This window comes from Pan paniscus, chromosome 5 (genome assembly GCF_029289425.2).
Source record: "Pan paniscus chromosome 5, NHGRI_mPanPan1-v2.0_pri, whole genome shotgun sequence".
In the NCBI taxonomy this organism is placed as follows: domain Eukaryota; kingdom Metazoa; phylum Chordata; class Mammalia; order Primates; family Hominidae; genus Pan; species Pan paniscus.
In genome coordinates, this window is record NC_073254.2 from 52,278,179 (window position 1) to 53,197,242 (window position 919,064).

General features: G+C 40.5%; 3 protein-coding genes, 2 long non-coding RNA genes, 1 other non-coding gene and 1 pseudogene across 12 annotated transcripts; 4 read left to right on the forward strand and 3 right to left on the reverse strand.

The window, feature by feature from the left end:
* Positions 1 to 5,373: 5,373 nt before the first annotated feature.
* LOC129397956 (uncharacterized) lies at positions 5,374 to 12,061 on the reverse strand. The gene is made up of 3 exons (XR_008625612.2): positions 11,311 to 12,061; positions 8,414 to 9,728; positions 5,374 to 5,729 (listed from the first exon to the last, which is right to left on the reverse strand). It is a non-coding gene; the product is annotated as an uncharacterized LOC129397956 (long non-coding RNA).
* Positions 12,062 to 12,070: 9 nt separating this feature from the next.
* On the forward strand, positions 12,071 to 348,479 carry ZFAND3 (zinc finger AN1-type containing 3). 2 transcript variants are annotated; one of them, XM_034962030.3, is made up of 6 exons: positions 12,071 to 12,746; positions 123,031 to 123,071; positions 255,511 to 255,693; positions 276,332 to 276,397; positions 310,492 to 310,659; positions 346,083 to 348,479. In XM_034962030.3, exons 1-6 carry the CDS (start codon positions 12,676 to 12,678, stop codon positions 346,235 to 346,237), a joined length of 684 nt encoding a protein of 227 aa, XP_034817921.1. In that variant the 5' UTR covers positions 12,071 to 12,675; the 3' UTR covers positions 346,238 to 348,479. The 2 variants fall into 2 exon arrangements, with proteins under 2 accessions (XP_034817921.1, XP_034817923.1); XM_034962032.3 differs by lacking the exon at positions 276,332 to 276,397.
* Positions 348,480 to 362,510: 14,031 nt separating this feature from the next.
* BTBD9 (BTB domain containing 9) lies at positions 362,511 to 846,340 on the reverse strand. Of its 6 annotated transcripts, XM_055113567.2 has the most exons (13): positions 840,261 to 840,627; positions 815,010 to 815,209; positions 802,069 to 802,188; positions 800,074 to 800,285; positions 796,127 to 796,490; positions 794,688 to 794,952; positions 782,300 to 782,519; positions 779,680 to 779,799; positions 538,743 to 538,852; positions 478,641 to 478,830; positions 446,785 to 446,892; positions 386,537 to 386,615; positions 362,511 to 369,198 (listed from the first exon to the last, which is right to left on the reverse strand). In XM_055113567.2, exons 4-13 carry the CDS (start codon positions 800,256 to 800,258, stop codon positions 369,001 to 369,003), a joined length of 1,839 nt encoding a protein of 612 aa, XP_054969542.1. In that variant the 5' UTR covers positions 800,259 to 800,285; positions 802,069 to 802,188; positions 815,010 to 815,209; positions 840,261 to 840,627; the 3' UTR covers positions 362,511 to 369,000. The 6 variants fall into 6 exon arrangements, with proteins under 6 accessions (XP_054969542.1, XP_034817920.1, XP_054969543.1 ...); XM_034962029.3 differs by lacking the exons at positions 802,069 to 802,188; positions 840,261 to 840,627 and adding an exon at positions 840,783 to 846,340; XM_055113568.2 differs by lacking the exon at positions 802,069 to 802,188 and having other exon boundaries at positions 840,261 to 840,596.
* Positions 401,339 to 401,410, forward strand: LOC112440250 (small nucleolar RNA SNORD45). Its single transcript, XR_003028425.1, has one exon. It is a non-coding gene; the product is annotated as a small nucleolar RNA SNORD45 (small nucleolar RNA).
* Positions 789,415 to 790,698, forward strand: LOC103786145 (protein TFG-like; annotated as a pseudogene).
* Positions 841,319 to 858,172, forward strand: LOC134730499 (uncharacterized). The gene is made up of 2 exons (XR_010112279.1): positions 841,319 to 841,457; positions 855,398 to 858,172. It is a non-coding gene; the product is annotated as an uncharacterized LOC134730499 (long non-coding RNA).
* An 18,787-nt stretch (positions 858,173 to 876,959) lies between these two features.
* GLO1 (glyoxalase I) lies at positions 876,960 to 904,191 on the reverse strand. The gene is made up of 6 exons (XM_003818880.5): positions 903,980 to 904,191; positions 887,877 to 887,959; positions 885,364 to 885,504; positions 883,802 to 883,869; positions 883,006 to 883,095; positions 876,960 to 878,393 (listed from the first exon to the last, which is right to left on the reverse strand). The coding sequence occupies exons 1-6, from the start codon at positions 904,061 to 904,063 to the stop codon at positions 878,305 to 878,307; spliced, it is 555 nt and encodes a 184-aa protein (XP_003818928.1). The 5' UTR covers positions 904,064 to 904,191; the 3' UTR covers positions 876,960 to 878,304.
* Between the last annotated feature and the right edge of the window lie 14,873 nt (positions 904,192 to 919,064).

Genomic DNA, 919,064 nt, shown 5'->3' on the forward strand with positions numbered 1-919,064 from the left:
GCATAAAGAAGATAAAATTTCTTTTGAGTGGCACTTGTAAGATTTATATTAACTACAATAACCAAAGTGTATAAAGCACCTACTAAGTTACTCCATGTGGAAAGCATTTAAAAAACAGAAGCATTATTAATTATTAAGGACTTATTTGCTCAATGATCTCTGAGAAGGAAATTGAACGCAATAGTTTTGAATTCTCAATGTTCATGTTCCCCCCTGTATGTGCATGTGCATGCACATATATAAACACATCTAGCTTCACACCTGTGTACTCACACCTGTGTGTACACACTCCTCCTGTACATGTGTATACACGCACACCCTCCCACCAGCATGAGCAGTATGTGGATTTTTTCTTCCAGCAGCCCTTTCAAGAACATACACCAGACGGGATTGGGTCTGCTACATGACTGAGCAGCCCCCACATCAGAAAGTCATCATCATTGAATCCATCATGTGGTGCAGCCTTGGCAAGGGCACAGCTCCTCGTCCTGCCCAATGGGCCGTGGAGGAATGCCTCCTCCTCCAGAGCAGAGAGCAGATATGGGCAGGCAGTTGCCAGGCTGTTGAGCTGGGAGAACAGATGGCAGCTGCACAGCCTCCTTCTAGCCCAGTTTCCTGGCTGCCGGGGAAGGAGTTGCAGGCGGCAAGGATCCTGTGGAAACCGCCCTCCCTATAACAGGCCATCTTGCCCTCTATCCTCTTACTGGGCTTTGGAGGCCCCAATCCTGCCCTGGTTCACCACCTGTGTGGCTCACCAAGCTGTGCAACTTGGGGCAGGATGAATATCCTGAGTGCTTGTACTAGAACTCTAATTCTCTAATCTCAGTTATAACCTCAAGTCTGCTCCTTTACTCCTAATCAGAAGACAACTAGCCTTACCTGATTAATCATGACCTTAGGAAGAAACCCCTGGATAATTTTAGCAAATATCACATCTCTCAAATCTACACACACACATTGTCTCCAGGTATAGAAGACACTGTAGATGCCAGTCTGGTCCGTATCCCTCAGCCCTTACCACTTCAGTGATCCCACCAAATTCCAATGGCCCGTCTCTGCATGTCTTTGCCTGAGGGTTTTCTCTGAAACCAGAGAAGCCTGTTTTGCCTGCAAAGGCAGGCTGAAGTGCAATGATCTATGTCAACTATTGATGGAAGTGGGTATATAAAACTCAGTGTGCCACCTCACCCGACTCCTCAGATGGGATGGCTTTAATGTGAGGTTTTGCACAGTCCCCACAGCTGTAGTCACTCCCAATGATAACTGGCTCGATGATACACCCTTTATTGGCCACCTTGCCATCCCCAGCTGTGTTCTCTGTACCCCTCAATCCTTATCTCAGGCTCAGCTTCTGGGGAAACCCAAACAAACACACCAATCTTTTTTTTTTTTTTTTTTTTTTGAGACTGAGTCTCGCTCTGTTGCCCAGGCTGGAGTGCAGTGGTGCGATCTTGGCTCACCGCAAGCTCCGCCTCCCAGGTTCATGCCACTCTCCTGCCTCAGCCTGCCGAGTAGCTGGGACTATAGGCAACTGCCACCACGCCCGGCTAAGTTTTCTTAGTACAGATGGGGTTTCACTGTGTTAGCCAGGATGGTCTTGATCTCCTGACCTCGTGATCCGCCCACCTGGGCCCCCCAAAGTGCTAGGATTACAGGCGTGACGCCTGGCAATGAATACACCAGTCTTAACCTTTCGACTTCATCCTGTACATCTGAGCTTCTTTCCAGGTCATAAACCTTTCCTTGAGCCACTAATTCTGTCTGGCATTCCAAATGTCTACTCCTGACTCTCAAGCCCAACCTCCCCAACTCTGGCTCCTTCCCTAATTTCACCCTAATAATGAATTCTAACCGTTTTATCCTAAAACTCTCTTTTTCACAAACAGCCTTGGTTCTTCTCCTCGAGTCAGTTCTTGGAGTCCATCCCAGCCACACATGGTGCATTCACCCCTAGAAATGATCTGTACAAACAAGCAAGGGACTTGATAAAAAACTGCAGGCCAGTCTCTGGGATCTCAGAGTTACATGGCAGCCTGGCTGTGGCTTCTGGCTGCTTTTTTAAAACCTCTAGACAAGAACGGGGAAGGCTGGGGCACGTGTCCTGGATGGTTCACCCCAGGGAGCTCAGGGCTGGCATCAAGCCTGATGGGCTGGGCCAATTCATGAAATTCTTGGCCATTTATTGGTCTCTAAGCTGAGCCCGCCTGAGATGAGGTGGGATGGGGCAGGCTGAGGGGGCAAGATTTCTCTCAGCTGCCTGCTCCCCAATCCCTGCAATATCCTGTCTTTCCCCCTTTAATTTTCTCCTTTTCTTTTTTGCCTTTAAGCAACAAATAGAGGACTTAAAAAAGAGTGCCCGTGTAGGCAATTCAAACATTAGCCAAGGTTAATTCACATATTTCAACTGCATTTTAGATATCTTGAAAATCAAAATTCCGAAACCATCATTCTCAGCAAACTATTGCAAGGACAAAAAACCAAACACCTCATGTTCTCACTCATAGGTGGGAATTGAACAATGAGAACACATGGACACAGGAAGGGGAACATCACACACCGGGGACTATTCTGGGGTGGGGGGAGGAGGGAGGGATAGCATTAGGTGATATACCTAATGTAAATGACGAGTTAATGGGTGCAGCACACCAACATGGCACATGTATACATATGTAACAAACCTGCACGTTGTGCACATGTACCCTAAAAATTAAAGTATAATAATAATAATAATAATAAAGAAAATCAAAATTCCTAGATACAATTAAGAGACAAATGACAGAGAAATAATTTGCAGTGCATATGACAATGAGTTAATATTCTTAAAACCAACATTAATGGCTGGGCGCAGTGGCTCATGCCTGTAATCCCAGCACTTTGGGAGGCCGAGGTGGGCGGATCACTTGAGGTCAGGAGTTCAAGACCAGCCTGGCCAACATGGTGAAACCCGTCTCTACAAAAAGTAAAAAAGTTAGCCAGGTGTGCTGGCAGGCGCCTGTAATCCCAGCTACTGAGGAGGCTGAGGCAGGAGAATCGCTTGAACCCAGGAGGCGGAGGTTGCAGTGAGCCGAGATCGTGCCATTGCACTCCAGCCTGGGCGATAAGAGCAAAACTCTGTCTCAAAAAATAAAATAAAATAAAATAAAATAAAATAAAATAAAATAAAATAAAATAAAATAAAATAAAATAAACCAACATTAATATCTTAAGCTAAATAAGAAAAAAAAAGCTCCTGTAGAAAAACGGACAAAGGACATAAACAGATAATGCCATATAAAAGTAAATTCAAATTCAAATGGTATATTTATATACATTAAAAAACCCAGACCTCATTAATAACTCCCAAAATGCAAATTAAAACATCTATTATGTGCCATTTTTTTACCTTTGCATTGGCAATGATTAAAGAGAATGATGATATCTCCACGCTACAGAGGTATGGGGAAATCTGCTTTCTCATTCACTATTGGAGGGAGTGTAAATTGGTATGAGCTTTCTGGAGGGAAGTTTGGCCATATACAATGAACGTTAAGTGGCATTGAAATTCTTTTTTTTTTTTTTTTTTTGAGACGGAGTCTTGCTCTGTCACCCAGGCTGGAGTGCAGTGGTGCAATCTCGGCTCACTGCCACCTCCACCTCCCGAGTTCAAGCGATTCTCCTGCCTCAGCCTCCCGGATAGCTGGGACTATGGGAATGTGCCACCATTCTTGGCTAATTTTTTGTATTTTTGGTAGAGACAGAGTTTCACTGTGTTAGCCAGGATGGTCTCCATCTCCTGACCTCGTGATCCGCCCACCCCGGCCTCCCAAAGTGCTGGGATTACAGGCATGAGCCACTGCGCCCAACCAGCCTTCCATTTTTTTTTTGAGATGGAGTTTCGCTCTTGTTGCCCAGGCTGGAGTGCAATGACCTGATCTCACTTCACCACAACCTCCACCTCCTGTGTTCAAGCAATTCTCCTGTCTCAGCCTCCCAAGTAGCTGGGATTTACAGGCACTTGCCACCATGCCTAGCTAATTTTTACATTTTTAGTAGAGACAGGGTTTCACCATGTTGGCTAGGCTGATCTCGAACTCCTGACCTCAGATGATCTGCCCGTCTTGGCCTCCCAAAGTGCTGGGATTACAGGCATGAAACACTGTGCCCGGCCTGAAATTCTTTTCCTAAAAAATTTATCTAAGACATTAATAGGACAAATGGACAAAGATGTTCATTGTAAAATTGTTTATAAAAGTGGAAAGCTCACGCCTGTAATCCCAGCACTTTGGGAGGCTGAGGCGGGCGTATCACGAGGTAGGGAGATCGAGACTATCCTGGCTAACACGGTGAAACCTCGTCTGTATGAAAAATACAAAAAATTAGCTGGGCACGGTGGCGGGCGCCTGTAGTCCCAGCTACTCGGGAGGCTGAGGCAGGAGAATGGTGTGAACCCGTGAGGCGGAGCTTGCTGTGAGCCAAGATCGTGCCACTGCACTTCAGCCTGGGTGACAGAGCAAGACTCTGTCTCAAAAACAAAACAAAACAAAACAGTGTGTGGCATTCCCCTGTCCCCCAATTCTCTCTTGTTCTTGCTTTCACCATGTAAAGTACCTGATCTTGCTTCACTTTCTGCCATAAGTAAAAGCCCCTTGAGGTCTCCCCAGAAGCTGAGCAGATGCTGATGCTATGCTTCCTATGCAGGCTGCAGAACCATGAGCCAATTAAATATCTTTTCTTTTATGAATTACCTGGTCTCGGGCATTTCTTTATAGCAATGCAACAACGGCCTAATACAGTGCTCAGTAAGTGTCTTTTGAATGAATAAATGAAAGCAAATGAATCAATGAGAGAAATGAATCAAGAGGAGATTCTTTAAATAATTCACCCATACAATAGTCAGTAGCCATTAAAAAGAAACAAATAATAATAACAATAGCATGTGTTTATGGAGCTTTTTTTTTTTTTTTTTTTTTTTGAGACAGAGTCTCCCTCTGTGGCCCAGGCTGGAGTGCAGTGGTGCAATCTCAGCTCACTGCAACCTCCGCCTCCCAGGTTCAGGCGATTCTCCTGCTTCAGCCTCCCAAGTAGCTGGGATTACAGGTGTGTGCCACCATGCCTGGCTAATTTTTGTATTTTTAGTAGAGACAGGGTTTCACCACGTTGGCCAGGCTGGTCTAGAAATCCTGACCTCAAGTGATCTGCCTGCCTAGGCCTCCCAAAGTGCTGGGATTACAGGTGTGAGCCACCACGCCTGGCCTGAGCTTGTACTACACACTACATACTACGCTAAGATTTCCTCACAGATTATATACTTTAATCATCACAATAAACCTATGAAATAGGTAGATACTACTAGGGATGGTCAGGATTTTCTCATGGAACATAATGAAACTCAATTTAAATTGTGCAGGTAAAAGAAGGAATTTATTGGCCCATGTAACTGAAAAGTCCAGAGGGTAGCTCTGGCGTCAGACTTAGTCGGATTGAAGGACTTAGACAACGTCGTGATGATTTAGTCTCTCTCTCTCCAACTCTCTTCTTTCCCTTCTGTTGGCTCGATTCCCCAGGCAGCCTCACTACAGATGGTAGGTCCTTCAGCAGCTCCAGGCTTACATGGTCTTTGGGACACTTGATCTCAGAAGACAAAGCTCACAAGTCACCCTAGGGAGGGCCCTGCCTTTCCCTGAGCCAATCCCAATTCCTGTGTCCAGAAGGATAGGGCTCCCTGACGAAACCAGTGAGTGTGTGCACCCCTGAAGAGCAGGGAGAAGTAGGCAGATAAAAACCACAGCTCATTACAAATGCCTCCTTTACAGATGAGGAAACTAAGACACAGACCAGCTAAGTAACTTCCCTCAAGTCTCTGAGCTAGTAGGTGGCAGAGCCCACATTTGAACTTAGGCAGCCTGACTTTTGAACTTAGGCAGCCTGAGTTTGGAGCCCATGATTTTAGTGATAGTTAATGTTACGTGTCAACTTGACTGGGCTGCACAGTACCCAGATATTTGGTTAAATATTATTATGGGTGCATCTTTGAGGTTGAGATTAACATTTGCTACAGTCTGAATACTTGTGTCCCCCAACACACATAGTCCCCAGTTTATATGTTGAACTCCTAATCCCCATGGTGATGGCATTAGGAGGTACAGCCCTTTAGAAGATGATTAGATAATAAAGGCACAGTCCTCATGAATGGCATTAGTGTCCAAGGGAGCTCATTTGCCCCTTCTACCATATGAAGACATGGCAAGAAAGTACCATCTATGAACCAGAAAGTGGGCTCTCATCAGATCAAATCTGCCAGTGGCTTGATCTTGGACTTCCCAACCTCCAAAACTGTGAGGAATAAATTCTTGTTGTTCATAAGCTGCCCACTTTATGTTTTTTTTTTTTTTTTTGAGACGGAGTCTCGCTCTGTCGCCCAGGCTGGAGTGCAGTGGCGCAATCTTGGCTCACTGCAAGCTCCGCCTCCTGGGTTCACGCCATTCTCCTGCCTCAGCCTCCCGAGTAGCTGGGACCACAGGCGCCTGCCACCACGCTAGGCTAATTTTTTGTATTTTTAGTAGAGACGGGGTTTCACTGTGTTAGCCAGGATGGTCTTGATCTCCTGACCTCGTGATCTGCCCACCTCAGCCTCCCAAAGTGCTGGGATTACAGGCGTGAGCCACTGCACCCGGCCCTTATGGTATTTTGTTATAGCAGTTTGAATGAATTAAAACAAAATGGTAGACTGAGTAAAGTAGATTGCCCTCCCCAAGATGGGAAGGCCTTATCCACTCTATTGAAGGCCTGAACAGAAGAAAAGGCTAGGCAAGAAAGAATTTGCTGTCTGCCTGAAAGCCTTTGAGTTGGGACATCCATCTTCTCCTGCTTCCGAATCAGACTAGAACTTACACCATGGATTCTCCTGGTTCCCAGGCCTTCACACCGCAAATCTTGGGACTTCTCTGCCTCCATAATTGTGTAAACCAATTCCTTATAATAAATCTCATATATAATTTCCCATTGGTTCTGTTTCTTTAGAGAACCCTAACTAAAAGACTATACTGCAGAACTATATATGGAAGATGTACGTGACTTATTTCAAAGTTAAAAAAAAAATCAGCTAGAGTATACTATGTGTTACATGATTCCATTTATATGACCATACACAAATGAAAAGCCTAGACGGCTATATACCAACTGTTAGCAAAGGGTATCTCTAGAGGACGATGGTATTAGGGAGGACTTCTGCTTTCTCATTGTTTGAATTTCTTTTTCCCCACAAAGGTCAAGTATTTCTAGGAAAAACAATTATTTCCATTCTTGAAAATAAATTTAAAAGTCAGCAAAATCAAATTTCACACCAAGATGGGTGTGAGCAGCAGGGAAATCAGCAATTGCTTCATGAACGTGAGGAACATGGGACGTGAAATGGCAGCATTTTCTCCCCTCCTCCCTTTTTCCCTGTCGCACTCTTCATTTTATTTAATTCATTTTTAGTTTCCTGAGACAGGCTGGAGATGGTATGCTTGGTTGCCCTTCTTTTCCCTTGGCTCTGAGAGTTTATCCATGCCAACTGGACCATAAGTGACTAAAAGAATCAACCGCACATCAGAAAACTCAAGGGCCAGAAGGAACCTTAGAGAGGATCTCGTTCAATGCCTTTTGAAAAAAAATTTCTCATCCCCTTGGAAAACCAAATTCAAATGAAAGAGGAGAGCAAAACTCAGAATTCTTGCTCTCTGAGAACATAGCGTAAAAGCCACTCGTCTAATCTAACCATATTGTTTTGCAGAGGGGTCACTCGTCTAATCTAACCATATTGTTTTGCAGAGGGGTCTCAGGTCTTCCACTGTAGGCCAACTGTACCTCACATTCCTGAGTCTACATAGGTGACTTGGAGTGCATGTATTCTGGACTTTCAGAGGCTTAGTAGTCCCTGAATTAGGCAACAAGAAATGTGACTGGGCAGGGTCTCTGCCTCCTGCTCTGGTCACAGATGCCCCACTTTCTCTTTCCTGGCAGCCCAAGGCCTTGGATCCAACCTGGATTATTGAAATTGGCTCTCATTCTCTCCAGGGGTCCAGGATGTTATAGGGTTCTCTGCTCTCATTCGTCAGTCAGGGTCAAGGGACACAAGAAAAAGGAGCTAGGGAAAATAACTCAGTGGCAAGGCAAAGAGCCTTTGTTAAGCTCATAAAACTAGAGTTGGGAACTGAGATTAAATTTTACAGATAATATTAGGATTAGAATTAAATCTAGAGTTTGGATTGGACATTGGGGCTAATACTAGGTTAGGATGGATTATAATGATGACAGATTTTGAACTGAGAGTGAGTTTCAAGGGTAGGGATTAGAATTAGAGTGGAGGATCATCTGCTTTCTCTCAGGTCTCTACAAGTCCCTTCTTTTTGGTAAAGTCTTCCAGGGCTAAGTAGGTCTTTTGAATTCTTACCAAGAAGGCAGCCATTGTTTGCTCCTGACCTTGAATCATACCAGGCTCTTTTCTATACACCCTCAGTTCCTACTTCAAAAGCTCTGGCTGCTGAAGAATTAATATTATCCTTTACTAGACCCCACTGAGCACGTAGATGGCTCCTTTTGGGCCAATGGTGATTGCAAACTACTCCCAGGAGTCACATCACAGGTTCATCTGGAACATAATACACGACAGAAAATAGTCAAGACAATTACAACAAAAGCACTCTACCAATTACCCCCACACTTTGTTCCCCTAATTTGATGATGCCCTGAAATTTTATGTCCTCTCTGAGCTTTCAGTCAACTAAGTGGGCTTGTTATAGGAATTGGATCAAGGGCTCTATAGATAGAGACACTGGGAACTAAGAGTAAAGAGTTATCTGGCTAGGAACGTCATAAGCAGCAGCTAAATACTGTCTCATCTCATACAACTTCAGTGTGACAAAAAAGCTGGCAGCCTTGTGATGAACGAGGTCAGAAAAAAAAAAAAGCAGAGAGCTTCAATGTCTTCTAGGGAGGGTGGGTTGGTAACTAAGACATTCCCCCAGGATTGTCTAACTATGACTCCAATCCATTTGTGGGTCTCACATTGACTAACAAATTATTGTGCTTTTATTCATGCAACATTTATTGAACGCCTCCCAAATGCACCTTGAGTATTGTGTATATCACAGTAAACAAAACAGACATGATTTTTGGAGAAGAGACTCACAAATACATATTTAAACTATGATAGGTACTATAAAGAAAAAGAGTGCCATGTAAGATAATAATGGGGCCACCAAATTTTGATTGGGGCTTGGGTCAGGGATGACTTCTTTGAAGGAGTTCCATTTAAATTCAGGTCTGAATTTGTTTAAGTAGGAGTCAGTCTGTTGAAAATCCTTAACATGTCAATTGTTCTTTATGCTTTTGAAGTTCAGCTGCAATTTACTCGTTTATGGTCTGTGGTGGACATTTTTTGGAATCTTTGCCAAGTACATAACTTTGAGAACATAGCTTACAAAGATGGGGTTCTGGCAGCCATGTTTGCTTTACAAAACAAAGAGACCTGACTACATAACTGCCCTGATGGTCAAAGGTGATTGTACCAAGAGTACACAAGCGGACATAAATCGAACCAATCAGTTTCTTTCTCCTGGGGATTGGGATTCATAGATACTAATTAGTCTCTGTTTGTTCTTGAAGTGAGGCTGGGTAAACCTGGATTACGTTCCCAAAAAAGCAGTGAAAACAGCTCTGCCGAGATTATAAAGCAGCTTTGTAGAGAGCAGCAGAGATGGAAGAACCTGTAACCAGAGAGAAAAAGATATCGAAAAAAACCAAACACTTGGCTTCCTGTTGATGTATTAGGTACCTATTTCAGTCCTTCATGAGATCTTACCGCTCTCTGTGTCCTTGGGTTGTATAAGATTATCTCCTTGTGTTGTGTGTATACATATAAAGAGAAAAGGCAGCTGAAGCAGTCAGGAACAGGAGGACAAAGGAATGGAGATGTGGGAAAGCAAGGTGTATTTGAGGAATGGCAACTAGTGTCTGCTTCGCAGGGTGAATAGAGAAGAGTAGAAAATGAAGTCTGAGAGGAAGACTGGAACCAAATTATCTACATTATATGTAGGGACCTGCTGGTGAATGCTACATTTTATTAATCCTTTTAGTCTCCAGAGTGCTTAGCAAAGTCCTTGTGTATACTGGGCACTGAATAAATGTTTGTTGAATAACTGGCAAACAGGAAAGCAGTTTGGAAAATGACAATCACTTTTTATGTTGAATTCTCCTTTTAGTTGTCGAGTTTCCTTTTCTGTACATAAAAGAAAATCATCAAGATGCCAAGAGAGATAGTCCCACTTAATCTTTGTTAAACTCAAAGGCTGTTAAGTATCTCATGCATGTGGGAATTTTATGTCGGCTTAAATGAAGATTTAAGGGTAATATGAATCCAATGAGAGCAAGGTGTGCTGTATGGCTTTATCCTTTCTATGCATTTTTTTCTTTTCTTTCTTTCTTTTTTTGAGACAGAGTTTCGCTCTCGCTCTTGTTGCCCAGGCTGGAGTGCAATGGCATGATCTCGGCTCACTGCAACACCCGCCCTCCGGGTTCAAGCGATTCTCCTGCCTCAGCCTCCCGAGTAGCTGGGATTACACGCGTGCCACCATGCCCGGCTAAGTTTTTGTATTTTTTTTTAACTAGCGACGGGGTTTCCCCATGTTAGCCAAGCTGGTCTCGAACTCCTGACCTCAGGTGATCCACCCGTCTTGGCCTCCCAAAGTGCTGGGATTACAGACGTGAGCCACAGCGTCCGGCTTTTTCTATGCACTTTCTTACAGATATACTTATTGAAGGCTTTGGAAAATCCACCAAATTAAAACTAAACATTGTGCATAATAAATCAGCACTCACATTTTAGGGTGTTTTGGCTTTAAGTGCTTGATTTTTGCAATCATTAACTTCACCATCAACAGCATCTGTGGCATATTAAGCTAAATGCGATCCTTGCTCTTTAGAGGCCAAAATAAACATCAATGTTAACAAACCCACACAGTATGCACAAACAGAAATGTGATTTGGTATATAAAGAAATAAGATAGCAACATTTGGTAATCAAATTAATCTAGGTAATAGTCTCTCTGAGGCTCTGATATACCCGACAGGCAAGGAGGGTATACGGCAGCTATTCCTAAGAGCCAGGAAGTCTTCCTCAGCGATGGGTCTCCAAAAGGTCTGGAGGATGTTGCCTCCGTGTTGAATTAGTCATCAATAATCGATTTCTCTGTTCATGACTAACTGGAGATCAGAATGAGCTCAGGATCAAGGACTAGGATCGTTAAAGGACTCATTTTTTTAGTGTCTCAAACTTCTTTGGTCACTTACCAATTTCCATTACTGATTCAGCTACAGCTCCCCTTTCCCCTCCAAAAACCAAACGTGTCAGCTGTAGGAAGAAGTGCGGCTCTCCTAGCCTGGGCATAGGGACTCGCCTGGGCATAGATAATGTACTTGTGGCTCTGTGGTTGGGAGTGGAGACAAGGAACTCCCCAACACCGGTGGGGGAGAAGAGACAAGGAAGTTGCCCCAGACAAGGGGCTGGGGGAGGGGCATTTCCCAAAAGTTCCTGTCAAGAGACCAGTATACCGGGTGGAACTATAAGAGTTGTTTGGGTGTGGCGGGACCAGGAAGAGAGAGAGATGCCCAGGGAGTTGGCAAATTGGGGAGAAAGGCTCCCCGGAATCGCCCAGGAGCCAGAGCGGCAGCTCCAGGGACCTTGACTCCGACGTCCCGGGAAGCCAGAGCTCCACTTCCGCGTTTGGCATTGCTCCCCCAGGCCCCTCCTCGCACTCGACTACGGGTTCTACGGGCGCATGCGCCGCCACTCTGGGACCGGCCCAATTTACCCTACACAACTAATCTGCTCCTCCCCCTCCCGCTTGGAGCGCACCATTCGCGTTTAGGGGGAGGTACCGCGCCCCGGAGTACTCAGAAACCTGCTCCCCTTCTTCAGACAGGGGGAAGATAAGTTTGCTTCAGATTCTAAAAGTTCTAAGAATACGAAGGCCTCAGCCGCCCGTCGCCGGGCCACAGCCCGAGGCTCTCGCTTTCTCCCACAGCCCCGCATTCCGCCTTTGAGGCGCGGAACAAAGTGGCACGCCCGGATCCCAGCTGATCAGCGGCTGGGCTTTGGCGTTGGCTCCCCCGGGCGAGACCATTGTGACTCCTCGGGAGGGGCGCACGCCGGGGAGGGGGCGGAGCGGCCATTGTCCGGTCAGCGCAGCCTCAGGGGGAGGGGACGGTGTTACGGAGACAGCAGGGCCCGGGGCTTCAGAGCGGCCGCTGCGACTCCGGAGCCGGCGGGGGGCTCCGGTCCTTCCCTGCGCCACCGCACAGGACATCTTTCTGGCTGGGGAGCGGCGGTGAGAGCCGCCGAGGGCGTCTGTGTCCCTCCTCCCCCGCGGTCCTCGGTGCGTCCGCACGCCCCTCCTCCTCGGCTCCCTCCTCCTTCTCTCCGCGCCTCTCCGCCCCCCCCCCGTCTCCGCAGGCCGAGTGGTGCGGCCCGCCTCCAGCTGACCGGCCTGGAATCCCGGCTCCGAGCCCCGGACTCGCGCCAGCCCGTGCGCCCGCTCCCTCCCCCTCCCCCTGCCCCGAGCCCCCCGACGCCGCCGCCACCGCCTCCTCAGAGCGGGGCCCGGGCCCAGCCGCCGCCACCGCTGCCGCCGCCGAGCTCCGCCGCCGCCGAGCACCATGGGAGACGCTGGGAGCGAGCGCAGCAAAGCGCCCAGCCTGCCGCCTCGCTGTCCCTGCGGCTTCTGGGGGTAAGTGCCCGGCCGGGTGGGGGCGGGGGCCGGGGGTGCGGACGCCAGGGCCGCCTGGGCAGGCCTCGGGGCCCGGGAGGCCGGAACCTTGGAGGCTGGGCCCAGCCCGGGCCTACGGGGAGGGGGTGGGGGTCGCGTTCCGGGGAGGGGTGCCGGGTGGGGAGCTGGGGGTGGGCAGAGAAGGCCCTGCCGGGGGTGCGTTGCCACCCTTTGGGACTCGCCGGCCTGAAGCTCGGGCCCACGGGGGCCTCCTGGGCCACGGGTGAGGGGGGCAGGGCGGCGGGGAGGGATGAGGGGGCGGCGTTGACCGCTCCGGGAGGAGCAGGGGTGCCCCTTCCCTGGGCATGTGGAAGCCAGCCCTTCCTCCCTCCCGGGGTGTGAGTTGGTGCCCAGGCACTAGGAGGGTATTTCCTCTGACTTTTTCACCTCCCCTCCTTCCCGTCCTCCGGAGACTTGCATCATCACTTCCTAGATTATATCCCAGTGCCCCATTTGCTTTTAGGAAGCTATTCACACGTCACCCGTTTGTAAAAACCGAGTCCAGAACCAGGCTGGGGTAAAGTTACAAGATTGTTGAGGTCTCACCTTCATGTAAAACACGTTTCAGGAGATATGTAAAATTTCCTTGTCAAAAAGGAAGAAAAAAACCACACAAAACCTGAAGTCAGCCTGGATTGGGGAATATGAGATCCAGTTTCCTCAGTTGGCTCTCAAATTCTCCTCTTTCTCAATTTAAGTAAAAATGATAAAAATGTTCACAGTGGGTAGCATATATTGTTTGGCCATCATGTGTTAAGGCGAAAAAAATGTGAGGTGGGAAATCAGCTCCTCTCCCTCCCCCCATTACTGTTTAAATTCTCCTGGTAACACTTTAAGCTTCATGGATTGCCACCTAACAGGTGCCTCCATCATACCACATGACTGTAGTTCTGCAGTAAGAAAGCTGGAGACTTTGAAGGCTGGCTTTTGTGATTTGAGTCCCTTTTCTCTTTTATCGTTTTGTTTTAGTTTTATTTTTTGAGAGATTCCGTATATTTGGAGACATAGAGGCAGGAAGGAAGGTTGTTTCTGGTGAGGACATCTTGGGAAGAAGTATGGAAGTAGTTTTCCCTTTGCTATCTCCCATATTGTAGGAATGGTTAACAGAAATTAAGAGTAATTTTGGGAGTGCAGAGAAAGATTAGAAAGTGGATCTTAATGTAGACTTCTGTGGAAGTTGTCGTATCTCAAGGTTATGACAAAGAAGTGGATTTTCATTTTCTCATTTTTCTGCCTTTCTCAAAAATTTCCCTGTGGAAGGACATTAGTCAAAAATAAGTTGTGGCATATAAAAAGTCCTAAAAATGTGAAAATATTTCTAGTCTTCCCTTCATTTTGATTTGAAAATAATTGGTTTGCCTGTGAAGTGCTTTCATGGACTGTCTAATTCCCACAAGAATCTTGCGAGGTAGGAACCATTATCTCATTATTAGCTGGGGAAACTGAGGCTTTGGGTGGATAATTTGCCGCTTCACACAGGGAGTGTAGGGTGGAGCTGGTGAGCTCTTTAGAGTGCGTAGTACCATCATGTTTATGATATCAGTCTGCTGCCCTGGAAAAATCTTGTGTCACAAGCCTCAGATTGTAACTCATTGTAAGACATATGTCCTAAAGAAAGTCGCTGCCAGTGGCAGCTAATGCTCAGGATGTATCACGTCTCTTTCCTGGCAACACGTTTATGTCCTTCGGACTGTTACCATGAATGGAATCTTTATCGAAAGACTTATATCAAGGCTTAGAAACTAAGGAAATGGAATAGCCTTTTACCTTTATTTATTTATTTATTTATTTTTGAGTCGGAGCCCTGTTCTGTTGCCCAGGCTGGAGTGCAGTGGCGTGATCTCGACTTACTGCAGCCTGCACCTCCTGGGTTCAAGCAGTTCTCCTGCCTCAACCTCCCAAGTAGCTGAGACTGCAGGTGCACACCACTATGTCCGGCTAATTTTTGTATTTTTTAGGAGAGACGGGATTTTGCCATGTTGGCTAAGGTGGTCTCAAACTTCTGACCTCAGGTGATCTGCCTGCCTTGGACTCCCAAAGTGCTGGGATTACAGGCATGAGCCACTGCGCCCGGCCAGCCTTTTACCTTTAGCCGGTAGGGTTCTGATAATGCCAAGAGAGTTTGGTGGCAGCAGACAGGAAAAGTTACACTAATGTTGTGCTTGACCTATAAGCAACCAGGGCTTCTTTTTAGATACTTTCAGTCTGATACTTTTTATGAACTGCAGTTTACCTAGCAGGAGTAGTGACCACAAAACTAGTATTTTTATCGTGAAAAGTGTTCTTTTTGGTGCAATGTTTTAACCTTTCCTAAGGACGTCTGTAGACAATTGTGTAGTTTGTATTTTATACCAAAGCATAGCAACATTGCTGCCTTGTTTCCATCGTATCACAACTGACTTTGGACATGTTTCCCTTACTGTATGGGCCACATTTATATTTTGTTCACTGAGTAAACTTAGAATATATTTAACAGATATTTGAATGCCTGTGATATAATGGTGGGCAAGGAGGTGCTGGCCCCATACTCTGGGGCAGGGGGCGCAGGGAAGTAAACTGACAGTTGCAATACGTTGTACAGGTGCTCTAGGGGAGGGGCACCTACCCTAGCTGGGGTGGAGGTAGAGGAAAGTAGCCTGGAGAAAGTGACGCTTTAGCCTAGACCCACAGGAAGGGTAGAAGTAGAGTATGGAAACAAATATTCCTTTCAGGCAGTGGGACTAACATGGGTGAAGGCCGGGATGTGAGTGAGAGCACTACTCATTTGAGGAACAGGTTTGTTGGGTCTGTTCATAGATTGTGAAGGGGGATCACAATCTAGAGATAAGGGGGTCTGTTGGTAGATTGTGAAGGGTGATCACAATCTAGAGATAAGGCTGGGGAATTGAGAGGAATTGGTGATACAGGGCCCTCATAGCATTGTAATGCTGAGGACTTTGGACTTTTATCCTGAGTGCAGTGAGGAGCTACTCAAGAACTTTGATCAGGGAGTGATGTATATCTTTAATGTGAAAGACTATTGGTGGTTCTTGAGAATGGCTTGGGTGTGTGGGTATGATTCTGTGTGTCTGTATGAATGTGATATACGTGTTTCCGTGGAACGTTGCCAAGTCCAGATTTGCCCTGTGGTGGCGTGAATCAGTGTAATGCCTGGGGAGAATAGAGCGAAGTACATAGAAGTGAAAGCCATTCAGGAGGTATCTTTTGCCTTTTCCCTTCATGAAAATGAAGGTGAGTATGTTTTAAAAAATTTTATGCAGCTTTGCACTCCTTGGAAGCTCTAGGTCTAAAGTCAGCTAGCCAGGGCCCACACCCAGCCCTTTGCTGAGGAGCCTCTCAGCAGAATGTTTTGGCTCCGGCAGACTAACGGCAGTTCCTTTAGGATTGCTGCTCTTTCCAGTGACTTAGGCTGCAGGACTTGCTGCCCAGCATTGTCCAGTCAGGACACTAATCAGTGTGGCTCGGTTGAATAGGAGAGCTTTAACTGCATTCTCTTGTGAGAATGCAGTTAAAGAAGAATGCCAAGAGGAGTGTACAATTCAAATGCGTTAGTGCTTGTAACACGTGGTTCCAGTTCTCTCCCTCTTGGCTTGTATGGTATAATTGTGTACAGGTAATTAAGTTATTTTATAGAGGCCATCTCCACTGGGAAACTTTGCTGCCATGGAAATTGTTGAATATTAACCAGTTGATAATAAAGTTGCAAGTTGTTTGTATTATATATGTATTTTTTTGTATTTTTTTGGGGGGGGGTAGGAAGTTTTGCTCTCATTACTCAGGCTGGAGTGCAATGGCGCGAGCTTGGCTCACCGCAACCTCTGCCTCCTGGGTTCAAGTGATTCTCCTGCCCCAGCCTCCCGAGTAGCTGGGATTACAGGCACGTGCCACCACACCCAGCTAATTTTTTATTTTTAGTAGAGACGGGGGAGACTTTTCTCGAACTCCCGACCTCAGGTGATCCTCCCGCCTCGGCTTCCCAAAGTGCTGGGATTACCGGCGTGAGCCACCGCGCCTGGCCGGTATATATTAACATCATATTTTTAGGATTAAAACAAATTTTTCCTGGAGACATGGACTTAAAACTTTAAGTGAAATATGAACATTTTCTTGGCTCATTTTAGGCATTCAGTACTCAGGCAAAGAACGTATTTGTTGATAATTGTTGTATCTGAAATGAAATAATTAGTACACTTTCTTTAGATGAAATATACACATACACAAAAACACTTTTAAACTATACAGATATAAGTGGTATTAGTTGAAGCTGTATTTTAAATTATTTAGACATTTAAAAAGTGCTGAGGTGTGTAGATTCTTCACAAATGTGAAGACCTAGAATATTACAGAAAAGATAGGAAGAAAAATAAGTATAAGAATATAGTATGTGTATTATAGGATAATAGGGTAATTAGGATGGAAGATGGAATTGTTTTCTAATTCTATTTAAGTACAGAAACATAATTACTATTGATATTTTGCTTTTACAATTGGAGATAATCTCGTGATGACATATGGAAACCTTGGGAATTACTATTTTGTAAATAAGCTTAAAGCGTACTAGACATAAACGTTCAGTCTGGTATTTAGAGAATAATGGAATAGTTAAATATGGGGCTTATTAGGTAAATTATTCATTGTTTTGATTTTAAAAAAGAAGCTCTTCTAACAAGTCATGACAAAGCAAATATCATATGGGCTCATTTTCTTTAGGGACATAGATTTTGTTAGTATTTCATTTTTATAATCATTGCTGTTGAAGCATTTTGCCTACAAACTAAATTGGCTGGATAAAAGATGTACTTTAAGATAGGGATGGGTGGAGATAAGGATAGGGGTAATCTCCTAAAATAAATTCCATTTCTGAAATCGGTACTAATAGAAAGTTGATTGAAAACATAACATGATTTGTTTTATTCCACTTTATTTTTGGCAATCATAAGATACTGACTAGTTTAGAATCAATGTATATATTTTTTCCCTCTGAGCCCAGGCTTAGTGAATTGCTGTCGAACATCAACTTTGTTACTGTCACTGTGTAGATCATCTAGCTAGTGTGCTTGGCTCCTCATAGTGTGTGGACTTCACACTCATTTTGCCTCTTCAGTCTCAGTCTCCCAATTGTAACATGTTGCCACACTTTAACCAGCTTAACCTGGGCTTTCAAGATCATGTGAACACAGTATGAATTACTAATCAGTAGAATGTTCGTTCCATTGATGTCACTACTTATCCCTTGATTATAAAACCCCCTTAAACATTCTCTTAAAAAACAAAATGCTTGCTTGTGGAGTTTTACTTTGCATCTTTGAGTATTGTGTGCATCTGAAGATAAAACATGATTTAAATTAAGTATTCACTGTTGGTTCATTTATCTGCTTGCCCTATTTTCCTGATTACATTTGGGGGATTCAGAAAATAGGAAATTCGTCCCTTTGATGTGATGGAACACAGGGAAATAATTTTTTTTTTTAATTTAAAGAAACATAGTCTTCTTTCTATTGGTTTGAGGCAATAGTTTTTTAGAGTTAGGTCCAGTTTTGGCTCTTTTGGTTTTATCATCTTCTCTTCTCCATTTACCGTCTCCCACTATTCCAAAATAGAAGAGAATTCTAAACTTTAAATCATGCTGAAAAGTTTTGACTAAAAATCTCTTTATAATCCTTAATGGTATCAAAATTAACATTAGTTTTCACAAATTAACCTTTCCTTGCTCTAAAAATCAGAGAACTAAGAAGCCTTTGAAAAGAATAAAGTCCTTAAAAAGAAACCAAGAACAGTATATAAAAGATTATTTATTTAGAACAGAATACTTAGAGGGTGAGAACTAATATCATTTGGATTTTTTATTAGGTCATAGGGAGGTTCTGTCCATGCAAAGTGATGTAGTATTTTGAATTCCTGCAATAATCACAGATCAAAATTGAGGTTAAATATTGTTGTTTTCTTTTTCACCCAGGCCTGGGACTGGCAGGCTGCATGGCTTTGTGGCTGAGGCTGGAAGCAGAGCCTATCAAGGTCCCCTCTCTTGAAAAAAAAAAAAAAAAAAAAAAAAAAAATTCTTTTCTGTTTTTGAAGAAAGGTTAAGGTTGATATCTCAGCAAAGCTACTTGAAGGAAGTGATTGGTCTTAACCCAGCACTTGTAATGCAATACTTACAAAATCATCCAGATTCTGGGTTTTTGGATTTCGTGGGACTTTGTGTCAGAGTGGTTTTCAAAAGAGGGCCTTCATTCCAACTGTGTGGATGACACTGATGTTACTCAATTTTTCTAGGGTTTCTGAGGAACAGCGATCCTGCTCTGGGCTGGGTCCCTGTGTAACAAGATTACATTGCTGAGTGAGATATTTAAACATAAGACATTTCCTGTAAGTGTCATATGCAGAAAAGGAGGTTAAGGAACTTTATTTACAGTGTCTTGGCTGGATGCTGTGGCTGGCGGCTGTAAACCCAGCACTTTGTGAGGCCAAGGCGGGAGGATCACTTGAGGTCAGGAGTTTGAGACCAGCCTGAACAACATGGTGAAACTCCGTCTGTACCAAAAATAAAAAAATTAACTGAGGTGGTGGCATGCTCCTGTAGTCTCAGCTACTTGGGAGGCTGAGGCAGTAGATTCGCTTGAATCCAGGAGGCAGAGATTGTAGTGAGCTGAGATTGTGCCACTGTACTCCAGTCTGGGCAACAGAGTGAGACTCCATCTCAAAAAAAAAAAAAAGTGTCTAATAATCAGAATCTAAAACTGTATCCTAGAATGGCACTGCCCAGTATGGTGGCCATTAGCTGTAAGTAATAATTTAAATTCAGATTAAAGTTAAAAATGTAGTTTCTCAGTCACAGTAGCTACTTTTAAGTACTCACTAGCTCAGTAACTAGTGATTACCCTATTGAGGAACACAGATATACAACATTTTCATCCTTCAAGAAAGTTATGTTGGACAGTGCTGTTCTAGAATGTTGACTGATGGGCAGCCAGAATTTTCAAGCCTGTTTTCTTGTGGGCTCTCTAGATCCCTTTTTTTCTTACATTCTGAACATGAGGGACTTAGCTAATTTAGCTCTAAATTTCTTTCCAGCCCTAACATAGTTTATTTCCACTGGGAGAAGCAATGCTATTGTTAATCCAGATTACTGGGATGTGTTCCTTTGGTCAGGAATGGGAATTAACATTTCAGTAATGGGAATTATAATGTAGTCTGTAATTTGAACCTTTTTTGAAGTGTTACTTTTGAGTCAGACATTTTAGCTCTTTTAGCACTGTTAAACTGGCAACCTCAGCGGCTTGCACAGGGAGGTATTGGTCTAACAATCAGTTTCTTTTTGGTTCAAAGAATTTTTGAAGCTACTCACCTTTTTGAAAGATGATAGGTTGTAGATAGGCTCTAGTTAGCTTTTATGACTTTTGTGGAGGAAAAATATTTGTTTTCACAAATGTAAATCTCATGGCAGCTTTTTATATGTGATTAGGGATAAGTGCATTGGATTTTCTGGTAAATTCAGGTTACCATATATAGAGAAAGGTGGGGTATATTGGAATTTCCAGCAGTAATGGACAAAACCAAACTGATCTGTGATGCACCCAGGCTAATAGAAATAAGTGAATGAAAATGCATGTCATCCATGAGGCTGAGGGACAGAGCTGCAACAGTGCCGGGCACCTGAAGTTTTGGCTACAGCTATTAACTCAAGGAGGGATGATGTACTAGCTAACTACATCTGTTCATTTAGCTGTACCAGATGTCCCATATCGTAGGCAAGTTCGAGTTTATTAGGGCAGAAGAATGTCCTGGGAGAGGTCATTGATGCCACTTGCTACCGCTCTGGCCTTGGATGGAAGAGGAGGGCCAAGCCACACCAGAGCATTTTGTTTCCAGGTTGTGGATAAGCTCTAGTTAGCTTTATTGATACTTTAGTCATTACCTGGCAGAGTGAGGTTGGTGATGTACTTAGGACCTTTTTGGGAGTGTCTTTTCTCATTTATTTCTGCTGAAGTAGAGTGGTGTGGAGGAACAGCTGTTGATGTATCTGCTTCTTGGACTCTTACACACTGATAAGTTGAAGTGCAGTTGCATAAAATAATCACACTCACAGCCACACTTCCTGGAAGGAGAAACATTCTGACCATTCAAGAATATCACAAACACTCTTCCTGTAGTCAGCTTCTTTGTCCAGGCACTTGGTTTTATTCATTTATTTTTTACAAGAAAGTAAAAAAAAATTTCTGTGGCTTATGGTACCTAACTGGAAGAGTGGAGGCAGGAAGTTGAGGAACACAGAGTGGGTGGTGGGCTTTGCTGTCAATTCTGTGCTTTGAAAGCTTTTATCTATTTCAGATCATAATTTTCTAATGGCAGCCCTTTCTAGGATGCTTTCGGCAGAAAAATGTACTGGCAAAATCGTCTCCTGAAAAGATTTACGATGAGACACATAAAGTACATTGAGTAGTATAGTTATTCTTAAACTAGTCATAAGAGTATTAACTAGCAATAAATAATAAAAAATAAACCAGAGGTAGGAGAAGGTATGGTGATTTCAATGTGAGTTGCTTTTGGATTTATGATTTCTTGGTTTCTGTGCCTAAGGAGGCATGGATGGTATTATTTTCTTTTCTTTTTTTTTTTTTGAGACGGAGTCTCGCTGTGTCGCCCAGGCTGGAGTGCAGTGGCACCATCTTGGCTCACTGCAACCTCTGCCTCCCGGATTCAAGCCGATTTCTTCTGCCTCAGCCTCCCGAGTAGCTGGGACTACAGGTGCCCGCCACCACACCCGGCTAATTTTTTGTATTTTTAGTAGAGACGGGGTTTCACCGTGTTAGCCAGGATGGTCTCAATCTCCTTACCTCGTGATCCGCCCGCCTCGGCCTCCCAAAGTGCTGGGATTACAGGCGTAAGCCACTATGCCCAGCCTGGATGGTATTATTCTTTTTCTTCAGTTGCTGCTGAAATCTAAAAAAACCAGGTTTTTCAAGTCCTTATGTGTTCGTGTGTGAAACTTTGCTTGTACATACAAAATTTTTACATTGTTTAACTTTACTGCATGCAGTTTAGTTTGCCTTTTCCTTTTAATATAACTTAAAGGTATTCTCTTACCAAGTGGAGAACTGTTCTGTGGACTCATCAGCAGTGGGTTTGAGCCTGTAAAGAGCCACTGCACTCCAGCCTGGGTAACATAATGAGGCTTTGTTGCTTTAAAAAAAAAAAAAAGTGGAGGATGCCAGACTTGGTGGCTCATGCCTGTAATCCCAGCACTTTGGGTGGCTGAGGTGGGCAGATCACCTGAGGTCAGGAGTTCGAGACCAGCCTGGACAACATGGTAAAACCCCATCTCTACTGAAAATACAGAAATTAGCTGGGCTTAATGGCCTGCGCCTGTAATCCCAGCTACTCGGGAAGCTGAAGCAGGCGAATCACTTGAATCAGGAGGTGGAGGTTGCAGTGAGCCAAGATTGCACTACTGCACTGCAGCCTGGGCAATAGCGTGAGACTCCGGCTCGAAAAATGAAATGAAATAAAATAAAATAAATGGAGGAGTGTTTTTGTATATTGACCCACAAAAATACTTGCATGTAGAAACTTTTAATTTTTTTTATTGATTTGGGAGGACATGTTCATGTAGTCTCTGAGGCCTGAGTTCCCTGTTTCTGTGGATCAGTCACTGTTAACTAGCTCACCCTGTTCCCCCAACCTCACCCATGCTGTAGCACTTCCAATATGTGCTTAAAACTGTGCATTTTATTTGTAAGGCTGATGATCTTCTTCAGGGAATATTGAGCAGGATCTATTAAGGAACAGTTGCTTTGACTTAAATGAAAAAGTCTTTGCAACTGACAGATAAAATCTTGAGTGAAAATGTGTGGAGTACTGCACTCTTGTATAGTAGGATCTCTTTAGGGGATCTCAAAAATCCTGATCTGTGGAAGTGTATGTCCCTACAAACTGCATTTTCTTACCCTTGGTTTTAAACTTTCTAGGATTATATATTCTAATATGATAGTTGAAAGCCACCAAATTTACCTAAATAGTTTTCATTCTAAATAAATTAGATTTTTACATTGTGTGTGTTTTTGGTTGGAGTTAGGGACAGGAAGAGTAGACTGTTGGTTTTGTGTTTAAAGTTGCGGTGCAGAAAAGTCATTGGACAGAGATCTGTGTAATTTGGAGGTGAGTTGGAAGGGAAAGGACACAGAAGGTGGTCAAAGGGGAAGACTGGGGCAAGGGGGATGAGGATGGGGACACACAGAGGAAAGTAGAATGGTGGGATTATAATTGGGAATGAAGTTGTTTTGTGGCCACCATCGTTTAGTCAAACTGTGAGAGGTGGTCTCATCTGTAAGGCTAGAGTAATTAATGTGAAAAGGTGGTGGTTAGGGCTAATGAGATGTTCTGTCTTTTCTTGAAGTGTGGTATGTGAGTCCCCTGGGACCTTACAGGAAAGTGCTAATGATCACAGGATGACAGCTGAGATACAGATTCCAAACTAAAGTTTAGTGGAAATAGCAGCAGCTTTCAGCAAAATTGGTGTTCCATCATTTTAGAAACCCACGGGCTCTTCTGCTAAGACCATAGATACCTTCTTAGCCAGTTAAAGAAAAATGCTTCATGGTTTCTCTTTGCAGCAGGCCATGGAGACTCAACCTACCTTTCTTTTATTGGTATTGCCACAACCTGTTAATTCTATTCCTTGGGATTGATTTTTCTTCTCTCCTCTTTCCCCCATGCCTGGTGGGAAATTCAACAGTCTTGCCCATCGTCTGTTTAACTTGCTCTTCTTAGAAAAACAACTCACACAAGCCCTTCTTTTTTAAAAGATTTTACAGTGAGTACATATGGGGAAGTTACATTAGATCTTAAAGAATTTAACAGTAGTATTTCCTGGGGAATGGGACCTTTTCTTATTTGCTGAGAGGCTGACGAAGGGCCCCCTTTCTCATCTATCCCAAACTCCTCCAAAACTCCGAAGATGAAGGGCATACTGATCTCTTATCTCCAGAAAACCAGCTGAACCAAGTGGCTAGGCATGGGTTTTGGAATCAAAGATCTGGATTGGAATCAAAGACGTGAGTTTACCTCTGTGTCTCTTTATCTTTAAAAAAATAGTATCTTAGAGTTGGCTTTGAGATTTAATGAGCTCTGATGCCTCTCAAGCCCTTGCCACAGAGCCTGGTCATGGTAATTACATTTATTAAAGGCCAGCTTCCCAACTTGAAAGAAGGAGCACTGATGGCAGATTAGTAAATACAGAACTATCTTACCTCATATGGGCAATTTGCATTTATAGTGATCTCCAGACTGATGCCACCTTATTAATTGGTGAAGTTTCTGACCAGCTTTTGGCCCCTTTGGCCATTTTCCAGAGCCAGTCCTTTTTCCAGCAAGTGTTAAGCACTCTATTGTGTGTCTTGAGCTATGCTAGGCAAGAGATACCTTGGTCTGGCTTCTGCCCTGAGAAAGCTCACAGTCTAGAAGGGGAGATGGATCAATAAACTGACAAAACAGTGTTCGAGAAGTGCTCTGGGAGATCACTGAGTATTGTGAGAACTCTAATGGGCAGCTTACCTAGATGGGAACTGAGGGCGGCCAGGAGAGCTTCTCATGAGTTAGGTTTGAGCTAGATATGAAAGACGAGCAGAAGTTAACCACATGAAGATGGTAAGGAGGGGATTTCTGGGCAGAGGGAACAGCATGTACAGAGAGGCACAGAGGAATGGGAAAGTGTGCTGAATTAAGAGAGGTGCAAACACAACTCAATATGTTAGCTGCAGTGTATGGCAGGAGGCAAGACAAACCTGGGGAGATGAGCAGGGGCCAGTTATGAAGATACTTCATTGCTGCACTGTTGAACTTAAGGATCAGGAAGCAACTGGGAAGCATTTAAAGATTTTAAGCATGGATAACAGATGATATTTATAATATGTTTCAAAAAAGTTAATGTGGAGGATGCATTGGAGTGTATAGGCAGAGAGACCAGTTAGAGCAATTAAACCTTTTTGGACCATGGATCCCTTTGGCAATCTGGTGAAGTCTGTGGACCCCTTCTGAGAATAATGCATAAAACAAAACACTTGTAATTACAAAGGAAACCGGTTAGCCTATGGACCATGGGAGCCTGTGGACCCTAGATAAAGTAACCCTGGGAGAAGGCAGCAGTAGGGGGCTGAAAATAATTGTAGGCTGGCAGTGGGGAATGAAGAGGGGTCTTAAGTTTAAGAGCAGCGACAGATTGGATGGCGGGGAGTGGTGGTAAAGGAGAAGAGAGGCAGCAGGGTCTGACATGGACTGCAGGATGGAAGATGATGTCAGGTCACTTGCGGTGGGTGTAGAAGTTCTTTCACTTACAAACTCTAGATATGAAAGGTCATTTGTGAATTCATCTATTCCTAAATCCAAAGTGAAATTGGAGAAGCAACTAGTAGTGCCCTCTGTCAGTGGTATGCATTGTTTTGTACAGTAGGAAAAAGTTTATGCTTTGGAAGTTCTTAAGTTGAAGTGATTCAGTGAATTTGTACTAGAAGATGGTAATGGGTGGTGAGAGAGATGATTAGTTTTAGACAGGTTAAGTTTACTTTCTGGTGAATTATAGACAGCTTAAGACAGTTTCTTGCTTTGCTTTGCTTTTCTCTTCCCTTCCCTCCCCCTCTCCCCTCTCTCCTTGACAGGGTCTCGCTCTGTTGCCCAGGAGGCTAGAGTGCAGTGACAGGATCATAGTTCACTGTAGCCTCGAACTCCTGGGCTTAAGTGATCCTTCTGCCTGAGCCTCTGAAGTAGCTAGGACTACAGGTGCATGCCACCACACCTGCCAAATTTTAAAGTTTTTTTTTTTTTTTTTTTTGTAGAGATGGGGGTCTGTCTCTGTTTCTCAAGCTGGTTTTGAACCTCTGGCCTCAAGTGATCCTCCCGTCTTGGCCTCCCAAAACATTGGGACGGGCGTGATCACTACTGATGAGCACAGGAGTTTTGACCTGCTCCATTTCTAACCTGGGCCAGTTCACTCCTCCTTTGGTAACCTGATGGTCCTTTGTTCATGGCAGGTCACCATATTGATGCTGAATTTAGTGTGGACACCTGATCAGCATAATGCAGTACTGCCCAGAACTCCTGGGCTCAAGCAGTCCACCTCAGCCTCCCAAGTAGCTGTGACTACAGGCATGCTACCATTGTATCTTTTTTTATGTGAATTTTTTATTGAAATATAAATAATGAAAAATACATGAATCTTCAGTGTATAGCTAAATGAATTTTCACAAAGTGAATATGCCTGTGTAACCAGAAATAGCTAACAAGAAATAGCATTTCCGGCCCCCAAGAATCCCTCTTCCTGTCCTCTTCCAGTAACTGCTCCCTTCCTCTCTCAGGGGTAATCGCTATCCCAACTTGTACCATCACAGATTACTTACAATTTTTTTCTTCTTAGATGTTTTTCTACTTTTTAATTGAAGTATGACTTAGTTTACTGCAAACATTTCAAGTGTGTACTTTGGTAGATTAAAAAAAATAGACTTCATGGCCGGGCGCGGTGGCTCACACCTGTCATCCCAGTACTTTGGGAGGCCGAGGCCGGCAGATCACTTGAGGTCAGGAGTTAGAGACTAGCCTGGCCAACATAGTGAAACCTCGTCTCTACTAAAAAATACAAAAATTAGCTGGGCGTGGTGGCGAGCGTCTGTAGTCCCAGCTACCCGGGAGGCTGAGGCAGGAGAATCACTTGAACCTGGGAGGTGGAGGCTGCAGTGAGCCAAGATCGCGCCACTGCACTTCCAGCCTGGGCGACAGAGTGACACTCTGTCTCAAAAAAAAAAAAAAGACTTCATTTTTGAAAGGGAGTTTCAGGTTTACAACAAAATTTACTAGAAGGTAAAAAGAGAGAGTTCCCATATACCCTTTAACTGTCTACACACACAGCCTCCCCTACTATCGACATCTCACATTAGTGTGGAACATTTTATAGAATTGATGAACCTACAGTGACACATCATTATCACTCAAAGCCCATAGTTTGCAGTGGGATTCACTCTTGGTGGTGGTATATTCAGTGGATTTTGACAATGTGTAATGAATCCACCATTATAATGTCATATAGAATATTTCACTGCCGTAAAAACCCTCTCTGCTCTGCCTGTTCATCTCTCCCTTCTCTTCAACCTTTGGCAACAACTTTTCATTGTCTCCCTAATTTTGGCTTTTCCAAAATTTCATATTGTTGGAATCATACAGTATGTAGCCTTTTCAGATTGACTTCTTTTATATAGTAATAAGCATTTAAGTTCCTTCCATGTCTTTTCATGGCTTGCTAGCTCATTTTTAGTGCTGAATAATATTCCAGTGTCTGAATTATACTACAGTTTATCCACTTACCTACTGGAAGACATCTTGATTGCTTCCAAGTTTTGGCAATTATGAATAAGGCTGCTAGGAACATCTGTGTGCAGGTTTTTGTGTGGACATAAGTTTTCAACTCATTTGGTTACATACCAAGGAACACAACTGCTGGATCATATGATAAGAGTATGTTTAGTTTTGTAAGAAACTGCGAAACTCTAACAAATGATTGTGCCATTTTGCATTCCTATCAGCAGTGAATGAGAGTTCCTGTTGCTCCATATCCTTGTCAGCATTTGGTGGTGTTGAATGCTGACACTATATGATACATATGCATATATCATTATGCATATATAATGATATATGCTCATATTATATGCATATATCATTATGATATATGTGTGTATGCATGTATGTTTCAAAAAAAAAAACTAGATACTACCAGTTTTCAAAAATGATTATATCAGTTTACATTCATACCACCAGTATATGAGAGTTCTGGTTAGTCCACATTTTGTCAATACTTGCTGTTGATGGTCACTTTCATTTTGGATGTATAAAGTTATTGCATTTTTCTTTTAATTTATATTTCTCTGATGACTAACAAAATAGAGCATCTTTTTTCATTGGCCATTTGGCTAAACTTTGTTGTGAGGTGCCTGTTTAAGCATTTTGCTTAAGTTTCTATTAGGTCATCTGCTTTTTTCTCATTCATTTGTAAGAGGTTTTTGTTTTGTTGTTGGAGATAGAGTCTCACCACTCTCTCCCAGGCTGGGGTGCAGTGACAGAGTCATGGCTTATTGCAGCCTCAGCCTATGGGCTCAAGTGATCTTCCTGCCTCAGCCTCCCATGTAGCTGGGACCCCAGGTGTGTGCCACCACACTCAGCTAACTTAAGTTTTTTGTAGAGACAGGGTTTCACCATGTTGCCCAGGCTGGTCTTGAACTCCTGGGCTCCAGTGATCCTCCTGCCCCAGCCTCCCAAAGTGCTGGGATTACAGGCGTGAGCCACCATGCCTGGCCTGTAAGAGTTTTTTTTTTTTTTTTTTTAATGTATTCTGGGTGAGTCCTTTTTTAGATAGCATGTACATGTACTGTATGGTTTTGTATTATCTTAAATCCTTTTTTAAAAAAATTAGAAAATGAGTGTATTTGTGTGGTAAAAAATTTAAACACACAAATGGGTATATTATGAAAAGGATGTCTCCCTCCTAGTTTTAGTCCCTTAATGGGAGACCATAGCCTTAGTCCCACTTAGTCATGGTTATGTTCTTTTGAGTATGTTTCCTATGCATGTACTGCATTTGTTCTTTTTTTTTTTTAACACAAATAGCATACGACACACTATTCCGGAACCACCTCGGTTTTTTCAGTTAACGTATCTTGGAATTCTTTCCAAATGAGCATATACATTTCTAGCATCCTGTATAATAAATGGCAGAACAGTATTCCAGTTAGGTGCATGTACCAGATTTTATGTAATCAGTTTATCTAGTTCCTTCTTGATGAGTGTTATTATGCTACAAAAGTAGCATGAAATATGTTGAATTTTAGGGCTTATGGACAATCTAAGTGTGAAAATGCCTTAGGTGTCTGAATTAGGAGAGAGGATGAGCTAGGGCTTTATCATTTAGGGTGACATGAGTGTGTATTGTCATAGCTGAAGCCAAGGGAGCAGGTAGAGTCACATAAGAAGTATTGTTAGATCAGTGATTCTCTGTGGGATAGAAATGGAGTTGTCAGAATCACTTTGGGAGTCTTTTCTAAAAAACACATTACTCATGCTTTCCCTAGCCCCAGTTTAGTGGGTCCACGATAAGGTTTGGATAGTTCATCCTTGACCTTTTTTCTTTCATCTCTTGAAAAAGTGTCACTTTCCTTTTGAGACCCAGTGGTATAGAGTGAAAAGATAACTAAGGATGGAACCCTGAGGAACACAGGTAGAAAAAGATGAGTTTGGAAAGGAGTTGGATACACTGAGATAGGAGATAAATCAGGTGAGTATAAGGTTAGTGAAACCAAAGGAGGTGATATTTCAATGAAGAAATGGCAGTAGGGTCATGCTGCAAAGAATGGTCAAGTTAAGATGATAATTGAGACATCTCTGCTCCTTGAAGGTCCTAGAAGAACTTGAGTAATGCTTTTATCATGCTGCAAAGAATGGTCAAGTTAAGATGATAATTGAGACATCTCTGCTCCTTGAAGGTCCTAGAAGAACTTGAGTAATGCTTTTAAAGTCATGTTTGTGCCTCTCAGCAGTATTCTGGCCCAGCATGGTACCAGGGTATGTTTTGTGAAAAATTGTTGTAATTACATCCTATGTGTACCAGAAATGAACATCTTTCATTAATCATTCATGAATCTAACCATCATGAATTGAAACTTCTCTTGAATCTATATTTTCACTTCTATTAACACTTCCAATAATATATATGTTTTTAGGGTAGTTTTTAAAAAAACTCTTGAACTTCAACTTCTTAGTCTTCTAGGTTCTGGCAGACAAGATTGCGTTCACCTCATTTGTCTTGATATTTGACTTAATTTTATAGACCTAACCATCTCTCTCAGCTTTTGTTTTTCTAGGAAGAAGTCCCTTTTATTTAGTCTGGACTTTGATTCCTATAAATATTTAGATGTCTTTTCTGAAGTCTTTCCAATTGTATGTTATGTCTTTTTGAAGTGCATCTGTGTTGCTGAAAAGATACTAATACTCAGATTCCATGTCTCTCCCCCTCCCCCGTATAGGTTGGGATGTCATAGAAAGAAGGCGTTCATGTGGGAGATAATGAAATATATTTCTTAAGAAAAGCTCAGTATATATATAGGAAAAATTAGGTGAAGTATGAGGTAAGATGAGGGGACAGACTTCTTGGCTGATACTGGTTTATGCTATTTTATTCATGACATGTGCTGTATGTGTCAATATGACACAAGAAGAAAGGACATATTGGAATTATTAGAGGAGACAGTGTGAGGATTAAGGTCGAGTAGTATTTTTCAGATATTCTAAAAATCTTATTTTGCTGTGTGTGATTTTCTGTAAACATTCTTCAGTGTATTTTGCTATATGTAACTGCTCTGTTGTTATTTTAGGGAATTTTAAGCATTTCAGCATTGGAACTGTGTAATCAAAGACAATGGGTCCTTTTAATGTATAGATAGTCCTTTTTTTTTTTTGAGATAGAATTTCGCTCTTGTTGCCCAGGCTGGAGTGCAATGGTGCAATCTTGGCTCACTGCAACCTCTGCCTCCCAGGTTGAAGCGATTCTCCTGCGTCAGCCTCCCAAGCAGCTGGGATTACAGGCATGCGCCACCACACCCGGCTAACTTTTTTGTATTTTTAATAGAGACAGGGTTTCTCCATGTTGTCAGGCTGGTCTCGAACTCCCGACCTCAGTTGATCCGCCCACCTCAGCCTCCCAAAGTGCTGGGATTACAGGCGTGAGCCATCACGCCCGGCCGATAGGCTCTTATTAAAGAACAACATATATAGAGAACAGCGTGTATACCAATATGCTAAATATATACAAAAATACACTTTAAGTTTGTTTAAAATTATATTGATACAATTTAAATAGTGTCATAAATATTACGGCAACTTGATGTTACTTTATTTTAGAATATCCCTGGAGGCCTTCGAGGTTGAAGCTGTTTTGATTTCACACCCTTCTGTTTTAAAACATAGGGACTGACAGGGAGACCCAGGGCTGCAATCTGGGTGGTGCTGCATTTGTAGACAAGGACAACTTGCTGTATTTTAACCCAGAAACATTAGAAAGTTTGTTCTTGAACTTCTGGCTCAGATTTAGATGCATCTTTGAAGTGCTGATATTTGGCTTATCTGAAGCTTTGGGATTATCATTTTCTAGTTATGAAGGGAATGAAAGTGTTTATAACATTTTTGCAGGTGGAAGGTAAAGTTGTTTTGTTCCTCAAATTTTTTTTTGCTTAATTTAAAAAATATTGAGATATAATTCACATACCATAAATTTCATCCTTTTGGAGTGTATAACTGTGTGTGTTTTTTAGTCTCTTCACAAAGTTATGCAACCATCACTACTGTCTTAATTCCAGACAATTTCATCACTTTGTAATTCAAGACAATTTCATCACTTCATAAAGAAATCTCATATCCAATAGCAGTCACTTCTCCCCTCAGCTCCTGCTAACCATGAATCTACTTTCTGGTTCTATGGATTTGCCAGTTCTGGACATTTCACATAAGTGGAATCATACCATATATGACCTTTTGTGTCCGGCTTCTTTGACCTAGCATAACGTTTTCAAGGTTCTTCCATGTTGTAGTGTACTTCATGTCTTTTTGTGGCTGTATAATACTCCATGTGGATATATCACATTTTGTTTATCTGTTCATCAGCTGATGGATAATGAGTTGTTTCAGGTTTTTGGCTATTATGAATAATACTGCTGTGAACATTTGTTTACAAGTTTTTGTGTGAACACCTGTTTTCGCTTCTCTTATTTGAATACCTAGGAGGGGAATTTCGGGATGATATGGTAACTCTGTTTAACTTTTGAGTAAACTACCACCCTGTTTTCCAGAGCAACTACATTATTTTACATTCCCACCAGCAATGTATGAAGACTCCAGTTTCTTTACATCTTTGCCAATACTTGTCATTGCTGCTCTTTTTGATTATAGCCAACCCTGTGGCATCTCCATTGTGTTTTGATTTGCATTTCCTTAATGACTGATGATGTTGAGTATCATTAAATATGCCCATTGACCATTTGTGTATCTACTTTGGAACAATGTCTGTTTAAATATTTTGCATGTTTTAAAATTGAGTTGTATGCCTTTTTACTTGTAAGTTGTAAAATTTCTTTTTTTTTTTTTTGAGACAGAGTCTCACTCTGTCGCCCAGGCTGGAGTGCAGTGGCGCGATCTCAGCTCACTGCAACCTCCGCCTCCCAGGTTCAAGCGATTCTCCTGCCTCAGCTTCCCGGGTAGCTGGGACTACAGACGCATGCCACCATGCCTAGCTAATTTTTTGTATTTTTAGCAGAGACGGGGTTTCACCGTGTTAGCTGGGATGGTCTCGATCTCCTGACCTCAAGTGATCTGCCTGCCTTGGCCTCCCAAAATGCTGGGATAACAGGCGTGAGCCACCGCGCCCGGCCAGTTATTTTTTTATTTTTTATTTTTTGTAGTTGTTGTTTTGTTTTGTTTTTTGAGATGGAGTCTTGCTCTGTCGCCAGGCTGGAGTGCAGTGGCGCGATCTCAGCTCTCTGCAAGCTCTGCCTCCCGGGTTCAAGTGATTCTCCTGCCTCAGCCTCCCGAGTAGCTGGGACTACAGGCGTGTGCCACTACACCTGGGTAATTTTTGTATTTTTAGTAGAGACGGGGTGTCACCATGCTGTCCAGGATGACCTCGATCTCTTGACCTCGTGATCCACCCGCCTCCGCCTCCCAAAGTGCTGGGATTACAGGCTTGAGCCACCGCACCCGGCCATAAGTTGTAAAATTTATGTATTCTGGTTACTAGTTATTTATCAGATACAGGATTTGCAAATTTTTTTCCCATTTTGTAGGTGGTGGTTTCACGTTTTTTGGGGATGTGTCCTTTAGAGCACAAAAGTTTTAATTTTGATGAATTCTTATTTATCTTTTTGTTGTTTTTGCTTGTGCTTTTGGTATATCTGAGAAAACTTTACCTAATTCAAGGTCACAAATATTTACACTATGTTTTCTCTAATAGTTTTACAGTTTTAGCTCTTATTTTACATTTAAGTTGGTTACCTATTTTTTTTTTTTGAGATGGAGTTTCGCTCTTGTTGCCCAAGCTGGAGTGCAGTGGCGCGATCTCGGCTCAGTGCAACCTCTGCCTTCTGGGTTCAAGCGATTCTCCTGCCTCAGCCCCCAAAATAGCTGGGCCTACAGGGTCCCACCACCTTGCCTGGCTAATTTTTTGTATTTTTGGTAGAGATGGGGTTTCACCATGTTGCTCAGGCTGGTCTTGAACTCTTGAGCTCAAGCAATCCGCCTGCTTCAGGCTCCCAAAGTGCTGGAATTACAGACATGCGCCACCGCGCCTGGCCAATTTTATTTCATTAATCTATAATTTCTGTCTTTATGCCAATGTCACACTGTCTTGAGTACTTCCTTTGTAATAGGTTTTGAAACCAGGAATTGTGTGACTTCTACAATTTCATTCTTCTTTATCAAGCGTGTTTTGGCTGTTTTGGGTCCTTTGAAATTACATATGAATTTCATCAGCTTGTCAGCTTGTCAGCTTGATCAGCTTGTCAGCTTCTGCAAAGAAGCCAGCTTGGAGTTTGGTAGGGGTTGCATTGCATCTCCAGATGAATTTGGGGAATGTCTCCATATTAACAATATTTAGTCTTCCTATCCTTGAACATGGGATATATTTTCATTTATCTGTCTTCAGTTCTTTCAACAACATTTTGTAGTTTTCACTGTACAATGATCTGGTCTTTTGCTTTCCAAAACCAGAAACTCTCTTTTAAATTGAAGGTTTCCTAAGACTTTTGGGGAGGCAGTTCTGCTAAACAAACAGAAAAGAGACCATTTGGTTAGAAAAAACAGAGATAACAGGAAGATTAATTATTTTAATAATAAAACAAGGAGCCAATTTATTAAAATTTTTTAGAATATGCTTTGTAACCATAATGCTTGAATCTGTTATACATTTGTCTCAGACTGGAAGTTCCCCTTTGTGACTTCAAGATACTTGAGAAACAATCAGTAATCAGTTAATGGGTTGCTGGGTTATAGAAAAATCAACACAGAGGAAATTTAGAGATCTTGAGTAAATATTTCACTTTAGTTATGAAAGAGGGTAATGAATGAAAGAGGGTATTTTAAGAAGGGTTTCCGAATAAGTTTCAGTTCTTTGAGTAATAACTTTATGGAAAGAGAGACTATTTTTCTAGTATCTGATTTTCTCCTCCCCCATAACATTTTATCATGAGAAATCAAGAATTGTACATCCATTTATTTACTACCTAGATTCTGTAATATTTTGCTTTATTTGCTTTCTATCCTTCTATCCATCTATTAATCTTATTTTTTATTTTCCAAGTAAATTGTAGACTCAATACATTTACCCTTCTGTACTTCAGCATGCATATCATTAACTAGAGTTTAACATTTGTTTTTAAGTTTTTGTTTTGTTTTGTTTTGTTTTTGAGATGGAGCCTGGCTCTGTTGCCCAGGCTGGAGTGCGGTGGCGCGAACTTGGCTCACTGCAAGCTCTGCCTCCCGGGTTCACGCCATTCCCCTGCCTCAGCCTCCCGAGTAGCTGGGGCTACAGGGCCCACCACCACGCCCGGCTAATTTTTTTGTATTTTTATTAGAGATGGGGTTTCACTGTGTTAGCCAGGATGGTCTCGATCTCCTCACCTTGTGATCCACCAGCCTCAGCCCCCCAAAGCGCTGGGATTACAGGCGTGAGCCACCGTGCCCAGCCTGTTTTTAAGTTTTGAAGTACAATTTATATACAGTGAAAAATACATCTCTCAAGCATAGTATTCAGTGAGTTTTGACAAATGCATATACCTGTATGTCTTAGTTTGGGCTACTATAACAAAATACTTGGGTAATTTATAAACAGTGTAAATTTATTGCTCATAGTTCTGGAGGGCAAGGTCAAGGTACTGGCAGATTCAGTGTCCGATGAGGGCCCATTCCTTATAGGTGGCACCTTGTTGCTGTGTCCTTATGTGGTGGAAGGGTCTAAGGTGCTCCCTTCATCCTCTTTTATAAAGGTACTAATTCCATTGATGAGGGCGATGCCTTAATAACTTAGTTACCTCCCAGAAGCCCCACTTCTTTATACTATCACATTCGGTATTCGGTTCCAACAAATGAATTTTGGGGAGGACACCGACATTGAGACTGTGGTACTCTGTAACCCAAACCTTTACCAGGAGATATACTATGTAATGCTACTCTTGCTCCAGAAAGGTTCCTCATGTCCCTTCCTAGTCAGGCTGGTCCCTTCTGCTGTTTCTCGTACCCTATGAGGCAGCCATGGTCCTGATTTTTTTCCCCATCATAGATTAGTTTTGCCTGTTTTGAAAGTCGTATAAATGGAGTCATATGCTGTGTACATTATATACTCTTTGACACAGTGTAATGTTTTTGATATTTATCAGTGTTGTATGAATAAGTTTGTTCATCTTTGTTATTGCATACTTTAAATAGTATTATTTCATTGTATAACTATACAACCAGTTTCTCTATTCTCCTGTTTATATATACCCTAATTTGCTTTTTAAATAATAATAATAGTAATATAAAAATCACTTATCAGCAAACACCCTTACTTGACATCAAGAAAAGGACTAGAATAGATTGGAATTTACTTAGATAACTTTATATTCCATCCTTGCTCTTTTAGTTGCCTTAATTTTATTTTTAGAGTTTGGGAGATACCCTGGCCCTATGAGCATCCCAATGTTAAATAATCTCATTCATTATGTTGTGATTTCTGCTACAGGATTATCTTTTAAATCTTAATTTCTTTCTGGGTGTGGTGGCTCATGCCTGTAATCCCAGCACATTGGGAGGCCGAGGTGGGTGGGTCACTTGAGGTCTGGAGTTTGATACCAGCCTGGCCAACATAACAAAACCCCGTGTCTACTAAAAATACAAAAATTAGCCAGGCGTGGTGGTGTGTGCCTGTAATCCCAGCTGCTCAGGAGGTTGAGGCACGAGAATTGCTTGAACCCAGGAGGCGGAGGTTACAGTGAGCTGAGATTGTGCCACTGCACTCCAGCCTGAGCAACAGAGTGAAACTGTTTCACAAAAAAAAAAAAAAAAAAAAAAAATCTTAATTTCTTAAGCCCACTGTGCCTTGACTATTCAGGTGATTTTGTTTCTTTAAGTGTTCCTGGCTGAGTGTGGTAGCTCATGCCTGTAATCCCAGCACTTTGGGAGGCTGAGGCAGGTGGATCACGAGGTAAGGAGATTGAGACCATCCTGGCTAACACGGTGAAACCCCATCTCTACTAAAAAATACAAAAAAATTAGCTGGGTGTGGTGGCGGGCACCTGTAGTCCCAGCTACTTGGGAGGCTGAGGCGGGAGAATGGCTTGAACCCGGGAGGCGGAGCTTGCAGAGAACCGAGATCGCGCCACTGCACTCCAGCCTGGGTGACAGAGTGAGACTCCGTCTCAAAAAAAAAAAAAAAATGTGTTCCTGTCTTTGCTTGTTATACAGTTTTGTAAAATCCTATCTGTTTCTCTGAAGCTGAAATCAGATCTGAGAGCTAATAGGAGAATTTTGTTTTGAGAACTATGCGGTCCACATTATTCCTGTTTAGAGACCAGTGTTTGCTTAATGGCTTGGGCCTGTTTTTGCAATTACTCAGCATTTTCCTCACTAAAAAACCTTTAATATACTCAACAATCATTGGTAAATGAGACCTCTTTTTCTTTTCTTTTCTAGCTGAGACATTGCATATTCTTTTAACATTTCCAACACTGATAGTTTTCTGTCCTTGTGTATCCTTGTAGTTTCTAAAAAAAAAAAAAAAAGCTAATTTGAACATATTCTCAAAGTTAATAAATACTAACAAATGCTGAATACAATAAGATTATTTCTTTTCTATTGTTTTCTTTTTTGGGGGGGACAGAGTCTCACTTTGTTGCCCAGGCTGGAGTGCAATGGTGTGATCTTGGCTCACTGTCACCTCCACCCCTTGGGCTCAATTGATCCTCCCACCTCAGCTTCCTGAGCAGCTGGGACCACAAGACCACCACGCCTGGCTTTTTTTCTTTTTTTCTTTTCTTTTTTTTGTGAAGACAGGGTTTTGCCAGTTGCCCAGGCTGGTCTTGAACTCTTGGGCTCCAGTGATCTGCCCGCCTCGACCTCCTAAAGTGTTGGGATTATAGGCGTGAGCCACTGCACCTGGCCAAGATTGATTGATGCTTTGTCTGTGTGTCTTTCTCTGTCTTTCTGTCTTTCCTTGTCTTTCTTTCCTTCTCTGTCTTTCTTGTCTTTCTTTCTTGTCTTGCCCTGTCACCCAGGCTGGAGTGCAGTGGCGCGATCTTGGCTCACTGCAAGCTCCACCTCCCAGGTTCACGCCATTCTCCTGCCTCAGGCTCCCGAGTAGCTGGGACTACAGGCGCCTGCCACCACACCCGGCTAATTTTTTGTATTTTTAGTAGCGATGGGGTTTCACCATGTTAGCCAGGATGGTCTTGACCTCCTGACCTCATGATCTGCCCGCCTTGGCCTCCCAAAGGGCTGAGATTACAGGCGTGAGCCACTGCGCCCGGCCAGTTTTTTTCTTAAGTGAAACAGTGTTTAGGCTATTGGTGTGGTGAAAGGCCTGAAAACTGGAGCTGTGGTCTGCTGGCTGAGGTTCTGCTTACTTGTTGCTTCTGAACAAACCACTTTAACACTTAGGGTCTTAAAAAGCAATTATCGGCTGGGCGTGGTGGCTTACTCCTGTAATCCCAGCACTTTGGGAGGCCGACGTGGGCGGATCACGAAGTCAGGAGATCGAGACCATCCTGGCTAACACGGTGAAACTCCGTCTCTACTAAAAAAAAAAAAAAAAATACAAAAAATTAGCCAGGCGTTGTGGCGGGCGCCTATAGTCCCAGCTACTTGGGAGGCTGAGGCAAGAGAATGGCATGAACCCAGAAGGTGGAGCTTGCAGTGAGCCGAGATCGCGCTACTGCACTCCAGCCTGGGCGACAGAGCAAGACTCCATCTCAAAAAAAAAAAAAAAGCAATTATCATCTCTCACAGTTGATGGGCTCAGTTGGAGACTGGCATAGCATCACTTTTACCATATTCTGTGGTCAAAGCAGTTATGGAGCCTGCCCAGATTCAAGAGAAGGAGAACTGGACTCCATTTCTCAATGAGAGGAGTAGCACAGAGCTTGGGGCCATCTTTAATCTTCTACTGATGGTGTGACTGGCAAGTGGCAATCTTGGGAGGCAGACGTAACTGAATTACAGACAGCAGTCATTTTTAGGTGTTATAATGTGTTATATACACCCTCCTTATCACTCACATTTTTTTTGTTTGTTTTTTAATTTTCTTCTGGGTTAAAATTTACCATGCCTAGGCACAGCTCCAAAGTAAACCTGTTTCGTTGTCTTTGTTGGCAGAAGGGTAAACATAAATGAAATTTGGTTAGGGGAAAGGTTTTTAATGAGACAGATAAGAAAATAAACTGTAGAAAAATGTCAGATTTCCTAGCCCCTTTTCCTCAAAGGAAGCATGTATAGCTTAATCTTCCAAGAACTAACTTGTTTTATTGCTTTTTCGTACTGTGAGCTGTGGTAACTTGCAGCATTTAGGAAAATGGTTTTTGAAGCAGGTTGCATGTATCATCAGTAGAACAGCATATGCCAGTCTCTACTCCCTCAGAGACTTGCTAGGCTGGACTTGTCCCTTCCTTGTACTCAGTGTCCTTGGAACATACTCTCTTAGATAAAATGTTTGTAAAGTGCTTTGGGAAATAATGATGAAATGGGTTGAAACCAGCATTGTTCATAATTTTCCTAACTTCTGAGCTTAAAGTGAGCCTTAGCTTATCCTTCATGATGTTTACCTTTTAGAGGTCTAAAGACTAATGGTACAGTTTTTCTTTTCCTGGTTAGATTTTTAAAATGAAACATTATTTTTGGAATTTTAGAACTTGCACTGCCCTGCATCCTGGAATTTGTGAAGTGAAGTGTTCTCTCATCTCTACCTCAGCTCTTAGAATTGCTCTGTGACCCAGGCCCTGATTAAATACCTGTACAGCTTTTCCTGATCCCATAGGACACTCATGTTGGCTTTTGCCTGTTCCTGTTACAGCCCTGATTCATCATATGTATATGTCTGAGTTCATTTTAAGCTGTTTGAGGGTTGAGGCCATCTCAGTCATCTTTAGTTCCACCACAGTGCCTTACATTATGCTTTGCTTAAATGTATTCAATGAAATATACTTCTAGGTGCACAGTATTCCACTAAGAACCCAAGCCTTAGCAGAAACTAGCAAGTGCTATTAAAAAGTGTGGAAAATTGAGCCAGGTGCAGCTGTTTGGAAGGCTTAGGCAAGAGGATCCCTTGAGCACAGGAGTTTAAGTCCAACCTGGAGAACATAGCAAGACCCTTGTCCCTTTAAAATAAAAGGGAAAATTATAGTATTAAAGTTATGAAGAAAGCCATCGAGCACCTAATAATGGCAGCTGATATTTCTGTAGCACTATGTAGTATACAGACCCTTTCACATAAGTTGAATTGCACGCTTTGACTACTCTTGGACGTTGCAGATATTTACTCCTTAACAGTAAAGAGTCTGGAACTTGCCGAAGCTCACTCATCTAGAAAGAGGTGGAGCTGGAACTCAAATCTAGTTTGTTAGTATCTGAGGCAATCCTATAATTTATACTTGTGATTTTTTTTTTTTTTTTGAAATGGAATCTCGCTCTGTCACCCAGGCTGAAGTACAGTGGCGTGATCTCGGCTCACTGCAACCTCCGCCGCCCAGGTTCAAGCAATTCTCCTGCCTTAGCCTCCCGAGTAGCTGGGACTACAGGCGCATGCCACCATGCCTGGCTAATTTTTTGTAGTTTTAATAGAGATGGGGTTTCACCATGTTAGCCAGGATGGTCTTAATTTCCTGACCTCGTGATCTGCCTGCCTCAGCCTCCCAAAGTGCTGGGATTACAGGCTTGAGCCACTGTGCCTGGCGTATACTTGTGATTTTTATTCAGGTAGGTTTTGCATTTGAGGTTACAAAATAGATTGAAAGATGATAGTTGAATTATTGGCTTTACTAAAAGAATGTTTATTTCTGGTGATATATTAACCAGAGATTTAATTTGCACCAGTTTGATTTATATCACCCGTTGGCAATATACTACATGTGAAAGTTACTTTTTATGTTTTTTATATTTTGAGAATTATTTTAAAATATTAGCTCATGTAAGGTTATTTGCTCAAGTTAACAAGTGCCCCCAAAAACCTCATCAATCGGCCGGGTGTGGTTGCTCCCGCCTGTAATCCCAGCACTATGGGAGGCTGAGGGGGGCGGATCACGAGGTCAGGAGATCGAGACCATCCTGGCCAACATGGTGAATCCCTGTCTCTACTAAAAATACAAAAATTAGCTGGGTGTGGTGGCATGTGCCTGTAATCCCAGCTACTTGGGAGGCTGAGACATGAGAATCGCTTGAACCCAGGAGGTAGAGGTTGCAGTGAGCCGAGATCGCGCCACTGCACTCCAGCTTGGCGACAGAGCGAGACTCTGCAGAATATTAGACAATCAGAGTACTATTGATACACAGAAAGTGTTATGAGTGATTATTTTCTCTATTCTCCATAATATGATACATAATTGGTACCATTCTAGATACATAGGAAAGAAGTTAATCTGTTACATGTAAAGGATGCCTTGGGAATAGGTCAGTAAACTGCCTAGAGCCAGATCTGGCCAGTGAATTCGGAATTTTTTTATAAGAATGATGTTATGTTTTTAAAGCCTTGGAAAAGTATTTTTGTGTGAAAATTACATGAAATTCAATTCAGTATGTTCATAAATAAAGTTTTATTGGAACACGGTCATGCTCATTTACTTATCGTTGGTGGTTAATTTTGTGCTACAGTGACAGAATCGAGTAGTTGTGACAGAGATGTAGTGGCCTAAAAGCGTAAAATACTTACAGAAAGGTTTGTTAATTTTTCTGCCCTAGGGCATTAGTGCCTAATTCTGCCTTGTGGAACCTCAACTGAGAAAGGGCTAAGATTACCAGTGATGATCCCTTTTAGATTGCTGCAGTCTTCTTTATATTTAGTAGGAAAGTACAGATATCATTACTGTTTTGAGAACTTTATCCTTTCTTTACTCTTTGTCACTTGGCTTTGACAATTGCAACCTGGATTGGGCACTCAAGTTTTATTTTGTTCTAACATGCTGAGTTTGACTAGTCCATTGTATTTGGCACTTTGAAAAGTACTTTTTAAAAATAGCTTACATTGAGATTTGCTTTTGAGAAGCTACTAATTGGCAGTTCCAAACTGGACAGATTGAGGCCAGGTAAAGCCTGTAGGTGCCTGTCAGGCAGCGGTGAAGTTAAAAATCACCTGCTGTCAACACCAGGGAATTCTATAATCATTTTCATTTTTGAATAAATGGAGAATCATTAGATTCCTGGAGCTGCAGCACTGAATGGGGAAAATGGTTATTCTGCCTATGTGCACTATTTCCTTTGTCTCTATAGCCTCATCATAAGTTACTCTTTGCTAACCTCTTTCTGGCTTTGGTTAAAAATTATTTTTCTGGTAAGTTTTTAATTAGGAAATGCAGAAATAGAGCTGCTTGAGTTGTCATAACTTAAACTAGCCATGAAACTTACAAACTGGAGAGAGAGCTGTCTCGCTTAGAATGTAACTGAGTTTATTGTTGAAGTTATGTTTAAAAAGAAAAAACTTGGGAGGGTTGTGTTTGCGTCTTTATGTTTTTTTCTTCCTCAAAAAATTTTTTTAACAATGTTTGGTGTCTCGATGCTGGTAGTCTGGTATTATATGATGCTGAAGACAATTATAGACAGGCATAAGAGAATTGTTGAGAGAGCTGTCAGCTTCTCCTTTAAACTTCTATTTTGTATGGAACTTTTTAAACTTTGATCTAGTTTGACAAGTGAAGTTCTTTAAACATCATGTTTTTCTGTGGAAGGGGAATTTGAAATAAAAAATCAACTCTAAGATTTGACAGAAGTCTTAAGGCTTATAAGCCAATAGTGTCTTCTATTATTCTGGTAATTATGATAAACTGCTTTGCAAGTTGAGATGAATTAGTTTGGATTCTATATTCCTGCTGCTCATCAACGGGGGCTGCAGGGGGCCAGAAGGTTGGAGTGAAGATGGAGGAGAATGGGAGAGACGGGGGAGGACCATAGACACACTGCATTCTCAAGCGAGAGCTCCCCTTTTAGAGTTGCATTGTTCTATTCAATTTTTCTTTTTGACTTTTTCCCCTCTCCTCTTCTTTGGGCTATGGGGAGGTAAGTAATTTATAAACACCTGTCTTCCCCAGATGAATTGCGTCATATAATAGTTTGTGCTTGTGCCATTAGTATTTTTATTGCTTTTCTTCTTATTATTTTTGAGACGGAGTTTTGCTTTTATTGCCCAGGCTGGAGTGCAGTGGCGTGATCTTGGCTCACTGCAACCTCTGCCTCCTGGGTTCAAGTGATTCTCCTGCGTCAGCCTCCTGAGTAGCTGGGATTACAGACACCCACCACTATGCCTGGCTAATTTTTTGTATTTTTAGTAGAGACGGGGTTTCACCATATTGACCAGGCTGGTCTGGAACTCCTGACGTCAGGTGATCCACCTGCCTCAGCCTCCCAAAGTGCTGGGATTACAGGCGTGAGCCACGGCGCCTGGCCTTGATTTTTGTTTAAAACTTCACTCCTTTTAAAATGATATAGAGTTGTGATAATAGATGGAAAATGTCCTAAAGGGCAGCAGATGGACTTCCTAGAACTTGATTTAGGAGCCCTTTTGGGAAGGAATGTTACGGTCCTGAGTAAGGGATGAGTGAGGCTCTGTGGGTTCTGCCACCATCTCCCATCCTTTCCTTTAGTTTCACCTAAATGTGATTGCTTTCTCTGCTGTACTCCTTCCTCTGTGCTTCCTTCTGTCTATCCTTGCTGCTGCCACCATTGCTTGCTGCGGGTACCTATAAAATGGCTATGTGGTATCTCAACAGCAAGTTGAGCAGTGGACCATTAGTGAGAACATTCCATTCATCCTGGGCACAGCCCTAGTAGGTTTATTACTATAGTAGGAGGTCTGTCTTGTAGCCCTTGAGTATCTTATCTGAATTGGAAGCTAGAGAAGAATAAAACGTAGATGACTGAAACATAACCAGAAGCAGGATGGTTTTATTTCAGTTGAAACTCTTTAGAGCCAGTCAGGAGAGGCATTTTGGAAGAGATGAGGTTTTTCTATCTGAGGAAGGTTAGAATGGGATTAATAGACCTTTAAAAACTGGAATTGGGAGTGAGAATCAGTTAGTCAACAAATATTCTGCTGTTTACTTTGTGCCAGAAATGACTCTAGGCACTGGGCATACGGAGAATAAGTCACTGCCCTCATGTATCCGGCATGAGGATGACACGTCTAATGGGTAATAGTCATGTCAGTCAGTGACAGACCACAAATACGAAGGTGGTCCTATAAGATTATACTACTGTATTTCTACTGTACCATTGCTATGTTTAGATACACAAATACCACTGTGTCACAGTGGCCAACAGAATTCAGTACAGTAACGTGCTGGTTTGTAGCCTAGCAGTGATAGGCCATACCACATAGCCTAGGTGTGTAGTAGGATATATCATCAAGGTTTTTCTAAGTACACTGTATGGTGTTTGCACAACAATGAAATTACCTAATGACATGTTTTTCAGAACATATTCCCATTGTTAAGCGATGCATGACTGTAGTTAACGGAGTCAGCGATGGGTCTTGCTGTGTTGCCAAGGCTGGTCTCTGACTCCTGGCTTGAAAGCAGTCCTTCTGCCTCAGCCTCCTGAGTAGCTGGGATTACAGGTGTGAGCCACTGCACCTGGCCCTTTGACTCTTTTTACCCACTCTGTTTCCCACCCCATTAGTCACCAAATTGATTTTCTTGGTTTTATCTGTCTTGTCTCTCCCTCCTTGCCATCACTGTCACCCTAATTCAGTGAGCCTCTGCTTCCTGCTTGGCCTCTTGCCTCTTTTTTTTTTTTTTTTCTTTTTTGAGACAGTGTCTCGCACTGTCACCCAGGCTGGAGTGCAGCGGTGTGACAGGCACATGCCACCATGCCTGACTAATTTTATCATTTTTTTTTTTTCAGGTAGAGATGGGGTTTCACCTTGTTGTCCAGGCTGGTCTCGAACTCCTGACCTCAGGTGATTCACCTGCCTTGGCCTCCTTAAGTGCTGGGATTACAGGTGTGAGTCACCACGCCCAGCCATTGGCCTGTTGCCTCTTACTAGAGCTTCTTGTTGGATTCCAGTTTTTTCCCACTCTATTTTATTCATTTGTGGCCTTTGGAAAATAGATCTGTTCATTTCATTTACCCACCAAAAAAGGATAAGTTCTTACTCTTTGAAATAAAAATCAAACTCCTTAGTCTGCCTCCTGAAATAAAAATCAAATTCCTTAGTCTGCCTCCAAACTATCTTGTTTAGCCCAGTCTCCCACCCTTTCCCACATATACTGTATTTGAGCTACATAAAACTAATTGTTGTTCCCTACTTACAGTATTCTCTGAAGATCTCAAAGTGTTGTTGCACAGTTATGAATGGATTTCATAATGACCCTGAATCCTAAAACAGAATTATTTTTAAAATTTTTGTTCAAGAATGAAAGGCAGTATATGTATAGAAGTAAAGATTTCTGTCCAAGAGAGTTAAAATTGGAAAAAAATACCTTATATCTAAAGGGACAGATTTTCAGCCATTAGGAAAAATTGGCTACTTAGAGAAGATACTCAGGTGCACAGAAATTTGACCAGCTATTATAGTGTAAGTTGCACATTGCCTGTTTGAGCTCCCTCAGTAGCTCAATTTCTGTTGTTGTTTTTGTTAATTAAAGATTGATTCTTTAAAGGCACAGAAACAATAGCTGATACATTGCAGTAAAGTGTTCATCTTAGGCATATAAAAATAATTTTGATCTAACTTCTAAAGAATTGTTAGCCATTCTAATTATAATGTAGGAATATCACAGAGCCTACTGTGACCAGTGCTTTTGGGCTTAGTTTATATTCTAGCTGTAACAAAACCCAAACTAGGCTGTGCGACTGTAGCAAGTTATGTGACTTACCAGGAAATCAGTTTATTTATCTCATAAAGGGAGTTGGACTAGGTAAGTGGTTCTCCATGGGGGTGAGGAGGATGGATTTGTCTTCCAAGGGAGCATGTGACAATGTCTGGAGATATTTTTGCTTGTCACTACTTGGTGGGAAGTGGTGCTAATGGCATCTATTCAGTAGAGGCCAAGGATACTGCTAAACATCCTACAGTGTACAGGACATCCTCCACAACAAAGAATTACCTGGCAGTGACTCAGTTTTTTTGTCTATTCAAATCTAACCTGTACTTGTTTGCTTGAAGATTTTTCTTTTTCTGCCTGGCTCCATAAGTCTACCTAATCAAAACCATGCTTCTGTCCTACTTTATCACATTGTGGTGTCTCTATCACCTCATGCACATATCTTGCCGTTTCCAAACTCCATGCCTTCTTATTTCTTCTCTTTTTGGAATGTATTTCTGCCACCTCTTATATTTACAACTTCTCCAGACATAATTTTTGTGTTCCCTTAGCATTTTGTGTTAATTTAGACTAATCATAGTTCTTTAGTTTCACACATTCTTATGTGTATTTCCTTTTTCTTTTCTTTCTTTTTTTTTTAAAGACAGAGTCTTGTTCTGTCGCCCAGGCTGCAGTGCAGTGGCATGATCTCGGCTCACTGCAATCTCCACCTCCTGGGTTCAAGCAGTTCTCATGCCTCAGCCTCCCAAGAAGCTGAGATCACAGGCGTGAGCCACCATGCCCAGCCTTTATGTATATTTCTTAAATTTTAAGTTTCTCAAAGGGTGTCCATTCCCTGCTGCTAATATTTTCTTCACTAAAGATGTCTTTGTGAGAAGGTTTGGTACTTTTCAAAACCTGTTGGTCTTAGAAAGAAGAAGGTAAGAATTGTGAAAAGCTGATTGTGACTGGTGCCCTTGTAGGTCAATAATGTCTATTTTGATGTGGCCTGAATATTTCACTTCATTTTATATGGTCGGATGCTCCATGTTAGGATTAAGGGGTAATTAATAGTAATGTATGTGGAATTCAGTGTGAGTTGATTCATTCATCTGATTCTGTATTTAATATCTAAATGGGATCAGTGACACTGGTAGGATGGGTGAGAGAAGAAAATTGGCTAAAATTGCATCATGGAAGATCAGGCTTGGATGGGGTGCCATAGGTGGGCCTGAGGGGCCACATGAGATCCCAGGAGCACAAACTTAGAGGGGTGTTGAAAGATATCAAGACAAACTGTCTGCTTTAACATTTTGCCAACAGCCCTTCTGAGCCTCAAGAAAAAAAAAAAAAAAAAAAAAAAGGTGGACTCATTCTTGCTCTTTGGTGGCATGACCCTGGATTTCAGAATCTGGACCAGTAACTCTTACTACTAGAATTCAGTAATACTATAAATATTTTTGGGGGGTTAACTTAGGAACTGTAATCATACTCACAACATTGTTTTTAAGGGAAAATGAATTCTGAGTTCCAAACAGTTGAATTACAAATGGATTATATTCTAAAAGGGAACTGCTGATATATAAAATATAATATGGTTTTAGTAAATGCATTCTGTTTGCAAGCCTTTGCTCATGAGCAATGTAATAGGTACAGAAGTAGGAAGAAAATACTAAAACCCCTAAGAATCTAAACTATTTTATTAGGCACCTGAATAAATAAGTAGATTGTATAAGAATTCTTGATTACCAGTAAACTATTTGGGGGGGGAAAACACTAATCTTACAATGTCTATTGTATTTTCTGATTATAATAAGAATGTATTTTTAGTACAGAAAACTGAAACACATAAAAATAGGGCTTTTGCCTTTTTAAAAAAATTTTTTTTTATTTTTTAGATGAAGTTTCACTCTTGTTGCCCAGGCTGGAGTGCAATGGCGCTATCTCGGCTCATTGTAACCTCCGCCTCCTGGGTTCAAGCGATTCTCCTGCCTCAGCCTCCCGAGTAGCTGGGATTATAGGCATGCACCACCACACCTGGCTAATTTTGTATTTTTAGTAGAGATGGGGTTTTTCCATGTTGGTCAGGCCGGTCTCGAACTCCTGACCTCAGGTGATCCGCCTGCCTCAGCCTCCCAAAGTGCTGGGATTACAAGCATGAGCCACTGCGCCCGGCTTGCCTTTCTTTTTAGTGGACTAACCCACTCTAGGTCTACAAGGTAGGAGGAAAACAACAGATAAAACATTTTCATGAATGTCCCATCTTTAGGGGAGACATGAATTCAGGTGAAAAGCATATTATTGATTTAATTTCACATGTTTTGGACATTTAAAGACAAAGTTACAGAACTTTATAGCTCAAGTCCCTTTACTCTTTAGAGATTGTTGGAGGTGGTGGTGGATCCAGGTCCCCAGGTTATTATAATGTATTTTAAAGCCTAGAGAAATGTTACTAATGATTAAAACATTTATTGAGCATTTTCTGTTTGCCCGGCACTGTTCTAAGAGTGTTATGTGTATTAATTATTTCCTTTCTTCCTTAAGAACTCTATGAGACAGGTATTAGTAATATCTTTATTTTATAGATGAGGAAACAAGTACCTTATCTGAAATCAGGCAACCATGTTTTGATTCTAGAACTCTCTCTTAACTGTATTTTATTTTATTAATGAGACTACATAGGCTAAAATGCCCCCCCCGCTTTTTTTTTTTTTTAAGAAGTAGGCTGACCTGAAATTGAGTCACTTAATTATGGTTGTTTCATGCTTAACAGAAGCTCTGCAGTTATATATGTCTTTGGTCTGAAAAGCTAAAGCTAATAAGTTAGTAATGAGTACAGTCTAGGAAGCAAAATTATTACCAGTTGAAAGGTTACAGGAGAAAAATAGTAGGTGTTTTTTTTGTTTGTTTTTTTTTTTTTTTTTTTTGGTGAAGCATTTGGGATCTTGCTGGATTATGGTATGGTTGCTCACTAATTACCTCTTCTTTTTAATCTCTGGATGATCCCCTCTGATATCAACAAATCTTTGCTTTCTAAAAAGCAAGGTAGCGCTAAGGGAGTCATTTTGGATTTTGTGGCAGTTTAATTTTTTTTTTTTTTTGAGACAGAGTCTCACTCTGTTGCCCAGGCTGGAGTACAGTAGTGCCGTCTCGGCTCACGGCAGCCTCCTCCTCCCAGGTTCAGGCGATTCTCCTGCCTTAGCCTCCCGAGTAGCTGGGATTACAGGAGTGTGCCACCATGCCTGGCTAACTTTTTTTTTTTTTTTTTTAAGTAGAGATAGCGTTTCACCATGTTGGCCAGGCTAGTCTCGAACTCCTGACTTCAGGTGATCCACTTGCCTTGGCCTCCCAAAGTGCAGGGATTACAAGCATGAGCCACTGCACCTGGCAGCAATTGAAATTTGTGTCCATAATTTAGTTCAGGGCAACACCCCCCCCGCCCCATATTCTTTGACAGAGGTTTGAACCCCATATTCTTTGACAGAGGTTTGAACCTAATGAAAGAGGGAAGGAATTTAGTTTTGATGTTAGAGACTTTTTTCTTACCAGGGATACTTGAATCAATATGTTAAAATTTGAAGAGAGGAGTGAGTACTCTCTCTAGTATCTTTTCTTTTTGGGGGGCAGGTGGTGGGACTGCATTGATTTAACCATTGTGAAATCTAGGTTCCATTTTGAAAAAGAAGAGCATATGTAGACCTTCATGTACTTTGCATATACACAGTGTACTTCGTTGGTGCCTCAGTCTTTAAGGATTAACTAGGAAGAATTTTCTTTCTGCATAGAAACTTTATAAAATAATGACATTGTTAATAATTCAGGCATAATATTACATTATACCTTTCTTGAATGCTGACGTTGCATACAAGGGTGATCTGTAAACCTCCATCATTTCCTTGCTCTCGCTTTTAGACCTATTTCCTGACATAAAACCTTGGTGGTAGTTCTGGTTTTTTTTTTCTTCTTCTTCTTCTTTTTTTATTTTTGAGACAGGGTCTCACTGTGTCGCCCAGGCTGGCTGGCATGCAGTGGTGCTCAAGTGATCCTCCAGCCTGTGCCTCCTGAGTAGCTGGGACAACAAGCACAAGCCACCAGGTCTGGCTAATTTTTATATTTTTGGTAGAGACCCAGTTTTGCCATGTTGCCCGGCCGGTCTCAAACTCCTGAGCTCAAAGTGATCTGCCCCACTCGGCCTCCCAGATTGCTGGGATTACAGGCATGAGCCACTGTGCCTGGCTGGTTCTGTTTCTTCTCTAGTCTTACTTCTGTCAGGCTCACTTACCTGACTTCATGTAGAAGCATTCTTCCTGGATCCATGTTATTCTCTTTTCTGCTAACCTGATATTCTCTTTCTAGCAGTGCTAGTTACTTGTTTCTTTCAGTATTCAGCATATATAGCTTTTTGTGACTGCTTCAGATTACACTCAAAATTCCACCTGCACAATGAAGCAGATACCACCTACGGGCTTCCACCTTCCCTTATTTCCCCTTCCATTTAGTCAGGGGCACCCTCCACTCCACCTGTGTATGGTTTGTATTTACTTTAGGTTGTCTTTAAGTTCTAAACTCCTGAAGGCACAATTTGATTTTGTTCTCTTGATACTGTGCCTAATACCTTTGTATTTCATAAATAATAAAATATACATATTTCTTATTTTTTATATACAATAATTTTGTGAGGATGTATTTAATAATGCTAATTAACAAAGCAAATACTGTACCTAAAACAAAATGCATGGTTATAATTGTCCATTTGGTTTTTTATTTTTATTTTTTTTGAGAGTGAAAGTTTATTACAAATGAAAGATTTGACAAATTATTAATTAAAAAAGCTGACAACCCACATAAACATCGCAAAATCTAGGTGATTAATATTATTTATTGTTTAACTCTTGACAAACCTTTTTTTTTTGAGACAAGATCTCACTCTGTTACCCAGACTGGAGTGCAGTGCCGTGATCAAAGCTCACTGCAGCCTGACCTCTTGGGCTCAAGCAATCCTCCCACCTCAGCCTCCCCAATAGCTGGGACCACTGACAAACGCCACCATGTCTGGCCTTTTTACTTTTTGTAGAGATGGGGTTTCACCATGTATAGCTGTCCTTTTTATGTGTTTGTGCAACTATATTAGAAAATCCAGAATAATGGAATCATAAAAATAGCCCACCTTCAGATATGCTTTATAATAATCTGATTAGGATAAATATTATGTTTATCAACACAATTGCTTATTTGTTAAGAATGAAACACTGTGCTAAGGCTCTGCAGAAACATATAACATGATAAATACCTTGTATTGGGGAGACAAATGAAGTGAATACAAGTGAGTATGAAAAACATGGTACTGTGGAAACAATGGTAAGTAAACATACCAGGCAAACTGTGTGGGAATAAAAGTATCTATTTTTAAAGAAAAAAAAATTAGAGGCCCTGCAAATTTCAAATACTATTTAGCATGGGGCAGTTTTTTTGGATTTATAAATTGGATTGAATCTCAAAAATTCATTGAAATGATGTGTGATTTATGGAACAAACTAAACATATGGAGGGTTTGTAGAGTAAAGGAGTTTCATTTTCAGCAGTTGTAGAAGTCTTCCTGAGGAGGCGACTTGTCGAGCAGCTTGAGTTTATTATGGATTTTTACAGTAAGAGAAAATTGTAGGTAATAGCCTAATATGGTCTAATCTCAACTTTACCAGTCCCTGCCTCCGTAAGAGTATAATAGTTTATGTGATGGCTTGAATGCCAGATGACCAGGTCCAGTGTGTGTGAGGGTGTGGTGAGTGAACTTGTTGGTATGTCTAGAGAACTTGGTCAGTTGTATCAGATAGACCTTTTAGGGTTATGAGGAAGAGATGTTAACTTCAGGAATGGGCCTTTGAGTGTACAATAGTGTAGGATAGTGTCTGTTTATTAATTGTGCATTCACTCTGGGTCCTCTTCCTTCCTAGACTAGGAGTTAGAGTACTCTTGATGGAGAGAGCTTAGAATCACTCGGAAAACTGTGTAAACTCTAGTGACCTGCCCTCTCTGTGCCATAGTGTTTGTGAGAGGGTCTTTTTGGATAGTTTGCTAACATTCCTGTGTAGTTGCCCTTGTTGAGCCAAGTTTGACCCTAGGTGTCCAGTCAGTCTATGGCATCCTTTGCTGGGACACCAGTAGCTGGTTCAGCCTGGCACAACCGGAATATTAGGGTTGTCTTCACTGATAGACACTGGCAACTTTATGCTGGAAGAACTTCTGGGGACACTTTTCCTGGGGAGGGGATGGTAGATTGTAGGTGGTTTGTAGCAGGCACTAAGGACCTTCAAGACTTCACCAGAATGCCAACATGTGGTTGTAAGAAGGGTTATGCTTGACGTGCCGAAAGGTTAGAATAAGATTGAAAACTAGCATTGGAGTAGGCTGTGGAGTAATAGAGCTTTGAAATCCTTTTTGAGGCTTTACGTGCTTTCAAAGAGGATGGCTTCTGGCAGTGGAGAGTAGTTTTTTTCATAAAACATTTACTTTGCAAATATATAACAAAAGACTGTTTCCACCTATATGACTGAAAAATGGAGCATTGACTATAAAACACATCCTGTTATATTTTCCTGATTTGAACACAAAAGACATGTATTGCTCATCTAACACTGTGTATTTAATATTTCCTGCATATGAGTGAAACCTGTTAAACAAGGTGAAGAAAATCTATAAAAGGTTAAGATGTTTTTAAAAACAATTTTTGGGGCAGCGTTTTGAAGACCAGTGTGTTTACTCCTTGAGGATTTATTAATGTTTAATTGGCTCTTTCGTGTTTATAGTGCTCTGCTGCAAACACCTTTTTTGATTTTACCAGTAGCTGCACTGCCATTTCTTTATACTAGAAGAGCTAGAAGATTTGCTGCCAGGGCCAGCATTGTGCATGTCGTACTTTTATGCATGTATTATTATTTTTAAAAATCCTGTGTCTGTGGGAGCAGGTCAGCTACATTTCTGATACACATATGTTTTAGCCCTGGCTTCAACAAGGAGCAGCATGTTGGGATGTAAAGAACTTTGATTTTGGAGCCAGAAAGCCCAAGTTAGCATTTTGGCTCCACCACTTGTTAGCTTTGTTGCCTTGAATAAGACAACCTCTCTTTATTTCAATTCCATTACCTGCTTTACAGGATTGTTGAAAGGATCAAGTATGTTAATGTATATACTAGTACTTTTTAGCTGAACAGAGAAAAATTTATGTTTAGATTCTATCCATCTCATTGATTCTTTCTATTAAAGACAGATGATCCTGGCACACTTTTGCTTAAATTTTATTTCAGTGTTCTGTGTTTGGCAATTTGGACTTGGCCTGTAATATCTTCTGTTGCTGAACCCTTTCTTCTCTCCATTGCTCTTCCGTACCATTTGTAGCTATGATTGTCTGTAGTTGTCACCAGAGACTTTGTTGCTCCTTAAATAGTATATTGTATGTTACAAAATATGTAATTTCTACCTACCAATTTTCTGATCTTATGGTCTATTTTCATATCTTATGGTCATGAGCTAAAAATTAATGTTTGCTTATTGGGGAGGGGCATGATAGCAGCAGGCTGGAGACCTTCAGGTGAGGCTTTGATTTCAGTGATAGGTGAGGATTGAATTCATGAATGGCTTGCAAATATTGTGGGACTGGCCTTGTACCTCAATCAGTTTGTGTAACATTTTAGAATGTGGTAGCTTTTCTCCATTGTCATTTGAATTTTGATGAATAATGATTTATTTTTCTGTCTTTAAAAAGGGTTTTTTTTTTTTTCCCGAGATAGAGTCTAGCTCTGTTGCCCAGGCTGGAGTGGCTTTTTTTTTTTTTTTCCTTTCTTTTTTTGAGATAGACTCTTGCTCTTGTCACCCAGGCTGGAGTGCAGTGGCGTGATCTCGGCTCACTGCAACCACCACCTCCTTGGTTTGAGTGATTCTCCTGCCTCAGCCTCCTAAGTAGCTGGGATTACAGGAGGCTGCCACTATGCCCAGCTAATTTTTTTTTTTTTTTTTTTTTTGTATTTTTAGTAGACGTGGGGTTTCACCACGTTGGCCAGGCTGGTCTCGAACTCCTGACCTCAGGTGATCCACCCACCTCGGCCTCCCAAAGTGCTGGGATTACAGGCGTGAACCACCGTGCCAGGCCAAAAAGAGTTTTTTTTTTGGAATGTACCTGTAACCCAAAAGGACCTGAGGTAAGAAGTGGCAGTTTTATGGAGTACTTACATAGTAAAGAGGAATAATATTATAAAATATTATGGTTTTAAAATGCATGGGCTCCAGTAGTTTTTGTGGCTAATATTCAGAAGTTTGACTTAAAAAGAAATTCCAGAATTTCAAAAATTTGTTAGCCATAAGTATTTTGTGACTATGATGTTAATGAATTTGCACTCCCCCTGCTGGCTGACTTTTTAGGAAGACAGTGAGTTAGGAAAAGCAGAATCCTAATTCAGACCTGAGAATATCTGTCAAATTTTTTATTCTCTGTAGAAGTGGCTAAAGTTATAGGGGGTATCATTTTGAGTAAGAAATTGATTGCATTATGTCTTTCCTCATTTGGACTTGTTTGCAGTGATGTTTAGTGCCAAGGGGATATTCACTTAGTGTTTTTTGTTGTTGTTAAGTAGGTTTAGATTTTAGTTAACACTATATACCATATATTTACTCTTCTCTGTTTGTGACGGCCACATCAGGTACCTTTTTCACCCAGTTTTTTTTTTTCAAACAGAACAACTTGTAATTTCTGTGCCTTTATTTGATCATTTATTCATTTATGGGATGTGGCTTAGTTTCTGTAAAGCACTGATAGGTGTTGAGGTGGATGAGATATGGTACTCCATGAAGCCTTAAAGCTTCTCTGCTGGAAATCTGTACCATATGCCAGTGAAATGTTAAATAAAAATGAGAGCAATGTCTAGTTAAATAGCATAAGGCCGGGCGTGGTGGCTCATACTTGTAATCCTAGCACTTGGGCGTCCCAGGCGGGCGAATCACTTGGCAAGGAGTTCAAGACCAGCCTGGCCAACATGTGAAACCCTGTTTTTACTAAAAATAAAAAAATTAGCCAGGCATGGTGGCACACTCTTATAATCTAAGCTACTTGGGAGGCTGAGGCATGAGAATTGCTTGAGCCTGGGAGGTGGAGGTTGCAGTGAGCCAAGATCGTGCCACTGCACTCCTGCCTGGGCGACAGAGCTAGGCTGTGTCTCAAAAAATAAAAATGAAAAAAATAGCATGATGAAAGTAAACAGTGTGATTTCAAAGATGAGAAAGGCTATCATAGTGTTGTAGATAAAGTGGGTATCAAGAGTGACTAGAAAAGGACACTGAAGAAATGATGTGGTTTAGGTAGACAGGAGTGGGGAGGAAAAGGACAGGCATTCCAGGCTGAGGGGACAATATGATAAAAAAGACGAGTAGGAAATTAGTGTAATTTATTAAGGGTACAGTGAAAAAAGAACTGTTTCAGGGGCTTTACGTACTTACTTGATTTGATCCCAGCATTAATCTTCTGGTGTGGTATGAGTGTCTGCATTTCACAGGTGAAGAAAGTAAGACTTACAGGGGTTAAAACTATTATGAAATATTGTGAAAGAATTATGAAACTTCTAGGTTTTCATCCTCCATATATCTGGCTGCAAATAAGTCTGTGCTCCTCTAGCAATAACTTCAGAGAGAGTTGGTTAGTACCACAGAGCCTTATGTATTATGATGTGTGGTTTTCACACTCCAAAATTTACTTAGAAATACTTCTTTTTAAGCATTACATATGGATAACTGGAGCTTTATTCTAATATTTCACTGTTTTTAGAGCCTTGTAAGCTTATTGAACTATTTCAAGTAGAAATAGAAAATATGTTGTATGTGTTTTGCTGCTCTGCATCATAAGCATTTTCTTATAATCTTTCCCAGTGTTGTCACTGATGCAAATGGAATAATTGATTCATAACATTCTTTCTTATTAAGTTGGGCTATGACTTCAGAATTATTTTTTAAAAATGTGCTCAAAGAGGAAATAGCCTAAGAAAATTTTATTTTTTAAGTTATGTTTTGATTTCTGTTTACTTTTTTATATGTTTACTTTTTATTGAATTTTTTAATGTTAAAAAATTTAATTTTTAAGTTATATTTTGATTTTTGTTGTTTTTTAACCATATGTTTACTTTTTATTGAATTTATTAATATTGCAAAGTTCTTGCACTGCCAAACCATGCCTAAGAATTCAAAGAAAGAAATGGTACAGTAGACGGCCTCATTCACCCATCATACAGTATCTTAAAACTTGATTCATGTACCTTTTGATATTTTCATAGTCTTTTAAGAAGTTATAACGAGTTGGAATTTAAATCTGCTGCAGGGGCTGAGCACAGTGGCTCATGGCTATAATCCCAGCACCTTGGGAGGCTGAGGCTGGAGGATTGCTTGAGCCCAGGAGTTGAGACCTGGGCGACATAGTGAGACCCTATCTTTCCAAAAAAAAAAAAAAAAAAGAAAAAGCAGGCATGGTGGTGCTTGCCTATAGGCTCAGCTACTCAGGAGGTTGAGGTGGGCGGGCTCACTTGAGCTCACTCAGGAGGCTTGAGCTGGGGAGGTCAAGGCTGCAATGAGCTGTGATCGTGCCACAACACTCCAGCCTGAGTGACAGAGCGAGATCCTGTCTCCAAAAAAAAAAAAAAAAAAAAGTACCCTGGGCCTTCAGATGTCTAGCATAATATGGTATTACAGAACATCTCCACGTATTCATGTCAGTTCATTCCTCAATAACATAACCCCTAACAAAATTTTGCTGGGAAAAAAAATGGGTATTTTCCAGGGAAAATATTTGGGCCAGCTTCCAACTGATTATTTGTTAACGTTTTTTTTTTTTTTTCTCAGATGAAGCCTTGTCTAACTAAAAATCCCCTATTTCTTATTTAATCATCCAGCCTCCCCTTGGCTTGCTCAGCTACTCACCCAAATACATCAGAAGGTAGGCATCGAGTGATGGCAACACTATTGCTGTGGTTGGCAGGTCTTGTCAGGAGATACTGTAACCTTCCTAGGAGTCTGATTCCTGCGCTGACACTTTGATCAAGACTGAACTCCAATAGGAGAATGCTCCCACATCAGGATAAGTTTATTCACCTATTTGCTTTATTTACTCTTGCCAGAAGCAAGTCTGCAACTCCCTGCATTTGGCAAAGGGATTTATTAGAAGGAAACCGACATTCCACATCAAATGGTCACATACCACTTTGAAATATTTCTATTGAATCAGATACAAAACTAGGAAATTGCCAGACTGTCTCATTAGGTGGAAAGACACTTCTGTAATCCTGAGTAGGTTCCTCAAGTCCCTTTTAAGGACCAAAAACCGCAATTACTTTTGCACCAACCTACAGGTAGTTTAAACTGTAATTATTAAAAACAGAAGTGCTACATCACTTGTCTTTCACTCTGACTCTTCAAATGACAATAAAGACACACCAAAAGGTTGATAATAGAACTAGTGATTTCTTTGATTTTTAATGATGACCTGTTTTAGTGTTATTGCTTAACAGTTTTAGGTTTCACAGGTTTTTTTTTTTTCTTTTTCAGTTTAACCAAAATGATTTCTCAAACATATTTTCAAATGGGTAAGCAGTCATGGCTTTGATTATAGTATCCACTTAATTAGGACCAGGCAGTCAGTCATCTGTTCTGGGAGGCAAACCAGTCCAGGACAAGTAGCGTTTGGACAATATGCCAAATCCTGTCACATCACATTGTTGCTCTAAAATGGGTGGATGGATTGGGTTGATGGCATACGCTAAGCTCCATGAGGGCAGGGATTGTGGCTGGACTAAGTCTAGTGGCAATTAAATAGAGCTCAAATTAAATAGAGCTTTTGCTTTGAGGTCTGAATCCATCTCCATGATTTGTCACTAGACTAGTGACAAACAGTGGCTGGGATAGCATATGTTGTTTAGACAGCTTTTGCTTGTTCTAAAAGTTTGAATGTGAATTGGGGTTTGCAACTCAAAATTTGTGTTTAATATTTGCATCTTATGTTTAATGAACATAAAGTTTGTGTAGGCCATGTGAAAATCAGAGACTGTATATTTGGCTGAATTGCTCTGTAATACATATATTTTATTTGGGAGCTCTCTGTATTACCGAGGACCAGGATAGAGACTCTTACTGTTTCTGACCTGATCATTTAAGGGCAGGTTTTTGCCAGGTTATGAGATTGATGCATCATGCCTTGACCAGTTAAGATTAGTGACAATTTAAATTTTCTGCTTTTGATTTAAGTAAAAGTTCAAATTAAATAGAGCTTTTGCTTTGAGGGCTGAATCCATCTCCATAATTTCTTTCTACATGCACATGTGTAGACAATTTCCCTTTATCTGTTCTTACAGATAAACTTCTCCATAATTGCACACTTATCTGGGGATCTGAGATAAGCAAAATGATGGTTTCTTAATTAAATATGAGTACTGTGCAGTAGTAACCATAATTCTAAATGAGGATTATGGATTTTTCTGGAAGATTCTTTTTTCCTGTGGAACATGATGAGAAATGTTTAGGAGAGGGGACATAGCCATTTTTGTATGAAGACCAATTCAAGAAAAAAATATATGTATGTGTGTGGGTGTATATATGTGTATATATGTATATATGTGTATGTTCATATGTTTATGTATGTTTATATATGTGGTTATACACACACACACACACACACACGCACACATACACGCACACTCTCACTCTATATTTATTCTTTGGTATTCCTGGGGGATTGATTCCAGAACCTCCTGTAGATACCAAAATCCGAGGATGCTCAAGTCCCTGATGTAAATAGCTTAATATGGCTGGGCGTGGTGGCTCACATCTGTAATCCCAGCACTTTGGGAGGCCAAGGCGGGCAGATCACTTGAGGTCAGGAGTTTGAGACCAGCCTGGCCAATATGGTGAAACCATGTCTTTACTAAAAATACAAAATAGCTGGGCATGGTGGCGGGCACCTATAATCTCAGCTACTCAGGAGGCTGAGGCACGAGAATTGCTTGAACCTGGGAGGTGGAGGTTGCAGTGTGCTGATAGCGTGCCACTGCACTCCAGCCTGGGAGACTGGGTGACACTTCGTCTCAAAAAAAATAAAAAATAAAAACTTTAGTATTTCCATAAACTTGCGTACATCATCCTGTACACTTTAAATCATCTCTAGATTGCTTGTAATACCTCATACAATGTAAATGTTGTATAAATAGTTGTTGTATTGTTTTGTTTAGGGAATAATGACAAAAAAGATCTGTACACGCTCAGTACAGGTGCAATTTCTTTTTCCGAATATTTTCGATCTACAGTTGGTTGAATCCATGGATGCAGAACCCACATTAAACAGAGAGCTGACTGTATGTAAAATATGGCACACACAGATACACACGCACACACTTGTCTCTTGAAATTATGCCTTTTAAACTCAGATCAAACAGTATCTGTCATTGTACTTAAGCCTTATCTCTGAAGAATTTCCCTTTTTTGATGAAAAGTTAGAAACTACATATTTTACATGCATTGCAACATCTGTGACTGTGGGTTGGGGATGTTGTTTGAACAGTTTGGGTGGACTAAATAAATTGATTTCAGAGTTAAGTTGTAGACTCAGGACACGAAGGACAGTTGTGTTATAGCGTCACAGGTGCAGAGGAAGTCAGAGGCAAGGGAGTTGCCATTTGGAATGGAGAGCTGGGTTAAATAGGAGTAGGTCACAAAGAGTGTGGTCCGTAGGTAGGTTGCAAGTCGAACGGTAGGTGCAAAAGTGCAAAAACTTCTCTTTTCCAACTATGAAACTAGGAGTGGGGCTTTCACCCTTCAGTCTTCCTGCATCTTTAGCTGCTTTACTTAATTTCTGGTCTGTGTGCCCTAATGCCATATCTCTGGTGGCAACTCCTATCTTTTTGCCCCTCACCGCTGTAGAGATGGAGGTCTCACTATATTGTCCCGGCTGGTCTCAAATTCTTGGCCTTAAACTATCCTCCTGCCTCCTCCTTCGCCTCCCAAACTGCTAGATGTGAGCTGCCCCAGGCTCTGTAGTGGCAACTCCTACCTTAACCTGGAGATAGTAGGAGCTCTGTTTGTCCCAGGTGGATAGTAGGAGAGTTGATTGGAATTGTTCAGCTAAAGGGAAGCTTTTTTAAAAAAGTATGTTAGAATGGGATTAGGTGAGATTATCATTCTTTTATTTTCCAGTCTTTTTTGTTTCTTCCTGAAATTAGATTTGAGGGTGGTATTGTGAAGTTAGGTGGTTTGGTCTATATATAGTTTGCCCAATGTTGTTATATGATGTGGTATTTGAGAGAACTCTAAATTATCTTGATAACCCCCACTTCTTTTTTTCTTAGATGATTAATAAGAATAGAATTAAGTTAAAAGACAGCTTTTTAATTTTAAAGACATTATTAGACTGTCCAAACATGTCTGAATTCTTAGAATTAAAGGGAAGTTTGAAATTAAAATATTGGCTTATCCAGAAAGTAGTCATGATAAGGCTGTTTTGTTGACTGCTTGATTAAAAATTAGGTTACCCAGTGGTTTTCACAGGACACTCCCAAAGATTGTTGAAAAAGACATTTTGAGTGTAGAAGTATCTGAGATACTGGTGCACTGTACTTGCTAGTGTATTATCCAGTGACCTTTGAATTTTCTGTGTCACTTAAAGAAAAGAGGTTCTTATTTTTACTTCAATCACTGTAAATGTCAGTGAGAGATAGCTCTGTGGTCACTGACTTTCAACAGTGGTAAGGTCAGGTAAGAACTTCACAAAGCCTTTTAGGAATTTGTCTGTAAAGGGCACTGTGTTGTCATGAAACATATGGACTGCTTTACTAAGGACCTGGGATGCTCACACAGAAGGCAACTCCATTTGTGGAGAAGGCTTATTTTGTCTGAATTGTTTAATGTCTTGTCTCAGACAGATGATGACTCAAAGTCAAATGTTCACCTTTAGGGGACCCAAAAGGATACAAAAGAGAATGCATGGTAATGATTGGCCTATAGGCGGTTGAGTGGCAAAGCTAGTTTAAAGAAGAAAAATCCTTCCTATCTTTTTTTGTAGTTCTGTAAACATTATTTGAAGAAACTTGGATTTCCCTGTGTGCTTTAAAGTGAAGTGCATGTTGTGCAGTAAAGAAGCAGATCTAACCTCATTGTGGAACTTGCTTGCTGTGGTGGATCACAGAAGGAATGATGTGAAGGCAACATTTATATTTTCGTGCGTGAAAAATTCATTTGAATCACAGACAGAAACTCAGAAGTGGCCACGTCACTCTGGTTTCTCTGTTAAGGAGCTGTGGTCCTAAGCTTGCTGCTGACAGGTAGCGAATTAGAAATACATCTTCAAATTACCAGTTTTTCTGCTGCATCTGCTGCATTTTAGACTAGTAAAGGGAAGGAGCAGACCAATGATTATGCCCTTTCCTCTCTGTGGCACCCCTATTTAAGGAAAGGGGATTTGAGGTTGTTGTATGGGTCCTTAATGTGGGTTTAAAATTTTTTCATTCCACATTAGTGGTACTTGTCCAATTTTTTTTGATCAGCTAAAGAAATATAATAACTGTTTGCATATTTTACTGCCTATTCGCCATAGTTACCTAAACTAGTGGCATTGCTAGAAAATGTTGAGAATTGTCACAATAAGAACCAGTACTCAGTCTTTGATAAAGTTCCCAAAGTATGCTTTGTAGGAGGGACTAATTGTCCATTGTGACATGAACCTGAATATTAGAGATAGTGTACTATAGTGAAAAAGTACTTTGGGTGAAAGACTGGATTCTTGCCCTGGCTTTCTTACTTGAGTATATGATTTAATATTTTTGACCGAGAGTTGCTATTATACCAGTTGGGACAATAACTTCCTCCTTTTTTCTTTTTGTTTCACATTTAAACAGGGTGGTTGTTAAGACCAGTGAGAGATAAATAAGCTAATGTAAATGTTGACACCTGCTACCTAGATTACTGATACTTGAAAGTTAAGAATGATGTTAATTGTTAAATTTTTCTTAGATGTCTTTACTAGATTGAAATTTCCTTTAATTCTTAATTTGATGAGTTTTTCCTTCACAAATGTGTATTGACATGTGTCAAATGCTTTTATTGCATCTTTTGAAATGATGATATGGTTTTTCTTCTTTATTCTGTTAATGTGGCATTCCCTGCCCTGTAGGAGTGATAGTTGAATAGAAAGAAAAACAAAGAAGTGGTAATATTTGTTGTGATTGAGGGTTACAAAAGATGCAGTGGGAGTGTAGAGAGAGGAGTAATGAAATCAACCTGATAAAGTTAGGAAAACTTTCAGAGAAACTGGGCCAAGATGGAGCTTTGGCATTTGTGATAGAGGGAAGGAGGGGAGTGGTATATCTTGGGCAGAGGACATGGCCATTGTAGTGGGAATATGGGGTACATAGTGGAGGGTACTACCTAGAGATGTGACTGTAGCGCGGGGCTGGGGTTGTGAAAGGAGCATTACATGTGTGTTAAGGTTTCTGTCTTGTATGTGGTTATGGGAAGCCAAAAACCAAGCCAAAGAGTTTTGAGAAAGTGAGGAATGTGATGAGATTTTTGTGAAAGATCTCTCCTGCAGTGTTACGGTGTGGGTGTTGATGAGTTGTTTTAACAACCTTACATTCATGTGATAAACGTCACTTGGTCATGATGAATCATTTTTAAATATATTACTAGACTCCATTTGTTAGTGCAGTATTTTGTTAAAGATTTTTGCATACGTGCTCATGTTTTCTTTGTCACGATTGGATATGAGGTGTTATGCTTGCCTCAAAATCAGTTGTTAAATATTCGTCTATTTTTCTGGAAGTGTTCAATTGATGTTAGTTATTCCTTAAATATTTGAGAGAATTTGCCATTTGAACCTGTGGTTTGGTTTGTGTGAATATTCGCATTTGATAACAAATTCAGTTAGTAGAATTAGGGCTATTAGGATTTTTTAGTCTATAGTATGTCAATTTTGATAAGTTATATTTCTCATGGAATATGTCTATTTTGCCTAAGTTGTCAGATTTTTTTGGCATAAAGTTCATTGTATCGTTCATTTAATAATTTAATATATGTATGGTCTGTAGTGATTTTGTCTTTATTTATTTATTTTTTGAGATGGAGTCTCGCTCTATCATCCAGGCTGGAGTGCAGTGGCACGATCTTGGCTCACTGCTGCAACCTCCACCTCCCGAGTTCAAGTGATTCTCCTGCCTCAGCCTCCCGAGTAGCTGGGATTACAGGCGCACCACGCCCGGCTAGTTTCTGTATTTTTAGTAGAGATGGGGTTTCACCATGTTGGCCAGGCTGGTCTTGAACTCCTGACCTCAGGTGATCCACGTACCTGGGCCCCCAAAGTGCTGGGATTACAGGCGTGAGCCACCGTGCCTGGCCGTTATTTTGTCTTTCATTCATGATATTGGTTAATCTGTATTTATCAAGTTTGTTAATTTTTTTTTTTTTTTTTTTTTTTGTGATAGGGTCTTGCTGTCACCCAGGCTTAAGTGCAGTGATGTGGTCATAGCTCACTGTAACCTCCAACTCCTGGGCTCAGGCAATCCTCACACCTCACCTTCCTGAGTAGCTGGGACTACAGGCGCACACCATTGTGCCTGGCTATTAAAAAAATTTTTTTTTTGTAGAGTTGGGGGTCTCACTTTGTTGCCCAGGCTGGCCTCGAACTCCTGGCCTCTAGTGATTCTCCTCCCTTGCCTCACAAAGTGCTGGTATTATAGATGTGAGCTACTGCACCCAGTCTCGATTTTGTTAATCTTAAAAAAAAAAAATTAACTCTTGCCTTTGTTCATTTTCTCTATTGTTTTTGTTTGCCCTGATGTTTGCTTTTATTTTTCTTTCTTTCCTTCTATGTTGGGTTTAATTTGGTCTTTTTCTAGTGTCTTGAGCCAGAATCTTGGGAGATTTTATAACTTTCTTCTTTTCAGATATTGGCATTTAAAGCTATACATTTTTCTCTCAGTACTGCTTTAGTTGAATTCCACAAATTTCGGTACATTGTGTTTTTATTTTGATTAAATTCAAAGCATTTTCTAATTTCATTTGTGATTTTTTTCTTTGAAGTGTGTTGTTATTTAGAAGTGTGTTGTTAGCTGGGTGTGGTGGCGCACGCCTGTAGTCCCAGCTGTTTGTGAGCCTGATGTGGGAGGATTGCTTGAGCCTACAGTGAGCTGTGATTGTGCCATTGTACCCCAGCCTGGGCGACAGAGCGAGACTGTCTCAAAAAAAAAAAAAAAAAAAAAAAAAAAGGCGGGTACAGTGGTTCATGCCTGTAATCCCAGCACTTTGGGAGGCCGAGGCAGGTGGATCACCTAAGGTCAGAAGTTCGAGACCAGCCTGGCCAACGTGGTGAAACCCCGCCTCTACTAAAAATACAAAAATTAGCCAGGCATGGTGGCACGCGCCAATCCCAGCTACTTGGGAAGCTGAGGCAGGAGAATTGCTTGAACATGGGAGGTGGAGGTTGCAGTGAGCCAAGATCGCACCATTGCACTCCAGCCTTGGCGACAGAGCAAGACTCTGTCTCAGAAAAAAAAAAAAAAAAAAAAGAGCACTTAACATGACCTTCCACTGTCTTTTGGCCTTAGTTATTTTTTTAACTAAGAAATTAGTAATTCTTTTGTGAATGAATGAGACAGGGTCTTGTTCTATTGCTCAGGCTAGAGGGCAGTGGTGCAATTATAGCTCACTGCAGCCTCAAACTCCTGGGCTTCAGTGATCTGCTTCAGCCTCACAAATAGCTGGGATTACAGGTGTGCACCACCACTCCTCGCTATAAATCAGTAATTCTTATGATTGTTTTCTTATATGATTTGTCATTTTTCTCTGTTTTAGCAGTTTTGTCTTTTTCGTTGCTGACCATTTGACTATGATGTGCTTAAGTGTTTTTCCTTGTATTTTGTCCTGCTTATGTTTCATTGATGTCCTAGAACCTGTAAATTTCCATCTTGTAATCCATTTGGGAAAATTTTGGTCATTATTTCTCCAAATATTTTTCTCTGCCCCATTTTCTCTTAGTTCTGATTATAGAATTCCAATTATACCTATTACATGTAGGTTTAGACCTTTGATGTTGTAATACACAGTACTCTTCAGTTTTCTTATTTTTTCCCTCTGTGTTGTTCAGATTGAATAGTATCTATTCTAAGTTTACTGACTCTTCCTGTCATCTTTATTTTGTATCCAGTGAATGTTCTTATTTTGGTTATTGTAATTTTTGGTCCAGAATTTGTGTTCTTTTATGGTTTCTGTTTCTTTGCTGAAATTTCCTATTCATTTATTAAGAGACTATTTTACTCTTTAATCCTTGAGCATAGTTATAGTAGCTGCTTTAAAATTCTTGTCTACAAAGAAAGACTGGGGAACTGTCTCAGACTGGTGGAGACTGAGAATATGTAGCAACTAAATGCAATGTGGGATCTTGGATTGGATCCTGGGCCAGAATAAAGATATTGGTGGATTGATTGGCAGAATTTACATAAGGTTTATAAATTCCTTGATAGTATTGTATCAACATTAATTTCTTGGTTTCTATAGCCATATTAGGGTTATTTAAGATACTAACATTAGAGAAACCCAAGTGAAGGTAGCTTAAAAAAATCCTTCTCTAATTACACATTCAGGTTATCATAGTGTTGGTCTGCATAGATCACCTTTTCTCTTTGAGTATGGGTCATGTTTTCCTGTTTCTTTAAATGTCTAGTAATTTTGAAATGCATCCTAGACATTGTGGACAATTTATTATAGAAATACTGGTTTCTGTTGTATACCTCCAAATAATATTAATTTTTGTTTTAGCAGGCATTTCACTTGAATGGTCTCAAAATTGAAACCATCTTTCCCACCACCATCAGCAGCTAAATTCTTTATTCAGTTTTTAGTCTTACCTGGGCTGCTGTAGTCTATCCCATGCATGTATATTTCATGGATCAGCTGGAGATTTGGGCCAAGTTTATAGGTAGATTTGAACCTCTCCATTTCTGGCTTTCTCCTTTTCTTGATTTCCCCCTCCACTTTCCACCTGATAGAATCACTCTGAACTCTGTCATCTGGTTCTTCATCTCAGTAAGACAGTAGTTTCTATCTGGATTCTATTACCTAACGTGGCTTATGTAGGCCTTCCCTCAGGCAAAAAGCCATTTAGAAAAACAAAAGGAAACTTTCTCAATGCAATTCCCATTTTCCGGTGCAGACTCACAGTTTCTGCTTGGTTTTGATTGCTGTTCAGTGCCTTCAGGTAGTTACTTTTTATGTTTTGTCCAGAGTTTATGGTTTTTACCTATGGAACAGTGGGGCCAGTAGGAACATATTCACTTCCACTTCTAGTAATCTTAGGAAGTATCTCCTGGAAGTGGAACTTGTTTTTTGTTAACCTTTTTTTGTTGAAATATATCATACACACCCACAGTAGGGAAATAGAATATTACCAAAACCTCAGAAACCCCTTTCATTTCTCTTCATGTCCCTTCTCAGTCATTACCCCCACTTGCCTCTCCAGAGTACCACTCTCCTACTCTGGCACCATAGATTAATTTTGCTTGTTACTGAAATTTACGTAAATGATATCATTCATAGGTTTTGCTTTTTGTTTGGCTTTCATCTTTGTGTTTATGAGGTTATTCTATGTTGCATGTAATTTGTTCATTCTCATTGCTGGAAAGTATTTCATTGTGTGAATTTACTGTGATTAGTTTATCCCTTCTACTGTTGATGGGCATTTGGATTACTGGAGCTATTCCACAAAGTACTGCTTAAACATTCTTTTACATGTCTTTTGGTATACATGTGTATGCATTTCTGCAACCTTAGTACATGCTGCCAAACAGTTGGCTAATGTGGCAGAACTTAATCGTTTCATTGCATTAACAAACATTGAGTTTTTAGCTTTTAGAAAATTGGGGCCAGGTGTGGTGGCTCACGCCTGTAATCCCAGCACTTTGGGAGGCCGAGGTGGGTGGATCACGAGGTCAGGAGATCGAGACCATATTGGCTAACACAGTGAAACACCGTCTCTACTTAAAAACAAAAAAAACCCCCAAAAAATTAGCCAGGCGTGGTGGCGGGCGCCTGTAGTACCAGCTACTTGGGAGGCTGAGGCAGGAGAATGGTGTGAACCCGGGAGGCGAAGCTTGCGGTGAGCTGAGATCACGCCACTGCATTCAGCCTGGGTGACAGAGCAAGACTCCGTCTCAAAAAAAAAGAAAGAAAATTGGAACCTAAGGAGTTAATGCAGACACAATTAATCATTCTTTCTGTGTGCTACCCCCTAGGGTTTGGTCAATAAATCGGTATTTTTATAATAGAAGGTAAACACAGCCCTAATTCATACATAATCACTTGTTTGCTTGCTTGCTAGAGCCTGTCGAATTTTATTGGGATCATTTATGCGGTTGTGATTCTTGGATCTATCGTTGAGAGTTGTATGAGGTATTTTATATAGTTTTATCCGTCACATAAGTTCTTGCTGACATTAGTGGACTTAACAGATTGATGGTCCAGGGATATGTAAATTGTCTGTTGACCTAATTTTTAGAAGAAAAGCAGAATAGTGAAGGTCAGCTGGAAGATGGAAAATGATAACAAATTGATTTTCTTAGGGAGCATCTACAATATAAGGTGTGATGTTTTGTAACACAGTAGTTTTTCTCAGATTGGCACACTTTTCTGGAAAGTGCTATATTTTAGCCTTTGTGGGCCACAAGCTCTCTGTTGCTGCTACTCACCCCTACATTGTGAACACAAAAGCAGTTTGTCATAGGTAATACATAAACGAATAAGGAATAAATGTGACTGTGTCCCAGAAAAACTTTACACTGAAATTCGAATATCGTATAATTTTCACGTCTCAGAATAACATATTTTTTTTAACCACTTGAAAATGTGGAAACCATTTGTATTCATCTGCCAGGGCTACTGTAACAAAGTGTTGCAAACTAGATGTCTTAAGCAACAGAAATTTATTGTCTCATGATTCTTTCTGAAGGCTGTAAGTCTGAAATCAAGGTTTGTTGGCAGGGTTTGTTCCTCCTTAGGCAGTGAAGGAAGGATGTTTTCCAGGACCTTCTTCTTGGTTTGTAGATGGCCATCTTCTCCCTGTGTGTTCACATCATCTTTCCTCTGTATGTATCTGTCTCTGTGTACTTATTTCCCTTTTTGGCCGGACGCGGTGGCTCACACCTGTAATCCCAGCACTTTGGGAGGCCGAAGCAGGCGGATCACCTGAGGTCGGGAGTTCGAGAACAGCCTGATCAACACGGAGAAACCCCGTGTCTATTAAAACTACAAAATTAGCTGGGTGTGGTCGCGCATGCCTGTAATCCCAGCTACTCAGGAGGCTGAGGCAGGAGAATCACTTGAACCTGGGAGGTGAGGTTGCAGTGAGCCAAGATCGTGCCATTGCGCTCCAGCCTGGGCAACAAGAGTGAAACTCCGTCTCAAAAAAAAAAAAAAATTCCCTTTTTTACAAGGACACCAGTCATATTGGATTAGGGCCCACCCTAATGATCTCATTTTAACTTGATTGCCTCTGTAAGACCCTATGTCCAAATAAGGTCACATCTGAAGTATTGCAGGTTAGGTCTCCAGCATATCTTGTTTTTGTTGCCAGGGGTTTAGGGTAGGGGAGGGACACAATTCAACCCGTAACACCATTCTTTCTTTTTCCTTTTTGTAGAGATGAAGGTCTCGTTTTGTTGCCCAGGCTGGTCTCAAACTCTGGACTCAAGCAGTCCTCTCGCCTCAGCCTCCCAAAGTGCTGGTATTACAGGTGTGAGCTACTGTGCCTGGCTCTGTAACACCATTCTTAGCTGTGGGGCTGAAAAATATGGCTAAAGGGCTAGACTTTATCAGCTGGCTGCACTTTGTCAGCCCTTGGCTTATCTGATTGTAGGAGAGATGATACCTGTAAATCTTACAAAGGCCTGTGTAGATGTATCTTTGAATGAGATGGCTAATCTTGTGGACCTTTCAAATACACCAGAAGAACGATAATCATTTTCATTTTTGAATATGAAGGACAGCAGTTTATACTGATGTACCTGAGTATAGGATTATGTCTTCTCAGACATTTAGAATTCAGGTTCAAATACCATTTTTGTGTTATTTTTAATTTTAAAAATAATAGACTCATCCTGGCCCCCCAATTGGAGATATTTTTGGGAGTGGATTGGAGTTGCAATGTAATAAAAGAAGGCTTGGAAAGTGATTTGAAATAGTTGTCCAGCATTTTGTAGAGATGCTTTTAAGGATTTTATAAACGTTTGATGAAAGTGTTATTTTAGATGTTATTCAAAAAATAAACTTAATTTTAGTACATGATTACCAATAATGCATTAGTTGTTGCTGTTCTGTTAATTCATTTTTGTGAAGATCTTAAAAGTAAATGATTTTTTTTTTTGGCCTGCTCTACTTAAAGAGCATCCCAGAACTCTGAGGTGAACTGTTTAAAATAAAGATAAATCTGTTATCAGCAACTTATGTTCGTGAACAAGATTTTCTTCGTTGTCATCTATATATTAGTTCTTGTTTATATAATAGTTAATTTCTGTTTTTTTTTTTTTTTTTTTTTTTTTTTTTAAAATAGAGATGAAGTCTCATTGTGTTGTCAGGCTGGTCTTGCTATGTTGCCCAGGCTGGAGTGCAGTGGGGCAATCACAGTTCACTGCAGCCTTGACCTCTTTCACTCAAGTGATCCTCCCGCCTCAGCCTCACAGGTAGCTGGGACTTCAGGCATGCACCACCATGCCTGGTTAATTTTTGAATTTATTTTATTTTTTTATTGGTAAAGATGAAATCTTACTATGTTGCCCAGGCTGGTCTCAAACTTCTGGGCTCAAGTGATTTTCTCGCCTTGGCCTCCCAAAGTGTGGAGATTACAGGCCCAGCAGTAATTTGCTTTATAATATGTGAATGTTTTACATTTGAACTTAGGAGATATATTTACCCTAAAATCACTTTTTTTTCTATTTTATATTCATGTTCTTTGCAAGGTTTAATTTGAAAGAAAGTTTTACTGTTCGAAAATTTGGAAAATTGCTGATTCAGTATATGTAACAAATTGGAAAAGGTGAAGCAGGAAATAAAGGAAATTGGTTATTTTAAATTGAGTTAATATTCTGATGGGGAGGGCACAGCAGAAATGAAATCAGTTCAAATTTCTATTCCAAGTTTTGTTTTCATTTCTTTGACAAGTTTTAGAATCCCGTAGGCATTGATTTGTTTCTGCCTTCAGCTTCAGTAGATACAACTTAATTATTTCCTGTTAAGTAGAGTTACTGGTAGCTCCTGAAAAGGTGAGAGAACTTCTTACCTACGTGTTAGTGGTAAGTGAAGTCATCTCAGTCAGCATTATGGCAAAGCAGGTAAGTCTAAAAAGGCTTTAAAGTAAAGGTACTGCTTGACTGCCAATAAAATATAGAAGAAAATAGAGAAAAGAAAGAGCCCCTACTGTTGTAAAGGCTGTATATTTGGAATATGTTCTCATTGTAGGAGTTCTTGTATATATTCATGTAGTTGAAATGATCAGAGGTAATGAGATAGTTAATTTTATCTCTGGTCAGTCTTTCATATCAATTCGTACTCTAAGAATTTGTAAAGAATGACTGACATGGTGTGTGTCTTAGTCTGTTTGAAAGGCAAGGGACATTTTGGAGTGTGGTTGAAAGAGCAGTAAGCCTCTTTTGCATATATTGATAGGAAAATAATGTTTATAACCATGACCCTTTTGGCTTGGGACACTCATCTCATGATCTTTTTGCCTGTGAGATTAAAATACACATACATATACCTTGGCTAATTGAGGTTATTTTCGATGTTTAGTTGTTTTTATGCTATTAAATTCCTTTGCTTTGAAGATATTCTTTGTCCACTGTGGAGACTCTGGAAATGCATCAATTAGTTCTATGCCTGCAACAATCTTCCTTGAGTGACACACAGATCCTAGGTTTTAATTTTTGTGTATTTATGCAAGTACTTTATGTATATGAAAGGAGGGCTGGAGGGTTTTGTATAGGTCTTTAATTACACACACGTGCATGCGACATTTTTAAAATTTATTTCACCAGTGGGAATCAATAAAGTGGGTGATTTATTGTTTATCCTGATTATGGACAAATCATACCACTTCTTTCTTGGGAGCATTGCTTTGTTGGTATTTCTTCCACACTTGTGAGGGAAAAAAGTCCTTAGTGCAGCATTGTCATTTCTTATCCTGTACATATTTAATATGAACCTCAGATTATCATGGAAATTGATTGTTTCCTTGGTAGCTGGTTGTGGAGTGTTTTTGTTTTTGTTTTAATTTTTTCCATGTAAAGAATTGAAGGGTATCAGAGAAAAAAGCAGGAGTCCAGACGAGATAATAATGGTGGCTTGGATTACAGTAGTAATAGAGGAGATGGTGAGAAGTAGTCAGTTTGGGGCTATGTTTTTGCAAGCCTTGTGATAGACTGGATGTGAGGTGAAAGAAGAGGAGTCAGAGATAATGCCTAGGTTTCTAGTTTAGCACTGAGCAATCCAGTGGATGATGGTTTCACTTACTGAGGTGGGAGGATCTACTGCGTAAACATAATTTGTTAATAACTTTACATGCTTGATATTGCTTACTTGTGGCAGGGCTGGGATTCAAACCCAGGGAGGCTCACAACAAAGCTAGTGTTCCAAACACTACAAAGTACTATGTATTAATAGCTTCTTCTGGGAACTACTGATATTGAGAGGAGATGTGGAGAGAGAATGAAGTAAGAGCCAAACCAGACAAAGTCTTGGTCAAGCTAAGAAGTCCGAGTTTTATTTTAAGTGAAGCAGACGCTGGAGGGTTTTAAGCAGGGAATGACTTAATCAGACTTACACAATGCAAAAAGATCAATCTGGCTGCTTTCGTGGAGAACAGATTTTAGAAAGGAGGTAGGAACAACAGCTGTATCAGTCCAGGCAGGAGATGATGGTGGCTAGATGGTTGGTGACAGCAGTAGTTGGAGAGAAGTAGGCAGATTGGAAACAAATTTGCAATACAGTGAGAGTTGTGTGGGAACTCGTACAAATGTGGACAGCCTGTGACACTGGAGGGAAAGTATGATCCGATCCAATCCAATCCCTATTTGATTTATGGAGGTTCTCCACACAGTCATTAACTCAGCTTGAGTCACTCCAGGAGCTCACTGCCGTTACTATCCGTGGGACAGTGGGAGAGACAGATTGAGGGCAGATCACTGGAGTGATGAAGGGGGCTTGATGCAGCACTATGTGTGAGCCCTATCCTGAATGAGTTTGGACAGACAGAGGCAAGCCGAGGTCAGGCCTTGAACGCCCTGCTGAGTAGAGGGTTGTGTTGTAGGCTCCCCAGTGCTTGATGTAGCTCTGAGAGGTGAGGCAGGGCCTAGATCCCTCACGCTTGTCATAGCCCTGCCCCTGTGACCTGAACACCCCACAGCAGCACCCTGGGGCTGAGCAGCTGGGGAGTCCCACCACTGGCAGCTACAGCCTCCTCCTCTGCTGGCCGAGGCAGTTTGTCCTGCTGGATGTGTAGTTTCTTGAAACTAGGAGAAGTGAAACAACTTCAAGCTGTTAGATTTGGGAATTAGTTTAGTTTCTGGAAAGGATTTGTCCTAGCCTAGTCTGGTTGATCAGGTTTTTTAGTGGCAAGGAAGAGACACTTAGTAATCACAGGGATGGAATGAGAGGTAAACATTTTGTGTCATTTATTATATAGGCACCCAATCTCCGTGTTCCTGGTGAAGTTCTTAAGAAGCTAGGAAAGTGTCTGTTTCTCCAGGACAGGTCAGCTGCTCCAGATAACCTTTCCCAGCCCTGTGAGTTAATTCTAGAGCTGGATTGGATTGATTTTAGCATTCTTGTGCCAGGGTCAAATATCCTTCTTGGTCACAACTGGAGTCAGGAATCTCAGAGGAAGAGCCCCTTATCCCCAACCCATATGTAGTTGAGTATTAGCCTAAGTAAATTGATTTTTCTTCATCCAAACCCCTGTGACATGTGTAACTGTTGGTTTTATGTTCCTTACAAAGTATTACCTTGGAGAAATCACTGAAGAGTGGGATAGGGTGAGAGAATAGGTTGGTACCACCGTGCTCAGAACTATCTTTGTATGTGATGGGATGCTTTATATATCACTTCTTTGGTCCAGCAAGAACAGGTTTCTGCTTTACCTCTAATTCCAAATGCAGAAGTTTTTTTTTTTTTTTTTTGTGGGGGAGCGGGTGGTGGTGGTGCAGGGAGTAGGTAGGGGAAGATTGGTGTTAGAAATGGGGGGAATTGCATGGAACCATCTTTATTATTCTTGATACCCCACATGGACTTGCATACTTGGGTTAGTTATTTCTTGTGGCTGTGAAATGGAGTTTTCTCTCTGTGTAACTGACAAATATATAGGTATATCTGTGTACTAGAACCCAATTAAATGAATTAACTGTAATTAAAGGTACTTAAAAATGTGTGTTTCTTAAACTTTATTTTGCCTGTATTCGGTGAATATTTTAAAAGAGTATTCAAGTAACTGGGATGAATGAGCATGCTTTTTCTCAATCTGGATGATAGTAAATTCATTATTGGTAGAAGATATTATCCTGCCTGTTATAGAACTTTCAGAATGTGAGTTAGGGTATGAAATACTGAATAACACTTGAAACCAGATATATCTGGTACTTAATTCTTTTGAACTGAATACTGCATTATTTTCAGGATAGCATGAAGATGTTGGCTTGGAACTTTTGAAGGGGCTGCGTTATAGACTCTGCATGGAGACAAACCATTAGTACTAACCACCTGGCTGTATTCTAAGGCTTAAAAGCAAAATCTTTATGTGTGATGTTTTGTATATTTGGCTTAAAAAATTCACCAGCTTTTAGAGGTTGTGAGATATGGGTCATTTTTGTTCAGATAAGAGAGGTCAATAAAGCATTTACTAACATGAAATGTTTTTCTTTTCTCCTTTCTCAGTATTAAAAGAAAGGTGAATGGACAAAAAGCCAATAAAGGGCTTAATTTTAAAAATGTAGCAACAAAAACTCACACTCTGGCTGTCATGGTACTTGAAGCTTCATATTTCAAAACTGTATTAACAGCTTTAGAAATAAACTTTACAGTAGCTGCATGGTATTAACCAGTGCTTTTCTCCTTTGCTTTATCCTATTGTGTCAGCAGGGATGTTGCAGCAATTCTTTTTGATCTAAAAATTACTTTGTTCTGGAGCTGAAAAAGAAAAATGTTCTAATCTCCCACTAAAATTTTACCTGACGGTGAGGTCAGTCACACAATGGAATAACTTGCTAAGGGAGTTCAGTGAGAATCTTTCACTAGAGATGTCCTGAAGTTGACTAGAATGAGCCAGTTGGAATCTGAAGATCAAGTTGGAAAAGTCCTCCAGGATGAGATACCCCCTCTGAACCAAATTTTTAAAAAGGAGTTTAAAAGTGTGTATTACAAGGTTTGAGAAAACAGTGCCTATTTATTCAGAACTTAGTTTCAGGTCTGTTTTGTACTTTACAAAACATCTTTCCTGAAGGATATATTTGATAATGGAAAGTATTTTTTTTTTAAAGCTGTATAGTTCTGAATCACAAATTACTGTGCTATCATGTATATTCTGAAAAGTTCGTGATTAAATCACGTACTGTTGTGTGCTAGCACCTCATAAAAATACTCTTCAAGGGAAGGCTGATTATGATAGTCTTTATTTTTATTTATTTATGTTTTTTGTTTTTTTGAGTTGGAGTCTTGCTCTATTGCCCAGGCTGGAGTGCAGTGGTGCAATCTATACTTACTGCAGCCTCCACCCCCCGGGTTCAAGAGATTCTCCTGCCTCAGTCTCCCAAGTAGCTGGGACCACAGCTGCACGCCACGATGCCCAGCTAATTTTTTATTTAATCTTTTTGTATTTTTAGTAGAGATGGGGTTTCCGTATGTTGACCAGCCTGGTCTCGAACTCCTGGCCTCCAGTGATCTGCCCACCTTGGCCTCCCAAAGTGTTGGGATTACAGGCGTGAGCCACTGTGCCCAGCCTATGATAGTCTTTAAATTAAAGACCTAGTTGGGTGGCTGGCAAGATTGTCAGTCATTATTAATGCCAGAGATCTGGATTTGATGGTCTGTTCTGTCTTTCTGCTAAGGCCAGCAGGAGGTAGGATTGCTGCTGGAGGGGAAGCTGTTAGCTCTGGGGCAGGCTAAATCTTTAATCTCTCCACAGGTTCCTCTTTCACTAATTAGAAAAGAAAACAGCTGGGCTGCAGGAGCTTTGCTGTTTTCAGATCTCCTTAGCCAAAAAGTACGAGCTATATAGGGTTTTGAACATAACAATAGAGCACTAAAAATACGAATTTTTAGTCTTTGGGACCTTCATAGAGATTTTTGTTCCTTGCTCCTTAGGGTTTGAAAGAAAAGTTCAGTGTTGAGAGCTGGACTTCAGGGATAGGGGTAGGCAAGAGTAGAGTTGAATGCTGTTTGTATTTAGAATTTCAACAATTGTAGTTAAAAAAAAAAACATTCCTTTGGATGCTAGTATATGGTAAGAAGTACAATGAATTCAAAAACATTCCTGTATAATCACATGAAGACTATAGGTCAGTGGTGCAGAGCTCAGCATGTCGTCTGTGTCATGACAATTTTGTTCTTTTCACTTCTTAATAGCCAATTTAATTTTGCAGCAAAATGTGTCCAATGTTGAATTTTCCAGGTTCTCTAAAGTATGTCTCGTGCAAAGATAGCTCTGACATTAGGGTCCTTTTCAGTGGTCCAGTTGGGTGGCCATGTTGCTGGAGTGGGAGGGGAGTGGGATTTAACTTTAGGCCTTGTGTTAGCAAAAGTATTACTCTTTGTTTGTTTGCCATGTAGGCAGTCCAACCTCCCCTGAAATAGAAATGACTAGTAATGATTTGTTTCTTGTCAGTATGAGGTGGACCACACGAAGCCCCTCCCCCTAGGCTCTTCAGATTCTGTTTATTTTGGGGGCAGTAGTCAAATCAGAAGCATGATATAGCCGCCCCCCCAATTCTCTTCCTCCTTCCCTTTGCCCAAGGATAGGATACTTGTTAAGGTTAGGGCTCCCAGGCCTAGGGTCCCTTTGATGCTTGAAAGGATTGCATGGCAAGCTATGTTTTTCTGGATTAGTCCTAGGGTTTAGTCCCTGCTACACACACTGCTGCTATACTTCCCCCTTGGAGAAGGAAATGAATGTAATTCCCATATAATTGGGAAATGCCAACCTCACTGGTCTGTGCCCCTCCCAACCCCCGCCACCCCCATTTGTTTGGTTTGGAGTGTTTGTGCCCCCCACCCTTCCACCCTTTTGGATATTAGAGATGTGGGCCATGGCCAGACTAGGTTAGCCCACTACCTGGTCTGGGCTGCATACAAAGATAATGAACAGGGAGTAGCTGGCCACTTCTTTTGGCATTTCTTTACAGAAATCCTCTTTGTTTCTATGTCTGTTCACTGTGGGACTTTGGAATTTCTTTGTGTTTATCCCATAAACATTTTCTCTTGCTCAGGACATTCCAGTGGTTGCTTAATGTTTCTCTAGTACCATCCAGTGTATGGCTATATTTAAAACATGTAGCCTGGGTGCATTGTCTCATGCCTATAATCCTAGCACTTTGAGAGGCCAAGGCAGAAGAATCATTTGAGGCCAGGAGTTCAAGACCAGCCTGGGCAACATAGTGAGACCCCTTCTCTACAAAAAAATTTAAAAACAATTAGCTCGGTATAGAGTTGTGCACCTGTAGTCCTAGCCACTTGGGAGGCTACATTGGGAAGATCCCTTGAGCCCAGGAGTTTGAGGTTGCAGTGAACTATGATCACGTCACTGCGCTACAGCCTGGGTGACAGAGTGAGACTCTTTTTGTACAAAAACACAAACAAAACTAAAGCATCTTACAGTCCTAGTTAATAAAGTCAATAACGTGAGTCACACATAGTACAAGCAGTGTACAAAGCACATCCAGAGAGTAAGTTTAGCATCCTAAGATAGTTTTATCTTACTGTACCAGCAATATTGTCACAGTAAAGAGAATTAACATTGGATGGCCCCCACCCCCTACCCTTTGCTGTTGAACGTATAGAAAGTACCCAGACTACAAATGAGTTTTGTTTGCAGATATTTTAAATAATGAAGACTGTAGAAATCTACCCCATATTTAAATGATGTATACTTTTTCTTTTCTTTCTTTCTTTTTTCTTTTTTGAGACGGAGTCTTGCTCTGTTGCCCAGGCTGGAGTGCAGCGGCACAATCTTGGCTCACTGCAACCTCTGCCTCCTGGGTTCAAGCAATTCTCTGCCTCAGCCTCCTGAGTAGCTGGGATTACAGGTGCCCGCCACCATGCCTGGCTAATTTTTGTATTTTTGGTAGAGACAAGGTTTCACCATCTTGGTCAGGCTGGTCTTGAACTCCTGACCTCATGATCCACCTGTCTCGGCCTCCCAAAGTGCTGGGATTACAGGCGTGAGCCGCTGCGCCCGGCTTGATGGATACCTTTTCATTATCTATTTCCCTTTCTCCCGTCCACCTAACTAGTTCATAATGTATGTTCAGGAGATTCGCCAGGCCTGGGAACCTTTAGCCAGAGTTTCTCAAGGTTATAGTCATCCTTGGTGGAGAAAACTTGGATGACCAAGAGCTTTACAAGGGCCCTAGAGCTCCTGGGTAGGGAAAGATGTCTAGAGTTCTGATGTATGTGTAGCTCTTATAATAGAGATTGATTTTTAACTTGATCACATGGAAGTGGGAGATTAGAATGGTTTTGATATTGTTTGAGTCTAATCAGGGCTTTACAAGTGATTGAAAATGAAATATACCTTGATTCAGGAAAGTGAGAATTAAGAATTACATCAGGTGGCTGGATGCGGTGGCTCACGCCTGTAATCCCAGCACTTTGGGCGGCTGAGGTGGGTGGATCACCTGAGGTCGAGAGTTTGAGACCAGCCTGGCCAACACAGAGAAACCTTATCTTTACTAAAAAATACAAAATTAGCCAGGCGTGGTGGCGCATGCCTGTAATCCCAGCTACTTGGGAGGCTGAGGCAGGAGAACCACTTGAACCTGGGAGGCGGAGGTTGTGGTGAGCCGAGATCGCGCCATTGCACTCCAGCCTGGGCAAAAAGAGCGAAACTCTAGCTCAAAAAAAAAAAAAAAAGAATTACATCAGCTAAGTTTGCATGTCTTTTGAGAGATTGTTAGGCTGTAATTCCAGTGTGGCTTCAAGCTCCAGACCAAAATACCAATGAAATACTCTAGACCAAAAGACCAAATGAAAATCATTTGTCATTTATCTGCTACTCTAAATATCAAGTGGGAGGGCAAGATTACCAACAAGCACATTAGATTGTAGGGTCATTCCAGGTATGCAGTGATGTCACTCAGAACGCTTTTCTGAGAGATGTGAATGAAGAAGAAAAATTATCAGTGGATTCCTCAAGTTGCTGTTGCATAGAGAACATTTATCATATATCATACTTCAGTCACTCTAGCCCTTGCCAGATAGGACTAGTTTCCAAATCCACATGTAAATTTTGGGTTGGAATTTTGAATTCATCTATATTTTCCCTCCACCTTCAAATTCCATTTCTGATGGAAATGAGATGAGTAAATCTAACAAGGCTCTTGTAACAGACATCCACATGATTGTTTTCAGAAATCTAGTTTTCGAGCCTCTTTCTTCCAACAGTACCATCATTGCTCAGAATGTCTTGGGGGCCTCTTGAATCTGTACTCAGGGACTGAAGAGCATCTCTGGTGGCCAATCATCTTTTGGAGCTTGTATTTGTCTTTGGGTGGGAGAAATGATTAACATGTTTTTTAGAGACAAGATTGGGAAAAAAGGGGTGGGTAATTGTCAAGTTGAAGGATACTAAAGGTCTCTATTGAGGTGACTATAAAGAGCAATGAAAAGAATATTTCCAGAGATTTGGAGTCACAAGACTTGTGTGACCTTGGTTTCCTCATCCCTAGGAATACATTTATATGGTTTATAAATGAAGATCTGGGCTAGACGCGGTGGCTCACGTCTGTAATCCCAGCACTCTGGGGGGCTGAGGAGGGCAGATTAACTGAGGTCAGGAGTTAGAGACCAGCCTGGCCAACATGGTGAAACCCCGTTTCTTCTAAAAATACAAAAATTAGCCGGGTGTGGTGGAATACGCCTGTAATCCCAGCTACTTGAGAGACTGAGGCAGGAGAATTGCTTGAGCCTGGGAGGCGGAGGTTGCAGTGAGCTGAGATCGTGCCACTGCACTCTAGCCTGGCTGACAGAGCAAGACTCTGTCTCAAAATAAATAAATAAAAATAGATGTAGAGCTGAAGACAGTTCTGAAGAATTTCAACCTTATTTGAGTAATGGTGTTGATGTCCAAAATTATTTCCTTGAGGTTACTCCTTTAAAAGACAGCACTTAATTGGGCATAGAATTTGTTTGCTTGGGGAGAGGGGCAGAAAAAGTCAGTATACTTTGCCAACTCCTAGGCTCAAGTGATCCTCCTGCCTCAGCCTCCCAAAGTGCTGGGATTACAGGTGTGAGCCCAGCCAGAAGTCAGTATACTTCTGAGCGGAAGCAACTGAACAACTATTTTAAGTTCGAACAGGCCAGGTGCGGTGGCTTATGCCAGTAATCCCAGCACTTTGGGAAGCTGAGGTGGGTGGATCACTTGAGGTCAGGAGTTCGAGACCAGCCTGGCCAAAATGGTGAAACCCCATCTCTACTAAAAATACAAAAACCAGCCGGGCGTGGAGGCAGGTGCCTGTAGTCCCAGCTATTCAGGAGGCTGTGGCAGGAGAATTGCTTGAACCCAGGAGGTGGAGGTTGCAGTGAGCTGAGATTGCGCCACTGCACTCCAGCCTAGGCGACAGAGCGAGACTCTGTCTCAAAAAAAAAAAAAAAAAAAAAAAAGTTCAAAGAATATGCTGTTACTCAACCTTGATTACTACAACCAACCTTAATGACAAAGAAACCAATGGTAGGTTTAAATTCAGTAATGTGATCTTAGGTAAATCACTTGTGCATCTCTGGGCCTCAGTTTTCTGTCTGTACAATTAGGAATTTAGATTTGATTTGTTAGAACACAAGCCTTGTTGGTTTGAAAGGCTGAATCCTAAAATAGTACAAGTTGTTTGGGTCAGAAGTAGTGGTTTCTAATCACGGGAGATTTTCTGCAGTCATATCATGGAAAGGACCCTTGATTCCACATTGGTCTCTTCAGCACTGTTGCTCAGTAAAGCTATTAAGAAGGTGGTACAGAGGTACATGTGCATGAGTATCCATGCATATGCTACAAGTGAGAATTCCATGTTTTGGATTTTATAATTAAGAAGCTATTAGTTGTCTGGACGTGGTGGTTCACGCCTGTAATCCTGGTACTTTGGGAGGCCAAGGTGGGCGCATCACTTGAGGCCAGGGGTTCAAGACCAGGTTGGCCAACATGGCAAAACCCAGTCTCTACTAAAAAAACAAAAAACCCCAAAATTAGCCAGGTGTGGTGGCACATGCCTGTAATTCCAGCTACTCAGGAGGCTTAGGCACATGAATTGCTTGACCTTGGGAGGCAGAGGCTGCAGTGAGCTGACATCACATACACTTCACCCCAGCCTGGGTGACAGAGTGAGACCCTGTCTCAAAAAAAGAACCAAAAACTGTTAGTTGTATATCATTGTATATCATACTCCTATTCCTTAATCTGGTAATGTATTATCAATCTGAAAATTATCAAGCATAAAGAATGTTTTAATGAAGTAAGAAGTGTTGTGATATAATGAATAAAAGCCCGTTTGGCTTTCCTTTTAAATGTCATTCTAAGTATGAATTTTGCTCTTGGATTTGAAAGCAGTGAAATTACAGAGAAATGGAAGTAATTCTCTTGTAAAAACACATCAGAGTTACTTCTCAGTTTAAAAGAAATGCATTTATTGTTCTTGGCATATGTAAGAATTTGTATTAAATATGTAATAATCTTGACTTTCTTTTTAAAAATCAAAATCATGAGTACTTTGTACCAACTAAAGCATTTGTTTTATATCAAAATTATTAAAAGAAATATATTTTAAACAAGTTAGGTAACCTTAATGTATATTATGAGGAAAGTCATAATCAAATCAGAACTTACTATGTTGGAAATTAACTTGTGATAAAAAGAAAAAAATTCACCCTAAATTGTATTCCATGATGGGAAGAATCTTATCTAGGCTAAGGCTGATATAAGTATGAAATTGTATTTTAGTTTTGCTTCTATTTAGATTGGGGAACTTTGGTTTGGTGCTAGATGCAACTGTCGTAAATATACCATGTATGCATCTTCTCTGTTAAATGATTATTTTATGTAGTGTTAGGCATTTAGCCAACAAGAGTTAATCTAATTAAGCTGTGAAGATGTTTGTTAACTACCATATATGTAATTTCTGGACAAATTCTCTTAGCCATTGATTGTAGAAGGAGGAATATGGTTTATTCTTTGAGATATTAATGTATAGCCTTTTGGAAAACAAATGGCCTTGGCAAACACATTTACAGAGTCATGCTATCTCAAGTGCAGTTGGGCTTTTCATTGTGTTGAGATTTTTGACTTGTATGTTCTCATCTATCCGTCATTCTTGACTATACTAAGAAGGCATTCATAGACTCTTCTTACTGAGCATTTTCCTAATTTACTAAGTAGAAAAAACAAAACAAAACTGTAAGGTGGAACTGGAAGTTAAGGATTTTTTTTCTTAATTGTGTTACATCTTTCTGGTAAGTACCTACGTCTACAGCTATAAATTTTTTTACATGTATGTTTCAGCTTCCATATATTAGAGTATGGTTAAAATATTTGCAGTTTTGATTAGAAAAATAAATTTTAATGTATGAGTAAAAAGTTTCTCATTGTGCATCGTTTGAATGTCATTAAAACCAGACTTACAAGTTTGAATGTCACATAGCTCAGTCTCTGATACTGTAATAGATCAGCTTGACTTAGCTCTGAAGTAGTTTAATGAAGTCAGATAATTTTCTAAAGAGAATTAACATCTGAAATGTAGTTGCATAATTATGGCATTATCAATAGGAATACATAATGGTTCAATCATTTATGCTTTATTCTTTTAGAGCTTAATTTTTTCACGTAATTTGGATTGTATGTGCAATCCAAATTATGTGAAATTATATGTGCATTGGCTTGTATATCCCTTTTTTTTTTTCCACGGTGCTCTGGAATCCTTGGAAATATGATTAGACAGGAGACCGAAATCCCATTTTCCAGATCACATTAGTCTATATTTTTGTTTAATTTCCCTGGATATGTTTTACTATTTGCGGAAAGGTTACCCTTAAAATGGGTGAGGATATAAGAAGACTTGTATAGATCTCTTTCTCTTTGATGTTGCTGAGACCTTGGACTTTTTGGCTGCAAGAGACTTAATACCCAACTGAAAGTGGCCTAAAAAATGCTATTTCTACTATATGCTAATTGACCTTTTTAAACAAAATTCAATTAAGTGCAAACTTATATTTTGTAAATACAATAAAAATGCTGCAGCAATATAAAATTACTATGAAGTTTCTAAATGTTTGCTCTCTGTTCCTGTATTTATCCCACTGTGGATTGGAAGCAAACCTTTTTTGCAGACTAGCAGTAGTACGTGGACCATCTTTTGAGTAACACAAGCATAAACTACACAATTATTATTTCACTTAACAAGAAGTCTGGATTTGGTGGTTCCAGGTTGGGTTCAGCAGCTCTGCAATTTGCTTGTCTTTCTCCATTACGTAGTTAAAAAATGACTACAGCACCTCTGAGCATGCCCTCCTCAAATGAGGACATCCAAAGCTAGAGGAAGAAGGAGGAAAAAAAGGAAGCTTTCCTTCATCTCTATTTTCTATATTAATGGGGAATAAAACTTTCCCCAGTGATTCATCTGCCACTTTGCCAACTTCCGACTCCCAGAAAGCTTCCCTTTACATGTTATTTGCCAGATCTGGGTCACATAGCCACATCATCAAATACTATGCAGCCATAAAAAATGATGAGTTCATGTCCTTTGTAGGGACATGGATGAAACTGGAAACCATCATTCTCAGCAAACTATCGCAAGGACAAAAAACCAAACACCGCATATTCTCACTCATAGGTGGGAATTGAACAATGAGATCACATGGACACAGGAAGGGGAATATCACACTCTGGGGACTGTGGTGGAGAGGGGGGAGGGATAGCATTGGGAGATACACCTGTTAGATGACGAGTTAGTGGGTGCAGCGCACCAGCATGGCACATGTATACATATGTAACTAACCTGCACAATGTGCACATGTACCCTAAAACTTAAAGTATAAAAAAAAAACCAAAAAAAAAAAACAAAAGGAATAATGGATTGCTATACTGGCTTAGACCAATTTTGATTTCTCCCCTGGCACTGTGTCTAGGGCCACCAGAAGTAAATGGGGATTTTATTAGTGAGAAGGATGGAGTAATAGCTAGGTATGTTACCAAGTATTAACTGCCACACTGACAAGAGAGGTCAGAGTGTCTTAGACATTGAATTTAATAACTTGTTTCTTTGTGTTATAGTTAAGAAAGGCATACAAAGTTGATAGGAAAATGGTAAATGCATTAGCCTGTGAGACCCAGTGTGCTTGATACTGAACTATGACTCCTCTTGGTGAGTCCTGGAATGTGCCATGGGGCATTGCTGTACTTGGCTGCTAGCTGGAATATCTGATTTGAACCATAGTTTAATAACTGGCCAGGTAGTTTGAAACAATAGAACACTATTATTGTTATTGATATAATCTTTATTGTGTAATGTATATTATTAGGACTTTCAAATGTGTTTCATTTTTAGAAGCTACATAATACATATTTTAAGCAGCGATTTATTTCTGATTATTTTTGCAGTATGTTAGAAAAGTAAAATAATTTGACATGTTAAGACATGTTCCATCCATCTTCAGGGTACTTCTCATGACATTTCATTTGAGCAACTAGGCTTTGTATTTTGTTACTGCTTGCATTTAGCACTCAATTCTTACTTTTAGATAATAAGAAAAAACAGGTATTTTTAAAAAGGACATGTAGCTGCTAATAATAGCATGAGTCCTATGGTTCCTTCTCTGTTCATATCCTAGCTGACAAACATACAAGCATTGCTTTGCTGGAATATTCTGAAATTAACAGTTTTGAATAAGTTTATACATGTATGTTTATAAATCCTTTCCCAGTTAACATTTTTTAATTTTGTGTTTTTAAGTAAATAGCACTTCAGTTTGAGTCCCTATAGGTTGACTATTATCAAATTTGAGATGCTTACATGAGTGATCCCCGATTGCTGATATTTGGACATTTGGGTCTCAATAGAGAGATTGCAGGTTGAATGGAAAGACCATGAACCTGAGAGCCAGAAGCCCTCAGCTCTCTTGTTCTGACACTGTTAGTATCTGAATGGCTGCGAAGAAGCCCTTTATTTCTTTGAGATGTGGTTGACTTTTCTGTAACATGTGATCTGTATTGTTCTACCTCATTGGGTTGTGTAGATAGAGTTAATACTCTAAACAATTTCACAAATATATAGTGGATATTATTATTAATAGTAAGTTTTATGGAGTAAACATATTAAAAGGTACTCAAAGTGTCTGAAGTATGGCCAGACTAACACTATCACATTAGTTATAATTGTTGCTAATTCACAAAACCAGATTGCTTTATCAGTTTATTTCAAGATAAGCACACAGTTCTGGTATTGTAGAGTTCTTGATAATCTGAGATTTGAATATCAACATATAGAACAGCAGTAGTTATTCTAAATTCAATTTTTATTTTGAAACAATTTAAACTATCTTGACAATTCATCCTAGTTTTCAGTATGTTAAAAGTGACTCTAGCCAAATGGCAGAGCAGGCAGCTCCAAACACACTAATCTCTTTACAGAAACATCGGAAGATGAGCAGAAACTGTCAGAAACAACTTTATCGAAGCTCTCAAAATAGCCAAAGCGTTATAGTAACTAAATGTTTTCATCACCACACACACATAACAACCCTGTATGTTTTAGCTATCACTTCTCTATCCCCCAAACCCGGAGTCCTCATATCCACTTGCTGTCTAAAATTTCCTTCTTTGGGACATTTCATATAAATGGAATCATACAATACGTGGTCTTTTGTGACTGGCTTCTTTAACTTAGTATAATGTTTTCTAAGTTCATCTGTGTTGTAGCCTGCATCATATCAGTGCTGCTCTCCCTTTGATGACTGAGCATAATTCCATTATATGGTTGTTACCATTTTTTGTTTAGTCATTCATTAGTTGTTGGGCATTTTGGTTGTTTCAACGTAGAGCACCAAAATACATGAAGCAAAACTGACAGAAATGGATAATTTGACAAATAGTTGGAGATTTCAGGCCCCCCCCCCCCTTTAAAATACAAAAATTAGCCAGGTGTGGCAGTGCATGCCATGCCTGTAATCCTAGCTACTTGGGAGGCTGAGGCAGGAGAATCACTTGAACCTGGGAGATGGAGGTTGCAGTGAGCCGAGATCACACCACTGCTACACTCCAGCCTGGGCTAAATAAATAAATAAATAAATCATAGAACAACTAGACAGAAGATAAACAAGGAAATAGAAGACTTGCATAACACTGTTTAAGCAGCTAGAGCTAATACATTTATAGCACATTTCACTTAACAACAAAGTATACATTATTCTTTTTTGTTATTGTTGAGACTGAGTCTCGCTCTGTCGCTCAGGCTGGAGTGCAGTGGTGGATCTCGGCTCACTGCAACCTCTGCCTCCCAGATTCAAGCGATTCTCCTGTCTCAGCCTCCCAAGTAGTTGGGATTACAGGTGCATGCTGCCATACCCTGCTAATTTTTTGTATTTTAGTAGAGATGGGGTTTCACTGTGTTGCCCAGGTTAGTCTCGAACCCCTGAACTCAGGCAATCCACTCGCCTCGCCCTCCCAAAGTGCTGAGATTACAGGCGTGAGCCATTGTGCCCGGCCAAAGTATACATTATTCTTAAGGGCACATGGGACAGTCTCCAGTATAGACAATGTAGTAGGCCATAACATAAACCTCAATAAATTTAAAAGGATGGAAATAATACAAATCATTTTCTCTGACCATATGGGATGAAATTAGAAATCAATAGCAGAAAGAAATTTGGAAACTCAAATACGTGGAAATTACAACATACTCTTAAACGATTAGCTGGTCAAAGAAATCAGAAAATACTTTCAGATGAATTCAAATGAAGACATAGCATGTCAAAATGTATAGGATGAGCAGGGTGTGGTAGCACGTGCCTGTAGTCCCAGCTACTTGGGAAACTGAGGTGGAAGGATCCCTTGAGCCCAGGAATTTGAGGCCAGCCTGGGGAAGCAACATAGTGAGATGCTCTTAAACATTTTTTAAAAAATGTATTGGATGGAGCTTAAGTAGTGCTTACAGAGAAATTTACAGCTGTCAGTGCCTATGTTAAGAGGGAAGAAAGATCTCAAATCAATACCCTGTCTTCACTAGAAAAAGAAGAGCAAGTGAAATCTGAAGCAAACAGAAAGAAGAACAAAAATAAAGACTAGAGCAGAAATTAATAGAGAATAGAAAAATAACAGTAAATCAATGAAATCAAAAGCTGGTTCTTAGGAAAGAGCAACAAAATTGACAAACATTTATATAGATTGAACAAGATACAAAGCGAGACTCAATTAGCAGAATTAAAAAATGAAAGAGGAGACACTACTGTTGACCTTACAGAAATACAAAGGATTATAAAAGAATACTGTGAACAAATTGTACACCAGCAGATTAGATAACTTAGAGGAAATGCATCAGTTCTTAGACTCTGAACTTCTGAAACAGACTCAGAAAGTAGAAGAAAATTAGAATAGGCCTGTAACAAGTGCAGAGATTGATTCAGTAATTAAAAAGCTACCTCTTAAGAAAAACTTAGCTCTAGATGGAATTCTGAGGGATTCTACCAAACATTTAAAGAATTAATACCAGTTCACACACACACACGCACACACACATGCACGCACACACACACGTTTAGGAGGAAGCACTTCCCAACTCATGAGGCCATTAATACCCAAATACCAAGACCAAAAGTAAAGTATCATAATCACATTCCAATATCTCTTATGAATATGTATGCCAAAATCCTTAACAAAATGCTAGTAAACCAAATCAGAGATGCATAAAAAGAATTGTATCCCATGACTAAGTGAGATAATCTCAGGAGTATAAGGTTGGTTTAACATCTGAAAATCAATTAATGTAATACATCAACAGAATGAAAAACAAATTATATCATCATCTCAATAGAGGCAGAAAAAGCATTTTATGAAACAACACTTTTGATGAAAACATTCAACAAACTATGAATCGAATGGAACTTCCTCAATCTGATAAAAGGCTTCTAGCTATTACTTTTTAACTGTGTTATTTTAGTGGTTACTTTTATCTTTAACTTATGACAGTCTGCCTTCAAGTGATACTATACAATTTCAGGATCTTCTGTTTTTGTTTGTTTGTTTGTTTTTTTGGAGGCGGAGTCTTGCTCTGTTGCCCAGGCTGGAGTGCAGTGGTACAATATCGGCTCACTGCAACCTCTGCCTCCCAGGTTCTAGCGATTCTCCTGCCTGAGCCTCCTGAGTAGCTGGGATTACAGGCGCATGCCACAATGCCCGGCTGATTTTTGTATTTTTAGTAGAGACGTGGTTTTACCATGTTGGTCAGGCTGGTCTCGAACTCCTGAACTCAGGTGATCCACCTGCCTTGGCTTCCCAAAGTGCTGGGATTACACCGCGCCCGGCCCAGGACCTTTTGTTTCTATCTCTTCAACTTTGTGTTATTGTTGTCATGCACTTTCACTTCTCCATATGTTACAAAACCCGTACTACACTGTTACTAATTTTGCTTTACACATTTGTCTTAGGCTGGGTGCCGTGGCTGACACCTGTAATCCCAGCACTTTGGGAGGCCGAGGTGAGTGGATCCCTTGAGTCCAGGAGTTCAAGAGCAGCCTGGGCAACATGGTGAAACCTCATTTCTACAAAAATACAGAAAATTAGCTGGGCGTGGTGGCTGGTGCCTGTAGTTCCAGCTACTCAGGAGGCTGAAGTGGGAGGACTGCTTGAGCCCAGGAGGCGGAGGTTGCAGTGAGCTGAGATAGTACCACTGCATTCCAGCCTGGGCAACAGACTGTGCCTCAGGAAAATAAAGCAGTTGTCTTTTAAGGAGATATGAATAATTAGAAAAGTCTGTTTACTTGTGCTCATTTCTTTGTGTAGGTTCATATTTTCATTTGGTATAATTCTCCTGCTCCTTGAAATCCTTCCTTTCCTTTCCCTTTTTTTTTTTTAAGTCTGTTGCCCAGGTTGGAGTGCAGCCGTGTGATCATAGCTTATTGTAAACCTGGAACTCCTGGTCTCCAGTGATCTTCCCACCTCAACCTCCAGAGTAGCTAGGACTTAACCGGTGTGTGCCTTACTAATTTTTTTATGTTTAAATTTTTTGTAGAGACAGAATCTCTCTATGTTGTCCAGGCTGGTCTCAAACTCCTGGCCTTAAGCAGTCCTCCTGGCTTAGCCTCCCAAAATGCTGGGATTATAGGCAGGAGCCACCACACCCGGCTTTAATATTTCTTGTGGTGCAGATCTGCTCGTGAGGAATTCCTTTAGCTTTTATGTTTGGAAATGTCTTTGTTTCTTTGTTTTTGAAATATATTTTTGCTGAGGATAGAATTCTAAGTTGATAGATTTTTCTTTCAGTATCCTAAAGATGTTGCTCTACTGTCTTTTAGCATTAGATTTCTCATTTCTAATGAGAAATCTGTCACTGTCCTTATCTTCTTTCGTTTACATATAATGTGATTTTCCTGGCTGCTTTTAATAATTTGTCTTTATCACTGGTTTTAATTAAGCAGCTTTATTATGTGATGTGCGTTGGTGTAGTTTTCTTTGTATTTTTTGTGTTTAGTTTTGTAGAGATTTTTGGATCAAAGGGCTTATGTTTCCAATCAGTTTTTAAACATTTCTGCCATTATTTCTTCAAAAATTTTTTTGCCTCCCTTCTACCTCTTCATAGACTTCAGTTATACATATATTAAGCCTTTTAAAGTTTCCTCACTCATAGATCCTTTTTATTTTCTTCATTTTTTACTGTTTTGTTTTATTGTGACTATTTACTGCTAGGTCTTCAGGTTCCTTTTTTCTTCTGCATTGCTTAATCTGCTCTTAATTTCATCCAGTGTTTTTATCATCTCAATATAGTTTACATCTGTAAGAGTTCTATTACGTTCTTTTTCTCTTTTTTTCTTTGAGACGGAGTTTTGCTCTTGTTGCTCAGGCTGGAGTGCAGTGACGTGATCTCCGCTCACTTCAACTTCGGCCTTCTGGGTTCAAGCGATTCTCCTGCCTCAGAGGTTCTTTTTTTTTTTTTTTTAATCTTATATGTCTAGACTTAACTTTTTGAATTTTCTTTTTTTTTTTTGATTTAGTACAAAAAACATGAACATATGGAATACAGTTATATTTATTGGTTTAATGTCTTTGGTTACTGATTCTACCATCTGTTTCAATTCTGGATCACTTTTGATTGAGTTGATTTTTCTTGTCACTGTGGGTCATATTTTCCTGCTTCTTTGCATGCTAGTTAAAAGTTTAAATTGTATACCAGAGATTGTGAACTTTACCTTGTTTTCATAGATATTTTTGTATTCTTGTAATATTCCTGACTTTATTTTGGCATGCTGTTAAGTTTCTTGGGCAGAGTTCAGTCATTTCATGTCTTTCTAAGTTTTGTTAGGCTGTGGTGTACCAAATCAACATTTAATCTAGGGTTCATTTACTCCACTACTGAGGCAAAACCCTTTTGAGCACTCTACCCTGTGTCCTATGAATTGTGAGGTTTTCCATTCTTACTGATGGGAACACGCACTATTCTAGGCCCTGTGTAAGCTATGGCATTTGTTCCCTCTAGTTATTTTCAGAAGTCTTTGTCCTTCCTTACATTGAGTAGATTTACAGATGTCATCATAATGGTTATGGTTATACTGATTTTGTTTCTTATTTGAAACAGAAAGCTCAGCTTTTCACCGTTAGGTTTGATGTTCCATTTTGGCTTTATTTAAACCTTTTTTCTTTTTCTTTTACAGTATCCTTTTTTTCTGAAAGAAAGTTTCCTTCTGTTGCCTTTGATTTTTTTTGTTTTACAAAAAACCATGGATGAATATTAATTTTTATCCAGTTATTTTTCTCTGTCCATTGGATGCTCAAGTTTTTTTCTCCTTTATTTTGTTAATGTGGCCTATTACATAAATGTTTGAGTATTAAATCAGCCTTGGACTCCCATGAAAAAACCCAACTTTATTGTACCATGGTATTTTATTGCCCATTTTGGTTTGCTAAATTTTGTTTACATTCTTTGTATCTGTGTTCATGAATGAGGCTGGTGTCTTAATTTTTTTTCCTCTTTCTTTTCTTTCTTTCTTTCTCTCTTTCTCTTTTTCTTTCTCTCTCTCTTTCTTTCTTTTCTTTCTCTCTCTGTTTCTTTCTTTTCTTTCTCTCTCTGTTTCTTTCTTTTCTTTCTTTCTTGCCTTCCTGCCTTCCTTCTGTTTTGTGTGTGTGTGTGTGTGTGTGTGTGTGTGTGTTTTAAATACCTATAATGCCCTTATTGAGTTTTGGCATCAAGGTTATGCTGGTCTCATCAGGTGAGTGGATGAGTGCTCCTTCTCTTGCCCTGCTGTGTTTAAGATGGATTTATTTCTTAACTCTTTGTAGAAATTGCCAGTAAAGCCAACTGAGACTGAGATTTTCTTCATTTCTAATGAAGTTTTAAATTTTGGATTTATTTTCTTCTTCACTGTAGGATTGGTTAGATTTTGTTTATTCTTTTTGGTTTTGGTAAGTTTTTTTTCCCTAGAAGTTTAAAATTTATAATTTATTAACATGATATTGTTGATAATATCCTCTTTTTAAATTTAGATATGACTTACATATAATAACAAGTATGATGTTAAATTTACAATGTAATGAATTTTCATACATGTATATTTCTATCTATATATGTCTATATTTGTGTAATCAACAGCTAGAGCAAGGTAAAGAATATTTCCTTCATACCTGTAGGCTCCTTCTTGCCCTCTTCTACTTAAAGCCTTGTCTGTACGTAACTATTATTTTGATCTCTATCACTGTAGTTTTAGTTTTATCTATTTTAAACATCATGTAACTAGAATCATAGGCACTTCTTCATGTCTGGTGTGTTTTGCTCAACATTATGTCTGTAAGGTTCATCTTTGTTGTTGCTTATGGTAGTAATTCTCATCCCATTGTGTGAATACAGAACAGTTTATGGATTTATTCACTTGTGGGTAGACATTGGCTTATCTTCCGTCTTTGTTAGGTGTAATGCTGCTGTGAATGTTGCTTTATATGTCTCTTGGAAGAAATTCAGCTTCGTATTTCAAGAGTATATAGATGAGAGGGAATCAGTGAGTCATAGGTTATCAATGCTAAGCTTTTGCGGTAGTAGCTATACCAGTTTACTCTCCCAGCATCAGTGGATTAGTATTTCAGTGTTCTGCACCTTTGCCAGAATTTGGATATTTTCAGTCTTCTAGCCTCTGGTGGAGTTATATTGGTGTGGCATTTTTATTTTAATTTGCATTGTCTGATGTCTACTTATGTTGAACTGTTTTCCATTTTTTTATTGACCGCATAGATATCTGCATTTTTGAAGTGCCTGTTCAAGTCTTTTGTCCAACTTAAATTGGGAATCAACAGTCAGCAAGTAGTCAGAAAAGAATAGCAAAAACACACAAAATAAATAAATTGGGAGTCAGTCTTCTTATTGATTTATAGTTCTTTTTATATTTTACACACATACCCACACACACACCCCATATATGTGTATTGCAGCTATCTTCTCCCAATCTGTGGTTGACTTTTTTATTCCCTTAGTGTTATCTTTTGATGAACAGAAGTTCTCAATTTTAATGCAGTATTATCTATCATTGTTTTATGTGGTCAGGACTCTTTGTGTTTTAAGATATCTTTTCCTATTACAGAGTTAAAAAAGACCCTCTTGAGTTCATTCTTCTAGTTTTATTGTTTTATATTTCGCATTTGGGTCTACTGTACACATTTACATGTGATGTAAAGTAATGGTGAAAGTTCATTTTTTTTTCACACTGATATCAAGTTGACCCAGCTCCGTTTATTGAAAAGACCATTTTCCCTAGTGCTTGCTGTGGTAGTGTTAAGCCACATGCAGGTCTGTTTCTGGACTTTTAATTCTGTTCCATTGGTCTGTTTGCCTGTTTCTACATCAGTGACATGCTGTCTCTATTGCTGTAGCTTTCAGATAGGTTTTCATATCTGGTAGTGTAAGTCCTTCAAGTTTTTTATTATTCTTCATGATTGTCTTAGCTATTCCACAGCCTTTGAATTTTCATATAAATTTTAGAGTCAGACTGTCAATTTCAGTTAAAAAGAAATGCTGTGGTTTTGATTGAAATTCTATTGAATCTAAGCATAGTATATATATTTCCATTTATGTAAGTCTTTAATTTCCCTCAGAAGTGTTTTATAATTTTCAGTGTAGCAACCCTGTACATCTTTTAGATTTATTTCTTGGTATTTGATATCTTTTGATATAAGTACTATGATTTAAATTTCACTTTTTAACTTGTTTATTGTTTTAAATGAGGAAATAAAATTAATTTTTGTATGTTGACCTTATTCAGTGACCTTGCTAAATTCATTAGTTAATTCTAATATTTTACAGATTTCTTTCCATGATACCCAGTCATGTTATGTATGAATAATGACAGGTTTACATATTCATTTCTTATTTATTTATTTATTTATTTTGAGACGGAGTCTCACTCTGTTGCCCAGGCTGGAGTTTAGTGGCGCGATCTCGGCTCGCTGCAAGCTCTGCCTCCTGGGTTCACGCCATTCTCCTACCTCAGCCTCGCAAGTAGCCGGTACTACAGGCGCCCGCCACCACGCCTGGCTAATTTTGTTTTTGTATTTTTAGTAGAGACGGGGTTTCACTGTGTTAGTCAGGATGGTCTCGATCTCCTGACCTCGTGATCCACCCGCCTCGGCCTCGCAAAGTGCTGGGATTTACAGGCATGAGCCACCACGCCTGGCCATTCGTTTCTGATTTTTAAGATTCCTTTTTCTTTTGATGATGTTGGCACCACTAATCTTTTTGATTCTTATTTGACTTTCCTTGCTTAATTCCACTTGCTAGAATCTCTACTATAATGTTGAGTAGATGTGGTGATAGTGTACCTTCTTACTTTTTTCCTGCATCGGGGAAAAGCGTGCAATATTTCACCATTTAATGTGATATTAACCTATTATTGTTAGCCTTTAACAATAGTGGCTGAGTAGCCACTATTATTGTTAAAATGTGCCCAGCCTGTTCATTTTTGTGTTGTGACTTTTTCTGAGGTTTCATTAATGCTTTAATGATCCGAAGTTATTGTTCATTTGTCCAATTTAGATGTATATTTGTATTTAAATTGTAGATGTAAACTAATACTTGAAATAAGCACTGTTTAAATAGGATTGATCTAATTTTAGCCCTTATGTTTTAGACGTTAGAGATGCCCGTTATTATCTTTGCATATTTCAAATAAAATTTCTTTACAATTCTTTAATTGCCCTGTTTTGAAGAAATAATACAACTAATGCACATGGTAAAAATTTAAACAGTTCAAAATGGTTTACAGTGAAAAGTAAATATTTTTACTTCCGTTCACAGTTCCATTACCCCGAGGGCAACCTATGTAACCATGGTGTTTTTTGATGGGGAGTATCCTTCTACTTTGTACTGTGCTTAACCATTATACATTTAAACAGTATATGTTTGGGCATGTACTATACATACTATTCAGCTTCTTATGATGTGTTTTATTGATTGTTTTATAACAGTGTATGTAGAATTACGTCATTCTTTTGGGTAAGATTGTTTTATATCAGTATATGTAGAATTATATCATTCTTTTGGGTAGTGTCATATTATACTCAATAGATTCAGCATACTTTAGTCTCTTTTTATGGACATTTAGGTTATTACCAATCTTGTTTTAACTGTTTAACTGTGATTTAGTTATGTAACTATTTTAAACAATACTGCAGAAACCCTTGCAATACAAGTTTTTCTGTGTATGTGTGGGAATTTCTTCCCATATTATCTTAATGTTTTTATTTATAACTTCTTTTATACTGTGTTCTGAGAACATTACATAGCAAAGTACTCTTTCAGTACTCTTGAGAATTAGAAATTACTATTCAAAATTTTACTCTCTTGGAATAGGCTTGCAGAAGACATCTCTTTTTCAAGAGGAGAAACTCATCTTACAAATGGTGTTTGAGCAAACTTCCTTTTGTGTAGAAATTCAGTGTAAAATTTTAATATCAAATAATGGGCAATATTGAGTTGTTGCAATTTTCATTACTTTTAAACTGATTTAGTTTTTAGTTTTCTAAGTAGAGTGCACTAGTTCTGTAGATTTTTTCCCCTCTTTTTGGAAAAGCACTAGTATTTTGTAAAGAATACATTACTTGCTTGTTGTTAGTATTTGTAGTAACAGGGTTATTAACTCATTCAACAAATACTTGTCACAGGTCTGTTATGTTCCAGGTAGCGGAAATTCCATGCTATGGAAATATATCAGTAAAGAGTTCGTCATGGAGCTTTTATGGAGTTGCAGAATCGGGTGGGGCAAGAATAAAATAATTGATTTAATTGTAAATAATAAAAATATGTTGGCAGGCTAATTGGTGATCAATACTAGGAGAAAAATAAAGCATGCAGGCAGAATATGGAGTGCCGAGATTCAGAGTTTAAAATAGGATGTACCTTAGGGAAGGACCTACAAGAAACTGGTGGTTGCTTTTAATAGAGGGGAACTGAGTGTATGAAAGACAGGAGTGGGAATGAGACATACGTTTCACTAGTACTTTTTTGTGCCTACTGAATTTTTTTTAACATGCAATACGTTTATTGGAATAAATTCAATTTTATTGAAAGATAGGCTACTGTGGTGTTAGAGGTGAGGGAGCAAGGGAGCAAGCCGTCCAATTTTTGGCAATTCATTCTGGTGCTTTCACTGTGGCCAGGCCTTCTTACTCAGAAATGAGTAGTAAGTGGTTCTATAATCGTATATTCCTACCGATAGCATATTAAGGAAGGAAAAGGGCATCCTGAGAAAGCAAGGGAGATTTGAGTGGTAAATGGGTAAGAGATGAAAAGTTATCAAATCCAGAAAAACCTTTTACTGTTATTTTAAATCATGAACAAGGCTGTGTTGGCCAGGTGTGGTGGCTCCCGCTTGTAATCCCGACACTTGAACTGGAGTTCGAGACCAGCCTGGGCAACATGGTGAAAACCCTTCTCTTGAAAAATACAAAAATTAGCGAGACGTGGTGGCACACACCTGTAGTCCTAGTTACTCATCGGGAGGCTGAGGTAGGAGAAGGATTGCTTGAGCCCAGGAGATTGAGGCTGCAGTGAGCCGACATTGTGCCACTGCGCTCCAGCCTGGGTGACAGAGTGAGACCATGTTTCAATAACAACAAAAAAAGGATGTGTTTGTCTTTCTAATATGGAAATGAAATCATCAATTACTAACTTCCAGTATGTTTCAGTTAAGCCTTTTAGAGGGGCTTCAGCCTTTTGAATGAAAGCAGTGAGGTTGAGTGAAGGTTTGATACTCACTTCCATGTTCTGTTTGCTGCATCTGAACCACTAGCAGACTGACTTGAGGTTTCTCTCACAAAAGCTGAAGGGATTCACAGGTGCTTAGGTTAAGTACTGGAGAGACCTTCTTGCTGAGGCCTTTAACAAAATTGCAAAAGACAAAAGTAATTTAATTCCTTACTTGGATCTCTGATGCTGTATATAAAACCAATTGACATGTAACACTTGTAGCTATTGAGGGTTAATTTTAAATATTCTGTTAGTTTGTTGAGTGTCCTCTGGTAATTCTGTTTTTAAATTTAGCGTTTGTATTTGTATATTTGGAAAGTATAGATACTGCCTGCGAAGGGTAAAGGTGGGGTTAATTTGGAATCTGAATATAAAATATTTGTTATAAAATGAATATAATAGCATTATGGCCAGGTACAGTGGCTTACTCTTGTAATCCCAGGACATTGGGAGGCCAAGCCAGGAAGATTGCTTGAGCCCGGGAGTTCAAGACCAGCCGAGGCAACATGGTGAAACAAAAAATACAAAATTATTGTATTTTGTATTTTTAATACAAAAATTAGCTGGGCATAGTGGCACATCCCTGTAGTCCCAGGCACTCGGGGGGCTGAGGAAGGAGGATTGCTTGAGCCCAAGAGGTTGAGGCTGCGGCTGTGGTGAGCTGAGATGATACCACTGCACTCTAGCCTGCCATGCACTCCAGCCTGAGTGGCAGAGTGAGACCCTGTCTCAAAACACCACCACCACCACCAAACAAACGAAACAAATATAACGTTAGTAAAAATTATAAAAGAAAATGTTGTTCATATCTTTTCAGGTGTGTTAGACCCTTCTAGTTCTTGTCTGTTGCTTCCACATCTGTTTTCAATAGCTGTAATCATGAATTAGATCCCATTTCCTTTTTTAAAAAAGTAATTTTAATTGAATGTAGACTTTTTCTTTTCAGATAGAGATGCAGCAGCAAGCTTCTTTTACTTACTTTTTTTTTTTTTTTTAAGAGATGATGTCTCACTATATTGTCCAGGCTGGACTTGAATTCCTGGGCTCAGGTGATTCTCCTGCTTCAGCCTCCCAGGTAGCTGGGACTATATATAGGCATGAGCAACTGCACTGGCCATGTCCCATTTACTTAACATTTTACAAACATTACCCTATGTTGTTATTTAGTTTGGAAGTAGTTTCATAGATGATTTTAAATAGTAATAATTTCAGAGTAACATAAAGCTGGAAAATTGGCAAAGCATGTCAAGCTGTGTGCAGTAATTTAGGATGGATCCTTACACTTCTCTAAAAAGTATTCATTTTTAAAAGGTTGCTTTGATCACCAGTCTTGAAAGTTTCGAGAGTCTTTATTGGTACATGATGAGAATTTTTAAGCTTAGAAAACCAATTTTGTGTTAAAACTTCTTTATTTATTGGGTAGACTTGTATCAGAATTATAATTACCTGTATAATTGAAAAATCCTATAATTTAAGGTGTAAATATTTAAGCTTTCTAGTTAGAGTCACCAACAAAATATATAGGAATATTTAATTTCTTCTTTGACCCATGAAATATTCTGGCAAGCTTTCAGACTAGTAGAACAGTTTCCAGAGATTGAATAAAATTGTTTATCACTAATTTACTGGTCATCTAGATTACCACATTGGTTTTCTGGGAACTTCATCATTCAGGGGCTAATCATCCATTTTCTGAATTTTCTAAATTACTGTCAAAGCTTCTCCTATCTACTGTATCACCTTTCTTGCTACCAAGCTTTTACTTACAGCGCATATTCCGTTTAGTAGAGTAAGATGGAATAGCAAGAGTATGTAACATTGACCCTAGGTCAGTGGTCTGTGGTTCTTGGGTGGGAGAGATAAAGGAGGTTTAACAATTGAGAATTTCAAAGTCATCGATTGATTTTAATATCAGTGGCAGAGCACGCGCTCTAATAGCATGAATAATTTAATCATAACTAAGGTAGGACTGATGAAAATTTTAAACGTGCAATTCATAAAAATGTGCTTGCTTTTTAAAAATTGTTTTCCATAAATAAGTTGGAATCTATCCTCTGTACCTTGTAAGTTGCTAGCTGCTATTCTAAACAATAGTCCCTTTATGAGGTGAGAGGTTTTTGTTCTGTGGATATTCTCAAAGGGCAATATGACGAAATTCTGAAATAAAGGGACAGATTTTCTTTAAAAAGAAACAAACTACTTGGCCTGCTTGGAAAGGAATAAACAACTATAGCCTACAGTTTTTGCTTTTCTGGAATGCCAAATTTCAGCTCAGAGCAGATTCTTCAGCTGAGCAATAAACCTTTGAAAATTGCTTTATAATGGAAATGCTGACAGACCATTAACTATAGTGGTGCAAATGTGCTGCTCTGACATACATAAGGTTGTCCCAAGTTGCTAAATAGAATAAACCATGTTGGGCAGTGTACATCCTGTGGAAGCCTATGTGGGTGTATACAGTTTGTCATGTTATGCCACCTGATTATTTATGGGCGAAGTTCCATCATATCACCTTTGACATGCAGCAGAAGTACCGTTTTAGAAGGAAGGAGTGGTTTAGGCTCTGCTGATGCTGATAGCTCATTTTATATTTGCTATACTGGAAAAGGCCCAGGGTAAATTTAACATGATGCATTTAATCACCATTCCAATTACAGTGCCACTGAAGCAAATCAATGTTTTCTTACTACCAATTCTTTGGAACTTCCAGGTCATAAAGTATCATTATTAGGCATATTGGAAAGTCTCAGCCCAATGAAAATGTGGATTCTGGGATTTTCCAGTTGCTTTGAAATAGTGACAGAGGCTGCCTGGCTGTACATTTTCCCCATGTATAATGAAAACTGGAATTTAAAGGGATTGATACGACAAAGCAAGAATTATATAATGACCTAGGGAAGGATGAAGCAGAATGTTCACTTCTAAAAGCAAAATAAGGAAAATGATGAAGAGGAGTGATTATTTCCATAGTAGCCTGCTTAGTGACTCATGTCACTGCTAATAATAAGTATTGTGAGAATATGTCTTATTCTTGGCTATATTCACAGCGCCTAGAACAGTGCCTGGCACATAATGTGGATGTCAGTCAATGTTGGATTTACTTGTGCTTGTTTATTTAAAAACTATTTGGGGTTAGATTGTCAGGAACCCTGCTACATGTTGTGTAAGGCTTCTAGTGTGTACGTGTGTGTATTTCATATAATACATTTATGTGTATGAGCAGTTGGAATTGATCACTAAAAGATTTCTTAAAGGTAATATAAGTACAATTTGGTATGTTGAGTATCATGAATGAATCAATGCAAAGATTCAAGTATCTTTGGGTAGAATCATGTCCTTTGAAATGTCAGTGTACAGTAAAAAGGTCTGACATCATAACTAGATTATAAATCCTATACTCTTGTACTCCAAAGTCAGTATAGTTGGACTGGGCTTATATGTCCTGTTTGACAAAATATAAATTTTACTTTCCTGTGGCAATTCCCAAACTGGGCTGACCACTTGGACTTTTAAGAAAATGTAAGCACTCTTGGGCATTGACCCAACGATTTTCATTCACTGGATCCTGGGGTGGGGCCTAGGAATCTGTGTTTTTTAATAATTTCCTTTCTGTAGGTGTTTACATATAGTCAGTTTCTCTGCTACCCACCTTTCATGATTTACTTTGAAATTTGATGACAATCACCTTGGACCTTTTGGGTTCTCTGGAAATGGTAACCAGTAAGGTAATTAATAATTAATATCTTATACTGGTAGAGGGAAAGAAATGCTAACATGTGTCATACTAAAGATCTTTTAGGACTAGTGCTGACTTTCTGTTCATATATTTCACTGGAAAGCTATTGTCAGGACATTTTGCGGAGGGTGGTTTTTAAAATGTGGCATATTCATAGAGTTGTATTGCTGGAAGTTACCTTAGAAATCATTTAGCTTATTCCCTTTTATATTTGAGTTAATCTTAAAAATGTTAGGGTTAGGGTGTACCACTTATTAGTTAAGTTGCCTCATTTCTCTTAGCCATGGTTTCTTAAGCATAAGATGGGAATGATAATACCTACCTACCTTATAGTTTTTTTAAGGATTTAACTGAAATTCAAAAAAAGTTGCTAGTATACATCTTGTTTGTAGCAGTGTAGCAAGTGTTCAGTAAATGTTTAATATTTTGACATACCTGTAATATGATCTATGGTATACATAAAAGCCAAAAGAGGTAGAAAAAGTTACAGTAATTAAGTTCAAGTTAAAAATGTTGTACACCCACAGGCAGAGTTTTATTTTTAAATTATGGTATAACACTTACACAATACACCATTTTAAACCATTTTAACCATTTTTAAGTAAATCATTCAGTGGTGTTTAGTACAGTCAGTGTTATGCAGTCATCACTGTCTAGTTTGAGAACATTCTTATTACCCCAAAAGGAAACCTGTACCCATTGAGGAGCCACTTCCTATTCTTTTCTCTGTATCCGCTTGCAGCCACTAATCTATTTTTTGTCTTTATGGATTTGTTTATTCAGTCTCTTTCCTATGAGTGAAATAATAAAAAATGACTTTTCACTGTATAATGTTTTCAGGGCTTATCCGTGTTGTTGTGTGTATCTTACTGCATAACTTCCATTTTTTTTAAATGACCGAATAACATTCCATTGTATGGATATAACAGCCTTGTTTATCCAATAATCAGTTGATAGACATTTAGGTCCCTTCCACCTTTTGGCTGTGTGAGTGGAGCTGCCACGAACATGCATGTATAAGTTTTTGTTTGAACACCTGTTTTCACTTTTTGGGTATACACGTGGGTGTGGAATTGCTAGGTCTTGTGGTAATTCTATGTTTAACTTACTGAGGAAGTCCAAACTGTTTTCCACAGTGGCTGCACCATTTTACACTCCATTAGCAATGTATGAGGGTTCCAGTTTCTCCACATACTGGCCAACACTTACTTTCTGTTTTTTTTTTAATTAAATTTTATAGCCACCCTAGTGTATCTTATTGTGGTTTTGATTTGCATTTTGCTGATGGCTAATGACAGGCATCTTTACCTGTGATTTTTGACCATTCGTATATCTTCTTTGAAGAAATGGCTGTTCAGGTGCTTTGCCCACTGTTTAATTGGGTTGTCTTTTTGTTGTTGAAAGCAGTCTTTTGATTATGAAATTAATTTATGTATTCTTCTCTAGGGGGCTTATTTGGAAATATATACTTGGTAATATAAAAATTTATTTCGGAATATAAAATAAAGGACTGGACTTCATTACTTTTTAAGTAAACTTTATTGGATGCTTCCTTTTAATGTATTTTTTTTTGTAGAAATGAAATTGTTTTAATTTTATAGCTTAGCCTGATGCCTGATTCCATGCTTGCCTGACTCTCTGTCTGCACTAACAAATTATCAGATTTATTCCTTTCCAAAATATCATTGATTTTTTTTCAGATCATAGAATATTCCTCTCCCAACTTTTTTGTTGACAGCTTTACTGAGGTGTAATTTACATGCCATAAAATACACCCATTCTAACTGTATGTAGTTCAGTGATTTTTAGTCAACTTAACAGCATTGTACCACAGTTAACACAATGCAATATTATAACATTTCTATCATTCTGAAAAGTTTTCCTCAGACCTTTTGGAAGTCATTTTCTGCTCTGCCCCTTGGTGAACACTGATGCTTTCTGTTACTCTTGATTTGCCTTTTCTGAGTATTTCACATAAATGGAATCATAATGTATAGTCTTTTGTGACTAGCTTCTCTCGCTGAACGTGTTTTTGTGGTTCATCTGTGTTGTAGCATGTATCTGTAGTTCTTTTTTTAATTACTGAGTAGTATTTCATTCTGTGGATAATACCACATTGTGTTTATTCATTCACTAGTTGATGGGGATTTGGATCATTTCTAGTTTTTGACTATTATGCATAATGAACATTTAAGTACAAGTCTTTGTGAGGACATCCTCTTTCAACTTTTTATTTTGAAAAATTTAAACCTCACAGAAAGATTGAAGTAAGTAGTATAGCAAACACCTGTTTACTCTTCACCTAGATTCACTATTAACATTTGCCTGCTGTTCTTTGCCTTTTTCTATAAATATACCTTTTCCAGAACCATTTGTAGATATTATACTTTATCTCATGTATTTCAGCATGAATTTCCTAAGAATGAGAACATTCACATACATAACCACGATTTTATCACACTTAAGAAAATTAGCAGTAATCTCATGTCAGCTACTTTATAGTCCATATTGAAACTTGTCCCAAAAATGTCTTCTGTAGTTCCCACCCCGCGGTTTCTAATGTAACATCCCCAAATGATTTATGAATCGCAGTTGGTTTGATATTTCTCTTAGTCTGTCTTAATCTAGAATGGTTCCCCTTCTTTTTGTTTGTCCTGTCAGTGAGGTTTGGAAGAATACAAGCCTTCCACATTTTAGATCTGTCTCATTGTTTTTAATGATTTGTTTTAGGTTAAACATTTTGACACGGATTCTTAATTTTAAGGTGAAGTTGTGTACATTTTAGCACACCAGTGATAAAGTGAAAAAGTGAGTTATAGCACAAATCTAAAAATACCTTAAATGCTTTATTTTAATGTAAAACGTAAATGTACATTGCCATTAGTGTGAACATAATGTCAAGTTCTCCCCTTGTGTAGAAAAGTTTGATCACTTGCTTAGAGGTATTGAATGCCAGATTCTAAAGGAATGACTTTCTCTTTGTATTAAGTAATTTGTAGGATGAAACTTTGAAACCGTATGGGATCTTGTTTGTCAGTAACCTTTTAGCTGATTGTTTCAGGGTCCTTGAAATAATAATTACATTGGGAGAATGCTTTAAAAAATAATTTCATAAGTTGTGTATTAGTTGAAGACATTTGACATTGTCTCCTTAGGTTTCTGTACTTGGGTAAATATACCCCAGATGTCTCATTGACTTGTTACATTGTATTTTATGTTTAACTCTTTCAGAGAGAAATTTACTTATGAATTTGTTATGGTAGTAAGTGTGGAGATCGATTTTGTTTTAGAAGTTGCTTTTGATTTTACATTGATAACTCGATTGCACTTTAGCACTTAGCAAGATGATAGAGAAATTAATGGAATCCATTAAGAGGGAAGACTTTCTAAATAGATGTTCACCTGACAAAACTAGATTTTTTTTCTTTCTTTTTTTTTTTTTTCTTTTTTGAGACGGAGTCTTGCTCTGTCGCACAGGCTGGAGTGCAGTGGTACGATCTTAGCTCACTGCAACCTCCGCCTCCCAGGTTCAAGTGAGTCTTCTGCCTCAGCCTCCCTAGTAGCTGGGACTACAGATGTGCGCCACCATGCCCAGCTAATTTTTGTATTTTTAGTAGAGTCGGGGTTTTGCCATGTTGGCTAGGCTCCTCTTGAACTCCTTACCTCAGGTGATCCACCTGCCCTTGGCCTCTCAAAGTGCTGGGATTACAGGCAGGAGCCACTGTGCTCAGCCTAGGTTTATTTCTGAATGTTAAGAATTTTGTTCAGAATTCTTTTTTTTTTTTTTTGATGTTTTGCTAAAGCTTTTGGTGGAGTTTCCTGTTTTGTCCTCTGCATTTCTGAAATTGCTTGTACTATAGTTGTGCTGATTAATCATGGGTAGAATCTCAAAATGTTACATTCAAGCCTGTAAATACTTTCATTTCTTTTCCTGGGAAAAGAGAATACAGCATGTCAATAATATCAGTAATTAATGTGAAGCTCTTTGCTCTATCATTGATTTGTGACTGGCTTACACCAGAACATGGGAAATGTACAGCAGAAGTCTCTTATTCAAATTGATAAAACTGATAGGTAAGTAAAAAAATGTGTTAAAGCATGGAATCTTAAAAAGCAACTTGAATGTTTAGTTTAATTTAAAACATAAATTTACATGATTTGCGTTTTTAAATGTAGGTCTAAGACTTGTTCTTTGCATGTCGTCAACTGATTTGAGAGCCATACACTTGTTTCTGCATAAGCCACACAAATAATACATTGTCTGTGATAATTTAGCATAGTAGAATGTGGCCTCTGAGACCAGGCCTCCTGGGCTGCAACCCTTATTCTCTTTTCTTACTAGCATATGAACCAAGGCAAGTTACTTGACAGTTCCTTACCTCAGTTTCCCCATTTGTAAAATGCAGATAATACCAGTGAGTCAGTAATTGTCAAACACATACTAGTTTAAAATGATTAACTCATTTAATCCTGTTGGTAACTGGCATGTAAGTGCCTAAGTAATTGTTAATTAAGTAATGTCCAGTTTTGGTTTCATTAAGTGACATGAGAGTCTAAATACATTTGTGAAGCAATCTGAAGGTACTCTTTCTAGATTTAAAAAAAATATTTTAATTAAGACATTTTTAAATCTGGCAAATATAAATTGTGTATGTTTATGGTGTACAGCTTGGTGTTTTGATATATGTATACATTGTAATGGCTAAATCAAGCTAATTAACACCTCACACACCTATCATTTTTGGGGGGTGGGAACATTTAAAATCTACTCTTAGCAATTTTCAAGTATACAATAAATTGTTACTAAATATAATCACCATACAACTGATTTATTCCTCCTAACTGAAATTTTATGTCCTTTGATGAACATATCCCCAACCCCCCATTCTACTCTCTGCTTCTATGAGTTGGACTCTTTTACATTCTGCACATAAATGAGATCATGTGGTATTTGTCATTCGGTGTCTGGCTTATTTCACTTAACATGATGTCCTCCAGGTTCATCCAGGTTTTTACAAATGAAAGAATTTCCTTCTCTTTTAAGGCTTAATAGTATTCTGTTGTGTTTATATGTCACATTTTATCCATGCATCCATTAATGGGCACTTAGGTTGATTTCATGTCTTGGCTATTGTGAATAATGCTGCAGTGAACATGGGAGTGTAGATATCTCTTCAGCATCCTGATTCCATTCCTTTGGATATATACGCAGAAGTGGAATTGCTGGCTCAATTCCACTGGTAGTTCTATTTTTAATTTTAATATACTGTTTTCCATATTGGATGTACTAATTCCAATGAGTAGTATACAAGGGTTCCCTTTTTCCCCCACATCCTTGCCAACACTTGTTATCTCTTGTCTTTTTGGATCATGGCCATCTAACAGGAGTGAGGTGATAACTATTCCACTGCAGTTTTAATTTGCATTTCTCTGGTGATTATTAATGTTGAATACTTTTTTGTGTACCTGTTAGCTGTTTGTATGTCGTCTTTTGGGAAATGTCTATTCAGATCATTTGACCATTTAAAAAATTGGGTTGTCTGTTTTCTTGCTATTGAGTTGAGCTCCTTGTATATTTTAGATGTTAAAGAAGTATGGTCATCAGAAGTATGGTTTGCACATATTTTCTTTCATTCTGCAGGTTGTGTCTTTACTCTGTTGACTGTTTCCTTTTCTTTGTATAATCTTTCCAGATTTTTATGATTTTTATCCATCCCAGTCTTAATAAGTTGTCCTGACCATGCTTGGCAGTATGTCTTTTGATCTGTTCAAAGCAGTCAACATAGATTTTATAGAAATAATGCATCCTTTTTGCACTTACTGGTTTGGGTTGTAACTGATTATATTATCTACAGTAACAGAACAGGCATAATTATAAGGCAGATTTGGAAACAGAAACCACTGATTCTTGTTAGACATTCAGTTCAACAGGTGGGAGTGGAGATGAGCTTGTATATTGAAAAATAGCTCTGCTGCCTGAGATGGCATCTGGCAAGCTGTGGTTATGTCATCCTATTTTATGGGGGGCCTCACTAGCATAGGTTACTACAGTCAGTTGAGTAGAGTGTTGCCAAGAAAACTTAATGCTGCTTTCTTTGAAGATGAATATGATGCAGATTCACCATCTTAGAGTGCCTAATGTAGGTTGATTGCTATGGATCTGTCTTCTGCCAGTCTTTTATCTGTGTGTGTGTGTGTGTGTATGTGTGTGTGTGTGTGTGTGTGTGTGTGTGTGTGTGATGGTGTAGGTAGCATATGTTTGTGAGAGGTGGCAAGTTTTGTGGCTAAGAAGATAGACTGACCTAGGACTATCAACATCCTCTGAGAACAATTACCTGTGGCTCATCACCAGTCCCCAGCACTGAGGAGGGGGACCATGCACTCTGAGTTGAATTCTGTCAGTCGGATCCTGATCCCAGTGCTTTTTAATACTTCCACCAGAGTCTTAGATGGTAGCACACAGAGTATGCTCATTAAGATTGTGAAATGGCATCAAATTGAATAGGTGGCTCAATAGAAAACTTGATTAAATTTCAGAATACCTGATGGTTCAGGAAAGTTGGCGAATATACATATGGCATTTAGCTGGATCAGGGCAAGATAATTTTCTTTTTTTTTTTTTTTTTTTTTTTTTTTGAGACGGAGTCTCCCTCTGTCGGCGGGATCTCGGCTCACTGCAAGCTCCGCCTCCTGGGTTCACACCATTCTCCTGCCTCAGCCTCCCGAGTAGCTGGGACTACAGGCGCCCGCCACCACGCCTGGCTAATTTTTTGTATTTTTAGTAGAGGCGGGGTTTCACTGTGTTAGCCAGGATGGTCTCGATCTCCTGACCTCATGATCCGCCCGCCTCTGCCTCCCAAAGTGCTGGGATTACAGGCGTGAGCCACCGCGCCCGGCCAGATGAGATAATTTTCTTAAGGAAAGTAAATAGTTGTTGAAATTTGGTATGGGAGTAGAGTTTTTGTACTACACATGATAGTACAAAGTATCCCAAAGTGCTAAGAAAAACCAGTTAAATAAGGGTCATTGATAATGCTTTTGTAGTTGGTCCAAGTGTTGTGGGTTATTGTTAAGCTGATAATGCCTTTGCATTCAAAATCATTGATAAGAAGTCATATAATTGGAATGGTGCTTATGGAAATTACAGGGCTTCACTGTACTTAGTATTTCACAGTGTAAGCATATGATAGGGATATCAGAAAGAAATGTTCTGAGTGAGAAAACTGTTTGAAAAACTAGTAAATAGTCCTGTAGATGAATGTTGTAGTAGATACTTAGTTTAGAAATATTAAGAAATTTAGTAATTCTCTTAATAAATTATACAGGTATACCTTACAGATAATGCAGTTTTTGTTCCTGACCACCACAGTATAGCACAAGTTACACAAATTTTTTGGTTTCCGAGTACATATAAAAGTTATGTTTATACCATACTGCAATCTGTTAAGTGTATAATAGCATTATGTCTAAAAAAATACATACTTTAATTAAGATATATTTTTGCTTAAAAATCTGCTAACAATCATCCAAACCTTCAGTGAAGCACAACTTTTTGCTGGTGGAGGATTTTCCCTTGATCAAGGTGGTGGTTGCTGAAGGCTGGGTGGGGGCTTTGGCAGTTTCCTAAAATAAGACAACAATGAAGTTTGCTGCATCAATTGCCTCTTTTTTATGAAATATTTCTCTATAGAATGTAATGCTGTTTGATAGCATTTTACCCACAGTAGAACTTCTTTCAGAATTGGAATCAATCCTCTCGAACCCTGCTGCTGCTTTATCAGCTGAGTTTATGTAATATTCTAAATCCTTTGTTATTTCAACAGTGTTTACAACATCTTCAGGAGTAGATTTAACTCAAGAAACCATTTTCATTCATTACTCATTCATTTCAATTTTATTATGACATTGCAGTGATTGACATCTTCAGGCTCTACCTCTGATTCTAGTTCTCTTGCTGTTTCCACCACATCTGCAGTTATTTCCTCCACTGAAATCTGGAACCCCTCAAAGCCATCCATGAGAGTTGGAATCAACTTCCAAACTCCTGTGAATGTTGCTTTTTTGACCTCTTCCCATGAAGAGGTATCACAGATGTTCTTAAGGGCAACTAGAATGGTCAGTCCTTCCCAGAAAATATTCTATTATTTACTTTGCCCAGCTGTCTATGGCAGCTATATTCTTTTTTTTTGAGACAGAGTTTTGCTCTTGTTGCCCAGGCTGGAGTGCAATGGTGTGATCTTGACTCACTGCAACCTCTGCCTCCCGGGTTTAAGCGATTCTCCTGCCTCAGCCTCCTGAATAGCTGGGACTTACAGGCACAGGCCACCATGCCTGGCTAATTTTTTTTTATGTTATTTTTTCATTTTTAGTAGAGATGGGGTTTCGCCATGTTGGCCAGGCTGGTCTTGAACTCCTGACCTCAGGTGTTCTGCTCACCTCAGCCTCCCGAAGTGCTGGGATTACAGGTGTGAGTTACCGCACCTGGCTGGCAGCTATACTCTTATGAAATGTATTTCTTAATAAGACTTGAAAGCTGAAATGATTCCTTGATCCATGGGCTACAGAATGAATGTTGTGTTTGCAGGCATGAAAACAACATTCACTTCCTTGAACAACATCATCAGAACTCTTGGGTGACCAGGTGTGTTGTCAGTGAGCAGCAGTATTTTGAAAGGAATTTTTTTTTCTGAGCAGTAGTTCTTAACAGTGGGCTTAAAATATTCAGTAAACCATCCTGTAAACAGATGTGCTATCTTCCAGACCCTGTTGTTTCGTCCCTGGAGCATAGACAGAGTAGATTTAGCATAGTTGTTTTGTTTTGTTTTGTTTTTTGAAACAGGGTCTCATTCTGTCACCCAGGCTGGGGTGCTGGAGCGCAGTGGTGCAACCTCTGCCTCCTGTGTTCAAGCGATTTTCCTGTCTCAGCCACCTGAGTAGTGGGGATTACAGGTGTACACCACCACACCTGGCTGATTTTTGTATTTTTAGTAGAGATGGGGTTTTGCCATGTTGGCCAGGCTGGTCTCGAAATCCTGGCCTCAAGTGATCAGCCTGCCTTGGCCTCCCAAAGTGCTGGGATCACTGGGATCACAGGTGTGACCCATAATTATTTTCTTTCTTTCTTTCTTTTTCTTTTTCTTTTTTTTTTTAGTGGAGACGGGGTTTTGCTGTGTTAGCCAGGATGGTCTTGATCTCCTGACCTCGTGATCTGCCTGCCTCGGCCTCCCAAAGTGCTGGGATTACAGGTGTGAGCTACCGTGCCTGGCCAGGTGTGACCCATAATTCTTAAGGGCCCTAGGATTTTTGGAATAGTAGCTGATCACTGGCTTCAACTTAAAGTCACCAGCTGCCTTAGCCCTTAACAACAGAATCAGTTGGTTCTTTGAAACGTTGAAGCCCGGCATTGACTTATCCTTTCTAACTACGAAGTCCTCTGTAGTATCATTTTCTAGTATAAGACTGTTTCATCGACATTGAAAATCTGTTGTTTAGTGTAGCTACCTTCATTTTAGCTAGATCTTTTGGATAACTTGTTCCAGCTTGTACAACAGCACTTGCTGCTTCACCTTGCATTTTTGTTATGGAGATGGCTTCTTTTTTTTAAACTTCATGAACCAACCTCTGCTATCTTCAAACTTCTCTTATGCAGCTTCCTCACTTCTCTCAGCCTTTATAGAATTGAAGAGAGTTAGGCTCTTGTTCTGGATTAGGATTTGGTTTAAGGGAATATTGTGGCTGGTTTGATCTTCTGTCTTGATACTAAAACTTTCTGCATATTCGTATGTTCACTGAAGTAGGATTTTAAATTTCCCTTCAGAACTTTTTCTTTGCATTCACAACCTGGCTAACTGGCATAAGAGGCCTAGCTTTAGGCCTGTCTTGGCTTTCAACATGCCTTTCTCACTAAGCTTAATCATTTCTAGTTTTTGATTTGAAGTAAGAGACGTGTGACTCTTTTCAGTTGAATACTTAGAGGGCATTGTAGCATTGTTGACCTAATTTTAATATTGTCCCAAGAAAATAGGAGACAGATGGAGGAATGGCCAGTTGGCAGAGTGATCAGAACACACATAACATTTATTGATGAAGTTTGCTGCCTTGGGCTTATCCATTGCACTCTGGATGTGCTGACCCCTGCAATTTTCCACAAATGTGAGAAACTTGACTGCATAATTTATGGTAGTGGGAGGCTGCGTTTGCACTCTCCCCTGATGCTATGTGTTTTTAAAAAATTTTTTGTTTATTTATTTTTTCAGACGGGGCTTCACTCTTGTTGCCCAAGCTGGAGTACGGTAGCACGATCTCAGCTCACTGCCTCTGCCTCCCAGATTCAAGTGATTCTCCTGCCTCAGGCTCCCAAGTAGCTGGGATTTCAGGCATGCGCCACCACGCCCGGCTAATTTTTTATTTTTAGTAGAGACAGGGTTTCACCATGTTGGTCAGGCTGGTCTCAAACTCTTGACCTCAGGTGATCCGCCCGCCTCTGCCTCCTGAAGTGCTGGGATTACAGGCATGAGCCACTGTGCCCGGCTGCTGTGTTTTTTTTAACTTAAAAAAAAAAAAAAAAGTTTGCTGGCTTGTATGGGCATAGCTTATGGTGTCCCAAAACAATGACAATAGACATTAAAGACACTGATCACAGATCACCATTGTAGATATAATAATAATGAAAATGTTTGAAATATTGCAAACCTTATCAAAATGTGAAACAGATATGAAGTAAGCACGTGCTGTTGAAACAAAGACTTGCTCAATGCAGGGTTTCCATAAACCCTCAACTTGTAAAAAGTACAGTACCTCCAAAGTGTGGTTAACTGTAGTGCTATAAAACCAGGTATGCCAGCCGGGCACGGTGGCTCACGCCTGTAATCCCAGCACTTTGAGAGGCCAAGGCAGGCAGATCACGAGGTCAGGAGATCAAGACCATGCTGGCTAACATGGTGAAACCCTGTCTCTACTAAAAATAAAAAAAATTAGCTGGGCGTGGTGGCACGTGCCTGTAATCCCAGCTACTCAGGAGGCCGAGGCAGGAGAATTGCTTGAACCCTGGAGGCAGAGGTTGCAGTGAGCTGAGATTGCGCCACTGTACTCTAGCCTGGTGACAGAGCAAGACTCTGTCTCGAAAAAAGAAAAAAATAAGGTATGCCATGTATAATTACAGTGGTCTCCCTTTATCCATGTTTTCACATTTCGCAGTTTCTGGTACCTGCAGTCAACCATGTTGTGAAAGTATTAAATGGAAAGCTCCTGAAATAAACATAAGTTTTAAGTTGCACACCATTCTGAATAGCATCATGACATCTCATGCTGTTCTGCTCTATCCTGCCCTGGTGGTGAATCATCCCCTTCTCCAGTATAACCACACTATGTATGCACTACCTGCCTGTTAGTAGCTGTCCTGGTGATCAGGTAGACTGTCATGGTATCTGTCATGGTATCTCAGTGCTTGTGTTTAAGTAATCCTATTTTACTTAATAATGGCCCCAAAGCACAAACATAGTGATGCTGACATAGTGTTAAAATTGTTCTGTTAATTATTGTTGTTAATCTTTTACTGTGTCGGATTTATAAATTAGGAAATCTGTTTGTATAGGAAGAACACAGTATATGTAGAGTTCAGTACTATCCATGATTTCAGGCTTCTGCTGGGAGTCTTGAAATGTATCCCTCAAGGATAATGGGGGACTACTGTATATCATTGTGTGATCATAGATTTATAGAATGTTAGCGGTCATTGGTCTGAGTAGCTCACTTTATTTTAATGGGTGACAAAACCCAATTGCGACGTCCCACCTTCAAGCTAAGCCCTTTCTTCCCAAGTCATTGCTCTTAACACTACTCCTGTAGCAACTGTTTTTACCCTGAAGACAGAATTATAAAGTTTACAACAGTGGGAGGAAATATGTGTTGGACATTAGAAATTTATGATTACAAAGGCAATGAAATATGATACACAAATAGCAATAGAATCTCTGGTGATTGTAGAACAGGAATACTTTAAGTCTTTTTGAGGCAGAGATAGAAAAGATGTACTCTTGAGTTCCCTTCTGTTTTTTTGCTGGGGGTTATAACCAGATAATTTTCTCTTGCAAACTCTGGTCAATCTTGTATTTTGTGATGAATAATTAAAATAGGAAATGAATATTTTGAACTTTGAGCTTCACTTGTCAGTGAGCATTGGACTGGGAATAAGGAAAGCAGTTTATTTTCTGCTGTCACCTTTCAACCATTCCTTATCTAGTTTCGTCGTAGGTGTGGTATCCTGACTCTTTCACAAACTCCCTGAGAATGGCCTAGTAGATTGATGTAAGGTATAATATGTTTGGAATTTGAACAAATGAAAGATGTTGAAGTACAAATGACATTTAAAAAATATGTCAGTGACATTATGTATACATTAAAATTTTTCTTGTATGTGCATATTGCTAGATATTGCTTTCTCCTCCTCCATATTTTGTAGATGTTCTGTCAGTATTTTTATCTTACCTGAATGACATGAACAGAAATGTTGCATCGTGTAGAAGTCTTTTTTTGTTTTGTTTTGTTTTTGTTTTTGTTTTTGTTTTTTTGATATGGAGTCTCGCTCTGTTGCCCAGGCTGGAGTGCAGTGGTGCGATCTCGGCTCACTGCAAGCTCTGCCTCACGGGTTCACGTCATTCTCTTGCCTCAGCCTCGCAAGTAGCTGGGACTACAGGCACCCACCACCACGCCGGCTAATTTTTTGTATTTTTAGTAGAGACGGGGTTTCACCATATTAGCCAGGATGGTCTCGATCTCCTGACCTTGTGATCCACCTGCCTCAGCCTCCCAAAGTGCGGGGATTACAGGCGTGAGCCACCGCGCCTGGCCTGTGTAGATGTCTTTTCCTGGATATCCTCCAGCTTCTAGAAGTACCTTGTGCTTTTCTTTCTCAGCCATACAGCTTCCTTGCTAGCCTGTTTAACCTTGTAGTTTGAACCCTTGTAACTCTATCATCTCCCAGGTTTATGTCTCATTTTCTGACAAGGAAAGATCTAATAATAATACTTTAGGTTACTTTTCATCTTTCATTAAAATTATCATGCCTTTGATTTAATTTACCATAAATATGGATAAATCAAAGCCTCTCTCTGTAAGCCTGAATTATCTTAATGAGAGTGGATGAGTGGATGAAGCAAAAATATTTGCCACTTGGGTAGGACAGGTGAATATTTAATTATTTTGACACACTTTGGGAAAAAGTACTCTGAGCTCCATAAATGTTGTTGTTCCCCCAACCCCACCTATTTTCAAAAGCAACATTGTTAGCCAGAAGAAAAATAAGGCCAGATAATACCTTATTGTTATCTCTCTTAAATTTGTCATTCTCAGTTTAATTCTCAGATACTTGCTCTTGTACTAGATGGTTGGGAAGTTTTCTGTGTGTTTTCAAAACATGAAAAATGCCTTTTTTTTTTTTTTTGAGACGGAGTCTCGCTCTGTCGCCCAGGCTGGAGTGCAGTGGCGCAATCTTGGCTCACTGCAACCTCCGACTCTCTGGTTCAAGTGATTCTCCTGCCTCAGCCTCCCGAGTAGCTGGGATTACAGGCATGCGCTACCACGCCCAGCTAATTTTTGTATTTTTAGTAGAGACGGGGTTTCACCATGTTGGCCAGGGTGGTCTGAATCTCCTCATCTCGTGATCTGCCTTGGCCTCCCAAAGTGCTGGGATTACAGGCGTGAGCCACCGCGCCGGGCTGAGAGATCTTATATATATGTTCACCCATTTTGTCCTGATGGTAACTGCATATGCATATTTAAAGGTCATGGATTATATAAAATTATATGTAATTTGTATATGCTCCTAATATAAATTTTAAAATGTTACTTTTCCCACAGTTATGAACAGATTTAAATTCTCCATGTCTGCACAGACATCAGACTTCAATATTTACCAAATTATTATTTAATATTTACCAAGCCGTTTTAAAAGTTATTGACCATGGTTTTTCAGAGGATATCACATTCATTTTTTTTTTTTTAGCCTCCAAGTTGTTTGAGATAAAGCACTTTAAAATCTGTAAATGTTGCAGTCACTGGAAAATTTATCCCAAGCCACAAGAATTCATTCATGTAACATTAGGAGAGTTGTCATCATCTTGACGTCATTTATGATCTTCCTCACATTTCAAAGCTGTTACTGCATTGCTTTCTAGAAGATCTTCAGAGGCCTTCTTCAATGGCAGCTACTATTTGTAATCACTCTCCAGAAATAAGTATTAAATCTGTGTTTAAAACCGAATCCTCCCCTTTTTATAAAACTAGTTTGTTGTAGTAACCATGACAAAGTATCCAATATTGGAGTTGGCTTGACATCCTTCCATACCTCAGTGTCCCTGACTAGTGATGAGAACTTCACTGTCTCAGCCATTTCACAGACTAACTGGAGAGATGCCTCTGGGACTGTGACTCTACATTCCTCTTTTGAAATCCCAAACACCATTCCTTTCCCTGGGCATGACTGCATGCTTGGATTTCTCTTTCTCACTTCCAGGTTTTTTTTGAAGCTTTTTTTTTGGCCCTTGTTAGTATTTAGTATAAAATAATTGGTGTCTGCCTCAAAAGTAAGGATTTAATTGTAAAGCAATTCCTTCTTTCTGAAAGATAACTTTAGGGAAGAAAACCTTATCTTATGTTTGGGGATATATAGTGGGACAGTTGCAATCATTGTATATATTGGGTGTGTTAGAGTTGATAGCCTCATTAAGTTTCTCTTACGTGGAAAAATTATTTGGCATTTTAATTCACTTCATTGTGTTTTTTTTTCTCCTTTTCTACAGGGGCTTTCATTCATATATTTTAATTTTTCTTGTTCTTCTTTTGACTAGTTTATTGATGGCCATGCCTCATCTTGTCTGTAATTGTTAGATGGTGCTGGACTAAACTTTCAGTAATATATACAGGGCCACAGATGGTAATGGGACTAGTTTTACATCTATACACTATAACTTTTAGTGCAAGTACTTGAAACACACAAAAATCGAGGCATTTTGCTCTGCTGTCCTTGAATTTGGGCATAAAATGCTAAAACCACTGCTAATTACAGTAACCCACTTGGAATCTAAATTGTTACATTAAAATTAGTTTTTAAAGTGAGCAGGATCCATATTGCTACATTATAGAAACTAATACCCTTATTAACAGTTCCATCTTCTCCATTGTAATATTTCCTTAAAAAGAAAATTTGCAGACATGGTCTGAATGATTCAGAGTGATGTGTAACAGTTTGGACAGGCTGGTTGCACCCCTGGAAGCCTCCTTTGTCATTGCCAGCTAGGATGTCATCTGTTTGAACTGGTCTTTTTCGTGTTTGCCTAGGGTGAGTAGAGAGTGGTGATTTAGTAGAGCTGTTGGCTGCTTCCTGGCTGCTGTAGGAAGTTAGTTTTTCTGGCTATATGTGTATGAGGCGGGAAGCAGATTGTTAGTAGTGTTTAATATTCTAATTTTACCTCTGAGAAAACTGGGATGACTTTTAGAGTGTAGTAGGTATTGTGGTTTGTTTTTCCCTTCCTTTCCTTTACCACCCCACTCCTCGCCGCCTTCTCCTTCTCTTTGTCCTCTTACCCATCCCTCCCCTTTCCTCCTTTGTCTGGATTATTAGAAGAGGTTGAATTCGGAAATGTGACTAATTTTTACAGATTGTGTTTTTACAGACTAGTTTTTAGAAATGTGACAGTTTTTACAGATTGACTCCCTTCACTGAAGAAGGAACTTTCTTTGTAGTCTAGATTTTTTTAGTTTTATGATACATGTCTAGTGTAGAGAAGTTCAGGGACCATAGGACTGGAAGAGCTTGGTATACTTACGTGCTGGTACTGTTTTTTTAATACTTTTCTCTATTTTTCTTGTGCCCTAGGTTTTTCCTTCCAGTTGGGTTAAAAAAAAAAAAAGTTGTTGAGGAACATTGATATGGTGAAAGAGTTGTTTTTTATTTCCATATTTATATTAAAATAGTTTTTTGCATGTGTATGTTTCTCTGAGTGGGGAGAGATAGTAGTCTTGTGTATGTGTCAGGAAAATATTCTAAATAAGATGTTTCCAGAATTCCCAGAAATTAGCACTGTTACTAGAATTCCCCAAGATGAATTAGCATGAAGGCTAATTTGTCATTAAAACATTGATATCCTTCAAAATTGAAAAAAAAATTTTAGAAGAAACATTTACAACATAATCATTTCTGCCATCAAGTAAAAATTAAAAAGTACAACAGTATTGGCCAGGTGCAGTGGCTCATACCTGTAATCCCAGCACTTTGGGAGGCTGAGGCAGGTAGATTACTTGAGCTCACTAGTCAGAGACCTGCCTGGGCAACATGGCAAAACCCCATCTCTGCAAAAAAAAAAAAAAAAAAACCCACACAAAAATTAGCTGAGTGTGGTGGCATGTACCTGTAGTCCCAGTTACTTGGGAGGCTAAGGTGGGAGGATGGCTTGTGCCCAGGAGGCGGAGGTCACAGTGAGCCGAGATCACACCACTGCACTCCAGCCTGGGCAATAGAGCCAGGCCTTGTCTCATAAATGAAATATAAAATATAAAATAAAATAAAATAAAATAAAACGTTGTTGGCAAAGATGTATTCAAAATAGTATGTAGAACTTACCTGGAAGGTAATTTTGCAATATTTACCAAAATATACTTTTTCACCTAGTAAGGTCTCCTTCTCAGAATCAGTCTTAAAGCCATTCAAATACAGATTTATGATTAAAGATTTAAGTCCAAAAATGCTCATTATAGCAATATTTATAATAGGAAAAATTGGGGAAAAACAATTATACATCCAACAGTAGTAAGAGTGTGACTACATTATAGTATTAGTATGTAATGGATTGTCACAGAGCAACAAACATGTTTTTGAAGAATATTTAAGGCATGATAAATATTAAATGTAAATTGAAAAAATGATATCTGTAGGTTTTCATTATGCATTTCTTTATGAAATTTTTATATATACACAAAAGAAAATAGTCATGCATTGCTTCATGACAGGGACATATTCTGAGAAATGTGCTGTTAGTCGGTTTCATTGTGGAAACAATGTTGAACATCATAGAGTGTCCTTACACAAACCTAGGTGGTATAGCCTACTCCACACCTACACTATATGGTATAGCCTGTTGCTCCTAGGCTACAAACCTGTAGAACATGTTACTGTATTGAATACTGTAGGCAGTTGTATTTGTGTATCTAAACATAGAAAAGGTATGGTAAAAATGTGGCATGAAAGATAAAAAAGTGTACACCTGTCCCAGGCACTTACCATGAATGGAGCTTACAAGACTGGAAATTGCTCTGGGTGAGTCAGTGAATGAGTAGTGAGTGAATGTGAGGGTCCTAGGACATTATGTTACTGTGGATGTTATAAACACTGTACACTTAGGCTACACTAACTTTATTTTTAAAATTTTCTTTAATAATAAATTAGCTTTAGCTTACTATAGCTTTTTTACCTTATAAACTTTAAAAAATTTTAAACTGATGACTCTTTTGTAATCACACTTAGCTTAAAACACAAACACATTGTATAGTTACACAAAAATGTTTTCATTATATCCTTATTCTATAAGTTTTCTTTATTGATTGATTGACAGAGTCTCACTCTGTTGCCTAGGCTGGACTCAAAAGTCCTGGGCTTAAGTGATCCTTCCTTCTCAGCATCCTGAGTAGCTGGGACTACAGGTGCATGCCACCAGGCCTGGCACCTTTATTTAAAAAATATTTTATTTTTTGCTTTTAAAGCTTTTTTGTTAGGCCCCAGCACACAGACATGCACACAATTATCCTAGGCCTGCACAGAGTCAGGAGCATCACTGTCTTCTGCTTCCACATCTTTTCCCACTGGAAGGTCTTCAGGGGTAGTAATTGGTATGGAGCTGTCATCTCCATGATAACAATGCCTTCTTCTGGATACCTCCTGAAAGAGCTGTGTAAGGCTGCTTTACAGTTAACAACTACTTCTTCCTCTTCCTTTTTTAGTAAGTAGAAGAATTACAGTCTAAAATAATGATATAAAGTATAGTAAATACACAAACCAATCACATAGATGTTTATCATTTTTTATCAAGTATTATGTACTATACATAACTGTATGTGCTAGACTTTTATATGACTGACAGCACAGTTGGTTTGTTTACTGTGTTGCTCTAACACTACAGCTATGATGCCATTAGGTGATAGGAAGTTTTTGGCTGCATAATAATCTTATGGGACTTCTGTTGTGTATGTGAACTGTCATTGATGAAAGTATCATTATGCAGTGCATGACTATATGTAATGTGTATATATGGTATGAAGCATAATAAAATGAACACCTGTGAACATACCATACAACAACCAATACTGTAAATATAATAAATTCTGAATTATAGATATCTATCTAAAAAAAGTATTTCTTATTTTGGGGAATTATAAATGAGTTTTAGTTTTTACTTTTTTTTTCTACATTCTGTTCAAGGGGTATGTATTTTCAAAACCAGAGCATACTATTTTTTTTTTTTTTTTTTTTTTGAGACGGAGTCTCGCTCTGTCGCCCAGGCTGGAGTGCAGTGGCGCGATCTCGGCTCACTGCAAGCTCCGCCTCCTGGGTTCACGCCATTCTTCTGCCTCAGCCTCCCGAGTAGCTGGGACTACAGGCGCCCGCTACCACGCCCGGCTAATTTTTTGTATTTTTAGTAGAGACGGGGTTTCACCGTGTTAGCCAGGATGGTCTCGATCTCCTGACCTCGTGATCCACCCGCCTCGGCCTCCCAAAGTGCTGGGATTACAGGCGTGAGCCACCGCGCCCGGCCCAGAACATACTATTAAACATTATTAGAAAAAGAAAAAAATTTAAGCAGATTTCTCACTCCGTGTCATTAGAAAGAAACTTTTAAAAGTGTCTGCCACCTGTTATATTCTGAGTGACAGATCATGGCCAGATACATAGGATGATGTTATCTACCAGCCATAGGTAATGCATTGTGACAGAGCTCCAGAAAGATGACAGGCTGACAGCCACAGGAATTGTGGAGAACCTGTCTTCTAGCTGGTGTTTGACCTCTACAAAATACATTTCAAATATCTACTTAAGTGCTTTTTTTTTTTTTTTTTAAATGGTTCAGGCCTTCAAAAGAGATTTTATTTCTTCATTTAACGAGCATTTATTGGGTACCTGTTAAATACCAACCAAGAGTGACCAAAGGAGTCTTTGCTCTTATGGCACTTACATTCTAGTGGTGAAAGATAGCAGGCAAACAGGCATGTGGTGAGATATCAAAGAATGATGTGTTGTGAAAGAAGAAAACAGGAAGAGGAACTGATTTAAATTGGGTAGTCAGGCCACAGGAGTTGTAGCTCACACCTGTAATCCCAGCATTTTGGGAGGCTGAGGTGGGAGGATCACTTGAGCCCAGGAGTTTGAGATCAGCCTGGGCAACAAAGTAAGACACCATCTTTACAAAAAATAATGGACTGATGTGTGCCTAGAGTCTTATCTGCTTGGGAGGCTATAGTGGGAGGATGGCTTGAGCCTAGGCGGTCAAGGCTGCAGTGAGCTATGATTGGGCACTCTGGTCTGGGCAACAGAATGAGACCCAGTCTCAAAAAAGCAAAAAATAAAAAAAAAATTGGGTTGTCGAGGGAAGGCCAGTGAGGAGGTTTGAACTAGGATATGAGCAACAAGAAAGAGACAGCATTACAGTGATTTGGGGGTACAGGGAACAGCATGGGCATGAGCCCTACAGCACAGTTGGAGAACAGAGAAAAGGCAAGCGTGGTTGAAATGTGGTGAATGAGGGGGCAGAATGATAAGAGAGCAAGAGGGGAAGTAGGCATAGTCAGATCACAAGGAGACTTCCAGACTTTTTTTTTTAAAAAACTTTCTCCAGGTAAAAAGTTTGGATTTTATACTCAATAGGAAATTGTTGGATAGTGTTAAGCAAGAAAATAACACGCTCCAACTTGTTTTAAAAGATGACCATAGCTGCTATGTGGAAAAATCATTATATAGGGTCAAGAATGGCAACGAGAAGACCAATAAAAAGCTATTTACAGTGGCCTAGGTGAGAGTTAATGGTGGCCATCATAGAAGCATTAAGGAAGGAGAGGAATACATAGATTTGAGATCTATTTGTAAGTAGAACTAATGCATCTTGCTGAGTGTTGTATCTGTAAGACTACAGGAAGGACAGGAATCAAAAATGGTTTCTGCTGGACGCGGTGGCTCACGCCTGTAATCCCAGCACTTTGGGAGGTCGAGGTGGGCGGATCACCTGAGGTCAGGAGTTTGAGAGCAGCCTGGCCAACATGGCGAAAACCTGTCTCTACTAAAAAATAGAAAAATTAGCCAGGCGTGGTGGCGGGTGCCTGTAATCCCAGCTACCTGGGAGGCTGAGGCCGGAGAATCGCTTGAACCCAGGAGGCGGAGGTTGCAGTGAGCTGAGATCATGCTCCTGCACTCCAGCCTGGGCAACAGAGCTAGACTCCATCTCAAAAAAAAAAAAAAAGGTTTCTAGATTTTTGATGTGAGCAACTGGGAAGAAGGTGTTTCCCATTTATATGAGTGGAAAAGATGGGTCAGGCAAATTTGTGGGAAATACTGAGAATTCTAATTTGAAATACTAAGTTTGACTCAAACGTTGAGATGTCAAATAGGCAGTTAGATATGTGAGTTTGGAGCAAGGTAAAGAGATTTGGGATTGAAGGTAAACATTTGTGCATCTTCCGTGTATAGATACAGTATTTTAAAACCATGAAAGTGTGGGAGATCACTACCAAATGAAAAGTAGAGGTAATGAAGACTGAGTTTCTGGACCTCCAGTTAAGGGTCTTTGCAGGGGAGGAGCAGCAGCAAAGGTGGCTAAATGGGAGCAGTTGTGGTGGAAGAGGGTTGTTTGATCTGGGATTTGAGTGACATGAAGGTATGTGAAGAGTGTTCCGGAAAGAAGGATGGATCTAGCTGAATGCTACTGAGAGGGAATATGCTATGATCAGATACATAACCCTTGTATATTAGTTTTCTGAGGCTATTGTAACAAATTACCACAAAGTTGGTGACAGAATAATAGAAATTTATTTTCTCAAAGTTCTGGAGACTAGAAGTCCAAGATCTGGGAGGGCTTCCTTCCCTCCAAGGTGGCTCTGAGGGAGAATCCATTCTTCACCTCTTCCAGCTTCTGGGGGCTGCCCTAGCATTCCTGGGCTTGTAACCCTGTTACTCCAGCTTCTGCCTCCATCTTCATGTGGCTGTTTACTTTGGGTGTCTTTCTGAATTCCCTTTGCTACACCCTTGCAAAAATGTTCTTTGCCTCTCTCTCTTGTGATGTCATTTAGGGTTCACCTGGATAATCCAGGGTAATCTCATCTCAAAATCATTAATTAATTTGGAAAGGACCCTCCACCGCCTGAGTAAGGTAACTTCGGGATTAAGACTCGATATCTTTTGGTAGCCGTTATTCAACCTACTACCCCTTGGTTTTAGAAACGTGGTACCCATTGGAGAGCTCAATAAGAGTAGTTTCACTGCTCCAGTGAAACTTTACCTTTCATGCTTACTGTCAAAAAGAGAGCTCTGTTGTCTGTTCCAAGACCATGCAAGTTGATTACACTGCTTTTTGTTAGGTAGCGAGTAGTTGTATGCCTGTGATTAGCTTCAAGTTTCCCATGTTCAACATGAGAAAGGATCAAAGTTCCCGGAAGTCTCTGCCAGTTCTTTTGGATTCAGTGTTCTTGACCCATGTGATCCAAGCTGGCATTGTTTAGAATGACCATTATTTCGGTAGCCAAAGTCTGGTTTATTTTAGATTTAAAACATCTCTGTTTTGAGTAATAATATCAGTAGTTATATTATTTCTTTTATAACCTGATTGACAACCATGTTGCTGAAAAATTTCTATCCAGAATGTGGAATGGATGTCATTTAGGTAATACATAGGTATGGTAGGCATTTTAAATACATAAATTATCTGAAGAGAGATCAAGGGACTCTGAGAAAAAGGCCATTTTGCCATTTTTTTAAACCAGGTTTCTGAAACTCAGATGTTAAAACTGGCACACTGGTTGCCAAGTTATCCTCTGAAGGCTTTCCATGATTCCTGCTGGACAATTGGGAGTAGCAGAGGTTATATGAGTTATATCTGGCTTTTTGTGGCATTGCGTGGACAAGAGATAGTGACCGCATCAGAAGGGCGCCTGCTTCTCTGGCAGGGAATTCTGGCCCCTTCAGAGAAGTTGAGTGGAGATGAGAGGGGAGGGGACAATCCCAATATTCTAGCAATAGAGAATGTTCTGCAAACCACAGATGTGTGTATACTTCATCCATACTAGTCATCTCTTTAGGATGGAGAGGCGCCTCTAGTTCAAGTTCAGTTAGTTAAAACAGGCATGTAGGATTTTCTTCATTCTCACTTCTTCCTTGCGTTGGAACTGAAATGACTGGGAATCTTGGGTTGTTTTCCTATATGCCTGCAGGGTCAGGGAGAGCAGAAGTTGTGCTTCTTCTAGATGAGAAGCTTTACTTTCTCAGGGAACTGACTTGATTTCCATAGACATTCTCACAAACCACCAGAGTGCTGGTTCTGGACTGGTATATGCCCCTCAGCTTCTATATTGGGGCAGAGGCCGAAGTTTGGCATGATGAATAGAATACAGGTGTTGGAGTTAGACCAGATTAATTCACTTACTAGTTCTGTAATCTTTGGCAAGTTACATACCCTCTTGGGACCTCTGTTTTCTCAATGGTAAAATGGGGTTGAAGGTATCTGGTATTGTGCCTGCCACATTATAGGCATGTAATAAATGTTAGATGCTACCATTAACACATCTCTTTATCTTTTTACTCATCTTATTCACTTATTGATACTTAATTTTCCTCATTGCTGTTGTGTTTATATTAAGCAGGATTCTAAAGGAATATCTACTTGTTGACAGCATCTTTTTTGGGAAAGAAATAATGACCCCCTTTCCCCCATCTTGTGACAATTGCTGTTAGGTCTTCGGTTCCAGCACATGGGGCAAACAATCAGCATCAGAGAATACTTCCTGAGGGAGGCTTGCTTTAATTGTAAAACATAGTAAAGAGGGCAAAAGAAGGTTGGCTTATTCTATTTTTAGGGGCAGTTCTGGTCAAAGGCTCAAATCTTGGGAATGGAGTTGCTGAGGAATGAAGTTTTAAATAGGTCAGCTTGCCTAACGTAGAGCACTCCAGGAGGTCTTTGGAAGGAAGAGCTGTTAAGAATGAGTCTGCTTGGGAGAGGATCAGGAAGGGAAGCAGCGGTGAGATGAATGTAACAGAAAAGTCATTATTATTTATTATTATTATTTTTTGGAGACAGAGTCTTGCTCTGTTGCCCAGGCTGGAGTGCAGTGGTGTGATCTCAGCTCACTGCAACCTCCGCTTCCTGGGTTCAAGCGATTCTTGTGTCTCAGCCTCCCAAGTAGCTACAGACGTGTGCCACCTCTCCCAGCTAATTTTTTCTATTTTTAGTAGACATGGGGTTTTGTCATGTTGCCCAGGCTGGTCTTGAACTCCTGAGCTCAGGCATTCTGCCCACCCCTCAGCCTTCTGTAGTGTTAGGATAACAGGCGTGAGCCACCGTGCCTGGCCAGAAAAGTCATTATTGATTGCCCACCATGTAGTCCCTAGGGTGCTGTGCTGTCAGGTGCTGTGTTGTGAACAAAGGATGTTGGGTTGGCCTTTGGAGATAGCTTACACCCAAGGTCAGATATTTTTCTGTAGTTCCTAGCTTTGTGACCTAGAACAGTCTGCCCACCTATGTAATGGGGATGAGACTGTATGTCTTTGATTTCTAAGACCCCCTTCTAAGTTGAATAATGCCTTGGCAGAGGAAGGGGTAACATAGTGTTCCATTATTGGAACACTAAGCATGTGGGAATTATTTATATCCTGCTCAAGGTCATTGCCCTGGTCTCACTGCAAAAATTCAAAAAATTCCAACCTCTGGCATAAACAGGTTAAATTATTCATCGCTTGTAACCAATTCTAAGGTATTTCCTTGTTACAGAAATGCTAATGTGATTTTTTTTTAAGTGCGTTTTAAAAGCAAAACAATATGGTAATACCCATCTTAGTGATGTTGGGACGATTAATAAGATAATGTATGCGAAATGCCCATCCAAGTTAGTATTCAGTGAATTGTAGCTATTATTAATGGATGAAAGGACATGAAAAATAATTTGATTGGCGTATCTGAAGAAAGAATTTTAAACAAGAAGGTCATAATGTGACTAGGATCTGAAATAGGAAAGATCAAAGTTCAGCTAATGTTATAGAGATAAATGACTGTGTATATGAGGAGAAAGTTTTACCCATTTACGAAGTATTTGTGATAACTTCATATATTTTTCTGTATGAAAAGAGGGAATGTGGTAATCATGTGGTTTAAATTGACTCCCATACCATCTTCTGGGCATTTTATAATGTTTCTGAACTTGCTGCTATATAAGCTGCTAATATACGCAATAAATAAAAGCAAACATTGGCTAATTTACAGGTAAAAAATAAAAATAAAAACCAAGTGTTTATATTTTTGTTTTTTTTTTTTTTTAATTTTTATTTTGTTGAGGGGGGAGTGGTGGCTAGCTAGGGACTTGTTATTAATTTATCAGTTTATTAGTTCAGTTGCCTGACCAGAAAGTTCTTTGCCTACGTTTCTGACATCTTATGTTTTGATTAGAGTGATATGGAGTTTTTAGCTCTTCTTTCTTTCTTTTCTTTTTGTTTGCCCCAGGTCCAGCAAGACTATGAATCTCTGTTCCAAATGCTTTGCTGGTAAGTGCAGAAAAAGGGTTTTTTAATTTACTTTCATTTTTCTTTCTTTTTTCTTTTTTTTTTGGTTGTTTTTAAGACTAAATCATTTGACCCTAAAGGATTTATGCATGGGGTTTTGTTTTCTTAGCTTGTGTGAGAAAGCAGTTTCACCTTACCAAGGTGCTTCATATATTTGCCTAGGACGGTTGAAACAGTTTTCCTTGAATGAAATCCTATCTCCTATGTACTTGCACCAAACAAACTGTCCTTGGTTTACTGTTGTTGGTATACAGTAGAACTGTAAAAAATGCGTGTGTTTTAATAGGGTAGTAGATACTCATTGCTCATCTTGACTTGAATGATTATTGGTTAATGTTGCTCTATCAATGAGAATGTAACAGAATATTTTCATGTTGGAGTCAGGAAGAGAATCAAGCTGAGTTAGCCCATCATCAGATCCATCATAGAGGCTGCCATGGTGTCTCATGCCTATAATCCCAGCACTTTGGGAGGCAGAGACAGGAGGATTGCTTGAGGCCAGGAGTTTGAGACCAGCCTGGGCAACATAGTGAGACCCTGTCTCTATAAAAACAAAAAGCCTCCTGCAGATCCCTCATTCAAATCACCTCGGGTAAGTCACGTAATCTCTTTGGACCTTAGATTCATCATTATAAAATGAAGGACTTGGGCTTGACATGTGCCAAGGTCCTTTTCTAGCCCCAGAGGTAATTGGTTAACTTCTGGAATTATGACTCCTTCATGAAGTTGAAACTTTTAGGTCTTTTTATTTTTACTTTTTAAAAAACTTTCTATCTAGCGATCCTATATAAATAAGTCTTTGCTAATTAGGATATGTTTAACTTTCCTTCTTTATTCATTTTGTCAAAGGTAAACAAAGCTGCATACTAGCTAAAGTTCTAAGGACAGGTTTTAGTCAGTAATACACTTTTGCAATAGGGAAGAGAGTCCAGTATGAAATGAAGTCAATGTCGATTTGCAGAGATGACTGGGAGTTTTAAAGGGAGAATGGCAGGGGACTTGGCAGGGTGGATAAACGGAATCTGTAGACTCAAAGAAGTGAAGAATTTAAAAAGATTGGTAAAATATGGTGATTAGGCCAGCTGTGCCTGTTAGCTGACACTGTGACTGGGGAATAGATACCCTATTTTTCCTGATGGTTACATTTTTAAAGGAATGGCTTTCAGGTCCTTGAGAAAGACACTCCTGAGTTGTAGGAGTACAGCTCAAAGGGACAGAGGAAGGATTCACAGTTGTAAGCCCTTTTTAGTAAATGATCTAAGAGGATAGTTAGGGCCTATCTTCAGATGCTGGCTAGAACAAACAGTAGATTCTTTGGCAGCCTTGAGCTTTAAGAGGCAGACAATTTAAGAGAGGCTAGGGTCATCCTAGGGAGGTAACCTTGAGCTGTTAGAAATGTTAGTATTTAAAATTAGCTGGATGTGGTGGTGTGCACCTGTAGTCCCAGCTACTCGGGAGGCTGAGGCAGGAGAATTGCTTGAACCTGGGAGGCAGAGGTGCAGTGAGCTGAGATTGCGCCACTGCACTCCATCCTGGTGACAGAGTGAGACTCCGTCTCAAAAAAAAAAACAAAAAACAAACAAACAAAAAAAAGAAATGTTAGTGTGTGTAAGTCTTTTAATGTGAAAGGAGGGAGTGGACCAAATCATTTGTTTTGAGAGTCTGTAGTTTTTAAAGGTCCAGGTTGAGGCCTGGTCCAGAAGAGGGCTCAGAGGAGGCTGGCTAGATTTTTATTAAAGAGATTTTTTTTGTTGTTGTTAATTTTAATCTATTCATTATGCTATTTGGGCAAGGAAGTAATCATGGTGTAAGCTTTAGACCTTTACATTTGTGCCTAAACTAGGGGTTAGATGGGAAAGAATTGGGGAAGCTGACAGCTTTTATAGGTTCAAAATTTGGAATTTGTCAGATATTTAGGTTTTTAAAAGAAAAGAAATATTGGTGGGTTTTTATTCAGCTTTTAGCAGTATTTGTGCCATGTTAAAGGACTGTATTCGGGCCGGGCGCAGTGGCTCACGCCTATAATCCCAGCACTTTGGGAGGCCGAGGTGGGTGGATCACGAGGTCTGGACAGCGAGACCATCCTGGCCAACATGGCGAAACCCCATCTCTACTAAAAACACAAAAATTAGCTGGGTGTGGTGGCCCGTGCCTGTAATCCCAGCTACTCGGGAGGCTGAGGCGGGAGAATCGCTTGAACCTAGGAGGCGGAGTTTGCAGTGAGCCGAGATCACGCCACTGCACTCCAGCCAGAACGAGACTCTGTCTCAAAAAAAAAAAAATAAAAGGACTGTATTCTGCTGCTTACCTTATGTATCTACAATTACAGATATGAAGAAATGCTTCCTCACTGATGAAAGGTTAACTTTATAGTGAAGACGAAAGTAGCAGTGAGACAAAATGTATACAGGTTGAGAACCCCAAATCCCAAATCTGAAATGCTCCAAAGTGCAAATGTTCCAAAATCTGAGAAAAACAAATTCCAACACTTCTGGTCTCAAGCATTTTGAATTAGGGGTACTCAACCTGTATTAGATTATATATTTGTCCCCACATGGAGACCCCATTGTAATTTAGTAAAGTATGGCTTTGGGAGAAGGCCAGACACCTTTGAATAATAAGGTGGTTCACATCAAATACTCCTGAGGAACTATCTTGTGCCCCTAAATGAATACAAAGTTAAAAAAATTTAACTATGAAGCTAGAGTTCAGCCATGGGCTTTGTGTTTCTTTGGACTTGTTACAGTTTTACTTTCTGTGTTTATAATTATCTGTCTCGTGATCTGTGTCTATTTACATTTTATACAGCCTTGCCATTTTTGCTTTTATAAAAATATTAGGACATTTTCAAGTATCTAAAGAAAATATTCGCTTCTCTCTATATTTTTTACCTACACACTACTGCTTTCTCCAGTTGCATTTGCGTGGCATGACTAGTTAATATCCTGTCTGCTGAAACAGAACTTTGCGTGGCATGACTAGTTAATATCCTGTCTGCTGAAACAGAATTTTGCGTACCTTTAGAAATTCAAAAGAAAAGAGATCATTGAACTTTAAAAATACATTTTTGGATGTCATCTCAGTATGAACATAAGGAGAGTATAGTGAATGCAGTATTACAGAAGAGCCATGAGTTTTACAAGACAACATAAAGATTATTTTGGCCAAAGCCACTGTGATCTTAAAAGACTCTTTTTAAAGTATATTGTAAAATGTACAGTGTACTTTAAAAGATGGAAAAATCACTTTTTAAATAGTTATTGTTTGCCACTAGGTTAAACATTTTCTTTTCAAGATTCCTTTTCAAAATCTATGTGGTGACAAAATTAGTTTGTTATAACTTGTTTACATAAAATTGAATGAAATGGGAAAAACATCTTTAAAATCTTACCAAGAGAATACGTTGTAGGTTAGGAACTAGGGGTGTGTGTATTTACTTGGAGAACTGTTTTGCTGCTGGTGAAATATTCTGCTAAGTGGTGAGCACACACCTGCCCCAATAACCATCATTACTTAAGCTATTTCTCCTTTATAAAATATTCTTGGGATGTTTGAATTTAGAGGAAAAGAATAAGAAAGGAGAAATGAGTATATGCAGAGTGACAGTTGCTAAAAGCCATTGAAATGTTAGTTGCTGGTGAACTATATACCAAATTATAATGCTTCTGTGTATTGTTAGAACGAGAAATGTTTGTGTCAGACCTTTGCATGTATGTGGAAGAGGGCCCAACCTGGCTGGGCTGGGTTTGCTAAAGACTCGAAGCTCAACCAAAATTCCTCTCTTTGAAATGAGAGAGGTTTTTTTGTTTGTTTGTTTGTTTGTTTTTTAAACTTTTTGACAACTATCTTATCATTAACCCTGGTTTGGCCACTGTTACCTTTAAAGGCTAAAATCATTTAAGACTGTTTAAAGGATCTCTCTCTCTCATTTTTTTTTTTTTTTTTGAGACGGAGTTTTGCCCTTGTTGCCCAGGCTGGAGTGCAGTGGCGCGATCTCTGCTTACCGCAGCCTCCGCCTCCCGGGTTCAAGTGATTGTCCCGCCTCAGCCTCCCAAGTAGCTGGGATTACAGGCGTGCGCCACCACGCCTGGCTAATTTTTGTGTTTTTAGTAGAGACAGAGTTTCTCCATGTTGGTCACAGTGGCCTTGAACTCCTGAGCTCAGGTGATCCACCCCCCTTGGCCTCCCAAAGTGCTGGGATTACAGGTGTAAGCCACTGCGCCCGGCCCTTTTTTTTTTTTTTTTTTTTGAGACGGAATCTGGCTCTGTAGCCCAGGCTGGAGTGCAGTGGTGCCATCTCAGCTCACTGCAGCCTCTGCCTCCCGGGTTCAAGCGATTCCAAAGGACTTTTCTTCACAAAGACATTTAAGTATACTTCTTTCTCAGTCTTAAGAGAAAGGCCTTGACCTAGAAACCTTTATCATCCAATATTTTCTATGCCAGGATAACTACGACACTTACAGTTAAGTATTCTGGGGAAGCACCAGGAAGTGATTGACTCAAGTATTAGGATTTGAGGTAAAATGGACTTAAATTGCTCATCTACATTCTCTTTATCTGAGGTCATTTAGTCTATTAAAAAAAAAAAAAAAAAGTCCAGACCCGGTGGCTCACGCCTGTAATCCCAGGACTTTGGGAGGCCCCAGGTGGGTGGATGGATCATTTGAGGTCAGGAGTTCGAGACTAGCCTAACCAACATGGTGAAACCCTGTCTCTACTAAAAATACAAAAAAATTAGCTGAGTGTAGTGGTGCATGCCTGTAGTCCCAGCTACTCGGGAGGCTGAGGCAGGAGAATCACTTGAACCCGGTGGGTGGAGGTTGCAGTGAGATGAGATTGTGCCACTGCATTCCAGCCTGGGCAACAGAGTGAGACTCTTGTCTCAAAAAAAAAAAAAAAAAAAAAGCAAAAGTTAATCTTACCATACTATATTCTCTCCATTCCTGTAAGAATTCCTATTTGTTATTTTTCTACCTTCCCCGTCAATCCCCCTTTCACATATTCTGTATTTTCTTTTCTCAAATTACAATTCAGTACATTTGTTTGGAAATGTGGATCTATATCTCTGAAGTCTAAGACTATTGTGTAGGTAGAGAAGCCTGAAATTCCTGGAGTTTGCATAAGGATTCTCCCACCTTTTAGTTGATATATAATTCTTCCCAGTCAAAAGTGTTGATTATTTTTATATTATTGCTAAAGAAAGGTTTTGCTTAACAGCTTTGCATTTTGAAGTTGTGGAGACTTTCTAAACTATTGAAAAGGATGGTATGTAAGCACCCTGGGACACGAGTTATCAATTGATTTTGCCACAAATCTTTCCAATTATCAGAGCTGGTCTGAGGATCTCTTTTGGCCTAATTTTGGCTTTTCTTACCCCCTTGATAATATTCTACCTGTCATACTATCCTTTCATTAAATATTTTTATATAGTTTTATATATGATTTTACTTAAATAAGTAAATGAATATAAAAAGCGAGAAAATTTTATGACATAGTTATGGCAAATTAACATTTGGTTGAAATACTACCTCTTAATGCAGTTTTTCAAACTGGGTATTGTCACTCATTAGTGGGTAGACAATTTAATGGGTCATGATTAGTATTTAAAAAATTCTGAGTAGAATAGAAAATATCAGTGTATTGCACATAGTAAAGTTATTTTGTGAAACCTTTGTTTGACTTGCATTGAGTTGAAAATAATGTGTAATGGGTTATAATGTAAATATGTGTATATTACTATTATGATTTTAAGTTTGAAACCCAGTGAATTGCAGGAGTATGGCTTTGGAAAATCTTGGAATCTAATTTGCTTTGTAAAATAGGGAATATTTCATTTGTGTCTTCAGGCAAGAGGTTAATAGTTGATTTCTTGTGATCTTTGTCAGTTCTGAGCTGTTGAGTAGTTTAGAAGTGAAGCTTAAACTAGACCCGATAGCCTACTACAGTGTTAAAATACATATGAAAAGTCAAGCATAGAGTCTAATGAATATTCCTGCCTCTTACAAAGGTAGAAATGATACTGCCTATGGTATTTTTTTTTGTTTGAGTGCAAATCCAATTCATGAATTTGTGCATTTTAGTTGACCAGTGTGTAATATTTAGGAATAGTTAGTACCTAATTCATGATGACCTCTTGTTCTAGCATATTGAAGGCCAGCTATCATTAAAGCAGTGCTTTTCACAGAATGGTTTTGCTGACCTCCTAAATAGAAGTGTGGATGGCAGAAGCATCAAAGAGGATGATCACAAGTGGGGAAGGCAGAAATTTTAAAAGAACTGACTGAAGTAACTCCTCTACTAATGTGACACCATCTCTATCCCCCACAAACCCTTGGAAATACTAGTTTTGGGAGAAGAGAGGAGTATGGTGACTAGAAAGTAGCTATAACCTGTTGATCATTGTATACTTTATAAGGCAGTGAGTCAGAAGATATGTTTAAGAAATGGAAGGTTGTTGGAGTAGCTCTGATGACAGATGCTTATCATAAGGCAAACTTAATATATGTTCCACAGTGTTCAGAATACCACTTGGTTGGTGGACTTTTAAATGTGTGCATACTTAATTTTTAATAAACCGTAGACATGGTATCTTTAAACATACTGTTTCATTTAAGACTAACTTTTAAGAAATTTGCTATCACGTGGTTCACATATGATGTACAAGTGTATAGTTGCATGAGATAAAGCTGGAAGATGACATGAAAAATTTAATTGTGGTAGTCTCAGAGTAAGAGTAATTGGGGAGCTTTAAATTTTAATTTTGTCTGTGTTTTCAGATTTAAGTATTAATGTAATTGCACAAATTACAAATGTTTAAAAAGTGAAGTGAATTTATACAGTCTAGAAGTGGTTTGTTTCTTTCTGGAATGAGCAAAATAAAATTAGCTATCGCCTGCAGCATTGGGAATCTAAGTGTTGACATCTAAGGTGAGTGATATAACAATGCTGGGCGCAGGGTGAAATGGTAGATAAACCAAAATACTAACATTTTTCTTGAAAGTGACTTGAGTTTCATGATAGTTCCAGAAGAGGATAACAAATTCCCATTTCATACCAAGTAAATTAAAATATTTCCTTATGAACTTGCAACTTAGTGGTTGCAGTTACATACTAATCTCTTTCCTGCTTCCATTTCCTGTTAGAATACCAGAGTAAAAGTGGTCTGATTCTAGTCACTTTTGAAAAGCAAAGAGTTGTAGGTTACAGCTGAATTTTGAGGCTTTACAGTAAGAGGAACAGAGTGAGTCTGACAAATTTTAAGCTCATATATTTTCCTTTTAGAAATGTAGGAACTCTGCACAAATAATGTAGAAACAAATTACCAATTTCAATACAAAAAATTTTGCAGGATAGTGGAATTTGTAAGCTTGTCATACCTTGATTTTTTGAATTCACCTTTTCCCAAAAGAAAGCAACTGTTGGCCAGGCACAGTGGCTCATGCCTGTAATCCTAACACTTTGGGAGGCTGAGGCGGGCGGATCATGAGGTCAGGAGATCGAGACCAACCTGGCCAACATGGTGAAACCCCGTCTCTACTAAAAATACAAAAATTAGCTGGGCGTGGTGGCACATGCCTGTAATCCCAGCTACTTGGGAGGCTGAGGCAGAAGAATCGCTTGAACCAGGGAGTCGGAGGTTGCAGTGAGCCGAGATCACGCTGCTGTACTCCAGCCTAGCGACAGAGCGAGACTCCATCTCAAAAAAAAAAAAAAAAAAAAAAGCAAAAAAAGTAACTGCTGCTCTTAAGACGAAGTGTTTGAATAGAGTATTTCTGTTTTTGTAATCTTTTTGACTTGATTGCTTTTGTATACTCTTTGATTTCTTCTAAGCCAGACGCCCAAGAGGGATTTCTCAAGTGTAACACACACACACATTTTGGTCATGTGTTTGTTAAAAGGGGACAGCTCAACTTACCAGGCTCTTCTTAACCATTATGTGTCTGTTGGTAGGTATCTGTTGGATGGTTGGGTGTCTGACATTCAGAATATCCACAAACCCACCCAGAAGTAACAAATGTTAATGTTTTGCCTTTTTTCTTATCACACTAAAAAGGGCACTAAAATGTCACAGTTTTCTTTTACCCTAGTCATCATCTTCCCATCTCAGAGACAACTACTCTCCTTCTTATCCTTGTATTTACACTTTTTATTATGAATGGGCATTTATATAAATATTGTTATGATTCTGTTTTTAAAATGTTTAAATGGTATTTTGTACTAGTCTACAACCTGTATTCTTTTAAATAATGCTTTTAGAAACTAATCATGTTGACACGTTGCTCTTGTTCATTTTAACTATAATATTCCATTATAATTAATGTCTAGATTTACCTAGAACAATCTCCGTTTATGCATTTTGTGCCAGTGAAAATACTAATAGTACCTCTTTGTACCAAACTGGTACTATTGTAAATGTACCAATTTGTTTGATACATTAATTGGTCACCTTCATTATAATGTGCCCTAATTTATTTATCTAGTCCCCTGTAGAGGGACATTTGTTTTCAGTGGCCATTTTTATACCACAGTTGCAATCCTGTGTTTTCTCTCTCTCTCTTTTTCAGCACTTGCTTGACTATGTTAAAAGAATGTTTCTGTAGGAAACTCTGTTCTTTATGATGTAGCCTCCCTTACTCTGAAATGCAAGCAAGACTCGGGCAACAGTTCCTTAACGGATTAGCAGTGCTGGACTGTGGCAGCCTTTTCTAATCTCTTAGTCTATAGCAGTTTGATGTCTTACTAATAAGCATTCTTAAATTGTGTGGTTAATTATTATGCTAGTCAAGATACATGAAGCAGTGTGTTAAAGATGATGATGATGATGTTATGGAAATTATGTCAAAAATAATTGTTGCATTTCTAACGGGAAACAGTGCTCAGTGCTGTGAAATAGCTGAGAGGTGGCTTCTTTCAGGCCTCAAGTGGGAAAATTGTGACCATGTGTTAGAGTATGATAGGGAAAATGGAAGAAATTTAGTAGTTACTAGGTCTTTTAAGATAGTTTAGTCTGTCACTTGGCTTTATTTCTTCCCTCATGTTGGTCTAAAGCTGTAGTCTCTTTGTGGTAGACAGGATTATCCATTGTGGCATAGAGAGAAAATGTTAGAATTCCTACTTGTGTTTATTTTTGTCCTGTATACATAATCTCATTGGTATCTGTATTAGTTTCCTAGGGTTGCCACAACAAATTGCCATACACTTGGTGGTTTAAAACAACAGAAGTTTATTCTCTCACAGTTCTGGAGGCCAGAAGTCTAAAACCAAGGTAATGGCAGGGTTGGTTTCCTCTAGAACCTTTGAGGGAGAATTCATTCCACGCTGCTGCTTGTTTCTGGCTTGTCAATAGTTCTTGGCATTCCTTTGCTCATAGACATATCATTCTAGTCTCTGCTTCATCCACATGGCCTTCTCCCCTGTGAGTCTCTATCTTTCCCTCTTCTGTCTCCTCTAAGGACAATTGTCATTGGCTCAGTCTTATCCCGGATTATCTCATCTGGAAATCCTTAACTTAATTACATCTGCAGAAGCTTTTTTTACCAAAATTATCACATTCACAGATTCTGGGTGGACATATTTTGGGAGGTGGGGACAGGGACAGGGTGCATCATTCAATCCACTACGGGAATATGTAACTACTTTTAAAACAGAAATGGAAGAGATGTGCACTCAAATTTTATGCTGATGGTACACCTTTATCAAAGCTTGGAGACCTGTAGTTTAGAGAACTGTTTGGGTTGGATACAGTTGGCCTCTTTTCATTTAATTAGACGACCCTCTGTGACATGAAAAGTAGTATAAGAGTTAAGGCCAGGAACGGTGGCTCACACCTGTAATCCCAACACTTCGGGAGGCTTAGGCGGGCGGATCACGAGGTCAGGAGTTTGAGACCAGCCTGGCCAACATGGTGAAACCCCATCTCTACTAAAAATATAAAAATTAGCTGGGAGTGGTGGTGCACGCCTGTAATCCCAGCTACTCCGGAAACTGAGGCAGGAGAATCACTTAAACCTGGGAGGTGGAGGTTGCAGTGAGCTGAGATTGTGCCACTGCACTCCAGCCTGGGCGACAGAGCAAGGCTCTGTCTCGGGGTGGGGAGGCGGGCAGTGTGGGGAGTTAATTGGTAATATTCCCTATGTTTCATATCCTCAGTAGACTAATGCAGGCTACTGTATCAGAATGACCAGGCTTAGGTTTATGGGCTCCCTTTTAGACTTGTCAGGAATATGGATAACTTTCAGATAGACTCAGAAAAGCACGGGACTATTTTGTGCTTCAGAGGCTTTGGCTCCACCAAGTTTCAGATACTTAGCATAATTCTTGTTCTGGCTGTTGCCTTTGTGTGTGAATTAGAAGATTATGATGAGGTTGCTTTTTGACATTTTTCCTGGATATAATACCCACTTGTACTTAATTCTTAGTCCACAGTAGGGATGATGAGTAAAAAGATTGGACATTATTTTTGGGCCATTAATGTATGACTAAAATATCATCTTTCATGCTATAAAATTTTATACCCTTTAAAAGCCTCAGTGCTTAGCTGGTTCTTGCAGTGTAAAGTAGATCTAACTGTAGGTTAACAGTCTTAACTATTTTTTTTTAATTTATAAAGAAAAGAGGTTTGATTGGCTCACAGTTCTGCAGGCTGTACAGGAAGCATAGTACTGGCATCTGCTTCTGGGGAGGTCTCTGGAAGTTCCCAGTGATGGCAGAAGGCCAAGCAAGAAGTTGCATATCACATGGCAAAAGCAGGAGCAAGAAAGAGAGAGTGACAATTTTAACTATTATCAAAGGTTGTTTTACATTTCTTAATTTACTTTTAAACTAAATATTGGGGAGAGAGAAGAAAAAATACCTTAAGACTTCCGGCTTGAAGAAAAAGAAAAATGACACATAATCTTAAATGGAGAATGCTGAAAGACAGACATTTTAGTAGTGGAACAAGAATTAGTTTTTGTGAAAAAAGAGAGGAAAGGCATAGACAATTACATGGGTTTTTGTTTGTTTGTTTGTTTTTTGTTTTTAAAGGCAGTAAAATCCTGAAATGAAATAATTGCAATTGTAACTAAGATTGCTGCAGCCCTTTTATATTATGAAGTCCTTTAATACAATATTATCACATTTGATTCTTACAATGTTGGTGATTTTATAGCTCCATTTTACAGATAAGGAAACTGACTCAAATGGGTTAACTCATGTTCCCAAGATTAAATAAATTTTAAAGAACTGAGATTTGATCAATGGAAGTTTAGACTTGGATCTAATCTCCACTGTTTGATGTTATTAGGATGAAAGTAGTAGACTTAGATGGAATTGTACTGTGAAAACCAAAGCTAAATAGATTAGTCGGGATTGTACTGTGAGGATGTAACAGTAACATTGTTTTGCATTTGTGTGTAGGAGTATTCTCTTTTCTTCTGCTCTTTTAGTTCAGTTGTAGTTTGCCTCTAGATCCCCTCATAATCAGAGAAACAGTGCTGAAAGCTTCACAGAGTAGCTAATTTAGGAAAAGGTGTGCATATGTGGTGGGGGGAGTGTTTTTGTCTAACACATTTTCTGTTTTGGTGGTGAGATCTTCATTTCTTAACATCTTTCTTGTTCTTGTTCATATGACTTTTAGCTCATTAACCTTGCTCTCTGTGCTGCGTAGTGAAGCACCATTTCTATTTAGTCTCCTGTGTTTAGCTTCTCAGAAGAATTTTTTTGAAAATGTTTGGAAGCGTGATTTAATTGCAAGGCTGTTTGCACATTGTCAGTGTGAAAGCAAAGATGAATTTCGTATTTAGACTGTGCAACCTGCAGATTTCATTTGTTAAACCTTCCAGTTGGTACTCCCGTTCTCTCATACATGTGTGCATAATAGTATGGAAAAAAACTCCTGTTTTGTTGTATCCATATTTATCAGTTTGGTTGAGTTATGGAAAAGCCTGTCCTTTGCTTTGTGTATTTGCTCATTTGGAAACCTTGTATAGTTTATAGAGACACTAGTGATTTGTTCTCCGGCTTCCCTGTGGATTTTGTTCCATATTACAATCTAATTCCACCTCTCTGTCCCATACTCCTGAGCTGTTAATTTGTACATTTCGATGCAGTTTGTTTCATCCTGTGTTTTTGTAATCCAAACTGAATGTAATGAGCTGTGTGCTTTAGGGACCTGGCTTTGCCTTGCCAATTAGAACAAAGTGGTTACTGAGTACGAGTATGTTTTAAATAAAACATGGCACCTCTGAATGGTGCTGATACTCATTTGGGAATAAAAGAGATGGTTTTAACCCTTTGACTCACAAAGAAGAGCCATTACAAAAGATCATATATATATATATTTTTTTCTTTGAAAAGAAGGGTAAAGTTTACCTCCATAAAATGTGGTTTTACAAGTTTCTTAAGGTAACTAAATAAATTTAAAAGTTTGTCATTAAAAATGTACTTTTTTCCTTCATGATCATTTGAGACATGTTAGCAAAATTCTGTAAATTTATGAATATTGAACCAATGGCTGCTGCTGAATTTTGAATTTGTTCATGTTTAGGAAGGTGAGGGTATATGAAACCAATAGGTATGTCAGCCTCTTTTTATTTTTATAATATATCAAGCCAAGTTTTCAATTTAGTGGTGACACTCCTTCCCCCAGAGATACTTAAAAATTATGAAGGTGAATGTAAGCTTCTACAATGTTGTGGGAATATTATTTTCAGATAATTGAATTTTGAGCCATCAATGACTTAAGGCTATTTGGAAGTTTAGCTGCACTTTCACCAAACGTTTATAGCACAGATGTTTCTGAATAGACCTTCATAGGCTAATAGATTACTAATTCACGTCATAGAGAGACACTCATCAGTTACTTCTGTTATTGTATTTGCATCTACCCTAAAAATAGAGTTCTCTTTTTAGCTGATATAGCAGATAAACTGTAATTCATCATTGGAATAAGGAAAACATAAAACTTACTTTGAAGAAAAAGTGGGACTGTATCAAAAACTTTGAAATAAAGACATCCAAGGGAAAGCTAGACGTAGAAAGACTTGGTGACGGGTTTAGACAACATTATAGCATGTATTAACCTATGCAAACAAGAGAGAACAAAAGGAATGCATTTCTGTAGAACAGTTCAATTAAAAAGTATGTAGGAGTATCATGTTGAAAAAAAAGGTTTCTAGAAAAATGATGTCTGTACTAGAGGAGGCCAGTTAATTGGACTAAGTGAAACTAAACATAGGCATTTCTAACATTGTACTGGGAAAGTCTTGCAAGCCCTACTGCTGGTTTGAAGAGACGATCATTGTAACAGTATTACTAAATGCCCTGTACTTCAGATTTGAAGATTAACCTCCATATTGCTAGTACTTTAAATTGTTCAGTTTTCTGAGTAAAGATATTAAAGTTTAAATGTGCTTCCATCTTCTCCTCAACACTGTTTTAACCTGTAGCTAAACTCACAGTCCAGGAGATTGAATTTTGTTTAAAAATGTTTGATATCTGTAGAGAACACTGTATTTTCCAGCTTTGCATAAAGTGACAGTGTTTTCCTTAACTCGTATGTTTTAGGATCCAGTAGCTGTTAATTTCCATGCCTGAAGCACAAATTAATGTCAGGAAGTCTTTCTCAAAAATTATTTTCATGCAGGTCCCAGGCTTCCAATGGCAACTGAAAGCTGGGTTATTCATTTCTCCTGTACCTGTTACTCAGTGTGCATCATAAGTATTTGTAAACACTGGTTTTGCTTTTAGGAAGTCTAGAAGTGTGAATCCCATTAATCATGTGATATTAGGAAATTATGATCATAGAATATTTGAGTGGAAAGAATTTTAGAGCCCTTTTCTTACCAAAACCCTGGTACTCAGTCCAAATGTCTACTGAATTAATGAGTTTCAAAGTAAACTGAAGTGGTGAGGGTAAAGTGGCTTATTATTTCATCTTTTATTTGCATACTTCAACCTCAGTTTCCTTTCTCCTTCCAGTGTTATATGCTATATTAGTAATCTTGAAGATGAGACTAGAAATAAATCTATAACAAAGTTGCAACAACCCTTTAATTTGTAGATACTGCTTTAGGATTGTATGCCTTTTTCTGTTTACTATCTCTTAATTCAGGTGCTGATAGTCTTGCAGGTAAACATTCATTGTTCTGTAGAGTTGATACAGTTGTCAAATTTTTGTGTATTTGTGTGTATGTGGGTTTATGCACATGCATACAGTTATTTAGATGTGTTGATTATAATTTTTAATTAAAATTTTTATTTAAATATGACAGTTGGATTTTATATGAGATTTTATACCATATAGCAATTACAAGAAGAACTAAAACGTCCAAAAACACTATCTGCATCATTAGTACCTTAAAGAAATTTCCCCAAACTTGATGAAAATCTTTATTATAGATTTTTTAAAAACCCATGATAAAGTGTTTCATGTTCTAAGATACATACTCTGTGGAAATGGATCTTTTTTATAGTGTCCCTCTATCAAGTAGCCTGGGTTTATAAAATATCACAGAGACAAAATTCTTTTCTCAAAATCCCTACATGGCCCTACAAGAGGAGGAGCCTAAAAAAAGAAAAGAGAAAAAACTGTGTGTATGCTTCCCTTAGGCCAAAATTTGTCTTCATTGAATGGGAAAGGCAAAACTACTAAATCGGTTTTTCTTTTGTGATGACTGAGGTCTTGTGTTTTGACCTACAGCGTATATCACGTGGAGAAAGGTGCCTCTTATAACTTGGGTAGCAATTTGAGAACTTAAGTAATGACAATACTAGGTATTTAATATTTTTTCTTTTGGGCTGATACCAGTGGGCTGGGGGAGGTCCCTAAATGCCAGTGGGACATCAACTCTGATCAATGGTCAGGCTCTTGACAGTGTCTTCAGTAGGAATTCAAGGATGAGTTGGAAAATAGTGAAATGTACTAAGATTTATTGCAAAATGAAAAGCACATGCTCAAGAAAGGGGTGTGCGAGCATACTCCAGACAGGGTTTGGCTTCTATCTGTATGGGTTTCTTTAATCAAGGAGTGGAGTATTCATGAAGATTTCTGGAAAAAGGTGAAAATTTCTCAACTTTAGTGCCACCCATTTTTACACCAGTATGGATGCTCCCGGAACTGTCTTGGCATTGGTGGGTGTGATTTAGTATGTTAATGAGCATATAATGAGATCCTAGGTGAAACCTAGGTCAAATCCAGTGCCATGTTGGGTCCACTTCGTCTTAGCTAGCTTAACCCACACTCTGCTTTTCCGGGTCTTCTTGGCTCCTAGCTTATGTATGTATTTCAACAGTTTCCTTTTTGCTAGTCATGTGAAACTGCTGCCTGGAATTTTCTTTTCACCTTCGACCACCCTGTATTATTCCTGTCTCAGGGCTTGGGGGAAACTATATGGTATTCTGGAAAAATACCACGTGGAGGCAGATAATTTTGGACAATGGGAAATTTTGCATTGGAAGATCATTGACATAGTCTTTTTTTCAAGACAGAGTCTCGCTCTGTCTCCCAGGGTAGATTGCAGTGGTGCAGTCTTGGCTCACTGCAACCTCTGCCTCTCCGGTTCAAACAGTTCTCCTGCTTCAGCCTCCCTGCACCACCATGCCCAGCTAATTTTTGTATTTTTAGTAGAGATGAGGTTTTGCCATGTTGGCTAGTCTAGTCTCGAACTCCTGAACTCCAGTGATCCGCCTGCCTTGGCCTCCCGAAGTGTTAGGATTATAGGTGTGAGCCACGGCACCCGGCCGACATAGTCTTATTTTTGTTATCAGTGGTAATTTATTTTTGGACATACCATATGGTTTAATCTTTATAAAGCAAAAATGAATGTCTTGTCTAAAACACTGTTTTATATAGTTGTCATATAAAATACCTGACTTTGTTTTAGCAGACTTTTTCCTTTTTTGGTGTCAATACTCTGAGTTTATGAAAAACACAGCTCTTGCTTGAGTGCTTATCAGACACCTGGATACCTGAGGCACTGCTGGTTACCACTTCTTGTTAAAATTTGGTCAGTGATTCTAGTTGCATTATAAATTAAAATTCAGAGAAACAACCCCACCCTAACATCAGAGTGGTGTTTTTGGTATCTTAAAGGGTTGGTGTGGTTTGTTTAGTGGCTCCATTGAAAGGCTGCCTAGGACTTCTGTCTGAATTTTAGATGGACATAAATACAGGGTATTCATTGTGGAGGTTCAGAGTGAGAGAATAATGGGGAATGTAAAGCATACAAGTCTGTTTTTTAAAAACTGCAACCAAGGGAACCTTTTCAAAGTACACTGTAAAGGTCAAGTGTCTTGTATTTCCTACCTGATCTCTATGTGACTGAATGGAGGCTATTTCACTTCTGATTTATAAGATATTTACCATGACTCAAGGTTTTGTGAACATCTGACATTATTAGCGCTTTTGTCTTTTGCATGGCTCCACCCTTAAGAAGGAAAACACAGACCTAGTTTACATTTAGAGAAGCCCTTCCCTATAGGCCTTTGTTGCACAGCTCAAAAGAGCAACAACCTTAGAAAAGTAATTGGGTTTTTCAAAACACAAAATTACAATTTCCCCCCCCATTCCTTCATGCACACTGTAAAGTTACCAGTATACCCTTTCTCAATAGTTTAAAATTGTGACCTATTTTTTCCCCCCTTTTGGTGTCCTGATCAGGGTTGGGAGAGAGGGAAGCATTAATTTTTTTACTAATTTCCCTTGAATTCACCAGTGCCTTAATTTCTCACAGCATTATCAAATAATTGATGTTTATGCTGTTTTGGAAACTGGCTTTTAACAAGTGTTTTTGCTATAGTGTGAATGAACCTTGACAACATTATGCTAAGTGAAATAAGCCAGTCACAAAAAGAACAAATACTATTTATTCTGCTTACGTGACGTACCTACAGTAGTCATATTCATAGAGACAAATAGAATGGTGGTTTCCAGGGGCTAGAGGGTGGGGGAACTGGAGAGTTGTTTAATGGATAAAGAAAGTCAATTTGGGAAGATGAAAAAAAGCTCTGGAGATGGATGTTAGTGGCAGTAGTTGCACAACAACGTGAATGTACTTAATGCCACTGGAACTGTACGATTAAAAACGGTTAAGATGGTAAATTTTATGTTATGTGCACCTAACCCCAGTTAAAGATAATGATTAAAATAGTGTTTACTTTTGAGTACAGTTTTGTTCTTTACATTTGCCAAAATCTTTCTTTGTTCAAATTTCTTTTAAAAATCTGTTAACAGGAGGTTAAGTGTGAATATTTCATCTTGTTCTGTGACAGTAAACTAGTCATCTATAGTAGAGAGCAGAAAATAAAAATATTTCCAGAAATAAAACTGAGATTTAAAAACAATTTAATTTTTTTCCTTTTCATATTTATCTGTGTAGATGATGCCATAACAGGCATAATTTATATTATTTATATGATTAAATTAAAAAGTTGTAGTGGCTTAGATTTTGGACAAGCTACTTTACCTGAAATATTAGTTTCCTCATTTGTCAAATTGGGGGTTACTATACCTCCTTCCCTGGGAATAAAATTAGATGATATAGATGAAATCTCTTTAAAGGTATTTTATTAAAGTACTACATGTATGTAGTTTGAAAAGTCAAAATATTACATGTAACAAAATGCCCTGCCCTTTCTACTCCCAAGTTTCCCCACATGCAGTGATTAAGAGGAAACAATGACTCTGAATTCTGTCTGCTGTTTCTTCTAAATTTATACTTCTCCATATTTATGATTAATATACATACATTGCTGACTTTCTGATTTATCAGTTGTACACATTTTTTTTTTTTTACCTTGTTGTGATATATAAAGCCTTTGCTTTCTTATACCACCCTCTCCTATTCCCCCCAACATATTTATAGTGAAGTTTTGGTTAAATCTTCAGTATTTACTTTTTTATGGGTATATAAATATTATGACATTGGAGCATTTAGCTTAGTATTTCCTTTCTTTTTTTCTCTTCCTGGAGGATTTTCCAGAGATCTTTCTGTTACTTCTATTTTTATTCCATTGTGCTCAAGAAACATTTTGTATGACCCTCATTTATTTATTGAGACTTGTTTTATGACAAAATACGTCTTGGAAAATGTTTTGTTTGTATTTGAAAAGAATGTGCATTCTGCTGTTGTTGAGTAGTATGTTCTTCAAGTGTCAGTTAGGTCAGGTTGGTTGACAGTGTTCAAGTTTCCATGTCTGTTGATTTTTTGCTTACTTGTTCTGTCAGTAACTGAGAGAGGGATAGTGAAATATCTGAATACAATCATGGATTAAAGCAGTTTTTTCTTATATTTGTATCATATTTAGCTTTATGTGTTTTGAAGCTGTCTTACTAGGTACATAAATATTTAGCATTTTTACATCTTTATAAATTGATCCCTTCATCATTATGAAATGATCATTTTAATTGCAGATAATGTTATTTGTTGTGAAATTTACCTTGAGATTAATTTAGCCATGCTAGTTTTCTTTTGGTTAATGTTCACATGGCATAGTTTTTTTCTTTTTGTTTTCTTTCCAACTTTTGTTTTTAGGTTTAGGGGGCACATGGGCACATTTGTTACATGGGTAAATTATGTGTCATGGGGGTTTGGCGTACAGATTAGTCACCCAGGTGATAAGCATAGTACCCAATAAATAGTTTTTTGATCCTCACCCTCCTTCCATCCTCCACCCCTAAGTAGGCCTGCGTATCTATATTTGCCTTGTATCCATGTGTACTTAATGTTTAGCTTCCACTTATAAGTGAGAACATGTGGTATTTCGTTTTCTGTTCCTGTATGTGTTTGCTAAGGATGACTTCCAGCTCCATCCATGTTCCTGCAGAGGACATGATCTTGTTCTTTTTTATGGCTGCATAGTATTCTGTGGTGTTGTCTGTACCACATTTTCTTTATCCAGCCTATCATTCTTGGGCATTTAGGTTGATTCCATGTCTTTGCTATTGTGAATAGTGCTGCAGTGAACATATATGTGCATGTGTCTTTATAATAGAATGATGTACACTCCTTTGGGTATTTATATTCCTTTAGGTATACAAACTCAGTAATAGATTGCTGGGTCAAATTGTAGTTCTTTGAGAAATCTCCAAACTGCTTTCTTCAGTGGCGGTACTAATTTACTTTCCCACCAGCAGTGTATAAGCATTCTCTTTTCTCTGCACCCTCACCAGCATCTGCTGTTTTTTGACTTTTTAATAATGTTCTGACTGGTGTGAGATGATATCTCATTGTTGCTTTGATTTGCATTTCTCTAATGATTATTGACTTTGAGCATTTTTTCATGTTTGTTGGCCACATATTTGTCTTTTGAGAAGTGTCTGTTCATGTCCTTTGCCCATTTTTTAATGGGGTTATGTGGTTGTTGTTAATTTCAGTTCTTATTGTGTGGGGAAAACTCTGTGTTTTTCCTCTACTCTCACACCACAGCAGTCATTTATGCAAAGAAAACTCCTGTGACCAAATGTGTGTGTGGGGGTCTCTCCCCACCACCAAGCAGTGGACACCAGCCAGGTATCCTCCAATTCAATTCTGACACTATCTACTTGGAGGTGTAGTGCCAGATCCCACAGGTTGAGGTCTCCTTCCCCAAGACTGCTCCCTTCTTTCCCCACCAGTTGCAAGCCCAGGTTTCCGGAACTTCTGACACACACATCAAGTTGAGATTCCCACAACCCCCTCTTTGGGTTCGATTAATTTGTTAGGGCTGTTCACAGAACTCAGAGAAACACGTTTACTAAGAAGGATATTTTAAAGGATACCGATAAATAGCCAGATAAAGAGGTACATAGGGTGAGGTCTGGAAATGTCCCAAGCGCTGGAGCTTCTGACCCTGTGGAGATGGGGTGCACAACCCTCCCTGCACATGGAAGAGTTCTTCTTCACCTTCCTTTTGCCCTATACATGTTCAGCTATCTGGAAGCTTACTGAACCCTCTCTTCTTGGGTTTTTATGGAAGCTTCATGACATTATCATTTCTTCCCACAGGGTATAGGGTGGGACCCTCTCATGGGAGGGTATTAAGACCCACAATCAGAAAAGGTAGGGGAACATGAGACAGGAACTGTGGATTGTGGATGTTGGACCTTTGTTGGGTGCATAGTTGGCAAATATTTTCTCCCATTCTGTAGGTTGTCTGTTGATAATTTCTTTTGACGTGCAGAAGCTCTTTACTTAGGTTCCACTTGTTAGTTTTTGTTGCAATTGCTTTTACAGTCTGCATGAAATCTAGGTTTTCTTCTGGGTTTTCATAGTTTTAGGTTTTACATTTAAGTCTTTAATCCATCTTGAGTTGATTTTCGTATGTGGTAAAAGGAAGGAGTCCAGTTTCAATCTTCTAGCCAATTATTCCAGTACTGTTTGTTAAATTGGGAGTCCTTTTTCCATTGCTTGTTTTTGTTGACTTGGTTTTTTTTTTTTTATGAGTCAGAGTCTCGCTCTGTCGCCCAGCCTGGAGTGCAGCAGCGCAAACTTGGCTCACTGCAACCTCTGCCCCCCAGGTTCAAGAGATTCTCCTGCCTCAGCCTCCCGCGTAGCTGGGATTACAGGCGCCTGCCACCGTGCCTGGCTAATTTTTTTGTATTTTTGTGGAGATGGGGTTTCACCATCCTGGCCAGGCTGGTCTCAAACTCCTGACCTCAGGTGATCCACCCACCTCGGCCTCCCAAAGTGCTAGGATTACAAGGGTGAGCCACCGTGCCCTACCTGTTGACTTTGTTGATGGTTATAGTTGTATGGCTTTATTTTGGGTTCTCTAACCTGTTCCGTTGGTCTGTTTTGTACCAGTACTATGCTGTTCTGGTTACTATAGTCTGAAGGTGGGTAATGTGATGCCTCCAGCTTTGTTCTTTTTGCTTAGGATTGCTTTGGTTATTCTGGCTCTTTTTTGGTTCCATATGAATTTTAGTATTGTTTTCTTCTAATTCTATGAAAAATGTCTTTGTAGTTTGATGGGAATAGCATGAAATGTGTAAATTGCCTCGGGCTGTATGGCCATTTTAACAATATTGATTCTTCCTATCCGTGAGCATGGAATGTTTTCCACTTGTTTGTGTCATCTCTGATTTTTTTCAGCAGTGTTTTATAATTCTTGTTGTGGAGATCTTTCACCTCCCTGGTTAGCTGTATTCCTAGGTGTTTTATTTTTATTTTTTTGTGACTACTATAGAAATGGGATTGCAGTCTTGATTTGGCTCTCAGCTTGGATATTGTTGATGTATAGAAATGCTGCTGATATTTGTCTGTTGATTTTGTATCCTGGAACGTTGCCGAAGTTGTTTATCAGATCTAGGAGCTTTTGGATAGAGATTGTATTTTCAAGGTATAAAATCATATCATGGCTGGGTGCAGTTGCTCACGCCTGAAATCCCAACACTTTGGGAGGCCGAGACAGGCGAATCACGAGGTCAGGAGATTGAGGCCATCCTGGCTAACATGGTGAAACCCCGTCTCTACTAAAAATACAAAAAAAATTTAGCCAGGCATGGTGGTGGGTGCCTGTAATCCCTGCTACACAGGAGGCTGAGGCAGTGGGATCACTTGAACCCAGGAGGCTGAGGTTGCAGTGAGCCGAGATTGTGCCACTGCACTCCAGCCTGGGCGACAGAGGGAGACTCTGTCTAAAAAAAATAAAAATAAAGATTTAAAAAAACCATATATCATTTGCAGAAAGCGATAGTTTGACTTCTCTCTTCATATTTGGATGCCTTTTATTTTTTTTCTCTTGCCTGATTGCTCTGGCTAGGATCTCCAGTACTGTGTTGAATAAGAGTGCTGAGAGTGGGCATCCTTGTCTTAATTCTGATTCTCAAGGGAAATACTTCTAGTTTTTGCCTGTTTAGTATGATGTTTGCTGTGGGTTTGTCATAGATGGCTATTATTTTGAGGTATGTTCCTTCAGTGCTTAGTTTGTTGAAGGTTTTTAACACGAAGCGATGTTGACTTTTATCAAAAGCCTTTTGAGACTATTAAGATGCATTTATTGAGATGTTCACGTGGTTTTTCTTTTTAGTTCTGTTAATGTGATAAATCACACTTACTGATTTTTGTATGTTGAAACAACCTTGCATCCCAGGAATAAAGCCTGCTTGATCATAGTGGATTAGCTTTATGATATGCAGCTGGATTTGGTTTGCTAGTATCTCATTGAGGATTTTTGCATCTGTGTTCATCAGGGATATTGGTGTGAACTTTCATTTTTGTGTGTGTCTCAGCCAGGTTTTGGTATCAGAATGATGCTGACCTCATAGAATCTGTTAGGGAAGAGTCCCTCTTCCTCAGTTTTTTGCAATAGTTTCAGTATGATTGGTACCAGCTATCCCTTATTTGTCTGGTAGAATTCAGCTGTGAGTCTTCTGGTTCAGGGCTTTTGCTGGATTGGTAGGCTTTTTATTACAGATTCAATTTTGGAACTTGATATTGGTCTGCTTAGGATTTCAATTTCTTCCTGGTTCAATCTTGGGAGGTTTTATGTTTATAGGAATTTATCCATTTCTTCTAGATTTTCTAGAAGAAATGTGCATAGAAGTGTTCATAATAGTCTCTGAGAATTTTTTTTTTTAAATTTCTGTGAGGTCAGTCGTAATATCCTCTTGTCATCTATGATTGTGTTTATTTGGATATTCTCTCTTGCTGAGGTCCCATTTCTGCCACTTCTCTGTACAGCTCTTCCTGTCAGCTCAAATGTCTGTGGGGGTCCTGGGGTCTCCTGCAGCTAGGATTCTAGGTCCATAGTGAGAGTGGGCTACTTCTCACCAGTTTAACTCACCCCTTCCCCAGGAATGACTGTGGGTCAGGAACAAGTCCTGGTGCTCAGCAGCCCCATGCAGGGTTCCCAGCTTCCTTCTCCTCTATCCCAGAGTCTGTGTCCTCCCTCTTTCCACTCTCGGTGACTTTCTTCTGCAGATCTGCTTGGAGTGTGCTGGTCTTCTTGATGGTCTAGTCTCGGTGGGAAATATTCTTCCTGGCTATGTCTAGTTGCCCATCTTGGCTCTTCTCCCATTTATTTTTTCCGTAGTTTTTTTTCAATTCTTTTAACCTGTGGTGTTTTTATATTTAAAATGCTTTTCTTGTAGGAAGTAGGTAGTTGAGTCTTGCTTTGACGTGTACTACAAGTCTTTACCTTTTAGTTAAGGCATTAAGATAATTTTATTTAAATGTGGTTATTGGTATAATTAAGTTTAAATCTCTCATTTTGGTTTTAGTTTTCTATTTGTCCCATCTCTTCTTTTTTTCTTCTTTCCCTGCTGTCTTTTCAATTAGTTGAACATTTTTAATGATTCTAATGTATCTCCTTTGTTGACTTATATTAATGATTAGGCTAGGGTGTATCATATATATTTAACTTCTCACAATTTGTCAAGTGACATTCTATTACTTTATATGTGGTATAAACTTTATAATAATATACTTTCATTTCTTCCTTCCTGATCTTTACTGTTGTCATACGTTTTACTTTTGCATAATTATCTTTTTTTTTTTTTGGCCTTTTTTGAGACAAGGTCTTGCTCTCTTGCTGAGGCTGGAGTGCAGTGGTGTGATCATGGCTCACTGCAGCCTTGACCTCCTAGGCTGAAGCAATCATCTCATCTTAGCCTTCGAATAACTGGGACTCAGGCATGTGGCACCACACCTGGCTATTTTTTTTTATTTTTTGTAGAGACAGGGTCTCAGTATATTTCCCAGGCTGGTCTTGAACTGCTGGGCTCAACTTGGCCTCCTTCCTTGACCCCACAATGTCCTGGGATTACAGTCGTGAGTCATCACCCCTGGACTATAGTCAATTATCTTTTAAAGAGATTTAATTAAGAAGATATCATATGTACTTGTCTATTTAATAACCGTTTCTGCTGCTCTTGACAATATAGATCTAGATTTCTCTCTGGTATCATTTCCTTTTTGTCTGAAGAATTTCTTTTAACATTTCTTTTGGTAGGGGACTATTGGTGATAAATTCTTTCTTTTTTTGTAACTTTGAAAAAGGATTTCATCTTTGTTTTGAAGATATTTTCACTGGGTATAGAATTATAAATTGGCTTTTCTTCTTTAGTATTTTAAAGATACTGCTCCACTGTTTTGTCACTTGAATTGTTTGTGATGAGAAATTTGTTGGCTTTATTTTTGTTCCTCCATATTTAACATATCCTTTTTTTCTCTGGGTGCTTTTAAAATTTTCTCTTTATGGCTGGTTTTGAGTAATATGATTATGATGTGCCTGGTGTAATTTTCTCTTTCCTATGCTTGGAGTTCATTGAGATTTTTGGACCTGTGGGCTTTTACATTTCATTAAATAGAAAACCTTTTTTCTATTTTTTAAACACCTCCCTTCCCTCTCCCCATCACTTGAAGGGGATAACTGATAGTTATCCCACAGCTAACTGATGCTCTTATTTTTTTCTTGTTTCTCTGTGTTTCATTTTGGATAGTCGTTATAGCTTCATGTTCACTAATCATCTGCAATTTCTAATCTTCTGCTAGTCCCATCCAGTGTATTTTCAATCTCACATGCTACAGTTTCCATTTCTAGAAGGCCAGTTGGGTCTTTTATATTGTCCTTGTCTCCCATCTAGCTTTTTGCACACAGAATATAGTTATTCCGTATGTTTTAATGTTTGTATCTACCAATTATCTGTGCCAGTTCTGGGTTAGTTTTGATTGATTTTCCCCCTTCATTTTTGGTCATATTTTTATTACTGTATTTTGTCTCGTTGCATTGGATATTTTTGTATTCCTTAAAAACTTCCCATGCTTTATTCTGGGATACAGTTAAGTTACTTGGAAACAGTTTTATCTTTTGTGGTCTTGAATTTATTATTTGTTAGGCAGCCCTACAATTCACAGTCTAGGACTAATTATTCCATGCTTTTGAGGCAAGATGTCTCCTGTACTCAACAGTGTCCCATGAATTGAGAGTTTCAACCTTGCCTTGTGGGAACAGGCACATTCCCTGGCCTTGTGTGAGCACCAGGTATAGTTACCTCTAACCCTTTCAAATGGGTCTTAGCCTCAGGCTCTTTCCTCACACAGGTGCCCTTACCCAGTACTCAGCTAAATACTCCAAGGGAGCCCCTCTGTAGGTCTCCTGTGTTCTGTCTCTTCCAGTACTCTGTCCTGCAAATTCTAGCTGCTTTGTTCTCTGTGGACTCTCAGCTCTGCCTCTTCAACCAATTTTTGTGTGTGTGTGTGTGTGTGTGTCTCTAAGGGAATCACTGTCCTTATCTAGTGTATTGAAAACCGTTTGATACATTTTGGCAGTCTATTGGTTGTTTAAGACAGGAAGATAAACTTAGTCTCTCTCCATCTTAGCTAGAAGTGGAAGTCCTCCAGATCATCTTTATTAAAGTTAGTAGGAAAGCTAAAAGATATGTTGTTTAGTTCTGAAAAATAGAAAATCTCAAGGGAACCAAAGTTTGGTTGCTTTTTAAGGGACTTTCCGCTGTCCTGTCAGTTTACATTGGCCTTTAGTGATATATGTGCCATTCATTTCTGCTGTACAAGTCAGTAGTATTATATTTGAGCTTTTAAAGTGATGGAGCACCCCAGGATAGAAAGGCTCAGTGTTGGATCATAGGAAGAGAACGGTGGGTACAATTTTTTGGCTGCAAGTGCCAAAGTAGTAAGTTCTGCTATGACCCAGTAACTATTATAAACCACTTAGGCTCTGAAATAGGGAATTAAATGATGCCAGTGCTTTGGTGTACTCCAAGGAATCAGTGTAGCTTAATGAGTGAGAGCTTGAGCTCTGGAGGCAAATAGCCTCTTCCTGGCTCTGCCACTTTACCTCAGGGCAAATAACCAGTATAAAGTCCCAGATCAGCGCAGTAGTATGGGAATAGGAGCAAGGGTGAAATCTAAATTACATTGGGATAAAAGAATCCATGGGTTCTCGATGGGAATCATATGTAAGGAAAGAGGAAGAAATAAATGTGACTATAAGGTTTTCAGTCACTGAACAGAATAAGAAAATTGGTTGCCTGTGCTTGTGGGTGTGGGGAGGGTGGTTTAGAGTCGGGGTGGAGGGTTGTTGATGAACTGGGTTTTGGACGCAGCTTGAGATAATTTGGGAAGTGCATATGCTGTGTAGGGTACTCAGAATTTGGAACTCTGTGAAACATCTAAAATCAATTTTGAAAAATTGCCACGTTAAGATGAGGTCCTTGCACATAGCTAGTATTCATTAAATGTTTGAAAAACAAAATAATAGAGTTGAAGCTTACTGTGCTCAGGGCAATATTTCTAAAACTTGAGCATATACCTAGAGGGGCTGTTAAAACTCACATTGCTGGGCCACACTCTACAGAGTTTCTGATTTAGGAGGCATGAGGTGGGGCTGGAACCATTTGTGTGTCTTAAAAGTTCCCAGGTGCTGCAGTGGTCTGTGGATGACACTTTGAGAACCAGTGGCTTATGGAAGTAAATAGAACACAAAGGAATGCTCAGATCCTTGGAGGAGGAAGCAGAAAAGGAGATAAATGAAGTCACAGAGGTCACAACCATCAGTCATTAGAGTTAGATGACACTAGTGACATAGATTATAGAAAGGGGATATTTTAGGATTTCAACTTTGGGTAACAAATGGCATCAAGTGAGGTAGGGAGATTAAAATGAATGAGAAATGATTATTGGATTTAATGAATACTGTTATTTGTGATCTTGGAGAGCAGTGTTTATCTTTTTGGGGTCACGGAACTTTGAAAACTGATGAAAGCTGTGGATCCCTTCAGAAAAATGTGCAAGTGCTCGTAGTTTTGCATATATTTCTAAGGAGGTTCATGAATTTTATTGAGGCACTTACATCTGCTTTAGGATGGATGGTCTCATTAAGAGTGCTAAGTGTGGAAGCCAGATATGAAGAGAGGGAAAGCGTGGGAAGAAGGAAGTAATTGTGGATATGAACAGTCCTTCAGGATTGCAAAGCCTTTTGGGAGTGGACTGATAATTGTCCAGTTTCCTTACTTGGAGGTCTAAGCCTGTGACAGTCTTCACATCTCGCTGAGTTTCTAGGGATATTGTGAAAAAAAATGTACTCATTTATGAAAACTGAAATGACCCATGGCTTTCCTGACTTCCTGGTCACTTGTTTCTTTGCTGCTCTTCAGCTCTGGTGTGGTCAGAGTTACTGTGTTTGAAATGATTCAGTCTTTTAGTCTTTCTGTCATGTGTTAAGCAAGTTCCCCCCCTTTCTTCCTCTCTTTTCAGGAATAACGCAAATTATCTTTTTCTAGAAGAACTATTCTATAACTTGCCAATTCTAGTGGAAACATTTTACCATTTCTTATATCCTTAGTCTCATGCTCTGGATTTGGCATCAATTTTTTTTTTTTCATTGAATTCCAAGACTCTTTTTGTTGATTGTGTAACCTTGGACAAGTGACATAAATGTCTCGGAGTCTCAGTTTGCACTTGTTCTTGGTGGGGATGGTGATAACCTGCTTTACAGTAGGTTTGTAAGGATCAAAATAAATTAGTGAGGCACTTACTAAACTTTCAACATACATACATGTAAGTTGTTTCTTATTAGGTACAGTGTAATAAAATATATTGGTAAGCAATGCTAGGGTCATCTAGATTTGTTTTTTACTCAAGCAGAACATTTGGCTGTAGTATCTTGAAACTAGAAGCTGGTATGGAATAATTGTTGCACAGATTTAAAATGATGGATGGAATGAAAATAGAGTTGCCAGCTACTTTTTAGCCAAGAAATATGGTAGAACTCTACCCTTAGTTGTTTTCAAGAACACATGATCTACTCTAGGAAACTTGTCAGTACTTTTGTATGCTAGTTGCATACGGACCTAGGCCGAAATTATGAGGAAAAGCAGCAGGACCCTGGTAAGTATTCCTGGTGGGATAATTTATGCATATACCTTTGGAGAAAAACTCCAATATGCTGTGTATGTGACATATAGGGTGTTATGCTCTATGATTTGTTTGACTATATTTAATCCAAAAATCGTGTACACAAATCAAATAGAGGGACTGGACCAGATCAATGAGATCAATAACAAAGGTAAATTTGGATTTTTTTTTCTTGGAAAGAATTTATAATATGACTATGGACAGACAATTAGTCATAAAATTTTTAAAAATATTTGTCTTTATTCTTTAGTGGTGTCCATTCAGATCTGTAAATTTTCAGTACAAAAATATGATTTTAAAAATTGCTCATTTAGGCTGGGCATGATGGCTCACGCCTGTAATGCCAGCACTTTGGGAGACCAAGGTGGGCAGATCACCTGAGGTCAGGAGTTCGAGACCAGCCAGGCCAACATGGGGAAACCCCATCTCTACTAAAAATACAAAAATTAGCTGGGCGTGGTGGCGGGCGCCTGTAATCCCAGCTCCTTGGGAGGCTGAGGCAGGAGAATCGCTTGAATGGGAGGTGGAGGTTACAGTGAGCTGAGATTGTGCCACTGCACTTCAGCCTTAGTGACAGAACAAGACTCGGTCTCAAAAAAAAAAAAAAAAAATTCTCATTTAGGTAGATTCTGAACCATTTTATGTAAATGAGATTTTTAAAAAATAATGCTGTATTTCTGCCATCACTCTAATTAGCAATCCTGGAAGCAAAATATTTGACTTAAGATAATGAGCACTTGAATTGACTTATACTTAGGGAAAAAATGGAACTACATAGTCATAGCAATTAAGCTTGGGATGAGTATGTATACATCACCTTTTCTTCCACACTTAAGACTTCTAAAAAACCTTGCTTGGCTTTTCAGGACCGCCCCCCCCCCCCTTCCCCACCCCGCCGACGGACAAAATGTACCTTGTGTTTACATTGCTTGTATTTTACAATTGTAAATTTCCATAGGGATAGACGTGAATTCTGGTAAAATTTCTCCCCAAACCTTGCTTCATTTATTTTCCAAACTTTAAGATGACTGGCCCCCATTAATGTGTCTGTAAAGTTTGAACCTTAGTCAAAAGTACAAAAATGGTTAAAGGGCTTTGGGAACCAAATTCCTGCCATAGATTTTATCACCAACATCTTTCCTCTGGGTCATTACCCATTTGTTGGCTTCAGTGGAAGTATTGGTGAAGAATGAAAGAGCTAAGTCCTTGGGGTATAGAAGTGGAATAGTGAGTAAGCTGAGGTGTGGTATTCTCGGCAGCCCCCATTTCACCTTCTGAATTTGCTTAAATGCAAGACTTTGCTTTTGTGCTGGTTTTAACCAATGTGATGCAGCATAGCCTAACACAACACAGTGGTTTGTAAATCAGGCTCCAGTCTAGTTCTGTGACATTAATGTGCAACAACAGAACGTGTTTCAACATTATCAGTGCAGTTTCTCTCCACGGTAGTGATGGTTTCCTGCAGATGCACTTAGTCTGACTTCATCAAAATGGAAATGTTAACATTGGAATTACATAGATGGCCCCAAATCCAGAAATTCTGTCCACTATTGTTATGTAAATGAACAGTGTCAAGAATGGATTTTCACTTAATTTTTTTTAGAGCCTAAAGTATTAATAGCCTATTTTCTGTTGGTTGTGGTAGTATTCCATTTTTGTTGCTTTACTGAATGTCAGTTTGAATAATATGGATTCATATTATGTATAGAAATGGTAATGATTTCACATAAATTGTCAAATATGTAAATATTTGAATATACAAGAATTTGATGTAGACATTATTGGAACTTACTATAAAAGACCTTACACTTGTGATCCTTGCTTCATATGGACAAGCATTTTCTGGAGCTGTTTCCTGGTTGTATCTGTACTTTGAAAGTCTTTCCATTAACTTTCATCTTCTAGATCCAGAATTAAATTGAGACTAAATAGAGGCTAGTTCCTCAGGCTTACAATTTAAACTGTTTTCTTCTTGAGAACACTTATAACCTAACCTGGGCCCATGAAACTTGAGAAGGCGAATTCTATATGGAAATAAATTGTATTTGTTCAAAAGATTTTCTTGAATATCTGCTTTGTTTACTGCCTTACATTAAGCACTTTAGGGAGAAGTAAATATATACTACTTGCTCTCAAAATCCTTAAAGTCTAATTGGGGAGGGTAGGCATAAGCATTGAAATAGCAACACAGTATTTCAAGCAAGACCACTGAAATGTGTTCTGAAATCTTCAAGATACCGCAGTGTAGCATCTATCTGTCTTAGCTATAAAATGGGGATAATAATAGCCCTACTTATTTTTCTGAGGATTAATTGAGATCCTGTGTTAAATAAAATAGTAAAACCACACTGAGCTGGTCAGCTTTAGGCACACTGACCAGCCAACTCACTCATGCCTGCAAAGTTGTCCTGCAACACAGGTAATTCAGATTCATACTTAGCAAAATCATTTGTTATATGCAGTGAACCTTGAAACCTCAAATGTCAGATCCTTGAATGCCAAATGTTTAGTGTGACAAACATTTCAAGTCTATGTGGGCAGCAAACATTCATATACATATACACCCTTTACTCTGGACAGAAGGCAATGGGGAGTACCATCAGTGATGTTTGCCTGAGCCTGGCAACTTAATTCCTTTGTGGAACTGCTCACTTTCCATGAATTACATCCTCTTAGCACGTACACATTCTGCTGATGTTCAAACAACTACCTTAGAATCCTGTAGCTACCTTCGCATTTGTGTGCCTTCCATTTATAAATAAAGGGAATAAAGGGAAGTTTAGAAAATGTTGCTGTATTTACATGTTCATTCATTCTAGGTATAGAAACAGAAACTTCTCTCATCACAGTTTTTACTCATCTCCAAGTTAAATGACATTCATCTGTTCTGAGAGTTCTTCCCCACTCCTTTCCCTACCCCTTGGGAAAAAAAATTGACTGGTTTTGGTGGCTCACACCTGTAACCCCAGCACTTTGGGAAGCCGAGGCAAGAGGGTCACTTGAATCCAGGCATTTGAGACCAACCTGGGCAACATAATGAGACCCCACCTTTACCAAAAATTAAAAAAAAAAATCAGCTGGGTGTGGTGGGATGTACCTATAGTCAGGAGGCTGAGGTGAGGGTGTTGCTTGAGCCTGGGATATTGAGGCTGCAGTGTTCTGTGATTGCAGTACTACATGCAGCCTGGGTGATAGAGCGAGACCCTGTTTCAAAAAATAGTAAATAATCAGTGCTCTTAGGATCTCAGATTCCAGGACTTGGCTCTTGGATGGCATTTCTGGACCTGCCCTGGGCCACCAGACAGGAGCCCACTCCCTTGAAAAGTGAGTCACTGCCAGGTGGTAGTTGGGCAGTACTCCCTGTGGGCCTGAGGTATCAGTGGACACGAGGTGAGGCTCCTCTGCCTTTGGAAAGGGGAGGGAAGAGTAGGAAGGACTGTGTCTTGTGGTTTGGTTGCCAGCTCAGCCACAATACAATAGAACACCAGGTGGACATCTAAGGTTTTTGACTGTAGTCTCTGGCTCCAGGATAGCACCTCTGGCCCCTCCAGGATCCTGGGGGAGCTTGCTGCCCTGAAGGGAAGGACATAGGTCTGCCTGGCTTTGCTACCTGCTGATTGTAGAGCCCTAGGACACTGAGCGAACAGAGGTGACAGCCAGGGTGTGGTTACAGTGGGCCTTGGGTGAAACCCAGTGCTATGCTGGCTTCAGGTTTGACCCAGCAAAGTCCTAGAGCTGGTGGCCATAGGAGTACTTATGTCAGTCCATACCCATCTCTAAGTGGCTCAGAGCAGAGAGACAAAGAGATTCTTTTTGTTTGGGAGAAAGTACAGGAAGAAAACAAGAGCCTTTTTCTAGTAATCCAGAGAACTCTTGGATTTTGTCCAAGACCGTCAAGGTGGTACCTCTTAAGAGTCTGCAAGAAACACAGTCCTGCTGGGCTTGAGGTCCCCCCTAAAGCAGATACAGCTTAGATCACAACACCTAAGTCCTTTAGAATATCTGGAAGGCCTTTCCAAGAAGGATGGGTACAAACAAGCCCAGACTGCAAAGACTACAATAAATACCTAACTCTTCAATGCCCAGACACAGAGGGGTGTCTACAAGTATCAGGATGATTGAGGAAAACATGATCTTACCAAATCAACTAAATAAGGCACCCGGGACAAATCCTGAAGAAATAGAGATATCAGACCTTTCAGACAGAGAATTCAAAACATCTGTTTTGAGGAAACTCAAAGAAATTCAAGATAACACAGAAGGAATTCAGAATTCTATCAGATAAATTTGAAAGATTGAAATAACAAGAATTAGGCAGAAATTCTGAAGTTGAAAAATGAAATTGGTGTACTGAAGAATGCATCAGTCTTTTAACGGCAGAATTGACCAAACAGAAGAAAGAGTGAGCTTGAAGACATGCTGTTTGAAAATATGCAGTCAGGCAAAAGAAAAAGTAACAATGAAGCATGCCTACAGGATCTAGAGAATAGCTGTAAGAGGACAAATCTAAGAGTTATTGGGCTTAAAGGGGAGGTAGAGATAGAGATAGGCATAGAAAGTTTATTCAAATGGCAGGAAAGTTTACAAACCTAGAGAAAACTATCAATATCCAAGTACATGTGAGAGGTGAAGCCGGCTGGGCTTCTGGATCTGGTGGGGACTTGGAGAACTTTTCTGTCTAAAGGATTGTGAACACACCAATCAGCACTCTGTGTCTAGCTTAAGGTTTGTAAACGCACCAATCAGCACACTGTAAAAACGCACCAATCAGCGCTCTGTGTCTAGCTAAAGGTTTGTAAATGCAGCAATCAGCACTCTGTAAAAACGCACCAATCAACGCTCTGTGTCTAGCTAAAGGTTTGTAAATGCACCAATCAGAACTCTGTAAAATGGACCAATCAGCAGGATGTGGGCGGGGCCAAATAAGGGACTAAAAGCTGGCCACCTGAGCCAGCAAGGGCAACCCTCTCGGGTCCCCTTCCATGCTGTGGAAGCTTTGTTCTTTCGCTCTTCACAATAAATCTTGCAGCTGCTCACTCTTTGGGTCCGCACTGCCTTTAAGAGCTGTAACACTTACTGTGAATGTCTGCGGCTTCACTCCTGAAGTCAGCGAGACCACGAACCCACCGGGAGGAACAAACAACTCTGGACGCACCACCTTTAAGATCTACATGTAACGCTCACTGCGAAGGTCTGCGGCTTCACTCCTTAAGTCATGCAAGACCACAAACCCACCAGAAGGAAGAAACTCCGAGTACATCTGAACATCTGAAGGAACAAACTCTGGACACACCATCTTTATGAACTGTAACACTCGCTGCGAGGGTCCGCAGCTTCATTCTTTAAGTCAGCGAGACCAAGAACCCACTGGAAGGAACCAATTCCGGACACATGTAGCCTATGAACACCAAGTAGATTTAACCCAAAGAAGACTACTTAAAGGCATTTAATAATGAAGCTCCAAAGGTCAAGAAATGGAAAAATTCCTTGAAACAAATGATAATGGAAACACAACATACCCAAACCTGTGGGATATAGCGAAAGCAGTACTAGGAGGGAAGTTCATAGCTATTAGTGCCTACATAGAAAAGAATAAAAACTTCAGATAAATAACAATGCATCTTAACTAAAAAAGCAAGAGCAAACCAAACCCAAAATTAGTAGAAGAAAAAGTAAAGATCCAAGCAGAAATACATGAATTTGAGATGAGAAATAATACAAGAAATCAATGAAACAAACAGTTGGCTGTTTAAAAGTTAAACAAAAGAGACAAACCTTTAGCCAGACTAAGAAAAAAAAAAAGATCCAAATAAATAAAATTCGTTTCTAGTTCTTCAGCTTCCATCCTGCTTCACCAGCAACAGTAATACCTTCTCTTTATGATAGTTTCCAGTCTGCTTCTGAATGTAGAAGCCTTCTTTCCTCCTTTTCTTTCTTTGACTTTCTGCTGTTTTTCCTCTCAATCTAGAATTTAAAGATGTTCTATTGATCTAGGTGTCAAGCCCTCTTAAGATCTCTCTATTGGATATAGTACTCTCTCATACAGCAACAGAGTAAGTAAATAATGCAAGGTACATTATAGATAAATAGCTGTGCGTTTTCCTGTACTATTCCCAACATCTCAATTATGAGTCTGTTGTTTTACAAATCCTACTTTTCTGGAAGAATTGTCAACTGTTTTTGGCTTGGGCTAGTGTTCCATATATTATAATCCTTTCCATATTTTGTTCTGTTGTAATTCTATTTCTCCTTCTGTTTCATTCTTTTTTCCCCCCTCAGGTTTTCCTTGTCCTCCCTTCTCCTAACTCCTGCAAAATAAAACAAATCTTTGAGTGCAAATCTTTCCTCAAGACTTCTGGACTATTGCTGTCTTTTCAAAGATCAGGTAATAGAGTAAAAGAGATATGAACTTTGATGTCCTGCTCTGATGCCTAGCTGTTACAGGTGCATTTACCTAGGTTCTGTATCACATGACTACCCTACCATGCTACAGGACCAGAAGGGATGCTTGATTCATAAGGTAGCCAGTCTATAACTTCTGACCTGTGTGGCTCTTGGGGAAAATGTGAACTTCTGAGAGAGGCAGAGGGAGATTAAACTGGTGATGTGCAGGTGTATTGGGCTGGGCCATCTTTGGTTGTGCAGGTTGAAGAAGAAGAAGACCTTGGCAAAGAGAACAAAGCAGAACCACTCATAGTGTCAGTGACTGCACAGCCCCTTAGAGACAGCCAGCCATCTTTGATTTCTGACATTGATTCAATCCCTGCCTTTGGATCCCAATGAGACGTATGTATTCTTGTATGCAGTTTATCTTCACTTGAGCCTAGTTAAGTAGACTACTGTCTTATATACCGCAGAGCAAAGCCAAAATACCCATATTCAAAGAACACCAACTGGTCTATCATGCATTCCGGAATCCCTTCTTCCATCATTTCTCAGTAACTTTAGTTTTCTTTTATTACTTTATGTGGTTTTCAGGACTCTATGGCTTAGTGATTAAGGGCCTAAGTTCATATCATTTACTGTGGAACTTAGGCAAGTTGTACATCCTCTCTGAGCCGTAGTTTTCTCATCTGGGGAATGAGGGTAGTAATAGGACTTAGATCCCTGTGAGGATTTAGTGAGATACTGGGTGGACAGCATACAGTAGCGGGCATGTAGTAAGTGCCCAGTGAATATTAGCTTACTGTGTGTAAATGTAGGATATGAAAATTAGTGTGTTGCTTTTTAAACTATCTCTGGTAAAAGACCAGTTCTTTTCTTCCCTCAACCTATGACAATTCAGTATTTTTGTAAAGTACAATAAAAATAACTTGATTTTTAAAAGCACCAATTGTAAAGACATAAAAATGTCCTGATTTTTATTATTATATTCAGCAAACTTATTCTGTCAAGTTATTATAAAATTTTCTAAATTCTACCCTTAATTTCTCTACTTACTTTGTTTAGACCAGTAACTACTTATTGACCAGTTACTGGTCTATTTTTTTAGACCAGTAACAATTTGCAGACCGGCACTGATCTGTGGACTGTGAGTAGCACTGTCCTGGTGTATACAGACACAGTCTCATGGATGTCAGAATATATATGCGCACACATGTAAATGGGGAAAATACCCCAACCATTTCTATAAGGTTAATAGTGAGTAGCCGGGAGTTCATATATCCATTTCTTGACCCGGACAGTATACAAGGGACATCTGAGACCTCTGGAATTCCTTCCTTATATGATTGTTATTCCACTGCTTCCCAGGTGAGGGTTGTCATTCTTTTTTTTTTTTTCCTTTGAGTTGTGCTGTTCTTCCCTTCTTGTCCTTCACTTCATGAGGAAACTATACTCCCTGAAGGCCAGATAAATATATGTTGTCTTAGACAAATCAGCTGTGCTAAGTAGTTGAGAATAGGATACTGAATACTGCTGCCTTATGGACTGAAGTGAAGCAATCACTGGCAGTGTGGCCAGAAGAATAACTTTTTAAATTTGAGACAGGATCTCTGTAACACGGGCTGGAGTGCAATGGCATGATCATGGCTCACTTCAGCCTCGGCCTCCCTGGGTTCAGGTAACCTTCCCACCTCAGCCTCCTGAGTAGCTGGGACTATAGGCATGTGCTACCATGCCTGGTTAATGTTTATATTTTTTGTAGAGGTGGGGTTTTGCCATGTTACCCAGTTTGGTCTTGAACTCCTGGGCTCAAGGAATCCTCCTGCCTTGACCTCCCTAAGTGCTGGGATTGCAGGTATGAGCCACATTTCCTGGCCCAGAAGAATAACTTTAATGATCCTTTACACAACCGCAAACCAGACTGCATGGTTTGTAGACAAAGGGGGAATGAATCATAGAAGAGGTTGGCATTTGCATTTTCTTTCTATGCAAAGACAGTGACAGACCATGATACAGAATTGCAAACAGCACGTTCTAGAAATAGTAACTGTGATTGATGACTAAAAGTCTATACAAATGCTAGAATGTGACCAGGGTTGGGTATTCTCTTCCAAGTATTTTAGGGAAAACTAAGCATTACAGTACCAGATTTTATTTTCAGAGAAATTAGAATTTTCAGTTAAAAAGCACATACAAAGTGCCAGGCATTGTGCTAAGGTGCCTTATATCTCTCACTTAATTCTCACCACAGGTTGATCCTCATTATTCACTGAGCAGACAACGCTTAGAGAGATTCAGCAACTTGCCCGAGGCCTTGCGGTTCATAAGTGACTGAACCTGATTTTGAACCTAGGTTTGCCAGACTTATAGTTGAATTTTCTGGATTTTCTCATAAGTGGATTTTCTGGATTTACCTTAAAAAAAAAAATCACCATAACTTTGCTGGAACCATTTGAGAAGAAGTTGCCAGCTTGATGCTCTATCACTCCCAAATACTTTAGTGTTTATTTTCTACAAGAACACTTTTCTTTGTAACTAAAACAAAATGTCCAAAACCAGGAAATTTGTATTAATAGATTGTTACCATCTAATCCTCAGGTTTAATAATGTCTTTTATAGCACACGTCCCCATAATGCCCCTTTATTTCCTTCTGGAACAGTTCCCTAGTCTTTTCATGATTTTCATGAATTTGGCACTTTTGGAGATGACAAACCAGTTATAAGTTGTATTTTCCTTGATTTGATTTTATCTGTTATTTCCTCATGTGATGCAAGCTATGTACCTTTGCAGGAATATCATGTAAATTATGTTGTTCTCATTGTACTCTGTTGTTACAGGGCATACATTTTCAGTTTGATGACTGATGATGACCTCTCTAACTGCTTCATTAGGGTGATATCTGCTGGGCTTTAGTACTGTAAAGTTACTCTTCTTGTTTTTGTAATTAATAAATGTTTTGTGGGAAAGTATTTTAAAACTAGGTAAGTATCCATCTTTGTGACACTGTTTACTCATTTAATTTGTATCTACTTATACTCATGGTTTCCTATTTTATTCAGTGGATTATGATCTTCTGTACTGTTATTGGTTTTGATGCTCAAATTGTCCTAGATTTGGCCTGTAAGAGCCTCTTCAGGCATTCTGTGTCTATTTTGAGTAGTTTCAGTAGTTTCTTGCTTTCTGGCACAAAAAAGATATTCTAAGCTCACCTTGTACTTTCCGCATCCCAGCCCTAGATAATCAGTCATTTCTCCAAGGAGCCTCAGTTCTTTTTAAGGGAAAGAAGTATTTAGAAGCCAGGATCTGGGTAACCAGTGTGCTCATTACCATTGGGGTGTTGCTACTTCCAGATCCTCTCAATGGATACTTTTACATTTACCTATATTTTCTATGTTTATTTCTATGTTTAAATATATTGAAAATTGTGAATTAATACTGATAACTCCAGTTCCAACTCAATACCTCAGGATTCATTCTAGTTTTCTCACTTTCTTTTATAGTGTTCTCTTACAGCAAGAAACTTGGTTTCCATTATCCTTGATACACATGCTAAATGATTGGTCTTCTCTTGTATGTTGCCAACCTCCCATCTTTGACACTATTTTCTCCCCTTCATGGATGTCCTGTTTTTCCTTTTTAAGTGTTGACTCCACATTCCAGACACTTCCCCTTTTTTGATGTAGTCACCCTTTTCTCTCCATGTGGGCTCTCAAGTAAATTTACTTGATGATTTTATTTTACTAACATAATCCTCTTGTTTTGGTGTTTTTGCTGCCATACGTAAATTGTAACATTAAAGGTTCCCTAAAACAATTGCCCTGCTGGTAGGAGAGCACCAACTAGAATATCTAAATGGGAGTAATTGAACATTAGAACTGAAAAATAACATTTCCTGGGATCATCCTGGGTCAATAATTTGTATTCTGCAAGTGATCACAGGACTAGAATTGGTTTTTTGACAAGAAATTGGGATTTAATGGGCTATCTCTAGAAGTCTCATTAGAGATTTAAAAGAAAAACAAGTTTTACTATTCTGTAGAGGATGTAGAATGAGATACGTTCCTGGGGAGGCAAGAGGGCTAAGAATGGATGGGGAAAAAAAAGCGTTTTTATTGAAATTACTAATTGGGTGAGGCCTAACCATTGATAGGATATTATGCATTTAGTAAGCCAAACAAGATAGAGAGGTGGGTTAGCGAATACTAGATGCAGACCCCTCCTTGGAAGGGTGAAAAACCAGACCACCTGACAGAGGATCAGTAGGAAGCCTGAAGCTGGGTGTTAATATGGGGGTGTGGTATTGGTAATATTTGGTGTGTGCTGCTCCATGGGGAAAATAAGCAGTAAGGATGGCTAGCAGTTACTACGAGAGAGGCTTTAAATCTTTTCAGAGTGAGAACTGGGACAGGGAGTGAGCAGGGTTGGCACACTCATTCCCAAGACCACATACTTTCTCATGTTTTCTCATCAGGCCAAGCTGATCAAATTTATTCAAACCCTTCCCCCTTCCCCCTTCCGCCTTCCCCCTTCCCTTTCTCTATGTTGCTGGGGCTGGTTTTAAACTCCTGGTCTCAATTAAGTGATCCTTTCACCTCAGCCTCCCTGGTTGCTGGGATTACTGGCGCAAGCCACCATGCCCAGTTGACCCTGTGTTTTTGAAACACCCGAGTGTGTCCAGTAATCTGGGAACATTATGAAATCCTACCCCTAAAATTCTTAAAGATATATTTCAGTGCAGTTAAACTGCAGTCATGTGTCACTTAACAATGAGGATATGTTCTGAGTGAACTTCCTAGAGTGAACTTCCACAAACCTAGTTGGTGTAGCCTACTACACACCTAGGCTATATGGTATAGGCTATTGCTCCTAGTCTACAAACCTGTGCAGCATGTGACTGTACTGAATACTACAGGCATTTGAAACACAGTGTTAAGTGTTTGTGTGTCTAAACATAGAAAAGGTATAGTAAAAGTACAGCATTAAAAGTTTATGGTATCACTGTCGCATATGTGGTCCATCATTTACAGGAATGTTATGTGGCACATGACTGTTTATGCTATTTGGAGTATTTTTAAGCAAGAGAAAGGTATATAGGGGAATCAAATACAGATGCTTCTTGATTTAAAATTAGGTTACATCCTGGTAAATCCATCGTAAGTTGAAAATGCCGTAAGTCAAAAAGGTGGTTAATACACTTAAGCTGCCAAACATTATAGCTTAGGCTACAACCTACCTTATACATGCTTAGAGCACTGACAGCCTATAGTTGGGCAAAAATCATGTAACAGAAAGCCTATTTTATAATAAAGTGCTAAATATCTCATATTTTATTAAATAGTGTACCAAAGTGAAAAACAAAATGGCTGGATGAGTACTCAAAGTATGGTTTCTACTGAATGTGTATTGCTTTTGTACCATGGTAAAGTTGAAAAAGTATGTAACTCAAACCATTGAACATCGGGGAATGTCTGTATACAATAGTGGTCAGAGTAGTGAGTTACTCAGAAGAACTAAAATATTGTGTGTGGGGGGAGGGGACTTGCTTCAGTAGTTATTGAAATTTGCTTTAATTTTTTTTCTCTGTTCCCCTGTACTAGATTTGAGTATTTGGGAGATACTTACTCCCTAAAAATCTGAGGGAAACTGCTTCTTTGATGGGAACCTTGCTTAGTAGATTCTTGCTCAATGTTTATTTTTAGGAAACAATCAAATCCCCTTGTGGTTATTAAATTAATTTAGTATCAGACCGGGCGCCAGTGACCTCAGGAGTTTGAGACCAGCCTGGCCAACATGGTGAAAACCCCGTCTCTACAAAAATCCCAGCTACTTGGGAGGCTGAGCACAAGAATCGCTTGAACCCAGAAGGCAGAGGTTGTAGTGAGCTGAAATGGCACCATTGCACTCCAGTTTGGGTGACAGAGCAAAATAAATAAATGAATGAATAAATGAATAAATATAAAAATAATTTAGTATCATTAAAATCAGAGAATTTAGAAGGCTTGTTAGGATGTAAAGTCATACCCAGAAGAAAAACATGTATAGGTCAGGGATCAAAAATGTGTCAGATTTTTCATAACAAGAAAATGTGAATAGTTGGTAAGTCCGTAAATGGTATATGGCAGATCTTGAATTATGCTTGCAGTTTTCGAAAGGTTGAAATTAAGTAAAAATTAAAAGTCACAAAAGATTTTGCATGTCAAGATTCTAGCCTGTTTCTTCTGGTGTACTGAGAGGCCAGAGGAGCCCATTCTAGGGACTAAGTATTGACAGAATTTGGTTCTGTGGCAAGAATTACCTCGTGTCCTAGCACTAAGGACCAGTAGGTCAGAGCCCTTAACTCAGATTTCAGGACAAGAAACAGAAAGATTGGAATAGGATTGGAATGGAGTCTCCCCGTGATTTTAGAAAACACTTAGTATGGGGCCAGGCGCGGTGGCTCAACGCCTGTAATCCCAGCACTTTGGGAGGCCAAGGTGGGTGGATCATGAGGTCAGGAGATCGAGACCGTCCTGGCTAACATGGTGAAACCCCGTCTCTACTAAAAATATAAAAAAATTAGCTGGCCGTGGTGGCGGGCGCCTGTAGTCCCAGCTACTTGGGAGGCTGAGATAGGAGAATGGCGTGAACCGTGGAATCAGAGCCTGCGGTGAGCTGAGATCGCACCACTGCACTCCACCCTGGGCTACAGAGCGAGACTCCGTCTCAAAACAAACAAACAAACAAAACCCACTAAGTATGCATTGGTCTAGGACTACCATTTATGAATATCCTTAGTCTTTCTGTGATGATCCTTGTTGAAAATTTAGATTGATGATGTAGTTTGTGATGTCGATACAAGTGTATTTGTTCACAGAGATTTGAGCATATTCCTTTCAACCATCAGGAATAACTTTTAGTTTTTGTTTGATTGTAATTTTTTAGTCTCCATTCTCTGTAATGTGCTTTACGTTGAACAAAGTGCTTTTGTAGTTCTTGTTATTTTGAACCCATAATCTGAGACCTTTTTTTCTAAGCCGTCTCGTGCCCCAGCCCTTACTTACTGAGCCCTCTTATTGTATATACTGAACGCATTTTTAAATTGAAGAGATACTATTCTGTGTATCTTTGCAGGCGAATGAGTCCTAGGTTGGCCAGTGTCTCACTAGTTGAGATTAAATTTTTGCTTATACTTGTTGATTTGACTGCCTTCTGAATAGTATTAGGAACACATTGTAAATTTGTTGTTGATGGCTGGCTGAAGTTTTCCAGCACATTTCTTGAGGTTGCCAAGTTCTTCTACAATGACTGAATCTACTCTTCATTCATTCTAGTCAGCAGTCTCCACTTAATTCCAAGGTTTACTTAAGATTTTTTTCTGAAAAAGCAATGCTTGCTTTCCATATTTGCATATTTTTTCTCTGCCTTAATAGCAGAAACAGTGACTTCATCTTGCATTTGTATCAGATTCTTTCCATTGATACATCTTGTCCTTATTAGCTAGTTGTTTCCCAGCTGGGTGCAGTGGCTTATGCCTGTAATCCCAGCACTTTGGGAGGTCAAAGCGGGAGGATTGCTTGAGCCTAGGAATTCAAGACCAGTCTGGGCAAAATAGTGAGACCCCATCTGTAAAAAAAAAAAAAAAAAAAAAAAAAAAAATTAGCCCAGTATGGTGGTGTGTGCCTGTAGTCCCTCTACTTGAGAGGTTGAAGTGGGAGGATTGCTTGAGCCGTGATCTTGCCACTGCACTCCAGCCTGGGCGATAGAACAAGGCCCTGTCTCAAAAAAAATAAAATAAAATAAAATAAAAATCTTTGCTTTCAAAAAGGTTTTTGGTTGCATAGGAGGGAAAGAAAAAAATGGAATATCGAAATTAGTTGTGTATGCTGAGTTTTTCTACCACTTCCTTCCTTTGGGTTAAACAGCCTCTCTCCTATTTATTTTAACTTGTTTGCAATTTATTAGGCTTGGTAGGACCCAGCTGTTATACCTCACTCAGCACATTACCCATTTTGCTTTTTTAAAGTGACTGAGGCAGCAGCTGTTCTCCAGCTGCACACAGAAGGCCCACATAAAGCTGGGTTTAGCACATAAGCCCCACTCTAAGAGCATTAATTCACCAACCCAGTCTTTCTATTTTGTCAGCCACTCAAAGTTTATACTTGCCTCTGTGAGGCTTCAGAAATAATGGATAAATCTTCTGTTAATGAAAATACACCTCCAGATATAATATTCACACTAAGTGTGGTGTTAGAATAACAGATATGGCTCCTCAGTAGTTTTTGGACTCTTGTAGGTATATGGAATTGTGAGACTGTTCATTTTGAGGATCTGTAAAGAGTTAGGACTTACCAGGTATGATTTGAAACACTCAAGATTATCTCTTGGAGTCTCACACAATAGCTATTATTTTATTTGAATGAGACTATTGGCAGATTGATAGTTGGACCAGGTGCTATACTTTATGCCCTCTCTTCCCTTTGTAAGGTTTTCAGGCCTATTAATTTTTTTTTTTTTTTACACCATTGGGGTAAGATTTTATTTTGGCTGAAGGTACTTAAAATGGGTGGGTGAGTGATAGATAATATTTGTCTTCACTATTGGCTGTAAACTGGGATTAGAGTAGATTTATTTATTTATTTATTAAGCAGTCAACTAGAAACAAGTGCTGTGAAGTCAATAATATATGGCTTTAGTGAAGATTCCACTTAACTGAAAGTAGACCTGAATTATTCATGCAATTTGCCAACATTTATATCCATTAATAAAGTGGTAGTTTATTTTGAAAAAAACTTTGCACTTACTGAGTTTTTGTTGGCATTTCCCTCCCTCGAGTTCATTTGTCAAAGTCATCATGAATATACTGTTAGTATATTCATGGCTTTTGATTGTTTCACTGCTTTTTCTTAGTTTCTGAGTTGCTGATTTGGTAAAACTGTCATGATTTTCTTTGTCAGTTTTCAAATGTTGCAAAGGGGGCAGAACAATTTTGAGTCCCATAGATTATTGATGGTGCTTTGCAAGTAGTTAAATACACCCAAGGTAAAGGAAATTTTATGGGATTAAAAAAATTCTATGCTCCATTCTAGGTTGATAGTATTTGAAGCAAATTTCATTTCATTGGTGGGTGGCCTCAGTACCTAAACTTTAAAAAGCATGGATTCATAAAACTGTTACAACACCACTTATGAAAGTTTCTGAAGAACTAAAGAGTTGTTAAAAAGCTACCGTCTTTCTCTAAACTTGGTTACTGTGGAGTAGCACTGTCTGATGCAACTTTTTGTAATGATAGAAATGTTCTCTATCTGTGCTATCCAACATGGTAGCTACATGTGGTTATTGAACACTTCAGGTGTGGCTAGTGTGACTTAGGAACTGCATTTTCCATTTTATTTAATTGTAGTTAGTTAATTTAAATAGTCACATGTGTCTATTGCTTTCTGTATTAGATAGCACAGCTCTGAAGCATTACACTGAGTACTTAAGCTAAGCTAGTGTTTCTGAGAGAAAGTGATCCTTTGTGATTTTCCTGAAGCTGAAGAAGGCCTGTGTATGGCCTGGAGTCAGAAATTGTTGTGACTTTTCTTGATTTTTTCATGAAATAATTTAAGGACTGTCTTTTCTTTCAAATCTGGGAAAATTCTGAAATGTTCTTTCTCATCTACTTAGAAAGCATTTACTATCACCTTTGACGAGCAATACAGTGGCCAGTATATTGTGTTGTAGGTTTGATTAGTTCTCTATCTCAGAGAGACAGCTTTAGTGACCGAGAGTTTATTGCCTATCTGCAGGAAAATAATAAAGTTTTCCTGTACTCAAAATTGCCAGACTTGGAAGTAGAAATAGCAGCTTTTGCCTTTCTACAACAAATAATTATTCTTTTGGCTAATTCCCATACCTCCCACCTTTACCTTCATTATTTTCTCTGAAAAAGAAATCTGGGCTCATTGCAACCTCTGCCTCTCCCCTAGGTTCAAGCGATTCTCATGTCTCAGCCTCCCGAGTAGCTGGGATTGCAGGCGCCTGCCACGACACCTGGCTAATTTTTGTATTTTTTAGTAGAAACGGAGTTTGACCATGTTGGCCCAGCTGGTCTTGAACTTCTGACCTCAAGTGATCTGCCCTCCTCGGCCTCCCCAGACTGCTGGGATTACAGGCGTGAGCTACCGTGCCTGGCCTGAAATCATGCATTATATACTCTCTCTCTCTCTTTTTTTTTTTTTTTTGGAGACAGGGTCTAGCTGTGTTGTTCAGGCTGGAGGGCAGTAGCGTGATCACACCTCACTGCAGCCTCAACTTTCTAGATTCAGGCAATCCTCCCACCTCAGCCTCCTGAGTACTTGGAGCTACAGGCGTGCGCTCCAACACCTGGATAATTTTTGTAGAGATAGGGTCTTGCTGTGCTGCCCAGGCTGGTCTCAAACTCATGGGCTCAAGCGATTGTCCCACCTTGGTCTCCCAAAGTGCTGGAATTATAGGTGTGAGCCACCATGACCAACTATATATACTCTTGTTTGGTCTGGCTACTTTCACTCAGCATATTTTGAGATTCATCTATGTTGTTGTCTATATCAATAGTTCATTCTTTTCTTTTGCTAAGTAGTATTCCATTATGTGGGTAGTACTACAGACTGCCTAATCCATTTATTAGTTGATGGACGTTTGGTGGCTTTGAGCTCCTGAACTCATGTAGTCCTCCTACCTCAGCCTCCCAAGTAGGTAGGAATATAGGTGTGTGCCACTATGTCTGGCTATCACATAAATGTCTTTATATGGATGTATATTCCTTTGCTTCTGGGTAAATGCCTGCAAATGAAATGGCTGATCATATGATAGGTTGTATGTTTTAACTTTTTAAGAAACTGCCAAACTTTTCCAAAGTGGTTATATTGTTCAGCATTCCTACCAGCAGTGTATGGAAGTTTCAGTTCCTCCATATCCTCACCAACACTTAGTATGGTTAGTCTTTTTAATTTTAGACCTTCTAATAGGTGTGTCCTGATTCCTCATTATGGTTACAATTTGCATTTCTCTAATGACATTGAGCATCTTTTCATGAGCTTATTGCCATCCATGTATCTTCTTTGTTAAACTGTTGAAATTTTTTTGCCTATTTTTAAATTGGGTTTTTTTCTTTTGTTACTGATACTATTAATATTCTTTATTCTGGATACAAATCTTTTTCATATTTATGTTTGCAAAGATTTTTTCTTGCTCTTTGACTTGTCTTTTTTATAACAGTGAGTTTTGAAGAGAAGTTTTTCATTTCAATGAAGTTCAGTTTATCCATTTGTTCTTTATAGATTATGCTTTTAAATATTTTTTCTACATTTTCTTCAGGAAGTTTCATAGTTTCAGGGTTTATATTTATACTGATGATTTATGTAAATTTTAATATATGATATGGAGGTATACATCTGAGTTTATTATTTTCAAGCACCAGTAGTTGAAAAGGCTATCTTTCTTCACACTGCAGTGCCTTTGGGACTTTGTCAAAAGTCAGTTGTCCATATATGTGGGGGTTTTTTTTCTGGAGGTTATATTCTGTTGCATTGATCTGTTTGTCTGCTTTATGCCAATACCTCTTTTGATTACATAAACTTTATAATAATTATTGAAATCAGGTAGTGTTAATCCTTCAACTTTATTTTCAGAGTTGTTTTGGCTATTCTAGGCCCTTTTTATTTCAATATGAGTTTTAGCATCAGTTTGTCAGTTTCTCCCAAAAAACCTGCTGGATTTGTGGTTGGGATTGCTGTGAATGTGTAGATTAACGGGAAAATTTACATCTTAACAATGTTGAGTCTTTCAATCTATGATAGAAGTGATCTCTCTTTAGGCCTTCTTTAATTTCTCTCAGCAAAATTTCATATTTTTTGTTGTATAGGTCTTTCACATGTTTTGTCAGATTTATCTCTAAGAAGTTAATATTGTTGGTGCTACTTTAAAGGGTATTTAACCTTTGAAAATAGTATGTGATGGTTCATATATTGATTTTGTATCTGTAAACTTGGTAAACTTATTAGTTATAGTAACTTTATTATTTATTCATTGGGTTTTCTATAAAGATGTATTAGTCCATTTTCACACTGCTATAAAGATACTACCAGAGGCCAGGCGTGGTGGCTCATGCCTGTAGTCCCAGCACTTTGGGAGGCCGAGGTAGGTGGGTCAGTTGAGGTCAGGAGTTTGAGACCAGACTGGCCAACATGGTGAAACCCTGTCTCTACCAAAAAAAGACAAAAATTATCTGGGAATGGTGGCACACACCTATAGTCCCAGCTACTTGGGAGGCTGAGGTGGAAGAATCACTTGAGCCCCGGAAGTAGAGGTTGCAGTGAGCCGAGAATGCGCCACTGCACTCCAGCCTGTGTAACAGAGCGAGACACTGTCTCCAAAAAAAATAAAAATAAAAATAAAAAAAAAGATACTACCTGAGACTGGGTAATTTATAAACAAAACAGGTTTAATTGACTCACAGTTCTGCATGAACAGAGAGGCCTCAGGAAACTTACAATAATGGTGGAAGGCAAAGGAGAAGTGAGGCATGTCTGTCTTACATGGTGGCAGGTGAGAAAGAGGAAGGGCCACACTTTAACACCATGAGCTCTTGTGAGAGCTCCCTCACTATCATGAGAACAGCATGGGGGAAACCACCCCTATGATCCAGTCACCTTCCACCAGATCCCTTCCTGGTGGGGACACGTGGGGATTACAATTTTAGATGATATTTGGGTGGGGACACAGAGCCAAACCATATCACCAGACAATCATGATGTTTGTGAATGAAGACAGTTTTACTTCTTTCTCTCCACTTTAGATACCTTTTATGGCCATGTGTCTCTTAATTGTGAGGATGCATTCAGAGAAATGCATTGTTAGGCAATGTCATCATTGTGCTAACATCATAGAGTATACTGCACCAAATACTGTAGGCAGTTGTAACACAATGGTAAACATTTTAGTATCTAAACATAAGTAGAAAAGGTATAGTAGAAATATAATCTTATGGGACCCTCATTGTATATGTGGTCTGTCATCGACTGAAATGTTGTGTTACGTCGTATAACTGTATTTCTTTTCTCACATGATTGTACTGGTTAGACTCTTCAGTACTATTTATTTATGTATTTATTTATTTTTGAGACTGAGTCTCGCTCTATCGCCCAGGCTGGAGTGCAGTAGCACGATCTCAGCTGACTGCAACCTCTGCCTCCCGGGTTCAAGTGATTCTCGTGCGTTAGCCTCCCGAGTAGCTAGGATTACAGGTGCCCACCACTACGCCTGGGTAATTTTTGTATTTTTAGTAGAGACGGGGGTTTCACCATGTTGACCAGGCTGGTCTTGAACTCCTGACCTCAAGTGATCCGCATGCCTCAGCCTCCCAAAGTGCTGGGATTGCTTACGGACATGAGCCACTGCACCCAGCCTACAATGTTGAATAGAGGTGGTGGGAGCAAACATCCCTTTCTGTTGCTGATCTAAGAGGGCAAGCTTTCAGTCTTTCACCAGTAAGTATGAGATTAGCTATAGGTTTTTCACAGATGCTCTTGATTAGGTTAAGGAAGCCCCCTTTTATTTCTGGTTTGCTGAGTTTTTTTTTTTTTTTTTTCAAATGAAGAATGAATGTTGAATTTTGTAAAATGCTTTTTCTTTTTTCCTTCCTTCCTTCCTTCCTTCCTTCCTTCCTTCCTTCCTTCCTTCCTTCCTTCCTTCCTTCCTTCCTTCCTTTCCTTCTTCCTTCCTTTCTCTCCTCTCCTCTCCTCTTCCTTTCTTCCTTTCTTCCTTTCTTCCGTTCTTCCTTTCTTCCTTTCTTCCTTCTCACTCTGTCTCCCAGGCTGGAGTGCAGTGGCTTGATCTCAAGCTCACTGCAACTTCCGCAACTTCCGCCTCCTGAGTTCAAGTGATTCTCCTGCCTCAGCCTCCTCAGTAGCTGGGGTTACAGGTGCCCACCTCTATGGCTGGCTAATTTTCGTATTTTTAGTGGAGACAGGGTTTCACCATGTTGGTCAGGCCAGTCTTGAACTGAGACTGTGCCTGGCTGTAAAATGTTTTTTCTATGTCTGTTGAGATCATGTTGTTTTTCTCTTTTAATTCATTAATATAGTGAATTAATTACACTGGTTGGGTTTCAAATGTTAAAGCAGTCATACAATTTTGGGATAAATTCCATTTGGTTGTGATACATTCTATTTTTGGATAAAATTTTGCTTAGAATTTTTGCATCTACATTTCATCATGGATGTTGGTCTGTAGTTTTATCTTGTAATGTCTTTGTCTGGTTTTGTTATTAGAGTACTTCTGAACTCATAGAATGAGTTGGAAAGTATTCCCTTCCTCTTTAATTTTCTGTTAGGAGTTTGTTTAGAGTTGCTGTTGTTTCTTCTTTAAATGTTTGATGAGATTCATGAATGAAGCCATCTACACAGGGAGTTTTCTTTGTCAGAGAGTTTTAACTGCAAATGCAATTTCTTTGATAATGATACACGGTTATTCAGAATATCTATTTCTTCTTGAGTGAGCTTGTCTTTTAGTGCATTTGTCCATTTCCTCTAACTTGTATTTATGGCATAAAGTTGTTTATAACATTTCATCCATCTCAGCTCACTGCAACCTCTGCCTCCTGGGTTCAAGTGATTCTCGTGCCTCAGCCTCCTGAGTAGCAGGGATTACAGGCGCCGGCCACCACACTGGGCTAATTTTTGTATTTTTAGTAGAGATGGGGTTTTACCATGTTGGCCAGGCTGGCCAGCATTTTATGCTTTTAATATGCATAAAACTGTAGTGAAGACACCTCTCATTTCTGATACTGATAATTTGTGTCTTTTTTTTTTTCTCTAGTCAGTCTAGCTAGACATTTATCAACTTATTGATCATCTCAAAGACCCCTCTTTTGGGTTTCATGGCTTTTTTCTGTTTCATGAATTCTCACTTTAATCTTCATTTCTTTCCTTCTACTTTGAGTTTAATTTGTTCTTATTTTCTTTCTTAAGGTGGGAACTGAGTTTATTGATTTGAAATCTTTTCTAAAAAAGATTTAATGCTAAAATTTTTCACCTCGTTACTGCTTCAGTGGCAGCCTGCAAATTCTGCTGTGGTGGTGTTTTAATATCCATCTCTGCTAATTTCAACACCTCTGTCAGTTCTGAGTTGGTTGTGATTATTCTTTTCATGGTGGGTCATGTTTTCTTACAACTTTGTGTATTTGATTATCTGTGTTTGGGTGGCAGATACTGTGAGATTTACTTTGTTGGGTGCCAGGTATTTCTATAAATGTACAAATCTTGAGCTTTGTTCTAAGATGCAGTTAAGTTACTTGGAAGCAATTTTGTCTTTTGGAATAGTGCTTTTATGGTGTGTGTGTGTTTAAAAGTGGGTTTGGAGAGGTGCTCAATGTAGAGTTAATTGTTCTCTACTTCCAAGATAAAACCTTCTTGAGTACTCTATGCAGTGCTCCTGAATTATATGAGTTTTTCCAGTCTGACATTGGGCACAGGCACTATTCCTTGCCCTGTCTATGTGCGTCTCAAGCCCTGTCAAAACAATCCATTACGATGGTTCTTTGCCTGGCATCAGATAGTTTTTTCGTATGCATGTGCTGACCTGTACTTGGCTGAATAATCAGGATCCTCTCCTGATATATAACTCTTCCTTGTGTGTTTTTCTGTTCTGTGAACTCTAGCTGCTTTGTTCTCATCAGGCCTCTTAGCTTATTTCCTCAACTTACCACATCTGCTGAGTAGGACCAGCTATATAATTAGCAGGGCCCAGTGTAAAATGAAAATGTGAGCCTTTGTTAAAAAATTGTTTAGTTTCTTAAAATTCTAATTTTAATCAGATCATTAAACCAAGCACTGCACCCTTCGGAGCTGCAGCTGCACAGGTTACATGCCTACCAAGCCAGAGCTACTGCTGTACTCCACTTCATGTTCCCTTCTCTGTTCCATGGCCCAGTAATTCTCTTCAAGGCAATAAGCCAAGACAATTGTAGGGCTGGTCTCCTTTGTTTCCCATCTCTCAGAGGTCACTGTCTTTTTTTTTTTTTTTTTGCTAGATATCCAGAGTCATGAAAATTGTAATTTTTGTCTGTTTTTATTTGTTTTTGTTTCAGGCAGGAAGAGAAATCCAGTCCCTGTTAACCTGCCTTGCTTGGATGTAGTTGTTTTTAATGTACATTTTGTTTAAGGACCTTGTAGCTGCTTTTGTGTCAGACTAGGCAAAGATTTCCCTATTTGGCCTCTTGGCTTGGTGCCTTGTTTAGAGCTGTTTGGGTAAAATCTCTCTTGTATCATTTGCTGATCTGTTTTCCAATTTGTTTTCCTGGTAACCATCAACTCATTTTCTGAATTGTATCACTTGATTTGAAGCAAGTATTAGCTTCCTGCTTGAAACCACTCTACCCTTATTCTTCTTTCTGCTGCATTTAACTGCAAACTGCAATGGGTGAGGACAATTCTCTTCTTCCACCTCCTGCACAATACATCCCCTTGCAGTACAATTTGATCGGCATTTGTGCAGTAAGGTATTAACAGCTTTTCAGATATGTCCTGCCCTATTAGCAAGAATATACAGTGATACAAAAATGAATTTGTCAAGAGTTTTATGACTTCATGATCTATCGTACAATATTAATCCTGCTGCAGTGTTATTAAGTCATTTTTCATCTCCCCTCAAATTAATGTTGACGTTCTATTACTGGATTTGTTCTTGTCCCCAGATTAAAACATAAAGGAAAAAAGCCTTCCCTGCTACAATATTAAAATTAATTGTAGGGTAAGCAGTACCTAGCTTGGTGAAGTAGATTCCTGCTGGAAAATTTATAATGGGAATTTATTTCTCTGCTTTCTATTTGTTCTTGTGCACAAAAAAGCACAATTGGAATATACTTCTGAGGGCACCAGGAGAACATAGCAAGGAGCAGGGGGTACATTTAAAGTACTGAGTTTCCTAAAAGGGAAATGAGGAATCAGTGGTCTGAGCCTAAGGCAACCATACCTAGCTGGTAGTTCCAGCCTAGAGGCTGATAGGGATACTTGTGGTGATAGATGTATAGGTAGAACAATTTTGGCTGACTTAGGATGGTATTTTCTTCATAGGAATAGCGTGTTTCTTGTATTTCAAGACATTTGGGGCACTTAAACAAAAACTACAACATGGTGAGGTCAACAGTTATAAATCACAGTACGACCTTGTTCAGGACTCTGGAATGAGAAGACAGCTGTTATCTTTGTTTCAGATTTGGACTAAGTGATGCTGTTCTGTGAATATTCTCTTTTAAAAATAACTATTTTCACCCATATTGAAGCCAGGATCATCAGCTTCATGTCTGTGACCACTGTAATGAGATCTTAGGGTATTGTGATTTTTGGTCATGGTTAGGTAGGTGCTTTAGAATGCTCATTGTTACTGTAGGAGGATCATGGAATTCTCAGTAAGTTTTGTTATAAATTCTAAATTTAAAATTTGTAATATGTAAATATATATGTGTATGTTTTTGATGGGAAACACCAAAATATATAGTGTTTGACTCTGGGTGGTGGCTTGTGGGGAAATAATATTATTTTAAAAATTTTTCCTTGTAGAAGGTCAACATGAGTTGTGTAAACCGAAGAGTGTCTGAGATAAGTCTCAATTTAGGAAGTTTATTTTGCCAGGGTTAAGGATGCACCTGTTACAAAGCCTTGGAAGGTCCTAATGCCATGTGCCCAATGTGGTCAGGGCACACAAGCTTGGTTTTATATATTTTAAGGAGACATGAGACATCAGTCAGTATATGTAAGATTTACAGTGGTTCAGTCTGGACAACTCAAAGTGGGGAGAGGGCTTCTGGGTCATAAGCAGGTAAATGACAGTTTCATTCTTTTGAGTTTCTGATTAAGGTTTCACAGAATACGCCATTTACAAGGATAGTCATTTATGCCTTAGTCTGGCTTAGTGAAACAATAGGGCAAAGGAAGCAATCAGATGTGCGTTTGTCTCATGTGAGCAGAGGGACAACTTTGAGTTCTGTCTTCTGTCTGTCCTTTGTCCACAAGGAATTTCCTTGTGGGCAAATGGTGAGGGAGGTATGTAGCTTTTTTTTTTTTTTTTTTTTTTTTTTTATTATACTTTAAGTTTTAGGGTACATGTGCACATTGTGCAGGTTAGTTACATATGTATACATGTGCCATGCTGGTGCGCTGCACCCACTAACTCGTCATCTAGCATTAGGTATATCTCCCAATGCTATCCCTCCCCCCTCCCCCCTCCCCACCACAGTCCCCAGAGTATGATATTCCCCTTCCTGTGTCCATGTGATCTCATTGTTCAATTCCCACCTATGAGTGAGAATATGCGGTGTTTGGTTTTTTGTTCTTGCGATAGTTTACTGAGAATGATGGTTTCCAATTTCATCCATGTCCCTACAAAGGATATGAACTCATCATTTTTTATGGCTGCATAGTATTCCATGGTGTATATGTGCCACATTTTCTTAATCCAGTCTATCATTGTTGGACATTTGGGTTGGTTCCAAGTCTTTGCTATTGTGAATAATGCCGCAATAAACATACGTGTGCATGTGTCTTTATAGCAGCATGATTTATAGTCATTTGGGTATCACTATGAGATATCATCTCACACCAGTTAGAATGGCAATCATTAAAAAGTCAGGAAACAACAGGTGCTGGAGAAGATGTGGAGAAATAGGAACACTTTTACACTGTTGGTGGGACTGTAAACTAGTTCAACCATTGTAGAAGTCAGTGTGGCGATTCCTCAGGGATCTAGAACTAGAAATACCATTTGACCCAGCTTTTTTTTTTTTTTTTTATCTTTGTATGTATCTTATTTAGGGATAGAATAAGAGTCAGGTTTGCCATATGCAGTTCCCAGCTTGACTTTTTCCTTTGGCTTAGTGATTTTGGGGTCCCGAGATATATTTTCCTTTCACAGTTGTGCAATAAAAATGTAGCCAATTATATGTATTTTTATATTTGTAAATGACATAAGCAGTGGAGCAGCCTTCTAGAGGGTAAAGATGATGCAAATATAGTCATGTGTAACAATGTTTGCATCAAGGGCAGACCACATATGCAACAGTGGTCCCATAAAATTATAGAGGAACTGAAAAAACTCCTATTGCCTAGTGACGTGGTAGCCATCCTAACACAATACATTACACATGTGTTTATGATGATGCTTGTGTAAGTATATGTACTGTGCTGCCAGTTGTATAAAAGTATAGCCAGTACAATTATGTACACCACATAATGCTTGATAATGACAAGAAATGACTATGTTACTGGTTTATGTATTTATTATGCTATCTATCCTTAGAGTATGGTATTTATTTTTTTAAAAAGTTAACTGTAAAGTAGCCTCAGGCAACTCCTTCAGGAGGTATTCTGGAAGAAGGCAGTGTTGTCACTGGAGATGATAGCTCTATACCTGTTACTACCCCTGAAGACCTTCCAGTAGGAAAAAATCCTTGTGGAGGTGGAAGACAGTGATGCTGATGATCCTTACCCTGTGTTGACTTAGGCTAATGTATGTGTTTGTGTTGCAGTTTTTAACAAAAAGTTTAAAAAGTGAAACAAAAAATAAAAATGTTTTAAAATAGACAAAAGCATATAGAATAAGGATATAAAGAAAATATTTTTGTACAGCTGTACATTGTGTTTGTGTTATAAGCTAAATGTTAATACAAAAGAGTCCAAGGTTTTAAAAATTTAGAAGTTTTATAATATAAAAGTTACAGTGAGCTAAGTTTAGTTTATTATTGTAGAAGGAAAAAATATTTTAAACAATAAATTTGGTGTACCATGTGTACCATTTATAAACCCCACAGTAATGTGCTAGGCCTTCACATTTACTGACCATTCACTTACCCAGAGCACCTTCCAGTCCTGTAAGCTGCCTGCATGGTAAGTGTCCTATACAGGTGTACCAGTTTTTATCTTTTTTTTTTTTTTTTTTTTTTTTTTGAGATGGAGTTTTGCTCTTGTTGCCTGGGCTGGAGTGCAATGGTGTGACCTCAGCTCACTGCAACCACTGCCTCCCGGGTTCAAGCTATTCTCCTCCTGCCTCAGCCTCCCAGGTAGCTGGGATTACAGGCATGAACCACCACACCCGGCTAATTTTGTATTTTTAGTAGAGATGGAGTTCCTCCATGTTGGTCAGGCTGGTCTTGAACTCCCGACCTCAGGTGATCCACCCGCCTTGACCTCCCAAAGTGCTGGGATTACAGGCGTGAGCCACCCCCCACCCCTGGCCCCATTTTTTATCTTTTACATGGTGTTTTTACTCTGCCTTTTCTGTTTTCAGATATGTTTAGATTCACAAATACCTTTGTTTTATAATTGCCCACAGTATTCAGTACAGTAACATGCTTATACAGGTTTGTAGTCCAAGAGCTATAGGCTATACCATATAGCCTAAGTGTATAGTAGGCTATACCATCTAGGTTTGTGGAAGTTCACTCTATGATGTTCACGCAACAATGAAATTGCATTTTTCAAAAGATAACCCCATTGTTCAGCAACACGTGACTTACTTTGGGCAGTGCAATGAAAAAAGCTGAAGGATAATTATTTATTTCATGATTGCATCATCCTTCACTGTAGGTGATTCCATCATTTTTCTTTTTGGGTTATAGTCTTTTTGAAAGCATAGTTGGATATAATTGATGAGTAGTGGTAAACTATCTGGATGATGAAATGTTAACATGTTTCAAGATATAGGAAAAATAAGATTGCTAAACTTCCATAATGTGTCTTATATTTATAAAGTGAGTCTATTGGACCAATATGGTAATTGCAAGATAGAGCATGAAATTTCTTGCAGTGACTCAAAAGTATAAAGGTCATGAAATGCCAATTCTTACAATTAGTTAGAACTGCTGAGAAAGAAACTAAAACAAAAATTGAGTCAGATGAACTAAGTGTTAAGAGCTTTAAAGGTAAAACTGTCCAGGCTTCCCGTTGTACATATGAGAAGAGGGAGTATATTATCAGTGGCAGAGCCATGGGTTGGAATGGGGGCTCAGATGTGCAGTCTTAGCTTTCACATTCCCCCAGGTGGTACTAGAAAGCAAACTAAAAATTTGAACAACAGTCACTCCCTTGTGAGTTCCTCTATAGTTGATGGTAGGATGTGAAGATGGTACTTTCTGAAAACATTTAAATTGTATACGATTACGTAATTTGAACAAAGCAGTGTATCACTGCTAAAAGCTAGTTGGCAGAAACTTTTGTCTTAAAAGTGATTTATTTAAAACTTCTACTGAAGCCCAGTGGACTTCTACATCCCAGCATCCAGGTGTCCAGTACTCTCATCTATAAGAGTGAGCTACTCGTCTAGAGGCTAAGGCAAGTTTCAGCTAGATCCAGCTAAGCTGGTCTGAACTAGTGGAATGAGCCAGTTGTAGCTGTTGTCATTGCATCTCCCTTTTGAGACTATAGAAGCCTAGGACTTAGTCTGTTAATTATCAGAGAGGTCATTGCTGTAGGTGTTACATGTTCATGGGGCTACTGCAGCAGTTATACTTTTTTCAGCAGTCTCAAAAAGTTGAATGTGAAAAATGTCTGAAAAAATTAAAAAGGGATGTTTTATTTCTAATTGTTCAATGATATAAGACTTCCAGTACTTTAGTTTTACTTTCTCTCAGTCTTTAGTTTATTAAATAAAGATCTATAAACTAGGCAATGAGTGTTTATTGAGCATCAGGTATGTAAGGCACTAGAGGAATGTGATACTCAAGGGAACTCTTTTATAAAATAAAATTTCAGCTGGGTGTAGTGGCATGTGCCTGTAGTCACAGCTTCTTAGGAGGCTGAGATAGGAGGATCACTTGTGTCCAGGAGTTTGAGGCCAGCCTGGGCAACGTAGCAAAATAAAAATAAAATAAAACAAACATTTCTTTGTAATGAAATAACTCAGTTTAACAAATACTGATACATTAAGAACCTAGGCTCATGGCTGTAATCCAAGCACTTTGGGAGGCTGAGGTGGGCAGATAGCTTGAGCCCAGGGATTCGAGACCAGCCTGGGCAACATGGTGAAACCCTGTCTACACACACACATGCGCCTGGTGGCACGTGCTTGTGGTTCCACACACAGACACACACACCCACACATGCCTGGTGGCACGTGCTTGTGGTTCCAGCTACTCAGGAGACTGAGGTGGAAGGATTGCTTGAGCCCAGGAGGTTGAGGCTGCGGTGAACCAAGATTGTGTCACTGCTCTCCAGTGTGGTGACACAGTGAGACCCTGTCTCCAGAAAAAAATAATAATAAGTAAAGTTTAGGTTGGTGTTATTACTTAAGGTTCACAGTGCCACCAACATACAAAGCACATGTAGTTGAAAAGTAAACAGAGGAATAGATAAAGGAGAATTAAGTTAGAAGAGGTAGATGAGACAGGAGAGGCAGATGTTTGTCAAATTGTGAAGCTATGTGAAATTTGCTTTTTATTATTCTAGTCTCTTTTTATGCCTGAAATATTTTGTAATCTCAGATCTATCCATCCATCTAACAAGTCTTTATCAAGCACCTCCTGTGCTAAAAGCATTTTGTTGCTGTCCCAAGACTGAAACAGATAACCAGCTCTCTCAGGGACATTTGTATTTTAAAAGGAAAACACAAAAGTAGACATTGTCTGCAGATACTTCTGATTTGGCCTGCAGTGTTTTCAAAGTAGGGGAGATGTCACATCAATTCTGAGTTTGGGTTCTCTTTACAAAATATAATTTTTTTTTTCTTTTTACATTTCTTTGTGGCTCTGGTTGGCAGGAGTTGAGTAGATATTGCCCGTTAGACTGGCAGGTATCCTTGAGTTTGCCAGTCTAAACTACTGCCTGTTGTCCTGAGCCTGGCTTACTTTACTCACTTACATTACCTGCCTTATCCTTTAGACATTTGAGTTTGTGGTCTGTTAAGTGACTGAGCTCTCATGGGATTCACCAGCTGTTACCTAGGTGAGTATTTGAATGGATTTTTGGGGTGGTGGCAGTGGTTGCATGTTATTATAGGCACCAGAAATTATGTTCAGTAAGCCACTACCAGTACCTGCTGTGCAAAGAAACATCTTCCTTGGGGAGTGAAGAACTAACCACCAGTTTTCTTGTGACATTTGTTGGTTTTTTTATCCTTAGTTTAGTGGATAAAAATAAGCGTTTAAATTAGTGAAAACCCGATTACCTCCCAACCCCGTCTGTCCAGCTTTATGTTGACCTGGCTTTTAAAATCATTTATGTATTTATTTTCGCGTTTTCGCAGTTCATTTAGTCTTCTTTCTCTATTTAGGAAAGTTTAATCATTATAGCAAAGGATGAGTCTCTGAAGAAGGGAGGATTGTTATATTATTTAACTATCCATACTTAACCAGGAAGGAGCATATTTTCCCCTCATTAAGAAGCCTAAGTATTAAAAAGCAATTAATACTTTATTAAAACCACAGTTACACCAACCTAATAAGTGACAACTATGTCAGTGGAAAAAAAAAATCTAGAATGTTTACTAAATGTTCCAGGCACAGGGAATACAAAGATAAGTAAGACATGGACTCATTCAGATAGCCCACAACTTATCAGTGTCAAAATTTACATTTCCTGAATATAGGGCAATGATTTATCTCTGAGAATTAATAGCCTTGAAAATATTTAAGAATATTTAGGCTGGAGTGGGACTTTACTTTGAATCAGATTGTGTTACCTGCTGTAAAGTGTGAAATTTAATCCCAGTTCTAGAAAACATTATAAACTCAGAACAAAGGAGTGGAGTTAGAAGTGAGTGGCCAGTGGAACTCTCAGCATGAGAGAAATTCATTTTTGTGATCTGATGAGTCAGAGGTTGCGGGTGGTGATGTTCAGAGGAATACATTTCTAGATTTTGGAAAAAATGATTCAGTTTTGAATTTGCTCAAGAAGTCCTCCTAGTAACAATATCTAGCATTTCTTTCAATTGGTGAGTATTAACCAAAAATGTTTACAATCAAATAAGAAGTTAGTAGTAGGCATAGAATTCATTTTATAGAAACTTTAGACCCTGGAGTGAATTATTCTGATAAAGATGATGATACCTATAATTGTGTGTGTTAGTGGGACTATAAATCTGAATCTATAAATCTAAAAATGTAGTAGGCATCTCAGTGAAGTGATTGTATCCTTTCAAATGGTTGTTCCAACTCACCTGCAGAACCTTTGTAAACTTTAAATACCCTGGCCCTGCCCCAGACTTAGTGACTCTAAATCTTAACCCCTGTGTAAGCACTGCTGTTCTGCCACAGAATTTCTGAGATCATTTGCTAGCACTTTGTTGAATCAGGATGGAGAGAGGGGAGAGGAGCAGGAGCCAGATACTCAGGTTGGGGTGACATGCCAACTCTCCTCACTGGAAAGTGGCACAGATGTAGTGACCCTCGGTCATGGTTTGTTTGGTCTCAGCTGCCCTTTCTTTAGAAAGTTGCATTATTACTGTTGGACATGCCTTCAAAATGAAATATCCTCTTTAAAATAAGCTCTTTTGAATAGATTTAGTATTTTCCGGGAATAAATTCTGAGTTTCTCAGGCAAGTCCAGAACTAAACTAATTACTTGCATATTCTTACTCTTACAGAAGCATGCTTTAAAAACTACTGGTTAAAGTTATTGCAGTTAGAAGGAAATATTGTATGAATTAAATTTTTTAAAAAAGTTTTTAATGCTTCCTTAGAAGAAAATATTAATTTTGCCAATAAGTAGAAAAAACTGGAAGCAAAGTTCCTATAGTAACGTTATCTTTGCCTTTACACAGCTGCATTATTATTACCCCATTGGCCTGTGTGATTAATGCTTTTTCCTCACAACTGTGGAAGCACATGGGATTCTTTCTGTATCACTGCATATGAACTTCAATGCTGCTTTCCTAGTAAGCTGTGTAAATATGTGGTCTCAATATGTATCTCCAGTTTGACCTTTATGCTTTTACTCCTGCCAAACTTTGTCCTTGCTGTGGTATCTCACTACATCTATTGCAAACTTTTCCTCATCTGCCAGAAATGTCATTGCTCTAAAAATTTTTATTTTGTCTTTGTATCTCGCAATTCCTGACATTATGCATTATTTTCCCCCATGTAGTTCAAGCTGTTCATTTTCTCTCAGTAAAGCTTCTGTTTATAAGCTTACTGTTTTTTGTTGTTTTGCAAAATTAAAATATATTGCTTCCTAAATGCTTATTTGGCTCCCTGTCTTTGAAGCCAGCCTCATTCTGAGTTAAAACAAATATCTTACATTGATTTGTCTTCATAGTTCTTCTAGTTCCTCTTGTTCCTGTTGGTTATTTAAGGATGTGGCCTTAACTTAGATTCTTAGCTCCTCCTTTCCTCCCTCCTTCCAACATTATTGAATATTTGCTCTATGTTAGGGACTCTCTTGGTCTCCAGAAATAGAGCAGAGAGCAGCTTCCTGAGTGGTGTGCTTGTTCGCATGTTTTTTTAAGGGTCTAATTTTATTCATTCCACAAATATTTAGCTGAATTTTTTTTTTTTTTTTTTTTTTTTTGAGACAGAGTCTTGCTCTGTCACCCAGGCTGGAGTGCAGTGGTGCGGTCTCAGCTCACTGCAATTTCCACTCCCGGTTTCAAGCAATTCTCCTCCCTCAGCCTTCCCAGTAGTAGCTGGGATTACAGGCACCTGCCACCATGCCTGGCTAATTTTTTGTATTTTTAGTAGAGACAGGGTTTTGCCATATTGGCCAGGCGGGCCTCAAACTCCTGACCTAAGGTGACCTGCCTGCCTTGGCCTCCCACAGTGCTGGGATTATAGGCATGAGCCACCATGCCCAGCCTAGCTGAACATTTAAGGTATACCAGGTACTATCCTAGCATAGGGATATAGCAGAAAATAAAACTGGCAAAGTCTCTATCTTAAAATACCTTGGTTTGGGTGGCTAAAACAATAAATTTATTCCTCATAATACTACTGAAGGCTGGGAAGTCCAAGATTACATGCTGGCCATTGTTGGGTTCCTGGTGAAGACCCTCTCCTTGGTTTACAGACACCTTCTTGCTGTGTCCACATGGCAGAGAGAGAAAGAGATCAGCTCTCTTGTTTCTTTTTATAAGGGCACTGATCCCATTTGTAAGAACTCTACCTTCATGACCTAAATAGCCCCACAAGTCACCACTTTCTAATACCATACATTGAGGAATAGGCTTTAACATACGAATTTTGGGGGGACACAAACATTCAGTCCGTAGCAATAGATAAAGAGCAAGCCACATAAGTTATCTGGGGAAAGAGTGTTAGGCAGAGGTGACACCAATTGCAAGGGCCATGAAACTGGGAGTGTTCCAAGATGGGTTCAGGAACAGCCAAGAAGCCAGTGTTGGCTGGCACGGTAGTTTTTGTGATTTTAGTTTTTGTGATTTTATTTGCATTTAAATCTGGAATCCATCTGGATGTTAATGAAATGAAATGCTGTTTCTAGAAGAAGGTTGTTGAAGTAATACTCTAGAAAGTTAGGATGCAGAGCCAGAGGCACAGTGCTCACCTGATCTGGGACATGGAGCAGTTTTCTCGAAGAGTTTCAAGAAAAGATACCATAACGGAGACGAGCCTTGTCTCATGCTTCTTATATTTATCCTCTGGGAGGATTTCGTTGGCTGTTACTGGTATAGCCCAGGACAGTGGTTCTCTAACTTTAGGGCTGAATCAGCATCATCTGGAGGGCTTGTTAAACTATAGACTGTTAACTAAGTAAGTCCCACCTTCAGAATTTGACTCTCTAGGTCTGGGTAAGAGCTGGAGAATTTTCGTTTTTAGTAAGTTTTCAGGTGATGGTGATAGTCCTGGACAATACTTTGAGAATCACTGGCCTAGGGGTTCTGAGCTTAAGCTCTGGAATGAGAGTTTTGCATTCAAATTTCTGTTCTGGTATTTACTAGGCTATGATTTGGGGTACTTTTGTGTGTATATTCCCCCTCCCCTCAAGCCACACTTTGCTTTCTTTGAACCCAGGGTATGTACTTCCTAGAGCCACTGTGAAGACTAAAGAGAAATACTGTATTTGAAATAGCACATAATTGAAACCTGGCAAGTGCTCCTAATAAATATGAGTTGCTGGTTCTTTTACTGCGCTCTCTTTTTGATTAGAGTGTGTCTGACCCAGTGCTGCTCAATAAAAATATGTAACATAATTTTAAAACTTCTAGTAGCCATATAAGCAAAATCAAAACAAGGCAAAATAAACGAATAATTTTAACACAACATACATGAAATATTTTAAAATATAATCAGTATAAAAGTATTAAGGTTTTAAAATATTATTTTCTTTATACTAAATCACTTAATTTGGTGTGTCTTTTGTACTTAAGCACATTTCAGTTCAGACCAGTCACATTTTAAGTGCTTAATAGCCACATGTGGCCAATGACAGCTGTTTCACATGGTACCAGTTTAACCAGCACTCTTTCTCACCCTTTCCTCTTGGCCACCTCCATTACAGATTCTTAGTCTAATTAGTTATAGACGTGGAAGTAAGCTTGTTTTAGTTAATGCACAAAGAATGACCCCAGGCATGGCAGGCATCCTTGACAGGCTTTTCTGTCTCTTAAAAGTTCAGTCAGGGATAAGAGTTTGTATTCGTGGGAGTCAGTTTTCACTAAGGATGTCATGTCACTTATAACCCAATGTCCTTTGAAAGATCTCTTTTTTTAAGTTCTGTGGGTTTGAATATTTCCCACTGGAGGAGGGTCTCTGGAAACCTCAGGAGTCTAAGGAATAACTCCGCCTGATTCTTAAAAGCTAGTCACGTGTGCTAACATTGGTTTCCAGAACTCAGCGTCTTGACTCATTGGACAGGCATTTTCCCTCTGTGTGTCTGTGGAGACTGTTGTGAAGGAGGATCCCCTTAGGATTTGTGATTATTTTTATTTTATTAATTTAATTTAATTTTTTGCATTTTTAAAATTTATTTTATTATTTATTATTTACTTTATTTTCTTTGAGACCTAGTTTCACTCTGTCACCCAGACTGGGGTGCAGTGGTGCAATCTTGGCTCACTGCAACTTTTGCCCCCCAGGTTCAAGTGATTCTCCTGCCTCATCCTCCCGAGTAGCTGGGATTACAGGCGCCTGCCACTACACCTGGCTAATTTTTGTATTTTTAGTAGAAATGGGGTTTCACCATGTTGGCCAGGCTGGTTACGAACTGCTGACCTCAGGTGAGCCACCTGTCTTGGCCTCCCAAAGTGCTGGGGTTGTTGCAATTTTAATAAACAGGGAAATTTCACTTGCCCCTGTGTTTCTGCACAGTAGCATATTTCAAAGGCATGTGGTGTACTTTTGTCTTCAGTTAAGTATTCATTTAGCAAATATCCGAGTACCCACTGTGTGTCTGTCAGTTTTCTTATGCTTTTACAGACCCTATTTTGGAGTTTCATATTTTTCAGTGATTGTTTTTTAATCTTTTAGCTTTTATATTATAAGCTACTCAATGAAATCCTACCAGAAAGAGTTTTGGTTATTAAACTTTTGTATTTGTTCAGGATTCTTTTGACATTTAACCCATTTGAAAATAAATATATGAAATGTTAAGATTTTTTTGCCTATGGTGATAAATCATGTTTGGTAATACCTTTAAATTTATAAATGGACAATGTGATTTGCATTTTTTTGAAAATACTTTATTCTTGCTGACTGGCTTTTTAAAAAATTGATTGGGACTTTTCTTGCAACTTATGTAACAAGTTTGGGAACTGTGTTGTTTCTTAGACTAGGCTTTTAAATTCACTCACCCTTGAAGGGCTCTCTTTTGAATTTGTATTTCTAGGTAGTATTTCCTATGCTTACAAAAAAAGGAATTTTTTTGTCTTTGCTGCCCATCATGTATCAGCATTTAATTTATCTTTTGCTACTGAGAGAAAATGATGATTTGGGTGTGTTTGGCAATAGAAGCAAAACCTAGTATAGTGCAAATAGATGAAAAGAGTGGAGCTCCCACAATCATTCTTCTCCTCTATCAACTTTATTGTTTAAAAAGGTTCAAACCTACAGGAAAGTTAAAACACTGGAACAGTGAATTCCTATGTATCTTTCACTGAGACTGAGCCGTTACTCGCATTTTTCCACGTATGCTTTCCCTCTCTTCTTCTCCCTTTGTTTTTTTGCTGTCTTGTAGCTGGTTGCAAACATTGACGCTCCACCCTTAAATTCTTCAGCTTATTCTCCCCAAGAATAAGGATATTATTTTACATTGCCACAATATTAAGAAATATACCTAAGAAAAACATCAATAATTCCATAAAATTGAATATACAGCCCCATTCAAATCTCTTTAATTGCCCCTCAAATGTTTTTTATTGTAGTTTTAAAATTAATCCAAGATTAGGTTTAAGTGTTTTATTATGTCTCTCTTATTTTCATCTACGCTGGTTCCTTTGACAATTTTTGGTTTGTTTTTTTGTTTTTCCTGTCTTTTTTTTGAAGAGTCTAAGCCTTGATCAAAGTCTGTTTTATACAGTGTCCAACATTCTGCATTCATCTAATTGGTTTCCTCACAATTCACTTTAGCCTAAACATTTTTTTGGCAATAATACTTTATTAGTTGACATGCATTTGTTACTGCATCACATTCCATAACATCAGATTGTGCTTCTCTTGGTATTGCCATGTTTGATCATGTACTTAAGTTGATGACCACCAGATGATTTCATTGTACACATACATTTTTCCATCTGTAATTACTGTGTAATCTGGTGAGTCCAATCTCACGTTTGGATTAAAATTTTTATCGTTAAGAAGTGTCTTTTTAATCTAGAAAAAAAACAGGTTATTTAATAGCCTATGTCACATTTTGTTTTTGTCTCCTTTATGTGACATAATGAAACCATAGAGCTAAAAATACAACCTTTGCTGATTTCTGTTAGCCTTTAAAAAATGATTTTATTGTATTATTTATTTATTTATTTATTTATTTTGAGACTGAGTCTTGCTCTGTCACCCAGGCTGGAGCGCAGTGGCGTGATCTCAGCTCACTGCAACCTCCACCTCCTGGGTCGAAGCCATTCTCCTGCCTCACCCTCGCAAGTAGCTAAGATTACAGGCGCGTGCCACCATGCCTGGCTAATTTTTATATTTTCAGTAGAGATGGGGTTTCACCATGTTGGCCAGGCTGGTCTTGAACTCCTGACCTCAAGTGATCTGCCCACCTTGGCCTCCCAAAGTGTTGGGATTACAGGCGTGAACCACTGCACTTGGCCTGTTTTATTTTTAAAGAGACTGTTTTTCTCCAAATTATTGATAACATGAACTGCTTATTGTTACCAATAAAGTATGTGTGCACGTGTCATTTCCTTTAAAAACTCAGGAATTTAAAGTAAAAAAAAGTTTTCTGAAATATTTCATAGCTTGCCTTTATCTTACTCAGATCAAAATTGTCACGTGATAATGATTGGCTTAAGTATATTTACATTATACAACACAGTAGTATTTTTGTTTTGTTTATTTAGCATGTAACTCTAAGTTCTTTAGGCTCTTTGTGATATTTTCATTTTTTGCAAAGATACTAAAATCCTTGAAAGAGTGAATGTTACCAGTAAAGATAAATCGTTATCAAACTACCATTCCAACAGAGTATATCATAGGACCAGTAAAAGAATTGGATTTCTAACTTTTAAAAAAAACGATTTTTACATTTGCTTACTAGAATTATGTGTCTGTAGTTCAAAGAACAAGTTCATGGAGTGTGTGTCTGTGTGTGTGTGTGTGTGTGTGTTTTGGCTTCTGTTACAAAAAATATGATTACTTAACAATTATAATGTTATGATCCTGAAGATGATGGAGTCACTGTAGGAAAAATCCTTCAGTGTCTTCCATAGGACAGCAGCTTATTTCCCCTCCATAGTGGACCAAGGAACTGACAAAACACTCTTTTGTTTGGTTTTTATTTTTCTTAGAATGGCTTCTACTCACAATCAGGTTAGGCAGACCACCTGGTATCTGCCTGTGAATGGGGATATTTATGAGCAGTCTGAAGCAGTTCTTAAGTGTCCACTTCTTTGATAGAGAGAGACTGCTTATTCCAAGCTCAGACATTACTTTTCTCTCAGAAATTGCCTTTCAACACCCCCCTCATAGTAGATTGACTAATTATGAGCTGCAGTCTTAACATTTTTCATTGTTTTGACGTTGTATGCTTGGCAGGGTATAGGGTAGCTCTTTACTTCTTCAGGCTGTCTATATTTATCAAATACAATGTAGATGCCTTTATAATATTAAATATGTGATTTGTAACTCTTACTCTCCAATTTCTATCAATAAAGCACAGCTGCTTAGTTACAACTCTGGCTGGATTAAGCAGTTTGTTTTATTTTGTGGCTCACTAGAGTAATTTGAAACAACGAAGATTTACCAAGGATATAAGGCCAGATTTTTGCAGGTGCTGTTGTGTGTTTTGTAAACAAACATTCATCTTTAGTGGCTAGATATCAGGCAGGTCCCCCCAAATTTCTGGTGTACACTAGAGATCAGCCCAGATGTTTCTTATCCGGGGTGGGGGTAAAGAGAAGGTGACCCTAATGATCATGCTCAAGAGTGTTATGTTTGGCTGATCCAGTGGTTCTGACTGCCTTTGTTCCAGGCAGTGTGTAGCAGTTTAACAGCTCCTTTGAATGTGTTAGTGAATGAATGAGAGAGTAAAAGTTGGGGATAAAAGCAGAAAGGTGGTGGCATGATAATACTGGAGAACCTGCATGAGAATATTAATTATATGGGTGCAGTATGCCATGTCAAGGCAGCTGCTGACTCTTGACAGATCCTATTAACCCCATGTTTTTTTCTTCTTTTGAGGTGATCTTCTTAATAGAAATTTAATTTTAACCTCTTTCTTAAAATAAGGAAAACTAATCTTGGGTGTCAGTCACATTTATAATTGTAGGGGCAAGCATTTTAGAAGAACTTAACTGTTTTCAAGCACTAAATTCTCAACCTGTGTTGTCTTCAGCAACCCAAGGTATTAATATGTCTAAAGAGCCCGGTCTCTTGGTTTCTTGTGCACGTAGTTTTTGGGTTTCTATTAATGAAAGGTTCTGGAGGTTCTAGAATAAAACAGGTATACCCTTTTGGAAATTGCATTATTAACATGCAGTGATCATTATTTCTTCACCACGTTGTTGGAAAATTTAATTTTGCAGTGGGAATAAAAAATGTTTAAGAATTCAATTGATATTTATTAATTGTTGCCTATATATGTTAGGTACTGTGCCTGGGGAGGGGAAATACAAAGATGAGTAAAGCAGTGCCTCTTCCTTAAATGAAATTTTAGTTTTTAAAAAGCCTTTTAATGAGCACAAAAAGCCCTTTAATGAGCAAAACAAACACAGTTACTAAGTAAAATGAGTGCATGTGATTTTTTTTTAAAGGAAACTGTCAAATTATTCTAAATATAAAAATTTTAAACGAAATTTAAAACAGTGAGACTTGGCCGGGCACTGTGGCTCACACCTGTCATCCCAGCACTTTGGGAGGCCGAGGCAGTTGTATCACTTGAGGTCAGAAGTTTGAGACCAGCCTGGCCAACATGGTGAAACCCCATCTCTACTAAAAATACAAAAAAATTAGCCGGGCGTGGTGGTGGGTGCCCGTAATCCCAGCTACTCGGGAAGCTCAGGCAGGAGAATCGCTTGAACCTGGGAGGCGTAGGTTGCAGTGAGCCGAGATCACACCACTGTACTCCAGCCTGGGCTACAAGAGCGAAACTCCATTTCAAAAAAAAAAAAAAAGAGACTCTTATCTTTCTTATCTTGCAGAAGAAAAGGAATTTTAAGCGCAGATTTTCAATGGTTATAATTTTCCAACACCAGACAAATAATGAACACAAAATATATGCTGCTGTAAGATTATATTGATAGTCTCACAGTATTTCTCTTCAGCATTATTATCTGATCAACACATATATGAATGGAATAGTAAAACTTACATTTATCATACACTTGTTATGTACTTATTTCTTTTTTATTATCACAAAAGTATAAGTGTCCTCAATTTAAATGAGGATGCACAGAGATTAGTAACCATCCCACAGTTAACAGAACTAATAGTTTAGCAGAGCCTAGATTCAAGCCAAGCAGTCTGATCTTTTATCCAACATTTCCTGAGTTCAGTTATTCTTAGCTGCCCCTTAACCCCCTAATAGGTTTTTTTGTTTTGTTTTGTTTTGTTTTGTTTTCTGTTGAGTATGGTTTGGAAGAACCTGCAAAACTCTATCTAAAATAAAGGGATACATTAACTTTTCTTCAGACTAATATTGTAAGAGAAAAAATTTAAGGAAAAATTTGGTTAATTTAATTATCTAAATCATTTTCTGTATATTTTCCTTCAGGTTCTTTATATATATGCATATTTTTGCAGTGTATAAATATATTTGTAACCTTATATTCTACAATATGAGACATTTCCCATGTTTCTATTTTGTTTTCCAATTATTTTGAATTGTTGCATATTATACCATTGACCTAATTTATTCACATTTGCTCATCTTTTGGGATTGTTTTGGTTGTTTCAGTTTTTCATTATTATACATAACATAGTAATGAACATTTTCTGCATAGCATATTTTTCTTCTCTTGAATTATTTTTGTAGGATACATTTCCAGGAGAGTCACATGTACTCTTGAACTTCATATGTTAGTTTGTGCCTGGCAGTGCCTTTATTATGCTAATTAGGTAGGGAGAAGTAAATTTGCAGAATAAAATGTGTTATATTCCTTGTAAAGTCATTTTTGCATTATCCAGTCATTTTGCATATAAATAGTAGAAAGGGGTTTAGTTATTTATACTGTTCTCTTATTTCCATTGGAGAAAGTAAGAACTGGGGAGATACAGGCAATATTAAATTAGAAGTGCTTTAACATATCAGTCTTCTTCTTCGGCATAGTCTTTTAGTTCCTATATTTTCAGGAGTATGGCTGGTATATGATTCCAGGCCCTACAAAGAAAATGAGAATGGAGGAAAGAATAGCATTGTAATGATAGAAGAGGGTTAAGGAACACCTGTTGACTCTGATGATAAGAATTATGATGGATTTGTCATTCGTACAGAAAGCTAGGAACTTAGCTCAGATGCATGCATAGTGTGAGAGACAAGACTCAAATAAAAATACACAGGCAGTTCATATCACTAGAGAGCCCCAAACTAGTTTCTACTTGAGGTTAAGACAGCCACTGCAAGGAGGGAGGGATAGCTGTTGGGGTAAGCTTGGGAGCACTGTGAAGCACTTCTGTGGTCCCTTGTGCTCCTGGGTGAATTAACTGGAGGTGCTTTGCTTTCCTCATAAAGGGCCATGACCACTGTTTCATTCATCCTTTGAATCCTAGTGTATACAGTGCCTGACACATAGTAGGCCCTTAGTAAATGTTTATTCGATTTAGTAGAATTCATAGGTCGGTCAGCTTTGAAAAGAGTGGCTAGCACATGTGCAATTAAAATTGTGCTAGAGAAATAGAGGATTATTGGGCAGATGCACCAGTTTGGTGGGAAGAGACTTTGGTGACTTCAGTGGATAGGTAGCAGAATTGGAAGATTGTTCAGGAAGAAGGGATGGTGTTAACTGCTATATTGAAATTTCCTTTGAAAACTTAGGTTCACAGAAAAACCTGCATATGAATGTTTATCATGGCAGCTATATTATGATCTCCAGAAAATGGAAGTAACTAAAGATGTTCTTCAATAGGTGAATGGATAAACAAACTGTAGAATATTATTCAACTGTAAAAAGAAATAGGCTGTCAAACCACAAAAAGACATGGATGAATCTTAAATGCAAATTACAAAGTGGAACCTGATTCAAAAAGGCTGCATTCTATATAATTTCACTAGTATGACATGGAAGATGGAAAACTAAAGTGATAGTACAGAGATCAGTGGTTGCCATGAGTTCAGGAAGTGAGGAGGATTGAATAGGTGAAGCACGGGGGAATTTTTAGGGGGATGGAACTATTCTGTATGATCCAGTGGAATAGTGGCTACGTGACAGTTGTCAAAACATACAGAACTTTTGCAGCACAAAGAATGAATTTTAATGTGTGAAAATTAAAAAGAAAATGTTTAGGAGATCCCAGGATAGAATGCAGAATGTTTTAAAAACAGACTATTACAGATGTATGAAACATCTGTAATGAGGGGGGCGGGAGGGGGAGAGAAAAAAAATGCTGAACTAAGTAAATTTGGAAATAAGTGAATTCTGAAAGACTAAAGGCAAAAGAACCTGCACCTGAGTATTGTATTCTAGTTGATGAAGTTGTTTTTCATGGGTGTACAGGTTAACAGTTCTGATACTGTTATACATGTATACTGGAATTGAGCAAATAAATAAATGGATGGTGGAAGCCAGATTTCTCATTGTTGGGGTGGGTATTTACAGAAGAGTAAGGGGAAGAGGCTAGAATGGTCCATGTGGTAATGAATTAGAGAAGGATATATCAGTAATGTGGATACTTAATGTGGATACAGATGGTTACATATAGAAATATTTACAGAGATGAATGTGTACACAGATTGGTATACACATATATTTCCTTGCTCTGTCTGCTGAGAGGGCCTAGATGCAGCAAACAGTGATTATATGTAGCACCTAGATCCTGGTTTCTAATAACCATTCTCCAATAGAAGCAACCAGGGCTCTTGGAGAAGTGGTCAGTTCTAGGACTGGAGTAGGAAATATATAAATTGAGCTTTGAACATATTATAGTGCCAAAAAGTAAAGAAGTGCTTTAAAAAACCCCACAATGAAGGGGGCATGTCAGAGGGACACAGGAGCCAGCTGAAGAGCTCCCAGTGGCCCAAGCTGGAAGGAACTATTTGAACAACAAAATAAAATACTAACAAGTTGTAACCCGAAATATAAAATAAATATCCATGAGTCCATACTGCTATATAATTAGTGATAGATAACTAAAAGGGGGAGAAAGAGATAAATTTACCATGTAGCATTCCAAATAATTTATGTAGCTACTCTGCCATTAAGGAGCAAGGGGAGCCTGACTCTCTGTTCCTTAAGTGTGGGCTGTGCTGTGACTTCCAAGTGTGGAAAGGGAGGGAAAGTAACTTTAATGGAGAAACCTGACAAACACTGCCTCAGCCAGGTGATCAAGATTAACATCAGCAGTGATAATTCATATTGATTGCATATACCCTTGATATGGTGTGATGAGAATGGCCTCTGTGATCTTCCTCCAATCCCATTAATCCAGTTTAACCATGAGAAAAATCAGACAAACCCAGATTGATGAGCATTGTACAAAATACCTGACCAGTACTCTTGACAAATGTCAAGGTTATCAAAAACAAGTAATATCTGAGAAACTATCACAGCTAAGAGGAACATAAAGAGACATGACAACTAAATCTAATGTGGTGTCCTGGATGAGATCCTGGAATGGGAAAAGAACATCAGGTAAAAACTAAGGAAATCTGAGCAAGTGTGGACTTTAGTTAATAGGGTGTCAATATTGGCTCGTTAATTGTAACAAATATACCATACTAGTGTAAGATATTAATGATAGGAGAAATTGGCTCCTGAGTATATGGGAATTCTCTGTACTATCCTGGCAACCTTTTTATAAATCTAAAACTATTACTAAAAAATAAAGCTTTATAGATTCCATTGATTAGAAGGAAAAAATAAAGCTTTTTTAAAAAAGGAAAATACTTCTGGGTGGCACAAGTAGAATTGCTTTTACTTATCCCCCTATTGGAGTTTAAACAATTTTTTAAAAAATAAAAGCAAATTCAGATACCAAACAAACCAAAAAACTTACTGTGATGATCCTGAGAGGTTTTGAGATGATGTTGATCTCAGATTGATATTGATCATTTGGGAGACCCATAGCACCTTCCATTAATTAATTATAAATTCTTCTCATCTAATTCTGAAATGGAGAAACTGTATTTCCCATGCCCTCCAAACAAATTTGTGAAAGAGCGAAAATTTCATAGATCCTGACTATATTTATTAGTTCATTCTCATACTGCTAATAAAGACATACCCAAGACAGGGTAATTTATAAAGGAAAGAGGTTTAATGGACTCACATTTTGGCATGGCTGGGGAGGCCTCACAATCATGGCAGAAGACAAAGGAGAAGCAGAGACACATCTTACATGGTGGCAGGCAAGAGAGCTCGTGTAAGGGACCTCCCCTTTATGAAACCATCAGATCTCATGAGACTTAACTTATTTACTGTCAGGAGAACCGCCTGACAGGGGGGGAAAGACCTGCCCCCATGATTCAGTTACCTCCCACTTGTCCCTCCCATGACACGTAGGAATTATTCTCTAGTAAAACAATAAATTAGATCAAGGATGCTAAACTCTGTATTCACCTAATATATCAATATTTAGACTAAAAGAAAAGACTAAAAGACAAAAAGAAAAGATATCAGACCAACAGCCATAACTGAGTTCTCTTGTGTGCAACTAGGAGTAAATCCTAGAGACAAAGGAGTTGTCTTTACTTTTATTCCAAAATGAGATTTGGGTGGGGACACAACCAAACCATATCACTGACTGAGTCTTGCGCCTACCTTCTGCTTAATGCTTCTTTCTTTTTAGAAGTAGAAATATTCATGAATGAGAAAATTATAGGCACTGGACCTTCCTCTGATGCACTGAATAAAGCTTAGAGTTCGCTCTAATCACACTTGAAGGAGAATAGGTTGAAGAATGCAGGGTAATTTAGAAATGCAAGAATGCTTGTATATCCTTTTACTAAGGAGATTTTTAAAAAATCTTCAAAATAACTCTGACCACCCTTAGTGTAGAAAGTATTCTAACTCATTTTTATTCATTCTTTTAAATAAGTTACTTTCTCTTGACCTGGAGTAGGACAGTCCCAACTTCCAGTTGAATAATAATCCCCTAGAAACAATGCTTTGTTATTTCTGAAACTGGTTCACTGCTCTCCTCTTCACAGATCCATTACTACTAGTGTTTGACCTTCTGGAAGGCACAAGGTGCTCCTGAAATCATAGTTAGGACTGGGAACTGAAGGGCTGATGCAAATGTATCTTGTAAGACAGTCTGTGTTCTGTTACAAATGATCTCCATCCTGGTGTTCTTTCCTGCCCAATTCATTTATTTTTCCTAGGATCTTTGCACAGAGCAGAGCAACATAAACTCTATTACAGTCTTATCTTTTAGTGGGCTTTTGGCCAAAGGTTCAGAGCTCTAGAATTTAGAATTACTTTTTACTTCATAAAATCACAGGGTTGATGTTAGCACTTTTTTTTTCAGCCATTAATTCATCCCTTGGTCATATGTAAATAAACTAAATTTGTATGATGTAGTTGGTGGAGTGAGATGTCTGGTTTATTCAGCTTGGAAAACCTCTTTCAGAACATGGATAAACATGTATTTGTGCATTCCCATAGCTTCCGGCAAGCTCTGTAGAGAAGGTCAGAGGAATAAAAGTAAAGGCAACTCCTTTGTCCCTAGGAGTAAAAAGTAGTTGCACACAAGAGAATTGAGTTATGGCTGTTGGTCTGATATCTTTTCTTTTTGTCTTTTAGTCTTTTCTTTTAGTCTAAATATTGATATATTAGGTGAATACAGAGTTTAGCATCCTTGATCAAATTTATTGTATTACTAGAGAAGTACATTTTTACCAGTGAAAATACAGTCAAGTGTGAACATTTTAAATGCAGAAAGCCTGAGATTTTGTCCTATTCAATAAAACGGCTGAATTATAGAATACTCAAGAGATGTTGTTTTCCTTAAGAAGATATACTATAAATATTCATGCGTACTAAGCCTATATAAACATAAACTAGGCTTAGTTCAACAATAAATACTTGCAAGCTCAATGAAGACATAATGGATACAAAGATGATACCCTCAGGAAGCTTATAGTTTAGTTCTAAATTACACTACTGTATTTTCTTTCTTTCTTTTTTTTTTTTTAAAGAAAACAGTTTAACATCAAATGTTTCCCAGGTTTACTTTTTGCACAGTGCATACAGTTTTGGGAAAATATGTGGTTATAACACGATATTCTAGGCCAGTTATGTTGGCTCACACCTGTAATCACAGCGCTTTGAGAGGCTGAGGCGGGCGGATTGCTTGAACCCAGGAATCCGAGACAAGGCTAGGCAATATGGTGAAATCCCGTCTCTACGAAAAATCCAAAAATTAGCCTGGCTCGGTGGTGTGCCTGTAGTCCCAGCTACTCAAGAGGCTGAGGTGGGAGAATCACTTGAGCCCAGGAGGTGGAGGTTGCAATTGCCACTGCACTCCAGCCTGGGTGAAAGAGTGAGACCCTGTCTCAAAAAAACAACAACAATAAAAACAAAAGAAAACACCCCATGATAGTCCACAATTTGTTCGATGCTACTCTAGATCATCCTAAAGGAAAAAGCAATCAGTACGACACCAAGTCTTTAGAATTTCGAGGATTGGTTGATATTATCTCCCAGTAGATGAGAGAGCAGATCTTAATTTTTTTCTGTGAGCAGATTCGCTGGCTTCATCTGGGCCTTCCCTATGCTGAGTTCAATTATTGATATTTTCTTTTTAAAAAGCCACATACCTTGCTAACACGAGAAGAGGGCTGGGGGGAAAATGCCACACTTGGACAGAATGACTATAATTATCAAAACCAGAAGGCCATCAACGTTGCCTCCAATGATGGTAGGCAAAGAATGTTACTTCTCATCTTTCAGGAAGATGACAATGATCTTAGTTCGTTGGTTCTCTATATTCAGCCCCTCATATAGAGATTTGTTGAAAGGATCCACAGTTCAGTTACATATCTTGGTAACAGTTTAGAGTGACCCAACGAAATCTCTGCAGCCATGGTTACATTTTCTTTATGTGACGTGATGGCATAGCTCACTGAATGCCATTCTTCCACATGCTGAACTAAATTGATCTCATAAGTGTGCTTCTGACTTTGGATGCACAAAGTGTAGGCCTGAAATGAAAGCTATTCCTGGGATGCACTGAGCAAATAAACTGCCATAGTCATCTGCCCCCTCTCCTCTATACCACTGTATTTTAATTTAGTTTATAATAATTAAAACAGCTTGTACATTGTATTTTATTATAAATGCAATTAATGAAATTTGAGTAAATGAACCTTTAGTATTAAAAACCATCCATAATCTTTTTTTTTTTTTTTTTTTTTGAGATGGTGCCTCACTTTTGTCGCCCAGGCTGGAGTGCATCAGTGTGATCTCAGCTCACTGCAACCTCTGCCTCTTGGGCTCTAGCAATCCTCCCACCTCAGCCTCCCAAGTAGCTGGGACTACAGTCATGCACCACCACGCCCAGCTAATTTTTGTGTTTTTTTTTTTTTGTAGAGACGGGGTTTTGCCATGTTGACCAGGCTGGCCTTGAACTCCTGAGCTCAAGTGATCCACCTGCCTCAGCCTCCCAAAGTGCTGGGATTACAGGCGAGAGCTACAGTGCCTGGCTAGTCCAGAATCTTAACATTGCTATTTGTATATCTTTTTCCTTCTGCCTTCAGGGAACCCCTCAATCACTGCTTATTACTGTGAGTTTGCTCTAACCTGCTGCCATCACCTTCTGTCGTCTGAATGAAAAAACTAATTTTTTCTTGATGACTCTAATATTGTTTGAGGGGCAATTCTTCTTTTTCTCAGCTTTTCTCATTAATGTTGTTATCTTTTATATGAAACTGAAGGATGGCCAAATCCCATTATCCAGTTATCCTGGGTCAGCTTTCTAGGTTTTACAGTGGTCCCTTGGAGGATTTTAGGAGTCCTCTATTTTAAAAATTTGGTGACATGGGGTTTGGTGTAGAAGATGCAGAGAGGCCATGGGAAGGGATTCCAGTTTGTATCCCAGAACTTGGATATATTCAGGTTGAGATCTTGTGATTGTCAAAAACTCTTGTGTATTTTGAAGGTGATTTCTGATAGTACATATTTGGTAGAATCTTACCAAGGAGGCATTTGATTTCCAACACGTTTGCTCATAGCATTATATTGCTTGCCTTGGTGATACCGTCAGTGTTCCTCCTCTGCAGGATTTTTATTTCTTTTAAATTTTTCTTTTCTTTTTTCTTTCTTTCCTTTCCCTCTCCCTTTCCCTCTCCCCCTTCCCCTCTCCCCCTCTCCATCCCTCTTTAGGACAGCAGTGTCCTGATAAGAGTTAACACACTTGGAAGTGCTAAAGCTGTCTACACACACACACACACACACACACACACACACACACACACACGAATGAATAAGTAGGTCTTCAGATTGAACGGTATTAAATGTAACAATATTTTCATTTATACTTTGATCCTATATTTTCTAAATTTTCAATAATAGAATATGCAGAATATAAGCTTATAATCTTCAGACTTGAATTTTTAGCCCAATACATGATGTTATTGTAGAGTAGGAATGGTATGGAAAAATGAAATCGAGAGATAATTCTCAACCTTTATTCTTAATCATTTAAAGTCAGAATTTTTGTCTCTTCCATTAAATGTCTGGCTATAACACAGATCATCATCATGTGGCAAAGGTATGTCAGACTGAGAAAGAGAGTGGCAGTTCTTTTGCGGGGCTCAGTAATTAGAGCTTACCTAAAACCCAAAATGTTGAACTAGAAAATCACTGTGGTCTCTTCTGATTCTAAAAGTTGGTGATTTTCTTGACATCACAAATTCATGCAGTTGCGTGTGTGAATAGTGAGATGTTAAACCTGTAACAAGAAGAGATAGATCTTCTTCAGTGAGATAATCAGCTTCTGGGTGGCTGAGAAGTTTTTATATGAGTAAGATCAAAAATGAGAGTCTGCTCAGCAGATTTGCAGAGAGTCTCTGATAAATTTCTTTAGTGCCATTTCAAACCCCAGGAGCTCCACATATGATGGTTTTATATTGGGCTCTGTTATGGGCATATTCTGTATCTCTACTCTCACTCTACAGATCTGTCGAAGCATGTTTTGATAAAGAGTATAGAAGTCTCAAAGATGGGTTTTAATATCTTTACCAAAGGATGGCAGACATTGACAGATGGTTTCTAAGGATAATTCCTTGCAATCAAATCTTATTTATAGTGCCAGTATATAAAATGAGTATAGGTGTGCATTATTACATTATCAATAAAAAGTAACAGTTGATTGCCACTGTCAATGGCATCTGACTTTTCTAGATCAGAATCATGTAATGTGGTAGAAGGAGCTCTTAAGTAGGATTGACAAGCCTTTATCTATCCTTCCCTCTCTGTTTTGAGACAAACTTGGGCAAGTCATTTGAGATACCTGAGAGACTGTTTTTAGAATGAATCACTTTTCTTATAATGATGGATTTTTAAAAATCATTTTAATTTATTATACAGTTGTTACATTCTGCATGGTTAATAAAGGATGACTTGCCAAGAGAAATCTTAATTTCATCAGGTTTCTAGAACAGTTTTTAAAACAGTATTGAAAACATTACTATGTTTTTATACTTCTTCACTGTGTATGAGGAAAAGTTGACCACTTGAGTGTTGTTATCAATGTACACTAAACTAGATGTACAGTTCAGGGGACATCAGCAAATATATGGACATTTGGCAGATTTCTTGAGCCAATAATTCTGGTCCTTCTCTTTTAAAAGTTCTTAGTTAGGTAACCACAGATAATTGAACCAGAGAAGTCGTCTCATGGTGTGCTAAGTAAACACAGATGAAGATAGAGCCAGCTGACTTCAGCAACTCTTCTCTGCATGGTGTGTCTCTGAGACTTACATTGAAGATGTATAATATGGGTTACTTTTACTTCAGTTTCTTGTAGTTACAGCTTCTGCATGTATCATGCCCCAGAAAAAGGTAATCATCTTCCCATTATGACATGCAGTATACAATTTATAGTCTTTTTTGTGGGGAAGGAGTTGGGGAAGAAAGTGAGTTTAATGGACCTGAGGTAATGTTTAATAACAGGATATGTAAGTTAAATTGACCAGCTGTTGTATGTCTCTGTGTTTGCTGTGATAGAATTTGGGATAGTGAGAAATTTCACACTAATTTTATTCACACTAAACAATTCTAATTGTTTCTTTTTAATAAAAAAATGTGAAATTTGCCTAATTAAGAGGCTGTCCTTTTTAAATTAAATATAAATTTGGTGTTCTTCTGGAACTCTGCTGTTTCGAGTGCTTTTTGTCCTCATTCAGTATTATTAATGCAAGACAACCTGCTTGCATGCAGCTAAGCATGGCTTCTTTCTCTTATGTATAACACAGAGTGGGCAGGGTGTACAAAACTCATCTACATCCTTCTCAGAAAACTTCTGTGTAACACTGCCATGTGCTAAGCCTACGGAGGTGAGGAAGAGGGTTTTTTTTTTTTTTTTAATTGATGGTTTTGGCTCAAGCTTTGGAGGGAAGAAGAAATGGTGTGGATTCTGTGAAATCACAGGATGTCTAAGTTCCAAGGGCTTTAGGAATTGCCTCATATAGTGCATCTAAATATTGCACCCCTGCCCCTCTTCCAGTCCAGACTCATCCAAGAGGATCAGCACAATTCCATTAGTAAATGAAGTCACAACTTGGGGATTGATGGGGAGAATTAATAAAAAGGGCCACAAGTGGTTCCAAGTGCTCCTGCAGTCACACACACACATACTCTGTTTAGCATCCCGAGTTCTCAGAGAAGGAAGAGGTGTGGAGAAGTTATTTGAATTTGTTAGTTCTCAGATTTTTTTTATCAGGGTAAGCAGTTTTTAAAAATTAAAGAGTGAAGAGAAAGTGATGGACATACACTTGCCAACTTTTATTCATTTGGACATTTAAAAGGAAAATCATCACCATAGAGTTATAAATAAATTATAACAAATGTAACAATATAGCATATATTTAGCTTTATGAAAAACTGATATTGTCCTTCTCATTTAACTATAAAAATTTCATCACTGGCTGGATGCTTGGTGGCTCATGCCTGTAATCCTAACACTTTGGGAGGCTGAGGATTACATGCCTGTAATCCTAGCACTTTGGGAGGCCAAGGCAGGAGGATCGCTTGAGCTCAGGAGTTCAGGACCAGTAAAGCTCCATCTCTACAAAAAATACAAAAATTTGTCCGGCATGATGGTATATTCCTGTAATCCTAGCTCTTGGGAGGCTGAGGTGGGAGGATCACTTGAGCCTAGGAGGTCGAGGCCACAGTGAGCTATGATTGTGCCACTGCACTCCAGTCTGGGTGACAGAGTGAGACTCTGTTTCAATTTAAAAAAAAAGATCACTTAGTTCGTTGCGTAGGATTTAGGAATTGCTAATCAAGTAGTTATAATTAACTTGAAGAATAATTTAACAGTATACATTTTAAATTTAAAACTATGGTATTAGCTTATATCAGCTCTAAGTGAATTCTTGCCTGATGCAAGATGTGATTCCTGCACAGCCACAGAGGGGTATTTTTAAATAATTTAGGCTCAATAAACTAAAGAAGCTTTTGGAAAATTTGAACACAACTGAGAAAGCAACCCACATCAGTTTCCGTAGGTACTCACAAAGCTGGGTGGTGGTGTACATTGGTTATATTATTTACAAATACAATTTTTGTGAGACTGTGGAGGGGATAACTTGAAATCTTGAAGAATGATTTAGGGCCTTGTTACCCAAAGTCTGATCCAGGGACTAGCTACATTAATAGCACTTGGGAGCTGCAGGCCTCACCCCAGACCTGCTGGATCAGAACCTGCATTTTAACAAGATCCCCAGGTGATTCACATGCATAGCAGGTTTAAGATACTGATTTAGAGTACCTTTCTGAAAACAAGGGTTTCAATTAGGTAACTTTCACATAGCCTTTGCCTTATCTAATTAACAAGTGTTCCAAAACCAGGATTATTAGAATAAATAGGTTGTTTAGAATAGCAATTAAGACTAGCCTTAAAAAAAGGTAGTATAGAAAGGCCTTGAGACCTGCATTAATGATAATATAGCTTATAATTAGCTTATCAATTAAATATGCGTGGGTGTATCTAAAGAGCTTGAAAACTGTTTTTAAGGTTTTTCTTTTCTATCTTGATTTTATATTTAGGAAAACCCAGGTAAACTCACAAATAGAGGAACATTTTTTTAAGCAGGAAAATATGTAACAATTTTTGGACCAAATGCTTAAGAAGTGAGAATTTTGAAATGGAAACAAAAGTTGGAATCTGTCTTAGAAGTAATCTACTCCACCCCTTCTCTCCCAGCAGTTTGAGTGCTCTATTTAAAGCTAGAATTTTGAGCATGAGAACGCCACTGTGGACAACAGAGAGATTTTCTCTCTCTCTCACCTCTTCTCTTTCTCTCCTTCTATCTCCCCCTCCACCACCATCTCTCTCATCTTCTTCCCTTTGTCCCCACCCCATTGCTTTTTTCTTTCTGCTTTTCCTCTTCCCTATCCTTACGCAGGATTGTTTTACTGTTAGCCAGGTTAAGTTTAAGCTTCTTGAGGACTTTAGTACTGAAAGACAATGGCTCACTTTTAAGACCTAGTTGAAGGGTACAGATTTAGATTTGTTCAGTGTGCTGTGATCTGTAAAAAAAAAAAATCACAATGGGATTTCTACTAATGGATATGTAAATATATAATCATTCCTTTTATGCTTACATCCAGGGTTTAATTAATCCTTTGGTAATTAAGAATCCCTTCAAAGTTTGCTTGTGAGCATGTTGTTCCGACCAGCTATTAGCTCCTGTACTAAAATTGGTTGCCTTGCAGACCTGTGTTATCAGCAATAAGTACCTCAAAAGTCACTCAGGAGGAAAACCGAATGGAAGACCTGAGCAGAGGGAATCTTCATTGTATACCTTTTTGTGCCTTTTGAATTGAGCCCTTTGAGTATATTATTAATCAAATAAATAGTTAAATAAAATTTAAAGAGAAAACTTTCTAAACTTTTTCACTATGAGTGTGTGATCTCTGATGCCAGGTACTGTTTTGTGGAAGGGGAGAAAATACTAGGTTTCGGTAGCATCTTAACAAGTGATAAATGCTTTTGGCTTTATTTCTCACTGACTTCTTGTACTTTTGGTGGTGTATTTCTTCTTTCTACTGACCAGCAAGTAAGTTCCAAAATACTGCTGAATATCAGGTTAGAAGAGAGCCAGTGTTTATTTCCCACCCTGCAGTCTTCAGTGTAAATATCTGAAAATGGTTATATTGGGAGAGACAAAAAGATCTTCCAAATCTCTCTTATACATCTGTTAGTCTACAAGAGCTTGCCAAAACTGTATTCTGAACTTTTACAGGATCCTGCTATAACCCAGCATACGTAGCCACCATCCAGATTTTGTTTTAAAAGTAGGTGTGGTTTAATTTATATTGAAGGAGGTTTCCCAGGAATGGGCCAGATTAGGTCTCCTCCTTCATCTTAAACTCCAATAGAAATACAGAAACCTCTCTGCTTTGATCTGAATATGTTTTAAGAGACAATGTTATGACTGGTGGTTACCGTTGCATTTTAAGTTATAAACAGTATGTAGCCACTTGCCAGAATTAACAAATAGGTTAGAGTTACATTACATTCTTTTGAATCTGAAATTGATATTTTATCACTTGTTTTGGCCTTTTTGCTGAAATGAGAATTTGTGGACGGTGGGGGCGCAAGAGAAAAAAAATGTTGGTTCCATGTCTGTCAGGTAACTGGCAGAGTTAAATTCCTATGGCATATTTCTGGTCGCAAAAACATCACTAAATGTCTAAATAAAGACCAAAACACTTCTAACATTGAATATTGACATAAATGTGAACTGTACATATATTTAAGACAGAAACTAAGCACAAGATAATATTTACCCAGTTATTCCAGCTCAGGGTGCCAGGTGAGAACCAGCCCTGGACAGGGCACCATCCCATTGCAGGGCGCACTCACAGTCACTCATTCTGGAACCGTTTAGACTCATCAATGAACCTAGCATGCATAGCTTTGGGATGTGGGAAGAGTACGCAGAAAAAAAACAGGTGTGCATGGGGAGAAGGTGTGAACCATATAGACAGTGGCCTCAGTTGGGAGTTAATTTTTTTCCCCCCTTACCATCCTTCTAATGAAATGATGTTGAAGGAAACAATGTTATTTGAGGAGCCATTGTACAGGACTTTAACTGGGATTTTGAAAGTTTATATCTAATACTGTCATTTTGATTAGATTAATTCAGGTTTGGTGATATGTTGCTTGCTTTTGTCTTCAGCTGTTAAGTCTTTTCATGCCCTGGTCTATGACAAACATGGACCTGTTTTCTGTCACTATCATTTTGCTTTTTCGCCCCCAACCTTTTTTTTTTTTTTTTTTTTTTCCGAGACAGGATCTTGCTCTGTCACCCAGGCTGGAGTGCAATGGCGCAATCTCGGCTCACTGCAACCTCCGCCTCACGGGTTCAAGCAATTCTCTTGCCTCAGCCTCCCGAGTAGCTGGGATTACAGGCGCCTGCCACCATGCCTGGCTAATTTTTTGTATTTTTAGTAGAGATGGGGTTTCACCATGTTGGCCAGGTTGGTCTCGAACTCCTGACCTCAGGTGATCCACCCTCCTCGGCCTCCCAGAGTGCTGGGATTACAGGTTTGAGCCACTGCACCCGGCCCAACTTTTTTTTTTTTTTTTTTTTTTTAAAGAGATGAGGACTCACTGTGTTGCACAGCCTGGTCTTGAACTCTTGGGCCCAAGTGATCCTCGCACCTCAACGTCTCAAGTAGCTGGCACTTACAGGTGCATGCCAATGACTGGCTCATTTTGCTTTTTCTAAAAATTCATATTAATGGATGTATACAGTTGTGTCTGGCTTGTTTCAATTCGCATAATACGTTTGGGACTCATTCATGTTGTTTTCATGTAGTTTGTTCCTTTTCATTGCTTTCCATTGCATAAATTTACTACAGTTTGTTGAGCTGATGGATATTTGGGTTATTTCCAGTATTGGAGTATTTTAAGTTGCTGTAGACCTTTGAGTACAGGTCTTTGTATGAATGTATGCTTTTATTTTCTTGCATAAATACACACAGTAGAATTTTGGGGTTGTATGATAAAGTACAGCAGCTGTATGCTTAACTTTATAAGAAACTGCCAAACTGTTTTCCAGAGTGGCCGTACCGTTTTACATTCCCATCAGTAGTATATGAGAGTTCCAGTTGCTCCATATCCTTGCCAACACCTGGTGTTGTCAGTCTTTAAAAAATTTTGGTCATTCCACTGAGTGTGGAATGTAGTTTTAATTTGTATTTTTAATTTTAATTTGTAGTTTTAATTTGCATTTCCTTTTGGTTTGTGGATTTGTACTTTGTGGCATTTATGCTAAAAGTACCAAGGAGGAAGAAGGTTGTTTTTTTCTTCAGATTGTTATCATCTTGGTTTGTAACTTGTATGTTCTCAGAACATTATTTGATTCTCCACAATCAGTAGCACAATTAATTTTATATTAATTGGTTTTGTAGTTGTCCAGAACTCTATTACACTTAAAACATGATCAAATACTATAAATTATTATATCATTTATGATCACACCTGATCAATTAAGAGGATTCGGGGAAGGTAAAACTTTATGTAAATCTTTGGAAAATGGTTTTAACCTGTTTCTCAGCTAATTAAAGAATACGTAGCTATATTTCTTGTCATTCTTTTTTTGGAAACTATAATATGAAAGTTCAAAATATAAAAAAGATACTTAAAATTAGACATGTTATAGTACTTTGAAACAAATTCTGTAATAGTATTCAGAATTGAGATGTTTAGCACACACTGCGTCAGTTATGTTAAATGGTGGGGATGGGGTGTGGCAGGCAGTAGTGGAATGTAGAATGCTGCTGTATGCTGTGTAATGTAAGCATCTCCGTTCCTAGTGGAGAAGTTGCATCGTGTTCTCAAGAAGCACAGAGGGAGACATTTGGTAAAGTACCAAGTAGTTGAATGAAATACAGTACATAGCAGATAAATTTTGTATATACTAACAAATCAGTAGCTATATTTGATATCCTGGGTAGCCGTATTTGATATCCAAACTATTAACACTTCATTACCCTGAAGAGCTTCCTCCTTTCTTTTTGATAGTATTTTTTTTTTTTTTTTTGAGACGGAGTCGTGCACTGTCACCCAGGCTGGAGTGCAGTGGCACGATCTTGGCTCACTGCAACCTCCGCCTCCCGGGTTCAAGGGATTCTTCTGCCTCAGCTTCCCGAGTAGCTGGGACTACAGGTGCGTGCCACCACGCCTGGCTAATTTTTGTTTTTAGTAGAGACTGGGCTTCACCATATTGGTCAGGCTGATCTTGAACTCCTGACCTCGTGATCCAGCCACCTCGGCCTTCCAAAGTGCTGCAATTACAGGTGTGAGCCGCCATGCCTGGCTGATAGTAATTTTTAATCTTTATGTGATGAGGTGTGCAGGTCCAGAAATCGTAACATGAATGGCAGTTAAAGGCCTTTGAGAAAGTAGGGGAGGGTGATGGATGCATCAGCCTCGGCCACCCTCTAGTGGCTGCTCTGACCATATTGCAACTTCAATTGATCCTCTAAGTGTACATCAGGAGGGGGAATGGCTGAGGGGCTTGTTGTTTTTTACACAAAATTCTTTTTTGTATTATAAAGTAAAACATCTGGAGTAATCTAGAGGAATAACTTCAGTAAGGAGTTACCTTAAATATCAACATTGGTTATCTGGGTACTAGGATTATGGATGATTTTATTTTCATAATTATACTTGAGTGTATTTTCTAAATTTTACGTAGTCAACTTTTTGTTCTAAGTCAGAGAAACAGAAAGGAAGACTCACTGATCACCTCTGTGTGCCAGACACTGTTATATATATCATTCCTAATTCCTAATACACGAATTTGAGTTACATTGATTAGTATATACAAAATTTATGTCCTGTATTTTCAACTTCACTTGGGGCTTTAATGGAACACTATCATTCGCTAACATTTTTGTGGCACAGACTTCTTGCTGATGTTGTTTACCAGAATGTCCTTTGATTCTACTTCAGTCTTGCCTAGTAAAGTCATCTTTCTCCCTTAATGAATATCTCACCTTCTTTCGGGACCACTCACCAGTCTGTGAACCTTCAAAACAAATACATTCCATGTTCTTATTCATGTTGACATATGTTTGATATAGTACATACTGCCGTCTGTTGTAGTTATTTGTGTGTATTGCCTATTTCCTAGCTTTGCATCCTACAGCCCCAGAACAACACATAGAAAGCACACAGTATTTGCCTAAAACCATATATTGAAAGCTTCTACCTGCCTCAGTTTGTGATGTAATGGTATTTGACTTATTTTAATCAGTTGCTTGGCATTGTAGCACATTTTCCTAGAACCAGTATTTCAAATGGTGTGTAGGTGCCTAAGCCCTAAAATACTGGTTTTAAAACTTAGCCACACATTTAAAAACTGGAGAGTTAAAAAAAAAAAAAAACAACAAAAAACCTCCAATGTCCAGGTTACACCTCATACATGTGGAATCAAAGTATTTGGAATGGAAGCCAGGTATCAGTATTTAAAAAAAAGATACCCCATGTTATTTGGATGTTCAGCAAAAGTTAATGAACCACTACCCTATTTAATCTATACTGCATGGGTACTAAAGTTAAACTCCTGACATTTGAAGTTTTGCTTTTGGGGAAAATACTTTTCTCAAGCCAGATGCAAGAGGTTTTGATGGCATAAGACCTACAGATAACTAACAGGCTTATTTAAGCCCAGGTATTTATTGTTAAAGGAGGTATTTGTCCAACTTACTCTCAAATAGTTCCCAAAAAATGTTTGCAAGGGGAGAGAGAGAGAATGAGAATGGTAAAGCAAATGGGGGCAAAATGTAAACGGTTGCTGAATTCTATAAAGGCTGTATGGGATTGACTAATATTAGTCTTGCAACTTTTTTGTAAGTTTGTAAAACTTTTTAAAAGTTTTGTTAAAACGAGAGAGAGAATTTGTTAACACAGATAAATCACTAATTGGTGAAATAGTAGAGATTTTTGTTTGTAATTTTATTTTATTATTATTATTATTATTATTATTTTTGAGATGGAGTTTCACTCTTGTCGCCTAGGCTGGAGTGCAGTGGCGCGATCTTGGCTCACTGCAACCTCCACCCCCCTGGTTTAAGCGATTCTCCCGCCTCAGCCTCCCGAGTAGCTGGGATTACAGGCACCTGCCACCATGCCCAGCTAATTTTTGTATTTTTAGTAGAGACGGGGTTTTGTCATATGAGTCAGGCTGGTCTTGAACTCCTGACCTCAGGTGATCTGCCCGCCTCAGCCTCCCAAAGTGCTGGGATTACAGGCGTGAGCCACCATGGCCAGCCCTAGATTTTTGTTTTTAATTTTTAAAAATATTGGAGTGCACAGAGTACATCTGGCTTCAATCATCTGTTTTCATTCGTGTTGCTGTTTGACTGAAATCCTCTTTCTCCTGGCGGATGGGATTGGCGGGTGGTCCTATTTTCTAAAGGGAGGAGGCATTTCCTATTTAATCTTGAGGATACAGGGAAGATGGTATAGAGTTAAGCATCAACCCACTTCTCTGTCTCTTCTTTTTGCCTCTTCTTTCTGCTTCATTGGCACAAAATACTGTTTCCATTAAGATGCTTAAAAGTGATGCAGGTGCAATTCTGCAAATTTAGAAAATAATCATTCGTTGGAAGATACGTTAGATCGTTTAATTTTAACCTCCTGCTTTTTACCAATATGATGACTAAACCAAGACTGGTAGATGTAACCTTATACTTTATTTAAGGTCTACAAGGAGGAGGAGTATATATTTTACTGTTTCTCTTATTATCTAGAATTTAACATGGGATATTTACCTTTAGGGAAATCTTTTATATTATAACTCTGCCCTGGATGCTTAATTAGTTAACTGTGCTTTTGTAGTTTCTTTAAGGATTGTGGCTAGTAATTATGAAAATATACTAAATCTCATTACTAATCAGAGAAATGCAAATTAAAACAAAAATGAGGTAATTTCACACCATTTTATTGGCAAAAATTAAAATGGCACTGCCAAATGTTAATGAGGATGTGTGGGCTCTGCTATTGGTGGGTGTAAGAATTGAATACTGCCTTCATGAACAGTTTGGCAATATTTGATAAAGGAGGCATTCCTTTTGGCCTGACATTTCTAAGTCTGTATTCTGGAAATGCTTGTTCAAAGGAGTCAGGTACAAGAGTATTCATCATAGCAGTGTTTATGTTAATGGAAAACTTAGAAACAAGCCAACTCTCCAGCAGCAAGTGAATAGATTAATTGTGGTTTGTTCATACCCTAGAACACTATGCAGCTATTAGCAAGGAATACATCTCAAAAACATGGTTGAATTAAAAAACAAGTTTCTGAATGATGTGTATGTATGACACCATTATATAAAGTTGGGCAACTTGCAAAATCTTGCGTTTGTGGATACTTATTTGTAGAAATAGTATTAAAACATGCATTGGAATGCAAACCCTGAACCAAATTTAGGATAGCAATTACTTCTAGGAAACAGAGAAGGGTATAGGATTTGAGGAGTACACACAGATTTTCAACTTGACCTGTGGTGTTTTCTTTCGTATTAAAACTCTGAAGCAAATATAGTGAAATGTTAAGATTAGACAAAGCTAGCTAGTGGGTGCAGTTGTTGTGTTATTCTCTGTAACTTTCTGTATATTTATAAAATACATGATTAGATACATTGAGGGTAGTATGTTTATAATGGGCCATACATTCAGTCACCAGTGGTAACATAGAACAGCAGACTGTGTCTTGCAGATGAGACCTAAGGCAGTAGTTCCTTAGACAGTAGTTCAGAACTTAGGTTTTGGAGTCAAATATACCTGGATTAAATTACAGCTTATCCACTTGTTAGCCATCTGACTTTGGGCTTTAGTGTGCACATCTATGAAGTAACAATCAAACTTACCTCTTAGAGGTGGGTTGTGAGATTTTAAAAAAGTATGCTTCAAGTAATACCCACTCAATATATGATAGCTTCATTTAGCCTTTAACCACCTAGATTAAATAATTCTTGTTTCAAAGAACCATACTTCAGAGAACCATGGGACGATATGTTACAAATACAACATCGCTTCTTTTCTGTATGACTGGCATAATTAAAAGTTTCTAAAAGGCAAGTCCATGCCAGAACTTAAGAGAACACACTGGAGTTATATTCTGTAGTGAGTTCCACCTACAAACTTAATTATGAAAGATCGTTGAGGTTAACTTTGTTATTGTGCTTTCCTCTTGGATAACTTTGCTTTTTAAAAGGAAAAAGCTCCTTTAAAAATAGGTTCAGTTAAACTTACAATTTTGCAGCAACCTCAAATCCTCACTCTTAATGGATTTGTCCAGTGAAAATGGTAAACAAGAACACATACATGGTATGTAAAGGTAGATATCGGTACAACAAATGAAAGTATATTTTCCTGGACTGGAAAAATTCCTTTTTGCAAAGGTTATGTTTTTGGTGATCCTTTTCTTGATTTTCAGTGCAGAATTACTGTTAATATATTTTAATTGACCTTTGAGAGCTGTCTTAGGGATCTCTAGAAATATTATTAAATATATTCATAAGCCAGGCTCAGATATTCATAATCCATAGTGAGGAAAACTCTTCCTTACTATGTGTCAGAAAGAGAAGAAGGTAGATGACCTCTCTCCCCCAAATGTCTTGAACTTCCCTTTTCTAACCTGGCATTGCTTGCTTGCCTTCTGACCAAATTCATCACATTGGGAAGTGGAAGAATACATTGCTATCTGATGAGATTTCATTTTATAAGTTCTCCCCAGTGAAAGCATTATAGGCACTTCAGAGTTGTGGGTGTTTGGCAGGTGTCTACAGCCAAGGAGAGTGAGGGAAAAGTGTTTCAAGCCCAGCTGTGTGGTAGAAATGGAGCATCTTCATCCAGCATCTCCCAGTGAATTGATCATGTGTGGAAACACCAGTCCAAAAGGTAACTCACAGCTTATGGAGGGACCAGAAGCTTTGGAATAAAGCACAGGAGAAAGAACCCATGTGAGGAAGTTGGGCAGGAGCTGTTTGGCGTTACAGTTAGAAGCATTGCCTTTCCATTCCACGATGACTTCAACTGGTATTTGAAGCTAGTTATTAGTGTGCCCAGTGAGCCATGCATTTCTGAGGTATCTCAGTGTTTTTAAAATAAAGTCTGAAATCTTGATCTGCTTAGTTCCACCAAACCCTGTTCAAATTTTTTCTGAAGGCACTTTAGCAGAGCTTGTCTTTTCATTTTGTAAATACTAAACTGTAAACAATGTTCTTAAAGTGGTAAAGGGAATATACATTTTTAGAATTTCTATATTTGATACTTGAAAAGTTGGGATAGAGGAGAGACCTGGTGTTTGTGTCTCACTGGAGAGGGAAACTCCTGCTCCCATTAAAAAAAAAAAAAGAAGAATCATATATTTCTAGATGTATATTTCAGTCTTCCAGGAAACTCCCTTTACAGTTTACCTTCCTAGGCAATGATACAGACCTGTTTGTTTTATGGAAATGAGTGTTAACTATATTTTCTCAAACTACAGAAAATAATATTAATGTTATTCATGTCAGCATTCTTGATCTCTGGTTTTGGGTATTGTCCCCTCCCCCAAGTCTCTATCTCATTCTCAAAAGTATGCCTTTTCCTAGGTTCCCAGAAAACTACTTATAATTTGCCCTTCCCTCCTTTTTGCGGACTTTGAGGATCAGCTCCCTTTTGCAGTTGTTGGTGGACTAAAATGACATTATACTATCACAGTTGAGGTGCCAGTTATCTTAATATAATATGAGTTTAGCATGTTTATATGTGGCTTTTGGAATAAGATGGGTCAGGTAATATCGCCTGTAACCTGACTCCTATTTTTATAAAATGGTCATTAGCCTCATCATCCATAATCTTTATTATAAAAGGGGCCCACTGATACTACACATTCCTTTAGTATCTTCTCATATTAATAAATGAAGAACATTTTAGTTAGGTTTGCATTTTGAAATGAAATACAAAGAACCTAAAACTATTGTTTTGTAATATATCACAAGTGATTACAATAAAGCCATTATCAGGTAACGTTTTCCTCTTTACATTCTATTTTCAAAACATATAACGTTTTATTTTTTTAAACATAAAAACATACTAAGTTTTTGAAGGGGAAGTACACACATTCCACAGAATTTTTAAAAGGTATAAGGGTATACACTAAATCTCCCACCTGCTCCTGATCCCCATCCACACATTTATACTCATTTTGTTTTTCATATTTACACCTCTGCTGTGCCCTTTTCTTCCTACGCAGAATTTCTTGGAGGTCATTTCCTATCGGTACCAATGCTCATTCTTTTATTGTGGCTGTATAGTTTTACATTATACTGCCATTTATTGAACCAGTTCTCTGTTTTGGAGTATTTAGATTACCCCCTCCTAGGCTTTTACTAAAACAACTCTCCAGTTATTATTTGTGTATGTAGGGTACTTTGTACATGCAAGATTATATCTGTAAGATCAACTCTTTGATGTAGAATTGATGGGTCAAAGTGTATGTGCACTTTTCATTTTGATATTGCCAAATTGCCCTCTATAGAGGTTGAAATAATTTACACTCCCACTGGCAGTGTTTGAGAGTCCATTCTCCTGGCAGTAGAGAAGAAACTTTTTATTTTTGCCAATCTGATAGACTTTTTTTTTTGAGACGGAGTGTCACTCTGTCACTCAGGCTGAAGTGCAGTGGCGCCATCTGGGCTCACTGCATCCTCCACCTCCTGGGTTCAAGCAATTCTGTCTCAGCCTCCCAAGTAGCTGAGATTACAGGCACCTGCCACTACGCCCAGCTGATGTTTGTATTTTTAGTAGATACAGGGTTTCACCATCTTGGTCAGGCTGGTCTTGAACTCCTGACCTCGTGATCCACCCACCTCGGCCTCCCAAAGTGCCAGGATTACAGGCGTGAGGCACCACACCCGGCCTGATAGATTTGTTAAAATGATATCTTATTTTGCTTTAGTTTGTATATGTTGAGGTTGAACATTTTTAATACACTTAAAGAGTAATTCAGATTTCTGTGAATTTTGTGTTCATGCTCTTTGTCCATTTTTTCTATTAGACTTTGGGTCTTTTTTATTTGTGGGAGCCCTTTCACATTAAGAAAATGAGTCCTTTTTCTATACTGTGTGTTGCAAATATTTTCTCCAACAATTTGTCATTTGATCATGTATGGCATATGTTGAAATACAGAAAGTTTTTATTTTTACGCAGTCAAATATATTAGTCTTTACTTTTATGGCTTCTGGGGATTTTTTGGGTCATTTTGAAGGTTGTCCCTTAGAAAAATTTATGTTTTCTTTAAATGCTTCTTCGGTTTGCTTTTTATAGTTAACTAGGCTTATGTTTTTGATGAAAGACATCTTAAACATTAATATCAAAACACCATTTTGTGTTTGTTTTTTGAGATTGAGTCTCACTCTGTTGCCCAGGCTGTAGTACAGTGTGGCACGATCTCGGCTCACTGCAACCTCTGCCTCCTGGGTTCAAGTCATTTTCCTGCCTCGGCCTCCCAAGTAGCTGGGATTACCGGCACATGCCACCACACCCAGCTAATTTTTGTATTTTTAGTAGAGACAGGGTTTCAGTATGGTGGCCAGGCTGGTCTCAAACTCCTGGCCTCAAGTTATCTGCCCGCCTTCGTCTTCCAAAGTGCTGGGATTACAGGCGTGAGCCACCACACCCAGCCTCAAAACACTATTTTGGCCTTCTCATAATGCCTTTGCTGTTTAACTGCAGGATGGGCCTGCATGGCATAGACTGTAGATCCAGGCACATGGGCAAATCATAGCTTTGTTACCTAACTGCTGTGTGAGATAGACAGATTAATGTATCTAACTTTGTTTTCTCATATGTAAAATGAGAATAATTATACCTGCCTCCAGAGTAGTTACGAGAATTGGAAGATAATGTATATATTAATTATATTCTTAAAGCACAGTGTTATAATTTATAATCCAACACACATTAGTTTTCTTCCTTCATCTGACTTAAACATCATAGTGATTGGAAAGATAATTAAAAAATTTTTTTTAAGTAGAATCACTTGGTGGTTAAAAAAAGAAACATGTTTCAAATTATCTCAAAAAAATACTGTGCTTTAGTAATACTTTTGTATTAACAAACAAGTCTCCAACGTAACTCTATCCCTCTATTTATTGCATTATTTATAAATAAATGGTAGCATTTGCTTTCCAAAGAGGAGACAACTGCTGGCTTTTGTGTTAAAGCAAGACAACTATGTAATGGCATGTGGACAAAAAATATTTTTAAAATTCTTCCTCCTTAAAGGGAAGTTTAGGAAAATACATCTCCTTATTTTGCCTCTCTCCCCATTACACAGCCTGATATTGTCCAGATTGCTGTGGATCTTCTCACCAAATGAGTTTTGTATCTCTAAGTTAATTTTCTGCCAGAATCACTTCAGGCTGATGACTGTGGTGTTTGTGTATCCATTAAGCACACTGCCAGGATATGTCCACTACTTTCCACCTCTCGTATTAAACAGCTGTCAGCAGGTTTACAGAGCTACTCTCTTGCTCTGCATTAAGTGTAGGGAGCCAAAGGATGCTATGTAAAATGGTCTATAAAGGAGTTACATAGAGCTGGCTTAGAAATCACAGAAGATAAACAAATTCTGTCATCAGCTGGGTCAAATTTATTAGTGTTTTATACTTATATGAACAGAAAATATATGAAAGGAAATACATTTTAAAAATTCTGTTTCTTGGTTAACCTTTTCCTTTCTTCATTTAACAACCTCCAACTAGTAAAATTTAACAATTCAGAAAAAGCACATATTGGAGGAGTCTTGGGTAAGAAGCTCTCATTAAAGTTGTATATAGCACCCTGCTGAGCTTTACAATTGGTTTTGAAATGAAAATCTGTTAGATTAGAGCAAACATTATCCCAGCTGCCGCGATAAGTAATGTGGAGAAGATTAATGATTTGTCTATGAAAGCCAGTGAGCATTAAAGTCTGCTACTGTGCCCTTTTTAAAAGGTGCAGGTGAGAGAAGAGGTAGGAAAGAAGGGAGGACTATGCTATTCATAGTTACATGTTTATCTTCTTCATATGAGTTAGTGATTCCCTAGCTTTTTTTCCCTTGATAAAACCAAGGAAGCTTTAAATTTCAATGATACCCCCAGGACTAGAATTTTTCATTGACTAGGGAAAGTAAGGTGGAATCGGAGGAAAAAAACACTGCTCTTATGTAACATTGAAGGTTCTCCCTTCTTCCAATCAGCAACGAAATTTTCTTCCTCTTTTCATGGAATTAATTGTAGTACCATAATCTGTCTTCTTGTGGTAAATGTCTGAAGATATATGGGTGAAAATTAGTGATGGTAGAGTTAATACTTTTCCTCTTCACCCATTGCATGCATCATTGAAGGTAAAATAGAGCAGGGCTGCTGTTACATAACCTTAGATTTCCTGGCTTGGTAGGGCTGTCCAAGACAATTCCTGCTTTCCCCATTCAGCAAGTGCCCCTGTTTTCTGAGACCTTCAGTGTGAGGCAGGGGGAGTGGCACCAGCACCACTGTGTGAAAATAGTGCCCTGACAGAGAAAGAATGGCTTAGATGAGTATTTAGGAGACCATCAATACTTAAATATAGGTTTATATATCATAGCAGACTTACAGTTTTATTAGCACAAACCTAATCTTGTGATTTGGAAATCAAGTCTGGTATTGGGACCAAAGTTGATTTTTATTGTTGTCTTTTTGAATTTGGTATCCTGTAAACTCTTGCCATTCAAAATGTGCTCCTTATCACCTGAGAGCTTGTAAGAAATGCAGAATCTCAGGTCCTGCCCCATGCATTCCAAATACTAAATCAGAATCTGTATTTTAACAAGACCACAAGTTATTTGAATGCACATTAAAATTTGAGAAGCTCCGATATAAACCATGGCCTGCTTTTCTAAAATCAGCATCTATTATACTTTTCCTCTTTTCCAAAGTAGGCAAGAAGGCTTTAAAAATAAAAAAGGAAAGAAAATGCTTTTTGTTTCACCAACAGGAAGCCTGATCATGATTTTAATGTCATAGCAATGCCATGTTTTTTGATGCTGTTTGTGCATCTTCCTGGAGACACTGTTTTAAAATGCAGCTATTTCTTCTTAATCCTTGCAACAGAAATAAGTCAGCTCTTTGCTGGTCTTTTAATAACAACAGCCACCATTTATTAAGAGTTTGCTGTGTACCACACGCTATACAAAGTTTATACAGTGCTCTAATCCTTAAAATACCCTCCTCTTCCCACTCCATTTTTCAAATGAGGAAATAGGCCCAAATAATTTTAATGTGACTTGCTTAGGTCATGTAGCTCCTAAGTATTAATGGGGTACAGACTTGATTTTGTTTGAGTCTAAAGACTTTAGCCTTGCTTTTCTATCCCTTTACCATTTGGTCAGAATTTATCTAAGAGCAGATAGGTAAATTGTGTAATTTCTACTAACTTGTAATATGTACTTAACTTTAGGATTACCATTATTTTGATCCTGCAGGGCACAGCACAACTTGATTGGAACAGCCTTGGGCTGGAGTAAGGACTCTTAGTATAGTTCAGCCACTAGCTGTCTTGATGACTGTTTTGTTTTCTTTCCTTTTTCTCTTGTAAAGGCAAGGAATGGGTATGTGTGTTGGGAGTGGTTAGCTTTAAGGACAAAGAATGCATAGTCTTTGAAAATAAGTAAAATCAAAGTTGCTACTAGAATGTACTATTCTTTGTGAATTCATCAATTTGTAAAAATTACTGGGAGAAAAAGTGTTTGGTAATACCTTTCAATACACTCTAACCATGAAATCTATAAGGCTACAAGGAGCTTTCAGAAGAAAGCTAGCCAGACACTGAATCAAGGAGGTTTTAATCCTTCCGATAGGTTTTTATTCACAAAACCTCTCTAGAGAAGGAGCTATGCATGTGTGTGTAATATGTATTTTAAGGTAGACATTACCCCTTTTCATTGAAGACAGTTGATGTGATTGAAGTATTATTCCGAACAGCTTAGCATGAGACATTTAATAACATTTTAAGACATTTCAATAACAATATGGAAGTTTTATATTTTAAAAAGATTTGAGAGATCAAAAAATGATAAGTATATGAAGTAATGCATATGTTAATTAGCTTGATTTAGCCATTCCACAATGTGTATATATTTTGAAACAACATGTTGTGTATGACTATGTAATTTTTATTGGTCAACTTAAATAAGATTTGAAAGTTTTAGAATCTAGAATATCCTGCCTCTAAGCTACCTTTTTGGCATAGGCAAGGAAGAAACTTTTCATTTTGGCATGAGGAAAATATTCAAATGTAAGAGCAGTTTCATACACCTATAGACAAATGTCTTTTACTTGTCTGGAAAAATCCAGAACAATTCAAGAAGAAGAAATAGCTTTTACAAAAAATTGATGTATAATAATTTAAGTGGTATTTCCGCTTCCTTACTCAGTTTAGTCTCTGATACTTCCTATCACTGTCTAAATTACTCCATTATTAGGGGAAAAGGCCAATTTTTAAAAGCAGGTTGGGTGCAGTGGTATGTGTATGTAGTCCCAGCTACTCGGGAGGCTGAGGCAGGAGGCTTGGTTGAGCCCAGGAGGTCAAAGCTGTAGGGCACTAAGATTGAGCCTGTGAATAACCACTGCACACCAACCTGAACAAAACAGTGAGTTACTGTCTCTTTAAATCAAACAAATGAGACAAAACCAGGTTACTACTATTGACCAACTGTAGAAATCACTGGGTTCAGTATTCCTTTCTTTAAAAATGTATGATTCAACCCAGCAGTTCCAATACTAGTTATTGAAAATTCAAAACAGGTGTATAAAAAAGTACATATATGGCCAGGTGTGGGGGCTCACATCTGTAATCCCAGTACTTTGGGAGGCCGAGGCGGGCAGATCATGAGGTCAGGAGATCAAGACCATCCTGGCTAACATGGTGAAACTGTCTCTACTAAAAAATACAAAGAATTAGCCAGGCTTAGTGGCTGGGTGCCTATAGTCCCAGCTACTTGGGAGGCTGAGGCAGGAGAATGGCATGAACCCGGGAGGTGGAGCTTGCAGTGAGCTGAGATGTGCCACTGCACTCCAGGCTGGGCGACAGAGCGAGACTCTGTCTCAAAAAAAAAAAAAGTACCTAAACATGCATATTTGTTGCAGCACTATTCACAATAGCCAGTAGGTGGCAGGCAGCAGCCTATTTCTTCCATTGGATGAATGATTAAATAAATGGTGGTATATCCATACAGTGGAATATTACTCTGCCGTAAAAAGGTATGAAGTACAGATGATAGATGCTACAACATGGACAAACCTCAAAAACATTTATGTCAAGTAAAAGAAACCAGACACAAGAGGTCACATATTATATGATTCTATTTGTATGAAATATGCAGAATAGGTAAGTCTATAGAGGTAGACTCAGATTGGTGGTTACCAGGGGCAATAGGAGAGGGAATGGGGAGCAATTGCTTAATGAGTATGGGGATTCCTCTTGGGTTGATGAAAATGTTTTGGAACTAGAGAGAGGCAATGGTCAAAGTTGTAAATGCACTAAATGCCACTGAGTTATTCACTTTAAAATGGTTTATGTTCTGTGAATTTCACTAAAGTAGAAAATACATATGTATTGTTCGTTATTTCTCCTTTGGTTAAATCCTTTAATATATCTGGTATCCATTCACATGTCACATGATCATTCTGAGAGCTACTCTTCTCAGATTTCACATGTCTAGTAGATTTTAATATTGGATCCATTCATTACATTCCTTTGTTTTAGAAATATGTTTCCATTTTCTGACTCAGGGCTTAAGCTGCTGTAAAAATGGCAACATTAAAAATTCATTTTTCCTATAGGAATTCACAAGTCACATACTCTTATTAAGGGACATTACTCAGGAGAGACAAAGGTCTTTTTTTAGTCACATCAATACTTTTTCATAATTACTGGTGGTACTTTCACCTCTTAATTAGAAGTGGTGGTTTGTTTTTATCCCCCCTTTTTTAGGAGGCACAATATCCAAGTAATTTAAGTGGTATTTAAATGGTATGGAAGAAAAGATAATTTCTCTGAATTTTTATTTTTTTGAAACTTGTATTAACATCAGAGTCATTACTACAAAAAGTATACATGAAGATATTGAATCTTGTGAACTCCTTTTTTTTTGGTCTGTTTTGTTCTTAGTGAAATAGTTATGCTGAATTAGTGGTATTTATTACTATAAAACATTAGCCTTTAAACAGAAGACTAGTTTGGCAAATAGCTTGCTTACTCATCTTTTGGCCAGTCTCATCCATACAGGGAATATTATTCAGAGATATAAAAGAATGAAGCACTGATACATGCCACAACATAGATGAATTTTGAAAACTTTCATGCTGTGTAAAAGGAGCCAGTCACAAAAGACTGCATGTTGTATGATTTCACTTATATGAAATGTCCAAAATAGGCAGATCTACAGAGACAGAAAGTAGATTGTTTTGCCTAGAGCTGCCGGTGGGAGTTGTCTGGAAAGTCGGAAGGGAATGAGTGGTCCTTGCTAAAGGGTACAGGGTTTCTTTTTGGGGTGATGAAAACAATCTAAAATTGGTTGTGATGCTTGCACAACTCTGTGAATATACTCTGCTTAAAACTATTGAACTATTGAATTGTACACCTTAGGTGAGTTTTATAATATATAAATTGTATCTCAGTAAAGCTGTTACAAAAATAACCTATTACTTAAAATATAAATTATTGACAAATTCTTTATCAGATCCATTTCTAAACCAAGTTCTTCAGCAAACCTCTTAATGTCTCTGTCCCCTAAATACACTTACATCCAGTTTATACTGGATCATTTTATACTTGATATATTGTTTTATGACTTTTCTTCATAAATCCTGTTTCTCTAGTCCCAAGGTCCAGAACTACTCCTTCTTTTGCCGTCTGTTTTAGCACTGTGATCAGGAAAACACTAACTATATAAGGTCTCAGAGGATGATTACTTAGCCTTGACATTCTACATTACATTATGGATTCTGCTAGCATTTATTATTTGTATTACTTTAGGATTTTTTTTTTTTTTTTTTTTTTTTTGAGACAAGAGTCTCACTGTGTCACCCAGGCTGGAGTGAAGTGGCAGGATTTCAGCTCACTGCAACCTCTGCCTCCAGGTTCAAGTGATTCTCATGCCTCAGCCTCCCAAGTAGCTGGGTCTACAGGTGTGCACCCCCATGCCCCACTAATTTTTTGTATTTTTAGTGGAGATGGGGCTTCACCATGTTGCCCAGGCTGATCCTAAACTTCTGAGCTCAGGCAGCCCGCCCACTTTGGCCTCCCAAAGTGCTAGGATTACAGGCGTGAGCTACTACTCCCAGCCAATCCAATTTTAGGATCTTATGTGGTAGATATTATGGCTCTTTGCATTTTAATAACCAGAGAGAGAGAGAGAGAGAGAGAGAGAGAGTGTGTGTGTGTGTGTGTGTGTGTGTGTGTGTGTGTGTGTAATTTAATACTAGATATCTCCCTCAAGGTTTGGGACACTATTTGGGAAGCAAATTTAGTTTTATTTCCTGCCTGCACATTAGCTAATTTACTCTCTTACAGATGAAATTCCAGGTCTAAGTTTTTGAATCAATTAGTGTTTACTAAGTAAGGAATAGATTTACTGACTTTTTTTGGTGGGGGGAGGGCGGAACTAAGTAAATTCCTATTCCGTTCCCTAAATATTTTCCCCAGTCCACGAAGAGAGGTCTTCAAGAGCCTACAGGGCTCTAAGGACACAGGTTCTAGTGATGGATAGTGAACAATTAGCTCCAAGTGAAATGATGTTGTCTTGGGGTTACAAACATGTTTGTCTCTCAAAATGAGGAATAGTTACGAGAGTAGATTATAGTGATTTTCTTGCGTGACATCCTACCTCTTGCTTTTTAAAATATTTCTCCCAAATATGAATTTGGCAAGTGCCTTTTAAATGCCTTATTGTCAACAAATAGTCTCATTCAGTACATGTTCAGAAACCGCATGGTGGATTTATGGAATCTTTAAGGTCCTTCTCAAAAGAACCAAAGAGCTTTGACTAGCCTATCGAGATAACCTTTTTTCTAAGGTTACCTTTTCCTTTTGTAGGTATATTTTAGTCTGCAACTTGCCTTTCTAAAGGCATCTTTTTTATAATAGAGCATTTGTAATAGAATATATTGTTTAGCTGCCTTGGAATTAAGTCTATAAAATATCAATGAATGTACTAAGGCTTGAAAAACCCAGTGGTATGTGTGTGTAACTTATCTAGCTTTCAGAAGCTCAGAGAGAGTAGCAAGGAATCAAAGCAAAATTTTGAAGAAAAACTGTTCTTCATGGCTGGCTGCCTTGGTAGGTATAAAATATTAATATTTGTGCAAAAGGCTGATGCTCTCAGCAGAGGCTTTGAAACCAATCTGGATGTCTTAGGCAGATGGGAGGTATGGTTGGGTAAGTGGAAGACTGACTCAGCAGAATGTCTCAGGGAGCCTGCAACTACAGTTTGGGTAGGAACACAACTAATTTCATTTGAGCACAAGTGCTCCTGAAGCTCATGACTGCCCTGCTATGGAGCCTTTCTTTTGTTTCTCTGTAATTTGTACAGGGACCGAAAAGACATTGCTTTTTCTGAGGCTGGGCTTAAAGGCGGTTAGCCGGCATTCCCCAGGGCATTGTTTGCTCTTGTCAAGTTGTCTGCTCTGTTTAAGAGAGCACATTTGCTACAAGAATATTTGGAATTTGTCTTCAGTTTCTTATATCATGGATGGTTCATACGTCTCCCTTCAGCCAGTATCCTAGAATGACAATCAGTTCCAAGAACAGGCTAAAGCACTTCCTTCCTTTTCTCTGTTCTGTAGTTTGTGCCTCATATTGAAATTTAGTTTTAAGAGTACTCATGTTATGTGGCATACTTGTACAAGACAGTGATGTATATGAGTTAGAAAACAAGTCTCTAGCTTGCATTGTAAATTTTGAGTAGGGTTTATAGGACCTATATGTTAGTGTAGTAGATATATTATTAAGAGAATTTTAGATACACATTACACCAAATTTTCTGTGTTGTATTACAGTTTTTAGAAATACTCTATTCCCCTCACATTATCTTTTTTTTTTAAGTGTCTTATCACAACCTTGGTAAATTACAGATTTGAATGTATAGTGGTCTATATTCCATGCTTGCTTGTATTTATTGTCTAGTCAAGATGTCCTTGTTTTGAATTAATTTTTTCAGGCAACTGCTGATCTGCTTGATTAGATCCAGGGGTAGTGTCCCATTGCGACTAAAGTCTGCCTGACCTAGGGTACTATTGTAGTAAAGAATCCACTTAACTCTCCTTTGCAGTGTAGCAACAAAATAAGCTCAAAATTAATGTGCCAGTGAGTAAATTCAAGTTGTAGCTCTTTACCTTGGCTTGAAGTGATTCTGTGGGGTCTTGGTGTGGCTTCTGGTTATCATGGATACATTTCCTGTATTCTATGTAGAATTCTATTACAGAATATAGCTAGGTGACTTGGCTTTTTCCTTTCTTTGTGAAGCAAGGCATGGTGCAGAATAGTCCATTCCAAATCAAGCTCTATTTTTTGCTTGTAAGAAATTGTTTTAATGACTTCTGATTAAATGTGTTTTCAGTGAGGTTGACCTTGTCTCTCATTACAGAATCATGTCTTTCTCGACTGTCTTGATTGAACTTTACATAATAACCGGTGGAAGAAAAATAAGTTAGTAGAACCCAAATATTCAGTCTTGGGCATGCACAGCTATTTTAGTTTTATCTGAACTCTCTTACCTTGATAAAATGAAAGTTTGTAGAAAAGCCATTTAAAAGTCCATCAAGCTTCTTTACTCATCTTATTTAAATAGTACAGCTTATAAAACACTTTTGAAATGTCTCCATCAGGCCATATCTACAAACGAGTACGGGTGGGTGGCCCTTCTTTCTGACTGCTGATCTCAGGGTAACCAGAATAAATTGATTATACAAATTTTCAGCCTTTGGATTTCAGGAAGAATAGCTATTCTGATTTTCGTTTTATGTTTTGACTTTATTTCTACTAAATCAGTTTCTGTATTACTAAATACCAGCAAGCAAAGCATTTTTTAAAAGTTGGGTAATGAAATGTCTTCCTTGTGATTTCTTTTCTTTCTCTTAAGTATTCATTTGGATCTCTCTAACACCAGTGAAACAGCACAGCATTTATGGTTGTAATTGGCATAATCTCAGGCAATGACTAAAGTATGGACACATAGCCAAAACATATAAAGAATACCTACATATTAATTGAAGAGACATTCCCCCTCAAAAACCTTATAGATAAATAGGCAAAAATTTGGGTACTTTAAAAAGGAGAGATATTCATAAACACATGAAAAATATGTGTAACCTTTAGTCATCAGGGAAATACAAAGAAAATATGAAGCGTTGGTGAGGATGTGAAGTAACGGCAATCCTCATGCATTTCCAGTAATCGTATAAATTATCGTCATGTATTTTATCTTTGCATATGCTTTAAACACACAAAACATTGCTACTATGTTTGTTTTAAGCTTTTACTGATTAGAGCAAATACAAATAAGAAAAACATAAAGTTTATATTTGCCTTAAATTATTCTGTATTTAGTGCTTTTCATTTCTATGTGTAGATCCATGATTCTGTCTGGTATCAAATTTATTCTGCCTTGAAGAACTTTCTTTAGCATTTCTTGTTATGTAGTTCTGCTGGATATATATATATATATATATATATTTATATATATATATATATATATAGCCTGAGAAGGTCTTCTTTTCATGTCTAATGTATCTTTTATTTTTCATTCCTTTTCCTTTCCTTTCCTTCCTTTTTTTCCTTTAAAATTTTTTTTGTTTTGTTTTGTAGAGACAGGGTCTCTCTATGTTGCCCAGGCTGGTCTCACACTCCTGACCTCAAGTAATCCTCCCCACTTGGCTTCCCAAAGTGTTGGGATTACAGGCATGATCTACTGCACCTGGCTGTAAATATATGCATATATTTTTACCACAGTAAGCACTGTTTTTTTCTCATTATAATTCAGTTTGGGTATTTTCTATAGCTGTATCATCAAAACATACGAAATATACAGCAATTCACACCAGTACTTACTATGGTAAACCTCACCATATGGGACCACAGAGAATTGGGGAACAATCATAATATAGCTACCCAAAACTAAAGTATTCAGAGAAAAGGACACATTTCATTCCAAGAAGCAGTGATAAGACCAGCAACTGATTGTTCAACAGAAACAATGAACTCCAGAAGGCAGTAGGAAGACATCTTTAAAAGGGGAGAAAGAAAACAATTGTCAAGTTATAATGTAAGCACAAGGAAAATACCCTGCAGAAATAAAGGAAAGAAGACATTTTTATCCAAACAAAAACCAAGGGAGTCTATGACCTACAGGTCTGCATTGAAAGAAGTACAAAAAAAAAGAAAAAAACTTCATGGGGGTAAGGGGATGCCAGACAAAGTGGTAGAAGGAATGGAGAACAGAGGATGAAGTAAAATTGTTGTTTAAATGAATGTTGATTGTGAAAACTAACAATTCTAGTGTCTTCTGGAGTTGAAAATAGATGCAAAACCACAATGGATGGCAGTAACATAATGGAAAGAGGGCAATAAATGGTGCAAAAGCTTGCTAGGGTTCTAAGTTGTACCTGAGATGGGGTAAAAGTAATTTAAATAAGAATGTGATAGATCAAGGATACAACCAGTGGAAAGAGCCAACCTTTCTTAAGGTTACGTAGCCAAGATAGGACCCAGGTCTTTCTGTATCCAAGGTGCTGCTTTTTTCACTACGTAGTTTTTTGTTTCTTCTCCATTCTTGGTGCTACTACCTGTTTGTTTGCCTCTGTATTTGGGTCCCCTCTTTTTCAAAAATACTTAGTTACTCTGTAATCACATACCTGGATTTTGCTAGAAGTTTCTTTCACCTTCTGACTCATCTCCTCAATACTTAATAAAATTTCAGATTCATCTTCTATACTACTATTGTCATTAAGCCATTCTCCTGATCTTCAGCGGATCTATGTTTTATGCCTTAAACTTTTATCTGTGACCCGACTATGCTCAGCCATTTTCTTACTTTGCCCTTCTGGAAACAACAAACTCCCTTTAGCATGTTCAGTCCTGTCCTCAATTCATTATATACTTGCAAGCCTGTCTCAGTTATGGCATCTTTCTTTCGTGCTGGAGGAAAGTTCTCAGACTTTGGAGTCCAGCAGACTTGAGTACTTGTATCCTGACTCTATCACTTCCTAGCTTTGTGATTCTGAGCAAATTTCTTAACCTCTAGGAGCCTTAGCTTCTCTAATCGTAAATGAAGATATTAATAATTATAACCGCCTTAAAGTTTTGTTGGTTAATTGAGATAACACTTAATTGCCCAGTAGAGTACCCACGTAGCCATTTTAATACCTTTTAATGTATCTCCTTTGTTATGCATATGTAGACTCCAACTTACAGTTTCATATTCTGCCCCTCCCCACCACCACCACCACCCCCGCCCCCCGCTGTCCCAGGGTCTTGCTGTATCACCCAGGTCCTTGCAGTGGTGTCATCATAGCTCACTGCAGCCTCAATCTCCTGGACCCAAGTGATCTTCCCGCCTCAGCCTCCCAAGTAGCTGGGACTACAGGGGTATGGCACCATGCCCAGTTAATTTTTGGATTTTTAGTATAGATGAGGTCTGGGTCATGTTACCCAGGCTGGTCTCTAACTCCTGTGCTCAAGTGATCCTCCCTCCTCAACCTCCCAAAGTTCTGGAATTACAAGCGTGAGCCACCATGCCTGGCCTGTATGCTGCATTTTTTAATGTATTATGAGCATTTATCTATGTTACTATAAGAGTGCTAGTAATACTATTATAGATTACTGTAATATAATCAATATAATAGTTACAATACTTATATTTTATAGCAAAGATAATATTTGAAAATGTTCTTAATGGTATAATCCTAGGCTAAAAGGACGTATTATAATTTAACTATTTTATCATTGAATATGTCAGTTGTTTGAAAGTTTCACCAATAGAAATAATTTTGTGGAGAACATTTTTGTCAAGTCTTTGAGACAGTTAAGTTGTATCAGAAATGTCATTTGAACTCTGCTCAGTGGTCATGGAGCTGTGATAGGAAATGTCTTTAGTGTCAGAGCAGATTATAGGAAGACATGGACCTCATTACCCAAAAGAGAATAAAACTCTGAGCACCTACTTTACTTAAAATGTACTGAAGAACTGTTGGGAAAGGTAGAGGTCTAATTGTTTTCAAAGGGCATTTGATAAATATCTTCATCTCTTTATTAAAAGCTAGCATTAAGAGCAGCTGGGAGGAGTTGATTATCTAATAACTCTGGAGGGGAATGGTGATCAAGCAAAGCACAAGAGTCCCTGAACTTTATTTAGCTGAAGTTGTGCCTGCACAGTAGATGCCATGTCTTATCTTACCATGAACGTAGAAAACTTCTTTGCTTATAATTAGCATTTCATTGATTTGAGTGGTGTGTTTGAAATTGAATTATTATTATTTATTCAAATCTAGGAACTAAAATGTAAAGATAAGTTTTGGTTTTGTGTATATGAATGTACTATGCAGAGTCCATGTTGCTACTCTGTATAAGACCCAAGCCTTGATTGCCTTCCCGGAATGCTAATACAAAGGCTGTCATAGTTACTTTGTGGGCTAAAGCTGTATCCTTTAGGAAGGCAGTGAGAAACTTACTGAAAAAAAAATGGAAGCCTGCTAGCTGAAAAATTTAAACACATTAACCAAAATGGCTGCAAGTAAACTCTTATCCAAGAGCTAAATTCCTGAGAGCTGTTTGAAATAATTTATTTAGACCTGTAAGAAGATCAGAAAGGGGTTGGATTTAGTTTACTCTCTCTAGAAACTAAACATCATATAATATAGACTCTCATCTATAATGAGAAGGGATGTTGTATTCAGGAATAGGCTGGAAAATATTAATCCAGCTTTTCCAATCTTCATTATTTTTTTAAAAAAGGAAATTTTGCCTTTCTCTGTGTAAATCAAGTTGAAATGTTTCTCTAGCTAGAGTTGATGTCATTGCACCAGCCACTTGTTTGACCTAGTTAATAGAACTTATATTTATTGCAACCTTCTCCTCCTCACCTCATTTTAAGACAGGGGTTCACAAGGAATGGCCTGCAGGCTGCTTTAACCAGGTAATTAGAACAGCATGTGTGTGACAGCTAGTAGTTTAAAGCAGTAATTCAGCTGTGTCTAGATTATTCACCTTTCCATTTACTCATTTCTCTATTTGTACTGAATTTTACATGCCAATCCACAGTTTTCTATGTCAGTGCCTATAATTGACTGTCCTTGTTACATAATTAGCAACTGTGCCTTGAAATGAAACTCCTTCTATCTTTTGTTTTACTGGTAGCCAAGAAGCAGGTAGATTTTCATGTTCTCTCTGAAAGCTTTCAGGGATAGCTCAGTCAGTCAGTCAATCACAGGGTATCTCTATGACAACTCTTGTGACATTTATTTAATGGCACTTGGCAAAATAATTAAAATTAATAGCTTATTTAAACAAGCAGAGTTAAAGCTTTGTTTAAAAGGGTACTTACTGTTTCAAAATAAATTTTATTTTACAAATGACTTAAAATTCTAGAATTTAAAAAGACTTCTAATGAAAAAATATTTTCTAGCTTGTGCATTGATTTTCTAACCTTTTGTCCATTTAGGGATCTGAAAAAAAGTGGTAGTACAATGTTGGGCTTCTTAAACAGTGATTTCCTCAGCTTTTTAAGAAAAGCCTATTATGTTTTACATTCAGTTTCATCTTTTGTGTGAACTTAAATGTGCCAGATTGCATCTACAGTGTTTATTTAGTGGAGCAAACTAGTCTCTTCCTTTTCTCTTTGTGTGAAGCTTTTACCTTCTCCACCTCTACTCCAACCCATGCAAGAAATGGAGATGTTAAAATGCAAGAAAATAATGCAGAATAAGAAAGGATAAAGTCCATTGGGGTTGGCCTAATAGACTGTTGCTAAACCTGCTTTACTGAAAAGCCGCCTGATATATTATACTGGGATGTATCACCCTTTGATAGTTATTTTATTAGGAAAAAAGTTTTGCATTTCCAATTCAAGATATAAGGAGCATCTAAGAAAGAACTACTGCAAAGCCAGCAGAGGGAGCACATCATGTGTTTGCTGGCTTGTCTTGAAAAATATGCAGTATCTTTTGAAAGATTCTTGACCAATGTAACTAAAAATAAACAAGATCATTTTTTCCAGTGTGGCTTCAAAATTAATATTTTAAAAAGGGGAAGAAAAAAAGATTCTTTGTCAAAAGCTGATAATGGATCTTCTCCCCAAATAGGGACTTCTAGGCATTTTAAAAAGTTGATCTAGACAAAAGAGGAATTAAGTTGAGTCCTCAGCAGGAATTGTAGCTTGTTCATTGAATGGTATTTATTTTACCATAGGCCTTTTTGGTTAATACTTCAAATTTGACTTTTAATTTGATAAATACAATTGTTCTCATACCACTTCCCAAAAAGGGTTTTATTTTTATTTTTATTTTTTCTAAGTATGGAAGTAGCAGCACATAAGAAGGTTCCTATTACATGTATAGGATTGTTGATGGTTGTCTTGCATCTAATTTGTGCTGTTAAATAGTCACAGTTTACTGGAAATTTAAGTTTTTACACTTCCTGGGCCTAGTGTAAAGTTGATTTCCTGTTGAGCTTTCGGGGTTCATAAATATAGGCCTGCTTTTCTTTCTTGGTGGCTTCTTTGATGCATGGGATTATGGAAGTTTTATACATGCATTAAAGTTCTTTTTCCTTGGTGAACTATAGCTGAACTGTGTAACTCAAGAGCAGTAAGAAATACTTAAAAGTATTTTGCTTAAGAAAATATCTTCACATGTGACATCCCGACTCTTCTATTATGTTTCTTTACTTTGCAGTCTCATTTTCAAAATATATAATCATAGCCAAGGCATTTTTCTCTAAACTTCTTTTTAACAAAGGGTTCCCTCCTTATGCTGCTCTAATTTTGCTTATTCAGGACATGTCTCACGGTTTCTAAGCAACCAAGATAATACATATATAATAATTGTGTATTTTAGCTTTGAAAGTCTTAAAAATAATCCTCAAAAAGGGAGAGAGGGTGATTTGTTTTCTTAGGTACCCATGTTCTGAGTTATCAATATTGTTTATATTTAGACACTGACGAAATAGTAAACTTAGGTTGCTTAATTAGCATATGGGAGATCCTCATTAATGTAATTCTCTTATTGTACTTAATACAAATTCCTGCCTTTTCTTTTTCTGTAATATGAACTGTTTTGTAAGCAGTATTGAGTCATTCAAGAACTCAGCAAACACTACTAATCTAGGAAAGGTGCAGATTCTATCTCATATCCATGTTTTAATTTTCTAGAAATTGTTTAGGGTGGGAATTTCTAGAATGCTGGTGTGTGGAGCTTGGTTGACCTTCTAGGTGAAAAGGCCATTTAGTTAAAATTATTTAAAGCAAAACATTTAAAGTCTCTGGAAATTGTCCTAAGGGCATACAGCAAATGGAGAAATACTTTCAATAAAGTCTACTAAATCTCAGTAAGAACTGGAGACGTTGTGGCATTTGAGCCACAACCAGCTTCCATCCATTACCTCTCCCAGCTCCATGTTATGGAAAGTCTCCTCCAGGAGAGTGCAGCCAAGAATTCAGGGTCCCCTCTCTCCCAGACTCTTGAGTCTATTCTCCCTGGCTAAAGACAAGACAGAATAATATATTCCCTGAAATGTGATAGCAGTTTCCAAGCGCCACATATTTTCATTAGTAAAGGGTGAAAATCTAACTGGCTAAGGAAGCTTAAGCACTACCTTTGACCAGTAAGAAGTTTATGTGAACCCAGGGGTGACCCCTAAGAAGCCAGGCTGAAAGATAAAAACAAGGAAAAAAATCTGAGCAGGGACATCAGAAGCTGCATACTGCAGGGTAAATAGGCTTCACAGAATTATTCCAGCCAAGCCACTAAACAAACAACAAGCAACGCCAGAACAGGGATAGGATAGGAGAGGAGGATAGAGGGTACATAACCAGACTTGGTTGTATTATCTAAAATGTCCAGTTTTCAACAGAAATTCATGCAGAAAAACTAGAAAGTGTGACCATCTACTGGGGATAAAAACAGAAAACAGAAATTGCCTTTGAGGGGGCCCAGATGTTGGATTTAGACCAAGACTTCGAATTATAAATACATTTCAAAATTAATGTAATTATACGTAAATATAAAAGAGGTATGATTACAGACTCATCAAGTAGGGATTATCAATAAAGAGATTATACAAATAATACACATAGAAATAGAGACTTAAGAAACTAACTTGACAAGCATGTTTTTAACATGTAAATACTAAATATATGAGTATATATTTTTTATTAAAAATCTTTTTCTTCAAAAATTTTAACAGAAACAGGGTCTTAACTATGTTTTCCAGGCTGGTCTCAAACCCCTGGTCTGAAGCAATCCTCCTGCCTTGGCCTCCCAAAATGTTGGTATTACAGGCATGAGCCACCATAGCCAGTCTTAAATACATATTTTAAAAGGTAAACCACCTGAAGAGATATTCAGAAACTGTAAAATCAGAGTTTATCTTGTATATCAGTACTTTTTCATTTAGTTCTGCTTATTTTATGTAACACACCAAGTTGCTTCAGAGTTTGAAAAATGTTCTAAATAGGATCTAAACTCTAGTCATATATCCTGCCAACTCAACACATTCTTTGAGCTACTCAATCTTTTAGTGAATAGAGAATAGATATCCCTTGGCCATGTCTACCTTAGAACCTCTTAAAGGTTTGTAAGGTATAATGAATGGGTAAGCACACACAACATAACATAACAGGCCATCAGTGGGAAATATTTTTAGTGTTATTTGAGTGACCACCAATTCGTGGTGTAGCCTTCTTATTGTCTCCCTGATGTCTGATACAAGCTAGCAATCAGCAGTTCAGTAGAATAGAATTTCTGGAAAGGGTAGTTGAGTTGTAAATTCATGTCAGAGTTCTGGTTTTAAGAGAAGTATGACTGCTAATTTAACAAGCATTATAATCACCAATCCGTCACCATTTCAGAGGTAGATGCGTATGTAACTTCTTGATAAAAATTTTTCCATGACTCGGATTGAGTGTGAACTTGGGTGACTGAAAAGCATTTAATTGATTGAAAAGCATCAGCTAACAGGTAAAAGGTATACATGCTTTAATGTAGATAAAGCAAACAACTTATTCATGCCCAGAGTAGGAGACACAAGCAGCACTTCCATTGGGATGGGGCCACACAAAGGGTGCACATCCACGACTAACTCCTTGATTGGGCTGAAGACTTCTTGGGCCCTTTAAAAAGGCTCACCTTTGTCATTCTAATGAAGGGCGGGCGTGTAGGTTATGCGCTGTTCTGGAGACCAGCCAAGTGGATGCCTGTTCACCAAGTAGAAATAACTGATAACAATCCCATCATATTCCTGAATGTTTACTGCAAAGTTGTATGAATCAAAGATTAATTTTCCATGCTGCACATTTTTAATCCTTTCTTGCAGTGAGTGACTTTTCCTTCACATGATCTTGGTATGTATTATATATGAGGGGGTTATGTGGAAGAAGAACGTGAGCTAATTAGCCAAAGAACAGAGAGATTGAAGGGTAAAAGCATTAAGGAGCCACACTCAGCTCCTTCATGGCAGTCTGCGTGTAGGGCCTCCAGGGCTGCTCTGCAGCCCAGCAAGTCAGTCTTCAAGGATTAATCAGCTGGCCCGAGGCCTCTAGTCTTTCACATCTTCTCCTGTCCTTCTCTTAGCCATTGAGATATTGAATACCCTAAAAGTAGAAGTAGCTCTGTTAGAGAGCTTTGTTACCCTCTAGCATGTTGACGATACATTTTGCTTCCTCCTCTGTGGTAAAGGCAGAGATGATGGATGCAGTGCAGCCTTTTGATTGCAATTAAAAAGGAGATTCTGCTTAGCATGGTGGTCAATTAGCTCTTTATGAAAAGGATTCTGACCTTTTATTTCATACAGATATTTAAAAATATGTGAGCCTTAAATGAATCTTAGCAACTAAAACTGAAACAAATGTACCATTTTAATTGGGTTTGGAAATACTGTACAAGATAAATTGTTTATAAAATGAGATATTTTTAAATGGCAGGGTTCACCTTAGGCCCCCAGGAGGATATTCTGAGGCAGGGTCTCTAAAGACATTCATATAGGAGAATGAAAGTCGTTTCCCCCCCTTTGGTGCTTTATTTTATTTTTTTTTAAGAGAGAGAATAAAAAGTTTCTGGCATGAGATGGAAGATTCAGAATTGTCACCTCTACCTTTTCATGGTCAGTAGACTTTCATAGTCATTTGTCTTTACCAAATAACTTTAGTCTTCAGATGTTTACATGTCATTTTAGATGCAAAGATCTTTGAAAGCAAGGCATACCAAAAAGGAGCTGAATCTATATCATATAAGCTGCTTGGGGCAGCACTATCTCTCAGAAGCTGTTGGATCCCATCCTGAAACCTGATTCATTTGAAGCTCAAGCTAACTGGGATCTGGCTGTTTTGCTTTTGAGAAGTAAAACTACGGAGGTTGAAGTAAACAGGTTTGGTTTTAAGTATCAGATAGGTTGGAAATAAACCTAGATCACATTTCTCAATCTGGAATCACCATACTATACTGTTAGTGTTCCAAAATTTCTCAAGTTTGAGAAACCTTGGCCTAAAGGAGTTCGCCAGTTATCTCTTCTCTGTATTTCTTTGTGTTTTGTTAATAAAATTTTAAAAGGTATTGGGTCTTATTTCTACAAGGTATGTCTTATTCCTCTTAAAATCTGCTTCCTTACTAAAGGACAATCTTACAGGACCGTAAGTATTATTTGGAAAGAATGAGATGATCTGAGGGTGTATAGAATCTCAGTGTTTTGTCTCACATCAATGATTTTTAGCAACTTGAAGATTAAAATTGTTCATAGCCAGCTTTAAAACATACCTAAGGTCATAGAATGACCTAATTGGCCACTTTCTTCCTCTTTAACCTTTTCTATACACATTTGTGTTCTGGGTTGTAAAGGATTTATAATTTTCCCAAGGATTTGCCTCAGAAGGAGACACAAGAGGAGTATAATGTATTCATAAGGTAGAGTAGTAGTCAGAAGATAAAATGCATAAATTAGATGCATATGTGTCAGCATGGATATACATAAAAACTAGAATTGAGGAAAAGCTAGTTATAGTGTAAGACATGCAGTACAGTACCATTTATGTAAATTTTAAAAATCAGTACTCTGTAGTGCATGGAAAAGTATAAGTATGTGGTCTACAAGGAGACATTCCAAAGTCATGATATTGGTTGTGTTTACAGAGCAGAAAAGCACTAGGGAGGAGAACCGTAGCTTTATTAATAATACTTAAAAATTTTTATATGCATTCATATGCATAATGCAAATATGACTAATATTAAAATGAATTCTAAATGGTGGACCAAGTGGTTATTAGGCATGTTTTCTGTGCTTTGTTTTTATTATTTTTGAAAATACATGCTTACTGTGAAAGAAAGCCGACTATTGTTTAGAAAACAATATTATTCTTCCTCATTCTCCCACCTGAATATTATTACTCTTAAACTTATGCATCTCTTGAGACATTGGGGAGAGAAATGGATTAAAAACTAGAAAAAAAACACTGAAAAATTTTATTTTTGTACAGTCAGTATATAAAGCATAGTACTTTATAACCCTGCATTTTCTACTTTTTTTCGTTGTCTGTATGTAGATACCTGCCTCAGCTCTTAAAGGACCTTCTGGTTGTTAACACTTACGGAAAAGGTTGTAGTGACCATTCTTGCATACACATCTTTTAAAATTTTTTAAAATTCATTATATATTTTTCAAACTTTTAAATTGTGGTAAATTTCACTTAACATAAAAGTACTATCTTAACAATGCTTAACTATACAGCTCAGTATTTGTCTTTCTGTGACAGGCTTATTTCGCTTAATATTCTTAAAGTTCATTCATATTGTAGCATTGGACAGAATTTCCTTGTTTTTTAAGACTGCACAACATCCTGTTGTATGTATATACTACATTTTGTTTATACATTCATCTGTCAGTGGACACTTCAGTTGCTTCCATGTACATATCTTTTTAAAACTTTAGTTTTGATGTGAAGTACAGCATTTAAAAACATAAATCTTTTAATTTTGATACACTTTCAAACATACAGAAAAGCAGCAAAAACTAATACAAGATCTCCAGTATGTCCTTTATACAGATTCAGGAGTTGTTTATGTTTTGCCCCATTTATTTTATTCTGTATGTATGTTTGTATGTACACACACCCACGTGCATATTTTTCTGAACCATTTGAGCATAAGTTGAAGACATCAAGCCTTTTAATCCTTGAATATTTTCATGTATACTAAGAACAAGGACATTCTCTTAATTTAACCACAGTACAATTATCAAAATTAGGAAATCTAATATTGATACACTTCTGTTATCTGATCCACAGTCTATATTCAAATTTCATCACTTGTCTCAGTAATATCCTTTTTAAAGATAACTATTCCCTGCTGCCGCCTGTGCCCCTCCCCCTGCCATCAAGGTCTAATTCATTTCTGGCATTTAGTTATGTCTCCTTAGTCACCTTTAGTGTGTGACAGTCCCTTAGCCTGTTTTTGTTTTTCTTGACCTTTGATATTAGTAAGGGGTACGGGCCAGTTATTTTGTAGAATGTCCCTCAGTTTGTGTTTGATGTTTCCTCATGATTAGATTGAAATTACGCATTTTAGGGAGCAATATCACAAAAGTAATGTGTGTCTGTAGTGCATAGTATCAGGAAGCATGTGATTAAGGTAGTGTCCTCATGTCTCTCCACTATAAAATTCCTGCATTCCGTTACTAATTAGTAAGAAATTGTGGAAGATACTTTGAGACTATATAAATGTCCTTTTATTCATGGAAATTTCACTTACTAGTTTTTTTTAGCATCTATTGATGACTTTTGTTAACTGCATAATTTCTTCTGTGTTTATTAGTTTGCTTTCCACTGTAAGAGCTTTTTCTTCTCCCTCATTCTTAAATTATATCATTATAAACCCATGGATTTCTATTTTATTTAGTAAGCTATCCATTACTAATTTCTATTGTTATTACTATTATTGATGCTCAGATTGTCCCAGATTTGGCTCCTGGGCATCCCTTCAAACTGATTTCTGTTTTGTGATGTCACCACTGTTTTTTTATCTACTTTTTCTTCTTCTTCTTCTTCTTCTTCTTCTTCTTCTTCTTCTTCTTCTTCTTCTCCTCCTCCTCCTCCTCCTCCTCCTCCTCCTCCTCCTCCTCCTCCTCCTCCTCCTCCTCCACCTCCTCCTCCTCCTCCTCCTCCTCCTCCTCCACCTCCTCCTCCTTCTCCTCCTCCTCCTTTTTTTTTATGAGACAGAGTCTCGCTCTGGGCCACTGTCATCCAGGCTGGGATACAGTGACACAGTCTCGCCTCACCGCAGCCTCTGCCTCCCAGGTTGAAGTGATTCTTGTGCCTCAGCCTCCCAAGTAGCTGGGACTATAAGTGTGCACACCACACACGGCTTTTTTTTGGGGGGGAGGGGGAGAGACAGGGTTTCACCTTGTTGACCAGGCTGGTCTTGAACTCCTGGCTGCAGGTGACCTGACCTCAGCCTCCCAAAGTGCTAGGATTACAGGTGTGAGCCACTGCCTGGCCTAATATATATCTTTTGTACTTGTTTTGTTTTCCTTAAAATGATTTTCTTAAAATAGAATTTGCTGCATTAAAAAGGTTATACATTTAAAACAATGCATGGACTAAGTAAATCACACTTTTGGCCATTTTGAGGAGGAAAATAAAAGTATGCATGTCACATATAACTCCTTCTTGAGCTTGCTTTTTTTTTTTTTTTTTTTGAGATGGAGTTTCGCTCTTGTCACTCAGGCTGGAGTGCAGTGGCGCCATCTTGGCTCACTGCAACTCCAACTCCTGGGTTCAAGCAATTCTCCTGCTTCAGCCTCTTGAGTAGCTGGGATTATAGGCACCCACCACCATGCCTAGCTAATCTTTGTATTTTTAGTAGAGATGGGGTTTTGCCATGTTGGCCAGGCTGGTCTTGAACTCCTGAGCTCAAGTGATCCACCTGCCTCAGCCTCCCAAAGTGCTGGGATCGCAAACTTGGACCACTGCACCTGGTCGAGCTGCTTTTTAAGACCTCTCTTTTAAAGGAAATTTTGTCATTATTGGCTCTCACAAGAAACATACGCAAGAAAGGAAGGTAAGAAAAAGAAGAGTATCTTTTCAGTGCCATTCAGGACTAATAGTTCACAACTATCTGAATGGTTGAACTAGATTTATAGGGTGTATTTTCAAGAACAGATGGTTAACAAAATAGATCATTTATATTAAGTAATAAAAACCTACTTGAGAAAGTCATAGATTAGCATTCATGGTGGGAGACGTTTCCCTTTTCAAATCAGACATTTCTGTATGTTTCTCACTTGAGCTCCTGCCAAGGATGCCCAGGACAGGTTGATATCTTCCCTTCTGTACCTCACTTTGCTCGGATAAAAAAATAATGTATTAGATCATTGGTATTATAATCTTTTTGACTACAGCCTACATTAAGAAATATATTTTTTATTGTGATCTAATATACACATAAGTGTGCATAATAAATATATATTACAAAGTCAGAAGTTTTATAAGAGACAGTTTAACCTTACTGTGTGTAGTGCATGCTGATATTTCCTTTTCTGTTGTTTCTCTCGTCTCGTCTTGTCTTGTCTTGTTTTTTCCTTCTTCCTCCCTCCGTATCTCCCTTTTCCCTTTCTACTGCCACCCTGTGAGCCACCATGCCCAGCCCTCTATTCTGTTTATTTAAAATGTTGCTAATACCATTGACCTTGATTTTAGGTTAAAAAAAAAAAGAAATCGTAGTAGATTTTTGCCTCTCCTCTCTCCTCCCCCCTCCTCTCCTCCCCCTCTCCTCTGCTCCCCTTCCCTCTCCTCCCTTTCTCTTCTCTCCCCTTCTCTCCTATCCCCTCCCCGTCTCTTCTCTCCCCTCCCCCTTTTTCTTTTAGCTTTTCTTTTTCTTTTCTTCCTCCCTTCCTCCCTCCCTCTCTCCTTTTCTCCCCTCTCCCCTTTTCTCCCCTCTTCCTCCTTCCCCTCTTCCCCCTTCCCCTCTTCCCCTTCACCTCCCTCTCTTCCTTTCCCTCTCCCACTCTTCCCCTTTCAACATGGTCTTGCTCTGTCACCTAGATGGAGTGTAGTGGCATGATCTTGGGTCACCACTGCCTTGATCTCCAGGGTCCAAGGACTCCTCCTGCCTCAGTCTCCTGAGTAGCTAAGACTAAAGGTGCAGGCTCATGTCACCACACCCAGCTTGCTTGCTTGCTCGCTTGCTTATTTATTTATTTATTTATTTATTTATTTATTTATTTAGAGACGAAGTCTCACTGTTGCTCAGGCTGGTCTCAAACTCCTGGCCTCAGGTAATCCTCCCACCTTGACCTCCCAAAGTGCTGGAATTACAGGTGTGAGCCCCTACGCCTAGCCCAAGTAGATTATTTCTAAAAGCCCTTCATCTACAGAATTACATGAGTATATTCTGTGAAACTATTTTTAAATGACACAATAAAAAAAATTCTGGGACAAGGTCTGTCAGGGCCAACAGTCAAAAATAACAGCTTCTCTTGTATACGTAATTGTGGCCATCTCAACAAAAACTAATCCAATAAAAAAGCATTCCAAAGTCTTTAATCTGTTCTTCTGAATACAGTCACTACTAGTATAAGCTAATTTTGGTGTTTTTGTTTTCTCCTTTAAACTGACCCTTTTCACACTTTTCCTTACACCCATAGCAGTACACTAATTGCTGTCTTTGGTGCATTTATTTCTGGCCATGACTAGTTAATGGAGAAGATTTATTTAATTTAAAAAACATATTGCTGGATTTTAATTTGGTTGAAAGTAAGTCTAGTTAACACTCTTACTTTTTTTTTTAGATTGGCAGGGTAACGTTTTTAGTTTGTCTGAAATGAATGAAATTGGTCGTTTGGCCATCTTGCAGAAGAACTTGAGCGCCTGAGTGCTAGAGCCACAGTTCACTCTTGACTAGGCATCTTTAATGTCTCAGCAAGACCTTTGCTGCAGAGATGGTAATTTTCCTTGTCGCTCTTAGTTTTAGTTTTTCTTTCTAGGAAAAAAGATGAATGGAATCTAACTATCAAATTGATAAACAGTATTAAAAGAGAAATTGGGAATGTGCTGCAGCCTTTCTTGACATGCTAGTTTTTTCCCTTGAGTTTGCACTACAGTGTTTTTCACATACAGAGCTAAGCGAAATGGTAAATCACTTTCATGAAATGGGAGTTTTGGGGCTGTTTGTGCGGAAGATATTTTTGCGAAGATGCAAAAGTAATTACTGTTTCTTTTTTGAGCCAGTCTTTTTAGATTTGTATGATTTCTGCTGAGACAATTGAAGTATAAAGTGTTAAGGAAATTGTACTGCTTTTGTAATATTGTAGCTAGCCTCCAAAGCGTCTTCTGTTGATTTTTGTCTGTGGTTTTTCAGCTCCTCCTGTTTTTAGATCTGTTACTTAGACCTGGCATGTCTTACCTTAAAACCTGTTTAGTTATAGCTGTCATCTCCCCATGTGGAAATTCTTTTATTTATTTATTTATTTATTTATTTATTTATTTATTTATTTATTTATTGAGATGGAATCTCACTCTGTCGCCCAGACTGGAGTGTTAGTGGCGGGATCTTGGCTCACTGCAACCTCCGCCTCCTGGGTTTAAGCAGTCCTCCTGCTTCAGCCTCCCAAGTACCTGGGATTACAGGTGCATGCCACTATGCCCGGCTAATTTTTGTATTTTTAGTAGAGATGGAGGTTTTGCCATATTTGCCAGGCTGGTCTCAAACTCCTGACCTCAAGTGATCCACCCAGCTCGGCCTTCCAAAGTGGTGGGATTGCAGACTTGAGCCACTGTGCCCGGCCATTCCTATGTTGAAATTCTAATACATTAGTTGATATTTCTTATGCATGCATTCTTTGCCTTGAAAGATAAAATGAAATAAGAATCTAATCATAGTTCCTTATATAGGAATTCTAATGCAGTTCATGTAAAATTTTGTTCCTAATTTGATATACATTTTTTCTAGCAATTTTTCTTCCTTTTAATCAGTAGTCTTCACTTAAATATTGATACAGATATAAATATATATTATCTCAAATGTTTATGAAATCTCCCACATAAAATAAGATTATGGTATTTTATTTAACACTACCTCTTTCTAATAAGAGTAGTTTAGTAAAAAATATCATATATAGATTACAATAGTTTTCTTTTTAAATGATGATATCAGGACAAAGGGAAAATACAGATTGAGTAGTAAGACCAAGATGAGGAATTTGAACACAGAAATCCATATATAAACATCTATATAATCATTAAAGACAGTGCAGATTGAAATCTGAGCTTCCTAGGGATCAAAGCAAAAATGGAAATACTGTGTAAGCAGTTCAAAGATCATTGCGTTGTGAACTCTAAAGTGGTTAGCGAGAAGAGTAGCAAACAGTGTTCTCAGTAACAGCTCTTCAAAAAGTGTTTTTTACATGGCTTTTTCTTATACCATCCCTCATTATAGAAGCCAAGGGCGTTATATTTGAAAAGTAAGTACCGGTGATGATGACTGAACTATATCTCATTTTCCTTTTGCCCATTTGTCAGAATTAATGGTAAGCACCATCTCTCAGACTAATGCAAGATCTAAGCCTAATAAATTGCCTAAATGAGAAAAAAAATTATAAAGGATTTTTGATCTATAAGACTTCCTATTGAGCTGCATGGAATAAGAGTAAGAGATAATGGGAGTTGTTGTCTACATAGAACTTGATCGTTTAATTTGTTTAGTGCTATCTGAACGAATTTGCCTATATCACATGCTATTAAATATTTGAAAGATAATTTCAGAATGGATAACTTCTGCCTCTTCCGCTGTTCCATTCAAGACATAATTACCCATGCTTGCAAGTGAAGTAAAAAGCATATTCCCAAATGAAAAATATTTTTAAAATGTGTTAGTTATACCCAATTTCACTTGTCTTAAGTGAAATTTAGACAAACCAGATTGGATTAACTAGGTATGAGGCAGTTCATTCCTAAGAAGGGCTTTGTAATACTTTGTTTTCTCTGTTTGATAGGGAGCTATAAATAAAAAAATTTAATACATTGACTTAGTAACCGGTGTCCATTTGAGAATCAGGAATGAGCCTGACTCGTAATCAGTAAAAGATAAAACCAACATATCGTGGTCCTATTAATTTAAAACACAAAATTTTGAGTCAGGGTTAGATTATCTGATATTTTATAAAGAACAAGGATTATAGTTGCTTGGAAATACAGTTGTTTCAGACAAAACTTTATTTTCAGTAAGCCAGTATCTGCTTAATATGGTTTTATGGCATTCATACACTCAGATTTTTATTAACGGTATTACAGAATTTAGTACAGCCTGGTAGAAAGTTCAGTTGATATCCCCAGCCCACATTGTCTAGTAATCAGCAGCTGGGAAAATCAGAGTTAGAGCTAAAGTGTACTGATCTAGTATTATAATTAGTAATGGCTATATGTTTGAAATACGACTTCTGGCCAGGTGCGGTGGTTCACCCCTGTAATCCCAGCATTTTGGGAGGTATGCGGATCACTTGAGGTCAGGAGTTCAAGACCAGCCTGGCCAACATGGTGAAACCCCGTTTCTACTAAAAATATGAAAATTAGCTGAGTGGTGGTGCACACTTGTAATCCCAGCTACTCAGGAGGCTGAGGCAGGAGAATCACTTGAACACAGGCGGCGGAGGTTGCAGTGAGCCAAGATCACGCCACTGCACTCCAGCCTGGGCAACAGAGGGAGACTCTGTCTCAAAAAAAAAAAAAAAAAAAAGAAAGAAATATTACTTCTTTCAAACCCAATCTGACTTTTTCTTTGGCCCTTTTGGTCTGTGATCTGTGATGCTTTGCAGAATATAGTATCTTTATTCCTTTATCTGAGAGGGAAAATGTGCTTATATGCATATACAATATTGCATATAGTTTAATAAGATTACTCAAAATTACATGCAAAAGTTTTCTGTGCACACACATTATGAATCCCCGATTATTGTCCCCACATATTTGGTGCCCCTCCCAGTGTGAGGCTCATACTTCCCTGTCCTGATCATCAGGCTCAGCTACGTGACTTCTTTTACCCAATAAAATGTTAATGAAAAATTTATTTGGCTTTTATGACCAGAAACTTTAAGAGCTGTTAGGTGGTTCCATTTCTCTTTTCCCTTTGCAGTGATACCAGCAGTGTTCCATTAAGGGCCACTCCTTCATTCTGGGTTCCTGGAATGAAGATACATGGAGCAGAGCTGCTGTCTACCCTCAGTAGACCTATAATGTGATCAAAACAAATAAACCATTGTTATAAAGCCTGTAGATTATAGGGTCATTCGTTTTTGCAGGTAAATTAGCCTAAGCAGACTGATATTAAGAACCGTAGGTTAAGATCTGTTCCAGACCTAGGTTTTTGTTTTTTTTTTTTTTTTTTTTTTTACTTTTTGTGTGTGTTTATTTATTTATTTTTGCGACAGGGTCTCACTCTGTTGTCCAGGCTGGAGTGCAGTGGTACAGTCATGGCTCACTGCAGCCCTCCCTGGGCTCAGGTGATCCTCCTACCTCAGCCTCCTGAGTAGCTGGGACTACAGGCGCGCACCATTATGCCTGGCCAATTTTTGTATTTTATGTAGATACAGGGTTTCGCCATGTCCAGGATGGTCTTGAACTCCTGAGCTCAAGCTATCTGCCCACCTCCGCCCCTCAAAGTGCTAGGATTACAGGCATGAGCCAGCATGCCCGGCCCCAACATTTTTTTATTGGTCATTAAAAAATATATTCAGGCCGGGCGCAGTGGCTCACATCTGTAATCCCAGCACTTTGGGAGGCCGAGCCGGGCAGATCACGAGGTCAGGAGATCGAGACCATCCTGGCTAACATGGTGAAACCCCGTCTCTACTAAAAATACAAAAAAATTAGCCGGGTGTGGTGGCAGGCACCTATAGTCCGAGCTACTCGGGAGGCTGAGGCAGGAGAATGGCGTGAACCCAGGAGGTGGGGCTTGCAGTGAGCCAAGATCGCGCCACTGCACTCCAGCCTGGGTGACAGAGTGAGACTCCATCTCAAAAAAAAAAAAAAAAAAAATTCAATGCCTGTTTTATGAGGGGCAGCAGCATTATCTGCCATCCTCACAACAATCCTACACAGGTTTTAATGTTTTTGCAGTTGAGGAAACTGAAATAAAAGTAAGTAACTTTCTTATGGTCATGCAGTTTCTAAGTAGCTTAGGCAGGATTCAAACAGGTCTGTCTGATTCTTTGTGTATTATACCTCTAAACTTTCCTGTTTGTTCCTTGCGTTTATTTCACAACATCTGATCAATCATTTCTTTACTGATATGCAGAATCAATAATGCAGTTTTCAAAACTTTTATATAATAAGTGCATTTGTCTCTGTTTAAATCAAGGGTCTTACATTTTTGGCTTTCAAGGCACAGACATCTTGTATTTGGAGGTTTTTATTTTTTTTACATTTGAAATCACATGCCTTTAGGTGAGACTTACACTTGCCAGTTAGCCACAATGACTAGCACTCCCTGTTGTGTTAGGCCACCTAACTTCACACATTCATGATACCCACCTGGTCCCTGAAAACTTTCGTATTTGTATCCCCAGGATTGGCTTGTTAGTGTACATTGTTAATGAAGCCAAAGACTTCACTATAATTCATACCAGAGAAATTATTTTCATTGCATTAGTCTCAAGCTAGCAACTTTTTAAGAAGTCGGAAGAGGAATAGCAATCATAGTTAATTCAAGATTTACTATATGTCAGGCACCGTTCTAAGACTTCCACATGTATTATGTGATCTGCAAAATAACTTTATTAGGTAGATAGTATTATTATTCTCATTTGTAGGGAGAAAACTAGAGCAAGAGAAGTTAAGTAACTTGCCCAAGGTTACACAGCAATTAAGAAATAGAGCCAGGATTTGAACTCAGGCAGTCTGGTTACACACACCCTACTGGGACAGAGGATATGTAGGTTAGTTGTGCATGAGCTTTTCTCACTAGTGGAGAAAGCTTTTGTATCAGTAGTTGATAGCCTTTATATGGAGATAGATACCTTTTAGGAATTGTGAATTATATAAACATCATGTATTCTGATACCTTGGATTCACTGGATAAAAATTAGTCAGTTAGCCCTAATCTTGGGAAGATCATTGTCATCTTCTCTGAACATCCCCCTGATATGCTTTAATAGATGTAAGAAGAAAGTGTTAGTAAGCCCATCATTTCATCCTTCAAAAAAATATATCTTAGAAGTTTGAAGCACTACTTGGTCCTTTACTCTTTGGGAAAGAGATTGACTCTCCTCGCTCCCCCACCCCCTCCCCCTCCCCCTCACACCCACCCCGTCTTCATTCACCACTTTTGAGTAGGCAATTAATTTTTTTTTTTGTTTTTTTGTTTTTTTGTTTTTTTTTGGGAGACAGAGTCTCTCTCTGTCTCCCAGACTGTAGCACAGTGGTGCAATCTTGGCTTTCTGCAACTTCTGCATCCCAGGTTCAAGCAATTATCATGCGTCAGCCTCCTGAGTAGCTGGGATCACAGGTGCACGCCACCACGCCTGGCTGATTTTTGTATTTTTAGTAGAGATAGGGTTTCACCGTGTTGGCCAGGCTGGTCTTAAACTCCTGACCTCAGTTGATCCACCCACCTCGGCCTTCCAAAGTGCTGGGATTACAAGCGTGAGTCACCGTGCCTGGCCAAGAAGGCAGTTCATTCTTTGCTTCTTTTTCCCCTTCTAGAGATGGAGTTTTGAGATGTTACCTAGGCTGGCCTGGAACTCCTGGGCTCAAGCAATCCTCCTACCTCAGCCTTTCTAGTAGCCAAGTGATATGGTTTGGCTGTGTCCCCACCCAAATCTCATCTTGAATTGTAGTTCCCATAATCCCCACATCATGCTGGTGGGAGGTAATTGTATCATGGGGGCGGTTACCCCCATGCCGTTCTCGTGAAAGTGAGTGAGTTCCCATGAGATCTGATGGTTTTATAAGGAACTTTTCCCTGTTTGCTTGGCACTTCTCTCCTGCCACCTTGTGTAGAAGGACATGTTTGCTTCCCCTTCTGCCATGATTCTAAGTTTCCTGAGGCCTTCCCATCCATGTGAAACTGTGAGTCAATTAAACCTCTTTTCTTTATAAGTTACCCAGTCTTGGGTATTTCTTCATAGCAGCATGAGAACGGACTAATACCCTGGGACTATAGGCGTGCACCACTGTGCCCAGCTGACATTCTTAAAATATAACGTATTGTATTTCTTGAATTTAAGCTGAACATTTACAAGTTTTATCTTAAGGGAAAATGTGTCTCAAAAGTTAATATCACCACTCTAAGTTGAATTTACTGAAATAGATGCAGTGGTCAGCTTAGTAGCAGAGCTTAAATGAAGGAGACCTGAAGATTGGTGGTGTGTGACCCTGGTAGGAGATGATGAGGCTGAGAACTGAGTAGAAATACTCAGGGAGTATTGAGGGAGTATTTAGGGGTAGGAATAGCCCCTTAAGTCAGGAGCTGCCTTTGTGAATAGAGGGAAGCAAGAACGAATAGGACCAGATTGTAAGAGCATACATAGGTGGGCAAGAGCAGTCCCACCACCGCTCTACCCAGTCCCACCACCTACGCTTTTCCCAGTCCCACCACCATCCTCTCCCTCAAAAGAGAGGTGCAGTGGGAATTATTTTTTTTGTCTTTTCTCCTGTCACATCTGCATGGTAAAATGAAAGGCTAATAGCATTAGGACTGTGGATACAATTATAGAAATAATCAGTGATCTAAAAAGGGGGGTGCTAACCTGCTGTTTTTGCTAATTTATTCCCAAATACTTTTCTACTTTTCTATTCTGTTGTCATTGAAGTCTTTATGAGACATTTAAAGCCTTAGGTCTGGGGTAAAATATTGCAGCCTCCAGCCTCTCCAGCAGTTACGTTCATGCCACTTCTGTGCCATTGGAGTAATTCATGAATGACACTAAGGACTAATGGCTTGAGGGGAAGTCTTTAGATTATACCAAGGATCAACTGTAAACAAAGAGAAGTTTTTTGTTTTGTTTTTAGGCTCCAACTTGCCTATTTTATTTTGTCAGCTTTACCCAGTTTTTCCACAATATGCCAAACCCTATCTGTAATTTTGATGGCTGAACTGTATGTATATATGCGCACACAGCATAAAGTGCATATTTTGTTAGAACTAGATTAATGCCACAATATTCAGAAAACCTCCCTGTGTTTTCAAAAAATTGACATATTTTGTGGTTAGACTGAAATGAGGTAAATGTACATGTTATTGTAGTACTAATGGATTGTTAGATATTTGCTGTAATGTTAACAGTTAATTTATGCCCTGTAAATGAATATTGAATATGAAACACTGTTACAGGGAAAACTGTATAGTCTGCACAATAAATGCTGTATAGGAAACAAGCCTTACTCCAAATAATTTTTTTTGCTAGTTCACACCTCTGAGTAGTTGGCTCTATAGGTGTGAAGAATCTAGAGAATGTATAATTTCAGTGATAAACTAGATTATAAAGTAAGTTTAATTGCTGAAAAGAGTAAGCTTTGCCAGCTTCATATATTCTCTTGTTGCCTGTTTTTGCAAGACACATTTCAGGATATGCTTTTGGGAGCCAATCTAATGTTACCTGTATTTGCCTCACGTAAAAATCTTAAGCTTTGTGATTTAAATCTAAGCAAGCAGGAAGTGACTTGAGAGACCTTGTAAGTCCTGTTAGGACCAGTTATCCATGATGAATAATAAGGAAGAAATTTTTATATGTGTGGGGATAATTTATGAAATCCAAACATCTACTTATTGACAGGGTGCTTAATATTTCTCCTGTAGGTAGGAGCACTCTTGCTTCCTATAAATACATTTTGTAGCAATTTAAAATCCATTTTAAATTGTCTGTAAGAGAATTAATATTTTTCAACTTTGTGTGTTCATCAGTATCCAATACGCTAAATTCAGCAAATTTATATTATGTATTATGTGGCAGGCATTTTGCTAGGGGCTGAGGCACACTGTGAATAAGACATTCATTTATCCAACAAATATTTAATAAAATACCTTCTATGGGTAATCTTAAGGACTTCCCTTAGGAAGTAGTGCTTATATTAAGAGTTCAAATATGAGTAGGATTTACCAAGGTGAATATGAGGATAAAAAAATCTTCCACGTGTCATTATTAAAGCACTCCATGTTGACGGCCGGGCGTGGTGGCTCACGCCTGTAATCCCAGAGTGATTACAGGCACGAGGCTGAGGCAGGGAGATCATTTGAGATCAGGAGTTCGAGCCTGGCCAACATAGTGAAACCTTGTCTCTACTAAAAACACAAAACTTAGTCAGGTGTGGTGGTGCACGCCTGCAATCCCAGCTACTTGGGTGGCTAAAGCAGGAGAATTGCTTGAACCCGGGAGGCGGAGGTTGCAGTAAGCCAAGATCGTGCCACTGCACTCTAGCCTGGGCGACAGCGCAAGACTCCATTTCGAAAAAAAAAAAAAAAGAAAAAAAAATAGCACTTCATGTTGAGAAAGAGCATGGAGTGTCTGAAAAACCAAGAGCACTGGAGAATGGCTAAAGCAAGGAGAGGGAGAGGAGGAGCAGTGGCATCAAATGTGGCTGAAGAAATAGCTAGTAGCCGGTTCTAAGTTCTAAGCCATGGTTAGGATTCTGGATCTGGTTGTGAAGGCAATGAGAGACCATTGAAGGGTTTAGGCAGGGAGGTGATGTTATCAGAATTTGTTTTCTTACATTTTTTTTTTTTTTTTGCAATCATTGTGGTTGCTTTGTGGAGAGTAGATCAGACTGAGCCGAGAGAGGACACAAAGATTTCAATTAAGATGTTATCGAGTCTGGGCATGGTGTCTCATTCCTGTAATCCCAGCACTTTGGAAAGCCAAGGCAGGTAGATTGCTTGAGGCTGGAAGTTCGAGACCAGCTTGGCCATCATGGTGAAACCCTGTCTCTACTAAAAATACAAAAATTAGCCACACGTGGTGTTGCACACTGGTAGTTGCAGCTACTCGGGAGGCTGAGGCATGAGAATCGCTTGAACCGAAGAGGCTTGAACTCAGGATGCCAAGGTTGCAGTGAGCCGAGATTGCACCACTACACTCCAGCCTGGATGGCAGAGTGAGACTCTGTCTCAAAATAAAAAAGATGCTATCAAAGGAATCTTATAGATGATGATGGCTTAGACTACAGTGGTAATGGAGAAATAGATGGATTCAAGAGATATTTAGGAGTTGTAAATGACTAGAATGGTAATTTGGGGGATACAAAATTAAGAAGGGAGAATGTGAAGTTCAAGATAATTCCTGGCTTCTGACTATTCTCTAGGTGAATGTTGATATCATCTGATGAGATGGGAGGAAGGGCAGAAGACAAGGTCTGGTTTTTTTTTTTTGAGGTATTACTCAAATTGCAGATTCATGGACATAAATAGGGAACATAGGATAGGAGTCGTTTATCATCATTAGGATATATACATGTAGAGGTGTGTGTGTGTATATTGTATGTATATATTTTTAACTTATTTGAAACTTATTTGAAAGGACATAGGCCGAGCATGGTGGCTTACACCTGTAATCCTGGCACTTTGAGATACCAAGGTGGGAGGATCTCTTGAGCCCAGGAGTTTGAGACCAGCTTGGGCAACATAGTGAGACTCCATCTCTATCAAAAAAAAAAAAAAAAAAAAATTTAAGGTAGCTCGGTGTGGTGGTGTGCACCTATAGTCCCAGCTACTCAGGAGGCTGAGGTGGGAGCATCACTTGGGCCCAGGAAGTCGAGGCTGCAGTGAGCCATGTGTGTGCCACTGCACTCCAGCCTGGGTGACAGAGCGAGACCCTGTCTCAAATTAAAAAAAAAAAAAACAAGGAAGCACACAAAAACCGTGCAGTGTTGTTCAGTCTGTCTATTCTGAAATCAGTGAAGAGAGTCTGATTTTTTTAAATTAATAAAAATAATTTTTGAAAGAGAAAAAAATAATAAAAATAATTTTTTTTAAAAAAGAAGATAGTCTGATTTTTAAAGAGAAGGAATCGCCATGAGAGGTTGGGTGAGAATCTGATAGGGTAAAGGTGTTTTGCTTTTGCTTTTTAAAGAAGCTAGAAGATAATATTCATGAAAGGACACCTAAGTAAACTTAGCCACATTCAATAGCTCACAAGTCCACATAAGCTACAACATATGCATAAGGTGATAAGGTTTTCATAGTAACCAAGTCCATAAGTGCATTGGTTCTTGCTAACTCCTGTTTAAACAGTTTATTCTTGCTGAGGCTGTTAACCCAGATTAACATCCAACTACCAGAATTTTATTAAGATTTTAATCAGAAGGCTAGAAGTCTGGTTTATGAATTGGCTGGCTACTAATGGCTTTGTAGCTTTTTAAAATAAGATATTTAAGTTTTGCGGTTGAGATGGGGGTGGGGAACAATGCAGCTTTAGAAAACTAGAAATGTTTCTATGAACGGAAGCTGTAGCCTATTATGGACATAAATTGGGTGGAGAGGGGATGGTGAGCAGAACCCTGTTCTGTTAAAGGAGACCTTTATACAGTGCCTTGTATGAACCAAACTCTTGAGATATGGGAAATGAATTTTTATTTTTAAGTGGATTGAGAAACAAAAACCCCTGGCAACCTTTTCCATTTTTTAAAATTTGACTACTTGAAACATGAAGTATTTTATGGTGTGAAATACCAAATTAAAGCTTCTGGTGGGTGCATGGATTTGTAATCTGTGATTTATAGTCAGATGGGGTTTGGAGACTGAGAATGGAAATGTGGGAACCAGCAGTGTACCCTGTGCAGGCTGTGAGCTGTTAACATTTTGGGAAGCTGGGAAGTGGTTGCTTCAGTGGTGCATCCTGTAGTGGGAAGAGCACAAACATTAAGAGTCAAATAAAGCTGAATCTCAAACCCTAGCTCTAGCATTTGTTAAGGAGGGAGCAGGTTTGCCCAGTTTATTTTGAGGGCTAAATGAGAAAATGAATGCAAAGCCCCTGGCAGAGTGCTTGACTCATAGGAGGCACTTAATTCTTAGTTCCTCTTCTACTTCGAATTTAGTTTCCTATATACCCAACTTTAGTGTCTACAATAAAGATACAAGCCTTATTAGTGAGCCCAAGTAGTCCTAATGAGTAAGTTGGAACAAGTGCAGTTGAATTTCTCATCTCTACTTACTGATTATGAAATTAGAAATTCACAGGTATTAAGCACTTTATCTTTTAGAAATGCTGACCCACATGATGCTAAGAGTACCCTTAAAGACACACAAAACAGTTTATGAAAGGTTTAAAATAACAATTGATAAATACTTTTAAATGTAATCCAGTGATGGACTTTCTGCAGGAAAGCATTGGCCACTTATTTATCCAGTTAATGTTTATTGAGAACCATTTTTTGTCCTGGATCCTGAATAATGTAGGAGACTGACAAGTGAACGGATGATTCTTATATACCATAGTAAGTCTTGTGCTATGGGAAATCACAGAGTGCTGTGCCAAGAGAATTTGATAATACGTACCAAATGCTGTAAAAATGTACGTCCTCTCTTACCAGTTGATATACTTCTATGATATAACTTAAGGAAGCTCAATGAAATCTTGTTTATAATAGTGAAAAGTTGGTAAATGAAAACATGTAACACTAGTGGATTGGTTTAGTTCATGTATCTATAAATGAATGAGACCACGTACTCATTAGTGATCACCCATTTATATTTGACAAAGAAGAAACAGTCATGATACCTTGCTAAGAGGAAAAAAATAGGTTATGGAACAGGGTTAAAAAGAATTAATTTGTTTTCAATGAGAGAAAAAGTTTAGCAAAATTACCGAAATTCTTTCTAAATATTTTGAAGAAATCATTCTGAAAGACGTATTATTGTAATAATCTAGAAGTGGGATTGGGGGTCTAAGCATCTTGCCAAATCGGCATTGTACATCTGAAAGATAAACAATGGGGCATGTGCATATCAAAGGGAGTATTGCATAGTGGCTAGATAGGGTGTAGTTCTAGAGAGACTGCCCAGGTTAATGGGCTTGTGAAGCAGGACAGGACAAAGTGCTTTCACAGTGCTCCCAGTATTTTAAGTGCATTTTGTAGTAAGAAGATTGACGTGTGAAAAATCATTCTGAAAACAGTGGAGAAAACTATGCCAGTGAGTATGTGGGTAGCCAGTCCTGGGACTTCACTTTGCTAGCACCATTAGGTCACTTTATCTTCTGGAGACATTCCATTTCTGGGTACTAAAGGTTTCAAGCATATCTTTGTTGAGAAATTATTTTTCCCCTTAGATGATAATAAGGTAAGTTGCCAAGATTTGGGCTTCTGTTCACTCTTAACAGTATTCCCATTAAAGTGCAAACGTTTTTAAACTCAGTTTTTACAAGTAACAGTTTGCTTTGGAAAAGCTTTATTCACATAAACCTCTCTCAGGCTGACAACTTTATTCAAGGACAAGTTTAAGACCTTTGGATATACCATTAACTAACTTATAAAATTAGTTATTCCTAAGTTTTTTTCTCATTTAGAGAGGTGGGTAAGCTTGGAGACTTCTAGTTTTCTCATTTATATGAGAATTATAAAATATATCAAGGGAACAGACCTTCACTGTGTCTGAATCAGATGCAGTGGCTGTTTCTGGACCTTTCATCTGCACTGCTCTCCAGTGTAGAATGATGGGAGGCAGGCTCTGTGCCTCATATTTTGTTGTTTACTTCTTTACATGTAATATAAATCTGTTCCCCTTCATTTTCAGAGTAGACTTCTGAGAGTTTCTTTCTTTTTGGGAGTAATCAGAAGTTGGATGCTGGATGGTTCAGAAAGAAAGGCCTAAGAGAATAAGAACTGTGATGCAAATATCAGGGCCAAAATGAAGAGATAACTCTTACTTAGTGCCCCTTTCTTTAAGTTAGGAAAATAACTTTTCTTTTTAATTCTGTCATTTGTTAAGTACTCATGTGCTAGGTTCTTCATGTACATTATCTTATTTAATCCACATTTTCCTGAGAGGTATAAATAACCACCTCCCTTTGTTTTACAGAAGGCCTCAAAAGATTAAACAATTTGCTTTTATCTATATGCCCAGTAAATAGCCAGGTCAGGATTTGAATCCAGGTCGTCACTCTAAAGCTCTTTGTATTGCACAGACTTTGGCATGGAAGTTAGAAAATTCTAACTCAGTTTCTGGTGAGTTGTAGTAATTTTCTCAGCTCTTGCATTCTCTATCTGTAAAATGAGAGGATTGAGCTGAATTTTTAAAGCCATCACTGGTTGTAACATTCTGTGATTCCTGGATTCTTTTTCAGATTCAAATAGAGAATATGTAGAGCTTCTACTCCTGTCTTTGTGAGCAGCCAGTTGGGTTTGTATGTTAGCCTAATGATGTTATGACACCATCACCCTGTGCAGGTGTAGAAAAGGCATAGAAGAAGTATGGGTTAAAAGAAGGTACACTGTGTCAACTGCTGATTCCTAAAAGAAAACCTGAAGTTTTTGAACTGCCAATTCACAAAAGAGAACTTGAAAGTACCTGAGCATCAAAGTAGCATGGCAAGCATGGGCTGGAGAGTGTGTGGGTGGGACCTGGTATTCATAATTGTCTTTAGATACCAACATCCTTCACCTTCAAAGGCTTATTGTGCCTGAGTGAGTAAGTTTCTGTGTGTGCATCTGTCTCCAAGCATTGGGGATTATGCTAGATGGTACAGTGATGACTCAGTTTCAGTTCTTTCAGGATCATATAACATTTCCAATTAAATGGTAGACAGATGGTTATGGGAGGGACACAATGATTATTGACATAGGAGAGCTAATGAGATTACATGACATAAAAAAGAAGTATCATTATTGCAGTATTTTTATTCCATTGATATAGTACCTGTTTCTTGAAGGTGCTATACAAATAACACTGAGATAATAAGCCATTTTTAAATGTCAAAACATGGAAGAACAAGAAAGTGGCTAGGAGAAATAAATACACAGAAAAGAAGCAGTGGGGGCTTTAGAGCACTGATCACCTTAGCAGTTACTAACTGGCTACATTCATTGCACTCACTAGTGGTGCTGGAAATGGCTGGGGGCTTGACGTGGAGGTCTCTTTCTTGGGCCATCTTGGTGATCACAGTGCCACATCCTGTGGTTGTGATTGAAGACCATGGGCTTTGTTGTCAAATGGACCTGTCCTTGCTACTTATTAGCTGTTAACTTAGAAAAAATTACCTAAACTTTCTGAACCTCAATTTCTTTATCATTAAAATGATGTTATTTATACCTTCCTTGTTAGGGTTTTCCTGATGATTAACATAAATACGTTATACACATAAAACATTTAGTTCAGTGCCTGGCACATAATAAACGCATTATAAATGCTAGCTATTCTTACGCTGAGAATATGTCAAAAGGTAATGATTCTGATGAAGTTATAGAGTATGATAGCAACACTTCCCTCTGGTTCGAATGCTATGTCAAGTTGTAAGAATCTTGTACTTCTCTGAATTGATATAATAAACTATAATCTGTACTTGATAGAGTAGCATTAGATTTTTAAAATATATAGAGAATAAAGACAATAATCACACTCAGATACCTACCAACAGCTTAAGAAATAAAAAATTACAGAACAAGATAGAAGACCCGTTTTTCTCCTTATCCCTTGGCCTCAAAGAGATAATCACTATCCCAAATCTGGTATATTATTTCCTTGAATGTTTTTATCTTGTAATTATTATCATTCATGTATCCATAAACAATATGCGGTATTCTTAACATATTTTAAATTTTTATATAAGTATTATTATACCGTGCATATCTTTCTGTAGCTCACTTGCTTTTCTCTCTCAACATTCTTTTTGAGATTTTTCTATTATACTTGTAGCCTTATTCATTTAATCACTGTAGAGCATTTTAAGATGAATTTTCTGTTAATGGACATTACCTGTCTTTGGATATTTTTGTGTGCCTCTCACCATCATACCACCCTCCCTCAATCTGAGATTTAACTGCTATTCTGAATTATGCTAATATTCGGGGGCTTTGAAAAGGTTTAAGGCCACAGGCGCTGTGGCTCACACCTGTAATCCCAGCACTTTGGGAGACTGAGGCGGGCAGATCACCTGAGGCCAGAAGTTGGAGACCAGCCTGGCCAACATGATGAAACTCTGTCTCTACAAAAATACAAAAATTAGCTGGGTGTAGTGGTACATGTCTGTAATCCCAGCTACTCGGGGGCTGAGGCAGGAGAATTGCTTGAGCCTGGGAGACGGAGGTTGCAGTGAGCCGAGATCATGCCACTGCACTTCAGCCTGGCCAACAGAGTGAGACTCTGTCTCAAGAAAAAAAGAAAATAATTCATTCTCTAATTGTTGGATACTTGGTCTTTGTATGCTTATTAATTATTTTGTGTGAGCGTTACATTAAAATCGTCCCCTGTAGGAAATTTGTCAGTTTCTCATCAATATAACCATTTTTGCTTTAAGTACAGTTGGCCCTTGAACAACACGAGTTTGAACTTTGTATCCCTGCTTATATGAAGCTTTTCAACCAAACCCAGATTGAAAATACGGGATGCTAAACCTGTGTATATGGAGGACCAGTATTTAATATACGCTGGTTCAGTAGGGCTGACTGTGGAACCTGAGTATATGCGGGAGTTCTGAAACCAGTCCCCCGTGTATACTAAGGGACGACAGTATTTTGTGGCTTTGGAGAAGCCTCTTTTACTATTTTATAATGATCCTCTTCACCTCTAATAATACTTTTGACTTAAAGTCTACATATTCTGACAGTACTCTAGCCATAGTAGCTTTCTGTTCATCCCCTCCTCTCCTCTCCCGTTTTTCTTTTTCTTTCCTTTTCCTTTCTTGGTTCTTTTTTTTCCTCTTCTCCTCTCCCCCTCCCCTCCCTTTTCTCCTCTCTCTCCTTTCTCTATTCCTGTCCTGTCCTGTCCTGTCCTCCCTTCCCCTTGCCCTGCCCTTTCCCCTTCCCTTTCCCCCTCTTTCTTTCTTACTCCTGGACTCAAGAGATACTCCCAAGTAGCTGAGACTACAAGTGTGCACCACCACCCTCAGCTCATTTTTTAAAACTTTTAGAGATGAGGTCTTGCTGTGTTGCCCATGTTCGTCTCAAACTTCAGGCCTCAAGCAGTCCTCCCGCCTCAGTTTTCAAAAATGCTAAGATTATAGGCGTGAGCTACTGTGCCCTGCCTGTTCATTTATATTTATTTGCCAGGTACATTTTTTTTTATATACGATTGTGTTATACTTGGGAGATTGGCTACAGGACTCCCCTGCATATACCAAAATCTGTGCATACTCAGGTTCATCAGTCTGCACTGCAGAACCATCGTATATGGAAAGTAGGCTTTCCATATATGATTTTTGCATCCCGTGAATATTGTATTTTTGATCTGCATTTGGTTGAAAAAAATCCACATACAAGTGGACCCACACGGTTCAAACCCATGATGTTCAAGGATTAACTATACTTTAACATTTTGTTCATCCTCTCATATTTATGTTTTTAGTATGTCCCTTGTAAATTGAATACAACTGGACTTCATTTAGTCCAAATATTCTGTCTTTTAGCTGATAAGTTCAGTCTGTTTACATTTATTACCATTACTGACATATTTGTACTTATTTCTACCATCTTATTATGTGTTTTCTGTTTACTCTGCTGTTTTCTCTGCTGCCTTTTTCCTTATGACCTTTCCTTCTGAAAAGTTTGAAAAACTGTTCTTTATTCCCTTTTTCCTTCTGATTACCCTTAAATTTTTAACATGAGTCTTTGGCTTTGCACAGAATGTTAAAATCAGCATGTTTGCATTCTTCTGAATAATAAGGGACCTTGGAAAACTTTTAACTCTAGTACCTTCCACTAATCTTAAACGTTTTTGACCAGTGTTTTACTCCCATGGTTTTTTAGTCACCCAGATCAGTCTTTATTATTGCTGTTGTTGCATTTAATTTTTGTACCAACTTCCATTGTTTTCTAATCCTCAGAGACTGTGAACTCCTTAATTAAGCTCGTTTTCTATTTTTCTTCAGATTTTCAAAAGAAACAGCCAGACGATGATTCCGCTCCAAGTACAAGTAACAGCCAATCAGATTTGTTTTCCGAAGAGACCACCAGTGACAACAACAATACCTCGATAACCACGCCAACTCTTAGTCCCAGCCAGCAGCCGCTTCCGACAGAACTGAATGTAACTTCACCGAGTAAAGAGGAGTGTAAGTGTCTGGCTTCTGAGGGGTGGTAGAGAGAGCAGCTTAAGAACTTTAGACGAGCATCTTGGTAATGCCTGACCCCAGAAAAAACAGCACTTCTTTTAATTCAAGATAAGTGTCCACATACAAGGCCCAAGCTCAGCAAGTTAGAGAATAAGTTTCAGCCATTCCTGAAGAAATAGCCTTTTATACCGTCAAAGTACATGAAGTTTGAACCAGTCTAGAGAGCAGTGGCTCTCCCCTATGTCTGCACATTAGAATCCACTGGGGGTTTTTAAAACAATTTTAATCTTTAGCACCATTCCCTCATTCTCATTTAATTGATCTGGAAGGAGGCCCAGGGATCTGTTATTTTTAACTCCGCAGAGGATTTCTAATATGCAGCAAGGGACCAGTAAGGGATTCTAACCCTAAAACCCTAATTTAGGAGCCTTAGATTGAAGGTTTACCTCTGTCACTAACTGGGCCTTGACTGTTTCTAAGCATTTAACTGAGATAACACTATACTTCATAGAACATAGGATGTTTAAAGGAAGGAGGAGATGGTATTACTCTTCTGTAAGTCTTCAGTGTTGGAATGCTATTATGTAGGTTAGAAGTTCACTGTCTACTTAATTTCTTTTTTTTTTTTTAGATACTCACTCTGTTGCCCAGGCTGGAGTGCGGTTGTACCATCTCAGCTGACTGCAACCTCTACCTCCTGGGTTCAAGTGAGTCTCCTGCCTCAGCCTCCTGAGTAGCTGGCATTACAGGTGCCTGCCACCATGCCTGGCTAATTAGTAGAAACAGGATCTCACCATGTTGGCCAAGCTGGTCTCGAACTCCTGACCTCAAATGATCTAACCACCTTGGTCTCCCAAAGTACTGGGATTACAGGCATGAGCCACCATGCCCAGCCCATTGTCTGCTTAATTTTTATAATGTCATAATATACATCTCTTTCCCTCCATCCCCCATCCCTGGCGGTACGTGAGATATACATCTCTTTTAGGGCACAAATATAGTTGATAGTATTTGTTGAAAATTATAGGGATATTATGACATAGTAGTTTTTGCCTTTTAAAAGCTCTACTTGGCCAAGCCAGGAGGATTGCTTGAGGCCAGGAATTTGAGACCAGCCTAGACAACATGGTGAGACTCTTGTCTCTACCAAAAAAAAAAAAAAAAATTAGCCAGGTGTGGTGGTGTGTGTTTATGGTCCCAGCTACTTGGGAAGCTGAGGCAGGAGGATCTCTTGAGCCCAGGAGTTCAGGGTTACAGTGGACTGTGGTCTTACCATTACACTGCAGCCTTGTGAGACCTGGCCTTTTTTTTTCTTTGAAAGCTAAGTTGAAATTTAGTATTTCAAGTTTCATGAATATCTAGAAACACAGTAGGTTAGAATGTTCTGTGTTCTGTATACTAACTTTGGAAAGGTTAGCAGAAAACAAATATTTATCTAAATCTGTCATAAACTGCTATATTTGGTAATATCGAGAATATAAAATAAGCAAGGTCATAGTCTTTGTCCTCAAAGAATTTGAAGGGGAAATTACATATATTTGTTGTAGTTTATCAGTGGTTATCAACCAAGAGTGATCTCCCACCCCACAGCCCCAGAACATTTGATAATGTCTGGAGACCAGGAATGCTGCTAAATGTCCTGCATCACATAGGACAGTCCTCTGCAACAAAAAATCATTCAGCTCACGATACCAGTAATGATGAGCTTGACAAACCCTGATACATGTTTGCATACACCCATGTTGGTCCTTATGTATTAAAGACAGCAACTGTTGAAGGGCATTGACCTACTGAGGAAGTGGTGATAAAGATGGATAGAAGGTGGTGAAGAGACATACTAGACAGAGTAGAATGAGCTGTGGAAGGAAAGCTGCATGGAGTTTGTCAATGGCAAATGACTGTCTTAGGGCCATTTGTGGAAGAGAATGAAAGACAAGGCTGGAAGGGTAAGTTGTGGCCAAGACATAGAAGCTAAATGTCCAGCTAAGCTATTTGGACTTGAGACAGTAGCCATGTTTTTGAGCAGAGGAGGTGATATTATTACAGTTCTTTGGAGAAGTAGCCTTGGTTGTATTGAAAATGGAAAGGATTAAACAGGAATAACATTGCAAAGAAAGAATTTTTTTAATATTATAACTTATTGAATAGAGGCCAAGGTGTAGAAATCATATAAGAGGAGGAAAAAAATGGTGAAAATGGTAGTGGTCATGCTAAGGCAGTAGATTTTGTTTTGTTTTAAAAAATCTTTTCAAGATCATGTACTTACTGAGGAGTTGATGACAGCTGTGGCCTCTTGTCCTAGAAAAATATGCACCATCCATTTATACCCAATTTTGCATAAAATTTCTCTACAGCTTATTATGGCCCTTGGGTTAAGAACTCCTGGTCTAAGGAAAAAGTTGGTCAGGATCTCATCTGATGGAAACTGGATTGGATTCGTGCATACCAGGATCGGGCCACCACAAATCAATTCAAGCCACCAAAATGCATGTGAGGCTGAGATAACAGTAGCTACCATTTATTGAGCACTTTATATATGAGACATTATTCTACATGCATATTTTCTCATTGTTTTTCGTGATAACCCAATGAGGTAGATAGTGTCATTATACTCATTCCATAGATGAGGAATTAGACACAAAAAGATTAAGTAATTTGCCTGTGGTCACAAACGAGTAGATACCAGAACCAGGATTCAAATTTAGGCATTTGGCTTCAGAGTTCATACTTTTAATCAGTTAATTCACAATGTGAAATACAACTGTCATAGAGAATAATATTTGTGTGGGCAAGAAGAATGCTTTCTCTCCCTGTCATTAAGATATGTGGAAATCGACATCATAACCAAGAGTTACTTGCCAGTTTAGGCCACTGTAGGCTGCTATGGGCTTTTTTTTTTTTTTTTTTTTTTAAATATGAATACCTTCAGCCTGATTAAAGATGTCTAGTTGTACTAGCTTCATTTCCTTTCTCTCTCTTCTTGGTGACATCATTGCTTTGAACCATTGTATGTTTCTCTTAGACTTATACTCTCTGAAGCTAATCTCTTTCCTAATTCCTCAAGTTTCTACAGATCTAGGGAAATGAGATTTGCCAGTTGGAGATATGGTGATGACTTAAGTTTGTATTGTGTGCAACTGGGCAGGTTGAGTTGGAGCTCAGAGGAGTGAAGTCAAGATTGGCTTCATCCACATGGAGATGATAGTTTAAGCCATAGGTGTTAAGTGAGGTTGCCAAGGGTGAGAGCAAAGAAAAGCAGGGAGGGCTGGGCACATGGCTCATGCCTGTAATCCCAGCATTTTGGGAGGCCGATGCGAGCAGATCACAAGGTGAAGAGATCAAGACCATCCTGGCCAACCTGGTGAAACCCCGTCTCTACAAAAATACAAAAATTAGCCGAGCATGGTAGTGCGCACCTGTAGTCCCAGCTACTCGGGAGGCTGAGGCAGGGGAATCGCTTGAACCCGGGAGGTGAGGTTGCAGTGAGCCGAGATCACTCCACTGCACTCCAGCCTGGCGACAGAGTGGGACTCTGTCTCACAAAAAAAAAAAAAAAAAAGAAAGAAAGAAAAGAAAAGCAGTGAGGATAAACCTGTGAGTGAAACTTCTGCACTTAAGGAGCAAAAAGGATAGAGGAGGCAACTGAAGAAGTCAGGAGGAGAATGATAGTGGGCAAGGTCACAAAAGCCAAAGAACAAATTTCAGTTTAGATAATAATAATGTTAGCTCACATTTATGAAACATTTGCTATATTCTAGACATTCTTCAAAGTTCTTTAGATGCGGTAACATTTAATTTTCAATATAGCCTATTAGGGTAGGTGCTTTTATTATACGTGTTTTTACAGATGAGGACATTAAAACTTAGAGAGGTTCATTAACTTTCTGCCCTAAGTTATAGAGCTATTGCAAGGCAGTGAAGCCCATGCTCTTAACACATGAATTTGGATCTAGAGCCTGTGCTTTCAGTCACTATAAGATATTGTCACAATATTATGAAAATGCTACCGAGGCTGTAAACTGACAAAGAGGCACTTGGATTTGGTGATCATAAGAGGGATTACCTAAATAAACTATTTAATAAACTGTTTCAGTGGTTTGTATATTAATTTAGCAGTCTTTGCTGAGTGTCTGCTGTATGTTAGACACTAAGTTAAGTGCTGAGTATAGAAATGAGTAAGATTAGGTCTTTATAAATAAGGAGGTCACCTTTTTGACTACATATGTCTCTCCCTGGGAGTCTGGCTTGTTCTCCCAAACAGGTGCATAAGAATTTTGGGGTGGAAGGGGGGAAGTAGCTAGTAGTGGTTAACAGTCATGTCATTTGCAAAGCTTTTTCAGGTCAGCTTTGCTCCCTCACCTAGGTTGAAAGCAGCTGTGCTAGAGTGAGGAAGATGTGTGCCAGATTTGAGGGTTGAGAATATGGGGTAAGAAAAGTACCTTGAGTTTGTTAAGAGCTGTCAGGGTGGATGCTTTAAAAATCAATGGGAGATAAAGTGATTGCCTAGTAGCAGTGAAGACCCAAGTGAGACACTAGACAGCCTGATCCATCTACATCTTGCAAATTTTTTAAGCTGTGATCTACCAAGGTGACAAAGGACGGCGGAAGAGGCAGCAGGAGATTGCCTATGTTGATATTTTAGTATCCTCAAGGGACCAGAATTTCATCTGTGGGTTCCTTCTTAGCTTCGCCTGAAGAGATGTGGAGAAGTAAGATGTAGCAGTTGTTGGAAAATGAATTTGGGATGCCAAATCCAAGTACCGTGAAATTTGTAAACTATTTAGTAGTTATGGATCCATTGTTATTGCATAGAGCTAGAAGTGCTACATTTTGTTTGGGGCTTGTGGAAGGTTTTATTATTTTTTTTCCTAATATACAAGAAAACAGATGTTGCTTAAATCTACTTTCACCTTCTTACTATCAACATGAACTTGAACTATGAACATATCAACAGAAAGTGGTGAGAGTCTGGGTACATTTTCTTTTGAAAAGACTGCAGATAGAGCAATAACTATTGACAAAAGTATGTAAAACTTAGAAACAGGACTAATTTTTACCCAAAAGAATTTCTTAATATGCTTCCCTGCAGGTAAATGAAGCAGGTATCTAAAAGCTCTAAGTGATATTTCTGTATCTGAACATAAACATATGTCTCCCTGTCCCAAACTGTGTGTGTCTGCAGAAGAGTCCATGGAGCTTAGCCGTCGGAAGCCTTTTCCAAAAATATGTAAACAAAATTCAAATAGTGACTAAAGGACTTGTTACAGCATTTAAATGCGATAGTAATGGTAACGGCTCACAACAAGTATCCTTGCTAAGTACCAGGCACTGTTCCAAGTACCTTATATGCACAATCATCCCTCATTATACACAGGGGATTCGGCGCATACTCAAGTCTCACAGTCAGCCCTGTGGAACCCACTTAGTGAAAAGTTGGCCCTCCATATATGTGGGCAATACTTATTTTCCATCTGTATTTGGTTGAAAAAAAATGTGCATCTAAGTGGACCCACACAGTTCAAACTGCTCTTGTTCAAGGATCAACTGTATTAACTTACTTCATCTTCATAATTACCCTGTAAGGCAGGTACTTCTATTTTATCCATTTCACAGGTGTGAAGATGGAGGCACAGGATGATTATCTTGCCCAAGATCACAGAGCACTCTGGCTCCAAGGGCCTGGGTCTCTGCCACCACACCATAGCTGCCATTCTCTATCATGATTTACGATCTAAAGGACATTGCATGCAAATTAGGCTATACAGTGGAAGATGTGTTGGACAAACTCTTAAAAAGAATAAAACATTTCTTTCTGCTTTTGCTACTGCGTATTTACTGTTCTCCCAGTTTTTAGATTTTTTCTAAGGGAGATAAAGTGTGATTTGTAGTTATGTTTTTTGACCCAACTTTTGCAGAGAGAAAGGATAATGCCAGGTTGTAGTTAGAACGCTGGAATCAGTTGTTTTGTTGTTCTCAAGTACAGGCAGATGATTGCTCACAAGATGAGGAAATGCCCTCTTAGCTCTTTATACAAGTCAGCTTTTCTGTTGTTATGCTTTTAAAGGCCTGAGCATCCCTATTTATGACCTGTTTGGTAACATGATGTGCATGTCTACCTGAGTTTTTGGATTTTTCTTCCCAGTCCCACTAGCATATTGAATGGAAATGGAGGTGTTTGGGGGGTCATGGCTGGTCTGTCTCTTTCTAGGCAGGAGAGGAAGAGAACTGATACCTGCTGCTAGGGAGGATTAATGGCAAGAAATGGACTTGTTTTCAAATAGTCTGATATTCTAAACTAGCAGTTAGAGAGTACCTATCTCATACAAAACAGTCTTCTAAGCTCTGTGGAGGTACATACTAAGAATTAAACAGCAACCAGCTCTTACATAAAGCTATAGTTTACAACAGGGGTTGACAAGCTATAGCCTACAGGCCAAATCCAGCCTATCACCTGTTTTTATGCTGCCCACAAGCTAAGAATGATTTTTATTCTTTTAAACAACTGAAAAAAATCAAATAAATAATATTTTGTGAAATGTGGGAAATACATGAAATTCCAAATTCAGTGTTTATAAGTAAAGTTTGATTGGAACACAGCCCCACTCATTTGTTACTGTATTGTCTGTGGCTGCTTCTGTGCTACAATAGCAGAGTTGGGTAGTTGCTGTGGAGACCCAATGGCCTATTACAGAAAAAGTTTGCAAACCCCTGTTTTACAGAGTTCTTTGATACACATGTTCCTAGAATCATCTTGACAGTGTGCAGCATAGGGCAAATATTCTCCTTCCTATTCTATAGATGAAAAAGGGAGGTTTAGATAGTGACCCTCCTTAAGTCCCAAGAGAGGGCCACAACTGAACTCTGGGCCTTTTGCATCTATAATACGGGACTCTGGTTTTTTTTCCTGCTCTTGTCTACTGCATCCACCCAAGACATACTTTTGTTGTAGTAAAATAAAATATACAGAAAAAGTGAGAACCATATTAACTGGCATGTTAGTGAGGATTTTTAATGACTAAAGCTTCATTTCCAGGTGCTGACTGGATTTTCCTTTAATATGACACTGATTCCCAAAATAGAAATTTGAGAACGTACTCCACCTCTGGTTAAATTAATTTGGTTGAACACAGATTTCCATTGTTTCCTTGGAAACTGGTTTCTGGTGATATCGTAGCTCCCTCAGGGATATTTAAAAAATGGTAGTGCCTTTTAACAGATGTCCTTGCTAGACTGCCCCGGGTCTTTGAACATCCATTGGGCATCATTGGCTACATATCTTCATTTCTGTCTAACAAGCCTTAATCTGTTCCCTGGAAATTTAGTATCACTGCCACCAAGCGGCTAAACTTCTGATTTGTTTGTTTTTACCAATTAAATTTCTAATAATCTCTAAATGAAACCAGTGTTCCCTTTTTCAGACTATGCCTACTTCAGGAGGCCAGATATTGGGCAAAACAGGCTGGTTTCTTCTAGTAAAGCATTTAGAAAATATTGCCTATTAAAAAATATTTTATGACTTCCTGCTGGGCTGGTTTTAAGTGAAATATGGTGGGGAGATTTATTTACAGTTCTCTGTGTGTGTGTCTTTCTCTTTGCTTTTCTCTAATGAAGCTCAAAGCATCAGGCCGTTTATCAGAGATAATTATACAACAGATGGAGTTTTTCTGATATATAATAGTCTCAAAGTGGAAGATTCTTTCCCATAATGAAGAATGCCCAAACTTTAAATGTCTCTTTTGATTTTAATTTAACGGTGTTTTTTTCCCCAGTGCATTTATTTATTCATCCCAAAGCTGGTTCTGCAAAGCATGCTGCTTTTATTAGGGCTGTGTTCTGAAAAGATTGATACTTTGCAGTACAGTGTAATAATGTACAGTTATATGCTATATTGAAGTGAAGAGCCATAATTTATCAAAAATCAATGTGTGAGATCATTAAGTTAATCTCTGTCAAAATACAGGAGTTGAGCAGTTCAGCAGTGTTTTCTTATAGAAATTCTTTCTGTTCCATAATGTCAGTTGGATAGGAACTTGTTTAAGTACTGGTAGTATCATCTGACCTTCCATTTGTAGTCAAAATAAGAACCAAATTAAAGCAAAACCATGATTTTTAAGTTATTCATTTTCTGGCTTGCTTTTCTTTTTCAAAACTTTTAATCCTATTTTTAAGTATGCAAGTAAAACATGACTACATTCTCAATTTTTGAATTACAAAGACACAGGTTTAGATAGAATAGAACATGAAAATATTCTAACGTCACCATCATCAATCACCACCACCCAATTCCTACTTTTTACAGAAATAACCGCTGTTTATTCATTATGGGTTGTATTTTTTCTATGCAGCTGTGTACATGTTTACATACAAGATATTATCTTGGCTGGGTGCCGTGGCTTGCGCCTGTAATCCCAGCACTTTGGGAGGCTGAGGTGGGCAGATCACCAGGTCAGGAGTTCAAGACTAACCTGGTCGACATGGTGAAACCCCCACCTCTACTAAAAATACAAAAATTAGCCTGGCATGGTGTCAGGCCCCTGTAATTCCAGCTACTCGGGAGGCTGAGGCAGGAGAATCGCTTGAACCCGGGAGGCGAAGGTTGCAGTGAGCCAAGATCACTCTAGCCTGGGCAACAAGAATGAAACTTAGTCTAAAAAAAAAAAGATTTTATTTTTATATAAATGACAGCATACTGTATATATTGTTTTATAACTTGCTTTTTAACTTAATATATTTTAGAGCTCTTTCCAAGTCTACACATGGAGATCTGCCTTACTCCTGCATAATATTCTGTATTGCCCTTACTATCCTTTTCTCTACTCTCTTCTCTGGAGGTTGTTTTTAATATTTCACTATTATGAGCCATGTCAAGTAAACATTTTTGTATGTGGCTAATGGTGCATATGTTATTTTTCCATGATAAATACATAGAAGAGGAACTAACAAATCAGAGAATATGTATATTTAAAGTTTTGATTTGCATGGCAATATTACCTTCCAAAATGACTGTATGACTTTATATTCCTAAGAATGATGTTTGAGAGTGATTGTTTACCACAGCATTACCAATATTAGGTGGGTTTTTTCTTTGTTTCTTTTTCTTTTTTTTTAATAAGTTGGGCAAAAGAATAGCTCATTTTAACTTGTGTTTTCCAGACATCTCCTGATAGTGAGATTCAGCATTGTTTTATATGTTTATTAGCAATTTATAAGTCTCCAGTGATTTGCCTATCAGTGTTGTTCTTTGCTTATTTATTTTTTATTAGCTATTTTTTTCTTACTGATTTGTAGGAATTCTTTTATATATATATATGTAACAAATTCTGGATAAGTATTTGTTACATATATGTAAAAAAAGAATTCTAGATAAGTATTTGTTACATATATTGCCAGTTTCTTTTGGTATGTTACTTGGCTTTTAATTTTCATTTGAGTGCCTTGTATTCATTAGAATTTTTTAAACTTTAAGTCTGTTGGTCTTTTGTCTTCCAGTTTTCTGTCTTTCTTAGAAGGCTGTCTGAATCGTAGAGTTATAAAAATATTTTTCTATATACATTTAATACTTTCATGGTTTATCTTTTTCTATCGTTAGCTCTTGAGCCCATCTGGAATTTATTTTGTATTTAAGGCATAGAGATTTACCTTTATTTTTTTTTCCCAAGTGGATAACCAGTTATGCAAAAACCATTCATTGAATAGTCCTAGTTTAAAATGCTAATACTATTACATAAACATAGATCTGTTCCTAGGCTCTTTATTTTGTTTTATTGGTCAACCTGTATATTTCTGAAACTGGAATATACCTTTATAGTATGTATCAGTAGCTTCTGATTTGGATTATATTGAATATATAGATTTTTTTTTCAGAATAATTGACATTTTAATAAACTTTTGGGTCTTCTCATAAAGGAATATAGTTTGTCTTTATTTATTCAAACCTTCTTCTCTGTTCTTGGCAAGAGAATGTCATCTCTGCACAAGTTTAGAGACTAAGCACCAAATTAGCAGAGGCTTTATTTTATGCTACTTTGCTCTGTCCCAGAACACCTAGCACACTGCTGGCATAGTACTCAATAAATGGTTAGTGATTTAAATATTTAGGAAAAGTTTTGTTTTTAATTTTTCTTACTTTTAGAAACCTACTTTATGTGTTTTGATACATTAAAGAAGGGACTTCTCATTGCCTGTACCTGATTTTTGAATAGCTACTTAATTTTTTTAAAATAATTTTCTGTACCATACAGTAACCCCAAGACAAAGCAACTCAAAAAAAAGCAATGTCCCTACCAGATTTTGAAAATTTGGATGCTTTGTGGTGGTAACAATTCATCTCAGAGTTTTGGAATAATGAGAGTCATTTTCTGTTTCTCTCTCTCTCTCTCTCTCTCTCTCTGTCTCTGTCTCTGTCTTCTGTACAAATAGGCACTTGCCTGTTGTAAAATAACCATTTTTGCTCGTTGGTATTTATCACCTAAATTTCCCTCTTGAAGATTCCCACTTGCAAGAGAGAATACTAGCAAGCTTTTAATACTCATTTTCAAAAGTCCCTTAAGAAGTCTGCAGATCTGAAAGGTTAGTTTCCCAAAAGATTACCTCAGTCACTTGTGAGATTATACAGTTACTGATATTCAAACTAGATTTTCAAGCAACATCATCACTGTCCCCGCTGCCCCCAATATGGATTTCTTTAAATGTTCGTATTAAATTAAATGCTCTGTCCTTCTCTGTGAAAGTAAAGGTCATGTAAACAACCACACTTCACACAGCTTTAGCTCTTGCACTCGTCATATTTTTATTTTGTGTAGGTACAAGTAATATGTGACACTGTGCTGATTTTAAATTAAATCTAAGCTTTATTTATGACAAAAATGTTTGGCTGAAAAAAAAACATAATGGCATTTATGTGAATGTGTTGAAGCAGCCATTTTAAGCTTACATAAATATATTTTAATTGTGCTTGTGAACTTCTTTCTGAAAATTCAGAGCTGCCAATGCCAAAAAATGACTATGTAACTGTACATTTTGTATTCATGGCCTCTGTTACTTTATAAACCATCTCACTTTTTGATCCATCAAAAAGATGATTCTTTAGATTTAATAAAAACAATAAGATGTCACCTTAGTGAGGAATTTTTAAAATTCTGAAATATCAGTATAATCCCTTCACTACACAATTAAAATTGTGACATTTTCAACTATTAGTTGCAAAGAGAGATCCTATTATTAAGACCTGACAGTGTTCACTTCTGTCTGTAAAGCAAGACAGTTGGACTAAGGTAATTTCCGTTTAGTGTCACTCATCATATTCCAGCTGTGGTACAGCTAGCTATGGGAAAGTTTCAGCAAAGAGGCAGAAGAGAAGGGCACCGGTGTTCCAAGTTGTTTTTACAAGTCCACGCAACAGTACCTGTGGCCTGAATAGATGTCTTTTTTTCATTAGTCCTGAAGCCTCTTAGGAAGAACATGCACCAGTCATTTCCCTTTCTAAGGAAAGTGTTGCAACCTTTTTTCAGTAGCTGCTGCAGGCTGAGATTTATGAGAATAGTCTTGCTAGCTGAACTATGTTTGAAAAAAAAAAAAAAGCTCTTCCAGTACTGAGTGGTGTCTCCATTAATGTTATGAGAATCATGCTTGTGTTGATGGTAAAATGCAAATGATGCAAATCTAGAAATCGGAGTTGAGCCTTAGTTAAGCCTGTAAATAGTCAAAAGTGAAGCCTAAATTGGAGAGGTGACAGCCCCTAATTTTGTATTCGTATTAAATATGCTTTGTCACAAGAGAAAAACAAAACAGTGTCTAAAATTAGTACTGATTTTATTAGCCAGGTGATATTTCGACCTCTAACAAAATGGGGATTATTCTATTTTTATCCCCAAGAGGGTGATGATGTCTTAGAATGTCACTGTTAATCGCTGTTGGACTTTATCACATTTTGAAGTATCAGTGGTAAGCGTTTGTCAGCATCTTAACATATGGAAAGGTATAGGATTCTAGGTGAGAGATTACATCTGAAAAACTAAAATTGAACATATTTAACTGCTTACCCAGAATCCTTTGAGAGTTCCATGAAACATGTTTTTACTCTTCTTACATACGTAGCAGAAATGGAATGTCTTGGTATGAAATTTTGACTAGCTTATTCCACTATCCCTTACCTTTATTTACTTAAATATTCACATTTTGTTGAGACTGGGAAACCCTTTTACTGTTATTTACACTTAGTACATCAGTTGGTTTCTGCAAGACTAGAAATAAGTCAGTTGGCACGTAAGGAGTATGGGGAAATTGGATCTTATATTAACCTTTAGGTTCACTGGTTCTATACCAGTGGTTCTCAAATGTGGTCCAAAGATCCATAGAAGTCCCCAAGTCCCTCTTAGGGCATCCATGAGATCTTTCCTTTTCCAACTACATATTTATGTAATAGTGCGCTTTCTTCATATTCATATAAATAGATTAAATACAGATATAGACATGAAAATCCAAGTAGCTTCCTTTAAGCCAGGCCACTCTCATTATTTTTTAAGTTGCAGTTATTTTTCATAAAAGAGTAAGTTTTTATGTTGACGTCTAATTATTTTAATTTTAAATGAAAACATTTTTGTCAAGTTATAATTTCATATGGGATAAATATCAATGATGTAAGATACATAAAAAAAGTTTCTTAGTGTCCTTAGTAATTTTTAAGCTTTAAAAGTTCTCAAGACAGAAAATACTAGCATGAGGACTACCATGCTAGTAAAGAAGTTACAGAAGAAAAGCTTGGAGTTAGCAGAGGTTGGTTCATGAGGCTAAGAAAGGAAGCCATCTCCATAAAAGTGCAAGGTGAAGCAGCAGTTGCTGATGTAGAAGCTGTAGCAAGTTAACAAAAATACCTAGCTGAGATCGCTGATGAAAGTGACTACACTAAACAGCAGATTTTCAAAATAGCCAAAATAACCTTCTATTGGAAGAAGATGCCATCCAGGACTTACAGGAGGAAAAGTCAGTCCCTGGCTTCAAAGGACAGTATGACCCTCTTGTTAGGGGCTAATGTAGCTGGTGACTTTAAGTGGAAGCCAGTGCTTATTTACCCTTCTGAAAATCCTAGGGCACTTAAGAATTCTGCTACATCCGCTCTGCCTGTGTTCTGTAAATGGAACAACAAAGCCTGGATGACTGCACATCTGTTTATAGCATCATTCACTGAATATTTTAAGCCTACTGTATAGACCTACTGCTGAGAAAAAGATTCCTTTCAAAATATTATTGTTCATTGACAATACACCTTGTCACCCAAGAGCTCTGATGGAGAGGTACAAGGAAATTTATGTTTCCATGCCTGGTAACACAGCATTGATTCTGTAGTCCATGGATTAAGGAGTCATTTTGAGTTTTAAGTCATAATTATTTAAGAACTACATTTTACAAGGCTATAGCTGCCATAGATACTGATTCCTCTCATGGATCGGCCAAAGTAAATGGAAGATCATCTAGAAAGGACTCACCATTCTAGATGCCATTAAGACCATCTGTGATTCATGGGAGAAAGTCAAAATATCAACATTAACAGAGGTTTGGAAGAAGTTGATTCTAACCCTCATGGATGATTTTGAGGGGTTCAAGACTTGGGCAGGGGAAATAATTGCAGATGTGGTGGAAATCACAAGAGGAGTAGAATTAGAAGTGGAGCCTGATGAGGTGACTGAATTGCAATCTCATTATAAAACTTTAATGGATGAGGAGCTGCTTCATATGATTGAGCAAAGGAAAGTGGTTTCTTGAGATGGAATCTACTCCTGGTGAAGATACTGTGAACATTATTGAAATGGCAACAAAAAATCTAGAATATTACATAAACTTAGTTGATAAAACAGTAGCAGAGTTTGAGAGGATTGACTCCAATTTTAAAGAAGTCCTGTGGGTAAAATGCTGTCAAACAGCATTACTACAGAGAAATCTTTTGTGAAAGGAAGAGTCAGTTGATCTGGCAGAGTTGGGTTTTTTTGTTTGTTTGTTTGAGACAGAGCCTCGCTCTGTCGCCCAGCCTGGAGTGCAGTGGCGCAATCTCTGCTCACTACAACCTCCACCTCCCGGGTTCACGCCATTCTCCTGCCTCAGCCTCCCGACTAGCTGAGACTACAGGCGCCCGCCACCACACCCAACTAATTTTTTTGTATTTTTAGTAGAGATTGGGTTTCACCGTGTTAGCCAGGATGGTCTCAATCTCTTGACCTTGTGATCCGCCTCCCTCAGCCTCGCAAAGTGCTGGGATTACAGATGTGAGCCACCGCGCCCAGCCTCGTTTTCTTTTTTTAAGAAATTGCTGCACCTACCCCATTTTTCAGCAGCTACCACCCCCTGATCAGTTAGCAGCCATCAACATTGAAGTAAGATCCTTCACTAGCAAGAAGAGTATGAATCACTGAAGACTCAGATGATCATTAGCATTTTTTTTAGAAATAAAGTTTTATAAAATTAAGGTATGTACATTGTTTCTTGGACATCATGCTGTTGCACACTTAATAGACTCTACAACATAGTATAAATATAACTTTTATATTCATTGAGAAGCCAAAAAATTTGTGCAACTCGAACTTTATTGCCATATTTGCTTTATTACGGTGGTCTGGAACCAAACCCATAATATCTCTGAGGTATGCCTGTAATTGTTTAGGGGAGTTAAGGTGGAGTGGTAATACGATTTTGTTGAGAAAGACACCCTTATTAGCAAAATAGATAAGCTACCAATTGCAACTTTTGACCCACTTTGAAAATTCCCTTCTCGTAAATTACTAATTTAGATTTAAATAGTGTGAAAGATCATGTACTGAGTTAGGATTAGAACTTCTAACTCTGGGAGATTAACACTTAGATTCCTTAAAAAGTTTTGTAAATGGTTTAATTTGGAAGTTTCATTTGGAGAAATAAGAGGGCTATTATCTGTGTGTTGAAGAATTTCTGTAAACTTAGATTCCAACTCACTATATGTATCCTTGTTTTTAATTGATAGGGCTTTTCAAACTCAATTATATAGACAGCCTAGTTGTGTCCTTTCTGATTAAAACAATTCATGAATTCCAGGTTTAGGGTGAGGTTGGAGATTAGGGTTTTCTTTTCTGAAGAGATTACTTTTCTTGTGCATTCTACTGTGTACCTGATACACATTAAATACTGTCAATTCTTTGCTATTTTAAATCTCCATTTGTATATTGAAGGTAAAAGAAGGAATATTTAACTGCTCAAGAAATGTAGATTGTTTGAATTTTTTGAAGATAATTTTACATTCTCAACATGGACACATCAGGAAACAGTGCAGTTTGTTTCACTATCTCCATTGCATAGATTTTTTGAGGTTTATTTTGTCCTTTTTTTTTTTAAGAGGAAGCCTCATCAAGAAATTCTTGATAAGATATCCTGAATCTCTCTCTGCCCAGGGAGGCTTAGGAGGAAAAAAAAAAAAAGATATTCTGAATCTCTACAGAAGGGAGAGAATTGTAGCCCTTTAATTTGTTGTCCACAATTACCTTTAGAACTGTGAGCCTGGAAAAGTGAGATGCTGCAAAGGTAAACAATGTACAGATTATGATAGAGTGGAATTGACAAGCTGGTTAAAAACGGATGATGCATTTTTAATTAGCCTACAGTGCCTTTAGTTGATAAAATAATTAGATACTTTTATGTAAATGTCAAGTTAATTAAGTAAGAAAATTGAAGTGTTACAGATCTACAAAAGGAATGGCTATTTTTGCGTATTAATGTTTTACAGTTACTATGAAAGGACTGATAGTAGAATATTTGATTATTGTGCTTCTGGCAATGTTTAGCTGACCAATTCCGTGGTAGTCTATTTTTTTCTAATTGATGTGCTATTATTTGTGTTGAAGGTTTTTAGCACATGATTAACTGCAGCAAGTCAGGGCTAGTGGAACCAGAAGCCAAAAATAACCAGTCATCACAGCTATTTTAACAAAACTTTTCAGAGTAGATTGTTGATCTCTATTTCAAGATTAAGAAGAAATGGTATTTGTATTTACTCATTTGTATTTGGATTTTGAGTGCGTGAAAGGCTAAATGCAGCTATCCTCCAAACCACTGTTCTTGACTTCCTCCTTGAGTTGTAGTCTTCAACTAGCCGATGGGATTGACCACTACATGAGTAGGTAGCCCTGGGTTTTTTGACATGCTCAGTAACTCTATAGGAGACTGGAAAAATATAAGAATTCTGGTGCTTCACTTTGAAATGTGTGTGTTGATAGTTAATGGGGTATCTTTATTTAGTTCTGTTTTTGCAGGTTACAGTGAAGTGAGTATGCAGATTTGACCCATGTCTTCAACTTTATAGGGCTGCAGTCAGTACTCCTTCCCCGGGAAAATCTACCACCATATTGCAAATGCTGTAACAATTTCTACTTGTTGGGAATACAGCTGAAGAATATAGTTTCATGGCTTTTATGTGGAATTGCAAATGTGATCCATAGTGCTGCATTATGTATGACATCTTTAATACAAGAATAGAAACATCCCTAGAAGAAAAGGTAGAATATTCACTCTTCTCTAGTCACAAACCAGTTACCAGAGGCTTTATTCACATGCAAACTCCAAACTTTAAATTGTTGAAACTTGACGTTTTTTAAGGAAAAAGTTCTCTGAATGTAATATCAAATGCAAAATGTTAGTCTGTTAATAAATATCTCCGGATAATGAAGAAACTTGAAAAAATTCAGTTAATTTGCTTTAGCAAAAGAAAGCAAAAAGCATTTATGATGATTGGCTAAAAGTTATTTCAGGTTGGTTAATCTTGATATCATCTGGCTCAGAATCCCAAGAACCTGTCGTATTAAGCAAGGAACTTTGTAATTTTTTTAGACATTAATAAACCCAAACTCAGTTGCCACTGATACAGGCTAGAAGATAATGGTTTTAATTGTTCTGTGCTTAGAAATACATCTATTGTCCCAACCTCAGTCCCGGTCAACACACACACATACATACTACATTTATCTATAGAACCCACAATCATGAAGAGGCTTTCTCACCTTTTTCTTTAGTTACTACCTCTGTCTACCCTGTTGTTTGGGAAGAAGAAGAAAGGTGAAAAATGGGAGCCAAGTTTACAGTGAGTCATGGGGACTTATGCCAGCCACACTCTCAGGCATTAGAAAGTCCAGAAAGGAACTTTGACCCTTAATGTCAACTCTCAAAACTATTTTGTTTGCTGTAACCAAATGTTACCCATGTTATATATTTTGTTGTTGTTGTGGACAGAAACCTGAAAACATTTTCTGTGAGTGGCCCTTAATTTCCTGCATTGATTTTAACAGAGTTGATTTGGAACTACCTGTAATTGTGTGGATGACAGCGCAATTAGTGTAGAATATATGTGTGGTGCTGATATGTTCCTGTTCTGGGTTTTAAAGTGTTTCATAGGTTGTAGTTTGCCAGACCAAATTTAACTCTAAGCTCTCTGTTTATAACATTGCCCAATTATCAAAGCTGGGATATATTATTACTGCCAGTTACTCTTGCTGTCAATTTGTCTTGGCTCAACTATGGTTCCATTTGTACTTTACTGTAATATAGTGAATACATTGGATTAGGTTGTTAGTTTAACAAGCTCTCTGGAGAACACCTTCATGATGATGCATGTTGAGATATGCTAGGAAGCCTTAAAGTTTATTTGCAGAAACCTACAGAAATGTATTCACTAGAAATTTTTAAAAGAATAAACTCTCAACCTAAAGACAAGGTAAAGATTCTCTTATTTGATAATCCTCTAGAACATTTGTAAATATGGGTGTTAATTCATGAGTCTCAGCCAGATTTCTTTAGGGATTTTGATTTGACAGTTTCTCCTTTCTTATATAATTCTACTGGATGAATTATTTTATGTGCTTTAAAAAAAGCATTTTGTTAGTTAAGCTGTTACCCTTGTGCACTGTGCAGCTCATGGTGTTATGGGAACTTAGTGATCTTGACCAGATACCGAGTTAGGGGTAATCAGAAATTAGAAATGACTGGACTGTTAATATTTACATTGTGCTCAGCTGGTTTATAAAAGTACACTAACTTCCTCCTATGTCCACCCCAATCTCTTACATCAAAATTTCCAGGGTCAGGGCTTGGGAACTTGTATTTTAAAAAATGATCCCCAGGACTTTCTGGGTGTTGGGAATGTTCTCATATTTTAATCTATGGTCGTTACATAGTGTGTATGTGTTAAAATCCCTCAGGATGTACATTTAAGTTCTATACACATCATTCTAATATTGCATTCTCTCAAATGTTACACCCTAATTTTAAAAGTTCCTCCAAAAAAAAAAAAAAAAACACCACATGTTCTCACTCATAAATGGGAGTTGAACAATGAAAACACATGGACACAGAGAGGGGAACATCACACACCAGAGCCTGTTGGAGGGTGGGGGTCTAGGGGAGGGATAGCATTAGGAGAAATACCTAATGTAGATGACAGGTTGATGGGTGCAGCAAACCACCGTGGCACGTGTATACCTATGTAACAAACCTGCACATTCTGCACATGTATCCCAGAACTTAAAGTATAAAATATATATATATATTAAAATATATAATCTGTTACTCTTCTGATTAAATAGTTCGCAGTAGTCACTTAATGAACGTTATTAAGCATTCACTGTCTATGTAGCAATGACCCAACAGTAGATAACAGTGTGATTCTTGATCCTTGGGAACATAAAATCAAGTGGAAGAGAAAGTGATAATACGTAATATAAAGTTTTATGGTTTATGACATCTTTCTGTACAGATGATTCATCAAAAGTCGCTTATTGGCAGTTTTACTATTTCCATTTTTTTGTTTGTTTTGTTAAAGAAACCGAGGATCACTTATGCAAGATTACTCAGCAAGTAGGGAGTAGTTGTCAGACTTTAACTCAGTCTTCTAAAAAGCCTATACTTTTCCAGAAATAAGAAGGCTTCAGTTAACAAAAACAAAGAACCCTCACATGGAAGCAGAAGTTACAGCATTTTATGGAGCTATAGAAGCCAGTCCAGGAGGGTTTTTGAGGATGTTGAGGCTGTGTTAGCTTTGCATGTTTCTCATTGTCTCTTCTTGTTCCCTGTTTTCATGTCGCAGTTTACCATTTGAACCTCTGGAATTTTAGTCCATTACACTTTCTCTGGTGAATGTGGCATTTGTAGAAAAATGTTCAGTTGAAATTACTCTGCTCTCTGGTCTGCCTTTCAAAACTGCAATTTATTCTTGCCTCATTTTCAAATTCTTGCATTTCCAAGTAATACAAGCCAATGATGAATGTTCTCCTTCCTCATTACATATAGCCTTTATTACCTGTTTCATGTTCTTTGGCACTCGGCCACTTTCTATCTAGCTATTTATTGCTGTCATGTATTGTTCTGTATTTATGTACAGAAGTTTCTTCTTTTTTTTTTTTTTAAAGAAAGATTATGATCTCCATGACTGTGTGGTGACACATAGTAGGTATTTGCTAAGTGTTCTTTGAAGTCAACAGTGCACTTACTTGGTTTTTTCCTCTTTTAAAATTTCCCATCTGTGTCTTCTTACACTCACTAAGGGTTGTTGCTGTTATGGCCTTGTTATAGTAAAGAGTAAGCTAAGAGGGAGCTCCTTAGGTGGGCTCTCCAAGTCCTTAAACCCATGAATCTCGGCACTATACACTCTAGGAACAGGTCTCAGAGCTCTTTCATCTTTCCCTCCTTTTCAGTGAGTAACTTAAATGATATGAATTATTGTTGTAGGAGATACACAACTCTGCCAAGTAACCATCTTTTACTTCTGCTAGTCACAGTCACCTGGGGACCCTTTTTAAAATAAATGTGTAACATTTTGCCTATGTGTCCTATTCCTTTATGATCACCACTGCCTATCCCAGGGCATGTCATTGGGGAGTGTTGGGGTATGTATCAATATCAACCTCAGAATGTGTTGAAGGTCTTGATTTTGCAGAATGAAATTATTGATTTTCAAGCCTTCACTCACCCAACAACTATATCTCTTGCATACTCTTGAATTATGCTTATGCATCAGATCTCTGGGCCCACCAAGATTCCATAAAGGGCCTCTCGATATCATATTTCTTATAATGAAACTAGATATTCTTCCTTGGTCAGCAATGCTTTCTTTATATATGAGAATGATTCTTATTTCTTCTGACAAGCAGTTTATTGTTTCTTAAGGCCCCCTCCCCTTATTATGTAAGGCTAGTTTTTCAGTAAATTCCAAGGTAGAGTGACTGCTGAGAAACCAACCTAAGAGAGAGTACTCTTGCTCATCGTTCTGTGGAAGATTGCATCTCCCCAAACTTGTGGGTAATTTCCTCTCACCCAGATCTGAATTCTAATTAAATTTTTATTCTTTAACTTGTTAACATTATGTGAGACTCGGCTGTTTTTTTTTTTTTTTATGAAAAGCATGTTAGAATGTAGAAAGACTATGCATCTCTGTAGACTAAATTGCTGAACTAAAATTAGGTCCTTAGAATTAACCCACCACCACCACCACCACCGTCTTTCCTACTACTTCTCCTCGTTATATTTTCAGGTTGATCTTTTCCTTTTTAAAGTTTCTCTTTACTCAGAAAAGCAACTATATGGGCATGTAAAGGATGTGTCCTGACTGATGCACCTGCCTTTCTGTTTCTAGGTGGGCCATGCACAGACACAGCTCATGTCTCATTAATCACACCAACAAAAAGATCCTGTGGTACAGGTATGTATGTCATTCTTATGTGAATTCATCCTTATTTGAATTCTTCACAGAAGTTAGCAACTGGTTCTAACTTGGTGTGCTTCTCAGGGTACTCTGATTTCTTCCATCAGTTGTGAGGTGATATGTGCTTAGTATTCACGGCGGAGTGTCAGCAGAGGTCAGAATGATGTTTTTGGGGAGTCAGATTGACTGAGTAAATGCAGCTAGATCCAAGAAGGTGGACATCAAAATATACATAATTTCTAATATCTGAAGAACGTTATTAAGACACAACAGAAATGCAGATCATTGCCCAGTTTGTAGCATGTAACTAATCTGAGGGCCAAGATTGAAATTTTAATAGTTTTAATGTAGAAAATCAGTGTTTTAAATTGACTATTGTAGTATCCTAGTATTTTTGGATAATTATTTTCTGTCATTCGATTTAAAGCCGTGGATATACTGAAATTTCTCTTCTAGATGCATAGAATCCCAAAAACATCTTTGTGCATCTGTGACATTTTTATTAAATATGAAGTCATGAATCTTGTGGCTCTCTAAAGAGCAGTCAGAATGCCCATTGTTGCCTTCGCCTGTAGCTTAATTTATTTTAAGCGATATTTGCCTTTTCTAATAATGCTGTCTGCTATTTAAAATATCTCAAGGATTATATTTGGAAGAGTCAAAATAATTATATTGTTTTTCTAAAGGTCACAGAGTATTTTTCATAACTTAAAAAATCCTTGTAACTCCCCAGCAGAAGTAGCACAAACTGTTTCCATGTACAAACTTAACACTGCAACCTCAGCTCCTTTAAATGCTCATAATTTGATGCTAGGCCTCAGTCAGGCCCATGTTTGCACAGTTTCAAAGTAACATCCAGGCACTGAATTCTAAGGAACTCAGTTGTACTCTTCTCTTCCAAATGACCAGCTTTGAGGTAGGGTAGGGGGTGTGAGATAGTCTTGGCATTTTCTTATCCCTCTTGTGCCCAGTTCCCAAGCTCCACTAGGTAGAGTAGATTTCTTTTTTTTACTGAGGTAGAAAAGAGCTGTGCCTGAAGTGAGATAGACCATCCTGATTTTAGCCAGCGGGAAGTCAGAGAGCCAACTACCTGCCCACTCCAGCCAGAAGCTTGAAAACATTCAGTGTCCTTTGATTTGAGGTCCAGCACTTCAAATGCACAGTACTTTAGTCTTTTGTTTTTCCTTCCAATCTTGGCCCTCAGAGAAGGCTTTACTGTTAAGCACTACCACTATGTTCAGGTAGCAGTCAAGGAGTTGAACCTTGAACACACTGGGTCATCCTGAGAGGTTTGGGAAGGAGACTCATGTACTCAGATGCTGAAACAAGCAGGAAACTCTGGTGAATATCACTTACTTGTGTCCATCTTCTAGGTAGATCTGTTTCCTCCTCTCTGATCCTATACTATTTTGTGTATCTAAAACTAATAATGATATTTATTTTATGCTTACTACATTGCCAGGTATTATTTTGTATATTTTATATACATGGTAATGTAATTTTCAGAACAGTTCTGCAAGATAGTTATTATTTTTCCTCTTTTACAGATGAAAAAATGTAGGCACTCATAAACTTAAGTATATTTTCTGAGATAATATTGCTAGTAAGTGATGGAGCCAAGACTTGGACACGGATCTTTAAGACACTAAAGCCTGTGCTGTTTTCCCCTATATCATGCTACTGCTTTTCACATTTTATTGTAATTGTTTCTTCTCCTAACCAGACTGTGGAAAAGCAGACTGTTGAATGAAATATGGAAAAAATGAAACATATATTTGGAAATATAGCATACACTAAAGTAGTTTGAAAATGTGAGTTCTAAAATCACATCTGGTTTCAGATCTAAGTTTAGCCACTTACCAGTTGTGATTTTAAGTAAATAAGCTAACATCTCAAAATTTTGTTCTTCATCTGTAAAATGGGATGATAAATCTCTCAGGTTTGGTATAAGAAAAAAATAATATGCTCACCTAGTAGACCTTCAATTACTGGTAGTTTCCATCATCTTAATGAGGATTATATCTTTACAGTGAGCACCCATTAGATGGTGTTGATAAGTACATCAATGAGTATTTTAGGCAGAAAGAAGAGTAAAGTAGAAGCACTGGCATTCTTTGCTGTACTCAGTTTTATTAACTGATTTTATATTGATCACGTTCTTTGTTACATGTCAGTATTATAGTGGCAGTTGAAGGTGGTAATATTTTTAGATCTCCGTTAGTGAAATGACAGGCATTGAGCTCTCAGTCATACCTTTGTAGGCCTTCGTTTAGGTGAATACCTACCTCTTAACTAGAAAGAGATGGAGAATTTCTTGCTTGGAAGGAAATTAATGCAATGTCCAGGTCATCTCCTAAAAAGCCTGAAGGAAAATTGAGATTTCTCAGCAATGGACATTAAAGGTCATCAAGTTAAGCCAGCTGTACTTCTTTTCAAGAAGACTGTTCTGTGCCCTCTTAGGCTAGCCAGACTGCCTCAGCCTTAAATATTGGCCCTGACTCTAAAGGACAGAGCTTCCTGATTTTGAGAGGTAAATTTAAATGATTTATTTTGAGAACCACAGGTTGACTGTCTTTGTCTCCATCTTTCTCTGTGTCCTGCAGTCAGCAGGTTGCCCATGGTGGGGATTTCAATCATTTTTCTTCTGAACTACCAATTGTTATTGTTATTTTGCTGGAATGTTCCTTGTAGCCTTTATGTCTAGGTTCTTCAAGTTAGGATTCACATCTATGACATGTGCTGTACAGTGCTTCTACTGTGAGGTAGTCTCCCAGACAGAAACCACATGGGCCTTCAGGCATAGATGGTCAGTAAATAATTACTTTACAGTGGTGTCATTTCTTAGGAGACATAGAGTGAGACCTTAAGTGAGATCTTACCTACCTCCTCCCATCCAATCTATCCATACAAGGTTGGACCTAAAGCAGCCTTGAGCTTAATAATGATGTGTGTTAGAACAAGGATACTGAGATTAGACTAAGGTGGTTCTTTAAGTCAGCCGTCTCTGACAAAGGGCACACAATGTACTGTCTGAGGTGTGTGGAGAAAATAGCAAAAGCTCTTTATCTCAGCCTTAATTTATATTTTGCAAATTCACTTTATTATATGTGTGTGTGTTCATACATATACTTTTATTTATTTATTTATTTTTATTTTTTAATAAAGACAAGGTCTTATTATGTTGCCCAGACTGGTCTCAAACTCTTGAGCTCAGGCAGTCCTCTCGCCTTGACCTCCCACAGTGCTAGGATTACAGGCATGAGCAACCGTGCTCAGCCCATACATGCAGTTTATAAACAGCAAATACACACACAAATATATACATATTAAAGGTACATGGCCAGTTAGATAGGACTATGCAGTTTAAAAAGGTTAATGACTTCTTCAGTAAACAGATCATTTTCTTCTTAGTACTTTGAAAATTAGCTCTAAGGATTAGCATTAGACCCATTATTATGTGGTTTAGTAAGTGAAGACCTCAGTGATTGATTAATCAGTCACCATTTGCATTTCAAGCAATTACTGTTTTCATCAGGTGAAGGGTATTGTCATATTTTAGAGGTGGGCAGCAGTGTAGAGTGGTTGGTCTACAACTATCAAAATGAGAGAGGCAGCTCTTTTTTAAGAAATTGTTTTGTGATCACTGTGAGTCTACGAAGCAGATTGCAAAAAGTAGCTGTAGTAGCAAATGAAAGATCAGTTTGTCTTTGTGAGATAGATGGGAAAGACTTTTCTTTATATGATGGCTTTTAGCCAGACAGAATTATTAACAGTTAAACTCATTGTAATCTTTAGATTAAAAAAAAAATAAAAAAGCAACACGATGATCATTTTGGTATTTAAACAGAGAGAAATTAGATAGATGAAGGGTGTGTGGTCGTTCCCACTCCACCCCACCCCTACCATCTTTGTAGAGTTCTAGGATCTCCACAGTCAATGAAGAGTTGAAAAGTACTGCCAAGTCCTAGGTTGCTTTTGGTTAGAATATGTGAGTTAAAGCACATCATACCTTCAGATTACTAGACAGAGTTTACATTTCTTCAGAGCTCAGAATGTTTTCCACATGTTCCCTTGTTAATTCTCACAACATTCCTGCCAAGAACAAGTATTTTGTGAAGGAAAGAGATCACTTTCCTTGGCAACAAACTACAAGAAGATTCCCTTTTGTCCCTCATATTTTCTAACTGTCAAGTTATACCTTCAGCTAATAAAATACTGTAACCGGAGTTACAGTCATCTCCTTTAGATAATTTTATTTGGAAGGTATTTGGATATTTAGCTGGCTATCTTCATGACAGTATATTTTTATGTTTAAAGTGGGCACAGATTCAATGCAATCCCTATCAAAATACCAGTGACATTCTTCAGAGAAATAGAAAAAAATCCTAAAATTTATATGGAACAACAAAAGACCCAGAATAGACAAAGCTATCGTAAGCAAAAAGAACAAAACTGGAGGAATCACATTATGAGACTTCAATTTATACTACAGAGCTATACTAACCAGAACACCCTCAAACTGGCATAAAAAGATACGTAGACCAATGGAATGGAATAGAGAACCCAGAAACAAATCCACACACCTACAGTGAACTCATTTTTGACAAAGGTGCCAAGAACATATACTAGAGAAAAGAAAATATCTCCAATAAATGGTGCTGGGAAAACTGGATACTCATGTGCAGAAGTATGAAACTAGACCCCTGTCTCTCTCCACATACAAAAATAAAATCAAAGTGGATTAAAGACTTAAATCTGAAACCTCAAACTATGAAACTACTACAAGAAAAGATTGGGAGAAATATCCAGGACATTGGTCTGGGCAAAAATTTCTTGAGCATACCCCACAAGCACAGGCAACCAAAGCTAAAATGGACAAATGCGATCACATCAGGTTAAACAGCTTCTGCACAGCAAAGAATACAGCTAACAAAGTGAAGAGACAACCCAGAGAATGGGAGAAAATATTTGCAAACTACTCATCTGACAAGGGATTAATAACCAGAATATTTAAGGAGCTCCAACAACTAAATAGGACAAAATCTAATAATCGATCAAAAAAACAGACAGAAGATTTGAATAGACATTTCTCAAAAGAAGACCTATGAATGGCAAACAGACATATAAAAAGTTGCTCAACATCATTGATCGTCAGAGAACTACAAATCAAAACTACAATGAGATGTCATCTCACCCCAATTAAACTGGCTTATATTCAGAAGACAGGCAATAACAAGTATTGACAAGGATGTGGAGAAAAGGAATTCCTTGTACACTGTTGGTGGGAATGTAAATTATTACAACCACTATGGAGAACAGTTTGGAGGTTTCTCAAATAATTGGGCTCCCATATGATCCAGCCATTCCACTGCTGGGTACATAGCCAAAATAAGGAAATAAGTATATTGAAGTGGTATCTGCACTCCCATATATATTGCAGCACTATTCACAATAGCTAAGAATGTTTCCAGCATGAAATGTTTCCTTGCTGTTAGGTTACTGGAAGTTTATATGATATTTTAAAAATTGATTCAGAAGCTAAAGAGTGTTGGTATTAAATCAGAAGTGGCCCCATAAATCTTAGTAATACCTGCACTTATGTGTTTTATCTCCTGGTAGAGTCAATATTCATGGAAACAATATTCATTGGAAGCAACCTAAGTATCTACCAACGGATGAATGGATAAAGAAAATGTGGTACTTATACACAATGGAGTATTATTCAACCATAAGAAAGAATGAGATCCAGTCATTCTTTTTTTTATCTGTTCCATCATTTGCAACAACATGGATGGAACTGGAGGTCATTATGTTAATTGAAATAAGCCAGGCACAGAAAGACAAACGTTGTACTTTCTCTCTTATTTGTGGGATCTAAAAATCAAAGCCGTTGAACTCATGGACATAAAAAGTAGAAGGTTGGTTACCAGAGGCTGGGAAGGGTACTGAAGGGTTGGGGAAAGAGGCGGGGATGGTTGATGGGTACCAAAAAAATAGAATGAATAAGATTCACTATGTGATAGCACAACAGTGTGACTATAGTCAACAATAACTTACTTAAAGAGTGTAATTGTATTGCTTGTAACTCAAAGCGTAAATGCTTGAGGGGATGGATACACCTTTTCATTTTATAGTCCTTTTATTTCTGAAATTAAAATAAGAAAGAATTCATAGGCAAGTTTGCGGACTTGACAGTATTGTCAACAGACTTTTGCTCCGCTCTATCTATATTCACTTTTACTCTTCTTCCAGCACATATGTTGAGTAGATAATATTCTCTCTGATAGACTTGAAAAAGAATGGTTAAAACATGCTGTGTGTATGTTTAAAATGTGATTATAATTAGTAGAGCAGCAAATAAAATAACTATTTGTGAGGCCATAAGGGAGCTGTAGAAGTGTCTGAGATTAAAGCAGATGAGACTAAGAACTGTCCCATTAAATATCAAGGCAGTTTTTCCAGAAAATGTCATCTTTCTACCCTATAAGAAGCATGTTAATTCAATTTTACTTTATATCCCTCTCTCCCTCCCTCCCTATTTTCGGTCACCTGTTTTCCTTTCAGTGTGACAAACAGTGACATGAACTAGAATAGCTTTGTATTGTTCATTGTTCTCTTTTTTCCCCCAAAAAAGAGAACAGTTTTTCCCTTTTCTTGACTCACTTCTTTTTTTTTTGAGATAGAATCTTGCTTTGTCACCCAGGCTGGAGTACAGTGGTACAGTGGTGCGATCTTGGCACACTGCAACCTCTGTCTCCCGGGTTCAAGTTATTCTCCTGCCTCACCGCCACCCTCCAAGTAGCTGGGATTACAGGCACCTGCCACCACACCCGGCTAATTTTTGTATTTTTAGTAGAGACAGGGTTTCACCATGTTGGCCAGGCTGGTCTTGAACTCCTGACCTCAAGTGAACCACCTGCCTCGGCCTCCCAAAGTGCTGGGATGACAGGCATGAGCCACCACACCCAGCCTTGACTCACTTCTTTTGTACAGCCTGCTTATGATATTGTTTCTTCTTGCAAAGACGAGAAGAAAACCCCCTTCATCTGGAAGTTAAGAGAAGATTGATGTGCTGAACACTTTCACATCAGTGTTTGGAAGCCAGTTAAAGGGAAATGTTTCCTTGTTGTTAGGTTACCGAAAAGTTTATATGAGATTTTTAGAATTGATTCAGAAGCTAAAGGTGTTGGTATTAAATCAGAAGTGGCCCCGTAAATCTTGGTAATACCTACACTTGTGTGTTCTGTCTCCTGGTAGAGTCAATATTCATGGAAACATTTCAGCCAGTACATTTAATCCTAGAGAGTTGTGTCAGTGGCTATGAACTGTATTGTTCAATATTACACACTATAGTTGGCTCTTCCAAGGAGGACTTCACATCTTCCTCTGCTCTGTGAAGTTTTGTTTTTGTTTTTGAGAGGGAGTCTCGGTCTGTCACCCAGGCTGGAGTGCAATGGTGCGATCTCAGCTCACTGCAATCTCCATCTCCCGGGTTCAAGCAGTTCTCCTGCCTCAGCCTCCTGAGTAGCTGGGACTACAGGTGCGTGCCACCACACCTGGCTAATTTTGTATTTTTGGTAGTGATGGGGTTTCACCATGTTGGCCGAGCTGGTCTCAAACTCCTGACCTCAAGTAATCTGCCCACCTTGGCCTCCCAAAGTGCTGGGATTACAGGTGTGCTCTGTGGCATTTTAAAGGGAGGTAGCTTCGGGTGTGAGTTCAACTGTATAATTCACTTTTCAAATCTTTCTTGTTGGTCCTTCAGGTATAGCTCTTCCCTCAGGTCTGCAGTATCAGCATTTGAGGCAGAAAATTAGAAATTTGACCTACTTATGTAATATGCAAGTTCCCATCAGGAGAATATTAGGGAAGATATAAACCTTTCATTTTTTATTAGCGTTTAATGTAACCATTGAAGAAAGATCAAAACAGTAAATCTGTCATGGCAAGGAAAAAGTATTTAAATAAATGTTTTACCTTATGCACTCATCATCTTGGGTCCTGAAGGAGTTCATTTGATTCCTGGGGCAGGGGACAAAAGGAATATCAAATATTTGGCAAGATTGCAAAAATTTCTGTAATCAAAAAGGTGCCATCTGACCATGTTTTGCCACAGAAAGCAGTTCTCACCAAAGTTTATCATGGCATGTCATAGTGGCTGTTTGCTGACAGTGTGTGGGTTTTGGCCATTCAGTGGATGGCTGGGAAAGGGAAATAATCTACTAATTGCTTTCCCTTGGGTTTTTTGTTTCCCTGGAAGAACTTTAATCAGTCTGCTTCTATTGTCTATGTTGAAGAACAGAATGAAGGAGTGAGGTAAAATATACTAATAATTAGATGATTTGATACTCAATATGTAAATAATAGGTGGGTTTAAAGGCACCTCACACAATGTATAGATTTCAGATAAGATGAGGGAAAATTAACTGTTTTGTAATTGGAGCCCTAAATGAGAGTTAGGTCCCATTGCCACCTATGTTTGTGTTACAGCACAATGCATAATGTGTCAGTTTGCTATACTTAAAGTCAAAAACTTGTATCCAAGGCCTCGTTTGGGCTTTACTCAGGAGAAGCAGGGGCTCCTCTTCTGAGAAAAGGCTGAACATAAGTGAATAAGTGGAACATCAAGCCGGGATGCAGTCTCGTCAAGAGGAATTTTTGCACTTGAAAAATAAAAATGCACTCTAGTATAAAAAGGAAAGGGAAGCGTCATGTGGCTTGTTGCTCTTTTGGAGATGTGTGTGTGTAAGAAGTCCAGGCTTTGCTGTTGAGCTTTTCGTGATTCACATGCTTTGCACAAAGTCAGTTTGCATCAGTCCACAAATGCAGTTACAGCTGGTTTTTTTTTTTTAAATAGTCATTTATTTTATCATAGGTTGCATTCTTACCAAGGAGAAAGAGCCCTGAACTTTCATTAATTAGCTGTTCTGTTGCTCCACTGGGGCAAAATGCCTGAGCCAATACTATTTAAAAAGCATATCGGGAATTTAATTCCCCTCTCCTCCTTTGAAACTTGAGGATTTTTTTTTTTTTTTTTTTGGTGGGGGTGTATAGGTCTGGGGAGTGCCTTTCAGGTGCTGCTCCATAGCATGTGTGTGCCTGTTAGAAGGCAGCATGTTAGAAACGCAGCCTTCCCAAAGCAGTCTTACCAGAAGGAGTGGGATAGAACAGCCACAAAGCAGCATTATAAATCGTCTGAGCCTTGCAATGATACTGCCCATTAAGGAGCCTTTTTTTTTTTTTTTTTGCCCCACTCAGTTCCTGGCTCTACTAATAGAACAGCGCATCAAGCAAGGCTGTAAATAAAAGTTATTACCTAATAGGTGGGTGCCGAAGTGGAACGGACGGAGCTGAGGCATGGAGGCCTTATTACTGCTCATCAGCAATTATAAACAGGATAAAGTGTCTGGGACTTGCGCTGATGCAGCGAGGGCTAATAGAGGCTGGGGATGACACTGGGCAATGATAGGATGATGTATGCTGATGGGTTTTACTGCCTCATCTTGCTGCTAGCTTCCAAGACAAGTTGTATTCTCTGTTTTCCTGCTTGCTCATCTGTCTGAAGAGATGGTCCCATTGCCTCTCCCGCCAGCAGGTGGGCTGGCATTTATTCCTCATACCTGTGTCTGCTTCCAAGGCACCCCCCTCGAGAAGGATCTTCAGAAATATTTCATAATCATGGCTGATTAAAGTTGTAATCTTATTGTATAGTCTGCCATCATAGTTACAGATCACACCCTCAGAAGGAGTTGCTTATGTGGATTATAGGACCAGCTGAGACACTGTGGTTAGGCAGCCAGTCCAGCACTTTACTAAAAGACTGCTGTGACAGAGTCCTGTAGTAGATTCTGTAGGAACATGCAAAAGAAGTGATAAATGTGTATCTTGCCCCTGGGAGCTTACACCATAGAGAGAATAAGTACAGAAACAAGTACAACTAATTCCAGCTTTTGCGAGCAAGAGATGTAACTTATGTTTATTTCAAAAAGTGAAGAACAGGAAGATAGATTATGCCAATTATTAGGAGCAAATATAGTACTAATGTTGTATTTTTCTTTTCAAGAATTATCTTCCTCGTGAAATGCTTAGAATTCACTTTAGAGTCATGGGGAATGATCAAGGGATACTAGAATGTGGAGGGAAAGTCTAGGAGTAGGAAGGACTGTGTTTTCCAGTGAATGGAAAACTTCAAATGTGACTTGGCAATGCTTTTGAGTAGCACATGAGCACCTAGTACTTGGAAAAACTGAGATACAGCTCTGTTCAACTTCGAGTGCTCAACTTCACTAAATCACAGTAATGAGACCTTTGAGATAGGAGAAATCTGTAACGGAGCCACAGAAGAATACTTTTTGGAAAGGGCTTTCCGGTTTGATCCGGTTTCTGGTACTTCATGTATTTGTCATTTGTGCCTTTAAGTAAATACACATCTTTATGTGTAGTACCCTCAAAACTAACCTATCAGGAGACTTCCTACTGTTAGAGATATTGTAGTTTTTCTCTGATGCCTTAAGGTGTGCCTAGGTGTATCTCAGTTTTGAAGAAGCCTAATACATGATAATCCCAGTAGTATAAGCTACATAAACTAAGAATTAATGTTATAGGAGGATCCTTCAGTCTATAAAATGCCTTGCCATTGGGTTAATGTAAATAGGTTTTTCCTTTTGCATATAAAGTAATACTTGACTTGCCAAAAAAAACCAGTTCCTACTTATTTATTCAGGAATGTTCTGTGGGTAGTGGCCAGTGGAATAGAGAAAGAGAGATAAATCTGATTAAGATATGTTTGAAAAGAGTAATTGACAGGATTTGATGGCTGATTAGAGTTGGCTGAAGAAAGACTGCAAAGTATAAATCTGGAGAACTGAGGGAAGAAAGATGTAACTGACAGGGAAGGAGTAGGAAGAAAACTTGATTGAAACTATTTTCAGTTTCTGATGAGTTAAACTTAAATTATTATAGTCCTATAGAAAATTATAAATATGAGCCTGTTTTAGAAATTGCTAATTTAGAAACAATGATTAAAACTGTGCAAATGAATAAAGTAGAAGAATGGGGGGTAAGGACTGTGTTTCAGGGCAGGAAAGAGAAAGAGGAGCCAGTGAGTTAAGGAAGCTAAAGAAAGGAGAAAGCTTCCCACAGGATCATGAAAGATGCATGAGAAGAGGGATCAGGAAATGTGAGGACTAAGGAAAGCTATGGCCATGGCTAGCAGAAGATCACTGGAAAACCTGAACGAAGTTTGTGTAATGTGTGGGAAACGAAAGCCTGAAATCATTAAAGCGGGCCTTGATAACAAGGAAATAAAGGCAGCAGACAGAAATCATTCATTATGGAGTTAATTGAACCATTAAAAACTAGCAAATAGTGGTGGTTGGAGGGAGAGACAGGGTCAGGCATTTTTTGGTGTGGAGGTGGTTAAAATAGTGAACTATTTTGCCCCTACTAAAATACAAAGAAAAGGGATCCAGGAAGAGAAATAGAAAAGATTAGAGGAGAAATGGAAGAGGCATACAAGCAAGACTCAGCAGAGGCAGAAACCCAGAAGGGTTATTTCTAAGAGTGTAAGGAAGGACATACAGTCAGAGATTTTCTCAGTAAATGAGTAGATAGTTAGCTGAGACAAGATGAACTAGGGAGTTTCTCCTAGAAAAGGTGGTCGCCGTGTTCTGAATAAAGGAAAAAATAATACCATAAGTTGTAAGTAGCAGCAGAGAGCTGAGGGTATAAGGAAGGAACTATTGTGGACTGAGGAGGGAAGATAGCATCTACAAGTAGTAGCTAATTCAAGCTGTCATGAAGTAGTTTAAGTTTATAGTGGGCCAAAGTAACACTTTCCATGGGTACTGCATTTAATCCAGAAGAAAAAAAAAAGCAAAGGAGAACAAGTGGTGCTCTCTTTGTTTTTTAATAAGATTTCATTTTTATAAAAGTAACATGTGGTAGCACACCATATCACAGAATAGCTTAGAAAAGAAAGTAATAACTTGGATATGATCCTACTCCACAAAGCTGACCAGTGTTTCTCTCTTGACAGTTTTAGTACCTTTGTTCTGTAGGTTACCTTGTAATTATGAGAGGAAAATAATGCTTAAAGTCCTCCTTTTTGAGATGTCAACTGGCATGAAATAGGAAGATTTAGCTTATACTATTCCTCATCCCAGTGTTTGCTATTTTATTGTTGATTTTCATTCTTTCCTGATCCATCAACTTTCAGCATCATCTCTTAATGAGGATATTAATACATCTGATTGGAAATACTTATTCATCATATCTTTGGTCGGCTACACTTGTAATTTTTATATGTCATGGTTGTTAGTTAATACAGGTTGAGTATCCCTTTATCCAAACTGCTGGGGTCCAGAAGCGTTTCAGGTTTCAGATTTTTTAATATTTGCATTATACTTACTGGTTGATCATCCCAAATCTGAGAATCCCAAATCTGAAATACTCCAATGAGCATTTCCTTTGAGCACCATGTTCCAGAGCTCAAAATTTTGTAGCATTTTGGATTTCAGATTTGGGGATTAGGGATACTCAACCTGTATTTACAGTCAGGCTGTAACCAGAAGCAAATCCTCCATGTATGTTCATAGGTTGTTCCTAAAAAATTGAAAGCCCAATATATGACATTTACATTATTATGACTCTGTAAACGTTCCCTGTCAGGCCACCAACGTGATACATGCTAAGAATATATTTCTTTTTCTATGGGTCTAATGAAAACAGTTAATGGTGAACTATTTAGAAAGCAAGCTTTCATTTACTTTTCAGGGCTAGAATCTGTGAGCCATTGCATAAGAATCTCTGAGCCATGGAAAAAGAATGTTCCTACAGCAAAGCCAAATTGATCCTTTATTATATTCCATCAGTTGCTCAAAAATCATGCCACATCTTAGTTTGCCTTATATTTGCATTACAGCTTTTTAATACAGGTCCCCCCACCCCTGGCATTTATAATTGCCTTTCTTTTTTTTCTACAGTATTTGGTTTTACGTCACCACTTACTTCCTAACTCTGTATTTACACCTTTCACCTGAAACCTTTTTCCTAGCGCCTATCCATCTTTCCTCTCCAATCTGAACTAGATTCTGTAAGCCCGCGGTGACATCCTAGAATTTCCTTTCACTGCTCAAGCTTTTATTCTCTCATTTTTCCAAATACACCCCCAAGTTAGTGCCTAAAAGAAGCAGTGTTAGAGTTCCTGCATATCTGAAAATTTTTTTCTGCTTCCATTATGTTGGAAAATTTGAGTAACAATTCTCGGATGAAAGTCATTGCTTCAGCCAGACACGGTGGCTCATACCTGTAATTCCAGCACTTTGGGAGGTGGAGGTGGGTGGATTGCTTGAGCCCAGGAGTTGGAGACCAGCCTGGGCAACATGGTGAGGCTTTGTGTCTACAATCAATACAGAAAATTAGCCAGGCATAGTGGTGCGCACCTGTGGTCCCAGCTACTTGGGAAACTGAAGTATGAGGATCACCTGAGCCCAGGAGGTCGTGGCTACAGCGAGCCATGATTACACCACTGCACTCCAGCCTGGGCAACAGAGCTGAGATGCTGTTTCAAAAAAAAAAAGTAATTGCATTCTTGTCTTCTAGTATTCCATGTTACTACTAAGAAGTCAGATGCCACTGATTATCATTTTTATGAGTAATATACCTGGATTTTTTTCACTTTTAGAACTCATTAGGGTTTTGTTGTTGTTGTCTCCCCCAACCCCCCGAGACAGAGTCTTGCTCTGTCACTCAGGCTGGAGTGCAGTGGTGTGATCTTGGCTCACTGCAACCTCCGCCTCTCGGGTTTAAGCGATTCTCCTGCCTGAGCCTCCCAAGTAGCTGGGATTACAGGCACCTGCCACCACATCGGGCTAACTTTTGTATTTTTAGTAGAGGCGGGGTTTCACCATATTGGCCAGGCTGATCTCAAACTCCTGACCTTGTGATCCACCCGCCTCAGCCTCCCAAAGTGCTGGGATTACAGGCGTGAGCCACTGTGCCCAGCCAGGGTTGTGTTTTTATAAGCTTAGTGTTCTAAAATTTGTAGTGAAGTGTGTATTAGGCATCCCTTTTTTCCATTCAAGATGCGAATACTTGCTAGGTCCCTTAGATCTGAAGACTGATGCCCTTCTTCAGCGCTGGAACTCTTTTATTTTCCCCTATCAACTTTCTGGGGGTTTTTTTGTTTTGTTTTGTTTTTCTGGGATGCTTATAATTTAGATGTTGGAAGTGCTATTTTGATAATCTTTCTCTAATTCTTTTCTCAGAGTCTTCATTTCCTGTTTTCTGGATGATTCTGTTGACTTTGTCTTCTGACCCTTTTATTTCAACAATCATACTTTGAGCTCACTTTTGTTCTCTGAAGATTTTTTTCGTAATGTTCTTTCCTTATTTATGTATATAATAATTTCATGGTAATGTCTTCTAAGCATATTCATTAGCGGTTAGATTTGTCATTGTGCTCTTCTGTTTTCTGAATTACCAGTGATTACCTTGAGACCGGGTTTTCTGTTTATCTTGGTCTTCTTCATGCTCTAATTCTCCTCATTTACCTGGCAAAGCTTGGTTTTCTGTTGACTTTTAAGAAAGAGGCTGTGGATGAGTGGGGAAGATAGGACTGTTTTGGTTTTTGAGAATCTCACTCCATTCACCTAGTCTGGAGTGCAGTGGCGTGATCACCGCTCACTGCAGCCTTGACCTCCTGGGCTCAAACGATCCTCCTACCTCAGCCTCCTGAGTAGCTGGAACCACAGTCCTGCACCAGCACACCCGGTTAATTTTTCTTTTCTTTTTTTTTTTTTTTTTAAGAGACGGAGTCTCGCTTGTTGTCCAGGTTGGTCTTGAACTTTTGCTCTCAAGTGATCCTCCTACCTCTGCCTCCCGAAGTGCTAGAATTACAGGTGTGAGCCACCGCACCCAGCCTAGGACTGTTTTCTACTACATCTCTTTGTTATGTGAGAATTTTTACTGGGGGCTGTGTGTGGGAAGCAGTGAGTATAGGTATTAACTGGCAGAATTAGTGGTGAGGAGGTTGAGAACCTGCTGTTAGGCTTTCAAATTCAGGAGGAGAATTCGACTATAAGGGACCATAGAAACAGCTTTGCCTAGACAGATCATTCAGTTGCTTTGAAGAAGAGCTGTCTAGATTTTTGCCAGGTAAACGTGGGCTGGCTGCCATAAAGTTATTATGAAGGAAGTGAGATAATTTATCTAAAGCACCTCACCTAGCATGATGCCTAGTAAATGCTCAGTAGATAATAGAGATGTAGACAGATGGTACCTGACAATCTTGAATGAAATGAGACTGAAGAGAAACTTGAGGGAGTGTAGAGGAAAGTGAGAAAGAACTTAGAGATGGAATCAGAAGCTGATAATAAGCACCTGAGGCCAGTCAGATTGGAGAATGCAGACATGGAAAGGAAGTAGAAGTCAGTGGAGATAGGGAAGGAGGGAGAGCCATAGCAGCCCTTGTTTGAACAGGTGAGCGCTGTGAATGACAGGAAGCTCAGAAAGCCCCTTTGTCCTTTCTTAAGAAAATTGAGAATTATAATTGGGAAAATCAGACTTCCTTTTTTGTTGTATTGCTTTTTTCTAGCCTGGCCCCACCCCGCTTTTTGAGATAGGGTCTCGCTCTGTTGCCCAGGCTGGATACAGCAGTACCATCACAGCTCACTATAACTTTGACCTCTTGGGCTTGAGTGATTCTCCCACCTCAGCCTCCCGAGTAGCTTAGGACTACAAGCGTGTAGTTGTCTCACTGCAATCCCCGCCTCTTGGGTTCAAGCAATTCTTCTGCCTCAGCCTCTGGAGTAGCTGGAACTACAGGTGCGTGCCACCATGCCCGGCTAATTTTTGTATTTTTAGTAGAGACAGGGTTTTTTCACCATGTTGGCCAGGCTGGTCTCCAACTCCTGACCTCAGGTGATCCACCAGCCTTGGCCTCCCAAAGTTGTGGGATTACAGGCATGAGCCACAGTGCCTGGCCAGAAGTTTAACTTCTAAATGAATGTTGTAAGAAAATGAAAACAGTATTGCCCATCTTTTTTTTTTTTTGAGACAGAGTCTTGCTCTGTTGCCCAGGCTGGAGTGCAGTGGCACGATCTTGGCTCACTGCAACCTCTGCCTCCCAGGTTCAGGTGATTCTCCTGCCTCAGCCTCCCAAGTAGCTGGGATTACAGGTGTGTGCCACAATGCCTGGCTAATTTTTTTTATTTTTAGTAGAGACAGGGGTTTCACTGTGTTAGCCAGGATGGTCTCGATCTCCTGACATCGTGATCCGCCTGCCTTGGCCTCCCAAAGTGCTAGGATTACAGGCATGAGCCACCGAGCCCGGCCCATCTTAAACACAGTTAAAGTAAGTCCTCACTTAACATTGTTAATTGGTTCTTGGAAACTTTGTCTTCAATACATATATATATGTGGTTTTTGTTTTTTGTTTTTTTGTTTTTTGTTTTGGTTTTGGTTTTGGTAGAGATGGGGTTGCTCAGGCTAGTTTTAAACTCCTGGTCTAGGCCTTGGAAGTTAAATATTTCCGTATGTATTGGTGGAAAGTAATTCTTAACAGAGATTTCACAAGCTTGCCTTTTAGAAACATAAATATTCCTATTTCCTGAGGTCTCTAAGCTTTTATACTAACAACTGAGAACTCTTCTTTCTAGGGCACATCACAATTTAGGGGCCACAGAGGGTTAATAGTTTCTTGCGATTAAAATCTGGGTAAGAAAGACTGGCTGTTGCATCCAAACCAACAACATGAGAAGATACTTTAGCCAATAAATTCACTGGTTTATGATTAAAAATCAGGCAGTTTAACCTTGAAGGCATTTTTGTCATGGGGGACTTAATATTGTCATTAGTTATCTGAACAGCCAAGTGCCTCTGTGGGTTCAGTTAACCAGCCTCCCACTATATATGTATAATTATTTCTAGTGCATACACATACTCTGCCATAAAAGCTTATTTGGCCTTATGCACCCTGTCATTCTGAATTCTCTGTTTCATTACCAGTATCCACCCACAGAGTTTCAGAAAACCATTCCCAAATAGCAGAACCACAACTCAGAATTTTAAATAAACTACACCTCCATTAGCTCAATAGGACAGGGGAATTAGTTACATGCTATGCATTTCCCACACCCATCCACCCTTTCAAAACTTACTAAAAATGTATACATATATAAGCAAGAAAATAGGGCATTTAACTCAGATTGTGTTAATTTTTCTGTTACTTTAGCAAGGGGTAAAGAAAAAGACTATAGCAGACAATCTTTAAAATTTTTACCTTGAATATGGGTCCCAAGGTATATATGTATTTACTTGAAAAATGTACTGGGTGCTGCTGCTTTTTTTCTAGAGGAAGTCAAACAACTCTCTTCAAAGATAGTGTTATTACATTACAGCTTGAATTATATGTCCAAATATGCAGATGGCTTTTAAAAGAAAGCTGTATGCAGGGAGAGAACTCATGTAGTACCATTTTGAATGAGAGGTGTTAGCTGTAGCAGAATTTGTTTTCCAGCTTGGCATTAACTGATAGTTCCTGTAACTGACAAGATTCAACTCCACTTTTTCCTTGGCATCCTGTTGATAAACCTATTTCTTTTTTTCTTTTTTTTTTTAAGACGGAGTCTCACTCTGTCGCCAGTCGCCAGGCTGGAGTGTAGTGGCATGACCTCGGCTCACTGCAACCTCCGCCTCCCAGGTTCAAGTGATGCTTCTGCCTCAGCCTCCCAAGTAGCTGGGACTACAAGCACACACCACCACACCAAGCTCGTTTCTGTATTTTTAGTAGAGATGGAGTTTCACCATGTTGGCCAGGATGGTCTCGATCTCTTGACCTCGTGATCCGCCCGCCTCGACCTCCCAAAGTTTTGGGATTACAGGCGTGAGCCACCACGCCCAGCTGATAAACCTATTTCTAGAAGATTAAAATCATATCTTAAGGTCTTGGTCATCATCCTTCCTAGAATAGCCATTGCAGTAATTAATGCAATGAAAAATAGGTTCTTATTGGTGTTGGAGGAAGTAAGGACCAAGAGATGACAAGTGAAAGTCTGTGAGTAATCACTGAAGTGTACCTACAGGTAAGTTTTGACTTCACTGCAAACCCAGAGAAGCATGAGTTCTGACCCTACTGTTGATTACCAGCTACAAACATGTTGTCATGTACTTTCCCATCAGACCTAAGCAGTGTCAGCATTTCTGAGAAAGAATTCAGTAGGCACTCCAGCCACTTATCTCTAAGGATAGCTGCTCTGGAATATAGTTATGGATTTTTCTTTTTTTAACATAATTTCAGACTTCAGAAGTTATAAGAATATTTCCTAAAATTCTTAGGTACCCCCCTACCCAGCTTTTCCTAATGTTAACATTTTATCACATTGGCCTTATCTCTCGCCCTCTTTGTGTCTGTCTGTATACATGTATGCATGTGTATTATATCCATATCCCTGACCATTTGAGTAAATCGCAGACATGACACCCTTTTATACCAAAACTTCAGTGTGTAATTCTTAAAATCGGAATTATTTTACACAGCTACAGTACAATTGTCAAAATTGCAAACTTAACACTGATATAACATATAGTTGAGTTTTAGTATGGTGGATCACAATGTGGACATCTTGATAAATCTTTTAGTGAAGATGGTTGAATTGAGGTTACAATGTTAGATAGTTGCTCCTCTCATGTTTCAAATACATACTAAAGACAATTTTCATAATAATGATTTTATGCAGAATTCCTTGCTTCTGATTTTTCAGCAGCTCATTTTGCAAATGGAGTTCTCTTTTTTTATATATAAACCATTTTCTTAAAGCAGCTTTCTTTAGCTCTCTTAAACGTTGTACACACTTAGTAGTGCCTACATTAACACTGACACAACCCTGTATAAGGAACACCTAATATACTCATTCAGGGAGAAGAAAAGGTGTAAGGCTTTCTCTGGGCACTCTGTGTTATAATATACCAGAAGAAATCTAACTTTTGGTTCATTTAGCATCACATCACATGAGGTGCAGAAGTTATTTATTTATAAGCTTAAGGATTTGTCTTGGGAGCAGTGAGTCAAAAGACTAAAGTTCGAGGCGGGCAGATCACTTGAGGTCAGGAGTTCAAGACCAGCCTGGCCAACATGGTGAAACCCCATCTCTACTAAAAATACAAAAATTACCCGGGCATGGTGGTGGGCACCTGTAATCCCAGCCACTTGGGAGGCTGAGGCAGGAAAATTGTTTGAACCTGGGAGGTGGAGGTTGCGGTGAGCGGAGATCGTGCCACTGTACTCCAGCCTGGCAACAGAGCGAGACTCCCTCTCAAAAAAAAAAAAAAAAAGACTAAATTTTGGGTGGAAGAAACTAAATGATAGGTAGGGAGAGGAACTGAATTAAGCTGATGCTAAACTGGAAACAAAAATAGTTTAAAAACAAATCAGCTATTTAATTTTAGCATCTACTCAGTTATGCATTCAAGCTGATTTTTTTAAACAGCAAAATATAAACGTTCAAACATTTCCCCCTTACATTAAACCTGGAGCATATCCCACAGGCTGACAGTCTCTCACTGCTAGATTACCATCATTAGCAACTTGTCCTGTTACAGAAATCATCTTCCTCCTTTCTTCTTTCTTCTTCCTCCTCCTCTTCTTCCTCCTCTTTCTTCTCTTTCTCCTCCTCCTCCTTCATCTTCTTCTTCTTCATCTTCATCTTATTGAGTACCAGTAGAGTACTGAACATAGCTGATTCTGCCCCCACCCTGAAAGCTTGCATTATAAGTCAGACAGGCAAAACATTTGGAAGATGAGAAACACTCACGAGTAGGGTACTTAGGCTTCATAGGGGTGGGATAATTTACATGGGAATATCTGACTTTTTGTCTGTATGTGTGTTTTTGATAAAAATTCAGAAAATTTACTTGAATTAGTGTCTCATTCATCTTTACCCATTTCCCCACCTCACCCCTACACTCAGTGTTTCTCCATAAAGGAAATCTATTTTCAGTCTTTTTGGCAAAGGACCCAGGGCCAGATTAGGTTAACCCCTGGGCAAGTCATCTATACTTAGAGACCAAGGTGTTGGGGTACACCATTATTCGAAGACTTCTGGCCTGTCTCTTCCCTCCAGACCTGTCCAAATATAAGTCAACAGTAGGAGGAAGTGCCCACAGTTGCAGGTACTATCCAGCTGCCCAAAAGTTGTATAATTTTATAAGGCCGAATTTAAATGCCTCTAGGCTTCACGTAACTACAGAGTAGGCAGGAGACTTATTCTGTATTTCTAGAAAGTTTAACTTTTTTGTTTGTTTTTTTGAGGCAGAGTCTTGCTCTGTCCCCCAGGCTGGAATGCAGTGGCGCGATCTCAGCTCACTGCAACCTCCGCCTCCTGGGTTCAAGCAATTCTCCTGCCTCAGCCTCTGGAGTAGCTGGGACTACAGGCGCGTGCCACCATGTCCAACTAATTTTTGTATTTTTAGTAGAGATGGGGTTTCACCATGTTGGCCAGGCTGGTCTTGAACTCCTGACCTCAGGTGATCCACCTGCTGCGGCTTCCCAAAGTGCTGGGATTATAAGTGTGAGCCACCGCGCCTGGCTTGGAAGTTTAACTTCTAAATGAATGTTCTAAGACAATGAAAACAACATTGCCCATCTTAAACACAGTTACAGTAAGTCCTCACTTAATGTTGTTGATTGATTCTTTCAAACTGCGACTTTAAGGGGAACGACAACAGGTCCTCAGATAACATCATTTGGTTATGACGTTATGAGAAAAAAAGTTGGCTTTGTTATATGTTGTTTTCCTTAAAGTCACAGTTTCTAAGAGCCTGTCAGCAACATTGAGGACTTAACTGTATATGAAAATAAATCTGGGTGTGTGTGTGTGTGTATATATATATATACACAATATATATATACACAATATATATACACACATATATATAACACACGTATATATACACACACATATATACACGTGTATATATATACACACACATATATACACGTATATATATACACACACATATACACATATATACACGTGTATATATATACACACATATATATACACGTGTATATATATACACACATATATATACACACACACATACATACATACACACTTCACGGACTTCTCAAGTTTCTCTCTTTTGGCAGATGAAAAATCTTGGCTGATTTTGCTCTTCTGATAAATACTGCAAAAGATAGTAGAACTGAAGTTCTATCTAGTCTTAACACTGTACAAACACTGTACAAATCTTTGAATTCTTATGGTCATAGACTGACTTGGGGCCAAGGAACAGATTAAAATTAGGGGACTTGGGCGTGTGGACTTTGAGAAGTAGATTTTTCTGTTAGGTTTTTCAGTTTTGCTTTTCTGTCTGTTTTGTCTTACCTTAGTTCAATGCATTGTAATGTTGTTGAACTCCAAAATGCCCAAGCATGTTATAAAAAGGAAAGGTTATCTGTTGAGGTTCATTTGTCATTTACAATGAGAACTGAAAAATTTATGAGAAAAAAGTAATATAGTTGGGCAGGCAGGAGAGGTCTTGCTGATATGGAGAAGCTAAAACAAGGAAATGGTGCTAGGCTAAGTATCAGCCACAAAGGATGACTGCTGTATTGCTAGCCTGACAGGTTCCACTGACCAGACACCTCTTTGAGGAATTTAGCTCCTGGCAATGCCCTTTCAGTAATTAGTGCAGTGGAAATGGCACTTAACAAACAGGGATGGTGGCTGCAGTTTTTCAATGAACCCATCCTCATCTGTGCCTTTTTGGTAAAGAGACCTCACGTATGAGCTGTAGGACACTCTCGGGGTGGTTGAGAAGAGGAAGCTTTGACTTCTGCCTGTGAGACCCATATAAAGCTGAGAAGACATGTTTTGCCTTATCTGATAATTCAAAGCAATAAAATTTCAAATGAAAATACCTAGGTTTTCTTGTGCTAATGGGGAGAAGTTTTTTTTGTATCCTACAAGTAATCAGTAAAGAAACTTTTGTGGATGAAGTCTTTAAAAATAACATGCAAGTATCTAAATCCAAGATTAAGCCTAAGATATGACTGGTGGAATGATGTTGTACATCAGAAAAGAAGATAATGAATAAATTAAGTACTGTATGACTACAGTCCACAGAAATCCAGAGAGTTAGCAGGAGTGGAAAGAAAATCATGTGAGAAGTCTTATAAATCATATTCTAAGAGCAGAGAACAAGTAGAATTATTCAGCAGAGATACATCCTAGATAAATTAATAATCATATTTGGACAAGATAATTTTATGAAATAGAGGAGCTTGTTTTCATTCCTATATTTGCCCCAGGATCTGTCCCCTGCCCTCATCCCAGAGACAGCTGGGTCTTTGTATACGCAGAAAGTAGCAGAAACTTGTCTTCGTAATAAGGTACTCTTATGGGAAAGCAGAAGTAGCATCTTTAAGTGTAGCAACTGTTGGAGACAGGATATATAGTAGTTAAGAGCAAGGACTCTAGGCCAGGCTACTCTTCACTTATTAGTTGTGTGACTGTGGGCAGTTCACTTAACCAATGCCTCAGTTTCCTCATCTGTGAAATGCAGGTAGTAGCTACCTCATAGCCTTGTTGTAACACCAAAATGAGTTAATATATGTAAGAGCATTTAGTGCTGATAAAGAATATGTGCTTTGTGTTAGTGTTCATTATTGCAGTTATTAGGAAGCTTAACTTCAAGGAATCTCTTTTGTCATATCCACCTTCCATGATAAGTGGCCTTAAAAATAGGCTTGTACAAGTCCAGGCATGGTGGGTCATGCCTGTAATCCCAGCTACTCCAGAAGCTGAGGGGAGGATCGCTTGAGCCCAGGAGTTTGAGGCTGCCGTGACCTGTGATCATGCCACTGCACTCCAGCTCGGGTAACAGAGCAAGACCCAGTCTATTAAAAAATTTTTTTTTAAATAAGTTTGGACACATGGGTTGTGTACACACTGTATGGTTCCATGTATATGTTCACATATGTGACATTCTTGAAATGACAAAATTCTGGAAATGAAGAAGAAATTAGTTTTTCCGAGGTTGCCAGGGATCCGTGGGGAACAGGGAGGGAAGTGGACATGGGTATAAAAGGGCAATAAGAAGAATCCTTGTGGCGATGGGAATGTTGTATGTCTTGATGGTATCCATATCAGTATCTTGGTTGTGATGTTGTACTAGAGTTCTGTGAGATGTTACCCTTGGGGAAAACTGGATGAAGGGGGCATGGGATTTCTCTGTATTATTTCTTGTAACTACATGGGAACCTACAGTTACCTCAAAATAAAACATTTAATAATAAAAAGAAAATGGGCTCGGAACATTCCTAATAGAGAAAAATTGGCAGTGAAAGCCATGTGTATATCTGAACAGACAGACCAACATTAGGTAAATAAGGCAAATAAATACCACAGAAGGAAAACTGAGCTGACCATTGACATTTTAGTGAGATGTTCATGGGCCCCCAAGAAAAAAATTGAGCCCCGTGGGTTCAGATGGAGGGAGAAGACAGACAACAGCTTCATTTCCCTGAAAACTCATCAAACTGGTGTTCTCCAAGGGCCTTTGCTTCCCAGACTGTGAAATGTTCTATTTAGTGGATGGTTTTTGGTAAAGAGAAGAAGGTAGATGAGTAGCAACTTACATACAAATGACATTCTTTTTTTTTTTTTTTTTTTTTTTTGGAGACAGAATTTTGCTCTCACTGCCCAGTCTGGAGTGCAATGGTGCAATCTCAGGCTCACTGCAACTTCCACCTCCCAGGTTCAAGCGATTCTCCTGCCTCAGCCTCCCAGGTAGCTGGGATTATAGGCATGCACCACCACGCCCAGTTAACTTTGTATTTTTGGTAGAGATAGGGTCTCCATGTTGGCCAGGCTGGTCTCAAACTCCCAATCTCAGGTGATCTGCCCACCTTGGCTTCCCAAAGTGCTGGGATTACAGGTGTGAGCCACCACTCCCGGCCTACAAATGACATTCTTAACGGCAGGCCTATGAGAAAAGAATGTGGGGATGACAGGTATGAGCTAAAAATCATCTGTCTACATGCCTGGAAATATAGTAATTAAATCCAGGAGATACCTTGTCTGACTTTTCTCTCATCTACTTCTTAAGCACCCCATCCCCCAGAGTTTATCACTTTTACTTTGTGTGTTCATAACACTCCCCTCATACCACTAAGTATGGCGCTAGTTGTTTGTGTGTGTGTGTGTGTGTGTGTGTGTGTGTGTGTGTGTGTGTGTATGTGTATATCTTTCCTTCTGGATTGGGGCCACCTTGAGGGGACAGCTCACTACTGTACTTAGTTTTGATTTGTTACTTCAAAGCCCAATGTCTATTGCACAGTAGGCACTTATGAAATAATGAGATATTGACTGTTGTCATGGCCCTGGACAGAGTAGACATTAATCGAGAAGCCTATATAAATTAAACAGATCAAATAAACTGGGATTATTATTGCACTAAATGAAATTGTGGTTATTTTTACAAATGAACATTCCTGGGCTTTTCTTTATGTTTTTTAGTCTGGTGAATTTTTTCCTTAGGTTTAAAATAAGAATTTTAGAGAATTGAGTAATGCAGCTATGAAGAGATGTCTTACAGCAACTACTAACAGCAGTGTGGTGTCAGTCAGGAGGTAAAGGGCAATCAGAAAAAGACAAGGAGACCATTGGAAAGGAGATAATTGGAAGAATGACTTGTGTGGCCTGCTGGGTTCAATTTCAGTCACAGAGAATGCCATCAGACTAAAACAAATCATGATTGAAAGCACTAGTAGCAAGCTTATCTCTTAATGTTTGTGTAAGCATCTCCTCCTTGCCAAGACACACATGAGCCATATTCTGATGTCCAGTATGTGGAAGAGGTGAAGTGGAGGCACCTAAAGGAACAGCATTCTTCTCCCCCACTGCAAGGTGCAGTAGAAACTGGGTTGATTACACAGTAGCTTCCCTTCACCTTCTTTACTTGTGCCAGTCCTCCAGCCATGCCGTGTGGGCTTGTCAGGTGCCTGCTGGAAGTTTTACATTTCTGGTTCTGAATGTGTAACAGAGAAAGTATACAATTAAATATTCCCTTCCTGCCAGGCACAGTGGCTCACACCTGTAATCCCAGCACTTGGGGAGGCCGAGGTGGGCGGATTACCTCAGGCCAGGAGTTTGAGACCAGCCTGGGCAACATGGCAAAACTCTGTCTCTACTAAAAATACAAAAAATTAGCCAGGCGTGGTAGCTCACACCTGTAGTCCCAGCTACTCGAGAGGCTGAGGCAGGAAGATCACTTGAGCCCAAGGCTGCAGTGAGCCATGATTGTGCCACTGCACTCTAGCCTGAATGAATAAATAACCACCTCCTTAAAAGTTACAGGATACCATTGATTGCTTGATTGATTGATGAAGGAAAGAATAAATCCAGGTGGTGGTACATTCCACAGGAAAATTAAGAAGGACTGTTAAGAAAAAAAAAGCTCACGTTATTTGAATGAATGAACAAATAGTTTGAGGGACATACTGTTCTAAATTAAAAGAGATTTAGACATAAGAGCCAAATGTAACACATGAAACTTGATTGGACATGCCTTTAAGAACAATGAGGGTAATTTCACTATAGACTGAATATTAAATATTGTGTGACATTGGGGCATTCTTAATATTCTTAGGTATGATATTTTGGTCATGTAAGGAAATGCCCTTATTATTAGATATCTATGTATTCCAGGATGAAGTATTTTGATGTATGTAGCTTATTTTCAGATGGTTCTGGGAGAAAAAAAGTATAAATATGGAGGGGCGAGTGTATTAGGATTCTTCAGAGGGACAGAACCAATAGGATATATATATTTATAAAAAGGAGTTTATTAGGGAGAATTGGCTCACATGATTCCAAGGCGAAGTTCCATGATAAGCCTTGGGGAATAAGCTGGGGAATAGAGAAGCCAATAGTGGCTCAGTCCAAGTCCAAAAGTCCCCAAACAAAGGAAGCTGACAGTACACCCTTTAGCCTGCAGCCGAGCTCGAGTCCCTGGGAAGCCACTGGTGCACCTCCAGAGTCTAAAGGCCGAAGAATCTGGAGTCTGATGTCCAAGGGCAGGAGGAGCAGAAGCAAGCATCTGGCACAGAAAGAAGAAAGTGGACCAGAAGACCAGCAAACAGACTTATCCCACCTTCTTCCTCCTGCTGTGTTCTGGCCATCCTGGCATCTGATTGGATGGTGCCTACCCACATTGAGGGTGGATCTTCCTCTCCCATTCCACCAACTTAAACGTCAGTTTCCTCTGGCAGACACACCCAGACACATGCAGAAACAATACTTTATCAGCCATCTAGGCATCCCTTAGTCCAATCAAGTTGATACTTAGTATTAACCATTATAGTCGAGTTAAAGGAATGTGATAAAACATTAATTGTTGAATCTGAATGGAGTGTACACAGGCGCTTAGTGTATTCATTAAACTTTTCTATATGTTTGAAATTTTTAAATTTATTGAAATTTTTAAAATAAAAAGTTGGGTAAAGACTAAATGCATTTTTCCTATGGCTGGCAACAAACCAAGGGTGTCCTCTCTCAACACTCGTATTCAGCATCATACCAGAAGGACTAGCCAGCACAGGCAAGCAAAAAAAAAATGGAAGGCATACAGATTAGAAAGAAGAGTTAGAGGGAAAACCTTGCCCTCTAAAACTGTTGGACTTGCTGCCATGACTTTTTTTTTTTTTTTTTTTTTCTTGAGACAGAGTCTTGCTCTGTCGCCGAGGCTGGAGTGCAATGGCGCGATCTTGGCTCACTGCAACCTCCACCTCCTGCGTTCAAGCGATTCTCTTGCCTCAACCTCCTGAGTAGCCAGAACTACAGGTGTGCGCCACTACCAGCTGGTTTTTGTATTTTTAGTAGAGACAGGGTTTCACCATGTTGGTTGGCCAGGATGGTCTCAATCCCTTGACTTCGTGATCTGCCCGCCTCAGCCTCCCAAAGTGCTGGGATTACAGGCGTGAGTCACTGCGCCCAGCCTGCCATGACTTTCATTTAAGATTGTTCTATTTGATGGAGAACTGTTCCCCCATGGCCCATTAGCTTCTCCTGATTGATCTTTTGATGAATTCATAGTCACTTGTTTCTGGTATCATGGTGTACCGCCAAAATCAGCTTCCAAGTTCCTGTGCACCAGAAATGGGAAGGGAAGATGGGCTGTGAGGAAGTGAAAAACCTAATCTCAGTCTTTAAAACATACCTTTGGGGTTTTGGGTACTCATCTCCTGAAGGGCATATGATAATTTTATTATGACTCCTGACTTCTGTGTGTTCTGCGGCTCTTTAAACTGTCTTCTAGTCAAAAATGTCTCCACAGAAGCAGCTTCTGCGTTGCTATCCGGAGGACCAAAATCTGATTGGTAGATGATTAGGAGTTGGCCCCAAGAAGATTTCTGATGCCATATGTTTTTTGAGCATACTAAGGACAAAGACCTCAAAGCTCAGGTGCACTCCCAAGATGGTCAGCCTTCCTGATCAGCCATTCCAGATTTCCCAATCTTGTGTTCCCAGGAGGAGAGGGAGACTAATGCTTAGGAATTATACTGCCTGGCAGTTTGTGAACAACTGACTTTTTAAATGTTTATGATCTAGGACATGGCATCCTAGGAGTATTTCAAGCTAGATTCGTCTCCATATCAAATGAAGATGATGGCATTCTCCACAAAATTTTAATAATCAGCCTCTTGAACCTTGTTCTCTGTCCACACAATGGCTTTTCAACAGATGTGTTACTCCAAAATTATTTTAGGGTCATTGGGAACATTAAGAAAGGAAGGGAAAATTTCAGTCAAATGAGGTGGGAATTTTTTTTTAATGGGTAGCAAGGTGTTTTCTCTCTTAAAGTCTTTCATGGCACACAGAGTAAAATGTCAGGAGAAGATGAATCTAATCCCAGCATATACCCCGAAAGCAAAGCATGAGGAGAAACACAGAAAGTACCTGTAAAGCAGGTTTTTTTCAAGCCTCTTTTATCAGTTTTTCCAGTGAGAGTGTGGTATTTTTCGTGGACAAAGGTTTTACCAGCTAAAAGCTCCTTTTAAATGGTCGAAGGAGAAACAGCAGTGATGTGTGAGGGTTCGTTAATTATTGCTCTTACTGATGTTTGCACAGGCTGTTGGGATCATAAATGTCAATCTGTCAAGAGACTGATAGGTTCTAAAAAAACTGATTATCTCAAAAGCTGTCATAGAGCCTGAGATTAAACAGATTCATCTTTCGTAGAAGTAAGGGACAGTGTGGGTGAAGGGAATAGCAGAAGGCTTTCTTCTCTTTGTTGCCACATTGCTTCTCCCACTCTCCTATTCTGTATTGTGAGTGTTGGCTTGTACAGAGGCCTAAAAGCCTGTCTGCCTGAGATGTCAGGAAGCCACAGCCATGGTTAGTGCACGGGGTGTGTGCAGGCTGCCAGCTGCAGGGTGACAGGAGATTAAAAGAGATTGAGATTCAGCTTTGACAGGCATGACACAATTTATTTGGAAATTTTCAGGCGGGAACATGAGTAATAAAGACAAGAATGACAGTAAGGAACAAATGTGAATTTCTGCCAGAGACAAAACAGAATTTTAAAAGAAGTAGCTCTGTTTGTTGTCTCCAGTTAAGCTTTCCAGTTAAACTGTGTTCTTAAATTGAAAGTCTTAACACTACTTTCTGAGATTGGCTAGGAAAGTACAATTAGAAGAATTCCTCTCTTCAGAAGATTCCATGTCTTTAAAATTACTGTACAACCAGCCCACCATATCCATGGGTTCCACATCTGTGGATTCAACCAACCATAGACTGAAAATATTTGGGAAAAAATGGATGATTGTGTCGTACTGAACATGTAGTTTTTTTGTCATTATTCCCTAAATAATACAGTATAACAACTATTTACATAGTGTTTATATTGTATTAGGGATTATAAGTAATCTAGAGAAGATTAAAGTACAGTTGATGCTTGAACAACATGGGTTTCAACTGTGCAGGTCCACTATGCACAGATTTCCTTCTGCCTCTGCCATCCCAGAAACTGCAAGACCAGCCCCCCACTCCTCCTTCGTCTCCTCCTCAGCTAGTCAGCGTGAAGACAACAACGATGAAGACTTTGATGATCCACTTTCACTTAAGGAAGAGAAATTGTGTTTTCTCTTCCATATGGTTTTCTTAATTTTTTTTTCCTGTAGCTTACTTTATTGTAAAAATACAGTATGTAATACATAAAACATGCAAAATATGTGTTAATTGTCTGTGTGTTATCAGTGAGACTTCTGGTCAGCAGGAGGCTATTACTAGCTAAATTTTGAGGGAGTCAGAAGTTATATGAAAATTTTCAGCTGTAACAGGGGTCAGCACCCCAAACCCCATGTTGTTCAAGGGTCAGCTGTATACGGGAGGATGTATGTAGCTTATATGCAAATACTTTGCCATTTTATATAAGGGACTTGAGCATCTATGGAATTTGGTATCCTTGGGGGGTCCTGGAACCAATCTCCCTTGGATACCGAGAGACGGACTGTGCAGTACTTGTCTCTCTGTCGAAAATTAAGCAGCAGTTACTTTCAAACCAAGAAAGCTAAATAGGCAAAATCCTTCTTCTTAAGATTTTCCTTCCTTATTTAATCACATTATGATTCTTGATCAGACTTTCCTTTGACTAGATCTGATGTGATATCTTTCTCATTCTATTAAACATTGGCAGAGAAAGCAGGAGTCTGGTGAGTACCAAGAATTGTGAACCTGGAATGGGGGAGCGGCAGCTCTGTGTGGGTATATCTACTACACTAGATTATGTTCTCAAGTAAAAGCATACTGGAAAAAAAGAATCTGCTTTGTTGGCCCTTTATGAAGGACCTTAATTAGAAGTCACTGTTAACTCCTGGGGTGGGAATGGTTTCCAGCTTGGCACGGGAGTTCCTCCTGCTACTAATGAGCATGCTCCTTGCAAGGACTCGCTGCTTCTGACAGTTAAAGCTGCATGTAAGAGTTATTTCTTGTCACCTCTCTCTCCACATTTAACTGTTACTGCCCAAGTTCAGAGTATGCAAGTAGACTGTTAGGTGTTTTCAGGAAATTGGCAATGCTTCACGGTAACAGGGAATGATATTTGTGAGTAAAAGTAAATCATTACAGGTTAATTTATTCAAATATGGGTAGTAGATGGTTGCTTTAATGTCAACCATGTTTGGATTTTTTTTTTCCTGGTAGTCTTTTTCTAATTGACATAAAACTTACAAATGAATAGTTGAATTATTTAATTCATTATCATGTCGTTAGAACCCCTGCCCTGGACATCTGTTTCTCTTATTTAAGCAACTCGCCCTGTGGCACAAAGGTTTCATTAACTAATTAGCAGAGGAAATGTAAATTTCTTATGCAAGTGAGGATGATTCTATAGATTACTATTTATTTCATTAGCTTCTCATTAAAACACTAAGTTGACTTGTGAGAAAATGCCGGAGAATGGTTTGCTTCTCGAAGAAATTACACATACACAGTCACCTTCTTGGGCAGTAGCTTGTGGAGGATAGTGAGCAGTTTTGGAAGCTTATTTACCCTCGCTCTTGGTGGCAGGGAGCATTAGAGAGCATCTAACAGATCTTCATCTAGGGAAGGGTAAGTGGGCATATTCCAGAGCTTCAAAGGTGTGGATCTCTTGCTATCTGGAATAGTTCTTTGATTCTAAAACATAACACATTCTGTTAGACATTTCTTCTGCCTTGCTTTAGAATCATCTAGCATTGCTTCCTGGGGCCCAGACTTTCTGTACATGGATGCCTTTGGTCATAGACTTGTACGGATGCTGGGACATTGATTGTCAGAGGACCGAGTAGGGCTTAATGGTGTTCTTTTAGGATGATCAGTATATCATACCAGAAGCCGTGGCAGCATCAGAAACCTCCTTTAGGATTCATTGTTCCAGAATATTCCATGCCTACTGCCTACCAGAACAAATAACTCAGTGGTCTTTATATTAATGTGGAATAGATCAAGGAAAATCTCAGCATGGGATCATGTAGACATTCCTTAGTGTTGCTATTGAATGCCCATTGGTCAGATAAGATGGGGAATTAAGAGAAAAAGAGGTCAAGACTGCACAGGCCTCCTAACTTTGCAGGGCAGGGGTTGGGGGGTCCCATCAAAGTGGGTTGTTTGGTGATGACTAATGATTGTGATTATGTAAATATGAATTCTATTTCTCAGCCATAGGACTCATACATTTAAAAAATTTTTCTTCACATATCTAACTCCCTTACTTATTTGGACATAGTTACCTTATGGATAATATTGCCACACTGAAATTCTTTTTGTCTTTATTTTTTCTCCCGGCTTCATTGACACAGTGAAATTAAATTGTCTTCTCCTTGCAGGAAAGGTTTGTTTTAGAAATGGGTGCTTTGCAGATGGACAGCATGTTTGACAGTTTGGGATAGATTCATGTAGAAAGAGCTCTAAATGTGAACTCTGCATTTTCAGACACAGAGGTGTGAAAGAAAGGGGCTCAGGGTCTGAGCAGTTCTGTGTTAGATTAGAGGTGTGCTGGCATTGTGCCAAGGCCCTCCAGATTTTAATCATAGTAATAATGAAAAGGCCTCAGCTGCCTCCCCATCTTGTGCTGACACCTGCCTCCCAGTGGGAGTAATTTCCTATAAGGATGCTTTGAATTTAGGACTTTGTCTCAGAAAAAAATTTTTTGTTACAGTTTTTACTCTAGAATTTTCTTGTTACAAAAAAAAAATTCTAAATAGGGTTATTGATACAAATAGAGCCATTGCTGGTTTGTGTAAAAGGACCCTGCCTGCAGAGAGCAGTGTGGCTCATACAAGGTGAATTTCTTTCAGCTGACTGCTTTGTAATGATTTATATTTAAATTGTTGCTTGTTGCTCTTGTAGAAGAAGGGAGAGCGCCTGCCCTATCTGTAGCCACCTTACTCACCACACTGACTGGGCCTGGACAGCTTTGCTCAGCAGAGCTGGGAAATAGGCTGAACTTGCCTTCAATTGTTTTCATCAGAGTCCTTATTTAGTTGGTTTGTATTGGGGCAAAATGTCATGTAGGACTGGAAGAATTAAATGAGATGAAAAATGAAGTCTGTAGTTGCTAAGAATGGTGCAGGGCCTCCATATGCCAGTACAGCACATCAGGGCTGGGGGACTATGAGCGAACTACCAGCATCACCATCGGGGTCCACTGGACAATCTTGGGTGAAGTGCAGCATCTTCCTCACACACAGGGAGGCTAGGAAAGGGCATACAGACAGCCTTCACTAAAATACATCCTATAGGCTCTGGCTTCTCACTAGAGCCACTTTAAGTAGAACATTAGGACTGCCTAGGAGACAAATTCATTCATTCAAGAAATATTTATTGAGCCATAGGCATGGAGGGAACATCAGTGAACAAAGCAGGTGAAATTTCCTGCCCTCTTGGAGTTTGCTTTCTTTTAGGGCATAATGTTAAAGATAAGTGCTGTGGAGGAATAAAAGGGAAACAGACGAGGGGAAGTGCTAAGAATAGGGATTCAGTGATCTTGAAGTGATGATCAGGGAAGAAGCCTTCAATGAAAATGTGACTTTGCAAAATAAAATTTAAAAGAAAATGTGACGTTGGAGCAAAGATATAAAAGGGAATGATGCAGGGCCTCCATATGCCAGTACAGTGCAGCAGGGCTGGGGGACTGTGAGCAAACTACCATCATCACCATCAGGGGCCTGGGTGATAAAAGAGATAAGATCCCATGTAGATCTGGGTGAAGAGTGTTTCAGACAGAGGGAATAGAAGGTACAAAGTACCACAGGTAGGAGACAATAAGGAGGCTAGTGTAGATAAGCAAAGGAAGGAAAGCAGCAGGAGCTGAGCGTGGGGCAAGTCATGCAGGGTATTTGAGAGTCTAAGTATCTGGACTTTCACTCTGACAAGGGGAGCTATTAGAGGGTTTTGAGCAGGGAAGTAACATGATTCTAACTTGATTTTTAACAGAGTCACTTGTCTGCTATGTGGAGAATAGACTGTAGAGACAAGGGGATGAGCAGAGAGACCAGTGAAGAGGCTCTTGTAGTAGGCTTGATGAGTTGGTAATGGCTTAGACCAAGGTGGGGGTGACAGAGGGGTAAGAGGTGTGGCATCTGGATTATTTTGAGGAAGACTGTTTAGGAGACTCCCTTCTGGAAGTAATTTAGCACAAACAATTTGGAACTTGGTAAGAGGTACATCATGGGTATGCAAGCAGCTGTTTCAGGAATACAGAGCCCCAAAGAGCTGCCCAGTTTATTGAAGGCAAGAGTCGTTTACAGCCTTGTCTGTGATAAGAGCTTTGTTGCATCTTAATTACTTTTTTGAAGTTGTGCAAGACACAGTTTTCACAGAGTACACCCCCCTCCACCTGCCATTTTGGCTCCACCTCAAGGTGGGGTGCCTGGTGCTGCTGCTGCTGCACCACCCCATGGTGGAGTTCATAGGGCAGCTTGCATGTGCACCAGCAGAGGTACCCCTTCATTCTGAATCAAATTGAACTAATTGTCAGTATTAGAACCTGACTTTTGTGTCTTTAAGAGCAGAAACGTGAGTAATTTTACTATAAAAGATTACAGATCACTCATCAAACGCTGGCTTTGGGAATGGAATTGTGAAAGCATAGTGATACAGAGATACGTTAGACACAGTCCCATCTCTAAAGAATTACGGTCTACTTGAGGACAAGCAAATGCCCAAGAAAAGATATCTAACCAATACAGGCAGTAAGCATCTAGGTCCCAGCAAGGGAATACGAAGACAGGACCCCATTTCTAGCTGGAATGGTCTCCTCATAGAATCTCAGCTCTTTTTAAAAACAACAACATAGAACTGGTTTTTGTTGAGCCACCCACACCCTCCTCTCCAGCTCAGGCCTAGCTTGTTAGAAGTCAGCACTAAAGGTACACGTTTGTCATAGTTTGTGCAGTATAAACCAAGCAAGTCAGAACTGGCTCTCACCTGTCTGATTCCTGGACAAGGGCAGTAGCCTGGTCAGGAGAATGCCTGGAAATACATTAATCAACTGTGCTTGCCAGGCCAGGCACTAATCCTGATCCCCAAATATGTTGTTTTGGTCAGATTCACAGTCTGAGAATGAGGCTTCACCAGTAAAACGGCCACGACTACTTGAGAATACGGAACGGTCCGAGGAAACCAGTCGATCTAAACAGAAGAGTCGACGTCGGTGCTTCCAGTGCCAAACCAAACTGGAGCTGGTGCAGCAGGAATTGGGATCGTGTCGCTGCGGTAAGCATCTCCCCCAGTGGTGTGATGGAGACTATATCCTTAACACCTTGGCCCAGCTTTGGAAATTTAAGTGGCTGAAGTCTTTCATTCTTCTTCTGAGTACTGTAAGTTTGCTACAGTAGTGCGTGCGATATAGGTTTGGGGCTTGAGAAATCAGGAGCATAGTATGTTTGCCTCTAAACACCCTTTATTCTCACACATGCAAAAAAGACAAAAACATCCCCCTGTTCTTAATGCATATCTCCTTAGAGCTACATCTCACTGCTTAGTGCTTTCAACTTCCCCCCACCACTTACTACTCTGGTTTCTTCTCACGACTTCAGAAGTTTACCAAACAAGCAAAATTCTGGAGTATGTACCATAAAATTCAGATATTAAGTTAATTTTGAATGAGCTTCTTACTATTTATGATAAATGGAAGATTTTTGGAAGTTTTTTTTCTCCATATCCCTGTTAAATTAAGCTTTGATTAGAAAATTTCCTTTGAACCTTAGTTCATCTAGTCAGTTAATACCTTGAAATAGCCTTTTTTTTTTTTTTTTTTTCTGGGCTGAATCCATCCTCCTGCCTCTGCCTCACAAAGTGCTGGGATTACAGGCATGAGCCACCATATACCCAGTCTGAAATAGCTTTACAGTCACCTTTCCTTCTGTATTCTGTAGTGTAATACCTTTTAGAATTGCTGCACAGGGATGCCTACCCACAGTGGAATGAAACTTAAGTCAACCCTTTCTCTCTTCTTGACCACATGTATCATGACACATAGGAACGAAATTGTGTAGCAGCATTATTTTAGGCTGATTTACAGTTTCCTGTACTTGTTTTTATTTCCTGGTTTTAAAACCTAATATTATAAAATTGTTTGAGGACCAGTTCAGCTGTCATCAGGCTGACTTTGAGACCTGTCTGTAGCCTCTGAGATTCCTATTTCTTTCTTTCTGAGAAGTCAGCTTTAGAAGCCCCCTTTCACTTCTGGGACAGCCGAAGATATCCTACAAGTACTATTGCTGACAGTCAGGACTAAATAGTTCACTCAGCAGTTATAAAGTAATGGTCACTGGAAGTTTACTATCTTCTGAAGCGGCAGCCTTTGCTGCTACGGTTCCTCAATTATCTGCACTATTGGAAATGGGAAGGAAGAGAGAGGTTATTAGCTTTTCATAGAAACTACATTGGAACTCCTATTCCTGTTTTGACCAGATACCTGTTTGTTACACATTCTGGTGTATGTGGTACTCCACGAGATTAGAAGTGCATATTCAACTGCAGAAACCGGAACCAGCATGGGGAGTCTAAATGTTACCAGATAAGGTTTTTAGGGCATTTTGGTTATAGTGCTAAGCATTTTTGGGAAACCGTAAAGAGGGTTAGGATAGGTGGTGGGAATAGAGGCTGACAGCAGTTTTCAGATGTCCGTGTGTTCATGCACGCAGTATGGCCCAGGTAAGTTCAAAACCTTATTCTTAGGCTATTTCGATCAACCCTGCCAGGCAATTTTAAATTCTTGGTGATGTAGGGCAGGGACACTGTGGATGGCTGAGGAAACTCTGGGCTCTGCTGGCTAACCAGCTTCGCTCCACTCTGAAGAGGCTGTCTCATCTTTTGTGATCTGCAGATTCTTGCTTTGGTCTTCATGTGAACTCTCAGGGAATTTGAGCAGTTCAGTCTGTTACCAGTGTTGTGAGCCTACCTGGTCATTTTAGCTGTTGCTTTTGTAACGTAGGCTTTTGGTTGTTCCTCAGTTAGAATTGTGGGACTTTCCTGAACCTTCTGTTCTTGTTTCTTCCTTGAAAGTAACTGAATCCTGGGTATTACACAGGATTTGCCATAGCGGATCAAGCAATTGGTCTATCAAGTATGCTGTCTTGTCCCCGGCAGTGGCTAATGCTTCTTCTTCTTGTCAGGCAAACAGGAGATTTCACAATTTAGCACTGAGATCTAAAGATGTAACCAGGTCTCTCAGTTTACCCTTCAGCTTTGACGCAAACTACCTAATTTCCTAAGGTCTTAGCATCCACCTGAAAAAAAAGAAAAAAAAAAACAGTAATACATGTTAGATGACTTCACATTCACTCAAGTAAAGCCAACTTGTCTAATCTCTGGTAAATATAGATTACTCTGCCATGCTCTTAACCTTTGTGGGCAGGAGGCTGGATTGCTAAATGCATATTGGGTTTGCTTCAGTATGCATCCTTTTTAAATGTTCTAACATGTAGTCTCTTGGCTTGTGCCCAATTCCGAAAGTCTGCTTTTAGGGAGATTTGACTTTTTCTGTTGGAGAAGAAAGCCCTGAGCTTTCTGCAGTCTCAACAGGATGTAACTTTCCTAGAGTCAGCTGGGCATTCAGTTTGACCCACTGAGAGCGTTATACTTATGTGCCCAGAAAAATGACTGAGTCAACTGTCACCCTTCAAAAGATGAAGGGCAACAATGAGAACATGCCATAAAAAAGTCTGGGACTGTTTTTGACAAAGAGCTCTTGTGTTCCTCCTGCCTGCTTGGATCTCTCTAGGAAAGGGTGAGTTGTACTGTTATTTCCTTGAGGATGCATGGATGTTGGAGAGATGTTTAACTGCCCTGAAAGGTTTTAGAGGGGGGATAACACAGTAATTTACTACTGAAAGTGAAGACTCAGGAAGGTAGTTTGAGCTCAAACAGAACACTTCTTCCCTGCAGAAAATCTTTTTTTAAATATATATTCGCAATCTTTTCTTCCATTTGCCTTCCATTCTGTACAGGTTATTAACTGCTGACAAGAAATTCACATCTCATAAATAATGCTTAAGAGCCATTGCTATATAAATTGAATGTGTTATGAATTGTGATGGGCCTTTTTGTAGCATTCGATGCCTAGAGCAGGAAGAACAGAGGATGTCATTTTCATTAATTTCTAATGAGGTGCCAATTAAAGGCAGGGAAGACGCTCCAAAGGGAAGAATGGCCAAGCTCCCCTGAATCCTCCGCCCCAGGGCTGTCATCCAAACACTGCCAGTGAGGCCTTCTCTAAAAATTCCATTAAATTACAGTCTCATCGAGAGCACACACAGACACATTCAGCTTCCCTTTGATCTTCAAAAGAGCAATTTGTAAGGCGAGTTCTGAGCCTTCTTACATAGGGAACAGCTAGAGGTGATAGGAATTGTTAATTGCCAAGACACTTCATGGGCTTTCAATAAGGAGGAATTTTGAAGAGGAATTCTCCTCTGCCTCCCTGTGACTAGATAACCTTTAAATCAACAATACCAAAGTAACACCCTTTTCCTGTGAAATCTTTCAGGGTGCCAATTAGAAAAGGCATGTGGTTGCGAGGCTGGGATTATATCCTGCATCTTAGAGCATCTTCAATAGTTTAACTTCTCAAGATAGAAAACAGTTGCCTGAAAATGGATCTATTTGTTTCATTTTCTACTCAGTAGGCAAATTGATCAGGTCATTGTCATTGCAGGAGTCTTGTCTCCTGCATTGACACCTAGAGGATGTTCTTCTGCAATCTGGCCATCTTCATCAAATCTGGGCCACGTCACAGCCACAAGAATGCCGTCTTCTCTGAGCAGATCTTGATTGATACACGTAGCTTGGCTTCCTTTTTTTTTTTTGTGGAGACGGAGTCGCCCAGGCTGGAGTGCAGTGGCACGATCTCAGCTCACTGCAACCTCTGCCTCCCAGGTTCAAGCAATTCTCCTGCCTCAGCCTCCCTAGTAGCTGGGACTACAGGTGCACACCTCCACGCCTGGCTAATTTTTTGTATTTTAGTACAGACAGAGATTCATCATGTTGCCCAGGCTGGTCTTGAACTCCTGAGCTCAGGCAGTCCACCTGCCTCGGCCTCCCAAAGTGTTAGGATTACAGGCATGATCCACCACGCCCGGCCTTCTTGGCTTCTTAATCACTGTGCAACGCTTGCTAGAACTGCAGAACTAATTTTTAAATACCAGTTGAAGAGTGTAAGTTTTAACATATTTTCAATTGATGGTGCATTAACAAACTTAAGTGGATATGCTCCCTTTGGGAACAGTAGTGCTTTTATTAACCTCCTGAGTAATCTGACATCCTTTATTGTTTTCAAAATAAGTTTTCTCTTCACTTTAGAAACCTGAAGTGATGTGTTAGCTGGGGCCTCTGGAGTAGTTGATCATCTCCAAGTGCCTCAGTGGTCATTGCTGCCTTATCATTCACTGTCAAACCAAATTCATCAAGCATTTACTGAAATCTGAATATGCAGAAAGCATTTTCTTAGGTTTTGTGGGGAATATAGGAGCTAGAAATACAGAATCTAAGAGCTTACAGTCTAAATCTGTGGTTTCAAGCTTGAGTAGGGGCCTGGTGTGGTGGCTCATGCCTGTAATCCCAACACTTTAGGAGGCCAAGGTGGGGGAATCCCTTGAGGCCAGGAGTTCAAAACCAGCTTGTTGCCTGTCTCTATTTTTTGTAGAGATAGGCAACATAGTAAGACCCTGTCTCTATGAAAAATTATTGCCAGGCAAGATGGTGCAACCCTGTGGTCCCAGCTACTTGGGAGGCCAAGGTGGGAGGATGGCTTTCAGCCCAGGAGTTCGAGGCTGCAGTGAGTCTTGGTCACACCACTGCATTGCAGCATGGGCAACAGAGAAAGACCATGTCTCTTAAAAACTAAAAAACAAACAACAAAAAACAAGAACCAAAACTTGAGGGAGCATCACAATTTACCTGGAGGGCATGTTAAAAACAGATTGTTGGGACCCACACCCAGAGGTTCTGATTTGGTAGAACAAGTTCCCATGGAATGTTTTCACAGCCTTTCTGTTTTTTTATGATATTGACGTTTTTAAAGAATACAACCCTCTATCCCTCCCCTCACCTATTTTTTAGTAGAACACTCTTTATTTGGGGTTTTAATAGAACACTCCTTATTCTGATATTTCTTCATAATTAGATTCAGGCTACGAATTCTCACCCAGACTACTACATAAATAATCACGCATCCTTCTCAGGGTTTTATGGGAGGCACAGATGTCCATCAGCCCTCATTGTTGATGTTAATTTTGATATACCCACCTAGTCAGGGCATTCCCTGGTTTCTCCACTATGTAGTTACTATTTTTCCCCTTGCACCTATAAACCAATCTGTGGGAAAACACTTTAAGACCAAGTAAATGCTCTGCTCCTCGTGAAAAATTTTCCCTAGATTCATCATCCATTGATGATTCTTGCCTAAGCCAGTCTCTGCTAGGAGGGTTGCAAAATGATGATTTACTAACTCTAGCACTCCCTCAGCATTTACTATTTGGCACTCAGCATTCTTCTATAAGTGAAGCCACCTCCTCTCCCCCATTTATTTATCTGTTACTGGCATGGACTCATGGGCTCTTATCTTTTTTAATGGTTTATGATTTGTTATGGTACAGTTGTCCCCTGGTATCTGCGGGGAATCGGCTCCAGAGCCTCCCATGGATACCAAATTCAAGGATGCCTAAGTCCCTGATATAAAATGGTGTAGCATTGCACATAACCTACGTACATCCTCTCATATACTTTGTCATCTCTAGATTACCTAGAATACCTAATACAATGTAAATGCTATGTAAATTGTTACATGCTGTGTTGTTTAGGGAATAATGACAAAAAGAAAAAACCTGTGTCAGTGCAGACACAACCATCATAGGCCTAACTACATTTTTTATCTGTGGTCGTTGAGTGCGGAACCCATGGATATGGACAACCGACTGAACTTAATTATTTTGGTGCTCAAATTGTCCTGGATTTAGCCAGTGGAAGTTATTTTCTGCTGGCTCCTGTGCTCTTGTGGCATACTTCCCATCTTTCTTCAGTGGTGGGGGGAGGATTTGGGAGCATTCCCTTATTCTTTGGCGTAACAGCATGTGTCCCTAAATTTCCCCAGTCCTGGAATCAGCCACTTCTCCAAGGATCCCCAAAGTGATTTTAATGTGCACTCAAGTAGGTATTTGCTGGGCCCAAGAGGAAGGCAGACATACATAAAATAACTGGAACAGCCTACCATAAGCATTTATCAAGGTATAAGTATAAGGTATAAGCCTATGTTATAGTGATATGGAGAGGGAGAGATTAATTGCAACTCAAGATTCTGGACAGGCTTTTACAATTGGGGCTTTAAAGGAAGATTGGGACTCAGATATGGGAAATGAGGGGATGCTTGGGCAAAGCTGGTATTTAGGAGATGAACTCTGTTCAGCTGGATGAAGTCTTGGAGTCAAATGAGGACAGACTGTTAGAAAGGGAGGAAAAGGATTCCAGATTCCAGGCTGAGGAGTTTGGATGTTCGTTTATAGTGAGAAGCCATCAATAGTTTTGAATACAGTCAACATGATCTAATCTGACTTTTAGAAACATGAAACATGTTGGAAAGCCATGGAGGTTGTTGAATCTTTTCAAGGGAATGATCTAGAGAGAATGTGAACTGATTGAGTCAAAAGGAATATGCATGTGTCACAACTGTTGCTGCCATTGCAGGGGGCTACACAATGAACAAACAGTGATATCCGTAAGGTCTAGAGTGGGGCAAGGAGCTGCAGTGATTAGGACACATGTTGGGGACATGCATTACCAGGCTGATCCATTTCACCAGCATCAGAAATCAGCCCACGTGTCTGTGCCTTAATTTTAATTCTTATTCAAGTGTAAACCTGTCAGGAACATTTGGCATTCTGTCTTATGTCTCTAAAGGAAAGTGAGGCAGTATGTTCTTATAAAAAGCCTTATTCTGTTCACAGTGTTCTAGCCTAGATCCACCAGAAAACCCTGTTATGCAGAGAAACACCTGAGATCTTTTATTATGACCAAAACTGATTTGACTGGTGAAATGTTATCATTATTGCCATTGTGTGGAGAGTCCATGCTCTACCATGAGTTATAGGGAGAGAGTGTATCCATCTGGGTCACCAAAATGTGTCCGGAATTGGTGGGTTCTTGGTCTCACTGACTTCAAGAATGAAGCTGCGGACCCTTGCGGTGAGTGTTACGGTTCTTAAAGGTGATGTGTCCGGAGTTTGTTCCTTCTGATGTTCGGAGTTTCTTCCTTTTGGTGGGTTCTTGGTCTCGCTGGCTTCAGGAGTGAAGCTGCAGACCTTCGCGGTGAGTGTTACAGGTTATAAAGGCAGTGCAGACCCAAAGAGTGAGCAGCAGCAAGATTTATTGCAAAGAGCGAAAGAACAAAGCTTCCACAGTGTGGAAGGGGACGCGAGTAGGTTGCCACTACTGACACGGGCAGCCTGCTTTTATTCTCTTATCTGGCCCCCACCCACATCCTGCTGCTGGGTCCATTTTACAGAGCGCCAATTGTTTTGACAGGCTGCTGATTGGTGCGTTTACAATCCCTGAGCTAGACACAAAAGCTCTCCACATCCCCACTAGATTAGCTAGATACAGAGTGCTGATTGGTGTATTTACAAACCTTGAACTAGACACAGAGTGCTGACTGGTGTATTTGCAATCCCTTAGCTAGACATAAAGGTTCTCCAAGTCCCCACTAGACTCAGGAGCCCAGCTGGCTTCACCCAGTGGATACCGCATTGGAGCCGCAGGTGGAGCTGCCTGCCAGTCCCGCGCCGTGCGCCCACAATCCTCAGCCCTTGGGCAGTCGATGGGACCGGGCACCATGGAGCAGGTGGCGGCGCTCCTAGGGGAGGCTCAGGGCTGCGCAGGAGCCCACGGCGGGGGGCCAGGCAGGGAGGCTCAGGCATGGCGGGCTGCAGGTCCCGAGCCCTGCCCTGCCGGGAGGCAGCTAAAGCCCGGTGAGAAATCGAGCGCAGTGCCGGTGGGCCGCACTGCTGGGGGATCTGGTGCACCCTCTGCAGCTACTGGCCTGGGTGCTAAGCCCCTCACTGCCCCGGGCCGCTCCGAGTGTGGGGCCCGCCAAGCCCATGCCCATCTGGAACTCTAGCTGGCCCACAAGCGCCGCGCGCAGCCCAGGTTCCCGCCCGCGCCTTTCCCTCCACACCTCCCTGCAAGCTGAGGGAGCTGGCTCTGGCCTCAACCAGCCCAGAGAGGGGCCCCCACAGCGCAGTGGCGGGCTGAAGGGCTCCCTGAGCATGGCCAGAGCGGACGCTGAGGCCGAGGAGGCGCCAAGAGTGAGCGAGGGCTGCGAGGGCTGCCAGCATGCTGTCACCTCTCAAGAGCATGGTTAAGCAAAAGACCCTGGCCTTTAGGAACTCCTGTTTATATGCTGAGTCTGGGTGATGAAAGACTAAAGCTTCTCCAGTACTCCTAAGACAGCAACAATTGGGATGTATGTTACCTGTGACTCAAGAGAAGAAGGTGTCCCATCCATCCCCCCAAAAGGAAAAAAAGTTCCACAACCTTTTGATGGGAGTTATTATATATGTGAGAGCTAAGGGTAACTAGAAATCTTGAGGCAAATTCTGAGAAAATTTTCTTCCTTTGCTATACTCCTCCCTTCACTCTCACTGTACTTTTTACCTAAACATAAGTATGCTATCTGTATTCCCCATTTAATCTTTGATGTGTAAGTGTTCCAGTCTAAAACCAGATAGATGAGTCCCTCTGCTGCTCCTCTGTAAATTGCAACTTGAGATGTTAGAGCAAAACAAATGAAACCTTTTACTGAACACGAACTCCATGTATTTAGCCCATTAGTGCAGGACTGTCCCAGAGACCCAGCCTACCCTATGTTCTTTGACAGGGCTGTAGAGAGATGTCAGAAACATGAAGAGCTCCCTCTCCCTAAGCAAAGGAGCATCAAAGACTGAGCTCTTCTTACAAGACCGAATGTGCAGGGCACATCCGCTGCAGCCTGTGTCACATCCCCACCCATCCCATACTGACAGGTATGGCAGAAGACCCTTATCCCATGGCATGAGATAAATTTCCATCTTTTTAGCATACTTGCAGCTACTTCTATAGTCTAATATTAGTGGCAGTAACAGCACAATAATAGTGTTACCAAAAGGTATTTGGATAGGTTATCCTGCTTAGAATACCTTTTTTTATGGGGAGAAAAATTATTATAAAAGGAAGTGAATTATTAGTGTCTTTTATTTTAGTTCCAGTAGTAAATAGTTTTAGTTAATTCTTTGTTTAGTAAAGTTTTTAAAACAGCTTTTTGAGAAATAATTTACGTACCATAAAATTTGCCCATTTTATGGTTGAATGAGTTTTATTACTTTTTTATTTCTTTAATCTTGTTTCAGACCTTGATTTTTTAGTTCTTATTACATTATTTATTTCTTTTTAAAATCTTTATTCAGAAGTTGAATGAGTTTTAGTAGATTTGTGTAAGTTGTACAGCCATCACCAAATTCAGTTGTACAATACTTCCATCATCCCAAAAAGTTCCCTCATGCCCCTTTTCAGTCGATCCATATTCTCTCCCACCCTAGCCCCAGCCAACCACTTTAAAGTCTGCTTTCTGTTGCTATAGTTTCACCTTTTCTACAATTTTAATATCAGTGGATTCATACCTACATAGTATGTTGTTTTTGAAATTCATCCATACTATATATCAGTAGTTCATTCCTCTTTAATGCTGAGTATTATTTCATTGTATGGATATACCACATGTGTTTATCCATTTGCCAGTCAACATACACTTGGGTTATTGCCAGTTTGGGGCCATTATGAATAGAGCTGCATTTATGCAGAAGTCTTGTGTGGACATGTGTTTTAATTTCTCTTGGGTATATACATAGGCATGGAGTTGCCAGGTTAAATGGTTAAGTGTGTCCTTAACATTGTAAAAAACTTCCAAGATCTTTTCCAAGCTTATATCATTTTATATTCCCATTAGCAATGCATTAGGGTTCCAGTTTCTTCCTGTTCTCGCCAACATTTAATATTGTCAGTCTTTTTAACTTTAGGTATTCTAGTGGCTGTGTAGTAGTATCTCATTATGGTATATTAATTTGTATTTCCCTAATGACCAATGATGTTGAACATATTTTTTATATGTTCTTTGGTCACTCATATATCTTCTTTTATGAAGAGTCTGTTCACACTTTAAAATTTTAACCATGTTTACAAAAAGATTCACAAAATTGCCATCTTAATATTGTAACTCATCAATATGATATGTCTCTCTATTTAGGTGTTTCTCAGCCACATTTTATATTTTCAATGCATAGCTTGTTAAATTTATTCCTAAATATTTTAGTTTGTGATGATACTGTGAGTGGAATTTAAAAGTTTTATTTTTAGATTGTTTTTTTTGCTACCACTTAGAAATATATCATTTTATATCACTTTTTAAATACTGCAGCCTTGCTAAATTTAACTTGTTAGCTCTCGATTCCTTAGGATTTTCTACATCCATGATCATGTCATCTGCAAATACAGTTTTACTCCTTTCCAATCTATATGCCTTTTATTTCTTTTTCTTGCCTTATTGCACCTCCAGCATAATGTTGAATAGAAGCAGAGTCATCCTTGCCTTTTCCTTGATCTTAGGTAGAAAACATTGCATTTCATCACTAAGTATGATTCAGCTATAGATTTTTCATAGCTGCCCCCCACAGGTTGTAGTTGATTAATACATTCTAGGAAAACATGGGAAATGTTCAAATATGTTCACCAAAAACAGATGATTATTTAACCCATGGTAGGCTACCACGTAGCCTGTAATTGGTCAACAAAGCTGTGTTCTAAAGAGTTTTGCCATCCCATAGACTCATTTCTGTTTGCAGATGAAGCATATTCCCTGTGTTGATAGTCATATGTCATGCGTGTGTCTAGCTAGAGTGGTGAAAGCCTGCAACCTGAGCTTAGCCCTCTTATTTTTAAACCAGTATCATAAGAGACACCCAGATAGCTGTCCTGGACTATACTCACTTGAGGTGATGAAAGCAAGCCACAGTGAGAGATGTTTAGAAATGCTTTGTTTGAATTAAAGGCATGAAAATTTGTGTGTAGATAATAGAATCACGTACCACCAGAATTAGAAGGAGCCTTAGTAATCATTTAGTCTCATCTCTTTTTTTTTTTAAATAAATGAGAAAACCAAGATCGAAAAGGTGGTCCCTCACCTCAGATCACACCTGTGTGCTAAATAGTGGTATTCTATGTAGCCCCTGAACTAAACTTCAAGGCCTGATGAAGAGTTTCTGCCCAGGGACCCCTCATGGCAGTGCCTGCTCCTCCCTTCCTTCAGCTTAGGTTTCAGCCACACTCACTGTACCTCCCTGTCACTTCTTCCTGCCCTGTAGTCTCTATTGAACCCAGACTATCTCTTCTGAAGTACCCACATATCTTGGTCTTTCTTCCAAATTCACCAGACTCTCTTAACTTCTTGTTAGTTCAGCCTCTAAAACCTTGCCCAGGACTTGGGACCCTGTGTGGAGCCTTTGCAGCAGAACCACCAAATAAGGCCAGTTATGGCAAACACACGCACACACATAGTAGTTAGTATTTAGTCAAAATAATCGGATTTTTAAAAATGTTTTCTTTCAGATTAATAATAAATTACTCACAAAGTTTTACCAAAGATATGTCCTTTCCAAAGCCTTTAATGTGTAGTTAAAACTAATTTATGTTAAGCACATTGTATGCAAATACCTGCTACTAGGTACTCTTAGTCACCCTAATAGATTCTTCCTGTGATTCCCCTCTTTTAAAATTTTTATTTCCATAGGCTATTGGGGAACAGATGTTGTTTGTTTACATGAGTAAATTCTTTAGTGGTAATTTGTGAGATTCTGGTGCACCCATCACCCAAGAAGTATACACTGCATCTTATTTGTAGTGTTTTATCCCTCACCCCCTTCCCACCCTTTCCCCTTGAGTCTCCAAAGGCATTGTGTCATTCCTATCCCTTTGCATCCTCATAGCTTAGCTCCCTCTTAGGAGTGAGAACATACAATGTTTGGTTTTCCATTCCTGAGTTACTTCACTTAGAATAATAGTCTCCAGTGTCATCCAGGTTGCTGCAAATGCCATTAATTCATTCCTTTTATGGCTGAGTATTATTCCATCATGTATATATGTATATATACACACCACAGTTTCTTTATGCACTCATTGATTGATGGGCATTTGGGTTGGTTCTACGTTTTTGCAATTGCAAATTATGCTACTATAAACATCCATGTGCAAGTATCTTTTTTGTATAGTGACTTCTTTTCCTCTGGGTAGATACCCAGTAGTGGGATTGCCGGATCAATGGTAGTTTTACTTTTAGTTTTTTAAGGAACCTCCACACTGTTTTCCATAGTAGTTGTACCACCAGCAGTGTAAAAGTGTTCCCTGTTTACTGCATGCACAGCAACATCTATTATGTTTTGATTTTTTGATTATGATCATTCTTGCAGGAGTAAGGTAGTATTGCATTGTGGTTTTGATTTGCCCTTCCCTAATCATTAATGATGTTGAGCATTTTTTCATATGTTTGTTTGCCATTTGTATATCTTCTTTTGAGAATTTTCTATTCATGTTCTTAGCCCACTTTTTGATGGGATTTTTTTCTTGTTGATTTGTTTGAGTTCATTGTAGATTCTGGATATTAGTCCTTTGTCAGATGTATAGATTATAAAGATTTTCTCCCACTCTGTGGGTTGTCTGTTTACTATGGTGACTGTTCCTTTTGCTGTGCAAAAGCTCTTTAGTTTAATTAAGTCCCAGCAGTTTATTTTTGTTTTTATTGCATTTGCTTTTCGGTTATTGGTCATGAAATCCTTGCCTAAGCCAATGTCTAGAAGGGTTTTTCCAGTGTTATCTTTTAGAATTTTTAGTTTTAGGTCTTAGATTTAAGTCTTTAACCCATCTTGAGTTGATTTTTGTATAAGGTGAGAGATGGGGATCCAGTTTCATTCTCCTACATGTGGCTAGCCAATTATCCTAGCACCGTTTGTTGAAAAGGGTGTCCTTTCACCACTTTATGTTTTTGTTTTGTCAGAGGTCAGTTGACTCTTAAGTATTCGGGTTTATTTGTAGGTTCTCTGTTGTTTTCCATTGGTCTGTGTGCCTTTTGTTATGCCATTACTATGCCGTTTTGGTGACTACGGCCTTATAGTTTAGTTTGAAGTCAGATAATGTGATGCCTCCAGATTTGTTCTTTTTATTTAGACTTGCTTTGGATATGCGGGCTTTTTTTTTTTTCCATGTGAATTTTAGGATTGTTTTTTCTAGTTCTGTGAAGAATGTTGGTGGTACTTTGATGAGAATTGCACTGAATTTGTAGATTGCTTTTGGCAGTATGGTCATTTTCACAATATTGATTCTACCTATCCATGAGCATGGGATGTGTTTCCATTTGTTTATGTTGTCTATGATTTCTTTCCGCAATGTTTGTAGTTTTCCTTGTAGAGGTCTTTCATCTCCTTGGTTAGGTATATTCCTAAGTTTTCATTTTGATGGTTTTTTTTTGTTTGTTTTGTTTTTGCACCTATTGTAAAAGGGGTTGAGTTCTTTATTTGAGAGCTACTGATTTGTGTACATTAATTTTGTATCCAGAAACTTGCCGATTTATTTAATCAGTTCTAAGAGCTTTCTAGAGGAGTCTTTAGAGTTTTCTAGGTGAACGATCATATCATCCATCAGCAAACAGTGAGTTTGACTTCCTCCTTAATGATTTGGATGCCCTTTATTTCTTTCTCTTGTCTGATTGCTCTGGCTAGGACTGCCAGTACTATGTTGAAGAGGAGTGGTGACAGTGGGCATCCTTGTCTAGTTCCAGTTCTCAGAGGGAATGCTTTCAACTTTTCCCCATTCAGTATTTTGTTGGCTGCGGGCTTGTCATAGATGGCTTTTATTATATTGAGGTATATTCCTTGTATGCTGATTTTGGTAAGAGTTTTAATCATAAAGTGATGCTGGATTTTGTTGAATGCTTTTTCTGCATCTACTGAGACGATCATGTGATTTTTGTTTTCAATTATGTTTGTGTGGTATATCCCATTTATTGACTTGAGTATGTTAAATCATCCCTGCATCCTTGGTATGAAACCCATTTGATCATGGTGGATTATCTTTTTGATATGTTGTTGGATTTGGTTAGCTAGTATTTTGTTAAGGATTTTAGCATCTATGTTCATCAGGGATATTGGTCTGTAGTTTTCTTTTTTGGTTATGTTCTTTCCTGGTTTTGGTATTAGGGTGATACTGGCTTCATAGAATGATTTGGGGAGGGTTTCCTCTTTATCTTGTGGAATAGTGTCAATAGGATTAATACCAACTCTTCTTTGAATGTCTGGTAGAATTCTGCTGTGAATCCGTCTGGTCTTGGACTTTTTTTGTTGATATATTTTTAATTAGCATTTCAGTCTTACTGCTTGTTATTGGTCTGTTCAGGGTATCTAATTCTTCCTGATGTAAGCTAGGAGGGTTGTATCTTTCCAGGAATTTATCCATCTCGTCTAGGTTTTTCTAGTTTATGTGCATAATGGTGTTCATAGTAGCCTTGATTGATCCTCTGTATTTCTGTGTTGTCAGTTGTAATCTCTCCCGTTTCATTTCTTATTTAGCTTATTTGGATTTTCTCTCTTCTTAGTTAATCTTGTTAATGGCCTATGAATTTTATTTATCTTTTCAAAAAAAAACAGCTTTTTGTTTCATTTATCTTTTGTGATTTTTTTTGTTTCATTTAGTTTTACTCTGATATTGGTTCTTTTCTTCTTCTGGGTTTGTGATTCCCCTCTTAAGGAGTACTTCTAAGAAGTGTGGGCCTCAGCCCAGCGCTTTAGAGTCCTTCTTTAGAAGGTAAAAATGCAGTTCTTTAAGTAATTTTAATGTACCCCCAAGTTAGACCATACTGCCTGTACATTTTATAGACTCATTTGTTCATAGGAAACACCAAGATAATTTAGAAACAAAGAGAATTACTGGAAATTGCAAATGAGTAGTACCCACATCAATGAGGTTTCATATTGGTTCCAGTCACTTCCATTCTCTCTCACTTAGAGATTTATACCTTTTGGGTGTGTAACACATACCTTCCTCCCACGGTTGTCCCCTTCCTTGCCAGACTCAAAAAATCTCAGCAGGCAGGAGTACATGATGCTCTGTAACTTCCCACAGCCCCTGTTAGAGTATGTGGCCTGTAGTGGCTGCCCAGTCAGTGGTGACTAGTAATGTACAAGAAAAAATTGAAAGTCCAAGACATGTGGTGTCCTCATGAGCCTGCTGCTTATGATTAGGGGAAAGCCCTTTTGGAACAGTGTTTGAAAGCAGGCCCAACCACAGCTGAGTGGGAATATTTCTGGGCCAGTAGCCATGTAAATTCTTGAGGTCCAGGGTACATGTGCAGCCTCAGGATTTCCCAGTGGAGTATTTGGCTAAACGAAAAAGATCCAGATAGAGTGTTTTCCCCCCACCAATTTTTATTGGTAGAGGAAGAAAATAATTCAGACTAGACATATATGCTGTCAGATAGGGTAGTGTCCTTGCTTGCTTGAATTAAAATTATTTGGTATGCTTATGAGTTTAATTAAATAACTCAACTTTGGGGAAGGGTGTACTTGCACAAATAAAACCTGTGTTTGTATTAGTACTTGGACATGAATAAGATGGGTTCTGTGGGCTGGGTGCGGTGGCTCACACCTGTAATCCCAACACTTTGAGAGCCAAGGTGGGAGGATCGCTTGAAGCCAGGAGTTCAAGACCAGCCTGGACAATGTAGCAAAAACCCGTCTCTACAAAAAAATAAAATAAGCCTAGTGTGGTGGCATATGCCATAGTCCTAACTACTCAGAGGCTGAGGGAGAGGAATTGCTTGAGCCTAGGAATTTGAGGCTGCATTGAGCTGTGATCATGTCCCTGCACTCCAGCCAGGGTAACAGAGTGAGACCCTGTCTCATAGAAAACAAAATACATGGGTTCTTCGGAGGTCACAGACCTACTGTGTGTAACCGCACTAGTCTCTGATTCCTGCCTAACAAACTTGCGATTCCTTGACATATAATCCAAGTAATTAAGGTATCTTAGAAGCCATCCATCTGGTGCCAGTCCAGACCCCTAAACTGACGCTGCATAAACCCCATCAGCAGTTTCCTGGCAGGTAGTCCCACTGTGTACATCTGCATGGAGGGAGTGTGGCATCTCCTGCATGGAGGATGTATGGCATCTCCTGTTGCTGGGCAACTTAGATTGACTAGGTGCTTCCTCTACCCAGCTTAAACTGGCCTCCCTCTAGAACACATACTCATTCCCCCTCACTCTGCCCTCCGGAGCAATCTGTCACAAATCCTCTTCTTCAAGCCTGTTCACAGATTTGAGCACTGCGATGTAAGCTTTCCAGCAGCCCAGCTCCCGCAGTAACAAATTCATTCTCAGAGACCACAGAACTGATATTGGAGCATGAAGGACAGGGTCAGAAACAGGACTGGACTCAGTGTTTGTCTCCACAGTTTTTCTCAGCTGAGGCCCTCACAAAACCTGGTGTCTTTTTTAGCAAAACCCTTCATCTGGTGATCTCCCCCTGAGACAGCTCAACAGTCTTCTCTTCTGTGGAGTCCATGGTTGGCCTCTGTTTATGATATATGTCTCAGAGCATATTGAAATTGTCTGTTTACATGTCTGTCCTTTCTCCAGACCATGAGCACTTAACGATATTCTTCTGCAGTTCTCGGCTCTTACTGCAGTGCCTGGCATGCGGTGACACATTAATAGACACTTGAATACACTGTGAGATCCCTGCGTCTTGCAGTTGTGATCATCTGGGTGAAGGAAAAAGAGGAATAGCTTTATTGAACAGCTAGTATATCCTGGGTACCTGTACTTGAGTTATATCATTTGACTCTTAAGAGCATTGTTGGACAAGGCTGGGCGCGGTGGCTCACGCTTGTAATCCCAGCACTTTGGGAGGACGAGGCGGGCGGATCATGAGGTCAAGAGATCAAGACCGTCCTGGCTAACATGGTGAAACCCTGTCTCTACTAAAAATACAAAAAAATTAGCCGGGCGTGGTGGCGGGCGCCTGTAGTCCCAGCTACTCGGGAGGCTGAGGCAAAAGAATGGCGTGAACCCGGGAGGCAGAGCTTGCAGTGAGCCGAGATCACGCCACTGCACTCCAGCCTGGGTGACAGAGCAAGACTCTGTCTCAAAAAAAAAAAAAAAAAAAAAAAAGAGCATCATTGGACAAATGGTACCTCCTTTTTTACACAGTTGAAACTGAAACTTTGAAGCTTAGAAATATGAAGGTAGCACCTGGGATTTGAGCCCAGGTCTGTTGAGCTCCCAGAACCCCACCACTTTTTCATATCCCCAAGCTGGCCCATGGGGTCTCCAAAACAGTGAGGAGAGGACTACAGCAGTAACTGTCCATATTTTCAACCATACAGAATTTAGTCCATTCCTTAACCACTTCCCCGTTTCAGAGATGCTTTTTATTGAATGGTAAAAATGTATGTACCTGACTGTGAGAACCACTTAAGATGGGGTAATGAGTCATCCAGTGCACTGTGTTTTGTTGTGTCCCGAATGCCACATCTAGATAAGATGCTTCTGGAAAACCGGGTTCACAGCATGGTCACCTTTTGGTCTCCCGCTGTACCTGGGTAATATGAGACACAGTGGCATTTAATTCTGTTGACATGCACATTCCGTTCTCCTGAGTGCTAATTCATATCCTCATATTCCTTGAAAAGTTACCTCCTCCAAGATCCCTTATTGCAGTTGACTTCCCCTTGGTGCTCCCGATTTATTACACATCGGTGAATTATATTGATTTTATTTGCAGTTGATTTCTTGCTTTGCTCTTTGTGACCTTCAGCTATTTTTCTCTGCATGTGTCTCCAGCTATCTTAAAAGGCAGGAACTAGTGACTTCTTTTTTTCCCTTCTCCTCCACTCAGCCCCTAGAATAGAGCTCTGTAAACAGTGCACAGGTGACCAATAAATACTTTTGACTCCTTGAGCTTGATAGCTTCTTTCCCTTGCTGGACTGACAGCCTAACACTGGAGCCTGAATCCTTTATTTATTAGATGAGATTTCTATAGCACCTTTACTCTGAGAAGATCAATATCAATGAAGTTTGTTTCTGCTTCTGGAAAGTGCTTTTTACCTAAGCAGACCAAAGTCCTGATAAGACCACATGACAGCCCTTACTCCTCAGCTGCTGGGGCCTGGAGACGCAGACTAAGAAAAGCCTCACCACTTCACGTTTTGCTGTCTTGTTGCCAGCCACGAGCCTGAATAAGATTCTGTGCCAGCATAAACTCTAATGTTGGTGGATACTGTAGTCAGTGTTACAAAAAGAGAATTTGCATTTGGAGAGCATTGCCATCTTTTGGAAGGCAGACATGGAGAAGACTGCCTTAGAGGTCAGTATATCTGCCAATAACCAGATCCCTGTGAATGGAGCTTTCATGGGTTGTTGGCTTTCACCTAGTGCCTGATGTCAGGGGGCACTAGAACTGTTCAGTCTCTCGAAGTCATGTTGCTTAGCGAGCTAAGGTTACTGGGACAGGACTCATGAGGGGCGTGACAGGTGATACATTCCCAGAGACTCAAAAGGAACAAGCCCTGGATAAGTTGGGAATAAGCGCTGAGAGGTGACACTCTTAACTATTGGGAAAAGGGGCTAGCACACTTCAGATCTGGATAGTTGAGACTGACCATGAAATACTACAGCAAAGTTCAGAGGCAAAAAAACTGAAAAAGGTGGATGTGTTAGCCCTATAGTTCATTGGAGAAGTGCCTAAAATAATTGGATTAACTGGCTTCTCTAAGAAATTTCTCACCTTTCTACATCTCCGTGTTTTGTGCAGGCATCCCCATCCATAATTCAGGGTTAGACAGAGCTCAGTTAAGAAATGAACACGTGAGGCCGGGCGTGGTGGCTCACGCCTGTAATCCCAGCACTTTGGGAGGCCAAGGCGGGTGGATCACCTGAGGTCAGGAGTTCGAGACAAGCCTGACCAATATGGTGAAACCCTGTCTCTACTAAAAATACAAAAATTAGCCAGGTGTGGTGGCGTGCGCCTGTAATCCCAGCTACTCAGGAGGCTGAGGCAGGAGAATCGCTGGAATCTGGGAGTTGGAGGTTGCAGTGAGCCGAGATCGCGCCACTGCATTCCAGCCTGGGCAACAGAGCAAGACTCCATCTCAATTAAAAAAACAAAAACAAAAAACAAAAAAAACACGTTTCCGGTGAGCTGTGTAGACAGATGAGAGGTACACACATAAGAGCTGCTTGGTGTGGACACTTACTAGCATCACCAAGTTTGGCCTGCCCTTGAGCCTGCAGTCCAGAAGGCTCCCTTCTCTGTGGAGCAGGTATTAAGGCAGTCATAGCTGTGGATTTCCTTTTCCTTTTCCTTTTTTGAGAAACAAAAATGGTCACAAGTAAAAAGAAATCCATGTGTTGGAGAGAAAAGAGACACAGTAGAGAAGGACTAGAAATGTCTGGAAATGGAGGCGGGGCAAAAATGGAGGTGTGATGGTGGGTGTGGGAAGTCCACTGGCATTGACCTGAGAGAGGTGTTTGGACACAGCTGCCAGTGCCTGAGGATGCCACTGCTTATTTCCTCCTGAGATATGAAGGATGTTCCCTTTCTCTGTTGTTGCCTGTGGAAATGAGAGGCAGAGCCACCTGTACTGTCTAGTGTATTGCTATACCCCAGTACAGTGCCTGTGACACAGTCCAAGGAAGATTACAGGGAATGTCCCATGAAGCTTTGGATACTTCCTTGTTCATGATCACAGGCCACACCAACTGGTGCACATGCTAAAATGTACAGTGCCTGGGTGGGTGACCGGAAGACAGATGACTCTGGCCCGTGGGGAGTACTGCCTGACTGCTGTCTTCCATAGAAGACAGATCTTTGCATGATCCAAGGCAGGCCTGCTTCATTTACTCTGATGGCTCCTCCAGAAAAGTACTTTGGGACGGCAAGGGAGCTAGGGATGAGTGTGTTCCATGCCGATACTAGATTTCTTTGTTAGTATTAAATACTTGCTTTTGCTCTAGGCCACAGGGTGGGAGGTGGCAGGCAGTGGCTACCACAGGTGAAGATGGGTCCTGTGGGTCCAGGAGACAGGCTGGCAGCCACCTGTCTGTGCCTTGAGGACTGTAAGGGTCATAAGGACACATGCTGTGCACAGCAGGCCACTGTTCTCCACACACCCAGTGCTGTTCTTTCTTGGACCATGGCAGCTGTGAGTCAGCGCACCGTGTAGTTTGTGCATCCTTGTGATGAATGCGCAGGATGACATTTGTTTCCCTGAGCTCTGCACCATATGTTCTAGATTCACCCAGGAAGTGGGGGTTCCAGATTTACAAACTAAAGGGCTAGGTTTATGTTAATACTCTTGCATCAATTAAATTGCTCTTCCCTCAAATCCAGGATTAATTTTCCATGGAATCTGGAGTAACTGACCAAAATACCAGGGTGGAATAGGAAATGGATGTCAGTGGGAATTGTGTGGTTACATTCAATTCTGTGTTGTCTGTACTCCGCTTGTTTGTAATTATGAGCAACAGCAAAGCTTCAGTTCCAGGAGAGTATCCAGTGCTATCTTAGACACTTCTGGGTTACCTCTAAGAGTGAGCTCAGCAAGTGTAGGCTCCTATGAATAACGGCAATAGAAAGGCACTGTTAGGAAAGTAAACATGCTACTGCAAAAAACAGGATACACCACAAGCCAGACAGCAGTAGTTTTTCAGTTGTGCCCAGTGCACTTGTGTTCACCCAGGTAACTGGATGAACTGTGTGGTGATGGTGTTCTCCTGTGAGGGGGAGGGGCACAGTTACTAGCATTAAATATTGCTAGAAATATTTTTCTATTTTTCTATCTTGTTGCTAGAAGTAATATTTTTCTATTTTTAATGAGTCAAATGCTGACTCTATTTATTTATTCATTCTGTTCATCTTTATTGAGTTGTAGAGGAAGAGCAAGGAGTAAAACTGACAAAAGTCCCTGACCTCTTGGTGCTTTTATTCTTTAGGGGAGAGATGCAGTAAGCAAGGGAACAGATAAACAAGGTAATTTCTGATGGGAGCAGGAGATATGATGTAATAAAACGACAGTGTGATAAGGGAAAGGGGGAGCTGCAAATAGGGAAGGGGGAGGCCAGCACCTGGGAGGACATGAAAGCTGAGCTGAACATAAAAGCTGGGAGAGCCAGCCATTCAGAGAGTTGGGAGAGCAGTGCCCTAGACAGAACAAAGGCCCTGGAGGGAGGAACAAACTTGGTGTATCTGAGGAAGAGAAAGCTGGCCAGCCCGGCCAGAGCACAGTGCGTTGCGGGAGGAGAGTGGAGACGCAGCAGGGATCAGTTGGGGGCTTGCATGTCTTTGCAAAGAATCTGATTATTGTAAACATAGTGAGAAGGCATTGAATGGTTTTAAGCAAAGGAGTGATCTGACTTAAATTTTAAAAATATTCCCCTGGAGAGCCAGGCACGGTAACTCACAGCTGTAATCTTAGCACTGGGGACACGGAGGTGGGAGTATCAGTTGAGCTCAGGAGTTGGAGACCAACCTGGGCAACATAGTGAGACCTTGTCTCTATTAAAGAAAGAAAAAAAAAAGAAAAATATATTTCTCTGGGAGAGAAACACATGCTTGTGTATGCACAGATGCATGGACTCTCAAGAATACATAAAAATAGACAGTGGTGGTGGTTGCTGGGCTTCTGGAGAGGGTAGCAGAATGAGATGGGAGACTTTCTGCTAAATATCATTTTATACAATTTGAATTTTTATTATATTCATGTATTATCTTTAAATAGGCAAAGTAAGAATAAACAAATACAAAACAAGTACATCTCAGGTCAATTTTTTTTTTTTAAATCCAGAAGTTCCCTCCAACTGCTGGGAGGGGGACGGCTTGGAGGGCAGCAAAGGCAGAAGCAGGCAACACGCCTGAGCTCTAGCAGCCTGGTGGAGCCATCGGCCTCACCGCATTCCAGCCCTGCTGGCTGCCTTTCTCTTCCATCAGTATGCCGAGCTTATTCCTGCCACAGGACGTTTGCATGAGAAGAGGTGCAGAGCCGATTCAGGACATCATTTAGATCTAACTAGACCTCTAATAAAGTCAGTGTGAGGAGTAAGGAAAAGAGAGGAATCAAGAATTGAGCCCACAGTTTGACTTGAACAGCAGCTGGGTGGATATATTGCCACTCACACTGAGGCAGAGAAGATGAGATAAACTAACAGAGGTCAAGAAGATGAAGAGTTGTTTCAAACATGGTACAGTTGAGATTCCTAGCATTATTCTAGTCAGACGTGTTTGTCAGGTAGGCCATTGGATATCGGGATTTGGATTTGAGGGGAATTCATAGATGGAAATATAAGTTCAAGAGGCATCAGCATGGATACCCTATTTGGATCTGGATGAAATTACCTAAAGGAGAAAATGCAGGAGGACGTGATGCTGGGTGATTTTAGAGGAGAAACCATGAAGGATTCCAAGGAGCAGCAGTCGGTCAGGTGGGAAGAAAGGAGTGTGACATCACAGAAAATGAAAAATAAAAGTATTTTAAGAAACAGAAAAGTGGACAAATGCTGTAGAGGTTGAGGTGAGGATATTGGATTTCGCCCCTTGAATACCTGATTGGCCTTTGCTTGCTCCCTAGGGTTCAGAGAACACAGTCTTTCTATACCTAACCTATCATTCATTTACCTGACCAAAATATTTTGAGTGAACCAAGCAGTATTTTAGGGATAGAGGATATGTGATAAATTACAGAAGCATGGTGCTTGATTTTATGAAATCTAGCCAAGGAGACAAATTAAATGAACAAATTCCACAAATGATGCTGAATTAAAATTGTGACTAGTGATTGAAGGAAAAGTTCAAGATGCCTTGAAAGCATCCAACTGGGCCCTAACCTAGTCTGAGGGTCCAGGAAGATCTTCCTGAGGAAGTCATTGAAGCTAAGGCCTGAGTAAGCAAGAATTTCCTTTGGAAGTCAGTGTGTCTGGGACATAGAATGCAAGGGAGTAAATGGCACAAGGGGAAGCGGCAGCCAGGGTTGAGATCGTGCTTCAGTGGGGAAATTTTTATTGTAATCAGTGGAGCACGGTAATCACAGACAGGGCTGGATCTCATCATCTCATCATGTTGGCTGCCCTGAGGAAGGTGGCTTTGATGTGGGGCGACCACCTAAAGGAAGCTGTTGCAGTAGCCTTGGAAAAAAGTTACTGGTCTCTTTGACTAGGTGGTGGCTTATGACGCTGGCTGCTCTGAGGAAGGTGGATTTGATATGGGGCGACCACCTAAAGGAGGCTATTGCAGTAGCCCTGGAAAAAAAGATTCTGGCGGCTTTGACTAGGTGGTGGCAGTAGAGATGGCAAGAAGTGAATGGATTTGATTTTTGGAAATCGTATCCACAAGACTAGGTAATTGAATGTGAAGAGTAAGTAAGGTATCAGTGATGACTCCAGGTTTGTGTCATGAGCCACTGGCTGCATGGTGGCCCTATTCTCTTAGAATGGGAGACATTGAAGAAGAAGCAGATTTGTGAGGAAGTAGCAAGTGTCCTATGTTAGACATCTCAAGTCTGAAATACCTGAGATGCCAAGTAGATAATTGAATACACAGATATGGAGCTCCAAAGAGAGGTCTGGGGCAGAGAGATAAATTTCAGAATTGTTAGCATACATAGTTAGAATTTTAACCTTGAAGAAGAGTGTGAAGAGTGTAGGATTAAGACAAAAAGAAGGTCCAGCACTGAATAATGCTAATATTTCAAGGATAGCAGATGAAGAGCTATCAGAGAAAGAGAAGGAAAACAAGGTAAGCAGATGTCACAGAGCCCACAGGAGTAGTCAGCTTTCTAGAGGTTCTAAGTGATAATTGAAAAGGGTCATTAGATTTAGTGATTTTCAGGCTCCATTCATAGGGTGTTTTGTTTTGTTTTGAGACAGGGTCTTGGTCTTTTGCCCAGGCTAGAGTGCAGTGGCTCGATAATGGCTCACTGCAGCCTTGACCTCCTGGTTGCAAGTGATCCTCCTGCCTCAGCCCCACAAAATGCTGGGCTTACAGACATGAGCCACCATGCCCAGCTGTTAATCGGGTGTTTTTTATACCCAAATTGTAACCATTAGGTGAAGTCGTCATATCTGAGCCCCCTCTCCTACACCCCCAAGTGAAATGGAACTGGGCTATGTGGTTATTAATACCTTCCACACAGGAGATTTGTAGAGTCCTTTAGTGGGCTATCCATTCAGTAGGGCTTTCACTATAGTGTGTAGTCTGACTTCAGATTTGAACTCATGTCTGCAGAAAATATTTTTCTATACTGAATAAGCCTCTTCCCCTTCAAGGCAGGTGTTTTTAAATAAACTAACTTTAAACATGGAGAATCAAGAAGCCAGCTTCTCTGCCTGCCCCCACCCCCACCACACAGTCTTATAACAGTGGACAGCAGACATTGTGGGACTTCTGACCTTGCAGTTCAGATTTTGTGGAAACGAGGCAAAAGCATGCTTGTACTTTTAAGCTCCTCGGAATGACCTTTTTGAGTTATCGTGGTGAAAACAAGAAGCCCTTAGAGAAACTTCATTCTTAAAACAAGCACATAAAACAAGTGCATGTGATGCTGGCACAGTTTGGGTGAAAACATAGATTGTTTGCAGAATGTCTACAGCCCATTCCTTTCTCCTGCTCTTCCTTTCACTACAGCGCCCAGCCTGACAGTCTTGGGGAAATAGACATGAGGCTTTTCAACAAACAATCAGTACGTGACCAAACTTGGCAACACATGCTCTGCCTCTGTTTGTGACAGAGGCTTGCAGAATACTCAGCTGTACCTGTAGAGGAGCTCCTCTCTGATGTCCTTGGAAAGTTTCCGTGTCCCTTTCATGGTGTCCCTAACCACTGAGTACTTTCCAGGCTGCACTGTATAGTCTTTGTATATTTAATTCAGATTTCTCTGAAATTTGCGTATCTTCAGAAATTTTTACTGAGCTTGTCACTTAGCATGCATTTATAGTCTGTAAAGACAGGCTTGTGGAGGGGGAGAGAGGAAACTTGTACATCATATGTTCAGAGGAAGATTTCCACATTCGTTCTCTTTTGTCGGCAGTGACTTCTCAAAGGAGAATGGAACCAGAATCTAGATGGGGAGGTAAAAGCAAGTGGGGCAGAAAAAATGTTGTGTGAATGGAGGAGGAAGGAACAGACATGATGGGGGAAGGGGGTCAGAGTCATAATGCCAAGCACGTCAGCTGCACCATGTAGGGCAAAATGGCAAAAGGGATGACCCCACCCTGAAGAATCATCCCAGGACCAACCAGCCTTCCTTGAGCACATGCCGGGTGCTTCACAGGCACGGTTTTCATTTATGCCCGTAACAGCCCCATCTTAGAGCAGACACAGCGGAGGTTCTTCAAGGTTAAATGGCCTGAGCCACATAACTGTCAAAACAGGGCAGCAGGAACCTGAATTCAGTACTTGGGTCTAAAGCGCACACTCCATGCTGTATTATCCTGAAAGAGAATGTGTAGTTCAGCTGTTAAGGGACTTGCTGTGGAAGCAGGGTTGAAACTAAGTTACAGGTCTCTCCCCACCCCAGTTTCTCATCTTCTTACTCCCTGTGATCCCAGTGTGTTGATTGAAAGGTCAGTTGGGAAAGATGGGGAAAATGTTCCTTTCTTTTCCAGGTGTTTCTCTGGAGAGAGATGTGTGGCATTTATAGTCTGATGCCCCCTGACCACATTGCCACTCGGACATTCTGTGACTTGGATGAACTGACTCTTGCCTGCAAAGGTGCCTTCAGGGAGGCTAAACAGGCCACAGCTCCCTGGTGAGCCATGTGTCAGGAGCCTGGCAACTGAGTTACCCCCATGGGCCCAGGCTGTGTCCTCAGCAGCTCCTGGATGGAATGCGTGCAGCCCCTTTTGTCATCTCTACTTTAACTTTGGAGCGGGTTTTGTAGGAGACTGCTCTGTTTGAGAAGATAATCTTATAAAGGATTGGGAAATGCTGAAAGAGAAAGCCAAACAAATCAGGAGCCTACTGAAAGGAGGATAAGGTCGTTCCCAAAACAGAAGTTTCTTACCAGCACAGCACTCTTCCCCTGAGAGCCGTGTAGAGGCTGGAGGAGGTGGAGGGGCCCGCCAGCAGTGCAGGTGCCTCCTTAGGGGTTTTTGGACCCTAAAGACTGCCCCAGGTACCAAGTGGTTAATGCTATCTGCTTTCAGCTACTGAAATGAAATGATGTTTGAAAGAGCAAGTCATTTCATTATTCTTGTGGCAAAAACTGCCTTGAGCCATTTTCTCTTAGTTTTTAAATATATGTTCATCTCCAGATAAAACAGCCTAGCATATGAGCCTGCAGCCAGCCCCCGTCTCCTTGTGGGCTGGGCATTGAAGGGCTTGCTTGGAGGAGAGTTCTCATAAGTCACAATATCTTTCATGGTGTGGGCCTCCTAACCTTACCCTACCCGCTGGGTTGCAAAAATAGGTTTTCCTATATGGAGGCAAAAGAGTAAGCGATGGAAGGTTTGTTCTCTGGCTGTCAGGTAAAGTGAGGGCTGCTTGAGCTGGGTGATAGAAGGAGACATTACTGGGACGAAGCCGACATTCTCCACAGAGGAGAGGAAAGAGGTAATTAGAGCTTTTGCAAGAATGGGGCTGTCTGGAGAAACAATAATAAAGGACATCAACAGTGGTGAATTTTTTTATACTTTTAAAATGGCGTGTGTACAAACTGCATGGGGTGCTTCGTTAAGCTGGACTGTGGCACAGTTTTCTTGCCTGCACTGCTGACGGCTCTCTGAGAGCGATGTGACGGCACATGCCAAGGGAGGGCTCTCGATCACCGCTGACTGCACACAGCTGCCTTATGAGTTCTTTGCACAAGGCTTTTGTATCTTTGCCTCTATCATACTGCTTTTGGTTCTAACATTTAGCTGGCATGTAACTGATATTTTAATTTATTTGGGGGAAAGCAGATGATTGCTTCTGTTTTAAAGCTGTCTCGATATGATTTAGTGTTTCTTATGAAATTGTTGAGGAAGAGCGTGGGCTTTTCTAAATTGCAAGTTTTCCTTCTCTTTGAAAAGCAGACAGACTGATGCCCAGCTTGTTGATTCACTGTGGCTTTGGTTCCAGCACCCTGGGCAGCTGACTTCTGTCCATCCAGTGGTTCTCTTCTCAGCCCAGCAGAGCACTATGTCAGCCAACTCAGCAAGCTGGGATCCAGTTCTGTTTATTGGAGTCTAATGATTTTCCCCCTACCATGCAAAGCCAGGGATGGAGGAGAATGCAAAGCAGATGCCTTCCATTCCCAAAACACCTGCAGCTGCTTTGCCTGTACCCTGGCCTGATGAAATAAAATGCATTTAGATCCTTTAATATAATACATTTCTGTGCTACAAATTCTGCCTTGGGCATTGGGTCACCGGATGTGGTATAATCCAGGGATTGCTGCTCGTGGGAGTATAAATGGCTAATGCTTTACAACAAGCTTCCTTGTAACCACCTGCTGTTCCCAACGTGTACTTACATATGAGCTATGAGGTCAGTGAGCTGTCCTAAGCTTTAAACAATTATTACCTTGCTAGAAAAATGTGATATATATATATATTTTTTTTTTTAATAAGGTTGCTTGATCATTTAAGGAAGATGGGTCGGGGATATTTGTCATTTATTTTTGAAATAGACACTTTAGATGCCAAGTGGTTCATGAGTTGATGTACCACTTGAGATTAATGAGTTGAGATTTGGAGGGTCAACTCAGGATGCTTTGGGAGGACTTGGATAGCTTCTGTCTGCTGGAGCTCATGTGCATCCACAGGAATAGTCTCTGATTTACCAAAGAACCAGATCTACCTGCCTGGGCCTCATCGCTGTGCTGCACCCAGCACAGGCTAGGGGGTGGTGAGCAGGTGCCTCTGCGCAGACAGCAGCGTGCTGCCACCTCGGGCTGCACACCAGCAGAGGCAGAGCGTGTTACAGTACCACATCCCCAAGGCTCATCAGTATTTTTAGGTCCTCCTTCAACTTTTGACAATTTAAAATTTAAATGAGCAAGAAGTGTAAAACATTTGCAAATGAGGTAAAAACACCTGAGCAGCTGGAGCTGCAGCCCTCCCTGGGCTGTGGCTTTAATAAAACAGCCACTTGAGGGAGCTTCCAAGTGAGGGATCTGCAAGAAAGCAAATGTTTAATTTATTATAGTCCAAAAGTATCCAGAGCTGTCCAGTTTTGCCAACTTGAAATAATTCTTTTTACTTCAAGATAAAGCCAATATTTAACATTTCTATCTGGCACCGATTGAATCAAAATGTCAGGGGCTCAACTTTTGTGACTTTCAGCATCACCTTCTTTGTCTCCCTCAGGAAATTCTGTGTAAAAGGGCAGTTCAACACCTGCCCAATTCTTAGGGATTGGAGGGAAATGCTGGCCTGTAGGGTCCAAGGGCCTCAGCCAAGGGTGGAGGCCTCACCTCAGGCAGGATGTAAGGTGGGCTCCTTCCCTCTGCCCTCCAGCTCCTGCTCCACCCACCTCTCCAGACCCCTTACAGTAGCCATTCCCTGTGGCCACTGGGGGAAGGGAACCAGCGGACGCTACTTGACTTGGTTCAGCTGCCCTCTGTGCCTAGCCTGCCAGCATTGTCGAGAGGTAAAGAACACAGAACACACACCCAGCCCGACCTTCTAGGTTGAGTTACACCTTGGAGTGTTCCTTTTGGGCAGTGATTGATGTTGATTTTTGTATATAAGTGAGTGAGATGTTGTTACAATTTTCACAGCACTTAGAACAAGGTGTTAGATGTTGTGGCACCTTTGCCTAATTATGGCATTTGTGCAGATTGTTCTCAGTCATGTAGGTTTAGTCTCAAAACATCCACTCCTCCTCCCTGTGTAGACAGAGGTAAGCTGTGGCTGTGGATGAGAGCATCTGAATGAATTGTATCCATTTCAGATGTTAGCTTTAAAAGCTATAGGGTCATGTTAGAAGTTTGGTTCCCGCCAAATGAGTAATTTTAGAGATCTGCACGTCAGATCTTTATGGGTCTTGGAAAAATGCTCCTCCTCAGTTCAGTTTTCTGCCGGGAATGTGTTTCTAAGGCCCTGTAGGTATTGGGCATCTTCAGGTTTATGTGGCACATGGGTCATTAGGGCCATAGGCCCCATTTCTGCATCAGGAGGGCTGAGTCCAGATGTTCTGGTTTAATATTTATGAGTGGCTTCCATTGAAATACCTGTCCTCCCGAGAGAAGTGCCCCTACCCCCCGCCTCTCTATTCCGGGTGAGTGAGCTGAAAACTGCCTCCTGCTTTTCTCATTCACATGGGATTCTTTCGGAACAGAGTTTTAGATAGGTCTTGAATTGTGTTTTTGCCTTTTGCCATAATCTTGTGTCTTTGGTAGCGACAGTCAGGGAAGTGATTGCTCTACCCCCATCACTGTGCCAAGCCACAGGCTTGGGCGGGGCCCTGGGATGACAGCCTTCGGTGGTTCAGCCACTGTGGCTGTCTGGACAGGCATCCTCTTCTTCCATTCCTGTTCCATGTGCCCCCTCGCGATGCTGTCTGCTCACTTGAAGGAGATCTTCTCAGATGGAGGGTGTAGCTGGTGGAGACCCTGGGGAAACCTTCCCCCCAGATCACAGGGGGTGACTGGTACTACCTGCTGTGGTTGGGCCTCCTCACTAGTCCTGCTCTCTCTCTTCCCATGCCCAGGGCAGCCTGTCAGAAACCAGGATGGTAGCAGGCAGAGAGAGGCCTCAGTCCAGAGGGCCATGGAAAGTGGAGTCATGGAGCACAGTGCCTGCAGAGCTGCTGTTTTTCCCTCCCTTTGAAATCGAGGGCTCATCCTAAATTGCTCTTCAGTGCCAGCAAGCAAAGGGACGCCCACACAAGTTCTTCAGCATTTTGTACAGATTTACTGAACGCAACTCAGGCATCCTTAAGGAAGCTCTGCAGCTTCCTCCTGGACCAGTATTTCATGAAAATCCAGTAATCTTGCGCTCTAAGGAGCAGGGTAGCCAGTCATGTGACTTGGCAGGGGAAAGGGCTAAGGTTAAACCACATTTAGCAGGCAGATTACATCTTCAGCCACTTTGCCATGACTCTTCCTCTCTCTTTTTGGGGGGTGAGCATCCTTTTAACCATATTCCCCTATCCCTTATCCTCCTTTATCCCTTCAAAGCACCAAATGATATATAGCTGTAGTAAGCAAAAATCTGTTGAAATGTTTTTAAAATTACATGCTGCTGAACGATAGGGCCATAAGGAAAGTGTAGATATGGGAATGTATGTATGTGAATGAGTCAGTGAATTTGATTTTTTTTATTTGTACAAATGTATGGGGTACATGAGAAATTCTGTTACATGTATATAATGCATGTGATCAGGTCAGGGTTAGGGTGTCTGTCACCCGAGTGCAGTACATTTTTGCTAAGTATAGTCATCCTACTCCACTATCTAACATTGAATTTATTCCTTCTAGCTTACTATGTGTTTATACCCTTTAATCCACTTCTCCTCATCCTCCTCCCTCTCCACATTCACCCTCTCAGTCTCTCTCTTTTCACTCTCTACCTCCATGTGTTTAAATTATTTAGCTCCTGAATATAAGTGAGAACATGGGATATTTGCCTTTGTGTGCCTGGTGTATTTCACTTAAGATAATGACCTCCAGCTCCATCCATGTTGCTGCAACTGACATGATTTCATTCTTTTTGACTGAAGAGTATTCCTTTGTGTATATATACTACATTTTATTTATCCATTCATCCCTTGATGGACACTGAGGTTGATTTCATATCTTTGCTTTTGTGAATAGTGCCACAATAAACATGCGAATGCAGGCATCCCTTTGATATATTGACTTTTTTTCCTTTGGGTAGATACCCTGTGGTGGGATTGCTGGATCAAATGATAATACTTAGTTTTTTGAGAAATTTCCATAGCGGTTTCTATAGTGGCTTTCCTAGTTGACATTCCCACCAACAGTGGGAGTCCTTTTCTCTGCATCCTCCCCAGGATCTGTTATTTTTTTGTCTTTTTAACAATAGCCATACTGACTGGGGTAAGATATCTCATTGTGGTTTTGATTTGTATTTCTCTGATGATTAATGATGTTGAGTATTTTTTATACACCTATTGACTGTACATCTTCTTTTGATAATTGTCTATTCATGTCCTTTGCCAGTTTTTAATAGGATTTTTTTTTTCCTGTTAAGTACCTTATGTACTCTGGATATAGTCCCCTGTCAGATGAGTTGACTTGCAGATATTTTTTCCCATTTGGCAGGTTTTCTCTTTACCTGTTTGATTATTTCCTTTGCTGTGCAGAAGCTTTTAATTTAGTTAAGTCTCATTTGTCTATTTTTGTTTTTGTTGCCTGTGCTTTTGAGGTCTTAGTCATAAATTCTTTGCCTAGATCAATGTCCATAAGAGTTTTCCCTAGGTTTTCTTGTAGTATTCTTACAGTTTCAGGTCTTGAGTTGAAGTCTTGAGTCCATTTTGAGTTGATTTTTGTGTGTGGTGAAAGATAGGGGTCCAGTCTCACTCTTCTGCATGTAGCAGGCCAATTCTCTGAGCACCATTTATTGAAGAGGATTTCCTCTTCCCAGTGTAAGTTCTCATTGGCTTTGTCAAAGATCAGCCAGCTGTGAATATATGGCTTTATTTGAATTTGATTTTAATATATAACTTTTTAAAATCTGGGGAAAAAAGAATTACATGCTACCCTGGGTAATAATACCAGAGCTGCTGTCGTAGTTCAGCAGGTCAGTTCTGTGTCCTCAGTGTGTTCATCCCTTCTGGATGCCACCGTCCTTGGCCCTCTCTGGAAAGGCCCTTGTTGGTTTCTAAGAAATGAGGTAGAGGAAGTGTTAAGGCTGGCCTAGCTAACATGACTATAAATCCTCTGTGTTTTAAAACTGCTCATCATTGAAATTATGGAAAATAATCTTCTGTAGCAGCCTGGACTCATCTCTCTCCTTACCCAGCTTGGATCCCAGAATTCAATCAGAGAGCGACCCAAGGTTCATGACACTTGTAGTGGTTTCTGGAAACAGATCTGTGAGTACCAAGAAAAGAGGATAAAGATTCATCCCATCCACCAGTCATTCCCATGCACCTCTACCCGCCATGCCCTGTATCCAGGACAACCCCCTTCTGACACCAAAATGCATTTCACCATTGGCTGCTGTCAGTAGATAATATCTGCTCAGCATTTGGGACAAGTTCCAGACATAACTTCCTCTTAGTGAATGATCCTGACAGGAGAAAGAATTGATGCCATCTAATAACCTCAGTGCAGCTACTTGGGAAGTTAGCCCTCCAGAGTTTCCCCCAAAGTTTTCTCCAGTGAATTACAGTGCCATATATTCTCATTGCTACCAGCGCTGCTCCCAAAATCTATCTGCTGTTTAATAGTTTTTACCTTTCAAAAATGCAAGCTGGCTGGGCGTGGATTTTTGAAAGCATTCCTCCTGCCTTGGCCTCTCAAAGTGCTGGGATTAGAGGGTGCCTTCTAATCCCAGCAATCCAGCACTTGGAAAGGTCGAGGCGGGAGGAATGCTTGAAGCCAGGAGTGTGAGACCAGCCTGGGGCAACATAGTGAGACCTTGTCTCTACAAAAATAAAGTATAAAAAAACAGCTAGGTGTGGTGATGTGTGCTTGTAGTTGCGCTACTGGGGAGGCTGAAGCAGGAAGACCTCTTGAGCCCAGAAGGTTGAGGCTGCAGTGAGCTAGGATCGCACCACAGCGCTCCAGCCTGGTGACAGAGCAAGACCCTGTCTCAAAAAAAAAAAAAAATCTAAGCCAAGTGTCAAGATGTGTCTAACAGGTACACAGAACCTGGGCAGAGAAATAAGGTGTTTTGGGCTGGTAGAGGGAATGTCAGGGTAGCTACTGTGATAGAGGGTAGAGGGAGTATCAGGTAGCTACTCCTTGGGCGGTAGAGGGAATATCAGGGTAGCTACTGTGGGTGCCACTCCCTGTTCCTTTTTCCAGAGTCCTGGGGCTCTCACATCCACCAAGCTGGCTGCTCACTAGCTGGCGGAAGGCAAGCTAAGCAAACATGGAGAAGGGGGGCCAGATGTAGCATTTCCCTTCCACCCCAGTCCATCTTTGACTAATGAGGTGTTAAGCTGAGCCAGGAGCCAAGTTAATTCCAGCAGTAATCCATTTCCTGCTGCTTTTATTCAGCCAGCACCATTCATCAGAAAGAGAGGAGAGCCCTTGGGACCTTCTGAATCATCCCAATATCTTGAAGAAAGGGAAGGGGCAGCAGGGGTCCACCCACCCCTTATTATAGATGCTGAAAGTACAGAAATATGTCAGGACTTGGTGACAAAAATGTCTATAGACACATCCTGATGCCATCCTGCTGGTGCCCCTACCCTAAGCCCTGACTGGCAGCAGGTTCTCCCTCACCAGGTAGGCTTTGCTACAAAAAGATGAATTTACTTGTTAGATGGAGGATGCATATTGAGGCCATCCATGCCTCTGCTGCAAAATCCTTTAGGAGAAAGACAACTGGTATCCAATATCTTCGAGTAATGAACTTATCAGTAAATGTAACACATGAGCTCATTAATCTTAACTTTGCTTTTGGACCAAGTGGGAGCTCGGCTTCTCGGGAGACAGAAATTGCATCTCTGTTCTTTTCCTTAAACCCAATCCCAATTTAGAGTCAAACATAATGCCCTGCTCTCCCTGGGAAGCAGTTAATAATGTTTCCTCACACAATGGATGGCCCAAGCTCAGCTGGGTCACTCCAGCCCCCTAGGCTGTGTACATGTCCCTTGCACACAGCCTGGGCTCAAGACTTCCTAGTAGGGTGTGAGTGCCAGCTACATCCTTGAGACTGGTTAGTGCCCAGCCATTGAGTACATCACACACTCTTCCCTCAGGCTGAGGAATATAGGTGAAGTTAATCTTAGAAGTTAAGGCTATTGAATCTTAACCTTAAATCTTAAGGCTGTTGAAACTGTTCATCCTGTGGCCACTTCGTCCTTGCTTGGGCTCTTGCTGTTCTTCTAAAAGCACAGCCTCTACATCTCTGAAAAGAAGTTGAGGATGTGAGGAGGGATGAGTCAGTTTGCAAGGGGCGGCTGCCTGTTCTTTATGGCCTGGATGAGGGCTTAAAAGAAAGAAGTCTGAAAAGAGATGCTGTTGGTTGGAAAACAAGTAAGGAGAGTGTTTGCTTGGGCAGGCTGCTGTGGGATGCCTGCTCCAGACAGGGAGAACAGGTTTAGGAATGGATCTAGATTTACCTGGAAGCTTGCTCCTGTGGACCTGATCCAGGCCCACGGGGCCTGGAGGTGTGGTGAGATAATGCTGATGGGATGAGAAGGTGGTGAGGAGCCAGCCAGCACTGGCAGGTGTCTTCCTAGCCCTGATCTTGTTCTCCCCAGCGTTTTGAAAGAGGCGGCCAGCAGACTCTGGGGACCTCAGACGTCTGTGCTCCACATGCGTATCGGCCGCTCTAGAGATTGCCTGGGAAGCTGGAGGGAATGGGAGACACCCCCGGTGCAGCTGCGCCCTGAGTTCTCTGAGCCTGGCTCCTGGCTCCCTGCAGCCCTCCCCTCCTTGTTCCTGACCCAGAGTGACTTTACCTGTACCGGCTCCCTGCTCAATAGGCCTCTTGATCTTTCATCACTGGTCTTTTTCTCTTATTTGCCAGACCAGTGTCTCCCTTGGATTTCTCTGCTTCAAAAAGAGCCTTGCAGCATCCTGCGCTTCTGGGAGGGAAAGACAGCTGGAGGCCTGAGTGTGGGCATCTCAACCTCTCTCACCTACCCAGTGGAGTGAAGGACAGCTGGGGGTCCGAGTGTGGGCATCTCAACCTCTCTCACCTACCCAGTGGAGTGAAGGACAGCTGGGGGTCCGAGTGTGGGCATCTCAACCTCTCTCACCTACCCAGTGGAGTGAAGGACAGCTGGGGGCCCGAGTGTGGGCATCTCAACCTCTCTCACCTACCCAGTGCAGTTAGAAGTGTCAGGTTCCTTGGAGATGGCGATTGGAGCCCAGCATTGCTGTCTCCTCTGTTTCTATCTAATACTTTTTCTAGCACTAGAAATAATCCACTTTTTTGAGAGCTCCCACTCATTTTTGGGTTGTGGTTTGATCACTCCCACCATCCTCTCAAGCCCCGGCTGTACAGGAGGTGGAATGTCATTTAAGACATAATCATTTCTCCTGCCTCCTAGAAATGGTGGGCATCCTGTGGTGGAAATCACAGTTTGCCCGAGCCAAGCAGAGAGCTGAGCTGACAGCCTGTGCTCTTCCGCCTGCATGGTGCTGGAGAGGAGCGCAGAGCCCACTCATTTGCAAGGACAGGGCTGTGTCTCACAGCCATCAACTTAGGGTTCTACCCTTCAAGGGTCCAGGCAGGGACAGGCTTGAGCAGCTGTGGAATGCGAAGTGCTGACCCTCTTGCTCCAGGGTGCAGGTGTTGGAGTGAGCTCTCTGCTGCATCAGGAATCCCTGCAGTGACTGTTGTCCACTCACTGGGATGCCCCTCCATCCTCTGGACAAAGGCAATTGTGAGGCTCTGCGCACTTGGAGGCCACCCTAACACACTCTTTCCTCTGCTTCTCCCGCTGCTGCAGGTTATGTGTTCTGTATGTTACATCGCCTCCCCGAGCAGCACGACTGCACATTCGACCACATGGGCCGTGGCCGGGAGGAAGCCATCATGAAAATGGTGAAGCTGGACCGGAAAGTGGGGCGCTCCTGCCAGCGCATCGGGGAGGGGTGCTCCTGAAGGCCAGGCATGGCCACCACATGACGCTGTTCTTAGTTCACTAATGTTAGCCTTATTTAGGACAAAGTCAGCCAGACACCTTGTACTGGGCACGCGTCAGACTGCAGCCAGTCCGTTTCCTTTCTTTAGCCAGCCATCCTGGTACTGTAGTTTAGGGGTTGATGGTGGTTGAAATTGATTTCTGGCTGGTTACTAAGGTGCCTGCTAGCCATTGTATAAAATTAAAACATGAAGAATATTTTTTTTTTGAGCATGGCTAGTGGATTTAAAACAACACATACCTGTCACTGCTGGAGTCAAACTTATAAAAAGCCTTAAGTGGAAAGTGTTCCAGACGGAGACTCTGAGTTAATAGAGGAGTAGAAGCTGGTGTTAAAGTTCCCACGACGCACATGGCTTTGCCAGAAACTCTGTTTAATGATCGGCCTTTCACCTCTTCACTTATCCTTAGTCCCAGTAGCCAGGATACCTGATGGCCACGTGTGCCTTGGCCACGGGAGGCTGCTGAGATTGGCCACGTGGCTGGGCTGGGTGGTGGCCTCACTCTCCCACAGAGCTGGAAATGGGGGGTGGGGGACAGATTCTTACGGAAATTTTTTTACCTGACTTGCTATGAAAAAACTCATCACACAAGAAGAGAAACAGTAACCTCACTTTGAAAATTAGCTCCACTCAAGACTAGTCCACGAACGAGACCCGCCTTTTCTACACAGGATCCAAGGTCACGAGAAGCAGCCAGAGTGCCCCGCCTCCGCCGGCTCTGGTCTGCCATTCGCCAGTGCAGGGATCTGGCACGGACCAGATGTGGCGAATGGCAGCACAGCGCGGTGGCTGGGTCTGCACACTGGCCTCTGCAGCCAGATTTCTATATTGGGAGTTTTTTAAAAAGACATTTCATAGCCAACAAGAATCAGTAGAAGTGCTGGGAGCAGCAGCTGGGGAAGCTGCCGCCCACGGGCTCTGCCCCTTCCAGCTGGAGCCGCCCGTGCCTCCAGGGGCCAAGAGGATGATGTCGTGGCCTCCATTCTCGTTTCTATGCAGCCCCATAGTCCAAGGACACCCAGTCCACATCTACCATATAGCAAGTTTAGTAAGGGAAGGCAGCATACGTCCCAGGGACAGTGGGTTTGGATCTGTCCAGAACAGCGGTTTGTGGCTGTGGCCCAGCTCCGAGAGTGATATTTGCTCTGGTAGGTGAGGGCCTGAGGGTACATTTCTCCACCTGTGCTCCCTCATGTTCACAGAGGATTTCAGCAGCTGCAACTGTGCACGCCAGGTGGGGAAGGGTGGGGGTGGGCCTGGTTGCCCCATGTTAGGAAATCACTAGCAGTCAGGTGGGGCTGGGGCTGGGTGGACAGGATCAGGATTCCCTTGAAAGCCCAGGCAGGGTGAGCAGTCCCAGTGGTCCTAGTGCCGCATCAGATCCAGGTGGGTGAGGGCAGGAGGCCCCTGCGGAGGCAGCGTGGATCTGCCCACACATAGGCTACTGGAATAGTTTAACCCAGCAACTTTCCTTTTTATAAAACAACAAATGGTTCAACTCTGTCTGCAAATTAACAGCTGAACACCTGCAACTGCAAATGTTTTTTGATCCGACGTACTGAAATAGGAAGTCATGCTCTTCCCACCCTCCACCCACCAGAGTGGAACCCGCTGCAAAATCCCCAGCCTTAATTCTTGCTTCAGGACCCAGACCGGTGTCTTGCTCTAGGGCAACCCAGGGCAGAGGGGCCAGGTCTGCCCAGCGTTTACCACTGCTGTCAAGCCACAGCCCTTGGCCACCATACGGGCCATCCTCAGTGAGGCAGCCCCCCATAGGCCTCCGCCAAGCTCTGGTCCCGAAGAGGCTGTGCGAGCCCTTCCCGGCCCTCCCCAGGCCCCCCCCCCCGCCCCCTCCTCTGCCTGCTGCGTGGAGGCAGCCATGGGAAGGAGCCCAGGGGAGCTGGCCTGGGGGAGCGAAGCCCATGTTCGCTTCCTGACTTAGAGCTGGGGGTGGGGGTGGGGGGTGGGGCTTGTTCCCCTGCAGTATCTGTTCTGTGAAGTTTGTTAAATGTAAGGAAAGCTTAAATTCTTGTATCTTTAAAAGAGAAAATCTTATTTAACCCTTTTGTGTTCTAGATTTACTTACACACATAGCCTAGAGCTCAGTTTTAGTTTTAACATTGTGAAAATATTAAAAGAATCTTGTAACTTTATTCTTTTTTCTCCTGCTGAAAAAAAAAATTAAACCAATCGTATGAAAGTTTGGTTTTCTTGTTTCACCCCTTCTCCTAAGTGCCCCCTGGGTTGCTGGGAAAACTGACCCATCTCCCTGGCCAGGGCTGGAAAGAGATGGGGGCCTGTGTGCAGAGACCGTCTGCAGTACTTGGAGGCACTCGTCCAGTTAGTGTCCAGGCTAAACAGCCGCTTCCTTGCTTTCTGTTGGGAGCCTCTGCCCTGGGAAGCTGCGGGACTGGCCTTGGGGTAAAGGTGGGTCTGCAGGGCCAAGCCTGTGCCAGCAGCCAGGAGGTTACACGCTGGGGGGGATCAGAAAACGAGCCCCAGCCCTGAGGGCCCCAGGCGTGGGTGGGGTGGGTGCTGGGTCCTGAGGGAAGGCAGCATGCCCTAGACCCGAACCCCACCCTAGGAAGGGCCTCCAGGATGGATGACAAAGGCTCCCAAAGGCTGGCTTGGAGGAGGTGTGCGCTGTGGCACTCTTTGGTGTATAGGATGAACTTAACTACATTTTTAAATGTTCAAAAAACATTTGGCAGGGCAGGGGCGAGGCACAGGAGTGGGACCTGTCCCCACTTCTTTTAGGACAGAGATATTGACCGCATAGTTGTCATGAGCGTGATGAAAATCCTCAGAGGAAATCAGAGGCCCAGTGGCGATGAACAAGCACGGGGGCAAAGGGCAAGAGAGGGCCTTGGTGGCCTGGGTGTGAGGCGGGCCTGCAGGGAGCAGTGGGCTGTGCTCTGCCCACTGGTCCACAGGAACTGGGTCTGCGTCAGCTCCTTCCTGATTGCTTCACAGAGGCTTTTATGCCAACAACAGTCCACAGCAAGAAGAGGGGATGGTGGGAAGACAAGCAGAAACCTTCCTGCTGGGTGGCGTGAGAAACAGGAAACCATGGGTGGGAGTGGGCCGTGGTCTTCAAGGGAGCCATCAGCAGCACATTCAGGGAGCTGTGAGCAGCCCCTCTAGCCCCAAGAAGGGGGTCTCCAAGAGAGAGGGCCCCAGATGGGCACAACAGTAACACAGATACCCAAGAGAAGTCTGCAGGAGTCTCAAAAACTGATTTCCTCAGCAGCCATTCTCGCAACTACATGGGGGAAGGCTGCAGTGAAGGAGGAGTGATCGGAGAAAGACATGGAGACTTGGGACCTGGGGCGGGCTCTGGGGGAACTCAGCACACAGCTCGAGGCCTGCGAGGTGGCCCCATATCTTGTCAGCACTGGGTCCTGTCAGAGGGCTTGGAGAAGGTCTAAGAATCAGAGATAGATAACAGACAATTAAGCAAGTAATAACAGTGTATTAATGCCTAAGCAGAAATACACAGGAAGAGGAGCTACAGACCCTGTGTGACTCAGCTGTGAATAATATTTACGTACAAATAATGTAAACACAAATACTAGTGAATATTGCTCTGGTAAAAATATATGCTGGATCTCAGTAGGAGACTGGGAGAGGGAAAGAATGTGCCTGTGTATTGGTGGCAGAGGATAAGAGAGCCAAGTTCTTGTTCTTAGCAGGAAATCAACAAAGGATGTCCAAAGCTGAAAACTTGAGAGTAGTATGTTATTTAGAAATATGGAGGTAAAAGAGGAGGAAAAAGCTTAGAAGTTAAAATTGGTTTTCTTTGGGGTAGGAGATAGGAATGCAGTAGGCCTTATATTTACGACTACAGTTAAACGTGTAACATTGATTGAAAAATTGAAATGCTTTAATAAGGGAATGATGGAAGCCCTTCCTGGGAACTGAGGGGCCAAGTCCTCAGAAACCTGCCTTACTGTTCTCTGAAAGTGGGTTTCAGGGAGTTCAGGTCTCTGAGATGCAACATAGAGTGTTGGTTTTGATCAGAGCTGCTTTGGAAGATGCAGGCAGCTGGCACATCACAACACAGCACATGTTTAAAAACCCTGAAGGCTGAGGGCGGTGGCTTGAGCTTATAATGCCAGCACTTTGGGAGGCCAAGGTGGGAAGATCCCTTGAGTCCAGGAGTTCGAGACCAGGCAACATGGTGAGACCTCATCTCTACGAAAAAAATTTTTTTTTTCTTTTCAAACCCTGCATGTGGCATGTGATGCAAAAAAAAAAAATTTTAATTGCTGCGGGGAGCGGGTGGTGGTACACGCCTGATAGTCCCAGCTACTCGGGAGGTGGAGGTGGGAGGATCGCTTGAGCCCAGAGTTGGAGGCTGCAGTGAGCTAGGATTGCACCACTGCACTCCAGCATGGGCAACAGCCTGAGAGCCCATATCTAAACATATATATGTTTTTTTTTTTTTTAATTTAAAAACCCTGGGAAAGGTGCCTGTGGCAACACCAAGCTTATTTGTTACCAAAAAAACTTTTCTTAATCAGCACACCTTGGGAAAAGTTGCCCTGGTTCATTGAGCACCTACTGTGCGCCAAACACCTGAAAAACTCTCCCTTGATCCTGTGTGATTCCACTTGGAGGTACCTAGAGTAGTCAAATTCACTCCCTTCAGGTCAGCCTGGAAGTTCCTATCTCCGGGCTTCTGTGGTATGCCATCCAGCAACCCAGATGTTTGGCTGGGCAGACAGATGGAATGTCACCTTTCCTTTGGCTTAAATGCTGTGCCCAAATTCACACAGAAACACAGAAGGGTGTTTCCTGCCCGTCACTGGAGAGCCTGGGATGGGAAAAGTGCCTGGAGCAGGAAGATGGCAACACCGAGTGCGTGCTGGGCCCAGGCCTGGCCCTCCCGCTGCACACCCTCTGGAGCGTCCCACAGGGTTAGGTGATTGAATTGTTGGCAGATGAGAGCACCCCAGACCCGGGACCTAATAAAAGGCCTTTTGAGTTTTCGACCTGGAAGGACCCCACACCTCAGGCTCCCCTCCTGGCCACCTCTTCCAGGCAGCTCTATCAATCCTAGCAGTGAGGAGTGCAGTTGAAGGGGCCTGGGGCACACATCACAGGGTTCGATGGGAGAACTTGCTGACAGGGAGCTGGAGTGTCTCTGGAGTCCTCAGGCTCACACCCACCAAACACCAGGAGGAGCTGAAGAGGAGGGAGTCCCAGACTAGGAGGAGAGGGATCTGCTGTGTATGACAAGGTGCCCAAGTTCGGGGTGGGGGTGGGGACCAAGACATAGACCCCAGAGGTAAAGCTCTGGGTCTGCACCGTGGGAGCCCCATTAGGGGCATCTTCCAGCCCACAGCCCTGGCTAGGGTGACCTTCATTCAACACCTGCTATATGCCAGGCAGCATCCCAGACACTGGGGATATGATGGTGACCCAAACTACAGCTATAGGGAACAAAATAAGGGCAGTGCAAAGAATATTAGAGGGGTGACAGGCATACACGATACGCAGGGGGAAGGGAGCAGGGGGAGAAGCATAGGGTCTGAGGGTCTTTGTCTGCGATGGGCATGGAGGGCCCTGCCTGCCGCTTGGGGGTTCGGTCAGGCTGCCACTGTGCGAGGAACAGCCTGCAGGGAGTGAGGGAGGACACAGACCAGAGGACCGGCTGGCTGGTCCGGGAGGCCAGCAGGAAGGCTCAGTGCTCCAAGGTGGCAGGGAGGTGGTGAGAAGAGCAAGATCCTGGACTGATTTTTGAGGATGGAGATAGCAGGAGTCGCCGATAGGCTGGGTGTGGGTGAGAGAAGAGAGGAACTATAGACAATTTCTAGTTTGGAGTGTGAGCCGCTGGAAAGATAGAGATGCCGTTAATGAACGACAGGCAGGAGCGTGAAGGGGGTGGGATGAGAGCAGATGGCTGAGGTGTAGACAAGACACCCAGCTAGAATGTGTGTGTGTGTGTGTGTGTGTGTGTGTGTGTGTGTGTGTGTGTGTGTGTGTGGCGGGGCTGGGGGGTTGGGGAGGTGGTGCCTGGATACACAGTTCCAGGGCTCAGTGGAGAGGTCCTGGGGGGTTGGGGAGGTGGTGCCCGGATACACAGTTCCAGGGCTCAGTGGAGAGGTCCTGGCTGGAGATGGGCATTTTTCCCCAATAATTTTTATGGTAGTAAAATATGCAGAACACGCAGTTTCCTGTCTGAACCATCTTTAAGTGTACAGTTTAGTATTATTCAATCTATTCATAATGTGGTGCAACCATCGCCACCGTCCATCTCCAGAACTGGAAGTGGAATCATACAGTACTCGTCTGTTTGTGTCTGGCCGATTTCACCCAGCACGATGTCCTCCGGGCTCATCCACGTGGTAGATATGTCTGTGTCCTTCTTAAGGTGGATGCTACTGCACCGTATGATGAAACACACGTGCTTGCCCACCCCTTTGTCAGTGGGCACTGGGGTTGCTTCCATGTTGTAGTTACTGTGAATGAGGCTGCTGTGGATGTCGGTGTACAAATGAGATACACAGTTTCGAGTCACCTGCATAGAGCTAGTATTTAAAGCCACAAGCTGGGCCAAGGACACCAAAGAAGGGAGTGTAAATGTAGAAGAGACGGATGGAGGCTGTGCCTGGGGATGCCATCCAGAGAGACGGAGGAACCTGCAGAGGAGACCTAGAAGGAGCTGCCAGCAAAGCAGGAAGAGACAGAAAGACGGGAGTCCCAGAAGCCAGGCGGGGAAAGGAGCATTTCGAGGAGCAGGGAGTGGCCACTTCTGTGAGCTGCTGCCCAGGCACCAACCGTCCCGGCGCTGGGGACCAATTCCTGGGGAGGGAGACTGGAAAGGTTGCCCAGCTGGACCTCTTCTTCAAGCAGTTTTGCTACAATGGAAGCAAATGGGCAGGAGAGTGGATGTGGGGGCGAGGGAGTTTATTTTTGAATAAGGAGAAGTTGCTGCATGTTTTTATGCTGTTGGAATGATCCCGTAGCGAGGGAGAAATTTGGGATCGATGCCCATGATGGGGTGTAGAGCGCAGGGTGGCAGATGTGGGCGCAGGGTGGCAGGTGTGGGCACAGGGCAGGCAAGCAGGGGTGGTATCCTTCTGCTCTGTGTTCTCACGGACATATGGAACAGGGTTGTGAGGAGTGAGTGAGGTTGGGTGAGGGGGTAGCAACAGTTTGGTGGGGCACTGGCATGGATTTACCGGGAGACAAAGCCTTAGCTTGAGGCCCCTCACTCGTGATTGGGCCTCGGCAATGTGTTTGCATGTTCCCAAGATTTTATAAAATTTGCAAAAGTGAGATACTTTAACTGCAGTTGGTTAAAACCATTCCCTCCTTCCATTCTAACTTCCCTTCCTTCACACTTCCTCTTCTGTTGGGTGATGTTGAGGCCACATGGTACTTTTGGGTTCTGGCTAAGGGTAAGCAGAGTTAGGGACACGATTCGTTTGAGGTTAGTGGGATATATTTGTGCGTTCACAGTCACTTCTGCATTTAGTAGGTCATTGCCAGTCATCCTGGGGTAGGGCTGGCTTCAAGAACATGCTTCTTGTCCACTGCCTGACACCTGGTGTCGTAACCAGAAGGAGCAAGGCCACGGTTGTACTGTGATAGGAACGTGTCCTACGGGACCTGGAACAGGGAGTACCGGTTGTGGAGAAGAGATGAGGCTTGATATATGTGGAGCCGGAAGTCTGTGGAAAATTCTTCCCACCAGCAGGTGTGTGAATATAAACCAGGAAGACTTGATTCTCATCAATACCTGCTCGATACAGACATTCGCTCTTGTCAGGAACACGCTCGACAGTGCCGCACAATCAGAAGCGCACCACACTCCTGTCAGAGCATTAAAGATGAGTTTAGGAATGCTGGGGGTGTTCTAGAATCTTACAGCTCAGATATGAAAGAAACTTGGTAACAGTTGCCCCACATTTGACGACAGTTCTAAAAATTTACATGACTATGCCAATAAGAGTTGTGAAGATGACAGAAACTTTTCTAAAGTATCAATAATTCAAAACAGAGATCGACCATGCTCAAGGAAAGATTGAGGAATCTTTCTATTCCTACATGATATTACAAGATCATTATCATGGGAAAGGGTGATGAAAGAGGACACAGCCAAGCAATGTAGGAACAAAATGTGACAGGTGTGTCACCACCAGTGAGGGTGAACTGCAGACATCTGGGTGTTTGTCGACTTTAAAACGTGTAATTTGTTGTGAATTCTTTTCCCATGTTGTACCTAATTTGGGAGTCAGAATTTTTACTCTTTTTCTTAAAGGGGGGCTCCCAAACTGTATAAACTTCCGGCCCTGCCTAACCTGGGGGAGGCTCAGAGTACCTGGGGTCTTTCGCTGTGTCCCAGGACCCTGAGAGGCAGCGCAGTTGGGTCAGCTGACAAGACTGTCCTGACGAAGGGGCAGCATGCTGATGTCTCTTCTGGTATAAGCTCCTTGTCTTGTGACGAGATGACACGTTGAGTGGCACTGGTCAGAGAGCGAATGAGAAATGTTGTGGAGATGTCGTGATTGTTAAACATGTTCTTTCCCTCAATTCTGGCGCTCCTCCCGTGGAAAAGCGGAGCCTCTCCCCTTGGACACGGGCAGGAGCGTGTGTGGTGGAGGTGACCTTCCCGTCCATGAGGCCACATCTGAAAGTCGCGTGAGAAGACCCATCTGGCGCTCTCAGGCGACATGAGCCTTAACACGGGCTGACGCGCAAGAAGTCTGGCTATTCACATCAGAAGGTTGGCGATAATCGAAGAGTGGAAAGTGCCAGCGAGGATGTGGAGAGGCTGGAACGCTTGCGTGTCGCTGGCGGGAATGTGAAACGGCACGGCCGCTGTGGTAGACCCTCTGCTGGCTTGTCAAAAACTCCAAAAGGAATTACCACGTGACCCAGCAATGCCACTGCTAGGCATACACTCGAGAGAGCTGAAAGCTGGGACTCACACAAGTCCTCCCATGTTCCAGGCAGCCCTGTTCATGACAACCCAAAGTAGAAACAACCCAAGTGTCCGTCAGGGGGCCGAAGGATACACAAAGCCTGATGCAGCCCCGCAGTTCAGCCATAAACGAAGGAAAGTGCTGACCCGAGCGGCAGCCCGGGTGAACCTCGGAAACATTCTGCAAAGTGAAAGGAGCCAGCCACGAAGGTGAACGTGTGGTTCCGTGTACATGCAACAGCAGGGTGGGGAGCGCGGCAGAGACAGACAGCAGGTGGGCTGGCACCAGGAGCTGGGGGAGGAGAGGATAAGAGCAACTGCCCAATGGGTGTGGGGATCCCTTCTGGGAAGTGGTGGTTGCACAACACCATGATGTGCCGAATGCCACCGAATTGTTCATTTTAAATGGTGAATTTTACGTTCTGTGAATTTCACCTCAATTAAAGAAAAAAAATATTGCTCCTTTGAAGCCTCCATGCTGAAGAGACCATGTGGCAAGACCAGACGGAGACAGTGGTGCCCAGGTGCCCAGCTGTGCACCAGCAGCACCCATGGCCAGTGAGCAAGGCTCCAGATGGCCCACCCCAACCTTTGGGCTGACCTGGTGGTGCCAAGCGGAGCAGATAGGAGCCGTCCCTGCCAAGCCCTGGCCAAACTACAGGTTCCCCAGCAAAATAAACGTTTAGGCCACCAAGTCCTGCAGGGATGGTTCTGCGATGTCAGAGGGCTTGCAGGGAGCTGTCGGCCCCACAGCAGTCATGGGTTGAGAGTGGGCTCAGTCAGCCAGGTTCCAGAGGGTGTTGCTGGGCCTCCCAGGTGGCTGTGCCAGGTGAGGATGGGACTAGAGAGCTGTGTGGGGACCAGATAGGGGAGAGGGCCCTCCTGGGGGGCCTGTCATGAGCAGGGACAAAGGGTGTGACATCAGCAGTCCTGGTAGACTCAAGGCAGGAAGTGCGGGTAGGGCAGTGGACGGCAGGAGGAGGGAGAGTTCTGGCACCTTCCATGAGGCCCTCAAAGGAAGACCTGCCCCTTCCAGGCCCCGCGGTTCCTCCTCCACTTGGTCAGCTCTGGCAGCAGGGGAGGGAGCCCCGGGCCTGGAGTCAGGATGCGGTTCTGGGCCAGATCAGCCTCTCCTAGGCTGGGAGAGCTCTAACGGGGCCCCGGCCTCTCGTTCCCTAGCTGGAGAATGTGGAAGGTTCCACAATCTCAGACCCTTGCCTGGTGGCTCTCAGCCATGACTGCCTTTAGAATCACTCGCGGAGTTTTTAAAGATTTCCGTGTCTGAATCCGCCCAAGACCAAAACCAAGTCAGTCTCTGGGGTGGCCGGTCAGGGGTGGTTCCTCACAAAGCTCTGCAGGCAATTCCAGGGTGCAGCCAGATCAAAGCCACCACCCTAATGCAGCCTTGCTGCTGCCCTGCCGCGCGAAGGCACGAAAGCCTGAATCTGGAACCTGTGACACCCTCATTCTCCAACTGGAGCGCCCCAGTGTGCAGACGGAGCGAGTCCTGGGTGGATTTTCTCAGAAATGGCTTCCCATTTTTTTCCCCCTTAAACTTGCAAGGCCCATGGAAGCTGGGCAATAGTGTGTGATGGAGGACATCGGACTTGGCCCCACATGATGTCATTGTCTTCCGTGGGTGCTAGGTGCTTTTCATAGGCCCCTGGGCACCTCCACCTCCAAGCAGGGCCCTGGGGCACACCTCCCTCCAGGCAGGGCCCTGGGGCACACCTCTGGCCTCCAGCATCTCTGAGGGGAAGCTCGGGTTTGCCAGGAGCAGCAGCCACTACCTTCTTGCATCCTTGTCTCTTAGTGATCTGCTGCCCCAAGAGGGCTGTGGTGACAGGTGGTCGTCAGGGCATCACCGGGAATGGCACAAATACAGCAGATGTCTTACCACGTCTGTGCCTCGCTCCCACTGGCCCAGTGGTCAGGAGTGGCCAGGCTGCCACTTCCCTCTTGCGTTTCTGTCCCCTCAACCCCTGCAGGCTCCTGAGCTGCCCCTGCCCACTTCAGGGCATCTGAGCAGTGCCCTTGGCCCTCGGTCACATCTGCAGTGTTGTCAATCGGGGTGGGCACTTGTGGTCCCATGGAAGGGCCTCCCGGCTCGGGCCTGTTGCCCTGTACCCAGCGCTGCTGCCCCTCAGACTTCCCTCGTATCTCCCCAACAGCTTCTGGAGGCCAGCAGGGTGCCCCAGGGCCCTGCCCACTCCCAAAGGACCAGGCCCCTAGAGGTGGAGGTGTTGGGGGGAAGGTGGCTCCAGATACTCTGAGGAGCCCACATTTCCAAAAGGGACCCAAAAAAGACAGGAGACACAGCCGGGAGGAATGCGCAGGAGTGGAGTAGACGGAGGCGCCTGACAGTGAAATGCAGTGTTAGGACTATGTTGTAATAAAAATGCAGGCAGAAAGGGCCACTGGTGTAGACCCAGAGAATGTTAACATCATCACAACGGCTGGCATCTCTCTCGCTCTCTTACACACACACACACACACACACACACACACACTCACCACCTCCCCCAACCCCTGCCCCAGGCTCATTTAACCCTCACAGTCCCAAAAGGTGCTACTGTTAGCTCCACTGGACAGATGAGAAAACCAAGGCTGCTGAGCAGGTGCGGGGAAGGAAGGAAGCCCCATGGCGTTCTTTGCCTTGGAGCAGATAGGGCCTGCCCTGGTGGAGGCGCGGCCACTCTGAATTGCTCGTGGGTCCGAGGACTGGGTTCAACATGGAAATTTCGTCCAGTCCAGCCTGCCCGGGGCTTTGGGTCATCCTCTGTTTCTTGGCTTCCACCATTTCCTGAGCTGCTGGCACCTTCTTGTTTTCCATTCTGGTTTTGTTTTTGTTGTTGTTGTTGTTGTTGTTTTTAAATGATTGGTCTTTTTGGTCATTGCTTATGATGGGGTGAAGGGGGTGTAACGTGCTTATCTTACCTTTTGCACACATTCCATTTTAGTCAAGACTGTCAACTTGCCCTCCAAACTGGCAGTCTGCCACCTGGAATTCAAAGTCCAAGATCTTTAAAATTAAACTAGGTGAAACAAGTAGAATGTTCTGGAATTTTTGAGGTCTCAGCTAGGTGAGGAGACAATGAAATGTGGAGCCACTTCAGAAGAGTCTGTCCTTCCACGTCCTGGGCCAGTGAATCCTGGTATGGAATACGCAGGGTGGCTACGGGGCGCTGGTGGGAAATCCCGTCAATGGAAGAAATGCTAAGACTCTAGAGGTGGGCAAAGGGTGTCTTTAGAGTCTGTCGTCAGTCCCTACCAAAATGAAAGACCATCAGAAAAGGAAAATGGGGTCCCAGACCCCACACAGGAGCTTATAATGAGCCTCAGGGACTGTCCCAAACTCCAAAAACTACGTGAGCACCTACCAGAGCCAGATGCTGCCCGTGGGCCTGGCCGGCCCTCAGCCTCCTCTTGCTTGAGCCCGCCCTGCCTTGGGCTGCATTGCCAGCTGTGGGGACAGCCTCGGAGCCCTCAGCCTCCCTCACTGTCCGCTTTTGCCTCCGCAGGCTCTAGCTGCTTGGCTGCCCAGGGCTCAACGTGGGACCAGCCCCTCTGCCTGGTCCCCTCCTCTAGGCTCTTGGTTCTAAACACCGGAGATGCCGGTGACCCCAACCCCTCCCTCTAGCCGGGACCTCACCCGTCCCCGGGCTCAGGGTCCTCGCCGCTGACTGCGCATCTAGTCCAGCTGTCCTCAGAAGCGCTGGGTGGGTTGTCAGAATCAGAACCAAGGAGAGCACTTAAGAATGCCGACCCCTGGGTCCACAGCAGCCCCCCAATCAGAGCCTGTAGGGGCGGGTGGTGTAGACATGTCACTTGGTCAAGTTCCCAGGTGATTCTTACCCACCACACAGTTTGAGAACTGTTCTAGTAGTCATCGAGCAAAACAGAAACACATTACAACCTGAGCCAAACCAAAATTATCAGGTCATCCTCACTCGTTCTGGAGCCCAAATAATAAAATCTTAATGATTTCCTACAAACTGGGACTCCCAGTGTTTTTGGTTTTTTGTTTTGTTTTGTTTTGAGACGGAGTCTCACTCTGTCGCTAGGCGGGAGTGCAGTGGCGCGCTCTCGGCTCACTGCAACCTCCGACTCCCTGGTTCAAGGGATTTTCCTGCCTCAGCCTCCCTAGTAGCTGGGATTTACAGGCACGCACCACCACGCCCAGCTAAATTTTTGTAATTTTAGTAGAGACGGGGTTTCACCATGTTGGCCAGGATGGTCTCGATCTCCTGACTTCGTGATCCGCCCGCCTCGGCCTCCCAAAGTGCTGGGATTACAGGCCTGAGCCACCGCACCCGGCCCCACTCCTGGTGTTAAAACGGTTTTACTCTGCTGACGTCTGAAGACAAGGCATGATCCTCTGGCTTGGGATAATGTGAGGAAGTTGCTGTTTTTCCATCACAGACTAGTGTGAACTTTAATTTGTGTCATTTTCTTTACTTGTTGGGGTTTGTGTTTGCGGTTTCTAAGTCTGGCTCCCTGACCTCCTCTCTCTCTGGTAAACCCAGCATGTCCAAAACTGACCACCTCCAAGCGGCTCCTCCGCAGCCTTGCAAGTCCGGAAACAGCAATCCCATCTGGGGGTCAGCCTTGCCTCTGCTTCTTCTCTCAGGCCGTGCGTGCAGCAATCCTGCGAGGGGGCCCCCCGGGATAGCAGAGCCCTCCACCTCCCCCCTCCGCACAGCAGAGCCCTCCACCTCCCCCTCTACCCGCACAGCAGAGCCCTCCACCTCCCCCCACCCGCACAGCAGAGCCCTCCACCTCCCTCCACCCGCACAGCAGAGCCCTCCACCTCCCCCCACCCGCACAGCAGAGCCCTCCACCTCCCCCAGCACAGCAGAACCCTCCACCTCCCCCAAGCACAGCAGAGCCCTCCACCTCCCCCACGCACAGCAGAGCCCTCCACCTCCCCCACGTACAGCAGAACCCTCCACCTCCCCGCTGCGCACAGCAGAGCCCTCCACCTCCCCCACCACCGGCACAGCAGAGCCCTCCACCTCCCTGCCGCCCTCACAGCAGAGCCCTCCACCTCCCCCACCACCGGCACAGCAGAGCCCTCCACCTCCCCGCCGCCCTCACAGCAGAGCCCTCCACCTCCCCCGCACTCCCATAGCAGAGCCCTCCACCTCCCACCTCTGCACAGCAGAGCCCTCCACCTCCCCCCTCCGCACAGCAGAGCCCTCCACCTCTCCCGCCCCCGCATAGCAGAGCCCTCCACCTCCCCACTGCGCACAGCAGAGCCCTCCACCTCCCCCCTACCCGCACAGCAGAGCCCTCCACCTCCCCCCCACCCGCACAGCAGAGCCCTCCACCTCCCCGCCTACCCGCACAGCAGAGCCCTCCACCTCTCCCGCCCCCGCATAGCAGAGCCCTCCACCTCCCCACTGCGCACAGCAGAGCCCTCCACCTCCCCCCCTACCCGCACAGCAGAGCCCTCCACCTCCCCCCCACCCGCACAGCAGAGCCCTCCACCTCCCCGCCTACCCGCACAGCAGAGCCCTCCAACTCCCCGCCTACCCGCACAGCAGAGCCCTCCACCTCCCAACCCTCCACACAGCAGAGCCTCCACCTCCCCGTGCACAGCAAAGCCCTCCACCGCCCCTGCTCACCCCCCACTGTCGCCTCAGTCCTGGGAAGGATCCTCAATCCTTCCCAGCCCCACCGGCCCGCAGTGCACTCTCCAGGCCGCGGCCTGGTGAGCCTGTCCCAGTGTGAAACCGACCAGGGCCTCCTGTGCTCAGAACTTTCCACTGGCTCCCACCTCAGAGACAAAGCCCGATTTTCCATAAGGATCCATGAAGCCTCCTCACCGCCTCACACCGGCCCGCCACCCCTCCCCCTCCTCCGCCACACCAGCCAGGAGGCATCGAGCCTTCTTCCCCTGGCCCCCTCCTCCTGGAAGTCTCCCCCAGAGGGCCACGACTCTTGTTCCCCACCCCTCAGGGCTTTACTCAGCTGTCACCTTCTCTGGAAGCCTCTCTGGGCCACGGACTTCAACATGCACGCCCAGCCAGGCGTCTTCTCCCTCTGCACATGGGCTGGGCCACATTCACACTGACGCTGGTGTCTGCTCCCTGGAAGGTGAGGGAGGGCAAGAGGGGCAGCCTCCCTGCTCCATGCCCAGCACTTGGGAGGCAGGCGGCATGGGGGGGTGGTGGGGGGGTACAGTGGCCTGGGCGGGGCGGTGGCAGGACAAAGCCCAGTGCTCTCTGGATTGGGTTTTGTCTTGTTCAATACTCACGTCAGCCAATTATTGGCAACAAGTTGTCAGTTCTGGAAGATCGAAGCTAGGTGGGTGTGCTCCCGAAAGGATGCCTGCATGGTTTGGAAATGGAGCACCTGACTTGGAGCCCCAGTGCTCGGCCAAAGCCACCAGGTGGAAGTTAACCAAAAACATGGAGAGTCCCTAGTGTAGGTTCCAAGAAAAAATTCCACTGAGAGGAGCAGACCCCTGCCTGGTTTCCACGTGACAACAGCTCAGGAGGAGGCCAAGGCTCCAGGTGGCTGGGGTCCCTCATGTTCAGCGCATGGAGCCTCGGGCCCCACATGCACCAGCGGAGTTGCTGGAGACTCAGGCCCAGTTGTGGGGTCACAGGAGAGGGCACTGGATCCCAGACGGCAGGGCCTGCAACACTGAGTTCACACACCCAGGACTCGAGATTGGGGCCAGGGAGAGCGGCAGCGCCTGCAAGGGGCCGCCTCCTGGCTCACTGGTTCCCTTCCCCGCGTCTCCCCTGGGAAGCAAGATAAATGGGGGAAGTTGCTACCAAATACTCACGGGCTCGTCAGGTAGAAGAAGCAAGACATGAGGAAGAAAGCAGCTGGGGCTAAGCTCAGAGGAGGAGAAATGACAAGGGAAGGGGACTGGGTTCAAGGTGGTGTTTCCTAACCCCCCAAAAATGGCATCGAATAGGCCATGGGGTGGGGTGGAGAGAGTGCCACAGGAGGTGGGAGGGAGCTGGACAGCCCCTCCACCCTGAGGGAAGGCCCTCAGAGCCGGTGACAGTGCTGGCCCGGATCCGCTGGATCTGCCCACGCCGCCGCCCTGGAGCAAGCCGGCCTCTCTGTGCCTGCTTTGCTCCAGGGCTGTCTGCCTCCCTCCACGAGGCAGAGGAAGCGAGCAGGGGCCTGGGCGGACACCCCTGAGTGCCTGGGCCTGCAGAGAGGGCCGGATGGCAGTGTCCATATGAGGGCACTGGGGCAGAGGGGCTGACCCTGGCCTGGGCCCCCTGCTTGTCCCTGGGCATCGAGAGGAGTTGCTGCAGAGAGTGACGACTCGAATACAGCACAAGTCACCACTTTATTTCTAAGAGAAAACCTGCATTTTCACACACATGGACTCAGGGGTTTCAAACACACGGTTTGTACATCTGCCCGCTTAGGTTGCTCTGCAAAATGAGGAAGAAGCCGCATCGTGCTCACAAATAATACACATTCCACATAGCAGCACAGCCTTTTGGGCATCTTTGGAGTTTTAGACGGAGCTTCTGGAGTCACAGAGCCATTCCCAACCAAGGCCTGGCATGGTCCCTGCCCTTGCATCAGAGTGGCCTGGGAGGTACACACATCTTTACAGGCCCAGAAACGCCAAAGGCTGGGAGGCTCTTGTTCTCTGGTGAATCCGGATTCAAGACAGGCTTCGCAAAAGCAGCTCTTGGGCCGAGCTCCAGGCCTAGCCCTGAGGACCCCTGGCCTCCTGGCGCCCCTCCAGAGGCTGCCTGGCTAGTCTCTCGCTTCTCCAGGCACTGGGGGGTGGGGAAGGGTGGCCTCAGGGACATAAGGACCAGGGAGCGTGTGATGGAGAGATTTCTAACTGTTCTTCTGAGGGGGTGCAGCCTCTCTGAAGGTCACTGTGGAGGGCGCACCAAGGCCTGGAGAGCCTTGGGGAGAGATCAGGCCCCACAGACCTGGAAGCTCTGCCCCAGTATCCCCCAGCCTGGGCGGCCGGGCTGTGCTCCCTGAGGACCTTACTGGCAGCACCCTGCCCTGCTGACCCTGGAAGCAGCTGATTGAGGGGCCTGGGAAGACCCCATGGCCTCCAGCAGGTCTCAGAATGACTCCTGTAGTGGCTAGGACTAGGGCACTGGCCGCACCCTCAGGCCCAGGTGGGAAGTGTGGGCTGGGGATAAACCCAGCAACTCAGGACTAGCAGCAGCCATCAGGGGCTGTGGTGCAGGAGCAGCCACCAGGGCAGCACCAGGAGGCAAAGGCCCTGAGGGAGATGAGCTGGTGCCATCCCCTCCCAATTCCGCTCAGATGGGCACCCTCGCCTTCCTGGGACATAAACCCCTGGGGCTCATGTGGTGGGGAGCAATTTGGCAGCAGACAGATGGACTAATATCAACGTCTCCAGTGACCCAGGGCCCAGTCCCTGCCCTGAAGGCTGCTCAGCCCCTCCAGCCCCCGTCCCGCCTCGCAACGCCTCCTCTGCGCCAGGGCCAGGGCCTCTCCCCCTAGTGGAGCGACTGTCCACTGGCTTTCAAAGGCGGCACTCCTCAGCTGTCACAGCCGCAGTGACAGCCTTGGGGAGGCTGAGGGGGCTCTGTCAACCAGGGGACACTAGTGGGGACAGGTGTGTAGCTCCTGGCTGCAGGGCCTCCTCCACCCCCCCCTCCCCCCCGCCCATTCAGGGCTATAAATACTCACGGACGCAAATGGTAAATGCTCCCAGACATTTATCATAAATTACAGGTGGATGATTGTGAGTCTTCAGGCCATGAGGCCTCTTGGGGACTATTTCAGTTCTTTAAAAAAAAGAAGACATGAAGCCGATGGGGCAGGAGGGCCGTTCAGCCTGGCTTCTGACTGGAAGCTCGCTGGGTGCAGCAGACTGGCCTGGGAGATGCCAGGGTGCTGGGTGGGTTGGAGGCTGGGCCAGGGAGCACCGTGACCAGTGGTGGTCACAGAGGACGTGAACGATGACGTGGGCCCAGGTCGGAAGCAGCCAGAGCCAGATGAAGGGCACCTGGCCCCTTCTGCGAGGTTGGAGCGTTATGCCAGGAACAGGTGTTCCCTGTACACTTTTTTAAGTGAGTAAAGAGAACAGTGATTTTCAAACAATGGTGTGTTGGGTGGGGCGGCTCTTCCATGCACCTGTCCCCTGCCTCTGCAGGAGCCCAGCAGAAAGTCCTAGCTGGAAGGCCGTGGGGCTTGGGGCCAGCACTGTGCAAAGGATGGGTGAGCACGCTGTCCCTCGGAGCGTCCTCAGTGGTGCAGCCAAGAGCCAGGAAGGGCACAGCCTCTTTCCTCCTCCCTGATGGAAGCCAGAGACCTACCACAAACAAAGACCTGCTGCCTCCACCCCTCCTCCCTCCGCCTCGCCTCTGCAACCGGTCTTTCCTCCAAGCAAACCTTTTCCGCCCCCTTCACCATTCACTCTGCAAATGACCAGGGCCTCCAAATCCCGTCCAGCCCCAGGTATGACTGGATCCATGTCAGCGAGAGAGATGATAGGGGCATTCCAGTTGTCCTGCATGCCATTTAAACCTTTCCCTTCCCTCTCTTCTGGAAACTCTGAGCAAACACCAGGCACTAGGACAACTTCTAATTTAATATTATAATAATAAAAGCCACGGTGGCACAGAACCATGAACTGCACTTTAAATTCCTAACTGAACTCCTGCCGGGGCTGTTATCAGGAAAAATATGCAGAATCAATGGCTGCAGCTGCCAAAACAAATGGAGTATGCCCACCTCTGCCACGGCATCGCTGCAGACCTGCCCTGCCCGGGCCGTGCCCGACCTGGGCATCGCTCGGAGGAGCTGGTCACCACATAGAAGGTAAGATTAAAATAATAACACCGACAAGCAAGCACTAATGAGGAAAAACTCCTGGAAGGAAGCAAATTTAATTTTCTTTTCCTCTTTGACACCTTTCTTCCCTGTCCAAAGGGAGGTTCTTAATTGAAGTCTGTGAGGGGAGCGCTCCATCTCTTTATCACCAAGTGGCCTCAGTACACAGAACGCTCGCTTTTTATTGTAGATTATACCTTCCTTTTCCCCCTTGGCTCTGGAAAGGATAAGTGATTACAATTTTGTTATCTTCTAAATTAAAAAGAAGGTGAAGTTGACTGGGCTGGAGCCATCTGCACAGGAGTTTGACAACTGGGGCGACAGCATAATACTGGGCAATTTTTTGCACAATTCAAAAGCTTTTTTTTCTCTTTTTTGCCAAGGAATCAGTTTAACAAACATCCTACTCTTGCTGAAAATAATTTCTTTTCCCAACTCTTCTAGGAATAAAACACTTTTAATGTATTTGTCAGGAATCGACACTTCATTTAATAGGATTTAAAAAGTGACAATTTAAAGAGCAATTGAGAAGAGTCCCACATCCATCATGGCTTGTGCTTCTAACTAAAATCAAAAGAATGAAAGCAGAAAAAGCACTGAGAAAATGGTAAAACGGGTGTCTGTGTGTGTGTGTGAGGGAGAGACGGTGGGGGCGCGGGGTGGTTCATAGCTGCTTCAAGTCCAAAGTGCTCACAACGGCTCCTGTGAGACTGCCCTGCTGGGTGCTGGCTGCACGGACACAGCTGCTGCCCGGCACACACCCTACCTGCCCTACACTCTCAGTCCACCCCAAATGACCCTCCCCAGAGCTGCCAGAAGGTGACTTTGAAGGCTTTTTTCCCCAAAAGCTCCAATGAAGTTGCCTTTCTACTCTCCAAAAATAATAATAATAATAATAATAATGATGAAAAGTGAAGGGTGGGGGTGCTGGCCACCTCCCATTTCTTTGCCTGGGTGGTGTTGACCACAGCACCCTTGTGTCCTTTCCGTTGGTTACTGAGGACCATTGCCCTCATGGGCCCAGGCCACAGGCACCCACCTGTCAGCCTCACCTGCCACCTCTCTTCATGTTGGCTTGTTGCCCCTGGGGCTGGCCTGGGCATGGGGGAGCTTATCTCCCCGACCAGAGGCTTGGCCATGTCTCCTTCACAACCCCCACTCCCCGCGGACTGAGCCTCCACTCTCTGCTGGGCTTAGGGCTCTGTGGTGCCCAGGAGCCCTCCCAGCCACGTGCCAGCCCATCCCATCATCAGCACTTGCTTTTAGCTTCAAGTGTTTAGGTCGCTTTGGTCCTGGTGGCCCAGGGGAGAAGTGCTCTGTAGGACCAGCCAGGCTCTGGGGAACTCCAGGCTGCCCGGGGACTTTCTGGTAGCCACTCACTTGTCCCTGTTCCCTGGAGATGAGGTCCTTGCCCTGGTGTGTGGTGTGACACACCTTGACTTGGCCTCCAGGCCCAGCTGGACACACGAAAAGAGTTCCTGCCTCAGTCAGAAGGCCCCTCAGGGAAGGGCAGTACCCCTCTAGCCTGGGAAAGGAGGTGAACCCGTGTCCTTCTGGAGTCCAGGGCAGGCTCCCAGCAAAGCGAGGGGAGGCGAGCTGGCAGCGCGGCTGTGAGGGAATGAGACTTTGCCATCAGTCCTCACCAATGACATCTACTGTTAGTGCCACCCCATCTTCCCCATACTTCTCTTTATCTGATGATAAGGGGCATCTTTAAAGTGCTGGAAGACAGGAGGGACAGAGATCTGGAAGGGCATGCCCCGAAGGAAAGAACCGCCACAGGCCAGGGAGCTGCAGATGTGGGTCTAGGGCCGAGGCTTTGCAGCGTATTCCTTTTCAGATGCGAGGCCGAGCTGCCAAGCTGCTATCTCGTTCCTGGAGCACAGGAGGGCTCTGCATGCTCTGTGGGCAGGGGACTGGAGGGTTGCAGATGCAGGGCCGGGCAGCTCCTCCAGCACCCCCACCAGCCCACCCTCTCTTCCCAAGGTCAGCAGCATGCTGCTTCAGGCCAAGGGCCTCTGGGCAGGCGATGCCCATGTTTAAAAAGAAGCACGTGAATGGCTCATTTCAAAATGTTTGAACTCTGCCCTTGATATGACTGTCTGGCTCCTTTGTCCCCATCTGGGTGGAAAACACACTGGGGAAGGAAGTGCTGAGTGTGCAGGAGCTCTCTGGCTAATTGGCAACCCGGGGCTGGGGGCTGACAGAGTCAGCAACCATGCTGGAGGGCCCCCCACTGTGAGCGGGCGCCCACCGTTCCTTACAGGAGCCTCCTCCCATTATGAAATGCCTGGCATCCCAGGGGTGTTCCACTCTCCCACACAACAGGGAAGTGGCAGAGATCAGAGCTGAGGGGATAGGAAGCAGCTCAGCCCTGCAGCTGGAGCTACCGGGGAGGATGGAGAGCTGCAGACCCCGGCTTCTCCTCAGGAACGTGTGCGCCCTGCCCCGGTGGCCCTCTGATGTCTGCCATCCTGTGTTCACACGGAAAGACAGTCTTCCAATTTAATCACGCAGTTTGATGCTACCCTACTATTTCCATATGGACAAATCACTCAAAATCAAGTTAAACTAGGAGGAAGCGGCTGACCCGTTGGCTCTTTCTAGAGCGCAGCTGATATGTCTTTGACACACCTGAAAGGAAACTCCCATGCCCTCACCCTCCTTTAATCAGGGTTGCAGGTTGGCGCTGAGGACCCAAGGACTGCAGTGCTGCTCACGTGCCATGCCGTCCTGGGGAGACTCCCAGGCTGATGCTGATGGCGACAGAGGCCGGAGCTCTGGGGATAGCAGAGGGGCAGGCAATGATGTGCGCAGTTACCCAGGGCAGGCAGCACTGGAATGGAAATCACTAAGTAGGAGACGGAGCCACATCAAGCCACCATCGTCAAATGAGGTCCTTTTGATGAGGATTAGGAGAAAAGCTTCTTGGAACTGCTATTTTTCAGTCCCCAGTTGAGTACTGTGGTGTGGGGGAAGCACGGAGTCCCAGTTCTGCGTTCCCGACGCTGATGGGCAGGTGGCTGCCTCTCCAATGCTTCGATAAACACAACTGGAGGGGCAGCTAAGCCACGGCAGTCCCCGGCAGGTTTGGCCACGCCAGAACTCGGTATATGTTTATCTACAAGGACTTCGGAACAGTGAATTAGCAGCGGGCATAGTAACTATTTCCTTGTCAGCCTCCCAAGCTTAAAGGCTGGATCCATGTCAGGAATGACAGGTGAGTAACTCAGCCACATGAGTGACTATTAACTCCAGTGTCCACAGGTTGATTTGCTTGTGTGCATTTGTGGCACTTCCTCTGTGGCCCAAGTGCCAGGATGAGCTGCATCCGTGTCTCATTTAGGAGACATGCATGATGGGTCTCTGTCCCCGCAAGCTGAACCGTTCAAAACCAAGGAAGGAAAATTATAGCATCAAAAGGGATTAAAACTAGTGATTTGCTGTTTGAGCATTTCAAATGGATCCGGAACACCTATGATTCACTGAATGGAGAATAACTAAAACAAATAAAAAATCATTTAGTTGCCAGGGCAATGTATTCCAGCAGAATGAACACTCTATGGAGGCCCATTCCTAAAGGGTGCCTCCAGGTAGCAAAGGCCCGATGGCTTTCTCCTCCGCCTGAGTGTTTGCGTGCCATTTTTGTATTCCAACACAGGCCTGTCTATGACTTCCTCCTGTTCCCTGCGCCTGGGCTAGATTAGAGAGGTAGGGTGTTAATGGTGGACTTGATGAAGATTGAAGACCCATTTTCTCCCCCTTGAGACCAGCCTGATTTGGATAAATTGAGAAGAACAAAGCAGCCCCTTTCTGTCCTTGGGAGAAAACCTGTTCGGTGTCTGCTTTTGCAGCTAGGTCGGCTCCTCCCTGGAAAGGGGCAGAGGTGGGGGCAGTCAACAGAGACCCCTGCTCAGGGAGGAGACCGTTTCCTGCCGCTGCCCGAGCCCACCAAGTCACACCAGGCCCGCTGCCTCCTTTATTGGTGCTGCCGGTTGGGGGAGCGTGAGTTGGAGCCTGGGCTGGAGGGTAGTGAGCTGCCACTAGGCGCCCGCAGCGCATGGGAGTCGAGCTGCTGACCGGCCAGGCTGGTGTCCCCTGTCCCCGATTCCTCACTATTTTCCTCCTTCTGGCTGCTCTGCTGCTCTGGACACTCAAAGTGGACACAGTGGAACACCTGGGAGAGAAAAGGAAAAGACCCCATGAGTGAAGAGTCAGCATGCGGCCCTGGAGTTGCCGCAAGTCGAGATACTGCCCTGCCCAGCTTTGGGGGCCACCACGAGGGAGTTAGAGGAGGTCCTTCCCACTGCGCACGCCTGCCCCGGCGCAGACACCTGATGGCAACTAGCATGCTGTAAACACATTTTGATCAGTCAAGATGAAAGGAAATGAGCCAGTGGCCCAAAAGTTAGAGACACCATGACACGGATTCCCATAAAATGTTCACACTGGATTACTCCGTTTTTGCCAACCTTTGTCTAATGGGCTCTTTTTTCTTTTTTAATTAATTTTTGTATTTGGCAGTTGGGTTAAAACTCAACAGGAGTTGACTGTGGTGGTGGTGGTTCGATTCTGTGAGGTTGTGGAAAGCAGGTCCACAGATAACGTCCACCGTCTGTGTGGCATCTGCGTGGGTTGTCTCTGGGTATTCTGGTTTTCTCCCGCGTCCCAAAGCTGTGCACTTGAGGTTCATTGGTGTGTCTGCAGGGTCCCAGTCTGAGTGCATGTGAATGTGTGTGAGCGTGCCCTGCAATGACATGGTGTCCTGTCCTGAGCTGGTTCCTGATGCATAGTTCTCCTGGCCCTGCAATGGTTGAGCACAGACCCTGCTAAGCAGCTGTGCTGGGGAGTGGACTTCAACCTCATGTGGCTCCAGCCAGTCTGGAACAAACGCCCCCAATGTGTAGAAGCCAGCCACCTGGCTGACAGTCACCCTCTGGGAGCTAAGAAGAGTTTGCATACCTGACAGCAGGTCAGCCTGGAAGCACCATGAACTCTGTGCCAACACTGTGCCAGCACTGTGCAGACAGGGCACAGCACCGAGCTCAGCGCCCCGCAAGCAAGGGTAAGCCATGGCCCTGACCTGGAGAGTAGACAACGTGCTTCAGGGGGTCCTGACATGCATGTGTGAGCTGTGGGGTGCAGGAGAGAAGGGCGGGGTGGGGGCTGTCGTTGCCACTGCACGAGCATGTGTGCACATACATACACACGCCCTTCTACCGTAGAATCAAGTTCACAGAGACAAATGTAGTATCAACTGCAGAATTATATTGAAAATATAAATTCCACACTTACCTCCCTGCATCACTGTTTTTTCCATATTCCCACTTCAATTCATTTATTGACCACTGTTTTAAATTTCACATTTTCTCATATGACGACTGAGACCGTGTCTTCCTGGTGTGTCCACTCTGTTTTGGGAGCTGCCATTTTCTCTTAGAGGGAGCTGATTTCTCTCCTTACAGGGCAGGGGCTCAGGCGCGGTCCTCGCCTCCTGCAGACCCCTCACTGCCTCACGGCTGAAGCTGTCCCCACTTAGCCTATGTGTCCCTCCTTTTCCTTTCTTTCCTTCCTTCCTTTTTTATAAAATCTCCTTCTGTGGGTCCATCTGCAGGGCTTACCAGTCAACAACCGGAGGGGCTAGGTCCTAGGGGAAGGCCTTATGTGGAGATCTGAACACTATTTGGGCCATCAGCTCTGCCCTGGGCTAGGCCAGGGGAATCTGAGAATCATCCTCTAGGTGACAGTCATTAATCCACTCCTCCATTAGCTTCACATTCTTGCAGCTCTTCAGTAACAACACCGCCCTGGGCATGTCGGCCACTCGTCGGTCACTTGCCTTATGAGTGTTCCTCCTTCCACACCCAGGGATAGGTGAGGTCAGGCTCTGCGGGGCCAGGACACGCCTTGAGAGTGCAGTCCCGGTCCTCAACACACCGCCCACTAAAGCTTCTCATAACCCAGCAAATACGCCTTCTCTTTTGCAGTATGACCCAGAGCCATATTCTGTTCCCACGCCCACACGCAGGACTTTTCAGGACAGGCTGCGTTTTACTGCTCCTTCCCCCTGCTGACACGGGAGCTCTTTATCCGGCCCCACCATGTTCTTTAATCGGTTATTTGTGTAATCCCTGCTCTCCCTGCTCCGTCAATATCTCCGGAGGCCGCTCCCCAGAGCCTCAGGCTGATACTAATCCTGGAATTGACTTACGTTTGTCCTACTCCTTATTACCTTTCCTCAAGCTTGCTCCTCTGGTATTGAATGGTTTTTCTCTCCTTTTGCTCTTGCAAGGTTCTCTACAGTCCTGTTAATTTCCAGGCCAGCTCTTCCCCCACCGGCCCCGCAAGCCTTCAGGGTGCCCCCTGCTCCGTGGCCCACCCCGCTGCCTGCCTCCTTCTACTGATCTGTCAGCTCCAATCTGACTCAGGGACCAAGGCTTAGTCGTCCTTCTACCTGCTCGGGTTCTTGCACAAGAATAAACAAATCAATAAAAACCCTGGATTGAGAGATAAAGTTAAAAAAGACCTCAGAGTGGCCTGGTGCTACGGCTTGCGCTTCACAGCCGGCCTCTCACTGGAGGAGGGATCAGGGCGGGTCTCTGCTCCGCACTGCGCTGGTAAGAGCCTGGGAAGAGATGCTGTCTGTGGTGAGCACGTGATAGACATTCCACGACCCGACCTGTCGGTGCCCTGGTTCTCATTGTTTCTTCTCATTTCCAGCTGCATTTATCTCTTGTCTAACTTGGGCAGTGTTAAGGGCACAACTGTGTTTAGCCCATTAGCCAATTTGTTTTCAGATAATAATGCAAATGGCTGTTACTCCCAACACACCTAACAAGACTGACAGCCAATCTCAACTGCTTCTGTGTTTTCCTATGGATATTTCTCCTAAAGAACTCCTAACTATCTCTCTCCCTGATGCCACAGAGCTCACGGCAGGCCCTGCCATCAAGTTAGGGGACCCTGGAAGCCCCTGGAAGCCCCTGGCCGTAACTGCCTGACTGAGCTCCCTGTGGCTCTGCAAGGAACTGGGGCCATCTCAGAGCTGCGTCCCAGTCTGTGGCCCCAGAATCCCAACTAAATGAAGTGCAGTCTCCCTGAGCATCTCCACCAAACCACGCAGGTGCTGCCAGATTCAAAGGCAATACACAGGCAGGAGTTAGTTACTGTATTAAATCACAAACTGTGTGGCGAAGATTCTAAGTGGAAAAGAGTGTTTTTACAAATGGATAGGCGGGTGAAGACACAGAACCTGCCATGGGTGGGAGTGGGCAAGCTACAGGTGACAGGTGGGGAGGGAACAGCCTCTGCACACCAACAGAGACAGGATGAACATCACATATGCAGCAGACACGGCCAGAGGATGACGCTGCACACGTGAGCAGGGTCAGGAGGTACACACGTACCACAAGCATGAAGCACCTCCTACGTGCCTGACTGGGCGAGGTCCCAGCTGCCCTCAGAGGGTGTACGGTCCAGTGAGGCCAGCAGACACATAAGCCAGGGAGAAGGAGCCCCAGGGCATAGAGGAGTGGGACCCAGCCAGGCAGGCAGTCAGGGAAGGCTTCCTGGGGGAGGAGACATCTGAGGTGAGTCTGGAAGGAAGAGGCAGCCAAGCTAGAGAGGATGGAGGAGTGGGGGACTTGGTGTGGAAGGAAAACAGGAAGAACTACAGGTTCTCAAGCCAAAGGGTGGCAACAGAGCAAGGAGGGCCTGGGAGCAGCAGGGTGTGGGGGGGAGGGGTGGGGCAGAGGCCACACCCAATGGGACAGGGCGAGGGCCTGGCCTTAAGCTGGGTAGGGATCCTGATACTCTTGGACAAAGGAGGCTATTTATTTATTTATTTATTTATGAGACAGAGTCTCGCTCTGTCGCCAGGCTGGGGTGCAGGGGGGCTATCTCAGCTCACTGCAACCTCCCCCTCCCAGGTTCAAGCGATTCTCCTGCCTCAGCCTCCTAAGTAGCTGAGACTACAGGCACGTGCCACCACACCCAGCTAATTTTTGTGTTTTTAGTAGAGATGGGGTTTCACCATGTTGGCCCGGATGGTCTCGATCTCTTGACCTCATGATCCGCCCACCTCGGCCTCCCAAAGAGCTGGGATTACAGGCGTGAGCTACCACGCCCAGCCTACGAGACTCTTTAAAAACTAATATTTCTTAAACTAAAAAAGTTATTTAAAAAGGAATATACATTTGTGGTGACAAATTCAAATAACAAGTATTTTAAAAATCTAGATGACAACAAACCTTTAAACCTTGGAATCCCCTGATTTAGCAATTTGGAATCAATAGGCAGGAGTCATTTTCAAATCAAGAAAGATCAGAATTTGGTAACAGACTGGATGAGACTGATAAAGGAAAGCGCCCACAATGACTGTCAGGGTTCCCTGGAAGGGACGGGGGCGGGCATACTGTGGTGCTACAGAAGGTGGCAGCAGCAGGTCCCAGGGCTCCAGTTACAGCAGCTCAGACCTGCACTCATGCCAAGGACTCTCACAGACCCTTTCCCTGCAATGATTTCACTGAGTGCAGACTCCAGCAGGTGCGCCCACAGCGCGGCTCCTGCCCTCAGGACCTCTCAGGCAGATGGGGGCAGAGGCACCTCTGTGCAGGGGCCTGTGTTCACTCTTCCGCAAATGGCGAGTAGCAGGCTGGGAATGAACCTCAGGGCTGTGCCTTCCTTAAGCCTGGACCTTTCCACTGTATCAACATACCTGCCTCACACAAACAATTCTACCAGCACGGGATCAGTAATATTTCATACATCAGAGGTGTGTGAGAAACTAATTTTGCCTGGAAGAGAGGTCAGGGCAGGCTACAGAGAGGAAGGTGTGCACAGGTGAGGCCTTGAGGGGTTGGGAGGCAGGGAGGGGAGCTGCTTTCCAGGCAAAGGGAACAAGGAGAAGATTTCCACATAAAGATCTGGGCCTTGGCACCTCACTCCTGGCAGCCTGTCTGTAATTCACTCTGGTCACCCCTCTGTGGAGCAGTGTGCCTGCCTCAGTCATCTCTGTTGATGATTTAAGCCTAGCAGCCTTCAGCCAAACGTGGCAACTGTGTAAGCCAATACCCAGCTAGCTCCTGGACCACTCAGATGCCCATCAACATGTACGAGGCTGGGGTTACTTCTCCTGGGACCCCAGAAATCCTCAGATTTGCATGCAATGCAAATGGGCATTCGGGGGGGCCTGTGGGTGGTCCCAATTCTGTTCTTGGGAGCGGGAGTGAAAAGCAAGCCTGTCGTGGGGAAACTGGCACCTTCACTGGTGGCCACGCTGCTGGGGCTGAGCGTGAAGCTGCCTCCGGCCCTTGGAGAGGAGTGTGAGGGAAGGGAGGCGGCAGTGCTTTTTATACACAGGAGCTGGAGGAGGGTGATGGCAGCTTGGAGGAAGTCATCACTGCCATGGTAGGGGGGAAATCTGGAAATACTGGGCATGTGGCCCTCCCCTTCCCACCGTAACCCCAAGCTCCTCAGCCCACTTTCCACCAGGCACCTTTGGGCCTCCCTCTAGGTGGAACAGCCAAGTCCTGAGTCTCTCTTTGCTCAGAAGCTCAAGTGATTCAATTTCTTTTCTCCAAACTTTCCCAAGACTGCAATACCTCTTGGAAAGGACGTGACCAAAAGTGGCTGAGACACACTGGGCAGAGCCGCACTACTCATTTATGCAAAACCATTACTCCGGCCGCCGCATCAGTCTCCCTTCCCCTTTTCAGCAATCATGTATCCCATTAGCCTGTTTGATTGCCGCTGCTCACAAAGGGGCGCCTTCGCTGAACCGTCTTCAATGGCCTCTGGATCTCTCCCCTGAGAGAAGCCGGCTAATTTGGAATGTGGTCGTGTGTATGAATCCGACACAGCCTCAGTCACAATCGGGTGTCCTTTTCTGTAGCTGCTGTTTATGATCACTTTGCCTTGCCTCTCTGGGAGCCATAATTCACCACATACTGGAGATAGCCTGGGTGTTCTTTTCTCCGTGAACCCTGGACAGGATGTACACAAATGTGCTAGCCCCTTCTTGGTGACCAGGCTAATTCCTCAGCTGCTTGGTGGCTGCTGCTTCTCATTAGAGGGATTCCCTAAGCACTATTTGCTTGACAAATTTTCAAGGTTTTTAAAAGCAGAAGCCTTTGCTAATTTTCCCAAGTTGGCCTAAGAGTCCACTGTGAACTGCAGCAGAAATTGGGGAAATTTAATAAATGTTGATCAATGACTCTGCCTTGCTTTCCTGGTTCCTCCTGAATAATTTCCACAGACTGCTTTCATGCCAACCAATACAAATAGGATTTCTGATCCAAGTTTTCAACTTACAAATACAAGTTAACAAATCTTTATAAAATAGATATCTACCTCTTGATGTCTGTCCATAAGTCAGATGCAAAGCCATGACTTCTAACTTACACTCCCCTAAAGATCCCCTATTTCCCTTTCACAGTGGCTGGTGTGGTGGCATCACACACCCACCCAGCGTTCAGTGACATAACAGATCCTGACGATGGTCACCATTAACATCTCTCTTATGCTCGCCTCAGAGCAGAAGGTAACAGTCCATCTACAGACTGCAGAGATGTTTCGTTCTTGTTCTTTAAAAATGAAGACGAGTGCCTCCAACAAAATATCCCTTTTGATAAACCTTGGTTTTTTATGTGCATCTGAACAGCCCAACATACTGTTTTCAGTTAGGGGCCGGGCATGGTGGCTCACACCTTATAATCACAGCACTTTGGGAGGCTGAGAAAGGCGGATCACTTGAGGTCAAGAGTTCGAGACCAGCCCGGCCGACATGTCAAAACCTTGTCTCTACTAAAAATACAAAAATTAGCCAGGTGTGGTGGCAGATGCCTGTAATCCCAGCTGCTCGGGAGGCTAAGACAGGAGAATTGCTTGAACGTGGGAGGCGGAAGTTGCAGTGAGCCAAGATCGCGCCACTGCACTCCAGCCGGGAGACAGAGCGAGACTCTGTCTCAAAAACAAACAAACAAACAAACACAACAAAAAACAAAACTAGGAATTACTTCATAGGGAGACATTTCCAAATTGCAAGCAACAAATTTTCAGTATTGCTTAGGGTGATAGGATACCCAAATATTTTTGCACTAAGTATGGAGGTAAGTTTCTGGGTGACAATGCTTATATACGGCAACAGCTTTTAAAAAAACTTTACAATATCATTTTCTCATATTCACATAGGCCAGGATATCCACAGATAATTGGAACTCTGATGCTTGGAAGGTTCTGGAAGAAGAGGCTTTCCAATCCCTATCACCCCAGGCAGCCCTGGAATTCCTGCCCTGTTTTTTATGTGTGTACACTCCAGAGTTCCAGGGAGAGAGTTACTTTCTTGTCTTAATGGATTCGGCTATAGAGTGGTAGAGGTATCTTTTAGTTATTTTTTTGAAAAACTAAGAAACAAAAAAAGGGAAGTGTTCTTGTTCGCAGGCTTCTGGGATGCCTGAATCTCCCCACCTGATAGATGTGGCCTCACCAGGGCCACCTTCCCACACCAGACAGGCACCAAGAGAGCCTGGCCATGGTCCTGCTCTCCCCACAGGGCTGGCCCATGTGTCTCCAGCTGCCTGGGTGGTTCTTCACTTTGTGTGACCAGGCTCCGCATGTACCTTCTGTCTCAAAGGGCTCCAGCTGCGTCGAGGCTTCCAGCATCACCCCTCACTGCTGGCACAGCAATGGGACACATCTGAGGGGACCCTCACAAGCTGCTGTCTCCATGCGTCTCACTGCTGGGAGGCTCCTGGGTACTCATCTGCCCAGGTCTGGGGTCACTTTCTCCCAGGCCAGTTGAGGATGGAGAATTATTGTTGCTCCAATATGACAGGTCTAAGGATTGTGCAGTGTCTGAAACAACCATATGTGCTCAATGTTGTCCTGCTTTTCCTCTTTTTTTCCAATAAAATCTTTCATAACAAACATTTAAATATAAAGAAGCCCACAAAAGGTCTTCTTTTTTTTTTTTCTGAGACAGAGTCTTGCTCTGTCGCCCAGGCTGGAGTGCAGTGGCACGATCTCGGCTCACTGCAAGCTCCGCCTCCCGGGTTCATGCCATTCTCCTGCCTCAGCCTCCTGAGTAGCTGGGACTACAGGCACCCACCACCACACCTGGCTAATTTTTTAATTCTTTTAGTAGAGATGGGGTTTCACCGTGTTAGCCAGGATGGTCTCAATCTGACCTCGTGATCTGCCCGCCTCGGCCTCCCAAAGTGCTGGGATTACAGGCGTGAGCCACCGCGCCCGGCCTAAAAGGTCTTCTTTTATAATTATGAAACAAACTAAATATTTTTCTGCCTTTTTTCCTGTCTCACTGGGAAGGAAGCTTTAAGATCTAGTTCACTCTCCTTATTTCAAAGGCAAGTGTACTGAGAGGCAGGGAGGTAAAATGACACTGGGGCCACACGGCTGGCTGGAGGGGAAGCTGGCACCAGTGCTGAGGCCCCCTCCTCCCTTCCTTCCACTCACTGCTCGCTCCCCTCAGTGCATCCTCTGCCTCCCTGCCTGCCCAGTGCTGGTTCGTGGAACCAGCTTCTAGAGCCTCCGCACCCCTTTCTTCTTAGCCTGGCTCTTCTGAGGCACCTGGCTTTGATCATTATCTGCAGGTATAATCCTTAAATCCAAGTTTTTGTTTGGATGGCTCAGCTTTCACTGCCTCTCCCCCAGCCTATATTTTTGTGCAACCGAATGCTTCCAGACTCTCTCATAACCATCAGAGCTCTGCCATTCTCCAAGGGCATGGCAGTCACAGCCTTGATGCCATCTTCAGTTATTCCTTCATCTGGCTTCAGGCTGTCACAAGTGATTCCTGAGAGCTCATTCCCTTTGGAATCCCACACCAACGCTCTGGCCCATGGTCTGATTTATGGAGGGGTTACTGTGTGCCAGGCACTGGGCTGGGTGCTGAGGACACAAAGATGCTACAACACAGTCTCTGCTCTCAAGAACTGCAGTGTGGTGGGGAGCCAGTCAGAACCTCCTGCTTTTGAAGTTTCCATGAATGTAATCCTAGTACACGTATTCTTTGGTGTCTGGCTTCTGTCCTTCAACACGCTGTTACATTCATCCACCTACAGTCCCTGCAGCCCGTTGTATGAGATGCTGTGCTTTGCTTACCCATCCTCTGTGGATGGACGCTCGTGGTGTCCCATTGGGTTCAGGATGAACAAGGCTGCGGTGACAGCATCCTCACTGTTGCCTCCTAAACTGGTACAATGCAGATTCACAGGTACCAGGCTGCCCGCTGGGCTTGACTATCCCGGCTGTCCCTGCACTGCCTCCTCTCTGGCCCCGTACCTCGCATGCGCCATACAGGGCCTCCGTGCTGCCATCTGAAACCTAAGTTTGTTTCCATTATTTCTATTCCCAAGCAGGTTTTCTTTGTGGGCATCCATTTCCAGTTGCTGGGACATGAAGCCCCTGGAGGGCCAGGTTCTCTCCCACACAGAAGTGGAGTCTGAAGGCTGGAACTGGTGCTCTCTGCAGACCAGGAGCTTTTGCAAGGAGAGGCCTGCCTCTCCATTTGCTCTCTCTGTGCTCTGCCACAGAGCACAGAGAGCGCCCACTGGGGGTTCTGGCCCTGGGGCCAGCATGTGACTGCTTTGAGGTGCTTCTGGGCTGAGACGATGGTCCTCTGGAGGATGCTGCCGGGGAAATGCTCAGGGGGCCAGAGAGAGTGGAATCAGACCTGGGGCAGGGGGACCTCGGAAATAATTATCACCATGCCAGGAAGGAGCACTTGTTTCACTTTTTCTTTAAGAGTCTGTTTCCCTGTTTTGTTTTTTTCCATTAGAGCCACATGTTGCTATGGGAACGAGGGTGGCATGGGAGCCCAGAGCCACTCACTGGTCTGACCAAAGCCAGTAAATAAATTCTGCCTCACTCCAGGCCCTGAGCCGAGTGGTCCTGGAGGGCAGCTCAAGCAGCCACTTGCAGACTTTCTGTCCTGCTGCTGTCGGCCCATGCAGATGCTCCTCTGACACGCTTATGGGCTGATCACTCTCCTTGGAATAAGGAGCGGCCAGCCTGCAGAGTGCTCTGCACCCTCCCACCCTCCCAGGTCCTCTAAGACATAAACTCATTCATGGCTCCCAAACTGCAAGGGCCAGGATCACTCGATCCGTTTTACAGATCAGGACTCACCCTCCTCCTTCAGGGGTGGCTGCTGTTTTCATTCACTGATGTCTCTACCATCAATCAGGTACAGCCATTTGAAATCTCACCCAGAGTTAAGGGGCTTTTTAATGGGGATTCATTTCTACCAGGTGGTGAAGCTGCCATCCCCTTAAGGAAGGGTCCTGCCTCAGTTTCTCCCCAAGATCTAGCACAAACTGGTGTACACAGCATGCTCAGAGCCACCTGCTTATTAATGCCTGACTCATAGAGTTCTGGGCCAGGGTGCAGCTGGGCTCATTTTGCACATTGCCATCTATTATGCCTTTGTGGGAGACGCAGTGGCCTCGATGTTACAGCCAGACTGCCTGGATTCACATTCTGATTCTGCCACTCAAGACTGGGGTGATCTCGTACAAATTAGTTAACATCTCTCAGCCTCGGTTGCCTCTAAACTTTTTACTGCCAAAACTGTATGCCATAAGGCACAGTTTTCCCATAGAAATACCATGTGGGACAAGAAACAGTGGTGCCTCCCCCTCACTGAGGAAACCCCAATTCTGGCTCAGATAAGATTTGTCCCCTTGCTTTCTTTTTCTTAGCAGTTTTACCACTTGTGTATGCACGAATGTTGTAGTAAAGCTTTGCCTGCTTTTGAAGTTTCCATGAATGTAATCCTAGTATACGTATTCTTTGGTGTCTCGCTTCTGTCCTTCAACATGCTGTTATGTTCATCCACCTACAGTCCCTGCAGCCCGTTGTATGAGATGCTGTGCTTTGCTTACCCATCCTCTGTGGATGGACGCTCATGGTGTCCCGTTGGGTACAGGATGAACAAGGCTGCGGTGACAGCATCCTCACTCCTGCCTCCTAAACTGGTACAAGAGCTTTGTTGGAGAATACACATAGGAGTGGAAGTGAATGCTCAGCCATAGGGTGAATGTGTGCATATGCTCCTTTAGGACAAAACACCAAACTCTTCTCCAGAGTGACAGGGTTAGTCCATCTGCCCACAGCACTGGAGGAGAACTGCCCACTGCTCCACAATTTTGCCAACACTTAGTATTGAGTTTCCTCATCTTTAAAATGAGGGTGAGAGTGGAACCTACTTCATATATGAGGATTAAATCATGTAATAAATATAAAGGGCTGGAAGATAACCTGGCACACAGTAAGCGCTCAGCAAATACTAGCTACTATTATTGTAATTAATAATAATGATTATTATTATAAGGGTCCTAAGCTAGGAGATGCTGAGATATCTGGTGCACATACTTTTCCATTTACAAATGTTTCTGGTTTAAGAAAATCCTCCATATGACTACAGAAACTCTGTATTGGAAAGCCACGGCCTCTTGATAATGAAAAGTTGGTTTACTACATCTTTTCCTTTATTGCTTTCTTTGATTGACTGACTGGGAGAGGGAGAGATGGGTGTACAGATGAGATCACTCACCCATTCATTCAGTTAACAGGTCCTCTATGCTTACACATGCCAGGCACCACGCTAGGTGCCAGGGATACAAAGATGAATATGACACAGCCTCTCTCCTCACTATATAAATTCAGTAAGTAAAATGGAACCTGAGAGCTGCCTAAAGCCTGTCAATACCATCCTCAGTTTCTGCTATTGACTTGGTAAAAGCTTTCATGTAGGTTCTTGTGAGCAGAAACCCTGTCTTTCTGAATACATTGCAGAGAATTTCCTTTTCCTACAGTCCTTTTTAACTCTCAAGACTGCTTGTGGGCCCCTGAGCTCCCAGCGTACTGAAAAAAATCACTCCAGAACTTTCAAACCCACATTTTTATAAAAGCCATAAAAAGAAACAGGCATAGCTTCTGTTTCTTGAACATCACTGCCTGATTTTCATGGGTGCACAGAATTGATCTTATTTACTCCCAGCTGGGTTTATTTAAGGATGTAGGTATGTGCCTTTGTTATTTACTCAGATAATTAATAACATATGAAATGGAAGGGTTTCTGGGAGACCCCGCACATAAGAACCAGTGTGGTTCTGAGCACAGTTTTGGGGGCTGAAACTAAAGACTCCCTCGATGTTTGTAACGTTGTTGACAAGGTCCAGTTTATTTTAGACGTGAGAAACTTAGAAGAGGAGCAGTGTCTGTCTCCCCAGTGGCTCAGAGTCGATTAGCATTGAAGGCAGGTGAACGACCACACAGGAATGACCATGAACTTGCTAAGCTGGCAGCTGAGACCACCATAAAGTGACTGAGGAAATGGTCAAGAAGGACCTCCTTGGCCACAGGCAGTGGGGACAATCAGATGCATGGAAACAATGGAAGCGGAGGGTGGATGTGCTGAAAGACACACCGACATCTGTCTGCCATCTAGTGCTGAGCATGGGAGGAAGACAAAGGAGTTGGGGGAAGCGTTTGAGGGTAAAGAAAAGACACACGTGAGCACCGGGCCGAGCACAGGGGAGCTTCCAGAGCCAGGCGAGCAGGGAGCAGAGGACCACAGAAGCACATACTGAGGGGGAGTGAAAGTGGAGTGCGCTGAGGAGTTCAGATAAATGATAAGGATGATGCTGAGTACACAAGGAACAGGGGTCACAGAAGGAAGTGGTGGAGTCTTTAAGAGGTAAGCATTGGGGGAATTTACTGACAGAAGTCGTAAACGTAGCTAAAAAATTAAATGAATTCGTTGCTGCGGTGCTCACAAAGGAAGAGGAGAGACAGATGCCAGCAGCAGACGTACACTTCCCAGAGGAGAGGGATGGAATGCCGCAGGAAATCAGAAGCGTGCCAGAGCAGGTGATCAAGAAATCTACACTCTCAGACTGCCGAGGCCGCTGTCGCCTGAGAGCTGGACAGATCGGAGGGAAGCGGGGAAAATTAGCATGCAGCAGATGGAGACTGAGCCTTTGGATGCAGGAAGACCTGGCCGACTGGAGCAAGACAGATACACACCTACAGCAGGCAAGAAATCCCAGTCCGCCTTAGCTCAGTCAGGCCAGCCTGGGGGGCCTGCTTCCACGCACTGCCTGCTGTCCGCCTTCTCCTATTCCAGCAGCTGCCGGGGGTGTTTGGAGTTCGGGGCAGTTTCCATGGTCCCTGTTGCAGAGCTATCAACCCACTGAGCTCCTGCCCCCAAGAATGACTTCAGGTCTCTCTAAACAGCCGGCTGCTCTGCTAGCTGCTACTTACACACTGTCCAGGCCACTTCCCAACTTTTGCCAAACTGCCCAGCCACCAGATCTTCTCTTGAATGCTCTTCCATAGGAGCCTCCATGCTGTGCTTCCCCACCAGTCCCTGCTCTGCCCGCCTCTCTCTTGATGGGGAAGCACCTGCAGAAGACAGGCCTACCTGGGCCATTCGGCAAAGCGTGTGTTCACGCAGATTTCCCTTTATTGTACACACACAGACAGACCTTTCCATGCCATAGACCAAATCCATCGATAGTTTTTGAAGCTAGCACAAAGTCTCTGCGTTCACAAACACTGAGTAGCTAAAGGGAAACAGAGTGTTTCTCTGGCTCTGACTAAAACGAAGGCCACTGTTACGGACTGATGCTTGTGTCCCTCCCAAATTCCTCTGTGGAAGCCCTAACCCCTAATGGAATGGGATTAGAAGTGGGGTCTTTGGGAAGTGATCAGGTTCAGCGGAGGTCATGAAGGTGGAACCCCCGTGATGGGATTGGTGTCCTTATAGGAAATGAGACTGAGCGCTCATGCCTGCGCCCTCTGTCACTGTCTCTTGCGAAGTGCACACACCAAAGAAGGCCGTCTGAGGACAGAACCCAGAAGACGGCCCTCACCAAGAACCAGAGTCTGCTGGCACCCTGACCTCAGACTTCCAGCCTCTGGGACTGTGAGAAATCAATATGTTACTTTAGCCAACAGAATAGCCAGCTGAGACAGCTGCTGATGTTACTTAGCAAACAAGCAGGGACAGACGGAGGAAACCCTGCATCCTCTGCCCTCCAGGCCACGCTCCATAGTGAGAGAGGTACCCTGACCCCTGTTTTTGATGGCACAGTTCTGGCTCCCATGGGACTGTGAATCAGGGTGGTGCTGCACTCTCATCTCCAGCCTCCTGTCCTATGCTGCGGCCCTCCCCAGCTCCACGAAGTGCTCTTGTCCATGCGGTCATATCCTCTAGAGCTGTCTCTCCCAGGAATCCTGCCTGACCCAAGTCACCCTCCTTCCCTGATGTGACCCCGTCCCTCACGCCTCTGAACTCTGCCATACTGGCTTACACACATTTCCATTGTTCTCTAAGATAGGTGTTATGACATTTTTCAAATAATGTCCCAGAACCCAGTATGCTGCAGTAAAGAACATTCTCTGAGGGTTTGCTGTATTCTTGATGCCCAATACAGTTCAGCTTTATTGTACATTTTTTGTTTTTTGAGTCAGGGTCTCACTCTGCTGCCCAGGGCTGGAGTGCAGTGGTATAATCATAGCTCACTGCAGCCTCGAACTCCTAGGCTCAAGCGATCCTCCTGCCTCAGCCTCCTGGGTAACTGGGACTATAGGTGCACACCACCGTGTCTGCTAATTGGTTTTCTTTCTTTCTTTTTCTTTTTCTTTTTTTTATTGAGATGGAGCCTTGTTCTGTTGCCGAGGCTGGAGTGCAGTGGCACAATCTTGGCTCACTGCAACCTCGGCCTCCTGGGTTTAAGCAATCGTCTTGCCTCAGCCTCCCATGTAGCTGGGATTACAGGCACATACCACCATGTCCAGCTAATTTTTGTATTTTTAGCACAGACGGGGTTTTACCATGTTAGCCAGGCTGGTCCCAAACTTCTGACCTCAAGTGATCCACCTGCCTTGGCCTTCCAAAGTGCTGGAATTACAGGTGTGAGCTACCAGGCCCAGCCTTTTTTCTTTTCTTTTTTTTTTTTTTTTAAGTAGAGACAAGGTCTCACTATGTTTCCCATGTTGGTCTTGAACTCCTGGGCTCAAGCGAACCTGTGGCCTCAGCCTCCCAAAGTGTTGGGATTACAGGCGTGAGCCAATGCACCTGGCTTATTGTGCCTTTTTTTGTTCTCTGAGAATGAGATCCTGTTCATTATTTATTTTATGACTTAAGATGATTCCTGGCCCAGTGTGGTGGCTCATGCCTGTAATCCTAGCACTCTGGGAGGCTGAGGCAGGTGGATCACCTGAGGTCAGGAGTTCGAGACCAGGCTGGCCAACGTGGTGAAACCTGTCTCTACAAAAAAAAATTACAAAAATTGGCTGGGCTTGGTGGCGGGCACCTATAATCCCAGCTAACTGGGAGGCTGAGGCAGAATAATCACTTGAACGCAGGGGGCAGAAGTTGCAGTGAGCTGAGATTGTGCCACTGCACTCCAGCCTGGGTGACAGAGTGAGACTCTGTCTAAAAAAAAAAAAAAACCAAAGATGTTTCCCAGTTGACAACACTACTTTGAGGCTTTTTTCCCCTGATCAATAACTGATTCAAAAAGACAACTGAGCAAGTTATTCACTAGCCAAATGGGATGGATCACAAGTTAACTAGTGACCTACTATCCAACCCATTTAAAATGGCTGGTCCAATCTCCACCAAAGTGGTTGGGGCCCCTTGTACAGAGATTTTTGGGAAACTCATCATCAAAGAGAGGTCTTACACTCCAACTTCCGAGCTCTGTAATGGGAAATCATTCTTCATCTAGAATAGCTTTGAAAAAAAAGTCCAAGATTCTTTTCTTCTTCCTTGGTCACTGAGGTAACAGGGTTGGGACCTAGGGCAGCCCTAGAAGAAGGCCCTGGGCAGACTTGCCTTGCTGCTTCTTAGCCTTTTCTGACTTGAGAATTCCTTCTGTTATAATACAAAATTTCAGGGTTCCATTTGGGAATTAAAAAAAAAACTGGTCTAAAATTTTTGGGGGGATGCAGTGTATAAAAAGCAAAAACTGCAAATGAAAAACAGTTAATTCGATTTCAATATGTTACTATGTAAAAATTTCAATTGTTTATGACCTGGTGTTTATAATTCTTGAATTTTTCTTTAGAAAACATCGGTTGGTTTACTTTTATAGTTTTCAGATTTGTTTTGAAATAAAGAGGCAAGAGGAAAAGTTCCAGGTTTCTGTTTACAAGTTCCTCTCTGCAAGAAACACATTGTAGACGTGGACCACTTTTATTCTAAATAAATAAAAAGCCAAAATGAATTTAAATTATCACAATATTTTCACGTTTAAAAATGCTTTTTGAAGTACCAGAAACACGTTGATGTGTTCTGGGGAAATTTTAATTCCATAAAGACAATGCATGAATCCCAAGCACAGGGCCCATTTGCTGGATGGAAACGAGAAGCCCTGTGTTCATAAAGCAGTAAAAAACCTTTCTGCTTTCATCTAGGGTCTCTCTCTCAAGCTGTCACGCTGGTTATTATTTGCTACTTAATGTTGTGCTCCCTCGGGCACAGGGACACCCCACCGCCACCGCCCTGCCGGCCAGTGTAGCCCCTCACAGGCACCCAGGGCACTATCCTGTGACTTGAGCTCAGGACTCACACCAGACTCGGGCTCCGCCCATCCCTGTGCCAGGGCCCCTGTTGGGAGTAGAGAGGGCAGTGATCATGGGTGAGATGAGGATGGGCAGGCCAAGCAGAACCCAGGCATCCTGGCTCAGGGAGCGGGTGGCTGAGAGCTCATGGCAGGAAGGTGGGAAGGGGCAGGAGGCAGGATTGCGTGTGGGCTGAGGCTCCAAGGTCCTGGTGTGTGTTCCGCTGTGCCGTGGAGCTTCATTTATAAAACACAATTCAAAGGTAAAAAGACCCTAAGCATTTCAAGATGGTGCCACAGAGCATTAAACCTCAAGCACTGGGTCCCATGCGACTGTCCTGGTGGCACACCATAGAGCCAATCCTGCATAAATCTGAGAAAGATCACGGAAAGGTAAAATTGCAGAAATGTTGCTACTTTTATGTTTCTCATCTACCTGTTGCATTTCGACCCATCATTTCCTATGCTGCCTCTCTTAAACCAGAGGTTCTTCGGAGGCACACGCTTGACACAGTGTGACTACAAAACAGCAAGGGAGCGATAAGGCAGCAGCACGGCCGCCTGCTAGACGCCATGCTCAGAGGGGCAAGAAACCTCATACAATTGCTGTCATTTGGGAGGGCTGAGGACTCAGAGACAAGGGATGGGGTGTTTGACCTCTCAAGCCCTCTGTGGTTGGCCGATTCCACAGAGAGCTGTAGGAATTAGCAAAGCAATAGGGGCTGGCTTTCATTTGCTAATGAAGAGATATCCAAAAATGATAATGATAACCCCACTGTGCAATTGCAGGACTTTCTCCACACCAAGCTGTCTGAATAGCAGGCCATTAGCAGGCAGAACAAACAATTCCACTTAACTCAGGATGTAGCATTTACCTGTACATCATGAAATCTCATGGCACCTCTCATGAAAAGAGACCCTTACCTCATTTGCTGTGTTGTGTGTCCCAACGATACGGATGAAGGAGGCAGGCTGCCTTTCAAAAGTTACTGACTGCCAGGACCTGTGAGAGGAAACAACCATTTGCCTGATTAGATGGTGCGGTTGACTCTCTGGTAGTGTGGCCGATGGAGTCATGTCCACTGAGGAGGGAGGGCTTCCCGTCCTCGGAGACCTGCACTATAGGAGGGGCAGGCAGCTGGGCTGCACCTAATGTATGGCTGAGAGAGGCAGGACATACACAGTGTCCCTATTCAGGAGCTTACAATCCCATCACAGAAGGCACTCCTCCCCATCTGTGAATGTCACTTAGGCTTCTTACAAAGCCCTCCATAAACAAGCACAAAGGGCAGACCAAGCTCATTACAACAAGGGGTGGGGGGAGGGATGGCACTGGGAGATATACCTAGTGTTAGGTGACAAGTTGATGGGTGCAGCACACCAGCATGGCACATGTATGCATATGTGACAGGCCTGCACGTTGTGCACATGTATCCTAGAACTTGGAGTATAGTAATAATAAAAAAAAAAGTGCGGACAAATAGATGTAATCACGGTGGCAGGAGTTCATAAATACATTTCCCCATCTATAAAATGGGGCCATGACAGGGCCTACTCCAGGGCTGTTGGCAGAATGACCTCAGTCATTCATCAGATGCGCAGCCAAGGGGGAGCAGTTACTCAGCACGGCAGGCTTCTGGGAGGAGGAGAGTTTTGAAGAGGGCAGGGATGCAGGAGGGCTGCAGAGTTCCAGCACTTGGGTTGGGGCAGTGGGGGTCCTGCACCACCCTCTGACCCCACCATGTGAGTGATGGCACATGGGGGTTGTGGCAAGTTCTCCACAGGCCTCTACCCCCTTCTTTCCTGCTTCCAAAACGCTGCCCCCGACACCGTCTATTCTTAAGACTGGCCTGACTCTGTCTGGGTGGTTTCAAAAGCATCCCCGATATTTTCAAGGCAATTCCTCATTGATCAGCATGGGCCAGGCCAGCTCATTTAAGACTCAGCAGAGCAGGCCCTGAACAGACCCTGAGAGGAGGAGTTCTGCTCTTGGCTGAACGCTCAGCAGCTCATCAGAATGCACTGGAGGAGTGCACGGCACCCACGACTGTAAACTCCAGTAATATTTTCTGTAATAAATGTGAGGAGTTCACAGTTGCTGCCATCCCTCCTCTGCTCTCACAGTGGAAATGCCAGCTGCTGGGAAGCTGTTTCCTGTAATTGTCTAATTACCAAGTAATGTTAGCAAAGAAAATATATATGTATTTGCAGTTTGTTTTTCCCCCTTTGGTTTCAGGTGTTCCATCTTCCCTCTCACTATGAACCTCCCACTGAGATTGATTCACTGCTGCCTGGACACCAGTCCCCTTAAGGTCATTAAAAAGTCATTACCATCTTGTGTGTAAAGTCTGTGCCCCTGAAACCAGTGTTCTGGAAACAAAGAAAAATCACTGTCTCCATAAAAATGCTCTTATTCACACATGAAGGTGACGCCATCTGACCATGCCCAGGGCTTGTGCTGGTGGCCTATTTTCTCGGTGGGCGACTGCTGTCCTCCCAGACCCCCAGCTCTCTTGGGGAGTTTGCTAGATGGGATGCAGCCCGTGGGCCGGCGGCAGGGGGGCCTGCAAGGCCCTGTGGGGTTTCCACAGGCCTAGCTGTCTCTTGCGAGCCAAGCAGTGGAACTGACCACACACTCACGTTCTTCCTCCAGCAGGTGAGGGGAAGTGAAGGGAGCAGCCCCTGGCCAAGGTTCACACTGTTTGGGACATCAGAGTCCCATCCCTGTCCCTAAAGGAAGCTAAGAGTACACTAAAGCTGGCCCACTGGCTGCTTCTCAGGCCACGCCTCCAGAAAGAGAAAAAGAAATAGGATGAGTGACAGTAGCTGGTGACAGCTATTAGGTTCAAGTCAGTTTCACAAAAAGGACTGGCTTGGGGAGGCGGCGGGAGTGGAAGAAACTGAGCAAAGATTTTGTTCTTTTCAGCCTTCTAGCTCGATGCCTGTCAAATATCAAAGTGATTCTGGACAGTTGGAAGCTCTTAGTCCTCAACAACATGCGTGTGGCTCTGAGAGTGAAGGCAGGCCCAGAATCACGGCCCTGTGGTCCCACGCACTTCTCCCTCCACGATGTAGAGGAGGTTTGAGGAGCCCAGGCAGTGAGGTCTCGCTGGGAGCCGTCCTGGGCAGAGCCGGCCTGAACCTGGGTCTCCCTCCCCTATCTCCCTTGCTGCTCCTCTTGCCTCCACTCTCCTCTCCCTACGTCAGGCTTAGGGCTCTGGGCTCTGGGCTCTGGGCTCTGGGCTCTGGCCCCACTGCCCTTGCTTCTGCATGGGGAGGCAGGAGAGGCAGGGGAGGCAGGGCTGGCAGGGCAGCAGTCTGAGCGGGAGGGAACTTTGAGGAGTAAGAAGATCAGAAGGTCTCAATTTAATACCAATCTTCCATTACACTGCATTAATGTCTAATCACAGTGGACTTCAGCCTGAGAGTTGAATATATGATTTCATTTTCAGCAGAGCCGGATAGCAATTCTAAACCAAAGTATCAGTAGTAAGGGAAGTTGGTTAGGACAAGGAAATGAGCATCTGTCTCCCCCCATCAGATTCCATTTCCCCTGAACTTTTTCAGAATAACTTGCCATGTTGCTTGAAGGGGAAATGACAAGGTGGCACCAGAGTGGTCACCACATTTGCAATCACTGTGAAACCTCAAAGGAGCTGCCTTGGCTGAGATTTCACAGAGCCAAAAAACCACCAGCATTGTTTAGTCAATGCAAAAGCTTGACTGCCATGTTTATTGGGCTTTATTGATAGCTGCATAAATATTCCAACTCACCAGGTACCCAGAATCTCTTCTCTAGTAGGCAAAACTTCCAGGAAAGACAACAGACTGCTAGAGGCATGGCAGCCCGCCCAGTTCAGAGCCAGGGCTGGGCGCTGAGAGGAAGGTGTTTGAACAGGAGCAGTGAATTGTTAAAAAATAAATATGGTCTTAATAAAAACAAAAAAGCTTAATAAGAACAAAAAAACCCACGAAGGATTGACGTCCCAACCCCATACTGGCTCTGACTGGATGAACCGTTACCCTTTCCGGAATGCTGACAGAAATAACACCGGTCACCTGCTCACAGAAACGCATCTAGAATGAGGTCCCAATTATGTCCAATTTAAATAGGTATCTATACACATAGGTATTATTTTTAAATTTTTAATTATTTTTTATTTAATAAAAATTTTAAACTTATTTACTTTTTAAATTATTTTTTGTTTATTCTTTCCCATGCACACATGTGCAGAACTATACACATATGTATTAAAACATAGATGTCTATAAGAATGTTTGCCAAAATGTTGGTCCAGATTTTAGCTTTGGATGGAAGAATTTCAAGAGCCATTTAGTTTACTTTGGTGCTTTTCTGTCCTGTTTAAACTTGGTAGAATGTCTAATACACATAAGCATTAAACAGAGTACCTATCTTGCCTATTGTCCAAGGATTTAATAATACAGATCACACGGCCTGGAGCCAGTGAGAATGCCAGCACTGTATTACTGTGCCAAGTATTCCAGTGGAGAGGTCATGGGTGACGGTCAAGACAGCAGGCTTTACTCCTGGTCTTTCAGGACTAGGGGCAATGTGGCACAGGGGTGGAGAGCATGGGCTCTGTACCCTGGCTGCCCGTGTTTGAATCTTTATTTTGTGCTTTTAACAGCTCTAGGACCTTAAGCAAGTTGCTTAGCCTCTCTAGGCTGCAGTCTCTTCACCTGTAAAATGGGAATAATAGGAATAACTACCTAAATTATTTTGGTAAAGATTAAATACATTAACAAATATAAAACATCTAGAAAAGTATTGGCATATATTAAATACTATAAAAATTAGTTGATAGTGTTATTACCACTATAATTACATTCAGCCAGTGAGATACAGTGTTCCTGGGCCTCATCTGTGAGCTGTCAAGTTTGACAGTATATGATTCAATGATTACCACAGAGGTTCTTGGGACACCCAAGGTGACTCCCATCAGCACCCATGTCTTGGAGGCAGACAAGCAGCTGGGCTTTGGAAGAATTAAATAAGTATGTTTTGAATACATTCTTGTGCATGGCACCTGCTGGGTGCTATGGAAGACACGTGCAAGATGTAGTGCCCCTTCCTTAAGAAGTGTGTAATCTCACCAGGGAGATGAGCTCTCCTTCCACAAACTCATTAGACAACAATGCAAACAGTACAGTGGTCCCAACTTATAAACAGGTGCTGTTCCAAAACTTGCCTTGTAGTTGGTTGTTTGATGCTTGGAAACAATTTTTCCATAGAAATAAAGCTATAAATTTTGAGAGGGTGCCCAGACCCACCCACAAAACTCAATTTAACCCATAATGAAGCTAAAAGACTAAGTATATGTGAAAGAGGAAAAAAAGAGATATTGTTGCCAGAGTAGTAATTAAGCAAGCCAGAAAAACAAGGGATTTAAAACAATCTTTCTAAAGCTGCTGCTTGAGGAATGAGGATTAAATTCTGTAATGCAAATGAAATCATGGGGATGTAGCTGGAACATGGTAGGCGGTCTTTTAATAAGGAAAGTTAAAATAACGGGCCAGGTTTGTCATCCTAAAAGACTTCCCCATCCACAGACCACTGCCTGGTTTACAAAGTGTCTTAGAGTCATGATCTATCTCATTTGGTTCCCAACACAATCTTTTGGGTAGGCAGCCAGGCAATCTGAATCCCATTTCAGAGGTGAGGAAACTGAGGCAAAGAGAAGAGAAGTAATCTGTGTCACATCCTAGAGCTGTCAGGATAGAGTCAGCAATAGAAGCCAGATTTAATGACTGTGAGCTTAGTTTCTTTCCACCAAAGGGCAAGATGAAGACCTTTCAAATAATTTAGAGGCCAAGGCACTGACTAGTCACTGTCCCCTGGGTTTTATTTTCCTGGCTCCCAGAATATTATTGACACCTCATTTACGTGTCTGTGTCATGACTCCGGGGCCAGAACCATATGGATCATACACACGAGTGGATCATAAGGTGGCCTCAGGTAAGTGACCATCTGCTAAAGTCTCCGTTTCCCGTGTGAAGTAGGGGTGATAACAGTACTCACCATTTGGGGTTGTGAGGACTCAAGGAGAAAACACAAAGAGCATGGCATGTGGTGAAAGCAAATTAACTGTTGGCTATTACTCTCACATCTTTACATTCACACATATGGCAAACTGGAAAGAAAAGAGGCTCAGCAGGTGCTCTATGAAAAGATCAGTATGGAAAAAGATCTAAAACAGAAGCCTTGCTCAAAAGCAAGTTAGAGGACAATATGTACAATATGGGATTACACACACTAAACTGTATGCATGACTCAGGAAAACATACAGGTCTGTAAAATAGTGTGAAATATTCTGGAAGGATAGATGCTAAATTCTTGACAGTGTTGGCTGAGGAGAGGGCGAGGACTGGGACTGCTGATGGGGAACAAAGGAGATTTCAGCATTAACTAGAATGTTTCATTTCTTTGATTAAAATAAAAAAGACTTGAAGTATATGCAAAAAATATTAAATAGGGTCAATTCTGGGGATAAGTATGTGAGCAAATGTTATATTATTTTTATTCTCATGGATTTTAAACAGTTCTTGAAATAAATAAAAAGAGACAGAAGAGGAGAAAGGGAGTAAAACAATGTCTGTGTTCAGGTGGGCAGGAATTTGCTGGAGATGGAATTAGCTAAACTACAAATATAAAAATGAGGGGGGGAAGTGGAGTTGGTCCTGCAGTAGCAGTGTGGATCCGGCAGGTGGTGCTGCTGGCTCCAGCCAGCTGTGTCACCATCAGAAAGAAGCAGAGGACAGGAGAGCCACCGGATGGGAGGAATGTACGGTCGCCATCAGCAAGGGAGGGTTTGCGTGAGTGGCTCCGGATGATAAGGACACTGCACAGGCCCATAAGTGACGAGAGAAAGGGTGACCGTAGTGCTCAGCAGAGAGCAGCTCTCTGTCCTGAGCCTTGTTTTGCCTTCTCTGAGGATTCAGGATCCTGTGGCAATGGTGAGGGTGCCTAGTCTTCTTGAATCTGGAAAACTATGTGACTCTACTGCACATACTATAAAGAGAAAGCACATATCAGAACTTTTCTGCAGCAGACCTGTTGAACATTGGGGAGACAGAGACAGGAAAGTATTTGGCTAGGGCCAGACTGGCAAGTAAACACAGCAAACTCAACACATGGCACAGAATGCATTCTTTCCACTAAAATGGCACTAAAGAAATATTTGTTTCCCATCAAATATATGTGTTATATATTAATTAATTAATACATGCAGACACATGCATGACCACAAAACAAAGAGGAAGAATGAGGAGGTGTGACTGTCTCTCTGCATCGGCACCTCAGAGAGGAAGGCACACAGAAAGCAAGTGGAATCACACCACAGAACCCTAGAAAGGCTCAGATCCTCAAGTCACCAGCTACCTTTGAAGGTGGAGGTGTGCAGGGGGCTGAACCAGGAAGACTGGTTGAAAGAAGGAAAAAGGAGCAGGTGCACTCCTCAAATCCCTTCCCCTCCTTCCTGCATAGTGGGGACAACCATCCCTTCACCTTGACAGGAGACACACATTTCCCTCTGGAGACCATGAACAGAGAAGATCTGAACTCCGGGGACCTAGGCACAGCAGAGGGTAGAATCCTGTAGCAGCTGAGAGCAAAGGAGTTACATGGAAGTCATATCCCGGATGGTGAGACCCCCCAGTTCCCTTCCCTCAGTTGGCTTTCAGGCCACCGTGATACAGTCTTAAACCCCAGGCAGGAGACTGGAGAGTCCCTTTCGGGAGCCGCTGACTGGCCCAAGAGGAAAGAGCTACAGATACTGAACGACCTTCCCTCTCTCTGTCCCTCTCTCCTTTCTTCCATAAATATTGATCAAGTCCTTACTATGGAATAAGCCCATTTTTAGACCCTGAGGATATAGCATACAACAAAGTTCCTGCCCTCCAAGAGCTTATGTTCTAATGGGAAGGAGACAGAAAAAAAAATTTATCAGCGTTAAAAAGGGGCTATGGAGAAACACAAAACAGTGTTAAGTAGACTTGGAGGAACACATTGCTTTAGTTAACATATTTAGGGAAGGTCTCTTGGGTAAGGTGACAAATGAGCTAACACCTACACAACTGGAGGACACGCTCATGCAGATCTGAAGGGGCATTCCAGTGAGAAGGCACAGAAAGCACCAGTGTGCTGGGCAGGGGTATCCTAGTGAAACATCTAATCCCTGCCTGATAACCCTCAGTGAAGCCCACAAACCCATCCATATACTAGAAGCTTCCAGCCAGCTTTCACAATGCCTAACATTTAAAGGGGAATGGGGGCAAGAAAAGCCTGGGCTGCTGCCCCTAAACTGTAGGCAGGGGTGACCATGGGCTACCATCCTCGAGGCTTGGGGTGGAGGCACAAACAAAGCTCTATTTTAGGGCCTGCCTCTACAGACTGCACACTGTCCTGGAGCCCAGCGAAGCTGGACCTGAGGTCAGGAGAAGCATGGCCTGCTGTCCTCAGGGCTTAGATGTGCACAGGCTATGCACTCAGGGCTGAGGGGCAACCAAGGTGCTGGCTACCACAGCAGGGGCTGAGGTATAAGCACCACGGGCATTTCCCACCTGCAGGCCTAGGCTACTGTCACTGAAGGTGGCACTGCCCTCTCCAGGGAAACAAATGAAAATGAAAACAAAATAGACCAAAACCTGTGGGACACTGCAAAAGCAGTACTCAGAGGGAAGTTTACAGGTTTAAGCCCCTATATCCAAAAGTAGAAAGGTTTCAAATAAACAGTATAACAATGTACCTCAAGAAACTAGAAAAGGAAGAACAAATCAAACTCCTAAATTAGCAGGAGGAAAGAAACAATAAAGATCAGAGCAGAATTAAATGAAATAGAGACTACATAAAAATACAAAGGATCAATGAAATGGAAAATTGGTTCTTAGAAAAGATAAACAAAATTGATAAACTGCTAGCTAGACTAACCAAGAAGAGAGAAGACCCAAATTAACAAAATTAGAAGTGAAAAAGGAAACATTACAACTGATGCCACCGAAATACAAAAGATCATCAGAGACTATTCTGAACAACTATATGCTAACAAACTAGAAAACCTAGAAGAAATGGATAAACTCCTGGAAACATGCAATCTATCAAGATTGAATCAGGAAGAAATAGAAAACCTGAACAGATCAATAATGAGTAGTGAAATGGAATCCATAACAAAAAGCCTCCCAACAAAGAAAAGCTCAGGACCTGATGGATTCACTGACAAATTCTACCAAACATATAAAGAGGAACTAATACCAATCCTCTTCAAACTATTCTAAAAAACTGGGTGGCACATGCCTATAATACCAGCTACCTGGGAGGCTGAGGGAGGAGAACTGCTTGAGTCTGGGAGTTTGCGATTGCAGTGAGCATTGATTGTGCCATGACATGCCAGCCTGGGCAACAGAGCAAGACCCTGTCTCTAAAAAAAATAAAGTTAAAAAAAAAAAAATCCCAAAACCAAAGAGGAGGGAATACTCCTTAACTCATTCTGCAAGACCAGCATTACCCTGACACCAAAACCTGACAAGAACAAAACAACAAAAGAAAACTACAGGCCAATATCCTCAATGAACACAGACACAAAACTTCTCAAAAAAATACTAGCAAACCAAATTTAACAGAGCATCAAAAAGATAATACACCATGATCAAGTGGGATCTAACCCAGGGATGCAAGGATGGTTTAACAGACACAAATCAATAAACGTGATACATTAGATCAACAAAATCGAGGACAAAAACCATATGATCATTTCAATAGACACAGAAAAAGCATTTAATAAAATTCAACATCCCTTCATAATAAGAAGTCTCAACAAACTAGCCATATAAGGATATACCTCAAAATAATAAAAGCCATCTGTGACAAACCCATAGCTAACATCGTACTGAATGGGGAAAAGTTGAAATTCTTTTCTGTAAGAACTGGAACAAGACATGGATGCCCACTCTCACCACTCGTATTCAACATAGTACTAGAAGTCATAGGCAGGGCAATCAAGCAAGAGAAAGAAATAAAAGGCATCCAAATTGGAAAAGAGGATGTCAAATTGTTCCTTTTTGCAGATGACATCTTATATTCAGAAAGACCAAAGGATTCCACCCAAAAACTCTTAAGGGTTGATAAGCAAATTCAGTAAAGCTGCAGGATACAAAACCATCATACAAAATTCAGTAGCATTTCTATACACCAATAATGAACTAGCTAAGAAAGAAGTCAAGAAGGCAATCCCATTTACAATAGCTGCCATGGAAAAAAATTCCTAGGAATAAATTTAACCAAGGAGGTGGAAAATCTCTACAACGAAAACCACAAAATACTGATGAAAGAAACTGAAGAGAATACAAACAAATGGAAACTCATCTTATGCTCATGGATTAGAATAATTAATACCATTAAAATGACTGTACTGCCCAAAACAATATACACATTCAATACAATCTCCATCAAAAATACCAAAAATCCAAAAATGTCGTTTTGTGTTTTTTTTTTTTTTTTTTTTTGAGATGGAATCTCGCTCTGTTGCCAGGCTGGAGTGCAGTGGCACGATCTCATTTCACTGCAACCTCCACCCCACAAGCTCAAGCGATTCTCCCGCCTCAGCCTCCCGAGTAGCTGGGACTATGAGTGTGCGGCACCACATCCAGCTAATTTTTTTGTATTTTTAGTAGAAATGGGGTTTCACCATGTTGGCCAGGATGGTCTCCATCTCTTGACCTAATGAACCGCCTCGGCCTCCCAAAGTGCTGGGATTACACACGTGAGCCACTGCACCCAGCCCAAAAATGTCATTTTTTACAGAAACAGAAAAAAAAAATCCTAAAATTCATGTAGAACCAAAAAAGAGCCAGTATAGCTAAAGCAATCCTAAGAAAAAAGAACAAAGCTAGAGGCTTTGCAGTCACTACCTGACTTCAAAATATAGTACAAGGCTATAGTAATCAAAACAGATGGTATGAGTATAAAAACAGCCCAACAGAGTATACTGGAACACCCAGAAATAAATCCACATATCTACAGCCAACTGATACTCAACAAAGGAACCAAGAACTTACACCAGGGAAAGGATACCCTCTTCAATAAATGGTGCTGGGAAAATTGGATATCCATATGCAAAGTGGACCCCTATCTCTCATCATATACAAAAATCAACTCAAGATTGATTAAGGACTTAAATGTAAGACCTGAAACTATAAAAATAATAGAAGAAAACATAGGGAAACCAGTTCAGGATATTGGTCTAGCCAAATGGGACTGTATTAAATTTAAAAATTTATGCACAGCAAAGTAAATAATCAATAGAGTGATAAGGTAATCTGTTGAATGGGAGAAAATACCCGCAAACTATTCATCTAACAAGGGACTAATATCCAGAATGTACAAATAAAAATTTCATTAAAAAATGGGCAAAGGACATGAATAGACACTTATCAAAAGAAGACATACAAATAGCCAAAGGGTATATGAAAAAATGCTCAACATCACTAAGCATTGGGAAAATGTAAACCAAACCCACAATGAGATATCATCTTACCTCAGTTAGAATGCTATTATTAAAAAGACAAAAATAATAGATGTTGGTAAGAATGAAGAGAAAAAGGAACTCTTATACACTGTTGGTGGGAATGTAAATTAGTACAGAAACCATGGAAAACAGTATAGAGATTTCTCAATAAACTACTACTATTTTTCAAGCTGAGAAATAAATTTTTAAAAATCTAAAAGTACAACTAGAGGAAATGGATAAATTTCTGGAAACATGCAATCTACCAAATGATCCAGCAATTTCACTTCTGGCTATCTATCCAAAAAAAAAGAAATCAGTATTTCAAAGGGATATCTGCACTCACATGTTAATGTGGCACTATTCACAACAGCAGAGAGATGGAATCAACCTAAGTGTCCATCAATGGACGTAAGGGTAAAGAAAATGTGGTACATTTACATAATGCAATACTGTTTGGCCATAAAAAAGAATGAAATCATGTCATTTGCAGCAACACGGATGAAACTGAAGGTCATTATGTTAAGTGATATCATTCAGGCCCAGAAAGACAAACCCCACATGTTTTCTCTCATATGTAGGAGCTAAAAAAACTTGATCATATGAAGATAGAGAACAGAATGATAGATGCCAAAGGGTGGGAAGGGTGTGAGGGTGGGAGGGGGAAATGAAGAAAGGGGGGTGAATAGGTAGGAATTTACAGTTAGTTAGAAGAAATAAGTTCTAATGTTCCATAGCAGACTAGGGTGACTATAGTTAGCAACAATGTATTGTATATTTCAAAGTAGCTAAAAGGACTTGAAATGCTACCAACACATAGAAATGATAAATACTCAAGATGATGAATACTCCAAATAACCTGACTTGGTCATTACACATTCTATGCATGTAAAAAGCATTCACATGTAGCCCATAAATATGTAAAACACTATGTATCAATAAAATTAAAAATTAAAAAAATATAACAGCAACTGTTGATGAAAATGTGAAGAAACTGGAACCCCTATACACTGCTTGTGGGAATGTTCAAAGGTGTGGCCACTTTGGAAAACAACCTGGCAGTTCCTCAGGTGGTTAAATAGAGAGGTGTGATATGATCCAAAAATTCTACTTCTAGATACATACCCAAGAAAAATGAAAACACATGTCCACACAAAAACTTGTTCATGAATCTTCACAGCTGCATTGTTCATAATAAAAAGTGGAAACAACCCAAATGTCCATCAACTGATGAATGGATAGATAAATGTAGTATATCCATACACTGGAATACTGTTCAGCAATAATAAGATTTTGATACATGCTATTAATATAATACGATGAAGCTGCTAAGTGAAAGAAGCCAATAACAAAGGATCATGTATTGTATGATTCCATTTATATGAAATGTATAGAATATACAGACAGAAAGTAGATTAGTGGTTGCCTAGGGCTGGGGAATTAACTGGGGGGATTGGGAGGTGATGGCTATTGGGTATGTGGTTTCTTTCTGGAGTAATGAAAATGTTCAAAAATTGATTGTGGTGATGGATGCAAACTCTGTGAATATACTAAAGCCATGGAATTGTACACTTTCAGTGGGTGAATTGTATGGCATATGAATTGTATCTCAGTAAAGCTGTTTAAAATGTTCAAAAAAAAGACTGTAACATGAAAGATGACCAACAGCAAATAGAGAAAAGTAATGACTCAGAGGACGTGGATACAGTTCAGTAAGCAGAATAAAGCTTCAGGAAAAAAAAACCCTAAATTATCCTCAGAAAGATAAAAGGAAGCATTATTACATCTTTGAAATAGGAATAAATAAAATGATATGAAAAAATAACATTTAGTGAACAAGAAAGCGCTCTTGTAAATTAAAACTATGAGCGACATAAATAATTCAACAAATGGGTTAGAAAGTTAAGTTGAGGAAATTTCCCAGAATGTCAAATCAAATGACAAAGATAAAAAATAGAAGAGAAAGTATAAGAGAATAGAAGAATCAAATGAGGAATTCCACCATCTAATTTAGATGTTCCAGTAAGAAATATGATGTTCCAGAGAAAATATGAGCTAGGAAAGTGCCAAAGTCACACAACAAATTTTCCCACATATGAAGGACATAAGATTCCAGGTTAAAGATCCTACTAAGTAGCCATTACAAGAAATGAGAAAAGATCCACACCAAAGTATATTATTAAGAAACTTTGGAAGATCTTAAAAGTTCTGGAGGGGGAAAAAGCAGGTCATCACAAAGACCTGGGAATCAGGTTCACATAAATTTTTCAAAAGCAACATTGGGGGTGAGAAGATAATAGATCACTTCCTTCCAAATGCTGAGGGAAAAATTAGTGACCATTCCCAGACAAAGTAAATGAAGTATGAGAACAGAATAAAGAAATTTTCATTCAGGCATAAAAAAAATTCACCTTCATCCTCTCTTTGTATTTATGCGAAGAAAAATAAAAATAATAAAATAAAAACTTCACCTCCAATGCATTCACAAGGAACTACCAGAAAATGTGTTCCACCAAAACAAAGGACCAACTTAAGATAAAGAAAGTTATGGGATACTACCGCTTGAGGCCAGGAGTTCAAGACCAGCCTGGCCAACATGGCAAAACCCCTTCTTTACTAAAAATACAAAAATTAGCCAGGCATGGTGGTGCGCACCTGTACTCCAAGCTACTCAGGAGGCTGAGGCATGAGAATTGCTTGAACCTAAGAGGCAGAGGTTGCAGTGAGCCAACACTGTGCCACTGCACTCCAGCCTGAGTGACAGAGCAGGAGTCTGTCTCAAAAAAAAAAAAAGAAAGAAAGAAAGAAAGAAAGAAAGAAAGAAAGAAAGAAAGAAAGTAAGTTATGGGATCCACAAAACAGAGAATGTGAAATGGAATAAAGGCAAGAGGAATTCCTAAGATAATGGGATGGGAGATCCCAGGATGAGAGCCGTAAAACAGGCCCACAGGACAACTAGTCCAGACTGCAGAGGGAAGGCGGGCAGCTCATGGGAACATCTCAAGGGAGAAAGAGAAACTAATTGACCAGATGTGTTAACCAGGTTACAAGAATTTGTGTTGCTCTGACAACACAAATTGTGTTGTGGGGGAAGAATCAGTGATAGTACACAGAAAATTAATGAATGATAGGTATACAGAAAACTAAGCAATTTTTTTTTTTTTTGGAGATGGAGTCTTGCTCTGTTGCCAGGCTAGAGTACAGTGGCACGATTTTGGCTCACTGCAACCTCGCCTCCCAGCTTGGGAGGCTTGAACCCGCCTCCCGGGTTCAAGCAATTCTCTGCCTCAGCCTCCCAAGTAGCTGGGATTACAGGCACCTGCCACCATGCCCAGCTAATTTTTGTATTTTTAGTAGAGATGGGGTTTCACCATCTTGGCCAGGCTGGTCTTGAACTCCTGACCTTGCGTGATCCACCTGCCTCAGCCTCCCAAAGTGCTGGGATTACAGGCATGAGACACTGCGCCTGGCCACTTTTTAACTCTAGGGAAAACAAATGATAAAAAAAAAGGTGATCATACTACACTACATGGCTTGGCTCTGAACGATAGTTACATAGTCATCCTAATGCCAACAAGAAATCTGATACAAAGAAAAACTGTGATTTAACTAAACAGGAGGATGAAGCAGACAGGTGCATGTGTGTACTTGCAAGGGCGGAGGGCAATGAAACTAAATCCTTATCTTTCAAAGTAGGAACACAATAGATAATTCCAGTAATGTAATTAGGAAATAGCAGAATAAGCATATAGTTTAGAATATGAAGATACAGACCAAAAAAAAAAAAAAGTCTAAAAGAGATGAATATGTTTGCCTCAAAATCTAAAAGTCTGACCATGTGTTATATTGGACAAGGTAGGGTGACACAGGCACTCTGACATATTGCCAGAGGAAGTACAAGTTGACATACCCTCAACTAGCAGAATGTTAAATGCACATACCCCTAGAGCCAGCAATTCCCTTATACTACTTTAACTTATGATGTGTTTGCAGCATAGGGAAGAAGAAGAATAGGGATTGCACTGCCGCATCATTTGAACAGCAAGAGAGCCACCTAAATGCTCATCTCTGGGGACTGGTTAAGTACATTATGGTAGATCCCTATCCTTATAATGAAGGACTATGAGCTGGGGGATGGGGGATGGGGAGAGGGAGGAAATGCAAGAGATCTCCAAGGTACAGAAAAATCTGTGTTAAAAGAAAATGGGGTCAATGATGTAATGGCATGTATTAGCTGAATCCAGAGTTGATATGAGTTCTAAAATTACACTGAAGCTGGGTGTGGCAGTTCATGCCTGTAATCCCAGCACTTTGGGAGACCAAGGCGGGAGGATTGCTGGAGCCCAGGAGTTCAAGAGATCAGCCTGGGGCATATAGTGAGACCCTGTCTCTACAAAAAGTAAAAAATTAGGTAGGTGTGGTGGCACATGCCTGTAGTCTCAACTACTTGGAAGGCTGAGGTGGGAGGATCACCTGAGCCTGGGGGATCAAGGCTGCAGTGAGCCGTGACTGCACTGCTGCATTCCAGCCTGGGCGACAGAGCGAGCCCTGTCTCAAAAATAAACAAACAAACAAACATTAAAAATAAAATAAAATTACACTGAGACCTTGAAGGAAAAAAAAAAGTAAATGGGGAGAATATATATACTTGTTTATGCATAAACTATCTCTGAAGGAAAAGGTAGGAGGGAAACATTTCAGTCTACAGTTTTAGATTTTTAAATAACATTAAATATATTTTTTGGAATATATAGTTTTTTTCAAAATTACTTTTCAAAAGAGGAAAAAGAAAAGCAGTTGCTTTCCGAGAATGGGACTTGGGGTAGGGAAGCAGCAGAGGACTGCTGCTTTTCGTTAAAAGTCTTGTGGTTTTACTTCACTCTCAAAACTGTCCATGTATAACTTTGATAATTTTTTTTTTTAATTACAATTAAAAAAAGCAGAGCCTAAGAAAGGGAGCAGAGCCTATGGCGACAAGGAGTGGAAAAGGTACATGGGAAGCATATGTATTTACAGCCTTTGGGAGCAGGGCTGGAAGGCAGGCATGAACCTTTGGAACAGATTCTCGAAAAGGGAAGAAATAATAAAAGCTGTCCCCTGTCAACTGAGCTTACGGCAGTGACGGCGGTGCCCTCTCCAAGTTGTGTGGCACTGAGACGTGACGGGTATTAAAGGCCTTGAGTGAGCATGGAGACTTGCCTGAAGATCCCTCTGACAGTTCTTTATGAGTGAGCCTCTTGAGCTGACCCCACAGCTGCCTGCCGTCCCTCCAAGCATGCTGCTCTTATTGTCTGGCGCATTGTAGTGATGGGCCAAGGACCACATTCATCTCTTTAATCATATCTAAAGATGATCTATGGACTGGGGATATGAGAGAGAGAGCATTTTCCAGAACACTGGGTGAGGTGGGAATTACTGTGTTTTAACAGCCCTTAAGCTGGGCCTGCATGTCTGTCCCCACTAGGTCCCCAAAGGCAGAGCTAGAGAGGGTGTCCTATGTGGCAGAGACTCAAAATCAGCCCGGATCCTGTTTATTCCCTTCTGAAGAGCTTCCTTGGCCCCAGATCTCTGATACCAGTCTAAAGTGGAGACTCAGTGTACAGGCCTCTGTCTAATCTGGCACCCCAGGAGTATGTTCTTTTGTTCTGCAGGATGCTTAACTGGATTTTATAGCTGTCTCGCTGCCCAGACTTACAGGGAATTCTGGGTTCGTTCCATTCACCCTGTTTGTCCATTCAACAACTATTTATTGAGACCCTCTATGTGTCAGGCTTAGGAAAAATGGGGCCAAGCTGGTCTAACCTGACTGCAGACCTGAGGCAGCAGAAAACCGCATTAGGAGCTAAGGGAATTAGTGATTGTTTTGGCCACATGCTGACTAGCCAAAGGCTCACTAAGATCAAAAGTCACACATGGGAGCCTCACAGACATACCTTGCTGGTTTCCTGAGTATTTTTTAAAAAGTTGAGTTAGCTGCCACTTAAACATTGGGAAATTTCACAGCAAAACAGAGATGCCTCCCTTCTCTTGAAAACCAGAAGATCTGGCATGCATGAGTCCTCTTCCCTGCCTGACAACAGCTGGAGATGAGGAGAGCTTTTGGTGGTCTCTCTTACTCCCTGCGCCTGCCCTGGCCTGCTTTGCTCCCTCACATCACCCATCTGGTCTAAGGAGGTGGCCGAGTGTCTACCCCAGCCTTAGATAGAGCTCGGTGTTAAAATGGACTCTTGTACAGTAATCTCACCAGGTTCAAAATTCTTTGCGGATTTAGCACCAGAACTGACATAAAAATCATGTTTCAGGATTAAGAAAAGTAAATCCTTATACTGTTTTGTTCTTGGCCTCGAGACAGGTACAGCTGAGGACATAAGAACTAACTACAGTCCTCACTTCCTGCTGCCTGCCTTCCCTTGGCTGTGGTTAGCAGAAGTCTGGTTATAGCTGGACCAGTGGGTCTTAACCTTGGCTGCACATCAGAAACACCCGTGGAGCTAAACTTTTGAACTCCCAGACCACAGCCCACACCAATTAACGCTCAAAACCTCTGGGGGGGTGGGCCCCGCTTGAGTCCTTTTTAAATTCCTCAGGTGATTTCAATGTATGGCCAAGGCGGGCCCCTTGCCCAGGTTGGGGATTGAGTGTTAGGAGCAGCTTGCTAGAATGGACATGTGGCATCTTCTGTCCCGACTACAGTCCGCTTCCACCTCCCTGCCTGACTTCCCTCCTGGGATTCCTTGATCTAGGTAGGTGAGCATTTGATGCTTTCTGGCAGAGGAGGAACTTCAGACTTCCGTCTGGTAAATGCACTTGCATCTACTGCTCTAACGTAAGCCAATCTTGAGTTTTACCTTCTGTGCTCATAGCATAATTTTCCCTTTTAGAGGGGTTGCCTCTCAAAGAGAGGGGCAGGACCCTCCTACCAGCTCCTCATATTCTAACGCTGTGGCAGCTACAGAAAGAGATGTGTCCCAGGGGCATCCGTGGCGGTTTGAATGACTACGTGGGGAGACAGGGGAGGGGGGTGTTTTAATGCTCGACGTCTCACTCAGTACCCCAGCCCCAACCTTGCTCCCACTCTGCCATACAGCCTCCTTGATTCCCCTAAGGGGATGCAGTAATTGATGATTAGCATTCCAAAGCTTGGCTTACATCCTGCTAGCCCGTCATATTTAATTACATTTTAACTATATTCGTCTTCGATAATAGCACGAACATAATTTAGATAATTATCTCTCTCTCTCTCTTATTCTCTGACTCTGTCTCACTTAGAGCTTCCTGCAACAAAAATCACTTTCTCGGCTCAAACACATAAACAGACTCTGGGGCCAAGTGCTTTTCTCTCTCCTGCAGCAGTAGCTGTACTAGAAACGCAATGATTTTGAGTATCATGCAGAAAAAAAGGAAATTCGTGTTTCTTCCTGTCTCTGTATTCATGTTTGTACACAAGTGGTGGTGGGAGAGTGCGTGTGTTTGTGTGTGTGTGTGTGTGTGTGTGTGTCTGCATCTGGGCAAGAGTTTTTGTGTAGTACAGAAACAGGAGACGCCTAGTCAATCAAATTAGTGTCTATGAAGCACCCTCTTGGTCTGGCATTTCTTTCTTAAAGGTTTAATGGTTTCGCTCCCAAATTTAAACTCTGTTGAAACAGTTCTAAATGTCTAGTAAGTCTTTTGAAGAGATGTGTTCTTTCCAATAGGGTTTCTGTCACACTTGGATCTTATAATTAATTACCTTTACCCTTGTCTATTATCCGCCTTCTCCAAGAGACCATCAGGTATGAGAGAGAAACTGGGACTCTTCAGGGACAGTGTGTCTTGAACACACTGCTACACATTACCAGGCGTCCCAGTCCCTCCTGAACATCAAGTGGATCACACACATCTGAGTTCCTCGGCCTAACAGCTCCCCTCCCCTTCCCCATTCTGGGCAAAAGGATCAGAGCCTTTGTTGGTTTTCCTAGAGAAGCTGGCCATTGTAGCTCTTTAGGTACAAAGATTTTTATGTTGCAAAGTTCAAGTCTCTGAGAAGATTCTGAACAAATAAGGAATAAGAAATGGGTTCATAAGGCCAGGCACGGTGGCTCACGCCTGTAATCCCAGCACTTTGGGAGGCCGAGGCGGGTGGATCATGAGGTCAGGAGATCGAGACCATCCTGGCTAACACGGTGAAACCCCATCTCTACTAAAAATACAAAAAATTAGCCGGGCATGGTGGTGGGCGCCTGCAGTCCCAGCTGCTCGGGAGGCTGAGGCAGGAGAATGGTGTGAACCTGGGAGGCAGAGCTTGCAGTGAGCCGAGATAGCACCACTGCACTCCAGCCTGGGCGAAAGAGCGAGACTCCGTCTCACAAAAAAAAAAAAAAAAAAAATTCACTCTAGGCTATGTGCAGTGGCTCACACCTATAATCCCAGCACTGTGGGAGGCCTAGGTAGATGGATCACTTGAAGCCAGGAGTTCAAGACCAGCCTGGCCAACATGGCGAAGGCCCATCTCTACTAAAAAATACAAAAATTAGGGGGGTGTGGTGGTGCATGCCTATAATCCTAGCTACTCAGGAGGCGGAGGCACGAGACTCGCTTGAACCCAGGAGGTGGAGGTTGCAGTGAGCTGAGATTAAGCCACTGCCCTCCAGCCTGGGCAACAGAGCAAGATTCCGTCTTAAAAAAAAAAAATCACTCTGGCTCAACCTTGTCTGATGTTGAACAGGAATATGGGGCTATATTTGTGTAGTTAACAAACTCTTGCTGTCACTTGTTTGAGGCCAAAATTCCTAGCTGTTCTTGGAAATAAACACTCAGACCAGATTTCAGGAGCTAGGCAGAGTGTCTAGACCAACATTTTGCCACCACTGTGTTGAGTCCACCAATTGACCCTTCTCGTGTGACTGACCCATGGCTGGGTGATGTGGGGAAGGGAAATCAGCAATTTGCTGATTCTGGCAACTGCGTAGTAACCTGTTGGCCCACCAGAAAAATTATTATAGAAACCATTTAACGTGGTCCCAGGAGAGGCTGTGGGGTCCTGTCCTTGGTGATGTTAAAGAGGGGCACAGGAGTGGCCCTCCCTTGGTGGCCAGGAGAATGTTAAAGCCTGGAACTCTTTCTGAGCAGGGGCTCTCCACCCATGGCGCAGGCTCTGGGCTAATCACTCCCGTTCCTCAGCGATGGCTGCTGGGTAGAGTGAGGTGGACGCAACACTGGGCAACACTGGTCTGTGCTGAGGGGCCTGCCTGGGGCTGTGGTTTCATGTGTGTGAAATTCCTATACAGAACAAGCTGGGCTACTCTGGGCCAGCCTGCGCTGGGGGACAGGAGGGTTGAGAGGGGGTGACACAGGACTATGGGGCATGACCCTGCACAGGCTTCACAAACTTTGATTTGCTCCCTGTTGCTCAGAAGGTTGTTCCTACTTTTGACCTCTCAGTACCTAGCTTAGAGGCTTGGGAATTTTGCTGAAATTTGCCTGAAAAATAACAAAAACCAGGGTGTAGGTCTCCACTAAATGGCAATGGCAGAGCCAGCCGCTCGGCCACACCCCTTGCCAGCAGGCATCTCTGGAGGCTGGTGAGGGGAGGGAGAAAATTCAGTCTGCTGTTCCCCAGAGGATTTACTGCCCCCAGAAAACACAATGCTAAACAAAGTGATTGATTTAATGACGTCAGCAGCTCCTTTCAGCCTGTGAGGAGGGCAGGTGAGCTCCTCCAAGGAGACGGCCTCCTTCTCCTGGCTCCGTGTGGCTGTCCAATACCACCCCCTTCTCCCCCAGCAGCGCATTCCCTCCCAGAAGCACCCTGGAAATGTGAGGACTAGGCATGGGCAGGAGCCAATTTTCAAATGTTAAGAATTTGGCAATTTCATTTCCTAATGTTTTAAATACCAAAGGGATTTAGAATACAATGAGGACTAACTGGCCCCTGAATTTCAGGTGTTTTTTTTTTTTAAGGCTGCTTTTGTGGAAATTAATGTCAAAAGCCCATGCAAAACAAAGCCCAGCCCTGACCTATGATCTCACACACAGCTAGGCAAGCGAGTGGCCTTCCAGAAGGATCACCAGATGGTCTCAGAATCAAACCTGATCAATTTCATACCTAAAAGTTACACTAAACCCCTGTGGGTATTTTAGATCTGACGACAAGCCAAATTCGTTCAGCACCTGACAGTGGGGAGATATTCAGTAAAAACTTTAAAAATAGACTCTCCCTCTCCAGCCATTAAGGGCCTGATATTTGCAGCTGAACAGACAAGAAGTTGGGAGCACTTGGGAGAGCTTAAAAAAATCTCTGGAGTAAAAAAAAAAATGTTTTCCTATGATGAAAACTATTGCCCTTAGCACAGAGCGGCCCAAGATTAGCCTAGAGCTATTTAACACACTGGAATCTCTGAATATGAGTTCTGTAACAAAAAGGTGACAAGTCTTTGAGGCAGGCCCCATAAAGGCCCTTTCCGGGATCTGCATTAACTGTCACATTCAACACAAAGCACTGCATTCAAGACAGTGAATGATCTGCAAGCCAATGTGAGGCAGTATGTGGCATGTAACAATCTTTCTTCTGGGACAGTTTCTGTCAATAAAAAAGTTGAATTAAAAAAAATAAAAAAAATCATGGCTGGGCGTGGTGGCTCACGCCTGTAATCCCAGCACTTTGGGAGGCTGAGGCGGGCGGATCATGAGGTGAGGAGATCGAGACCCTCCTGGCTAACATGGTGAAACCCCATCTCTACTAAAAATACAAAAAAAATTAGCCGGGTGTGGTGGCAGGCGCCTGTAGTCCCAGCTACAGGCTGAGACTGAGCTGGAGGCTGAGGCAGGAAAATGGCATGAACCCAGGAGGCGGAGCTTGCAGTGAGCTGAGATTGCGCCACTGCACTCCAGCCTGGGTGACAGAGCGAGACTCCATCTCAAATAAACAAACAAACAAACAAAAATAATAATAATTTCTCCCTCTTTTCAAACATTTTCTTGATTTAAAAAAAGTCACCATTAGCACTCTCTGGTGTTGATGACTTTTCGGGTCTGTCTGTGTTGGCCTAGATTTCTCTCAGGCTTATAAAAGGTGCATGTTCTCTCCAAGGCCCCTCGCTCCCCACTGGCTGGTTCCAAGTCACTCTCTGGCCCCTCCCTCAGATTCCTGCCATACACTGGCCTAGATGCAGGCAAGGATGGGCTTTCTCTGCAACCCTGCTTCTTCCTGCACATCTCAGCGCCCTCAGCCAGGCGCCATGTGGCATTATGCCAGTGCCAGAGTGTAGCAAGGACTGACCTAGCCCGCTGGCTCCCTGTGAGTTCACAAAGAAGGTGGACAATGAGACAGGACAGGTGACAAGGGCATATGTTAAGTACATACATGAAGTTAAATAATTTAAATCATTTGACACAAAAACCAGATGCCAAGACAGGCAGGGGGATCAGCTGGGCACTGAGAGAGGCTAAAGGTGTGACAGGGCAGGGAGAGTCTGCAGGTCACTTTAGTTGGCCAGAAGAGCGAAAACAGGGAGGAGGAGGCTGCAAGGGAGGTCGTGTGCTTTTTGTGAGGAATCCTAATTCCCCTCAAACCAGCAACCCCAGAGATTCCCAACCCATATTTTGCCAGCCTGGGCTTCCTGTGTGCCCAAGGTTTGATGCCATGTATTTCATTACACCTGCTTTGAATTTTGTTCATGCCATCAGGGCTAAGATATCAAGCAATGACTTCTTTACTACTTCATAGTAAACAAGCAGCCATAAGACACAAGAAAATATGGCTTCCTTTCAGACTGTGTTTCAGTCTACCCCTAGCTATTCACCGTACTAGTCCCCTGCCCTGAAGGTTTAGCAGAGTTGAAGGCAGATGCCAAAAAGTCAAAAATTGCATTCAACAAGGTTAAAAGTTATCCTTGGCACATGGAAATCTCTTGCAATAAAATAACATAAGGCACTTGCTGAAGCTACATCAGCTGATTTTTCTGTATTATTTCTTGAGGAGGAAGGTTGCTGGGTGAAGGGGATGGGTGAAAAAACTGACCAGTAACTCTTTCTGATTCTATTGTCAGGCTTTAAAATCAGATGGATCAGCTATTAATCTCAGAAAGCCAGCAGTGAACGTGTGCAATAAATTTGTCATCATTTTATGAATAAGCTCTCGGTCATGAGGGCTTACTGTCTGGCAATTCACCTTTTCCATGATATTTTCTATCACTTGTATTTTGGAGCAGCTTAGAAAGAATATTATTTGTGTTCCTGCAGATCTGAACATAAAAAGCCCTTAGAGTGATGGAGACGAACAGGCAAGCTTCAATGTCGGCCTCCGGGCTCGCTAAGCAAATAGTTTACCCACGCGCGAGTGAACAGCACCAGGGGACAGGAATCACTCTTCCCAGGCCAGGAGAGCACTCATCCCCTCAAGAGCTGCTAATGAAGGCCCTGTTAGCGCTGGATGACGTCGCACATACCCATTGGCTTTCTGTCAAAGATTGTCAAATAGAGCTGTTGGTAATCACAGCTGGCAAGTTATTTAGTCAATATTTTTGAAAAGTTCAACGGAGTGTGTGAAAGCATAAAGTAGATTTTCCTAAAGTTATCAGATGATTTACTCATCTCCCCACTTTGTGATGGCTCAGCTGCCATCAGAATCACACTGGTGTCCTGCTGGGCAGCCCTGGAGGGGTGTGGGGCAGGAGATGTAGAGACAGATGAAATTTCAGCTGTTTTATCATTCAGCTGTTTTTTCCCGTCAAGTCAGCAGAACTCTAGATCTGAAACTCCATACTGTGGAGCCTTCAGAGATTAACAATAACAACAAAAAAATCAGACCAATCCCTCCCCACCTGCACCCCCCACACCACTGCCACTAATCCTTCCATTGTTCCATTCCATCCCTTGCCTAAATACTGCCCCAGGGGGAAGGCCCTCAATATCAATTTTCGGGTTCTGAGGAGGACATCTCTATTTTCACCTATCACTTCTTGTGAAGAAGCACGGCTCTGTTCTATAATTAGAGATGACAAGTATTCTTTTGGGGCCATTTCTTCTGGATGTAACAAAACATCACAAAGGGGAAACACACTCAATTAAGAATGCAACTCTGACATTGTACAGTTTGTTGACTCAGAGCACGTGATTGGGCCTCTACTCTGAGTGATGGCTGTACCCTTGGGGTATCCATCTTTGTTTTTATGATTTTCATTTTCTTATCTTCAATTTTATAACCTTCATGAGAAAGAAAAACCATGATTCCCAACTTTGGGTCAAAATGCCCCAATTAGCAGACAGACCTGTGGACCAGCAGACTGGTACAGGATCTGTGGAGCACTCCTCACAGTCCTTGGCTAGGACTATGGTGGCCAAGCAAGTCTATCAAGCCTTCTGCAGAAATGGAAGCATTTGGGAAACACAGGTTCCCTCTTAAGATCTTAGACGTTAGAATTCCCAAGTCTGAGTCCCTGGAGAAGTGGATTTTCTGCAAGTATAATGGCAGGTTTATGTCCCATCTCCTAAACTCTATTATTTCCCTGTGGACCACAGTGGTTGGCAGCTGGTAAAAGCATCTGAAGGATTTGTCATGGTAGTGAAATTCTCACTGGTCCTCATAACAGAACCACTATACAATGAACTGTGTTACAGCTGTCACTAACACCTTCATAGTCAGTGAGGAATATAGCAACCACCTTCTGGACAACCCCAGTGATGCTCTAGTCCAGGGCTTCCCATTGGTGGGGGTAGGGGTGTGCATCCGCAAGTGATTCTGATGCATATTCTGATGCGCTATTCCAAGGTTCTCAAACATGAAGTTCAGCATCACCTGTTGGGGATGCTAAACACAGACTGTTGGTCCACCCTTGGGGTTTCAGATTCAGTAGGTAGGAGAGGTGGGGCCTGAGAAGTTGCATTTCTAATGTGTTCCCAGGTGATGCTGATGGCCTGGGAGCCACACTTTAAGAATCCCTGTTCTGGGCCAGGCGCAGTAGCTCATGCCTGTAATCCCAGCACTTTGGGAGGCCGAGGTGGGTGGATCATGAGGTCAGGAGATCAAGACCATCCTGGCCAACATGGTGAAACCCTTTCTCTACTAAGGATACAAAAAGAAAAAAATTAGCCAGGCCTGGTGGCGGGTGCCTGTAGTCCTAGCTACTCAGGAAGCTGAGGCAGGAGAATCGCTTGAACCTGGGAGGCAGAGGTTGCAGTGAGCCGAGATAGTGCCACTGCACTCCAGCCTGGGTGACAGAGCAAGACTCCATCTCAAAAAAAAAAAAGAATCCCCGTCCTACAACAAAGTGGTCAAGCCTATGCCCCATCAGGTAGAAGGTGGCAAAGTGGAAAAATCAAGGGAGGCTTTAAGAATAAGAAAGTAAGGAAGACTTAGGAAGATAATTTTAGTGACAGTGAGGATGAGGGACTGACATGGAGATACCGTGGGCAAGAAGGTTCCAAATGCAGTTCTCAAAAGTATTCCACAGGTATCCTGGTCAGGCGGAGAGGTTTGTGAATCCAGGATTACTAGGGTGGGAGAGGGGCTGTGATGGAACAGAATGTCTAACAGACTAGGAATCACAACATCTGGGTTTGGGCCCAGTTTGGTTTTTTTAAACATTATTATTTTCTTTTTTTTTTTTTAACTGAGAGAGACAGCCAACACGTGGGCCCAGGTTTTGCCCTTCACTGGCCGCATGGCCTTGGGCAAATCACTTGATCACTTGAGTCTCTGCTGTCACACCTGGAAAACCCTATGCTGCAGGGAGCTGCGCAAGTCAAACAAGGCAGAGGCTGGCAGAGGCTGCTGTAAACTATCCCTATGAAGGTAAGGCCTTACCCTGCTGCTGCTCCATTGTCCCCGAGGGATGTCCTACCTGTTGCGGGACCAACTGACCCTCCCTTACATGGTAAGTCTACCCTGGGCTCTGCCTTCAATCTACTCCTTAGGAAGGAGGAATATGGGAACTAGCTCAGCAGTCACATGAGCCTTGTTCTGGATCCCGTTCTGGTTGTGTAGTTGGGTCCTAGGAACTGGCTCTCACTGGTTCCTGATAATTCACCAGTATGTCATATCTCTGGTTCCAGTAATTATTCTATATTCAAGTCTATGCCTACCCCCAGGGGCAACAAATGTTTTCTGTAAAGAGCCAGACAGTAAATATTTTAGGTCACACAGATCTCTGTCACACATTCATTTTTAAAATGTAAAAACCATTCTTAGCTTTGTACTAAAGCAGATTGCGGACAACTTTGGCCCTAATTCCTGTTCTACCCAATCCTCCGAACTTCTGAAAGGCCTAAGTTCCTGTTGTAACCTTTCCAACCCTCTTTGTGCTGCAGTCTGTTTTCTGAACCTGCTACCACTTGCCTGGAACACTCCCTAAGTGCCAGATTCTATGCTGTGCTAATTTACCTGTTGTCCTGAACAACCCAACCCCTTGGACCTGCCAGATGTCCCCTGGGATTTCTTATCCTGACTTTCACTCATTTCTACTTTAGATCCCTTCCCAAATATTCTGTGCCATTCCAGTAGGTGTGGCCCATGTCCAGGCCCTGACTTTCCTGGTCTGGAATGTCTACCACTAGTTGCCTAGCCTCTAAATCCTGAAGTTGAATGTGTGTGTGGCACGGACAGAAGCTCACAAGAAGGACAGCCATACTGAGGCTATGATGGGGCAACTTCATGAAGGAAATGCTGGTCAGCTTGACTTAATTTTTTTTATTCTCAAATCCCAACTGATCAACTGACTGTATATTTCTCAGGCATAAAAATTTAATGACAATTTCTAGTTCTACATGGCATTTTATCTGATATGGGAAGAACAATCCATTTATGAGGGTGACTTTTACAAAGACCATCTCCAGTATACTTTTTTGGAGTACCCGCCCAGGCTGTGTACCAGGTTTGGTGATACTGACAGTTACTGATGACTGACTAGCTCTTTGTATAGGGTCTAGCAAGGAGCAATACAGCCCAAGTGCTGCCCAGTCTATTTCTTCAAAAGGAGGATGAGGAGAGGGACAGATAGTATTAAGTCATTACTATCACTTTCTTTTCTTTTTTTTTTTTTTTTTTTTTTTTTGAGACCGAGTCTTGCTCTGTTGCCAGGCTGGAGTGTAGTAGCACAAGCTTGGCTCACTGCCAGCTCCGCCTCCTGGGTTCAAATGATTCCCCCACCTCAGCCTCCTGAGTAGCTGGAACTACAGGTGTGCGCCACCACACCCAGCTAGTATTTTTTTTTTTTTTTTTTTGTATTTTAGTAGAGACAGGGTTTCAGCATGTTGGCCAGGATGGGCTCAATCTCTTGACCTCATGATCCACCCACCTCAGCCTCCCAAAGTGCTGGGATTACAGTTGTGAGCCACCATGCCCGGCCTCACTTTTTCTTTCTTAGACTAAATACTCTCTCTTTACTGAATCACCCACCTAGGTTCACTTCTCCACTTTCAACTTTCTGAGTCTCTGACTTAAAACTGTTCCATTACGTCATATCACCTAGATGCTGGGTTGTCATGCATCTTACCTGAGCTATTATGAAACAACACAATAGCAGAATTTGGTTATTCACTAAGAATAAATAAAGCCAGATGGTCTCAAGATGAGTGTGTGTTCTTACAGTAAAATGAACTCAGCAGTCACTAAAAAGATGAAAAAGCAGATACTGTTGGCTGGTTTTGCCATATAAGCCACCAATAAACATTTGTTATACTTTTCTGCAACATGATGACCTAAAATACATATACAATTATAAATCATTTCAAACACTAAGGAGGGCATTTGGCTATCTCTGCCATCTTTCCTCTCCAAAGAGCTGGATAATTAGACCCTCTTTGGAGGATACATTTTTAATATGGTATATCAGTAATATTTCATGTTATTTAATATGGTAATATGGTATATCAGAGTCATGTGTTGATGTGGCTTTCCGTGCTTAAAATACCTAACCAACCACGGAAGTAAATTTGTTAACTATCAAGATAATGAAAAAGTGCGTCTACCTCTTGGGCTGATGTGTTTTGCGTCTCTGGGCTGGTGGCAATGGAGGTGGGTACAGGGAACATGAGGCTGAGAACATGGCAGTGGGTGATGGTGTTGGGGGACATGCCCTAGATGGTGAGCGTGCCCTCTCAGGGCACGGCCCCACCTTCCTCAGCACCGTGGGTCTGCAATACTGATGTTCACTAGTCCCACTGCAAAGCAGGCTGTGTTCTCACAGCTCCAAACTGAATACAAAGGTTCTTTGAATGGGAGTTTACTCTTGGCTTTCTTTGAATAAGCTACTGATTCACTTTGGCAGTGAAAAAAGCTCCATCCCACCCCAAAGTAGCTTGTACTTGAAATACAGCTTCTAAGAAACAGGTATAACCCTATCAGTGTTTTCACTAGGACTTGAATCCTTTCTGCATGGTTTGAAAATATACATTTGTACTGGCCAACAGGGATCTTTTACTCAACTCTCATAAAGTTTTACAATGTATGATTCATTTTAGAAATGAGACTTGATAATGCAGATTTATCACAATGAGAAGGCTGCCTTTAAAATGTGATTTAATGATGCCTATACTTATTTGCTGACATCTTTATAAAACTGTTAGTGTGGAAATATATTTGTCTTTTCGAAAATAATTCTTCCTTTTACAAGTGTTGTGCAACACAAGAGCCGTACATTAAAAATGCAGCCGAAAGAATAGCAGTGGTTTAATTATGCGAAGACAATGTCACACCAAGCACCATCACTGCCTTCTTGAGATTCTTGGGACACTACCAGGCCTGGCAAATATATTCTCCTTTCCAGCTCCCTCCACCCATGCATGTGAGTCTAGGCTTGGGGCTGCTACTGTAACCAGAGGGTAGAGAAAGGCTTTCCAAGGTCATACAGATGCAAGAATGCAGTAAATAAATGGCCACTGATTACGATTTAGCACTGCTTTTCTTTCTACCTCAACCAGGGTTACGAGCAGATCTTGATGATTTAACCTTTCAGCCAATTAGAACAGAAGGTTTGATTGACAGCCAATGAATAAATAACATTTTAGTGCAGGAGACAGAATCATCCTCCCCTATTAATCAGTCCCTCTGCCCATGTGCAGGTAACACAATATTTATCTCGCCACTCTGTTACAGTCCCTTGGGGTATCATTTCATGGCCTACCAGTAAAAACTTCACATCTACAGCAACTGCCCCTCTATTACTGTCGATAACATCTAATTGATATGTCAAACCTCCAAGGAATGCAGTAAATCGAAACACTGCCTCCCAAAAGAAAATAAACAGGCAAAAAGGTAAATCAGCACCTGCCTTCCTGTAATCACCCAGCCACCTCCTGTCCAAAAGCCTCCCCCCAGGGAGCCACCACCACCATCTGCCCTTCAGTCTGAGACATCCCAGCATCTCAGATAAACGGACACATGGGCCAAGAGTACCACTAAATTCCTGCCCACAAAATGTCACAGTGATGCCTGAGGAGTGCCGCCCGTCAATGAACCATTGCATTGAAATAATTTTGACAGGGGAAACCCAGCTAGACTGTGAATGCCACAAGCATTATGTGGGGTATAGTTTGGAAAAGAACAGTAATAACAACCCAATAACAATATTACAGACTTCCCTCTGAAGAATAAGCAATGCTATAAGAGATATGATCTCAAAAGGCCGGGTGCGGTGGCTCACGCCTGTAATCCCAGCACTTTGGGAGGCCGAGGCAGGCGAATCACAAGGTCAGGAGTTCAAGACCAGCCTGGCCAATATGATGAAACCCCACCTCTACTAAAAATACAGGAATTAGCCAGGCCTGGTGGTGCATGCCTGTAGTCCCAGCTACTTGGGAGGCTGAGGCAGGAGAATCGCTTGAACCTGGGAGGCGGAGGTTGCAGTGAGCTGAGATTGCACCACTGCACTCCAGCCTGCTGACAGAGAGAGACTCTGTCTCAAAGAAAAAAAATAAAAACTAAAAAATAAAGAAAGATGATCTCATTTATCTTCCAAATATCCCTACAGGGTAGGGAGGAGCTGGAATAATTATTCATTGAAGTCCAGCCAAGGAAGAGACTGGTCTAAGTACTTATCATGAATTGGGTATGTTTGACACTGGAATATAAGATTTGTCTTAAATCACAGGGCTCTTAGCTACTCAAATATAAAAATCATATAGCTGAAGAGAGAAAGGACTAAATTAGCCTTAATAATTCATTCTTTTTTTTTTTTTTTTTTTTTTGAGACAGAGTCTTGCTCTGTCACCCAGGCTGGAATGCAGTGGCGCGATCTCAGCTTACTGCAAGCTCTGCCTCCCGCATTCACGCCATTCTCCTGCCTCAGCCTCCCGAGTAGCTGGGACTACAGGCGCCCGCCACCATGCCCATCTAATTTTTGTATTTTTAGTAGAGACGGGGTTTCACCGTGTTAGCCAGGATGGTCTCGATCTCCTGACCTCGTGATCCGCCCGCCTTGGCCTCCCAAAGTGCTAGGATTACAGGCATGAACCACTGCACCAGACCTTGATTTTAATAATAGACAACATGAGATGTATTATATATCATTGTGGGGGGAGGGCACCAGGGATGGTAAAGCTTCCAGTTGAAGAATATGTAACACTCATCTCTGTCTCTCAAAAACAAAAATACTCACATTTGTATTCTTACACATAAGGGTAAAAGGTAGCCAGGGCATGGGAACTATTTAGCAAAAATAAAAAATAAATGTAAAGATAGACCGACAAACAGACAAAACATATTTAGAGCTAAACATGTTATACACATGTAAGGAGGTTTGTAGCCACACATGTTCTTTCTGGAATCCTATTCCAGAAGTTCCAAACCTGAGTTTAGGGGAAGGTTTTATTTTATTTATTTTTTTTTTTTTTAAGATGGAGTTTTGTTCTTGTTGCCCATGCTGGAGTGCAATGGTGCAATCTTGGCTCACTGCAACCTCCACCTCCCGGGTTCAAGCAATTCTCCTGCCTCAGCCTCTCAAGCAGCTGGAATTACAGGTTCCTGCCACCACGCCTGGCTAATTTTTTGCATTTTTAGTAGAGACAAGGTTTCACCATGTTGGCCAGGCTGGTCTTGAACTCCTGACCTCAGGTGATCCACCTGCCTTGGCTTCCCAAAGTGCTAGGATTACAGGCATGAGCCACTACGCCCGGCCTAGAGGAAGATTTTAGATTATCACGACAAACAAGTGAACAGCATCTTAATAGTCAATCCCATGAAACTAGAGCATTAAATAATCACCCTTCTAAATATGGAAAGGTTTTCCTGTGCAGGAATTCTAAAGTTATTTTTATTTTTTTAGAGACAGGATCTCACTCTGTGTCCCAGGCTAGAGTACAGCAGAGCAATCATAGTTCACTGCAGCCTCAAACTCCTGGGCTCAAGCAATCCTCCCACCTCAGTATTCAAGTAGGTGGGACTACAGGCACGAGCCACCATGTCTGGGTAATTTTTATTTATTGTTTTTGTAGAGATGAGGTCTCCCTATGTTGTCCAGGCTGGATTCGAATTCCTGGCCTCGAGTGATCCTCCCACCTTGGCCATCCGAAGCGCTGGATTATAGGTGTGAACCACTGCACTCAGCCAGAGTTCTGAATTTAACATCAGTCCCCTTCCTCTCTGCTCAATTCTGCACCCATTCACAGCTCTGCCCTCACGCTGTCATACTCAGTTTTACCATTTCTGCCAAACATTTTCTTTCACTTCCTTTTTGGATTCTCCTTTTTTTTCTTTTTAAACGAAAAATTGGTTATATCCAGCCTTAACATCTTCCCTAAACTTTTCCAATTTCTCATCTTGCTTTAGAAATCCCTGTTCTAGGTTTACTTCTTTCTATAGTTTTTTTGGAGTGACTAGAAATTCCTTAAAATAATGAGGTATGGCCTGGCGCAGTGGCTCACATCTGTAATCCCAGAATTTTTGGAGGCCAAAGCAGGCTGACTGCTTGAGGCCAGGAGTTCAAGACCAGCCTGGGCAACATGGTAAAAACCCACTTCTACTAAAAATACAAAAATTAGCAAGGTGAGGTGGTAAGCACCTGTAGTCCCAGCTACTTTGGGGGCTGAGGTGGGAGGATCACTTGAGCCTGGGAGGCAAAGGTTGCAGTGAGCTGAGATTGTGCCACTGCACTCCAGCCTGGGTGACAGAGCAAGACTCTGTCTCGAAAGAAAAAAAAAAACTTATGAGGTATGGACAATTCAGTAATAAGATTTGAGTCTCACAGTCTGCACGACCTCTTTTTCTATGTTTTCATTCCTCTTGGATTTGTCTATTTTCCTGGCTCAGTTGGCAAGCGCCTGGCCTGAGCAAAATTCCTAATCTCAGATATGGCCATGAGCGTATTTCTGGATAAGGGCCATCTCATTATGATGAGAAAGGAAAGGACTGTCCAAATCCAATGCCACTGCTTCAGGGAAGAGGACCCTTGGGGTAAAACCAATGTTGGATGAAAAATACTTAAGAACCTCACACAAAGGCTTTTTAGAGATTACCATCCAAAATACACACAATGGAGAAGCTCTATCAACTGAAAGGTCTGAACAAGAGTAAGGAAACCATACATGAAGAGTAAAAAATACAAAAGAAAAAACTTGTGTAAGACCAAGATCTATAAGAGAGAGAATGATCCATTATTGAGTCAAAGATCAATATGTAGCTGGTTCAAGTACAAAGGTAACTTTTTTTCCACTTCTAATTTTCATAATTTACATATTTAATCAGAGCTATCCAAATATCACCCATTACAAACCCACGCTTAACGTGGAGCTTGTTTCAGAATATGTGTGTTAGGTAGTACTTACATTGTTTACAAGGCTTGGTCATTCAGAACAAAAATGTAATTTCAAGGTAATAAGTATGATGTTGCAGTTCTATAATCTAACTGGGTAGATTCATAAATGTGAGTCAGAAAGTCACACTTAGTTTAAGGTAACTAACTTCTGATGGAATTCTTGCTGGTAGATGGTGAATGTAGGTCTTAATGAGCTCTCCTATGAAAGGGGCACTTACCATGGACAGGAAGATATGAAAAAGCATGCTCGCTCTGTGGGTGCCCCTCAAGGCAGCCTTTGCATTTGTACCAAAATTCAAAGGACAGAAATGTTCAGTCAGAAGTTCTCTTACCTACCTCACTCCAGCTAGGGAACCAAGGCCATCTATCTCTTTTCCCACAATGCCATGGACAAATGGAATAGAAACAAATCAGCAAAGGTAGCTGCCACATCTTGCCCAATGATGTGTCCTAGAGGCTCTGAGATTCACTTGAATGAAGTCACCAGCAGTGAAATTCACAGTTAATGGGAAGATGCAAAATGTTCAGGAGACATTAGAAAGCTAGCCCCATAGACCCTGAAGGTGAAGACCAAAAGCTTCCCCAGCGGTAAGATATAGGAGAGAAGGGGCATTCTCTGGCCCTAAACTTACTAATGTCCTCCTGGGGAACCATTCCTTTAGTAACTATTAATAAAAAACTGTTAATATGTGCCAGGCATTTTATAGGTGCTAAGAATGTAGATATGAACAAAGCAGACATGGTCTCCACTTTTAAGGAACTTAAAGCCTAATGGAAAAACGTAAGTTATAAATAACTTAAAATTATAAATTGTGACAGGTGTTATGAAGGAAAAGAATACAGTGCTATGACGGAATAACAGGGGAGGCCAACTCTAGCTTGGCTGGAAAGGGTCACTTAACCAGCCAGGCAAGGGCAGGGGTACGAGGGACTACCTACGAGAGGAAAAAGAAGCATCAGGGGCAACCCAGGACTTCAAGGTGCTTACAATCTAGTCAGAGAGACCTAATGACATCTGACGTTTGTATAGAGTTTTACCACTTACAGATTACTTTCATTGCATCAATTTATTTAAGGCAGATATGACACACACATAGAGAAGACTAACAATACTGGTACTTGATGACTGAGCACGTTTCATTGGCAAGGCTTAACTATGAGGCCAAAGGCCAAAGGTGGATTAGCTTCTCTACTTTCCAGGGTTCCCAAATCCTAAGGCACACTAGTCTTTTTTGCTCCAAAGTACTTAGCTCTTCCTGTGCCTTGCTTATTTTCTTATAATAACACTTGCTCTCACCTGCCCTCTCTGTTTCTCTGCTCCATCCATAGGAATGTTAGTTAGGCTTGTTCAGGTTACTAGGATAGGTCACCTTAGGTTTCAAAGGGGGGTGGGAGTGTGAAACCACCTCTTTTGTGGAGAACTGATAAGATACTGATCCCCGCGCCTGCACAATTCAAAGCATGGCAACGTATGTATAAGCAACTGTCTGTGGCTACCCTTCTCAAGACAGAACAGGGAACCAGGCAGGACTCAGCAGCTCTTACAGTAACTGAACAGAGCACTACAGTGATGACAGAGTGGGGGCAGGGGTTCCTTGCTGCTGCTCCAACTCTGCAAAAGGAGTCAGGAAATGGGGCTTGGATGGCATGCAGCAGCCACCAAGATGGCAGAGGTTCACAGAGAATCTCTAGCTCTGTGACTGCAGATGAGACACAGGCTGAGATGAATCTGGCTGTTCTGCCCCAACTGCCCCCAAAACAACACACACAACTGAAGAGTAGGCAAGGAGAAAGGTTAAGAATCTAGGGGTGATGGCAAGATTTTTGACTCTGGAAAAAAAAGTATTAAAAACCCTCAAACCTGAGATTTGGGCATAAGAACACTTAAATCTCAAGGTGCTTGCTCAGGGGTGAGGACCCGTGTGTACACACACACACACACACACACACACACACACACACACACACTCTCACAGAGTTACCTCCACCGACATAAGAGGCTTCTAAAGTCATTTGTGGTACCATGGGGATCCAATTAACTATAGTCTCTCACAAACATTAAAACCCTAGTTAGACATGAAAACCACTGCTGCGGCCTATCAAAGGCAAGCCTACAGCTGACAGAGCAGCCTTGAATAAAACAAAGATCCAAAGACAGCAGGTTTACTCTGGAAGCAATCGACTTTATAACCACAATTTGACCCAGCATTTTACAGTGGCGACTAGCAGAGGCTGGGGCAATGTGAGGGTTACACTTAACAAGTATGTCCTGGAGAGGCTTGCTCACCCACTGTGTGCCTCAAGTCCCCTTAGTGCGAAGTCACTAGAGAGGGAAACCAAATGCTATACTGAAAGGAGATGCAGAACACTGTTTAGAGGCAGGTCATAAATTTTCTCTGGAGTTTTCTGAGGATTCTGGGATTCTGATTTGCTTCCAAATGAGACCACTTTTGGGGTTTGTACTTTGAAGTCCTGGCTGTCGGCATTAGTGCTGCCACCTCGTTTTGTTTTAGGGGCACATATTTAGTAGGCGGTTACATTCTTCTATACGCTGGTTTTGAATTCCTTGGATCTCTAATCCAAAGATGCTTGAAGGCCTAAACAATGAACCTCTCAAAAATAGGAGAATAAAGAGGCACACAATGAGGTCCGGCAAAGTGCTACAGAGCCCCAGACAAACATGTCAGTTACTGTCCCTGTCCCTTCCGCCTGATGAGGCTGGGAAGGAAGGTGATCAGAAGGTGGCTGGGACGGCAGGGCTGGCTGGCCACAGTGGCAGGCTGAGGAATAGGTTCAAGAGTGCTTCAGAGAGGCCATAAAGACTCCTGCAGAAGGTCACGGCTGCATATCTAGGAAGAAACAAGGGATCACTTTCCTTTATGTATGCAGCTCTGCTGCTGACAGAGCTCTGAGAGTATAATGGAGAAGGTGGCCTGGGACTGGCATTCTCTCCTTGCCAAGAACTCAGGGATCTTGTGCTCTGATTAGCAGCCAGACTAGAGAACAGTGAGTTCTGCGGCAATGGGCACTTCTGGAATGCTGTGTGGTCTTTTCTTCTGAAGAAATTCAAAAGTGAATCCTAACTTACATGACATTCTGGAAAATGAGAAACTATGGAGGTAGTAAAAAGATCAGTGGTTGCCAGAGGTTGGTACTGGAGAGTTGGGGAGTAGGGATGAGTAAGTGGAGCACACACTCTGTATGATACTATAACAATAGATGTCATTATACATTTGTCCAAACCCATAAAATGTATAACACCAGGAGTCAACCCTGGCCAGGCACAGTGGCTCAAACCTGTAATCCCAGCACTTTGGGAGGCAGAGGTGGGCGGACTGCTTGAGTCCAGAAGTTTGAGACCAGCCTGGGCAAAATGAGGAAACCTTGTCTTTACAAAACGTACAAAACTTAGCTGGGCATGGTGGCCATGCCTACAGTCCCAGTTACTCGGGAGGCAGAGGTAGGAGGACTGTTTGAGGCTACAGTGGGCTATGATAACACCACTGCACTCAGCCTGGTGACAGGGCAAGACCCTGTCCCCCCCCCCCAAAAAAAAAAAAAGAGAGAGAGTAAACCTATGGACTTTCGGTATTATGGACTTTGGGTACTATGATGTGTCAGTGTAGGTTCATCAAATGTAACAAATGTACCACTCTGGTGGAGGATGTTGATACTTGGGGAGGCTGTGCATGTAGAGGGGCAGAAGGGATACGGAAAATCTCTGTAACTTCCTCCCAACTTTTCTGTGAACCTAAAACAGCTCTTAAAAAAAAACAGTCTCTAGGCTGGGCACGGTGGCTCATGCCTGTAATCCCAGCACTTTGGGAGGCTGAGGTGGGTAGATCGTGAGGTCAGGAGATCGAGACCACCCTGGCTAACATGGTGAAACCCCGTCTCTACTAGAAATACAAAAATTAGCCAGGCGTGGTGGCATGCGCCTGTAGTCCCAGCTACTCAGGAGGCTGAGGCAGGAGAATCGCTTGAACCCAGGAGGTGGAGGTTGTAGTGAGCCGAGATCGTGCCACTGTACTCCAGCCCAGCGGCAGAGCGAGGCTCCGTCTCAAAAAACAAAAACAAAAACAAAAACAAAACAAAAACAGTCTCTAGGCTGGGCATGGTGGCTTACGCCTGTAATCCCAGCACTTTGGGAGGCTGAGGTGGGCGGATCACGAGGTCAGGAGTTCAAGACCAGCCTGGCCAACATAGTGAAACCCCGTCTCTACTAAAAATACAAAAAATTATCTGGGCATGATGATGGGTGCCTGTAATCCCAGCTACATGGGAGGCTGAGGCAGGAGAATCACTTGAACTTGGGAGGTGGAGGTTGCAGTGAGTGGAGATCACACCACTGCACTCCAGCCTGGTGACAGAGCAAGACTCTGTCAAAAAAAAAAAAAGTCTCTAAAAATCCTGAAAACATATTAATTAGGTACTTCATCTGATACACACAAAAAATAGTAACTGGCAAAGAGTAGACAGATGCTCATTACATGTGTGTTGAAGGTATGAAGTAAGATTTTGTTAAGTGCAAACCTCTGGGTTAACAGAATGTAGGTTCTCACAAGACAGCTCTTTAAATTATATTTAAAGATAATTATCATGACCCTACAGCCCCTTTGATGGTTTACCTGGATCTTGTTTTATCCCTAGTTCCTTTAATTGGTCCCCCCATGAAACAGTTTCCTGAACTCCCATCATCTACTTTTGCACAGGTGCCCAGGCGTGTCTTGACCAACACAGAGCACAATAGGAAGGTCATATGGATATATGAACACCTGGCAGACAGTGTAGACTAAGACTGCTCAAGGTTTGTAGCAGCCCCACCTAACTATTAGCTCTTATTGAATTTGTGGCCAATCAAAACCACAGTTCTTTTTCCCATAAACTTCTCTCAAGCTTGACTGCTCCCATCCTGTACTTGTAGAATTGATTTTCTGAACCTAAATGGAGAGCATCACATTTATCCCCATTAAATTCCATCCTGTTGGTTTGGTCTCACATTAGGGCCTGGAGAGATCATTTTGAATTTCATGTCTGTCATTTATCACATTAGTCATCCCTCCTAGCTTTGTCTCATCCAGAAACCCGAGAAGCATGCCTTTCAGGGCATTGATAAAAAGGGTGAAATGTTCAGGACCAAGGACAGAGTCAGAAACACTAACAAGACCTTTCTCTCCTCTCCCTCATCCCCACCCTGACCGCCAGTCCATTCTACCAGCAATACATTTTCCATAGCCAGCTGCTTCTCATCATCTCCACTGTAAGTGCCCTAGTTCAAGTCATCTCTCATCTGTGTTAGAGCAACAGCTTCCTTACTAATCTCACAGTTCCATATATACCCCCCTTCTGATTTGTTCTCCACACAGCAACCAGAATGAACTTTAAAAAGCAGACATAAGGAGCTGGGCGCGGTGGCTCATGCCTGTAATCCCAGCACTTTGGGAGGCCAAGGCAGACAGATCACCTGAGGTCAGGAGTTCAAGACCAGCCTGAACCAACATGGAGAAACCCTGTCTCTACTAAAAATACAAAATTAGCTGGGCATGGTGGCAGGTTCCTATAGTCCCAGCTACTCAGGATGCTGAGGCAGGAGAATTGCTTGAACCTGGGAGATGGAGGTTGTGGTGAGCCGAGATCGTGACATTGCACTCTAACCTGGGCAACAAGAGCAAAACTCCATCTCAAAAAAAAAAAAAAAAAAAGACATAAGTTCTTACTACTCCCTTGCCTAAAACCCTCCAATAACTCCCCCACCTTGTTCCTAGAATAAAATTCACACTACTTACCAAACCTAAAGGTCATATATGATCGGAGATCTACTGGCCTCATCCCATCTCATCCCAACCTCTGCTTCTTTCACCGGCTTGGGCAGCACAAGCCATCCTTCTGTTCTGCACACATACCATGTTAATTCCCTCTTCAGGGCCTTAACTATTCCTTAGATCCTCTTTTCCCAAGGCTTTGGAAGGCTGGCTTCTATCTATCACTTATTTCAGTTCAAATGTCACTTTCTCAGAAAGGCCTTTCTGGCCTAAAGTAGCTGCTTCTTGCCTACCACAGCCTAGTCACTCTCTAATTACATCTCCATTTCATTTTCTTCATGGCATTTATCAGTAGTTGAAACTTCCTTATTTATCTGTTATTTCCCCCTACTAGGATGTAAACTGATGAAAGTAGGGATCCTGTCTGCCTTGTTCAATGCCTAAGACTTCATAAGTGCTCAATTATTATTTGTTGAATGGTGAGAATTATAGAATTGGGAGAAATTCTCATAATGGTGAGAATTATAGAATTGGGAGAAATCAAATACATTTGCTATGACCTAACTTGCACTACTAAAAATGGCTCTTGGTTTCATTTTTATACCACCATTATTATCTACTTTGTTATCAATATTTTATGATGCCATCAAAGAATCAAATTGAATTACCAGCATTGAGTTAGGTCAGACAATAATTGATAGTAGAAATGCATTATGTGGGATAACACAGACATGCTACTTAAAAACCATGCACTATGAGAGACCTCCACATTGCTGGTGCAGAATTAACATCTCACCTGCAGCTGTGTGGCTACAGGATTAGACTGTTTTCATATGAAAAGTACCACTTAAGAGAGTTGCTGCTTAATCAGATAAAGTTCATGCCAATGTCTCTAACTCCTGCATTTATATATAATTTTGCCCAATATAACATTAAGGGCAAGGATAATTCTGATTTCAAAAATCTGAATTTTATTTACTTAGAATTCCATCACAATGCCAGTAGAAGACTCTATTTACAGTAGGAACTCATACTGTTGACCTAGTAGTCAACACATAAAGTGGGCCATAAAAGAGGCTAGAATGGCCCATCAAGAGCCTGGCAGCTCATCAACCCCAAGCCATCAGGCCCACTCACCTGAACCTGCACTGGCACCCAGCAGTGCTGTGGTCTAGCCGCATGGGAGAAAGACAGGACCAAATTTCCTACTATGACAGCAGGGCATTCTGGTCTGTGTTTTGCCCTTCTCTCACCCATAAAATGAAATCTTTCCATTTGAACACATAAATTAAAATGCATTTCAGATGTAATCCCTGATTCAGCCACATATTTGTGAAGAGAGAACCATGAGAAATAAGGAAGGGGTGGGCAGGTACAGGAAATAGGAGAGAAGGGAAAAGGGAATCTGTTTACCACACCTCTCTTCCTCCTTCTCAAAGGAATTGTAAGGAAAAAGCAGAGAAGAGTTATGTTTCTCTGCTATAGTTTCAGTTTAGCCCCATGAAAAGCATGTGGCCCTTTTGCCAGCCAAAAGCTGTAGGGGTTCTATAATCTGGAGTATTCATGGTCACAAAACAGGACAAAGTGAGGGCCTTCTGACTGCACAGAGCTGCCCTGCTCCCTGGCATGGACAGTCCTTCTTGTAAGGGTAGTTTCAGCCCTGGTCTGGAAATGTCCCATAGTCTCTGTTTTCTTTTTTTTTTTTTTTAGACGGAGTCTTGCTCTGTTGCCCAGGCTGGAGTGCAGTGGCGCAATCTCAGCTCACTGCAAGCTCTGCCTCCCGGGTTCACGCCATTCTCCTGCCTCAGCTTCCTGAGTAGCTGGGACTATAGGCGACTGCCACCACGCCCGGCTAATTTTTTGTATTTTTAGTAGAGATGGGGTTTCACTGTGTTAGCCAGGATGGTCTCGATCTCCTGACCTTGTGATCTGCCTGCCTCAGCAGAAAAGAGATTAAAAGATACAAGAGAGATGTAGTATAGCACAAAGATCTTCCCAAAAGATTTGTTATTGGACTTTCTAGCTACAGTTCACTTTTATTTATTTTATTTTATTATTTTTTTTTCACATAAACCTTTTGCAACTTTTTTTTTTTTTTTTTTTTTTTTTTGAAGATAAGGTCTCGCTATGTTACCCAGGCTGGTTTCAGACTCCTGGGCTCAAGCGATCTTCCCACCTCAGCCTCCCAAGTAGCTAAGATTACAGGCGTGCATCACTGTGCCTGGCTGAGGCCTTTTTAAATGAGTCTCTCTGGATCACGGATTAGTAACACATAAGAGGCCAGGCTTCCTCCTATAGCCCAGGCTAAACCTGGCTGATTCCAACAAGCCCTTCCCAGAGGATGCTGTGTTCACCCTGGGTAACCATCCCTTTCCAGAATCCACCCACTGAGGAGCTGGGCCAACTGGATTTTTAATTCAAATTTTAGGCAGGATGGTCATGCTTCCTTGGTGGGAGGCCTTTTCTTTCCAGATCTGTGGGAGGGCTCAAGTGTTTGATCTTCAGGATAGTGAGCAAGAATTTGATTTGGATTAGTTTAAATCTCATTTTCTGCCCTTCCCTAGTGATAACCTTTATCTAATTCACTATAAGATGGACAAAATCTGTGTTGTAATTCAAATTTTTAAAAAAGACAAGTTGTTCCCAAAATATAACTACTTACTCCTTCATTCCTAAATTCATTCACTATTTTTTAAAAAAAATAACGAAACCATTTTTAAGCTCCTACTACATGTCAGACTCTGTGCCAAGTTGTGGTGATTCAAAGATGAATAAGACATGGTCCCTGACCCTTGAAGAGATATCAGATAAACCCATAATATATCAGAGCAGTTCTTTGCGGCACATATTTAACTTCTGTGACCATAGCCTCCAAATTCTCTAACAGTGCGGTATTCTGGAAAGAGCACACACCCCTTATGCCCATTCTACTGCATCCAGCACACAAGGCTGGGCAGAAAGCAAGGTTCTCTGCAGCAGCCTACCCTGGAAGTTTCAACACAGCCACTGCACTATGACTGTGGCCTTATTTGGCCTGCCAGCGCCTTTCAGTGCTTACCTTTTGGCAGGTAGAGTTTAACAGGAAGCAATAGCCCTGCTACCAAATGACAGAAGAACACAATCTGAGGGTTGATGACCTTTGTATTAATTTAAACAACTCAACCTTTCTCAACCAGGACAGGCAGCCACCTCCACTTGTGAACCTGAATTCGGCTGCCACAATTTGCATGCATAATGTACTGAAAAGCCTTCTTTATAATGTTTACTTCTCTGTTTCTTCCAAATGAAATCACTGAAGGGCAAATTTGATTTTCAAATCAGTTTTAAAACATCTGCCTTCTAAAAAAGTAAGAGTAAAGAGATAAGGCTTTTAGATTACAGGCAAGGGCTAATTATTTTAACTGATACCACTGTGTCCATGCTAAAAATACAAATGTGGAGACATTTTTAATGCAAACCCAACATCTAATGGATGTTAATATTTCATTAGGAAAAGGATTCCAGTCACGAGGTATGTACCTTGTGATTTTAGAAGGAAAAGACTAACTTCCTGACCTTTCTTTAAATATAAACTCATCTGACCTTGTGCTTCAGCACCTCTATTTGTTGTTCTATATGACTCTATTTCTTTCAAATACATAACTATGTCTGTCACAGCCTTCATCTCCAGGAAGCTCAAGGTGTTTAATGTATTTCAGTTTGTTATTTTATTTTCTCACTTTCTGCAAAGAATATCTGAGGGTGCAGGCTTTGCTCTAAAGGTGGAGCTATCACCCTGCAGCTGCTTGGGCCCAGGTATGTGACAGTTAATGACAGTTTCAAAGGGCTAAGGAGGTGGGGAGAAGCAGTTACAAGGGTTGGCTCGACCCCACATGGAAGAGTTGAATGCTCACACATGTATTTTATATATACAGCATTCATGCATGTGGGTGTCTGTACATCTGTCAAGGCAACACACATTAGAAGAAACTTTAGAAGTAAATCCATTATATTTTATGTCTTACATAACTATTATACACTTTTACTGATAAAATAACAATAAACGGTATTATTTTAATAAAAACAGCCCTTGGAGCCCAGCACCAAGCCTTGTTTTAGGAATGGCATCTTACAGACGTGGAGACAGAGGCACAGAGAGAGTAAACGTCTTGCCCAAGGATGCTCGGCTAATCGGCGGCAGAACCATGGCTAAGAGCCAGGCCTCCTGATTTTCAGCCCAGGGATTTTTATTTTGCCTTTTTTACTTCACTCATGTACAGATAATGCTGCCATATTTCACACTTTTCTTGCTGGTGGCAAATACTAGTAAAGAGTCTAATAACACAATGCCTAGTATAAAGGCTAAGATTGAAATAATTTTACATTAAACAGAAACAATTCCAACACAGATTTTCACTTTCATACATGCACCCCTTATTCCAGCAATTACACTGTACTTCTCCCGGGGACAGGCTCTGAGCCCTCCACCAGTTAAGTTCTAGTACATAGTGGGTACACAGTAACTGCTAAACCACAGGAGGTTTGCCGCTCTTGTTCCACAGCGAGCCTGCACTTTACACTCTGACAATCACCAATCACCGTGGGCTCTTTAATTTTGTGGTCAGGCAGATTTTTGCCTGCCACAGTACTGAACTCATAGTAGGTACTTGACAAAAAGGGGTTGAATGAGTGAAGAAAGGTCTGCATACGTTTCCTGCAGGTAGATACTGCATTTTCTTATCAGTAAAATGGGAGTCTTGAGAGAAGGTAGTCAAGACTGGAGGGTCAGAGCAAGGACTAAAGGAAAGCCAAGGGCTGGTCACATTTCCCAGACTCAATCTTTTAGAACCAACCTTCAGGGCTGACATGCAAACAGAGCTACAAAGAGAGAAATGATTCTGAAACCTGAGCTAGTGAGGAGGGCTCAGGTTTTGCTGCAAACTCAATTTGGCTCCCAGTACCACTGGCTGAAGTTTAACAAATGAGATCACCATATTTCAAGGTTTAAGATAGGGAGGGGTCAGTGACAAAGATGAGCTTGACGTGCTCATCTTAGCAGCTCATGGCCCCAAATGTAGGGTGCACACCAAATGGAAAAGGTCACAGGAGACCAACAGAAATCAGGTAAAGGAATGACACAATAACACAGTAACAGAGATATCTGTAACTGACACTTCCTATTTTCATTGAAATGTCTGCTTTACTCAAAGGTTTTCACATGTGAGTATTCAGCTGACCCTTGGATCTTCCCTTTTTTGTGCCAGGGATCTCTCTGGCACTCTGTGAAGCATATGAATCCCTTCTCAGAATGTTTTCAAATGTATAAAATAGAACACACAAGAAACCAATGTTACTGAAGTACAGTTGTGTGCACAGACCCCTTGGGCATAGTGACAATGAAAGACCCCTGGCCCGAGGTAGAAAGGGTAGGCTTTATCAGCTGGGAAAACAGGGCTGCGTATGGGACAGGACATCAGAGTCGGGAAACTGAGACTCTGGATCTCTTTACAGCCAGAACTCTTATTTTTCAAGAAAACATAATTTAGATGTTCTTATGTAGGAAAGGAATGCCTCACTTAAGAAATAATAAAAGCAGCAACAGCTTTGACGCTACTTTTCCACACCCTCTTTTAGATGCGTTTCTCCTCTTCATCCCCTTTTCCAGATACAATGGAGACCAGGAACTAGCAACACTACTATAGATTTTAGGTCCTCTCTGAAACTACAATTCTCAGTTCTCCAGAGCTCCCATTTCCCACTTTACTTTTCATTTGTAGTAAAATTAACAAATCATATGACCTAGACATTTCTGGTCTGTGACATCATTTCAAACCATCCCCAAACCTGAAATCCAAATAGCCAACATCCTAACAGAGGCTAAAGAGCAAAGCACAAACCCAGTGAAGGGGAAACCACTTCTGTTTTGAAGGAAAGACTCATTTGGATTACGACAGTTAGCCAACACACGCAGGTCTGTAATGGGGGATATCTCCATATAAAATTCCTAAGTAAAAGGGTCACAAGAACTATAAATCCTAATTTAATTCAGCCAATCTAAGTAAATCCCAAAGAAACATGCTGGGCTAGAAATCAAATCCCAGTAAACAACTGGAAAATGTGGGCACAGTAATATGAGGACTCCAGAGATTTCTGCAGCAAATGGATTGTTCTAATGACATTTGATTAAAAATCTGCTTCCACCTGGGTCAGTGCATTTCATGTGCAGAGTGGATTCAGTTCTGCATGCAGAATAAAAATTTCAATGGAAGGCACAGTGGGAGGAAGAAAACAATAGCTCCCCAAACCCACAGTCATTGAATGGTGTGTCCAGGTTCAGATCTGGGAAACAAAGAACTGTGAGATGAGAGATGGCTGTGCCAAATGAACAGGATGCATTTTCCCTGAGCATCACTGCAAAAGGGGCCCAGGGGAAGCCTGATCTCAGGCCAAACACACACTTTTCCTACACCTCACTGCTCAGTAGCTGAACTCTGTAAAGGTGCAACTCATTTGCTTTTTAGTTTTGTCTTCATAAATTGCATACTTGTCTGTGATTTGGACAAATTTTTAAGCAGACACGGAAAGCAAACAATCATTCAACTTCAGTTTGCTTTGTAGGTGACACTTAGGAAGAGTCAGCGTATTGGAGAGTCTTTTTGAGGTGTATGTTGTTTTCAAATCAGACTACAGGCAAGTAGTCTATCTTTTCTTTTCTCCCTAACTCCACACAGAGCTCCACATAGAGAGGGGATCTATCATTCTGATCAACAAATCCAACTTTTTGTGCCAAAAGGGCAAAATAATTTCTTAAATGTAAGGTCAGTTCAAACAACTCCTGCATGTTAGTTGCCACCATTCACTAATATCCTGGTTTTAGCAAGTCAGATGCACCAAAGTACCAGGAAGGCCACCTGTGTGGAGATAAATCGCAGTCCCCAGTGATCATGGAAGTACCAGGGCTCCCATCAACATGATTCATAAAATCACATGGTATCACAAAATCAACAGCTTCTGGTCTTGCTTAAGCCATCTGATAGGAGTAAATGGTTACCAAGATGCCTACAGAAACCAATGAATGAATAGATAATGCCAGCTATATCTCAGAAAGAAGAAAAGATAATCTGATGAAAAAACAATCTTAATTCCTTACAAAAAAGTGCTGAATCTTATGGTATTTCAAGTGTCAAGAAAAAATAAACAGATGACTTTAAAGAGAGGTGGGGAGGGTTAAAATGTAAAGCATTTGTCTGTTTCCTTTTCAATGGTATTTTCCAATGTTTAAAAAAAAAAATCAGCCAGATATGGTAGCTCATGCTTCTACTCCCAGCACTTTGGGAGGCTGAGGCAAAAAGACTGCTTGAGGCCAGGAGTTCGAGACCAGCCTGGGCAATAAAGAGAGTCCCTGTCTCTATTTAAAAAAAATAGAAAAATTAGTTGGGCATGGTGGTGGCATGTGCCTATAGTCCCAGCTACCTGGGAGATGGAAGCAGGAGGATTGCCGGAGGCTAGGTTTGGAAGCCTAGGTGACAGAGCAGGACTTTGTCTCTTAAAAAGCAAAACAAAATCAGCAAGCACCTCATTCAATCTTTTTTAAACAAAAAATTTGAAGAAATTGATTCTGAGCCAAATATGAGTGACCAATGGCCTGTGATACAACCCTCAGGAGGTCCTAAGAACAAGTGCTCAAGGTGGTCATTTGGGGCACAGCCTAGTTTTATACATTTTAGGGAGACATGAGACGTCAATCAAATACATGTAAGATTTACATTGGTTCCACCTGGAAGGGTAGGGCAACTCAAGGACGGGTGCTTCCAGGTCATTAAAAATTTTCTGATTGGCAACTGGTTGAGAGTTATTATCAACAGAAAGGAATGTATGCTTTACAGTAAGCTGTTGCGGAGACCAAGGTTTTTTTTTTTTTAGACGGAGTCTCGCTCTGTCGCCCAGGCTGGAGTGCAGTGGCACGATCTCGGCTCACTGCAAGCTCCGCCTCCCGGGTTCACACCATTGTCCTGCCTCAGCCTCCCGAGTAGCTGGGACTACAGGTGCCCACCACCACGCCCAGCTAATTTTTTTGTATTTTTAGTAGAGACGGGGTTTCACCGTGTTATCCAGGATGGTCTCGATTTCCTGACCTGTTGATCCGCCCACCTCGGCCTCCCAAAGTGCCAGGATTACAGGCGTGAGCCACCGCGCCTGGCCAAGACCAAGGTTTTATCATGCAGGTGAAGCCTCCAAGTAGTAGGTTTCAGACAGAATAGACTGTAAATGTTTCTTATCAGACTTGAGATCTGTGTTGATGTTAATGCTGGTCTGCTTTCCCTGAATTCTAAAAGGGAAGAGGGTATAATGAGACATGTCCGACCCCCGCTTCCATCATGGCCTGAACAAGTTTTTCAGGCTAACTTTCTAATGCCCTTGGCTGAAAGAAGGGGTCCATTTGGATGGTTACTCCATTCAATCTTAATGGGGTGGGACTCGGGAGAAGAGTACAGAACATAAAAGGCCCTCTTCCTCTCTCAGGAAAGGACACCAAGTCATCTAGTGCAAGTTCACTTTACACTTCAGATATAATCTCTTGGCCAGGAGCGGTGGCTCATGCCCGTAATCCCTGTAATCCCAGCACTTTGGGAGGCCGAGGTGGACAGATCACGAGGTCAAGAGATCGAGACCATCCTGGCCAACATGGTGAAACCCTGTCTCTACTAAAAACACAAAAATTAGCTGGGCGTGGTGGCGCACGTCTGCAGTCCCAGCTACTCGGGAGGCTGAGGCAGGAGAACTGCTTGAACTTGGGACGTGGAGGCTGCAGTGAGCCAAGATCGTGCCACTGCATTGTAGCCTGGCGACAGAGCAAGACTCTGTCTCAAAAAAAAAAAAAAAAAAGATATAATCTCTTATAGGAAATTTAAAACAATAACCTGAGACATGGCAGTTTTCTCACCCAAGCTATTGGGCTAAGCTTCAAGATACCAAACCCTTGAGTAAAAAGCACAGCCAGGAGACAGCTAAAAGGAGCTTAAGAATGTATATAGTCATTTTATTATAAATGGCTACTCTGGAGCCAATATGTTTGACTTTGACTTTTTTAAGGCAAGATTAACCATGACACATTTTGGTCAAGCTTAGGAAACAACTTGCTAATAATCTATCTTGTGAAAAAAGATGCCTCTGGAAATTCATCATATTGGTGGAGGGAGAAAACACCTACATTTTGGCTGTCACTAAAAGCCAAACAGAAACTTCCTGTTTTCAAGGGTCAGTGGAAAATTACTGCTTATTATATAGTATTACATTTACAGAAACTGCAAGTGCTCATCACAAACTGAACGTCACACTTACCTTATCAGAAAGAGCAGCCTGGCACTGGCACAGGAGTACAACAAAACACGGTCAATTTACTAAGCCTCCCGATAGCCAAGGTTATTGTTGGCAATACAAAAGGTAACAAAGGAGTGGACTGGCTGAGCGTGCAGGCTGCTATCCTGCCATCTCTGGGAAGATCTGAGCTCAAGGCACACCTGAACTTCCCTCCAGCAGGCTGAAGAGAGAATGAGTGATTTTCTTGTATCCACCAAGGCCAGGCCCATTCCATCTAGGTAGTAAGTACTTCCAGATTTAGCATGCTGCCTACTCCCATAAATGTTATCCCTACTGAGTCACTCAGAGAAGATTTGGTCTAACTCCATGTGTCAGAATCCACAAATGCCTCTATTTGCATTGGGATCAAGGCCCCTCAGTCTCAGCTGGTCCTGAGCCAATTGGGAAGGCTTAATTAGTGAGCCCATGAGAGGAGGGAAGTGCCCAGCACAGAGCCTGACCTAAAGCAGTGGCTCAAAATATGTCCACTAAATTAATGCCTAGATAAATATCAGACTTTTGAGTTAACATAAGCCCATGCCCTACAGTTTAGGGTTCCTGGCAGGGAAATGATTCAATAGTATTTGAATGATAATTTTAATTAAGGAAATGGCAAAAGAAGAAAATACTGCCTGAAAATATCAGTGGTTCTATCCCCCAAAATGAAAAGCTTAGAAAATTGTGCCCTGTGTTCCCTTCTCATCTCCTCAGAAATTCATAAAGTTAATTAATATTAATGTAAGAACACCATATTAAAGCAATGTGAAGGTATAAATTTGAAAATCAGACTAGAAATTCAAAAATGAAGGCATTTGGAGTTGTAGATTCACAGTACGTGCCATGTCTAACTAAAAACTTGATTACTTCTTAATGTTATTGTGGCTCTGTCTTCACAGGGCAATTGGGGCTTTCAATTAGCCTACCGGATTCACCCTCAAACAGGCAGAGGCTGTGATAGGAGGGGCTCAGTGGTGCTCCGAGAACACCAACTCTGAAGTCCTGTTGGTTTAAATCTGTGACCCTGACACTAGATTAATGTAGATTTGGGTTTTGATCTTAATTAGGAAAAATGAATTCTGAAGACTCAGAAATGTGAAACAAACAAACAAGCTTCCAGGAGCCCCTCCTTCTCCCACCCTCAGCATACCCTAAAGAAAAGACTACACATTTCAAAGCTCCAGCATCAGAATTTCTATTAAGCTTATATGTCCACTGCTAAATCCTACAGAGAATTCAGTAACTCTCCAGAGAATCAGGAAGGAAAAAAGAACAATATAAATAAGTTCTCTCCTCTAATAGAGCAGTACCAACATATGCTATCTTCCTTTGCCTAAGAATCACCTCACAGCAGAAATTTACACTAAGGCTCTGAGAACCGGAGATGAGGAAGCAAGCAGTATTATCCAGTCTTCCTCATCTGAGGAAAACCACGAACTCTCTGGGACAAATTTAATGTGCAACATTGCCTCAAGGTAGAAGGCCGAACAAGATGACCACTCATCAGGTCAAGATTGCTAAGCCACATTACTAGGAATACAAACATTCTTTTGCTCCATTTAGGTTTATTACATGGGCTCCATACTGTTGTATAAATTTGGATAAAGAAGTGAAAAGTGTATGAGCAGAAAGCACTCGCAAACTCCCTCCAAAGCAGCTGGTAAATGTGTGCAATTCCAGATGATCACCACTCTGAAACTATACTTTAGAACTTTGTAAGAAATGTTTATTACTGATACTCAGTACATAATTTACAACACCACGGTGAAATTCACTTACATTTCATTTCAAGGGATGGTGAAAAGAAAATGTCAACTGTGGGGAAAATATGCTTTATAGAGCTTGGCTTAAAACAGAGGGGAAAAAACCACACATGCAAGTCTCTTTTCGTGGAAGGAAATAGTCTAATAAATGGCCTAATGAACAGTGTAATGATTTTTTTTAAGTAGGCAATAGGAAGGAAAAGGGAAGAAAAACAGGCTAATATACTCTACAACCTGAATAATGAACCCCTAGATAATCTAGATTTGACCACTGGTGTAGAAGCTATACTTTTAAAACCAATTTTAAAGTATGAATTATGATACAGCTAATAGGCTGGACAAATTAATATTCTGTGGAAGTAGTACTGACAGCAAGGTAGGGAATCATATAAAAATAAAGGTGGATTTCTTTGTATCCATAGTCTTCATCATACTTCTGGAAGGTGGATAGTTGACTTGTACCTTTATGTGATTTTAAAATCTGAAGTTCATAGCCTCCTTGGGTTGGGAAATCACCAGTCGTCCCAGCCACAACATGAGCCAGTAGCAGATGGGTAGGCTCAAAATGCATCTTTTCAGAAAAATTTCCCTAACTCCATCCCATACTCTGATAATGTTTATATACTTACAGTACTTACATATCTGATTTTTCATGTTTACTGTGGTCTTATAGGCCATGCAAAATTCTGGGAAAAAGGGACTTCATTTCCTTCTAGCTCCTTTAACTTCCAAATGTTCTGGGTAGAGAGGAGCCTCCCACTGGGGGTCCACAGGATCTGCTGGCAGCTCTAAATTTAGAACTCAGGCAATTCACATACTTAGCATCAAAATCTACTTTCCGCATGCCTCCCAATGTTTGGGTAAATTTATAATAAAAACTTCCTGCAATACAAAAGATAAGTCCCCTTTAAATATGCAGGTATGACTGGCTGACTCCTTATTGCTATTTTCTATTCTAAAATAAGCATCAGCTTTAGGTACTTCATAACCCCATAAACAAGTGTGAGTAACTGGTGTCTCCAAGTGTGGCCTAACGTATAGATGACTTCTATAGGGCAAGCCTGCTGATATCTCATCATTAACACAAGGATCTGCCTAGGGTCAGACTTGGCGCGCGTGCACGTACGTGTGTGTGTGTGTGTGTGTGTATTGTCTAAAATCTGCTATTTTCTTCATTTTTCATTTTTTGAAACCATTCCTTTTACAGGTACATGTTTCTTCATTGTTCAAGTTCTAAAACTCTTGACAAAATTAACACCAATGTTTGCCCTTTAAAAAAAAAAAAACAGAAAAGAACATGACTGGCTTTTTTCATTACTGTCAAATGCTGTGTAGAAAAACGGAATTAAGTATGAAAAGAGAAAAATAAAATCTTCATCGAGCATTTCAAAAGTGACAATTACACAACCAGAGCTCATTAATTGGCTCACGCTTCTAGAAGGAACAAGCAAACATACTCCTCCAACCTGGTAGGGCAGAAAAATCTGAGGACAACAGCCCTGTCTGTTATTACCAATATGGGATTTATGCGACAGTCAAGTGCTTCAATCTTCTTGGAAACTAACATGTCACCCAACTATGAACTATGTCTCATCATCATTAGTATCAATGAGGAAGACATTTCCTCCTTTATATCCTGCTTTCTTTCTGTTGCATCTTATTTGTGACATCAAGTTCTTTACACAAAACTCCAAATCACATGGTTAGCAGTGACCTCCTGGAACCAACCCAAAGTTTTTGTTAAGTGTGAGATTAAGAAACAAAGCAGGCGAAATACAAGTATCAAACCTTTCTCAACATTGTCACTAACAATGGCAAAGAAGATGTAAAAAAAAAAAAAAAATCACAGGCAAAGTAAATTGTCTCTAGGTTTAAATGTACCATTTTTCAATCTTGCTATACTTTGGAAGACTTTACTGAGGCTATAACTCTCCACCTTTAATTTATCCTGTTGTCCTCAGCCACTGCAGCACTTAGAAGAAGAAATATTTTCCTCTTTCTACCATTCCTAGGGAATAAATAGCAGATACAGAAACAGATCCCAGGACTAAGTGGCAGTGCATTCAGCAAGGGGACAGACAATGCTTCTCGGATATGAATACAATCATGCTGAAGACCAGGCAGCAGATGGGTGGACTCCACACAGGTCTTTCCAGGTGACAGGGAGACAGTCAAGGTGCTTCTCAGGGAAGGCACAGGGGAGAAGCTTCCCAACATTAGGTTGCTGCTCCAAGGAGGTGCTCCAACCTGCCAAGTAGGCCAGGGCCCTTGGAGAGTGCAAACTCAGATGGGAATGAACTTTGGGTGTCCCAGGGAAAGGCAGAAGAAAGTACTCTCAGAGAAGCGGGCTTTAAGGAGCCCATGGAGAGAAGCATAAGGAAAATGTAGCTGGAGTGTCCTTTCCAGGGAAACACAGCTTGTGCTTGGGCTAAATGGCAAGGTTCTGAAGAGCTGCTGGGATATTGCTATGTATAGCACTTAATTTTGTTGATTTACTGCTGGCAGTGAATAAACCATGTCACTCTGCCAGCATATGCTACTCAAATAATGGCAAGGACAAGCATCCATAAAACACTTATGGCTCTAGCAAAAAAAAAATTTTTTTTTTCAAGTAAAGTGTTTTTAGATTTTAAAAGAAATACATGTAAATTGGTCAGAAAAATGTTGAAAATTAGAAATAATTTCCATAATCCCTTATACAAAGTCAACCATTATGAATATTTTCGCATATTGCCTTTTGGTTTTCTTCTTCCGTAATTCTTTCTACTTATGATAACACTTCTATAATTTTGTACACTGCTTTTTAAAAATCTTAGGTATTTCCTTAAGTTATTAAAAAAACTCTTTGCAGCATCATTTTTAATAAACACCTAGATTGGGGGAAAAATTTACTCAGAAGGGAATTTAGATGGTAAATCTGGCAGGAAATAGAAAGCTTGTGATAAAATTAGAAGCTAAAAGCTAGAAAGACTAGGTAGTTCCATATTAGGACTACAGAATTCTCAAGTGGAAAAAGAAAATTTTCATTACCTAATTCTTTTTATCTAATCGTTTGTATTTGCCAAAATGTTTGCGAGGGGCACAGTTCTGGATAGATGATGGCTGAAGTCACTAATACTTTGGCAGACAGAATTACTATTCAATGGGACCATGACAAAGCAAAGAAATTGTTTAAAAAATGAATGCAAATGAGGACAATATGTGAGGGAGTATACTCTGACAGGAAACAAGACAGCTATATAACATGGCAGAGGCACAGCCAAGCACACGAAAGGTAAGGAAAATGACTTGGGGTCACTGGGGACTATCAACAGCTGACTACAAGTCAGCACAGGCAGTGGTGCTTTTGGGAATTCAGGTCCAAGATGGCTGACATTGGAGGCACAGTTCACTCTCCCTTCCGGGAAACCACTGACATGCCATCAAAGAAATGCAAAGAGAATACATTCAAAAAGGTTGCAAATTGGAGAGGACATTAGTAAATGAAAAATTTTGGTGAATTTTGAGAAAATGATATGCACATGAAATATTACTCATTTATAAATCGAGGAGAACTGGGCAGATTTCCATACCGAAGCAAACTGAGCAGGATGAATGACAAATGACCCACATCCAGCCATGTCACTGTGAAATTTGAGACTACCGAGGTGAAGAGAAGATCCTAAAGGCTTCTATAAAGAAAAATAAATTACTGCAAAGAAGATGAATCAGACTGACATCAGATTTCTCATCTGCAACATTAGATACTAGAGGGCAATAAATCCAAGCTGTCAGACTTCTGAAAAAACTGAATTCTATACCCAGTCAAACTATGATTCAGATATGCTGGGGTTCTGAAAATTTGTTTTCTATATCCCTTTTCTGAAAAAAATTACTTATAGATTTGTTCTCTGCAATGGCCATGAGTGATCTTTCTTTCTTTCTTTCTTTCTTTGAGACAGGCTCTTGTTCTGTCACCCAGGCTGGAGTGCAGTAGTGTGATCTTAGCTCACTGTAACCTCGAACTCCTGGCTTCAGCAATCCTCCCCGCTCAGCCTCCTAAGTAGCTGGAACTGCAGGTGTGTGCCATGATATCTGGCTAATTTTTTTTTCACATTTTGTTTATTTGGTAGAGACTGGGTCTCACTATGTTGCTGGGGCTGGTCTTGAACTCCTGGCCTCAAACAATCCTCCTGCCTCAGCCTCCCAAAGTGCCGGGATTATAGCAATCTTTTTAACTAAATGTTTAGGCTCAACAGACCCAAACAAGCCATAATTGGCTTCAGATTCACCTAGGAGACAGAATGGGAAACATAGCAAGCCCCCAGGACAGCACCAGGTATTTCTTCCCTTCGGGAGTCTTTGTAGCAGTCAACACAACTGTCTGGGAGCTATTCTTTTTGGCCTGCAGGTGACAGCTCAAATAAGAGCATTAAGAATCAAAAAAAAAAAAAAAAAAAGTATATAAGACTGAAGGAAAAAAAAAGAGTATATAAGACTCAACAACGGGTAAATGTGGAGGTGCTCTGGCTTAGAAGTCTCACATTCCAAATAGAAACTAATACTTCTTGTGACAGCTCCATAAGCACAGATCCCAGAATCACAAGGAATAAGCCCAATTACAAAAGTCTCTGCACTCAGGGAAGCACAAGGATCTATAGTTTCTGACCAGATATTTACAGTTCTCCCAGGCCAGATGCAATTTACCATTCAGGGGTAATTTTTTAAAATCATAAGCAATGTTGCTTATAACGCAGCAGACATTCCACTACCATCAGGTTTTCAGGGGAACAGGTCTAGAAAAGTAACAGGGGCCCAAGGTCAATATCTTAAGAAAAGGGAAAGTGTTTTTTTTTTTTAACTATTTACCCACATTCCACAAAAAGAAAATGAAATTGAGGAAACAGTGTTACTAATGATAGGAAAGAAGAAGAAATTTTAGGATTGCAGACATAAACAATCTGTTCAAAATCAACCAATGAACAAACAGTATGCTTTAGAAGCTTCTGCAACGGAAAAAACTAATCAGGAACTTCAAGAAAACAAAAAGCTGTCTAATAGGAAGCTACTTAACACGTGGAATAATTTTGAGCACTTGTAAGAAAATCTAATCTGTTTCATCAGAACAGTACAATTCTTCCAAGAGGGGAACAAGTTTACTGACATATTTCCCTAACTCTAGATCCAACCAATTACTAGATCTGTCATGAACCATGTTTATATAATCATTATATTTTAATGAGTTCTTAGTGTTTTTCCCTTTTCAGGATCAATTTATAGTTAACATACAGATGGTTTAACTATAAGTTATAGAACAAAAAATAACTATCACAATGTCAATATAGTAAAGCAGCTAACAGAAGATGAGAAGTAGAATGGGAAAAATGAGGGAAATGTAGTGGGTGGTAATTTCTTCATCAACGTAGTAAAGAGTCGAGAAATATTGTCTATAACTGATGGATTAAAAAACAGAGGTTTAGGCCGAGCGAGGTGGCTCACGCCTGTAATCCCAGCACTTTGGGAAGCCGAGGTGGGGGGATCACAAGGTCAGGAGTTCGAGACTAGCCTGACCAACGTGGGGAAACCCTGTTGGTGAAACCCCTCTACTCAAACTACAAAAATTAGCTGGGTGTAGTGGCGTGTGCCTGTAATCTCAGCTACTCAGGAGGCTGAGGCAGGAGAATCACTTGAACCGAGGAGGCACAGGTTGCAGTGAGCCAAGACCGCGCCATTGCACTCTAGCCTGGGCGACAGAGAGAGACTATGTCTCAGAAAAAAATAATAATAATAATAATAATAGAGGTTTAAGTATATTGTTTAATTTTAAAAGATAAATACTAACAGAACTAAAAAACATAACTAACAAAAATGAGGAGTGGTTAAATGAGCTAAATTTCTCATTTGTTTTATATCAAGGAGTTAGTAAAGTTGTTAAGTTAATAAAAGAGGTGTGATTTTTTTTTTTTTTTTTTTTTAAAGATGGGCTTGCGCTCTGTCGCCCAGGATGGAGTGCAGTGGCACAATCTTGGCTCACTGCAACCTCCGCCTCCCGGGTTCAAGCAATTCTCCTGCCTCAGCCTCCTGAGTAGCTGGGTTTACAGGCACGTGCCACCAGGCCCAGCTAATTTTTGTATTTTTAGTAGAGACGGGGCTTCATCATGTTAGCCAGGTTGGTCTCAAACTCCTGACCTCAGGTGATCCACCCATCTTAGCCTCCCAAAGTGCTGGGATTACAGGTGTGAGCCATTGCGGCCAGGCTGCTTTCGACCATTTTTTTAGTTTTTAAAACTTCTCGACTATAAAAATATTTCAGCCAGGCGCGGTGGCTCATGCCTGCACTTTGGGAAGCCGAGGTGAATGGATCACCTGTGGTCAAGAGTTCAAGACTAGCCTGGCCAACATGGTGAAACCCTATCTCTACTAAAAATACACAAAATTAGCCAGCCGTGGTAGCATATGCCTGTAATCTCAACTACTTGGGAGGCTGAGGCCAGAGAATCACTTGAACCCAGTAGGCAGAGGCTGCAGTGAGCCAAGATTACGCCACTGCACTCCAGCTTGGGTGACAGAGTGAGACTCTCTCTCAAAAAAAAAAAAAAAAAAAGTGAGAGCTTTTAAAATAAAGGGTACAGGTCAAAGGGTACAGGATTACATTGTATGAAGAAACAGGGGTAAAATGTCATTTTAAAAAATTAGTCACTATAAAAATGGAGTTATCTATAATAGAAAATGACTGCTTATCCTGAAAACAAACCAAGAGAAGCTCCAACTATAGCAGACTTAGGAGAACTATGAAGGAAAATATCCCACTCCTGGAGCAGAGAGACTAACAGAGACACTGGAGAATCTTATTTCCCAGGGATTTTTCAGAGGACAGCAAAAATCTATGTTTTGATTTCTTGACGAGGTAGAATGCTATCAAGAGGCGGAGCTATGATCTTTCAAAACTCCATATAATTTCTTTTATAACCGCACGCACTCTGTTTCAATAAAGAGCAGACTACAATTCTTGAAACTAATAGAGTCCTCTCTTGAGGTCTGCGCTGTAGCATATTAGTTAAAAAGAAAAACCTTTTGCCTTTTATCATTTACATATCTTCTATATTTCTTAAGACCTAACTTTAAAAAGGGAGGTACAGTACATTCAAGTTACGCCTATAAACATAAAATCATAACCTCTGGTTCCATTGATTCTTACAAGGTTAACAGGCATATTTGCCTTCTTATTACTACTTTTGTTCTTCTAATGTATTATTTATTTATTAATTTGTAAAACAATGCTATCGCATCTAAGTGCTATACAAAGTTAAAAACATATAAATTATTTAAATCCACCAATGAAAAAAAACTTAAAGAGAGAAAAAGATGTTGGTAATTTAATGCAAAGCTACTAGAAGAGGATCTAATGAGTGAACAAGACTTTGAAATCAAAAAAGTCCCCATTTAACTAAATACAAAATGAATATGACACGTACCTGGTCAACAGTTAGTCAATCAGCTCTTGTTAAAAACCCACACTGGGCCGGGCACTGTGGCTCATGCCTGTAATCCCAGCACTATGGGAGGCCAAGGTGGGCGAATCACCTGAGGTCAGGAGTTCAAGACTGGCCTGGCCAACGTGGTGAAACCCTGTCTCTACTAAAAATAGAAAATACAAAAATTAGCCTGGCGCAGTGGCACACACCTGTAATCCCAGCTACTCAGGAGTCTGAGGCAGAAGAATCACCTGAACCTGGTAGGCGGAGGTTCCAGTGAGCCGAGCTCATGCCACTGCACTCCAGCCTGAGCGACAGAGTGAGACTCTGTCTCAAACAACAACAACAACAACAACAACAACAAAACACCCACATTGTATAGCACCTTTGTGTTAGTCCGTTTTCATACCACTATAAAGAAATATCCAAGACTGAGTAACTTATAAACAAAGAGCTTTAATTGACTCACACTTCCATATGGCTAGAGAAGCCTCAGGAAACTTACAATCATGGCAGAAGGCGAAGGTTAGGCAAGCACCTTTTTCAGAAGGCAGCAGGAGAGAGAAGAGTGAAGAACTTCCAAACACTTCTAACACCATCAGATCCCATGAGAACTCACTCACTATCCCAAGGACAGCATGGGGGAAACTGCCCCCATGATCCAGTCACCTCCCTCAACACATGGGGATTACAGGTCCCTCCATCAACATGTGGGGATTATAATTCGAGATGAGATTTGGGTGGGGACACAGAGCCAAACCATGTCAACCTTTAACAGAGGGACATAAAAGAGAAGAGGAATCCAGTTTACAACAATAAATGACAAAAGAGACCTGTGGTGGGTAAGACAAGTACAAGATGACAAGCTTTGAGGAAGTACAAGGTCTGGTCTGGGAGCTGTGGACCCAATAAGCAAAGACTCTGGAAAGACAAATGCATAGTTGTTCATGGGCCGTGGAGGCCCTCGTATTGTATAAAAAGGGTTCCAGGAGCTTGGGATAAATTAACCACTTTGTTTCCCCCTTTTCATCATCTAGCTCGGTACAGTCCTCTTTAGCAGTTTTGAGTCCTAAGAGGCAATGTGGTATAGTGGCAAGAAGCTGGATTTAAATCTCAGCTCTGCTTCTGGAAGAAGAGGCTGAGATGGTAACAAGATCTGTGCTCCACTGGGAAGTGGCTACCCAACCAGGAACTGACTACATTTCCCAGCCATAGTAGCATCTAGTATGGCAATGTGACTAGTTCATCTCAGTGGCATGTGAGTGGAAGGCATGTATGCTACCCCTAGAGCAAGGCTTTTCAGAACTAGGTGTACCTTCTCTGTTCTTTCTCCTGCCAGCTAAATGTGGCTGATGCTGAGGAGGACCTAGATGGCAGAACAACAAGAAAGAAGCTGCCTGGGTTCCTGTCACTTCTGGGAAAATCACTTAACTAGGAACACACACACTGACTGTCCCATGACTGAGAAATAAACTGTTGTATTAAGCCACGGAAATACTGAAACTTATTTGTTACAGTAGCAAGAGTTAACCTAACCAATATATATATGCTGATAATTACTACAATAATAATGGTGATGGTGTCAGACATTGCATCAAACAAGCCATCATTAATACTGTTAAGAAATCTTGGCCCAGCCTAGACAACATGGTGAGGTGCTGTCTCTACAAAAAAAAAAAAAAAAAAAAAAATTAGCTGGGCACAGTGGCATGCAGCTATAGTCCCAGCTGCCTGGGAGACTGAGGTGGGAAGATCACTTGAGCCCAGGAATTTGAGGTTACAGTAAGCCTTGATTGCACCACTGCACTCCAGTCTGGGCAACAGAGTGAGACCCTGCCCCCACCCGAAGTAAGCACATGAAAAGATGCTCAACATCATTAGCCATGAGGGAAATGCACATGAAAACCATAATGATATGCTACTTCGTCCCTACTAGGATGGCTATGGTCAAAAAGATGGGCAATAGCAAGTGCTTGTGAGAATGTGGAGAAATTAGAAGGCTCAGCCATTGATGGTGGGAATGTAAAATGGTGCAGCTGCTGTGAAAAATTTTGGCAGTTCCTCAAAAAGTTAAACGCAGAGTTATCCGATGACCCAGCAATTCTACTCTCAGATATATACCCAAAGGAATTGAAAATATATGTTCACATAAAAACTTGTACAGGAATGTTCATAGCAGCATTATTCATGATAGCCAAGAAGTGGAAACAACTCAAATGTTTATCAACTGAAGAATGGATAAACAAATGTGGTATATGCACACAATGGAATACTATTCAGCCATAAAAAATGAAATTCAGATATATGCTACAACACGGATGAACCTTGAAAACACTATGCTAAGTGAAAGAAGCAAGGAACAAAAGGTCACATACTATATGATTCCATTTATATGAAATGTCCAGAGTATGCAAATCCATAAAGAAAAGACAGAAAGTAGATTATTGGATGCTGGGGCTGGGAGAGTTGGAGGGAAATGGGGAGTGACTGCTAATGGGGAAGATGTTTCTTTTTGGGGTGATGAAAATGTTCTGGAATATTAGAAAGCAGTGATGGTTGCACAATACTGTGACTATACTAAAAACCACTCAATTGTACACTGTAAAAGTGTAAATTTTATGGTATGTGAATTATATATCAATTTTAAAAAGAAAAATAAAAAGAGAAATGCATTTGCTCCACCTTGCCTCTTAGAGATTCTGGCTCTACACAAAGAGGCACTGATCTCTTTTCATGTACCATGATGCTAGGCTGCTCAGAACCCACAGACTCCTTCCTCCTATCTTCTGCTGCAAGCAGACAAGTCTAAACAGCCCCAGTGCCATATGCATTAAATGCCTCTGTTTGCATGTGGAGAAATAAGGTACAAGGCTTTCCTTAGTTTGAGTAACAGCATAGTTAACGAGATGAGATAAATAAATATTGACGCTAGCCCTGAGAATGCTATGAGTGTGGGGAATAGGATAGAGCCCCATAATAACTACTGAAGTATGTATTGCTTCAGCAAAGTTCTCTAAGGAAGAAAACAATCCTAAAAAATGTTCTCACTCATAGGTGGGAATTGAACAATGAGAACACTTGGACATACGGGGGGGAATATCACACACCGGGGCCTATTGTGGGGTTGAGGGGGTAGGAGAGGGATAGCATTAAGAGAAATACCTAATGTAAATGATGAGCTGATGGGTGCAGCAAACCAACATGGCACATGTATACCTATGTATCAAACCTGCACATTGTGCACGTGTACCCTAGAACTTAAAAGTATTAAAAAAAAATGTAGTGTGGGGTATGGTGGGCATGGCGGGGTCGGGGGTCTGAGAGAGGATTGCATAAGGAAAGTATCTTTTTTCGCTATTTAGGCACTCATGTCATTTTCAAAAGTGTGAGTCAAATTCACACCACAGAATAGAGAAACCCTGTTTGGTGACATCAAGTAAATTTCATATAAGTATTTAATAGTCAAAACTGAAGAGAAGATCACTGGAGTGTGTTTTCCACCTCCAAATAAGAATGTAATTTGGCGATTCTATGAATTTTCTTTTGAGCCTCCCAATCCACTGGGAAGACTGTCTTTTCAATAGGAATAAATTCCTGAAAAGACACAACTTACTTGCAGGAGACTTTAGTTCTGTCAGCAACCATGGTCCACTGTTGCTGGTTGGTAGAAACCTCAACGTAGTAGCTATAGCTTCGATCATCACAATCCCAAAGTAGTAACCTGAACAAAGGGAAAAACATAAGATTGCTGTAAATGTTTTAACTGGTTGTTTCTTTAGGTTGTGGGCATATCCCTCCCACCCACCTCCTTTGTTCACCACATTTCTAGGACTGGACAAAGAAGGTGAATCCCAAAAAAGTATGAAGAGAACAGGCAGAGTCAGTCTGCAGTGAGAGGCTTTTAATCTTTAGTTCTTTTCACAAGTCCCCCAATCCCAGGCAGGCTCTGCCCCACTGGTGGCAAAGTTCTTTATACTGGTTTAGTAGAGAGATGTCCCCAGATCACCTTTCCAGCTTCTTCTAGCTCTCCTCTCCAGTTGGCTCGGCTGACCACTGCTCATGGGAGAAACTGTAATTTCGAGCTGATTTTTATTTTTATTTTTAGAGACAAGGTGTTTCTCTGTCACCCTGGCTGGAGTGCAGTGGTGTGATCAGTGGAGTAATCAGTTGTGTAAACAGTGGAGGCTCACTGTAGCCTCCAACTCCTAGGCTCAAGTGATCCTCCCACCTCAGCCTCCTGAGTAGCTGGGACTATAGATGCACACTTCTTTTTTTTTTTTTTTTTGGTAGAGGCACAGTCTCACTATGTTGCCCAGGCAGGTCCTGAACTCCTGGCTTCAAGTATCCTCCTACCTTTGCCTCCCAAAGTGTTGAGATTATAGGTGCAAGCCACCGTGCCCAGCCTAATTGATTTTTTATTTTTATTTTTATTTTTAGAGCAAATTTTCACCCTGCTGCCCAGACTGGACTGCAGTGGTATGATCATAGCTCATTGCAGCCTCCAACTCCTGGGCTCAAGTGATCCTTCTACCTCAGCCTCCCAAGTAGTTACAGGCATGCACCACCATGACTGGCTATTTTTAAATTTTATGTAGAGTCAGTGTCTCGCTATGTTGCCCAGGCTGGTCTCAAACTTCTAGCCTCAAGTGATCCTCCCACCTCAGCCTCCCAAAGTGCCAGGATTACAGGTGTGAGCCGCTGTGCTGGTCTAATTGATATTTCTTATAGTATTTTCTAGTGGGTGATAACCCCATCACCTTTATTATCGTGTTTTAGCTTCCTTCTTATTCTCACCAGGATTTTTACATAGCTGTAGTAGGATTATCTGATTTGGAGATATAGGCAAATATACATTCATTTGCAAAACTTTCATTATTTAGAAATTGATTACCTTGGTCCTGTTCTTATCCCCCTTTTCTGCCCAGATAAGAACTTAAGCATTAACTGTGTAATTCCATTTACATGAAGCTCAAAGCAGACAATTTATCTGTTGGTGACAGGAATCAGAACAGTGGTTACTTCTGGGGGAGGTATCGACTAGGAAAGGGTAAAAGGGAACTTTCTAGAATCCTGGAAAAGTGCTATTTTTGATCTGAGTGGTAGTTACACGGGCATAAATGCATGTAAATAATCACTGAGCTATACATAAAAGATCTGTTCACTCTGTGTGTGTGTGTTATTCCTCCATTAAAAAAATATATATAAATGTATATATATATTTTGAGATGGAGTCTCACTCTGTCTCCTGGGCTGGAGTGCAATGGCGCGATCTCGGCTCACTGCAACCTCCGCCTCCCGGGTTCAAGTGATTCTCCTGCCTCACCCTCCCGAGTAGCTGGGATTACAGGTGCCCGCCACCATGCCCAGCTAATTTTTGTATTTTTAATAGAGATGGGGTATCACCAAGTTGGCCAGGCTGGTCTCAAACTCCTGACCTCAGGTGATCCACCTGCCTCAGCCTCCCAAAGTGTTGGGATTACAGGCGTGAGCCACTGCAGCCGGCCTAAAAATTAATTTTAAAAAAGAATCTGAGCATTGCAGTACAGGATTAGTATTTTGCTTCTGACAGTGCCACAGGGGAGACAGATATTGTTTTCTATTATTTCAACCTTAAAAGTCCTTCCCATACAAACTATGTGTTTTACTGCTTTATAGTTGGTCATATGTGTTTGCTTCTTCTACCAGCTGGCATAGATAGTGAACTCCTTGAAGGCAGTGTCTATGTCTTACTGATTTTTTCTATACCATTCACATAATGTCTCACATGGAGCTTAAACTCAGTCAGTGCTTGCTGAGCAAATCTATTCTTTGTAACTACAGCAATAATGGCCCGGCGCAGTGGCTCACGCCTGTAATCCCAGCACTTTGGGAGGCCAAGGCGGGTGGATCACGAGATCTGGAGACTGAGACCATCCTGGCTAACACAGTGAAACGCCGTCTCTACTAAAAATACAAAAAATTAGCCGGGCGTGGTGGTGGGCACCTGTAATCCCAGCTACTTGGGAGGCTGAGGCAGGAGAATCCCTTGAATCCAGGAGGCAGAGCTTGCAGTGAGCTGAGATCATACCACTGCACTCTGGCCCGGGCCACAGAGCGAGACTCTGTCTCAAAAAAACAAAAAACAAAAAAAAATCAATAATAATGATCATGATGGCCAACATTTCTTTAATGTTAACTGTGTATTAGGCCCTATGTTAAGTGCTCTGTACAATTTGTCTTATTAAAATCCTTCTAAATATCCTCTTAGCAAGCACTATTATTATGAAATTACAGACATTGAAAGTGTGAGGATTAAAGCATGTTAAGTAACTTGTCTAAACTCATACAGTAACTAAGTGATGGAAATGATACAAGGTTCTAACCTGGTACCTTCACCAAAAGCCCATTTCTGTAATCCCACTGCCAAATGTTTCCATTACTCTCAGTTTATATATCTGGTTCACAATTTACAACCTCTAACCTATCACTCTATAAAAGTAGTTTGTATTATTTTCCCTTAATCTTATGATTATAATAAGTGAAAATCCTTTGCACAAGTTCAGTTTAGTATCACATATAAAGCTATTACTGAGGACTAGGATTGCCTGTATTTTCCGTTTTCCTTTACCGTTACCTTTTTTTTTGTTGGGGGAGGTTGGGGGGACAGCTTCTCTCTCTGTTGCCCAGGCTGGAGTGCAGTGGTGCAATCATAGCTCACTGCAGCCTCAAACTCCTGGGCTAAAGCAATCCTCCTGCCTTAGCCTCCCAAGTAGCTGGGATTACAGGCACACATTACCACACCAAGCTAATTAAAAAACAAACAAAAAAAAGATTATTTTGTAGAGATAGGGTCTCACTGTGTTGGCCAGGTGGGGTCAAACTCCTGGCCCCAAGCTACCCTCTCGCCTGGCCTCCTAAAGGGCTCGCCTTCCCTTTCATTCCTTATTTTCTATTGTAATTCTGTTTGCTATCAATTACTAAACCCATGCTACCTAATATTTTTGAACTCATCTTTTAAGTAGAGAAAACTGTTAAATGGGTTTGGAAAGCATTAGTAGATGATACCTACTGATTCTCTTTAATACACCTGAGTGTTTAATCTCTCCAAGTACCCTGAATGAATCAGAAAGGATTCCACTCTGTTGTTCTTAAGTGGCCCAAAATTCTACTCTTAGATTACACTACTTTTCTTATAAGAACGTGAATCATTTCCTTCATTAGTCATTTCCTCAAATATTATCCTAGTCTGTAAGCACTTTTATGCAGTCAGCCTATGCTAATTTATATTTATTTTGAGTAACTTTTAAAAGTGTATTTTTTGCTCCTATGTTTGTCTGGTTCTCATTTTGATTATAAGCACTTTAGAAAGATGTTTGGTCTTTCTCTTTTTAAAAACTCTGCTTCAAACATGTAGGCTCTGTTCATGGCATATGTTCCATATATGTTCTGGATTGAAATCATTCGTAACTCTGACACAGTAGAGTAAAACTAGGGGAAAACTTCAAATCAATTAATCATTCTCTTCATTTAACAGTTCTGTTACCAGAACTGTTGTTGGAAGATAATGTTGAGGTTATTTTCCCCAATGGAATTTTAATTATTTATGGAGAGCTAGGTTTATCATATTCCCTATCCTTCTAGATAATCATAAGCTAGTGTTTCTACAGAGGACTGAAATGAAAATGGTCAGTCCGTTTTGGGATAGAACCTAACCACATCTCAAAACATTTCATGGAAAATGACAGCCTTGAAGAGGATATGGGATATGGAGAAGATAAAAAAAAGAAGGATAAATTATGAGTATCATATATGTTCTAGTAGATATTCTTGGAGTGATAACATATTTGAGGAAAATTTTAAGTTGTATATATCATGCTCTGTAAGTAGCTTATTCTATAAAAGTCCTCCAATTTGTTTCAAGGCAAATTATTATCTTAAAATGAAGGTAATCTGAAATTCCAGTAACTTTTAAAACATATACACACAGTGCATATGGTTTGTAACTTGCTACTTTTGCTTAATGGTCTATTATGAATATCTTTTTGTAACATCAAATATTCTTCTACATCATATGTACTGACTTCATAGTATTTCACTGTATGGATGTCTCATACTTTATTTAATCAATCTATTATTATCTGACAAGTAGTTAATATTTCACTGTTATGAAAATTCTTTTTTTTTTTCCTTTGGAAACAGGGTTTTGCTTTGTTGCCCAGGCTGCAGAATGCAGTGGCACAATCATAGCTCACTGCAGCCTCAATTTCCTGGACTCAAGTGATCCTCCTGCCTCAGCTTCCTGAGTAGCTAGGACTACAGGTGCACACCACCACGCCCAGCTGATATATATATTTTTTTAATTTTGTTGCCTAGGCTAGTCTCCAACTCCTGGCCTTAAGCAATCCCTCCACCTCAGCTTCTCAAAGTGTTGGGATTAAAAGCATGAGCCACTGAGTCCAGCGTATTATGAAAATTTTGTGATAGACATTCTTAAGCTAAATCTATGATTATTGTCTTTGAATGATTCTGTAAGTGAAACTCCTGGAACAGGGCATATAACATCTTGAGGCTTTGATGTATATCATAAAATAGCTGTATATTTCTATTCCCCCCAACCCCAAGCAAAAATCTATACCAATTTATATTAACACTACCAGCACTGCATAACAAATGCCTGTTTTTTGTGCATCATCACCAATATTATATATTATGTTTAAAAATACTGCTAATTTGATAGCTGAAATATCTTATTAATCTGCAATTTTTAACTTATTGAGCTTGAACATTTTACCCATTTTCTACTTATATGTATCTTTTGTTAATGACTTACAAAATGTCCTCTATATTTAAAGGATATTAATCCACTGCCTATCATAGTTTGCATGCTGAAGGTATTAATTTGTATTAGCCTAGTCTATCGATCTTTACCTCACTAATTTATTCTGGCCTAAATTCTTTTTTTCTGAACAGCAGCCAAGTGCTCATACTGGTTGAGACATCCTCTCTCTAGTCCTCTATTAAGAGTTCCCAGGGACTGGAGATGTGGGGTCATGGTGACTCCTGAGTGGAAAAGGGACACTGACGGATCTCAGATCATCGAGCCTAGGGCTCAGACTCAACCTACATGTTGAAGTTTTAAAGAGGACTTCTAACTCATGCCTAGGATGCACATTTGCTTGGAATTTAGGCTCAGCCAGGAATTAAACCCCTTTGTTGATTTGACTGAAAAAAGCAACTGCAGCTGAAGAATACTAAAGGAAAAACTGATTCAACCTCTGCTTTTCCATTGAGAGGAATTTTGCTCTACCAATTCCCTTCACTTCTTTGGCTGCCTGCAAAGTGTATTCTTATGTCTTTGTGCCTGCAACAACAGAGAGCTATCTCTGACTTGTAAACTAGCTGGGAATGTTTGCATGGTGAGCTCATCCAGGACAGACACTCTCTATGACCTTAACTGAAATGAGCTCCTTAAACATACACAGCACACTTCCACCCATAGATCAGAAGCCATTTTCAAAAGGGGCTGAATAAAGGAAGTTGCTGGCCAAGATTTATTGATGCAGATCAGGTCGGTGTTTAGCTGTTGCCACAAACCTCTCTAACTAATGAGCACAGCATGAAATGCCTGGTGATATTATATATGTTGTCTCCTCCATCTTCCCTTATTCTCATTGTGCAGTTTCCCTAAAAGCAGTGAAGTGCTGGGCTTTTTTTTTTTTTTTTAATTGATTAGCAGATGTGATTTTGCTTACATCTTCCATAAATGCTCTGGCTGGCTGCATACCATTGATTACCAGGGGTTCAGTTTACAGCAACTAATTGCTCTCCTTGCTGGTATTTTGATACAAAATTCAATAGCGAATATGTTTTCAAAACTCTTTTCTTTGTGGCTTGAGTCAGAAGTGACTCAAGGCAAACCCAGTGGACTGAGGTTTCCAGTCTTTAAAATAGTTGCTCTCTCATCAGTCTGTGAAGAAAGTTTCCAAATTGTAGCATTTTAATTGGAAAGTCTACATTATGCATGCGATGACAAACTATGTTGTGCTGAATGGCACTTTTTTCATCCTTTTCTTAAGGGATTAATACTGTGCCAGATTGTGAACAATGGCTGAAGTATAACAGTTGAGGTCAACAGCTTCTCCACTGAATTGGTGCCTTTTAGACCAGAAGCAAGGGCCTGTTTTGCCTGTTTCTAACTGTCCATCATTTGTGGGAAATTCCACTGGAAGGCCTGGGACCATAATGCCACTGTTGCTAAATTTTCTCATTTGGGTGAAAACCAACTAAAGGAAGATCAGCAACCAGGATATTAGTGACAGTGCAATAACTTATGATCAAATCCATTCCTAATCTTTCAGTTAAAGTCAAAGATACTCCTGATCTCAAAAATGTATACAGTATATTCTTTGGTAAAGATCCTTTAAGTTCTTCAGAAATAATTGTCTTCCATTCAACAATTCAAAAAATATTTACTGAATAACTACTCAGTAACATTAGGCAAGTCACTTTACTTATACTTTGGTTTCATCCTTTGTGACATTAAATGTCGAGATTTGATGGCTTCTCAGCACTCTTCCAGTTCTAACATTTAATATTCTGTTATAGCATATGCAGAGGTTTTTTTGGTATGTCTGTACGTTACACAGTAACTCCTGTCTTTGACAACTCTTTCCAGCGCAACCTCAAGGTGGACGTGGGAGATTCCTGAGCTCAGTTTATCCTCTGGACTTGGAAGCTGCCCAATCCATGCTGGGCTAATCAGATTTCCTTTCTCAAAAATTTAGAATTATGTGAGATTCCAGCTTAACGTGCCCTGTTCACTTAAAATGAGATGATGAAAATACAGGCATTCTGGGGTGAGTCTCTTTGATCACAGGCATACAGAAGCAAAGAAAGATATCTGCAGTGAGAAGCAGAGACCACAGGCTGTGCAGTCCAGGGAGGGCTACCTGGGGTCCCGACAGATTCCAATGTCTGGTTTCAAAACCTACTAGGGCCCTCCGAGTTTCTGCTCTAGTATTCCATGAGAAATCTTCTAATCACTTAAATAAAGTTACCATTTGCGGCTTAACCTATCTTTACTTGGTTTCTGTTACCTGGAACTAAAAGGGCCAAAGATAAGCTCCCGGTGGAGTGCACTGGACAGAAAAGGTACTCAATAAGAGTAGATGTTATGGCAGTGAGGATAGCAATGATACCGTGATGGCTACAGGACCAGAGAGACAACGAGGTAAAGAGCAGGGGTGGTGGGAAACCTCAATCTTTTCGTTCAATTATGAAAGAGGATTCTATGTAGAAACGGAGAGTGGTAAGACTGTGGTGTACGGTGGCAAGGCAAAACAGGCTTTGGAGTCGGCTCAGTGGCATCAGTGGAGCTGCAGGGAGAGAGCCTTGCAAAGATGGAACAATCAGTGTAGTTTATAACTCTCCTCAGCGGTGGCACTGGGGAAGCAGGGCCAACAGTGACAAGGAGGATACAGGCCAGGGTCAGAGAACGAAGGGCCAGGAAAAGTAATGACCACCTGTAGGCTTCTGAGGAGGTAAGTGGGATCAGAGATGGTAGACTAATGTTCAGAACAGAGAGAGACTGGAGGTCATGATGCAAAGAACAGATGCAGCAGCTGTAAAGGTGAGAGAGAGAGGTAAGGAGTTGTGGTGACAAAGGGAAACTTCAGCACTTTCACCTAATTCGGAAAAGTCCAGTTCCTGCTCCTCTGGATGAGAAGCAGAAAGACAAACAACACATTAGGGTCCCTATTCTAATCTCTGCTACTGAGGGGCAGGAGGGAGCCTGTAACAGCTTCCAGAAGGAATTAATACAGCTTCAGAGAAACAACTTTGCTGGTGAGAAAGAGGGACTTTCCCAAAGATGAGAGGGCTCCTTATTGTCAGCTGTCACAGGGTTCGATGATGTGGCTTCACCCTCAGGTGGGGAGCAAGGTCCAGCTGAGAAGAGCTGCTGGAGGACGCTGAGTCCAAAATGAGATTCTCAGCGGGAGCCTAGAGCCCAGTAACCATGTTTCCTTAAAAGTGTGTGAAGTAGACCAGGCGGCTGCCCTGCAGATTCCAGACATGAGAACCCCTGAGGTGTTGCCACTGCAGGGGCCTGCCTCTGAATGGGCCACGACCTTTCAGGGCAAAGGGAACACCAGTCTCCTAATAGCAGGAGGAGGGAAAAACTGGCTGCTCATCAGATGGAATGGATTCTGGGGAAATGCATTAGTCAAAGGACATCAGAGAGTCTACCTACTGTCTCATAATGTTTAATCTCTCATATCTGGGACGTGGAGGGTGATTTCTCTAAAAGGGGAAGAAACGATGGCACTGATTAACAACATTCTCTTGCAGGTAGCCAGAGAAAAGGCAAGCAGAAGCTCTCGGGTGTGTGGCATATGTAGTTTCTGTGTTTAGTCAACTGAAGTCCAGGATTACAAAAATGTGAGGAGGTGGCAAGTATACATTTTGGCTCCACTGTGTAGGCTGGCTCATTGAGAAAGGGGGATATTTAAGGAGGGATTTTCTTTCTCATGAAATCTTATATTTGATATAGTATAATATGTATTTATTTATTTAAAGCCCACACACCATGAGAAATATAGTATAATCTAGGTAAGTTATCTGAAAGTGGAAAAATATCAATGGAGAATATGCCTGGAGGATATAACTGTGGAAAGCTGGATGGGGCAAAACTTTCCAAAACTTGGAGACAATACAAAACTACCAATCTTTTTTTTTTTTTTAAGACAGGGTCTCAATCTGTTGCCCAGGCTGGAGTTCAGTGGCGCAATCTTGGCTTACTGCAACCTCTGCTCACTGCAACCTCCGCCTCCCGGGCTCAAGTGATCCTCCCACCTCAGCCTCCCAAGTAGCTGAGACTACAGGCACTCGCCACCATGCCTGGCTAATTTTTTGTATTTTTTTGTAGGGAAGGTGATTTGCCATGTTGCCCAGATAGGTCTCAAACTCCTGGGCTCAAGCGACCTGCCTGCCTCAGCCTCCCACAGTGCTGGGCTTACAGGCGTGAGCTACCACACCTGGCTAAAACAACCAACTTTTAAGAGCTAACTAAGACCATCTTTTCACTTCTTAGAAAGATTAAGTTTTTAATTTCAAGTTTTAGGTGATAACATAAAAGCTAACACCACATTACCAAATACATGGCTGCAGCTGCAATATTCATTAGATACTGAGTGTGGAATGAATGGTGAACAATTAATCATAGTCCCACCTCACATTCACACAGACCTCACTAGTTTCAAAATGTTTTTGCATACATTATCACATTTGGAAAAAAAAACAATTTATAATCAGCACATTTCCTGCTTTCAACGCAAATCTATTTTCCTAAGTTTCCTGGTTAATTTTCTTACACGGGCTAAACACTGCCCAAGCAATCTTTTACAGATTATTTAATCACTTGACAAACTCTTTTTTTTCTTTTAACAAATAAATTTTGCCCCAGGCTTATGATCTAGACTTCATACTACACAGTGCAATTTAATGAAAATTCTCGGCCAGGCACGGTGGCTCACACCTGTAATCCCAGCACTTTAGGAGGCTGAGGTGGGTGGATCACCTGAGGTCAGGAGTTCAAGACCAGCCTGGGCAACATGGGGAAACCCCATCTCTATTAAAAATACAAAAATTAGCCGGGCGTGGCAGCATGCACCTGTAATCCCAGCTACTCAGGAGGCTGAGGCAGGAGAATCACTTGGACCCGAGAGAAGGGGGTTGCAGGGAGCCGAGATTGTGCCATTGCATTCCAGCCTGGGCGACAAGAGCAAAACTCAGTCTCAATAAAGAAAGAAAGAAAGAAAGAAAAAATAAAGAAAAAGAAAAAAAGAAAATTATCTCATTTCATGCTTTCAATGTGGAAATATGATAAAAATTTGTCCAGGCCAAACAGCCCTTGAGAAGAAAAGCATTCTTATATTTTGGAAAGTGACTCTAATACAGCCCCTTCCTTAAGCAAAATGTTGGCATCAAAAATATTGGGAACCCCTCAAATGGTCTTATGATATTTTAAAAGGTGAAGTCACAATATGTTACAGACCTTTTGGGCAGTGACACACTAGGCAGGTATGCAGCTTTTACAGATCTTCCCCCGTGTTTAAATTTGGCATCACCAATTCCCCTCTCCAGCAAGGCCATCTGCCTTGATCCCAGCAGCTTCCTCCTCTTGATGAATATATACAATCAGTGAGATCAGCCTGATTTGGTTCACCAGCAGGATCAGAAAAGGATGTGTGAGAGGCAGAAATGCCGAGGTCCTGCCCAGACGATAGGGCTTAGCTCCCAGGCATCAGGTCCAGCTGGCTTTTAGCTTCATTTGCTAGGAAGGCTATTACGGGCTGTTGTGAGTGTAAAAGGCCAGAATCAGTTTCTTCTGTTAATAGCTGAAGGCAATATGCATTTGTGTGAGCTTTTCTGTTCTCTGTCCTCAATTCTATGAAATTATTAGGAGGGCGATAAGAACAGACAGACACATTAAATTGCTCAAAATGTACTAATCTACAGCTGAGTGTTAAGAATTCTTGGATTTTTACTTAACATTTATGACTCCTGTGAAACAAAAGGCCCCAGTGTGGGCCTTCATCCAACAGGTAGGGGAGTAGAGTCACCTTGGCTCCAGGTTCCCTGCATAACACCATCCAGTGGCCCCTCCCTTCAGCTTTTTGGACCAAGTCCATTCAGGAGAGCCCACTGGATCATGCTTCTACAGTGCAGGGACCATGCATGGCTAATGACCTTGGTATTTCCCAGCACAATGCCTTACACATCATAAGCTCTACTGAGTTAAACCGAAGGGGAGGGGCCGGGCACGGTGGCTCACGCCTGTAATCCCAGCACTTTGAGAGGCCAAGGTGGGTGGATTACAAGGTCAGGAGATCGAAACCATCTCTGCTTAACATGGTGAAACCCCGTCTCTACTAAAAATACAAAAAATTAGCTGGGCGAGGTGGCAGGCGCCCGTAGTCCCAGCTACTCGGGAGGCTGAGGGAGGAGAATGGTGTGAACCCAGGAAGCAGAGCTTGCAGTGAGCCGAGATCGCACCACTGCACTCCAGCCTGGGTGACAGAGCGAGACTCTGTCTCAAAAAACAAAACAAAACAAAACAAAAACCGAAGGAGAAATGAGGAGCAGAACAGGCGAATTATGATGGAAAGAGGTGAGGCAACTATAGATACATCACTCCTCTCAAAAAACCTGGGTCACTTATTCCTGTACAATATCTTCAGTGTTCTATAGAATGAATTATGTTTCAATGCAAAAACAACCTCCCCCAGCCAGTACTTCACCCCTAGCCCCAACACCATTTTGGAGAGTCTCACATAAGTGATAATTTACGAAAAATATCCATTCTGACTGCTATTTCATCCACTGAGCTTATTCTCCTGCCCATCCGCTGACCACATGCTAATAGGTGCCCACACTCACAGCCTACAATGCACCAAGAAGCAGCGCCAAAGAGAAATTTAATAAGTGCCATGGCTCCTCCCTGTTCCCTTGGGTCAAGTTTTCACAAGAATCTGTATCTGTGGGAGAACTCACAATTTAGCTACATGCAGATCTTTGTATTCTCTTGACCTGGTGATAAAGGGAAAGAACAGAAGGGCAAAACAGGTGGGAAGGCTCAACTCTGAATATTACAGTCAGGAGGATGTTCCAGCAGGGATGAACGACCGGCAAAACTCTTCCTGTTCAATCACGTAATCTCTCTATTTTTGTTCTTACCACATCTCTTCTCTGGTCTCTCTTAACACAACCAGTACTATTTTCCCACACCTCTTTCTCTTTCTTCTCAGACTGACCTTTTCACCCAAATCAGATCTGGGTTTCAACCTTTGCTCCAGCTTTTAAATCATCTTCTTTTCCCCACAGAGCACAATCTACAAAGTCTGGAGCTCTTGCTAGAAATGATTTTAAAACACTTGCCTATCCAATTCAGACCTCCTTCAGACTTACTACCAGCGTGAGCTGCGACTCGTTCCTCCTTCAGGTTCTCGCTTGGCGAAGTTACTACTGCCCCCCTCCCACTGCATTCCCAAATCTGTTTATTCCGGTGGGCCATGGACAATGAAATGCTGTCTCTCTATCTACTTGTCCTGGAATTTCCTCCCTGTTAGTCCCTCCTCTAATGGACTTCTTTCATGAAATAGTTAGTGAAGGCTCTCACATGAAAACAACTACCCTCTAAAACACAAAACAAAACCATAATAAGTTGCAAGTGCTATACAATTTAAACACTTAGAATAAGTACACTTTTCTGTTTGAAAGCTGAGGTGTCTGATAAATCATAATTCTCTATGTGGTACATGACTTACCATTAAAAAAGAGAACATTAATGAGAAAAATAATAGCAACATCTCCACCAGTATATAAAGGTGAAAATCCTAACTACCAACTATAAAGTCTTATAAACAAAAGATAATTAATCAATTTAATATGTAACTGTGTGATAAATCTTTTGAAGAATGGTGAGAAGCCAGAAAAAGAAAGCAATATTTTATGTATTTTTTTTTGTAACAGCTAGAGGAAAAAATGGCTCATTAAGTTTTTCAGTGCAATTCTTTTGATCACTGGCCACTCAGTATAGGTTTCTTGATCCAGGTCTTCAAAGCTGGGATCACAAGTTTTAATTCAAACGTTTTCAGCTGAACATTAATAACGCTGGCTTTCCTAACTGCTAAACAGCTGTAATTAAACCAAACTGGTGTGGGTCATAGGACCAAAGGCTAAATGGGCAGTTGCTTTTTTTTTTTTTTCCCTGCGATCACCTATACTGAACAGGAGGCCCAGGCAAAGGCTCTGCAAAGGGAGGGTCTGCAGTTCTCCCCACTGCTGCAGAAGATGTGAGGATGTTGTTTCTGTCTCATGAATACTCCCCAGAACTGCAGAGTAGCTTCCCTTCTTCCACATTTGTTTGGTTGAGGGAACATCAGACAGGAAAAGCATTCCCTCTTTGGAATGTATTCTGCAAGAATTGCCTTTCTAGAAATAACCCTCCCAGGTGCCGACATGAATATTCACCAGAGTGTACTGGGCACAGAGGCCAGTCTCCGTGCCATGTACACTAATCCTTCAAAATGTATTCCAGGCAAGCTACCAGGGTAAACTCCTGTACAGAAACCAGGCTTTCCGGTGATAGACACTGGATGACTGAGAGAAGGAAATCTGAGTGATGGAAGCAGAGATGAATAAATCACTCCTATCTAGCTAAGGCCCTGCTGCAGCTAGACCTTGCGACATTGACTCAAGCACAGCATGAGGCTTCATTAGAATATTGCACTCTGCAAATTAAACTGTTTCTTTTGTTCAGCCGGCTCACTCTTCCTCATCAAGAACAAACATTTATGTCCTCTATGCCTTATAATCCTTTTTGCTGGACCCCTTTTAACTTTCTTCTTATTTTGGCTGATAGGACCTACATGGGCATCCTGAGAACACAGTCCTCATGCCATGCAGCCATCCAATGCACATGCAAGCTTACCCCCCACCCCCCACTACCCCTCTGCATCACTGCCCTGACTCCCATTCAGGAAGGTAGAGACAAAAAAGATCAGGAATTTTCACAAGCCAGGAAAGAAATCATGCCAAAGGTGGGTGAGATCTCAGATTTCTCAGGATCCTCCCACTCTGGCACTGAATCCCCAAGAGCCAGCATTGATATTCCTGTGGTGGGGCAGAAGAGGACCCCAGCCTATCTGAGTCACACATGAGAGTGTTTGGGTGTCAGGGGCTGGGAAATATCCCTGAGGTAACCTCCAAGACGCTGGTGCTGGAACTGTGTACAAAGGATGCATATGAATAGCCTGGGGGAAATGAGGAGCTTGGAGGCTCCTAGCAGCCAAAGGGAAGAGGTAGCACGAGCAGGTAAAAGGAAAACAGTGAAGTTACTAGTTATTTCCTTAGCCTATTAGGACCACAAAGGGTTCCAATGACTCTCCTTGGGCCTTTGATGGACACAAGGCTACTGTCCACAATTCCTTGGAATGTGTAATGAATAGCAGTAGCTTCAGATGGGAGGCAGGAGTCCCAACTCTGACTCTGTCTTGCTTCACAACTGTATCCTCTCAGATTTATAATCTGGGAAGTGGGTGGTAGGGGGATAGGGGAAAGGAGGGAGATGGATTTTAATGTACGTGATTTCTGATTCCTTTTTCAAGTCTATTTTTCCCTTTTAATTACAAAGCGATATATGATAAATCTTTGGCACTTTTATAAAGTATCCATTATAAAGAGGCATTATACAACTTGCGAAGAAATATAAACCAATATTTAAAAAAATATTCTTTAGCAGCAGAATCTCTTTTACAAACAACATCTTGGCAGAATCTCAGTATCTAAAACAGATAAAAGTAGAAATGCTCTTCTGAGGTCAGAGTTGGGGAATGAAGCCTCATCCACCAGGACTTCCTGTTGGCCCCTCCCTTGTGGCAGCCCACAAGGCTCATTCAATAACAAAACACAGTAGGAAAAACCCAGTGGTCATGATATTATATATTGTCCCCAAACTAAATGCTGATTTTAATATTCCTATCTTTCAATAACAGGATTATTATTATTATTCACATTTTTTTGAAACCATGAGGGGCAAATGAACTTCCCTAACACTTCACTTTTACCTGTATGGGCCAGAAATGTTAGTGAGGAAAGGAACTGAATGGATTAGGCATTGGTAAGCCATGGCCTGTGGGTGCCTATTTTTGTAAATAAAGTTTTCTTGGAACACAGCCATGCCCCTCAGCAGGGTTGAATAGTTGCACCACAGAGACTGTATGGCCTGCAAAACCTAAAATATCTACTACTTGTCCCTTTATGGAAAAACTATACCAACCCCAGGCATAGACAGAAAACTAAAGCTGTTCTATTTGAGCAGTAAAGAGTTATGGCGCCAAGGTAAGAAATAAAGATACAGTTTAAACTAAGGCTGAGCTAGCCTAGAAATGTCTAAAGTCTCTTTCTTCTGTTGTTTCAAGAGATTTTAATGCAGCGAATTCTACATGGAGCTTTCAGATTGTGCTGTAGTCACAATCTCATTTTTGTTACTGTGACAACTGCAGTGGCAATTCTTGGCTTGCCTTTCACCCTAAATTTCTGGTATTTCTCCTAAAAGAACTACAAAGAAAATGCGGGGCGGGGGGCAGGGGGGAAGCGGAAGCAGCAGCAGCAGCAGCAGCAGCAGCAGCAGCAGCAGCAGCAGCTCCAATTAAAAATGAAAACCATTTCCATTCCCAAACCCTCGTTACTCCCTGAACTGATCAAGTGCCCAGGAGCTACATTCTCAAACTGATAGGATAGTCATTGACCACTACCCTCTAGATCCCTACTAAAGGGGATGGAAGTAGTAGGGTAGGGTGAAGAAATTGCAGAGACATTTAAAGTCAATAAACAATATGTCAAAAAAATAAAGTTTTATAGTCTTTGATAAGGCAGTTAATATGACAGTAGTAAAATAATAATATATCAGTTATAGAGGAAGATGACACTATAGACTAAAACACACCAATTAAGTACACAGTGCTGAGTTGTTTGTTGGTGACCAGGAGAAAATGGATTTGTAGAGATCTATCCTGTTGCCAGCTCTGTCTACTGTAATTATAAAAAGCATTTTACAAGATAGCTGGCCAGGGCAGTCTATGACCACAGAACAATAAAAACCTTATAGTACTTGGCATTTTAACAGAACTACTCACTTAGACTCTTTAATGAAACCAATTTTAAATGGATGACTCTGTTAAACACGTTCTTCTCAAATAGATGCAACTAATCTCCATGAATTTTCTGCTTGTCTCTGAGTCTAATGTATACAGCTAAAATCTCACTACAGTGAACACATCGTGACAAAGTCATTTTCCTATTTTACTAGTAGGGCTATTATCAACAAGATATTATTTATCTGGTTACCACCAATTCTCAAACAATTCTTTATAGATGATGGTTTATCTATTTCTAACAGGGTTCCTATGAACCTTCTAATAAAAACAGTACTTGATCATATGCTCTTTATTATCTTTTAACCTCAGAGAGGAGATGAATACAGAAAGGTCAGATATCAGGAAAAGAAATGACAAGAGGTTTGCATTGGACATCAGAGGACAATTAAATGGTATATAACTGTCTAAAGGAATTAGAGCTATTGTTCTAGATCCCAACCAACCCTTCTCACAAGGTTCTTGAGGTAAGTACATGCCAAGGAAAGTTCCAGCAAATGAGAAGCAAAGGGATACTTTATTGTTGGTACTTGTACAATTTTTGGCTCAAAACCCTAATGCAAAGGGTATATAGGACATGGAGCACTCCCTGTTCCCAAGTTGCTTATGCCTGAACAGCTTCAAACCAAAGCAAGCCAGGAGGCCTTCTCTGTCCCTTTGTCAACATCCAAAGCTTATTCTTGGTTCTTACCACTATAATGTAAGGAAGAATCAACCCAGTACACTTTGTAGTACAGTAATGTCCTTTTATCCATGTGGGGTACATTCCAAGACCCCCAGTGGATGACTGAATCCACAGATAGTATACAACCCTATATTTTGTATACTATATTGTTTTGATTTGATAACTGAGATGGCTACTAAGTGACTCCTGGACTACGGTCCAGCTGCACATGTCAGACAAGGGGATGCTTCACATTCCAGGGAGGATGGAGCAGGCCAGTGTGAAATCTCATTACACAGTCATGCAATTCAAAAGTAGAGATAATGACATGCAATTTAAAACTTTTCCATTGTTTACTTCTGGAATTTTCCATTTAATATCATGCACCACAGTTGACTACAGGCAACTAAAACCACAGAAAGCAAAACCACAGATAAAAGGGGATGACCATACCAGAGAATCAGAGTAAATATAGGGAGATCACTGCCCCCCATTGCCTAGCACTGAGCTTCCCCTGAGCTGAGTTAGAAATTGGTTTCATTAAATATTCTTACTCTTACTGCCCAAGGAAATAAAAAATAAGGGTATCCAAGGAGAGAAAAGGATGGATCTGCTTACCACTTTGTTGTAAAGAACAGAATAAAGGAGAAGAGTCAGGACAGAAGGAGGAGAGCGAATTACAAAGCAGGAAGGCAGGGCCTCCTTCTAGGTTGTAGTGGTCCTGGCTCATGCCACTTAGGGCCCAGTGGGAGACCAAAGACACAAGTGATTCCACTAAACTATTCTGAGCCTGCTCTGAGTGCTGCAAACAGACTAATCTGATCATCATCTTCTTGTCCACAATTTCAGGAAGGAGTGAAGATGGATATAGGGGAAGGCATGAAGAAATGATCGAAGGAAGAGGTCCTTCACGTCCCTTGTAAGTTGGATTCCTAGGTATTTTATTCTCTTTGAAGCAATTGTGAATGGGAGTTCACTCATGAGTTGGCTCTCTGTTTGTCTGTTATTGGTGTATAAGAATGCTTGTGATTTTTGTACATTGATTTTGTATCCTAAGACTTTGCTGAAGTTGCTTATCAGCTTAAGGAGATTTTGGGCTGAGACAATGGGATTTTCTAGATATACAATCACATCATCTGCAAACAGGGACAATTTGACTTCCTCTTTTCCTAATTGAATACCCTTTATTTCCTTATCCTGCCTAATTGCCCTGGCCAGAACTTCCAACACTATGTTGAATAGGAGTGGTGAGAGAGGGCATCCCTGTCTTGTGCCAGTTTTCAAAGGGAATGCTTCCAGTTTTTGCCCATTCAGTATGATATTGGCTGTGGGTTTGTCATAGATAGCTCTTATTATTTTGAGATGCGTCCCATCGATACCTAATTTATTGAGAGTTTTTAGCATGAAGGGTTGTTGAATTTTGTCAAAGGCCTTTTCTGCATCTATTGAGATAATCATGTGGTTTTTGTCTTTGGTTCTGTTTATATGCTGGATTACATTTACTGATTTGCGTATGTTGAACCAGCCTTGCATCCCAGGGATGAAGCCCACTTGATCATGGTGGATAAGCTTTTTGATGTGCTGCTGGATTCGGTTTGCCAGTATTTTATTGAAGATTTTTGCATCAATGTTCATCAAGGATATTGGTCTAAAATTCTCTTTTTTGGTTGTGTCTCTGCCAGGCTTTGGTATCAGGATGATCCTGGCCTCATAAAATGAGTTAGGGAGGATTCCCTCTTTTTCTATTGATTTATAGATTCAATGCCATCTCCATCAAGCTACCAATGACTTTCTTCACAGAATTGGAAAAAACTATTTTAAAGTTCATATGGAACCAAAAAAGAGCCCACATCGCCAAGTCAATCCTAAGCCAAAAGAACAAAGCCAGAAGCATCATGCTACCTGACTTCAAACTATACTACAAGGCTACAGTAACCAAAACAGCATGGTACTGTTTAGATCAATGGAACAGAACAGAGATAACACCTCATATATAATGCCACATATCTACAACTATCTGATCTTTAACAAACCTGACAAAAACAAGCAATGGGGAAAGGATTCCCTATTTAATAAATGGTGCTGGGAAAACTGGCTAGCCATATGTAGAAAGCTGAAACTGGATCCCTTCCTTACACCTTATACAAAAATTAATTCAAGATGGATTAAAGACTTAAACGTTAGACCTAAAACCATAAAAACCCTAGAAGAAAACTTAGGCAATACCATTCAGGACATAGGCATGGTCAAGGACTTCATGTCTAAAACACCAAAAGAAATGGCAACAAAAGCCAAAATTGACAAATGGGATCTAATTAAACTAAAGAGCTTCTGCACAGCAAAAGAAACTACCAACAGAGTGAACAGGCAACCTACAAAATGGGAGAAAATTTTTGCAACCTACTCATCTGACAAAGGGCTAATATCCAGAATCTACAATGAACTCAAACAAATTTACAAGAAAAAAACAAACAACCCCATCAAAAAGTGGGCAAAGGATATGAACAGACACTTCTCAAAAGAAGATATTTATGCAGCCAAAAAACACATGAAAAAATGCTCACCATCACTGGCCATCAGAGAAATGCAAATCAAAACCACAATGAGATACCATCTCACACCAGTTAGAATGGCGATCATTAAAAAGTCAGGAAACAACAGGTGCTGGAGAGGATGTGGAGAAATAGGAACACTTTTACACTGTTGGTGGGACTGTAAACTAGTTCAACCATTGTGGAAGTCAGTGTGGTGATTCCTCAGAGATCTAGAACTAGAAATACCATTTGACCCAGCCATCCCATTACTGGGTATATACCCAAAGGACTATTAAATCATGCTGCTATAAAGACACATGCACACATATGTTTATTGCGGCACTATTCACCATAGCAAAGACTTGGAACCAACTCAAATGTCCAACAATGATAGACTGGATTAAGAAAATGTGGCACATATACACCATGGAATACTATGCAGCCATAAAAAATGATGAGTTCATGTCCTTTGTAGGGACATGGATGAAACTGGAAATCATCATTCTCAGCAAACTATCGCAAGGACAAAAAACCAAACACCGCATGTTCTCACTCATAGGTGGGAATTGAACAATGAGAACACATGGACACAGGAAGGGGAACATCACACTCTGGGGACTGTTGTGGGGTGGGGGGAGGGGGGAGGGATAGCATTAGGAGATATACCTAATGATAAATGACGAGTTAATGGGTGCAGTACGCCGACATGGCACATGTATACATATGTAACAAACCTGCACATTGTGCACATGTACCCTAAAACTTAAAGTATAATAATAATAAAATAAAAAATAAAAAAAAAGAAATGGTCAAAGGAAAAGCAGACTGTATTTGTACTTCTTCTCCCAAGATTTAAAATTGTCATATTGCTATAATTACCCTCCCACAGACTGTACTTCTTGTTTCAAATGTCCCCAAAGTCAGGAATACTCATTATAATCCTAACAAAAAAACCAACCATGTTAACCAAGAAGTTAGAAAAGCAAAAGACTGGAGGTAGTATGACGGTCATTGCCTGTATCTTCTTTGAAAGTAAGAGGTCTTTTTTTAAAAAAAATCTATCACTTCATTCCAAGGCAAACAGACTTGACTTTTTCAACTCCAGATCTTAAAGACTGAAACTACTATTTATAGTGGGACTTTTGATATAATTAATCTGTCACTACAAAATAATGTAGGTATGCCGTAAAATTTCTGATCTTGGAATGTTGTATGTATACAAGAAGAGCCAACTCTGTTTTGGTTGATCAAATACATCTGGTTAACAGACTCCATGTAAACTGACTATTTAGGTAAGAGTTTGGATATGGTAAACTATAGTTAACTAAAGTAAAACGAAACCAAATAAAATTTATTCTGATTTTGATCAATCAGGAGGTACTGGTAATCTTGCCCTGCCTCCCAAATTTCATCGTGGCATGAATTATCACTATGCTGGCAAAGCACAGGAGACCAGTTACAGAAAGCCTGTATATTAAGTGTTTGCAACAGAAACTTGAAGTTTTTTCCAAGAAGTAAGTGTCATGAATATGAAACCATACATATATAATCAATGAAGCCTCTCATTTTGGGTCAGAATTGTGCAATAAACAGACATAGGCTTTTATTTACAGAACTTTTTTCTTTTTTTTGAGATGGAGTCTCACTCTGTCACCCAGGCTGGAGTGCAGGGGCGCGATCTCTGCCTCCTGTGCTCAAGCGATTCTCTTGCCTTGGCCTCCTGAGTAGCTGGGATTACAGGCGCCCACCACCACGCCTGGCTAATTTTTGTATTTTTAGTAGAGACAATGTTTCATCATGTTGGCCAGGCTGGTCTTGAACTCCTTACCTCAGGTGATCCGCCTGCCTTGGCCTTCCAAAGTGCTGGGATTACAGGCGTAAGCCACCATGCCCAGCCAGCTACAGAACATTTTTGAAGCTGAGAATAAGAGAAAATATTATTATCATAGTACTGTTTTAGATACATCCAGAAGCTGTGGACTCTAAGGGAAGCTTTTAAAAATATAAGGGAAAAAGCCCCCACTGAATTATATACTTTAAATGGGTGAATTATATGGCATGTGAATTATATTTCAATAGAGTAGTTTTAAAAAATAAACAGAACACATGAAATATGGAGATCTGTTAAAATTCCAAAGCACATGTGAAATGTCAAGCAGGAGGTAGTGTTCTGTGGCAGAGCTGTTGGCTAGATAAGCCAACCCCCTTACCATGACCCTCAGTTTCTTAGCCAACCTTGCTAGGGCTGACCGTATGACATAGTTCTACCTAATAATTCTAAGTGAAAGTTGGCTGGGTAGGGCTTCAAATAAAGCTTTGGATTTTCCTAATAAAAGAGGAATAAACTTGGCTGGTAGGCTTTTATCCTTGTATCCCTTTGTCCTTCTTTTTCCTGCCTAAACACAGACATGGTAGCTATCTTGTTTCTCTGGGGCAAAATACACATGGAAAAGACCAAGAAAATTGTAGAGATCACTGAATTGCAGAACCAATATGGGCAGCCATGCCCCTGTGGACTTTTTGTTATGTGACACAAAAACAAACAAACAAAACAAAAAATAAAACTGAAAAAAAAAGTCTTTCTTAATGAGATTATTTGTTATTTACAGCCAAATGCAAGCTCCTTTGGAGCAAATGACCTCTAGTAAAACAAATGTAAAGTCTCAGTTGCAACATATAATGGCAGTTTCTATAATTTATGACCACAGAAATCAAGGGTGGATTGAACCATAAGATGTGATGGCTCCTTTCATTTTCTTTGTAAGGCTATAGGAGGTTCTGCAGGATCATGAAACAAATTAGAATCTTTGGAGCTGGAGTTTTACCATGGGTTGTGTTGTCCTACTCCTGATGGAGAGAAAGGGATGAAACTCAAACTAGGCTTTCATTTCTTCATCTTGTAAATGAAAACAGTGAGAGCAGCTAAAGCTCCAGAACCACTGTAAGACATGGTGACTAAAAGAACCATTAGCCATTTCTAAAAATTAAACTGTACAGAAGGTCTAAACACTCTTGGCTGGTGTTTGGTTACAGTAAAAGAATAATGTGGCAAGGCAGGTAATATCATAACCATTGAGGGATATGGTTTCAGGCATAATAAGGTAAAAGGAAGAAAGAAGATCCTGACCATTAAGTCTTAAGGGCAGCAAGGAAAGAAAATCCAGGGAGAAGTAAAAGCATACTCTGCATTTATCTATGTAACCAATCCCCCTTACACTGAATCTGATACATTGCTGAAAGAGGCAATGCAGCGGGCAAATAATGATTCCTCAGCTAGAGCTAAGACCCTGAGTGTCCAGGAAAGTTGCTGAAAGGAGTCCTTGATGGGCACCAACCAGCCTGTCATCATAATCATCCTTCCTAGAAGAAGAATGCAGAAATGGAGGTGGACAGAGAGGAGAGGCAAGAAGAGGAGATGAAAGAGTTTTTCTTGGTCTCAGTGCTTCTGCTTGTTCTTAAGTAGATATACAAGCATGTTTTGGTCAAGTGCCTCTGTGGTTACCAATGTACAAAGGGCTAAGCTTTTTAAAAAGAGAGATACACTGACATCAGGTGCTATCGAGATGTACCAAAAGTATCTGAACAAAGTGACAAAGTTGGGCTCCTGGGAAAAGAGTCTCTGATTTAAGGGTACTTGGGGGAAAGAATAAGAAGATTTTCAAAGGTAGATCACTGCTTTGAATTAATTCAAGAATTAGCCTTAAATGACTGTGACCATCAGTTTTTTCAGAATAGCTTTATTCTGAAAAATACTCAAAAGCTATATTAAAGCAATTTGACGTATTAAATGTGTACAAATTTCAATTTGCTTGAAGTCCTATGCTTCTGTTAGCCCTCATGAGAATAGCTGCATTTCTGTGACCCCGTGTGGCCTATCCTGGGGCAGCAGCATGTAAAACATCTGCCACAGAAGGAGGAGGCTGATGCTTTCCACTCATTTCGTTTTCCAAGGTGAACAATTCTGGTTTTTAAAATGATTGCTATAATCACTACCAGTGAAGTATTTGTTTTAAAGAGTTCTTAACAATTCTAGATAATTACTAAACACACACGTGTGCATGAAAAAATGGGTCAGATGGGGCCGAAATCCTCTGTAAAAATGTCTTCTTGATGGGTTAAAATCTTGGAAAGCTAAAAGGATTCTTTTCATATATCCAGCTATATCTTATGATGACTACTTGCCAAGTTCTCCAATCACTCAACAGAGGTAAATGGTTGACATGTGAGGTAAATCACACACATGAACACACAAACATATTTTTTTTTTTTGGCATTTAACTTTTCCTGCTTTTCCAAAGAACATCTGAATTCTAGTGCCCCTCCTGTATTTTTAACACACAACTTAGTTGCCATAGCAATACTTTCTGGTCTTGAAATACCTCTAGGATGAAACTGGCTGAGGCATATTTACCATGCCCCCAAACTATCCTGCTATCTGTTTCCAGGATCCAGGATTTCTGGCCCTCTATGCATTCACACAGTTCAGACTTCAGCACCTACTGGGAACCATAGATAAAATTATTTGCTGTATGATTTTTCTGGGAACCAGAGCTCTGAGGTCTGAGGGTGATAAAAGAAGACTTTAGAGTGATGCAGATAGGCTCAGAGAGAAACAACACTTAGTAATAAATCATGGATCAGTGAGACAAGGAAGAATTCCTTGGTTCAGGGCTGTGACAGATGACATTCAGCATGACTGATATGAAGCAAATTTTGTAAAATATCTTTCCAATTTTGACTAGAATTATAGGCAATCTTAATCCAAGCCAGAAGAGTCATATATTTATATGTTTGCTGTATTCTTCAGGCTATAAAAAGGAAATTTCTAGCTCTCTAGGTTGCAAAGAAGGCTGTCTTAATGTAAATAGATGTACTGCTTGCCTGTGCAGCACTCAGACAGAATGAAATGGAAGCGGCATGGAACAAGTGAGGCAAGCATTTTTACCTGTGCTAATGTCATCACCTGTGCTAATGTCAGAGCCTAACTCCAGAGCTCAATCTCAGTCATTTGCTGGAGATGCTGGATCTTTAGCAGTCACATACACTTAGATAAGACACACTGAGCAAATATGATGTCCAATTTAGTTGATAGAACTCCCTTTAGTTGCACTAGCATCTATGTTGTCAGTTTAGTCAATGAGTGTTTATTGAGTACTCACAGCACAGAGAAGCATACTATGCATTTGGAAACTGCTGCAAAGACTCAAGCTCATCACAACATTAAAAAATCACTATCTTCAATTTGAGATTATCTGTGGTCCTACTAGAGATTGAGTGCAGCACAGATGTAGAAAATCTCAAATAATTACAAAACATTATTTGAGTCATTAGCCCCAATTCCTCTACCCACCCTTATTGACTAAGCCTTCATTTGGCTATTAAGTAGGAAAAAAATGGCATTTTTTACAGTTCCTCTCCTTTTTCTTTTCTGTGCTTATCCTTCTGGAGGGAAGTGGATGAGCAACAGTTAGGCAGGGTGGTAAGCAGCAGGAAGAAGAAAAAATAGCAGTCTAAAGGAGGTCACGGTAATTTACAAACTGAATAGATAATCTAGAGTTGGTTGTAGCCACACAATAGTGAAAGGACAATTGAACTCGGCATGGGCTTGACAGTTCACAGAGAAAGAAAAATATACCAGATGAATAAGGACCACAGTGGCATATGTAATTCTTTTATTATTATTATTTTTTTAGGATCAACTTGCTATTACTTCTTTTTATCTACTTAATAACTACAAGACATAAACTGATTTGTGGTTCAGACAGTCTGTGCCAGATTAACTTTTTAAAGTGGTAGAATTGTTTTTTCCTTCTGCAAAACAAAAAGAGCTTCACTCCACAGACTAAAGAGATTATGAATACCCATCAAGAACCTATTTTGGGCTAGACATCTTTTGTCCTAACATATTGCATTTATATAATATTTTCCAACTGAAGAACTCAAAATGTTTTTGTGTCATTAACTTCTTAATACTCACAACACCCACAGAGACAATGGGTTTAGTTAGCTGCATCTGTCTACACAGTCTTATCTTTTGACACCCTATTTACTTACTATTATTTGTTATTTAAAATATTTTGGGTATTTCACTTACACTATTGCACATATCAATTGCAAAAACATCGTTCAAACCAATGTAAAAATTGTTAATTTAACTGACTATCTTATAATTAGGGTTTCAACAAAGTGCTGTCATTTATTAGCTGGAAAAGACTGGATGATAGGTATACTTAATGCATAGCATATTTGAGTTCTCATACTAGCCTGAAAACACTAAAAAGGATATCACAATTAGCAAGTAGAAAGATAATAAGTCTTAAACTAAGGCAACAGAGGGACTATAAACTAAGACATTAGGTGGATTTGGTTAGTTATTATGACTCTACTCTGGTCTTTTTATGTGGTCAAGCCTCTGAAGACTTCCCGTTATTTAAATTTTAATGTTTTTAAAATGGCATGAAAATGATATAATTACTACTCAATTATCCACTTTTAAGGCACATTTCAGGTAATTTCTCTCTCTTTTCTTGAAAATAAAATGCGTAACTTTTGCTGTGCTTGTAAACCTAGCAACACCAAGGACAAACTCCTTTATTTCCCAGTTATGCTACCTTGGGAATGAGAAAGAAATGCAAGAGACGAAAGAGCTTCCTGTTAAATGGTAAGTTAGGACACCTCCTGCTGTTTCTTTTCTAGGAGCGGACTGGATCAAGGAAGGTCAGGAGCAGACAAGGTGGTTTCTAAAGGCATGAGGGCCTCCCCATCCCTGCCCCTCCTCTGCTCTGATGGCGCTGAAGAAACACTGAAACAGGGGTGGTGGTGGCGGGGTGGGATGGAAACATCTCAGGCTGTTACCTCTCAAAGCTATCTCTCAGCTGGCCATGCTATCCCCTCCCTCCTGCTCCAGCCACACTGGCCTCCTAGCTGCTCCTGTGGCCTGCCAGGCAAGCTCCACTCCAGGGCTTGGCACTGCCCGTGATGCTCATCCCCAGAGGACTTACTGTCCCCATCCTTTGGGATCTGCTCACACTTCACCCTTCTCAGTGAGGCCTTCCTGACCACCCAATCTAAAACTGGACTGTGTCTCCAACCCGGTTTTTCCTCCTGATTCCCCCATGGCACTTCTAAATATCAGCCATCTAAAAAACAGCATTTGTTTATTATCTCCCCTCAACCCCACTAGAATGTCAGTTCCATGAGAGCACCAATGTTTATTTTGTTTATTCAATGCCATATCCCCAGTGCCTACAATAGTGCCTAGCACATAGTAAGAGGATTAGTAAATTTTGTTGAATGAATCAACGAAAATGCGGGTATAGAGAGAGGCTCAGAGATCATGTTTGGAGTCTACCCTTTCTATTATACCACAGGATATTGGTATCTGACTCACTAAGAGGATTAGACAGCCACTGACCATGCTTACTTAGGCCCAAACATTTTTCATCAAGAAAGAAGGCTCTACTTGCCTACCCAACTACAGAGTAAACTCTCAGAAAAGGAAGAAATGGCTTCTGTGGATGAAAACAGCCAAACAAAAGAAATCCTTATTCACAAAGCAATTATGTTCTTCACTTAGCAATAGCAAATGCAGTGACCAAGATAATTCATGTTTGGCCAGGTGCAGGGGCTCACACCTGTAATCCCAGCACTTTGGGAGGCTAAGTCAGTAGGATCACTTGAGCCCAGGAGTTCGAGACCAGCCTAGGCAACAAAGCAAGACCCTGTCTCTACAAAAAATTTTATAAACTAGTCAGGTGTGGTGGTGCATGCCTGTGGTCCCAGCTGCTCAAGAGGCTGAAGTGGGAGGATTGCTTGAGCCCAAGAGGTCAAGGCTGCAGTAAGCCATGATCACACCATCATGTTTGAGACCTTTGCCTCTGTAGTCACCAAATATAAAGGAATCTGAATATTTAAAACCAATATACCATTGATTGGGCCCTACCACAGCCAGGGTAAGAGAGGGTTTCCAGGATTTCCAGATCTCCTCCCTCCTAGATGGGGAAACTGTTAAGTCACTGGGCTCTGTAATACTCTCCCTCTGGTGTTGATGCAGAATCACTGGCTTTCTTCAGATACAATGCCTAGGAAAGCAAGTCAGCCATCACAAGCAATAGAAGCTGTGGGTCAAATGTCACTGACTAATCAACCTGTCATTGGTCAATTACTCATCCCCATGAAGGGGTACCACTCATCTAGTTTCCTGTCAATAAATGTCTATCTGGCCACATCAACTGTCGCTAACTGAAGCCTGCCAAGATCTCCAGCATTGTCACAAGCATTGGTGGCTAAGCAATCTCTCTCCTTTTCCTCTTAATAATGTCACAGAAGAGGCAAATGCAGTTCCTGACAACATAATGTTAGTTTCACAGAGACGTGTCTCTTTGAAGGCTCAGCCAGTTATACAGAGCTTCAATTGCATGGATTTTTTTTTTTTTACTGGGAAAAAAAAGCGGGCTTAAGGAAGTTGGAGGCTTCATACTGTGCTGAGATACACAATTCTGCCTTTGGTGTGTTCATGCTCATCATCCCCGCTCTGAGTCAGGAAAAGAAAAATTGTTTGGGAGAACCACTTTCATTCCACATTTTAAAAAAACCCAAATGGGCACTGTTCTCTCTTGTCTTAAGCCCCAGTGACAGCCTTTTCTGGAGTCAGATTCAACATCTCTGATTCTTTGGGTAGAGCTAGAGGCCAAGGTGGCCTTGCCACATGAAGAGCCTGTTTGTTTGTCTGAGTTGTTACCCTGATAATAACCTCATGTAGTCCACACTAGATTTAAGATTCTAGGTTTCCTGTTGTACCCCCTCCCCCCAGTTTCCCCTTCTTTTTTGATAGACTACCTCATCAGTACATTGAATCTTTCAAGGGAAGCGTATTCTGAGTTGCCACAGGCTTTTATGTATCAGGTATGGCTGGGAGGAGGCAGCAAGTGAACATTTATAATACAAATGCTCTGACAGAAATTGTATACAAAATTTATGGGATTACTGAAGAGGGATCTATCAATAAGTTCAGGAGATAATGGACGGTTAGAGAAGCATTCCCAAAGGAGTGGAGCCTAAAAGGGGGAATAAAAAAAGAGCCAGGTAAAAAAGGAGGTAATGAGAAGGTAGTGAGAGATGCAAACAATGATATCAGCATGATCAAAGAATTGGAGGCAGGAGGGTAAGAGAGGGTGGAACCCATGTGCAATGCTCTTATCGCTGGATAGGCTGTGACAGAGTCCAGAGTAGCACAGGGTTGGGTAGGGTGGGGAGGGGTGCACACGCAGGACACGAGGTTGTATAGACAGAGGTAAGTCAGATAGTTCTTAAATGCCTTAGTCTGAACTGTCTCCTGAAGGGAACTACTAATCATGATTCCTCTGGGAGAAGGGTGTGGCCATATCAGATGTGTGGGAGGGACGGTTGTGGGTGGGGAACTGGGGGGCCCAATGGAGGTCTGGAAGATTGGGTAGAAAAGTGAAACAACTATTGTGCAACTATGGTAATGCAGTGGGACACAGAAGAGGGGAAGGATTTGTGAGATGTTTAGGCTGTACTGACAGAACTTTATGGCTGACTGGATGAGAGAGGAAGGTGAAGGAGAGGAAGGAAATCAGGGAGATTCCCAAGTTTTTGGCTCAAGTAATGGACAAATGGATGGTGGCACTGAATGAGATGGGGAATCATGACATGACGTGACTTGAACAGGGAGGGAAGGATAATGGAATTCCATTTTAGGCATCTTGGTTTGAGATGCGCATAGAATACTGTTAGATGGTGGCGGTGGTGGGGAGGGAGGTGTGGGGTACCAGGTAAGCAAATGGAAAACGGAGAACATTAAAAGAGAGTGGGCAGAGCTACTAAACTTCCCGTTTGCTTCAATCTTCATTGGCAAGGAGACTGGTCTTCAAATTAGAAATGTCAGAACAAACATAATAAAGAGAAAATTGAAGTCCCAAATAGGTGAAGTGAAAGAGAGTATCTAGTCAATTTAAATGATTTCAAGTCTCCTGACTCAGATGAGTTACACCCCAAGCCTACTGAAAGAAATTGCAGATGTAATCTCAGAGACACGACTGGTAATCTTCAAGAAATTGTGGAGGCTATCAGGGGTGCCAGAAGACAAAAGAAAGACAACTGTTTTCCAGATTTTTAAAGTAAAAAGGGATAGATTGTAATGGAAAATATAGAGGTTTCACATCATCTTTAACAAAAATTCTAGAATAGCTTACTAAATAGATGGTTTACAAGTACTTTAGTTAATGCATACAGATGACAGAAAGGAAGGTGGGGTATTATTTGCTATTCGACAGAAGTTTGTTTGTACAGGTAGCTGATGTGGCTTGTCTCTTTCCCTCCCTAAGCACAAAGTAAGCTGGTCTGGCCTGGGGTACAAACTCGAGGCTTCTCTATCTGTGATTTGTTGCCTATGGTACTCAGCCTGTAATGTGGCCCTTTATAAAAAAGGGTCAACAATTTAAATGAAGAATCCACAGTCTGAATTCTCCAAGAAACCCAGCATCAACTCCTTAGGGTGCCCTGGGGAACCAGCAAGCAGCATCAACTTCTATGGTTATTAGCCTAAACATCAATAAACCTTTGCTTATTAGAATATTAGTACCTTATTTTTTGTGCTATTTCTTTCTTTATACATACTGATTTTCAAATGAGAACGGGAAACAACAAAGCAAATGTGGTGGAACATTATGGGGGAAAGGCAGTCATGTCTTGCCAATACCTTTACTCCAGGCAGGCTAAGATATACATATACATATACATATACATATACATATACATATACATATACATATACATATACATATACACACACATACATATATATATATAAACATTATATGTTTTCATTAGCCCTTCAGAGACCTTCTTAGAACATTAGATAATAAAAAGAAGAGAAGAGAAAAAGCAGCTTACTTAAGACCCAGATGGCAATCTTCAACTAAAAGTATAGTCATGCACTGCATAATGAGATGTTTTAGTCAAGGACGAACTGCATTTATGATTGTCTCATAAGATATAATGAAGCTGAAAAATGCTTATCGCCTAGTGACATCGTAATGTTGCAGCACTATTACTTTATTAAAAAAATGTAGTGTTGGCTGGGCGCCATGGCTCATGCCTGTAATCCCAGCACTTTGGGAGGCCGAGGCGGGCTGATCATTTGAGGTCAGGAGTTCAAGACCAGCCTGGCCAACATGATGAAACCCCGTCTCTACTAAAAATACAAAAATTAGCCAGCCATGGTGACAGGTGCCTATAATCCCAGCTACTTGGGAGGCTGAGGCAAGAGAATGGCTTGAACCTGGGAGGCAGAGGTTGCGGTGAGCCAAGATCGCACCATTGCATTCCAGCCTGGGTGACAATAGTGAGGCTCCATCTCAAAAAAAAAAAAAAAAAAGAAATATATATATATATATATATACACACACACACACACACACACACACACATATATAGTAGCCTAAATGTACAATGTTTAAAAGTCTACAGTACAGTAATGTCCTAGGCCTTCACATTCACCCATCACTCACTCACTGACTCACCCAGAGCAACTTCTTGTCCTGCAAGCTCCATTCATGGTAAGTGCCCTACACAGGTGTACCATTTTTTATGTTCTTCTTTTTTTTTTTTAATTGAGATGAGACCTTGTAATGTTGCCCAAGCTGGTCTCGAACTCCTGAGCTTTCAAGCGATCCGCCCACCTCCGCCTCCCAAAGTGCTGAGATTACAGGCATGAGGCACCGTGCCCAGGCACCATTTTTTATCTTGCATATTATATTTTTCTTGTACATTTTCTATGTTTAGACATGTTCAGATACACAAATACTTACCACTGTGTTATAATTGCCTACAGTCTTCAGTATAGTAACATGCTGTACAGGTTTGTAGCCTAGGAGCAACAGAACATACCATCTAGCCTAGGTGTGTGGTAGGCTATATACCATCTAGGTTTGTGTAAGGACACTCTATGTTTCCACAATGACAAAATTGGCTGACAGTGCATTTCTTACAGTGTGTCTCTGCCATTAAGCAATGAATGACTGTATATCCTCTGAGGGATATCACCAGTCTCATGTTTAAAAATTATATAATCCTATAAATCAAGCAAGGTTAAAGTTCCCTTCTTAAAACAAAAAGGAACAACAAAAAGCCCAGGCGCAAAGATCACTAAGATTATTCAGAACCAGATCTCGAATTCAGATCTGTTTGGTTCATATGTAATTTATTAAAGTTGAAAATGATTTTTCATTCTATATAACCTATCTTGACATTATCCTATAAGTCTCTAACCAATACAAATTGAGACTTGAAAAGGACATAAGCCACCCAGGGAGAAGCCTCTTGTCTAGTTCCTCCATGAGTCTAACTTCAGTGTACTGCCCCAGTGGAAAATTCAAACAAGCACGCTATATCTCGTTGTTGTCCCTTCCTTCGGCTCCCACTCCTTTCTTGATATTTAGAGCAAAGAACAGTAGAATTTCTTCACTGAAGTTATTAGGATTATCATTTTACCAAAATACAATCTATATGTATATCTTCCATTTTAAAACTTATGAATGAGGAGGAATCTTCTTACCGTATTGACCCAATCATGTACGGCTGTGCCAACTGAACCACAATCGCACCACTTCCTAGCTGGTGACATGTGTAGCCAGAATCCCAGTCATAATTCTTAGTGTCCCCATTCAGCAAGGCATTTCGGCTCCGACTGACTCCTTCAATCACGCTGGCACAATCAGCAATTGTTGCAACATTCTCCATGGGAACTGTGAATCCAAAAACAAGATTTGGCATCAGGATAAGAGAAGCCAAATATATCTCTATAGTGTGCTCAGAACAAAATTAATTAATTGCTATCTCAAATCAATGATAAAAGAAAAATTAGAACATCTGGATTATCTTCAGATATGAATACATTTTCCATGCCAAATAGCTTTTTAAAAAAATGTTAAGCCCAGTGGGCATGGTGGCTCACACCTGTAATCTCAGCACTTTGGGAGGCTGAGGTGGGCAGATCACTTGAGGTCAGGAGTTTGAGACCAGCCAACATGGTGAAACCCCATCTCTACTAAAATATAAAAAATCAGCCAGGCATGGTGGCGTGTGCCTGTAGTCCCAGCTACTCGGGAGGCCAAGGCAGGAGAATTGCTTGAACCCGGGAGGCAGAGGATGCAGTAAGCCAAGATCGCATCACTGCGCTCCAGCCTGGGTGACAGAGCGAGACTCGTCTCCAAAAAGAGAAAAAAAGAAAAAGCAAGGCATAGAAAAACACAGGCTATGTATTCACTGATACAAAGTTTTCAACAAAGTCAAAACTAAAACATACTTTGTTTAGAGCTATATACATAAAACTAAAAAGGGAATCTAGGAAATTAATACAGAAAATTAAAAATAGCAACCAGGCACGGTGGCTCACACCTGTAACCCCAGCACTTTGGGAGGCTGAGGAGGGCAGATAGCTTGAGCTCAGGAGTTCAAGACCAGCCAGGATAATGTGGTGAAACCCCATTTCTACCCAAAATACAAAAAATTAGCCAGGTGTGGTAGCACACATCTGTGGTCCCAGCGACTCGGCCTACTGAGGTGGGAGGATTGCTTGGGCCTGGGAAGCAATGGTTGCAGTGAGCCGAGGTCATGCCACTGTCCTCCAGCCTTAATAACACAGTGAGACTCCCTCTCAAAAAAATTTTTTTTAATTGATTTTATGTCTAATAAATACTGCTCTTGTTCTATATCTTAAGCTAGCTGGTAGGTACATAGGTATTTGTTTTATTAGTAGTCTCTAAGCTGCAGATATTTTCTATTATTCTGAATAATATATATTATTCTGAAAGTCTGTTTAAAGAAACATGTTAAATTCAGAATTTTGAAACTCACATAATAGGAAAGTGATCCAAGACCTGGTACCAAACCCATTTCAGAATATACAGTTGCCCTCAGCCATGATTAATTTCTTTTTTTTGTCTACTATTCTGTGCATTGCAACATATATGCTCTTCCCATTGTTCATGAACTGCTGCATCTTAAAAACCCAGCTGTTCTGATTTTGAGTCTCTCTATATAACTCAAGTCTATATCAACCTGCTCATTTATAAAAGTCAAGAACTTCCACAAAATGATGGATGCTCACTATGATGTAAGTTCTCTAAACACTGAGAAGAGAATAAAAGGTAAGGGCCTTTTAAGTCCCCTGGGACCTTTTCTGCGCGTTTAAAACAAAAACCTTTAATTTTCTTCAGACATTTAAGTTATTTAACCAAAACCTACTTACATTCAAGGTTTGTAGCTTACATCAGATAATTTAAAATAGATTGGAAAAGAAAAAAGTAATTTTACATATATCTTCTATGCAACTCATTTATTTTCCAAAGTTGGACATGTTTGTACTTAAGCCCTCATCTCGTATGCCTTCACTAATTGCTTTGCTCTCTGTAGCTGAGTAAAGCCACCCACAGAGAAGAAAGGAAGGGAGAAGAGGGAGAGAGGATGAATTTTTCTGGTGATGAATTCCTTGATTATGAAGCTTAATTCCAAAGCAACAAGCAAAAACACCGGTGAAATTACCTGTAAGGACAGTTTCCTGGCAGAGAAGGAGCTCAGAGAGAAGCTCCCTGTGACTTTGGAAAGAAACAGAAGTGGAGTATATTTAGAAGGTAAGTTATGGTACTTCCATCTCCTGGAAAAAGGGCAGTATTCTTTGATTTGGAAGAGAGAATGAAAGGAAGTGGTATAAGATGTACAGTAAATTGAGCTGAGACATAACACTGTAGACAGGTTATGCTGCAGCAACTGACAGGCCCCTACTCTCTCAGTGGCTTAACATAGCACACATTTATTTTTTCAGTCACCCTATGTATTCAGTGACGATCAGCCAGGAGGCTCTGCTCATTGTATCACTCAGGGATCCCAGTGACAGAGGCTTCATACTGACATGTGCTTCCCCAATCACAGCCGCAGTGGGAAGAGAGTAAGCTGGGCACAGGCTCTTAAAACTCTTCCCCAAAAGTAATGCATGTCACTTTGTACATATTTCATTGTCTAAGACAAGTCACACGGTCTTATCTAACTTCAGAGGGGACTAGAAAGCACAACCCTGCTGTGTGCTTGGGAAAAGCTCCAGGGAGAAAAAATGGGGTATTTGGTGAACAACATTTAATGTCTACTACAAACATTAAGCCTGGATGAAAGAGCATTTAACAGACAGGTACATCTGGTCATCTGTTTCAAGTATTTAAAGTATTTCAATGTATGAATATTCTAAGATTTATATATCTATTCTCTTGCTGAAGGACATTTAGATTGTTACCAATGTTTTCTTTGCCATTACAAACAAAGATGTCTTCTTGTATTCCCAGGTAAGAGTTTCTTAAAGGAATACTTAAGATTTCTATGTATGTGGAAGTGGAATTACACTCATGGCTATGAGTTAACTTCAACTTCCCTAGACATTGCTAAATTTTTCACCAAAGTGGTTGTAAAACTTTATACTCTCTCCTTGAAGAGGTCCTTCAAATCCCTTGTAAGTTGGATTCCTAGGTATTTTATTCTCTTTGTAGCAATTGTGAATGGGAGTTCACTCATGATTTGGCTCTCTGTTTATCTGTTATTGGTGTATAGAAATGCTTGTGATTTTTGCACATTGATTTTGTAATCTGAGACTTTGCTGAAGTTGCTTATCAGCTTAAGGAGATTTTGGGTTGAGACGATGGGATTATCTAAATATACAATCATGTCATCTGCAAACAGAGACAATTTGACTTCCTCTCTTCCTATTTGAATATCCTTTATGTCTTTCTCTTGCCTGATTGCCCTGGCCAGAACTTCCAATACTATGTTGAATAGGAGTGGTGAGAGGGCATCCTTGTCTTGTGCTGGTTTTCACAGGGAATGCTTCCAGCTTTTGCCCATTCAGTATGATATTGGCTGTGGTTTTGTCATAAATAGCTCTTATTATTTTGAGATACGTTCCATCAATACCTAGTTTACTGAGAGTTTTTAGCATGAAGGGGTGTTGAATTTTATCGAAGGCCTTTTCTGCGTCTATTGAAATAATCATGTGGTTTTTGTCACTGGTTCTGTTTATGTGATGGATTATGTTTATTGATTTGCGTATGTTGAACCAGCCTTGCATCCCAGGGATGAAGCTGACTTGCTTGTGGTGGATAAGCTTTTTGATGTGTTGCTGGATTCGGTTTGCCAGTATTTTACTGAGGATTTTTGCATAGATGTTCATCAGGGATATTGGCCTGCAATTTTCTTTTTTCTTTCTTTTTTTTTTTTTTTTTTTTTTGAGACGAAGTTTTGCTCTTGTTGCCCAGGCCGGAGTGCAGTAGCGAAATCTCAGCTCACTGCAGCCTCCGTCTGCCCAGCTCAAGCAATTCTCCTGCCTCAGCCTCCCAAGTAGCTGGGATTACAGGCGGCTGCCACCACGCCTGGCTAATTTTTTTGTATTTTTAGTAGACACAGGGTTTCACCTTGTTGGTCAGGTTGGTCTTGAACTCCTGACCTCAGGTGATCCACCGGCCTCAGCCTCCCAAAGTGCTGGGATTACAGGCATGAGCCACCACGCCCGGCTGAAATTTTCTTTTTTTTGTTGTTGTGTCTCTGCCAGGTTTTGGTATCAGGATGATGCTGGCCTCATAAAATGAGTTACAGAGGAGTCCTTCTTTTTCTATTGTTTGGAATAGTTTCAGAAGGAATGGTACCAGCTCCTCTTTGTACCTCTGGTAGAATTTGGCTGTGAATCCTTTTGGTCCTGGGCTTTTTTTTGGTTGGTAGGCTATTAATTACTGCCTCAATTTCAGAATTTGTTATTGGTCTATTCAGGGATTCGACTTCTTCCTGCTTTAGTCTTGGGAGGGTGTATGTGTCCAGGAATTTATCCATTTCTCCTAGGTTTTCTACTTTATTTGCTTAGAGTGCTTATAGTATTCTCTGATGGTAGTTTGTATTTCTGTGGGATCAGTGGTGATATCCCCTTTATCATTTTTTTATTGTGTCTATTTGATTCTTCTCTCTTTTCTTCTTTATTAGTCTGGCTAGTGGTCTATCTATTTTGTCAATCTTTTCAAAAAACCAGCTCCTGGATGCATTGATTTTTTGAAGAGTTTTTCATGTCTCTATCTCCTTCAGTTCTGCTCTCATCTTAGTTATTTCTTGTCTTCTGCGAGTTTTTGAATTTGTTTGCTCTTGCTTCTCTAGTTCTTTTAATTGTGATGTTAGGGTGTCGATTTTAGGCCTTTCCTGCTTTCTCCTGTGGGCAAGTGCTATAAATTTCCATCTGAACACTGCTTTAGCTGTGTCCCAGAGATTCTGGTATGTTGTGTCTTTGTTCTCATTGGTTTCAAAGAAATTATTTATTTCTGCCTTAATTATATTATTTACCCAGTAGTCATTCAGGAGCAGTTGTTCAGTTTCCATGTAGTTGAGCGGTTTTGAGTGAGTTTCTCCACTGCTCAAGGAAATAAGAGAGGACACAAACAAATGGAAAAACATTCCATTTGTTTTTCATGGACAGGAAAAATCAGTATCGTGAAAATGGCCATACTGCCCAAAGTAACTTATAGATTCAATGCTATCCCCATCAAGCTCCATTGAATTTCTTCATAGAATTAGAAAAAACTACTTTAAATTTCACATGGAACCAAAAAAGAGCTTGTATAGCCAAGACAATCCTAAGAAAAAAGAACACAGCTGGAGGCATTATCCTACCTGACTTCAAACTACACTACAAAGCTACAGTAACCAAAACAGCATGGTACTGGTACCAAACAGATATATGGACCAATGGAACAGAACAGAGGCCTCAGAAATAATGCCACATATCTACAACCATCTGATCTTTGACAAACCTGACAAAAACAAGCAACGGGGAAAGGATTCCCTATTTAATAAATGTGCTGGGAAAACTCGCTAGCCACATGCAGAAAACTGAAACTGAACCCCTTCCTTACACTTTATACAAAAATTAACTCAAGATGGATTAAAGTCTTAAATATAAGACCTAAAACTATAAAAACCCTAGAAGAAAACGTAGGCAGTACCATTCAGGACATAGGCATGGGCAAAGACTTCATGACTAAAACACGAAAAACAATGGCAACAAAAGCCAAAATTGACAAATGGGATCTAATTAAACTAAAGAGCTTCTGCACAGCAAAAGAAACCACCATCAGAGTGAACAGGCAACCTACAGAATGGGAGAAAATTTTTGCAATCTATCCATCTGACAAAGGGCTAATATCCAGAATCTACAATGAACTCAAACAAATTTACAAGAAAAAAACAAACAACCCCATCAAAAAGCATGCAAAGGATATGAACAGACACTTCTCAAAAGAAGACATTTATGCCAACAAACGTATGAAAAAAAGCTCAACATCACTGGCCATTACAGAAATGCAAATCAAAACCACAACGAGATACCATCTCATGCCAGTTAGAATGGCGATCATTAAAAAGTCAGGAAACAACAGATGCTGGAGAGGATGTGGAGAAATAGGAACACTTTTACACTGTTGGTGGGACTGTAAACTAGTTCAACCATTGTGGAAGTCAATGTGGCGATTCCTCAAGGATCTAGAACTAGAAATACTATTTGACCCAGCCATCTCATTACTGGGTATATACCCAAAGGATTATAAATCATGCTGCTATAAAGAGACATGCACACATATGTTCACAATAGCAAAGACTTGGAACCAACCCAAATGCCCATCAATGATAGACTGGATAAAGAAAATGTGGCACATATACACCGTGGAATACTATGCAGCCATAAAAAGGATGAGTTCATGTCCTTTGCAGGGACATGGATGGAGCTGGAAATCATCATTCTCAGCAAACTAACACAGGAACAGAAAACCAAACCCCACATGTTCTCACTCATAAGTGGGAGTTGAACAATGAGAACACATGGACACAGGGAGGGGAACATCACACACAGGGGCCTGTCAGGGGGTGGGGATCTAGGAGAGGGATAGCATTACGAGAAATATCTAATGTAGATGATGGGTTGATGGGTGCAGCAAACCACCATGGCATGTGTATACCTATGTAACAAACCTGCACATTCTGCACATGTATCCCAGAACTTAAAGTATAATAAAAAAATAAGAAAATAAAATTTTGTGCCAAAAAAAAAAACCTTTATACTCTCAACTAATTGCTCCACATCCTCACCAACTCCTGGTAATGTCAGACAGGTAAGTGTGAAATGGGATCTCAATGTGATTTTAGCTTTTAACTTTTTTGTTGGGTGAAGTTGAACATTTTTTTTTTCTCTTTTTTTCCCTCTGGAATCATTCTCAATTTCTCTTCTGTAAACTATTTTTATCTTTTGCCTATTTTTCTATTATCTTTCTAATTGATTTTCAGGATGCCAAGCTTTTGTAGGTCAATTTATTGAGTTGAAATATTTAATCTTTTTCTTTATGACTTATGCTTTTCCCTTTTCAAAAAAATTCTATTATTGTTGTTGTTGTTGAGACATGGTCTCATTCTGTCATCCAGGCTGGAGTGCAGTGGTACGATCATGGTTCACTACAGCCTTGGACTCCCAGGCTCAAGCAATCCTCCTGCCTCAGCCTCTCGAGTAGCTGGAACCATAGGCAGGTGCCACCATGCCTGGCTAATTTTTTAAATTTTTTATAGAGACAAGGTCCCATTTTGTTGCCCAGGCTGGTCTTGAACTCCTGGGCTCAAGCAATCCTCCTGCTTCAGCCTCCCAAAGTGCTGGGGTTATAGGCATGAGCCACCACGCCTGGCAAACTTTTCCTTTCTTGTTTATAAGTTCTTTCCTACACCAAATTCATAAAGATATTTTCCTAATTTTCTCCTAAAATTTCTCAATTTTTTCTTTTTATGTTTGTTTCTTTAATCTATTCAGAATTTATTTTTAGTATGCTGTGAGATGAGGATTTTCATCTTTTATTTATAAATATGACTAATTTCCCCAATAGTATTTAGTGAACAGCCCATCCTTTCCCCCACTAATTTATGTTACTTTAGTCACATATGAAGTTTTTGTATATATTTGCATCTCCGTTTAAGATCTGTATTCTGAGGCTGGAAATGGTGGCTCATGCCTGTAATAATCCCAGCTCTTTGGGAGGCGGAGGCAGGCGGAGCACTTGAGGCCAGGAGTTTGAGACCAGCTTGGCCAACATGATGAAACCCCATCTCTACTAAAAATACAAAAATTAGCTGGGTGTGATGGTGCATGCCTGTAATCCCAGCCATTGGGAGGCTGAGGCAGGAGAATCGCTTGAACTTGGGAAGTTAAGGTTGCAGTGGGCCGAGATCATGCCACTCCACTACAGCCTAGGCAACAAAGCGAGACACTGTCTCAAAAAAACAGAAATAAAAACAAAAAAAGATCTGTATTCTGTTTCACTGGTTGATTTGACTAGCCTTGTGCCTTTACCATGCTGTCTTAATTACCATAATTTTAAAGTAATTGTAAATCTTAGTTAGCTCCTCTTCTCCCCCTCCTTTTCCTTTTCTTTTTTCTTTTACATTGTCATATATTCTTGGCCCTTTCAGGAAAATTTTTTATTTTAAGTTTTCAAACATACTGGCATACAATATTTCACAGTATAGCTCTTTCTCATTCAAAGTATTATTTATTATACCTTGCCTTTCTTTTTTGCCCAGTTCTATACAGGTTTATCTATTTTATTAGTGCTCTTAAAGAACCAACGTTGGGTTTTGTTGATTCTTTTCCTTATTTCCTGTTTTACTAAATTCCTGTCTTCTCTTTATTATTTTCTTCCTCCTGCTCCTTTGGATTTATTCTATTTTTTTCCTAACTACTTGAAATGAATGTTTAACTCACTAATCTTTTTCTTTTCTAAAAAATGTATTTAAAGCTAATATAGTATTTTACTTCTAACTCCTGTTTCACCTTTACAATTTTTTGATATTTAGTGTTTTGAAGAGTACCAGTCAGGTATTGTGTAGAATGTCCCTCAATTTGGGTTTGTCTGATATACAGTATTTTAAAAGTTAATCATTTCTAAATATTTTATAATTTCCTTTATCATTTTTCCTTTGACCCACGAATTATTCAGAAGTACGTTTTCAACTTTCTAAACATCGTTTTTCAAGTTGTCTTTCTGTTACTGATTTTTAATTAAATTGCAATGTGGAAAAAAAACTGTGGTGTGTCCGATGTGACTTCGTAAAATCTTAGATTTACTTTGTGGTCTAGTACATGGCTAATTCTTATGAATGTCTTATGTGTGCCTCAAAAGAATGTATATTCTCTAATTTGGGGGATGTACGGTTCTATATATATTTATTAGATCAAAATTGCCAATTGTATTATTCGAATATTTATATGCTTACTAATTACTGGGAGATGTTTGTTAAAATCTCCTGCGGTCAGGCGCGGTGGCTCACGCCTGTAATCCCAGCACTTTGGGAGGCTGAGGTGGGCGGATCACAAGGTCGGGAGTTCCAGAGCAGCCTGGCTAATGTGGTGAAACCCCGTCTCTACTATAAATACAAAAATTAGCTGGGCATGGTGGCGCGCACCTGTAATCCCAGCTACTCAGGAGACTGAGGCAGGATAATCGTTTGAACACGGGAGGTGGAGGTTGCAATGAGCTGAGATTGCGCCACTGCACCCCAGCCTGGGCGACAGAGTGAGACTGTCTTGAAGAAAAAAAAAATCTCCTGTTATGACTATGACTATAGATTTGTCAGTTTTTCCTACAATTCTGTTGATTTTTGCTTTATGTATTTTGAGACCACATCATCATGTACATCATCTTAGAAATTATATCTTCCTGGTAGATTGAACCTTTCATCATTATGTATTACTGTTCGTTATTCTTAACAATGTTTTTGCCCTAAAGTCTATGTTGTCTGATGTCAAGTAACTATAACACCTTTACATTGTCTACTATTTCCTTAGTATCATGTCACTTTCTATTTTTCTGGTCTCTTGTAAATAATATAATAGATTTTTAAAAGATTCAGTGTCCTTAACTGGCAGTGCGTATTTTAACTGGCAGATTTACATGACTCCCATTAATTGTTATTACTAATTTATTTGAACTCGCTTTTATTTTCTATTTACATGTTTTTTCTTTGCTGTTTCTCTTACCTTTCTGCCCATTCTGCTCCAGTTTTCTTTCTTTTTTTTTTTTTTTTTTTCTGAGATGGAGTCTCGCTCTGTCACCCAGGCTGCAGTGCAGTGGTGCTATCTCGGCTCACTGCAAGCTCCACCTCCTGGGTTCATGCCATTCTCCTGCCTCAGCCTCCCAAGTAGCTCGGAATACAGGTGCCTGCTACCACACCCGGCTAATTTTTTTATTTTATATATTTTTTATTTTTAGTAGAGATGGGGTTTCACCATGTTAGCCAGGATGGTCTCGACCTCCTGACATCGTGATCTGCCCGCCTTGGCCTCCCAAAGTGCTGGCATTACAGGTGTGAGCCACCACACCTGGCCTCTGCTCCAGTTTTCTAAGAATGGATAGATTATTTCATTTCCCCCACCAGCTATCCCAACTGATTTGGTTTGGAGGTTATATATACATTAAATTTTTATCCTTTTATGTCTCTTAAATTTTAGGCAAGCATACCAGATTTAATAATCTCTAAAATTAATAATTATATATTCCTTCTCCTGACCAATATAAAAGACCTTAACACATTTTTGCAATTAAAAATAGTTTTGACACATAATATTTGTACATACTTATGGAGTACATGTGATATTTTATTACATGCATAGAATGTACAATGATCAAGTCAGAGTATCCCTCGCCTCAAGTATTTGTTGTTTCTATGTACTGAGAACATCTCATGTCCTCTCTTTAAGCTATTCTAAAATACACAATACATTGTTATTAACTGTAGTCCCCTACTCTACCGTCAAACATTAGAACTTATTCCTTCTATCTAACTGTATATTTGTACCCTTTAACCAGTCTCCCTTTATCCCTTCACCCTCCCAACCCCAAACACACACAAAACCTTCCCAGCCTCTGATGCCTATTTTTTTACTCTCTACCTCCATGAGATCAACTTTTTAAGCTCCCAATTATGAGTAACAACATATGATATCTGTCTATCTGTGCCTGGCTTATTTCACTTAACATAATGACCTCCAGTTCCATCCATGTTGCTGCAAATGAAAGTATTTCATTCTTTTTTTTTTTATATACTTTAAGTTTTAGGGTACATGTGCACAACGTGCAGGTTTGTTACATATGTATACATGTGCCATGCTGGTGTGCTGCACCCATTAACTCGTCATTTAGCATTAGGTATATCTCCTAATGCTATCCCTCTCCCCATCCCCCACCCCACAACAATCCCCAGTGTGTGATGTTCCCCTTCCTGTGTCCATGTGATCTCATTGTTCAGTTCCCACCTATGAGTGAGAACATGCAGTGTTTGGTTTTTTGTCCTTGCGATAGTTTGCTGAGAATGATGGTTTCCAGCTTCATCCATGTCCCCACAAAGGACATGAACTCATCATTTTTTATGGCTGCATAGTATTCCATGGTGTGTATGTGCCATATTTTCTTAATCCAGTCTATCATTGTTGGACATTTGGGTTGGTTCCAAGTCTTTGCTATGGTGAATAGTGCCGCAATAAACATACGTGTGCACGTGTCTTTATAGCAGCATGATTTATAATCCTTTGGGTATATACCAAGTAATGGGATTGCTGGGTCAAATGGTATTTCTAGTTCTAGATCTCTGAGGAATCGCCACACTGACTTCCACAATGGTTGAACTAGTTTACAGTCCCACCAACAGTGTAAAAGTGTTCCTATTTCTCCACATTCTCTCCAGCACCTGTTGTTTCCTGACTTTTTAATGATCGCCATTCTAACTGGTGTGAGATGGTACCTCATTGTGGTTTTGATTTGCATTTCTCTGATGGCCAGTGATGATGAACATTTTTTCATGTGTTTTTTGGCTGCATAAATATCTTCTTTTGAGAAGTGTCTGTTCATATCCTTTGCCCACTTTTTGATGGGGTTGTTTGTTTTTTTCTTGTAAATTTGTTGGAGTTCATTGTAGATTCTGGATATTAGTCCTTTGTCAGATGAGTAGGTTGCAAAAATTTTCTCCCATTCTGTAGGTTGCCTGTTCACTCTGATGGTAGTTTCTTTTGCTGTGCAGAAGCTCTTTAGTTCAATTAGATCCCATTTGTCAATTTTGGCTTTTGTTGCCATTGCTGTTGGTGTTTTAGACATGAAGTCCTTGACCATGCCTATGTCCTGAACGGTATTGCCTAGGTTTTCTTCTAGGGTTTTTATGATTTTAGGTCTAACGTGTAAGTCTTTAATCCATCTTGAATTAATTTTTGTATAAGGTGTAAGGAAGGGATCTAGTTTCAGCTTTCTACATATGGCTAGCCAGTTTTCCCAGCACCATTTATTAAATAGGGAATCCTTTCCCCATTGCTTGTCTTTGTCAGGTTTGTCAAAGATCAGATAGTTGTAGATATGCAGCATTATTTCTGAGGGCTCTGTTGTGTTCCATTGGTCTATATCTCTGTTTTGGTACCAGTACCTTGCTGTTTTGGTTACTGTAGCCTTGTAGTATAGTTTGAAGTCAGATAGCGTGATGCCTCCAGCTTTGTTCTTTAGGCTTAGGATTGACTTGGCAATGCGGGCTTTTTTTTGGTTCCATATGAACTTTAAAGTAGTTTTTTTCCAATTCTGTGAAGAAAGTCATTGGAAGCTTGATGGGGATGGCAATGAATCTATAAATTACCTTGGGCAGTGTGACCATTTTCACGATATTGATTCTTCCTACCCATGAGCATGGAATGTTCTTCCATTTGTTTGTATCCTCTTTTATTTCATTGAGCAGTGGTTTGCAGTTCTCCTTGAAGAGATCCTTCACATCCCTTGTAAGTTGGATTCCTAGGTATTTTATTCTCTTTGAAGCAATTGTGAATGGGAGTTCACTCATGATTTGGCTCTCTGTTTGTCTGTTACTGGTGTATAAGAATGTTTGTGATTTTTGCACATTGATTTTGTATCCTGAGACTTTGCTGAAGTTGCTTATCAGCTTAAGGAGATTTTGGGCTGAGACAGTGGGGTTTTCTAGATATACAATCATGTCATCTGCAAACAGGGACAATTTGACTTCCTCCTTTCCTAATTGAATGCCCTTTATTTCCTTCTCCTGACTGATTGCCCTGGCCAGAACTTCCAACACTATGTTGAATAGGAGTGGTGAGAGAGGGCACCCCTGTCTTGTGCCAGTTTTCAAAGGGAATGCTTCCAGTTTTTGTCCATTCAGTATGATATTGGCTGTGGGTTTGTCATAGATAGCTCTTATTATTTTGAGATACATCCCATCAATACCTAATTTATTGAGAGTTTTTAGCATGAAGTGTTGTTGAATTTTGTCAAAGGACTTTTCTGCATCTACTGACATAATCATGTAGTTTTTGTCTTTGGTTCTGTTTATATGCTGGATTACGTTTATTGATTTTCGTATGTTGAACCAGCCTTGCATCCCAGGGATGAAGCCCACTTCATCATGGTAGATAAGCTTTTTGATGTGTTGCTGGATTCGGTTTGCCAGTATTTTGTTGAGGATTTTTGCATCAATGTTCATCAAGGATATTGGTCTAAAATTCTCGTTTTTTGTTGTGTCTCTGCCAGGCTTTGGTATCAGGATGATGCTGGCCTCATAAAATGAGTTAGGGAGGATTCCCTCTTTTTCTGTTGATTGGAGTAGTTTCAGAAGGAATGGTACTAGCTCCTCCTTGTACCTCTGGTAGAATTTGGCTGTGAATCCATCTGGTCCTGGACTTTTTTTGGTTGGTAAGCTATTAATTATTGCCTCAATTTCAGAGCCTGTTATTGGTCTATTCAGAGATTCAACTTCTTCCTGGTTTAGTCTTGGGAGACTGTATGTGTCCAGAATTTATCCATTTCTTCTAGGTTTTCTAGTTTATTTGCGTAGAGGTGTTTATAGTATTCTCTCATTGTAGTTTGTATTTCTGTGGGATCGGTGGTGATATCCCCTTTGTCATTTTTTATTGCGTCTATTTGATTCTTCTCTCTTTTCTTCTATATTAGTCTTGCTAGCAGTCTATCAATTTTGTTGAGCTTTTCAGAAAACCAGCTCCTGGATTCATTTATTTTTTGAAGGGTATTTTGTGTCTCTATTTCCTTCAGTTCTGCTCTGATCTTAGTTATTTCTTGCCTTCTGCTAGCTTTTGAATGTGTTTGCTCTTGCTTCTCTAGTTCTTTTAATTGTGATGTTAGGGTGTCAATTTTAGATCTTTCCTGCTTTCTCTTGTGGGCATTTAGTGCTATAAATTTCCCTCTACACACTGCTTTGAATGTGTCCCAGAGAGTCTGGTATGTTGTCTCTTTGTTCTCGTTGGTTTCAAAGAACATCTTTATTTCTGCCTTCATTTTGTTATCTACCCAGTAGTCATTCAGGAGCAGGTTGTTCAGTCTCCATGTAGTTGAGTGGTTTTTAGCGAGTTTCTTAATCCTGAGTTCTAGTTTGATTGCACTGTGGTCTGAGAGACAGTTTGTTATAATTTCTGTTCTTTTACATTTGCTGAGGAGTGCTTTACTTCCAACTATGTGGTCAATTTTGGAACAGGTGTGGTGTGGTGCTGAAAAGAATGTATATTCTGTTGATTTGGGGTGGAGAGTTCTATAGATGTCTATTAGGTCTGCTTGGTGCAGAGCTGAGTTCAATTCCTGGATATCCTTGTTAACATTCTGTCTTGTTGATCTGTCTAATGTTGACAGTGGGGTGTTGAAGTCTCCCATTATTAATGTGTGGGAGTCTAAGTCTCTTTGTAGGTCACTCAGGACTTGCTTTATGAATCTGGGTGCTCCTGTATTGGGTGCATATATATTTAGGATAGTTAGTTCTTCTTGTTGAATTGATCCCTTTACCATTATGTAATGGCCTTCTTTGTCTCTTGATCTTTGTTGGTTTAAAGTCTGTTTTATCCGAGACTAGGATTGCAACCCCTGCCTTTTTTTGTTTTGCATTTGCTTGGTAGATATTCCTCCATCCCTTTATTTTGAGCCTATGTGTGTCTCTGCATGTGAGATGGGTTTCCTGAATACAGCACACTGATGGGTCTTGACTCTTTATCCAATTTGCCAGTCTGTGCCTTTTAATTGGAGCATTTAGCCCATTTACATTTAAGGTTAGTATTGTTATGTGTGAATTTGATCCTGTCTTTATGATGTTAGCAGGTTATTTTGCTCATTAGTTGATGCAGTTTCTTCCTAGCCTTGATGGTCTTTACAATTTGGCACGTTTTTGCAGTGGCTGGTAACTGTTGTTCCTTTCCATGTTTAGTGCTTCCTTCAGGAGCTCTTTTAGGGCAGGCCTGGTGGTGACAAAATCTCTTAGCATTTGCTTGTCTGTAAAGTATTTTATTTCTCCTTCACTTATGAAGCTTAGTTTGGCTGGATATGAAATTCTGGGTTGAAAATTATTTTCTTTAAGCACATTGAATATTGGCTCCCATTCTCTTCTGGCTTGTAGAGTTTCTGCCAAGAGATCAGCTGTCAGTCTGATGGGCTTCCCTTTGTGGGTAACCTGACCTTTCTCTCTGGCTGCCCTTAACATTTTTTCCTTCATTTCAATTTTGGTGAATCTGACAATTATGTGTCTTGGAGTTGCTCTTCTCGAGGAGTATCTTTGTGGCATTCTCTGTATTTCCTGAATTTGAATGTTGGCCTGCCTTGCTAGATTGGGGAAGTTCTCCTGGATAATATCCTGCAGTGTGTTTTCCAACTTGGTTCCATTCTCCCCATCACTTTCAGGTACAACAATTAGACGTAGATTTGGTCTTTTCACATAGTCTCATATTTCTTAGAGGCTTTGTTCATTTCTTTTTATTCTTTTTTCTTTAAACTTCTCTTCACGCTTCATTTCATTCATTTCATCTTCCATCGCAGACACCCTTTCTTCCAGTTGATCGCATCGGTTACTGAGGCTTGTGCATTCGTCACGTAGTTCTCATGCCGTGGTTTTCAGCTCCATCGGGTCCTTTAAGGACTTCTCTGCATTGGTTATTCTAGTTATCCATTCGTCTAATTTTTTTTCAAAGTTTTTAACTTCTTTGCCATTGGTTCGAACTTCCTCCTTTAGCTCAGAGTAGTTTGATCTTCTGAAGCCTTCCTCTCTCAACTCGTCAAAGTCATTCTCCGTCCAGCTTTGTTCCGTTGCTGGTGAGGAGCTGTGTTCCTTTGGAGGAGGAGAGGCACTCTGATTTTTAGAGTTTCTGGTTTTTCTGCTCTGTTTTTTCTCCATCTTCGTGGTTTTATCTACCTTTGGTCTTTGATATGGTGACGTACAGATGAGTTTTTGGTGTGGATGTCCTTTCTGTTTATTAGTTTTCCTTCTAACAGTCAGGACCCTCAGCTGCAGGTCTGTTGGAGCTTACTGGAGGTCCACTCCAGACCCTGTTTGCCTGGGTATCAGCAGCAGTGGCTGCAGAACAGCGGATATTGGTAAATCGCAAATGCTGCTGCCTGATCGTTCCTCTGGAAGTTTTGTCTCAGAGGAGTACCCCGCCATGTGAGGTGTCAGTCTGCCCCTACTGGGGAGTGCCTCCCAGTTAGGCTACTCGGGAATCAGGGACCCACTTGAGGAGGCAGTCTGCCTCAAGCTGCATGCTGGGAGAACCACTACTCTCTTCAAAGCTGTCAGACAGGGACATTTAAGTCTGCAGAGGTTATTGCTGTCTTTTGTTTGTCTGTGCCCTGCCCCTAGAGGTGGAGCCTACAGAGGCAGGCAGGCCTCCTTGAGCTGTGGTGGGCTCCACCCAGTTTGAGCTTCCCGGCTGCTTTGTTTACCTACTCAAGCCTGAGCAATAGTGGGTGCCCCTCCCCCAGCCTTGCTGCCGCCTTGCAGTTTGATCTCAGACTGCTGTGCTAGCAATGAGTGAGGCTCCGTAGGACCCTCCTAGCCATGTGCGGGATATAATCTCCTGGTGTGCCGTTTGTTAAGCCCATTGGAAAAGCGCAGTATTAGGGTGGGAGTGATCCGATTTTCCAGGTGTTGTCTGTCACCCCTTTCTTTGACTAGGAAAGGGAATTCCCTGACCCCTTGCACTTCCCGGGTGAGGCGATGCCTCGCCCTGCTTCGGCTCATGCACAGTGCGCTGCACCCACTGTCCTGCTCCCACTGTCTGGCACTCCCCAGTGAGATGAACCCGGTACCTCAGTTGGAAATGCAGAAATCACCCGTCTTCTGCATTGCTCACACTGGGAGCTGTAGACTGGAGCTGTTCCTATTCGGCCATCTTGGCTCCACCCGATTTCATTCTTTATTATGACCAAATAGTATTCCATTGTGTATATAAGCAACATTTTAATTCATTCTTCTATTGATGGGCACTTAGGTTGATTCCATATTATTGCTATAATTTAATTGAGCTATAGAACACCCTGCTGTTCTCTGCTGGAGAACTGCTTAATGTGGGAGAAAACACTTCCCCTACACACATTTTGGTGACTGCAAGTGTGTAGTGTTAACTATTTAAGAAAAGAGAAAATGTTTGTTGTTTTTCTAATACATGTATCAACAAGTGTCAATCTCACAAAGAAAACTAGTTAAGAAGAACAAGTGACAGAAAAATACACAGAAGACAATTCCATTTATATTGTTTAGTGACACATACATATGTGATGAATTAGAAAGGAAAGCTAGGGAATAGTAGACACTAAAATTCAGATTAGTGGTTACCTCTAGGTAGGAAGAGAGTGGGGATACAACTCAGGAGGAACACACAAAGGGCTTCAAAGGTTTCATAATGTGCAGTTTCTTTTCTTTTTAAACTGACACATAATAGTACATATTTATGGGGTAAAGTATGATGTTTCGATATGTGTATACACTGTGTAAAAATCAAATCAGCATCTTCAGGATATATCGTCTCATACATTTAACATTTCTTTGTAGTGAAACATTCACAATCCTCTCTTCTAGTTATCTTGAAATATACAGTACAACACTGTTAACCACAGTCAACCTACTGTGCAACAGAACACCAGAACTTATTCCTCCTCTCTAACTGTAACTCTGTACCAGCTGACCAGTTTCTCCTTACCTCCCAACTCTTCTCAGCCTCTGGTAACCACTACTCTACTCTCATAGCTATGAGATCAACTTTACACTTCACATATGAATGAATCATGCAGTGTTTGTCTTCCTGTGCCTGGCTTTCTTATTTAATTATCTCCAGGTTCTTCCATGTTGCTGCAAATGACAGCATTTCATTCTTTTAATGGCTGAATAATATTCCATTGTGTATATATATATATATATATATCACATTCTCTTTATACATTCATACATTGATGGACACTTAGGTTGATTTTATGTCTTGGCTATTGTGAATTATGCTGTAATAAACATGGGAGTGAAGATATCTCTGTCATAGATTTCATTTCCTTTAGATATATACCCAGTAGTGGGATTGCTGAGTCATATGGTAGTTTATTTTTAGTTTTCTGAGGAACTTCCATACTGTTTTCCACAATGGCTGTACTAATTTACATTACCACCAACAGTGTATAAGAGTTCCCCCTTTCTCCACATCCGTGCCTGCATTTGTTATTTTTTATCTTTTTGATACCATCCATTCTAACTCAGGTGAAGTAATATATCCCTGTGGTTTTTATTTGCATTTCCCTGATTAGTGATGCTGAGTATTTTTTCACATACCCATTGGCCATTTGTATGTCTTCTTTTGAGAACTATCTATTCAGATCTTTTGCCCATTTTCCATTGGATTGTTTATTTATTTTGCCGTTGAGTTTACTTCCTTACATATTCTGAATATTAACCCCTTATCAGATGCATACTTTGCAAATAGATTCTCCCATTCTGCAAACTGTCTATTCACTCTGTTGACTGTTGCCTTTGCCGTGCAGAAGCTTTTTAGTTTGGGGTAATCCCATTTATCTATATTTGCTATTGCTGCCTATGCTTTTGGGGTCTTATCCAAAAAATTCTTGCTCAGACAAAGTCATGAAGCATTTCCCCCATGTTTTCTTCTAGTAGTTTTATTGTTTCAGGTCTTACTTTTAAGTCTTTAATTCATTTTGAGTTTATTTTTGTATAGGTAACATTCTATTTCTTAGGCTGCGTGATGAATATGCGACTGTTCCTGCTCACCAAACTTTATATATATTGTATTTATGTTCTTTTGCACATATGGAATATTGGTTTTTTAAAAGTTTCACACATCTTAAAACTGTTTTTATGAAAACCAGAAAGATGGTAAGCCTCTGAAAGTATAAAACCTTTTATGATTATGTTGAATGCTGATATCCTCTGTAGACAGCTTGGTCTCACCAGTTGTCTCTGTTTACTCTGTGTTAGTCTGTCAGTTTCCACCTACGCTATGCCTTACTGCTTCACAATTTTATCCCTAGGTAATCTAATTCAATTAGAGCATCAACATCACAGACTATCACAAAATCATTACTGATATGCTTTCAAACTCTTTGGGGAAAAAAGGCTGGGATCAGCACTCAGAATTCCTTTTCTACAGACACATTTATAAACGGATTTGTTAAACAGATTATTTCTGTCTCCAACATATTTTCTAAGTTGCTAATATCTAGCAACTTTAGTTGCTAGATATATATATATATATATACACGTGTATATATATACGTGTATATATATGTGTATATACACGTGTATATATATATATATATGTGCTGGTGAATAGCATACTATTGTTTCTACTTTGATCTCGACATAATTATTCATTAATGTTTATTAGTCAAAGTATGGATCTACAAAACGAGCCAAACAGAGACACAACCAGACACACTCCACACACTCACATGTATGTATATATATCAGTGATATATATGCATATGGATACGTGTATATCAGTGAAATCTACCCCAAGTCCTAAATTTCCTTTCAAGAAACAGCTTTTACTAGAAATCAACTAGCAATTTGATAATCAACTCTACTATCTAATTCATAAGGCAAAACATCAAAAGAAGGCTGGGTGTGGTGGCTTACACCTGTAATCCCAGCACTTTGGGAGGCCTAGGTGGGCGGATCACGAGGTCAAGAGGTCAAGACCAGCCTGGCCAACATAGTGAAACCCCGTTTCTACTAAAAATACAAAAATTAGCCGGGCATGGTGGCGGTCACCTGTAATCCCAGCTACTCGGGAGGCTGAGGCATGAGACTCGCTTGAATCCAGGAGGCAGAAGTTGCAATGGGCTGAGACCATGCCAATACACTCCAGCCTGGGCAACAAAGCAAGGCTCCGTCTCAAAAAACAAACAAACAAACAAAAAACCAACATCAAAAGAATACTATCTCTCTTAATTCTTTTTTTGTTTGTTTGTTTATAAAGACAGGGTATCTACGTGGCCCAGACTCCTGGGCTCAAGCAATCCTTCCACCTTGGCCTCTCAAAGTGCTAGGACTACAGGCATGAACTACCATGCCTGGACTTCTCTTAATTCTGATTCCTACTTTTTGCTAATAAGTCAAATTAACAGTATAATAACCAAATGATGCTGACACCTGGAAAGAAGAAGAAAAGGACCTAAGGCACAAGCCCAGTGGATTTACCTTCTGTAAATCACCAAGATGAGACAATCATTCTAGCACTGTCCCACTTAATAGCCAAATCAGTACTTCAATCTGATCTAAACTGACAGCCAGAGATTCAGAATGTGAGTTTCATAAGGGCAGGAACTTTTTTTTTTTTTCTGCAGCTGTATTCCCACCGCCAAGAAACAATGCCTAGCACATGGTAGGCGCTCAATAAATATTTGCTGAGTAAATGAATCAAAGATAGAAAACGATGCCTATGTAAGGTTGTGGCGCTTAACCTTGCTTAACATAGTTCCTTACAGAAAGCTAGGAAAATCTAAAAGTTACTGAATAAAGCAGAAAAAAATTGCTTTATCAGTGGAAGTTTTCTTAGAAAAGTAAAATATGATCAATCTCTGGGTCTTGACCTAAACATTAAAAAGAAAATAAATATGCCCATGGTAGAAGAGTTGCTATCTAAGCACTACCCACACCTTCTGTTCTCTCAACTTCTCCCCTAAAAGTCTGCCCCACATGTAGAAAGTTTGGTCACTCATGGTAGACTAAAATATTGTTTGATGGAGAAAACATTTTGAGGGGCAAAAGTGAGAAGAAGAATGCAGATAACAATGTAGCTTTTAAAGACTATAAAAGGTTATTGTTTTTGTTTGTTTTGTTTGTTTTTGAGATACAGTCTCACTCTGTTGCCCAGGCTGGAGTGCAGTGGCACCGTCTCAACTCACTACAACCTCCAACTCCCAGTTTCAAGCAATTCTCCTGCTCAGCCTCCCGAGTAGCTGGGACTACAGATGCACGCCACCACACCGGACTAATTTTTTTTTGTTTTTAGTAGAGATGGGGTTTCACCATGTTGGCCAGGCTGGTCTCGAACTTGTGACCTTAAGTGATCCACCTGCCTCAGCCTCCCAAAGTGCTAAGATTACAGGTATGAGCCACCATGCCTGACCCTTAAAGACTATAAAAGGTCTTTTATGCCCGAGGGGGAGAAATGTCTGCTTTAGTCACACTTACAGTAGTTGTGACAGAAGATGTTTGTATCAAATGTCACCACTGGTTTACTAATATACATACGCCACATCCTCCATTTCAGCAGGGAATAATTGTGTTATGAATTTTTCTTTCTAGAAACACAAACCTCAGCCTACCTAGTTGGACTGCCTTAAACAATTACTCAATGGTTTGAATAAGTTCTGTGGTCTTTCTTACTGGGAAAAATTAGAGAGCGATTCTATATCTGAATGCAGCACACAGAAGGTTCCACACTGTTTTTCTTCCCAGAGGAACTGGGCCACTCCCCATTTTGAATGTTCATTATCGTCTTTCATATGCGTCTGATAAATTTATTAAAAACACCATCTGGATGGGACTGAGCTTTCTGCTCTATTTCTAGTCTTCCAGTTTCCTCCCTTGTCCCACTGGAATTTCTGTCCCAATTTGTGTCACTTTGTTTACAAAACCATGCTGCCAAAACCCAGTGTCTTGCATCTGTCTCTTTCTGGTGTTCCTTTGCCATCCCTCACCTACATCCCTATTACAACAGCCTATGCTAGGAGCAAAAGGCAAAGGTGAACCGCCTGGACAGAAATTACTTTTCCCCCTCTGTGCACATAGCAATTCTGCTCAGACAAATTTAATTTGCTGCTTCTGAATGCAAAAGTTGCATGTTAACAAAGTGTATACATTCTGCAAAGTGTATGAATATTGGAATGACTCAGACTGCAGGGAACTGCAGAAAAAGTGATCTGAAAACAATTTTACTGCTCTCTGTTCTTACAAAGCACCAGGGGTGGCCAACAACTTGCCTCTAAATTTAATTCAGGAGTAATAAATTTTTTAAAAGGCAGTATTACTTCAGTAGGACATGACCTGAGGGCCACCTGTACCAGCTATATTTAAAGATAAGACTGACATGTTATTTAACTGTCTCCAGAGATCACTTCTGAGAGGTGGAGGAAAAAGACCCACTTGAAGCAGATTTTGTAAAAGGAAATAACACTTAGCAGTTACAGAGGACTGTCATCTTCAAACACTGTGCTCTGCTGGGCTTTATTCAATGTTTCCCTGGCTGTTTTCATTACAAAATTGTTTTCTAACAGCACAGTGGTTCATGCAGCAAGCAAATGGTTAATAATCTCTGAGTAGATCATTCTCTATTGCCAAGATTTTCATAGAGATACAAAGCATTTCCTGTTTAAGAAGATAACTATTAGCTTGAGGTCCTACCTAGATGTCTTCCCACAGACCTATCACTTCTTTTTTTAAAGGAGTAAACACACCAGTGGCCTAGCCCCAGGCCTACACAGGAATTTGTTGCTGATCAGGCAAGCTTCTAACCCAACTGTAATCCAACCTTCTGTCAAATTATTCAAGAGGAAAAAATATCCACAGCTGTTCTGTCTTAACAGCTGTAAAAGAACAATAGCTAATTAGAGAACAAGCCCATCTTTCTTGGAAACTATCAAAAAGCTGTAAAAATGTATTGTACAACACAGGCACTTAGTTATATTAATGCCTAGTTTTATCTATCAGGTTAAGAAAATCACTTTTCAATCATATATTACATCACCAAAGAAAAACCATGGGTTATATATAGCATACAATTTTTAAGCTTTTCCTTTCCCAAAGTTTCCCCCAGCTGCTGCTGTGAGAAGGCTGCTTCTGAACACACTTCCAGAGAATTCAGTCCTGACCACCTCTCCATACCTGTGGGTGAAGCCCATGGGTGGAAAACAGGCTATGCCTTTTGAAAACTGGAGCCCCTTTCCCCTAATCGATTTTTCCTTCTTTCTTTGCTATTTTGTCTGTTTAATTAGCATTAATCCAGTATTCTGATCTTTCCTGTTCTAGCTCCAATTTTTACATTACCAAGGTTGCCCAAATCACATCTTATCTTAAGATTATAAGGGCTCCGAAAATCATGCTGAGTCCATTTTAGCCAGTGATAAGAAGAGGTTAAAACTGCCCTAAACTTCAGATGTGTTCCCCTCCACCTTTTGCCCCTCAAACACATGCAAATTTTATGAAGCTATAGCTCTAAACACTTCAGAGGAAGTGGCCTGCTTTCTAGAAGATAAGAAATCAGAGATGGTTATCCCCAGGGACAGAAGTGAGGTGATGTGGCAACAGTAGATCTCAAACATACAAGTTCACCAGGATCAGTGAACTTTCTCTTTCTCCTCACACTGGGGCCTTTGAATGAAAGCACTTTCCAAAAATAACTGTATGGTTTACTCTCTTATGTGTAGTTTGACAATCCTGTAGTTTAAATGCTAGAGGTTTTAGCTGAGAAAATCAATTCAAAGGCCTTAAAGAATCAAGCATCAGATGTTAGCAGTAATAACCACTGCAGTATATCAAAGAGGGATTCACTCTGAAGGTGAGGCCTTGAAATTGAGGACAGAGGCATTTCCAGGTATAAAGAAAAAGGATACCCCAAACATCCAATTCTGTGTTTGAACTAATAGGCAATATCTCTATTTTTTTCTTTCCTCTGGACATAACTTGTCAGGGAAGAGACTTTACATCTGCACTGTAAACATAACATGTGATTTATACAAACATAGCAAAAGGAATAACCAACATACAAATAGTCACTTAAACTGGTTTTGCAAGTTTGCAAAATGATTTCTCAAAAAATTAAGAAGTTTTAATATAAAGGGCATCTTTTTCTGTGAGCAGTATCATAAGTTTCACATGAATTTATTTTTCCTTCTTCCCTAAAAGATGTTCAAATTGTTGCAGGATTGCTACTTAAAATCAACAGAGTTTTGTTTTGTTTCTGTTTTTTTGAGGCAGGGTCTCACTCTGTTGCCCAGGCTGGAGTGCAGTGGCATGATCACGGCTCACTGCAGCCTCGACCTCTCACAGGATGAGGTGATCCTCCCACCTCAGCCTCTGGAGTAGCTGGGACTACAGGTATGTGCCACCAAGCCTGGCTTATTTATTTATTTATTTATTTATTTATTTATTGTATTTTTTGTAGAGATGGGATTTTGCTATATTGCCCAGGCTGGTCTCAAACTCCTGAGCTCAAGCATTTCTCTTGCCTCAGCTCCCCAAAGTGCTGGGATTACAGGCCTGAGCCACTGCGCCTGGGCCAACAGAGTTATTTTTGTACCACACTACAAGTTTAAAGGGTCGTCAGGTCCTTTAAGTTCGTGACTCAAATCAGAGATGTCACCACAGCTTGGGGAGTATTTCTCATTCACATTGAACAGAGAACAGAAGACATGCAAAAGGTTGTTAAAAAATCCCACAAAAAGGCCAGGTGCAGTGGCTCATGCCTGTAATCCCAGCACTTTGGGAGGCTGAAGCGGGTGGATCACCTGAGGTCACACGTTCGAGACCAGCCTGGCCAACATGGTGAAACCCTGTCTCTACTAAAAATACAAAAATTAGCTGGGCGTGGTGGTGGGCGCCTATAATCCCAGCTACTTGGAAGGCTGAGGCAGGAGAATTGCTTAACCCAGGAGGCAGAGGTTGCAGTGAGCTGAGATCATACCATTGCACTCTGGCCTTGGTGACGGAGTGAGATTCCATCTCCCAAAAAAACAAACAAACAAACAAACAAAAAACACAAAAAAGTGGTGGTTTATTTAATTTTTTTTTTTTTTTTTTTGAGATGGAATCTCTCTCTGTTGCCAGGCTGATGTGATCTCGGCTCACTGCAACCTCCAACTCCCTGGTTCAAGCGATTCTCCTGCCTCAGCCTCCCGAGTAGCTGGGACTACAGGCACGCGCCACCACGCCCAGCTAACTTTTGTATTTTTAGTAGAGACAGGGTTTCACCATGTTGGCCAGGATGGTCTCAATCTCCTGACCTCGTGATCTGCCCTCCTTGGCCTCCCAAAGTGCTGGGATTACAGGTGTGAACCACTGCGCCCAGCCTATTTGATACTTTTTTTTAACGATCCTTTAATAAAGAATAAAGTAGCAGCCTTTCTTTTTTTTTTTTTTAAGCTAGAGGCTGTATCTGGTTCAAACATTAATATTTCTTTAAAATGCATCAATAACTATAAAATTTGATTTTTTCTAAAAGTAGTACTAACAGTGAGGTGTTTAAACATTAAATGGAGCTGGGTATGTTACAGAGAAAATGTCCCCATCAGATCTGTGGCAAGTATGCTCCTACAATCCCACTTTGGCAGAATCTTCCTGCCAGAGCCTTTGGAGGCAGAGAGAAAAAGGTGAGACATAACACCAAATCTCTTGTGCCTTAACCCTCACAAACCATCCTGGATTGAGTGAGAGGTGTGAGAAGGAAAGAATCTCCGCAGATCTCATGAAAATAAGACTGGAATGTAGAAGAAACATACCAGGGGGAAAAGTGAGTACGAACTTCTGAATACTGCATTCAGTATTGAGACTCCTTAATCAAACCACAAAGGGTGCCTGAGGGAACAACTTGTCCCACTGGGCACTCTCAGTTCTACCCTGAGGCACCACTCCAGGTCTGTGGGTAAATTGGGCAAATCCCTGAGTGTGAAGGACGCCTCCTGAGCTGTGAACTTGGAGACCTGGGGCAGCTTGGCTTCAAAGGCAGCCAAAATCTTCCAAGTCACCTGGAATGACCCTAATCAGACTTCTGAAGTAGTTATCAGAAAAAGAAAAAAAAATCTGGGCAAAATATAATTTATACTATGTTCTGGGGGCCAAAATTTATCTAGATTGAGGAAACAAAATCATGCCATGTTTTTCAGTAGACTTAACTGAATGTGTGATGAAAAAAGTACAATAAAAGGTAATTTTAAAAGAGCCTTTTACTATTGTTTTAAATTCTTTTAATGACCTACATTCAGTGCTTTTGGAAATGAAAAAATGGGCACAGTCTTTTTTTTATTTTTTAATTTTTGTGGGTACATAGTAAGCATATATATATTTACGGGGTATATGAAATATTTTGGTACAGGGTATCCATCACCTCAAGCATTTATTCTTTGTGTTACAAACAATCCAATTATACTCTTCTAGCTTTGTTTGTTTTTTGAGACAAAGTCTCGCTCTGTCACCCAGGCTGGAGTGCAGTGGCATGATCTTGACTCACTGCAACCTCCCCCCGGGTTCAAGCGATTCTCCTGCCTCAGCCTCCTGAGTAGCTGAGTTTACAGGCAGGCACCACCTCGCCTGGCTAATTTTTTTTGTAATTTTAGTAGAGACGGGGTTTCACCATGTTGGCCAGGCTGGTCTTGAACTCCTGACCTCAGGTGATCCGCCTGCCTCGGCCTCCCAAAGTGCTGGGATTACAGGCGTGGGCCACTGCACCCGGCCCTTCTAGTTATTTTTAAATGTACAATTAAATTATTATTGACTATAGTCACCTTGCTGTGCTATGAAACGCTAGATCTTATTCATCCTTTCTATTTTTTTTTTTTTTTTTTTTTGTATCTATTAACCATCCCCACTTGCCCCCTACCCACCCACTACCTTTCACAGTCTCTGGTAAGAATCATTCTACTCTCTATCTCCATGAGTTCAATTGTTTTCATTTTTAGCTCCCACAAGTAAGTGAGAGCCTGGCTTATTTCACTTAACATAAAGACCTCTAGTTCCATCCATGTTGTTGCAAATGACAGGATATAATTCCTTTTTATGGCTGAATAGTGCTCCATTGTGTGTATGTACCACATTTTCTTTATCCATTCATCTATTGATGGAGACAACGTTGCTTCCAAATCTTGGCTATTGTGAACAGTGCTGCAATAAACATGGGAGTGCAGATATCGTTTCAATATACTGATTTCCTTTCTTTTGGGTACATATCTAAAAGTGGGATTGCTGTATCATATGGTAGCTCTATTTTTAGTTTTTTGAGGAACCTCCAAACTGTTCTCCATAGTGGTTGTACTAATTTATATTCCCGCCAACAGTGTACAAGGGTTCCCTTTTCCCCACATCTTTGTCAACATTTGTTATTGTCTGTCTTTTGGATAAAAGCTATTTTAACTGGGGTGACATGATATCCCATTGTAGTTTTGGTGTGCATTTTTCTGAAGATCAATAATTTAGAGTACCTGAGCACCTTTTCTTTTTTATTTTTATTTTTTTGAGACTGAGTCTTACTCTGTCGCCCAGGCTGGAGTGCGGTGGCGCGATCTCGACTCACTGGAACCTCCACCTCCTGGGTCCACGCCATTCTCCTGCATCAGCCTCCTGAGTAGCTGGGACTACACGTGCGCACCACCATGCCCAGCTAATTTTTTATTTTTAGTAGAGACGTGGTTTCACTATGTTGGTCAGGCTGGTCTCAAACTCCTGACCTCAGGTGATCCACCCGCCTCGGCCTCCCAAAGTGCTGGGATTACAGGAGTGAGCCACCATGCCCGGCCAACCTGAGCACCTTTTCGTATGCCTGTTTTCCATTTCTATGTCTTCTCTTGAGAAATGTCTATTCAGATCTTTTGCTCATTTTTAATCGGATTATTTGATTGTTTTCCCTATAGAGTTGTTTGAGTTCCTTATATATTCTGGTTATTAATCCCTTGTCAGATAAGTACTTTGCAAATATTTTCTCCCATTCCTGTGGAATATTTCTTTGCTAATTGTTTCTTTTGTTGTGCAGAAGCTTTTTAACTTGATGTGATCCCATCATCCATTTCTGCTTTGGTTGCCTGTGCTTGTGGGTTATTACTCAAGAAACCTTTACCCATTCCAATGGCCTGGAGAGTTCTTTCAATGTTTTCTTTTACTAGCTTTGTAGTTTGAGAGAGTAAATTTATGTATTTGATCATTTTGATTTGATATTTGTATATGGAGAGGGAGATAGAGGGGTCTGGTTTCATTCTTCCACATATGGATATCCAGTTTTCCCAGCATCACTTATTGAAGACTACCTTTTCTCCAGTATATATTCTTGGCACCTTTGTCGAAAATGAGTTCACTGTAGTTGTGTGGATTTATTTCTGGGTTCTCTATTCTGTTCTATTGGTCTATGTGTCTGTTTTTACGCCAGTACCATCCTGTTTTGGTTACCACAGTTCTGTAGTATAATTTGAAGTCAGGTAATGTGATTCTTTCAGTTTTGTTCTTTTTGTTCAGGACATCTTTGGCTATTCCAGGTCTTTTGTGGTTCCATATAAATTTTAGGATAGTCTTTCTATTTCTGTGAAGAATGTCATTGGTATTTTGATAGGGATTGAATTGAATGTGTAGACTGCTTTGGATAGTATGGACATTTTAACAATATTGATTCTTTCAATCCATGGACATGAAATATCTTTACATTTTTTTGTGTCTTCTTTAATTTCTTTCACCATTGTTTTATAGTTTTCATTGTAGAAATCTTTCATTTCTCTGATTAATTCCTAAATATTTAATTTTATTTGTAGCTATTGTAAATAAGATTACTTTCTTGATTTCTTTTTCAGATTGTTTGCCATAAGCATATAAAAATGCTACTGGTGATTTTCTATCTTACAACTTTACTGAATTGATCAGTTCTAATAATTTTTTGGTGGAGTCTTTAGGTTTTTTCAAATATAGGATCATATCTTCAAACAAGGGTAATTTGACTTCTTCATTTCCAAACTGGATGCTCTTTATTTCTTTCTCTTCTCTGACTGCTCTGGCTAGGACTTCCACTACTATGTTGAAAGTCCTAAGTGGTGAAAGTGGGCATCCTTGTCATGTTCCCGATCTTAGAGGAAATGATTTCAGTTTTTCCCCATCAGTATGATACTAGCTGTGGGTCTGTTTTATATGGCTTTTATTATGTTGAGGTATGTTCCTTCTATACCCAGTTTCTTGAACTTTATCATAAAGGGATGTAGAATTTTATCAAATGCTTTTTCATCATCAATTGAAATAATTATATGGTGTTTGTCCTTTATTATTGATATGATATATCATGTTGATTGATTTGCATATGTTGAACCATTCTTGCATCCTTGGGATAAATTCCACTTGGTCATGATGAATTATCTTTTTTTTTTTTTTTTTTTTGAGATGGAGTCTCACTCCGTCGTCCAGGCTGGAGTGCAGTGGCGTCATCTTGGCTCACTGCAACCTCCGCCTCCAGGGTTCAAGTGATTCTCCTGCCTCAGCCTCCTGAGTAGCTGGGACTACGGGTGCATACCCCCACATCTGGCTAATTTTTGTATTTTTAGTAGAGATGGGGTTTCACCAGGCTGGTCGCAAATTCCTGACCTCAGGTGATCCACCTGCCTTGGCCTCCCAAAGTGCTGGGATTATAGGTGTGAGCCACTGTGCCTGGTGAATGAACTTTTAATGTGATGTTGCTAGTATTTTGTATTTAAAATATTTATGTATTTCAAATACAAAATACTAGCAACATCACATTTGTTGTTTGTTAGTATTCTGTTGAGGATGTTTACATCAGAGGTATTGACCTGTAATTTTATTTTATTTTACTTTATTTATTTATTTTTGAGCTGGAGTCTCGCTCTGTCGCCCAGGCTGGAGCGCAGTGGGGTGATCTCGGCTCACTGCAAGCTCCGCCTCCCGGGTTCACGCCATTCTCCTGCCTCAGACTCCGGAGTAGCTGGGACTACAGGCGCCTGCCACCACACCCGGCTAATTTTTTGTATTTTTAGTAGAGACGGGGTTTCACCATGTTAGCCAGGATGAATTTTATTTTTTTTTAATGTGTCTTTGTCTGGTTTTGATAACAGAATAACACTGCCCTTGTAGAATGAGTTTGGAAGTATTCTCTCCACCTTTATTTTTCAGAATAATATGAGTAGAATTAGTATTAGTTCTTCTTTAAGTATTTGGTAAAACTCAGCAGTGAAGCACTTGGGTCCTGGGCTTTTCTTTATTTCTTTCTCTTTCTTTTCTTTCTTTGGGAGACTTTTTATTACGGCTTCAATCTCGTTACTTGTTATTGGTCTGTTCGGGTTTTGGATTTCTTCATGGTTCAGTCTTGGTAAGTTGTTAAGTTAGAAATTTACCCATTTCTTCTAGGTTTTCCAATTTATTGGCATATATTTGCTTATAGCAGCCTCTAATGATCCTTTAAATTTCTGCAGTACTGGTTGTAATGTCTTCGTATTCATCTCTGATTAATTAATTTATTTTTGAGACAAAGTCTTGCTCTGTCGCCCAGGCTGGAGTGCAGTGGTGGGATCTCAGCTCACTGCAAGCTCCGCCTCCCGGGTTCAGGCCATTCTCCTGCCTCAGCCTCCCTAGTATCTGGGACTACAGGCGCCCGCCACCACATCTGGCTAATTTTTTGTATTTTTAGTAGAGACGGGGTTTCACCATGTTAGCCAGGATGGTCTCGATCTCCTGACCTCATGATCCACCTGCCTCGGCTTCCCAAAGTGCTGGGATTACAGGCGTGAGCCACCATGCCTGGCCTCTGATTTTCTTTCTTGGCATCCTCTGTTTTTCTAAGTTAGACTGGCTAAAGGTTTGTCGATTTTATTTTTCAAAAAAGCAACTTTTTGTTCCATTGATCTTTTGTATTATTTTCTTCATTTCAATTTCATTTACTTCTGCTCTGATCTTTATTCTCTCTTTTCTTCTACTAACTTTAGATTTGGTTTGCTCTTGCTTTTCTAGTTCTTTAAGATAAATCATTAGGTTGTTTATTTGAAGTTTTTCTTCTTTTTTTGATGCAGGCACTTACAGCTATAAACTTCTCTTTTAGTACCACTTTCGCTGTATCCCACAGTTTTGGTTTTTTTTTTAAAATCCCACAGGTTTTGGTATGTTGTGTTTCCATTATCATTTGTTTCAAAAATATTTTCAATTTCCTTCTTAATCTCTTCCTTGACCCACTGGTCATTCAGAGGCATACTGTTTAATTTGCATGTGTTTGGATAGTTTCCAAAATTCCTCTTCTTACTGATTTCTAGTTTTATTCCATTGTGGTCAGAGAAGATATCTGATATTATTTCAGTTTTTTTGAATGTTTTGAGACTTGTTTTGCGGCCTAAGATATGGTCTGTCCTTTAGAATAAACCATGTGTTGAGCAGAAGAATGTGTATTCTGCAGCTGTTGGATGAAATGTTCTGTAAATATCTATTAGGTCCAGTTGGTCTATAGCACAGAGTAAGTCTGATGTTTCTTTATTGATTTTCTGTCTAAATGATCGGTCCAATGCTGAAAGTGGGGTGCTGAAGTCTCTAGCTATCATTGTATTAGAGTCTCTCTCTTTAGCTCTAATAATATTTGCTTTATATATCAGGGTGCTCCAGTGTTGGGTGCATATATATTTATAATTGTCATATCCTCTTATTGAGTTGACCCCTTTATCACTATATATGATCTTATTTGTCTCTTTTTATAGATTTTGTCTTGAAATCTATTTTGTCTGATAAAAGTATAGCTACTCCTGTTCTTTTTTGGTTTCCACTGGCATGGAATGTCTTTTTGTATCACTTTAGTTTCAGTCTATGTGTTTCTTTATATGTGAAGTGTGTTATGTGTAGACAACAGATTGTTGGGTCTTGTTTGTTTATCCATTCACCCACTCTATGCCCTTTGGAGAGTTTAGTCCATTTATATTCAGTGTTATTGCTGATGAGTAATGACTTACTCCTGCCATTTTATTATTTGTTTCCTGGTTGTTCTGTGGTCTTCTCTTGCTTTCTGTCATCTTTTTAGTGAAGGTGATTTTTTCTGGTGCTATGTTTTAATTTCTTGCTCTTTATTTTTTGTATCTATTGTATGTTTTTAGATTTGAGGTTACCATGAGACTTGCAAGTAATATGACCCATTATTTTAAACTGTTAACAACACTGATTACATAAACAAACAAGAAAAAAGAAAACTAATAAAAATTCTATAATTTAACTTCATCTCCCCACTTTTTAACTTTCTGTGGTTTCTATTTATATATTATTGTACTATATATGTCTTCAAAAGTTGTTGTAGTTATTATTTTAATCAGTTCCTCTTTTCATCTTTCTACTTAAGATATGAGTGGTTTATATACTACAATCTCAGTCTTCAAATGTTCTTTTTCTGTGTACTTATTATTACCAGTGAATTTTGTACCTTCAGATGACTTCTTATTGCTCATTAACAACCTTTCCTTTCGGACCAAAGAACTCCCTTTGGCATTTCTTGTAGGACAGGTCTAGTGTTGATGAAATCCCTCGCCTTTTGTTTGTCTGGCAAAGTATTTATTTCTCCTTCATGTTTAAAGGATATTTTTTCTGGATATACTATTCTAGGGTAAAAGGTTTTCCTTTAGCACTTAGTTTTTTATTTTTTTTGAGATGGAGTCTTGCTCTGTCCGCCAGGCTGATGTGCAATGGTGTGATCTTGGCTCACTGCAACCTCCACCTCCTGGATTCAAGTGATTCTCCTGCCTCAGCCTCCCAAGTAGCTGGCATTACAGATGTGCAGCACCATGCTCGGTCCATTTTTGGTATTTTTAGTAGAGACAGCGTTTCACTATGTTGGCCAGGCTGGTCTCGAACTCCTGACCTCGTGATCCACCAGCCTCGGCCTCCCAAAGTGCTGGATTACAGGCATGAGCCACCGTGCCTGACCTTCCTTCAGCACTTTAAATATGTCATGCCACTCTCTTCTGGCCTGTAGGTTTGCACTGAAAGGTCTGCTGCCAGACATACTGAGCTCCACTGTATGTTATTTGTTTCTTTTCTCTTGCTGCTTTTAGGATCCTTTTTTTTTTATCCCTAACCTTTGGGAATTTGACTATTAAATGCCTTGAGGCAATTTTCTTTGGGTTAAATCTGCTTAGTGTTCTAAACCTTCTTGTACTTGAATATTGATATTTTTCTCTGAGTTTGGGAAGTTCTCTATTATCTCTTTGAACTGACTTTTTACCCCTATCTCTACCTCCTCTCTAAGGCCAATAACTCTTAGGTTTGCCCTTCTGAGGCTATTTTCTAGATCTTGAAAGCATTCTTTATTCTTTTTTATCCTGTTCTGTTTTGTCTTCTCTGACTGTGTAATTTCAAACAGCCTGTCTTCAAGCTCAGGCTTTTCTTTTTTCTGCTTGATCAGTTCTGCTAGTAAGAGACTCCAATGCATTCTTCAGTATGTCCATTGCATTTTTCAATCCAGAATTTCTGCTTGATGCTTTTTAATTATTTTCTTTGTTAAATGTATCTGATAGGATTCTGAATTCCTTCTCTGTGTTATCTTGAATTTGAGTTTCCTCAAAATAGCTTTTTTTTTTTTTTTGAGACAGAGTCTCGCTGTGTTGCCCAGGCTGGAGTGCAATGGCGCAATCTCGGCTCACTGCAACTTCCACCTCCTGGGTTCAAGCGATTCTCCTGCCTCACCTGGCTAATTTTTGTATTTTTAGTAGAGACAAGGTTTCACCATGTTGGCCAGGCTGGTCTTGAACTTCTGACCTTGGGTGATCCACCCGCCTCAGCCTCCTAAAGTGCTGGGATTACAGGCGTGAGCCACTGTGCCCAGCCAAAACAGCTATTTTGAATTCTCTCTTTGAAAGGTCAAATATCTCCATCTCTGCAGGATTGGCCCCTGGTGCCTTATTTAATTCGTTTGGTGAGGTTGTTTTCCTGAATGGTGTTGATACTTGTAGATATTTGTCAATGTCTGGGCATTGAAGAGTTAGGTATTTCTTGTAGTCTTTGTAGTCTGGACTTGTTTGTACCCATCATTCTTGAGAAGGTTTTCCAGGAATTCTAAGGGACTTGGGTGTTTGATCTAAGTTTTTGGTCACTGCAGCCATATCTACACTAGGGACACCCAAGCTCAGTAATGCTGTAGTTCTTATAGACTCATAGAGGTACTGCCTTGGTGGTTGTGGATAAGATCCAGAAGAATTCTCTGGATTGCCAGACAGAGACTCTTGTTCTTTTCCCTTACTTTCTCTCAAACAAATATAGTCTCTCTCTCCCTCTCTGCTTTGTGCTGGGGGAAGAGTGACACAAACACCGCTGTGGCCACCACTATTGGGGCTCTGCTAGGTCAGACCTGAGGCCAACACAGCACTGGGTCTTGCCCAAGGACCACTGTAACCACTACCTAGCTACCACCTATGTTTGTTCAAGGCCCTAGGGCTCTACAATCAGCAGGTAGTGAAGCCAGCCAGTCTTGTGTCCTTACCTTCAGGGCAGTGAGTTCCCCCAGGCCCCATGCAGGTCCAGAGATGCTGTGTAGCAGCCAGAGCCTGGAATCAGAAACCTTAGAAATCTACCTGGTGCTCTATTCCACTGTGACTACGCTGGCAGTGAAACCACAGACAAAGTGCTTCCCACCCCTTGCCCCAGGCAGAGGGGTCTCTCTCCATGTCCATTACCACCACAAGCCCATAGGGAGTACTGCCAGGGTACCACTGATGTTCACTTCAGGCCCAAGGGCTCTTCAGTTAGTTTGTGGTGTATGCTGCCAGGCCTGGCACTCACCCTTAATGGCAGTAGGTTCCCCTCTGGACCAGAGTAGGTCCAGAAATGTTGTCTGAGAGCCAAGACCTGGAATTGAGGACCTAAAGAGCCCACTTGGTGCTCTTCCTCACTGTGGCTAAGCTGGTACCTAAGCTGCAAGATGTTGCTCTACCTATAAAATAAAGATAATAATCCCTTTATTATTCCGTCTCCTTTTCTCAAGCAGTAGGAGTCTCTCCTCATATCCACCACAGCTGGGAATATGCTGGGCCACACCCAAAGCCAGCATGTCTTAGAGTCTCACCCAAGGCTCACAGTGTGTACTACTTGGTTACCACTGCTGATTATTCAGAGCCCAAGGGCACTTTAGTCAGCAAGTGATGAATCCTGCCAGGACTGGGTCCTTCCCGTCAGGGCAGCAGGTTCCCTTCTGGCCCAGGGCGTGACTAGAAATGTCATCTGGGAGCTAGGGCCTGGAATGGAGGCCTCATGACTCTGCCCAGTGTCCTATTCTACTGTGGATGAGCTGGTATTCAAGGTGCAAAACAAAGTCCTCTTTACTCTTCCCTCTCCTCTCCTCAAGCAGAAGAAAAGGGTCACTTTCTTTGCTGTGAGCTGTGCTGCCTGGGGTTGGGAGAAGGATGGTGCAAGCATTCCCTTAGCTGCCCTGGTTGGTGTCTCACTAGGTTGCATACTCCCCAAGTCACTGGCTCTTAGCCCAGCACAGCACTAGGGCTTGCCTAGGAGTTACAGTCCTTGTGGCCTAGACAGGCTTTCAAGTTTATTTAGAATCCCAGAGCACTTTACCTTGTGACGGTGAGGCATGCCGAAACTCAAGTTCTGACTGCTGGGATGGGAGATCTCCCTCTGGCAAGGGCTTGTCTAAATGCTCCCTCCATGGGCATTGGCTGTGTTCTGCCCAGTGTTGGCAGCACTGAGTTCCAATGCAAAGCCCCACAATCGCAGCACTCTCCCCCTCCCCCAAATGCACAGATTCTCTCTCCATGCCATGTGGCTACTGGGGGAGAGATGGCATCAGCAATTCAAGACTGTCATTCCTATCCTTTTCAGTGCCTCTTTCAGTGATAGTGAGTTAACCAGGTACTGTGACCACTCACCTGATTTTTCATTCTTACTAAGGTGCTTTTTTGGTAGACACTTGTCAAATTTGGTGTTCCTGGGGGGAGGAGGACCAGTGGAGGCTTCTATTTGGCCATCTTACTCTGCCTCCTTCTCAATACAAGTATTTTTAAATGACACTTTACTATAAATATTTTCATATCTGCCTTTTAAGGAATATCTTATTTCTGCATTTTAACTCTCTTTCCATCATATCTACATATTAATTATGTGGGAGGAAAACAGCTGCTCTTCCCTTCCCAGCTTCTGCTTGAAAGTCCACTGCACAAGGCAATGGACTAGAAAGCAGGCATTCAGAGAACTAACCTCACTTCTGTAAACAGCTTCCTAGGCAACGTCAAGGAAGCCATTTAACCATTCTGTGACTGTTTCCCTACCTATAAAGATAATAATCCCTTCTTCTCCCTGCCTTTTTATGAATATTGACAGAATAAGTTAGACAATGTTTACAAAAGAATTTTGAGAGTTTCAGAGAAGCATAAGACCTAGGCTTGGCACTTCCCCAGACACAGAAAGCCAGATTTTTCCCCATGTGGAATGGGTAGGTGGGACCACCATTTCATAAATCTGGGTATTACACAAGATGGGGGACAAGCCACCTTTAAGGATAAGAGGCAAAGGAAGAACCAATAACAATTCTACTGACCTGCAAAAAACTATTAGCACCTGCTAGTGTAATATGCAGCTGGCAGTTTCAGAATAACCGAGAAAGCAGTTCCTTCTGATCGATATTTGCTGGGGACAGCAATTTCTGACCTACTGAATCAGATCAAGATCATCTGAGTCATTTGACCAAAGTAGCCTCTCTGTGCTAACAGTACAGTGGCTAGGGGAGGTCTCTTTTCATTAAACAAAGGGGTCTTCCCACAGTCTGCCTTTTACAATCGTCACTGCTTTAAGGTTTCAAGAGCTATCACAAAGGAATAAGCAAATCACAACATATTAAACGAATCACAGACAGAAATAGGCTTATAATTTATCAGTGAGACACACAGTGACATTGCCATGTGGCTGCTCCATTCTTCTTGGGGAAAGGCAGGAGGGAGAAGCGGGAGAGAGGAGAGAAAGAAGGAAAGGTACCCTACAGTATTTAGATGGTCTTCAAATGTTCATAATTTCCTTAGGGTGTGCTCGTTGCCAAGTTGACAGATGTTGCAGGAAAAACCTGTACTATTCTGAAGAAAGGCTAACCTTTCAAGAGAGGAAGAGGGGGAGGGAAGCAGCGCATCCATTCGGTGAAGGGATGACATTAAACTGGACAGCAAACCACCCTTAACATGCTGGATCTTTGAAAGGCTGTGTGATAACACTGCCAAAGAAAACTGTTCTGGAAGAAATCTCATTTCACTATGGTTTTCCTTGCCATAAGTTTAAATTTGTTTTTAACACTAAATATTAGAACTCCTTAGACAAGAAAATGATGATTATTACTTTTCATACCACCATGACTCCAAGTGATAAGTTGCACAACACTCCTCTAAGGGAAGCCATGGGTATGCCATATTACACTTTCTCCTGTTTGCCTACTTTCTTTTTCATTCATTCTTTCTTGTTTTATACACACACACACACAAAACTACACACCACACATATTTACATATATATATATAAAGAGAAACAGTTTTTTTCAAAGCAGTCACTGTCAATTCTTTCATCCCAGTCTTCCCACTGGGTGCAAACTTACACTGCTCTTCTGCTTGCTTGGTCCTTGACATTTCCTAAAAAGAGCCTTCTAACAAAGGATTGCGAATGCTGAGTATTAGTACATGAGGCAAAATGGTAGTTTTGCAAAGCCCTGGCCCTTTCCCACCAAACGAGAAGGAAGAAAGCACATTAAGGCTTCCTTGTTTAGGATCCTCAGCTGTAAGTCAGTCAGTGCAGCAAAATCAGCATTCTGGCTGATAAGGAAGGAGAAGAGACAGCCAAGCTATATCCCTTCTCACTGTACATTGCCTTGGTCCTCTTCCTGGGGAGGATTGCATCTCCAAGATACTCTTCCATTATTTCCAACTCTAAACCTCCTGCTTAAAAATCCACATGCTCTTGCTCACTAATGTGACTATTAGTCATTTTTTCCTGTGCCCTAGTTATACCTAATGTTTTTGTCAGCTGTGACTTACCTAATGCATTCTTGAGGAAGGCAGATTAACTAACCTACCCCTTTAAAGATTAACAGCAACGTGCCATAAGGAAAATTATACCTCCAGCATGAAAATCTGCAATTGGGGAACCATTTTACAGGATCACATTCATTTATATCAATTATCTTGTTTATCAAAGACAATGAAACACCAACTGGTAGTAAAAAGGTACAGAGGGTACAGTGAGGAATAATTAGGTCTTACCCACCCAGAGGCCAATAGCCATTTACCACTCCATTTTGGGGAGTGACGTTTACAGCGTCTGTTTTATAACTCACTTCACATTAACTCTGAAATGTCAAAAGCAGGCAGTTAATTGTTTATTATACAAAATGTCACAAATGTAAAGCACTGAGATATAAAATTATTATAACTGATTTACTACAAGAAATCCTGCCTTTTAGCTTTTATAGCTTGTTTGTCAGTCTCTGGATCTCAGCTTAACTACCATAATGTAGCCTGTGTGTGCCAGACAGTTACTGTCTGATAAATAATCTTTTCTTCACGTACTATATCCTTGAGACAATTGAAAAATAAAAATAACATGATATGAAAATTACTAATATGGTTTAAAGTAATATGTGCTCAGAAGAATGGGAGATGTCTGAATAGTAACGTCATGTGTTCTGATTTCATTCTAGCTGAGACTGAGATTCAGAGAATCATGACACAAAGCTTATCGAAGTAGTTTAACAAGATTGGGTGTGCACTGCCCAAGTTCTCCAAAGCTGCTACAGGTCTACAATAACATTATGTATCTACTCTAAAATCTTTGGGTCATGAAATTACACAGCAGCATGATAATTTTTTCCCATCACCTGCCAAATTTACAGAAACCAAATCCCCTCCCTCTGCTACCCACTATTTCAATTTTGCAATTTTGCCAAACCTACCCTTTCTGGCAATCCCCTTGTCTTTAGGCTCAAAGAACTCAGTTTTCCTCTAGAGCCATAAAAATCAAACAGATGGGAAGAAAAAGGGTGCAGAGTGACAGAAGGGATAAAGTAGGAGTAAAACAAAACAGTGTGTCTCCATGGGGAAGGAAAGAAGAGCCAAGGAAGCCAGCTGGGTAGGGGTGAGTGTGAGGTCAGGAATGCTCCTTAATATTCTATTAGATACAACTTATACATCATATGTTTTGTGGCAAAAATTTAGTAAAACAAATAAATGACAATAGATACCAGTGGACTACTGAACTTCTGTTTACAGTTGTCAATTTCCATATGAGAGAAAACACACCATTTTGTACTTACAGTAGGTTAACTCTCCCTCCTAGTATTGCTGAGGTCTTAGATATATGTTAATTTGCTTGGCTAATTCACACAACCGGTGAAGGCCTGGTAAGAATCTCACAAGCATGTGATTCACCAAATCACAAAATTAATAGTTAAAAATTACTCTGTAAAGGCCAGGTGTGGTGGCTCACACCTGTAATTCCAGCACTTTAGGAGGCCAAGGTGGGAGGCTGCTGGAGCCCAGGAGTTCAAGACCAGCCTGAGCAACATAAGCAGACTCTGTCTCTACACTTTTATTTTTCTTAAAATTACCCAGGTGTGGTAGCATGTGCCTGTAGTCCCAGCTACTCAGAAGGCTGAGGTGGGAGGATTGCTTGAGCCCAGGAGGTGGAGGCCGCAGTGAGCTTTGATCATGCCACTGAACTCCAGCCCAGGTGACAGCCTGTCTCGCGGTGCGGGGAAGGGAAGAAAGAACTTTGTGGAACACTTAGTTCAAAAAACGGATAATTTACATCTTGTTATACATTGGTCCAGAAAACAGAAAAAGAGGGAAAGCTGTTCAAGCCATTTTAATATAGCTTTGTTTATAAAAACAGCTTAGAGATAGGCCAAGAAAATAAATTTATAGACCCATTTTATTTAAAGAAACAGATGCAAAAATTCTAAAATACGTATTAGCCAACCAAAGCCAATAATTACTTACAGAAAACGTCATGTCTAGGCAGCAAGTGTCCTAGGAATGCAAGTATGGGTCATCATTAGAACATCTATCATTTCAGTGGATTAAAGAAAAAATGCTCACTGATTTGAGCAAAAGAGTGTTCTATTAGATTATTCTGACTGAAGTGTGGAGAAGGATGAGAAGGACTAGAGAAGCTGCAGGGCCTGCTGAGCAGACAGACTATGGCAACAGGGAGAAGAGGTGAAGGTAGCTTGTACTAGGGTAACAGCAGTAGTGGTGGTGAGAAACTGACCGGGAATCACAGCAGTGATATACTACTTTATGGCCTTCATAATGGCAAAGGGTACGTGGGAGGAAAAGGGCTCTTTTGTACTCCTGGCCCTGGGAGTATGAACTGGCAGGAAGACAATCTGGAAGTATGAAGCAAAATTAAATATGTGCATACTTTAGTACTCAGGCATCTCACTTTTGGATAAAGGTTCCAGAGAAACTAACACACAGGTGCAAAGGAGACAGACACAAGGAAATTCATTGCAGTCCTGTTTTTGAGAACAGGAAGCTGAAGACAACCTAGGTTTCCATCACCAGGGGAATCAATGAATGAAACATGAGAAAAATAATGGCACCTACCTTGTGAGACTGTTGCAAGGGTTAAATGACTTTATGTAAATTGCTTAGAACAGTGATGACATACGGTAAGGACTATATAAATTTGCTAATAATATATTTGTAATTATTATGATGGAACATTAAGTAACATTAAGACACATGATGTATAAATCTTAATACTGGGTGAGAAAGTATAAAAAAGAATAAGATCTATAACATAAAAACATTTCTGAAAATTAAAACACATATACAAAATTGCCCAATATTATAGATTTTACAAGAATAGGAGTATATTAAGGAAATAAACATACTAGAGATGGTATCATAAAGAGAAGGGAACAGAAGCAGGATTCAAAGAAGAAAAAATATGAATAAAAGAGAAGGTATTGCATGGACCACTAAGGATGGCATATACGATTAACACAGTTCTCTATACCTAATGGATACCTGTTTAAAAACAACAAAGAGGCTGGGTGCGGTGGCTCACGCCTGTAATCCCAGCACTTTGGGAGGCCGAGGCGGGCAGATCATGAGGTCAGGAGATTGAGACCATCCTGGCTAACACGGTGAAACCCCGTCTCCACTAAAAATACAAAAAATTAGCTGAGCATGGTGGTGGGCGCCTGTAGTCTCAGCTACTCGGGAGGCTGAGGCAGGAGAATGGCATGAACCCGGGAGGTGGAGCTTGCAGTGAGCCAAGATCGTGCCACTGCACTCCAGCCTGGGCAACAGAGCAAGACTCCGTCTCAAAAACAAAAAAACAAAACAAAACAAACAAACAAAAAGAGCCCCAGCTCATTAGGTTAGTTTTTTTCATTTTAGAAATCTAAGGCTCTGAAAGATTGTCTTATTTATTACATAGTAAATCAGCAGCAGAGTGGAAACCAGGATTTGGGTTGATCTTCTGGTCCTCAGAATGCAACACATCATTCCACTTATTCATTCATTCAACACTTACTGAGTATCAGGGTTCCAAACACTGGGAATACAGCAGTGAACAAAACAGACAGGCTCTTCTATTATCAAACCATGTAAATAAATGTATAGTTACAAATGAAACTAAGTGCTCTGAAAGAAAAAAACTCCACATCTATAAGCATCATACTAAGAAACTTTACCAAGACTAGGGGTAGGGGGGGTCAGGGAAGCCTTTTCTGAAGAAGTGACATTAATCTGAAATTTAAAGGTATAACAGAAGGTCACCTTAAATAAAAGGGGTGGGGTTTGACAAAGTGAGAGGAAGGATAAGGAGAGGGTGAGGGGCATTCCAGAGCGAACAGCAAGTGCAAAGACACTGTAGTCAGAGAATGAATGGTGTATTTTTGAAATGGAAAGGCCTGTGTGGCTGGAATACAGAAAGTTAGATGAGAATTGGTACAAGATGAAGCAAATATGCAGGCATCATACCATGCAGGGCCTTGAGCGCCATGGTGAAGATTTTGAGCTTTCTCCTGAGAGCAACAGAAAGTCTCTGAGTGATTTTGCGTAAGAGAGCATCGTGATAAGACAACACTGGGGGGAGCATGGAGAACAGCAAAAAAAGACTAGGGAGGACATGAGACCAGTAAGTAGACAGAAATGACAACGGTGAGGAGAGGTGGTGGTGGCTTGCGCTAGGGTGGGAGTAGCAGTAGTGACAAGAAGGAACAGATTTGTCATTTGGAATATAGTATCAATATAAAAGTTTTCTATAATTAGAAAATCTCTCTGATCATGTATATTTTACTTGTGTTTCCACAGCTTACTGAGGTTTTACTGAGATGTGCTTCCAACTTTTTATAACAGGCATCTACTGAACATTAATTCATCAAAGAATCACTGCAAAAAAAAAAAAAAAACAGCTGGTGTTGCGGGTAGGGGTATCCTCCTCCCCTACTTTCCCCACAGCCGTGGGGCCTGCCTGTACTACTGACAGTTCTGAATTGAGAACTCAATCAACTCATGTTTGATATTTTACAGAGTCATTTCCTGAAGATTCCAATTCAAACATTCTAGCACCTTCTGCACTTTTACACCTCACTTGAGTCCCTCACTTTTACATTCGGCTTTATTACCACTTTAGTTGGTTTCATCACAGCTTCATGGAAAACAACTTCACCAAGGACCATTTCCTGTCATTACAGGGGCAGAATTGAAGTAATCCCCTGCTTGAGCACTAGGTAGTTTTTATGATAATTTTACCACAGGTAATGTTGTGATTTTTAAGTATATTTCCCTCTTGTAGCACTGTACCAAATCCTGTCTTAAAAAAAAATAAGTATCTAATGCAGCTATAAAAGAAACATACCCATCTTCACAATATTAATGAGCCAATAAATTTAAAGAGATTGCTGTGGCCCAGACTGGCTCACCCACCAGGCTTCCACTCCTATACAATCATTTCTTTTTATGCAAAACGGTGACAAGCCCAAGCCCTGTTATATCGGATTATGAAGCAGGAAGGGGCCAGCAGGTTTAGAGGCCCCTTCCCAAAACTGTATACAGCAGTCTGCCCCCACAGCCTCCAAATACTAAAGGTTTCTTTTGGTTCACGAAGCACAGCCCCACATCGCTATTTTAATAAGTAATACTGTAATGCCCCAAAGACTGCCAAAATCTTTTCTTCCAGTGCCCTCTCCCATTTTAAACATCTTTCCTGAGACATAACTGACATAATAAACTGCACATATTTTAAGTGTACAATGTGAGTCCTGATATATGTAGACACTCGTGAAACCATCAGCACAATCCAGATAACAAAGCTTTCCATCATCCCCTGCCCATTTGTAATTCTTCCCCCAAGCTTCAGAGATCTGTAGATCTGCTTTTGTTGTCACAGATTAGTTTGCATTACTTAGAATTGTACATAAATAGAATCACACAGTACATATTTTTTTCATTTGGTATCTATCATCTAGATTCTCAACTCTTGGTTTATTCAGTAGAATCATCAGGTGTATCACTACATTTCATGAAGAAATTACCCTGTCTCACCCAGAAATAGGACTTTTCTTAGTTTAGTGGCTATATTTGGGAGCGCATGGAGTGCTGAGGCGCACCAGAAGGCACTGCTGCTGGCCCTGCACATCCTGCCTTGTCCCTCACTTAAAGTAGGCAATGTGGAAATAACTTTTTTAAAATTAACTTTTTTCTGATTTTAAAAGTAACACATATTCACTGAAAATATGTAATACTTTCATTCATAGAAAATATATAAATACATGAAAATGTAATAAAAACCCAATAATCTCAGGTAATCCCATCATCTAGAAAACGTGTGAACATTTAGATGTTCTTCCTTACATTTTTACGCACTATTATGGACTGAACTGTGTCCTCCCAGAATTCATATACTGAAGCTTCACCCCTAATTTAGAATGTTACTGTATCAGGAGACAGGGGCTTTAAAGAGGAAATTAAGGGTAGAGCACTAATCCAATATGACTGATGTCCTTATAAGAAGAGGAAGAAACACCACAGGCCACTCAGACAGAGGAAGGGCTACGTGAGGGTATAGCGAGAAGGTGGCCATTTACATGCCAAGGAGAGAGACCTTAGAAGAAACCAAACCTGGCAATACCTTGATCTTGATCTTGGACTTTCAGCCTCCAGAACTGTGAAAAAAATATATTTCGGCCATTTAAGGCACCGTGTGTGTGTGTGTGTGTGTGTGTGCACGTGTGTGTGTCTGTTTTATGGCTGTCCTAGCAAATTCATACATGCAATTAAAAATACATATATTTAGGGCCGGGCGCGGTGGCTCACGCCTGTAATCTCAGCACTTTGGGAGGCCGATGTGGGTGGATCCCGAGGTCACGAGATCGAGACCATCCTGGCTAACACAGTGAAACCCCGTCTCCGTTAAAAAATTAGCCAGGCGTGGTGGCGGGTGCCCAGAGTCCCAGCTACTTGGGAGCCTGAGGCAGGCGAATGGCGTGAACCCGGGAGGTGGAGTTTGCAGTGAGCCAAGATCATGCCACTGCACTCCAGCCTGGGTGACAGAGCAAGACTTCATCTCAAAAAAAAAAAAAAAGAAAGAAAGAATATATGTGTATGTGTATGTGTGTGTGTGTGTGTGTGTGTGTGTGTGTGTAATTTAAAAATACTGGCATCGATCTGGCTATAAAGATGGCATCCTATTTCTATTTTATATTCTATTATGGTTATTTCCCTATATTATGAAATGTATGAATATTCAGAAATTTTGATGTGCGAGTGTGCCATAATTTATTTTGTTATGCCATATTATTAGACATTCATAATCTTCCTCTTTTGCGGTTATTATAAATAACACTGTGCTGAACATTTATGTAGAAGAAATGCTGTTCCTGAATATTCCTTTAGGATGAATTATTAAAGGTCAAAGTAGTAGATAAAGGAGTATTTTAAAGACTTTTTTTTCCTTTTTTTTTGAGACAGAATCTGGCTCTGTCACCCAGGCTGGAGTGCAGTTGCATGATCTCGGCTCACCGCAACCTCCGCCTCCTGGTTTCAAAAAACTCTCCCACCTAAGCCTCCGGAGTAGCTGGGATTACAGGGGCGTGCCACCACACCCAGCTAATTTTTGTGTTTTTGGTAGAGGCGGAATTTTGCCATGTTGGCCAGGCCGGTCTCAAACTCCTGACCTCAAGTGATGTGCCCGATTTGGCCTCCCAAAGTGCTGGGATTACAGGGCTGAGCCACGGCGCCCTGCCTAAAGACTCTTAATAGATATTGCCAAGTTGTCTTCTATAAAACATGTACTGGCTGGGCGCAGTGGCTTACGTATGTAATCTTAACACTTTGGGAAGCTGAGGCAGGCGGATCACTTGAGGTCAGGAGTTCGAGAACAGCCTGGCCAACAGGCAAAACTCCCTCTACTAAAAATACAAAAAACTAGCGGGGCGTGATGGCGGGCGCCTGCCTGTAATCCCAGTTACTTGGGAGGCTGAAGCGGGAGAATTGCTTAAACCTGGGAGGCTGAGGTTTCAGTGAGCTGAGATAGCGCTATCGCACTCCAGCCTGGGCAACAAGAGCAAAACTCCATCTCAAAAAAAAGAAGATACTTAGTATTACTGAGACTGGTAAGAAATAGGCAGTCTCATATGCTGCCAAGACGTGGATGGTACATGTTTCCTTTTTCTCTTTTCTTTTTTTTTTTTTTTGTTTTTTTTGAGACAGAGTTTGGCTCTGTCACCCAGGCTGGAGTGCAGTGGCGTGATATTGGCTCACTGCAACCTGCGCCTCCCGGGTTCAAGCAATTCTCCTGCCTCAGCCTCCTGAATAGCTGGCATTACAGGCGTGCCACCACATCTGGCTAATTTTTGCATTTTTAGTAGAGATGGAGTCTTGCCATGTTGGCCAGGATGGTCTCGAACTCCTGACCTCAGGTGATCCACCCATATTGGCCTCCCAAAGTGCTGTGATTACAGGTGTGAGCCACTGCGCCTGGTCAGTATTTTCATTTAAACTACCTTTGCCAACAGGATTTTAAAAATGAAACTTGAGCCAGGCACAGTAGGGTGCACCTATAGTCCCAGATACTTGGGAGGCTGAGGTGAGAGTATCACTTAAGCCTAGGAGTTTGAGGACAGCCTGGGCCACATAGCAAGACCTCGTCTCACAAAAAATAAAATACCGTCAAATTATTAGAGACGCCATCTCTAAAAAAAAATTTTTTTTAATGAAACTTGACAAGCCGATTTTCAAGTTCATTGGAAAAGAAAATTGGAAAGAATAGCCTAGAAAACTTAGAATAACTATGAGTGTAGATTTGCAGCACTAGAGAGCAAAATAGATGACGAAGATGCTGTGATTTAAATGATACGATGCAGAAGCTAGAGCAGATATACAAATCTATGATATATCTATTTTAAGTCAATGAAACAAAGAATAAAATAAGCAAGAAAGAATTTCAAGACAATTGGCCACAAATTTTAGAAATAAAAGTTAAACCTCTACCTCAGACCAAACACAAAAGAAATGTTAAATGGAGTAAAGAGCTAAATGCTTACACACACCCCAACAATAACAAAAAAACAACAAATCACTGACAACTACTGCAGAAGAACATGTTTTTATATTTTGAACTGGGGAGGGAGTTTCTAAGCAAATCATAAAATCAGATGACAAAAAAAATGACTGATAGGAATAACTCAAAATTGAAAATATCTATGCAAAAAGGCAACATACACAAAGTTAAAAGGTAACTAACAGGGTGAGAGAAGATATTTGCAATGTATACAAAAGGCAAGGAATAAATATCCATAATCCACAAATTAATAATAAGAAAGAAGCAACAGGCCAGGCGTGGTGGCTTATACCTGTAATCCCAGCACTTCGGGAGACCGAGGTAGGAGGATTGCTTGAGGCCAGGTGTTTGAGACAGCCTGGCCAACATGGTGAAACCCTATCTCTATTAAAATTACAAAAATTAGCTGGGAGTGGTGGCGCATGCCTGTAAGCCCAGCTACTCAGGAGGCTGAGGCATAAGAATCACTTGAACCCAGGAGTGGAAGTTGCAGTGAGCTGAGATCACACCACTGCACTCCATCCAGCCTGGGCAACAGAGACAGACTCCCTCTCAAAAAGAAAAAAAGAGGAGGGGCCAAGAAATATTTAAAAATACTCAGTTTTAGTAATAACTAGGCTAATGCAAGTTGAAACACAAAAACATTTTATTTTGGCCAGGTGTAGTGGCTCACACCTGGAATCCCAGCACTTTGGGAGGTCAAGTTGGGAGGATGGCTTGAGCCTAGGAGTTCAAGACCAGCCTGAGCAAACATAATGGGACCCCTGTCTCAACAACAATAACAAAAATAGCTGGGTGGGTGGTGCATGCCTGTGGTCCCAGCTACTTGGGAGGCTGAGGCAGGAGGATCATTTGAGCCCAGGAGGTCAAGGCTGCAGTGAGCTGTGATTGCATCACTGCACTCTAGCCTGGGTGACAGAGACCCTCTCTTGGAAAAAAAAGCAAAAAAAGAAATATTTTACTTATGTGCTTCTGTATTGTTTGATTTTTGATGAGACATGACTTTGTCTTATTTATATACATATAAAACATTTTTAATGAAAAATATTTGCCCATTCAACAAGCCAAAAAATGGTATTTTGTTTCGATAAGCACTTAATTATTAGCGAGGCAAAACGCTTTCAAGTTTATGGACTATTACATTTTTCTTTCTTTTTAAATAACTGCTGTTTATATATACATTTTCTGTAAGGGAATCATCTTTTTTTTGTACTTATTTTGTCATGTATGTTGCAATTGTTTTTTCCCAGTTTGTCAAACACCTTTGAATTCTGTTTATGGTTTCTGCCTTTGCTTTTGTGCTGAGGAAGTTGTTCCTCACCTTGAGATAAGATAAATACGTATTAATACAGTTTCCTACAGCTCTTTTGGAGTCACACTGTAAAATCTACCTCTTTAACAAGAAAATGCTTTTGTATCTAGCATGAGGAAAAAATTTCATGTAACTGTTTGCAACTGTTAACTGTCTCATTTGCTGTGTTATCCTTCGGTTCTTAACTGATGTGAGATGTCACCTTTATCTCACATTACATTCTTACACATACTGGGATCTAATTCAGAGTTTGGATGATTGCTTTATTTATCTACCAGTTTGTTCTTGCATTAATGCCACATTACTATGCAGCACTAATTTTAACACCTGCTGGGAATAGACTCCTCATTCATTTTTTATTTTTTATTTTTTTCAGGCTTTTTTAAGGGGATGGGGAGAAGGAAAAGATATTTCTACTTATTTATTCTCTTGGAAAATATTTTAAAATAACTGAGCAAAATATTAAAAAAACACACACATAACTGGGATTTTGAGTAGTAGTACTGTATTAAATTTATACATTAAAATGGGAAGAACCAACATCTTTGCAATATTAAATTTTCCTACCCAGGAATATTTCTTTCCATTGTTCAGTGCTCTTTAAAAATTTATAGTTTCTTTACATTAAAGCCTGTGGATTTAGTAACTTTATTCCAAGGTAGGCATTTGTTGTTTGTGGGAGAAACAATTTAAAAACTCCAGCAGATCTCCTTGTCATGCTCACTTCACAGCAACAGAATTTGTGAGTGCACATCATCCTACTGCCTCCCACCATTGTTCTAGACCGTTATCCCATCTCTAATGGCATGAGGTAGGTCAGGGGTGGATGGTTCTTGGTAATATGGCTAGTGATGGAGTAGAAAGAAGGCAAAGGCATTCCAAGAAGCACCAATGACCAATCTCAGATGCAGATGCTGGCCATGTAAAGATGTTCCTGCTTCTATCATATCCTTTTTCACTTTTGTTATTACCCTGTATTAGCCAAATACACATGCTGAAAATAACGATGTAAAAAGAAAGGGCAAGATAGGGCCACCCATAGGTCCCTTCCCTTAAGTCTTTCCTTATTCATCAAAAAGTCAAAGGCAGAGAGTATCAGTAAAATGTGCAAGTATTACGAAGTGAAATAAAAACAGTTAAGTTAGTTTTGTGCAGTATTTCCACTCTTCTGGTAAAAACTTAGATACAGGTATGATATGGTTTCAATCTGTTTCCCCACCCAAATCTCATGTCAAATCATAACTCCCAGTGTTGGAGGCGGGGCCTGGTGGGAGGTGACTGAATCATGGGGGCAGACCTCCCCTTTGCTGTTTTCATGATACAGTTCTCACAAGATCTGGTTGTTTGAAAGTGTGTAGCACCTCTTCCTTCACTCTTTCTCTCTCTCTCCTGCTGGCCATGTAAATAAGTGCCTGTTTTCCCTTCGCCTTTTGCCATGACTGTAAGTTTCGTGAAGCCTCTGCAGAAGCAGAAGCCTGTACAGCCCACAAAACCATGAGCCAATTAAACCTCCTTTCTTTATAAATTACCCAGTCTCAGTTATGTCTTCATAGCAGTGTGAAAGTGGACTAACACAGAAAACGTGTACCAGAGAAGTGTGCCATTGCTACAACGATACCTGAAAATGTGGAAGCAACTTTGGAACTGGGTAGTGGGTAGAATTGGAACAGCTTGGAGGGCTCAGAAGAAGACAGGAAGATGAGGGAAGGCTTAGAAGTTCTTATACTTGTTAAATTGTTGTGACCAAAATGCTGATAGTGATGTGACAGTGAAGTCCAGGCTGAGGGGGTCTCAGATGCAGATGAGGAACTTATTGGGAACTGGAGTAAAGGTCACTTTTGCTATGCTTTAACAAAGAGACTGGCAGCACTGTGCCCCCTGCTCTAGGGATGTGTTGAACTTCAAATTTGAGAGAGATGAGTTAGGGTATCTGGAGGAAGACATTTCTAAACAACAATGCATTCAAGATATGTCCCGGCTGCTTCTAAAAGCATATGCTCATATGCATGAACACAGAGATTATCTGAAACTAGAACTTATATTTAACAGCTGGGCATGGTGGCTCATGCCTGTAATCCCAGCACTTTGGGAGGCCAAGGTGGGAGGATCACTTGTGGTCAGAAGTTCGAGACAGGCCTGGCCAACATGGTGAAACTGTCTCTACTAAAAATACAAAAATTAGCCAGGCATGGTGGTGCACACCTGTAATCTCAGCTACTCGGGAGGCTGAGGCAAGAGAATCACTTGAACCCAGGAGGCAGAGGTTGTAGTGAGCGGAGGTTGTAGTGGTTGCACCATTGCACTCCAGCCTGGGTGACAGAGCGAGACTCCATCTCAAAAATAAAATAAAATAAAATAAAATAAAATAAAATAAAATAAAATAAAACAAAACAAAACAAAACAAAACAAAAACAAGCTGTACGCATTTACATTTACCTTGACACACACATCCATACTACTATATGTATTTATCCTTATAATAATAAGGGAATACATAAGTAGAGCCCAAATATTCAATCCTGTAAAATAAAGTAAATCCTATAAAACAAGAGTGGTAAAAATTTTTTTCCAGGCAATCTTTATTCTTAAAAAAAAATGGAAAGGATAATAAGATACATATTGATATGGTTTGGCTTTGTGTCCCTACCCAAATCTTATCTTGAATTGTAATCCCCACGTGTTGAGGGAGGGACCTGGTGGGAGGTGACTGGATCATGAGGGTGGAATTTCCCCATGCTGTTCTCATTATAGGGAGTGAGTTCTGATATCTGATGGTTTAAAAGTGTGGCACTTCCTTGCTCTCTCCCTCTCTCTCCTGCTGCCATGTAAGGTGTGCCTTGTTTCTCCTTTGCCTTCTGCCATGAATGCAAGTTTCCTGAGGCCTCTTCCCAGCCATGCACAACTGTGAATCAATTAAACCTTTTTTCTTTACAAATTTTCTAGTCCCAAGTAGTTCTTTTATTTTATTTTAATTTAAAATTTTTTTTTTTTGAGACAGAGTCTCACTCTGTTGGCCAGACTGGAGTGCAGTAGTGCAATCTGAGCTCACTGCAACCTCCGCCTCCTGGGTTCAAAGGATTCTCATGGCTCAGCCTCCTGAGTAGCTGGAGCTACAGGCGTGCACAACCAAACCTGGTTAATTTTTGTATTTTTAGTAGAGACAGGGTTTTGCCATGTTGGCCAGGCTGGTCTTGAACTCCTGGCCTCAAGCAATCCGCCTGCTTTAGCTTCCCAAACTGCTGAGATTACAGGCGTGAGCCACTGTGCCGGGCCTCCAGGTAGTTCTTTTTTTTTTAGTTTTTTTGAGAGGGAGTCTTGCTCTGTTGCCAAGGCTGGAGTGCAGCAGCATGATCTCGACTCACTGCAACCTCTGCCTCTCAGGTTCAAGTGATTCTCCTGCCTCAGCCTCCCGAGTAGCTGAGACTACAGGCATGCGCCACCATGCCCAGCTAATTTATTTATTTTTTTGAGATGGAGTCTCACTCTGTTGCCCAGGCTGGAGTGCAGTGGCGCAATCTTGGCTCACTGCAACCTTTGCTTTCCGGATTCAAGCGATTCTCCTGCCTTACCCTCCCGAGTAGCTGGGATTACAGGTGCCCGCCACCACGCCTGGCTAATTTTTGTATTTTTTTGTAGAGATAGGTTTTCACCATGTTGGCCAGGCTGGTCTCAAACTACTGACCTCAGGTGATCCACCAAACCTCAGCCTCCCAAACTGCTGTGATTACAGGCGTGAGCCACCGCACCCGGCCTCCAGGTAGTTCTCTATAGCAGTGTGAAAATGGACTAATACACATATGTACACACTGACCACATACTAAGCTGAAAACCCTAGAAGGAAAAAGTGAAAGGCTACAGCTCACTGTAACTTCTACTCCAATTCCTCCATCAGGTGCAAGGTGGTCCACTAGAAGGGGCTCTGCCTGTGGAGTGGGTCGGAAATAAGCTTTTGCACACACTGACCATTTTGTGTGATTCTCTCCTGAGCTTCCCCACTCTTCCCTTCCTTAAGGACTGACTGTATTATTCCATTCTCATGCTGCTATGAAGAAATACCCGAGACTGAGTAATTTAGTAAAGAAAAGAGGTTTAATTGACTCACAGTTCTGCATGGCTGGGAAGGCCTCGGGAAACTTATAACCATGGCAGAAGGGGAAGGAGAAGAAAGGCACCTTCTTCACATGGCAGAAGGAGGGAGAAGTGCTGAAAAAAGGGGGAAAGTCCCCTTATAAAACCATTAGCTCTTGTGAGAACTCACTCACTATCACAAGAACAGCATGGGGGTAACTGCCCCCATGATTCAATTACCTCCCACCGGGTCCCTCCCACAACATGTGGGATTATGGGAACTACAATTCAAGATGAGATTTGGGTGGGGACACCGCCAAACCATATCCCTGACCCAATTTATACCCTCCACTAGGAGGTCTTCCTGATACCAGTACCCCAGCTCTGGTTAGTGCCCCCTATTCAGCGTTCCTACAGCATCTGCTGAAACCTCCCGATACATGACTTATTTTACTGAGTTGTCACCTTCTGTTTAAGTGTCTTTCTTCTCTATTAGCTCTTAAGATCCTTCAAGGCAGAAACTACACCCATGTGTCTTTCTCTCCCCTGTGTCTAAGATACACTCAGCAGCCTCTTAATAAATGTCTGCTTAATGCCAAGAAATTTACAGTAGCTAAAGAAGTTAAGCTTTATTGACAAGTAGAACCAGCCTTAATATCTGGTTAGAGAAATAGGACTTGGAAAAGCACAGCCTCCTGGTCTAGACTAGTTCAGACTCACTAGTGCCATTGTAGGAAACTATCTGCATTAAGGCCTTTAAGGCCCCTCTGCCAAGCCAGGAAGTTTGCTTCTTTGCCACATTCTAACACCTTCATCTGCTACTGAACTTCCTCACACCCAAATCTCTGTTTCTGCTCCAGAGGACATTCACTTTACTAAACACAGTTGTGAAGCACAGAAGTTGTGTTATATGTCTAGGTCACTGGATGCCAAAAACCCTTAACAGCCCAGATTTCCAACTCTGTTTACTTTCCCAAAAATTTTACAGCATTCTAAACGTACTGTTACAATCTCAAAATAGTTTTAAATGACAGTAGTAACCATAGACAACCTATTTCTATTTACTATCTTCAGCTCCTCTGAGGGAAACGGTATTATTGCTATGTAAATTAGCACTTCTGTAATGCTCCTTAATATTTACTGAATTTTCCAAGGCCTAGCTCAAAATACCATTCTTCATGAAGCCTTATCTTACTAGGCAAGAGATACGTTCAGTTCCTTTGCAGCCCAAATCAATACTTAACCTTTCTCCACACCTGTTTATGCCTTTGTCTGTTGTTCTCCACTCCACTTATTTCCATACCTTGCCAATGTGACTGTCCGGCTGCTTTGAATCAGATGGTAAGTTTCCTGTTGGAAGGAGCCCCCTTTACAGTGCCTGTCTTCCGGTCTTTGTGCCAGGAATCTCTTTGCTTTCAGCTCTATTCCTTCCCTTGTCCTACACTGGATCTCAGAGGCTAAACCTTTGAAAACTACGGTTTCCCAGACTCCCCTTGCCAGCCTGTTTTTTTGTTCTGCCAACAGAAGAGACTGGTGGGAGACTGAAATATAGGAGGAAGGAAAAAGACATGTTCTTGTCTATTTGTTTCCGGTGGTACTGAAGGTAGCAGCAGGTGAATATGGACTCCGGTGTTTCTGTTCAGATAGCACAGTTCCAGTGGTGGCAGCAGTAGTAAGTGTACCAACAGCTTCAGCAACAGAGTTCTTGTGCTTCTGCTGCTGATTTTGGTTGCCCTAGATCCAATCCCAGTAGTCCCCCCTTATCTGCAGGGGATATGTTCCAAGATGCCTAGTGGATGTCTGAAACTTCATGTAGTACCAAACTCAATATACACTATGTTTTTCACTACACAGTAACAGGCAGCTAGCATATACAGCATGGATACACTGGACAAACAGATGATTCACATCCCTGGTGGAGCAGAGTGGGATGGCACAAGATTTCATCATGCTACCAGGAATGGCATGCAGTTTAAAACTTATGAATTGTTTATATCTGGGATTTTCCATTTAATATTTTTGGACCACGGTTGACTACAGGTAAATGAAACCACAGAAAGCAAAACCACAGATAAGGGGGTCTACTGTACAGAACAAAAAGTTACCAGTCTTCCTGGATCCATGCTGGTAAGACACAAAAGTAACACTTTAACGGCCTAAAGCTGATAATAGAATCTTATTCCTATTCTTTGAAAGGGTTAAAGAAACCATAATTTTGAACCTAGAGCTCTATGCCCTAGTTATTATCTCTTAAGCAGAGAGGTAGAACCAGGGACAAGGATGAGAGGGACATATGAGAACTTCTATTTTCCAGGAGAACCAGGAGACCTTAGGAAGCACAACCCGACTTCTGTAATGCTGAATGCCACACTCTAATCTCAGTGTAAAGTGTTTACTGCTCCCCCAAGTCTTACTAAAAGCATATTCTCTATTCATCTAGAAGACTCATAAGAAGAGAAGAGCCATTTAAAAAAGAAAAAAGGGAATGCAAATGGCCCTTAAACATATGAAAAGATGCTGAATTTCTCTCCTAAGAGAAATGCAGTTAAAATTGCACCGAGATACCATTTCTCACCTATCGAACTGGCAAAAGTCCAGAAGTTTGACAACATGCTCCGCTGGCAAGGCTGTGGGGAAACAGTCTTTATCATACAATACCAGGGAGAATTTAAAAATGTTATAATCCCTATGAAAGTGAATTTGGCAATATCCAGGAAAATTCTATGTGCATTTACTCTTTGATCATACAATCCCTTCTCTAGAAATCTATCCCAAAGATATATTGGCAAAAATAGGAAAAGACTTATACACAAGGCAATAGCACTATTTGTAGTAGCAGAAGATTGAAAACAACCCAAACGGTTCATCAATAGAAAACTGTTTATTTAACATCCGTTAAATAAACGATGGTATATCTATACTAATGAGGACCATGCAGCTATAAAAAGAAACAAATAATATCTTTCTCTATAGCTAGCTCCAAAATAAGTGTTGTACAGAAAAGCAAGGTGAAACCAAGTGTGGTGGTATGTGCCTACGGTCCTATTTGCTACCCAAGAGGATGCCTAGAGCCCAGGAGTTCTACAACAGCCTGGGCAATAGAGCAAGACCCTGTCTCAAAAAAAAAAAAAGAAAAAGAAAATAAAAGAAAAAGAAGCACAGTAAGGTAAAAAATATATAATATGTATGGTATATAGTGTGCTACCAATTATTTAAAGACGTTGGGAGGATACAAAATATAAATTCAGAAATAAATATATTTTCCCACTTTTAAATGGAAGGATAACAACAATAACAAACTAAAGGAGGAAAAAAAAGAGATTACTTACAGAGGTAGAGAGGGCAGGAATAGAAGCTTCATTTCTCTGAATATAGCTCTTTTGCAGATTTGATTTTAGAACAATATAAGTATTTCACATAGTTAGGAAACAAAAGTTTTTTAAAGGCAATCCCTAAATATTGAAAGCAAAATGGAACAGATGAACCTAATTGTATACTGAAATAGTGGCATAACTACACAGAGAATCATTGCAAGTGACTTTAAAACATAGTCATTTTACTGTATATTTCTAGAGATAGAAGGACCTAAAAATCAGTAACAAAAATCTTAAAACTCATTTCAGTAATCATATGGTTCATAGCTGTTATGTATGTATTGGGGATAGAGCAAATGAATATTGTACTGTATCACTGATAACCAAGATTTTACCTATGAGGAAAAAGAGATGAAAGAAAGATCAAAAGCTTAAACAAAAATCTTGTAGTACTGAATTTGAATTAGAAGTGTCAGCATATACTCATGATATATTTCATCTGCTAAATATATGTCATATAAATAATTAAGTGTATGTGCACGTATTTCCTAGTTCTGTCTACTGAAGGTCTAGAAATAGCAGCAAACACAGTAGCAAAGATCATCTACAGTATCTACACTGAGGTTTCCAAATGTCATTTTCCTCTATACGGTACCAAGCCTTCAGGAAGGAATGGCTGATTCTAGATCAAGGGCAGGAAATGTACAAAATAAACCTAGTACATCTTGTTATGCCAGAAAGCACGGAACTATCAAGGACTACTAAGGTCTTATCAAAAGGACTCAAAAACCAATTTGAAGAGACTAAAGATACAATGATTTGAATATCATTACTAATAACTGCAAGTGATTAAAAGATTTCAATCGTGTTTATTCCCCAAAACTCAAAATGTTATGTACTTACCTCCCCCTAACAAATCCCACAAACAAACCTTTGTCACCCTTGAAGAATGCTAGGGAACCACCTCTTTATTTTGAAAACTGGTGAAGAATGTAACATTTATCCTTCTTTTCCTGAGCGAATTGTATCTCAGGGTTACTAAATGAGCGTTGAGGAAAATTTTCTCTTTCTAGGGACTAAATGAAGAAGGAATGACGTATTTGGAAAATAACCATTTGCAATCCAAAATTACAAAATAATGAATCCAGGAAATAATCATCAATGGATGTGAACATCCAAAACAGAGAGACAACTAGAGGTTTTCTCTGCTTCTGGATAGATACACACAACACTACCTATGGAGCATTATTACCAAAAAATAATAGTTGAATCTGATTAAGGCTCTATCTAACTACAAGTTACAAGAAATGCAATAGATAAACATGCTAAATGTTACCACGGAAATTCAATGGCCAAAATCCAGACTGGTAGACACTCTATACGAGAAAAGCCTAGTTTCTTAACAAATAAATAATTAGAGAAAAACAGACAAAGATAGACAGATAAATAGAAGAGAACATATAGATTTAAAGAGATTAAAGAATCACAACAGCTATTTGCCTAATATGGACCTTAACTGAGTTCTGATTTACTCAACCTATAAAAACACATTCTCACTCCAGACTTTGAAACAATTAGGGAAACTGGAACACTGACTGCATATTTAATGCTCTTAAGGAATTACTGTTCAGTTTTAGGGTAGTATGATGGTATTGTGTTTATGGCTACAATAAGGAGGCCTTACTTTTAGATGTGTATAATAAAGTATTTATAGGTGAAATGATAAAATGTCCAAGATTAATTTCAAAATAATCTGATAGGAACAAAGTAGATCACATACAGATAAAACTACGTTAGCTGTGAATTGATAATTTTTTAAAGCTGGGTGATAGGTACTATTCTCTCTACTTGGATAACTAGTAGGGCATTAAAAAGTGAATTTAAACACAAGATTAAAAGGAAGATTTGGAAATCATTACAAAAAGCAGAAGAACTTGGCAAATACTATGCAAGTATCACCAAAGTGGAGTGCTAAGGCAAAGTAAATACATTCTTTGGGAGGTTGAACATTTATGAAATAGCAGTCACATCTCTTCTAATTACTTCTTCCATGTCTCACTGGTAAGACAAGTTAGGGTTTCTTACAAATGCCTCCTAACACAGAGGAGACAGTCATCACAGGCTGACTCTCCCAGGAAAGAATACATTCTAGCAAGATCCAGAGGCAGCCACCAAATGAGAAGAGGCTGTAGTGGCAGCAGCAAAGGTGGAAGAAAGGCCCAGCTCTGGGCAATGTGGTTGAGCGAGGGCCTCTTCTCGTGGCTATATGAACCCGAGGACTACAAAGTCTCCCACGAGTCTGTGCAAGTGAAGCTGCATGAGGCATGACACACAGTCATAAAAATGGGAAAGAACCCCTTTGGTGGGAAAAGAAGACTAAAATCTCATATAGTGGGTGTGCTTAATTTTACTTAGGTTATTTCCTGTCATCATTATATATTTTAAATGATAACATTAGAATCTGACTTTTTAAAATGATAAATATTATAAAAGTGATTTTTAAGGCCTAGAGAATAACTAAAGGAGCCTGCACTATGAAAAGAAGACCAGGAACTATGAAAGAAAAATGTTCTGAATCTAGAAACATAAAGGTAGGATTTGAGGGCCGGGCATGGTGGCTCACGACTATAATCCCAGCAGTTTGGGAGGCTGGGGCAGGTGGATCACCTGAGGTCAGGAGTTTGAGACCAGCCTGACCAACATGGCGAAACCCTGTCTCAACTAAAAATACAAAAATTAGCCAGGCGTTGTGGCCCACACCTGTAGTCCCAGCTACTTTGGAGGCTGAGACAGGAGAATTGCTTGAACCCAGGAGGTGGAGGTTGCAGTGAGGCAAGATTGTGCCACTGCACTCCAGCCTGGACAACAGAGCGAGACTCTGTCTCAAAAAAAAAAAAAAAAAAAGTAGGATTTGATACTCTAATTACTTACGATGACATTATCTTAGTTTTACCTTTTTCCCCCCAAGAAATCATGGAGTTCATATCAGTGATTCTCAGGAGGGGAGTGCATATTTCACAGGATATAAGAAAGTGTAAGAAGTAAGCATCTGCAATTTAAAAATAACTCCAGGTGATTTTGACATACCTGTACCCTCGTAGAGGACCTGTCGAGGACCAGTAGGGTGACTGGCCAAGGCCTGTGTGCTGCTAAAATGCACCTGAGATTATCAACATGGAAAGCTGGAGATTACTGTTTTAAACACCTCTGTAAGGTAAGCAGAGCTGCAATGTCAGACAGAGGATAACGAAATCCCCCTGAACTTCCTCACCACCCACACCACTGCCAAGGATGAGCAGCTCTGAGCTGTGAGGATGGTCCAAGGAGGGTCAGAGGGGGTTCCACTGCAGGCAATCTTCTGGCAAGCACATGTACATATCTGCCTACCTGCACCACTGCTCCCACTTGGCTGAGGGACAATAACAGGCAGATGATTACAGTGCTCTTTGCAGTCAAACTTGTGAGCATCATGGAAGAGTGCTTGAAGAGTGTTTAACCAGACACCAAAAACACTTCTTGTTTCTCTGTAATTTTCTTTCATCACCAACATATCTGAGACTGTTACAGCTTCTGATGATGCTGACTAGTTCAATTTGGACAAAACATGCATGCCAACAACAGCACCCCTCATTACAACTAATCCTGAGTCTCATGCCAGATAGGCTTATTTCTTTCATAATTACAGTGTCCACAAACCTGTTCTTCCTAAGAGGGGGCTGATTGATGTAGATGGTACCTTCCATGCAGCATGTTCAAAATGCAGTGCACTGAGCTGAAATGAGTAGCCAAATGCTACACATCTTGTAAATAAGAAGGGTCTTGGTTTCTAAGATCCTTCTCACTGAGGGCTCTCCTAACTACACAGTCAGATATACAGTGAGGCCTACAGTCTATGGAAGAGCCTGGACAACAGGTGAAAAAGAATGCCCTCCCCACAACCCTCCATCACCACAATTCTGTACAGCCTATAGAATTAAAAAACAATAATATCAGGTAATGCTTCAAACTTGTTAACTTTCAAATTACTTAAAAGTCACACAAATTATTAATATTTATATTTAATATTAAAATTATGTTCATAACAAAATTAAAACCAAGGCAGCTATTTCAGTTGAGCTCTAAACACTCTCTATATTGGAAAATTTTCCACTCCTGCTACTTTATTAATATTATTCTCCCAAATCTCTATAAGTAAAGGATTAGGTTTTAGACACAGCAGGTGTTAGGAAAATTTAGGCTATGACCATTCAAAGAGTTAATAAACATTTGCAAGTTACACTCATCTTTCCCATTATAGTTATTCCCATGCTTTTAGGTCAGTATGGACATGTGTGCCAACGTGAACAAAACTTGGGAAAGAGAGGAGACATGAGTCCCTTTGTAAAGCTACAGAATTCTATCTTAGACCACAAGGCAGGGACATCTTATCCCCGCACCAGAACATATGAAGTCCCTTCTCAAAGCAAACTGCAATAAAGGGACAGAATCAAGGAGCTAATTGATCTAAGCATGATCTTTGCAGCAGGTGAGTGAAAACCTATGGGCATGGGGGAAAAAAAGCAGAATAAACAGTCTGGATGGGCAAAGCCACTCATGGTATCTAGAATGTCAAGACCTGGGATGGACTGTGCACAACGCCCAGACTACCCATTACTGAAAATAAAAACAAAACAAGACAGAAAACAACAAAGCAAACAATTACACTAAAATTTAAAATCCTCTTTCCAAATATCAGTCAGGCAGTATTTCCCACCAAATAACTTGACTTTTGCAATGACAATTCAAAAGTGACAATTCAGTCACTTTGGTCTTATTTAAATTATATGGAGGCACTTTTGTGAGTTGAACTTTCTTGAGGCTACTTCGGGCAAATATGAATTCATATATCCATGAAAAGAAGATACCTCCACAGCTAAGCATACCACTCATATCCAATCAAAGGCCAAAATACCTGCACAGCCATGGAAAGTCTGAACATCCAATCAATATCATACAGACTTCTCTTCAAACTCACCTATCATTAAATCCCTTGGTGTGAGGGGCTTCACCTGACTATTACAAACATTCCCTACATAGCAAATCTGAATGAATTACTAAAATATTTTCAATTCTTTAGCACTAGTACAACATTTACATTCATTCTTTTAAGTTCATTGGAATTACTATATTGAATACTTCTAAAAAATGTAAGCCATTCCCTATGCCACCTAGCAATAAGGCATTTAAATCAACCAGAGTCCTTAGAACTGATTAAGATAAGTTAAGAGAGTAACAAAGTATTTGAAGATAAAATATCCAAATATATATACAAAAATGTAATGGTAATACTTACCTATCAGCCCCTTCTCAAGAGTGAAGGTTTTGTTTGTAAACATACATTCAAAAGCCACAATGTGAAAAATCTTGTTCACTGTGTTGTGAGTCCCAACAATTCGAATATACCTGACGGTAAAAAGAAAAGAAAATGTGTTGAAAATGAGCTCCCACCACAACCAATCCAAGGATAACAGAGTAAGACACGTCACTTAAACATATAGTGCACCAGGATATAGACCAAAGGAGACTCTGAGCTTGACTTCAGACCCTATATCTGCTCCTTATGGGTAGCTCCAATTGAACCTAGAAGAATTATAGCAAAATAAGGGACATGTCATTTTGCAGAGAATTAAGTAGAACTTAGATTTGATTTACCCAGAAAACCAAACCAGGTACTGTTCAGTTCAACCCTTGAATGTCTGTCAGGTACATGACCATAAGACATTTATACCGGAGAATAACAAATAGCTTCTGCTCTTGCCTTGTGGTTAGGAATGTGCTGGAGCACATGTGCACAAGCAAATGCTTTCCAGCTCAATGGAAGATTTCATCCACTGCAGATGAACACATGAAATCAATATTGCTTTCTTGTTTAAAAGAAAAAATCCAGAAACTACTGAAAACTACTCACAGTTTCTTTTATTTTACTACTGCTCCTAAATCTTTGTTAGGAAGTTAACCTTATATACTTACGCCAGCCCCCCACTTGACTGCTGGGAAGTCTCCTGACCACAGGAAGCGATCTGTAGAGATGGCCCAGCCTGCTCTGCAGCCTCCCTCCTGGCCACGTGAATCTGGCACCTGCACACAGTGCAGAGTTTCACTGGGCAGCCCTTGAGCATCTTGGCCTGTTCATCCTCTTTAACTCCCTGGAGACTTCATCTCCGACAAACAAGCATTAACCTTGGAGTAACTTGCTCTCTTCACTCTCCAAAGGGACCTGACAGTTCACAGGTTAATGAACAAACTCATTCTTCTGAGTGTCACACAATTCCATGAGGGATGTGCCACACACCGTCTTACTGGAATTCAAAGTAAGAACCAGGAAAAATAACTAGATTAACTGATAATGCCTCCCAGATTATGAACTATGCACTCTGAAGGATGGGGTATATTAAATGAACAGATTTCAATTAGGGTATGACAGACTGGACAAGGTTTTAGTAATCTCCTCCCCTCTGCTGTGTAAAACAACCTTCAATTTAGACGATATAATTTTACTTCTGAGTTAACTGCTATTCACTAATTTGGTAATTTCCTTACATTTCTCATCAGTCCAAGTTAACTGTATAATGTAAATGCTGATTTAGAAAATTCACATTAAGGAAACTATATTTGGGGTTTTTATATCATGGGCTATTTTCCCTCCTGATTCTTCAAGCTTGACTCTCACGGCATTCCCTGTGCACCTCATTTAGCCATCTGCTCCTTGACATAAGCTGATCACTCACCTTTATAACCAATATTAATGCTATGTCCTGAACTGACTGTCCAGTGTGCTCACACCTACTGCAAGGAGACACCACTCTTCCCGTGCTGAGAATCAGGGCAACTGCTACATGTACCAGAGCCCACTGGTTAAGCAGGAATTTGGCCCTAATCTGTTCCTTCGAGCCCTCAAGGCAGACAGAAGGTATTTATTTTACTGGGTTTGGGTGGGTGGGTAGGTTCATTCAACATAAGTTCTTACTGGTCTGGGTAGTAAAGATTATATTGTCCTTCACTTTGGCAGTGACAATCTCCCTGGTGCTTTCTGGAAGGGAAGGGGTGTATTAATTCTGGCACCTTGGCCTGAATCTAATTTTGTCCATTTCCTTAAACCCACAGGAACTCAACCAGCATAGCATTTTCAACTACATATGGCTGTGTCAGCCTGAGTGCTGCTGTCTGCAACCTTGGAGGGAATGGAGGGAATGTGGTTTAGTGGAATTTGATCAGATCATTTCGCTATTCTCTAGCTCAAGTCTCTACCAAAGGAGAGACAGCTCTCCAACTGTGCACAGAAGAGCCAGGAGGTGACTAGCAGGGCCTTTTCCCAATGGCGGTTCTTAAGGTTAATATATACCAGGCTGACCTAAGGGATGCAATAACCTTCCTTCCCTCCTGTTCTTTCTTTTTAAAACACTATATGGAATCAGGTTTTCCAAGTTTAGATAACTAATTCCCCAAATTTTACCCAGTGCAAACATTAGAAATGCGAGAAAATGGGCAACCCTCCCCTCCTTTGCCCTGCAGTTATAAGCAACTGAGAATAAAAAGTTATACTGGAATACATTTTATACCCTTATGATAGTATTTGTGATCACAAACAAAATAATATATATGGTGGGAAAAGCATTGAGAGATGCCTCCAGATAAAAAGTTCTGTGTAAATGAAGATAATGTTATCTCTGCTGCATAATCCTGAAGTCAAATTAGCAATTCACCATTATATATCACACCTTTTGATCAGCCTGTTATATGTAATGCTCATAACAAGTTTAATTATTCTAGTTCTACAATGCTTTCTAAGTCTCTAGAAAAAAATTGTAGCATAATTTGCAAAAATGGCATAAAGTCCCTACTCAAATACACATTTTAAAAAATGTGACATCAAAAGAAAGAAGCCAAGCTCCTTTTTCTCAAGCAAAAAGTTGTAAATATCCTGGACCTTCCCCATATAAAGATCTAGCCTAGAAATGGCAAAAGGCTTCAATTAATGGCCCAACATCAATGACTGGTAGGAGCAGCCTGAAGCTCTACATTAAGAATTCAGGGCCAGGCGTGGTGGCCCTGTAATCCCAGCACATTGGGAGGCCTGGGTGGGTGGATCACTTGAGGTCAGGAGTTCAAGACCATCCTGGCTAACACGGTGAAACCCCATCTCTACTAAAAATACAAAAATTAGCCAGGCTTGGTGGCACGTGCCTGTAATCCCAGCTACTTGGGTGGCTGAGGCAGGAGAATCGCTTGAAACTGGGAGGCAGAGGTTGCAGTGAGCTGAGATCGCGCCACTGTGCTCCAGCCTGGGTGACAGAGTGAGATTCTGTCTCAAAACAAACCACAACAAAAAAGGCCCTGTCCAGCACAGGAGTAGTGCCCTGCTCCATGAGCAATGACTGAAAGGGGGAGGAGGCAGCACAGGTACCATCCTTGACAATGAGCATATTTCCTTAACAGGGCTCACGGTGGAGCATCCCAAGATAAAAGAATTTATTACTACCCAAGTTATTGAAAAATCCAAGGGATAGGAATGGGAGAGTCCTCTCTCTTTTTGCTTTTTCTGAAAAACAAAACAAAACTTGGTTCTCGGTCATAACACCAAAACGGGAGAAGTAGGTATCACATTTTCTCTGTCACAAGAAATCCTGAATATAGGTAAAGTTTAAGATTTATTTCTTTGCCTTTTCAGCACAAGTCAGACTCTGATTTAACCAGATAATAAGGGCAATGGCAGCTAGTGACTTCATCAGTGTGTAGAGAGGAGAACTGCTGAAAAATAGAACAGATATCCTTTGTTCTTGCTGAGGTCCTCAACAGCAGCTCAGACAGTTGGAAGATAATTAAAACTTAAACAGTGCAGAGGAAGGCAAATATGCAACAGATTGGCCATTTCTGATGAGGATGAAGGCTGTCCACGTGAGCCATAGTGTAACAGTCTGTTTCCAATATTCCCCTCCCTTCCCTATGTTAGCTGTCTTCAAGTAGCTGACAAAGACTGGATACTGAACATAGTTCAGTACACAATGTTTCAATACAGAAATTTTCTAGGAGCTATAAGATTACGGGTGAATGAGATTCTGTCTTCTTTAAAAAAATAAAACTGAAACCCTCCAAGGACAGCACTCTAAAACTGAAAGGCACTACAGAGTTTTGACACAATGTGGCTTTTAGCATCCAACAGAATCAGGTTTGTTGCCCAGCTCCATCAATTGTGTCACTTAAGGGAAAAAAATAAAATATACATATATTTTTTGAGACAGGGTCTCATTCTGTTGCCCAGACTGAAGTGCAGTGGCACGATCATGCCTCACTGCAGCCTCGACTTCTGGGCTTAAGTGATTCTCCCACCTCAGCCTCCCAAGTAGCTGGGACTACAGGCATGCACCACCATGCCTAGCGAATTTTTTTGTAGAGATGTTGCCCACATTGGTCTCAAACTTCTGGGCTGAAACGATCCACCTGCCTCAGCCTTCCAAAGTGCTGTGATTACAGGTGTGAGCCACCGCACCTGACCCCCAAATTTTTTTTTAAAACTTAGTTTCCTCCTCTATAAAATGAGGTCAATAACACGAACTTTACAGGGTATTTAAATGAGACAAGTATTGAAAATATCGAATGCAGTGCTTGGCAGAGTAGGATACCATTAAACAGAAATTCAAAGAGTAGATTATAGGATGCAGAATTTCTTGGTTAGGACTTTGAGAATGCTGGTTGTCTTGGAGAGTACAGTAGTTAGTCCCCCCTTATCTGTGGTTTTGCTTTCTATAGTTTCAGTTATCTGCAGTACAGTATAATATTTGGAGACAGTGAGAGGGAGAGAGACTGCATTCCCATAACTTTTCACAGTATATTGTTATAATTGTTCTATTTTATTATTATTGTTGTTAATCTCTCACTGTGCTTAATTTATAAATTAAACTTTACCATCGGTATGCATGCATAGGAAAACATACAGTATATATAAGGTTCAGTACCATGCATAGTTTCAGGCATCCACTGAAGGTCTTAAAATTTATCCCGAGGATAAGGAGGGGATTACTGTATTACTGACTTTAGATGTTAAAATGGTGCATCTATGAGAGGCAGGCCAAGGAGAAGACTTCAGGAACACAGGGAGGGGCTTGTCCTTCCACTTAGGACACCACAGTATGGGGTCTATGGGCCATAGAAAGCAAGTGACATTCAGAATGTAGATTTCCTGGCTCTGTGGCGCTTCTCGCTTTAATCCTCTCGCCTTTAAAAAATGTTCTTGACCTGTCTTAGCTAAGCATGAGGAAGCAAGGGAACAATCTTTTGCCCATATTTGGATTTAAAGTTTAAAGTATCTTCTCCCTTCCTCCAACCCAGGATCCCTTCTTGGCAGAGAATGTGAAATCCAGGGAGACTGCTCAGGGCCACGTGGTCCAGCTAACCATACCCAGTGACGTGGTTCTTTTTTTGTAAGCCCTGGAAGTTAGGAATTTGAATTTGTTAAGAAAAATGCATTTCTTTACAGAGAGACAGCATAGTACTATGACCTAAAGAAATTTTGCTTTGGAGATTTCACAGCATTCTCTGCCTGTTCTGGGAAGGTACGAGTTCCTTTTCTTAATCCAGCTTTAAGTCATTGCTTATGAGGATGCTACTAGATTTAATTTCTAAGGCACATACAGTACATCTTTAACATACTAAAGAAAATATAGAAAAACAGCAACTTCTGCATTCCAACTTTAAACCCATGGTATTCCGCAGTCTTCAGTTCTAGTGGAGCACAAGCCTACCTGTGGTTACAGTTAATCCTTAACCTTTGCCTTAGTTATGTGATCACCTAACTTCTGTACTGAGCACATTTTATTACAACATAAAATTGAATTTGGTAAGAAATATTTAAATGAGCTCTCAAGGGATTAACTAAAGCTAAAATCCATCTGAATTCCATTCTTTGGTAAACAAATATTTATTCTCAAATTGAACTTTATATTCTTAGGTTAAACAAAGAATCTTGAAAACTAGAGTTAGCCTGAGATTGGTACAAAAGAAGGGAACCTTAACATTTTGGTTCTTCCTTCAGTAACCATAGACGACTCTGCGGAGAACACTGTTCTTTGCTGTGGCCAGAGGCAGGCACCTAACAAGAACTTAAGCTACAGCATTCACTAGAGATTTGAGATCACCCAAGGTTTAGATGCACCATTTCCAAGATTCCTATTTGACCTTTTCCTTTAAGGAGATACTAAGAATATACACAAATAATTCTCTAACCCAAGAAGCAGGTAATGCCTGTGGGTTTCCCCAGTGTAAAATTTTCTTCTAGTTCTGTGTATAATGTTAGAGCTCTTATAATCAAGCCACTGACTGGAGGGGGTGTGACTTCAGGTCTTGTTGCTAAGGCAGCAAGTGGAAAACAAGTTTACTGCCAGAATGACAAAAAGCTTCTAGAAAAGCATGTTGCAAAAAAAGATTTGTTACTCTTAGAAAACCTTCCCTCTGGCTGGTCTGTGGAGCTATAGATTCTCTTGTACTGACTTCAGCAAAGGGGCCAAGCAGCATTTGCTTGTTTGGGAGAGGAAGGATTATTGAAAGGTTAAACACTACACACAGGGCTAAGCAGAGGCTACTGTCTCAGAGAGCAGCCTGATGCTGCTATCTGACCATTTGCCCTGCAAAGGGAGCTATCATGTCCTGGCACCTCCACTATTCAACCTGAAGAGCAAACAAAACAGAAAGTCTTGTTTTTTAGAGAAAACTCATACTATATAGAATCAATTATATGGAAGGGATGAGATGGGTAGAAATAATTACTAATACACAAAGCCATTCCAATACTAAAGACAAATATTTGTTTTTTTGTTTTTTTTTTGAGATGGAGTCTCACTCTGTAGCCAGTGCAGTGGCGTGATCTCAGCTCACTGCAAGCTCCGCCTCCTGGGTTCACACCATTTTCCTGCCTCAGCCTCCCGAGTAGCTGGGACTACAGGCACCCGCCACCACGCCCAGCTAATTTTTTGATTTTTAGTAGAGACGGAGTTTCACCATGTTAGCCAGTATGGTCTCGATCTCCTGACTTCGTGATCTGCCCGCCTCGGCCTCCCAAAGTGCTGGGATTACAGGCATGAGCCACCGCCCCAGCCGTAATTGTTTTTTATTTGGGGGAAAAGTGAATTTTGAACGGTAGGCTTTTCCTGTTCACCAAATATGCACAATCTAAAACCTGCCATGATGTGCCTGCCATGATGTGCCTTCAGTGTATGAAATTATATTTTGAATTAATATTACAAAAATGATTATAATATTTACATAAATCATATAAAAATGACATAAGATCTAAAATGTATTTAATTTATGTACTTTTTTGCCTGCAAATATACCATACGATAGCCTTTAAGGTATACTGGGTAAATCTGCTAGTACCAAGATTTAATAAAAATCTACTAGGGGTCAGGCACTGTAGCTCATGTCTGTCATCCTAGCACTTTAGGAGGCCAAGGTGGGAGGATCACTTGAGCCTAGGAGTTCAAGACCAGCCTGGGCAACAGAGGGGAACCCTGTTTCTACTAAAAATTTAGAAACTAGCCAGGCACGGTGGTGCACGCCTGTAGTTCCAGCTACTTGGGAGACTGAGGTGGGAGGATCAATTAAGCCCAGGAGGTTGAGGCTGTAGTGAGCCATGATCATACTACTGCACTCCAGCCTGGGTGACAAAGTGAAACTCTGTCTGAAAAGAAAAAAAGAAAAAAGTCTACTAAATAATGCTAAGCCCCATGAGGAATCGGCCAGAAGCCTTGATCAGACATAAGCCTTGATCTGGACAAGTTTATAATACAGTTTGGAAAGCAAGACGAAAACATATCAAACTATATGACTTGACAGAACTGAATCAAAAGAAAGGCCTAGGTTCTAGTCAGAGCTTCATAATGCATTAGATAATACAAATGGGGTAAGCTCCTTAATTTTTCTCAATCCCAGGCTCCACATGTGTAGTAGTGGTAGAGAGAAGGCCATAAGAGCTTATTACCTATTCACGTATGGTAGCTTAATCTTGAAACACTGAATTTAGCAACATGAATATTAAAAGTCCTCCCAGGAACTACTCTTGCTTCAAAGACCAAAATAAAACAAACATAGCTAAAGGAGAATTAATTCTCTTCCTACCTGCTCTTCCCAACTCATGATCACTGATTCATCCAACAAATATTAACTGAGCACTTACTATGTGGTAGCTATTGCTACTGGGTGCTGGGATATGGGACTGAATAATACAGATAAAATCCCTCCCTCACAGATTTTATATTTAAAGTTGAAATAAACAACAAATTAAAAAATCAAATAATTATCCAATGATTGATAGGTGATCTATTTAGCACTGAACTTTATAGACAAAGTTGCTAAATTAGAAGGATAAACAGACATAAAACTTCTACCTTCTGGAATAAAAGAAGAGTCAAACAGGAAAGTACAACTAGCTCTGTCTAAGAACATGGCTATAATGTAAATGAGTCTGAGGTGTAGACATAGTACACCTATTATAGCTATTTAGCAGGATACAGGCAAAAATCTAATTAAATAGGCTTCTTAGCATCTGGAAAGAGGAACTGATTTGAATTTCAAGCAATGTCTTGCTTATTTCATGGTTTAGTTTTCTTTTTATTCTTTCCACTTTTTTCAGATTGTAATTTTCAAGGGATTATAGAGAGAGAAAATGAGATGTGGAGTATATAAAATGAAAAATGAATAAGGGAGAGGGGAAGAAGAGAGACGGGGGAGAAAAAAGGGAGGGGGATAGAGAAAGAGAGGAGCAAGGGAGAAAGAGAAAAACGAATATGAACAAACCAACCCCTTCTCCGTCTCTGTTATGTGCTAATGTGAACAAATTCCCATATGGGAATAATTTTAACCAATTTCATTACTCAATAAAACATCTGAAACCAAGAAGAAGTATACTTTAAGAAATAGAACTAATTTACCAAAAGTTCAACATTTGCATTTTTTCACTACTTTTCCCCTAGCCCAAGATGCTGGGGGTGGGGGAGAGAATTTCACTAGTTTTATCTTCAAAATGTGTGCATTATCTTTTCCAGTTTATCCAATAAGCTATGCATTTCCACGAATGTAGACAAATGAGTCTAATGGAATTATGAACTAGAAAAAAAGCAGAACAAATTTAAATTTGTTAGTTTCCCTATGAATCTATAAGAACTCATTTGGCAACTATGACCTGTAACATGCCTGCTACTTAATGTCAGGGCAAGGAAAGTTTCTCCTTTTTTTAACCTAAGACTAGGGTGGGCATATGCCATTAATTGTAACTTAAAAGTTTAAGGTTTGGAAGAATCTGTTTTTCTCCTTTTTTTTTTCTTTTAGAGAGTTAAATAGAGGAGGAAGAGAGGCAAAAGAAGGAAAAAGAATTAGTCTCTCCCCAAAGAAAAATCTAAGAATACTTCTAAGAATGTAAACATTATATACCCTGAGAAATCAGAACAGGAATTGCCCAAGATGGCTTAAAAAACAGAAGTGAAAACTAAGCATCAAAACGAAGAGAGTGATAAAGAGAGCACAGGGAGTGAGGAAATCACAAATCCTTACTCTAGACTCCTGAGAAACTAGCACTGGAATTAAAATAAAAGCTAATCACTTCTGCATATTGTACAAACAGCATCTGCAGGCATTATTTCTTTTCATGGAAAACCCATACTCCGTACACTCATACAACCAGTTGTGTTATATGTTCATATATATAATATATCTAATGAATATATCTAATGTATACAGTATTGTTATATATGATAATACTATAGGTTCAGCTTCAGGCTAGAGATTTCAAAGCTCGACAGAACATATGGTCCTTGAAGCCTCTGTATTCTCTACAAGCTATGTAAAGAAACCTGTGTTCCAGGCAATTGCTTCTTAGAGAACTACTTGAAATGTATTTATAGAAAACAAGCCCAATGCACTGAAGTCCCACCTATGCCACATACTATCCCTAGACTGCTTCAATTTTCACAGAAAATTTCAAGGACCCTCCTTTTCCCCTTGTGAAATTCTGAACCTCTACTTAGTGAAAGGATCATTAAAGAAAAAAATCCAAAGATTTACTTAGCATGCAATTTGAGCATCAATAAACTTATGCATAAAGCTACCAAAAAGAATAAGAATAGTCAAAGTAAATAAAAATAATACTGCAGAAAACTTGAGGAAAATGCTCACCACAGCACAGAAATGCAAACAATAACAGGAGAGAAAGAGAGAGACAGAGAGAAAGAGAGAGAGAGAGAGAGGAGACACACACAAGTATTTTTGTGTTAAGTGCCAAAACTAGTATAGATATGTATAATACACTATCCCAGGGACTGTTAAAGCTGGAAGTGCATGACCAATTTCACTGTGGAAGCCTATACTCCAGTTTCCAAATAGCATGAAGGATTACTAATTTCAGCACTACTGGTATAAGAGATTTTGCTGCTGAAATCTGTCAATGTGTTAGAACTTTAATGCAAGCAAAACAGAAACCAAAATAGCAAGACGCTCCAAGTGGCACTATTTGGTGGTCTACAGAGTCTGCTTATAGTAGGGGCTGAGCAGACATGGGATTCAAACCTAACAGTCTACCCAATCATTTAAAAAGACATTTCCCCAGATGTACACTTTATGTGTTAGGAGTCCTATGCACTGTTGAAGTTCAATTTTGAAGCCTGTCTGGTGGATTAGCAAGCAGGTTGGGAGGGGGAGTAGTTTGGCAAGACTGTTTTTTTCCCCTCCCCAAAGCTTCTTGAGAGTTCTACCATTCATGACCTAGACTCTGCTGGTACAGCATTAGTGCTAAGCCAGTGATCAGAAAGAAAATGTCAATCCTCACACTTGTTTCAGAAATTCAGAAAAAGAAAAACTTAATGAGTGGAATGAACAGAAAGTAAACTGTGTACTTTGTAAGAAAGGATGTTTTTTAATATGCAAGAAGATTCTATCATATTACTAATAGTCGCTGCTACTGCTGTGCTGCTTGGCCTCTTCATTAAAACAAAACAAAGCTGGATTCACTATGAAGCAAGGTATCATCCTGGGATCTACCTTCACCATCACTGTAGGGATTCTTTCATCTCTCTCCTGTGTTAAACAGCCTGCACGCTGTATCTCACACTTTCTTCTTTCTTGGTCTCTTCTCTCATTTTGGTGGAGTACATTTACAAACAGTTTCCTGAGATATGGTTTCAAGGAGATAAAATTTTTAAGACGTGGTCTGAACATTATCCTTAGTCCACCTTCGTATATGATTGGTTGTTTGGCTGGGTACAGAATCTCAAGTTGGAAATAGATTTCCTTCAGTACTCTGAATGTATTGTTTTACTGCCTGTGAACCTTCTAGTTTTGCTTTTGAGAAGCCACTATGATACCAGATCAGGTTATTTTCTTCCTTTTGTCTTTTTTTTAAAAAAACCATGTCCTGCTCTGGGAGCATGTAGATTTTCTCTACATCCCTTATATTCTGAAATTTCATGACAATGATGACGTGACTTGCTGTGGGTCTATTTTCTTCCAGTGGGCTGAGCACTCAGAAGGCCCTTGCAATTTTGAAACCCATGTTTTCAATTTTAGCAAATTTTCTTGAATTACTGTTATTAATTTATTCCCCTGGATTTTTTCTAATTTTTCTTTATGAAACTCTTAGTTTTCAATATTGGACTTCCTCATCTTGACCTGCATTTTTATATTTTCTCTATTTGCCATATTTTTGTCATCTTGTTCTACTTTCTGGGAGAGTTCCTCAACTTTAGCAGCTATGATGCCTCCTGAGTTTTCCATTTTTGCTTTAATATTTTAAATTTCCAAGTGTACTTCTTATTCTCTAAATGCTCCTTTCTTTTTGGTCTAGGGTTGCCATATGTACCTCAATCTCTTTAAAGATAGCAACATTTTTTTTAAAGTTTCCATATCCTTATACAGGTTCCCTCTATTTGGTGTTTTTGTTTCAGATTAGTTTCCTCACATGTCTGGAGGGAAACTAGAAATGCAATAAAGATTCTAAGAATATAGTGAGGCTCATAGACTTTTAGCTTCATGTTAGGATTACCTAAATGGGTTCACTGTTAGGAAAACCCTACTTTTAGATTCTTTAGCTCTTCCCTCTCAAGATGATCAGATTATCCTAGGAAGATGTTTCTAACCCTTGCATGGAAGACATGGGCCTGACTACCAGAGTTCTAGAAGCTAAGTGGTGAAACAGGATAGAAGAATGTGTTTGTGGATGGGGGTGCTGGGGAGGGTGGTTATGTGTGTTGGAGGTGTTACTGAGTTACTGAGAGGTAGGGTCTCAACAAATGATCACTGAATCCTCCTATGGTATGACCTTTCTCAATTGTGCACGTTGTCTCTCCTGTTTTAGAGACACTCTGTTTTATCCACCTCAGAGAATAAATTTCCAATTTTCCATCAGGATGAGGGAGAAACAGTCAGAGTTCTAGAAATAGGGGAGAGGATCTAGAGCTCTTGATTGTTTCATAAACATGTAGTTAACCAATCTTCCTCACAGTAGCCCTTCCCTACCCACTTCATTCATCACAGTTTCAGAGGTACCTGGTGCCTTTAATTCCTAAGCCTTTGAGAATTCAATAGCTTAGGATTCAGTGTTTTGGGGGCCTGTTAAGTCATTTACCACTTGTTCATCTGCTTTACATCTTTCTCTTCCACATCTTTGCCTCCTCTTCCCATTTTCTTTATCCTTGTGGGTTTACACCTAAAAGAAAATCTCTTTACTGTTATTTTAGTGGAGTTTTGTTCAGAAGGGAGTGAGAATTGATGTGTTCTGAAGGGAGTAAGAATCTGCCATCATAACCTGAAACCTTAACTATTTTTCACAAGAACAAAATGGATTATTCAGGCTCTCTGCTCCACTCTCCCCATCCCTTTGGTTATTCCTGTAAAAACAAAAATTTGAGCAGAGGTCTTTGCTGGACTTACTGAGTCTGAGATCTTGGCCTTTCCAGGCTGCTATCACTTGGGTACAACCACCGAGACTGTCTGGTACTAGGACAACAATACAGGAGACGATAACCATTTCTCTTCATTTCCTTTCCCATCTTCAGCCTGAGGGCTACAACTCTTTATTCCTTCTTGTCTTAAAATAAAATTTCACCTTGTTGCTGCTCCTCCATCCCCCTCCTTATCCCATGCCTTCTACCAGGTCTTCAAATGGCTATCTTAGATTACTTAGCTATTTTATCTTCTGAACTTGTTTTTTCACTAAATTCCAAACAAGGATATGTCCAGACATTCCCATAAATTATCACCATTCTGCAGAAAGATTCAAATCATTGAGTAATTTTGTTAGCCGGTCTCTCTCTCTCTCTCTAAAAGAAAGAGGGGGTGTGTTAATTCCTACTGAGTAAAAATAAAATAACTCAGCTCATCCTCACACTGAAACAGCTGCACAGACAGCACTGGCTGCTCTGTTTATCTTGATAACTGTGGAAAAACACCATCTCCTCCCCTTCCCGCTCTCTCCAGAACAATCACTATATTCCACATGCAGATGGGGTGATTTAGATCCTCTCAAGCAGAGACAGGCTTGTCTGGTGTTCTTCCTGCACATCCACACTGCACCCTTCCTTTGCTTCTGTTGGCACAGCCCAGTTGCTTCAGATAACAGCTGCTTCAGGAAGACCTGATAGATTCAGCTGTGGATCCCCTGTAGGCTTCCTGATGCCCCAGCTCAGCCAGCTGCATCTAAGCAGAGCTATGGGAATAGAGTGCCAAAGTAGGAGAAAGTACATACTGTACATCCTCTTTAATCCATGGAGTTACTGCCGCAGCAGCAGAACGGGAGGGGAAGGAAAAACAAATACCTCATAGGTATGGGGAGCAGGGTGGCCAAGGATTCTAACTCAGAGGAGTAGTGAGCAAAATGCAGGTGAGTAGGAAGAAAGCTTTCAACAAGGGTCCATTCCATTTTACTGCTTACTCCAGGGAGGCCAAAGAAATCCTCTGTTTTTTGTTTGTTTGTTTGTTTGCTTTCCTGAGTCATTCAATGAGTCAGACAGGATTTAAAGACAATAATAAATGATTTCAATGGATTGTGACCTTTTTGTTAAGCTAAGGAAAGTTAAGTTAAACATGCAGGATGGCCAACTATCCAGGTTTGCCTGGAACTGTCCTGGTTTTAGCACTAAACATCTCCTATCCTAGGAAACCACTCAGTCTCAGGCAAACCAGGATAGTTGCTCCTCCTACGCCACCAACAGCCATTTCCCATTCCAGGATCTATGTGAAACTGGGCAGCATTCAAATTCTACACAGCACCTTCCTTTTCTTCCAGGGCCGCTCCTGCCACACAAACTCTCCTCAACCCTAACACTCTTCAGTCTAACAGACGAGAGCATGAAAAGGCCATTCTGTGCTTGACTCTCAGCAGAAAGGCAACTGTGTCATTCTGAGTTCTCCCAGCTTGTCTTCTGGAGTCCCTGTCAGAAGCACAAGCCATCTAGCCCAATAGAACTGAATCAAAATGATGATGGCAGAAATGTCTTACTGCCTAGAGAAACAGTGCATCCCTCAATAACTTTAAAATGCTGAACTCTGAAAAGGAAGCCAAAGAAAACTCAGTTACACAGGGGTTGATAATTCAGTATGTGCGTTACTCAGGCTCTCCCTTCCCTCTGGCCCCAGTCATCAGGCCATTTTACTGCTCATTAGCAGGGAAAAGGAGGAAGGAAAGGTGGGGGAAAGTTGAACCAGCCAATTTTTCTATTTATGAGCAGGTTTCCTAGGAAAGGTGTTCAAACTATCGGCTCAAGAGGTTCTTTGGTGGGGATACAAGGTTAAGCTTTGGGGGTTGTGGCACGATTTGTTGATTTTCATCACTTGATCTCTCCTAATTCTCAAACAGAATGAACTGTTGGACCTCTGTTTTCATTGAAAGGCTAGCAAAATTACAAATGTTAGACAAAAAAAAAAAAAAACGTACTAGTTAAACTATACAAGATCCTATCTTTTTAAAAAGTCATTTGACAAACACTAGAAAGAACTGGTAATGCTAACAATTTACAAGATAAATATAATTGGATAATTATATACTGTGCTTTAACGTTTTTACAGCTTAAATTAAAGAAGTCCCCCAATCCAGATTAAGTGTGAAATACTAATTTGGGAAAGATACCAGAAAGAGCAATTTGGTTTTGGTTTATTCACTTAACTTCTCAATTTCCTCATCTGTAAAGGGGAAAATAACAGTACCTAACTTTGTGGGATTAAATAATACATATGTTAAGTGGTAAGCACTTTACCAAGAACATACTAAGTGCTCAATAAATGGTACCTAGCATATAGTAGGTACTCAAAAATGTTAAATAAATATATCATAATTTATTTAGCATTTTTATTGCACAACTACTATATGCTGAGCACTTTTAGGCACTAGATATGAAAAAATATATGAACAAGTCAATCTCTAAAAAAGGTCCCCTCTTTTAATGCAGACAGGAAATTACAATACATATTAGTACATTCTGTTACATAAATTCCACACAAATAGCATGATAGCACATAGGAATGGTACATAATCCAGACACAGACAACCACGAAAGGCTTCCCAGATGTGACTGCTAAGTATTGAAAGATGAGTGGGGGTTGTGGGGGATGCCAGGAAAAAATGTATGGGGAAGGAAAATGCAGGCAGAAGAGTAACATGTGCAAAATCTAGGAATATGACCCTAGGACCCTAGGAAGACAGGGGAGCACAGTAGGACTGGAGTCTACACTCAACTGGGATGGAGAAGTAAAGGCGGAACACAGGGTGTGGCTGTGAGGAGAACAACAGGATGGAACAACAAGATAACGGCTAGAGGGAGACTGTAGAGTCAAAAGAGGGATTTGTTTTGTTTATTAGTAGGTAAAATTGATTTTAGCAAGTTTAAATGCTGCAAAGGGAAAGAGCCAAGAGCAAAGAGATGAAGGTTGCTGCTTCCAATCAGTGTAAGGGAGGACCAGGATCTGACCTAATGGCATCCCTTTCCAGTTTTAATGAGGGTCTCCTTGGGTGCCTCTGTGAATCTGTTCAAGCGTTGAGGGGTCTGGATCAGTGTTTCTTGACCCTGGTTGTGTATCAGAATCACCTGGGGGACTTTGGAAATATATGGATGCTACCCTTAGAGACTGTCATTTAACTGAAATGGGGCAGAGAGTCTAATATGTAGCTAGGGGGTGGGGACTATATTAATCTGAATCATAATAAATACCCATAGTCAGACATAAATAAAAACACGTATTTCAGTTGAGAGCAGTGGCTCATGACTGTAATCCCAGCACTTTGGGAGGCTGAAGCGGGAGGACTGCTTGAGGCCGGGAGTTTAAGACCAGCCTGGGTAACATAGCAAGACCCTGTCTTTACAAAAACAGGAATTTCAAAATTAGCTAGGTGTGGTGGCACATGGCTGTAGTCCTAGCTACTGGAGGGATGGGAGGATCACTTGAGCCCAAGAGTTGGAGGCTGCAGAGAGCTGTGATCATGCCACAGCGCTCCAGCCTGGGTAACAGAACGAGACCCTGTCTCTTAAAAAACAAACAACAGCTGGGCATAGTGGCTCATGCCTGTAATCCCAGCACTTTGGGAGGCTGAGGCAGGTAGATCACCTGAGGTCAGGAGTTCGAGACCAGCCTGGCCAATATGGAGACACCCCGTTTCTACTAAAAATACAAAATCAGGCAGGCGTGGTGGTGCAGGCCTGTAATCCCAGCTACCCAAGAGGCTGAGGCAAGAGAATTGCTTGAACCCAGGAGGCAGAATTTGCAGTGAGCCAAGATTGTGCCATTGCACTCCAGCCTGGGCAACAAGAGTGAAACTCTGTCTCAAAGAAAAACAAAAAACAACACCACAGGAAAAAAAAAAAAAAAAACTCCACAAGTATTTCAAAAGCAAAGATGAATTACTTTGAGGTTAAAGGTCCTTTGGATTAACAGACTGCTGGTCTACTTTTTCAATGTAGAGGACCCAACACACCTCCACTTGCTTTTCTGGCTCTATTACTAGCTACTTCTATCATATGCTCTATGTTTGAATCATGGGTAATTCCCCAAAAGTACTTCAGATGTCTTGGCTTACTCACATGGATTCTGTTCCTAGGTATGCCTTTCTCTCCTTACTCCCATAGTGAACTATAACTTTCGCCCAGCTCAAATGTCGCATATTATATGTAATTTCTCTTGAGTACTGATTCATCCCAAGAAGCATTAATTTCTCCCTCATCAGTGCTCATATAACTTCTATTATGGTGTGTCTCACGTTGTATCAAAGTTAAGTGTCTACTTTTCAGCTTCTTCTAGTGGACCTGATCTTTCTGAAAGCAGAGACCATTCCTTGTTCATTTTCCTTTTCAAAGTACCCATACAGTGTCCACTACAGTACACGGAATGCACTAACATGTTTACTAAATGAATGAATCGATGTGGGTAAACAAATGGTAATCATTGTAAGAACTGAAGAATAATTTTAAAAGATTGCTAGGATTCACCACAGCAAAAAATATTTATGTGAAATTATTTCTTAGAAGAATATAAATTACTCCCAAAGAACAAATAATTTTCCCAGTGGTATAGACTATGAAACGTGATGCTTAAGGCTTGGTACATATAAATCTCAATTAGACAGTGTTTCTTTCTTCAAAAATCCTTTTTATGAGGTAGCCATATACTGGTGGGATAACATTACGATGTACAGTGGCAGCAGGATTTGGTGAGTATAGCAGAAGAAATGAAAACCACCAGTAAGGTTTCTAAGTGACAACTGTCAGCAGGCTGGAGAACTGCTTGTAAATACAACAGAATTAAATACCCATGATATGATGGCAGAGTTGCTCAAACATAATCACCAAAGAGATAAAAATTCCTCTCTAGCAGGATAATATTATTGCAATCTGGCTTTCACTCATGGGAATCTCAGTAATAGGAGAGAGTGGCCTGGAAATGACAGAACCACATGACAGAAGAAAACGGGAAAAAAAGAAGCTGAAAATAAAAATTATCCCAATTGTTGCTAAGAGAAGGTGTATATTGCCTGCTTTCATGGAATTCATCAGCATCAACTTTTTATTTTATTTATTTTATTTTATTTTTAGAGACAGGATCTTGCTCTGTTGCCCAGGCTGGAGTACAGTGGTGTGATCATAGCTCAGCGCCACCTCCAACTCCTGGGCTCAACGATTCCACCTGTTTCAGCCTCCAGCATAGCTGGGACTACAGGTATGCACCACTGCACTGGCCAACATCAACTTTTTACAACGTTTCTCTAGGCTGGGAGCAATGGTTCATGCCTGTAATCCTTTGGGGAGGCCAAGGCAGGAGGACTGCTTGAGGCCAGGAGTTCAAGAACAGCCCGGGCAACATAGTGAGACCCCTGTCTCTACAAAAACAAAAACAAACTAACAAAAACCTAAAAAATTAGTTGAGCATGGTGGTGCACACCTGTAGCCTCAGATACTCTGGAGGCTGGGGCAGAAGGATGGCTTGAGCCTAGGAGCTGGAGGCTGCAGTGAGCTATGATTGATTGCACCACTGCACTATAGCTTGGGTGACAGAGACCCTGTCTCAAGAAAAAGTTACTCTAACTCTGAAGAGCTTGCATGTAATACACTCCAATTCTATTGGCAGGATTGTATTTATCGTAACTACTTTGGGAAAAATAGAAAGGGAAGAGATAAAAATATTTATGTAATCAGAGAAGTACAAAGAGAAGAAAATAAAATGTTTTGAGAGGCATATTACTGGGAGTAATGGGAAGAAATTAAGAAAATGGTGAAATTAGGTTACATATCAGAATTCTCTCAGCATGATTTTTCCTGTGGTATGAAAGCATCTCCTGGAATAATAATGCTAATTTTAAATGCCCTCTTAATAAAATGTTCAGATTGCTACAGCCTATTAGACAGCAATTTAAACCTTGTGGGCTCCACTTCTCCTGTCTTAGGTCTGCTGCAGTATGGCTGTCACAGAGAATGAGGCCTTAAGAATCCTGGTCACTTGGGGGTTACACTAGCCAGGTAAAAGATGGAAGGCCCATCATTCAAGTCACTTAAAATTGGACACAACATTAGAGAAAATGCAATGGAGCTGAGTGGGATGAACTAGAGAACCTAATGTAGCATTAAAAAAAAATCACATTCATTGGTGCCAAGGGACATTTGGAGGACACTGTGTTTAAATTTGGGGCTCATTTTATAGGAATGAGTGTCAACTGTCCTTGATCTTGCAGCTGACTCTACACACAGGAACTCCCTTGTTAAAATATTAAGAAAAGCGCTGTCATGCTGACAGGGAATAGTTTAAATCCCTAGCTCCCAAAATGATTTCCATTGCTTCCTCCTTTGGTTCAGTGATGATGATGTCATCATGCATCTGCAGTTTGTTATTTTTATATGAACACAAAAACAGACAGAAAATACATTAAAGTGATATGTAATTTTCTATGCAAATGCTTTCAGACTAACAAGAGTTGTGTTTTATGATTAAGTGGAAATTGGTTATTTGCTTTAAATATTTATGATAAAGTATTTAGAATTAACACTTAAGCAATTCAATCCAGGAGATTTAAAAAACTGCAATATTCCTTGTCTGACCTTGGCAGCTAAGGTGATATAGCCCATGTTACCTTAGCTGTGGAGGGACTTTATATAATAAATCACAACAAATAGTAGTCAAAATGGTTTTCTGAGTAGTTCTGCTACCAAACCCAGGTAACCTAAAGCAAATCCTTTAATCTTACTTTTTAGTGTGTCTAACAGGATAAAATGGGAAATACTAACATATCATACACTGGAAAAAAACTAAACCAACTAGACTGACGAATAAGACAAGGCCCTGTAGATCTTGAGAAAGAGAGATCTTCTCTGTTCTGAGACTTCTGGAGATCCTCAAAATCATTCAGCCAGGTATTAGTTTTGTGTAAATGAATCACATCCTAGGACATGGGAGTCCTATGATAGCAGATGTTCCAAAGTGCTTGGGGGAGACTGTGAGTAATCCAGTCTCCAAAGGTATTTTTAGGACTAGGCTAAATAGTAACACTTTTAACATTGAGGCAATGTTGAATGGTTTGTAATAATATATTATAATATTTATGACAAGTTTTTAAAAAGTAATTAACATTTATTAAATACTTAGTCTATGCCAGGCACTACGCTAAGCACCTTACCTCTTTTCACTCATTAAATTCTCTTAACTTATGAGGTAGGCATTATTACTATCCACATTCTGCAGATGAGTAAAGTGGGGCATAACCAGAGTGTTTAACTAACTCATTCAAGCTCACAAGCTGGGAAGTGATGAGCTATGCTTTGGGCCTGGCTGAACAGCAAGGCTGTATTTCAGAACATTATAACTGAAGTAAAAATAACCGGAAGAAAAAAATCTAACATTGCTGGTACCATCCATACCAGCAACAGTAACAGGCTACTCAAGATACTGAAGATACAGGCTGGATGTGGTGGCTCACACCTGTAATCTCAACACTTTGGGAGGCCAAGGAGGGAGGACTGCTTGAGTCCAGGAGTTCAAGGACCAGCTTAGGCAACACAGGGAGACAAAATTTTTGTTTCTACCAAAAATTTTAAAAATAAGAAAATTTGCAGGGCATGGTGGCACACGCCTATAATCCCAGCTTCTCAGAAGACTGAGGTGGGAGGATTGCTTGAGTCCAGGAGGTTGAGGTTGCGGTGAACCAAGCTCATGACACTCTACCTTCAGCCTGGGCAACAGAGCAAGATCCTGAGTCAAAAAAAAAAAAAAGATACTAAAGGTACAATCTCTCAAGGCCAAATGCTACTGATAAGTAACATTTCTGCATGGTCCACAATAAATAATTTGAAAATAATTATGGAAAAATAATTTCTGTATTTAAAAACTGGAAGGAGAGACTGCTCACCAAGTAGACAACTGCTGGTTTTCAAAAACAAGGTTCAGAAGAAAGAACAGAAAACAGAGATTTTCATTTCCATGTTAACTGGATACTTCTCACTCAAAAGGATGAAATTATATTGAACTCTGGTTCTCATCTTTGCTTCCTAAAGGTATCTAGTTCTCCAGTGCTTCAGGGTGAGAAAGACCAGCTTTACTAACTCAGAATTAAAAGAAGAGTATGACCTGCTTCATAAGTATATAGGTTTGATTTATCCAAATGTAAAGAACTTACAAGTTAAATATTTTTAAAAATCCACTGAATCTGATTTTCACTTGTCTAGATAAGAGGGTTACAATTTTAATTTGCAAAATAAGTACCCCCTTCCTTGCTTCCATCATAGCCTAAGTGTCCCCTTAGAATGACATACACAGGCATTGCTCTGCCTCTAGCTTCCTTTCAAGGAAAATCTTTTCTTGTCTATAGATTAATTCTGACAGCTATCTGGAGTCACCAAGAAACCACTCCATTTCCCCAGCACTGTGGGTCCCCGTCAGCTGACACAAGAAGCAGGTTTCGAAAAGGAAAGCTGTCCCCTAAGCATGTCATACAAAGCATGTATATACTGTATACTTTATAACAGGGCAGAACCCAAGAGTAAAATGAGGCCTGGCCTTTCCTTAACAAAAGAGAATTGTTGGTTTATGAATTAAGGCCAAAAGACACATATTTAAAACGAAATATTTTGGAAGCTGCTAAACATTGAAATGCTCCTAAACAGTATCAAGTACACAACTGTGATTGGTCCCATGAAGGAAGTGGAAAAGAATGATGAATGTAATGGTGATCGATCTTATAGGGACTTTTTGGAAGAATAAGAAAGGGAAGCCTTTCAGCTTTATGGCCATTCACTAGGAATAGAAAGAAGAATGATCTTTTCTTCACGTGATATATGCTCAGTTTCTTCTAGCATCCCTGTATTGTTGCTATTGCAATTTCTCTGCATCGGTCTTTGGTTAGGTAAGGTAAGCACACAAAGTGTGCTCTCAATGTCCTGACTATAGAGACCTGATGAAGGCTCCAGTTTTAGTAATAAGAAGACTTCACGGTGAATACAGATTCAAAGGGCCGAGTTGTTTTTCTTCAAGTGCACAAAGCAGACACCCTATGAAAACCCTCGCCCAAAAATGTGAACACTTTAGAACAAGAATTAATACAGATAAACGATTTCTGACTTAATGAACCACAGTGGCCAGAAACCTGCTGATCCTGCTTTCCCCTTCCAAAACTTGCTGCTCTCAGCTCTGGCCCTGAGGGTGGCCTATAATTTACATTAAAATAAAATATTGGAAAGATTAGTAAAATTTGGTTAATTTGTCCATCTTTTTTCATAAGCAACACATAAAAGAATTAAGATTAGAAATATACATAATACATTACACAGTTGAGTGGTAGCCTCTTGCTACTTTATAGTGACTTAGATTTTCTTGAGAAGGAGGACTCAGAGCATGATTTCTGACAGGTACACCATAGCAGCTGCATGCCTCTGAAAAGAACTGCTGTTTCAACTTTTAGGGGAAGAGAAGCTTCTCAAGGACTGGACTGAGTCCTCTTTGAACTCTGTAAAATGACTAATATTTAGATCTGGTGTCTTGTTTGCAGTGAGGGCTCAATAACTATTCAGTGGAGGAAATTATTAGCTATAGAAGAAGAGACAGAGAAAAAACCCTGGAGAGTACAATCCTCGGAAGTTTCAAGCCCTCTCAGACCACAAATGGTGCTTTCTTTATCAATGGGCAGATAGGGTAACTAAACATATCTATTGTGCAAGACTGATTTTAAAATGTGCTCCTACCTGTAGATATTTATAAAAGCAATTATGTATATCATCTTGCAAGAGTGTTGCACCAGAAATGGCAAAAAAAAAAAAAAAACCATCCCTGCCTGAAAAGCTCCATGTTTTCCCCTTATTCTGTGTATCCATAGTAAACTCAATTCACTGTAATAAACTTTTCAGAGAGTATATGTGTGTAGTGGTGGTGGTAGTGATGGTGATGCGATAATAGAAAGGAGGAAAGGTGTGGTATAGCAATAGTGCCGTCAGCAATAAAAACTACAGATTCTTTTTTGTTCTTAGCTTTTAGACACTAACAGTAAAACAGAAGAGAACCCAGTGCACCTCTTACTCCACACCAATGTTTTGCACCTCTTTCTTTATTATTACTGCCTTAAGGAAGCTTTTAAGACATTTTTAATCCCTCCCCACTTTGAAATTTTAATACCACAGATATACTGTATATCTGCTTATGTACCACATGTATATCTGCACTTTATACATAAAAAAGAGGGAGACTTTTTTTCCCCCAAAACCAATTTCCATCCCTTTGGGGGAATACATTGCCCCTTTTGATGCATGCGCTATACTAGAGCTCCTTTACCCTTTTTTTTGCGGGGGGAATGGAGTCTTGCTCTGTTGCCCAGGCTAGAGTGCAGTGGCGTGATCTCAGCTCACTGCAACTTTTACCTCACGGGTTCAAGCGATTCTCCTGCCTCAGCCTCCTGAGTAGCTGGGATTACAGGTGCCTGCCACTGTGCCTGGCTAATTTTTGTATTATTAATAGAGATGGGGTTTCACCACGTTGGCCGGGGTGGTCTCAAACTCCTGACCTCATGATCCGCCCGCCTCAGCCTCCCAAAGTGCTAGGATTACAGGTGTGAGCCACCATGCCCGGCCTTTACCTTTTTTTGACTCATGTATTCCTTTGAGAATCTGACAGAAGTTATGAACCCCCTTCTTGCCCCCTGTCCAAAATATGTACAAAATTTTATACACAATCAGAGCATTCACTGGATCCCCTGGAGCCTACCCATGGCCCTCAGGCTAAGGGTCCCTGCTCTGCATGCTCTCCTTAGGTGACTGCACACATTTTCACACCTCTAACTTCAGGGTATTCTTCAATCACAATTCACAGCTCGATCACTAACCTCTGTTTCCGGCTCAGATGTGTAGGCTGAAGACATAGCCATTTAGATGTCCCATAGACACTTCAATTTCAATTGTCCAATTCTGAATTCATCGTCTTCTACTCAAACCTGCTTCCGGATTCCAGTTTAATTCATGCCGCCATACCTTCCTAGTTTCTCAGGGAGAATTCTGAGTTATCTTTGATTCCTTTCTCCTCACTTCATAGCCAATCAACAAGTCCTTCCCACTGTCTTAACTTAATATTTCTCAAATCTGTGCCTCTTTTTCAGCACTCTGCCCTAGTTCAGGGCTTATCATCTCCCACCCGAAACACTCAAATGATACCTCTGCCTCTACTCTTGCCATCCTCCATCAAATCCATTCTTCAAACTTCTCCCTAAGGAAGCTTCTGAGAATACAAAATCTGATCATTTCTGCTTAAAATACTTCAATGACCAAGCCCCTGAAGAAACACAAATATACAAATGGGCTTCCAGGTAAAATTGCCTTCCTAGATTCCTAATAGAATCTCTGAATCACCTGCCCCTCAAGTCTTCTTTTCATGCCATCCCCCTCCCTACCTGATGCTCTCCTAATATCCATCTGAGGACAGTTCACTCTAGACGTTGTGCAGCTTCACATTCCCACCACTTCCTCTGCCTAAAACAACTTCAGCACCTTTTCTTCCCTTCCGCACCTTGTGAAGTGATTGCTCTCGTGAACAAAACTTCTCTGAAAAGTAATTTCAAGGAAAGATGTTTGTAATACTCACAGAAGAAGAGAGATAGGTAAGGAGGGGAAGAGAGAAGGAATACAAGAAATATCTTGGGCAAAATTGGAGCTTTAGCTCTGCTGCCCTTCTGGTGCCGGGCTACCTGTTCTCTTGGCCAGGGCTCTTCAGGTACCTGACTAAGCTGGGCCAATCAGGTTCTATTTCCAGGGGTTTGGAATTAGCAATTAGGATTCTAGCTAGTTGGTTGGTGTTTCTTGAATTGGGAAGTAATATAAATCTGAAATGAAGGCAACTATCATTGGCTATGTATTCTCACTGAAGAAGAGGATGTCTGTGGATAAAACAGTAATGACAGAGAGGAGACTACACAGCCCTGGAAGGACAACAAAAATAACAACAGCTCGTGAGCACTTTCCAGTCCCTATTCTGGTCTCTAATAAGGCCTGACCATCTTTCCTTCCTTGGTTCCACCAACAATCTCTGTATCCTGATTGTAAATTCCAGTTTGTTTTGGCCAGTCTGAGCAGATTTCTGCTCCTTGTGATATAAGGGACTTGATTATGTCAGCATTAGTAAAGAAGTGATATCCAGTATGGAATCCCGATCACCTTCTTTTGTTTCATAGCCAGTATTACTCACTCAACCTGCCTCTTTGAATATATTATTTTTGTGTAAATGGTAGGGCAATCATATTAAAAGTCATAAATGTACCTCATTTAAATAAACTATCCAAGCTTCAATGCTCCAAAAAACATAAAACAGAATTGAAAACAAATGAATCTTTGCTTTGGGCTTTAAGGCTTATGAATTAAATGAGCTATTAATCAGACTTGGAAAGATACTGGCTTCTTTCCCATGGTCGTTACTATAGAATTATTTTAAAGAATCAATAGAACTCCTACATGACTTTCTAGTACTTTCACTCTCCAGTTTACTCCAGAACTTATTGCTAATTACTGTAGGTCTAAGAGAATCCACACACAAGTGACAAAAGACATAAATTATTTACACAGCTATTCATCTGCAATGGACATCCCATCAGATTCAACCTTGTAAGTGTCATAGGACCAGTTATTTTTAAATCAGATTGTATTTTATAGGAAATAATAAAGATGCTATAGCAGCACAATAAATTCACACTAACAGCAGATCTGCATTTCATTGCAACAAATGTCTCTACTCTATTAAGCAAGTACTGAAATTTGCCCTTAACATGTCACGGAGTCATGGGTTTCCCTGGAGATGTCTGCAAACCTGCAGCTATCTGAGGGTGAGGGCCTGGTGTGGGACATTTTTTAAAACTTTTTTTCCACATTTCCCAGTTTCCACATGGGAAATGAGACTGTCTTAGAACTCAAAGAACTTGCTCTCACCTAAAAGGACCTTGCTCCTGGCATGTGTTTTTCTCATCTGAGAATTTTTTTCTTCTCTGCTGTGATCCATTTTGTCTCTGCAACAGAACCATGTTTATCATCCAGGACTTATCACATTGCTCTTGCTGACTGACTGAGTGGTCAGCAAAAAAACAAGTTGATGAGTCTGGGATGTGAGTACTTGGCAGCCCCCCATTGCTTTAATGGGTCTCAGCAGTATTAGTTTACTGAAAGACGATCCAGTCTGCCTGGGACAATTTACCACTCTGTGTATTGTGCACAGATGAGACCTTTTATTTTGTTAGAGTTTAACTTTGGCCCTCTCTCCAAAAGACAGAGAAATTTAAACTCTGAAAGTGTTCCAACAATCAGGCAGCAATAAATAAAATCAGCCCCGTGTGATTGTGATGGATGCTAAGAACACTTAGGATTACCAGACGATCACTGGCTGGGAGGACTAGGGTAGACCGTGAGCCTTCCTTCCCAGGATCTCATCCAGCACATGACAGACAGGCCCATTCTGCCCAGTGGTGTTTGTGAGACACAGCCCTGTGCAGAGGCACAGGGTGAACGAGATGGATGACTTCTCAAGGTCACTGCCGTCGCCATGATTCATTAATGTCGGCCAGGCTGCTGCTCTGAGCTGTGTTTTCCTAAAGCAATAGACTCTGCTGTCCACCTTCTGTAAATAATAAATCTCTCAGCTTCCCAATCTTTCTGTAATCTGCACACCAGCACACTGAAAATAATGTAAACAAGGTCAGCTCACAAAATAAGGCATGGACCCATAGTGAGTCCAATAAGCATGGTGTGACTGTTTTTCGTTAATGTCCCCAAACCATTTATATCAATATCTAACCTATAATTACAATTGGGGACATTAATAAAATTTTTAAATTCTTGTACCTTTTATGGCCTCGGTGTCAATTTCTAATTTTTATAAAACTGAAGGGAAGATTTGTACATACTAGTTTTAGACAAACCAAATAAAACAGTGGAAGGCAATTTTACCCACAGAGTAACAACTATAACAAATCGCACCTCAGTGTAAAAGAAGTAGGTTCAATTAGATGGCCTCCTCCCACCACTCCTCCCAGGTCCCATGGGAATCACAAAATGCACATAATTCACCATCTCCTGGGCCATCGGTGCCACATGTGCCAACAATGAAACAAATGTCTTTGGGCCTTGAATGAGAGAATTTTTAGATGCACCTCAGCTCACTCATAAACCAAAATCTAAAGTGATTAAAATTTAAGTATCACCCCAATTCCTGGAAGATAATATCTTTATACAAACTGCTAGTTTATTCTCTTGCCATGTGGAGTCACACTCATTATTAAAAGACGTTAAGCCTCATCGCAGTATGATGAGGAACACTAATTTGTCACATCCTCAGGCTACTTCTGCAGCTGTGAGTTGGGGTTTTAGTGGGTTGGTATGGACTGACATAACACATTTTCTAAAAATCAAACAGTGCTACAGCAACTAGAAGAAAATCCCGCTCCACCAATCTACACATCCTTCAAGAAAAAAATAACACTTTTAAGTATGAAGCAGAGCAGGATAAAACTCTTTTCATCCATATTTGCAGGAACAACAAATTAATACTTTTCTGTGTTTACTTTCCCTTTTTAGGGGCTACGTTCTTGTCGTTTTCAGCACTGAGACCGTGGCCTACCCATCTGGTGCTAGAAGGTCCTAGAATGGCTGTTCAGACCTCCTGACTTTTCCCTCTGTACCCTCCATTCAGACGACATAAGCCTCTCTCCAGTCTTCCTTCCAACAATTTTCCCAAATCTGACACGATTTCTACCTCTGACACATCCAAATGCCTTCCATTCCAACCATAAGGATCTTATATGTGCCATGAACATGTATAGCAAAGGTCTGTCAAATTCTACACAAACTCTTGGCTGGACTTATTTTTGTCCCTGTTTGCTTCTCCATGTTTTTCTCCCTGATGCTAGGTTTCTCTGTATGTCCTGCAAGCATGCATTTCCTTTTTTATGGGGGAGGAAGAGAGTGAGGTCCTTTTATTAGTTTTTCTGCAGTTTGAGGGCTGCTGGCTGTGTGTGTGGTGACCAGCAGCAAGCACTCAGAGACCACTATTTGACAAGGACCATGGTCCTTGGTAGATACATATTCACAAGAGATCAAAAGAGTAAAATGTGTCATTTGCTCTTTCCAGTGATTCCCTGAACAGCACCGAAAATAATCTAGGATTCAAAATAATCCCTGATGAAGCTGATTAGTAGACAGACTGTACATTTCAAGTAGTATTATAAATAATTAGTCATAGACTATTCATGCCAGTCTGTTGCTTTTGGGACATATTATTCTGTGCACGATCTATTTTTCTCTATTGAACCTCATTTTAAGTGAACTGAATATAAGGATTATGGTTAAATCATCTCTGTATTTCCCACGTTCTTAGTATATTACTTAAAGCCCCATTATATATTGAAAGAAACTTACTGTGACAGTTTCCTTTGTAATAAAACCATAAAATATGCACTTCAGAAGGCATTCTGCTATACCTAGTGTTGGGAGGTGCATATAAACTTGTTTTCTGAAGACAAGGTCTCACTCTGTCACCCAGGCTGGAGTGTAGTAGCATGATCACAGCTCACTGCAGCCTCGACCTGCCAGGCTCAAGCGATCCTCCCAGCTCAGCTTCCAGAGGAGCTGGCACTACAGGTGTGCACCACCACATCCAGCTTTTTTATTTTTTGTAGAGACAGGGTCTCACTATGTTGCCCTGGCTGGTCTCAAACTCCTTGCCTCAAGCGAACCTCCTGCCTCAGCCTCCCAAAGTGCCAAGATTATAGGTGTGAGCCACCACCTCACCCAGCAAAACTTGTTAACATTGGTTTAAAATTCAAGTTTAAAAGTTTATATCATTAAAAATCAAAACTGAAAAAGGATATACAGATATTAAGGCAAGCAACATTTTACTCTGCTTCCATGCCTAGCATCTTTCTGAAAAATTAGCTTTTTAAATATCTACACTCAGCTGGGTGCAGTGGCTCAGGTCTATAATCCCAGCACTTTGGGAGGCCAAGGCAGGCAGATCACTTGAGGTCAGGAGTTCAAGACCAGCCTGGCCAGCATGGTGAAACCCATCTCTACTAAAAATACAAAAATTAGCCAGGCGTGGTGGCACACGCTTGTAATCCCAGTTACTTGGGAGGCTGAGGCAGGAGAATCGTTTGAAACTGGGAGGTAAAGGTCGCAGTGAGCCGAGACTGTGCCACCGTACTCCAGCCTGGGCGACAGAGCGAGGCCTTGTGTCGAAAAAAAAAAAAAAGTATATATATATATATATATATAAAATCTGTACTCGAACTATATAAGAGTAAGGAGAGACAGCACCAAAAAGTTATATTCTGTAAACTTCAGAGGTAGATTTATTAATATTCAGAAATTTCTAAAGAATCACATTGTTATTTTTAAATCAAATATTTTAACTGATTGTATCCTAATAAAACAACTGTCTCCCTGACACTTCAGCCTCCCACAGTTCTGGGATTAAGGGTGTGAGCCACTGCCCCCAGTTGAGACATCTCTTTTTTAGCATAATCAATAAAATGAACAAACCATTTAATGAAGTGTTTTCAATTTAAAACAAATTATTTGGGGAAAAAAAGTTCTGCATACATCCAGACATTACCCACCCCCCCCCCCCAGCTCTTGCACACACACAACAGACACCTTCAGAGACAACTAACCCTGCATAGAAATCAGCACAAAATCAATACCTTTTATGTGGCCCTGAAAGCACTGATAGACCTATGGATACCCCTACTGCGTCTTAGAGAAGTATCATTGGCTTTTTTCCCCTGACTGTAGTGGCAAGGAATTGGAGTCAGAGTTGGCAGCGACATTTTAGTGATCTTTGGAACACAATGTCCAAAAACAGAAGGCAGTCACTAGGCGTAGCTGAGATGTGATAGCCATCACTCTGGAGATTTGAGGGAGGAAAAAGAAGCTTGCAGTTGTCTTTCACATGTTTCTGCCTTTAAGGCAGGAGTATATACTGAATCATTCTCAATATTCCTTCCATCTATGGAATTCGAAGTCCCTTGATAAAACCAGCGTTGAAGAAGTCAGGAGGCAAGATGTGCCAGGACTAGATAAGTGCCAGGAAAGTTAATGCAAGAAATGCTATTGAGTTGTCCACATGATCTTTTCCTCAGAATGTAAAGTACTGATAATCAATGTAATAATAAAACACAGACTTGGTCAAAATCATGCTCAAGGTTTATTTGGACAACTAAATTGCTTGTATCTTGCTTTTTATTAGCATCAAATATTTTTTTCTTCTGTCCCTGCCCCCAGCGTCAAATATTTACCAAGCAATCATAAAATGCATGCTATCGTGTGAGGGGCTTGGCATTAAGAAGTTTTAGTGTGAGTTAGAAAGTCTGCACCCTGAAGATGCTTACAGTTTTTAGGACCAAATTCTAGTCATTGCATCCATTAACTACAGAGGATGAAAAGTCAGCAAGTATTAAAGTCAGACAGCTGAGTCTGGGAACATCTTCCACATTTTTGTCTATCACTTGCTAACCATAGTATGAAGGGTTACCAGATATTTGAACTCTGACAACAATATCAGATCTTTTCTTGTTCAGAGGAATTTAACTATCTGAATTATTGAATAGATTTCTTCAAAGAAGACAAGGTCTGTGGAAAAGGGCAAGTTGGAAAATCCAGCTATGGTTTGGTTGTGAAGGATAAACACACAAACACTGCATACTGTGCAACATTAATTCTTTTAAAACAGAAGTAGTATGTTTTGGTCATCAGTTTATTACTAAAATAAAAATGTAAATTTGGACTTAACTAAAACTTTCCCAAAGCAATTAATCTTGAGTCTACAAACGAAAGAAAGAAAGAAAGAAAGAAAGAAAGAAAGAAAGAAAGAAAGAAAGAAAGAAAGAAAGAAGGAAAGAAAGAAAGAAAGAAAGAAAGAAAGAAAAAACGTGTAGGCATAACTATGACAAGAAAATAAAACTAAGTCTGCTGTCTTATATGTCATGTTCAATATAACCAGAAAGCATACCCAAAATTTAGGAGCAAAAAGCTAACTCCGAATTATCCCTTGCTGCTTAATGAGTACAGGAAGCCACAAAAGAAAAATTGCCCATGTGGCATTTTTTCCCCCACAAAAGACAGATGTTATACAAAGTAAAGAAAATTTAGTGTAAAAATGTGTGTGAAGAAAGGCTCACAGGGAATGATTTAAGCTCAAATATTGTAAGGGTTCAACACAGACAAGTGGACTAAGGGCCAACTAAATATGGACCTGCTCGCTACAAATAATGCTGAAGAGTAATCCACGGATGAAAATTAATTTTAGGGGTAATATATATTAATGTGGTAGGAAGCAGGGAATTGAGAAAAAAATAAAATAAAATTAAAAGAAGGAAAATTTATCCTAAATGCTAGAACTTTCTCACAATCTATGTGATCTCAATACCACCTAAGGAGGTTAATGTATAAAATACACACATCTCAAGTGATAAAGGCTGGTATGCAGATAAACATTCAAGTTAAACAAAATGAAAACTGTAATAAAATTATTCTAAATCCAGAAACAAAAGCTGTGTTAACTTTCTGATAAAAGAGAAATCATTATATAAATCATTAACCCCTAAAAAACCTCCTAACACCCTGCAATGCACATCAAATTTTATTGCAATTATGTACAAAGAAAACTGGAGACAAGCTGATGTATTCTGCTATCATTCATTTTAGCTAGTCTATATACTCTGGGTACTCAAGAACTCTGTGTGCTTATTATGTTATATTTGTCCTTCTTGGAGTGGTTATACTTGTAAAAAGCTATCCAGTACCTTGAACAGACTGGATAATTAGAATTACGATGACTGCCATTTGAATATACTATGTCATAATTTCCTCTAAGTGCATTATCCTACTTGATGATATACTTGCCCTCTCCCTGGCCGGTTATTAAAGACTGCTTTCCAAGGCAGACATAGGTTCCTTGAGCAAAGTTAGGCTTATCTAAACCAATTGCTTTAGTTGACAGATGAGGTCTCCAGTATTTCATCAGGTTCACTTACCTGAACCTACTGTATTTCATTTATAACCATCTTATTCTGTTCAGAAAGTACATGTTTCTCATTCAAAGTGTTACCAGTCGATTTTGATTTCTAGATAAATAAAAAGTAAACATTTTACATAATGCTTTCATACTCCTTTGTAGAAGCTGAAGTTTATTATATAACTATATACTGCTACCTAATACATTCTTTTTGGAAGAAACCATGTTGGTCACAGCAAGGAAGCTACTCTGGGGCTAGGACTAGTGTTTCCATTGGAAACAATTACTCACAACAGAATGAAATCTTCTCTATTCAGGGATGAAAGGACAGACATTATTCATTATGGTACCTTTTAAGAATATCAGAAACCAATGATAGTATGCAACTGTTACAGCTGAGGCCAAAGCAATCTATTACCCAAATAAAAGGAACAAGATATAATGTCTACTTTGGTATTTCTCAATTTACTGTGCGTTTCACTCTTGGGTTCTTACAAACTAAGAACATGCACAGGTGCACACAGGCATGCACACACACACGGACACCCACACATACCTCAATCAGACCTACCCAGAACTATCCCTCACTCACTTTATTAACTCTGGACTCTCTTTGGAATTCCCAGTTGCAATATTTGAGAAGGTTATTTTTTAACCATCTATCAAAGAAGATAGATGTTCCTATCTTCTTTTTCATAATCATATTTACCCAAAACATTAATTTTCCACATAGTATTTTTTTCTTGTTAATAGAATTACTACTTTTTCTAATATAGGAATTGTTATATAATCAATAGGGTGGTATAAGAAATCAATGTCCCAACTTCTTCCTTAAAAAGAAATCTTTAGATTCCTTCTTGAAAAAGATATTTTTAAAGATACAGGTGCTGCAGAATTTTGCTCCTTAGTTCAGCTAAAATCCTGCTCTACTCACCCTTCAATATGTCTGCGTTGTCTAAATTTTCCTGGTCATGGGATTCTTCCCCTGGCAAACAGTGTGAACTTCCGAACTTCCCATGGCTCCGCCCCATCCTCCCAATGGAGTGCACAGGCTAGTCGGAGACTGTCGGGGAACCCTCCCCCTTATCTGCCTCCTGCATCTATCATTGACAGGATTTCCTTATACAGCAGTATAGCTAACTTATGTGCAGAGAAACCCCTCCTCATGAAGAACATCTAAAAATCATAGGCAAAACTTTTCTTTTCTTTTTTTTTTTTGAGATGGAGTCTTGCTGTGTCGCCCAGGCTGGAGTGCAGTGGTGTGATCTTGGCTCACTGCAACCTCCACCTCCTAGGTTTAAACAACTCTCCTGCCTCAGCCTCCTTAGTAGCTGGGATTGCAGGCACATACCACCATACCCGGCTAATTTTCGTATTTTTAGTAGAGACGGGGTTTCACCATGTTGGCCAGGCTGGTCCTGACCTCAGACGATCTGCCCACTCGGCCTCCCGAAGTGCTGGGATTACAGGCATGAGCCACCACACCTGGCCCTAAACAAAACACTTAAACTTAAATTCTCTTAAAAGTATGGTTAAGTTGGCAGTAAAGGCCAGGTGCGGTGGCTCATGCCTGTAATCCCAGCACTTTGGGAGGCCAAGTCAGGTAGATCGCTTGAGGTCAGGAGTTCTAGATCAGCCTGACCAACATAGTGAAACCCCATCTCTACTAAAAATACGAAAATTAGCTGGGCGTGGTGGTGGGTACCTGTAATCTCAGCTACTCGGGAGGCTGAGGCAGAAGAATCACTTGAACCCAGGAGGCGGAGGTTGCAGTAAGCCAATATGGCACCACTGCACTCCAGCCTGGGCGACAAAGCAAGACTCCATCTCAAAAAAAAAAAAGAAAAAAAAGGGGAGGCAAGAATCGTTGGAAAGGAACCATTCCCCAGGGATGAGTAAGACTTAGAGCTGGTGTTTGCTCTGATGTAGGGTGACCATATAATTTATCGCCCAAACCCGGACATTTTTGAGTATGAATAACTAGGCTACAGCAAATTAATAATTTTCCAGGCATACCAAGATATATGATCACTCTACCCTGAGGTCATCTGCTGATCCCCGGTAGCAGTTTGGATTTTAACAGGCCACATGTAGGCTTGGGGAAAGGAGATAAAGCTTGGGGTCTGAACAGGGAGAGATGCTGAAGCAGAGGCTCCTGAACAAAGTCCAGACTCCCAAAAGGTAACATTTTTAGTGGCTGACTTTCAAAAAAGAAAGAAATCTATCTTGCAAAAGGAGATAGGGTTGAAATACAGGTGAGAATACAGGGTGATAGGGCTGAAATACAGGTAAGAATGGGGTGAAAGCTTAGAGGGCAGCCAGTTCAGACTGAAGCAATTTAATTCAAAAGACTTGAATATTGAAGGCTCTCATCACCACTGTAATCTCTGTAATCTGACAAATCTTCTAGGGGGTTTGCTCTACTAAAATAAGGGATTAATCCAAGAAATGGAAGAGAAGAAATCAAAGAAGTATGAAATTCAATTTGGGAGACAGGCAAAGAGAATTCCAAGGATAGCAACAAAGGAGAGGCTCAGATTGACAGCTGTGCATAAGGCTGAGAAAGCAAGAAGGTAAAGAAGGTTCTAGAAAGGATATCTCTTAAGAAAAAAAAGGAAACAGAGTGCTGGGAGAAAACTGTATTTAGATGCTACTAGAAGGTGTAAAAAAGATTATCAATAAGTATTAAAAACTAACTTCAGGAAAAACAAACAAGAAGGGAAACAATCATACCACATATGCTCAGATATTAATTATATTTGCATGACCACAGTGAAAATTACTTTTACTACAAACTGTAACATAACTACATTGGGAGGATAGGGAAGGAATGCACGGGAGACGGCAGTGTAAAAGAGCCAAACAGTCATCTATTGTCATAATAGGAAATTAATAGAAAGTGACTACAATTGATTAATCAAAAGAAAGATGTCCCACATAGGAAATATAGGTATGTATAAATGCCCAAAGAAAGAGCTAAAAGAGTGGTAAGTCATTGCCTTTGGAGATGCAGACTGGAGTAAATGAAGAAAGGTGAGTGTGGGAATTGCTGTATTTGTTATATACTATATGCTCTTTAGTACTATTTGACTTTTTAAACTATATGCCTGTATTACTTTAATAAAAATAAAAAAATTGTAAACATATATGAATGAAATTATTTTCAAGAATATGGGTGAAATAAAGATAGAACTTTCATAATTTCAAAATAAGGAATTTCCAGACAAAGAAAAATAAAAGAATTCATCATCAACAGATTCTTACTAAAGGAAATTCTGAAAGATATACTTCAGGAAGAAGAAAAATGATCCCAGAAGGAAAATCTGAGATGCAAGAAGGAATGGTGAGCCAAGAATAGGAAATATTTATGGATAATGCTAAACACACATTGACTAGATAAAACAATAATATTGTCCGACTTGTGGGTTAAAAATCAAATAAAATTCTAGGAAAGAACAGCATATAGGTCAGATCAAGGGTGACGGGAAATAACTCTCTTCTAACATCCTTATTGAGTCTAGAAGAGGGTAGGCTGGGTGAGGTGGCTCATGCCTATAATCCCAGCATTTTGGGAGGCTGAGGCAGGAGGTATACTTGAGGCCAAGAGTTTGAGATCAGTCTGGGAAACACAGCAAGACCCTGTCTCTAAAAAGGAAAAGGAAAGAGTTTTTTTAAAATACAGCTGGGAGTGGTAATGTGCGCCTGTAGTCCCAGCTATTCAGAAGACTGAGGTGGGAGGATCCCTTAAGCATAGGAGCTCTAGGCTGCAGTGAGCTATGATCATGACACTGCACTTCAGCCTGGGCAACAGAGCGAGACCCTGTCTCTACAAAGGAAAAGGAAAAAGGGTAAAGAAATGGTTTAACTTTAGAATAGCAAATTAAAAATGCATGTTAAAATTTCTGAAATCTAGTATAACCACTAAAATAGGATGTATAACTTCCAGTATAGTAAGAGGGGGTCAGAAACCAGAATGAAGAAAAGCAACAATACAAAAGTAAACATAAAAGGAGGAAAGAATAAAAGAAGTAAAATTTAAAAAAATTCAACAAATAGCAAAAAATGATATGGGAGAAATAGATCAAATGTATTAGGAATCATAATTAATGTACATGGACTAAATTCTATAGTTTAAAAGACAGATAACCAAACTGAAGAAAAGTAAAATCCTATGACACGCTGTTTACAAGAAACAATAAAATATAAGGGCAAAGGAAGCCTGAAACTAAAGGTATGGGAAAAGACATAACAAGTGTAGATGCAAAAGTTACAATAATGTCAGAAAAAACAGACATTAAAGTAAAAAGCATTACTCAAGAAAGAGGGTAACTTTATACTGATAAAAGGTTCATTTAATTATAAATATATAACAATTCTAAGTGCATATGCAGCTAATATAGTTTCAAAATATACTAAGCAAAAAGTAACAAACTGAGAAACTGACAAATCCACTATCCATGGCAGATTTTAACTGCTTTCTCTCAGCAACTGATAGATCAACCAGACAAAAAGTCAGAAAAAATATAGAATATTTGAGCAACACAATTAAAATAACATGAACATAAAGAGAATAATGTTCTCAATAACTGAAAAATACACATTCTTTTCAAGTACACAAAGGATTTTATTTTTAAAGGCTACGTTCTAGGTAAGCGTCAACAAATTTTAAAGGATCAGTATCACACAGATCACTTTCTCTAATCACAATCAATCAACTGGAAAACAATAACAACTCTACATACACACATACATACACACCTTAACAATAACACCAAAAACACACGTACGACTGCAATCTAAATACATTTCCAAAGAATCCACGGGTCAAAGAAAAAATAAGTAATGGAAATTAGAAAATACTTAGATAATATAAGAATAATAATGAAAATAACAATTAATGAAAATAACAATTACTAAAACTTGTGGGATGACATCACTAAAAATAGTGTAGTAAGAGACTCCAGGGTTCCATCTCTTAATGAAAATCAACTAAAGTACTGGCAAAAACTGTCAGAATCAACTTTTGCAGAATTATGGAACCTAATTAAAACCCTTCAACAATTAGGGGAAGGCTTGGTGAAGAAGGAAGCTGCTGCAGTAAGAGAGCACTGTGGTGTTTTAAATTGCCCACCTACTATCTCCCACAACACCTTAGATTTGTGGTGGCTGTGAGGACAGCAGCCCACGCTGCTGGTGAAGGTGTCCAGTGCCAGAGGGAACAATAAGAACCTTAATCTCAACTAATTGTGGTTGTGGATTTTGACCTACCTGGTAGCTCCCTTAAGGACCAGCTCAAGAGTTTGCCTTTGTTCTGCCAGCCTCAGATCCTTCCCAGGAGTGAGGTGGCTTCCCAAGTAGCTTTTACAGAACACACTTAAAGGCACAATTATTGGTCACAGCAGCCTGGGGAGGTTGCAGTGAGCTGAGATTGTGCCATTGCACTCCAGCCTGGACAACACAGCCAGACCTTGTCTCCAAAAAAAAAAAAAGAAAAAGAAAAAAAAAACAACGGCAGTAGAAAAAGGAAATAATAATGATCAGAGCAAAAAATAATGAAACAAGAAACAATGACACAATACAGATAATTTTAAATCCAAAGAAGGTTCTTTGAAAAGGGTGACAAAATTTAAGAAAGATGGATCGATAAAAGAGAGAAAGGACAAACAATTTTAGGCATGAGGAAAACAAAATACTTAAGATGCTAAAGAGATTAAAAAGATAAGAAATTATAAATAACTTTAAGTCAATAAATTCGAAACCTTAGTTGAAATGGACAGATTTCTAGGAAAATCTGAATTATCAAAACCAACTCAATAACAAATAGAAAACCAGTGTGGTGCTATAAACATTAAGATATTTAATCAACAGTTAATAGTCTTCCCACAAGGCCCAGAAAGTTTTATAGGTGAATTCTACCAAACATTCAAGAAACAGACAATTTTAATATATACAAATTCCTCCAGAGAAAGAAAAAGAATACTCTTCAACGCATTTTATGAGGCTGATATAACCTGAAAACAAAATTAGACAAGCACAAGAAAATTCTAGTTGACCTCATAAACACAAATGCAAAATCCTAGAAAAATTTCAGCCAAACAAATTCAATGATATATAAATAATCATCATGACCAAATTAGGTTTATTCCAGGAGTGCTAGGCATATTCAACATTAGAAAATCTTACAATATAATTCACACATTAACTTTAAATGAGAAAAACCCTGTGATTGTCACAATATTTCCAGTAAAAACATTTGATAAATCCAATCACTATTTAAAAATTTAACAAACACTCAGCAAACCAGGAATATAAGGCAATTTTCTTAACTTGTTAAAAGGCATCTATCAAAATCCTATAACAAATGTCTTTCTCAGTCGTAAAATGATAGAAGCATTCCCTTTAAAATTAACAAATAAACTTCAGAAGGATGATCACCATTGCTCCTTCTATTCAACTGCATTTCTATACATTCTGTAGTAAGCAAGCAGAATACATTGAATTAAAAGACACTGTACAAAATGGCAACAAAAATAGATGTTACATCTAGAAATAAACCTAACAAAAGATGTAGCAGATATGGAGAAAGTTATAAAATTTTGTTGAATGACGGTAAAGAAGACCAAAGTAAATGGAGGAACACACCATGTTCACGTATACAAGGATCGAACCTTATAAAGTTGCCAAAAGAACTGGTAACGTTCCATCTGTTACACTAAATGGTGAGTAATGGGTCTTCATTTTATTGAAACTCATTGCTATAGATTGAATGTTTGTGTCCACCCCTCCTCCAAATTCATATGTCGACATCTTAACCCCTTGAAGCTGATGGTATTTAGGAACTGGGGAGGTGATTTTGGATAGAATTTTGCCCAAGTCCAGGGATGACTGAGTGGGCTGTGGCAGACAGTGCCTTTTGTATTGGATAGCTGACAAGCTGCATGGGAATACGCACTCCTCCTCAGTCATACATTATCTTCCTTTGGCAGGCTGGCAGCATAGGGCTCGGCGGGAAAACCTTAAGCCTCACTTTAATAATGGTAGCACATAAGGCACAGTGATTCTGACTCAGTTGCAAGCTGAGTGCAAAATTGGAGTATATTCTACCCTTAAATCTCACCTTTAAAAATTTCCTTTTTCTTTTAAGCTTGCAATTGATTCTTTCTGTAAAGTATCTTGTGATACTGTGAATTAGGCTATATAAATATAAAACACACTGCATTATATAAAGTTTTACTGCTTCTCTGCTATAACATCAAATATGCTTGATTCTCTAGGCCTAATTTGTGTATCTTTAGACTCACTGAGTAGGTTTTACCTGATGAAGAATTCAATAAAATGGTATTAAAAGAGACAAAGATTGCTATCAGATATAAATCCCTTTTTATCTTTCCTCTGAGCTTAGGCCTTTGGCAAATGGTTCTTTTGGATATGCAAAATGTATCCCACCAACAAAAGCCTGCTTAGTTCATACAGAAGTTAGACTAGTCAGCACTTATAAACTGCAATAACCCATCACTGTGAAATATATATTAGAAGGTCTTCACAACTAGTATTTCCTAAGAGTCACATAATAAGGAAAACCACAGTGCTTTCAGGCCTCAGAAGACTAGAAAACAATTTGATTGGGGTAATATGTGATAACTCCTAAATAACCTAACATTTCACAAGAAGACAATGCTTAAATATGGTGGCCTAGAAAAACATTCCCAGGGTAAAACGCCTCTAGGGTGCACAGGGAATTTTGTCTCATCCTGTATGCCATAAACTGACAAAAATATACTTGCTCTGTATCAGAAATGTTCAGGATTCTTTTAGCATAAATAACAACATGGGGAAAGCAAGTTCTGTCCAGTGTTAGTGTAGGAATATAATCAAGTTCAGCTTTAACTGTAGCTATCTGTCATTTGGCTTCAGCCTCAGCCTTTGAAGGGGCGCTGAGAGCCTAAGGTCTGCTTCAGTGTCAATTCTGGTATCCCTGAATGTATTCAGGATCAGTGACCATGTGGTCACATAGGTTCCTAAGATATCTAACTAGCATAATAACTACAGAAATATGAACAAGGTATGCCATTTGGATCTAGGGTTAATATCCATTTATTTCACTTACTTTTGTAAGCATACTAGATACAACTTGGTGTGAAAATCTTATGTACTTTTTTTTTTTTTCTTTTGAGACAAAGTCTTGCTCTGTCGCCCAGGCTGGGGTGCAGTGGCTCAATCTCAGCTCACTGCAACCTCCGCCTCTGGCTCAAGCAATTCTCCCACCTCAGCCTCCCAAGTAGCTGGGATTACAGGTGCCTGGCACCACACCTGGCTAATTTTTGTATTTTTAGTAGAGATGGGGTTTCACCATGTTAGCCAGCCTGGTCTCGAACTTCTGACCTCATGTGATCCACCTGCCTCAGCCTCCGAAAGTGCTAGGATTATAGGCGTGAGCCACCACACCCGGCCCTTTATGTACTTTTGATATTAAAATCTTAACAGTCAGCTGAAGTCTGAATGTATATTTATTATTGTCAGAGTAAAATGTTACAATAACCATGGTGACTATATAAAAATTATTAACTTTTGTACAAAGTTAATTATTAAACCTAGAGTGCTCAAATAAATGGGGAGACAGGTTAATAGAACAAATATTAGGAAATAGTAGATTGGCTAGATATCTTTAAGAAGAACATTATATGTTTTTTGAATCAACATGCCTACAAAAAATTTTTAAAAACAGGCAAACTATTAGAGATTAAATAATATCATACTTTTTTTTTTTTTTTTTTTTTTTTTTTTTTTGGAGACAGAGTCTCACTCTGTCACCCAGGCTGGAGTGCAGTGGTGCAATCTCAGATCACTGCAACCTCCACCTCTCGAGTCCAAGCAATTCTCATGCCTTAGCCTCCTGAGTAGCTGGGACTACAGGTGCATGCCACCATGCCTAATTTTTGTATTTTTAGTACAGATGAGGTTTCGCTATGTTGGCCAGGCTGGTCTCAAAAAACTCCTGGCCTCAAGTGATCCACCCAACTCGGCCTCCCAAAGTGCTGAGATTGCAGGCGTGAGCCACCACGCCCAACAATAATATCCTACTTCTAATCTTTATAATATTATTCGGTGAGAATATTGCTATTTGTAACCCTAAACGAAAATCCTTTATTTAATTTTTGTTATTTCATTCCACTTAGGCTACAAGTTTCAAGAAACAATTCTGTTTCAGAAATCTTCATGTCAGAATAAATTTAAGGTAGGATATCAATTTTGCCACCTCAAAATTTCATAAGGAAAAACTCCAAAGTAATATATAACAGCATCCATGATAAATTATCTTCAATTTAAACGGAATAAATATAAGAAGAATGAAGAAAATAACATAAGATTAAAGAAATGTGAGATGCTCCAAAATATAATATATTGCTCCTCCCAAAGACTTCAGTTGAAAGTGAATGTCTACTGTCACAAATGTGCAATATAGCGCTCACAGGCTCATTTAGCAGGTGCTGAGTGCTCAGAATTCTGGTTCCTGCAATACAAGGTCAAATTTTAAAATTCTGATCAATATAAATGTAGTAAAATTATAGTGATATTTATATTTGGGATACATTTTCCAGTTTACTCTTTTTTTTTTTTTTTTTTGGAGTGGGGGGCCAGGGTCTTGTTCTGTCACCCAGGCTGAAGTGCAGTAGTATGATCTTGGTGTTCTGCAACCTCTGCCTCCCAGGCTCAAGCAATCCTCCCACCTCCACCTCCCAAGTAGCTGGGACTACAGGTGTATGCACAACATCCAGCCAATTTTTATACACTTTTGTAAAGACAGGGTTTCACCATGCTGCCCAGGCTGGTCTTGAACTCCTGAGTTCAATCCATCTGCCCACCTTGGGCTCCCAAAGTGCTGGGATTACAGGCATCAGCCAACGCGTCTGGCCCAATTCACTCTTGTTACCCAATAGTCCCCTCTGTGTTGGTAGTATTACTGGTCCCAATTCCCCATTTGGCCAAAATGTTTATTTGATGCATCTCTAAAGTGACATTCTATATTGTGTAGTAAGAAAGGATGCTTGCAGGTAGAACAAGGAAGCACTTAAGAATTTACTCTTGGACATTCACCTTCCTAGAAACTTCAAATTAAACAATCAAATCATGTTTCTTTTTCAACTATGTTTCTGAATATAAATCTGTACATATTTGTTTGTTACAGGGAGAGACTATAGTAAGTCTAGAATAATAAGACAAAAGTTGGCCGGGCACAGTGGCTCACACCTGTAATCCCAACACTTTGGGAGGCTGAGGCGGGCGGATCACCTGAGGTCAGGAGTTTGGGACCAGCCTGGCCAACATGGTGAAATCCCGTCTCTACTAAAAATACAAAAATTAGCCGGGTGTAGTGGCGCATGCCTGTAATCCCAGCTACTCGGGAGGCTGGGGCAGGAGAATTGCTTGAGCCTGGGAGGCAGAGGTTGCGGTGAGCTGAGATCACGCCACTGCACTCCAGCCTGGGCAACAAGAGCAAAACTCCACCTCAAAAAAACCCAAAACAACAACAACAACAATAATAATAAATAAATAAGACCAAAGCCATATGAAGGCATCATGTATCTAATATGCATGATTCAGCAGTTGGTATCTAGTCAGTATGACAGACACTGTGAGTAATGGCCACAAAATATAACATATGGATCTGCAAGAAACCTTCTAAAAGTATATCATTCATTTTGTTCCATTCATGCCCAGAGGAGAAATCTGCCAATAGATAAATTCGTGGGAAAAGGACTTGCCCAGAAGCCAAATACATCCATGCAGAATCATAAAGGAGAAGAGCTAATTCACAGGGTGTCAGACATTTGTGGCAAAGAGGCCTGAAAACCAAGAGAGAAAAATAACGGCCCGCTTCATTAGCATTCTATGTTCTCAGAACTAGGTAGCATCAATTTGAAATGCATGTACTCACTTCACACTGATAGGATATACCAATTCTACCTACCCTTTCTAATCACAGTCCCTGGGACTGTAGTCTAGAGTGAAATGTAATCTCCAAGTGAAAAATAAAAAATGATGGAATAAGTAATTTCCTCACTCAAGTGAAATCTGGTTTTATGATGCTCTTGCTCAAGAGACATCTGTTAGCACATCTGGATTTAAATGTTCAGATATGCACTTTGTTCCAAGAAAATGCTTCTGGTGCAACTGCCCCTGACAAAAAAAAAAGTCTACTTTATTACAACAGCTTTGAGGTTCACAGTTTAACTGGTTGGAGCCAGACCATGTTGTTGGTAACTATGGCCCCTCTCCTATTTGACTTGTACAGTAACAGCAGCATTAGCTCTCTAACATTAGGGGCTGTTTTGTTCTGTTTTTAAAAGAAAGTTTGGTATAACTTAGTGCCTGTATTAGCTGTTAGGATTACAGTCTACTTAGACTTTTATAATGATTTGTTTTCAGCTTTATGTGTTCCACTGAAGAGAAGGGAACTAAAATGCTTTGGAATAGGGAGCTATTTGTGTATTTTCTGCACATGGTATATTAGATTTTCCTATCTCCTCACTGTATTACCAGAGTTCATATTGACTGAAAGAAAATATATCAACTGAATTTAGTGTGTTTATAGATTCAATATGGCCATTTTCAAATGAACTGTGTTGAAAATGACAGTGTCCATCAATCCTTTGGCCAGTAGTTTTTTGTATATGTATAAAAACACCTATTCTGTTTCTAAACTTTAACCTTGAAATACTAATACCAATAACCTGAGGGTCATTTAAACTGAAAACTAAAGTTAAACTTTCAGGACTTCTGAAATATTAAAGTGTCATTACAAAAGCTACATTTAAAAAGTGGTTAACAAATTGTGCTTTATGATCCACTGTCTTACCCTTTCTCAAGAAAGAAATCTGAGTATTGTTATACCACAGGTTTTATACTAGCAAGAGAGCATTTTAAACAAAGGGGGAAAATGACAACAGGACAATAATAATTTATTTTTAGCTCTATGTAATGTACCAAACTCTCTACTAGATCTTCTAACTGTGGCAGGAAATTTGTGATAATTTATAGTATAGTGATTAATTAATAGAGGTGAGGATTTAACAAAGAATCTTTTAAATTTATTTTCACCACATTTTAAAGACATATATTATATCTATGGCCAAATTTCTTTCTACTTACCCTTGCTGGGAAAGTTTCATTTCCTTTAACTCAATACATAAAATCTGCACCTTTGTCTGTCAGAGAAATATGCTCAGATGTGTTCTGTTTCATGGCTTGATACACCATAATAAATTGTTAATGATACATTACTGCATCAAAAAAACAGGCAAATGCAATACTTTCTTCTTTGTACATTCCAAAAAGACCCAGGAAATTTCAAAATACTCTCTCTTTAACCCTTCAGCCTCAAAGATACCACCAGTAAACACGTATGAAGCACCCGCACTACACATACAGCCCCATGCTGGATGGCGTTGGGCGTTCACTTTCATTCACAACTGACTATGCTTTACAGTCACTTCATGGTATACAAATATTTTTACACAAATGTGCTGTAATTTTTTTACCACCTTTTTTCAAGAATGAATTACTCAAATGCATAGATATCCAAATTGATTATTGTCAGCTGACATGACACAGAAATGGCACAAAGGATCAAGAAGACTAGCTTACGTGAAAAAAGAAAATATTGAATAAAAAAATCAGCTGTCTTAATTTGGTATGAAATTGCTTTAAAATCCTGGGAACTGTGAATATTAAACTATACCAGTATTGTACATTTTACAGGTTATATTTTCTGTCTGGCTTCTGGTGTCTTAAGCTTTATGTTGGTGATTTATGATTTATATTGTCAGTCAAAGCTCTTAATAAAAATACAGCTTTATGTTATGCAGCTGGGAATAGAATTTTTTCCTTTCTCTCTCCGTAGAGTCCCACATACATATTGAATATATTCTAGTGGTAATTATAAAATACGAGGTTATAGGGCCATCACTGATTGTCATCATATGCCACTCAAACTTCTTCCTGATGGTACAATGAAGTGACTGAAAATACCTCTCTGCTGGTGCCGTCACATATCTCAGAGTGCGCTGCGCTACAACACAGAAGGCTTTCATTCTCCTCGGGATGTAGAGATACTTCCAAAGATTTTCTTTCTTTTTTTTTTGAGACTTCCTCAGCCCCCTGAGTAGCTGGGATCACAGGCACCTGCCACCATGTCCAGCTAATTTTTGTATTTGTAGTAGAGATGGGGTTTCACCATGTTGGCCAGGCTGGTCTCGAACTCCTGACCTCAGGTGATCCATCTGCCTCTGCCTCCCAAAGTGCCGGGATTACAGGCCACCCAAAGATTTTCACAGTACCAGTACATTAGGCTCTTTGGACTTGGCAAACCTAGCTTACCTACAAAGGCTTGTTTCACACAGACTAATCTCTATCATGTAGTCAAAGAGAACAGTTTCCAAAGTGGGTTGTGTACACTCCAGGGGTTTGTAAGATTCTGATTCATTGGTTATAAAAAGAAAATACTAGAATCTATCTTACCATTACTTCTATTGTATACTTTTAAAATGCGTATATTTTTGTATGTTTTATAATGTACATATTAGTTCAGGAGTACATGTATATAATTTGTAAATGAATAAATATGTCAGTGGACCCCACTCAAAAATCTTCTTTGTAATAGTTTTAGTAAGATATAATTTATATACTATACAATTCACCAACTTAAGTATACAATTCAGTGGTTTATAGTATAGTTACAGAGTTGGACAACCATCACCACAATTTAGAACATTTTAATTACCTCAGAAAGACCTGTATCCTTTAGCTGTCACCTCCTCATTCTTTCAGACCTAAGCAACCATTAATCTATGTTCTGTCCCTATAGATTACCTATTCTAGAGATTTCATATAAATGAAATCATATAATGTGTGATATTTTGTAACTGCCTTCTTTCACTTGGCATAATCCTTTCAAGGTTTATCCACATTATAGCATGTATCAGTACTTCACTCATTTTAATGGCTAAATAATATTCCATTGTATGGATATACCACATTTTATTTATCTATTCATCAATTGGTGGACATTTGGATTGTTTCCATTTTTGGTTATTATTATGACTAGTGTTGCTGTAAACATTCATGTTGAGTTTTTATGTGGATATGTGTTTTCATTTCTCGAGTACACACCTAGAGGTGGAACTGCTGGGTCAAGTGATAACTCTATATTTAACATTTTGAGGAACTGTCAGATTATTTCCAAAGTAGCTGTACCATTTTTACATTCTCACCTGCAGTTTATGAGGATTCTAAATTTCTCCATATCCTTGCCAACAAGGATCAGACTATTTGATTCTAACCATCCTCCTGGGTTGAAGTGGTATCTCACAAGCTTTGATTTGCATTTTCCTCATGACTAATGATGCTGATCACTTCTTCATGTGTATTTTTTTTTTTAATGGAGTCTCACTCTGTCGCCCAGGCTGGAGTGCAGTGGCCTGATATCAGCTCACTGCAACCTCTGCCTCCTGGGCTCAAGTGATTCTCCTGCCTCAGCCTCCCAAGTAGCTGGGATTATAGGCGCATGCCACCATGCCCAGCTAATTTTTGTATTTTTAGTAGAGATGAGGTTTCACCATGTTGGCCAGGCTGGTCTCGAACTCCTGACCTCAAGTGATCCACACCTTGGCCTCCCAAAGTGCTGGGATTATAGGCATGAGCTACCTCGCCTAGCCCATGTGTAAATTTTTTTACTAATGGGTACATGATCCAAAAAAGTTGTGAGACCCCTGGCATAAAGTTCTCTAGCAATTTCAGGAGCAGTTATCCAATATAAACCCCAGAGAGCATTCTAAAGAAACAATAACAGCTAATGTTCAAGATACTAAAATCTTCATTAACAACAAAAATGAACATTAATAGGTGAAATCAGGACAAAAAGCATGGGAAATCAAAGATCAACCAGACACGGATGCCTAGACAGTACCCCCAAATTCAGGACATTACACAACTCTAAGGAACATGCACAGTATCACCTACATTGTCACCACTGCTTAAACTGATACATGGCTCCAATCTCATTACAAAGAGGTAGATGGTGATGCTTTAGTCACTTCTTTAATACAATCGTAAGCAATTTAAAGAACTGTACTTTTTTGCAAAAATTATATCCACTCTACATTTTGGTGTTATAGAACAACAGTGACAGTCAACATCTTTACTTAGCAAAATTCCTTTTGGAAATTGCACTGGTCTGTGAAATCCAAAAGTCTGGGAACTCCTGCTTTAGTACATACCTTCCACTCTAGAAAAGACCTTAGGTCTCCCTAATTTACTCTATCATTCCTGCTTTTATATGCTTATACTTATTGTCTCCCTAATCCTGGAATATCAAAGCTTCAAATCTTACCCATTTTTAAAGACTTCACGTCTTATTCATTCATTCAGTCAGTTTACTCAAATATTTACCGAATATCTAAGTGGAAGGCATCAGGCTGAGGGGAACAGAATTTGGGTGAGGAATGTGTGCCAAGATGATTAGCTCATGAACCTTACTCTCAAAGGTTTTACATACTACCCTCTTTATCAAGTCTTAAGTTTTAAATTTGGTTAACAATTTCCTAATCACATCATCTGTTAATAGAACGATGAGGGGCCACACTATTTTAAATCAGAGCTGCTCTGGAAAATCTAGCACATATAGGTCACAGTACCCATTACACGATACACAGTCTCTTGGAGAAGGCTTTTTGGATGAGTCACAGCTTTAAATAGGAAAGAAGGCAATAATGAAGGTCATACCTGAAGTCAGATCAGTGAAGCAGAGCTTCCTATCTTCTTACATCTAAGAACTAATGTCAACAAATCTTCTGATTATTTTACCAAGAAAGAAAATGCTGTAATGATTAATTCTCTTTTAACTAATCTTTTTGATACCTCAAATACCAGAGTGGTTGTTTCTGAATAAAAACTTGCTTGTTTTTCTTTTTCTTTTTTTTTTTATAGCCATTCTCTCTCTAATCCTTACCCTGCTGAATTTAATTGCCTTGGCAATGCCAAAACAATGTCTGATCCTAATAGGTCAGCATTGATCGCTCTAAACCAATTGGTTCCTTCATTAGCAAGAAAATGAAGTAAAGAGAAAAGGCAGGTGGCTCCCGAACAGGCAGCTGGGCTTTTGCTCCTCTTACAGTGCCTCTCTCTCATTAAATAGTAGCTGATCGATTGGCGACTTGCTCAAAATCCACAAAAACTATTCATCACTTTTGACACAGACCTGTTTTAACAGGCCACACAACTCAAGATTTGGATACCCCAAACAGTCTGTTTGTGGGGCCCATCACATTCTTCCCAGACAGATGTCTCTTTGGATCATATGGAGGAAAAAATGTAGACACATCATGCAATAGACCACTTTCTGGCAAGACACCAAACAAAGTCCAGAATGGCTAATCCCAGCTCTGAGTTTCCGGAGCAAAGTCTTCCAAGAGGAGAGTCCTCCTCCCAGAGTCTAGATTCTATGGCACAGACCAGCAAGAGGAAGCAAGGAGGGTTAAAAATATCAATCATCATCAGACAGAAAGAGAGAAAAACAGAGTCAAAGAAGAAAAGGGAATGCTTTAAAAAAAGAGAAAAAAAATCACAGGAAAAACAGACTGCGTTACCTTGGTTAGTTGGGAAATGATCCAAGAAAGAGAATAGACTAGGAGTTTTGTCAGATGGCTTAGGGAACTGCCTCTCTGCTAGAATGAGTGAGTCCCTCATTCCTGGGGCAACAATCACACAACCAGAGACACAGCAACTCCTTTTGAAGCTGGGGAATACAGCCTAAGAAAGGGGGTGCTACCCAATCTTGACTAAGCATCTACTATACCAAAGACCTTGTTAGGCAGTTTACATAAGCTATCCCACTGAACCTGATGATAGTCTTATGAAGGAGCTAATTTTATCCTCATTTGCCATACTAAAAAGAAAAAGTTTCAGAGATATAAAGTAACCTGTCCAACAACACGTAGCAAGAAAGAAATGGCAGTCAGAATCTGAATGTAGTTCTGATTAATTCCAAAGACCGTGCCCTTTTAATGAACCTCTAAGAGGGAAACTGAAAACAAAACAAAACACCAAAAAATATAGAGTTAATTTATAAAGCACAAAAATAAAGAAAAATATAACATAAGGCAATGATTTTTAAAATTTTATTTATTGTGCTCATCCTTAAGACAATGATTTTTTTTTTTTTTTTTTTTTTTGAGATGGAGTCTTGTTCTATCGCTCAGGCTAGAGTGCAGTGGCATGATCTTGGCTTACTGCAACCTCCACCTCTCAGGTTCAAACAATTCTCCTGCCTCAGGCTCCCGAGTAGCTGGGATTACAGGCGCGTGCCACCATGCACGGCTAATTTTTGTATTTTTTAGTAGAGACAGGGTTTCGCCATGTTGGCTAGGCTGGTCTTGAACTCCTGACCTCAGGTGATCCGTCCGCCTCAGCCTCCCAAAGTGCTGGGATTACAGGCGTGAGCCACTGTGACCAGCCAAGACAATGATTTTTAATGGGAATAAAAAGAATAAGAGGAACATGTAGCCATATTTAAGGCTATTGCTTTCATTCTGGAGGTTCTTGCAAATTGACTCTGAGTTCTGCATATTCTGAGGGGAGGAGGCAGGGCCAACATTGTCGACAAGTCTCCCTTTTGCTTGCTGCCTTTCCACAAAGCTAGCAGAGCCAGAAGAGAACTGGCCTTAGAAACAACCGAAACCACAATAGTAGGTCAATTTTCTCTTAAATTTCGAATCCACAAACAGAAAGAACTTATTCAACTTCTATGCCAGTAAGTAATTCCTTGGTCTAATTAAAAAAAAAAAAATCTACGAAAAACTTCTCACTTCCTATACTAGCCACAACACAGTTACTCAATAAAAAGCACTTAGCAATATGTTGAATTTATTCACCAATCATTCACAAAACACCTTTCATGGTCAAGGTACTTGCTAAAGCCTGAATGAACACTGCTAGGGCTGTTATACCCTCTCATTACAAATACAAATTATCTGAAATTGTATTACAATGTTGACTTACAGGGGAATGTCTGCAATATTTGACAATAAAAATAACCAAAAGGTGAATTTTTGACATAATCAGATTTACCACTTATGACAGACAGATGGAGATGTGGAGCATCTCAAAATCTTCATTCTATTAAGAAGAATTGGGAGAAAGAGAAGAAAGGAGAAAGGGATATTTAATAGGGGCCTATTATCTGTTTGGGCACTATGTAATATCCTGGGGATACAAAAACAAAAAGATGAGGGCACAGTTCTCTAGGAGTTCAGAGTCTAGTAGAAAAGACAAGATGTTTGGTCATTCATCCATCCATCCACTCACCCATCTATACCTTCCTTCATTTTTCCAACCAGCAACTATTTACTGAGAACCTATGATGTGTTGTCAAGTACTATGCTGGGTACTGAGGATATAACAATAAACCAGAAGGATGTAGTCCTTGCCCTCATGAACTTAAGAGTCTAGTGGGGAAGTCAGGCCAGGAAACAGGCAACTATAATAAAATGTAGTAAGTACTACGAAAGGAGAAGGACAGGGCATTCTAATGGCATAGAATAAGTAGGCCATTGGTGCTGATGGTGGTGATAGGGTGGGGGCTGTCCTGGTAAAAAGAATGCTTCTCACAGAAAGACATATCTGGATTGGAACTTGAGGGATAAAACGAAGTTAGAAAGACAAGCAAGGAGAAGAGAAACAGAAGGGAGAAGTTTTTTGTGGTAAGAAAGAACAATATGTAGCAATATCCAGAGACAAGTCAGGGCATGCCAGAGGGGCTAAAAAGAAATTTTACAGATGCATCATACAGTGGTAGCCAGCCTCCAAAATGGCACCCAATGGTTGTTTTCTGTTATTCATATCTTTATGTCGTTCCTTCTCATACTAATATCCTATTGGTTACAAAGGTCAGTCCCAAAATGACAATGTCTGACTTCCAAGTCTAGGGGAAAAAAAAAAAAAAAAACATGGCAGCTTCTGCTTTGCTTTCTCTTAGATCACTTTCTCTGGAGGATGGCAGCCACCATGCTGTAGGGACACTCGAGCAGCCCTCTATATAGGAAAATGTGGAAAATCTGCCAACGGCCAGTGTCAACTTGCCAACCATGCAAATGGGCCACCTTGAAAAATGAATTTCTCAATCCTATTCATAACTTTAGATGACTATAGCCTTGGCTGACATCTTGACTTTAATCCTATAAGAGACTGTGTTGTAGGTATGAGCTGACAGATGATATAACCAAAAAAGAGAGGGGAAAAAAAAAAGAAAAAAGAGACTGTGATGATCTGAATATTTATTTCCCACCCCCAAAGTTCATATGTTGAAATTCTAACCCCAATGGACAGAATTAGGAGGTGGGGGCTTTGGGGAGGTGACTAGGTCATGAGTGAGGAGCCCTCATGAATGAGATTAGTTCCCTTATAAAAGAGGCCAGAGAGCCAGGTGTGGTGGTTCACACCCATAATCCTAATACTTTGGGAGGTTGAGGTGGGAGGATTACTTGAGCCCCAAAGTTAGAGACCAGCCTGAACAACATAGTGGGACCCTGCCTCTACAAAAAAAATTTTTTTTTAATTAACAGGGCATGTTGGTTTGCACCTATAGTCCCAGCTACTCAGGAGGCTGAGGTGGGAGGATTGCTTAAACTTGGGAGGTTCAAGGCTGCAATGAGCCATGATCGTGCCAGCTTGTCTCAAAAAAAGAAAAAAAGGCCAGAGAAAGCTTCTTTGTCCCTTCTGTCATGTGAGGCCACTGCTAGAAAGCACCACCTATAAATGAGTAAATGGCCCTCACCAGATGCCAAAATTGTTGGCACCTTGATCTTGGACTTCTCAGCCTCCAGAACTGTGAGAAATAAATTTCTGTTGTTTATAAGCTACCCAGTTAATAGTATTTGTTAGTAACAGCCTGAAGAGACTAAGACAGCGACCTCAAGCCAGAACCACTCAGCTAAACTACTCTCAAATCCCTAATCCCTAGAAACTGTGAGATAATAAATGTTTACTGTTTTTTTTGTGTGTGTGTCTTTTTGAGACAGAGTCTCGGTCTGTCGCCCAGGCTGGAGTGCAGCAGTGTGATCTCGGCTCACTGCAACCTCTGCCTCCCGGGTTCAAGCGATTCTCCTGCCTCAGCCTCCCGAGTAGCTGGGATTACAGGCATGTGCCATCAAGCCCAGCTAATTTTTTGTATTTTTAGTAGAGATGGGGTTTCACCATGTTAGCCAGGATGGTCTCGATCTCCTGACCTCGTGATTCGCCCGCCTCGGCCTCCCAAAGTGTTGGGATTATAAGCGTGAGCCACCGCACCTGGCCTTGTTTTAAGTCACTACGTTTGGGGTGATCTGTTACACAGCAATATATAACTAATATACACAGCATTTAAGATGAGAGGAAGGTGACTGAGGTAAGAAGTTAAAAAGACAGGGCCAGATCAAGTAAAAATTTTAATGAAATGATATTAGCCTTTATCATGAAAACAATGGAAGTCACTGGAGGTTTTAAAAGAGGGAAATGACAGTCAGAGCTACATTTAGCAAGAATATCTGGCTACATTGTTCTTGTTTGGGAACTAAACAGAAGAAAGATAAAACCAAAACCAAAAAGCTTAGTTAGTGTACTGAATGTGAACCTACTATGTCTCTAAGATTCCCTCAACCTCCACCAACTTTCTCTTTAACATATACTGAGTCACCCTTCTACCTGTGAACTTGGATAAAATGTCATACTGCTTTCTGAACAGTTGCCAAGCAGTTGGAGGAAGTCAGTGGGAAACAAAAAATTAGGGTGAAGCCGTGTCTGAACAACCTGCTGTGTGTCTTGCCATGACCAGCAAGGTAAGGTGCTATATCCTACTTTTCCCTCCTTGATTTTCCTTTATCCTTTACCCTTGCCACTTTGGGCTGGAAGTCACTAAAAAAATGTCAGCACTTTAATTCTTGCCTCAGGCTCTATATCCTACAGCTGTTAATGCCTACTGCAGTAGTCACTGCCCACAGTTACCTATTTAGAGGTAGAAATGTGGTTAATCTAAATTAAGATGAGCTGTAAGTGTAAAATACACACTGGATTTTGAAGACTAGTATTTAAAAGAAAATTTTAAACACGCCGCTTTTTATGTTGATTACATGTTGAATTGATATTTTGAATATATTGTTTAAATAAAATACATTATTAATTTCACTTGATTCTTTTTTTCTTTTCTTTTTTTTTTTTTTTTTTTTTTTTGCGACAAGGTCTCACTCTGTCATCCAGCCTGGAGTGTAGTGGCGCAATCTCGGCTCACTGCAACCTCTGCCTCCTGGGTTCAAGTGATTCTCAGGTCTCAGCTTCCCAAGTAGCAGGGATTACAGGTGTGCACCACCCCACCCGGCTAATTTTTGTATTTTTAGTAGAGACGGGGTTTGGCCATGTTGGCCAGGCTGGTCTTGAACTCCCGGCTTCAAGTGATTCGTCTGCCTTGGCCTCCCAAAGTGCTGGGATTACAGGTGTGAGCCACTGCACCATCTCACTTGCTTCTTTTTATTTTTTTTAATGTAGCTACTAGAAAATTTAAAATAACATAATATTTCTATTGGACAGCACTGTTCTAGAGGACCTAGAATAAGACAGTACACAAGTTAAGCAAGAAAAGGGCAATTAGTTATTGCAATGGAGATGTAGAAAAGAAGACTGGAAAAGAATTTAAGGACAAACCATTGCCAGATAGAAATGACTGGCTGTGGAAGAGGGGAGGAATGAAAGATGACGCCCAGCTTTGTGGATGGGGCAACTCATTGAGATGAGAACTTCAAAAGAAGAACATGTTGGAAGGTAGGATTAATTACCTTGAGGCATTCTGTTGTGAATTTCAGGTGCCTGCGCATCACTCTAGTGAAGCTATGCAGTGGCCATATTTCAGCGTGCTATTCGCAAGCACAGGAGAGAGAACTAGGCAGGAGATGAAGACGTGTTATTAACAGATGCCATGTGAGCCCATGAAATTGCTAAGAAAGAGTGTGCAGAGTGAGAAAAGTGGAAGACACAAACAAACACATTATCATTCTAGATTGTGATAGGTGTTATACAGAAAATAAAGCAGAATCACAAGACAGTGATAGATAGGGCTGAGGGGTTAGTTAAGTTTGGGGATAAATGAGATGGGAGTAAGGAAGTATACTGGACAAACAAAGCATTCTTGTGGAGGAAACGTCAAGTGCAAATGCAGAGAGTTATAAATAGCCTGACAGGTTTACGGAAGGAGCAGGAGTGCGGTACTATTGGAATATATAATAGAGTAGAAGGAATGGAGCAGGAGAAACTGCATGGGCACAGAGTGGGCAGATCATGCAAGGCTCTGCATTTTAAGCTGTGGATCTTGGACTTTATGCCATAGGTGAAGAGGAGCCCTGAGAAGTTTTAGTAGAGGAGTGACATGACTTCATTTGATTTTTACAACTTTCATCAAGATACATGTTCCTAACTACAAGGAGCCCCACCTACTTGGTTCTGACATATCACTGGGTTCCATGAAGCACAATTTTAAAAACACTATATTAAATGACTTCTCTAGGCCTTTAAACCTAAACAGTCTATGGTTAAAAGATCAGTGAGAGAAATATAAAATTGTACTTGTGCCAGGTTCACAAGTCTCTCTTTCTTCTCTGTCCCAATCCTCCCCTCATTCACACTCAGATAACTGTGTGCATGGCAAGCCTGAATGTTAGGAATATGAGGCCATACCAAGGAATCAATGTCACATATTCAGACAAAATACATGGGAAGGAGGAAGTAAATACCCTCTTGAGGGCTGTCATTGAACCATCCAAACTTAAAAGAAACAATACAAGTCACAGCCTGATTATTCTGCAGTGGCCTCATCCAGGCCCTTTCGCCATCCTCTGTCTACCTGCTCACTGGCTCTTAATGATTCCATTGCCCACTCACCCTCCCTTCATAGGCACACAGGTCCAGAAAAGAAGGAAACCCCCAAAGAAGTTAGCTACGACAACAAAGGAGAAGAAAATTAGCTAATGGCTGAAATAGAGTTTAACATTATCTGTTTATTTCAACTTTACTTCATCAAAGCACTTACCATTTTTTCCCATTTATTTATTCTTATACCCATTTAAACATATAATTATTTAATTTAATTTAATTTGTGGCCAGAAGAAGTGACTTGTGGAGATATACACTCCCTGCCCTCAGTTCAGAGCCTTTTGCCATCACACTACTTTCATTCCATCATGGGTTTTCTAAGATGAAACGTTTCATAACACTAAGAGAGAGAAACATTTGTTTTTAGTAGGAAAAGGTTTGTTTTTAAAATAAATGGTGTTCAGGAATAGCTTTCACCAGTGTTCACAGTCCTTATGATATAATAGCAGGTCCTATGGTGAGAAAAATTTGCAAACACTTTGTAAAAACACTGAGAAATGACTGTGTCTCAACAGCCAAATGGGTTTCTGAACAAAAACTAAATTAAATCCATTATGAAAAGCTTTTCAATGGACTACATCTAAATCCCAGGGATTTCTTAATCTTTCTAGACTTTAATATAATGCAACTAATACTACCTAGATTTAGAATATTAGGATATCTGAAAGTAAATCTCTAAATCTTAAAATTGTCTACTAGATTAACTACAAATACTATACACATATAATCACATGAAAGGCAACAGTGCAAGTGAAAGAATGCTGGACTTGGGAGCATAAAGACTTGTTTCTGCTATGTTTTCTACTCATTGTATGAATTGCAGAAGCTTACTTAAACTTTGTGTCAATAAAATGCGTCAATAAAATGTCATTAAAATGAGGTTACCAGTAACTAATAAATAATTTAAATTCCCTATATAGGTTCACCAACCACCCTAGATGCGTTTGGTAATCTATGGCAGAGACTGTGAGTTGCCTATCCAAGAATCCATCTATTCTCTTTTTCCTAAGTAAAACAACCTAGATTTTTTTTTAAGCTGAACCCATATCTGCCTAGAATAAAGGCTGTATTTCCCAAAGTCCTTTGCAGCTAGGAGTAGCCATCTGACTATGTTCTGATCTTTTCTTTCTTTGTGGTTTTTGTTTTTTTTTTTTTTTTTTGAGACAGAATTTCGCTCTTGTTGCCCAGGCTGGAGTGCAACAGCGCAGTCTCAGCTCACCACAACCTCCGCCTCCAGGGTTCAAGCGATTCTCCAGCCACAGCCTGCAGAGTAGCTGGGATTATGGGCATGTGCCACCATGCCCAGCTAATTTTTTTTTTTTTTGTATTTTTAGTAGAGACGGGGTTTCTCCATGTTGGTCATGCTGGTCTTGAACTCCTGACCTCAGGTGATCCGCCCGCCTCGGCCTCCCAAAGTGCTGGGATTACAGGTGTGAGCCACAGTGCCTGGCCTTGTTCTGATCTTTCCACTATTTTTGGCTTTCCTGTCACTCTTCCTTTCCAAGGCATACCTCTGTACCTGTGTTCCTGACCCCATCGAGTCCTGTTTCCTTCACCAGTTCCTTCTTCCACCTGTCCCATCAGCTATTTCTTCTCTGTAGTATCTTTAATTGCTCTCTCGCTGCTAGCACTTCCTCTCAGCCCAGATCCTTAAGCAACACACCTGTTTTAAGTAATCAGCCCCTCTTATCTCCCCTTTCTTATCAAACTTCTACAGCCCATAGTTTATATACCCACGTTCCACTTTCTCATAGGCTTAGTGTCTCAATCTGTTCCTTTTCTCCTTTGCTCTACTGAAACTAATCTGAAAAATCACTCAATGTCCTCTAAGGGCCAAACCCCATGGCCTCTTTTCAGTCTTTACCCCATTTGACAGCCTTACAGGTATATAGCATGATTAACCACCCTTTCTCCCCAAAAGCCTTCTTCCCTCCGCCTTTTGTAACATCTTCCCTAGGTTCTTCTAATGCCTCTCTGACCAATCCTTCTCAGGTTCTTTTGCACCCTTATCCTTTTTCATTCACTCCAATCATCACTCCCTAGGATACCAGCCCAGATTCCCTCTTGTCTCAGCAAATACACAATCCAAGGTAGTTTAGTCTCTCTCAGAGCATCAACTACTTTTAAACGTTTATTTGGCTTTCTGATTACAAAAGTATTCATGCTCACTGTAACAACTTTAAAATAATTTTTTAAAAGAATTTACTTTGTGCCTGGTCTAGGTTAGGAATTCTCATGTGTACTATTTATTTAAGTTTCACCATAATCCTATGAGATAAACATCTCCTATTCCTTCTGCTACAGTGCTCCTTCCCCTTCTTTAAACCAGGCTAATTACTTCAGGCCAGGTCATGGCTCAAGAGTCTTTTCCTTCCCTGACCTTCTTTCCAGATTAGGACATCATATTACTCTCTGAGCACCCTGTTCTTTCCTTCCATAATATGTATCACAATTGGTATTTGATATGGTCTGGCTCTGTGTCCTCACCCAAATCTCATCTCGAATTGTAATCCCCACATGTCAAGGGAGGGACCTGGTGGGAGGTGACTGGGTCATGGGGACTGTTTCCCCATGCTGTTCTCATGATAGTGAGGGAGTTCTCACGAGAGATGATGGTTTAAGTGTGGCACTTCCTTGCTCTTTCTCTTCTTCTCTCTCCTGCCACCATGTAAAATGTGCCTTGCTTCCTCTTTGCCTTCTGCCATAATTGTAAGTTTCCTGAGGCCTCCCCAGCCGTGCAGAACTGCAAGTCAATGTTAAACCTCTTTCCTTTATAAATTATCCAGTCTCAGGTAGTATCTTTATATCAGTGTGAAAATGGACTAATACAGTATTTATACACCTTTTGTTTACCATGTTTGCCTCCAGGCTCGATAATGGCTCAAACAGTCTTGCTGAAGGATCCTTTGAAATTAAAATTTCCCAAAGGAGGAACAGAATCATTGTTGTATAAAAGTGAAATGATCAACCCTGGTAAAGAGACAAGAAGTAGAGACCTGGAGAATATTTCCATGTTGCTTAATCTATTGTCTAGGTTCCAGGATAGAGCTATTATGAATTATTCACAAAAAGGCAGTATGTATAGTCAAATGGTTAAGAAAACAGCCTTTGGAGTGAGTGACCTGGGTTCAAGTTCCAGCTCTGCCACTGATTTATCGTAGGACTATGGGCAAGGATTCTTCATTGTAAAATGAAGACAAAAGTTAGCATTAAATGAGAATAATTCATTGTAACATACATAGCAGCTTAATGCCTGACACCTAATAAGTGTTCAACAAATGTTAACTATACATACTCTACTCTTTAAAAGAATCCTAACGAAGACTACAAGTGGCTTTCTATATTGGTTCCAATATATTTGAAATTATAACCAGAAGATGTTCTTTAAAATTGCTAATATAATCAATATACAAAATCAATTGTATTTCTATAAATGAACAATGAAAAAATGAAAATAAAATTAAGAAAACAATTTCATTTACAATAGCATCAAAAAGAATAAAATATTTAGAAATATATTTAGCAAATATGCAAGACTAGTACATTGAAAACTATAAAGTATTGTTGAAAGAAATTAAAGAAATCCTAAATAAATGGAAAGACATTCTGTGTTCGTGGATTAAAAGATTTAATATGTTAAGGTGACGATACTTCTCAAAGCAATCCATAGATTCAATGCAATCCTTTTCAAAATCCCAACACACTTATTTGTAGAAAATTGACAACCTGATCCTAAAATTCATATGGAAAGAACCCAGAATAGCCAAAACAATCCCCCATCCCCAAAAGAGTTAGAAGAATCACATTTCCTGATTTTAAAACTTATGACAGACCACAGTAATCAAGATAGCGTAACACTGGCATAAGGGTAGACATATAAACCAACAGAATAAAATTGAGAGTACAGAAATAAACCCATACATCTATGGTCAACTGATTTTTGACAAGGCTGCCAAGACAATTCAAAGGGGAAAATGTGCCTGGGACAACTGGATGTCCAATACAAAAGAATGAATTTAGACTCTTACCTCACACCATATATAAAAAGTAACTAAAAATGGATCAAAGACCTAAACATAACAGCCAAAACTATAATACTTTTAGAAGAAAATAGAGGTGTATGTTATAACCTTAGATTAGGCAACAATTTCTTAGCAATGAAACCTAAATCAGCAAGACTTGGTGGCTCATGCCTATAATACCTGCACTTTGGAAGGCCAAGGAGGGAGGATTGCTTGAGCTCAGGAGTTCGAGACCAGAGTGGGCACCATAGTGAGACTCCATCTCCACTAAAATTAGAAAAAAAAATTAGCTGGACTTTGGTGGTGTGCACCTGTCATCCCAGCTACTCAGCTGGTTAAGGTGGGAGAATTGCTTAAGCCTGGGACACAGAGGCTGCAGTGAGCTATCATTGCACTCCAGCCTGGGTGATAGAGTGAAACCCTGTCCAAAGAGAGGAGAGGGGAGGGAAGGGGAGGGGAAGGGAGGGGAGAAGAAGGAAAGAAAAGAAAAGAAAAAAGAAAAGAAGAGAAGAGAAGAGAAGAAAAGGAAAACCTAAATCACAAGCAACCAAAGAAAAAATAAATTGGACTTCATCAAAATTTAAAACTTTTGTGCTTCAAAGGACATTATCAAGAAAGCAAAAAGACAACCCACAAAAGGAGAGACAATATTTCCCCACAAAATTAAATCATATATCTGATAGGGGTCTGGTATTATATACATATGTATATCTTAAAACTCAACAATTTTTAAAAATCCAATTAAACAATGGGCATATAAACAAAAACCAACTCAATTTAAAAAGCGACAAAGAATCTGGATAAGATGTTTTCCAAATAAAACCCTGTAAATCCCCAATAAGCATATGAAAAGACACTCAATGTTATTAGCCATCAGGTAAATGCAAATGAAAACCACAACTGATATACCCACAAGGATGGCTATAATCAAAAATGTCTGATAATGACAATGGGTGTTGATGAGGATGTTGAGAAATTAGAACCATTTCATACTGCTAGTGGGAATGTAAAATGGTACAGTTTCTATGGAAAACAGTCTGGCAGATCCTCAAAAAGTTAAAGACAGAATTTCCATATGACCCAGCAATTCTACTCCTAGTTATATACTCAAGGGATCTGAAAACATATGTCCATACAAGAACATGTATATAAATGTGTATAGCAGCATTATTCACAGCAGCCAAAAGACTAAAATGGCCCAAATATCCATCAACTGATGAATGGATAAGTAAAATACTGTATATTCATACAATGGAACATTATTCAGCCATAAATAGAAATGAAGTACTGATATATGCTATAACACAGATGAACCTTGAGAAAATTATATGAAGTAAAAGAAGCCAGACACAAAAGGCCACATATTGTATGATTCCATTTACATGAAATGTCCAGAATACACAAATCCATAAAGACATAAAGCAGATTAGTGGTGGCCAGGGGATGGGGAGAGAAGGGATTGGGAAGTGACTGCTTATGGATACAGAGTTTCTTTTTAGGGTGATAAAAAATGTTAGTGGTGATGGATGCACAACCTTCTGAATACACTAAAGACCACTTAATTGTACACCTTAAAATGGTGAATTTATGGCATATTAACTATATCTCAATTTTTAAAATTCCAAAATAAGCTGCTAATATAAATCCATTCCTTTAGCACACTAGCCCATTTTCTTTCCTCAGCAGACTTAGAGAACAAGTACTCTTCATTTACCATAGCATGATTTTGTGAGTCTTTAATATCTTCAAACAGTAGTAGACCCAGTTAGGTAACCTTACTTGATACAGAAGTAGAATAGACAAATTTGCATCTTATCTGGCACAGTTCCAAAACAGAGGATGCATTCATTACTGACAGCACAGCTAGGGCAATAGAAGAATCACACATTTGAAAAGTGAAAGCTTCCGCCCAGAGCAAGTCAATAAAAAAACAAAACCCCAAACTACTAACTCTTCATCCCTGAGCCTGCCTGGCATGCATGGGATCTCATTCTGCCAAAAACCAAATTCAAAACAAATATCAAGATTCTAGGGAGGGCAAAGTTCAAACAAGCAAAAGCATTTCTAGTTGTTACTGCAGATAAGGGATAAACTGATGTGTTTCATTCTGGGCTTGTTATTATCAAATTGACCCTGGCCAGCAGAGGATAAAATTAGGATGGTTTCACTCCAGGTAAAAAGGTAGAGCTCAGTTCCAGAGTGGCCCCCACTTGAAATACTTTCTACTTCAATTAATTCTGTCAGAAAAGAGGCAAATTCAGAAATCGCTTCAGGTTAGAGCCCTAGCCCTTTTCAGTGTTGTAAAATTCATACTGGCAAGAGGCTGAGGTAGGAAATATTACTGTCATCACTGAGGCTTTCAGTGCTTATTGTCAATCGTTATGAAACGATCTTGTCTGATTCATACCTCTAAACAATCAGAAGAAATCAAAGTAACAATGTAAGAGTTTCAGGAACAAATACAAAACTTGCCTGATGGTTGTAGCTTTGAGTTGTGCAATTCTAGGAACGTACCATGATCTCTGGCTTCTATCCAGAATGCTAAATAGACAATCTATCTGAGGAAGGGCCTGATCCCTCATACCTGGCCTGGGCAGGTCTGTGACTACATGTGTATCACTCGCTTTGAACCTGATACCCTATAAGACAAGGGAAGAAAATCTGGAAACTGGCAAAACAGTTAAAAAAAAAAATTGGACAGTCATTGTAGGGCTCCTGCCAACTTCTGGTTTCTTGCCATAGAGAGTAATGATTCCTGCCAGTCACTTAGAAAAAGAATAGCTTCTAGAAAAGCTAAATTGCTATGACCTGAAAGCAGCAACTCTGCATCAGCACATAAAAACTTACAGGAAGTTGGAAGTCTGAAAAATCAGATTCATATTCAGAAATTTAATCTCTCCTCCAATACTGAAGCTATAATGAAAAATAAGCTCCTGCAAAAACACATATTAATCATTTTATTGGTTCTGTTGTTAAAAAAAAAAAACAAACCATAACACCCAGCTAGTGTTACATTCTCAGTGCAAATGATATAAGGTTTTGTGATGGCAAAACCTTCAAATTATTTTATCCATATTTGTTCTATAACTTTTTAATACTAAATATTCCCAAATAAATAGAAGTCAATGCACTCAGGAAAGCAGCCATAAAGCCTATCTGAGTTTCCATACTGATCGCAGATCTTCTAGTGTTGGTCTAAATATTCTAGTGATAAACAATTCAGCACCTAGAATAATTCTCCATGTCAGCTGTGCACAACAGTTACAAATGAAATTTTGAAAACGTCTTTGGGGGAATAAAAGCTTTGTGAAGATGTTGGGGGAGGGGCAGTGAAATGTGGGTGCTTCAGAGATCAACAACAATGGACAGAATGTTAACGAGCTATGACGTCAGCAGAGACATGTATTGGTAAGCTACCATTCAAGTGGGCTCAACTTTAGGCCTCTCAACCCAAAACCTGAGCTTAGATCCAACACACATTCATAGGTCTTTAGGTAAAAGGCAAGGGAAGATAAGGAAAGAAATTCTTCACAACTCCGTAGGACAGGGACCTAGCACCTTCTTATAAATCGTTGGCTCCTACACAAATCTAACATTTTAGAGTCTCAGAAAAGAGTAACCATAAGGAGCATCAGCATAGGCCAAAGGCAAAATTCTTTGCCAAGCTCTAAGTGCTGTTGAGATTTTGATCTAAAGCCCGAGAATTGATTGTGTGTGTGTTTTTTTAATCTCCAAATTCTACTGACTATCAGCAAGTTGAAGCACGCCCCACATCACACTGTATAGGAATATACATACATTACCATTCCATTAAATTTCTTGTCAGAATTGGTACTTGGAAAAGACCTCTTAGATTAGGGAATACATTTTCATTTACAGTAAGGAGTTGGCATTCCCAATTCCCAGTGGTAGTACTAGAAGAATTGGAAAAATAATTTTCTGATACTCTTACTCTCAAAAACAATGTTAGAAGATTAAAAGACTAGTCCTGGATATGCAATCTTAATAAGAAGAATCACATTGGGGAAACTAAATTTCTACAGGTATCGTGTCATCTGAAATCAATAATCACCTTGGTGAGGAAGGTAGGACAAAGTACTTTCTTATTATGATATTTTAATGGGGATCACACTTTGCTGCCCAGGCTGGAGTGCAGTGCCTATTCACAGACACGACCACAGTGCCCTGCGGCCTCAAACTCCTGGGCTCTAGCAATCCTCCTGCCTCAGCCTCCTGAGTAGCTGGGACTATAAGCGAGTGCCACTATGCCTGGCTATGATTATCACCATGCTCAAGGAAGCTCAATGACCAGTCTGAGAAGGATTCACATGGTAAGTAGCAGAACCGGGACTGGAAGTGAAGTCAGAGTTCAAATTCCTTGTTCTGTTTCCACTACCTGGCTGTCTTTTGTAAGGAGAATGGGAGGCAGAAATGGGAGTGAACAAGAAGAAAGCAGAATAAAAATGTATGTTGCACCTGAGTATTTCTCAAATAGATTTTAATTTTATTTTCCTACAGGTTTGGAAAAGTATTTGATGACATTTTAACTGTTTAAACTTTTATTTTCCTTTTGAATCCAACTTGCAACACATCTGTTGATCACATATAAAATAAAATTGCCAGAGATTAAGCAATGAGTTGTTTTCAATAAATTCCAACTTTTGTTCCCAGTCCAATTCAAATGGCAACTTTCAGAATGAGGCCAAATTGAAAGATCATTTCAGAGCAATAAAAGAGGAAGTTCTTTCAGTAGGGAATCACTTTTGAGTTCTAGTTCTTTGCAATGTTATATTTAAGACCAATTACTTATCCAGTATGCCTGTGTACCAGCCTGGCTATGCCCGGATCAGGACGAGAAGCAGACCAGCCACAGTTCTTCCTGTGTGCAACCTGCAGCAGCCCCTTGCAGAGTCTACCTGGGGTTTTGAAGAATTCTAGTCATGCATTTAATAAAAGTCATTTTCCCAATGTGCTAGACTTCAGTTCTAACTTGGAAAAAGGGAGCTAAGTTGGGTAAAGTTAAATGTGGGGAAATATGCAAGACAAAATCAGCTAAGTGACTGCTTTCAACAAAAACCAAAAACTATTTCATTTTCCATGGGTATTTTCACAATGTTTTCCTATGTTCATATATATATATATATAAAGATATTGATATAAAGATGATCAATTGTAAATCCTGAAGTAGCAATGGAAATAATTATCAAAACTGGATTCAATTAGAAGACTAACAAAATCCATCATGCTTGCCTTTCCATCCAGATAAATTCAAGAATCCCTGCATTCAAGGTCCTCAATGGAACAACTCTGATGTATAATCAGATCAAAGGAAAGCTGTTTTTGCTTTCTTTTTGGAGATAATTTATTTTTCCTAAAAAAGGAATCCCAATGAAACAGCTGATACATAACCTAAAATTAGGCCACTTTACTTACTAACACTTGAGGGACATGATTTAAAATCATGGCACTGGCAAAGCGTGGTGGCTCATGCCTGTAATCTCAGCACTTTGAGAGGCCGAGGCAAGAGGATCACATGAGGCCAGGAGTTCGAGACCAGCCTGGGCAACACAGTGAGACCCCCATCTCAAAAGAAAATAGAAAAATTAGTTACGTGTAGTGGCATGCACCTGCAGTCCCAGTTTCTTGGGAGGCTGAGGCGGGAGGATCACTTGAGCCCAGGAGTTCAAGTCTGCAGTGAGCTATAATCGCGCCACTGCACTCCAGCAACAGAGCAAGACCCTGTCTCTAAACAAAACAAAACAAACAAAACCAAAAAAACAGTTCTCATATTCTCTTACTTCCTTTGCCTACTATCCTAATGCTTAAAGGTTAAATACATTGAAGAGAATCCAAAAAGAATCCAAAGCTTTGTGATCTGGATAGGGGATGAACCCACCAATGTTTGTTTTTCCTTTGCTCGGGTTGAAATAATTCCAAGACTGCCACATTGACACCTTAGCCTTACATCATGAGATATAGTTGTTAAGGTCACTATATTTGCATGTTGGCTTAACAAGAAAAATCCCTGAAAAACCACTGAACATACAAACTATAAATACTCCAAAGTAAACAGCTGCTGTGTAGAATCAACAAAAAAAGAATATATGCAAAGAGGGAACATCTTTTATTATTTCCTAAGTCTTACCAACAACAGGCTTCCAAATTAATTTTGTCTTTACCCCTCTTTGTCCGAAAAACTAAGGCTAAAAGCAGTAGCATTTCTACCATCCCTCCCTCACTCAGTCCATTCTCAGGAAACACAGAGCCCAAAGGAAGTATCCAAAGGAAAGTGATACGAAATTCTAATGCTTAGGTACTACTTCAGGTACCAGTGCTATAGAAAAAGACCAAAGAGAAATAATTGGTGGACAGGCGCAGTGACTCATGCCTGTCATCCCAGCAATTTGGGAGGCCAAGGCAGGCGGATCACTTGAGGCCAGGAGTTCGAGCCCAGCCAGGCCAACATGGTGAAACCCTGTCTTCACTAAAAATACAAAAATTAGCCAGGCACGGTGGCAGGTGCCTGTGATCCCAGGTACTTGGGAGGCGGAGGCAGGAGAATCGCTTGAACTAGGGAGGTGGAGGTTGCAGTGAGCTGACATCACATCACTGCACTCCAGCCTGGGTGACAGAGACAGACTCCATCTCAAAACAAAACAAAACCCAAGACAAATGATTGGTGGCCTACAACATAATGTGAATTAACTTAATTCCTTAAGCAAACTTAATCAGCATACTTTTCTGAGATATTCTATAAGGGCTTAATAAGTGTTCATTAGTTTTGAAATGGGAGAAAAGATGTAAGATAGAGTACCCTGTAGTTGTTTTTTAAATACTTATTTCTAATCTATATTTCTAAAATTCAGGAAAACAGATGTTCATAAACTCCTGTTTACTGATTAAGAATTTCTTGAAAAGGCTATCTCTAAAATATGTGATCTGGCTGAGCATGGTGGCTCACGCCTGTAATTCCAGCACTTTGGGAGGCCGAGGTGGGCAGATCACCAGGTCAGGAGATTGAGACCATCCTGGCTAACACAGCGAAACCCTGTCTCTACTAAAAACACAAAAAATTAGCCAGGTATGGTGGTCCGTGCCTGTAGTTCCAGCTACTCGGGAGGCTAAGGCAGGAGAATCTCTTGAACCCAGGAGGTAAAGGTTGCAGTGAGCCGAGATCATGCCACTGCACTCCAGCCTGGGCAACAGAGCAAGACTCTGTATCAAAATATAAATAAATAAATAATAATCAAATAAATAAAATATGTGAGCTTATGGGTGGTTGTACAAGTGTGTGATTTCCTGAGTATAAAACCAAAAACAAGGCATAATTCGAACTAATGTATCCAGTCAGTTATCTCCCTAGCATGAACCCAATTCTGTAATCATTTTCTAGAGCTAAACCGTTATATTTTCTGGGCTATAACACATCAATGAGTTTTTATTTAAAAAAAAGAAATCATTCCACTTGCTCAAAGAAATTAATGACTTAAAGAATATCAAGGGTTTTTATTTGAATATTTTTACATAGTTGATAAAATCCAAAACATCTATCTCATATATCTTAGAATTAGAAACAAAAATCTAGTTGTCCAGGCATGGTGGCTCACACCTATAATCCCAGCACTTTGGGAGGCTGAGGCGGGAGGATCACTTGAGTCTAGTAATCACTTGAGACAACCCTGGGCAACTGTGTGAGACCCCCACATCTACAAAAAGTTTAAAAATTAGCCAGGCATGGTAGCATGCACCTGTAGTCTCAGCTACCTGGGAGGCTGAGGGGAGGATCACTTGAGCCCAGGAGGCTGGGGCTGCAGTGAGCCGTGACCACACCACTGCACTCAAGCTTGGGTAACCAAGTGAGACCTTATCTCAAAACAAACAAACAAAAAAAAGGAATAAAAAATAATGTTAATGGAATAATCTCAAAAACTTAGCATTTTTTATTCTATGAAACTGAAGAACTGTGCTATGGAAGATTTTTTAAATGAACAGCTCTAAAATAACTTTCATTGATAAGAAAACATGAAAATATTACCTGATCATGTAACACCTATGAATTAAACATCTTCAGTGAGGAAGTTCCATAGAGAATGATACTGAATGACTAACTTAACAATGCAACAGTGTGCAATGTCATGTCACGAGGGCCGGGTACAGTGGCTCACGCCTATAATCCCAACACTTTGGGAGGCTGAGGTGGGAGGATCACTTGAGCCTGGGAGTTCAAGACCAGCCTGGGTAACATAGTGAGACCCTGTCTCTATAAAAAATAATTTAAAAAAACAAGAAAATATCATGTCATGAATTCACATATTATTCATGCAAGTGGTTCCCTGAATGTATCTCCAGTCCAACCTCTCTCTCTTGTGACCTCCTGTCCCACATTCTGATTGCTGACCAGATAGTTCTACTTGAATATCCTTACCAACTCTCCATACTCAACCTGGCCCAAACTGAGGGGCAACATGCATAAAAAAGAACATGGCATGAAAGTAGACTTGCACGCTGTGTTCTTGGAGAGGAAGACAAGATCAGAGGATGCCACTACTCTCTAATTCTAATTAATAAATGTTTATCTCAGTAAAAATACCATAACCCATTCCCCATCAAAATTAGATAAGTTGATTATAAGGCTAATTTAGAAGAGCAGTCATGCAAGAATAGCCAAGAAAACTCTGAAAAAGAAGAGCAGATATTAAAACATGTTATAAAGCCTCTATAAATAAAATAATGTAGTATTGGCACATGAATCGACTGCTCAGTGGTGTGGAGTAGAAAACCCAAGATATAGAGCCAAACTACATTTGAAATTGTATGTTTACTATTTAATAGAGGCAACAACGCAAATCAGGGATGGACTTTTTAATAAGTATTGTTGGGTTAACCAGATAGCCATACGGAAAAAGATAAAATCAGATACATTCTTTCTCAATGTGCTTTAGTTCCAAAGCAAACAAACAACAAAAAATCAGATCCATCTTCATACTGTACATGAGGATAAATTCCAAATGAATCAAAGACTTAAATATAAAAAATGAAAAAATATTAAGCATAAAAAAAATGCCGGGTGTAGTGACTCACACCAGTAATCCCAGCACTTTGGGAGGCCAAGGTGGGCAGATTGCTTGAGCTGAGGAGTTTGAGACCAGCCTGGGCAACATGGCAATACCCCGTCTCTATAAAAAACATTAAAAGTCAGCCAGACATGGTGGCGTGTACCTGTAATCCAAGCCACTCAGGAGGCTGAAGTGGGAAGATCGATAGAACCCGGGAGGCAGAGGTTACAATGAGCCAAGATTGTGTCATCTGGGCAACAGGGCAAGACTCTGCCTCTGCCTATATATATATATGTGTGTACACACATACACACACATATACACACACACATACATATATATGTACACACACATATATATAAAAAAAAATAATTTTAAAATGGGTCAATTCCTCTATATTCTGAAAGTAGAGAAACATTTCCTATGTGACTCATCATCCAGATGCAAAAAGGAAAAAGACTGGTCAATCTGACTACATAAAAAACAAAATTCTACATACTAAAAGCAAAAAAAAGCAACACAAAAGTACAAACAACAAACTGAGAAAAAATATCTGCAACTTCTATCACAGAGAGATTAATATTCCTAATATATAAAGAATTCCTAAAATAAAGAACTAAAGCCTGTGTTGAAAACTGGAAGACAGAACCGAGCGGAGTTCACAGAAAAGATCGGCAAGCATCCCCAAAACACACGAACATATGCTCAACTTCCTTCTCGATAACAGAAATGAAAAGCTCTCACCAACTAGATCTCTCAAAGTTTGAAAAACATACTCTGTTGGTAAGAGTGTAGGGAAACAGGCCCTCTCATACACTGTGGGTAGGAACTGGGGACATTTTGAGGGAGCAGCTGAAGTCTTACGACTATGTAACAGTCTACAAAGGAGCCAGCAGCCATTTGGACTACATTAAAAAAAAAGAAAAAGTCTGACCAGGGGCGGTGGCTCACACCTGTAATACCAGCACTTTGGGAGGCTAAGGTAGGCAGATCAAACGAGGTCAGGAGTTTGAGACCAGCCTAGTGAACAGGGTAAAACCCTGACTCTACTGAAAATACAAAAATTAGCCGGGTGTGATGGTGTGTGCCTATAATCCAAGCTATTCAGGAGGCTGAGGCCAGAGAATCACCTGAACCCAGGAGGTGGAGGTTGCAGTGAGCCAAGATCAGGCCACTGCACTCCAGCCTGGGTGACAAAGCTAGACTCCATCTCAAAAAAAAAAAAAAAACAGTTGGAACTTTTGTAAACTGCCTTAGAAATTCCCAGTCTAGCCCACTGTGTATAGTTGTATATGATGAGTAGTTGCACATGGACTATATAAAGTGGTACTTACTGGAACTGTTCAATGTGTGGCCCTGCTACCAACCGCCTAACCCTTAGGAAATCATTTCTTCCTACCAAACTCTTCTTTTGATTCAAATTAAGCTTAGTCCTTCCATCTCCATCCTTTCCTTCTCTCCTTCCTTCCTTCTTAACTATGCCCTTAGGGAGGACAATAACATCCCTCTTTTAAAAAGTATTCTTTCCCAAACTTAGACTCCTCTTCAGTAACGTGGCTTAAACTAGGAAAGACAAACTGAAATGTCCACGTGGGTGGCATGCGAGCTGGATGAGGACAGACTGGAGAACATATGCTTATACTCACTGCAGTGAGGCAGCGGGGGCTGTGGATCTGATGTTGAGAAAGTTTCCTATTTTTCAAGAGCAGCTGGTGATTTGGATATTTTTAAGAGAAATTTCCCAATTTTTAAGAGCTGGCATCCAATTTTTATTTCCTTACACTGTATAGTCCAAACAAAAATGCCACTGTTTAGACCTCTAGTTTGTAAGGCCTGTTTTACATCTTTTCTCAGCAGGCTTATTTTTTTAACCAATTAATCATCTAGATTGCTCTTCTCTAGACCAGCCAGTTACTCATCACTTTCAAAATACAGAGATCAAAAAGGGACATCATTTTCTAAGAATGTGATGCGACTGGTACATCTCTGTTTTACATGTCATTTTCCTGTACAAACATTCTAGGACCTCATGCTTTTTTTAAAGAGTAGTGTATCCCATCCTATGCTGGAACTTGCCCATGGTCACACAACTATTTTTTTTAAACAATATTCTAATTAGAAACCTATTACTTTGATGCCTGGTTCAGCCCTTCTGTCTCACTGACCTACTGTGTAACCTTCAAGTTCCCCAACCATAAAATGAGAATAATAATAATAATCCATAAAATGGTTGTAATAAGGTGTCTATTGATGGGGTTTTTGTGAAGACTGAATGATTTGTTATGTGTAAAGTGTTCTGCACAATGCCTGGCACCTAGATACACTTTCCAGACAAAGTGACAAGTGCTGTTATTGTAGCTATTATGCAGCTATATGCTCATTTAACATAGTTCAGATTACCCCCAAAAGTTTCACAGAAGTTTAGGTGTTACATTTATTACCTTATCTTTATGTTTGTGGACTATCACTAAAAGAGACTGAACTGACAAAATTCGCCATTTACAAAAACAAAATCATTGCTATTCAGTACATTGTGCTTGTGAAGGTGCTTATTTTAAGTGGATTGCTTGATAATATGTTGTAATATTCTCCCTGCTATCTGGAATAGGAAGACATCCATAACTACTGGGGTCATCCAGAAGGTATTCTCTCATTCTTAGAGCTGTCTTTTGTGTTCCATGGCATCTCATACATAATAGCTAATAGTGGCTCTCCCAATAAATTTTACTCATTCTCTGAATAATGAAGGATGTAAGTCACAAGGCCCTGATGATTTGAATTCATCATTTTTCCCCCAACCATATATTATTTTTTAAAAACAACCAACAGAAAGACCCTTTTCTCCCTCTGGCTACTGCCCTTTCTCCTTTTTTCTTTTTCCTTCACATCAATCTCCACTTTCTTTCTTCCCACTTATTCCTCAGCATGCTGCCTGCCATTGGTCTTCCACCCCCACTACTCCATGGGATCTGTTCAGATATTTTTCAGCCCTGCTGACTGCTATGCACTCTTAATGTGACTGACTACCCCATTCTTCTGTGATATCAGTCTTCCTTTTTTTCTTCCTGCCTCTCCTATGCTGTTCATCAGTATCCTTCTCCTTTATGCATGGCCCTCTCCCTTTATGCTGTCCCATAAACATGGGTGCTATTTAAGAGTTGTGCCTGGCTTTCTCCTTTTACTTTATATACCTGTCCTAGGCAACTCATGTATATCATGATTTTAGCTACTCTCCTAAAACTACTGACACCCAAATTAAGAATTACTAAGCTCCAGACCCACACTTTCAATTGCCTACTAGACACTTCCCCTAAAAGGTTCTACAGGTACTTTAAACCCTAAACATCTAAAATAAAAGTTATCATCTATCTCAATGTTCCCACTCTAAGTTGCTTTTTTTCCCTTTCTAACGTAGCAAATGGCATCATTATCAATATAGACCTAGCTACCTACAAAGGCATACCTTTCGTAGGTAGCATAATGACCCTCCCCAAACATGTCCATATCCTACTCCCCAGAATCTGTGAGTATATTAGACTATATGGCAAAGAGAATTAAAGTTGCAGATGGAATTAAAGTTGCTAATCAGCTGACTTTAAAATGGGGAGATTATTTACCCTGGATTATCTGGGTGGGAACAATGTAATCACAAAGGCCTTTAAAAGTGGAAGAGGAAGGCAGAGATTGCTAGCTTTGAAGAGGGAAGGGAGCCATGAGTCAAGGAACATGGGTAGCCTCTAGAGTCTGGAAAAGCAAAGAAAATGCTTTCTCCCTTAGAGCCTCTAGAAAGGAATGCAGCCCTGATAACATCTTGATTTTAGCCCAGTGAGACCCATTTTGGAATTCTGACTTCCAGAACTCCAGGATAATTATTTCGTGTTGTTTTAAGCCACGAAGTCTGTGGTAATTTGTTACAACAGCAATAGGAAACTAACACAGCACCCAAGGTAGAAGGTGGAGAGTTATCCTCTACTTCTATTCAATTACTCTCTAAGCATTGCAGCAGTTATTACCTAAATAACTTTCAAATCCAATTCCTCTTCTTCTTCATCCCCGTTATTGCAACGTGATAATATTTCATCTAGACTATCACAGCCTCCTACTGGTTTCTGTCTTGAGTTTGGCACTCTCATCTATCTCCATTCCTATCCACCGATCCTCCATTCTTGCTGGGCTGCCTAGGCTGCAGTCCTTAAAAAAAAAAAAAAAAAAATTCTGCCTCACTCATATTTCTTCAAATGGCTCCTCACTGACTTCGGGATCAAGTTCAAACACCCTAACAGAGCCTATGAAGTCCTAACAGAGCCAGAGAAGTTGGCCAGAACCAGAGAGATTGGCTAGACGTAGCATCAAAACATCGCTAAGGCACTATACATTGCTAGAAATGTAAAGAAAGAGAGGAAAATTACACTTAACAGAATTCCATAGTACCAAGTACTCTATGAGACTGGAGAAAAACACTTCTGATTAGCCACTGGGAGGTGGGTAGGGTAGGGTAGGGTGGAATGAAAGCCCCAAAGAGATTCTTCAGTGGCACTGATAGATGTTGAGTTGTAGATAGTTGGGATAACAGGCATGACCTACCCTGCCTACCCTAATCTCTTTATTTGTAAGGGCAGCTTCTAAGAGGTAGTGCTGTAGTCAGCCCTATGGAGGAGTCAGGTGTCCCCCTCTGTACTTTTTTTTTTTTTTTTTTGAGACGGAGTCTTGCTCTGTCACCCAGGCTGGAGTGCAGTGGCGTGATCTCGGCTCACTGCAAGCTCCGTCTCCCAGGTTCACGCCATTCTCCTGCCTCAGCCTCCCAAGTATCTGGGACTACAGGTGCCCGCCACCATGCCCAGCTAATTTTTTTTTTTTTTTTTTTTTTTAGTAGAGACAGGGCTTCACTGTGTTAGCCAGGATGGTCTCGATCTCCTGACCTCGTGATCTGCCTGCCTCAGCCTCCCAAAGTGCTGGGATTACAGGCATGAGCCACCACGCCCCGCTCCCTCTCTGTACTCTTACATTGCCTGGAGCCACTCTCTAATGTCACACTTACCTTATTCACATCTTTCAGTTTCCGCATTTAAATACAAAACATGGCTGAGGAGGCTCTGCAATTTGGGGCACAGTCACCAAAGGGCTCAGCCCTTGTCCTCCTCTCCAGCCCTCAGTACTATTGAACATTTCCAGAAAGGGTGCCAAATTACTGGTCTACCCTAGATCTGGAAGCTACATTGCTCTATGTGTGACATGCAGGTCCCATCCTTTGCCCAAGGACCTCGTGGTTTTGTTTTGTTTTTTTGTTTGTTTGTTTTGAGACTGAGTCTTGCCCTGTTGCCCAGGCTGGAGTGGAGTGGTGCAATCACAGCTCACTGTAACCTTGTCCTCCTGGGCTCAAACAAGGTGCTCTGCACCTCAGCCTCCCAAGTAGCTAGGACTACAGGCACATGCCACCACACCTGGCTAATTATTCTTTTTAAAATTTTTTGTGTGTGGAGACAGGGTCTCACTATGTTACACAGGCTGGTCTCAAACTTTTGGCCTCAAGGGATCCTTGGCCTCCCAAAGCACCAGGATTATAGGCATGAGCTACCCTGCCCACGCTGACCTCTTCTATTTGTAAGGGCAGCTCCTAAGAAGTAATGCTGTAGTTAGCCCTGTAGACAAGTCAGGTGTCTCCCTCTGTACTCTTACATTGCCTGGGACATGCTCTAATATTGCACTTATCTAATTCGCATGTAACAGTTAACTGTTTTTAAATCCATATCCTTGCCTAGAATGTAATCTCCTAAAGGGTAAGGCTTTGTCTTATTCACCTCTGTGCCCTAGCACTTAATAAAGTGTTGACACATAGGTCAGTGCAGTGGCTCACATCTGTAATCCTAGAACTTCGGGAGGCTGAGGCTAGTGGATCACTTGAGTCTGCGACTTTGATACTAGCCTGGGCAGCATAGCAAAACCACGTCTCTACAAAAAATACAAAAATAAGCTGGGCATGGTGGCACGTGCCTATAGTCCCAGCTACTTGGGGGCTGAGGTGGGAGGATCACTGGAGCCTGGGAGGTTGAGGCTGCAGTGAGCCCTGATTGCGCCACTGCATTCCAGCCTAGGTGACAGAGCAACACCCTGTCTCGAGGAGAGAGAGAGAGAGAGAGGAAAAAAAAAAAGTATTGACACATAACTGGTATTTTTCAAATAAATAAGTATATGAATATTAGTTTTAGTTGACTTTCATTTTCCCATGATATGAAGCAGTCTTTGTTTTGGATAGTCAATCATCACAGCTAACTTTTTCCCAAAGGGGAAGATTTTTTAAAAGGCACACCTTTTAAAAGTCATTCATTTATCAGCTTTCTACCATGGGAAAGAAAGCAGCTGAACAATGTACCCTAGAATTCTTGCCTCCTATAATTGAAGAATGCTTTTTTCTATTATCATTTATGTCTTGCTTATGGCCCATAAAAAGTCAGATTTAACCGCATTGGAAATTTAAGGGAAAAATATAAAGGATCTTGATGAAACAAAAGCATTGGTATGAGATGAGCCTTCCAAGAGAAATAAATTACACAAAATCACTCTTTCTGACTCTAAATACAGGAATAAATATGTTTAGGGTTGCACAACTACCATGTAAATGTGTTAAGGCTCAGATGCAGAAATTGGCCTAATTGTATGTAAGGCTATCCTTTCACAAATCAGACAGTCTGGACTTACCTACTGAAGTGTATGCTGGCCATTTCTCCTCTTTATCTCTACCACTTCCACTCTGCTCCTCCCCCGCCAAAGAGAAAAAAAGGATGCAGAGAGGAGAAGAGATTGTATGTGTGTACCAAGATGAGTGAGTGAGTGAGTTTGCTGGTTGCTGTAGGAGAACCTTAGGAAAATCTTCTAATAGAACCTGAAATTTCTCAGGTCCCTCTAAAGTGATGAGTTTTCTCCTTATGGCAGTATTGTTCAACCTGTTTTTAATTATGACCACCCTAAGGAGTTTTTCAAAACATTTTTTCCCCAACTGCTCCCTACCCCTCAAGAAATTTTAGTCCCACAGATACACTGTGTATCCGTTTGTGTACTATATGTATAACTGTATTTTATACATAAAAAGAATAAGTTCTTTTAGACTTCAGGAATGAATTTTTACTCCCTTGGGGCAATATCACCTTGGATGAGAATGCATGGACTAGAATAGCAACTGTGCACAGTGGCGCGTGCCTATAGTCCCAGCAGCTATTTGCGAGGCTAAGGCAGGAGGATTGCTTAAGCCCAGGAGTTTGAGTCCAGCCCGGACAAGTGAGACCCTGTCTCTAAAAATAAAAATAAATAAAAGGGGAATGCATGGACTAGAAGATACAACTATGATAACCACTGTTGTGAAGCAAGGTATGCTAAAGATCACTAAACCCATTCTTACAAAATAGCAAGACAGGCAGGCTAAAGATCAGTAAATAGCTGTGTGTTTGTATTTAAGGAAAATAAACAGATGAAATTACAGTATAGGATTTACCTTTATTTAGGATATCGCTATTAATAGTTTACTATATTAATGCATGTATTTTATAACCTTTCTAGGTGTTGAGCCTGTCTCTTTACTTAAGGTCTACTGAAATAATGGCTCAGAGGACATGGGCCACTATTATATTAAACCTGTTAGGTTGCTTTGTGAGGGAATGAAAATGTTCTAAAATTTACTGTGGCACTGTAAATCACTGAATTATATATTTTAAACAAGTGAGTTGTATGGTATATAAACGATATCTCAATAAAGCTGTTACAAAAAATAATGCTATTAAAAATATTTGTACATTTCATTTATGAGACCTGTCAATCTCTTACTTGACCTGAAACTTAAAATACATTGTGATTAAAAGAATCAGAATATGATCTATTTATAAAAGAAGGGAAAATGCTAATTTAGGAAGACTCTAAAATACTCGCTTAAAAATACTAAGGGAGCTGGGTGCGGTGGCTCATGCCTGTAATCCCAGCACTTTGGGAGGCCGAGGCGGGCGGATCACCTAAGGTCGCGATTTCAAGACCAGCCTGACCAACATGGGGAAACCCCATCTCTACTAAAAATACAAAATTAGCCGGTTGTGGCAGTGCATGCCTGTAATCCCAGCTACTCAGGAGGCTAAGGCGGGAGAATCACTTGAACTCGGGAGATAGAGGTTGCAGTAAGCCGAGATGGCGACACTGCACTCCACCCTGGGCAACAAGATTGAAACTCCATCTCAAACAAAACAAAAAAAATACTAAGGGAAACTATTTTAACATTTTTTATGGTATTCAAAGCAATCTTCCTTTCAACAAACTAAATGTGTAACAACAAGGGAATATAAATAAATGATACTAGACCTGAAATAGTCAAAACTGATTTATCCCAAGGTACTCATAAATCTACAAATTCTGAAAAAAACACTGACATCTCATTTCCTGACAAATAAGTAATAAAAAAAATCAATCTTTCTAAGCTTTTAATTATTCTGTAAGTAGAAGACTACAACAATTTATAATACTAATAATGCCAATTTTGCCACTAAAATGAACACTATTCTGCATCATTACTATGATGACTGATATCCAGGAACTTATCTAACTCTCTGAAGAGATTTTTCTTTAATGACTTTATAAGAGTTATTGTGCATATTAAGGACCAGTAGAAAACAACAGAGTGGCACTGAAACGCTTATACTGGGCAGGAAACTACACTCACAAGCTGAGAAATGTATTCAGCACACACGGGGTAATATCAGCAGTGACTCAAACTTGTGCATCAATAAAATCCCTGGGTCATGGACCTTTGAGAATGTTTCTCACTTGTTAAATCCATATCCAACAGTAGGATTTCTCAAAATAATGGAATATCATGCAGCCATTAAAATTGGTACCTGTGATGGCTACACAGAGAAGGTTAAAAAAAATAACATCCTAGGCTGGGCACAGTGGCTCACACCTGTAATCCCAGCACTTTGGGAAGCTGAGGCGGGGGGATCACAAGGTCAAGAAATAAAGACCATCCTGGCCAACATGGTGAAACTCTGTCTCTACTAAAAATACAAAAATTAGCTGGGTGTGGTGGCACACACCTGTAGTCTCAGCTACTCAGGAGGCCGAGGCAGGAGAATCACTTGAACCTGAGAGGCAGAGGTTTCAGTGAGCTGAGATGGCACCACTGCACTCTAGCTTGGCAACAGAGTGAGACTCCGTCTCAAATAATAATAATAATAACATCCTAGAATAACATAATAAAACAATTACATAAGAAAAAAGCACAAACTTTTAAAAAAACTATACATTTTATAATATATGCATTTTATAACTGTCAAATACAGTAAAGAAAGTTACAGTGATAGGATTGTCTAAAGCTTTTAAGATCCTTATTTTCTTTTATGATGTCTTAAAGGGTATTTAATAATAAAAATGTTTTAGAAAACAGTTATAGGGCTGGACACAGTGGCTCACGCCTGTAATCCCAACACTTTGGGAGGCCGAGGTGGATCACTTGAGGTCAGGGGTTCAAGACCAGCCTGGCCAACATGGCGAAACCCCATCTCCACTAAAAATAAAAAAAAAAATTAGCCAGGCATGATGATGGGTGCCTGTAATCCCAGCTATTAGGGAGGCTGAGACACGAGAATCACTTCAACCCAGGAAGCAGAGGTTGCAGTGAGCTAATATCGCACCACTGCACTCCAGCCTGGGAGACAGAGCAAGATTCCATCTCAAAAACACAAACAAACAAACAAAAAAGAAAACAGTAATAGGAGGCAAGATTATTTAGAAGACAAGATTATTTTATTCATTTGTTTTTAAACATGTGTTTTGGTTTCAAAATTTTTATCTACTAATAATTTAATAATTCTTAAGCCTGACTTCAGTCTTCCTTTGTACATATATGTCTAAGGCTGCTGACAGCCCATCTCAAAGGCAGGCTTCCGTATATTGGCCTCAGGATAAAAGCACATGGAGCAGCAGATTTTAGTGGTTCATAGTAATATAGCTAGTCATAATCATCCTCTATGTCTAACATTTCATCCATGACCAGATAAATGGACGAGAGGCCGACTCCACTGAATTTTGAGATGACAACAAACAGTAAGGCATTAGCAGACACTAGAAGTTCTGACCAAGGTTAAATTATCAATGAAATAATTAAGTTCATTAATGACAAGTACAGGGTACATCGGTAATGCAAAAGAAACAAAGAAAGAAAAGTAAATGGAGAGTATAAATATGAAATGCAGAAAACTTGGCAAAAAATATGCATGTCTGTGACTGAAAGTAATGATCAGTTACTCTTGGATTCCATTAAGTTCACTGATAACAGGTTCAGAATGAAGCATAAGGGATTTAGGATAACTAATTAAAAACAGTTTTTCAATTCATTAAACAAAAAGCCAGTGCCTTCAAATGCAATTGTAAACCTCCGTACAAAGTTAATTTTCTAAACCAGGGGTTTTCATCGGGGGTAGTATCATTCTGGGGAGCATTCTGGATTCTGCTGGAGCACTTCACCCTTCTTGTCTAATTATTTCATTTCTCCTTTATGGTACAGCTAGAACATAATATTGATTTATTCAAACACCCTTTCTGTGATAGAATCAATATATACAAAAATGGATAAAGTATAAAGGAATACCTTAGCAAGCTACTGTAAAATGAACTCCTACCCAGCATCTCAGAAGCCCTCATGTGCCCCTTCCTACAACCCATTCTTTTCCTTCATAGGTAACTTGGCTACTTTTAATCTTTATACTTTATACATTTTAGAATAAGCTGATTAAATTCCACTAAAAACAGTTGGGGTTATATTGATTTTTTAAAAAAAGTTTATGTGTGTGGGCAGGTTATATTTTCTATAAATTTTATTTCAGGACAGTAAGGAGCACTGGATAATATTTCTTTTAAAAAGGGAATATTGGTGCTGATAGGGATAAAAACCAATGTTCTAAATGAAATGAAGATGTAGAACAGGGATCTAACATTCTAAGACTATATCTTCTATGAAAAATAAAACTCAAGATAATCACTGAGAATATCTCCATTTAAAAAATTTTCTCAGAGGTCAGGATTTGCCTCCCTAATTATTTTACACAGGGTTTTCTAGGCACTGGTATATTTTGATGTTCTTTATCAAAATCCATTAACCCCTTTATAAATCTTCTTTTTGGCCAGATGCAGTGGCTCACACTTGTAATCTCAGCACTTTGGGAGGCTGAGACGGGAGGACTGCTTGAGGCCAGGAGGTCACGATCAGCCTGGTCAACATAGTGACCAGGTAAGTCAGATACATAGTGACACCTCATCTCTATTTAAATATTTTTTTTTAAATAGACTGGATGTGATGGCTGAGGCCTATAATCCCAGCACTTTGGGAGGCTGAGGTGGGCAGATCACATGTGGCCAGGAGTTCGAGATCAGCATGGCCAACATGGTAAAACCTCGTCTCTACTAAAAATACAAAAATTAGCCAGGCTTGGTGGTGCATGTCTGTAATCCCAGCTACTCAGGAGGCTGAGACACGAGAATCGCTTGAACCTGGGAGGTGGAGGCTGCAGTGAGTCAAGATCTCTCCAGTACACTCCAGCCTGGGCAACAGAGAGAGACTCTGTCCCCCCCCAAAAAATACATAAAATTAAAACCTTATTATTATTATTATTATTTTAAATAGTGTGAGATAGGGTTTTGTTCTGTTACCCAGGCTGGAGTACAGTGGCACGATCTCAGCTCACTGCCACTTCCGCCTCCCAGGCTTAAGTGATCCTCCCACCTAAGCCTCCCTCGAAACTGGGACTACAGGCATGTGCCACCACGCTCAGCTAATTTTTAAAGTTTTTGTAGAGATAAGGTCTCACTATATTGCCCAGGGTGGTCTCAAACTCATGGGCTCAAGCAATCCTCTGCCTCGGGCTCCCAAAGTGCTGGGATTACAGGTGTGAGCAACTGTACCTGACCAGCTCCTTTACAAGTTACCATAAAATGAACAAAGGACACAAATATTAATGCCAAACAGGTTATTATAAGTAAATCTTTCATTTTGGGAATTAGACCCAAAATAATTAACAAAACTTGAAATCCACCAGGTCAAAGCATAAAAGTTAGTACTGGGATTTTGTAGTTAAATCATATAGTAAAAAATGGTAAGGCAGATACAATGCATTAAAAGAATGTCTTCAGAATTAAAAATTCAATTCAGTCTTGGTGGTCTAAGATGAATAAGCGACTACATTTTTAAATAGTTCATGACAGGGCCCGTGCCATGTTCAGCTTTTTCACTTCCTGTCTACAGGACCACGGGCAAGTTACTTGACCTTTCAGAGGCTTGGTTTCCTTCTCCGCAAAATGAAAATAATCCTGGCATTCAACTTTTTGTGTGAATTATTGGAGATATGTATTCAAAGCATCTAGGCTAGGTACCCAGGAGAAACTAAATAAGTGATGGTTATTAGCATGAATTTTATACTCATTCATTGACTAATGAAAACTTGTGAATGACTGAATGAGTTTCAAGTGGATTATATTTCCAAGGCATCTGCATTGTAGGCTTTTACTTCTCATTGTAGAATAAAAGTCTCTGGTTCCTTTAAAGAAACTTCAGGTATCAGCAAGCAGATAGCATAAGTTCACTGAAAATTCATCACACAAGGTCATATAGTCCATTCAGTTTATAAGGAACAAATTTGGAAGCAACTGGGAAATTCTCTGTGATACAGAAAAAATATAATACCGCCCAACAACTGGCTCAATGACAATGCTCCAGCTCATTGTAAATGTTTAGTCAATTATGGGCCACAAACATTAGGTAGATCTCTCAACCTACTAGGTGTGAATCTGAATGAGTTATAAAAGTTATAAAAAGTCCATTTTTAAATTTGTTATTCTTTTTGAGATGGAGTCTCGCTCTGTCGCCCAGGCTGGAGTGCAGTGGCATGATCTCGACTCACTGCAACCGCTGCCTCCCGGGTTCAAGAGATTCTCCTGCCTCAGCTTCCCAAGCAGCTGGCATTACCAGTGCACACCACCACGCCGGGCTTATTTTTGTATTTTCAGTAGAGACAGGGTTTCACCATGTTGGTCAGACTGGTCTCGAACTCCTGACCTCAGGTGATCCACCCGCCTCAGCCTCCCAAAGGCCTGGGATTACAGGCATGTGCCACCACACCCAGCCTATTTATCTTATTTTATTTTTATTATTATTATTATTATTATTTGAGACAGAGTCTCACTTTGCTCCCCAGGTTGGAGTGCAGTGGCATGATATCGGCTTACTGCAACCTCCGCCACCCAGGTTCAAGCAATTCTCCTGCCTCAGCCTCCCGTAGCTGGGATTACAGGCACATGCCACCCAGCTAATTTTGTATTCTTAGTAGAGACAGGTCTTCACTATGTTGAACAGGCTGGTCATGGTGATCCACCTGCCTTGGCCTCCCAAAGTGCTCGGATTACAGGTGTGAGCCACCGTGCCCGGCCTTTTTTTTTTTTTTTTTTTGAGTGAGAGTCTTGCTCTGTCATCTAGGCTGGAGTGCAGTGGCGTGATCTCAGCAACCTCCGCCTCCCAAGTTCAAGTGATTCTCCTGCCTCAGCCTCCTGAGTAGCTGAGATTACAGGCGACTGCCACCACGCCTAGTTAACTTTTGTATTTTTAGTAGAGATAGGGTTTCACTATTTTGGCCAGGCTGGTCTCAAACTCCTGACCTCGTCATCTGCCTGCCTCGGCCTCCCAAAGTGCTGGGATCTCAGCTACTCAGGCGGCATAAGTCACCGAGCCCAGCCCTAGTTCTAACACTTATAACACTAGTGTGACAGTAAGCAGCACATTTAATTTCTACCAGTTTCAACATCTCATCTAAAAATGAGAGGAATTATGTGGGATTCATTTTAAGCTGTGAGATTCTACGTGTAAAGTACATACAGGGAGAGAGAATAGGAGAGGGAGTTCTAGTTTGTCCCTTGCAATCACATATTATTTAATGATAAACCCAGGCTGGACATGATAGCTTACACTTGTAATCCCAGCACTTTGGGAGGCTGAGGCGGGTCCTCCTCACTTGAGCACAGGAGTTTGAGATTAGTTTGGGCAACACAGTGAGACCCCATCACTACCAAAAACTAAAAAAAAAAAAAATTAGCAGGGCTTGGTGGTGTGTGCCTATAGTCTCAGCTACTCAGGAGGTGAAGGTGGGAGGATTGCTTCAGCCTGGGAGGTCAAGGCTGCAGTGAGCCATAATTAAGCCACTGCACTCCAACTTGGGTGACCAAGTGAGACCCTATCTCAAGAAACACATACACACACACACACACACACACACACACAAACAAAAGCAAGCCCAGACCAGAAGCTACAAAAGCAAGCCCAACCAGAAGCTACGTGTGATATAATTCTTGATGTCTTTACAAAAAGTAGGATCAGGATGGACCTCCAGGTGGAGAGGAGGGGCTGTCCAAAGCTGCTTCAAGCCTGTTCCCAGGGGATGCAGTAATTAATGAAGAATGTTTGATGTGGTATTGAGAAACAGGACTAGCTGGATTTCCTAGGCCGACTAAGAATCCCTAAGCCTAGCTGGGAAGGCCGCATCCACCTTTAAACACGGGGCTTGCAACTTAGCTCACACCCAACCAATCAGAGAGCTCACTAAAATGCTAATTAGGCAAAAACAGGAGGTAAAGAAATAGCCAATCATCTATTGCCTGACAGCACGGCGGGAGGGACAAGGATCGGGATATAAACCCAGGCATTCGAGCCGGCAACGGCAACCCCCTTTGGGTCCCCTCCCCTTCAAGGGGAGCTCTGTTTTCACTCTGTTTCACTCTATTAAATCTTGCAACTGCACTCTTCTGGCCCGTGTTTGTTAGGGCTCGAGCTGAGCTTTTGCTCGCCATCCACCACTGCTGTTTTGCCGCTGTCGCAGACCCACCGCTGACTTCCATTCTTCCGGATCCGGCAGGGTGTCCGCTGTGCTCCTGATCCAGCGAGGCGCCCATTGCCACTCCCGATTGGGCTAAAGGCTTGCCATTGCTCCTGCATGGCTAAGTGCCTGGGTTCATCCTAATCGAGCTGAACACTAGTCACTGGGTTCCACGGTTCTCTTCCGTGACCCACAGCTTCTAATAGAGCTATAACACTCACTGCATGGCCCAAGATTCCATTCCTTGGAATCCATGAAGCCAAGAACCCCAGGTCAGAGAACACGAGGCTTGCCACCATCTCGGAAGCAGCTTGCCACCATCTTGGAAGCTCTGTGAGCAAGGAACCCTGGTAACAGTATCATGTCTAGACAAAGAGAGAGACCATCCAGCCTCCAGTGTCCCCTGAAATGCCTCAGTGAAGCTTCAATTCCCCATCTCCCCAGATTCCCAGGTAGCGATTCTACGTTCTGTATCCTACATCCTAGGCCTGTAGGACCTCTCTGCCCTCCACAGCACCCTGATACCCATGTCCATTCTCCTGGACAAATAACCAAGAAACCACTGTACCTCTATCCCTTTATGGCAGTGCAGTTCAGCCATAGCTGAATATTAAAATCATCTGAGGAGCTTTAAAAAAAAAAAAGCTGATGCCATGCTGAGTATGGTGGCTCCCACCTATAATCTCAGCTATTCAGGAGGCTCAGGCAGGAGGATTGCTTGAGCCCAGGAGTTTGAGACCAGCCTGGGCAACACAGCAAGACCTCCGTTTCGAAAAAGAAAAAGAAAAAAGAAATACCGATAGCAGATGCACCCCAGACCAATTTCATTAGGTTCTCTGTGAGGTGAGCTCTAGGAACTGGGCTTTTGTAAAAGCTCCCCAAATGATTCCAGTGCACAGCTGGAGCTGAGAAAAGTACGCACCAGGGAGCTGGAGCAACCATATACTGCATGGGCTAGCCATGCACAGAAAAGATGCCTCCCTAGAAAGGAAAAGAGGAAATCCCTGCAGCTAGAAATGCTGGAGTTTTGTTTTTCTAACCTGTGTGTCAAAGTATTTGTGTGTGTGCTTATCAGTGAACCAAAAAGATTAAATTATAGTGGTCTCAAAAAACACCCCTGTCAACAATCAAGATAATTATAGGTAATGGAGAACTAACAAAAAGAAGAGAAAATCCACAAAGATCTGTTTCCACCGCATAAAATAAATATGAATTGCATTCTCTTAGGTCAACCATTCTCTACTTGACTAATTATAATGCAGCACAATAACGATGAGGTATGTTATTACCTGTACTGTGTTAACTAGAGTAAGTTTTATTTGATTGCAAGATTAAACTGTTCCTGTACGCTTAACCTTCATAGTTAGTTACTCCTGAACAGTGTAATGTTTGAGGGAACATTGCTCCTGGGCACTAGAAGTGTTAATGTTCAACATTTGCATAAGTCAAGGTACTTTTCTATATTTGCATAAAAAGAGGTAAGCAGGCCCCTTCAAAGGAATGAGGAACAAAGAGCAGCTACTCTGAGGGCTGGAAGTTCTAGGAAGGGAGCTTTTTGGGTGAGGGGGATAACAGTGGGGCAGAACAGGCACCAAAGATTAACGAGATATATCCCTGACATTTGAACATCAAAAGGTGCTTCATGAAGGACTTTTTAAAAGGGGACTGAGAAGTTTGAAGTGGTCACTCATGCTTCTTCAGGAGTTGGGCCCTTGAAAGGAAAAGCAGCATTGCAACAGAATAGCACCCTGGTTGAATTGACCACTCCCATCTTTAGGCCCCCAAAAACCTTTGTACACAACTCTATGTTAGCATGTTAGCACTTGCTCTATTAATGCCCCACCCCCACCCACTCCCAACTAAAACTATGTTCTCTGTTGCCCAGGCTGAAGTGAGTGGCATGACCGCGGCTCACTGCAGCCTCGAACTCCTGGGCTCGAGTGATCCGTATTAAAGCATTTTTTTGGCACACTCTATAAGGTCCTTGAAGACACAGGGTCCATGACTTGTTTCTCTTTGTTTTCTCATGCATTCCCAACACCAAGAACAGTGTTTGATACAAAGCTCTAAAAAATGAGTAAATGAATGAACCAATGAATGGTTCCCAAACAACTGTTAAATAATACAGCTTATTCAGGCATTGGAATGATTTTTCGTTTTTTCTTTTCTTTTTTTTTTTTTTTGAGATGGAGTCTCGCTCTGTTGCCCAGGCTGGAGTGCAGTGGCGCGATCTCGGCTCACTGCAAGCTCCGCCTCCCGGATTCACGCCATTCTCCTGCCTCAGCCTCCGAGTAGCTGGGACTACAGGCGCCCACCACGCCCGGCTAATTTTTTGTATGTTTAGTAGAGACGGGGTTTCACCGTGTTAGCCAGTATGGTCTTGATCTCCTGAACTCGTGATCTGCCTGCCTTGGCTTCCCAAAGTGCTGGGATTACAGGCGTGAGCCACTGTGCCCAGCCCCAGAATGATTTTTCATTTGACTCTGTCATCTACTGCATTAGTTCTTTCCACTTGCCTATTATATTTTCTTCTAGGTTTCTGGTCAGGAGAGAGCCAAGAGCAAAATCCAGTGATACCCCATTAGATACTTCATGGGCGTCACTGATTCAAGAACCAACAACTGGGCTGGGCATGGTGGCTCACGCCTGTAATCCCAGCACTTTGGGAGGCTGAGGCTGAAAGGAGCTGGGCACATTCCTCAGCCCCGGGCTCAAAACAAACAAGCCCAGTACAAACACATCCTATCCTCCCATCCCACCACATATCGCCATATATCTCTCAAACTTCCTGAGCCCAGTACAAACACCACCAGGAAAGTCTCCGATAAGGAGACAGCCGTTCAAAGTTTTACTGAAAGAGCGGGAACCAAAAGAATTCCTTTGTTCCCCTGTAACTTTCAGGCTATAAAAAGCAAACACTCGCATTGTTCAGGGCCCTCTTGTATGCTGTGGAATGGAAGGACCAGGTTCGAACTTGTAGTAAAGATCCTTGCCGCTTGGCTTTGACTCTGGACTCTGGTGGTCTTCTTTGGGGAACTAACGGTCTGGGCATAACATCTGGGGGCTCGTCCGGGATTCCCCAAGCCCACCAGACCCCTGGTCAACGGATCTGCTAGGATCGATCTACTGATAGGTGAGCTGGCTCGTCTCCGTTTGTCTGTCTGTGTCTGTTCTGAATCCGAATCTGTGACTCGCGAGATCTGAAACTGGAGCTGGCACAGTCCTGGCGGACGCGCTATACAACGGCCAGCGGAGACCGGTGGGAGATGTCCCCTGGCTCTCATCTGATCTATATTGCGATCTGAGCTGCCCCGGTTTGGCGGGCAGCAGCTGTCTCTGATCTGAGCTGCCCCGGTTTGGCGGGCAGCAGCTGTCTCTGATCTGAGCTGCCCCGGTTTGGTGGGCAGCAGCTGTCTCTGATCTGAGCTGCCCCGGTTTGGCGGGCAGCAGCCGTATCTGAGCTGCCCGGTTGGGCGGGCAGCAGCTGTCTCTGATCTGAGCTGCCCCGGTTTGGTAGGCAGCATCTGTCTCTGATCTGAGCTGCCCCGGTTTGGCAGGCAGCAGCTGTCTCTGATCTGAGCTGCCCCAGTTTGGCAGGCAGCAGCTGTCTCTAATCTGGGCTGCCCCAGCGCGACCGCGATCCAGGCAGCTAACTCCGACCCGGGCTTCCGGTGCACGCTTGCGATCTGAACTGCCCCGGTTTGGCGGGCAGCAGCTGTCTCTAATCTAGGCTGCCCCAGCGTGACCGCGATCCAGGCAGCTAACTCTGACCCAGGCTTCCGGTGCGCGCTTGCGTCTCTGATCTGAGCTGCCCCAGTTTGGCGGGCAGCAGCTGTCTCTAATCTAGGCTGCCCCAGCGCGACCGCGATCCAGGCAGCTAACTCTGACCCGGGCTTCTGGTGCGCACTTGCGATCTGAACTGCCCCAGTTTGGCGGGCAGCAGCTGTCTCTAATCTGGGCTGCCCCAGCGCGACCGCGATCCAGGCAGCTAACTCTGACCCGGGCTTCCGGTGCACGCTTGCGATCTGAACTGCCCCAGTTTGGCGGGCAGCAGCTGCCTCTGACCAGGGCTGCCAAAGTGCGCCTGCGATTAGATATCATTAATAAGTCAGATCAGATTTCCTTTACAAGGATTCAAACCCACATTCCTTTACAGGAAAAGACTACAAATTATTACAGGATAAGTAATACCCAGAGCACTCCTCTATCTCTCCTTACAAGTAATTTCAAAGAAGTTAAAGCAAGAGGCCATGATCTTGGTATAGAAATCAGGAAAGGAAAGCTAATTACTCTGTGTCGCTCCGAATGGCCTGCCTTTGATGTGAGGTGGCCGCCCGAAAGGACCTTCCGACTTGCTGTCATCACTAAGGTAAAGTCCAAGATTTTCCTACCTGGGCGTGCAGGCCACTTAGATCAAATCCCATATATCCTCATATGGCAGGACCTTGTTGAGAACCCACCTCCTTGGCTGTCCCCTTTCCAATTGGCCTCTGAACCCTGTAAGGCACTGGTTGCTCGACCACTAAAATCGAAGCAACCAACTGCCCCCCCCCATCCTGTTCTACCTGACAGCGAGGACCCACTGTTCACAGAACCCCCTCCGTACCCCTCCGGGCCCCAGGCCCCAGCCCCCCTGGCTGAGCTGCGGGAAGGAGCAGGCGGACAGGAGGCGGCCGGCACACACGGGCCCGCTGAAAGGGAAAGTAACTTTGAAGGGCCGGCGAGGAGGACGCGAAGGCGCACTTCACGGACTAGCCCCCCTCAGCCGCCTGACTCCACGGTGGCTTTACCCCTTCGGGAAATAAGACCCCCGGATGACACAGGAATCCCCAGGCTCCAGTACTGGCCATTCTCCACCAGTGATCTGTATAACTGGAAAACTCATAGTGCTCGGTTTTCAGACAACCCCAAAGATTTACTGGCTTTACTAGATAGTGTCATGTTCACCCACCAGCCCACTTGGGATGATTGTCAGCAGCTCCTCCGAATTTTGTTCACCATGGAAGAGCGAGAGAGAATACAGATAGAAGCTAGAAAGCTGGTCCCGAGGGACGACGGTCAACCGACTGCCAACCCCGACCTCATAAACGCAACCTTTCCTCTGACCAGGCCGGCGTAGGACTACAACACGGCAGAAGGTAAGGGACGGCTACACCTTTATCGCCAGACTCTAATGGCAGGTCTCCGGGCAGCTGCTCGCAAGCCCACTAATTTGGCTAAAGTATATTCTATTCTGCAAGGAAAGACAGAGAGCCCAGCTACCTACTTAGAAAGATTAATGGAAGCTTTTAGACAGTACACCCCCATAGATCCAGAGGCTCCAGGAAGTCAGGCAGCTATTGTAATGTCTTTCGTAAATCAGGCAGCCCCAGATATTAAGAGAAAACTCCAGAAATTAGAAGACTTGGAAGGAAAGCGGATTCAGGACCTCCTTCAGATAGCCCAGCAGGTTTACAATAACAGAGATACTCCAGAGGAAAAGCAATTTAAGGCCACTAAAAAAAAATGACCAAGGTCCTGGCAGCAGTGGTACAGAAAGAGCATCTACAGCCAGAGGTAACATATCTAAGGTACCTGCTTAAAGGAGGGCAGCGCTGGCTAACAGACGCCCGGAAACAAACTGTTCTGCAGATCCCCAGGCCACAATCCACCCGACAAGTGAGAGAATTCCTGGGGTCGGCAGGATTTTGCAGACTATGGATACCTAGGTTCGCAGAACTGGCTAAACCCTTGTATCAGGCAACACGGGGGCAACAGCCATTTAATTAGACAGATGAAGCCGAGTTGGCCTTCCAACAGATTAAAACCGCCCTACTCTCCGCGCCTGCACTAGGACTACCTGATGTTACCAAGCCCTTCCACTTATACGTGGATGAGAATAAAGGTGTCGCCAAGGCGGTAATAGCTCAGAACTTAGGCCCCTGGCGGAGGCCAGTTGCCTACCTGTCAAAGAAGTTAGACCCAGTAGCTGCTGGGTGGCCCCCTTGTCTCCGAATGATTGCGGCCACGGCTCTCATGGTGCAAGATGCTCATAAACTTGTCATGAGGCAAGAATTGCGGGTCGTTACTCCACATGCCATCGAAGGTGTACTCAAACAGCCACCTAATCGATGGATGAGTAACGCCCGGCTCACCCACTACAAAGGACTACTACTAAATCCTCTCAGGATAATTTTCCTGCCCCCAACAACCTTAAACCCTGCCTCGCTGCTGCCCAACCCGGACCTGGATGCCCCACTCCATGACTGCATCAAGATACTAGCTCAGGTGCACGGAGTTCGAGAAGACCTGCGGGACCGCCCACTTCCTGACGCCGACCTCGTCTGGTTCACTGATAGGAGCAGCTTCGTGCATCAAGGCCAGAGGTACGCTGGAGCGGCAGTAACTTCAGAGACTGAGGTAATCTAGGCGGAACCCCTGCCCCCAGGGACATCGGCCCAGAAGGCCGAACTGACAGCGCTCACCCAAGCTCTTACCTTAGGGGCGGGGAAAAAGCTGACAGTATATACAGACAGCCGATATGCTTTTGCAACGGCGCATATACATGAGGCCATTTACAGGGAAGGAGGGTTACTGACGGCTGAAGGAAAAGAGATAAAAAACAAGCAAGAGATCCTAGCCCTGCTAACAGCCCTATGGAGGCCAGAAAAATTAGCCATTGTACATTGCCCAGGGCATCAGAAACTAACTACTCCAACTGCTCAAGGCAACTTTCTGGCAGACCAAACTGCAAGGAATGTGGCGAAGGCTCCCAGCCGACTCCTTGCACTCCAGCTCCCTGACCCGGGCCCCCGGGACTTGCCATATTTCCCTGAATATTCAGAACAAGATCTCCAGTGGATTGACAAACTTCCCCTGAAACAAATCCAGAATAGGTGGTGGACTGATACTAATGACCAAACCATCCTACCAGAAAAATTAGGACAACAGGTGTTAGAACACATCCACCGAACCACCCACCTGGGGGCCCGGCGGATGATAGACCTGATCAGACGCTCCAAGCTCAAAATCAGACATATAGCTGAGATGGCCAGCAGTATCATGACAAGTTGCAAAGTCTGCCAGCTTAACAACGCATACCCCCAATCTCAAGCTGCAACAAGAACAAGGCTCAGGGGAACCAGGCCCGGTATCTACTGGGAAGTAGATTTTACTGAAATAAAGCCAGGAAAGTACGGGTACCGGTACTTACTTGTCTTTGTAGATACTTTTTCAAGGTGGACTGAAGCATTCCCAACCAAAAGAGAAACTGCTCAGGTCGTAGCAAAGAAAATTCTGGAAGATATCCTTCCCAGGTATGGCTTCCCCATCCAGATAAGGCCAGATAATAGGCCCGCTTTCGTCGCTAAGGTAAGTCAGGACTTGGCTTCCATCCTTAGGGCAAATTAGAAACTACATTGCGCTTACAGGCCCCAGAGTTCAGGACAGGTAGAAAGGATGAATCGGACCTTAAAAGAGACCTTAACTAAATTGACTATAGAGACTGGCGCTAATTAGGTAGTCCTTCTCCCCTATGCTCTGTTCCAGGCCCGTAATACCCCTTACAAACTAGGCCTTACCCCTTACGAAATCATGTATGGCAGACCTCCACCCCTGGTTCCTAGCTTAAAAGATGACCTGCTTAAGTCTGAAACAGAAAATGTCTCTGAATTCTTATTTTCCTTACAAGCCTTACAGAAAATTCACCAAGAAATCTGGCCCAAGCTGAAAGAGCTATATGAGACCAGTCCCCCACCGACACCCCATCCGTACCAGCCGGGAGACTAGGTCCTGGTTAAGCGACACCGACAAGAGACCCTAGAGCCCAGGTGGAAAGGACCACTGCAAGTACTCCTGACCACACCCACCGCCCTGAAGGTAGAAGGCATTGCGTCGTGGATCCACTACACCCACGTCAAGCCAGTGGACCCAACCTCCGACCTTCTGGGGCCAATCACGGCAGCGGCTGAGGCACCGGACACGTGGACTGTGGACAGAGCTAAGAACAACCCCTTAAAACTCACCCTGCGCCGGCAGCATAGCTCACTGCAAACATGCAGTTAAGTAGTCTAACTCTAACATTGGTCGCCCTAGTGGCCGCTGAGGAAAACATAAAGCCAGCTCCTAATCCCTTTGTCTGGAGATTCTGGCTTTATGAAAACCAAACCCACCCTGGGCAACCTCATAAGCCCAGGAAACTAGTGGCCAGTGCAGATTGCCCCTCCTCAGGGTGCAATAGCCCAATTTTACTAAATTTTACTAATTTCCCAGTAGCCAAACCAGTGGCACCAATAATATGCTTCAAGTATGATCAGACTGAATACAATTGTAAGCACTACTGGTGGCACCAAAGTGCCGGCTGCCCTTATAACTATTGTAACATCCATAAATACCAATGGTGGGGTGGAAAAGAACAGATAGATCCCAGATGGCCCTTCCATCGCAGACGAGATAGAGACCTTTCATATACATGGATAGGTAAAGACCCCTGGAACTCCCGCTGGACCACGCCTCAACACGGGGCTGTATACTACTCCTCCGCCTCCACATGGCCTAGCAGTCACCTCTATCTGTGGCGAGGTCTAGTGCAGGTACGGCCCCTGGTCCATGGAAATATCCAGCGACAAGAAAACCGCCTGACACAAGATTTACGTCCTTTTTCCTGGTTAAAATTATTGCAAGAAGGATTAGAACTTGCCAACCTTACAGGACTTCACAGCCTGTCTGGCTGCTTTCTGTGTGCCACTCTAAGGCGTCCACCGCTAACCGCTGTCCCCCTGCCATAAGGATCCTCCACCTCTGCCCAAGCTAACAACCACCGAAACCTCTCATATGCCCCTATCCCTAACGTGCCACTATACCTAAACCCCAGTCAAGAAAAGTTTCCCTACTGTTTCTCAGGAACTAATTCCAGCCTCTGCAACATCACTGCAATGCCCCCTAACATCACCTTAAGGGCTCCGTCAGGCATATTCTTCTGGTGTAATGGAACATTATCTAAAAACCTATCAAGCCCCTCTGTTACCAACCTACTGTGTCTTCCTGTCACATTAGTTCCCCGGTTAACTCTACTTACTGCCGGCGAGTTCCTAGGGTATACCGGTAACTGGACTAGTGCTGTTATTCACCCAGACCCTAGACCAAGACCTGCACGAGCCATATTTCTCCCCCTCATTGCAGGAATCTCCCTCACCGCATCCTTCATGGCGGCCGGACTGGCTGGGGGAGCCCTAGGTCACACCCTCATAGAAAGTAACAAGCTGTACCAACAATTTGCCGTTGCTATGGAGGAGTCAGCTGAGTCCCTTGCCTCCCTCCAGCGGCAGCTCACGTCCCTAGCACAGGTAACCTTGCAGAACCGGAAGGCCTTAGACCTACTCACTGCTGAAAAAGGAGGTACGTGTATGTTTCTAAAGGAAGACTGTTGTTTCTACATAAATGAATCAAGGCTCATGGAAGACCAGGTCCAACAGTTACGCAAGTTAAGCACAGAAGTAAGAACACGGCAGTTTGCTTCAGCTGCAGACCAATGGTAGAACTCATCTATGTTTTCTCTGTTAGCCCCCTTCCTTGGACCCCTGCTGAGTCTACTATTTCTGCTTACCGTAGGACCTTGTGTTGTTAACAGAATTTTGCGGTTCGTTAAAGAAAAGTTTGACACTGTACAACTCATGGTACTCAGAGCCCAATACCAACATGTAAACGCTGAAACAGAATCAGACTTATAAGACCCAAGATTGGCTCTAAAAATACCTGAAAAGAAGAGGGGGGAAATGAAAGGAGCCGGGCACATTCCTCAGCCCCGGGCTCAAAACAAACAAGCCCAGTACAAACACATCCTATCCTCCCATCCCACCACATATCGCCATATATCTCTCAAACTTCCTGAGCCCAGTACAAACACCACCAGGAAAGTCTCCGATAAGGAGACAGCCGTTCAAAGTTTTACTGAAAGAGCGGGAACCAAAAGAATTCCTTTGTTCCCCTGTAACTTTCAGGCTATAAAAAGCAAACACTCGCATTGTTCAGGGCCCTCTTGTATGCTGTGGAATGGAAGGACCAGGTTCGAACTTGTAGTAAAGATCCTTGCCGCTTGGCTTTGACTCTGGACTCTGGTGGTCTTCTTTGGGGAACTAACGGTCTGGGCATAACAAGGCAGACGGATCACTTGAGGTCAGGAGTTCAAGACCAGCCTGGCCAACATAGTGAGACCCTGTCTCTACTAAAAATACAAAAATTAGCTGGGCGTGGTGGCAGGCACCTGTAATCCCAGCTACTCGGGAGGCTGAGGCAGGAGAATCGCTTGAACCCAGGAGGCGGAGATTGCAGTGAGCCGAGATCGCGCCATCGCACTCCAGCCTGGGTGACAAGAGTGAGACTACATCTCAAAAAAAAAAAAAAAGAAAGAAAAACGGATTTGAATATAATTTTACCACCCTATTGAGCACCTTGCACACATACGTACTTAAATGTTAACCTATCCTTCCTCTTATTTGCAAAACGTCATAAGAAACTCCATCAAATACTTGGCTAAAATCAAGTTACGCTGCATCTACAGTGTTGCTCCAATTTTCCAACAATAAAACCCTAAAGGAAAATCTATTTCGGAATGACTTATTTTCAGAAAATTCAAGTTGGTTACTAGTGTTACGCATTTTTTCTCAAATGCTCAGAAACTATCAGGTTAATTGCTAGTTCTAGAATGACTGCCAGGGATAAAAGCCAAGCCTCTTTGCATAGAGAATTTCTCCTTTGGGGGGAAAAAACAATCACATGTAATATTAGGCTTCTTGCTAAAAATTATGCTGAATGAAAATTCCAAAATCAGATCTGAAAGTTCTCTGAGCTTCCTGGGATGTAATTCAGCAGAACCTAGAGATCAGAATTAATTTAAAGTGGAAGATACTCATTTAATCTCCCTTTGATTCTCTTACCTACCCTGGGCTCCCATATCTTCTCAAACATGTTTGTTTTTTCCTTTCCTGTTTGAAGACCAAACTCCTTACTGAAGAAAAGTAAAGTAAGGTAGGAGATTATAATTCTGTTTTGTCACTGATAGCAAATAACATCAGATGATTTTTCCTAGGTAGGGACTATCCTTTTCCTTACTTTTTTTCCTTATTATTCAGAATGTGGCTTTAAACTTTTTTATTTTATTTTTTTTTTTAGAAATAGGTTCTCACTCTGTTGCCCAGGCTGGAGTGCAGTGGCATGATCATAGCTCACTGAAGCTTCGAACTCCTGGGCTCAAGGGATCCTCTTGCCTCAGCCTCCCAACTAGCTGGGATCACAGGCTTGTGCCACACCACACCCAACTTATGTTTTATGGGTTTTGTTTAGAGACAGGGTCTCATTATGCTGCCCAGGCTCATCTTGAACTCCTGGCCTCAAGCAATCTTCCCACCTTGGCCTCACAAAGGGCTAGGCATGACCCACCGCAGCTGAAAAAAAAAATTTTTTTTTGAGACAGGGTCTTGCTCTGTTGCCCAGGCTGGGGTGCAGAGGCATGATCACAGCTCATTGCAGCCTTGAACTTCTGGGCTCAAATGATCCTCCTGCCTAGGCCTCTTGAGTAGCTGAGACTACCCTAAGTATTCCTGGCTAATTTTTGTTTTTTAAATTGTTGTAGAGACAGGGTCTCCCTATGTTGACCAGGCTGGTCTCGAACTCCTGGACTCAAGTGATCCTCCAGCCTCAGTCTTCCAAAGCGCTGGGATTACAGGCATGAGCTACTCCAATAGGATTTTCATTCCCATCACTCCACTGAAATGTTTCCTGACAAGGCTGCTATCAATTAATCCTGTGCCAACCCAATGGTCAGGTCTGTCCTGGTCTTACTCTTCTCAGCGTCATTTGATGTGGTTGACCTCTGTCTTTTAATGCTTTCTATACTTTGCTTTCACAATGCAGTACCCTTCAGGTTTCCCTTCTGTCCTTTGACAGCTCCTTCTCATTTCGTTGTTGACTCTACGCCTTTGTCTTGACCTCCAAAGGTGAAGGGCCCCATTCTTCAGTCTTTGTCTCTCTTCTTTTCTCTCCTCTCTCCATAGGAAATCTCACCCAGTCCCATGGTTTTCAATACCCATCTGTATGCTAATAACTCTCAAAGTTTATCTCCAGTCCTGATTTCTCTCCTGAGTTCCAGACTCATAAATCCTATTGCCTCTTCAATATCTCATGTGGACATACACTAATATTATGATTATGGGTAATAGTAATAATATTAACAGTAGCAGCAACAATAGCTAACATTTACTGAGAACGTAGTATGTGTCCAGTTGTGTTTTAAGTGCTTCAGGGCATTAATACATTTAATTTTCATGTAAACCATATAGCATACATACTATTACCAACCCAGTTTCACAGATGAGGAAATTGAAATAATTTGTTCAATATTCCACAAGTAATAAATGCCAGAACCATGCATTTAAAAATTAAGATAGCCTTCAAAAACCCTAGATTCCCATCCCTCAAACCTGCTCCTCCCCATTGTCTTATCTACCATCATTCACACCCTTGCTCAAACAAAAAAATTATCTCCTAATCTCTGTCTACTCTGTCAGCAAATTCTGAATATAACCTGACTCTGACCACAGGTCTTCAATTCTACTGCTGGCACCCAATGCACATCCCCTATCATTTCTCCTCTAGACTGATAAATGAATAGTGTACCTCCTTACTAGTTTCTCTGCTTTCTACTCTTGTCTGTCTATATCCCCATTGCAGCAAGAGTGAAACACTTTTTTAGTTTTTAAAAAGCTGTTTAAAATCTAATGGCATCCAATCTCATTTGGAATACAATTTAACCCTGCGACATGGCCTACAGGGGTCTTGCTATGGGTTGAATGTGTCCCTCAGAATTCATGTGTTGGAAATCTGGTACCTGGTCCTGGTATGGTGGTTTTGGGAGGTGAGGCCTTTAAGAGGTGATTAGATCTTTAAGAGGGACTAATGTTGCTCTTTCAGATGAATTCTGGTGGAAGTAAGTGAATTCTTCCTCTCACGGGACTGGATTAGCTACCTCAAGAGTAGGTTGTTTTGAGGGAAGGCTATCATGTTTTGTCTCTTTTGCACAAGCTTTCTTGCCCTTCTGCTTTTCACCATGTTATGATGTGGTAAAAAAGCCCTTGCCAGAAGCTGCCACCATGCCCTTGGATTTCCCAGCCTCCAGCGCTGTGAGCCAAATATAGTTCTGAAACTGCCTTTGCAAAGATCATGACAGTGAGAGAAATCTCGCATGGCTGACTTCATCTTGCCTCTAGCCTCACAGGCTGACTGTCCTCACTCATTCCTGAGCGTAAACCAAGCTAACCACGGGAGGAATTTGGAATTAAGTATGATAACAGTCCCTCTCTAAAACATCCCCTCCTCATTTGGGGCTGAGACAGCATTTGTAAGACTAATCAGAGGCCACAAGATTGGGATTATGGGAGGGTCCTGAATTCTGCTAAAATGTAGGCATAGTTTCCATAATCCCCTTACTGCTCAGAATCACGTGGACAGAGGTCATAAGATTTGTGAATTCTCCAACTGATCCTATAGATAACATCACTATTGTAGAACCTAAGATTGGTCTTCTGAGATGTTTTTCAGACTTTTGCATTCTGGCAACCCACTGACCTCATGACTAATGACTTATGATTCAACAGGTCCTGTGGCACCCACCCTCCCCACCTAGAGGCAGATTCAGTGTATGAGGACCATTTTCCACACTCCTAAGATTACATCCCCAATCAGCAGCATCCATTCCCTAGTCCTGTGTCCACCAAACTATCCTTGAAAAACCTTAACTTCTGCTTTGAGTGATACCTCCAGTTCTGTTGCATGGCCAGCTTCACATTAATAAAACTCTTTCTCTACTGCAATAGCACAGTCTCAGTGAATTGGTTTTCTCTGTGCAGCAGGTAGGAAGAACCCACTGGGTGATTATATTTCTTTTCTTTATAAATTACCCAGTCTCAGATATTCTGTTATAGCAACAGAAAACTGAATAAGATGGCCCTATATGATCAGGCTCTCAGCCACATCTTCAGCCTCACATACTACCACTTGCACTACCTCTTGCACAAACAGGCCTTCCTCTGTGCCTTGAGTATACCAAGTTCATTCCATCTTTGAGGATTCTGCAAAGTTCTCCCTTTGCTTGGAATGCTTCCCCTTGAGATTTTTACTTGCCTAATTCCTTCATGTCAGTTAAGATTCAGCTCAAACTTTACCTTCTATGATGTCCCAACTCAAAAGCTTCTCATCCCTCTACTGTCAGGCCTCTGAGCCCTAACTAAGCCATCATCCCCTGTGACCTGCACATATACATCCAGATGGCCTGAAGCAACTGAAGATCCACAAAAGAAGTGAAAATAGCCTTAACTGATGACATTCCACCATTGTGATTTGTTCCTGCCCCACCTTAACTGAGTGATTAACCTTGTGAAATTCCTTCTCCTGGCTCAGAACCTCCCCCACTGAGCACCTTGTGACCCCCGCCCCTGCCTGCAAGAGAAAAACCCCCTTTGACTGTAATTTTCCACTACCCACCCAAATCCTATAAAACAGCCCCACCCCTATCTCCCTTTGCTGACTCCTTTTTTGGACTCAGCCTGCCTGCACCCAGATGAAATAAACAGCCTTGTTGCTCACACAAAGCCTGTTGGTGGTCTCTTCACATGGACACATGTGACATCTACCATGTTTTATTTTCTTCTAGCATTCATTATATCTGAAATTGCCATGTTTATTTCACTGTTTATTTATTGTCTTCCCTTCCTCCACCATAATATGTAAGTTCCATAACAACAGAGACCATGTCTGTTAAGTTCACTGCTGTATACTCATGACTGGAACAGTGCCTGGCACTCAATCGCTATTTGCTGAAAGTGAGGACTAAGCTCTGATTTTTCTTATCCTGGCCAAATTCTTCTCTAAGGGGTCTGGGGAGTCATGCTCTACAAACCATATATTCTCAGCAGATGAGTTTTACTTAACACTATATATTCTGACTTACTTTCCATTCTGACTCTGGTATAGCATTATGTGACAAAGAAGAAAATCAAAATATTTTACCCCAAGTTTCTTTGCCATATTCTGAAATGGCCCTGCAAAAAAATTTTGTGGGGCAAAATTTGCATCTGTAAAGAATCTCTATTAACATAGCTAGATCTTTTTCTTCCAGTTTCTCCCAACCCTGAAGAGATTAACAGAGTCTAGCACCTTTTAAAGGTCTGAATAGAAAACATTCGTCATCTGTTGTCTCTAAGGTCAGCCACTATGAGACTTCAAAGGAACCTTGGTCTCCACAATCTTTTATCTTAACCTGAATATTTCCTTTCTATTGATCCCAGGTCTTTATACAAACTCAACCAGAAAACGTTTAAATGTACCTATAGCCTGAAACACCTCCCAGCCCCGCTTTGAGTTGTCCCACCTTTCTGGACCAAACCATTGTATTTCTTAAATGTATTTGATTGATGTCTCCTGCCTCCCTAAAATGTATAAAAAACCAAGCTGCACCTCAACCACCTTGGGCACATGTTGTCAGGGTCTCCTGAGGGCTGTGTCACGGGCCAAGGTCACTCATATTTGGCTCAGAATAAATCTCTTCAAATATTTTACATAGTTTGACTCTTTCTGTCAACAAAAGACTGAATTCAAATTCAAATAGCTTTCTCTTACACACTCTCCCTAGTAGTAGTCTATCATGCAGGAAATTTGTGATTATGCATTAAATTTTGTTTTAATTGTTTTATATAGACAGATATATGTATACTACAGTCCCGCAGTATCCACCGGAGATTGGTTTCAGGACCCCTGCAGATAACAAAATCTGCAGATGTTCAAGTCCCTTATATGAAATGGTGTATTTGGCCGGGCACAGTGGCTCACGTCTGTAATCCCAACACTTTGGGAGGCCGAGGCAGGTGGATCACCTGAGGTCGGGAGTTCGAGACCAGCCTGACCAACATGGAGAAACCCTGTCTCTACTAAAAATACAAAATTAGCCAGGCATGGTGGCGCATGCCTGTAATCCCAGCTACTCGGGAGGCTGAAGCAGGAGAATAGCTTGAACCTGGAAGGCGGAGGTTGCAGTGAGCTGAGATTGTACCACTGCACTCTAGCCTGGGCAACAGAGCAAGACTCTGTCTCGGCGGGTGGGGGGGAAGTTAATTGCTAATATTCCCTATGTTCCATATCCTCAGTAGACTAATGCAGGCTACTGTATCAGAATGACCAGGCTTAGGTTTATGGCGCAAGACCAGACTGGCCAATATGGTGAAACTCCATCTCTACTAAAAATACAAAAATTAGCCCGGTGTGGTGGCGGTGCCTGTAATCCCAGCTGCTCAGGAGGCTAAGGCAGAGAATCGCTTGAACCTGGGAGGCACAGGTTGCAGTGAAAAAAAGAAAAAGAAAAGCATGGTTAAAGTTTTGTTCTTAAAAAAAATCTAGAACACACTAGAAAAGAAAAAACAGCCAACTTTTGCACCAAAAAAACTCACAGACCTACCTTTCTTTCTTTCCTTCTTTCCTTCCTTCTTTCTTTTCTTTTCCCTCCTTTCCTTCCTTCCTTCCTTCCCTCCCTCCCTCCCCCTCCCTCCCTTCCTCCCTCCCTCCTTCCTTCCTTCCTTCCTTTCTCTCTCTCTCTTTTTCTTTCTCTCTGAGACTGAGTCTCACTCTATCGCCCAGGCCGGAGTGCAGTGGCGTGATCTTGGCTCACTGCAACCTCCACCTTCTGGGTTCAAGCAATTCTCCGGCCTCAGCCTCCCAAGTAGCTGGGATTACAGGTGCCCGCCACTGCGCCCGGCTAATTTTTGTATTTTTAGTAGAGATGGAGTTTCATCATGTTGGCCAGGCTGGTCTCAAACTCCTGACCTGAAGTGATCCGCCCACCTTGGCCTCCCAAAGTGCTGGGATTACAGGTATGAGCCACCTCACCCAGCCCAGAGAGTATACTGGTATAACCATAGGCCCAAGGGGACATTCAATATTAACATTCTAAGTACAAAGTTAACAATTTGGAGCAAAATCATGAAATGTCATAAATTCCTTAAGTATCCTGAAACTGAAAGTTATACAGAATCTGCCTAGTACTGATAAGTAGATAAATAGAAAGTACCATTTCAATAAACGTAAAAAATGAAGTTAAGAGGTAAAGATTCCTGCCCATAGTCAACATAAGCAGTAGAATGAGGAACACCCAAAAAGACACATTCCAATTTCCTGTCTTAAATCCAAATCTCCCACGCTACTTTCTATAAATACTTTATTGTCCAACACTGAGAAGAAGGGCTATAGAATCTTCTGTATGTGAAACTAATGAAGCAATAATATCTACCCCAATTCTATTTTTTTTTTTTTTTGAGACGGAGTTTCACTCTTGTTGCCCAGGCTGGAGGGCAACCGGCACGATCTCGGCTCACTGCAACCTCTGCCTCCCATGTTCAAGCAATTCTTCTGCCTCAGCCTCCTGAGTAGCTGGGATTACAGGCGTGCGAAACCACGCCCAGCTAATTTTTGTATTTTTAGTAGAGACGGAGTTTCACCCTGTTGGTCAGGCTGGTCTCAAATTCCTGACCTCAGGTGATCCGCCTGCCTTGGCCTCCCAGAATGCTGGGATTACAGGCATGAGCCACCACACCTGGCCCAAATTCTAATTTGAATATATGTTGACATCAACTTTCTCATTCAAGGGGTTTTTCATAAAAAGAAGGGAGCGGACAGGTTTGAATGCCTTGCTTGCGCTCCCAACTCCCTGGCTTTACCCTCAGTAAGAACAGCATCTCTGACTCATGGTTGTTGGCATTATTCAAGTCACAGAGTGAGTTTCTCTCAGTATCTGTAAACAGGAAGTGCTATAAATTACAAGTCTACAACGATGATGATAGTTGTAGTCATAGGAATATGTATATGTGCACCACTCTTCAATCACTCAGCTTTTTCCTGGCTTTCTGTGATATCTAAAGCAAGGCAGTTTTTCCCTTATCCTCCTAATGATGCACAATCAAACACAGTATCAAAAAGGGCTGGGTTGGTGATAATGCATATTAAGCATCTAATTAATACAAATTACAATAAACCTAAGGCTTAAGGACTATGAATACATAAATACAGAGTCAACTATGATCACGTGTGTATTTTTAAGATTGAAAGGTCAACGTGACACAAAGACAGGTGGACACCAAAGATGCTAATGACAAAGCTCCCCTGGATGTGTGCCACTGCCTCAGGGTAGCGAAGGGAGGGTCACGGCAGCTGGTAACTCCTGACAATAGAGAAGCGGGGTGGTCCTAGTGAGTATCTTACCCCTGTCCCCCATGGCTCTGGAGTTTATCAACTGCAGGATTTGCCAGCTCACAACAGTTTTCAGAGGAAGAAATATAGGACGATGCAAATACCTTATCTGGATTCATGTTCTTTTCCCATTACTATTAATTTTTACTTCTATTCACTGAAAAGAAGACATGTGAAAATAATATATGTCTTTTTCTGGGTTTATTGTTATTTCTTTGAAAAAGAAAGACATTTTGAGAAAGACTGTGAAAACTGTAATGCCCTTTCCACACGTTTTCTGATGTGTTTCATCTTTAATCTTATACCCCAGACGTATCTGTCTTACTTTGTAATGCTTGTAAAGATTCCAGGCTTTCTGCTTAGTACAGAGTTCACGTAGAGAAGAAGGTTTCATTAATGATAATTAAGGTTGAAGATTATACTGAAATGTTCAAGAGTAAACTAAAATACAATTTTTAAGCAGGGGACAGTGTTCAAATAGGATCTCTGTATTTAGGCTTTGAAAAATCCAGTGGTCAAGTCTTTTTTCTGGGTGGGGAATGGGAAAACAAAATGAAAAGGGGAAAGAAAGGAAAAGGAAAGTAACCTATGTTGAAAGGTGACATGTCAGAATCAGTCTCAGATTTTAAGAAATCTTTTCAAGGTCACACAGAGCTATGTAAGTATTGAAGATGGAATTCTAATTTAAACAAAGTCTACTGGTTCCAAAACCCAGGGATCTCCTGGGATACGAAGTGAGGATATTTTTACTCACATCAACAGCACTGACTGAAGCCTGAAAACATTTGTAGAAAGGATCTAGCTTGAAGAATACTACTACTTGATTCAGTAAGGCCAAACAGGAAAAAAAAAGGAAGGAAGAAAGGAGGAAAGGAGGAAAGGAGGGAGGGAGGGAGGGAGGGAGGGAGGGAGGGAGGGAGGGAGGGAGGGAGGGAGGGAGGGAGGAACGAACAGACTACTACTGGATTGCAGCTTATGGCAATTTAGTACATAAAAAACTGCTTTCACATACTTTGGATCCTCAGCATAAGCCTGGGCAGCAGAAAAACCGTTGAAGTGGAGAAATGGTACAAGGTGCAGAGTATAGCTGATAGTTTTTCAGAACTAAGATGGCAAGTAGATAATTATAATTCTGGCAGAGGCATGGGAGTGATGGGACAGTGCATGAGTTCAGTGGAGGAAGAAATAAAAAGTACCAATTAAAATATCTCCTGTTTCTACCAACAAGGCAACATTTTCAACACTACCAGGAAATAAACCTTTCCGTCATTTAGGTCTCAATTAAATGGACAGATTCCTTTCCTTTGGAAACTACAAGGAAGGGTGAAAGTTCATTCTTTCAATCTTACAAGTATATTTATTGAGCATTTACTATGTACCAGGTACAGTTCTAGGTGCTAGAGAGCTTCATTTTAGTGGGGAAAGATAGAGACAACAGATTAAAAAGACAAAATAAATTAGTAAAATATATTTGGTTATGTGGTGATCAACACTATGCAGAAAAACAAAACAGAAGGAAGATGGGTGTTTGGCCTTACTAAGGCCTTACTGAGAAAACGCAATAGAAGTGGAGGCCTGAAGGGAGTGAGGAAATAAGCCATGAAGATATCTGAAGAAAAAAGCTGCCAACAGAGGGGACAGCAAGTCCTGCAGCAAAAGTCTATCCCTTGTGTGTTCAAGAACAGCAAAGCGTGTCCTGGAGTGAAGAAAACAAGGAAGAGAGTATAGTAAGACAGTCCAAGAGAAGACAGGACACCTGATAATGTGGGGTCTTGTAGGCTCGTGTAGCAACTGACTTTTTTTTTTTTTTTTTTTTTTTTTTTGGTGAGATGGAGTTTTGCTTTTGTCACCCAGGCTGGAGTGCAATTGGACAATCTCAGCAGCTCACTGCAACCTCCACCTCCCAGGTTCAAATGATTCTCCTGCCTTAGCCTCCCAAGTAGCTGGGATTACAGGCGTGTACCACCATGCCCAGCTAATTTTTTTTTGTATTTTCAGTAGAGATGGTGTTTCACCATGCTGGTCAGGCTGCTGTCGAACTCCTGACCTCCAGTGATCTGCCTACCTCGGCCTCCCAAAGGGCTGAGATTACAGGCATGAGTCACCATGCCCAGCCTGTTTTTTTTTGTTTGTTTTTAACAGAGTCACACTCTGTTGCCCAGGCTGGAGTACAGTGGCACAATCTCTGCCCACTGCAACCTCTGCCTCCCGGGCTCAAGTGATTCTCCTGCCTCAGCCTCCCGAGTAGCTGGGATTACAGGCACCCACCACCATGGCCATCTAATTTTTGAATTTTTAGTAGAGATGGGGTTTCACCATGTTGGCCAGGCTGGTTTCAAACTCCTGACCTCAAATGATCTGCCCTCCTCAGCCTCCCAAAGTGCTGAGATTACAGGCGTGAGCCACCACACCTGGCCGCAACTGTGACTTTTAATTTGGGCTTCAATTTTAACAGCTCACTGCAGCCTCAAACTCCTGGGCTCAAGAAATCCTCCCTCCTCAACCTCCTGAGTAGCTGGGACTACAGGCATATGCTACTGTTCCACGTTCTGGAAATATTCTGAAGGTAAGAACTAAAAGGACTTGCTGGCAGACAACAAGAGGGATATGACAGAATGATGGCCTAAGCAAAACATTGGAATTACTATCTAGTAAACTCCTGAAGACTGCAGAAGATGGGGGATTGTAGAGGCTAGCTCAGGAGTATGGCTTTGTTTATGTTAAGTTTCAGATTCCTATTAAACATTCAAGTAAAAGTGTCAAGTAGGCCACTGAATTTATGAAGATGGGGTTCAAGGAAGTCCAAGCTGGATATATAGATTTGGGAGTGTTCAGCATAGATATAGTTTAAAGCCCTTGAGACTTGATTGAGGTCACCAAATTTGAGCATGCTTATGTATAGAAAAGAAAAGAGGGTCACAGATGAAGGCCAAGGCACTTCAGTTTTAGAGGCTGGAGGAGAAGGAGGAACCGGCAAAACGCACTAAGTAGAAACAGCCAGTGGGATAGGAGGAAACCAGAGAAGAGAGGTGTCCTGGAAGTCAAGTAAATGACATTTTTCAAGGAGCAGGGTGTTAACAACTGAATCCAGTGCTGCTGCTAAGTGAAGCAAGACAAGGACTCGGAAGAGACTACTGGGCTCAGCACTGTGGTAATAACTGGTGACCTTGACAACGGCAGTTTGAGGGTGTAAGATGAGGGAAGGCCTGTTTGGAATAGGTTTCAGAAAGAACACAACCATTTCTGGACAACTTTCTTTTTCAAACATTCTTAGATAAGCTTTTTAAATTCTTCCATCAAGTCCCTTACAATTGTAAAAAGCAAGCAACACTAATGTTAATTAAATGTTTAGTGTATATTATAGTAACATATTACCTTTAGGTATGTCAAATTTATGGCATAATAGACATATTTTAATGTGTTGAATGTCTACTTTATAATGCATTAGTGTCTTCTGTACCACATATACTAATTAAACATTTATGTATATTTTATAAAACTTTTAAAGCACAGATAATGAGCTATAGTAGATATAACACCGGTCAGGGAGCCAGGAGATCTGGGTTTTCTAATACAACATTGGCCAAATCTAGAATTTTTTCTGATATTGAGTACTAAGTTAGCAAAGTAATTTGCACTTATACTTTTCCTGTAGGAAAACATAATCCATTTTATCATATGCTTCCCAGAAACACCCGGTGGAGAAGTGGAGAAGCTGGGTGACTGCCTATGAAGGCAATAAAGAGAATCACAACCCCAAGGGTAAATTTCATAGAACTCAGAGCCAACACTAAGGTAAAACAGAAACCTTCTAAGGAGCACAGAAACACTGGATGACACAATTCCAGGCCCAAAGTGTTGTGGGGCTGCTGGCCAAGGTAGCCTGTGTCCCAAAAAGGGCCAGTTTAGAGGTCCTGCTTCTAGGTGAAGGGCTAAGAATGTGTTCTCTTGGGTGGTAGTAGATCCTTTGGAGGGACCTAGTCCCTCCCCATTTGTTTGCCAATTCCTACAAATCTGGGGGTGGGGAGGTGGTTGCAGGAGACTTTTGAATACAGAATCCTATATGAGATGCTATAGAGAGTTACAGAGAAGAAACTTATCACCTTAACCTAGCAGATGTTTTTGTTTTAGAGAGGGGGTCTCAGTCTGTCGCCCGGGCTGGACAACGCGAGCTAATCATGGCTCACGGCAGCCTTGAACATCTGAGATGTTTCCACCTCAGCTTCGGGAGTAGCTAGGACTACAGGCACCCGCTACCATGCCTGGCTAGTTAAAAAAAATTTTTTTTCATAGAAACAGATATCATTTTGTTGCTCAGGCTGGTCTTACACTCCTGGGCTCAAGTGATCCTCCCACCTTGGCCTCCAAAAGCACTAGTATTAAAGGCATGAGCCACCACATCCAGCCTCTGGGAGATATTAAGAAAGCAATAATAGCTGGCATTTATTGAGCTTTTACTGGGTGCCAGATACTATTCTAAGTGCTTTACATATATTACCTCATTATTCCTGACAACAATCTATGAAGTGGATGTTATCAACAGTCCAATTTTACATATGGCCCAAACAAAAGTTAAAGTCATACAGTTATACCTAAAGGTATACAACTAGAAAGTACAGAGCTGAGAGATAACCCAGTCTGGTTCTACAGCCCCTCTCTGATGCATGAAGCCTTCCTCCCAAAATTCCCAAGATGGTAAAAGTTCCTATTTTAAGGGACCAGGCAAAACTGCGGCAAGAGAGAATAGCTTCCCAGTACTAGATTGCACAGAAATACATCTAACAAAATCACAGTGCCTTCATAATGCTGATGTTGGTGAGACAGTTTTTGTTAGACTCCATTGCTGTTTTGTGGGGGCAACATTTTGTCTGTGAATTCCTATAATAACAGAGTCTGGGCCGGGTGCAGTGGCTCACACCTGTAATCCCAGCACTTTGGGAGGCCGAGGCGGGCAGGTCACGAGGTCAGGAGTTGAGACCAGCCTGGCCAACATAGTGAAACCCCGTCTCTACTAAAAATATAAAAATTAGCCGGGCATGGTGGTGCCTGCCTGTAGTCCCAGCTACTCGGGAGGCCGAGGCAAGAGAATTGCTTGAACCTGGGAGGTGGAGGTTTCAGTGAGCCAAGATCACGCCACTGCATTCCAGCTTGGGCAAGAGAGCGAGACTTCATCTCAAAAAAAAAGTCGTACTATATATATATTTAAAATAAAAACAGAAGTACTAAGTACATGGAGAGGAAGAATACACCCAAAGAAGTTAATATGATGACCCCAGAAGCTTCACCCAGTCCACACTGTTTAACAACAGATGTCCCTCCTGTGAAGAAGGAAAGTTGGAGGTCATATAGAACAGACTCATTTGTGCTCTTTTTTTTTTTTTTTTTTTTTTTTTTTTGAGATGGAGTTTCGCTTTTGTTGCCCAGGCTGCAGTGCAATGGTGCAATCTCGGCTTACCGCAACCTCTGCCTCCCAGGTTCAAGTGATTCTCCTGCCTCAGCCTCCTGAGTAGCTGGGATTACAGGCATGTGCCACCATACCCAGCTAAATTTGTATTTTTAGTAAATAGGGGTTTTTCCATGTTGGTCAGGCTGGTCTCGAACTCCCAACCTCAGGTGGTCTGCCTGCCTTGGCCTCCCAAAGTGCTGGGATTACATGTGTGAGCCACCGCGCTCGGCCCATTTGTGCTCTTAAACATAAAAGGATCAAGGATTTTTTTAAAAAAAATTGTAAGAAACTCAAGCTAGACAGAATCATCTTAATTTCTGCTATGTTTGTGAAGCAAGTATTGACTTGGCAGGCAAATGGATTGTGGTGGTATGACTTTGTAACACAATGGACCACATGAACAATTTAACAAACAAAACTAGAATTCTATACTAACTTTATCAGAGAAGAAAAATTCAGGCTGCTGTGAGGGGAATCAACAGAGACTGAAACCCTGACACTGACAGACAAATGTCCTCTGAAGCCAATATATAACACACTTAAGATTAGTTTAGGCTGGTCCTGCTTCTAGGTGAAGGGGTGAGAATATGTTTTCCCTGGCTCAGCTTCCCACACCTCAATGCCTACAGATGTGTTATCACCTAACTGTTCACTTGTTTCTGTCATGTGTTTTCATGTTCATTTCACAATGCATGCCCTGCCCCTGTCTCACTTTCCCCTTATTCTGGCATATCAGCTCATATTTCCCAATTTCCCACTATAAAGGGCATACAGTGCTACCACCTCCTCTCTCCTCCAAAATAGCTTCTCCACCATTCTCACTCATTATAGGGATTAGCAAGCAGTCAGCTGCTCAAGCCAGAAATCAGGAAGTTGGCCCTGAACACACTCTCTTTGTCTCTCTCTCTCTTTCTCTCGCTCACTCATTTCCACCTCTTACCCACATGCACACATCCAATTAATCGCCAAGTCCTAAACTGGCTTCCTTCTAAATCTCTCAAATCTATTTACATCTCCTGCCCCTGTTGCTACGACCTTAGCCTCCTAGCTAGCATCTCTTCTCTCATCAAAATTACTAAACAGTCTCCTTACTGGTCTCCCCATCCACTCTGAGCTCCCTCTAATCCACTCCACACCTCTGCCCAGGGGTATGATTCTTCAAAACGGAGCGGTTTTGAAAGATACAAATCTGCTTGTGTCATTCCCCTGCTTAAGTGGTTTCCTGCCTCTACAGGCTGCATCAGTGTGACCTAATCTGCTCTTGCCTTTGGTCACTGTGCTCTCTTCTTAACAGGCTTCTCCCAGTTCTTCACACTGGGTACCTGATCACTAAGTGCTGGACCTTCTTTGTCCATACCTTTTTGCCTTTCCTTATCTACCTCAGCTCTAATAGCAAAGAGCCAGGCTTAACCATCTAGAAGAGGTTAAATCCCCTGGCCATGTGTCTTCATTGGACGTTTTGTGCTTTTCTTCAATGACTGTCTACTTCATGGGAACAAATACTCTGAGAACAGGGATCAGTCATGTTTGTGTTATTCACTACAGTAAATTCCTGGAGTCAGCACAGTGCCTGGCGTGCTTGATAAGTATTTTGTGAATTTACTCCAGAATCATAAAAGAATCATATGGCTGCATGGAAATTTCCTGGTTACTTAGTCCAGCCCACTGCTGATACTTCAATTCCCCTCCTCTAGAGAACTGGAGTCTTTCTTATAGCATATAGAATAATTAGTTAACAAATATTAATAAGGAAAATGGTTGTTGTGAAAAAATGTAAAGTATCCTACGGCCTAGTGATTATGAGCTTGGACTCTGGAGCCAGACCACCCAAGTTAAAATCCTAGCTTTGCTACTTACTAATTATGTGATTTTGGGCTTCTTACTTAACCCCTCTGTACTTCAGACTCCACATCTATAAAATGGGGATAAAAAGGGTACCTTTTTCATAGGGCTGCTATGAGGATTATATAGACTGTTATGTTGGTGTTGGCTACTATTATTATTACTTGGTTTTATATTATGTGTATGCCACAATTTAAATGTTAAAACAGCTTTATGGAAATGGGCTGACTTGTCAAATACAGTGCTAAAAAGCTACTTGCCCCCATGGTAACTTTTCACTAACTAAAAGAAGATTTATTCATTTATTCATACATAATTAGAGTCATTATTTCTACTTACTGATATCTAGATCCAGTTCTCTTCCTTCTGGACACATGGAAGACTAAATTTCCTATTCCTCTTTGGCTGGCTGGGGCCATGTAAATTGTGAGTAGGAGTGGCAGGAGTCCCGTCTGAACTGGAATATTGAATTGCTAGAGTGAGACCCTCTAGAGCTCTTTTTCCCCTGACTCTGTGATCATGGCAGCATGTATTGAGTCTCTGTCAGCGTGGGTCCCTGAGTGACTACAATGAACAAAGACCCTACCAATTCTTACTGAATTTGTTGTATGAGTGAGAAATATGGCACTAAGATTTTTAGAGTGGTCTATAACTACAGTATAACCTAGCCTATTCTGACTGATATAGTAACATCTGCAGGCTATTACTTTCTTAATCAATCCATAGCAGAGAAAACCTGGATAGGATTCTTTGGTCTTAACTATTTTTCTGTTGACTATCCTCAGATTTGACCAGAGTTAATCTGAAGAGTTTAATAAAAGGCTGGAGAAAGTCAAAGTCTACCAGGAAGGGAAGTGACCAACCAACCAGCGGCTATCAAGTTAATGTAAGGTGTGTCAGTCTGAAAGAGAGTTAGTGTAATCCAGTGAAGTCTCCTCCAAGTCAGACTGTCTAGTATTATCATTTTATTATTCTGTAGTATTACACATTCAAAGAATATGGGAGATTCTATCTGTTTATGAAACACATTCCTAAAATAGACTTGTTAAAAAAATATTCTTTTTGGGTTATCTGTATCATCACAGTTTTTTCATTAAATACAGACATGAACTGAAAAAGAAAAATGTCTAAATGACTATATATTGAAAGAAAAAATGTCATCATCAGATCTTAAAAATGAGAATGTGGAATTTACAATTCCAGAAGACATTTGTATTGATACTGTTACCATACAATCTGGCAAGATGAGTATGGTGGGAAGGACAAAAGGCCACATGCTTATCTCTTGGCTAATATAAAGTTATTGAGAGGCTAAATATAGAATATCATGCCAAGTACTGCTGAAAAGGAAAAGAAATTAGAAAACTCATTTCTAGAAGCACATAATTTAGATGGTAGTTGAAAGAGTATATTAAATGTTTGTAATGCAATTTCTATCCCCCTTAGACAGAGGCCTTACTGGTCCTCTGAGGAAAGTTCTCACTGAACCCAAGGGTAAAAGATTAGAGCAAAACAAAAAGTGAGACACGTGAGTAGTGAGGGCTCCACTCACATGGCTCAGATAACTGCAGACTTGCCACTTTCTAGCAGAAGTATGTGGGCAGCTGAAGACACAGCACATTCAGTCAGTGTAAACCATCACAAGAGATTGACCACAGAAAGGTAGCCCCTTTAAATGCACCCTGTACTTCTGCCATGTAGCATAGGTAATCATAATTAAACAACTAGTTTTTTTTTTTTTAAGAGTGAGGTTAAGAGCAGAAGTTTAATAGGCAAAAGAAAGAGAATAGCTCTCTGATGCAGAGAGGGGTCCCAGAGAAATGGGTTGCCCTAATCAACTAGTTTTATAAGGATTTGTTGAGAGTCTGTCTCTACCAGTGGACTGTGAGGTAGCTGTTCACTTTTGTTTCTGTCACGTGTTTTCACATTCATTTCACAAGGCATGCCCTGCCCCTTTCTCCCTCTCCCCTTATTTTGGCATGTCCACTCGTATTTCCCATTGTTTCATGGAACGACCCTAGTCACACTGATACTTGGCATTTATTGAGTGGTAACTCTATGCCAGGCACTGATATAAATTTTTACATTTATGATTTCACCTAATCCTGGCAATAATTATGAGGCAGGGTCGAGCTTTAGCCATATTTTACAGACAGGGAAATTAAGGCTTAAACAAGTAGCTTACCTGAGGTCATATAGTTGAACTTGAACCCAGTTTGTTGGACGTCAAAGCCAATGCTCACTATACTACACTAAATAGCTAGGCAGAGTGGGATCAGTCTTTCTAGCACGTACTGCAAAGTCCTAAAGTGAAACCCTGCATACAAATCTAGACAAATTAAACCAGGGCAGGCAAAATTCCCGTACACATGGCTAATTAGAAAGTCTGAATGATCCTCAAAACTCCTTGGTTTAAAAAAATCAGTACTAATAATTCTTCAATGCAACATTCATATTTTTCTTCTTTAATGGCATTTCACAGCTCACCAAACAATTGTCATTGCTTAGATTTTTGCAAAGAGTACTTGACCACAGTATTTGTTGTTTAGCAAGTAAATGAAAATATATCGAGATCTGTAAATGTTGGCTAGTACTGAAAGAAAATGTTGCAGTAGAGTGAAGACTCAAAAAAATCCTGCTGGTTTGTCAGCATGGAAACATGCATGGCCCATCCATTAGAGATACAGAATTTGGGTCACTGTATATAGCAATTCGTTACAATTCAGCTGTCAATTTTGGGATCAGAAAAATGAGAAGAGGCTCAAGGGACTTTTCAATCACCTGACGTAACAAGCAACGAACAAAAGACATTGCAAATAATTCAGCAAAGTCAAAAAGAACCTTAAACATTAGTAATATTTGGAAACTGTGACTGAGTTCATGTAAAGCGCACTGACATCCTTATTCTAGAAGAAAAACACCAGCAGGAGAAGAAACAAGAGCTCTAACAGTCATCAACAATTTAGCATGTTGCTAAAGAGCAAGAAAGTGGAAAAATTCAAGGATGTTACAGTACAGACTCTGTGTCATCATACTGAACTTTGACACAAAAGAGCTAATTACTAGACATCTTTTCTCAGCAATTAAGATTACAAAGCAAGAAAAAATATAGAGCTGCCTGCCTCGGGAAGAAGAAAAAACCCTGTATCTCTTCCTTCTTTTTCCCTATTCACCAGCCTCTTTATTGGAAGAAGGCTGTACAATGTAGTTTATCATGTCAGAAAAACATCTCATCTTAACATGATTGATATTTAAGCTTTTCCAGGGTAAAGTTAAAGAAGCTGGTGGGATACAAAAAGTAAATTAAAGTTTTAGTCATAGGATGAGTGAAGACTGGAGAAAGGTACGTGGACATTTGGTCCTCATTCAACAGCTTTAAAACGGATCTCTGGACCTATATTCACATAACTCTCCAAAAGGCAATTTATGCTTTAAATTCAGCTTGTTCAGTTGCAGCTCTGGTTAACTCCAGAGCTCAAGCCTTGTTACAGTAATCAGGGTGTGTCAAGGGACATACGGGAGGAACCAAACGGATGGAAATGGCAAACTTTGCTTCATCCCCAGCCAAAGCCTCTCTTCCGCAACCAAAATTCTCCACAATAGTGTATCATTTTGTCCCACCTGAAAGTACCTTGAATGAGGGGAAAGCACAGATAACTTCTCTAACCTTACATATGCAAAATCCTTATCAAATGAGGAAAGGAAAGGTAAAAGAAAGAGAAGGAGAGGGGAGAAAGAATGCAATGTAAGAGGGAAGGTGACGGTGGGAGATAAATATTTTTGTAAGCCAAGGTATAGAGTAAAATTAAACATGGAAGGAAAAAGGACAAAGACAGTATTCTAGCTTATTATATTCCATTCTTAAATTTAGTAGCTGACAACTACCAAGCACACTAAAGGCCAGTTCCTATCCCGCTCTTTTTTTGCTTGCATATCATCCCTCTCTTTTTTTGAGACAGAGTCTCGCTTTGTCTCTGCACTCCAGGCTGGAGTACAGTGGTGCAATCTTAACTCACTGCAACCTGCACCTCTTGGGTTCATACAATTCTTGTGCTTCAGCCTCCTGAGTAGCTGGGATTACAGCCGTGTGCAACCATGCCTGGCTAATTTTTGTACTTTTAGTAGAGACGGGGTTTTGCCATGTTGGCCAGGTTGGTTTCCAACTCCTGGCCTCAAGTGATCCGCCTGCCTCGGCCTCCCAAAGTGCTGGGATTATAGGCATGAGCCACCGCACCCGGCCCCTCTTGCTGGCATATAATCTCTTAATAAAGGTTATTCCATTCAGCCCCTTGTCCCCAGAGTTCTATTATAGGATTTATGAGGACCATATGAGAAAATAATTGATATAACCACATGGCCCATCTGGGTACTATTCAATTACAACTCAGAGACCATGCAGTAATAGTGTTTAGTTCTGGGTGCTACACTTTACAAAGGTCATAAAAAAACTGGAATGCACTCAGAGGCAAGTGTTTAGGACAAAGAAAGAACTCAAAACCAAAACAAGAGAGGACCTGCATCTGTTCAGCTTACAGAAGAGAGGCCTTCCAACACTTGAAGGGCTCTCATAAAAGAAAAACCTGGTTACTGTTTTTCAAGGGGGAAGAGCTAAAATCACAGGTAGAAGAGGCAGAGAAATTTCAGCTCGATAAAAGGAAAAAGATTTCTAAGCAGCAAGTCTACTCAAAGAAAGAATAGGCTGCCTCAAAAGACAGATTCTCACCTGGAATAGACAAAGCAATCTTGAGCAAAAAGAACAAAGCTGGAGGCATCACACTACCTGACTTCAAAATATACTACAAAGCTACAGTAACCAAAACAGCACGGTACTGGCATAAAAATAGACACATAGACTAGTGAACAGAATAGAGACCCTAGAAATAAATCCACACATTTACAGCCAACAAATTTTTGACAAAAGTGGCAAGAATATACAATGGGGAAAGGGCAGTCTCTTAAAAAAAAATGATGCTGAGAAAACTAGATATCCACATGCAGAAGAATGAAATTAGACCCTTATTTCTCACCATATATAAAAATAAACTCAGCTGGATGCAGTGGCTTATGCCTGTAATCACAACACTTTGGGAGGCCAAGGTAGGAGGATTGCTTGAGCCCAGGAGTTTGAGACCAGTCTGGGCAACGTAGTGAGACCTCATCTCTATTTTTTTAAAAAAGAAAAAGATAAAAATCAACTCAAAATGGATTGAAGCCTTAGATGTAGAACCTGAAATGATAAAACTACTAGAAGAAAACAGAGGGGGAAAGCTCCATGACATTAGTCTGGGCAATGATTTCCTAGGTATGGCCTCAAAAGCATAGCCAACAAAGGTAAATAAATATAGACAAATGGGATTACATAAAACTAAAAAGCTCCTTCTGCACTCCTATGTTCATTCCAGCACTATTCATAACAGTCAAGATATGGAATCAACCTAAGTGTCCATCAACGAATGAATGGATTAAAAAATGTGATATAGATAGATACATAAATGGAATACTATTCAGCCATAAAAAGAAGGAAATCCTGTTATTTGGATAAGTCTGAAGAACATTAAGTTAAATGAAATAAGCCAGGCCAGAAAGACAAATACTGCAGGATCTCACTCATACGTGGAATCTAAAAAAGTTGATCAAATAGAAGTACAGAGTGAAATGGTGATTACCAGAGGCTGCGGTGTTTAGCAGGGAGGAGAAGATGGGGAAATGCTAGTCAAAGAATACATATTTACAGTTAGACAGAATAAGTTCAAGAGATCTACTGTACAGTACAGTGACTACAGCTAATGACGATTTATGGCATTCTTGAAAAACGCTGAGAGAGTGGATGTTATGTGTTCTCACTACAAAAATGATAACTATGTGAGGTAATGCATTAGTTAGCTAGATCTACTATTCCACTAAGTATAATACTTCAAAACATCATGTTGTACATGATAAACAATTTTATGGGTCAATTAAAAAGAAAGAAAAAAAAGAAGATGATGACAAAGTCCCAGTTCAGGCAACAGGGAGACAACTACTTAGCAGAGATGCTTAGAGAGAGATTTAAGTACTAACTGAATGTCCAGGATCAGGTTAGTGCTTCTCTAAGTGTTGTTCAAAGACAAACTGAATTAACCATCGACTTATAAAAAAATGTAAATTTAGCAAATAATAGAAGTTCAGAAAATAATGCAAGTTCCTGAATCACTCTCTGGGTTCCGTGACTCAGAAGGGGACAATGCTTGGGAATGTGCATTCTAACAAGGTCTCCAGGTGATTCTAATGTACACTCAAGGTTAATAACTAGACTAGTTGACCTTTGAAGCTTCATCTATCACTTATCCTCTAATATCACTGGGCTGTCCAAATAGTTTCCCTACTTTCATCACTTTGTTTGTTGCCTCTGTGAGAAACTTACCCTCACTCAGGTTTCACTAACCTCTTCTCTATTGAAAGTCTACCCATTCCTTCAAGATGAGCTAAAATGAGTAAGTGATTCTTTTCTGCTTTTCCAATCACATATGATCGCCGATTACTCTAAACCTCTGTACCACTACTTTGTACCACACCAACGGAACTTGTTACTGCACACTAGAGTTAATAATAGTCACCTATCACTATAAATACTTTGAGGGAAGGATCTCTGTCTCATTCCCCATTTTATTCTCATTGCCCAGACACATACTGTGTTATAAACATAACTTGACAAATATTTGCTCAATGAATAAATGTAGATATTTTGTGCTTACTAAAGTGCAAGTTCTTTGAAGACAAGTGCTCATCTCTATCACTGTAGTCCTAGCACAGTGCTTAGACAAGAAGGTCTGATAAACCTTGACTTAAACTAACTTATGAGTAACTGACATTTTCTTTCAGCGTTCTCAGGTAACAAGCAATTTTTACAAACAGTTGTCTCAGACAGTACCCATTGTTATCTCTTATAACTCCCACTCACCTTAAATACATATCTTAATACTGTTTGAAAATGGCAAACATTGTTGCAGAAGAGAGGCAAAAGAGTACACTCCTCTTTCTTCTATAGAACAAGGATGATGGTGACCACATATGAAGACGATGATAGTACCCAAGTGCCATGTTTACTACTGGTATTTGTTGCCAAGTCTTGATTCATCCTTGATAATTTCTGTTCCATCCACCTCTCTTTTTCATTCCCATCTGACACTGACTGTTCTATGAACTGCACTCTGAAAAGTAACCATCAAATTTCTAATAATCAAAACCAGTGGTCATTGATCCTTGGGTTTGCAAAGTTTTAGTTCATGTACCTGAAAAATACTGTCTGTAGTGTACTAGAGAAGACTCTGATATATTTTACAACGTGAGCATCTTAAGAACTACAAATTTTTTAAAGTCCTCATTCTTTGAAAACTTTAAAAAGTCCTCAGCCCTTCCAATGTAGAAGAGCTCTTTTACCTAACGCTTTTAATTGGAACTATTCTACCTGGTTCCATCCTCTACTCCCTGTTCCATTTCTCCATTTTATCCTCACAGATAACAATAACAGGAACAACACTTCTACTAATAATAACTATCATTAATTGATGTCACTAAACTATGTATTTTACAAACTGTGGTTAATTTTTATAAGACTATCATATTATTCTCCCCATTTTCAAATGAGGATTCATATGCCCCAAAAAGGTCAAGTAACTCAGTCCCCAAGAGTACACCACTACTAAGGGATTAATCTGGGATTCCAACCCATATCTATTTAGTTCCAAAGCCAATACGGTATACCACTATACTATGCTGTCTCTTAACAACATTAATAACTTCAATTACTATTGCAATCATTTTGAAACTTTGAAATTGCTAAGTTTAAAAAAAACCGTGTTTTAGTAAGATAAATCTAGTGATGATGTTCAGGATGGATCAGAAGGAAATTAACTGGAGGTTGGAAAAATCAATTAAAGATGTAATAATTTAGGCATGAGTCCATAATGGTCTACATTAGGATGCTGGCAATGAGAATGGAAAAAAAAAGATGAATATAAGAGAAATTATGAGAGATGAATGAAAAGAACTTGGCAACTGCTTAAACATATGAAGAGTAGAAAGGAATCAAAGCTGATTTAAATTGTAAGTCTATGTGACTAAGAAGCAAAAGGGGTGCCATGAAGTGAAATAGGTAAAACAAGGGGAGAAAAATGATAAATTTCTTGTTACTATTATTGAAAGTAAAACAATGATATGACTTAGATGTAGGAAGGTGATCACTTTGTAATACATCTATCTTTAAAATAAGAGTAAAAACACCATTATGCCTTTTCCTTAATGTGATACGGAAACTGAGGAAAAGGACATCAATTCACATAAAAACACAGATCTCTGACTGGAGTAAATACTCGTGTTTTCCTTGTATGCAATCCCTTTCTCTTCCTAACTTGTAAGAAGTGCAATGCCTGCAAATTCCAATACCATTCATTCAAAGGAAATAGCTAATAGGTCTCATCTGTTTAGCTAGAAAGCGTATAACAGATCCTTCATAAGAAGACCACAGACAATAGTTTGAGTGAAAATTTATGCAAAGTAACAGATTAGTAATAGTTTTATACCAGCAGGGCTTCATGTCTCATTATTTTATACAGACCACTAATAGAGTTTAGTATTAGAATTTGAAAAGGAACAGAAAATGGAAAGCTCTCCCCGTAGAATTTATTGTCATCTTTCAGCTATTATATGGGTTTCATTATGGATTTCTATTCCAAGGCGTTATTCTTTGTTTTATTTTCAAAATGTGGCTCATACTTTTAAAATGGCTTTCTGGGAAACCTCCACATTTGCATGAATTCAAATGAAACTCCGTTCTCTGTTGTCATCATTCTGTTCAGCAGCTTGTTACATATTTTATAGGGTTAGGAAGTGATTAACAGTGGACTCCTCTACAGCATTCCATAAAACAACAAAATCACCAGTAAGGCTCAGCAAAGTAAACATCAGAGTGGTTTTAAGTATTTGGTTTTATCACTTTTAAATGACAAGTTTTTTTTAAATGCTATGATATAGTTGAGGGTGTAGCTACAGCAACACCCCCCTGAGGACAGCCTGACAACTGGATAGATTCTGTGTAAAGAATGCCCCTTAGTTACTTAGCTCTTCAACATTCTCTTATGATATCAACTGGAACATCAAATGTCCCTCTGCCTATCATCCCAAATGGAGAGAGAAGATGATAAAGGGAATTAAAATGCTACAACTGCAATAACCGCTATATAAATAAATCAAGCTGCTTTTTGGAAGAAGACATTGGAAAAAGGGATGTTTCAAATAGCGGGCGAATGTTGAAGACACATTCCAAATCCAAACTTGTATATTCTATATATTTAAGAAATAGAACGATACACACCACACCAGGTCGTGCATCAGCAGGACAAAAGTGGCTCCTTTTTATTGAGGGAGATAATAGAAAAATAAATGCTAGGAAGTGTTTCAAAGGAGATCAAAAGGTGCAGTGATTAATGACTCTGATGTACTTCAAAATGAAAATTCTTCAAGCAAGTAGGTTTGGGTTTCAAGAAATTAACCTAACACTTGAACAATGGACTGTTACAAAATATAATGAAGTTAAGTACAAAACACTGTCTGATAAATGTTAACTCAATGTTCATGTCCTCTGGCGGACACAGCTATTTTATTGCATATAAGGACAAACTCTTAAAAAACGGGGGAAATATATTATTATACACCTTATTAGTTGAATTATTTTTGAGGTTAGAGAGTTTAAAGTTTACATATGGAATGTTGGATCATAAAGCACTGAAAATTGTCCCACTCTTAAGAAAATTCAAGTTTAAAGACATCTTTTCACAGTGGTTTTTAAGAAGCATCATTACCATAATTAAATATTGGGCCAATATTTAATTATCTTAAATATAATATAATTAAATATTATATGTGGTGGCTCATGCTTGTAATCCTAGCACTTAGGAGGCCGACACATGAGGCTCACTTGAGACCGAGAGTTCAAGACCAGCCTGGGCAACATAGTAAGACCCCATCTCCGCAAAAAATTTTAAAAACTAGCTGGGCATGGTGGTGTGTGCCTGTTGTCCTAGCTACTGGGAGGCTAAGGTGGGAGAATTGCTTGAGCCCAGGGGCTTGAGGCTGCAGTGAGCTATGAATGATCATGCCACTGTATTCCAGCCTAGAAGACAGAGCAAGACTCTGTCTCTTAAAAAAAAAAAAACAAAAAACACTAAATTTCAGAAATAATCAAGTTCATGATAAAATGAAACCTCACTCATTTAACAAAAGCTAATATAAATGAGGAGAATTAATACAACATTATCAGCTTAAAGAAAGTCATTGCCATCTGGACTGTGCAAGAGGAACCAACACTTCCTATAACCAGACACCTCTGTTCTGGAAAGAAGAATAAAACTGATTTTTGTTGGCCTTCCAGCACAACAAGCATTATAATGAAACAAACTAAATAAATATTTACTCAATACCTAAAGAGCACTGTCCATGATCTTTTTGCTTTCATTTTAAGTGTATTTTAAAATTTACAGATAGTAAAAGTCCCCCTTTTGGTGTACTATTCTATGAGTTTAAAAAATGCAGAGACTCATGTACTTACCACCACAACAATCACAAAACAGATCCATTACCCCAAAACTTGGGCTGCCTTTTTGTAGTGAAATTCTCACCTCACCCTTAACCCCGGCAAACACTGATCTGCTTTCCATTGCTATCATTTTGCCTTATTTTTTTCTTTTGAGACGGGGTCTTGCTTTGTTGCCCAAGCTGGTCTTGAACTCCTGTGCTCAGGTGATCTTCCTAACTCAGCTTCCGGAAGTCTTGGGATTACAGGCGTAAGCCACCGTGCCCAGCCTCATTTTGCCTTTTATAGAATGATATATAAATGGAATCATACAGTATGTAGCCTTTTGAATCTTGCTTTTTTCACTTAGCATAAAACATCTGAGATACATACATGCTGTTGTGTGCGTAAGCTGCTCATTCCTTTTTATTGTGAGTAGTACTCCATAATATGGATATACCACAGATTTTTCACCCATTTATGGACTGAAGGGGTATTTCAGTTACATCCAGTTTTTGTCAACTTTTTTGTTTGTTTTTTTGTTTCTGAGAAGGAGTTTTACTCTTGTTTCCCAGGCTGGAGTGCAATGGCGCGATCTCGGCTCACCGCAACCTCCACCTACTGGAGTAGCGGGGATTACAGGCATGCGCCACAACACCCGGCTAATTTTGTATTTTTAGTAGAGATGGGGTTTCTTCATGTTGGTCAGGCTGGTCTCTAACTCCTGACCTCAGGTGATCCACCTGCTTCGGCCTCCCAAAGTGCTGGGATTACAGGCATGAGCCACTGCACCTAGCCCTTTTTTCTTTCTTTTTTTTCTTTTGAGACAGAGTCTTGCTCTGTAGCCCAGGCTAGAGTGCAGTGGCGCCATCTTGACTCACTGCAGCCTCTGCCTCCAGGGATCAATCAAGTCATTCTCCTGCGTCAGCCTCCTGAGTAGCTGGGATTACCGGCATGTGCCACCACGCCCTGCTAATTTTTGTATCTTTAGTAGAGAGGAGGTTTCACCATGTTGGCCAGGCTGGTCTCAAACTCCTGACCTCAAGTGATCCACCTGCCTCAGCCTTCCTAAGTACTGGGATTACATGATTGAGCCACTGTGCCCGACTTGTTTTTGTAAACTATTAATAATGTTGTTGTAAACATTCTTATTCAGGTTTTTGTGTGAACGTACGATTTCACTTGTCTAAGGAGTGAAATGGTGGTATCATATGGAAGTTTATGTTTAACTTTGTAAGAACAACTATTTTTCCAAATTGGTTATACCATATTGCATTCTTACCAGCAGATTCCAGATGATCCCCATCCTGACAGGACTTGGTATTATCAGTTGTTTTGTTAATAAAGTCATTCTATTAGCTGGGTAATAGTTATCTTATTATGGTTTTTGTTATCTCAGTGTGATTTTAATCTGCATCACCCTAATGACTAATGATAATGGGCATCTTTTCATGTGTTTGGTTGCCATCTGGATATCTTTGTGCCTGTTCAAATATTTGCCCTCTTTTCTTAAAAAAAGTTGGGTTGTCTGTTTAGTTACTTTTAAGTTTCGAGAGTTCTTTATATATTTTGGGTATAAACCCTGCGTCAAATGTCTGGTTTGCAAATACTTCCCCCCCAAACTAGTCTTTTTTACTTATCTTCTCAAATATCAGCTAGTTAAAGAAATATATCATTCCCCTGCTCAAACAATTTGCCATACCCTTTCACTAAATTATCTGGCCTAGCATTATAAAAAGCACTTTGAAGGAAATAAATACAGTGACATGATAAAGATAGAGTTATCAGGAAAGAGTCTCTGAGGTGATATTTAAACTAAGGTCCAAATGATAAGAAGCCAGACAGAAGAATATCCAGCGAGAGAGAAGAGCAAAGCAAAAGCGCTAGGGTGGGAAAAATGTTGGCAAGTTCAAGGACAAGAAGGTAGAACATCCTGGCTGGAGCTCAGTCATGGGGGCAGAATGAGATAGGAGATGAGGACAAAGAAGCAGAGGCAGACAGCAAACCATTTAAGGTCACATAGGCCCTGGAGGGATTTGGAGGTGAGACACCAATGAAGAGTTTTATGCAGAGAGTAATTTGACCCTGCTTAACTTCAAGAAAATTTATCTGGCCGCCACATAAATACTTTACTGGAAGACCAAGCAACAAGACCAGTTAGAAGGCTCCCACAGTCTGGGCAAGAAATGGTGTTGGTGTCAACTACAGTGGTGTTAGTGCAGATTGCAGTAGATGGATTTAAGGTATATTTTAGAGTTAAAACCAATATGACTCTCCAAAGGACTGAAATGTGAAGAGTTAATTTTTTTTTTTTTTTAAGGCAGGATCAAGGATGAGTCCTAAGCTTGGGGACCAAAAAATAGGATGGATAATAGTGACATTTAGTGGGATGGAGAATAACTGATTGGAGGAGTGAAAAATCAAGACTTCCATTTGGGAAGCTTGAGATGCCTAAGAGATAGTACAATAGAGATTTTAAGACAATGGCTAGAACACAAGGGAGAGAGGCCTGGCCAGAGAGATTAAATTTGAGAGCTAGGAGCATATACATGTATAAGAAAGGAGAGTATAAGTAGAGAAAATAGGGAGTTCAGGATGAATCTCTTAAGCACTCTAACATCATACTGAAATTATCAGTTTACATGTCTCTCCCCCAACTGGTCTGTTAGTTCTTCGGATCCACAGATCATGTCTTTTTCATATCTGTAATTAACAAATCGTATTGCCTGATACTTAACAAGTGCTTACTAAGTGTTGCGGAACTCACACAGGCATGATATGTAAGGGAAGATGACATCATCATGTATGTGGTGTATAAGGATTGGTGACGACAAACAACCCTAAGGAGACTGTAGTCCCAGAGAGCAAGCTTTACGCGCCAGATTTTGCCATATCCATGATGGGCAACTAGTCTCTCAAGCAAAAAGGAGCCCTTCAAAACAGCAGATTATTGTTTCCTATAACACGATTGGAAAAAAACAAAACAGATTAAAATATTTGTTTGCAAGTAAAAGAAATCACTTTTCACCTAGAATTATTCTGAGGGTTCTCTTTTCTACTAATTTTAAATTCCTACCTGCAAAATGAGTTCTTTCATTAGAGTTTACAAGCTAATACGTCAGATAACCAGGGTAAATTGAGACTGAATATTTTCGATTTGATAATCTGAGTATGAACAACTCCTCATGTTCCTAAAAACGCAAAAGGACCCAGTAGTCCCTGCACTGCTGCCCTACATTCCTTCCACATTTGATTTGTCCTCCCAAAAGACTCAGGAAATAGCCTTCCCTAAAAGGCTTAGAAAATAGCCTAAACAAAAGCTCAGGATAATCCTATCATGATATAAGATTCCCCTCCTCAACAGTCTGGCTTTATTGGAAGGAAAAATGTAACATCATAACTCAGCAAAAACTAGAATAGACAGATCCCTAACAGGAAGAACTAACCAAAGATACCTGACATCGTTCTAGCAGTTTTCAAAATATACTGTGAGTTTTCACTGTAGCAACATATTTCTACACAAACACACACAAAATCTCACTTTGTGGTCAGAAGCAAGGTCATCTGGATTATTTGAAAAATGGCAAATGGCAAATTACCACTTATATGAATAATGGTAAATTGAAGAATATATTGATTCTGTTTTCCCCCTCCTTATAACAAATGAGAATACACAAAAAATTTAAGTATGACATAAAAAGGCCATTTTATGAGCATCTTTGCCAGTTGAATACTTTAATTATATGACATTAAATGTTCTATTAAAGGTATTATTTCAAAGATGTCAGGCAAAGTGGAATTCATGCTATATAAAAGTCTGACCATGCTTTTATTTTTTATTTATTTTTATTTTTTGGAGACAGAGTCTCACTCTGTTGCCCAGGCTGGAGTGCAATGGTGTGATCTCAGCTCACTGCAACCTCTGCCTCCTGGGTTCAAGCAATTCTCCTGCCGCAGCCTTTCAAGTAGCTGGGATTACAGGTGCGCACCACCACGCCTGGCTAATTTTTGTATTTTTAGTAGAGACAGGGTTTCACCATGTTGGCCAGGCTGGTCTTGAACTCCTGACCTCAGGTGATCCCCAGCCTCGGCCTCCCAAAGTGCTGGGATTACAGGCGTGAGCCATGTGCCTGGCTATGACCACCCTTTTATAACAAAGACATTTATCACTGAATATGCATGAGCTCTCCCACAATTCTCCAGCTAGCTTGCAGTTAGGTGAAGTCATGTTACTGGTTCTGGCCAATGGGTTGTGAGTTAAAGAACATATCACTTTCACGCTGAAAAATGTAAATGCTGGTGTATGAATCATCTACTCTGGCTTCCCATGCTGCCGTGCTGAAGGAAGCTACATGTTCCAGATAGTACAGCTATAAGAGGATAGAGCCTCCATTAGCCTAGGTCCCTGAGAGCCTACGAGGAACAGAAGCCTTGACCTATGGCAGATGTGTAATGTCAGCAAGAAATAGACTTTTGTTATGCTAAGTTACTGAGATTTTGTTTTTGTTGCTGTTATTACAATACAGCTTAGCCTATCCTTACCAATACACCTTCACAGTTAAACATTATGTTCATAATTTGCTCAAAAAACCCACTTCACACTGCACACAGGTACATTTAATTTGCAAGTATAATTATTTGCAAAGACCATTTATTTTAAAGTAGAAGTCAATATGTAGCCTTTGATTTTAAAAGAGCCATTTTATTTCTTACTGTGACCTCCAGAATTGATTTGTCTACCGTGGTTTTACAACATTATGAGAACAGAGTTTTTGCTTTGTATTATTTCATTTCTTTCATCATTTTAGAAGATCATCTCAAGCTAGCTTATGATATAAATTTCAATTAGGAAATCCTAGCAAAACAGTCTATTTAACAGAGAGGGAAGTCAATGCTAAAGAATTATTTCGGGGAGATAATCTGTTTGCTTATATTTTAACACCTAAGTTAACAGACTTCTCTGTTACAACACTAAACTTCCAAGGATCTGCATCTAAATCTTAGGCAGTAAGAAAATGTAAACATCACATTTCTGTAATACATGAGTTTCTCTGTACCGTATATTTAAGTTCTGTGTTTTCTTCCTTTCCAATTTAGCAATATCACAGCAATCATCAAACAGTTGGATCCGAGAAATGATAAAACCAGTCTGCCCCTTATGTCATTTCTACCCAGGAATATGACAACACATTCCTATTTGTTTTTTGGTTAGTAACAACATTAGTCTGAACATCATTATGCACACCGCAGTTGTGTATTTATTTCCCCTTTCAAGAGAAAAAAGAATTTACTGGTGTAATATAAGAACAATAGGACACCCCTACACTAATAGCTAGTGAATTTATAATAAACAAAAAGAAACGTTTCTTCACATACCATATAGACACTCAGCCAACCCATAGAATGTGTTACTAATCATTTCACAGTTAGGGTTTTTTTTGTTTTTGTTTTTGTTTTTTTGAGACGTAGTCTTGCGCTGTCACCGAGGCTGGAGTGCAGTGGCGTGATCTCGGCTCACTGCAGCCTCTGCCTCCTGGGTTCAAGCAATTCTCCTGCCTCAGCCTCCCAAGTAGCTGGGACTACAGGCACCTGCCATCACGCCCGGCTACCTTTTGTATTTTAGTAGAGACGGGGTTTCACCATGTTTCCCAGGCTGGTCCCCATCTCCTGACCTCAGGTGATCCGCCCACCTTGGCCTCCCAAAGTGCTGAGATTACAGGTGTGAGCCACCACGCCCGGCCCCACAGTCTGGGTTTTTTTAAAAGCTGGATAACTTAGTAATTAATGAAATATTTTATGTTTGTCACCTAACTATGAAAGTAATTAAATTTGGTTCTTCAGGAAATTACCTCCCTGGTTCTAACCAGGCGTTTCACGCTCACTCTGTTTACCCTCTTGGGGTAAAGGGAATGGCACAGTAAGTTTTATAGTTACAGACCTCACATTCCCTTCTTAGGGAGAGTGAAGTTTGCGTTTGCTTTTAACAACTTTATTGAGGATTAATGGAAACAAACTGCACATATTTGAGATGAACAATTTGTTAATTTTTGACCTGTAAAACCATCACCACAATCAAGATAATGAATATATCCATCACCCCAAAAGTTTCCTTGTGCTATTTTGTAATGGTTCACTCTCATATCTCTCCACTCCCTACCTCTGTTTCCAATCTGTAGTGCTTTCTGACATTATAGGTTATTTTGAGGTTTCTAAAATTTTATATAAATGAATCATACAGTATGTATTATTTTTTGTTTGGCTTACTTTGCTCAACATAATTATTTTGAAGTTCATCCATATTGTTGCATGAATCAATAGTTCATTCTTTATCATTTAGTATTTTATTGTACACAATAAATTAAAACACAATTTGTTTTATCTGTTGATGAACATTTTGGGTTGGTTCCAGTTTTGCATATTAAAAATGAAGCTGCTATGAACATTTACGTGTAAGTCTTTGTATGGGTATATGCTTTCTTTTCCTAGGGGTTAAATACCTAAGAGTGAAATGGCTGAATCATATGTAGGTATATGTTTAACTTTTTAGGAAACTGCCAAGCTGTTTTCCAATGCGGTTATACCATTTTAGATTCCCACCAACAGAGCAGCAGAGTGTTAGAGTTACAGTTCCTTCACATCCTCTCCAACATTTGGTATGGTCAGTTTTAAAAATTTTAGTCAAACTAGTAGGTATGTAGTGGTATCTTATTTTAGCCTTAATTTGCATTTCCCTAACATCTAATGGCATTGAATATCTTTTCATCTGTTTATTTGCCATTCATATATCCTTTTGGGTGAAGTATCAGTTCAAATGTTTTGCCTTTTTCCCCCTGAGGTGTTTTTGTTGTCGTTGTTGAATTGTAAGAATTCTTCATATGTTCTTTATTAGATATATGATTGCAAATATCTTCTCCCAGTTTGTAACTTATCTTTTCATATTCTTAAAAGTGTCTTTAGAGGAGCAAAAGGTTTTACATTTGAAGTCCAGTTTTTCAATTTTTTTCTTTTATGAATTGTTCTTTTGATGCTATATCTTAAATACGTTTGCCTAAAACAAGAGAAAACAAAGGTTTTCTCTTACATTTTCTTTTTCCTAAAGAAAGTTTATAATTTTAGGTATTACATTTAGATCGATAATCCAGTTGGGGTCAATTTTTGTCTATAATACAAGGAATGAATTTTAAGTTCATTTTTACATATGAATATCCATTTGTTGAAAAAATTTTCTTTTTTCCACTGAATTGCCTTTGCACCTTTGTTGAAAAGCAGTTGTCCATAATTATGCGGGTCTACCTCTAGGTTCTCTATTCTGTTCCATTATCTTTTATATGACTACTATACTGTTTTGAGTAAGGTAGGTTTATAATATATCTTAAAGTCAGGTAAACGTTAAGTCACTAGTTTGTTTTTTTCAAATCCGTTTTGACTAATGTGGCTTCTTTGCATTTCTACATGAATTTGAAAATAAGCTTGTCATTTTCTTCAACAATGCCTGCTGGGATTTTATTGGAATTGCACTGAATCTATGGATAAATACGGGGGAGAACCAAAAACTTTACAATATTGAGTCTTCTGACCCATACACAATCTCTCTCTCCATTTATTTCTCTAAGCTTTTTTGTTTTGTTTTGTTTTGAGACAGGGTCTCACTCTGTCGCCCAGGCTGGAGTGCAGTGGTGCCATCTCAGCTTACTGTAACCTCCACCTCCTGGACTCACACTATCCTCCCACCTCAGACTCCTGAGCAGTTGGGACTACAGGCACATGCCACCAAACCTGGCTAATTTTTGTATTTTTTGTAGAAACAGGTTGCCATGTTGCCCAGGCTGGTCTCAAACTCCTGGGCTCAAGTGATCTGCCTGCTGCAGCCTCCCAAAGTGCTGGGATTACAGGCATGAGCCGATGCGCCTGGCCTTGCACATCTTTTATCGGATTTTTCCCTTAAGTATTTCAAATCTTTTGATGCTATAATAAATGAGTTTTTAAAAATCAATTGTTGATTGTGGATAGCATACAGAAATACCATTGATTTTTGTACAGTGATTTGTATCCTGCCACTTGCTAAATTCACTTATTAGTTTTAGTAGCTTTTTTGTGGATTCCATTGGATTTTCTGCATAGACAATGATATTGTCTGAGAATTAAAAAGTTTCACTTCTTCCTTTCTAATTTGGATGCCTTTTACTTCTCTTCCTTGCCTCACTGCATTAGCTAGAACTTCCAGTACAACGCTAAATGGAAGACATGAAAGTGGATATCCCCAACATAGTCCTGACGTTAGGAGGAGAGAGTATGTAACTTTTGACATTAAGTTAGCTATTGAATTTCTAGAGATGCCCTTGATCGGTTTTAGGAAGTTTTCTTATGCTTCTAGTTTGCTGATATTTATTGGGAGTAGGTGTTGGATTTTACAAAATTCTGACTTTATTAAGAAGATCACATGATGTTTAGTTTGTGTTATAAGCTCAACTGTGTTCCTTCTACCCCTTAATTCATACGTCACAGTCTTAAACCTTGGTACCTAAGAAAGTGACTGTATTTGGAGACAGACTTTAAAAAGGTAACTAGAATGGGCATGGTGGCTCACGCCTATAATCCCAGCACTTTAGGAGGCCAAGGCAGGTAGGTCGCTTGAGTCCAGGAGTTTGAGACCAGCCTGGCCAACATGGCGAAATCCCATCTCTACAAAAAATACAAAAATTAGCCAGGCATGGTGGCATATTCCTGTGGTCCCAACTACTTGGGAGGCTGAGGCAGAAGGATCATCTGAGCCGGAGATGCAGGGGTTGCAGTAAGCTGAGATCCCACCACTGCACTCCAGCCTGGGGAACAAAGTGAGACCGTCTCAAAAAAAAGGGATATTGAGTTAAAATGAGTTCGTTAGGGTAGGCTCTAATCTGAGAAGTGTCCTTATAAGAAGTGATTATGACACAGTCACACACAGAGGAGTGACCATGTGTGGGTACAGGAGGAAGGCAGCCATTTGCAAGCCAAGGAGAGAGAACACAGAAGAGATCAAACTTGCCAATGCCTTGATTTTGGACTTCTAACTTTCAGACTCGTGAGAAAATAAATTTCTGTTGTTTCATCTATCTAATTTATGATATATTGTTATGGCAGCCCTGGCAAACTAATAGTTTTGTTAATTTACTAAGTGACATTGATTGACATTTGAGTGTTAAACCAGCCTTGCATTCATGAAAAAAAAAACCCCACTTGAAAGAGTTGTCCTTTTTATGGATTGTTGGGTTCAATTTGTTAAAATTTTTAAATTCTGTGTTCCATGAGGAATATTGTCTATAATTTTCTTTTCTTTTCTTTTCTTTTTTTTGAGACAGAGTCTCACTCTGTTGCCCAGGCTGGAGTCCAGTGGCACAATCTCGGCTCACTGCAACTTCCACTTCCTGGGCTCAAGCGATTCTCCTGCCTTAGCCTCCCAAGGAGCTAGGATTACAGGTGCCTGCCACCGCGCCTGGCTAAGTTTTGCATTTTTAGTAGAGATGGGGTTTCACCAAGTTGGCCAGGCTAGTCTTGAACTCCTGACCTCAGGTGATCTGCCTGCCTCAGTCTCCCAAAGTGGTGGGATAATAGGCTTGAGCCACTGCACCTGGCCTATAATTTTCTTTTTTTATAATATCTTTGTTTGGTTTTGGAAGTAGGGTAATGCTGGCCTCAGAGACTGAACTGGGAAATATTCCCTTCTGTTCAATTTTTCTAGAAGAGTTTATGTAGAATGGATATCATTTATTCCTTAAATGTTTAACAGAATTCATCAGTAAAGCCATCTGAGCCTGGTGTTTCTCTGTGGAAAATCTTTTAGCTTTAAATTCAATTTCTTGCCCATGTGGGGCGGCTCATGCCTATAATCCCAGAACTTTGGGAGGCCAAGGCTTTAATTCAGGAGTTCAAGACCAGCCTAGGCAACATAGTGAGACCTCATCTCTGCTAAAGTTAAAAAAAAAAATTAGCTGGGTATGGTGGTGTGTGCCTGTAGTCCCAGCTACTTGGAAGGCTGAGGCAGAGGAATCACTTGAGCCTGGGAGGTTGATGCTGCAGTGAGCCTTCATTGCGCTACTGCACTCCAGCCTGGGCAACAGATAGAGACTGTCGCAAAACAACAAAAAATCAATTTATTTAATATATATGGGTACTCAGGCCGGGTGTGGTGGCTCACGCCTGTAATCCCAGCACTTTGGGAGGCCGAGGCAGGCAGATCACGAGGTCAGGAAATCGAGACCATCCTGGCTAACAGGGTGAAACCCCGTCTCTACTAAAAATACAAAAAAAAAAAAAAATTAGCCGGGCGTGGTGGTGGGCGCCTGTAGTCCCAGCTACTCGGGAGGCTGAGGCAGGAGAATGGTATGAAACCAGGAGGCGGAGCTTGCAGTGAGCTGAGACTGGGAGGCAGGAGAATGGCTTGAATCTGGGAGGTGGAGCTTGCAGTGAGCCGAGACCACGCCACTGCACTCCAGTCTGGGCGACAGAGCTAGACTCCATCTCTAAATAAATAAATAAATAAATTTTATATATATATATATATATGTATTTCAGTTATTTATTTCTTCCTGAGTGACTTAGGTAATTTTTATCTTTTTCTTTCTTTTTTCCTTTTTTTTTTTTTTTTTTTGAGACAGAGTCTCACTCTGTTGTCCAGGCCAGAGTGCCGTGGTATGATCATGGCTCATTGCAGCTTCAACCTCCCAGGCTCAAGCAATCCTCTCATCGCAGCCTCCAGAGTAGCAGGGACTACAGATGCATGTCATCATGCCCAGCTAAGATGGGGGTCTCACTATGTTGTCCAGGCTAGTTTCAAGTTCCTGGTTTCAAGTGATCCTCCTGCCTCAGCCTCCCAAAGTGCTGGGATTACATGCATGTGAGCCACTGTGCCCAGCCAATAATTTTTATCTTTTAATAAATCTGTCCTTTACAACTAAGATGTCTAACTTATTAGCATAAAGTTGTTCATAGTACTCTTTATTAGTCTTTTAATATCTATGGAATCTGTACTGATGTCAGAATTTCTAAAGTTGACTGAAAATCTGAGCTCCATGCTTCCTTTTCCCTTTTTTTTTTTTTTTTTTTTTTTTTTTAGACTGAGTTTCACTCTTGTTACCCAGGCTGGAGCGCAATAGAGCTATCTTGGCTCACTGCAGCTCTGCCTCCCGGATTCAAGCAATTCTCCTGCATCAGCTTCCCGAGTAGCTGAGACTATAGGCATGTATCACTACGCCTGACTAATTTTGCATTTTTTTAGTAGAGACGGGGCTTCACCTTGTTGGCCAGGCTAGTCTCAAACTCCTGACCTCAGGTTACCTGCCCTCCTCGGCCTCCCAAATTGCTAGGGATTACAGGCATGGGCTACCGCACCCGGCCCCTTTTCCTTCTTAAAGAAGGCAAAGCAGGTTTTTTGTGAGTTTTTGTTGGTTTGTGGTCTTGAACTAAAACTTCCCAGGTTCAAGTTATTTTCGTGTCTCAGCCTCCTGAGTAGCTGGGGTTACACGTGCCCACCACCATGCCCGGCTGATTTTTGTATTTTTAGTGGAGAAAGGGTTCTGCAATGTTGGCCAGGCTGGTATCGAAGTCCTGACCTCAAGTGATCCACCTGTCTCAGCCTCCCGAAGTGCTGGGATTACAGGTGTGAGCCACCGTACCCTTCCTCAATCACATTTTTAAGACAACTATATATCTGGAACATCACTCATGCCTAGAGAAGCTCTATTATTGATAAAATAAAAATCCCAAAATTCAAGTGCAATTAACAGCAACCAGTCTATGCATAACCAAACATACATGGAGAATCCACTAAACTTCAGTCAATAAATCAGGGAACATTTACATTAGAATGTGCTAATGAGAGAGCTGATTAAACAAAAATACAAATGGCAGATTTTCCTATTTGTGGTCCTGAATTAAAACAAACAAACAAAAAAGAATTACAGAATTAAAAGGAATTATTAAGACCATTTCCTAAAACCACAGAGAAAGAATGCCATAGAAAAGGATCTCATTCTATTTTTGTCCCTTTTAGCTTGGTTTTCAGAAACCGTCAGACGCTTCTTTTCCTCAAAGTTTCTTCCCCTACACCTAAGAGAGGATGTCTGTCATTTTCGCCTGAACAAATACAAAACTATCTGTTTCTGAATTTGTGTTCTGTTAGAGTCTATGTATACAAATACCTTAGAAATAAAACCAATGTAAAAATCAGAAATTACCTCCCCCCATATTAGACCACAATACCAACTTATATATTATTCGGGTATACTAGAGATAGTTGAACTCAGGTCACAGAAAGTTAGAGTTATAAGAAACTGCTGAGCAATCTGTTCCATTCATATCCATTGCTTCAGCTTGTACAGCATCAACTGAGAAGGTGATCTACGCCATGCACCACCATTCCACATTTCCACCTGCCTCTGGGACAAAATCACTGATAGCTTGCAGACACTTCAGTTACAATGTGTCCAAGAGATTCATCAATTCATCAAAATGCTTTTTCCTCCTTCCTCTTGACTTCTCTATTTCTATTCTGGCTCCACAATTTTCCTAAATTACCCAAGCTTAAAAATTTCATCATGTTTGACTCCACTCCTACTTCTTCACTCTTTCCATCCTCCTCTGTAGATTCTATTTCCAAAATGTCATTCAAATCTGAACTTTCTTTCATCTTTCCAAGTTCAGTGCCTCGTTATCATAGCTTACTTTTTTTTCTTTAAACGGCTTTACTTAGGTATTACTGGCATATATAAACTGCACATATTTAAAGTGGCTCTACCTTTGTTTTTTATAGGTAATTCCAATAGAATTTCTGAATTCCAATTTCTCTGTACCCTCTATCCTTCATTCTAATCTATTTTACTCATGGCTTTCCAGTACATTTTTCTTAAACTCTTGGCCTCAATTTTCCCACCTTGGCTTCCCGAAGTGCTGAGATTACAGGTGTAAGCCACCATGCCCAGTCCCCCAGCACATCCTTCTAAAGCACAGTTCTGACTGGGTAATTTCCTAGTTTTCAGTCTTCAAGATCAACTATCATGTAAATTCAACCCCTGTTGCATGGCATATTCAAAGTTCTATTCTGACCCCAACCTATATATCAACCTTATTTCCTAACATTCCCTACATACCTCGCACACACCTTATATTGCAGCCAAACTGAAGCACTTGTCATTTCCTAAATATGTCCTTTCTCACTCCTGTAACTTTTTCCAGAAATACATTTCTCTGCCTCTTCTGTCTAAAGAAATCCCAGGCATCTTTCAAGGCCTAGTATAAATATTGTAAGGAAACCTTCCCTGCAAATATGGGCTTCCTTCCTCTAAACTCCTAGAGCATTTGTACTTCTATTACCTCACTTAATACACACTGCTTTATTATTTTGCATCTATCAAATTGTAAGCCCCTTGAAGGCAGAAATCATGTTTTATTCTCCTCTGTAACTCTCAAGTTTCCCTAGGATAGTCCTTTAAAATTCAACTCAAAAGAGATCAAATCATCTACTATATAGAGTATACCCAGAAAAGATACTCAAACATTTGGTGAATGAACCAATGAATGAATATCACAACCTTAGAATATAAAACTTTCTTAATAAAATAACATTTACAGACAGAAATACAGTTTCTATATCCCTCCTCAAAGGTTGCTTTACCTCTCTCTGAGCAAAGCTTCTCTCAGCCTCACTCCCCATCCAAAATATTTAACTTTGACTATGTAGGGAAAATCCCCAGAGGACAGATTTGGGACTCAGAGGATTATTAAAACATTTGGAAAAACCCATGAAAAGAATTTCAATCCTTACTAAGGAAATAAAATATCACTTGTCAGTCCTACTAATCTTGTTGGTATGTTTCTAAAAATCTAAAGTTGCATTAAAAAAAAAGGCCTATTTAGAAATGTGTGGATGGTCAACAAATAAATAATCTGAATGAGGCAAAAGCAGTGGATGGCCTACCTCACCATATTTCACTGACTTTCAATAGTGCTTTTATATCCCTCAGCTCCAAATAAAAGTGTCTAGGAACTTTCTTAACCATGCGTCCTGAGGAGTACAAAAAGGGGTATTAGGGCATTTAAGGAACCCACTCTCTTTTTTTTTTTTTTTTTTTTTTTTTTTGAGACAGTCTCGCTCTGTCGCCCAGGCTGGAGTGCAGTGGCATGATCTCGGCTCACTGCAACCTCCGCCTCCTGGGTTCCAGCAATTCTCCTGCCTCAGCCTCCAGCGTAGCTGGGACTACAGGCACATGCCACCACGCCTGGCTAATTTTTTTGTATTTTTAGTAGAGACGGGGTTTCACCGTGTTAGTCAGGATGGTCTCGATCTCCTGACCTCATGATCTGCCCGTCTCGGCCTCCAAAGTGCTGGGATTACAGGCGTGAGCCACCGCGCCCGGCAGGAACCCACTCTTAAAATACCCTGTATGATTCATGGCATCATAGCCTCCTTGTCACTTAAGAGACTTTGTTAGAGGACCGTTACACAGATACCAGGATTTTGTCGTCTGAGTAGTTTTAATTTGAATTGCGCAAATATCACTTAATTTTCACCTTGAAATATAGCACCTCTATTCCACAGCCACATCTTTTGTCCTTTCAATAAACTCTCACACTCACTTTCATTTATTATATGCCACATACTCTTTCAGACTTGAGATACTTGGAAGCCATACAAAATATCTTAATACTTAATTCAAAATTGAGCACGTACACAAGAATTTAGAATTACCTCAAAATTTTATCACTGTCAGAAAATACTGTAAAATACTTCCTTAGAAAACAAAAGACATCAAAATAACATCCTGGAGACCAGACTGATCCTCCTAACACCAACAAGTTCCAAAGAGAAAACAGAGAAAGAAAAGAGAAGGAAAATTTTAGTGAGTGGTAAATTTCAATTCCTTATTAAAGACATAAATATGTTTTGTTGCCAGTAATTTTTAAGGTCTCTGCAGACTGTGTGCTTTGCAGTTGTTAAACGGGCTTTGTTCTCTTTTCTACAAGAACAGAAAAAATAACCACGGGAGGACAGAAAATAACCAAGTGGAGAACCTAGCCATGAAATGCAGTCCAATCTTCACATTTATCATCCTGGCCAGTACAGGCCTGTGTATGCACTGGCCAAACTTAGATGGGAAGACAACCATGATCCTGGCCACAGAAGTGCATCTAGCCAAAAGATGTCTTGTTCTTGAAAATGGAAGCATAGGTTGAAGACGGACTGGATTATAACTCAGGGAATTGCACACAATGTCCTGTCTGGACATAAAGGTTGATTAGGGAGGGTTGGTTTTATTGTGAACTCAGAAAAAAGGACCTTTGTGGAAATCCTTCAGATACCATCCCATTTATCCTAGTGATCTACTGGTTAGCTTTCAGAAAATGCTTTAGCATTTTAATGTGAACATTTTTGAAGTTTCTAAGTCAAACAACCAACAAGAGAAGAACTGGCCTTCTCAACAAGAGAAGAGTGTGTACCTCTGCAGAGCAGCTGATGATAGCATGAGCCATCTAAAGCATGAGCAGCACTCTGCTGATAAAGCACCCTTCACACTTAGTCTGCCTTCAGAAGAGAGGAGCATTAGAAGCCCTCCTGCCTCAGTCCAACAGGCCAAGCAAAATGCCAGTGAGTATCAACTGGAAAGTGCCACCTCAGAAGCCTTTAAAATCACATTTAATTATACGATTCACTGCTGCTTCTTTAACATGCACTGAACGAAGTAGTAAATTAGAAAAGAGCAGTTTTCCAAGATTCATTTGCTACATTAAAATTCTTTGGGAGTTGTTTATAAAAAATCTCCATCGCAAGATGATGACTTTTGGAGCTCTAAGGAACATGTAAATAGAGGATGGTAAACTTACCATAGCATCACTATTTTAGGGGCAGAAACAATGGCCTTAATTTTCTGCAAATGTACTTTAAATAAGTTGTAAGGTATTCCATTTATAAAAATGGCTATCAAACCTTAACATACCCTTGAAAAGAGATAAAAGCTCAGCTCTGGGTGACCTAATTGGCAACTTACATCAGTCTATTTTTAAGGCACAATAATCATTTCAACTGGCTAACAAGTAGCAACTTTGGGTTTACTAGGTGGTACTCGGCAGTGATGCTTCCATCAAAGCAAGGAAGATGAGGTCAGTGCACAGTTTGCCTCACCCAAGGAATCCGACCCACTAGGACCTCAAGAACAAAACTAACTTGTATAACTAAGATTAACCCACAATCCACTTCTTTCCCTCATTTTTACTAATGAAAGGCAGGTTTAGAGCTCAGAATAAATATAGGTAACAAGTCTAAGTGACTTGTACTGACTAAAGGTTTTTCGTTGTTGTTGTTGTTTTAAGCAGGGATGAGTTCTCACTATGTTGCCCAGGCTGGTCTCAAACTCCTGGCCTCAAGAGATCCTCCATCTCAGCCTCCCAAAGTGCTGGGATTACAGGTATGAGCCACTGTGCCCACCTGTGACTGAAGTTTGCTCAAAATGATCCACAGAAGCTCTTCCAAAGCCCTACACCTTTCATCCCTGAATCATCTCCTCCAGCTCAAGGTCACCCAGAGAAAGAAACTAAAATGTCATTACTTGGAATTATGTCTCTTCATTACCAAAAAGAAGATCCAACTTATGTTATTTCTGGCCCATTTAATAAATATTTTTTGAAGGTAAAAACATGGTCATTGAAGCAATAATGATTGCCTCTTTTGAGCTGAATATATTTGCAATTTCAGGCCTCTATAAGCCAGTTAGAAATACAGGGAATACATGAAATAACAGAGCTTCTCTGAACATTCTGCAAGATTCCACTTTGCCTCTGTAGAAAATGTGGGTATTATATGTAGATTTTCTGCAAAGTGCTCTGAAAATTCCATAAATCCCATCCTGCAGGGATTTCACTTTTCTGTAGCCTTTCCACCACACTTGTATCCTATCCCCGCTAAATATATGCTGCAATACCAACATTTCCATAGACAAAGCACTGCACACTAATAAAACACAACACTGTTTACATACAGTGCAAATATATAACATATTTTTAGCATAGGTTAGGAGCAATATTTTTAGATGGATGGAGCCTGCAGTGCTATTAGTAACAAACTTCTACTGTAAATTAGTGGCCTAAATAGAAATTTATGTTCCATAAAACCCAGCATGAAACAATAAGTTAGAAATATTTAAATAACATTTTACAGAGTGTTAAGCAGCAAGTGCAACTGTGTCAGGCTGAGTTGGTTACTGAAAAGGAGAGTTGGGCACTGTCATAGAAAGGTCCCCAAGCAGCAAGATGATTCCTTGGTCTTTTATATAACTTAAAAAAAATTATATATGAAATCCAGATTTGCCATACTAGTATGTCAAAGGTAGCCTACATGTTGAAAACAAGTAAAAAATAACCAACCAGTCCAGGAATAAAATGTTGCAACTTCTACAGACAAAAGGCCAAATGGCACCTACGGGAGATGGGATTTTGGTTCCTACCTTCATTCGTTTTCTAAAAATATGCTAGGCCTGCAATGTGAAAAGATGAGCTTATATCTAGGTAGGCCTTTCTAAGATCTATAATCCTGCTCAAGTCATAATCAAGCCCACTCTTGCATTACTCACATTTCACAGAACAAAGAATATTTCTATGATTTCTTGGGGGAAAATCAGCTTCCAATTTAAATGTATCTTTGCTCTTCTGCAAAATACCAAGATTTTAAACACTGTATTCAAAATCTAATATTGTAAGCCTGATACTATGGTTGGATCCTGTGAAGTATGTGAAAACACCATGGAAGCTCCTTAAATTTGTAATTTAGATATTTTTCCAAAATAATGGAAGTGAGGATTGGCTGGGGAGGTAAGGAAGGAAGAAAAGGTCCAACTTCTGTTTCTCTTCCAAACAGAACAAGAAGTCTTCAGGGATTCAGTAATAGAGATGACAGAATGCCATGTCTTCAAGTGAAAATAAAATGATAGCTTTCTCTCTTCTGTTTATCCATCTGCAATTCAGTAGGACAAATGCAATACTCTTTTTAAAAAATGGGCTCTGGAACCTCAATAAAAAGAAGTGAGTTCTCTGATTCATAAATAATGTCCCCAAATAAGAAATAAACAATAGTTTTGGGTTATGGTTTTGTTTTATTAAGGCAGGAGATTGGTACTGGCATGCTGATTTTTTCCAATGGATTATCCAGTTTTCATCCTTAAATTCCACATGCCTAAAATTGGATTCATTTCTTTCCCAATCTGACTTATCTCTTTGCCTATTTCTGTCAGTGCTACTTTAATTCTACCAACCGTCTAAATTAAAGCCCTCATTCATCACTTCTGATTCCTACTCTGCTCTTATCGGTAGAACCAATATGGAAGCTCAGTAAGAGTACAAATCCTAAGTACACTGGGATGGTGTCTCTTATTCACCTTTCATTCATTCTTTCGCCCCTACCATATGACAAAGACAGTGATAGGTACTGGGTAAAAGTGAACAAAACAGTCACAATCCCTGCCTTCATGGAGCTTACAATCTAGTAGAGAAGACATACATTAAATAAAGATATAATAATAAATTGTGATAAGTGCTTGAAAGAAAAATACTTGGTATGGAGGAATTAATTAAGGGGTGCTGGTAGTCAAAAAGGCTTCTCTCTGGTAGTAAAAACTGAGCTGAGACTAAAGGGTAAGTATAACATATAAGTAAGCTAGGTGAAGACTAGGGGAAGAGTATTCTAGAAAGAAAGGCAATGTGTTGGGAAACCCTAAGATAGGAAAGAGCTTGGCACACTTTAGGAAAATGCACAAAAGGCCAATAAGGCTGGAGTATTTAATAAATGGGCAGTACAGTGGCCTTGTAGACCATATTAAGAAGTTGGATTTTATCTCATACTTCCATATAATGAGAAGCTTAATGGGTTATGTACATGATCTGATTTATGTCTTAAAAAGAACACTCTAACTGCTGAGTAGAAAATGGAGAGAAGAAAAGATGGAAACAGGAAAACTAGTTATGGGGCTACTGCAGTAGTTCTGGAAAGAGCTGAGGCTGGGCGTGGTAGCTCGTAACTGTAATTCCAGCACATTGGGAGTTGACGTGGGCGGATCAACCGAGGTCAAGAGCTTGAGACCAGCTCGGCTAATATGGTGAAATTCTGTCTCTACTAAAAATAGAAAAATTAGCCAGGCGAGGTGGTACATGCCTATAATCCCAGCTACTCAGGCGGCTGAGACAGGAGAATTGCTGGAACCTGGGAGGCAGAGGTTGCACGAAGCTGAGATGGCACCACTGCACTACAGCCTGGGCAAAAGAGTGAGACTCTGTCTCAAGAAAGAAAAAACAGAACGGAAAAGAAAAGAAGAGAAGAGAAAAGAAAAAGGAAAGAGCTGAGAGTGACCTGAACTAATCAAAGCCATCTTCATTCCCAGGGCCTAGCACAGCTCCTGGTTCATACAAATAAATGAATCAATACCAGCATCAGTTCTCAAAGCTCTTTTTTTAATAGTATTTCCACTTGTTCCAGCATAGAGATATCCTCCTGTCTCTTTCTTAAACATAATTACATTCATTTCCAGGGCCAAATTTTTAGTCCACATCATGATAAAAAAAAATTAGATGATCTCTAATGCCTATAATTTGAAGTTCAAACTCAACTGCCACATTCAACTCCATATGAAAGTAAAGTATACTTTTAAAAAAAATCTCAATCAGATAAATAAGCAAAAATTTATATACAAGAATATTCATCAGAGCGTTATTTACAACAGCAAAACAGAAACTATATGTGCTTCAATATAGGAAAAGTCAAATTATGGTACCTCTATATAATGAAACACTATACACCCCTCGAAAATGTTTTCAAGGAACATTTAATAATGTAGGGAAAAGTAAAACAATGTTAAATGAAATAAGCAGAATATAAAACATACATAATATGATCTGAAGTTCAATTTTAAAAAGAATACATACATATACACATGGCCAAAAAGAAGTAAAATGAAGTACTGAATTAGTGGTCTACGGACTATAAGATTATGGGTGATTTTTACCATCTCAATCTTTTTCTATTTTCCAAATTTTCTTCAATAGTAATACTTATATTCTCAGAAAATCTCCTAGTAACAGTTACATTTAAAAGGAAAAAACATCTTCAGCTGGATCCACATTGCTGTCTCCATCTTTGTTCAAATCTGTGGCTGTGTTTCCTACAGCCCAGCTTCCACCATTGCCTGAACATAGCATATTCCTGCTCTGCAGCTATGGGTCTGTGAGGCTTCCCTCAGCATCTCAAAGCCTGCTCTCAACATTTACTACGCAAAGCACTAATCTGACACAACATATGCTGCCTTTAGCTCTCATCTTCTCTGTCCAATTCACTGTTTTCTGGTTTTTTGTCCTTCCCCACAGCACCACGCACAGCATCATCCTATACAGGAATGTAATATTTGTTGACTGCCCAGAATGAACAAGTTATTCCAATATAAGGGCCACAATTCGGTTCTGAGAAGAACAGCATACCCATGATCTCTTGGGTCTCTGCTGTTTTTCAGCCAAAAGCTGCTGCCATACTTCCCCGTTTGAACCACGGACTGATAGGGCAGGGAAGAGACTGGAGAGGAGGTCAGCTCAACCCCTGAAATGAACACTGAGTTCTAAAGGTCCAGAGAGATTCTCTGAGAGTCTCAGAGAATCTGAGCCAGGCCTGGAAACACGATGGCTCTAGATTCAGTGGTCTTATTCCCAGTCTGTTCTATGGCAGCTCACTCCAAGAGCTCTTCTCCCTAACTCTTCAAAGAATGTAAACTGGCAAATTAAGTCTGGAAATCTCCATTCAATTTCCTGAATGTCCATTTGGCAGGCTGGAAAAAATTAATTTGGGGTTGCCATTGTGTTTTTCACTCTGTATAATTTAACCGTTAAATATCAAAGGTTCACTGAAGTAAATGAAAGTAGTTTTTAAGCTTAACGGTTAGACACTTTAAAAATTGTTTTCAAGGCAGCACAGCACAAAGGCCAGAATCATCGGATCACAAATTCCTCCCAGGGATATAAAATTAAAAGCATAATTCAGTGTACTTGTAAGGCTACATCTTCCCTTCTCACATCCTTGGAATAAATGAATGCAGACCTGAGTGAAGCCAGGGTGCATAACATGTGCTTATGAGCCAGCCTGAAAAGTACACATTTCACAACTCCAGGAAGACATATTAAAGTCACTGATGAATAATTATTCTGATAAAGCTCTAAGATCCTATGAGGTTAGGCTGTGATTTGAGTTGACAGCTTTGCTTATAAACATTGGTTCTAAAAAATACCAATTAATGATTCATTTGAATCCTGCTTTGCTCTGATACTGTCCAAATTCTGGCATTTCATGTCATGTCGTCGTCTTTTACCATATAAACTTCAGTTTTATCAAGGCAAAGACAGTAAAAAATACTTTCAAGTAAAAATAATACAAATAACAAAGGATCTATTTTACTGTTGTGAACTCTGACAATTTCCTCTTTGCATTAAAAAAGATAATAAGTGTCAAACCAGTTATTATAACACATGACAGCTTCAGAATAGAGACAGCGTATCCAGCTTTATATTATTCAGTATAGACACATGGGAAAAGAGCAAACAGTTTTTCTAACAGATTTCTCTGCCTCAATGCCAATATGGCAAATAATCATAGGAAAATGTTATTACTATACCTAATTTTCCCTTGGAGCTTTTAAATAGAAACTTTTGTTAACTGATTTTTAAAATATGCACAGGGAGTGAGGACAGCAACAACACTACATGGGGCCCTGCCAGTGACATTCAGGCTTCAGAGAGGTGACACCTGGGATGGGTGGGGTTCTGAAGATTAATAAGGGCTGAGGACCAGGGGATGCATGACAAGACAGATGTCTATCCTAAAAGGGAAGAGCTCCTGAAATGGCATGAATTCCACTGAGGGAGAAGTTGGGGAAATGAAATGAGAAAGCTTAATCTGCGCTTTCTTTCTCTAATTACTGGGGATGACAATCAAAATTAGAGGAGAGTAAAGTAATCCAGATGTACAAGGAACAGAAGCAAAATGAAGTAGTTAAAGACATTTTATTAGAGACTAAGAGCGATTCACTTCAACTAAGTGTTACCTAGTACCTACTATGTGCTAGCTGTAACATCGAAATACAATTGAATAGACAGGGCTTATTTTGTAAGAGCAAACTCTCATCTACAGGACATGCCAGGGGCAGAATCATGCTTACAATAAGATGCTCAGAAGCAAGACTGTCTTTTCCTTTATACCTAAAAAAGCTTGTTTAGCAAACAGAGTTATCTTTATCTGAAATGCTTCTAATCCTGTGCTTTGTATTTATATCCATACCTTTTAGATAAGACCTACTTTATTGCCAATTCTCACATTTTACTGAGCTAACGAGCAGTATCTATATTTGCTGATTTTATTTTCTGTCACCCTAGTGTTATCATAACTTAATGCTATCAGGGAATAGGAAAGAATCAATGCTGATTATAGTTAAGAAAGCGAGGATGAAAGCAATACGAACTGGGGGTATTTGAATTTGTAAAGCCTCTACAGGAGGTCTTCTTATCCTCTCATTTAAGAATCACTCACTTAACTCAAACTGAGCAACGATGCCACGAACACATCAAGTAAAGCCATCAGTGGCTCTGTGGTGAGGCAGCATGGTTTAGTGGAAAGAGAATTCACACAAGGTCTTTAGAGTCAGGTGAACCCGTTTTTGAAATCTGGCCCCATCACTTTTTAAAAACGGTGCAACCTCTCTGGGCTTCAATTTCTTCATCTGTAAGAATGAGAATACCCCTGCTGCCACAGGGATGTTATACAGGATTAGGTAAGACAAAAAGCATGTGTGAGTGCCTAAGAGGAAGTAGCATGTGGTCAATACATGCTGTTTCCTCTCTTTTCCCTCAACTGCTTCCTACCAGGAAGGGGGAGGGGGTCAGAAGTTTAAAAATTTTACCACCAGTCTCTGATTATGTGCGTATATATGTGAGGAGAAACATGTGCAAAGGAAGGTTATATATTTCTGAGTACTGGGCTCTCATGAGCTTTGCCACCTTTAAAATATTTTGGTTTTATTTTATTGATTTGACTATCATATTAGCTTACTCATATATATCATCTGACACATCCATTTACTGGTCTTTTAAGCATCTCTGGGCATGTGGATGCTTGAAAAATAGTTTATTAGTATGATTTGACTATCTCTATCTTGTCTCCTATTTTTTTTAGAGAATTACATGGCCGGCAGTGAGGATGGTGTCAAATCTCATCAGTCATCTACAACCACTTTCTCTGACCCTTTCTGCATCATTGAATTTGACTCCCTTTCTTCCCATACTCTCCTTAGAGGACCTAAGAGGAAATGTGCATGGGCAGACAAAACAGAAAACTAAAGGAGGGAAGATAAGTGGGTTCTTGGCTTCCGGAAGGATTCTGACCTACTTCACTTGCCTTCAAATTCTGTGTGAATTTATTTCAGAAGCTACAGGGAAGAGCTAAGAAATCCTGTTTTCCTTGGAGAAGGGAAGAAACAAATGCCAGATTAAAACTCAGAGGAAACTCTGGAAATTATAAGTGAGGCTGCTACTATATAATGACCAAGTCGCCTTGGTATGTCTTGTGAGCTAAAATTCCATTTCACTTTTATCATATATAAAACCAGGATTATAGCTCCAGGAGGAGCTACAATCTGTGTCCTCTTTGGTCTATCTGAACATCCCAAATAGTATCACAGTCTACCTGAAGAAGTGCTGCTGAAATAGACTGACAATGCTTCAATTATTTTGGCTGCAGGCAAAGACAAAATAAGTCTCAGGAGTTCTCCAAAAGCTCAAAAAGTTCTCTGTAAACTATGCTGTTATCAAATGGAAACTACAAGAACGCGACCAACACCACAGGAGGAGAGATTTCCCTGGGCTTTGCTCTGGCTATGAAAGAGTTTCCAAATATACAATGAAAAGTCAGTGGAACCTGACAGGGGCCCAATGTGGAGCACAGGGGTTCAGACACACAACCCCTCCAGCTCCTCTCCCGACGGCTTCCCACCCACTGAGCACTGGCCAAACCCTGGTTAAGCGAGCACTGACCTTCCTGTTTATCTGATAATCCACACAGTGTAGATGGGAAAAAATTGAAAGATAGAAAGGAGGAAGCATAAAAAAAATCATTTCCTCAATGTTAGTAAAAACATAAATTGGTTACATGACAAACATGAGGTGGTGATTATGTTAATGGTACAATGGCAAAGTTATTACAATCTTTGGAAGAAAAAAAAAATCCCATTTCTTCAAAACTTTCCAACATTTTAAAATCCAAGCCCAGGCTTGAATCACTGCTTTATGAGGTAACACTCCCTTTCTGACTGCATCTGTGTGACTGGGCCACCAAGTCCCACTGATGTAGTTGGTATTACTACTGCTCAATCAACACCTCTCAGAACAACAACTTTCACTTCAGAATCCAAGCCTCAAGTTATAGGGGGCACTAAAATCTTTTTTTATTTTTATTTTTAAAAGACAGGATCTGGCTGTGTCGCCCAGGCTGGAGTGCAGTGGCGTGATCTCGGCTCACTGCAACCTCCACCTCTCGGGCTCAAGCAATCCCGCTGCCTCAGCCTCCTGAGTAGCTGGGACTACAGGTGTGCACCATCATGCCCAGCTAACTTTTGTATTTTTGGTAGAGAAAGGGTTCCGTCATGTTGCCCAGGCTGGTCTGGAACTCCTGGGCTCAAGCGATCCTCCTGCCTCGGCCTCCCAAGGTGCGGAGATTACAGGCATGAGTCACTATGCCCAGATGAGCACTAAAATCTTTAAATAAACGCTCTTTTCTATAGACTGCTAAGAGAAATAGAAGGGAAAAAAGCAATACAATACTTAAGATTTACTGGAGAAGTACTACTGGGAATTGAAGGGAGAGTGTACTCTTTGGAAACAGATAAACGTAGCTCTGAAACCCTGCCTTGCTCCTTGCTAGCTGCATGATTCTGAGCAAGCTTCTTGATACTCAGCTTCCTCATCCATAAATACGGGGAGCAATGCACTTCCTTTGCAGGGCTCTTGTGGGCTGAGAGACAGCATGCATTCAACACTCAGAGTACCTCTCCTTTGCCGGTGCTCAATAAACAGTAGCTCATCTCTGCCATTCCTGGAGTTAAGGCAGAAGACCCACATTACAGCACTCTGCTTAGGAGCTCTTATGAAAGTGTAGGTCAGATTGGTGCAAGTCCTGTCAAATGGGCATTGGTGGGTCACACAATCTGCTTTTAGCCTCTCATTTAAATTAAGCATGGGCCAGAACATCAAACTCTTTTCAAGAAATCAGTGCTTTAACTGGGACCCTGAGACTACCTCCATGCAAAGTAGTATATAAGTAAAAAGCTCTAATTTTGCTTGTAGCTCAGCTATAGAACACGCCAAAACCCCCCACCAAACCCACTGTTCTAAGTAATGGAAGTGTACTCTGAGAACCATCTGAAAAGAAGCCTGACAACTTGCCTGTCTTATTCCCCACCTGACCTCAATCTTTCTTCCTCTGAGTGGATGATTCCAGTGCCAGTTTTAGATCCAGTGCCTACCCAAGATTTGGCGCTTCCCAAACAGACTGTAGTGTTGGTAGACAGCATATAGCCATCACACAGGCTGACACTAAGAGATAATGGGTATGAATGTGTGCTCTGTGCAAAATCCTCATGGGGAAGGAAGGCAACACCTGGGTACCTTTGGCAATGTAAAAATTCTCTTCTTTTAAAAATGCTCTTTAAACAAAGAGCTTCATATCTAGACTCAAAAATGCCTTTCCATCAGTATCAGCTTCTCCCAGGTAAAAGGAAGTGAAGACAGAAACAATGGAAATCCCATTGAGTAGGGAGAGGCAAAACAGAAAGGTTTATTCTAACATGAGAGGAGCCCATGATGATGTGAAAGGGAAAGAAGAGAGAAGAATGGCATATAACCTGGAAGATTCAAGTACATTCACAGATAGATACTTTCCCAAGGTGTGCAGGAATCTAGCCCTTCTTCAAGGAGACAACCATAGCATCATATAATTCAAATTAATTCCTTTCTGAATGAGAGCTGAGTAACAAAGACAAAACTTGGCAAGATGGCACAGCACAGTGAGTGCAAAATTGTATTCCCAGTTGATACTTGGTGAGATGTTAGGTTGTCAGCTTAATGTAAAATAAAATGAGGCCGCACATCGTAAAGTGTTTTGAAAAGTAAAAATCCAAGGGAGATATGAAGGCAGCATTTTAATGAGTCTAGAGAAAATGAACTCCAGGGTGAGCAGCTCTGCTCGCGACCTCTTTTCAGTTGGTATCCCATAGGCCTCTGGGAAGCGGGGCACATGAGGGAGGGGCCAGTGCCTGCCTCCACACTACCCCCTCTCCCCTAATGAGGCTGGCAGCACCATTTGCTAGCACCTGGCAGATGAGAGAGAAAGAAAACCTGGTGTGGAGACCCCCATCCATTAAAGGCAAGAGAGTGAAAAGTGGGAGAGAAAGCTCCCAAATTCAACAGCAGTGACCTAGGGTCATGCAGTGAGGACTTACAAAGGTATAAAAGCTTCTTTATTCAGGTGGTTCCTTTCAGCGCAACTTATTTCATGATGCTTAATGCAGGCAGTTAAAAGAACAGTTCAGTTGAATATAACTTACACTACGTCACACAAATCTGGAGTGCCCAAGGAACATTAATTTCAGGGAACACAATGAGATTATAACCAGCCTTTTTGCCAGGGGCAGCTTGTAACTCAGAAAGTCATGTTTCATTTAGGATGTGCTGTATAATGTTGAAGGGGAAAGTAACTATTTTGTTTTGTTGTGTTTCTTCCCAGTCCAAGAAGAAAGCATTTGGAGAAGTGCTACACATGCTCAACTGAACTTCCTGTCAAATTGTTCTCACTCGTTTTGGCACAAGTCTGCTTAAGCCATCTCTCATTAACATTTACTCTTGCCCGAAGCCCTCTATGCCCCCAACCCCTGCTAATCTTCCACAAGCAAGCTGATCACACTGGGATTTCCTTTTCCCAGACACGTTTGATTCTCACTTTCTCCTGAACCTAGAAATGTGCTTCCCACCAAAGCATGCCAGGCACTAATTCATCCCTACTGAAAGGGGCTGCTAAAAGCGCATCTTCTTCCAAATGGTAGTGAGGTGATCCTTTCTCTTTCTTTTTTTTTTTTTTTTTTTTTTTTTTTACTTTTAGCTACCCCTCAATTCTGGTGTTCAGTAACAATGTATTCCACTTAAAAGAGAGAAATCATATTAATTATTCTAAGATATAAACACTTAATTTTATTCATGCTCTTGAATTACTTTCCTTTCTACCGCATGTTTGTGTAGCTGTTATATGAGTCCTTTCTACTGATGTAGCTGTCATTCCTTCAACTCAGTTCTTGCCAAACACTGAGCTATGTCTGGAGATACAAAGATAACTACTCTTGTTGAAGAGATGCCAGTTTAGTGGGGGAGACAGACATGTAAACAGATCTGTATCTGAGATAGATGGCCTGGGTAGGAAAAGAATATATATAGCACAAATAACTCAGTGGACCTGCAAAAACAGAGCTTGAGGCCATGATATACCACAAAGACCCAGCAAGGCACAAGCACTGTCAACATGAAGGTAAGGCTTCCATTTTTGCCTCTTTCAATCTGGGTACATCTATTCTACATACTCTGCCTTTCCTCCTGTTACAGGAAAAGAAGGAACCTCAATTCTACCTAAAGTCAATCTTCTCCTTGAGCTAGAGATCCAGCCCCTCTCCCATAATGAGGTACACGGCCCCTACAAAGATCCACTCTCCTGCATTATCAAATCCTCCCTCCCTGTGGTATCATTCCAGTCCACACACACACATACCTTAACATCATCCTCCCTTGACCCTAGGTCCCCCTCCATCCTCTTCATCATTTCTCTGCTTCCCCTCCCAGTGATACTTTATCTTCTACATGTATTGCTACCCCTATTCCCTCAGCCTCTATTCCCTTCTCCCTTGACTCCACTGAAATGGCTTTTAAAGGACACCACTAAGCTCTATCTTGCTACAACCAGGAGTCGATTTTCTGTTACCTACTGCCCTCTCCCATCTCCCCTCCTCATACCGAAAGACTGACTTTTTAAGACTTCCATGAAAATGTTGTCCTTGTTTTCTTCCTGCCTCACTGGCAGCTCCTTCCCAGTCTCTTGTATTCACTTTTCCTTGCCCACCTGCTGTCTCGTCTTCCCTATAGTCCATTCTCACACTAGATCACACTAGAATTATCTTTCAAAAATCTCAACTACCATCACCTGGTTTAAACCCTTCTATGGTTTCCCAACATCCTTAGAATTCCACACTATCAAGTCCCTGTAGGACATGGCTCCTGTCTACCTGTCTGCCCTCATTGCTAAACATACCTTCCTCCCAACACCCTACAGACTATCTACCCACCAGATTTCAGAAACACATGGCCTTCTTTCTGTTCCTCAAAAACCCCAAGCTAGTTCCTACTTCACAGCCTTTACTCTTGCTGTTCACTAGCCTGGAACACTTCTCCCTTAGATTGCTGCATTGCCAAGCCAACTTCTTGTAATTCAAGTTTTGGCTCAACTCACTTCCTCAGAAAGGCCTTCCCTGACTGTTCTGCTCAAGTGCTCCTTCCCCAAACTCAACCACTGGCTAGCTTATTCCCCCATTCCAATTTTGTCAAACTATGACTAGTCAGTATCATATTTATTTCTTTACATCTCATTTTTCTCTCTCTCCTACTACAATGTAAACTGCATTAAGCAACAACTTAATCTCGTTTACTGCTATATGTCTACTTCCAGGCACAGTGTTTAGTATATTGTGGGTGCTCCGTAAACATTTTACTCAACGGATAAATGAAATGACAATGAAATCCTTGTTTAGAATCCCGTGTTCAGCTCTTTGCTCTTCAACTGTAGACATGCACAGAAGCATAAAGGTGAGACATAATAACTAGTGCACAGGGAAATCAGACCTATGAAACTAGAACTAGAATTACTAAGGAAGTGTTATATTTTTATTCTTCAGGGGTAATCATTAGTTGTTTTTTAAATGTCTAATGAGGATTAAATAAAAAGAAATGGATTAAAGGTTCAGCAGATGGGCGAAAGTTCTAGAGTAGATAAAATGTGGGTTAGATTTATAAAAACACTTCCTGGGACTGACTACTATTTGAGATTATAATCAGTTCCTGAAGAAGAATACTGGATATCTTTTTAAAACAAAAAGAGATAACAGTAATCCTTTATCAATTGAGTGCTTCCTTTGTACCAAGACCTCTGCTAAGTCTGTTTTACAAGCCTGATCTCCTTTGACATTTGTAGCAACCCTATGAGACAGGTACAGGGATAGCTGGGAGATGTCATGGGTTCAGTTTATGACCACATAATAAAGCAAGCCACACAAATCTTTTGGTTTCTCAGTGCATATAAAAATTACGTTTACACTGTATGGTAGCCTATTAAGTGTGCAACAGCATTATGTCTAAAAAAAGTACAGATTATTAATTAAAACATACTTTATTGCTAAAAAATGCTAACAATCATCTGAGTCTCAAGTGAGTCATAACCTTTTTGCTGGTGGAGGATCACGCCTCAATGTTGATAGCTGCTGACTGATCAGGGTGGTGGTTGCTGAAGGCTGGGGTGGCTGTGACAATTTCTTAAAGTAAGACAATGATGAAGTCTGCTGCATCTATTGACTCTTCTTTCATGAAAGATTTATCTGTAGCATACGATGCTGTTTGACAGCATTTTTACCAATAGTAGACCTTCTTTCAAAATTGAGGTCAATCCTCTCAAACCCTACTGCTGCTTTATCAACTAAGTTTGTGTGACAGCCTAAATCTTTTGTTCTAGAATCTACCATTTCAACAATATTCACTGCATCTTCACCAGAAGTAGATTCTATCTCAAGAATTCTATCTTCACTTTCTTTGCTAATCCATAAGAAGCAACTCCTCAACCATTAAAGTTTTTTCATGAGATTGCAGCAATCCAGTCATATCTTCAGACTACACTTACTGCTGTTAATATTTTGACCACCTCTCACGAATCACAAATATTCTTAATAGCCTCTAAATGGTGAATACTTTCCAGAAGGCTTTCAATTTGCTTTGCCCAGATCAGAGGAATCAAAAGAATTTGCCATCAAAGGAATCACTATCTATAGCTATAAGCTATAGCCTTACAAAATGTATTTCGTAAATAAGACTGGAAAGTTGACATGATTCCTTGATCCATGGGCTGCAGAATGGATGTTGTGTTAACAGGCATGAAAACAACATTCATCTCCTTGTACAGCTCCATCATAGCTCGTGGGTGACCAGGTACATGGTCAATGAGCAGGAATATTTTGAGAGGAGCTGTTTTGTCTCAGCAGTAGGTGTCAGCTGTGGGCTTAAGATATTCAGGAAACCATGCTGTAAACAGATGTGCAGTCATCCAGGCTTTGTTGTTCCATCTATAGAGCACAGGCAGAGTAGATTTAGCATAACTCTTAGGGCCCTAGGATTTTCAAAGTGATAAATGAGCACTGGCTTCACCTTAAAGTTACCAGCTACATTAGCCCCTAACAAGAGAATCAGAAATGCCCTTTGAAGCTTTAAAGCCAGGCAGTGACTTCTCCTCTCCAGCTATTAAAGTCCTGGGTGGCATCTTCTTCCAATAGGAGGCTATTTCATCTATCTTGAAAATCTGCTGCTTAGTGTAGCCACCTTCATCAATGATCTTAGCTAGGTCTTCTGGGTAACTTGCTGCAGCTTCTACACAAGCAGCTGCTGCTTCATCTTGCATTTTTATGTTATGGAGATGGCTTCTGTTCTTCATCTTATGAATCACCCTCTGCTAGCTCCAAGATGAATCAACCTCTGCTAGCTCTAAGCTTTTGTTTTGCACCTTCCGCACCTCTCTCAGCCTTCACAGAATTGAAGAGTTAGGGCCTTGCTCTGAATCAGGCTTTGGCTTTAGGGAATGTTGTGGCTGGTTTGGTCTTCTATCCATACCTACTCAAACTTTCTCCATATCAGCAATGGCTGCTTTGCTTTCTTATCATTCCTGTGTTCACTGGAGTGCTTGGACTTTCCTTCAAGAACTTTTCCTTTGCATTCACAACTTGGCAAACTGTCTTAAGAGGCTTAGCTTTCAGCCTATCTCAGCTTTCAACATGCCTTCTTCACTAAGCTTAATCATTTCTAGCTTTTGATTTAAAGTGAGAGAGATGTGGCTCTTCCTTTCACTTCAACACTTAAAGAGACTACTGTAGGGTTATTAACTGGCCTAATTTCAATATTGTGTCTCAGGGAATAGGGAGACTGGAGGAGAGGGGGAGATGGGGGAACAACCAGTCAGTGGAGCAGTCAGAATACACACATTTATCTATTAAATTCTGTCTTCTATGGGTGTGGTTTGTGATGTTCCAAAACAATTACAATAGTAACATCAAAAATCATCGATTACAGATCACTACAATAGATATAATAATAATGAAAAGTTTTGAAATATTGTGAGAATTACCAAAATGTGACATAGGCACACAAGTAAGCACATGCTGCTGGAAAAATAGGGCCAAAACACTTGTTGAACACGGAGTTGCCATAACCTTCAGTTGGTAAAAACAAAACAAAACACCACAGTATCTGCAAAGTGTAACAAAAAGGGGTATGCTTGTAGCACTATTCTCATTTTAACTTGAAATGGTCAGATAGTTGGTAAATGACCAAGCTGGGACTGAATTTGGTCCATTTAACTCTAAAATCTGTGCTTAACACTTATGTTTACAAGAGAGAGTTGAGATGGGCCCTGCTGAGAGCATGAGAGTTAAGTAATTGAATCTGTACCCAAATCTAGGATTCTAACATATTTTCAGGAACAGCACAAAGGACACAATATGAAGAGCAATTTAAAATAGTCCTGTGTAAGGTAGATTCCATCTTTGAGTGTAAGGTAGATTCCATCTTTGAGCTTTTGGTTATAAAGACATTTGAAGAACTAGACAAAATTATGTGCTTGTGGTTATCCATTATATAAATTATCTCCTGTCATTCTGAAGGATTATTTTATTTATAATCTGAAGACCTACCTTAGGAGGGGGTGGGCTGGGTGTGGTAGCTCATGCCTGTAATCCCAGCACTTTGGGAGACCGAGGAGGGCAGATCACTTGAATTCAGGAGTTCAAGACAAGCTTGGGCAATGTGGGGAAACCCCAGCTCTACAAAAAATACAAAAATTAGCTGGGCATGGTGGCACATGCCTGTAATCCCAGCGACTCTGAAGGCTGAGGTGGGAGGATCACCTGAGTCCAGGGAGGTCGAGGCTGCAGTGAGCTGAGATCACGCCACTGCATTCCAGCCTGGGTGACAGAGCGAGAGAGACAGAGAGAGAGTCAGCGAGAGAGAGAGAGAGAGAGAGAAGGAAGGAAAGAAAGAGGAAAGGAAAGGAAAGGAGGAAAAGAGAAGAAAGGAAAAGAAAAAAAAAAAGAAAGTTGGAGGGGAATCGAGTTTGCAAGTATCACCAGGTATGACTAAAACAATTTCTTGCTCCTTTAAGGTTTTGAACAGAGATCAGCAAACTATGGCCTGCGAGCCAAAAATAAATTTTATATTTTTAAAGTATTGTTTAGAAAAAGAATAATTTGTAACAGAGACTTTATGTTGCCCACAAGGCCTGAAATTTTTATTATCTGGTCCTTTACCAAAAACATTTGTTGACCTCTGCTCTAGATCTTAAAAATGGGTGCACAAAGTATGAAATAGGTGTAATAGAGAATAAAGTCCCTACTTAGAAAAAGCAATTCCCTAAAGGTTGTTTTTTTTGAGACAAGGGATCAAGCCATCCTCCCACTTTGGCCTCCCAAGTAGCTGGGACTACAGGTGCATGCCATCACCTCTGGCTAATTTTTAAATTTTTTGTAGAGACAGTGTCTTGCTGTGTTGCTGGTCTTAAACTCCTCGCTTCAAGCTATCCTCCCACTTCGGCCCCCCAAAGGTGTAAGCCACCATGCCCAGCCCCTACAGGTTTAAGTGTCCAAGGGATTTTTTTTTTTTTTAATATCAACAACAAAGATTCCCAGAGTCAGATTTTCAAATGGATCTAGCCTCCCAACTTAGCATCAATGAGATGATATTAGGGGACAAAAAAAGAAAAAGAAGATGCTGAGAAGCTTGGGGAAGAATCAGAATTATCCAGGTTTAGAGCTGCAAGGAACCGTATAGAAACTATGGACCAATGTTCTCTAGCTCCGTAAATGAAGAAACACCCAGGGACGAGGCAGTGACTTCAGGCTGCGATGTGTCGGCATAGCACAGTCCTGTCTCCGGGCTCCTAGGCCACGTCTATTCTCACTGTGCCATGAGGCCTTTACCTTATTACAGAGACATGCTCTGCAAACCAAGGTGTGGTGGACAGCTTTTTAAAAGGTCAGACGAAAACCAGCAGCTCTGCAAAGAACGTGTGATCTGAAGGTGAAGTCTCAACCCATTTTGTTAAGAAAAACTAATGTTTCTTTTTTTATAATGCTTTTTTGAATTTAAAAAGTGGTACACATTCATTATAGAATTTTCATTAAGAAAATTATTTTTCAATAAGGAAATGCAAAAAAAGAGAATAATTATTCATAATCTCTCCATCCAATAATAAAATATTTTCAACATTTTATTATTTTCTTGCAACTTTTTTTTTTTTTTGAGACAGAATCTCACTCTGTCATCATCCAGGCTGGAGTACAGTGGCATGATCGGGGCTCACTGCAGCCTCGACCTCCCAGGCTCACAGGATCCTCCTGCCTCAGCTTCCCAAGTAGCTGGGACTACAGGCATGTTTCACTATGCTTGGTTAATTTTTGTATGTTTTGTAGAGATAGGGTTTCACCATGTTGTCCAGGCTGGTCTTGAATTCCTGGGCTCAAGTGATCCACCTGCCTTGGCTTCCTGAAGTGATGGGATTATAGGCGTGAACAACTGTGCCTGGCCCTTACAGCTTTTTTAAAAATGCAGATACACATATGCCATTTGAAAAATTAGAATATTCCCAGAAGTTTGAGACCAGCCTGGGAAACATAGCAAGACCCCATCTCTACAAAAAAATTTAAAAATTAGTTGAGCATGGTGGCACATGCCTGTAGTCCCAGCAACTAGGGAAGCTCAGGTGGGAGGATCACTTGAGCCCAGGAGTTCAAAGTTGCAATAAGCTATGATTGTGCCACTGCACTCTAGCCTGGGTGACAAGAGTGAGAAGACCCTGTCTCAAAAATAAATAAATAAGTAAATAATTACAGTATTTTTTTCACTTAATGTCAGCATTTTTGTGTCATGTAAATTTTCCTAAAACCTTTTAACATTATACAATTCCATTGTGTGTATGTATAATAATTTCTGTAACTTCCAGGATGGACCAGCTTATAGAAAGAATGTTTTATCTCGCCCTCACCAACAGTTATTATGAGCATTATTCAAAATATTTTTCCATTTGATAAGCACGAAATGGTTTCTCTTTGTTTCACACTGACGTTGATCCTTTCTTCACATGGCATTTATTTATATGCCATCTTTTGTGAATTGTCTATTCCCAATGTCACACGTCCTATTCCCATTTTTCTTCTGAGGTATTCATCTTCTTTTTGATGATAAGAGCCAAACAGAAAAGATTTTAACCTTTTCTTCTATCACAAATATTGTATGTTTCCCACTTTTCCATTTGCCTTTTAATTTTGTCTTTTTAATTTGTTGTTGTTTTAATCTCGAAACGTAGCATTTCCAGCTAGTCAAATCCTCTGCATTTGTCCTTTGTAATGCCATATAAGGAATGATCTACCAAAGCTGGCTAATGACCTATTAGTTTCTAAAAAGCAGCCAGTGTAAGTCCCCCAAATCTGCACAGCCTGCAGAGGTTCCACTCAGTGGTGGCCAGATGGAAGGAATGTGGAGTAGAAATGCTACCAGATGGACTATGAGTCAGGAGGCCCAGATGCTTGTCCTGGGTTTGCTGCCTGCTTGCTACAAGTCCTTAGGCAAATCTCCCATTCTCTCTGGGTACCATAACCCTCTGTCAACAAAATGAAAGGTATGGACACTACACTCTCAAAAGACACATCCATTTCTTTTTTCTTTTTTTTGAGACAGAGTTTTGCTCTGTTGCCCAGGCTGGAGTGCAGTGGCGCAATCTCGGCTCACTGCAACCTCCGCCTCCCAGGTTCAAGAGATTCTCCTGCCTCAGTCTCCCGAGTAGCTGGGATTACAGGTGTGCACCACCAGGCCTGGCTAATTTTTGTATTTTTAGTAGAGACCAGGTTTCCCATGTTGGCCAGGCTGATCTCGAACTCCTGACCTCAGGCGATCCACCCGCCTCAGCCTCCCAAAGTGCTGGGATTACAGGTGTGAGTCACTGTGCCCGGCCGACACATCCAGTTCTAATGCTCATTCTTATTTGACATGTGAAAGAAGGGAAGTCAGTGCTAGATGTTCCAGGCTAGTCAGAATCCACAACCCCAGAGAGACCTGTCAGTGAGAAGAGGGAAGAAGGTGAGAGACGGTAAAAACGAATGTCTGACAGGAGAAAACTTGCAGCCCTTTTGACATGTGGCTTATAGAATTTATTTCAAGTAAATCAGCATGATCTGGAAAGTCAAAGGCAGCAGAGAACCAAAACTGAAAAAGGGCTTACTTCTAGTGCATAGATTTTTCCCAGAAAAGGCACCAGGTAATCTGACTGTGACTTCCTCTAAGCCAGTTGGGGGATTATAAATGTTGGATATGGGCATAAACGCCAGAATAAAAAGATCCAAAAGGGATGTGGATGACAAAAGTGGTACAAGTTTTGATGTAAAAGGGAAAAGCTGTTCATGAGGGTCATCATGTTGAGAGAGATCTCTTTGAGGGCTGGTATAGATCAGATCATAAAAACAAAAGGGACAAAAGACAACGAAACTCAAGCATAGGAGAAGAAATGGTCTCAAGACAGTTTGGCAGGTTTGTAGTACAGATGAAAGTGATGTCCTCTGTCCCGTGGAAATACCGCAAACACAATATCGTGAAATAATAATATGTGCTTTGAAGTATTAAGGTGCTGGCAAGAAAGGCAAGGTGTTAGTTACATAATAGTGGCATTGTGTTGTGGGTGCCACCAACAAAGCCCTGAGTCCAGGTGACACAGGGTCATGAGAAATCACATTAATGAGCTAAAGTCCTTACCTACCATTGCTAACTAACTAGTATTTTATTTATGTGTATTTAACAATTATTTTTTCTTGCATAAATTAAGTAATAACACCTGTTTTCTTCACTTTATTGCTACTTTAGTAGTTATTTATCCTTTCCATTTTATTTTAGCACTGATTAAGACATAAAATGTCTTTAGGAAATGTTATGTCCTAATTTATGGTTTAATTTAATCTTAGCAGTCAAACACTGATGACATTGCATCTCTTTAAAAAATTAGCCTATTATCACACACCAATAAATATATTCTTTAAAAAAAAATCTCATTCTCAAATGAGAAGAAACCACAAAGCAATGAGGCAATGAAGGAAGAAAAACAAATCCTGAGTCTTTCACCTGGCCCAACAGGGTGTATTAAGAGTAATTATGGAGTGTATTAAGAATCATTAAAGTAATATTTCCTTGGGTTTCTGTGATGAAGGATGGCTCATCTGTTCACTTCCAATACTTAATTTTTTCAAGCTTGCTGTCTTTCATGTAAATAAAAAGAAAAGAGTAACTTTCCTTTTCCAAAAAACACAGAAGGGCAAAAACTACACTACAAATAGCTTTTACCCTCAGGCTCAAAGTTCTCAATAAATTAAATCTCCATTATTGTTTACTCTGTTGTGGATACAACTGAAAAAAGATTAACCGGGTCCCACTTTAGAGATGAGAAAATGGGCCCACAGAAACAGCCTAAGTCAATCTATAATACACAAAGAAACAAAGGCCAGCCTTTCCATCCAAAGGCCTCTCCTGGGATCTCGGTTCACAGTCTCCATTCAGGGTTCAACAGCACCCCTTCAGGACTGCACCCTAAGTTTTTAAAGGAGGGAGATGTGCAGGAAGGAACACTGACCAGGAGCAGGTAACTGAAGCTCAGCCCTAGCTTTAGCCCATGCTATTTCTATGATCTTGGGAAAGTAATTTTCATCTTCCTATGGCCCCATTTCCTTCAATATAAAATGGAGATAATATTTACACCTACTGCCTCAGTGTTTATAAAGTTCAAATGGAGGAAAGGGCTCTTTTCAAAATACAGGCCACCTGTGTTATTTATGAATTTAAAATAGAAGAATAAAGCAACTAAAATAATGATTTTTAAACTTACATCATACTCTCATTCATGAATTTCATAAACTCATCTCCTAAAAGTGCTACATGGCATACATGTAAGAATAAACATAATTTTTTATTTCAATTATTTGTTTTAATCAACTAAGAGAACTATTTTGTGTGTATGTATAATATTGACATTTTATGGTAAGGAAAATTATAATGTGGCACAAATAGCATATCAATTCTTTTCTTAAAGTGTTGATAAACCAAAAAACTGTCAATATGCTAATAATAAAATTGCATTTTGCTCTAAATTAAATGTACACTTTCGATTTAAGATTTTATTCACAAAATAAACAGTACCACCGCATAAAAAAATTACATGATGATATAAAATACTATGTGAAGGAGTTGGCAAATTATGTTTATAGCTGTTCTTTAAACCTAGACAATTCTAATCTAGAATTCGATCTAAAAATGAGATACTTCTGCATTTTTAACCCTTAAAAAATTGTCCATTCAATACTACTCATTAAAGCAAAAAAGAAAAAAAATTTTCAACTTATACACAAAAATTCCATAAGGTTTAAAATAATAAGAAAGTGTGCTATAACCTACCGATTACTTTGAATAAAGGATATTTATCAACAATTACACTGGGTAAAAACGTTCCTTTCTCCGAAACCCTGGAGGAGCAATGTTTAATGAGAAAGAATTATTTATGCCTACAAACACAGAACTGTAATAGGTAGTTTTAATGTAACACATCACAGCAGTAGATGCAGGCGGCCAGAAACGTGTTACCTGGTTTTGACTTATACCCAATTTCCAAGACCAGACTAAGACTTTGTAAACAGCAGGGGCTTTTAGTTTTGTTTTTCCTTATTATTGATAGTGGATGGCAACAATATTTGTGCTGACGGGGTCTTTGGGAGGAATACTGAGGTTCTCCCTTTTCCTGAGGAAAATGAGGTCTCACTCATCTCCTATTTGCCAGGACTAGTGATCTCAGCACATGCTTTGGTCTTTTTTCTCTCTGTTTAAGTGCTGGTAGTAATTTAGTGATTTCAATCATTGCTACATTCATTTTGGAATAATAAAGTGATGTTAGGAGATTCCTGTCATTGCGAAGACAGGTTTTAGGAGGAAAAGGATCTATAGTTAGTCAGTTTTGCTACCAAGAGTAGCCGTTGGTACACTGAAATCAAATTAACTACAAAAACATCAGGGATACGTGTGGGGATGGAGCTGGCTGTGGGGAGATGAGCACTGAACCCAAACCAGTCTGGGCCAGAGGAAAACTCTACAGTCTCATCATGCAACAAAACAGGGAAATTGGTTTTAGCGTTTTTAACTTTAATTAGTCACATTAATTAATGCTAAAAACAATGTTAACAGTATATTATTTTCATCTAGTTAAATAAAGGATTACACACATTTGAGTAAATTACACAGCATTAAACATTTCAATAACTTGAAATGAAGCCATTACTGTCATTCAAACAAGTTTCCACAGCTAAAGGCTGAATGTTAAGTATGAACTGATTTGGCATTACAAGAATATAAATCCTTTATCTTTTTACTGAGAAGAAAAAATGAAGAGATTCGATGACTTCTGACTTGAAGAAGTGGTTTGCAGTAGCACAGCGCCCTCCAGTGGCCAAATTTCAAAATGCAGTTTCAAAGGACAAAGTTCAGCAGCAAATCTTTTCATGTTGAATGGTGTTAAGCTGGTAACATTAGCTCCTTTTTCTTTTCTCTTTTAATATAATTGTTTATCTCAGCACATATTTTCAATATCAAACCATTTTTCTATTGCCAAATTTCCCTCACCAAATTAAAATTCTTCTATTCAAATCTGATTTGTTTTCCCTCAGAAATATTCTGAAAAGTAAAAAAGAAATCAAAGCGAAACAAAACATACCTAATGTGGACACAGACAACTGCAATGACAGGGAATTCTCTATATGCCTCAGATAATGGTGAATGCCAGCACTAGAGTAGTAGTAATGAATTCTTAAGTGTTAAAATCCAAACTCCAGAGTAAGATTATACAAATTATGGAACTCTATTTTGCCTGATATACATCATGATGAGTACATATGGCGAGTTCAAAGTTGTAAGCATATCTTTTACTCATTTTTTCTATATGTGAACATTTCTGTTTTTAAATAACAGTATAAAAGATTTCACTGTATGCACATTCTTTCACTATTACAACTCCTATTAAAATGGATCCAAATATTTTTCTGTGGAAGTAGGAAAAGATAACCCTTTGGTTACCTTTGCAGATTACCAGAAAAGCTCCCTTAGGCCAATCTAAAATACTCCTATTCTTGAAAAGACATTGATTTCTCACATGAAAAGAGATCATAATTCCACTTTTAATAACTACTGCCATAGAGTAAACACTTATAATATTCTTGGTCTGCCAAATAAATACTGCAAGGCATCTGGGGGCATACAAGCCCCGGATCCTATACCAAATAGTTACTAGGTAGCATGAGGGAGTTTGCTATCAAAAGGATAATAATAACTAGCTATTTTTTCCCTTTTCTGCCTACCCAAAGAATAGAAAAGTTTAAGCATGTTTTAAAGAATCATACCTTTCACCGAAACTGACAAAGCAACTCTATATACTGTCAAGAACAATGGCTGTGGCCTTGCATCTTGTTTCCACCGCTACAGATCAAAACAGGCAAATAACATCTCTGTGTTTCGTTTCTTCATCTACGAAATGAAGATAATTGTTCCCATCTCATGGGAATGTGGTGAGGATTCATTGTAATGATGCAAATGAAATACTAAGTCTGACTGCCTGAAACTCACACAGGAGATCTTCAAAGAATGTTAGTTCTCTTCTCCATCTATTCTTCCCAACAAAAGAATGCAGAAGACCTATTTTCACCAGAAGGAGGACTGGAACCAGAGTTAGCAGGTATGGAGTCACATGGGTGAATCAATAAAACCCACTCAAAATTTCATCTATGAAAAACCTGTCCTTCTTTATTATACATTAGAAGACCCAAAGATGGTTCTGGAAGCAAACACACTGAATTCTGGAAAGGGGAGGAAAAGGAACAGAATTGGCATTTGTTATGTGCTTCATGTGCTACTGGTTGCACCCAGCTTTTCTATACATAATCGTATTACTTAAGGCACCACAGAACTCTATACAGCAGTTAGAACTGTGATGGAACCAGTGAGGCTGGCTTCCTCTTATCCAAGTATGACTGGAGGACAGGGCTCAAATGACCGTGCCGGTGCATCTGGGCGGGCGGGGGGGGGGGGGGGGGGCGGGGGTATGACAATGAAGAGGAGGTGCAATAACAGCCCCATGGGGATGATAACAGACAGAATATGCGCATGAATAAGAATGTCTTACTCATCCCATCTTAATTACTTTCTTCTGTCTCTTTCTTCATGTTTAAGTATTAAGAGCAGTGAGGTGGTGAGAAATGGTATGGGAGTCATATCAGAATCTTTTGGAGAGAAGAGATGGGCACATGTGTCATCTAAAAAAGCATTTTCAAAATTATAATAAAATACACAACATTTGCAAAGCAGGCTTTCTGCCCGTTGTGACCATGAAAACAAAGCAGCTGAAGAGGCCTGATGCGAAAGTGACCTCCTCTGTGCTCTGTCACTGGCAAGAACAGGAAAAACACTTGGGGCAAGCAAGCCAGCCCCACTTTCACACATGACTCACACGACTGAAGGAAAGAAAGGGCATCCTTCTCAGGCTGTCACTGCCTTCTTTTATTACAATTCTTACTTTTTATAATATTTTAAATAATATTAAAGGAGATGTAAGATTTCTAAGTTTATCAAAGAGACATGAGTTTTTAAATGTTGAGAAACACATTTTTCTAAAGATGCAAATCAGCCAGGCGCAGTGGTTCACACCTGTAACCATAGTACTTTGGGAGGCTGAGGTGAGAGGGCTGCTTGAGCCCAGGAGTTCAAGCCCAGCCTGAGTAACACAGGGAGACTCTGTCACTACAAAAAAAAAAATTAAATTAAATTAGCTGGGCATGGTGGCACACACATGTAGTCCCACTCACTCAGGAGGCTGGGGCAGGAGGATTGCTTGAGCCCAGGAGGTTGAGGCTGCAGCAGGACATGATCACACCACTGCACTGCACTGCAGCCTGGGTGACAGAGCAAGACCCTGTCTCTTAAAAAAAAAAAAAGAGAGAGAGAGAGAGATGGAAATCAGCTTCAGGAAAATGAGAGGGTAAAGGGAAAAAGGACTCAATGGACAATTTTTAAAATTCGGGCTTTTGGCTAATGGTCATTCCAATTAAAATGCAAATGAATGAGGCTTCTAGCTTTTGCCAGCTTGCCAAGTACCCTATGACTTACTAGTGGCAACAGCCATCATGCCTTCCCTTGCTACATTAGTGTCTAAAACAATGCCCTAAAAGCTTAAGAGAGCTGGTGGCAGACAGCAAAGTAGCCAGGGCCTAGCCACATGCTCTCACCAAGATCCACCCTGAAGGTGAAAACTTTCAAGCAGGGAAGCAAAGGTACCAGCATGTCCCCTTATCAACATGGGAAATACCTTTTTCTCAAAAGGCAAATGCCACAATACAGAACTACGACCATCTAGCAAGCAAATGACAGATGGGTCTAGACACATAAGGTAAAGGACAAAATTGGTTTTGGTGACTCTCTGAATATTCATGGAATCTATAAAAGTCCAATTCTTTTAGGATGCAGTCTGTTAGAAATGAATATGCAACTGTACCAAATAAAAACAGTGTATTTCTCAAAATGCACACAGGGAGGGGACTTTTCCCGCCTCCCATTGCTGTCACAGGCAGTTGCTGTATATGATCTAGTATTATCTGAACTGTATATCGATTTGTGATTTATATTCTCTAATGTAGGTCCCAAGAATACACTTTTTTTCCCCAAACTGTACTTCCTCTGGCATTTCACACATCACAAAAGATGCAACATTCAGTAAGATGTTTCCTAACCATAGCATTAGAACGGGCTAGCTCTTCAAAATGATCAGGTTTCCCGGACCCTACACATGGCAGCAGTATGCAAATTTACCAGTTCATTATATGGAAAGAAAGAGAACGAGAAAGGGAGTGAAGGGGAGGAAAGGAGAGAGCAGAAAAGATGAAAGGGAGGAAAAGAAAACTGAGAAGAATAAAGTATTCAGCAAGAAGGAACTGACGTCAAAAAGGATGACTACTTACAACTAGACCTATTCACAATAAAAACCATTGTATGGTAGAGGATTTCCAAACCTTGTTGCTACAAAACTCCAACTACTGAGCAACCATTACAGCAAGCAAAGGCTTCAGAGCTGGCTATTCTCTCAAGTCCCAGGCAGAACCGAAGGTATTATTTTAAGTCTTAATTAAGCAAGCTAGGCTACAGTCAAACTGCAAGCAACCCACTGAGGTAGCAACAGCTAGGTTTATAGAAAGAGGCATTTAATAAGAATAATGTGTGTTAGGCATGCTGAAAAATGGATTTCAGGCTGAGATGCCCCTTGGTCTCAATACTGTTATGTTTGAATCTTGTTGGCTTTATGGAAACAATAACTATAAAGTGTCTTTCACGTTAATAAGAATTTCCAGCACAACCAACATCCAAGTGATTCCCAACAAATTATCAGACACAGAAATCTGATCATTTAAAAAAGTGGTTTACTGTACAAATTTAGCTGCCTGAGGCACCTGTCTATAATATCTAAAACCAAATCCAACCTATCCCAGTTTTTCCACAACTAGGTTGTTCCAGGACTGGTGAGGTATCAAGGATGAGTCACAACACCAGAGCTGGACTCTGCCGTCCACACTCCATGTTCATGGGCAAGAGAATGCTAAGCATATTTCTTCACAGACTGTACTAAACAGTTCTACATCACATAAGCTAAATTTCTTTCATTATTTAGAGACACATATATTTCAAAATTTGTATGGTTCTATCTTTTTCTATCTAGTACTAAAAAAAAAAAAAAAAATACAAGGCAAGAAGTAACCCAGAAAAGGATGTAAGAGGAATACTAGCTTTTAAATGCCTTGGCTCAGAAGTGTCCTGTATCCCTTCCACTCATAGCTCGTTGGCCTGGGCAAGTCACAAAGCCCAAATCCAATAGCAACAAAGGCTGGGCAACATAAGGGGACACATGAAACCTGTGGTGAGCACCACTATTTCTACACACCATCCAATTTCAAAATTATTTGATTCTAAAACCCAAGAAGCCCCGGACCACTCCTCCTGTAAGTGTCACTATCCACACCAAGGATGTGTGTACCCTCTACTTTGGTAACCCCCCACGCCCCATCCCAGTTGATACTGAGGCAGACCTCAGTTCTGTGTTGATTTTCTCACAAAATTACATTCAAAACAAATGGAGCCCTAAAGATATAAATTCCACAGAACAAAGACCTGTACAATCAAGTTAAATCCCCACACATTTTTATCCACATCAATTATGTGTCATTTAAAAGAAAGAAGCCATAGTAATGAATGATCTAACATAACTGGAGTCTAAACAATGCCTGTCAGCAACTGCGAGAGGTTCATCTTTTATAGTTGGTCTTTTGCTGAGCCTATTTTCATCAGCTTTCTTATTTTCTCTTTAATTTTGCTAAGTGAACACTATTTTGACAAGAGGTTAAGCAATACACCAAAAAAAAAACAGAGAAAAAATATTAACAAATTAAGCACTTTTGTCTCATCCTCCTCAGCACACTGCCAAGTATTGCCCATTGTACACTGCAGTCGCAGAAAACACTGCTCACAAGGACCGCCCGCTCTGCATTCAGCACACAAATCACTCTGTGATCACATGCATTTCTCTTTATTTTTAAAATCTCCTCATTGTTGCCCATGGCACTTGAACACTATTATTACTAATCCAGCTACTCCTAATAATAGTATTTAAGTAACTTGTCATCTTGGGAACTTTATAGACAATAGCTAATTAATTGTCAAGCATTTAATGTAACAGGATTCTAATCTCCAACCTCTGAAGCAGCGTATTTATTTGTTATAATGGTAAAACTTCTGTTTAAATTGCTTATTTATGCAATATATATTCTCTATCGTCTCAATTCTAATTTTTATATCTGCTTTGTAAGTAAAATAAAGAATCCCATGCAGAAAGACACAGACAGTACACTTCACAAACAGTAATGAATCTCTTGTGACTTCTTTTATTCACACTACAATAGATTCTATATTACCATGCAGAGAAAAACAAAACAAAACACCATAGATTATTTCCCTCGTTTGCTCACAGTATTCTGATAGGAACAAGAACTTGAAGGTGCAGCATGCTGTCTTAGGACTGTGAGTAAATACGATATTCTGTTGACATCTTGTTCCTGCTTTCAAACAACCAGGTATGTTACATATGAACTGTCAGAGCGCTGAATAAGTTTTCCTGTCTAAATGTGCCCACATTCTTTTCAGAGACGTCATCTTAAGCTGAGCTCCGTATCTTAGTTGAATACTGCAGTTAACAATTTCTTAACTTGCAATAGTCATTTCAAATCAATATTTAAAAGGTATAATCATTACTACTTTTCTGCTAACCTTCCCCTCACACACACCATGCATACTTTCCATGTGGCAATGGAAATGGTCTGAATCCAGCAGAAATAGAAAGGTGTCAAAGAAAGAGAGATAGAATCTCTTTCTCAGGCCCTTAATGAGGTCTCCAGAGCCAAAGGCAAACCAATAACAAATTGTATTTTCCACATATTGGGGGATGGAGGGGGGAGGAAAAGGCAGCAGAGAGGTGGTAGTAGGGGGGACCTGGAGCTTGTCATCTGAAATTAATTGAACTTAGCCATGCCAAGAAAACACTGGTAATAAACCCTCCCCATCTAAATTAAGGGTTTTACACCATGAAAAAAAAAATAAAAATTTATGGCAGTAATTTCATCTGGGTTTTTCAAAGAGTGCTTGCTGATTTTCTTGTACTCAGTAGAAAAATCCCCAAGGAGCAATGCAGACTGCAATAAGGCAGACTTCTAAAAAGATACCATTTAATTTCTCACTCCTCCCTTTGCACTATTACCACACTTCCACTTTTCTCTAACTCAGTATTAACTCTCTCAACACAATTCTCTTCCATTAACTCTGAGCAACATCTTACAGGGCAGGTGAGAGTGCCTGATCTGCAAATGCCTATCCATTGCTCTTAGCAAGATAAGGACAAGTCAAGAAAACCAGAAGCCCCGGAAGCGCATGCATAAATTCTTTATGATACCTGGCCATCTTAATTGAAGGCATCAAAAGTCTTAAAGGCTTAAAAATAACCCCAAAACAAATCCATCACTCAATGTCTTTAATGCCAGTGACAAGAACAGATGAGTGAATTCAGTTCCCAACTTGTGGGTCATAGGCGGCATGGCAGGTACAGAGGCCAAGCACAGATATATCTGCAAAGGTTCTGCAGATCTCCATGGGTACAAAGCACTGGCTGAAGACCAAATGTTTAATGTATACAACATAGAGTATTCATTTTCTAATGAATTTTCTATCTAATGTCCATAGATATTGCTGTGATGAATAAAACAGAAATTTATTAAAACGAGAACAAAATTCACAGTTGCTTTTTGTTCACTTTCTCAATGGATGCTGTAAGTTAAAAAGTTAACTTACAGTTCTAAAATTTTTTTTAGGCCAAAATGAGCCTTCACATTGAAGAAGACAGAGAACACCTGACGCGAGTGTTAGTGCAGGTTGAGTATCCCTGATCCAAGCATCCAAGATCCTCCAGAATCTGACTTTTTTGAGTGCCAACATGATGAGCAAAGAAAATGCTCATTGGAGCATTTCAGATTTCAGGTTTTCGGATTAGGAATGCTCAACCAGTAAGTATAATACAAATATTCCAAAATCAAAAAAAGTTCAAAATCCTTAACACTTCTGGTCCCAAGCATTTCAGATAAGGGACACTCAACCTGTATCTTCAGTGCTTTCCACTTGGGCACATGGTAAACACTCAATACTTGTTGATCATAGATGTGAGTACATTTTTCTTGGCCCCTTTTTGCATCTAGTTTTTCTTTCACTGCAGTCCCTGCCAATTTACATCACCAATCCCATCCCTTGGTGTATAAGAGAGCAACAGTTCTCAAAATGTAGTCTGGGGACTCCTGGGAGTCCCTGAGACCCTTCTGGGAGGTCTGTGAGATCTTCTGAATTCAGAGAAGTTATTTACCTCCCATGTCTGTGCACTTGAGCTTTCCACAGGCTCCATCACCTGTTCTGTCACAACAGATTGAATGAGAAATGGAGAATCCAGCAGTCTTCTATTTATTATGCCAGACATTAAGGAGATTTGCAAGGCTACTCTCTCCATTAAATTAATTTTTAAGTAGTTATTTTTCATCAAAAATGATATCTATATTGACATGTAATGGGTTTACTGTTGTATTTTTAAGACAACAAATAAATATTGACATATCCTGCATAAACAAAAGCTCTTTGGGGTCCTCAACAATTTTTAAGAGAATAAAGGGCTCCTGGGAACAAAAGTTTGAGAACTACTGGTATAGAGATAGCAATCTGCAATATCCTGGTGTCAATGAGAAGCTGGTTTCTATCGTCAAGAACTCTGCTAATCCCTAGAGATGCTGATGCTGGACACCTGCCAGATGGGGATGTTGTAAAGGGGATTCAAATGTTGGCTTGGGTGGCTGGGCCAGCTGCTCACCATGGTCCGTTCTAACAGAAGATTCTATAATTCTGTCTGAGAGGGAACCTAAAGAAGTCTTTCAGAGCTTTGGCTACTGACATGGAATATGAATAACACTTAATTTACCTTCATTTTGCTACCCACGAAACAATATGAGTACATTTTTTTTCCATGGTGTATTCTCTTCATTTTGGTATAATATTTCCAACATTTTGGAAGCAAGGTGATTTTTAAATTTTGCTTGTTGGGTTTTTATTAAAAGAAAAGCTTTCTCTTCCATGTCCAGCCTCCTACCATGTTCAAATCACAAAGACCAGTACCATTTGCTCTGAAGGGAAAGAATGCTAAGGGAAGAGGACTCTGAGAATGTCCTATAGACCAAGGTCAATAACGAGGCAAACATTCTGCTGACAGAAATCCCCAAGGCAAATACACGAATACCAAACCTGCAGAGATGAGCAGGATATCTTCATCTTCTGCGCAGGTCTTACTCTTGCGTAACACAGAAATAGGATGGCTTATCGTTAATGAGCACACTGTGCCCACAGAAATGAATAAGTTGTTTAGAATATATGGCATCAGATTCATGAAGGGAAAGAGCTATTAGGAAAATAAAATGACCATACTTGTGCAATTTGATTCAATTCAATGAACGTTAACTGAGTGCCTGGTACATTCCAGCCATTATTCTAGGTGATCATGAAGAGAGGATAAATAAGCTTTACTGTCCAAGAACTCACACTCTGAAAGGGAAAACAGGTAAATCACTGTAACGCAATGTGATAAGTGATATAAAAGTAGGTGCGCCACACTATGGAAACAGATGAGAAAGCAATTAATTCAGTTTGGTGGAAATAGGGGAAAACTGACATTCTACGTGTAATGAAAAGGGAGGGAAGTGAGTTTATGCCTAACTCACTCTCCAATCTCAGCTGAGCCCTCACTATCTCCTCATGCTCTTTCTATGTGTCACTTCTATTATTCCATTCTCCACAGCAGCTACATCACACCTCCTCCATTCCTCTCATGTCTCCCACCCAATCCCCCATCGCCCTACTCTCAGCAGCTGTTCCCACTGCCTTCTGCAGAAATGAAAGAGGAGGGGCAGCCTCTAGCCAACAACCCACAAACAGGGCTGCTGCCCTCCCCTTTCTCTCCAGGAGAAGGCCCAGACTAATCTCTCCACCAAGACTTTACAGCCCATCTACCTGTTCTCCCTTCTCAGGTAGCTCTGCTCTTCAACCTCTCCCTCTCCAACCTCTCTCTCTCCTGATTTCTTATCACTAGCAGTTAAACATGCTTCCCCAACAGCCCTCTCAAGTTACTATTTTTTTCTCTTAATGCCCCATAAATCCCAGAGCCAGGAGATAGAGGAGGCAGCTGTCCTTGTTCCCCCCTACTACTCTCAAACCACTTCATCCCTTTTTGCTTGCAACTCTCCCTGCCCTTTCACAGTTCTAGCTCCACCCACACCAGTCACCATTACCTACCAACTTCACACTCATCCCACCAAACTAAAAACTTACACTCCTGGCTCACTTTTCCTCCACTCCTACTGCTGGCATCACACGCCAACAATAATGCACACTATGTAAACAATATATTGGCCTCCCAGGTCCTTCATTTCCTCAACTACAGGGACCCTTTCTTCCATTAAACCTCAGTGATTCAAATCCATGGGCAACTCCTTCAGTTGGTCAAGAAAAATCATAACTCTGCCAAAATCTAAATGCAAATATATCACACTCTAACAGCCCTTCCCATCCTTTCTATTCATTTGCTTTATTGTCTCCATTGCTAACAATTCTTGCCCCTCTTTGAACCTTCTAATCCACTGATCCCGCCACAGTCTCACAATCCCTTTCTGCCCTCATTTCCCTCCTCTGTTCAGCTTAGATACTATGGTCTATATATAATTATTCCCTTGCAGAGTGCCCTCACTTCCCCGTCTGTCTCTTTCCATCATACATGCCTGGCAAACTCCAGCCCTAGATGATCTCAAGTATCCATCTTCTCTGGGCACAAACCCAAGTAACTGCATACGGCTAGAGAAAAATCACACAATTGGACTTCATTTCAAATGCAACACTGCTCAGCAATCTTACTACACTCCCGCTCCTACTTTCTAGGAATTCTTTTGTGCTTTGAGCCTTCCAAGTAACCTCCTCTTTAACTGATGATCTGCTATTATTTTACTGAGACTACAAACTTCCTCATGTTACCACTACCCAAACTACAAAATTATGGGCATCTATAATTTTCCTTCCTCCCTTTCCCTATTAAAGTCCAATCCCTCCACTGAACTTTAGACCACATCTCCTCTTACCTTTTGAGGACTTTGCACTGTCACTGTCAGTTAGATCCCTCTTCTCCTGTATCATAGATCTCTCATAAACTGCTGGTGAAATGTGGATTTTTTTAGGCTTTGGGGGAAGTTATTAACAATATAGTTTAAAATTATATAAAATACACCTATCTTTCAACCCAGGAAGCCCATTCCTAGAATGTTTCCTATATAAATACATGTACCAGTGTGTAAGGATGAACAGAGACAGAGAAACATGAATGTTTATTGTACTATTATTTTCAGTGACAAAAATGAAAACAAAGGGAATGTTCATCAATAGTGAAAGGTTGAGTAAATTGTGGTAGAAGCATCTATGAACCATCATACAGCCTTCAAAACAATGAATTAGGTCGATTCCGGTGCAATTGCTATGGCTCTACTTCCTTTCACTTGTCTGCTGTTTCCACCAAAACACTGGAAATGCTTTTGTAATAGCAACCATTAATCTAGATGATGCCAAATTCATAGACACTTTTCTGACTCTATTAGAACCATTTAACAAAGTTGCTTATTCCTTCATTCCTGAAGCACCACCTCTCAGCTTCCACTATACCACCTTTTCCTGAGTTTCCTCCTCCCTCATAAGCTGCTTTCTCAATTTTTTCTTACAAGTTATATCTCCTTTGACCACTAAATACTGGCATTCCTCAGGGCTTAGTCCTGTATCCTCTTCCCAGGTGATCTCATTCATTTTCATGGCTTTAAGCAAATCTACATGCCAACGAATTTTAAGTATCTGTCTATAGACCAAATCTCTCCTCTAATTTCCACGTGTCTACATTCCACATATCTACATTCAGTTGCCAACTTAAAATCCCCTATGGAGGCCAGGTGCGGTGGCTCACACCTGTAATCCCAACACTTTGGGAGGCCAAGGCAGGCAAATCACTTGAGGTCAGGAGTTTGAGATTAGCGAGGCCAACATGGTGAAACCCCACCTCTATTAAAAATACAAAATTAGCCAGGCGTGGTGGCAGGCACCTGTAATCCCAGCTACTCAAGAGGCGGAGGCAGAAGAATTGCTTGAACCTGGGAGGCGGAGGTTGCAGTGAGCCGAGATCGCACCACTGCACTCCAGCCTGAGCGACACAGCGAGACTCTGTCTCAAGAAAAAAAAAAAAATCCCCCATGCAACTGAATTTCAGTATATATAAAAAGAGAACTCTTGGGCTGGGTGCAGTGGCTCATGCCTGTAATCCTAGCACTTTGGGAGGCTGAGGTGGACAGATCACAAGGTCAGGAGTTCGAGACCAGACTGGCCAATATGGTGAAACCCCGTCTCTATTAAAAATACAAAAATTAGCCAGGTATGGTGGCATGTGTCTGTAGTCCCAGCTACTCAGGAGGCTGAGGCAGAAGAATCACTGGAACCCGGGAGGCAGAGGTTGCAGTGAGCTGAGATTGTGCCACCGCATTCCAGCCTGGCAACAGCATGGCTCCGTCTCAACCAAAAAAAAAAAAAAGGAACTCTTAATTCTGCATTTCCACACAGCTCCAAATTGCGCTGCAACTCTGGGTCCCTCTCATTTTTCCTGCCTCAGTAAGTGGTGCCACCATCTATGCTGACTCTAAAACCAGACACCAAAGTTCTCCCTCCTCCCTGTCTCTTGACCCCTCAGACATTAGCCAAATCATCTTGATTCTATACATTACACAGATGATCCTTGTTTTACAATGAGTTAAGTTCCAATAAACCCATCATAAGTTGAAAATATTGTAAGCCAAAAATGTGTTTAATACACCTAACTTACCAAACATCATAGCTTAGCCTATCCTACCTTAAATGTGTTCAGAATACTTACATTAGCCTACAGTTGGGCAAAATCATCTAACACAAAGCCTGATCCATAAACAGTGTTGGATGCTCATATAATTTACTGAATAAAGTAAACTGCAGAGATTCGGCTGTTACCCTAGTGATCCCATGCTGGCTGAGCTGCAGGGCTTGCTGACACTGCCCAGCAGCATGAGAGAATATTATATCACATATCACTAACCTGGGAAAAGATGAAAATTCAAAAGTCAAAGAGAGTTTCCACTAAACACATCCTGCTTTCACATCATTGTAACACCAAAACTTCCTAAGCTGAACCATTGTAAATTGGAGACTATCTGTATTTTACTAGCCAGTCTCTTTTCTCCACCTCCATTGCCACCAGCATAATCCAATCAGTCATTAACTGACCCCTCTGCTTCTGTTCTTGACCCACCTCCATTTATAATCTATTCTCCACAAAACAGTCATTGTGACTTTTTTTAGAATGTAAATCAGACTGTATCACTCTGCTTAAAATCTTCCAAAGGCTTTCCATTTTTCCTGAATAAAATACAAATTAATACCATGGCATAAATGACCCAACTGGTCTCAAAGTTTCCTATCTCTTCAGCACCATCTCATTCATACTGTTTTTCCCTAACTCACCTCACTATGGCCATAAAAACCTCCTGTTCCTGCTGGCTTCTAGAATAACCCAAGCTCTTTCCCATCCCAGAGCTAATGCACTTGACGCTCTCTCTGCATGAAATCCTCTTTCCTAGGCTCTTCACACCTGTCTCCTTCACATCCTTCGGATCTCAGTTTAAAATAACGCCTTCTCAAAGAGGCCTTTTCTGACCACACAATCTTAAGTAGGGCCTCACTGTTATTCCTGACCACAGCTTGCTGCTTACTTCCTTCAGAGCCCTTCTAATTCTTTATTTGCTATTCTTTTATTGGGTAGCTACTTCACTAGAATTAAGATCCATGTGGACTGGGATCTATTCTCAGCATGTAACACAGAGTGTGTCTCACAGAAGACTCTTACTAAATGATTACTCCAGGAAGAAATGAACAGAATGATCAAATTTCTCCTGTCTCAGCAATTTTTCAACCCCTCCACTCCCAGCTACCACCTATCTGCCTATTCTGTTTTCTCAAACTTTTTGAAACAATTGCCTATTCATGATTATTTTACTTCACACTCTTCAACCCTCTTCTCTCCATACCATCCAACCGCTCTCCCTTCTGATGTAACATGTTTGTTGTTAAAGCAAATGGAAATGTCTTACTGACCTCTCCGTGACATTTAATCCTGTTCATCACTCTTTCCTTCTCAAAAAGTTCTCTTGCCTTAAATGACAATTCACTCTTTTGATGTTCCTCTTACCTTTACCACTCCTTCTCAGTCTCATAAGCCCCCCTCTTCTCTTTTCCTGAAACGTTAGTGCTTCTAAGGATTCCTAGACCTTCTCTCTATATATACACACTAAATCATCTCATGTACTTGTAGAGTTTCAGTTACTATCAATATGAAAATGTCTCCCAAATTTTTTCTTTTTTTTTTTTTTTGAGACGGAGTCTCGCTCTGTCGCCCAGGCTGGAGTGCAGTGGCGCGATCTCAGCTCACTTTACGCTCCGCCTCCTAGGTTCACGCCATTCTCCTACCTCAGCCTCCCAAGTAGCTGGGACTATAGGCACCCGCCACCACACCCCCCTAATTTTTTGTATTTTTAGTAGAGACGGGGTTTCACTGTGTTAGCCAGGATTGTCTCGATCTCCTGACCTCGTGATCCACCTGTCTCGGCCTCCCAAAGTGCTGGGATTACAGGCGTGAGCCACTGCACCCGGCCATGTCTCCCAAATCTTTAGCCCAGATCCTGCTTCCATGCTTCAGACAATTTGCTCAAATATCTAGTTGACAACTCTATTTAGATGTCTTTTTGCCACTACCAACTCAATATATTTAAAGTGAATTTATCACCTTCCTCTGTCAAATTTACCTTTTCTTGTGTTCCCATCTTAGTGAATGGTACCTCCATCCCACCCATGACCCCAGGCTAAGAACCCAGTCTTTGTTACTTCATGTCCCTCAACCCCTCCCCCAAATAGACACATTTATTTTTAACCAAGTTCAGTGTGTTCTACAAATGAAGTTATTTCTGGAATTTATCCACTTCTCTTCATTCCCCCGCCACTGGCACTTCTTACCTAGACTTTTGCAAGTCTACAAATTCTCTTCATATTTCTCTCAAAGCCATTTTTCACAGAGCAGCAGGAGTGATTATATGAAAGCATAATAAATCTTATCACATCACCCCACTACTTAAAACTCATCAATGGCTCCAAATGTCTACAGGATAAAATTCAAATTTCTTGGCCCGGCAGACAAAGCCCTGAATGATTTGGACTCTGCTTGCTTCTCCAGTCTCCCCTCTCACTGCTCCTTGCCTCCGCTTCTATGTTCCACCCACAAAAAACTACCAACTTTCCATGCTCTTTCTTCTTGCAGTCCATACATGTTATTCCCCCAAATCCAAGACAGGCTTTTGCCTTACATTCTGTATTCATACCCTCCCCACCCCTCCATCAACCGTAACCTTCTAAGACTAAGCTAGGCAATCCTCTTCTGTGCTCATAAACTATCCCAGAGCCCTACTTCAGAGAACTGTAATTTCCTATTAACTTGTCAGTAATCTTACCTACCCACCTTAGAACCAGTGAGTCAGAATCTCCAGGACAGGGACTCTAGCATCTGTATTTTTTAAACACTTACCTGTATAGCTAATGCACAGCCAGCACTGAGGGACAACTGTTTTACTTCCCTGAAGACAAGAAGTGTGATGTTTACTGTTGTAACCCAATACCCAGCATAGTGCTGACACATGGAGGTTACTCAATAGGGGGAAGAGGGAAATGATTATACATTTAAAATAATGCTCAAGAACAGGTTTGGATGTTCTTCTGCACAAGGGTAAAAGGACATATTACCAGGAGTGCAATTTTTAAGAATGAAATTTCTATTTTACTTTCAGTGTTAAGTTTTTCTTTGCTACTGCTAAACAATGTTCTCTTTGCATCAACTATAAGTAAAGAATGGCAGCTAAGATATGTTAGGCCTAAAAAGTTCAGTACAAATCAGCTGTCACATCTATAATTCTGCATACTTTGCCTTCTTGACCTTATAAATGCTGGCTGGAAAGGCACAAGTCACAGAAAAACATCAGCTATTTGAGCATCTGTACTTTCTCAAAACGCAGTGAGAACTCCTGAAATAAAGCACTGAAGTGGGTTAAAATGGTTCTGAACCTTTTAGAGACAAAAATAACTACACAATACTTTAGTAGCAAGCATGTATAAAATATAAAAAAATGGCATAGAATTAACACTTCCGAAAAGAAAAATCTAATAAAACTGAACTCAGGGAAGAGGCACTGCACAAAACAGGGAAGAAACATCTTTATATTTCCCTCATTGCCCTGAACACAGCAGCCTCAGTATATATTTGTTGAATGAATGCTTGATAAATGATAAATAAACACAGTTCTGAAGGGATTACTCATATTTTCCTATCCTGATCAAAGAGCTGGCTACCCCCAGCTTCATGTTTCATCAAAAAAATATTTATCAAGTGTCTAAACCTACCTGGTAATGTGCTAGTACACAGCATATCAAAAGAACCACAAGAGCTTGGCTTTTGCATTTCCAAGATTACTATGCAAATCCTACAGTTGGCTTTGTCTCCCAGCACTAGCACCACCAAAAAACACACAAACTCTACAGTCTAGCCACATTCCCTAAACACGCCATGTTCTTTCATGATGCCATCAGTTTTCACATACTGTCATGCTTAACAACTGGGATACATTCTGAGAAATGCAATTTCGTCATGGCGTGAACATCATAGAGTATACTTACACGAACTGGATGCCATAGCCTACTATACACCAAGGCTAGATGGTATAGCCTATTGCTCCTAGGCTACAAACCAGCACAGCATGTAACTGCACTGAAGACTGTAGGTAACTGTAATACAATGGTATCTGTATATCTAAACATAGAAAAGGAGAGTAAAAATATAATCAGCACTTACCATGAACAGAGCTTGTAGGAATGGAAGTTGTTCTAGGTGAGTCAGCGAGTGAGTGGTGAGTGAATGTAAAGGCCTAGAACATTACTGAACACTACAGCTGACTTTATAAATACTGTGCACTTAGGCTACACAAAGTTTAGTTTTAAAATTTTCTTTCTTCAGTAGTAAATTAAACTTAGCTTACTGAAACTTTAATGCTTCATAAACTTTTAATTTTTAACTTTCTGAATCTTTAAAAATAATACTTAGCTTAAAACACAAACACATTGTAGAGCTGCACAAAAATATTATCTTTATATCCTTATTCCATAAGTTTGTTTTCTATTTACATTTTTTAACTTTTGAACTCTTTTGTTAAATACTAAGACATAAACATATATATTAGCCTAGGCCTACACTGGGTCAGGATCATCAATATCTCTGTCTTCCACCTCCACATCTTGTCCCACTGGAAGGCCTCCAGGGGCAGAAACGTGCATGGAACTGTCATCTCCTATGATAACAATGCCTTCTTCTGAAATACCTCCTGAAGGACCTGCCTGAGGCCGTTTTCCGGTTAAATTTTTTTTCATAAGTAGAAGGTATATGCTCCAAAATAACTCTAAAAGTATAGTGAATTACATATGCTATACTTTTACATATAGGGTTGCTTACACCAGCATCACCACAAACACATGAGTAACGTGTTATCCTACAATGTTATGATGGCTATGACATCACTAGGAGTTAGGGATTTCTCAGCTACTTTATGGGATCACTGTTGTATATGTGACTTGCTGTTGATGTAAAGATTATTATGCGGCACATAATTGTTACTGTTCTCTCTGCCCCAAATAACCTTCCCACCTGAAAAACTCCTACTTATCCTTCAAGACCTAGATAAATGTTACCTTCTTTACAAAATATTGTCTGAATTTCCCAGACATAATCATTTCCTCATCTGTGTCTGTTCCACAGTATTTTGGAAATACCTTTTTTTTTTTTTTTTTTGAGACAGGGTCTCACTCTGTCACCCAGGCTGGAGTGCAGTGGCATGATCGTGGGTCACTGCAGCCTTGACCTCCTGGGCTCAAGTGATCCCCCTGCCTCAGCCTCCCGAGTAGCTGGGATGACAGGCGCCTGCCACCATGCCTGGCTAATTATTTTATTTTTTGTAGAGACAAGATCTCCCTATGTTGCCCAGGCTGGTCTCGAACTCCTGAGCTCAAGCCAACTGCCTGCTTGGCCTCCCAAAGTGTTGAAATTACAGGCGTGAGCCACCACTCCCAGCTGTAAATACCTCTGATGTAGCTTGAATCATATCTAAATTATGATGATTAACTTCATATTCATTAGGCGCAATTCAAAGAATGAGGGGAAACCATATATTTGGGTCATTTTTCTCACAGATATGGAAAAGTTTCACATGGAAAGGCAAAAGGTAAAGATTTGCTTGCATAGATGACAGGAAGGGCATTTCAAACATAAGGCACAGTTCTGGGAAGGACTTAACCTTAGATGTGTACATGTAGAGGAAAGGGAAATGAAATGGTCTAGGACCCTCTTGAAAGCTCAGAGCAGGAATTTTGAGTTTCATCCACAGAGCAATGAAAACCTACCACTATTTTTCCCCCTTTTTTTGAGACGGAGTTTCACTCTTGTTGCCCAGGCTGGAGTGCAATGGCACAATCTCAGCTCACCACAACCTCTGCCTCCCGGGTTCAAGTGATTCTCCTGCCTCAGCCTCCCCAGTAGCTGGGATTACAGGCACGCACCATCACGCCTGGCTAATTTTGTATTTTTAGTAGAGATGGGGTTTCTCCATGTTGGTCAGGCTGGTCTCAAACTCCCGATCTCAGGTGATCTGCCCGCCTCGGCCTCCCAAAGTGCTGAGATTACAGGCGTGAACCACCATGCCCGGCCACTACTATGTTTTAAAAAAGGAAAGGGATACTACAGTTTGCATCGCTCATTTGATCAGATAATTCCTGTGGAACATGTACATACCAAACCCCATATGGTGACTATTAATTAGGTGTCAACATTTAGATGACCCATGTAAAATTCACTCTTCCAGTAAACTGTGAGCTATTTAAGAATAAGGATGTGGGCTCATTCACCACTGTATCATCTCCAGTGCTAAGGAAAGGGTGGGAGCTTGCTGACCGAGCTGAACTGAATTCTTCCACACCTTTAAGTAACATGCCCTGCAAAATCACTACCAGCTTCCACAATAAGGAGGACTGTGTTGCTGCGAGGTAAACCATTTTGCCCACCCTTTCAGACACACAAAAACAAACACACAAATAATTCTTTTAGAGGCAGCCATGACTAGTTTAATAAATTTCACTAACTCTCTTCATTACCTTTAAGAAGTGAGTTTTTAACTCTGAAGGGGCAGATTTTTAATAAATCCATATTATTACAAACCATTCTTTATATAAATACGTTTAGCTATTATATTGATAGAATTTTGTAGTTGAGATCTAAGTATTTCCATATAGCTTAATGCTAAAGTTTAACATTATGGTATATGTAATGTAAAAATGAGGTGTTAAGATGATGTATAGCCTGAAAATACCAAAGTTAACAAAAGTATAATAAGAAGCTAGTAAAAAAGCTATGCTAACAAGTACAGAGGTTCTTAAATGGGTTGGACCATACACTCCTAGTATAAATTCCAAGGAGTTCTTAGTGCCCGACCTTTACCCCAATGCCTAACCATAGAATCCATTAGTGTCCAGGCAATCCTAAGGTTTACTTGGCTTACAGAATTTTTCTTATAAGGTTCATTTAACAAAAGCACATTTGAAGAAGTGCTCCTGGCTGGATGCAGTGGCTCACGCCTATAATCCTATCACTTTGGGAGGCCGAGGGGAGTGGATCAGGAGTTCCAGACCAGCCTGATCAACGTGGTGAAACCCCGTCTCTACTAAAAATACAAAAAAATTAGCCAGGCATGGTGGTGCATGCCTATAGTCCCAGCTACTCAGGAGGCTGAAGCAGAAGAATTGCTTGAACCTGGGAGGCAGAGGTTTCAGTGAGCCAAGAACGTGCCACTGCACTCCAGCTTGGGCAACAGAGTGAGACTCTGTCTCAAAAAAAAAAGAAAAGAAAAAGAAGTGCTCCACCTTGGTTAAAAAAAATCCCACGACACTTCCAACAACTCCAAATTAAATGGAAGAGATGTTCCTTGGGCTGACAGTAAAATCAAATTAGGACTACTACTCATAAAAATGAACCCAAGCAATGATTCTGCTTTGGAGAAAAAGATTAATATGAAGACACACACACACACATACACACATCATTTATAGCTATTTTCACAGTCTATTATTAATCGTAAAACTACCAGCAGAGGTGGGGTAGACAAGCAAAAGTACCAATGCCATGACTAGACATATTCAAGTGGTGGCTTTTTTGGGGAATCAGGTGAGAGGAAGGCTGTCTGTGCGTACCAGTGCAGTGTTCACTTAGATGATATTTTTATTTTTGTAGCCTTACTAACATATTCCAGGTTCAAAAATGCAGGATATGAGTCTTGACTGTAGAAACAAATTGCCAGCTGTCACATAAAGGACAACCTCATTTAGTAGAAGGCAAATGCTAGCACAGAACAAAAGTAAATAAAGATGGCTACATATGCTCTAGCTTTCAAACCAGAAAGTGACAGTGATGAGAGAAGCAGAAGAGGGAAAGGATTAAACATGAAGAAGAAGAGCTGCTACCAATAGCAGACTATCTGACTATTCAACCAGTCTTCTGGTGCAGTAAGAATGCCAATTAAAATGGCTGGTATAAGGATGTGATCTAGAGATCTGATGGCTAAAGAAACCATGGGGGTACAACCAACACACTCCTGTTATTGTATAACTAAACTCAGATGTTATGTGTAAAAGTGCTTTATAAACTACAATGCTCTACAGAAAGACATCGTACTGCTATTATTCCTAATATGTGTCTATTCTTCTTTTAATTGTAAACTTATTTTTTAAAGTCCCAATTCTTTGTCCATTTTTTCATTTCTAATAAAGAGCTGTAATTGTCAATACCACTGTTATTTTACCTTTATTTTTTCAAGAACCTTCAGATAATATATGCTGCTCAAATTGAGTATCTTATAGGAATAAAGCATGAATGAAATATGTAATTTATATGAGAATGAAACATGAACAAAGTCCACCCCTTTCATGTCTTACAAACATGTCCATAAAATGTCACTCATACCTATTAAAATTCTCATATGTCCTGGGAGTTCCCATATCTTCACAGAACCAACCACTCATTAAAGGTTAGGGCAGGAAGGGGAAAATAAATAGCTGCCCTTTCCTGACAAAGAAGGAGGGCTTGGTGATGTGCTTTCAGTGGGTAGAATAAAATAAAAAGGTTTTAAAAGGGTCAAAGGAAGAGCTTGAAGAGAACCTTAAATGTCTGACTTCACCATCCACCTTAAAAGGACTACTTCATCCAACTAAAAACTAAAATGGACCACCACTAGCTATTAGAGAACCATCTAACAAAGAAAGAATTTTTACAAGTGACCTCTGGTTACCCTTCAACACTGCAGCCCTTCGAAACAGACTGGCACCAGAGCAAATGTAGCCAAGAAGAACCTAACATTTATATTTTATGATTTTATTTCAATTTTTCATATAATTTTTAGTAGACCTACTTATGTGGATATAATTTAATTCTAAAGTATTTGGGAAATACATTTAGTCCAGTTGTGCCTGGAAAAAAAAAAGGTAATTTTCCAGTTTTACAGATGCTTCCAGAATTCTCTCTGAAGATGGATTAATCTACAGTTACTCAGCTGCAGAATATTACTTCTATTCCACAGACTTTCTATCTGAACTATTAAATCCATTAGATCGATAGTAATTCCTCCCACCTACTCTTAAAGAGCGGATTTAATGAGAACATCATTTTCTTATTCAAGGCTTTCTTTCTTAAGAGAACACAGTCCTATATGAAAACAGTCAACATTTCCTCTTACATCATGACAACTTCATACAAACAGAGCCTGGGGCAGGGCAATGAGGCAAAATGCTGGGTGGTAAATAAGCGAATTTGCTTAAAAGATATCACTATGGAATTTGAGCTTAAAACTGGACTGGACTTTAAAAGCCAGTAAACTAATACTATTTTCTTTCTCAAAAACTCCTCAAATCACACAGGAACTAATGGCATCATGACACTGAACAAAGAAGTGTTATTTTCTTACTACTAAGCATAGAACTATCCAGCATTAAATAATTTATTTCAATATCCTCTCTCCATACTCCTCTCCTACAACTAAAAGATAATAGGGGAAGAGATTTACTCTTTTATTCTTTCTGGACCTGCATATTAAGAGAGACAACAGAGATATTATGTCTATTATTCTTGGTTTAGACAAAATAAGCAATGGGAGGCCTCGAGACATAGTCACTAGCTACTAAGCTCTCTCTCTTCTTAGCCTTTACACATGAAAAGCACAGAATAAATCATAAAGTACTACTCGATGCACCAAAAATTAAAAATGGAGACAGAGGGTGGATCAATGTGCATTGTCTCACAAACACAGTTTCAAAGATAATTGGTAATGTTCTCTTTTTCCAAAGAAGTGAGGGTTAAATATAGTCACTCTGTACAGAGACTGATGATCTTCAGGATGTGTAAATTATACATTGTAGTTACATAACAGACTAAATCACAGTCATCAACAAAAGAAAATTCGGCACAATTCTTGAATTTTTATGATTCTAGCTCATAAGTAGAGCCTCAAAAAGGAGAAAATATCTCACCTTAATCAGCCCTACAAGTCGCCTCACCTCAGGGCAGGAAACAAGTAACCAAGGTAAATGAAAGAGGAAAGTGATCACCTTCACTGGACTAGAAAATAGGAGGGAGAGTACTTTGTATTTTCAAGATTATGTTAAATGAAATAAATAAGTCAGCCATTCCATGAATTAAAAAAAAAAAAGAAGGGTTCAACTAACCAGATACATGTAGAACTATGTGTTTAAACACCTATAGAGCTACTGTGACTTTATGTCCCTAGGTTAAGGCCAGGCATGAAAACCAGGTGAAAGAACACAGATTCCTTCAGAACACTTTCAAAAATCTGGATGGCACAAACTACAGACCGGCAAAGAATTTCCATGCCTCCAATGCAGCTTGAAGGGCTACCTGGTCCCAGACTCTGTCATGCCTGCGCTGCCCAGTGTAGGCAATTCAGAACGGGTCAAGAGCATTCAGTAGGTGACATGCTAGGAAGGTCCAAATGCTCTGCCTCAGCTCCCATGATGACACTGAAGCAGGAAATCTCAGGCTTATTAGATGCACCCAATTAACATTCATCTCTGACTAGTTCATCCTTTTATCTCCCACATGAAAACAGCTACTATTACTGTGTAGTATCTATTAAGCAGTCACAGTGATCTGAGTAAAGTATATTAATGGAAAAAATAAAGAGATATTTAATAAAAAGAAAATGGAAGACACATATGAGGAATGCAAAGACCAGACCAATCAAGAATACATTATTTCCTTCATTCCATCAGATTGTGCCTCTTCTGCCACCAACTCAACACAATTTGCTCACTGCACTCTGAATAAAAAGTGAAAATTATTCTCTTTAAAATGAAGTTGGCATTGTAAGAATTTACAGAATTCAAAGCTAATATTCAGAGGTTTTCCAAGTGTCCAGAGCTCCAAAGAGCCCATCAATCCTGATAAACTTGGAGAGACTAGACAATCTAAGGGTACTCAGGGCCACTCCACTCTACCTCAGTCATATTTCAGAATGACTACAAAGGAGTCAATGTTGACCTAGATCCACAGCAACCAAGATGATCTGTGAGCTCTGGAACACTGCCAACACTTCCTAAAGAGATTTCCAGATCTGAGAAAGTAAACCAGTTCATAATGTTAAACTTTAGAGCTTTGGATAACAAAAGCAGTATCTGGCTTACTTTGAAACTAGTATGTTTCTGAGTAATCAAATACCAAAGTAATGCTACAGCAAAAAAAGTTTGACTTCAACCTTCTTGGGTGTATTGGGACACACACCTTGTGTATCTTGTCAGCTACGTGCAGCCAACTCCTTCTCTGCCTCCCCCACCCGCTGCCTGGCCACCTTCCCCTCTCCTTCTCTTAGTTGGTGCCCCATCCAAGTCACTTTTGGACTTGTATGAAAAACCACAGTGTAGTACATGGGATCTAGCATCCTGAGTAGCCACAGAGAGCCAGAATGACATAGCCTGGTCATACAGAGGAATTAGCTTCCTGTGGAGTAAACTCCTATTAACTAGGAACAGGAGACAGGAAGAAATATCAGGCAGATAAATTCTCCCCCTTCTTTCTCTTTTCCAAGGACTACTCTTAGTTCCTCCTTGCAACCCTTTCAGAGAAAAGCTGCATGCTTCCTGAGTCACCTTCCATGTCTCTTCTTAGTTTGTTGTAAAGCAAAAGCTAGCTGGCTCTATAACACATCGAATCCATTTCTTTGCACCTTCCCTTCTTCCTTTTGCCCTTACCCTTATAGACTTGGACCTGCAACCCTCCAAGAAAGCATTACCACCTTAATCCTCACCTCAGGCTCTGTTTTCCAGAGAACCCAAGGCTTAGCCACTAGGCTTATAGGAATTAATTCCAGATGAAATTAAGAAGAAATCATTAAAACACACATTTTCAAAATACACTGAGTCAAAGAATGACAAGTATTAAAAAGTAGAAAAATATTAAACACCTAAAAACCTAAAAGACCAGGGCCAGTACAGCAGCAAATGTCACTAACTGAGAAACCATTCAGGCAGCAACAATAATTACATATAGAATTTCTTTAATGTGCCCCCCACCCCCGAACCAACTTCAGAGGACAAGATCAGGCATTTTCATTAAGGAATAATGCTGTGTAACAGATGTTGTTGCCTATAGAATTTTCTTACTAATTGTATCAGTCCTAATTGTATAGTATTCTCTCCTCCCAACGTGAAAAGAAGAGGAATGCACTTTCCAGGCATAGATCTTGAATAGTAATCACCATGGTTCCATTATCTTCACCAATGACTGATATGGGAGTGATAATTTCAACTGGTTCTCGCCAATTGTGTATGGAGATCTCTAGGGAGATTCTGGGAAAGGTTTCTTAGCTCTTTCGAGCAATAAAGGGAAGAGATGTTATTGCATTTGGACCTTATGCCTGGACCTGTAACAGTCATACTGTGATCATGAAAGGATCCAGTTTGAGCACAAAGCTTATATAATGATGGCAGAGTCTAAAAAACAGAAAAGCCCAGATCTTTGACAATATCATTAAGCCACCAAATTAACCAACCCTGAGCTGACCAATCTCTGTGCTTCTATATAAGGACATGTATAATACTTCCTTACTATTTAAGGCTCTTTGAGTCACAGTTTCCTCTTATTTGTAGCTATAAGCACCTTTACTAACTGCACAAAGCATCTGGCTGGTTGGAGAGGCATGTGAATGGCTACTTATAAGGTGCCATTATACAAGGGATAAGGTTAGATTTGAAAAGAACTGGTCTTCACTCTCAAGAGCTTATAATCTATTTTTTATAAGACATATAAAACAATTGGGAAAAAAGTGATATACCAATTAAAGAAAAAATAAAGGAGCACAGGTACCCAGAGTAAAGAAATCATCAGTGAAGGACATCAGAGGCAGTTTTCTAAAAGAGATAAAACCAATACATATGCTTTTTGTGCAGCACTAAATTCAATTAGTGTAATCCAACTTCCAGGAAGCTTTCTGCTGCAGATATCTATAGTTCTATCACTTGAGCACAGCATCCTCTTGCATGTGGGAAATGTGACTTCCTTTACTCTGAGCTCAGGGATGGGCACCAGACCCAAGGTGAACTAGCCAGAGCCATTTTCTTAGATTTTTTAAAACTTGGGATCATAAGGGCTCATAAGGATTTGGGTTACACTGTTGTATGGACTTGTCCTAAGACTTGTGCATTTCTTTGTAAATTTTGTATCAAAAGAAAAAGATAAATAAGTATTGAATTCTATAATACCCATGCTGAAGTATTTAGGAGAAAGTATACTGATAGCTGCAATTTATTTTGAAGTGAATTTTTTAAAGATGCAGTGACAGATGGAAGACAGGCTGATAGATATGTGACACAGCAAGCAGAGTAACATACTTGTATTTATAATATACTTGTACTGTAAAGTATACTAAACTGTCACTTTAAAATCCTTTCAACCTTGCTTTTTCATTTGAAAAACTTCATTAATAAAATTTGGGTGTGGGAGGAACTCAAGCTGCAGTCCCACTCTGCTGGCAGTGCTGTGAGCAATAGCTCAGGAGCTCTCTCTGGTCATGTTTTCCAGGGTTTCAGTAAACAAGCATGCAGAAAGAATCAGGAATAAGGAGTGAAAGAGTTTTGAGTTGTCTGAGTTGTCTCCAGCTCCAGCTACCCTTGAGGCCTAGCTGCATCCCTGCCATTTCAGCTGTTACATAAGCCAAGAACTTCTGGTTTGCACCTAAGCTAGATCAAGGTGAGTTCCTACTGCTTACAACCAGAGTCTTGACTAACATACTAGCCTAAGGCAATAATAAGTATTGCAGACAAAGAAAGATAACCACTGTAGCATCACTTATAAGAATAAAATACATAAATTACCTAATCATTCAGTAAAAGAAAAATAGTGACAATTTTATGGTGTTTTGATGATATTAACACTCTGGATAAAATATTAAATGAAAATCTCACAAAACTATATGTATAAAACTATATACATACACATGCATATGCATACACACATACATATACATTATGATCCAATTTTGTAAAAAGAAAAAAACTGACAGAAAAAAAAAATCACATGAAAATACACAAAATTGTCGGCCAGGCACAGTGGCTCACACCTGTAATCCCAGCACTTTGGGAGGCTGAGGTGGGTGGCTAACCCGAGGTCAGGAATTCCAGACCAGCCTGGCCAACATGGCAAAACCCCATTTCTACTAAAAATAAAATGAAATAAAATTAGCTGGGTGTGGTGACATGCATCTGTCGTCCCAGCTACTCAGGAGGCTGAGGCAGGATAATCACTTGAACCCGAGAGGCAGAGGTTGCAGTGAGCCGAGATCACACCACTGCACTCCATCCTGGGAGACAGAGCAAGACTCCAACTCAAAACAAAAAAACAAACAAAAAATACACAAAATTGTCAACTGGTTATCTCTGGGTTTAGGATGATTTTGTTAAAATTTATACTTTACTTACTAAGTTTTCTTCAATAACCATATATTACTTGTAGAATAACCAAAAAGGAAGTTAGTTTTAAAAAATTAATTTACTGCCATTAAATATTTAAAAGGCCAGGCATGGTGGCTCATGCCTGTAATCCCAGCACTTTGTAAGGCTGAGGTGGGAGGAGCGCTTTAGCTCAAGAGTTCGAGACCAGCCTGGGCAACACAGAGAGACCACATCTCTACTAAATATTAAAAATAAAAAATTTTTAAAAAGCCAGGCCTGGTGGCGCATGCTTGTAGTCCCAGCTACTTGGGAAGCTGAGATGGGAGAATTGCTTGAGCTCAGTAGAAAGAGGCCACAGTGAGCTATAATTGTGTCACTGCACTCCAGCCTGCTTGACAGAGTGAGACCTTGTCTCAGACAAAAAGAAAAAAAGAAAAAAGATACGGGTTGCTTCCTAGGCACCATTCCCACCATAAATGATCTAAATATTCATATGTGTCTTAAATCTGCCATTCATTTCCCAGGGCCAGGGACACAGGAGCCCAACAGTTAAGATCGTGACCTTACACACACTGTGTACCCACAAAAACTGAAAATAATTAAAAAAAAAAAAAAGATATGACCTGTGAAGTCACACCACCTCAGTTCAAATCGCCACTCTGCCCTTTATCGAATATATGGTTTAGGGAAAATCAGTTAATCTTTTTTACCTTAATTTCTCCATCTACAAAATGTGGAAATAGTACCTTACTATTACAAGTTTAAGAAATAAATGAAATAATATATATAAACATTTAAAACAGTGCTTGAAGCACAGGAGATGTTAACCATCATTGTTACCATTCTTATTAGCAGCTTTTCTACTTTAATACAGGTTGAGTATCCTTATATGAAATGCTTGAGACCAGAGGTGATTCACATTTCAGATTTTTTCAGATTTCAGAATATCTGCATTATACTTACTGGTTGAACATCCCAAATTTAAAATTCTGAAATCTCAAATGCTCCATTGAGAATTTCCTTTGAGTATCAAAAAGTTTCAGATTAGGAAGCATTCAGATTTCAGATTTTCAGATGTGGGAGGCTTACCTGTAACACAGTTTAACTCCTCAGGCACTATGAATTCACTCATTTCTACCTCCTCACTACTTTTTTTTTTAAATGGAGTTTTGCTCTTGTCACCCAGGCTGGAGTGCAATGGCACGATCTTGGCTCACTGCAACCTCTGCCTCCTGCGTTTAAGCAATTCTCCTGCCTCAGCCTTCCAAGTAGCTGGGATTATAGGTGCCTGCCACCATGCTTGGCTAACTTTTGTATTTTTAGTAGAGACCAGGTTTCACCATGTTGGCCAGCCTGGTCTCCAACTCTTGACCCCAGGTGATCCACCCGCCTCAGCCTCCCAAAGCGCTAGGGTTAAAGGTGTGAGCTACCACACCCAGCCCCTCCTCTCTACTTCTAAGTTATCAATTTTTACACCTAGCCTATTCCCTCTTTTCAGTCATGCCCTGTCCTAGGCACAAGACAACATCCCACTGCCCGAGTGTGGGCCTCCTCCTTTCTGAAGCTAAGCTCACAGGCTCCGTCTTATCCTTCCCATCTGCTCCAGCTCCTTGCCAGTTCATTCCATCTCCCTCTCCCTAATCTTTCAAATGCTTAGAACAGTGCCTGCTAAGGCTTTGTTCTCTACTGGCTTTTCTCTCTCTGGCTGAAAATGTACACATATGCCATTTTTTGAGAAAAAACAGAAAAACAACAATTTGAACCTACTAGAGCTATTCTATATTTCTTCTTTCACATTTATACTTCTCAAATTAAAGTCCCACAACATGGTTCCCTATACTCTAATGAAACTTCACTTAATAAGATTACTAATGGCCTTCTTATTGCCAGATTCAATAACTATTTTAGGCTCATTCTGTTTGTTCTGCAGCCTCTGACATCACTGACTATGTGCTCTGTTTGCAAATGCTTCTTTGACGTCCGTCTGGGTCTTCTCCCAGTTCTTTGGCTGCTTTGCCACATTCTTTCAAACCAGATGTTCTTCAACAAATAAGCCCAGCTCTTCCCATTGCCTCTCTTGGAGATCTTGATGCTTCCCATGGCTTCAAATATTAGCTCTAAGGAGGTGACCATATATCTAACTCCAGTTCTGACTTCTCAGTATCAGTCCTTCTTCTTGAGTTTCAGCCATCCATTTCCAACTACCAGTCAGGGATTTCCAATTGGCCTTTCAATCTAACGATGTCTGAAAAGTCTGATATTCCACCCACAGACAGCTCCCTATTCTGGTTTTCCCTCTGTAGTGAAAGATACCAAGTGTGGGGAGACTGCATACTAGGCAGGAGAAATCTGCTCAAAAAAAGAGTCAGGGCTGGGCACAGTGGTTCATGCCTGTAATCCTAGCACTTTGGGAAGCTGAGGGCAGGTGGATCACCTGAGGTCAGGAGTTCAAGACCAACCTGGCCAACAAGGTGAAACACCATCTCTACTAAAAATACAAAAATTAGCCAGGCGTGGTGGCACGTGCCTGTAATCCCAGCTACTCAGGAGGCTGAGGAAGGAGAATCACCTGAACCCAGAAGATGGAGGTTGCTGTGAGTTGAGATCGCTCCACTGTACTCCAGCCTGGGTGACAGAGCAGGACTTCGTCTCATTAAAAAAAATAGAGGCAGGCAAAATCCTTTGAATTTTCCATGATGACACCTCTTGCAGACACCTCTTCTTCTCCATTTTTACTGTACTACCCCAGTCTAGCCCTGTGCTATAACATCCTAACTGGTCACCCTGCCACCACTCACCAACCGTCTCCACCAATCTAGCAATCTATTTTATATTAAAATTAAAATACTGCTTGTACTATACCACTTACAAAGATCAAATCCAAACTCCAGACAGTTTGGACTTTCAGAAGTTTGGAAGTCTCTGAGAGTTGGGCCAAAGCCTACTACCCTTGTGCCCTGCCTTCAAACCCTCCTGTTTCAGAGAGCTCTGTCCCAACCAAACCAATCCACTCAGTGCCCTCTACACACCTTGTAGTCTCCCTGTCTTGCATGAACAGGTAGGTCTCTCCCCTCCTCTAACATTATCCAAATGCTATCTGCCCTTCAAATATCTGCTTAATCCTACCATAAGTTCTTCCAACAACATTTTAGCCTACAGTATTTTTTTCATTATCATTAGCAGGCACTTTATAGATAGTAGCTAACTTTATTTAAATCTCACAATAATGCTCTAAGTCAGGTACTGTTACTATCTATATTTAACAGATGGGGAAACAGAGGCACAGAAAAGCTAAACAACTGCTCAGACATATTGCTAATGAATGGCAGATTCACGGTTCACACCCAGGCAGTGTGGCTCCAAAGTCTGTGCTCTTAAACCACTGTGTTCTGCTGCCTATGTGGAATCCTTTGGTATTTCTGACTACACTATTCATTTGTCAATAAGCTGCTTTGAGATATCTCTTCAATTATTAGGTTACAGGACATACTTATGTCTTTTCTCCCCAATTAGACAAATTTCTTAGACAGCAGAGGGTGAACTTTTAATTATTTTGATTTCTCCACAATTACTAATCACTATCAATAAATATTAATTTATAAATTAAATATAAAATATAAGAAAGTGACAGAAATAAGAGTAACTAGCCAAGATTTTAAAATCTGAGAGGTGACTTCAAACAATTTTTAAGTATACAAAAGGTTTAACTAAAGGAAAGTGGTTTTTAGCTGAGTTTCCATTTCCAAATGATAGAACAGTATCAGGAAAAAAACTAATGATTACATATTATGAAATGTAAGATATACTGAAAAATTTTTCTTCTCCTTAGAATTCATAAGAAGTTAAAAAAATCCCAGAAAAAAACTGAGTAGTCTTGCCTGAAAGTAGAGAAATGGATTAGTATTAGAACAGTAAGCACGTAGCAAGAATTAAATCAATGTTTATTTAACAAATGAATGAGCTACCTTGACCACAAAATTATCTAAGTTGTCTCTTATAGAACATGATTTTAATGCAGAACTGTAGTCCAGTAAGTCCAACATTATGAGTCTTCTGAAAAATGTACACAATGACTAAATAACATAGGGTTATTTAGTTCTATCCATTTAGAAACTGGTTTTAGTTTTGCCATAGCTGATATTCATTTTGGCAATATTTAAGTAACAAATTCAGTCACTTCTTGAAGCCACCCTTGCTTGATAAACATTATAAAATTAACCCACAAAGAGTTTTGAACTCTGCCCTCTAGCTAAGTTTTTCAAGACTCACAATGAAGGAGTCAACAGAGATCAGAATAATTCATTCCTTCCTTTTGTCCTTCCTTCCTCTCTTTATCTCTCTGTATCTGGAGTAGCTGGTAGTGTCAAACAAAGGAAAGCCAGCAAAACTGGCTAGCTGGTTAATGTCTGGGTGATCAGGCCCTTTGAGATGACTCACCCTTAGTAAAATTCATTTAAGACTCACATACGCACTAGAATGGTTTATTATTTTAATATTTTGTCACATGGGGGATATCATGATGGCATGATCAGCACTGATATGGTTTGGCTGTGTCCCCACCCAAACCTCATCTTGAATTGTAATCCCCATGTGTCGAGGGAGAAAGTTAGTTGGATCACAGGGGTAGTTTCCCCTACGCTGTTCTCATGACAGTGAGTGAGTTCTCACGAGATCTGATGGTTTTATAATCAGTTTTCCCTGCTCTTGCTCGCTCTCTCTCCTGCAACCTTGTAAAGAAGGTGCCTGCTTCCCCTTCTGCCATGATTGTAAGTTTCCTGAGGCCTCCCCAGCCATGTGGATCTATGAGTCAATTAAACCTCTGTCCTGTAAAAATTACCCGGTCTCAGGTAGTATCTTTATAGCAGTGTGAAAATGGACTAAAACAGTTAATTGGTACCAAGGTAGTGGTGTACTGCTATAAAGATACAGAGAATGTGGAAGCCACTTTGGAACTGGGTAACAGGCAGAGACTGGAACAATTTGGAGGGCTCAGAAGAAGACAGGAAGATGAAGTTTGGAACTTCCTAGAGACTTGTTGAATGGTTTTGACCAAAATGCTGATAGTGATATGGACAATAAAGTACAGGCTGAGGTGGTCTCAGATGGAGATGAGGAACTTACTGGGACATGGAGTAAAGGTCACTCTTGCTATGCTTTAGCAAAGAGACTGGCAGCACTGTGCTCCTGCTTTAGGAATCTGTTGAACTTTGAACTTGAGGGGGATGATTTCTTCTGGAGGAAGAAATTTCTAAGCAGCAAAGCATTCAAGATATGGCCTGGCTGCTTCTAATCGTGCATGCTCATATGTGTGAACAAAAAGATTATCTGAAACTGGAACTAATATTTAAAAGGGAATAAGAGTGTAAAAGTTTGGAAAATTTGCAGCCTGGCCCTGTAGTAGAAAAGAAAAACCCATTTTCTGGGGAGATATAAAAGCTGGCTGCAGAAATTTGCATAAGTAAAGAAGAGCAAATGTTAATAGCCAAAACAATGGGGAAAATGCCTCCAAGGCATTTCAGAGACCTTCACAGCAAACCTCCCATCACAGACCTGGATACCCAGGAGAGAAGAATGGTTTTGTGAGCCAGGCCCAGGGCCCTGCTGCTCTGTGCAGCCTTGGGACACAGTGCCCTGTATCGCACCTGCTCCAGCTCCAGCCACAGCTAAAAGTGGCCAAGGTACAGCTTGGGCTGTTGCTTCAGAGGATGCAAGCTCCAAACACTGGCGGCTTCTAAGTGGTATTAAGCCTGTGGGTGCACAGAGGGCAAGAGTTGAGGCCTGGGAGCCTGCACCTAGATTTCAGAGGATGTATAGAAACATCTGGATGTCCAGGTAGAAGTCTGCTGCAGGGGCAGAGCCCTCATGGAGAACCTGTACTAGGGCAATGTGGAAGGGAAATGTGGGGTTGGACCCCCCTACATGGAGTCCCCACTGGGGCACTACCTAGTGGAGCTTTAAGAAGACGGCCACTGTCCTCCAGACTCCAGCATGGTAGATCCACTGACAGCTTGCACCGTGCACCTGGAAAAGCCACAGATACCAGACACCAGCCCATGAAGGAACTGTCCAAGACTGTGGGAGTGCACCCCTTGCATCAGTCAGCATGCCCCAGATGAGAGACATGCAGCTAAATATCATTTCAGAGCTTTAAGATTTAATGACTGCCCTGCTGGATTTTGGACTTGCATGAGGCCTGTAGCCCCTTTGTTTTGGCCAATTTCTCCCATTTGGAAGGGGTGTATTTACCCAATGCCTGTATCCCCATTGTATCTAGGAAGTAACTAACGTGGTTTTGATTTTATAGGCTCATGGGCAGAAGGGGCTTGCCCTGTCTCAGATGAGACTTTGGATTATGGACTATGGACTTTTCAGTTAATGCTGAAATGAGTTAAGACTTTGGGGGACTGTTGAGAAGGCATGATTGGTTTTGAAATGTGAAAAGATGGCTGGGTGTGGTGGCTCACGCCTGTAATCCTAGCACTTCGGGAGGCCAGGCGGATGGATCATCTGAGGTCAAGAGTTTCAGACCAGCCTGGCCAACATGGTGAAACCCCATCTCTACTAAAAACACAAAAAATTAGCTGGGCATGGTGGCATGTACCTGTAATCTCAGCTACCTGGGAGGCTGAGGCAGGAGAATCACTGGAACCCAGGAGTTAAGAGGTTGCAGTGAGCCAAGATCGCACCACTGCACTCCAGAGCGAGACTCTGTCTCCAAAAAAAAAAAAAAAAGATGTGATTTGGTGGGGGCCAGGGCAGAATGATATGACTTGGCTCTGTGTCCTCACCCAAATCTCATGTCTAATTGTAATCCCCATGTATCAAGGGAGGAAACTGTAATCCCCACATGTCAAGGGAGGGAGGTGACTGGATCACAGGGGCAGTATCCCCCATGCTGTTCTCATGATAGTGAGTGAGTTCTCACGAGAGGTGATCATTTTATAAGGCAGTTTTCCCTGCTCTTGCTCACTCTCTCTCCTGCAATCTTGGGAAGAAGGTGCCTGCTTCCCCTTCTGTCATGACTGTATGTTTCCTGAGGCCTCCCTAGCCATGCAGAACTATGAGTCAATTAAACCTCTTTCCTTTATAAATTACCCAGTCTTGGGTAGTATCTTTACAGCAGTGTGAAAAGGGACTAATACAAGCACATTCTACATTGTAGTTAAACCACATCAATATAAGTCAGAATCATAATCAGAAACCAATTTCCTAGGAAAGGAAAGACTCTATCACCATGATTCCCACTTTTTTTTTAATCATGACAAATCACTCTCATGAAAATCAGAAATAGGAAGGCAGAATAAGACAGCCGAACAGAATCCTCCAGTGATCATCCCTCCAGCAAGAACACCAAATTTAACAACTATCCATATAAAAAAAGCCCCTTCATAAGAATGAAGAGTCAGGTAAGTGATCATAATAATATTATATTAAGGAAAGAGGCACTGAAGAGGGTAGGAAAGACAGTCTTGAATCACCTACAACATCCCTTCCCCATTCCCCAGTAGTGGCCATGGCCATGTGGCACAAAGAGAGAATCTATGCACTTGGAGAGAGGCAGAGTGTAGTGACTGTGGGACTTTGCATTGGAACTCAGTGCTATTTTGTCACAGTGGAAAGCAGCACTGGGCAGAACTCAGTTGGCACCTATCAGAGGGAGCATTTAGACCAGCCCTAGCCAGAAAGAAATTGCCCACCCCAGGGCTCAGAACCTGAGTCCTGGCAAGCCCTGCCACCACATGCTAAAGTGTTCCGGGGCCTTCAATGAACTGGAAAGGCAGTCTAGACCACAAGGATTTAAATGTCTATGCAAGTCCTGGTGCTGTGCTGGGCTTGAAGCCAGTGGACCTGGGGGGCATGTGACCCAGTGATACACAAGCCAGGGTGGCCACGGAAGTGCTTGCAACACCCCTCCCCCAATCCCAAGCAGCATAGCTCGCAGCTCTCAGAGAGACTTCTTCCCTCTGTTTGAGAAGAGGAGAGGAGAAGGAAGAGTATTTTGTCTTAACATGGATAACAGCTCAGTCATGGTAGAATATGGCACCAGGCAGAATCCTGAGGCCCCCATTCCAGGTGCTAGCTCCCAGATGACACTTCTAAACACATCTTGGGCCAGAAAGGAACTGTTGCCTTGAAGGGAAGGACGCAGTCCTGGCAGAATTCATTACCTGCTGACTAAAGAGCCTTTGGGCCCTGAATAATTAACAGGAATAGCCAGGCAGGCAGTACTCATTGTGGGCCTTGGGTAAGACTAAGAGCTGTGCTGGCTTCAGGTGTGTGACCCACCACATTCCCAGCTGTGGTGGATACAGGAAGATATCCTTTCTGCTTAAGAAAAAGAGAGACAAGAGTAAATGGGACATTGTCTTGCAGCTTGGGTGCCAGGTTGGCCACAGTGGGATAGAGCACCAAGTGGGCTCCTGGAGTCCCCAGTTCTAGGCCTTGACTCCTGGGTGGCAATTCTGGACCTGTCCTGGTCCTGAAGGGAGCCCACTGCCCTGAAGGAAGAGACTCCGGACTGGCAGCATTCACTACAAGCTGACTGAGAAGCCCTTGGGACTTTAATGAACATCAGCCATAGCCAGGCAGTGGTCACTGTGGGGCTTGGGCAAGACCCATTGCTAAGCTGGCTTCAGGTCTGAATTAACAGCCTGTATCACCCCTCCTCCAGTTCCAGGCATCTCAGCAGAGAGAGACTCCATTTGTTTGGGGGAAAGAAAAGAAGAGTCTCCACCTGGTAATCCAAGAAATTCTCTTGGATATTACCCAAGACCACCAGGGTGGTACCTCTATGAGTCTGCAAGACCCACAGTGTTACTGAGCTTGGGGTGCCCCCTAAAGCAGATATAGCTGCAGTGACCAAAGACTTAGATCCCTTTGACTACCTGGGAAGCCTTCCCAAGAAGGACAGATACAGACAAGCCCAGACTGCAAAGACTACAACAAATACCTAATCTCAGTGTCCAGACTCTGATGAACACCCACAAGCATTAAGACCATCCAGGAAAACATGACCTCACATGTTGCGGGAACTCAGGGACCCCGAACAGAGGGACTGGCTGGAGCCTCGGCGAAGGAATATAAATTGTGAAGATTTCATAGACATTTATCAGTTCCCAAATAATAACTTTTATAATTTCTTATGCCTGTCTTTACTTTAATCTCTTAATCCTGTTATCTTCATAAGCTGAGGATATACATCACCTCAGGACCACTATGATAATTGTGCTAACTGTACAAATTGATTGTAAAACGTGTGTTTGAACAATATGAAATCAGTGCACCTTGAAAAAGAACAGAATAACAGCAATTTTTAGGGAACAAGGGAAGACAACCATAAGGTCTGACTGCCTGTGGGGTCAGGCAAAAAGAGCCATATTTTTCTTCTTGCAGAGAGCCTATAAACAGACGTGTAGGTAGGGAAGAAATTACTAAATTCTTTTCCTAGCAAGGAATATTAATATTAATACCCAGGGAAAGGAATGCATTCCTGGGGAGAGGTCTATAAACAGCCGCTCTGGGAATGTCTTGTCTTCTGCAGTTGAGATAAGGACTGAGATACGCCCTGGTCTCCTGCAGTACGCTGGGCTTACTAGGGTCAGGAAAAACTCCACCCTGGTAAATTTGTGGTCAGACCAGTTCTCTGCTCTAGAACCCTGTTTTCTGTTGTTTAAGATGTTTATCAAGACAATACATGCACCGCTGAACATAGACCCTTATCAGTGGTTCTGCTTTTTCCCTTTGTCCTGTTCCCTCAGAAGCATGTGATCTTTGTTAGACCCTTATTAGTAGTTCTGCTTTTTGCCCTTTGAAGCATGTGATTTTTGTACCTACTCCCTGTTCTTACACCCCCTCCCCTTTTGAAACCCTTAATAAAAACTTGCTGGTCTGAGACTCAGGTAGGCATCATGGTCCTACTGATATGTGATGTCACCTCTGGTGGCCCAACTGTAAAATTCCTCTCTTTGTACTGTCTCTGTTTATTTCTCAGCTGGCTGACACTTATGGAAAATAGAAAGAACCTACATTGAAATATTGGGGGTGGGTTCCCCCAATACTCACAAAACAAACTAAATAAGACACCAGAGACCAATCCTGGAGAGACAGAGATAGGTGACCTTTCAGACAGAGAATTCAAAATGGCTGCTTTGAGGAAGCTCAATGAAATCCCAGATAAAACAGAAGGAATTCAGAATTCTACCAGATAAATTTAATGAAGAGACTGAAATAAAAAGAATCAAGCAGAAATTCTGTAGTTGAAAAGTGCAACTAACATACTGAAGAATGCATCAGAGTCTCTTAACAGCAGAACTGATCAAGCAGAAGAATTAAGTGAGCTTGAAAACTGGCTATTTGAAAGTATACAATCAAAGGAAACAAACAAGAAAATAATTCAAAAAAGAATGAAGCACACCTACAAGATCTAGAAAACAGCCTCAAAAGGGAAAATCTAAGAGTTACAAGTTTTAAGGGGTGGGGGTAGAAAATGTATTCGAAGTGATAATAACTGAACTTTCCAAACCTACAGAAAGATATCAATATTCAAGTACAAGAAGGCTACAGAACACCAAGCAGATTCAACCCAAAGAAGACTACCTGAACACATTTAATAATCAAACTTCTGAAGGTCTAGGATAAAGAAAGAAACAACATTCAAAGGAGTTCCAATAGGTCTGGCAGAAGACTTCTCAGAAGAAACCTCACAGGCCAGGAGAGAGTCGCATGACATATTTAAAGTACTGAAGGAGAAAAACTTTTATCCTAAAACAGTGTACTCAGCAAAAATATCATTCAAACATGAAGGAGAAATAAAGACATTCCTAGAAAATAAAAGCTGAGGGATTTCATCAACATCAGACATTTCCTACAGGAAATGCTAAAGGAAGTTCTTCAATCTGAAAGAAAAGGATGTTAATGAGCAATAAGAAATCATCTGAAGGTACAAAACTCACCGATAGAGAATACAAAGAAAAATGGAATACTATAATACTGTAATTGTGGTATGTAAACTACTTACATCTTAAGTAGACAGACTAAAAGATGAGCTGATCAAAAATAGAAACAACAACTTTTGAAGACAGACAGTATAAGAAGATATAAACAGAAACAGCAAAAAGTTTTAAAAAAGCAGGGAGGTAAAGTTAAAGTGTAGAGTTTTTATTAGTTTTCTCTATGTTTGTGTATTAGTTTGTTTATGCAATCACTATTAAGTTGTCATCAGTTTAAAATAATGGGTTATATTATTTTCAAGCCTCATGATAACCTCAAATCAAAAAACCTACAACAGGGAGAGGCAGGGAGAAGGCACAGCAAGATGGCTGAATAAAAGGCTCCACTGATTACCCCCACTCCTGCTCCCACAAGGACACCAATTTAACAACTATCTACACAGAAAAAGCACTTTCATAAGAACCAAAACTCAGGTGAGCACTCACAGTACCCGGGTTTAACTTCATATCCCTGAAAGAGGTGCTAAAGAGGATAGGTGTTGAATTGCCAACACCACCCCCTCCCCATCCTGTGGCAGTGGCCACATGATACAGAGAAGGAATCTGTGCAATTAGGAGAGGGACAGCAGCAGTTGCAAGGTATTGTACTGAACTCAATGGTGCCCTGTCATAGCAGAAAACAAAACTGGGCTGAACTCAGCTGATGGCCACAACAGCAGAAGCATTTAGACCAGTCCTAGCCAGAGGGGAATTGCCAATCCCGGCAGTCAGAACTTGAGTTTCAGTGAGTCTCACCAACGTGGGCTAAAGTTCTCTGGGATCCTAAATAAACTTGAAAGGCAGTCTAGGCCACAAGAGACTATACTCCTAGGTGAGTTCCAGTGCTGAACTGGGCTCAGAGCCGAGGGACTGAGGGGACAAGTGACCTACTGAGACACCAGCTAAGGAGGTGTTTTCGCCATCTCTTCCCCAACCACAGGCTGCTCAGCTCACTGCTCCAAAGAGACCCCTTTCTTCCACTTGAAGAGAGGAAAGGGCACCATAAAGAGGACTTTGTCTTACATCTTGGATACCAGCTCAGCCACAGTAGGATAGGGACCAGTCAGAGTCCTCAGGCCCCTTTTCCAGGCCTTAGCTCTCAGATGACACGTCTAGATGTACCCTGGCCAGGAAGGCAACCTGCTGCCTTGAAGGGAAGAACCCAGTCCTCGAAGGATCCATCACCTGCTGACTAAAGAGCCCTTGGACCCTGAATAACCAGCAGCAATACCCAGGCAGTATGCCATGGGCCTTGGATGAGACTCAGCATATCCCCAGCTGTGGTGGCTACAGGGAGAGACTCCTTCTGCTTGAGAAAAGTGAAAGGAAAAGTAAGGGGGACTTTGTCTTGCACTTAAGTACCACCTTGGCCACAGGCGAGTAGAGCACAAAGTGGGCACCTTCACTAAAAGGAAGACAGGAATGAAGAGAAGAACACAGAACAACCAGAAAACAAAAAACAAAATGGGAGGAGTAAGCAATTACTTACCAATGATAACAGTGAATGTAAATGGACTAAACTCTCTAATCAAAACACAAAGAATGGTTGAATGGATTAAAAAATAATAATAATAATAATAAAACCAAGACCCAACAATCTGTTGCCTACAAGAGACATACTTCACCTATAAAGATACACATAGACTGAAAATAAAGGGATGGAAAAAGACATTCCATGCTAATGGAAACCAAAAAGAACAGGAGTAGCTATACTTATATCAGACAAAATAGATTTCAAGACAAAAACTATAAGAAGATAAAGAAGTCACTATATACAATAAAGGCGTCAATTCAGTAAGAGGGTATAACAATTATAAATATATTTGCACCCAACACTGGAGCACTCAGATATATAAAGCAAATATTAAAGCTAAAGAGAGAGACTCTATTAGAATCATAGCTGGAGACTTCAACACCCCACACCCAACAATGAACAGATCTTCAACAAAGAAATGTCGGGCTCAATCTGCACTTATAGACCAAATGACCTAATAAATACTTACAGAAAATTTCATCCAATGGCTGCAGAATACACATTCTTTTCCTCAGCATATGGAACCTTATCAAGGATAGACCATATGTTAGGTCACAAAAAAGTCTTAAAACATTCAAAAAATTAAAATAATATCAAGCATCTTTTCTGATCACAATGGAATAAAACAAATCAATAACAAAAGGAATTCTGAAAACTACACAAACACATGCAAATTAAACAATATGCTCTGAATGACCAGTGAGTCAATGAAGAAATTAAAAAGGAAATTGAAAAATTTCTTCAAACAAATGATAATGAAAACACAACATACCAAAACCTATGGGATTCAATGAAAGCAGTAGTAGGAGGAAAGTTTATAGCTGTAAGTGCCTACATCAAAAAAGAAAAACTTCAAATAAACAACCTAATGATGCATCTTAAAGAATTAAAAAAGAGCAAATCAAACCAAAAATGAGTAAAAGAAAATAAATAAAAATCAGAGCAGAAATAAATGAAACTGAAACAAACAAACCAATTGGAAAGACTGATGAAACAAAGACTTGGTTTTTTGAAAAGATAAAATTGACAGATCTTTAACCTAACTAAGAAAAAAAGAGAGAAGATAAAAAAAATCAGAGATGAAAAATGAGACTTTACAACTGATACTGCAGAAATTCAAAGGATCATTAGAGGCTGCTATGAGCAACTATATGCCAATAAATTGGAAAACCTAGAATAAATGCATCATTCCCTAGACACATAAAACCTACCAAGATTGAACCATGAAGAAATCCAAAATTTAAACAGACCAGTAATAAGTAATGCAATCAAACCCATTAAAAATTCTCCCAGCAAAGAAAAGCCTGGGACCCGATGGCTTCACTGCTGAACTCTACCAAACATTTAAACAAAAACTGATACCAATTCTACTCAAACTGTTCAAAAAAAAAAAAAAATAGAGGAGGAGGGAATACTTCCAAACTCATTCTATAAGGCCAGTATTACCCGATACCAAAACCAGACAAAGACACATCAAAAAAAGAAAACTACAGGTCAATATCCCTGATGAACATTGATACAAAAATATACAACAAAATACTAGCAAAAGGAATTGAACAAAACATTAAAAAGTTCATTCATCATGACTGGAATTAATCCCAGGGGTGCAAGGATAGTTTAACATATGGAAATAAATCAATGTGATACATCATATCAACAGAATGAGGACAAAAACCATATGATCATCTCAATTGATGCTGAAAAAGCATTTGATAAAATTCAACTCCCTTCATGAGAAGAACCCTCAAGAAACTGGGTACAGAAGGAACATACTTCAACATAATAAAAGCCATATAAGGCAGACATGCAACTAGTATCATACTGAATGAGGAAAAACTGAAATTATTTCTTTTAAGATCTGGAACATGATAAGGATGCCCACTTTCACCACTGTTATTCAGTGTAGTAGTGGAAGCCCTAGCCAGAGCAATCAGATAACAGAAAGAAATAAAGAGCATCCAATTTGGAAATGAAGTCAAATTATCCTTGTTTGAAGAGGATATGGTCTTATATTTGGAAAAATCTAAAGACTCCATCAAAAAACTATTAGAACTGATCAATTCAGTAAACTTGCAATATAGAAAATCAACATACAAAAATCAGTTGCATTTCTATACACCAATGGCAAACAATCTGAAAAAGAAATCAAGAAAGTAATCCCATTTACAACAGGTACACATAAAATTAAATACCTAGGAAATAAGTTAACTAAGGAAGTGAAAGATCTCTACAATGAAAACTATAGAACATTGATGCAAGAAATTGAAGAGGACACAAAAAAATGGAAAGATATTTCATGTTCATGGACTAGAAGAATCAATATTGTTAAAATGTCCATATTACCCAAAGCAATCTACAGATTCAATGCAATCATTATCAAAATACCAATGACATTTTTGACAGAAATAGAAATAACAATCCTAAAGTTTATATGGAACCATAAAAGACCCAGAAGAGCCAAAGCTATCCCAAGCAAAGAGGACACAACTGAAGGGAATCACATTACCTGACTTCAAATTAAATGACAAAGCTAAAGTAACCAAAACAGCATGTTACTGGCATTAAAAAACAGATACATAGACCAACGGAACAGAATTGAGAATCCAGAACAAATCCACACACCTACAGTGAACTCATTTTCAACAAAGGTGCCAAACACATACACTGGGAAAAGGACAGTATCTTCAATAAATGGTGCTGGGAAAACTGGATATCCATATGCAGAAAAATGAAACTCTGTCCACAACAAAAACCAAGTCAAAATGGATTAAAGACTTAAATCTACTATCTCAAACTATGAAACTACTAAAACAAAACACTGAAGAAACCCTCCAGGACATGGAGGGAGCAAAGATTTCTTGAGTAATCCTCCAAAAGCATAGGCAAGCAAAGCAAAAATGGATAAATGGGATCATATCAAGTTAAAAAGCTTCTGCACAGCAAAAGGAACAATCAACAAAGTGAAGAAACAACTCACATAATGGGTGAAAATATCTGCAAACTATCCATCTGACAAGCAATTAATAACTAGAATAAATAAGGAGCTCAAACAACTCTCTAAGAAAAAAATCTAATAATCCACTGAATAGACATGTCTCAAAAGAAGACATACAAATGGCAAACAGGTATAAAGAAAGGTGCTCAACATCACTGATCACCAGAAAAATGCCATTCAAAACTGAAATGAGGTATCATCTCATCCCAGTTAAAATGGCTTTTATCCAAAAGACAGGCAATAATAAATGCTGTCAATGATGTGGAGAAAAGGGAACCCTCGTACACTGCTGGTGGAAATGTACATTAGTACAAACCATTATGGAGAACAGTCTGGAGATTCCTCACAAAACTAAACACAAAACTACCATGTGATTCAGCAATCCCACTGCTAGGTATATACCCAAAAGAAAGGAAATCAGTATATCGGAGAGTTATCTGTACTCCCATATTTACTATAGCACTATTCACAATAGCCAAAATTTGGAAGCAACCTAAGTGTCCATCAACTGACGAATGGATAAAGAAAGTGAGGTACACAGTGGAGTAATATTCAGCCATAAAAAAAGAATAAGATCCTATCATTTGCACAACATGGATGAGGTTATTATGTTAAGTGAAATAAGCCAGGCACAGAAAGACAAACTTCACGTATGCTCTCATATTTGTGAGGCTAAAAAAATGAAAACAATTGAACTCATGGAGATAGAAAGTAGAATCATGGTTACCAGAGGCTGAGAAGAGTGCTGGGGGTGGAGGAAAGTGGGGATGCTTAATGGGTACAAAAATCTAGTTAGATAGAATGAATAAGATCTAGTATTTGACAGCACAATAGGATGACTACAGTCAACAATAATGTATTACACATTTTAAAATGGCTAAAAGAGTATCACTGGATTGTTTGTAACACAGAAAAAAGAACAAATACTTGAGATGATGAATATCCCATTTACCCTGAGGTGATTATTACACATTGTATGCCTGTATCAAATATCTTATGTAACTCAGAAATATAAACATCTACTATGATCCACAAAAATTAAAAATATATTTTTTAAAAAATTGGAAATACTTGTAGACTGTAGAACTGTTGCACTGTTTTGTGTATAGAGAATTATACAGGAATTATGGGGGTGCTTGACCAGTCTCTACTCCAAAAAACAGAGTTAAACGATCCAAATGAACAAAGGCATCAGACTACAATAGCCATACTCTTAACCTTGGAAACAACCACTCCCCTATGAAGTGCTTAGATATACTCTACCAGAATTTATCTCAGTTTGAATTTCTTTTTATTATCTTCCACAAATGGCCAGCAGGCCTTCTGATGGACGTATTTTTGTGGATATGTAAATATACACAAATTATCAAAGACTCCTGCAGGGCAGGAAACAATTCTATCAATTTCTGCAGATTTTTCAGAACTAATGTATCTGGTTAATCTTCCATTTTAACACAAGGGCAAGCATATCTCTTTAATTTTTTACTTATTTTCGAGAGGTGAGAATGGGGAGTTAGAGAAAGTGCTTCATTTTGGCTCCAAGGTATTGACAATATGACATGGAATTTTATGCTACGCACAAAGAAAACATTAGATAAAAGATTGGGTGGAAGACCTTCAAAACTTGTCCTCCCTTCTTCTACAGCAAATTTTAGCTGGCACATGGCTACCAAACTTAAGACTACACTTTCCATTTTCCTTTGCCAGTAGGTGTAGCCAATAGCTAAGTTCTCACCAAAGGAACTTGAGTGGTAGTGATGTATAACACTTTCAAGCCTTGGTCCTAATACATTGGGCATACTGTACTCTGCTATCACCGAGTCCACCAAAGGAACCATGTAAATCACCCCTGAAGGATGGCAGAGCCACCTTGCCAGCCTGAGTACCATGAGGTCATAAGAAAGAGCCTGCCTATCAGCCCTGGACTATTAAGTGAGAGAAAAATAACCTTCTACTTTTATAAAAGTCATTGGGTCTTTTTGATGCAATTGTTTAATCTGTACCCTTACTAATAGTTATTGATAAAATTAAACATCAGACCCACATGTTAGAATCCAAAACCACTCTTTGCAAATTTATAGTACTGAAGTACTAATTTGTCAGAAAGAATATCTCAGTATAAATCTATTCCTACACACTTGATGCCTAGGAATTCATTAGTTTTTTAAGATAAAAAAGTAATGGTTAAGTCCATAGTGTTAAACCCAAGAGACAGAATTGCAAATTACTTTGGGGAAATTAAGGGGTTTCTGAGGAACACATGCATTGTCAACACTAATAATAAAAGGCAAATGGGAGTTGGGGGAGTGGGAGGAGTAGGAGAAATGATAAAGTATTCATTGTGATTTTAATTCTGCTATCCAAGTACATTCTGGGAGTGACAGGTGTTATCTACATAATATTTTAACATTCTTATATATAAGCAGGAGCAATTTCTTTTAACATTTCTTATATGTAAGCAGGAGTAATTTCAATACCCCCAAATTATTATCTAGATTAGTTTTTCATCACAATTTACCTTAGTAAACAGTCCTTTGTTTACCTTCCCCCGCCCCCCAAAAGAGACCCAGCCTGGGCGCAGTGGTGCAATTATAGCTCACTGTAACCTCAAACACTTGGGCTAAAGCCATCCTCCTACCTTAGTCTCCAGAGTAGCTGGGACTACAGGCATGTGCCACCATATCTAGCTTTTTCTTTTTTTTTTTTTTTTTTTCTTTTTGAGACAGAATCTTGCTCTGTAGCTGAGGCTAGAGTGCAGTGGTGCGATCTCAGGTCACTGCAACCTCTGTCTCCCAAGCTCATGTGATCCCTACACCTCAGCCTCTTGAGTAGCTGGGACAACAGGCACACACCACCACATCCAGCTAATTTTGATGCGGGGGGCAGGAGGGGTTGTTGTTGTTTTTGAGACAGGGTCTTGCCCATGTTGCCCAGGATGGTCTCAAACTCCTGAGCTCAAGTGATTCACCGACCTCAGCCTCCCAAAGTGCTGGGATTACAGCAAACCTAACTAATTTTTAAGGTTTTTTTTGTAGAGATAAAGTCTCGCTGTGTTGCCTGGGCTGGTCTCAAACTCCTGGCCTCAAGCAATCCTCCTATCTTGGCCTCCCAAAGCACTGGGATTACAGGCATGAGCCACCGCACCCAGTCCTGTTTACCAAATTTTTAATAACATTTCCCATATTCAATGTCAACAACGAATGTGACATTAATTAATGACTGTATCTTAGTTCAACCCAATAATACCAACTTCAGTTTTATTAAGTATATTTATTCCTCTAACCAAATGAACCTGGGGTTAACACTAATTTCAAATATGGGTAGGTGTTTAGTAAAGAATCTGAGACTCTGGTGTGTAAATTCATATAGGACAGATGGCTGATGTTATAAGTATTATAACCAGAAGACCACTGTTATACTCAAGAATTATATTGTGCCACAAACAACTTTTGATATTAACCAAAGGTAGAAGCACAGATGATCAAAAATAACTTGCAAACCACTACTAGTTGGCTTTGAATGGTCTATCAATTTTTAAAAGAGATTTATTTGATTACATTTTTCTCAGAATAATATGAAAAACGACCTATGTTCCTTGGGTACAAGCCAAGTGATAAAAGCAAAACTAGTGGTTAAACCAATTCAATTTGGGTATAAAAACCCACCACAAATAAAATAGAAAGTAAACCAATTGTAAGAGATAAATGAGATTTGACTACAGGTGTTAAAAATAACATATTTTAAAACATGATTCCATGTTAGGCTCTATATGGAATCAGGCTCACAGATGTGCAACTAAAGAAAAATTGTGCTCTATTAGAGTTCACAGGCTAAGAGAAGTAAGTATTTCTAGCAACTTTTAGGTGGTTGGATTACTGATCTTAAAGGTTTCTCAGAGGGCAGGGATGTTGATGTTATTAGTGCTTTTTCGTTAAAAGTCAAGGTTCTTTATCAGTACCTAAAATGAATGGGACATGTGAATCACAAGCACTTCTATATGTACTCCAAATTTTAAAATGGGGCTGAGATAGTTTAGGACTCAAAAGTATACTAGGGGCACAGGCGCCAAAAAGGGGGCATATAGGAAAGCAGGACTTTTCTTCTTCTACCTTGCTACTGTGCCAAAGTATCAAACAACTTTTTGGCCTGGGTCAAGTTCCATCTTTTGATTTTGTTCAGTGCCTAAGAAATCATTGGCATGTAATAAGTGCTAAGTAATAACACACATGGTGGAGGTATAATAAATTAATATGAAATGCTCCACAGGGGGTCCAATTTTATGGAATAGGCTAGTAATCCATGAGCCATATTTCTGATAAATTGGTTTATGTTACAATACACTTTATTGTATTACAACAGATTCCGCTGGCTTGCAGCATATTACACACTTGCAAATCCCAAACCTATAAAGCATTTATTTTTTATTTAAGATTGATAAAATCATGTCCATCTTAAGATGCCTCTGGGCACTTACATGGTATAAAAGTAGACACAAAATTCTAAGAAAAAGAAAGCCTGGCTCTGTTCAGATTTAGTTTTTGTTCTTTTTTAAGTACTAAACAAAGGCAGTATGTCTTATACCTGAAGGTCAACCCAAAGTGCAAACTTTATAAAGATTTATAGAATAAAAAGTCTGTCTCAAGAAAACACTGGTATCCCTGGACAGCAAAGACTTGTGCCGACTAGCAGGAGAGCTTCAGCGGTGCCTCACTGGAAGCGAATGTTAAGATACCTAAGGGCTTAAGTATAAATTTTTTAAAAACATAAAATCACTACTCTGAATTTAACTCCAAAGCAAAGCAGAGCTGTGATGTATCTCATGCTGCGTTCTATGATGTTACATGCTAGAGTGGCAATACTTTATACACAGCATCACCTTCCCATGGTCTGTACTAAACAGGGCCCTTCTCTTTCACATACATTCACAGCTTGATGAGAAGGACATCAAGTCAAGAAAACACAGTAGCTGTCTTAATGCTGGGCGCAGATGCAATGATGAATAGAAACTTCAAGACAATGTTTCTGGTCAACTCAGATGAAAGACTCCTAAAGTGAAGTACATATTATTCATATTTATTCTAATTTTTGTTTTTAGGCCTCCCCTCATATAAAAAGCATGAAAAAAATGAATGTCAGAATAATAGAATATTTGAACATGTTATTACTGACAATAGACAAAAAGCTTCATGGTTTTGTTTTTTGTTTTACTATTACATTACCTATGCATATACAATGCCTTGCATATAGAAGGTACTCAAAATATTTGAGGAGAGAAGGGAAGGGAATACGGGAATAAGAACAGGAAGAGGGAAGAATTCAAACAGGAGGGAATTTTATAACTGGAACATGGACATAGAGGTCAATTATAACATTTTCATTCTGGCCAGGCGCAGTGGCTCACGCCTGTAATCCCAGCACTTTGGGAGGCCGAGGCAGGCGGATCATGAGGTCAGGAGATGGAGACCACCCTGGCTAATATGGCGAAGCCCCGTCTCTACTAAAAATACAAAAAATTAGCCGGTCATGGTGGCACATGCCTGTAGTCCCAGGTAGTCGGGAGGCTGAGGCAGAAGAATCACTTGAACCCAGGAGACGGAGGTTGCTGTGAGCCGAGATCGCACCACTGCACTCCAGCCTAGTGACAGAGCAAGACTCCATCTCAAACGACAACAACAACAAAATTTTCATTCTGGGATTGACCCACACTGAAATCTCTACTAAGAATCAGTCAAAGCTCTGCTTTCTTCCTCTGCTTCTAGAAAGTTTAATATAAAGTCAGCCATCTCTTCCATTTGTATATGAGTAGAAATTCTAAGGTTCCTAAGATTGCTGTCATGCTTACTAAAAAGATAAAACAGTTTTTATTTTCTGAAATAGAAAACTTATATGAACTTGACTACATATTTAACCCATAAATTTATACAGAGAATACACAGGGAGGAGAGATCAGAGATGGTTATCAAGAGAGTACAGTTATGACTCTACGGCTGGACAGGTGGCCTTCACTACTCTTTCCCTAGTTGATTTCATCTACCCAACAGCTTCAAACAAACTATATGTCAGTAACTCTCAATTTGTTATCTCTTGTATATACACAAGACCTGTTTTCTAAGAACAAGTCTTGTGTATCCAACTCTCTCTGGAAACTTCCATTTGATGACTCACATGCATCTCAAACTTGGCAAGTCTCAACTAAATGTTTGGTCTTCCCGCACCCACAGTATGTCTTTTTTCCTGGTTTCTGTATCTCAGTAAATTGTACCCCAGTTCACCCAGTTTTCATGCCAAAAACCCAGTGTCAAGGATGTCTCCCTCTCTCATTCTCTCCTCTATCCATTCTCTTCCACATCCACTCTATCCATCATGTTTGTCATTACCACCCTCAAAATATACCTCAATCTCATTTTCCCCCTGCATTTCCACTGCCATCACACTAATCCAGAGATTACAAAGTGCCACCCATGAGATCCTATCTGACCGGTAAGGCTGTTCCATCTGGCCCATAGTATTTTTATAAACTACTTAAATTAATTGATAATATTTATAAATTTAAGACTTTAACAAAACACTCTAGATTCCTTACTTCTCTGGGAAAATTTAAAAAGCTGGCAAAACTAAGCATATGATTCCACTTGCCCTAACCTGGGTGGGACTCAGGAGAGGCTACACCTCTTAACACAGGGTCTATGCTCTCTATTGCCTCCTAACACTTAGGCCCAAAGAAAGTTGCTATTATCAATGCAATATTATTTTGCTTATAAGGATCTGTTTTATACTTTTGTACTACCTGGCCACTGAAAGCAAATGAGTTTGTGAACTACTTTCTATTTTATTTCTTTAACTCCATTAAAATGTGAACCAGATCATATCACTTCCCCGATTAAACCTTCTAATGACCTCACATTGTCTTAAAATAAAAATCTAAACTCTTACCTAAAAGGCCTTACATAATCTGACCTGTCCAGTCTCATCTCCTGCCCCTCCCCTGACTCACCATGTTCTATCTGTACAAGCCTTCTTTCTTGTCCTTGTTACCAATCTACAAAGGCTCTTCGCACAGATATCCACATGGGTAACTCTTCCCTGTCATTCAGGTGTTAGCTCAAATATGACCTTCTAAAAAGGTCTCCTCTGACCACAGAGGTATTCCCCTACTTCCCCACCCAAGCCTATAACCCACCCTCACCACGTTCACTTTCTACCACCTTGTCTTATTTTCTTCACAGCAATCATTGATCTTTAATATTACCTTGCTTACTGATTTATTTACCTATTGTGTATTTCAACCCTCTAGAATGTAAATGATGCAGGGACCATGAATGTCTTACTTGCCACTGTAATTCCAGTGATTGGCACTTAGTAATAAATGTTTGTCAAATAAACAATGCGCTACAATAAGAGCTCTTACAATTTTCAATGGGCTCAGTCAATACCCATTTACAATTCATTTCTCATTTTTTCTAATCTAGAGGCTAGCCTTTTTTGCAGGTTGGCATGCCATGACAGAGTTCATTTACTCATTCAAAAAATATACATTGCACCTGTTTGCGATACTGACATCAAACAACCAAAAAACCTGCCTTGAAGGAATTTATAATCTAATAGGGAGGGACAGATGATAAACAAAAGTTAGTAAATTATATAGTAAGTTGGCTCTCCATATCCATGGATTCCACATCCATAGATTCAACCAACCAACTGTAGATCAAACATATTTTTTAAAAATAATAAAAATTGTAACTTAAAAACCATTCCAGTAAAACAACTATTTACATAGTATTCACCTCATATTAGGTATTATAAGTAATCCAGAGATGACTCTGAGTATACAGGAGGATATGTGTAGGTTATGTGCAAATACTATACCATTTTATATAACAGACTTGAGTATCTGGGGATTTTAGTATCCATGGGAGTCCCCATGGATACTGAGAAACAACTATATATTATAAGCTGATAAAACTGAATAAAAACATAAGGTGAAAGAGAGAGTGCTGTAAATGTGTGTCAGTGAGTGTGTGTGTGTATGTGTGTATATGTATGTATATGGGGAGGGTGCTACAATTTTAAATAGAGTTGTCAGGAAAGGGCCCACTGAAAGGGTGTCATCTGAGGAAAACTGGAAGGAGGTGAGAAATGAAGCATTCCAGGTAGAGGGAACAGCAAGTGTACAGGATCTGTAGCAGGAGCTCATCTGGTGTGGAACAGCAAGGAGGCCAATGCGGTTGAAGAGTGATGAGGGTGTGGGCCAGGCTCGGTGGCTTATGCCTATAATCCCAGCACTTTGGGAGGCCAAGGCAGGCAGATCACCTGAGGTCAGGAGTTCAAGACCAGGTTGGCCAACATGGTGAAACCCCGTCTCTACTAAAAATACAAAAATTAGCCAGGCGTGGTGGTGGGCACCTGTAATCCCAGCTAGTTGGGAGGCTAAGGCAGGAGAATTGCTTGAACCCAGGAGGCGGAGGTTGCAGTGAGCCAAGACCGTGCCATTGCACTCCAGCCTGGGCAACAAGAACAAAACTACAACTCAAAAAAAAAAAAAAAAAAAAAAAGAAGACTGATAAGGGGAGATGGTTGTAGGAGATGAAGCCTGAGAGGTAAGAGGAAGCCAGATCATGTAGGGCACTGCAGAACATTCAAGAAGTTTGACTTTTACCCTGAGATGAGGAATGACTGGACAGTTTTTTGTTTGTTTGTTTGTTTTTTGAGACAGAGTCTTGCACTATCTCCCAGGCTGGAGTGCAGTGGTGCAATCTCAGCTAACTGCAACCTCCGCCTCCTGGGTTCAAGCAATTCTCCTGCCTCAGCCTCCCAAGTAGCTGGGATTACAGGCATGTGCCACCACAACCAAGTAAATTTTGTATTTTCAATAGAGACAGGTTTCACATTGTTGGCCAGGCTGGTCTTGATCTCTTGACCTCTGGTGATCCACCCACCTCAGCCTCCCAGAGTGCTGGGATTACAGGCGTGAGCCACCATGTCCGGCCATGATTGGACAGTTTTAAGAAGGCTTTGACTTATGTTTAAAAAGGAACAATCTCTGGGTTTAGATAGCGGCGATGGTTGCAGAACTTTGGGAATATACTAAGAAACACTGAATTGCACACTTTAAAAGAATGAATTTTAGGCTGGGCGCAATGGCTCACGTCTGTAATCCCAGCACTTTGGGAGGCGGAGGCGGGTAGATCACGAGGTCAGGAGATCGAGACCATCCTGGCTAACACGGTGAAACCCCGTCTCTACTAAAAGTACAAAAAATTAGCTGGGCGTGATGGCGGGTGCCTGTAGTCCCAGCTACTCGGGAGGCTGAGGCAGGAGAATGATGTGAACCCAGGAGGCAGAGCTTGCAGTGAGCCGAGATCGTGCCACTGCACTCCAGCCTGGGTGACAAAGTGAGACTCCGTCTCAAAAAAAAAAAAAAGAATGAATTTTATATGTGACTTATGCTTTAATATTTAACACACACACACACACACACACACACACACACACACACAAACTGCTCCAGGGGTTTGAGAACAGACTATAGGAATGTGAGAATGGCAGCAGGCAGACCAGGTATCAAGCCACTGCAATAATCTAACAGAGAAGGTGATGGCTTGCATCAGGTAGTAGCTAGTGGATATGGTAAGAAGTGGTTCCAATTCTCTATATATTCTGAAGGCAGGGCCCTTAGGATTTGCTGATGGATTAGATGTGGTACATGAGAAAAAGGGATGTAGGATGACACAAAGGTTCTATCCGATGAGTTTTCTCTTTCCTGATATAGGCCTTGCCCCTTCCTGTTAGACTTTCTTGTTCTTCCTGCCTGGAATATTGACAAAGGGCTGGAGATGGATCTACAAAGACAAGAATGAGGACAAATGCCAACATACCAAGAATATCAGAGTGGAAAGACAGAAATAACCTGGCTTCTGAAGGTACTGTTGAATTCCTATACCAACCTGTCATCTAATAAGAATAAACACCTCAATTATTTATGCCAAAATTTCCTGTGATTTGTATTAAAATGTATCCCTAATTGATACACATGGTGATTTTTTTAATGCAAATATACTTCATTCTATTTGTCTTTGATTTATGACACTGCAGATACTGTGTTTTTCAAAAATTGAAGGTCTGCAGCAACTCCATTTCGAGCAAGTATATTAGCACTATATTTCCAACAGTGTATGCTTGCTTCATAACTCTGTCACGCTTCAGTAATTCTTGCAATATTTCAAACCTTTTCATTATTATTATTTATTATATCTGTTATGATACTGTTTTTTTTGTTTGTTTGTTTTGTTTTGTTTTGAGACTGAGTCTCGCTCTGTTAGCCAGGCTGGAGTGCAGTGACATGATCTTGGCTCACCCCAACCTCCATCTCCCAGGTTCAACTGATTCTCCTGCCTCAGCCTCCCAAATAGCTGGGATTACAGGTGCCCGCCACCATGCCCAGCTAATCTTGTATTTTTAGTAGAGATGGGGTTTCATCATGTTGGTCAGACTGGTCTCGAACTCCCGACCTCAGGTGATCCACCCACCTCAGCCTCCCAAGTGTTGGGATTACAGGCATGAGCCACTGCACCCAGCCTATGGTGATCTGTTATCAGTGATCTTTGATGTTACCATTGTAATTGTATCTGGGGCGTCACGAGCCTCATCCATATAAAATGGTGAACTCAATGGATAAATGTTGCTCCATTTATCTGATTGCTCCATCAACTGGCTGTTCCCCCATGTCCCTCTCTCTCCTTGGGCCTCCCTATTCCCTGAAACATGACAATATTGAAAGTAGGCCAATTAATAATGTGACAATGTCCTCTAAGTGCTCAAGTGAAAGGAAGAGTGACACATCTCTCACTGAGCAATATGGCAAAACCTTGTCTCTACAAAAAATACAAATAATTAGCTGGGCGTGGTGGCACATGCCAGTAGTTCCAGCTACTCAGGAGGCTGAGGTGGGAGGATCGCTTAAGCCTGGGAGGTCGAGGCTGCAGTGAGCCATGATCATGATGCTGCACTCCAATCTGGGTGACAGAGCAAGACCCTGTCTCAAAAAAATAAAATAAGATAAAATAAATATAAACCTGCTAAAACAAATCCTTTAATAGCTTCTCCTTGTTCTCATAATAAAGTTCAAAATCCACAACAATTTCACCTTCTCTATCCTGGTTTACTTGCTCCATCCACATTGTCCAACTTTTTGCTTTTCTCAGTTCTTTGAACCCATCAAGTTCCTTCTCATCTCAGGGTCTCTGTACGTGCTGTTCCTTCATCCGTTCATGCTGTTCCTTCATCCTGCACCACCTCTCCTTCTCCTCCACCTGGTTACCTCCTGTCTTTCCTCAGGTCTCAGCTTAAACATCATTTCCTCAGGGAGGACCTCTCAGAGAATCCTAAACTTCACAGCACATATCATATGATAAGTGAAATGGTAGAATTAGCTATATGATTCCTTATTTATTATCCATCTTCACTACTGAAATATAAGCTCCTTAGTGGCAGGGACTTTTTCTGTCTTATTAATATTATCTGGCACACTGTAGGCTTTCGGTAATTATGTGTTAAATGAATATATGAATGAAGTTTCTTTTCCATTGTGAAAATTTTGCTAGGTTCTAAGGAGTTAAAAAGAAAAACATTCCTACCCACACAGCAATACTTCAAATTTTCAAATTTTGCAGTGTAAATTACATAAAACACTATTATATCCTTATTTTTTATACTCATTTAGTTACCTCTGATTCAAAATTATGTTTCTTTGCAGCAAATCTGTAAGTATACTATTCTCTAGAAACACATCAAAAACATTTATATGTTATATTTTCAGTAAGAAGTGATAGGATTATTTCAATTTCACTCATTTTCACTCCACCAAAATGGTACAGATTTTCCAGGCTGAAACAATTCATTTCCCTTTCATTTACACACTTATCTGTGAAGGCGGCATGAAGTATGCCATAGGAATCATCTCTCTTCGAAGTCTATTACGTATGCTTTGTAATTTACTGAAAATTGAAATCATCAGTAATCATTTCTTCCTGTTCTCTTGTCGGGCTAGAGTTCTTTTTTTGTAGAGCTTTCTTTTCAGGTTTTGCCAACACATTTTTTCAAGTCATTTTTCCTTTTCCTTTAAAATGAAAATGTGCCTACAAAGTTCAAAATCCTGCATTCCTAGATGGCATCTTGGAAGAAAGAATAGAGCAATTTCAAAGCAAAATATCTATTTTTTTTTCCCAACTCACGCATTAATCTTTCCCTAGAGATATGTAAATAGGTAAAGAAGTGAGGTCCATACATAAAAAGAAACAGTGTACTAAGATGTTTACCTGAAAACCACACTATAATTCAAATATTGTTAAGGGTCATTGTCAATATGTTTAGGCCAAGAGCACAATCTACTTTTAAACTGTTGTAACCTGATAAAAGGGATAAAAGTTTGACACAGTATTCCTCTAAAGAGAGCAATGTAAAAAGACGAGCAATAAATCCATAAGGAAATGGATACAGCCAGGCAGAAATTATGGAAAAGGCACCAGGAAAAAATCAATAACTGCAGAAAGGGACAAGAGAACCCATGGGTAAAGGTGACTTGTAAATTCTAAGGATTTAAGATCTTTTAGAGGATTTTCATTAGATTGGGCTGTTTTTCCCCAAATCTAGCCTCTCAGTATAAATAAGTGAAGGCTATCTTCTTAACCAGAAGTTCACAATATTTTTTAAAAGTAACCTACAATGTGACTCCTTTTAATGCTCAGTTTCATAAATATGCCTCACACTTCAGAGACATTCATAAAACATCCCTCAGTATCCCAATGAGCTATGAACGCTGGTAAGATAAAACATGATGCTAAATCCCAGTTATTTACCCGTAAGGTTCTCTTTATGAATCTCTATCACCCAACCAGCTATTACAGTTAAATAGATAATGGATATAAAACACTCAAAACTGTGCTAGCACAGAAGCACTCAAGATATATTAGCTATCCTTTGTTCCCATGGCACTGCCCCAAGTCTTAGGAAATGTGATGTCTCTAAACTGAGAGCCCTGGTAACCTGCTTTGGAGGGCAGTATGTTTGTCCCCAAACAGGCTGGCTCAGTATTTTTGCTTAGTATTTGAGAATCAAGAAGAAAGTAAGATTTCAGTAGGTCCTCACTTAGGAACTGTCAAACTAAAGGAGAAAAGCAACCCAAAATGACAGCTGTCAGGAGAGGAAAAAAAAAAATCTTAGTGGTAATAACAAGGTTTCTGCAAAAATAACTTTTCCCAGACAGTTGACACCAGAAGTGACTGTGCAGCTAAGCCTTCAGAGTAGGGAACCACCCTACTGCTTTCCTTTCTTTCACAAGTAAGTTTCTCAAAATAGTTGTCTACACATGCTGTTCCCAGTCCCTCTCTCCATTTTGAACCTACTCCTATTCAGGTTTCCTCCTACCACTCCTCTAAAACTGCTTCTCAAGGGCATTCAGGATCTCCATTTTGCCAAATCCAGTCATCAATCATCAGTTTTAATCTTACATGACCTCTTGGCACCCGACACAGTTGATCACTCCATCCTCTGTGAAAACACTTCCCTGCTTGGCTTTCAAGAATCTATCCTCGCTGAGCCACCACTTTGTCCCTGCCTCACAGGCAGCTCTTTCTCAGTCTTGTGTACCAGATCTTCCTCTGTACCTCGTCCAGTCTCATGGCTTAATAACTTCTAAATTTATGTATCCAGCACAGACTTCTCCCTTGGACGTTAGACATATATTCAACTTCCTCTTCAACATCTCTACCTAGACATCTAAAAGGCATCTCAGATCTAAAATGTTCAAACTGAGGTATTCCAAAACCTATTCTTCACATTCTTCACTGTCCTTATCTCAGTCTAACATAGTTCTATCCTTTCAGTTGTTCAGGCCAAAACTCTTGATACCATCCTTGATTTCTTTTTCTTTTCTTTTCTTTTTTTTTTTTTTTTTTGAGATGTTGTCTTGCTCTGTCGCCCAGGCTGAAGTGCAGTGGTATGATCTCGGCTCACTGCAACCTATGCCTCCCGGGTTCAAGTGATTCTCCTGCCTCAGCCTCCCAAGTAGCTGGGACTACAGGCACATGCCACCACACCCGGCTAATTTTTTGTATTTTTAGTAGAGATGGTGTTTCACTGTGTTAGCCAGGATGGTCTCAATCTCCTGACCTTATGATCTGCCCACCTCAGCCTCCCAAAGTGCTGGGATTATAGGCATGAGCCACCGTGCCCAGCCTCTTTTTTTTTCTTACCCCATATCACATCTATTAGCTAATGCCACTGGCTCTACCTTTAAAATACGGCAGAATCTAAAGCAATCCCTACCTCCACTGCTTCTACCCTCATCCAAGCCACCACTATCTTTTGTCTAAATTATTCTTGTTAGAATGTGTCTGCCCTTATACAACCTATGGTCTACCTAGTAGTTAGAACAATCAAATCACAGGATTCCTTGGCTCAATACCCTCCAGTGGCTGTCAATCTCACTCAACCAAGCGCTCTGCAACCTGGCCTCATTTCTTTTCTGACACTGTCTTATACTACTTTCTCTTCAGCTTCAGCCCTAGTGCCCTCCTTACTATTCCAGGAGCATACCAGAGCCAGCTGCTGTTCCCTCAGCCTGGAATACTCTTTGCCCACATTGGCTTGTTCATTAATCTTCAGGTCTTTACTCAGATGTCACCTTTATAATGAGGCCTTGCCTATTTGAAATTGCAAACCCACCCCATAAACATCCTCTTCCCTGCTTTATTTATTTATTTTGTTGTCTCTCTCTCTCCCCAGTAGAACATAATTTCTATGAAGACAGACATGTTGTCCAATCTGTACTTCACTGAATCTTCAATACCTACAATACTGAGGTTATTCAGACTGGTCTGGGAATCTTCAGAGTGAAGACAATGCTCAGGCATCAGGCACGGTGATGTTCACTCCAGGCAAAGGGCATATCATGTTTAAAGATACAGAACAATGAACTAGCACAGTGTACACTTGGAATCTAGAAGCAGTTTGGTTTGGTTGGAGCTTAGGGTTTCAGCAGGAAATGAGACTAGCAAAGTAGGCCGGGATCTAACACTCACTAAGTGTTACCCTACTCTAGGCATTGTTTTAATCCCTTTATATTATTCTTATGCAATTTAAACATCATAGCAAACCTTCTCCTACAAAGAAGCCACTATTGTTATTTCCATTTTATAGATGTGCAGACTGAAGACAGAGAGGGTAAGTAACTTGGCCAAAAATCACTCAGCTAATAAATGAAAGCCAAATTCAAAGCCAGGCAGACTGACTCTAGAACTGCACCCCGAACCAATACACTATATTGCCTCTGTGCTATGGATCTTGGGTTTCATGGTATAGACAAGGAGGAGCCACTCAAAGGTTTTACACTGGCAAACAATAGGTTTAGTCTGCATTTTAGGATCACAGCAATGTGGAGAACGGATTAGAAAAGTGTAAAGAGACCTGCAAGGTCCAAGCTATAGAGATGTTGAAGGCAGGGTTTAAGGCAGCAGTATAAAGAAAGGAAGACTTTACAGACACCCAGGAAGATTTTATAAACACCCAGAATGTAGAAATTATTAGGGATTTTAAGAGTGTGGTGGCTGAAGACCCAGGAATTCCTGCTCTGCCATTTACCATTCTCTCCATATGCATTTACATTTACAGAAAATAAGAAATCACAAGCTGAATGAAAATCAAAGTATGATACTATGAGGTGGCTCAGCATCTAAATACCACAAAGCAGGAATACAGTAAAACTGGACTGGAACATTTGGCTTAGGATCAAGATGCAATTAAGGGCCTCTATCTTAAGTCCAATTCTGTATCTTGGGATTTTCCTATCTTCAGGCCAACCACACAGTATAGAAATAGGAAGCAGTGTCCAGCATACTTAGGCTTACATGCAAAGAGAGAACAAGAATGAGACACAGAACAAATGCCTGGGTTGCACAAAGTGTTCTGGTTGAACTTACTACACTGACTATATGGAAAGAGGAAGTATAAAAGTAGTCCAGAAAGAGGAAGTAATGGCAGGACTAACTCATCGCAAGATACTCTCAAGAAGAAGAGTAAGATGGCAAGGCTGGCCCAATCTCAAAGATTAATGAAAAAATAAAAATGGGCCGGGCACAGTGACTCAGGCCTGTAATCCCAGCACTTTGGGAGGATCACCTGAGGTCAGGAGTTCGAGACCAGGCTGGCCAACATGGTGAAACCTCATCTCTACCAAAAATACAAAAATTAGCCAGGTGTGGTGGCTGCAGCCTGTCATCCTAGCTACTCGGGAGGCTGAGGTAGAAGAATTGCTTGAACCCAGGAGGCGGAGGTTGTAGTGAGCCAAGGTCATGCCACTGCACTCCAGAAAAGAAACAGAAAAAAAAAAAAAAAAGAAAGAGGGCTGTATGGCTGCATGGTAAATATAGCCTGATCAATATCCTGGACTCTGACTAATTAGGTTAGCATAATGTTAATATATGTTTGTCCCTTTGTATGCATGGGGGATTGGTTCCAGGACCCCCAAACCCCCACCAAGGATATCAAAATCTGCAGATGCTCAAGTACCTTACATCAAATGGCACAGTATTTGTATAGTATAACCTACACACAACCTCCTGTACACATTTTTTTCTTCAATCCACATCAGTCAAATCCTGCATACTTTAAATCACCTCTAGATTACTTATACCTAACACAATGTAAATGCTATGTATATAGTTGGTGCACTGTATTGTTGTTCATATTTGTTTTTTAAATTGTATTGTTATTTTTATTGTCTTTTTTCCCCAAATATTTTCAATCTGCAATTGGTTCTATCTGTGGATACACACAGCTGACTGTATCAGAAAAGCCATCAGACCCTAAGTATGATGAAAATGAAGGGGGCAGAAGACAAACTGGATTACCACACCATGATGGGTCAATCTGAAAGTCAAATTAATGCCAAGATTGTGGTGAGGGGAATATAATTTCACTTGATATTGATTAGATTTGGAGGGGGCAGGCTGGTCACTAAAACAGATCCAACACAAAGCTGTCATCTTAGCCAGCTTAACTTAATTCTAGCATCTTTAAGCCTGATGTTTTGAGTGTTGGAAAAGAACAAACTGGTTATCCCTTACACTATATTCCCTAATACTAGTTGAGGGGTGACCTCTCTAAAAGATCAAGAGCAAAAAGTCTTTTTAAAAGATTCTAGACAATGTAGGATACTCTTTGACATAAGAGCCAAAGCCAACAGAAATAATCCTTCCACCCTTGGGAAAAGAGATAATGTCAAGACTTCTCGTTAATAATCTAGCTAAATGATAGAACTTAAAAGATCTTTGACTAGCTGAGTGTTGTGGCATGTGTAGTCCCAGCTACTTGGGAGGCTGAGGTGGGAAGATCAGTAGAGCCCAGCAGTTCAAGGCTGCAGTGAGCTATGACCATGCCACTGCACTCCAGTCTGGGTGACAGAGCGAAACCTTGTCCCTTAAAAAAAAAAAAAATCTAAGATTGATTACTAAACCATTGGGAACAGGAAGTTCTGGGTTCAATGAATTTCTATATATTTTTTCATACTGGACACATGAAAGACATTAAGCAAAACACACTATTTACTAGTTTAGCCGTCTCAGTGTCAACTTTTCAACATTTTGATGAAAATTTTGATCATACTAATAAAAGAAACCATATGGTATTGAATATTTTCAGCATCTAAGATGGTAAATCTCAGAGTCAAATCCTCAGACAAACATAAATTAAGATTTATGGCTAGCATGATATATGAGCTACATGATTTGCCATAAAATAGAGGAGAAGGAGTCAGTCACACATCATACTTTTGAGTGAAAAGCAATCTCACAACTATTAAGAGATTCATGATGTGCCCGTCACACAGATGCTACAGACAGCCACACAAATCCTGTGAATGTTTTGTCCCCAGATCAACGGACTTATCTAAACTATACAATGACTAATTCAACCCCTCTCAGAGGAATGAACTTTTCCAATAAAAGAAAAATAAATGGAAGTGCCAGCCACTTTAAATCAAGCACTTAACTAACGTGTTGCTATTTAAATTGTAGATAAATATTCTGGCCTAAGTTCAAGGGAGGCATGAATGCAAATGTGGGTCATAATGAATGAGCTCTATTTAGAAAATGGCTTTAAGGTATACATTTACTTTTCAAGTTCCCAAAAAAATAATCTTCTGATTTTATTAGAACGGAGCTTGCATACTGTTTGGAAGTTACCAGAAAATCAACTGTGCATTGTAGTTTCAAGTGATATATGTTTTTTCACAGATTTCAAAATCCCCAAAACACTGAATTCTTGGATACTATCACAACCTTGGGGTATTCCCCAGACTCTAAGACTTAAAAAAAAAAAATCCAAAAAGGAATGGTATCCTCAGAAATAATGGGCTTCCAGAACCTTGGCTGTAGTGAAAGCAGCCAGCAGGGTATATGAGACTCCACTCTTGCTGTTGCAGCGGAGCCTGCCAAGTCTACCAGTAGGCCAAATTAAGGCTGGTAAAGTTACAAACACGTTTTCCTTTTCAAATGGATTAGGAAGCTCCAAAATGTATTCATCTTAGAGTATGAGTAACATCAAAGCTATGGGTGATGCTACTAAAGAGAAACAAAGACTTCAAAAACAATATTGCTACAGTCCCCTCCAGTACCCCCAAACTGGAAATCTTTATTTATGTAATGCCTTTTGATTTAATGAGTGACCTGCAGTCCTTTCTCCAAGATAAAAGTATAATCTGCTGATTAGCTATTCTTCTAGAATAGATTATTGCTCATCAAGGTTCTGTTTCTTTGCCTCACTGGTTAAAAGACAATTTTACTAAGGATGACTCACCCCATCTCTAACTCTCCTTGCCTATTTGTTGCTGCTGTTCGTTACCAGCAAAACTGGAGAGGGAAGACACACAGACACATAAAGACAAGTATATAACCCATTACAGGAGGTTCTCATTATTCCAGAACAACAATTACCTGAAAAAGGACATTTAAAGTGAATTCACTTGAAATAACGACCAAAATTCCATAGTGAATGTGGAAAAGGGGTTTCATTACATTAAAAATTGAGATTAAATGTAAGTATATATTTAATCTTCTACTTAACAAAACGTATGTAATAAATGCAACTATGTGCTAACCAAAATAGTAGTAGTAGCAGTAGTAGTGATAAACAGTTGTTAGATATCTTTTAGTTTTTCTAGCATTTCCTAACTTCCCCAGCACAATTACAGTGAAGAATATTCTTCCAAAAATACCTGGACATCACCAACATTCCTTTAATTTTTAATTGTCAGATTCTTCTTTTGAAATGCCTACCATGTCATCATTTTGGTGGATTTTCTCTTTTTCAATTATGCACTGGTCTCATGCTGCCAGAATTTTATTTGCCAATGGCTTCGTATGTCAGTCTGGCAGCTTTTCAACCTCACTTTTCTCTATTTCATGAAATCTTTATTTCTTGTATTTTTGCAAAATCTGCCATCTGACTTTGCAATTGAGTACACTGATTTTACATCTTCCGAACAATCAGTAAAACACTATAACTAATGGGATGGGCAGGAATAGAATTCACAGGGACGAATGTTTGAGTGGGAACTAATTTTACACGTGGACAGTTCATTAGTGAACATTTTTATACTATGATTACTTCTGTTTCCCTATGCAACCTTCAAAACTGCAAGGCTTGAGGTAATGAATATTCAGCTAACAAGGGCATCATATACGAAAGGCCACAGTCATCATGGAAATGCCTGTCTTTGGGAACTAGAAAGGTTTCTCAGGGAACTAGAAGCACATCCCAAGGTACATCCTAACATTCTACATTTTAATGTTTCCTGTCTGCATGGCCTATCATCATAGTATAAATAGACTAAATAAAATGATAACTAGTATGCATCCCACTATCTGATCATGAAAATGATTTCAATCTGGCACCATTCACTAACTATAACAGCAAAATTAAAATCTTGATTTATTAATTTAAGCATTCAAATGTATATCTGACAACTGCCAGATTCCAGACCTACTAAGGGGTCTGGAAAGTCAAATGGCAAATGCTTTTAGAAGATTAAGAGATATATAGCAAGCATATGGATATTATCCTTGTCATATAAAGTGTGTGTGTGTGTGTGTGTGTGTGTGTGTGTGTGAGAGAGAGAGAGATTTGATCACCCAGGAGTAAAAGTTATTACTTCAGAATCCAAAGTCCAAAATAAAACATTTTTTTTTAATCTTTGAAGCCTCACACACAAAAAAAGATAATACCACAAGATGATAAACAGAGATGAAAAAGATAGCACTGTGTGTTTAAAAAGACCTTCGGCCGGGCGCGGTGGATCATGCCTGTAATCCCAGCACTTTAGGAGGCCGAGGCGGGTGGATCACCTGAGGTCGGGAGTTCGAGATCAGCCTGACCAACATGGTGAAAACCCGTCTCTACTAAAAATACAAAAATTAGCCAGATGTAGTGGCGGGCGCCTGTAATTCCAGCTACTTAGGAGGCTGAGGCAAAAGAATCGCTAGAACCCGGGAGGCGGTGGTTGCAGCGAGCCGAGATCGGGCCATTGCACTCCAGCTTGGGGAACAGAGCGAGACTCCATCTCACCAAAAAAAAAAAAAAAAAAAAAAAAAAAAAAAAAAAGGGCCAGGCGCGGTGGCTCACATCTGTAATCCCAGCACTTTGGGAGGCCAAGGTGGGCAGATCATGAGATAGGGAATTTGAGAACAGTCTGGCCAACATGGCAAAACCCCGTCTCTACTAAAAATACAATAATTATCTGGCAGTGGTGGCAGGCGCCTGCAATCCCAGCTACTCAGGAGGCTGAGGCAGGAGAATCACTTCACCCCGGAGGCAGAGGCTGCAGTGAGCCAAGATCGTGCCATTGCACTCCAGCCTGGGCGACAAGAGCAAGACTCAGTCTCAAAATAAATAAATAAATAAATAATAAAAAGACCTTTAGAGTCAGACAGACCTCAGCTTCAGTCCCAGCGGTTATGTTCTAGCTGTGTGATTGTAAGTTCAATATGCTCTCTAAGCCTCAGTTTCCTCATTTGTGAAATACAATAGTTGGACAATAATACTTATTTCCTGGGTAAGACCAAATGAAATACTCAGTGTCTGGAAAATTGTGGGCCTTATCTATGTTATCAACCATATCTTAGCTAATAAATAATTTTCCTCCTTCTTCCAGGCATTATGACAACAATGTAAGCCTTCTACCTGTTTATAAAAACAAGGTATTAGGATATCACTATGAGGACTCTGTCAGAATCCCTTGATAACGCCAATATTATAAACAAAGCTTCCCAAAAAAACAGAGGTCCCAGACCAGGCACATATCTTCTAAGCCTTACAAATAAGGGGGGTAAAGTTATTTAGATATGAGAGTAGCTTCTTTCTCAGTGACAATGTATAACACAACCAACTGTGAAGTTGGACATAGCCAAGTTAGAATCCACTTTTCTGATTTTGAGATCTTAGAGAAATTACTTAACCTTTCTGAGGCTGTGTGAAATGAAGATAATAAATAAGGCCTGCCTCCAAGAGTTGTTTAACGAACTCTTGGTGGTTCATGCCTGTAATCCCAGCACTCTGGGAGGTCAAGGCAGGACCATCACTTTAGCCCAGGAGTTTGAGACCAGCCTGAGCAACACAGTAAGACCCTATCTCTAGAAAAAATAAAAAATAAAACCAGCCAGGTTTGGTGGTATGTGCCTGCAGTCCTAGCTACTCCAGAGGTTAGAGGGTAACTTGAGACCAAGAGTTCCAGGGTAAAGTGGGGAATGATTTTGCCACTGCATTCCAGCCTGAATGACGCAGTGAGACCCTTTCTTAAAAAAAAAAAAAAAATCTATCAGGTCTAGGAGCCTTTTGGTGGAGCCTTTAGGGTTTTCCAAGTATAGAATCATACTGTCAATGAAAAGAGATAATTTGACTTCTACTCTTCCTATCTGGATGCCTTTTATTTCCTTCTCCTGCCTGACTACTCTGGCTAGGACTTTCAGTACTATGTTGAATAGGCGTGGTGAGAGTGGACATCCTTTCTTTTAATGTTTTCAAGGAGAATGCTTCCAGCTTTTGCCCATTTAGTATGATGCTGGCTATGAGTCTGTCATAGATGGCTCTTATGATTTTGAGGTGTGTTCTTTTGATGCCTAGTTTGAGGTTTTTTATCATGAAGAGATGTTGGATTTTACCAAAAGCTTTCTGTGCATCTATTAAGATGATCATATGTTTTAAATTCTGTTCACGTGGTAAATCACATTTATTGATGTGCGTATGTTGAACCAACCTTGCATCCCAGGAATAAAGCCTGCTTCATCATGGGGAATTAACTTTTTGATGTGCTGCTGGATTTGGTTTGCTAGAATTTTGTTGAAGATTTTTACATCTATGTTCACCAAGGATATTGGCCTGTAGTTTTCTTTTTTCCCATATCTTTGCCAGGATATCAGGGTGATACTAGCTTCACAGAATGAGGTAGGGAGAAGTCTCTCCTCTTCCATCGTTTGGAATCATTTCAGTAGAATGGGTAGAATGGGAACCACCAGCCCTTTTCTGGATAGCTGGTAGAATTTGGCTGTGAATCCATCTGGTCCAGGGTTTTTTGTTTTTTGGGTCTTTTTTGTTCGTTTTGGTTGCTAAGTTTACTATAACTGATTCCATTTCGAAACTTGATATTGGTTTGTTCAGGGTTTCAATTTCTACCTTATTCAATCTTAGGAAGTTGTCTGTTTCCAAGAATTGTTCCATTTTTTCTCGATTTTCTAGTTTGTGTGCACACAGGTTTTCATAATAGTTTCAGAATACAAAATCAATGTACAAAAATCAGTGGCATTTCCATACTCTAACATTCAAGTTGAGAGCCAAATCAAGAATGCAATCCCATTTACAATAGTCACACACATACAGGGAAAAAAAAACTAGGAATATGTCTAAATAAGGAGGTGAAAGATCTCTACAAGGACAACTACAAAACACTGCTGAAAGAAATCAGAGATGACACAAATGAATGGAAAAACATTACATGCTCATGGACTGGAAGAATTACTATCGTGAAAATGGCCATACTGCCCAATGCAATCTACAGACTCAATGCTATTCCTATCAAAGTATCAACATCATTTTTCACAGAATTAGAAAAAACTGTTCTAAAATTCACATGGAACCAAAAAAGAGCCTGAATAGCTAAAGAAAATCCTAAGCAAAAAGAACAAAGCTGGAGGCATCACATTACCTACTTCAAATGACACTATAAGGTTACAGTAACCAAAACAGCATGGTACTAGTACAAAAACAGACATGTAGCTCAATGGAACAAAATTGAGAACTCAGAAATAAAGCCACACACCAACAACCATCTGATCTTCAACAAAGTTGACAAAAACAAGCGAGGGGGAAAGAATTCCCTATTTAATAAACAGTGCTGGGATAACTGGCTGGTCATATGCAGAAAAATGAAACTGGACCTCTCCCCTTCATTATACACAAAAATTAACTCAAGATGGATTAATGACTTAAATGTAAGACCTCAAACTATAAAAATCATAAAAGAAAACGTAGGAAATACCATCTATCTATACATCAGCCTTGATAAAGAATTTATGACTAAGTCCTCAAAAGCAATAGCAACAAAAACTGACATGTAGGACCTAATTAAACTAAAGTTTTGCACAGCAAAAGAAACTATCAACAGAATAAACAACCCACAGAATGGGAAAAAATATTTGCAAACTATGCATCTGACAAAGGTCTAATATCCAGAATTTATACGGAACTTAATTCAACAAGCAAAAAACAAATAGCTCCATTAAAAAGTGGGCAAAGGACATGAACGGACACTTCTCAAAAGACCTACAAGTAGCCAAAAAACATATGAAAAAATGTTCAACATCACTAATCATCAGAGAAATGCAAATCAAAACCACAATGCGATACCATCTCACATTAATCATAATAGCTATTACTATTATTTTTGACTTGTCAGAAATCGATAAAATGCTTTATTTGTATATATGCAAAATCAAAATCTTTTTGTACACAAAATATTTGCAAATTAATAAAAACATAACATTAGGCCGGGCGCAGTGGCTCACGCCTGTAATCCCAGCACTTTGGGAGGCTGAGGCGGGCGGATCACGAGGTCAGGAGATCGAGACCATCCTGGCTAACACGGTGAAACCCCGTCTCTACTAAAAATACAAAAAATTAGCCGGGCGTGGTAGCGGGCGCCTGTAGTCCCAGCTACTTGGGAGGCTGAGGCAGGAGAATGGCGTGAACCCGGGAGGCGGAGCTTGCAGTGAGCCGAGATCGCGCCACTGCACTCCAGCCTGGGCGACAGAGCGAGACTCCGTCTCAAAAAAAAAAAAAAAAAAAAAAAAAAAAAAACATAACATTACTGCTAAATATAATCCTTTATATAAACATTAAAAAAACTACACAATATTTTGCTTTCCCTTTTTTGAAATTTTTTTTTTAACTTTTAATTTAGGTTCAGGGATACATGTGCAGGTTTGTTTATATAGGTAAATTCGTGTTACAGGGGTTTGATGCACAGATTATCTCATCACCTAGGTACCCATTATAGTACCCAATAGCTATTTTTCTGATCCTCTCCCTCCTTCCACCCTCCCCGCTCAAGTAGACCCCAGTGTCTACTGTTCCCCTCTTTGTGTCCATGTGTTCTCATTATTTAGCTCCCACTTACAAGTGAGAACATACAGCGTTTGGTTTTCTGCTACTGGATTAGTTTGTTAAAGATAATGGCCTCAGGCTCCATCCATGCTCCTGCAAAGGACGTGATCTCGCTCTATTTTTATGGCTGCATAGTATTCCATGGTGTATATGTACCACATTTTCTTTATCCAGTCTACCATTGATGGGCATTTAGGTTGATTCCATGTCTTTGCTTTATAAATAATGCTGCAATGAACATATGCATGCATATGTCTTTGTGGTAAAACAATTTATAATCCACTGGGTATATACTCAGTAATGCGATTGCTGGGTCAAACGGTAATTCTGTTTTTAGTTCTTTAAAGAAATAGCCACACTGCTTTCCACAGTGGTTGAACTAATTTACACTCCCACTAGCAGTGTGTAAGTGTTCCCTTTTCTCCACAATCTCACCAGCATCTGTTATTTTTTATTTTTTTACTTTTTAATACAGAATGGCTATTATTAAAAAATAACAGATGCTGGAGAGGCTGCGGAAAAACAGGGAAGGATTATATACTGTTGATGGGAATGTAAATTAGTTCAGCCACTGTGGAAAGCAGTTTGGAGATTTCTCAAAGAACTTAGAACTACCATTCAATCCAGGAATCCCTTTATTTGTTATATACCCAAAGGAAAATAAATTGTTTTACAAAAAAGATACATGAGCTCATATGTTCATTGCAGCACTATTCACAATAGCAAAGATATAGACTCAATCTAGGTGTCTATCAAAAGTGGACTGGATAAAGAAAATATGGTACACATACACCATGGAATAATGCACAGCCATAAAAAAGAATGAAATCATGTCCCTTGCAGCAACATGAATGCAGCTAGAGGCCATCATCCTAAGTGAATTAACACAGGAACAGAAAACTACTCTCTTACTCATGAGTGGGAGCTAAACAGTGGGTACATATGTAAATAAAGATGAGAACAGTAGACACTGGGGACTACGGTGGGGGAGGGGGCAAGGGCTGAAAAACTACTTATTGGGTACTATGCTCACTACCTGGGTGACAGGACCATTTGTAACCTAAACCTCAGCGAAACACAATATACCCATGTAACAAACCTGCATATGTGCCCCCCGAATGTAAAATAAAAGTTGAAATTAGAGAGAGAGAAAGAGAGCATGCAAGTGCACCTAGTACTATAAAGCATCTATCCTTATTACCAACACCCTGCAGATAATGCCATTTTCAAAACAAGATATTAACAAATTGTATTTTTCTTAAGAAGCCAAAATCTGCAAAGATCAAATTATGATGTGGACTCCTTCAGACCCAGATTCCGTAGGGTACATTTAAAAACATATGCTTTGCAGTCTTGAAGATAGCACAGGAAAATAGAAGTCATCACAATACGAAAATATAACATTCTTTCTGTTACACAAAATGGAGATGTGTCTTATTCCCTTGACTGTCTTTCTCCTTCCCTCTTCAGTTTCTTCCTCCTGAATCCGTTTAATCAGTATTTAAACATGCTTTAGCACCTCTCGTCTTTAAAAAGTACATGCATTTCTAGCGTCCAGCAGGTACCTTTATTTACCTTCATGGCGAAGTTTCTCAAAAAAAGTGATCTATTCTTTTTTTCTTCATTTCCTCATCTCCCAGAACTTTTAAAAAGTAACTTCAACTCCCTATTTATTTTTTAAAAATGATCGCATAGCAAGTATAACAAAAGATAAATAAAAATCTACTACTACTTGCTTAATCAATATTAAAGTTTGGTGTGTATCCTTCCACACCATTCTCTATTCTCACATAAATCCAAATAAACATTTATATACATATGTAAGGTTGTTTATTGACAAAAGAAGTATCTCTAATATGTCTTGTTCATCTAACAATTTTTATTAAAATCCCTCTAGGTCAATTCATACAGATATAATCAATTCCTTATTGATGGGCATTTTGGTAGTTTTCAGTTTTTTGAAGCTATAAGCAATGCTACAATAAGCATGCTTACATACTATTTTCTTGGAATGAATTTTGCCAACGAGGGGATTGCTGGCTCAATGGGTGTATGCATGTTTAATTTTATTATAAAGTATACATTTCCTTCTTTAACCCACTCTAATCTGACTTCCACCACTACTGTATCAGTAAGACTGCTCCTGCCAAGGTGAACCATGCACTGAGTGTTGCCAGGGCTGATGGACACTTCCCATTCCTCATCTACTTGATCTGCCACTGATGACCTGTCCCTCTTTCTTGAAGCCACACATTCTTGACTGTCCTTTTCTTGCTGGCTATTCTTTCCCCATTTCATTTTACAACTTCTCTTCTACCTGAGCAAATTTTGGAGCACTTCAGACTCAGTCCTAGGTCCTCTTTGCTTTTTCCTCTACACTTTACTACATTCTATTTCTTTTGGATCTAATTGGCTCCTATGGCTTCAAATATCATCTTCTAAGACAACAACTCTTAAGTTTCTATTTCTAGCCCAGACCTCCTTTTCCATCTTCAAGCCTGTACCTAACAATGCTCCCTGGAAGTCACATAAGCTGAAGAACACATCTCAAATCCACTCGTTTCTCTCTGACTCCACTGCCACGATCCTTACACGAGACCACCACTCCTCTCCTATGCTACAACAGAGGTCTCCCAACTGGTTTCCCTCCTTCCACTTCCGCCCACCTCAATCCATTCCCCACAAGGAGGCAAAGTCTTTAAAAAACTAAAGTCAGATCATGTCACATCCCTCAATACCTTCCTAGGGGCTGCATTTTTGATAGACTACCACAAGCTCTTTAACGTGCCCCACACAGACATGCAGACCTGTACGACCTGGTCATTACCCACCTTTCCTCCTCTACCTCGCTGCCACTCCCAGCACACTGACATCTTTTCATTTCCTTAAGCAAGCCAAGTTCTTTCCTCCCTCAAGATTTCCCTACCTGTCTCTGCTCCAAACGCTTTCCCCTTTTGTCTGCCTATCTAACTTTTTTTTTTTTTTTTTTTGAGACGGAGTCCTGCTCTGTTGCCCAGGCTGGAGTGCAGTGGCACGATCTTGGCTCACTGCAAGCTCCGCCTCCCAGTTCCATGCCATTATCCTTCCTCAGCCTCCTGAGTAGCTGGGACTACAGGTGCCCGCCACCACGCCTGGCTAACTTTTTTGTATTTTTAGTAGAGACGGGGTTTCACCGTGTTAGCCAGGATGGTATCGATCTCCTGACCTTGTGATCCGCCCACCTCAGCCTCCCAAAGTGCTGGGATTACAGGTGTGAGCCACCACACCCGGCCTTGCCTATCTAACTCTTAATCATCACTTAGGTCTCAAAGATCTCTTCCCTGAAGGACCTCCCCTGACTCCTCAGTTTAAACTGTATTCGTGTTATACCTTTACTGTCCACTTGTGCTTTTCTCTCTCCACATTTATCACAGCTTTCTTTCTTTACTTGTCATTATTGTGTTTAATATCTGACTCTCCTACTAAGCTGTAAGCTTTAAGGGTAGGGGATGTGTATTCAAAACTCCCCACTGTTAATTCTAGTCCCAGTACAGTTCCTGCCATGTAGCAGGCACTCAGTATGTTTTTGTTGAATAAATGAGGAAAAAATACTTTTATTTCATTGGGGAGATCAAAAATTCTCTGGAAGAAGTGGCATTTCAGCTTGCTAAATGAATAGATGGGATTTCAGGAGTGGGGATGAGAGAAGAATATTTCAGAAAGAGGAACTGAGACCACATGTTTGGTACTAGTTAGATATTTTTTAATCTAAAATCCAGCTCAATCCTGGCACCAAGCATAACATAAGAATCTCACTATATGGCCGAGCACGATGACTCATGCCTGTAATCCCAGCACTTTGGGAGGCCAAGGTGGGCGAATCATTAGGTCTGGAGATTGAGACCATCCTGGCTAACATGGTGAAACCCCATCTCTACTAAAAATACAAAAACAAAATTAGCTGGGCGTGGTGGTAGGCACCTGTGATCCCAGCTACTCGGGAGGCTGAGGCAGGAGAATCGCATGAACCCAGGAGGCGGAGCTTGCAGTGAGCCGAGATTGCACCGCTGCACTCCAGCCTGGGCGACAGAGCAAGACTCTGTCTCAAAAAAAATAAATAAATAAAAATAAAAAAGATCTCACTATATAAAAACAAAGCAGATAAAATAGCAAATGTCACCATTTTTTTTCTTAAATAATAATTCTGCAACTAGCTCAAACTGATTCCTTCACAACTTCTGTCTACCTATGTCATTCCATTTCCTAGCCATTTAGGTTCTAAACTTCAAAATTCTTCTTGATTTTTTTTCTCCATATTCAATCAATCATAAAGTTTGACTGGTTTTTCTTCTGAACTGTCTTTCACAGCTATTTCCTTTCACCCTTTTAATGAAAGATATTCTAATTCAACCCCCCTTCACTAATCACATTACTGCAACCTTTTCCTGAACAAAGTTTCTCAACCTTGACGCTATTGACATTTGCAGCTGGATAATTCTTTGTTGTAGGGAGATGTCCTGTGCATTGTAAGATGTTTAACAGCATCTGTGGTTTCTACTCACTAGATACCAGTAGTATGCAACCCCTCAAAACAGTCTCCAGACATTGCCAAATATCCCTTAAGGGAGCAAATTCACCCCCAGTTGAGAACCACTGTTTCCATGAGATGACCTCATGGGAAAAGCCCTATAAAACCATCTGATCAAAACTCTATCCTTTGAGGCTAACTCGACTTTCATCTTTTCTATGAAATTGTGATATCTATCAACAACAAGTGCACAGTTGTTTAATTTTTACAAATAATGAAAAATCTGCATAAAACAAATGAGACCATGATTTGCTTGTCAGTTCAAACAAAGATTCAAAATAATGATAATGCCCATTGTTGATAACAATGTGGGAAAATGGAAACTATCATTCATGGAGAGGAATAAACGTATAATATTTGTGGATAGCATTTAGTAAAATGTTTCACACTTTGAGATGACTATAATACTTTGACCTTGCTTGTTTAGAGATAATCAGACAAATGGGCAAAGACTACATTGTTCTGTAATTGCAAAACTGGAAACATCCTAAAGGTCCCTTAATAGGAGACTGGTCAGGTAAGCAACAAGCAACGATACATTTAGAACACTTTGCTATTGTTTAAAAGGATAAAGTAGGTTGGTCTGAAGTAGTGAGTTATCTCAATTGATTGTTCACAGTCAGTTACAGATCGAAATCCTTATTCTACTCTTTGTCCACTTCTCACTACTGCACTTGACTAAAAAAAAATTAAAGATAAAAAAAATTTTAAGGGGAAAGTAGATTTTATTGATATAGAATAACAACCACAATAAATATAAAGATATATGTGTAAGGTTTCAAAACAGCATGTACTACATAATACCATTTTTGTAAATAACATGTTTGTGTATGATTACACATAGAAGGCTAAAAGATATGTCAAAATATTAACAAAATTTCTGTAGTCAAATCATATTTTAAATGTATTAGAGGAACTGCTAAATCTTCTTGAAAAATCTTAAAGAAGTCAAGTATATGAATCTATACTTTAAAATCTTCAGTTTACTTAAAGCAGGTATATTCTCCACCTTTATTTCGGGCAAATATCCTGAGTTGAAATATTTTTTCTTAACCATACTTTTGCCCTAGAGAAATCAATGGTAAAAAGGAAGTTTACAGAGAAAAATATACTTTTGTGCAGACAGCTTACCGGTGTGATGCAGCCATGAATCACACTGAAAATAAGTCCCTTGAAATCAAAGAAAACAATATGTTTATACAAAGAATGTGCCCCAAAGTTCCCCAACAAAGAAAAGTGTTTAATCGAAATATTCGTTGACAGCTGGTTAGTGCTGATTCTCAAGTAGAAAAGAAAATCAGTGTCATTGTAGTCTTTTGTTTTGTGTGTAAGAGCTGAATATGCAAATGAGACCAAAATGGAGACTCATTATCTGTTTTACACTTCAAGTGTGATTTTAAGCACTGTAGGTATACATACACACACACATCCAGAATACACATATATCTCAACAAACCATGCACATCATCTGTTCAGAACTGGGAAACGCGTGCATGCTTCTACAACATTAAATGGAAGGCAGATGGTAGTCACTGATCAACAGACATAAAATAAAGTCCTTCTAAATCCTACTCTCTCTAACAGTCCTTCTAATTTTTTTCTTTAGAAAAATATCAAGCAGTTTTTCGTTACTGTTGATTTGCAACTCCAAAATTACAACGGGCAATGCAAAACAGGATTTAAAAGAAGGAAAAACGTCTTTTGGCACAGATTTCTCCTTCATAGTCTTAGGCAGGCGATAACACTAACTTTGAAACTCATAGCATACTGTAGTTTTATCAGTAACTAATGTGTAAATTAGTTCTTTCTATAACTGAAAGTTTAGCTTTCAAAATAATTACTGATCATTTTAGTCTGCATCACATTTCTTTTGCAAAATGAGATGAACTAAAACAGCTGTTACATTCTAATAGCTTCATAATGTGCACAGAATTTCTATGACTATTAGAAATTAAACCTATACCTTCTTATCATGAAGGACATATTCATGTGTATATATGACCCATATTATTTGGAAGAAGAATTATTAACTAATGAAATTATAATTTGAAACATAAGTAAGGCCGCTAAAGAAAATATTACAGCTCTTAAATGAGGTCAATGCCAACAGTCCACTCCAATCCACAATCCACTCCCCCCACCTTTCTTCGCATCAATAAAGTGCTTTGGGCTGAAGGAAGTCCAAGTGTTCGTGCTACCACCGTTCCTTGCAGGGACTGAGCCCTCTATTTTCATACTGGGAGATGAATTTTTAGAAGGTGAACCAGGCCTGGCACTCTGCCCAGATTTTCTGGCAGCCGACAAGCAATCTGGTTTTACTTCTGGTCTACTCTCCCTTGAGCTAACCTTGTATCCACAGACAGCACCCTGATCTAGGGAACTTCTACCATTTATAATGATCACTGAGAAAGCTCTGATGATTTTACTAACCATGAGACTTGTACTCACACTCTTCTTTAAACATATTTCCTGTGGAAAAAAAATATAAAATTTTGTTTCCTATTATTTCCTTCTAACACTGGCAAAAAAAAAAAATAGCAGTGTTAAAAGGGTATTTTCCAGAAAAACAGATTATTATCCAGGCACCTGCATTCAGGGATTTTAGAGAGCTAAAGAGATTCAACAAGATACCTGATGAGCCACTACCACCAAAGGAATATAAAGCAAGGTCCAGGAACTGCAAAATGATTTCAAAAGTATACAAGATATATAATTAATGGCTAATTGGGAGATTCAAGCTACAAATACTATGAAAGGTCAGAGCAATCATTGTTAAGTAGTATGGGGTGAAATTTGAATGTACAAGATTTAACTCTCCACTGAGAGAATTATTAACTACTCAACAATATAATTTTTAGAGCACCATTGCCAAAGTAAGCAGGACAGAAAAATGACTGTGTAATTCACACACAAAAAATCTGTATCTAAGTTTGTTTGTTTATCTACAAGATCTAATTGTCCCTCCATCTTCTTGGTCATCCAAAAAGCAATCAATGAAGTTTTATTTCATTGACCGCATTTTCTTATTCACTTTAGAAGCTGGATTGAAGGTCCTGGTTCCATTCCCAGTTCCGTAGCTCACTTTTGTCTCTGTTCCTTGTGCTGGAGGCTCTTGGCTCATATTTAGAAGCCCTCAAGTCCTGGATGGCATTGCATTCTGTTCCTTCCTTGCTTCAGGATTTCCTAAGTTTCATAAACAAGTGTTGGGAGAGTTGCAGTACACCAAAACAGACTCCTAAAGAGATTTCACAAAGGAAAACTGATAGACTAACATTCATTTCCTCACATGCAGCATGTACCCAACAATGAAATATCTATGAAACGTATTATTTTTCTAAGCAAAAGACACTAACTCAAGTCCTGCCTCCAAAGGAGGGGAGGGGTACTTTCTTTACTTCTTGGGAACTTTTACTGTTTTCTGTGACAACGTAATTTATACTTCTTCGCAGGGAGTCTTTTAATCTTAAAGAAAGAAGTTTTAAAAGCGATAGCTTTAACTAAAACCAAGTAAATCCTAGATACCTTACACAGTTATACAAGGTAACACAGAAAGAGAAGATTGTCATTTATGTATGTTCTCTGAGCTTAGGGACATAGGTAGGAATTACGGGTGGGTAGATGGTAAACAGACAATTTTGATTAGTGAGACAAAAAAAGATATTCTTTGTAAGAACCAAGAATGATGCTATAGAAGCAGAAGAACCTAATGATGGAGAGCTTTGAGAGAAGGGTTTAGATTTGGCCAAGTCCAATGTAGAGTCTACCTTAGGTAAGTGTCCTGAATACACATTATTTTGCCTGGAAGGGCAAAAACTATACCATGAAATTCTTGAGAGCAGCCACTGTGTCTTGTTCATCTTTTTATGTCTGGCACCTAAATGAGGTGCCTACAATATAGCATGTGTTCAATAAATGTTTCTTGCGTGAATGTCTGAATGAATAAATCCCATAAGTAATAAAGTAGTATTCAGAAGAAAAATATGAGAAAAGAGATGTTTGATGATCAACATAGAAGGTGCTACCTGAACTTAATCCTGGGCCTAACTGCTTGGGAAGCAACTGTTAGCAGAGGCAAATATAGTTTTTGCCCTTTCAGAATGAAAAACAGACAATGGCTGTTTGTGGTAATAACAACAGGTGATTAATGTTAGTAACATCATCTCATGCAATAAGCTTATTAGGACACTAATTTATATTCTAAAATTATAAAATACAATGCAAAGGAAAAGGGCAATCCTGTTCTGTTTTCTCACACAAAAGAAGCTCAACATGTTATTATCCTCTAAACAAAACAAAACAAAGAAGCTTGGATTCAATTGAATAACTTAAGGACAAACAGTCATTTCTCAAAGGTCTTACTGAATATAAAACATGGCTGGGTTTTTGGGGATTTTTTTGCTATTGTTGTTGTGTTTTCCCCCTAATAAAAGGGTTCTAGGTGAAAATAATAAACAGAAAATTTCCCAACTAAAAAAAAAAAAAGCAACTCAAGGTGTGAAGAGATCTTGTAAACAAAAATTTCATAATATATGGAATTTGTTTCTAAACACAGTTTAATGAAAACAAGCTAGGATTTAAGAATATTAGGTTCACTCTATAATAATACTCTAAAATGATCTTATGGAGAACTAAGGGGCAGGAAAATTCGAAGCTCTACAAACAAACTGACAAAACATACCTAGATAAAGGATTGCTGCACTCCCTTTGGAACATTTTAAAACAGAAAATATCCCCAGTTGTTCATCATCATTATTAGTATAATGTGTGTGTAGTCTGGGTGGCTGTGACCAGCACTAGTAGAATTTGGCCACAGCAGGCCCTCCCCTACAGGATTGCTGGAAACTGCTCCTTCCAAAGAGGTAGTAAGAGCTTCTTCAGGGCTCAATGCCTCCTTCTCCTACTCTAAGGTAGAGCTATTTCTTTACCTTGATTCTTGCAGCAGCAATGTAATGTGGAGTCAGGCAGACCTGGTTACAAATTTAGCTTTTCTAAGGCTCAATTTCCTCACCTATAAAATTAAGTAGCGGTTCTTCTCCTACAGGACTATTGTAAGAATTACACAAGGTAATGAGATGTGCCTGACCCATAGAAGATACTCAATAAATGTTAGACTGTTCACTTCCTACCACTTCTGAGGTCCTGTAACCTCATTTCTCTTTATCCTCATTCCTCTTTTCTTCTGTTTTCTGATTCCTTTTACATATTTAGAGAATCTATCTCCTATCTCCTTTGAGTTACTCCTCTCTTTCAAAATTCCAAAGGAAGGTTGAAAAATATATATATTTGCATGAAACTGAATAGCTGGACTACAGAAGCCCACATTTCTCCTATGCCTTGCAGATGACAACTCAAGAACTAGCTAGCAAGCACCAAAATATATACCTCTGGACTTTGGACATAATTAACGCTCCACATCAGCAGAAAGACTTAAATAGTACAAATAGTTTCACATGTTATTTCACAAATCACAGACTTTCAGAACAATTTATATTTAAATATGATGGTGTAAAAAAGCAATTTTTAAATTCTCTTTAGCTTCGAGTAAAATTGTTATAATTTAGTGACACCATGTGGCTACACTTTGCTTTGCATTCTTAGAAGAAAATGTTCCTCTATGAGGGTTGCTCTTGCTAGTTCAATTGTAATATCAAGGTTGTAGGTAGATGGACAACTCAAACTAAGTATGAACTAAAAAGATAACTTTTTAAAAAATGAAACTATTCCTGTTTCTTTTACATCTGAATAAGGCATTTCTTGAATTGTGAAGCTCTTCAGTCATAAGAAGAAAGTAAAGGCTCAGCATTATTCTAGCTAGGATTCTAAAGCAATCTAGTGAACACTGAATAATGTAAGAGTGTCTACCTTTAAAAGTAAATAAATATATCAATGCCCAGTTATGGGCAGAGGTGTAGGGAACAAAAGAGAAATGAAAGAAGACATACATTATACGAGTGTTAATATAGCAGGGAAAGAATGCTTCCATAAATAGCAATGCTTATTTTCTCATTTGTTTTATGTAGATCTATAGCACTAAGTAAGTACTATAATCTAATGAGAATAGGTGAAAAAAAATTATGCTGTATCTATTGACACCAGGAATGAGGGGGGCCTAGAATGTATAATAGCAATAAATGAGATTAAAATGCCATATACCAAAACACAGTAAAGTTAGAGTATTCCTCTAATGAGGTCTCCCACAGTAGACCAGCTACTGCCAAATAACATTCAATGTACACCAAAGAAAATATTTAGATGTTGTGTAAATATCTAAAACAATGGGCCAGGCATGGTGTCTCACACCTGTAATCCCAGCACTTTGTGAGGCTGAAGCAGTCAGATCGCTTGAGTCCAGGAGTTGAAGACCAGCTGGGGCAACATGGCAAGGCCCCATCTCTACTAAAAATAGAAAAAACTAGCTGAGTGTGGTGACACATGCCTGTAGTCCCAGCTACTCAGGAGGGTGAGGTAGAAGAATCATTTGAGCCCAGCAGGCAGAGGTTGCAGTGAGCCAAGATTGCACTACTGCACTCCAGCCTGGGTGACAGAGCAAGCCCATCTAAAAAAAAAAAGAAACAATCACACATACACACACACACACACACACACACACAAAACCAAAAACAAATAAAACAATGACCAGAAAATATCACCCCCTTCATCTCAGCTTAAAACACCTACCCCCCGTCTCTGGCCTTTTCTAACCATCCTATTTAAAATAATCCTTCTCCCCTGACTTCTGTTACTATCACAGTACCATCTTTGCAACACTTATAATTATGTGATGTGCTCTTATTATTTGTTTGTTTTAATCTGTTTCTCCCAAATTCCAAAAGCACAGAAACCTTGGCAATCTTCTTCAGTGTTGTGGCCTCAATATCAAGTACAACAATAGCATAAAGTAGGCGCTTATTTGTTGAATGGGTGAGTGACGAATGAATACATAAAATCTATTTCCTTAGCTGGTGAAGCATGCCTAAATTTCCTGTTGTAAGTGAAAGTAGAACCATTCTAGTGAGATGTTTATCATCACTTATGGCCTCTAATGTGACTACAACAACCAGAAGACAGCCTAGCAGATGCTCTATGATACCCTTTCTTTTTTCTATGACACATATGGCACACACAATTTCTCATTCTAAGAAAAGAAGAAAAAGGAGGGAAGTGAACTACAATAATTAAAATACTTTCAGCAAGAATCAAAGAAATCAGTGGAACTGAGTAGGGTATATGCTAGAATCCAGCTCATGATAAATATGGCTGATCACATTAGGATAGCAAGAAATGATTATTAAATAAATGACTTTAATCAACTGACTATCCCTACCTGAAAAGATCTATGCAAAATATCCTGACTGTATTAAATACTGAAGATATAAGGCTTTAAAAAAAAACAAGTAGTGGAAAAAATAAATATATATACATAAAAGTTTAACATACTTTAATATTAGAGTGAGGAATAATCTTCTAATCATAATACCAAGCCAGAAATCATTTAAAAGACTGACAGATTTGAATACATTTTTTAAAAAGTAAAATTCTATATGGCAAAAAGTACCAATAAAACACTAAAAATGCGTTAACAAATTTCATATATGACAGGCAAAAGGATAATGTCATATATATATATATGTATTGATACAAAGTTCTCACAAGACAAAAAGAAAACTATCTCAGAAGAAAAATATGCAGAAGACAAAAACAGGCTTTTCATAAATAAGAAATTAACAAATGGCCAGTATTAAAAGATATTTTAACTCACCAATAAAGAAATTCAAAGTAAAATAGGATTTTTGTTTTAAACAAATTATATATTACATTGGCAAAACGGTGACAGTGTCTGCATTGGTGAAGGTTGACAGAAAGGGGCATTTTTACATGCAATTGGTAGAAATTGAGTACAACATTTCCAGATGGCAAGTTTTATCAATATTTAAAATATATACATTATAACTTTATAATGAGAGATATTTCCATTTTGATAATTTTTTTAAAAAGGAAATAAAGAAAGAAACCGTTTTGTATTAACCAAGTTCACCTCTCCTATGCCAGACTCTAAATTGTCAATTTACACCCATCTCAACACCCTGTCTGGCCTTGTCTCCAGTAAACAACGCTCCTAATCCTCCTCTAAACTCTGACCAGCCCCTGAAGTAAATACCTCTCCCACCTACGCTCTTGTTCCCTCTCTCAACAGGCATAACCTTGAGAACGTTGCTTTTAGCCCTGCTTTCTTCTCTCTCAACTCCCAGGTTTTAGACCAAGATCCCACTTGCAATTCCAGCCACCAGTCACATGCACACTTTGAATTCTACTTCTATCCATTTACACTCATGTTCTAAAGTTTTCTCATTTTTCAGCAATATTATATGGCTGCCAAATTAACAGCACCATGTTGAGGAATAGCTCAAAATTTTAAAAGCACCCCCCAGAGTACTCAATATTCACCATTCATTACTAGTGTTTTCTGTTTAGTACTAGGCCCGATCATCTAAGAAAGCTGTGGAAAGGACTGGGAGAGAGTTTACCAGATAACCAAGAAGACAATTTGAAGGTTACAGATTATGGGTAAAGCGGAAATTGCCTTTCCTGAGAAAGAAAAGGCTGATAAGACATAACAAGGTTCTCAAGGCATATGAAAAACTGAACATAAATTGATGAGTCACTTTTCTCCATCTCCAGTTAAAGGCTGAAGAGGATAACTGGTCTAAGCTTTTGGCTACATAGAGCAATCCCCACTTAACTCATGAACATTCCTAAAACGAGTCCAGAAAGGCAAAGCGGACCATTGCTCTGCGTTCATTATCATGGTTGGAATGTTCACACTGGCTTTGAAGCCTGATATTATCTGCCATTAGATAACATCGACTATCTTGGTGAGGTGAATGCTGACTGAATTACATTTGACAAGATAGATGAATGGCAAATCTTATGTTATATATATTTTACCAACCAAAATATATGAAAACTCCTAGACATATACAAAGATAGGCCGGTTGTTAAGATAAAACTGTTTAAGGCATGTTTTGGACTGTATGTATGGGTTGGCGATACAAAAAAGTACCAAAAAGACTAGGGTCTTTAGAGATTAGAGTGAGAGCCACCTCACAGTGAGAGCTACCGTGACCAACGAGGATGGCAGGAATGACTCTCTCTGAAGGTCAACCACCATTCAGGAGTTTCTGAAATTAGGAAAAATAATAAAAATGACTGCCATTTATTGAGTCCCTCCTTTCTGCCAGAACTGTGCTCTGTACATGTAAATGTGCTGTATCATCTAACTCTCACATCAAACCCCATGAAGAGGTGTTGGTATTCCTATTCTTTATGGATGCAGATACTAGGGCTCAGAGAGGCACAATCTTATTACAACACAAATATGAGGTGAAACAAAGATTTGAGAAGAGCTCTACCTAACTCCACAGCCCATTGTTTTTCTACTACACAGTTCTGATTTATATGCAGTTTAGCCTAAACTCAGAGACAGGACGGGGTAATCTCAGATTTCTCATACATAAGGTATCATTTTTGTAAATGTATTAGATGTAATCTTTCATCGATACATGACACTCACATTCTTCAGGAATAACCTCCAAATTCAGTTTCCTGAAGAAAAAACAAAGTAACCTTTGCAAACAGTTCAGAACCATTTACCATTACAGAGAATTTTCCAGCACTCATACATGTATTAATGAATACATTGATAAAAAGTCTCAAGGAATATATGTACATATTAATGTTCCATCAATCTCTCTTCATTACAGAGTCATTGCCTTGACACCATGAAACCTGTGCTAACATTTATAGAGTACCTACTGCATACAAGGTCACAGTCTGAGCACTATGCAAGAATAATAAAAGATTAGAATCCATACTGCCTGCCTCCAAGAGCTTATAATTTTAGTATCAGAGGCAAGATAAACACGCAAAGGACACTAAAGAACAAAGCTGACATACAAACGTGCAAATTAACTAACATAATGCAAACTGAACACTTACATGCTAAGGAAATAAACAATTTATTTGCCCAGTGAAGTTCTTGGAAGAAGTGCAGTTAGAACATTGTTTAGGTAGACAATGAATAATTGTGAAGATAAGAAACACCAAGACATCCTCAGTTAATCTACAGAGACATATTCTTAGGTTCATTTTTAAATACTATCAAAATTATAACCTAGTAAAAAAGACAGTTTACTAAGGAAAGTAGTAATTAATATAATAAATTGGCTATAATTTTTAAAAAATTCTTATTAACATGGATATCAAGATTCTTTCCTTTTCTTGTTATCATTATCACTAACATCACTGTTGCTCATTTTTTTTCAACCAGAATTGGGAGCTGGCTATACCAAGACAAAAACTGGCATCATGAATACAGCCAGGCTCTAAACACGTAACAGCTCTACCAACAAAGTCAAGGCCAGACAGGAAAGACAAAATAAGGAGAGTATAATAATGCTCACTAATATATAAAGGTAAAGTATATTTTCTAAAAGCCAGAGATCATGATCAAAGGCACGTTTCCATACATACAACAGGAGCTTTCAGGCGGGTAAAGCACACAGGCTGTCATGGCTGGTATTATTATATTCATGATGATTTGTTCTGGGAGTCATGTTCCTGTTGTTTCAAATTAAATGCAAACACACAGTCCTTCAGTCCATATCAGACGCTTTGTTATGCTGCCTGTGTTTTAATCAGATACAACAGTAATAACCTGAGTCAATGCAGACTCAATCTCCTCCTCCATGTGGGGGTCCCTCTGTCACTCTGGAAGTATCCCTAGGCAGCTCTGAGATATGGAATCTTCACTCAATTTCTTGTCCCTCTTATTTTAATCCATTCAAAACTCCTCTGATAAAAGAGCAACCGCTAGACCTGAGACACTTTAGTCTGTCTTTGGGGAAATGAAATTGATTTTCTTCATTTTCACACAAGAGGATCCCTGGGTAACAATATTGTGTCCGGTCATACCAATAAAAAAAAATGTAGGCAACGTTCTTTACTGTACCAGAGGCTGAACGGTTTTGTGAAGTTCCTTAGTGGAGGTAAAAATTCAGCCTTTTGCTGTTAGACCGTAAGTTTCACAAGTATAAGAGTAACTTCTGACCAAGAGACTAAGTGCTGTGGTGCCTTCCCATCTGCTCCCAATCAGCCACAGTGGGAGATCAGATGGGTCATGGGTGAGGGGCCAGCTCCACATTCTCCATGGTGTACACTCACCACATCCCTTCCCTTTTCTTCCTGAGCGAACAAACTAATCACTTTCTACCTTTAATCTTTTGACTTTAAGGTAAAAAATATCTAAAGGCAATTTCCAGTGAGAAAACTACAGCAGAAAAAAGCAACAAAATTTTGGGGGTCTTCAACCACCTAAACAAATTCACTAATTTGTATAGGCTTTACAAAATTTCAGAAATTTTAAATGATGGATTATACCTAAAGGGAGAATATGAAATATTAAAACAGTAGCTTTTTGATACTTTTAAAAGACAACCATATCGAGGGCTGCGATACATAACAAAAATAAAAGCAGAGGTGCTCTGGCTGAAGAGAAGCTCTGAGCCTAGAGCCCCACTAGCTAAGCCTCATTTGCCCCAAATGCAACCCCACTTGAAACACCTGTTCTGTCAAACCCCATTTGTTAACCACTAACCTAGAGAAAAAAACAGATAACCAGAACATGTACAATGGCATTCAAAGATGTCCTCTGGCCCTGGCCATTCCCAGGGAAGACTCCAGAAATATTTCTCATGGCTTTCATAAGAAGAATGCACCCCCTAACAATAATTCTGCTTTCAATGTATCACAATGAATATTACCATTCACTGTATAGCATGGAGTTTAAAAAGCATACCACTTCTCAAATGTTCCCTGTCCCTTCTCATTCATTCACATGTGTACTACATACATATTATACAAGACATGTTGTATAAATAGTTCCACAACACACTGTAAATATTAAGATGCATAATTTTCCATACTTTCCTAAGTTTTTTACTTGGGATATGTTTAGTAGTTGACATCCTGAATAACTCTTTTTTCAAGATGAAAAATGCAGTTCTGCTTCTCCAAGTCCAAATCTCCTTATATAAGAATAAAAATCATTTATTAACCACTGAAAACTAACCTGCAGACACGGGCTGGAAAATATAATTTCTGCCAAGAACGACACAGATATTGTGAATGATCTATCACTCTGACCCAATCAAGTTCATCCATTGACACTTCAATGAAGTATGAGTAAGACCTATGAATCAAAAGGAAAAAGCAGAAAAAAATTACCACATTAAAATAACAATACAAAGCTATACTTTAATAAAGTGTTAAAAGGTACAAAAAATACAGAATTCACTAATTACATTTTCTACATAATCAAATTCTAATAACAAAAGAATGTTATGATAGCATTCACCTACAATGCACTGAAATTATCTCTCAGGTTGTCTGTCTGCTTTCTCAAATCATAAGCTGCTTAAGAACAAAGGCCATCCTGTATTTATATTCATATCCCCAGGGTCCTACACAGTGCTTGGCACATCAGGCATGCAAGATATTTACTCCTTTTCAAACATGGTCAGGATGTCTCACCTATACCATATTAGAAGATAAATGATGCCACGAGAGAGAGAAAGAACAGAAAATGGAGAAGCAGGAAGTATGCTTTCTCCCTCTACCTTCCCTGGCCAGGGTGTTCGGCCACCCCTCTAAGGAAGAAAGTCAACTTGCAATGGCTCCCTCACAGAGGGCAGCTTATCTCCTGCTGCCTCCCAGTCTCCTACCCTCCCACATACAAGCTACCTGCAAAAAAATCAATGACACCAGTCAAGAGATAATGCGTGTTTCGTACAACTTAAAACTTGCCAGCTGATAATCTGGCAGTAACAAAAACAGCCTATCATCCTCCCCTAGTCAGCTACTCCGAACCATTACATGCAGGTCCCATCCTGAACAAATCTATATTCCCCTGTCATAAGCCAAATTTAAATTTGAGATGCAGTTATTACTTGTATTGTAATATCAACAGGAACAATCTTGGAAGATTTAGGTGACCATAAATGTCATCCTGCAACCCACAGTTGTGACCAGAAAAGGTCAGCTTATTTTGTGTCATCCCCTCACTTTCTTTGCTGTCCCCTCACTCTCATTCATTTTATCACTCAGTCTCAAACTGGTTATAACCTTTTATTGAACTTCTCTGGGTTATCAGTAACAGAGGATATAATTTTACAACATGTCAGAATCTTTTTGGCTTAAGATTCTGAATTTTTCACCTTTGCTTAGAATGGTAACAATTTCTGTAAGAAAAGAACTGTTATGTGGTAAAGTTAAATCCCCCGTGAATGTAATGCACATACTGACACAAAGTGGCCTATAAATATTTAACATCACAGAAACAATGACAACTACTTTGCTTCAAACATACTAAACTTTTCTTTTATTATTTTTATAATAACTTCACTATTAGTTAAATGAGTGAAATACGTAAAGCTTTTAGAACAGTGTCTACCACATAAAAGTAATGAAAGTACTGCATATACGTATTATTATTATACTGTTATAATTAATCAGAGACTCTTGGAAATGAGATATGTGGATTGGCTCCACTTTGCCAATTAAAAACATCAAATTATATCCATAAGCTACATATCAGAAAATATATTCTTAATAAAAAGGAAACAGGAAAAGATAACCTGGGGATCTCACACATCATGTACATGGGAAATGCTGACTCACACTTCATAAAGCTTCCCCTCATACTTGGCTCAAATGGCCTAAAAGGCCAGTATAGTGGCAGTTGTGCTAACAGAAGAAACACACTACCTTGTAAGGTTTGCAGGGCATCATCATCATTACTATTTAAGCCCTTCATGCCCAGATCTAAAGAGGCATAAGTGGGGCACAGTTTCTGGGTATGCCGGGTTTAGGTTTATGATAAACAGCAATGAAGGAAACAGTTCAGTTCTTGTCACTCATACTGCTCTGGTACTTCTGCCATTATGGTTGAACCTAGAAGCCACAGTGGGTGAAAGCATCACAGTGGCTGGAAGAAAGGCAGAATTCTGAAGCCCCCAAGAAACTAAATGGGTTCCCAAACTGGAGTTCATTAAACTTTTTCACAAATTTCTTTTGTTTTGAGGATAATACTTATCTACACACTAAAAGACATTATTTCTCTTCACCATATGGTAAAATGCATTTAAAAAGTTATAATATTCAAAACCAATGAATCAAGTAAATAATGTTAACTCATGGTAGAATACAAAACGACTATTAAAAATACATTTTAGAGGAATATTTTTTAAAGGGTAGAGTGTTCACAATATATTAATTTAAAAGTAAAATTAGCTTTTTGTATATCTAATCTTCATTTTATAAAACTATGTTTGTGCAGGTTTCTGTTTTGTGTGTGTATGTGTCCATGCATAATTGAAAAAAATGCTAGATACATATGAAGATTAATAATGGGTAATGAGATTAGTAGCAATTTTTATTTTCTTCTGTGTGCTCTTCTATATTTTCTATGGTTTCTACAATAAACACATATTTTTATAAGAAGAAACAAACAAAAAAGTGTATTTCTTTTAAAGAAATATATCCTTTAACTCCTTCCCCAAAACCAACCTTCAAGATATAGCAGAATAATCACAAAGAAATAAACCATCATATCTGTAAAACAAAAGTAAATGACCACAAAGCTAAGTCATCTCAAACATAATGTCAGTTTCTAAGTCATGCTAATCACTTACCGGCTATCTCGGTCCCACAAGAGTATCCGTATGTGATTGATAATGGATGGCTGACCTAGCTTAATCTCGATGCCAGAACGGCAGTCATCATCAATTGGGTGCCTTGAAAATCCATGATCCAAATCATAATTTTGAGTATCACCATCTAATAAGGCTGATTTCAGCTCCCCCTTTACAACTTGGGCTCCATACTTCATAGTTGCAATGTTTTCTTCTGGTACTACAGTTAAAAATAGAAAAAGCAAGGTTAATGATTACTTATTTATTCTGTATTTTTTGAAAAAAATACAATTCTAGCATTCCAGTTTATTCTAGTATCTGCATTTAAGAACAGCATAGACAAGTTTATTTGATAGAAAATACAGAACATCTATGAGGATTAAGACACCATTCAGAGGCCGGGTGCAGTGGCTCATGCCTGTAATCCCAGCACTTTGGGAGGCCGAGGCGGGTGGATCACTTGAGCCCAGGAGTTTGAGACCAGCATGGGCAACATGGGAAGACCCTGTCCCTATTAAAAACAAACAAAAAAAATGTTCAGAGTTTAAATGTAATATTAGTATCACAACCACAAAGTGCTTGAGACTAATGTTATTTTTCAAAAGTTAATAAAACTAGAAAAGGCATGTACTAGGACAAACAAATCAGCTCTGCTGAGTTCATTCTACTAGTAACTTTAATATCTACTAAACAGGCGGGGTGCAGTGGCTCATGCCTGTAATCCCAGCACTTTGGGAGGCCGAGGTGGGCGGATCACCTGAGGTCAGGAGTTCGAGATCAGCCTGGGCAACACAGTAAAACCCCGTCTCAACTAAAAATACAAAATTAGCCAGGCGTGGCGGCCCATGCCTATAATCCCAGCTACTCGGGAGGCTGAGGCAGGAGAATCACTTGAACCTGGGAGGCAGAGGATGCGATGAGCTGAGATCGCGCCATTGCACTCTAGCCTGGCCAACAAGAGTAAATCTCCGTCTCAACAACAAAAAAATCTACTAAACAAAAATAGCATGTAAGATGACCTGTACCTGCCATCTGGACTGAGGACAATGTATAAAAGCAAAGCAAACAGGTCAGAAATCTGTTAAAACAACAGAAAAAGAAAGGTTCCAATATAGCATAGCTGTTAGTTATATATGAATATGCTGAAATTAATTAATCTAGCTTATAAAACAAGATCATTTAAAAAAAGATATCTTTTTTCTGCACTTGAGAATTTTTAAAAATGAAAATTGATAGTCTGTCATCAAAATCAGTATTATGGTTATTATTAAATCCCCTCCCCTCACCAACATTAGATTTATTAAGCACCAATTGTGCCTGGGACTCTGAAGTCCTCCATGTAAATTATGCTTCACAGATGTGGAACCTATCTTCCAGGTACTAACATTCTAAAACTGACACTCTCCATGGAAAGACAAGAGGCTGCAGAAAGATGTTAAGAGCTTGAAGAGTCAGAGATTAAACAGTGGCTCCACATTTAGCCAGGTGCATCACTTTGAAGAAGTTTCCCTCTCTCAACTTCCATTTCTCAATGGGGTAGGGGGGAGACCATATCTATCCCCCAGGTGTTTCTGTTTAAGAATTAAATGAGATGATGTTTGTAAAGCATATTATGAGCTCTACTCATATATACATATATTTTCAAAATATACAGCCATTACTATTAAGAAAACATATTAAAAAGCACATGATAAGAGAACTATGTATGTTTACAGACTAAAAAAATACCGAATTCTCACAGTACACATACATTTTGGTTGTGTGATTTGAATACGGGAAAGTCTGGGCTATAATCAGGTTATTGGCAAAAAGATAGTAATTCATCATTGCAGATTTCTGGAAAAAATTTTTTTAATTTCAAATGAAGATGAGTAAAGAGAGTGGCACCAGAAAAGAACAATACATTGCAGCTGAAAAATGGAAGTTTAAAATGGAAGCAAAAGACTGTAGCAACCCAGCAAAAATAAACAAAACATCCTAGTTATGCTTAACTTCTTACCATCAGAAGTTTAAGTGCTATCGATTTATAACTTTCTAAATTCTATTAGCATGTGATAATCACCCATATTCTTCCTCTTTAACAAATCTTCTATAATACATGTGCTAGACACTGTCCTAAGCACTTTGCAAATATTAATTCCTTTGACTTACTCCTCATAATAATCCTTTGAGTACAGTACTATTATTACATCCATTTCACAGATGAGAAGCGGAGGCAGAAAAAAGTTAGACAGACTTACTTGTCCCAGGTCACAAAGCCAGGAAGTAGCAGAGCTGAGATCAGAACCTAAGCGGTCTGCCTGCAGAGGCCCTGTTTTTAACAGAATATTCTGCTCCTTCCCTCTTGAAGGGTTTCTGATGAATGGCCATACCTTCTCCCTCTTTCTAACCCCTACTTCCCTCTAAAATTGCCTTAGACCCAGAGGAAAGAAACAAATAGTCTGATATAGGGAAAAAAAATGTTAAAGTGAAAAAAACCAAGCTTAAGATTCAGGCTCTATCATTCACCCCCCTTGAGTAAGGCCTGTTAGTCTCTCTGAATCTGCTTTCTCATCTAAAAAGAATACTTTGTCCAACTGACCTCATAGGGTTACTGTAAAAATTACACTACAGATAAAAATTACAATACAGATAATATATGCTAAAGTAACATATAAAGCGCTCATTCAGTATTCAGTCAAAAGGCATTTTTCTGAGGACTCATCCTGTACCAGGCACCATGCAAGGTATTGGGAAGAATTAGTGAACTCGACAGAGATAGGCCCTGCCCTCCTGACACCTCCAATCTAGAGAGGAAGTACTTTATAAGCAAGCAAGCAAACAAAAGCTTAAAATCCATGCTATTCAGATATCAATGATGCATAACTACTTGGTAAAAATAAATGTGTTTTCCCTTCTTGCTAGGCATAAAAAGTGGAGGTGCAAAGTCTGTTGCTGCTGATCCCTGGAACCATCTCCTGCAGTCCTGACACCACAAGTCAAAACTAAGCCAAAGGCTGGGCACGGTGGCTCATGCCTATAATCCCAGCAGTCTGAGAGGCCGAGGCAGGTGGATTGCCTGAGAGGTCAGGAGTTGGAGACCAACCTGACCAACATGGCGAAACCCCATCTCTACTAAAAATACAAAATTAGCCAGGTGTGGTGGCATGAGCCTGGAATCCCAGCTACTTGGGAGGCTGAGACAGGAGAATCACTTGAACCCGGGAGGCGGAGGTTGTAATGAGCTGAGATGGTGCCACTGCACTCCAGCCTGGACGACAGAGCCAAGACTCTATCTCAAAAATAAAAAATAAAAAAACTAGGCCAAAGACGGGAACATCAAGCTCTCAGATTTAGAATCTAATGCCACCTTTGGATTTTCTCTAAACATAAGTTTCTTCAACACTAAAACTTATGAAGCTAGGGGTAACATACCAGGCACAAGAGTTTCAAGTGATTGTGACTAAAGTCTAAAATGGAAATGAAATTTCTACCACAAGTCTAAGTCTTCTTTTGAAGTTTATTTCAAGGGTACTTGAAAACTTTCCTAACCATTCTTGATACAGACAGATTCATTCCCTGAAAGTACTTTTCACTTCAAAACAGAGAACATCTACACAAGTGGAAATTCTCTCATGGTAACTATATGAGTATCTCATTGGATAAAAATATACCTCCAAGAATTTTTCTGCAAAATCCATAATTAAGTGATGAATATAATAGGAAGAATCATCATGAGAAAATTCAAATCATAATAAAATAAATCAAACCATAAATATTCTTAGTGCCTATATCTGTCTATCAGTAGAGAAAAAAAAAGCTCTTGAAAAAATACAAAGTGCTGGCTGGGTACAGTGGTTCATGCCTGTAAACTCAGCACTTTGGGAGGCCGAGACAGGTGGATTACTTGAGTACAGGAGTTTGAGACCATCCTGGCCAACATGGCAAAACCCCATCTCTACTAAAAATACAAAAAATTAGCTGAGCGTGGTAGTACATGTCTATAATCCCAGCTACCTGGGCAGCCAAGGCAGGAGAATCACTTGAACCTGGGAGGTGGAGGCTGCAGTGAGCCAAGATCATGCCACTGCACTCCAGCCTGGATGACAGAGCAAGACTCTGTCTTGAAAAAACCAGGTGATAAAGATTAAACAAGATAGTAGATAATCATAATTTTTTACACATAATTTTTAATGCATTTTACAAGCATTAAGAAAAATATTAAGCTTTGAAATTCTACAGCTAGGTAGAGATTGCTAATTATTAGAAGGAAAAATTAAGGAGAAATGAAGCAGAATGTACCCCTAGCTACACAGTGCCAAAATCTGAGAGGAGTGCTGGGTTAATTACCTTGTGCTTTTCTTTCATTGCTTTATGTTCTTAATTATCTTTTATCGAACTCTCTATTACATGTAGGTTGACAGGGTCATTCGCCCCAGTGGATTATTTGGATCCAGACTTAGTTCTCTTCCCAAAGCAATCTACTTACCCAATTCTGTCACCTAAATCATTTTCTACTCCCCATCCCAACTTCCCTAGAAAATGTATGGATGCTCCCTTCCTGTGAATAATCCCCAAGAACTGCAGCATTACAAGTGACTTTCTTGACAATTCCTCACTTACCTTAACTTTACCTCCCCCTTTTTCCCACTCTCTGCAGGCCTCCTTTCCACATTTGACAGTACTGGCACTCAAACATACCACAGAATGGAAATAAAAAAGAACCCAGGCAGAAGAATCTATGGAAGAGCATTTTCTTGGTGAGTCAGAAGACCAGCACTTTGGTTCCAGTTCTGGCATTGAATTCACTTGGTAATTTAGGCAAGTTACATAGATCGCAGAGCTGAAAGGGACCTTCATCCTATTAAATAAAAAAAAAAAAAATCCTAGGGTGCTTCCTATGTGCTGCTCACTGTACTAGACTCAGCCCTCCCGAGCTCACCATCTCAGGAGACAAGAGCACGTGTACCGACACTACACACTCCCATGGAGGAATACTCATTAGAGATGATTTATACATCCCCTATTTACATATGATATTTTCTCTAGCACAATAAACTATAGTTGGGAAGATACAAATAGCATCTTCTATCTTTGAAGATACAAAGCCAAAGAGTTTTATTTATTTTACTTGTATTTTTTTAGAGACAGGTTCTTGTTCTGTCACCTAGGCTGGAGTGTGGTGTCACGATTATAGCTCATTGCAGCCTCAAACTACTGGGCTCAAGCAATTCTCCTGTCTCAGCTTCCCAAGCATCTGGGACTACAGGCACACACAATCACACCCAGCTAATTTAAAAAAAAATTTTTAGAGACTGCATCTCACTATATTGCCCAGGCTGATCTTGAACCCCTTGCCTCAAGTGGTCCTCCTGCCTTGGCCTCCCAAAGTGCTGGCATCACAGGTGTGAGCCACTGCACCCAGCTCAAAGAGCTTTGAAAGTATTAAAGGTTCACTGTTACTATTACTATCTTTATGTGATAGATGAGACAAATTTAAATTCTAGTTTAGAAGCCAGGGATGGATTCATTCAGCCACTCATTTATCACTTAGCAAAACAAAAGTCTAGATTCAGGCACTGTGCTACTAGGTAGGTGCTTGAAAAACAAAGGCAAAACAACATAATTACATTGTTCAAAAAGCTCAACCTAGTATAAGAATCTAAGCAAACAAACCAAGAAATATAATATCACAGTTGCAAGCTCCCTCAGTCTGAGGAAACTATAGGGATAGGTACAGGGTAAACAGGACAGACCACACACACACACACACGCACACACACACACACACACGCATATTTATGTGTTAACCAATAATGTAACTTAGCAGTCCTATGAACAGACTGACTTTTTATTCAATAAAGATATCTTGAGGGTAGAATTTGTGATATGCTCCCTACTATAAACATTCAGAAACAAGAAATTACTCTCTTTCCCCAAATCTAAAACCTGAGATATACAAAATGAAATATAACTCAGCCTTAACAAAAAAAGCACTAACTTTTTAGGATAGATAGAAATATCTCCACAGCTAAGACAAAGCTAAATGTCTGGCAGAGGTACAGGTAGTTCAAACACCCTAAGGAAAAAAAAATTCATTAAAAAGTTAATTCTCTTTCCCCAGCTGTACAGAAAAATGTTCATCATTATATATGCATAAAACTAGTCTAAACTACCTTCCAGAAAGACCATCACAGATAAGTTTAAAACACTGTTTGGATCTTTTTTTTTTAAGGGGGAAAAAAATCCCTGTAATTTGGTAAAAGCCTTAGGACATGCAGCTCTAAGAATTAAACTGTACAGTAACCAATGATAATAAATTCAAAGAAAAAGCATTAGTCTCTATATCCCAGTCCCAAGATAAAACCTCTCTACACTTCATGAAAAGTCCCCAAAGACACAGAATCTACATCCAGATTCTGAACAACAACAACAACAAAACCAAATTCTGTCAATAACTTCAAAATAAACAGACCTATCTTTTCAAGTCATCAGCCCAGGAACACTTCTGAAATTTTATGTCCTTTTTTTCCCCTAACAGTGAAGAAATTTGATAAAAGAAACAATGACATGAATGTTAAGATAACATTTACTGGCCAGGCGTGGTGGCTCATGCCTGTAATCCCAACACTTTGGGAGGCTGAGGCAGGTGGATCACCTGAGGTCAGGAGTTCAAGACCAGCCTGGCCAACCTGGTGAAACCCCATCTCTACTAAAAATACAAAAATTAGCCAGGCGTGGTGGTGGGCACCTGTAATCCCAGCTCCTTGGGAGGCTGGGGCAGGAGAATCACTTGAGCCCAGGAGGCTAAGGTTGCAGTGAGCCGAGATTGCGTCGTTGCATTCCAGCGTGGATGACAAGAGTGAGACTCCATCTCAAAAAAAAAAAAAAGGGTAAAATTTACTTAGAAAATAACCTATTTTTGGCGATTGGGTGGGCCCACATGAGCCTACAAGTGAGGTGCAGTGGCCATGGAGGGCAACCGAGGGGTCAGTGACCACAGACTCCCCACAACACCCCAGCCTGGCGGCCTGACATCAGCCCAGTCAGTGGAGACCTGTGGAGAGGTGGCGGTGGTGGCCTCCACAAGCCCTCTTTCTCTAGGGTTGTATAGATAGAACATCCTGGAGTCCACCATGAACAGACAGTTGGACCTAAGTGGGAAGGTAATCATGAAAGCTCAACTTGGGGAGGATATTCCAAAAATTCCTATTCATAATGAAGATATTAATATTACTTATGATGAATTAGTGCTAATGATGCAACGAGTTTTCAGGGGAAAACTTCTGCGTAATGTTGAAGTAACAATAAAGTATAAAGATGCAGATGACGATCTTATAACAATTTTTGATAGTTCTGATCTTTCCTTTGCAATTCAGTGTAGTAGGACACTGAAATTGACATTATTTGTTAATGGCCAACCAAGACCCCTTGAATCAAGTCAGGTGAAATATCTCTGTCGAGAACTGACAGAACTTTGAAATAAAGTGAATCACTTATTGGATAGCTTGGAACCACCTGGAAAACCAGGACCTTCCACCAATATTCCTGAAAATGTTACTGTGAATGGTAGGGAAGAAAAGCCTGCTTCTTCGGATTCTTCTGGAAAACAGTCTATTCAGGTTATGGCAGCAAGTACGTCAGCTTTTGACCCTTTTAAAAAACCAAGATGAAATAAAAAATAATGTTACGTCGGCATTTGGCTTAACAGATGATCAGGTTTCAGGGCAACCCAGTGCTCCTGCAGAACACTGTTCAGGAACATCTGACAGCATTGCCGCCTCCTCCTCAGTAGCAGGTCACCCACCAGGAGTTCAGCCACAGCAACCACCATATACAGAAGCTAAGATACAAGCAGGTCACACTGAAAGTCAGCTGTATCAATAGTACCAGCAACAGGCTAGCTATGGTGCACAGTGTCTGTGGGCTCTACCTCAGCAGCCTCAACAGTATGGTATTCAGTATTCAAAAAGCCAGAGTCAGCAGACTGGACTCCAAACAACCTCAGCAGTTCCAAGGATATGGCCAGCAACCAACTACCCAGGCACCAGCTCCTGCCTTTTTGGTCAGCCTCAACAACTGCCTGCTCAGCTGCCACACGGTACCAGGCAAGCAATTATCCTGCACAAATTTATACTACCCAAACTTTTCAGCCTACTAATTATACTGTGGCCCCTGCCTCTCAACCTAGAATGGCTCCAAGCCAACCTGGGGCCTATAGACCAAGATCAAGTTTTACTTCACTTCCTGTAAGTAGCATGACCCCTCCTCCAACTGGGCCTAATCCTTATATGTCCTCCCTTTGGTCACGGCTATACCCAACCTGGACCTGGTTATCGATAAGGAGGCTCATCTACACCAATTAATGTAGCTGCTAGCTATTGGCCTCCCAAAAGACTCCAGTACTGTTTTAATCTGTAATGAAGTTCACAAATTTTAAAAGCAGAGCATTTTTTATGATATCTTTGTTGCTGTTAATTGAAAGTATAATTTGCTGGAACACAAAGACCAAAATCAAAGTTTTTTCCTCCCTGCTTAAAAATGTAGCAACTTCTTAGTTATTTTGGAACACTACTCTTACATGTGTGTAAAGTGATTGACCTTCTAGCTTCCCTTGTCCAGAGGATATTAAAATGCTAGTGTAAGGTTTAGTCATCTTACTTGGCTTTCTGCTATTAACATGGTGTACTAAAAGTAGAGCCCTTTTAGAATACGACTAGATGTCATGTATAAAATGTAAGACTGATAGATTAATAAAGATGATTGAATAAAAAAAACCTATTTTTTCAGGGTCTGACAGGGAAGTGTAATGCTTCCTTGTATTTATATTATTGATTTTATTATTCATATGCTTTAAAAGTCAGGAAAAACAGACTTACTTAATCATTACTCAAGTTTAGAAGTTAGATAAAGGATTCCCAAACATTTACATAGTCTCTTCCTTGAGCTCCCCCTCATTCACTTCAAACTGAAGAATTTAACATTGATGAACAACAATCTGTGTATATATCATTCCAGAACTGAGTGACTCGACTGGCTAAGTTCTCCCTTTCGCAACTAATCTCCTGAGTTTCTTGTAACCCAGGTACTACCCTTATACTGACCAGTTGATCAATTCCAAACTACCAGTAACCATGTGAAATGTCCAAAACAAATTCTCACTCCTGCAAACATGTCCCAAGATTATTCCTATAATGAATCCAGTTCTAGGGCCTTTTCAGCACTTCAAATCAAATGTAGGGCAAGAGAGGGAAAGGAACTTATATAAGACAGGATCCGACATGATAATTTGAAAAGCCTAACACTAATTACTCATCTTACTACCTCTTCACTTGCCATCCTCCCACACTTTATCCAAGGCTGACACTTAACTAGTACCATTCTCTAGCACCTCTGATTTCTTCCTGGACCTCTCCCAACCTGATCTCTCTAGCTACCATACTATTTTTTTTTACTACCTTTCAATCCAATTCACAAATCAGACAGGCAATATGTTATCTCTATTATCTTTTCAAACATCCATGGCCTAATTCCCTGGCAGCCAATCTTCTGTACAGATTACTTATCAACTAATCACAATTTATATCCAAAAGTTGTCTCTCAATTTTCTTGACCTCCCCATCATGAGCTACCACTGACCATTGAATCCATAGGAAAGCTCTCTCCTCCGGTTGTCCTCTGTAACTCCATTCTATCCCAAATGTCTTCCTTCTTCCTTCTCTACCTTAAGTTCCCTGGCAATAGGTTTTCTCCAAGTTTCAGACTTTGATTTTTACTTCTTTTTCTATACTCTAGCAGCTCAGGTTTCAACTCTTTTATCACCAGCTTTGACTGGTCCTAAAGAGTAATGTGTTCCTATTTCCTATTAGACATTTCTCCCTGCATTCATTCACTAAGCATTCACCAAGCATTCACCAATTACCCATTATATGCTATTTAGTGTGTTAAATGTTGAGGATATAGAGATCAATAAGGCCTATAAAGATCATCTCTGCCTTCAAGGATCAAAGACAAGTAAACAAAAATGTTTAAAACAATGTGATCAAGGTGGTAATTCTCACACAGATATACACAGAAAAAAAAAACACATCATAATGATATATGGTAACAATGGTTTCCTATATTGAGCTTACACACATTATTTGCACACATTATTTTAATTAAGTCTCATAACAATGCTAGGAGATATAAAAGGTAAAATTCCTTAAATAATTTAATACCAGATTGTACAACTAGTAAGTGACTAATTCAGGATTTGAGGTCAAATTTGTCTGGGCCAAAACCTATGTTTCTTTTCCTATGCCCAGTGAAAAGAAATCTAGACCTGATAAGTCAGGAGAGAATTCTGTTAAGAACGTCTGTTTAAGATCAATCAGTATTTCAAGAGAATGTTTAAAGGCATAGTCAAGAAGAGATAACTCAGGGAAATGACTAGTTTGGGACAGAAGTTACAACTTGCAACCCCAAAACCCTCAAACTCAATCTAAAAAACAAGCTCAGCATCTTCTTCAAAGAAGTACTATACTGTATTTCATTACAGACATACCTAGTGTTCAAATTTTTAAATTTCTGAAATCGCAGTGTAGACATCATAGTGTGTCACAGTTAATTGGCAGTATTGTTTCTTTTCTTAGTGGAACATAAAATAATGGTGCCTGAGAATTTCCGGCTTCTTAGATTTGATAACAAATGGTAACTTTCTCCTAAACTTAATCGCCACATTTATATCCCTTGAATCACCAAGATCTATTTTTTTCCATCGTATCCGTTCTAATCATCCATTATTTTCCATTTTCCCTGCCACCAATCTGGTTTGAGGTAGTATCAATTGTGCACAGATTAAATACTCTCCTCACTAGTCTCTCTGAATCAGTTTTCCCCTATTCTAAATACTCAAATACAGCACTATGGATCAGTCTTTCAAAACCACCACTGTATGCATGCCACTCTCCCTCTCTCAAATTGGTTCCCCACTGCATATAAGGGAGATTCCAATCTAGTTTCCAAGACTTCCATAAACTGGCCTAAGCTGACCTTCACATAGTTTCTTTGCTATTAATCAATAAAAGCCTTCTACTCTAATCAAGCTATTCTGTTTATGGTCTCTTCAAATGCTCTAACCTCTGTCTATTAACCTCATGATTCTTCCCATCTGAAATTCACCCAACTCTTATACTATTCAAATCAAATGTCAAGGCTCAACTCAAGCTTCATAACCTCCATGAAATCTCCCTCAACCATTCCAAGCCACTTCTTCTTCTGAAGTTCTATAACATGTACTCCCTTTAATATTGTTGTATTTAACTTTTCATGGTAGTTTATGTCTTATTTCCACAATGAAATTAAAAGGATCAAAGGCAGAGACTATGTTTAACAATTATGCAGCATAGTTTAGTGGTTAATTACACAACTTCTGGAGCCAAACTACATAGGTTTGACTCTCAGCTCTGTCATCTTTCTGTGTGACCTTGGGCAAGTTACTTAACTTCTCTGTTTCAGTTTCCTCATTGTGTAAAATGGAGTCAATAACAGTATACACCTCAAAGAGTTGTGAGAATTAAATCGTGTAGGACCTGTTCTTGATACGTACTATGCACTCTGTGTTAATTGCTATAAATCCATTAATAAGAAAAATCACCACTTAAGTGGCAATAAGTATCGTAAGTGTTAGCTACACTATGTATGTATGTTACATAAGTGTTAGCTATTACTATTGTTATTTAGAATCTCCATGTTCAGCCGGGCGTGGTGGCTCATGCCTGTAATCCCAGCACTTTCTGAGGCCAAGGCAGGTGGATTACCTGAGGTCAGGAGTTTGAGACCAGCCTGGCCAACATGGTGAAACCCCGTCTCTACTAAAAATAAAAATTAGCCGAGTGTGGTGGTGGGTGGCTGTAATCCCAGCTACTCAGGAGGCTGAGGCAGGAGAATCACTTGAACCTGGGAGGCGAGGTTGCAGTGAGCCGAGATTGCACCTTCCATTCTAGCCTGGGCAACAAGAGTGAAACTCCATCTCAAAAAAAAAAAAAGAATCTCCATGTTCATGGTACCCAAAATAATAAGTACATAGAATGTACTCAGTATTTATTTGATGGAGGAAGGAAGAAAAGGTCTTAACATGAGCAGCAGCTTTTTAGGAAAGTGTCCATTTCTGACATTCTGGGGAGGAGTTGAGAAATCTGTCCAGGAATGACAAGAAATACCTATTTGGGGGTCTACAAAAGCTAATCAATCTCAGGAGGAATTAACAGGAAAATGACAGGGAAAGACATTCCATAGGCTAGCTGTTTATAAACGTACATATTTCATGTACACCTGCACTATACGGTTCTGTAGTAGCTTTGCGGTTTTAATGGCATGAGAGGCATACCAAGCTTCTTGGTTGAGTTTAGGATAGACAGGTACTTACTGAGCATGCCTCTATAATTGAGGTCCATATCCCGGCTCTCAGATCGCACTTTAATGGCATCCAGGATGGCATCAGGAGACAGCAGTCCTGAAGGCCTCACAACATTCAGAAGCTCTGTGAGGCTCATGAGAGGTAAACGCACAGCCTGCATGATTTCAGCATGATTCTCCTTTGAATTGTGCTTACACCAGTTTAATAAGGCTAGGAAAATATCTTTTTCGGGAGCTGCAAATGAATCTCTTAACACGATGTTTAAAAGTGCTGTCTGAAAAGGATAAAAAGGTAAAATTCCAGTTATATGAAGTTCAACCACTGCATGATCAATCAGTAAAAGCTTACAGGACAAGTATAACTTAGCCAATTAACTCTTTTTGACCCTCTCCTTCCCTTATGTTTTGTGCCACATATTCTCCTACTCATTATGGCTGTGTAAACAACCAAGATGGTAGCACCATTCTTTTATGCTCAGGTATCTTGTACCACTACATCAAACATTTAATCTTTCCAAACACATCTGCATTCATCTTTTTTAAAACAGCAAAAAGAAAAATGCCAAAGTGAAAAGCTGTCAATACATTCAGATTCTTCAAGAGAGTGTACACTGTTAAGTTAGAAAGACATATTTGGCATTTAACCTTCAAGAGAGTGTACACTGTTCAGTTAGAAAGACATATTTGGCATTTACAATTCAAATTTTGTTCCACAGTATTACTTCACTACCATACTTTTGGCTCTCAGATCTCCAAACTGACCTCCAGGAACAATGTTGCAACCCTCAAAGATCATTGTCTTTAAAAATCAAGTAGAAAAAAATGAAATAGGATAACACAGATCTTAATTTACACTCAAATCAAGATATGTAGCTTTTCAATAGATTTTTCTCATTAGAAATACCCAGGTTCTAGAAGGAACACAACAAGGGAAATGGAGAGACAATCACCACCCAGAGTTCAAAGGAAGATTTGAGCAAAACAGTTTTACTCTAGCTATAACACTGAATTTTAAGCCAGCAAAAAAAGCAGGGACTTAAAGACATCAAATGATGCATCAGATCTCCTCTATGAATTTGCCTGCTTGCTCTAAGGAATCATTAGTCACACTCTCTGTCAGAGAAAAACAAAACCAAAAGGTAGTATGCAATACCAAAAAGGACCCTATTTGATTGTCACTACCTTGAAAACAACCACACAGCAGCACAGTCTCTTTTGCACATAAAACTTAGCTGAAGAACCTTAAAAGAAAACACAACCAACCAGCCCCTCTCTTTTATGATCTAGAGTCCTGGTAGCTAGATGCAAGTGGCTAGACCAGATAACCAATGATAACGCTTTGATACCAATGATTTTTTTTATTATTCTTAGTCCATTGCTATACTTCTACAGTATAGGTATAAATAAAACAATGCATGCCTATAAATTACTTGTAGACAAATGACACACCTTAGAAAGGGAGAGGAAACCTTCACTTGAGAGGACTTCCTGAGCATTCCTATCCATAAACATGCAGCACATACAAGTTAACTTGGGAAGTGAGTAGAGACTGGCAACATCAAAAGTCATGCAGACATTCTGAATGTTAAGTATGGTGCAGAGATACTCAGAGGTAGAATCCTCTAGCTCTGGAAATCCATATTTATGAGCCAGGCTCAAAAAGTCCAGCAGCACCTCCTCCTTCTCATCTGTCAGCGTTGCCCGCCCAGTGTAGATATATTTGAGTAGCATTGTGAATGCTTCTGCAGTGGTGTCTTGGAGAGGAATTTCTGCTTCAGGCTGAGACTCTCGCATTCCACCATATAATAATGCTCTGCACATCAGGGAAGAAACACATGAAGAAACCCTCAAATAGGATTTGCTACAAAATATTGGAAATAACAGTTATCAACATTATGCAAATATAAATTTTTTTAATGACACAAAGATCCAAGTGAAAAAATGCAAAGTAATCATTTAAAATGGTTCTTTACAGGACACAAGAGGAATGATTTTAAAACTATTTGAATTAATTCTGTAAGCCACTGAACTAATGAGATACTCTGAAAGCTCAAGATATGTGACAGATATCAAATAGAAAGATGAGAGTGATCTTTTGAGAGGCACAATGAAGTTGATATAAAGATGTTAAAGGTCAATAAGGCAATTTAAAAAGTAAAACTCTATAGGAAAAGATATAATCAGATAAACACTAATATGATGCCATTCTCCCCTGTAAGACTGGCAGAAGTTAAAAGGCTTGTTAATATCAGTGCTGCAAAAGCAATGGAAAAACATGTTCTTTGATACGCTGCTTTGAGAGTATAAATGGCAGCCCTTTATGGAAAGTAATTTAGTAGCATCTAGTCAAATCTAAAATGTGCATACCCATCAACTCAGTAATCTCTCTTTTAGGACTCAATTCTAGGGAAGTAATACAGTAAAGAAAAATGTGTAAGAAAACATACCGAAACACTAGTAAAAATCTGAATGTCCATCAGCAGCAACATGGTTAAAAAAACTGTGATATACGCATTCTATGCAGCCATTAGAAAGCTCAAGGGAGATCAACAGGTACTGTTTTGAAAACATGTCCAGGATATGGTAGGCAAGTAAATAAAATTGCAGATCCATATGTACTGCATTAAAAAAGTATATAACCAAATATTTACATGTTTATGCACATATGTCTATATTGGTATTTCTTTAAATCAAGAAAAATCAGAGGAAATTCATATTAAACTCTTAACATCACTTATTTCTGGAAAATGGTATTAGATGGCTGGGAGACAAAGACTTTCATCTGTTACTTTATAAATTAAAAATGAAATTACTGATAGGATTACAGTGATTTTTTATTTTTTTCCTTTCAGATTAAACAAAAAGCCCTACATTATTGCTTATCTAAAAAAATGAAAACTAGACAATCCAGTTAGGTAATGAATTTGAATTTCTACCTCTATCAATCAAGAGGAATAATATGAACCAATTAAACTTCCAACCTATCAGGAAAGAAGGACGAAGAGGACAAGGGAGAAGTGCAGAAAAGGGAGAGAAGAATACAGAATGAGAAAGAAAAGATGCAAAAGTGAGATGAAGAGACTGGAAATAAGAAAGAGATTCTCCGTGTTGCTAAAATTCTCAGAGTAGGACTAGCATTTCAGGGTTACCTACCTGGAACTTGTCCCACTCTCCCCCAGGACCTAGCATTCTTGCTTGCCCCAGAAAAATAGTTGAAATCACCCAGAAAAGATTCATGAATATTCTGAGCATACCTCTTCACTGGGTTATACTCTGCCTAAAAGTACCCCTGAAGGTTTCCATTAATCCAGAGAGCATCCAACCATTACCCTAAAATTACCAAATTAAAGAACTTCTCCTTCTCAGGGAGACCTCAAGACTTATCCCCAATCCTGTATGATCCATGGTATTTATCTGGATTCTCAATGCTTTAAAAGTGGTTTTGATGAGGCTCCCTTGGAACAATAAATATGAACCCCCAACTTCAACAAGGAGACAAGCACAGAGGTTCAATGTTTACTATGAAGAGTTTCCTCCTATACAGTTCCTTATCTGGGAATTGATAGGCTATTATGACAGCACTTAGGCCTCTTCTGACAGCTGACAATTAACATTCCTTTGCACATGAATACTGTCAGCATTGAGAACCTGTCTAAGGTAGCATTGAGCTTAGCTCTAAGGTAGACTTAGAGGTAGAGCTTAGCTCTAAGATAGTCTAAGGTAGACTCTGAGCTTAGCTTAGTGAGCCAGCAAATATTACAAAGGTTCAATATCTACAGAGACATCAAGAACAAGGTCAATAAGCGGGGGGAGTATATTCCATTCACTCAATACAATCTTCAAATTTCTCAAAGTATTTGAGTTTTTTTTAAGGATATACTAATCACCTAAAAGATATCCTCATAGAGTTGTTTCAAATTATTTTTGAAAGAGGACAAGGTACACTGTATTAATAAATAATAAACACAGGCTGAGAAGTTCTGACTTAATAAAAAGTGGGCTCTTGGCCAGGTGCAGTGGCTCAAGCCTGTAATCCCAGTACTTTGGGAGGCCGAGGCGGGCGGATCACAAAGTCAGGAGATCGAGACCATCCTGGCTAACACGGTGAAACCCCGTCTCTACTAAAAATACAAAAAAATTAGCTGGGCGTGGTGGCAGGCGCCCGTAGTCCCAGCTACTCAGGAGGCTGAGTCAGGAGAACGGCGTGAACCCGGGAGGCGGAGCTTGCAGCGAGCCGAGATCGCGCCACTGCACTCCAGCCTGGGCGACAGAGTGAGACTCCGTCTCAAAAAAAAAAAAAAAAAAAAAGTGGGCTCTTATAAAACACTTTAATAGTAATGACTGGACCAAAATTTTAAAAAGAGGAAGAAATATAAAAGGAAAAGTGTGCAGAGGACAGAAGCTGATAACAAATAATGGCTAGACCAAGGTCGGATGCCTTGGCAGAGTTGACCACTAGGAAGAATAGGAGAGTGCTAGAACTTTTAACAGACTCCTCACTTTTCTAAGCTCCCAGTTTCATCTACAGTGGCATTTTACATGTGTAAGATTGGAAGTTCATGAAAAACCACAGGAGCTCTAGCTACAGAGTAAATATTTCCAGGAGACACACTTTACCACAACATGTCTGACTCTAGGTGTTGCTGTCTTGCTTAATTCTGATTATAAAAGCCAGACACTGCAGTTATCACTACAAGGTAATTGAAATTTTCTCTAATCCAATGGAATCTCCATTTTAGATACCAAGTTTCCCAGATAAATCTATAACTCTGTGAACCATCTTTATCCTTAAAAACAGAAAAAGATCCATTATCATGCATAAATTATAACTCATTCAGTAATTCAGTGATGACTCCCTTTTGACAAATATTAGGTAAAATGTAGAGTAGTTAAAGATCAGCTTAAGATTTAAAACCCTGGAAATTAAGGACCCAAGTAACCAACAACAGCTGCATACAAGTGCATGTCTTAGATCTGCTGGGTTACTAACAGCTTCTAGACCTCAAACCAAGGGGTATATGTGTCCATTAGCAGGTCCACAGGGCAGTCTACCTATGCAAAAAGAAGCTTTAGTCCCATTAGCCATCTACTGGGAGGAGAAGGTGAGGGCAACGAAGACTCAGCCTGAGAAACATTCTTGAGACTTTGAAAAATGGTTGATTGGGCACTATTTGGTCTGGGAATCCTTCTAACCCTTTAATTTTAAGATGGCTCCTAAAGGAAAAGGTGATTCTCAAAAAATAACGAAGTCTACAAGGATGAAATCTTTATAGATATTGAATTGAGGGACTGCAAGACTTTGTCATTATACTTGGTTATATATTTTTCATAGAGCAGAAAATACCAGTGTTTTCTACAAGTGAACTGAATTTTCAAAAAAAGTATTACACACTTACCGAAAATATTCGCACCTGGCTGCTAAAATTACCCTGTGGGCAGGAAAACGTTTCTTTTCCACCACGAATGTGACGTCGCCATATTCTTCCCCAATCAACAAGGCACCAATATGTTCAGACAAAATGTGCACATGATCAATTTCCCCCACTGCAGTAAAGGGGCGAAGAGGGTGGCTGTTACTCATCTTGTGGAATAGACGATAGTCGTTGTTCTATCATATAAAGAAGGAATGAGAGTTAGTTGGGGGAGGGGAGTACACATAGAAAATCACTTACCATAAACACAGCTAAGTAAAAATTTAAAGTGCTTAGAAAAATTCCTATGAGAGAGTTAATCAATGGTATCTTTATTAACCCATTTATTTTGAGAAGGAATTCAGCCTGCTTCCCTTAACTGTACTCCCTTCATCACACTAGGAAAGCAAAAATGCCAGAGTCTCCAAACACTAACAGCACTTGGAGCCATCACAGTCTAGAAAACTGAGCCCAAACACAGGTCTCATATTCCTTACAGTACCTTAGGAAAAGAAAAATCAACAATCAGAATAACTTCTCTTTTACATAGATATATTGAGCAAGGTTGGGTACAATTATACTGAATAGAAAAGTCATTCAGGCACCGATCTAGGCCTAAATTACAAACAGAATAAATGAAATAATCAGATTTCAAATAAGAAGTTTTGGTACGAAACCATCTCAAATATTTCATTTAAAAAAATCTTCTGGGGCCAGGCACGGTGGCTCACGCCTGTAATCCCAGCACTTTGGGAGGCTGAGGTGGGTTGATCACCTCAGGTTGGGAGTTCAAGACCAGCCTGACCAACATGGAGAAACCCCATCTCTACTAAAAATACAAAATTAGCTGGGCCTGGTGGCGCATGCCTGTAATCCCAACTACTCGGGAGGCTGAGGCAAGAGAATCGTTTGAACCCAGGAGGCGGAGTTTGCTGTGAGTCGAGATGGCGCCATTGCACCCCAGCCTGGGCCACAAGAGCGAAACTTCTTCTCAAAAATAATAATAATAATAATAATAATAATAATAATAATCTTCTGGAGTCACAAAAATAACTTGACATTTATTAATGAACATTTGCAGTAGCATCCTAAGCTCCCCACATCCAACAAAAGAGTAATTCCAACAGTTTTCTGAAGACTGTGGCTTCTTTTCCAAACTTGCTGCTCTGATGATCAGGCTGCCAGTGTTTACCAGAACATCATTACATTTTGTCTCATTTCCAGGCACCTTCCTTGCTTTTGTATACAATGCCTTTCTACAAAATTAACTGAAAATCAAAGGGCTAAAATACGATTAACAGCTTTACATGTAAGAAAGTGGGGGGTTATAGTCTTAGAAAGCTAAAAATGTTTATATTTTTTAATACCGAATGTACTTGCAGGTACTTAAAAAAAAAAGTTGGTCTTGTTCTGTTGCCCAGGCTGTAGTGCAGTGGCGTGATCACCACTCACTGTAACCTCAAACTCCTGGGCTCAAGTGATCCTCCCACCTCAGCCTGCCAAGTAGCTGGGACTACAGGTGTACACCATCATGGCCAGCTAATTGCAGGTACTGCTTTGATAAGTGTAAGTAACTGGCAAGTATGTCAGAGGCTTGGCTAGCATTCAGATGCCCCCGGTGAAGAGGTAGCTGATAGCTCAGAGGTAGCCAGCTACGCCTCTGCTGCATCAGAGACTAGAGAAATTGAGCCAGATATGTTATCTCTGCTAGACCTCCACACCTTTTTGAGCTCTCCAGTTGAACCACAATTAAAGGTTGAACAGCTCTTAATCTTTAAACTCCCACATCCAGATCATTATTAGCAAGGTGTGTCAAAAATGGTCTTTCTCTTCTGTGACTGCAATGGAAGATCTTCATGGACCAGGTTCCGAATCTGCCTGCTTTAGTTAACCTACCACCATATGCCCACCCTCAAAAGGGGGAGCAATAGCAGTGATGCAGAAGAACATGGAAAATGAGTTAAGCAAGAAAACACCTACCCCAGGTAAGTGAGCAAAATCCTGGTTCTCTACAGTAGGAACATCAGAGAACTAGCAGGATAATCCCCCAACTGCCAAGGTAAATCCCTCTCCCTCAACTGCAGCCTCCATTTGAAAGCCCTAAAAACAGAATAATCTCTAGTCACTTGTGTATGAAAGACCAAATTCAGCTTAAGAGGATCTATTTGAGAGTATGAGCAAGTAATGTGTGACACAGTAGTCTTAATGTGTATATACAACAACAGTGTAATATAGGAGCTGGAAAACTTTCTATAAAGGATCAGATAGTACATGGTTTAAAGCTTTGCAGGTTATACAATCTATGTCAAATGATTCAGCTCTATGGTAGGAGCCTAAAGGCAGCCACAGGAAAGAAGAAAATGAATAAACATGGCTATCTCCAGTAAAACTATTTCTAGAAAAGACCTAGATTAGACTCGCAGGTCATAGTTTGCTAGCCCCTGGCCTACCCCGTGATCAAGGACTGACGTCAGGGACTGACTGTACTCTAGGCAAAGGATCAGACTGGGAGTTTTTTTGTTTGCTTGTTTCTTGCTGGGTTACCCAATTGATGTTCCTATGATCATTTCCTATGTTGGTCAGGAAATTCAGAAAGCTACTGGTACCTGACTTCAAAACCTCTTCAATACAAACTCTCACATCACTCTCCAATATTTCAATGATCGTGCATGATTCTAAACAAAACGCTCTTCCTGGCTGAAAAAAATGCAATGTATATACCCAGTAAATATATTTAATATATTTTCTGGTATATTTTCTTAATATTTTATCCAGGTCATGGCTAATACTCATATTACTTACTAAATGACTCTTGATGAACAACAATTGATTTTTAGTTAACCAGCTCAGAAGGGAAATTTATTTCTTAAACTGATATATCATAAACATTAATATTACATATGTATCTACCATAATAAGTTCTCCAGATCTCTACTTCTCAATACATCTAATTTCATTTTGCTAAACTTGCATTTTAATTATGTTTTTCCAAATGGAAACATGAAACTGTTTCGTGTATAGAAAATAGCCACTTAGGATAAAATAAACACAATTTTATTGGCATACATAAATAATTTTAATTAGACTAGTGATTCTCAATGAGCTTGCCCAACATTGGAATCACATGGGGAGCTTAAAAACAACAAAAAAAAAGATGCTTGAGTCCCACTCATCAGAGACTCTTATTTAATTAGTCTAGAATGGGGCCCAGGCATTGGAATCACCATTCTGAAGTGATTCTACTAAGCAACCTGGAAAAACAGCCACTGATTTAGACTCTATATTGTTGTAGGTTTCCATCCCTTGCTCAGGTGTACAAGTATACAAAAAAAATCCGCAGAAAAAATTTATTTAGGATATAATTTAATTTGAATCTTATTGCAAAGATGTAAAAGATACTAACAAAGTTACCAATGGCACAGCTTTACGCAGAAAATGAGTATTGTTTCACCAATGGGATAGTTTACCTACAAAGTGATAGTTTCAGTCTACCTATGTGTATTTTAAAAAGTATGCTGGCCAGGCACAGTAGCTCATGCCTGTAATCCCAGCACTTTGGGAGGCTAAGATATGAAGATCATTTGACACCAGGAGTTCAGGACCCTGTCTCCACAAAAAAATTTAAAAATTAGCCAGGCATGGTGGCATGAGCCTGTAATCCCAGCTAATTGGGAGGCTGAGTCAGGAGGATCACTTGAGCCCAGGAGTTAAAGGCTGCAGTAAGCTATGAATGTGCCACTGCACTCCATCCTGGGCAACACAGCAAGACCCTGTCTCAAAAAAATAAAAAAGAAAAGAAAGAAAACCAAATTAAAGTTAAATGGATTAGGAAACAAAGAGGCAAAAAAATCAATATTTGCAGATAATGACTGCCCACATGAAAAATCCATGAGAATCAACTGAAAAAAAATTATAGAAAATAAGAGGGGTTCACTAAAGTGACCACATAAAATTATATGAAAATATCTAGCATTCTTCCATGCCAAAAACAACTAGCTAGAAAATATTAGTAAAAAGATCTGCAATTTATAATTGCAAAACACATGTAACATGTAGTAATAAACTCATAGGACATGTAAGGAAATTATAAAACTCCACTGAAAGATTTAAGAAAAATACACAGACATAAGTTGTTTGGGGATAGAATGATCCAATATTATAAAAAGATCCATATTTTCAACTTACCATGGGTTTATCAGGACGTAACCATATTGTAAGTCTAGGAGCATCATTTATATAAATGTAGCATTTCAATTAAATGGGGGAAAATAAGGATTTTTTTCAATAAAAGGTATTGGCTAGCCATTTGGAAAAAAGTAAGCTGAACAGTCACATAAGAATACAAAATGAAATACATATGGATGTCAGCTTCAGCACTTTCTGTAAAGCAAAAAAACTGGAAAAAACCCTGAAGGCCCATTTAAAGAGAATTGGTTAAATAAATAATGGTATGTCTATACAATGAAATATTATAAATTATTTTAAAAGAATAAAGTTAGATACTAATGAACAAAAAAATCTTAAGTATGTGTATTTACATGCAAAAGACAATCTACAAAACAACAGTATAGTGAAATATCTTGTTTAAAAAAATACACTGAAAAAGCAAGAATATAAGTCAAATTGTTAACCAAGGGTTAAGTCACTAGACTGGGGCTGTTGGAAAATTTTACATAGTGCACTACATACTTTGTAATGTTTACAAATTTTATAATGTTTATTTGTAGTAAAACTATAAACAAATATTTCAGTAAGTTTGGCCACAAAATTATAAAATAAATTGCTTTGTTTGTGAGACAACAAGTGTTTGGATTTGCCATAAGCAATAGAAATTGATTTAGTGACTAAGACAGAAATGGCAAGCAGAAGGGCTATGTATTATCTCCACAGAGAAAAATTAATTAACAACTTGAAGGCAAGGACATAAAGTTCATTACATTAAAACTGCCAAGAGAAAAAAAAAGTTCATTACACTAAGACAGGTAAATCAGATACCTGGGTAGCATGGCCTACTAGGACACTCCATCTGATATATCCCAACTAAAGATCTTCACCTAAGAGAGTTTCAGTCTGACTTTTTCTAGACTTAAGGCAGATTTTCCCAGATGCAAAGTGTTCTTCAATTTGCCCCTACTGACTGTCCTGGAGTCTAAACTTGCTGATCCTCACAGCATAGGGCAAGGGTAATGTATTCACTCAAACTGTTCCCTCAAGGTGGGAGGAAGAACAGCAGGAAGGCAGGGGGACGAAGGACTTACACTGAGAATGGACAGGAATATCTCAACTAGGAAATGGTACCTTTCACGGTACCATACACAATTATTAGTTTTGGATTCTGGGACCTCATATGAATTTACTTACCAGGGATGGTGGCACAGAAACTATACTATTTTTCTTGGCTAGTTAACTTTCATGAATTCAAATGCACTAAAAATCAAAAATGACTAAAGCAGCAGTACTACAGTCCTGAGGGTTATTGCCTGCTTATTATTCAGTAAGAAACCAACACCCATTTGTTCTAACCAAAATAACAAACAATGTCCATCAATACACTGAGAGTACCATATGTAGTTCATAATGCTGTAATGTTATAATTGCCCCTTAAGGGGGAAAAAAACAAGTTGACCCAAACATCAATTTCTTTACTTAAAGCTCACTTATACAACTGTTTACAAACTTTAACCAGAGCTAACTACATTTTTTAGAATTAAAGTTTATTCTCCAGTGTTTAACCAGGAAATAGTCAAAGAGCAAAGTTCCACAAGGTGGAGACGCCAAAGAGTCCTTGAACACTGTATGAATCTCCCCTGGGAAGCCCTCTCTGCCAGGTGTATTTCCTGACTGAAAAGCCTTTACGGGAAAAAAGACCTTCTACTCTTTAATTGCAAAATACAAATGATCTTTCTCTTGAGGAAAGAGATAGCATTTACAAGCATATGGTTTAGCAATTTCTTTCTGGTCTTGGTACCCATGTGCTGTGTAATTTGAAGTAGTATTCCTTAAACTTTAAGTTAATATCGCTTGGGGAGATAAATGATGTCCTGTCTGCATCTTAAACACTCTCCAAAAAAATCACATTCTACTTCTCACAGAAAGGATACTTCACTTCTCTTGATATATACTCTACCCCTGTCATCCAAAAGTCTAAGGAACAGGTGAAGACTGACCGTGCTGCTAGATGTAACCTTGACTCTGATATTTTGCAAACCCAATTCTAAACCTTGCAGAAGAGAATTATCCTCCAGCCAGTAAAGTGCTACGTAAGAACATGACTGGAGTTCACATGACAGGATTCCTGACATACCTTCTTCTCTGGGAAAGATTTTCAATGTCCAGTTAAGCTCCAAAGTCTTGTCATTCTGTAATTTTATGTTTGTAAATAAATGTTTATAAATATGCTCAGGTTTGACCACTAAAGAATGGTATCATAAAAAATATTTGACAAAATTATTTTATTGAGCATGCATGTAATTCCAATTACCAGTTAACACATTGATTCTCCACTTCTTCGCCAATGAACAAACTAGTTTCTGAATATGTATATGATTCATTCAATTAAAGATTTATTGAGCTCTCTCTACAATACAGGCTCAGTGCTAGGCGACAAAAACACAAAGATTAATAAAAGTCTCTACTTTTGAAGAACTCATTGTCTACTAAGGAAAGTAGGACCAGATAACAAGTAATGTAAATTCTAAAACTCATAGGGTGGCCATGATTTTATGAAATTTAGAAAGTCAAATACTTCCATAAGTACCATACCAAAACAACCACAAAGATGCTAAATAGAATACTAAATGAACAGAACTCAGAAAATTATCAGTTATATTCTTATATGAGAGTAAGGGTTAATATTCAAATAATTGGCTATGTGCTCTCCAAAGTGGGCTGCTCATATTCGAGGGAGACTGCAATACAAACCACAGGAATTTGGAAAGAAAACATTAACACTTATATTGATGTGTTTGTATGTATTTATTTTAGACATGAGGTCATGCTATGTTGCCCAGGCTAGACTCTTAGGCTCAAGTGCTTTTCCCGCCTTAGCCTCTCAAGTAGCTGGGACTACAGGTGCACACAACCATGCCTGGATTGATATTAATTTTTAACCTAGAAAAATGAGAATAAAAATCAGCTTTGCTAATTCTTTTTTTTTTTTTTTTTAAAGGCAATCTTGCTCTGTCACTCAGGCTGGAGTGCAGTGGTGTGATCTCGGCTCACTGCAACCTCCACTTCCTGGGTTCAAGTGATTCTCCTGCCTCAGCCTCCCGAGTAGCTGGGATTACAGGCACACACCACTATGCCTGGTTAACTTTTGTATTTTTAGTAGAGACGGGGTTTCACCATGTTGGCCAGGCTCGTCTCAAACTTCTGACCTCAAGTGATCTGCCTACCTCAGCCTCCCAAAGTGCTTGGGATTACAGGCGTGAACCACCATACCCAGCCAGCTTTACTAGTTCTTAGTAAGTGGATGGCACTGCCTCCTTCTCATGATCTACATGTCAAAAACAGTCATTTGTGTCATAAAATAAATAGGTGACTTGAGAGAAGAGTGGGAATTCCACAAAGATGCAGGGCTGAAGGTAGTGTCCTTACTTGTGCATGGGAAGTATTAAGTTAACATGTGCTTGCTTAAGTGAATTTTCCAAATGTTATCTAGTTTTAATTAAATTCTCTCTCACAAAATGACAAGTGAATTATAAAAAGGTTCCCACAGTCTGGGCAACATAGCGAGACCCCTTCTCTACAAAACTTTTTGTTTTTAAATTAGCCTGGCATGGTGGTGTGCATCTGCAATCCCAGCTACTAGGGAGGCTGAAGCAGGAGGATTGCTTGAGCCCAAGAGGTCGAGGCGGCAGTGAGCCATGTTCATGCCACTGCACTCCAGCCTGGGTGACAGAGCAAGACCCTGTGTGATGGTTAATATTGAGTGTCAACTTGATTGGATTGAAAGATGCAAAGTATTGTTCCTGGGTATGTCTGTGAGGGTGTTGCCAAAGAAGATTAACATTTGAGTCAGCAGACTAAGAGAGGCAGACCTACCCTCAATCTGGGTAGGCACCATCTAATCAGCTGCCGGCATAAAAGCAGGAAGGGTAACAGCCGACTTGCTGAGTCTTCTGGCCTCCAACTTTCTCCCATGCTGGAGGCTTCCTGCCTTCGAACATCAGACCCCAAGTTCTTCAGCTTTTGGACTCTTGAACCTACACCAGTGGTTTGTCAGGGGCTCTTGGGCCTTTGGCCACAGACTGAAGGCTGCGCTGTCGGGTTCCCTACTTTTGAAGTTTTCAGACTCGGACTGGCTTCCTTGCTCCTCAGCTTGCAGAGAGCCTATTGTGGGACTTCACCTTGTGATCGTGTGAGTCAATACTCCTTAATAAACTCCCCTTCATATATACATCTATCCTATCAATCCTGTCCCTCTAGAGAACCCTAATACACCCTGTCTTAAAAAATAAAAAAGGTTCCCACAATGAAACCACTGATTGAAGATAATATAACATTGTCAACACAAGCAAATAATAAGAAAATGGCCAATATGACAACTTTACTACTTACTAGTAGTAAAGATTTTATAAGAAAGTGACCTTTGATTATTTTAAATGATTAAATCATTTGAAACATACAATATAATTAACAATGAACCTTCACACAAAAAGCATTAAAATATTTGTTGACTAAATATATATTCGTTGGATGTATTAATCTGAAAACAAGCTTAAAACCAAATTAGAATCTGGTAACAAATTAACCATTTTATAGTAGGGACACTGAAAGTACTTCTCATCTAACAATAATGGCTACTATTTATTGAAGACTTACTTATAAGCCAGACACAGTCCTAGCATTTTTATATACATCATCTTATTTAATATTCAAAGAATTGAATTAGGTAGGTACTTTTAAAATATCCATTTTACAGACAGGAAATTGAGACACAGACAAGATTCGGTAACTTGTCCAATCACATACCCAATAAGTAGCAGATTCAGAAAGGGTTTGTCAAGGTCCTGAACTTATAAGACCTTGCTAAGTAAATGTAAGATATCAGAAATGATTCTGACTCTGACTTCTAGACCTGTCAGCTAACTCCTCAGAGCAGCAGTTCTCAAACTTTAACATACCATCTTCAGACTAGGTAAAATATGCAAGGGTGATAAGAATGAAATGCTATTTTTCAATTCTCTTTGGGAAGATTATACATACATGTACTTTGCTAATACAAAGAGAATAATTCATATTGGAACTGCAATGTACAATCTAGTTACTTAAAAGTTACAAAACAAGAATACTGTTGACACAAATATGCATCAATATATACTACAGGGTTAAGTGAACAACCTGTAAGAAAAATAAAGACTAAACAGTAATTTATAATGAAAAATTAAGAATAGAAACCAATATAAAACTCAACTCAACATATACTGACGATATATGTCTAAAATGTAAAGTAATTCCATTTTATGCATGTTCATATGTTCATATGTGGAGCTTTGCAATGTTGCTACATGTTGGATAGTATCCAAACTTCTTAGTAGAAAACTTAAATTAGAAGCCTTTATAAACTGTAGTATTATGCTAATGTGGGTTTATGTATGCCACATTTTGCATACTCTTAATGCTTCACTTGATTGGTTATCAGTAAGTTGCCAAAGGATATACATAAATGAAACACTATGAGATTTTCTGCTATTTGACAATATGTTTTGGACCAGTGGCCTTGGGCCATCTTTTGAGAAGTGTTCTTCTAGACTATGAAATGCTCCAGGCTCACTTTGTATAATAACTAACTCTGTGGTGGCTGGGAGAAGCTACTCCTTTATTATTTATTATTTAATCACAAAATATCAAGACTCCCAAGGCAAAAAAAAAAGGCCCAATTTATAATTTGCCAAATTATTTTTATTTCAGTTCAAGCCCTCTTCAGTCTCTCTGGATTCAATCTCTTATTAAAACAACCTTTCCCAAGTAACTATGAAAAAACAAACAGAATCATTCAAATCTTCCAATAAAATAAATATCAAATGACCCAACTGAGCTTCATTCTGATTTTAAATTCCCCCAAATCCTGAAACTTCCTTCTTCTTCTTCCTTCCCTTCAGAAAGGATCAGGTACAAAAACTTACCAGATTTTCATAATCTAAGTTCTAAATGTTTACCTATAAACTACCTTATTCAGTCACAAACATTCCCCTCAGTCTCTTACTTCTCATTTGCTCTAGTATGTGACTCCCTATAAGGCAATCTCCCATAAAATAAGGTGACTTTTAGGAATGACAAGTCATAGATTGCAACTCTAAGAAGTTGCTATCACTTATAGATCTCAGAGATTATATAACTATCCTTTTCCATACTCTCAGCCTTATTGGTCCCAAGCCATTGAAAACTGCATGATCTGTATACTGGGAGCAGAAAAATATATGCACCTAGAGCCAAAAAGCAACGAAAAAGTCATGATGAGTGCAGAGGTTATTAGTTGTAATAATATTTGAGAATACAAGACAAGCCGTTTCTGTTTAATTTCTTCAGCGGCAACTTATGGGTCTGTAATATTCTTGCTCAGATTTAAATTATATGATATTTTCCTAATTAATAAAGTTATTATAGCATGAACTCCCATTAAAGCAGTGGAATCATCAATTGCAGCAATTTAATTTCTTTGTAGCAAAGCTACTGTGAACATTTGCATTACTGTCTGTGTAAAGGAAATTGGCTTTTCATTGGTAGAATGTTATAAAAATGTTCTACTATGCATACTTTGACTACTGTTTGTTAAACCTAGTATCTTGGCTATTTTCTGTGGAATTGTAAAATAAAAAAAGATCAACTCTGAGAAATTTGTACAACATAAAATATTGATTTATAAGTTTATTTGTGCCATTCTAGAACATAATCTAAAGGAAATGTTCCATGAATTATACTAGTATTTTGCTCTTTTTCCCCCTATATAACCTCTTCCTCATTTGTTTTATGAACATTGACTTTATTCTAACTCCAACATAACATTCTGTACTGTGATTTTAAAAAAAGAAGCAGAAGAAAAAGAAACTCAGAAACAAGTATCTCCATGCAGTCTAGGAGTTACTGTCCAAAACCTATAGCCATTGACTGCCTGAGCTAAGGGGCCACTGAATTGACCAAGAATTCTTCCAAATCCAAATCTACAGTGTGTATGTAAGAATAAAGGAATGAACAGGCACAACTCAAGCCAACAACTTCATTTTAGGAACAGAAAAAGCTTAGGCAAAAAGAGTTTACAGCCTAGGCAACAAAATGAAACCTCATCTCTTCAAAACAAACAAACAAAAAACTAGCCAGGCATGGTAGCGCACACCTGTGGTCCCAGCTACACTGGAGGCTGAGGCAGGAGGTTCACATGAGCCTTGCAAGTCAAGGCTGCAGTGAGCCATAATCACACCACTGCACTCCAGCCTGGATGACAGGGCAAGACCTTGTCTCAAAAAAAAAGAGTTTAAGTCCAAGAAGTCCATGTCTCTAGACTTTTCCTATAAAACTATCAGCCTTTAATGTTTCAAATTTAATTTTACCACCAGACTTCCACAAACCCCCAAGAATAAGCAAATATGTGGCCTGCCTTTCACCTTCTTCTATGTGTACATACACTTCACCTACAGTGTGGGAGAATAAAATCCAATTAAAAAAAGACACAGAATATATTTTTTGCTTCTGTTTTAGAACAAAAACTCTAAAGGGTAGTGGACGGTTTTTCTGTATTCTGTTCACTAATACCCTCAAGACACTAATGAATAATTGATGAGCTTATGATTAGACTGCTATCCTCAGTTTTGAACAACATTCATGGAACAAATTTAATTCACATCTAATATTGAATTCTCTTTCTTTTATCATGATTGAAATATGCATCAAGGTTGATCTCTGTTCCTTAGAATTTCATCAGTTGGTTCTTTACCTAAAGTCATAATATTGGTATTTGACCAACTCAGCTAAAGCACCAACTTGGGATGTCACTGACACAAATTCTCATAGCCCATCAAAAGAAGATATTGGAACTATGCCTTTGTAACAGAAGCTTACAATGCAGGTACCTTAGAAATAAATATACTGACACAAGAAGAGAACCTATTTACACTTTATAAGCAGAATACTGTCTGAAGGTCATTTCTAAAAGGAAAAATAAATTGTGGTTAATAAATTTTTTTAATGTTGTTAGATTTCATTAGTTGAAATGGCATCACATTATTTGACAAATATAAAGCCATCAAGTGTAGCAGAAATGTTGTAAAAGACAAATGCCAGCAGAAATGTTGTAACAGATAAATGCCAGCTTCTCGAAGTGTATATAAACCAAGAAGCTTATGTTTTACTTGGCAAACAGGAATCAGCCGCTGATAACGAAACAAGATTCATAAAATACTCTCTTTGCTGTAGCCATGGTAAATCTAAAGCAACCCATACGCGCTGTGGATAAAGTGAGATTTAAGTAATTAAAGAAGGTAGCTTTTTAAGGATATTAAATGAAAGATGTTCCATGCAGACAACACAGCAAGGGGAGGAGACACTCAGTGACACTAATGGAAAACGTGAGACTGAAAAGGAAGTTTGTTCTGAGTAGCAACAGAGAAGAGACAGAAACAAATAAACACTGTGGTAGATAGAATCTTACAATATAAAATGTGCCTAAACTACAATGTCCTCATAGAACAAAGATCAGAAATGGAGAAGTGCTCATAGTTCTGTGGGGGTTAAGATCTGGGCAGATCATTTTAAGTCCCTTGAAAAAGGGAAAGGGAAATTAGGCCACATTCTGTAGTCCTTCAAGCTCTAAAACTGTAACAAAATCATGTATGTAGGAAACAATGTTCTCATATACTGTTGTAAGTATAAACTGGTTCAGCTTTTTGGAGGTCAGTTTGGCAGTCTATCAAAATTTTAAAAATACATTTCCTATGGCCGAGCAATTTAGTTTCTAGAAATATATAAGGTTATTAATTACAGCATTGCTTGTAACTGCAAAAAACGGGGGTGGGGACTAAATGTCCATCAATATGGTGAATGGAAAATATATTACAGTGCATCTATACAATATAGCCATCAATAAGAATGGAATAGATCTATATGTTCTGACTTGAGCACCAAAGCATGGTCAGTGACATAAGCAAGCAGACCTCATACAATAGGATCCATTTATTTAAATATACGGAATACATGTGAGGATATATGTGTGTTTAAATACATATATGTATATGTACATGCGTGGTATCTAGAAGGTACCTAAATATTTATTAAGTAAACACAGACATAGAAAAAAGAATTCCAAGCACACACATCATACTGTTTACAGCAGTAACCTCCAGAGAGGGAAGTGGGAATGTAGGAAGATAGGGAATGATTGGGAAGTTTTATGATTAAACTTAATGTATTTCTCAAGTGTTTCCTTCTTTTATAACAAGAATGGATTTCTCTTTTACATAAATGACATTTTGAAAAATTTAAACAGTGGAAATTACTAAAGAAATATTTATCAAAAGGATGCATTTTTTAAAATGCATTTTCTTAAAAATATAGATGACCTCCTACTTGTACCAAGAAACAGTGCAATGAGACATGAGCAAACACTGATGCAGACAGAATTTTAGTTAACAAGAGACTTTTTAGAATTAGCTAAATATGTATCCAAATGCAAATCCTGGAGGGCAGTGACTAGGTCTTTCTTCCCGGTGTCCCATAAGGATGCAATAAACAAGTACGACACTAAACACAAATGTGAGACTCCATGTGAGTCTCAGGAATTGATTATAAAATATACATACCCATCTTAAAAATATCTCTCAACTATTTATCATCAAATATTTTCATTAGGAAGTTCTCCATTCCCCTTGTATTCAGTGGGTATTTAGTTTCCTCATTTCTACTTTACTAACCAAGGTTATACTCCCTTATCACACTTTGTATGTTTCTCATTTTTTTCCAAATATATTTAAACTTACAAAACCACTTAATTATCATACTGCATCTTTCTTGGTGTTTGTTCTCAAAGTCTCTAGCGATTTAGGTTTTTTTTCCAACTGTCAAGTCTATAAATACTTTGAGTGGAATGTAAACAAACCTTAACAACGCTATTATCCTGAGAATCAACACCTTAAAATCTCTACATATCACTATTCAATTTTTCCATTCACAAAAATATAAAACTCATGGTCAGGTGTTTCTAGACGGTGCATAGGTGTGCATTTTCAGAACACAGGAAGGGTAGGACTCTGTTCTTTCTACACTTCTACGTTATTTAGTTTGTTAGTTTAGTTATAATGGGTAGGACCTATGAAAAGCAAGTGTTTAAGAATGGAAGTTCATGAAATAAATGATTCACATAGCTGACTTTCAAGAATGTCTGCTCTTCAACTAATATTCAAGCCAACAACTGGTAAAGGCCTATTCTGAGCCAAGCCCAGCCTAGCCACAGTGGAATAAAGAGCAGTTAATACCCAGATACCAACTAACCAAGTTTATTATCCTTCTCTTGTGCTGTAACTTAGAGATCATAGGCAAAAGATAACTGCAACTCCTTCTCCAAACACTCCCTTCGCAATCAACAAAAGATGACATTCCAAAAACAAATTATATATAAGCCTTTGAATTCGTAAGTCTTTTCATTAGAAACAATGTTGCAATATCTGGTGGCCAGCCCACAAATGCCTATTTATTCCCAAAATGACTTAAGGAATGGAGTACTATGGAAATTAACCATGATGAGTAACAATGTGGGGAAATGCAGAGTCTCAATTTAGAAAGAAAAAAAATACCTTACTAGCTTCCTGGCAATAAAAGGACAAACTCTTTTCCATTCTCCACACTCTCCCCACCCCCAAATCCCCTTCAAGTCTGAGATGAAGAGGCCAGGGGCACTCTCTGTTAACAGACACAAGAATTACTACTCTTACCTTCTTCCCTTTCAATTGCCTTATCTGCTGATTTTCAGCAAACCAAGGTTTGCTCTCTTGGGCTCATGAGGCTGTAGAATGCAGTGTCTAATTTCCATCAACTCTCCTGTCCCTTTGGAGCTGCAATGGCCACAGTGATGGCCACTTGCCACATGTGGCTACCGAGCACTTGAAATACAGCAGGTCCAAATTGAGACGAGCTGTAAGTGTAAAATATAAATTGTATTTCAAAGACTTACTAAAAAAAAAACATGTTTTTATTGAGTAGTTGTCAAATTGGTAATATTTTAGATATATTAGTCTTCATAAAATATATTAAAATGAATTTCAACTGGTCCTTTCTACTTTTTTCATCAGAATAGCTATTAGAAATTTTAAAATTACATACAAGGCTTGCATTTGTAACTCACATTATAGTCCTGTTTGACAGCGCTGCTTTAGAGATTGTCTTAGGAAAGGCAATAAAGAGTATCCAAAGTCATACTGCCAGAATTAAAATCTCAGGCCGGGTGTGGTGACTCACGCTTGTAATCCCAGAACTTTGGGAGGCCAAGGCAGGTGGATCACCTGAGGTCAGGAATTTGAGACCAGCTTGGCCAACACGGTGAAACCCCGTCTCTACTAAAAATACAAAAATTAGCTGGGCATGGTGGCGGGTCCCTGTAATCCCAGCTACTTGCGAGGAGGTGGGGTGCAGGAGATGGAGGCCGCAGTGAGCCAAGATCATGCCACACTCCCTCCCACCTGGGCGATAGGTTGAGTCTCTTTAAAAGACAGAGTGAGACTTTATCTTTTAAAAAAAAAATACAGCTCATATGGACACATGTATTACTCAATGACAGCATTTTGTGTATTTCCTGCACATTTTGTTTCAATATAAAAATGTCAGAGGGAGCCTGGGAATAAATGGTTAAGGGGTACTGACATTCCTGTAGCAATGTAAGGAACCTCAATCTGGACTCTGGGAGATGTGGGCCCTGACTTTCCTATCAGCAAATCAGCTGTCCTCTTTGGCTTTTGTTAATCTCATTTGTAAACGAGAAGACAGGGCTAAAAGTTCTCTGAAGTCCCTTCCAGCTATGAGTATTCTCTTCCTCTCCTTCCAAACAGCTATGTCAAGTCTCACCAGAACCCTTACCACCATAAAAACATCCAACTTAAGCAGACGTTGCTGGTGAGGAGCCCTCTTGCTTATTCACCTTGTTCACCAGCTAGTGAGAGCCAGGGATATGGAGCTGCTGGCTCTTCTGACTTGTCAAGTCTCTCCTCTCATACCTCCAGGCCTTTTACTACTGGAACTTCTTGTATTCTCCTTGTCTGGCTAATTCCGCCTCTTTCAAGGCTCAGAACAAGCTTCAAGCCCTTCAGCAGAAGCCTTCACTGACGCTGCCAATCTAGGTCACCTCTTCAGTCAGATTCTGTTCCCCCATCACCGCCCCTATCATACCTTGCTATGATTTTGTTACGGACCTGTCTTGTTGGTTAGTAAGCTCCCAGAGGACAATAACCGGAACACAGAGACTACAGGCACTCAACAAATGCTGAATAACATCTTACTCATCTTTACATCCCCAGCACCTTACAGTGACTGGCATATTTAAGACCCCAAAATTAACAAAAGAGGCCATACAGATATTAACAGACCTCTCTTCCAAATTCCAGACCCCTATATTACCACTGCCTACTTTACATTTGCACTTACTTTTCTCAAAGATACCTCAAAACTCAATTCACACTCTCTATGCCCCTCCCTAGTAAAAGCCTGTCCTTATGCAATGTTCCCTAGCTCAGTGAATCCGGCTGTGGAAGCCAGAAAGACACTGCCTTCGACCTCAACCTAATCCATCAGCAAGTCTTTTGCTTTTACCTCCTAAGATAGCTTTCAAGTCAATTTACTTCTTTGCAACTTCCATGCTACCATTCTAGTTCACTCCACTTTCATCTCTCACTCAGACCCTCACATAGTTCCTAAGTGATCTCCCGCTTTCCACTCAGACCTTCCTCCAAACTGTCCTCCATGCAGGAGCCAGAAAGAATTTCTCAAATTACAAAATTTGAGTATAAACCATTTCCCTCATCCTTTCCCTCCAGTACTGCTGTCCCTATTTAAAACCCTTCAGTGGCATTCCACGGCTCTTATCGTAAAAGAAGCACAGAAAAAAACGTTTAACTGGGCCTTCAAGGCCTGTGGAATCTGGGCCCTGCCTAACTCTAATCATTCCCCCTGACTTTCCTTAGCACTGACATGCTCCCTTATGCCACAGGGCTTTGGCATAAGTTGATCCCTTGTTGGGACCATGCTTCTTCTTTTCACCGTCCATCATCCAAGTGCAAGTCAGGTGCCATTTCCTCATGCAGCCTTCCTTGACCCGGGTCTAGCCAGCGCTCTTGTCATCTGCACTTAGAAGGCTTTTCTTTTCCTTCACAAATTGTTTCTCTTTGTATTTATACATTTCCACCCTTACATGCCATTTCTCCATATAAATCTTTTGAAAATATAAATCAGATCAGTCACTCCATTGCTTAAAACACTTCAGTGCCTTCCTATCTCATGCTGAATAAAAATCATACTCCACCAAGATCTACAGCTCTGCAACCCAACCACCTCCCCAAACTCATCTCCAACTCCTCTCCTGGCACATTCTGCTCCAGCCACACTGGCCTTACTGTTCCTTAAACACAGTCAAAGCTTATTACTGACTTAGGATCCTTATCATTACCTTCCCTCTACCAGAATGTTTTGTTCCCAAAGCTTCACACTACTGGCCACTCACCATTCAGGTCTTGGCTCCCTAACCACCCTACATACCCTACTACCCCCTTCACTCCCATACCATTTCTAACCTTCTACTCCATTTGATTTTCTTCACTGCTCTTAGCCCTAGAAGATAACCTCCATGAGAGCATGGGTTCTGCTCTATTCACCTCAGTGCCTAGAAAAGTACCTGGCATAGAGGTACTCAATACCTGTGTGAATGCTTAAAGTAATTATTGCGGTCCTTTTTCAAATAACTGCACTTCACTGACAGTGAAGAGTTACACATATGAGGATGGGATAATGTTGGCTGTGGTAGGCAGAAATGTAAGATGGCTCCCAAGATCCCTGCTCCCAGGTACACACACCCATATAATCCCCTCCCCTTGAGAGTGGGCAGGACCTGGAAATATGATGGGATAGTTACCCCAGTAACTTTATATAAGAGTCTTGTAGCTGACTGGAGGGAGATTCTCCAACTAGCCTTGAAGAAGCAAGCTGCCATGTTGTGAGAGGCCCATTGGCTAGCACTTGGGGGTGGCCTCTAGGAACTGAAAGCAACCTCTAGCTAACAGCCAGCAAGAAAAGGAGGATCTCAGTGGTATAATCACAAGAACCAAATTCTGCTACCAACCACTGAGCTTAATAGAGGACCCTGAGCCTCAGATGAGATTATAGCCCTGCTGACACTTTGATTTCAGCATAGTAAGACCCTGAGCAGAGAAGCCAGTTGTGCCATGCTTGGACTTTTACTTATATAATGGCCATCAATACTATCAGACCCAACGTCTACTTCTTATAACAAATATTTTATTACAACGCCCTACTATTCTGAAATAAAATTCAGAGATATATAACCTACTAAACACTTTTTTTTAATGTATTAGCAAGCCAGGCACATGTCTAATAGTCCCAGCTACTCAGAAAGTTGAGGTGGGAGTGGGAGGTGAGGCCAGCTGGACTTCCTGGGTCGGATGGGGACTTGGGGAACTTTCCTGTCTTACAAGAGGATTGTAAATTGCACCAATCAGTGCTCTGTAAAATGCACGAATCAGCAAGATTCTAAAAGTAGCCAATCGTGGGGAGGATTGAAAAGAGCGCACTTTGATAGGACAGAAACGAAACATGGGAGGGGACAATAAGGGAATAAAAGCTGGCCACCTCAGCCAGCAGCGGCAACCCGCTCAGGTCCTCTTCCACACTGTGGAAGCTTTGTCCTTTTGCTCTTCACAATAAACCTTGCTACCGCTCATTCTTTGGGTCTGTGCCATCTTTAAGAGCTGTAACACCACAAAGGTCCGCAGCTTCATTCTTGAAGTCAGTGAGACCAGGAACCCACCAGCAGGAACAAACTCCGGACACATCTTGGGGACTTGTCCAGGCTATCGCTATGCGGTGAGTACCATCGGACCCCTTTCGCTTGCTATTCTGTCCTATTTTTCCTTAGAATTCAGGGGCTAAACACTGGGCACCTATCAGCCAGTTAAAAGTGACTAGTGCGGCCACCAGACTAAAGACACGGGTGTCAGGCTTTCTGGGAAAGGGCTCTCTAACAACCCTTGCCTCTTTGGAGTCGGGAGCGTTGCTTTGCCTGGAACCAGCTTCTGCTTTTCCTGCACTTCCGGGCTGAGCCGAGGGTCAACAGAGAGGAAAGCCATTCAGCTCCAGGGTCCCAACAAAAAGTTGGTTGACCCTGCAGCCATGAGCAGAACTCTCAAGGTTATATCACCCAAGCGAGACTCGCCCATCTATTCTATCTATCCTGACCCTTGCCTCCTGGGTCCCAATGCCTCTCAGAGAAGTTCCTCCCACCTCTCTTCTCCAAGGCTAGTCCTGCTTCTCAAAACCACTCCCTGTCCCCGATGCTCTTCTAGTTTCTCCTATAAGGATAATTTGTAACATAAATTTCGGGACTCTGTTCCCTTCTTTAGGCACCCAGGCTCACCAATCAGAAAGACATAATTTTTGCCCAAAGCCCCATCATAGGGGGTACTATCTGGAATTTTAGGATGCCTCCTCAGACTAGCAGGACTAACAAAGGCCATTCCCAAAGCCAGGATATGGAGAGCCTCAGAAATTACAGACTCCAAAATTGGGGGGATATCCTTCCTATTCAAATGATGAGAAGTGAGGACAAAAGACGTCACTCTTCCAATGCTGGAAATCCCTTCCCTCCTTCAGTGTATGGCCCTCCACTCCATTTTGAGGCATATCATCTTCATAGGACAAGGGTAAGGTCCTAGCACCAACAGGAGAAAACACTTAGGACTCTAACTAACAGGTTTTTGAGGATGCATCGGTAAGGGCTACTAAATCCAACCTTTCTCGGTCCTCTTTGTGGTCTAAGAGGAAAGGCAAGGGTGCAGGTTTTTGAGAATGTGGTGGTAAGAGCCACTAAATCTGACCTTCCTCAGTCCTCTTTGTGGTCTAGGAGGAAAACAAGTGTTTCCACTGCTGCTTCAGTGAGCGCAACTATTCCAAACAGCAGGGTCCAGGGACCATTGTGGGTTCTTGGATGGGGAAAAATACAGACCAAAACCATGGACGTTTTTTCCTTTCAGATGGGAAACACTCAGGTATCAATAAGCTCACCCTTGAAATGCATCCTAAGCCACTGGGACCAATTTGACCCGCAAAACCTGAAAAAGCAGCAGCTTATTTTTTTCTGCACTACGGCCTGGGCCCAATATTCTCTCCCTGATGGGGAAAAATGGCCACCTGAGGGAAGTATAAATTACAATACTATCCGGCAGCTTGACCTTTTCTGTAAGAGGGAAGGCAAATGGAGTGAAATACCTTATGTCCAAGCTTTCTTTTCATTGAAGTATAATCCACAACTATGCAAAGCTTGCAATTTACATTCCACAAGAGGACCTCTCAGCTTACCTCCATATCCTAGCCTCCCCACAGCTCCCCTTCCTATAATGATGAGCCTCCTCTAATCTCCCCCACCCAGAAAGGCAAAGAAACAGGCAAAGAAATCACCAAGGGACCACAAAACCCCCCAGGCTATCGGTTATGTCCCCTTCAAGCTGTAGGGGGAGGGGAATTTGGCCCAACCCAGGTACATGTCCCCTTTTCTCTCTCTGATTTAAAGCAGATCAGAGTAGACCTGGGGAAGTTTTCAGATGATCCTGATAGGTATATAGATGTCCTACAGGGTCTAGGGCAAACCTTCAGCCTCACTTAGGGAGATGTCATGCTACTGTTAGATCAAACCTTGGCCTTTAATGAAAAGAATGTGGCTTTAGCTGCAGCCCAAGAGTTTGGAGATGCCTGGTAACTTAGTCAAGTAAATGACAGAATGATAGCCGGAGAAAGGGACAATTTCCCTACCAGTCAGCAAGCCGTCCCCAGTATGGATCCCCACTGGGACCTAGACTCAGATCATGGGGACTGGAGTCACAAACATCTGTTGACCTGTGTTCTAGAAGGACTAAGGAGAATTACGAAAAAGCCCATGAATTATTCAATGATGTCCACCATAACTCAGGGAAAGGAAGAAAATCCTACCACCTTCCTTGAGTGGCTATGGGAAGACTTAAGAAAATATACTCCTCTGTCACCCAACTCCCTCAAGGATCAATTGATCCTAAAAGATAAGTTTATTACCCAGTCAGCCACAGATATCAGGAGAAAGCTCCCAAAAGCTAGCCCTGGGCCCTAAGCAAAATTTGGAGGCATTATTAAACCTGGCAACCTTGGTGTTCTATAATAGGGACCAAGAGGAACAGGCCAAAAAGGAAAAGCAAAATAAGAGAAAGGCCACAGCCTTAGTCATGGCCCTCAGACAAACAAGCCTTGGTGGTTCAGAGAGGACAGAAAATGAAGCAGGCCAATAACCCCGTATGGCTTGTTATCAGTGTGGTTTGCAAGGACAGTTTAAAAAAGATTGTCCAAAGAGAAACAAGTCACCCCCTTGCCCATGTCCACTATGCTGAGGCAATCACTGGAAGGCACACTGCCCCAGAGGACAAAGGTTCTCTGGGCCAGAAGCCCCCAACCAGATAATCCGTCAACAGGACTGAGGGTGACTGGGGAAAGCACCAGCTCATGTCATCACACATACTGAGCCCCGGGTAAGTTTAATCATTGAGGGCCAGGAAATTGACTGTCTCCTGGACACTGGCACAGCTTTCTCAGTGTTAATCTGCCCTGGATGGCTGTCCCCAAGGTACATTACCATCTGAGGAATCCTGGGACAGCCTTGTAACCAGGTATTTCTCCCACCTCCTCAGTTGTAATTGGGAGACTTTGCTCTTTTCACATGCCTTTCTTGTTATGTCTGAAAGTCCCACACCCTTATTAGGGAGGGACATATTAGCCAAAGCTGGAGCTATTATCTATATGAATATGGGGAACAAGTTGCCCATTTGTTGCCCCCTACTTGAGGAGGGAATCAACCCTGAAATCCGGGCATTGGAAGGGCAAAAAATGCCTGCCCAGTCCAAATCAGGCTAAAAGACCCCACCACTTTTCCTTATCAAAGGCAATATCCCTTAAGGCCTGAAGCTCATGAAGGATTACAGGATATTGTCAGATATTTAAAAGTTCAAGGGTTAGTAAGAAAATGCAGCAGTCCCTGCAATACCCGAATTCTAGGAGTACAAAAACCAAAAGGTCAGTGGAGACTAGTGCAAGATCTTAGATTCATCAATGAGGCAGTAATTCCTCTACATTCAGTTGTACCTAACTCCTATATCCTGCTCTCTCAAATACCAGAGGAAGTGGAATGGTTCACTGTTTTGGACCTGAAGGATGCCTTCTTCTGCATTCCCCTGCACTCTGTCTGCCAGTTTCTCTTTGCCTTTGAGGATCCCACAGACCACACGTCCCAACTTATGTGGACGGTTTTCCCTCAAGGGTTTAGGGATAGCCCTCATCTGTTTGGTCAGATATTGGCCCAAGATCTAGGCCACTTCTCAAGTCCAGGCACTCTGGTCCTTCAGTATGTGGATGATTTACTTTTGGCTACCAGTTTGGAAGCCTCATGCCAGCAGGCTACTCTAGATCTCCTGAACCTTCTAGCTAATCAAGGGTACAAAGCATCTAAACCGAAGGCCCAGCTCTGCCTACATCAAGTCAAATATCTAGGCCTAAGCTTAGCCAGAGGAACCAGGGCCCTCAGCAAAGAACGAATACAGCCTATACTGGCTTGTCCTCGCCCTGAGACATTAAAATAGTTGCGGGGGTTCCTTGGGATCACCGACTTTTGCCAACTATGGATCCCTGGATACAGTGAGATGGCCAGGCCACTCTATACTCTAATCAAGGAGACCCAGAGGGCAAATAGTCATCTAGTAGAAAGGGAACGAGAGGCAGAAACAGCCTTCAAAACCTTAAAGCAGGCCCTAGTACAAGCTCTAGACTTAAGCCTTCCCCCAGGACAAAACTTCTCTTTATACGCCAGAGAGAGAGCAGGAATAGCTCTTGGAATCCTTACTCAGACTCACGGGACAACCCCACAACCAGTGACATACCTAAGGAAATTGATGTAGTAGCAAAGAGCTGGCCTCACTGTTTACAGGTAGCTGTAGCGGTGGCCATCTTAATATCAGAGCCTATCAAAATAGTACAAGGAAAGGATCTCACTGTCTGGACTACTCATGATGTAAATGGCATACTAGGTGCCAAAGGAAATTTATGGCTATCAGACAACCACCTGCTTAGATATCAGGGGCTACTCCTTGAGGGACCAGTGCTTCAAATACGCACATGTGCGGCCCTCAACCCTGCTACTTTTCTCCCAGAGGATGGGGAACCAATCAAGCATGACTGCCAACAAATTGTAGCCCAGACTTATGCCGCCTGAGAGGAACTCTTGGAAGTCCCCTTAGCTAATCCTGACCTTAACCTATATACCGATGGAAGTTCATTTGTGGAGAATGGGATACGAAGGGCAGGTTATGCCATAGTTAGTGATGTAACAGTACCTGAAAGCAAGCCCCTTCCCCCAGGGACCAGCACCCAGTTAGCAGAACTAGTGGTGCTTACCCAAGCCTTAGAACTGAGAAAGAAAAAAAGAATAAATGTGAACACAGATAGCAAGTACGCTTATCTAATCCTACATGCCCATGCTGCAATATGGAAAGAAAGGGAGTTCCTAACATCTGGGGGAACCCCCAATAAATACCACAAGGAAATCATGGAGTTACTGCATGCTGTACAAAAACCCAAGGAGGTGGCAGTCTTACCCTGCCAAAGCCATCAAAAAGGTGAAGAGAAAAGGCAGAAGGAAACCGTCGGGCAGATGCTGAGGCCAAAATTGCTGCCAGGCGGAACCTCCCAATAGAAATACCTATGGAAGGACCCTTGGTATGGAACAACCCTGTCCAAGAGATTAAGCCCCAGTATTCCCTGACCAAAACAGAATGGGGACTTTCACAGGGGCATAGTTTTCTCCCCTTGGGGTGGTTAACGACATTAGAGGGGAAGGTACTCATACCCGAAGCCAGCCAGTGGAAAATACTTAAGTCCCTCCACCAAACTTTTCATATGGGTATTAAGAACACTCATCAAATGGCCAAATCCCTATTTACAAGGCCAAATCTCCTCCGGACCATCTGACAAGTAGTCAAAGCCTGTGAGGTGTGCCAAAGGATAATCCCTCGGTCCGTCGTAAGGCCCCTCTGGGGCAACAAAGAATAGGGCACTATCCCAGAGAGCACTGGCAGTTAGACTTCTCCCATATGCCTAAGTCAAGGGGATTTCAATACTATGTTAGTCCGTCTTGATAACTTTACAAATTGGATAGAAGCCTTCCCCTGCAAGACAGAGAAGGCTCAGGAAGTGGTTAAAGTCCTAATTCATGACATAATTCCTAGATTTGGGCTTCTCCAAAGCTTACAAAGTGACAATCGTCTGGCTTTTAAAGCCACAGTAACTTAGGGAATTTCCAGGGCACTAGGGATACAATATTATCTTCACTGCACCTGGAGGCCACAATCCTCAGGCCCCATCTCTGATAGGACCAAAAATACCCTAATAGGATGTGCAATCCAGCTTTTATGCTCTTACATTTCCAACCTCACCTATTACACAAGCAATGAAAAGCCTATACATGGCCCTGTAACCACGAACACCGTGTTAACTTTCCAAGCCCCTTTATGCATCCAATGCAACCTGTTATCAGGCCTGCCCCTGGGGCACCTACTATCCCATCAGTGTAATTACACCCTACAACTTCAAGCCCCAACTGATCATAGTAACTTCCCAGTTACCCAAACAGCTCCATTCAGATGGCTTGTCGCCCTGCTTCACAGTCTGGGTTTTGTAATGGCAAACATACTCCCTGCATGACCATTCATCCCTGCAATCCCTGCAGCAGCACCCCCACCACTAATGAATACCTTCTCATCCCGTCTTTCAATTACTCTCTTGAATGGTTCCTAGTAGATATAAAACAGTTTTTTCTCCAATGGGAAAACAGAACACAGGGAGCCACTCAGTTTGCTCCCAACACCCCTTTCCAGCCACTCACCGGGGCTACCTTGGCAAGTACTCTAGGAGCATGGGAAAATGAAAACAACAAACTCACACACCTTTTTAACATATACAACCAGTTCTGTCTACCCAGCTAAGACATAATCTTCTTATGTGGAATGTCAACCTATATCTGCCTCCCCACCAACTGGACAGGCACCTGCACCTTAGTCTTCCTAAGTCCCAACATTGACATTGCCCCAGGAAATTAGACTCTATCAGTGCCCCTCAAAGCTCAAGTCTGTCAGCACAGGGCCATACAACTAATACCCCTACTTATAGGGTTAGGAATGGCCACTGCTACAGGAACCATAATAGCTAGTTTATCTACTTCATTATCCTACTACCACACACTCTCAAAGGATTTTTCAGACAGTTTGCAAAAAAATAACAAAATCTATCCTTACTCTACAATCCCAAATAGACCATTTGACAGGAGTGACTCTCCAAAACCACTGAGGCCTAGACCTCCTCACTGCTGAGAAAGGAGAACTCTGCACCTTCTTAGGGGAAGAGTGTTGTTTTTACACTAACCAGTCGGGAAAGTACAAGACGCTACCTGGCATTTACAGGAAAAGGCTTCTGAAATCAGACAACGCCTCTCAAATTCCTATACCAACCTCTAGAGTTGGGTGACATGGCTTCTCCCCTTTCTAGGTCCCATGACAGTCATCTTGCTATTACTTGCCTTTGGGCCCTGTATTTTTAAACTCCTTGTCAAATTTGTTTCCTCCAGGATTGAGGCCATCAAGCTACAGATGGTCTTACAAATGGAACCCCAAATGAGCTCAAGTCACAACTTCTACCAAGGACCCCTGGACTGACCCACTGGCCCTCTGACTGGCCTAGAGAGTTCCCCTTGGGAGGATACTACAACTGCAGGGCCCCTTCTTTGCCCTATCCAGCAGGAAGTAGCTAGAGCAGTCATCACCCAGTTCCCAACGGCAGTTTGGGTGTCCTGTTTAGAGGGGGGATTGAGAGGTGAGGCCAGCTACACTTCCTGGGTTGAGTGGGGACTTGCGGAAGTTTCCTGTCTTACAAGAGGATTGTAAAACGCACCAATCAGCACTCTGTAAAACGCACCAATTAGCTCTGTAAAACGCGCAAATTAGCAGGATTCTAAAAGTAGCCAATTGCGGGGAGGACTGAAAAAAGTGAACTCTGATAGGACAGAAATGGAACATGGGAAGGGACAATAAGCGAATAAAAGCTGGCCACCCCAGCCAGCAGCTGCAACCTGCTCGGGTCCCCTTCCACACTGTGGAAGCTTTGTCCTTTCGCTCTTCACAATAAACCGTGCTACCACTCACTCTTTGGGTCTGTGCCATCTTTAAGAGCTTTAACACTCACCGCGAAGGTCCGCGGCTTCATTCTTGAAGTCAGAGAGACCACAAACCCACTGGCAGGAACCAACTCTGGACACAGGAGGATTGCTTGAGCCCAAGAGTTTGAGACCCACCTGGGCAACAGAGTGAGACTCCTATCTTTAAAAAAATTAAATATTGCTTCTCAGCCTTTTGGCTAAAATCAAGCATAGTAAAAAAATAAAAACAAAAATAAAAATACATTATGCAACAGAATGGTACACAAAATGGTACACAAAATCCTACCCCCCCATCCAGAAAAAAAAAAAAAAACACTGTAAGACAGAAACAAAATAAAATAATTTATAATGAAATAATATTTATCTCATAAAATTACATTAGAAGACAAAGATACTCCTATAAATTTTCATCATGTCCTATGAGGGGAGATTCCATGTCTAATAAGAACTGGTTTAAGAATTAGTGTACCTAGAATACATGGACTCCAATTTAGGAGAATAGTTAATCTTAAAATGTCTAATATTTGCTAATTTTGTTTCTTTTTGTATCATGTTGTAAGGCAGTTTTCATAGTTACATTAGTATTATATTTTTATTCTAACCTTTTTCCAAAATGGACTTAGGTTTGAAAGCTTCATAATTTCCCTTTTGTCCTTCTCCTCCTCAATTATTAAGTACTCACTGGGTACATGACACTATTTCTTGAAATTAATTCTCACAATTAAGTAGACCTTTAAAGCTTCTAATTCATTTCCCAACTCACATTTTTCAGATGTGAAGAGAAAATCATCATCATCTAGTAGCTCATTATACATGCTATAAAATATTTCACCGTTTCACCCCATCTGTGAAGTTGGCCATAGTAAACATGTTTTGTTGCCTTAGTCAAGATTTATGATAATATAATAATGTAATTTTAAAGGCCACATGCCAAAGTACTTCCTAAATTAATAAAAATACTTAGCACTTAACCTATAACACACTTTAAAATCATCACATAATCTTGCAGGTAGCTATTTGCCCATGTGCCCAGGGCTAGTAACAATTGATGGAGAGCCTGTCACCAAGCCTATTTACTTGATTTATTTTACAGTAGCCTTCTAAGGCCACGTACATAATGGGTACTCACTTTGTGATGGGAAAATAAATTATTTGGTCTGGACAACCTGACAGTGTTACTATTAAGTTATTAATTTGCTAAGAGGGAGTAATTCCCTGAATAGCCTTCTTTCCTGCCCAAATAAGAACACAATTAGTAAATATTCACAGATTCCTAGAACATAGAGCTGAAAAGAATTCAAGCATCATAACTATGACTTTTTACAGATGAGAAAACTGAGGGACTTGTTCAAAGTCACAACATTCAAAGGCAGAACCTGAGATGGAATAAGGAGAGATACAGCATCTCAACTTTCTCATTTAGAAAATGGTCGCTGCCCCCACAGGGTAACTATGAGGATAAAATAAAACACATGAAGGACATAGTACAGTGCTTCACATGTAACAGTCATTTCATACTATCATTTTCCTTCTCACATTTTCTTTCTGACATGTATATTGCATTGACAACAAATTACACTCCATTCAGGAACAGGAGTCACCTGAAGGCTACAGAGGAATCACCTAACCCCAACTCTCATAAGTTAAGTCTATACTCCCCAAAAGTTTCAAGGACTTTCAATTTGTTGGACTGAGCCCAAGCCAATGTCCCCAGAGTTGAGAGTATGCAGTTTACAGCCAACTGTTCAACCTTGTGCTCCACACATACTTAAAAAAAATTTTATTATTTAATTTTTGTGGGGACATAGTAGGTATATACATTTATGGGGTACATGAGATGTTTTGATACCAGCGTGCAATGCATAATAATCACATCATGGAAAATGGGGTATCCATTCCCTCAAGCATTTATCCTTTGTGTTACAAACAATCCAATTATACTCTTTTTAGTTATTTTTTAAATGTACGATTAAATTATTATTGGCTATAGTCACCTTGTTGTGTTTTCAAATACTAAGTCTTATTCATTCTTTTTTGTTTGTTTGTTTGTTTGTTTGTACCCATTAACCGTCTCCTACTAGACTACAAGTTTTTTTGTGGGCAGGAACCACAAACGATTCTCATTTGGACCCAGAGCACCTAATATTACCTAGCAAGAGGTCAACACATGTTTGCATGGACGAAAGAGAAGCTGCCTGGGCATCTCCTTCCCAGCTCCACCTGAATTAGGTCAATTCTTATCATAAAGGAACCACACCATACTCGAATTCAACTTACATGAATTTAACTATTTATATGGAATAAGTTAGAAATAGCGGGGCCTACTCACCACTCCACTTAGTGACTACATGCTCTTTGCTGCAATCAAGCCTAAAACAAAAGGTGTGAGTGATTTTAGAAGTTTCTCAATCACTGGTAAACAAGTGAGGAATTAAATGAAGGCCCTAAAGAAGCACTGACCACAAAGAGCTAGAGAAATAGTAGAACACAGTCATCCCGCCTTGGGAGAATTAACCTTCCTTAAAAAACTCATTTGGTGATTTCTCCACATCAAAAGAATTTAATTACCACTGAAATAAAAGGCACACAATTACTTCAGTAAAGTATACATATTTTAATGTTTAGGTAATTAAACTTTCAATCTAGGGGTGACAGACCAGTAAAGAGAGCAAAGAAATCAATGAAAACTATGCAAATGCATACAAGATTATTACCACTTTAAAGCAGCAAATGAAGTATCTGAGAGAACTTCACCAACCCACCAATTACACCACGGCAAAGATGGCTTCACAGTGGTGCTTATGATGCAGGTCAGAAAATAAAGGTGGCACTCATGAAATGAGGTGCTGATAAGCCAGATTAGGGCTGTCTTATAAAACTAGTAAAATTAAATTCTCATAATCCAAATTAGCTCATTTTTGGACAAGCTTGTATTAAGAAATCCATGACATGGTACTCTGTAGGCATTAAGGTACTGATATGGAACAGCCTCTAAGATATAATGAGAGAAAAGCAAGATGCAGTACAATACATATGGGCTTAAGAATAAACATTAGAATATGCCACATATACACAGCATATTTCTGAATAGATATGCAAGAAACTTTATTATTTTCAATCTCCCCCAGTAGAATGGACACTCCATTAAGGCAGATCTTGGCCTATTTTGTTCACCCCTGCATCCCCAAACACGAGAACAGCACTGGTGTTGGCAGTGAACCAATGGTAAGCTGTTTCAAAGAGGGGGAACTGGATGTCTGTGGGGTCAGGATGGGAGAGCGACTTAATTTCCACTGTAAATGCTTTCATATTTTAAAATTTTGTACCATTTTTATAAATTACCTCCTTAAAAAGTGATTTTTTTTTAACAAATGAGTCGCTCAATGAGATGTTACAAAGATTTATTAGGCTGACTTTCATCTCCAGGACTTTAGCAAGGTACTAACTAAAAACTGCAGCATGAGTATTAGCAGGCTTGACAGGAGTGAGGCTCATGCTGTTACTAAAAAGGATCAATAATAACTAGAAAATTTTAACTGGTTTAACCACCTTAGAAAACAGTTTCCTACTATTTACTAAAATTGAAGCTCTGCCTATCATATGACTAAGCAATTCTATTCCATATATCCTAAAGTAAGGTGTATTTGTGAGGCATGCGCAAAAAGGGTCATAACTTTTTTATTGATAAGCAGATTATCTACCTGGGAGTGGGTAGGAACAAAGTAGAAGGGACAGAAGACATGGGAGTGACACTCCTCTGAGAATAACTTCAACTTTTGGAACCATGTTAACATTTCACATACTCAAAAAAGGGCAATAAATAAAATCAAAAATAGAGAGAGGGGCACCTAACATGAAACATAAACAGAATCAAATGAACCAAACTGTATTTCAAATGAATAACATAACCACACAGAAGAAAGCAAGGGAGAAGAGAAGTACTAACTCCTATAACTCTGAATACAGTATTTGGACTACAGGTCCCCACGCTAACATTTGTTAAAATGCTAACCTCTAGTTAGTGGGTTTCTTTTTCACAAAGGTATGGGCTAACAATTTTGAACCTACTTTCTGGGTACATTAAGAGTATACAAATAAGTAAATATGTTGTCAATAAAGGGAGTCAGGTTCTTACTGTTGAACAAAGGCGTTACAAACACGAAAAGGGGAATGGGTAGAATAAACTCCGCAGTGTAGGGTTGAAACTGGAGGTGTCAGTATGAACTTATGGTTAATATACAAAAATATAGAAATGTGTGGAATACACATACATTGAAACTGAAGGTGTCAGTATGAACCCATGGTTTTTAATATAGATATACAAAAATATAGAAAGGTATGGAATACACACACACACACACACACGCAACCCATAACATCTATTTGCTAAGAGGGCCTAGAAGCAATGATACCTCAGTAGCTGTGAGCACACCTAGCACTGAGATCTTGTTTCTAAATATAATTTTCTACCAAGTGTTCCTTGGAGAAATAGCTGATTCCAGGGAAGGGGTAGGGAAAATATGAGATAAACCTGGTCAGCTACTTGGGAGGCTGAGGCAGGAGAATGGCTCCCGGAAGACAGAGGTTGCAGTGAGCCGAGATGGTGCCACCGCACTCCTGGGCAACAAGAGTGAAATTCCGTCTCAAAAAAAAAAAAAAAGGAGACCAAAAGAAAAAAAGAAAAACTGAATGCACCACATGGCTGGTTTTTTGTTTTGTTTCACTTTGTTCTTGTGTGTTGGATTTTTATTGTTTTTGTTGCTCTAAAGGGTATTCATTGATAAGTCAATTGGGATAATTGATGAAATATGAATAAAGCCTATAGGTTAGCTACAACGATAGTATTTAATGATTATAAAACAGTTAATAAGAGAATATCCTTGTATTTAGGAAATGCACATTGAAGGATTGGGTATTATATCTGCAACTTTCTCTTCAACAGTTCAGTGGGGCAAAAGGAGAGAGAGAAGGATAAAACAAATGTGGTAAAATGTTAACATTTGGGAGATGTGGTGAAGGTTATAAAAGAATTCTTTGTACTATTCCTGCAATTTTCCTGTATGTCTAAAATTAGATTAAAATTAAAAACTAGAATAAAAGAGTTAAGCAGGTAATTTATACTTGTTAGGGGTCAGGATAGTGAAAGTTAACATCTGACATGAAGTGCCAAAATATAAACCTAACTGCAATATGTTCTGAAAAGGTTGCCTAAGCCAATTATGTCCTACATACACCTTCTAAAGAATGAGACTTGAAATAAAATGGATCTACTTAGGACCTTACTTGAGGATAAAAGTTAGTAAAGTACCCAAAGGACTGGATTATAAATTAGCAGACTCATCTAAGCCATGCAGCCCAATGTCACTGTACCATATGGAAATTGAAACACGTGCCTTCAGACAGTGGTTGAGCAAGCATTTTTCTTCTAAAAGTTTGGAAAGTGAATTACCTTACCTAGAAATGTTTGGTTCTATTTTAGATTAATTTAAAACCATTAAATATGAATACAATTGTATAAGAATAAATGTATAGAATAGAATAGGATAAAAATGAAAACATTCTGGCTGCATTAGTACTAAAGCTAATGTGATGGATATAAAACTTCAAGGAATCCACAACAAATCTGTAATTTGTGAAAACTTTCCTTAAAATTTAAAAACCAGTACCTTTTCTTCAGAGCATTTCCAGAAAATACCATGAATATACAAGTCAGAAAAATTATTGCATGTGCTAAAACAGAGACAATCAACATCAACTGAAGAAATGGCTTCACAGGAAAAAGGATTGATGGTTGTTTGGAAATATGCCCACAAATTATTTGACTCTCCCCTCAAAAAAGGTGGAACCTAACTGCCTTCCTCCCTGAGTATAGGCTAGACTTAGTGCCACGTTATAACAAATCAAATATAGAAGGAGTAACAGTGTTATATTCAAAACAGGACATAAAAGGCACATGGTTTCCTCCTTGCTCTCTCTTGCATCACTTGCTCTGGATGAAGCTAGCTAGCTGACATGTTATAAGGATACTCATGCAACCCTATGAAATTTCTGAGGTCCCCTACCAACAGCCAGCAAGGAACTGAGGCCTCCTGTCAACAGCCATGTGAGTGTACCATCTCAGAAGCAGATCCTCCAGCCCCAGCCCCAGCCCCAGCCCCAGCCCGTCAAGCCTTCAGATGACTGCTATAGCAATGGTCAAAACCTTGATTGCAACTCATCAGTGACTCAGCCAGAACTACCCAGCTAAGCTGGTTCTGAATTCCTGACCCACAGAAATCATAAGATTAAAAAATGTTTGTTGTTGGCTGGGCACGGTGGCTCACGCCTGTAATCCCAGCACTTTGGGAGGCTAAGGCAGGCAGATCATCTGAGGTCCGGAGTTTGAGACCAGCCTGACCTACATGGAGAAACCCCATCTCTACTAAAAATACAAAATTAGCCTGGCGTGGTGGCGCATGCCTGTAATCCCAGCTACTCCAGAGGCTGAGGCAGGAGAATGACTTGAACCCAGGGGGCGGAGGTTGCTGTGAGCCGAGATCGCGCCATTGCACTCCAGCCTGGGCAACAAGAGCAAAACTCCATCTCAAAAAAAAAAGTTTGTCGTCTTAAGCAGCTAAATTTTGGGATAATTTGTTACATAGCAATAGATAACATAGAATTTGATTTAACAGTTATTCCATTTGCAGAATTATAAATTTATAGAAATATTTCTTGTAAAATTAACTGAAATTAACTATCATTTACAAAGATAGTTACAGTCTATATTTCCAGGAATGTATAAAATAGGACCAAAGAGTGACTTAGTCAAACTGCAAGGAATGAAAACCTTGCAAGTCAGAATAACTACACTGAACCATAAATAGAATGTATTAATTTTGTAAATAGGTTTAAAAATAAACACCTAAGTGGAGGAAATAAGTAATGTGCAGAGAAGGGAGATTAGCTGGGAAATCTCAGGTAAACATTGTTTGGGGTGAAGTTTTAAGGGATTTTTTAAAAGAGTTGACTTTACTAAAATGTAAACTTGAAAAATGTAAACTTGAACTGTACTTGAAAAAGTACAGTTCTTCCTCTAGAAAACTTGGCACCTATACATAAAGAAGTGGGGCTGGGTGCAGTGACTCACACCTGTAATCCCAGTACTCTGGGAGGCCAAAGTTGGAGGATCCCTTGAGCCCAGGAGTTCAAGAACAGCCTAGGCAAACAGTGAGACCCTGTCTACATAGAAACAAAAATAAATTAGCCAGGCATGGTGGCATGCACCTGTCATCCCAGCTACTCAGAAGCCTGAGAAGGGAGAATTGCTTGAGCCCAGGAGGTTGAGGTTATAGTGAGCTAGGATCACACCACTATACTCTAGTCTGGGCAAGAGAGCCAGACCCTGTCTCTATTTGAAAAAAATAAAAATAAATAAAAAGTGGGAAATCTGAATATTCATGTAAGATCTCCTGTGAGTCAACTAAAAAATAACTGGGGTCAAATACAGCATGTCTTCATAGGAGAATCAGCATTGGGGCCATTAATTGTCCAGCCCCCATTCCCTTCCATCCCTAACTATATTATCAAATTGTCTTCAAACATTTAGGCAGTTACTAAAATTCTAACTTCCTCCAGTAACTTTTCCTAAAACAGCAGAAATGAGACTGCATTTCTACATCAAGATATTAACATGCTGAAGACCCATGGTGACATAAGGAATTGGCATGAAGTAAAAAGAACATAGGCTGCAGAGTCCACACCTGGGTCTGTACTGGAGCCCAGTCCCACTTCTCACTGGCCACAAGCTACAGACAAACAGTTCCCATTCTGGAACTCAGTTACCTTATTAGTAAAATGGAGATAATGTCAAATTGACAAGGTTGTCATTACAAGGATGAAACAGTATATAGAAAGGGCCTTGCATAATGTAGCCATTAGATAAATAGCACCTTGTTTTTAATTACTCTCTTGCTTATATGCATTATGCGTATACTTCCCAAATCAAGAAAATAGGGACACAGACTGCCAGAATATTTTTGTGTCTCATATTCAGATGCAAAGGCAGCCCAGGAGGTTAATGTGGACTTATGACATGTTATAATTTCTGAAACATTACAATAGCTTATGAGTTGCTGTTAAAACTGAACACTTAGCTGCTTAAGAAGCCAGAGTACCTAGTCTGTAATCAATATTTATACAGTACTTATCGTATTCTTTTTATTACTCCAAATATGTTCTTTCTCCTCTATCAAGTTACAAATTTGATTGCTAAAAAAAAAAAATACATCTCTATACTCGTCATGGCCCCTTGAATACATAAGGCTGAATGAATTTAACTTCAAGTCCTCAATGTCTCTTCCTTCAATATAATCTTAAGATTATAAAAGTCAGGCTCCTTCACCCTGCCAATATGCATACATGTGTGCACATTCATTTCCCCAAGTAAAACCAGACTTAGGTGCACAAGGCAATTATCATTTTCTCTATGCCCAGCACTTCACATGATTTCTGGCACACTATAAACGCTTAATGAATGTTAGCTGGGAGATAAATGAGAGAGAACAAGCACCTAGGCAGAATAGTGAGTAGCTAACCTGTCAGTCATGAAGCTCCAATTTAACTCCAATTTCACTCGCTTTACAAATGTGTTTATAATTTTGCACAGCTACTGTTATATTTCCTTATATAGTGGAACTCCCTTGTAACTTCCTCTCACTAGGACTAACATGTGTGCTATATGCCAAAAGTCTTCAGTATATGAAACATGTAAAACCCAAAGAATATTGGCAAGCAAGGAATATGTCCTTAGATTCAGATTCTCTACATCCATGTTTCTGTGATTATACCTCTTCCTGTTTCTTTCCTGTGGGTTTTGCTCATTTCACCCATCTTATCTGTAAACTTCCCAGGAACAGGGAATATATTATTTGCTTCCCTTTTAAGATTCAATGTGCCTAATACAGGACACAGACTGGAATCCTGGCACATATTATTAAAAATTATTTTGCAAACTGGATTGTTGTTTTTTTTAAAAAAAAAGGGGGGAGAGGGCATCTAACACAAAGTCAAATGCACATAGCTACACACCAGATATATGAAAGAAATTTTCTGTAGTTATTTTGTGTGTGTGTAAAATTAGAAATTGTATCCTCCCCATGACTCATCAGAGATAAAAGAGGATAAATGAAATCTGTGTGTGAGGTACATGCCATCATGCACCAGGACAGTATTAAGCAGCTTCAAAGGTTATTGCTATGTATCAGGCATTATAATAGATTCTGGAGAAAACAAAAATAAGAATGAGATAAGCTCTACGAAATTGGAAATCAGACTGGTAGACCTAGAGAGTCTGGAGGCTGTTAAAATTCTTATTCTTCTCTAAACTATCTCCTGGTTCTCCATACACTTCAACCACTTTGTTAGTGCTGGTTCCTTTTCTTTCATCTATCCTCTAACAGCACCATCAGCATCACCTGGAAACTTGTTCAAAAATGCAATTTTTCAAGCCCCAGTCCACACCTACTTAATCAGAAACTATGGGGTTGGGACCCAGAAATCTGTGCTTTACCAAAGCCTCCAGCTATTTCTTTTTTTTTTTTTCTTTTTTGAGATGGAGTCTCGCTCTGTCACCTAGGCCGGAGTGCAGTGGCCTAATCTCGGCTCACTGCAATGTCCACCTCCTGGGTTCAAGCAATTCTCTTGCCTCAACCTCCTGAGTAGCTGGGATTACAGGTGTGCACCACCCCGCCCAGCTAATTTTTGTATTTTTAGTAGAGATAGGGTTTCACCATGTTGGCCAGGCTAGTCTCAAACTCCTGACCTCAAGTGATCCACCTACCTCAGCCTCCCAAAGTGCTGGAGTTACAGGCATGAGCCACCACACCTGGCCATCTCCAGCTCTACCTAATGCATTTTCAAATTTTAGAACTACTATGGTTTGCATGTGTCCTCCATGTGTTAGAGGAGACTTGATTCCCCAATGCAACAGCAGTGAGTGGTGGGATCTTTAGTGATTAGGCCATGAAGACTCTTTTCTCATGAATGAATTAATGCCAGTAGAGTGGGAATAGGTTGACACGATCAGTTCAGCCCCCTTCCCTCTCTCTCTTACCCATGTGATGCCTTCTGCCATGTTATGACACAGCAAGAAGGCTCTCACCAGATACTGGCACACTGATCTGGGACTTCCTAGCCTCCAGAACTATCAGGAAATAAATTTCTGTTCTTTATAAATTAACCAGACTGTTCTTTATAAATTAAACTTAGATCAGTTCTTGTCTTAGTTTGTTTTGTGCTGCCATTATGAAACATAAAATATGAAATAGCAGCACAAAACAAAGACAAGAACTGATCCAAGTTTAAATACTGATTTAAATGTCCAAAAGTTCCATTCACCACCTTTTCCAGTTCTCACTCTCCATTTTTCTGGCATTGGGGCCTCTCCTACTATCTCTACATCTATAACTACTACTAACAATAACAGCAACAGCTGCCATTTATTATATTAAGCATCTATAAGACAGGCATTGTGTTAATCACTGTGCACATGTATAATCTCCACAATTCTTTAATTCAGATAAGAAGCCTAGGCTTAGAGAAGTTAAATAACTTGCCAAAGGTCAGCCAACCAATAAACAGCATAACAGAGATCTGACCTGCCATCTTCCTAACTCCAAAGTCCACTAAGTTAACTACTATACTAACATACCTCCTAGAAGGTTGCTACTCCCACAGCCTCAGCGGACATCTATATTACAATTGTCCCTAACCATCTCATAAACTCTGAAGTAGCATTTCCAGTTACTTAGTGGATCTCTCTTTTTAAACTCCCCACAGAAACCTCAGAATTAACACTGCCATTATTTCTTCTCTCCACTTCAAACCTGTTCCTCTTCCTGTGATTTCTAACTTAATGTCATCATAAGCAAACAGTTGCTCAAACTAGACATATTATCTTTGACTTCTCACTCTCCCTTACCTCTAGCTGGTCATAAATGTAGAGATTTTAACATCTAAAAATGTCTCCAAAATCTATCCATTCCCATTGTCCAACATTTCTCACCTACACTCTAGTCTCCCTGCCTCTCTACTCTAATGCAATCTGCACACGAACTGTCAACTTTCTGATTATTCTACCTTCTATGGCTCTCCACTGCCAAGGGATGGGAGGAGTCTAGACTTTTTAGGATGAAGTAGAAGACCCCCTCATAATTTGGCTCCAAAAACAGCTTCCTGCCTCATCACTTCCGCCATGCAATAAGAAGTGATTAGGCCCTCATGAATGGATGAATGCCATTATAGCAGGAATGGGTTCATTATCTCAGGAATGGGTTCTTGAGATGAGTTCAGCCCTCTCCCCTCTCTTGCCCACAAGAAACAACTCAAGATATTTCCAAAAGCGCCATTTAATTTTAATATTCAGCAACTTTGCTTATGCTGGCCCCTGGAATGCTCTCTTCCCCCTCTACATGTGGCGAAATTTTATTTAACCCTCAGAGCTAAGCTCCATCCCCTTCTTTTCAACATGTTCCCTATCAGTTTTTTCTCCAGCCAAAGCGCTCTACTCCCCCAGCACATTATTCATTCCAAAAGTGATTAATTTGTCACAGCACATAATGGTTAGTGGTTTATCTCTTCTGACGAACACTTAGTATGCTGAGGATATACTGTGTCTTAACTTCTTTGTCTTCCCAGCACCCAACGAAGTGTCTCGCCATAGCCAGCACCCAGTAAGTATCTGCTGAGTTGTTAAATAATGCAACATTTGCAGTTGTAACTTTACACATCTTGGTTAGCAATTCAACTTCAGGTTTACACACCACTCAAAAGAATTTTCACATAACAGAAGATGTTATAAATAAAGACCAAGGGTTCAATATTCAGCAGCAGGGTCTTTAATTATTCTGAAATCTCTTTGGTCAGTATTTTTAAGCATCGTTCATCAGAAAGACTCCTTTTCCAACTAACATTTGTATATTTTACAGGATCAGCAGTAAAGACAAACCTCAGAGAGATAATCCCAAGCAAAACTATGTCACTGAGTGTGACTGGATGACTACTGGTACATCATTTCAGTAAATTTCCAATACAATGGCCCAAGTACATCAGGTAGATTTTAGATAATGAGACATGCACCACTGACTACCTAAAATACATGCACATTAGTGAGGCATCGATTCCAATTAGTAATTGAAATCAAAAGTATATTAACAACCTGATATTGGTTCAAGCGTAATATCCTTTACTTTCAAGTAAGGATAACACTTATTCTTGTCAAAGACTGTACTCTGATTAATACAGCCTCTATCCCACCTTACAAGAAGGCTGTATGTTGTTAACAGTGGGATGCTGATAAGCCCGCCTTAATCCTTAACACTTTGCCTTCCCAACCTGCTAAGCCATCTCTCTCCAGTATTCCCCTATAAGAGACGTTCCGGTCCAGTTACCAGACATAAAAGTCGTCTTGGTATATCCTCCAACAACCAAATTCACATTATTATTTTCTCAGCCCCTGGTTTATTTCTTAACAAATTTTAACTTCTTTCAGAGACCAAGTCAAATCTTGCCTCTTTCAAAGAGTTCCCTAACTCAGCCTACACATCCTGTCTTTTCTGATTTTCTACCACATTTATAGTCCTCAAACAGCACTGGTTACCTGCTACTTAACTTGGTTTTATAATTATTTTATACATCTCCTAGCTAGACTACTGCTCTCAAAGGGAAAAAAAAAGACAGGTCTTCTATGTCATTTTTCACTCCATAATCCTCCTCCCACACCTATCATGATACTGGGCAGAGGGAGGCACATGTATTAAGTACTTGATGGACTGAACTCAATGCTTTCTATACACAGATACACCACTTGAGCATAGTGTGCTATATAACAAATATCCATTGCATGCCTACTCTGTGGCAAGCACATTTTTCCTATGTGTTAGACATAGGGCAAGGAGGAAAACACAGATGACTCCTGTCCTAAAAGCTATTACAGTGGAGGGAGGAAGACACTTTGAATTCCGAGTAATCTAATAAGTGTTACAAAGCAAGGTTATTACTGGTTCCAAGAGGTAACATACTTTACAGATTCTCAGTTATGAAACAGAATCATAGAATTTTAGACCTAAATGAGAACCTTGAACTTATTTTCCTCTATCCTCTTACACAAAACATTAGATTTCAGTACAGCCTATCTTTTCACTGGTTCTACACATTGCCTTAATCAACAGAAAGAAAAGACTGGCTTCTTCCCTGTCTCCAATACTCCTCGCTCCCAAGTATGGTAACCACAACCCCTACACATCTACCCATGATAGAGTCCAGAACACTGAGAAGACAGCACAGGGCTGAGGATGAGCTACACCTTTACACGCTGGGTTCTCCCATCATCAACACTTTCCAGCCTACACAGTGAACAGAATCCGTATTTTCTGCCCAGAAAATAGCAGCCTGTACTGCCTTTAGGAAAAACAAACAAAACATGCTTCCATACTTCCTTGGATCTACTAATGACAAAAGCACAACACGGTTCTGGGAAATATAGCAAGATAACTAAGTCTATGAGGAAGTAAGAAATGAGGATGCCTATCAGCACCTCAAAATCTGTAACAATAATGTACTAAAACGCCAAGGAAACACATGCACATACATGTGAAGTTAGAAACTCTAGGCAACAGGTTGGCTGCCCCGGATCTATACTGACAGGTCGCCCTACCTAGGTCGTGGGTGTGTCTGATGCCGCACGCAGGCACTGATTCACAACTCTCTCCATAACAACCAGCTCCTACTCAGAGGCTGGCCAGGGCAGGGGAGATGAGCGCCCCAGCAGTCCCAAACTTTCCAAACCCCCACCCCGGGGTCCCGGGTTTCGCCTCCTCAGTCCCAGGCAACGTCGTCTCAGACAGGATACGAGACTGCTAGGGAACCTGGGCTGCCCCTGATTCGAACTACTCTCTTTGGGAGGCTGGTAGAGCCACCCCGAATCCCCGAGACGTCTACTTCCCACTACACCTTCGTGGACTGCGAAAGGGACGGCTACCGCTCTCCCAGAGCACCCGGGCCCAAGAAATGACCCTCGTCAGGCCCCGTCCCAGCTCCTCCCCCGCCCCCGGAAAAAGCGGCGGAGGCGGGGGGAGCGGTGCGCGCGGATACGGCGGGGGCGCGCGTCCCCGCGCCCGGGGCCCGCGCAGCAGGTGCGGCCAGGCCCCACCTCCCCTGCAAGGACCCGGCTACTCACCCCAGCGATGTTCCTCTGAGACCAGGCTGCGAAACAGACGCCTCTTCCGCCCGCTCCGCACCCCCCTCTGCGCCACCGCCCCCTTGGCCGCTGCCGTGGCCGCCGTCCTCGCCGCCGCCCCGGCTGCTGCGGCGCGCGTCCGCTTCCCGCACTCCGCCGTGGCCGCGCACGCGCCACTGCGCGCTGGCGTCACTTAGCAACCGATCGACAGCGGGCTGCTGGGTGCGGGGATGCAGGCCCAGAAAGTCGCCTAAGGCAGCTTTTTCGCATCGGCCCGACCCTCTGCCCCTCCAGAACAGGGGGCCCCAGGGTGTGGCTGCCCTGCCGGCACCTGGCTCCGGGTAAGTCGAGTCACCACACGTCACTGTATGGCGTCACCGGCGCACGTCACTACGGATGGGAAGGTCCTGGGCGCCTGTGGAGTGACCTCGTCCAGACCGCCGCAGACCCGATCGGCAAGTTCTTGGAGGTGCAGGAAGGTTCTCCAAGGAGTAGGACCAGAAAGGGATGAGAGCGCGAGCGCGGTTAATGTCGAGGCTGCTAAGTGACGCTCGTTAATTTCGCAGCAGGGTGTGACTGGCCCAGCCTTGACTCTCAGTTTCCTCTCTCAGTAAATGGGCATAATAATACCGGTCCAGCCTACGCTGGAGAATTGTGAGGTGAAAATGAAATAAGGTATGCAAAGGTACTTTGTAAGTATAAAGCCCATTTGACTTGGTGGCTCAAGCCTGTAATCCCAGCACTTTGGGAGGCCGAGGTGGGCGGATCGCTTGAGCTCAGGAGTTCGACACCAGCCTGGGTAACATAGTGAAACCCCGTCTCTATAAAAAAGACAAAAACTAAATGGGCATGTTGGCGCGCGCCTGTAGTCACAAATGCTCGGGGGGCTGAGGTGGGAGGATCGCTTGAACCTGGGGAGTTCAAGATTGCAGTGAACCGTGATCGCGCCGCTGCACTCCAGCCTCTGCGGTGAGAGCAAGACACTGTCTCAAAAAAATGTATTTATCTATCTAGATAGATAAGAGTCCTAGAAATCCGGGTGCAGGTCTGACTGTAGGTGGTGTAGGAAAGTCAGTTATCCCCGACGCTGGAGCAAGCTAGGGGACCGCCCGTGCAGTTGTTGGAGGAGACAAATTGGGAAGGACTTAATTCCGGGCAAAGGAAGCTTCATGAGTAAAAGTAGAAAGTGAAAATGGTCAGGAAAAGCAAGGCTTGGGGCAGGGAGACCCATTTTTAGGCCATTGCAGTACTCCAGACAAGTGATAAGAACATTAAACAAGGCATTGGCAGTGGGAATAGAGGAGGGGATAGATGTTAGCGCCATTAAGGTGGTAGAATTCACAGCACTGAGTGCAGATAAATGAGTAGGCCAGATTTCTAGCATGAGTGCTGAGGTAGACAGTGGTAACATTTAGCAAGATGGCAAGCTACATGAGTCTTGATTATCCACAAGTGTCTAAGTTACTATTATAGATAGTGATGGTGACATTTCTTAGGAGGATGACCAGATATGTGGAGTATGATGATGAGTTCAAATATGGATATGTTTGTTAGGGAAACATTTACTCTCCATTCACAATGTCTTTCTTCCATATGGAATGATATCCATTAGTGTAATACTCTCCTGGTTTCTCATATACCTGTCTGCAACTCACTCTTCGCTAGAGGAGTGACTTCCTGATTGGTGAACTTAAATAGGAGAAACTGGACATGTGGCATCTATCCCATTCTTTTTCTCTTAAAAGATAACTGTCTTCAGGGAACTGTCCTGGTGTTCTTTTCCGTTTCTTCTGGAGCAGGGCCTGTGGGTAGGGACAAGGGTGCCTAGTCCAGGGCTACAAAGAGGGTATATCTATTTAATTCCAGAGTTTGACATTAGGAAGCTGTCTGTCCACAGATAATATTTAATACCAGCTTTGTCAGCTGTGTTACACAGAATAATGATCCCCCCCAACCAAAAAAAAAAGGATGACCACACCCTAATACTCAGAACCCATGAATATGTTATATTATGTGGCAAAAGGGACTTTGCAGATATGATTAAATGATGTATCTAGGGAGATTATCCTGGATTGTCTGACTGGGCTGGAGGCAGGAGGGTCAGAGTCAGAGAAGGAGATGTGATGATGGAAGCAGAGGTCAGACAGAGATTTGAAGATGCTATACTGTTGGCTTTGAAGATGGACCCAAGAAACGCAAGCAAATTGTAGAAGCTGGAGAAGGCAAGGAAATGGATTCTTCTCTAGCACCCTAGGAACACAGCCCTGCCAACACCTTGATTTTAGGACTTCTGACTTCCAGAACTGCAAGATAAGAAACTTGCATGTTTTAAGGTACCAAGTTTGTGCTAACTTGTTACAACAGCAATAGGAAACTGATACAGTCAGTAATAAAGATAATGGTTGGTTTCCTGCAGCTTTCTCCATTACCTGGAAAAGAAGGGTACAATTCAGTAGGTCCCCTCAGAGACTATAGCAATATGACTGTGACCTGATGGAACCTCCACATCTAGAGAAAAATGTCCAATAAACACTCAAACTATACAGGTCTATGAATGAGGAAAGAGGTTGAGTTAAAATAGATTTGGAAGAAATAAATTAATAATTGGTAATTTAAGCCCGAGGCATGGATGAGATCAATCAGGGAGAAAATACAGAAGACATAATAAGGAGAGGCAAGGATAGGGCCCCTGGAGAGCACTAACTTTAAAAGGAGGTGCAGATGATCAGAAGCCCAAAAAGAAGTCTGAGGAAGAATGGCCAGAGAGAGAAAAGGAGAACTAGGTGAGCCTAATGCCTCTGAAGCCAAGCAAGCAAGATGGAGAGGGGTCAACAGAGTCAGAGACCACAAAAAGGCCAAGTATATCAAGAACTGGAAAGCATTCACTGGATTTAGCAACAGAAAAGTGATTGGTAACCAACAATAGCAAAACTTCAGTGGGATAGTGGAGATAGATACCAAATCACTGAGATCTGAAAGGCGGATCAATATAGTGGATTGGCCTCTAGACTAGTTTGATGGGAGTTTTGAGATTCTAGTCTTGATTCTGGCCATTAACTAGCTAGATAACTTTGAACAAATCCCTCAGCTACTCCAGGCTTTGGTTTTCTCATCTGGCAAAGGATGAGATCAAGCTGAGTCTATAATTTTCTCATTAATTCCTAGATAATCCCCCCAGTTTTATTTTTTATTTTTTGTCATATCTGATTCAATACTTTTATTTATTTTTATTTTTTATTTTTGAGACAGCATCTTGCTCTGTTGCCCAGTGTGGAGTGCAGTGGTATAATCTTGGCTCACTGCAGCCTCAACCCCCTGGGCTCAATCACCCCAATTTCATATCAGACTCACTTGTTCATAACAGCACACTTCAAATCCTTCTCAGACCATTTTCCAACCACTAAGAATCAGTATATTTCATGCCAGCTTCTGTCCTAGATACTATGGCTATAACACAGTTTTCAAGGAACTCACAATTTGGAGAGAGAGAGAGAAATACTAAGTATGTAACTAGCTGTCATAGTTCTTTAAAAAGAAAAGAAAAAAAAGTAAGGCCAGGCGCGGTGGCTTATGCCTGTAATCCTAGCACTTTGGGAGGCCGAGGCGGGTAGATCACCTGAGGTCAAGAGTTTGAGATCAGCCTGACCAATATGATGAAAACCCGTCTCTACTGAAAATATAAAAATTAGCCGGGCATGGTGGCATATGCCGTCATCCCAGCTACTCAGGAGGCTGAGACAGGAGAATCACTTGAATCCGGGAGGCAGAGGTTGTATAGAGCCAAGATCTCGCCATTGGACTCCAGCCTGGGCAACAAGAGCAAAACTCCATCTCAAAAAAAAAAAATTAGTAAGTAAATAAATAAAAATTAAAAATAATAAGATAGCCCTGATTGTTGTGGCTCATGCCCCGTAATCCCAGTGCTTTGGAAGGCCGAAATGGGAAGGTCACCTGAGGCCAGGAGTTTGAGACCAGCCTGGGCAACATAGCCAGACACCCATCTCTAAAAAAATTTTCTAAAAATTAGTCAGGTGTGGTGGTGCACACCTGCGGTTCTAACTACTTGGGAGGCTGAGGCAAGAGGATTGGGTGAGCCCAGGAGTTTGAGGTTACAGTGAGCTATTACCAGATTACAGTGAGCTATGACTGTGCTAGTGCACTTCAGCCTGGGCAACAGAGCAAGACCCTGTCTCAAAAAATAAGTTTAAAAGCTAGATATAACTATATTGTAAGTATAATACAATATACTATAACAGAATCTGTATGAAGTGAAATGAGGGATATATAAAGTGATATAGATAAGGAAGCAGTTAGCTCTATCTAATGGAAGTCAAGAGTGTTGTACTTACCTACACTGTTAGGTAAACACAGTATGCCTCAAAAATGGACACAAATATATTAAGGCATTTCCATGGAGGTAAAAAGAGAACAGGAGAATTGTGCTAAACCAGCGTTGTCACCTAACATTCCTTCTAGGTAGTTTTGTTGTGATCTAAATGAATATTTATATATAACTGTTTCTAAACTAAAATTGGTTAATTGTTAAAATGGACACAAATAAAAGTTAAATGCAAGAATAATTTATATTTTTCCAGTAGATTCAAGAGGAAATATTTATTGTCACTAATGCCATGCTTTAATACATTTGCTTGTCTAATCCTCATGTATTATCTTACTTAATTTTGTAAACATTAGCTTATTGTATAGATCACTGACAAAGTACCTGTTTTAGCAGATAGGGACAAAGTTTAAATAATTTGGCCAAGGTCATAGTAGACCAAGATTTGGACCCAGCACAAGCATCCTCTTTCCAGGAAACCTTCCCTCAGGCCCTTAGTTGGTTTAAGTGCCCTCTCTCTGTACTATTAGCATATGCACACACATTCATTTTAGCGTTGACTTTAATAATAAGGATGTTTACCATGTACCAGATACATAGTACTTGCACCTATGTTATCTATGTTTAAGTGTTTTGTAGGCATTAGTTCATTTAAGCCTCATAACTGCCCTTTGAAGTAGGTGATATTATTCACAATATTTTATAAAACAGGAAGCCAAGGCATAGAAAGTTAAGTAATTACTCAAGGTACAATTAATAAATGATAAAGCTAGGATTCGAATCCATGCTTTTAACCCCCCAGGCTTCATACTATGTACCCTTTCCCTTATACTGAGGAATTCTAGAAGGCATAGTTGACAGGTTGTTGTGTGTGATATCACTCTGTGTTCCTCATATGAACACAAGAGAATTTTCTCTCTGAGCCACAAGTCATGAAATATTTGGCTACCCTTGAGTAACTGATGTGTTTTCTCTTTATAGGCAATGTGAATTATATAACTGCCTGTTTTTCACTTTTCACTTTGCCAAGAAGCTCTGAGTAAATTTGTTGGCTCAGCGTTTGTAAGTGGGTGAATTGGCCTGCATATCTGTATTCTGTTGCTTTGAAATTTTTAAAAATAAATAGTTGAGAGAAAAATAATGTAAATTTTCTTTATTTTCCAAATTGTTGACAATGTACAATGATAATTTTTATAATTAGAAAAATAAACTTTGTTCTTAAAAGAATGTTTGAAGCTTCAAATGATTTCTCATGCTTTGACTCTGTGAATAAGAGCTGGTTTCAGGTTAAGTTGCATGAGTTAAATATAGAATCCAGGTTCATATAAAACCAAGACTTCTGTATGACCTGGAAAGTCCAGATCAATAGAATTGTTCAGACGGATCAAAAAGTATTTTAAGTAGCATAAAATAGTTGTAGCCCTTCTTGTTTTTAACTTATGTTTAAGTAATTTGAAACCACTTTTAGGTTATTTGGACACATGCTCCCTCGCTTTAGAAATCAAAAAACCCATTATCTTCCTATATGCTGATGATATTTTATTATAATAAACTTTATGGCTGATTTTGTTGCTCACCGTTTATCAGAAGGAATGGATCAAGATCACCTGTTCCAAAACTAAAATAATTTTTTAGGGCACATGTCCTCAAATTTAATTGGCTTAGATCCAGTAACTAAATACCACGTTAATTTATTTACTTAAGGGTATGTTTTGCAAGTAATTCTTCCAGGTAGATTTACTGGCCAGCCACTTTGCTAAAAGCCATATATTTCATGGGAGCATTAATTAGATTTTCCTACCGTCAGAGTGAGCAACTGATCATTTCTTCTTTGAAAAATTTCAATCCAAATTTTGATCATTCTCCAACAGAGCATTCTAATGCCTAAATGGCCTAGGCAGGTGGGTAAGTACTCTATACTCAGCCCAGCAGATTGTTGCTATGTGGTATAAGCATCCAAAGTTGCCAGATTTGAAATCTGTTGACCTCTAAATATTGGTAACTAATGGGAATTTTTTTTAAAGAAAAGAAAAACATGACTTGTCTGTGAGTTCGCAGACCTCTTGCTCTATTGGATGGAACTTGATGGTCTTGAACACTTATATTTTTTATTTTTGAAGTGTTGTTTTTTTAAGGAAATCCTAGATTGCCTGCAGGGGCTCTCTCTATTCACTACCATATGGAGAGGAATGTTCCTATTTAGGTGAGAATCTTAATGGGGTGACTCACTCTTCACAAAAGGCTGTCAGCCCTCTACCATCTGCTTTTTAGATTACTGAATTCTAAACAGTATGTATCTGCCTTTAGTCAGCCACACAATATTAGCTGGTCCATCAGGACACTGCATACCTGACCATATTGTCCTGAGCACACACACAGAAACTTTCCTCATCCACCACCAAGAGTGTTTTCATGGCTTGTATTTTGAGTATTGTGTATTCTGCATATGTTAAGCAATTCTGGAAGAGACAACTCCACAGAGCCCACCAGTGCATTGTGTGGGCAAATAGGCAAAGCTTCCCCTCTGCCCTCTGAAGCTGTGCTGAAAATGAACTGACAATATGTAGATTAGGAGAAAAGGGTATGCAAATTTATTAACGTGCATAAGCACAGGGGAATCACAGGAGAATGATTATCCAGTAACACAACGAGGTCCAGATGCTTATATACCCTTAATAAGAGAAGGAGAGATGGGGGAGATGTGGTAATTTTAAGGGACAGTAAGTTATTTTTAGGAGGAATAAATGGCTCCAATGCTCAGGCAATGGTTAGTAAATGATTCTCTTTGGGAATTGAGTGGGAAGGGAAAGTGGATGATAGTTTGGGACAAAGTTTGGGCTCTACATGTGGTGTTTAATTTTCAGTCTCTTCCTCTGATGTGAGGTTTAATCTCTAGTTAATGAAATTTCAGGGAGGGGATCAAAGGCAATTGTGTTCCTCTTTGATGGGTCCAATTTATAGGTATATAAGGGAACTAAAGAGAAGAGCCTCATCCTGAGCTTTAGGAGAGATAAGATTGGAGTTGGGATGTGGGTGAAGAGGTGTCAGATTTTGAAGCTGCTTCTTTAGTACTTCAAAGTGCCATATACTGGGGTATCATCTTCTAAGCTCCAATAGCTTTTACTATAGGATTGTTACTGTGCACTTGATCACATGAGAATTTTCTTTCAGAGCCAGGTATCATGAAGAGCTTGGCTGCTCTTGAATAACTGATGTGTCTTGCTTACAGCAAGTGAATTGCATAACTGGATATGTGTTCCTTTTCACCTTAGCTGCCATGAAGCTCTGAGTCAAAGTGTGGCTCCATTTTAGTGCCTGAGTAGAAACCTGTGGTCTGTATATCTGCATTCTAATTTGTTTTCTACTGGTACTGAACCTTGTACTTAAGTTTGGGTTTTCTCCTCTGGTTTATCTATAATTTCCTTTTGCGACGGAATCTCACTCTATTGCCTGGGCTGGCTGGAGTGCAATGGCGAATCTCAGCTCACTGCAACCTCCGCCTGCTGGGTTCACGCAGTTCTCCTGCCTCAGCCTCCCAAGTAGCTGGGATTACAGGTGCATACCACCACACCTGGCTAATTTTTTGTATTTTTAGTAGAGACGGGGTTTCACTATGTTGGCCAGACTGGTCTTGAACTCCTGACCTCATGATCCACCCACCTCGGCATCCCAAAGTGCTGGGATTATAAGCGTGAGCCACTGCACCCAGCCGGTTTATCTATAATTTTCTACATTCTGTTTGTAATTTCACTAGCCACTTCAAGTTGTTTGTGAAAAAACTAGGAAAATGAATGGTAAATATACTTATGATGACTATCTTATTCCTAGTCCCTTTCCCTCACTTCAGGTAAAAGTTAAAACTTATACACCTGGCCAGGCACAGTGACTCATACCTGTAATCCCAGGACTTTGGGAGGCCAAGGCAGGCAGATCAACTTGAGGCCAGGAGTTTGAGACCAGCCTGGCCAACATGGTGAAACCCCGTCTCTACTAAAAATACAAAAATGAGACAGGCATGGTGGTGTGTACCTGTAATCCCAGCTACTTGGGAGGCTGAGGCATGAGAATTGCTTGAGCCTGGGAAGCAGAGGATGCAGTGAGCTGAGATTGTGCCACTGCATTCCAGCCTGGGTGACACAGCGAGACTCTTCTCAAAAAAAAAAAACAAAAACTTATACACCCTTCTCTGCTAAGAGTATATCTTGTTTATGAGTTCTCTAGCATTTTACATAAGATAAATAGAGCTAAAACGATGAATTGTCTTTTAATGTTATTGCAGCTCTGCAGCATGTCATTCTCTTAACTTTGCTTTTTTTTTTTTCCTGAGGGAGATGGATAGGTGAAGTAATGGTTGACAAGCATAAGTGGGAAGCTTCAAGTCCCAGGTTCTCCCATCAAATCATTTTCTCACAATCTTGCTCAGTATTCTCTTCTAGTAGGCCAGAATTTGAAGGATTAGCTCTCTGTATATCTAATCTAAATCCTACTCCTTGTTTTAAACTCTTTTTGATTTCAAATATTAATGATCTGGTACTATTCACTAGTGTATCTATTTCCACATACTTTCTTTAACTGAAGGTACATGGAAGATTCTAAGCAGGATTCATTGTTGTCTTAATACATCTTTTATATTTGCTAAGCTGAAGGCAGAAAGGTAACTGAGTGCTATGACTATTCTTAGGCATTGTCGTCAACACCAATGTGTCTATGATTTAATATTTTAATACTGTACTTACCTTGAGAACTGGACAGTAAAGTTGCTTTGTAAATGTAAGGTAAACATTTCAAATATACTATAATCTTTGTAGTCATATTTTGTATTTTTTCATTGCTTAATATACCCTGAGCCAAAAACAAAAAAAATAGCCTAGGCTATTTTCTACTTCAATTTTCATTTACTTGGCTACTTTGTGCCAGGCACAGAGGGGATACAGAGATGGAGGATATCGTTTCTGATCTAAAGGAGCTAACAGTCTAGAACTGCACTGTCCAGTATGGTAGCCTCTAATCACATGTGGCCATTTCAATTTAAATTAAAAATCCAGTTTCTCGGTCATACTAGCCATATTTCAAGAAGCCAGTAGTGGGCGGGCACTGTGGCTCACACCTGTAATCCCAGCACTTTGAGAAGCCGAGGCCGTAGAATTGCTTGAGCCCAGGAGTTCGAGACAAGCCCGGCAAAATAGTGAAACCCCATGTCTGCAAACATAAATAAATAAATAAATAAATAATAGCGGGGCACGGTAGTGTGTGCCTCTAGTCCATGCTACTTAGAAGGCTGAGGCAGGAGAATCGCTTGAGCCCAGGAATTTGAGGCTGCAGTGAGCCAAGATCTCACCATCGCACTCCAGCCCAACCAACAGAGGGAGACCCCATCTCAAAAAAAAAAAAAAGAAAAAAAATTGTCAATAGCTACTGTATTGGACAGTGCATGTATACAACATTTCTATTATTGCAGAAAGTACTTTTGGATTGTGTTGGTCTAAAACTCATATAAGACTCAGACATGCAAAGTAGGGCAAGGCAATTTCAGACAGAAAGATCGTGTGTGAAGTATGCATAAGAATGACTTGAGGGGCATGTTGATTCCTGCTGCCAGATATTCTCATTTAAGGGGTAGCAGGAGAGCCTGTGTTTTTAACAAATACCCCAGGTGATTCTGATGCGGAAGGTGTGTGGACTACACAGAAAAATCATGCAGGGTAAGTGGCAATCGCCTAATAGAATGATTCTGAACTTCCTACTTAAATGGCATCTGGTGCTTGAGCCAATCTAATTTTGACTTAGCCAGATAAGAGTGCGGTGAATACATTTGTACCTCAAGTGTTGTAGAGCATTTTGTACTCTTTAGGTGTCTAAAGACATATCAAAGGTTATAGCTGTCTTTAATTTGTCATGTACATTTTGAATACTTTAAAAGGATGTGTTTCAGTCAGGATAGGCTAGGTTATGCAACAGTAAAAACCCCAAAAACATCAATGTATTTTTCCAAAAGGGAAAGAGAGAACTCTAGAGGATCTCACACTACCAAGAGTCCAGAAAAGACAGACATCACTTCTCACAATTCATGTCAAAACTCAACACAGAACCAACCCTAAGGAAGCCAGAAAGTGCAGTCCTACCGTGTGTTCAAAAGAGAAACAGAACCAGATAAGGGTGAGCAGCACCTATGATTACCACGTGATGGTAAAGGAAATAATGGTGATCGTGCTGCAAGACAGATGAGACTTCCAGACACACATAGTGGTGGTGAATGGCAGAGATGTGTAGGACTAGGATGAGTTTTAGAGAAATTCTTGACTGAGAGAAAGAAGCCAGCATGAAATGACGAAGAACTGAAAGTTGAGTTAGAGTGTTTTGTAGACAAACACCGTTGACTACCTCTCTCTTTAAGACAAAGGCTTGATCCTGAAAGGGATCTTAATCTAAGGTTTTGGGTTTTGTTTTGAGACAGGGTCTTGCTGTGTCACCCAGGTCAGAGTGCAGTAGTGCAATCACAGCTCACTGCAACCTCAACCCTCTGGGCTCAAGCAATCCTCCTGCCTCAGCCTCCCGAGTAGCTGGGGCTGCAGGCATGCACCACTGTGCCCAGCTAATTTCTTTTAAATTATTATTTGTAGAGATGAAGTCTCGTTCTGTTGCCCAAGCTGGTCTGGAACTCCTGGGCTCAAGCAATCCTCCTGCCTCTGCCTCCCAAAGTGCTGAGATGATAGGCATGAGCCACCATGCCCAGCCTGAAGCTTTGGGTTCTTGAGAGGATGATGTAAAATATTATGATATAGGCAAAGGGACACATCTGTAAGCTGACAGTGCTATGTCAGAGAAGGATCAAAGAGCCAGCAGTCTCAGAAGAGTCCTGCTTCTGTCTAATCTGGGGAGAAGAATGTTCAGTCCAGTGCTACCTGAAGGGCCCCGGGCAGTAGACCCTGGTGTAGAAGGAGAAAAGTAGCTCCAGGAGAAGCCATTTAATTCCACTGATAGCAGGAGTCAGCTATTCTGGATTTTGGTGGTTTTGTTTTGTTTTGTTTTGTTTTGGTCTAGGTTTACTTTCTTCAAGCTATTGAATGCCCCTATATATGACTATGATTTTTCTAATGTCTGCACACATCAGTGTGTGTATCTAAACTGTATAACTCATAAATATTCAGTGACTCACCTTGTAAAAGGATTTCGTCTCTTGCTCTAGTGAAGCAAGATCATGTGAACACTAATTTTGACCAGCAAAATGTAAATGAAACTAATGTGTATTAGTTCTAGCTGAAGTTTTAATGCTCTCTGTTCCTCTGCCAAGATGACCAACAGTGTTCCAGAAAAAAACTGCCATTGATTTTAGCTGAGACCCTCAGAGGCCTGTGTAGTGTGAGGAGAAATAAATCTTTGTTGTTGTAAGCCACTGATTTCGGGGATCATTGTTACTGTAGCATAACCCAGCCCATACTAACTGATATTATGTGGATTCTGTCACCATCTGTTCAGAGTAGGCCATTGAGATACATCAGGCAATGATGGATTAGAATGAAAAATAAAGGAGAAATGTATGTTCCAAAATACTGTTTTATAATGATAAAAAGCCAAATGAAGAAGATATAATTGGGCCAGCCATGGTGGTTCATGCCTGTAATCCCAGCACTTTGGAAGGCCAAGGTGGGCAGATCACCTGAGGTCAGGAGTTGGAGACCAGCCTGGCCAACATGGAGAAACCCTGTCTCTACTAAAAATACAAAAATTAGCCAGGCGTGGTGGCACGCGCCTGTAATCCCAGCTACTTGGGAGGCTCAGGCCAGAGAATCGCTTGAACCCAGGAGGTGGAGGTTTCAGTGAGCCAAGATCACGCTATTGCACTCCAGCCTGAGCAACAAGAGTGAAACTCCGACTCAAAAAAATATATATATAGTTGTTATAAATCTCTATACATCAAGCAGTTTAGTAGCAAACTACATAAGGCAAAACCTTTTAAAAAATACAAGGAGATTTTCATAAAACTATAATTTTATTAGAAGGCTTAATACGTGTTTCTAAACTTTGATGTACCAAATGACTAATAATAATAACAAGGCTATGGAGGATTTTAATTAAACCCTCAACGAGCTTGATATAATAGTTTTGAATAGAACTTAGTATCTTATAATAGAAAATACAACTATTCTTGTCCAAGGAACATTCACAAAAATCAATCATACGCTTGTTCACAAAGAAAATTTTAAAATGGTAAACTTCAAAAAGAAGAAACGATACAGTGTATGTTCTCTAGCCACAATGAAATTAGAACTAATATTAAAAGATTGCAAAATAAAAATTATCTTGAGATAGAGGAAATATAAACTGCAATTATTTTCTTTTAACTTTTAGGTTTGGGGTGCATGTGCAGGTTTGTTCCATGGGTAAACTTGTCTCACAGGTGTTTGTTGTACAGATTATTTCATCACCCAGGTATTAAGCCCAACACCCAATAGTTATCTTTTCTGGTCCTATTTTTTTTAATTACAGAAGAATAGCAATGGGCACTTTATATATCAAAAGCTGTCTTGTATAACCAAAACAATTCTCAGAGGAAAAAAATAATAAATTAACTTTTGAGACCAAGCATGGTGGCTCACACCTGTAATCCCAGCACTTTGGGAGGCCGAGGCTGGTGGATCACCTGAGGTCAGGAGTTCGAGACCAGCCTGGCCAACACGGTGAAACCCTGTCTCTACTAAAAATACAAAAAAAAAAAAAAAAAATCAGCCGGCGTGGTGGCACATGCCTGTATCCCAACTATTTGGGAGGCTGAGGCACGAGAATCATTTGAACCCAGGAGGCAGAGGTTGCAGTCAGCCAAGATCGTGCCACTGCACTCCAGCCTGGGCAACAGAGGGAGACTCCATTTCAAAAAAAAGTACTTTTGAGATTAAAAAAAAAAATGTAAATAAGTGAATTAATCATTCCACTTAGAAAAAAGAAGGGAGGTCGGACACAGTGGCTCATGCCTGTAATCCCAGCACTTTGGGAGGCCGAGGCGGGCGGATCACCTGAGCTCAGGAGTTCAAGACCAGCCTGGACAACATGGTGAAACCCCGTCTCTACTAAAAATACAAAAAATTAGCCAAGCGTGGTGGTTCATTCCTGTAATCCCAGCTACTCAGGAGGCTGAGGCAGGAGAATTGCTTGAACCCAGGAGGCGGAGGTTGCAGTGAGCCAAGATCGCGCCACCGCACTCCAGCCTGGGTGACAGAGCGAGACTTTGTCTCAAAAAAAAAAAAAAAAAGAAGAAGGGAAACTGAGAAACTGGGGATGGAGGTGGATATAGAAGTGTACCAGTTAGTTATGGCTACAAAAATGCTGCATAACGAACACACACAATCTCAGTGGTATACAGCGATAAGCATTTATTTCTTGCTCATGCTGATCAGCTAAGATCCCTGTGCTTCAACTGTGGAACACTCTGGAGTCCAGGTGGGAAGGGCAGTGGCTCACTGGAGCATGGTTTTCTCATGGTGACGGCAGCAGTGCAAGAGCACAAGCCTGACCACAGAAACATGTCAGGTCTCTGCCCAGGTCACATCTGCTAACATCATCAGATCCTACCACTCTCTTTCTCACTCACTCCACTGTAATTGCTTTGGCCTCTTTGCTCTTCCTGCTGCTCTCCCTGTGCCACCACACCAGCTGATTTTTTTTTTTTTTTTTTTTTTGTATTTTTAGTAGAGACAGAGTGCCCTCCCCTAGCATATTCATTCCCATGGCTCACTACCTCACTTCAGGTTTCAGCGTCAATGTCTTTTGTCAATGAGGTCTTTTCCGACCAACCTGTATAAAATAGCAACTTTACCTGTATTCCACCTTTCTCCATAGCAGCAACTATCAACAGCAACTTATATCTACACACATACATGTATACTTGTTTATTTATTGGCTTCTCCACTAGAATGTAAGCTCTGTGAATTTAGCACTTTGATTTGCTCACTGCTGTTTCCCCAGCACCTTTAGCAGTAACTGGCAAATAGTAGAACCTAAATAAAAATGTATTAAATGAAGAAGTGAGAAACCATTTCATACCAATCAGATTGCAAAAAGTAAAGTTTGATCCCTCCTGTTGTTAAGTTTGTGGAGCAACTTAACTCTTCAACACTGCTAGTAGACATGTATAGTACGATAGTATAATCAGTGTTTCAGAGACTGCTCATTTACTTCCAATATCAGTTCTCCCTTTCTTCCTTAGTAATAGAATCCACTATTTTTTGTAGAGCATTTAACCACCCAGAATAAAGATGACACATCCCTGTCTCTCTTGCAGCTAGGTGTGATCAGGTGACTAAGTACTGGCCAACAGTATATACTTGGAAGTCTTTCTTCTCCTCTTCTGCCTTCTTGCTGGCTGGAATGTGTATGTGATGAGTGAAGTTTGAACATCCATATTGCACTACAAGATGAAGGCCACATGCTAAAAATGGTGGAGCAGCAAGACGGAAGTCTCCTGTATCCCTGATGATTTTGTGAAGCCACCACTCCACCCTTGCACTGCCTAGCTCTGGATTTATTTTATATAAGTGAGAAATGTTTTGCTATTTTTAAACCCGCTGTTATTTTGGGCATAGTGTCACTTGCAACTAAACCTAATCTTAACAGGTAAATCACTTTGGAGAATAATTTGACATATCTAATGAAGTTGAAGATGGCATGTGCCAGGACCCAGAAATTTCACTCCTAGGTGTAACTCCTAGATGTAACCCTAGATATAGTTCTCCCAGCTGGGCACAGTGGCTCACGCCTGTAATCCCAGCACTTTGGGAGGCTGAGGCAGGCGGATCACCTGAGGTCGGCAGTTCGAGACCAGCCTGACTAACATGGAGAAACCCCATCTCTACTAAAAATACAAAATTAGCTGGGTGTGGTGGTGCATGCCTGTAATCCCACCTACTCGGGAGGCTGAGGCCAGAGAATTGCTAGAACCCAGGTGGTAGAAGTTGCAGGGTGAGCCGAGATCACACCATTGCACTCCAGCCTGGGCAACAAGAGTGAAACTCTTTCTCAAAAAAAAGAAAAAAAAAAATAGTTCTCCCATATCTATTCATGGAGACATGTACAAGCATATTCATAGTAGTGTTGCTTCTAATAAGAAAAATATGAAAGGCCGGGTGCGGTGGCTCATGCCTGTAATCCCAACACTTTGGGAGGCTGAGGCAGGCGGATTACCGGAGGTCAGGAGTTCGAGACCAGCCTGGCCAACATGGTGAAACTCCGTCTCTACTAAAAATACAAAAATTAGCCGGGCATGGTGGCACATGCCTGTAATCCCAGCTACTCAGGAGGCTGAGGCAGGAGAATTGCTTGAGCCTGGGAGAAGGAGGTTGCAGTGAGGCAAGATCATGCCACTGCACTCCAGCCTGGCCGGCAGCACGAGACTGTCTCAAAAAAAAAAAAAGAAAGTCTTTAATATCTAGAAACAGAAGAATGGATAAATAGTGGTATTTACAAAATAAATATTTACAAAAAACAGTATACAACAGGGGATATGAATTAACTAGCATATACATATCAACACAGATTAGCTGTATATTATATTTTTGCATATGTTTTTTAAAAAGCAAAAGAATATTACATATTGCTAAGAAGAGAACACTCTTCATCTTGCTCCTAACCAAAGTGTTCTTCTTGGCTGGGCGCTGTGGCTCACGCCTGTTATCCTAGCTCTTCAGGAGGCTGAGGTGGGCTGATCGCTTGAGTCCAGGAGTTTGAGACCAGCCTGGGCAATATGGTGAAACCTCACCTATACTAAAAAGACAAAACATTAGCCAGATATGGTGGCATGTGCCTGTACTCCCAGATACTGGGGAGGCTGACGTGGGAGGATCACCTGAATTTGGGAAGTCAAGGCTGCAGTGAGCAGAGATTATGCCACTGCACTCCAGCCTGGACGACAAGAGTGAGACCCTGTCTCAAAAAACAAAACAAAACAAAAGTGTTACTCATTTTTCCCCCCATTTATAATTGTTTCCTTAAAACAGGATCTCACTCTGTCACCCAGACTGGAGTGCAGTGGCACGATCTCGGCTCACATCAACCTCCACCTCCGAGGCTCAAGCGATTCTCCTGCCTCAGCCTCCCGAGTAGCTGGGATTACAGGCATGCACCCCTACCACCTGGCTAATTTTTATATTTTTAGTAGAGACAGGGAGGGTTTCACCATGTTGGCCAGGCTGATCTTGAACTCTTGATCTCAAATGATCCACCCGCCTCGGCCTCCCAAAGTGCTAGGATTACAGGCGTGAGCCACCGCACTCTATCAACCTTTTGTTTTTAATTGAAGTCTAACATATATACAGTAAAGTGTACAAATAATCATTATGCAGCTTCTTGGATTTTCACAAAGCAAGCCCAGGTCAAAAAATAGAACATCACCAGCACCCCTGATAGCCCCTATTATTATTATTTTATTTTTATTTTTATTTTTATTTTTACTTGTTGAGACAGGGTCTTGCTATGTCACCCAGGCTGGAGTGCATTGATGTGATCATGGCTTACTGCAGGCTTAACCTCTTAGGCCCAAGTAATCCTCCTATTGCAGCCTCCCAAGTAGCTAGGACCACAGGCATACACCACTAAGCCCAGTTAATTTTTAAATTTTTTTGTAGAGATGAGGTCTCACTATGTTGCCCAGGCTGGTCTCCAACTCCTGGGCTCAAGGGGTTCTCCTGCCTCGGCCTTGCAAAGTGCTGATACTACAGCCGTAAACCACTGCACCTGGCCTTACCAGTTAGCCCCTATGATACTGAAGAAAAGGATTTTGTTCAGTCGCTGGAGGAGAGTCGCTCTCTCTGTGTCTCCTGCCAGATGAAAATCAAGAAGCATCTATCCTAATTGTAACTAACAGGCATCCTTAAACCAAGAGGAATACCAGCTGTAGGATGAAAAAAACAATACTGAAGTTCAGAGTAAGGAGACAGAAAGAGCCTGACACCTTTTGATGACATTATTGTTTGAACTGTGTCAACCAAAACTGAAATGTACTTTCCCTCTGTACCCCAATTACATGAGCTTTTAGTTTCATTATTAAATCTGATTGAATTGATTTTTCTGTTTCTTGCAGCCAAAAGCATTCAATGTGATACAAACAGGTTAAAATCTATCATTATTTTATTTCATTGATTTAGGTCAGAACTTGAAATAGCTAACATGTCTTTCTTTTTAATTTTATTCAAAATTCACCAAGCCAGATATTGTTTTCTTTCATTTGATGACTATTATTAGAGAAATAATAATAGATAATGCTGTTTATTACATGCCCGAAACTATTCTAAGCATTTTTACATCTATTAACTAATTTCACGTCTTCAGCAATCCCTTGAGATATAGAATATTATGGTGATTACACCATTATACAGATGAGGTTTAACCAACCCCAGCCCATTTCAAGAAAGGAAAATATGAGAATACTCTAGTACATTACAGTACAGTAGCCACTAGCCACCAACTGCGGCTACTGAGCACTTGAAATGTGGTCTAAGTATAGTGCTGTATGCACCAGATTTCAAAGACTTTGTATAAATAATAGAGTATAAAATATCTCATTAATAAGTATATCATATTGACTATCCATTGAAATATATATATTTTTGTTGTTGTTGTTGTTTTTGAGACGGAGTCTCGCTCTGTTGCCCAGGCTTGAGTGCAGTGGTGAGATCTTGGCTCACTGCAACCTCCACCTCCCAGGCTCATATGATTCTCCTGCCTCAGCCTCCCGAGTAACTGGGACTACAGGAATGCACCAGCACACCCAGCTAATGTTTGTATTTTTAGTAGAGATGGAGTTTCACCATGTTGGCCAGGCTGATCTTGAACTCCTGACCTCAGTGATCCGCCCACCTCGGCCTCCCAAAGTGCTGGGATTACAGGTGTAAGCCACCGTGCCTGAGCTATTAAAACTATTTTTGATAGATTCTGTTAAAGCATATTAAATTAATTTTACTTTTTTCTTTTAAGAGACAGGGTCTCATCAGGCCTCCCAGCTGAAGTACAGTGGCACAATCATAGCTCACTGCAGCCTTGACCTCCTGGGCGCCAGTGATCTTCCCACCTCAGTCTCCAAAGTAGCTGGGGCTACAGGTGTGCACCACCACTTCTGGATAATTTTTTTTTAAATTTTATGTAGAGATAAGGCCTTGCTATGTTGCCTATGCTGGTCACAAACTCTTGACCTCAAGTGATCCTCTCACCCTGGCCTCTCAGAGTGCTGGGATCACAGGCAGGAGCTACCACGCTCGGCCTACTTGTTTCTTTTTATATTTTTATGTGGCTCCTAGAAAAGATGTTTAATTCTACATGTGGCTTGTGTTACCTTTCTATTGGACAGTGCTACTCCAGTGTGGTGGTCCTCACAGTGTGGTCCTGGACCAGCAGCATCAGCATCACTTAGGAACTTGTTGGAAACGCAAGTTTCTGCTAAATCAGAATCTCTGAATAGAGATCTACTACTTTCTGAATCAGAAACTCTTGGAGTGAGGCCCAGGAATCTGTGTAAAAAGCCCTTCCTGTGATTCTTTTTTTTTCCCCCTTAACAACTGTGAGATGTAAGTTGCCTGTTTAAAATGTGTAGTTTAGTGGTTTTTAGTATTTCAGAGAGTTGTGCAAACATCACCACAAAAAGCAATCTCATTCCTGCTGTCAGTATTCCTCATTCCCCCATACCACCACCCCCATCCCCAGGCAACACCTAATCTGCTTTCTGTCTCTACAGATTTGCCTATTCTAGACATTTCATAGAAACTGGAATCATACACCATGCAGTCCTTTGTGGCATCTTTCACTAAGCATAATATTTTCCTCTGTAAATTCTTATATGCTAAACTCTGAGAACTGCTGTCCTAGGGTAGAAGTGGAAAGGAAGTAGTCAGAGAGAGTGTGAAAAACCAAGAGTATGAAAAAAGAAGAATGCCCCGATCATGTGATAGAGAAAAGAAATGACACCAGAAGGACATTAACAGCAAAAGGTAAAAGGCAGTTTTTTCCATGTGGGAAAATAAGCTACCAGCCTTGTTCCCAAAGTCCAGGAAGACTGACACTGAGGCCAAATATAATTATATATTATATTCATGTTTTGCTCTGCCTATATTATAGCTTTAATCTTTTTATCTCCTTAAATAATAATCAAACAGATGATAGTTAAAGCCATGAGAGTAGGTGAAACTGTCCCAGGAGGAAGATATTACAGAAAAGAAAAGGCTACTGCTGAGGACAGAATATTGGAGGAATGTCTTTCATTCCTATGCTGCAGTTTTCAAAATGGTTCATGCCCACTTTCTCCCTTGAATCTATCCGTAACCCTGTTAGGAAGTAAAGTGAGTATCACTATCTGGACTCCTTATTTAAGACGTGATTCCTCACACGGATATAATTTGCTCAGGGTGTCATGTTGAGTGGTTGAGTTGAGGTTTCTTCTCCACTCAGTATTTCTCATCTGTATTTAAAGGGAAGAGGAAGAAATGGAGACAGAAGGGCCGGTCAGGAAGGTAGGAGTAGAACTAGGTGGGTACAGTTTCATGGAAGCAAAGGGAGGAGTGTTTCAAGGAAGGCCATCTTGTTTGCTCCCTTGAATTAAAAAAAAAAATTCTTTGAATGAACAGAGTGTGTTCTTTATTGAGTGACTGATCATACTGTGCAGTAAAGAGGTATCGACGTGAACAACCCGGGGAGAACACGCTTTCTCTTGGTTCTAACCTACAAAGTCTTCCTCTTGGCATTAGTTTTCCATTTATCATAGGTCTCTTAAAAAAAAAAAAACAACTTTTGTTTTTAATTGAAGTCTAACAGACATAGAATGAGGTACACAAATAATTATATAGCTTATTGGATTTTTGCAATCCAGGTCAAGAAATAGAACATGACCAGCACTCCAGAAAACCCCTATTCTCTCTCCCAGTTACTATCTTTCTCTCTTCCCCAAATATAGCTGTTTTCCTGACTTCCAATATAATGGATTATTTTGAGAAGAGGGCATGCCAGAGTGGATGGTCTATGTGTGGCCAGAAAACCTATCAGTTGACTGTGTCCCACAGAAATGCTTGTAAGACATTTCATTTACCAAAACAATAAAGAGTGCCAGTGATGGCACTGGTGTCATTGGAAACTCAGTGGTTGCTCTGTACTCCAGAGCTGATGGCAAAACATGCTGTTGCAGAACTGAGCTGCCTGACAGTAATGGGGATGAAAGGTCTTGTAATAATAGAGGGCATGCACTTAGCCTTCAGAAATAAGGTGAGTGCGATTATTATAATGAGCAGTGAGGTCAGGGTGGCAGTGGTGAGGAGAGGAGGATCATCTGGAGAGAGCTATGGAGAAGATTAATAGAATATGGATTCCCTAGGGGAAAGTAGATGGACAGCAAAAAAAGTATTGCTCAATCTATAAACCTGTGAATTATGTCAAGTAAAACAAATGTATTACTCAATCTGTACAATCAAAAGAAATCAAAGATAGATAATGAAAAAATGAAAAGGCTAGTGCCATTGACCCAATATTTTAAAAAATCACAACTTCTTGCCTAGTTCCCAAGCATGAGCCTGTTTTCAGACCCAGAATCTACTGACTGAGTGAGAGGCCAGGTTAACAGAAAGAATGACCCTGCAACACCATACAAGTCATATCAGTCACGACTTCCCCCCAATCATTCCCCAGAGGAACTACAGTCATTTACTAGGGTAGCCATATGTTGGTGAAAGAGGAATACCCAGTATTTTGAAGACTGTTGGACACAAGGCTCAAGTTGTCATTGATACCTGGGAACCCAAAGCATCATCATGGCCCCTGGGGCTTAAGGGAGTCAGATAATAAATGGAGTCCTGGCCCAGGGCCCGTTCACATACCCAGCCAGTGGTCATTTCACTCATCTTCTGCTGTATAATTGGAACCCACTTTATAGCTGACAGAACACCCATGTTGTTTCCTTGAACTGTGGGGTAAGAGCTATCCTAGTGGCGTAGGTTATATAGAAATTTCTGCAACATACCCCACTCTAGCCAAAATAATAAATAAAAAATCAGTATCAGATCCTGGGAGGAATGGCAAAAATTAATACCAGCCTTAAAGATGTAAGGGATGCATGGGTGGTGAACCCCATCTTATCTCCATATAATTCAGCAGTCTGGCCTACATAAACACCAAGTCGATCCTGTAGGATAGCTGTGTTCTACTGCAAGTTCCACAAGTAGTTGCCCAGTTACAGATGCTCTACCAGATGTGGAATCTTTGTTTAAGCAGATTAACACAGCTTCAGTTGTACATTGTGAAGCCATTTGATCTAAATGTATTTTTCCAGAGGACTAGAAGCTAGTTTGCATGTTCATGGGATGGACAAGATGATACATTTACTATCTTGTTCTGAGGCTATGGTGACTTTCGCCCTGTGTCATAGTTTGAAGTGATCCGGACCACCTGGACATTCTGTAGAGTACCGCATTAATTCACTCTATCAATGACACTATGATCACTGAATTAGATGAGCAAGAAATGGCAAATATATTTAAGGTCTTTGTAAGACACAGGAACACTAAGAAGCATGAATAAACCACACAAAGATTTAGGGACCCAACATATCACTGATGGTTTTAGGAATTCCAGGGTCTATGGTATGACAGGTCATCCCCTCCAAGGCAGAGGAGAGGCTGGGCACAGTGGCTCACACATGTAACCCCAACACTTTGGGAGGCTGAGGTGGGCAGATTGCTTGAGCTCAGGAGTTTGAAAACAGCCTGGGTAACATGGTGAGACCCTGTCTCTACAAAAAATACAAAAATTAGCCTGGTGTGGTGGCTTGCACCTGCAGCCCCAGCTACTTGGGAGGCAGAGGTGGGAGGATTGCTTGAGCCTGCAAGATCAAGGCTGCAGTGAGCCATGATTGTGCCATGGCACTCCAGCCTGGGTGACAGAGTAAGACCCTGTCTCAAAAACAAACTAACAAAAAATGACAACAATAACAACAATGGAAAAAACAAAGCATATCTCATACTTGGGGATACTGCTCTGACTCATTTATTGAGTACCTCACAAGGCTGCCAGCTGAGTTCAGGCCAAAGTAGGAACAGGCAATGCTGCAGGTGAGGGCGGCAGCCCCACTACCTCCTAATGATAAAGATCACTTACTTCTTTCAGAATGGTGATTCTTCTTGTTGCCTGAAGTAGCAGGGCAGCAATCATAGCTTAAAAATTAATAGTACTCATTATATTGGTTCCCTTTGGGAACCAGGACCTCTAGACAAGCAGAGCCCAGAGTTGTGGGGCTGGGAAGTACACAGGCCCTGAGTGGATAACTGGGAGCAATGTTGAAAAGGGGGTTACTCGTATTTCCAACCCTTGGTTTCTGAACCCATGTATAATACCTGTTGGGAATATGGCACTAATAATGATCATTTATTTAGGGTATTTAATGTGTCCTGGAGGATAGCACCTCATCATCACAGAGTATGGTCTCCAAGATGGCACCTCAGCTGTACCTTGAAAAGACCAGCAGCTTCTGGGTGGTGCAGCATGTGGTAGGCCTAGTGGATCCCATGGTCATGTACCCATTACCATTAGGTTGGGGCAAAGGTAATTGCGGTTTTTTCCATTGAAAGTAATGGCAAAAACCTTAATTACCTTTGCACCAAGCTAATACATCTTCTTTTTGTAAAATGGGCCTCTCGGTCTAATGAGACATTGTGTAAAATCTTGTGTTGCTAAGGATCAAAAACTCTCTAGGCCCTTGGACACTCATGCTAGCTGAGGTCCTGTGGTCAGAAAGGTAAGCACATACCCAGAATACATGCTGATTCCAGTCAAGATGCATTACTGCCCCTAACAGATGGAGATGGCTCAATGAAATCAACTTGCCACCAAGTTGCTGATTGTTTTCCTCAAGGTACGGTGTCATAGCAGGGGCTCAGCACTGGTCTGTGCTGCTGACAGGTCGGCAGAGTTGAGTGGCAGTAGCTTGGAAAGTGAGAGCCAATGCTATGGGACCCATGAATGGCTTTCGTCTCTGCCACTGTGACCAGTTCATTTGTGTTGTCCAAAACTGATGGCTTATGACAGAGGTTGGCTGGTGTGAACTGGCCAGGTTATCTGTCTTCTTGGTTGTTTAATGCATCTTCTATGGTGGATGCACAGTGGCCAGTTAGTAATATGCTTAGCATTCTTCAGTCTTAGTATCCATTTAGGTCTTGGTATTCCTATGCTCAATTTTGATGGCAAATGGACAAATGTAGGAACCCTGGCTTGCCTTGGAGAGACATGGTGACCAGGGGCTTGACCCTCCAGAAATGACAGTCTGGATCACTCCATCAGGTGAGCTATGCAGACTAGTGTAGATGTTAGCCAAGGACGAAGAGAATCTATAGTGGCAGTAGAAGAGATAGATGATGTGTATCGGTTGTGGTCACAAAATCAGCTGCAGAAGTAAGGTCAGTAGTTAATTCCATTTAACCTTTCTCTTACAGTAAGTTTCTCTAGAAAAAAAGATCAATCAGAATCCTAGAGGAATGGCTTCCAGATAGATTAAACTTATTATATAAAGTAAGGATCTGAGTGGTGCAAGGGGTACACTCTATTGTTGGCTGTGGTGAGCTTTCCAGATCTCTGTTTCAGGACCGAGATACCCACTCCTGCAACTACTGGAAGTGTTGCCTGCTGATAGCTTATAACTGAGTCTTTCCCCAGGAATTTTCCTTAGTGGAAGGGAGCTGCATCATCCAAGGTTAGATTCCCTTGTTTGCATCTAATGACTGTTTAGCATAGGGGTACACAGCCCAAGGATGGTCCCCTTGCCTCAAACTGCAGTCTCTCTAAAAGGCCATTGGAATTGGCTGAGACCTCTGTTGCAACTGCATTACAGTTAAATCTCTCCTTCTGCTCAATTGTGCTTGCTTTATTTCCTTACAGGTGTTGTTCCTGAAAGCACTCCCCCATAAAACACCTGCATGTGAATCTCCATCTTGAAGCCTGTTTCCTGGGAACCTGCCTATAGCATTGTCCTTTACCTATTTCTCTGCAGTGCTACCTTTGTTTTATTTTAATTTTATTTATTTATTTATTTATTTATTTATTTATTTATTTATTTATTTTGAGATAGGGTCTCACTCTGTCACCCAGGCTGGATGCAGTGGTGTGGTATCAGCTCACTGCAGCCTGCACCTCCCAAGTTCAAGCGATTCTCGTGCCTTAGCCTTCCGAGTAGCTGAGACTACAGGCTTGTGCCACCACTCCAGCTAATTTTGTATTTTTAGTAGAGACAGGGTTTCGCCATGTTGGCCAGGCGGGTCTCAAACTCCTGGACTCAAGTGATCCACCCGCCTCGGCCTCCCAAAGTGCTGGGATTACAGGCGTGAGCTGCCATGCCCAGACTGCCTTGTTTTAAATCTTTGTTGTACACAGATTATATGAAGATCTGTTCCTGAACTTTATATTCTGTCCCTTTGATCTATTTGTCAATACCACCCTGCCTTAATTATTGTAATGTCATGATAAGTCTTGATATCTGGCAGAGAAAGTTATCCAATTTGCTTGATCAGTTCCAATTTGCAGATCAGATGTGATCCAATTTGCTTTGATCAGACCAAAAGGACTATTTTGGTCCTTTGCATTTCCATATACATTTTAGAATCAGCTTGTTAATTTCCATAAAAATCTTTCTGTAAGTTTGATTGGAATTTCATTCAGTCTAAAGATAGATTTCTGGAGAATTTACCTCTTGTTAACTTCCAATTTATAAAAATGATATGTCCCTCCATTCCTTTAGGTCTTTAATTTCTGTCATTACAGTTTTACAGTTCTGTAGTTTATAGAGGTCTTGCACATCTTGTTAGATTTATTCCTAGGTATTTGACATTTAGATGCTGTTTTAAATTGATTTTTTTTTTTTTTTGAGATGGACTCTTGCTGTGTTGCTCAGGCTGGAGTGCAGTGGTGCGATCTCGGCTCACTGCAACCTCTACCTCCTGGGTTCAAGCGATTTTTCTGCCTCAGCCTCTGAGGTAGCTGGGATTACAGGTACGTTCCACCATGCCCAGCTAATTTTTGTATTTTTAGTAGAGATTGGGGTTTCACCATATTGGCCAGGCTGGTCTCGAACTCCTGACCTCAAGTGAGGAGGCGGTCTTGCCTTGGCCTCCCAAAGTGCTGGGATTACAGGTGTGAGCCACCATGCCTGGCCATGAAATTATTTTTTAATTTTTTTATTTTGAGAGGGAGTCTTGCTCTGTTGCTCAGGCTGGAGTGCAGTGGGGTGATCTTGGCTCACTGCAACCTTCGCCTCCTGAGTTCAAGTGATTCTGTCTCAGCTTCCTTTGTAGCTGGGATTATAGACATGTGCCACCATGCCCAGCTAATTTTTGTAGTTTTAGTAGAGATGGGGTTTCACCATGTTGGCCAGGCTGGTCTCGAACTCCTGACCTCGGGTGATCTGCCCACCTCGGCCTCCCAAAGTGCTGGGATTACAGGCGTCAGTCACCGCACCTGGCCAGAAATTATTTTTAAAATGTTATTGTCTAATCGTTTATCACTGTTTTATTGAAATGCAATAGATTTTTGGCTGGGGAGGTGGCTCATGCCTGTAATCTCAGCACTTTGGGAGGCCGAGGTGGGTGGATCACCTGAAGTCAGGAGTTCGAGACCAGCCTGGTGAACATGGCAAAACTCCATTTCTACTAAAAATACAAAAATTAGCTGAGCATGGTAGCATGCACCTGTAGTCCCAGCTACTTGGGAGGCTGAGGCGGGAGAATCGCTTGAACTTGGGAGGCAGTGATTGCAGTAAGCCAAGATCATGCCATTGCATTCCAGCCTGGGCAACAGAGTGAGACTCCATAACAAGAAAAAAAAAAAAAAAAAAAAAAAAGAAGACGAAATGCAATAGACTTTATGTATTGAGTCTATATCCAGCAATCTTGCTAAATTCACTTATTCATTCCTCACCCTCTGGTCACCAGTCTATTAACAAGCATCATCATATTGAGGTAGATCTCTGGAAGCAGATTCTGGAAATCTTGCTGAACAAAGAGAGCAGGTAGAAATGAAATGCTGAGAATGTGGGAGAATATGTTTACAATGGAACAAACTTTCCGTGGGTATACTGGGAGGAACAAACAGGAAATGGAGGGAAAACAGAGCGAGGAGTATGTTTCTTAACTTTAAGTCAATGCATAGAGGAGGGACTATCAAGAATAGACTTCAGCTGGGCACAGTGGTACACACCTGTAGTCCCAGCTACTCAAGGAGGCTGAGGCAGAGGATTGTTTAAGCCAGGCTCTAGTGCACTGTGATTGCACCTGTGAACAGCCACGGCCCTCCAGCTGGGGCAACCTAGCAAGACTCTGTCTCATTAAAAAAAAAAAAAAGAAAAGAATAGGGATTTCATTTATGCCATTTTTGGAAAGAGAATTGAGACTAACCAAAGGACACATCTTAATTATGTTGAATGGGTCTGCATGTGAAAGGATGAGGGATATCAGGAAGGGCTGCAGAATAGATGACTTTACAGCGAGTTTGTAGAGTGGAACCCACAAATCCATGGAACATGTTGATAGTGCAGTTTTTCTCAGTGTGGTCCATAACAAGCATCAGCAGCACCTGGGAACTTGTTAGAAATGCAGATTCTAGGGCCCATCCCAGATCCACAGAATCAGAGTGGGGCCCAGACACCTGTATTTAGGCACACCCTCCAGGGGATTCTGATGCATGCCAAATTTTGAGAACTGTCCATTTAGGAATGAATGCCTCAAACTAGTCCTTCAGGTGCTATAACTTGCCACTAATAACCCCATGAAAAGTCCCAAATAGGGTAGTTAGTATTGCTTTTAAACCTACTTTATTCTTGTTTATATTTTGCTTTGCCATTGTGTCTTAGTTTTATGCACTTTGCTTCCATAGATTATAATATTCTCAGTATAGAATCCATGTCTCATACTTGCAGTCCTCTGGCTCTATAAGAACACTTCATGTGATTGTGTAAGGATCTCTCGATCATGCTGTGCATACCCCACTAAGTCCTTTATCCTATTATTCACATGACAGGATATTTTAAAATGTTTTCTCCCTGTATTTCTATGTAACACAATGCCCATCCCCATTCAGGCAGCTAGATCATGGGTCCAAGGATGTTACCAAAGGAAAAACAAAAAAAGGCTTTGACTTCCAAAAATCTAAATCTAAACCTTCATGCTCTGAGTTGTAGGGAGGGGAGTCAGGAGGGAGAGCCCTTAGGTCCAATGAGTCCCTATGAAGAGATGTTACTTTCTGTTGGGAGCAGGCCCCCCCAAAATCTGGCCATAAACTGGCCCCCAAACTGGCCATAAACAAAATCTCTGCAGCACTGTAACATGTTCATAATGGCCCTGATGCCCTAGCTGGAAGGTTGTGGGTTTATGAGAATGAGGGCAAGGAACACCTGGCCCACCTGGGGTGGAAAACCGCTTAAAGGCATTCTTAAGCCACAAACAATAGCATGAGTGATCTGTGCCTTAAGGACATGCTCCTGCTGCAGTTAACTAGCTCAACTTATTTCTTTAATTCAGCCCATCCCTTCATTTCCCATAAGGGATACTTTTACTTAATTTAATATCTATAGAAACAATGCTAATGACTGGTTTGCTGTTAATAAATACATGGGTAAATCTCTGTTCAGGGGTCTCAGCTCTGAAGGCTGTGAGACCCCTGATTTCCCATTTCACACCTCTATATTTCTGTGTCTTTAATTCCTCTAGCGCCGCTGTGTTAGGGTCTCCCCGACCGAGCTGGTCTCGGCAACTTTCCTCTGCACCTGTGGTTTAAGATAAAGAGAAATCATGGAGTCCTGAGACTTAGGTGTCTGGGAATCTAAAAGGAGGGGGTGGTCAGGAGCGGGGCTCACAACTGTAATCCCAGCACTTTCGGAGGCTGAGGTGGGAGGATCGCTTGAGTCCAGGAGTTCAGGACCAGCCTGGGCAACATAGTGAAACCCCGTCTCTACAAAAAAAATTTTAAAATTAACCAAGTATGGTGGCACACACCTTAGTCCCAGCTACATGGGAGGCTGGGGTGGAAGGGTCACTTGAGCCCAGGAGTTTGAGGCTGCAGTCAGCTAAGATGATGCCACTGCACTCCAATCCTGGGTGACAGAGCGAGACTCTATCTCTAAAAATAAATAGGTAAATAAATAAATAAAAATAAAGAAGAGGGGCCTCGTATTTGACTTCCCAAGTAGAACCCTTGGAACTCAGCAAGATCCCTGAGAAGAAATGGCTGTGAAATGTGCCTATTAAGCAAGACCTTTTATAAATTTCATAGAGTTAATTTCCCATGATCTTGTTTGATGTTAGAGCAACCGATTCAGTGCTCTGTGGGTAAATGTAGAGAAGAAATCTAAGCTCCAAAGATTTCTCTGTATGCCAACATAGCATGGAAATAGCAGAATCAAATAGCAAGGGAGACTTGAAGTAGCCTCAACAATAAGAATGAATGATGGTTTAATAGCAGTCTACAAAGACTTACAACAAAGGACCAAATGGGATATTTGCCATTTTGTCAAATGCCCATTGAAGGGGTCACCTATGGAAGACTAGATGCTCAGTCCCCTCCAACTTTCTAGACATTACAGGAATTTAAGACTACCCAGGACAGGTGTGGTGGCTCACGCCTGTAATCCCAGCACTTTGGGAGGCCAAGGCGGGTGGATCACCTGAGGTCAGGAGTTCGAGACCAGCCTGGCCAACATGGTGAAACCCCTTCTTTACTAAAAATACAAAAATTAGCTGGGCGTGGTGATGCGCCCCTGTAATCCCAGCTACTGGGAGGCTGAGGTGGGAGAATTGCTTGAACCCAGGAGGTGGAAGCTGCAGTGAGCCGAGATCGCACCACTGCACTCCAGCAGCCTGGGCAATAGAGCAAGACCCTGTCTCAAAAAAAAAAAAAAAAAAAAAAAAGAAAAGAAAAGAAAAGCAAAGCAGCAGGAAAAATCCTGAATTTCTTGAGGTTCAATTTCTAACCTCTCAGATAATGGGGGGTGGGGGCTTTAAAATTAGAATAAAATAGAGAAAAAATTCCACTTGTTACATTCCTGTGTTTATGGATTATATACATAAAACACTTTTTTTTAATAACGAGTTTTACTATATTTAAAGAGTGGGAGAAAAAAATCATATTTTGGAGATAAATGTACTTCTCTGCTGACACTAGTGACTTTAAAAAGGAGTCGGTACCACAGTGCCTCTCAAAACTTATTGTGCACACAGATCACCTGGGGATTCTTTGAAAATACAGATTCTGATTCAGAGGTCTGAGATGAAGCCTGAAATTCTTAATTTTTCACCAGCTCCCAGGTGATGCCGATGCTGCCGGTACAGGGGCCACCCTTGGAGTAGTGAGGCTGTTCAAAATACTGATGACTCTACTGTGCTGGTTTTCAACGTGCACTGGCTATATTTTCTTAAATAAACACAGGGCAGTACTTGTGCCAAATTATGCCATAGGTTTATGGTACAATTTTAGACTATAGTTTTAAAATACAAAATGAATATTAGCAACAAAGAAAGTTCCTTGAGAATCAGCTAAGAGAAGGCAGTGTAGATAAAAATATAATGCTAGCTTCCTTCATGGGCTTTTACTTACCTGTGTCAACTTAACAACAACAACAACAAAAAACAAAAACCTGGGGCCAGGCACCTGGTGGCTCACGCCTATAATCCCAGCACTTTGGGAGGCCAAGGTGGGTGGATCACGAGGTCAGGAGATCGAGACCATCCTGGCTAACAGAGTGAAACCCGTCTCTATTAAAAATACAAAAATTAGCCAGCCAGGCATGGTGGCAGGCACCTGTAGTTCCAGCTACTTGGGAGGCTGAGACAGGGGAATGGCGTGAACCCAGGAGGCGGAGCTTGCAGTGAGCCGAGATTGCGCCACTGCACTCCAGCCTGGGCGACAGAGTGAGACTCCGTCTCAAAAAAAAAAAAAAAAGAACAAAACTAAACATTATCCTTAAATGATTAAAGAAATTTTGCATGTCACTAAATGGAACTTGATCATTTGGAATTATAAGTCATTTTAACCATACAGAGTTTTGAATAAATATATAAAAGTATCTTCTAAGGCCAGGTGCACTGGCTCACACCTGTAATCCCAGCACTTTGGGAGGCCGAGGTGGGCAGATCACCTCGGAGTTCGAGACCAGCCTGGCCAACATGGGGAAACCCCGTCTCTACTAAAAATACAAAAATTAACTGGGCGTGGTGGTGCACGCCTGTAGTCCCTGCTACTTGGGAGGCCCAGGCAGGAGAGTCACTTGAACCCAGGAGTTGGAGGTTGCAGTGAGCAGAGATCATGCCACTGCACTCCAGCCTGGCAACAGAGCGAAACTCTGTCTCAAAAAATAAAAAAAAAAGTACCTTCTAATCTTTAATATGTTACCATCCTGAATAGAAGTTTGGGTAGCAGACATGTTGTTAAAATACCTCATTTTACTCAAAAGGTAAAAATGTAAATGTTAGCAAATTAAGCAATATCACTTAATTATTCCATGTTATAAAAGTGACACTTGTTCATTTTAGAGAATTTGGAAAATACAGAAAAATACAATGAAGGAAATAAAATCATTGGTAATCCCAGCAGCCAGCAATAATCAAAATTTGGTATATTTCCTTCTAGTCATTTCTATGTGTACACGTATCTTTTCTAACAAGAGCATAATGTACATAAACTTGCTTTTTCCACTTGATATCTCATAACCATTTCTCTACATCTTTAAGCATTCTTTAAAGACACAATTTAGTGGTGTTAAAGTAGAATAGATAATATTCTATCATTGTGGGTACTATAAAAGTTAATGATTTCCCCAGTTTTGGACATTTGTTTATTTTTTGCTATTATGAAAAGTGATACAAGCAATAAATTTTCAAGGATACAATATTTTCTAGGATACAGAATTTCCAGAATATCACATTATTTCCAGATAAGATGTGAACATTTTAAGTCTTTATAAAATAACTCGTGAAACTTACTGTAAAATTGAAGTGGTTTGGATGAAGTCTATAAAAGTGCCTATTTCATTACAACTAGAGCAATCCTAGGTACTGGCATTAAACAATCTTCTGTAATATTTTCTTACATATATATTTTTAGAGACAGAGTCTCCCTCTGTCACCCAGACCGTAGTGCAGTGGCAATCATAGCTCACTGCAGCCTTGACCTCCTGGGCTCAAGCAATCCTCCCACCTCAGCTCCCAAGTAGCTCAGACCACAGATGCACACCACCACACTCGGCTAATTGTATTATGTTTTCTAGAGATGGGGACCTCCCTATGTTTCCCAGGCGGGGCTTGAACTTTAGAGCTCAAGCAATCCACCTGCCTTGGCCTCCCAAAGTGTTGTGATTACAGGCATGAGCCACCGCACTCAGGCTTTGCTAATATTGATAGGACTCAAATCGATGCATTTACAGTAGAAATTCTCTTAACCAATTTCCACTTAACCTGTTATTGGATTAACCGCACTCACCATTTCCTCAATAAAGAACTGATGCCCTGTCAGGCTGAGTAACTATAACCGGTTGGCCACTCTGTGCATTTCTACTTCCTCAGATGAGTTACTTGTCAAGTCAATTGTGTCTACTGCCAATGTGCTCAATCCAATCATCCTTGTAATTTTGAATATATAACTTAATTAAATATTATATAAGGCAATAAAATATGAGTTCCTGTAAAAAGAAAATGAGTTTATGTAAAATATGAGTTTTTGTAAAACAAAGTTATATAAAAGAAGAACACTCAAAGGCAAATACCTAAAATAAATTCCTGAATTAGAGGCAGGAAAAAAAGCATCTGTAAATAAGGAGGAAAGCATAAAATTAGGAATTCTGTACTCAGATTTCTTTATAAATGCTTTAAATTCACACTCTAAGGAAACTTGAATTGGAAATCTTAGACCAGTGGTTCTCAACAGAGCAGTACTGACCCCTAGGGGTTACTTTGGAGACTTGTGGGACATTTTTGGTTGGGTTTCACTACTGGTATTTAGTGGATGGTGAGCAGGGATGTTAGACATCCTGTAATGACCTGTATAACTTTGGAAAGTCCCACTGAGTATTCATATAGGTAAAAAGCCTACTTTTCCCCTCAAAGAGATGGAGCATAACTCCCCAGCCAGTGTGGGCTTTACATAATGAGTTTCTTCCTCATCACTACCACTGCCAGGTGATTAAGGTTAACATAGTAAGATCAGGGACATGTCATGTTGATAGTATGTCCCCTTGATGTGATAAGAGCAGTTTGTCTCTGTGGTATTCCTCCAAAAAACAATAATCCCAGTTTTATCATGACAAAAAAAATCAGAAGATCCCAATTGAAAAACATTTTGCAAAATACCTAGTTAGTACTCCTCAAAGCTGTCAAAGTCATCAAAAACAAGGAAAGTCTGAAAAACTGTCACAGTCTGGATTAGCCTAAGGATACATGGTGACTAAATGGAATGTGGTTTCCTGAATGTCACCTGTAAGGAAACAGCAGGTAAAAATGAAGGAAATTGGAATAAGTATGGACTTCAGTTGATAATATCAATATAGTTTCATTAATTGTGATAAATGTCCCACACTAATGTAAGATTTTTAAAATAGGGGAAACTAGGTGTGTGGTGTATGTGAATTCTGCACTATCTTTGCAACATTTCTGCAAATCTAAAACTATTCTAAATTTTAAAAAAGAATTAAAGCCTGCTTTTTATTATCTGAACTTACAACTTGTATCTTACTTATTTGCATTTATAATTTTAATATTTGCTAGGGAAAAAACTATTCTATAAACAAAAAAGTTACTCTTTTATTTGAAACTTTAGCAAGAATTGATCACCATTTTGGAAAATATTTCCAACACTAACATCATGTTTTTGAGTCATCAGTAAAATGCATCTGTTATGAATATGTATTTAAATTTGTAAAATTATAGCTCTTCATGAATCATAAATTCAGTCTTTATTTAAAATATCAAAGAGTGTCAACAATACTCTGTTTGATGTTTTTCTTCTTCCATATGTAAGGGCAAGCACCTGACTACTCCATTGTCTTCTAGTCTAAGAGTATGTGGGCACTGACATACTAAAATGCACAATTTTATTGCAACGTGATTATATTTCTCCTTCATATTACCATAAAGGTATTGACTGATGTTTCTTCATATCGTGCCAATAAGTAGGTTATATCATGTGAATGTCATTTCAGGATAGTGGATGTGATAGATATTATGTTACAATGTTATTATAAACAGGGTCAGCTAAATCTAATATGATTGAGAACCACAATCTCAGACCTAAGCTCTGAGGGCAAGAAATGTTTCATTTCTTACAGCACTCTGCACCTAATATCTAATTCTCAATATCTAATTTGACTCTGGGTGCGGTTTCTGTTTACACCTACCCAGAAGCCCCTATTTGCTCCTCCATTCTGGCAGTCTCAATTCTGATTCACTGTCCACCCTCATGCAGCCAGCTTGGGTAAATATGATCCATCTAAGTCAGAGTGTTCCCACCCCCTTGGCCAGTGATTAGACAGGTAAGTGACCCAGTACTGGTTGAGATATGACGGGAATTTTGCTGAGGAGCTTAGGGAAAGGTTTTTCACTCCTTATCAAAGACACATGAGGAATAAAATGATATTTTCTTTCACTGGACATTTCTATTAGTCCGTTCTCATGCCGCTATAAGGACATGCCCGAGACTGGGTAATTTATAAAGGAAAGAGGTTTAATTGACTCACAGTTCTGCAGGGCTGGGAAGGTTTCAGGAAACTTACAATCATGGCGGAAGGGGAAGCAAACACATCATTCTTCACAGGGTGGCAGGAAGGAGAAGGGGGAAGCCCCTTATCAAACCATCAGATCCCATGAGAACTTACTATCACGAGAATAGCACGGGGGAAACCACACCCATGATTCAATTACCTCCCACTGGGTCCTTCCAATGACATGTGGGGATTATGGGAACTTTAATTCAAGGTGAGATTTGGGTGGGAACACAGCCAAACCCTATCAACATTGTTGGTCTACACATGATACCTAGAATCATGGTAGGCATCTTTGATCATATTATTGGTCCAGTGAGAAAAAATGCTAAAAATGACAGGATGGGAAAGATGGAAATAATCTGGGGTTCTTGTTATCTCTGAACCCTCTACCAACCCATTTTATTATTATTTTTGAGACGAAGTTTCACTCTTGTTGCCCAGGCTGGAGTACAATGGCGTGATCTCAGCTCACCTCCCAGGTTCAAGTGATTCTCCTGCCTCAGCCTCCCAAGCAGCTGGGATTACAAGTGCCCACCACCATGCCTGGCAAATTTTGTATTTTCAGTAGAGACAGGGTTTCATCTTGCTGCTCAGGCTGGTCTCAAACTCCTGACCTCAAGTGATCCACCTGCCTCAGCCTCCCAAAGTGCTGGGATAACAGGCATGAGCCACTGCGCCTGGTCAACCAATCCATTTTACAATCTCTTAAGTGCTGGCTTTTTTTCTCATTGCCAACAGCAAGCATCCTTACTGATATAACACTCTTCATAATCAGTTGGATGGCTGAGGATTATTATATATACTGTACTATGGACTGAATGTTTGTGTCCTGCGGCTCCCTTCCATACATATGTTTAAGCCTAATTTTCAGTGTGATGGTATTTGGAGGTGGGGCCTTTGGGAGGTAATGTCATGAGGGTAGAACCCTCATGAATGGAATTAGTGCCCTTTTAAGAGATGATTTATCTTGGATGTGTGAGAACACAGTGAGAAGGTGCCTGTCTACAAGTCAGGAAGTGGGTCCTCACCAGACACTGGATCTGCTGGTGCCTTGATTTTGGGACTTCCCAGCCTCCAGAACTGTGAGACATAAATGTTTGTTGTTTAAGCCACCCGGTCTATGGTATTTTTATTAAAACTGCCTCAACTAAGACACACTCTATGCAATCATGGTCAAAATACTGTGTGGGAAAGCCTCAAGTGATTCCCTTTCAGCCGTCTGCTCTTCATTCAAACCACCTGTATTATAATCGTTCTAGCCTTAGCTATGTAGGGCTCATAGGAGACTGACTTGTTTTACATTGACCATGATCATGGAAAATAAGAAAACTTACTTCTTGTGACCTACTTTGTACTTTCATACAACTTCTCAGGCAAGTGAATTTGGAAGTGAATTGTTCTTTTCCCTAACAAGGCGTAGTGTTACCACATACAGTTGTCCCTCGGTGTATGTGGAGGATTGGTTCCAGGACTGCCCATGGATACCAAAATCTGTGCATACTTAAGTCCCACAGTTGGCATATGAAAAGTCAGCCCCCTTTGTACTGTATTTTCAACCCACATTTGCTTGAAAAAAAAAAATCCTTGTATAAATAAACCAGTGGAGTTCAAACCTATGTTGTTCAAGGGCCAACTGTACGTTTTTAAAAAATGCATATAGGAATGAATTTAAAGAATGAGCAAGGGCTATCTTTTGGCAAGTTTTACTTAGCAAGTGGAGAAGGCTTCTTTCCTTGGAAATAAAGCTTAAATTACTGAATTTGTGAATGTATTAGCCCTCCTGTTTGTCAGTTCTAGCACTCAACATGTGAAATTGGTCTTCATAAGTTCCTTACCTTTTGATATTCTTCTGTTTGCACTTTATCTACCACAATCCTTTATTCTGTATTCACTTTCTTCTTCCCACCTTTCCCACACTCCCTTATCCATAAACACTACCTGCTTTATGGGCTGTACAGAATCACAATTGTTCTCTGTTCAGAATGAGCCTACAAGCCTTTTCAAATCCTTTCAGTACTCACTAAGGGGAGTTCTTTTTTTTTAAAAAAAAGAAAGAATATGATGGACAAAGGTTTACAAATTAAACATAGTCTTATTTGAAGTTTCATTTTATTTCAGTCTATAAGTATTGCTATTTGTTTAAAGCACTCATATAAATCCATTTCACCCAAAAAGGAAACGTAAAGTGCTTCTAGCAGTACAAGCACGGTTGGCATGGCCTTTCCAAAGGTCTTCCACTAGAGTCTAGAGAAAATCTAAATATAGTCATCCACAAACTGGATGTTTTTATTTTCTGAGCCATTAGAGATTTTCAAAATCACTTTGATTTTTAAAAACCCATCAAATGTGAATCATGGCGGGGAAGACCACTGAGCTGATTTCTGATAACTAAGTTATCACTGAACATAATTTATCATATATGGCTACTGGCATCATGAAGACCTTGGGGTAGGGAAGACTCTTTATGAGAAATATAAACATCACTTGTGTAGGAATCACCAGGTGTCCCTAGAGCAGTTTTGTACTAAAGACTTCTAGTGTTTACTCCCTCACCACGGTACTCCAGCCCAAGAGCCAAGAGCACAATGGTCAAACTCACTGAAGGTTTTTACAACAAGAAACCAGTGGAGGTATTGTGAGGTACTACAACTTTGAGGCACAATCTAAATACTAAAAATGATTATGAAATCTTGAGCTGATTGATGCCCTCTTAAATCCATTAATAATCCATGAAAGTGATTTCACATGCCTAGCCTGCTTTCTTTCTCACATGACAGCTGGGAGTATTAAATGAGATAAAGTTGCAGCCTAGCCCAGTGTCTGGGTACCATATCATTTCCTTCCTCCTCCCCTTTCCCAAATAAATAAGGTTAGTCCTTGAACTTTAAATGTACTTTGTAATAAGAAGAAATTACTTTTTCTATCAGTATCCTTGTCAGCATGATTTTGAATTGCTCTCAAGAGTACCTTCTCTTTTGTAAAATAAACACTTTGTACTTTACTGAAAGAACACTAGTGTTCTTTCCTTTCCGTTGTGAAAAAAGTTGTTTCTGAGGAATTGAAACCCCAGAAGATAACTACAACAAAAACATGTTAATTTTTTTTTAAATGATGATTCAAAGGCAGATTTGAAGAGAAGTAATATTTAGGTAGCAGAAGAAGGCAAATGCAGCCTCTGAAGGGAACTCTTCTAATTATTACCTAAAAAATAAAGTTACACAACTATATTCAAGGACATAAGATAAAGCACTGCTTGAAAACCAGAATGACTGAACAGTTAGGTGAAAAGGAACAGCTGAAATAGGAAGGGGAAATGGACTGAAGAATAATTTGAATCGGGACAGTGATCCATCAGTCCTAGAAGCTTCTGGTATGTAAATATCTTGAATCACATTGTTTCCTTTCTTCTGAAATCTCAAAGGAGAATTCTCACAGCACTACATTAAAGTTGCCATTTTGTTAGGATTCAAAATTTCAATCCAGTAGCCATCGGGATCTTGAATAAATGCCAGGCCTTTCATTTTACCTGTAAATTGAAAATTTTCATTATTGAAAAGACTAAAAAGAAAACACCATAAAAATGTTTTTCTTTCTTTGAGACAAGGTCTTGCTCTGAATGTCAGGCTGGAGTGCATGGGATGATCACGGCCCAAAGCAGGCTTGACCTCCTGGGCTCAGCCTGCCAAGTAGCTGGGGCGACAGGCACGCACCACCTTGCCTGGCTAATTTTTTGATTTTGTAGAGGCGGGATCTCAATGTACTGCCCAGGCTGCTGTCAAACTCCTGGCCTCAAGCAATCCTCCTGCCTTGCCTCCCAAAGTGGTGGGATTACAAGCACAAACCACTGTACCTGGCCTTAAAAACTTTTATTAATTAAAGATTTACTTTGCATTTTAATGAAGTACATTATTTTGTTTACAGTTTTAAATTTTAAAAATTCTTATTGTCAGAAAAGTATGAAAAGTCATACTTTTCATAATGACTAAAATGTTACCTTGCACACATTGCAAATACCAGCCCTCCTGAAATAAACTGTGGGACTGGCTGCATCTTTTAGGTATCAGGCATTTGCCTCACCTTCATGATACCACACTACCAGTTCAGTAGTTACAGAAATTGTCTTAAAGAAGAAAAAGAAAATAGGGAGGTGCTGAAGGGAGCTGGTAGCATGGCTTACCCCCACAACCAAAAGACCCAGATGCTTGGGTCATACAAACCCTTTTAAACACTATCCTAGGCAACCCAAGCTCTGCGAGAGTCTTTCTCCCAGGAATTCAAAACTGAGATTGAGAGTCTAGTATGTCAGAGCTGTTTGCTTAAATGCAAAAATGTGACCTCAGAAATTTATCTGGGGACCATTATGTTGAATTGGTTTGACTCTTATCTCTGCCTCCTTTCCCCAAGATCAATCCTAGAGGAACACAGATGGAAAATGCAGGAAAAAGAAAGAAAGAGAGAAAGAAAGAGAAAGAGAGAAAGAGAGAAGGAAGGAAGGAGGGAGGGAGAGAGAGAAGGAAGGAAGGAAGGAAGGAAAAGAAAAGGAAAAGAAAAGAAAAGAAAAGGAAAGAAAGAAAGAAACCTGGCTGGTGACAGCTGGGGAGAATGGGTGAGGATGGGGTGGGGTGACTGTTTTAACTTGGGCTGTGTGGGAGGTGGTAGTTCTGGCCTGGACCAGAAGGCAGTGCATAATGGCTGCGAGAGAACAGAGTTTTGCTCTTGCTCCTCCCTCACTGCTGTGTGCATCGGCACCTGCCCTCTCACTTGTTCAGATGTCCTTACCAGTAAACAAGGGCAGTGCAGGAGCTTGTGCTTGTGAGAAACTGAGAAAAACTGGTAGGGCCGAATGATCTCCCCAGCCCTCTCTCCACGCCCAGGGCTAGGGAATAACACTATCGGAAGTGTCTCCTACTAATACTCTTCCCTGAGGGATGAAGTGGGAAGATCCAACCTGAAGAGGTGTTTTGTGGAAGGTGAAATAAGTTTAAGTCTCATTTCTAGGTGCCTAGGAATCTCTGGCCCAGGCTTATCCAGCCCATTGTCCTGAGATCATGTGGGTTGTTAAGGACAGGGATCTGGCCATTCTCCTATTCACACTGCTTGATGTGTTAGAACAGCGAACAGTTGCAGGGGAAAAAAGCTCAGAGGCGAAAATAATAATTTGAGAAACATAACCATAAAAAACCCCCAAAACAATGGACTGTAGATTCAAACAGAAGAAATATTAGAATAATGGACCAAGAGCTATTTTTGTTTTTTTTCTGGAGACAGGGTCTTGCTCTGTCGTTTATACTGAAATGAAGTACAGTGGATCATAGCTCACTGCAGCCTCCAACTCCTGGGCCCAAGCAATCCTCCCACCTCAGCCTCCTGAGTAGCTAGGCATACAGACTACAGGCATGTGCCACCATGCCCAGATAATTTAAAAAAAAAACCTTTTTGTAGAAACAAGGTCTTCTTATGTCACCCAGGCTGGAATGCAATGGCACAATCATAGCTCACTGCAGCCTTGAACTGCTGGCCTCAAGTGATCCTCCCGATCCTCCCAATCCTCTGCCTCGGCCTCCCAAAGTGCTGCAATTACAGGCATGAGCCACCATGCCCAGCCCCAAGGACTATTTAGACATGTAAAAGTAATGACCGGCCGGGTGTGGTGGTTCACATCTGTAATCCCAATACTTTGGGAGGCTGAGGCAGAAGGATCACTTGAGGCCAGGAGTTTGAGACCAGCCTGAGATACATAGTAAGACCCTGTCTCTACAAAAAATAAAAAATTAGCCATACATGGTGGCATTTGCCTGTAGTCCCAGCTACTCAGGAGGCTGAGGTGGATTATTGTTTGATCCCAGGAGTTTGAGGTTGCAGTGAGCTATGATCACACCACTGCACTCCAGCCTGGGCAACAGAGCAAGACTCTGTCTCAAAAAAAAAAAAAAAAGTAATAAACAATATGAAATATTACCAATATGAAAAAAAGAACAGGAACATATTAAGCAAACTAAGCGAAAATTAGAGATCAAAATTATAACAGGTGTTTAAGAACAAAATAGATGAATTAAATATCAGAACAGATACATTTGGGAGAAAATTAGCTAATTGGTATTCCAGTTTGAGGAAATCTCCCAGAATGCAGGCAGTGACAAAGAAATAATATAAAAAGCTTCTAGAATAAAACAGAAGAATATACAAAGGAACATAAATTGACAGATTTTTCAACAGCAACATCATATGCAAAAAGAAAACAGAAGAGTATTTTCAAGACTGAAGGAAATTAAACCTAGGCTTTTCCATAAAACTGTCCTTCAGACATAAAGGCATCATCCTCAGTTACACAGAATCTCAAAAGTTTTGCCTTAAAAACCCTTTAAAGGGCTGGGTGCGGTGGCTCATAGCTGTAATCCCAGCACTTTGGGAGGCTGAGGCAGGCGGATCACCTGAGGTTGGGATTTTGAGACCAGCCTGACCAACATGGAGAAACCCCGTCTCTACTAAAAATACAAAATTAGCCAGGCACGGTGGCGCATGCCTGTAATCCCAGCTACTCGGGAGGCTGAGGCAAGAGAATCACTTGAACCCAGGAGGCGGAGGTTGCCGTGAGCCAAGACCGTGCCATTGCACTCCAACCTGGGCAACAAGAGCGAAACTCCGTCTCAAAAAACAAAAACAAAACCCCTTTAAAGACCATTTTGGTTGAGGTATTTAAATAAAAGAACAGAAAAATCCAAAAGATGCTAAAAAGGCTGGGCATAGTGGCTCACGCCTGTAATCCCAGTGCTTTGGGAGGCCAAGGTGAGAGAATTGCTTGAGCTCAGGAGTTTGAGACAAACCTGGGCAACATAGCAGGAACTCATCTCTACAAAAAAATAAAACAATTAGCTGGGTGTGGTGGCATGTGCCTGTGGTCCTAGCTACTTAAGAGGAGGCTGAGGCAGAGGATTGTTTGAGCCCAGGAGTTTCAAGGCTATAGTGAGCTATGACAGTGCCACTGTAGCACCCCAGCCTGGATGAGAGTGAGATCCTGTCTCAAAGGAGACACTACAAGAGATATATGAAGAAAAAGTGATCAAACACCGTGATATATTTATTATTATCTTTAAAAAATAAAACCAATACTATCCTACTCTAGGTAATAGTGACACAAGGAGGACGGAGTGAAGCAAATTCCTTTCTTATTGGGGAGAAGATTTGGATATTAAATATATATATATATTTGTGACGGAGTCTCACTCTGTCGCCGAGGCTGGAGTGCAGTGGCACGATCTTGGCTCACTGCAACCTCCACCTCCCAGGTTCAAGCAATTCTCCTGCCTCAGCCTCCTGAGTAGGCGGGACTACAGGCGCCCGCCACCACGCCTGGCTAATTTTTTATTTTTGGTAGAGACAGGGTTTCACCGTGTTAGCCCAGATGGTCTGGATCTCCTGACCTTGTGATCCGCCCGCCTTGGCCTCCCAAAGTGTTGGGATGACAGGCGTGAGACACCACGCCCAGCACAGGATATTAAGTATTTTAATTTTTTTAAAAAAGGATCGAAATTAAACAGTGAAATATTTCAAATGTTTAGATTGAGACTCTGAAATATTTAATATTTCAATTTTAATTTGAAATACTTCAGAAAGAGATCTAAATAAAATAATAACAATTCATGTAAACCCAGCAAAATCCATACATAGGCTATTTCAAAAAACCTACCTAAAACTTAAGGACATACAAAGGTTGTAAAAGATGAAAAAGAAACACCATGTGATTATAAACTAAAGAGAGCTGGTGTCGTTATATGAGCATCAGATAAAATGGACTTTAAGGAACTTATTTTTGGGCGGAAAGATATACACTGAAATAGTGAAAACTGGTGGCCAATGAAGGAAAGTGGTGGGGTTGGGCAGTGGGAGAGGGAGCCTAGGGTTTTGATGGCTGTGCAGGTCCTGTGTCTAGTCCCTTGGAAAGCCACCCTAGTTGCTGTCTTTCAGTTCCCTAAAATACCCAGATATTCTTCCAATCATTTCTCTTTTTTAAAACTCTGGTTGAAGTGGAGACTTCCGTTACTTGTAGCCAAAAGGGTTTTACTACAACAGTGGCTTCTGTAGGTGGTTAGTAAATATCAACTAAAGACAGGCCTGAACACAGTAAGTAGTAGACTCACCATCATCAGGTTTCTTCACAAATTTGACTCCCAGTTCTTCAAACCTTTTGCAAGCACTGTATACATCAGGAACAGCAATTCCAATATGACCTTACGTGATACCCCCCGAAAAAAGCAGAGAGAAGGAAGAAATAATTATAACAGGGTGTCCAAGCACCACAAGTAGATTCCAAAACTTGTTTATTTCGAAACATAAGGCACTTGGGAACAGACTTAGGTAGGTTCAAAATCTATAATACATTAAAGAACAAATATAGGTCTAATGGGCTGGGTATAGGTAGTTAATTAGTTGCCCTGAATTATAAATTATTTAAAATTAATCAATATCAGCTCATATACAGTCTAATCAGTTAAGAATAATCGACACCAAAAAACAGTAATCATTTACTAATACTTAATAGGTTTGTGGTTGGCATTGACTATAGCAGCCAGCTGAAGCCTGCAATACTGTCATCTTGATTGAGAGACTGGAGAGCAAGGCAGAAGTGTATGTGCTAGCAGAAACTGGGATTAGTATTAACTACAGCTTTAAAAAAAAAAAAAGTCTACTGGAAATTAATTCTGGGACTTAAAAGTAAATCATGGTGAGATGGTAAATGTAATTTTAGATCGAGACTCTGAAATTAAACAACTCCTAAATAAGATTATTTGTGGAAAATAAAAATAATCATATCTCTAATAAATTGATCATACTTAATTAGGACATTAATGTTTTAGGTTTATTAAAATCATAATTATATACATAATACAAAATCACACAAATCTACATATATCACATAAAAACAGGCAAACTTACCAAATCCTCGAGGGTCTGAATTGCCATTGTGGTAACTCTGGGTCTCATCATCTTCAGTGCCCCAATTGCTACAAAAGGAAGGAAAACATAGCTACAATGTCCTAGGGAATAGATATTCTGAAAAGAAAGTAACATCTTTGAAATCTTACCATGTTTATATGCTACTTTACATAATTGGCCTAACCCCTGCTACAAAAATATTAAGTTTTCAACTATAGAAAGGACAAATGGCCAAAGTATGATTTTAACGAGACTAAGGAGACAGTAAATACAGGTACTGGACAAGAACAATAATAAGAATAATAATAATGCTCATTTATTGTGCTAAGTACTTTATATTTCATTTAAACCCTTAAAACAGCTCCATGGGCTAGGTGTGAACATCTCCATTTTATTGATGAAACTGCCACTTACTTGTTTAGAGTCACAGACTCATATCTAAGCCTGCCTGATTCCAAAGCTTTATTTTGAATCAAGGGACACACGAAATCACACACTCTGAAATCAATCTCTTTTAAAGTATGCAGATAAACAACGTAAAGAAATTGCGTACATTTTTAAGTGCTCAAGTTATAAAAATACCAAATTTGAATGTTAATTATTACAAAATGGTTTGAAGAGTTTTTAAAGGAACACATGATATCATATTTCTGGATCCAAAATGTAGCAAAATAATAAAAGAACAAAATTTTGGATGCTGAAAGACTAATTATAGTACCTAAAAATTAGTTAGAGACAAACAGGCAAATATCTTACAATTTCAGGGTCTTATATTCTCTTATCTAAAAGACAAATGGAGGCTGGGCGTGGTGGGTCACGCCTGTAATCCCAGCACTTTGGGCGGCCGAGGCGGACGGATCACGAGGTCAGGAGATCGAGACCATCCTGGCTAACATGGTGAAACCCCGTCTCTACAAAAAATACGAAAAATTAGCTGGGCGTAGTGGCGGGCGCCTGTAGTCCCAGCTACTTGGGAGGCTGAGGCAGGAGAATGGAGTGAATCCGGGAGGCGGAGCTTGCAGTGAGCTGAGATCGCGCCACTGCACTCCAGCCTGGGCAACGGAGCAAGACTCCGTCTCAAAAAATAAATAAATAAATAAAAATAAAAGACAAATGGGCCAGGCGTGGTGGCTCATGCTTATAATCCCAGCAGTCTGGGAGGCCGAGGTGGGCGGATCACTTGAGGCCAGGAGTTTGAGACCAGCCTGGGCAACATAGTGAGACCTTGCCTCTACGCCTCTACCAAAAACAAACAAACAAAAATTAGCCGGGTGTGGTGGCACACATGTGTGGTCCAAGGTGCTCAGGAGGCTAAGGCAGGAAGACTACCTAGAAGTTAGAGGCTTCAGAGAGCCTGTCTCTAAAAAAAAGAGATCTCATTTGCCCAAGAACAATACAAAGATCAAAAGATGCATGAAAAACACTTCAATATATTATTACAAATGTGAAGTGATAGGCAGACCTGGTTTGAATTATACTGGTCAGTAAACAAAACAAAAAAGATTTTTTAAAACTACCTTAAAAAATCTATAATATATATAAATATAGAAACTCATACTCACTGTGTCAGCTCAAGTGTAGCTTTTCTGGAGAGCGCCCAGGCTATTTTTTCATCTTTTTCTTTAGGGATGTCATTTTTATCCTCATAAGCCAAGAAATAGAGTGAAAACTTCATAGTGGGAAAATCACATTTTTGGATTAGCCTGCAATGAAAAAACAACAAGCCTGAATCATTAACAACAGGAAAGGCTAATTCATACTATAATCAACATAACTTAATATTCAAGTTTTACTAAAAAGAAGAGCTATATGTAGTAAGCCTATTTTAATGGAATAAGCAGGAGGAGAAATCAGTGAAAAAATATCATTAAAAATGCATCTGTAAATATTTGAAATACAAAAATAAAAACTTCTGTAATTCATCAATTCTGTAAATATAGTAACATTTAGCTGAAATTATGGTACTTGTTAATAAACAGAAACAGCTATCTCCAAAAGAGAACTGTGTTTATTTGTACTGAAAAATATAAAGAACCTTGTTGCTATTTCATATATATACACACATACAAACACATATATAAATATATCATTCAGTTAAATAAACACATTTATTGAGTTCTTACTATGCCAAAACATCTAGGAAAGGAAATCAAGGATAGGTGGTAAGAAAGAAGGAGGAAGGACAGACTAGTATCACAGAAGACGTGAATGTCAACAGTAAGGTGGCTAACAGTATCAGATACTGTAGAAAGGTCAAACAGTATTAAGACTAAGAAAAGGTCATGAGATATGGAAAGGTCCCATGAGAGCAATGTCAGCAGCGTGGGGAAGCATCAGCTGGATTACACTGTACTGGGGAGAGAGAATGGCAGGTGAGCAGGTAAAACAGTAGCAAGCATGGCAGTGACAATGGGGAGGTAGGCGAAGGAGCAGAGGGCAAGAAATATTCTGGAACAAAGAAGACTTACGCTTCTCTGAGGGGAAAGAGACAGTAGAAGAGACTGATGGGAGAGAAAGAGTGAATGAATTATGAATCCTGAGGTTTTAAGAAAGATAACTGAAGTCCTGAACCTTAAATGACTTTAAATGGTATAGGATTATTTGGCAAGGAGTAAGGTGGCATGAGAATGCATATATGATTTTCTTTAGATTATTCAAAGATGACTTTGTTCATAATCAATAAGAGCAAATGGCTCTTATTGCCATATAGCAAATGGAAAGTTTCTAGAGTTCTGCTTCCAATCTTTTATTTCATTATCACTGCTATATAATAGACCTTGGCCCACTTAGATCCTTGCATTGACTTATCACAAATAAGATTTACTCTAACATGTTTACAATAAAGTATCAAACACCTCAAATACTCCAATCATGAAAAACAATCTCTGCACCTACTAAAGCAGACTACACAACCCTCATGGACCAATCAGTTGGGACTGAAGGAAATGAAACTGTTGCAACTTGCCTTTCTCAGCTGTTCAAATCTTCCAGCTTACTGTCAACTTGTACCCTGTTTGGGGGCTCTGCACACGAAGTCAACATTAGAGCCCATCAGACAATGGATACAGGTTCCAGCCCTGCCATATGCCAACTGTGGGATTTGGAGCTAGTAACTTCATCTGGTTAAGCTTTGGTTTCTCTGTCTGTGAAATGGGGATAAAAGCTACCTCCTAAGACTGGTGTGAAGACTGAACAAAATAACATTTGAAGTGCCTGGCAAAAGTGTTCAATAAATCTGTTTTCATTTTGTCCTTTAAATATATCATAAATATATTCATAATACCTTTTTCTAGAAAAAAAATCACAAGAAATTGGACAGCAGTTATCTCTGGGGAGAAGAACTTGGGGAGGGAAACTATTACTTTTCATTTTGTATTTTTCTGAACTGGTCAAATTTTCTAAATATAGACATATATTACTTAAATTTTTCTCTCAATGTGAATGGAAGTTATCTAGGCACTAAATTTAAAGATTATTTTATTATTCATGTATCTATATGCTCAAAAGCAAAATGCTCACATAACTTAGGGAAACAAATCAACAATATGACAAAATTATTTCTCAATATACCTCAGTAAAGCTGGAGAAAAAAAGAAAAATAAACATGCTTTAAATATGCTTTAGGATTGCAAGATCAGTGGATATGACCTATTGAGCAAAAGAAAACACAGCCTAGAAAAATAGAACAGATGGTCACTTTTAAGTAAACCCATTGGTTTTCTGAGTAGTAAGTTCTTATTATCTATAACTTTTCTGAAGTAAACAAGAGGCTAAAAGTGGCTAGAACATCAAAAGGGGTCTGAACACATTAAGGATTTAGCTGGGAGCGCTCAGAGAAGGGAGACTGGAGAAAATATAACTATTTGTGTCTTGTTTTGCCCTTTCAGGCTGGCTGGGATAGAGAAGAAAAAGAACTTACGAGAGAAGCCCTGTCCAGCCAGGCCTAATCACAGACTCCTGGCCAAAAGAACTTCTGTTACTTCTGAAACAAACTTTAAGATGGGTCTGAAAACACTCTCCAGATTTGCAAAGCTATATATTTAAACATTAAGGTGCCAATAAGTACTTGACTTACGTCATTCCAAGAACTCTAGTATAAAAATCCAGTGACTTCTTAGGATCCTTCACTCGTAGCATGGTCTGCTGCAATAGAAAATCCTATGGAAAAATATTTATATTAAACATCTTTCACTTTTACCATTTATTACCAACATTAATTGTGCTTTCTGTAACAAGATACAAACACAATTGTTAACCTACCACCTACAACTTGCAAGGGCTCTCTGCCCAGTGGTATCTTCTGGTTGCAGGCCCCTGTGTGATGCAAGTCCAAAGTGTCAGAAAGTTTCCACTGCAGGAATGACCTTCAACCAATGGTCGATAAAAAACCTGGCATCCCTGTCCCTTGGTGGGACAATTCAGAGGCAGGTACCACAAAGTCCCTCAAAGAATCCCCAGCAGGATTGAACCTCAGTTGCCCACAGTGGTAATCCACTCGTATACACCTATGATCACCCTCTCTCCCTAACTCTGCAGAGCTCTCTGTGACCACTTCTCAAACAACTTAAAACCACACCATTCTCTCTAGTCTGCTTTGGGGCTACCCAAACTAAGACACTGATTTTACACATAAAGAGGTTGATCACTACAATATTTGTTGAATGAAGGCATAAATGCCATTCTAGAACCATTTACTGGTGACCACGCAAATTAGCAAAGAGTTACTCACAAGATCCTAGACTCCTAAATAACTAAAAGGGTAAAAAGTTACTGTTGCTAACACCTTGGGGAAATTCAACTTATTTATCAGGAAACAGAAGGCTTGACTGAGAAAAGGGTAGAAGGTATGTAAATTCATGGAGTTAAGATTATTAATAGCATTAATAATTCTACTTAGGACTTAACTAGGTGTAATAACTCTATATGGTATTACTGTCGATATTCATACCCCATGTTGTAGATGAGAAGCTGACACTGAGTAATTAACTGTTTAAGGCCTCTAAGTTTTGGTGTCCCTTTACCATTGGTATGTACCTTCCAGACCATGAGTCTGTGAACCTCACTGGTGCTTCCTAACAGATTTTTTTTTTTTTTCTGTTATACTCATGGCTTGACAAAACAGGCCTGAAAATTCTGACCACTTACTTTGGAGCCACATGCCATCTTTCTCCTATATAACTCACATCATATAAAATACAAATATAGTTCATTCAGCATCATTAGGAAATTATATTTTTCTCTTTTGCTAAATTTTAAGTAAATGAAACATACTCTTTTAAGCATTAAAATTATCATTTAAAACAAAACTAGCCTAAAAACTACTTTATCTTATTAAAACTGATCTTAATAAATATAATAATTAAATTCTTTATTCGCAGCTTATAATCACATGCCAGGCAGGTTACATGTTTCTAGAACATTTGGGTTGCTTTTCTCAGTCAGATGCTACAGTCCTAAAGGTCTCGATTTTATCAAGCAGCTGAGAAAGAGAAAAGTAGCTCTGCACATCCAAGTGCTGGCCTGGTACTCACAGCTGGGCCTTGGTTTTCTCCTGTTGAGCATATATAAAGTCACTCTGTGGCTGCCATGATGTGATACCAAAATAAAAAAAAAATTTAAAGCAGCAAGACCATGTCCACTTCATATTCTGGTCTAAGTATATATTAAAACAAGGCACTATGAACACTACCAAAATAACAAACATCCTTCTTTCCCAGCTAATATGAGTGGTAGCTGCTTCTCTATTGATTACAACGTTTGCTTGAGGAAGCCACCTGCAGGACAAAGTCTTATGTATGATCTTTCAGGCCCGACCACACACAATCACACAGACTTTAGCTGGCAGGCCTCATGGGGGAGATCTGTCCTCCCAGCACTGGTTCTCAGTCTCAGGAGGGAGCACTGCAGTCTCTGGAGGGAGGTGCAAGCAAGGACTAAATTCTAAAGATGTCCTTCCTTATTCTCTCAAACACTAACCTAGGTGCTGCTGTGAGAGACTCTGAGATGAAATTAAGGCCACTCATCAGTGGACTTTAAAATGGGATTAGCCTGGATTACTAAGGTGGATTCAATGTAATCACACAAGACCTTAAAAGCAGGAGAGAGAGAGAGTGAGCGTGCACGCGCAAAGAAAGTAGAAGAGGAGTGTGGCATAAAGGGAAGTGGGACAGATTCCAAGTGTGAGAAGGGGCCAACCTGCAGGTGCTGGCTCTGAGACATGGGGCACATGTGCCAGGAGTTAAAGGCAGCTGCCCTCTGCTCCCACTCCACCATACCCATCCACGCCTGACAGCCAGCAAGGAAGCTGGGACCCCTGTCCGACAGTGGAAAGAAACTGAATTCAGGGAACAATCTAAATGGATTTAGATGCAGATTCTTCCCCAGAGCCTCTGAGTAAGGAACACAGTCCTGTCAATACAGTGGGACAGACCCATGTCGGACCTCTAGCCTATGGAATTGTGAGATAATATATTTCCAACCAAGCTGCACCCAACATTATTTGTTGCTCAGTTTTTTTAAAAAAGGATAAAATCTAAAAACTATCTTTTAAAATCTGCTTTGTAGTGACCCTGTTTATGTTTTGTTTCTTCAACATCTTTCTAGTACCAACATTAGTATTGGTACTTTACCAACGACTTTATCATTACTTCTGTTCAGACTACACAGGCTATACTCAAATCCATATATCTTAGGCACAGCATGTATTTTTTGTTGTAGATGCCATGCCAAGTACTTGCCAAAGTTAGACAACCTTAACTATTCTATCCCATAGTCTATCATATCCTTATCTTACAATCTTTCTGGGAAACAACTGGAATCTCAAGAGTCCTCAAGAATTCATATTCTTGGCCAGGTGCAGTGGCTCACGCCTGTAATCCCAGCACTCTGGGAGGCTGAGATGGGCGGATCACGAGGTCAGGAGCTTGAGAATCAGACGGGTCAACATGGTGAAACCCTGTCTCTACTAAAAATACAAAAAATCAGCCGGTCGTGGTGCACGAATTAATATTATTTTCTTTTTTTTTTTTTTTTTTTGAGATGGAGTCTCCCTCTGTTTCCAGGCTAGAGTGCAGCGGTGAGATCTTGGCTCACTGCAACCCGCCTCCCGGGTTCAAGCGATTCTCCTGCCTCAGCCTCCCGAGTAGCTGGGACTACAGGCACCCGCCACCCGGCCCGGCTAATTTTTGTATTTTTAGTAGAGACAGAGTTTCACCATGTTGGCCAGGATGGTCTCGATCTCTTGACCTCGTGATCCACCTGCCTTGGCCTAAGCATTCATATTCTTTGACCAAGATGTTCTCTTTCTAAAATTCTAAGGAAATAATTACTCTGACAAAGATTTATGTACAAAGGCATCCATCACAACACTTACACAATAACTATGTGCCAGATGCTGTTCTAAGAGTCACAGAAACTAATCCATGTAATCTTCACAACAAGCCCATGAAATACATATTATTATCATCCCCATTTTACTGCTGAGAAAGTAAGTGGCAGAGAAAAAATTCTGGCCCAAGCAATCTGATCCCAAAGTCCTTGCTTTTAAACCACTAACTGCCTCTAACAAAGGAATAGTTAGATAGTATGACACAGGCATAAAAGAATATTATGAAAAACATTTAAAATGCTGCGTCGAGGTATATTAAATGGCATGGAGATATATACAGATGGTATACTAAGTCTAATGGCATGGGAATATATAAAACGGTATATTAGCTTTTAAAAACATTATATATATATATACACACACATGCATATGAAAACAAATACCACTTAATATGCTATTGAGATTAATTATATCTTAAAATCAATGTTACAGACTTTAACTTTATTATTAAGAGAACTATGTACTATATCTGCCTAAACACATACACATAAAGAATATTAAAATTCACTTTAAAAAGTCTATACGTGGCAAAAAAAGTAAGATATATTCAATGTTAGTGAATTTATTTATAAAATAGAGGCTTATAAATCCTTTGCTACAAATTGTTAAATGGATATAAAAACAAGAAGGGCTTATTTTTAAGAAAATGATCAAGTTATTCTATGCTCAGATAACAGTTTTATTTTTATCACCAAAATAGTCTGTTAACTCCCTGTGCCTCTTGTGAACACTTGCATGATCTTGAGAAACAGTTCCTGTTTTAAAAAGTTAAGTTCCTAAAAATTATTGCTGTTTATTGGTATGGTTCTAAAATATCGTTTAAAATACATGTATCTCCTGTTTTAAAAAGTAAGACTTATGCTATGCTCATGTCTTGTCTCACCTGATAGTCCTTGTCTTTCCCTTATCATGCTTTAAATTTAGAACAATAAAAATAAGGTGTCTTTTATGCCGAAACTATCTTTGGTTTTACAGGGATGGCTACTGGGTGACAAAGATTTGCTCCTATGCCTTATCAAAAGGTGGACAGTAGAAATAATAAGGTTTTTTTTCGGGGGGAGGGGAAGTGTCATTCTCCAAATTTAATTACCAAAACTACTGTAAGAAAACTTTTTTTTTTTTAAGACGGAGTCTCGCTCTGTCACCCAGGCTGGAGTGCAGTGGCGCAATCTTGGCTCACTGCAAGCTCCGCCTCCCGAGCTTCAAGCGATTCTCCTACCTCAGCCTCCTGAGTAGCTGGGACTACAGGCACCAGCCACCACGCCCAGCTAATTTTTACATTTTTAGTAGAGAAAGGGTTTCACCACATTGGCCAGGCTGGTCTCAAACTCCTGAACTTGTGGTCCACCCGCCTTGGCCTCCCAAAGTGCTGGGATTACAGGTGTGAGCCACCGCAACCGGCCAAGAAAACTTTAAAGGTACAATCAAGGATGTTTCTAGTGCATGTCCTACCTGCCTACAATACAATCCTTACAAAACTGTAAAAGTGAGGCAAGGATGTGAACCAAAGGATTAAGGCCCCTTTAAGCACCAGTAAATGGATTTTTTTTTTTTTTGGTATAAGGGATGAGAATTGGGTAGAGCTTCATTTTTAACCTAAGGATGTCCAATTGCTTCAGCACCATTTGTTGAGGCTAGCCTCCCTCTGGTGAACTGCTTTTTCATCTTTGTCAAAAAGCTGTTGGGCATACTAGTGTGGGTATATTTTGGGGTTCTCTATTTTGTTTCAATGTTCTATCTCTCTGCCAATACCACAGAGTAGTGATTACTGTAGCTATGTAAGTCTTAAAATCAGGTAGAAAAATTCTTCCCACTTTATTCTTTTCCAAAATGGTTTGTTATTCTAGTTTTTTTGCCTTTCAATCTAGAATAACCCTGTCTCTGTCTAAAAAAAGTTTGATAAGGAGTGTGTTAAACACATATATTGATTTGGGGAGAATTGATAACCTTACTGTGCTGAGTCTTCCAATCATGAACACAATAAATCTCTCCATTTATTTAGATCTATGACTTTTTGCATCGCCATTGCTGTTTTCAGCATATGTGTCCTGTAAATGTTTATTAGATTTATATCTAAGTATTTCATTTTATTGGGCAATTGTAAATGGTACTGTATTTTTTAATTTTTGGTGCCTGTGTGTTCTTTGCTAGTATATAGAAACACGATTGATTTCTGTATGTTTATTTTGTACCCTGCAACCTTGCTGAACTCATTTATGAATTCTGGGAGTTTTCTGTAAATTACTTATTATTCCCTATGTAGACAATCATGTCATCTTCAAATAAGGACAGTTTGATTTCTTCCTTTCCAACCTATATGTCTCTTATTTCCTTTTCTTGCTTTACTGCACTGTCTCGAACTTTCAGCACTTTGTCAAATAAGAGTGGTAACAGCAGACATCCTTGTCTTATTACCAAAATTAGGGAGAAAGCATCACCACTGAGTGTAATATTAGCTCTAACTTTTCAAGAGAAGCTCTTTATCAAGTTAAAGAAATGCCCCCTATTCCTATTTTTTTCTGAACTTAAAAAAAATAATGAATGAGTGTTGAATTTTGTCAAATGCCTTTTCTGTACCAACTGATATGATCATGTGATTGTTCTTTACCCTCTTAATATGGTGGATTATACTGACTGATTTTTGTATACTGAACCAGCCTTGCATCCTAGATATAAACCTCACTTGGTTAAGGTATATAATTCTTTCTATATATACTGTTGAATTCTGTTTACTAACATTTTGTCAAGGGTTTTTACATTTATATTCATTGGAGATATTGGTCTGTAGTTTTCTTATACTGTCTTCATTTGTTTTTGGTATCAGGGTAATATTACCTTTATCAAATGAATTGGGAAGTGTTCTCCCGTCTTCGGTTTTCTGGAAGGGGTTGTATATAATTGATGTTAATTCTTCTTTTACATTTGGCAGAACTCTCCAGTGAAATCACCTGGGTCTGGACAAATCTTCTTTTGAAGTTTGTTAATCATAAATTCAATTGCCTTAAGTTATAGGACTCATCATATTAGTTCATATTGGATAAGGAATTGGTCCAATTCAAGTTGTCAAATTTATGTATACAAAGTTGTTTTTAGTATTCCCTTATCTTTCTTATGTCAGAAAGGTCTGTAGTGTATCCCTTATTTCATTCCTGATATCGGTAGTTTGTGCTTCTTTGTTTTCATTGTCAGTCTTGCTACAGGTTTGTCGATTCTACTGGTCTTTTCAAAGAACCAGCTCTGTTTTACCGATTTTCTGTTCTTAATTTCATTAATTTCTGCTTTTCTAATTCCTTCCTTCTGCTTCCTTTGGGTTTACTTTGCTTTTCATTTTCTAGTTTCTTAGGAGGAAGCTTACGTTATTAATTTGAGACTTTTCCTCTTTTATAATGTATGCAGTCAGTGCTATACATTTCCCCCTTTGCACTGTTTAGCTATGATCCCCTTTTCATTTTCATTCAGCTCTCTCTCTCTCTCTCTATATATATATATTTGTTTTGAGACAGAGTCTAGCTCTGTCACCCAGGCTGGAGTGCAGTGGAGCAATCTCGGCTCACTGCAAGCTCCGCCTCCCGGGTTCACGCCATTCTCCTGCTTCAGCCTCCCGAGTAGCTGGGAATACAGGTGCCCGCCACCACGCCTGGCTAATTTTTTGTGTTTTTAGTAGAGACGGGGTTTCACCATGTTAGCCAGGATGGTCTCGATCTCCTGACCTCGTGATCCGCCTGCCTCAGCCTCCCAAAGTGCTGGGATTACAGGCGTGAGCCACTGCACCCGGCCTCAGCTCAAAATATTTTTAAAAAGTTCCCAAGACTTCCTTTTTAATCCATGGATTATTTATTTAGAAGTGTGCTGTTTATTTTCCCAGTGCTTGAAGATGTTCTTATTATGTTTCTGCTACTGATTTCTAGTTTAATTCCACTGTGGCTGAAGAATACATCATTCAATTCTTTTAAATTTGCTGAAGTTGGCTTTAGGACCCAGGGCATGGTCTACTTTGGTATATTTTCTACAGACACTTGAAAAAAAAAGGGGAATTCTGTTGTTGTTGGGTGGAACATTCTATAAATACTAATTAGATCTTATTTGTTGATGGTATTGCTGAGTTCTTCTGTTTCCTTGTTAATTTTCTGTCTAGTTCTATCAATTGTTGAAAGAGGAGTGTTGGCTGGGCTTGGTGGCTCATGCTTGTAATCCCAGCACTTTGGGAGGCCGAGGCGGCTGGATTGCTTGAGCCCCGGAGTTCAAGACCAGCCTAGGCAAGATAGTGAGACCCCATTTCTACAAAAAATAGAAAAATTAGCTGGGTGTGGTAGTGTACACATGTAGCCCCAGCTCCTTGGGAGGCTGAGGTAGGAGGAGCCCTTGAACCCGGGAAGCAGAGATTGTAGTGAGCCAAGACAGCACCACTGCACTCCAGCTTGGGTGACAGGAGTGACACCCTATCTCAAAAAAAAAAAAAAGAAAGAGTAGTGTTGAGGTCTCCAACTATAATTTTAGATTTTTCTATTTCTCCTTTCAGTTATATCAGTTTTGCTTCATGTGTTCCACAGCTCTGCTGTTTAGTAACATACATTTATGATTACTGTGTCATCTTGGTCAATCACAACTCTTTTATCACTGTATAATGTACTTCTTATGTCTGGTAATTTTCTTTGCCCCAAAGTCTACTTTATCTGATATCAAGATAGCCACTCCTGCTTTCTTTTGATGAATATCTGCATGAATTATCTTTTCTACCCTTTTACTTTTACCTTGTCTCTATCACATTGGAAGTGAGTTTCATGTAGACAGCATACAGCTGGGGCATGTTTTTTAATCCATTCTATCAATCATTGTCTCTTAATATATTTGTATCTAATGTAAGTACTGAAATGTTAGGGCTTAAGTTGGCCATTTTATTCATGTTTGTTTTCTGTTTGTTCTTCCTTTTTTAATGTTTTCTGTCTTCTTTTTGCCTTTCTCTGGGTCACTGGAACTTTTTAAAATTCAATTTTGATTTATCTATAGTGTTTTTGCATGTATCTCTTTGTATAGCTTTTTAAATGGTAGCTCTAGGTGTTACTATATATGTATATACATATGGCATATATATACATATACACATATATACAGACATACATGTATATATGTATATACATATACCCATGTATATGTATATACACACACACATAACTTATCAGTCATTTGGTGACATCATTTTATTAGTTTGAACAAGGTACAGAAACCTCACCTCTCTTTACATTCCTGTAACTTCTCCCGCTTATAATTATCTTAAATATTTCTACTGCTGGGTTGGGGTGGAATTTTAGGTTCCTCATGTGTCTCCATTTACATGGCAAGAGGGGAAATCCTGGCAGGATGAAAGTCCTGGCTCCCTACCCAGCCTTCCCCCACATCACCTTGGCAGGGGAAGGCTGGGCAGCTCATTACATCTGGTTGGGTGAAAATCTAGGCTCCCCACTCAGCTTTTGCTGGCATGGGTGGGACTGAGGCCACAGTTTTCTCTATGGAGTTTAGTTGGAGTAGAGCAGTTATTGTCTAAAAGTTTTCTTTCTTGCCAGGAAATACTGCCCATTTCCAGGTCCTGTGGCTAGAGAGCAGGCTTTCATTAGGCTTTTTTTTGGTCTGTGTCCATCAGCATTTCCAGGTTACTAAGCTTCTTCAGCTTCAAGTCTGGGCTATATGAGGCAAAAAGAAAACTTAGGAAACTCATTGCCTTATTGTTCCTAGGGTCTCAAGGTCCCTAGCCAGTCTACCTTCTTCTCACCACCTTTCAGAATCTTCCAATGTTTGTCTTATATATCATGTCCAGAGTTTTTAGTTGTACTTAGCAGTAGGAATAAGGAAAAGTATGTCTACTTCATCTTGTCAGAAGCAGAGTCTCTAAATGAATTTTATACAATTGCCTCCCACAATGGGATATGAGTGTATTTGGTTACAATATGTCTATTTTCAGGATGAATCAAAACTGGTCAAAAAGCTACAACAATGATAAAAACATTGTTTGACTTTGTGTTTTCTCCCTACAAAATCTCAAATTTGCTTCTAGTGATGAAGATACTTATTTCTCTAGAAGTATTACTAGAGAGCTTTGTAAGAGGTTACATCTTAAAGTTAAAATCTCCATTGCCTCTTATCTTAGTCAATTTAGGTTGCTATAACAAAAATTCCATAAACTGGGTGGCTTATAAACAACAAACATTTATTTCTCACAGGTTTGGAGGCTAGGAAGTCCAAGATCAAGGCACTTGGAGATTTAGTGTCTGTCCTCATAGATGGTATCTTTGCACTGTGATCTCACATGGCAGAAGGGCTTGATCATTCTTTACAGTCTCTTTTATAGGATGCTAATCCTAATCATGAAGACTTTGTCCTCATGACCTACCTAATCACTTTCTGAAAGGCCCCACCTCCTAATACCTGCCTCAGGGATTAGGATTTCAACACATGAATTTTGAGGGGACACAAACATTCAGACCATAGCACCTTTATTACCCTCAGTCTGCAGAAAGGAGAAGTTCCACACTTGCATTAGCCATATTTTCAGCAATTAAAAAATTTCTCTGGTTTAAAAAATGTTGTCTTTCGACCTTAATAAGACTGAGACCAATTCCCTTTAGAGACTATTTACTTTGTCTCTCAAATAACTTTCAAAAGTGTTATATTGCCCCCAAAAGAAAGCCTTCTTTTTTTTTTTTTTTTTTTTTTTTGAGATGGAGTCTCACTCTGTTGCCCAGGCTGGAGTGCAATGGCATGATCCCGGCTCACTGCAACCTCTGCCTCCCAGGCTATTCTCCTGCCTCTGCCCCCTGAGTAGCTGGGATTACAGGCACGCGCCACCATGCCTGGCTAATTTTTTTGTATTTTTAGTAGACAGGGTTTCACCATGTTGGTTAGGCTGGTCTCGAACTCCTGACCTCATGATCCACCCACCTCGGTCTCCCAAAGTGCTGGGATTACAGATGTGAGCCACTGGGCCTGGCCCAGAAGGTCTTCTTAAGGCTCAACTAAACATCCAGACTTATAAGACAACCATAGCCATAGGCCATACATGGTGCCAGTTTACTCAAAAGGGTATCCGTTAGGAAAGCACAGATTGCCAACAAAGAAGTATCAGGTGTTCCTCTTCAGTGGGAGTCCTTACAGGAGTCTACACAGATCAGGTACAGGGAGAAGATTCACACTGGATATGAATGAGAATCACCCTAGGGCAGAAGGCCCCATGTACCACAGGAGCCAGTATCTCTAGTAGCAACTCCATAGGCAGAACTTCCAGAATTTCCACAAGGGACAGTTACAAGAGTCACTACAATCAGGGAAGTCCAAAGCTATGGCTTCCTTTCAAGTATTTACAATTCTCCCTCTCCAGATGCAATTTACCAATTGGGTTATTTTTACCATAAGCAACAAACACAATTTTTCATTGTTTTCTGGGAAACTAGGGAGTTAACGAAAAGTCAAATTTTCATAAAAGGGGAAAGGGTTTGTTAACTCTTTATTACTAGGTGTCACATCTCCCACAAAACAAAAGTGACCAAAGTTGTTTTCACCAGACTTTTAAAAATGAGCTTTTCAATTGCCTTCAGTGTATCTTGAGGAAAGCAAGAAGTCCTCACTACTTCCTGCCTAGACAATTATCTCTTTGCTTTTCACAGGCTTATCTACATGCAATTTGGAGTGATCTTTCCATAAAGAAAACCCTGTCATGTCATTTTTGGCTTAAAAATCAATACTTCAGTGGTTCCTCAACACATTTCACAGTCCCAAAAGCAACCACATATGTAGCTGTACACTTCTCTAACACCAACGGTTATCACCACTCCCCTAAACTGGTCATCTCAAACATTTTCTATTTCATACCCTTATCACTTAAATAGCAACCATTACAGGGTGAGAAAAACAAATGAATATAATGGGAATTCTCATCTTTTCTTTGAGTACCCTAATGATTGTTTTGGTCACCCTTCCCTCAAGTCCCACTGCTTATAACTTCATTCACTGTGTTACCCGTAGGTCCCTGCCTCAGTTCTCTGATGTCATTATGCCTTTATATATATTATGATTCTCTATGCCTTGAATAGTCAGCCATTTATCTGGCCATTGTCCTTCTTCCTTCCTCCTTTCCATTCCCTATTCTCCTTTCTACTGCATTCAATTCCACCAATCTACCTTGATTGGAGAGGGACCCCATCATATATATATATATATATATATATAAATAAATATATGCATATATTCATATATTTATATTATTTATAGATATATTTATATATTAATATATATTAATTTTTAAATATTTTATATATTCATATATTTATGGAATGATGTGAAAATGGACATTGGCAGTGGTGGTAGAAATAATGGCAACACTGAGGACATTGTCTACTGTATTAGTGGACACAGATACAGATAGTAAAAAAGAAAAGATCTCCAGATCACTACTTGGAAGGAGAATCTGACATTTTTTTTTTTTTTTTTGAGACGGAGTCTTGCTCTGTTGCCAGGAGAATCTGACCTTTTAAAGAAAGTTAGCTCAGAGAGATTGCCCAAAATGTGACATAGCCATACATTCTCTGGACTTCCTTTATAATGAAGATGCAAATGATCAAAAAACAAGTTGACTTTGTGCCATTGCTGCTGTCTTCTTTACAAACGAGACCCTCATCACTTATCTCACCTTCTGGAAGAGCTTTTTAAGTGGCCTAATCACCTCCAGACTTGGATCCCTCCCATCTACTTTATAGAATACTTCAAAACCCTGACTCATTCCCCACTATGTATATAAAATCTAACTTCCTTAGATGTGACACTCAAAGCTCTCTCCACAATCTGGCCCCAACCTACCATGTTAGCCTTTCCCACCACTGCTTAGATAACCTGAACTGCAACCAATAACATTTAACTAACTCTCCAGTACCTGCCCTGCATTGCAATTCTACCATCCTAAAACTGTTGTGGGAAGTCAGGGACCCCGAACGGAGGGACCAGCTGGAGCTGTGGCAGAGGAACATAAATTGTGAAGATTTCATTTTAATATGGACATTTATCAGTTCCCAAATAATACTTTTATAATTTCTTATGCCTGTCTTTACTTTAATCTCTTAATCCTGTTATCTTTGTAAGCTGAGGATGTACATCACCTCAGGACCACTGTGATAATTGTGTTAACTGTACAAACTGATTGTAAAACTGTGTTTGAACAATATGAAATCAGCGCACCTTGAAAAACAACAGAAAAACAGCGATTTTAGGGAACAAAGGAAGACAACCATAAGGTCTGACTGCCTGCGGGGTCGGACAAAAAGAGCCATATTTTTCTTCTTGCAGAGAGCCTATAAACGGATGTGCAAGTAGGAGAGATATTGCTAAATTATTTTCCTAGCAAGGAATATTAATATTAATACCCTGGGAAAGGAATGCATTCCTGGGGGGAGGTCTATAAACCGCTGCTCTGGGAATGTCTGTCTTATGAGGTTGAGATAAGGACTGAGATACGCCCTCGTCTCCTGCAGTACCCTCAGGCTTACTAGGGTGGGGAAAAAACTTCACCCTAGTAAATTTGTGGTCAGACCGGTTCTCTGCTCTCGAACCCTGTTTTCTGTTGTTTAAGATGTTTATCAAGACAATAGGTGCACCGCTGAACATAGACCCTTATCAGTAGTTCTGCTTTTGCCCTTTGCCTTGTGATCTTTGTTGGACCCTTATCAGTAGTTCTGCTTTTGCCCTTTGCCTTGTGATCTTTGTTAGACCCTTATTAGTAGTTCTGCTTTTTGCCCTTTGAAGCATGTGATCTTTGTACCTACTCCCTGTTCTTACACCCCCTCCCCTTTTGAAACCCTTAATAAAAACTTGCTGGTCTAAGACTCAGGTGGGCATCACGGTCCTACTGATATGTGATGTCACCCCTGGCAGCCCAGCTGTAAAATTCCTCTCTTTGTATGCTTTCTCTTTCTCAGCCGGCCGATACTTATGGAAAATAGAAAGAACCTACGTTGAAATATTGGGGGTGGATTCCCCCAGTATCAAAACACATTTTTGCTAAGATGTTTCCTTCATCAGAATGCCTTCCCATGTACTCTGCTGGAATCCTACCCAATCTATCAAGGCATGGGCCCATCACCACCATCTTTTTGATGTGTGCCCTGATCCCCACAGCTGAAATACAACCTTGAATTGTATCACTCTTCATAGTTTAGAGAACATAATACATGTCATTTTATCCTCATAGCAGCTCTCTGAGATATCTTTATGCTCCTTCTACAAACTCAGCCCAAGTGCCCTGGCAAGGTCACCGCAGCCAACAACAGAAGTGGGGATTCAAATGCAGGTCTTCAGGCTCCAAATACCCTGTGCATACCCCATTCCACTAATGCTACCTTTAAAAACCTCTACCTCCCAGGGTGCTCTCAGGGTGATTTATATTTCAATAGCACACTAACCCCAGGTCCATTGTATATTAGAGTTGATATAAGTTGGTGAAGGGAGGGAACCTCATCTTGTTTATCCCAGTATCCCCAAAGTACTTACCATCTTCTTTACATATAGCATAAATGTATCAAGTGATCAAACTGAATTTAATTCACTGAGGGTTTTTTTTTTTTTTTTTGGACAAAGTCTCACTCTGTCACCCAAGCTGGAATGCAGTGGCATGATCTCGGCTCCCTGCAACCTCCACCTCATGGGTTCAAGTGATTTTCCTGCCTCAGCCTCCCAAGTAGCTGGGATTACAGGTGCCCGCCACCATGCCCAGCTAATTTTTGTATTTTTAGTAGAGACAGAGTTTTGCCATGTTGGCCAGGCTGGTCTCGAACTGCTTACCTCAGGTGATCTGCCCGCCTCGCTCTCCCAAAGTGCTGGGATTACAGGCATGAGTCACTGCACCCAGCCTTCATTGAAGTTTTTTATTTTCCTTTATGGCACATTCCAAAATTACTGCTGGAGTCAGCACCCCAGAAGCAGAACAGGGTGGAGGTTGGAAGTGTGGGCTCCTCCCTGGGCAAATCACTCAACACCTCTATGTGCCTGAGTGTCCTTATTTGTAAAATGAAGATCATAATTATGCCTTCTTCATAGGGTTGTTGTTAGGATTAAATTAAACAATGTACTTAAAATACCAAGCCAGGGCCTGGCACACTCAATATACACCAGCTATTATTATGTATTCCATTTTATGTCTCCACGTGGTATTCCCATGGCCAAAAATTACTGATCTCAAAATTAATTACTCCAAATCATCAAGAGAAATTTAGATACTGTGGAATGTAAATTAAGCTGCAAGGACATTTACTTAGTATATTTTATAAAGATCTCCCTGGAATCCTTTTTATTTGAAAAACCCATTACATAAAACCCCTAGTTATCTGGGAAAATACTTTACACTGAGTGACTCAATTTACATTATATGAAAAAACCGGGTATTAATATTAAGGGATATACAAGTGAGATGGGCATGACGGAATTTTTTTACCTTCCCCCTTAATTTTGCAATGACTAACATTTTTCCTAAGCCAAGTACCAGGTGCTAGTCAAAAGTTTTAGCAATGAGATGTGTCTGACTCTTTGCCCTGAAGGTAAAGAACAAGCAGGGACCAGAGTCATGGACCACTTATCTACCCCTTTTAAAGGTCTGCACGAAGCACATATTCAATCTTCAAGGAATTTACAAATGATGTAGTCAAATAAATAAATACAAAGGTGTTTACAGACACTGATGACTTCACTGGAATAAACAGCGGTTACTGTGCCTGAATTTTTTTTTTTTTTTTTTTTTAGACAGAGTCTCACTCTGTCGCCCAGGCTGGAGTGCAGTGGCGCGATCTCGGCTCACTGCAAGCTCTGCCTCCTGGGTTCATGCCATTCTCCTGCCTCAGCCTCCCGAGTAGCTGGGACTACAGGCACCCGCCACCACGCCCAGCTCATTTTTTTGTATTTTTAGTAGAGACGGGGTTTCACCATGTTAGGATGGTCTCGATCTCCTGACCTCGTGATCCGCCCGCCTTGGCCTCCCAAAGTGCTGGGATTACAGGCGTGAGCCACCGCGCCCGCCAACTGTGTCTGATCTTAACAAGGCAACAGAAACACCACACCTGAGTGAGTTACACTGATTCTTACTCAGTAAAGACATGTTCGGTAAGTGAAAGCCTTTGTATGCAACAGGTCATTTCTCTTACTGGGTCATTACTGTAAAACGAGAGGGTAAGAGAAGGAATTTCTAAGAATCCTTTCAGATCGAAACTCTATGATTCTGTAATCTCTCCTGAGCCCCACGAAGATGAGGAAGGCAAGAAGGGCGGTTGTGACCCACAGCAAATGCCAAGCAAGCAAAAGTGAAATTCTGGGCGCGGTTAAACTTAGAGCGATCAAATTAGTTTGCAGGAGTTAAGACTGGAGTCAGGGTGGTAAGGAAAAACGAGGCTGGGCAGGACTGGTACAGGACAGGCATCTTTGAACCTATTTCTGGGAGTTCTGAAACTACTGTTCTTGTGGGCCTTGGCGACTGATTTGGGAAAGCTGACCCTGGGTTGGCCTGGCTTCCAGCCACCGTCGCAACATAAACAAGCCAATTCAAAACAGGGTCGCAGTCTTTGAAACTAGCTGAGGCAACGGATCCCCTCCACACTTCGCGGGCCCCACGATCGCCCCATCAAACACCATTATCCCTCTTCCCATCACACTCCCGTCCGCCCGAGGCCGGCGGACCTGCAGCGGCGGCAGAATGGGGTTGGATAGAATGCGGCCCGGTCCCGGCCCAGCGGAGCTGGGGGAGCCGTTCCCTTCGGTCCTGTGCCTACCTTGGTACTGGGGTCCGCGTCGGAGCAGCAACTGAGGGCAGCCTCGTCCGTGAGGCCGCCGGACGGGGGCTGCGGTTCTGCCATGGCTGCACTGCAGTATCACAGACGACCGGACCCAAGGAACGGAGGAGTCACCCACACTCCGCCTCTGCCCTGTGCCGCCTTAACTAGGAATAGCGCGATGGCGCCGCGGGCGGGAGACCGCTGACTTCCAGCCAATCGCTGCGCGGAGAGCAAGTTGACTCTCTGCTGATTGGGTCCCAGTGAGTCAGCGCCTCCACCCACAGGACTATGCCTCAGACTACAACTCCCAAGGAGCCTTGCGCATAAAGGAGGCAAACTCATACAAAAAGAAAAATGCAGGCTGGGCAGAGTGGTTTCTCTGTTACTTAATGAGCTAATTTTGTTTGTTTAACTAAAGTTTGGTAACCATTCATACCTCAGGGCTGCAATTTGGTAGAAAATTGGAATCTGATGGAAACTGAAAACTGTAAGTTGTTCTTTTAAAATTCTAAGGATTCAGAGGTTTCTCAGTTTACGCAGCACAGAGTAATTAAAACAATTGTTGAGTCGAAAACCTATGTTCAAGTCTTGGTTCCGCTATATATTAGCGCTAGAAGCTTGCAATAATTACTGACCCTTTCTGAGTTTCCTAACAGGATTTGTTGAGAATTAAATAAGTTTTCTTTTCCTTTTTCTTTTTTCTTTTCTCTTTTCTTTCTTTTTTTTTTTTTTTTTTTAATTTTTTTAACAGTGTCTCGCTCTGTCGCCCAGGCTGGAGTGCAGTGGTGTGCTCTCAGCTTACTGCAGTCACTGCTGCCTCGACTTCCGGGGCTCTAGCTGTCCTCTGGCCTCAGCCCCCCGATTAGCTGAGACTACAGGCTGCAAAACCAAGACCAGTTAATTTTTGTATTTTTTTGAGATGGGGGTTTCACCATGTTGCCCAGGCTGGTCTCAACTCCTGGGCTGAAGTGACCCTCCCGCCTCAGCCTCCCAAAGTGCTGGGATTACAGGTGTAGCCACTGTGCCCAGCCTAAATGAGATTTAAGTCATGGTTTGCCTACTTAGGTTCCAAATGTCCATAACTTGCAGTACTTTTTACATTCATATATATTTTGTGTTCACTGGAAGGCTTAGTCATCACTGTGTCTTCAATGATTGGCTCATAATAGTAGATGCTCATTAAATACTTCCTGTTGTTAAAAGAATAAATGGGAATGACTGGTGCTCACCTAACCAAAATGAGGTTGGGCAGGGATGTATATGGCACTAGCCACCTGGCCACCACCAAGATGTCCCCGTCTCTCATCTCAGCTTTTTTCTGTATCTCAGCTTCAGTTTGTCAGACACCAGCTCCATAAGACTAGAAATTTGGCAGCTGTTCTCTCACTAGGAGTGGGAGTAAACTCTCCCTCTGGATTTTATCCAGCCAGCCTGGATTTTATCAAATTGGAAAATCCAAGAGGGAGCTGTGATTGGCCTGGCCTAGGACCTGTGCTTACTCCTGTGATTGAAGCACTGCGATTGGCAACCTGGATTAGGACCACCTGATTGGAGTTTGGGGAGGATCTGTTAGTTTCCTAAAAGAAGAGTGATGATGTTCTTATGAGAAGGGAGGATTGCCAGGCAAACTGAACCATGGATGTCCACTGCAAAAGGATAGGCAGGATAAGGATTTCAGCAGAAATGTGCATACCTCATACTAACTTACTGAGGATATTTCATCAAAACACAGTCTATTAGAACTACAGGACTTCTATATGGAACTAGACCTTAAACCTTTTAAACTCGGGAATTGGAGCAATACACAAACTCTCCATATACTGTGTGTTACCACTGAATTATTGAAAAGACACCCAAATCGTCTTCTTTTGCATTAATTTTCTTTTTTAGACGGAGTCTTCCTCTGTCACCCAGGCTGGAATGCAGTGGTGTGATCTTGGCTCACTGCAACCTCCACCTCCTGGGTTCAAGCGATTCTCCTGCCTGAGCCTTCCAAGTAGCTGGGATTACAGGCACCTGCCACCATGCTGGCTAATTTTTGTATTTTTAGTAGAGACGCGGTTTCAACATGTTGGCCAGGCTGGTCTCAAACTCCTGACCTCAGGTGATCCGCCCATCTCGGCCTCCCAAAGTGCTGGGATTACAGGCATGAGCCACTGTTCCCAGCCCTTTTGCACTAATCTTTCTGGTGAGCTTCTCAGACTATGTGAGATATAAAGCATGTAAATGAATAGGAAGACTCAATATCATAAAATATCAATTCATTTACTAATTAATCTGTTCATGTAATGAAATTCCAATAAAAATCCCAACAGAGTCCTTCCTTCCTTCCTTCCTTTCTTCTTTCTTTCTTTCTTTCTTTCTTTCTTTCTTTCTTTCTTTCTTTCTTTCTTTTTCTTTCTTCTTTCTTTCTTTCGAGATAGGGTCTCACTCTGTTGCCCAGTCTGGAGTGCAGTGGTGCTGTCTCAGCTCACTGCAGCCTCAACCTCTCAGGCTCCAGCCATCCACCCACCTCAGCCTCACAAATAGTTAAGACTATAGGCATGCACCACCAAACCCAGATAATTTATTTTATTTTAGTTTTTGTAGAGACAGCATCTCACTATGATGCCTAGGCTGGTCTTGAACTCCTGAGCTCAAGTGATCCTCGCACTTTGGCCTCCCAAAGTGTGATTACAGGTATGAACCACTGTGCCTGGCCCAGGGGTTTTCAATTAAAATGAACAAGCAGATTCTACATTCTATTTTTAGGGCCCCAAATAGGAAAGATATACTGAATAATAATTAAGTAGGGGAACATTCTCTACCGGATAACAAGACTTTGTACAAGCTACAGTAATTAAGACAGAATGAAAAAAAAAAAGACAGTATGGTAGGGAGGCTGGCATCGATCAACAAATGGAAACTGTGGTAGTCCACTCTAAGATAACCCCAATGATCCCCACCTCCGGGTATTCACAGTCTTGTCTGCTTCCCTAACCTTGAGTATGGGCTGGATTTGGTGGCTCACTTCTGATACAAGGAGCATGATAGACATGATAAAGTGTCACTTCGTGTCATTTCTGAGATTAGAGAATGAAAAGGTTGTGATTCTTATCTTGGGAGCTCTCTGTCACTTTCTTTGATCTCTCACTTGGAGGGTAAGCAAGTAGTCACGTTGTGAGCAACACTAAGGAGAGATGCATGTGACAAGGAACCAATGTCTCTGGTCAACAGCCAGTGAAGGCCAGACACCTGCCATCAGCTACACAGTAAAATTGCAAGTGGGTCCTTTTTCAGTAGAGCTTCAAAATGACTGCTGCTTTGGCCAACCCCTTAGTCACTGTCTTGTGAGGGACCCTGATCCAGAACTACCTAGCTGGACCATTCCCAGATTCTTAAACCACAGAAACTGTGAGATAATAAATGTTTATTGTTTTCAGCTGCTAAGTTTTGGAATACGTTGTTGTGCATTAATAGCCAACCAATATACACACATACCATATTTGTGTCTGTGTGTGTGTGTATATATATATAAATTTGGTATGTGTTATCTTACTGCTAGTGGGGAAAAGATTATTTTTTCAATGAATGGGGTAAGGACAATTGATTATGTATGTGATAAAAAAAGATCTCTATTTCATACCATAAAGGAAAACATAAGTCCAAAAGGATTACAGACATAAATGTGAAAAGGCAAAACTTAAAACCTTGAAGAATAAAATATTAGAAAATGCCTTTGTGAATTCATGGTAGAAATTTCTTAATGAAGGCCGGGCGCGGTGGCTCACTAGCACTTTGGAAGGCTGAGACAAGTGGATTGCCTGAGTTCAGGAGTTTGAGACCAGCCTGGGCAACACAGTGAAACCTCGTCTCTGCTAAAATTCAAAAAATTAGCCAGTCGTGGTGGCGTGTGCTTGTAGTCCCAGCTACTCGGGAGGCTGAGGCAGGAGAATTGTTTGAACCTGGGAGGCAGGGGTTGCAGTGAGCCGAGATCGTGCCACTGCACTCCAGCCTGGGTGACAGAGCAAGGCTCCATCTCCAAAAAAAAAAAAGAAAGAAAGAAAGAAAGAAGTTTCTTAATGAGATATAAAAGCACGAAGTATAAAAGAAAGCGAAAACACACCCTAAAAGGTAAAAAGTTAAACCATAGACCAGGAGAAAGTATGGGCAACACACATAGCCAACAAAGGTTCAGTATCCAGAGTATGTAAAAACTGTTAGAAATCAATGAGAAAGAAACACACAACTCGATAGAAAAAAATGGCCAAAAAGAAGAATAGGCAATTTACAAAAGAGAGAATATAAATAGCATATATTCATATGAAAAATTGCTCCAAGTCTGCCCTACGTGGTGAAACCCCACCTCTACTAAAAGTACAAAAATTAGCCAGGTGTGGTGGCACATGCCTGTGATCCCAGCTACTTAGGAGGCTAAGGTGGGAGAATCACTTGAACTTGGGAGGTGGAGGTTGCAGTGAGGTGAGATCACGTCACCTGGGCGACAGAATGAGACCCTATCTCAAAAAAAGGAAAGAAAGGAAAGGAAGGGAGGAAAGAAAGGAAAGGAAGGGAGGAAAGAAAGAAAGAGGAAGGAAGGAAGGAGGGAGGGAAGGAAGGAAGGAAGGAAGGAAAGAAAGGAAGGAAGGAAGGAAGGAAGGAAGGAAGGAAGGAAGGAAGAGAGAGAGAGACAGTCCGGGAGTGGTGGCTCACGCCTGTAATCCCAGCAGTTTGGGAGGCTGAGGCAGGAGGATCACGAGGTCAGGAGTTTGAGAGCAGCCTGACCAACATGGTGAAACCCCGTCTCTACTAAAAATGCAAAAATTAACCAGGTGTGGTGGCATGTGCCTGTAATCCCAGCTACTCAGGAGGCTGAGGCAGGAGAATCACTTGAACCCGGGAGGCAGAGGTTGCAGTGAGCTGAGATCACGCCACTGCACTCCAGCCTGGGTGACAGAGTGAGACTCTGTCTCAAAAAAAGTAAAAGAAAAAAAAAATCTCTCCAATTTTCTGGTAAATAGGTAAATGCAATTTAATATAGAAATGAGTTTTATTTATTTATTTTTTTATGTTGAATTTTTTTATTATACTTTAAGTTTTAGGGTACATGTGCACAATATGCAGGTTAGTTACATACGTATACATGTGCCATGCTGGTGCGCTGCACCCACTAACTCGTCATCTAGCATTAGGTATATCTCCCAACGCTATCCCTCCCCCCTCCCCCTACCCCACCACAGTCCCCAGAGTGTGATATTCCCCTTCCTGTGTCCATGTGATCTCATTGTTCAATTCCCACCTATGAGTGAGAATATGCGGTGTTTGGTTTTTTGTTCTTGCGATAGTTTACTGAGAATGATGATTTCCAATTTCATCCATGTCCCTACAAAGGACATGAACTCATCATTTTTTATGGCTGCATAGTATTCCATGGTGTATATGTGCCACATTTTCTTAATCCAGTCTATCGTTGTTGGACATTTGGGTTGGTTCCAAGTCTTTGCTATTGTGAATAATGCCACAGTAAACATACGTGTGCATGTGTCTTTATAGCAGCATGATTTATAGTCCTTTGGGTATATACCCAGTAATGGGATGGCTGGGTCAAATGGTATTTCTAGTTCTAGATCCCTGAGGAATCGCCACACTGACTTCCACAATGGTTGAACTAGTTTACAGTCCCACCAACAGTGTAAAAGTGTTCCTATTTCTCCACATCCTCTCCAGCACCTGTTGTTTCCTGACTTTTTAATGATTGCCATTCTAACTGGTGTGAGATGGTATCTCATTGTGGTTTTGATTTGCATTTCTCTGATGGCCAGTGATGATGAGCATTTTTTCATGTGTTTTTTGGCTGCATAAATGTCTTCTTTTGAGAAGTGTCTGTTCATGTCCTTCGCCCACTTTTTGATGGGGTTGTTTGTTTTTTTCTTGTAAATTTGTTGGAGTTCATTGTAGATTCTGGATATTAGCCCTTTGTCAGATGAGTAGGTTGCGAAAATTTTCTCCCATTTTGTAGGTTGCCTGTTCACTCTGATGGTAGTTTCTTTTGCTGTGCAGAAGCTCTTTAGTTCAATTAGATCCCATTTGTCAATTTTGTCTTTTGTTGCCATTGCTTTTGGTGTTTTGGACATGAAGTCCTTGCCCGTGCCTATGTCCTGAATGGTAATGCCTAGGTTTTCTTCTAGGGTTTTTATGGTTTTAGGTCTAACGTTTAAGTCTTTAATCCATCTTGAATTAATTTTTGTATAAGGTGTAAGGAAGGGATCTAGTTTCAGCTTTCTACATATGGCTAGCCAGTTTTCCCAGCACCATTTATTAAATAGGGATTCCTTTCCCCATTGCTTGTTTTTCGCAGGTTTGTCAAAGATCAGATAGTTGTAGATATGCAGCGTTATTTCTGAGGGCTCTGTTCTGTTCCATTGATCTATATCTCTGTTTTGGTACTAGTACCATGCTGTTTTGGTTACTGTAGCCTTGTAATATAGTTTGAAGTCAGGTAGTGTGATGCCTCCAGCTTTGTTCTTTTGGCTTAGGATTGCCTTGGCAATGCGGGCTCTTTTTTGGTTCCATATGAACTTTAAAGGAGTTTTTTTCCAATTCTGTGAAGAAAGTCATTGGTAGCTTGATGGGGATGGCATTGAATCTGTAAATTACCTTGGGCAGTATAGCCATTTTCACGATATTGATTCTTCCTACCCATGAGCATGGAATGTTCTTCCATTTGTTTGTATCCTCTTTTATTTCCTTGAGCAGTGGTTTGTAGTTCTCCTTGAAGAGGTCCTTCACATCCCTTGTAAGTTGGATTCCTAGGTATTTTATTCTCTTTGAAGCAATTGTGAATGGGAGTTCACTCATGATTTGGCTCTCTGTTTGTCTGTTGTTGGTGTATAAGAATGCTTGTGATTTTTGTACATTGATTTTGTATCCTGAGACTTTGCTGAAGTTGCTTATCAGCTTAAGGAGATTTTGGGCTGAGACAATGGGGTTTTCTAGATATACAACCATGTCGTCTGCAAACAGGGACAATTTGACTTCCTCTTTTCCTAATTGAATACCCTTTATCTCCTTCTCCTGCCTAATTGCCCTGGCCAGAACTTCCAACACTATGTTGAACAGGAGTGGTGAGAGAGGGCATCCCTGTCTTGTGCCAGTTTTCAAAGGGAATGCTTCCAGTTTTTGCCCATTCAGTATGATATTGGCTGTGGGTTTGTCATAGATAGCTCTTATTATTTTGAAATACGTCCCATCAATACCTAATTTATTGAGAGTTTTTAGCATGAAGGGTTGTTGAATTTTGTCAAAGGCTTTTTCTGCATCTATTGAGATAATCATGTGGTTTTTGTCTTTGGCTCTGTTTATATGCTGGATTACATTTATTGATTTGCGTATATTGAACCAGCCTTGCATCCCAGGGATGAAGCCCACTTGATCATGGTGGATAAGCTTCTTTATGTGCTGCTGGATTCGTTTTGCCAGTATTTTATTGAGGATTTTTGCATCCATGTTCATCAAGGATATTGGTCTAAAATTCTCTTTTTTGGTTGTGTCTCTGCCCGGCTTTGGTATCAGAATGATGGTGGCCTCATAAAATGAGTTAGGGAGGATTCCCTCTTTTTCTATTGATTGGAATAGTTTCAGAAGGAATGGTACCAGTTCCTCCTTGTACCTCTGGTAGAATTCGGCTGTGAATCCATCTGGTCCTGGACTCTTTTTGGTTGGTAAACTATTGATTATTGCCACAATTTCAGCTCCTGTTATTGGTCTATTCAGAGATTCAACTTCTTCCTGGTTTAGTCTTGGGAGAGTGTATGTGTCGAGGAATTTATCCATTTCTTCTAGATTTTCTAGTTTATTTGCGTAGAGGTGTTTGTAGTATTCTCTGATGGTAGTTTCTATTTCTGTGGGATCGGTGGTGATATCCCCTTTATCATTTTTTATTGCGTCTATTTGATTCTTCTCTCTTTTTTTCTTTATTAGTCTTGCTAGCGGTCTATCAATTTTGTTGATCCTTTCAAAAAACCAGCTCCTGGATTCATTAATTTTTTGAAGGGTTTTTTGTGTCTCTATTTCCTTCAGTTCTGCTCTGATTTTAGTTATTTCTTGCCTTCTGCTAGCTTTTGAATGTGTTTGCTCTTGCTTTTCTAGTTCTTTTAATTGTGATGTTAGGGTGTCAATTTTGGATCTTTCCTGCTTTCTCTTGTGGGCATTTAGTGCTATAAATTTCCCTCTACACACTGCTTTGAATGCGTCCCAGAGATTCTGGTATGTTGTGTCTTTGTTCTCGTTGGTTTCAAAGAACATCTTTATTTCTGCCTTCATTTCATTATGTATCCAGTAGTCATTCAGGAGCAGGTTGTTCAGTTTCCATGTAGTTGAGCAGATTTGAGTGAGATTCTTAATCCTGAGTTCTAGTTTGATTGCACTGTGGTCTGAGAGATAGTTTGTTATAATCTCTGTTCTTTTACATTTGCTGAGGAGAGCTTTACTTCCAAGTATGTGGTCAATTTTGGAATAGGTGTGGTGTGGTGCTGAAAAAAATGTATATTCTGTTGATTTGGGGTGGAGAGTTCTGTAGATGTCTATTAGGTCCGCTTGGTGCAGAGCTGAGTTCAATTCCTGGGTATCCTTGTTGACTTTCTGTCTCCTTGATCTGTCTAATGTTGACAGTGGGGTGTTAAAGTCTCCCATTATTAATGTGTGGGAGTCTAAGTCTCTTCGTAGGTCACTCAGGACTTGCTTTATGAATCTGGGTGCTCCTGTATTGGGTGCATATCTATTTAGGATAGTTAGCTCTTCTTGTTGAATTGATCCCTTTACCATTACGTAATGGCCTTCTTTGTCTCTTTTGATCTTTGTTGGTTTAAAGTCTGTTTTATCAGAGACTAGGATTGCAACCCCTGCCTTTTTTTGTTTTCCATTTGCTTGGTAGATCTTCCTCCATCCTTTTATTTTGAGCCTATGTGTGTCTCTGCACTGAGATGGGTTTCCTGAATACAGCACACTGATGGGTCTTGACTCTTTATCCAATTTGCCAGTCTGTGTCTTTTAATTGGAGCATTTAATCCATTTACATTTAAAGTTAATATTGTTATGTGTGAATTTGATCCTGTCATTATGATGTTAGCTGGTGATTTTGCTCGTTAGTTGATGCAGTTTCTTCCTAGTCTCGATGGTCTTTACATTTTGGCATGATTTTTCAGTGGCTGGTACCGGTTGTTCCTTTCCATGTTTAGTGCTTCCTTCAGGAGCTCTTTTAGGGCAGGCCTGGTGGTGACAAAATCTCTCAGCATTTGCTTGTCTGTAAAGTATTTTATTTCTCCTTCACTTATGAAGCTTAGTTTGGCTGGATATGAAATTCTGGGTTGAAAATTCTTTTCTTTAAGAATGTTGAATATTGGCCCCCACTCTCTTCTGGCTTGTAGGGTTTCTGCCGAGAGATCAGCTGTTAGTCTGATGGGCTTCCCTTTGAGGGTAACCCGACCTTTCTCTCTGGCTGCCCTTAACATTTTTTCCTTCATTTCAACTTTGGTGAATCTGACAATTATGTGTCTTGGAGTTGCTCTTCTCGAGGAGTATCTTTGTGGCGTTCTCTGTATTTCCTGAATCTGAACGTTGGCCTGCCTTGCTAGATTGGGGAAGTTCTCCTGGATAATATCCTGCAGAGTGTTTTCCAACTTGGTTCCATTCTTCCCATCACTTTCAGGTACACCAATCAGACGTAGATTTGGTCTTTTCACATAGTCCCATATTTCTTGGATGCTTTTCTCATTTCTTTTTATTCTTTTTTCTCTAAACTTCCCTTCTTGCTTCATTTCATTCATTTCATCTTCCATCGCTGATACCCTTTCTTCCAGTTGATCTCATCGGCTCCTGAGGCTTCTGCATTCTTCACGTAGTTCTCGAGCCTTGGTTTTCAGCTCCATCAGCTCCTTTAAGCACTTCTCTGTATTGGTTATTCTAGTTATACATTCTTCTAAATTTTTTTCAAAGTTTTCAACTTCTTTGCCTTTGGTTTGAATGTCCTCCCGTAGCTCAGAGTAATTTGATCGTCTGAAGCCTTCTTCTCTCAGCTCATCAAAGTCATTCTCCATCCAGCTTTGTTCCGTTGCTGGTGAGGAACTGCGTTCCTTTGGAGGAGGAGAGGCGCTCTGCGTTTTAGAGTTTCCAGTTTTTCTGTTCTGTTTTTTCCCCATCTTTGTGGTTTTATCTACTTTTGGTCTTTGATGATGGTGATGTACAGATGGGTTTTTGGTGTGGATGTCCTTTCTGTTTGTTAGTTTTCCTTCTAACAGACAGGACCCTCAGCTGCAGGTCTGTTGGAATACCCTGCCGTGTGAGGTGTCAGTGTGCCCCTGCTGGGGGGTGCCTCCCAGTTAGGCTGCTCGGGGGTCAGGGGTCAGGGACCCACTTGAGGAGGCAGTGTGCCCGTTCTCAGATCTCCAGCTGCGTGCTGGGAGAACCACTGCTCTCTTCAAAGCTGTCAGACAGGGACATTTAAGTCTGCAGAGGTTACTGCTGTCTTTTTGTTTGTCTGTGCCCTGCCCCCAGAGGTGGAGCCTACAGAGGCAGGCAGGCCTCCTTGAGCTGTGGTGGGCTCCACCCAGTTCGAGCTTCCTGGCTGCTTTGTTTACCTAAGCAAGCCTGGGCAATGGCAGGCGCCCCTCCCCCAGCCTCGCTGCCGCCTTGCAGTTTGATCTCAGACTGCTGTGCTAGCAATCAGCGAGACTCTGTGGGCGTAGGACCCTCCAAGCCAGGTGCGGGATATAATCTCGTGGTGCGCCGTTTTTTAAGCTGGTCCGAAAAGCGCAATATTTGGGTGGGAGTGACCCGATTTTCCAGGTGCGTCTGTCACCCCTTTCTTTGACTTGGAAAGGGAACTCCCTGACCCCTTGCGCTTCCCAAGTGAGGCAATGCCTCGCCCTGCTTCGGCTCACGCATGGTGCGCGCACCCACTGACCTGCACCCACTGTCTGGCACTCCCTAGTGAGATGAACCCGGTACCTCAGATGGAAATGCAGAAATCACCCGTTTTCTGCGTCGCTCACGCTGGGAGCTGTAGACCGGAGCTGTTCCTATTCGGCCATCTTGGCTCCTCCAGAAATGAGTTTTATTTTATGCTCTTGAGATTGACAGAAATTAAAAAATTAAAAACCTGTCAATATCAAGTGTTGGTGTGGATGTAGAACAGCTGAAATTCATAAACACTTGCTGGTGGACACACTTTGGAATGTAATTTGGCAGTATCTAATGAAGTTGAAGAGAGTACATCCTGGGATCCACTGCTAAGTATATATCCTAGAGGGTTATTGTGTCTGCACTCCATGAGACATATATAACAGACATGGTTTGAATGGCAAAAAAAAAAAAAAGAAGAAAAAAGGTAAAGCCTTAATGTCCAACCATAGGAAAATAGATAGATTGTGTTATTTTCATTGAGTGGACTACTATACATTAGTAAAAATGAATGAACCAGAGCTACTATTCCAACAGGGATAAATCTCATAATAGAAATGAAAAAAATTACAAGTTGCAGAAGAATACATATAGCACAATATCATTTTTGCAAAGCTTAAAAATATGCAGAATGACATAATGTATTGCCTAGGACTAAATGCACATCTAGTAATGGTACAGGAAGTGCCTGGGAATAAACAAATTCAGGAACATGATTTCCTCTAAGGGGCAGCAGAGGAAGACATAGGAGAGGGATATACTGTGGATTTCACTGTGTTGACAATGTTTTATAACTTAAGCTGGATGTTGGGCAAATGGAGAGTTGTATTATTCTTTATGACTCTCTGTATATTTTAAATATTTCACCGCACATTTTTTTTTAAAACTAAAAAGTAACAAGCACCACATAGAGAAACAAAAGGGAAGACAGTGATAGTGGGGAAGGAATAGTTTAGAAATAGTCCCTGTTTGAGAAGACACAAATTCCAAAGAGTTTAGAAGTGCTTTGTCAAACTAAAAAACAGAAAGAGGTTCTCTAAAAGAAGAAGGTATTTATTTGAACGTAGGGCATCGCAATGGGAATTTGTGTGCCATAGTAAACTATGTGCATATTCAGGGAGATAAAGGAAAACAAAAGTTTTTAAATGAAAAATGAGGAAGATTACATAATTGTTTTGAGAATATTATCCTTGACTACAATGATCAACAGTAAGGGTGATGATGTCCGTCTAAGGATGGACAGAGTTCCTGGGCAGATATCCTTGCAGAAGTATTTCTTTGCATAAAGTTTTGATGGCCTTTGTACAAGGTTGTAGTTTCACAGAATCTTCTGTGATAGTTTTGTCGTCAGTCATACAAGCCTAAGACCCTTCTTTTCAGAGCCCTCCTCAACTCTGTGTTTCAGGATTTTTATAAAACACTTCACACTGACATGAAAACTTTCACATTCTCCTTTTTGGTAGAAGGGGTGTATTAATTTTCCCAGGGACGATGTAACACATTACCACAAACTCGGTGACTTAAAACAACAGAAACTTATTCTTTCACAATTCTGGAGGCAAGAAGTGTGAAATCAAGGTGTTAGCTGGGCCATTCCCCCTTACAGGCTCTACGGAAAATCCTTCCTTGCCTCTTCCAGCTTTTGGTGGCTCCTAGAGTTCCTTGGTTTGTGGAAACGTGTCTCTAATCTCTGCCTTCATCTTCACGTGGCCTTCCTCCCTGTCTTCATGTCTATAATCTCTCTCCACTTTCTTTGATAAGGACTCTAGTCATAGATTTAGGACCCACCCTAAATCAGGATGATTTCTGTTGGTAGAAGAGCTGAAGCAGGACTGGCTTGTCTGTCATAATATAAAAGAGTCTTGGAAGATGGCCAGGTTCGAGGCTCTAAAACCCTTCGTGGCCTTTGGGACACCAAGTTCTGTGCCAAAGGGTGGAAAGCTGCCCTGCCACACCACAAATCTAAGCCCAGGGCATAAAACCCCTTGTGGCTTGGTTGGAATCTGGGGCTCAGGGCATAAAACCCCTCGTAGCCTCTGGAATGTGCACAGACTTGTTGGTTGCTCTCCCAGGCTCATAAACATGTTCTCCATTATCTCAAGCAGCAGAGTATGTTCTATATGTGTCAAAGAAAATGCTAAACCATCACAGCTACGCTTCATGCACCATTACCTTTCTACCCCCACGTCCTCACGCCCTCAGCTGTTTACCCCCACATCCACATGTCCTCACCACCTGCTTCTTTGTTTGATCACCAATAAATAGTGTAGGATCCCAGAGCTCAGGGCTTTTTCAGCCTCCATGCCAGCATTGGCCCCCAGACCCACCTTATGCACTCTTAACTTGTCTTTTCTCATTCCTTTGTATGGGTGAAGCCCAGGACCCCGGACTGGGGAGAAATGGAGGGACAGTTTTAGGAAGTGTTTGTGTAAGCAATTCTAGAATGAAGTCAGAAGAAAAAAAAAGAACTACATATAACTTTCTAAATTGCTGTGTTGTTTTTCTAGTAGAATGCTTGCCTTTGTATAATGATGATTGCTTGATTGTTAAACAGTAATCAGGTTATTAAAGCAACAATGAAGGACTGAGTCAGTCACCATGAGGTTTGGCTGCCAGTGAGAGTTAACAGCGTTTGATATGCTTTCCCCTGCAGAGAGCCTATAGACAGACGTGCAGGATGGGAGGTGACACATTACCCATATTCCTTTCTCAGGAAGGCATAACTATTAAGGCCCTGGGAGAGGAATGCAGCCCTTATGGAGAGCCTGTAAACGGATGCATGAGGGATGTCTGTTTGGAAGTGAAAGCTTCAGTGGTTGAGATAAGGGCGTAAAGCTCTTCTTCTCCCACCACTCTCCAGGGGCCCCTCCCCCAGGGAGAACTGTGGTCAGACTGCTCGTCTGGTTTCATGTCCCGTTCTTACTTGCCTACTGCATCTGGTTTCATGTCCCGTTCTTACTTGCCTACTGCGCAACCATCTTAAACATAGTTTATAGTTAAAGCCTGATCCTATTAAATTGCTGATGCATGCAACTAGCAGTTGGAACTCACAGTTCCGTATATCCGTACATCTTTACTGTGGACCTCACCGTATAATCATGTGATCCTCTCACCCCATGATCAGACCACCCTCTGCTCACTGCCCTTGCTCCCCCTCCCACATGTAAACTGATAATAAATGCTGGCTATTCCAGTGCTTGGGTGACATTGCAGCTCCACATTGCGGTGATCCCCCTGGACCCAGCTTTCACAAACTCATCTCTGTTTGACCCACCTGGGATAAGAAAGAGAATCCATGTTGCTGGCGGGGCTGGTTCCTGCTAGACCTTTGACTCCGCTGGACTTTGTAGCCCCCACGGCCTGATGTTGGGTCTGATCACCCCAACAATTTCACCTTGAGATTTTTTACTTCGTTACATCTTCAAAGATTTTTTTTTCCAAATAAGGTCACATTCACAGGTCATGGTAATTAAGACTTAGACATATTGGCCAAGTGCGGTGGCTCATGCCTGTAATCCCAGCACTTTGGGAGGCCAAGGTGGGCGGATCACCTAAGGTCAGTAGTTCAAGACCAGCCTGACCAACATGGTGAAACCCTGTCTCTACAAAAATACAAAAATTAGCCAGGCGTGATGTTGTGCACCTGTAGTCCCAGCTACTCAGGAGGCTGAGGCAGAAGAATCACTTGAACCAGGGAAACGGAGGTTGCAGTGAGCTGAGGTGGTGCTATTGCACTCCAGCCTGAGCAACAGAGTGAGACCTCCATCTCAAAAAAAAAAAAAAAAGACTTGGACATATTTTGTGGGGGGTACACAATTCAACCTATTACAAGGGATGTATACATGGCTTTTCTTTTTCATTGGTAATAATTTAAGATTAGGAAATCTGAGAATATGTTTAAAATACTTTTATGATTACATTTATTTTCCTTAATGAACATCATCTTATTAGTTGTGTAAACCAAAAATAAAATTGTAACCCCCTGCACCCCGCCACCCCAACCATCTGAATGGATCCTTCCTCTCAGCCAAGGATATGAAAAGGGTTATTGTGTCTGCACTCCATGAGACATGTATAAGAGACATGGTTTGAATAGCAAAAAAAAAAAAAAAAAAAAAGGAAGAAAAAATTGATAAAGGCTAAATGT

Coding starts and splice junctions, on each gene's coding strand:
- ZFAND3 (XM_034962030.3), top strand. CDS start 12,676: ATGGGAGACGCTGGGAGCGAGCGCAGCAAAGCGCCCAGCCTGCCGCCT. Junction 12,747..123,030: donor TGTCCCTGCGGCTTCTGGGG/GTAAGTGCCCGG, acceptor TGTTTGCCCCAG/GTCCAGCAAGACTATGAATC. Junction 276,398..310,491: donor AAAAAGATCCTGTGGTACAG/GTATGTATGTCA, acceptor TGTTTTGGTCAG/ATTCACAGTCTGAGAATGAG.
- BTBD9 (XM_034962027.3), bottom strand. CDS start 800,258: ATGAGTAACAGCCACCCTCTTCGCCCCTTTACTGCAGTGGGGGAAATT. Junction 779,800..782,299: donor TTGTGGGACCGAGATAGCCG/GTAAGTGATTAG, acceptor TTTGATTCATAG/GTCTTACTCATACTTCATTG. Junction 538,853..779,679: donor TTTCCAGCCCGTGTCTGCAG/GTTAGTTTTCAG, acceptor TTTTACCGTCAG/GTATATTCGAATTGTTGGGA.
- GLO1 (XM_003818880.5), bottom strand. CDS start 904,063: ATGGCAGAACCGCAGCCCCCGTCCGGCGGCCTCACGGACGAGGCTGCC. Junction 887,960..903,979: donor ACGCGGACCCCAGTACCAAG/GTAGGCACAGGA, acceptor ATTTTTCCATAG/GATTTTCTATTGCAGCAGAC. Junction 883,096..883,801: donor TTCAGACCCTCGAGGATTTG/GTAAGTTTGCCT, acceptor GTATCACGTAAG/GTCATATTGGAATTGCTGTT.